A 1,153,433-nucleotide genomic window follows, 5' to 3' on the forward strand; every position below is an offset into this window, starting at 1 on the left:
GGAGGTTGACAAACTGCTACCTTAACTCAGTGAACACTAAAGAGAGGGAGAGGGAGGCAGTGTGGCACATGTGCCATGGTAGAAAATACGAAAACCACTGCTAAATAAAGCACAGTAAGCTAACAGTTGTTGTAATGCACAGACAAACATAAAGTGTAGGTGAAAATTCTTTGGCTTAGGCCATTCAAACCAGATGACGAAATAACACAAACTGTCATGTGTATTGGCAAATCTTGGAACGAGGCTGTTTTCCTCACAAGTTAATTGTAAGGCTGTAAGGTGATGATCATTTATGGTGTTAAAAACTGCATATTAATTGGACTTGTTTGTGAAATGTATTGTCGAATATTTGGATGAACAGAGCTAAATAAGGTATTTTTGTTACTTCAATGGAATATAGAGCTTGATGGTCTGACTTTTAATTAGTGAAAAATTTTAAAGAAAATCTTGAGTGCTGTGCGTACTTCTAATCAAACCAGTTTCTAGTGTTCACTTTGATTTAGATTCTAAATTTAGCTCGAATAAATATTCCCATTATACTGCTTGATAACAGTAAATTAAACTTTTTATCCAATTCAGAGTGGAGAATGTTTCTTAACTTATTCAGAATTCCAACATACAAACTAAAACCACTCATAAAACAAAAGCCCATAAATTCGTTCTTGTTATTCTTAAAACTTCTTTATTAGGACAATGGCCTGAGTTTAGGGACACTCACATACGATGTGAATGTGTAATTAATGCTATTGGTCCTGAGAAGACAATAGGGTAAATGATTCTGAACTCACAATAAACAAAAGAATCAACTCTCACAGTTTGTAACCAAACCACTCCATGTGGCAAGTTACATCCTCAGGCTTCAAATTGCAGTCTGTTGTTGTGAACAGGTCTTTCAGAGTAATATGATTAGAGTTTGCCTTAAATGCATTCCTAATATTAATGTGTGCAATACACTGCACTGAAGATGGAAACACATCTGTGCATATTCAAACACTTTGTTTGTACTTAAACTGTGAATTCATGGCCCAGAGAATCTCTTCTTGACTTTTATACTGATTTTTGTATATAATTGTGTGTTGCAGGAGGGGGGAGGGGGGCATGTTTTCCAGTATAAATGATTGTAAAGGAAATAAAGTTTTTGACAACACAATTTCAAGAAAAGCTGATATCTTAACGTGCCCCTGGTGTTTTAATTGTCGTGGTTTCTCTGCAGTAGTGTGGCATTGAAACCTTTGTAATTTTAACATTAGTACAATTAAAAAGTGAAACATGTACTCTGGTTTCATCACTATGCTGCCCTCCACAATTTGAGTTTGCACCTTCTGTTTCACTAGTTGTGTTTTCTGTGCTGTAACTGTTGGTAATGACCCAGCTAGAATGGACAAATTAAATTGTTTGCAGTACTACAATATTTCATACGAGCAAGGACTGTGTTGCATAACTCAAATTACCATCACAGCAAACACAACCAGTGAAACAGAAGTTCATGTTCTTGTTGTAGCCTGTGATAGCTGCAGAGGATGTACCAAAAAATGTAGCATTCCTTATTCAAAACCGAAACTGAGTCATTACCAACAGTTACAGCACAGAAAATACAGCCAGCGAAACAGTGTGCATAAGTGAACTCAAATGGTGGAGAAATGCGTAGTAACCCAACTTAAATGGTTGTCTACTGAAAAGCATCTACGTGAATACCAATTACTTGAAATGTGTATGGTATCTCAAAAGAACATTTGGCATAAAATGAATCTTTCCTCAGAATGTGCCTAGGCATTAACAGTATTTACACTTACAATAAAATAAACAGTTCAGACAGAACAAGAAATTAGTAAAATCTTGATATACTGCTGGATTTTTGCCACAACTCATTGCATTGAGAACAAACCCATAAAAATTTCATGTATAACTGTATAGTGTATTATATAGCAACTCCCTTAATTATTCTGATGTAAAATTCTGTATATGTGTGTATATTGGTTATCAAAGAGGTGTTGAATATTTATATTAAATTCTGTAATGTGCAGTGATATTTATTTAAAGTTATAGTGACACTGTTCCAACAGTGAAACTGAAAAATATTGATTGTAAAGTACTTAAAAGTGCTGTAATTTTTGTGCTGTGATGTTTCATGAGATGCTTCTCGTGTCATAGTAATGGATATTGATTGAAAAGACAAATGTGCCACAAGATGGACTGGACTACATTAAAATTTATCTTGCAGTTGCCAGATTTTGCCAATTCTAACACAACAGTTCAAACTCACTTATCACTGTGAATTTCAAACCTAATATTGTGCAGTTGTGTTGAGTCAGATGCATAAAATTGAAATTTGTGATAATTAAATGCAAGATCTAAGAGTAATTTTTTTATATAGCAGTATCCTGAAAGTGGAACTTGATCTCCAGCATTACTGACGATTAGTGCTGTATCTTGAGGTGTAATTCAGAGAGACTTATTTTTTCAGATTTTTATGTATGGAAATACTTATTTTTTTAATACTTCCCAAAAATATTTGATTTTAAATCAATTTAGAAGTTGTTTAGCACACTGGTTTTTTAGTTAAGTGAAGTATATACATACTTGTAAATTGTAGAGTAAATGTTCTGTTATGTCAGTAAAGCTGCAACTTTTTGTTTAAAATATTTGTAATTGTAAATGTCTTCTTTAACGTAATGTTGAGAAAGAATTGTTTGATTGTTGGAAGTAGTACATGTTGAAATATAATTCGACAGTTATATTATTCTTGTTTAATGTTTGGGCTGTGCTCTAGCATATTGAAGTGATAGTAATTTACTATATTGGAAATAAAGATTTTTAAATATTTTTTATTTAGAGTAATTGTTTACTCCTTGAATTACACCCTATAAGTGTCCGGTGGTACCTGAACTAGCACAGGTAATTTTTGAATGAATGAAACCCATACTTCTTGACAGTGTAGGGGAACAGTGTGGGAGACCCACACTGCTGTACTACCATAATTTTTAATAACTTTATAGTTCAAAAGAATATTGTATTGTTGGTTGACTGAGTGTAATTAAATGCTTTTGAAATATGCATGTGAATTATAGTAAATTTAAGATGAAATCTGTAAGAATTTGGAACAGCACTCACTACCACAATTCTACATCCTTAAATTTTTTTCACACATTTGGATTATCAGTTGGTTATGTTAGGTTTTTTTTGGGGGGGGGGGGGGGGGGGAGAGAAGATTGTCAGGCTACTAAAGTTGCTGTCGCTGGAAAAGTGTTGTGACAACATTCTTTGTAGTCAGACTCTGCTGTGTAAAAATCATTATCTGCCTGAAGAAATAAGTCTAAACTCTTTCCTCCCTCATTCCCATTGCCAGTTAATATACTGTAACTAACCATTCAATAAAGAAAATATGAAGTTCTATATGCTTGTAACAAATGTCTTGCATCATTGCAACTATGCCACAGATTTGTTGCCAAGTCAAAGAAATTAGTCTTTAAAAACGGAACAGAAAAATTCAAACAATACATATGAAAGAACAATCTTTATCAGTCCTGTATAACTGTGTGTGTGTGTGTGTGTGTGTGTGTGTGTGTGTGTGTGTGTGTGTGGAGGGGGGGGGGTGCACACATGTAGTACTACCTTGGATCTCCATTGGTGGAAGTAGGCCTATTATTTTTATTCTATAGGCATACAGCACCATTTTACTACTGTCTGAAATAATGTAGAATAGGTTGCACCTGTTGTAAATTATCATCTGGTTTAGAGTGTCCTGGGTATTTATTACACAGATAGTGCAAACTAAAAAGTAACATGTTAATTACATGAAGCAGATGGTATTCTGTTCACATAAATACTACAAATAACATCCAGTATATGTACACACACACACACACACACACCACAATTTGGGGTTTGCTGGTGTGCATTTGTATTTAGAAATTCTGTGGAAATGTGTAACAAACCTCATCAGTCTTTTAATTTTCCAGTCATGAAATACCAGTAAATATTCCTAACTTTTTGGGTATATTTCTCTAGGAGTATGCCACCAATTTTACCTTGGCATACCACTGCAGTGAGTTTTCAGATTAGAGTTTTAACAAAAAGCTCTTTCAATAATCATCAATGTCAATATGAAGGCCAACATGCAGCCTCTGTTGCAACAAATGCAAAGCATTTTTTTCTCATGCCATTAAGAATTTATTTACAAAAACCACCCATCCAGAATGTGCAGCATATACATCTACCTGTAACATTTATGGATTTTGTATATATTGTGTAAATAACAAGCTCCCCCATCAAAGAATTGTTCATTCATTCACAGATACGCATCTTGATACACTTGAAATAAATTGGTATAGATCATACTTTGTGTAATTCATCATCTGATTTTGAATGTGCTGAGTGTGGAATTTTAACAAAATGTAATGAGTATAAAATAATGGTATATCTGCCTTTGTTATACCCATTGCTATGCCTCTCTTTCCAAGCAGCAGGTCTGTCTCAGAGTAATCTTAAAATTTGTCCAATTACAAATCACATGTCTGTAATAAAATTCCCATGAAAGTGTTTCATATATTCTTAGAGGTTTCTTATCTCAAATTCTAAACCCGTCCATAATTTCACTACATTGCCATTTGTTTCATGAACTGGAATCTGAATTATGTCCTCTGTAAGCACTGGGCTTAATATATTCCTCCCTACTTTGAATAAATTAAAACAAAAATCTTTCGTGAACAGAAGTTATTGCATACCATGTGGATTTTTATCGCACTCAATTTGCTTTCTTGTGCCAGTGCAGGTTCTTGATCATCATAAATTTCATCAGTCATTGCACATACTTCAAATTCTTTAATGTCACAAAACATGTTTGAAAGTTGCACTGACACACCATCATTGTTATGCGAGATTTCTGCATTTTCAAAATTTTAGTTTTCCTTGTCTGTTTCCCTCCATCTGAACTCATAATCACTATCTTGTGATGCATTTAGCAGTTGATCAGTAAATTTTTCATTGTTCCTCCCTTAACATTGTGCCAAATGTTTAGCCACCATTTCAAACAGATATATCAGAAAACTAAGGACAAGAAAACAAAACTGTAGGCAGGAGAATGTTCTCCAACACTGTCAGTTGCTTGCATAAACACACGTGTGCAGCTAGGAGGTAGTTATAGGAGAATATGGGCTCAATAGTAGGAATGAGAGAGGAGAAAGTCTTCTTGAGGTCTGCAAGAAACTTCAGCTGGAATTAGCAAATACAGAAGTGCTAGAAAGAAGGTACACTTGGAGACATGGAATGATACTAGTTGGTTATCATGGGGAGACCGATTCTGAAATCATACACTGGATTCTGTCATACCAATGATCACAGTTATACTGAATGGGCTGAACTTTGTCACTAATAATCAATGGGTAATGAAGTTGTCTACTAAAGTATTGAGGAATGATGTGTGTTTGGAGTTGTCTGAGGCTGTATGCATTGTTATAATGAATAGCTCAGCTGTACTGCAGGTATCATTGGGTCAATTAAAAAAATAAGAATTAGTATTACAAGAATGAGAGGTACCTTGCCCAATAATACATTCTGAGCAGTGAATGGAGTTTTTGTATATCATGACTACATTGGTAACACACAAACCTGACTTTATAATGAAACAAATTGCCATTTCTCCTTTTCTACAGGAGAATAATCTTTATTTACTTTTGTTAAGTGTTTCTGTCCACATGTTACCAAGATATCCTCATTCCAATCACTGGTATTCTATTTCAGTACTTAATTATTAGTTTATCCTCTTGTAAACTTCATATCTATTTGTTAATCTATTACTGAGGACAAGACCTACTGGGAGAAACAAAGGGGATTGGGCCAGCATTGCTTAATAATGTACAGTGCTCACTTTATTAATTTTACAAACAGGAATATCCCCCTTCTAAATGGAGAACATGGCATGTACAATGTAGTCAGTTGGAGAAGGTCATCTGCAAGCATGTCTTGCTCACAAAAGTGATTTGTTGTGATCCATATTGACACATTTAGTGCAATTCCTTATCCATTAAGAAAGTTTCCTTCATATGGTTGTACAATATATTCACAATAGGTCTCATGTCATAAATTTCACAGTTTTGCTTTTGATTAAAGTAGCTGCAAAAAGTATGTGGAGATAAATAATACACACATCAATGGAAGAAAAGTATCCTACTGCTTTATTAAAGTTTGTCATCTTTATATTGTGGTGGCCTGTAAGAACCTTTCAATACCTGAACTGTTGGAGCAAAAAGAATTGGACAAATAAATGGAGGAAACTATTTATATTGTCCAAGACCAACAGCTTGCACATGGATAGTCATAATGATGGGTAAAGAATGAGATGTATCACTACCATTTCAATTTTAGCTCTTTCATTTCATTTATTCAGTCAGTTTACTGTATAAATGTTGTACAATATATGTATGTATTAAGTCCAATAAATAAGTTTAAATATTCCATATTTTTAAAAATTACACACAATTTATCACACTGAAATGATTTTATTGGCATTGTACAATGCTGTTACTTTTCTACATAGTCATGTTATTCCAAACATTTTTGGTAACATGACAAGTTTTTTCCTAACAAGTCCTGTGCTGGTAACCAGCTGTTCACTGTTGATGGGACTTCATCATCAGCTGAAGTGCTCGAGTTGTGTGAAATCATTTGGGGGCAAGGTCTGGTGAATATTGAGGATACAGGAACACTTCCCAGTTGAATCTTCTGATCTCAACTTGGGTCATTTGAGCTAGATGAGGCTACGCATTGTCATGAAGGAAGACAACTTAGCCTGACAAAAGTCCAGGAAATTTTGTTTCAATGACATCTTACAGATTCCTCTGCATTCATTGTGTTATTGCCATAACTTTTCCTGCCTAATGTGTGACCTTTGCCCATTTTGGGACACTTTCGCCACATTTGTTCCACACCACACCACACCCGGACGTTTTGTCTCAGAAGTCAAACAATGGATCAATGTCTTATCCCCAGTAACAAACCATTTGACGAGCAACTCTCCCACCCTCTGACGCATTTTCAGAAACATTCGGGCCAAACCTGTCCATTGCTGCTTGTGGATGTCACTCAGCCAATGTCACACCCATCTTGCACAGACTTTTCAGTAGTGAAGATAGTCTGTCAGTATCTGTGCAATGAATGAGCACATACAATTTTAGGCCCCAGGGGTAGCAGCATTTGGATGCTGTCAGAAGTAATGCGACAATCTTCCTCCATAATACTGTGATCGCTATAATGGCATCATTACGTGTCACTGTAGAGGGCATCCCTATGTGCTGTTCATTGTGCACATCTTTACACACTTCCACAAACTATACCCACCGACATCAGACCATCTGAACACTCGTACTGCCTCCCCCAGAGACAAAAGCTAACTCCTGAGAGGCATCAACAGTGAATGATGTGAAAAAAACGCAATGTGCTTGTAAGACAGAGTGAGCATTGTCAGCACGTACCAGTCAAACTTCCAATCCTCAGGTCATACGTACAGTGTATTTTGCAGAGAAATAAAATTGGGAAACTTACTTATTGGATGGCCATCATACAACAGATATGTTTCGAGTGACATACAAAGACAGAAAGCAGAACATACTTTTACATTGGCAAAATAATTAAATATTATGATGAACAAATTTAGAACATATGCAGAATAATATTCAATATGCATAATTAAAAATCTTCAGGCTCACTGCACTACATCACACACAGCACTCACATTATATGATTTTTTTTAAAATTATATAGCAGTAAGAATTTTAGTATACTATATAATAAAGTACCTCTGCAGGAGTGATATTCTTACACAAAACAAATTCTTCCCATGCCTTAATGTGGTTATGTCACAGCATACTATTTTGTACAGAAACAAAAAGTTCTTCCCAGTTTACAAAAACAATACTAATTGACCAGAACCCAGAGAATGTGACAAGTTTTTATTTACATTTAGTGTATGAATCTGGTTGCAAAGATTCCTTCACCTTACACCAACATCTGGGGATAAGGTGATCCTTCAAAATGAGTATGTAAGTGGTCATTTCTTTTATACTTAGTGGCAGTCTGTGTTTATTAGGTCTTTATCTGTTACTTTCAGCCTTTTGCTGCAAATGTTGTAATTGTGTTGTCTTCATGAGAGTGTGTGTTTAATGGTGCTGCACAGTTTATCATTAAAGCAGAATTGTCTCATTATGTACAAAAGAGCTACAGTTAATATTTTAAATCCTTTAAATTTATTTACACAGCACCTCAGCAGTGTTAGTTTCCTTATGAATATTATGGCTTCTTTTCAGAGTTTAAAAATTATTTTAATGTGTGTGATCCACTGCACCTCCCCATGTTGGTATACAATACAATATATGTGGGAAGATAAGTCCCTAGTACACTTTAAGTAATATTTTTGTATCCACTAAAAAAGGACATAGAAAAGAGTTTCAGACACAATCCGTAAAAGGTGGGTACGATTTTATGGTCACCTCAAACGAATGAACAGAAGTAGGTTAGTCAAAAATATATTTCTCTTTTTTTATTCAAAACCAAAACTATGATGCCATGGTTTAAAAATCCCAAAGAAGACCTCCAGATGCTACATATCAAACCTGAAGATGCTTTGACAGAGTAATTTTGGAAAAGAATATAGTGACAAATGGAATAACCCAAGCCAAGCAACTGAAAAGACGACATGGTGTCCTTTGGACAGAAGAGCACAAGCAGGCCCACTCACAATGAATGAGGGAAATCTGGACTCAGAAAAAAGCCAGGCTCAGTGTGACAAGACTTTACATGGTCCTAGATAGCCCCCAAGAAATAAACAACAACAATAATAATAAAGGACATTTTCTTACTCTATAGCAACAATTTTCTATTTTGCCTTCTGGCTATTGGTTTCGATACACTGTACCACCCTGGGGCCACTCAGTCATCACACTCACTTCTGAAGTAGGTGTGTCAGATACTTCTATTTCTCCATCCTCCATGCTAAGAATAAAAGCCTCTGTTTTTCTAGTTCTGTTTGTTCAAAATTTTGTGCATATAGTTTTCTTTTTATTTATGAATTGATTATTTCCTCTGAAATATCTTTCTGCCTTTACCATTCCTCACTGGCTCTCCTTACCAAGTGCTTTACCATATCACTACACACTAACAGAGTTCCTGACTGTACATAGTCACATTTTCATTCAAAGCAGTGTGAATGTATTTTACATACAACACAAAGAGTAGAGCTCCTAGAATGAAATCCCAAGCTACTCTGTACTTTACTTCCAGAAAATCGGACTAGAAAGTGTTGTTGGTATCATAAGATCTATGTTTTACTTCTAAACGCTGCTATTTGTTTTCAACAAAAGTTTTTATAATGTTAGCAGCTTTCCCTCTTATGACATAGCAGTGTAATTCCTCTAGGAGAATTCTGTGGCAAACAACTGAAAGCTTTTTAAATGTCTAAGAATATGTTGGATACTTTCCTCTTATCATCCAAAGCCTTAATTATGATTATTAGGAAACTTACCACTACGGTCTTTGTGGAACTCCACTTTCTAAAAACATGCTATGATACCATTTTTCTATAATAATCATTATGTCAGTATGGACTGCATCTACTATTTTAGATGTAACAAGTTATGGGTCTGTAGTAGCATGGGTCTCCTTTAAATATCGGTACTACTTTGCTCCATTATGAGCAAACTTCTTCATTACCAGGTTTATCAAAAATGTCAGAGGGTTGGAAGATATTTATCACAGTATTTAATCATTTTTTATAATATACCATCCAGTCACACTGTAACTTTTTTAGTGTCCTAATAATATTTGAAATTTCAAGTCACCTGTTGGAAACAGAAATAAACTTTCAGTCACCCTTTTGGGTCCTCCCATGTTCTTTGGTACTGCAATGTTGTGTTTAAGCAGTTTCTCAACTATCAATATACAACGCCGATTGAAAGTATTACATACTTCTCATGGATCTTTCACTTCCTTCGACTCTCCTGTTAATATTTTAAGATACGATTCTTTCATATTGTCATTGATTTAATTCCAGACTGTTTTTAGAAATATTTGAAATCTACTTCCAGTTTTTGGCAGCTAGAGTTTGCTTTTCTTTTTTATTGTAGTATATGCTTTCCTCTTCCTGCTGTAAGCCTCATGACTGGCCTGTCTTCTATCTTTTAAGTAAGTTTCATATACCTCTGTCAGATCATTTTTAGCTTTTTTAAATTTCCACAGTGATTCATTTCTTGTTTTGTTTATCAGTGACAGTTCTCATTCAGTCTGTCCTACCAGTAAGGATCATAACCGCTTAGCACAGGTGAGTTGGATGTGTAGATCTCCTGATGGGTGGTATTAACAACTGTAAACAACAGATATGCTTTCAACCAGTCCATTGTGAGCAGGCAGTGTTATTTAGTGGACACAGTGCTGTAGTGTGGCAACACTGTGTCACTAATCACACTGGAACAATGAACTGAACATCTCAAAATCAAATAAGTGTAAATGACATTCGCCAGAATGTTTCAAAGAAGATAAAAAGAGTGTGTGCAGTTCGTCCCACACAGCTTGACTCCTGAACATAAATGATGATGCATGGATGCCTGCCACAACTTGAGTCAAATGCAACATGTGGACTGTTCTTTTATTGAAAAAGTTATCAGATGTGACAAGATTTGGTGTTATCAATATGAACCTACCACAAAATGACATACAGAAATTCACATGAAAAGTCAAAGCTTTAACTTCATTACCAACATTAAAGCTAATGGGATGCCCAAGTTTAATAACATCCTAAACAAGGACTTTTCCGACAGTTTTACTTAGTTGTACAAACATTGTGTGTGTTGTACTCAGCAAGGGGGAAAGACTATGTAGAACACTTTAAGTGTTAAAAATACTCAGGTAACTTTTCCTTGTTTTTAATGCAATTTTATTAGGTCATTTTCTTGTCTGTCAATTCGGTACAAATTTTGGAATTGATTTTGAACTAACTATTTTTAAACATAGCTCAGATCTGGATGGTAATGCAATATGTACTTCCTTTCTTTTCTGATGTGTGGCCATTACCCCCTTTTCCTGTTCTAGTGGGAAACAGTTCACAGGAGGAACAATTGCAGATAAACTTCTGTGTGAGCTCAAAGCTCTCTTTCCACGAGATATGCATAAGAGGAAGCAATGTGCTGGTGAAGCCAGATGAAGAGAAACTGAAATAAATCTGAAAATTTACCACAGGTTTCTGTTGTAATCTCATCAAATTGTTTGAAATTAATTGAACAGTTCATGCACATGACTAAAATGCAGAAAATAATTATTCAAATAAAAACAAAATTTTAATATACCACATTTTAAATCAGACTATGCAGGTTTCTGACTCCATACAGGTAGCCCTGAAAATCTGTGACTGTGAATTTTTAATAACTATGGAAAGTCTTTCATGATTTCAAACACGAACTGTGGGGCACATGCAATACATAATGCATGAATAGTTCACCTCCTTGCTACTATCTATTGCACGCACCTCATGTTTCTCATTTTAAATCCTAGAAGTATTTACATAGCTATTCACTATCACAAATTTTCGCGACTGTCTGTATGGGGTTAAGAATCTGTATGGAGCTAAGAGGAATTATTTTATACTTTCTACTCTGATGTAAAAACACTGTATATTAAAAATTCTTTTTTTATTTAAATAATTTTATTTATACAGTCTCAAAAGTTTGTGGACTAACGAGATAATTGACTGTTTGGCGATAACAATGCACACATTACTGAGTGCATGCTTAAATGTGAATTTTAGGTTTATGGATTACTTTGGTCTTTGTTGAATGGCTTCAGTACTTGGCTGAACAATGTTTTATGGGGAGGGGGCTGAGCAGCTCAAACTGCTTTCTTGTCTTTGCACAGCTTTCATCATAACTTATATTTCTTTGATAAGAAATGGGCACTCATTTTAAAATAAAATGACTGCTTAAATAATTGGGACATATCTTACTTGATAAATACAGAGCATTTGGATGAAACAGGCTTGTCAAAATTTCCACCTGGCTAAACTGATTTAGGTTTCCTGTGACTTCCCTGAATCGCTCAGGGAGGATGTGTGAATATTTTTCTAGAACATACCACAGTCAATTTCCTTCTGCATCCTTATCCAACTGAGATTGCGCTCTGTCTCTAAGGACCACTCCATCACTGGGGCATTGATCTGTAACCCAACTTCCTTCTGTTGTGGCGAACAATGTGTTTCCGTCCTTACTACAGCGCCCATGACTACAGTGGCATTTGAATCCAACAATTGTATTCCTACATTTTTCATACTAACTGCAATGGATAACTATCACTGTGACAGTGGTGAAAGCACGTATGGCGACAGCTGTTTCCTGCAAAACATCACACTTAACTTAATGTCATTGACAAATAGAACAGCCTGACTTACAGTATCTCATGCTCAGTGATATTTCACTGCAACACCTTTGCTTGAATTAAATCTGTTGTGTTCTTTTGCAATAACTGGATACTCACCAAGCTGATTCTCTTTTATGGAACATGCAGTGGTCAAAAATTGGAGTGTCTGACAGGGGTATTGACATTTCATGGTCTTCTGCACCTCTTAATTGTGTTAGCCACTCCCTCTAATCACATGAGAATAATTTCTCAGAAATTCCATTACCAATTTTGTGTATAAGAAAAACATTTTTACTTATGGTGAATAGTATTTTATTAGTTTTAATTTCTGATGTATCATCAAGAATAATTACTCTCATATATATCTATTTTGTTAAGTGCAGAGTGTCATCAGTAGTACATACATGAACTAAGAATTTGAGATATTAGGTGCCTCACACAACTGAATATGCCCAATATGACTGCCACATAGAAGGTACACTAGAAATTGCAAATGCAGTGAAAATTGGTTACAGTACAGACACCACCTCAGCACATGCCTCAGCTTTGGGCTAACATTTTTCTTTTAAAAGACTTATACTGTCAAACTGCGCAAGTTAAGCCATACGACTCGATTTGTGTAACCCAATGTTTTTCACACCCTGCCAACTATGTTTTGTAGAAATATGGAACTGCAAGCATGAACCAGTCTGCAGCTCAAAACTTTGCAGCTGTTTGTCCCTCGTTCATACTAGACAGTTTTTACGCTATTACAAGATTTTGTCACCCCTCCCCTTGCATCGTTGAGTGGTATAGCCTTCAGGGCACACACAAACTTCATATTTGAATCAGCAATTTAAAAAAAGGCTACCTTTATCTTTTGACATTCTACTCTTAATTTATGCATGTGAGTGAGTTTTGTATACATCTGATGAAAGACCTTGTCTGATAGCTTATAAAATCAAGAAGTCTTCTTTCAATATACCTGTATGCCATTTAACACCAACTATATGTGGTGAGTAGCAAGCACTCTATCCTTTTCCATATTATTGTATTCTGTCCCAGATTTTCCACTGTGCAACATTAAAGTTTTGTTCTTGGTGCAAAAAATGAAGCAACTGCAACATTAGACATCTTTGGAATGTACACAAAATTTATTGTGTTCTTCTTGGGTGTGTATCAATTTACTCTTTACATCTCCCTTCAATGCTGCACTATGTTTCCTGTTGATTAACTGCAACAGGCAGTAATACAGATAACCTTCAAGTACCTAATTTTCTCAAAAATCCTGAAAGTGCCAAGAATGAGACAGAATTGCTTTTACTGATGTGTGCACCACTGTTTTTATCACATTTTATGGGTGACTACACACCCAGTTTTATTATTTCAACCTACATTAAAAGATTGAAAAATACAGAACACTTAAAGTGTGTCTTTTTTTTATATACCTATAGTACTTTGATGCAAGTGTGTCCATTTTCACATCCAACAATAATTACTTAACATAGAAGCATTCTATTTCCCTTTGTACTTTTACTTCATCAGTCAAATGACACAGTAAAGTGTTCACCATCTGTATCACTAATATCATCACAATTTGGTAGGAAGACATCCATGTGCAATTACAATACATGCCTTTTTAATGATTGCAGCTATTCATACATGCGTATCAGCCGTCTTGAAGTTATTTGAAATTTTCTGGAAAACCGTTTGAAACAGTCTTAAAGGTTTTCCTTGCTGCTGCTCCATTCACTTCAGATCTAATTAAAACTGAGTGTCTTTACAAAACTCGCTGTTATATGGACTGAAAAACACACGTCCTTCCACTTTCTTAAAACTGAATTGAGGAACTTTTGCCACAAGTGATTACAAGCCATTTACAATTAAAGCTTTTACAAAATTCTTCATAAGCTCCAATTTTATACATACTGCTAGAAACAAAACTTTTTTAGACTGTATCAATGGTCCATGTACAACATTTTTCATTCCAAATGTCAATGCCTGTCTCTTTGGCCAACTTTTCTTACGATTAGCATTAAAAAACCCTAGCACAACCACTCTACTCATACAGCAAAAAGTACCTGGTGTATTCAGATTACAGTCCCAATAATGGTACAAACTTTAAATCCCCACAAACCTGTTCACCATGTTCAATGCTTTTGTCAGACCATCTTTGTCTTTGCAGTATACGAGGTCCCCTTAAATTTTAAAGAACTGTTCCAATTCTTTAGTTGTATTGGAAAAGGTTAGACAAACACACAATACAGTATATGTGCGGTGCCCCAAATTTTGTCCTGATCCCTCATCTTGCAGCCAAAATAAAAGAACAATTCTTTTTTATAGAAGGCATAAATGAAGACCCTTCCCTGCCCATGACACTACTGATCACTTGATGAACACTTGCAGAGCATTTACCGAGCCACTTGATAACATGCTATGAAAATCATGATATGCTCACATAGTGCTGCCAACTTCTTATATGTGGGGCCTGATATTAAGTGAAATAAGCTGCAATTTCGAAACTAGAGGTAATATGAAAATTTTAACTTCAGCTTTAAATTGAGTTTCACCACATTAGCAAAGTTTAGCTGTTCTGATTTTCATTTTTTTTTGTATTGAACAATGTTTTGTAATATTTAATGAGGGCTCATCTTAAGCTTGGTGCTGCTGATAACAAATGCATTGAACACCATGCATGCATAAAACCAGATGAATGCATAATGAAGATATGAATGACCTGGGTCATACATCAAAGAACAATGAAATCACAGCTAACTACAAAGAAAGGAGGAGGAAGTGTTCGTTAACAGTGCCTAACTTCCATATATCAAAATCAAAATGGTGGTCAAATATATCTGACTTGATTTTTCACACACAGCAAAAACCTTTTCAGCATCAGACAGAATAAGACTGACAATTGATTAGTATATACCACATCAATATACTTAACACATATGCCACATCTATGATAAGTTATTTGTCTTACGTGACAACAGGTTCATCAGGTAATAAGCCACTGAGAATGTTTGTAATTTTTTAAGCATTTGCCTTCCTAGAGCAAGGGAGTCAGAAGACAAAAGATGACCACTGTTTCTTGCATGTGTTGAGAGTTTTTGGGCGCTCGGTGGTAATGTTATCAGCATCCGGGCCAATGGAAGCATCCGATTCCACCCGTCTGCTTTAACGTGTGTGTGTGTGTGTGTTAATTTAGGTAGGGATATTTTGAGTTTTTAATTTCTCAGGTGTTGTGGTTTTATTTTTGTTTTTTGTAGTTGTAGATGTTGGTTTATTCTTATCAGTAGTTATAGTTGACCTATATAGATCAAGGGAAATGACCGATTCCAATTTTCGTAATTTAATATGCAGGTATAGGTGTTTTGGTACCGTCAGCTGTGGTCAAGGGAAATGTCTAATTCCAATTTCTGTAGTTTCTGCTGTAGGTGTTGGTGTTTTGGTATTGCCAGCTGCCGTTGACCTATATAGGTCAAGGGAAGTGTCAGATTCCTGTAGATATTGTAATTTTTTTCTTCATTTTGTGTGTTTTGGGATTGTGGTGTGTGTGTGTGTGTTTTTTTTTTACTGTTATATTTAGCTTGTCCCCTCCCTAAAACCCCCAATTTCCCACGGTTGTCCCATTAGTCTAATTGTATTTTTGGAGGGAGATGTTATTGTCTTATTTATACGTATTTTCGCGTTTTTTGCCGCTTGTATGTAGTGATATCATAGGCACCATATTGGAGACGCTTAGAATAGCTCGATGCTTAGTGGCTCGAAGACTTCTTAAGTAATAGAACCCAGTACGTTGTCCTCAATGGTGAGTGTTCATCGGAGGTGAGGGTATCATCTGGAGTGCCCCAGGGAAGTGTGGTAGGTCCGCTGTTGTTTTCTATCTACATAAATGATCTTTTGGATAAGGTGGATAGCAATGTGCGGCTGTTTGCTGATGATGCTGTGGTGTACTGGAAGGTGTCATCGTTGAGTAACTGTAGGAGGATACAACATGACTTGGACAGGATTTCTGAGTGGTGTAAAGAATGGCAGTTAACTCTAAATATAGATAAATGTAAATTAATGCAGATGAATAGGAAAAAGAATCCTGTAACGTTTGATTACTCCATTAGTAGTGTAGCGCTTGAAACAGTCACTTCGATTAAATATTTGGGCATAACATTGCCGAGCAATATCAAGTGAGACAAGCATGTAGTGGCAGTTGTGGGGAAGGCAGATAGTCGTCTTTTGGGAAGATGTGGTTCATCTGTGAAGGAGACCGCTTATAAAACACTAATACGACCTATTTTTGACTACTGCTCAAGTGTTTGGGATCCCTATCAGGTCGGATTGAGGGAGGACATAGAAGCAATTCAGAGGTGGGCTGCTAGATTTGTTACTGGTAGGTTTGATCATCACGCGAGTGTTACAGAAATGCTTCAGGAACTCTGGTGGGATGCTCTAGAGGAAAAGACGCGTTCTTTTTGTGAATCGCTACCGAGGAAATTTACCGCCACGCACCGTACGGTGGATTGCGGAGTATGTATGTAGATGTAGCCATTTCCACCATATTGATGACGTCATGGGTCAAAGCAGATGGGTGGAATCTGACACTTCTGTATTCTCCAGCATCCTTACAAAAATTAAAAGGAATGAATGTGGAGATAATGGCTAAAAATATTGTTACACAGTGAGGAGTAAACCTACAAAATGACGCACACTCACTCACACCCACCTCACTCGCATTGACCCACACAATCACTCTAACTCACAGGCTGTAAGACAATGGAGAAAGGGTAAAAGGTGCTATACCTGGGATTAAAACATAAGTAAAATGACAGAACTAAAACAACAGCACAGAGAAATGTGACTAGCTGACCATTTACAAAAACTTTGGGTGAGCCAGTCACCCTGTAAACACATTAAGAACATTCCCCTAAACATTTAGGGAACAAGCTGCACATATCACAAAACCTTAAAACTCGAACCACATTTGTTTGAATGCCACTTCAAACAGAGGGCAGATCTGGCAGATCTGTCAGAAAATCTGCTACTGCTCTCTGGACCAAAAATAAAACACAGTCTAGTAAAATGTGGTCCACAGTGACTTGTATGCCGCAAATACCACACAGTGAAGGGTCATCTCGCTGGAGCAAGAAATTGTGTGTCAAAGGGCTGTGCCCTATGCAAACATGAGTGAGGACAACCTGACCTTACCTGCATGGCTGGAAAGAGGTACACTATGGCCACATTGTGGGCCTTAGCAGAGGCAGCTTATTGTCTGTCATTCCCAGCCACTCTTCTTCCCACCTACATATGACTCAGGGCCTCAACAGTGCGGATTGCGGGGGGTACCACACTGAACTAACTGAGGATTCGACATTCCTTCTTGGCTGCTACATCCAACCATTCCTTCCTGCAATACTCATGTGCACTTGCACCCAGTAGGAAGACACCACCTTTCCCAGGTTTTGTAGTTGGAGGAGGGTGTACTGGATAGTCTGGACTACTAATTATCTGCTGGGTACAAGCATTGCAGAAAGTGAAGGGCATTCAGAAAATCAGAACAGACAAGGAATTTAGCACTCTAATTCAGTATCGAAGACAGTAAAGTTTGAAGGCAGTCAGATCTTCAGGACACAATCAGGGAAAACAACAGACCAACCAATGGATCCCCCGTTTAGATCCACCCATAAATACAGTCAGAGTGTTGTAGTGCTTAGTTAAAGTGTTACAAAAGACTGTATTAAAAACATACACAAAAGTGCAGCCACTGCACTAAATCTAAAATTATTCTGGGCCTCTGCAGTAATCCAGGTGACAGGCAGTTACAGACCAATATTTGGGGTGCTATGCGATCCACACAAAGAGACTCCAGCACACACTTTATGTGAACTCCAAATGGCTTCGTTTCCCATTGATGATTGGTAAACAGGCATTCCATAGCTAGGCAAGCAATGGTACATTATGCTGGTGAATTTGGACTAGTGAAGAACTTACATGTCTGACACACCATGAGAACACACAGACTGAGTATGGGCTTGGTCCAGCAAGCAGCCATGGCCACCCGGATCCTTTCATGATGTATTGTTTCAATGATCTTCAGGTAATAAGGCCTCATTGATCCATTGTGGCTCAAGCACTTCAAGATATTCAGTGCCTTCTGGGCACTGGCCTTTCAGGTCCTTTAGGTGTGGTAACCACAACATTTTGGAGTAAAAAATTTGGCCCAGAAACCTCAATGAGTTTAAGAGGGAGAATGGTGTCCCACATATGCGATCCATACAAATTAAAAAGACAGTGAGAATGATTATAGAGAACACATACACACAGTTCTCGCAGAAAACGTAAAACCTGTCTTTGCAGCCCACTACTCCAACCTCTTCACCAGAAGTTGCAACTAATGACTCGCTGATGCAGCACTGGAGGAAGAGCAGAGGACTGCAAAATTGTCCACAAATAAGGGGTTTGGATGGGACTCCTTATTGTCGTCATTACACTGTTAACAGCTACGGCAAAGAGGGTGGCACTTGAAATGCTACCTTGGGGAACACCATTCCTGCAAAAAATTATCTGACAAGACATCACCAATTCTGTACATAAAATAAAGGGCCAAATAAAAATGACAAGGCAGCCACCATAGCCCGATGGGTGCAGCTGACTGGGAATATTGTGCCTCCAAGAAGTAGAGTACACCTTACTGATGTCAAAAAATACCCATCGACAAAGTTGTTCACATCTACATACATACTCTACAAGAAACAATGGTGCATGGCAGAGGCATTCAAATCATCATCTTCTTCTTCTTCTTCTTCTTCTTCTTCTTCTACTACTACTACTACTACTACTAATCATTTACTTTCCTGTTACCCTCAGAGCAAGGAAAAAATGACAATATATATATATATACCTCCATTTGAGCCCTAATTTCTCTCATCTTATCTTTGTGGTCCTTACACAAAATTTACATTGATGGCAGCAGAAGCGATCTGCAGTCGGCCTCAAGTGCCAGTTTTCTAAATTTCCACCACAGTGCCTCACGAAAACAGCATCATCTTACCACCAGGGATTCCCATTTGAGTTCATGAAGCATTTCTGTAATACTTGCATGCTGATCAAACCTACCAGTAATAAATCTAGCAGCACACCTCTGAATTGCTTTGATGTCTTCCTTAAATTCGACCTGGTGGGGATACCAAACACTTGAGCAGTACTCAAGAATGGGTCACACTATTGTTCTATACATTGTTTTCTTTATAGAAATGCGAAACTTTCCCAAAATTCTCCCCACAAAATGAAGTTAAGCATTCGCCTTCTCAACTATCAACCTGACATGCTCATTCCGTTTCATATCGCTTTGGAACATTACGCCTGGATATTTAATTGCTGTAACTGTGTCGAGTACCACAATACTAACGCTCTATTCACACTTTACAGCAGTGTTTTCCCTACAAATCTGCATTAACTTACATTTTTCTACATGCAGAGCAAGTACCAGTAAACCATAACAACTAGACATTACATCTAAGTCATCTTGTATCCCCCTACAGTCATTGAAGGATGAAACCTTCCTATAATCCACAGTGTCATCAGCAAACAGCCATAAGCTGCTGTTTATCCCTTTTGCCAGACCATTTATGTCCATACAGAGCGGTCCTATCAAACTTTCCTGGAGCACTCCTCATGTTATCCTTGCCTCTGATGAACATTCGCTATCAAGGACAACTTACTCCGTTCTATTACTTACTATGTCTTCATAGGACAACCAGTTGGATTCCTGCCTCTAGCAGGGTAAGGTTGTCAACGGTTGACAGACATCTCCAGAATCCACACTGAGAGCAGTTAAGAAGCTTCTGGCCTCCAATATTGAAACCAGTCAGTTAACTATGCACTCCAAGGACTTCCCCATACAGCTCGTAAGGCACCACTCTAATTACTGGGATATATTCAGCCCTTTCCTGGTTTGAGGAGAGGCATTGGAATTGCCTCTTGCCATGAGTCAGGAAATTAGCCTGTCAGCCATATCAAATTAAAACATTGCCAGAGGATTTCCTTTCACGCTATTTGCAAGTGCTGCAGCATGCTGTACAGGATTTGGCTGTGATTGGGTGCCATACCACAAGAATCATACAGTGACGAATCCAGCTTCCACATGGAGAATGGGCAGTTTTAGGATTCCAAATTGGTGGGCAGCAAGTCCAACTCGACCCTCTCCACAGTGGCACAGTAATGACAGAACATTGAATCCTAGCTGGCAGAGGCAGTAGGCAGTGCAATATGCACTGCCATTTGTCTGCATAATGTCTCCAGGAGTTGTTTGGAGATACCCCAGTTTCAACAACACTGCTATAGCTAACTGACTGCCTTTACTCGAAATCATTCTAATGGCTTCACTTACTTTTGTAGAACAAATGGAACAGTTTAGAGACTCCATGACCTTTTCTTGCTCTCCTTGGTGATGCATTGAGCCTTGGCCATTACTTATGGAAAAACTGCAAAGTTTTCTACCATTTGGGGGCACTTGCACCATTGCAAAGCTGCACACCTGACCTGGATTACTGAACAGCACTCATCAGTCCACCAAGGAACAGAGTGCCTCCTAAGATGACCTGAGAACTTCAGGACAAAGAAGTCAGCAGCATGGTGGATAACTCATGTGATGCAGTTTACCCATCCCTGTATGCTGCCATGAAGCTCAAAGTCAGCTGGCAGTTGGCTCTGCTGATCACCCAACGTCACTGCATCCTTTCCGGGAGGGCTCCATCCAGCAACTGAGTCTGGAGAGGCAAGTGGTTCCTGGAATGTAGGCCATCAGTGACTTCCCACTGAATGGAGTCCATGAGCACTGGGGAGCAGAAAGATAGGTTGATGGCTGAGGACGACCCAGTAGCAGCACAGAAGTGAGTGGGAGAGCCTGTGTTGAGGAAGCACAGCTTGCAAGACATCACAAGGCTCTCTAAAACCCAATCGTGGTTGAGAAAATGCTTGGGGGAGTTGTTAGATCTGTGAGAGCTTCAGAGTCTATCGCATCTTGTGGAGGTAGCCTCTGACACGCATGAATTTCAACTGCAGCAGCTTGCAAGTCAAGTAAGTAACCACGAGGTAAGCAGAGGAATGGCACATGTTATTTACAAACACAGAGACCCCTCCCTTGGCCCTTTCCTCAGTCGGGTCATCCTTGCAATTATGGATATAGTCCCATAGTACTGGGGCATCACACACTTTAAAATGTGTTTCCTACAAACATCAGCACAGGGGGTGTACCTGTGCTAGGACTTTCACTTCCTCCATATGTGTCCTGAACCCACAAATGTTACACTGTAATATGGGAGCCACTTATCACATGGGTCACATTTTCACACTGTCTTTCGACCAAAGACCAGCACCCTCAATGGGTGAATGCTCAGTCTTGGGGCAAGATGAGTGCCCAGGCTGACAGTAAGGTCCATCAGCTTGAAAGACGAATCATGAGAAAGAGTGAGACATCACAAAGATGGATGTTGACATTGTCTGTCTATTTACTTTGCATCTTCATGAGCAGTTGAGACTTTGCCTTTGATTTTGTGGCCTGGAGAGGCTTCACCCACAACTCTGGCACTGGTAGTCACAGTGCCGAACGGTACCCCAGACTTAACCTTAGTGGAACGCAGCTCCACTATGTCAGCAACCACAGCCTTTTCTGATGTTCTGGTGGGAGGTATGGGTTAAAAAATAACTCAAGGAGGACAATTGCACTGATAAATGCAGATACTAGTGTTGAAATTAGCAACCACTGTCTGTGTAAAAGCATCAGATTTCTGGCCAAGTTTTTGACGGCCTTAAGCATAAGGAGCAAGTGAATGTGAGAGACAGCATGGCCTTATACATCTTTTTGACTTTACCATACAGGATAAACTTCTTAGTTTTAAGTTCTTGTATCTACCATTTGTGCTGAAGTTCCTACCCCAATTAAAGTGCTTCCCAAAGCAATGCACATACTTCAGAGGAGATGAACAAATGACTCCTTTGTGGGCAGCCTTACCACATTTACCAAAAGTCCAAAAAAAGTGTGCCCAAAGCAAAACAGCACGTTGGGTGAGGACATAAGGCTGCACATTTAAATGAAGAAAACCTACCTTGGCACAGTCTGGTATCTTTTTGCCATTGAAAGTGAGGATGAACGAGTCAGATTTGACCAGATCATTGTCCACTGTTTTCACGATATTCCGCACATCAACAATGCCTTCTTGGGACCATTCAACTTTCAGTTCTTCTTTGGGGATGTCCACCAGATCCCTGCATGACACTATCCCTTCACTGTAGTTCAGTTTCAATGGCATATTCCCAAAGTTCTTCACTTTCTACAAGTTTGTCACTTGATAACCAGAGGTTTCGACTGTGTCCCTTTGTGCAAAATACTAGACAGATTTTAATGTACCTGGTATGCTCTTTAGACCCTTTTGAATGTAGAAAGGGTACTTTCTCAATTTCCCTCCTGTCATTTAACTATTAAAAACATTCTGACCTGCAGCATACGTTCTGTCACTAAGACTGAATTACCCTGAATAAATTGAAAATCTGGAGGACTCATCACACAAGGCCTCTTGAGAAACTGGGTGTTGATACCTACCAGCAACCCAACCATTCCACTGGGAGGTGAAGGAGAAAATTTCAAAGGTTCCATCTGTGTCCCACAGGCAGATGCGGAAATAAGTGTCCATTCAGACAGAGCCCTGTTTGCCTGAGTAAGACCAATGCAACTGCAGTGGGGCAGTTTCCCCAGAGATTCCATGCTAACGACTGTTCCACCTCAACAGCCACATATCTCATCACTGCACAGCTAACCTTGAGATTGAGGGTTTTTATAGAGGTTTTTACCATCCTCACAATCTGGGTGGTCAAGCCATTATCCCTGTTCCTGTGGCACACAACATTCCAAGCATGCCCAGAACTTGGTGGCGGAGGACTGGTGGCACTTACCTGTCCCCAGCTCAAGAACCCACAGGTTGCCAACCCCATACAAAAAAATGTTGAGCCTCTGAACCACCAATGTTTCATCTCTGCCCACTGTCAATATTAGTTGTCAAACAATATTGCACACAGCTGTTAAAAATGCCATGAACTGGACTGGACAATTTGCATAAAGAAGTGCTATTACTAAGCACATCAGCAAGACTCTTTCAGGTTCAGTTACATGAATCATTACAACTGCATTTAATTTCTACTTACATAAATGCTCAGTACAAAGTACAAAACATAGTTTATGGTGATAACACACAGAGAGGAAGGTGAAACTGATTCCCAACAATTTTATCATCAACTCTGTTCTGCCCTGCCTCTGCTTCTTATACTTTTAACTTATTTTCTCAAGCAACAGTAATCACAAGAGAAACGTATTCATATCATATTGCAATTTACTATGTAACCTTGACAGACAACATTAAAAACTTAATTACAGTCACAACCACCTATGTTCCATATAGGTGCTGTGTAGACGGAGAGCAGTCCTGTTACCATGGCGAATGGAACATTTCTGATTGTTACGAGACTGAGGAGTCATCAGACTTAGTACTCTCTCAGCATAACAAATAAGTGCACAATACAAAAGATACAAGGGCATTTGATGATGACCAAGGTATGGGTGCCCAGTTCTCTCCTTCTAATAGATCTTGCAGGCTTTCCATGTGCCACAATGCCAAGAGTGTATTGTGACTACTTCAAGTAAAGGAAAACTGCTTCCTCCAGAATAATTTGCCATGGACAACAATATGCTGATAACGTGTTGCTCTTGATCTTCGTGGATTGTAAGAGTGGACAATTGGAACACACTGCAGCAAATCACCAATTCCAGGCTACATGACAATAATTAAAAGGCATGACCAACTCACTACATGGTACAAGAAGCAACCTATCCGCACATGTACCTTTGCTTACAGCATGTCACAGGGTATAGTGATTAGCATAGGTACAAGAACACTGCCCATGGATACTTTAAGCATTGAAAAAGATCACCTGGACTAACGAGTCATGGTACATACTGGTACCCACCATTAGCAGGTGGTAACTAAGCTGAAAACCACATGAAGAAACGAATCCCATTTGCCAAAGGGCACTGTTCGCAAATTAGTGGAGATATTCCCTGGTGGTGGATGCTGATGGGGCATGAACACTCCAACATTCCAATAATTTTGAGATTTCATAGTATGCAAGCGATTCCATCGATAGCAGAAACACAGGCAGCACCACTGCAATGTATTGAGCATTCTCTCTAACATGGTATGTTGTACATATTCAGCACAGTGCTCAATATCCTGGTTGATATAATGTGTAAAGCTATGTCTTCCATAGTTATTTGGATAAATGTTGTGTTATAATATTGGAAACCTAACTATAGCTGAAATAACCAAGACACATGTTAAATCACTGATGAGGAAATGTGATATCCAGTAAAACAATGCTAAAGTTAGGTTAACTACCATTACAACATTTCTGTTGATGTTTATTATAAACTTTATTATCACTACTTTCCACAGATACAATATCAGAGGTCCCAACAAAACCTGTACTATTAAGTGTAGGCTTTCATTGTTGGCGTCCAGTTCAATAAAATCCTGCATGTGTTGTATGAGATACAACAACAAAATCTGACTGGTTATTTGTTGAGAAACTAAGTATTCCTCTATATTTCCATGCTTGCTTCTTGGAAATGGACACTGTGGCAATGTATATTCCTGGCAGTGCAGACAATGAACTTGTTATTAATTACTGTCTTTTTGACCCAAAATATTATATTAAAGTGCACTTGTAGCATTAACTATCAAATGATATTCAGTGTTGATCACTCTACATTAAAGTCCGCCCCTGGTAGCTGAGTGGTCAACACGACAGACTGTCAATCCTAAGGGCCTGGGTTCAATTCCCGGCTGGGGCGGACATTTTCTCCGCTCAGGGACTGGGTGTTGTGTTGTCCTAATCATCATCATTTCATCCCCATTGCCGCGGAAGTCGCCGAAGTGACGTGAAATCAAAAGACTTGCACCAGGCGAGCGGTCTACCCGATGAGGGGCCCTCGTCACATGCCATCATCATCACCATCATCATCATCATCTACATTAAATTTGTTGGTAGAACAGCTCAATTTGTCTGAAGACAGCTCCCTGATAGTAATTAAAAATATAAACTTCAGCTTAACTTTAAATTTGAGACTGAAAATCATGGGACATGTACTGGAGCTGTTAGCATGAGGAACTATTTAAAAGTTGTTCTGTATTTCTGCAAATTGTTCTCTAATCAGTGTCATCTTCTATACCTTGAAATCCAAAAGTGTTATTATCTGTGTCATCCAACCAAAATATAGATTAGGATTGTTAACAGAGAGGAGCCATTCCCTGAGATACATGTACCGGGAAATAGATTAGTAATCACCAGATACAACAGTTGCAGAGCAGCAGACAGACAACTAAAAAGTACACACAGTGTTATGATTGATATGTATTAAGCATAAAACAAAGAAAAAATTTATTTGGCCAGTGACTGCTTCCAATTAGTTTCTTATTCCATCTTCTGTAAAGGGTAATCCCTAGCGCAATTTGAAAGTTCTTACTTATACACTAGTCATGTTACTACATAACTTATACAGCCATGCCAAGTAACATGCCGGCAGACACACACTTCCTAAAAAAAGTTCATTCTACTATTCACACACAAAGAACTGGCCATAACACATGATGAATCATCCCACATCTGCTAAGGACTATAGTGGGTAAGTGTCATACTAATCCACAGGTCCAAGATTCAATCTTCATTCAGTCAAGTGACCTTTACTGTCATTATTTCACCTCTGACACCTCTAACACTGAAAATGTAAAGCTGCACTGTGGTTTGGAGCCCATGTGAAACTGTAAATTATCCTATAACTATATGGATAAGTTCGCCTGGAGGAGAGCAAGGACATACCACTTCCAATATACAGGACCACACTAGGCACAGCAAAGTGGTGTTCAGAATACCTCCGGACTGAGGAAAATTTAAGTCAAAAAAGTTACACTATAATTAGAACCTAACTTCTACATTACATCTACATAATTTTACAGCATTAAATAATTTTGCTCACTGAATCTGCTGTTCACTGAAACTTAACAGCAAGAAAAATTCTGTAAAATCTATTTGAGGAGAACTAACACTTTGCTTTTTGAGATAATACTTGACAGTGCTTTCTAACAAACAATGTTATCACGCTCCATAATATTTGTCAGCCTTTCAAGTGGTTTGTGCTTCCACCAATTTTATCTAATCCCTTCATAGCTTCTACACCCAACAACATCAATAATATTTTGCATATTCAAGATGATATCCACATCTAGGTAAAAGTTTTCTTCTCTATTGCTCCTTCCTGGATGTTGGGTAATATACCCTATTAACCTGCTAACTCTTATACAAGTTTCTGGACACTTATCTTGCAATCTATACTATTTAGAAGACTTAACACACAAACTAAAGCACTCTACACATTAAAAAAAAAAGTGACAAAGAAGAAACTGAAGCACGTTAATCAAGTTCACATTTTGGCAGGTTTTATTCTGTTTTTGAACTTTAAAAGACGGAAAGTAGTTTAGGGATTAATGTTTGATGGTTGATTAGAAATCCAGCACAATTTCATTTAGGGAAGAAAACTGGCTGCATTCTTTTCAAAGTAATCAGCATAGTAATCACCTTAAGCAATACACAGAAACCATGGAAAACCTTATGTTGGATACCTTTATGGGGATTTTGAACTGCTATCTTCCTGAATGAAAGTTGAAGTCTTAACATTGCGCACCTTTCTTCGTTTTTGAACTGTATATCTTGTTTTTAATTTTTTATATGTAATAATGCATATTTATATAATATTGATTCCTTGTCCTGAAAGAATATATTTTACACCTCCTTTGGAACCTCAGATGAAAGTACAGAAAAGTTACTCAGTATCAGTATGCAAATTACAAAGTCATGTTTCGTCCAGCTACAGCACATTCACATATATGGCTGCCTGGGGAAAAAATTTATCGTTATTATGACAATACGAAGGAGCAATAATCTCTTCCACAACTATACCATATTCTACTAGTACGTAGTGTAGAATGCACTTCTGTCAGCTCTTTTCAATCTGTTTACTTTCCTCATAACATACTTATGTTGTTTGGCAAGACAGATAACACCTACATTTTAACATTTGTGTGTTACAAAATTTGTGCTGCCTGAATATTCAGTTGCTGAGAAACGGTCAAGTTAGTTTCATCTGCGGAAGGGTTCTTACAATACATTACTTCTATCTAATAACTGGTAAATGCAGTTGGTTCCACATGTACATGTACACATTAACAGCACACTGCTGGTAGTAATAATACATAGAAATAACTGCAAACAGTTCTCAAGATTCAGTTTTAATTTTTATTTTCCGATTGTCAGGGATAAAATTTTATATCTCACTTTCCTACAATGTCTTTTCTAAATATCACAGGGTTTCAACACAATATGATATAAAATATCCTGTGGACCAATAAGAGTACTTACATGCGACCCAAGTTGCTTTATTTCAATACCTTTTAATATTTAAAACTGCTGGAGAACTAGCCAATGTTCTTAATATTATAAAGCGCACATAAGCTTTCGGCTCCTTTCTTGACCGGTTTTGAAACACTTACATTGCAGTTGCTCCTATGCAATTTTAGATTTACACAATCAACTTCGTTATTACATTTCACACTATTTGCAACCATTTACTTTTCATATAATATTCTATTGGGCGATTATTTGGATAAAGTGGCAGTTAATTTGGTGTGTTTGAAGGATTGTCTACATACTTACAATATATGACTTCAAATAATTTTGACTACCCATAAATACGGTCAGTATTGTGTAGTAGCATTTGAAAATACCGGTTGTGATGGCAAAAAACTGATTTGAAAGGCTAGTATGTGCAATTCCCCCCCGTTTACACACACACACACACACACACACACACACACACACACTCTCTCTAACTCTCTCTAATAGGTTAATAGACAATTCTCTGAAACTTATGTCGTACAAAACTCTTGTAATTACGAAAAATGCAAGCGAAGAGGGTCCTTACGTAACTTTTACCAATAATTCTACTGATTAACATTATATTTGTTTATCAGTTTCATACATATTCTAAAAATGTCACTTCATATAAAAAAAAAAGGTTTCAGAAGACTTTCATTGCAATTCCTACTGGAACACAGAAAACTATTATTCAATAATGTAATTGAGCGACATGCTGAAAGTAGGCACCTTAGAAACATTTCTCCACCAAACGATCAATCTATTAAATCTATTTTGGTTAAGCTAAGAACACTGACAGATTTAAAACAAAACCTGGAAGCTTTGCTAATACCAATGACAGTTTTACAATTTACAACGATAAGTCTCATTCAACCACGCCCAAGCCAACGACATACAAGTAAACTATGAAGCATTAGATAATGGAGTTCTTCTCCAAGAAATTCGCAATATACAGTCACTTACAACGAATAATATGTCTTTATTTGAATTTAGATCTAAGTACTTAACAGTTTACAATACAGCCGGTCTTGTGATATTATTTACTACCGAGAATTTTTTTTTTAATTAACAGTATTTTAAAAACTACGTAATTTTTACACAGTTTCAAATAACTTAATACACGCAAACGTAGAAACAAACAAATATACAATGCTTTCAAATTTTCTGGTCATATTTACTGTTGCAAAGTTTCTGCGCTTGAACCCGTTGCGAACCCCTATGACTCTAGCCCGCGGTTTTCGAATTGCTAATACTTCAAACATTTATGAGATTTTTTTTTAGTGAAACTGACCTGGGTTACACTCATGTGTAGCGTGGTTTCTTTTCATTCAGCTAGATGTTGTTGTATATATCTGTACTAAAAACCATTCGTAGTCGTAGTAAGTGTAACGGAGCCAGTTGTTAACCTGTGGCAAGGTGCTGCAATTTGTGCAGACAATCTAGTAATAATATTTTTGCGTTGTTTTGTAATTTTTTATTAGAAGAAAATAGGTTTCTTCCCAAATTATTTGGCTGCGTTGATAATAAAAATCTCTGCATAGCGCCTGATGAAAGATATCTCAGATGCAGTAAACAATTCTTTTTCCAAATAAATTTGTAGTCGAATGTATAAAACAGTGCATTAAAAAGTATAGTGCTTCAAAGGTTCCAAAAAAAATGCAATATTCTGAAGGCTACAGCTGTGAAACGAAGATATCTGTATTAGGTTTATCACATAGACATTCAAAAACTAGAGATAAAATTTGATGAAATGAAGAAATTACTTAAAATCTCTGATAGAAAGTGGGGATTCTTTGTATTTTGCTATATAAAAGTCCCGAAATGGGCGTAATTCGTTAACATGTGGCGGTCGGTATGACTAAGTATCCCAATAAGGGAAGTAGGTTGTGAACAGTGAAAGCACGCTAGAGTAAGACGTCAACACCCATATTTCCTCTGCAGGTTAACGCCTTAAAAGGAGCAGTGTTTATGGTAATTTGAGTGGTGGGGATAAGGGAATGGGGGCGAGCTTACCTCGTTCGAGACACCGCAGTCTTTATGCTAGTGGGGAGTAATAACACATTGCCTACTTCTCCCTACTCCAGTGGTATCGTGTCCTCTCGAAAGGGGAAGAAGATCTTCAGCTATTTTTGGTACGGTGTGATTCGTGCGCCTCAGTCACACTGCGGGAGCCGAGGTGGAGGGATCGCGCTCGCTCAGACTCCCGTGTTCTCGTCCATCGGAACGCAACACGACTAAAGTGCTTTGCTGCCGCTGCCTTGCGGGCTGCATACATCAGGGGAAGCTGCAACCTTATACAGTTTACCAGCAGGACTGAAGTGCTTTGCCGATACTGCCTTGCGGGTTGCATACAATAGGCGCAGCAGAAGCTTTTTGTGGTTCTCACTTTTCCTCGCTAGGTAGCACTCTACAAGTGGCACGATGAATAACAATAATGACGCGGGGCCGGAGCCGGGCAGTGTCAGTGTGGAAGATCAGGACGAGATGGTCGCGACGGAGCGCGAGCTTGCTGAGGACGCCCAATGGAAGCGCATTCAACAGAACACTTTCACGCGCTGGGCCAACGAACATCTAAAGACTGTCAACAAACACATCGGCAATTTAGAGACGGACCTGTGTGACGGTCTTCGGCTGATCACGCTTATAGAGGTCCTTTCGGGGAAGCGTCTGCCAAAGCACAACAAACGGCCGAACTTCAGATCACAGAAGTTGGAGAACGTCTCTGTCGCCCTTAAGTTCCTGGAGCATGACGAAGCTATACGGATCGTGAATATCGGTGAGTACTTGACAGCCGCTATCGATCTCCGTACAAGCTCGGAGTTTGCGCGGACGCCAGTGCTACGTTGTTTCTCACGTGCGCGTATACTCGCAGACAGTTGGCTTTTCGCCTGGTCAAAATGAACTGGCATCCTGACTTCAATGCTATTTTTGAGCCCCCGGTATACCCCTTTACTGGCCCATTGCCACAGCCTCCGCGATGCCCTACACAGCGCATGTGCGCGACTGCGGGATTGGAGGGGCGTGGCTGTCAATTCGATAATTAAAAAGTTCAAAATACGCACGCGTTTACAGCGTTTGACTATTATTGACATTAGTTTAGTTAAATTTCATTCACGGTAGAATCGCTTTGGTTCAAGGCTTTCGAAGAACTTGACTTTAATGTGATACTACTACATTATAGAACATCGTTAAAATGTTACTGGCTGAAATGATTGTTAGCGAGTGTTAGTGTAAATGCATCTATTGAATATAAAATTTAGGTCATTCTCGCGGGGTTGTCTTTCGCTGATCATTGACATTTGTGGCAATTGTGGGGAAATCCAAATGTCGCGTTTTTCACTCCATGCTCATTAATTTTTTTTATTTGTGTGTGTGTGTGTGTGTGTGTGTGTGTGTGTGTGTGTGTGTGTGTATGTATTTTATAATGTGTTGGTAACTTCAGAAATTTTCGGCTGCATACATTTTCAGGTATTTTTTTTGCACATTTTTGTTTAATTTAAGATACATTATACTACTTGACCTTAAACTATCGTCGAACAGGCGAAATGATGAGGGCAGAACATAAACACGTAAAAGACTTTTTGCTTGTTAGCTATTTATATATACTCTTGATAAAATAACGCTGAATTTTCAATATGTATCAAAAATTCAGCAATGTTGAAATCGTAAGTACCTGTAATCTGATCTACAAACGAATAAAGTAAAAGCGGTGATTATCATTCTAAGAGCTTCGACAGTAAATAGCTGCTCTTGTGCAGAAATTTCTCAATTTCTCACTTTTTAGTTTCTTGTAACAGTTTTGTAGTTATACAACATACGCGCGCAACACAGTGACGCCCACGCAGAAGCATCACAGCTACTGATTTTTCTCGACTGAGACTCATTCTGTCTCGAAGTGCGCATCGCAGTTGTTCCGTTGTGATCTTGAAGATGTGTGTTTCTGTGGCAGTAGTGCAACAATATACAACAGAAATGTTGAAATTATTGGCGTTTCTGTCTCAACGCTCCGACTACCACACTAACGTTCGCACTTAGTCGTTATATCAGGATTCACGAATGTTTTGAGCAATCATGCTCCACTTCGAAGAATAGAGAAGCTAATGGGAGGCGTACAGTGCTGTCCTTGCTGTGGTCTTTCGTCGGCTACATCTACTGATTCGGACGGGTGGAGGCAGGCCCTTAATTAGTTAGAATCTTATCGAGACACAGTATGGTGCGCTCGCTTCCCCCTTCAGCGATGGCCAACAAATATCAAATGCTTCAGTGCTTTTATTAACTGGTATTCTGAATCGCTTAATCAGTCGTTCACGACCCGGATGATGATAGGCTTTGAAACATTCCCTCACTTCGGCGCAGTCGAAAACCATAGCTACTCGTATTACTCGTCGAGCTGTCTCGATGTTGGTGTATTTCCTGGCGGACTGATCAGCAGTATTCGTGATCGCGGCTTGTTTGATTGCACTGTTCTTCCAGCGAAGGAAACTCTTTTGTCCAAAGTACTTGAAAGCGCGAGATTATTACTTAGTTTCTAACTCGCGGCTGAGCAACGCTTTTATTTTATTTTCGGTCGAAGTAGTTATCCAAATTAGACAAGGATGTGAGAATTAGCCTTATTCCAGGACCTCCTCCCTCCCTCCCACCTAGATTAATTTCAGAAACGAAAATCAGAAGTCGGCCAGAATTTGAATCGCAGTTCTTAGATTGAAAGTTCAAGAGTTTTATGGCAGCGATTGAAGGTAAATCACCTCTTATTTACTTGACCTTAGGGGTATGTCAGTTTTTTCCCCCCTTGCTTTAGTTTCGTATGAAATGAGATTCGTGCAGTGTAATCACGCCACACGGTGGATGAAAAGGTAGCTGTATTGATAATTTAGCTAACATTGTCTTTGCAACAACATTTTCTACAAGAAAAGGAAGCCGCTTTACACCAAGTTGTCCGATGGCATGCTGTGTATCTTCTGTACATTGATTCGCTTAAACCTAAAGCTACACGGACTGTGGAAGGACATTAGTGAGCGTGTGTGTAAACAGCAAAGACTTTTTCTTCAGTTCATCACATTGGAAACTTTAATCCTGTATAATTTTCTTATACATAGGAGAGACTATAAGAAAAGAGCGGAGTTACAGTGCAGCTCGCCGAAGTAAACTCATTTTTACCCGTTTTTGCTATGTCTAAAAGGAGGCGCCAACGCGGTATGTCATCAGAATGTGTGGGCCTTGAGTTGTTTCCTTTTTACAAAGAAAATTGTTTTTAAAATACAAGGAATAAGCGGTACTCCGGCAATGACAGAGTAGCATTGCCCTGTGCTTTCTGCCAGCGCTATGCAGCAGCGCTTCTTAGTTGCTGCTGGAGTACTGTGTATTCTTAGCATTTTGCTCTCCCTCTCAATATATATATATCGATAGAACAAATATCGCAGAAGATTAATTTAGGTCTGCTCTATCGAATGGGCACTCTAAACTGCATTTTAAAAATAATTTTGTTTGTAGTGGGAAACAAACTGAGGCTTTCCTTTAACACTGGGACGTGATGAGCAGTATTTGTTTGGGTTGGCTCAGACTACTCATTGCAAAGACAAAACTGCAAATATGTCTAAACATCAGAAAATGCACCTAACGACTCTTAGGAGGGACACTTCATTTGTGTGGCAATATTCTACGTAGTTGCTTAATAATTATTGAAGGTATGCCTTCAAGAACATTTGTAATTATTCTGTCTATATGTGAAAGACAATCTCTGGAACTACTTAGGGATTTTGATACGGTTTTCACTAATAGACTGATTCGCGGGGATGGTTTGTGTACACAGGATGATCCAAAATTCACGCACCCGGAGGGCACAGCTCAATTCCTTGCAAAGTGACAGAACAAAAATGTATGCACATTTTAGGTTTAAAAAGGACGTCAAAGGTAATGCATCACATGCCTGCCAAGAATATTCATTCAATAAACACAGCCATTGTGACCAGCAGTTAGAATTCAGCGTTACAATACTCAGCGTGCTAGATTTGACAAGTTCAAATGCGGGTCTAGGTGTATTTTTAATTTTTGTACTTTCGATCTGCACGTTAATGTATACGATGTCTATTAAACGATACGTTTCTTACAATTAAATTTTATTTATGTCGAACATAATTATTGGTCAGACATGACAGAAATATTCATGAAGAGTAATAATCAGTTAAAAATAAATTATTTGTCAAAGTATTAAAATAATTACAAAACGTATCATTGTAAAGCTGTTAAACTTACTACAATTTGGTAAGAGCTGCCAGGTGTAACATTTTACCAACGCTTCCAGTGACAGCGTGTGTTTCGCAAAACGTACATAGTCTCCAGAGCAGATTCTCGAATGACCCTCTGCATCAGCAAACATATAGGAGAGCTTCTGTAAAGTTTGGAAGGTAGGAGGCGAGGTACAGGCAGAAGTAAAGCTATGAGGAAGGGGCGTGAGTCGTGCTTGGGTAGCTCAGATGGTAGAGCACTTGCCCGTGAAAGGCAAAGTTACCGAATTCGAGTCTCGGTCCGGCACACAGTTTTAATCTGCCAGGAAGTTTCATATCAGCGCACACTCCGCTGCAGAGTGAAAATCTCATTCTGGATATAGCGATTCACTCCACCATTTTCTCTCTAAACTATTCGCTAAAAAGATTGTACTCTCATTTCTGTTGTTAGTACTAAATAACTGCCTGCGTTTCGATAAGGACCTGCTACAGTTACTGTATAACGATTAAGAAGCCAGATACCATTTCAGGCAGTCTAAAATTTGAAAATTTAAAAATGCAGCGAGAACCAGAATCGAACTTGCAAATTCAAACATTCTAACGCAGTACTCTACCTGCTACACTAACCGGGCAGCATAACTGCAGTATGAAGATATACTGTCTGATCTGAAGCATCCAGACACCTACTAGTGGACATCAATATGGGATGCACCCACTCTTTGTCTTTTTTTACGCTTTGAACTCCGCTGGAGACGCTTTCAGTGAAGTGTCAGAATTTCTGAAGGAACGGCAATCAATTCTTCAATAGATGGAACCAGAGAAGGCACAGATGTTGAACGCTGGGTTCTGGAGTCACGTTTTCGTTCCACTGGACTCGGGTCAGAACTCTGGGCAAGCCAGTCATTTTGAGGAATGTTGCTATCCAGAAACGAATGCCTCACAGATACTGTTTTATGACAGGGTGCACTTTTGTGCTGATACAAACAATCGTAGTCTCCGAACTGTTCCTCTGCTAGACTCAATACACAATACTGTAAAATGTGTATGCGTCCTTCCGCATTTAGCGTTTTCTTAAGCGCAGTAATGTGCCCCACACCCTAACTGAGAAACTCTCCCATACTGTAACATCACTTCCTCTCTACTGCTGGCTGGTAGCGTTCTCCAGGTATTCGCCAAACCCAAACCCTTCCATCAGACTGCCACAGGATATGAGGGGCGTTTGAAAAGTCCGTGCAAAAATAAAAACTACTTAAGTGTTTGGGGTAAACCTTTTTTTATTTTTCGACAGTCTCCTTTTAGACTTATACACTTCGTCCAACGCTGTTTATAATTTGTTCATCCCTTCTGAATAATAGGAATTGTCCTAGTCTCCAAAATAGCTATTAGTTGGTGCAATCACCTCCTTGTTTGAATAAAATCTTTGTCCTGCCAACCATTTCTTCAAATTGGGGAAACAAGTAGCAGTTCGAAGGAGCCAAGTCTGGAGAATAGGGGGGATGTGAAACGAGATGGAATCTTATTTCCATTAATTTTGCGACCACAAGTGCTCAGGTGTGTGCTGGTGCATTGTCGTGATGGAAAAAGACTCTTTTGCGGTCCAATCGCCGGCGTTTTTGATGCAACTCAGTTTTCAAACGATCCAATAACGATGAATAATATGCACCTGTGATAGTTTTACCCTTTTCCAGATAGTCAATGAGGATTATCCCTTGCGAAGCCCAAAAGACCGTCGCCATGACCTATCTGGCCGAAGCACTGGTCTTTGCCTTTTTTTGTGCAGATTCTCCCTTGGTGACCCATTGGTTAGATTGTTGTTTGGTCTCAGGAGTATAGTAATGTATCCATGTGTCATCCACAACTACGAAACGACACTTAAAGGGCTGCAGATTCTTCCTGAACAGCTGCAAACCATCCTAGCAACACTTCACACGATTCCGTTTTTGGTAAAGTGTGAGCAATTGCGGAACCCATCTTGTGGATAGCTTTCTCATGTCCAAATGTTGATGCAATATATTATGTACCCATTCATTCGAGATACCCACAGCACTAGCAATCTCACGCACCTTAACTCTTCTGTCATCCATCACCATATCATGGGTTTTATCAATGATTTCTTGAGTTGTAGCCGCCACAGGGCGTCCAGAACTTTCAGCATCACTTCTGCCCATATGGCCGCTCCGAAAATTTTTAAACCACTTATAAACTGTTCTAATCGAAGGTGCAGAGTCAACGTAATGTTTATTAAGCTTCTCTTTGTCTCCTGAAGCGTTTTGCCTTTCATAAAGTAATGTTTAATCACCACACGAAATTCTTCTTCGTCCAGTTTTTGACAATCACTGGACTTCCTTGATTCACACGAATGACAAACACAAATAAATGGACCAATATGGCTGAAACCTGGTGTGCGTTCTTCCCAAACTAAACATGACCTCGATAATCGCAGGTGGTGCCATCTCTCGGATTTTGCACGGCCTATTCAAACACCCTTCATCGAGCGATTCGTCGCTCAAAATCACTCGCTTCCACTCACCCACTGTACTTTCTTCACAACCTCAAGTGTCGTTTATCACTGACTACAGAAATGTATGGTTTATCAGTAGCTGCTCGACCATTATAACGCCCCCCCCCCCCCTTTTCCTCTTTCTAACTACCAGCTCACATCCACTGTGCTAGCTGGACTACTGGTTAAGCTCTTTGAAACTGACGAGTGATCCCTTCGGCCGATTTGATGCCATATTTTACAACCGTCCTCTGCCGTACTCCACGGTCGTTGTCAGTTATTAAATGAAGTCTGCCTGGTCTTTAGCTGTGCTTGTTCCTTCGCGTTTCCACTTGACACGTCACAGACAGCCCATTTGGGCAGCTTTAGAAGGGTCAAAATGTCACTGATGGCCTTTTTTCTCTAATGACAGCTAATGACTAGTCATCGTTCAGTCATTAAGCTCACGTGACCGACCAATCCTGCTATTACCGCTTCTCTACTGATGACTTACACTCACTCGACTTTTCAAGACTAAAGCAGTCTTGTTTATTCGTAGTATTGGCACTCTAAGTACCTTGCCTGCGTAGGGCTCTGATTTTTGGTTTTTTGTTCTTCTGGTTTAGGTTTGTCATCTATCGTGTCAATCAGTTTCATGCAGTTATTCTTTTACTGGGTGCATTTAACCGCGCATTAGGTCCGGCCAGAGAAATGTGTGGCTTATGACGAGCTACACAACCACCGTACCCCATTCTTTTTAATTCCCTACCAGCAGCCATTGTGCTAATTACATTGCTGGAAAGCACTTTGGAAATGACAAGTGATTCCTTCTGCTGATTTTATGCCTTTTTACTACCACCTCCGCAATGCTCGAGGGCTCATGTCAGTCATTAAATGCAGTCTGGCTGGTCTCGGGTTGGCTGTGGTCATTCCTTCGCGTTCCCACACATCAGTCACATCATAAACAGCCCATATGGGCATCTTTACAAGGGTTGAGATGTCACTGATGGACTTGTTACTCAGATGACTGCTAATGAATAGTCCACATTCAGAGTCACTGATCTCACCTGACGGACCCATTCTGTTACTCCTCTACTAACAACAAAATGTTCCTCTCCTATTTGTATACTGGCGGATCCGCCCCCACGTGGCACGTGGTCAGTTCCGCAGTAATTGGGGCGTCTGGATACTTCTGATCAGACAGTCTACACCGGCACCAATCGAGGTTCTAGGGACGTGAAATGAGATGATCACATAGGCTCAATCGTAGGTAATGATAGTGGCAGACTTTGGTTCATTTGTAGAAAAATACCCAGCCTGCAAAGGAGACTGCTTTAAAAAAAACTGGTAGTTTTCGTCCTCTATTCCGGGGCCGTTGTAGGAGATGTACTTGCTCGTGACACTGGTCTTAGTACACATTTTCTTCCGTCCACTGAACAAAATAATCAAACGGACTTCAAGCTGAAAGAGGTCATGTACTGTAACCAGATACATCTTCCAGTCCATCTGTTGCAATATGCACGGAATTGCAATGCCGAAATATACAACGTACGTGCACTGTATTATGTGTGAAGCACCTGCTACGTGGCGTACCCATTTCTAATAGTAACAGCTCAAGGAAGTGAGGGTATGACTTGAGCATAGCGCCCCCGGCAGGAAGCCCCCACTAGTTGACTTGACAGCTGAGTCCACCAAAGACTCTGATGGAATTACGTTTAACTAGCGTCCTGCCCGGCTTCGCACAGGAACACTAAGAATCTGCGGGAGGACGATTGCATATCGGTAATAAACCATACACAAAAACCTTAATCATGAGTCGGTCGACCTATTAGTGAAAACCGTATCAAAATCCCTACTGTAGTTTGCTGAGATTAGCCTTCAAGTACAGATGATAAACGCTCAGGCGACTTCAGCACAGCCTGCCGGGGTGGCCGAGCGGTTCTAGGCGCTTCAGTCCGGACTGCTACGGTAGCAGTTTCGAATCCTGCCTCGGGCACTGATGTGTGTGAGGTCCTTAGGTTAGTTAGGTTTAAGTAGTTCTACGTTATAGGGGACTGATGACCTCAGATGTTAAGTCACATAGTGCTCAGAGCCATTTGAACATTATTTTTTTTTTAACTTCAGCGCAATTCAGCCACTTTCCTCGCAATATTTATAAATTACACAGGGTGAACCAAAATCCCTGCACACGGGAGTCACAGTGAGATTCCTTTCATACTAATAGTGCAAGAAAAGTAACAAAATTCCGTTCTGTGTATATTTTGGATAGAAAATAGTCGTCGAAAAAAATCAAGTTGGCAACACTTTAATCAGACGTGTAAGTGCATCGTCTGATCAAAAGTATGCGGACACCACTATGCAATGCAGAATTGTCCACTAGGTGTCACGAAAGGCGGACCTAAAGTATAAAGGGAAGTGGGTCAATTCTATGCATTGGAGCAGCAGTCAGAACAGATGAATCGCGACCGAACTGTGACGAATGTAGCCAAGGAGTTTGGTATTGCTCTCAGGTGTTACACTCGCATGGGGGTGTTCCGAACCACATGCAGCATTGACGAAAGAGAAGAGGGGGTCGATCACAGTCAACTAAAACAGCAACAGGCAAGAAGGGACCCCGCCAAACAGCGGGCGCAACGACAACCACATTTAACTGGACTGCATAGCAAGCTACCTCTCGCTCCGTGTGGTACGGTGATTGAATGGCGGTGGTCTCTCTGCCCGATGACCAGTACATGGCGTTCAGTTGACACGTGCACATCGGCGCCACCGTTTGCAATGGTGACATGAGCATGGGAACTAGATCCAGGAGAGTGGTCGCATGGTCTCCTCAGATGAAAGGAGATTCAGCCTGAGCAGTAATTCCGGGCATGCCCTCATACGGCGAAATGTTGGAACATATAATGCAGCCAGGAACACTGTCGATCTTGATCGTTTTGATGGTCTAGATATTAGGCTGTCGGAAGGCACAATGTTGCGCGGGCGTACTGACCTTTAAATCTTAGAACACGGTACGCTCACCATCAGTATTATTGTGCCCCTGTATTCCTTCCCTACGTACGTCTTTTCAGGGGTGCATTCGGACCCGAATTTTTGTGAGTGACAAGGCGGACTGCATCGAACAGCGCAGGAGGAGGATGTCGTGGAACGAGAGGATATTCGGTGGATGGACTGGCTTTCCCGTTCCTCCGACTTAAATCCCATCGAGCACTTACGCGCCGGGTGGGGGGGGGGGGGGGGGGGGGGGAGACGTATTGCGGCACGTCCACATGCACCAACGACCACACAGCAATTGTCAACATCGCTGGTGGAGGAATGGAACGCCTTACCACAAGAACTCTTTACCAACGCTGTGGTAGCATGGGGGCACGTTGCAGAGCATGCGTTAGTGTCCGTGGCAATGACACACCCCACTGAGAATCGTGCCCGCCTTTTGTGATATTCTGCGGACCATCATAACTCGCCGTCACTTCAGTGTAGTTGTCTTTGAATAAAAACGTCATTTTTTCGTCTCATTACTTCTTTCTGTTAACTTATGTGTTGTACTGTAGCAGTTCTTTCTATGTGTGGTCTAAGTTTCATCGAGCAATGTTAGTTGACAGTAATGAATCGTGCGAAATTCACTTTAGTCCTTAAGTTTTGCACATCAGTGTAACTGGAGACCGAGCCCAAGTTCGAACTTGACAAGAATGAGGACAGGTAATTGGCTGCAGGCTTTTAAAAGGAATCATCCCGATATTCGTCATAAATGATGTACAGGAACTAAGAAAAACCCTAACTTGATTGAGGGAATTGCCATTTGAACACCGTAGGCGCCCCCCAATGAGAGGTTGAATCATAGACTGGTGTTGTGTCCAGTTCGTGCCTGTGTCAGATCCTCGTCCATTCGTCAAGATTTAGGTTTACCTGAAAGACTCAAAATGGCGTCCTTTAACAAGACCATGGACCCCGTTTTCCTATCGTCCTTCCCGAGGTGAGCTAGTCCTCGCCTCTGGCCGACGTCCATGTTCAGCGAGGATCTTCCTCCGAAGAATCTAACAAGGGAATCACACACCCAAAGGGTCACCGCATGATCGGAGTGCTCACTTACACGTAACGAATGCTGCTCTAGGACGATGTGCTGATCTCGAGTTTTCGAGAAATCAGTATTCAAAGTTTAACGAGGCTGTTTTAACACAGTACGAGAGCGCCAAACGTCCAGCATCGGCGTTAGCGCAACCGGCTAAGGCGGCTGGGTAAACACTTTCATCACTGCGACAGATTAGGCTTCTTCTGGAGTAAATTTTGTTAAAAACTTAGGAAAAAACAACGCGATTAGAACAGAGTATGGGTAGACTTGGGGCTTGCCGCCTTATCGATTGCGTTAACGCAGGCGCTCGACGGCTAGTGCTCTCCTATGATACTGAACAGGCCTGCCTCGCACATTACACCTAAGTAAGTTGGCGAATAACCGCGGGGTCTAGGCACCTTGCCACGGTTCGTGCGACTCCCCCCCGTTGGAGGTTAGTCCTCCATCGGGCATGGTTGTGTATGTTGGGTTTGTTGTCCTTAGTGTAAGCTAGTTCAAGTTTGAGTAAGTAGTGTGTAAGACAGGGACCGATGACCTCAGCAGTTTGGTTTCATAGGAACTTAACACCTACCACCACCAAGGTGGGCACAATCGGTGTCGCGTTGGATGTGTGCCTTTCTTTTAAGCTGTAAGTTATGAAGGGGTGGCTAAAGTTGATAAGATGCCAGTCCAGGGTGGCGAGCAGATGAAGTACTCCAATAGGAAACTTTTATTGTGCGCTAAAGTGCCCACTATAACGAAACCGCTATAGACAGGATACAACTGTGTAGGACAGAGACTCGCTTACTGTGACATTCGCCTTCCACGGGCAACGATATCACCACCTAAGTCTGGCGAACACGACACATGACTAGACCCAAAGGGCTCAGTTGCTAACAGCGCTCCTTACGAAAACGCCGTGCTGGATCCCAACGGCCTCGTATCACTAGCAGTCGAGATGACAGGCACCTTATCCGCATGGCTGTAACGGATGGTGCAGCAACGTCACGATCCCTGAGTCAACATATGGGGACGTTTGCAAGATAACAACCATCTGCACGAACAGTTCGACGACGTATGCAACAGCGTGGACTATCAGCTCGGAGACCATGCCTGCGGTTACCCTTGACGCTGAATCACAGACGTGTACGAATGGCAAATCGTCATTTTTCCGGATGAATCCAGGTTCTGTTTACAGCATCATGATGGTCGCATCCGTGTTTGGCGACATCGCGGTGAACGCACACTGGAAGCGTGTATTCGTCATCGCCATACTGGCGTATCACCCGGCGTGATGGTACGGGGTGCCATTGGTTACACGTCTCTGTCACCTCTTGTTTGCATTGACGGCACTTTGAACAGTGGACGTTACATTTCAGATCTGTTACGACCCGTGGCTCTACCCTTCATTCGATTGCTTCGAAACCCTACGTTTCAGTAGGATAATGCACGACCGCATGTTGCAGGTCCTGTACGGGCCTTTCTGGATACAGAACATGTGCGACTGCTGCCCTGGCCAGCACATTCTCCAGATATCTCACCAATTGAAAACGTCTGGTCAATGGTGGCCGAGCAACTGGCTTGTCACAATCCGCCAGTCACTACTCTTGATGAACTGTGGTATCGTGTTGAAGCTGCATGGGCAGCTGTATCTTTACACGCCATCCAAGCTCCGTTTGACTCAATGCCCAGGCGTATCGTGGCCGTTATTACGGCCAGAAGTGGTTGTCCTGGGTACTGATTTCTCAGGATGTATGCACCCAAATTGCTTGAAAATTTAATCACATGTCAGTTCTGGTATAATATTTTTCCAGTGAATACCCGTTTATCATCTGCATTTCTTCTTGGTGTAGCAATTTTAATGGCCAGTAGTGGTACTTAATATACGAAAATGTTGCCATGAATCTGGATTGGTGTGGTAAAATACACGCTACGATCGCGCTGTACAATAAAGTGACAAGTCATGGGATACCTCCTAATATCGTGTATCTTCGTCAAACCCCGAATGTCTTCCTGAACGTTGAGTCGCTACTTTCAAAACGATCCTCCTTAAAATGAGAACTATTTTCTTGCTGTGCTCTGTCCAGTGACATTATTCCCAAACACGGTTCCTCTTTAACTCAAATAGAAATATGTCTCGATTTCTCGATTCGACACTCCATTTTTCTAGCGCCTACAGCTCCATTACCTATATCCAGATGACAAAATGTAGACTCAAATAGCAACAATGAATCGTAAATAAGACAATCGATAAATAAAGCGATAGGTACCGGAAACAAAATCGCTACGAACTTATGCACCAACCTAATATGTTGGAAAAACTCCATTTTTCGTCTAAATGAAATTCCAGTCTCGCCTGGAGCCGAACAACGACCTGCCGCTGACTCTGGTTCATCAGCATATCCTTAGACATTAAATGCCTCATAGTTAGTTGAGAATACTTTTCCCATTACATGTACGTTGACACTAGTACGGTAGTATTGAGCTTGTCGGAAAGGCGACGGTCCAAATCCCGATCCGGCGACTCAGATTTAGCCTTTCCGTCGTTTCACCAAACCGATTAAGTCAAATGCTGAGATGGTTCCTCTGAAAGGGCACAACCGATTCTCTTCCCCATCCTTACTAAATCCGAGCTTGTTCTCCATCTATAATCAACTCGTTGTTGATTGGATGTTAAACGCTAATCTAATTATTGATAGTTGTATCGGTGCTAGCATTCCGTAACTTCATTACGTGGCGTCCTGTGTTATGGTGCAAAGATTACAATTAGCACTAAGACTACAACAGAAGAAGTCTACACAGAGGCGACAAGTCATGGGATTGCGATATGCACATATACAAGTGGCGGTAGTGCGAGGGTGAGTAAAATGAAAATCTTAAATATTTTTTAAATATTATTTATTGTGCAGAAGTGGTACAAAGCTGTATCACTTTTCAACATAAAATCCCCCAGAGTTTACAAAGTGCATAAATTCCTTCAAAAAAAATTATTTTGGTAGTCGCCGCAACCACTCGTGCACCGCGTGGCGCACCTCTTCATCAGAACGGAACTTCTTTCCGGCCATTGCATCTTTGAGTGGTCCAAACATAAGGAAATCACTTGGGGGCAATTACTGGAGAGTATGGTGGATGAGAGACACTCAAAATGCAGGTCTGTGATTGTTGCAACTGTTGTACCAGCAATGTGGGGCCTTGCATTGTCATGTTGGAAAAAAAGGACACCTACTGACAGCAATCCACGTCGCTTTGATTTGATTGCAAGCCGAAGATGATTTTTTAGGTGATCTGTGTATGATGCACTGGTGACAGTGGTCCCTCTGGGCATATAATGCTCCAAAATGACGCCTTTTTCATCCCGAAAGAGAGTCGGCATAACCTTCCATGCCGATGGTTCTGTTCGAAACTACTTTGGTCGCTCGCTCTCTTCGTTTCCGGTTGGTGGAAGTGAACCCAGGTTTCGTCCCCAGTAACGATTCTTGCAAGGAAGCCATCACCTTATCGTTCAAGGCGCCGAAGAAGATCTTGACTAGCATAAACACGTCATTCTCTCATTTCAGGGGTCAGCTGCCGTGGCACCCATCTTGCAGACGCTTTGTGAAACTGGAGCACATCATGCACAATGTGGTGTGCTGACCCATGACTAATCTGTAAACATGCTGCAATGTCATTCAGTGTCACTCGGCGGTTTTCCTTCACTATGGCTTCATTTGCTGCAGTGTTCTGTGGAGTCACAACTCGTTGTGCCTGGCCTGGACGAGGAGCATCTTCCACTTAAGTTACACCATTTGCGAACTTTCTACTCCATTCGTAGACTTGCTGCTGTGACAAACGTGCATCACCGCACTGAATCTTCATTCGTCGATGAATTTCAATAGGTTTCATACCTTCACTACGCAAAAACCGAATAACAGAACGCTGTTCTTCCCTGGTGCAAGTCGCAAGTGGGGTGGCCATCTTTATACTGATACTGCGACGGTATGTGTGCATCTGCACTATGCTGCCACCTACAGGCCATTCTGCACGCTGTTTGTAGCACGCTTACCAACTTACAGGATAACGGCCCCAAATTTCGATTTGTTATTACAAATTTAAGGTTTTCATTTGACTCACCCTCCGCATTGGCGGAGCTGTCATTTGTACTCGGGTAATTCACGTGAAAAGGTTTCCAACGTGATTATGGCTGCCAGAGGGGGAAATAAGACTTTGAACGAGGAATTGTAGTTACAGCTAGACGCATGGGACATTCCATTCCGAAATTATGGAATTCAATATTCAGAGATGTGCAGTCTCAAGAGTGTGCCAGGAATACAAAATTCAAGCACCACCTCTCACTACGGACAACACAGTGACAGACAGCCAACTTAACGATAAAGAGCAGCGGCGTTCGTGTAGAGTTGTCAGTGCTGACAGCAAGCAACATTACGTTAAATAGCCGTAGAAACCAATGTGGGACGCTCAACGACAGTGCGGCGAAATTTGACGTTAATAGGCTATGGCAGCAGACGACCCACGCTAGTGGCTTTGCTGACAGGCGACGTTCCCTACAGCACCTCTCGTAGGCCCGTGACCATATCGGCTGGATCCTAGACGACTGGAAAACCTTGGCCTGGTCGGATGAGTCCCCATTTCAGATAGTAAGCGCTGGCGGTAGTGTGACGCAGGCCCAGCGAAGCCATGGACACAAGTAGTCAATAAGGCACTGTGCAAGCTGGTGGTGGCTTTATAACGATGTAGGCTGTGTTTACACGGAATTGACTGGGTTCTCTGGTACAACTGAACCGATCGTGGACTGGAAATGGTCTTCTACAGCCATTCATGGACTTCATGTTCCCAAACAACGATGGCATTTTTATGGATGACAATGCACAATGTCACCGGGCTGCAATTGTTCGCGAATGGTGTGAAGAAAACTCTGGACAGTTCGAATGAATGACGTAGCCACCCAGATAGCCCGAAATGAATCTCATCAAACATTTATGGTACGGAATCGAGAGGTCAGTTTGTGTGCAAAATCCTGCGCCGGCAACACATTCGCAGCTATAGGTCGGTCTAGGGCGTTCCACTCATGGACTGTGCGGTTGATTCCGGCGGAGGTTCGAGTCCTCCCTCGGGCATGGGTGTGTGTGTGTGTGTGTGTGTGTGTGTGTGTGTGTGTGTGTGTGTGTGTGTGTGTTTGTCCTTAGGATAATTTAGGTTAAATAGTGTGTAAGCTTAGGGACTGATAAACTTAGCAGTTAAGTTCTATAAGATTTCACGCACATTTGAGCATTTCTGAGCTATAGGCGGCTGCAGAGGCAGCATTGATCATTATTTCTGCAGGAGAGTTCCAAGGACTTGTTTAGCCCATGCCACGTAGAGCTGATACACTACACTGCGCAAAAAGTAGGTCCGACACGATATTAGGAGGTATCCCATGACTTGTCACCTTAATGTACAGCGCGATCGTAGCGTGTATTTTACCATACCCAATCCAGATTCATGGCAACATTTTCGTAGATTAAGTACACTACTGGCCATTAAAATTACTATACCAAGAAGTAATGCAGGTGATAAACGAGTATGCATTGGACAAATATATTATACCAGAGCTGACATGTGATGACATTTTCACGCAATTTGGGTGCATAGATCCTGAGAAATCAGTATCCAGAACAACCACTTCTCGCCGTAATAACGGCCTTGATACGCCTGGGCATTGAGTCAAACAAGGCTTGGATGGCGTTTACAGGTACAGCTGCCCATGCAGCTTCAACACGATACCAAAGTTAATCAAGAGTAGTGACTGGCGTATTGTGACAAGCCAGTTGCTCGGCCACCATTGGTCAGACGTTTTCAGTTGGTGAGAGATCTGGAGAATGTGCTGGCCAGGGCAGCAGTAGAACATTTTCTGTATCCAGAAAGGCCCGTACAGGACCTGCAACATGCGGTCGTGCATTATCCTGCTGAAACGTACGGTGTCGCAGGGATCGAATGAAGGGTAGAGCCAAAGGTCGTAACACATCTGCAATGTAACGTCCACTGTTCAAAGTGCCGTCAATGCAAACAAGAGGTGACCGAGACGTGTAACCAATGGCACCCCGTACCATCACGCCGCGTGATACGCCAGTATGGCGATGACGAATATACTCTTCCAATGTGCGTTCACCGCGGTGTCGCCAACACGGATTGCGACCATCATGGTGCTGTGAACAAAACCTGGATTCATCCGAAAAAATGACGTTTTATATTCGTGCACTCACGTTCGTCGTTGAGTACATCATCGCAGGCGCTCCTGTCTGTGCTGTCCTGTCAAGGGTAACCGCAGCCGCGGTCTCAGAGCTGATGGTCCATGCTGCTGCAAACGTCGTCGAACTGTTCGTGTAGATGGTTGTTGTCTTGCAAACTTCCCCATCTGTTGACTCGGGGATCGAGACGTGGCTGCACGATCTGTTACAGCCATGCGGATAAGATGCCTGTCATCTCGACTGCTAGTGATAAGAGGCTGTTGGTATCGAGCACGGCGTTCCGTAATACCCACCAGAACCCACCGATTCCATATTCTGCCTACAGTCATTGGATCTGGACCAACGCGAGCAGCAATGTGGCGATACGATAAACCGCAATCGCGTTAGGGTACAATCCGACCTTTATCAAAGTCGGAAAGGTGTATGTACGCATTTCTCCTCCTTACATTAGGCATCACAACAACGTTTCCCCAGGCAACGCCGGTCAAGTGCTGTTTGTGTATGAGAAATCGGTTGGAAACTTTCAGCACGTTGTCGGTGTTGCCACCTGCGCCAACCATGTGTGAATGCTCTGAAAAGCCAAATATTTGCATATCACAGCATCTTCTTCCTGTCGGTTAAATTTCACGTCTTTAGCACGTCAGCTTCGTGGTGTAGCAATTTTAATGGCCAGTAGTGTATGTTGAAAGAAAGAATAAAGCTGTAGAATGTTAATAATGTTTTATTTAAAAAGCTTCGAGTTTTCACTTAAATTAGGAGCCATTACTTTTCAGAACGCCCTCGTAATTCGCTTTAGTAGTCGTTGAACGTTCCATTTGTTGGCCTTCTAGGCATTACAGGAAGTTGTGCTGGTGTTTATCGTGGTGTGCAATATGGCCCCGGGGATTGGATGAGTGTCGTCGGAAACTAAAGCCAGGCGGAGTGGCACGACTGCGGCGAAAGCCGGTTTCCATCTGGCTGCCTACCCAGCTGGCTTAGGCGGGAGCTGTCCATGTTCGCTGTTCAAACCCGTTTCTCCTTTGATGCGACCGATCGAAACAGTCTTCTTGCGATGATCCAGCGGATTGTTTAGCATTAGCTGAGATTTAACATGTCGTTCTCTCAGCCACTATTTCCAGTTAGCTGTATCTGATACAGTGTCAATGTACGCAGAATAGCTGTCATCAACCCTGAAGTTGGATTCAACATCACAGTGTTTACTAGGCATGATCCCACTGGACGAAGTATGCCATCGGCTAACTTACTCACAAGAGGGCCACACGGCAATCGGATTTTTGATATTTTTTATGTTTTTGGTACCTGAATTTCAGAGCTTTAATATTAATTCGTTACAGCAGTTCGATGCAACTCTCAAAAGTTCTCGAGAAAATAGCTAAAGCAAGGTCAGTTTTCCCTTTCAGGTCGTGTAGGCTGAGAGATAGAATGTTCGCCTGCCACGTGTGTGCCACGGGTTCGATTCCCAGACCTACAAAAATACTGAACAAATGTGCCTGTACCATGAACATTTCCATGAAGAGTAAAATGCTCAGGGTTGAAAAATTTAATTTTTACTACTTTTTAATGTAAACAATCCTTAAAAGCAGTAATTAAGAATTTATATCTGCAATGAAAACTAGATTTTTGTGTGGGACATATAATTCGAAATAAGAAGAGTGCATTCTTATTTAAAAAATAGCAATTAGATAGCTGTTTATTAGCATATATCGCCCTCGTCATCATCAAGCGTGTGGGTAGTAGTGCAGTGCGGATGTAGCTTAATTCAAGGAAGAATTGGCTAATGTAGAAGAAAGGTGCAGGGATGTCCGATATCATCACAGGGGGTCCGAGTGACATTGGTCGTAAGGCTTCCAGTAAGAGGCACGTCGGACTTTGTCGCCACAGTTGCAGGTAACAGCTGACGAACAGGGCCTTCGCTCTGTTCTGAACATGGCAAAGGCCTAAACCCCCTGGCCATCCGGACATTATGGTCATTGCAAAACATCACGGCCTACCTTAGCACGCCTCGCGTCAGACACAGATTCTCAACTTATCCATACACTTCTAATGTAGTGCCCGTTGTCAATTCCCCTCACTGCTTGTGGCATTTCACCGATTGCCGGCCGCGGTGGCAGAGCGGTTCTAGGCGCTTCAGTCCGGAACTACGCGACTGCTACGGTCGTAGGTTCGGTTCCTGCCTCGGGCATGGATGTGTGTGATGTCCTTAGGTTAGTTAGGTTTTAATAGTTCTAGGTTCTAAGGGACTAATGAGCTCAGATGTCAAGTCTCATAGTGCTTAGAGCCATTTGAACCATTTTTAGAGACAACACGGTGACGAGTAGACTCTACTGAGGATAGTAACATGGACCTAACAAAAAGTGCGCTAAGGAAATCTAATACTATTTTGGCTGAGAATGGCGGTAATGTGCCGCCGATATTAGTCGTGTGAGACAATAGTCATTCTAAAGATTCAGCTGTGGTTAGTACTTTCCTCATGTATATCATCAGCTGAAGTCCCTCGTCCATGCAACAGGATGTACATCCATATATTTAAGATAGTTCGTCTTTCTTCCTTAGTGGACGTTGTTTAGAACTTCGTTTTGCACCTTGTAACTGTGGCGTTCATTAAACAGCTGTTCTGTAAAGTTAGTCTCCTCTTCTAAGTCTCCAACAGGGCTATTGTCCTGCCAGAGTAGCCTATATACACTCCTGGAAATGGAAAAAAGAACACATTGACACCGGTGTGTCAGACCCACCATACTTGCTCCGGACACTGCGAGAGGGCTGTACAAGCAATGATCACACGCACGGCACAGCGGACACACCAGGAACCGCGGTGTTGGCCGTCGAATGGCGCTAGCTGCGCAGCATTTGTGCACCGCCGCCGTCAGTGTCAGCCAGTTTGCCGTGGCATACGGAGCTCCATCGCAGTCTTTAACACTGGTAGCATGCCGCGACAGTGTGGACGTGAACCGTATGTGCAGTTGACGGCCTTTGAGCGAGGGCGTATAGTGGGCATGCGGGAGGCCGGGTGGACGTACCGCCGAATTGCTCAACACGCGTGGCGTGAGGTCTCCACAGTACATCGATGTTGTCGCCAGTGGTCGGCGGAAGGTGCACGTGCCCGTCGACTTGGGACCGGACCGCAGCGACGCACGGATGCACGCCAAGACCGTAGGATCCTACGCAGTGCCGTAGGGGACCGCACCGCCACTTCCCAGCAAATTAGGGACACTGTTGCTCCTGGGGTATCGGCGAGGACCATTCGCAACCGTCTCCATGAAGCTGGGCTACGGTCCCGCACACCGTTAGGCCGTCTTCCGCACACGCCCCAACATCGTGCAGCCCGCCTCCTGTGGTGTCGCGACAGGCGTGAATGGAGGGACGAATGGAGACGTGTCGTCTTCAGCGATGAGAGTCGCTTCTGCCTTGGTGCCAATGATGGTCGTATGCGTGTTTGGCGCCGTGCAGGTGAGCGCCACAATCAGGACTGCATACGACCGAGGCACACAGGGCCAACACCCGGCATCATGGTGTGGGGAGCGATCTCTTACACTGGCCGTACACCTCTGGTGATCGTCGAGGGGACACTGAATAGTGCACGGTACGTCCAAACCGTTATCGAACCCATCGTTCTACCATTCCTAGACCGGCAAGGGAACTTGCTGTTCCAACAGGACAATGCACGTCCGCATGTATCCCGTGCCACCCAACGTGCTCTAAAAGGTGTAAGTCAACTACCCTGGCCAGCAAGATCTCCAGATCTGTCCCCCATTGAGCATGTTTGGGACTGGATGAAGCGTCGTCTCACGCGGTCTGCACGTCCAGCACGAACGCTGGTCCAACTGAGGCGCCAGGTGGAAATGCCATGGCAAGCCGTTCCACAGGACTACATCCAGCATCTCTACGATCGTCTCCATGGGAGAATAGCAGCCTGCATTGCTGCGAAAGGTGGATATACACTGTACTAGTGCCGACATTGTGCATGCTCTGTTGCCTGTGTCTATGTGCCTGTGGTTCTGTCAGTGTGATCATGTGATGTATCTGACCCCAGGAATGTGTCAATAAAGTTTCCCCTTCCTAGGAATATGAATTCACGGTGTTCTTATTTCAATTTCCAGGAGTGTAGATGCAAGTGATTTTGTATATTCCATTCTTTTCCCGAAGTTATGGGCTGTCTTTATCGTTAGAAAAGTGTTGAATGTTTCTCTTTCGTGCTAATTTTGTTACTTCAGCAGTTCAACGTGCAGTCCGGGACACAGTTTTTACGTTGTGTTTAATGTGTAGAATGTGATGGAGCAGTCAGTCATTTTTAACCGTTTGCAGAATATTCTGCTCAGCCGTCGTCTCTAGTCACATTACAGTGGCTAATGCTTCACTAAAATCCTGTCACATAAATGGAATAGCAAAACTGTTGACCAGGAAGCTGTTGCTGAGAGATTGCAGCAACTTCCGGTAGGAAGCGATAGTTAGCGGTAAATTTAGAACCGACAGACCAGCAATTGCTCTCCAGAGCGGCAGAAAAAGCCCATCGCTTATACAGAACTGCCAGTAATTGTTGACTACTCTTATCTCGAATGGCAGCCATAAAAAGCACTATTAGTTTGTCTTGTCAGACACAACGTCGCATTACGCCCTTTGCGAGCAGATACTCAGAGTGCGCTCGCGCATGTTTCAACTGAAACAAGTCACGTTCCTTATTTTCACGCCTCTCTTGTTTCCAAACAGAATATGGAAAGTATTGAACTTAGTGGCTTGCTACCAGACGTTCGGAGCTCCTAGAGTACTGCAATACTTAGTGAATTTCGAAAGCTAAGTTAATCACGAGCGGAGATGTAGATTTTCCAGTTTGTTCTGCAATTTGCGTCTGTTTAGGCGACTGTCTTTGCACACAGCTTTAGTATGAAAATCATTGACTGATAGCATAAGCGAACAGCCATTGCGTATTGTACATATGGTCAGAGACGGAGCTAGCCTATCCGTCGCCGGGGTGCAAACACTGTGTTGAGGTCGGCAGCTGCAAAATTTATTCGGATATTAATGTTGTTTGATGTTTCTACAGAACCACATTTTGTAGAATCTTCATTATCACAAACAAGGCAGTAATACGCAAAGGGTGTTTGAAAAAAATTCTCCGATCTCGCAAGGCTCTACGTACGATTCTTCCTTTGCTAATGTATTTCCGTGGCTCACTGATAAAGTGCCACGTTAGATGTTGAATCGGTCCTAGGATGTTTGTCACTTATCATTTATTTCATCTCTCTTAACAGGGTTAGCACACTGGACTCGCATTCGGGAGCACGACGGTTCAATCCCGCGTCCGGCCATCCTGATTTAGGTTTTCCGTGATTTCCCTAAATCGCTCCAGGCAAATGCCGGGATGGTTCCTTTGAAAGGGCACGGCCGACTTCCTTCCCCGTTCTTCCCTAATCCGATGATACCGATAACCTCGCAGTTTGGTCTCTCCCCCCCAGAACAACCCAACGTATAACAGGGTAGAGAAGCATGGAGAGCTGCATCAAACCAGTCTCTGGATTGAAGACCACAACAACACCTACTACCGCTACTCGTAATGTCTGTTAATGTGAAAAAGAGTATCGTCTATATGAATGAAGATACAATTTCCATATAAGACTACAAAGTTTTTGTTCTCAACAGAACCATCAGATTCATAAATGTATATCTTTTACGTACATGGACATACAAGCTTGGGGTACGTTCATAGTTCAGCTTAGGATCAGAAATGTTGAATGTGTCCTCGAAGGTTCGCACGTCAAAAATCCACGCGATTATCACACTCGTCTCATACTTTATCGGACTTGTTTTATGTTACTACATTCAATGCTACTGATATACGGCATTGCAGTTCATCCTAAGTCGTTGGAAAGTACCGTGATATCAGGCGACCTTGGAGGCCAATGGTGCAATAAGAGATCTGTACGCCACTTACTGCCGATACATCACTAAGGCAGCTCATTGTTAAGACATGCACCTACATACAGGTACTCCGTCATGTTGAAGAGTGAAAATGTCTATATGTTCTCGAAATTGTGGAAAGAGCCAGATGTCCAACATATCCATGTAAATGGTTTCTGTAACAGAGCGTACAAGTGAGCTAGCTGCCTCAGGGAGACTTGTAAAATTGGATGAAACTTTCTGAAACTTCTTGCATAATTATTCAGATGCAAGAACAATAAATTTACAGTAATCTACACTCTAAGCTTTAGTATTCGTAGAATCCTCGATGACACCATAAATCTCAATAGAATTTAAACGAGACACCAATTAAAGGGGGGGGGGGGGGTGTCAAGTACTTAGAAGTATGACATTCATTTAATACTGGTGTCTTTTCCATGTTTGTATCGAAAATAAAGGTTAGTAATATATTAGCTCTGAGTACATTGTAATTAGTTAAGTGACGGATAAAAGAACTTCTGCATAAAAAAGTCTGCCGTATACATGGTGTCTCAGGAGCAAAGGTCAGTATTCAGGGATTGACAGTAACGATCATTCGAAGCAAAAAGTCCAGTAAACGGTGGCTCTCAAGTTGATACTTCAGAGATATGAGCATCTCAGCGGGTTGTTTCACTTTAGCGAAGGTGAACAAGCCCTCATAGTTCTTAAGGCATGCATTTTAAGCCCACATTTACTAGACATTTTGCTTCGAATGACCGCTTCTGTCATATCCCGGAATATTTACCATTCCTCGTGCGACACCCTGTAGAAACTATGGTACTGTACTAAACGGATCAGATTGTAAATGGCTCGGCTGCCACCTGTTGGGCGAACTTTACACATCCTTCAGTTTGTCTCTTACCGCGTCTCTACAGTATTTCCCCAGTGTTCTGCTCTTCTCTTCCTCGTAACAATACTTCGTCTCTCTGGCAGAGGAAACTGAGTGGCTGTGATAAGCTGATGCTCGGCCCAGAAGTAACTGCTAAAAAACCCAGATCTAGTTGATTCATTCTCTACCGTCCCCGAGTGAGGTGGTTGAATGCTTAGGGCAGAGGACCCTGTTCCTTTCCACAGCGATAAAGTTACCCGTCCGGCCAACTGGATTTACGTTTTCCTTAGTTTCCCTAATTCGCTTAAGATAAATGTCGACATGATCCCTTTCTAAAAGACGTAGCGGATTTGCTTAGCCTCGAATGGCTTCGTCGTCGACTGGAATGAAACCCTAATCTTCCTACCTTTCTTCATAACTGTCACCCACACAGTAATTTGCCTACGACTGCCGAACATTTCCAGATTCCTAGACTGTGAATGAATCTCAATCCCCCACGCAGCCTCACTGTGGTTCCAATGCGCTCGGCCTATAGTTAGAATTTACGCATCATGCAGTGGGGGAAAAGTGGTTACGGCGGATCACACCGCCCACCACCTCGTACTCAAAGTAATCGTTCCACATATCGTGTCAAATAGTGTCTTTTATTAGGCTACTGAAACCTACACCTGCGAACATCTTCAAACAGGCGCAGTGCTTTTTCACGTAATGGCAAACTGCCCGTAGTTTGCTGTACGCACTCATATTCGAGGCGTGATTGGTGGCAGCAGCAGCTGCCGGAGTGTTGCCCTCAGCATTTGCTGCTGCTCTGCGATCTAGTATGTACAGTCTTTCATCTGCGTGTATGTTTACACAGCTGGTGTCTATGACCACACTGATTTAAAATTGGGAGTCTAGTAGCTGCAAGTGGACGGTTTAAATACTGCTGATATTGGTTCCGTACATCTTCTAAGCTGGCCAGTATTACAAAATTCAACCTACTAAAGAATCGCACTCTACGTGTTAGATGATTTGATGCCAGGGACGCTGCATGTTAAGGCAGACGAAGCTGTTTCTTTCAACACTTTTTTCCCCTTGCTAGTATCTGCAGATCTCTAATGCGACGTTCACAATAATGCCTCCTGTTTACTTCATACCTTCCGCAAATGTTTCGAAATACTTTTCCGCAGTCATGAATCTAAAAGCGGAGACCTTTCCTGGAAGACTGATACCTGTAGAGTTTTCATTTAGATTTACATGTAGAACTTTCCAGTCTTCCCTATTGTGCTGCATAGCATTGATTGATAATCGTGAGTTAGGCGACTGCAGTTACCTCAGATTTTTCTTCGACACAACATTCCTCAGGCAAAACGGGTGCTCCAAATCTCTTGGGGCACCTCTAAAGAAAACTTATCTTGCCCGCTAAATGTCGAGCCTCCTGGAGAAAATGATGTGGCCTGAGATGGCTCTGAGAAGCGCTAATAGATCATTTGGCAGCGCTAACCACCTCCATCGGTTGGTGAATAACTTAACTGTAATTTCCATTTCTGGTAAAATTGACGATGCTGTTGATACCTGTCGAATAAGTGCACATCGTTATTTATTCTGTACAAACTTAATTCTTGTGTTGGAGAAATTTTAGTCTTATAGCGCTAAGTGAACGTCGCATTAATTAACTTTCGTAGGCAAGTTCTAAGTGTAGAACATGAAATGAAGGCCGCAGTGATCCTTTACGCGACAGATATCTCATGTGCTGAAAATGAACAGTTAGCTTGGAGAAAGAAGAGGAAGAGGGAGAAAAAAGCAGGTTTTCAGTTCAGATTTAGCAGCGTCCAAAACTCAATAGTTACTGTTTTTCTTCAGCGTCTACAACCTGTACTAGGGATAGGCGTTACTGTTACCTCGTCTGCTCTCACGAGAGCAAGAGACTTGCAACTTCAACAGAAAAGAGGCAAGAGACTCTAATGACAGATTTCCTCAATTCTTATTTTCTCGCAGCTTTGTATTGCTTCTTTCATTATGAAGTACGCAACGATTCAGCACAGGGCCTTTATGGAGGACCCAAATAAAGCTCTGTGGAAGCTTCTTAAGTTACGTGTCAGATGCAGGTAGTTTTGAAAGCTGAAACACCTGTGATCGGACGCTGTTAGACAGTACACGATAGTATTCTGCTGAGCCAGTCAACAAGCATTTTACTGATATGACCACCGTAGATAAGACAAGGCACATAAACATGCCGGTGTTAACAGGAAATTCCTCGCTGCCACCTGAAATTGTGAAGCTATTGTCAGTACTAGCACATTCCCGTTAGTAATCCCCTAAAAATATAACCTGTGTCTTTTTTGTCCTTTATTTCCAACATAATGTAAGAACAAGGAAAAATTTAGATAAAAAGATACATTTACATAGATGTTCCCGTAAATTCTCGTAGACACATACAGTATTGGTTGCATGTGTTATCCATATTCTAAGTGGTGTCTAGTGAATACTTGCATTGATATTGCGTATCATTGAAAACGTATTTTTCTTCTGAAGAGGCAGTCTGCAGCAATATTGTTTTCGGTTTCATTATAGTTGCAGGTCATAACAGGTGTAGTAGTAGAAGTAGTAGTAGTAGTAGTAGTAGTAGTAGTAATAGTGAGGTAAAAACGTAAAAACCCGAAAAATACCCATATGCAGCTACTGTAAACCTTTCCTTCAACGACTTTTCCTGTTTCGTGTTTTCAAATGGGTGAAAGTTACGGGGTCCTAAACTGGTAAATAAAGCAGATATTCCAACACTTCGTACTTCGTACTTCAGATCAGCGTTCGCACTGTCAAAGAACCTTTCATTTACTTGATGAAAGCTGATACTTTTTCCTTCTGCTATTCATTTGTCTTCTCATTTATTCATTCACTTGATTCACAAGTATCGAGTAGTATTCTGTAGTTATTGTTGTACCTTTTTTCCCGGTAATAACCAAGAAGAATCCCTTTCGCATCACAGGAAACGATATCTTTTACAGTAAACGAAGTCTTTCATCTGCTTTTGACACCGGCCTACCTGCTTCCATCAACTGCTCTGCTTGCCGTTTCACTGCCTCCGTAGTAACAAATCGGCGCACATCAGTTGTGTTTTAAGCAGGAAACAGTTTTTGATTTCGTCTGAATTCAACAAATTCAGCACCAATCCCACACAGAGTTCTCATAGTCAAGCATTTAATTAAGATTGAATTACCGATCGTCCATGCCATATTGTGCACTTTCTCAACGTTTACAGCTGCGGATACATTGAATTATCGTCAAAATTACGGCTAACCATTTCTTAATTGCAGAAAATATTGTATCAGACTTATTATAAGCCTTCACTCGGTGGTTATAGTCCCTCCAGAACAGAGAACTTTGTGATGGTACAGCATTCAGGTTTATCCATTTCAACAATGCACATGACTAATTAAAAAAGTCGAATAAACAAAACTGTTTGGCAGATAAAGTTGAAGCGCAATTTAAATTATCGTGCAACGTGTACCAACATGACAAAAATTTCATTAAAAAGTTTTTGGCATGCTAGCATCGCAGTGAAAGACCTTCCTTAACAAAGGGAGTCCCAAGTATGAAATTGTGACTTTTAGATGTACGTTGGCGAGGGAAAATGATTTTGCAAAAAAATAGCCACTATAGCCACTATGGCTACCATGAGAAACGTCGTTGATATCAACGCCATCTCAACTTGTCAGGAAAAAATTTCAGTTTGCCTCGTAATTGTTGTAGTAAGGCAGATTTGCTGGCCATGCGGTCTAACGCACGGCTTTCCGGCCGGGAAGGAGCGCCTGGTCCTTGGCACGAATTCGCCCGGCGGATTTGTGTCGAGGTCTGGTGAACTGGTCAGTCTGTGGAAGGTTTTTAGGGGGTTTTCCATATGCCTCGCGAATGCGGGCTTGTTCCCCTTATTCCGCCTCAGTTACACTATGTCGGCTAACAGCTTGGACCCCTGCCGCCCCATTCCTGCAGATGGCCGATTTTACAGTCCACTGTTGAAATGTAGAAACAAAGCAATATCCATGGCATACTCTATTATTATTATTATTATTATTATTATTATTATTATTATTATTATTATTATTATTATTATTATTATTATTATTATTATTATCAAATCAAAGACTTTTCAATTAGAAGCCACTTCGTTTACTTGAGTGTCTCTAATCTACCCTAAGATTCCAGCGGGGAAGAAGGACCTACAGAGTGACGTCGAATCCGAACAACGTACTGTTCCTGACAACTTTTCACATCCCTGAGAGATTAAGTCCAGGTTAAAAGCAGACTGAAAATTTAAGTGGTCAGATCGGGGTTCGACCCCATGAGCTTTCGGTTTCCAGGCCCGACATTGGAGAGCAAGAGTCAGCTCAAATGATTGTTCTAGATATAGTTAGCAAAATACAATAAGCAAATGTCGGATCTTAATCTTAAGCGGATGCTGTAAATCGCCTTGAAGTCTAACACTTGTACAACACGGATATTTACAAGCAACTATAATACAAGGTTCCATTTCCCAGTGATTTGTTTGTGGACAGTACCACATTTCATGACTAAAAAAAGATATCTCCTTTATTGGAGATTGATTTTTAGCGTGTAAACTATAAAGCTTCCTTTGTTTGGCTCTGCGTTGAGCAGTACAGTCCAGTGTTATTGAGTGTGTAACTACCCTCTCTTTCAGTTGCTAATTTTAAATTGTAATTCTAGCGGTCCGCTTGGTGAATCTTTCAAGAGCTTACGTGAGATAAAATGCAAAATGAAAAGTTAAAGATGGTTTAAATTGTGTTTGATCAATCTTGCACAGCATTATTCACATTATCAGATATTTTTACATTTGATGTGGCACTGATGTGATTCACAGCGTTCGAACGCTATACGAATAGACTACACGCTCGCCGATTTTCCTTTGTTCTTGGAGACTGCGACATATTGTCACAATTGTACTACGCTTAACATGAAACGCATTTGACAAGGAACTTCCTGGTATGTTGCCATCTGTAAACCACAGCGGCCATCGTAAGGTTTCATTTGTATTTCATACGGAAGTTTGTATTCCAAGCGGATGTCTGTGTTTGACGTTACGTAAATTTCGGAAGACTATGATAAGATAGTGTTTTGTTTGGCAACTCATCAGATAGCGACAGGAATAAATATTAAATTACTGTAGTTCACATACAAAGACAAGTGCGTAACATATCTGAGCGAAGTTCGTGACAGAAGTGCTACATCAAAGATCAGCCAAAGCATTGTCAGTCTTATTGCTGATATTACGGAAACTGAAGAGAGCATTTTTCTTTTCTGTCGAATGTGAAGTAGTATAACTGAAGAGTTCGTGCCCCAGTTACTCTCTAGACACGGAGAGCAAAATGGCGCAACAGCTGAAGTAATGAATCTGCCATTGGAAGGGAAAAAGAGGTTTTCCGTTCTGCCGACGACGAAATGAAGAGAAACCTTAGTTTGAATAGTCGGGCGGGGATCTGAACTGCCATCCGCTGGAATGCGAGACCAGTGGCTTAAACCCCCTCTCGGCAATTCGCATTCTGAAGAAAAAACGTCAGACTCCGCGACCGCTCTTGCAGATTTAGCTTTTGCTTAGTTTCAGTTAATCGTTTAATGCGAATCCCGAGATGGAAAAGGACAAGGCACATTTTCTTCGGTATCCTTGTCATATCAGAGCTTTTTAGTTGTCTCTAACGACCTTCTCTTCGACGGAAAGATATACTCATCCTCCTTCATCCATTGCAAATTCTAGTGTAGTAGGGAGAGGGGTAGAGGGGGGGGGGGGTAGCTAGAGATGAAGCGGTGAATAACATTAGTTTTGGAAATGATAGCTCAAGTTTTTGTAAATACAGTATATGCTTGTGACCATTCACGGTGCTCTTCTATACACTTGAAGTCCAATCGTATATGAACGTCACAACTTGTGCAGTGTTAAACTTAAAAGCGTACACGTGTCTTCTTAGCAGTCTCTTTTAGACAAACTAACGCTTTTATGAAAAAAATAGTGTCTACTTCACATATTTTATTGCTATTGGCTCAAAGTGCCCTACAAAGCAAAAGTTAGCAGAGAAGGGCCAGGAGAAACAGCGAGCTTGTTTAATGATTTCATAAACAGAATACAGCCTATATTACGGGTTATTGCAATAGGGTATGTTATGTACGCTATGCTTTGTTTATAAAATCACAACAGAAAATAACTGTCACTCCTGTCGATACCCTCTGTGAACTTGTTTTTCACTATCCTACCAATGAATACAAGGTTTTCTCCCATCCTCCCCACATTTGCTTCGCTTAGAACTGAACCAGTGTGATGATTTCACTATTTTATTCACTTAGAAGTGGTGATTTCACTTCAAACGAACATACATTGTTACTCTCGATATTTCTCTAACACGACGGACTCAAATAGCGATTAACACTGCAGTCCGAAGCTACTATATTGATAAGTTTACCGGCCGGAGTGGCCGTGCGGTTCTAGGCGCTACAGTCTGGAACCGAGCGACCGCTACGGTCGCAGGTTCGAATCCTGCTTCGGGCATGGACGTGTGTGATGTCCTTAGGCTAGTTAGGTTTAATTGGTTCTAAGTTCTAGGCGACCGATGAGCTCAGAAGTTAAGTCGCATAGTGCTCAGAGCCATTTGAACCATTATTTTTTTTTAATATGTTTCGTGTAACACACACATTTACATTTGCCAGTTCCCAGTTTCTGCATCAGATTACAATCCTGTCGTTCTCAATATCTAATAGTACTACAGACTTCATAGGAAAGAATTTTCTCGTAAATAAGAGTCGTCTGCTAAATGTTTAGTGGCTGTGCCTACTACTAAACATTAAGCCATTAATACAGTTTTCTAATTGCTGACTTACTCGGCAGGACGAACGCTAACTGCGTTGCTGCCTGGTTCATCCCGATGAAGTGTGACAGCGTCGAAACACTAATTCACGACCGTGTTGTCTGTTAGGCAAATAAGCAGAGAGCGGAGCCAATGGAGCTGTAGCCGGTAAACAAAGGGCGCATTGTCGCCGCCAGGGTACACGCTACCGAGTCGCTCCGATTGGCTGCCTTCCATACGGCGTTATATTTGTCTGAGGCTATTCACGTCTGCACGTACTGCACTATGATTCACACCAGTATGGTAGATGCTGTCGTCTCTGATCTTTCGCTCTTCCCAAACGCAAGTTTCTTTGTTTCGCTTTCTGGCGTGCTCTGTATCTCGTTTGACTCTGCCCCGAGAGCTGTTAAAGCGTTATGTTGAGCGACGGACGCTCAGTTCAGTGGTCCCCGCCGAAGGGAACTTGCAGTGGCTCGTGTAGACTGCGTGATCACTATCCAGTAAAACTTTACATTAAAACACTTAGGGAGTGGGACGCCGAAAGCAGTAGATGGGTTTCGTTATTTGGGTAGCAAAGTAACTGATGTTGGCCTAAGCAGAAAGCATAGCAGCCTGGCAACAGCATGAAAAAGCATTCCTGAAAAAGAGGAATTCGTTAACATCTAATAAAACTTTGTTAGGAAATGTTTTCTGAAGGCATTATCTTGGAGTGTAGTCTTGTACCAAAGTGAACAATGCAGTTCAGACAAGAGAATAGTTTTTTTGAATTTCGGTGCTACAGGAGAATGCTGAAGGTGTGTAGATCGAATAACTAATGAAGAAAGGAAAAAAAAAACACTCCGTCTTCAGGCCACGAGTGGCCTACCGGAACCATTCCACCGCCATGTCATCCTCTGTGGAGGATGCGGATAGGAGGGGCGTGGGGTCAGCACACCGCTCTCTCGGTCGTTATGATGGTATTCTCGACCGAAGCCGCTACTGTTCGGTCGAGTAGCTCCTCAATTGGCATCACGAGGCTGAGTGCACCCCGATCAAATTCGGAAAACTAATTTATGGCATGTGTTGACTAACAGAAGAGATACATTGACAAGACACCTTGCGCCATCAAGGAATCGTCGATTTAGTAATGGAGGGAGATAGTGTGGAGGGGCAAAATTTGTCTACAGCAGGAAAGCTGAAATAAATGTAGGCTGCAGCAGTTATGTAGAGATAAAGAAGGTTGCACGATACTGACAAGCATGGAGAGCTTCAGCGAAGCTATAGCCAACTATTATTAACTGTCTAATCGGCGTTTAATGCAGAGGGGAAAAATGGTCCAATGAGCCTAGAGAGATGTGGAGCACGGAACTAGAACAGCGCCTCAACTAATCACATTAGTCTTCTGTGCTTGCTACGCCCACTGTTATCCAAACGGCTCTATTCTAAGCAGACCGTCATGTTCTAATTTTCTGATATGCGACACCTCGTATACGTGGCGCATCTGACACGAATCTTGGGCACATCCTGACTTCAGCTACGAAAATAATTCGGAACCTCAGACTATTCACGTCTGCCTGTGTCCATTTCGTCGAGGAATAGAAGGCATAACCCTGTGTTCTGTTTTGGAGTGGACCGACGCAAGGGCGAAGTGTAGCCTGGCGGGATGATGCTGAGCAGGGGGTCCGTCATGCGCCAGGAGGCAAGACGCCTCCTTGTGTTTGCCGAGGCAGCGCCCATCACAGCCCAGTGCCCTTCACACTGGCGTGTGACCTCGCCGAAACTCCTCCACAAACAATGTGCTGAATGATTTCTAGAAACTGAAATTTTGACTGTGTGTACATTCTGAGCAACAAGTATTAGGATAAACTCGAAATTGCGTAAAATTATAAACAATTATGTGTCACTGAAGTTAAAATCTTCTGGGTTCTTAGGCCGCGTCATGTTTCTTCTAAAATGTTCGACGTTTCGACCCCTTTGCTAGGATCTTTCTCAGGATCTTTTGGTGTCAACTACTGCTAGAACACTGTCGGAGACGAGTGGACGTGACAGTGTTCTAGCAGCAGCAGCAGTAGTGGACACCAAAAGATCCTGAGGAAGATCCCAGCAGAGGGGTCGAAACGTCGAACATTTTACAAGAAACATGACGCGGCCTAAGAACCCAGAAGATTTTAACTTCAGTGACAACGGCCACGAAAGCCTGCAGACTTAGATCATTATGTGTCAATCACCTTTTTCATCTACGACACGTTTCGATACCTCACACCCTAATCTTCGTGGGGATCAGTCGATTACATGAGAATTTGAAATTCTCGTGTTATCCATTGACACACCTGAAGATCAGGCTGTAATCCCCCCAAACGTGTCGCGAAAGGAAAGTAAAGTGACTGGCACAGGCAATAATTTTCATTTGTCTTTTATATAAAACAGTGGCAGTTTTCAAATCACATTAAAAAATGGACTACATAACTTTCGAAATTGTATTTTTCTGATATTTGCTCGTTTGTTACCCTACACTAATACTCGCAGAAGCCTGCCTTACGTTGGGTCTTTCCGTATCCGTTCAATGTAAACAACGGGTTTCGCACTATATCAACAGCAGCATTGAAATCGTACACGACATGTGTGATAGCTGGTACAGGCTAACGAGCTACTGGAATAGCATGTGAACAAGATTTTTTGCATAAATTAAAACTCAAATGCACTTCAGATTATGTCATCAAACTGTCCGTGCTAGAGATAGTGTTTTTCCGCTACAATTGTGTAGATTTCAGGCTAAGAACGTAATAAGGGCAGTCCGTTGTGTTAACCTTATGGTGGTGATTTACATTTCGGGCGTTCTCTCAATAAATCGAAGTCGACCATCCGCCTTCCCTGACACAACCTCACATGCTCATTTGATTTCATATCGCTTTGCAAAGTTACGCCCAGATATTTAAACGACGTGATTGTCAACCAGGACATTACATACGCTGTATCTGACCATTTCGTATTTTTTCTCCTACAGAACCTTATTAGCTTACACTTTCCTATCACAAAGAGAATAAAGTGGTCCAACTAAAACATTCATATTTCTTCACGTACTACACGAATATGTAATAAAAATGGGGGTTCCTATTTTTAAAAAACGCAGTTAATATCTGTTTGACCTATGGCAGCGCCATCTAGTGGGCCAAGCATAGCGCCATCTGGTTTCTCCTTTCAAGCTACACAAGTTTAGTTCTTTGTAGTTTTTTCGTTTGCCGCTTATTTCATGAGATATTTGGCCCGGTCACGATCAATGGACCAAACTGTAGATGGCTCTGAGCACTATGGGACTTAACTTCTGAGGTCATCAGCCCCCTAGAACTTAGAACTACTTAAATCTAACTAACCTAAGGACAGCACATACATCCGTGCCCGATGCAGGATTCGAACCTGCGACTGAACGACCGAGCGGTTTCTGACTGTAGCGCCTAGAACCGCTCGGCCGCTTCTGCCGGATGTGCATATAGAGAACAAGAAACGGTCCTATCACTCTTCCCTGGGGAACTCCAGACGGTACCTTCGTCTCTGATGAACATTCCCGACCAGGACATCATACTGGGTTCAATGTCATATAAAGTCTTGGAGCACTAGACATATATATTACGACCTACTCTGTATGCTCGTACCTTCGTTAAGTTTACAGTGTTTTGTTCATCTGCATTTAATTAGCAGCCTTTCAGTACGTAATGTAAAGTTACTAAAACGCTCTTCATTTCCTTTCAGTTATCTAGTGTGTGTGTGTGTGTGTGTGTGTGTAGCGAGGTGATACACCAGCCTAACTTGTAAACATTTTGGATTGGCTATGGCTAATGTTACGGAATGAGTATTTAATGATGTGAGCTGGGAGGCGGCGCAGGCAGGAGGCTGTGGAATGCGGGCAGTGTTGAACAAACAACGCCACTAGACTAGCTGCTGCTGACGCACGAGTTCTATTGTTCCCTCTATCACCGACCTGCCCCGGAAACAAACACCTCATCTCGCCCACTCACAGCACCCTCCCACATTCCCAGAAAATTCTATAATGTTGTAAAATAACAAGTTACCTCGACACGTAAAAATCACTCGTCTAACCATTGTTATCGACAAACGTAAGCGATTCACTACGTAGTATAGCCACTGGCAGTGGACTCTGAACGTAAATAAATGTAACATATTACTTACAAATTGTCCAACAATTCTATTACTGTTAGTTTATGCTACTGGTGGAAAAACCATTCGAAATAGTAACCCTCCAAAGCGACCTGGCGTAGACTGACCACATAGAACTACTTCAAAAAGTAAGTTATAGGTGTTGTATCACGCTAACAAGGAGACCGTGTGAAGTTGCGTTCACAGATTTGGTTCCAACTGACAGGGTGCATAGTACGCGACTAGTACTTAAACATATGTGAAGAAGTCGACGCTGCTCTCAACTGTTTTCGAGAAAATGATTTGAAATTTTGGGCGTTCTTATATATAAATCAAGTTTGTTTTGCAACAGACATACTGAAAAATTAACATTTATAAATTCGCCGTTCATTATATACGTTATATGCCGCAATAATTATTTTCTATGTTTCTACGACCGAGCGAGATGGTGCAGTGGTTAGCGCACCCGACTCGCATTCGGGAGGGCGACGGTTCAAACCTACGTCGGGCCATCCTGATTTAGGTTTTCCGCGATTTCCCTAAATCGCTCCAGGCAAATGCCGGGATGGTTCCTTTGCAAGGGCACAATCGACTTCCTCAGCCTTCTCTAATAAGATGGGACCGATGACCTCACTGCTTGTTCCCCTCCCCCAAACCAACCAACCAACCAACCAGTAATCTAATGGAGTAAGGTCGGGTGACCTAAGTGGCAAAGATATGACTCCGGCGACCGACCTAACGACCAGGTTACATTTCAACGAGATACTGTGTCACTCGCCGTACGGAATGTGCAAGAGCTCCGTCGTGCTGAACACGACGGCGTGTTACCGAAGGAATATTCTCCAATTATTCTGATAACACATTTAGAAGGAAATCTATTAAAACGGTTATCTGAAACAATTGGACCAACGAGTTGGCCATCATTAGTACCACACCACACGTTCACGGCGAAACGTCGTTGAAAATTTGTTTCCTCAGTAGCGTGCAGATTTTCATCTGCCCACACACGACAGTTGTCCGTGTTACTGAGGTTGTTGCAGGTAAATGTTGACTCATCAGTGAACAGAATACGCGTCATACAGCGTTCATGGGCGATGATCCATTGACAGCATTCCTTTCGTTTGGCATCATCTCCTACACTACATGGATGTATACCCTGCTCGTGTACTGCGTTCATCACTGGTGTTTGTGGAGTACCAAACTAGGTAGCAATTCTTCTAGAGCTGATAGGGTGCGTTCTACCATTTCAAGAACGTTATAGACCTCACGATGGTCTTGTTGGACGGGACGCGTACCATGGTCACGAAGTCTGTCATTCTGCGCAATTAGGAACTCGTAGTTCGTATTCGCGAACAGCGCCTCTAGAATTCCCATTGCAAAACTCGTAGACAAAGGTCATATCACCATACTCTGCATGTGCGAAGACATGTCGCATTTTTACTACAGTGATCCATAAAAATCCTCGTAACGCCTTTTTAAGAGGCAGTCTCCACTCCTTCCGATCTGATCATTTAAGCGTAGAAGAGATGTAGAATGGTCTCAAAGAGATAGTATCGACGGCAATTGAAAGATACATACCATCCCCCATGGTACACAAAAATGGATCAGATCGCTGTTGCAGAAGCAATGAAAAAAGCATGCCAAATTTAAAAGAACGCAAAATCCCCAAGATTGGCAAAGTTTTACAGAAGTTAGAAATATAGCGCGTGCTTCAATGCGAGATTCTTCTAATAATTTCCACAACGAAACTCTGTCTCGGAATTTGGCAGGAAACCCAAAGAGATTCTGGTCATACGTAAAGCACACCAGTGGCAAGACGCAATCAATACCTTCACTGCGCGATAACCACGGTGAAGTCGCTGATGACAGTGCCACTAAAGCAGAGTTACTCAACACGGCTTCCGAAATTCCTTCACCAAAGAAGACTAAGTAAATATTCCTGAATTCCAATCAAGAACTGCCAAGATGATAAACATAGTAGATATCTTCGGTGTACCAAAGCAGCTAAACTCACTTAATAAAGGCAAGGCCTCCGGTCCAGATTGTATACCAGTCAGGTTCCTGTCAGAGTATGCTGATGCATTAGTTCCATATTTAGCAAATTATATACGACCGATCGCTCGTAGAAAGATCCGTACCTAAAGACTGGGAAGTTGCTCACGTCACATCAATACCCAGAAAGGGATATGCGAGTAATCCGCTGAATTACAGGCCCATATCACTAATGTCGATTTGCAGTATGTTTTTTGAATACACACTGTGTCCGAAAATTATGAATTACCTCGAAGAAAGCAATTTATTGGCACATAGCCAGCACGGATTCAGGAAACGTAGTTCTTGTGAAACACAACTAGCTCCTTATACTCATGAAGTAATGAGTGCTATCGACAACAGATCTCAAATTGATTCTATATTTTTAGATTTCCAGAAGGCTTTAGACACCGTTCCTCACAAGCACCTTCTAACCAAACTGCGTGCGTATTGAATATCGCGTCAGCTGTGCGACTGGATCCATGATTTCGTGTCAGAAAGGTCACAGTTCGTAGTAACAGACGGAAAGTCATAGAGTAAAACAGAAGTATTATCCGGCGTTCCCCAAGAAAGTGTTGTAGGCCCTCTATTGTTCCTGATCTATATTAACGACATGGGAGACAATCTGGCTAGCCCTTTGCAGATGATGCTGTCATTTACCGTCTTGTAAAGTCATCAGATATTGCAAAAATGATTTAGCTAAGATATCTGTATGGTGCGAAAAGTGGTAATAGTTAGCCCTGAATAAAGAAAAGTTATTCACATGAATACTTACAGAAATCCGCTAAATTTCGATTACGCGATAAGTCACACAAATATGAAGCCTGTAAATTCAACAAAATACTTAGCGATTACAATTACAAATAACCTAAATTGGAACGATCAAATAGATAATGTTGTGGATAGAGCAAACCAGAGACTGCGATTCATTGGTAGAACACTTAGAAGGTGCAACAGGTCTACTAAAGAGGGTGATTACACCACGCTTGTCCGCCCTATTCTGGAGTACTGCTGTGCGGTGTGAGATCCGAATCAGATGGGACTGACGGATGACATCGAAAAAGTTCAGAGAAGGGCAGCTCGTTTTGTATTACCGCGAAATAGGGGAGATAGTGCCACAGACATGATACGTGAATTGGAGTGGCAATCACTTAATTGTGAATAGCAGAGTAATCACGTAGATGTAGGTGTAGACGAAGAGGTTGAATTGGTCAGTAAAGACAACATTACATAGCCTTATGTCCCTGCAGTTGTATTAGCATGTAAGGGCTGGGGGAGGAAATGCGACTGACGCCCGTGACTTTCAAACAGCTGCATGTCGGATAAGGTCAAGAAAAGGGCACATGTTCATTTGAAGTTTTTTGTTCCGAATCACCAATATCATCACCCTTCAAAGCATGTACCTGTCCTGCTGACTCACCCTGTATGAATTAGATCGGCGAGGGGGAAGTTCGTACGGTCCCCATGTAAGATGAGAGAGAGAGAGAGAGAGAGAGAGAGAGAGAGAGAGAGAGAGATATGTTTGAGGTTTGCTGCAGACACAGTTCTCTTGCCGTATGGATAAAAAGTGCATCACAGTGTGGGAGTGAAATGGCAGGGCAACTGGGAACATACACCGAATCTGGTGTACGCGTGACAGTATAAACGGCACACATTTACAGTGAAATTCTGGATGTATATGGACCGCGTGCAATGTTTAGTCCTGCCCGAGGTGAAATGGTGCCAACAACTTGAATAAGTTCAAAGAATGGCTCTGAGCACTATGGGACTTAACATCTGAGGTCATCAGTGCTCTATACTTAGAACTACTTAAACCTAACTAACCTAAGGACATCACACATATCCATGCCCGAAGCAGGATTCGAACCTGCGACCGCAGCGGTCTCGCGGTTCCGGACTGAAGCGCCTAGAACCGCACGGCCATCAGGGCCGGCACTTGAATAAGTCCTTACAGACGTGCGAGATGGAGATCGGAAAATGAGGCCGCCGACATCGATTAGAGATGACAATTTTCAGGCAATCGAGGAAGTGATTCGCAACCACCCTAAATTTTCCGAAAATGAGGACGTTCACAGGAGGGGATTTCTACTGTAAAGGCATCGAACGATCGGGAGAATGTTCCGATCGTTATCTACACTTATTTGGTGCATATGTTGAAAAATTGTCTGTCATTTTGAAGCGTAGTGCAGTATTCAGTAAAAGTTAATTGGCGTGCCATAATAACGTTTAACTTACTTTTTGAAATCCCCTCGTAACGGGAGGGAAAGCGGATGTCAGGCTGAGATTAATGGGAAGGATCGTGAGGAGAAGCAATTCATCCACGTAATAAGTGGCTTACAAAACACTTGTAAAATCGATCTTTGAGTAATGCTAGGCAGTCTGGGATGCGTATCAGGTTCTATTAATGGAAGAGATTGAGATGCTTCAACAAAGAGCGCCGCATTTAGTCACGGGTTCGTTCAGTACGCGCGAGTGTGTAACGGAGATGATCAACAAAATCCAGTGGCAGGCACTACAAGGGAGACTCTGTGTATCATGCTGAGGTTGATATTCCGCAAGTGAAAGTTCTAAGAAAAGTTGTGAAACGTGTTAGGTGATTCACACGAAAACTGTCTTACACGTTTTTACGAGCGTGATCTTGCTTCCGGACAATCGTAGCTAACCCATTCACGCCAAGGTGACAGTAGATGGTTTCTTTATCTTTTTAGGAAGAATATATTAACCATGACGCATGCGACACTACTGAAAATTCGAGATGAGATAGTGGTTTTGGAGATTAAGTATTGTTTGTTATTATGCACTTCTTGAGCCAGCCACATTACTCAACACATCTGAAACCTTGCTCCTACTGATTAAGAGTTCATTGTTAAATTTAACGACAGATCGAAGGAGGCACCGGGAAAGGGAGGGTGGGGGAGGGTAAAAAATCTTAAATGCTTTCAATTAGCATCTGTTCAGATGTGTTAAATGTGAGGCATTCTTATTACTCGCACTGAAACTGACTCTGCAGCCTTGTACCGATAAAACAACCTTAACATGAGCGGCACAATATTTCTCTTCAAATTTCTACTGATACAGCTATATCGATTTGACAAAGTATCCAAAGGAGACGAGCGGCACACCAAAGAATGGTGTACACGAGCCATCTGTTTCGTTACAAAGGCACACGCGAAATCCTTGAGGTGAATCGTAAACTAGCTTTTGTCCGACCCCGGTATGATTAATGTGATCGTATGTTGCCTTGAACGAGGTACTTGACAGACTTCACGGCCTGAACTGATTTATCGCCGATTCTGTATTCAAACGATGTACCGGCTTCCCATCTACTTGTGTGCAATACATTGCATTCGCATATATAGGACCAAATACCAGTCTCTGCACGATACACTAGTTTCCTAGAAATTGTGACGACGTCCTGGGACAGTGGGTAAAGCTTGCACTGCTGAAAATTCTGATTACCTTCACGCTTTGCTGCCACCTTCGGTCAGTATTATTGTACTGAATATCGTTTGGGCTCGTGAATGTTTTTCTTTAGATAACATTTTGAGTGTACTGTCAACTGAAACACTCTACCTTTCATTGAGACTGGGTGTCGCAGAAGAAAGTTTTGATTTAGGTTGACCTTAACCACACATCGCAAAAAGAAATAAAACAAATCGTAGGAATAGCAGAGAAATGTGGCATTTGAGTAATTCCTGCCGACACTCTTTGTACTTTGTGACCTGCAAAGGATCGATGGTCGGTGTAGGGACTAGCATTTGATCCTGAACGTAAATGAATGTAGCAGTTACGCGTAAATAGGCGAAGAATTCTATTAATTTTAGATTACGCTATTCGTGAAAAAAATCATTGCAAACGGTATCAAGAGTAAAGTACCTAGGAGTACTCGTCCGCAACGATCCAAAGTCGACTACCACCCTGAAACAACTTTGAGAAATGCATGGTACACAACGTGTTGTCTTAAACTATATTTATTAACCAGTTCCGATCATTCATCATCGTTACAGTGGGAAAAATATTGTGACAACTTCACATGTCATACGTGCTATTTAACCAGAAAATACACCATAGCTGACTTGCAAAATTCAGAGAAAGGTACTTGGCGCCATTGGTTGTTGTGCCTGAGCAATGGTGCTTAGTACTTACTGCTTTTACATGGTTTCATGTTTTCTATGTTTTCTTCTGGCTTAAGCCGGTATTATGGCGTAAAGTACTTCTTTCTTACGTTTGCAATTCAGCTATGGTGTATTTTCTGGTTAAATAGCATATATCACTCGCCACTTTTCGCACCGTACAAATATATTCTCTAACTCAATTTGCAATTGGTTTTGATCTTCTGATGACGTTACCAGACGGTAAGTGACAGCAGAGTATGCAAACAAATCTCTGACGGCTGCTCAGCTTGTCTTCTATAGATCAGGAACAGCAGGCGGCCTATATCCCTTCCTTGGGAAACACCAGATATCACGTCTGTCTTAGTCGATGACTTTCTGTCAGTTAGACAGAACTGTGACCTTTCTGGCACGAAGTCACGAATCCAATCGCACAGTTAAGGCACGCAATTTGATTAGACGTCTCGTGTGAGGAATAAAGTCAAAAACTTTCTGGACATCTAGAAATTTGGATTCAATTTGGGATCCACTGTCACGATACTTCCTAAATCCATACTGGTTGTGTGGCTGTAGCTCGATTCCTTCACGATATCTCAGTGTTGGAACAAAGTGTGTTTCAAAATAATACTGCAAATACACGCCAGGGATATGGATTTTAGTCCAGTGGATTACTCCTATTTCATTTCTTGTATATTTTTTGTGACACGTGGAACTTTTCCATCTTTAGGTACTGATCTTTCGTCTAGCGAGCAGCTCTATGTGATTACTAGATGTGCAGCTGTTTCATAAGCATACTCTGAAAGGCAACTATTGTTATACAGTGTAGACTGTAAGACTTGTCTTTATTAAGTGACTTAAGTTGCCTCGTCATACCGACGACACGTCTTCTAAATTACTCATGTTGCCAGCTGTTCTTGAGTCTATTTGTGGAATATTTACTGCATATTCTTTGGTGAAGGAATTTCGGAAAACCGTGTTTAGTAACTCCGCCGCAGTGACGCTGTAGTCAGTAACATTACCATTCCGACCATGCACTGAATGTTCTGATTTTGTCTTTCTGCTGGTATGCTTTACATACAACTTGAATTTGTTTGTATTTTCTCCCATATTTCAAGAGTTTCGTTTTGGAAACTTAAAACTCTCTCACACTGAAGTCCGCCCGAAGCTTCGAAGATATGGAACCCGTTGTCAGTCATGGACATTCTGCATTCTTTTAAATCTTCCATTTTTTTGTTGCTTCTGCAACAATGTTCTGATCTGGTTCGTACATCGTGGGAGATCTGTTCCGTGTCTTATTAATGTACTTGATATTGCACTCTAAATTGACGTCAACACTATTTCTTTGAATCCAAGCCACATCTAGTCAACGTTTGCACAATTAGTAATGGAGACTGCCTCTTAGAAAGGCGTTAAGATAATTTTTACCGGATTTTTTACATGTATTTTGTGTTTATTTTAGGTAGATTCGAATGCTACGGTGTTAAACCTCGCTACAACAACCTTGTTTGTACGAATTGCTGTATCCGTCAAGACGACTTCTTTGTTTAGGATTTTGCTGGTGGGAGATGTAATGTGGTAACGCAACCATTTGCACTTCCTGTGAGCCCCTGAACTAATCGTTCAAAATAATGTTCGGAGAAAGCACTTGGCATAATTTAGGACGACGTTTTAAGCCTGTCATAGACTTTAACATATGTTTTCACCAACATCGATTAATACGCGTAAGAACATTATGGAATTGTCGAAAAATTCTAGTGGCAGTCGTTAAGAGGCGTTGAGTATCTCGAAGTAGGTTAGTGTTGAAACTGAAAGAGCATTTGTTCGGGTTGTGCAACATATTACTTCCTCCCACATACACTACCAGTCAGAAGTTTTCGATCAACCACAAAAAATTACTTGCTTTATTTCAATGTACAAACGCGCTGTTCAAATATTTTCTCTCTCTCATTAAGTACAATACAGTATGGTTTAAATTTTAGCCTCTTAAAAGTATCCATCCTTTGCCCTTAGAACAAATGTTCAAATGTGTGTGAAATCTTATGGGGACTTAACTGCTAAGGTCATCAGTGCCTAAGCTTACACACTACTTAACCTAAATTCTCCTAAGGACAAACACACACCCACCCATGCCCGAGGAAGGACTCGAACCTCCGCCGGGACCACCGCACAGTCCATGCTGCAGCGCCTCAGACCGTTCGGCTTATCCCGCGCGGCCCCTCATAACAGCTGTACAAAATCTTTGCACTCTGGAGATACTTTTTACTGTTTTTGCAGATATTTTGCAGGCCTCCACGTTCGTAAATTATTCCATAGATCTTCACGATTAGACGGCCTTAGTTTTTTAACCTCCCTATCAAGTTGGTCTCAGCCGTCCGGAGTGGCCGAACGGTTCTAGGCGCTACAGCCTGGAATTGCGCGACCGCTACGGTCGCATGTTCGAATCCTGCCTCGGGCATGGATGTGAGTGATGTCGTTAGGTTTAAGTAGTTCTAAGTTCTAGGGGACTGATGACCTTAGAAGTTGAGTCCCATACTGCTCAGAGCCGTTTGAACCATTTTTTCTGTTTCCTTTCTGTTTTCCTTAAAGAATTAAATATCGTGGTTTGGTGCTCTTACTGCTGAGCAAGTCTCTGCGTGCGTGCTAATGATTCAGCTTCTGGTCGCAATGTACCTCAACGGAAGTTTCTGCAGAATTATTGCAGTGTCGAGGCATTTTAGTCTGAGCGCGCTCTATTTCTTTTTCGCTGAACCCAGAGATTCGCGCAGGATGTGGCACAGAACAATGGGCACGCTGTACCAGGTTACAGGAGCCTAAATCGTATGAAGAGACGCTTCTTACGCATTTTCCAAGAACGCTTTCGTGGCTGCTGTGTTAGAAGCGGTGTACCAAGCTACTGGGAATCTATTCAGAAAAGGAAAAAAAAGGAAGCTCTGGTGTTCGTTGAAACTGCCCGTCAGCCATTTTTCAGCTTTAAGATGGAAACCATGTAAGCTTAGAGATTAGAAAAGTGTGCTTTTTATAGCACAGTCTGAGTGTTTAAAGCAACAATGTCGACAGAAACGTTCTTTCACCACAAATAGCATAGAACGAAGAGGAAGACTGATTGAAATAACGGACTCTGAAGATTTGAACTTCATCCTTCTCGAACCAGAGTGAGGTGGCGCAGTGGTTAGCACATTGGACTCGCCTTAGAAAGGAAGACTGTTCAAACCAGCGTCCCGCCATCCTGATGTAGGTTTTCCGTGATTCCCCGTAAATCGCTCCAGGCAAATGCCGGGATGGTTCCTCTGAAAGGTCACGGCTGACTTCCTTCCCTAATCCGATGGAACCGATGGCTTCGCTGTTTGGTCCCCTTCCCCAACCAACCCACCAGTTAATTCTCTTGGCCTTCCTTGTTCTCGTTTACCATTGTTTCCTTCAGTTGAATTCTGCGAGGTTTCTTTCAGCGAGACTGTGACTGATTCCTCCTTCTGTTTTTAACTGCTGACCAAGTATTTTGTCCTTAATAACGTAAATGTTGATGGGACGTTAATTTTCTATCCGTGTTTTTCGCTCTTACGAGCCCGTTTTCTTCTTGAAACCTAACAAGCGGAAATATCACTGCAGCTTGTAGTTTATCCTCGTACCAGTTACCAGTTAACGTGTTATAGATAACATAAGTTTCATCATAGTTCGTTTAGGTAGGACTCAAAGGGAAGTGGAATTTATCCTCCTTAAGAGCATGTGACAGCTTCTGTTTTTCAACTTGTAACAATGTTGCCTTGACATTATCTTCTACGGGCTTAGCGTAGGCTATAAGGTGATAACGTATGGAATGATGACGTTATTATGATAACTGCCTTCACTTTTATCCTTCCAAGAGAGAGAGTACGCTTTCGTGAGCTCCAAAACTTTAATTTTTCACCTTTATCGAGAGCAAGGGACTACAATCATCAGCCTTATTTTTCTACCTGAAAGAGTTTTTTTTTTCTTCTCTGGGATGCTGCTCGCATAAGTTATCATTATGTAGCTTACATGCTCGCTGAGATAAAGAAAAGGGCGTGGAGACGTTATTTCACGCAATTCGGTTTTTAAAGTTCTTTGCCTAATGATCTAAATTTCTAAATAGTATTATGTCTGTATGGTGTAGTACGCTGCAACTCTATTTGATACAATACTAACAAGTCTGCTCGGTCCCCACCTGACGGATAAGCAGGTCAGTATTATTTTGTCCGTTCTTTCTGGTAAGACTTGCCTCACCACTTTTCCCCTTTCATTGCTATTGAGAGACTTAATAATATACAAAGAGAGAATTTATTGAGCACAAAATACGTTTCTCTTTGTTAGAGGCAAGCTACTGAAGAAATAAATTAGATGCCAATGTCACTTAATACAGTCTCGGCTCGGAGGAGGACGCGAATGCTGAAATGATTACTTCGAGAAGGTTATAACAGATTCCCTCTATTTCCTTGTACAGCAATTAAAGTTCTAAAGTTCCTTTTGCATTCTGTTTGACGACATCACTGTCAACGTAGTCTTAAGGATAACAAATCTGCTATAGGGGAAAGGTCGTGGATTAATCTATAGTGGCACTATTTCTTGCATGTCCGTGCTCTCCGGCAATAGTCATTTAGTAGAATGCGGTAAAACAAACTATAGGTGTCGGTGCGACACCATAATCCCCTTCATCCCGTTTCTTACACCTGAAGTTCATACTCGAGGTTTACCCTTATAGCCGTATTATTCGTTCCAGCACAAGCGGAGAAATCCTCTTTGCCGTGTCTGTAATGTAATCCAGAATCAATAATCAATAGTCCCTCCAGCTCTTTCGTCTACCGGACCTCAGTGAAATCTAATATCTCTCTCTCTCTCTCTCTCTCTCTCTCTCTCTCTCTCTCTCTCTCTCTCTCTCTCTCTCTCTCTTCCCCCCCCCCCCCCTCCCCCGCTCTTTCAGAGCACCAAGTGAGTAACGACACGTTTTGCAAAGCGCTTCGTGTTCGCCAATCAGAATATTGCAACTAATGACAAGGTCGTAGCTGGGAGGAAAGGTAAAGGCAAACACACATCTCCGCTGTTAATGTGATAGCGTAGGCAAGGAGTGCCAATATTAATGGGACAGGGGAGTTTATCGCGACCGCACTGTGTGGTGCAGCAGTATTACACTGTGAAAAATTTCGTCTATAATATCATTGATAAAAACTGCAGCGTGGTCCTAGTTCTCATGAAGGGTTGGTCAAAGGTGTTTAACATTGTGATATGTGACTTGGATATTGGACTTTCATTCAGGAGGACGGCGGCTCGAACCCTTCATAAAGATTGAGGTATTCTGTGGTTACACGAAATCAAAGTAAATCTGGGACTGTACATTCCAAAAGAGACTGTCGACTTGCACTCCCATTCGTGTTGGTGTTGTCTTTTAATGACCTTTGTTGCCGACGGTTTTTAACCTTCCTTTTTCAGAACCGATATTAATTTGCGAAACGGTTACTTTAGTGACCTCTTCTGTAGTTCGATGGGTTTGGTGAGTACTGAGAGATATCGGGCTTATGTTACTGGGAGTACCTTCGATAACTTACGCGAGTGGTTTGCGGCGATCTGAAGCGAACCACTACGCCACCGAAAGCGAGCCGTCCTCTTCTTATTCCACCTCCTAGCCTTTCCTTGTTACTAGCAGCAGAGCTCCAAAATCGATACAAAAGAAACGTTAGGAGCATTTCTGTAAGTGGGATCTTAATCACCATAATTAGACTAAAAAACGGTCTAGTGACAGCCACATAACCGTGTGTACGTTTCGAAAGTAGAGGATACGATACTACTTTTCTTATTAGTTTCTTGGAATATTTCATCTGTAGCGACAGGAATATCGTTCATCCTTGAAGCAGATGTACGTCGCTCTCTTCATCAAAACACACATTGGATTAAACTATTGACATCCTCAGTTATGAGATTTCTTACAGTCTCGGTGGTGATGGTTCTCTAAAATAGTTTCCTGTTCGTAGGGTCTACGAACTTAACGTGCCTCACGGATCCGTCGAATTTTCTTCGGTGTGCGTGAGTATTCCCCGCGCCACGTGGATGACGTGTTATCTACTCTGGATTCAGTTTCCCTTGGAAATCCTCCTTCCGATTTTAAAACTTTTTGGTGGCTTTCAGGAGCTGTACAAACTAAAATTTTTAAATCCTTCGTTCCATTCCAAACTGTTTCAGTCATTCAAAGCGAGCATTAGCTGGTCGTTATGGTATGTTCTGGTAGTATCTGCGGTAAGGAAACTGGCACCGCATTACACAATGTCGCGTATACAGGAATGTACTGCAGCTTCGTTCTGTAAAGCCTTCCTTCAGTGACATTCCAGTAGTACGTGATCAGGTATGCCTGTTCTTACACAACCGAAGTTGGTGCGCTGCCTAATTTTAAATGTATAGGCTATACATTCTGGACAGAAACCATGCCCAGTCAAACACAACAGTGCCAGCGATTGGTTCTAATCATTGACCTTCTGACACAGTTCCATTATACAATTGGCGAAAAATCACTGGGAAGAGTAACTACCGTAAAATACTTAGGAGTAACCGACTTGAGCGTCCTAAAGTGGAATGACCAAATAAAACTTTTTGTAAGTAAAAGAGAAGTCGGGCTCAGATTCGTTGGGAGAATCTCAAGGAAGTGTAATTCAGTAACAAGAGGTGGCTTCAAAAACACGCGTTAGAGCAGTTGAATGTTGCTGCTGTTCTGGGACCCTCACAAGATAGATTTAGCAGAGGACGTAGAAGAGTGGCGCGTTTCGTCGCGTGTTCATTTTTGTGTGCTAGAGCGGTACTGAGATGCGTACGAGATTGCAGTGTTCCAGGCGTTGTGTATCACGAAGAGAATTACTTTGAAAATTTGGAGGGCGTAGGTTCCAAGGTTCCATAAATCAAGCAGCATACTGCTTCCTCCCAATAAATGTATTGCGGAATGACCGTAACGAGAAAATCAGAAGTTAGAGCTGAAATTTACCGACAACCATTCTTCCCACGCACAGGTCGTGAATGGAGCGGGACGGCGGGAGGTGGTGTTCAGAAAGTGGTACAAGTACCCCCCGCCACACACCATTGGGTGGCTTGTGGAGTGTAGATATAGAGAAGTAAAGTTGTTCCGCCAGTGTCAATATATGGCAGAGCCTTCAGCGGGAGGAGTTAAGCCGAATCGGCCTCACGGTAAAGTGCGGTGGCTTGCATAGGCCGAAGAATCAGTAGCGGCACTTTCCATTCCGCGTGTTCCGCCCGCCTCAGTCACAGAACTTTTATTCTCTTTTTACGACTCCGGGTTATTGCGTCGCGCGCTCTGTAAGGCTAGGGCGATCTTTCATTTTTTGATTGCAAATAAAGGTGAGTCGAACGCGTTGATATAGTTGCCCCACAGGCAGATGACATCACAACAGCCGTGCTCTGCTCCTTACTAACGGCAGCACGCGCTGTTGTAAATGAGTGTTCTTCTAGTGGCGACAGTCCGGGTACCAGCCATCTTGTAAATGTTGTGCATCTTCGTTTTCGCGGTGCAGTAACTGATCCATTCAATTTCCAGTGTGCAGCCACATAACTATATTTCTTCTAATATTTCTGCTGTAGAGCCTTCGGCCTACTTCGCCACAAACCAAAATATAAAAAGTGCGCTTATTACGTTACGACACGGAAGCAGCGAAAGACAGCAGCTCTCATCGTGGCGTGAAAATGAACTTTGTATACGGGAAACTGCTTCACGAAAATCCCCATTCTGGCTTTGCAAAGTACGAATATTAGATGTTAATACTTTTCATTGATGTTTACGGTTGGGTCTCGTAGTTAGTGGTAAAGTTCATGCCTGAGAGTGTTTTTGTGACCTTGTAAAGTAATATATTCTAAGATTACCCTCTCGAAGCTGGGGTTTATAGCAATATAATTTTTTGAATTTCGTTGTGGTCGCGTTTGACTGTGGAATTATTTATTTTTTGACTCCCATATTCCAGTTTAGACCATGTGGCAATTATAAAGTGCAAATAATGGCGCTTTAACACGAATCAAGACCGAAGTCATCTGACCACGACACAGAACCTGGTTCTATTGCGTTTTTTTCTGAATGCAACTTGCTGTGTGTATTGCATTGTATGTTACTCGATCTCTGCTTGAGTTTTACTCGCATTCGTAATATCCGGTGAAGTTAATGCCTCCCTAATGTGTGTGTGTGTGTGTGTGTGTGTGTGTGTGTGTGTGTGTGTGTGTATGTATGTATGTTCCTGCTTTTGCGTAAACTGATTGATTTAAAGGGATTATAAGTCTAATGCTTGTATTCTACTTCACCTTTGTTTGCATCGGTTTTTCACACTTGCCTTTAATGGAGAACTAAACAACTTGGATTGAACTGAGAGGATGATTCTAGTACTCAAATTCAAAGAAATTTCAGAAACGGGATGCGCAGAAACCACCATTGTCTGCAGTGTGGTATGGGAGATTGGTAGTTGTTTTGGTATACACTACTGGCCATTAAAATTGCTACACCAAGAAGAAATGCAGATGATAAACGGGTATTCATTGGTCAAATAAATTATACTAGAACTGACATGTGATTACATTTTCACGCAATTTGGGTGCATAGATCCTGAGAAGTCAGTACCCAGAACAACCACCTCTGGCCGTAATAACGGCCTTGATACGCCTGGGAATTGAGTCAAACAGAGCTTGGATGGCGTGTACAGGTACAGCTGCCCATGCAGCTTCAACACGATACCAAAGTTCATCAACAGTAGTGACTGGCGTATTGTGAAGAGTCAGTTGCTCGGCCACCATTGACCAGACGTTCTCAGTTGGTGAGATCTGGAGAATGCGCTGGTCAGGGCAGCAGTCGAACATTTTCTGTATCCCATGCAGGACCTGCAACATGCGGTCGTGCATTATCCTGCTGAAATGTTTCGCAGGGATCGAATGAAGGGTAGAGCCACGGGTCGTAACAGATCTGAAATGTAACGTCCACTGTTCAAAGTGCCGTCAATGCAAACAAGAGGTGACCGAGACGTGTAACCAATGGCACCCCATACCATCACGCAGGGTGATCCGCCAGTATGGCGACGACGAATACACGCTTCCAATGTGCGTTCTCCGCGATGTCGCCAACACGGATGCGACCATTATGATGCTGTAAACAGAACCTGGATTCATCCGAAAAAATGACGTTTTGCCATTCGTGCACCCAGGCTCGTCGTTGATTACATCATTGCAGGCGCTCCTGTCTCTGATGTAGCGTCAAGGGTAACCGCAGCCGTGGTCTCCGAGCTGATAGTCCATGCAAACGTCGTCGAACTGTTCGTGCTAATGGTTGTCGTCTTGCAAACGTCCCCATCTGTTGACTGAGGGATCGAGACATGGCTGCACGATCCGTTATAGCCATGTGGATAAGGTGCCTGTCATCTCGACTGCTAGTGATACGACGCCGTCGGAATACAGTACGGCGTTCCGTATTACCCTCCAGAACCCATCGATTCCATATTTGCTAACAGTCATTGGATCTCGACTAACGTGAGCAGCAATATCGCCATACGATAAACCTCAATCGCGATAGGCCACAATCCGACCTTTATCAAAGTCGGAAACGCGATGGTACGCATTTCTCCTCCTTACACGAGGCATCACAACAACGTTTCACCAGGCAAAGCCGGTCAACTGCTGTTTGTGTATGAGAAATCGGTTGGAAACTTTCTCATGTCAGCACGTTGTAGGTGTCGCCACCGGCGCCAATCTTGTGTGAATGCTCCGAAAAGCTAATCATTAATCATCTCTTGTTCGTATTGACGGCACTTTGAACAGTGGACGTTACATTTCAGATGTATTAAGACCCTTGGCTGTACCCTTCATTCGATCCCTGCGAAACGCTACATTTCAGCAGGATAGTGCACGACCGCATGTTGCAGGTCCTGTGCGCGCCTTTCTGGATACAGAAAATGTGAGACTGCTGCCCTGGCCAGCACATTCTCCAGATTCCTCATCAATTGAGAACGTCTGGTCAATGGTGGCCGAGCAACTGGCTCGTCACAATACGCCAGTCACTACTCTTGATGAACTGTGGTATCGTTTTGAAGCTGCATGGGCAGTTGTACCTGTACCTGCCATCCAAGATGTATCAAGGCCGTTATTACGGCCAGAAGTAATTGTTCTGGGTACTGATTTCTCAGTATCTATGCACCCAAATTGCGTGAAAATGTAATCACCTGCATTTCTTCTTGGTGCAACAATTTTAATGGCCAGTAGTGTAGTTAAGCTACACTTATACGCTACAATGCGGAGCCCTTTAGCGGCAGAGGGTTGCAACTTGCGTCAGCGGAGCGGGGAAAGGAGACTGAGTAATATGCGTGACATGCAATACCTCAGCCGATATTAGAAGGAATAAGATAATTCGGAGGCTTTACTTTTTAATACGCCATCGCACATCATTTTCGTAAAGCTGGTATTGAAATCGAGGTGCTGTGAAATGCTGACAGAGAGAAAGAACAAAATAGCGCAGGTGTGAGAGTACCGCTTACTGCTGGCAGCGTGCGGGCTGACAATGGAGTGGGAGAGTATGTAGGGCGGCGCTTGGTGCGGCGGAAGCAGCGCGCCAAAGCAAACAGTCTGCAGCCAACTAGTGACGCGCCCCGCCGCCCGACTACGGCCCTAAATGTCTCCTGCACGTTCTGCCCGGCTCCTATCCCAGCGACCCAGCCGGCTGCGTATTCCACTTGCCTGCTTAATGTCTCACCTCGCTAGATGTTCCGTTTTCGGTCGTGTGTATGCAACATTGTTTTAGACAATCTCACCACAAAAGAAACATTAGTCACCTCTAGAAGAGAACACTTCCGTCGCTTTGGAGCTTTGTAGGTGGTGTAAAACTGCTACCAGGCGGTCTTGTGACCCTAGACCGTTGATGTAAGACTTGGCAGTGAAGTGATGTCTGTGCCAGTCGCTAATATGGAATCAGCGCAGTAAGATGGGCTGTGGGAAGAGACAGTTCGACACCGTATGGGGGACTACGTTTGGTTCACCGATGGGTCGAAAACAGACCAAGGCGTTGGGGCAGGGTTGTACGGGGTTCAGCCAAGAGAGCATCATCTGTCTAGGGAAACTGGCCTCTGTATTCCAAGCCGAAATTACTGCAATCAGGGCATGCGTGGAGGAGAATATGCGTAGGTGCTACAATGACAGTCGCATCTACATCTGTTCAGACAGCCAGGCAGCCCTGAAATGATTGGCAGCCCCTGCAACAAGATCTAAGGTTGTTGCAGATTGCCACAGGGCTGTGGTGGAGCTAGGGCGAAGCAATAGGGTGTACCTAGTGTGCGTCCCTGGCCACTCAGGGATCTGTGGCAATGAACAATGTTGTGGTTGGCAGGAGAGCCAACACTGTATTACAGTACGTGATTCACAATATCAATGGTAACAGATAATGGCGCCTTGCTAGGTCGTAGCAAATAACGTAGCTGAAGGCTATGTTAACTATCGTGTCGGCAAATGAGAACGTATTTAGTCAGTGAACCATCGCTAGCAAAGTCGGCTGTACAACTGGGGCGAGTGCTAGGAAGTCTCTCTAGACCTGCCGTGTGGCGGCGCTCGGTCTGCAATCACTGATAGTGGCGACACGCGGGTCCGATGTGTACTACCGGTCCGCGGCCGATTTAAAGGCTACCACCTAGCAAGTGTGGTGTCTGGCGGTGACACCACAAACAACTCCATTTATTGGACCGGAACCTGTCTTGACAATCACCAAGGCCATCATCAAATTAGGACTACGGAACTGGCTTAGGAAACAGCACGTAGAATATTGGACCAAGGTCCATAAACAAAAACATGGTAAGGTAATTATGCCCAAGCCATGTTTTAAAAGAAGCTTTGTAATTCTGGGATTGAACAGGAAAGAGATCAAGCTCATGACTGGACTGATGACCGGCCATGGAAACTTGAAAAAAACACCTACACACAATGGGTATAACGGAAGAGGACCCTAAATGTAGGTAGGAGGTGTGATGAGGGTGAAGAAACTGCATCACACCTGATCTTCGAATGCATGGCATTCGAGAGTAAAAGACACAGAATCTTCGGGACAACTAGACCTGAAGAAATTGTCTAACAAAAAAACTGGTAGAGGGACTCCTCGCACTATTTAAGGGCACTGGTTGGCTTTAGTAGAAACACATGGAGCGATACCGCACAATACACCTAGTTTCGGTGCGGGCAGTGGCGGGTCAGACCTAAGCCGTTTCAGCTCTCCTGTTTCAATCAAGATGGGCTGACGTGAACATCCACGGTGCAGTCACATCCATGTCATCACTGCATATGTTCGGCGTCAACGTGCCATAAGCCACTCGCAGACGTCAGACGTCGGATGCCAGCACTGGCAGTGGACGGTATATAAAGCATGTGTGTGTGTGTGTGGGGGGGGGGGGGGGCGGCAGGGCGGCAGGGGAAGCAGTGCAGTCGTTGCGGTAATGCGGAAACAAAACAGAGCGATTTATGTGACGTCCGAAAACGCATGATCATTGGATTTCGGCCCAATGGTGGAAGCATTTACGAAACAGTTTAACTGTTCACATGCCGCCCTGGTTAAAGTACAGCATGCATGGTTGGTTGGTTGGTTGGTTGGTTTAAAAGGTGAGGAAAGGGACCAAACTGCTTGGCCATCGGTCCCCCGAGGATGATAAAATGGCGCTAACCAAACGGGCGCAGAGGAAACTGCGGCGCACCACGGGCCGTAGACGAGAGGGGAGAACGACGTCTCTGGAGATGTTTACAGGCGGATAGACGTGGACCTGTTGAGTAACTGATCGCCCAGATGAATCGAGGGGCCACAGTGTCTCCTCGACGATAATTCATCTCACGTTGCTGTGTATGGGGTTAGACAGCAGGCGCCTGGTTCAGGCACTCATTCTGAGAGGCGGCAGGTCGCTTTTTGAGATGAATTGTGTTTTATGCCCCCTCTGACGGGTTGCCGTTGACGTGCGCTACGTGAAACATCTGAAAGCAAACCTCCTGCAACAACCGTCGGAAGGATCCAGGCATAAGGGCATTCCTTGGGTGATCTCGTCATTCTGGAAGGCACAGTGGATCGACGCAAGTGTGTCTGTCCTTGGAGGCCATGTCCACCCCTACGTGCAATATGCTTTTCCTTGGCACAATTGCATCTACCAGCAGAACAATGCAACGTGGCACAGCTCGAAGCGTACATGCGTCGTTCGAAGAGCACCAGCATGAGTTTACCGTACTCCCCAGGCCACCAGACTCCCCCGATTGAAACCCAATCGAGAATCTGTAGGACCACTGCGATTGGGCTGTTCGCGCCGTGGATCTTCAACCGAGAAACCTAGCGCATCTGGTCACACACAAGGCTCTACTTTCTTGTCGGTACCTTCCAGAACCTCGGCAACGGCCTTGCCGCAGTGGTTACACTGGTTCCCGTCAGATCGCCGAAGTTAAGCGCTGCCGGGCGTAGTCAGCACTTGGATGGATGACCATCCAGTACACCGTGCGATGTTGCCACTTTTCTGGGTGCACTCAGCCTCGTGATGCCAATTGAGGGGGCTACTCGACCGAATAGTAGCGGCTCCGGTCAAAGAAAGCCATCATAACGACAGGGAGAGCAGTGTGCTGACCCCACGCCCCTCCTATTCACAGCCTCCCCTGAGGATGATACGGCGGTCGGATGGTCCCGGTAGGGCACTCGTGGCCTGAAGACGGACTGCTTACCTACCAGAACCTCACTGACACTGTTCTTGCGTGTCTCGCAGTGGTCCACGCTTCAAAAGGTGGTTATTCAGGCTTTTGACAGGTAATCACATTGTCACTGGACAGCGTATGACAAGAATAACAGAAAGGAGCCAACTTGTTTGGAAGTATACATTACTACACCGTGAATGATGATGTCCGATTTGTTGTTCTATCAACGCGACTGCCCAAGGACTCAAGGCATGGGGTCGTACTAGCACGCATGCAACACGGCGTAAGAATAACGATGATAAAAGAAATTTCAACCGAGAAGGGCCGGCGACAAGTGACACCCTCCGTCAATGACGGTGAATTACCGCTGACAGTGAATGCAGTTCCATACCTGGCAGGGTAACCGAGAGCGCTAACGCGCTGCTTCCTGGACTCGGGTAGGCGCGCCGGCTCCAGATCGAATCCGCCTGGCGGACTAACGACGTGGGCCTGTGTGCCGGCCAGCCTGAATGTGGTTTTTAGGCGGTTTTCCACATCCTGCTTGGTGAATACCAGTCCAGTCCCCACGTTCCGTCTGTTTCACGTCTCGCAGACATCTGAACACGTTCGCACTCTTCTATGGCTTACACTAGACGAAGACAGCAGGGGTACACTTATTCCGTTCGGGGGGTGGGGGGTGGGGTGGGGGGTGAGGGGGGGGTACAGGTTGGCGGCAGGAAGGGCATCCATCACCCTCTTAAAATTAACATGCCTCGTCAGTTTAACCATAATAACTGCCCCCACACTGCCGAGATTAATGCTTGGAAAGAGAGAGTGACCGAGCGAGGTGACGCAGTTGCCTAAATCGCTCCAGGCAAATGTCGGGATGGTTCCTTTGAAAGGGCACTGCCGGTTTCCTTCCCTAATCCCATGAGACCGCTGACCTCACTTCTTCCCCCAAATAACCCAGCCCAAAGAGAGAGTGAATGCAGATCCATCTGAAGCAGTTCCGGAGTGACCAAAGCGAAGAGAACCTCGTGCAGTGGGCATTTGGAATCTATTGCCTCGCAAAAGACCGTTGCTCACCACGGCACATAAGACTGCACGCGTTTAAAGTGCCGAGCAACACACAAACTGGCCAGAAGTCAACTGGAGCTATGTAGTGTGCTTCCACGAGTCGTTATTTTTTGCCTCTTCCTAAATGATGAAAGACGTCGAGTGCAGGCACTGCACAAAGAGGCTTTTGACCTCCACTGTGCGCAGGGTGACAGTGACTTTTCTTAATTTTATTTATTGTTTTAGATTTTTTAAGGCCTGTGACTTGGGTCCAGTCTTCGTGTTACTGTGACCACGAACCAGGAAATTTATTTCAACATTTACAGTGTCCAAATGCTGTCTTCACCTCTACGTAGTTATGATGAGTATGCTGTTGAGTTTCTATCTTCAAATGTAATGACTGTATTAAAAGGGCTGCAGGCACACGTTCCTGGTTCGACAAACATTCGTACATCATATTGCATCTTGACTGGCTCGCTTTACGATCACACGATCTTTATCTCAAAGAAAATTTGTAGGGATTATTTGGAATAGCGAGTGGAACGTAGTAATTTGGTGGCTCTGCAGGATCTAATCATCAATGATTGCAGTCGTTAAAACTGAATTCTCGTAATTTTGGGGACCACTTAATACGCCGTGAGAACATGAAAATAAATCATGAGTGAATGGCTTCAGCTGGGCATATCTGATGAAACTTCTGGAAGTTTTTTCGCCGTTATCAAGGCTAGAGGCGGTATTAGCGTGATATCTCCTGGTGTTGAAGAATCTTACTTGTCTGTAATCTTCCAGTCACTTCCAAAATGAATCACGATGTAACGCTTTACTGCGAAATTGAAGACGCACATTACCATAAATGACATAATGGTCACAACAGCGAAACAGTCCAAGCAACAAGAAAAACTCCACGACAATCCCGTTTTCAGAAAAGGTCGTCTGACAGATGCACATAATTATAGTCTTGTATCGCTGACGTAAGCCTTTCTAGAATTGTGGGAAGCGTTTCATTTTCGGATTGCGAGAAATGCGTGCTTGAACATAAATGCAGATGCTAGCCTAGCCTGCAGGCTGCCCTGTTGTATTTGACGTCAAACAGCACCTGTGCAATGTACTCAAGACGTTGAGTCTCTATCGTGGTCATAAGTGAGTGCATTACGTCGGAGCTTAGTGAATTCGAATGTGGGCAAATTGTTGATGCTCATACGGTGGGTGCCAAAGTAATCAGAAAACACTGTAAGATTTATACTGCATATAGGGAAAGCGGAAAAACATCATCCGCTACATCGCAATGCGGGCCGAAAGTGTATAGAATGATCATGAAAGACGGTCATTGAAGAGGATTTTGACGAAAAATAAGAAAACGACAGCTAAAAAAGTCATTGTAGAACGGAATGTAGCACTGGCGGACACTGTTGGCACCAAAACTACGTGAAGGGATCTGTTTAAGCAGGGAATTGCAGAGAGCTGGAATTCTAAAACAGTGATGCAAATACTCGTAACAGGAAAACATCGTCCTGAAGCTATTAAATCTGGTCTATGGAACAAGAAAGAATGTCATTCGGTCGGATGAGTCTTGTTTCACACTGATTTAAACTTCTGGCAGAGTTTACGTCCCAAGAATGAAACACGGTGGGGTTTCGGTGAGGATTTGGACAGCCATTTTGTGGTATCCCATGGTCCCTTTTCAAGTTCGCATTACTGCCAAGGATTATTTTACCATTTTGGCTGATCGGGTCCATCCCGTGGTATGTTTGTTCTCAACTGGTGATCCTGTGTTCCAAGATGACTGGCCCACTGTTCACTCAGTCTCATGGTCCGGGATTGGTTTTGTGAGCACGAGGATGAAGTTCGCATCTCCGTGGCCTCCACAGTTAACAGATGTATTATTGAGTCATCGTGATCTACTTGGGAGGGAACGTTAATCCGCCGGGCGGATTCGATCCGGGGCCGGCGCGCCTACCCGAATCCAGGAAGCAGCTCGTTAGCGCCCTCGGCTATCCTGGCAGGTTGGAAGCCGTTTTGAATATCAACGATAGTTCAGAATGGTGGAGCACAGCAATCAGTCGACTTTTCTTTCAAGTTTTATTAAAGCAAATTTAGATTTCGGCTAGTGCCTAGCCATTATCAACGCACTATTTCATAGTTCTCAGCAAAGTCTACCTTCATTATACAGTAGTCTTGAAAGAACTGTGACGGAAGTCTGATCAACAGGGGACTGATGTACTAGCACTATTTCATGGTTTCAATATTTGTCCATTGATAATGGCTAGGCACTAGCCGAAATCTAGATTTGCTTTAATAAAACCTGAAAGAAAAGGACAACTGATTGCTGTTCTCCATCATTTTGAAAGTCATATCTGTCATTGAGCGCATCCACATCGCTAATGGAAGGTAACTGGATAGACGGTTCTCCTACACCGTGTTAGGCATAGTAATGTGTTATGTCTGTGGTGTTTCCGTATTTATACTATTTGTAGATGCAAAGCGGTTGTTCATTTCTCAGCATTTTTATTTTGAACTTTTAATTTCATAGGTTTTCGGTTATCATCTTCTATAAGTACAAATATCTTTACACTGCTGACTTGTAGGTGAATACGATGAAGCCACAGCAAGGTAACGCGGAAGTTCGCTGAGCCCCCATCTTACTGTTACTCGCTCCTGTGAACGGAAACGCGTTATGCAGATCTTGGTGCCTCTCGCGTCCATCTACAAAAATAACCTGAAGATGCCTAAATAAGGCGAAACGCGTCGTTGAAAAATAAAAAAACACTGAAATTGTAACCGAGACTGTATTTAACCAATCAATTTCAGGTCTTTAATGCTGTATCGGCATCTTCATTATCCACTAAGTGTTCCCAATGACGCATACTTGTGATCGTTTCATAAGCTTTGGTTACTGATAACAACTTGACACCAGTGCCTATGAGTTTAATTTGTACACCACAGCACTGAAGATGATCACTATGTGATTGAAAATCGATTTTTCTGCCAATAAACCATCAATATTACGGCCAACGCTGACCTTCTCTCTAATTTCACGTATATGGTCGTTGAGCACACAGCAGTCTATGCAGTCGCCAGTTAATACTCCATATAGGTTATAATGAAATACAGTGTAACTGGCGAGAACTGAGTACACAATTTTTAATCACTGACTCAATTTAATTTAATTGGAGCATTCTCGCAGTCGAAGTTACAGCTTGTGCCGCAGCTCATTCCAGTTGACTCAGCGAAATAGGTCAAAGGTTAGTCACTTTTGCATTCAAGAGGACCGAGCTTCCAGTTTCTACAGGTCATGCCTAATTGGGTTACTGTGGATTCTAGAAATTTTGGGCGCATAGTAGGATGGGCCCTTAATCGAGATCACTGCCAAATTTCTATACCCTCTTATCCGACAGATAGTGTCCGGTCTTTGACATCGGCAGGAGGTGTTAAAAGTCCACCCCCTTTTTTTTTTTTTCTTTCGTTGTAACCCCCAGGCTCCATAGAGAATTAACCTCGTTCCTCAGCTTTCGCAGACCCTCCTCAAATGTGACCTGTTTCGCTGAGTAAACACGAAAAGGAAAACTTGCACTCGTAGGGGAATGTGCTGGAAACGCAACTAGAAGCGATAGCGGAACGGAGCAGGCAGTTTCGCAACAGAGGGAGGAAGACGTGGTCCGCATCCTGTTGCCAGACACGCCGCAAGCTATTGCAACGGCGCCTCGTTCCGATAAACGCTCCATCAGTGGTTACACATAGTGCCCCCTCCTCCCCCCACCCCTCCCCCCCCCCCTCTCACTCTCTCTCTCTCTCTCTCTCTCTCTCTCTCTCTCTCTCTCTCTCTCTCTCTCTGCAATTTTCATAGCGCTGATTGGTGCTTTCGGCGTCGGTTTTCTCCCCACCACAGATGATGAACACAGAACGGTCGCATTCTGACACGCGTTTGTTAGCGTTGGGAACATATCAAGATTATACTTTTTACGAAGAATTAAGTAATTAAAAAAATAAATGCGAACATTTCTGACAAAATAAAGCTGATCCAGGCTAATATCTGCGTATACTACACACAGCACTCTAAAGCATTTGGCGGAGATTCGCTGCCCTGTTAAATTATCTCACTGATCGCAGAGAAAATTAGTGTCTAAACGCCTTTGTTCGAGTCGTAGTCCCATTTAATGACTTCTGCGTGAGATATACGATGATGGCCGCAAAATTGTTACGGTTTTCTTCGAATACCGGCTTTCGAAACTTAAACAGCAGGGTTTTGCGAGAAAAACTTCGCTCCCCTGTCAACGTTTTTCATAAAAATTTCTAGGGTATTTCTGTTACACTATAATGTAGACTATACTGAGCTAGTGTGATAATGGAAGGTCTGCTGTCGTGAATACTGGATATCGATTTAAAATACCGGAACAGTATTGTCGAATCGGTCGCCCTAGTGTCCTGTATGCTATTTTCTTTACAGATTCCACTTTAGCAGAACCCTTCCAACAAATGTCTTCTATTCACCTTCCCATTACCGTTGTTACGTCTTCGTCCCATTTCATATCTCTAAACACTTGAACATGTGTGTTCCAGGTTTTGTAATACGGAGCTATTGGGTTCTTCTAATTCTAGCTATTACACTGCCCAAATCGGGTTACGTGGGACACGACGTGCCGGCTGAACTTGCAGAGCGCCTCGCAGCGCAATTTGTAAACTCAGTGGTAACCAGTCTGGTCCCTGCCGCCCAATACTGGGCGTTCCAGCCATCGTGGTGGGTGGTAGGAGTTTTAAAAACATTGTCATTAGCTTTTCATAAAATTTTGACGCATATTATTTGGTACATAAATATTGTTATATGCTTTAACATGCTGTAACTCTGCACTATAAATTTTGTAATATAAAGTTACTTCCGTACTTTATAAATCACCATTAAAGTTTAACAGGTGAGCGGTTAAAAAATTTTACTGCTAACAGAGGTACAAAAATGGGAGTTAGGTAAGAAACATTGACTACCCCTGTGTAAGCTCCTAATCATGTAAGCTCTCCTGCGTAATCTGCTGGGTTAGAAAGGGTGTTACAATAGTTATCCTACCTACAGCCTATATTTACCGTAAAGAAACATTCTTTCTGGGAAATAAATACGACGTACGGAAGAATTATCGGAACAAATTTTTCAGAGTATATTGTACTCCTTAGAACGTTTGACATTTCCACCCTTTAACTATTGTCCAGTCATTTTTTTCAGAAAACTCTTTTCAAGCAGCTATTATGGTGTTGTAGTCCAGTATTCTCATATAATAGGCAGCATCTCGACCCATTTTAACAGACCATTATGCACTTTCACAGAAATGAAATTTTGTATTCATGACTGGTATAAACTGCACGTGTTCTACTCCATTTTTGTTATTAATCGATAAAAAAACATGACGTTACATTTGCGATTTTTCAAAGATTCTAAATTTCCTCAGCTAATTTCTTTGTTCCTCCATAATGACAAATGATCCCCATATGCTCTGACACGGGATAAAAGCTTGCCATTTCTGTGAATTTTTTAAACGCAATAGTACGAAATTCGATAGACATTCTTTTGTTGTCAAGTTTGCCAACTTTTGTATGTCTTGGGTCGTCGTCGTCGTAGCGGGGACACAGGATAGAGGAGGAGGAAATGAAAGTAAACACAACTCCAACCCTTCTCGCCATTTATCGAACTGTACTAAGTGCTTCCAAGGCAACAAAGTAGTAAACATGTGCGACAAATTGTGTAAGAGAACCACAGAAAGACTGTTTGTGTAGTGTAATTTCAAACCACTGAATATGCATTCCTAAATAAAAATGGAGACTCATCAGTCACACGGTATCGATAACCCAACGAGAGATCTTAGTATTTACACTCAGTCGCAGAAGTATTCGGACAGTGGGAAGTTCCACAATGAGTACTCGAGAAACACTGACTATGAAACCCAAACATTTATTAGCAATTTATATGCGTAACAACATTAATTACAAAAGAATTATTGTATTATTTCGTTTCCAAAACATAAATAACAGAAAAATTAACAACAAAAATGAAACATCCTGTACACCCAGCTGCTACAAAAGTATTCGGACACTGTCCAATAAATGTTCACAAGTTGTAGGACGAAAACGTTAATACCTTTCATTTTCAATATCTCCTCCAATCTACTAGGCATGCTTTCCACTAGTTTTTTTCGTGAAATCTGGGCCTATATTTGCCCATTCTTGGCGCAGTTTCTCTTTCAAGGTCTCCTTCGTATAGATGTCCGCGCGGAGGGTCCGTATCAATTTATCCCACAAATGTTCGACTGGGTTAAGGTCTGGTGAGTGGGGAGGGGGGTGCAATACTTTCGGGCAACTGAAGAGCAACCACATTTGTACAATACGCGCGGTATGCTTGGGATCATTATCCTGATAAAAATGAAAGCTGTTCGCAATACCTAGATGTCGTGCACTCTGCTTCAAATGTCCTCGCAGTATATTCAAATATGCTTCCTTGTTCATCGTATCGTCAATGAACACTAAATCACTTACACCATTGCCGGACATGCATCCCCACACCATGATGCTCCCACCTCCAAACTTTACTCTTGGTTTGAGGTTCCTGGGATTCATCTCTTCATTGGTCTTTCGCCACACGTTTGCCTTTCCATCGCTTTGCCATATTGTAAATTTACATTCGTCACAAAATATCACCCGCTTCCACGAAACCTGATCGTATTCGGCGCATTCCCTCGCAAACTGCATACGTTTCTTCTGGTTCACTGCATTTATGAATGGCTTTCACCGTGCCACTCGACCGTGGTACTGCGATCGTCGTAGTACTCTCCGCACGGTTTCGGGATGAACTTTCATACCAGGGTCTCCCTCTACCTCACTTGCAATTCGTGTGGCAGATAATTTCGGATTCTGTTGTACCTTTCGCACAATCACACGTTCATCTCTCTGTGAAAATGTCCGTGGCCGTCCTGCACTGCAACGGAATTTGAATCTGTCTTCTTTCTTGAACCGTTTAATAATGTCGTGAACTGTACTTTTCTTCATGTTCACTATTGCGGCAATTTCCCTGCAGGTTTTCCCCTTCGCGCGATGATAAACAACAAGTTGCCTTTGCTCGAACGTAGAACACTTCCCTCTGCGTCCCATCGTCGACCTGCACAGGCTCGCGATACGTGTTTACTAATCAGCGCTATCGTCTCGCAGAAATATCGGACACACTGCAGTCGCTTCACCCTCTGTGCGTCTCGGAATGAACTATTTTTTCACGTTGTACACCTTTGTCCGAATACTTTTGTTGCACCTTCCAATGCCGTTTGCAGGAAATATTACGTAACAGACACATGTCCAAAAACAATTCTTCGTATTTGACGCGTGTTTCACGTTGCGACATCGTACCCAGAGTCCCAAATACATTACAAAGTGCAATTTCTCTATTTGCTCATGCGGCAAACTGCAAAATTATGCGCCGTTACGTGCTGTCCGAATACTTTTGCGACTGATTGTAGCTACTCGTGGTACTTTCCAGTTTTCAGTTTAAGTAACATTTGTTCTTTCATTTCATTCATTCATTTCTGAATATCATTAGCCCCAGGTATACTTATAACTTCCTCATTTTTCTATTGGCTCAATAAAAAATCTAGAAACGCGTTTGGATGGTTATTGAGGATGTTTGCAGCATCTGTTCGACAGTCCCCATTACATTGGTCGGTTCTGCTGGGCGTCGCTCGCTGCGTGTGGTTATCTGCGCGCTGCGACCGCGAATGTTTGCCGTTACACTGCACCGGAATTTGATAAGATGCCGCGCGTCCGGCTCCACTGACACGCTCCCTAGAAAATTCTGTCACCATATACCTAGTTTCACATAGAGCTCACAGCACAGAAAACGATAGTTAAAACTGACAGTACAGCCACAGCTTTTGCTACAGCAACGGCCAGTGCGTTTATAATCTGCTTTTGTGCCCGTCTTCGACACTACTACTTAAATACACTATGCAAACGATTCAGAGACAGCGCGTATTACCTGTGCTTTTTTCAGTAGTCACTCATAAATATACCCTTAATTACTATAAAATAGTGGCAGTCCTTTGTCAGATAAACAAAACTGTTTTCTTATTCTCAAGCCTACAGTTTTGTTTCCAGGATGTAATGGTGGAGGACAGTCGTCTACGCTGGCAGTTTACCCTGAACGTAAACAAATACAAACGGCAATAAAAAAAAGTTTAGTTTGAGGGCGCTGCTGCAACGTTTAGGGCGTTACCAAAAAAAAAGTGTGTGAAATCCTATGGGATTATCAGTCCCTAAGCTTAACACTACTTAACCTAAAGTATCCTAAGGACAAACACACACACACCCATGCCCGAGGGAGGACTCGAACCTCTGCGGGGACCAGCCGCACAGCCCATGACTGCAGCGCCTTAGACCGCTTGATTAACTGTCTAATCGGCGTTTAATGCAGAGTGGAAAAACGGTCCAATGAGCCTAGAGGGATGTGGAACACAGAACTAGAACAGCACCAACTAATCATATTAATCTCCTGTGCTTGCTACGTCCACTGTTATCCAAACGGCTCGAATCTAAGCAGACCATCATGTTGATCTAATTTTCTGATAGGCGACACCTTGTGTACGTGGCGCATCTGACACGAAACTTGGGAACATCCTGACTAAAGCTACGAAAATAATTCGGAACCTCAGACTATTCACGTCTGCCTGTGTCCATTTCATCGAGGACTAGAAGGTGTGACCTTGTGTTCGCAGGCCTTTCTGTTCTGTTTCGGAGTGAACCGATGCAAGGCCAAAGTGTAGCCTGGCGGGCTGATGCTGAGCAGGGGTCTGCAGTGCCTTAGACCGCTCGTCTAATCCCGCGCGGCCAGTGTGTTTCCGTATGGGCGTGCAAAACCTTAACAGGGCATAGAGGATGCCCCATTTAACAATTTGAGCCACCGAACCTGGGTCGGAGAAGCCAGCTTAAGGAGATAATAAGAATAAAATCAATTACTGTGTACTTTATTTACATTAGTTACAGTTAACTTCATTGACACAATGAAGGTACCATCTGTACTGTGTCATACAAAATGTACTGAGTTCTAGGCGCGCAGTCCGGAACCGTGCGACTGCTACGGTCGCAGGTTCGAATCCTGCCTCGGGCATGGATGTGTGTGATGTCCTTAGGTTAGTTAGGTTTAAGTAGTTCTAAGTTCTAGGGGACTAATGACCACAGCAGTTGAGTCCCATAGTGCTCAGAGCCATTTGAACCATTTTTTTTTTTTTTTGAAAATGTACTGAAGCCCGCAGCTAGTGGTCTCGTGGTCGCATTCTCGCTTCCCGAGCAAGAGGTTCAGGGTTCGCTTCCCGACGGGGTCGGGGATTTTCACCTGCCTCGAGATGACTGGGTGTTTGTGTTGTCCTCATCATTTCATCATCATTCATGAAACTGGCGAGATTGGAATGAGTAAAGGTTGGGAATTTGTACGGGCGCTGATACCCGCGCTGTTGAGCGCCGCACAATCCAAACAACATCAAAATGTACTGAAAGTAACGGCCATCAACCTCCATGCAAGCATGACATCGGCGTAAAAACATTTTGACGCACCCTGACAAATATCCCTGTGATGTGTTCCGAATCACATCACAGGCAGCTACAATTCTGGAATCGATCGAGAGAACTAAACACCCGTCGTGACGGATGATGATTGCTGGGAAATCTTTCCCTGTACAGCCTTTCAACAGAGGGAATTGCAACGTACACAAGGTGAATTTCAGTGAGTACTGCGAAACTGTACAGATACTGCTCCATCGTATCGTATTGTACTGCACGTCTCTGAATAGCACTGCATAATGAATGGGTCTGTCGTTGATTCTTATCACGTTCTGTCATGGGACAATGTAAATAAGATAAAACAGTCACCTTATGAACAAGTGAAGTAAACAAAACATGCATCGTGACGTCCTAGTAATCGTGCTCGTCGTCCTTGTTTCCTTGCAGGAAATAATGTACATGTAAATAAACAGCACAGTACGTGTAAACTTGTACGCATGTTAGTTGTAAATAAGCTGGAAAACAGTAATGCGAGGCAAAGCGGTAGACGAGTTCACTTCCATGTCTCCTTAAGCTGGTTTCTCCGACCCTTGGTTCCATGCCTCAAAATTGTTCAGTGGAGCATACTCTGCGTCCTGTTAAGTTTTTGCACGTTCTTGCAGGAACAACGTAGCGCACGTATATAAGCACCGGCTTGTGAACAAGTGATTAGTGTGGTATTCGTGTGTATCCGAAGTGCGTACTGTAAATGCGGCAACGTGAACTATGACGACGTTATTACTAAATGCGTCCAAACAGGACCAATGTGCTGTTCTTTTCTTCGCTGCCGAATGATAAACACCGGTAGACATACATCTGAGAATGAAGAGTGCGTATGGGGCAGCATATTTGTCGAGAACCACCGTCGTGGAATGGTATGCCAAGAAGTGCTGTTGCTTAATCATAACGCTCATCTCCATATTGCAAATGTCGTAAGGCAGACGTAAAGTTAACTGGCGCACTCGAGCACCCTTCCCATAGTCCTTGCCTCTCGCCATTCGATGACGACGCCTTCTGTTCCTTATAGGCCTTAACGGGGCGACGATTCCTGTTGAACGGGGGGACGTGCAACAGGCAGTTACGGTTATCTTCAACGCCTCACGGCAATTTTGCGTAATAGACATACGGATTTGGGATGTACGGCTTTCGAACGGAAAACTATAAGTACTATAAAGTAATATGCATAAATAGGCGGAAAAATCTGTTATATTGCACTATTCCCAGAAAATCGCTAAAAACAGTAACTACCGTAAAATACCTGGGAGTAACCATTTGGAGTGACTACATAAAGAAAACAGAAGGGGCATCAGATCTCAGGCTGAGATTTATTGGGAGAATCTTACGGGATTATAAATCATCCACGAAAGAAATGTCATATAAAACACCTGTAAGAACAGTTCTTTAGTCTGTCAGTCTACGAACATTACCAACTTTCTTTAAAAGAAAGATAAAGTAGATTCAAAGAAGAGAAGCACGTTTCGTTACGGCATCGTTTTGCCTGAGCGAGAGCGTTCCAGAGATGCTCAGCAAACCGCAACGGCAGATACAACAACAGAGGCGTCAGGCGGGAAACGTGTTATATCCTCGATACATATATTTCGTGGAATGACAACGACATCAAAATCAGAGAAATTAGAGCTTCTACGGAGGTTTACCGGCCGTCGTTCCTCCCACGCGCCATGCGAAAGAGAATTGGGCGGGGCGGGGCGGGGGGTACTAAATAGGGGCCACAAAGTACCCTCCACCACACGTAGTAACTTCGCTTGCGGAGTGCAAGGTGTAGCTGGAGATGAGAAGCAAGACGGTAGAGGTCCTGCACATTTCTGTAAATGTAAATGGTGTTCTCTAGAGGGTAGTCCATTGATAGTTACCGGGCCAAATATCTCACGAAATAAAGCATCAAACGAAAAAACTACAAAGAACGAAACTCGTCTATCTTGAAGGGGGAAACCTGATGGCGCTATGGGTGTCCCGTTAGATGGCGCTGTCATAGGTCAAACGGATATAAACTGCGTTTTTTAAATAGTAACCACATTTTTATTACATATTCGTGTAGTACGTAAAGAAATATGAATGTTTTAGTTGAACCACTTTTTTCACTTTGTGATAGATGGCGCTGTAATAGTCACAAACGTGTAAGTACGTTGTATCATGTAACATTCCGCCAGTGCGGACGGTATTTGCTTCGTGACACATTACCCGTGTTAAAATGGACCGTTTACCAATTTCGGAAAAGGTCGATATGTTGTTGATGTATGGCTATTATCAAAATGCCCAACGGGCGTGTGCTATGTATGCTGCTCGGTATCCTGGACGACATCATCAAAGTGTCCGGACCGTTCGCCGGATAGTTACGTTATTTAAGGAAACAGGAAGTGTTCAGCCACGTGTGAAACGTCTACCATTACCTGCAACAAGTGATGATGCCCAAGTAAGTGTTTTAGCTGCTGTCGCGGTTGATCAGCACATCAGCAGCAGACAAATTGCGTGAGAATCGGGAATCTCAAAAACGTAGGTGTTAAGAATGCTACATAAACATAGATTGCACCTGTACCATATTTCTATGCTCCAGAAATTGCATGGTGACGACTTTGAACGTCGAGTACAGTTCTGCCACTGGGCACAAGAGAAATTACGAGATGATGACAGATTTTTTGCACGCGTTCTATTTAGCGACGAAGCGTCATTCACCAACAGCGGTAACGTAAACCGGCATAATATGCACTATTGGACAACGGAAAATCCACGATGGCTGCGACAAGTGGAACATCAGCGACCTTGTCTGGTTAATGTATGGTGCGGTATTATAGGAGGAAGGATAATTGGCCCCCATTTTGTCGATGGTAGTCTAAATGGTGCAATGTACGCAGATTTCCTACGTAATGTTCTACCGATGTTTGTACAAGATGTTTCACTGCATGACAGAAGGGCGATGTACTTCCACCATGATGGATGTCCGGCACATAGCTCGCGTGGGGTTGAAGCGGTATTGAATAGCATATTTCATCACAGGTGGATTGGTAGTCGAAGCACCATACCATGGCCCGTACGTTCATCGGATCTGACGTCCCCGAATTTCTTTCTGTGGGTAAAGTTGAAGGCTATTTACTATCGTGATCCACCGACAACGCCTGACAACATGCGTCAGCGCATTGTCAATGCATGTGCGAACATTACGGAAGGCGAACTACTCGCTGTTAAGAGGAATGTCGTTACACGTACTTCCAAATGCATTGAGGTTGACGAACATAATTTTGAGCATTTATTGCATTAATGTGGTATTTACAGGTAATCACGCTGTGACAGCATGCGTTCTCAGAAATTATATGTTCACAAAGGTACATGTATCATGTTGGAACAACCGAAATAAAATATTCAAACGTATCTACGTTCTGTATTTTAATTTAAAAAACCTACCTGTTACAAATTGTTCGTCTAAAATTGTGAGCCATGTGTTTGTGACTATTACAGCACCATCTATCACAAAGCGAAAAAGTGTTCCAACTAAAAAATTCATATTTCTTTACGTACTACACTAATGTGCAATAAAAAATGCGGGTTCCTATTGTTAAAAAAAAAAACGCAGTTGATATCCGTTTGACCTATGGTAGCGCCATCTGGTTTCCCCCTTAAAGCTAGACAAGTTTCGTTCTTTGTAGTTTTTCGTTTGACGCTTATTTCGTGATATATTTGGCCCAGTCACGATCAATGGACCACCCCGTATAACGCCAGAGTTTATAATCGCCGCCTCAGCCGATGGAGTGCACGGTGTGGGACGAGTTCTGAGCGGTACTGAGAATAAAGCAGAAATCTGAAAATTTTATCCGTTTTGTCGGAAATAGTATTTTTTTTTTCTTGAGTGGTAGATATTTCCTCCAGCTCAGGTTTGTGCAATGCTTTAGTATCTGCAGTAGTCAAAAGCTTGTAAGACTGCACTACGATAGCAGTACTGTCGTACCATGACAGTTGATCGATTGGCGTGTTCATTTGGGGGAGGAGACCAAACAGCGAGGTCATCGGTCCCATGGGATTAGGGGACGATGGGGAAGGAAGTCCGCCGTGCCCTTTCAAAGGAATCATCCCGGCGTTGGCCTGATTTACATGACGACTTGCCCAGTTGTGCGTAACGAATGGGAAACTGGAGGATGATGGTCATGGCGTCGTTGTAACTGACATTCGCGATCGGTAGAAAGCCTACTAGTCTGAACACAATTGGTTCACCTTCATCTTTCCTCATTTCTACTGTTCCAGTTGAGATTGAAACGGGTTTACCGAATTCTGTAAACAGCTTAAAGGGCGATGTAAAGTGACCTGAAAATTGATCAAATTCACAATTTTCAACGGCATACTGTATACTGGTTGAAGGGTCGAATGAAATTCTTTACAAATACCGAGAGAATATTAGAATAAGAGGCGAAATTTTTCGAACAGCGATTATTCCATATGTGATTTTACCACCCAAACATCCAATTTCTACATCATTAATTCTTAATATATGATACCTGAAAACAAATGTTACAGAGTATGGTATTGCCCCACGGCGCTGCTGTCGTTATCCAGTAGCGTAGGTAACAATTTAAGCTACAGTCGACTCTGTGGTCTAATTCATAGTGCCTGAGAAAGTATGCGACTGCTTGGGAATAATGCGTATACTATATCGGGTGGTCAGAAACACTCTGAAAAGCTTGTAAAGGTCTTGCAGGGTAGGTCGTGCTGAGAAATTATTTTTAAGGAAAAAAAAAAAAAAAATGGAGCCGGCCGCGGTGGTCTCGCGGTTCTAGGCGCGCAGTCCGGAACCGTGCGACTGCTACGGTCGCAGGTTCGAATCCTGCCTCGGGCATGGATGTGTGTGATGTACTTAGGTTAGTTAGGTTTAAGTAGTTCTAAGTTCTAGGGGACTAATGACCACAGCAGTTGAGTCCCATAGTGCTCAGAGCCATTTGAACCAAAAAAAATGGATACGTTGCGCCGTTGCCGAGTTAATTAGCATTGAAGTTCGCCAATAATGCCACTGCCCGCGCAAATTTAAGCGGCCTGTCAGTTAAAATTAGTGTCAGTTCTCATAGCGTAGAATCCTGCCGGCCAAATGATGTGTAGTGTACAAAAGTGTGAAGCAGGTGCGCACATCTCAGTCAGTGGGCAAAGTGGAACTGTGACATCTGTGACTAGACACGTACACCAAATGATCGGCGACAGTTTCGCTTCTTTCTTAACGCGGTTCCAGGAGGACCGAAGCACACCCAGTCTTGCATTCCTCTGGCGACTGTAGCCTTACATGAGACGTACTGTGAAATGAAGAGTATTTCAAAAAAGCAATGAACGGAATATCTGCCTACTCAGTCATTTAAACACGACTGCGAACTGTAATTCTTCTTCACAGTAGTGGCGAAAACTTAGTGGTTGCTGTGCGGCCGAATAAAGTTCACAATTGAGACACCACAGCTCATTTTATAAAGAAGAGTGTAGTGTACTGAATAGTGAAGAACGGCAAGCCAAATTAAGTGCGCCTAAGCAAAAGTATGAAGCACATAAACAGAGTTTTAATGATAATTCATACTGATTCTTGCTGAAGTCTTCGTTTCTTTTGTTAACATTAGTTTCTGATTTACTGTACTGCGTGCTGTTTCCAATTTTCCATATGACACAGTACATCTGCAATGTGAACAGGTTTCAAAATTGCGTTAAGAATAGCAAGATCTGTGAAACCGTTTTCCGAAAGGGAGTTGGTGGGTTTGTAAAAACTGTCTCATTGATGATGCAGAACTTCTGTGTCCCAGGAACGTTAATAGGTTTCAAAGAGGTCGACCTTTCCAAACAAACAGCGACACGACGTATAAGTGTTATGGTCGGCAATGTGCAGACAGTTAATAAATAAGGCAAAGACCTTTGTTACTTTCTCTGTTGCGTTGGATGAAGCAACAGATCTTACAGATACAGCTCAGACAGTGAAACACAGACGAGGTGTCATAACGCTCTGCGTGTAACAGACGACGTTTTGTGCTTTGCGCGTTTGAAAGGGACTAAGACAGGCGTAGACTTACACCAAGCTGTTTAGCAAGCTGTTGGTAGTATCGGGATAGATTCGAATCGGTTAATCTCAGTCACCAGGGATGAGACACCGACAATGCGAGGCCATCAGAGAGGACTCATAACACTGATGCGATAAAAGCTAGGACGCACAGAAGAGGTGTTGCGTGGAATTCACTGCATTCTACATCGAGAGGCGCTCTCTGGAAAATCAGTAACGTTAGAAAACGTCATGCAAAATCTTGTGCGTACTTGGACTATCTAAAGACGAATGGGCTTACGCATCCCCAATTCGGCAGTTACTGGAGGAATTAGGAGTACGGCGACATAACTTACTATACCGAAGTACGCTGGCTCAGTTGAGCTAAAATGATTTTTAGTTTGCGTTTGGTCGTAGTAAATTTGTTATATGAGAACGGAATGACTGGACCGGAACTGAAGACCTTTTCTGGATATCAGACGTGGCATTTTTCGTGGACATAACGTCTCAGATGAACAGCCTAAACGTTATTTTGCAAGGTGGAAATAATTTTAATTTTTGACATGGTGGAAAAAGTAAATGATTTTGAAAGGAAGAGCCAACTATTGTCTCAAAACACTGGACATTTCACTACCCTTGGTTTGGTCCACGAAAGTGCTAGATTTCAAGAATACGTGTCAATAATCGTAAAAATAAAGGAGCAATTTGGAGCACGATTTATGGATGTTAGGAGTGTGTCTCCTATCATACTTTGCTTTGCACGGCCCTCTTAAACATCGAAGATGCTCCGATTCATCTACAGATGGAACTGATCGACCTGCAGTGCAATACACAGCTGAAGGAAAAGTTCTTTTCACTAAGAAACACGAAAGAACTGTACGAACATTTTCCACAGCAAGAATTTAAACAAACGACTGAACCTGCGAGACTTACGTCCACGTTCGGATCTACTTATGTGCGAGAGAGATTTTTCTCCATAATGAAAATAAACAAATCAGGGTTTCGATCGAGTACTGGTGACGAAAATCTCAGTAACTGCTTGCGTTTGTCAGTGTACCATGCTATTGCGTCCGAAATTAACTCCGTTCCTCACCACCAATGATAAACGTGTTTCGCATTTCTTTCGTTTTATAGTTTAAAATTATTTACTAACTGTGCCTTATCCTACTTAATGTTGCATAGGCGAACATTGTTACCTGAAAAATTTGGTATTAAACTGGTTGTTTAAGGTATGTTTACGTGCTCAAAAATTATCCTTTAATTGTTGAGAGACATGTTTGATTCCTTGGCATGAAGAGTAAGCAGGTAGGCCTACCTAACGTGGGCGTACAACCAACCCGGTATATTTATACACCATTTGTTTTTATATTTTGTTTTGGAACAATAGCGTTTGTATATAGGGCGAGAGAATAACCCGATATCTTCCCATGGTTGCACTGCACACTGTGAAAAGGAGTGCAGCGCGCGAGACTGCTTAGCCTTTCGCTAGGGTTTGACCCTAACTACTGTAAACAAACTCTGAGCACCATGGGACTTAACTTCTAAGGTCATCAGTCCCCTAGAACTTAGAACTACTTAATCCTAACTAACCTAAGGACATCACACACGTCCATGCTCGAGGCAAGATTCGAACCTGCGACCGTAGCGGTCGCGCGGTTCCAGATTATAGCGCCTAAAACCGCTCGGCCACTCTGGCCGGCTACTACCGTTCCACGTCCAATTTTTGTATCGCTCTCTTGTTCGGTTTTAGGAAACCAAACGGAGGATTCGTTTGGCGACACCGCCTCTGGCGGGCCGCTTGAATTTGCGCGCGCAACGGCTTGTTTGATTAACTTAAATTAATTTTAATGCTATTTGACTCGGAAACTGTGCAACTTATCGAATTTTTTTCTCACTAAATATTTCTCAACGCAGCCGCATATCCTGCAACACCCTTACAAGCTTTTCAGATCGTTTATGGCCACTATGTACGGTGCAAGCGCTCAAGATTTCGGGTAATAGACTTATGTCCGAAACCAGAACAAAACATTTGAACTGATTTAGTAGTCATATCATCTTCATATGAGACAGCAACAACCTGCAAGATAAAGACGGGATAGGAAGCAGACCATTGTATTTTCGAAGAAATCATCCGAGAATTCGTAAGAGCTTTTAGGGAAACCACAGAAAACCTAAACTGCGAATTGTGGACAGATCAGAATCTCGTTGGCATCATCGTTACACTGCGACGAAAGTATCGGATGCAAAAACACTCATTTCTATTTAAAGAATGGCGATGATGAACTAATGCTACTCAACCTCTGGAGTCTGTGGCCAGTTGGAAGAGGAACTGACTAAGGAGTGACGTAACGTGGTTGTTCTGGAATCTGAGGTGACGAGCCGCTGACGATATGTTGAGTCACGCGTGGCAGCCACTTGCAGGCTGGGCTACGTGAGCGCGCACCGCAGCTACTGGGAACGTGACACATGGACTAGGACTCACAAGCGAAATGTCACGCCGGCTTCGTTTTGCTATTTCATTTCTCTTCCTGAGGCGCTCATCTGAAACAGCAAATGGGAAAGCGGCTAATTCCGACGACGATGGATTGATTCATACCGCAGACGTTCCTTTTATCGCTTGTTCTCTGTCGTGGCATCATCATCATCATCATTAGGGAAGTAATGAAATAATTTGTCTCATTACTTGTCTTAAAAGTGAAAGCAGCACAGGAGCTAAGGTTTTTTACGGTTAGTTAGCTCATTAGGCAGTCGTGCCTGCGTTAAATCATTGAGACGCATCCGAAGGAGGATGTTTCTTTCAAAGGAGACACGCAGTCCTGTATACGATTAAAATATTTGAAATATGATACTTAGTATGTGGTACGGTCTCATTTTAAGTTGCGGTTATTTAAAAAAGAGATTTAGAAGTCTTTCTCAAATGCATTAAATTGATTTTTACTAGCAAAACATGGTCGTACAGTAATTTCCTATATCGAGTCACTTTTCTACGAAACTGTAGAATTGAATACTCTGATAATGAACAAATATTTACTCATTTATGTAATCGTAACATTCATAACTTGTGACAGTCGAAGAAATAGTCAACAGCGACGAAATATTTCGAAGCCCATTAGCCTACCCAGTTTAACAGTAGATTAGAGGAACGCTAAAGTCGGTCATCCTAGAAAGAAGTAATTCCTGATTAACAACTTGATAAATCATGAGGAGAGCAATTTAGACAAATAAGCAATGGTACTGCCTTGAGTTTCCTCAGCTTCTACGGTTCATAACGGTATATTTATAAGTAATTGTGATTTAACGGTAAATGAAAGATTTGCGTAACTGGTATTCGCAAGACGGTTATAGAACCACTTAGCATAGGTTGTCCTCAGGTCTGCGCATTGTTGGCCGAGATCACAAACTGAGGCGGATTACAAAACGCATCGGATCCCAGCGGAGCACAGACACCAGAAGAAAACTTTCGCCTCGCGGTTATATTCTAAACGCTTCGTAGGCGATGGGATATGTTGCACATTGCAGTCTGTGTGTGTTGTCGCGAAATGCTTAATTATAAACTAATATTTAGTTAAAATTAATAAACTTAAATACGGAAAAATAGTTGTATGCTCTAAAATTACGAGCTGGTTTTCTTCGGGAAACAATCCTCGGCCACGAAGTTTAAATTTGGTTCGTAACTTCAAGACCTGTAGGACATCGTATTTCGTGTCTCCATTATAAATACGAAATTTTTCTAGCAATAAGAGGCAGAAAAAATGCATAAATAATTGAAACTGCATGGAACTTCATTACATACGACGCCAAATGAACACGGTTTCTTATGATGCGTGGAAAGTCTGTTGCACTACCTTCTACGGAATGTACAGTAGACAAATATTTTTTCCACTGAATATACGAGGACTTTAAAAAAACAATCAACTACCCGTAAACACCAGCCGTTCATATTGCACAGTGTACTCAGATGAACACAAGGACTTGCTGTCCTTCAGTGCATTGAGCAAATTGTATGTTTTTCGACAGATACCTTGTGAGGACTTAGCCGTTTTCGCTGGGCATCGTTTAGGTGGGAGAAGTTCCTGTGCCAAACTCTAACAGGAATAGTCTCCCTACTGACATAAGTTTCCCTCCAAGTAAGAAGACCAATGAGAAGTGGTGACATAGCTTCTTTGAAGAAAGGAAGGCGGCGTATTTTTTTAAAGGGAAGGAATGTCATGAAATTTCAGTGAAAAGAACACTCATGAGTCAAAACATTACGACCATCTACTTAAAAACGTTTTGGTCCACTTCCGGAACGCAACTCGGCAGTGATTCTGTGTGCCATGGATTCGACGGGTACTTGATAGGTTTTCTGAGGTTTGTAGCATCAGATGCCTGTGCACAGGTCACACTTCCTGTAAATTACTGGAATTACTGGCGGTTGGTTTGTGGGTACGGAGCTGGCCCCCAATAGCGTCCCTTTTGGGTTTCGTCGGATTCAGTTAAGCCGAATTTGATGGCCAAGACATCAACTTGAGTTCACAATTGTGCTACTTAATCCATTTCAGCACGATTCTGGTCTTGCGACACTGACGGTTATCCTACTGAAAGATGCCATCGCTGTTGAGGAAGACATAGAGCATAAGGGGTTAGAGGTGGTCCCTAAAAATGTTTCATTGTCCACGGCTGTCATTTTTGCCTTCGATTACTGCCACAAGTCTCGTGGCAAGACACACTACCTTCACTGTGCCATAACAACGGTGAAGTCACTGACGACAGTGCCACTAAAACAGTTATTAAACACGGTTTTCCGAAACTCCTTCACCAAAGAAGACGAAGTAAATATTCCTGAATTCCAATCAAGAACTGCCAAAATGAGAAACATAGTAGATATCCTCAGTGTAACAAAGCAGCTTAAATCACTTAATAAAGGCAAGGCCTCCGGTCCAGACTGTATACCATTCACGTTTCTCTCAGAGTATGGTGATAAAATAGCTCCATATTTAGTAATTATATACAACCACTCGCTCACAGAAAGATACGTACCTAAAGACTGGAAAATTGCTCAAGTCACACCAATACCCAAAAGGGAAGTAGGAGTAATCCGCTGCATTACAGACCTATATCACTAACGTAGATTTGCAGGAGAGTTTTGGAACATATACTGTAGTCGAACATTATGAAGTACCTCAAAGAAAACGATTTATTGACACGTATTCAACACTGATTCAGAAACTATCGTTCTTCCGAAACACAACTAGCTGTTTATACTCGTGAAGTAATGAGTGCTATCAACAGGGATGTCAATTTGATTCCATATTTTTAAATTTCCAGAAGGCTTTCGACACCGTTCCTCACAAGCGTCTTCTAACCCAAATGCGTGCCTATGAAATATTGCCTCAGTTGGGCGACTGCATTCATGATTTCCTGTCAGAAAGGTCACAGTAGTAATAGATTAAAAGTCATAAAGTAAAACAGAATTAATATCCGGCGTTCCCAAAGAAAGTGTTATAGGTCCTCTATTGTTTCTGATCTATATTAACGACATAGGAGACAATCTGGATAGCCCTTCGCAGATGATGCTGCCATTTACCGTCTTGTAAAGTCATCAGATGAAAAAAAAACGACTTGCAAAATGATTTAAATAAGATATCTGTAAGGTGCGAAAAGTGGCAATTGACCCCGAATAAAGAAAAGTGCGAAGTTATTCACATGCGTACTAAAAGAAATCCGCTAAATGTAGATTACGCGATAAGTCACACAGATCTCAGGGCTGTAAATTCAATTAAATACTTAGGGATTACAATTACAAATAACCCAAATTGGAACGATCACATATATAATATTGTGGGTAGAGCAAACCAAAGACTGCGATTCATTGGCAGAACACTTAGAAGGTGCAACAGGTCTACTAAAGAGACTGCTTACACCACGCTTATCCGCTCTGTTCTAAGAGTATTTGTGCGGTGTGGGATCCGCATCAGGTGGGACTGTCGGATGCCATCAAAAAAGTACAAAGATGGGCAGCTCGTTTTGTATTATCGCGAAATAGGGGAGATAGTGTCACAGACATAATACGTGAATTGGAGTGGCAATCATTAAAACAAAGGCGGTTTTCGTTGCGACGAGATCTCATGAAATTTCAATCCCAGTTGTCTCCCCCATTGCGAAAACTGCCTGTTGGCACCCACCTCCATAGGGAGAAATGATCATCACGATAAAATAAGAGAAATCAGGGCTCGCACAGAAAAATTTAAGTGCTCGTTTTTCCCACGTGCCGTTGGCGAGTGGAACGGTAGAGAGACAGCATGGAGGTGGTTCATTGAACCCTCTGCCAGGCACTTTATAGTAAATGGCAGAGTAATCACGTAGATAGAGGTAGGTAGATAGAAGCCCAGGTGAATGACTCTCATAACATGATAGTGTTCCCACCGGCCTGCTTCCATTACGCGCTGCATTTTTTCGGGCAGTCGTTCGCATGGCACGACCATCGGCCTCGTTTAACAGTAAATTGGATTCATGCGACCAGGCTACACGATTCCACTGATCTGCGGTCCAATCTCGATGATCCCGTGCCCACTGTAATCATAATTGACGATATCGATGGCTCAACTTGGGAACACGCAAGTTTCCTCTGCGCTTAACGGCGCGTTCCAACACATTTGTGCCTGCGCCGGCACAGAACTCTATCGTCAGATCTGCCACAGATCGCCACCCATCCTGCTTTAGAGATCCGATCCCTATGTTCTGTGATGAGGTATGGACGTCCAAACTCTTGTCGACTTCTCGTGGTTTCATCACTCTCCAACCATTTCTATATCTGGCCCTCAAACCCAAGCACGAGATTTTCATATTGTCTCTCGTTCGCCGCACGCAAACTATTAATCCTACAGAAAAAGTTAGTAAGCACTTTTTGTGGGAAATTTAATATGGTTAAACCTTGTACTGGCATACGTTTCCGCCAGAAGCAGTAGTTTTCATGTTAAAGAAAAACTTACCGAAGTTCCTCAAAAGCCCCTCAACCCCCCTCACCAGTCAGAATATCTCCTTCCTCACACTGTACAAAAATTTGCTACTGCACGAATTAGTTTCCACTTCTGACATTTTTTTGTCTTCATTGGCTGGCCATATTACACCGTCGCTTAGTCGAGCACTTAAAAGTTGTAAAATTGAATTGTATCCGTCAGGTCTTCTGACTATGAAACTACTGTGCTAGTAAGCGTCAGATTTGGATCGAATTGTCAACGTAATTAGTTTTAGAGTAACATTTACAAAGTCATTTTTATTTCATTACTTTCATGGGCATATTAAAATATAACGAAATAGCCGACTATGCTGGTGGCGTAATAGCTCAAGCAATAGAGACCAAGAAAGGTCGAATATCGAGAATACTCGGAAATTTTTGTACAGTGGTAGGAGGGAGTGCCACGAACAACATACTGGAAATCCTGACTGATGAAGGATGAGGGCTGGGGTGGAGGTGCGTCTGAAGATCACTTTTGCACGTTCTTTCTTGAATAACTCGAAATCCGTGGCCTCCACCGAAAATCTTAATTGCATTAAGTTTCCTACAAAAAGATACTGTTGAATTTTTTTCTGTAGGACTAATAGTTCGCGTGTAGCGAGCGAAAGAATATGAAGATCTCGCGAGTGGTTTATGAAAGCCGGATGCAACAATGCGGGCTGCATAAAAAGACATCGATAGGGCCAACTGAATCACACTGTATACCTCCACCAATTCTGACTGAGTTCCCATTGGAGATAAACCGTGCGAAACTACTTATGAACTTACACTGTTCCACTTGATGCCCCTGGGACGTAACAGACACAGAATGGAACTACCATAAAACGTCGGATAAGTAAAACTGTTCCGCTGATAAGCCAGTTTACATCGTTAAGCAACACATTCCGACGTAATAACACAGTTTCATTGGTTTCGACGTCATTTCTGTGCTAGGGCGAGAGATTTTTCTCGTTCCCGTAGAGCCGTAGGTTTGAACCGAGACGACACTCGAAGCATCCTGGAATTGACGAGAGCAAAAGACGCTCGGCTGCAGTGTTGATATGGTAAGAATGGTGGCGAGATAATTGGTGGCGTGGCGAGGGTCACGGGGACGCGGTGGCCGGGGTCAGCGACCGCTTGCCCGCAGCCTCTGGCTCGGACTAGCGCTGCTGGCTGCTCGCTCCTCATCTCCGCCTAGCCCACCGGCGAGCGGCCAGCACGCAACCGCTAGTCTCAGCTGTACCGTTAAAAATATCTTCGGTTTGTGTTGAAACTCTAGCTCTATGCGGGTTCTACTACCACGCAGGAGTGCCGTAGGAGTGGAACGATTCGGCTGTGGCCACACTCAGACGCCATCACGGTACACGACTGAAATAATTACACTGTGACAAAAGTCACGGGGTACCCCCCTAACAACGTGCAGTGCAGTACCTCGACACTGTGTGCAGTGTGTTCCAATTATTGCTTACACTCGCTCAGTGCAACAAAGTTGTGCCGTCGAGCCGTGGCTTATTTATGATCAAACTAAGCCGAGATTGCTTTTATATACCGCATAGGTCGCTCGATCCGCTCAGGTTTGTCACACACATCGGTTTCTGTCGCCGAAACCGGTTCAGAGGAGCTTAGATTTTTCGGCGAGAGCATGGTAATGTCGCCGCAGAACTCACAGTAGCGACGCACCTGGTGCTGCCTTGTTTTGTAACGAATCTAATACTGCTAGCAACGGTGGTACCTGTTAAGCAGCTCTCCGCCAGTCAGTTTTTCCTCCTAACTAAACGTTACACCGAAACATCCTTCTACGCAAGTCCTTTGTTTTTCCACTGACGAGTCCTAGCGGCTCTTAATTGTACTCTACGGAAATATAAATCAGTAGAGTTTTAATCTGCCAGGAAGTTTCATATCAGCGCACACTCCACTGCAGAGTGAAAATCTCATTCTTCAGTAGAGTTTATTTTCATTTGGAGGTTTTATCGGTATGGTTGGTAGTATGTATTCAGATTTCCAGCCGAGGCGACCGTTCGATTTTTGCGGATAGTCTCTTTCTCACAAACGAAAAGGGAAAGAGCTCATCTTTATAATCTTATTTAAGATCTCGCTATGTCAGACTCCGACAACAGGATGTACTCACCATTGCGCACCAGTGTGGCGTGTTTTATGTGGAACAGAATAAAGCAGTTGTCGTTGAGCACTACGTAGAGTATGATAATGTAGCGAGATCAGTATTGTGATAGGATTAGGACTGTCAGATTGTTTAATGACAATGCCGTCGTCGACATGAAAGTGCTGCGCGGTCTCGGGCGCCTTGCCACGGTTCGCGCGGTTCCTCCCGTCGGAGGTTAGAGTCCTGCCTCGGGCACGGGTGTGTGTTGTGCTTAGCGTAAGTTAGTTTAAATTAGATTAAGTAGTGTGTAAGCGTAGGGAGCGATGACCTCAGCAGTTTGGTCCCATAGGAATTTATCACCACATAATCTACAGGACAGTGTAACGTCATTGGGTGATCGTAAGGAAATGTTGAAGGGCTTAGGCAACATTTCTGCTTGGTATAACACCTCTGTAAATGTGTATCAATGCAAGATAACGGCTATAACAAAGTGGAATAGCCCGATAGCATCCGTTGCAAGAATGCGAACACCTTCAGGGCCTCACATAGCTTAAATGTTTAGGCGTAATACTGGGAAGCGATAAGAAATGGGCGATCACCTAATATTAGTATTAGGGAATGTGGTGAACAGAAGATAGTTTTGCAAGAGTTCTGGGGAAAATGCGCTGCACCTGAATAGAAAATCGCGCGCGCAGGCGTGGCCAAACTTTTGAGAAACATTCCTCAAACGTAAAGAAAAAAAGTTGTCTGGATATGGGATCTGAGAACTCTCTATTTCTGTATCAGAGCTCATGTCCTACTTCTCTTCATAACATTAATCTCTGGAAACTCACAGAAATACCAGCATTACATGATATGTTAAACATGTCCTCTTGGTCACATTATAAAACACTTTTCCGAATAAAATATTCAAAATATGCCCTGTCAGCAAGGATACATGTACCGACCTTCCATCACATTGAATCCTTGATGCGCTAATATTTCCCTGGAGAACAGAGTACTGTTCCACAGCCTTCCACAATACGGACCCGAAGACCTTGTACAACTTTATCGGGGTTTCGTAGCCATATGCTTTAAGGTGCTCCGCAAATGAACCTGGTGGGTTTAGGTCCGGAGACGGTGGAGACCAAGGAATTGTCCACCCCTGTGTATCCACCCATCACGGAATCTGTTGTTTAGAAACCTACGAACATGCAGTGAAATAAGGAGCAGTTCAGTCATGCATGATGTACGTGTTTAAACAGAACAGGTATTCTCTAAGAAAACTTGTAAGTTACTCCGTTGAGCCTGGGCGAAAGAACATGAGCCCCCAACAGTCACCAACAATGCAGGACCAAACACTGACAGAAAATCTTTGTTCATGACGTGATTCTCCAGGGATACATCAGCGCATTAGTTTGCCCCCGGTAGATGAGTGGTCAGCGCGACAGAATGTCAATCCCAAGGGCCCGGGTTCGATTCCTGGCTGTGTCGGAGATATTCTCTCCTCAGGGACTGGGTGTTGTGTTTTCCTAATCATTATCATTTCATCCCCATCGACGTGCAAGTCGTCGAAGTGGCGTCAAATTGAAAGACTTACACCCGGCGAACGGTCTACCCGAAGGGAGGCCCTAGTCACACGACATTTACATTTTATCTGCGCATTAGGGATTCAATGCGACGGCAGGTTGACGCACGTATCCTTACTAACAGAGGGTATTTTGAACATCTCGTGTAGGAAAGTGTATTATATTGTAAACAAGAGTGTATGTTGAGCATTTCATGTATGAAATCATTTCATCTAATGCTGGTACGTTCTTTTTGTGCGTGTTTCCCGTGATTAGTGGGATTATAAAGAGAAATAGAAAGTGAGCAGTGACATGGAAATTGTTTCCGGACCCGTGTCCACGTACACATATAAATGAAATGACACAATTTCAGACACTTTTGATTTTATGTACATAGACTGAAGTGGCGAGTGAAAATTTGTATCGAGGCCAGGAATCGAATCCAGATCCCCTGGTTACTAGGCAGATGCGTTAGCCACTAATCCATCTTGGCACAGTAGCTCACATAACTGCACATGTTACCCTGGCACGCCTCACTCGTCGAGCCAAATTCTCCCTGCCGCCCCAGTCTACTTTAACTCCGCCCCTCACACACGAACAGGACTGCCGAGGCTCTCCATGTTCTGGAATAGCACCTCACCATCCAGGGTAATCCGTGCAGTTGTGCGAGCTATTGTGTCAAGCTGGCTTAGTGGTTGACGCACGTCCCTAGTAAGCAGGAAACCAGGATTCGATTCCTGGTCTGGGTACAAATTTTCACCCACCGCTTCAGTTCGTATACGTGTAACACATTTTCTTCCTCTAGTAATGGAGTTTTCTATTTGGGGAGCAAAATAATGGTCTAAGTAGTGACGATATAAAATGCAGACTGGCAATAGCAAGGCAAGCGTTTCTGAAGAAGAAATTCGTTAACATCGAGTATAGGTTTAAGTGTCAGGGAGTCGTTTATGAAAGTATATGTATGGAGTGTAGCCATGTGTGGAAATGAAACATGGACGATAAATAGTTTGGACAAGAAGAGAATAGAAGCTTTCGAAATGTGGTGCTACGGAAGAATGCTGAAGATCAGATAGGTAGATCACAAAACTAATGAGGTGTCGAAAAGAATTGGGGAGAAGAGGAGTTTGTGGCACAACTTGACTAGGAGGTATCGGTTGGTAGGACATGTTCTGAGGCATCAAGGGATCACCAATTTAGTATTGGAGGGCAGCGTGGATGGTAAAAATCGCAGAGGGAGACCAAGAGATGAATACACTAAACAGATTCAGAAGGATGTAGGTTGCAGTAGGTACTGGGAGATGAAGAAGCTTGCACAGGATAGAGTAGCATGGAGAGCTGCATCAAACCAGTCTCAGGACTGACGACCAACATCAACAACAGTTACGTTCAATGTTTTCTGAACGTTTGGCCATACCTTATGTTTCATTCTGTATAACGTCTGCGTTTGGAGTCCTTATCAAGCAGGTGCGTCAGAAGACATGGAACAAAGTGAGAGACGTTGCTGATAATTTTAATAGTATGGTATAGCCCATGAAAAAGTGTAACATAACGATCGAGGAACTTAAATGAGAATCCTTGGAAGAACGGAGACCATGAGAATAGGACAAGAAAGAGTAAGGCACGTACAAAGGCATTCTCCCTTGGTCAATACGCAAATGGAACAGGACAGAAAATCGGTAATGCTGGTATGAGGTACACTCTGCCATGTACACAGTGGCTTGCGGAATATACACAGGATGCATATAAAGGTACTGGTTACAAGCTTCAGGGACAACGTAATTAAAGATTGTGTCGAAAAACAAGCACGCTTAAGTTTTTAAATTCGTGCGTGGCCTGGGATCAGTCACTCAATTTGCTATGAACTTATTGGGCATCTTCTTCGTCGGAGTCTGAAAACATCAAAGTATTGTGTATTTCATGGAATAACGGTACGACAAAAGAAAAGAAAAATGTCGTGAGGGACATAAGGCATAGCAAAGCGCGGGGAGTCGGAATCGTTCATAAATAGGAATGCAACTCCAACACTGCCTCAGTTTGAGATTTTCACTCTGCAGCGGAGTGTGCGCTGATATGAAACTTCCTGACAGATTAGAACTGTGTGCCGGACCAAGAGTCTAACTCGGGACCTTCTTTCCAGGAGTGCTAGTTCTGCAAGGTTCGCAGAAGAGCTTCTGTGAAGTTTGGAAGGTAGGAGACGAGGTACTGGCAGAATTGAAGCTGTGAGGACGGGTCGTGAGTCGTGCTTGGGTAGCTCAGTTGGTAGAGCACTTGCCCGCGAGAGACATAGGTCCCGAGTTAGTCTCTGTCCGGCACACAGTTTTAATCTTTCAGGAAGTTTAATACCTCAGTTCATTTGCACTCCAGTATGGGAACACACGCAAGTCCACTAGTAGCAGGTCAGTGGCCAGACTATTGTATGCGAAAATGTAACCGTTCGATGGAGGCTCTTGCTGTTTCACCATTATGACTGACTCTTCATCTGGGTGTGTCATCCATCCCACTAGCTGCAGCGTGACGCGCCTCTACGTATTGGACGCCTGCACTCACAGGCGCCGAGTGACTAATTCGAGAAGGTGACTTGCGTTGGCGGCGTTCTAACGAAGCGTAATTGACGGTGGGAGTAGCTGCCGCCACCGAAGGGGCAGATCTGTGCCAATGCAGCTTTTTATCTCCCATCCATTAGTATCTTGACGAGCGCTAATGGAATGAACTCTCCCACGTGTTTTATCAGTGCAGCGGGGTAAGAAAAGATAGACCACTGGCCTCAGGCTAAGACTTGAACTCTGGGCAGACGATGACCTCATGTACTGTTCCCGGGTCACTTTTCTCATTGTCTTCTCGGCGAGGAGACAAAATCAGATGTGAATACTGAGCGGCGTGGCGGACTCTTAACACGCTGCACTCGTGTCACGATAAACTACTGTGCTGGACCGAAATTCGGAATCTGATTCCTGCCTACCTGTTGCTCTACCAGAGTACGCGTCATGTTGTTTGGAATGCACAGAGAAGAGAGTGGCAAGTTGAAACGTGAGGTCTATCTGTGAGGCGTTCTCAGTTAATGTGGTTGGTACGTCGGGGATTATTATAATTAAAGTGCTGCTACTCACTGAGTTCCAGTGTGAGTTGCAATCATCATATGATCCCAGAACTTGGTAAAGGCGCTAATGCGTTAAAGCGATTTACGCTGGAAAAATTACTTCTAATTTTCTCCACCAGGTGCAAATCTCGCGCTTGCACCATCTCGTCGTCGTCCCCGGTGCGCATATTGAAAATATTGTGTTGGCGTCTGTTAATAGCATCAACATTACACCTTTCTCACTTGTTTGACCTTTCCTGACCACATCCCGCTCCCAATCCATCACATATGGAAACATTTCTATGCGTCTGTTGAAGCTGAAGAGTACAATTAAATGCCATCACAATTTCTTGGAAAAAAAGAAAAATTACGAGGGTGTGCTGAAGAGCAATGCTTCCGAATTTGTGGAAATGCTTAAAGCTTTTTAAATAAATATGCATCTCTCCTTTATCATCAATCTTGCAACCATTTACACCGCTATCCCCTTCACTATTCTCAACAATGGAAAACATTCAAACCCCTAATTTACCTCAAACTCCTACAAAGCACCTACAGATACCTCCACCTACCGCCCCATCTGCCTGACCTCAGCGTTTAGTAAGGTCTTCGAATCCATCCTCTCTCGACACATACATCAACACTTGAACCAACACCACTTTCTTTCCGTTAACACTTGTAGCTTTAGTCTGTTTCTCATCTGATGACTAGCCCCTGCGTCTCACCCATCTCCTATCCCATCAGCTCAACTCCCGTAAATCCACGGTATTTGAATCCCTTAGGAAAAGCCTACGACCGTGTATGGCGTTCTGGTCTCCTTTTCAAACTCAAGACATATGCACTTCCAATTAACTAGGTTTGCCTTATTGCATCGTTCTTATCCAATCACCCATCCTTTATCACTGTTAACAATACCAATTTCCGTACCTTCCATCCCACTGCTGGAGTGCCCCAAGGCTCTGTCCTCTCCTCTCTCTCCTCTGCAGCGCTGATATGCCCAAACCACCCCCGCCCGTTTTATTCAGTATGCTGACACCACTTTCCTCGCCCTCTACTCTACACTCTAGAAATCCCAGCTATCCCTTCAAATTCACCTTAATCGGCTTACCTCTTTGTGTCACCAGTGGAGCCTCAAGATCAACCCCTCCAAAACCAAGGCAATAATTGTAGAACGAATCCTCCGCACCTTCAGCCCCCATGACTTCCACCTTACCATATACAACTTTCCTATCCAACTAAAATATCTTGGACTAATCGTCGACAGGCAATTAACGTGGAAACCTCACCTACTAACAGTCCAACAGGAAGGTCACAAGAGGTTAAACCTACTGACAGGCCAAACTTAGGGCTTCTATCTTTCCACTATTCTCCACATGCGCGAAACCCTATTCCGATCCTTCCTCTGATATGCAAATGTGGCATGGATCTACGCCCCACCAAAGTTCTAAAAGTTTCTCCAAATCTTCGAATGCCATGCACTCAATTCGCTTTCTCCATCCGTTTACCTTCCCCCACTTGGATCCTCTTTCATCTCATCGAATTCCCACCCCTCTTCACCCACATCGAACACCTACGCATCTCCTAGACTCTCCGCAAACTAGTTTCCAAAACCCCATTGTCTCCCCCCCCCCCCCCCCCCCCGTTCGCCAACCCCGGTATGCTGCTGCACCTTCACAAACGCATCCCTCCACACACTATTTACCCCTCCTACCAACTTTAACTCTTTCGCACCTGTACCACCCAATGTCAGGGCTCCTCTCTACACTACTCCTCACCCTCTGTTTTCACACCGGCTGTATTTCCCACTATTCACCTCAGCTCCTACCTCTAATCTCCATAGTTTTCCTATCTAATAACCCTAAAGAATAGACTCTTATCCAGCAATACTTCACACCCTAATGCAGGTCCTTAAGCTTTTACTTGAAAGTGCAGTACTTCAATGCTTTTTATACGAAGAGTTTCACCTTCCTGCTGTGTTTCTAAAATGTATACATCTTCGCCATAGTTAATTAATCGCAGTGGCTGCCGATTGGTGGCGTGCCAGTCTCTCGGCAACTCGTGACCGACTGTGCTCAATGGGTGAGAGATCTGGAGAACGTGCTGGCTGAACCAACATTTGAACACACTATCTAGATAGATCGGGGCAGCAGGTGAAACGCATGGTCTTGCGTTATCTCGTTGAAAGATAACGTCACGTAGACCATCGAGATGCCGTATGCAGAACCTAGTCGCCTGAAGAGACAATGTGGTGCTACTCATACACCTGGTGCTATCATTGGAAACGTCTGACATCTCGGCGACCATCGTTACGGCAGCATTCAGTGACGCTCCAGGCATCGTCACACTGTCCGAGCGAATACTTCTCTTGCTGGGAACAAGCCTATTTTATGACTAAATGTACGTGGCGTAGTTGGCTGTAAGCACAGCTCAGCAAACAATACATTATCTGATTAAAAGCATTCGGACACCCCTGTGTAAACTAACCTCCACATGCTGCAAGAAGAGGGGCTGTCTAGTATAAAAGGAGGCAGGGGTATTGTGTTGTCAGTGGAGAAGTGACGGCAGAATGGTACGGTCGAGAGAACTGAGTGACTTGGAACGTGCTCTAGTCATTGGATGTCACCTGAGTAACAAATTCATCGCGGACATTATATCCCTTCTGAAGCTGCCACAATCGACTGCTGGTGATGTGGCTGAAGTGGAAACACGAAGAAGTCCAGGCAGACCTTATGCTCTGGCGAACAGGGACCGTCGAGCACTGCGGAGTGTAGTCGTAAAAAATGACATGACGTCAGCGGAAGGCATCACTCGTCAGTTCCAAAGTGCTTACCGGTAGTCCAGCTAGCGCATCGGCTCTGCACAAGGAGTTAAAAAGGATGGATCACAGTGATAGAGCAGCATAGCACAGGCCAAATATTTCTTAGATACTGCTAAGCTACACTTGAGGTGGAGGAAAGAGCGAAACCATTGAACCGTGGATGATGGGAAACTTCTGATTTGGATTGTTGAAGCACGCTGTACCCTGTGGTTAAAAAATTGTTCATATGGCTCTGAGCACTATGGGACTTAACTTCTGATGTCATCAGTCCCCTTGAACTTAGAACTACTTAAACCTAACTAACCTAAGGACATCACACACACCCATGCCCGAGGCAGGATTCGAACCTGCGACCGGAGCGGTTGCCCGCTTAGGAGATGTGTGTAGAGCCACCAGTGAAGTACGGAGTAGGTGAAACTATCTGGCAGATTAAAACTGTGTGCTGGACCGAGACTCGAATTCCTTTCTTTCAGGAGTGCCAGTTCTGCAAGGTTCGCAGGAGAGCTTCTGTAAAGTTTGGAAGGTAGGAGACGAGGTACTTGCGGAAATAAAGCTGTGAGTCGTGCTTGGGTAGCTCAGTTGGTAGAGCACTTGCCCGCGAAAGGCAAAAGTCCTGAGTTCGAGTCTCGGTCCGGCACACAGTTTTAATCTGCCAGGAAGTTTCATGTCAGCGCACACTCCGCTGCAGAGTGAAAATCTCATTATGGAGTAGGTGGTAGTACGGTATGAGGCTGTTTCTGATGGTTAGGGTGTAACCTCCTTATTGCACTTACGAAAACGCTAAATGGGGAAGGATATGAACACATTTTACCACATTATGTATTACATACTGTAAAGGAATGCTGTTTGTAACAGCACTGACAATATAGTCTGTTGTAAAGCAGTATCCATGAGACAATGGTATGTGGACAATTACGTTCCTGAAACGGAGTAGCTGTCCCGACCTGAACTGCGCCCATAATTACTAATATCGCTGGATTCGTTTCTTGAATGAGAATGGTCTGCCATTCCTTCAGGCATTCAAACAGCTCACTGAAATTATCTTCAGCTTAGTTGAAGCCGTCATACAGTCGAAGGGTTGACTAAGCCCACATTTGATCAGATAGTGAATATCTACCTCTCGGGCGCTAGTCCGCAGCTCGTGGTCTCGCGGTAGCGTTTTCGTTTCCTGAGCACGGGGTCCCGGGTTCGATTCCCGGCGGGGTCAGGGATTTTCACCTGCCTCGAGATGACTGGGTGTTTGTGTTGTCCTCATCATCTCATCCTCATTCACGAAAGTGGCGTTATTTGACTGAGCAAAGGTTGGGAATTTGTATGGGCGCTGATAACAGCGCAGTTGAGCGCCCCACAAACCAAAAAATAATAATAATAATCATCATCATCATCACTCTCAGGCGCTAGTCGCGAGGTTCCGTTAAGGAAATGCATGGCGTTGAGTATGACTCACCGAATCCACAGGTTCCGTACTAGGATGGCTGTCGCGCAATCTCTACCAACGCTAGCAGTGACATCGCGGAACGATAAACTGGTCTCGACAGGTCACCATCCTGCCGTCGTCGAATTCCAGAAGTGCCACTAGAAGTTTCTCCCTCTTATACGAGGAATAACACGAGCTGCTCACAAATAACAACGTTGAAATGTAATTTCTTAATGAGAAACCCTCTGTGTTCAGAATAAGGTTCTCACTCTGCAGCGGAGTGTGCGCTGATATGAAACTTCCTCGCAGATTAAAACTGTGTGGCGGACCGAGACTCTATCTCGGGACCTTTGCCTTTCGCGGGCAAGTGCTCTACCAACTGAGCTACCCAAGCACGACTCACGCCCCGACCTCACAGCTTTACTTCTGCCAGTATCTCGTCTCCTACCTTCCAATCTTTACAGAAGCTCTCCTGCGAACCTTGCACAACTAGCACTCCTGAAAGAAAGGATATGGCGGAGACATTACTCAGCCACAGCCTGGGGGATCTTTCCAGAATGAGATTTACACTCTGCAGCGGAGTGTGGTAGAGCTCTTGCCCGCGAAAGGCAAAGGTCCCGAGTTCGAGCCTCGGTGCGGCACACAGTTTTAATCTGCCAGGATGTTTCAACCCTCTGTGTTATCTTCCCTTGCGCACCGAACGTAGATGGCGCTACGTACTTCGTGTGTTTTGCTCAGAAATGATCATCTGAATGTCGTAGCATGCAGATCATTTAATGCCAGTCAAACCTTCGTTGCAAGCAGGCTTCAAGGCCTAAAGAGTTCGGTGGCCTGTAGCGTAGGAAGCAGGGAGGAGAATACGTGCTGTGCGTAAGCGTGGCCCTACGATGTATAAATGTTGGTGCAGAGGCGGTTGTAGGGACGCAACCCACGCTGGATGGCGCCCGATTTAGAAGGCCGCGCCGCCGTGGGAGCGCATCGCATCACCTCGCCACGCCTAGCCTCGAGCGCCACGCTCCAAATCGCCTGACGCCTTCATTCACACTCCTGGCCGTCGCTGCTTATTTCAGTCCTACTAATTTTGGAGGAAGGAAGGGCAGTGTTCAGTTAACTGGTGGCATGGGGCGAAAGTTTATTATTTAAAGGTGACATCTTGAAGTAAAATGGCAGTGCCGCCATCGTCTGACCAGGGTTCTAGTTTTATTGACCTGTGCCACGGAGAGAGGTGAAAACGAATTTAAGCATACATCAAAGGAGAATGCACTGAGGGCTATGCGAGAGGCGTTCAGTGAATTCGAAGGTAAAGTTCTATGTACTGACATGGCAGAAAATCGTAAGAAATTTTGGTCTTATGCCAAAGCGGTAAGTGGATCAAATCAAAATGTCCAGACACTCTGTGACCAAAATGGTACTGAAACAGAGGATGACAGACTAAAGGCCGAAATACTAAATGTCTTTTTCATAAGCTGTTTCACGGAAGAAGACAGCACTGTGCTTCCTTCTTTAGATTGTCGCACAGATGACAAAATGGTAGATATCTAAATAGATGACAGAGGATAGAAAAACAATTAAAATCGCTCAAAAGGGGAAAGGCCGCTGGACCTGATGGGATACCAGTTCGATTTTACACAGAGTACGCGAAGAAACTTGCCCCCTTCTTGCAGCGGTGCACCGTAGGTCTCTAGAAGATCGTAGCGTTCCAAAGGATTGGAAAAGGGGACAGGTCATCCCCGTTTTCAAGAAGGGACATCGAACAGATGTGCAGAACTATAGACCTATATCTCTAACGTCGATCAGTTGAAGAATTTTGGAACACGTATTATGTTAGAGTATAATGATATTTTCGGAGACTAGAAATCTACTCTGTAGGAATCAGCATGGGTTTCGAAAAAGACGGTAGTGTGAAACCCAGCACGCGCTATTCGTCCACGAGACTCAGAGGGCCATAGACACGGGTTCACAGGCAGATGCCGTGTTTCTTGACTTCCGCAAGGCGTTCGATACAGTTCCACACAGTTGTTTAATGAACAAAGTAAGAGCATATGGACTACAGACCAATTGTGTGATTGGATTGAAGAGTTCCTAGATTACACAACACAGCATGTCATTCTCAATGGAGAGAAGTCTTCCGAAGCAGAAGTGATTTCAGGTGTGCCGCAGGGGAGTGTCATAGGACCGTTGGTATTCACAATATACATAAATGACCTTGTGGATGACATCGGAAGTTCACTGAGGCTTTTTGCAGATGATGCTGTAATATATCGAGAAGTTGTAACAATGGAAAATTGTACTGAAATGCAGGAGGATCAGCAACGAATTGACGCATGGTGCAGGGAATGGCAATTGAATCTCAATGTAGACAAGTGTAATGTGCTGCGAATACATAGAAAGAAAGATTCCTTGTCATTTAGCTACAAAATAGCAGGTCAACAACTGCAAGCAGTTAATTCCATAAATTATCTGGGAGTACGCATTACGAGTGATTTAAAATGGAATGATGATATAAAGTTGAGAACATACCTTCGCCGAGGAGTCAAGCAGTATATTGCTCCCTCCTACGTATATCTCGCGAAGAGACCATGAGGATAAAATCGGAGAGATTAGAGCCCACGCGGAGGCATACAATCTTTCTTTCCACGAACAATACGAGACTGGAATAGAGGGCAGAACCGAAAGAGGTACTCAAAGTACTCTCTGCCACACACCGTCAGGTGGCTTGCGGAGTATAGATGTAGATGTAAATGACCTGAAAGGTTTAAGCACAATCTTTAATGTCTGTTTGCATAGATTAAGCAATTAGACTACGCAGGACGTATCTCCTAAGATTCAAGCACAGAGTTACAGTATCTTTTGCTAGAGTAGATACGCTGCCTCACAAAAACAGCGAAGTGACCAGAAAGAGGGGAGAAAATCGAATGAAACTTCACTGGTTTAGGTGGTATGCGATGTTATTTCAGTGATCACATTTACAAAGAATTTCGCGGTACGGGCCCATATGCATGCACTGATTTCGTTGCAAAGGGTGTCATAAAGCCATTGTATCCCCTCGTGAGCCAAACTAGCCCACAACTACCCGGTCCTTAATATTCCGAATACTGTCGCTGGGTCTCATACGTACTGTCGGGGAGACAGATCTGCGTATTTTGCTGGCCATAGAAGTACCTCGGCAAGTGCAAGCAGGTCGTGGCTTAGTGAGCAGGTAGTTTCCTGGAAAACTGGGCACAAATTTCACTGGACGCAACATTCATGCTTCGTAGACGCATCCGGAGTCCTTAAACAGCGAACTTTTGGTGCCATCCAAGATTGAAGCTAGGAAATCTGGCCCTGTGAAGGTTATTGTGGCGTTCCATCGGTGGCGGTCAGTCCCTGGTCCATGCGTGTTTCACAACTACATTTGTCATGACTGAGCAGGCCGCGGTGGCCTCGCGGTTCTAGGCGCGCAGTCCGGAACCGTGCGACTGCTACGGTCGCAGGTTCGAATCCTGCCTCGGGCATGGATGTGTCTGATGTCCTTAGGTTAGTTAGGTTTAAGTAGTTCTAAGTTCTAGGGGACTGATGACCACAGCAGTTGAGTCCCATAGCGCTCAGAGCCATTTGAACCATTTTGTCATGACTGACGAAAGCATTTTCAGTGGTCATAATATGCACATACTTGTGAAATGCTGTCTAAGCCCTTAGCAGAATTCTTTCCGTCAGTGTAGAGTTTCCATTCTCCGTAAATCCCCTCTTACACGACCGCCTGTCTTGTCTAAATCGAATATTTGTAGTGGGTGCGATTGACACGCCAGCGTATAAATCAGGCTGACAACCACGTCGCAAGTAGGTCAGTGACGTCAGTTTAATTAATTAACCAATTGTGGCGGGCGTCGTGTTGTAATTTCGGAGTATGCTTAAAACTGCACGCATGGAAGAGTATAGGTCCAATACGTACGTATTAGCCCCACTTAACGGTATGAAGGCGCGCGAGAAGCCGCGAGGTTCAAAAATGGCTCTGAGCACTATGGGACTCAACTTCTGAGGTCATCAGTCCCCTAGAACTTAGAACTACTTAAACCTAACTAACCTAAGGACAGCACACAAATCCATGCCCTAAGCAGGATTCGAACCTGCTGCCGCAGTGGTCACGCGGTTCCAGAATGTAACGCCTAGAACCGCTCGGCCACTTCGGCGCGAGGTCTAGGGCGCCTTTCACGGTTTGCGTGGCTTTCCCCGTCGGAGGTTCGAGTCCTCTCTCGGGCATGGGTGTGTGTTTTGTCCTTAGCGTAAGTTAGTTAGATTAAGTAGTGTGTAAGCTTAGGGACCGATGAACTCAGCAGTTTGGTCCCACAGGATCTTACCACAAAATAACGAAATAATAAATACCGGTATGACGTTACACTCTGCCTGTTCTAAAGCACTCACTGACTCCGTTGTGAATAGTGTTAAAAAATTCGTTGTTTCCGGTCCTGGGCCAAGCTTGCCCACAACTGTTGTAATTACTTTTTGTCCAGTGTCAGTATCAAGAGTCGGCTGAGCTGGTCCCAGACTTGCAGGAACAAGACTGTTTTCACAGGTCTTCAGAGCCCCCGGAGTAGTTGTAATTATGTCGTTCAGGTATTTCGTATCTTTGAATAAGTTGTTCAATCAGGGCCAAACAGTCAGCAGAGGAAATGTAGCCATCTTTGAGATTGAAAGCTGCAGAACGCGACGCGTTACCCTAACTGTCGTGATCGTCAGACACTGAATAAATTTCAGGTGAGTCTTTGAGAAGAATTCTAGAGCCTGTACTGTTAATGTTCAGATACTACTGACGTGACGGTTAGTATCATTTGCGCCGACCGTGGTCTTCCTATTTTTAAGACAATGAGGCTTACATCCACGAACACCACACAGATTATTTCAGTTTCCCGCGTTTTCCTGAAACGCTTTAGAAATTTCCGGGGTGTTTCCTTCTTCAAAAGAATCATTCCAGCAATTTTCCATTATTCTGAAAAGGAAACACTGGATTTCCTTCACTAAGCACAGCTTCGGCGTCTCCTACTGAAAGTTGAACTCTGGTATTCCTTCCTTTACATTACTTCCTTATGCAGACCTTTCACGGATGACGCGGCTGTCTGTGAAACAGTAGCCATAAATATAAGGGGCGATTAAAAAGTTGTCGTTTGAGTGTGTTGCTGCAGCGTATAGGCGACGTAGCGTGACTCCGATGCGGATGTACAGAGTGGTCAGATACAATCTGAGAAGCTCGTAAGGGTGTTGCAAGCCGCTGCGAATTCAAACGGCCCGCCAGATACAATTAGTGCCGGCCGCGGTGGCCGTGCGGTTCTGGCGCTGCGGTCCGGAACCGCGGGACTGCTACGGTCGCAGGTTCGAATCCTGCCTCGCGCATGGATGTGTGTGACGTCCTTAGGTTAGTTAGGTTTAAGTAGTTATAAGTTCTAGGGGACTGATGACCTAAGATGTTGAGTCCCATAGTGCTCAGAGCCATACAATTAGTTTTAGTTGTACCCATAGCGTAGAAGATAGCGCGCGACACTGTTCAGCTTTTGGCTCGGGCTCGATCCGTACTACAGTCCCATGTCCAACTTTTGTATCAATCTCTTGTTCGATTTGAGGAAATAAAACGGGGGACGCGTTTGGCGACAGTCTCTCGCGGACCACTTGATTTTGCGTGCGTAACGTCCTGATTGGCTCACTTAAGTGATAATTAACATGGAAACGGCAGAACGTATCTAATTTTTTTTTCCACAACACGACCTACCCCGCAACACCTTGACAAGGATTTCAGATTGTTTCTGGCCACTCTGTATAAGCCCCGACATATAGGCAAGGGGATTAGTGGTGCTTTCGTGTCTTTCCAGTGTGCGTGCGGCAAATGCGGGCCGTGAAATACGGCGATGTTATTTCCAAACACATCCAAACAGGAACCGTATGCTGTTACTTTTTCCTTGGCTGCCGAAGGACAAACACCGCTAGACGTCCATCGGAGAATGAAGAAAATACGTGGGGGCAGCCTGTCCGTCGAAAAGCACCGTTGTGGAAGAAGCCAGTTGGTACAAAGCCTGTGAAAAGAAATAAGTGAACATTCGTGAATCGTTAAAATTTAGAAATATTTGAGACATCTGTGATCAGACATTTTGTAAAAATATCCAAGGCAACCATGTGTAGCGATTCGAGGTGAAACAATCAGTTGCAGGCTTCATTTTACTGGTAGGGTATTGGAAAGCGGCAGTTTGTGTACAAAACAGATTGCTTAAAACACCTCCATACTCCTTAGACAGTAATTTCACTCAAGTGTGTATAGGATCCTTGTGACACCGGACTGCCGAGCGTATACCAAGGTACGTATTTCGGTATGCAGGGTTGTTGAAAAATTGTAACTGACATGTTGGTGTCTCTTAAAAACAACTTGGAAAACTTCAGGAATCGATTTTCAGAGCAGAATCCACAATTAATGTTCTTCAGCCCCCTACATACCGCTCTTAAACACATTGCAAAAATAAACACGCTGGCACCCGAGCTCCAGACGCGTTCAGTATCCCTAGACGTTCTGATTGCAAGATAAGCTAAACAACAACGCACACAGAGGCATTTGCACAATTTTTTCCATTTGTAAAATTTAACTGGATAGCATACTACCAGTAAATCCCGATTCTTTAAAGAAACGAACTCCCACGTATAAAACAGCTTCAGACGTCGAATTACTTCAGAAATGAGTTATTGTGTTAAATATTTGACTTCAAGCATGTAAGCGAGAAATAGTGCTTAAATTGTCTTGGAGGTCGCTAAAATCTGAAATACTGGATGAAGTAAGTCTGAGTATTTTCACCATGTCAGTTACGCTGCCTGAAGACACAATTTCTAAGCGTAATATTTGTCTTCATGTGTTAAAATTTTAAAATAATAGTTACACCTATTTGTGGGTAGATTATGACAGCATTTTTAATTTTTACATTCGGTCAGTAATTACGCGAAATATTGAAATCAGAATTGCCATTACACTGGCAATCTGTTCCGGAATATTTGCTTAGTAATACCGATAAGATTGTGATAAATAAATGAGCAACGTCTGGTAATCAGCTAGTGATACAATCAAACGTATTCTGTTGTTGCTGACACATACTATGCCTTTTTCTAGAACTGAAGATTGACTATTTCGAGTGCTTCGTAATGCTAAAGAAAAAAAAAGAGCAAATAAGGAAAAAGATGATTCAACATGGTCGCGTACATACTTCACATATCTGCACACGTCTCGATAGTATACTGGAAAACCAGTTCTCTGGAATGTAGTTCCGATGCGAACGTCATAAGGAAGCTTAACAGATTAGCTTATACAGGGTGTTACAAAAAGGTACGGCCAAACTTTCAGGAAACATTCCTCACACACAAATAAAGAAAAGATGTATGTGGACATGTGTCCGGAAATGGTTAATTTCCATATTAGAGCTCATTTTAGTTTGTTCTTCCACCTACGCTCAATGGAGCACGTTATCATGATTTCATACGGGATACTGCATCTGTGCTGCTAGAACATGTGCCTTTACAAGTACGACACAACATGTGGTTCATGCACGATGGAGCTCCTGCACATTTCAGTCGAAGTGTTCGTACGCTTCTCAACAACAGATTCGGTGACCGATGGATTGGTAGAGGCGGACCAATTCCATGGCCACCACGCTCTCCTGACGTCAACCCTCTTGACTTTCATTTATGAGGGCATTTGAAAGGTCTTGTAGACGCAACCCTGGTACCAAATGTAGAGACTCTTCGTGCTCGTATTGTGGACGGCTGTGATACAATACGCCATTCTCCAGGGCTGCATCAGCGCATCACGGATTCCATGCGACGGAGGGTGGATGCATGTATCCTCGCTAACGGAGGACATTTTGAACATTTCCTGTAACAAAGTGTTTGAAGTCACGCTGGTACGTTCAGTTGCTGTGTGTTTCCATTCCATGATTAATGTGATTTGAAGAGAAGTAATAAAATGAGCTCTAACATGGAAAGTAAGCGTTTCCGGACACATGTCCACGTAACATATTTTCTTTCCTTGTGTGTGAGGAATGTTTCCTGAAAGTTTGGCCGTACCTTTTTGTAACACCCTGTATAAACGAAGTCAGATTCAATGATTAGTATTCTGAGAATGGTTGGTTGCCTGCAGCGCTGGTATCTATAGGAGGATGTCACTGAGACTTACTTATTCAAATATCCCGGCTTTTATGTCTTGGTCCGCCTCCCGTTGTGGCCGTGCTGTTCTAGGCGCTTCAGTCTGGAACCACGCGACTGCTACGGTCGCAGGTTCGAATCCTGCCTCGGGCATGGATGTGTATGATGTTCTTAGGTTTAAGTAGTTCTAAGTTCTAGGGGACTGATGACCACAGATGGTAAGTCCCATAGTGCTCAGAGCCATTTGAACCATTTTTATGTCGTGGTCCGGTGACTCTTTTTGTTAGAACACATCGTTTCGCTCCGTCTGCGAAAGATGTCTTCAAGGGGAGGGGACGGGGGGGGGGGGGGGTGTCGCTTTCTCGAATGGACGACACAGACCTTGGTTCGCTACTGGCAAGCAAAATGCCGTTTCCTTGTTCTCCTGAGCAAAGGCGTGACGTCATGTGAGCCAGGATGTGCATTAGACCTTCCAGAAAGCTACAACTCAAGCTGAAGATGCCCCTTCGTAGAATGAGAGGAAACGTTGGGTTCCAGCAAAAAATTCATCCACCCACGGAGTAATGGTCCCGAGTATTTTAATAAGTCTTCAGTTTCCGGCACTGAACGTTCTCATTTTACATAACGAGACTGCAAGGAAATCTAGAGTATTGCTAAAAGAATCCGTCTGTTTGTAATGAATAAACAGCAACAAAATTTCTCTGGTTTCGAATTACGTTCATTAGGTGGTGCTGCAAAGCTTGTAGATATTAATTGGAAATCAAAATATACTGTGGAAAGGTATGGAAAAGCTTTGGTATTGCTATCAGTTCAGATTGCCATAGTTAGGTCCTGGACGGCGAATGTTTATCTGAGAAGAGGGTATCGTCAGGAGTGCCCCAGGGAAGCATGATGCGGCCGCTATTGTCATCTATACAAATGAATGATCTGACGGTCAGGATGAGCAGAAATCTGCCGCTGTTTGCTGGTGATGGTGTGGTACACAGGAACGCGTCGTCGTTGTGACTGTAGGACGACAAAAGTTGACTCTGGAAAAATTTTAGTTGGTGTCATGAACGGCAGCTAGCTCTAACTTTAGAAAAATGTAAGTTAATGCAGACGAATATGAAAAACAATCTCGTAGTGCTCGAATACAGCATTAGTAGTATACTTCTTAACGTCTGGTCGATTAAATATCTAGGCGTAACGTTGCAAAGCGATATGAAGTGGAACGAGCAAGTAAGGATTGCAATGGAGAAGGCGAATGGTCAACTTCGGTTTATTTGATTAGTTTTAGGAAAGTTTAATTCATCTATAAAGGAAATTGCATGTAGAATACTAACGGGACCCATTCTTCAGTACTGCTACAAAATTTGGGATCGCACCAGGTCTGATTAAAGGAAGACACCGAAGCAATCCAGGGACTGGCTGCTAGAGTTTTTACCGGTAGGTTCGCTCGACAAGCGAGAATCACGGAGATGCTCCGGGACCTCAAATGGGAATCCCTAGAGAGAAGGCGACGTTATTTTTTCGAGGAACGCTATTGAGAAAATTTAGAGAACTGGCCTTAATTGCTGACTCTCAAACGATCCTAATGGGACCAACGTACATCTCGCGTAGGGACCACGAGGATACGGTACGAGATATTAGGGATCGTTGGAGGCAGCTAGACAGTCATTCTTCTCTCACATCAATTTACGAGTGGAATAGGAAGAGAGAAGTCTAGTACTGGTACAACGTACCCTCCGCCACGCACCGTACTGTGGTGTGCGTAGTATGAATGTAGAAGTAGCTGGCTCTTTGGGCTACTGAGCTACATTGTTAGCTTTTCGCATCGCCAAATTTTACCACTTAGTGGACTCCCGCTATCGTAACACCAGGGGCCAATAGCACTTCGAAAGACTTCAGATAATACACAAGCTTGTAAATTCTTTGACTAAGGTCAGTGTCACACCCATTTGTAATAAGACCATGCGACCTTGATCGTGGCCGCTATGAGCCTTGGCGGTTTTGGCGGGCAACGCGGCCGAAGGTCGCACTGGAAGTGGAGTGAATGAAACGTGGCGCCCACGTCGCCGTCTTCCTTGTGTGGAGGAGCCGGTTGCCACAGACACAGACTAGCCTTCCTGGCGGTCGGGACAGCAATATCAAGGTCTGTCCCCTCACCTTCCGTAACCGATACTGCTCAGCTCCAACGCTGCGCGGCCAGCCCGTCTCACTCCCGGGCAGTTATTCCTACTCACTGTTAGAAACGCCAGCGAGGTTTGACATAAGTCGCCTGCAGCTATTGAAATAGAGCGTATGTCTAAACCAGACGATGTACGTACGTGTGTTGTGGCGGTTTTCTGTCCAAAGACTGACGCATCTCTACACGCTAGTCTACTGGTGCAAGCCTCTTCATTTCTGTGTAACTACTGCAACTTATATCCATTTGGACCTGATCATTGTGGTCAATCCTTAGCCTGCCTTTACGTCTTTAACTCCCACGCTCCTCTCCCTTGTAATACGGACGATTCCTAGACTCTTTCCTACCAACCGATCCCTACTTTGTCAGGTAGTACCACAAACTTCGGTCCTCCCATATTCATTTCAGTAGCACTCATTCCTTACCCGATCTACTCATCAAATATTCGGCACTCCCCTTAGCATGGTATTTCATCTATATCTATACTTCGCAAGCCCCCTTGCGGTGTGTGGCGCAGGGTACTTCCTGTACTGCTGTCGCGCTCTCCCACTCCGCCCCCCTCCCCCCCTCCCCACCCCTCCCCTTCTTCCTGCTGTCCCGAATATTTCGCTAGAGGAAAGATTGCCGATAAGCGTCTGTGTGGACTCGAATCTCTCTTTGTATCTTCATGGTACTTTGGTGAGATATACACAGTAGAATGATGATGATACTTGGTTTGTGGGCCGCTCTACTGCTCGGTTATCAGCGCCCTTACTAATTTCCAATCTTTACACAGCCCAGTCTTGCCACTTTCACGAATGATGACCTTGTGGATGACATCGGAAGTTCACTGCGGCTCTTTGCAGATGATGCTGTGGTGTATCGAGAGGTTGTAACAATGGAAAATTGTACTGAAATGCAGGAGGATCTGCAGCGAATTGACGCATGGTGCAAGGAATGGCAATTTGAATCTCAATGTTGACAAGTGTAATGTGCTGCGAATACACAGAAACATAGATCCCTTATCATTTACCTACAAAATAGCAGGTCAGCAACTGGAAGCAGTTAATTCCATAAATTATCTGGGAGTACGCATTATGAGTGATTTAAAATGGAATGATCATATAAAGTTGATCGTCAGTAAAGCAGATGCCAGACTGAGATTCATTGGAAGAATCCTAAGGAAATGCAATCCGACAACAAAGGAAGTAGGTTACAGTACGCTTGTTCGCCAAATGCTTGAATACTGCTCAGCAGTGTGGGATCCCCACCAGGTAGGGTTGATAGAAGAGAGAGAGAAGATCCAACGGAGAGTAGCGCGCTTCGTTACAGGATCATTTAGTAATCGCGAAAGCGTTACGGAGATGATTGATAAACTCCAATGGAAGACTTTGCTGGACAGACGCTCAGTAGCTCGGTACGGGCTTTTGTTGAAGATTCGAGAACATACCTTCACCGAAGAGTGAAGCAGTATATTGCTCCCTCCTACGTATATCTCGCGAAGAGACAATGAGGATAAAATCAGAGAGATTAGAGCCCACACAGAAGTATACCGACAATCCTTCTTTCCACGAACAATACGAGACTAGAATAGAAGGGAGAACCGATAGAGGTGCTCAAGGTACCTTCCGCCACACACCGTCAGGTGTCTTGCAGAGTATGGATGTAGATGTAGATGTAGATGTAGAGATGATGCGGGTAACACACACCCCCAGTTCTCGAGCGCATAAAATCCCCGACCCGGCCGGGAATCGAACCTACATGGTGATGCAGAACGCCTCTTGCAGCGTCTGCCACTGGATCTGGTTGATCATTTCTGACGCTTTCGTGCTTACTAAATGAAGCGGTAATGAAACACACTATTCTTCATTGGATCTTCTCTCTCTCTCTCTCTCTCTCTCTCTCTTTCTCTTTCTCTCTCTTCTACCAATTCTGTCTACTGTGGATCCCAGACTGACGAGCACTATTAAAGTATTGGCAAAACGAGTGTTTTGTAAGGTACCTCTTGTTGGACTAAATTTCCTGATGAGTCTTTCAATGATCTGTCTAGCATCTACACTGAAGAGCCAAAGAAATTGGTACCTCTGCCTGATATCGTGTAGGGCCACAGCGAAGACGCAGAAGTGCCGCAGCACGACGTGGCATGGACTCGACTAATGTCTGAAGTAGTGCTGGAGGGAACTGACGCCATGAATCCAGCAAGTCTGTCCACAAATCCGTAAGAGTACAAGGGGGGGTGGAGATCGCCTCTGATCAGCACGTTGCAAGGAATCCCATATATGCTCAATCATGTTCATGTCTGGGTAGTCTGGTAGCCAGCGGAAATGTTTAAACTCGGAAGTGTGTTCCTGGGGCCACTCCGTAGTAATTCTGGACGCGTGGGGTGTCGCGTTGTCCTGCTGGTATTGCCCAAGTTCGTCGGAATGCACAATGGACATGAATGGATGCAGGTGACCAGAGAGGATGCTTACGTACGTGTCACCTGTCAGAATCGCACCTTGACGTAGCAGGGTTCTCATATAATTTCAACTGCACGCGCCCCACACCATTGGAGAGACTCCACCAGCTTTAACAGTTCCCTGCTGACATTCAGGATCCATGGATTTGTGATATTGTCTGTCTCCATACCCGTCGTTCATCCTATCGAAACAATTTGAAACGAGACTAATCCGACCAGGCAACATGTTTCAAGTCATCAACAGTCCAATGTCGGTGTGTTGACGGGCCCAGGCGAGGCATTTTCTTCTTCGTACCAATCTGCTGATTCGACCTTCACCTCTCGAAAATATATCTCCTTTTCCCTTTTTTAAAATTTAGAGTATTCCATACATCAATGGGTAAAAACGAAATTCTTATAGGATCACTTCCTATCTGTCGTACTGTTAAATCCATTTTTGTTTTTCAGAAACAGATACACATATCAAGTTGAAATTTATACCACATACTAAGGTCTACCGTCCCACGGCGGTGTAAAAATTTGAAGCTTCAAAGTCAATGCAGTCAAAAGATGCGGCCCTTTGTCACACATCAAGATACTTCACGCATAATATGAAGTTTGGCAAGAATCAAGGTTTCACAGTGCAAGTAGAAGAAAAATGTGAAAACTGTTAATTTGTAATTATATCACACAAAAAAATATCTTTTGTCATTTGTTATGCTACTTCGAACATTAACTTGAAACATTCTCGAAAGTCTTTGAATTCCTGGGATCGACATCTTGTATCACTATCGATAACAGACAAAAATAGTAGAGATAATAGATTCCAGAGATTGATGAATTGCCTATATGCATAATTAAGCTCGTATGGAACCAGGAGAGCGCAAGTCCTATTCGCACCTGACGTTTTTGGTTTGTTCATCGTGACGATGTTACGTTCCCATCTACCCACTGCTTTCCCTGATGATCATGTTATGTCGTAACACAAAAGTACCTCTTGCAATCATTTGAATGGCTATAGGAGTCAAGTGTCAACTATCTATCATGATGTTAATCCCTTTAACGATGTTCGGTAACTATTATTTTTGACGATCTTACGTGATTCTATTAGTTACGAGTGATGGTTAAATCAAGCATCATTGACACTATTTTATAAAATTTTCTTTTTAATCATGCTATAGCCGATATTGGTCACACATGATCGTCTTCATAAGTACCACCTTGGCGTGTTACTACATGGCAAAATGCATGGTTAGTCATTTCGTTGCATAGCAAGCGATGAAAATAATTATAGAACTAATTGTTACAGAGGTTGTTGAAATATAGTGCGAAAGGAAGCTGTCAACTCGGCTCCAAACTGGGATATCTGAATATCTCAGTTTCTCCGAGAAAACACGTAAAATCGCGGCAGTTGGAATTTCGATTTTACACACTACTTCCCCTTGAGATTTTCAGGTTTATCGACCGCAAATGTTGGTCGTTCTCTGTCGGGAATCTAACCACTCTCTGAATTGCAAAATCTGCTGCTTTGATTGCGGTTGTCAGGGTACCGACAGCATTGCAACGTCTCGCGTAAAACATATCACCGCATCTGATGGAAATGATACGTGAAAATTCGCTTATTGTTACGTAATGTGCACTCCATCTTTTAACTCTGTAGTCCTCGTTTGTTGCGCGATTTTTCTGAGACGGGAAAGTAAAAATATAACTAGCTACCTTTTAGTCTAGTGACAAGATCTTAATTTACTTGAAATGTGATAGCAACAGTGAACTCTGGCTTAATTTACTCACTTTCAAGCCTATTCAGAGTTTCTAAATACTTCATGACGTATGTTCACTCCGGATTATGTTTGCTGCTGCTAGTTGTAATTGGGGGCGGGAAGAACGCGTCGGAGTATCTTATCCTACGCTGTTAATGTCCCTGGAAACCAGCCACGTTTTGGACGCACTCAGATTGGCTCCAGCTCTCATTAATTATTTAGTCACACAGCAAGATATTTTTACGAAATAACTTTTTACTGCTTCACACATTTTTACCAATGTTCATTAACACGACGTGTTTCAGTAGCATGCAGCCATCTTAAAGTGCGTTACAGCTACATGTAATCTGAAGTGTGATGACGAGTAATGTACATGTAAATGCTGCCGCACCGCGCACCGTGCTAATCAATACTAGCAAAAAGTAGCTAAAGCAGTAAAACACCATTTCATAAATTCATAATACAGTCGCTGACCTAAACAGATTCCATTAAACACGGATAAATTAAAGCTTTTATGTATTACTGCAGGCTCAGCCCTTGCTGTCCATTTTATGATTAGCGAGTGGAATTTGAGTACGCTCGAAAAGTTCAGCAGTTTACTGACGCATGAATTCTCGAACATCAGCTGGTTTGTACACATTAAAATTCTTTATTTTCCCTGGCGATTATCCCTGTTAGTACCGGGTCCGCTTCTTCATGGTTCGACAAATTTCAATTCATAACTTAACTTTCTGCCCGGATAACCTTCCTGGCGCCACAGTTAATCTAAGGGAGGCAAAGTCGTGTCCACCACCAACCTGTGAATCGTGTAAATTTTGTTCTGTGTCTTACCGTATTTTGATTGACTGCGTATCGTCTTCTCTTAATCGGAATTTGGTGACCAGCTTGGCATTTGCTTCAACGAGCGTGGAAAACCGCCTCAAAAAAGACATCCAGACTGACCAGCTTACCAGCCCTCCGCGCGAAGCCGTTCTGGGTCTGGCTGACATTCTTGTGTCGGGATCTATCGCACTGCACGTTACGCTGTAAAGAGCGAATGCGTTCAATACGTAATGCAACACATTTTTTCTCGGCCAGTTTTGGTTGAGAAAATGCAGAATTTGTTACAGGACATCAAACAGGTTAAACAAAAGGTTTCGAACGCTTGGCATATTTTTCGATTTGACTAAGGCATTTGATTGTGTTGATCACAAAATATTGCTCCAAAAGTTGGACCTTTACGGAATACGGGGAGTAGCTCACAATTGGTTCACCTCTTACTTTAGCAACAGGCAGCAAAAGTCATTATTCACAATATTGATGACGGTTGTGATGTGGGGTACTGTCAAGTGGGAAGGTGGGGGGAAGGTGGGGGGTAGGGGGGGTGGGGGGGGGGGAGGAATCAGTGTTGGGGCCACTCCTGTTCCTTATTTATATAAATGATGTGCCATCTAGCATTACGGGTAACTCTAAAATATTTCTGTTTGCTGATGACTAGCTTGGTTGTAAAGGATGTTGTGTGCAACATTGGCTCGGTTTCAAATAGTGCAGTACGTGACTTCAGTTCATGGCTTGTAGAAAATAAACTAATGCTAAATCACAGTAAGACTCAATTTTTACAGTTTCTAACACACAATTCAACAAAACCTGACGTTTTAATTTCACAAAATGGGCATATGATAACTGAAACTGAACAGTACAAATTTCTAGGTGTTCAGATAGATAGTAAGCTGCCGTGGAAAGCACACATTCAGGATCTTGTTCAAAGACTTAATGCTGTCATTTTTACCATCCGAACGGTATCTGAAGTGTGATCGTTCGATACCCGACTGGAACAGGAAAGGGAGGTAATGACAGTGGCACGTAAAGTGCCCTCCGCCACACACCGTTGGGTGGCTTGGGGAGCATAAATGTAGATGTAGATATAGAAGTCTGTGCACACGAGTGGACCTCACAAAGTGTTATCGGCTTTTGTAGTAAAAAGGGTGGGGGGGTGGGAGTGAGATGGTGTATAGAATTCCTGAATAAACATAACCCGCTTCCAGAAAAAAATGTTCCATTACGTACTGAACGCCCTCATACTTCGAAATTGCGCTACCCTTCTTCGATCACGAACAAATAATACCTTTGAAATCGAGCAAAGCTGCCCAGTGATTAAGACACTCGACCAGTATTCGGGAGTTGAAATGTTTGTCCCGCTAACACCTGCTTCGAATTACACTAACGTTTGTAAAAATTGCGAAATAGGTTAGGAGACATCTAATAATTAATATTAATTATTACAGAGCTATACAGGATCTTTGCTTCTGAGGTTAGAGTAGTTTCTGTGTTTGCTTCTCATAACTGAAGGCATGCGCGGCAAAACGGGATAACCCTCAAATGTAAAAGCTTAGTGATAAGTGTTGCCATCTGTTCTGGGGTACGAGAACTATCAAAATTGACATTGGTCTCACCCGTAAATATCCTACTGCGATATTTAGGGGTGAGACCAATGTCAATTTTGATAGTTCCCGTACCCAGAAACAGATGGCAACACTTATCTCTAAGCTTTTACATTTGAGGGTTATCCCGTTTTGCCGCGCATGTCTTCAATTTCAGACAAATGCCGGGATAGTGTCTTTAGTAAGACTACGGAAAGCCCAGATTTGTCCAGTCGTTCTTCAGTGCTGTTCTCCACCTACTTTAAGAAGTCAAAGTGGAGGGCCGGGAGTGTCGTTGGAGAGCATTTAGAAGTGTGTCGGGCGCAGGCGAGATAAGACCTGCATTCCTGCGCTCCCCCCTGGTGATAGAGGCTGGCAGCTGACGCCACGCGCTGGCGCTCTGCTCGGAGCTTCTGGGAACTGCGCGCAACGTTGAGCTATCCCACAGGTTGGAGCTTTCTCCGTCGCATTCGGCTCCTTAATGCCCAGTTCGTTCTATAAATCGTTTGTGGAATTTAGCGCACGTAAATCGCTCGTCGCCACTAGAACTGTTGATAAAATATCGTAAATCCGATATATCGATATTCATATATCGAAAAAAATTGCACATAGACGGAAAAATATCGACATACCGGCAAAAAAAATCGGCTGCTTATTGTAAATACAGAGGGATTCAAAAAAAATGTATCCACTGTTTAAAAGTCCATAACTGGCAATCTAATTGACGGAGTTTGGTAGTGTGATGGTTTGTAGTTCCTGCAATCGCCACACAAGCGTTGTATTGCATTGTTTTTTTTTTTTTTCAGAGGACAGTCGCCAGATAGCGTTTTGTTCTTAGTTGCACCTAGTTACTCGAGTAAACATGGCTGGCACAAGGCTTACATTCGATGAAAGGAAATCAGTTTTGAAGTGATATTTTAAGAACGAAAACATTTATGAGGTTCAACGGCAATGGCGAAATGAGTGTCAGAGCCAGTTTAACGATTCATCGCATGTGAGACAAATTTGAAGCCGAAGGCTGTGTTAAAGATGTACATAAACAACGATCTGGACGACCCATAACAGTAACAAGTCCAGCTAACTCCCGTCGTGTTACAGTAATTCACTCGTCGCCACAGAAGTCTGTGAGACAGCGTGTCCGTGAGACTGGAGTGAGTCGCTCAAGTGTTCGGCGAAATTTGAAGACAGCGAAGTGGAAGTGCTACATCCCACGATTGCTACGCGCAATGAACGAGGACGACCCACATCGTAGAATGAAGTACAGCGAGTGGTTTACTAACATGGTGCGCAACGATGAAGAGTTTGCAGAGATGATTGTGTGGTCTGAAGAGGCACAGTTCAAACTCAATAGTACAGTAAATCGCCATAATTGCATCTACTGGGCTGCCGAAAATCCGAACGTCCATGTAGACAAAGCCGTGAATTTGTCAGGAATAAATGTTGCCTTACCGGGGCTTGATTGGGCCATTCTTCTTTGACAGTACAGTTACCGGTGAGATGTACCTTCAGAAGCTGCAGACACTCGTTTTACCTGCCATCCGAGACTTGTTGAAAGTACTCTCTTCCGTCTCCATACAAGATGGCGCCCCAGCCCACTACCTGAATCGTGTTAGGGCCTATCTCAAGAAAATCTTCCAGGAAGATGGATAGGCCGTAGAGGTGCTGTGGAGTATCCACCACTTTCCCCACACCTAACGCCTCTGGACTTTCCCTGTGGGAAGCACTAAAAGACGTCGTTTATCGACAAAAACCACGCACATTGGATGAACTTCGAGAATTCATGTGCAAATATCCAACTTAACACGTTGCGCTCCGTAGTTCGTGCTGCAGTTCGGCGGCATCGTTTGTGTGTGGATGTTAATGGTGACCATTTCTAACACCTATAGTGACATCTTTAAGTTGGACTTTAAGCTACACTTTCACCAAAAATGTGAGAACTCTTTCAGTCAGTTTGCAAGTTATGGACTTTTAAACAGTGCATACATTTTTTTTACCACTCTGTATACTACCAGTTTTAGAGCTGTATATTTAAGTATCGATTTATAATTAGATATCCTGTATATCAACAAGCTAGCAGCCTGCTTATCCCCCTGAACTGAAAGTAAAACGATGCATGGTGATGAACACTTTGGTAACAATGTTAACTGCAGGTGAGTGGTACAATAAAAAGTGGAAGATGGGGTCCGTCGTTCGGTTTAGTCTCATATAGAATTTATCTGGAACAATTTTTTTCATTTTTGCAAACGCTAAAGATCTAGCAGTTGTAGTGTCAAAATTGCGTGGTGAAGTTAAACGTTGCAGTTTCTGCTGGTAGCACGGAGCGCCAGTTATGTCCGTATTTCCCCCTCACACGTCTTCTCCCATCGCAGAGACCAATCTTGCCACTTAGATTTTTGTTCATCGGTTTCAGTAGCGTTATTGAAGCATTCCGATGTGAAGAAATCGCATATTAATTGCTTTAGAAATTGTTTTTTTATCGCAACTAGTGCGGTATTTCTTCACATCGGATATCTTGTTATTCCGTACACACAACCATCTCCCAGTGCAATCGGTCTGCTTCTTTGTGCCATCTATACTTGCTTCACATAGTCGAAGAGAGAGAATGAATATGATGAACGCTCAAAAAGTGGGAAAACTACTACACACAGTGAAAGTAAAATTATGTTGTTCTACCATATTAAACGAACAACTTCAAATATTTATCGAAATATATACCATTTCGTTATCGATTATTCGCCAATACATATCGATATACTCTTTCATAGAAATAGCGATATTTTACGAGGAGCTCTAGTCGCCATTGTGAAAAGCTTCCATCCAACATCCGGCTAAAACCCTGATTATAAAGCCCTGACTTCAACGAAACATTAAATGGTTATAAACGGCAGGATGGCACGGCCGGTATCTATTTCCTTGGTCATGCTTCGTTTCTGGGTCTTAGGCCTTGGTTCTAAGCATAAACTGGTGCCTGACGTCTCGTCTCCACGTCGTAGCATTGTATCTAACCAAAAAGGTGGACCTATTAGTCAACAAGTATGTACAATCTCCATTTACACGAATACTCTGCAATTCGCCATGAAGTGTCTGGCGGATGTTTCACTGAACCGCTTTCGCACTAGTCCTTGTAAGGACATTATACATTGAAAAACCAATTGCGCTTCTATAATGCTTATATTGAGCTGTTCTGATTGCTATGAGCTCATTTCGAACCCCCATTCATTTTCAATATCCTTAACACATCGTTATTGATGGTGCTGTCGAAATGTTAATGTAGGTGGAGATGCATTAACCTTTAATTTACGCAGGTACTCCACACTATTTTTGAGATGGTCGATTATTTTTGTGTTTGACAGCTGTCAAGCACAAAAAAGTAATGACATGGCGTTCTTCGTATATATAACATTCTCAAAGGTGAACGAAAAGATAAGTGACACGAAAACTTCATGGTCATGTCCAATCTGGCTGCAGATACTGCAGAATTTACACACTCTTATGAAGACTTGTCGGTAGCATGCAGCCTAAGTACACAAGATCAGCGCCATAACTGATTATTTATTACTCTGTCATGTGTCAATCGAGGAACATACGTTTGGGGAATGTCGTTTTTAAATAAATTTATCATTCTTGTCGTGTGTATGTTGATCTTCTTTTAAGCAAATGTCAAATATAGCGTCCCTGACTTAGTTAATGGCTGTAAGTTCCCAGTGTCAAAATTATGTCAATAAAATGATGACAAAATAGTATGCTGCTGCTGGAAACGACGTCAGAGGCTATTGCAATGGATACATTATTAGGTTTTCGAAGCTGTTAGCGTATGTGAAATCACTGAATGCTACAGTCGTAGCTATAGTAATAGCACGTCGACTTTCGGAGTATACATATGCGAATATGCGCGACAGGCACCGCATTACGACCTAATTCGAATACTGTCGAAAATCGCCAAGTCGACTGGTGGTGGACCCTATAACCCGTTAGGAGGGTAGGAGACCGTAAAAGCTTGTACGGAGGCGTAAGCAGGGAAGAGACAATGTCCAATAACAAAAAGTGGAAGTAAAATATTAATATTCTAAGGTTGTCAGCTGAACTGCAACACAGTGCAGAATACTCAGTTGGCTGAACAATCTAAACATGAATACATCCATGGTAACAAACAATATGTGTAAGTCTGTGTTATGTCTAAAGCTATAAAATTGTTTACGATTAACACTGTCCGATAAAAAGACACATTCTGTTCTAGAAAATGTTTTCACTACAGCGACTGCATTCTGAACATGGTCTCGTTTGTAAGCAAGCAGAGCAGCTGTTTGCTCCATCTTCACAGCTGGCATCAGTCACGGCCTTCACGTAACGGGACTCCATGCGCAGCAATTCCGCTCTTTTCTTGTACTTCTCTTCATTTCTTTAAGGTATTACAGGATAAGACGGTAAAGTCAAGGGAAAGTAATATCATTGGAAAATAGGTTTTAGCTAATTGGTACTATTAAAGCTTCATTGGTACTGGCAGCCCTTAGTTATCAAGACGTTTTTGCATACTGAGTGATGATGTGTGCAGCGTAATTTGAACAGGTGTATAGAGTGAGACGTCACAAAAAAAGGTTCAAATGGCTCTGAGCACTATGGGACTCAACTGCTGTGGTCATCAGTCCCCTAGAACTTAGAACTACTTAAACCTAACTAACCTAAGGACATCACACACACCCATGCCCGAGGCAGGATTCGAACCTACGACCGTAGCACGAGACGTCACAGTGGCTAAAGCAATGGTCTGGTATTCTGCAATAATACAGTGAAATTCCCATGTAGATTTAGGATTCACTTAGTTTACTAAAGTCTCTTGAGGTTGCGCTGAAATAATTAGACACCAAAGACTCCGCCCTTATCCAGTCGTGTTCGCTATCGGTATTTAAGGACGTAAACTAAACTCGAGTCTTCCTTCGCTGATTTTGTGCTGTTAAGAGTGGTCACAGATAAATGATAATGGTTAACTCGTAGTATTCTACTCGCTATGTTGTTAGCATCTCTGTACTACGTGAACATATCAGCGTAACTGGTGAAGAGCTTGTTAGTTAAAAATGTGAAGCTTGAGCAGGACAGCCCACGAACCGATAATCAGAGTTGTTAAACTAAAATTTTCAAACTTTAGTACTGAGTTGGGATATCGTATCTGAAGTCACCACACAATGGCTTATATATTTACATCTATGCGCCACAAACCACTTCACGATTTGTGATTGAGGGTACTTGAGGCACCACGACGGTTTCTTTCCCTCCTTGTTCCATTTGCGTATTGCGCCTGGGAAGAAAGATTACCGTTAAACCTCTGAATGAGTTCTAATTTCAAGTGGTGGTCATTTCACAACGCACACATGGGAGGAAGTAATATGTTGCCTGACTTTTCTTCGAATCTACTCTATCGGAATTTCAGCAGTAAACCTCTTAGTGATACAGAATGACAGGACAAAATCATCGTCTGTGATAAGTCTCGTACAGCTTCACACGTTACCCCTAGATCATTAACATGAATTGTAAATAGTAACAGCCCCATAACACTCCTCTGGGTTACGCTTTAAATTACTTTCTACCAATGGGGCCACTATGACCCATTTATACACCATGATGAAAAAAAATTCTTCTTGAAAAAAAAAGAACTTTCAGCATAGCAGCGCGTCAGCAATCGTAAGTATCGAAATAATTATGAAAAATCCCCCTCGATTGCCCTAACTACCTGGTGTTTACCTAGGTTTCAGTATGGGTAGCCACGCTTTCTTCGGAACAAATATAAAACAGCTTACCTAAATAGGCATAGTCATAGTCATAGTCAAAGGCTAAAATAAACACCTGTAGGTGTATGTACCGTGTATTTGTAAAACATTTTATGGGGTCTTGCCGCTGTAGGTGTAAATTTTAGCCTTTGACTATTATAGGCGCCCCGGTGGTCCCGGTCGCCTACGGTGGACTGGATGGCCGAGCGGTGACCTCTCCAGTTGTCAGGATGCTAGGAAATTCTTCGACACTACACTATGCCTATTTAGGCAAACTGTTTTATATTTGTTCTGAAGCAGGCGTGGTTACCCACGCTCAAACCTAGGTGAACACCAGGTAGTTTGTGCAATCGAGGCGGATTTTTCATAATTGTTGTTTAAATTCTTCTTGATTCTTCGTTGCACAAAGTGATTTTTTGTTTTTGGCCATTACCAAAGGCATTGCACCTGCATATATCAGACCTTAGCACTCACTTTTGCTATAAACTTCATTATTACTCTACCGTAGTTTCAAAAATGGCTATGAGCACTATGGGAGTTAACTTATGAGGTCATCAGTCCCCTAGAACTTAAGTAGTTCTAACTAACCTAAGGACATCACACACATCCATGCCCGAGGCAGGATTCGAACCTGCGATCGTAGCGGTGGCGCGGTTCCAGACTGTAGCGCCTAGAACAGCTCGGCCACTCCGGCCGGCGTAGTTTCAACTGGGCAAGAATATATATTTTGTGTGTGTGTGTGTGTGTGTGTGTGTGTGTGTGTGTGTGAATTCGTTCCCTCCAATGAAAGTCCACTATATTAAAGAACACTGCACATAACTCGATAATTACACAATTCTGAACGCACAATCATTAGATTATACTTCACGCTTCAGGGTTTGTATGTATTTCAGCAGAGATAAATAAAGAGTTCTTCGAAGTGAAAGAGATTCGTATCTTCTTCCCATAGAAGTATGTATCGCATTAAAGTGCTTCCATTAGATCGTTCACCATGTGTGGCCGTCTATAAAGTTTGGGTCGCGAGAGAGACAGCGCTGTGTAAAAAAAAAGCAGTGCCAAAGAAGGCCAGTCGGTGAGAAGTGGGACGCTGCGTAAGATGGGGTCCTTGGCGGCGGGAGTCGGACGGCCACTGCCTTTCTCTCGTCGCCCTCAGCGACGTGGAGATACGGACTGGCTGGCTGTTATGCTCTCACATCCCATCGACACCAAGGTCATCGCAGGCGGAGAACGGGCCAGGTCGAAGGGGGCTGGCGGAAGGAATGGCCATCGCCATTGCTGAACCACCACATTCAGTAAGCACGTAAAAGAAAACATTGATCTCCAACTTCACTCCAGTTAAAGCGCAGTGTCTTAGGCACTGCGATAGTCATGGCAGGGTGGGCGACGTCGAATACAGCGAACTTCTCCTGAGAACTACAAATAAGAAGTGCACCGTAGTAGAGTTACGGCCATAAAATGACAATCAGTGACGAGATTGTGGAAATTTGTCTGGTACGCGGAGGGGTTTGGGTTTGTCTAGCAGTACAGTTGTCTGATTAAACTGCACTTCTTAGAATAAAAGCCGGCCACGGTGGCCGAGCTGTTCTAGGCGCTTCAGTCTGGAGCCGCGTGACTGCTACGGTCGCTGGTTCGAATCGTGCCTCGGGAATGGATATGTGTGATGTCCTTAGGTTTGTTAGGTTAGAGTAATTCTAAGTCTAGAACACTGATAACCTCAGATGTTAAGTCCTGTAGTGCTCAGAGCCATTTGAATCATTTAGAATAAAATGCATTCATGATCGCCTTCGTCTTCAGTCCGAAGACTGGTTTGATGCAGCTATCCACTCTACTCTATCCTGTGCAAGCTTCCTCTTCGGTGTCCGAATAACTACTGCAGCTTCCACCTGTTCAGCCTGTTTACTGTATTCATCTCTTGGTCTCCTCCTAAACGTTTTACGCTCTACACTTCCAATAATAAATTATGATCCCATGATATCCCAAAACATGTCCTGTCAACCGATCTCTTCCTGCAGTCAAGTTTTGCCACACGTTTCTTTCCCGCCCAATTCTATTCAGTACGTACCTCCTCGTTAGTTAAACGACCTACCCATATAATCTTCAGCGTTCTTCTGTACCCCACATTTCAGAGCTTCTCTTCTTGTCTCAGCTGCTTATCGTCCACGTTTCAACCTGCAAACATGGCGGCACTCAAGACAACTGCCTTCAGAAAAAAGTTCTCAACACTTAAATCTATACTCGATGTTAAGCGTTTTTGAAGTAGAGAAACTCGCGTCCTTCCCATTGCCAGTCTACATTTTATACTCTCTCTACTTCGGCCATAATCAGTAACATCTCCTGATGACAACATTCTCCTATGTAGCCTCAGCCCGGATATCCGAATGGGTACTGTTTTACCTCAGGCATATTTTACCCAAGAGGATACATCCAACACTTAACCGTACAGTATAGTTGCACGAACTTGGGCAAAATTACGGCTGTAGTTCCCTTTGCTTTCATCCGTTCACTGTAGCAGCATAGCAAGGCAATGTTGACTGGTGTTAGAAGGCTAGATTAGGTAATCATCCAGAGTATTGCCCCAGAAATACTGAAAAGGCTGTCGCCCCTCTGCAGTAACCACGTATTTGTCTGGCCTCTCAAAAGATAACTCTCCGTTGTGATCAGACCTGCGTTACGGCTATCTGTATCGTTGAGATACACAAGAGACCCCACCCAACCACGGCAAGGTTGATAAGGTCGGTGGTTCGTCGAGGCACGGGGGCGGGTGTGCCTCTGTAAATGAGCAGCAATTAAAACATCTAGCAGTTAGATTTCATCATTAATAACATTTCACCTTTCTGTACCAGATGTCGACTAAGTTATACAGTGTTCTTTCTGAGGTACAGTTTATTATCTTTACGAATTAATGGCGTTATGGTCCTTGGAGAGTATGTAATTTAACAGTCAGGCTTTCCCAGTAAACGTACAGAGAATTTGATTTAGCGTAGTCAGCCAAGAATAGGAATCTAAAGTTAGTCTGTCTTTGACAGTTCAGCTGATAAGATTCAGCTAATTTAATTAGTAACTGCGCTGTTTATCATAACGGGTATCAGCTGGGGCAAGTTACTTTTAGTGCACACATTTGGCGAGCTCCTCGCTTATCGGCTGTCGCATTTAATGTCGAGAGCCTACATAACATGCGAGTGAAACGACCAACATTGTGGCGTAGCCTACCTCAAAAGATGATTCTCTAATTTTGAAATAAATAAATGTCGCCGGAACAGCTCCCTTCCAAAGACTGGCATTTCAGTGCCATGAGCACCTGTATTGCTTTAGTTTGTGCTTAAATTCTTTAATTCTTTAAAGGAAAGGTCTCCAAACACTAGAAAAAACCTCTAGAATTTGTCATAACGTCTTTCTAAAAACATCCCAACAAATGTCTTCCGTTCTTCTTCCCTGTTATCGATTTTACATATTTGTCCTATTCAATATTGCTTCGTAATCTTACTCGTAGGTACTTCAACGATGGCACACTCTCCATAAGTTCAGCGGTGATCAAATGACCGGATATCATCGGGCTTATAAATCGATTACACACTGATGAGCTAAAAAATTACAACTACCTGCTTAATAACATGTTGCTCCTCCTCTAGAACGGAATACAGCAGCGAATCTGCGTGGCGTGGATTCAACAACTCCTTTGTAAGTTTCTGGAGGCATGTGGCACCAATGTCTACGTGCAGGTCACGTAATGCCCGTACATTACGGGTCAGTGGTTTGAGTACGGAGCTGGCGATTAATAGCTCGGCTTCAGAACAGGCGAATTTGGAGGCCAAGACACTGTGAGTTCACTATCGTGTTTCTTAAACTATTGCAGCACGAGTCTGGCTTCCTGGCACGGATAATTATTCTGCTGGGAGATGCCATGGCGGTAGGGGAAGAATTGAGGCATGAAGGGATACAGGTGATCAGCAGTAATGTTCACGTATTCCACAGCTCCCATATAAGCCAAAGTGAATGCTGTCTCCATAGGCCAGCGTCCGTGGCGCGATCCATGTTGCGAGTAGCTGTTCGTATGAATTACGAAGTATCTGGACACGACCACCGTTCTGGCGTAACAAGACACTTCATTAATCCGACCAGATGACACGACCCAATCTAGATGAACCCATTCCCACTGCAACAGTAATTGCGGGGTCAACATGGGACATACAGATATTGTCTGCAATGGAATCCCGTTTTCAACAATGTCCGTTGACCAGCGTGCTCCGAAACAGTTGCGCCTACACCAGCACTGTAATCTGTCGTTGCGTCTGCCAAGTATCGCCGCCTATCTTGGTTAAATCAATTCGGGCAAGCCTCTGACCTCCACGTTCTGCGACGAGGCTCGGACGTCAAACACTTGCCTACGAGTGGGATCACCGTTCTTCAACCACTTCGTGTAGACACTAAAGACACGTGAAAAGATTCTCGTTCCCAGGCACTGGATCGTAACAATCTGCCTTTCGTCAGAGTCACTTACGTCAGTTGGTTTCCACATTTGACATCCGTGTCGTCGCTACAATGATACCCCATTCGTCCTTGCTCCGCTCATATATGCTCTGTTGTTGTTGTGGTCTTCAGTCCTGAGACTGGTTTGATGCAGCTCTCCATGCTACTCTATCCTGTGCAAGCTTCTTCATCTCCCAGTACCTATTGCAACCTACAGCCTTCTGAATCTGCTTAGTGTATTCATTTCTTGGTCTGCCTCTACGATTTTTACCCTGCACGCTGCCCTCCAACAGTAAATTGGTGACCCCTTGATGCCTCAGAACATGTCCTACCAACCGATCCCTTCTTCTAGTCAAGTTGTGCCACAAATTCCTCTTCTCCCTACTTCTAATCAATACCTCCTCATCAGCTATGTGATCTACCCACTAATGCTCAGCATTCTTCTGGAACACCACATTTCGAAAGCTTCTATTCTCTTCTTGCCCAAACTGTTTATCGTCCGTGTTTCACTTCCATACATGGCTAGACGCATACAAATATTTTTAGAAACGATTTCCTGATACTTAAATCTACGTCTTGCCCAAACTGTTTATCGTCCGTGTTTCACTTCCATACATGGCTAGACGCATACAAATATTTTTAGAAACGATTTCCTGATACTTAAATCTATACTCTATGTTAACAAATTTCTCTTCTGCAGAAACGCTTTCCTTGCCATTGCCAGTCTACATTTCATATCCTCTCTACTTCGACCATCATCAGTTATTTTGCTCCCCAAATAGCAAAACTCCTTTACTACTTTAAGTGTCTCTCTTCCTAATCTAATTCCCTCAGCATGATCCGACTTGTTTCGACTACATTCCATTATCCTCGTTTTGCTTTTGTTGATGTTCATCTTATATCCTCCTTTCAAGACACTGTCCGTTCCGTTCAACTGCTCTTCCAAGTCCTTTGCTGTCTCTGACAGAATTAAAATGTCATCGGCGAAACTCAGTTTTTATGTCTTCTCCATGGATATATATATTCTAAAACAAACACACACACACACACACACACACACACACACACACACACACAAATCTATTCTAGAGAAAGGGCTATACATTTTGAGGAAGTCAATAACGCGTTTGTCCATTTCTGCTCCTTACGCATGCAATTATTCGGCTTGGCACTGACTGTTAGTTGTTGGATGTCCTCCCGACCGATATCATACCAAATTCTTTCCAGTTCATACGTTACAGCGTCAAAAGCCGGCCCTGCTCATAAGGCACCAAACGTTCTCAGCTGGAAAGAGATCCGGCAAACATGGTGCCCAAGGTAGGGTTTGGCAAGTACGAAACAAGCAGTAGAAACTCCCGCCGTGTGCAGATGGGCATTGTCTTGCTGAAATGTAAGCCCAGGATGGCTTGCCATGAAGGGCAACAAAATGATTCGTAGAATATCGTCGATGTAGCGCTGTGCTGTAAGGGTGCCGCGGATGACAACTAAAGGGATCCTGCTATAAAATAAAATGGCACCCTAGATGATCATTCCTCATTGTCGGGCCCTATGGAAGGCAACAGTCAGGTTCTTATCTCACCGCTGTCAAGACGTCTCCAGACATGTCTTCGGTAGTCTTCGGGACTCAGTACGCCCGCGGTAGCTGAGTGAGTGGTCAGCGCGACGGAATGTCCTACCTAACGGCCCGGGTTCGATTCTCGGTTGGACCAGAGATTTTCTCCGGGACTCGCCAGGAAAGACAATTCTACTCCAGTCCATGAGATTCCAGGCCCAAGACATCCCAACAACTCTTATCACCAAGCCAATTAACTGCTTGCATAAGGGCCAGAGGTGGAGCAAGGTGTAATTGACTTGCTCACTTCGTGACGCTCTTACTCTTGAATAAATCATCCAATTTTCTGAAACTGGAATCATTTGTTAGCTGGTATATGTTCATCACATCTACAGCTTTCCGTCCCATTCGGATAATTCCTCCGTGGCTTGTCGTTTTGATTTCTTTTTTTCTTCTTAGAGCGTACCATCTTTATTGCATTATGCGCCCGCCAAGCCACCAGGCGGCATTCACTTTCGCTGTGGGCAGTGGTCATTATGGGCTTATCACTACGTATAGTGGAAACATCTCTATTACGCTACCCATCGCGTTCGGGAGTATGACAGTTCAGATGTCCGCCCAGCCGTCTAGATTCAGGTCTTCCATCGTTTTCCCTAGATCGCTCTCTGCAAATACGGGGATCTGAACGGCCGCACACCCAGCTGCAAGTCCACCGCGCTCGGCGAGAGACATAGACACTAGTCAGTTCGAAAGTGGTGCTGATGACGTACTTGGCCAAATGAAATTGATAGGCACAACAGACAAGGACACTCAACTTTATGCTTGTCTATATTTATCTGTATGAAGTGCTATACGGTTGGAAATTATAATTTTGACACGCTGTAATACCTTCTGGCCTTGGAATAAACGTAATTTGCAAATTAGTCACGACGACACGTAATAGGAAGTAGATGTTTTTTGCTTCAGATTAATATACGCAAATGAATCATATTCAGACTCCACTTCCTCAAGCAGCGGTCTGCATAAGTGACCCAAAATGGTTCAAATGGCTCTGAGCACTATGGGACTCAACTGCTGTGGTCATTAGTCCCCTAGAACTTAGTCCTAACTAACCTAAGGACATCACACACATCCATGCCCGAGGCAGGATTCGAACCTGCGACCGTAGCAGTCGCACGGTTCCGGACTGCGCGCCTAGAACCGCGAGACCACCGCGGCCGGCTAAGTGACCCACTACCTAAGATATAATGCTTGTTTGCTTCATAAAACAAATATGCAAAGCATTGAAATGGAATTCCTCTTGCTTCCATATTATTACGCAGTGTTCCAAATGTAGCTCGCATAACAAGTTAGGCCGCCCAACATCTTCTGTTGCACAGTATGATCCGTCGATATGTCTCTTTATTTTTTATACAGTCTACTCTTATTAACGCTCGCACCTCACACTAGCAATTTTCCTTCTCCAATCTACGTAGCATAGCACACAGTGTGAAAACACAGTGACAGTGTCGAAAACGGCGCGAACAGCTTCGAAAGAGTGATGGTAGACATCTGTGTTTGACCTTCGATGCAACTCTCATAAACACTCGAGAGTATCGACTTTGAAGTTTACCGACCATTTCTAAAATGCTAAACTAAGGTGGCGGTCTTTCGATAAGTGGAAGGAGGGGGGGGGGGGGGGAGTCGGAGGAGGAGGAGAGGCGGCTGGGTTCGAACCCTGCCGGAATCAAGGTTTAAGAAAATGTGTATTTTGTAGGAGCGTTGACGTGAAGCGTAAAATACAAGAAGATAGTAACAATGGAATTGATTATTTTTTCACTATACAATCTTAATTAACAATCTTATAAAAATCGGTAATTCAGAATTTTCTTTTGCAATGAAAACTGTTTTCTTGTGTGTAGTATATAATGAGGCATAAAAGACAATTAGGTGCGTTGATTAGCGTATTTGATGATTTTTATATTTAAATGATGTATGCGTTTGAACGGAAAAAGGAAAACAAAGATCGAAACAAGACTCTAACGATTACCAATCTCGTGCGCTCCATGCACGCTAAGCTTCACAGAAATGCTCTTACAACGTACACCTTTGTTCAAAAATTCCATTCCACGTGGAATCGAACCCAGGTGCGCCAAAGAGCGAGCGAGCACTCTCCCGCAGAGCCAAAATGTTCCTCGAAGAATATGTGCCTTAATTTTGCGTATTAAATATGGTTGGAAAACTTCGAAGTCGATTTCTTCGAGAATTTTTGAGAGTTCGTCTTGAAGTCTACATCTACATACATACTCCGCAATCCACAGTACGGTGTGTGGCGGAGGGTACCTCGTAACACAACTAGCATCTTCTCTCCCTGTTCCACTCCCAAACAGAACAAGGGAAAAATGACTGCCTATATGACTCTGTACGAGCCCTAATCTCTCTCATCTGTATGGTCTTTCCGCGAAATATAAGTTGGCGGCAGTGAAATTGTACTGTAGTCAACCTCAAATGCTGGTTCTCTAAATTTCCTCAGTAGCGATTCACGAAAAGAAACGCCTCCTTTCCTCCAGAGACTTCTACCCGAGTCCCTGAAGCATTTCCGTAACACTCGCGTGATGACCAAACCTACGAGTAACAAATCTAGCAGCCCGCCTCTGAACTTCTACGTCCGCCCTCAATCCGACCTGATAAGGATCCCAAACGCTCGAGTACAACTCGAGAATAGGTCGTATTAGTATTTTATAAGCGGTCTCCTTTACAGATGAACCACATCTTCCCAAAATTCTACCAATGAACCGAAGACCACTATCTGCCTCCCACAACTGGCATTACATGCTTGTCCCACTTCATATCGCTCTGCAGTGTTAAGCCCAAATATTTAATCGACGTGACTGTGTCAAGTGCTACACTACTAAGGGAGTATTCAAACATTACAGGATTCTTTTTCCTATTCATTTGCATTAATTTACATTTATCTATATTTAGAGTTAGCTGCCATTCTTTACACCAATCACAAATCCTGTCCAAGTCATCTTGTATCCTCCTACAGTCACTCAACGACGACACCTTCCCGTACACCACAGCATCATCAGCAAACAGCCGCACATTGCTATCCACCCTATCCAAAAAATCATTTATGTAGATAGAAAACAACAGCGGACCTACCACACTTCCCTGGGGCACTCCAGATGATACCCTCACCTCCGATGAACACTCACTGTCGAGGACAACGTACTGGGTTCTATTACTTAAGAAGTCTTCGAGCCACTCACATATTTGGGAACCAATCCGATATGCTTGTACCTTAGTTAGGAGTCTGCAGTGGGGAACCGAGTCAAACGCCTTCCGGAAGTCAAGGAACATGACATGCATCTGATACCCTTATCCATGGTTCGCAAGATACCATGTTAAAAAAGGGCGAGTTGCGTTTCCCAGGAGCGATGCTTTCTAAAGCCGTGATGATGCATGGACAGGAACTTCTCTATCTCAAAGAAATTCATTATATTCGAACTGAGAATATGCTCGAGAACATCGAACTGCTTTGGGAAAGATATATTTGAGTTCTGAATTTCGCGTACCATCGATACGAAAAATTACAAAAATCCGGTTGCAGTGTGGTCCCCTTTCCGACGTAGGAAACGACGTTCCGCTGAGTGTGGAGTGACTGTGGATAGAGTACAGCAGCCCGGTGCTCAGAAGAGCACGTAGGCCGGGCTGGGCGTGTGTACGGCAGGCGGTTGAGAGTTGGCGCGTTTTGGCGGGTGTCCTTCCCGGTAAGGCAGTTGCGGGCGCCGCATTTAGGAGTGAAGTCAGCGGCGGTCACCGTTGCGCAACGCGCCAAGCGGCGCGAGGTGAGCGGCTACAGCTGCGGGCCGCGCATCTCTCTCTCTCTCTCTCTCTCTCTCTCTCTCTCTCTCTCTCTCTCACACACACACACACCTTATTCTCTAACGAAAATTTGACTGATGTAAACAAAAGCCTACGAGGTAAAAAAAATAATACGCACTAAGTCCCCCAGTAAGTGTTAAGGTCTGTAGCCGCCCTTGACAACACAAACTTCAAATGACTTCAGCCGACAGCCTCTGTGAAATGAAAGACCAATTCTGCGATTAAAGTTAGTCGATTATGTTACTGCCTTAAAGAACCACACACGTTAATGCAGCCACCACGTGTGCAGTGAAATGCCGCTCACTCACGCGCTAGCTGTACTAAAACAAGTGCGCGCCCAGCAGCAAAACTGTTCGCAGATTTGATGTCGTGGTTATGGCAAACATTATTCGCAAAACTGCTCTTTCGTCTCGAGAGCTTCAGGTGAAACTCAATGTAGTGCAGATTGTAAATTGTGGTTACTATTACGGATCGCCCGCATCTCGTGGTCGTGCGGTAGCGTTCTCGCTTCCCACGCTTGGGTTCGATTCCCGGTGGGGTCAGGGATTTTCTCTGCTTCGTGATGGCTGGGTGTTGTGTGATGTCCTTAGGTTAGTGAGGTTTAAGTAGTTCTAAGTTCTAAGGGACTGATGACCTAAGACGTTAAGTCCTACAGTGCTCAGAGCCATTACGGATCGCTGTATGGCTTCCATCATATGTTACCTGTGCCATTATGCGCAAGTAATCAACTCGCAGCGTTTCTACCTATATTTCATAGCCACCTGCAGAAAGACCTTCGTCTGTGAGGGTACCGAAGTCTCATCTTCAAATTCCTACCTGGCGGTAGGACGCAGTGGTTTAAATGGCTCTGAGCACTATGGGACTTAACAGCTGAGGTCATCAGTCCCCTAGACATAGAACTACTTAAACCTAACTAACCTAAGCACAGCACACACATCCATGCCCGAGGCAAGATTCGAACCGTAGCGGTAGTCGCGTGGGATTAGCCGAGCGGTCTAAGGCCCTGAAGTCATGGACCGTGCGGCTGTTCCCGGCGGAGGTTCGAATCCTCCCTCGGGCATGGGGGGGTGTGTGTTTGTCCTTAGGATAATTTAGGTTAAGTTGTGTGTAAGCTTAGGGACTGATGACCTTAGCAGTTAAGTCCCATAAGATTTCACACACATTTGAACATTTTGAACCGTAGCGATCGCGCGGTTCCAGACTGTAGCGCCTAGAACCGCTCGGCCAGTTGGACGCAATATCTTAATGTTGATGTATCGACCTCTCTATATAAACCACGCGAATTTTAGTTAGAATTTAAGCTGCCGAGGATCACTTATGCCGTTTTGGTCATAGAGTAGTGAAAATGAGTACACATAGCAGCAAATCAAAATACGAGGGCGTGCTGGAAAGTAATGCCATTGAGATTTTTATGTGTAAATTATTAAAGTTTTTTAATTAAATATTAACATTCGATACTTTTATTCTTCACGTGTTGCAGCCCTTTGTCGCTAGAGGGTTCCGAATCGTAGCGTATAGCACGGCGATGTGGAACGTAAGTATGTCGGTGCGTGAGAAACAGCATGCTTAATGGAGTTCCGAATTAGACGACTTCGAGCACCTCCTTCAGTATGATAATGCCAGACCGCACACGAGCTCTGACATCTACAACACGTCGGGTTCATTGTCATCTGTTATCCTCCATAGAGTTCCGGCTTGGCCTCATTCGATTTTCATCTGTTTCCAGAACTTAAAGAACACATTCGAGGACTTCACTTTAATAATGATGAAGCGGCGCAAACAGAGGTGAGGTTGTGGGTCCGTCAAAAACCTCAAACCTTCCAGAGTGACTGTATCAACAAACTGGTCTGTCGTTGGAAGAAATGTGTTCGGCGCCACAATGACTGTGTTGAGAAATAGAGGACTAGACGGGAAGAATAGAGATGTAGACTGTTAATAACGTTTGTTTTATTCAAAAAGTTTTGAGGTTTCACATAAATTTAGATGCATTAGCTTTCAGCTCTCATTCGCATTACTAATGCTGTCTGTCGAAAGCTTTGATTTAATACAGCTTTTATAGCGAGAACAGTGCGGAAATTTGCATGACGTCAACTGTTCATTCAATTATATTTTTCATTAATAATTTGTGACATACGATTTGCAGTCTGACGTTATCCGTTGTAGCGCTGTCTTAGCTGTAGGGACACGTCAAGTTTCCTGTCGTAGATGAAACAAAAGAATAACTGTGTTTACACAGTTGCTGAAAGCCGAAAAGAGCGCAGTATTTTGCAGTCAGGGAGGTTTTTACAATATTTCTAAAGCACAGGAGCAATGAGTGTCCTCCTACAGGGAGAGAGATTATAAGTAAACTTAACTGGACCCGAACAGGCAATATCGACCGGCCGCCGTGTCATCTTCATTCCACAGGCGTCACTGGATGTGGCTATGGTGGGGAATGCGGTCAGCACACCGCTCTCCTGACCGTACGTCAGTTTCCGAGACCGGAGTTGCTACTTTTCAATTAAGTAGCTCCTCAGTTTGCCTCACAAGCGTTGAGTGCACCGCGCTTGCCAACAGCGCTTGGCAGACCGGATGGTCACCCATCAGAGTGCTAGCCCAGCCAGACAACGCTTAACTTCGGTTGTTTGACGGGAACCGCTGTTACCACTGCGGCAAGTCCGTTGTACACACACACACACACACACACACACACACACACACACACACACACACACACACAGAGAGAGAGAGAGAGAGAGAGAGAGAGAGAGAGAGAGAGAGAGAGAGAGAGAGAGAGAGAGAGAGATTACCCAGCAAGATACCAACATCGTAATACGATAACTGACCAGAACAAAAGCTGCAATATTTGGGCTCTCAAAAGTCGTAATTCACGACCGTTGCCTGAAAGCTTTTGAAAATGTCTACGCGTTTAAGAAAACTAAATATCTAATGGTACTACAGTTCACCTTAAACGTAACTCAGTATGAGAAGCAGGACTGCAGGAAGCTCTGTCGGTCTAAAGCGATAAAGTGTAACACTAGAAGAGAGTGCAGTGGTAATGTCCCGGGTAATGCATCAGCGTAAAAGAGGACTGGGATGTGGCTAGTGGAGATGTCTGCACTGCGGTTTTTGCGCTGAGGTTTGTCGTGTGCGGCTTGGGCGTAAGCCGAGACGGCGACGGCGCTAGGCACGGCACGTGCCACGCCGCCAGTACTCCACAGCTCGCCGTGCTCTTTTTATGACACCAGCCGGCCCTTGAAATGTCTCGCCACTTAAATGCGAAAAACCTGTCGGTAATGCAAACTGTTTTTCTTAAAATTTTGCACGATTTTCAGAAGTTTGGCTCGCAAGGAAACATCCTCAGTTTGACCGAGTGAGATGGCGCAGTAGTTAGCCCACTGGACTCGCATTCGGGGGGACGACGTTTCATACCCGCGTTCCGGCATCCTGATTTATATTTTCCGTGTTTTTCCCTAAATGACTTCAGGTAAATGCCGGCATGGTTCCTGTGAATGGGCAGGGCCGACTTCCCTCCCCATCCTTCCCTGATCTGATGCGACCGATGACCTCTCGGTTTGGTCCCCTCCCCCGATTCAACCAACTAACCTAAGGAAGAAATTGCACAATTGCAAGATACCAGCCCCAACGATCCATCCCGCGTCACAGTTTGTGGCTTAATTCTGATAGCGCGCAATTATGGCCTCCTGGAAGTATAACTTTTAACTTACGCGCGCATCAGTTATTGTCACTCGCTCCGCCACATTGCAGTCACCTAATGCCCGCGGGCGAAGTACTGTACAGTGGAGTGACAACCAAAAGGAATCAGGCGAAATGGCCGTGAGTGTTGAGCCAATCATTCCACCGGCGCACCAGATTGAAGATATCCGTTTAGTGAAAAGTTCTGAACTTCCTAATGCATATCCTCGTACGATAGGAATCATCGACTCTTGAAGCTTTTTTTTTTGGGGGGGGGGGGGAGGGGGGGGGCGGGCGAAGGTGTGATGATCGCATGGAGAGATATCAGGAATATTGGACGGGTTCTCGAGTCTCTCCCACTTGAGTTGGCCTAGCTTCTGCATTACGACATTTGCTATATGAGGATTTGCGTTGTCATGATTCATAGATAACATAAACAACATTTCAATGATATTTATATCTGTTGTAGTTCTGTAAATGTCCTTCTTTGCAGTTGTCTTCTTTGCCTGCAGCATCCCAAAACATTTCACTGTGTTCGATATCAAATGAACAGTAACACTTGCCTAACAATCTTACGAAGTAAACATGCGAAGTTCGCTTTCACGCCCCTCCACCGCTCTTACGTTATTCATTGAAACACCCATCCCAGTCAGTACACAGAAGAAAGACATGAATTTTCTCAATTGTTAAAGTTCAAAGCAAATTTACCTCCGACGAATTAAAAAACTTGATATTCCTTTTTAGTTTGCAAAATTTACAATGGAACATATTTCCTCGTTTATTGTTGCTGTCCATACCGAGTTACCAAAAACTGTCCTGGTTGACGTATTTGGAGTGGAGTCGGAGCTGACGCAGTGGCTGTCACACTGGATTCGCATTCGGGACGTATGTGGCTTCAAATCCTTGTCCAACAGACCTAATTTGTGGTTCCCTAAATTGAGGCGAATTCCGGACTGACTCCTTTGAAAAGAATACCGCTGATTTCCTTCTCTATCTTCGTCCATTTCTAACAAGCGGCAAGTCTGACTCCTTCCTTTACCGGACGGTAAACCCTCACCGTTTTTTTTCTTGGTGTTGACAACGTCTCTCATCTAGGTTGTTGCGTGAACACCCGAATCACGCAGTGTATCAAGTCTTCTCCCGCAAGAAGTGAAGAGATGCTCTCAATTAAGGAAGCATGCGTGTCAGTGCAAAATCAGCTTGACGTAACCCGTGGTGCTCCGATCATAGAACACGAATGTGATTGCAGAAAGGCTGTGAAAACATTTTGAACGTTTGTTATTGTAAACCGAATAGAGGCATATGAGTTCTTTTGAATTCACTTTCATGTAAGGACATTCTTATGATTAATTTTGTGCTTTTAAAATATTTTTGCTAAAAATTGGAATTGCTGTAGGATGAACATTTTGTATTATAGCTCATACATAGTGGTACGAAGTTTGATTCTTTCCGTAAGTGTCATTCAGCACATCAGCATCGGCAAAATGTTTTTGCAGTTCGCCGTAACTGGCTTGCCTCAACACATTTTGCCCTAAGGAAAACACACGAACGATTTTTCCAAAAAGTGGTTCGCCGTTTGGCCTTTGATTCGTAGTATGCAAGCTGGTCACAAATCTGAAAAGCCTGTAAGGGTGTTGCAGGGTAGGTTGTGCTGGGAAATAGTTGTTAAGAAAAAATTAGATATATTACTCTGTTCCATAGTTAATTAGCTTTGAAGTTAGGCAATCAGGGCGTTGTGCGCGCAAATTCCAAAAATCCCGCCATATTCAGTTAGTCAGTTACCATACAGTAGATCATAGCGCATTCATCTTTTGGTTCGATCCTTACTACCGTCCCAGGTCCAATTTTCATATCGCGCTCTTCTTTGGTTTTCGGAAACGAAGCTAAGGACACGCTTGAAGAAAACCTCTCTAGCGGGCCGCTTGAATCTGCGCGCGCAACGCCCTGATTGGCTATCTTCAACGTTAATGAACTCTGAAACGACGCAACGTATCGAATTTTTTTCCCACACAATTATTTCTCAGCGCAGCCTATCCTGCAACACGCTTACAGGCTTTTCAAACTGTTTCTGATCACCCTGTATAGTGACCCGGTCTATGCGAAAAGTGGCAGTTGACCTTAAATAACGAAAAGCGTGAGGTCATCCACATGAGTGCTAAAAGGAACTCGTTAAACTTCGGTTACACGATAAATCAGTCTAATCTAAAAGCCGTAAATTCAACTAAATACCTAGGTATTACAATTACGAACAACTTAAATTGGAAAGAACACACAGATAACGTTGTGGGGAAGGCTAACCAAAGACTGCGTTTTGTTATCAGGACGCTTGGAAAATGTAACATACCTACTAAGGAGACTGCGTACGCTACGCTTGTCCGTCCTCTTTTAGAATACTGCTGTGCAGTGTGGGATCCTTACCAGATAGAACTGACGGAGTACATCGAAAAAGTTCAAAGAAAAGGAGCACGTTTTGTATTATCGCGAAATATGGAAGAGTGTCACAGAAATGATACAGGATTTGGGATTGACATCATTAAAAGAAAGACGTTTTTCGTTGCGACGGAATCTTCTCACGAAGTTCCAATCACCAACTTTCTCCTCCGAATGCGAAAATATTTTGTTGACACCGACCTACATAGGGAGGAACGATCACCAAGATAAAATAATGGAAATCGGAGCTCGTACACAAAGATATGAGTTCATTCTTCCCTCGCGCTATACGAGATTGGAATAATGGATAATTCTGAAGGTGGTTCGATGAACCCTCTGCCAGGCACTTAAATGTGATTTACAGAGTATCCATGTAGATGTAGATGGCCGTTTATCTTCAGCTCACATCATCCCATAAGACCTGATAAAAGAAATAAAAACAAATTAGTTACGGCCTTCATCAACAGATCACACAGACCCCTTTTTGTATGAATTGTCGCCTGATGTCGACTGTTTGTCACCCGAGCGGTTACTGCGTTCATCACGTGGTAAAGGGTCTGCTTCCAGAGCTTAGCGCGGTGGGTCCTGCCACCATTTGACGGGCGCATCCATTAAGAATTAATAAAGATTTCTATAATAGGATATTTGGCAGATAGGAAGTGTCGGCTGTTTCCCCCGGAACGGCAGCATATAAATCTGTGAGGAGAAGCTGGCTCGGGGCGCCGTTAATAATGGCGCGTACAGCGCTGATAACGCAGAGTGGGAGCGCCGGCGGCCGGCTAATGAAGGAGGCCTTTCATTGCGGCACGCGCCCCTCTGACGTCACGGCCCCTTGTGTCCATTATCACGTTCCATTAATAGGCCGGAATCCCGCCGCACCTCGCCTCTTTGCACCAGACATCCGGCCGCTACAAAAAAATTCGCCACCGGTCGCCGGACGCAGTCTCTGTGTGGACGCCCACCTGCTTGGCCGTTCCCTGCTTGCGTCACCGGCGGAATAATGCAAACGGCTCTAGCTGACGGATGCGACTCTACAGACTTAAGAGCGGGAACAGATGCGGTACCCGGCGTTTTGACTTTTTTGGTCTTTACTCTTCATATCCGAATCGTTTACAGAAACGATGTCAGCTCGAGTAATAATTGACCTAAAGCAATGACACAAGTGTGCTAAGATAAAAAAATAATTACAAATGTGCACAAATAACGGGAAACAGCGTATCAAAATTAATGTTATCACGTCAAACGACCTCTTTAACTCTTACTTTATTGTGTAATCCAGCAAATCAGCGTAATGCGCCCTTCTTAAAGCCCTCATTCTTACGATAATTCTCATTTGTATTACTTGTTCCTTAGGCAACAACAAAAATAGACAGAAAAAGCAAGCACTTGCTTAAGCTTACGCAAAGCGACTGCAAACAATGTAGTTCCGAAGATAGTCAACTTTTAAGTTACTGTTGGTAATAGACGTGATATAAAAGATTTGGGAGACAATCTGAGCAACCGCCTTCGGTTGTTACAGATGACGCTGTCGTTTATCGACTAATAAAGTCATTAGAAGATCAAAAGAAACTGCAAAACGATTTAGAAAAAATATCTGAGTGGTGCGAAAAGTGGCAGCTGACCGTGAATAACGAAAAGTGTGAGGTCATCCACATGAGTGCCAAAAGGAACTCGTTAAACTTCGGTTACACGATAAATCAGTTTAATCTAAAAGCCGTAAATTCAACTAAATACCTAGGTATTACAATTACGAACAACTTAAATCGGAAGGAACACATAGAAAATGTTGTGGGGAAGGCTAACGAAAGACTGCGTTTTATTTGCAGGACACTTAGAAAATGTAACAGACCTACTAAGGAGACTGCCTACACTACGCTTGTCCGTCCTCTTTTAGAATACTGCTGCATGGTGTGGGATCCTTACCAGATAGGACAGGCGTAGTACATGGAAAAAGTTCAAAGAAGGGCAGCACGTTTTGCATTATCGCGAAATATGGGGGAGAGTGTTACTGAAATGATACAGGATTTGGACTGGAAATCGTTAGAAAAAAGGCGTTTGTCGTTGTGATGGAATCTTCTCACGAAATTCCAATCGCCAACTTTCTCCTCAGATTGCGAAAATATTTTGTTGACACCGACCTACATAGGGAGGAACGATCACCAGGATAAAATAAGGGAAATCAGGGTGCGTACGGAAAGATATAGGTGTTCATTCTTCACGCGCTCTATACGAGATTGGAATAATAGAGAATTGTGAAGGTGGTTCGATGAACCCTCTGCCAGGCACTTAAATGTGATTTTCAGAGTATCCATGTAGATGATAGAAGAATGACGTGTCAACAGAATAACGAAAATATTTTCACGTACCGACATAGTACAGTAGTTAAGACACTGACCAAAACTTTAGAATAACTAGAGCAAAACTGCTCGCGTGGCCATCCAGATTTAAGTTAACATTTTACAGAACTGAAAAAGTCGAATAATTGGATGGTTTCCTTGAAAAGGACACAGTGTATTTCCATCACCCACCCTCATTCCGTCAGAATTTGTGCTGTCGCTAATGGCCTGATAGTTCGCTAATGGCCTGATAGTTGACTGGATGTTAAACTCCAATCTTCGTGTCATCTCACGTACTCCCTAGCACGAGATTTGAAAGGGAAGTTCATTGTTCCTTTCTCCCCGGAAAATGTTGCCCCCAATTATTCCCGTGATGGTACTGAGCTCATATTTAAATTAAGCAGTTGAAACCTCAGATCATTTAAGATGTTGATAAGTGCAGAGAGTTAAATATAGTGGCACCCTGTAGTGAGCTTAGTGGAGATACTTAGTTCTTTCCTGGAACAATTTCTCCGAAATAGCCAGCGCACTGGAGAGGCGAGCCCCTGTTCACTCATCTACACCTGCCGGACGTACGAGTACCTACCACAGATGTCACAGCGTGGCGGAGACGTACAAATTGTGCTGAGGCCTTTCCATCGAAGGCGTGCTGGACTCACATTCCACAGTTTTGACGCGGAAGAACGTTTCACCTTTAATGCAACTCGGTAGATGTTGTGAGCACCAGAAAGCGAGTGTTAAAACGAAAAATAAAATCGTCTCTCTCTCTCTCTCTCTCTCTCTCTCTCTCTCTCTCTCTCTCTCTCTCTCTCTCTCTCTCTCTCCCCTTTCTTTCTTTTTTTTCCAAGTTTACTCTGTCAATTAAATATACGAAGGGTGTCTCTGAATCCTTTTACAAACTGCTGTAGAAGGCGGCGCATGAATAGTGACACGATCAAGTATACAGGGTGAGAACAAATTCTTGCCCTGATTATAACAATTTATTACAGAATAACTGTTTGACATAATAATTTACATTTGATGGCGTTACATAGGTTAGTTTTAGCTTTCGAAATGTGGTGATACAGAAGAATGCTGAAGATTAGATGGGTAGATCACATAACTAATGAGGAAGTATTGAATAGGATTGGGGAGAAGAGAAGTTTGTGGCACAACTTGACCAGAAGAAGGGATCGGTTGGTAGGACATGTTCTGAGGCATCAAGGGATCACCAATTTAGTATTTGAGGGCAGCGTGGAGGGTAAAAATCGTAGAGGGAGACCAAGATATGAATACACTAAGCAGATTCAGAAGGATGTTGGCGGCAGTAGGTACTGGGAGATGAAGAAGCTTGCACAGGATAGAGTAGCATGGAGAGCTGCATCAAACCAGTCTCAGGACTGAAGATCACATTAATAACATAGGTTAGTGTTAATAGTTTTTTTAATGTTTCATCCAGGAAATCACGCACTGTCATCTCCATCTTGCTGGAAAAGTATCCATGGTTGATATTCTTCTAACTGTGGGGCAATGAACTGTTGCAAAACGTCTAAGTAAATGATAGCGATAATGGATTTTTCCGCGAAGAAAAACGACCCAAAAATATTGTTATGCATGATGCCGCACCAGACAGTCACATTTTCGCTGTCTTGCTCTAACTGTACAGTAGCATGTGGAGACTCTGAACCCCACATACAAACATTATGCCTATTTAACAGTCCACCGACATGAGAGGTGGATTCGTCGGTAAAGCATATGCGACTTAAGGAATCGTTAGCGCTATCAACCCTGTTGTGAATTTCAATTACAAATTCAGCACGTGTCAGCAAATCATTCGGTTGGAAGGCCTGCACGATTTGCACTTTGTAAGCACGCAACCTAAGCCTTCCATGAAGAATCTTCACCACACTTGCTGGTGGTATTTGAAGTTCACGTGATGCTTGACGAGTTGATTTACACGGACTCCGTTGAAACGATTGCCGAACACGATTGCATTACTCACACGAGGCCTGCCACTTCGAGGACGATCTTCAACACTGCCTGTTTCGTCAAATTTTGCATACCATCGCTTTATTGATTTAACGTTAGGAGGGCTGTGTCCATAAGAAGCCCGAAATTTACGCTGAACACTGATGGGCGACTTCGTTTCGTGAAACCAAAGCACACATTGCGCTTTCTCCTGCTTCGACGCCATTTCGCCAGCAACTAACGTGACCTAACCGACCGCGTCGGTGTTGTGGAGCACTAGCGCCATCTATTGGTCACAACAACTAGTAACACTAACCTACGTAACGGCATCAAATATAACTTACTATGTCAAACGGTTATGCTGTTACAAATTTTTATAATCAAGGCAAGACTTTGTGCTCACCCTGTATATCTTTGGAGACGTAGAGCTTGCGTTTTACGGGACGAAAATGTAAAATCTGCCCCACCCTGTCGTATCTGCTTGGTGGAAGAAAATAGTTTTTGGTGATCCTGGTAATTACTTCGTTTGTAGCTCATGCGGTAAAAGTAGAATACTAAGGTACACGCGAAACGCCGGGGCATTTGAAAGGCCAAGCTCGTGCCCACTCAGGTACACCTGCCGGACGTAGGAATAATCACAGATGTCTTAGCGAGCAGGAAACGTACAAATTGTGATGACGTCATACACCGAAGGCGTGCTGGGCTCGCATTTCAGGCGTCGTATTACGGACTTTCTGGGCTGGTGACAGTTCCACAACAATAGCGGTTAGCAGTGGAATTGTTGCCACATTAGTCAGCTACAATTGTGAAAATTACGAAGGTCGCGGAAAATTACTGCAGCTCATTCATACAACAGACGCGTGAGAGTGGATGACACTGCGTTTGAGGTTACAGCACGGAAATCTTACGTCTCTACATATACATTTACAGCCAACAAATGACATTAATCATTTCCAAAAACAAATGGTGCGTGTGAAGAATGGCTGGCTGTAAGACTCCGTAAGAGTTCTAATTTCTGAGATATATCCTCGTCGTCGTCCTTTCGCGAGAAGTGATATGTTGCCCGAATCTTTCTGAAACGTGAGCTCTCAGAATTTAAATTGTAAACTTCTCCGTGATACACAGCACCGCTCTTGTAGCACATTCCTCGGCGTTTGTTGAGCAATTCCGTAAGGCTCACGCGCTTTCTAAACAAACACGTGACGAAACGCGTCGCTCTTCGTTGAAACTTGTCAATTATTCTATTAATCCAATCGGGTAACGCTCGCAGAAAGATGAGAACTAATCTATAATCGGTCTTACAAAGGTTTAATAAACAATTTGTGGATGAATTACGCCTCCTTCAGATTATCCCAATGAATCTCATCCTGGCATCCGCTTTCCGTATAATAAATTTTCTGTGGTCAATCCACTTCAGCTAGCTCCTACTCCTAGATACTTAACCGTTGTTACTGTTTCCAATGATGTGCTACCAATAGTGTAATCGAACATCGATGAATCTCTTCAGCGATTTAAGAGCAATGCGTTAAACTTATTTACGTTGAGTGTCAACTGCCAGTACCTGTACCATTAGTCAAATCATTTTCAAACGGAAGAAGCTGAAGTATACGGCACAGTCACATTTATTTCTAGAAAATCACAGGATTCGACCGCTCATATCTCTAGAAATAAATGAGATGATGCCGGATAATCACTCTAGTCTCCCACTAGACATAAATGACTTTCTTCCCTCCCCGGGTGTGCCTGCATTTCGCCACAATATTCCTACAGACGACAAAAACATTGTCCGAGAACGACCTGATGGAGCTTCTGACTTGATCCATTAGGACATTTATTTGTATTTAATGTAAACTGTAAAGACCTATAACACTGCCCTAGGCTACTCCAGTAGTTAGTTTTACATCTCCGAATATGACATCGTATTTGAATCATTATCTGCCTGGAACCTTCTGTGAGTGCGAAATGTTTGCAAAGGGAACTGAAACACGCTGTAGGCACAACCAGCATTAATATAAATTCTATTTTGGCTTTGAGTACCAAACATCATACAGCCATCAGTAGTTCATGAGAGTGTGAAGTACAAAGACGAGTTCGTTATATAAATTAGAAAACTCACAATTACGACCCATACGGTTCGAGAGGAGAAAGACATCCATAGAAACTTGTAACTGAAAACTCGTCAACGGCGTCATTAAGAAAGATAAGTGCTTACTGCAAAGTAAAAAAACAAACAGACGTCTCAATTTTCTAACCGGGCTGGTTCCATGGGAGGAAAAGTTCCACATAACCTATATATCAAATCTAGATGCCGGCATCTTTGCCGACCGCGGTGGGCGTGCGGTTCTAGGCACTTCAGTACGGAACCGCGTGACTGCTACGGTCGCAGGTTAGAATCCTGCCTCGGGCATGGATGTGTGTGATGTCCTAAGGTTAGTTAGGTTTAAGTAGTTTTAAGTTCTAGGGGACTGATGATCTCAGAAGTTACGTCCCATAGTGCTCAGAGCCATTTGAACCAGCCAACCGGCATCTTTCAAATAGCCCGCGAGCGAATAATATATATCAAAACCGGTGAAGTAAAGCAGTTACGCTTCTAAAGAAGGAGTAATCCCTCAAAATCAATTTTTTGTAGAAGATCGCCTGTGCTACCGAGTATTTGCTGCATACCAAAATGACGTGGTTCAGATCCGCCACCGCCGTAGTGTCCTGATCCAGTGTCCAGAAGCGATGACTTCCGATCAGTATAGGTGGGCAGGGTCACACAGTGTCCCATCCTAATGCGGATGAGAGGGTCACATGATTTCTACTGAGCGTCACCGAGGTTAACCATGGCCACGAAGAGACGTTCAGTTGGGTGGCCGCCAATAAATGTAAACAGTTTCACTAAATCGAAACGCGGTCACACTCAATTTCTACGAGTTCTCCCTAATCGAGCGATTTAATGACCTGTATGAAAAGGTTCTCCCAGTACCACTATCAGTCGCAATACTGACTCCTTAAAGATGTTGTATTAGCAACATATTTACAGGTTAAGCCTAATCATCAAGCTACAGTGGAAGTACCACAACATTTAGCACCAGTGCTCATAAACGTGAGTTTTTTTGTATAGTCTTCGCATGTACTGCGGTCGCCTTGTGGAGAAAGGCGCACTAATCACTCTGTTCATTTGAAGTGGCTGTATTCGATAAGAAGACAATCACGTTTTCAGGTATCTTAATTTACAGGGTGTTTCAAAAATGACCGGTATATTTGAAACGGCAATAAAAACTGAACGAGCAGCGATAGAAATACACCGTTTGTTGCAATATGCTTGGGACAATATTACATTTTCAGGCGGACAAACTTTCGAAATTACAGTAGTTACAATTGTCAACAACAGATGGCGCTGTGGTCTGGGAAACTCTATAGTACGATATTTTCCAAATATCCACCATGCGTAGCAATAATATGGCTTAGTCTCTGAATGAAATTACCCGAAACCTTTGACAACGTGTCTGGCGGAATGGCTTCACATGCAGATGAGATGTACTGCTTCAGCTGTTCAATTGTTTCTGGATTCTGGCGGTACAGCTGGTTTTCCAAGTGTCCCCACAGAAAGAAGTCACAGGGGTTCATGTCTGGCGAAACGCCGCCTCCTGTATGTTTCGGATAGCCCAAAGCAATCACACGATCATCGAAATATTCATTCAGGAAATTAAAGACATCGGCCATGCGATGTGGCCGGGCACCATCTTGCATAAACCAGGAGGTGATCGCAGTGTTGTCTAAGGCTGTTTGTACCGCCACAAATTCACGAAGAATGTCCAGATAGCGTGATGCAGTAATCGTTTCGGATCTGAAAAATGGGCCAATGATTCCTTTGGAAGAAATGGCGGCCCAGACCAGTACTTTTTGAGGATGCAGGGACGATGGGACTGCAACACGGGGCTTTTCGGTTCCCCATATGCGCCATTTCTTTTAATTGCCGAAGCCGTCCAGGTAAAAATAAGCTTCGTCAGTAAACCAAATGCTGCCCACATGCATATCGCCGTCATCAATCCTGTGCACTATATCGTTAGCGAATGTGTCTCGTGCAGCAATGGTAGCGGCGCTGAGGGGTTGCCGCGTTTGAATTTTGTATGGATAGAGGTGTAAATTCTGGCGCATGAGACGATACGTGGACGTTGGCGTCATTTGGACCGCAGCTGCAACACGGCGAACGGAAACCAGAGGCCGCTGTTGGATCACCTGCTGCACTAGCTGCGCGTTGCCCTCTGTGGTTGCCGTACACGGTCGCCCTACCTTTCCAGCACGTTCATCCGTCACGTTCCCAGTCCGTTGAAATTTTTCAAACAGATCCTTTATTGTATCGCTTTTCGGTCCTTTGGTTACATTAATCCTCCGTTGAAAACTTCGTCTTGTTGCAACAACACTGTGTTCTAGGCGGTGGAATTCCAACACCAGAAAAATCCTCTGTTCTAAGGAATAAACCATGTTGTCCACAGCACACTTGCACGTTGTGAACAGCACACGCTTACAGCAGAAAGAAGACGTACAGAATGGCGCACCCACAGACTGCGTTGTCTTCTATATCTTTCACATCACTTGCAGCGCCATCTGTTGTTGAAAATTGTAACTACTGTAATTTCGAAAGTTTGTCCGCCTGAAAATGTACTATTGTCCCAAGCATATTGCAACAAACGGTGTTCAGTTTTTATTGCCGTTTCAAATATACCGGTCATTTTTGAAACACCCTCTATATGGATCTTTTAAACACATTAAGCACTGTTTGGACTTCTAAGGTTGCTTGAAACACGATACAACAAAAAATTCAACTGTGCATAAAATAATCGTCATGTCGATCCCGATGTTGTCAGTCATTTGCAATGCCCCCTGCACGCCTATCTTTAAGCTGTTTGCCAAGCGCTGATATGCGTAACTTGCTGCAAGACACAAAACAGAAGATCTACACTACTGGCCATTAAAATTGCTAGACCAAGAAGAAATACAGATAATAAACGGGTATTCAATGGACAAATATATTATACTAGAACTGACATGTGACTACATTTTCACGCAATTTGGGTGCATAGATCCTGAGAAATCAGTACCCGGAACACCCACCTCTGGCCGTTATGACGGCTTTGACACGCCTGGGCATTGAGTCAAACAGGGCTTGGAATGGTGTGTACAGGTACAGCTGCCCATGCAGCTTCAACACGATACCACAGCTCATCAAAAGTAGTGACTGACGTATTGTGACGAGCCAGTTGCTCGGCCACCATTGACAGACGTTTTCAATTTGTGAGATATCTGTAGAATGTGCTGGCCAGGGCAGCAGTCGAACATTTTCTGTATCCAGAAATGCCGTACAGGACCTGCAACATGCGGTCGTGCATTATCCTGCTGAAATGTGGGGTATCTGAGGGATCGAATGAATGGTAGAGCCACGGGTCGTAACACATCTGAAATGTAACGTCCACTGTTCAAAGTGCTGTCAATGCGAACAAGAGGTGACGGAGATATGTAACCAGTGGCACCCCATACCATCACGCCGGGCGATACTCCAGTATGGCGATGACGAATACACGCTTCCAATGTGCGTTAACCGCCATGTCGCCAAACACGGATGCGACCATCATGATGCTATAAACACAACCTGGATTCATCCGAAAAAATGACGTTTTGCCATTCGTGCACCCAGGTTCGTCGTTGAGTACACCATCGCAGGCGCTCCTGTCTGTGATGCAGCGTCAAGGGTAACCGCAGCCGTGGTCTCAGAGCTGATAGTCCATGCTGCTGCAAACGTCGGCGAACTGTTCGTGCAGATGGTTGTTGTCTTGCAAACGTCCCCATCTGTTGACTCAGGGATCGAGACATGGCTGCACGATCCGTTACAGCCATGGGAATAAGATGCCTGTCGTCTCGGCTGCTAGTGATAAGAGGCCGTTGGGATCCAGCACGGGTATTACCCTCCTGAACCCACCGATTCCATATTCTGCTAACAGTCATTGGATCTCGACCAATGCGAGCAGCAATGTCGCGATACGATAAACCGCAATCGCGATACGCTACAATCCGAAATTTATCAAAGTCTGAAACGTGATAGTACGCATTCCTCCTCCTTACACGAGGCATCACAACAACGTTTCACCAGGCAACCCCAGTCAACTGCTGTTTTTGTATGAGAAATCGGCTGGAAACTTTCCTCATGTCAGCACATTGAATGTGTCGCCACCGGCGCCAACCATGTGTAAATGCTCTGAAAATCTAATCATTTGCATGTCACATCATCTTCTTGCTGTCGGTTAAATTTTGCGTCTTTGTGGTGTAGCAATTTTAATGGCCAGTAGTGTATATTAGGCCCGCCGTATAAAAGTCTACAGTCTCTCTGGTTTGGTTGCAAGCCTCCGCTGAGGACGGACGTCGCCTTAACCTGCTAGGAGGAAGGCGGGAAATATCGGAAAAACCTAGTACTCACTCTTTCTATTTCTACAGTTCACGAAATACAAAGCACACCCACCAGTGCAGCAGTTCGTTTCATCGGCAGCTAACGGACTCGCTGTTAACTACACTAACAACTTTGCGAGATGGTGCAGTGGTTGGCCTACTGAGCTCGCATTTTGAAGGCACGGGGATCGGATCCACGTCGAGCTCTGAAGATGCACGCTTTCCTGAAACTCGTAAGGAATATGATAATTTTCTCTCTGAAGAGACTATATTGACATTCTCACCGTCTAATGACTTCATCAATCTTCGTTCCTTCTTCCACTCAGACCATTAGAATGAAGGAGACTGTAAGAATAGCGACTGACGTTACTTAGCGAAACGAGATAGGCTTCAGATGACAGACATAAGATCGTAATGCGTTTTCTTACGTTAGCTGTCGCCAAAAGGACGATTTCTCGTGAGCAGTAGTGCACACGTGTCAGGCACAGTATTATTAGCTGCACTGTTTAGTTCAGAGGATGGAGGATGATTCACGAAAGTATTTTCTAGTGGTGTGATACAGACTCTGTGGGCGTTACGAGCACGGAGGCTGCCGTCAGTTCTGGAAAGCGATGTGCAGTGCGCTTGTGGCGGTGACGCTAATTGGCAAGGGATCTGGGCTGCGAGGGGCGTGCCAGACAGCCGATCTGTGCGCTCGCCGCTGCAGTCCAGCCGGCGAGCTTTTCAGGTTGAACGGCCCCACGTGCTCTGGGTCAGCTGCAGTGCTGCCAACGTCCAGCGCGCGCTCGCGCCAAGACGCTCCATCTCGACGTGCGCATTTTCCGCTTTCATCTCCAAACCTCATTACGCCTCACAATCTGTTTTAATGTATTTTTATTACAATTTTTGTTTAGCAGTTATAGACACCTTAGACCCACACTGACACGGATTATTTTACGATGATTCCTGGTCCTGATAACCAAAGGCATGGTGGACATGTAGTACGATTTACCCTTGTCGCTGTTGTACACTTCACAAATCTGAGATGTTACAGTGGCGATGACGTCACGACTGTTAAACGATTCAAGCCCTGGTACTTCCTACTTTTGGACCACGTACTACCGCGACGGTAACCCAGCCTTTACCGTGCTGTACAGCATCATTGCTCGTAAGGATAAAGTTCAGAACACCACCACAGAAAATTAAAGGCCCATGAAGAATTACCTGTGCGCCCATATAGTTCTCGGTATTTATAGTATTATCGATGGCTTTGTACACTGTAAGGCGGCTATGCCTTCTCCTATAATAACGTAGCATCTTTTGTGTGAGCGGTTGGTCTTGTCGTTTTTATGTTGACTGTAACGATAAAGTATATCTGACACGAGTAAGTTTGGAACAGCGCGACCGCTGCGGTCGCAGGTTCGAATCCTGCCTCGGGCATGGATCTGTGTGATGTCTTTAGGGGACTGATGACTTAAGCAGTTAAGTCCCATAGTGCTCAGAGCCATTTTTTGAGTAAGTTTGTTTTCAGATATAGGTTTAATGTAAAATCTCTTTAGCTTCGGATATCATGGTTCAAATGGCTCTAAGCACTATGGGACTTAACATCTGAGGTCATTAGTCCCCTAGACTTAGAACTACTTAAACCTAACTAACCTAAGGACGGCACACACATTCATGCCCGCGCCAGGATTCGAACCTGCGACCGCAGCAGACGCGTGGTTCCAGACTGAAGTGCCTAGAACCGCTTCGCCACCGCGGCCGGCTCGGATATCATGTAAACGCGTTTAAACATACATCCAGGGCTAGCTATGGCTTGAATATTACCGCCTCCTTCCAACCTCCATAACTTTCCTCAACGCCCTACCTCTCTGTTCAAACAATTACGTTGAGCTACTTCTCCTTTTCGTATAATTGCTAGTTCTGGAAACAAGTCAACCTCATGACATTTTGGACATTTCCACTCAATGTCGTCTTACGGAATGAATTTCTGGCGCAAGTAATCACTTACAGAGCACTGATCGCGCAAAAGCGAACAGTAGGAATAATCCGTGGTCGTCATGTAGGCACCATCACAGTACATATATTAGGTGACATCCGTCATAAATAACCCATCACAATTCAGGAACAGCTATGTCCATACCTTCAACACCGAGCGAGGTGGCGCAGTGGTTAGCACATTGGATTCACATACGGGAGGACGATGATACAAACACGCTTCCGGCCATTCTGATTTAGGTTTTCCGTCATTTCCTTAAATCGCTTCAGGTAAATGGCGGTATTGTTCTTGTAAAAAGGTTACTGGAAGCCAACAAATATCAACTTTCTAAAACAGTGGTTACAAAAAGGTTAGAGAACACTTAGTTACAAGCAAGGAGGAACATATAATAACAGGAAGAATGCTGTCCAACTCCTACTGGAATGCGTTAAACAGTCTGCCTTGAACAAGCGTTTTCCCGGCGCTTTATTGGGCAAAGATGCATTGTAAACCGTAAACCTCTTCCACCAGCTTGACGTAAACTAGATTATTTTCTATGTGCAAAGATAAAATAGGTGCTTAACTACACCACATGATATGAAACACTGTAATCGATTAGCCAGTATGGACATTTTGTCTCGAATTTACATAGTGGGTAGCGAGCGTTTCGTTAAAGACTGGGAGATGTACCGTAACTCACAGTTACCACTTGGAATCCAGTCTGAAGAATAGTTTTATTTCGAGAAAGTAGCACAGAAACTTCAGTTAACAATGTCTGTGGCAGATTTAACTGTTTCCTTCATCTTCCGTGTTTTGGATCAGAGCATTACTAACTGTTTGAAACACTCTTCATGCAGTGTTTGTAATATTCAATCAGTTATAAAGCGGATTGATTGCTCATGCTATACGTCTTTCTACACAACTACAAACTATTAATGGAGACTCCACAGTGGATGAGACCCTGGAACACTTGACTCATATTCGGGAGGCTAAAATTCCTCGACTGAGTATCCAGATTTAAATTTCCTGTGATTCTTCAAACTTTCTCCAGGCGATTTCCAGGAGTGTTCTTTGAATCGCTCACGGAAAAGTTCCGTCCCATTCGTTGTGAAACTGAGCTCGTGTAATTAATTAAATTGGTGGTAGGATGTGTCGAGAATAATCTATGTTGGTGCGACATGTGCTTGCATGGTGAAGGCCACATGCAAGTTACGTCTGAATCATCAGGTGTACGACGAAATAGTCCTATCAATAGTTCCATCCCTTTTCAAATCAGTTTGAGCTTCGTTTGTTACCTCGCTGTTGATGGGCCGTCCAAGTACTATACTTCTGTCTCCCTTCTTAACGAGTGGAATTTAATTCTGCGAAGTATTTTTGTTCTTTACTTCGAAGCCACAAACGTACGACCAGTTATGGAATATACTACTGCTGACTCTCCTGATTATATAAAAAAAACTATGCTTATTATATTCCTTTGCGTAGGACAGATGGAGGACGAAAATAGCACAAAAACGGGCGTATGGCCTAAATCATCGATTTTTTTCGTTACTATCACTAATATTGAATACCCATTGTGTTATCTGGTGCACTGACATAGCAAGTATGTAGACAAGAAACGAACACACTTAAATTTTCTGGTGTTTACCTCTACCATTCACAATCGATCTAGTTTCAACCCAAATTAAGACTTCCTAACCCAACTGGGAGTATTTTACATTTTATGTAATTGTGGCTCCAGAAGCGCTGGAAAGAACAAATTCTGATTTGAGTAGCTGTCATGGTTTCACAAATATATTACGATCTCAGTTATAGAGTTTAACGTGCTGTGTGACTTACACATGTGACAACAGATGTATAAATACTTCCCTACAATTGAAGCAAAATTAGGCAACTCGTAATAAGACACGATCATGTCGAAATGTTTTTTGAGGTATAAGATACCATTTGAGCTATTTTCGTTTGGCTCAAAGAAACAAATGTTCTTTAAACACGCGTGATCGTGTTTCTTCAATGGAAGTGCTACGTTCTGCAGCTTCGCGGTTCCACGGAGTAAATATTCTTCAGCAGGGCGTGTTCTATGCGAAACCTGGAGCTGCACCGTTGTTTGTACTGATATGATTCGCAGCACCTGTGAGCACCTGCAACTTCTGCGAAATACAGTCTGGTGCGTAACCGCCGTTCACTATACACACCAACTCTTCTCAGTGGGTAGTATCTATAAGCAGAATGATTGCAATCAAGACCGTGGACTGAAAATTTTACTTAAAAAAAAAAGAAACGTTTTAGGAAAACTCATTTTTGTATCTCGGCGTAATCAACCTTCAGTTCACTTAACTTCATCCACCCAGTAAGATATTTTCCTCATTCCGTCTGAAAAGAATTTTTTCCAATTTTGCAGAGAACTTCTTTACAATACAGAGAACATCTTCATTCGACGACAATTTTTTCCCCCCGTGCATTTTTTTAAGTTAGGAAACTTAAACACTGTATAGGGTCAAATCTGAGGAAAATGGGGAATTACTTCGCAGCCCAGCTTATACAGTGTTACCATTGTAACGGCTTTCACGTGATCAACCAAATTGCACTGCTCCACCATGAGAGATCACCTCTGCTTCAACTCATGATGTAAAGGGTACAAAGTGTTGCATAATTAAGAGCCACTCACTCTTACCCTATCGTAATAATCAATAATGGAGGTGAGTCCCAAGAAAAGGTACTGGTGATCATTTCCACCTTCGCCAATCGACAGTTCGACCGTAGTTTGGTCTCCTCGCTCTAATCGCGACTCTCCCATATTATTATAAGACATCTTTTGCGAAACGCAAAAAAATTTCGAACACGATTTTTTGTGTCCCTCCTTGGTTGTTGTCTACAGAAAATAAACTCTGTACCTATTGCAGACGCAGCTTCTTGGTATGCGGAATTTAATTCAGGATATTATGTAGCCCGTAGTAAGAGATGCCTAGAAACCTTCAGTCTCTTCAACCGTGAGACTGCGTCCCTCTATCCCGACATCATCTTGATCCATTCAAAAACTGTGCCCAATTTTCTTTATTGGTAACCAGTATCGAGTAATGAGATCATAATATAGTAGACACAGTATAGTAAATATAGTATGGGTTCCAGAGGAAGTTCGTTTGCCGCAGTCGCAGCAAAAGGAGATACTGGGAAGTTTCAGACTTCAGGGAACTATTCTTCAACGTTAAGATTATATCGCCAGCATTACGTAAATCAGATTATATATATCACGGCTCGACCCTAGCCGTCAAATTTTCCTTGACGCAACCTTTTGGCGGTTAAAGATATGATTGTTTTTAAATATGGCAAATACTAATAAATTCTGTGAACCATTTCTCCAATAGAAACCTTAATTTGAAATTCGATGCTTTCCAGTCCTGCAGCTCCCGTGCGACCGCGTTTCAAATGGTTTCCTGCCAGTGCAACGTCTCCACAACCTGTATTTGATGCGCAGATGGCTTCTTAAATAAAACGATTTATCACTACACGATACTCTTTGAGTCCATTTACACGAAAGTAAGAGACAACTGTGAATGGACAGTTTCACCCTGCAGAAGTTTGAAAGGTTGAGCAAGTGAGGCAAAAGTTCTGCTTATCAGTTGTCAGGTACGTTAACAAAATCTCCCACTGTTTCATAGAAATGTTAGCCTGCTTGTCAATCGAGATTTGGTTTTTAGAAGCCGCTCTCAACAGATATTTGCAGTACAGTAGGTACACATACGGCTCAGTGAGTGTTCAGCTTCGCAGGTTAGCGATAAGTTTCCAAGTGTAGAACCAGCTGATAAGGAGAGATTTATAATGCGCCCAAGAGTGACTATCATTTGTTCGTGACGTCAGAACGGCACCGTATATTCTAATACGAAGCGCTGTTGGTGGACTAGCAGTGGCATGTGGTAATACCTGAAAGTCGAAAAGCTTATTCCATGGAGGGCAACGTATACTTCCGTGAATACGTTTTACACTATACTAGTTTGGCGAAGATTATCTATACGGTAGAGCAGTAAACCCATTTACATGTTTTACATTTAAATTTGTAAATGAATGTTCATCTTAAGGGTGCAAAGAGACTTTTGGTGTTTCCTCGATAATGTGCTGTCCATAGCTTGTCTAAATCGACATGGGTAGTATACTCGCCTCTAGCAGAGTTCGCTAATTCCCGATTGTCCGGTGATATTCGACTCTGATGTTGCGGATCAACACCCAAATAATTTTGTTGACAAGGGGAACAGGAGAGAGAGAGAGAGAGAGAGAGAGAGAGAGAGAGAGAGAGAGAGAGAGAGAGGGGGGGGGGGCGGCGGCGGCGGCGGCGGCGTCGTCTCCTCCTGCTGCTGATAAAGTTCCTGATTACCACATTATGCGCCAACGTTAGGAGTTAAATTCTGAAACTCCTCACAGTTCTTACTGAAGTAAAAGCTTATGACCCTATTGATAAGCTTGGTAACCTCGTTGTCGCTATTCCAGACGAGTAGGATGTACGCAGACACCACTTTCGTCACGTCGCAAATCCGACACTACTCTCCATACATTCTTCAGCTTCCATACGCCGAGCACATAAGATACGGGACAAGTAAGTCACCGAAATGGTATTAAAGGACTTGTAAGACGACGGCTGTGCTACGCAGTGTGTTCTTCAGTTCAGTGAGTCTTGATTTGGAATATCAACAAATGATTCAAATGGCTCTGAGCACTATGGGACTTAACATCTATAGTCATCAGTCCCCTAGAACTTAGAACTACTTAAACCTAACTAACCCTAGGACATCACACAACACCCAGTCATCACGAGGCAGAGAAAATCCCTGACCCCGCCGGGAATCGAACCTGGGCGCGGGAAGCGAGAACGCTACCGCACGACCAAGAGCTGCGGGCGCCTTGGACATGGGTGTGTGTAATGTCCTAAGGTTAGTTAGGTTCAAGTAGTTGTAAGTTCTAGGGGACTGATGACCTCAGATGTCCCGTAGTGCTCAGCCATTTGAACCATAGTTATTAAGAATATACAAGTACAAACTTCGAGATTTATGAATGGGGATAGGAATCTGTATGGTGCTATGAGAAATTTTTTATAGTTTTTAGTCATATCATAAATGTGATATATTAAAATATTTTTATTTAAATAGTTATTTTCTACTTTTTTGGTCTTTCGTGTGTGAAATTTCTCGATGCAGTCTAAATATTTCAATGAGATTATATATAGCCTCTGACATTACCTGTGTGTGCATATGTCACATATATTGTACATATCTTCTCCTCTCTTCCCACCTCTTACCCTCTTACCCTCTCACCTGTGTCGGATCGCTCGTATACCGACCGGAGCGTATTCAGATACTAACTGCACAACACACCTGTTCTACAGGGCACCCAAGATGTCTGGCGTTACCAATCTTATTCACTACCACCTTGCCGACCAGTCAGAAATAAAACGAGTTAATATTGTATTGTCATCCAATTCTGAGCTTTTTTAAAATTTTAGGTCTCTAGCTGAAGCGGGTTTAAAATAAACTGCAAAATTTGTACCGAACAGACAATAATGTGGCGTAATAAAAACGTGTTAATAAATTGTATGGCAGAAATTAAACATTCTGATAGTGTGATGAAAGAGCCGTGCTTTCGTCACGGTATTCCACGCGCAGTCATTTTCTTGTAAAGCGGAGAGCGACGCGCGCTGCGCGGAAATACTGGAAGGGCGACGTCATCTCCTGCGACGCGTTTGGCGCCAAGTAACGTACCGGTACCGTCGCGGCCGGCGAGTCTCAGGGTCGCCGGGTCATCCGCCGCCAGCCGCTGGCGGCAGCGTGCCCACCACCAACCGCCACCACCGCTGATCCTCTGGCACTCACTAGGCTTCCTGATCGCCTTACCGGCCACACAATCTGCGAAACCGATCTACTGAATGGACGCCGTGTTACCGTGGACCTCCGTCGTGTCACGGTCTCGTCGGCCTCGCGAAACTTGTCGATTTTTTTTTCGTTTTTAATAATCACTACATACTACTCAAAAGTATTACTAGGCAAAGTGAACGGTAAAGACGGCCGTAGTGGAAACTAATCTCGTCACGTGACTAGGTAGAGCATCGATCCTATTAAAGTAGTACGCGTTTATACCCGACAGTGGAAGCTCGCTGTTAACAAAACAATGTATTTCCTATGAGGAGGAAACTGTGACGGAGGAGGCAGAAAAGGCGACGAAACGTGCAAGCAAAAGGTTAAAAATGGTTCAAATGGCTCTGAGCACTATGTGACTGCGCTTCTGAGGTCATCAGTCCCCTAGAACTTAGAACTACTTAAACTTAACTAACCTAAGGACATCACACACATCCATGCCCGAGGCAGGATTCGAACCTCCGACGGTAGCGGTCGCAGACTGTAGCGCCCAGAACCGCTCGGCCACGCAAAAGGTTAAAGCTGAGTTACTTGATGTGCAATTTATGGCAGGATGGACACGGTGCTGAGGCGAGTATTATTAAAGTATTTACCCAACGGAAAAATCAGCGAAGTGCACACCGTAAATATGCCATTGACGATATGGGTAAATATGTTGTTCGGCAGCCGGCGTACCAAATTAATATTACTATTCATAAATCAACAATATGGCGATATGCATCATGTATAAGACTGTATCATGTACTTGCAAAGATCAGTAATGTACCAGGAACCTGACACGGTCCATAAATTGTTTGTACCAAGGAAAATGTAATCACTAAGTTGCAGTTGCATATCTTCATTGCCACGACTTGTTAATTCTGTAAGGAGCAGTCAAATGAGACAGACATGAAAAAAAAGTGAGTACACTGTTTATTCCTTCAAAAGTAACTTTTAATATACTGAGAGACAAGAAGGTCAATGTCTCAAAGAAAAAAAATGTTTGCGGTTATCTAGAGAACCCAGATTGTACCCAGGCGTTTAGCTCTTCGTCCGAAGCAAATCGACGATCACGATTGTGTTTCTCCAGGACACCAATAATATGGAAATTGCATGGGAAGATATCAGAACTGTATGAAGGATGTGTAAGGGCTTCCCAGCGAAACTCCTGCAGTGTACTTCAGACAAACTTGACAAAAAGTGTGCCCGCCCACTGTCTTATCCCACATTAGGATAAAGGTATTAGCTGTTGTGGTAATAACTTTTGAAACAATAAACAGTCTACATACTCTTCTACCATCTGTGTAGTTTTCATTTCACTGCCCCTTATGCCGTACATACTCGTTACCTAATATCAATTAGCTTCGCTTTTAAGTTAATGTGCTAATAAATACGTTAGGTACAACTTTTCGAGAGGGTGTGTGAGTAAGAAAACTTACTTGGCTCATTTCCGGTGCCCTTCACACAGCCAACGTCAGGTCGGGACTGTTACGGTTCTTCTCAAATTCTGCGGAGAACCAACCATACTATTACATAGGCTATCATTATCATGAAGTCGCCACTATCAATAGCATTTTAAAGCTACTGCCAGCTCCCCCTTTCCTTTTCCCGGGAGGCGTTCGTATACCCCTTCCGTCTGTGCCTAGTGGTCCAATGTTAACATAGCTTGTAGCGCATCATGTATCTGAGGCGGGACGTGAGAAACAGCCGGACATTCACCTGTGGTTGTGGTTGTGGTTGTGTGTGTGGTTGTGGTTGTGGTTGTGTGTGTGGTTGTGGTTGTGGTTGTGTGTGTGGTTGTGGTTGTGGTTGTGTGTGTGGTTGTGGTTTTGTGTGTGTGGTTGTGGTTTTGTGTGTGTGGTTGTGGTTTTGTGGTTGTGGTTGTGGTTGTGGTTGTGGTTGTGGTTGTGGTTGTGTGTGTGTGTGTGTGTGGTTGTGTGGTTGTGTGGTTGTGTGTGTGGAAAACCGCCTACGAACCACAGTCAGGCTGGCCGGCATCCCAGCTCTCCCCCCCCGCATCCCACCTGTTAATCCACGAGGCGGATTCGATCCGGGGTCGGAGCGCATACTCGTGTCCCGGGAGAGGAGCCTTAACACGGCCAGATATCGGGGTTGGTGTGAACAGTGCAGTATAGAAACAAATTAGGGATCCCTAACAACATGTGAGTGACGAAGCTACAGAATACACTTATTCAATCATATAACTGAAATTAGCTATAGTGAAGGTGAACTCCCGTTGGGTTGTATAGTATTAGGTATTAATAACACAACACGCCCACAAAAATTTACTTAAGAATGTGTATTAACAAGATACGTAATCCAGCTTTATGGCTGTTCACAAAGAAGCCATGCTGTTAAGTCACCTAGAGTTACCATCCCTCTCCATTCCATTATTTTCATCGCCCCCCCCCCCCCCTCTCTCTCTCTCTCTCTCTCTCTCTATCTCTCTCTCGCTCGCTCGCTCGCATTACTACCTGAGCGAAAAATTTATCACAAGAGCGAAGTGCCAGAGATGAGCCTAGTTACCATACTGCCATAGGATAATGGAACTAGGCTGCCCTCTCCGCCTTCCCTCTTAATTCAGGATCAGTTCCCGGGTGACTAGCAGTCTGCAGGGCAACTTAACGCGGGAGAACAGCCAGACAAATGGATTTTATCCAGGAGTCTGCAGAGAGATGGAGATGAACTGTCCTGTTCTTCAGTATCCGAAGGTCAGGGATGGTTCCGAGTGTTTCGAGCTGTTGCCTTGGGAATGGAAAAATTTCTAAACGAGACTGTCGGTTGTTGAAGCGAGACTTTGTAATACTCCACGAGCTGCAGATGCGTCTCGCTGTCAGTGCGGCGGTGAGCGGCTGCGTTACCTACTGGTGCTGATAATTCTTGGCACGTGACGTCACACGCGTGCGGTTGGGGGCGAAAGGTCGCAAGGTAACTGCTATTGATATTTGTGCTGGGGCAGCGACCCACACGGCTGCCCTCTCGACCCACGTTCCTGCAGTGCGTCTAACTGTCCACAAGTTGTGCAAATGTGAAAATCGTTGTGTGTGTTCGGGTAGCGATAAATCGGAAATTTCAACCGCTTTTGCTATCGATACTTTTGTTTCCTTAATAGTCTGACATGCTCTTTCAGTAGTAATTATATTTCCAATAACGTAACAACTTCACAGATGTATCATGTTGCGTGAAACTGAAAGTAGTCACATCCACAGTGAAATTATAAAATCTGGTACTTAGCTGGCTGGTTTTATGTTGTCTTCGTTTTCCTCTTCGGGGGATGATTGTTGGCACAGTATTTGTCAGTTCGGAGAAATTAGCTAAATTGAAACTAGTTTAAGTTGAATTAAGGGAACTCTTGTTGTTTACCAGCAAGAGGTACTTTAACAAGTTTATCTCCTATATTTTTTATAGTAAAGAAGCAGAATGTTTCACAATTATAAACCTACTTTCAGAGAAATAAAACCCTTTAAGACTGCACAAGAATGTCTGTTGTATAGCAGACTCAACACGGCTCACTAATACAAAAACTCTTCCCGCCAAGCGCGAGGTAGATCAAATATACTACAGCTGTAAGTAGGGTGTCTAGTCATTTACACAGTCAGCCAAAAAGTATTTAAATTTACTTTATGCTTGTGTTTACGTTAATGTTACAAAATTTAGCGAAAACATTAGTGCAAATATCTTTATAAAATTAACATCTATTTTTCTGTTAACAGCAAAATTGTTAAATTCGTATCAAGTGAAAGCATTAGATGAAAATGTATACTGCTTACCTAGAAGTCTACTTACTCAGTTACTTTTGTTTATAAATGAAGCTATCGATACCCACTGTTATCGAAGAGTTCCTGATATGCATTAGGCTTCATTACATCAAAATAGTGACTTCAGGTGTCTCTTTTTCGTCGCTGACAGACTGTATTCAAGCTGCTGCAGCACCTTGAAAGGAAGAGCGAAATAGTTCCATTACAGTTACAGCTGAGATAATAGAGGGTTGTTTATGGCTAACTTCTGTGGTGTAGTCATGAATCGTATAAAAATGTTGAGCTTTCTCTTTCTCCCCCTCTTCCCCCCCCCTCCCCCCCCCCCCCCCCCCCCCCACACACACACGCGCGTACACACGGCATGTTTTATTTACTCACTACAGATTATTAGTGCGTACGCTACTTTTTTCTAAGTCGAAAGAACATTCGTGGATAGTCCTCGTCCCGCACTGCCCAACAATGCTTCTTGAAAAGTAAGACGAAGGCCAACAGCTCGGTGTCTAATTATGTGTGTTTCTACTAATACACTACCAGGTCTGCCGTTCTAAAGGGGATACAGACATCGCGACAAAGTGAAGACTACAGTCAGATATATATGAAATAAACCACCAGAATGAACTACTAGAAACTTTAGATTGAAGGCGAGAAGTGTAATGTAAACTGGCTACAGTTATGAAAATGGAACAGGCGAGCCAGAAGAAAAAAAAACCCACAACCTGGTTCCGCCTGTGGAATTGCACGACCACGAAATACGGCGTATGAAGATTAACTCGGAAAGTTTCACGTTATTTCAGGTCAGCGGGCGTTATCTACGTTTAACTATTTCTTCAGGCGAGGGAGGAGGGGAATAAACAGAGGCGGGATGAATACAAGCAAGGCAACCTTGTTAAAACGGTATTTGGAGCACTGACAGACTGCTCTAATCCGTGCACGCAGTACTTCCAATTTATGATGCCACCCGAGAGTTCAATTACTAATGCAGACGACGTAAAAGCGACAGCCTTTTAATTGAGACGCTTCTCCTCTACCGTGCAGATCAACAAACAGATGAATACGACGGCGAAGTTTGCGAAATGCTCGTGCTCGCTGCGAGATGGAATAGCGGGAACAGGCGGGGAGAAGTGCATTTCCATGTATGAGAAAGGGAGCAGGTCGTCACGTACTTCTCCACAAGATTCCCCATAAGGCAGTAGCCGCGGCGCCGGCTGCAGCCAGCTGTCGTGTCTGTCCAGCGACGAGGAAGTGTCCTTATCCAAACGCAGCCTCTCAACAGACGACATCCTTATCTTCACACTTGTCGCACACAAGTATGCACAGGCACGGCGTTCCTAGCCGAGCAAGGGGCCTTTTAGGCGCTCCCTCTTTGCTTCTAATAAACGACAGACTGGAAAACGGACTGGAAATTTGACAGACTGAACAGGAGCTTCGTTCTGTGGAGCAAGTCGTCTTAATAAATGTAACGTCTATGGCCATGTTTCAGTCTCGTTCGTAAAGTCTAAATTTTATAGAAATTTACTAAACACGTGAAGCAAATAAACAAACTCCTTTTTATTTGGATTGCGAAGCTGACATTTAGTTGAACAATATCCATCAAAATGATGGGGTTTATCTAATTCAGATTGATTTCCAGGGTGAATCACTTATCTCGCCTAATATTTCATATTCGGTTCAAAAATCGAAACTGTTTTCCGTAGGTGATGGTAAGAGAAAAGGATGGGGGGGGGCGAACATTTTGCTGTCAGATTCATCCTGAAACAGGTACATTACACCACTCGTTTACGAAACAAGAAATAGCCTCAGATTCGGTACGGAACAATGGAAACGACCCCAGCAAGTCAAAAATTAATGCCACGAAAAAATGGTTGAAATGGCTCTGAGCACTATGGGACTTAAAATCTGTGGTCATCAGTCCCCTAGAACTTAGAACTATTTAAACCTAACTAACCTAAGGACATCACACACATCCATACCCGGGGCAGGAATCAAATCTGCGACCGTAGCGGCGCGCGGATCCAGACTGTGGCGCCTAGAACCGCTCATCCACAAAAATTCATCCTCCTAAAGTTTTCATCTAGAATATATGGAAGAAACTACTTCACTCGCAGGAACGGTGTGTTTTAAGGTAATCCAATAGCTCGTGGAAAGAACACATTGACAGAGCGTATATAAACTAATGTAGTAAAACGTATAGAAAAATCCGTTTCAGTTGTACTTGATAGTAGATACAGCGTAACACGACTGAAACAGTGTCGTGCTAGCTACGCTTTACACATTTTTGCCAGATGTTTCACCATGTAAGCTTAAAAGTGCAGTACTACTTTACGCTAAGTATTCAATGCCTTCGAAAAAATTAACCTCTTTCCATAAGAAACGACGTCGACAAAATTTCCAGTTGGTGTGATGACAGCTAGTCCTAAATGTGGAAAAATGTAAGTTAATACGGACGAGTAGGAAGATCAAACGAGCACGTGAGTACCATGGTAGGAAAGGGTAATGGTCGAATTCGGTGTATTGGGAGAATTTTGAAAAGAGTAGTCCACCTGTTGAGGAGACCACATATAGGACGCTGGTGTGATCTATTCTTGAGTACTGCTAGTGTTTGGGATCCGTACCAGGTCGGACTGAAGGACGACATCTAAACAATTCACAGGCGGGCTGCCCGATTAGTTACCGGTTGTTCGAACAAAACGAAAGTGTTCCGGAGATTCTTCGGGAAATCAAATGGGGAGCCCTGGAAGGAAGGCAACGGCTTTTTTTGTCGTTTTCCTCTCACTCTATTTCGGTATGGAACAAGAAAGGAAATGAGATGCCTCTAAAGTGTGAAGCCGAACTCCAACAAAATGTCGGAGGTCGTTCAGGGATATTTTCCAAGTATTTTGGAACAAGGGACCGTGATCTCCAGTGACTTCTCAAAGAGAAACTGCATTTCGTTCGATTTGGCACTCCCATTTATCTTTGCATCTGCACAACGATGCAAATGTCGACGGTATGTGGTTTGTCTTTCTTGGAAACAAATTTGTTTCATTCGCTCGCAGTATTTTTTTATTTAATTTATTGAATTTCGGTACTTGCCCATACAACCATTTCAACAGAGGGAAGACGATACGACAATGTGCTTGGATAATTCAGAACATTCATTAGGGTCAAGCCGTACACTGATACGAAGTGTGAAGCAATGCACAAGATTTTCGTGTCAGTTGTGAAGAATACGGAGAGAAGGACAAAACAATACCCAGTCCCTGGGCGCAGGAAATCTCCGACACTGCCGCGAGTCTAACCTTGGGCCCGTACGGTTAGCAATCTGCCACACTGACCCCGCTCCACCAAGGCGAAGTTTCAGACGGTACTTGCTGTTAACAGCACTTGCACTCAGTACTGCTCTGGCCTGTCCCGGGCGTGTTCTATGGCAGTGTTAGTTGTACGTTAACAGTGATACATAGCAGTACGGGTAGGTTTATTGATGAAGAGCTGACCGATACGCACCTCACGGATGTGTTTACTGAATGCAATGGAATAGCAGCACGAGGAGTCTACGCTGTTTCCACAGCGACAGCAACCGCGTCACACTACTTTCGCACATGGAGTTGTTGCATTATTCTGAGATCCTTGTCCTACGTTTATGGTGCCTGCATGTTACAGGGTTTCGATGTTTTCATAGAAACAAAGAGGACTGGAGTAATACATCAAAAAAATCATAATCTAATTTTCAATATGTGCAGCCATTTTTCTTCAGTTGCAGCTTTAGTTGTTCATCATATAGATAAGAAAGAACTCCGTCTTTTTAGAATTGACCTTAGGCAGCGTGCTACGGTGTAGGGTGTGTGCAGTGAAATGCTTAAATACGACCTATACACTATACTATGTGCATCTAGGAAATACAGAAAGACACCGGAGACATGAAAAGGACATACATATTAATACCACTAAAGATGCCCGGCAAGAATGAAACTGAATTTTGTGTGTGTGTGTGTGTGTGTGTGTGTGTGTGTGTGTGTGTGTGTGTGTGTGTGTGTGTGTGTGTGTGTGTGTGTGTGTGTGAGCTATAAGGTAATGGAAACTAAGTTTCTTATGCTTAGATACTCAGAAAACATTCCTCAACGACATCCGAAAATTTGTCTCTATTTCGGCTTCAACGCTTTAATGGCTCAAATGGCTCTGAGCACCATCAGACTTAACTTATGAGGTCATCAGTCCCCTAGAACTTAGAACTACTTAAACATAACTAACCTAAGGAAATCTCACACACCCATGCCCGAGGCAGGATTCGAACCTGCGACGTAGCGGTCGCGCTGTTCCAGACTGTAGCGCCTAGAGCCGCTCGGCCACCCCTGCCGGCCCAACGCTATAATCTCTATTGATAAGAAGTCGGGGACATTAACCATATATCGAAACTCTCGTCACGTGGTATACTATGTATTGTCCAAAACCTTGTTCAGATACCTCAATTATGAAAAAATAAGTTTTGGGTGATTCATCTGTATAAAATATTTCCACTTAGTACAGTGAATGAGAGCTCAAGGGTGTGAATACATGCTACATAATATTTGCAATAAAAATTATTAATAAATTTCGACTTAAAAATCTGTGATATAGCTCTGCATAAGATAACTTCAGTCAAATACTAATTGTTAAACGTTTCCGCATCTTGTTTAAATAACGATGAGACGCACATTGATTGGTTTTTACCTCGGTAACTTGCAGTTACATTGGTTCGCACGTTATAAGACTAGACGAATCGGATCGCGTAAACGGTGATTATGGAATTACTGAGGCTCAGCATATAACGTGCGGTCCACACCCGCAAGCCGTATCGACGTTCGGGTGAGCTATCGCAACGCGGGCCAAGGTGGGCGTGGACGTCGGGCGGTTAGCAGGGGATCAGGAAATGGTGGGCGCGGCCTGGGGACGGCGGACGGCGGACGGCGCTGTACTAAATCTGTGCTGACCCGCGTCGCTTTTCCCAAAGGTCGCTCAGGCGCAAAGCGGCCGTGACCGCCGCAAAGCCCGCGCTCGCTCGATCATTAGAGCTCGTCTCGCAGCTCGTATACACGTAGCGACAAAGTGGCTTCAAAAACGGAAAGAGTAGCTACAAACAAAATCTGCATCTTGGATAAATGTTTCTTGGTTTCCTATATTATGATACCAATCTCGGACCACAATTTTTATTTGTAATTAGGTTATTAAATTCGGAGGGTAATAACCATCCTCAGACCTGCAGATAAACGTGCGAAATGTATAATGCAACACATTTCTAGTCAGGTCTGAAGATAGTTATTACTGACCGAAATTAATAACCCGGTTACGTATGGTTTTGGTAGCTTAAATTTATCTTAACTGTCTCCTTGAGCAGGCCGGAGTGCCCGAGCGGTTCTAGGCGCTTCAGTCTGGAACCACACGACCGCTACGGTCTCAGGTTCTAATCCTGCCTCGGGCATGGCTGTGTCATGTCCTTAGGTTAGTTAGGTTTAAGTAGTTCTAGGGGACTGATGATCACAGATGTTGAGTCCCATAATGCTCAGAGCCATTTGCATAATTTGGTTACGAATAAACATTGTGATCCAAGACTGGAATTATAATAAAGCAAATATTTTCCATCGTTATTATTCCAATGGTTCAAATGGCTCTGAGCAGTATGGGACTTAACATCTGAGGTCATCAGTCCCCTAAAACTTAGAACTACTTAAACCTAACTAACATAAGGACATCACACACATCCATGCCCAAGGCAGGATTCGAACCTGCGACCGTAGCAGTCGCGCAGTTTAGGACTGCAGCGCCTAGAACCGCGTGGCCACCGAGGCCGGCCATCGTTATGAGTTAAATGTCGTATTAATAGGCCGTCTAGTACTTTCGTATATAATTTGCCCGATGACATCATGGAATTGTCACTAAGACACGGAACACGAAAAGATTAAATCGATATTTGGGATCGAGAAACGTTAGTAGTGATGCTTCATCCGTAAGACGGCAGATAACTCAGCACATTTCTCTATACGGGATGATTCTTACGAAAGAAAACAGTAACTAGCCAGTGCAGCCGGTTGCTGTTATCTTTTGTAATCAGGCACAGTCTCAAAACGGCCGTTAAAAAGTAGTATATTTCTGTATAGCTTCTGTGCATCGGGGGCAAGTTTCCGTGCATCACTAAGGTGTAGCCACGGCCCCGGTTAAAGTTATTGTTGCACATTCTGAACTCCATGGCTTCTTTGATTATACAATCCCAGCAGGTAGATACATAGGAGAATAGTTTCGTTAGACATAGTAATTATTTCTCTATGAAGCTGTGTTCGGCACCCGTAGATTCAAGATGTACACTACTAACCGTTAAAATTGCTACACCAAGAAGAAATGCAGATGATAAACGGGTATTCGTTGGACAAATATATTATACTAGAACTGACATGTGATAACATTTTCACGAAATTTGTGCATAGATCCTGAGAAATCAGTACCCAGAACAACCACCTCTGGCCGTAATAACGCCCTTGATACGCCTGGGCATTTTAGTCAAACAGAGCTTGCATGGCGTGTACAGGTACAGCTGCCCATGCAGCTTCAACACGATACCACAGTTCATCAAGAGTAGTGACTGGTCAATGGTGGCCGAGCAACTGGCTCGTCACAATACGCCAGACGCTTTCAATTGGTGAGAGATCTGGAGCATGTGCTGACCAGGGCAACAGGCGAACATTTTCTGTATCCAGAAAGGCCCGTACATGACGTGCAACATGCGGTCGTGCATTATCCTCCTGAAATGTAGGGTTTCGCAGGGATCGAATGAAGGCTAGAGCCACGGGTCGTAACACATTTGAAATGTAACGTCCACTGTTCCAAGTGCGGTCAATGCGAAGAAGATGTGACCGAGACGTGTAACCAATGGCACCCCATACCATCGCGCCGGACGCCAGTATGGCGATGATGAATACACGCTTCCAATGTGCGTTCACCGCCATGTCGCCAAACACGTATGTAACCATCATGGTGCTGTAAACAGAACCTGGACTCATGCAAAAACATGAGATTTTGCCATTCGTGCACCCAGGTTCGTCGTTGAGTACACCATCACAGTCGCCCTTGTCTGTGATGCAGCGTCAAGGGTAATCGCAGCCACGGTCTCCGAGCTGATAGTCCATGCTGCTGCAAACGTAGTCGAACTGTTCGTGCAGATGGTCGTTGTCTTGCAAACGTCCGCATCTGTTGACTCAGGGATCGAGACGTGGCTGCAGGATCCGTGACAGCCATGCGGATAAGATGCGTGTCATCTCGACTGCTAGTGATACGAGGCTGTTGGGATCCAGCACGGCGTTCCGTATTACCCTCCTGAACCCACCGATTCCATATTCTGCTAACAGTCATTGGATCTCTATCAACGCGAGCAGCAATGTCACGATACGATAAACCGCAATCGCGATACGCTACAATCCGACCTTTATCCAATTCGGAAACGTGATGGTACGCATTTCTCCTCCTTACACGAGGGATCACGACAAGGTTTCACCAGGCAGCGCCGGTCAACTGCTGTTTTTGTATGAGGTATAGGTTGGAAACTTATGTTAGCACGTTCTAGGTGTCGCCACGGGCGCTAACGTTGTGCGAATGCCCTGAAAAGCTAATCATTTGCATATCACAGCATCTTCTTCCTGTCGGTTACATTTCGCGTCTGTAGCACGTCATCTTGGTGGTGTCGCAATTTTAATGGCCAGTAGTGTATACGTCTTTCTTGTATTCACAGGGCCACAATTGCACCTGGTGGCCAACACTGGAACTAATATTTTTTTCCAGCGTAAATCTTTTCCGCATTAACGCATTAGCATATCTACGAAAGTTTCGTTGCCATACGATAATTAGAGCCGACACTGGACTTCTGTGAGTAGCTGCACTTTAATTATAACCGCCAGGAACGTGTGCGGCGCTAACCAAAAACCGATCTACATCGAATACGTTCAGTCTCGAAAACCTTTCGGAATAGGGAATACGTCCATATTAAGTTTTCTGTTTCAAATTAACTTTCCTGTCATGTCCCTGGATCCTGACCATTCCTCTTGGGACACTGTGTAGCTGTTATCGGGCCATTGATTTGCAAAGCTTTCGACTGTAGACACACGTTCCAGCAATTCAGAAACCGTTGTGATAAGCAACGGCAAGTAAAGAGCGAGTAGGTGGGTTCTGAAAAGACAGAGGAGGAAACAGAAGTTGGTGTGTTGTGTTGCGGGGCCACGCTAGGCCGAGCGCGTCGCGGCCGCTCCGGTTACTGTTTGCGCGAAGGCTCTGTCACCAGCCACAGCGCACCTCCACCCCCCAAAAACAACAGCACTTTTCCTGAAGTCTCCCGATATATAATGGAAAAAATGTGGTTCTCAAGTGACTAAATCCATTATTACACCAAAATTTATAAAATAAGTTAATCATATGTCCAATATCTTGAAATACAGGGTGTTTCTGACATTGCATACTGAGAAGTAGAGAGCCTGTATAGGGAGACAGTGGCCAACAGGACGATACGGCGGCCATTTTTCTGCCAAACTGCGGGCGGGACTTTTGAATGGCCTGTAGTGAAGTACACACTCACCGAATCAAAAGCACAAGACGATCTGGCGAAATCATTCGTTAAATGTCTTTCTTTACAGCTATAATATATTGATAGTAGCCTACTACGCACAGCACAGGAAAATTTGATACAGTGGCTGTAAAAATTATTCCTCACTTGCATTTATCTTCTTTAAAGTTAGTTTACTAGACATATTGCAAAGAAAGTAACGTAAATAAAAAAAATTACAGCGTTTAGCATTTGTTTTGTGTCGGAAGTGCATAACGCTAAAGATTTAACGTACCTGTATTACGTCGTATGAATGAAAGTCGTAAGCGGTTGTTTACTTGTGGCATGCAAAAAGTGTGAGACATATTAGTACTTCTTGTCACGTCTTCAAACTTTTTGCATGTCACAAGTAAACAACTGCTTACGACTTTCTTTCATATACTGAATACCTCTTGTAGACAACAAACGAAAAATATTACAAAAATCAGGTAATGTTAAATGCAAGCTACTGTAATAATGACCAAATATAACAAGAAAACTACAGTATCCCTTCTACCCCACAGTAAGTAGGCCTATTAAAAACTGTCTTCAAGAGTGCCTACAATTATTTACTACGAATAATGTTTCAGCAACCACGACAACTGCGGAAAACGTGCTTACAACTTGCCTGCGTGAACAGTCAGGCAACAAGACTGAAACCAAAATAATGCCTAGTGTTCTGATTCGGAACGAAATAAAGTTTGACGCTATAACGTCGGATAAGCATGGCACAATAATTCCAGGAACTTTGTTCCCAGCAAGGACTGTCAGATATTTGCTTCAGAAAAGCTTGTGATGTTACCACTATGCACGAACTGTTAAAGACATAAAAGCTTAAAAAGTCTCTCAATAATTCAAATACCTTTTAATCGTTTCCAAAAGTGCTCTGAACTTCAATTCAACTCAAAAGCACGGCGAACATAGGAAGCGCGAGAGACGTTTGGCAGAAAAATGGCGCCATAGCTAATCAACCAATCACGGGCAACTTCACCTACGGCCACACTCTCTGTATGAGAAGACGCATTGACTCACATCTACCGGCGATTTTCTGAAACTCTAGGCCACGCCCACGCAAACAACAAAAATTTCCTTGCCGGAAAGTCGCATGTTTCGTAATTATTACCGCCGAAATTAAGATCATTCTTTTTGAAAAACCCTGTACTTCATCCAATTACAGAAGATAACAGAGAATGAGTAAGACGTAGGTTGACTGTTTTACGTACTGCCATTGCCCTGCAACATTCTTTGTTTATTAGACACGTTCCCACTACGGTTTGTAAGACCCGCTTTACACGAGCAGCTTTTTGGGTTCAGGTGCGCGTCGTGTGTCTGCTAAAAACGTTCAGACTGCGTCAGTGACGTCAGTGATCTATCGTTTCCGCACGCGCAGAAACGGGTTGAATTCTTGTGTTAATGTAGACGCCACAGCCCCCTAATTTCACCCCTTTCACTCTTGGATTTTGTGCTTTTGTGTCTGTTTAACCTATATTCTGTTGTTTTGACATTTTTTGTGACACATAACAAAGGTTGCAAGAGGACTTCATATTTTCGCCTACAAAGCAGACAAAATAGCTGAAAGCAAAAAGGTATTTAGGTTTTATAAAATCTGGACAAAAGAAAGGTCTAGACTGTGTGTGAACATGACTATAAAATGTATTATCGTAAAATGAAGAACAAACCGCCTTCAGTCACAAGTTGAGTTTATTTGCTTCACTGTGCATTTCGAGCCCGGGAGGCTCATCTTCAGGTGCTTTTTAGTGATTTACATCAGATTTTTTAGTTGTCTGCCTAAAAAACCTGACGTAAATCAGGATATTGGACAAAGATATTTGACAAAGAAATCTGATAGTGGAATACCGGCCTAACAGGCGAGACTCTGTACTAGCGGCGCTGCTGTAAGACGCATGCCACGAGTAGTCGATTGAGACAACAAATTCGTTCGTGTAAAAGGGGCTTAAGTGAACAAACAGTGTATTCAGTTTCAGCAGGCTGCGTAACTGTTTTATGGAACAACAATCCATTGCGTTTGCTGCTGCATTTGGTAGCACAGTGTCTGTGTATCGACTTACTGTTCGTACATACTTCCATTGCAAGCGGCCGAGTACCATCAAGAAGACTTGGTAGCTAATGGTAAGGAGTGAGGGCGGAGAAAGAGCCTTCTATGTGGGACTGTGACGTAAGCGCGGGTGACCTCGGCCCAGCGGCGGTTGGGATAATCAAGTCAGCTCGCAGCGCCGCTTTGCACTCGCCCACGAGCGCAACTGTACACCCTGCATTGCAGTAACCAATTATAATTTCCTGTGGAGCTTAATTACTATTTCCATTTCTCTTGGAATTAATGTGTCCTCACACAATCGACTTTTCTGAACGCGTTTAATGTTTCGCACAGTGAACTCTCTCTCTTCGTACGAGATTGCACGTGGACGTAATGGTGAGTCTCTGTTGGCTGCTGATCGCATCCGTTCATAGGAATCCCGGAATGATCTCAGAGCTGCTCGTGCAGCGGTTGTGTGTTTGCACACCCCGTCTGCTTACGCGACGAGTTAAGTATGTTGTCCCCGTAGTTAAAGTTAGCTAGTTTCGTAACAGAAGGCGCTCTCGCACGTGGAGCGCCGTTACTGCCTCTTTGTATGGAATAGCCTCTGCAGACGGTTGCACAGCTGGGTTACGAGGCATCCTCCAAGGCCATATTATGGCGGGTTAGTCTAACGAACAGGCGGAGGCGTAGCAACTTCAAATCCGTTCGTCGTTTCGAGGAAAGACGTGGGGTCTCATGTGTTGAAGAATTTTAGTTCTGAGCAGCTTGGAGAGGACACACTGTGCTGATCTTCACAGGTTACTGTACCCCCAAGGCAGCGATGGCTGACCTGTCACGCTTGACAAGTTATGTTGGCATTTAGTCATTCAAGCCCACAGAGCTGGTGAAAACATCTGATTGCAGCGTGAGTTCCTGCACATATGCAAAACAGCAATAAGCAGTAGTATAACTACACAAGATATATAGCTATAGTGGCACAGTCTACAGAAAGGAACTGTAAGAAAAGAAACGACTTGAGAAAAATCCGGAGGAATTTCAAACCACCCTCGAGGGCGATGATACTCCTTGCTCTCGAACACTGATAGCACGCAGCAAAACGGTAACAAGCATCATAAATATACTTGAAATTCATGAAGATGCTGAAGTACCAAGTGATCAGAACAGATCTTACGATCAATGAAACACTACCTGAATTTGCTGATTTTTCTGTCTCTCTTCAAGGATTCTACTACGAAAGACTGCGTTCCGATGACCGTTTCTTCTTAGGCCTTCCCATATCCGTTTTTCACTTCCGATTCTCCTTCCTGGCTGCTGCTTAGTGTATTCAGGCATCCTTCGCAGATGCTCTGTTATCTTACTAGATGAAAGTTTCACTTGTACCTTTTTTTCCCCCCATAGAATAACTGAAAATATGCCGGCCGGAGTGGCTGAGCTGTTCTAGGCGCCACAGTCTGGAGCCGCGCGACCGCAGGTTCGAATCCTGCCTCGGGAATGGATGTGTGTGATTCCTTAGGTTGGTTAGGGTTAAATAGTTCTAAGTTCTAGGGGACTGATGACCTCAGAAGTTAAGTCCCACAGTGCTCAGAGCCATTTGAGTCATTTTTAACTGAAAATCTATTTTCTTTTACTTACGTACATAGGTGTATCTCGATTCACAACAAAAAAGAAATGACTGATACTAATTGATATAGCCAGGAAATAGGTATAGAAACTATAATGATGGTGTTAATAACGGTCGTGACACACTCGAAGCTGCAAAAACCATGAAAGCCCTAAATGTAATAAATTACCGCTTGCCATCCTTTCAGGTACACGGCAATACTAAGTAACTGCCATATTGTGAAGCGCTTTTTCTGTATAAACTACGTAGAAGGTATTTGTCATAATTCGTATCGTGATATGTCATGCGATTAAGATAGAGATATAAATAATGAATTAGGAAGATCCAGGAAATGTGTGGGCTGGAAAACAGTTGAAGCTGTAAGAGAAGATCGTAGTGCTGGTTATTCCATATGTCAGTGAAAGGAGGACATTAAGACAGAAAGGCCGCAGCCGCATAAAAGCCACAAAAATGAAATGGCGTAGGGCGCTACAGAGACACGCACGCCTTGATTAAAAAAGAAAAACCAGGATATACGAAATTAGTTGAAAATATTTACAATACGTGATAAAATGGACGAATGTAGAAGCGAGTGGGATATCTCCAATATCGGAGGCATTTTGGTGTCACCCACTTTTCCAACTCAATAATAAATTCAAAAATTTCTCTCTTCCGGATTTACTCTGTTTGCTGGTACGTCCTTAAGTAAAAAATTCACATCAGTCTTTCCCGCTTTTTCCTCGGAAAGCAATTAGATCCAGTCCCAACGAAAACCGTTTCAAAAAATGTTCAAATGTGTGTGAAATCTTATGGGACTGAACTACTAAGGTCATCAGTCCCTAAGCTTACACACTACTTTAACCTAAATTATCCTAAGGACGAACACACACACACCCATGCCCGAGGGGGAAATCGAGCCTCCTCCGGGACCAGCCGCACAGTCCAGGACTGCAGCGCCTTAGAGAAAGCTGTTTAATTCATATGACTAACGTTTGCTAGCACCGCCACTTTCCGCTTGTCCGCGTCCGTTTTGTCTAGCTGTTGCACCCAGGTCCCGTGTCGTAGGAGTGGCAAAACTCTTCCTATTCTCCGCATCATCTTGACTAGCGTTCTGGCGCACGTTCATCGCAAATTACTAACGTACCCTTCCAAGATGTTCACGGTGGCAGAAATGTTTTTCAGCACTCTACTCAATGTTCGTATTCCCGACTAGGCCAAGTTACTTGTGCGGATTTTTCCGAATTTCTTGAATCCTCAAGCTGCCACACAATGGTGGTATGAACACCATAGTACGCTTTGGTTTATCTTATCTACCTGTCTAACAGGGCACAATGGCTTTCAGACGGTCCTGTAGTGAAACCCTTTCATTCCTATCTTGCTCTTTCGTGTGCTCGCAAATTCCAGAGACTCCCATAAATTCACTTGCCCATCTCTCACTGAGTCATTAAAATCTTTATAATTGGGTGTCCTTGGCATATGTATTGTATAGGAGTAGGGAGTATGAGGAATGGAATAACTCTGAGCCAGCACACACAGCGGATATGGTTAGATTTCTCAAATGACGTGTATTGCAATCAACATCTCCATTGCGCCGTGGTTTCCTTAAATCACAACACGGGAAATAAGTGATAGTCCTTGATTAATCTCTCTTGGCTCCCGCCCTTTTTCTCTCTACATCCGGTATAATGTTTGCTGTGACGACGTCGGTGTCTATAATACTTAAGTTTACAACCTTCCATGCTTCCTTTCACTAATATACGCAATAATTTTTTTAGCCTTGAAGACAGCCCAGATTATGGAATTTGAAGAAGACAGGAAATAAATCTCTAGTTACATGAAATAAAGAACTGTTGTAATAGACTCCTCTTCTCAAACAAGGAAGACATGTAAAGATACTTGCATGCAGAACCAAGAACTGAAAGAACTGTCTGGTTTCTTGTTGCTCCGGCTCTTTTTGCTGTCCTCGCTGCGATATTAGGAGGCTCTGCTTACTCACGTATCTATTTTTCTTCGCGCTAAAATTAGTTTGGCCCCGTATATTAGTGGACTCTTCTTCCACGGGAACAAATACTTTTTCTGATACATGTTAAAGATGCTTCGAATTATGAGGCACATATTATCGTCTTTCTGCAACAAAAAATTTTAGACGGTAGTGAATTTTTTGTCAGTAACCTATTAAAGACCAAAACGTAAAGTTGTAAGGCGCTTAGTTTTCTATTGAAGTATCACATCATCGCTAAAACACCTCTAGATTGGATATAATAAGAGTTCTCAGTACGACGGTAAACTCCCTTTAGCAGAGAATGAGCATGATGCTGGACCAGCAGTATAACTGGAAAGCCTGTGTGGGGTTTGGAAGGCATAGAGATTGGCTACTGCCTAGGTAAAACTTAGTTGTTTGGTGAGGCGTACATAGATAGCGCATTTGACTGCGCATTCCTCGAGAAATGCAAAGAAAGAGTGCTAATTTGCAGCTAATTAATTTAGTATTTCGATATTTCTTTAATCTCGGCATAGAGTATTAAAGACACCGTATTTATAATATGAGCAACATGGTTCTGCAGACATTTAAAAGTGTTAAATTGTGGTAATTACAGTTACGGAAACGTACATGCGGTAACTAAAACGTGCGCAACAATAGTAACAGAAGTACAAATTTTATAAAACTTCAGATACTACTAACTGGAAACAGAATGAAATTAAAGAAAAGAAAGAAGAAAAAAGAACAGGTTGTTATCATCCCAATGTTGATGAGGTGGGAGCCTCGGAACGAGCAGTCTCGGTCTTCTCAACATCAGTCTACAATGCTCTCAGTAGGGTGACCCACATTTTTCATATTACGCGGCTGCGTCCCCTGTACGCCGCTCCGGTTCAAATGGCTCTGAGAACTATGGGGCTTAACATCTCAGGTTATCAGTCCCCTAGAACTACTTAAACCTAAGGACATCACACTCATCCATGCCCGAGGCAGGATTCGAACCTGCGACCGTAGCAGTTGCGTGATTTCCCTAGATCACTCCAGGCAAATGCCGGGATGGTTCCTTTGAAAGGGCACGGCCGACTTCCTTCCCCATCCTTCCCTAATACGAGCTTGTGCTCCGTCTCTAATGACCTCGTTGTCGACGGGACGTTAAACACCGATATCCTCCTCCTCGTAGCAGTTGCGCGGTTCCGGACTGAAGCGCCTAGAACAGCCCGGCCACCGCGACCGGCGTATGCCGTTCCGTATAGATTGGAGAAGCGACCACTATGATACGATTTGTTTTGGACTCATCCACTATATTGGAATTTGGCAGTTTTTAATCCATGACATACCGTCTTTTAGCGGTGTTTTGTATCTGATGGACAACGAATGTTGGGGAAAAAAGATTCCGAGCTTTTTTACTCTAATTTTTTAATCATTTGTCACCTAAAAACGTAGCTTTAACGCCAAACCACCGGTAGTGGTACAGTAATAAAAGGACCAAAATACAGCTGAAGCGGTTATTAATACCCCAGATTTCTAGAAATCGTTTCGTGTATATCATGCCTACGAAGTATGTCTTTTCCAAAAGCTTTTCAGTCGAAACACACGCACCTATGTAAATACTCGTATTTAATGCTGTGCCAACAACTATTTTAACTTAAGACTGATAACGAGAGTTTATACACAACTTTTACACTCTCTTTTCTATAGTAAGTTAAAACGACCGAAATATGTGTAAAAATATCCAGTTTTGCATGTAAAGTTGATTTTATTTTCAAAAAAATGTGTGTTGAAATTCGTTTTTGCTGCATTCTTCCCTCTTCAGGGTTACTTCTGCTCTCTCAGAAGTTCTCTTTTTCAAACAACTAGTTACCGATTCCATGCATCAATATTGGCCCTTCCTTAAACCGCTAATTCAATGTCTGGCTGGCTTCTTCAATGGTAATAATATTCAAAGCAAAGCTTTAGCATCAAGTTTACTTTCGCTTACGAACGTCGGACGATCTTCCAGCATAATTGTATGGGGTCTTCATCGTTGATACCAAAGTTTCTATCTTTGGTATGCAGTATCTCAGTCCCTCTGTCGAAATTGTACTTTTTCGCAATAAATGATCATTCCTGCACAGCTAGTGTAGCACTTGTGTGAACACTTTATTTAGACATCGACATACTGTAAATGTCTGTCTGGGAAGTGACAAATTATTTATTGTTTTTCGTAGGAGTAATGCCCACGTTACAGCGTTATCTCCTGCAAACGAACTGCAGATGATAATATTGTACGTGCTATGATTGGTACCTCTACCTTAGAAGTGAAAGACTACTGCTGTAGACTGCATCTGGGTCATCAAAAGGAACAGCACAGCACAGCACAGCACAGCGCGGCTCGGCTCGCCTAGCTTTGCCCTCTCTCTGCATGTCTTGGGATCATTAACCCGTCACGTCACTCAGCGAATGTGACCTGTGAAATGAGAACGCATTCGTTCATTCGTTTAAGGAAAATGAACTTAACGTCCAGTCTACATTAGTTAATGAATGAATTTCTTGTGCAGGAGTAATATGTTGCGAAGTTAGTTTCCTAAATTTTTTGTACCTGATTTTCTTTCCGATTTTGAAGTCGTAGGGGCACACTTTCCCTGTAGCATCCAGAGCTCAAATCTCACGCAGGTTATTTTTACATGGAATGGGATTAAGCTGGAGGATATCCAAAGGAGAAATTGTCAGAAATTTAAAAAAAGAGCCATATAAAAGCAACCACAATGCTCAGTTCCTAATTATTAACTTCGTAAAGCACGGCATCTCATCCATTTCCCAGGGATTCAGTCACCTTAGCAATTACCATCACTGCTAGATCGCAAATGTTCAGCTGAATCCTTTCGTGATATGGAATCGTCTGTGACTGATCTGCTCGTCCGATCGGCACGCCGTTGATGTAGCAGCAGTCTTACGAAAAATGCAGGTTCAATTTTTCGTTATTTATCGGAGTTCGTGGTGTCTTGCTGGTGAACTAAGAATCGCCGAGGCAGCACTTCCCTTGTACTATAAGCTGTTTCAGAAAACCGATAATAATATTGTCACCATTTACGATCTCTTTCACATAAATTGGCGGATATTTTAAGACGTGGTTTCACGAAGCAAGCAATCAAATTCAGTGATCCTGACGACAAACTGTTATTTGGCACCATTCCCTCTGAAATAAATATGTTATATTATTGTTTTCTGTCCGTGTATACAATAATGTCTACAGTGAAACGATTACTGAGACGGCACCAACAACTCGTTTCGAATAGAAAACATGGACTCTGCCACCGCCGTAATGGAAGAACGATCTGTACATTCGTTCAGACTGACTCTGAAGACACTGTGGAACTTAAAGACGGGAAGACAGTAATTTGCATCTATATTTGTCGAATTCGGTATCCAGAGAAATGAAACTGAGAATAAAGCTGTAGAAGCGACAGTTGGTGTCTTGACTAGAGTCTAACACAAAAACCTTATGTTGGGTTATCTAGTGTATCACAGAAAGCGGTTACACTGATCCAAAAGTTTTCCAAGTAAAACTGCGATTTTTTCTGTAAATCGATACCCAAACTGATTTTGCATGTGTTTTGGGATGATTGGAAACTGAAAGATCACTATTGAAATTTTGTATAAACAGAGTGTGCGGAAGTAGTCCACCAGTTTCGTTACTGGCATCATGGTTGTACGAGGGCAGTTCAATAAAGAATGATCATACTTTTTTTTTTTTTACGACATACCTTTACTCATCATAATTTTGATGGTCCTTCTCAAACTGGCCTCTGATGAATGCAATACATTTGTCCCAGCGTTTGTGCTCGTCTTCAAATGCATGCTGGAAACCACTTTTTGAGAGATCCTTCAAAACCGCCTCCGCAGGCTTTACCACTGCTTCTGATGACTGATAATGCCTCCCACGAAGGCGTTTCCACATGTCGGGGAATATAAAAGTCACATGGGCCTGAATCCGGACTATAGGGAGGGTTAGGGATGCACTTCACGTTGAGTTTTGCAAGATATTCAGCTACGACATTGGCAATATGCGGCCGCGCATTATCGTGGCACGGCATCCAGCCTGCTTCACTCAAATGTGGTCTTTTGCGCCTGATATGGACTTCAAATGTTTTCAGTACATCTCTGTAGTATTGTCCAGTTACTGATGTGTGTACTGGTACAACATGCCGACAAACCATTCCATGAATATCAAAGAATGAGATGACCATAACTTTCCAAGCAGAAGCAACGACTTTTACTTTTCTTTGGAGGAGGGGGGGGGGGGGGGGTTGATGATGGAGAGATTTCCACACTGAGCTTTGCTGTTTTCTCTCAGGATCAAAATGACGTAACTAAGTTTAATAAGCAGTGATTACATTTGAAAGAAACTCTGGATCTTCCTCTCAACATCAACTTTAACTGCATGCAGACCTGCACGCGAATGTCCTTTTGTTCGGGAGTCAACAGTCTTGGAACCCATCGCGCAAAAACACGTGTCATGTGTAATTTTTTCTGTCACCAACGTGTGGGTGGCACCCAATGAAATGTCCACTATTTCAGAAAGTGATCTTAAGGTAACTCGTCGATCCTCTTTCACAGTGACAGCAGCAGTGTTAATATTTTTTCTTCAGTAAGAGCAGTAACTGGAACACCGGGTTCACCTTACTTTGAAATTGTCTCCCTTCTTTAAAAATTTTAAACCACCTTCGAGCTGTGCTGTAGGGAAGAACAGACTCTCCATAGGCCTCAGCTGAAGATTTGTTGAGACGAAAGCAGAATTTCAAAGCCGCATATTGTTCTTCGCGTGTTACCTGCATTGCAGCGGTAGGCGATACTGAACATTTCTGACTTTGCCTGCCTCTCACAGGCGGGAACCAGGAGTCCCAACAATGAAACAACTACGACCTGTTTGTTGCACGTTAAATGGTTCAAATGGCTCTAAGCACTATGGGACTTAACAGCTGAGGTCATCAGTCCCCTGAACTTAGAACTACTTAAACCTTACTAACCTAAGGACATCACACACACATCCATGCCCTAGACAGGATTCGAACCTGCGACCGTAGCAGCCGCGTGGTTCCGGACTGAAGCGCCTAGAACCGCTCGGTCACCGGGGCCGGCTGTTGTACATTAATCTAACAAAATATCACAAGATTAACTTTTAGCGCGAGAAATTATACCATAAAATTATAATAATTCTTTATTAAACAGCCCTCGTACTTACGAATGAAATACATACTGCAAAGTGAAACCTGTGTAGGTGTTAGAAACTGGTAGCTATTTTGCAGTTGCATTTAACTCCCACGGCCATATTTTAGATTGTAGCTGGTGGATCCGCGGTTCCAGTACAGAAACGGTTAGCTGTCTGCCTTCTGATGGGCGTTTGCTTGACAGAGCGTGTGCTCTGGCGTCACACGATGTGCGAACGAGTGAACGATCATTTACACCACATTGTTGTAAGATACCTGGCGCGTGAACTAGTCAGTCGGCGCGCGGAGTCTTAGATCGTATAGACCACATTTGGGTAGTAAAATTACAAATACGCAAACCATTCTATCACTCGTTGGCTCATTGTGTAAAACGGTCTTACGGCACACCATTGGCGGGAGCGTCGTTGATGGGTTGAATAGCGACTACAGGGTACGAATCCGCCCGATGCAGCTACTAACTGAGGTTCAATGTGGGCTGTAATTATAGGACGGCAGCGAGACTTGACTGATATGCTAATGCGTTAATGCGGAACCGATTTGCGCTGAAAATAAAAATTAGTTCAAATTGTGGTTTCTAGCTGCAAATCTGGAGCTGTACACTGTTTGTATGCGGTACGCCATCCACGCTGTTCGATAATTACAGTATTGCATTGAGAGAGTATCGCCGACTGAAACGTCTGAGGATGAGCCCAATGTCATTAGGTAGTGGTGAAATTAAAAAACACAGGTGATCTTGGTGTGGCACCCGAAAGAGAGAGGCATCCTATACCGGCGGAAGTTACTGACGAAGTTGCTGTTGTAACTGTATTTAATGATCGCGTCGTTTTACCGACTCAGCATCTCGTGGACTTCTCCAGTGATCTAATTAAACAAAATGTGTAAGCGACGGTTAATAATACAACTAACATCACGCCTTTCTCACTTGGTCGACCTTTTCTGCACGTGTCCCGCTCCTGGTCCATTACATACGAAAACATTTCTATACATTTTTCTTGCCTTCTCAGCGCCGGCAGCTGTGGCCGAGCGGTTCTAGGCGCTTCGAATCCTTACTTAAACCTAACTAAGCTAAGGACATCACACGCATCTATGCCCGAGGCAGGCTTCGAACCTGCGACCGTAGCGGTCGCGCCGTTCCAGACTGAAGCGCCGAGAACCACTCGTTCACTAATGTCGACCCACTCTAGTTGAGCGATGTTATCTTGAAGGAAGTCATTCACAAGATAAGTACGATGGGGGCGCGAATAGTCGTCCATGAAGACGAATTGCACTATCGGTCGGAGGATGGAATTCACGTATCGCACGGCCGTTACGGCGCCTTCCATGATCACCAGCAGCGTACGTCGGCTCCACATAATGCCACCGCAAAACAGCAGGGAACCTCCACCTTGGTGCACTAGCTGGACAATGCGTCTAAGGCGTTCAGCCTGACAGGGTTGCCTCCAAACATGTCTCCAACTAGTGTCTGGTTGAAGGCATTTCCGACACTTACCAGTGAAGAGAGCGTGACGCCAATCCTGAGATGTCCATTCGGTATGTGGTTGGGCCCATCTGTACCGCGCTGCATGGTGTCGTGGTTGCAAAGATGGACCTCGCCATGGACGTCGGGAGTGAAGTTGTGCATCATGCAGCCCATTCCGCATAGTTGGAGTCATAACACGACGTCCTGTGGCTGCACGAAAAGCATTATTCAACATGATGGCGTTGCTGTCAGGGTTCCTCCGAGCCATAATCGGTAGGTAGCGGTCGTACACTGCAGTAGTAGCCCTTGGCCGGCCTGAGCGGGGCGTGCCATCGACAGTTCCTGTCTCTCTGTATTTCCTCCATGTCCGAACAACATCTCTTTTGTTCACAACGAGACTCCTGGACACTTCCCGTATTAAGAGCCCTTCCTGACACAAAGTAACAATGCGGACGCGATCGAACCGCGGTATTGATCGTCTAGGTATGGTTGAACTACAGACAACACGAGCCGTGTACCTCCTTGCTGGTCGAATGACTGGAACTGATGGGCTGACGGACCCCCTCCGTCTAATAGGCGCTTCTCATGCATGGTTATTTAAATCTGTGGGTGGGTTTAGTGAAATCTCTGAACAGTCAAAGGGACTCTGTCTGTGACACAGTATCCATAGTCACGTCTATCGTCAGGAGTTCTGGGAACCGGAGTGATGCAAACATTTTGTTGAAGAGTGTAAGATGGCTTGGGAATACTGAATTAGATGACGACTACATCCACTGCTCGAGACTCTAAATTAAAATCAAATGGTATTTTTTGTAATCTGCGCTAAAGTTCAACTCTCGAGGGGGCGATCGCGCTCCCCGCCCCCATTTAATCTGCCCTAGTTCCTCACCCTCTAGCCACGAAACCTACGGGGAAGAGGAGCGTCAGAAAATGATCCCGGCGAGGCAAGAGCCCGGTGGCGTGTGACGGACGTGGAGCGTGGCACGCATTCTCGGGGTCAGCGTCTGCGCCCTTGGCACTCACCTTGACGCTGCAGCCCGATGCCCGCGCGCCGCGGTCCGGCCCAACAGACACAGTTAGCACGCGACGCATCTACTGCACTCACCATCTGTCTGTCGCAGTCTACACTACCTGCCTTCTCATCTCTCGAGGGAAGCATACAGCCAAAGGGTCTCCAATTCTACTCACCTTTCGCACGGTTTTGTACATACTTAGATTTAACGAATGCAGCTCCAGCACGATGCACTTCCAGCGCATTTAAGAGAAAGAGAGGTTCAGTGTTTTATACACGAGATGAATACCGAACTAGAGCGCCAGAGATCAAAAAATGGCTCTGAGCACTATGGGACTTAACATCTGTGGTCATCAGTCCCCTAGAACTACTTAAACCTAACTAAACAAAGGACATCACACAACACCCAGTCATCACGAGGCAGAGAAAATCCCTGACCCCGCCGGGAATCGAACCCGGGAACCCGGGCGTGGGAAGCGAGAACGCTACCGCACGACCACGAGCTGCGGGCGCCAGAGATCGAGCAGCGGGGTTAGCGCAACCGTCTAATGCTGCAGGAAATAGAAGCTTGCCCGTACTGCGTTAGTCTCATATGCTCCCGTATCAAGTCGCGCGCGCGCACTCGCACACAATATAATGAGGCTGACTCAAATGAAAACCTTAAATATTTTTTTAAATATTCTTTATTGTGCAGAAGTGGTACAAAGCTGTATAACTTTTAAACATAAAATCCCCCACGCTCAATGCAAGTCCTCCAGCGTTTACAAAGTGCATAAATTCCTTTAGAAAAAAATTATTTTGGTAGTCGCCGCAACCACTCATGCACCCCGTGGCGCACCTCTTCATCAGAACGGAACTTGTCTCCTCCCATTGCATCTTTGAGTGGTCCAGACATGTGGGAATCACTTGGGGGCAATCACTGGTGAGTATGGTGGATGAGAAAGACACTCAAAATGCAGGTCTGTGATTGTTGCAACTGTTGTACCGGCAATGTAGGGGCTTGCATTGTCATGTTGCAAAAGGACACCCGCTGACAGCAATCCATGGCGCTTTGATTTTATTGCAGTCCGAAGATGATTTTTTAGGAGATCTGTGTATGATGCACTGGTGACAGTGGTCCCTCTGGGCATAAAATGCTCCAAAATAACGCCTTTTTCGTCCCGAAAGAGTCAGCATAACCTTCCATGCTGATGGTTCTGTTCGAAACTTCTTTGGTCGCTCGCTCTCTTCGTTTCCGGTTGGTGGAAGTGAACCCAGGTTTCGTCCCCAGTAACGATTCTTGCAAGGAAGCCATCACCTTCTAGTTCAAGGCGCCAAAGAAGATCTTGACAAGCATAAACACGTCATTCTCTCATTTCAGGGGTCAGCTGCCGTGGCACCCATCTTGCAGACACTTTGTGATACTGGAGCACATCATGCACAATGTGGTGTGCTGACCCCTGACTAATCTGTAAACATGCTGCAATGTCATTCAGTGTCACTCGGCGGTTTTCCTTCACTATGGCTTAATTTGCTGCAGTGTCCTGTGGAGTCACAACTCGTTGTGCCTGGCCTGGACGAGGAGCATCTTCCGCTTAAGTTACACCATTTGCGAACTTTCTACTCCATTAGTAGACTTGCTGCTGTGACAAACGTGCATCACCGCACTGAATCTTCATTCTTCGATGAATTTCAATAGGTTTCACACCTTCACTACGCAAAACCCGAATAATAGAACGCTATTCTTCCCTGGTGCAAGTCGCAAGTGGGGCGGTAATCTTCATACTGATACTGCGACGGTATGTGTGCATCTGCACAGGCCATTCTGTACGCCGTTTGTAGCACGCTTACCAACTTACAGGATAAGGCCGTGAAATTTCGATTTGTTATTACAAATTTAAGGTTTTCATTTAAGTAACCCTCGTAAAAAAAAGGGGGGGGTGGTAACATCACGTACACAAATTACGAAAGGGCGTTGCATAGGCGGAAATGCCATGTGTACTCACGTGATTCATGTGAAATGGTTTCCGACGTGATTATGGCCGCACGACGGTAATTCAAAAAATGGTTCAATTGGCTATGAGCACTATGGGACTTAACATATGTGGTCATCAGTCCCCTAGAACTTAAAATTAGTTAAACCTAACTAACCTAAGGACGTCACCCACATCCATTCCCGAGGCAGGATTCGAACCTGCGACCGTAGCAGATGCGCGGTTCCGGACTGAGCGCCTAGAACCGCTAGACCACCGCGGCCGGTGACCGTAATTAACAGACTCTGAACGCAAGTGGTTCTTGGAGCTAGACCCGTGGGGCATTCCGTTTCGGAAATCGTTAGGGAATTCAATATTCCAAGCTCCACAGTGTCAAGAGAGTGTCGAGAATACCAAATTTCAGGCATTTCCTCTCACCACAGACGACGCAGTGGCAGGCGGCCTTCACTTAGGCTGGTATTACACTATCAAATTTCTTTGTCAAAGATTTGCTCAAAGATGTGATCAGATATTCTGTCAAATATATTTGACGAAGATCTTTGACGTAGTGCTAGAAGGGGTATTACACTGGCATCATGTTTTTCGTCAAAGTTCAAGATGGCTGACAACAACTACTTCTTACTAACCGCAGCAGTTGCATGTACCACAGCTGCACTGTGCACACATGTGGAAGAGAAGCGTGGGAGAAAAAGGAAACATACCTGGGTGAAACCGAGGGTTTTACGATGACACGATAAAAGCATTCAACAAAATTTTGTTACGTGAGCTTATAGTGGAGGGCGTCAAGTCTTACATCCATTACTTAAGAATTACATTACATTTCTGTATGTACTCAGTGAAGTGTATCCTCATATCACAAAGCACAATACTCACTTAAGAACTGTCATATCTGCAGAAGACAGGCTCACTGTAAAACTCCGATTCCTTGCTACAGGAGAGGGTTGGGTTAGGTTAGGTTAGGTTCGGTAAGGTTAGGTCAGATGTTCAATCTTCTTAATCTGTTTTTGTATTGAGCGTGCCTCACGTTGTAAAACGCCTCATCAGCTTCATAAATAACTCTTAATTTTGTAGTTTTCGGCAAACACCAATTTTATTTACCGGCAATGTTTAACAACACTACAGACGACAGACCGCTGCAGCGAAGCTAGCGCTCCATGTGGTAACATCTCACATTGCAGGGAACAGAAGACAAGAGACTTCTTTGATCAAATCTACAGTGAGGTCCTAGATTTGATCAAATATTGGACGACATTTGACAAAGTTCCCTATTACACCATCAAATATATTTGACAAAGATATTTGATAGTTAAATACCGGCCTTAACGACCAAGAGCAGCGGCGTTTGCGTAGAGTTGACAGTGATAACAGACAAGCAACACTGTGTTAAATAGGCGCAGAAATCAATGTGGGACGTAAGACGAACGTATCCGTTAAGACAGTGCGGCGAAATTTGACTTCAATGGGCTATGGCAGCAGACGACCGCCACGAGTGCCTTTGCTAACAGCACGTCGCCTGCAGCGCATCTGCTGGGCTCGAGACCGTATAGGTTGGACTCTAGACGACAGAAAAACCGTGGCCTGGTTCGATGAGTCCCGATTTCAGTTGGTAAGAGCTGATGGTAGGGTTAATGTGTAGCGCAGACCCCACGAAGGTATGGACCCAATTTGTAAACAAGGCACTGTGTAAATTGATGGTGGCTCCATAATGGTGTGGGCTGTGTTTACATGGAATGGACTGGGTCCTCTGGTCCAACTGAACCCGCCATTGATTGGAAATGGTTATGTTCGGCTACCTGGAGACCATTTTCAGCTATTCGTGAACTTCATGTTCCCAAACAACGATATAATTTTTGTCGACGACAATGCGCAAAGTCACCGGGCCACAGTTGTTCGCTATTGGTTTGAAGAACATTCTGCCCAATTCGAACGAGTGACTTGGTCACCCAGATCGCCCGACGTGAATTCCATGCTGCCTCTATAGCCGTCCATATTTCGATGGTTCAGTATTTCTGCAGGGGACTTCCAACGATTGGTTGAATCCATGCCACGTCTATTCGCTGCACTACGTCAGGCAGGAGGAGACCTGACACGATGTTTGGAGGTATCCCGCGACTTTTGTCACCTCAGTGAATATATATTTCCTAGTCTTCCACCACACACTTCTATCGCTGTGACAAATAGGTATATAACGAATCGTAATGAATTGAGCAGACACATTCATGCGCCTGCCACGAATACAGTGTTCATTTCTCGCCTTGCGTGCTTTGAATATTGAAGTAGCTGGAGACACAATGGTGGTAGTCTGTAGCACATCTGTTGCAGGGTGTGCAGAACCAGTGTGTGTCAGCAGCAGCAACGGTAGCGTTCGCTCTGCGGACACACCTATGTTAGAGTCTAGGCGGTTGGGGTTAAATTCTTTCAGCCACTGACATACTTCTCCAACAGAATGAGTGTCACTCAACGAGCATGATGACACAGTGGATAGGACACTAGAATCGCATTAGGGGTGGCAGCGGTTTAAATCAGCCTCTGGCCAACCTGGTTCAGATAGTCCGTCGTTTCCTTTTCGCGCTTAAGGAGAACAGTAGGCTGATCTCTCTGAACAAGACATCGCCGATTTCCTTCTCCGATCCAAGCCTGAGCAGCGACTCTGATGACGTTTTCGTTGACTGGACTTTAAACCCTAATGTTCCTTTCGATGTCCCCACGGAAGAGCTCGTAGACTCCCGGAAAGAGAAATATGCTAGAAGAGATTCATAATCCAATCGATTGTGTGCTTCTATAAAGACAAGATGTCCTAGGTGTTCAAAATGGTTCAAATGGCTCTGACCACTATGAGACTTAACATCTGAGGTCATCAGTCCCCTAGAACTTAGAACTACTTAAACCTAACTAACCTAAGGACATCACACACATCCATGCCCGAGGCAGGATTCGAACCTGCGACCGTAGCAGTCGCGCGGTTCCGGACTGAAGCCCCAAGAACCGCTCTGACACCACGGCCGGCCGTCCTAGGTGTGTCAGAATAATTATTCGCAAGAAAGTATTGTCGTTTTACAAACTTTAAGGTCGTAAACAGGAAACCAACGGCTTCTTGCACATTACTGTTATGTGAAAAAGTGATTATGATTATTTAGGTACGGTGTTCGACGCACTGTATACTATATGTTAAAATATGGTTATCAGTCCAGATAAAGCTTGATACTTCAAGAATATAGTGCATGACTAACTCTGAAGTTGTACTCTGCAATCGGGAACAACAAGGAAAATGAGCTATCAATGTGGAGGACTGTTGAGAGATAAGCAACTTACCAGAATATCGTAGGAAATTTCGGAAAACACATAAGGCAATAGATAATACCGCGTCAATATAACTTTTTAAGCAAAATAAGCTTCTATTCGTGTGAATGCTGACAGATTTGAAAAATTCTAAGTCTGTAATAACTTTCCTGCCGACAGTGTGATTTAATCATTTGGGAGTGAATTCTGATTACCTTAATTTCTATACCAGTTTGTGTCGTTGCTATAAGTCGTTGAATATCGGAGTTGTTTTAGGGAACACTCCAAATCACACCCTTAATGTTTCTGATAACAAGCCAGTCTAAAAAAACGCACTCGTAGACAGCTGTGGACGCGGAACTTCAGAGACAAAGCTTGCTCCCCCCCCCCCCTCCTCCCTCCCTCATTCCTGACGTCCTGAATGTCGTAGCTGAAAGGGAACGTAAATCCTAAGGTGCTCTCCGTATAAACGTGTATGTGATTTCCTGAAGAAGGTGATTATCACTATGCTCCAATAAGCAATCCTTTATTAGTCATGCGTATGCTGCTACTACAGGACAAATGCTACCATACAGAGTTTTTAAATGAAAAACTGGATCCATTTGTTGTTGTTGGCGACACACATACTGTTGTTTCCCTTGGCATCTGTCCTTGAAGTGTGGAAATTTGTAAATGAATGACTCAAACATGATAGTGGCCTGCTCTCCACTGACCTCATGCTTTCGTAAGTGCTGGAAATAGGCGTGACGTAGCGCTAACACGGCGCCACGGTAAGTCGTTGCACGGGAGAAGGAAATCTGTATGCAGCTGTAACCGCTGCGGCGTTCTCTCTCCACAAGCGAAGCTCGGGCGTTGTAACAGTTCTGCCTACAAAACTCCGATACGTGTTGTAAGTCATATCTCATATCGCGTGTTGTGACACATGATACTACTTTATCTATCTCAGATCATAAAACAAGTAACTGTCAAAAGCAAACGAATAAACGACGGTGCATTGTAAAAAAAAAAAATGGCTCTGAGCACTATGGGACTTAACTTCTAAGGTGATCAGTTGGGTTGGGTTGGGTTGTTTGAGGGAAGAGACCAAACTGCGAGGTCATCGGTCTCATCGAATTAGGGAAGGACGGGGAAGGAAATCGGCGGTGCCCTTTCAAAGCAACCATCCCAGCATTTGCCTGGAGCGATCTAGGGAAATCACGGAAAACCTAAATCAGGATGGCCGGACGTGGGATTGAACCGTCGTCCTCCCGAATGCGAGTCCAGTGTGAGGTCATCAGTCCCCTATAACTTAGAACTAATTAAACCTAACTAACCTAAGGACATCACACACATCCATGCCCGAGGCAGGATTCGAACCTGCGACCGTAGCGGTCGCGCGGTTCCAGACTGTAGCGCCTAGAACCGCTCGGCCACTCTGGCCGGCGGTGCATTTTAACTTCGTTATTTAGAGAGGATATTAGTTTGCAGAGAAAAAGATCCTCTCTGTGACTTTTGTTGTTCTTAAATCCACCATCATACTGAGCGTTTTCCAGCGGATTGGGAACGGAGGACTCGGTATGGGTGGGATCTATCAGCTCTAAGGATCTGGCCAAATCTTTGTAGCTTCTGGTGCCCAAATATTCCGCCAATATGTAGGTTTTCAAAACGTTGGTACAGGTCGTCTTTCGTTCTTCGTTCCCATTTGCCTTCCATGGTACTGTGAACAGGTTCAAAGATCTTTGGAAGTACCTTCCTCTCGAAGACACAGATTGCTTCTTCAGTTGTTGCTGATGTCGCCCAGGCTTCACGACCATATGAAAGTACCGGCCGTATTAGTGTCATGAATAGTTGGATGTTATTCTTCTGTGATATCAGCCATGACTTGAATAAATGGTTCAGACTAAAGAACATGCGATTATCGTTTATTATTCGTTGATGCACGTCTTTCCACTTCTTAGTCAGCATAGTTTCTAGGTACTTGAATTTTTGAACTCCGTCAAGGGTGTGGCCGTCGATAATAAGGGAAGGATAGTGAGTTCGTCGGTGTGACACAACATCATTTTTTTTATCATCATTCACCACTAGCTCACTTTTCTTTGCACTGTGGTAAAATACACTCCTGGAAATTGAAATAAGAACACTGTGAATTCATTGTCCCAGGAAGGGGAAACTTTATTGACACATTCCTGGGGTCAGATACATCACATGATCACACTCACAGAACCACAGGCACATAGACACAGGCAACAGAGCATGCATAATGTCGGCACTAATACAATGTATATCCACCTTTCGCAGCAATGCAGGCTGCTATTCTCCCATGGAGACGATCGTAGAGATGCTGGATGTAGTCCTGTGGAACGCCTTGCCATGCCATTTCCACCTGGCGCCTCAGTTGGACCAGCGTTCGTGCTCGACGTGCAGACCGCGTGAGACGACGCTTCATCCAGTCCCAAACATGCTCAATGGGGGACAGATCCGGAGATCTTGCTGGCCAGGGTAGTTCACTTACACCTTCTAGAGCACGTTGGGTGGCACGGGATACATGCGGACGTGCATTGTGCTGTTGGAACAGCAAGTTCCCTTGCCGGTCTAGGAATGGTAGAACGATGGGTTCGATGACGGTTTGGATGTACCGTGCACTATTCAGTGTCCCCTCGACGATCACCAGAGGCGTACGGCCAGTGTAGGAGATCGCTCCCCACACCATGATGCCGGGTGTTGGCCCTGTGTGCCTCGGTCGTATGCAGTCCTGATTGTGGCGCTCACCTGCACGGCGCCAAACAGGCATACGACCATCATTGGCACCAAGGCAGAAGCGACTCTCATCGCTGAAGACGACACGTCTCCATTCGTCCCTCCATTGACGCCTGTCGCGACACCACTGGAGGCGGGCTGCACGATGTTGGGGCGTGAGCGGAAGACGGCCTAACGGTGTGCGGGACCGTAGCCCAGCTTCATGGAGACGGTTGCGAATGGTCCTCGCCGATACCCCAGGAGCAACAGTGTCCCTAATTTGCTGGGAAGTGGCGGTGCGGTCCCCTACGGCACTGTGTAGGATCCTACGGTCTTGGCGTGCATCCGTGCGTCGCTGCGGTCCGGTCCCAGGTCGACGGGCACGTGCACCTTCCGCCGACCACTGGCGACAACATCGATGTACTGTGGAGACCTCACGCCCCACGTGTTGAGCAATTCGGCGGTACGTCCACCCGGTCTCCCGCATGCCCACTGTATGCCCTCGCTCAAAGTCCGTCAACTGCACATATGGTTCACGTCCACGCTGTCGCGGCATGCTACCAGTGTTAAAGACTGCGATGGAGCTCCGTATGCCACGGCAAACTGGCTGACACTGACGGCGGCGGTGCACAAATGCTGCGCAGCTAGCGCCATTCGACGGCCAACAGCGCGGTTCCTGGTGTGTCCGCTGTGCCGTGCGTGTGATCATTGCTTGTACAGCCCTCTCGCAGTGTCCGGAGCAAGTATGGTGGGTCTGACACACCGGTGTCAATGTGTTCTGTTTTCCATTTCCAGGAGTGTAGGTAAGTGTCAGCGCATACATGCTTGTCGCCAAGAATCACACCATCTTCAGCAAATGCCAGAATTGTATCTGCTCCCAGCTTCTCCATTTATCTGAGTCGATCAGTGTCACGGCTTACTTTTTCCAAGGCCAAGTTGGATGGTATTGGTGCCAATGGATCTCCTTGTCTCGGACCATTTCGAATAGGGAACGGTAGCGATAGATGGTTGCCGAACTCTACTTGACAAGTTGAGAATAGCAAGCTGCAGTTAGTGGGATGTCAAATTCCTCTAACGTTTTTTGTAATATGGAGCGGTCAATACTGTCAAGCTTGTTGAAAATTAATGAAGATAAGGTGTAATTCCCAAACGAAATTGTAAATTTTTTTCTATGTGCTGCCGCGAGTTTAATGTATGGTCGGGAGTCGACCGTCCACGGACGAACACAAATTTATAGGTTCTTAAAATCGATTCAGCCAATGGTTTCATGCGGTTCAGCAGCAGCGATGTTAAGTCTTTACAACCAATTTCAAGTAATGAAATCCCTCGATAGTTGGATACTTTTGTTGCAACCCCCCCCCCCCCACCCTTTCTTGAAGACGGGACACACAATTGCCCCACTTCCATTCTTCAGGAATTATTTCTGCGGTCCAAATGGTAGATATCAGCAGTTGCAATGCATCTATTAGTGTTTCACTACCCAATCGGAGCATATCAGCTGTGATACCACTACCTTCTGGAACGTTGTCGTTCTTGAGGGGCCCTGGTGGTTCACGGACCTCCACTCTGTCAAACTGGGCCCACATATGTATAAGCTCTTCTATCTCGCTGTCAGAACAACAGAGCTCCACACGCCAGTTAGGCATTTAGAAGACGCTATCTATCAGCGTGTGAAGTACAACAAAATAAACTACAAATTCGGATATGTCCTACACTATTACTGTTGTGGCTAAAGAGTAACATTATTCGGCGACACTAATGTGGCTGTATTGGACTCTAAACGCCTTGTGAAACCACTGTGAGCTGGAATAAGAAATTTTCTGTGTTGTGAGGCCACCAACAACACAGAAATGCAATAAACGTGCATTCAAAATACTGAAACAAACGGAACAGGATATAGACTGTCCGCAGATAAATGGCGTATACTCCTTCCACTCTTAGATCAGAGCGACGATATGGAGGCAGAAATTGCATACGGCCACAGAAAAAACTAAATTCAGCATAAAAATCGAACACACGCCAATCGAGCAACTGATGCCAGGAAAGATAGATGCGTATTACTTGACGCTTCATTTAAATCACGTAGATAAATGTGTCTAATAATTTTGTATGTGCCCATCACCGTCGGGATACATCGAATGATCTGCTTTCCAAAAACGAAGAAAAAAGCCAAATTAACCAGGTAATGAATCGGCACTTGAAGACACACAAAGGCTCGCTTACGTCTTACATAGATCTTGGTAGTTTAAATTCCGCTGACTGTTTTACACTTATCTTGTACCTTGACGGTTGTTACTCATATCTTCAGTGCGGGTGCGCACTACGCCCGAACTTCTGTGGGAATCAGGTAAACCTGCGGGCAGTGAGGGTAAGACAGTGGATGCTTCATATATAGTTGAGAAGTTGGGCTGAACGGGAAACTTTCTGGGATAGCCAAAGCTGTTAAGGCGACCACTCGTATAAAGGGGAAATCCGTGTTAGTCCCGGTCCAGCACTTGTCGGCATTAAATTTATTTCAATTCCCACTTGCGGCTGATGTGTTTCTCTTAATCTGCAACAGTAACACTCAATAATTACATCATTTGACAGAAGAAATCATCTGTCAAAGTACAGGACAATAACTGGTTCATCATACACAATTGCACAGGATTAAGAACAGAACGAAAACAAACAGAAGGCAGTTAGCACATAATTTGGAATTTCATATTGCTTGCAGATTGCTTTTGGCTCCAGTGTGGCTCTGAAGCGATGTTTCTGTGTGTTTAAGGTATTTCAGAATGTGTTTCTCAGCAGGTGCGGAGGGCGCTCTGTGGGGTCTGTGAGCTGCCCGGCGACATTCCCCAGTCTGAGGGACACTGCCCCCCCCCCCCCCCCCCCCCCCTACAAATCTCCCACCGCCCGCGCACTCCTTAACGCCGACTCTCCCACGCCGCGCCTTCCTGTTGCACTAACAAGCTTACATACACCACCAGCACTTAACGGCTATCGCGCCTAGGAAATTCTTCACGAAGTTCAGAGCGCATGCTGAAGCGGCACAAATACTTGTTCACTGTTTTTCTGCGAGATAAGCTTGGATCCTGCCGTAGAAAGTCTTAGTTCCATCTTCAGCTTGCTACATCAGTACTAAACATTGAAGCGCCAAATAAACTAGTATAGGCTTGCGTATTCAAATACAGAGATATGTAAACAGGCAGAATACGGCGCTGCGGTCGGCAACGTCTAATACAAAAAGTGTCTGGCGCAGTTGATACATCGGTTACTGCTGCTACAATGGCAGGTTATCGAGATTTAAGTGAGTTTGAACGTGTTGTTACAGCCGGCGCACGAGCAATGGGACACAGCATCTCCGAGATAGCGATGAAGTGGGGATTTTCCCGTACGACCATTTCACGAGTGTGCCGCGAATATCAGGAATCGGGTAAAATATCAAATCTTTGACATCGCTGCGGCCGGAAAAAGATCCTGCAAGAACGGGACCAACGACGACTGTAGAGAATGGTTCAACGTGACAGAAGTGCAACACTTCGTGAAATTGCTGCAGATTTCAATGCTGGGCCATCAGGAAGTGTCAGCGTGCGAACCATTTAACAAAACATCATCGATATGGGCTTTCGAAGCCGCAGGCCCGCTCGTGTACCCTTGACGAATGCACGACACAAAGCTTTACGCCTCGCCTCGGCCTGTCAACACCGACATTGGACTGTTGACTGGAAACGTGTTGCCTGGTCGGACGAGTCTCATTTCAAATTGTATCGAGTGGATGGACGTGTAAGTGTATGCAGACAACCTCATGAATCCATGGACCCTGCATGTCAGCAGGGGACTGCTCCAGTTGGTGGAGGCTCTGTAATGGTGTGGGGCGTGTGCAGTTAGTGGTATGGGACTCCTGATACGTCTAGATACGACTCTGGTAGGTGACACGTATGTAAGCACCCAGTCTGATCACCTGCATCCATTCATGTCCATTGTGCACTCCGACGGTCTTGGGCAATACCAGCCGGAGAATGCGACACCCCACACGTCCAGAATTGCTACAGGGTGGCTCTTCTGAGTTTAAACATTTCCGCTAGTCACCAAACTCCCCAGACATTATTGAGCATATCTGGGATTCCTTGCAATGTGCTGTTCAGAAGAGATCTCCAACCCCTCGTACTCTTACGGATTTGTGGACAGCCTTGCAAGATTCATGGTGTCAGTTCCCTCCAGCTCTACTTCAGACATTAGTCGAGTCCATACCACGCCGTGTTGCGGCGCTTCTCCGTTCTCGCGGGGGCCCTACACGATGTTAGGCATGGAGTACCAGTTTCTTTGGCTCTTCAGTGTCGATTCCATTGTATGTAGCGGTGGTGCATGCTGTGTGTTTACCCCCATATTTTTGGTAGCCGATCCACAAATCGTGCGATATAATTTTTTGAAATGTAAAGGCATAAGTTTCAAAAGTTGAATTTGCAGGTTGTACGGGAGGATTTTAAAATAAAGAATGAAGAAGTTTGTAAATGAAGCGGAAGAACGAAGTGGCTTTAGAAGAGGTAGGTCATATGTAGATAACATCTTTGACCTAAGACAGATCATGGAGAAGAGATTGGAAAGGAAGTCAAGCGGTCATTTGTGCCATATGCTTTTTCAATATCTATGAAGACCAGTGCCACTAAAGCTACTGTTCCAGGTGCTTGGATATGCCTGGGGTTTGTTTTATCGACAGTGCTGACGGGTTTATTGACGAAGGTTGGCATACATTCACCTCCTGTGTTGTGTTAACTAAATGCAGTGAGCGCGCAACACGACGACGCTATGATGCTTCCGCAACGACGGCAACCGCATGGCACGTGGGTTTGTTGCATTGCTAAGTTTTATTGCTATACGTTTGGGTGTTGCGTATTGCAGACTTTCACTGTCAAGAGGGTATTTTCCAAGAAAAAGGGTAACTGGGATAACAAACCGAATCAATCATTCTGTTAGTAATCTGTAACAAGTCCCCAGAGACCACGGTCAACTTAGATCAAAATTATCAAGAATACCCCTGATAAACCCCCAAAATTTTGTCGGTTGTGTTTTTCTTTACCCTGAAAGAACCATAAATAACTTGAGACTGCTGCTGGCTGGCATGCTGAGTGGAGTGGCATATACAGGGCGGTCCATCAGAAGTTTTGGATGAGATTATCTCGAAAACTATACATCGGGCAAAAATAGTGGGTAAGACAAGTTCGTAAGCTCAAAGGGAAACATCAAATGATACTACACGTGACCCCCCAGCCCCGCTCCCTTGGGTGGGGCGGCGGGCAAATTTTAAATCTTAAATGGAAACCCCCCATTTTCATTGTAAATTCGGATTCTCCACAAAAAGTAAGTTTTGTCTGAAACATTTTAAACCATTAACAGATGGGGCTGAAACCGAGAAAAATTAAAATTGGGGAAGAACTGCGATTTATTTAGAATGATCAGAGAAGGACGCATCTAATCGATACAAAATGTGCACCAATTCTTTCATTACGCCAAATTAACTTTTTTTACAATATGTATCATACCCGCCACAGTTTTTGATGGAGAGAGGTGTAATGATATTAAAATCTCGTTAGGGAACTCTTCACAATTGCATTACTCACCCGACTGTGGCGCTACGGTGGCCAAACTGCGAACTATGCCTCAGAATAAAACCGGTGCTATGCGATCAGACGTCACTTCACTTTCAGATTGTGAACTGTAAACATCAATTGACGAAAGTAAATGAATCTTTAGCGAAACATGGCTCACTACCCTCCTACAGAGATTGTTGATATGATGTTCATTTTAGGTGAATGCCATAACAATTACGCTGCAGCTGCGCAACTGTATGAGGATCGATTCCCAAACAGACGACATCCAAGCGAAAACATTATTCGAAATAGCATTCCAAATACATGCACCGTCCACTTCGTCATTGCGAATACAACCAAAATGACGCTCGTACCCTTACCGTTCTCGCCTGTGTTCAACTGGATCCCGAAATGAGTAGTCGTGAGATTGAGACAAACTGTATACCGAAATCAACTGTTTTGAGGGTTTTGAAGGCCCACAAATATCATGCTTATCATACCATACTGACACAGGCATTAACTCCGAAAGATATGCAAATACGCGTGCATTTCTGCCAATAGGTCTTGGAAATGATAAGAAGTGACAATTTAAGCTTCCTAGGCTGAGTTTCACTGTCCAAGTAATCTTGAAATAAAAAGCTGACGGTTAGTTTGTGCCCCTTTCATATACCTCTATCGATACAAGCTTCACCTGCGTTTGTAGGTGTTCTACGGCAGCCAGTGAAATAGGTTTTCATAGGAAGTTTGATTCGTGATCAGTAAGTGACTACCAGTTATGTTTCAGCCTCTCTAAGCATTATAACTTGGTCGTTGTTCTCTCTACTGCTACTCCACCCCCAGAGCACTGGGTATAGATTATGCTTCGCATTATGACATTAAACATTATAAGCGCATATGAGACTTTCACAAGCATTCTTTCAGGTATTTTGGTTAATAGCAAATTGCCGGACTTGAGACCAGCTGATTAACTTCGCTTAGCTAGGGTTCAGTCACATGTAAACATGGATGCCTTTTGACTGTAAAATTAATCGTTTGTTCTACCCACTACTAAAATTTCCGCCGTGTGGCTGTTATCAAGTGAAAATAATTGTTGTTTAAGAAATTTAAAAACCTAAAATTCGTCTGACGGATAGGCATTTCATCTTTACATAGCTAAGTTGCATCCTCAGGTTTTGCAGTGTTAGTATCTTCTACACGAATCCCATCAAATCACTATTTCTGTACACTGTCAGTAGTCATGTACACAGTGCCACGAGCAATAATTTGATGGGACTCATCCGAAAGATGTTAACAACGCTTAAATTAAGGATCCTACTTACTGATGTAGCCATGAAATGCATGTAAGTCAGATGATTTTTAGGTTTTGATGTGTGCTAAAGCACAATTATTTCGTCTTTATAGTGACCAAACAGACGAAATTGCAATATTTTGTTGTACAAATAAATTGTTTTAGAATCGAAAGGCGATCGTGTCATTTTCAAAATTTCACCCCAGTTACTTTGGTACTCTGTTCGTGTATCCCTCTAAGTAACAAGAAAATTATCCCCATGTGTAAGTGCGTGTAATGTGCGATCTGATACGGCGTGTCTGTCCTTGTCCTCTCACTTATTAGTCGGTCTTCGGCTTGGTCTAAAAGATCGCAATGGGGTCCAAGGGAACTAACAGGACGCCGAAAAGCGTCACCTTAGCATCTTTCACTGTTCGAAGGGTCGCAGACACAGGGATATTTCTAGTTTGGTGTCTATGCCCAGAAATATGGTTGGGGATATTACAAGACCGTTTTAGGAGGCGGATCGCATAAAATCGTACCTCCCAAAAGGGCAGCCAAGGTTGCTAAGAGAAAGAGAAATCTGATTAATCATAAGAAAAGTTAAGAGTAATCCTAGGTTAAGTACGCCTAAAATTGCTAGCCAGTTGGTGCAAAAAATGTAGGAAGCAAGTAGGCGAATCGGTTGGCCGGAGGGAAGAGGAGGGTACAAAGAAAGATTGACAACAAAAGGGCCTTATTCGAACAAATTTAAGAGAGCCAAAGACTTCAGTCCGCAAGGGACCGCCTTGAACTGATTTTATGTTTGCTGATCAGAGCAAAATTAACGTCTTTTCAACAGACGGACGATATATCGTGTGGCGAAACCAAATAACGAGGTGCAGGCTAAACATTTTCAACCTGTTTTAAAAGACTGCACGGCGGTGGTGGTGTGGGAGCAGGAGGGAATGTCTTGATAAGGGCTTGTATTTCGTCATATACAGTGGATAGTTCGCAGGACAAACGAGGTTTGAAAACCGCTGGTGAGGTTGATCCTGACAGTGATCGTGATAAAATGGACTATCTCTTTATCATTTACATGTATGAATGAGTGCTTCACCTCGTTGAATGCCATTTGCAAGCCGTTGAGGCAAGTACGCAAGCTGCAAGACACTGGTGAGTGCACGTATGTAGCAACAGGTGCCGGAATGAGACGGGAGCAGTTTCGAGCGAGGGTTCGCCAGTCCGGTCTCCTTGCAGCTATCATACGACTCCTGTTGCACCGCGTCCCTGGTAAGCACATGCGAATACAAGGTGTCAGACGAGAGTGTTCGCACACATTGACACCCACGGGGTGTGTGTAGCATATCGATGAGCACAAGAGTTAATTACGGACAAATTACCACGTTTTAGTTCCTACCAGACAACAGGTTTCGGTAATTTATCAGTTATTTGGTAGGTTCAACGAAATCCACGAAGTAGGCTCTAAACAGCGAAATAGTTCGCGTTACAGCAGCCAAAGTTTTAAGTATTTTAACTATATAAAACTATTTTAAATTGGTCGCATTTGAGATGTATGACAATAAACGAAGCTCCGAACTTTCCAAACAAAGTTAAACTTATTTCAACAGTTAAGTGTTTGTATTTGAAAACAAACTTTTCTCCGTGCTTAGTTCATTACTGTATTTAACTCTGCTGTAGTGCGTAAAGTTTTCACGATACGAGAGAAAAGAACTGCTCGTAAGAGTACACAGCGCACAGAAAACTGACAATGTCGATAACACGAATGTACGAGGGCCATTCGGAAAGAAAGGTCCGACTGGTAACGAAATGGAAACCCCAGTGACAATCAAAATTGTTTTATTTGCAACAGTTTGGTACACTACATCGTAGCGTTGTACCAACTTTCCAATACCCTCGCCATAGAAGGTAGAAGTCAGTGCTTTCCGCCTCTTTTCTAATCTGGTCTGCAGTTCGTTGTATCTGCCAAAATGTCTTCATAGCCATCGGTTCATGCGAGCAGAGGCGAACATCAGATGGAGCCAAGCCCGGGTTGTGTGGTGGGTGATCACACTTCCCATCGAAAAAGCTGCAGGGGCGTCGTCATTGCCCCTGCTGTGTGTGGGTGTGCGGCCAAGAATAGTCATGAAGAGTTAAATGCATGACAGGTACGATGTGTATGAAACCAGGCGAAACGTCGCAGCGATCACCCGTACTTCCCGGGAGGCATTATTGGTCTAGGCATCTTCACGAGCTCACTGTGCACTCACAGCTGAAAAGAGCGATGTGACGCTGTCTACAGGCATGCTAGATACATTGGCCAAAACATATGTGCACAGCTTCATCGGATTTTTATAGTTGTTTCCATTTCGTGACTTATCGGATCTTACTGTCCAAATAGCCCCCGTAATAACGAGCAACAAATAAACCAGCAGCTGCCGGCCGGGGTGGCCGAGCTGTTCTAGGCCCTACAGTCTGGAACCGCGCGACCGCTACGGTCGCAGGTTCGAACCCTGCCTCGGGCATGGATGTGTGTGATGTACTTAGGTTAGTTAGGTTTAAGTAGTTCTAAGTTCTAGGGCACTGATGTCCTCAGCAGTTAAGTCCCATAGTGCTCAGAGCCTTTTGAACCAAGAACTGTATCTGCATCTTCAATTTATTCCACAAGCAACCGGTTTCGGCAATCCATTATGCCATCAACAGTTCCTGTCGTACATGTTGACATAGTGGCTGAGATTTTATTGCCAGACAAAATATCATGCAAAAGCGAACCAGCGTGTATAACACGGCTGTACACTCGTAACCTGTCTGAGCGCTCAGATACGAAAAAGTGTGTCCAGGACAGAAAAATTGTGTGTTCTTGTGTCTGCCAAATTAGTGTAGGACTGCAGATTTCATAGTCGTTTTCGACGTCTTTTTCTTGCTTTCTGTCCCAACAGCCCCTAAAGTACGAAACTGAACAACTGATTTCTGCTGCACAGGGAAAAGCCACCATAGCTAATTCTGTCAAAGCCAGAATAGAGAATTCAGTGAAAAACTCAAAGTGCAGACTCTGCAAAGAAGCTGACGAAACAATTGATCAAATCTTGAGTTGTTGCAAAAATATCGCTCAGACTAATTACAAGCAGAGGAACAATGATGTGGCACGAATTATCAACTAGAACGTATGCCAAAATTACTAACTGACAATGGCAAGAAACTGCTGTGGCCATGAGCCTTATTGCAAAAACTTTTTATTTTTGACGTAATTAAAATCATGGGCATCTGTTGCACATTAATAGTGGGGCCGGTGGAAAGTTATATTTGGTGGCTGCAGATGGGGAGGGGGGAAGAGAGACGGTATCAGACTGCGGGATGTCCCCCCCTCTTCCCCTCCCCCCTCCCCCATCCCATCTCCCTCTGCCCCCTTACCCTCTTCCCCCTTACCCTCTTCCCCCCTCCCCCTATTCCCCCTCCCACCTCGCCCAGAACCGTATTCGGCATCCGCGCCCGTATGTTGTGTGCACCCTGTTGCTCCTGCTTCTGCATAATTTCTCGGCGGCAGTATTATATTAACAGTCCAATTTTTTTTACGTTGCCGTTATGTGATATGCTTCAGTAATAAACCCCTACGCAGCCTTACGAGCTGGTCTGAACCGCACCGGTGTTGGTGGATGATCTACCTTCTTCCCTGCGTTCTTACCTCACACATACGTGACCGCTTCACCGTCGCCATCTCGTTTGGAAAACATGGATACACTCTCGTGACACGATTAAAGAGAAAGCGGTACATTTGCCGGTGGAAGAGGTCAGCCTTTTTTAGAAAGAAGATATGGAAAGTAGGCGGCCAAGTTTGTCAGCCGGCTGAACCGCAAAGGAATTCTGCGCACCATTCCTCCGCAGAAGGCAGCTTCCACGCGGCTCGAAACCGGCCGGTGGAGGTTCTCTTACCGAGAAGTGCGCTACTACGGAGACCGTGCCTGAATACAGATGTAAAGGAATGTCGCCCATTAACCTGTCCATTGTTATGTTGATTAATAGGCCGAGATGGCAGGTTTCTGACGGAACCAAAAAAAATCGGCTGAGCCTGTTAGTTGCAGATGTGGCCTATTGAGGCCCATAGGAGGCAGCCGGGGTCGAGCAGACTTTCCCCATTGCGCAACAGACGTCCCAGTTGAGCTGCGTCTGCCCGTACAAGGCCTTGGCCGGCCAGGCTCTGCCTGACTCACTCCCACACAACCTCCTCACACCTGCCTCCTTCTTCCTCTGGTTAAAAGTGCACACGTCTTCCACACGCATATTGTGTACAGAATATGTCTCGCCCTTCATGAAAATGCCGGGTTCGGCAGAGGCCAGACAATGACAGGGGTCTCATCTGCAGAACTCGTGGTAAAACTTTGAGGCGCCTTCCCGTGGGGTCGTACATGGCACCTCTCGTTAAACACAGCTAAATTCGCCGTAACACAAATAAGCATTAAGAAAATTCGGGTACTTTTAGTCTAAGACTTCAGTGAAGGTCTTAAGGGGAGGTTCTGGTTGAGAGGAATGAAAAGTGGGTAAAGTTAAGACCTTTTTCGTACAAGAATTGTTCTTATTAAAATGGGGATTTTGCCACTTTATGCTACATACATTCGTGTATAAAACGTTTTATCTCTTAAAAAATTAGAAATGGCGGCTGCAGCCCTAGTTAAAGGCTGCGTCTCGCAAGGTCCTGGTTTGCACGAAGTGTTGTAGAAACTCGTGGCTATTTCTGAAACTTACAAAAATTGAAAATTTTTGAATTGGAATGAATTTGGGGGTCATCACGGTGAGGTTTTGAAAAATACACCGAAAAAGACAACTGTCGGAAAAACCATGTAAATTTCTTGGCATGTTTTCTGAGTTCTAACATCTAAATAAAAATTAAATTTCTAATAAACAATCTCGCTAAGGCCTAAATTTAATTATATTTAATTTTTTAAAAATCAAATGAATCGTTTAATCTGTCGAGGCCCTAGAGCACTTCGCGCACCGAAAAGTGTTGTTTCGAGAGAAACGAGTTTAAACACTGGAGTAACAAAAAAAAGTTGGTTCTAAACTTACGGTTAACCTGCCATCCCAGGACCACAGTGGCATCCTTCCTCAAATATGCTCTGGTTCCGAATCTGTTGTCCCGTATTTTTTTTCCTTCAATCTAGGTTCTTTTAACAAATAGAGACGTTCCTTGCTACGTGGCGGCCATGCCTTTCCTGTAAAATAATTCTGCGACATGAAACTTCCTGGCAGATTAAAACTGTGTGTGTCGGACCGAGACTCGAACTCGGGACCTTTGCCTTACGCAGGCAAGTGCTCTACCGACTTACTTTTTTCCGCTTCGTCTTCTCGTGGCGGACGTCACAAGACATCCGCTTATGTTTGTTGTTGATCGATTAACTCAGTTTTTTATTACAGAGGGCAACTAACCCTCTGACCGAACACGCTGAGCTGCCGTGCCGGCTACCAACTGAGATACCCAAGCACGACTGACGCCCCGTCCTCACCGCTTTACTTCCGCCAGTACCTCGTCTCCGACCTTCAAAACTTTACAGAATCTCTCCTGCGAACCTTGCAGAACTAGCACTAGGATATTGCGGAGACATGGTTTAGCCACAGCCTGGATGTTTCCAGAATGAGCGCCTATAGCTGCCTGTATTTCGGTCAGCGCACGCTTCCATAACGCTGTAACTTCTAAAATACTTTCACAATCAAAAAAATTCTTTCGCAGGCATAATCTTGTGTACTTTATGGATGCAACTTACGTAAAAAAAAATCCGTTTATTCATCTGTCTCGACCAGAAGACGTGTACAAACTAAATTGCTGTCCTTCCGTAGAACAATGACCTGTCGATCTGCATCCAAGGAGTTCCTACACAACAAAACGGGAGGAACATGACCACGACTACTTCGTTATGGAGATGAAGTAATTCTAAATACATTTATTACTAATGGCATTCACATTTATGAAGAGCTGTGCCACATTTGTCTTTGACAGATGAAATAGTACAGGTTTTACCGAGCAACCCCTACCCACGCGGAGTATTATTACATTTCTCAACATTGAATTCTTTCGTAAAGCTGTACGCTTTCCAAACGTAAATAAGTAATCTTTCGTAAAGATTAATGAATGGGAAATGGAGCCAGCCATGCATGATACACTTCGGGAGTAACAGTGCCTTGGGATAAGGACTGTAACGCATACACAGCCTCAGTTGCAGGTAAGACAAGCGGCGTTCTTGTACTGGGAAACTACAGCGCGTCTTCAGACTAGTTCGATTCCCGGCGGGGTTAGGGATATTCTCTGCCCCGTGATGACTGGGTGTTGTGTGATGTCCTTAGATTAGTTAGGTTTAAGTAGTTCTAAGTTCTAGGGGACTGATGACCATAGATGTTAAGTCCCATAGTGCTCAGAGCCATTTTTCAGATGAGTTCGCAAATAACGCTCTTGCGCCGCCTATGCTGGGATATTGCTGTAACGTGCGAAGTCAGTATTACGTTTTACTTTTACCTGGGGGCGTATGCAAATAATGACAGCGTGAATGGTCGCAACCTTGTTTGTTTGCGAAAGAGTAACATAAATGTTGGAAAATCTCAACTGACAGATACGATATTTTATTTACAAAATGGTTTTAGTCTCCGGAACAATATCGCGCAATTTCAATAAGAAATTGCAGCTATCGGCTGTGTATGTGAAAGTAAATTCGCGTTTTCTTAGACAAAGCCCCACATCCCGAAACTTCCATGGGCTAATAACGCCTGAAACAGATTATAGTCCTAAATAACAAGTAAAAATGGGCCTAAAAATTAATAAATTTTACATCAAAACTACCTACGGTCCCAATGGTTTCTTTTCGATAATAATCATTGTAACATAAACTAGAGTTTGTAGTACTACTTTCATAACTCGTCAGAAACTCCGCGCCGACTGGTACTTTGTAAGCTGTTGGGTGACTACTACGATGAACTACATTCATAGAAGTACCTCAGTGTAGCTCTATATGTCTCTCTTACAACAGCGTCGGTGGTTTCATGCGAAAGGCAATGGTGGTGGTGATTTTAGTTAGAACCCGCTGTTACTCAAATGGTTAACTAATTTGCTGTGTTGCCTAATATGTAATTTGTGGTAACAGTGTAGAACAGCTCTATTGCAATAATTTGTACTGCTTTTAATTTGTATTCTGGAGCTTCTGAAAAGTGTTAAAAAAAACCTAATTCCACTGCCCCAGCAGCTTACCACCAATCTAGTTATCGGGTATGAGCCTCTTCCCTCCGTTGACTGATGGCCGCTGCTCGTGGTCTCGCGGTTGCGTTCTCGCTTCCGGACCACGGGGTCCCGGGTTCGATTCCCGGTGGGGTCAGGGATTTTCACCTGCCTCGAGATGACTGGGTGTTTGTGTTGTCCTCATCATTTCATCGTCATTCATACACGAGGAAGATGTCCACTGAGAAACGGTTGGGAATTTGTACGGGCGCTGGTAACCGCACAGTTGAGCGCCCCACAATCCAGACATCATCATCATCATCATCCATTGACTGGCATTTTCTTGTGTTTATCAATATTTAAAGAGAGCTGTCATTGGTGCGCCAATTAGGGAAACTCACTGTCAGTCTTCATTTCCTTACAAGCGTTTGTAGAGTATAGACGAAAGCATAATAGGTTTCGAATTGGCTGACTTGTAGAAAATGTGATGCTTGACTCTAGGTGCGTTTTAGACACAAACAGAAAACTTTTGAGTGCTGTTTCAGTTACATTTTTACTACGTGCTAATAAATAACTGATACGAAACTTCCTGGCAGATTAAAACTGTGTGCCGGACCGAGACTCTAACTCGGGACCCTTGCCTTTCGTGGGCAAGAGCTCTACCAATTGAGCTACCCAAGCACGACACACGGCCCCGTCACAGCTTTACTTCTGCCAGTACCTCGTCTCCTACCTTCCAAACTTTACAGAATCTCTCCTGCGAACCTTGCAGAACTAGCACTCCTGAAAGAAAGGATATTGCGGAGACACGGCTTAGCCACAGCCTGGGGGATGTTTCCAGAATCAAATTTTCACTCTGCAGGGGAGTGTGCGCTGATATGAAACATGTCTCCGCAATATCCTTTCTTTCAGGAGTGCTAGTTCTGCAAGGTTCGCAGGAGAGCTTCTGTTAAGTTTGTAAGGTAGGAGACGAGGTACTGGCAGAAGTAAAGCTGTGAGGACGGGACGGGAGTCGTGCTTAGGTAGCTCAATTGATAAGAGCACTTGCCCGCGAAAGGCAAAGGTCCTGAGTTTGAGTCTCGGTCCGGCACACAGTTTTAATCTGCCAGGAAGTTTAATTTTAAAGTTTCTTATTTTCCCCTTTATTCCTTAACTGCAAGATTGCCTGAGACGCCATAGGTTTTCGATTAGACATCCATGCGACATGATGCGCCGAGAATGCCTTTGTAGCTATTCCCTACGCGAAACAGAAAAGGACTGCGGAGCTTTCCCGCAGTAGGGAAGGCGAAATACCGGAGGAGTGTGCGAGATACGCCGGCCACCACTTCCAGGAGCTGCGGCCAGCTTTCCGCTCGCTGGCTTCCGGCTGCACAATGTAATTACACAGCACTCTGCCGCAGCCAGGCGCCACGCGCGCTCCCTAGAGGCGGCTCGCTTTTCGCAATTCGCCGTCTAATTCAACTTCTGTCCGTGCCTCTAAGTAATCAGACACTGTTCTGTTAACATTCGTTAGATGTGGTGGTGGTTAACCACACATATAACGTATGGATTTAAATCATAGCATCCATAGGATATTTGTAGAGAGATGAGAATATCGCCAAAATAATTCACCAGAAGTTGGGATAGCGAAATAAATTGATGACACTTTTCACCATACTACAAATATGATTCTCAATGTCGTAAAAAATGAAAATTCAAAATTTACCATAACCGTAGCATAATAACTGACGAAACAACTGGATGCTATTGACCTAACAATGATTAATAAAAGTAATTCGCCTTATTCATACACATAACTATAACCAACACTCACACTCTGAAAACCATCTGCAATGAAAAGATAGCATAAGTTAAATGCTATGTAGAAATGTAAGCCTGTCTACGTTGTCTCTGTGGTAATACTGGACTACGGCGTTATTAAGGGACGACAGTTCTACATCTACAGCCATACTCCGCAAGCCACCTGACGGTGTGTGGTGGAGGGTAGCTTGAGTACCTCTATCGGTTCTCCCTGCTATTCCAGTCTCGTATTGTTCCTGGAAAGAAAGATTGTTGGTATGCCTCTGTATGGGCTCTCTGATTTTATCCTCATGGTCTCTTCGAGAGAGCCGGCCGAAGTGGCCGTGCGGTTCTAGGCGCTGCAGTCTGGAACCGAGAGACCGCTAGGGTCGCAGGTTCGAATCGTGCCTCGGGCATGGATGTGTGTGATTTCCTTAGGTTGATTAGGATTAACTAGTTCTAAGTTCTCGGGGACTGATGACCTTAGAAGTTGAGTCCCATAGTGCTCAGAGCCATTTGAACCATTCTTCGAGAGATATACATAGGAGGGAGCAATATACTGTTTGACTCTTCGGTGAAGGTATCTTCTCGAAACTTCAACAAAAGCCCGGACCGAACTACTGAGCGTCTCTCCTGCAAAGTCTTCCACTGCAGTTTATCTATCATCTCCGTAACGCTTTCGCGATTACTAAATGATCCTGTAACGAAGCGTGCTGCTCTCCGTTGGATCTCTCTCTCTCTCTCTCTCTCTCTCTCTCTCTCTCTCTCTCTCTCCCTCTCCCTCCCCCCCCCCCCCCCCCCCCCCCTATCAACCCTATCTGGTACATCGGTGAGCAGTATTCAAGCAGTGGGCCAACAAGTGTACTGTAACCTACTTCCTTTGTTTTCAGACTGCATTTCCTTAGGATTCTCCCAAAGAATCTGTCTGGCATCTGCTTTACCGACGATTAATTTTATATGGTCATTCCATTTCGAATCACTCCTAATGCGTACTCCCAGATAATTTGTGGAATTAACTGCTTCCGGTTGCTGACCGGCTATACTATAGCTAAATGATAACTGATCTTTCTTTCTATGTATTCGCAGCACATTACACTTGTCTACATTGAGATTCAATTGTCATTCCCTGTACCATGCGTCAATTCGTTGCAGATCCTCCTGCATTTCAGTACAATTTTCCATTGTTACAACCTCTCGATGTACTACAGCATCATCCGCAAAAAGCCTCAGTGAACTTCTGACGTTATCCACAAGGTCATTTATATGTATTTTGAATAGCAACCCTCCTACAAACTCCCCTGCGGCACACCTGAAATCACTTCTGCTTCGGAAGACTTTTCTCCATTGAGAATGACATGCTGCGTTCTGTTATCTAGTAACTCTTCAATCCAATCACACAATTGGTCTGATAATCCATATGCTCTTACTTTGTTCATTAAACGACTGTGGGGAACTGTATCCAACGCCTTGCGGAAGTCAAGAAACACGGAATCTACCTGGGAGTACGTGAAATAAAATCATCATAACTTCTGAACGGTTTGCGTTAGGACGTTCAATCTGCACGGTTGGCCGCGGGGCATGAAGGGAATTAGTGATTTGGTTTAGCGACGAAGCCCTCTTTCTTTTCGATGGTTTCGTCAATAAGCAAAACTGGTGCATTTGGGGAACTGAGAATCCGCATTTCGCTATCGAGAAGTCTCTTCAACCTCAACGGGTGACTCTGTGGTGTGCAGTGTCCAGTCACGGAACAATCGGTGCGATATTTCTTGAAGGCATGGTGACTACAGAACATTACGTGAACGTTTTGGAAGATGATTTCATCTCCATTATCCAAAGTGACCCTGATTTCCACAAGATGCGGTTCATGCAAAAACGGAACTAGACCCCACAGAATCAGGAGTGCGTGTGATGTCCTGGAGGAGCACATTGGGGACCACATTCTGGCTCTGGGGTACCTAAAGGTCATCGGCATCGTTCTGGATTGGCTGCCATATTCTCTTGTTCTGAACACATGCGACTCCTTTTTGTGGTGCTATATTAAAGACAACCTGTGCAGCAATAACCCCAAAACCATTGCTGAGCTGAAAACAGCCATTCAGGAGGTCATAAACACTGCAGCGGGTCATGCAGAATTTCGCTATTCGGCTGCGCCGCAGCATCGCCAGTGACGGCAGGCATATCGAACATGTCATAACCTAAATCTGAGTATCTGTAGTGACGTTTACATGTTGAGTAAAGTGTGTGCACGCCGTAGTTTGTACCTAATTTACGTATTTTTTCATATGGTTCTGTAACAGTCACTTTGCAGATAGCGGACTGTGGACGGTTTACACGGTCTAAAACTGCATCCTTAGTTATGTTGCCAACTACAGAAAGCAGTTGTGCAGAACACCCGCAGAATACGTCGTCCTATTGTCGAAGAACTTAATTAACTTTCTGATAAGTCATTGCTTAAACTGTTATCATTACATTAACGCATGTAAAGTGAGTATGCACAATGAGATAACAGTATATTATTAGCACAGTTATTACAACTCAATATCTTCATTTATTTATCTATTCATGCTATTGGGTTGCAGTTTTAAGGAGTTCGTTCCTTTGTAAACCTGTCAAGTTAGTAAATTCCAGACGCATACGAGTCTGAAACATAAATAGTTCATAAATTTACAGAGCTGCTTTTTGTTTATTGCAGTATTTCAGCCTTAGCCGCAGTTATTCTGTTTAAAGTTTGCACCATATGTTCAGAAGGTCCCTGAAAAATACGGATCAACGAACTGTATGGATCACAGAAATCTGTAATTGTTTCTTTGTCTTTAGTAAAATTACGATAATATTCAGATTGTATTACACATTACAACACATGTACGAAGGCCCATCCATTACGATTAACCTACGTCAATTATTTGTAGCTCACCAAAATCCATTGATCTTCTGTGTGCTAAACCATACTAAAGATTACTTAAGCCAGACATCAATTTGTAGAATTTTGCTTATCTACCATGTCAGCTCTGCTTTCATTTAAACCAATTTAAAATTACCAGTTTAATAATTCTTAGTTGTCAAAACTTTTCTTATTGAATTTAACACCTGTTCGACCAAGGGGCCCAGAAAATGCGTGCAAACTCTTCCACTCACTTATCTGGTTTTCCAGAACGTCTGTTAGTGAGATTGTTAGCAACTCAAAGTAGTAACTTTATTAATGTACATACTCTTTTTTTGTTCTCAATTTTTTTAAATAATTTAATGGATCGAGAAAAGAGAAAGTACAAACGAGGCTACATGTTACAGCGAAACTCTAAAGAGACACGACTTTCATGCACTTTAATGAAACAGCTGTGTACTGTGATTAATTTAATTTTTCTCTCGACTAACAGAACTGCACAGTATGCGGGCAGTAATTGCAGCTACCGGCTCTATTACAAAGAGCAGTGCAACCGATTTTGCGTAGATTTTATGCGATTAGCCTCAGTGTAATTCGGAGTTATAGCGGACACGGACAATAATGGAAACGAGGCAACACACTGAAACCACGAGAATGCACAACCTGTTGCAGAAACCGCAAGACGCAATTTGCAGTGGAACGTACAGACAGGAGAAAGAAGTAAGTAGCATGGGGTGGTTGCGCTAACTAATCCTGGTGGAACTGGGTTGCTGCAGTTGCTAGATAGCAAAGACAGAGTACACTTGCATAAATACGCCACTGTGACGAAATGAGAAAAATAAAAGTGAAATTTCATTACAATGACCGTTCCTCGTTACGTGTCGTAGAATTTCCATCTTAAGGTTTATCGAGCTAGCCATTAGAGCCCAGGTACTCGGGCCAGAAAGTCTGCGATTGGATTGAAACGGTCGTAGCAAAAAGAACGCAGTACGTGATTCTTAATGAGGCAGTGAGAAGCGAAAGTAAGAAGTGTGTTACTACTGCTAGTATTCGTTACTTATGGGGAATTTTGTTGATGATAATGGTGATAATGATCATATTAACTTAGGAGGATAATGGAAAAAGGCAGATGTATTAAAAAATCTTCTTGAAGCTGTGCTTCACAGCTTTTTTATAAAAAAGACTTATTAAAGTATAACCGCCACAACTATAAAATTTTAGGAAAAATAAGTAGATCAAATAGGATAATCGTATTAAATCTTTCTTCATAAAATATGCTCTCATTACGTTTTATGTCCAGGTCTTTCAGATGACGAAGTACTGTGGAAGCTAGTTGCAGAACAGTAAAATTACAAAGGCTTTGTGGTAGTTATACATCAAAATGGCAGATGTATCAGTTCGAGATAAAGATCCCATGAGAAAATTTCAAATGGGTCATTGGTCTGCTGCTAACGATAAAAATCGAAGTACAGTTTTGTAGCAATCTTACTTATCTGCTCAGTCTGACACTTGTTCACGTGTGGTGCAACTGCAAAAAAGCTAAAGTCTAAGGCGGCCGAGGAGAGGACAACGGAACAAGCCAATAATCTCGACAAACATAGGTCAGGAAACCAATGGTCCCTCCGATGAGGCGTATATGAAAGTACAGTCATGCCAATGTTACACTATTAATGTCCAACACTTTTTTTTTTCTTCGAAACACCGCGAGTCAGGTCTAAATTACAAAGTGCTCTCGTTTGACTTTATCATTGCGGCTAACTGTGAAGCTATAACTAGTGTTCAGCCAAGCATATCGGTCGTGGCTCGCCAATACAAAGACCTCCCTGGTCCCAGACTTCATCACATTGGAATTTTTTTGTGGGTATATTTAAAAGTTTTAGCGTATTTCAGCCCTGTTTAAAGTCTCGATGAACTGGAATGCATTGTGGATGCTTGTCAGTGTATTCAGAACACTCTAGGGGTTTCGGTATCGATTAGCAGACATGATGAGACCTGCCCTCACATGAACGGTGGCCATATTGTAATGTATTTGTTCTAAAGTGCTCATCTGCAGTTTGAATCCGCGGGCAATAAGGTGCTCGTGTACTCAGTCGTAATACCTCTCTTCGTTTATTAGGATAATGTGCTTGTTTCATGGCCTTCTACGTGTAACTGTGTGTGGCATGTGATTTATGTTATATGCTACTTACAGAGATCATGTTTTCACATCTATTATCCACTTGAGAATGAAGACACAGGCTACTAGTGTTGAGAATAAGGTACTTACTTAAAGTAACAGATTGGCAGAAGGAATCTCATTCTTTGAGTTTATCGAGGCCGTGGCGCTCACCCATCTTCCGCGACAGTTATTTAACATGGCGTTCCCAGTTTCTATAGATGCACTATATCGTCACGCAACATTATGTAGTACCGGTTGAAACAACCTCGGTGTCGTTCTAACAATGTCACAGGTAACGCGAATCCTTGCCAGCAAACCCTGTTCATTCTCGAGAGGCTTCTCATATATAGAACCACACATAGAGAAATGGCGCTGGGTTGGATTAGGTGAACGAGTTGCCCACAAATCCGAACCACCTCTAATTACGGTAAGCCATTCCCCATCAAGCAACAGACACTAAAGAATCCGCCTCAGAAGTACAGAACAGGTAATATCCAACCTCAAATGTGGTGGAAGAGATTTCTAAACTGCGCCTCTCCGTGGTATCTTGTAAAGACAGTACACCGAATTGTCTGATGGTGGTGTCATTCCATCAGCAAATTAAGCAGTTGCCTAAGCAATGCTGGTGCCCTGACAACTTCAGTTTCATGAAACAGACACCCCCCCCCCCCCCTCCCCTTGTGGATTCCTCTTAGTCGTCCCTGTAATAGATTTGGTGGAAAATTTATACAATTCAGGAATTCCTCATGGCTTAGCTTTGCTGTCTATAACGCTGATACACTAATCTGACATCACAATATGGAAAATTTTGAAATTTCATATGGTTTGCAGCTGGATCACTGGATTATTCAGCAGTGCAGAACAGTGTTCCTATTGTAGTAAAGAAAAATACCAACTCCTGGGGATGACCGCAGGTTTTTAGAATGGCTAGATAAGTGGCAATTTTGCTCATGGGCTGTCTGATCAACTCAACCCTGAACACACATGACTTCGAACAAAGCCAATTCAATGAACAGTGGCCAGTTTTACAGCAGTTTAAAGTCGGCCTGCCGAGAGGTTACTCACATTCTTCAACAAGCCTGCGGGCTTCGTTCGCTTGATCCAATGCTGTCTAATCCTCCCTCTCCACCCTTTTTCCTCCAGACAGGTTCAGTGTGGACCACAAACAGGGAAACTGTCACATCTTTTCTTCGTTATGTTACAATAACCAGTGTCTAAACAAAAAGGATCATCGTCAAGTAATGGAGAGACGCCCAAGCCCGTAACGATGTCGGCCAAAATGGTAGAAATCAGTGACTTAAATTAACCGAAGACGACAAAAGTGACAGTAGCTAGTCACTTTAATGCACGCATAGCAATCGTTTAATCCTATCCAGGGGCTTGGGTTTCAGATGAGGAACGTAATCATTACTCTTATACCATAAAATTCACCTAGTAGAAGTGTTACTGAAATTAACAAAAAACTGACTAATGAATATAAAAGTAAAGGATAACAGCACTCGCTCTGTGCCACCTTAGACACGAGTAAATCTCTATCCTCGCTAGCTCCATGAATGTAAGAAATGTTCACGTTTGTGTGTAATACAATGTATAAGAAGAGATAAAAGTTGATCCGTCTCAATTGTTAGGTGTCAATTACAATATAAAAATTCTTCCCTGACAATCGGTCATGTCGTCTTTATTCATTGATGTGTGTGTAGGACTCTATCCGCTGCCCATTCGCGCAGGCATTCATGTGGTGACTGTTACAAGCTGAGGTGGTGAAGCCGGCCGCGGTGGTCTAGCGGTTTAGATGTTAAGTCCCATAGTGCTCAGAGCCATTTGAACCATTTTTTTTTTTTTGAGATGGTGAAGGCCGCGTTGTTTAGTTTCAGGCGGAAAATATAATCCAAGGGAAATAAATTGTAGACCAGCTGCAGTCTATGGAGAATGCATTGGAGTTTGGCCATTGCTGCTTAACGTTAGAGTTATGCGATGTCTCCGTTATGACATAGGCTCCTTCAGACACAAGGTGGACAACAGGTATTTGATTGCGCATATTCGTCACTGCGCCTCAAAAGGCACTAAGAGAGACTTCCAATCGCTGCTTTCAGGCTCAAAACTTATAAGACAGCATGTAAACAGCTCCGCAATAGCATCTGAACTTCAGTGATCTCACACGACCAAATGCCAACAGCTTCTAGACAGCTGCACGTGGCCAATGCGCAAATGATCTCTCCTTTTACAGAGAAACTGGTGGTAGAACTCTCCATATTGTGTCCAGTTACATACACAAGGTTGTCACAAACCCGTTGAAATGATTGTAAGCTTGTAAGGCTGTTGCAGGTTAGATTGTGCCGAGATACAATTAAGGAAAAAATTCGATACGTTGCGCCGTTTGAGTTAATTAGCATTTAAGTTAGCCAATCAGGCCGTTACGCGCACAAATTCAAGGGTTCCGGCAGAGACCGTGTCAAATGTGTTGGTTCGGTTTCCATAAACGGAACAAGAGAGAGACACAAATTGGACACGGGTCAGTAGTAAGGATCGAACTCGAGCTAAAGGCTGAGCAATATCGTGCGCTATCTTCTACACTATGAGAGCAACTGATACTAATTGTATTTGGCGGGCTGTTTGATTACGCAACGGTCCGATTGGCTAGCTGTAATGCTAATTAACTCGGAAACGGCACAACGTATCGAATTTTTTCTTAACAATTGTTGACACGGCCTACCCTGCAACACCCTTACAAGCTTTTCAGACTGCATCTGACCACTCGCAGTAAGTATACAATATTAGAAGTTAGGACGTTCCAGTAAACGCGATTCCGCAAGGAAGCCACTTGCGAGGTAATTGTGAATTACGAGCCGCCAGTGACTTCATTGCGAAATATTGTCATAGTTTGCACAAATATGTTTTAAATGTAAGTTCTTCGATGAAGTCCCCATTTAACGCGTTGACTAAGGCGAGACCGCAGGCAGACACGGTAGAGGTTCTCTACTGACGCAGTGTGCCCGCCGTTCCCACACGCTCCACTCTGTTTACTACAGCACATCTTTCGATGGCGTGTAAAGTTGCAAAAAAAAGTTCATAACGTTGAACAAGATATTATAACAGATTTCCTGTACACCCGCGTCAACTGAAACAAGAAAAAGAAAATAATGCACGGTACCTTACTAAACAGAGCAGAGCGTGTGACCACGGGCTGACGTTCGGGCACGCCCATGTAATCAAATTAAACTATTTGGTTCCAGAGACCACCTCAAGTCTCGAACATCTATGTTGATGTATATACGCAGACTGAAGCGACGAATGAAACTTTGTACCAAGGCCGGGAATCGAACCTGCGCTCTTGCTCGCTCGGTAGATGCGATAACCACTATGCGACTCCGGTACAGTATGGTCCAAAAATGGACAGATAGAGCAAGGCTTTTACCTCGGCCTACAAGATCACCTCACATCAATCCTCCGGACGTTTTTCCGGGCTAATAACAAATGTAAAGTGTACAGCACATTTGAAGAATTGGAGCAGCGAGCTGTGAAGTATTCTCAAGATTTCCGAGATAATGTGAGGGTATTGGAAAGAATCCTTAGTTCACTGCAGAAACGAGAGCAGCATTGCACCAAAATTCCAGGATAGCACGTCCTTTAACAGGTGCGAGTGATCAGTAAATTGTAATACGTGACAAACTCGAGCAATATTGTATTACTTGCTAAAGCAGCCCAAAGGTTAAACTTGAGCCCAACGGGGCTCATTTGGAAAGTATACATTTTAAATACAGTCGAACGGAACAGTACAATATTTCATAATGATTAGTAGGAAATAGAGACCGAAGAAAGGAAGGGAAAGAATGGGTGGGAATTTGCGACTTAAAGCCGCACAGGGCATTGTGATAATGCAGTGGCGAAAGTTGAAAATTTGTGCCGGTCCAGGACTCGAACCCAGATTTCCCACTTCTCACGAGCAGTTGCCTTAACCTAGCCGGCCGATGTGACCGAGCGGTTCTAGGCGCTTCAGTCCGGAACCACGCTGCTGTATGGTCACAGGTTCGAATCCTGTCTCGGGCATGGATGTGTGTGATGTCCTTAGGTTAGTTAGATTTAAGTAGTTCTAAGTCTAGGGGACTGATCACCTCCGCTGTTAAGTGCCATAGTGCTTAGAGCCATTTTTTTTAAGTTGCCTTAACCGCTTAGACCATCTGGACCCGGAAGTCACGAATTCCCACCGGTCCTATACCGCCTCTCTCTCCCCATTCTCTATTCCACACAAATATGTGCACCAACTGAGTCATCACGAGTGGTGTCTCTTCTGTTGTATATGTCCGACAGAGCAGACACCACTCAAATATACATAAATTTCGTAATGAAGTCAGTGGTTGCTGGTAACAACATATTTACAATTACTTCGCAATTTGCTTTTCTGGAACATTCTTGCCTCTCTGACAGTATATTTTCCCCTGAATCGGTTTTCGCTATTATCAGACACACTGTATTGCATGATTATTACATGAAGACAATTAAAAGTTTGACTACAAAAAATAAATAAAACTAGGTCCTATAAGGTTTCTTCTCTTGCGCTAGTTAGCCCATCAGACTAGACAGCTCCAGTACAGCTTAAGAGAACAATATGGCAAGTCCAACAAACTCGGCTCAGTGGAAGAGGAGTCAAAATAAGCAAGCGAACACGTGTTCGGCTTGTCGGTAGATACTAGACCGTTTCGGAGAAAAACAGGGTCAAAGATTTCGACGTAACTTGGCTGCCTTTTAGCAGGCCGGATTATCAGCTGATATGGTGGCACAGAGGCTACCGTCGCAGCCTTTCGCTTTTTGTGCCCCGTATTCGAAACTCGATTATTGTTTTTACTTCATTCTTTTTTTTCATTTATCTATTCATGCCTGTAGAAGGTTACTACACGAATATTTCATATCAAGTTGTAAAATCACAACTAGGTTTGACAATAAGTGTCACTCGGGAAATAACCGTTGTTAACAATACTGAAGCTTTCACGCGTCGACAATAATTTCGCGCAAACAACGCATAAATGGGAGTTGCAGTTGATTATTAACCGAGATACTCGACAACAATTTCACTGAAAAAGGTTTCAAATGAACATGGGTAGATAAATTAAAAACAAAAATTGAAATAATAAACAGGTTCGATCACGGGGGCGTAAAAGTGTGAAGCCGCCTCGCTAGCGAGAGCGATGCCACGTCTATTGAACTCTTCAATCGCTGTCAGGCCACATATAGTACCTCAGAAACTTTGACCGCCGTTTTCTCAGAAACCGTCATCTACGGATAAGCCGAGACACGTGTTAGCTTATTTCGACCCCTCTTTTACTGAGTGAAGTTTCTGGGAAATTGATTATGGCACTTTTCGTGTTCCCCTCTTTGTCTCGAACACTCCTCGGGCAGTCTAATCTAATATTAATCTAACTTAATGGATCTTAGCGGTATTACTTCTGTCCCTGCAGAAATTAGAGCCTGCACGGAAATTCATGGACTTGGCTTTTCTCCAGTTGTAGTAGCAGTGACTACAGTCCACTTGCAAACATTTGCTTACTATGTTCCGTATGCCTAATATCTAAAAGTCATTATCTGCCGGAGTCTCCGCTCAATTTCGCGACGTCAAACGAGAGGACTCTTTATTTTTTTAAGTGTTGCACAGGGTTACGAAGGAACTACTACCAATCTTTCCTAAATAAAAAATTAGCTAACAAAATCAGATTGTTTTCTTCTTGGAAATGGGACAGTTATTGTAAGAGGGTGTACTGGTGCGCCGTCCGCGTTTGTATGGAGGCCAAAAGCTTCCAAGGCCGATTACACACCGTGTAGATGCGGTAATCGCAGGCAGTTGTGAAACTTCCGCTCCGTTCAGCACTGAATGCAGGTTACTATAAGCTCAGCAACACTCACTACTTTGCTCGGCATTGTAGGGCGTTCCCGTAACCAAAGCCCAATACGTTTTATGTTACCCTTTAAAGTGTTCTATATTACTGCCCTTCCTAAAGTTGGTTGTAACCAGATTTAAGAGGCACGTTTTGCTTAGTTCTGACCGGTCTCTCGGTTAATGGCTTTCTGTAGGAAACTTCAACGACTATTTCAGTAGTCTGTGTTTGCGAAGTCTTAGCGGGCTAGCTGGGTAACACAGACAAGAGGTTTACGATGACATCAAGTGACCCGTCTGTCTACCCACTGTTGACACTAGCCGCGCTTACATTGTGTGTCCACACATGTGCGCAGTGTTTATAAAAATAAAAGTAAACGTTTGTTGAGAGCGTGATACTAGAGAACAACTGAAATATCTGTAGCTACTAAAGCTACTGCCTACGTAAAGTCTTCAGTTTTCCTCACAGGTGTTTTGCAGAGTCATTTCAGGGTTGCCAGCGTATTATACACTAAAGTAATTGTAGGAATACGAATCACCCGGAAGTTACACGAAACTCTGTGTTCAGAACTTACTGAGCTTACAAGTCATTGAGATCCTACTTTGTGACAAATTTGTCTACTTCGTCTTCGTGATTCAAAGCTTAAACCGCACCCCTTTCTCTGTCTGTTTTAATTAACTGTTGGAGACGGGCCAATAACTAAATTGTAACTATTGAAAAATTCTTACATGTTTGTTACTGTAGCACAGGAGTGGGTAAGTTTACAGGTACTTGATGATTTGACCAAGAACCCTTCTATTCTAGCTTCTTGGCAGTTATCTGGACATATACATAGCATACAGATGACGTAGTCGGACGGCGCAGATATCTCTAGTTCTTTGATGAGATTTTCCACTTCTCAGCCATTTCTTCATCAGTATTTCACATCTCCTTCACAGGCAGTTATGATAACTAGACATTCTGTTTAGATCATTTTCATTCAGTAGTTTATACTGAGAAACTGAAGTTGCGAAATGCCGTTGACCCGTGTATGCGCGAAACTTTGAACAAGCCTATAATTTTGCAACAGCAGCTTGCTTAAATTGTTTAACCACTTATAGGCTACTTGCATAGGTTTTATTTCACTCTAAACACGAATGGTGTATTAATATTATTTTATGTTAAAGATTTCGACATTTTTCTGAGTATCCGAAGTCCAGCGCAGTTCATTGCTCAACTGTGCAAAGTTCGATACAGCTCGGGAGATGTCGATTGCGGTTCACTGTCACCGGGCCACCAAAGCTTTTGCGCAGCGAACCTGGATCTGTTGGTTTGAAATCCACGAACATCCGCTTTGTCAGACTATACTGTCAACTACTAAAACACTACATAAGACATCCTTTCGTGGTTGCTTTGTCGGTACTGAAATCTAGAAGCAGGGTCAAAAATGACATGTTTCTTCAAAAGGACCACAGACGATATGGGGAGAAAAATTCGCACTTTGTCTTACTATTCCCATTAGAAACTATTGCTTCAAGCTAATCGCTAAAGTGCGGACATTGGTTCGAATTTCCCATTACCTGTTCCACCAGGGGTTGTTATTATAAGCAAATTGTCTGAGGTAGGTACAGTACTCATGATACTTTACTCATGATGTTGTCTTGGCTTTATCAACTCGCTGAACAACAAGAGGAAAGTGCAGTTCATTTAAACTGAGTAAGACTAGTAGGAATGAGGAAGACATTTACTAGGAATATGTTTATATAAGGCAAATGGATGTGGAATTGAGGATTGCTGATGTATTACTGTGATGTCTCTTTCATTGTCAAAGAGGTGAAACCTATCATTCATCTTGAATGGAAGCAAAAAGATTGTTTTAGTACAAATATTTTTATTCCCCTAGTCAGGCAACATTCCAGACAACCAACAAACAGCAAACTTCAGCAGAACATAAACATTGGTGATCAGCAAATTGTTTAGAAAGTGTCATATGTCTGACATATATCAGAAACAATAAAACTGAATTATGAGTTCTTTGGTATAATCACATATCTCCACATCAGAGTTCAGAAATACATATTTGTGTTTCTGTTACTGAATGTCTCTAACAAATCAACAGACGTCTTTCAAACTGATTGCACTTTACTCCCAACTAATAACCAGAAAACACACATAGTGACAATTATTTCTTCTTAGATCAATCATGAATTATGTTATATTTCTGTAAGACAGATAAATCTCAGCTATCATAAAAAGATAAGAAAGACAATGATTTTAACAGATCTCATTTTATTATTAACAAATATTCATTGGAAGAGGACAGATTGTTATTTCTCTGAAATTTCTTTTCTGGTGATCCATAATGCTCTGTAGACATGCAAATGAACATTTTTCTAGCCTGTTTGCAGCTGCATGTCCTTAATCAGTCAGTGACTATATTGAGAACTTTGGAGTGCAATGCTGATTTCAGTTAGGCTGGGAACTAAAGGTTGTGATACCACATGCAACTCACTCCACTATAAAGAGAAAGACATTTGCCTGCTTCACCTTAAAGAATCTATTTTGATTTTATGTATGTGTGGCTGTCTGTCAGTGTCCACAGGCACATTGACAGTATCAGTTGTGGGTAATCTGAATCCCCCTGCATAAAAGCTGATGGATCCTTAAGCAGTAAAGAATAAAAGTACTCCATTTCAGTATTAGCTATAAAGGTGTTACCTGCATTCATTGTCATCACTAACACTTTGCTCACAAAAATATATATCTGTAGATACAACTGTATAGCACAGTAAATGAACTACTTATTAATTTACAAATTTACATAATGTTTTGTTTTATATTTGTTTCAGATTCAACAGATATAGTAGACTGTAAATTAAAACTCATTCTCGGATTGATATGGACATTGATCCTCCACTACTCAATCTCCCTGCCTATGTGGGAGGGTGAAGATGATTCACAGCATGATGGAAAGGGTGCAACTCCAAAGCAAAGGTAAACATCCAGCAGCATCTAAGTGCCTCATGAATTTGACACCTAATGTGTTAAAATATTTCAATTTATCTTTGTGATAACTGAGGGAATTAAGTGCTTCTATTGTTTTTTGAAGAATATGAGAAAAGGTTTTGAATTCATGAAGTTCAGTACAGGAAACTAGTGCCTCATACAGTTACTGAAGTTTTCCCAGTGGATAGAATATTCAATCATCCAGGACAAAATTATTTCTTCAGATGTTGTGGCTAGAAACTACAGCTTTCAAGATCGGTCAGTGGCAAAATTAAAACCGCATGATGCAAAAATATCCCACAGTAAATTTGGAGCAAGTGGTTTTAATTTGGCCACCAACTGGCTGTACAGTAATGAGTTGAAATAATGGAAGAAAAAATAATTTTGTCTCAGATGCACACAGAAATGGTGGAATAATGCCTCATATCTTATGAGTAGGTGTTCGGACTGGCTTCATTTCATTCAGGTCATATATAGTCATGTATGATATAAAGTTTGTACCAATGTTCTCTGCTGTCAGAAACAGTTTCACTCAACATGAATTTTCTAGGTTACTGCACTGGATTCAGAGCAAAGTTCCAGATTTGCCAATTACAAATTTCACTTCTGACTGGAATGATGGCCGAGCAGTTGGTGCTTTGGTTGATGCAGTTGCCCCAGGTAATTTTTAGCTACAAGTTCTCTCTCTTTCTCTCTTATTTATTTATTTCATATACCATAGCTACAGGTAGCGAGTGAATTGCAAGGAGGTAGAATATGTCAAGTTGTACATAGTTTACCTGTAACTAACATAAATACTATAAAATTATGATATAAGTAAGATATCAAATAAAGAATATGTACCAAATCAACAGAAGATTGTGTTACACTGAAGAAGGATTGGTAATGTACATGGGAAGCAAGGTTCAGCTAAACATTACAATCAATAAATATAAGGGGTGTTCAAAATGAAATGAGCCGGAGGCATAATTACAGAAACCAGTACCTGTCTGTTAGAAGTACTGACCCTGGCTGTTGAGACACTTGTCCCACTGTGACAAAAGGAAGTGAATGGCTGTCTCATAAAATTCCTGGGGATTGCGATATTCACCAGTTCCACACGTACAGCTGGACATCATCGTCCGAAGTAAATCGTTTGTCCCTCAGATCCATTTTAAGGGGACCAAAAATGACGTAATCACAGGGAGAGAGGTCCAGACTGTGTGGAGGGTGGGAGAGAACCTCCCATTTGAATTTCTGCAGGAGTGCCATGACTGTGTTGACCGTATGAGGCTTGAATTGTTGTGGAGCAAAATGACCCCAAGGGTGAGATTGCCTGATCGTTTTGATTTGATGGCTTGGCGAAGGGTGGTCAAGGTTTGCAAGTAATGCTGAGCATTCACTGTTGTCCCGTGCTGCAGGAAGAGAATCAGAAGGGGGGCATCTTGGTCAAAGAAGGTCTTCAGCATAACCTTTCCTGCACTCGTGTGGATGGCGACGTCCAGCTGTACGTGCGAAAATGGTTAACATTGCAGCCCTGGGAATTTTATGAGACAGCCATTCACGCCTTGTCACAGTGGGACAAGTGCCTCAACTGCCAGGGTCAATACTTCTAACATATAGGTAGTTGTTTCTGTAATTATGCCTCCGGCTCATTTTTTTGAATGCCCATTATAAATCCATGGATACAAAAACAAAATTTTTATGTGCCTATAATAGTGCTGAAAATAAAATTAATTAAAAGTATTTGCAAAAACAATTGTAAGTTTAGTGATGATATTCATTTACTTTCATAAATTCATTGACTGTATAAAAAGATTTCTGTTAGGTGCTCTTTTAGAATATGTTTGAATTGTGGCAGTTGTTTATGAAGACAGTTGATATGTTGTGGGAGTGAACTGAACAGCTTAATGCTGGAGTAATAAACTCCTTTCTGAACCAAATTTAAGCTTTCCAATTCAGCGTGCCGACTGTTTTTGGTTCTTGTGTTGTAGTCATGATATTCGCAGTTGTCTCTGTACAGAGAAAAGTTATTACAAAGGTCATCAAGGAAAAAATACACTATGAGGAGGAGGTGGTGGAGATACCAGTTGTTAGAAACAAGTATCTGGAAGTGTGTCTATGATGGACACGACTCATTATTCTAATAGCTTTGTTTTGTACAATGGAAAATTGTTTTGCGAGATGTTGGTTCCTCTAGAATATAATAGCATATGGCATTAATGAATGAAAGTAGCCAAACTAGAAAGCCTTAATCATATCTAGTTCAGCCACAGAATCAAAAAATCATAAATCATAATGCAAATATTGCTGAGCTAAGTCTATTTAAAAGATGAACAACATGGGTAGACCAATTATATCTGATGTCTATATATGTACCTAAGAATTTTATATCCTCCGCTTTTTGTATTGGTTGATATGTATACTTCGTTAATTTAAAATTTCAGCAAAAAACTTTGTTTGTAGTTTGACGAATTGTCAGGCAACATTCATTAACAATGAGGGTTGTAGTATCACCTGGAAAGAGAGTAAAATTACTCCTTGTATTGGAGCAAATAGTGAGGTTGTTAATGAAAATAAGAAATAGAAGTAGACCTGAAACAGAGACTTGTGACACAAATTTAAGGTCGTCATTCCCCCACCCACCCGCACTCAGATGAGGCAGGTCCCCAAGATGAGCCATTCAGTATTACAGTTTGCTTTCATCTTTTAGGTATGATTGAAGTCAATAACCACCAGAACCATCTAAACCAAAATATCCTGCATTTTTCAAACGTAACTATATGGCTGAAAACTTTAGAGAGAGTTCATAAAAGTTAGCTACTGGCGACATTTTTTTTTTTTTTTTTTTTTTGTTAATAGTTTCCAAAACTTGATTGTTAAAAGAGGATGCTGCTTGTTCAGTACAAAATCCAGCCAAGAAGCCCAATTGACTATTGTTGAAGATATTGTGATGATTGAAATCGTTGACAGTAAATCTGTGCAAGAGTTTTTCAAGAATTTTTGAAAAATCATTAAAAGGGAGACTGGGTGATAGTTTGCAACACTATTTTTATCACCTTCCTTGTAAAGAGGTATCACTAGAGCCAGGAAAAATTGCATCTTTGAGAGGTGTATTGAATATGTTGCACACGACTAGACTTAAATAGTTATAACAAGAGGTAAGGTTATCTGTGGGGTTCTGTTGCTGATAGCTCTCTGTAGAAGAGCCATTACCTCTGTTACCTCTATTAACAAACTGGACTCTAATTAGGGAAGACGCAGGTTCAAACATGCATCCGGCCATCCTGATTCAGGCTTTCTATGATTTCTCTAAATTACTTAAGTGCTGGGATGGTTCCTTCGAAAGGAAATGGCCACTTTCCTTCTCCATCTTTCCCTAATCTGATCTTGTGCTCCATGTCGAATTATCTTGTTGTTGACAGGACATCAAATACTAATCTGCTCCTCCTCCTCCTTATTACTTTATTACCAGTTCTAAGTCATTCATCAGCCATGGCTGGACAGTGTGAAGTTTACGATAATATAACTACAATAAAATTAATAAAATATTGCAATTTAAACTATGATGCTAAAGTGTGTACTACACAACATAAATTTAAGAACTAGATTACAATATGCATTACAGTAATGAGAAAAATCAATATTACAACACAGTGTAGTAAAATAGCAGAGCTGCTACTGTTTTCATTGGCCCTGAGTTGCAACTCGTGTGGACACTGTTCTATCACCAGAGTAGTATTCTTCCACATTGTTCAAAAGGTTGCTCATTTCATATACACAAAATTTTAGTTTTAAATTTTTTTATTGGTAATGGCTGAGTATCTTTAGTCAGAGCATTAAATAACTTTGGGACAGCCATTGCGAAGCTGTTCTGAGTCTATTGCCTAAGACATCTTGGCCCATCTGTATTGGCTTTATAGTGAGTGCTGTGTTGTTGAACTTCTTTTCTCTTTCTGTAGATCTCATAATTTGTCTTTATGTGAACAAGGCAACTGAAAATATATTGACAAAACAGCCAAAACTCCTAATATGGAAAAAATTGGTTTGCAATAGTCAGTTTTTTTGCTTGATGTAGAATTCTCGTTGCTTTCTTCTGCAGTAAAAGCACATTCTTGTAGCCTGCAGAACAGCCCCACAGTATCAGCCCATAGCTGATGGAGCTGTGCATCATTGAATAGTATAGTGTTTGGAGGTACCATTGTGATACAACACTTTTTAGTTTCCTCAAGTGGTATAGAACCGATGAGCATTTGGAATGTATGTGTTAAGTGTGCTGTTGCGAGGTTAACTAGGTATCAATGAAGCTTAACAGCTGCTGTGTCACCCAGTGCTCCAGCATCACGTAGACTGCATATCATCCCCTGTGGTTTGTCTTCATAAATGTTAGTCTTGTTAATGATGAACCAGGCCTTGGTCTCACTGAAGGACATCTGCTTGTTGAACAGCTTGAAATACATTCTCCCCTTTTGAAAACAAAGCCATCATATGCCAACTGCAATGTTTGTCCATTGGAGCCTGTCATTAATGAAAATGAAGAACAACAGGAGCCCTATTAAGAGTCCATGTGGCACATCATGCTTTAACTTCATTTCATTTGAGTCTGCTTCTTGCACAGATACTGTTGTCTCTTAGGTAGGTCACATTTGAGTGTGTAGAACAACTCCCCCAATACCATATCATTTGAGCTTGCTGAGTAGGGCATTGTGTGGGATACAATCAATTTCTGTCTGTATCATGTTCCCCGTTGTTCTGCCAGTTTCCCTCTTGATTACATTTCAGATTGTTTTTATTTTGTTTTCTGACTTCTCAGTTTGTTTTCGTGCCATACTATGCTTCATTCATTACCTTGTTCAGAGAGCTACAGTAAAGTTTTAGTGCTTCTGTTTCTATGGATGACAAAGTTCTGAGAGAAATATATAGCATCCTCTTTGTTCTGTATGTTTTTTTTTATTCCTGCAATGAGCCATGTCTCTTTATCGGTAGTTACATGGCTGTTTCTAATTGCTTTTGGGGGGAAAGGTAGCTTCAAAGAGATATGAATTCATTTAAAAATGTATTACACTTTTTATATACATCTGTCTCACTGATAACTGGACTCCAGGCTGTAGTTGAAATTTTTAGGACCTCAACATTTATTATCATAAAATATTTCCAATAATGCTAGATACTTTGCCTAGACTGAGGTCAGTGAATGTAAGAGATTGACCATTCTGGTCAGAAAGGCCATTTACAATTGGACATAGACATGTTATAAATCTACTTTACTATTGCTCTTATTTAGAATTTTTACATTAAAATCGCCTGCAATTATTAATTTCTTGGGGTTTGAACAGAGTTGACATAAAAGTAAGTATAGTTGCTTCAGGAACACCTGTGGAACTATTTCAAGTATTAACACTAAAACTGGCAAGTCATTCATAGTAATTTCTACTCCACATATTTTGATACATTGTTCTATACAGTGACCCTTTAAATCTGATTCTATGTAAGATACATATTTTTTTACGTAGATTACTACACCACCTATCCCCAAGATAGTTCTAGAGTAATGTGTTGCTAGACAGTGGCCACTCGACCGAAACATTTCAATGTCTCTCATATGATGTTCACTAGGACATAATGTATCGGCATCATTTATCCCTTATGGATTCTCTCTCTCTCTCTCTCTCTCTCTCTCTCTCTCTCTCTGTGTGTGTGTGTGTGTGTGTGTGTGTGTGTGTGTGTGTGTGTGTGTGTGTGTGTGTGTGTGTGTTTTTAGTTGCTTTCTTATTTTTTTGATAGTAATTTAAATGGAAGTCTAAAATCTGTCCCAGGTTTATGCCCAGACTGGCAAGACTGGAATCCAAATGATTCTGTACAGAATGCTGCAGAAGCTATGGGGCTGGCTGATGACTGGCTCAATGTGCGACAGGTAATTCAACACCTTATTAAATTAATGCAGTAAACTAGGTTTTATGGACTAAAGGTACCGAAAGATATCCTTAATTCCACGATGGTTCAAACTGTATGTGTGTACCTGGTGTGGTAGAACCCATGTGAGAAATTGCATAGCCAAAATACTGGGTCAACACTATAATGTGGTTGTATTAAAATTCTCACTTGCGAATTTTGGCATCTGTAGGAACAAAACTGAGCTTTAATAATTTAACTTAATATATTTTACAACCAAATCTGTTGAAGGGTAAACTCATCAGAATCACCATTTGACTATTTATTTTTCAGCTTATCAAGCCAGAAGAAATGGTTAATCCAAACATTGATGAAATGTCAATGATGACTTATTTATCTCAATATCCCAATGCAAAATTGAAGCCTGGTGCACCCCTGAGACCTCGCACTAATCCGAATAGGTAATCCTTATAAAACTACTACCATAGCTAAGCTCTAGAGCATTCGATGTAAGTTATTTGTATTAAGATGCAGAGTACATTAAAATTAAAGTAATTTCACTGGAAATATGCTTAGAAATAAGTACTGCATAACAATATTTTTCTGAAATTTCAATCCCACCAATCGGATTCCTATTGATGAAAAACATGTTTCCATGTCAAAGAGATGAATAAGCATTGTAGAATCATAAAAATTGGTGACTTTAAAGCTACCAATAAATATTCATGAGAGACACTTCAGAATCTTTTGAAACAAGCAGTGATCTTAAGTTGTATATTGCTACCAATAAATTCTTCATTCATTAGTTTGTTATATTGAAAGTATGGAGACTCGTTCTCAAATTCTTATTTATGATTAATTCATTCTTGCTATCTCATTGATTGTTTTCTTTGTTGTGCTGATGCAGCATTCCTCCTCCTCGGTAAGTTGGGCATCAGAAGTGTGTAGCTTAGCAAATAGATCATAGTTCACTTACATTTGTGTGTTATTGATTTACCAGATTTTTATCTAACAATTTTAATATTATAAATAAACAACAAGTCTGTTGAAAAAAAGTAACTTATTTACATTACCTGTGAGGAATTTTGTGGACCAATTATAGTCTGCTGATTTAATAATTCTTGCTGAACCTCACTACACGGAGTGAATACTACGTGATACACCATTACACCACTGGGCACAGGACTGCTGCATGTGAAATGATGCGTCAGTGAACACACAACGGAAAATGAAAACTAAATCTGATTATACAGCCACACGTTTCATATCGAATTGGTAATATATTGGTATAGAGAGATTTCAACATAGCTGTAGCTTTTTAAGCTAAAGTGCAAAGCTCTGTGTGTAAAACCAGTGAATGTGATTTCTAAAATGCTCTGCAGGACAATACAAACGAGAGATTTTCAATTTCATCACCATTGTAAGTCCCTGTATGAAGAAGATATCACTTGGAACAGTTAAAGTGCTGAGCATAAATGTTACTTTGGATATGTGCAGTACAGAGTAGACACTACATCTGCATCATACAGATGTGTTATCTTAATTTTTTAATGCTTTGCTAATGCAAGCTGGGATCTTTTACTCTGTTAAGATGGTGCTAAATATGAGAGCAAATACTATGTCTTTAAAATATTGTTGGAAAAGACTAATTAATTGTTCTTGTGCCTAAGGCCTTTGCTGGAAAATGGAAAAATAAACAATAAAATGGGACTTTCATTGGCAGTGCCTCATTTCACTAAGACATTTCTTAAAGTGTGTTCCACTGCAGCTTATAACTCATGTAGACAGATAAGAGTGTAGTTACAAATCTTTACTGAGTTTCAGCTGAAGCTTCACTGCAAACCTTACATACATTTAATTCTTTTTGAGCATCTTCAAAAATGTACACAATTTTTGGCCGATAACAGGAGAAACTCAAGCCAAAAGACTTCCTGATTTAATGATTAAATTCTGGTTGCCATTGGAATCTTAATGGAACACAATGAAGATATAATGATTTCTGATTAAAGCTACTGTTCACAATACTGACACAATTATATGACGAAATTTCCCAAATTTGGAAAGTTTGACATTGCCACTATGATAAAATTGTTAAGGTAATGACCGATGATTGACACTGAGGTTTGTCAATGCACAATATGAAGTATTTTGACTATTTAGAAAAGAGACAAAGCCAAAAGATAAATGCTACCATGATTTTATATGCCATAAGTATCGTAGGTTGTCAAGAGTTGTTCATTAAACTAGTTTCACTTCAGGAAATTAAGAAAACTAAAGTAATACCAGTAAATGAATGTTATCCTCAGATTCTATAGATAAACCTGGTACATGTGACTCAAATTAAATTGTTTCTTATCTTAGGTTGTGCTCTCCAGCATTGACAGCTCTGAAATGTCAGATTTAAACATTGTCCATTGCTTTTACACATGCATGTTTTGCTTTGATGTCTTGTTGTACTTACATTTGAACTTGATGTTTGCATGAGTAACAGAACATTTTTTTTTAAGAGGAGAATTTCTGTAAAAGTTAAAAATAATCTATCATATTTGACAAATGCCAATTAAAACAATCGACATGATGTGTAACTTCTCTTACATATACTAGTATAACATTTTCTTGACATCCTCAACAGTGACTGAGTTTCTCATTTGAAGTGACTTTCAGCCAAATTATTTTTAAAATGATAGTTTTAGTCTCTCTCTGAACAATTTAAATGAAGCAAATGTACACAAAATAAAAATAACACTGACAGAATTGAGGAAGAATACTGTAATTAAGCTTACTTAAGGGATCAAGTTTGTTTGTGTATCTGTGAACTGCTTGTGCCTCAACTATAAGGTGGGTAGTTACATTTACATCTGTCATTTGCAAACACAAAGATGGGAAAGAAAGTCTGACTCATCAAAAGGAGATGAAGAATGCATGTACAGTTTAAAACTGAGCCTGCAGACTGCAGAATGAAATTTCCTTTCTTTTGGTACCAGAGAGAAAGAAAGGAAAAGAGAGAGAAAAAATTGTCCAGGAACAGCATCAGCAAGAGTAGATTTAATTGTTTGTTTAATTTATGAATAAAGGTTACAGTTACTGATTTACTCCACAAGCAAACTGCAAACTATAAAGATCATTAGCATATCATTTTAAGAGCTGTACACACCCTGCTCCAACTCCCCTCTTGAGCAGACTTATTACAGCATTTCAAAACTCCAAGAATTCTAATCCAACAACATATGATTGCTGGAGAATGCCTGATGTTCCCAATGTAGAAGAGAGTAGTGTTAATTGGAAACTCGGAGGCAAGCTGTGGAGTGTGCCTTAATAGCTTAAGAACATGGTCCACGAAAGATAAGGCATCAGGTATGAGTCACAGCCAAGTAATGTTTGTAATTATTTCACACATTTATTTGTGTTATTTGCTGCAAAACTTCCTGGAGAGTGAGCTACAATTGAAACCAGAAAATCATGTACAAAGAAACATGCTGATAAAATATTACTACAAACCAAATCCTGCCCCAACACGACATTATTGTAGCTGCATATGTAAATCACATGTACTATTCACTGTATGTTCTGGTTTACTTGGAGGGTTGCTTTCCATGATCTTTGACATCTTAGACTCATTAAAGGCAACAGCATTTCTTGATTTCAATGTCTTATAGTCTACTGTAAAAAATATAGCTATATATTATTATTTTGGTAAATCTGTCTTTATATTAGTAACTGTGTGAGGTCATAAATCAATTCTGAGACCCTGATCAGTTTTTCATTTATCAGTAAAGTGTGGGTTTCCATTTTAAGAAAATGGTTCCGTGTTAATTGCAAAAATTTATCTCATTAATGAGCATTTCAGTCATGTAGTGTTGGGTGTCACTTGTTTTTCTACCTGATTTGCCTGTCGGTTTTGACTGACTTTGACTGACTTTGACTAGCAAAAGGCTGTATGATTTGCTGTGTATAATTATATATTGTCATTGTTGTTGCAAAATTGCATTCCAACAGTTGCATCTTAGTCTTGCTTAAAAAAACTGTCTTTCAATTTTTTTGTGTCTTTTCTTTATTTACAAATGTATTGCTACCTACATCTGGTCATACTGATTTAGATTTTCTACAGTCTCTTGTAAGTTAATGTAATTCCCTTGGTCATTCTCTTGAAAAGCACAGTGCGGATTTCCTTCCTCTTCCTTGACCTATCCAAACTAGTACACTGTCTCTAATGACCTTTTGCATCTTCAGGGCATTAAACTCTAAGCTTCCTTTCTTCCATTTGGCATAGGGATAAAAGTGTACTGATATGCCTCTGCATACACTCCAATCTCTCCTAACTTACTCTCATTACCCCTAAGCAAGTTGTATGGGTGAGACAGTAAAATTGTTGCACAGTCTACCTGACATACCTTTTCTTTAAATTTACTTAACAAGGTCTTGTGATAACATCACTTTCATTTCAAAAATACCCATTTAAGGTTCCTCAGCACCTCTGTTGCATTTTTGTGTGGCCTGCATCCATCTGTTCTGATCCTGCCCGCACGTATCTGTATTACTTATACATCTGCTGCTAGACCTACTTGCAAGATCACACTAGTATCTTGTTGTTTCCTTAGCAGATACACTGCATTATCACAAAAATCATTCCAATACATCTTATTCTTTCATTTGTCTTGTGCGAGTCTGATTTCTTATGTTCGTTACATTTCATTAGACATTTAAATAATAGAACAGTAGAACAGGCTACACAAGTTTACTACTATTTTTATAACCTTATACTAACTTATTCCGCACTTTGTTTGTTTATAAATTTTTGAAGAGAGCTGCTGCTCAGCACACAGCACAGAAAATCAAAGTTGTTATTTACTTCCTGAAAATGAATGAATTGTTAGGGAAGGAAGGGGGGGGGGGAGAGGTGAAGAGTGGAAGGAGGGTGGGGGAAGGATTGGGGAGTCCTAATGACCCTATTTGATGAACTGTTTACGAAAACTGTTCAAAACAATGTTTCCTCCACCTACATATCTGTGAACGTGTGCAGGTTTAGTCAAGGTGTGCAGGATATGGAAGAATAAGCCTTATGAAGCTAAAAAAATAACGTTGTTGTTGTTGCTGCTGTGGTCTTCAGTCCTGAGACTGGTTAGGTTAGTTAGTAAATACACCCATAACCAAAATAAAGCTTTTGTTAGAAGATATGTCTGTGAACATCTTTAAAATATAAATCTACTGGTGGATGACATTTAATAACATGTTTCTTCACATGTAACATGCTTGGATCCTCCTCATGCTATCCACAAGGTGATACATATGTTACTGCTCAAGTTCATCTCACTTGTAATTGGCATTTCACCTGATGTCATCCAGTGTGAGGGGAGTTTCAGCAATAACACACTGTGGGGCTCATTTAATTTCACACACTCACTGGGGCACATATCAACATATACCATATGTCTTTAATTCCTGAACTTGACCGAGGCTGTTCACAAGGCGGCTGAGTTGTGCTTGTGCATTATATCTTGAAAGATGAATCCATCACAAATATGTTGATTGTAGGACTGGTCAACAGATACTGCACAGCTCTCCAATTCTCCATGATAGTGGCGAAAAGCATCCAACATCCATATATGGCAGTGGCCCAAAACATGACTGATCCTCTCCCCTGCTCACCCTGTGGGATGCATGCCCAATGAGTGCACTGGTCCCCAGTCACCTCCAAACACTTCTGTGAGGATAATGAGGCATTGGACAAATCCTACACCCATTGGCTAAGAGAAGCTGACGTAATAGGAAAGTATCATTCCATGTATTTCCTTGCCTTCCTTCCTTAGCACTGCTGCGAGGAGAGGGTCATACTATTGTTTGTGAAGGACACCTAGAGGCTAAATTGATAAGAGATGGTTGCATACTGACTGGGTCGACACAGTTCTGCCAATTGCCCCTAGAAATTTAATTGCATTGTCTATACGAATGGGTCTTTTTACAGCAGGGAGGACTTTGCTGCTGCCCACATTATCTTTTATAAACATTCCATATTTTGTTGAAAATGTCCCTACTGTTTTCTAGTATTATGTTAGGATGAATGCTTCCTCAGGATCTGAGAGTTGTTGCAAAGGTTTCGGCAGTTAACTACTAGTATTTCAATATCAAATATATAACGCATTTCTCTTGTACCCTGCCACCTGAATGCCTTGCTGTGGTTCATAGCACATGCCTGACCTTCAGGACATGAAATGACAGAACAAGAAACTGGTGTAAAACCCATCTGGTTTAGACTCTTGAAATCGGAGTAGTGATTGTTTCCCATTTCAATAGCTGCTTTATGTCAGATAGTTTCTGAAGTGTGCTGTGACGTATGCAAAGCACTTCAAGGATTTTCTTAAAGTATGTGTAAGGAAATAATGTCAATAAAATATGACTGACATGGACGTACGACTTGTTACATAGAGTACTTGATAAAATTTTCTACAGACTTTGTTAGAGTATGGACAGCATGAGCCAGGATAAACCACTTTTATTTTACAAAAAAAATCTCCAACGTTTCACTGCTGCATCAACCATATAATTAAACGTCTTTCTTATATTTTTGATGTTAATCTGCTCGAAAGATGATTGTTAACTTTCAAAAACAACTTACTCTCCTTTTCCTTTTTAATAAAAAGAAGTACGAAGCTTGGTCTTACGTACTCTCTTGATGCGAGCATCTAATGAATTTATAGACTTTCCGATGCCCCCACGTTGACTTTCCAGAAGTATGTATGATATCTATATTCCCCTATCACCAAAATTTCATTCTCTTCGGATCACCCCATAACTCGCATAACTCGTATCAATAACAACAAACCTGCAAAACCCCTTGCAGAGATTATCAATGCACCCTTCATGACAGGAAACTTTCCTGATTGTCTTTGATTTGACACCAGTGTGATTGCTATTCATAAAAAAGGTGAAAAGGCAAATTTGGAAAAATGTAGACCAGTCACTACATTATTAGTTTTTGCCAAACTTGCTGAAAGATTCATGTGTAACAGCTTAATGATATTCCTGGACAAGAACAAAACCATCCCCAATGCTCAGCATGGTTTTCCAAAAAATAAATCCTTGACTAGTGTTACTAAATGTTTTAAAAATATGCTCTAGGAACATTGGGCAAAAAACAAAATGTTGCTGGTATTTTCTTAAATGCAAGCAAAATGTTTGATGTCTTTGGCCACAATGTCCTAAGAAAAAGCTCCAAAAGTATGGCATTAAAATGCTTTTCCTCATATAATAAATTGGTAATGACATAGATCTAAGCACTGAATCACAAAAAATACCTTGTTTGCAGCAGACACTACCATCATTCTTACAAGGAAAACTCCAGCAGAACGATAAACATAAAGGAAGCTACAGACGAGCTAAATGACTCATTTGGAAGAAATAAGCTAATAATAAATACATCTAAAACAACTGTTTTAAGTTTATGTTACAATAAATGCCAGAGGAATCACTCTCTCATTAGAAACTATTTTTTTTTATTATATCACTTCAACCCAACTTTAAATGGCACACACGTAGCAAAAAACAATGTGACACTGAAAAAAGTATGCTACGTTCTATGTTTACATATACAGAAAGCAAGCTTCCATATTGCTCAGATTGCGTACTTCGCCCAGTTTCAAAGCATGTTATAGTACTGGGTTACATTCTGGGGTGCCACAACTGACAGCTCAGTAATCTTCTTGCCCCCTCCCCCCACACCATGCAAGGCAGATTCCTGCAGGCCTCTCTTTCAGAAGTCTTTGATCCTCCCACTCATCTGCATTTTTATTCTAGAAACAAGTAATTATGTGGGAGACTTTAAAAGAGAAAAATAAAAACTTTGATGTACATGAACATGACACCAGGCAAAAACAAGAACCCCATGTCCAGTCAGTAAGGAAAACAGCCTGTAAAACCTCCACTGCAAATAGTGTTATACAAATAGCGTTATACAAATGTACAATGCTCTACCATAATTTTCACCGTTTTATAAATTCCTAAGTGGCATTATTATTATATCACTGCTGGCAGAATTTTTAGACCATGTGAAGTGCAACAGGCTTAAAGCAATAAAATGCAAAAACTGCTAGTGCTGCTACAGAAAGATCAAATAGAATTAATTTAGTGTACTAATCAAAATATATTTGGATGTTATATGTAACTTGTTGGGGAAGGGGATGGAAGGAGGCAGGCAGGGAGGGGGCTGGTGTGCACTCGTGCACAGATTACATCCCACAGTCTCCAGAGATTTTCTGGATGAATGAAGGATAATGAAAGCAGACGAAAGCTTTTGGTACTCCTGGTGCCACAGTGGAGAGGACACAAACATCCTTGGATGGTTAGCTGAAAAACCGACCAACAGTGGACCAGTAGCAAACAACTGAAAATGCAAAACACGCTTATGTGCACACCTAGCGATTACACCAGAGGGAATTCTTGTTCACTGTTGGACATTCACTTCAATCTAAAGGGGTCTTTATGATTTGCACTGTGAAATACTGTAGTTGCAGACCTGGGCACTAGCCCTCGGCCTCCTTAATATGCTTAGTGTTCTAAAACACTTTGCAGTGGCTGTATAAAGCCATGTGGTTTTCCCATCGGTGCAAACTTCGTATGCAAAGTTTGCACAGACTTCAGCTGTATCATCTGGTGAAGGGGAAGGGGGGGGGGGAGAAGAGGCAGGAGAGAAAATCTATCTTTATCTAGAGTTATGAGGTGAAATGCGAGCAACTAACTTGGCACATTAGGTTTACACGAACTATGGCATGAGACACCCATCTACAATGAATGAGGCTCATCTGGTAGGCAGCTTGTACTCTAGAAAACTGTATACTGCTAATTTCTAACAGTAGTAAATTCTCTCACAAAATGCCGTATGTACATACACCAAAGCAATAAACCAGACACTCAAGACTGCTATCCCGTATGGAAAAAATAAACAGAAGCTGTGACTTTATTGGACACAGTGAAAATGCATTTAGTTTCTGGAAATTTAAACAAATAAAAGCTACTAAATTAACATTATTAATAAATGATATTGGTCACTTAAGCAGCAAAAAGTAAATACACTCATCAAAAGTTTGGAATATCATAGTTTACTACAGTGACTTCTTACAGAACACACACCAAGATTTGTACAGTACCTTATTATCAAAATAAACATAATTTCTTCTGAAAACAAGAATGATTTGGGTTAGTTACAAAAAATCTTGACAAAACAAAGCAGGCCCACTCCAAGTGTACATTTTGAAAACAAAAACAGTGGTGCTGATTATGTCTTCAGTAGTATGTCCTCCCTGCACATGGTGAGTTCTTCCACTTGGTGAGGCACACTGTGGGTGAGACCATGAAGTCTGTCTTGGGGTATGAGAGCCCACTACTGAATTGCAGCTTCAGTGAGGTCTTAAAGATTGTCAAGTGGATTTGGACATTGTGCAGTGGCCACCTTAAACAGGTCCCATGCATTCTCAATTGCATTTATCTGTGCGGACTGTTCTGGTCAATGCAGTCAACTGATGTTGCACCTTAGAAGATATCGAGACACTGCCAGAGCACAATGGGGTCTCAGATTTTCATAGAGTAGAATATAACTGTCTAAAACTTCACATCTGTAGGGCCTTAAAATCATTTGTAGGACTTCTCAGAGGTATTGAGCACCTGTTAAATTACCATAGATGGGAATTAGAGAGGTCTGCCTTGCCATCATTATTGCCACCCAGAATATTACATTTCCACCTGTAAATTGATGGACTTCCTGAATATAATGGCGTTCCTGGTGTTGTCTACACCTTGTCCACACCTTAACATGTCTAGTGTCTGGTTGTAAACCAATTCTGGTCTTGTCAGCAAACACGACATTACTCTATTCTGCAGTGGTCCACTTCTATGCACTGTCTGGTCTGAGATACGAATCCCTGTTGCCTGGGTTAAGTCATTTCCAAAATTTCTGGCAACTGATGTTGGGCACCTGCAAGCTGACCATTGGAGGACACGATCCTGCATCGATTTTTCCATAATAGGATGACCACTGCGACGTCTATTATTCACATTTTCTATCTAACAGTACTTTCAGCAGACCTTACACACACCACTCTGAGTGCCACATAACTGACTGGCAACATCTCAGTCTCTCTACGTTTGGCAGGTCATACACACTATCATGGCTCTCACCGTGTTGTATGCCTCTACATGGCACTTTACTGCAGTTCTGAATACAAACTGAATGAAGCTGTTGTCGACACTGGGTTGCTCGCAGTGTGCCGCTGTGGCAGCGGTATGTTTACATGACTGTGAATTGGTCAAAATGCAGCCCTGTAGTAAACACCACCCAGTATATGGGCTCTAACTGGATAATGCATGAAGTGTCTAGGTCAGTGAGACCTGTAATATTGTAGACTACATTTTACAATAGTATTCCGAACTTTTGTTGAGCAGAGAAGTACGAAAATGGCTCATTACTACCACTGCTCACACACAACAGGTTCCTCAAGAGAAATGAAATGTTGATGGCCTATGCTGTTAAGAAACTACTCATTGTGTATAAAGGTAGATTCTTTTATTTACTAAAATATGGGTTACCATGTTTTGTAGCATGTCATATACCAGAAGCTGGTTGAGTGGATCATATCGAAGGCCATAATAAATAAAAAAAGAACGCCAACTCGGCGAGGACCAAGGAAGTACCTCTGCCGCCTCCTCCCCCATAAAAAGTTGCGACTAGCAAGTCTACTCCACCAGACAAACGTATCAGCTGGAGCTATTTTTCGTAATATCTAAAAATTATTTGGCCGTTCGCCGCTTTTATCGTTATAACTGATAATTCCAGATGACTGGGCTCTAGACAGACTCATGAGCGTTGTACCTACGATTTGTGGAGTTTTTTTTGCGTACTTTTAATAGCCAATGACAAATACTGTGGGAATATGGAAAGTATTTTGTAGTATGTCGTGTACCTACACGGTAGCAAAATAATATGTGGTCAGAAACAGTGTGAAAAACTTGTAAGGGTGTTGCAGGGTAGGTTGTGCTGAGAACTGTTAAGAAAAAAAAAAAAACTTCCATACGTTTATTAAAACCAAACTAGAGGACGATATAAAATCTGTACATAGGACAGAAGTAAGGAGGGAACCCGCGCCACAGGCTGCGCTGTCTCGTGCGCCATCATCTAAGCTGTGGGGACAACTGACACTAATTGGCGGGCTGCTTGAATTTGCGCGCGCGACGGACTGATTGACTAGCTTCAATGTTAATTATATATGAAACGGCGGAAAGTATCTAATTTTTTTTTCTTAACAATTATTTCTCATCACAACCAACCTTACAACACCCTTAAAAACGTTTCAAACTGTTTCTAACAACCCTGTATATCTCACCCTGGTAACTACATTAGGTACCTGTTATGAACTGGTAGAATTAGTTTGTTTGGTGCTCAGTAAACACATTTTCAGTAATTTTGATATTTTATGCTATAAAATATCTTAGTTTGATTGCTACATCCCTGCCCTAGCTGCGAAATTGAGTGCTCCGCCTCCCCCCCCCCCCCCCCCCCCCCTCCGCGCGCCATCATAACTGATACCCTAGACACACTCTGGGTTGTATTTCATATCATATTTAGTTGCATATCCTGTTGTCATATTTATAGAAAATGCACATTGGGACTGATTTAGAGACACGGGTATGTATTAAATTCCAGTCAGCTTTGTTACAGAATGGTTCACATTCGATATAGATTTAATCTTTCCCTCTAAGTGCTCCAGTGATGTTAACATCTGTGACAAAATTTTAAACTTTCAAGGAATTGTGGGTACAAAATACTTCAGAGGACGTTGGTGGTTCAGTTGCACATGGATGAGGCAAGATGGAAGTCGAAATTCTTTTTGCTCCACATATGTAAGAAAATTTAGCTGTAATATAACCTCGCTTATGTTAATTTATAAGAAATATTGATGTACTTAAGTTTATAAAGATTGCTGAAAAATTGTATTTTACAGCAAATGAAAGAAAATGTTAAAAATTGTTTCACAGGGTCCGGGCTTATGGGCCTGGTATAGAGCCCATGGGACCAGTAGTAGGCGCACCAGCAAATTTCACTGTTGAGACCTTCTCAGCAGGAAAAGGGAAAGTAGAAGTTACGGTAGAAGACCCGAAAGGCAACAGAGAGCCAGTGAGTACACATTTTCCACTAATGATATGTAATATGTTTTTTCTGTAGAAATACTGCCGATAAAATTTGTCGTTAATGTTTATTTCATTGTCCCTGTGTGTTATTTTTCTCGTATCCTGTTTTTTCTGTCCCCCTTCGCGACTTTTCTACACGCTAATTTCGACATTTTCCCACGCACGTGTCGTTGCTTTTACCACATTGTTCTAACTTTATTGTGTGAGATTCGTTTTTTTTTTTTTCACGTGACATTGATTTTTTTTCGCCTTACGTTAACGGTTTTTCGCTCGGCCCTGTGATTTTTTTTTAATTTTAAATTTGAGTCTTTCATTTTTGCTTTGGTACTTATTTTTATGGAGGCTAACATTACTAGCTCAAAGGGATATTAACTGTTAACTGGTGATAGCCTTATTTTGTGCTAAATTTACAAAATCATGCATTTAAAAATTGTTCTGACTCTCATAGTTAATGTTTCTAGAGAATAATTACATTTTATCACTCATTTATGATATAGTTCATGTACAAATCTGATTTTCAAAATTTGCAGGTTGATATTAGATTCAACAATGATCGTAATCTCACCTACAGTGTCTCGTACATTCCAAAAGTTGAAGGTAACCATAAAGTTTCTGTTAAATTTGCGGGACGAGAAATACCGAAATCGCCTTACAATGTGCTTGTTGAGGGTCATGCTGGAGATCCAACCAAAGTGACAGCATCGGGCCCTGGTTTGCAGCCAGAAGGAGTCATGATAAATAGACCTACATATTTTGATATTTCAACAAAAGGTAAATACTACTGCAAGTGTTTTGAAATTGTACAGTTTGTGCTATGTAAAAAGTCAGATTTATTATATGAATGGTTGTACATTCTCCTCTTCTATTTCGTTAATCAAAGTCTGCAGTTAACTTGTTTAGCATATAGTTTACGCACTAGTAAGTACTTCAGTCAGAAATCTCTGCTTCGTTCATCCACCTACCAACCCAGTCATTAGAAATGTATATTTATATTGTGTGTAAAGTAGTGTACAAGATTGTCTGTATCAATGATATGAAAGCATTATTTCTCAAAACATAAAATGAATGTTGAAACTAGTCACCAAGCAACCTTTCTTGCATGTGAAGACTAGGGTAGTCGTACTTAGTGGTGTGCTCATAGGACAAGTTGTGGGGCAGTGCACAATGGTAAGGGCACTATACCATGTGACACTCGAGCCAATTGTTTCATTTGCCACATCTGTCTGTAGTCTGCAAATTGGCACAGACATGAAACATTTAGCATTGATATTCCTGGTAGAATCCTAAGAAATATTATCAGTATTTCTGTGATTTGGACTTAGGAGGAGGGTCTAAACGGGACATTTATATTCTTCTTTGATTTTTATTGCTGTAGATTTCTTCACCTCCGTTGTGGATGGGAGATGAGACCCTCCAAAATTTAGAGAAGACACAGAGTCAAAATTAGGTACTTGGAAGGAAGGAATGAACATATATTTGTTTATGTATATCGGATAGTAGTTAAACTTCCCAGCAGTTAATTTGACCACAGAATTATTACTTCCCAAATAATGAATTCATCTTACCCGTAAAGCACATTGGTGAAACAATTGCAAGTTCAGCCCAGATTACAAATAAAACTGTCCTCAGTCTGCAGATTGGTTTGGATATCCTTGCCTTCCCCACTCTGTGTACTGTCACCAAGCCACTTTTAGGGAACATACAGTTTAATGTGGACTGCTAACGATAAGCAACTGGGCATTTTTAAATATACTAAGCCATTATCATAACGGATAACATGTTGTCGATTTACGAAGACCGCCCAGTTGTGAAGGGGACCTAAGACATATCTGGAATGTTCTGGATGCTATTATCTTGTCTGTATAAAGCACACCGTGCTTATCCTACCTGTCAGTAGCTTAGATGATAATGGTTATGGCTGTCAAAAGCTCGAGAATTTTTTCTAGATTGACCTGGCTTGAAACTGACATTTTGTGAAGTTGTGATGTAAAACTGCTTCTGAGAGCATGCTGGGACACAGTGGGGTCAAAGTACATACACATATTCTGCAAGCCATTGTATGGTGCTTGGCAGCGGGTACCCTGTACCACCACTAGTCATTTCCTTTCTGTTCCATTTGCAAACAGTGAAAAAAATGACTAAAATGACTGTCTGTAAGCCTCCATGCGAGCCCTAAGCTCTCTAATCGTATCTTCAAGATCATGTGTGAAATGTATGTTGGTGGCTGCATTCAGCCTCAATTGCTAGTTCCTAAATTTTCTCAATAGTGCTCCTTAAAAAGAACAGTGTTTTCCCTCCAGTGATTCCCATTTCAGTTCCCAAAGTATCTGCGTAAGACTTGCATGTTGTCTCAGCCTGTCAGTAACAAATCTAGCAACCTGCCTCTGAACTGCTTCTACATTTCTCTTTAATCCGACCTGGTGCGGATCCCAAACACTCTAACAGTACTCAACAGTGGGTTGCACTTGTGTCCTGTATGTGGTCTCCTTTACAGATGAACTACATTTTCTCAAAATTCTCCTAATAAATCAAAGTTGACCATTTGTGTTCCCTACTACAAACCTTACGTGCTTATTCCACTTCGTATTGCTTTGCAACATTACGCCTAGATACACTATGTGATCAAAAGTATCTGGGCACCTGGCTGAAAATGACTTAAAAGTTTGTGGCACCATCCATCTGTAATGCTGGAATTCAATTTGGTGTTGGCCAGACCTTAGCCTTGTTGGCAGCTTCCACTCTCGCAGGCATATGTTTAATCAGGTGCTGGAAGGTTTCTCGGTAAATGGCAGCACATTCTTCACAGAGTGCTGCACTGAAGAAAGGTATTGATGTCAGTCGGTGAGCAAAGGCACAAAGCTGGCGTTCCAAATCGTGCCGAAGATGTTCTATAGGATTCAGGTCAGGGCTCTGTGCAGGCCAGTCCATTACAGGGATGATACTGTTGTGTAACCACTCCGCCACAGGCCATGCATTATGAACAGGTGCTCGATTGAGTTGAAAGGTGCATTTGCTCTTCAACAGTGGGAAGGAAGAAGGTGCTTAAAACATCAATGTAGGCCTGTGCTGTGATAGCCCAATGCAAAACAAGGGGTGCAAGCCCCCTCCATGGAAAACATGACCATGTCTGAGCCTCATGACTCAGTAGTGTGTTTACATTTTGCGGGGTGCAGTGCAGCTGTAGTGGTTATAAAGCTAAGTACTGACAAACGTATTTGTGCATTGTTATACATTTATCAAATTTAACAGTTTTCAGCAGTGTTTTGTGCTGTTTGTGGTGAAATAAGAATTTAATAAACTTTTGGAAACATTCACTTGATCTGTTTTTTAGTGTTTCTGTGTGTTGAAGTCATTTGGTAAATTTCATGCATTAGTTTTCAGTTGACGTGTCTTATTGTTTCTAGTGAAATATTTCAGTAAAATTTTCATTCAATGTTTTAACTTTCTGAATGTTCCAGTGGCTATTTGAATGTTTGATTTTGGCTAATAATTTTGTGAAGTTTCGTTGGTATTGGTATTAGCTGTGGTGTAGTACTATTAATACAAGTAGTTGCTTTCTTAGTAGACAGAGAATTTCAAGATCGCTATTGTTAGTTCTATAAATAGTTCTACTGATGTAACTGAACTTTGGTAGTGTAGAAATATAGTTTTTTCAGTAACTGTAAAATTTTATCATGAGTGAGAAGTGTGGTCTTTGTCATAGGTTTGTGAGTAGTGGGTTACATTGTGGGATTTGTTCAAAGTATTTTCATTGGGGGGGGGGGGGGATGCAGTAGGGAAGCCAGTGGGCATTTTAGTGAGATCTTCTCCTGGGAATGAATAATCTGTAGTAGAAATAAGTTGATAGAGGAGCCGGAGCATAAGATCTGTGCCCTTCAGGTGCAGTTAAAATGTGCAAAGGAGGAACTAGATAGGTTGAGGAGGGTGAAGGGTGGTGGGGAATGGGAACTGGCAGTTGGCAAGAGGGCAGCTAGGAAGAGGAGGTATTCAGACAGTTATACTTTGCGTATATGCAATAGATTTGACCAACTGTCAGAGTTGACTGGAGAAGAGCCTCGAGTAGCTGTAGATGTAGAGAACATGCAGCAGCCCTCGGCAGTTAGGAGGCCTGTGTCAGCTGCATAGTCTAACAGAAAGGATGTGGTTCTGCTGCTAGTAGTTTGCATGGTAGAGGTGTGGGCCAGCAGTTGCAGGAAGTGTTGGGGAGTGAATACCAGGTCACCAGCATTGTGAAGTCTAGTGCAGGATTGGCTCAAGCGACTGAGAGCATAGGGGAGTTATGGAGGAATTTTACAAAGGAGGATCAGGTAGTTATAGTGGGTGGAGCAGAGAACAGTCTTGATAGGGTTGGGGAATATGATGTAGGTGGTGACCTGATAAAGATAGCTACTCAAACTGGTGGCACTAATGTGCATTTCATGCAACTGTTTCAGCGTCATGAACGATCTCATCTTAATGCGGCTGTTAGGCGGGTTAACATGGGGCTGGGGAAGGTGCTGATGACAGAGGACATGGGCCACATCTTGGTGGTGCCAGTTGGGTCTATCACTAGATTGGGATTCACTAGGCATGGCCTGCGCCTCAATAGGTGTGGGAAGGGGAGGCTGGCATAGCTTATAGGTGACAGTGTAGTGACTGGTGGTGGTGGTGGTGGTGGTGGTGGTGGGATCACTCATGGAAAAATTCCTGTAGTAGTTGGTGTTAGAGCTGCACCTTTTTTAGATTGAAGTCAGCTGGTAGGTATACCTGCTTAAAGGAAGTTCCTGTAACTAAGGGCTCACTTTCAGAGGCTGTAATGTTTCCAAGTAGAGAAGGAATTAGCATATAGATATTAACTCTGAAATTATTGGTATATCAGAGCGCCACTTAAATAATTTGATAATTCAGAAGCTTCCTTTACTAGGATATAGATTAGCTGACTGTTTTTCAAGGAGTTCCTTGCGGGGTGGGGGAGTGGCTACAGACATTTCACGGCACTGCACTGAACAGATATTTGAATGTTGTGCAGAGGCAGTTGAATTTAGTGAAACTAAACTTCTAATTGTTGCTGTTTATTGGTCCCCTAACTCTGACTTCAGAGCATTTCTGCTCAAGCTAGAGAGGGTTCTTGATTCACTTTGTAGGAAGTACCAGAAATTAGTTATATGTGGTGACTTCAATATAAATTTTGTATATGATGGTGCAAGAAAAAAGATGTTGGTAGATCTCATAAATTAATAGGATCTGATGCAGATTGTTTTTTTTTTCCAACTACTAGGGTGCAGGGAAACAGTAACACAGCCATAGACAATATTGTATTCCATCTTCATTACTAGATGGGCATTCTGTTGGTAAAAGGGTGAATGGCCTTTCAGATCACGATGCACAAATTTTAGCACTAAAAGGCTTTGGTACTCAAACAAATGTCACATTTAATTACAAACTATGTACAAAAGTTAGTCCAACAGCAATAGAGTTTTGTAAACCTTGTCAAGGAACAAGAGTGGCAGGATGTTTAGAGTGTTGATAACATATATGAGAAATATAATACTTTCCTTAACACATTTCTCATGCTCTTTGAGAGTTGCTTTCCATTAGAATGTTCTAAATGAGGTACTAGCAATAATAGGCAGCCTGGATGGCTGACTAGTGGGATAAGGCTATCATGTAGAACAAAGTGGGAATTGCATCAAAATGTTAGAAGTAGTCACAATCAGGCTACAGTAGCACAATACAAACAGTATTGTAAGGTGCTTAAAAATTTTATTAGGAAGGCAAAGAGTGTGTGGTATGCAAATAGAATAGCTAATTCACAGGATAAAATTAAAACCATATGGTCAGTTGTGAAGGAAGTGTCTCGTTAGCAGTACCAGGTCGACGATATAAAGTCAGCTCGCAGTAAAAATATTTCTGTTACTGGTAAATCAGATATATGTACAGTATTTAACAATCATTTTTTGAACACTGATGAACTAAATAAAAATTTAGTTTCTACAGGAAATCGTAAAACTTTCTTGGAAAATGCCTTTCTGAAATTGACGTCTGAAATACTCCTCTGTGACACAGACAAGAGGGAGATTGAGTCAGTAATTAAGTCACTGAAGACTAAGGGCTGTCATGGTTATGATGGAGTGTCTAGCAGAATTTTAAAGTACTGTGCTGCACATGTTAGTCCTGTATTTAGCCATATTTGTAGTTTTTCTTTTAGCAATGGTCAGTTTCCTGAGCGATTAAAGTACTCCGTAATAGGATAATTATAATTTTATATCACAAGATTTGCTATCAAATGTAAAGTTCAGCTTTAGAAGTCATTTAACAACTGAAAATGCTATATTCTCTTTTCTCTGTGAGGTAATGGATGGGTTAAACAAAAGGTTTCGAACACTAGGCATATTTTTTGATTTAACTAAGGTGTTTGTGTTGATCACAAAATATTGCTCCAGAAGGTGGACCATTATGGAATACTGGGAGTAGCTCACAATTGGTTCACCTCTTACTTTAGCAACAGACAGCAAAAGGTCATTATTCACAGTGTTGAGAATGGCTGTGATGTGGGGTCTGAGTGGGGTATGGTCAAGTGGGGAGGGTGTCCAAGGGATCAATGTTGGGGCCACTCCTGTTCCTTATTTGTATAAATGATATGCCCTCTAGTAGTACGGGTAACTCTAAAATATTTCTGTTTGCTGATTACTAGCTTGGTAGTAAAGGATATTCCGTACAACATTGGCTCGGTTTCAAATAGTGCAGTAAATGACCTAAGTTCATGGCTTCGAGAAAATAAACTAATGCTAAATCACAGTAAGACTCAGTTTTTACAGTTTCTAACACACAATTCAACAAAACCTGACGTTTTAATTTCACAGAATGGCCATATATTACTGAAACTGAACAGTTCAAATTTCTAGGTCGTTCAGATAGATAGTAAGCTGTCAGGGAAAGCTCACATTCAGGATATTGTTCAAAGACTTAATGATGTCATTTTTACTATTCAAACAGTATCTGGAGTGAGTGATGGTTTCACATGAAAATTAGTCTACTTTGCTTATTTTCATTTGTGTATGTCATATGGTATTATATTTTGGGTAACTCTTCCTACTCTAAAAGGATATTTTTGGCTCAGAAATGGGCGGTTCGGGCAATAAGTGGTGCAAGTTCACGAACCTCTTGTTGACCCCTGTTCATGAGTCTGGGTATTTTGACATTGGCCTCTCTCTCTCTCTCTCTCTCTCTCTCTCTCTCTCTCTCTCTCTCTCTCTCTCTCTCTCTCTCTCTCTCTCTCTCTATATATATATATATATATATATATATATATATATATATATATATATATATATAAAGAAACTTCCACATGGGAAAAATATATTAAAAACAAAGATTCCAAGACTTACCAAGCGGGAAAGAGCCGGCAGACAGGCACATGAACAAAACACACAAACACACACACAGAATTACGAGCTTTAGCAACTGGCAGTTGCTTCGTCAGGAAAGAGGGAAGGAGAGGGAAAAATGAAAGGATGTGGGTTTTAAGGGAGAGGGTAAGGAGTCATTCCAATCCCGGGAGCGGAAAGACTTCCCTTAGGGGAAAAAAAGGACAGGTGTACACTCGCGCGCACACACACACACACACACACACACACACACACACACACACACACACACACACACACACACACACACACACACACACACATATATCCATCCGCACATCCACAGACACAAGCAGACATGTCTGTGGATGTGCGGATGGATGTGTGTGTGTGTGTGTGTGTGTGTGTGTGTGTGTGTGTGTGTGTGTGTGTGTGTGTGTGTGTGTGTGTGTGTGCGCGCGAGTGTACACCTGTCCTTTTTTTCCCCTAAGGGAAGTCTTTCCGCTCCCGGGATTGGAATGACTCCTTACCCTCTCCCTTAAAACCCACATCCTTTCATTTTTCCCTCTCCTTCCCTCTTTCCTGACGAAGCAACTGCCAGTTGCGAAAGCCCGTAATTCTGTGTGTGTGTTTGTGTGTGTTATATATATATATATTCCTTACTGTAATTTCTTTTTAACAATATTAACTTATTCCCAAGAATAAGCAGCTTTCACTCAGTTAATACTTGACAGAAATCAAACCTTCCTTTTGGATCTGACTTCCTTAAGTCTTGTGCAGAAAGTTGTGCAGTATACTGCTGCATCCATTTTCAGTAAGCTACTACTCAACTTCAATAATCTTAGCAGTAATCCATGCACTTTCAAATCAATGGGTCACTCCTTCTACTCTGTCGAGGAGTTCCTTGAAAAATTAAGCTCATTCTTGTTGTATTGTTGCATTTACTTAAACATATGGACTGACCTTTTTGGGTTCATAGACATTTTATTTTTATCTGCTGTTACTGTTATGTTGTAATTTCATGTACAGACATGTTCCATGACCTTGGAGATTTGCTCCTCAATTTGGTCCTATGGAACTTGACATGTAAATAAAATAAAACCATAGCACCATTGCCTCCAAATTTTACTGTTGGCACTACACACTCTGGCAGATGACATCCACTGGGCATTCGCCACACCCATACCCTGCCATTAGTTTGCCACATTGTGTACTGTGATTCTTCACTCCACATAACGTTTTTCCACTATTCAGTTGTCCAATGTTTATTGCTCCTCTCATGAAGCGAGGTATCGTTTGGCATTTACTGGTGTGATGTGTGGCTTATGAGCAGCCGCTCGACCATGAAATCAAAGTTTTCTCACCTCCTGCCTAACTGTCGTAGTACTTGCAGTGCATACTAATGCAGTTTTGAATTCCTGTGTGATAATCTGGAAAGCTGTCTGCCGATTACACATTACGACCGTCTTCAACTGTTGGTGGTCTCTGTCAGTCAAGAGACGAGGTCAGCCTGTATGCTTTTGTGTTGCACGTGTCCCTTTGCATTCAAATTTCCACTTCACTATCGCATTGGAAACGGTGGCCCTAGGGATGTTTAGGAGTGTGGAAATGATGTCTGACAAAAGTGACACCGAACCACCTGATCACGTTCGAAGTCCGTGAGTTCTGCAGAGCACCCCGCACCCCATTCTGCTCTCTCGTGATGTCTTATGACTATTGAGGTCACTGATATGGACTACCTGGCAGTAGGTGGCAGCACAATCCATCCAATATAGAAAACATATGTTTTTGGGGGTGTCCAGATACTTCTGATCACACAGTGTATTTAATTGATGTGACTGTGTCGAACAGCACACTGCTAATACTGTATTCAAAGACTGTCGGTTTGTTTTTCCTACTCATCTGCATTAACATGTGTTTTTTCTACATTTAGAGTTAGTTGCCCTTCATAACACCAACTAGAAATTTTGTCTGTCGTCTTATTTCACCTACAGTCACTTGACGATGACAGCCTTGCATACATCACAGCATCAGCATCAAACAGCCACAGACTGCTGCTTACCCTGTCTGCCAGATCATTTATGTATATAGAAAATAACAGTGGTCCTATCACACTTCCCTGCCAGGCATAAATGGGTGGTTTGAAGGGGAGGTGGAGGGGAAAGGGAAGTAGAAAATAAGTTGAGGAGGGGAGAAAAATGACTCCGGATGTGTTGGTGGAATAGAAGGCTGTGTTGTGCTGGAGTGGTGGCAGAGAAGGCAATAGACGGGCGAAGGAGTGGCCGGGGGGGGGGGGGGGGGAGTGTATGAGAACGTAGGAAATATTATAGTGATGGTTCTTGGCTGCAAAACTGAGGAAAGCTGTTGTTGGTAGGAAGGATAAAGATGAAGCAGTCACTGAAGTTCAGCGCATTGTGTTGGTAGCATACTCAGCAAGTGGTGGTCCAGCTTTCTCTTGGCCACAGTGTCAGTGGGCATTTGTGAGGACAGACAGCTTGTTGGTGGTCATACCCATGTAGAAAGAAAAACAGTGGTTGCAGCTTAGTTTGTAAAGCACATGACTGCTTTTACTGGTAGACCTGTCTGATGGGATAGGAAATGCCTGTGATCGGACTGGAGTAAGTGGTGGTTTGTGGAACAATCTTTCATTTAGGTTTTTCAAAGGTATACGAGTCATGAGGCAAGGGATTGGGAGCAGGGGAGGAGTAGGGATGGACAAGGACCTTGTATAAGATTGACGGGTGGCAGACTACCACTACAGCAGGGGTGGAAAGGATAGTGGGTAGGATGTTCCTCATTTAGGGCATATAGAGTGATTATCAAAACTCTGGCAGAGAATGTGAATCGTCTGCTCCTATCCCTAGTGGTACTGAGCCATGAGGGGAATGCTGCTTTGTAGCTGGGTGGTGGGAATGTGGGTGGTGGTAAGGAGTGGAGAGGCGAGGCATGGAAGATCTATTTCTGTGTAAGACTGAGAGGATGATATTCGGAGTGGGACTGCTTTTCACCTACAGATAAGACAACCTCAATTCACTAGGCTCTTTGGAAGGGGATTCTTGGTATGAAATAGGTGGCAGCTGTTGAAGTGAAGGTATTGCTGGTGGTTGGTAGGTTTTATATAGATGGCGGTACTGGTGTAGCTATCTTTAAAGTGGAGGCCCACATGGAGGAAGGTGGCTTATCAGGTTGAGGAGGACCAGGTGAAGAGGAATAAGGGAGAAGCTTTTGAGGTTCTGGAGGAATGTGGATAGTGTGTCTTCACCATCAATCCAGATCACAAAGATACTATCAATGAATCTGAACCAGATGAGGGGTTTGGGATTCTGGGTGGAAAGAATGCCTCTACCTGGCCCATGAATGGGTTGGCATAGGCTGGGCCATGTGGATTTGTTTGTCACGTAAAGTAATTGTGGGTGAGGATGTAGTCAGTGATGGAGCCTTTGTCAGCAGGTTGTATAACATGGTTGGGAGCAGTTTTAGGTGGTGGATTGTAGTTCTTTCTGGAGGTGCATGGTTAGCTTCCGTGTTGAGGGATTTGGGGAATGATGGTGTGGTGTGATTTGACTTTGAGGTAGTCTGGAATGTTAGCAGGGGGTCAGTTGGGGGCTGTGGGAATGCATCACAGTTGGACATAGGAGAGAACTTAGTCAAACAGGTTTCAGCATTGGCTTTATCTTGAGTCTGGTAGTGTTGGTGGCGAAAAAGTTTCCACTGTAGGGACCGGGAGACGGAGAGGTCTTTAACAAGTCCAGCATGATTAAATTTGGTAGTGGAGCAAAAGCCTTTTGGAAAGTACTGATACTTCTCTGGGACTAATGATTTTGGAGGAAAGGTTCATGGCTATTTTTTAGGTCTGTGTGGGTTCGGAATACTGTATTGTGGTGGGAGTGAGTTTCTGAGGTAGTGGTACATGTAGTAGGTGCGTAAGGCATGGTTTGCTGTCTAAAAGAATGTGCAGGAGCTTGGGAGGCTGTGGTTGTAGAGATGGTGGATGACCAAGGTGGGAGTAGAAGGTAAACAGATTGGAGAGTATTTGAGGTGGCATTATGCATGCTGCTCTAGTTCCTGAAGGGCAAGAGTGTCAGTGTGAGAGATGGGATGCAGGAATTTGGGATTGCAGAGCAGTAGTATTTTATGGATGAAGATGAGGTATTGTAAGGTGGTTTGGGCCAGAGTAACATGGTTTTTCAGTACTAGGTTGGGGAGGGCTATGGCTTGGCAAAATTTGAACAGCTATATGTCATTGTGGAAGGAGAGGTTGCAGCTGGAAATGGGTAATTTGATGGTAAGGCCTTTTGGGGGGAGGGGGGGAATCCATGAGCTAAGTAACAATGCAGGAACAGTATGTGGGACTGGTTTCTGGCTAGGGCTAATGAAACTTTTCTGTATTGGCGCAGATGGAAGGAGCAAGGACCATGGTGGAAGATAAAAAGGTGTAAAAATATGTGCAAAAAACTCTTAAAATATGTACAGTATCTAACAATATGTGGGGAAAAAATCATAAAAAGGAAGGAACATATGAAGTATTGGGGGAAAAAAGATGAAACCTGAGGGAGTAGGGCTGATAGTGAAAGGTGAAAATGAACTAAATTCAGCATGAAAACACAGTGCGATCAAAGAATGCGGGGGCAGATTGGTGCAGGTTCATGGGTGGATGTGTATAAAGAGGGGGGGGGGGGGGGCAGCAGATATGAGTGGACTAGGCACGGTTAGTATGTGCGTGCTGGAATAAGAGAAGAGAAAGAAGGGAGGGGGGAGTTTGTAGGCTTAGGTTGAACAAGTTCATGTGGCAACATATGGAAAATAACATGTGAAAATACAGGAGTGAGGTAGGAGTAGTGATAACTTTGAAGGTCTAGGGTTAATTATATCAGCAGGAATAATGTGGGACATGAGTTGCTGTACCACAATCAGCATGGTCATGTAGTTATGTGTTGTGCACTGATGAGACATTTGATACAGTGTGGCTCATTAGTCAGGTCCTGTGGGGGTTCAGAAGGTGATAGGTAAAACACAGGAAATAAGAGAAAGAAAAGTGTGGTCACTGAGTAAAAAAAGAGAATATTAACAAAGGAAAACAGCACTGGGTTGTGGGATGAAAGAGAAGTTGCTAGTCAAAATCAAACAGTGGAAAATCCAGGATGGAATGACAACAGTATTATGAACAGGATATATTGCTCCTTACCAAATAGGGATGTTGAGTAGCAGACAGGGACAAGAAGAAGACACCCCACCCACATTTTGCTTCTCCCATCAGGTGCAGTTGCTCACAGTCCAGCCTTGGTGAACAGAGACAGTGGTCATTTGTGTGCAAATTATGCTTGCGTGAATATGTGTGTGTTTTCTACTTCAGAAGAAAGCAATTTGGCTGAATGTGAAAATGTGTAATAGTTTTTCTCATTGTGCTTGCCTGCGACTCAACATCTCCTTTATACGGTGAATAGCAATCTATCATTTTCATAATATTGTCTTTACTACATGCTGAATTTTGCATACTTTAAACAATTTTGCATATGTGAGATTTCAAACTTTCCCAGGGTACATACTGTTCCACAAAATTTCGGGAGAACTGCTGGATGTTTGTAACTTACTGTCACAACATTTCGGCGCAGAGTCTTCTGGCCATCTTCAGGTGATACTAATGAAAACTCCCTGAGCTCGGTATTTAAGGCCCCGCCAGTATATGTGTGGTGGATTCACTTGGCATTGTGTGTGCGCTACTTGAGTGCATTCGATTCTGCTGTGCCGTGCACCCTCCATGGTGAAAACTTGTCGCATCGATATTAATTTAATTGTCTTCCTGCGGTTTCATCACAGGCATACTTGCTTTCTTCAGCCTTGTAAGTCTGCCATCGCTGAACACTGTGTTTCCACTGGTCATGTCATGAATTACAGTAAGACAGAAATTGTGTCCCATTTTGGAGTTCTATTATTAATGAATCCATGGAAATATAGCTGTACGATAATGAGTCTCTTATTAGTCGTGACGGTGGTTTCCAATTGAATTTGGCATGGAATACAATCAACGAAAAACTTCGTGTCCTCCATAGCTGACGTAGTTCTGTGATGGCTGTGGGAAGATAATCGAATTGGTATCGATGCGGCAAGTTTTCACCACAGAGGGTGCGCAGCACAGCAGAATCGAACATCCTCAAGTAGCGCAAGCGCAATGCCAAATGACTCCACCACCCATGTGCCGGTGTGTCCTTAAATACCAGAGCTCAGTGAGTTTTCGCCAGTATCACCTGAAAATGACCAGAAGACTCTGCGTTAAAATATTGTGGCACGAAGTTACAAACATCCAGCAGTTCTCCTGAAATTTTGTGGAACAATTTTGTGTATAACTCATAAATTACCCCACACACTGTGTGCACATGAAAATATACATTGCAAACAGATATAGTTTATTTGCTGGGGTGCGGGGTGAATTTCAATGTCAGTTATACATCTGAATATGCAGTGTGGTGTTTGCATTTATCTCCGACTAAAACCTTGCTTCAAATTGAAATAGTGCCATTTTTAACCAAAACTTTTGGATGAAACCTTGTGCTGTTAAAGTTTTCATTAATTTCTTGTTAATGGAAATGGTTTTGTTCATCTTTACCAAATTTATCATTTCAGATGCAGGTCGTGGAGTTCCAGAGGTTATTATTCTTGACCCTGCAGGTGCTAAAACCTCTGTGCCTGTAAAGGTTAGACAGATTTCACCAGACCTTTGGAGGTGTGAATATGTTTCATCTGCAATTGGTCTGCATTCTGTGAATGTTTTCTTTGCTGGGAAGCCGATTCCGAACAGTCCATTTGGTGTAAGAGTTTCACCAGGTATGGGTGATGGTTTAGAATTGTTTTAAGATAAACAATTTATTAATAAACTTAAAGTGAGCTTCTGTGGTTTTTGTTTATATATTCATTGTATTTTATTTTTTCCCAGTTTCTGATGCAAAGAAAGTAAGGGCATCTGGACGTGGACTGCAGCCTTCAGGTGTAAGAGTGGGGGATGATGCAACATTCAGGATCTATACAGAAGGTGCTGGGGAAGGAACACCTGCAGTTCGAATAATAGGACCAGGTACTTCCATATGTTTTCTTTGAGTTACCTGAACAAATTTTTTGATCATGACCACTGATTAATTTATGTTTAACAATTTCCCTGTAGAATAAAAAATATTTTTTCAACATTGTAAATCATTTATAGTGTCCTCATAAACTTTGAGCTATTTGAAATTAATTTTCATCTCTGAGCAATAACAAACAACATCCAGATGATATTCCTGAAGCAATCATCAGTCAAGAATTATTGTTCCTTTTATATTGCCATGTTGATGCAGATTAAAATTGTTAGTCTTATTACAGATAAACAGACTTTATTTATATTAAAGAAAAGGTATTTATAGTGGAAAGAGGGGAAAAAAGTACAACAGATTCCTTTTGGTTTAATGCTGTTTTGCTCTCTTAAAATGCTGAAGAATACTAAAAGTCAACCTTCTTGGTTGACCTATAAACTTAATTTTACATAATTATTCATCTTGTGTTTCATCACTTCTATTATTCGTGTGTTCATCTGATATCTGTGATCGAAGTAGAGTTGGTGTTGTGTGGTCTTACACACTCTTTTATGGTAGAACTAAGCAAGAAAAATAATCATGTTGGCATTTTCTGTGGCCTTGCCAAGTCCTTTGATGGTAGAGCTAATAAAATTCTACTAGGAAAACTAGAACTGTATGGTGTTACAGGAATTCTATTTCATGGATGTCGCCTTATACAAATGACAAAAAGCAGAGGGACACATTAACAATGATGTCACAGGAGTAGGAGTAAATTGGGACTCAGGAAATATTAAATGTAGTGTCCTGTAAGGCTCGGTATGTGGCATGCTCCTGTTGTTGACCTACATAATTGATTTACCCAGTGCATTGCAGGACTCTTCAAAAACCGGTGTTTGCTAATGACTGGTTGATACTGATAAAGGGCCCAAACTCACCCAGACTATACACAACCAGGAGAATAGTAGAACAGGTTTACAACTAGTTCACTGCAAACAATTTAACACGCAATCTTACAGAGACACATGTCGTGCAATTTCAAATAAATAAAAATGACTTGTGGTGATCAGATGTAGAAATTAGATGAGGCTCTGTGTGTGAAGTTTCTAAACATCCAGATGGATAATACTTGGAGGAGGCACCAGCACCTGGATAAGTTAATCAAAAAGATTGTTCTGTCTGCTTTGTACTTAGAACTATATCTTTTTTTTTGACATACAGCCAAGATTGCTAGCATAATTTCACTCATTACTGTTGTGACAAAACTCTTTGGAGCAATGCAGCTAAGGTGAAAAAAGTATTGATTCTACAGACGTTTGCACTGGATGTACATTAGAGAGGATGGTGCTTCAAAGTTTTCCACCAAATCACTTCAGGTAAATGTCAGACTGGTTCCTGTGAAAGGGCATGGCTGTATTCCCTTCCCCATTCTCATCCAATATGAATTTGTTCTGTGTAATGATGTCATGATTGATGAGACATTAAGTCGATATCTTTTTCCATCAACCCTTCCTTCCACCTGTTCATGTATAGCGTGATTAATTCCACAGCCTTTGAGGCTCTTTCATTAGGGAATTAGTGAAACCCATTGTACGAATGAACGAATGAATGAATGAATGAATGAATGAATGAATGTAATAAGAGTAAAAATCAGCAGTCAGAATGAACACACCATGTGTGTGATGTATGCAAATTTTCTCCTTCTTTGTCTTATTTTTTCATTTTTCTTTTCTTTCATTGTGGCAGCAATGTGGATGTGAAAGTGGTGAATTTAGTACCTGTTTATAATTATATAATTAAAACCAATAATAAACATTAACAGTAAGTGAATAGCTTTGAACCTTCTCTATACATCTTCTATTATTCCAACATAGTAAGACTCCCTAATAGACAACATTTCAGAGTTGCTTGATAAAGGGTTTCTAAGCTACCTCATTTTGGGGGGAATTATGCTCCCTTAGATGCTAGACAGATCCACTGCAAGAATCCTGCTTTCCTTAACTAAATTTATGTGGTTATTCCACTGTAAATCACAGGCCTTTTCATCTGTTTACAACTTTTTACAGCAGTCAAAATAAATGTTGCATAGTGTTTCATTGTTGAGTGCTGGACATAATAGGAAACAAAACTGACTTTGTTCTGTCAGGTGCAGTCATGAAGTAAAAATAAAAAAGATAAATACATCTCCACTAGATAAACACAAATAAAAAGAAACCTTGCAAAAAAAAAAAAAAAAAAAAAAAAACGCTACAAGCACTAAAATTCATTCTCGCTGTCACGTTGAATAACACATTGTTTATGAAACAGTTGGCCATCCTTGTAGCTGGAGACACTTTTGGATCTGGTTAGGCATACTACTTACTAGTTTGTCCAGATAAGCCCGTGAGATATTGGCCCATTCCTCCATAGTGGCCTCTGGTGGGACAGGATGACTGCTAACTGATCATTTTAGCATGGCCTGTGCATTCTCAGTGTAGTTAAGATCTGGAAAATATTGAAGTAATTCCATCCAACAAATTCTGTGCTCCATTGGGAAGACACTCACAAGATTTTGATGATAGGGTCATACATTGTCATCCATCAGCATGAATCCTGCTCAAATATGTTCACCAAATGAAGCCACAGTGCATGTGAGGATGCCATCCTGATAATTCGCACCAGTCATCCTCACATATTTACACAAGGGGTGTTCTGCTGCCACACGAGATTTCACCCCAAAACATGGCTGAACTGCCTTGATAAGTATGATGGTGTATGGTACTATTAGAACGTAAATGTTGTACTCATTACCTCCACACACATCTATATTGTCAGTGTAGATACTGATAAGATGCTCATCTGACAGAACATTTTTCCACTGGTGCCTATTCCACGAAGTGGTTTCATGCCCATGCAGCATGAGCCCCTCCACAAACTCAATTTAGAGAAGCCTTGAGAGGAACATTTATTTTGGGCACTATATTTAGTTATGTTAAGTCAGCCTCCTCTGTTTGTATTAACTGCAGGTAATCTTTCTGCCTTTTGTAAGGATGTAAATTCCCTGTGAACAGAGTGCTAAGTGTTGTCTTTCTATCTATACAGGATGAATCACCTAAAACTTGCATCACAAATCTTACAGAAGTGGAAAGTGCTGTTGATGTGCAGTTTTAACAAAATGGATTGGTAGTCAGGGGCTTGTGTTGTTAACCAATAAACAGATTGTAATAATAATTAAAAAGTGTATTTTTTGTGGAAGCATACACTTTTTAAATGGAACAATGCCTGTTGACATTGAGGAACTAAAATTAGGATAAACTAGAATATCAGTAGTGTTTGTTGCAGGATTCTAGTGCAAGTGGTTTTCTAAAAGTTTCCGCACCAACACTTGTTTGTGTCATTCAACATGTAGTTGCTAGGTTTGATGTTATCACATTTGCTTACCATGTGATCATGTGTTCCTTGAGTGCACTGCGACTTGCTGGTCGTTTAGTGTGTGAAAGTCCAAGCAGTTTATCGTGAGTGGATGATGGGAGTTACCACTGCAGAAAAATCTGAGTGTAGAAAAAATGCAGTTCATTCTTGTATGGCGTGTACAGCAAGGTATCCCAATAGATGTCAACAATCTCGGCTATTATTTATCAACCTCTTCAACCAGTTATGTCAAAGTAATAGTGTAACACCTAGACAACATTACAGAAGGAAACTAGTGATGACAGAAGAGGGGAAAATTAATGTTCCTTCTGCTGTTGCAGTTGATCTGCCCATTAGCTCCGATGCAATCACACAAGGAAATGGCAAGAGTTGTGCAAGTGTACTATGTATTCTCCAATGACTTAGGTTCCATTCCTATCGCATCTCTCTCCAGTAGGAGCTGCATGGAAATGATTTAGAATCATCTTACCCTCTGTACTTTTAAGCCAGGATACTCCAGATGTATCGTGTATCTTGTTTAGTGATTAAGCCACATTTACCAATCGTGGCCAGGTAAATTGCCGAAATGAGCATCATTGATCCGTTGACAATCCCCGTTGGCTTTGTCAGGTGGAACGTCTATGTCCGTGGAGTACCGTGTATTTATAACAGTATTTCTGACCTTTGTTGTATGAAAGTATGTGTACATATTGTCAGATGCTTGTCAGAATGTTTCTTTCATACAATACAGTTATGTACATATTTGGAACAATATTGTACCCATTGAATTAGTGCATCATATAATGCAACAAATGACAATCTTAAGAAACACTTTAATATATTGTTCTGTGACACACTAAGTTTTAATCAGAACACTTGTTTTAGTTTATAACAATTCTTATCCCTGACACATGTTATATCAGTACATTAATCTGAAAAAATCATAAATGGTTGTCAGAGTGTTGGATATAGTATTATGGCACACACTGAAGATATCACATCCAGAGCACCTGAAATGGCCACAATCTCTCGAGAACAGCAATTTTATTTTGGGGTGGTGGTGTCATATCTTCGTGTTCCTCCACAGATAACAAAGCATTAGCATTTCCTTCTGCATCAGCAAAACTGATGACTGGTTCTTCAGCAGCACAGATGATATCTGCCTGTGTCCATTCTTCCATATTGATGGCACTAGAGGGCACCAACTAGGTGTAAGCCTGTAAAAGAGCAGCATCAGACTCCAAAGTTGTATCTGTCTTATGAATAAGTTCAGATGTAGGATCATAGGTTTCCTCTTCAGTTTCAGTGGTGTTATCAGTTGCATAGGGAGCGAAAGGCTATTTACAGTTTGTACAGAAACCAGATGGCAGTAATAAGAGTCGAGGGACATGAAAGGGAAGCAGTGGTTGGGAAGGGAGTGAAACAGGGTTGTAGTCTTTCCCCGTTGTTATTCAATCTGTATATTGAGCAAGCAGTAAAGGAAACAAAAGAAAAATTCGGAGTAGGTATTAAAATCCATGGAGCAGAAATAAAAAGTTTGAGGTTCGCCGATGAAATTGTAATTCTTTCAGAGACAGCAAAGGACTTGGAAGAGCAGTTGAACGGAATGGATAGTGTCTTGAAAGGAGGATATAAGATGAACATCAACAAAAGCATAACGAGGGTAATGGAATGTAGTCAAATTAAGTCAGGTGATGCTGAGGGAATTAGATTAGGAAATGAGACACTTAAAGTAGTAAGAGTTTTGCTATTTGGGGAGCAAAATAAGTGATGGTGGTCGAAGTAGAGAGGATGTAAAATGTAGACAGGCAATGGCAAGGAAAGCGTTTCTGAAGAAGAGAAATTTGTTAACATCGAGTATAGATTTAAGTATCAGGAAGTCATTTCTGAAAGTATTTGTATGGAGTGTAGCCATGTATGGAAGTGAAACATGGAGGATAAATAGTTTGGACAAGAAGAGAATAGAAGCTTTCGAAATGTGGTGCTACAGAAGAATGCTGAAGATTAGATGGGTAGATATCATTACTAATGAAGAGGTATTGAATAGGATTGGGGAGAAGAGGAGCTTGTGGCACAACTTGACCAGAAGATCGGTTGGTAGGACATGTTCTGAGGCATCAAGGGATCACCAATTTAGCATTGGAGGGCAGTGTGGAGGGTAAAAATCGTAGAGGAAGACCAAGAGATGAATACACTAAGCAGATTCAGAAGGATATAGGTTGCAGTAGGTACTGGGAGATGAAGAAGCTTGCACAGGATAAAGTAGCATGGAGAGTTGCATCAAACCAGTCTCAGGACTGAAGACCACAACAACAACACATACAGTCATCAGATAATAATTACAGAGTAACACTATTTACATTGTGGTATCGGAAGTGCAGATGAGCCATAACAAGGAAGAGTTATATCTCTGAATAAAGTCAAATAAGTCAGTTGCAAGTAATATTTTAACACATGCAGTAAAATACATTACAAAAATTGTTTCAGATTACTATTCATAAATTCTTCCCCTGAATAGAAGCAGTTCTTCTTTATTTTGGATCTGAATCCTTTCTGGCAAGACCTAACATTTTCAGGTAGCTTCTTGTACAGAAGTACTCCCCTGTGCCGTACACTACTATGCCCTTTATGTAGCTGTTGACCAGCTATAAATATGTCATTGGAATGACAAGTATTATGATACTGAACATCTCTATTTTTTTTTAATATATGGAGATTTTCATGAATAAAACACTCTGTTTCATGAATATAGATACAAGGTACTGGCAAAATGCTGAGCTCCTTAAAGAGATGTTTATTGGTGGAAGACAGGGGTACTTGTTTCATTGTCTTAATTATTCACTTCTGCATAATAAATATATTCTTGTGGGACAAGCCCCAAAAGGGAATGCAGTATGTAATTATTGAGTGTACTAATGCAAAGTGGCACATTTTAGTGTTTTGATATCACAGATTTTACTTAAAATACTAAAAGCATAGCACAAACTGTTCATTTTACTTAATAATTTATCTTAATGTATGTCCCACTGTAGTGTGTCATCTATCCACACTCAAAGGACTTTTGTGGCTCTTTCTCACTGTGTGGGCACACTCTCAATGGAGGAAATGACTCAACCTTGTGTTATGATCATGAATAGTGTTATTGCGTTTTGTCACTATTCTTACAGCTCTATTTTGTAATCTGAAAACTGTTTGTAGATTCTGGGTACTATTTCCTCAAAAGATTATCCTGTAGCTAACAATGGCATGCACATAACCAAAATAAACTGACCTTACACACGTCACTGCATACTGGCGCAAGAACTCTAAGCACATAGCATACTGTGGAGGCCCTCTTTGAGATAATCATGACATGTTCATTCCATTTTCGTTGGCTGTCAATGTGCAGTCTAGGAATTTAGTGTTAGTTACATCTGTTATTGAAGTGTTGTGTTGTTTTAAATTTATGGACTTGTGCTTCTTGTTTATTCTAAATCACTTGCTGTTTCTTCTCTTAATGTTGAGAGTTACTCTGTTCTCTGTAGACCATTTGTAAACATCTACTTAGTGCTTCATTGGCTTTTCCCAATAGCAGGTGAGATGTCTTGCTGGTAATCAGTATATTACTGTCATCAGAAAAAAGTACTTTTTCTCCATGCTCCACACATTGTGGGGAAATCATTATTATGAATTAAAAACAATATTGGGCCCAGAACACTTCCTTGTGGGACTCCTCTATTAACATACTGTGGGTCAGATAAGTGATTTATAATGTATTTGGATGTGCTATGTGAAATTTCTGCACTCTACACTCTGTTATTTAGGTACAATTGAAACTATTTATTTACCACTCCCCTGATTTCCAGAGACTCCAACTTTTGTAGAAGGGCCGGCCGCAGTGGTCTCGCGGTTCTAGGCGCGCAGTCCGGAACCGTGTGACTGCTACTGTCGCAGGTTCGAATCCTGCCTCGGGCATGGATGTGTGTGATGTCCTTAGGTTAGTTAGGTTTAAGTAGTTCTAAGTTCTAGGGGAATGATGACCACAGCAGTTAAGTCCCATAGTGCTCAGAGCCATTTGAACCATTTTTTTGTAGAAGAATGTTGTGATCAACAGTATCGAAGGCCTATGATAGGTCTAGGAAAATTCCAGTTGCATAACTGTTCTTGTCTAGTGATTCCAGAACAGTTTTTGAAAACTGAGCAATTGCAGTTTTAGTGCTTCTGCCCGGTCTGAATACTTGCTGTTCCTTGCAGAGAAGATTATATTTATTTAAGTAACTAATAAGTCTAATTTTCATTCAAGTCTCCACTATTTTGGAAAATACTGGAAGTAAAGCAATTGGCTTGTAATTTTCTGTTCTCAACATCACCTTTTTTGTGAAGAGGTATGATTTTTAGCTAGTTTCAGGGAGTCTGGGAAGCAGCCAGTCTTAAGACTGGTTAATGATGTCCATTAAAGGGGCTTTAATACTGTCTATACACTCTTTTAACACACAAACTGGGGACTTGGTCCAGTCCTGTTGAGGATTTGTTTTCTAATTGTTTTATGGTACTGCTTACTTCTCTCTCAGTAGTGGGAAGCAGAACCATTGAATTTTTATGTAATTTTGCACTGGAATATCAGATCTTTTTGGAAATTTGCTCTGCAGGACTTCTGCAATACTGGTGAAGTATGAGTTTATGAAGTTGATCACTGATTGTATTGCCTGATTTGCAGTCTCTTGTTTAACTGAAGTCCAAGCAGCTTTACTTTTGTTATTTGCATTTTCTATCAGTTTGTTGTTAGCTGACTTCTTAGCTGCTTGAAGTACCTTTCTGTAGAATTTTCTGTAGCTTTTGTAATAGCTTACAAAACCAGGGTCACTACATCTATTCCGAGCTGTCTGAAGGTTTGGGCAGATTTTGTAAACCCACTGGTAATCCATTTTGTTTTGCTCTGTGCTGCAACAGGAAGTAGGACTTCAAATTTGAGCTTGAACAATGGCATGAAATGACAGAAGTTTTTGTTGTTCATATACATTGTCCCAGGTTTTGAGACTTAACTGTACAGTAAAAGTTTGCATGACTGATTTGGAGTGGGTTCTTTCGTATCCATGTAGCTTAGTTGCCTTTCCCATAGGAACATTTATTTGTTCAATTTGACAAAGATCATCTGAAAACCCCAGATTTTTTAGTACTAAGTAAGTTTTCTGTGCCAATATCAGTGGCTATATGAGCAATAGTAGAGGCTGAGTGACATAAATGAGAGAGCTTGGTTTGAAATTCCCATGCTCACTCAATGAAATATTCCTTGTTTACTGTATGTGCCTACCCACATACACTGATAGCACTGATTTTATGCCTTTTCTAAAATCACCATAGCCAGCCTTCAGAACACACAAACCTAGGAATTTTCTTTTACTGGACCTTTTCTTGAAGACTGGGACCAGACAACAAAATTTGCTGTTGGTGCATGTGTTGGAACCACTGAAACAGTACGTCCTCCACTTCTTCATGTTCGGCTGTCCTCGTGCGTATGCTGTTGCTGCTAAATGAACAACTTGCCAGACTTACCTCTGTTTTCGATCTTTGGACTTATCAATGAGAGATCAGACATTGGGATCTGAAAGTGTTCTGCAGCCTGTTATTTAGACTTATCTCCACTGTTTTGGCGGCATATGCAAGTGATTGATTTTTTTCTTTTTTTGGGGGGGGAGGGGGGGTTAATTCACTGTTGACAAAGAGACAGAGCTGTCTGGATCATTGTGTGTTGCACACACTGTGCTGTCTGCTGACCAATCCCTCTCTTCCCCCACCCGATCACACCTCCCACTCCCACCTCTTCCCACTCTTGCGTCTTGTGCTGTGGAAGCGACACGTGGGCAGCAAGCAAGCAAGCTATCAGACCATTGTTGCAAAATGAGTGTAGTACTTTATTGAGAAAAATTATGGAAAATGCATAATGGAAAAACTGTAGAGCACAGCACTATGTAATACAAACTTACTCAGTTTATACGAAAAACTAGATGTGGAATTTGTGATGTCGGGATCAAATTTTAGTTTGTAGTACTAACTGTCCAAAATGCAGTTCAAGTGGTCATTTTTTTGATGTAATTTGACAGTGACTGAACAGCTAGTACAGGTTAAGAGTTTTCAGAAAATCTGCTGTTGTTGAATGTGTGATTTTTATCAATGCCAAATGTGATTGGTTATTTAGAATGTAGTGTATGCATTTATGCCATAACCAAAAATGTTCATCTGTTCTTTTAGAATGGAAAAGGTTCTACATTAATACAGAAAAAAGCAACTCTCTTTATCATACTTCCATGTTACATAAATAATATATTTTTACTTATGTCAAAAAATTGAAAATGTTCCTAAATATCTTCCAGGTGGTGTTAATGAGCAAGTTAATTTGAAGAAGGTTGATGGAACAGTGTATGAAGCAGTTTACCATCCTCGGAAGGAGGGACGTTATGTAGTGATGGTGACATTTGCTGGCCAGGAGATACCGCGGTCACCTTTTGAGGTGAATGTTGGTCCGTATAAAGACACACAGATACGAGCATATGGACCTGGTCTTGCTGGTGGTGTTGTTGGGTATCCAGCTCTCTTCACAGTCGAAACAAATGGTGAAACTGGAGCATTAGGTAGGAATATTTTCTTTTCCTTTTCTCAATTATGTTTCCATAAGAAGAAAAATTTAGTGTTATTAATTGAAATAATTTCTTTTTTAATAGGCTATAAGCACTCAACTTTTCTTAAAGTTTCTCTTGGACTGTTTATTACGTACAGTAAGGACTAAGTTCGTTGTACTAGATAATAAGAAAGTAATGTTCAACAATTAACTTTTACAGGCTTCAGTATTGAAGGCCCTTCGCAGGCCAAAATTGAATGTAATGACAATGGTGATGGTTCTGCAGATGTGAAATATTATCCTACAGCACCTGGTGAATATGCTGTACATATTTTGTGTGACAATGAAGATATTCCAAAGAGTCCCTACATATCACAGATATTGCCAAATACCGATTATTTCCCAGAAAAAGTGAGTCTTTTAGCTTAATAATGGATTGAAGCTGATTAAAAGTATACACTTCATAATTTGTCATATGAGAAAAGTTTGTAGTTTTTATAATATGTCAAACAGAAATTTTTATGTAAATGCCCTGAATAATGTTGAATATGCTTTCTGTGACACTGTATACCAGGGCTTAATGATAGAACTGCGTTTATTTTTAAAATACAGGTTGAATGTTATGGGCCAGGGCTTGAAAAATCTGTATCAAAAGGAAAACCAGTGGATTTCACAGTGGATACGAGGCGAGCAGGATCTGCACCATTAGATATACAGGTAAACGGGCATGACAATAAAAGGAAAAACTGAATTACTCATAGTCAGTAAGTCCTCTAATTTATGTAACTAAAACCACCAGCAAAATTATTTTAGTTTCTAATTTTATTTTCTGTTTTTGTCAATCGCTGGATTGCAAGTGGAAACTTAATATCCATATGTATTATGCTAAGTAAAGAAATGAAATAACATTAGGCTAATTTATAAAACTTGTGTTTCATCATGAGAGTTCAGAAGAGAGAGGGAAAAAACTAATAGGAGCAGTTGTGTAGTTTCCTATCTTTCAAGAACTTTCAGTCGAATGGAATCTAAGATGCGGGCATAGGAGGTAACCACTCACATGTGCACACAGCTAAACTATCTCGGCACAGTACAAGATAGGGCTGCAGTGCTGGGACAAGTATCAAAAAGGAAACACTTTCCTGATGTTATGAAACTTCTTAGACCATCATCAGGTGATAGTTGAATGTTACAACTATAAATGTAATGCTGTGTGACTTACACAGATACAAAACTGTGCTACATCTTAATGGAAAAACATTTTTGCTATATATCTTGCTGACAGATTCAGCAAAGAAGTGGTATGGCTATGGTATCTTGAGATACTGCATTCATACAATTAGTTAATGGATGAAAAATACATAGTTTTGAAGGTGCTACTGAATATTCAGGTTTCATAACAGCTCGATTTGCAATATAAGCAGAAGCTCTGATAAAGGGAAAGTGTTCAGGCAGCACAAACTTGTTTAGGAAGAATGCACTACAGTCTACAAAAAAGGCATTAGAAACGCACTATCACGCTTCACTAGAAACACATAGAAATGAGCTGACTTTGAGGGATGCTGTTCTCCTGGTAGGAGATTTTTGACAAATTTTTCTTGTTATTCTATGGCCTGTAGAACTGGATGAACTTAATGCCTGTATTAAGTCATCAATCTTATGATAACATGTAAAAAATGAATCTCGAGACAAATATGAGGGTACACTAACAAAGTGAAACAAGAGCACAATAATTTGCACTGCAATTATTATTATTTAGAAATAAAATTTTCTGTCAATCCAGCTACTAGCCTACTCTATATCTACATTTTCAGCTAGTAAGAATCATCTTTGCCTCTACGTATACAGTTCATACTAATAATGGTCATAACTCAACACACTTTTTGATAGCTAACCTGGAATGGCCATGCCATTACTTTCAGGATGTATTTGCAAATGTATTTAATCAATTCAACAGAGTTGCAGTACGCAATATTGATGTGTACATGAAACATTTTTGAAAGAGGGCAATAAGGCACGATCTGTCTGTCATCAATTTTAATGTCCATTTCAGTTTCTAAATTAAACTGTAATACTTGCTGTGGAGCCCCCTTTGGTTTCCATTTTCTGCGTAACGAATAACAATTGTTGCCCGATTCTGTATCATTAATGAAGAGAAAAGGATAGTTCTTTGTACATTTGACATCTTTTGTGGATAATGTCCTCAAGTTTAAAGATCTACATGTGGGATGGATCACACTGTATGCTTCTGAAGATTTGGCTACTCTGTGGAAATTTTGTTGCCTCCTTTGATTGGTTTTTGATTTTTATGCTGGTATTCACAGCTCCCCAGAATTCCGTGAAAGTAGACTTTTTTTATTTAAACTCTTTATTTCATTTCACTAACAATAAGATAATGAAATAGTGTGTAAGTAAAAAACAGCCCCATGTGGTAAAAAAAAAAATCCCATAGGGAAAAGCTAGGATTTTGTCTTTTGAGTCCTACCAGTATGTGAGCATCTGGAAGACCTTGTGTTTTTTCCCAAATCAGATGTAGATTATAACTTTCCTCTTATTCTCAAGTCAAATGTCCAAAATTTCATCAAGCTTAGAATAAATATGCATAAAATCTTCTTTTTGTGTGTAGACACTTACTGTAAATTGCTCTGAATTGTTTGCTATAACATGCCACATTATTTTACATGTTATCATATTGCTCATTGTCATCCACACTGTTTTTCTGTCGGATTATAGTTGTGTTCCTCTTATCTTAATGGAAAGAAATTTTCATAAAATGTGACACGATGTCTGTATACATGTATTAAATTTATCATTCATACAATGTGCATTGTACGCTTCGTGCTATTTGCTGTCCTTAATGAAGTTGTATGAATTACTCTAGAGCAGGTGGACTGTTGGTTATATTTCTTGCTTGCCAGTGTACTCTAGATTTGTCTCTAGCTTTATGTCTGAATAGTGTCATGTCATAATGACAATAAAATCCAAATCAGAAAGCATGATTGTCAGTGCAGTACAGCAAATAGTGAAAGCAGGTTTATTACAAATACCATTGTACAGACTGAACAGAACTGAACTCTTGAACTCAGAGTGCTGTTATTTATACAAACACTGAATATTCCAGAATATGCAAACATTACAAACAAGAAATTTTGAGCACATTACAGAAGTGATAAATACTAAATAACAAATAATTGCTGGTGATTGGATCTGAACTGGCAAATCACAGAATGCCATCCAGCATTGCTAACTGCTACACCACATTGCATGCAGCACAGCTCACAGCATTACTCCCATCTACAGAAAAAATGGCGACCTGCTGTTTCAGAAGTTCTTGCTGCATCTAGATCGTGTGACTGTATGGTGTTCCCCTTGCCTGAGCTGCACTCACATATACATGTCTTGAAGTCACATATCTTGATTTTTGTGGAATAATATGCTGAAAACTGCCTTCAGTAAGAACAGTGCTAAATTATGAACTCCAAACACTAATTGAATTTTAGTGACTTTTCACACTTTATTGGCATTGTAGCAGTTTGGATGGCCAGTTCCAGTCTCATAGTACAATGTTCCTACAGCTAAAGAGAATCGCACCTTTCCCTCCGTTAACATACCAAATATTTAATAATCTAATCTTCATTCAGTGACACACTATTTGTTGAACATCACAGTAAAAGCTTCAGACAGTGGCAGAATATTGTAATAAGCATGGTGTCCTCATCATTGTTGTGCAGAAAGTTGACAACATAATTATAATATCCAGTAAGTGGGGTGTATGGAGCAGTTAAACTTAGATGTTGCATGTTCATACTCACACCCAGGATTTTAAGATACTGTTAACATATATTATGCAGTCAGAACTGTGGGATCCTGCCCACTCATCTTGTATAGGGTGCCTAAAGGATGCTGCATTCTTGGAATGCTGTACAACAATTCAAGCAAATCACATTAATAGTTCTTATTACAAATAATGAGACTGACAATGCTTCACTTTGAATTTACAACGGTGTCACAAGCTATGGGTGAAATTCAATCAATCGAAGTCCTTTGCTGTATACGAGGTTCATGTAAGAAATTCATATGGATCCCTTGTCACTCCTATTGTAGTGCTCTCATAGTCCTGTGTGAATACGGTCCCTGAGACTGACAGAAGTGGCGCTTATATTCTCTTCGGCTAGAGTGTGCTCCTGTTGTGGTGTGGTACTTGGTCAGCGGGCTGTTGGCTGATGTCTCACCTCCTTCTTTGTGCTTGCAATCTTAGTCTTCATGCTGGTGCTTGTTGGTACGCCAGAACATTCCTCCCCTGCAAAAGTGACGGACCATTGATGTGTAGGTAGTACAACCATGGCAGGGGAGGCAGGAGTATGGGCGCATCGCTGGGCAGGGAGCTGTGGCTGCAGGGGACGTCAAGCTTCCAGCCATACCCCACCATCTGGCCTATGCTCTGGTGGAAACATCCCCCAGAAAATGACCAGAAGGGTATGCGTTCACCTCTTGCTGCCATGAACAAGATGAAGGAGGTGGCGACTGCTGTGGTGTGAGGGGGTCCAGCTCAATCTGTAGGACAAGAGAAGGTGGAGGAGGTAAAGGCTCAATCTCCATGGGGTCATCCTGCGGTGTCATGATGAGCCCCTCTGGCAGCTGCTATGACGGCACTGTTCACTGGACCCGTGAATCTGGGGGAAGAGACACTGAAAGATCATCTTGCACATGACAGAGGCAAAGTTGATTTTGATGATGGTGCTGCAAGCCATCTTGACCTGAAAGAACATACATGCAAGCACCAAGTAGGTAGATAATCCCGCCACGCATCCATCGTCTGCTGCCATTAAAAAACCCTGTAAAGAAAACAATAACGTGGCATGAAGCGATACTTGTGGCCTTCTGTTGGTGTTGGATGCTGAGGATGGTGGAGCAGTGTCCAATGGTGGTGGCTGTGAAGCAATTGCGCCAGTGATGGTCCACCTCGTGGGTGTGAGGCAAGAAACAGTTGTAATGCTTGAGTCCTGGTGTGTGCCGAGTGAAGTTTGGCCACCTGCTACTTGAAGGTTCTGACAAAATGTTCCACTTTGCTGTTAGACTGTGGATGGAACGGTGCATTGGTTAGATGCTGTATGCCATTGTGTTCGCAGAATGTTTTGGATTAATTTGATGTGAACTGAGGTCTGTTGTCTGACACTACTACTTCAGCTAAACCTTCTAGGCAAAAAATAGAAATCAAAACCTGAATTTTTCTAAATAATGTCGAGTACAGTGGTACAGCAAAAGGAAACTTGCTATACGAAACAACCACAGTCAACCAGGTGTCCCAAAAAGGTCTCGCAAAGTCTATATGCACAAGTTGCCATGGCGATTGTGACTTAGGTCAAGCAAAGAATTTTTGTGATGGAGCAACCTGATTTTCCGCACATGCATGACACTGTGGTGTCATCTGTTCTATTTGGGTGTTCATACCCTGCCAAATACAGTGTGTTTAGATGATAACTGTTTCGTACAAACACTTCCACAGTGTCGTTGGTGAAGTAATAGCAACACTTCTTTTTGCAAAGTCTTAAGAGATCAACGCATGTGACTGTCCACTGTCATTTTGAACAAGAATCATACTTTTCCGAATAGCGAGGCTATGTTGACATGCAAAGTATTGGTGCACTACAGAGTTCTTTATGCTATTCAAAGAGTGAGGCCAAGATGTGCGAATGTATGTTAGCAAAATGTTCAAATCTGGATCAGCTTTGTGGCCTGTGCAATTTTCTTACAGTTCAGCAGAAAACACTGAAGCAATTAAGAATCTTGAGCACCGATGTGCCAAGAAGATGCAGCAGAAATGTCAGTCTGTATCAGGGCCAATTGGAAGACATGAAAGCGTGTCTGCATTACCTTGTTGAGCTGTCAGGTGAAACACAATCTCTTACTGGTATTGAGACAACAACAAAGCCCATTGTCGAAACTTTTGGGTGGTTCGAACAGGAACTGGTTTAGTCAGATGAAACAAGGTATACAGAGACTTATGATTTGTTACTAAGTAGAATTTTCTACCAAAGAAATAGTGGTGTAATTTGGTGACACCATGCACAATAGCCAATGCCTCTTTCTCAATTTGTGAATTGTTACACTGAGCTTTGGATAACACTTTTGATGCAAAAGCAATAGGTCTGTTCTTACCACCAATCCTGTGTGATAGCAATACATAGATTCCATAAGAGGAAGTGTCAACTTGCAATACAACTGGTTTGTCAGGATCAAAGTGAACTAAACATCATTCACTGAGCAATGCATCTTTAAGTTTTTGAAAAGCTACTTGGCACTCATCTATCCAAACAAAAGGGATATTCTTGTGATGCAAGCAACGCAATGGATCTGTGATGTGTGTAGCATTTGGTATGAACTGAATATAATAGTTCATTTTCCCTAAGACTGACTGCAACTTTGTGATATTGCGAGGACGTGGCAAGTCTCATATGGCTAACAAATGCGACTGAAGAGGCTGTACACCTTGACTGTTTATGATATGACCCAGGTACTGCAACTCAGGTTTTAAAAAATCACACTTGTCCAGTCTACACTTTAGTCCTGCATCAGACAACACACGAAACAAAGCACGCTAATTTGAAATATGTTCTTCAGGTGTACAACCTGCTACTACAATATTGTCCAATAGTTTGAACAGTTTGGCACTTTTGCAGTCAGATGTTCCAAATATCATTGGACAATGGCGGGTGTGGAAGCACTGGCAAAAGGCAACCACAAATATTTAAACAAGCCCAAATGAGTATTTACTACACGCACTTTTTGAGAGTCTTAATTGAGTATTTGAAGATATGCATCTCAGAAATCAATTTTTGAAAAGTAGCACCCAGTGTCTAATCTGTCCATGAGATCCTCTGGGTGTGGCAATGGATAAGTATCAATGACAGTTCGTGGGTTGGCTGTAGACTTCCAAAGTCAACACAGATGTGAATGTGACCTGCAGGTTTGGGGAGCAAAACCAGTAGACTTTCCCACTGACTAGCTAATGTGGGTGCAATAACTCCATTGTCTTGCAATTTATTAAGTTCAACAGTGACTCTGTCCCGTAATGCAATGGGAACAGTTGTGGCCCTGCGAAATTTCGGCTGAGCATTGTCTTTCTAAGTAATATGTGCAACAAAATTGTTAGTGTTGCCTAAACCTTCAGAAAAGAGTTCTGGGAATTCTTTTAGCAAGCTACCTACACTGTCTTTTGCATTGAATGCAGAGACTGACAACATCTTGTCCTGAATGTCAAAACCAAACAAGTCAAAAGAATCAAGACCAAATATGTTCTCACACTCGCACATTTGTTGCACTGTAAAAGTGACTATTTGTGTATGCGAGCGATACATAGCAGGCAAAATACATGTTCTGAGAATGGGAATGTCTTGTGCATTATAAGCCATCAGTTGCGTGCTAGTTTTAGACAGATGTAGGGAGCCTAACAGTTCATACATGTGAAGATTTAGCAATGTGGCAGAGGCACCCGTGTTCAACTGAAATTTCCCACGTTTCCCACAAAGAAGTAAATGAACAAAAAGTTTGTTTGACTGGCGTATCACTGTAGAAACTGCACGCTTCCTAGTTTTGCTAATGCCCTTTGCAGACTTTGACTATACTGTGTTAATGACATGGGCCTTGCGACTAGATTTTTGTGAGTGGGCCAAATTCTTATGTTTGTTCCATTGCAAACATAAGGATTATACATGTCCTTTCCTACCACAAGTGTAACACTGAGCTTGTCGGGAGGGGCAGCCTTGGCATTTGTGCCATGAATAACACCTAGGGCAAGACTTAACACTTTGCCGTCCGCAAGTCTCATACAAATGTATTCACTTGGTGCTGGCAGTGCTAATTAGGATTACTTGGTCTGTCGCCAGCCGTTCTTGACATCAGGAGATTATAAATTGTTAAGTTTTACTAATCTCATTGTTAGTTCTCGTAAGTTCACAACCCTGTTCCCCCTACTTTCATAAAATTTCGGGGATATACATACATAAATATAGACAATATTTTTTGTTTCATATATTTGTTTATTTGCATTGTATTTGGTACTTAGTATTTCTCTTGCATATGATATGTGGCAAAACAGCCTCCAAGATGTAACACAACTTCACAAGACTTGCACATTAAGTTGTTTTTTTTTTTTTTTTTTTTTTTTTTTTTGGGAACATACATGGCAGTTCTTTAATTTCCATTTACTTGTTTCGGAAATGGGTGTTAGCTGGTGTTGCTTTATGTGACCGGAAAGTAAGTCAGCCAGATCATGACAAGACGTACGTGATGTAGTGCCAACCCCCAAGTTTTGTTCAGAAGCAGGTACATGGTCTTTTATCCATGAATCAGACACTTTGAATAAAAAGTCTTGAATTCGGAGACTCTTGTGGTCTGTTTTGAAATATTGCCATGTACGGAATGCATTAAATAATGCACAGTTAAAGAGGTACATGCAAACCTTTTTTGACATTTTATAGTTTGTCTGCCCGACCCACTCCTAATACACTTTCTGTTTTTTTATTGTGTAATTCGTTTTTCTACATTTTCTTTGAGTGTCAGTCCAAGTGGCATTATGTATTGTAGAGATCATTCATATCATTTCAGTTTTCGTAGTACTCCATATCTGCGCAAGTACTTCAGCTTTCTGTTGATGACAAGATTCAAACAAATTGACTGCTGTGCACTTTAATTTTTCCGGAAATCCTCTATTTTGCAGTATTGTTCCACAAACTCGAATTTTCTTTTCAAGTAACTTCTCTGCAAGTTCTACACCGTTATAATAATTATCCACATAGAGGTGATGCTACTTTCCATAAGGTGTCAATAGTTCCATCACTGTTTCTGTTAAAGGCTGTCCAGTGCCAGAACATATATTGAATGAGGAAATGTATCGCATACTCGAATCTCACAGCATCTGAATGAGTATACCAAATTTCGTAATTTTCTATAGATTGTAAACTTTAAAATTTAACATTCCATGCCACGGTATCATTCCTTCGTCAATTGAAATGTTGGTTGGCATTATCCAGTTTAATATTGTCGGAAAAATGTAAACATGATCATATTTGTCTGAATCGGTTACGGGACATCGTTTTGCGAAATATTGGTGTTTCTATCAATGGATTCGTTGACCAATAATCATCAGTCCTCACTTTTTTTTACAGTTCCCATAAGGATAGTAAGCCCAAACCATTTTCTAAGTTCATGTACCATAATGTCGACAAATTTGGCATTTTTTAAATCCAGTTTCCTTCTATTGCAATTGGACCTATTTCACTATCTTTCGACAATTCTGCTTCACTTTCATTTTTTTATATTCACTGTCTTCTTCCCAAACGGCCAAGTCGTCTGCGCATTCATCATAAATAATCATATCGTCCCTTTCGTCTGCCATGATGAAAGGGCACAAGTACTTATAAAAACAAAAAAAACAAAAACTTGTTGACGTGTGTAGCTTAATGTTACCTAAACAAAACACCAACAGAATGCAAAAGATACTACAGTGCTGTCGCCGGCCACTGCATGATACTATGCACACGGCACCACTGTGGTGTCGCCAGATGGCATAGTGTTAATTCAGTTAGCCTATGTAGTATAATTGCTTACACAATGTGGAAGGTCGGTGTGGTTAGCGCATGATGCTGGTGCAGAATGGGGCGATCGCAAGTAAGGGACTCAAGCCAGCAAATAGCTAACTGCTCAAATGTATGAACTGACAAGGCACTGGAATCGTACTGATCTAGTATTTGCATCACCTGGTGAAATGATGGATTGGACTTTTTCAAAATTTGTTCTCAGAGTTTGACATCAGGTGTATTGCACTTGATCACATCACCCAACAACATCTGAATATAAAGCAATGCAGGCACATTTGAATTTGCATTTCCTTGTCATACCTGGCAAATCTGTTACCCACTTGCGATAAGTTTTTTGCAATGAAAGAATTGATACCTAGCTGCTACCACATACGCTTGTTGGTCATAATAGTTAGTTAGTTCATCGATCACTTGCTCATACCACAGTTCACTCGGAGTGGCGTTAGGATATAACTTCTAGATAAGTCTGAACACTGCACTTCCTACCATTGATAAGAAATAAGGTAGTGTCACAGTACCTGGTACATTGTGGGGGAGTATGTCGGCTTTGAATTGTTGTAACCAGTCAAGCTATTCCTCTTACAGTTCGCTAAACTGGCAAAAAGGTGATATACCAGCTGTAGTACGTGGTGTTTGTTCTGTTGGGCACCCAGAATTGGCCAATACCTGCTGCACTGTGTTGAGTAATGTGGAGAGCTGTTGTGTCTGGAACTGAAACATCTGCGTTAGCTGTGTGGCATCTAATGCTCGTGGCTGTGGTGCCTGAGCTGGGGTCAGACAGGTGGGGAGGGCATTTTGGAAGAAACAAATGCAAGAAACAGAAAAGGCAACCAAGCAAAGAAATTTTCTGCAACACCCACCTGAAAACACTGATTATCAAAAACGACAAGAAACTGTTAAAGCAAAGAAAAACCCCTGCAAAGTAAAGAAAAAGAGAATTGAGGCACCAGAAAAAAAAGAAAAAAAGAAAAATGGCCATCTGCCACTGTGTTTGGCGGATACTCGTCGCCAAATGTGGGGTCCTGCCCACTCGTCACGTATAGGGTGCCTAAAGGAGGCTGTGTTTTTGAAATGCTATACAACAATTCAAGCAAATCACATTAGGAGTTTTTATCACAAATAAGCAGATTGACAATACTTAGCTTTGAATTTACAATGGTGTCGCAAGCAATGGGCAACATGCAAACAATCCGGGCTATTGCCTGATGTCATCTAACCACCTTCTTTGCTCTTGTGATCTTCATTTTTGTGCCGGCACTTGTCGATATGCCGGAACAAGAACAGATTTTTGCGGCTAATTCACATCAATGTGATGTCTCTGCAAGCTGCTTTATATAGCTGTAGGTGTCAGTATCATTTTCCTCCTCTGCTGTGCCATTCATCTGGGAACAGATATCGCTGACCAAACTGTTTTCCACCTTAGTGTAGTGTTTGTTTTGTTATAATATCGTTAGTCAAAATACATTATCTGAAGGTAATAGGTCGTATTTCTTATGAATTTTTTTAAAAAATGGTATCGTTTATGTGAGCTTGTCATTTTGATTGTTGTTCTTATGGGTGTCCAGTGTTTAATCACTTGTGAGATTTCAAATAATGGCATAGTTATTCTGTCTTACAGTGCTTTCCTCCATTTATTGGTGGTTAAGACGTGTTTGGTTTCTCACTAGCATAGTAAATGACATTATATTTACGTAATTCCAACATTGTGTTGGTATGAGGATCAGTAACTATATGTGTTTGTAATTTATTAATTAAGGTTTCCATCAGGGTTGTTTATAATATTTTTATTAGTGACTAGTTTCAAACATTCTTGTTAATTTTCAAATGATTACCTACATTTGTGATGTTTGACTGTAGATATTACATTTATTTTTAAATCAAATTGATATGATAAATGTTATTTGACTGTGTTATGATTGTCTTTGTACATTCAGAATTTAATAGGCATCTTCAGTGGTTTGCACGTGGAAATATAAATAAAAAAAATTATATTATGAGACAGAAAGTTGCTACTCAGCATCTCCACTATATGGTGAGCAGCAACTTTCCTTCTCATAATATTGTTACATTCCACCCTGGATTTTCCATTGTTTGGGGAAAAAAAGAAAAGAAAAAAAAAAAGGAAACGTTCCACGTGGGAAAATTTATCTAAAAACAAAGATGATGTAACTTACCAAATGAAAGCGTTGGTATGTTGACACAGTTGAGACACACACACACACACACACACACACACACACACACACACACACACACACACACTCTCTCTCTGTCTCTCTCTGTCTGTCTGTCTGTCTGTCTGTCTGTCTCTCTCTCTCTCTCTCTCTCTCTCTCTCTCTCTCTCTCTCTCTCTCTCTCTCTCTCTCTCTCTCTGTGATCAACATCTCCATTATATGATGAGTAGCAGTTATCCTTTTCATAATATTGCCAATGATAATGCCAAAATGTACTATTAAATTCCTTCATTTACATATTTTTTTCCTATGTTCATAAACAGGTCCTTGATGCCAGTTGCAAAAATGTTGATGTTAAAGTAAAGGACAATCACGATGGGACATTTAAGGCAGAATATGTTCCAAAAGGAGGGAAAAATGTAGTACAGGTAAAAATATGAAGTACATCTTCTCATTATTTCTTTCTTTACTACCTTCCCTTTCAAATGAATAATAGGTGTTCATGAAAAAAAACGTCATCTGTAATCTTTGTGTGCTTTTATTTGAGTGTGGATAAATGTTAGTATTTGAAACACAAACCGAGACTTGCAATATTTCCACAGGTGAATTATGGTGGTGTTGCAACAAGGAATAGTCCTTACAGAGTGTTTGTATCAGAGCCTCTTAATCCATCAAAAGTGCAGGTCTTTGGACCTGGTGTAGAAAAAGGTGTGAAATCGAATACACCTACCCATTTCAACATTGACTGTAGAGAAGCTGGTCATGGTAAGTGTGGAAAGAATGCAGAAACTAAACAATACTCAGAGCTCCATTTGAAGTTTGTTTGCCGTAGCATAAATCTTAACATAAAACATGTATTTTAGGTGATATACAGCTGGCTCTTAAAAGTGAGACAGGAACTGATGTGCCATTGGATATCACTGACAATGGAGATGGTACTTTCACTGTTGACTACTGCGTATCGCAGCCTGGTCAGTATACTGCAACAATAATGTATGGTGGACAGAAGATCCCTCAGAGTCCAATAAAAATACAAGTTCAGCCCCATGTTGATATTTCAAAAATTAAAGTGGATGGACTAGAACCAAGTAAGTCAATTAAAGTTCCTCTTTTTCCAGAATTAAAAAAAAAATATAGTTGATAATAAAACACATTGATCTTGCCTGTTAAGCCGTCAATAAGTGAAGGCCAAGGAAATTAAACACGGGCTTTTCTTTTAGTAATAATTATTCCTTGAGTCAAGGATAACTGCATGAATGTGGCAAATCAATTCAGACTGTCTACAGTGTTGAAATTACAGCTAGTATACCTTTGGGTTTCTCACTGTGTACCTCCACTCAAAAATGAGTTCAGTTTGCTTTAATTGTGGTCATTTCTTTCCTCTCCTGGAAAGCTGAGGGTGGTTTAGACTGCTGGTAATTGCTCTAGTCCCTTACTGATCATTTCACCTTATTTTTAACAATACTTTTTGTGTTTTTCATCAGTCTTGTAATTTTCCAATTTTGGATCTGCAGCAGATTTTTATCTAATATAATTAAGTTTCATAGACTAAATGATTGTTCAGAATGAATCTTGCATACTGCTGGAGCACTAGTTGGAAAAGAGTAATTACAAATTTATGTTGTTACACAAATCCTGGCTAGAGCCAGACATGTAGATCCTTTAGTAAACCTTAGAGTGAAGGCAGGGAGGAGAGGGGGGGGGGGGGGGGGGGAGGAGAGGGAACATATGTCAACACAAAACATAATTAGCATATGTTTCCTCATGATGAAATTCACATGTAAATTAACGTTTTGAAATGAAGTTACTGTATCAACTTCAGGAACATGTAGAGACTTCGGAACTGGGATTGTGTGTGTACAAACATTGTGTCCTTGTGAAGTTTTGTGTAACAGGGTGAACTGATAAGATACTACAAGAAGCAGATATTTTGTCCTTTGTGAACTAAGGTACTTGATCAAAGTGATGACAATAGTAACTGACTTTGACGTAATCAGGGTTGCCACGGGTTTTGTAAAAATCTAATTTTCACGTCAGTAGATGAAACGGTTTGCTTACTGAGGTATCGTGCATCGTCATTGGGTGGGTGCAGCTGAGTATATGCACCGTTTCCCTACTCCCTCATTCCTACTGCTTCTCCCCTTCCTACCACTCCCCTTAGCTTGCAGTCAGTGCTTCCATCACTTCTCGCTGCTAGCCTAGCAGCTGCTGACTAGAGGCAGGAAGGCATGAGGAGTGGTTTGTTTGGATCCGATTCTCGGGGACTGTAGACTCAGTGGCCAGAGACAGCATGATTTGTGTCTGAGTGATTGTGTGAATGTGTGTGTGTGTGTGTGTGTGTGTGTGTGTGTGTGTGTGTGTGTGTGTGTGCGCTCCCGTTTTCTGACAAAAGCTGTGGCTGAAAATTTAGTTGTGTTGTGAGTGTGTTTGTCTTTTCTGCATGCCTGTCTGCAGCTTAGCAATCTTCTTTACGGTGAGTTCATACTTATCCTCATTATTGATTCTCAGAGTGTTTGAACAGATTATCTGTTTCATGGATTGATCACTGAGGTCTCATTTCATCAACATGCTGTCTGTGGCTCGTGAATTTCTGGCCAGGCGAGTGGGTTTCCACGACGGGCCAAAACCAGATGCTGTTTCTGCAAGTACCTGTAATGAATCAGACCTGCTGATCTGAAGCCATTCGGTTCACATTAATGCTCAGGCTCAGCCCGTCGGGTCTAGTGTCACTGATCTGCCTGCAGGTCAGGTCTGTTTGTATGTGATGACATGCAGGAGATTTTCATGGTTTATTCATGGACCCAGGACTGTGGTGCTCCTCAGCACGCCAGAGACTGTGGGTGATGGATTTCAGAAATTGCGAGTGTCTCACCGCAAGCACGATGTACAGTGTGGCGTTTTATTTGTTTTAGTACAGTTTGGCACTTGAAAAGTAGTTTTGCGTGTTAGAAAGTATGGACTGTAAGAAGGAGAAAATTGTCAGTTGCCCACAGTTTGTACACTATGCACTCCTGTATTTCTTGAAAGAAAGATCTCTCAATACCTGTAAAATAATAGATATAACACAGTGGGTAATAGCTGACAATAATGAACATAGTAGAACCAACATTTTATTGGCAGTCACCTACAGTGTTGTATATGTGACTGTAGGCTTTCCTGGCGTAAACTGTTGATGAAGGTTTCTCGGGTCTCCAGCCAGGTGGTAGCGTTGATACCTCGTGACGTTTCGGGAAGTGTCATACTACCCATCTTCTGGCGAAATGTTGGTTTACACAATTCTTCTCCATTTATACACTTCTTTAGAGGCCTACTTTTTTCTAACGTTATATCTAAAATCGGTGAAGGTATTTTAAATCCATCTTGTGACTCCAAGGAAATGCATATATTTGTCACTAAATGGGTTTCATTTTATTGAAATAAAATAACTTCAGTGGTCTTAATGAAACACACATCTGAAAACAGTTAATTACAAAAGATTTTGATGTTTGTACTTAAAATTTTTGCTAAAATTGGGAAACACCATCTGCTTGCAAGTTTATTTTAGATATTTCCTTGTTTTCACTACTGTTTCTTGTACTATATCTGCAAAGACAGATTGTCAACTTAGGTCTTAACTTACCCTTGAGATCTCAAAATTTGTCAGGAAAAAAAAATGCTAAAACTTTCTGGAAATCGGGGAAATATCAGGGAATTTCACTTGAGCAAACTTGTGGTAACCTTGATAATGCTTTATAAAATTCTGAATGCTCATTTTTGAAGGATTTTGTACTTTTAAAGTTAAGGCCCCTTGCCTCTTCAGTATCTTGTTTTATATCTCCTTAAAGTTACATGCTTTGTTTTTGTCCTCCTCCTTCTTCTGCGTCTCCTTGTCCTTCTTCTTCTTCTTCATTATACACTTAGTAAAAAATTATCTTCTGGGTAATAATAAACCTCCATAGAACAAATTTTAACTCCTTGAAGACAGGTGTTGTACAAAATTTCTCCCTAGGCCAATAAGTCTCTCTTTATTTATATAATATTTGTGTTTTCTCATATCTTTCTCTACAACATGTAGTCTCACTAATGATAAAGCGTTTTTGGTTTTCATATAACCATTATAAGCTTTAATGAAACCTGTTATTTGCCTTCCAAAGTAATTGCATTCAATTTTCTGGTTCCAGATTCATCATTAACACTAAATATTGTCCATCATAATGTCTGAAATATTTCCTTTACTATTCTGCTGCTGTGATGACAATGTATAGCCTCACTGGCAGCGAGTTTTTGTATTTAAAAACTCTTTAAACAGACCTGTGAATTTGTCATTAGAGTTTGCATAAAGTACGCACCACACACACCCAGGACACAACTGACTAGAACTTTATATTTTTGAGCAATGTATTAATCCTGTCCATGTAGTCTAATGTCATTGTATGAATTTAAAGGCATAATACTTCATGGAAAAACTTCTCTTCCTCTCATCATTTACAGTATTTGTGATCACAGAAATTTTTGTCACTAAATTTTTTCAGTCTCAAGGAGGAGAGATGACACATGATCTTAATATAGTACAGCAATATCCTGAATTAAATGCTCCAACTTTGAATGGCATTCTATGTAATGAGGTCATAATACAATTTTGGGATCTTAATCATCATGAAGATGGAACATTCAAAATGGGAGAGGTTCCAACAGTGAAGATTATAGAAAAGCTATCCAATTTAGTTACTAAACTACCCTGACATTTAATCTTTATAGATTACATGATTCATGTTAAACAATATTGCATACTGCTAGGACACTAATTGGAAAAAATAATTAAAAATTTATTAGAAATTTCTTTTTAAACACTTTCATAATACTAGACCACTCTGTGTCTGGGTGGTTGTTGTTGTTATTGACTCCTTTTGTCAGTCATATGAATAAAAAACTATATTAACTTTAATTTTTGGTTATTTCCTAGTATTCTTTAGTTATCTGAGCAGATCTTAAAATAAAGCAAAGGAATTTTAATCTGTTACTACACGAGTTAAACATAAACAGTATATTATGCTGTTGAAATGAAAATGATAGTCAAGTATTTTGGAAGTTAGTTAGCTATTAGCATGTGAATATTATATATTTAAATGTAGTTGTCACAAAAAACTTCTACTTTTAATAGATTTGTTTATCATCAGTTTGTTTCATTGATGTTGTTGTTATTATCTATTATATACAAGAGATATTTGTTATGTTTGTTGAGAAATCCAAATTGCTGTTGTAGCGGCTCCTATCAACAGTTTGCAGCAATTCAGAGTGATAACACAAGGTGCTGGAAAAGCAGACTTTGCTGTTGCTATTACAAGTCCTTCAGGAAATCGTGTGAAGGCTCATGTTATTCCAACACATGAGGGTTTTCTTGTAAATTTCACTCCAACGGAACTGGGAGAGTACTTACTGAGCATCTCATTTGGAGGAGAGGCCATATCTCCAGCACCATACAGGTTCATGTGCATGCATGACAGTGACCCAAGCAAAGTGAGAGCCACAGGACCTGGACTAGAAAGGGGGGTGGTGGGTCGACCAGCAGAATTCTGTATAGATACTCGAGGAGCTGGCCAGGGAGGCCTTGGTGTTACAGTAGAGGGACCTTGTGAGGCAGCTATCAACTGCAGGGACAATGGTGATGGAACATGTTCTGTGGCTTACCTTCCTACAGAAGCTGGTGACTACAGTATCAACATTACATTCAACGATCAGCATATACCAGGCTCTCCTTTCCAAGCACTAATTGTCCCAGAAGCTGATTTGAAGAGAATCAAAGTGTCTGGAAATGGAATACAACCACATGGTAGGCAGGCTTTGTGTGAGCCTGCTTGCTGTTAATTGTTTCTTTTGTGTGTTTGTGAGTCTCCATAGAATAGGTGCACGTTGAAAGATGCAAGTTGTGTTACTTTGTATTTGTGGACAACCTTCTCTCAGCCCCCTGATGAATGCTGTTGAATGATAAATGTTATGAGATGTTTTACAATTCTAATTGGTGTTTAATTTTAGTTAGAGCTAACGGACACTTACAATAACTCTGTGCTGTTAGTGTGTTAAAATTGCTAATGATATTATTAATTTTCTTTGTTTTAAAGTGTTACAGCTTGCTTTTTGTAGGAAGTTCACTAACTGCATGACTTTTTCAATACTTAAGTTCCAACTTTTATCATTTTGATTCTAATGAAAATTTAGCTACTTGATTAATTCCTCTCATAACACTGATTCTATTTCCATTGATAAACTCTTTCAATCATATAATTATTGTTATTCAAGATGTGTTGCTGCCATAAGAAATTATTGTAGACACAACCCAAAAAATTATCATAATTTGATATGTGATTTTAGGTGTATTTGTGGATTCGCCAACTGATTTTGTGGTTGATTCACGTGCTATTGCAAAGAGAGATGATGGAAAGGTCACCTGTACAATTACTAATCCATCTGGAACAAAGACTGAAAATCTTATCACTCCAATGGCTGATGGAACATACAGAATCAGCTATACGCCATTTGAAGAAGGTAAGGCTGATATAATTCCTTATTATTCTCATAGTAAAAGAAAGCAAAAATTATATAAATATCTCACAGAAGAGGGTTTCACATGTTAGTGAGTTGCTTTGACAGAAAAAATTTCAAAATGCCACTAAAATTGAAGTATCATAAGTTGCTGCAATAAAAAAGTAAAAGTATTTGGAAATTTATGTTAAATCGGTATTGTGAGAGGGATTCCTGCAAGCACCCAAGATGAGGACAATCACACAAGGAAGGAATTTTATTTTAATAAAGTAATGGAGACATACTATTCTTTAATAATAAAGAAGACTGCAGATTTTTCATATTTGATAAAGAGCAGCCTACTGTAGTAGGTTCTCAGTGTATGTGGATCAGGAAATAATTAAAAGCTTCCTAATTTTTGTCTAGGTCGTCACACAATTGATATATTATATGATGGTTTACCAATCCCAGGATCACCATTTGTTGTTAATGTTAGGAGAGGCAGTGATCCAAAGAAATGCAGAGCATTTGGCCCTGGTCTTGAAATGGGTTTGGTTGATAAACCTAACGTCTTCACCGTAGAAACTAAAGGTAAGTTTAACTAGCATATAGGTGCAAACATTTTTCACTTCAAGCTTACCATTAATTGCAAGCAATGTTTCTAATACCAAAGAGAATAAGAGAAGTGTATTATAAACTTATCTTATATACTTAAGTTCTTCAGAAGTGTTTCTACACTGAACTATATTAACATATGGTCTTTCAATTGCTATAGCAGTAGATGATTCTAGTATGGACTTGCAGCATAGACAATTCTTCTGTTAGTAGTAAGAGTGCCACCATTCCTTTTAGTTGATGCTTTTTTGTTTTTGTTTTTGTTTTTTCAATTAGGAGCAGGAACAGGTGGTCTGGGTCTAGCTATAGAAGGGCCTTCAGAAGCGAAAATGACATGCAAAGATAATAGGGATGGATCATGTTCAGTGGAATATATACCATCTGAACCAGGAGATTATGATGTCAGTATTAAATTTGCTGATCAGCACATTCCTGGCTCACCCTTTAAGGTAAATTTAAAGTTTATTGTGTCAATGTCAGAAACGAGAAGGTTAATGCATTAATTTTGTCCTTGTTTCCATAGACAAATTACAGCTACACTTTTAAGCAACAGTCATGTATTTTTTTCATCAGAATTGTGTTAAAAGTAAATTTATTGTTAAATCAGGATTATTTTCTTGTTTGGTTCTTGCAGAATGAGCATTACAGCATTAAAAACTTTTTGTTTTATTTTGTAGTTGGTAGCCTAGTGTAAGATTACAAGTTCTCGTTACTTTTTTAATATAGTGATTTCATTGGAATATCTGATAAGTAGCTCTTTTGTATAATAAATGGAAATGTAGATGCCTCTCGTCATCTTTGCGTTATGAAAAAATACTTTCTAATTGGATAACAGGATTCCATTATTGCTTATTTCTCATATTTTGCTCCTCTTATGTTACAACCCCACCTCACACAATGTCACTACAAGACAATGAGAGGAGAACTACAGCGAACACACATTTGAGTTCGCCAAGAAATGACAACATACTAATATTAAACATTTTAACCAAGTCGGTAATGTCAGGAATTGACTTCATGTTTACTTTTGAGATGGCTGCAAAATATTGTAAAGATGTTAAGGAGGAATCTACTGTTTGCAGGTGCCTGTTGAGAAAAGTGTGGATGCTTCTGCTGTGAAAGCTTATGGTCCTGGATTGGATCCCAATAAATGTAGGGCTGATATCCCAGTGTCTTTCAAAATAGATGCTTCAAAATCTGGTAAAGCACCTCTGGATGTTAAGCTGAGATCAGAAAGAGGTAAGGGGACAAGTATATTTCAGGGGAGAAAAATCATACGTGTGTTGTATTTAAGGTCAACAAATAGTATTTATTCTGTATTTAAGACAGCTTGATGGAGCAGTTAAGTTTGTTTTTGTTTGTTAAATTAATTTCCAAATTCTAAACTAGAGTATGTAATGACTTTTTTTTTTTTAAAATCAAGGGCCCTTGCAACACCAGCCAGTGATCACAGATCTCGGAGGTGGCATTTATGAAGTCACATATCTGCCACCACCAGAAGGAAGCACACTAAAAGGCAGGATAACGTGGGATGGAAAAGACATTCAAAACAGGTGTGTTAACACAGATGTTGACTGTTAAGCGTAATGTTTTTTGTTTTCTTATACATTTGATTTGGGATAGTGAGTATTTTACTTATTAATGGTCTTTGTTAAAATTGCAGCCCCTTCCAGATTAAAGTGCGACCTCCTGCAGAACCAGAGCGTGTGAAAGTAGATGGTCCTGGTGTGTCAGGCAAAGGCATTCCAGCATCAATTCCTGCAGAATTCACTATTGACACTAGTCAAGCAGGTTATGGTGATCTTGAAGTACAAGTCAAAGTGAGTAACAATAATAAAAAATGATTTGTCTTCCCAAATGTGAGTCCGGTGTGTCCACAGTGCCAGCCCATTGTGTTAACATGGAAGTAGTAGGTTCTTGAATGAAATAAACTGAATATTAAAGTTTAATACTGTCTACCTTAGAAAACTGTAATACAGTAATTTTTAAGGAATGTTCAAATGAAAAGGCACAGAATGCTGTAACAACAGAACTGGTTGAAATTTGTCTCTGCCACTTTTGGCTAGTGTAGTAAGACATGCTTTGCAATTGTATCATGTGTTGTGAGGCCAGAGTTTCTCCCAGAATATATAATGTTCATGTAACTTACGGGAAAGCAACTGAGGGATGTTGTTGACAGCATTGTCAATTGTGCCACATGACTGCATTCCCATAAGTTATTTGAAGTGTGTGTCATTACCCACCACTAAATATTCAAAGCTGTGTCCTCAGCAGGCAAGGGGATGCTCACCATCTTTATTTATTTATTAATGTCCAGGGTCCAATACTTGTTGAATTCCTTGAACACGGAGTAACCATTAACAGGGAAGTGTAGCATGAGACACTCCATAGCCTACGCGAGTTCATAAAGAGCAAACAGCCTTGGCTGCTCATGGAGCGAGTTATTCTGCTTCACGATAATGCATATACGCACATTTCCAAGTTCACACCCACAGTGCAATGACAAAGTTCAAGTGGGAGCAGCCTGAGCCCTGATATGTCACCCTGTGACTTCCATGTTTTTTTTTTTTTTTTTTTTACACCAAACAAACATCTCAGAGGGAAGTGCTTGAACTCTGATGATGAACTAAAGGGCATAGTGAAGGACTAGCTCTTGTTGCAGCCATGGGAATCCTGGGAACCGGGAATTTTTTTGAAACTCCAACAATAAACCTGGGCAATTCTAAAGAAACATTTAGCAGAAAAATCGTAAACAAGTTATTTAAAATAGGTTGTTGTTGTTGTTGTTGTTGTTGTGGTGGTGGTCTTAAGTCCTGAGACTGGTTTGATGCAGCTCTCCGTGCTAATCTATCCTGTGTAAGCTTCTTCATCTCCCAGTACCTACTGCAACCTACATCCTTCTGTATCTGCTTAGTGTATTCATCTCTTGGTCTCCCTCTACAATTTTTACCCTCCATGCTGCCCTCCAATACTAAATTGGAGATCCCTTGATGCCTCAGAACATGTCCTACCAACCGATTCCTTCTTCTGGTCAAGTTGTGCCACAAACTTTTCTTCTCCCCAATTCTATTCAATACTTCCTCATTAGTTATGTGATCTACCCATCTAATCTTCAGCATTCTTCTGTAGCACCACATTTCAAAAGCTTCTATTCTCTTCTTGTCCAAACTATATATCGTCCACATTTCACTTCCATACATGGCTACACTCCATACTTTCAGAAATGACTTCCTGACACTTAAATCTATACTTGATGTTAAACTTCAATTCTTTAGAAACGCTTTCCTTGCCATTTCCAGTCTACATTTTATATCCCCTCTACTTCGACCATCATCAGTTATTTTGCTCCCCAAATATCAAAACTCCTTTACTACTTTAAGTGTCTCATTTCCTAATCTAATTCCCTCAGCATCACCCAACTTAATTCGACTACACTCCATTATCCTCGTTTTGCTTTTGCTGATGTTCATCTTATATCCTCCTTTCAAGACACACTCCATTCTGTTCAACTGCTCTTCTAAGTCCTTTGCTGTCTCTGACAGAATTACTACGTCATCGTTGAACCTCAAAGGTTTTATTTCTTCTCTATAGATTTTAATACCTACTCCGAATTTTCCTTTTGTTTCCTTCACTGCTTGCTCAATATCCCGATTGAATAACATCAGGGAGAGGCTACAACCCTGTCTTACTCCCTTCCCAACCACTGCTTCCGTTTCATGCCCCTCGACTCTTATAACTGCCATCTGCTTTCTGTACAAATTGTACATAGCCTTACACTCCCTGTATTTTACCCCTGCCACCTTTAGAATTTGAAAGAGAGTATTCCAGTTAACATTGTCAAAAGCTTTCTCTAAGTCTACAAATGCTAGAAATGAAGGTTTCCTTTTCTTAATCTTTCTTCTAAGATAAGTCGTAAGGTTAGTATTGCCTCACATGTTCCAATATTTCTACGGAATCCAAACTGATCTTCCCCGAGGTCTGCTTCTACCAGACTTTCCATTCGTCTGTAAAGAATTCGTGTTAGTATTTTGCAGCTGTGGCTTATTAGGCGGATTGGTCGGTAATTTTCACATCTGTCAACACCTGCTTTCTTTGGGATTGGAATTATTATATTCTTCTTGAAGTCTGAAGGTGTTTCGTCTGTCTCATACATCTTGCTCACCAGATGGTAGAGTTTTGTCAGGACTGGCTCTCCCAAGGCCGTCAGTAGTTCTAATGGAATATTGTCTACTCTCGGGGCCTTGTTTTGACTTAGGTCTTTCAGTGCTCTGTCAAACTCTTCACGCTGTATCATATCTCCCATTTCATCCTCATCTTCATCTACATCCTCTTCCATTTCTATAATATTGTCCTCAAGTACATCACCCTTTTATAGACCCTCTATATACTCCTTCCACCATTCTGATTTCCCTTCACTGCTTAGAACTGGGTTGCCATCTGAGCTCTTGATATTCATACACGTGGTTCTCTTTTCTCCAAAGCTCTCTTTAATTTTCCTGTAGGCAGTATCTATCTTACCCCTAGTGAGATAAGCCTCTACATCCTTACATTTGTCCTCTAGCCATGCCTGCTTAGCCATTTTGCACTTCCTGTCAATCTCATTTTTTAGACGTTTGTATTCCTTTTTGCCTGCTTCATTTACTGCATTTTTATATTTTCTCCTTTCATCAATTGAATTCAATATTTCTTCTGTTGCCCAAGGATTTCTACTAGCCGTTGTCTTTCTGTCTACTTGATCCTCTGCTGCATTCACTACTTCATCCCTCAAAGCTACCCAGTCTTCTTCTACTGTATTTCTTTCCCCCATTCCTGTCAATTGTTCCCTTATGCTCTCCCTGAAACTTTGAACAACCTCTGGTTCTTTCAGTTTATCCAGGTCCCATCTCCTTAAATTCCCACCTTTTTGCAGTTTCTTCAGTTTTAATCTACAGTTCATAACCAATGGATTGTGGTCAGAGTCCACATCTGCCCCTGGAGATGTCTTACAATTTAAAGCCTGGTTCCTAAATCTCGGTCTTACCATTATATAATCTGTCTGAAACCTGATAGTATCTCCAGGCTTCTTCCATGTGTACAATCTTCTTTTATGATTCTTGAACCAAGTGTTAGCTATGATTAAGTTGTGCTCTGTGCAAAATTCTGCCAGGCGCCTTCCTCTTTCATTTCTTAGCCCCAATCCATATTCACCTACTAAATTTCCTTCCTCCCTTTTTCTACTACCGAATTCCAGTCACCCATGACTTAAATTTTCGTCTCCCTACTATCTGAATAGTTTCTTTTATTTCATCATGCATTTCTTCAATTTCTTTGTCATCTGTACAGCTAGTTGGTATATAAACTTGTACTACTGTAGGAGGTATGTGTTATTTAAGGAAGAAATCTTAGAGAGAGAGAGAGAGAGAGAGAGAGAGAGAGAGAGAGAGAGAGAGAGAGAGAGAGAGAGAGAGAGAGAGGGGGGGGGGGGGGCTTTCTTAGCATTTCATTTCAGACAGGCAACAAAAGTTTCTCATGTCTGGAACTTAAAAGGAACCTTTTGAGATGAATAAATTTTGTTCCTAAAGATACCTCTATATCCTCTGAGAAAAACATGCTGCAGCCGTTGTGCAGCATTAAGGACTATATCAATGGGCTTTTTTTTTCCAACTAGATAAGAATGATAACTTTTCAGAATAACCATTGTAGACATGAAGATGCTTATTGAGCTCTGTGGGCAGACTGACCAGTATAATTAAATTATTAGTCTTCAGCATCAGTTTGCAAGCCACAGTTCCATTTTCTGACTGTCTGAGCCATCAAAGTACTTCTTTAATTTCTTTAGTTTCATTGAGTTATGCAAGTTGCTGTGTAATCTAGAGTTTCCTCTCACCTCCTCACTTCCCCCCCTCCCCCCCCCCCCTTTTCCTCTGAATTTCAAAAGACTTTGTCATATCATCTGTGAAAGTTAGGACTGAAGTACATAATTTCACTACTGCAGGTATGTCAACTCCTTCAGACTTTAGTGTTGTACTCACTGCATTGAAACATTCCAAAATACTCCAACCACATTATAGACATGAAAGCAATACCTTTAGGGTTAAGCTTTTGCAATATTTGTGTTCCTTTTGATTTAATCATAGCTTTCTCTCTTTTCTCTTCATAAATGCACTTAAGAGCTTTATTGGGTGCTTTCCAAATAGCAGTTATGCCTTTTCAGGCATTTTCTCATGCTGACCATCTTGTGATGCAGAGAAATATTAAACTCAAGTTTCAATCTTCAAAAAGTGAGTGTAGAATTTTCCAGCATTCTGTAGATGCAAAAATTTGTAATTTGTTCATATGTACAACAAATGTAGTAGCCATTTTACAGCATGTGATTGCACTTCATCTTTCCAGATTCAGGGAATGAGTGGAGCAAGGAATGAAAAATGCTAAAAAAATTGAAGGACTTCATTTGGGCTTGTAGGACAGAGTAGATTCCCACCATATTTGCAGCATTATCATAACTTTGACGATGGCAGTTGCTTATATCATGGGATTTGGGGAACTTAAATACCGTATCTCTCAATTCTTTCCTGGTATGCCCAGCATTTCTCATAAACTCTACAATCTGCTCTTGAGGTACACCGTCTTTATTCAAATGTTGTACAATGTAACTAAACTGATAACAGAGTGAAACATCAGGGGTGAAACTGACAACAATGGAGAAATACTGTGCATCAAATATCGCCTTTATGATCTCGTGTGTGGTATTCTTCACCATAATATTTATAATTTCATCATAAGTGCTAAATGATAAATTAGAGCTGCTTCCTTTACCTGGGTTTCTTTATTTAGGTATATGACCTGCTAAGAATGGATTAAATTCAGCTATCAGCTTTGAACATATCATGAAATTACCATTTCTTAAGGAACCAAACTCTTATTTATCTCCCAAAATGGCAATACCTTTGAAGAAAGTTTTTTTTGCTATAGCCATTACTGTCTCTAGTACATTTCACCAATACTTTACTTCTTCTTGTAACTGAGTAATAAATTGTTTTTCAACTCTGCATAGAGTATTTCCCCAATCTTTGAAACTTACAATCCAATCACGATGTTCACTGGAATTTTCGTATTTAGTTACTTTATAATTAACATGCTTTCCAATCATTAAAGCCACTTCTACTGAACTGTGATGAACCACCAAAAAGTTTATATGGTGCACTGTAAAGTAATCCCTGACTGGAGAGTAAATGATCATGTTGCACGATGTCTCCAATTGGCGATTTCATTTCAAATAAATCCTTGGAAATAAATCTTCATTTTTCGGGATATGCTCACTCTGACTTAACAAATTCACAATTTCTATTCTGAGTAGTTCCATTTCATACTGTGTAATCTCAATTTTTTTTTTTTCACTGAAGGAATTTATATCAACTGTGAAGTCTGATGAAACTTCCTCTAGTCATAACCAGGGTTCATTTGCAGTGAATTTGTTCGTATGTTGGTTATCGATTTTATTCACTAACCTTTACCTTTCCACCACTGCACTGTGAATCATTTGTAAGTTTCATGTCCTCAGGAAAGGAAAAACTTGCAGCTACAGAATCTAGTCCTTCATTAACAAAGAACACGTGTAACTTTGTCATTTTATGTAACACTTCCAGCAATCCACTGTTTTAATGACTATTCAGGCTGCTTCTGAAGAAGAAAAAAATTTAAATCTTTCCATGGCAGCATGAGTCTGTGCTTTGTAAGGCTCTGAGTTTTTGAACTAGTTCTCAAAATTAACATGGTCTGGACAAGCCAGGAAATAATTTTATATACAGATGATAAATACCAACTCTGACAGTGGCACCTGTGTACATTAATGACCTCTCATCTGTTACATTGCCAGATGCTATGTTTGTTTTGTTTGCAGATGATAAAAACATTGGAATAAGTAGCAAGTCAAGTACAGATTTAGAAATTGCAGCTAATGAAATTTTCACTGTCATTAAAAATGGTTTAAACCTGATTCACTGTTGTTAAACTTTGAAAAGACCCACTATATGCAGTTTAAACATCAAAGAGATTTCCTTCCAGCATGTGTGTAATATGTGAAGATATGAAGTTCAAAGAGGTTGACAGTGTTAAATTTCTAGGATTACAACTCGATAATAGATTCAATTGGGAAGGGCATACCACAGAATTGCTGAAGCACATGAACAAGTCTGTATTTGCAGTGAGAATGATGTCAGATGTAGGAGGTATAAATATAAAAAATTCATAGTTTATTACTTTCTTTCTATTATGCCATAAAGGATCATATTCTGGGATAACTTGCCAAACTAAGCAAAAGTTTTTAGCATGCAAAACCATGTAATAAGACTCATTTGTGGTGTAAATTCGAGAACACCATGAAGAAACCTATTCAGGAAACTATGTATTCTAACTGTTGCTTCTCAGTATTCTTTTCCTTTATGAAATTTGTTGCAAGTAATATATATCTACTTCCAACCAATAGCTCAATTCTTAGTATCAATATCAGGAAAATGAACAAACTGTATAAAGATCTAAAATCACTTACCTCGGTCCAAAAAGGGGTCCAATATTCAGGAACACACATTTTGAATAAATTGCCAGCAACCATTAAAAACTTGGTTTCAGATAAAGCACAGTTTAAACAGAGGTTGAAAGACTTTTTGATAGGCGATTCCTACTCCATAGATGAAGATTTTGACAGGGGCTGTTTGATCAGCTTAAATAAACATGTCTGATACATATCAGTTTTGACAGCATTTGGTCACAAGTCAAGATTAGGTGTTCTTTGTATGATACATTTATTAAAACTGTATAACTGTGTTCCATTCTGCCAGTGTATTAATTCTGTAAATATTAGCAGTTCCAGTTCAGTGTAATATACTCACCTATTTGACGATCTCCTGACAAATGATCAGGTTAGTGAGTATTATATTCAGGTGTTTGAGGTTTTTTATGTTATATTTTTTGACTTGTTCGACACCCATGAGAATAGTCTGATTTTTGGGTCTTTGGAAGGAAAACTGAATCTAATCCAATCTAATCCAGTCCAGTCCTCTTCTTTGATATTAAACTGGTGAAACTTGTGTGCAGCTACTGGCTGTGGTCCTGCTTGTTGAGACAGTAACTTTGTCGTCTGTTGTACACTGAGCAGCAGTTGTTCAGTCTGCTGTGCCTGAAACTGAACAGCTTCGTTTAGAGACAGTGCTAATGGGGGTTCAGATATTGTGAAACACTTAATACTAGATAGAAAAACATAACAATATTGTGGCCACTGAGACTAGCTTAACACAAAGAACTCCCTCCGCTTAGGTAGGTGAGGGAAGTCTCTGAAAGCTGGAACAAATGTGGGAGGAGCATTGTCACCAATTTTTGCATAGCAGACAATGGATAGCATGAAGAAAACCACATGAAACTATTTCTCTCATCACCATTTGTTGTGTGTCTTAGAAAGCCTGGATATACTTAAAGAGCACGCCGAGAGAGTGGTAAAATGCACACAAAATATTAACTAAATTTAGTAAAACACTTTAATATTGAATACTTAACTCTGATGTAATCTATGCCCACTTCAGTGACAATGTACAGGATATTTGTTTTATCTTGAGATAGCTAAATATCTCAAATGACACATCAAATGAAAAAGAAGTTGTAGCTGAAAAGTTAATGTTAGTAAAGAAGACATCTATCTGGTGGAGTAGGCAAGAAAGAAAGGAGACAGATTGTGGGAGTGGGTTGGAGAAGTGACAGATGATTGGGAAGGAGGCAGCAGGTGTACATAATAGGAATGGGACACAGGCACTGGCACCCATGAGTTCATGGAGCATATGATGACAATAACAGGGAGGAGTGGATTGGGAAGGGAGACAGAACAAGAAAAAGGGAAGACTGGGGGCAGTATGAGTGAAGATTGTTATGGTCCTAGGGCATGGTGTATGTGGGTTTGGGGCAGGGGGCTAGTTGAGATTGAGGCAGAGAGGATGACAGGAATGAAGGATGTGTTGCAAGGAAAACTCCCATCTATGTAGTTCAGAGCAGCCACTGTTGGAGGAAAGGATCCAGATTGCACAGGCTGTGAAGCAGCCATTGAAATCAATAAAGTTGTACTCAGTGGCATGTTTTGCCATTGGGTAGTCACTTTGCTCGTGGCACCAGTTTGGCAGTGGCCATTCATATAGGCAGTCATGCACACATAGAATACTGTGCAGAAATTGCAGAGTAGATGGTATATATGACTCCCATGGAACAGCTGTCTGTGACATAAGTGGAGTAGGATGTGATGGGTGGATGTATCGAGCAGAGGTCTTGCACCTGTGTGTTTTGTAGGGCTACGACACATATGGCAAGAGGTCAGGTGTGGGTGTGGTTGAGGATGGAAGAGGACACTTTGTGGGTGGGGAGGGAAGTGGAATACTATTTTAAGAGGGGTAGGAACATTTGTAGGTAGGAAATTCATTTCTGGATGCAATGATAAATAGTTGAAGCCTTGGCAAAGGATATAATTCAGTTATTCCATTCCAGGATAATACACTGTGAAGAAGGGAGTGTTACTTTGCAGCTGGTTTTTAGGAGTGGGGCCAGAGCAATAGGTGTGTGTAAGGATAGGTCATGGAAAATCTGTCTGTGGACTATATTTAGGACAGTGCCTCTCTGCAAATCTCTTAGTGAGACCTTCGGCATCCTGAGCAGAAAAGGCTAGATTTCAGTTGCCGTCACAACCTGTGGCATATGGACCCTTGCTGCCAAACTCCAGCTTCTCAAAAATGTGTAGATGGGAATTTTTCTTGCAACACATCCTTCATTCCTGTAATCCTCCTGACTGTGATATCCTGTAGCTCCAGTGCGACACTTTACTGTATCCTACACCAGATATCTAATGTCATTCACCCTTAGTCAGTGCCTCTACTATTTAGTTGTTACCTTTACAGCCAAAATATTTACACGGTACCAGAACTTTCTATTAAAGTGTTAATACACTTAGGATATCGCTTAAATATTTGGATCAGTGCGTCTCCCAGAAGATACTCCAAATGAATGGAACACACAGAATTAATTTTTGGTAACACAAATCACCACCACATGGAAAAATGAACAGTGTGGTTTGACAATAAGTTGTCTCAAGCTTTATTGAAGTTGGTGTGATGCTCCTTACAAATCTTGCTGTTATTTTCAAGGAAATATCACAAGTAAGCAATTCTGAAAAAGATTATCACCTTAGTGATATTATTCAGTATGTAGTCTGATAAAAAATAAGTTAAAATTATGCACATAGTGCTGATGTAGCACAAGAAATGTGATTCTAAATTCTCTGTTTAAATATCACTGTAAGGGACAGTCATCAAAATGAAAATCCAGCTAAGTAAAATCCAGTTTGTGGCATAAAAGTATTGACATTCTGATTATTCATCTGTGATAGGAACCGAAAGAGAAACTCCATGGCATCTGTCCAAAATAGTCTCTGACACACTTAAATAAATGAACGATGTGAAAGTCTCCACAAACTGTTTTGTATGTCAATTTAGTGAGTGTGGCAGCAGACAGTTGGCATTCTGCCTGTGTGTTCATTCCACTGAAGTTGTTTGCAACCTACAGTGAGTAGTATAAAATTTCCACTTGAGCAGTATGTTATAACCCTGTATGCGGTAGCTGTGAAAGCTTTATGCTAGGAACCTGGCACTTAACATTATTTTTAAAGTGTCATATTCATTATTTGTAACAGCTTGTGTTATAAAAACAGTAGAACCAACAACAAACTTGCAAAGCTAGTCACATATCTGAATTTTTGCTAGGTGGTTAATATAGAAGACTGCATACACATTTTATCACATAGAAACAACCCTCACATATTTTTCAAGAAAACATTAAGAGTACGTGCTATAAACTTCTAAGTAAATGTGTGCAAATGCAAGTGAACAAATCAAATGCAGGCTCATAATTTGCCAGATATTTCCACCTGTGAAAGTTCATATCAACTATTTTTTGGTTATAAACTTACACATTTTGTGCAGCGTTTCACACTGTTTTCTATACTTAAACAAAACACATTCCCATTCTCCCACAATGGCACACTTTGGAGTCTTCAGCAATTTTATCATGTTTATGACTTCATTTTCTGCAACTGGTTCTTCTTGTAACTCTAATTCCTCTACTTGTACTATACTGGTCAAGTCACAGCACTCAATTTATTGTGTTTTATTATTTTAATTTATTAAAATCTTGAACCAATACAAATCTACCTTACTTCCAAGTAATTTCATATTTTGTCTTTCTCTAAGATGTTCACATATTTTCTAGCACCTAGACTAGATGCTGTAACATTTTAGTATTTTGCACTAAAACTGCGTTTTGTTTTATGGATTTTTTCTCTCTTCAGTTGCATTTTACTTTTTTGTAAAGGATTTTAACTATCTTACAGTGGCTATTTCTTCCTCTGGTGATGTACCTTGAGAATTTGGATTTAATTTTTCTTATACATCAATTGGAGGACACACTTTTTTTTGTGTGAAATACTGTCATGTCAGTAGACTAGTTTAAGAACTCTGATACTTCTAAAAGGACAATATTAGCTTGCAAAATTCTCAGTCAAGATTACAATTACAATTGAAAACATTTGTCGATAGTATGATGATGCTCTCTTATGGTTGACAAAGTGTGAACCACTTTTAGTGAATAAAGTTTCTTCAGTGAGAGACTGACTGGTGTTAGTGGCAAATATCAGCCACTCTGCAATAACTACAAAATCAGTAGACTGATAATAGAGAAATGTTTGTGATAATTTGAAAAACCCAGAAAGAATCATACGAAAAATCCAAACTTGAAGTGCAGAGAGAACATAAATTTGGTATATAAGAAGATCCAGTAGTGCCCCTCTTGCCTGGCTGAAAAGTTAATTGATACACCAATGGAGAGAGATAAAAAAAAGCAGAAAGAAAGTGTCAGCATGAGTTGTAGGTTTGAAACAGCTTATTATAAGCTTGTGAAGATTTTCAAATGGGGAACAGGAGCAGTCCCTGAGAAATGAGTTTCTCACATTCTCACTTTTTAGCTTGTATGAGAGACAATGCTAGAGCGATGATGTGTTTGGGGGAAATAGTGGGTAGAAAAGACTTGTTTTAGTGGTGAATGGAAACTACACCACACAGTGTGATGATTGTCAAGTTGTCCTCGTGAGCATAAGAGACTGTATAGCTTTGGCCACAGTTTTGGCTCAACATTGAACAATACAATAGACACAAATCTTTCTGTGTCAGTGGTTCAACACAACCAGTTCTGGTCAGGACTTATGCCCATTTACCATTGTGCTTCCTTTCGGTGTCGAGAAATCACTGTCATGCTGGCTGTCACAGTGGGGTGTTTTAAAATGAGTCCCACCTGAACCTGTTCTACAGAGATCATTGCAATGGGGAGGTACTGCTGCCAGAGGTACTGCTCCTCTTTCAAATCAGATGAGTGATTAGTTACACTTCCATTAATACTGTTACTTTTTTGTTTTGATTTATGTGCAAATGTACACACAAAGTGAAATGAAATTGTTTTTGAAGATAAAGGTTTCCCAGTTCGTAATATTCATTAATTTCCCATAATATTTTGTAGGTTTCTTTTTATGGTTTCCATTGTCATATCTCCCTTGCAAATCTGAATTGCTAGATTTTAAAATTAGCTACATATATTAGTATGTGTTTGAGTGAGTAGTTTGGTATGCTCAAACAGTGCTTTATAATGTCTCACATTACATTTCAAAGAATTTCTGCGGTGCAATGACTGTGCCATATTGAAGGAAAGTGGAGTATTACTTAGAAGTTGTTTCTGGTACAGAGATACGAAGCTTGAATGTTCTGGGGAAAATTTTATTTCTTTCAGAAAGTATGATAATAAAGTAATAATTTGAAAGGTCACTGAAAACTGTAAATGAATGTGATCAAATAACTGATTACATTGTAAATATTAAAAACAGAAAATAAAGTAAAACAAAGGGTAGAATATAATATTTCACTGATCAACCACCTAAACATGACACATTATTTTAAGATACTTGATATTTGTCACTTTAGTCCATGCAGTTTCCTTATTATTTTTAAAGGCAGAGTTTTAATATAAATTCAGTTTTTGTATATTACTTTTAATACTGATTCCATGAGAACTACAATGTATCGGTGGAGCATAATTAACATTGATGTAATACTACACAATAAGATACTGGAGGAAATAAAAATTGCTACGCATCCAAAATTTAAAATTGAACTAAAGGCATTTATAATAAACCACTGTATCTATTCTGTAAAAAAAATTTCTGAATATGTAATAAAAAAGTTAGTTAAAAATTAAATTGTAAGAAAATGTACCCAGTTTTAATTTGCTACTATTTGCTAAGACCATGTACTACTCCAACTTTTCTTTGACTTGTCCAATATCAATTGTACAGTTTGTGCGGTATGATATAACTGGCCCAATAAAAAATTAGTCATGTTAAAAATATGAGTATCAAATGTAAAACTCATTGTAAGGCTCTTTTATTAAAAATACATCCAGTCACTGAACTATTGGAGCAAAAGAAATGGATAGATAAATGCTTCTTCGCACAGAGAAATTTATCCTGCCTGATATTATACTTCAATGATGTGAAGAAACAACATTTTTTTTATTAATGTGTATCATGTATTGGTGTACAAAAATTTTGTAATATATTCCATCTGAGTATTATTCACTACATTAAATGTGATATTTTTCCTTAATTTTGTGGAGTACTGCATTTAGACTGAGATCAAACAAACTGATTCGGTTACAGGGCCCTGATGGTTATCCAAGAAAAGTTAAAGTAACTGAGAATGATGATGGTACATTCAAAGCTGTTTACGTACCGGATGACTGTGGCAGGTACAAGGTGACTGTGAAATACGATGGCAAGGAGGTTCCACATTCACCATTCCAAGTTCAAGCATATGCAACTGGAAGTGTAAGTAGTATCATATGATAAGGTTATTGCCAGCTCCATGTTTTCATAAATGAACAAACAATCTCAAAAGTTTTGTGCAGAATATTTAGAACTCTGTAAAGTCTATAATAACAGAACACCATGGATAAAACATGTGAATATAGTTCCAGATGAGCAACTCATGTTTGAAATGAGAATCCGTTTTGAAAGTGCAAAACGTATGTACCACATTAGCATTGAACAGGTAATATCAGTTAAGACTGTTATAACACCCCCTTGAACAGCAGTACATTACATACAATGATTTATGTGGCAGATAATGATACAAAGTGAATTCCATTCTTCTTTCATAATTTTAACTTTATATGCACATCAAAAAATCTTCTACTTAAATGGTTATGTATGTCGATTTCTCCGTTATGATTTCCTTGTTCGTCAAATTCTGCATACCATTGCATTGTAGATATACAGTTTGTAAAGCATCTCTTGTAGTTCATGGTTATTGCGAAATTTTCTGAGCAAGGCTCATTTTATATGGCCTAAGATACTCCAATGGAAGGTTCTCACACATCCATACTACTTTTAGGAAGAATGGCTTTTCCGTTATAAAATTTTATGGGCAAAATATTTTCTGACAGTTACATTTTTGTCTATAACCATCTCCTAATTACGTCACACTTGTAGCTTAAGCAGCACTGCAGTAGTATAGCCTGGTTCGTATTTATTATTTATGATAAACTTTTTTTATTGATAATACTGTTCCTCCATCAGTATCGTGTAAGTAAAACCGTTACCCAACCAATCTGTCTTTTACTTTTTAGTTTCTCCCACCTCAGAATTTTGTATGTAGGCTCCTTTTTAATAATCACCAGTAATGTTAAAAACACTGTAAAGATGTCTCCTACAGTTATGTCATCTTAAACAAGATGACATTTTACATATCTATGTCTAATGTCATTTGTAGCATTGGATACCAGTTTAACTCATACTTTCCCACTATATTGTGTCATTTGATAATTTCTATCTCTATATCTATTATCTCTCTCTATATATCTATATCTCTCTATGGTAAGGAGTTTTTCGTGCGTGTAGGAATTTCTGAAAATTTAAAGTATACAACATTCCACCTTAATCTGACTAGTTTGCAGTTCCCTTATTTTTTTCCTATTTGGTTTTTTGAGCTAATTTTTGTCATGGTTAAATTGTGATTTTAATCTGTATGTGCACTTGGGAACACTTTGCATTTGTCGCATCTTGCACAAATTTATACTTCACTTTGACGTAGCAGAGTTTACACAGATTTAAAGTAACATGTTTGCACAGTCTGTGTGTCCTTGGTTCAGTTTGAGTTTAGAGTTCTGTGTCTAGTTGTGACATATTGGCCACAGACTCAGGCACAAAAGTCAAAGTCAAGGAGGATAAAAAGTAAACATAAATTGTATTCCTTTAACCCACCCTTCCATAGATTATCTAAGTGTTTGAATTCATGTACTGAAAGTACCTATATTATATTGTGAGGTAACAAGTCTGTAGGTTCACAGTATGAAAATAATTGTTTTATTTCAGTGATTATTGGGATAGATAAACTCGAACATGTAGCGGAGAAAGCTGCTTTGAGTAACAGATTTACTTAAATTTGTTAGAATTAACAAATGGGGGTCCACTTGCATACAAACTGCCTGATCACATTCATGTCCGTATCCACAAAAATAAAATTTTCTAAACCGTTTTGGTACACTCAAACTCTGGTGCCAGGATTGCCACTGTCTTATATTTTTGTGGAGTGAAGTCAGACCTCATAATTTACATTCCATTGACTTAGAAAAAGAGGCTGATTGTAATCAAATTTTTATACAACATAGGCTGTCGTATATTTGATATATTCCGTAAGTTGCAACTTCCTGTCATAACTAATGAAACTGAATATGTGTAATTTTCTTCATGATATTTCCACAATATTGTGAAATCAAATAGTAATTTTAAAAGTTGTCATCACACATTATATGCTGTTTAAAGTCAGCCATATAGTTAATTTGTCAAATAAACATTACCTCACCATAATGTTTAAACATGTTAATGCTCTACACTTCTTAGTGTAATAAGTTATGCATTCAGTACCTGCAAATATATTTAAAAGGAACATTAATACAGTTACTGATTTTATACCAAACATTAATGTAAATAGCAGCCAGGCTGTGAAGTGAGGATTTCAGTGGATAGAGTATCATAGTAGAGCTGTTGGCTAGTTTTGTAGCAGCTTGTGGTAACTGCACAAGTGATTTCTTTCATTGTACATGAAATGGGAATAGCAAAGTCATAATTTAGATGCTGGTATGACAGAAGCAGGATGCATGTGCAAATGTGTGCAAAACTAGGAAGAAGGGTGTGTCTTCATCTTTAGCCCTTACAGATGTCCACAGCACATCTACCATTCTCATGACACTGTGCATTGAGGCCAATACAGGGTGACTCCATCCTAAATGGGTAGTAGTAGTGATTAAAAAGAAAAATAATTATTAATGTATATTGTGTATAACCTTAGTAGATGATGAAAATTGTAAAGCTGACACTCTGCTTTAATTTTAGTGACAAAGTAATTATTATTGTAGATGTCCATAAATAGACCCCTAGATATTCACATCAACATGGGCTCCATGAAGTAGCTCTTACTGCAGAATATATCCACATCTGTGCAGACATCTACTGACTGTCTTTCTTTTCCTTTGAGAGTTATTGACAGGGCTGAATACTGTAGAAAGTTTAAGATATCCTATGTATCTTCAGTGTGTAATTCACACTACTATTATAGGCCAGATTGTGTGGTAGAATGTGTAGGACTTGAGCTTTGCACCAAAGGGAGGTGAATCAGATCTGGTCTCAACTGTGACTCTAGATGAACAACTGTTCGTGTGACACCACAGCTAGTGTGGGTATGGTATAAAAGTAACGCAAAAGTAGGCAAAACCAGATACTTTGTTCAGATTAAAAAGCAACTCAAAGTCCAAGAACACACTCAACAGATGTTACATAATCGAGACACAAAGGATTCATTGTTTTACAGCTACATCCTTCACCACTCTCCTCTTCTGCACAGATTATGCATATATATGCATAATATAAAAATTAGTAAAAACTATACTTTTACAAATATGTAAAATGTATTTTGATGAAGCCAGTTTCATGGTAAACATGCTAAAGGGCCAATATATAAACATATACGGACATATAAATAGAAACAATAATAAAAAATAGATCTGGCCACAATCAGGGTGATGAAATGCCAGTTGTGAGTCAATATAATAATAATCAAAACTCAATGTAAAAAAAAAAAACATATTTCACTATCTGATGATAAAGTTGGAACACACATTTACAAGGTGCATCGAATTCTGGATAGCGACTACTGTAAAAAGATGCTTATAAAAGCTCTCCATCCTCTACTAGACTGCACGTGTGTAGTATATAGGAGTTTAATCCCCTTACAATCACTGTGGTAATGTTTTTAATGCTGAAGTGCAGTGTTTACCCCAAACAAACTATCTCTCTCTTAATTGCTTCATAATGATATATCTTGACATCTCGAAATAAGTTTGGTATCTCACTTTTAATAACTTGGGGCCACACTGGTTCCTTAATATGAACAGAAAAGGATAGCTTTTACTGATAATCATAACGCGAATTGTTGTATATTCTGTGATGTTTTCATATTTTCACTTTCAAAATGTATTGTCAGTTTATTATATTATGCTGTGAGTAATCCAACTACAACTTGCTTCAAATTTTGCAGTGAATAGGGAAAATACTGAAATCAATCAAATGATTCCCTGTATCATTAAAGATTTCTGTCAAATAATATTTCCATGTTTTCCTCTTTCGAGAATACTCAGTGGCTATCACTAATAGCATTCTCTGTTTCATTGCTGACTATAATTTATGTAACTTTAGATTATGTTGTTAACTGGCTCTTAACAGTACAGTGCACACTTAGTTACTCATTGCTTTACTTTTTTATTGGTAACAGGTGCCCCAATTTACCCTTTAGCATAGAAACGTTGAAATCGGTTTTATTAAATGTGGTATCCCTTTAAAAGCCAAAACCTTGTATTACTAACCTTTTAATATGAAGAGAATAACATGGCCTTAATATGACAATTATTCTCAAACATTCATCAGACCACTATACTTTTACAGAAGTAATTGTGTTGAAAACTATGCAGTTTAAATTGTGGTGAGAGATTTAAAGTTGCTTTTATACTGCTCACTTCATCAAATTCAATGACGTTTATTGTGATAGTGGTGTATGTTCTAGAAAATTGATAGTTGTTTATTTCATATATTATTTGCATTCATTCTTATTTTTGTGGTGCAGGCTGAGAAATGTAAGATAACTGAAGGCATTCAGCGAGTCCTGACAAGTGGAGAAGAGTACTGCATAACAGTAAATGCTAAAAATGCTGGATATGGTGCAGTAACTTGCCGTATTCGATCAACTTCTGGAAGGTAAGTACATAGAATAAAAATAGTTCCTTTAGTTCAGAATAGAACTGTACTCTCAATACATAATGCAGAAGGGAGAAATTGAATAGGCTGTACAGAGGTCATTCTAGAGAAAACAGTAATAACTTTATTTGCAGTATCCAGGAAATGGTCTTATGCCATAATCGTCACTGTGTGATAAATATCTCTTACATGATGCAGAAATAGGTGTACTTGTTACCATCTGGGAGAAACTCTTTATTTAAAATGTAAATTATGTATTACATTGTATATACAAGAGTGTTTTACATAATGTAGTGACGAAATCATTCCAACTTTAGTGTCACTATATTCTGAGAATAGCTCCCTGCTTTTTTTTATTAGCACTAGAGGGATTTGGCTAATGATATTTGCCTATCTGTACACATAGGGAATTTTTGGTATACATTAACCTTTCTTCTTGGAGGGAAATCATGCTGAAGGTTTGAGGCAAGATGTGGAGAACTGCCTCACTGTAGGCAGAGGCAGATCTCGGGCTAAGTTGGCACTGCTGAACATGACTAAGATAGCACATCCAGATTTCTGTATCATTCCTTCACAAGCTCTTCCGTGCTGGGGCTATTAATACTTTCTCCCACTACCACCTTGCTGACTGGTGCTTTCTTTTTAGAATAACTTAACTTTATATTCACCTGTTCTGAGACTTTAGTTTTTATTCCTTTTTTTCTTTAGCTCCCTGCCTTGTACACCCAAACTTATTTCATGATATTTAGAAATACTTCCTTGAGAGTTTTGAGTGGATTACTGTTTCATAATAAAAATGATACAATCTGTACATTTTACAAAGTGAGACCACAATTGGACAAATGCTATTTTTTGCTATGTTCAAAGCAGTGCAGGTACTTTATATGTAAAAAAAAAAAAAAAAAAAAAAAAACCTAAACACAGCAAACATTCCAACTGAAAATTGCAACAAAGCAGATTATGTAATCATAAGTTATGCTTGAACTTTAAAGCTTGTTTCCGTTCAGATTAGGATTCTGACAAGAAACACATAATCAGACACAATAAATATGAACATTAAGCAGTATATTTCCTGCCATACATAAATTGTGCCGGGAGAAAGTGACAAAAGTTCAGAGGTATATTGTTTGTACAGTAGGTACATTGACCAGTTGTTTTGTGTGTTAGTGTGTTTAATTTCTACCTCTGTTCTATCATGAATGAATAATATTACTGGCCATTTACATCACATAGTGATCCATTTTTACCACTGAAAAGATCTGAATTTTGAAGTAATGTTCAAAAGACCCAATCAAAAAGTGCTTCATGGCATCAGTAACTCATAACATAAATTTCTTGATGCATACATGTAAACTGCTGTCATATGATTGAAATATAGTTGTATATAGTAAAATATTCATCAGACAAATTTCCCAGTGAAATAAGTTACTAGCCAGTGCAAGCATTGAGAATCATCTTGACTTGGGAGCTTGAAGTAATGCAGTGTAAGAAGGTTGCCAGTTTGTAGAATAAGAGACAACTATACTGTTGAATAGCAAATTTAGTAGTGTTTCATTCTAAATTGGACTGCATGGCCGAAGTTGCCTTTTGTTACTTAATGACTGCTATTATTCACTGGGAATATGATGTGTTAATATAAGATTGTACCAGTTTTACTGTTTTGTCAGACTTTTCCTCTGGTTAATTCAGAAATAAATGAAATATTCTCTTTTCTGGGATCTTCACAACAAACGCTGGGCAAACATATGAGCTTCTTACTTGGAGTGGTTAGCCATTGCACTAAGAATCACCTAAACAAAGACACATCATTTTACTCTCATTGTCGCACTAATATTGTAGTGTATTTAATAGAGAAAGAAAATAGTTATTTGTGCTTTTCATAGAATCTTCCTGATTTTTAAGATGCTGATGTTGAAAGAAATGTAACTGATTAGCATTTATGTAGTAAATAAAATTATAGAATACTATTGATCTTCATAGTGGATATGTTACATCTAACTATGGTAATAATACTAAAGTGCAATTCTAATGCACTGGCGGACAGAGATCTTGTACGCATTTTAGAAATACGTGAGCCACTTGACTTCATCTTCAGAAGATAGTGTAATATATTTGTACTACAGGAAGGAAGGAAAAGTCTTATCATTTACAATCAATTTAATGACAAAGATCACTTATACTATCAGTGCAATGATAGTAGTAAGGATATTTTGATAAAATAATTTTTCTTCATAAGAGAGAACATAAATTATGGATATCATTAATCTTGAACTTTGGGATTGTGCTATTGTTTGCAGCATATAAATACAGAGCAAGTGAAGTGTGTTAATTATTTTTGAAGGTTCTTAGCTGATACTATTTAATAAAGTAAGACTAAATGTAATATGCGAGGGTTGGAACTTAAATAGTGGCAACTATTTATTCACAACCGATAAAAGTGAGTTACATGTTTGTACCTGTTACTGTCCTTCAGAGTTGTCACCAGTGTTGTTTACAACCCATTTCCAGTGATGTGGAAGGTGTAGTACATTGTTAGTAGAGCCTGTTCTGTTGATTGTGCAAATGGAGTGGTATACTGCATGTCGAATCTCTGGAACAGTTCTGAAGCGAATGCCCCGAAGTGGTTCCTTCATCTACGGAATCAAATCAAAGTCACAAGGACTTAAGTCGGGGGAGTATGTTGGATGGTACAGTACTTCCCAGTCCCATCGACCGAACAGAGCAGCCACAGTTTGCACTGTATGTGCCCACGCATTGTCATGCAAAATGATAGGTGGGTTGTGCAGAAAGTGTCGCCACTTTTTTTGCAAAGCTGGTCGCAGGTGATGTCCCAAAAATTAACAGTAATACTGTGCATTGACGGTCTGCCGTGGAGGAATGTAGTACGTTACGATAACACCATCACAGTTGTACATGAGAATCACCATAACTTTAGACCACTCCATTTGCACCATCAACAGAACAAACTCTGCTAACGGTATACTACCCCTTCCACATAGCTGGCAATGGGTTCTACACAATGCTGGTGACTACGTTGAAGGACAGTAACAGGTGCAACATATGTAATTCTTTTGTATTGGTTGTGAGTAAGTAATTGACACTATTTAAGCTCCAACCCTTGTATATTCACAATTTTATCCTATTATGTTGACATTTTTTATGTCTGCTAGTATCTACAAAAATGTACTTTCTAGGATACCTTTTGACCAGTTAAACTGAATATGTTACAGTGACTTGGATATAGACATTGAGGATAATGGTGATGGAACATTTAGTATCTATTACACTGTAAAAGATGCAGGGGATTATACACTCAGTGTCAAATTTGGTGGCCAGCCTGTTCCTGATGGTTTCTACACTTTTACAGTAAGTACACTCATATGTCTAATTATGGGTAAAAATAAAGACTGGTAACCTATGCATTTCATTCTGTGATGCTGAAACAGTTTCACAAAGTGTGGATAAGTAATGACAAATATGAGCTTGGTTTTCTGAATGTCTTTGATTTAACAAAGTAACTTTCTCAAGTGAATTGTAATGGCAGTGAATGGTAACAAGGCATGTTTAAATGATTAATGATGAATCAAAGCATTGTTCCTGATTTAACATAACAAACAGGAAGATCATCACTTAGGTACTTATTGTGATGTTTCGTTCTAAGTGTATGTCATAAACAGTTCGAATAGATAGAGAAAGAAGCAATTTTTACCTTTCTGCTTCTGCTTCCTGCAGTCTCTGGTATGCAGTTCCATTGTTTGGCTGTAGTCTGTAGCTTTACTGTCCACTGATGAAACATAATGGGCAAATACTTATAGACAATAAGTGAATATCAAAGCAGTTTTTACTGTGGATTTGCCGGCCGTGGTGGTCTAGTGGTTCTAGGCGCGCAGTCCGGAACCGCGCGACTGCTAAGGTCGCAGGTTCGAATCCTGCCTCGGGCATGGATGTGTGTGATGTCCTTAGGTTAGTTAGGTTTAAGTAGTTCTAAGTTCTAGGGGACTGATGACCACAGATGTTAAGTTCCATAGTGCTCAGAGCCAATTTACTGTGGATTTTTTTTCTGTTTCACAAAGCATTGGATTTATATTTTCTGTGGAAGTATAGGAAGGGTTTAAATGTGTAGTACGAAAGGTGTTGATTTGTAAATAAAGGCGAGGCCTTTTAAATTGCAGTAGTTCATAAAAGTTTAACAACCGTTTACAATTTCAGGGCAGACTGGACTATGGTTTTTGATAATAATGTCATTCAATAAACATGATACCAGCAATGGTCAGAATGATGTAACTTATTAATGACAACCTGCATTTCAGGGTGCAATTTCTGTTTTAAACAGTTGTTACTTCACATCATTCATCTATGTGCAATATAGAGGTTTACTGTTTGTTTTTTCAAGGTACTGCAAGCACAGTGACCTATTTTGGCAGTCAGAAGGTTAACCAAAGTACTGTAAAGACACCATTAACGGTCTGTTTTCTCTCCCTCGCTCTTTTCTTTATGGTGAAAAGACCGCAACTTTCATATATTTTACAAGTATTTATTTATTAAAAACAAATTTTTGTTATTTTAAGCCACAATAATGGAAACTGGTTCATAGTAAGAAAGTAAGTGTTAAGGAAACTAATGTGATTTGTGTGCTTTTCACAACTTTTTTTTATCACAAAGTGATTGACTATTTCATTAAGATAATCTTTGTGTCTGCTGGTTCCAGGCAGTTGGGAATTAAATATTTGTCAATCACACACAACAGCAAAAAAAGTGGAAAAATGTCAATACAAGATCTCTTTCTGTGTACTGGAGGAACAGAGACCCTACAGTCTTACAGTTAGAAAATTTAAAGACTGAAAATAGTGACGGTGAGGGAGCTATCTGAATATTGGAGATTACTTTGGTTTCACCTTTCTGACAGTGGATAGTTTTGTCATGAGTGCCTTTACATACAAAAGGACAGTGCTTGATTTGTAAAAAAATGTAGTTCTGGTATTGGGGCCTTCCATGGGGTGTTTTCGAAATTTATATGCCTTAAAATGTTATTTTAACACTCTTCTGAGCATTTTAAAAGTGTGAAAGCAATGTTTGTTTTACATTGCTTCAACTGCAGCAAAAGCTCTAAAATACCACATCTCAAAATTTGCAGTTCTGATTTTTTAAATTTATTTATTTACTTTCATCAGAGGTACCAGTACAGCATACTGGCGTGTACCGTCACAAATTGAGCACTGTGAAAGGATACTGATAGTCACAAAATTGTCAGTGATTGAGCAGTTATTTAAACGGATCTGTGCAAGCCTTAGGAACACACTTCAAACAGCAATATGAGAGTACTTTTATACCTATTCTCATGACAAGCTAACAAACTGGCATTGAATAATGCACAAAAAAATTTATGTAAAGGTGCAGGATTTGATGAGAGGATTCGCATGCCAAAATGTAGTACATATTCTTTCTTACTTTATTTACTACTTGGATAGCAGATTAGCACTCATTTCAAATTTACATCATAATGTCTCGGACAGGTCGGAAAAAAGTTTCGTGTCACTATATTGATGTAGTTTATTGTAAGTGGCGAGTAGAGGTTTTACGTGCACTGCCCTTGTCGTGCGTCGAGGTACTGTACGTGTAGGACAGATCGTTTCGAAATATTAAAAAATACGCAGTCGTGTGAGGAGCATTTATTCTGGAACTCGTCACAGTCGCAGTTTCACTAAGTTAGTAGTTACCGATCGGTCTCAGTCGAAGCTCGGATGTCAAAAAGAATTACACGGGGCACCCGTTTAGTCAGTCGCCTTACAGTGTTAGAATGTAAGGAAAGGGTTCACCAATCTTAATGCTATTTCGTTCACTGTCATGGCGGTACAGCTCCGCCCGTGCCCCGAGTTACGTAGAAACTTGCGATTTAACGTCTTGTGAAGTGGCGCTCGCTAAGTACGCAGGGCTTGTCAGGAGTGGAAATATTGCCGAGTACGAGAAGAAATCGAGTGAGCAACTTGAAGCCGAACCCCCAGGCCTTCGAACTACAGGAGAGAAGCCTGTGGCGAGGAAGCTGTGATGGAGTGGACGCTAGGTTTGCTGTGCGCTGAGTGGTGGCGAGGGCCACCTCGGCTGTCGCGATGTGCACCGACGACGACGACGTCGGCGGCGGCGGTGGCGCGGTGGTGGTGGCGGAGACGTTGGTGGCTGGTGTGCCTCCCGGGTGCCCCGCCCTATGGCGCGCGGATTCCTTGCGCATATAAGGCGGGCGGGCGTGTCTCTGGCGGCTGCCGGGAGGGGATCTTTGTTTCGTGATAGCGCGATTGTGTGCAGTGCGCCGCCAACCGCCGCCGCGGAACCAGCTTGCTTGTGAGTACGATGCACGTGCTGCCGGGCGAGCGCGCTTTTCAAACACTGCGCGTTCGCGCACTTGTCTACCCCACTAGCACGTTTTCTCGCACGCGTGCATTTCGCTCGCTGTGACCTGCGCGCACTGCGAACCTTGGAGTTTCACTGCCGCAGAGACGACTGTGTTGCTGTCCGCCTCTGTGCTCAAGTGTCTGGCCGCTCCACTAAGTACTACACGGGAAGGGAAATCACAGTATGCCACAACCTTCACGCTCTGTCAAAACACTTGGTGTACTTACATACGGAAACCGATCTTCTCGCTGCGGACACGCAGTTAGCTACTCGCCAGTCTGCGACGGAATGTGACGTGTGTTGGCCATCGTCGTGTAAACCCTGGGGAGAGTGGCGAAACTGTGACAGTACGACGTTCTTTACCTACTGCGTCAAAGCTTTTAACCTGCAAAACATACACGCTCACAAACAGACACGCACGCATGCATGTACACCAGCGCACGCCTTCTCCAAAAGCGGCTTTTTACACATGCGGCCGCGCTGGCGGCGTATTTATAAGTGTGTGCACGCGTGGTCCCAGTAGCGTCGCCCCTCTCCTAGGGGGCTGCGCCTCGAAGCGTGCGTGCTGGCGCCCCCTACCTCTGTGTATCACTTGACAGGTGTTACTACTCATATCTTGACACATTCATTCTCCCCATTTTTTTCCCTGCGCGTTTGTCTACGGCATACTTGGCTCTAGCCGCTGGTGGCTTGGCTCCGTGTCACGGAAAAGATAGCGCGGCTATCCCAGTCAGCAACTCGTGACGCTCTACTGGGGAATTAGTTTTATTCGGTGCCCAGTGCCATAGGGCTAGGAGGGAGCTTGTGCTACACCTGAGATCTGCGGCTGTTGCGCACTCTTGTTTCAGTTTAGTTTAGTTCAAACGTTGCACCGGACCAAATAATCCTGTCTTTCAGGGTAATTCGTAGAGCAGCCGAAGAAAAAAAGAAAAACGAAAAATCATTTCGCTTTTGTCATGTCACGACCATGTACTCGCTGGAGGCAGTCTACGTGAACTAAAATCACAGAAAGTAAAGCAATGTGCGAAATACTAAACTTTTTTTTCCCTAATTATTTGTCATGTCATATCAGTTTACTGGTAAATAAGTGAATGGCCTAGTTGTTGCTGCGGTTGAATATTAGACACTAAGGTCCGTTTTTCGATTCCCGGCATCTTCAGAATTTCGCAGATTTTAGAAGGCGTGGGATGGGGTCCTGCTAGCTTCGTGACGTCACATAAGTTGCTCGAGAGAATAAGCAGCGACAAAGTGAAATCGAAACGAAAGGCTTGCATCAAACTGGACACTACGCTGCAGTAATTTATGTATTTAGCTTATTCACGAACTTCGTTGAGATGACTTGAGGGGAGGGATTCGTCTAGAATAATTGGAAGAACCGCTCAGAAACTACATATAAGGTGGCTACAGCAAAGTAGTAACGTTTAACAAACATGCCGCGAAATCACTAGTTAACGGCTTTTCTCAAAAGATCGGCATCTTGTTTTATCTGCTCGTGAATGAGCACTTTACTTTTTTCTAAGGAAAAAAGGTTACGACAAACACATTTTATTCTGCCAAATTAATTACAAAATAAGAATAACAGTAGAAAGAACTCTCATTCCGTTCATTATGTTATAAGGTCATCTGTCAGAACTAGCTGACCAAATTTTGTTACTTAAGGAGTACTTGTGCTCAAATTCCAGCCCAGTTGTCGTATTTTAAGCTTTTCCCAGTCTCAAAGCAGTGTGTTTAGATAGTTATCTCAACAATGCCATATGCGATAACATCTCTCATTGTCGTAATTTCTTCCAACCGGACTTGAGTTTTGTGTCAAGTGATACTAATTGACGATTGAAAGACAGATCATTGCTAAATAATTAAGTCATGCTTTGCAATTTATACTCGAGCCCAAAAGGAAGCAATGGGGCAGGTTCTAAAACGTTTCTGAGGCAATTCAGTACTTCCACAGGGTGAGTTTAAGTGTAGAGTTTGTTCTCCATGTGTTTCGGAAGTGAGAAACTGACGTGTTAGGTAAATTGTTTGACACATTCTCAGAATCTCTGTTGGATGAGCCCCAAAACCTGTTGGGATTTTTTTCAGCGAAGGGTCTAGACTAAGAAGGTGATGATGCTGAACATGTCTAGTAGTGAATCAGAGACTAGAGAGGAAATACAATTACGCAACGCATTATTCTAGAATGCAGCACAGGTGCATGAAAGCATCTTTGGTACAACTTGTGCTGACATATATTTTAAGGGAAGTTTTACTTTCTTACCACATGATTTCAAGCATGAAACTTCATCTTCGAGCGTCAAACCTGATTATATCGTTTATCTTACGGTTTTTCTGAAGTACTCCTACCTTTTTCTGTAGCAAAACAGAACATATTTCCATAATTAAAGCGAAGGTAAGCGCCGGATATGATAGTTGTGACATAGCAAGCAGAATGTGGAAGTCTGGGGAATTTATTTTCTTGTCGACATAGATCAGATCACGTCGCAGATTAATTGGATTTATTGGGCAGGTGTTTGATTTCTATAGATTGTCTTTGTAACCCTGCTGTGGTGAAGCAGTGTGATCCAGAGTTCCCTCTACCCATCCACTCACCACCACGTCATTCTCGGAAAAGGCGAACTACATGGACGTCTCTCTCTCTCTCTCTCTCTCTCTCTCTCTCTCTCTCTCTCTCTCTTATTTCTCCAATGTTATGTAGTCTACATGCAAATGGACATGTAGTTGATGCCCTTTTAAGACACGTACGTTGTGTAGATATAAAAGATGGAGACTGCTGTTTTATTGTTGATAATTTACTATTTTTAAATCCGTAAAAAAATGTTTAATATACTACCGTCCGTTAGATGACGGTCAATTAGAAGAGCGTCTGTGGTTTCTCCGTAAATCGGGACCTGTAGACTTATAGACGACGCTAGGGAATAACGGAGGGAATGAAGGAAGACTTAAGTGTAATGTCCTGTCGATGATGTCGTTAGAACGCAAGCAGAAGCTCTGATTGGGGAACGATGAGAAAGGAAACTGGCCGTGCCCTTTCGCGGGAACCATTGCGGCATCCGCCCTAAAAGATTTAGGGAAATAACAGGAAACCTAAATCAAGACGGCCTCCCGAATGCGAGCGCAGTGTCTTATTACCGCGATCGCCCGATAAGGAGATAGTTGATAGATGTGTTGCATCACTCAAGGAAACGCTCCCCTATTCCTCACCTGCCATAATGTTGTTCTTCATACTAAGAAAATTTTCCACCCTTTTGAACACCGTAGATTGCTATCAGTAAAGTCTTAACTTAAAGGGCAACCCTTGTCGGCATAGTCCACGGTTGTTCTAGCTGAAATGTTACCGTTAGAATCTATTTGAAATAGCACTTTTTTTATTTTTATTTTTTTGCAAGGCTTCAGATATTGAAAGAAAGTGAAAGCCGCGCAGTTCTGTCACGTGGTAAGGATAGATAAAGAAGTAATACTATCACGGTAACGGTAGATTCTGCCCGTGAAACTTGTCCTCCATTATCTTTCACAGAGATTAATCGTTTCAGGAATTTCACATGCGAAATGTTAAACTACTACCTTGGTTTTTTTTCCGGACTTTCTCAAAGATGCAGTCACTGCATAGCTCATGTTATCTACGGTTAAAGGATAATGAATATGACAGAGGACAGTGACTGTAATTATTAAACGGATTGAATTGGGGCAGCAATGAAACGCTGGGTCGTATTCGGGAGTGGTGCGGTTCGCATGCCCGTCCGGCCATCCAGATTTAAACTTCCTGTAGTTTTCCAGAATCACTTACGGCAAATGCCGGAACCACTACTTTGGAAAGGACATATCCTGTTTCCTTCCCCCACCCGAGCTGATGCTCTGTATCTAAGGACCTAGTTCGCGGGACGTTAAGCCATCCTTGAATCTTTCTTCTTTTCTTTGTACTGAACAATCGAAGAAGTCAATCGCATCCACCACAAATTTATTAATAATGTTTCACGCACGGCAGGAATTTAATTCTCATTTACCGAAAGTTCTCGCTAAACTGGAATGAAACAGAGTTCTTCTCAGAGCAGTAATCAGATAACTGTACAGTTAATAGACCACTCAGTTGTATTGACTCTCGTGTTCAAGTATTTTAGAGTTTAGTGCATACTTTCAGGCAAGATTTGTCAACGAGTACGTAAATTCCATCCGTCTTTAGATCTTGCTTTTTCCTGTGTAACGTGCACTCATTGTCTGGCGTGGAAATCAGTTCTCATTTCCTCAATTTCAGCAGCAGAAATTTTTAAGTGACGTTCTGATTTAAAATAAAATGGACGAAGTTTACAGGTTACAAATCTTGATTGCATCGCACATATGACGTGAAAAGTTGTGCGGTACCATGGGTCCGACGTGATTGAGACTTCCCCCTGAATCTGATCTGGAGTACGGAGTTTCCATTCATTGCCAGAATTCCCATACACCGTGCATAACCATCCCACCCTACATCTACACTCCACAAGCCACCTTACGATGTGTAGCGAAGGATACTTTGTGTACAACCGTCACTCCCCCTCCCCCCTCCAACCCCCTATTTTCTGTTACAGCCGCTGGTAGTTCACGGGAAAAACAATAGTCGTTAAGCCTCCGTGTGTGCTTGAATTTCTCTAATTGTATCTTGTTGGTCTTTTCGCGATATGTACGTAGCATGAATCGATATATTCGTTGAGTCTTCTGGCCGGAGTGGCGCTACGGTCTGGAACCGCGCAACCGCTACGGTCGCAGGTTAGAATCCTACCTCGGGCATGGATGTGTGTGATGTCCTTAGGTTAGTTAGGTTTCAGTAGTTCCAAGTTCTAGGGCACTGATGATCCGAGAAGTTAAGTCGAATAGTGCTCAGAGCCATTTGAACCATTTTTAACATACGCTCTTGAAACTTTTAACAGTAAACCTCACCGTGATGCAAAACGCCTTTTTCAGCGTCTGCCACTGTAGTTGACAGAATCTCTGACGCTTTCTTGTTTACTAAATGAACCTGTTACGAAACGCGCCGGTTTTCTTTGGCCTTCTGTATTTTCTATGTCAGTTAAATCAGGTGTGAATCCCACACTGATGAGCAATACTAAAATATTGGTCGAACGAGTGTTTTGTAAGCTATTTCCCTTGTCGACGGATTAAATTTCCTGGTGATTCATCGGATGAATCTTATCTGGCATCTCCCTTACTAGACATTAATTTTATGTGGCCGTTCTATTTCAAATCGGTCCTTAGCATACTTCTAGATATTTTATGCAAGTAACTGCTTCCGGTGATTTTTCTGCAGTTGTGTAATGATGCAATACAGGGTCATTCTGTACATGTATTCGTAAAAAGATACATTTGTTTATGTTGGTAGTCAGCTTACACTCCCTGCACCAAACATCGATTCTCTTCAGGTCTTCCTGCATTTTACTACAGTTTTGTAGAGTTGCGACTTCTGTGTATACTTCTACAGCGGAAGTGCCAACAAGTTGGGAACCAACAAGGCTGGGCTGCCATCGGTGTAATGGCGGCGAGAAGAGACCAGGTCACTGGCTGTCTAATGCCAACTACTTTACACGGTACTCTATAGTATGTCTGGGTTACAGTTTGTCTACAGCTTGATAATAGTGATCTTAACAGGAATCACTGTGGATACGAGAGCAAAGTGGAGAGAAATTCCTATATTCCTATCGGTAGAGAGAGGCTGAATGAAAAGTATCTGGCCGCGCGAAGTGTCCGCGAGGTTTGAGGCGCCTTACACGGATTGTGCGGCGCCTCCCGCCGGAGGTTCGAGTCCTCCCTCGGTCGCGCGCATTTTTGGAAGATCTGTCACAAAACGCAAAGATGATGATGATGATGATGATGATGATGATGTCGTGTGGCTAGGACCTCCCGTCGGGTAGACCATTTGCCTGGTGCAAGCCTTTCGAGTTGACGCCACTTCGGCGACTTGCGCGTCGATGGGGATGAAATGATGATGATTAGGACAACACAGCACACAGTCCCTGAGCGGAGAAACTCTCCGACCCAGCCGGCTATTGAACCTGGGCCCTTAGGACTGACATTCTGTAGCGCTGACCACTCAGCTACCGGGGGAGGACAAACGCAAAGAAATTTTAGTTGTGTGTAAAGACTGTTAGTCGCAGCAAAATTATCGCCCAGTCACTCGTGGACGAAGCAGGAACTGGAATTGAGAGTAGCAAAGCAAAAGCTGCAATGCAGAAGTCTTTTAAAATGTTCCTTTAGGAAGGAAAATCCAAGAGTATTGTCCCAGTTTAATTCTCGTACCACTGATAAGATGAGTGGAACAGATATCAGTGTCAGTGGCGTTGAGAAACAGCTGACATCGTTAAAATTGAACAAATCCCCAGGGCCCTAAAGAATCTCTGTGAGTTTCTGTACGCAGTTTGCGGCTGAGTTGAACCCTCCTTCATCTACAATGTATCATAGATGCCTCGAACAAACAACCGTGCCCATTAGCGGGAATAAAGCACAGGTCACACCCGTCTACAAGAAAGATAGAAGAGATCCAATATCCTTGGCATCGATCTGTTAGTAGAACCTTAGAACATACTATGAGCTCAAACAGAATGAGGCATCTCGAATAGAACGAGCTCCATCATGCCAACCAGCAAGGTTTGCATTTGACTCAGTACCCCACCTAGCCTTATTACCAAAAGTCCGATCACATGGGGTGCCAGACGAAATATGCGACTCGACTGAGGATTTATGGGTAGAAAATACGCAGCATGATACCTAGGACGGAGAGTCATCGACAAATGTAGAAGTAATTTCGGGTGTACCGCAGGGAAATGTGTTGGGTCCCTTGCTGTTCGTGTTGTATATTAATGATCTTGCGGACAAAATTAATAGTAACGTCAGACTCCTCGCAGACGATAGTTACCTACAACGAAATACAATATGAACGAAGATGTACAAATGTTCAGTCAAATCTTGATAAGATATCAAAGTAGTGCAAAGATTGGTAATTGGTTTCAATTGTTGAGAAATACAATAAAATAATTCACTTCACAAAACGGAAAACATAGTGTTGTTCAAATGTGTGTGAAAAATCTTATGAGACTTAACTGCTAAGGTCATCAGTCCCTAAGCTTACACACTACGTAACCTAAATTATACTAAGGAGACACACACACACACACACACACACACACACACACACACACACACACACACACACACGTGCGCGCCCGCGCCCGAGGGAGGATTCGTACCTCCGCCAGGATCAGCCGCACAGCCCAGGACTACAGCGCCTGAGACTGCTCGGCTAATCCTTAGTATTCTTTGAATATAATATCATTGCGTCTATGTTGTAATCTGTAAACTCGTGTAAACACCTTGGCGTAATACACTCCTGGAAATTGAAATAAGAACACCGTGAATTCATTGTCCCAGGAAGGGGAAACTTTATTGACACATTCCTGGGGTCAGATACATCACATGATAACACTGACAGAACCACAGGCACATAGACACAGCCAACAGAGCATGCACAATGTCGGCACTAGTACAGTGTATATCCACCTTTCGCAGCAATGCAGGCTGCTATTCTCCCATGGAGACGATCGTGGAGATGCTGGATGTAGTCCTGTGGAACGGCTTGCCATGCCATTTCCACCTGGCGCCTCAGTTGGACCAGCGTTCGTGCTGGACGTGCAGACCGCGTGAGACGACGCTTCATTCAGTCCCAAACATGCTCAATGGGGGACAGATCCGGAGATCTTGCTGGCCAGGGTAGTTGACTTACACCTTCTAGAGCACGTTGGGTGGCACGCGATACATGCGGACGTGCATTGTCCTGTTGGAACAGCAAGTTCCCTTGCCGGTCTAGGAATGGTAGAACGATGGGTTCGATGACGGTTTGGATGTACCGTGCACTATTCAGTGTCCCCTCGACGATCACCAGAGGTGTACGGCCAGTGTAGGAGATCGCTCCCCACACCATGATGCCGGGTGTTGGCCCTGTGTGCCTCGGTCGTATGCAGTTCTGATTGTGGCGCTCACCTGCACGGCGCCAAACACGCATACGACCATCATTGGCACCAAGGCAGAAGCGACTCTCATCGCTCAAGACGACACGTCTCCATTCGTCCCTCCATTCACGCCTGTCGCGACACCACTGGAGGCGGGCTGCACGATGTTGGGGCGTGAGCGGAAGACTGCCTAACGGTGTGCGGGACCGTAGCCCAGCTTCATGGAGACGGTTGCGAATGGTCCTTGCCGATACCCCAGAAGCAACAGTGTCCCTAATTTGCTGGGAAGTGGCGGTGCGGTCCCCTATGGCACTGCGTAGGATACTTCGGTCTTGGCGTGCATCCGTGCGTCGCTGCGGTCCGGTCGCAGGTCGACGGGCACGTGCACCTTCCGCCGACCACTGGCGACAACATCGATGTACTGTGGAGACCTCACGCCCCACGTGTTGAGCAATTCGGCGGTACGTCCACCCGGCCTCCCGCATGCCCACTATACGCCCTCGCTCAAAGTCCGTCAACTGCACATACGGTTCACGTCCACGCTGTCGCGGCATGCTACCAGTGTTAAAGACTGCGATGGAGCTCCGTATGCCACGGCAAACTGGCTGACACTGACGGCGGCGGTGCACAAATGCTGCGCAGCTAGCGCCATTCGACGGCCAACACCGCGGTTCCTGGTGTGTCCTCTGTGCCGTGCGTGTGATCATTGCTTGTACAGCCCTCTCGCAGTTTCCTGAGCAAGTATGGTGGGTCTGACACACCGGTGTCAATGTGTTCTTTTTTCCATTTCCAGGAGTGTACTTGTCACATAGGCTCAGTTGTGGGTAAATTAGTAGGAGACTTCGGTTTATTGTTAGAATACTGGGGAAATGCAATCGGTCTGCAAAGGAGACTGCTTACAAATCACTAGTGCGATCTATTCTAGAATATTGCTAACATGTGTGGGACCCATACCAAACAGCAGTAGCATGGAGTATTGAACGTATACAGGGAAGGGCAGCACGAATGGTCACAGGTTTATTTGACCCGCAGGACATTGTCACACATGTTAAAATAATTTAAATGGACACACTGAAGAAGATAGGTGGAAATTATGCCGAGAATGTCTATTAATGAAGTTCCAAGAACCGGCTTTAAATGACTCTTAGGAATAAAGCATACTACAGTCCCCCACAAATCTCTCCCATAGGAATCGCGAGGACAAGATTAGGTTAATTACAGCACGCACAGAGGCATTTAAAGAATTATTCTGCCCCCGCTCCATACGTGAATGAAACGGAAAGAGTCCTACTAACTGATACACTGGGACGGAACCTCTAACATGCACTTTAAAGCGGTTCGCGGAGTATAGATGTAGATGTACGCCCACTTAAGTTCCCCGCAAAGATGTCACGAGACTTAGTATAGGTCGTCCGACCTTCACCCATTCTGAATTTAAAAAAACAACAATTCTAAACATATTAGCATTGTTATGTACCTAATTTGTGATAAAAAGTTCATTTACATCTCTGCTCTGTGTTATAATACTCACAAACAATTAGTTTCTGCCTTGCATGGATTCTTCCACTTATTTCAAGTGGTTTAGGAACAACATATTGAAACCGCCAGAAGTTGCTATATCAATCGGTTTTTTTAGTCGCGACTAACTTCAATCGTAGATTATCGTCAGATCGACAGTATTATATAGCATGAAAGGGCAGCTGGTTTATATTTCACACACAAAAGCTTTCTGTTAATGCTTTCTTACGGTATATGCATGTAGAATTTGTTTTCAACTAGAGTATTCACAAATAGAAACAATTTTTTATGCCTTCTTGACACATGTGGTTTCCGTACTTTACAATATAGCTGTTGTTCTTTTATACCAGTAGCAGTTGTTTGCGGGAGTCAGGATTGGTTAAATGAATTTATGTTCTCACTAAAAACAGTCACTCATAAATGAATGATTTTTGTAAGACCAGACAAGTACGCTAAAAATTTCCACTTAGAGATGCATCTGGTTTTGAAGTGTAGCAGCGTTTATTGTTATTTCGCTCGTATTCCAGCACTATTGTTGTTTACATCTACGTAATGCATACTTGAAGTGAAGTGGCAGGGGTGTACTGACGGGATGTCGAGAAAAACGCTGGGAATGAAAGACTGCCTAAGAAAGAACCAGAAGACGTGCGAGAGTTCTCCTACCCCTCTTGTTCTTCTGCCTAAGATAAAAAAACCTTTACTTCGACCAGCGACTGAAAACGCACGCAGTTGACACTGTATCGTTTCTACCGAACAGACGTCTCGAGGTAGACAGAAATTTAAGACGACGTGTCTCTAATATGGGTTATGTGGCAACGGAGTGCTTGGTTCACACAGCAGCTGCCAAACTTCGTTAATGTTCAACAATGGAGTTCTTGCTAATATTTCGCTACGATATTGTTGGTTGTCAAAGATCGGCGAGCGATGTTGGAGCAGAGAATATGCTATTTGACCGAAGGCTTCCGATTTTTGCAAATTTCTGCCGACTGAGGTCCGGAGTGCGACTGCGGCATCTAGTGACTGCAGTTTCGGCAAATTAATGATAAAGAACTACTTAACGTCAAGTGTGACTGAAATCAGTGTCAAGTTAGGCCTCTCTGTCGTATTAAATCGATAAGATACCTAAATTTCGCATAAATGGCGTGATCAAAATAGTTTTACTTTCAACATAAATTTAAAGTATACACATTTTTAAATTTATGTGCTACAGTGCAATATTTTTGTCTATAAAATTAATTTAAGTAATATATTCAATAATACTTCATTTTTATTAAAAACTGGTTCAAATGGCTCTTAGCACTATGGGACTTAACATCTGAGGTCATCTGTCCCCTAGACTTAAAACTACTTAAACCTAACTAACCCAAGGACATCACACACATCCATGCCCGAGGCAGGATTCGAACCTGCGACCGTAGCGGTCGCGCGGTTCCAGACTGAAGCGCCTAGAACCGCTCGGCCACACCGGCCGGCTCATAGTGGATATTTTTAGAGAAACCCAAGTACACAGTCTTCAATGTGCTGAACACGAATATATGATTAAACTGTCTTCTAGCTGAGGGTTAGAAGTAAGTTTGGATTGCACATTTCACGTATATATCTGTATGCCCATCTTTTGAGAGATGGTTGTGGGACTCGGCTATTCACAACAGAATGTCAAATCAAACACCTTTCAGCCGTCTAATTTCCAGTCTTATTTGGTTACAGTTTCGGCGATTTACTGCGCCACTGATCTAACAGTCGGCAGTTGATGGTTGAAGTGATTGCTACAGCAAGCAGAAATCTACATATCTAAATGTTTTGACCAGAACCGAGGTGGAATCTTCTTACACGTTGGTCAGGGGCCTGAAGATGGAGTAGTAGATCGCCGAAACTGGTAGTCCAAGGAAATAAGTTTGGAAGTTAGACGGCTGAAAGGTGTTTGATATGACATCCTTTCACGCATATTGCTACTGTAATCAATAGGATATGTACATTAATTAAACTTACCTAGTTTATTCGCGCCTTTCCTCGCGTTTCTTTTGCGGGTGGTGTCTGGAGCATCTATCTGTCATCCAACAGAAATCAGCCAACATAGTATTCCACCGTCCTGTGTACCGCCGTTACGTGAGACAAATGTCTTGGTGGAGCCGCTTGCCATGCTCATCACTGAATGCACCACAGTTCTCACGGAGCACATCGAGGTGGGAGTAAAGGAAGTGCATCTGCAGGGTCATGTTGCGGCCAATGACGTTACAAAAATGAATGAGTTCGTCCACAAGGTCCCTATAATTTTCGGATCTCGGAACAATTTTGTCACGTTACGAAAACAATGCCACACATGCAGCTGATCAGGGGTCCAGAATGGGCTCAGTGTGTGTGCAACAGCTGGCTTATGTGGACCAGTGAACTTCCCGTCTGTAATCTTCTCCGTGCTGAATCGTGGAAACTTCTTACACAGATACTGAAATGCTGCGTTATTCTTGTACACAACTTTGCCATCATGAATCCCACCTTTATTTGCAATGGTGGGAGAACAGTCTCATTGTGATTCACTAGAGGTTCTTCAGCAATATTTTTTGACCCAGGCCCCAGATTTGTTTGTGGAGACCATTCCCTCTGTGTGTAGTATTTTTCTCCTGCGCGACTGTCCCAGTCACACAGTTAGCAGCAATAATTTGTGAAACCCGCTTGCAAACACAACAGAATCGCAATAACTTTGCCATACATGCTTATCGTAATCAGCACAATTTACAACTGATTTCAACATGGTATAACTTTTTTTAGCTAAGGCAGAATATGCGACAGGGATGGGTGGTATTTCATTACTATTGTGTAAGAGTACTGCCCTCAGGCTTGTTTTTTGAGCCTTCTGGTTTGTACTTAACGTTCAGGACTTCCCACAAACCGTCAGTATTACTGCAGATTGTAATATTGCCTTCAGTACTAAAACGACAATAAAGGTTTTCTGATGCTCCCGAAACACAGACACACGTACTGTCAGCGAGGAGACCTCATTGCCGAGAGCTCGGCCTTACGCTTTGGAAGGTACAAATTCCTAATCAGAGCACTGCGTTCACACTGTGCGAAATAACGTAGCTCAATAGCACGCAGCCATGACAAACGACGATTATAATTTTGTCTGGTTTCTACATACGACAATGCTCGCTAAACTGGATGCGAGTCATGATGCAAAGCAGAGTTGCCAAATTGTACGGCAAGCATCTACCCATGCATCTTCGCATGCAGCAATTATATCGTCACATAAGTGTGACTGTGAAACGTAAAAACATTATTTACTTGTTACCCTGAACCAGGAGACAATTTTAACCTTGATATTCGTGTTCAGCGCATTTAAATCTAAAAAGCACTACTACTGCCGTTTCTGTTAAAAATTAAAGGTGGAATTTGTGGAGCAGTGTATCCATACGCCGTAGTCTCTTCTGTAGCTTGTTATATAATTTACGTAGTGTACGTAGATGGCTTGCTGAGAATTCGGCTTCACACATCTTCCATACAGAAGTCGGCGTGGAGACGGTTTCCAAATGCCTGCTCGACGTCGATAAATTTGACACTTTTAGCTCCAGAGTGTAAGCGAGCCTCGCTTTATCATGGTGTCAGGGTTTCGTTAGCGAAGCTCAGCCAAACAAGCCTCCGCAAACAAACATTTAAATTAAGCACCCGAAGAAAAACTCGACGGTTTCATCTATAAAGTCAATTATATTCTCCCCGTCTTGTGTATTATTCTCAGTGTTCTGTGCTGCAAATCTTGGAACACAGTGGGCGAGAACATCTTAATTAATGGCTCTGTTCTTGGAAGTAATCGAACGGATTAGGCAGCATCGTAGTTACTGAATGTGACGTCGCATTCACCTTATTTTCTGCTTCCTAAAATTTATTTCTGAAGTTGTGTGATGATAGTGCTCATTTCAGAGGGCGAAAACTGTCATCCGAAGCTCGCATCTTCAGAGCCTGAACTGATTGAAATATTTTTGGAAGTTTCTCCATGTAAAAGAAAAGTTCTACCGGTATCAGTTCTGGACAGAGGATGACAGAACGGAACAGTCTTCTCCCTGGGAACCCGCAGTGCATAGTGCACTGTATGTTGTCTAGCATTCGAAAACTAAGCTAAATCAAAATTTAATCGTCTCATATTCGTTAAATGAAAAACTATAACTGCAGTTTCCAGCATGATGTATTTGTCACAGTAACGCTGTACATCCAAGATGTTATTGGTGACCACTTTTGAGTTGTTCTCCGGACAATAATCCGTCTGCCGACTTTGCAAATCATCGTCTGTAACTCAAACGTTTGGTGTCCCTGGGGTCATTACTTTGGCAATACAAATATATGACGTAGTAGGTACCAAGAGCACTGTAAGATCACTTGACGTATGATGCTCTTCATTAAAGGAAGAATGGTACCCTGTGAGAACTTTTTAAAACCAGGAAGATACACGACAGTTCCACGTAACTTAATAACCGTCAATTTAAACTCGTGCATTGTAAGAAGGATAGCAAACAGAAAATCCCATGTTATTTTATTACGATATTTTAAGAGCAAATCAAAAGTACGTATCGATGGCCGACGATTCACAGCAAGATTGATGGATGAGTACTGTAGTAGGGAGGTAGATGACAAACAACGCCTCATTTGAAGGATTCTAAGGATTCCATAACTTATTGAAAAACGGAAGAAGTTGCGCTAGCAAATAGTTACTCCGATCGTTATTGACTAGCTCTCTGTCTGGGATCCTTATAGCATCGGAAGTAATAGTGCGCTAGCGACGCCGCTGTTCACAAAGAAAATGTTCGAATGTGTGTGAATTCCTAAGGGTCCAAACTGCTGAGGTCATCGGTCCCTAGACTTACACACTTCTTAAACTAACTTATGCTAAGAAAACACGCACACGCACACATCCATGTGCGCGCGCCTCTTAAACCGCGCGGCCTGTTGTTTACAGAAAGGTAACTACTCTTGTCGATTGGAAGGAAATGTTTAGTATTTTCACTTAGTGTATTAAATGGGAGCCACTTTTAAATGTGGGCGGATACAAGAAAAGAACCCGATAGTATCTGATTACAAGATTAGTGTTAAGCTTCTGTAGCGTGTAGCCTGTTATCTGGGTTGACTGGCTGGGGGTTCCAAACGAGGGATGTTCGGCGGCCTGTTTGCAAGTTATTTAAATTGGACGCCACTTCGGCAACTGGATGCCCATAACCTACCCCAGTAACACTATCAGGGAAAAGGGACCTACAGTGGAATCTGAACCGCGTGTCGTTTGTCGCATATCAAAGTATCATTGAAATATGAAGGCCAGTGTAAAGGCAGACTGAAAAATTCTGACCTGTATTCTATCCACGACCTTTCAGTTTCCAGGCTCACTTCACTAGTAGACCACAAAGCCCGACTACTGCTCCAGAGTTTGGAATCGTTATCACTTAATTCTGACTGGAGGGTACTAGGTCTGATAACGTATTCGAACGTGGAACGAGGATGCTTATGGAATTTGATAGTTTGGAAGAAAGACTACATTCCTCTTGCGAAATCCTGTTGGATAATGTTAAAAAAAACTGTATTCGAGGTAAACAGCGCAACAGTTTCTTCCCTCCATCGTGTGTCTCCCATTAGAATTATGGGAATTAGTTAAGAGAAATTAGGACACGCACAGAGAGTCATTTTTCCTCCACATCGTATACAAATGGAATAAGATAATGGACGGGTAATGAAAGCGCACAATTCCCAACCTTGTTGAGAAAGGAACTGGATAAACGTCACTTAATACAGGCTGCATCAGATTGATAGTACTAAGACAGTTTTATTACATTATAATGAAAAATATTAATCGAGATAGTCTTCGCTGCCTTTCATACTTTACTCAGTAAAATCCAGCGCCAGATGTTTCGTCGTATAATTAGAGCAACTGCGATTTTGGTCCACCTTGCGCCAGCTGAAATGGAATTTCCTGTTTACGAGTGGTGGTGCGTGTCAGGGTCGGTATACTCGTAACCTGATAGGCGGAAGCAAAAATATTTCGAAACGACAGAAATGTAAAAGCATTAATGTCTCATATATCCTAACTATCGCGAATATAATATTTCACACCTCACCTCCTTCGTGGAGAAGCAGGAATTAAAAACACTGTCGTGTGGGAAAGTCTTCGATAATATGTGAAAGCGACAGCTGTGAGCGTTCAGTGCGCTAATATTACCTGCTGCAGCGCTTATTTCTCGCGGCGATGGTCGATTTCGGTGCGATGTGTTTTAGTTTTCGGTAAAAAAAATGTCACATTGGTAGGAGACCAGAAAATTGCATGAAACGTTTAATGAAAGAATAAATTTGAAAGTCTGTAAAATGTTCCATCACAATTAATGGAAACAGTTTGAAACTTGGGAAAAAGTATGGCTATGCACGGAAAGCTTGCAAATCATATCAATCGTTATCCCCTTTTGAAGCGCTAGTATGATAAGAGTGAACTGGCATTATAACCACCCATAAGTTGACTGACGAAGCCTCCCATACTGGTAGGTTATGCTGAAGAAGATTCGTCGTAAAAGCCACGATTAAAGCTCGTCCCCTTTCTTTGTAGATTTTCAAAACTGCGTTCGATAAATCACACGAAATAAACCATTTACGTGTTTAATCCCATTGTAGTTCTTTCTCTTAGTTGTTACTCAGCTCAGCTCTGGAACCCTTTGACATTGACAATGCCTGTTTTACTGCACTGATTTCGACTTTCGTCGTAAATGTAAAGAACATATATCTAGTTAGGAAACTGTGAAGTAAACGGTTTTTTTTTCGTGTGGTGCTTAACGTATCCATGAGGGAAAGACCATCATGGAGGATCACTTGTCTCGCAAGTGCGACGTCATTAAGCTATTTGTACAACTGGGTGGCTGCAGTAATTGGTCTCTGGGCGCAAGGACAGGAGTCAGACGTGAAGGGGTGTTGCTAATCCCCAAAGGTATAACATTGTCAATCAACTTAGTTTCAGGCGCTTTCATAGCTCCCTGTACGAGAATGCAAGGTTTGCTGCCAATTCTTATCCCCCAATCTCCCTTTTCTCAAAGACGAAAAACCATAAATATTCACGCATACGAGACTTCTATACTTTCCACCTGTGACTTGAAACTAATCCTACTATCTTGCTGCGTATAAGGAAGGAATTTTGGTCATCTGGACGTACTGAGAATAGGTAGCGTGTTTCAACAAAAGGTTATTAATGCTCTGGAGTGGGAATAATACTATGTTTGGTCTAGACAATAGCATCGCTGTATTGTTCATTGACAAGAAATCATGAAAAATTAATGAGGAAGAGGATTTGCATTTTCTGAAAAGAGGCACAAATCGAAATTGCATGTAAGAAAAACGCTGGCCTTCCAAACCGCCTCATCGGTTATTATTCTACATCGTTACTATAGACCACTGTGATTAGGTTGTGCACGTTCAATAAAAATTTACAATGACTATTTCTTCTCTATAGACAGTAAGTAACGATAACAAATACATAGTGTTGCTTTTCTGTGAATTTTTATGTCTATGTTCGAAACCTTAACCAGTCACCACCAGTATTTCGTTTGACGTAAATCTGCAGAGTAAGCAGGTGAGAAATAATAACAAAGAAGCATTTCTCGTTTTTTTTATTTTTTTTTTATTTTGCTGCACCTCGATGATGCAAGATCTAAAGTTGGTTCCTGACTTTTACGTGAACATGCCAATGCTGTATACACACTTCAGAAGAATAGTGAAACATGTCTCAATTTCCCAAGTTCTCATTGGTAAACGGAACGCGAATGCGTATGTTACAAACACACTCTTCAAGCTTGGCTTGGCATATATTCTATCACATCAATTACCGAATTAGGAACCTGTTATTTTCCAAAGAGATTGGCATGCATAATTCTTTGTCAAGCTTCATCGGCTAAAACTCACTGTGGCTTGAAAATCGTTTCCTATATTAGTGCTGCGCAGTTAACCTTGCAGTGCATTTATTGAATGGTATCTCACATCAGATCATTAAGTGAGAAATGATAAATACAATTCTTCCGTTAAACTGCAGAACTTCTCAGCCTCTTCTACACTACTCTAACCTTGGTTACGATCCCCCTTGTTCTAGAATAACGTTACCTCTAGTTTCGAACAGTTTATAACCACTGTGATCTTGCAGCCTTCCGTTACAAAAAACGGGATGTCGACTTCTATACCTCTCATATACAAGGTGGCTGTAGTTAAACTTGCACTACTTGAGGCTGGGTAGAAGGAAAACTGTTTACTGTATGGGTACCGAATTTTATAAGAATGATGTTCAGACAGGTGCCGATGCTGATACGGCGACTCAAGGTTGAAACATAAGCATCACTGTGAATTACAGTTGCAGACAGTCGATATGGGTGTTAAGGTAACCAGGCCTTTACTCGTAAAGCTGTTTTATTAGAACAACAGCCATAGTGCGTCTGTTCTTCGCGAGTATCGACGCATTAAAGGAATACTGAGAGGTCCCTTTTCCGCATCAGGATTGAAGAATACGAGGAGGAAGTTCGAATTAACTGGCGATTTGGGATTACTCCTGAGAGAGGCCGACGGCCAATTGCGCCACAAATTGTTGAACTTACTGTTGGTATGGCTGGGAATACTGGACGCAATGTGCCAACTTCAAGCAATGCACGAGCTGTGTTAAGACAGCTGAACATTCTATGGTCCACCGTTCGAAAAGTGCTTCGAGCAGTTGTGAAATAATACCTCCAATGCGGTTTTAGGTTGTCGTAGTTGTAGATGATCATCATACTGAGCAACGTTTTTTGGAACGTAAACATGGTACGCAACCAATAAATGTGGCCGTCTCATGTGGAAATTAAAACATTTATTTTAATGGTTCATTCCTTTTTTTATATTCCGCATATGTTTTCAAATGTCTCCACAAAGTTTCATTATTCAACGATCAATCGTTTTTTTTATGGGGGTGCTCACTAGTAGCGAAAGTTTAATTATAACCACCCTGTATTGTATTGTATGTTAACCGGGGACCTAGAAACGACGGAGAGGCTCCGTCCCCGCCGCAGCCGCAGTGGTCCACAACCTCAAGACCACTACCGCAGTCCACTTCACCCCTCCGCCGCCCCACACCAGGGTTATTGTGCGGTTCGGCCCCCGGTGCCCCCCCCCCCCCCCCCCCCCCCGGGAACGTCGACGAGTGTAACCCCTATATTTGCGTGGTAGAGTAATGATAGTGTACGCGTACGTGGAAAACTTGTTAGCGCAGCAAGCGCCGACATAGTGTAACTGAGGCGGAATAAGAGGAACCAGCCCGCATTCGCCGAGGCAGATGTAAAACCACCTAAAAACCATCCACAGACTGGCTGACTCACCGGACCTCGACCCAAGTCCGCCGGGCGGATTCGTGCCGGGGACCAGGCTGCCTTCCCACTCCGGAAAGCCGTGCGTTAGACCACTCGGCTAACCGGGCGGGCTGAAATGAATGTTATTCAGACTTGAAGGTCGCTCCAATATTTTTCGTTTTAGGTTTACACTGATTTTTCTGTGCTCTCGTAGCATCTGTCTGAGATATCCAACCTAATACGTAAACGGATATTGTGGTTCAACTTTAGACACCATCGCAAATGAAGCGGTGTATTGTCAGACAGCACTCATCTGTTGTAACAAATCTTCGATACGAACCTGGTTTTCACTGTCCAAATTAAGAAGTTAGCTTGAGATAATTTGACAAATGTGTGTCTCTTCCAGATAATAGCAGGGGCAAATTAGCATAAATTTACCCACGCCATCAGATTCCTCGCTTGTTGGTTGCCGTTTTAGGGCCATTGGTCCTCACTGACGGTTATTCGGCAAATTTTGCTCCGTTCGATGTCACTTTAACCTTCTCGGCTCTTTATAGACTGGAGAGCCAAAGAAACTGGTACACCTGACTACTATCGTGGAGGGCCCCTCGCGATCACGCAGAAGTGCCGCAACACGACGTGGCATGTCTGCCGTAGTGCTGGGGGGATACCATTAATCCTGCAGGGCTGTCCACAAATCCGTAAGAGTACGAGAGAGTGGAGAACAGCACATTGCAAGGCATCACAGATGTGCTCAATAATGCTCATGTCTGGGGAGTTTGGTGGCCAGCGGAAGTGTTCAAAATTAGAAGAGTGTTCCTGGAGCCACTCTGTAGTAATTCTGAACGTATGGGGGTGTCGCATCGTCCTGCTGGAATGCACAATGGATATGAATGGATGCAGGTGATCAGACAGGGTGCTTACGTACGTGTCACATGACAGAGTCGTATCTAGACGTATCAGGGTTCCCATATCACTCCAATAGCACACGCCCCACACCATTACAGAGCCTCCACCAGCTTGATCAGTCTCCTGCTGACTTGCAGCGTCCATGGATTCGTGAGGTTTCTCCATACCGGTACACGTGCATCAGCTCGATACAATTTTAAACTAGACTCGTTCGACCAGGCAACACGTTTCCAATCATCAACAGTCCAATTTCGGTGTCGACGGGCCCAGGCGAGGTGTAAAGCTTTCTGCCCTCCGGTCATCAAGGGTACACGAGTGGGCCTTCGGCTTAGGGAAGCCCATTTCGATGATGTTTCGTTGAATGGTTCGCACGCTTACACTTGCAGATTTTTGCGGAACAATTTCACTTCTGTCACGTTGAACGATTCTCTTCAGTCGTCATTGGCTCCGTTCTTGCAGGATCTTTTTCCGGCCGCAGCTGTATCGGAGATTTGATGTTTTACCGGATTCGTGATATTCACGGTACATCTGTGAAATGGTCGTAAGGGAAATTCCCCACTTCATCCCTACCTCGAAGATGCTGTGTCCCATCGCTGGTGCACTGACTATAACAGCTCACTTAAATCTTGATAACCTGCCAGTGTAGCAGCAGTAACCGATCTATCAACTGCGCCAGACACTGTTTGTCTTACATAGACGTTGCCGACCGCAGCGCCGTACTCTGTTTACATATCTCTGTATTTGGATACGCATGCCTATACCAGTTTCTTTGGCGCTTCTTTGCATGCTGTAAGGTACTGTCAAATTCACGAAGTAGTTGTAGCTTGTTGGTGTTTCGGTACGAATAGGGACGTTGCTAGTTGCTGAAATGCACTGCAGCTGTCGTTAAGAACTTGCTATCCTCGCTTTTTATAGGGGCGGCGGTCACCGTTAACGACTTACGGTGGAGGGGTAATTGTGCTCTCGAGATAGTTTAATGTTGTTCACTCGTAAACAAAAAAAAAGTGTGTGAAATCTTATGGGACTTAACTCAAATGGTTCAAATGGCTCTGAGCACTATGGGACTCAACTGCTGTGGTCATTAGTCCCCTAGAACTTAGAACTACTTAAACCTAACTAACCTAAGGACATCACACACATCCATGCCCGAGGCAGGATTCGAACCTGCGACCGTAGCTGTCGCACGGTTCCGGACTGCGCGCCTAGAACCGCGAGACCACCGCGGCCGGCGGGACTTAACTACTAAGGTCACCAGTCCGTAAGCTTACACACTACTAAACCTAAATTATCCTAAGGACAAACACAAACACCCATGCCCGAGAGAGGACTCGAACCTCCGCCGGGACCAGCCGCACAGTTCCTGACTGCAGCGCCTTAGACAGTAAGTGGTATAAGAATGGCTAATCCCGCGCGGCTCACTTGTGAACAGTTTAACTGACTCGAAACTTGTAGTCGACTAAGAATCAGGCTGAAGAACCTGGAGTCGCTATTCCGTGGTGAGTCGTTCTGCGCGCCGTCAGATGCCCGTCTGGACCCATGCGGTTCCGAGCCGATGGACGATGGTCTCTTCCGACCCCCCCCCCCCCCCTCTTGTTTTAGTGATTGCGTCACCTCTTACGACGACGTTCGGAGCCATTTCAAATAACTTAAATGATAGGTATTTTTAGATTAACTACCACAGCGCGCAGCCGTACGGCATTAAATTCCGGATGTATTAATGCGAGCGAGGGCGGACTCACGGGTGCCCAGTTTTTTCTCTCCCCCTTTTTGCCGGTGCCTCTCGACACGCTCCCGCCGCGATACGAAACGAGTTCCGCTTCCCCGCGATGCGAGCTTCTCATACGGACAAATTAATGCGAGGTTCATCCGGTGGTCTTACTGGCGGGCGCGTTCCCAAGTAATAAATATCATTTCAGGAGTCGTGGGGGTCCGCTAGCCACGGTCAAGGAAACACGATACACGGTGTAAGAGCTGCAGGCTCGCCCCGCCCCCCACCCCCACCCCCACCCCCCTCTATTTCTGCGTCACCTGAAAATAGCGGCGTTTCGGGACATTAAGCTAGCGGCAGCTGGCGCGCCATCCATCGGGGCGCTCCCATTGAACCAGGGGTAGGGGCAGCGGACGCCGCCCGGCGCTCAATGGCTCGTGCAGCTGTGCCCGTGCGCTCCGGCGCCGTAAGAGTATTTCTGGACGCCGCCTCAGAGTTACTGTCTCCCCGCGCAGAATATTGCTATCCGCGTACCGTGCACACCTTCTGCCTCCTTTTTGCACAACGTAAATTTGAAGTACGCACAGACACGGACTGTGCTCACCGACGTGGAAGACAACGTAAGAAGTGTCGTAGAGGTTCCATGAGCGCAACGGACAAAATATTTTAAACTTCCTGGCAGATTAAAACTGTGTGCCGGACCGAGGCTCGAACTCGGGACATTTGCCTTTCGCGGGCAAGTGCTCTAAAAACTTTTTTATTTTTAAATCTCATTTTGTTCGTTGCATCTGCTCGGGGCGGACGTCGTAAGACATCCATTTAAGTTCGTTGTTGATCGATTAACTCAGTTTTTCTATTACAGAAAGCAGCTAACCCTCTGACCGAACACGCTGAGCTACCGTGCCAGCTCCAGCTGAGCTACCCAAGCACGACTCACGCCCCGTCCTCACAGCTTTACTTCTGCCAGTACCTCGTCTCCTCCCTTCCAAACTTTTCAGAAGCTCTCCTGCGAACCTTATCCTTTCTTTCAGGAGTGGTCGTTCTGCAAGGTTCGCAGGAGAGCTTCTGAAAAGTTTGGAAGGTAGGAGACGAGGTACTGGTAGAAGTAAAGCTGTGAGGACAAGGCGTGAGTCGTGCTTGGGTAGCTCAATTGGTAGCCTTCGGTAAGGTAACTCAGCGTGTTCGGTCAGAGGGTTAGCTGCCCTCTGTAATAAAAAAAAAAAAAAATAAATAAAAAATAAAAAAAAAACTGAGTTAATGGATCAACCAGGAACTGAATCGGCTGTCTTCCGACGTCCGCCCCGAACAGATACAACAAACAAAAACGAACAAAATGAGATTTAAAAGAAAGAATAGTTGGTAGAGTACTTACCCGCGAAAGGCAAAGGTTCCGATTTAGAGTCTCTGTCCGGCACACACTTTTACTCTGCCGGGAAGTTTCATATCAGCGCACACTCCGCTGCAGAGCGAAAATCTCATTCTGGACAAAATATTTGTCACGCCTCTTAAGAGAGCACACGGGTCGTTTTGGAACGCTGTAGCTGGTTCGGAGTTGGTACCGAGCGATCGTATTACTCTCCAAAGGTAGCGAGAGTAACGGTTAGTTGGTTGGTTGATTTGGGGGAGGGGACCAAACAGCGAGGTCATCGGTTCCATCGGATTAGGGAAGGATGGGGAAGGAAGTCGGCCGTGCCCTTTCAAAGGAACCATCTAAGCATTTGCCTGAAGCGATTTAGGGAAATCACGTAAGACTTAAATCAGGATGGCCGGACGCGGGTTTGAACAGTCTTCCTCCGAAATGCGAGAACAGTGTGCTAACCACTGCACCACTCGCTCGGTGGGAATAATATTATTTATTGGAGCAGTATGCATGTACCAGTCAGATGTATGGAATCAGTGCAGTAATATGGGGGCGACGTGCAGACGTTACAGAATTGCAGAAGGAAGCTATCGTCAAAGGACGAACCCGTGACTACTGGATAAATGGAAATTTTGGAATGTCGGTCCCTAAGCTTACGCACTACTTAATCTGACTTGCGCTAAGGACAACATACACACCCATGCCCTAGGGGGGACTCTAACCTCGGACTGGGGAAGCCGCGCGGGCCGTGGCAAGGCGCCCTAGACGGCGCGACTACCCCTTGCGGCCTGGATGAAAGAAGCTTGTTGTACCAGTGCTGACTGTCCAATATGTCCCCAAAGGGAAGGAAGCGGCATTTTCAGTCATGTAAGACATCAAAAACAGTGTTAGTAAAAAGATCCTAAGCGAGGAGGACTTCGGTTTAATGGGAGCATTTTGGGAAAGTGGGGTTCATCTATAAAGGAGATCGCATATAGGACGCTTGTGCGAACTATTATTGAGTACTGCTCGAGTGTTTAGGATCTGCACCAGGTCGGATGAATGGAAGACACTGAAGCAATTCAGAGGCGGGCTGCTAGATTAGTTACCGATAGATTCAAGCAACTCGCAGGTGTTACGGAGATACTTCAGGAACTCAGATGGGAATCCCTGGAGTGAAGATGACGTTCCTTTCGAAGAAGACTATTGAGATAATTTAGAGAACCGGCATTTGATGCTGACTGCAAAAAAATTGTACTGCCGCCAACATACATTTCGCATAAGGACCGCGAACGCCAAGTAAGAGAAATTAGGACTCGTACGGAGGCATGTAAACAGTCGTTTTTCTCTCGCTCTATTTGCGACTGAGTATAGAGTACTCTCCGCCACGCACCGTACAGTAGCTTGCGGTTTATGTATGTAAACGTAGAGAGAAGTGAGAGTTTTAAATCTGTCGGGTATTGACGCTGTTAGTAAATGCAAGTCTATTTCAGCCTGTTTCCGACGAGCATTGCGAATGGAACTGCTCAATGGACGTATGAGGTCGGATACCTCGCTCTCAACAGTCCATTGCTCGCAGTGACACATGCTCATTGGGATAAAGAGCGCGAACACTGTATAGTAGCTGACTGGAGGCGTGTATCGGAATCCGAAGATTCTCGATTTTGCATCTTCTCAAATGATAAAAGGCGTAGAGTGTACCGACAGCCCAATAAAACATTTAAGTCACATTGTGTGAAATGTGTAGTTCAGGCGAGAGGCGGTTCTGATCTTGACTCCTGAACAAAAACGACGCGTTGGCGCTTGCCGCGACATGATTGAAGTTCACAACATCTACGTCTACGTGATTACTCTGCTATTCACAATAAAGTGCCAGGCAGAGGGTTCAATGAACCACCTTGGAGCTGTCTCTCCACCGTTCCGCTCTCGAACGGCACGCGGGAAACACGAGCACTTTTCGCAATCGGAGGAGAAAACTGGTGACTGAAACTTCATGAGAAGATCCCGTCGCAACGAAAACCGCCTTTGTTTTAATGATAGCCACTCCACATATCATGTCTGTGACACTATCTCCTCTATTTCGCGATAGTACAAAACGAGGTGCCCTTCTTTAGATTTTTTCCGATGTCATCCGTCTGTCCCACCTGATGCGGATCCCACGCCGCACAGCAATACTGCAGAAAAGGGCGGACAAGCGTGGTGTAAGCAGTCTCTTTAGTAGACCTGTAGCACCTTGTGTTCCGCCAATGAATCGCAGTCTTTGGTTTGCTCTTCTCACAACTTTATCTATGTGGTCGTTCCAGTTTAGGTTATTTGTAATTTTAATCGCTAAGTATTTAGTTGAATTTACAGCCTTCAGATTTGTGTGACTTATCGCATAATCGAAATTTAGCTTAGATGCTCATTTGTACTTAATCACAGACATGTGTATAACTACACTGGTGTGTAGAAAAAATGGTTCAAATGGCTCTGAGCACTATGGGACTTAACATCTGTGGTCATCAGTCCCCTGAACTTAGAACTACTTAAACCTAACTAACCTAAGGACATCACACACATCCATGCCAGAGGCAGGATTCGAACCTGCTACCGTAGCAGTTCTGGACTGAGCGCCTAGAGTCGCTAGACCACCGCGGCCGGCTGGTATGCAGAACTTAAGGACGAAAGGAACATTTTCATCCAAAGACAATGACATGAAACCACCGCGATTTAGTATGGCCCCGTGGACATTACGAATGGCGGGACATGGCTTTTAATACGGTGTGGTATAACCACTGACGGCTTTTCTTGCTCTGGAACGTCCTCCCACAAGGCTAGTAAGGACATTTGTGGCAGGAAAATGATGTTTGGTTTGTGGGGGGGGGGGGGGGGGGGGGGGGCTCAACTGCGTTATCAGCGCCCTTACAAATTCCGAACCTTTGTTCAGTCCAATCTCGCCACTTCGATGATGATGATGATGATGATGATGATGATGATGATGAAATAATGAGGACAACACAAACACCCAGTCATCTCAAGGCAGGTGAAAATCCCTGACGCCGTCGGGAATCGAACCCGGGACCCCGTGCTCGGGAAGCGAGACCACGAGCCGCGGACTTGGCAGGAAAATAATCAGAGCCCGAAGACTAGTGTGTGCCAACTATAGGTGTGTATGTTGCAGAGTCGCAGCTCGGAAAATAATCTACTGACGGAGAATAAAAAAAGATGGACAACGTCCATTCACCTTGAAGGAGACTACGCTGAAAAATCAGTGCGTTACTTACTCGTAAACGTAGTCTTTCGTTACCAGGCCGAAAAATGATATTCTTGCTGTCGTACAGTTGTTGTAGGAGTGAGTGTAATCGGTTCGGAACCCTGAATAGAGCAGCATACTTCAAAAATACGAGTTGGCGCTGTAATTGGAGCATGGCCACGGTCACAATGAGTGCCAGGTTCCGCCCCTGCGAATGATAACTTTGCGGTGTGTTTATTTTCGCTACAGATATATATTAAGCTCACGGTTACCGGCTCTAATTAACTGTCTAGAGCGACAGGCAGTAGCAGTGAGTTTGACAGAGTAGGCTGCTATTACAGCTCAGGCTTCATTCTGGCGATTCGCATTTAGATAGCTAGGAAATTTGGCGACACAAGGGAACAACGCTATTATTCCCAGACTTCGAATACAACTGCTGTGAAATAGGTGACTATTGCCTTCGCGACTTTCTGTGCGTAACGCAGTACGAGGCAGACACATTCTGGTTGGCCCGATCCACTCTAGATACAATTTGCGTTTCAGCAGAGTTAATTTTTCGTTAAGGAAAATGATAGAAAAAATAATGGAAACGTCAGACTAAGGGTATTAAGTTGGAGTCCCTGATTTTCATGCTTTAGTTGTCTGTTTTTATATGGCATTTAATGTTCTATCCAGCGCATTCCTAACTCTAGAGTGAGATACAGCTCAGGTCTTCTGGCTAAATATGGGGAACGTTGCCTTCGTGTGGCTGAGTGCTACTGTGGGATTCTCGTACATTAAGAAACAGCACTAGTAATTGAAGAATATTGTCGCCGGAAAGACCGCCCGTGGAGATGGACCACTGGTGGATGAAAAGTAGCTCAGATGGTAGAGCACTTGCCCGCGAAAGGCAAAGGTCCCGATTTCGAGTCTCGGTCGGGCACACAGTTTTGATCTGCCTGGAAGTTTCATATCAGCGCACACTCTGCTGCAGAGTGAAAATCTCATTCTGGAAACTTTTCTAATAATTCCGTAATATTGAAATTACACTACTGGAGATTTTTAGAAGTGCCTACCGGATTAAAGCTGCAATAGGCAAGAAAGGGCCTAACATCTTAGCAACATGTATAATTCTGTTTTTAAAATGGTTTCCTTTATTTTTCGTATCTTGATACATTCCTATAGCGCAAGGTTTCCCGACATGTGTTCCGCGGGTAGTGAATAAGGGCCCCGCGCAAAATGGCTCAAATGGCTCTGAGCACTATGGGACTTAACATCTATGGTCATCAGTCCCCTAGAACTTAGAACTACTTAAACCTAAATAACTTAAGGACATCACATAACACCCAGTCATCACGAGGCAAAGAAAATCCCTGACCCCGCCCGGAATCGAACCCGGGAACCCGGGCCCCGCGCAAAAGTGTGGCGTTATTCCGACATTTTGGGGATATTAACATTTTTAAAATTATGATTTCTGCGTTATTAGTTATGGTTTAAAACTGAAGTAATCACTGAATAAAACAGGGTTTTCTCTTTTTTTTTTAAAAAATTTAATTTAACGCACTAAATATCAGGGTGTTCCAGCAGAGTTTCAGGATTCTCAAAGCGTTTCGTCAAAGGAACTATCTGATCAGAAGTATCCAGACACACCTATACATTGCTAAATGGACCACTTCATGTCAGAAGAGGACCACCCGCCAGTATAAAAGGAGCTGAAAGTATTTTGTTGTTAGTATATAAGAAGTAACAGCAGAATGGGTCGGTTGGAAGAGCTCATTTACTTCGAACTTGGACTAGTTACTGGACGCCATCTAAGTAACATATCCATAAGGGACATTTCAACCCTTCGAAAAACAGTCCAAGTGGCTTGACTGTGTAGTGTAAACGCGAAGGGACAGCCAGCGCTAAACTGAGACAATGCAGACCATCTTTACTAGTGGTTCCCAATCTTTGATACGATTACTGCTGAATGCAATCAGATAGTGTATTAGCTGTTCTCACTCCCCCCCCCCCCCCCCAAAAAAAAAAGGGTTAGTGCCCAACTGAACCCTAGAATGAAAAAGAATTTTCTTTGAACATTTTTATTTTTAAAATAATAAAGTATGTGATGGCCTATTCCGTTTTGTGTTTTATTAAATCACAAACTAATGAGTCAGTGAGACAATTTATACTGTTAACTGTTAACAAACTTTTTGTAATGACGAACAAATTCTCAGTGCGTCGCAAATGTCACCTACAATTCCTCGTCAAGAAAGCAAGTTAACTGTCCGCATTGAGGGTAGATACTTAGTACATAGCATGATTCCTCTGAACTACTGCTGTCTGTAGTGATACCTGCTTCACCCCCACTTTGCACCTACATTCACAACCAACAAAGTTAAAATGTGTGCGCTATAGCCGATCATTTGATAGAGAACTCAGTTTTGAACTGGCAGAAATTGGAAGTCTTCGGGCTGCCGAAGATGTGTGTCTGACCACAGTCACTGTTACTATTATTATTGTGTAGACCCTACAGCATTGTGGTACAGACATTATATGGTTACTGTTGTTGTGTTGTCAGTTAGTTCACTTACTGTTGCGAAGTTGATAATCAAGCAATTTGTGGTCTATTGTGGAAACTATCTACAACTTTGAGAAGAAATTTTCATGAGATATTTAAGCGCACGTGATTATATATATATATATATATATATATATATATATATATATATATATATATATATATATATATATATATATATATACTGTCCTATATGCACGACACGAAGTACAAAATGTGTGTAGTGAGCGAACTATTAATTTGTGAGTGAACTATAAATTTGAAACTTAAAAAGCTAGAATTATTGGTAAGTTATGTAATCAATAGTACTCTGGGGGTGACAGTAATGGTGATTTGGAAATAGTCTTGTGACCGAAAGTCAATTGAATCTTTTTGTTTTTTCTGTTTAGAAAAATTCATTTCACCCCTCCGGGTTATTACGCCAAGGTTGGGAGCCACTGATGTGGAAGATGGTTATAAGAAAAACCACATAGAGTAAGCGGAAGGGATCACTCGTAAGTTCCAAAGTGCTACGAGCAGTCCAGTTAGCACAATGGCTGTGCGTAGCGAGTTAAAATGATTGGGGGGGGGGGGGGGGGGGTAAATGGTCACACATTTGTGTAGTCAGCGTCAGACGACGATTGAAGTGGTGCGACGCCATTGGACATCAGAGGACTGGAAACGACTGATTTTGGAGTGATGAATCGCACTACATCCGTGGCAGTCCGATGGAAGGGTTTGCGTTCGGTGATTCCTTGGATAACGTTACCTGTCATCATGCGTAGCGCCACGAGTCAAGTATGTTGTGGGTGGTGTTCCGGCATGGAGATGTTTATCGTGGTTCGAGTGTTGTTCCTGTATTGCGCTTAAGAAAATGCGGAAGGATATGAGACCATTTTTGCAGAATTGTGTGGTGCGTACAGTAGAGGAACAGTTCGGAGACGAGAGTATTTGTATCAGCATGACAATGCACCCTATCATAAAGTAACATTTGTTAGGCAATGGTCTGTAGACAACAACGTTCAAAATGGCTCTGAGCACTATGGGACTTAACATCTATGGTCATCAGTCTCCTAGAACTACTTAAACCTAAGTAACCTAAGGACAGCACCCAACACCCAGCCACCACGAGGCAGATTTTGGTTTTTCATGGTTTCCCTAAATCGCTTCTGGCAAATAACGGGATGGTTCCTTTGAAAGGGCACGACCGCATTCCTTTCCCATCCTTCCCTAATCCATGGATGGATGGATGGATGTTTGGTTGTTTAGGGGGGGGGGGGGGGGCGCCAAACAGCGAGACCTCGCTCTTTGGTCCCCTCCACCAAAACAAACAAACAACGTTCCTGAAATGGACTGACCTGCCCACAGTGCCGATCTTAACCCAGTGGTACGCCTTTGGGATAATGAGTTAGATTGTAGATTTCACTCAGTCAGGCACCTCATTCAAAGTGTCCGCACCAGAGTTCAGGCTGCCATAAAGGCTAAGAGTTGAATATTACTGTTAACTGATAGACGTCCTGATGCTTTTGATCAGACATTGCATTTGACGTCGCCGTCGACAGAACGTTGAGGCTGTACGATCTGAACGGCGTGTTGGGATCTAGTATCGCGGGGATAGAAGGTAAAAATAAGTGCAGGCCCGCGAGGTACTTGGCCAAGTCGGTTATTGGCGAAGTGTCGGGCGCCGTACTTGCCGAGCGTTTCTGCGCCAGGTGAGCCAGGCAAGACTGATGATCGACCTCCGCCCGGCCGGCAGATGCTCCCAGGATGATTGCCAGCCCCACCTCGGCCCACAAAATAGCCGAGCCACTTTCCGAAGACCGCTGTTTTATCACAATATCGTACCGTTCATATGATGATAGTTAACGCAACTCATTTTGTGGGCCTTGAATTACTGCAGGGAGGGATGACTCATACAGATGGCAACATTGACAACTTCCACGATGACGTAGCACAGCGCCGACGTTAGTAGAGAGAAGACTGTTCCACACACAGTTTCTGAGAACGTTCCTGATAGTGAAAGGATGGTCGAAACAACTAAACGAATCTGGCAAGTACGGAATTCCACTACCATCAGTCTGGTATACTGTCGCAATTCATCGACGGAATAATAGCGTTACTTTCAAATAAAACTTGCGCCGTCGCTTCTGGACAGCGTCGCTGTCAAGCAACACGGATATAGAGGGTTCGTGTATCGCGCTGGGAGCAGACGCGTTTTTTTTTTTTTTTTAAGAAAAAATGGTTCAAATGGCTCTGAGCACTATGGGACTTAATATCAGTCCCATAGAACTTAAAACTACTTTAACCTAACGACATCACACAACACCCAGCCATCACGAGGCAGAGAAAATCCCTGACCCTCCGGGAATCGAACCCGGGAACCCGGGCGTGGGAAGCTAGAACGCTACCGCACGACCACGGGATGCGGGCAACGCGGTTTTTAAATGGGCCATTATTATGTCGTGCCTAATAATCGAATGCCGATGAAAAACTGGTTCACATCGCGATCATGCCCCCTCTGCCTGAGTTGTCATTGGAATCTGACATTGAGGAGGCATGTGGACGTACAGTTCACCCGATCGTTAATGTCCGCTTTCGAAACCAGAGCCACTGTTTCTCTTTAAAGTAGCTCCTCAGTTGTCCTCTCAAAGCTGAAGTATCCTCGTTGTAAGTACCGCTTATTGATATCGGGTCTTTCGTATGATAGCCAGCCATGCCAACTATTCAGCTGCAGGAGACGGAATAGGGCACATAAACTCACCTAAATGAATTTTCAAAATCCTTGGTTGTCACTCTTCTTTGAATAGTAACAATAGTCTTAACGGAACCGTCACAAAACTGTGGTCCGCACCGTCGTAGCCGCAACTATATTTAGCGACAGATAACAGACGGACTCAGAAGTTATTGTCTGTTCTTCCGCGAAGGGACATAAAAAAATGAAAAAATAAGCCCTTAGCATGTACAGGACGATTCAATTTGAGTTAAGCTACTTTGGTCCGGAAACAAGCGAATCTAAAATTATAAGAGAAAATTGTCTTGAAACCTCTGACAATGATCATCTTCCACTGCAAGCTCTTTGCTTTCTATATTTTGGGAGAAGGGACCAAAACAAGAAAAAGTCCAGTAAACATGGACTCTAAAACGCATACCTTAAGAGCTATTAGCACTTGTTCACCTTTGCTGCTACGAGACACATCTCTTGTGCTGAGCGAGTGCTCATATCTCTTAAGTTATGCACTTTAGAGCCCATATTTACTGGTCCATTTTGCCTTGTTTTTGGTCCATACCACCTACTCCCAAAATGTGGCAAGCGAAGAGCTATTGCAGTAGAATAGGTCCACTGTCAGATTTTTGAACGATGTTCGCTTACAACACCCGACTCGGTCTTTTCCGGACCAGGGCCGCTTACCTCGAAATGATGCATTTACCCCTCTCCATCATCCCTGACAATTTTTAACGTCATCGCGGAATCGCCCTATAGCATCCCAAAGTAATTCCAAATGCAGCGCTGTCCTTACTATGAGTTTTTTTCTGTAGCAATTTGTCCTTGTTGTGTGGTAATTGAACATGAAGTCGTCATAATATTATTGAAGATCTGATGTTTTGAAATAACCGCTCGGCCATTTATCATCACAGGGGCAGGTTGTTAGAGAAGCTGATAATGTCACAGGCACTGTATAGTTCTTTGTAGCAGTCCTGCTCAGTGTTTAGCCAGGTAATTGGGTATTGCATTTCATCCACTTCAGCTCTAGTTGTAATATCGTCACGAGTGCCATATGCTTTCATTCCCGTGAAGATTGTCTAATTCAGTACACGTAGCATATGAGCATACGATAGAACTGATCCAAATAAGCGCGCTGTAACGATTATGCTCTCTTTTTTGAAGATGAGAGAAGTTTCCCCATTTCGCCCTACTTGAGGTCCTTTGAGCGTGTGGATGCGCCATAGAGCTGAAGTGTTTTACAGAACAAGTTTCTTCACTCAAATCACTCACGGCGATCACAGCAAATAAACGTGCACCCTGTCATTTCTTTCCAACACATTAACTTCTTTGTCTGGATTACCTGTGCCAATATTACATTCAGTGTTTGACGATAATATGTTATGGTCCATCGCTTTCGTATATCTGTGCTGCGGAAGCTAATGGAATCGCTCTCGCTTTGTATAACTCTAACTGCACCAGCTTTCCCCAGTGCCTGTGCAAAACCATAACTGCGCTTAATGCACTCACTCGGTGTATATCAAACACATGAAAATGGTTTACGAATACGATGATCACCTGTTTGCTTACATTAATATATTTCGACGAAGCAATAATTTTTTTCCAATTCCCTATGTTCTTCTTCACAAAACATTTATCCACTTGGATGTTTATAAAAAGTAAACAGTTGGAACCACTTTTATGAAGAGATCAAATTTTTTGATGTTGGCCTTCTGCCGCTGAGAGACTCTCGGATCGCGTGTTCACACATGTGATAGCGCTATGCTGTTAATCGTTTCCTGCAGATGCCGCTTCTGCTGCAGACACCGGAGCCAAGACAGCTTGGCGCTGTGCGCGATCGCGCGAGGTTAATGGACAATGTGTGGTGTCTAGCTGTAGCCAGTCATAACACTGCGAGCCACTGGCCAGCGTTCATCTCGCGCTAGAGCCAACTCGTCACCACACCCTTGGCGTCAGCTTGCGTGCCTGTGTCGCGTACTACGCCAGCTCGTAACACTTTCGATCTCGTGCAACTCTGAGAAATGTTTTGCGGTACGTGCAAGATCGTCACATTAATGGTGAAATAACACCACCTCAGCTTTTAATTCTTTCCTTTTTTTTATTATCCTCCCTGTCCGCCGCCGGTTGCTGAGTGGTTGCCATCACGGTAGCTCAGCGTGTTCGGTAAGAGAGCTGGTTGGCCTCTGTAATAAAAAAAAAAAACCTTGAACGGATGTCATGTGACGTCCGCAACGACCAAACGCAACGATCAACAACGAACAATATGAAAAATAGTGGTCAGCGCGACAGACTGTCAATCCTAAGGACACGGGTTCGATTCCCGGCTGGGTCGGAGATTTTCTCCGCTCAGCGACTGGGTGTTGTGTTGTCCTAATCATCATCATTTCATCCCCATCGACGCGCAAGTCGCCGAAGTGGTGTCAAATCGAAAGACTTGCACCAGGCGAGCGGTCCACCCGACGGGAGGCCCTCGTCGCACGGCATTATTAAATTGTCCCTCCTACCCGCTTCCTCGTCAGAAATTGATTCCTGACACTCAGGGGAGGATCCTGGTTGGACTCAAGGGGGGAAGGGGCTGAAAATTCTTTAAATGATATTAAGATGTTCTATATTACCGCTTAAACAGTTTATGGTGCTTTCCGTCACCAATGACCAGATTTACGGCTGCTGGAAAAAATCGAGAAAAGATAATTGTTTTTAGACTGAGTTACGAGAAAAAAATTAGTGGAAAAGTTAGATCGCGCAGTCATTTATTAAAAATAATCCCGGTTTCGGCTTCTAGTTGTGGGCCATTTTCAGATAGTGTACTGTAAAGATAAAAATTAAAAGTTCTGATTTACATAGTGTAGTCAGAAAACATTATAAAGATTAAAATTACGATCGTTACCCATCCGGCTGACGTTGATAGAACAGCTGTGCAGACCCCAGTCGCAAAACTGCTGCTGACCGCAGACGCAGATAACTGAGGTTTGAGCCTCGGCTGTCGGTGAAGTCCTAGCGCCTCTAGGGCGCTTCTCCTTCTGGCTTTATGTGGTGGTGGGGGAAATTACATGATGGTGCTGAGTGGGACTTGGCTTTGTGCTGATTTTTGATGAAAGGATAGTTAGAGGGATAGTAGAAGAAGCAGGAAAACGAACGGCCCAATTGACTGGTCGGCGTAGTATTTAATAATGACATATGAAAGGACAGTGAGAGTGCTAGCCAAGTAAATGACAGATTAAAGGAAAGGAGGAGGGACAGTAAGAGTTGAATAAAAACGAAAGGCCATTGTCCTGGCCTCATCTTCATGGCGGCGTCGGTGGCCGCGGTGGCAGACAGTCATGAGGGAATGACTGCTGCTGACGGCTCAGCAGCCATGGGTTAAATAGAGCGAAAGAGGGCGCATATGAGCCGCAGTGTCAGCCAATGGGAAGCGATTTACATGCCGTATGCAAAGAGCTGAACGTCTATCAGTAAAATGCGTAAGAGTTTAAATGTAAACAGGGATTTCAATGCGCTATGGATAGCGTGTACGTTAAGACCAGTTTTATAAATATTGAACAATGAGCCAACGTGAAAGATTAAATTGTAACCCAGAACGCCGTCTGGAAGTAGTAGTTACCATTCCGAAGACGCTGTTTCCATAGCAACTGCTATTAATGTAAATCAGCACTTTTAATTTTTATCTTTACAGTACGTTATCTGAAGATGGCCTACTATTTTTAAAAAGTGACTGTGCGCTCAAGACAGTTTGTTAGTAATTTTACTGTACTAAAAAATTGCTGTTCCCAACAATGTTATCTAAAATTATGAATGAGTTATGAGGACCGGAGCTGTTGCAGCACGGTTCCTTGTGTAAGTAGGCTGTTTAGGTTTTCTTATTGCTAACGCCACGTAGCGCTCTGTATGAAAATCGCTGGCTGTGCTGTGTGCAGTCTGTGGCTGGTTTGCATTGTTGTCTGCCATTGTAGTATTGGGCAGCGGCAGCTGGATGCTAACAGCGCATAGCGTTGGGCAGTTGGAGGTGAGCCGCCAGCAGTGGTGGACGTGGGGAGAGAGATGGCGGAGTTTTGAAATTTGTAAGAATTGGTGTCATGAACTGCTATATATATTATGACTAGTGAGGTAAATACATTGTTTGTTCTCTATTAAAATCTTTCATTTGCTAACTATGCCTATCAGTAGTTAGTGCCTTCAGTAGTTTGAATCTTTTATTTAGCTGGCAGTAGTGGTGCTCGCTGTATTGCAGTAGTTTGAATAACGAAGATTTTTGTGAGGTAAGTGATTTGTGAAACGTATAGGTTAATGTTAGTCAGGGCCATTCTTTTGTAGGGATTTTTGAAAGTCAGATTGCGTTGCGCTAAAAATATTGTGTGTCAGTTTAAGCACAGTAATGTACAATTTTTCTAAGGAGACGTTTCACCTGTGCTGCTTGGAGCGGACGACGCTTACCTCCCCTCACAGATCCGGCTATGTTTACATTACTCTTGCAAGTATATGCAACAGAATTATCCTCCTCGTCAAATTGGTAAATCATATATAATTGCGTACCGGTCTTAACGGCAGCCGGCTAGAGTGGCCGTGCGGTTCTAGGCGCTACAGTCTGGAACCGAGTAACCGCGACGGTCGCAAGTTCGAATCCTGCCTCAGGCATGGATGTGTGTGCTGTCCTTAGGTTAGTTAGGTTTGATTAGTTCTAAGTTATAGGCGACTGATGACATCAGAAGTTAAGTCGCATAGTTCTCAGAGCCATTTGAACCATTCTTAACGGCATTGGATTACACTGTGCAGAACAACTTTCTTTGCGAATTTCGGTAGCTGTCTCCTTTTAGTGTAGTCAAACTCCCCCATGCCCTAGCCTTTTTCACTGAACTAGTAGTAGTAAATGATTTGGTTTGTCATTGGTTTAAAGATTCTCGATGTAATTACAGCTCAATACTCCCGCGTTGTTTTTCTTAGCGGATAGTTTCACATAGAAGTAGAAGTTCAGATACAGCTGTGGTGCATACTATGTCTGGACTATATTCTCCCCTTTGTTTGGAAATTATTTCCCTTCTCCCTTCTATTTATACTTGGACCGCTTTCGAAACACACAATTTGTCAACGTCTGTAGGCATCCGCGATCAGTAGAAGAAATTAGTGGCATCTGATCGGTGATCTTAATTGCAGCTCGAGTTAATTTTGTACTTGCGAGACGCTCCACACATCAGTTACAGGCTACAGAGATTGAGCCCACCGTTTGGCACAGTAGCTCCCTTTCCCCTTTCGCCGCCAGCTTGCACGAGTAAACGATTCTTCGAACCAACTACTTTGAGATGGCTGGCAGCCAACACGCTGTGTTCCCTGTGAGCCTCCTTGCCGTTTTTCCTTCGATCAGTAGGTGAACTATACAGTCACTATCCAAGCCAACTTAATCTATTCTCAAGAGGAAAAAAAAATTGATAAGTCTGAAATATATCCTGATTGCAAGCGACATTACACTTACTCCATATTGAACTTGCGTGCCTGAAAGCACGGACAATCATAGAAGAAGGCCGTATGAGCTACGCTTCACAATTTTTTGTTCTCACAGCAGCACACTTTTCCTTCGCCGGCCAGAGTGGCCGAGCGGTTCTAGGCGCTTCAGTCTGGAACCGCGCGACCGCTACGGTCGCAGGTTCGAATCCTGCCTCGGGCATGGATGTGTGTGATGTCCTTAGGTTAGTTAGGTTTAAGTAGTTCTAAATTCTAGAGGACTGATAACCTCAGAAGTTAAGTCGCATAGTGCTCAGAGCCATTTGAACCATTTGAACACTCTTCCTTCACGCAGTGGGAAGGCCACAGTTCTTGGTTACAGGGAATCCCACCAGCTCTTCTTAGATGCGGAGGCAGATGGGTGTCTTTTCGTAGATGTCTCCAAATCGACACCATGTCCTTTGTGTGATGGTAGTCAAAAATAATTGGTAGTTGTTTCTGATTTTTCCAATTTGCCTCAGACTGTCTAGAGAGGCGGCTTATGAGTCTTTCACCTCCTTAAGGCGTGTACGAAAAAGGCTAGCGTTTTCATGTGGTATTATTTGAGACGTTAGTATTACAGTGATTTATTTTTGGAGTCACCAGTCACTTTAAGCAGTGTCTACAATGATGATACTTTGAGAGTATTTGTTTATCGGTTTCTGATGCGGCATATGGATCGGTATTTTATTCCGAAATTAGTGAACGTGATGTACAGTGGGAGGGGATGCATGCGAACATCATGAACAACTTTATTTCCTTTTTAGTGAGTAATTACGGTTTTCCGAGAGACTGGACGGAGAAACGTGCCATTGACATGTTCTCCCACACCATCCAGGAGTCGCTGATAATAATGAATTATTATGCTGATTACGTTTAAAGTTTATGGAAAGTCGCTAGATGTTCTCATAAATACTGGATGAGTAAAGGTAGGTACAGTTCCACTTTCTAGCTCTAGGCGGGTTAGTCATGCCGCCTCCTCCTGACCGCCGTGTCATCCTCCGCCAATGGCGCCATCGGATGTGATGTGGAGGGGCATGTTGTCAGCACACAGCTCTCCTGGTCGTCACGGGCTTCTCGCCCTTGAAACGGCTGCTACTCAGTCAAGTAGACCCTCAGTTGGCCTTCCATCCAAAGTTAGCAAACGGAATGTGTGCATGGCAGCGAAGCCTGTGTACGAACGCTCTGTATGCATTCGGCAGTCACGCAGTACGGTGTTCCACGACGGTGGTTGTGGAATCGATCAGTGCGACATACCGTGTGATACGTTAACGTGTGTTCAAGACGACATGCTTACGATGGTGAACGAGCAGTTGGACGGCTCGAAGCTGCTCAAAATGTCAGTACTGTGACCACAGTAATAGGTGCGTCCGAAAGTGTCACTTCGCGATCAGAAAAGACCACTGAACGTGGAAATGTTATGCGAAAGCGTGCTGCTGGTCGTAGATGGACCACCACACTGCAAGAGGATCGATACGTAGACGCAGTGGGGGGAAAAGGAGCAGGCATCTCATTCCTAGGCAGAACGCTGCAGAGCTTGAAATCGATACCAGTAAACATGTTTCTGCTAGAACCATTTCTTGGCGGTTAAATCAGGCAGGTTCGTATGTTCGGAAGCCTATTAAATGCATAACTATTAAACCACGCCATCGTCGAGAAAGTTTATTGTTGTAGGGCTGCATGTTGGTTGGGGCCAGCAACAGTGGTCCAGAGTGATGGTCTTCGTCGAATCCCTCTTCACTGTGGCAAGTGATTCTGGCCACCAATTAGTATGGAGAGAGAGGATAACGTATTACACACCATAGAATGGTCATCGTCGTCGGTATGGCGTAGGCATGCTTGATGGCCGAACGCCACTGCATGTCTTTGCGCGAGGTACCGTTATATCACAATGCTATAGCAGGGGTATTATTCTGGATAGTGTCCGTTTGTTTAGGAATGTGGTAGGTTCCAGCTTTCTGTTTATGAATGGCAATGCACACTGGAGAGTGAAGGTATTGTACTTCTGGAATGCCCTGCGTATTTCCGAGACCTAACACAATAGATGAGTCCTGGGATGCTCTTGGGAAACATGTTTCTCAACAAACACCCCCTCCCCAAACCGTGCAAGAACTCAAAACTGCCTTGAGGCAGGAGTGGGACAACATCCCACGAGGACTACTCAACAGTTCGGTAGCCAGCATGAATAGCAGATGCAAAATGTGCATTAGTGCCCGAAGAGGACATATTCCTTACTGAGAGTCCATTATCGACCATTATATTGGGAGTCTGACCTTTGCAAACACGAACGTTATTTATGTATGTTATTCTTGCGTTCGCATGTGCTAAAATCTGTAACATATGTCGTAATAAACATACTACTCCACCTCTCTCACGCATGCATATTTTATGTCGTCCTTCATCGCTCGCTATTATTCCTGTCCAACAGCCTCTCTTCCTTAGCAGCTGTCAGTGTATCAACTTTCGTCTAAAATAGGAAAATCCGCCCGAACAGGCCATGAAGGCCAAACGGCACCGACCGACCGCCGTGTCATCCTTAGAGGGAAGGCGTCACTGGATGCGGATGTGGAGAGTCATGTGGTCAGGACACCGCTCTCCCGGCCATATGTCAGTTCACGAGGCCGGAGCCACTACTTCTCAGTCAAGTAGCTCCTCAGTTTGCCTTACAAGGGCTGAGTGAACCCCCTGCCAGCAGAGCTTGGCAGACTGGATTGTCACCCATCCAAGTGTTAACCCTGCTCGACAGCGCTTAACTTTGGTGATATGACTGGAACCGCTTTAGTCTGGTAATAAAATATTTTCTACACCCTTCAGCAGAAGTCAACAAAGTCTTGTTGGAAGTAACTAGAAAATTAGCGACCCGTCAGGCGGCGAAGTTGAAACACTGTTCAGAAAGCAGCAGCGTGGTGGTAATAATACAGCAGTGGAAACCATGCGGCGAGGCGTCCCTTTAGCGAGATGGAGACCACATCTCCCGCTATTGTAACTTCGATTGTTACCAACATCGACACGTTCAGAAACTCATTTTGGAACTTTCATACAGACGACTATTTTTAAAGTGAAACTGTGTTATAGTTCCAATTGTTAGTAGTGCCCAAAAGTACACACATTTGCCATCCCGCGCGAGACGAGCAGTGACACCCCGCGGAAATCTGATCATCATGCAATGCTAGTTTAGAAACTGCATACTCAGAGGTGATGGAAGTCATGGGATAACTATACGCACATTTACAGATGGCAACAGTATCGCGTATTCAAGGTATAGAAGGGTTGGGTCATTTGTACTCGGGTAATTCATGCGAAAATCTTTCCGACGTGATTATGACCGCAATACCACTTGCAGGCATTACCTCTCACCGCGGACCACGCAGTGGCTGGTGGCCTTCACTTAACGACAGAGAGCAGCAGCGTTGGTGTAGAGTTGCCAGTGATAACAGACAAGCAACACTGCTTGAAATAACCGCACAAATCAATGTGGGACGTACGACGAACTTTTCCGTTAGGAAATTGCGACGAAAGTTGGCGTTAATGGGCTAAGGTAGCAACGACTGACGCGAATGCCTTTGCTAACAGCACGACATTGCCTGCAGCTCGTGACCATATCGGTTGGATTCTAGACTGGAAAACCGTGGCCTGGTCAGATTAGTCCCGATTACAGTCGGTAAGAGCCTATGGTAGGGTTCTAGTGTGTCGCAGACCCCACGGAGCCGTGGATCTGTGTTGTTAACAAGGCACTGTGCAAGGTTGTAGTGGCGACTCCATAATGGTGCGGGCAGTGTTGACACGAAATGGACTGGGTACTCTGGCTTAACTGAACCAATCATTGACTGGAAATGCTTATGTTCGCCTACTTGGAGAGCATTTGCATTCGTTCCCAAACAACGATGTCGCTGGCTCACAACTGTTACAGATTGATTTGAAGAATATTCTGGACAATTCGAGCGAATGATTTGTCACCTAGATCGTCCGACAAGAATCCAATCGAACCTTTATGCACCAGCAGCCCTTTCGCAATTGTGGGCGGATATAGAGGCAGTATGGCTCAGTATTCTACATCTACATCCATACTCCGCAAGCCACCTGACGGTGTGTCGCGCAGGGTACTCTGAGTACCTCTATTGGTCCACTCTTCTGTTCCAGTGTCGTGTTGTTCTTGGAAGGAAAGGTTGTCGGTATGCCTCTATGTGGGCTCTAATCTCTCTGATTTTATCCTCATGGTCTCTTCGCGAGATATATGTAGGAGGGAGCAATATACTGCTTGACTCCTCGGTGAAGGTATGTTCTCGAAACTTCAACGAAAGCCCGTACCGAGCTACTGAGCGTCTCTCTTGCAGAGTCATCCACTGGAGTTTATCTATCATCTCCGTAACGCTTTCGCGATTACTAAACAATCCTGTAACGAAGCTCGCTGGATCTTCTCTCTCTCTCTCTCTCTCTCTCTCTCTCTCTCTCTCTCTCTCTCTCTCTCTCTCTCTCGACCCTATCTGGTACGGATCCCACACTGGTGAGCCGTATTCAAGCAGGGGGCGAACAAGTGTACTGTAACCTACTTCCTTTGTTCTTTCCTTAGGATTCTTCCAATGAATCTGTCTGGCATCTGCTTCACCTACGATTAATTTTATATGGTCATTCCATTTTAAATGACTCCTAATGCCTACTCCCAGATAATCTATGGAATTAACTGCTTGCGGTTGCTGACCTACTATATTGTAGCTAAATGATAAAGGATCTTTCTTTCTATGTATTCGCAGCAGTTGTCTACATTGAGATACAATTGCATGAGACTTCCAACGGCTTTTTGAGTCCTTTCTACGTCCAGTTGCTGCAAAAGGAGGTCCGACACGATATTTGGAGGTATCCCCTGGCTTTTGTCAACTACGTGAAGAGCGGTCAGCGTTCCGTCGCCAACGGCGCGCGCGAGTCGGGAGAACGTTGATCGGTTGGCTGTTACGGCGACGACGCGATGTCATTGTGCGCTCCACTCGAGCCGTTCCGGCGATTGTCGTCCGAAGTGGGGCGTAACAATTAGTCCGGGCATTTTCCGGCTGGGCGGCTATTCCTAGAGGCGGACCGTTGTGAGGCGCGGCGGCAGAGCGTGCCCTGATAGGAAGCCAGCCTCATTACCTCCGGCGGCGGGCCCGCTCTGCCCCTGGCTGTTTTTGCCAAAGGCCGCTTGTCGGCCCAGACAAACGGCGCCGCAGGTGCCGCTCTTGGCCGCCTGCCGCGGGAAAAAATGAAGTCTGCCCTCGCAGGCACGCGCCCAGCGTTTCCCTCAAAAACTGCCGGTGTCCCAATATATTAAGAACGCGGCGAGCTTTGAAATATGATGAATGGCCTGGCACGAACGAGTAATCCTCCTTTGAGTGTCTTTCTCTCTGTTTGTTGTGAAGAATGTGTCGTTACAAATGTATTGCCAAAGTCGTTACTCCTTCCACAGCTTCGGAGAAATGCGGTTTGATGTTGACATCTCGGTCACTGCGCGCAGAAATTGTCAGGATCGGCGACAGCTGCGTCATAGGAGGAAAAAAGAAGAGGTTAGATTTTAACGTTTCGACGGCGACATCGAAAACGTTGAAACTGGACCACTGATTCAGTTGGAGAAAGATCCAAGCGTTGTTTATGTAACAATCCCATAATTACACTGTAGCGATTCACGGAAACCAATGGAAACCTGAGTAAAGATCAAAAGGGAATATGAGGCCCAGTGAAACCCATTCCTAATTCCGCCAGTTTGCAAGTACACGAATTACTGTATTGCTTTAAACGTGTTTGGGTGTTAAAGAAAAACAATTTGTGGACTTGCAGAAAAGCAGACCCATCCTTAATTCATATTATAAACACCAATGTTTTGACACTGTTCGGTTGGGTTGTTTCGGGGAGGAGACCAGACCGTCAGGTCATCAATCTCATCGGATTAGGGAAGGACAGGGAAGGATCCTGGCATTTGCCTGGAGCGATTTAGGGAAATCACGGAAAACCTAAATCAGGATAGCCGGACGCGGTATTGAACCGTCGTCCTCCCGAATGCGAGTCCAGTGTGCTAGCCACTGCGCCACCTCGCTCAGTCTTTTTGACACCGTAACCCAGCGGGGACATCTTTCTAGTGCCGTCGGGCTCCAACAGGAGGCAGCACAGTGTGTCGGCTTCCTAACAGCCGGTACATTCTCTGTGACACGGGCAGAAGTACCGTCGAAAAATGCAGTACAACCTAGACTGAAAGTTTCCAAATGGCACTTAAAAAAAGGTGAACGATATTGCTACAGGAGATAGTAAGAGTCAAGTTTAGCATGCAGACCTATAAACATACACCATCCGTCCAAAAAGTTCCGGAGTATAAACGATGTCAGCGCAGTAACTTGGGTGGGAGCTTGAACTAAAAGGTGTAAACAATAGAGGTGCATTTGACTAGTTAGTTGCGAGCAGGCGGTTTTAAGTAGTGGGCGTGCTATCGTAACGTGTCAACGTCGTTGTCACATATCGCAATGAAGCAACATCTCTAAATCAAGTACTCAAGACATCCTCCAGAATGTCTTGAAGAAAGCAAAAGTGTGTGGAAATCCTATCTCGCACATCTTGCCTCCCGAACGACGACGCTTACTGCAACTTTATTGACATGCAAAACATGGCCAGTCATTATTTTTCTTGAGGGGGGAAAAAAAGTCACGGTTAACGACACTCGGTGTTAGTACAAATCTACCACAAAAACAAAATGTAAGTACTCACCTGAAGGATCAACGCTTGGACAACATAATCGATATTGAGGCTAATGTAACGCACGTCTTGAACATTTCCTCAAAGGAGGACTTTTCTGACAGTACCACACGATTTTGTGAATGATTTGAGCGTTGTATTCAAACGGGGGGAGGCTATGTACAACATCTTGAAGCATTAAAAGCAGGATCTGAACTTTTTCCCCTTGTTTATTAATCCAGTCTCTACACTTTTTGGACTGGCGGAATGTCTGGAAACAAACATACATTGAAATATGGACCATTTTACTCGCATCGATAACGTTCAGATTATTTTCCTGTTGACGTTCAGTGCTTCTTTCTTGTTGGTTGTGTCTGCCTATATTTAGTTCTGTAATTGTAGTGCCATCGTTAGACAAAGCTTTATAGCTATCTCAGTCATTCTTCATTTATCATTCAAACAGTGTGCTGGCATCAAAACACGATTAGCGATTGTAAATAAAGAAAAAAGTGACATGGCGTCGTCCTTATTTCGTGAGAGAAATGGTGGCGAATTGCGTGAAACTCCAGGAACGAATTATTGTTTACTACATTCCACTTGAGCTGGACGTGTCCAAAAGAACAGACACCGCCGGCCGGGCTGGCCGAGCGGTTCTAGGCGCTACACTCAGGAGCCCCGCAACCGCTACGGTCGCAGGTTCGAATCCTGCCTCCGGCATGGATGTGTGTGATGTCCTTAGGTTACTTAGGTTTAAGTAGTTCTAAGTTCTAGGGGACTGATGACCTCAGATGTCAAGTCCCATAGTGCTTAGAGCCTGCCAGAACAGACGCCGGACGTATATAATAGTGATATCTGATATTATGAGGAACAGTAAGAAATAATAGCGTGTTCTTATTTTACTTTTATTTGATAGTAATATTAGCAAAGTATTATACAGTTTACAACTCATATTTAATGGCATAAAAATATAATAGTCACAACAAATTTGTAAATTTTGTCATCCAGAGACATGGTGCAGACTGCTTCACTTTTGTGAAAAAGTTCGAAACAATGTTTTCGTTTCGCAAGACGTGTACTGCTTACATTTTTGAACACTTTCAGTTCTACTATTGTAGTGCTCATATTGACATGTTCGTGGTGTCAAAATACCATCCACTGTCGGCCAGTGTTAGTACCCATCGTATCACCTGTCCACGCAAGTTTTTGGGTGTGGGCTGTATATTTTTTACCTTTTTGACGTGCCAAACTCACGCTATAACAGTGCCTCACACTCACCCCTTCCCATCTTTTTTCCCCTGGACAAGCCAAAAGAGCCTCTGGTAGAGATATCCTAAATTTCAAAACAACAATAATGCTCTTTCCCGCAGTCTGGTGTTCGCTGCAGTGCTTTCTGTACAGTAACCAGCACTCGACAACTGAAAGATCTTCGAAGTGCAGGAAGCAGTGACGGAACGCCACTCAAATCAGAATACTCTAACAGAGAACGAATCTGATCTTACGTTAGAACCTACTTATTACAAAGCTAATGTGCATCAAAGCTTTTTCACTAAAGAAATGTACAAAAGGCCGTGATAGAGAGTGCACACAACCGTGTCCATTCAAGTCTGAAGTTACGAAGTAAACACCTAACTTCCACAATCGTGATACTACAAATTTAATGCAGTATTATGATCCATAGATAATGCGATTAATAATAAACGTGTACCGTGATATACTGGCATCGGGTGACAGCATAAACGAGAGAAATGCGTATCGCAGAACAAGCACAATCATTGAAGGTCAATTGGAAGCTACGTAAGAGACTCAGTGGCAGAAAAAAAAAAATAAAAACTGAACTCGGGCGAACGTGTGGGCTCAGGTGGAAGGGGTCTACCCTTAGGGTGAACCTGTGCAGCGTGGACTACTAGGGTAAATTTTGCGATCAGTAAACAGAAAAAATAACCTTTTAGTATAATTTCCCATTTAAAATACTGTAATCCAACATTTTTTGTATTGAACTTCACTATACTGTTTATAGTTTCATCAATGTGTTACTGAGATTTAAAATATGAAAAGAAGTGAAATCATAAAAGTATTGAAATCGATTTAGTCTCTCTCTAAACAAAAATATTAAGAAGGAACAAATATTTGAGATTTATGTTGATAAAACAATCAGTATTTCAGTTTTACAAACAACATTATAACTACGGTGGCAGACACGGTCGCATGTCAATGTCACTGTCACTTCGTACACATACACATCATCGGTGGTGATGAGGGGAGGGGGGGGGGGGGGTTATGTAGATGATGATAGTTGCAATTCTCTGAGGTTGGTAGAATTGATTTGTTGGTTAATTCGGGGGAGGGGACCGAACAGCGAGGTCATTGGTCGCATGGGATGTAGGAAGGATGTCGGCCGTTCCCTTTCAAAGGTCCCATTCTTCCAATGTGTTTGAGAGGCATGAGAGGTACTACTCCCGGGATCATAGTGGGGAGCCATTGGGTATGAGAGGATGATGATGATGATGATGATGATGATGATGATGATGATGGATCCAAATCTTTTCACTGTCCAGTCTCGCCACGTTCCTGAATGATAATGAAATGAGGACAAAGCAGACACTTAGTTCCCGAGCGGACATCATCCCCGACCCGGCCGGGAATCGAACCCGGAACCCCGTGATGTAGAGGCAGCAACGCTAACCACTAGACCAGGAGCTGCGGACGGTATGATTTCTGGTCACGGCTATTAGTGATTTAGGGAACACTGACGGCACAACTGTACGTGACGGGTATCCTGCGCCCTCTTGCGTTACATCTCGTGTGACAATATCGTGCTGCCGTTCTTAAATAGAATAATACTCGTCCAAGCGTTCACGTGTCTGTATGAATCGTCTGCGTGATGTTGAGGAACTCCCGTGACCAGCACGACGCCCAGATCTGTCCCCCATAGGGAACATGTGGGACCATCTCGGACGTAAATTCCGTCCCAGTGCCAGGAGCATCGTGGATACCGTTAAAACGGTTGTGAGTCAGCTTTCCTGGCAAGACAATACAGCGGTTTTGACACGCTTCCAAACCGAATCAATGCATGCATACAGGCCAGAGGGGATGCAACGTCATAGTGATAAGTGGGCTCATACTGTAAAGTTCTTTGCCAATTGGACTCGAGTGCGTAATCACTGAAATAACACCATGCACCCTCTCAACCCGTAAAGTTTAATGTCGATCCTCTCCCCCTTTCTGGGAGCCTCACTTTTTTTGTCAGGCAGTGTATGTGCAAACATGTTTGTTAGGAAAATGCTAGATTGCAACAACCATGAAAATTTTACTTCGGCTTAATTCAAATATAGTGCTTTCACATCCAGGCAACCATAAATTGAATACTTCGTATAATCTTACTTGCTTACTGGTTTTTGCTTGCTTGCACGTACAAGTTTTAAAATTACTTACAATCATCTTCAATACTGAACGAAGCTAGAATTTACAGCTGAAACGCCCAAGATCGTCGCTTGACCTTGCTATGTCTTCATGACCCAGAACGCAATATCTCCTTAACAAATAAAGTTATCTGAAAATAGTGTTCCTCAGTTTCAAGGGCACAACCCATGCCTGGAAACAGGAAGTGTGAAGTAATTAAGCGATCTTGGGTTGAATGGAATCGGGTTTAGGAGAAAGTGGCCTTCCGTGAAAACAGTGCCAAAATTCCATTAAACATTCTTTCAAAACTCTTAACTATTTTGCCAACTAAGTGCCACGTGTTTGAGCGGGCGCCATTAAGCTTTTGACTATAGCTAGCTCGGTATTTAAGAGCTTATTGGTGTCGTAATTAAAATAAAGTGCGGTGCCCGCGCGAAACACGGGCCTCGCAACTCGTGACGTCACACTAGTAGGCTTCTCCGCCACACGTCGCAAATGCTCGGCTCTGTATAGGGACCACAGGAAATCAATGTGTAATTGGAAAGGTACCCACTGAAGGTCTGAACTTTGTCATGTGTTATCGAAAGCTTGCCAGCATTTAAACACGCAATCAAGAAAAACTCATCTGAAATACCCCCCATGTTCAGAGAAAAACAGAACTCCTTGAACAACTAGAGATAGGATGTTCATATTCACAGGACATCTACATTACTATTTGCTACAGAAATGATTAACATTTGAACCATGTCGTTCCGCGGGTTCGCTGTAAACATTGATATCGCTGTACAAAGCACCTACTGGTAAAATCTGCCTGCGGCTTCCGTTGTCAATATAAATGGTTCAAAATGGCTCTGAGCACTACGGGACTTAACATCTGTGCTCATCAGTCCCCTAGAACCTAGAACTACTTAAACCTAACTAACCTAAGCACATCGCACACATCCATGCCCGAGGCAGGATTCGAACCTGCGACCGTAGCGGTTACACGGATCCAGACTGAAGCGCCTTGAACCGCGCGGCCACACCGGCCGGACGTTGTCAATATAAATTGAAGGTAATATATCAGTGTGACTTCAGCAGGCGTGCAGAATGCTTCGCAGACGTATGTGCGAAGCGTACTGTAAAATCAGTGAGTTTGAAAGAGGGCGCATTATTAGAATAAGAGAAAGTATGCGTCCATCCAGGAAACTGCTGCTCGTCTGGGACGAAGAGTTACGGCAGTGTAACGGGTGTGTGTAGAATGGTTCAGGGATAGTGCACGACGAGATGGACCAGGTTGCACCACCGAGACCACGCGCCCGAGATGATAGATAACTCATCCGAATGGCATTGCAGGACAGGTCTCCCTCCTCCTCAGCTCTGGCTCAACAGTGGAACACATCGTACACTATCAGGGCTGACAGTCTTATTACGGCATGGGTTACGTGCGTTTCATCCACTTCCCTGCCTACCTGTGACGAATGTGCAGGAACGTGCTAGGCGGCAATGGCGTATGGGACGACATCACTGAGGACAGGAATGGCATCAGATAGTGTTTGCTGACGAATTCAGGTTCCGTTTGCTTGAAAATGATGGCTACATTTTCATTCGCCACAGACAGGGGGAGCGGTATCGCAGTGACTGCATTCGTATAAGACATAAGTGCCAACTCAAGGCCTCCTGGTAGGGGCTGCTACTGGGTACAACCGCAAATCACAGTTGGTGTGTGTCCAGAACACTGTGACCAGTGTGACCTACGTGAATATCATCCTGCGACCTGTAGCCGTACCCTTTCTGAACACCACCCAAAACGCAATTTTTCAGCAAGACAATGTACGACCACATGTTGCTGCACGAACACCTGCCTTTTTGGCGCCACGGGATGTCAGCCTTTCCGTCCTGGCCCACCAGAGCATCAGACTTGTCGCCAATCGAAAATGTCTGGGATATGGTGAAATGACGGGCGCAGTGCTGTGACCCAATGCCAACCACGTCAGATGAACTTTGGGACCATTCACGCCCTATACACGACGACACCATCACGCATGGAACAAGTTATCAGGTGCCATGGCGGACCTTGTGCCTACTAGACAAAAGGACACATGCTGGACCAAGGTGTTTGAAATGCTAATCATTTCTGCAGAACTTACTAATGTACATGTCCTATGAATATGAACGTCCTATCTCTAGCCGTTCGACGTGTTTTATCTTATTCTGGACATGAGTGTAGATAGTCTCTCCTTGCCGGAAACGGCTGCTGACACTTGTAAGACCTGTTGTGTAACTTGCTGTGACGTACGAGCCATGACCTGTCTCTCTCGTGAGCCTCGTATCAGCTGTCCACTGGGCAGTTCAATCGAATAAGCCTGTACAAAAGAATTCAATCTGCGCTTTTTTACAATTACAAGAGAGCTCCGTAAAGCCTTACTTTGCTAGGCTGCACGCTTGACAGCCTCAGTGCAAAAGACAAGCTATATTTTTATCGGGCATCTTCCCATGCTGTGTTTTCTGTGGTGATTTGTACTATGTATCGTTTTATTTTCCCGTTTTATATAGTTAGAGTTGGAGACTCCTTTACTTAGTAAATGAAAATAAATGCTGTGCGAATAAGACGGGGTTGACAGCTTAAGGGAGGTAGTATTCGTGATGTTTGTGATGCGGCTCGTGGTGGAATATTTTCTGAGAAGAAATAGAACAGTTGGGAAGGTTACCTCGTGCTCTGCACAATAATCGTCGCCCTCAAGAAACGGTTGCCAAGTCGGGCACACGGTACTAATGCTGAAAGCTGCTGACAGCGTGTCAGGCATCATTAGCGAAACACGGCAGCACAGCAACCTGTTGCTGAATGCCAAAAGGCTTCTTCATTGTGTCCGAGACTATAATTAGAGCGCTTACGTAATTTTAACCTGTCCAGGCACAGGTTTACAAATCAAGAGCTGAGGACTGTGTCTTCAATTGATATACGATATTTATAGAATTAAAAATTTTGGGGTTTCGTAAGGCTTTTAGATCTCTCAGAAACTTGAAAGAATAGAGTTGTACCAGTTCACAACAACTGACAAGAGCTATAACGTAATATTCGTTTCATATATTACACTACTGGCCATTAAAATTGCTATACCTCGAAGGTGACGTGCTACAGACGCGAAATGATGCTGTGATACGCAAATGATTAGCATTTCAGAGCATTCACACAAGGTTGGCGCCGCTGGCGAAACCTACAACGTGCTGACATGAGGAAAGGTTCCAACAGATTTCTTATACAAAAAACGCAGTTGACCGGCGTTGCCTGGTGAAACGTTGTTGTGATGCCTCGTATAAGGAGGAGAAATGCGTACCATCACGTTTCCGACTTTGATAAAGGTCGGATTGTAGCCTATCGCGATTGCAGTTTATCGTATCGCGACATTGCTTCTCGCGTTGGTCGAGATCCAATGACTGTTAGCAGAATATGGAATCGATGGGTTCAGGAGGGTAATACGGAAAGCTGTGCTGGATCCCAATGGACTCGTATCACTAGCAGTCGAGATGACAGGCATCTTATCCGCATGGCTGTAACGGATCGTGTAGCCACGTCTCGATCCCTGAGTCAACAGATGGGAACGTTTGCAAGACAACCACAATCTGCACGAACAGTTCGACGACTTTTACAGCAGAATGGACTATCAGCTGCCGACCGCAGTGGTCTAGCGGTTCTAGGCGCTCAGTCCGGAACCGCGTGACTCCTACGGTCGCAGGTTCGAATCCTGCATCGGGCATGGATGTGTGTGATGTCCTTAGGTTAGTGATGACCACAGATGTTAAGTCCCATAGTGCTCAGAGCCATTTGACTATCAGCTGGGAGACCGTGGCTGCAGTTACCCTTGACGTTGTATCACAGACAGGAGCGCCTGCGATGGAGTACTCAACGACGAACCTGGGTGCACGAATGGCAAAACGTCATTTTTTCGGATGAATCCAGGTTCTGTTTATAGCATCATGATGGTCGCATCCGTGTTTGGTGACATCGCGGTGAACGCACATTGGACGCGTGTATTCGTCATCGACATACTGGCGTATCACCCGGCGTGATGGTATGGGGTGCCCATTGGTTACTCGTCTCAGTCACCTCTTGTTCGCATTGACGGCACTTGGAACAGTGGACGTTACATTTCAGATGTGTTACGACCCGCGGCTCTACCCTTCATTCGATCCCTGCGGAACCCTACATTTCAGCACGATAATGCACGGCCGCATGTTGCAGGTCGTGTACTGGCCTTTCTGTATACAGAAAATGTTGGCCTGCTGCCCTGGCCAGCACATTCTCCAGATCTCTCACCAATTGAAAACGTCTGGTCAATGGTGGCCGAGCAACTGGCTCGTCACAATACGCCAGTCACTACTCTTGATGAATTGTGGTATCGTGTTGAAGCTGCAGCTGTACCTGTACATGCCATCCAAGCTCTGCTTGACTCAATGCTCAGGCGTATCATGGCCTTTATTACGGCCAGAGGTGGTTGTTCTGGGTAATGATTTCTCAGGATGTATGCACCCAAATTGCGTGAAAATGTAATCACATGTCAGTTCTAGTATAGTATATTTGTCCAATGAATACCAGTTTATCACCTGCATTTCTTCTTGGTGTAGCAATTGTAATGGCCAGTAGTGTAGAAATGGCCAGGACTGTATAGTGAATGTGTTGACTACAGATTATCTGCGCTGGCAGCACCTGCTCGTCGTCTATCGAAGGCAATGTGTAGCGTGGGCGACTGGCAGATGCCGCAGAGGCAACCGAAACCATCTCAGGTGTCTGGCGGTATTTGTCCCGTGGCGTGCAGCTAGCCTCTAATATACTGCACAGTGGAGTTTCAAAGATAAGAATTGGCACCTCATTCTGCGCGCTATGTGCAGAAATAGCAGCCACTACTCTTAATTGAGGACACGTGGCCACCTCTTACAACGCCCGCCGCCATCATTCTCGAGGCAGCGCGGTGTTAATAAATTTTGTCCCAGTGTGCTATGATTATCTGCCGCAATTCGAGCTTACTACAGTTCCCTGTTCTCTATTTGTTTCATTCAGAAAATCGCTGCTGTGAGCACTGATACACTGACTGAGTCTGCCGAGCGTGAGGCTTAGTCACAGGTTGAAAATAGTGCTTCATTAGTATGTGAATATTTTACGGTGGCCGTAATGACTTTTCTTTGCTACCCGAGAAAGTGAAATAAATGTCAAGCTCTAATGCATAACAACAGCGTACTTTATTCGCCGGAGTACATTTAGAAGCACACTTTCATTCCCCTGCAGCTGTGTACTGAGAAGCTCTCATTGTGATGCCAAAACTCCAGTAAGTCATCATTGTATCTGGTGAAAGCGGAAGTAAAACGAAGAAATTACCGAATATGCTGTTGCCGCACACAGCGAATATTTAAACTTTCATGTACCAGTGAATGGTGTGCCGCTGCTGTTGCTTCGCATATGAAGTCAGTTTCTCCGTTGGTCACTTCAACTTTCCACAGATACGCGCTTCGTTACGTGGACATATTGGAGGGTTTCTCAGTAGTCCGTTGAAGCTCCCACCTCCCCAATGAGATCTGCTATGTAGACTGCATTGGTTCAAATGGCTCTGAGCACAATGGGACTTAACTTCTGAGGTCATCAGTCCCCTAGAACTTGGAACTACTTAAAACTAACTAACCTAAGGACATCACACACATCCATGCCCGAGGCAGGATTCGAACCTGCAACTTTAGCGCCCAGAACCGCTCGGTCACTCTGGCCGGCTAGAATGCATTGGGAAATAAGTTACTGTTGGATTCGACGGGATTTATTATTCAGTTTTTCAATGTTTGAGGCATCTGAAAGCTTAGTAACAAAGTAAAGTATTCGCGACGCGCCGGTCGGTGTGGCCGAGCGGTTCTAGGCGTTTCAGCCTGGAACCGCGCGACCGCTACGGTCGCAGGTTCGAATCCTGCCTCGGGCATGGATGTATGTGATATCCTTAGGTTAGTTAGGTTTAAGTGGTTCTAAGTTCTATGGGACTGCTGACCTCAGAAATTAAGTCCCAAAGTGCTCAGAGTCATTTGAACCATTATTTATTCGCGACGCTTTTGTTTTCTATAACAAAACTTTGACGTTCTTTTAATTAAAGTTTCAGTATCACTGCCAAGCATTTTGTCTTTCATTTTTTCTTGTAGAGATACGATTATTTCTAAGAAGTTTCCTGACGGTCTGGCATTTGCAACAATTTTGAGTAGGCTTAGTTTGTACAAATAAGCCCTCTGGGGCAAATTTCAAAACGAGGTAGTCGTTTAGCAAGGGGTTACATGAAATCCTTCGAAGGTTGAGAGGTATCGGGTGAAATGGAGATTCCTTATCTGAAATTAAAGAGCATTGCAAAAAAATTAGAACATGACTATTCTCTACGATTTTCAACTAACTGTTTATGGTTCCGCAACTATCGTAGAGTATGTACTCAGAGCATAACCATAGTGTGGTAGTCACCAATGAACGTTAGTACGGAACTTCCTGATTCTTGTGATTCTACGTGTCTGTGTCCTGGCCGGAGCTATATTCCAACGTGAATTTCTAGGAACAGATAATGCCTATCTACTCTCACGTATGCAGACTAGATAACAAAATGCCTTTCAACCATCTACTTTCATTTTCAGCCATTGTGTCAATACAAATAAGGTTAACAAGAACATGAAAGAGATTGTGAATATTTCCGCACGCCCCTGTAATGATAGAAACCGATCTGCACTATGTTTTTCCGGTAAGATTACCAAATTTGGTAACGGCTACACGAGCATAGTGGTTTTTTCTTTAAGCTGTGATAGCATATATTTTGTTTCGTTGCAGAATAATTTGCGCTAATTCTTGGATGAAATGTAACTTACTTTCTTTGATTTCTTACAGAGTCTGCTCACAGATTAAGTTGTAATCAAAAGGCGGCAGTCTTAGGTGGGAATGTGGGTCTATGAACACAGTAAGGAAGCACATTAGGCAGTAAAAATTGTTCAGCGTTTTTTTTTAGTTAGGCGCCTTATGTAATTATTTGTAGTACATACCTGCTAGATTTTTTACACATGACGCTGCTCTTAAGTTCAAGCAGTAAGCATGTCAGCCGCCACTGGAGGTTATCAATGGTATCGAAGTAATGGAGTGTTCCATGCTTGTGTGAGACATGGTACGTTGCTATCGTGACGACACCGAGCTACGGATATCTTCCAGCAGACATGGAAAGCCGTCGGCAGCACTGAGGCTGCGTTCTATTAGAGACCGGGGACATGGTACTAGAGCAGGTCCTCCTCTGCACCGAGATGCACTTTTTGGAGTGTGTCCCGGGTATTTAAGCTATTGGCGGGCGGCCGACAACTGATGTAACTCTTTCACAACACCGTCTAAACAATTCTGGAATTTGGCCGTGCTCGGCGTTCCCTGTGTACAGAGCTATTCACTAGATGTGCTGTTGATTGTATGACGGAGGCTGCCCTTCTGGCAGTTAGTGGATGGCAGCGTGCGGCACGTATAGAACGGTCGTTTTCACGGGTGTCATCAGCTCAAAGCAGTAAGTGGTTAGGATTATACCGATCCGTCGCGAATGACTTCATTGCCGACAGCTTTTAAATGCTAACGAAATGAACAAGACTTTGAACTAGATGAACAACATTCTTATTTTCTCTTGTTAACTGAGCATTCGTGACTACCTCTGTGTGACCTTTCTGCTTGTTGTACGGATTGTGAGTTGTGCGTACAAAATGGTGAGCTTTTTCCGAGCAGTTTGTTATTAAAACATTTGAAAGCTAGTTATAGATAAGTAATAGCAGTTAATTATACTGTTACATATCAAATGTGGTTTTTATTAGGCATTTCTGTGTGACACACTACTATGGAAATATCATTACATAAGCAGCGCCTTTAAAAAATCAGTAATATGACGTAAAGCAATAAAAAGCTGAAATAATTACTACGACGACGATAATTATTACAGTTTACTTAATTTTTCAAACTATGGAAAACGAACGTGGGAAAGTATTGGTTATTGCATATTGGGAGAAATCATTCAGGCACTGATTTAAAAATGTTTGGAAAATTAATCGGAAGAAGGGAAGATTGAGTTTAACGTTCCGTCGACATCAAGGTCATTGGAGACGGAGCACAAGCACGGATTGCGTCAGGGATAGGGAAGGAAATGTGCCGTGCCGTGTCAAAGGAACCTTCCCAGCATTTGCTTGCTGCGATTTAGGGAAAACACGGAAAACCTAAATCTGGCTGGCCGGATGCGCGTGCTTGAAGTGCCGTTCTTCCGAATGTAAGTCCAGTGTGTAAACCACTGCACCATCTCGCTCTGTGATAATTAATCGAAAACCTGGATCAAGATCTGTATAAGAGATAAAAAAACTGAACCTCCGTTCTTTTTAGTTGGTTTCAGTGAGAGTTTGCGAAGAGAAAAGCCTTTAACTTGGGTTTCAAGTTCCGCGGATTGTCACTAGCTTTCGTGTAAGATTTTTGAAAGTGTATATTGCAGAACACTGCACACTGCTGAAGCGTAACTGAAGATGTGGACACACGATAAAGGTAGATCAGCTGTCCTGCGTTCACTGAACGGATGCTCTTTATTTGAAAGAAATCTATGTAGTCAACCAGTAGAGGTATGTGAAAAAATCTTCAGTATAGTAAATGGAGAGATAGGTGAGGTACCAGAATTAACACCACAAAGGACTTGATCGGTTCTAGGGGACTGATGACCATAGATGTTAAGTCCCATAGTGCTCAGAGCCATTTGGACCATAATGGGGAAGATGTGCTTACGATGCAGGAGGTTAGAAATTTCTGATGGCCACATTACGTTATTATAGAGCCCCAATAAATCCTCGTACTCAAAATGTGTCTTGACTGAGATATTTCAACCGGTCACCGCTTTTATAATGATTTGTAATGTTATATGAAATGTAAATATTGGTCTCTTTTATACGTATTATTTGAGACATGAGTAATGTTAAAGAGTTCGACCGTGTGCTACAACAGATAGGTCATCTAAACATAAGACTTTCTCTCTTTTTCACCAACGAAAATTTCCATGCAATCGTCGATCGGTTATTTGCAGAACAAGAGTAGCAGGTGGTGTCGAGGGCTCACCCTTACAAAACACACTCCGCTTTGCCATTGCGTGGTATGATCTTAGGATGATAACCTAACTTACCCTACTAACAGACGACTATTCAAACTGATGCTCAGTGGGGAAGATTTGCTTCTTCCCTCACTGTGTTCACATATTACTTTTAACGAAATTGGAAAGAAGACTGGTAAATCTCATCGGTGGACTTAGTATTTGAGGGGCCGACACGAGTTTAGCAAACTAGCGCCGGGGGGCTTGAACCGGACTTCCTTCCCTCCGCGCTTTGTTGAAACTGGTGATTTCGCAGCTCGCCTAAAAATCTGTCATCTAGGTCCACAAGAGCTCTGGCAGCCGCTACACAACTGCACTACCCCACTCGATGGCTCAACATGCATACATAAATCTGATTAATTACGCGAATAAGCGGAGCTCCTCTTTCACAAGTAAATGAGCAGCTCCGAAAACAGATGGAGCATGTGTAATTTTCCAGTATTGCTTATGAATACGGAAGTAACGTGACGGGAAAGCGCCAGCCCCCGTGCTTGGGCGTAGCCCCGTTGTGTCGAACCTCAGCAATACTCTAGTTCGAAGAGTGAATGACCATTGGTAGTGTGCGCCTTCATTCTGCAGATCAGTGCTGAAAGATAGGTAATTTAATCTAGAATTTAGAATACGATCTGACAATCTAGAAGTTTGGGCTAACCCCCCCTCCCTCTTTATCTTGCGGGCATAATCCAGTGATAAACTTTCTTTGCTACTCCAGGATTTTACCTATTACCTCAAGGTCCCAAGGTAATAAACGACTAAAACACGAGTACAGATCATCTATGTGATATTCCTATCATATCCTCTCGTCTTTTTTCTCAGTCCGTCGGAGATTTCAAGATTCTAAACTTTGGACGTAATTGCGTACTTAACTGACACCGTAAATCGGAAGGGGAAAGTATGAGGGTCACTCGAAAAGAAATGCACACTATTTTTTTTATATTTTACATGCTTGAAAGTTTTACAGTGTGAAGATACGCCCTTTAGGAACAATATTTTAATTTCTCCACATAATTTCCATCCCTCCCAACTGCCTTACGCCATCTTGGAACCAGCGCCTGTATACCCGCACGGTAAAATTCTGGCCCAACCTGTTGGAGCCACTGTTTGGCAGCGTGCACAAGCAGTCATCATCTTCAAACCTTGTTCCACGAAGAGAGTCTTTCACTTTCCCAAAGAGATGATAGTCACATGGAGCCAGGTCAGGACTGTAAGGCGGGCGTTTGTGTTGTCCATCCGAGTTTTGTGATCGCATCCATGGTTTTTTGATTGACATGTGGCCGTGCGTTGTCGTGCAACAGCAAAACATCCTGCTTTTGCCGATGTGGTCGAACACGACTCAGTCGAGCTTGAAGTTTCTTTGGTGCCGTCACATATGCGTCTTTCAGTAGTCACCTGTTCGTTAACTCTCTGCACATTGTCTGGAGTGTGTGCAGTACGAGGCCTGCCGCTGCGAGGACAATTCTCAATATTGCTGTGCCCGCTTTCATCACGTAACTTGCTTGCCCACCGACTAACTTTACTGCGATCGACAGCAGCATCACCATACACCTTTTTCAACCTCTTGTGGATGTTTCCCGCTGTCTCTTTTTCACAGCACAGGAATTCTATGACAGCACGTTGCTTGTGACGAACGTCAAGTGTAGCAGCCATCTTGGACACATGCTGTGACGGCGCCACTCACCAGAATAGGTTGAACTAAGTCTGAAAACAAGCGGGAAGGATGTATCTACACACTGTAAAACTTTCACGCATGCAGTATGGAAACTGTATTTTTACAAAAATAGTGTGCATTTCTTTTTGGAGTGACCCTCGTACATTATCGAAGTAAAAGACTGCGTAAACCAAAGATTTGGTGATAGTGTAGCAGCTCCCACATTTATCTCGCGGGAAAAACGTCTGGAGGTGTTTTTTCATTGCAGGGCAGAGGCATGTATGTTAATAATAAAGTTAAGTAACATGAAATGAAGTTTAATATTGTCTTCTGTAGTTTTGAAGGGTTAAGAGGGAAGCTATAGCAAGGGAAGAGAGCTCGTCGTTGCCATCTGACGTAGTTGTATCGAAAAGCGTGATAAGGATTGCCAAGCTGAAGGTCACGTTCCTGTCGTGGAAGACTGTTCGTGTCGTCACTCCAAAGGAAAGTGGCATTTAATACACACATCCGCATTCTATTGAAGGGAAAAAAGTGTCGCACCTTTCGTATATCGAAATTTGAGCAAATTATCATAGTCGGGCGTCATGCGATACAGGCTGGTGTTGTTTTTTTGTTTGGTCAGTATGAAGTGTAAGTCTAATATCTTTACCGTGAATCCAATAATGACTGCGGAATATAAATGTCCCGATAGTACTATGTGTTAGACAAGAAACTGCTTCAGTATGGCACTCTGTGATAATTTTGATGTTAGAATGAGTACCGTACGCTTCTTCCGACCAATGTCTGCTGCAGCTTTCTAACTTATAATCTGATTTCTTTGGAGGCAGCTCGGGTGGCTGCCAGTGCGGGTGTAGCTGCAGAGATTTTAAAAGCGGCCAGCGCCGGCCTCCAGATTTAGCTTCTGCCATCGTGTCCCGTCGATTCTGCTGCCTCGCTTCCTCGACGCGTTTGCAGGAAAAGCTCCGGACGATTCTCTCAAAATGAAGCTTAGGTTTCCGTCTGAGTAAGCAAGGAAAACATCTCGCGCCTTTCAGTATACGATTAACAGTAATATGATAAAATTATGTACAGGTTTTCTACTTATCTGAAGACTTTGAAATATCTGGAAAACTAAAAATCGGATCCAAACAAATTATGGTTAAAATATGCTCGCATCGGAGGGGGACATCCATTGATATCAAACTCGACCGCCCACCCCATCCTGTGTGTGGGGTTGAGGGGAGGGGCCAGTTTTGAAATCTTAAATCGAAACCCCCATTTTTTAAACTGCTGATTAGGGTTATACAGAAAAGTATAGTTTTCCTTGAGCATTTATTTTCGTTACGCGACGGATGGGGCTGTTATCGGGAAAGATCAAAAATGGTTAGAAAATCGTATGTTTCAAAATGGTATCCAGTGAAGCTTGAATTAACTCCCATCTACTCACTGCGGGGGTAGGACAAGCAATTATTTCATAACTTTTAATGGGAAACCCCATTCTCAGCGTTGTATTCCTCCGACAAAACGAAAATCGGACCGCTCGACGCGTACCGTGGAGGTGGAGGGTTAATGCAAGTGCTACTGGATAGCATTTTGAAACATACAGTTTTCTACCCATTTTGATTTTTTCGATTAGGGCGCCATCTGTCGCGTAATGAAAAAAGTATTTCAGATAAAACTTAAGTGTTTTTTCCGTTGGATTCGAATATATAATAACAATGGAGGTTCACACTTAAGAATTCAAAGTTGCTCCATCCCCGCCCCCACACACGAACTGGGGTGGGGGTGGGGGTCAAGTATGGTATCACTGGATGCCCCCCTCAGAGACGAACAAATTCCAGTTGTTAGTTTTTTAGATCCATTGTGTTGTTTTTAGAGGTATTTCAATGTCTCCCTGTAAAACTAGTGAGACTATAAGAGAATCAGTTCAAAAATATTAGTAATGCGACGTACATATTTTTAGCATTATGTAAATGTTCACTAATACCAGAGAATCACGAGAAAAGACGGACTGATGCATATACTACTTACTTTTTAACTCCTTCATTTAAACAAGCAGTTAGATCAAAATAAATATTTCATCAAAACATATTTCAATCAACCGCACAGAGAACCCTACTTTCTGAACAGCATTATAGATAACAACGTCCAGACATCAGAGCACTTTCAACAAATATCACGTAAAGACTTGTCTATCGTCACACTGGTTAGAAATGTAATCCGCGATCAAGACTGTGTCATTAACTTCAGTAAATCGGTGTTAGATGGCTCCGTGACTAAACGCCGTACAAATTGGTTTTCACATTTTTCGTTTATGTAGACATTAAAAACATTACTTTCCAAAGAAACTCCTGAGTTGCACCGTTGTTCCGTTTCTGCCACCAAGAAACTGAAAAGCTGAATGAACTATTTTCTTATAATTTACATGATGGTAGAGGGATAAGACAGAACAGAACACTCCTGTCTGCTGCATTGTGAAACGTTACTTCAGCACAAGAGTGCAAAGCACTCTTCGCGAATCGAGTGACCGTTATTTGAAAATGTAACGACCAAGTCGTCCTATAGTGAACGAATATACGAAATTTCAAAACACTCATTTATGCATGTCATTCATACTTCCCACGTTATTTCGAGAAAGCTGCAGCCATTCAGTGTCTAGCGCGCAAAGATCCTCGTTGTGATTCAATGAAATGTGATCTGTTTAGAGGTAATACTTGTTAGGGTGCTTATACATAAAACTGTTCAGATTTTATTTTGTTTAATGGTGGGGCGTTCCTAAGCTGTTGTTTTAGCTCAACATTTTTAGAAAATATCAGCTTTGTGGCAGTGACATGTCTGTATCGTTCTTAGACTTAAATCCTGTAATTAGATCAGCAGTCGTGGTACGAATTGACAAAAAAAGTGCAAATTGGTTAAAAATGAACCGAAGTAGAATAAATCTGATGGAAATAACTATACTGACACAAGTTGAACCATTACAATTTGTCTCTGAAAACATGGTAACATAAATTTTTCAGAAGTTCTAAACTACGTTGAATGGTCGAGATTAAAATGTGTCTCCTATGACAGCCACAATCTGTTCATAAATTCGCTTCCCACCTTTGTTAGCCCATGTTTCGTAGCAGAATTCAGATTCCAACCAGTGATCGTTTTCGTTTAGGTCTTGCACGATCTGTGGTTTTTATGAAACAAACTTGACAGCTATACAGGGAGTGTGGCGAATGCAGTCTTGGGAAACTTGGAACACAGTTGGTTGCTTACGCAATAGCACTGTGAACTGCGTGAGAGTGAAATGTATACAAACTCGTATTATGTGGAATGTGCCCGTTTCTGAAATCGTCTGTGCTTTTTTCCCCGCAAGGCCGAGCCAATGTCTTTTAAACTGTTGACCATGCATTTAGAGCCCGCCTGATCTCGTTACCTAACTATAAAAACCGTCGTAACTCCGTTTGCGCGATCTCTAAACTATCATTGTACTCTTTCCATAAATAGTTCTACAAAAACAGTGTTACTCCATTTCTCCACGATGGCTAAATGTCAAGGCGGTGTGTAACTCATTTTATTGGCTCACGGACATTTCTATACTCATTTTAGTTCGTTTCAACTTGTTCTTAAGGTCCGCCTCTGTGGCTGCGGGGTCAACGCGGCAGATTGTTAGCTTAAGGAGTCCGGGTTCGATTCCCGACTGGGTAGGAGATCTTTTTTAGACTAAGGGAGTGGGTGCTGTGTCGTCCTTATCTTCGTACTGTCGTAACTGACACGGCAATTGCCTACATGGCGTCACATGACAAGTCTGAACCTACGTAATGTCATCCCAGGCTACGGCTTGGCCATGATGAGTACTCTGTTGTCGAAATACACTGACTTATCTCCTACTGTAGAAAAACCTTGTCTCAGAGCTATACTTTTTAGGCGGTACTTCTTTTGTTTTGTAACTCGCGGTTCCGCAGTGCTGCTAATTACAAATGGCTGCCATGATGCATTCCGAAGGAGTCCGCTTCAGTTCGCCTTGTAGGTGCCTTCAGTTTTCGAGCACTTCATTTATTCAATGGCGATACGCGGTATATATACTAACGGAAATCGAAGTATACACAATGAAGCACCAATGCTATATTTATTAAACTTTGTGGAGATCTTCGTCAAATAATGTTAATTACATAATTCAACTTGCATTCCATTCTGAGCTGATGTCCATCATCACCATCATCACCATGAAGCGTGACCACCCCCCTACCGCCACAGGGACACGAATACACTGTTGTATTCTAGGCGCCGTGGAAGCAAATAGCCTCCGAATGGCGTCTTTCTCAAATCCCTATCATGCTTGAAACACGACCTGCGTCACTCGATGCAGATTGTAGCTTGGAGTGTTGTATGAAAGTACAGCTTCCCATTGTATCCCAGACGTGCTCTGAGTGACTGATCATGACGCAGGGCAAGCCAACGACGCGTTCGTGGTGGGAACTAGAAGGTGGGGTCTTGCACTATCCTGCTGGAACATGCCATTTGGAACCGTGGTCAAGGAGGATATGACAACAGAATTTACCATTCGTGCCACATAGTAGCGAACATTTGATCGCCCTTCAAAAGTTACCAGATTAGTAGTATTGTCTTATCCAATAGCTCCTCACATCGTGATTCCACCAACTGGAGATATGTGTTTCAAGAATCGCTGCTTCCCGTGAGTTTTCTCCAAGTCGTCTTTGGAAACGTTGTGATCAGCCTGGCCGCCACAAAACAGCAGCGAAACGAGAGAACGCCGCTCAATGTCCCAGCTGACCCTGGCGCTACCCCACGGAAGTGTGACGTGCTTATATGGTGTGTGCGGTAAACGACGCAAGCCAACTCAAGATATCAATTCAGCTACTAGTAATGTGCGCCAGACGATTCGAAGGGACATTACGCCTGTAACAACTGCCTAGATTTCAGCTGTTGTCATCCGTATATTCGTCAGAATCAGTTGAAAATTCCTACGATCTTCTCGTGGTGTAGTCATTCTGGAGGAACCCCCGTCTACTCTTCTTAACACGCTGCCGTCCTGAGTCCATCTCGTCACTGCTCCTTTTTAGTTATTGCACTACAGCGCTGTTCGTGGGATCTGTCGGTATGATGCTCCACTGTCCCTCATGACAATGATTCGGCCTTTCTCTGTGTCCAGATGACGGCAATATGTTGTACGTGTACAGCCTCAGTGTCTGCTCCGTTGTGGTCTCAGCGCCAAAACTTTGGACGTAGGCAATAGCCCTCATGTACTCCCACAATTCTTCATTTGTAGTAATGGGTTTCTTCTGTACAGAAAATAATGAAGTTAAGCTATCATAAGGATGCAGGAAAAAGACGGAAGACGTAAGAACGAAGTGCTCGGATTAAAAAGGGTGTAAGAAAGGGATGTGGTCTTTTGCCCCGAACTGTTCACTTTACACATCGCAGTGACAGAAATAAAAGAACGGCTCGGGAGTGGGAATAAAATTAAAGGTGAAACGATATCATTGATAAGATTCGCTGATGACATTGCTGTCCTCAGTGAAAGTGAAGAGCCGGCCAGAGTGGCCGAGCTGTTCTAGGCGCAGCAGTCTGGAGCCGCGCGACCGCGACGGTAGCAGTTTCGAATCCTGCCTCGGCCATGGATGTGTGTGATGTCCTTAGGTTAGTTAGGTTTAAGTAGTTCTAAGTTGTAGGGGACTCATGACCTCAGAAGTCCCATAGTGCTCAGAGCCATTTGAACAATTTTTGAAAGTGAAGAAGAATTATACAGACCATGTTGAATGGAACGCCCAGTCTAATGAGTACAAATTTGAACTGAGAGTAAATCGAAGAAAGACGAAAGTAATGAGAGGTAGTAGGAATGAGAATTGGGGATGACTAAGTAGATGAAGTTAAGGAATTCTGCTACATGGGCAACAAAATAACCCATGATGGGCGGACCAAGGGGGACATAAAAAGTAGACCAGAAATGGCAAAGAGAAGTCTGATAGTATCAAACACAGACCTTAATTTGAGGAAGAAAAGTCTGAGAATGTAAATTTGAAAAACAGCGTTGAATGGCAGTGAGACAGGGAGCTGGGAAAGCCGGAACAGGAGAGAAGTGGAGCATTTGAGATGTAGCGCTACAGAAGAATGTAGAAAATCAGGCGGACTGATAAGGTAAGAAATGGGGTGGTTCTCCGTAGACTTGGCGAGGAAAGATATGTATGGAAATCACTGACAAGAAGGGTCAGGATGTTAGGGCATTTGTTAAGACATCAGGGAATACTCCCATGGTACTAGAGAGAGCTGTAGAAGATAAAAACTGTAGAGGAAAACAGAGATTGGAATACATCCGGCAAATCATTGAGGACGTAGAATGCAAGATAGAAAGTTGGCGCAGAAGAGGAATTCTTGGCGGCTGCATCAAACCAGTCACAAAACTAATGGCTCAAAAAGATAAGAAATAGTAGTAGATAAAATTCATTTTCACAAATGAGACAAGTTTGTTTTAAATTTGGCTTTCGGACAGCATCCATTCAGATGTTGGACTCCAATGTGCTATATGATTTACTTTCTAGTTTAAGGGATAAGTGCAGTAGTAACATGAGATTTAGAACTGACATTTAATTCGCAAGATGGGACTCGAACTCACAACTTCCGCTTTACTAGGCAGCGATACTACTCGAGCTCAAACCAGTGAGTTTGGCTAGATGAAAAGTTCTGCCGTTGGGGACTTCAAAGCAGTTTTCGTGGCCCTGTAGGTTCTGTGTCTGCTACACCCCCAATCCAGTGGTCGTACAATTTTCGGGTAAACCCAGTGTGAAGACTAGTGGAATAAATTGTAACTTAGAAAAACATAACTGTGTCGATGAATGTACTCGGCAAAAAAAGTAAATTCTGTTTGGTAATAGGTACGATTAGTTTAGCTCAGTCAATGTTGAGAAATTAAAAAGTGTGAATGACTTGTGTATGGAAGTGGGTGTATACCCAAGAGATCAGTTTGCTCCGTGTTGGTTATGTTATATTTTTGTCATCATTAGCAGTAGCGGAGGCTATATGACGGGCTGCGCCAGCTCGACGGATATATGAGCGCCATCCGTTCTAGCCACCTGAACCTGAGGCTGTGATTTATGCCTGGCCTGCGCCGTATAAACACTGTAGCCAACGTATTTGAATCCCGTCGCGTCGTTTAACTGTCAGAGCAGCTGGCTACTGTACGTGCGCGATCAAGATTTAGGCAAGGCATGTCATGGAAATGGATGCTGCAAGAGCCGTAATTTACTGCAGAGCCGAAATGGCGGACTCTTGAAAGCATTTCCGTGTTTTTCCGAAAATAAAATGCTTGGAAAAATGTTAGTGCACGTTAAGCGTACACGGTCTTGAGTGCAGTACTTGCGATCAGTGTGTGGTGTACGCAGAGAGTTTGGTTTCCAGAGCCGCCTAAATACAGATAAACTCTGGGATCTGTGTGAGTCTTAGCATAGGATTTACGAAGTAATAGACAAGAGCTTGTGCGCCAACAAACGTCTTGTTGAACTTACAGCTCGAGTGTTCATACATTCTTGACTCTGTAGCATCTGATAAACAGTCGGCGGTATCTGCTCTGCACAATTTGCCCTCTAGAAGTTTAGCATATTTACGGCTCTCGGGTACCAGGAGTGAGTCTGAGGTGCTGTGGCAAGAAGTTCTATTGTTGGGTGACCTAACCTGTATCTGAAATTGTTTGTGTTTGTCGTAAAAGTTAAATCATTCAGGGTGTTCGGTCTGAGGATGCTAGCCGACGGAAAAGGGTGTCATGCCAAAATGTGACTTGCCTAAGTTCACTCCGTATTTTCCTTAATCTCCAAAGGAAATGGTGGAACGGTTCCTCCGAGTAGACCTCCACCTGTTTCATACTTAACATCTCTGGAATCTGGACTGCCGCTGCATCGTTTGATTACGCAGCTATCGAATGAACGTTATACCATAACATACAAAACTAGATTTTCTACGAAGGTATCACGTTCCATTTACCACGATTTCTTCAGATCCGAATGTTAAGCCTCCTGTACGCAGCTCTAAAAAACTGAAGCACTTGACACTTTCGCGCACTGCACACCCAATACAAACTCGTGAACATTTCAACCACACCGGGTAGTTGGACTCCCTTACAATTCATGGCCGTTACCAGATCAGCGAAGAATATTACCTTGAGGCTTTTGCCGCAAGTGGAGCCGTGTAATTGTGTGTCAGAGACTAAACATAGGCACGTGGGAATTAATCGTCTAAATTATCTGAGTCACGCTGAATGGGGTCAAATAGTTTGACTGGAAATGGGATGGACCTAAGGGGAAGTGGTTAGCGAATCCATGTGGAGGTGAAGTGTTCACGGTACATTACTGTTTGCGAATACGTTACTGTCATGGAGGAGGCAGACATTCTCTCTTTTTTCTGCAATATACAGTGACCAAGAAGGCGTGATCTCTACTGACAGCTCGTCACAGGGCGACATGTGAACTTCTCCCAGACTGAAGACAATGTGCCATTGACCTCCGTGAGGTTTTGCGCGATCCCCTGCTCAGCTGGAATGTGCCTGTCGCGGTTTGCTAGACTGCTGTCGAGGGGCGCTTTTGACCCCCCCCCCCCCCCCCCCCCGCATTGCTGAAAGCCCAAGACGGGCGCAGCGCCTGCTACCACATTGCATTTGTTTCCCCCTTTCCCCTCTCCCCTATCTACCACAGCTATGAAACACGATGGAATGGCAGGATTACTAGTAGGTATCTGCTTCCTTGTCCCTTCTTGTCGACTTAGTTGGTTATGCTGGGAAACCCATGGCCTGGCCTCACGTGTTCGAACCCTGCCCATTCCGCCCTGCCATCGAGCCAGAGCCCCCCCCCCGCCAAAAACAGTCAGTTTTCCCCATTAGCGTTATCTGCGGGCTTGATGAAACTTTTTTGGAAGTACCGTCCTCGTGTTCTCTCACAAAAACAAGTGGTCAGCGTCGCTGACCGGCGTGCGAGGGGACCTGGATTCGATTCCCGGCCGGGTCGGAGGTTTTATCCGTCCGGGGCTGGATGTTATGTTGTCGTCGTCATCATCATCATCGGCGCGCATGGGGGCCGAAAAACCTCAGATAGGGTCTCCCGGTCAAAAATTTCATTTAATTTGGAAATACGTTGATCAGTTTGCGTTGATACGCCAAAGAATCAGGCAACTCAATTCAGACATTACCTCCTTTCTGCCATTCTGTCGCTTCTCCGCGTCGACAAATTTTACTGTGCTCATTCAAGACCTAATATTTCGTCGGGTGAGATTATGTTTGCTGGAAGACTGTCGGAAATACAGTGCCTGACAGGACTCATCACGCGCTAGGGGCGAAGTCTTTGCAATGAGAAAAGGTTCGTAGACGTTTCATGGCACCGATGAATCCAAATAGGCAGACTTGACAGCTCTTAAGGCAAAATAACAGTAGTTTCGGTGACTTGGGAGTCGAGAAGCTGGTTCCCTCGTTAGCCGAGTAACTTTACGCATGATGATACAGAGTGTCAAACTGAAAATGTAAAAACAGAATGAGTGTCCACGTACCGGGTGGCTCAGTGGGCCATTACACAGGGCGATCCGTAGTGTTCTCGTGGCAACATCCCAGTATCGACAAAAAGTGCTCGTCGCAAACTTTCAGTATTGTACCTTAGTTTTAAATCAAATTGTTAATTGATATTCGTGACTGATACTCAACAAGACTTGTTGAAACAACCACTGCGGCTTCTTTACACGTTGCGCTCGTGCCATGTGCAACACGATAGCCGTTTCGTTGTTCTGTCGAACCATTCCAGCTCCCACTGTGGGGCATCATACTCACCTACCACGCAGGGTACGTTTAGTAGTCTACTTCAGTCAGCACCTCAGTTAAATCTCCAACTAATACATTAGCAACGTAATCTACTGCTTATAAATGGTGTCACAGGACGAGTAGTCAATATTCAGGGATATGACTGGAGTGATCATTCGAAGGAGCAGAGTCTAGTAAACATAAGCTCTAAAATGCATACCTTAAGCGCTATGAGCACTTGTTCATCTTCGCTACTGCAAAACACATCTCTTCCACTGAAGGAAAAAAAAAATGCTCATAGCTCTCATCTGCTTCGAATGATCACTCCGATCATGTTCCTAAATATTCATCATTCTTCCTGGGGCACCCTGTATTTGCAGGCTGAATATGCCTATTACCTTCACCTGACTGCTTACAAAGCTTTTGCTCAATGACAAAGAAAGGAAGAAAGTAATGCTTTGTCTAGCGATGGAAAATACGCGTAGGATCAAATTGTCAAGAGAGCTTACTAGTGGTATGTATGTTTCACAGTGAGAGAATATGTGCGGCCAGGTCTTTACCGATCAACTCACTGTGGGAGACAAGAACACGTTGGTGACTTTGCTTTTGAACAGCCGTGTCTTTTCAGAATAGTGGCTGTATTCCAGGGCGTAAAGCCAGACAGCCTTTGTGACCGCGGCCAAATTTTAATTTCTGTTGACTGCAAGCCTGTTGAGCTGTGTACCTATTGTGTCGCCGTATTGGGCCACCAGAACATTCGGATCAAGTGAGTCCAACAACAGTACACCCGCTTGTCTCCTAGTACAATACAGATTCGATGGAAGCAAAATTGACACAGTTATCAGTGCAGATTAGGTCTTAGCGCCCCGTCGACAACGTAGTCGTTAGGCGCAAAGTAAAAGATCGGCTTGGAGGAAAAGAAAGAAAAAAAGTGTTCAAATGTGTGTGAAACCTTATGGGACTGCTAAGGTCATCAGTCGCTAAGCTTACACACTACTTAACCTAAATTATCCTAAGGACAAACACACACACACACACACACCCATGCCCGAGGGAGGATTCGAACCTCCGCCGGGACCAGCCGCACAGTCCATGACTGCAGCGCCTTAGATTGGTCTGCTAAGGCTTGAAGAAGGCTGAGGAAAGAAATTGACGTAATGCTTTTGAAAGAAACCATACTGGCATTTGCCTTAAGCATTTTTGGGAAAAAAGAGCAACCAAGTCTCAATAGTCAACGAATAACTTGAATCCCTCTCGTTCCAAATGCGTGAACAGTGTCTTACCCCACCGCACCAACGGTCAGCGCAGTAGTTATGGGACTACATCGTTGACGTCAATATGTTATAGAATAATAGAACATACTTCATGCGGAAGAACTGTGACATTTTTGGAGAACGAAAATCTCTTCTATAAAAATAAAATTGGAGTCTGCAGACAGAGATCTTCAGAAACTCGGCTCGCTGTGTTCCTCAACGAGATACATATCGCTGTAGACAACGGTGCTCAGACTGATGCAGTGCCTTTGATTTCAGGGTGTTTGACGCCGTACCGCACTGCCGTTTAGCGGAAAAAATGAGCTTACCGGGTATCTGACCAGATTTGCGGCTAGATTCAAGATCTCAAAAATTGATCAAATGGCTCTGAGCACTATGGGACTTAACATCTAAGGTCATCAGTCCCCTAGAACTTAGAACTACTTAAACCTAACTAACCTAAAGACATCACACACATCCATGCCCGAGGCAGGATTCGAACCTGCGACCGTAGCGGTCGCTCGGTTCCAGACTGAAGCGCCTAGAACCGCTAGGTCGCAACGGCCGGCTTAAAGATCTCCTTGCAAACAGATGTAAAGGTACTTTCGGTGGTACCCGAAGGAAGTGTGATAGGACCGCTACTGTTTACACTGTCTATATATGATCTAGTAAAAAAGCGTGGGATGCTGCTTAAGACTGTTCGCAGAAGATGCGGTTGTCTGTAAGAAAGCAGCAACGCCAGATGCAGTGTAGCTGTGCAAAATGACCTACAGAAGATCGATGAATGGTGCAGTCTCTGGCAGTTGACTCTGAACATCAATAAAAGTAACATACTGCGCGTACGCAGGAAAAGAAATGCGTTACTGTACAACTATACTACTGATGACACAATGCTGGAAAAAGTATAGACCGTGGAATATCGAGAAGTATCTATCCGGAGCGACCTTACGTGAAATGACCACATAAAACAATTAGTAGGAAAAGCAGATGCCAGACTGAAATTCATAGGAAGAATCTGAAAATAACTCCTCCACGAAAGTAGTCATGTACAAGGCGCCTGTTCGACCAATCCCTGGCTATTGTTCATCAATTTGGAGAGAGCACTCCCATCCACATACGTCTCGGCAAATGACCACGACGAAAAAATTCTAGAAATGAAACTTAATGCAGGTGTTTACCGACAATAATTCTTTCCACTCGCCGTTCGCGAGTGGAGCAGGGAAGGGCGGATCAGGCAAAGGTAGCAGAAATGCCCTCCGCCACACATCTTCGGGTGGCTTGCAGAGCTTTGTTGCAGACGTAGATGAATTTATGAAAAATGTTGCGTGTTTATCATCACGTAAAATTCTGGACTTGCACCCTTTACTCGTTAAGCGGTGTGTATTACCGTAATTACTTCCCTCTGCCTCAGAAAGAGGTAAGTTGCAATTGATTTTCTCTGCCGCGTCCAGCAAATGTTGCTATTACCTACAGCTCCAGTGGTGCGATACAATGAGAAATCTGTCACTGTCAGAGGTCGCGAAACGAAATCTTTTCGTGTTACGCGTTCAGTGAATATTTTAACGACGTTTTAACTTCTGTAACTTGACTACCTTCCTTCCAAAGCGCAGTTAACATCCTATTTTCTCCGCATCCCGCAACTGTTGGCTGGAACACGAAAATATGCAGCCGGCCTTTTAGTAAACATCGGACGAAATAAAGCTGGGACCAGGATCCGGCTGCGAAGGGACACCAGCGCTGCCAGCAATCAAAGCACGAGCTTACGGCTGCCGCCGCTAGAGGGCAGCAGCGTCCAGTGCGTCTAAGCTGTATCCGTCCCGCTGTTGTAACAAACACACGGACGCTCTGCGGCTGGCGTTTTTCTAACAATAGTCTCACTGTTTGGTCGGCTGCGGTTCATAAAGGACCTAACGGACGGACAAGAATTTTGTCCCTTGGTTCATTCTGCTGCTCGCTTTTCGTGGACTAACTAACACATTAATTTTTTTTCTCTGAAAGAAGAGCCTTGTTAATAGTCACACACTTTGATGTTTGACGGAAGAGTGTGGCAAAAATGCTGCAAAATATAAACGGACACTCTAAAACAAAACAAAAAACACCTGAAACTTAAGTAAAAATTTCCCAATAACTGTTTACACCCGGGTATATATATATATATATATATATATATATATATATCACTCCCGATGGTGCCGTTGAGATAAAACTCGATCTGCAGAATGTAGATGCCATTCTCTCTCTCTCTCTCTCTCTCTCTCTCTCTCTCTCTCTCTCTCTGTGTGTGTGTGTGTGTGTGTGTGTGTGTGTGTGTGTGTGTGTGTGTGTGGGTGGGTGGGGGGGGTTGTCTACACTTTATATTCCTTTATTGATTAGGTATGAAAAAGCTAATAGTCCCTTCTGTTCGCTTTGGAGCCAAGAAACACACGAACGTGCACGTTGCTCGGACGCGAAAGGTCGATTTGGCGTTGTAAACAAATTTACATTGCTGGGCTGTCATCACCAACCGACGAAGAGTGCGAGGTATTCTTTCCTTCATTTTCTCATCACTATGTTATGTGATGCTTCATTTCGTATTTCCGCACGTCATTATTCCCAGATGTTTTTACGACGTGAACGCTTTCAGCTACTACTCATGACAGCGAATTTCTCACGCTGATTCTGCAGATAGCAAAGTATCGTAATAAAATCATCCATACTCTATGAACACTGGTGAATGGTGAAACAACAGAATCCAGGAGGGATTGCTGAATCTAAACAAAGCACACTTAATCATTTTCGCATTAGGTGCCCCTAAATTTGAGTATAATTTTGATTCCATATTGTTTCAAATATCATTTTGGGGCATTCTCACCGTAATATTCGTCCAGTCTCGATTAGACGTAACGTTCATTAGTGGGACTTTTACGTTTCGTGGGTACATAATTGGCAGTTTTGTAATCTGATTCCGTAAAACACACACACACACACACACACACACACACACACACACACACACAGGTTAATCTCCGTCTGATATTTTTTGCTGACATTAGACAGGAAGGAAGGAACATACATACATGTTCTGCACCCGTATCACCGTATGGTTTTCTCAAAAACTAGATAGGTGAAGAAGAAGTTAAGAAATCATACCTAAAAATATTCGTCCCCTTCCTTCTAGACAAATAACGTGTCGAAATCTTGATTTCGATTTCCTGATCTCTCTACGAAATATTACGGGTGCGCGTGTTGAGTGTTAGTTTTAGGATGTACTAAGGTGGCGCCTTGCAGGCTGGAACAGTGGTTAGCACACTCAACTCGCGTGCCCAGAACGGCGGCTTAAATCCCGGTCCGCAATCCAGATTTAAGATTGTTTTTTTTACTGAACTCAGACAAGGCAAATTCCGAAATGATTCCTTTTAAAGGGAAAGTATGTACGCAGCCTCTAACCACCTTGTCGCGGATGGGACGTTAAACCCTAATTTTGCTCCGTTCCATTTTCTTGCTCAGTGGAGTCAAGTGAATTAGCGATGTATTCGTTACTGCTGATACATGTTCTGTATGATGATCCAGAGAGGATACAGCAGCATGAACTTACACCTCTAGTCGCATAAATACGAAGCAGACTGGCAGTCCATCGTGTTTTACATGGCGTAGTGCTGTAATCTGGACTATGCCGATGACCACTTGTGCACTTGTAAACGATACGGCGCTCAGCAGCAGGCTTAAAGTGCGCTTCGGACGATCAAACAGCAGGCGCAACATGTGGAGCCCAGAATATCCCAACTCCTTTCTCAGCGCAAAAGGTTTCCTAGCTTCCCTGTTCGCCAGATTTGTTGACAATTGAACTCGTGCTCGATATTGCCATCTTGCAACACTTAGCACTGATGAGCTACAGGCTCGCAACGAGGTACTGTTGCGGTAACGTACATTCATGTGCAAAACATAAGAACGAAAGTAACATTCGCTTGCTGTGTCATTGCCAAGAAACGTAGCTCGATGAAAATTGGACCATACATGGAGAGAACAACTGCAGTATATGGCGCTGAGCACTGTGGGACTTAACATCTGACGTCATCAGTCCCCTAGAACGTAGAACTACTTAAACCTAACCAACCTAAGGACTTCAAACCCATCCATGCCCGAGGCAGGATTCGAACCTGCGACCGTAGCAGTCGCGCGGTTCAGGACTGAAGCTCTTAAAACTGCTCGGCCACCGCGGCCGGCACTGCAGTATAGTACAGAAGTAATCGAAATAAATACGCAATGAGACAAACAGAAATGATAGCTTTATTGAATGAAAATAAGATGGCTGTTCGAAAGTAAGGTCCGATCGGTCGCAAATGCGAACACCAGTGAAAATCAAAATTTTTTTATTCGCAAGAGCTAGCAACTCCTTCCAGTTACTCCTCTAAATAGCCGCCGCTCCGACTTAGACTGTTATCGTGGCGTTGTGCAAACTTTTCAGTACCCTCGTCACAGAAGGCAACCGCCTGTGCTTTCCGCCAATTCTCTACGCTGGTTTGCCTTTCGTTGCTTGTGCCAAAATTTTGTCTTCGTAGCCAGCGGTTCATGTGAGCAGAGATGAACAACAGAGGGAGCCAATTAAGGGCTGTAAATATACGTTGCCTCGTGGTTAATGGTCTCAGAAAGGTGTAAAATTTGCCCATAAGCTTTCCCCTATGCACATATTTAAATTTACATCTGGACCGTCAACAATTATTCACCATTTCTGTTACTAATAAATAGAGTTCAAATAAGTCAAATAGGGTAATATTACAGTTTAGCTCTTAGCGCGAAGTGTAAACAGCGTTTTACCAAAGTAACGTTTGTTGTTTGTTGTTTGTTGTTTGCTGTTGGCGACATGCTCTGAACGGTATATCTACGCCATAGAAATCTCTCTGTGGTCCTGACAAAATCATCATCAGAAATGTTACTGACCTCGCGCACTTACATGCTACTATTACTATTTCTGGCGAACTAATACGCTGTCGGATAGCAACATACACTACTGGCCATTAAAATTGCTACACCACGAAGATGATGTGCTACAGACGCGAAATTTAACCGACAGGAAGTAGTTGCTGCGATATGCAAATGATTAGCTTTTCAGAGCATTCACACAAGGTTGGCGCCGGTAGCGACACCTACAACGTGCTCACATGAGGAAAGTTTCCAACAGATTTCTCATACACAAACAGCAGTTGACTGGCGCTGCCTGGTGAAACGTTGTTGTGATGCCTCGTGTAAGGAACAGAACTGCGTACCATCACGTTTCCGACTTTGATAAAGGTCGGATTGTAGGCTATCGCGATTGCGGTTTATCGTATCGCAACATTGCTGCTCGCGTTGGTAGAGATCCAGTGACAGTTAGCAGAATATGGAATTTATGGATTCAGGAGGGTAATACGGAACGCCGTGCTGGAACCCAACGGCCTCGTATCACTAAGCAGTCGAGATGACAGGCATCTTATCCGCATGGCTGTAACGGATCGTGCAGCCACGTCTCGATCCCTGAGTTAACAGATGGGGACGTTTGCAAGACGACAACCATCTGCACGAACAGTTCGACTAATTTTGCAGCAGCATGGACTACCAGATCTGAGACCGTGGCTCCGGTTACCCTTGACTGTGCATCACAGACAGGAGCGCCTACGATGGTGTACTCAACGACGAACCTGGGTGCACGAATGGCAAAACGTCATTTTTTCGGATGAATGCTGGTTTTGTTTACAGCACCATGATGGTCGCATTCGTGTTTGGCGACATCGCGGTGAACGCACATTGGAAGCGTGTATTCGTCATCCTGGCGTATCACCCGGCGTGATGGTATGGGGTGCCATTGGTTACACGTCTCGGTCAGCTCTTGTTCGCATTGATGGCACTTTGAACAGCGGACGTTACATTTCAGATGTGTTACGACCCGTGGCTCTACCCTTCATTCGATCCCTGCGTAACCCTACATTTCAGCAGGATAATGCATGACCGCATGTTGCATGTCTTGTACGGGCCTTTCTGGACACAGAAAATGTTCGACTGCTGCCCTGGCCAGCACAGTCTCCAGATCTCTCACCAATTGAAAACGCCTGGTCAATGGTGGCCGAGCAACTGACTCTTCACAATACGCCAGTCACTACTGTTGATGAACTGTGGTATCGTGTTGAAGCTGCATGGGCAGCTGTGCCTGTACACGCCATCCAAGCTCTGTTTGACTCAATTCCCAGGCGTATCAAGGCCGTTATTACGGCCAGAGGTGGTTGTTCTGGGTACTGACTTCTCAGGATCTATGCACCCAAATTGCGTGGAAATGTAGTCACATGTCAGTTCTAGTATAGTATATTTGTCCAATGAATACCCGTTTATCACCTGCATTTATTCTTGATGTAGCAATTTTAATGGCCAGTAGTGTATGTTAAGCTAAAGAGTAAACTACGTTGTCGCACAGCTGCGACGCACACGAAGTAACACAGTGTAACTGAAGGACAAAATTTTCCGCTCTTTTAACACGTTCACTCGCATGTCAATCCTATCTTCTGTAGCCTTTTGTCACAGCTATGACGAGAATTCACGGCTCGCCTTACGCTTACAGAGGCGTTTACTTGTCACGGGAAAACAAGTTTAGCACCCATTGTAGAGACAGACGAAGCGTTCGTTGGCAGTATTTAAAAGCAACTGTGTAAAAATAGGAGAGCCATTCATAAATTTGTCCAACTGCTTGGAACGTCAGAGCAGCCCGTTGACAGGTGGTTTAGTGGGGAAGTGTCTCGGAGGGTGCTGAAGTGATTCAGTGTGGCAGCGACGGTGTGAATGGACAGGCGCCGAGCTATGCCATTGTAGCGCCAGCGCCCTGCCAGGCGAGGCGCGCCAGGATTCCGCGGCTGCTTCTAAGGCGTCTCATTACCATCGCTACGCTGCCTGGCCTGACCTAACCCAACCTTACGACCTGTGCACATTCTTTCCCCGTCTCCAAGCGCTTTTCGTATCTTAGCTCTACAGTTGTTTTAATTGCTCATTCCCGAGAGGACAGAGGTGGAATACCCCAACGCAGGACAGCCAGAAGCTGGTCCGAGGCAGATCAGCAGTTCTTCCTATCCTGTGTCGTACTCGGCATTCCCGCGTGCCCGATACTAACAACAAATTTGGAGATAAAGTTTACGTCACAGGACTCCACTATTCACGGTGCGATTGAACTTAATGGGGGTGGTCAGAAATACGGAAATATTACAAACATTACCATGCGTCTAGGAAACGCGCTGGCTTTCAAAACCGCCTCCAGTCGTCTCAGAATAAACGAACACAGGTCCTGCATGGTTTTCGAGGTAATCTTATACCATTCGTTCTGCAAAATAGTGACAGGTTGAGGTAACAACGATAGAGATGGATAGCGATCTTGCACACACAAAAAGCACTCCGCCTTCAGGCCAGAAGTGGCCCATCGGTACCATCCGACCGCCGTGTCATCCTCAGTTGAGGATGCGGATACCTCCTATGTGATCAGCACACCTCTCTCCCGGTCGTTATGATGGTTTTATTTGACCAGAGCCGCTACTATTCGGTCGAGTAGCTTCAGGTGGCATCACGAGGCTGAGTGCACCCCGAGAAATACCAACACCGCATGGCGGCTGGATGGTCACCCATCCAAATGTCGGCCACGCCCGAAAGCGCTTAACTTCGGTGATCTCACGGGAACCGGTATGAATACACGAAGGCTCAATAATATTGAGATTTGGTGGCTGTGGCGGCAGGAGAGATGCGGCAGTTCATCCTCGTGCTCATAGAACAAGTCCTGGACAATGCAAGCAGGTGTCGTCTTGGAATACAGCACCACCATTGGGGAACAAACATTGTGGCATGCGATGGGCATGATCAGCCAAAATGGTCACACTCTCCTTGGCAGTAATGCGACCTTGCAGAGTAACCATGAGGCCCATGGAATACAAAGATATGGCTGCCCAAACTACCACCTTGTTTCACTCGTGGCAGCAAGCAGTCTTCATCGTAGGCTTGAGACGCCAAACGCCAGACGTAACCTGGGCCAGAAGTTGGAAATCGCTTCAAACAAAACTCATCCGACCAAATGACTTTCTTCCGTTGCTCCATAGTTTTTATGACTTGGGTACCACATTTTCCTGTTACCGGCATTTGCGTCATTGATGACTGGTTTTGGAGTTTCAGCTCGTCCTGCAGTTCCGAGCTTATGGAGCTCTCTTAATGTTTCGTTCAAAACATGGCTCTGAGCACTATGGGACTTGAGCTCATCAGTCCCCTAGACATAGAACTACTTAAACCTAACTAACCTAAGGACATCACACACATCCATGCCCGAGGCAGGATTCGAACCTGCGACCGTAAACAGTCACGCGGTTCCGGACTGTAGCGCCTAGAACCGCTCGGCCACCCCGGCCGGCCACTGCTTCGTGCCGACGGGATTCGCAAGTGCAATATTCAGTTCTGGAGTGCCTTTTGCAAACTGTCGTCCTCTTACTTTGTGCCACAATCCTCTTCAGTGACTATCCGTCACGATCACTCGACACGCATACTTTGGTCCGCGATGTGACTTTGCAGATGTTTATCCGCTTATCCTCGATTTGGTATAAATCCTCGATATGGTGCCTCTTCAGACACTTAACTCTTTGGCTGCCCTGGTTACGGAAGCACCCACCGTACGGGCACAAACGAATTTTTCCCACATTCGAATACACTCACCGCCCACAAAATACACTCACAACTACGAAGGTGTGCTGAGAAGTAATGCCTCAGACATTTTTACGCCGGTCTCAGTATCGGATGAGATATTTCATGTTATGCGTGTTACTTGGTCGACTTTCCTATCTCGCTGACGCAAGTTGTAACCCTCTGCTACTTAAGGACTTCGAATTGTACCGTGAAACAATGAAGTGTGTAACGTAATAGTCGATGCGTGAGAAAAAGCGCGCTGTAATAGTGTTTCCAGTCGCACCAAAATTTTTCATACACGAAGCATAATAAAGCGAAACCACACACGAGCACATCATCATATGCAACAATCCCACGTCTTGGGTTCACTGCCATCGATCTTCCTCCATACGGTCGCGATTTGGCCCCATCCAATTTTCGTCTGTTTCCAAAACTTTACAGAACACCTTCTAGAACTTCACTTTGATGGTGACGAAGCAGTGCAAGTCCGCAGCTCGTGGTCGTGCGGTAGCGTTCTGCGGGTACCCGGGTTCGATTCCCGTCGGGGTCAGGGATTTTTTCTGCCTCGTGATGACTGGATGTTGTGTGATGTCCTTAGGTTAGTTAGGTTTAAGTAGTTCTAAGTTCTAGGGGACTGATGACAACAGGTGTTAAGTCCCATAGTGCTCAGAGCCATTTGAACCATTTTGAAGCGGTGCAAGGAGAGGTGAGGTTGTGACTCTGTCAACAAAGTCAAACATTCTATATGAATGGTATCAACAAACTGGTCTCTTGTTGGGAGAAATGTATTCGTTGCCATGGTGACTATTCGTCGTGTCTACATTTTTATTTCTCAACATAAAGATGCAAAATGTTAATAACGTTTCTTTTATTCAAAAAGCTTTAAGAGTTTCCAGATAAAAAATTTGGAGGAATTACTTTTCAGCGCGCACCCGTGCAGAGAACTTTGTTCTGACCACCGCCGATACTTGCTGCGTATTGAGGACACTACACAGGTGCCATTCGTGGTCTAATAAAACAGCGTAACCTGTAGGCTTTGCTATCATCTGCATTTGTGCCCAAGCACGCATTTTTCGCAGTGTTTCCCTACTGTTGTCCAACCCCTGTAAAACACCCTTACCGTACGCCGACTTGTGAATCTCGTCCAGGTGTATACAGGATCTTCCATTTTAATCTCATATCTCCCCCTCTTCCCCCCCCCCCCCCCCCCCCTCCTACAGCTCAAACACGCGAATATAGCAAAAGTGGATATATCGGGTTTTGTTCCGGCGCTCCTCATATGTGAATTATCAGCAGAAACGAAAGTAACATAGGATGTGCTCCAGAAAAGCCTAATAGGAGCACCAGTGTAGTCAAAAGTACATAAAAAATTGTCAGATAGCGTCAGCAGCATTCTTACATTGCTTCTGACGAGACTATTGCCTATGGAAAATGCAGAACGAGTTAGAAGCTGTTTGATCTTGTTGTAATGAATAACATATTCGAGATAGCATCCACAGAAAGCAAAGTGAACCCGGAAATCTCAGATCTCAGATTTCAGAATTAGTTTTAAACTTTCGGAGCCTGTCAATTGGTTTAACGGGCTCACTCCTTCGTGTACCTCACGCTCGACTCTACCAGTTATGATACCAGCAGCACTCTGACGTATGAAGTATAGCAATATCAGCCAGGCGTAACGAACGTCCGTGAATGCAACTGTGTGTGACACTTCAACGAGAGCGATTTCTGAACTAATGAGATATCACATAATTTGTGATTAATTTAGTGTAAAATTATTTTGTGATCTCTTTTTTTTTTTTTTAAGAACAGACTTGGGCCGTTATGAAATAAAAGGTCAAGATATTAAAATTCTAGCCTAAGGCGTTAGATTACGACCGCCGCTCGACGGCGAGAAACAGGAAAAGCTGAGCTAGCCACAGCAGCGAGATACACAGTTCTCAGCGCCGGCTTGAATGCTTTGAACACAAGGATAACATTACGAAGGGGTATAAAATATAATGTACACGTGAAACCAGTATTTGGTGGAATGCCTCTGTTAAGGAGGCCGCAGGCTAGGCACAAGTACCCCTCGTTCTACAACTACTGAACACTTCAGTAGCGCCGGATCTGTTCTAAGGTACAGCATTTGTAAAATCTCAATCGCAGTTGATGGAATGCGCAAAGTGCACACAGAATAAGAAACTACGATGTGACAGCATTACGGTGAGATAGGTTAGTAGTGTGATACTAGCATCACAAAAGTTCGAAAATAAGCAAAGCTTTCTTTTTAATGGCGCAGCTGTGTGATTTCTAACAAGGAATTGTTGAGCTTGGAAATGTGCTTTACGCTATTATGAAATCGTATTTGGAGAAGTATACTGGAAAGAAAGGAAAAGCAGTCTTAAATAAGACGAATCACAGCTGATGATTCGTATGGGAATGTAGGTTTCGCCAGAAGACTGGTATGACACTCTCCGAAACGTTGCCGTATTACCATCCGGCTGGAAACCCGAAAGCTTTTCACCAGCAGATGCTGAACAAGTGGAACCCACGCTTTTGTGAACCTAATTTCTTGAGGAAACAGGTAGTGCATGTCCAGTATGGTGACCTGATAGAGTAACAATGGATAGACTATAGCCATTGCTCACAGATTAAGCTTCTAAAATGTTGCATGCATTTTCCTATCTCAAGTCCGTTACGTAGCTAAAAACACATGAGCAGCATTGCGCGCGATGTTCATGAGGTTTCTGTGATATGAAAAGAGGAATGCTCATACATGAACAAATTTATAAGCCCATCAAGAAAATGTTGGAAAAAAATCCTTGCCGGAATATGAAGGTACATACAAATTACGGGATTTACTTTACCACCTTTCCCCATCGCCACTACGCAGAGTACTCGGTTGAAACTGCAGTGTGTATCTGTAGTAATATTCAGATTTCGTGCAGGTTTTTTGAAGCTTTGCCGGTTAAGAAAATTAAAACACTACCAGGTAAATAAGAACTACGAGATGCGGAAAATTGGAAGAAGTGTGTATTCATAAAAAGCACAGTGGACCATTTTGACATGTAAAGCATGCGCTTGAAGGTATTGGAAAACAGAAATTAGGGAAAAGCTTAGCGAGAAAGCCTAATGTGGAAGACGTGGCAATGAACAAGCATACAGATAACCGTTTAAACACAGTCAGCACCACTTACGTCTGTTAATATAGAACATTCAATTTCTAAATACGCATTCGGAAGGACGACGGTTCAATCCCGCGTCCGGCCATACTGATTTAGGTTTTCCGTGATTTCCCTAACTAGCTTCAGGCAAATGCCGGGATGGTTCCTTTGAAAGGGCACGGCCAACTTCCTTCCCCACCCTTTCCTAATCCGATGGGGTCGATGACCTCGTTGTTTGGTTCAAAAAAATGGTTCAAATGGCTCTGAGCACTATGGGACTCAAGTGCTGTGGTCATTAGTCCCCTAGAACTTAGAACTACTTAAACCTAACTAACCTAAGGACATCACACACATCCATGCCCGAGGCAGGATTCGAACCTGCGACCGTAGCAGTCGCACGGTTCCGGACTGCGCGCCTAGAACCGCGAGACCACCGCGGCCGGCTCGTTGTTTGGTTCCCGCCCCCAAATCAACCAACCAACCAACCTTTTCTAAATAAAAGTTTTTATTGAGTGATTGCAAATGCAGTCTCGTTTAAAAAGTCGTTTAGATATTGCATGTTATTTCGTTCAACAGCTTTCTGAATGAGTGAGTGAATTCAGTGTGTTCAGCGATGTATTTCAGTAGAATTTTCAAGTCTTGAACAAATTCAACTTCCTGACAAAAAAAAAAAAAAAAATTAAGCACCGAGAAAGGAAGGAGGAAAAGAAGTGAAAATTCGAGGTTGAGAAGGCATGTGATGTCACTGAAGACGTTACAAAAACGAATGCAATTGGCAAAGAAATTGTCAGCTTAAGCCCACTTGTCACCAAGTATGACGCAGCACCCACATGGCGTGGATGCATGCACTGGTTCGGTTGGGAACGATGTCGCAAAGCCGTTGTATCCTTTGCTTCGGCAACTGGTCCACAACAGTTGTAACTGGCCCTGGACATTCTGGCATCGAGATGACGTCAGAGCTGCTCCCACGGAGATCTTTCTGTCAACGCTAGTTCCTCAACATCACGCACACGGCTCAGACACGCGCGCAATGTGTGGACGAGCGTTGCCCTGTTGAAAAATGACACAATGGTACTGTCGCATGACAGGTATCTCATAAGGACGCAAGATGTCAGAGGTCCCCCAGTTACTCTAGACTGTAGCGCCTAGAACCGGCTGGCTGCGTTTCGTAATTTCTATTCTTGGAACTGGTACCATTGTGACATCATTTTTGACTCTTTATTATTATTATTATTATTATTATTATTATTATTATTATTATTATTCAGCTCTGCTCATAAGCCTGTTATCGATGGGAACTTAAACTCTATCCTTTCATCTTTTACCTAAGTTACGATGTCTTAAACCACTTGACAGCCGGCTGGAGTGGCCGTGCAGTTCTGGGCGCTACAGTCTGGAGCCGAGCGACCGCTACGGTCGCGGGTTCGAATTCTGCCTCGGGAATTGATGTATGTGATGTCCTTAGGTTAGTTAGGTTTAATTAGTTCTAAGTTCTAGGCGACTGATGACCTCAGAAGTTGAGTCGCATAGTGCTCAGAGCCATTTGAACCAAACCACTTGACAGATTCAGATTGCGTGACTGGTTTCTGTTGGAGTGTAACGGACTTCGCGTCCCAATGTGGCCTTTCTAGTTTACTTCTCGCGATTTTCCAGTCAAGCAAGGCAGTTTTCGGGATGGTTCCATGTCAGCATTCGTTCAAAAATGGTTCAAATGGCTCTGAGCACTATGGGACTTAACTGCTGTGGTCATCAGTCCCCTAGAACTTAGAACTACTTAAACCTAACTAACCTAAAGACATCACACACACCCATGCCCCAGGCAGGATTCGAACCTGCGACCGTAGCGGTCGCGCGGTTCCAGACTGTAGCGCCTAGAACCGCTCGACCACCCCGACCGGCTCAGCATTTGTCAGCGATTCCTTTGATGAACATGTTTGCGTAGTCTCGGACATTTTTCGAGATACTTACTGGCTTTTCACGTATGTGACTGAGAAATTTTCTTGTGAATTGTGTATTTTTTCATCTGTTGTTCCCAGTTTCACACTTCAACAGCGAACATAAAAATAAACAAGAAAGCATGCTGCGTTTGTCTTGTTTTTAATGGTTGAATGTGAATCAGGTGATACCACGTCCCATTGAAACAAATTACAGCAATAGGTTATACGTAATATCATTCCACAGTTAGGGAAATATTTTTATATTGGAAGGGAAGTGTTATATAATTTTAAATGTTAGAAAATGTTTAAAGAATAAATTTCAAGCATTAGCAACATAAAAACGTCAGCAACAATACTTTCCTGCAAGAAAACATTTTCGTACTGTTTTATTAAATTTCTTTTAGCTAAATGATGACCAGTTGTAGCGCATAAAACTATCGGTGAACCTAAAACCGCCCGGTAAACCAGGGATACTTCGTACACCAGCGGTCTGGAGGATTCTCCATTTATCTTAAACAAGATCGGGGATCCCAAACGATTTGCAGTTTGTCTTTGACGGTCGAGTATACGGCTTTCAAGCGTTAGCCGAGGCATTTTGTTAACTGCAATAGCTTGAACTAGTTTCACAGGCGCATTCATGTCAATCAACGTGCCGTCCGTCCGTCCGTCCGTCCGTCTCTCTCTCTCTCTCTCTCTCTCTCTCTCTCTCTCTCTCTCTCTCTCTCTCTCTCTCTCTCTCTCTCTCTCTGTGTGTGTGTGTGTGTGTGTGTGTGTGTGTGTGTGTGTGTGTGAGAGAGAGAGAGAGAGAGAGAGAGAGAGAGAGAGAGAGAGAGAGAGAGAGCGCTGAGGAGGGTTGACTAGATATTCCTTCATAGTAAAGGGGGAGGGGGCGATGTGAGTCAAGACTTATGTAAGGTAGCCACTCTGAACGTCGCTGCTGTGTCTCCTGAATTATTGGCATCAATTTTCTCGTTAATTGGAGGGTTCATTTCTCGGTCAACGATCATCATATGCCAGTGATGTAATATACAGTAAGATTATCTTCTGGAACGAACTTACGATCAGCGAGACTCGAGCCTTCTGGTTGCTTCGGTGGTCTATTTTTGATCTGCGCCCGCTGGGACTGCATTAGAGTGGACCTGGCGTATTGTGGGTAATTCGGGCGCTATATTTGTGACTGGGCCAGAGGCTATGTTCGCACTGTCTCAGCACTAAAAATAAATAATTGTTTGTTTCTCACTGGCTCCTTTCGTTCATCGTTTCCTGGCACAAATCCTGGCCTTGACCGTGGTTTTACCTTGGTGGCCAGCTGAGGACCGGTACCACGGTAATCCTCGATGGATATCTGAATGACAGCACTCCTGCCAGCCTTTGTTTTATAGAGAAACAATAGAATCGGGGTAAAAATGGGCTTCAAACGCAACAGGCCTACCGAGAAATGTCGAAGGGCAGTAACTGTTAAGACACCTGCTATGTCAGTGTACAACCCACTACATATTCAAACAGGAGCATGGCCGCTTTACAGACTCAAGAGCGTGCCACGAAGGACAGCGATGCATTTCGGAATTACTCGAGTAATATTACAATCGGAACATGTTTGCAGAATATTCTCGCGTATTCTTTCTTCAAGAAACTGAATAACACCCAGTGAGTAAGGGCGTACCTATTATTCCCTTATTCATTTGGTCACACCACAGGACTAACTCGATTCTCGCCTAAAGCGCAACACTATACAATGTTACCCTCATCGTGAAGTACACACTTCCTTGGTGAGACTACACATTTCGCTGAATAGAGGATACAGAGGAGGAAATGGAAAAAGAACTACCCTGTATCTTTGCTGCCACTGAACCACCTAAGCAAGACTTGCACCCATTTCCATATAGGCTGCAAAGAGCGTATGCTGGTGAACGTGATGCGTCCTCCCAACCGTTACACGAATTTCAGTTCCTTAAATAGTAATGGTCCCCCACAGGTAAAGGGAAGACTGCTAGTGGATTGTCGACATCTTATAACATCAGTTTGACATCTAGGTTGTGTTGACTTTGTTTCATTCTTCATCCTCCGCCCTACACTGTCGCGTCGAAATAGTTTGCGCCTGCAGGTATGCAACTAAGTGAACAGATTTGCAAAGCGGGGTGCCGTGCCGCTTTCCCGGACAATTCGTGTAACTGAGGTGCACGCACATATTGACCACTCTCCACGCTGGGAAATGAAAGGGCAGAAAATATTTTTTCACATTGTTACTTCTGACCACGAGATTCATTGAAATAAACATGCATTGTGATTCAGTCCGAAAAAATTGGTAGTCGCATGGCAAAGAGAAAAGTCTCTCAAATCGCGAAAGTAAGGTGACAGTTTGCGCGAAGGGAGAAATACTTTGCAGTTCGTTTATGATTTCTTGTGCGTTTGTGGTGAGAGACGGCTGGGACTTGGATAGCCAGATGTCGAGTGATAGCTTCCCTAATATTCACGACAGTATTAAGGTCTTTTAACGATATTTTTTTCACTTCCTGTATTTCATTTGCTACTACTGTCCGTTGTTTCAATATTTGAAGCTGGCCGAACATATCGGTACTCTGTCGTTACTATATGCAAGCTAGTTACCAATGAGGATGGAACCAACACTACCTTTAACGGACTTGGAGTACTCTTTGACTGATTTGTCTAGTAACAGCATCCTTGTTCCCGGATGCCTAACGCTTGGAGCTCTGCTGTAGTGGGTGTTATACCAATGTTTGCTTTGAATTTAGCACCGTAATTCTTTGTGAAGAATTTCACAGGAAGATCTTGCAGTGATTGTTGCCAGTCACGTTTTGGATCCAATTCCCCATTTACTAATTCTGCTGCTCGTTGCAGGGATTTTGTTCATATATAGGTGATCTGCTAGAAAAATCTTTTAGTTAAGACACTGGACTCGCATTTGGGGGTAGCGCGCGTTCAGATCACCTCCAGACCAACAAAATTTTAGTTTTCCACGGTTACACTAAATCAGTTCGTTAGAATACCAGGATGGCACCTTAAATATGGCACTGTCATCTCGTTTTCTCGTTTTCCTCGTTCTCCTCCATCTGCGCTTGAGCTACATCCCTTATAACCATCATATCGACGATACGTTAATCTCTACGTTTCCTTTACACACGACGTGTGCAGTATTTTGGGTCACTAATACTTACATGAGATTCATGAAACATAAGCATATCGTGGTCTATATTTTTTTACAGAATGTAGCCTGACGTTTGACTCTGCTAGTACTGTTAATGACGGTTTAGGTTTCTTCTTAAATAATTTTTTGACATATACCATCTATAAAATCATTTTTTTTGTTACTGAATTTCAGCGCGATGTAAGTAATCCTGCCGCCGAAACTCTACATCTGCATTTATACTCCGCAAGCCATCTGATGGTGTGTGGCGGAGGGTACTTTTGAGTACCTCCATCGGTTCTCCGCGTTATCTGTGTGTACAAATCAATGTTATATTTTGTACAGCACTGTAATGCCTGAAAATGAGCAAACATCTAGCAACGTGAATCATACTTGATGATTAAAAATATAAATTCAAGTTGTGATAGGTAAGCGCCATTCAAAGATACTCATTCAGACATAGGTAGTCTTCTTTATGTACTTTTGTCGCAAATATGGTTTTATCGTCTAGCACCTTACAACAAGGACTGTTGATATCGAAAAAAGTATCGATATATCGGCAGAAAAAATATCTACGTACTTGCCTATGAAAATATCGGCTGCACATTGTAAAGATACTGCCAGTTTTAGAGCTGTATTGATTATTATTAGATACGCTGTACCTCAACAAGCTAGCAGCTTGCCTATACCCCTTAAAGCAAGAACCGACAAAAAAACCGATGTACGTTCACGCTTGGCGATAACCACTTTGCTAACAATGGTAACTGCATGCAAGTGACACAATAAAAGTTGTCAGATGGGTCTGTCGTTCGGTTTCGTCACGTATCAGATTTGTCCGGAAATCTTTATGTTGACTTCCCTATTTATCCATTTTTGCCAACGCCGGTGACCTAGAAGTTGTAGTGTCAAAATTCCATGGTGAAACTAAGCGTTGCAGTTTCTGTTGCACCGATTACGTTAGCATTTCCCCCTCACACGTTTCCGCCTACCACAGGGACCAATCTCGTCATTTAGATTTTGTTCATCATTTTCAGCAACTGTTCCTGAAGAAGGCCGATGTAAGGAAATAGCACACTAGTTGCGTTAAAAAAAATTCTTTTTAACTCCACGGGTGTGCTATTTCTTCACATTGAAAATCTTGTTATTCCATTCAGACCGCCATCCTGCTGCGCGACCGGACTTCGTCTTCTTTTTGTACCACATGTACTTGCTTCACACAGTCGAAGAGAAAGATTGGACGTGATGAAAGCTCAAAAAGTAGTAAGAATCCTTCACCCAGTGAAAGTAAAGTTATGTTCTACTACAATTTTAAAAAGAATAGTTTCAAATATTTACCGAAAATTGTGAAAAAATATAATATAAAAATATCGGTACTCGAGATTCCCATTTTGATGTAAATATATTGTGGATGTAAATATTTTATAAACAACCCTACTTGCAAGCTACTACACGAAAAAGTAAATTTTGAAGAAGGCAATAGAATGTGGAAGCAAATTTTTAGAATTAGTAAAATGGATGGCGCAAAAATTATGGAAAGAAAGACGCGATGCCGATCGTCTGTTACACAGAAGCAGCAATAATACCCTCACGATATGTGTAAATAAATTGTTAGGCAAAAAATTTCTACCACGTGTGTCCAATCGTTCGGTCTGTTGGGTTTTCAGTACTATATTCATCAGGCTTGTGTGTGTGTGTGTGTGTGTGTGTGTGTGTGTGTGTGTGTGTGTGTGTGTGTGTGTGTGTGTGTGTTGCGAAAGCGTCATTGGCAACGAGGTGGGAACACTCAGTGTTACATATATCCTATTTGATTACATTTCTGATCAGCTGCGGTAAGGCTATCAAGACACCAGGCACGTCGTTCGAAGTGAGTAAAATTACTTTGCATCAAAAAAAGGACTACAGCGAGAGCGATGCGATAAACACGGAGCAGCTGTACTAGCAATGAGGTGTTGGCCTTGTGTACGTACGCGGGTGCCGTCAGAAGCGGTGTTTTGGTCGGGTCGCCTGGCTGTGGCTGCCGTATGTAACATCTGGAGGTAGCCGAGTTTAAACTGAGATGAAAACAGTGCATGGGCCCCGCCGCTACCTCCTCATTCCGAAATCCTCGTAACTTCTCCACTTACCAACTTCTTCGATGGCCAGTAAAAGTACCAAATAACTCGGGAAAAATCAGTTATTCCGTCAAAGTAATTCATCCAATTCAATGTACATACACATTCCACACCTAGTCACTAATAATTTTAAGTGGCGAATGCTGCTGTTTTGTATCCTATTATCTATTATGAGGAAAGAAAGCATTCACTGAAACACACGAACTGGCAGTACAACCTGACGTTAGTACATCTATTGACGAAAAGCGTGAATGCTGAGGGAAAAGGAGAGGGGAAACTACATTAATACAGTGATAAATTTTTATACTTTCCCTACGTTAGAGGACAGGGAAAGCAGTATGTCTGGCTGGTAATATGCGATGAATACTGGAATACACATGGTTTGATAGTCACTGAAACTTAAAATACAGTAATCCGAAGCTGATATTTGTAATTGGTTGTCATTTACGTACTATTTGGATGAAGGTCCGCAGTCGCAGATGCAGAAGATACCCATAAGAAATAACTGCAACACTCGCCCCCCCCCCCCCTCTCTCTCTCTCTCTCTCTCTCTCTCTCTCTCTCTCTCTCTCTCTCTCTCTCTCTGGCGTAGACAGGATGATCTTGTTACTGTCACCGGAACCACCTAAGGACTTGTTGGCTAATATGTAAATCAGTCAAATGCACGTATATGGTTGCTTGTCTACATATTGCATGCAGTTACACCTGTAGTGTTGTGATTGGTATAACACAGTACGTGTTGCTTCTAGAGTGTGTAAAGGGTGGCGTAGAAATACTGGACAAAAGTTAATTTATATTGTAATTTTAGGTCAACTTTCGAGCTAGCTTCTCAATGCTAGAAGTACAATTTTACCAACAACTGACCGAGGAAGCTGCGTCAAAAAATGCTAAAGATTTACTAATAATTTTTTATTATTCGAACTTTATTGTAGAAAAATGTGTATAAAGAGTGAAGCTTTATGCATAGTAGAGTGTAATGGCTATTTCCTAAACCCACTAATTTCTATGAAATAAACCTACATTCACAAAATCATGTCCTTTGTTTAGCTGGATGTGTAAGATTAATTTCAGCAGAATGATACAACAGACTTCACAAGTTATTTCTAGCTATCAAAAGTACACCTATTGCATGGAAAATATACAAATCGCGAAACAACTGCTGATCCTTCACGAATGTCGATGTTTATAGAACTGTAAGCGTACAAAGTTGTATTTCAGTTTGAAAGATGCACCGGAAACTATACCCTATAAACACAGCGTGGAAAAAAGTTACGAATGTTCTCTTGTCCTCGATTCAGTACACGCTCACGAATTCGTCCCAATGGAAAAAAAAGTTTGCGCGAGTCAATGTACTGGAGAGAGGTTATTGGAAGATTTCTTTTTTAATGTAAAATGAAACATAACAATTATTTTACATCAGGACAGTTCATAGTCACATAAATGAAATATGTTCTACATCTTGAAACAAGTTTTACTTATTAGAGTGTATGCACCAGATAGCTCCTAATAATAAGTAATCTTTATTTACGACAGACTATTTTGGCTTTGTCGCCATTTTCAAGTACCTGCAATTACAAATTTGGAGAGAACAGATACATCTATGGATGCCAATGTCATTTATATTAAAGTTCTGTGTTGTAATCACGTCTAGATTGATGTGACGTCCATATTAAGTCATTAGTGGACTGTTTTATAACTGTCACTGCTCTAATAAGATGGTGAATGATATCAATATGTTGAAAATGAAAAGTTAATTACGACGAGACAGAAGTTTGACAGTTCCAATCTGACGACGCTGTATGTTTACAAAGTTTGTGCAGTTGGACAGCGATATTATTTTACTAACTAAAATTTGTTAAGATTGTCTTCGGTTGTTGCGTATGTTACATTTGCAGAGAGACGTCTACAGACGTTAAAGTAACCTCTGGTGTGCCACAGGGGAGTGTTACGGGACCATTGCTTTTCACAATATATATAAATGATCTAGTAGTGTCAGAAGTTCCATGCGGCTTTTCGCGGATGATACTGTAGTATACAGAGAAGTTGCAGCATTAGAAAATTGCAGCGAAATGCAGGAAGATCTGCAGCGGATAAGCACTTGGTGCAGGGAGTGGCAACTACCCTTAACATAGACAAATGTAATGTTTTGCGAATAAATAGAAAGAACGATCCTTTATTCTATGATTATATGATAGCAGAACAAACACTGGTAGCAGTTACTTCTGTAAAATATCTGGGAGTATGCGTACGGAACGATTTGAAGTGGAATGATCATATAAAATTAATTGTTGGTAAGGCGGGTTCCAGGTTGAAAATCATTGGGAGAGTCCTTAGAAAACGTGGTCCATCAACAAAGGAGGTGGCTTGCAAACCACTCGTTCGACCTATACTTGAGTATTGCTCATCAGTGTGGGATCCGTAGCAGGTCGGCTTGACAGAGGAGATAGAGAAGATCCAAAGAAGAGCGGTGCGTTTCGTCACAGGGTTATTTGGTAAGCGTGATAGCGTTATGGAGATGTTTGGCAAACTCAAGTGGCAGATTCTGCAAGAGAGGCGCTCTGCATCGCGGGGTAGCTTGCTGTCCAGGTTTCGAGAGGGTGCGTTTCTGGATGTGGTATCGAATATATTGCTTCCCCCTACTTATACCTCCCGAGGAGATCACGAATGTAAAATTGGAGAGATTAGAGTGCGCACGGAGGCTTTCCGGCAGACGCTCTTCCCGCGAACCATACGCGACTGGAACAGGAAAGGGAGGTAATGATTGTGGCACGTAAAGTGCCCTACGCCACACACCGTTGGATGGCTGGCGGAGTATAAATGTATATGTAGATGCATCCATATCCGTTCACACCAAAATTGAAAATGGCGATAAAGCCGAAACAGTCTGGTGCATCCACTCTAATAATCGGGTCGTTATCAGACATATCTTACGTTGCTGGCCCTAAAGAAGAAAATGTTTCACGTACGTCGAGGTATGTGAGTGAATTACGGTGAGGTGCAATAACTTAAAAATAACTGAAATCCAGTTCCTGATGCACGTCGTACGTAGAGCCATGTCTGCTTTCTAGCTTTTGTCATTGTAAAGCAGAATGTTCAGCCTGCAGCCACCGCAGATTTATGTGGCTAAATGTTACGCGCACCGCTCTTGTACCACGCATGCGGTTACGGCCCAGCAATTGGTAGCTGGAAATTTTGGCTGAAAAGTTCCGAACTTGAGGGGGTGAATGTCTGGCAAACGGCAGGCGGTTTTTACTGCAAAGAGTCGCGCGAGATAGACCGGGTGTGTGCCACGCATTCTTTATTCTGTCGACCGTAAAGAACGGCCAGCAGCGTTCGTGGACGGGTGCGTGCGGCATGTCGCAATGGTGTGTGTGCTTTACGCGCGCGGGGTCCGGCAGAAGGGAAGCCTTCCCTTCCTAGTGGCGCGCCCTGGCGGCAGGCGGCGACCGGATTTAGAAGGCGGAAGGGAAGGCTTGCGTAGCGCACGTGGCAATGACAGGAACAGTGCGCGCCATTGAGCGGCGGCGACCGGCATGCGCTGCACCAGGGTCAGCTTCCACAGCCGGCAGCAGCCGCCCAGCTTCCCCTGGCGGGAGCCGCCGCCAGCCTTCGCCTGGAACTGGCCGCCCTCGGTGAGTCTCCAGCGGCACTCCACTTCTGCTCGCCTTAAGCGCGGTTAAACTACGTATTTCAGCCCCTTTCACACGAGTCACTTCGCGGCACTGCACCGCCCCTGGCGTATAATTCGCGTACTAAACTCTCACGACACTAGTGACCGTATTTAGACTAAGCGCCAAAATTGCGTGTATTACGAGTGTTGTGTGCTGTCATAGTGAGGGACCGTTCTACGTGTAAAACAAAGTTGGAATACAGGAACTAGTATTGGCACAGTTTGTTAATAACCGAAGCCAAATTCGTAGTCGGTGTACTTAAGAGTCGTGTTTCTTAAACACCCCCACGATACTGAAACCTGAAATAATCTCAAGTGTTGTGCAAACATTACTAAGGATCATTTATTTCCTCTAGAAAATAAGCACATACAGGAACTGTAAACAGCTTTTAGAAGGCAGTACGTAGCATCTTTTTACTTCATCGTTTTCGTCTTGTTTTGTAAGTGCCAAGTAACATCGAGAACTATTTCTCCTTAAATAGAGCTGACTTTTCACTGTTGAAACAATTGCCATTAAAATGTTTGTCAATTTAAGTGTTTGTCTGCGCACAGTGTAGGCTTCTCCTCTGTCCAGATATTGTAGAATTTAAGTAATGTTTCGCTCTCAAATGTTAGCATTTTTGCCACCTTTGAATTGCGTGTATATTCAGAGCAAGGACTGGTCCTTTCCTAAACATATAAGAAAATCCCTTTTCGTAGGGAAATCTTGACCATAGAGTATAGCGATTACTCTTCTCTTCTTTTCTTCTTCCATTTTCATCTTTGCTAATCATGTTTGACACGTAGACACTGGCGTATGCACCCAGTTACTGCTGATAAAATTTCTTTATTGTAAGTGGCTCTTCTTTGGTCCCTGCCCATTCCCACCCATTTCCATTCTCTCACTGTATGGTGATGTGTAGTTCGGATGTTTGTGACTTACGCTTGTGAAATGTACTACTGCTATTACCAGGGGACAGTATGGGAATGAAAAAATGATATTGAATTGATTTAGTCGGAGTTCAAATGGTTCTGAACACTATGGGACTTAACATCTGAGGTATAAGTCCCCTAGACCTTAGAACTACTTAAACCTAATTAACCTAAGGACATCACACACATCCATGCCCGAGGCAGGATTCGAACCTGCGCCCGTAGAGGTCGCGCGGTTCCAGACTGAAGCGCCTAGAATCGCTCGGTAGTCGGAGTACTATGAGCGTCGTCTGTTTTACCACTCACGAGAGACTGCCTATGCCTTCACATCGGAGATTACATTATCGCCACTCGGCCAGCTCAGTTGGTTTTTATCGGTACCTTGCCAGTTGTCGAGCTCATTATTCATTGTCACACAATCCCGCATGCTCACTTCTATAGATTTTGATTCTGTGTATGTGCAAATATACAGTAACGACAAACGTAAAACCCACACCAACGACCGCGACTTCAACATTTTTGAAGTAGCGATGTTACCCAGTGCCACAGAGGCCAAGCTTACGGGGGTATGAAGGGTAGTTTCGAAATCGAAACTGGGGCATTATCTCGCAGTCTGATGGTTAGTGATCACCACTCACTTTCTCCTTGTGCGGCAAACAGCTATGATGAAACGCCAATATCAGTTATTTCCAGACAGACTGGCATCGCGTCGCGATGCGTGTGTACGTTTTGGCCACCAGGGCTAGTATGCACGAACTTAATGTTCATAATGTATTTTAAGTTCATTGTGCTTCCTCTGTTGTGTCATTTCTACTTCTAATGACGTATAAATTTTCCATTTTGTTCCGCGGTTTAGAGCTCCGCATTCAATGTCTTTTTCCGTAGTAAGAGAACTGTTATGAGACATGTATTCCGCAGCCGAAGTAACATTTGGATGTCTGAACCGAACACGAAAACAAGAGAGAAAAGACTGAAATTATTCGCTTGAATGACCGAAAAATGGGGATGGACCCGTGACTGATTTCTTTGATTTGTACAGCCAATTGGGTGATGTTCGTACTCCATTTACGTAGTTAGTGTTGTATTTTCGTCTTCAGTTTTAATTTTCTAAGAGTCACTGTTTTTAGGATAATTCCGTGGTGGTGGCGATGATGATGCAAACTTTCAGGCCTGACGGAGAAGGATACATCTATGAATTTATATTTTGACTAAAGTTCAGTCTTGATCACAACATTTATGTGTCAATGACATAGGTAACCGGTTTCGGTTATTTTTACATAACCATCATCAGACCCATGGTTTCCTTAGGATGGTAGGCGGAGCTCTCCTCAGATGCTACGACTTGACTTCGTAGCAGCTGAGGAGAGCTCCGCCTACCATCCTAAGGAAACCATGGGTCTGATGATGATTATGTAAAAATAACCGAAACCGGTTACCTATGTCATTGAGACACAAATGTTGTGATCAAGACTAAACTTTAGTCAAAATATAATAATCTAGTGATCTCTGTATTCCAAAAATGTTTACCAAAATTATACATGTATGAACTTGAGGTAAGGTACGCTTGTCAGAAAACGACAGAATCGAAAGGTATAAGCGAAAATCTACTAAGTACCCCATTAGCCTCGCTCAGCATTCAAAGTCTCTCAACTTCGAACCTTGATCGTGACATACAGAATTCCCGCTGAATACTTCCAAATTATCTGTCAGCGACTAGTAACGGCGTACATAAATTGGTGCTAGAGAGACCGAAAATACTAAGTCTACGGTACTGTGGTGATGAATTTCATTTACCGTCACAATTTTGAAACTGCTGCATTTACAATAGTTGTTCAAAATGGCGTCCCTTAGCGTTAGTGCGGGCATGGCTGCATCGCACAAAGTTCTGTCGTACCCGTTCAAATATCCCCATTGTTGTTTGAATAGTGACATGGGCGGCGAGAAGTCTTGCTAAGATATTCTCTTTGGCCTCGTCAGGCGTCTCGTACCGAAAGATTTTTCATATGGCCTCACAACAAGAAATAAAGTAGCGTGAGAGCAGGTGAACGCACTGGCCACGAAACAGGACCAGCTCCGCCTATTCACTTTTCAGGGAATGTTTGATCCAGGTGTCCACCAACCCACCCTCAGTCCAAACTGAGGTGGGGCTCCAACGTGTTGGAACGACATGCGTTGACAAGTGGGATTCTTTTCAGAAACCTTTTGTGGTACTCGTTGCCTCTGATAAACACTGTGTACACTGGTACATTTAAGCAGGGAGGAAGAAGAAATGGGCATCGTACGTAGTCAGTGGCTATGCCGGCCCACACATTGACTGATAATCTGTTGAAGGCTCTTCAAAATTGTAACATGGGGATTCTCATCGGCCCAAACATGACGAATGCTACTATTTAGGATTCCGTCTATAGTGAAACAGGCTTCATCCGTGAAAAGTACACTACTGGCCATTAAAATTGCTACACCACGAAGATGACCTGCTACAGACGCGAAATTTAACCGACAGGAAGAAGATGCTGTGATATGCAAATGATTAGCTTTTCAGAGCATTCACGCAAGGTTGGCGCCGGTGGCGACACCTCCAACGTGCTGACATTAGGAAAGTTTCCAACCGATTTCTAAAACACAAACAGCACTTCACCGCGTTGCCTGGTGAAACGTTGTTGTGATGCCTCGTGTAAGGAGGAGAAATGTGTACCATCACGTTTCCGACTTTGATAAAGGTCGGATTGTAGCCTATCGCGATTGCGGTTATCGTATCGCGACATTGCTGCTCGCGTTGGTCGAGATCCAATGACTGTTAGCAGAATATGGAATCGGTGGGTTCAGGAGGTAATACGGAACGCCATGCTGGATCCCAACGGCCTTGTCGAGATGACAGGCATCTTATCCGCATGGCTGTAACGGATCGTGCAGCCACGTCTCGATCCCTGAGTCAACATATGGGGACGTTGGCAAGACGACAACCATCTGCACGAACAGTTAGACGATGTTTGCACCAGCATGGACTATCAGCTCGGAGACCATGGCTGCGGTTACCCTTGACGCTGCATCACAGACAGTAGCGCGTGCGATGGTGTACTCAACGACGAACCTGGGTGCACGAATGGCAAAACGTCATTTTTTCGGATGAATCCAGGTTGTGTTTATAGCATCATGATGGTCGCATCCGTGTTTGGCGACATCGCGGTGAACGCACACTGGAAGCGTGTATTCATCATCGCCATACTGGCGTATCACCCGGCGTGATGGTATGGGGTGCCATTGGTTACACGTCTCGGTCACCTCTTGGTCCCTGCAAAACCCGACATTTCAGCAGGATAATGCACGACCGCATGTTTCAGGTCCTACACGGGCCTTTGTGGATACAGAAAATGTAAGACTGCTGCCGTGTCCAGCACATTCTCCAGATCCATCACCAATTGAAAACGTCTGGTCAATGGTGGCCGAGCAACTGTCTCGTCACAATACGCCAATCACTACTCTTGATGACCTGTGGTATCGTGTTAAAGCTGCGCCATCGAAGCTCTGTTTGACTCAATGCCCATGCGTGTTAAGGCCGTTACTACGGTCTGAGTCGGTTGTTCTGGGTACTGATTTCTCAGGATCTATGCACCCAAATAACGTGAAAATGTAATCACTTGTCAGTTCTATTACAATATATTTGTCCATTGAATACCTGTTTATCATCTGCATTTCTTCTTGGTATAGCAATTTTAATGGCCAGTAGTGTATTTACGTTCAGGGTCAACTGCCAGTCCTCGCACCCATTATCGATTCTGTAGAGGTATTAACAAAGCACGAGCGAAAATAACATCTCCCTCTTAAAACTGGTAAGCAGAGTAAACCTAACCTAAGGTAAGATGCTATTCTCACGGGATAGAGAAAAGGTGAAAGTGTTATATATCATTAGCAGCTTTCAGTTTGGTAAACAGCAATTGACGAGTTTAGAGGAAGCTGCAGATACGTCAGCGATTATCATCCTTGGTGTGACGAAGGGAGACATAACAGAAAAAGATACGTGCTTATAAGAAGCGAGCGTGGGCACAGAACTCAACAAAATGCATAAGAATCGTACCGAAGTGTCGGGTCTCTTCCCGAAGGAAACGTTACACCTGTTTCCGTTTGCGTTCTTTCCGACTTCTGGGCTCTTATACTGATTAAATAGAAACCGAACCCAAATTTTTAATCGAGCACGAAGAGAAGTTAGCAATGTGGCCTACACGATTGGTAGCAGAGCGAATCGGCGCGCACATCTTGGCAGATCACGAACTGCGTTCAGAAATAACCCGCAGGCGTCCCGGCTCGCGGGCGCGGTCCAGGCAGAGGTCCGCCTCGCCACATCACACTGTGGGCCCCATGTGGAGGGAGCAGGCTGGTGACGGGGCTAAAACACCAACAAACGCTTTTGTCCTAAAGGATACAGCCGTCAGTTTGCAGCAGCTGGAACGCTATTTTCGGATCAGGGAATTTGAAACGAAGTATTAAAGGACTGAGAAACGCACTAGCATTCGGGAAATTTTCTAAGTTATTGGTCCTGCAAAGATATCACTTGGAAGAGCAGTAGCACGGATTGGAAAGTATCTTGAAAAGCGTTATAAGATGGATATCAACTAAAGTAAAGCAAAGGTAATGGAATGTAGTCTGTGCTTGGAGAGTTTGATTAGAAAATGGGACACTGAAAGTAGTAGATTTCTTTTATTTAGGCAGCAAAATAATTGACGATGACAGGAGTAGAGGAGATATAAAATGCAGACGGGCAACAAGAAGAAAAGCACTTCTGGAAAGGAGGTATTCTTTAACACCGAACATAAATTTAATGTTAGGATGTCTTTCCTTAAGGTGGAGTGTAGCCTTGTACACTAGAGATATGTAGACTATAAATAGTTCTGACAGGGAGAATACAAGCTTTTCAAGTGTGATGCTACAGGCGAATGCTGAGTATTAGATGGTTAAATCCGATAATTAATGAGAAGGTGCTGAATCGAACTGGGGAATAAATAAATTTATGCCTTAAGAGGTGACTGGTGGCTAGGACACATCCTGCGGTATCAAAGAATAATCAATTTGGTATTAGAAAGTGTATGTTATGGGAGGGGGGGGGGGGGGAGCTTAAAATTGTAGATGGGGACCACGGCCTGCTTACGGTAAGCAGTTTCATATGGATGTTGGTTGCAGTAGTTATGTAGGGCTTGAAGATACCGTACTTACACAAGATAGACAGGAGCGGATAGCTGCATTGAGAGTTTTCGGATTCAAGACTAACAGCCACAAGAACAACAAATATGATGTGAATGTGACCAAAATAGTTTGCTCGAAAGTATGGCATTTTAAATTGCGTGAGTGGTGCGAATAGTTGATTCTTTGTTGAGACCGCGTCAAATAAATTTCGTGGAAACTGATAAAAATGGATTACGAACTGTGATAAAGTACTTCATTTTAAATTGCTGAACACCAAAGAATATAAAAGAAGCTAAACTTCCTTTTCAATCCTTAAATAGTGGATGTCTTCGTCGTCGTTGTCTAGATCACCAAAACCTGCACGTCCAGTGATAACGTGGCAAAAATGTCATAGTCAAGGATCGCCAATTGAAGGTACAGGACTTTACTTACATTGCATGATCTGAGTGCACCATATTCCCTATGAGGTAATGTGTGTGACAAAACTTTAACCTCCGAGTCTACTTAACCATCCTGAAAAAACGAAATGGAATGAACATTACTCAAGTGTGTCCACAATTGCTTAATCGCAAATCCTGTGAGTTTGTACTCGTGTAGATAACATTAGAGGATGACTTAATCATGCTTTGGACAACAGAGAAAAAGGAGCAGTGGGAACAATGCCTGAAAAAATTTAAAGCGCACCAAAGAAATAAAAGCTGTTCCATCTGCAGGAAAATAACACTACTGTCGTTTTCTGAGACTCACTTTCTGTAGTGCTCACACACTACTACGGCAATAGCAAACTATCTCCAGGAAATATTTCGTCTCACTACAGGGCAGCCTGAAGGCCGTATTCCTGCTACACGTGCGCGTCTTGCAAAGAATAAACTTCTGTCAGCACGACAATGCGCCCCCAAACTCGCCTTGAGTTATTGCTACAATGCTGCACAACCTTTCCTTTCCAGTACTTCCGCATCATTTGCGTTTGCCGGATTTGACTCTCAACTCTTGAATCAATCACGTTCCTTAACTATGCTGAGTTAATTTTTGGAATATTGTGGTAAGGTCTAATGTGACCAAGCTGCTGAGGTCATCGGCCCTAAGCTTACGCACTACTTAATCTAACTTATACTAACTTAACGCTAAGGACCACACACACACACACACACACACACACACACACACACAGGACTCGAACCTCCGACTGTGCTAGCCGCCCGCACCGTGACAAGAGTCCTTAGAACGCCCGGTTACCCCGCGCGGCTGCTGAGTTAACCTCACAAAGCTATATAATATGTAAAACAAAACATTGGAGAGGATGAACAGAATAATACTCTTTATCTGGGAGAATAGAATATCTGCAATAGAGGCAACTCACAAGGTTATATATAAAAAAAATCTACTAGATGCTGCGTGAAGGTCTGGAACCCTCATCAAATCGCCCTGACTGGTGAAGAAATTTAAGGACAGGAGACATATTTAATCGATGTGAATATTTGGAGGCGTGGTAAAGCTATTTAAATGCAAATCGCTGGAGCTAGGTAGGTCATAAAATATTTCGAAATTTTAGTCGCAATTGCGAATATTCGTAATTTTGATATCAGCCGCATTACGTACTGAAAGGATCCCAACTGATGATAAATGGAAAACTTGTGCTGGGCCCAGGACTCGAACCTGGATTTCTCTATTATCGCAAGCAGCCACCTTAACCATTCGGCTTCGAGGACCTATCCAGACTCCATATGCCACAGTGCTGCGTCCCCTCTCAGTGCTCGCAGCTTTAAGACAACACGAGGTCTACAGTGAGTTGTATTTCATCCGCCCTGTAATTACCGATTATACTGGTCGTTTTCTTGTTAGCGTTGAAAATAGCTTTGGAGTGAATATTATTTCAGCCCAATTGGAGGTCATTTGGCATATAAAATTAAACTTCAAAGAAGCTAATTTTTCATAATGAAAAGCAGTATGTCGTTCTGCTTCGACTTTCAGCACCTCATAGAAAATCGTACGATCAGCTTTCTCCATCGGAATCCCTCTGAGAATCCCAAAATTTATCGAAGTGGATCGACTTTGCCCGTTGTTTCCCATGAGAGCTCGCCATTGAAGATTTCGTAGATGATTCAATCCACCAAGTACTCTTGGAGGCATGAAAGGGTAACTTCACATTTTCGTATTTTTATCAATAGACAGTCTTGAACGAGGAAAATGTTACTACATATGATATAGCAGAAGTATTTTTATAGCTGATTAGGAATACTTGTTTGCCGGCCGGGGTGGCCGAGTTGTTCTAGGCGCTACAGTCTGAAACCGCGCTACCGCTACGGTCGCAGGTTCGAATCCTGCCTCGGGCATGGATGTGTGTGATGTCCTTAAATTAGTTAGGTTTAAGTAGTTCTAAGATCTAGGGGACTGATGACCTTAGAAGTTGAGCCCCATAGTGCTCAGAGCCATTTGAACTAATACTTGTTAATATGTTGTTGAAAGTCGTTCTCGTTTTTTTCAGGACAGCATTGTTCTTTTTATATTACCTGCAGGTTTTGTTGCTGTGTGTATCTTCTTTGGCATGATGGTTCAAAGAGACCTTTAAGTAATGGAGAAACTAATTCTGTTATAATGAAATGTTGCTAAGACCCTCCTACATACTTCGGCCGAGCCCGTATCACTGAAGAAGCGACTGCGCAGTTTCTTTAAACAGTATCGAATTCGCGGAAATGTATTGCAAGACCTTCTGGCTCTGCCATATTGAACATTGGCCTAATAAATTAATTTTTCTAGACGATTTCGTTCTAGTTAATACAGTAGGAATAGTTTTTGTATTTCGGTCAGTTAAGCAAAATTTAGCGCGACCTTTTCTGTCGACGCCTGCAGTTGTATAATAGCCTTCCGGCTCTCGGATATTTTAATAGCTTGGCAAGCGAAATAATTGCTGATTCACTATCACGATTTGTTTCCTCAGTGTATAGATGTCGGATATAATGTGTCGCGCAGCCAGTGCGCGTCACTTCACTTCTGACCGCAAGCCAAGAGTAATAGGTCAGAAGTCGTGCCAGTGCTAGAATATTTAAATACGAAATTGGCCTCTAGGATGGCGCCAAGTAAATCTGGCGAGAAACTCTGCTCTTGCTTACGATCCTGAGGCCGCGGTACTCTAGGAGTGCACTGCTACACGATCTACTCTCCCGTACTGCGTCACAAACCAGCGAAAGTATTACACGCAGCGTTCTGTTTGCGAACTAAATACACGTTGTTAGTAACGCACTCCATCCATCTCCCCTCCTCACACCTCCTACTTCATTCTCGCAAGATACACAATGGCTACATAAACCAGTCTCCATCGTTAAAAGCCACCCTGACACCAGGCCTTGAAATAAGACGACAAGGTTTTCCAGATGCATTAGACAACCATTAATTATCGACTTCTGGGCGTGTTACATCACATCCTCTTCTAAATACGAACCACAAGCAAACAAATGGGCGGCAGCGTGCCAAGCAACGGGTGGTTGTGTGACTGCTACCAGAGAATTTCAGCCCTACCTCCAGTGATTCATTCTCTATACTCTAAAACTGATTTCTGCTTGATGAACGCCCCACCGAATCTATTCTCGTGGTTTCGGAAACTGAAACAAATTTTGGAGCGTATCCATTTTAGGTGGGCCTTAATCAGGTAGAGAAAGGCACTATTGACTCCGGCGGTACTCGCAAGAAATCATCTAAAAGGCAACCGATGCATGGCATTACGCATTGGGGTGCTTTATGTTACTGGAGAACGCTGTTGAGATCTAGATTGTTTGCACCATGTTTCCTTTGCTTGCGCTTCGTGTCAGCCGACATGAAACTGCAACATGTAAAGACATTTAGAGTTGATTAATGTAATTACTAAACTGAAGAAACAGGCAAGTGAAATATCTTTTGAGAACTAATTGGTCGCAATAAAAAGTAGAAAAATATCGTGGACCTTTATTTTTTTAATAAATAAAAGCTTAAAGCAAGGTTGGCAGTTTATCATAATTTTTGTTCAACTTTTATGTCGAAGAAGTAATGACGGCGTGGAACAAAATTTCAGAACAGCGAAGGGGTTCAGATAGAAAAACTAAGATTCTCAGGAAATATATCACAGCCGAAAGGAATTAAGACTTACAATACTGGAACGGAAGTGAGAGATGGCTTCATACATAAAAACGTCGAGAAAAGGTGTGACAGTTCAGTGGGGCAATGCTATAATATTCCGAAGTAATAAGGCAGAGGCAGGAGCGTGAGGGGGCAGACAAAGATCAGATTATCGACCACATTGTACATAGTAGGTACGTAGAAATTAAGAGATTGCTTTAACAAGATAGAACAGATGTAGGACAGCATCAAACCAGACCCACTTTACCATCAGCAATGCTTAATTCTCTTAGTCATGACTATGTCTACCCCATTGCAATAAGAGCGGCAGTCGTTAGACATATCCATGTTCACTGCCACTAGATTCGTGTGCCACTTAGGTCGTGAAGTCTAATTTTAATACTGCTCGTCGACAGTTAAATCGGGCGCGTTAGTAATGACTGCAGTAGTAGTGAAATGATACTGAATGCATAAGGAGTTTCACAGTTTTTTTTTATACAATGATTTTGCATCTTAGTGCTCAACAAGAACGTTAGTTCCACAGCAGTCCATCATTTTACAGAGTACCTCCGCCTTTATTTTTAGTGGTGAAAAGGCTGACATGATACCATGTTTTTGCGAATATGGTTAGAAAGGTAGAAATAAGACTATAAAGGTGGATGTGGAGAACGGCGTAATAGCTACATGAATGTGATTTTACCGAATATCAGCATGTCTGCCCGCTACAACAGAGAACGCATTTAACACACACAGCTAATCCAGAGCATTAGTGGAATGCGCTAACTCAAGATCGAGACAATGGAAACGGCAATCCCTCAGAGCAGCATTTCTAATTAACGACTGCAGTTCAATGCAGGACAAAACAATGTTACCATTTCGCTCATGCAGGGACAGTATGTTCACCGATTGCACACAGTAAGTTAAACTGGTAGACTCCTTTCCTTCATTTTTTTCCCCATATAGTTTTCCATTTCTAATAACCTAATCTTCGACGAGACGTTAATCCATAAATTTGTTCATTTCTAGTTAGATCACTCTTGATCATTGTTGTCACTGGCTACTTTAGATTAGTTTTTTTAGAAACGTTTAGAAATTTTTTTTCAATCTAGTTAGAATCAAATAATCACATACTAGTTTTATGATACCGATTGCAGCTAGGTATACGAAATAGTTTTGGGATTTTTGAGTGTGTGTTAATTTGAGTTTCCCTTTTAAAATGTTTCCTCTCTGGCTCTGATTCTGTTGTTAAGCTTGAACACCTACTTCTATTTTTTTTTCTCGATCTAGCCTGTAGGAACTGTATTTTTTCCAATACCAAATGCTTCTGGTCCTATTATGAATTTTCGCCCTCTGGGAACCTCAAATATTTACCTATTTTTCGTGCAGGTTTAACTATCGCCTGTACACTTGTTTCTATAGAGGCCTTGCAATGCGATCAATTATTTTATTCACAAAAATGTTTCCTTCTCTTTGACTGTTCATTACGGACCAAGAAAAGTAATTACATATTATTTGCACTTTAGTGTTAACGTCAATTCGTTGGTTGTATACTTTTCAATGGCAGTCTGTTTCGAAATGATTAAATTTCCTCTTGCAGCTGTCTCTGGTTGCACATACCCTCCACCCCTATGAAGTAAGATCTTGATAATTCCCCCTCATTGGTTCTATATAGAGGTTACGATTTATGTCCAAATGTAGGACTTTACTGTAAAGTGTATGGCATGTTGTACCTCGTATTGTTATCACAACCACTTATTGAACAAAATGAGAGAATGGTTCAGACAGTGACTGAAAGCTCTTACTTAGGGGGGAATGGGGTAAAATGCACCTCCGGTTACGCTTATTTTGGTTTTATGTGGTTTCACAAAAGCACTGGATGTGTATGTAAGGATGATAAATTGAACGATTGGCTGCTGTTGGTAGCTTGTTTTGACGGTGGAGTGCTCGGAGTTAACATCTTGTCATAGGAGTGGATATGGTGTAGTCTTAATTTTTATTTTGTTATATGCTTTGTGCCCGTGACACATTTCGAAGGTTTCGCGAGTACTATTTTTTCTTTGAATGTTCTTCCACAAAAGCGACCTGATATCAGGGAGAGAGGGAAAAAAATTGAGTTTTACGATACCTGTACAAAGAAAGAGCCTACATTCTTCGTAAATAAGAGATATAGTTTTCTTAAATAAAAATAGCTTCAACAATGAAACACTGAACTAGTGAGTGAGAAAAATACAGTAGAGTTTATTAAACAGAATCTACACTTTGCTGGGATCTGATAATCATCTATTTTCTCGAGAAAATATATACTTACAAACACAACAAAAAGACATTTAAAAGGCTGTAAATGTCATCTTTTTATCATCTGCCATTGTTTTCTTTCTGATTTCCAGATAATTACAAAAAATTAATCTTTATAACTATTTCACTATCGAAGCTATTTTCATAAAAAATTATCCATTCGATGCTAGCAGACTACACCACCGTGAGACCACAAGTCTAAATTGTGAACAACAACAACAGTTAGTCAGCGAACGCAACCGGCCTATCGCGATCCGCCCGTGATTTCTTCGCCGTGGCCTTCAATTCAATTATAAGGAATATTGACCGTTCAGCGGGGGTCTCTTGCATCACATTTAATGTACACACTAAATTGGAATTCGTTACCCAATTACTGTGGAAGCCTGATCTCTACTGATTCGGTAAAAATGTATTAATACTTCATACAAGGTGGCGACTTACCTGAAAAACGTGGAATTCTCAGGGAAATTGAATGTGCTGCAAAAATCACGGAAATCTTACGGACTTCATAAATACGCAGACAATTCCCAGAATTAGGACGCAGAAGTGCTAGTTGACGGAAATAAGTGTCGAGATTCCTTTCGTAACAAATCAGAGACTGTGTTTCGGAAACAATCTTTTTGTAGAAGGACGTAAGGAGAAGTGGAGAAGTGCTTCGAATTGTTGGAATGCTAGTTACTCGAACGCGGCTGCATCCGTCGCCCGTGCGGCTTCAAGCACCTTCATTATTGTTCGTCGATTCTCAAGCTCCAAAATCGTTTCCCATTTTAGGGTTGCGTGCGTGACTGAGTGTATCGTACACGTGAGAATTTGTCCTGTAGCTCTGAACTGCTCATCAACACAGAAGCAGAAGTGATCGTTTAATATATGCGAGGTGTGGTCATTTTTTGTTTTTTGTTTTTGGAAAGAATTTTGTCTACATCGGTGTTTCACCGAAATAACAGTTCTCTTTAGATATTACACCCTTCTGCCAGCGCTTTTTCCAATCCCCGGAAAACTTCTAACTTGATCTTTGAGGCCGGCCTGGGTGGCCGAGCGGTTCTAGGCTCTACAGTCTGGAACCGCGCTACCGCTACGGTCGCAGGTTCGAATCCTGCCTCGGGCATGGGTGTGTGTGATGTCGTTAGGTTAGTTATGTTTAAGTAGTTCTAAGTTCTAGGGGACTTTGGGATAACTTTCATCTCTGTCACCGATGCGTTTTTAATCTCATATATGATTTGAAGGATTTATTTAGTTTTGGGAACAAAAAATATACATGATGCCACGTCGTGCGAATATGGAGGCTATGACTTCATTACGGTATTGTTTCTGGCCAAAAATTCACGGACATGTTATTCAGCGTGTGCGTGTGCAGCGTCACAGTGCAAAAGCCATGAATTGTTTAATCATAAATCCAGGCGGCTTTTTCTTTTCAGATTTTGTTCAAGCAAACACGTTGAACTTGTAAGTTTTACTACTTACTGATCGGTTGGCCTTGTGGCAAGAACTGAGTGTGTTAGGCTGTTTAAAGCGAAGAACAGAGTGAAGTCTCCTCCTTTGGCCGCATTTGTCAGTCTTTTCTCGGTCCTGGCGATACAGAATGCTTGTCTCCAATGGGACGATTAAGCCTTAATTTGGAAGTCCGTGAACCCATGTTTCGTCACCTGATACGACAAATTTCGGTAGTTCTGTATCATTCCTGAGTCAATCTAACGACTGCTGAGCAGCTTTCATCTGCTGCTGGTTTTGTTCGAAAGTCAACAGTTTTGAAAAAAAATTTGCTGTCCCTTGTTTCACACCCAAAACATTTGAAAAAGTTTCATTGCATGAACCAGTTGATATGCGAACGTCGTCAGCAACTTTCCTAATTCTGATTCGGCGATTGTCCATAGTAATTTCTCCCACTTTCTCCACGATTACATCGTCTGATAGCGCGCAGGGGCGTTCAGGGCGCTCGTTATCTTAAAGGTCGTAACGGCCTTCGTCGAAATGTTTGTGCTATGAGTTAAATAAGGGTTTCCGAGTAGCACACTCACAAAAACATATTTCTAAAACTGTACTTCACTTTATCCTACCCTTGCAGCAAAATTAAATGCAAATTGTCTGATTAATTTTTCAAAGTACATGTAACCTTTTAAATAGTTAACAGACTAAATATCCGATTTGGCTAATACTGTCAGACATGTTTACCAACACGAAAACGAAATAGACTAATCGCACGAATCGGACTAACACAACATGCTAAATTCCAAAATTCGCATTATCTTTTGAACATATCTCGTAAATACGGGTACGTATGTGAACATTAATTAGCCATAGATGTTCAATCTTAGGTCCTTTTTCACTAATTTCAGTTGAAATTTCGCTGTGTCATGTTTGAAGTCAACAACGACCATAGTGTGAAGAGCGGAATATAATGCGTCGTTGCATGAAGGTCTTTTGAGATTAAATTGACAGTGGTTCGCGTGTTTCTGTGAGGATTTCTCATATACTTCATGGTATCGCAATGTACGGCACGCCGTGGTATCGGATGACGGCAACAATGGGATTGCCGGAAGTGACAATAGCTTATAACTTACAAAATATTTGATAAAACAGTAAATCCTACCATAACTTGAAAAAAGTATCGTCAGGCTGCAGTTATCAATATACATTGAAGATCTCAGTAGTAGGGTGAACAGCAATCTGCAATTGTTTGCTGATATCTCTTGTTGTGTGCGGGAGAGAGAATACTTTGAGTGACTAGGGTGATACAGACGAACTTGGACGGAACTTACATTTTCCCACAATTAGAGCAAGCTGACGTTCCTCACATGAAATAGAAGCTAATGGAGATAAATAGGAATAACTATCCCATAATATTAGACTACAGTGTTAGTCGCGTACTGCTTGACTCTGCCACGTCGATTAAAAATACAGGATATCCCAGGAGGAATGGCCAGTATTCAGGGATATGGGAGGAACGATAATTGGAAACAAAAGTCTAGTAAACATGGGCTCTAAAATGCATACCTTAAGAGTTATGAGCACATGTTCAGTAGAGGAGATGTTTTTTTAGAGCATATGTTTACTATAGCTTTTTGCTTCGGATGATTGTTCTTGTCGTATATCTGAATGCTGACCATTTCTCCGGGAAGATCCTGTATTGCCATATTGTTTCAAAGGAACACGAAATGGAGCAAGAACGTAATATATGACTAATTTGTGGGGCGCTCAACTGCGCCGTTATCAGCTTCCGTACAAGTGCCCCGTCTGTACATTGTCCAGTCTCGCCACTAATTCGACTGATGATGAAGTGAGGAAGTAAACACAAGCACCCAGTGACCCGGCGGAGAAAATCCCTGACCCGGCTGGGAATCCACGATCTGCGGACAAGAACGAAAGGTCGTTTGTAGGGAAGTCGAATGGTCGATTTCGGTTCATTTGGAGACTTCTAGAAAAGTGGAGCATGCAGAACACTTGTGATGTCCATTCTTGATTACCGCTAGTGTCAAAGTCGGACTAAAGGAAAACATTGAATTGTAATAATTGAGGCGTGCTACTACATCTGTTTACGTTGGGTTCGATCAGCACACGACTGTTGCGGAAACACTCTGTGAACTCAAATGGGAATCCCCATAGGGAAGACAACGTTGTTTTCGAGAAACGCTATTGAGAAAGTTTATATAATCAGCATTTACGACGGCCAACAGAGCGATCCAACTGCCGCCAGCATATACGCCTCGCGTATGCACCGCGAAGAAAAGCTAAGAGAAATCAAGGCTAGTACGGAAGCATATAGCATCTTTCCCTCGCTGCATTTGCGAGCGGAACAGGAAAGGAAATGATTAGTAGTTGTACAAGATAGCCGGCCGAAGTGGCCGTGCGGTTCTAGGCGCTACAGTCTGAAGCCGAGCGACCGCTACGGTCGCAGGTTCGAATCCTGCCTTGGGAATGGGCCTGTGTGATGTCCTTAGGTTAGTTAGGTCTAATTAGTTCTAAGTTCTAGGCGACTAATGAGCTCAGAAGTCGCATAGTGCTCAGAGTGTTCTTTTTTTTTTTTTTTTTACAAGATGCCATGCACCATATGGTGGCACGCTGAGTATGTACGTAGATGCAAATAATAAGTAATAAGCGATGTGACAACTTAAAAAATGGCTCTGAGCACTATGTGAATTAACATCTTAGGTCATTAGTCCCCTAGAACTTACAACTACTTAAACCTAACTAACCTCAGGACATCACACACATCCATGCGCGAAGCAGGAGTCGAACCTGCGACCGTAGCGATCGCGCGGTTCCAGACTGTTGCGCCTAGAACCGCTCGGCCACAACGACCGGAGACAACTTAAAATAAAACTTGCCGTCACACACAATGAAAATAGGTTCTGGGAAATCTGGAATTTTCAACCTGGGAATCTCTGGGAAATCTTCCGATGGAACTAAGTCGTCGAGCTGTAAATCATAAAACTGGCCGTGCACGGAGGCCGCGAAGGTGTGGAGAATTTAACTTCGAAATGATCGCTGAAATGAAATGAGCGTACGGCATTGTAGGCCGGGAGTCCCCCATTCGGGGAAGTTCGGCCGCCGAGGGCAAGTACTTATTGCATTCGACGCCACATTGGGCGACTTGCGCGCTGGAGACGAGGATGAAATGATAATGAGGACAACACAACACCCAGTCTCTGAGCGGAGAAAATCACCTGCCCCAGCCGGGAATCGAACCAGGGGCCCTTGGCGTGGCATACCGCCGCGCTGACTACTCAGCTAACGGGGGCGGACGAAACGAACGCCGAAGCCACAAGAAAAACGTGTTCTCCACTTCCGCGGCTCCGGTGTGTGCCTTTACTGACCGCGGCGCCTGCCGCAACACAGGTGCGAAAGTCTGGCAGCCGCGTTGCCGGAGAGCGAAACAAGAGGCATTGTTTACGAGTGACGTGCGCGCGGCTCGGCGGGGTACAACGAACGGCCTTGCGTTGTATCCAGGCAGCCTTGACAATGGCCCGCTGTGTGGGCTGGCAGCCGCCGCGTTGGCCGCCTGACAAATGACTCGCGCTGACGGGCCGGCCCGCCGCTCCCATTGTTTACGAAGCCCGATGCTCGCTTCCGGAACCCTTCACACCTGCCAGGAGGCCCGAAGACGCACCTGCCAGGAGGCCCTAAGGAAAGAGCAGTGCTCGGTTCCTCCCTCTGAAGCTACAGGAATTACTGGAGCGGAACTCCTCGACGTGAGTTCGTTAGGCTCAGCAGTAGCTCAACACGGCAATGACAGGGGAGGAAGAAATAGGTCGTAAGCTTAGAGGACTCACCGGAAAGTCAAATCAAGATGGCCACGTGAGAATTTGGCCTCTTTCGAGAAGCAGATCAGTGTCCTCACAGTCCTGTTCAGTCCTCTCCAAAATGTGATGCTATAGTTACAGTACCGCGGAAGAAATGGGATTTTAAGCCAAGTATTCAGAGTCTGGCATGAAAGAGCCCCTCCCCTCCGCCGCACACGCCTTAACACTACGTTATAAATAAACTCCGCGAGCCGTTGTACAGTGTATGCCGGAGGGTACATCGCACCAATATTATCCATCTTCTTTCCCATTCCATTCGCGTACTGAGAGAAGGAAAATGACTGTTTATATGCCTTTGCAGGCCAACGGCCATGTCGCAGAGGTAACACCGGTTCCTGTGAGAACTGAGGAGCTACTTGATTGAAAAGTAACGCCTCCGGTCTCGTAAGCTGGCATACTGTTTAAGAGCTGTGTGCTGACCACATGTCCCTCCATATCCGCACCCATTGATGATTGTGGCCTGAGGATGACACGGCTGCCGGTCGGTACCCGTTGGGCCTTCATGGCCTGTTCGGGCGGAGTTTAGTTTGTTTTTATATGCCTTCGCAAAAAAAAGGTTCAAATGGCTCTGAGCACTATGGGACTTAACATATGAGGTTATGTCCCCTAGAACTTAGAACTACTTAAACCTAACTAACTTATGGACATGACACACATCCATGCCCGAGGCAGGATTCGAACCTGCGACCGTAGCGGTCGCGCGGTTCCAGACTGAAGCGCCTAGAACCGCTCGGCCACTCCGGCTGGCGCGCCCTTACCTCTCTTACCTTAGTCTCATAGTCCTTATGCCAGGTATACGATAATAGTTGCATAATGAATGCAGTCTTTTTCGAATACATGTTATCTGAAATTATCCAACAGGTTTCGCGAGAGCTACGTCGACTTTCCTCCAACGATTCCCAATTAAGTTCCCCAAGCATGGACTATGACCACCCGTTAAGATCCTTGTAGCAAATCTCTGAATCGTTCGATATTTGTCAGCCCTACTTGATAAGGACTTCATACATCAAAAGAAAATTCTGGATCGGTAGCAGATTCTTTGAGTTTTCCCAGAACGCTTCCAACAAAACTGAATATTTCATTAGTTTTTACTTACATTGATTTTACGTGATCGCTTCATTTCATACCGCTTCTTCGTCTTGCCTCTAAATATTTAGTAGACGTAACGTGCTCAAAATGTTCACATCTGATTGTGTAATCAGATACTTTTTTTTTCCTTCTTTCTTAGAGGCATTGTGTTCCATTGCGAAACAAGCAAGCAAGCCAGACCCACATTTTATGGCGCTGCCGAAAAATTATCGTGGTGTACACGCTTTTTTCTCTCCATGTGGCTTCTAGTCGAAACTTTATACCGAGTTTGCGTACTTCTAACGACAAGAAACCAGATTGGGCAAAGAAATCTGCTACGCACCTGTGAATGACTCCGAGGACTCTGACGTCGTCGAGAAAGCAAATTTAAAGCTACCGTAAGCTCTTCATCCACGATCGCTTAAAACGGGAATGCCCTGTATAATTGACCCTGTTAATTCTAACCCGTTTCTGAGGCACTCTTAATTTTTGTTTTTCTCTTACCTTTAGGGTGCCAGAGTGTCACAGTGCTTTTTGCCTTCTAGGAGCGATCAGATTTTTCGAACATTGGCAGACACGCGCCATTTCGATCTCATGAGCTAAGATGGTTCACTGCCTTGCGCTCTTTTCCTAAAATAAACAAGTAATTTACAAAAAGTCTATAGCCACCTGACCATGAGCGTAGACTCTAAACCATATACGTCGAAAACAATAGCCCGTTGTGACTGGCCAGTGCTGAAGTTCCGAAACCATAGTCAATAGGATAACCTCCTTTATTCCTTTCAATGACTTTCACCTACACCTCCATATTTTCCATTATTATCTGACGGAGAGCTCTTTACTCTTTCTTCTAGTATTTTTCTTTGTCGGTGTTTGATTTCTGTGTGTCTGATTAGGTTACCCTGTACTTTTCTTTTCCTTCAGCTCAAAGAAAAGCCACACCTCGACAATATTATCCGCAATACTTGCCTAAAACCGTTAGAGATGGTGCAATAGTTAGTACGCTGGACTCTTATTCGAGAGGAACGTGGCTCAAATTTCCGTCCAGACATCTCGATTTGAGTTTCCCGCTGTTTCCCCAAACCACTTCAGACGAAATGGTTCTTCCATGATTGTCATAAAAAACTTCTGTCGTTCTCCAGAAACTTCGTTGTATAATTCAAGCTCGTGTTGTACGTAATTATCTTGGGACACTAAAGACCAACTTACCTTCTTACTGTTTTCTCTTATTTCCGGACGACAGCCATTGCAACGAAAGCTGCGATGCGACTTCCGTTGGAAGGATCTGTCGTTTCCACATTATCGAATGAAGAATCATCAATAGGGTTTTTTCTGATTATTTTTCCGACGTATCCACAAACAGCAGCTTTCTGTTTTTTATGCACAGTGCCTGCGTTTCGGTATGCGTCCTGTCATGACTATTAAATTTTGAATAATCGAAATAAATTGAAACTTGCCCCTCTAAAACTGTTGTAAATAAACCAAAGTTCTTCCGTTTTCTTTTAATGTCGTGAGTAAACGTGAAACATTTGTCACATTGAGGTAATAGTTGTTAAACATGAACATTTAAATCAAACTGCACAGTATTTAAATTTGATTGCGAAAAATTAAAAACAACTAATTTCTTGAAAATAGTTTTAAACGAGGAATGGAAAAATAAGATATTTTACAAGGCTTAGAATATAGGATATGACTGTCAAATAATGGTCTCAAGGGCGCACCGTGCGAATAGTGTTTCAGTAAAGCACTGTTAAATGAAGCACCAGGTACTTTCAATAGTGTTTTAGTGTCAGGTTGTTAGTGACGCAGATAAATGAAATTTGCCAATGTTGTTTGTGTAAGTGGAACTTTATAGGGTAGGGGAGAGGCTCTAATTTTTGTAAGCGAAGCCATTTGTTTTCTTGATATTGCCAGGGTTATGCATCGTGGTGTGTTTAACGTGTTTCAGGCGGGGCCAGAGGATTACGTGAAGCAGACGGTCGTCCAGGAAACACAACGTGTGCAAAAGACCACCACCAGCCAGCAATACAGATCTGTGCAGTTGGACAACATCCCTCTGCCCACAACAGGAGGACACGTCACAGGTAAAGAAAATCCTGAAATAGCCGTTGCCATTACCATAACCACTATCACCCCCCCCCCCTTTCTGTTATAACATTTTATCGACGATCCACTATTAGCTATACCTGTAATACTAGCACAAACAGTTGATAATACAGGGTGACAGTTATTGAACTACATTAAATAAAATCGTCATAACTTCTGAACGGTCTACATTAGGACGTTCAAACTGCACCGTTGGCGGAGGGGCATGGTGGGAATTAACATGGGCATGCATGGTTTGATTTAGCGATGAAGCCCACTTTCGTTTGGATGGGTTCGTCAGTATGCAAAATTGGCGCATTTGGGGGACTGAGAATCCGCATTTCGCCATCGAGAAGTCTCTTCAACCTCAACGAGTGACTGTGGCGTGCGATGTTCCTTGATGGCACGGTGACTCCCGAACGGTACGTAAAGGTTTCGGATGATGATTTCATCCCCATTATCCAAATGACGCTGATTTCGACAAGACGTGGGTCTTGCAACACGGAACTCGACGCCATCGAAGCGCGAGAATGTTTGATGTGCTGGAGGAGCACTTTGGGGACAGCATTCTGGCTCTGGGGTACCCACAGGCCACTGGCATGGGCCTCAATTGGCCGCCATGTTCTCCGGATCTGAACGCATGCGACTCCTTTTGTGGGGCTATAATAAAGACAAGGTGTACAGCATAACCCCAAAACCATTTCTGAACTGTAAACACCCATTCAGGTCGTCATGTACAACATCGATGTTCCGACACTTCAGCGAGTCGTGCTGAATTTCGCTGTTTGTCTCCGCCACATCATCGCCAATGATAGCAGGCATATCGAACATGTTAAAACTCAAATCCAAATGTCTGTAGTGAAGTTTACAGAAGGAATAAGGTGTGTTCACGCTGCAGATTGTAACTAATTTACGTTTTTTCATATAGTTCAATAATTGTCACCCTGTACCAACCCTTTTCACAAGACAACGTTATCTCACAAAATAAAAAAAAAGCTGAATTGCAGTGTTCACTGATAAAAAGTGAATAAAGTGAAACTAAAGACAGAGGAAAAAACTGCAAACTTGATGATGCTGTTGTGATGTGGAGAAACTCATTTGAATATTGAAATTTAATAACGTTGGGTACAACGCTATTTTCTTTCTCTTCGGATGTTACTATTTACAATATATGGACAAATTACTTTCATACAGTGCCTCTTTACCACGATTTACGTTTGGCTGTTCTTCGCGGGACAACATGAGCAAAAGGAAAAATCAGAGAAAGACATTAAAAGTAATAAAGATATGAATACTAAATGACCTAAAACTGAAATACGTTCAGAATCTTCACGAGCTAACTACGCGAATTAGGATGCACCAGCGCTGATTCACAACGTATTAAGAAGCGTCTATGGTTTTATCTCATACACTGTGATTAGCTTCGGCTAATAAAATTACTCTGTTCCCACTCCTCCACCTTTTCAGACAAAGAGAAGAGAAAAGCGAACTAAGGGTACGAGGTAATTCCTCGAGTGCCGACTAGCTATAAGTCTACGACAGTTTTACATGTGCAGTGGCACTTCGTACCTCACGAGGGAGAAACCAAACAGGATTAACGGCAGCTCAATTAGAACTCAGAAATTAGTAATAGATTTTTCAACTGTAACGTGTTCTTCCATGCCAAATGAGAGAGAGTTTTTATACACACTGCAGAAACTGTAGTATGCTTATTTTTGCTACTACCGCAGGGAATCCGATTATTCGGTTTACCTGGTTTTGTGTCTCTTGTCCTAAGAAACCTGCGACAGCATTAGGCAATAAGACTGCAACAAGACTCTCAAACATTCCCCGCAAACACAGTGTCATCTAGTAATTCATTTCGTACACAGACAGTATTGAAGCTATCAACTAACGGAATCTTAGGCCCTTCTGGGAAAGCTAATGTCAGTATATTCTTCAATCACTGATGATAGTCGGTTACTGGGCTGAGGAAGGCATTTTCTGTTCATTTCATTCTACACGAAAAATGTTTCCTTGACAGATATTTGTAACACTGTCTTCAGGCTCTGTAAACTCTGCGTGCTTCCAATAATGTTGTTACCCCTCCATTACCCCACTCCCCCAAACTGGAAAAATAATCTGCATGCAGTGTCTTAAAAGTCGTTACATCACATCTTTCTCCGTAAAAAAAAAAAAAAAAGAAAATACCTGTAAGTGAATATAAACGATACCTCTCCCCATTTTTTCCTCTCACAGTGTGTGTGTGTGTGTGTGTGTGTGTGTGTGTGTGTTTGTTACGTCATCTAGCGGTAGTTGGAGGAGATAAGAAATGCGCTGGCCAGAATAGCCCCTAATTCCCGCTAGGTTTGCCGTTTGCAGGCCGAATGTGACGCATTTGTTTGTCTCCTCTGTCCCGTTAATCAGTTTCTTAAAACAGACCACGGTTTGCTTTCCTGCGGAAACTGGTATGTTGACCGGTAAAGATAGAGCCGTAGCCGGGTTCAAACAATCAGCAGCCTGGCAAACAGACTGCCCTATTAGTGAACATGTGTTACATCTCTCAGCGCGTTGAGACCTATGAACCTGCTGGCTTCTCCAACTGTGTCGCAAGCTCAGATTCTCATCTGTTGTTGTATTCGTACCAACGACCCATACTAAGATGTTAAATGTCCATTGCTTTACAGAGCGCCGGCCAGTGCTGTTCTAGGCGCTACAGTCTGGAACCGCACGGCCGCTGGTTCGAATCCTGCCTCGGGCATGGATGTGTGTGATGTCCTTAGGTTAGTTAGGTTTAAGTAGTTCTAAGTTCTAGGAGACTGATGACCTAAGATGTTGAGTCCCATAGTGCTCCGAGCCATTTGAACCATTTTGAACTTTACAGAGCGAGGTGGCGCAGTGGTAAGCACACTGGACTCGCATTCGGGAGGACGAAGGTTCAAACACGCGTCTGGCCAGCCTGATTTAGGTTTTCCATGATTTCCCTAATTCGCTTCAGGCAAATGCCGGGACGGTTCCTTTGAAAGGGTACGGCCGACTTCCTTCCCTCATCCGATGGGTTCGATGACCTCGCTGTCTGGTCCCCTCTCCCGAATCACCCACACAACCAACCAACCAGTATGCAATAAAAACGTGATTACGGAAAGAGAGCATAGCTAGGATAACTTTTAATGATTAGAGGGGATTCGGATCGGAATCCTACCTAAACGCAGCACAAGGGCGTAGGGAAATATTTCAGTTTTCGACCAAGTATACAAATTTGCCGTTAGACTAACGGCAACGTTACAATCTGTTTATGTCGATCAGAGAAAACTGGCACTTGTTAATGTTGCTTTAGCATTGTTGTAAACTCAATAGAAGGTGACTTCTCGTTATTAAAAAAGTCCATTTGTAGAGCTGACACACACATAAAATGGGTAAATAATTTTCTCTGAAATAGATAGCTGTACTAGGAAGGGCGTCACACGGCGTCTGGCAAGCAGACTACTTGCCTCCAGATCTCGAGGGGTGCGAAAGTTAGCAGTTACAGCGAACTGCGATTCGATATAGTCGGGCAAGATCGTCTTACAGCACATAACAATAGTTGTCTCAGCGGTTGAAGGTTATCACTGTCCAGTAAACTGTATTAACTTCGGATAGGTGAACAAATAAGATTGTAGCCGTACAGCCTGTTAATTATTTTTCAAAAAGTAAACAAATACAACATGAAAACTGAAAACGCCTTGCTTCTCATTCCTTATTACACACACAACTAAACTCACCTAAAGTTAATTGTCTGAAGTCGCATTAATGCCTAACTGTGCACAAGCGCTAGCCAATAGTTACGGTCTTTATCACATCACTGTTCATTATGAGACACATTGAGTTCACGATTTGTGAATACACTCGCTCGTAGGCCAGTGTTACCAGATATTTCAGTCGGGTACTATGACTGATGGAAAGAATTGAATCCAAATTACGCTCTTATCATAATTTATTTTTCAAAGTTTCTAGCTCTTTTTTTGCAAATACACACGGGAATCTGAAGAGCAGGGAGAGTTTTCACAAATAACAGTAGCACAGTTGTTCTTTCCTTTTACACCTGTGTAGAGGGCATTAGGGCGCTAATGACTTTTCAGATTTGCTATTATTTGACACATTATTTTATTAAAACACGTGTTTACTACTGCAGATGTGTAATACTCACATCGCAGAGGTACATCTAATACTCCGCAAGGCACTGTTCAGAGCTTGCCGGAAGGAAATCTAACTATATATTGTTCCATTTGTGTACTGTGTATATACGCCTCTGGGCGTGCGCTAGTCTCTCTTGCTTACTCTTATGGTCCCTACACGAGATAAGAGATGCTGTCATAACGGACCTTCAACCTCATTCGAAGACAAGTTACTTTTCCATGAACTCTATACTGTCTTTCTTCCAAGAATTCCTATTTAAATTCCCCGAACTGTTCTGTTACAGTTCTATATGAACTAAACCGACCTTTCTCGATCCTTCCAGCGGCTTACTGAATTTATCTTGTGTCTTTTGTCACGGCTACTCGCAACAATTCCAAACATCGTACCAATACTGCAGATTTGGTCACATTAACATCTTGTATATTCTTTTCTTTACAGACCCACTGCATTTTCCCAGTACCCTTCCGATTAACACATCCTTAATATTAATTTTACATGATCGTCCCACTTCATATCGCTTCTGAGTAGCAGCCGCAAGGACTTAACGTTTTGACTTGCCCAAGTTGTTCATAGTTAACATTGTAATTATATACTATCAGGTTCTTTCTGCTTTTTGTAGGTATCGTATTACATTTATCCACATTTAAAGAGAACTAGACTCTACTGCACCTAAGCCGCGGGGGATTAGCCGAGCGGTCAGGGTGCTGCAGTTAGGACTGTGCGGCTGGTCCCGGCGCAGGTTCGAGTCCTCCCTCGGGCATGGGTGTGTGTGTTTGTCCTTAGGATAATTTAGGTTAAGTAATGTGTAAGCTTAGGGACTGATGACCTTAGCAGTTAAGTCCCATAAGATTTCACCCACATTTGGACATTTTGAACATACTGCACCTTATGTGAACATTGTCAGTCTTTCTGTAATTCCGTACCATCGTCAAATAACAATGCCTTTGTGGCCAACGGAATCTTCAGCGGGAAGTCTTGTAGTGCAGATGATTCTACCTGCTCAATCGCTTGTGTGTATTCAGGACATTGGAGGTCCTGTCAGCTTCCATGGGGCACACCCGACCTACTCAGGTTCCAGACTCTGAAGAACCACATCTTGCGAAGTCTGTACGCCAGTCTTCTCTTCGTCCTGTATTAGTTCTATTTCCAAACTGCAAGTGTCCCGATGTTCAGGTAGATATTGGGTCCAAAAGTGGGAAGGCGATGTGAAGTGTTCCCATTCGAATCTCGCGTAGGGTCGTGTGGCTCGAACCGCCCATGAGCGTTAGGGATGGGTGTCATTAGGCAGAGAAGCGGTTCCCGCTGCCGTGGTGTGCTCCACTCCCCCCATTCCGGCAGGAATGTGCGGCCTGGCCTCGGGTGTGACCAAGTCGGCTATATATATATCCGGGGCCTCCAGGCTACCGCGGCAGCGGAGGCGGAGGTGCTGACTCAGCGCCGAGACCCCCGCCCTGCCTCTGGACATCACACCTTACACAAGACGTGTTTCACCTCTCATCTGACAACGACGTCTGCCTTTAGTAATACACCCAGTAGCGCCACGTTCCTTCACAACGGCAACAGTTTCTGTCCGGACACATTACACACTGAAAGTCGTAATTTGATCTAAGAGATGTGCGAATCTGTGGCAGTTTCCGTGTGGCCAGAGCAGAGGCTGAGGACGCCAATAAGAAGAGCATTTCTGGCGTACGCCGTTCTAAGTGCAATGCATTTCATTTTTGAAATCCAGGTCTCACCTTGTTGCCGCCTGTTAAGCATATTTGACATTAATATTAAGAGAGAAAGATATTTGAGAGAACTTCAGAATTCTCATAAAAACGTATCCAGTAATGGTAAAATTCAGTAAATTATTACTTCTTTTGGCTTTTACACAAATAGTGTGATGATTGACGTGTATACTCCAAATAATAGATTTCAGATTTATTTCACAGTTCCTGTTCTCTGCATCGACGTGAAACTCAAGCTGCATTATGCGAGGCGCGTTCAATAAGTAAAGCGATACTTTTTTTCTGAAAGTAGGTTGGTTTCGTCCAGGATTCCAATACACCATATTATTTCGCCACTGTTTTGGCTGCAAATCCTATTTCTCAACGTAATCTCCGTCCAATGCGACGGCCTTACCCCACATTACTGGGAGGTTCTGTATGCCCTCATGGTACCACTCTACTGGTGGAATTCTGAGCCAACGTTTTGCTGGATGAATAACCTACCCATCACCCATGTAATACTTCCCGCGGAGTGCATTCTTTTTTTTTGGGGGGGGGGGGGGGGGGGGCAAACCGATGTAAGTCGGAGGTGGGACATCAGGTCTGTTGGGTGGGTGAGGAATAACAACTGGTGGAAGAGCGTGTCAACACTACCAACAGAGACGTTTGGTTGGGCAGCGAGGAGTTTGTGTGTGATCTGTCGATCACCTCAAATGGCTGTGCCCGTACGTTCCAACTTCCAAATTCTAAAAGTATACAAAACAGTACTGCTCTGTATACATGTTTACATTCATAGCATACACTACACATTTTAAGTAATGTGTTGGGTTGTTTTGGGGGAAGAGACCAAACTGCTACGTCATTGGTCTCATCGGTTTTAGGGAAGGAAGTCGGCCGTGCCCTTTCAGAGGCACCATCCCGGCATTTTCCTGGAGCGATTTAGGGAAATCACGGAAAACCTAAATCAGGATGGCCGAACGCGGGATTGAACCGTCGTCCTCCCGAATGCGAGCCCAGTGTGCTAACCACCGCGCCTCGTTTAAGTAATGACTAATGCAAACTGGTGGCTTAAACCATTTTAACCCTTCATCCATGAATATGGTCAGAGACCGAAACCGGTAGAGTCTCGGTTTAAAATAAAAACAGCTGATGGTTCAAATACGCATTTTATGCATTACTTACCGGCTGTTGGCAGTCATCTTCGAAAAATGTTTAAATTGTTTTTGGTCACTATTGGGCTGGCAAGTAAGGAAGAGATTCTGCGCCAGATACCGTAGTGGTTCAAATGGCTCTGAGCACTATGGGACTTAACTTCTGAGGTCATCAGTCCCCTAGAACTTAGAACTACTTAAACCTAACTAACTTATGGACATGACACACATCCATGCCCGAGGCAGGATTCGAACCTGCGACCGTAGCGGTCGCGCGGTTCCAGACTGTAGCGCCTAGAACCGCTCGGTCACACCGGCCGGCTATACCGTAGTGTCTCGTGTAGTGATAACTCGTGATCTGTTGACATGGTTCGGCTACCCACTTGTTGCTCTGCCAGAACAGGTGGACACCGGATTTTGTCCTCTTCCTTCTGTCATTATAATCAATAGCTAAACAACACTCTATACCGCACTTGCCACCGTCATCGATACGGTAGAGCTTCGCATGTTAAACGACGTCGGACGTGCAAGCTGTCTGAATGGCGTCTGCTTGAAAGTCTTGAAACAGGCAGAGAGCAATTTGGAAAGTAAAAGAGGTCGCAACTTTCCTTTTTTTTTTCTTTCATTCTACATTTTACACGAGTTTAAGAACCACAGTTTCTTCCTTGAGCTCATAATGTGATTGCATTTGTCCTATAACGAAAGTGAGACCCTACTGCGAGTGACGTGTCTGCCAAAGGCCGGGCCCCGTACAAATCTAATTGCGTGGCCTGAAATATGAAAAATATGGTGGCTGGGTGTTCTATATGCGTCTGGGACAGGAAGCTAGTGGGCGAGCTCTCGGACTCCTTCCAGAACGGCACTGGCGTCTCATTTACCTCTGCTAGCGGCGCCCGCGTTCGCCCTGTCCCGTGACAGCTGACTCATTCGCGAGGCGCGCGCAAAACGACTCATTTGTCAAAATGGCGTGATGGCCGGTGCCTGGACGGTGCTGCTCTGCCAGCGTACTGCAGCCGTGTCGTCTTGCCTGTGCGAGCGGCCTCGTCGAAATGGCAGGATATTTCTGATGTGCATTTGGACACTTGATGACGGTGCAACGGCGCGCTGCCAAAGTGCCCGGAGATCTGGCCTCGGCTCCTCTTCAATACCAGCAGGTTTTCATCTCCATTCTCTCCAGTTTGCTGCTTCCTGTTCAGTTTTGTGTGGAGATAGCACTCTAGGACTCAGTTCGCCCGTACACATCATCCTCGGCCCGTCTCTGTCCGGCTGTCTGGTTTGTAGTTAACCCCACATGCCGAAGTAAGTGTCCTACTCAGAAGTCGCGTCATGGACAACGGTGTTCCATAGCCATTGTACGCTCTCTGTTCGCTGAAGAAGCTTTTCATGTGTTAGTGTGGCTCTCGTTGGTGTCTTAAGCATCCGGTGGTAATTTTACTTAAAACTGTCCATGTTCCACATTCGTAAACATTCCAGTTATAAGTCGTAATGAATTATTTACTTATATTGATGTTATTTGAGGCGAAAGCTTAAAAAGAAAGTTTCCGTCTATGCGGTGTTCAAAATGGTTCAAATGGCTCTGAGTACTATGGGACTTAACATCTCAGGACATCACACATATCAATGCCCGAGGCAGGATTCGAACCTGCGACCGTAGGGTCGCGCGGTTCCAGACTGAAGCGCCTAGAACCGCTCGGCCACCGATGGCCGGCGTCTATGCGGTGTCTCTTGACTCGGGTTAGCTGGTTTGAATTCTGGTGGTGGAAAATTTTCACTGCCAGTATTTGTTCGGAAAGGGGAGAGAGTAGGTGGCGTAACATTGCTGATCACCAGTCTTTGGGTCAGTGTCCTGGATTAAATTCCAAACCTGTTTGCAGTGACTCTTGAAGTGAGGACATGTGTTGACGACGGTGATCCGTCTGTCGGATGAGAGCGGGAAACTCGGCGGTCCCATTGAGTAGGCTATGTGCCGGTATCGAGTTTCACCCTTCCCCTTCCCTTCATACATAACAACACAAACCCAACACTACACTGTACAAGTACTAATTAGTCATCCATGCGACACTGATAAGACACTTCGTAAGAGGTCGGAGGAAGCCAATGAACAACGTCTATTAGGACACTGCTTAAAACAACAATGCAGTTTTCCTGCGTCAGCTCCGCTGCTCTCATTTTCTGGTTTGACTTTGCAGCCGAGTTTATTGTGCAAGCAAGATCTTTCAGGTCTCATTCTCTTGGCGTTATCGTGCTTTTGACTTAAGTGAAATTCTTCACACTGACCAGCCGTTCCCTGTAGATAATTGTGTTAAACCCCTGAATTCACTGGACTTGAATTCGTGAGGACGCCGGTTCAAATTCCCATTCGGTCAGTCAGATTTAGGTTTTCAATAATTTCCCTAAGTCGCTTACGGCGAATACCGGGCTAATTCTTTGGAAGTCTATATGACATCGTCGTAGATGGGACTTCAAACCTTATTCTTCCCTTCCTTCCTTTACTCACTGCAAATTGTTTAGATTTTCCATTCGCCATTTTCAGGCTGTATTTAGTGCTAAGAATGGACGTAATTACGCTAAAAATGTCTGATGGTTCTCTTTCAAAAATGGTTCAAATGGCTCTGACCACTATGGGACTTAACTGCTGTGGTCATCAGTCTCCTATAACTTAGAACTACTTAAACCTAACTAACCTAAGGACATCACACATCCATGCCCGAGGCAGGATTCGAACCTGCGACCGTAGCGGTCTCGCGGTTCCAGACTGAAACGCCTAGAACCGCTCGGCCACAACGACCGGCGCGTCGCGAATACTTTACTTTGTTACTAAGCTTTCATAGAGAGAGAGAGAGAGAGAGAGAGAGAGAGACGTATAGTTTAATATGCTTCCAAGTGCCAGTATAGTACGACCTTTTACACGTTCACGACGTATTAGAAGAGGGGGAAGTAGTGTTACATAACAGTAAAAGCCTTGGATACATTAGACGACGGATCACACCCTCCATAATAGTGTACGGTAGCACCGAACAAATTGGTGCAGTAATCTAGGAGCGGGGCTGAAACTCCCGAAGCCCATCCAAGTTCCGCGCTACCGCTACGGTCGCAGGTTCGAATCCTGCCCCAAGCATGGATGTGTGTGATGTCCTTAGGTTAGTTAGGTTTAAGTAGTTCTAAGTTCTAGGGGACTGATGACCTAAGCAGTTGAGTCCCATAGTGCTCAGAGCCATTTGAACCATACAAGTTATCTGCAGTATCCATAAATAGATTAAGCGAATGCCACGATGGTTCCTCCCAAAATCACAAGGCAGATTACCTTTCGCATTTTAAACCACTGAGCCTGTGCTCATCTCTAACGATTTCGCCGTCGAAGGTACGTCAGACTAATTTTCCTCCATTCCTTCGTCTTCCGCTGTTTCCTTTAAACATACAATGCTACTGCCCGAAGACACTCTTGAACATGCCACGCCTGCTTCTCTCCCCAGCAGAGCTAATGCTTTGTGTCTGATGACCTCAATGTGGCGAGATGTACGCATCTTACTTTGATCATTATTTCTCATATTTGCGCGAGTACTTTGTGCAGTTCCCTATAAAGGGTATTTATACCGTTATTTGTAGCTCTCTCTCACTCCTCTTGCGAATGGAGGATGAAATAAATTTGCTTCTGTGCACTTCCATCCGGTAGCTCCCTTGTTCTCTCTTAACTTGTTACATTGGGCCATAGGTCAAATACATGATGGAGGCATTGGGTTGCGGAGGAAACATTTTGACAGGAATTTAAGTCTCCCATATAGTTGCTCTCTGTTATAGTAAAGAGAAAACATCTCGGCCAGGCAAGAGATGGCGTCGATATCAATGAATTTCTTTTTACTATGTTTCTACACTTCCGCAAGTGGAATGGTAAGTTAATATACATTTCTTAAAGTAGTTAGGTTTACTTTAAATCGATAAGCTAGGATAGAATGGTCTCTCGATGTTTGTGGTTTATCATCAACCGAAACTTATCTCAAGGTGTTGGATGGTTTACAGCTGGTCCGCTCCTTCGTTTTCAATTCTTATGGAATTAGGTACCGAATTCAAATATGGTTGTACTTGTCATGAAGATTATGCTATTTCCAAACACGCTAAAACTGCAAAACACTGATGAAAACGCAGAAAAAGTGCAAAATGTGTTGTTGGAGGTCGACGATTAAAAAGTGAATGAAGTGGGTGACACCATAGGCAAATCAGAAGTGTGTGTGTTACGTATTATACGAAGAATTGACTTTGAGAACCCTTTTTCGGAACAGGGCGTCGCATTTGTTGAAAGCTTTCCGGCGGTTCTGGAGGTAAAAGTGGAAACAAATTTCCAAGAAATATTTCGAGCACTCCAAACGATTATGTGCACAGATTTGTTAACTAACATGACACTTGAACCTACTACTTGACGACAGAAAAGAAATAACGTTTCGAGCAGTTGGTAGAAGCCGGTGGTACTTCACAAAAGTGTCGGCCATGTTGAATTCCTCTGTCGGAAAGGTTATGACCTTTGATTCCTGGGATTCAATTCTCCATATTGATCACCTTCCAAAGAAGGAAATAATATACTGCGCAAGTCTTCTGCCCCAAGTAGTTGCTAATATACGTGGTCAGAAGTCTGAACGGAACGAGATAGAATAATCTGTTATCTGGTCTGTGCACTTGTACACCAAGATGCCGCGACAACGGGTGAACTGAGGGATTTGATGATGTCCCATCGATTCCATGCGTGTCTGGGGAACGTTTGCAATTCGGTGTAGAGATTGTCAGTAATTTGCTGGCCAGTCAGGAGTATCACATAAGGGATGCTATGTGCTCTCCGGAATGTCTGTATATTTATTCCGAAAGCCAATGGATACTCCATGGCGGAGGGTACTTCATACAAATACTCTTCAGTTCTCAGATTGACCTAGGGGAATAATGATAAATCAGTACGCGTCCTAATGTTTCTTACTCTCACGATTCATAAGCGAAATGTAGGACGGTAGTGGCGGAATCGTCGTACAGCCTTCGTCGAACACCGGTTCTCTAAATTAACCGAACACAGTTTCGCGAGAATCACGCCGCCTATCTTCCAGAGATTTCAATTTCAGTTAGTCAAGTAACCTGTTACACTTTCGTATGGTCTGTACCGACCTATGGCGAACCTAGCACCAAAGTAGGTGGTCTGTCTCTAGCAATATTCTTGGAAAAAATGTCCAATAAAGTGTGTGGATCAAAAATATGATTAAGTAAGGGGAAAAAGTCATATTGTGTATCCTTTACCATTACTAGTCGTTTCGTTTCCTGTTCCACTTGCAAAGAGAGCGGTGGACAAATGACTGTCGATAAGATTTCGTATGAACCTAATTTTTCGCATCTTATCTTCGTCGGCGCCCGGATTCGATTCCCGGCGGGGTCAGGGATTTTCACCTGCCTCGAGATGACTGGGTGTCTGTGGTGTCCTCATTTCATTTCATCATCATTCATCAAAGTGGCGTATTGGACTGAGCAAAGGTTGGGAATTTGTACGGGCGGCCTGCCATTGTGACCGAGCGGTTCTAGGCGCTACAGTCCGGAACCGCGCGACGGCTACGGTCGCAGGTTCGAATCCTGCCTCGGGCATGGATGTGTGTAATGCCCTTAGGTTAGTTAGGTTTAAGTAGTCCTAAGTTCTAGGGGACTGATGACCTCAGAAGTTAAGTGCTCAGAGCCATTTGAACCATTTCTTTTGCACGGGCGCTGATAACAGCGCAGTTGAACGCCCCGCAAACCAATCATCATCATCTTATCTTCGTGGTCCTTAATGTACGTTGGCGGCAGTAGAATCATTCTGCAATAACTTCAAATTCTGGTTCTGTAAATTTTCTCAACAGCGTTTCTCGAAAAAGAACGTCTGTTTCAGTCCAGGGATTCCCGATAGAGTTCCCGATGCATCTCCGCAATACTTGCGTGTTGCCCGAACCTGCCAGTAACAAATGTAAGAGTAGCAGCCCACCTCTGAACTGCTTCGATTTCTTCCTCTAATCCGTTCTAGTGTGGATCCCAAGCACCCGAGCAGTACTCAAGACTAGGTCGCCTCGGTGTCCTATATGGGGTCTCTTTTGCAGATGAACCACACTTTCCCAAAATTCTCCCAACAAACCGAAGTGGACCATTCTCCTTCCCTACCACACTGCCCACATGCTCGCCCTATTTCATACCGCTTTGCAACGTTACGACCAGAAATGAAGTGACTGTGTCGAGCAACACACTACTAATGCTTTATCCGATTGTTAAAAGTTTGGTTTTCCTACTCATCCGCATTAACTTGCATTTTGCCTACATTTACAGCCAGCTGCCATTCAACTCACCATCTAGAAATTTTTTCTAAGTCGTCTTGTCTCCGACAACAGTCACTGAACTTTAGCGCCTTCCCGTTCACCGCAGCATCATCAGCAAACAACCGCTAATTACTGCACACCCTGTCCGCCAGATCATTCACCTATACAGAAAATAGCGGCCCTATCACACTTCCCTGGTGCATTCCTGACGGTACCCTTGTCACATTCGCCGAACACCCACCGTCGAGGACAACGTGCTGGGTTCTATTCCTTAAGAAGTCTTCGAACCACTCGCGTGCGTAGGAACCTGTTCCACATGCTCTTGCCTTCGTTAAAAGTCCACAATCAGTGTATAACATAGGACTAAAGTCGTGAACACAGGTCAGCAGACTATGGTTATGCGAGTATGTCATTTCCGCCTACGTACGACGAAGCCAATATCTTTTTAGAGGGGCGTCATTTCCCTTCTGTCTTGCCTTACTGAACAAACTGTTACTTGCTGCTTTCACCTGTGGACTCGTGAACCATGTTAGATTCATTGTTGGCAGCCAGAAGGGCAGGCTGTGAAGGCACGCCATAAACAAATCCACACGGGCTATCTCTCAGGAAACTGAAAAGTACCCTGTGTTCAAGGAAGATTAAGTTTTCAGTGCTTCCTGGCATTTTCAAAACTCCTTCATCTCCGAATAGCTACTACCACCTATATCTTTTTGGATATGCTTACTGTATTTATCTCTATCTCCCCCCCCCCTCTCCCCCCACACACTCACTTCCCTCCAATTGTAGATTGATGATCCCTTGATGTCTTTGAATGTTTCCTATCAACTGATTCCGTCTTTTGCTCAAGTTGTGCCACGACCTTCTTGTGTTCCCAATTCTACTCAGTACCTCCTCATTAGTTTCGTAATCTCTCTCTCTCTAATCTTCAACAGTCTTCTGTAGCACCACATTTCAAAAGCTTGTATTCTCTTCCTGCTAAACTGTCTATCACCCAGGTTTCACTTCCATACATGGTTACACTCCTGACAAATACTTTCAGAAGACTTCCTAACACTTAAAATCTATATTCCATGTTAATAAATTTATCTTCTTCGGAAATGCTTTTCTTGCCTTTACTAGTTTATATTTTATATCCTCTCTACTTCTGCCATCATGAGTTATTTTGCAAAACTCATCTGTTACTTCGTGTCTCGTTTCCTAATCTACTTGCCTCAGCATCATCAGATTTAATTAGACTACATTCCATTATCCTTGTTTTGCTTTCATTGAAGTTCATCTTCTATCCTCCTTTCAAGACAACGTCTATTCTGTTCTGCTGCTCTTCAAAGTTCTTTGTTGGCTCTGACAGAATTACAATGTCATCGGCGAACGTCAAAGTTTTTTCCTTTTCCCTGGACTTTAATTCCTACTCCAAATTTTCCTTTGGGTTTCTTTACTGTTGCTCAATGTATAGATTGAAAAACATCGGGTATCGGCTACAACCCTGTCTCAACCCCTTCTCAACCAGTGCTTCCTTTTCGTGCCGCTCGGTTCTTACAACTGCCTTCTGGTTTCTCTGCAAGTTGTAAAACAGCCTCTCTCCCTGTATTTTACCTCTGCTACCTTCAGAACTCCAAAGATAGTATTCCAATCAACATTGTCAAAAGTTTCCTCCAAGTCTACAAATTCTGTGAATAGAGGTTTGCCTTTCCTTAACCTATCTTGTAAGATAAATCGTAGGGTCAGTATTGCCTTGCGTGTTCCTACATTTCTCCGGAATCCAAACTGATCTTCCACAATGTCGGCTTCTACCAGTTTCTCCCATTCTTCTGTAAAGAATTCGTGTTACTATTTTGCAACCATGACTTATTAAAGTGATTGTTGGTACAGAATTTGATTTGAGCTCTGCAGCGGAGTGTGCGCTGATACGAAACTTCCTGGCAGATTAAAACTGTGTACCGGATTGACACTCGAACTCTGGATCTTTGCCTTTCTCGGGCAAGTGCTCTAGCATCTGAGCTACCCAAGCACGACTCACGCTTCGTCCTCACAGCTGTACTTCTACCAGTACCTCGTCTCCTACCTTCCAAACTTCACAGAAGCTCTCCTGCGTCTCCCGAGTTAGTCTCGGTCCGGCACACAGTTTTAATCTGCCAGGAAGTTTCGTTATCAGCGCGCACTCCGCTGCAGAGTGAAAATCTCATTCTGGAAACATCCCCTAGGCTGTGGCTAAGCCATGTCTCCGCAATATCCTTTCTTTCAGGAGTGCTAGTTCTGCAAGGTTTGCAGTGGAAGATGGGAGACGAGTTACAACTAGATTTATTCTCCGCAAGCCACCCAACGGTGTGTGGCGGAGGGCACTTTACGTGCCACTGTCATTACCTCCCTTTCCTGTTCCAGTCGCGTATGGTTTGCGGGAAGAACGACTGCCGGAAAGCCTCCGTGGGCTCTCGAATCTCTCTAATTTTACATTAGTGATCTCCTCGGGAGGTATAACTAGGGGGAAGCAATATATTCGATACCTCATCCAAAAACGCACCCTCTCGAAACCTGGACAGCAAGCTGCACCGCGATGCAGAGCGCCTCTCTTGCAGAGTCTGTCACTTGAGTTTGCTAAACATGTCCGTAACTCTATCCCGCTTACGAAATAACCCTGTGACGAAACGCGCCGCTCTTCTTTGGATCTTCTCTATCTCCTGTCAACCCGACCTGGTACGGATCCCACACTGATGAGCAATACCCAAGTATAGGCCGAACGAGTGTTTTGTAAGCCACCTCCTTTGTTGATGGACTGCATTGTCTAAGGACTCTCCCAATGAATCTCAATCTGGCACCCGCCTTACCAACAATAATTTTTTTATTTTATCATTCCACTTCAGATCGTTTCGTACGCATACTCCCAGATATTTTACAGAAGTAACTGCTACCAGTGTTTGTTCCGCTATCATATAATCATACAATAAATGATCCTTCTTTCTATGTATGCGCAATACATTACATTTGTCTATGTTAAAGGTCAGTTGCCACTCCCTGCACGAAGTGCCTATCTGCTGCAGATCTTCCTGCTTTTCGGAGCAATTTTCTAATGCTGCAACTTCTCTGTATACTACAGCATCATCCGCGAAAAGCCGCATGGAAGGCAAAGGTTCCGAGTTAGCCTCCGTCTGGCACAGAGTTTTTATCTGATAGTTCGGCAATTATCAGGTCTCTCAGCAACTGCTTTCTTTAGAATCGGAATTATTATATTCTTATTGAGGGTATTTTGACCGACTATTTACAGAATAACCGATGTGTCCTTAAGGGGTGGCTTGCGGAGAGTAAATGTAAATGTAGATGTACCTCGTCTCCTACCTTCCAAACTTTACAGAAGCTCTCCTGCGAACCTTGCGGAACTAGCACTCCTGAAAGAAAGGATATTGCGGAGACATGGCTTAGCCACAGCCTAGGGGATGTTTCCAGAATGAGATTTTCACTCTGCAGCGGAGTGCGCGCTGATATGAAACTTCCTGGCAGATTACAACTGTGTGCAGGACCAAGACTCGAACTCGCGAGACGCAGGAGAGCTGCTGTAAAGTTTGGAAGGTATGAGACGAGGTACTGCTAGAAGTAAAGCTGTGAGGACGCGGCGTGAGTCGTGCTTGGGTAGCTCAGTTGGTACAGCACTTGCCCGCGAAAGACAAAGGTCCCGAGTTTGAGTCTCGGTCCGGCACACAGTTTTATCTGATAGTCCGGCAATTTTCAGGTCTCTCAGCAACTGCTTTCTTTAGAATCGGAGTTGTTATATTCTTATTGAAGTCTGGGGGTATTTCGACCGTCTTACATACCAGATGCAAGAGTTTTGTCACGGCTGGTTCCTCCGAGACTATCCTCCGGGGACTTACTTGTATTTAGATCTTTCAGGGCTCCTAGAATTAATGCTACTACATTATCCGGAAGTTATGTGAAAAATTTTGAAACTAATATATGTAAGAATATTTTTTTTTAATTTAGTTATTTTGCGGAGAGGGAGGAGGATCGTGGCACTCGTAGCGCCCCCTCCAATCCCGCCACCCTCGGATCCTCACCTGCGTATTTCAGAACTCTTAATCAATTCTCCTATTCCGGAAGAAAGCTACGGTATTGCGGTATCTGAAAATTCCACGTCGGGGGCCGATTTCCGGCACCCGAATCGCGAATGTCGGGCATCGGAAGAGCGAGGTGTGCGAAGTAATTGGCCACGGAGGAGTGGCAGGGGGCGGCGCGTCTTTTCTGGAACAAGATGGCGGCGGAGCTGCCCCCTCTGGCGCGGCGGGCGCGGGCCGCGGGCTCAGTCAGTATGTTCGCCTGGGACGGCGCGGAGGCCGGCGCTCACGACCAGTTCACGTGGACCGAGCTGTCGCAGCTCTTCCGCGCCTTCTACAAGCGCGTCACCATCAGTGAGGTGGACCGCGAGGAGCGACCCATCTGCTTCAGCGCTCCCACCGCAGGCATCCGCCGGCCCGACCACCTCGACTTCTCTCCACTCAATTTCCTCGCCTGCTACTTCGTCAGCTCTCACAAAGGTTCTCTTTTCTACACGCGCCGTCTACTGGCTCATTTCCCGCAACGCCCTCGCAGCGGTTGCTATACTGTAGTTCTTAGAACGCCCTTTTGGTACCTTCTTTCCTATTTTGTTCGTCTTTAGAGATTCCAGAGCTTCTATTTTGGCGGTGTAACACTAAACTCCCTATAGATAGTTACATGATTGCCGTAGACTAGCATATCTAAATCTTCCACTCAGCGAGCACTGTCCTGGAGGAGGAGAGCTCGCACCGCCGCTTTAGCCCCAAGGCGTCGCCCAATCTGTTCTTTGTTCCTATACTTCCCTTGGACGTAAGAGACAAACTACATAGTTTGCGTTCTAACTTTTTTTTTACACAATAACCTTAGTTTTACCTTAATGACAGTTCATATTTACTAGTTAACAATTTATGTACCAAGTGTAATAAGTTTTGTTGCAGTATTACATAGCAAAAAACTAGTCTCGTACCTATGTATTCGATCGGTATGAGAGGATTGAGGAGCTAATAACGATGTACTGAGACGCCTTTAAAATCGCAATAATCATTATGGAGTTCTGGAGGAGAGGTTGCTAAATAGAGTCGAGTAGATTGATTGTTGTCCCAATCTGAGATGGCAAAGGCACGGCAGTCACTCATTGAGACACGTTTCTTATGATATTACAACTCCCCGCCCCCCCCTTTTTTTAAAGACATTAGACATTGTTGTCTTACAGTGGAAACAAACATTATTACAGTGTAGAAAGAGTGTCTTTATTAGGTCCATTAGCAGAAAGCATTACACTGCAATGAATATTTGTAGGGCAACGCTCCGTGGTTTGTGGGTAGTGTTGGTTCCTCGTGGAGGCGTGGTCATGGTGTTGAGTCTCGGCTAGGGCATTCATTTTAAATTGGCGTCACTGTACATGTCCTGCATAGCCAATGGATTTGAAGTGATTATATGCAAAATAATCACAGTAAGCTATCAATATATGTAATAACCATGTTTAATTGTGTTGATGCATAAATAAAGGGCAACATTCAATTAATAATTGTTGGGCTACAAACCATAAACAAGGGAAGTAAAATAGCTTTACGGACAGAAAGAAATTTGCTCTTTATACTAAAAAGTCCAAATCGTAAGCATACATTTCCAAACTGTTACCCCAGGAATGAACAGTAAACTTAAATGAACTTTCTTCCGGGCTATTATTAAAAAGCCCGTGAGCTGCTCACAGCAATGAAACTACTGCAACAGTATCACTAAATGTAACAAACGGTTCTTAAAATTTAAATATAAACACAGATCATTGTCTCCAAAAACCTATACTAGCCTTCTGGTGCCACGAGAGCTTCGGTGCAAGTATAATTAAATAAAGTATTATTATTTCTCGTTAGAACCATGGCTGATGACACTATGGATCTAGAACGTTTAATCTCGTAAAATATTTAGAGAATAACCGATGTGTCCTTAACGGGTGTTAGGCTATAAATTTCAAAGGTTCGGTCATAACATTCTGATCCTTGTCGTCTGGTAGTGATCGTGACATCGTCCTCCGATGACGTTTTGTGTACATGAAAACTGAAAACTGCCAAGTGGCAGCATAATCCGTATTGCATGTCAAGCTATACGAGATTTCCTTTACAATAATTGGCTGCCGGCCGTTGTGGTCGAGCGGTTTTAGGCGCTTCAGTCCGGAACCACGCAGCTGCTACGGTCGCAGGTTTGAACCCTGCCTCGGGCATGGATGTGTGTGATGTCCTTAGGTTGGTTAGGTTTCAGTAGTTCCAAGTTCTAGGGGACTGATGACCTCAGAAGTTAAGTCCCATAGTGCTTAGAGCCATTTGAATAATTGGCTGGGTGAGTTGGTTCGCACTATGATATTACCACGCAACCACACGTTCAACCGCGCCTAATAAACATCTGTGCTGTTGAACTCAGTCTTCAAGTTGATTCTGTTGGTTGGTTTCACTAAAGAAAAGCAACACCAAAAATTTCATCCACTCAGGCTATTCTACATGATGATATAACTAACAGCTTCAGGTGTACACAGACAATAATTCACATTCCGTTTAAGAAACTGAGAAAACTGTTACGTCACTAGAGTGAAACCCGTATGATATGGCAGACTTGTTGCAATAGTTTTGAGCTGTAGAGAGATAAACCAGCCAAGCAACCGCCGTAATGTCGTAGACTTTTCTGCTTCTATCATCAGAAAAAATGAGCACGACTCCCTATATTTCTTCAAATATCTACAATACGTTCGTTTTAACAGAAATGAAAACATGATTCTTCAGCTTCTATAAACTCTAGGGACCACTTTGATGTGCATGGAAGAGGGTAATTGGCATGGTACCACGTGTTACGATTTTTTTGCCGTTCCAACCACACAGGGAACGCGAGAAAAATGGATGCTGAAATGCCGCTGTGCGTGCTGTAATAGGTCCAATTTTGTCTTCACCGTCCTTACTTGACAGGTACGCTGGGAGCTGAAAAATACGTTTATATTCTTCAATTAATACTGATTTTTCTATATTTTTCGCTCGTTGTTTTACGTCATCTTCAAGAGTCTGCCAGCTCTTGTTTTTCATTATTTCCACAACGTTCTTACGTGAGTCAGGCAGACTTGTGACATTCGTGCCCCCCCCCCCCCCCCTCCTCCCCCTGCTGAGCATACGTTAATAAATGCTAGTTGATATGATCCCCACATACGTGAGCAATATTTTAAAGTGATTGGTAAGCTGTCTCCTGTGTAGCCTGTCTACATTTTTCCAGTTAATTGCATTGCATTGCACCGAACCGTCGTCTGCGAAAAGTTTGAGGTTTTTATTAATATTGTTCAAATGGCTCTGAGCATTATGGGACTTAACTTCTGAGGTCATCAGTCCCCTAGAACTTAGAACTACCTGAACCTAACGAACCTAAGGACATCACACACATCCATGCCCGAGGCAGGATTCGAACCTGCGACTGTAGCGGTCACGCGGTTCCAGACTGCAGCGCCTAGACCCGCTCGACCACACCGGCCGGCTATTAATATTGTCTGACAAGTCATTTTTATACAACATGAACAACAAGGGCATCTTTCCAAATGACTGAACGTCCCTCATCTGAAGCTAATAGCCCGCCTACAGAACTAAGATATTTTTGCGTTGCTCGCGTACTGCAAGAATGGGAATAGAATATGAATATTGCCATTGGCGACGTTAAACGGAATCATTGCTTTAGAACGAATGAATACATCGTTACTTGCTTGAGTACTGATGTCCACGGAGCGGGTTGTGCTAAATCCAAACGGATCAAATATATTATCATCTTAATCAGAGGCGCATGGGCCCTAATTTTAGAACCCATGATTTGAGTAAAGGTATTTGCTGCTGACAGTATCAGACTAAAAAAGTAAAAGCTTCAGGAGTCTACTCTTGGTCATTATCAGCACCATATTTCTCTGACACTGGGAATTTTCACGTGCACATAGCACTACAGAATTTCATGGCAGTTCAGAGTCTACGTGACACTGCGTGCTCTTCTGCGACTTGCTAGGTAAGCCAGTTCGCGTGTCGTAGAAATGCAAGGCCATTACACCGTCTAGAGACCACACCTAGTGAAGCATCGTCACAGAATAGGGAGAACAGGGAGCTAGTGATTCAACAGGCTATTCAACGCTGCCGGTCCTCTGATCAAATGGGACCAAGTCGCATGGTGAAGTGTTCGAATACTGGGCTCGAATTAATAGAGTATAGGAGCGCCGATTGAAAGCCAGAGTAATCTAGACGCTAGTCACACGTATACGCAAGCACAGTCTACCTTACTATGTATGATGGAAGGCGCGCATCATTTTCTCCATCCCATCTGACCCACCCACCCCCACCCTCCCACCCCCCTCCCCCGTTTTTCCAGTTACGAATGGTCCGCGGGAACAAAACTGTTTTGTAAGACATGATATACGTTACAATTTTTCTGATTTTTAGCGACATGATTATTCCATGAAATACATGTGTGAGGAAACAGTACTTGCGCTGGGATTACTGTGATTAAATTCACGCCTGACCACACTGATCTAAACTTCCACCTTGTCCCTAAAAGCACTTCATGTGAATAGTAGAATGCTTCCTTGAACAAGGCCACTGACAATTTCCATCCCCATCATTGCCCCCTCTACACTACCACCTAGTCTGTAATGCCCTCGTCATCGAAACATTAAATTTCACTTACTTACTTCCCTTTTGAGAGAAGTGTGGTTGCATTCCTTATATGACCCTCTGACAGTTGTTTCCAGAGTGATGTGTTCAAGACAATGAGACCACTTTCTTTCGTTTGCTGTCCACTGAGTGATCTGTCTGGAATAAATTTTCTGTCTGCAGGTTGTTTGTGCTCTTGGAAAAAGGAAGAGGGAACAAAATGAAACATAAAAAAGCTAACACTGAAAGCATTCTCAAAATATCAATTTCGTGGTCTAACATCAATAGATTGTTTGTACTAAAGCATGGATATCAGATGTATAACTTGTTTCTTAAAGGTTGCCTCGTGCAATATTTAGATTAGCTACTAGGAAAAAATAAATAAATGTGTTAATCTGTGTGTGTCTACAGGTAGAATGGAGACTGGCACTCACAAAAGTCAGTCTCTCTCTCTCTCTCAAATTAATTTGTTTATTGTTAAATGATTTTATGAACGTAAAAGGAGCAACTCGTAGTGCTGGTTTGCGATAATGAAAATGAGAAAAACAGTACTGCCAAGGCTGAAACTGGCCTGCAATTAAGTAAAAGAGAACTAAGAAACATGTTCTTCTTTCTCTTATCTTGATTTACATTTTGACTGGTGGTATACCAGATTCTGAGTGCACACACCATCTTCTAAAACATGCTGAGAACCCCATTTTAAGTGTCACACAACAACAATATTAGAATGCATATTCTTAAACATTGTTGACCAGTAACAATTTAAATTAGATTTTCATGCAGAATATGTATCAATAGAACAAGTAGTTTGCTGCTACACCCTAATATACTTTTGTTCCCCTGATGTTTCTTCTGCTTAAAACTTAGTGCTATTGAAATACAGAACTTGAACACAAACCCTTACCCCTGTCTCTGTCACTCTGTACCATGTACTTGTCACATTGATGATTATATGGCCAAAGTGATTGTATAAATCCTATGCTGTTGGTGAGTGAAGAGGTCGAACCTTACCAAAGGAGACATTGTATAGGGATGAAGCTAATAAAGAAATTTAAAAATCTTTTTAAAATGGTATTTACTGAGGATTATGTTTACGTACATGAAGAATGACTGGGACGGGTTTGCAGTTCACTTGTAGTTATCACCACCTGTGCTTTGACTTATTCTACATAAACATGTATTTTCATACTCCAGCCATCCACTACCAGTTACCCATATCACTGTAGAGTTGACTAGCATCTAGATATCACTATCGGAGGCATTGAAAAACTGCTGAGTTCATATAACTTAATGAGGTCGTCTGTACAGAATTTATAAATCTGTTGTCCCCATTTTCAGCCGCAATTTGCTGTGTTACCCTTGAGCAGAGAGATGTTCACACAGACTGTATAAGACTGCAGATCATATCAGTCTACAGGAATTTCAGAAGATCTGATCCGTTTAACTATCACTCTGCATTACTGTCTTCAACTGCAAGACATCTCATTCACAGATGGAGTCATTTCTGTCATACAAATGCTTGGATTAACAGAGAGTGAGCATACAAAGTGAAATGGCCATAGTGTCTTACCTACGGATAAATCAAATAAATCGCAGGCTCCTGTGTATAACTACAGTTCTGTTTTAATAATGGCACTACATCACAAAAATGAATCATTAACTATTTACAGTGAGTAGTCAAGGGATATCCCACAGCCCCCTACATACCACATCTCTAGGGATCATGGAGAATAATGCCAGATGACACTGGGAAATATAAGGAGAGCTCCACCATTTCGAATTTACAAATGACTGATAACAGAAAAACCATGATTTGTAGACTATAGATATGTGCATAACTGTTTATCAGTGTGATTTCTCTGTGGCAAACTAAGCTGTAAGCCAGCTTCAGACTTTTCTTGACTTATAAACTGCTTTGATTTTTCATGACAACAGCATTTCAACCATTACCGTTAAGCTGTAATTGTGCTTCCTTCATTCCTATTTCAGAAACTGAAAAGAACTGAGAAAATATTTAGCCCATATATGTCCTACAAATTGAAATTTTAAATTTCTTGCATTGAATCACACCACCTCCATTGCCCCCCCTCTTCCCCCCTACCCTCTCTACTCCCCTCCCTTACCTTTCTTCAAAGGCTGTCCAAAACTCTGAAATGTCATTATCATCCTTGAGCCTCCAATTGGGTCTTAATTGTTCACATGTATCGAAATTCAACCTTGTTTTACTGATTACAAAATAAGGAAGTTGTTTGAATGAGTCCTGTGGAGTTATGCATGAGTTTGTAATATTCATTTCTCTGTTGATTATGAAAGGGAATTCCCGTGTTTAACTGCCAGTAGATGGAATTGCCTAATAATCCACTAGAAGTAGAAGTTCTAATGGTGTACTTATGGGAATGAGTTGCATGAACAGAGTATCTGGTTGGAATATAATTTATAGTGTTTTAGGGACCATCTCGATCAGCATATCTGATACACAGGAGCAGCAGTTCTTAATACTGAGGCAATCTAAAATGACAAGGGAGAAGGACGAGCGCACAGAATCACATTTGATTAGTGAAAATGATTATCACAACTTGATTTGTTGTGGATAGATTATAAAGTGATAACTCTGCTTAGACCTGAAGGTTTATATTGCATAACAAAGAGATTTGAATGCATTAGCATCTACTCATCATATGTCATCTTGGGATAGTCAAATCATTTCAGTTGTTTCTAAGAGAATAACTGCACCCTTTTATATGAACAGATTTTGTAAATGCAAGCAGTATAGCTATTTCAGTAGATGTTTCTAAAAAGTTAGAATGAATTTTGAACTATTGTTATGCTTAATGAGAATTCTGCGTTTGCCACTGAGTCCTTGTATGACAGATGCAAATTGTGTGTGTTCCTATATGTTGTGTATTAAAGTGGTCATTATTAACATTTATGTAAACAGAACAGATTGAAATAATTTGCTTTTACTGTTCATTAAGTCTATAATGGTGTGTACAATCATAATAAACAGTAAAATAACTGTGTTTTTAGAGTAAGAAGTGATGAATAGTTGACAAACTGATGAGTTTGTCTAAACTGATGTAAAATAATAATAAAAATTTAAATAGGTTGCCCATTGACCATTTTTCTTTGAGGCCATGTTGAACTGGTCTGAAACATTGCTCATTTTACAAAACACACATGTCATACTTTCATTTAAGTTTTGACAGTTATTAAAATTCAAAATCATAGTAACACACTGTACAAAAAAATGTGTGTACTTGTCCTTTGACGTGATTTGACATTTAATTGCCCCCCCCCCTCCCCCTTAATAAGGGAGCCGATTATGAAAAAGTGAAAATATGTTGTATGGCATCCCAAATTAATGTTTATATCACTTGAAAATTATTAATTGTAATGTGGGCAACAAATAATATGAAGTCAGTGTTTGTAAAAACCATCCAATTTACAAATTTTCAAAATTACTGCCAAAAAGTAGCTATGATTTTCAAAGAACTTTATTTATGGGCAACTGAATCTCTTACACCACCCAGCTGTGTAAGATTTTGTGGTATACAAAGAGTTTTTCAGAGTACCTTGAAGATAAAAAATGCAATGTTGTTAAATTATCACCCTTTGGTACACGTTCAACACCTCCTAGACTAGCCCACCACCAAACAGATCAACCAGTTATCCAGAAGTGACTCTAATATTCATAGTAGTGAGACAGTGCACCTTCCTGTTTGGAAAAATAGAACTAGAAAAATGACTACCTGCACTTACACATATATTATCAGTTCAAAAATAGACATTTCCATCCGCATCTTCATATTTATTAATATTGATAATATTCAAAGAGTGTAAACATTATACCAGAATGTGTGTTTGAGTGGGTGGAATGCTCTTGATGCTAAACTAATGTCTCTCATAACTGCCGCACTTTCATATTGCATGTTAATTTAATGTTCACAGCTGAGATAAAGATGCCGAGTGGAAATATTGACAAGCCCATCATTGAAGACAATCGTGATGGAACAGTGAGCATAAAGTATGATCCACGTGAGGAAGGACTGCATGAGCTTTCTGTGAAGTACAATGGAGAACATGTCCAAGGTAAATCAATATGAAATGAAATAATGAAACTGGAGCAATCTTAATCTAGTACATAAATTTTCTTTGCATCTTAATTTGATGGTGCCTACACAAAAATATCTGTGTTTAAAAGACTTCTTTTCCATTTGTCAATAAATTTAACAGTAATTTTCATGAAAATGCTTTGTAATAGTAACATTGTTTTGATCCACATTTCAACCTGTAGCTGTTTGCTTGTGTTAACTCCATTACTCAAATGTGTGATATTATTTTAATAACACAACAAACAAATTGTAAAATTTGAGGACTGTGAAAATGAAATAAGAAAATTATGAAATTTAATATTGGATATTTAAAATTAAACATCTTAGTCAAGTAAGTCCAAGAGTTCTGGGAATTATGATAAGAGGCCCAGCAATATGGACTTAAAGACAGACAAATGAAACAATGTATCTGGGTTCGTTTGCTTGTCTTTAAAATTAACTTGTATTTGACTGTGGCAGACAAATACATCATTTAATTTATTGAGCAAGGTTTTGGCATTGGATTTGAGACTCATAATCATATGAAACAAGTTTCTGTGTTCTGTTACTTAACATTTTTATGTACATTGTTAACTAAGTTAAACAAACAGCAAAGACTTCACTTGATACCAGTTGCTGGACATGAACCATATGGCCCTTTTCTCCTCCTGTTTTTGTAGTAGTGAGACAAGAGTCACCAGAACAAACGAAAATAATGATATTTTTTTTATCTGCAGGATCACCATTTAAATTCCATGTAGACTCAATTACGAGTGGCTATGTCACGGCATATGGACCAGGACTGACACATGGAGTCAGTGGAGAACCTTCAAATTTCACCATATCAACAAAAGGAGCTGGAGCAGGTAACTCATCTGATAATTTTTCTAAAGTGAAATGGAGAAAATACTAGAATCTACATCAAATAGACACACACATAAGACCATTTCACACATATAGCTTCCTTGTTTCTTATCTTCTTGCCATTGCAATACTTTTATAGTTATGCTGCAAATTTGTTATTGGCACAGAATATTGGAACAGAATCGCCTTGCATTTCAGTGGTGTTTCTATTTCTAAATTTTTGACAGTAGAAATAACTTTATTTAACAGTTTCATTGTACTTCCTGATGATTTTTTTACAATAGAACAAGTAACTAATTTGTATTAGTACTCACTACAATTCAATAATTATTCCATATTGCTCACTTTAATCAGTTTTTTTAGATTACTTACCTCAGGTGGCCTCAACATTGTTTTGTTGTCTAGGCATCCAGCTTTTGTTCTAGTGAAACCTGTACACTTATTGAATTAAAGTAACAGAATTTGAGTCTCTGATTTCACATACTTTTTGAGTAAAGTCGTCACTTCCATAAATTTCCTCTTAACAATATATGTAAATGGCAGAAAACATTACATTATTTCTCAGCTTGGACCTATCCCCTCTTGTAATTTCAAACAATATTGAACTGTCTACTGCAATTATAATTATATGTACTTGGGAATTCCATTACCAAGATGTGTTTATGCCTGCAGTTAGGTCCCAATAACAGCTGTGCAGCAGGACAAGAACTTTGATCCAGAATTCAGCCAGTTGTTGTTGTTCAAATTTGTAGTTTAAATCCTGTTTTTAACAAATCAAATTTTAGTGACTACACGTAATATTGTAACACTCACTTTAGGGCCGTCAGCATTTATTGAACACAAATAAACTTCTTTAACAACAGACTAAAATTGTCTATTAGTTTACAAAACCAAACAGTAATAGTTAGACAGAATCTGATAAAGTCCAAACACTACTATTTTGTACATGTTTATATTTGCGGTGTCTTTCCTTCTGGACATGTCTGAAAGAGCAGACATGACACATATAAATAAGTACATATAGGGGCGAAATGATATCTTCTGTGTGGACGCATATCTTTATCCAAACCATTGCAGTACTCAGCTGAATAGCTGTGAACAAATAGGGGATAATTGACAGAGAACACTAGATCTGCATTTGGACTAGATGGGAGGCATGCTCAGATGGACTAGACAGTTCAAGCAACTATTCTAGAGAAGTGGCCCGGCACAGATTTTCACATGTCACCATTGCATTTAATGCATGTATGTATGCAGCTGGGATGTGAAAAATTTCTTTCATCCTACTATTTTAATATGCATGTGTTAGGCATGGCAGTTGTGGAAACCACACATTTGTAAGTTGAGGCACTATGCAACACAACTATAAAGAGCATTAGTAGTAATTATTCACTCGTAGAGATGTAAAGTGAGGAAACAGCAGCTGAGAGAGTCCACCACTGAGCAAGCTTATCTTTGCCCTTTTGGGTATTTCAAGTCACCAGACTGCGATATTGGTGGTGTTCACATCACAGGGGCCTTTGCCGCATGTGGACGGTGTTGCTCATACTGATTCATTCGTATTTCCCATTTGCATGTCTGCCAGAGTTACTAAAAATACTTTAGATGTAAACATTAGCTCTGAAATACCTAAAATTATTTGGCCCCTAAGATGACCAGCTCATATGACATAATGCTCTTTGATCGAGCTTGTGAGACACGAAGGTGATAGAGACTCTGGTCAAATTCAAGTGGCAAACTAATGACCATCAGTTGTTAAATCAGTCAGCATGAGTGTGTTTTAAGGCAGTTTCTCATGCTTCTTTTGGCAAATGCTGGGCAGGTCCCCACATTCACCTCAGAGTATACGATACAAAAACGACAATAACATGATATCACACAGAACTAAGTTAATGCTATTCAGACAGATGACACACAGGACTTACATCACTTAGGTTACTTTGACAAATGTGGTGTCAGGAAGGGAATCCAGCCACAAAGTTAAATCATAGAATAAGATTTGCTGAATCCTGAAAAAGTGAGCCCCATATTAAATGGGATAAATGCTACAAAAAAAGTTGCAGAATGTATATGTAGGCATATATAATGCAGTTTGTGTTCTAAGTAAGTCTGCTGTTCAGTGGTTGAATTAGTATGTATGTGCTATATGTTTATATCATTCGTTGAATAGCAACAGACTTACTGATGCTATAAATCAATATTTTGTCAGACTTCGCTATGAAACTGAGTAAAAGACCTGGTGTTATTGTTTGCCTTTACTCCATGGCCTTGGCATTAATTCACATTTTGTTCAGATACTTCTAGCAGAGCAGGACAGCATGAATGTTGGTTAAATTTATATCACACCAAGTCTCACCTCTCCCAGATGAGGAGGAGGAAAAAGAAAACTTGAGAACTTACTGTAGCTGGTTCAGGACAATTTACTTATAAATAATCAGTGAAATATAATACATGAAGTAGAGTAGTTCCCGTAATGAACAGTCTTTGGTGATGTGATTGAGTCATCTACTTGATGGTCAACTTTTTTCCTATCTTGTTTATTGATAAGTGAAAAAATATATTTGATATAACTACAACTGAAAGTAGTAAGGTTTTGCTTGCTTCAACACCTTGTTATCAATATCAACTGCTTCTGCTCATGGTTTTGAGTACTCCTTCACTTACGTTTAACAAAAAAAAAAAAAAAAAAAAATCAATACTCCAACTATTTGATTTAATAAATTGAACTGACATTACATGTGAAATGCTTATGCTTATTTTTGCATACCACTTGTTCCCCAAGTTATGGTTCATAATGCAGTAAAGTAATATGGTTTCAAATGTAAATGTTTTATTTTATACAAAGCTCTCGCATTATTACCATAACTTTTCCTCAGCTCTTTATATTATTTTTTAAAATCAAGTCTCACCTTACCTCTCAAGAAGAAGACTATAATTATAAAATATTAGTCCTTCATGGATATTTAACAGCTTATAATATACTATCACTCTTTATCAAGATGCACTTAAATATCATTTTCTCTTGAGAAACCCCTCGCATTATGTGCAAATCCTTAAACAATCTCTATATATTTCCTTCGTCTACAAACTTTTTATCAAATGATAATAAAGACTGACTGACTGATTGATACACTATTATTAGGGTTACAATAAAAGCAGTCTGAAGATGCAGATAACAAACATAACTTAAGGAGTTTCAGCTAACATCTCCTTCTTGCTTGCAAATGATTTGCAGAATCTTCACGTGACTTTACAACTTGAAAGTTCAAAACTTAGCTGTTCTCAAATGCCAAAGACATCCAAAAGTAGCATAAGCCATTCAGGAAACAACCCCTTTGCAAGGAAGGTAATATGCCAGAAACTGATAAAAAGTGAAGTACCTAGAGTTGCCACTGTATGTCGTGTATTAGTCAATTTCCTCCTCCTGCCCCCCTTCTCTCGTACCAATTCCCCCTCACCATGTCTCTGTTTATCTGCTCCACCCCCTTCTCTTTCCACATTATCACCCCCAGCCTCAGTAGGAGGTTGGTGCTTCTTACCCCCAATCTACTTCATTCCAGATGTTAAGTAATATGTGTACCAAGTTAGGTTGAAATAGATCCAGGGATTTAGGAGGCGATTTTTCATCTGTGTACATACACATCAAATATATTAATATATTTACCACACATTTGTACATTTTTACATGTATCTCTAGCGAAGTTTGCCTTGCAATTCTCTCTCTCTCTCTCTCTCTCTCTCTCTCTCTCTCTCTCTCTCTCTCTCTCTCTCTCTCTCTCTCTCTCTCTCTAGTTAGAAGAAGTAATAATTTTTTTCCTTTAATCATTTTGTGTGTGTGTGTGTGGGGGGGGGGGGGGGGGGGGGGGGTTGCAGTGAGAAAATAACTTGTGAAAGTTCGAAATTACATGTTAAGTTTGTTGCAAGTCATTAAGTGCCCTCTTTCTCAAAGTCTGGCTATTTGTGCATTGTGAACTACACCTCTCTTTCACCCCCTCCCTCACCACTTTTAGAGGTAGGTGGTTCTTACGTCCAAAGTGGTTCTTCCCCAGACTTACCTCTTCTTGAAGACGCTGGAAAAGATCATGTACTGGTATGCCAGAAACATAAAATAACTTTCTCAAAGTAAGATACTTAATCAGTCTTAATTTGTATTTCAAAAGGGTTTCTGCACTGAACATGCCATTTTCTGTAACTTGTCAAAAGCATTTGATTGTGTAGTTCTCAGTATTCTCCTGTATAAACTCAAATAATATGGTACCAGCGATATTATTGGTAAGTGGTTTTCGTTCTAACTAAAAGGTTGTGGAGTTTGCATTAAGAAAGGTTGGGAGTGTATACAATGAAACAGCATCTTTAAAATGAGTACTGGTAATCACTGCAAATTTTCCATAGGGATCAATATTGGGTCTGTGTTTTTCGTGATTTTTCATGATATATCCAAGAAATAGAATAGAACTTTACTGAAAATGCAAGCATTATAATTAAGCCAATTTTAGAATGGAATTTCTTGAAAATTAATAAATGGCCATTACAAATAGACTGTCACTGAATTTAGCTAAAATGCAATAAATTCAATTCTGTACTATGCAAGACCAGACCACACCTTTAGGAACTATGCGTGGGGATATTTCAATTAATGAAACACTATATTCTAAATTATTACGTGTGTACATTGACAAAAACCCAAACTGGAAGACACGCATTGCAGATCTTAAACATCTAAGCTCTGCAACTTCTGCCTTCTGGATAATAATAAGTTTTGGAGATGAAAATATCAGAAAGTAGACATGTGTTTTGATTTAATGATATAATATGTGATGTTCACTGTAAAAGCTCCCATAGACCCCTCTTTAAACAGTAAATTTTGTTGTAGAAAAGTTCTTGTCGAATATAAATCCTTCAGGATTAAAGGAGACTCTGAATACTTCAGGATTAAAGGAGACAACTCGCCAAAAAACAATAAATGTTCTAGGAAAGTTGTTGTAGATGCTCTTTGGTGAGTTGTCTCCTTTAACCCTGAAGTATTCAGAGTACATTTCCTCACATAGGTTTTTTGTCAACAATGAATCACAGTTTGAAAACACCACCACCTTTCTTCAGTATAATACTACAAGAAGGAGAAATGATTTACATTGTCATTCACTCAGCCTTATTGTGACAGCCTTATGAATATTTGACCACCTACAAAGTGATGTACAAATTAAAGAGATAATAAAACTAACTTCAAACCAAGATGGAACACAGTTACATAAAAATCTCTGTATGACTGGAGCCCACAGGGATACCATCTATGTACGCAGATGAGTTGCTGTAGTATTTAGAAAATAGGAAAAAAATACGGACAGAAATAGACTTGTAGATAGATTGAGTTGTGCCTGGATAGCTGAGAGTCTCATTTAAGTCCTGGTCAGTTCAGTTTTCATCTGTCAGGAGATTTCACACCTGGGTAGCAGTTTTACCATTGCCACTCAAATTACCATACACCTTACAGTTTACTCTTTAATGTTAGTGGTGTGGTTTTAAGATTCTATATCACAGAGATTATCATCATAATCAATATTGTTTCAGGTGGACTATCATTGGCCGTTGAAGGACCAAGCAAGGCAGAAATCAGCTGTCATGATAATAAGGATGGCACAGTTTCTGTTTCTTATCTTCCAACCGCGCCTGGTGAATATAAAATTTCAGTCAAGTTTGGAGAGAAGCACATAAAAGGGAGCCCTTATAATGCAAAGATCACAGGTACTGTAGCACATAGTTTATATAGATATTATTCATAAAAGTTCTTGTTACCATATTTAACTGGCTTTTAACTTTTATCGTGTGTAGACAGCTAATAGTGCTCTCTGTAGTCCATAAAGTCCCTCTCCCTCTCCCTCCACCCCCTTTCCACCTATATTTTTGCTCATTAAAATTGCAAAAACGGCAAGGATAGAAAATAATGAAAATTCACTTATTATGTGTGTAAAGTGTAGTAGGAAATAGACAAAATAAAATTTGTACCCCTTTTGGGGGTATACATGGTGCAACATTTAGTACACAGAGTTGCCATCTCTCCAGACTATAACTGAACTAACTGAGCTGGGTATAAATTTGAACTGAGTGAGGAGGACATAAAGGCCAGTTATTCTGTGCTGCTTCAGCCTTATTGGAGAGTTTAGCAGTCACAGTGGTTAGTGAGTGGTGGTGAGCCAGTTTTTCAGCAACCTATCTCCAGATGTTTTCACAGTGTGAGAGGCATGGAGAAAATTGTAGCCAGGACAACAGTCACATGTTCTGTATTGAGACATGTCAGGACAGCATGGGCAACCCTCCTGAAACTATTTATTTCATATTCATGTGACAGCCATAGGATCCCAACTGCTGTGAGCAGTAATGTTGCAGAATGATAAACTGTAGTTTTTGATAGACCATTATCTTACTGATGCTGAGACCTGATGTGCTAGCTAGTACATGTTTATCCTCCCTGTGTGAGGCATAGCATGATATTCTCACAAATAACCAACCAACACCCAAATTTCTGGATACGAATCTCATCTTACAATCGTCCCCTTATGACATTCATTTGCCTATCCAGCCATGTAGTAAATTCCACACTACTTAACTTCTGTTGTATGCCATCTTAAAGGTACTATAGTTCTGGATTTTACGTGAATTTCTGTATTCTGGTGCCAAATATTTCTAACATCTTTATTGGCAACCTCCAGCAATAAATAAGATCTAAAAGGTGTGCCACATATATTTGTACTATAAATTAATTGCTGTTAATATTTCAAGGACTATCTATTATCTACAGGGTGTGACAGAACTGACTAAGCAGTTTTAAGGAGCAATAAAAAGTAAATCTGGATGTATAGAGAAAAAATGTTTTTATTTTATAAATTAGTACAATATACCATTTGCATTCATTTAGTTTTGAAAATAATGTCCTCAAGATGGCAGCCGTTAGCATCAATACATTGTTGTAGACGAACCATGAAGTTTTGAGCAGCTCTTGCACACACATCGCGAGATATGGCATTCACTTCATCAATAATCTGCTCTTTTAACTCTGATACAGTGTGGGGGTGGCTCTTGAAAACCTTTTTCTTCAGATATCCGTAAATAAAGTAGTCACAAACTCTGAAATCTGGTGACCGTCCAGGGCACCCAACATCACCTCTCAAAGAGACGAGGCATCCCGGAAACATTTCTGTCAAAACATCAAGTGAAATTCGAGCTGTTTGAGCAGTAGCTCCATCATATTGAAACCACAAGTCCCCCAGTCCTTGTTCTTCAACAATCTCTTCCATTCTGGGATGCAGAAAATTTTGCAACATTGAAACATCACATGTGGAATTCACTATCAAGGTCGCTCTTTCCTCCTCAAAAAAGTAAGGACCTATGATGCCAGATTTTAATATGGCACACCACACTATCACTTTAGGAGAATGTTGTGGGTTCCAGGACCGAATTGTGTTTGCATTAGGAATGGCATTGTTGAGTGGAATGTTGAACTGTCGCCGAAAAACTCATTGTGTAGCGATCACAGATCTTCTGTTTTCATAATAAGGGAGAACGGCAAAACCACAATGTGCACCTGTCCAGACCATGTTGGCTATTGAAATGGGGTCAATGATTGAACAAAGGCAGACCATGCGCAGCTGCCTAGCCCTACCACAGCCCCAGCAGTAATCGATAGAAACTCGTTAGTCGGTTCTGCCGCACCCTGTACTAATATTCTTGTGTGGATCATCAGGAGCATAATAGAAAAATTGTGGAATAGTAAGTGCAACATTAAGTGAATTACAGAAATCAAGGAAGATATGGATGAGCTACAGATTACATTGGAAGACCTAAGAAACAAAACTGACAAAATCAGGAAACACACACAAACAAACCAAAATGCAAATGAGAATCAACAAACAGACAATGGGAAGGGTGATTTCCAATGAAGAAAGAAGGATGAGATCCAAGAGAATGAAGTAGTACTCGGCTGACAGGAAACTGAAAAATTATTTGTATAAAGTTGGTTAGAGTGGTCCAATGAAGGCCATAAAATGTAAATAATAATAATAATCATAATCATAATCATAATCATAATCATAATCTTGTGTAAATTTTACACACAAATTACAAGATACAGTCGTATGATCTGCAGCTGATACAAACTAGTTTTTCCATGTAGTAATTAAGATTATTATTATTATTTGTAACCATTTTAAATATGAAAAGAGTAAAGCATATGCCTTTAATTTTAGTTAAGTAGTCTACTATAAGTGATAGTAATAAGTGTATCTTGCAGACACTTCTGTAAAGAACAGTTCTCCTTACTGATTGTTTTTCTTGATTCATTTTACACTCCTCATAGTTATCTTTCTTGATGCAGTGTAAAAGTATGGCTTTAGAATAAAGTGTTTCACTATCATAATGGATCATTCCACGTCAAAGGGACCAATATTAAAAAAAAAAAAAAAAAAAAAAAAAAAAAAAAAAAAAAAAAAAAAAAAAAAAAAAGTGTCTCAATGTGACCATCTCAAAATCTAATGAAATTAAGTGTGAAGATTCTACTTGGTATTTCAGTCCAGTACCTTCAGTGGTTCAATTTTTAGGGGCTTATAAAGAGAGGCTATTCACCTTCGCATCATATATGAAGGTGCAAATGTGTCAAGTTTGCTAGGCTTTTTTAAAAGTTCTAGCACACATTTGGTCATTTGCTTTACCATACATAGACATGAATTACACCATGGCAAAATGTGTGATTTAACCACACCTATATATAGATACAAGTTTCTAAAATGGTTAAAAAATTTGTCATGCTATTCTGAGAGCCAAGGTTTGGCCGACCACTGCTACTTTTCATATGAACCAATCGCACCAAAACTTCAGGAGGTTATTCCTGCCTATGATGTCTATATACGGATCAAATACCTATGATGTCTATATATGGATCAAATTTAACAAACATTGGATGCTTAGAAGAAAATATATGCATCTGCAAAGTCGGCCAAAATTTTCTACATGCAAATTTTTTTAAGGGGGGGGGGGGGGGGGGGGAGGCAATATCTCAATTGTGTGTTGTTCAATTCTCTTTCTCTTGTCATAGCTGGAAAGAGCATGCTTTAAGATTTCAAAGCTATATTGTTTAATTTCTGCATCTTGCATATTGATGAGTAAGGATACCTATTCAAAAGTAGGGAAAATGGGTTATTAATAAATATAAAAAGTTAATACAATTTGAAGTTGTAAATAAAAAAATGTGTAATTGTAATGGCTTTTAATGTATAGGACTTGCCTGTGGTTTAAGGAATGTAACTGTGTTAATAAGAAGTGTTTTTAAATTATTTTACAGTATAGAATATAAAATAATAAAACCTGAGAAAATGCTCTTAAGATTATAAAATCTAGAAAGTCATAATGGAATACTATGTTGCTTTAGAGTCTTTTAGCCCTACATAGCAAGGTGGTGCATATATGCCCTGTCATTTAGTTTCCATCAGCATTACAAAGCATCAGTAGTTTTTAAGGCTCTATCCTCGCCTTTGTGATATATTGCTGAATCACCACTTTCAGTAGTTGCTTTCATTATTGGCAATTTTCACTGTGTCAGTCTTGTGTGTGGTATAATCTCTGGCATTGACATCGTAAATCTGTTTTGAGTACTGAGTGCTTGAATAATCAATCATCATTGTTGTTGCTGAAGGTTAACACTAAAACAATTCGTTTTGATGGCTCAATTTCTAGATTTTGGCCCAGTTTCTATATTTCATATACAAACAAGACTGAGTCTTCTGGGGTTCAAACCTGGATATTCATGAGCTTTCAAAATTGCTCGTTATAACTTAATAAATTGTTGTATAAAATGAACCAAGAGTCACCTTCACCCAATTACTTTGGTGGATCAGATGGAACTGATTGTCGTAAGTCATCACCATTCTATTATAACAAAAGTTAACTACAATCAGTCAAGGAAATGTTACCAATGGACAGGAAGCTTCTATGACATAGGTCTGGTCTTGATTTTACTGAAGATGTCGAAATCTGTTCATAACATAATGCCTTGTTGATGACAAAATTTTAGTGCCTGCAGAAGACTTGCTGCAACCCATTTGGTAAAGAAAAACACGTAACCGAGAAGACTTTAACAGCAGTAACCATTGGAATGTCTGATAGGTTGAAGTTAATGACTAATGAAGTTTTTAAATATGGTCAGAAAATTTGTACCAAATGTAGAAACGAAGTGGCCCAAAAATAATTGTCCCACCAGGATAAGCAAGAATCACCATCCACTGAAGACATGGATGTTGTTGATGCTTGCTTTACTGCTAATACTTCATTATCATCAGTTGAAGACTCACCATTACAGCTTCAATGGATCAGCAAAAGCAGTTGAATGAGATACATAAAGCACAAAGTTCTGAAAGCCCAAGGCAGCATTGCTAAGGTAATTGCCACAGCTGCTACTGTGAGCCAAGTAGATATTGCTCAAATGCAAATGGAAGAGTGCTAAAAATATAAAGATATGAATATCTTAATTGAAGAACTTAAGATTTAAGAAACTTCCTGGCAGATTAAAACTGTGTGCCCGACCGAGACTCGAACTCGGGACCTTTGCCTTTCGCGGGCAAGTGCTCTGGCACACAGTTTTAATCTGCCAGGAAGTTTCATATCAGCGCACACTCCGCTGCAGAGTGAAAATCTCATTCTTAAGATTTAAGCTTCAGGCTTAAAGTTCAAATTTTGACCCTGGCCCTAAATAGCTGGACTATTCAAAAAATGGCTAAAGAATTTGCTGTTTCGACTAAAATGGAAAATAAGTCTAGGAAACTAAAGATGGAAGATGGGATTTTAGCAGCACCTGCAGACCGAAAAAGGAAAAAGCTCAACGATGAACTAAACCAAAATGCCCTCACTTTTTTTTTTTTTGTTTACGGCCAGACAAAAAGGACTGTGTTGTAGTAAGAGTAAATAGGAAAAAGATTCACAAGCAGGAACACCTGCTCCTTTGAAACCTGAAAGAAATGTTCATTGTGTATTGTAAGCAGTATGAAAATCAACTGAGCTTCTCAATATTTTTTGTGCTCAGCTCAAAATGATGCACTACATTGGTGCTTCTGGATGACATTCAGTATGTGTATGTGCAGTTCATCAAAATGTCAAATTAATGTTGGCTTCAGGAAAATGGTGTGAAGAATATCCAGAAAAACTACAACTAGAGGTTTTTCTTGAAGACGCTTTGAAAGTCTATGACCCTGAAGAAACAATGTAATATCACAGCAATGGGTATACACACACACACACACACACACACACACACACACACACACACACACACACACACACACACACACACACCCACACACACACCTCCATTGTGATACCACTGCTCTCTATGCCTATCAAATGAAGTTAATAGCATATTTAAAGACAAACATTGTGAACATTTATTACTTTAGTGATGGTTTAGTTGCTCAATATAAGAATCACAAAAATTTCAACAATTTACGTCTGCTCAAAGTGATTTTTGGCATCCCTGCTGATTTTTTATTTTTATTTTTTCATTTTTTTAAAAAACAAGCAAAGGCAAATCACGTTGTTATGACATTGTGGGAACAGCAAAAAGACTATCAGCCTGTGCTAGTTTGCAGAGTCCCTTAGACAACCAGATATTGACTTCATATGATTCATTCAAATTCTGTGATGATAGTATTCCAGGCATAAACTTTTTTTATATACCAAAATAAGATTTTGAAAACATTCCACCTTATCATGATGCAAGGTTTGTCATGGTACATAAAATATCTGGAACAAGAGAAAAACATCAGTTTAAGCCAATTAATTGTAATAAGCTCAGAGTAAGCAGAGTTTCCAATGATGCTACAGCATCCACAGTTAATGCCTCTGAAGCAGATGAAGAAATTGCAGCAGCCTCAATTGTGAGTTTAAAACCAGGACAGTATGTTGTTTTTATTAATGACAATTGTTGGTGGGTTGGAAAAGGGTGTGAAATTTCACATGAACAACAAGGTGTCCTCCCCAGCTTGATGCACCCACGTTTTGCTCATTCCTTCCACTGGCCAACTGCTAAAGACACCTGCTGTATTCCTGAGCAACATATTTTCATGACTTTAGAAGCTCCACCACCACCATCATGATCATCATCATCATCATCATCATCAGGAAGACAATACAGATTTCCTCAATCTGTCCATTGCAAAATTGTAAAATTATTTAACCAAATCTGGAACTGGCTATTAAGTGTTTTTGTTTTGCAAGTTTGCTGTGTTGTGAATTATGCTTGTTTTATGGCATATGTTAAAATAATGTTCGAAACTTATTTATATACTTAAAAAATTTAATTGTGGGACTTAATGAGCAAAACATTATACTTTTCAATCTTCTTGAAGTGCTAAAATAATAACTTTTGAAACATCAATATGCAAGATCCAGAAATTAAACAGTATAGCTTTGAAAGCTTAAATCATGCTCTTTCCAGCTGTGGCAAGAGAAAGAGAATTGAACAAAACACAGTTGAGATATTGCCCCCCCCCCCCCCCCCCAAAAAAAAAATACTCAAAAATTTACACATAGAAAATTTAATCCGACTTTGCAGGTGCATATATTTTCTTCTAGGCATCCAATGTTAATTAAATTTGATACATGTATAGACATTCTAGGTAGGAATAACCCTCTGAAGTTTTGTTGTGATTGGTTCATATGAAAAGCAGCAGTGGTCGGTCAAACATCGGCTACCAGAATAGCACGACGAATTTCTTGACCACTTTAGAGGCTTGTACCTATATATAGGTGTGGCTGAATCACAAATTTTTGCTGTGGTGTGCTTCAACATAAAAAGTTGTCTATGTATGGTAAAGCAAATGACCAAATGTGTGCTAGAACTTTTAAGAAAGCGTAGCAAACTTGACACATTTGCACCTTTGTATATGATGCGAAGATGTGTAGCCTCTCTTTAAAAGCCCCTAAAAATTCAATCATTGAAGATACTGAATTGAAATTTGGTATATGACCATCAAATACCATACAGAACCTTCACAGCAAATTTCATTAGATTTGGAGATGGTCGAGTGGGAACCTCTGGTCCCCTTGCCTTGGAATGACCCCAATGTTATTGAAAATGTTAAAAATAAATAAGGAACCACACCCTTGTGGTATTCATTCAAGGCTTTACATTTAGTATATAGTGAAGTTCTGCACATTTTTAGTTTGAATTTATTATGGATCTTTCAGGAATCATCAATGATGTAAACCATACAGTAAAACCCCCCCTTTTACACTTTTCAGCGTACTGACAGAAAAGAAAGGTATAAAATATAGGATATCACAGGAAACCCAAGTGAAAATTAATAAATTACTCTTACTGCATTCTCTTTATATTGTTCTAAATATGAAATTGATACCATTTAACTTTTGCTTTTGGAAAAAAACCTGAAATAATTGTTTTTATTTCTTTCCAACAGTTATTAGCTCTACTCTTTTGTGAAACCACATTAAAAAGATATTTGTGCTCTAATGTGAGACTTTTTATTGGTATCATTTTAAATTACAGTAAATGAAGCTTGTAACACAATATTTGTTAAAACACTAAAGTTTGCAGTCTACATAAATGGAAACAATGGGCACGAAATCTGCAGTTTATTGCCAACAAGATCACATACTTCAGACCATCCTGGGAGAGGAGTAGTGCAGAAATTGCCATCATGTTATGGAGCATCTTGAGGACTCATGTTTTGTCTGACATAAGGTCACACCAACCTAAGACTGTGTTCCTAGTATGGATTAGCATATTTCACACAGAAGTAACGATTCGTGAAAGCTCATTATAGAGATGGCTGTCTCCAAAAGCTGTGTTTATTTGTATAAATGACTGTGAAATTAATTTAAAGCTGTTGTAGTAAAACACAGTGAGCAGAAGGAAGGTTGTTACTAGAGTCAGTACTGTTATATCACGATTATCATTAAGGCAGTGACTCAGCATATTTCCCACCCTTATGAACACTGTGAATGTATAATACAGGCAGCTCTGGTCCAACACCCTGACAGTGAAAATCTTGCCTAATTTTGGTAATGTTATGTTACACTATCAGCAACTTTGCTTATAGTCTGTACTTCCTGCTTTGTTCCAAGGCTGACCTTTAGCAGGAATATAGTACACTCTTTTGCAGAAATCTCTGTTAAAATCAATGTGAAAGGTTGGGATAACACCAAAAGCAAACTTAGTGTGGGAAATGTGTAACACAGAATTATTAATGATGGGAAACTATTGCATTGAAAGAATAAGACTTCTGTTGGGACTGACAAAAATGACTGTAAAAATTGGGAAAACGTAAAATATGGAAATGTAAATACAGGGGTTTTACTGTAGCTTGTTGTTTTTGCTTAAGTCATCCTACCAATTATGGGTACACATAAATAGGTGGACGGCATAATCATAAATTTCTGAAGATGTTTGGTACTATCACTCTTTAAAATGATAATACAGATGTTAACATAAAAAACTTTCAACATGTGTGGTGGGCTCACTTTTGTAAGTTGTAGAACTGAGTATGTTATCTTAAATAGTAAGTGTTCATCAGACACGAATGTGATGCTAGTAATTCCTCAAGGAAGTATGGCAGACCCACTCTTATCTAAGTAGCACATATGGTGCGATCACAAAACGTGGTGAATGATTTTATCAGAAACAAAATAAGCTTGTATGGAATTTTATTTAATCTCCTTTAAAGTACTGTCTTTGCAAAAATTGCACTTATCCTAATGTGGAGTCAGTGACAGGAAGCATTTCTGGACGGCTCAGTTTGGAAGAATGTTCAGCTGCTCTGTTATGACCCTCTCAATGTCACAAATGGTGGCAATATGTTTTTCTTTAAGCACAGTTTTAAATCGTGTGAAGAGCCAGAAGTCGCACTGTGCTAAACCTGGTAAGCAAGGTGGATGAGGTCAGAGAACAACACTTCAGGCAAAAACCGTGAATAAAAAGGTGTTGCATGGCACATTTTTATTATGAAGCAGGAAGTTAGTGGCCCATTTTTTGTGGTCTTTTTCTTCGTACATCATTTTACAAACATTGCAGTACACCTTTGTAAAATTCGGCATTTACATTTATTCCACTTAGAATGAACTCTGATCACACTGTGCCCTGATTATGGGGGGTGGGGGAATATTATATTAAGTTTTCGACTGACGTGCCTTTTAAGAGTGAATAGAGTCACTGGTTATCCATAGTGAACTCTGAATTTTTTACTCAGGATCATAGTGATAGGCCCAAGTTTCATCTCAAATTACAATTTTGGACATGAATTCCAGATCTGAATGAAGACTGTCCTTCAGCTCCATGCAAACTGACACACAATTTCCCTTCTGTTTGTCACTCAAAAATCTTAACTAACCGAGCGAGGTGGCGCAGTGGTTAGCACACTGGACTCGCATTCGGGAGGACGACGGTTCAATCCCGTCTCCAGCCATCCTGCTTTAGGTTTTCCGTGATTTCCCTAAATCGTTTCAGGCAAATGCCAGGATGGTTCCTTTGAAAGGGCATGGCCGATTTCCTTCCCAATCCTTCCCTAACCCAAGCTTGTGCTCCGCCTCTAATGACCTTGTTGTCGACGGGACGTTAAACACTAACCACGACCACCACCATCTTAACTAATGGTAGTACCTCTGACAGCAACTGATTAGAAACATCTCCCCTGAGACCATTGCAAACATATTCATTCTTCGGATTTTTAATTCTTCTTATTCATAAACTTGCTTCTTAACATCAAATATTGGATAGTGGTGCATGTTATGGTTGTTGGACATCTTAGTTGAATATTGTCAATGTTGAATCAGTGAATAAAAATTGTGGACACAGTCTAAGAATACCATAATAATGAACATTTGACCACATGATCATATCTGTCTGCTTTTAACCTGTCTCCAGTCTGACAAGGGTTTCCAATTGGAGTTTTTCCAATGATATTGACCCTGTTGGGCCAAGTTGGCTATTAAAGCCATCTTTCAAAGTTGTCACTCTCATAACACCAATTGCATCCTGCCCTTAAACAAATAGTTATCTGTCAACTGCGGATGACTTGAATGGATTACAATGCTACCTGTTTAAGATGGTTTTGTGCTACACGACTGTGATAACATGCTTAACTCTTGTCAGTCACTTTGTGATCTCCTGAATTGGTACAGTTGCAAATTTTCCTAACATAAGCGGATAGTTACCCCTATGCTTTGAGAATGAATGATTAATCTATTATTTGTGTAATTCCTTGCTGTACTGCAAAATATTTGTCAATCCAGAATAATTTGTCCGATTCATAAGTCCTTGAAATTAGTTTAATAACAATCTCTGTTTTTATTAGAATCTGTAATATGACAGTCTCAATTTTTTTCTGTTGAAATTTTATGACAACAGTGTCATTATACTTACATGACTTAAATGACAGAGAAATGGGTGTAATCTGTACTGTACTTGTTTGGATATGTTAATTTTTGAGAGATTTCTTTTTATTTTTGCACACAGGTGAAGGTAGGAAAAGGAATCAGATTTCTGTAGGTTCGTGCAGTGAAGTGTCCTTCCCAGGTAAGGTGACTGATGCTGACATCCGATCTTTGAATGCTTCAATTCAAGCACCAAGTGGCCTTGAAGAGCCTTGCTTCTTGAAAAGACTGCCAAATGATAATATCGGTAAGTGCCTCTGAAACTATAATGTCATTTCTGATGTTAAATGACATTTGTCAATTAAATATACATTTTACTGAGTACTTGAATTAAATTTTTTTAATTATCATATGTACATTAAGCTAGATCAAACAATGGAAAGTCGTGGTCAGAATATCAACAGCATTGTGAAAAGGATAGATTGCTACTCACTGTAAAGATGACACACTAAGTTGCAGTTTAAGCTAGACTACTTAAATTTCAAATGTGTAAGTACTTTAAAAAGTATGACAACTCATGGTGATTTCATGTGGAGAGGGTATCTACAAACTGATTTTTTCCCTTCTAAGACATATTCAAAAAGGATCCTTTCAGTGACAAATATCTCAAGGGAGCTGTGTCTCATAGTCTCAATTTTTGAATCCAAATGCAGCCAGTGGACTAAATTAATGGAAGAGCTGGATTTGGGAAGAAACAGCTACAGTGCCTGGATGTTACTTAGACACCTCTGTGATGACAAAACTAAGACCTCAATACATAGCAACATTTCCACAAATGAAATTGCAGGTCCACTTGTGAGCAGCATGATCTGATCAGAGTACTGAATAAAAGCAAAAAAGCAAAACTATGGAGAAAAGCAGAGTCCTTGAACTATTCAAGCCATGCAAGAACACAAGTGATACCAACAACTACAAGGACTTTGTTGTGTCGTTTATACAAGATCTTAGGATGAATGTTTTTGAATTGAGCATCTGACGGTGTAGACTCATTGCTAATACCAGAACAAGAACACTTTTGACCAGGAAGAGGTACTTCCCAATTACTGCACCTCTTCAGTGTGCTAGCTTTTATTGACTTGATATGGGCCTACAACACAGTGCCTTGCTGTACACCCCTCAGTAAAGTCTATAGAGTGACAAACAACTCATTCAAATGATTTAGTGCTTTCTGAAGAATAGACATTTTTTCATTGAAATGAACTAGTTTCTATAGTCTGTAATATCTACACTATTGATAAGCTGTGCCCACAAGATGCAAAGAGGTTTTTTTGTAAACATGATGTTGCCCTATCTGCTTGAAAGGCAATGCTTGAAGGTGCTAAAGGTAGGTTCAAATCCAGAGGAGTTTTGCAGATTGTTTTCTTACTCTCAAAAGAATCATGTAAATCAGTACACAGCTTTGCTCCAAAATATCCAGGAGTAACTCTTGACTGATCACCCACCAAAAGGAAGATATCAGTAAGGCACAATATTCTCTGGAAATTATCTGGAACAACCTGGGGGCCACATCCTCACATCTTGAGATCTTCACCCACAGCTCTTTGTTATTCAGCTGCAGAATACACCTGTCCCATTTGTTGCAGATCTAACCAAGTAAATCAAGTACATGTTACCTTAAATGAAATCCAGACTCATTACAGCAGATGTCTACTATGAGAGTGCATCCAGACTGGAGAAATCTAAGACACTGAATTTGGGGACCTATTCTTTATAAGGGTATCAGTTGGCAAACCCAGAGGCCAAAGTTAAGAAAGAGCTTCCTTCATGTGACAGAAAGCCTCATTTAACCATCTTCATACATCAGACAAAATACATGGCATTCCTGATCCAGCCACCTTGCAGTATGAATGATACCTTCTGATAACTTCCCTTCAAGTCACAAGAAAAGTTGGTCCATATGGAAGATGATAAACAGGCTGCACCCTGGCATTGGCAGAATGAAGATAAAATTGAGAAAATGGGGATTTTTGTGCAACTTCTCATTATGTGAGAGTGGTGAAGAACAGACAAGAAACCACCTCGTCCGCAAACTGTGCACAAGTACATACTCTCTGCAGAATATGACTGATGTCACCAAGGACGCATGTGAATTACCTACATACTGCTCACACTATAAGCAATATGTATTTGTGTAGCATATAATTAACTGATGCCATTACCTGTTAGCAGAAATGTTAATACTTCTGGTATCAATTTGTTTGGAGTATTTTTGTTAATGTTTGTGAAACTGCTGTAACTTAGTGTGTGTTTCTGACATGATTAAACAAACTTCCAATTTATAGTTTCTAAAAATGGCACTTCTATACCTGATCTTTATTGGAGTTTAAATGATTGGACCTAATTTCCACTAAATATTGAAGCAAGACATTTTCAGAGCTATATTTAATTTTGCAAATAGTATCTGAAACACTAAAAAAAGTATTGGATTTATCATACAGATTAAAAAAAAGTTTCTCACCATTTGCTTGCATGCAATGGTGGTTTGATAAGTCTGGTAAAAAAGCAAGAAAAATTTTGTTTCATAAACAACTGACACTATTTCTTGACGTAGCCCCCTGTAAGGGATATATGCTTGGTCCAGTGATCCTCCAGCTTTTTCATCCCATCAGAAAAATAGATTCTGCCAAACTCTGCAGAATTCTCGATAGACTGCAACCATCATTTCCTCATTTTGTGAAAATTTCTTTCCTACAAGCCAAAGTTTTGAGTTTGGTATTGTGAAGTAGTCACTTGTGGCTAATTCTGGTGAATAGCCCAATAGGGTGGATGAGGAACCAATTAAAAGCCCAATTCATGCACTTTTGCTATTACTATCCGTGATGTTTGGGATGGGCATTAGCATGGTGATAGAGCACCTTTTTGTGTACCAACCTTGGTCTTTATCAGCCAGTGAAAGTTTCAGCAATCCAACAATAAAGCATAATAAGGTCCACTTATAGTTCCACCTTTTTACAAATAATCTATGAAGATTATTCTTTGGGAATCCTAAAAAAAAGGAAGGGTGGCCATCACCTTATTAGGTTAAAAAGAAAAAAAAGGTCTTTGCCTTATTCTGTGCATTTTCACCAGCAATTATCAATTGCTTTGACTGTCGTTCTGACCCAGCTGGCTAATCATGTAACCAGGTTTCGTCAACAATCACAAATCAATGCAAAAAGTCTTGCAGGTTGCAATTAAACATCACCGGATATTGTGTTGAATTGTACTAGATGCACTTCTGGTCGACTATGAGCAATCACGGCATCCACCTTGCACACAGCTTCTTCATAGCCAATTCTTGTGCAGGATATTACGCACTTGCTCAGTTGAGATGCCTACAGTCTTAGAAATCTTACAAATTTTAATTCTGCAGTCCTGCATTATCGTATCATAGATCTTGTCAAGGGTTCCCTTTGTGGTGACCTCATGTGTAGCGGCAGAGCATACTACTTCGGTGCTTGCCATATTTAAATTCATCAATCCAAAAGTAAATGGTCTTCAGTGATGGTGCAGAATCCATGTGAACTTCATCTAAATCTGTTTTGATTTGTGAGGCAGTCCAACCCTTCAAATGATAATGTTTAATAACAGCACAAAACTTGGTTTTCTCCATTTTCAGTTGCAGTTAACACATTGACCAGTTCAGAATAATCAAGCCTATCAAACATGAAGGTGGCTCAAAAATGTTTCATTCTTTCATGGAAATTTACCAGACTTATCAATCATCCTTGTGTGTTTTTATTGTTAATTATGGAACCACATAACAATTAGAAGATTTTAGGGGGGCAGAATGATTTTTGCCTACAAACATTTTGCAGTGGAAAAACTTTGCGTGAGTAAAGTTACAAAAGAATTTAATTGATAATTTGAGCTAATTTTGTGTCCAGCCAGCTGAAATCTTGAGACTTGTAGCAAATAAAGCCAGCTAGGCTAATTTTTCCCTCAGTTTTTCAAGAGTTTTAGATACCAATCTCTAGGAAACAAATTTTCCAGTACTCCTAGGTATTAGAGATAACAAGGATTCAAATTTTACAAACAGTTGGACTATAAAATTACCATGAGCATGACGAAAAAATTTCTTAATAACAGACTCCAGAAGTCAAGTTGAAACTAGCAAATGTATAAAATGAATTAAATGCTCTGAAATTGAAAATATCTTCTCATTTATATTCCTTTTGGTAGGTTTGTAATTCCTTTGTGGAAATATCAATGAGAATGTTCACATCAGGTCTGGATGCGCACAGATAGACTAATGATAAAGATGATGCCTTATGATAAACAGGAAATTTGTGTTAGCCCCAGTCTGTTACAAATTTTCAGTTGCCCCTACATAACAATTAATATGAAATGTGTTCAGTGGTACTGTAGAACATAGGGCTGCTTACAGAGAGATATCTGGTAGAAGGGAGCTTGGACAATGGACAGGCCAAAGTGGAAGTCTGTAAACCATTTAACAGGAAGTTGTTGTCAACAGTACTGTCACACTCAATCCATGTAACATACACTGCAAACATAATCCAGATAGCACAGTGACATTTTCTGTATCTGGGTGATGGATAGCTTTAGTGAGCAGCATGATGGCCAATGAAAAAAGTAAAGTGCTCAGGCTGTGATGCCAGTTTTAGTGGCTACATGATGCCACAGATTATACCTACCATACACGGTATGGCCAATCACACTGGTCAGCAGTGTGATACCCTCTTGGCCTGGTAGATAGTGTTGGAAATGGTGTGTACTGTGCTTTATGGGTTATTGAGGGAGTAGAGCAGTTGCCCTGGTGTCCAGTAGCTAGATATCAATGGAGTTGACTATCCCAATGTCCTGCAGACATAGTGATGGTGGACCTATGTTGCATGTGGCATCTGCCTACCCAGAGTGCTCTGCTGCCAATTGTTATTGCCCAAAATACACCATTCTATGTCCAGTATATGCGATAGCTGAGGCCTGGTGAAGAGTACTGGTGCTTGGTAATGCATCAGTCATTGATCCTGCAGAAGGCTGGGTCTGTAGCAGGTGATCAGGCAGCTGTTGTGTGTGTGCCAGGTGGGATTGGATGGGGGAGGCAGAGGCACCTGTGGGACCTCCCTGGTGGTGGTTTCATACATAAGGTGGAACTGTGGTGCTGCCACCACAGCACATGCCCAGGACTGAGCGTTCATAAAGTTTCAAACCTACACCTACACCTACACCTACACCTACACCTACACCCACACCCACACCGACATCCACACCAGGGCTCCAGGCAAGAAGGGCATCGGAAGAGGTACTCGCAGTGGTCTTTCTTCAGAGTGTAGCAAGCGGAACAGTGTTTGCTGCTGGTGGCTGCGCATGGTCTCTGCTGGGATGCTCCTTTGATGTGTGTGGTCCTTTATGTTCTAAGAAACAGGGGGGCAGGAGGCTTAGAGGTATTCTCTCAAACTGTTCCCAAGACAGATAATGCTGCATTTATTCAGTTGTGTAGCCTCTGGCATTTCCAATGGTTAACCTATTTTTATTCACTTAGTTGCTTCAGACAAGGTTTCATCAGGGCTCGTTATCTGAGCTGTGATGTGTAGCACTTCAAGAATGTTTTAATAAATTCCTGCAACCCCATGTGTAGACTGAACAGACTATTTTTATCTTTATCAAATGCTAAATATTTCCCCGTTGGAAGTTGTGACAGTGGACCAGGATTCACATATTTACTTGCAGACTTGCAATATATTATATAATTGTAGGAGCTGAGATATGGAGCCCATTGCTGTAAATGTGCTGAGTGGTTTTTCTGAAATATTGACTTTTGGGCCAAACAAAAGAAGCAGCTTGTGGTCAGTTGATAAGTGGAATTTTGTTCTGCATAAATAAAAGTAGAATTTCTTTGTGGCAGAAACTATAGCTAAATCCTCCTTTTCAGTGAGGGAGTAATTTCTTTGAATTGCTATTAAAGAATTGGATGCAAAGAGGATTGACTGTCCTGATCTGTGCCAGCAATGCTCCAAGGCCACACTAAAAGTATCTTTTCAGATACACACCCAAAAGATGATGGAATATCTTCCAGATGCACAGGTGGCCAGGGCATGATTCTGATCTTGGTTTTTTCTTATTGTCTGAAATGCTTTTTCATATGCCTTTTAACTATGAATGTAATGTTCTTTCATTGTAAAAGGTTTAAGTAATGCAGTATATTGCCAGCTTTTGGAATGAATTTGACATAATAATTTAGTTTTCCCAAGACACTGTTTTGTTCTGGCTGATTCTATGGATGTGCTAGCATGTGTATTACCACTAGATACTTTGTGGGTCTGATGTCTGTTGTGTCGAGGACATGACCTAATTACTTAATCTCTTCTTTCAAAATAACTCCTGTTTTTCCAGCCTGCATTTCACACCAGAGATAGCTCACAGTAATGCTAATTTCTAGTCAACTTAAGTGTTGATTAATATTACTGCTGCAGTGATCTGTACTTGAAATGATACTGTATGCTTTTTGGCATAAAGTGTCGTGAGCATTTTGTAAAGTTGATTGGTTCCAAGGGTAGCATTGAGCTTCTATCATGTGTATTTCCATTGCAACAGTTTCCTCCATTGATGAATTGTGACACAACCTTGGAAAGCTTCCAAATCTGCTGCATTGCTGATAAACCTCATTACCAGAATGTCAATATTTATTTATGACCAATACAACATGGTGCAGAGCAGTTTATGGATTGTTTACAAAGCTTGCTGTTTGTAGATGCAGTCCCTGCTCAATCCAGTAGTGGTCATGTCACATGCCTGGGACATCATTGATGTGTGTCTTTGTTTATGTCTAATATGCCAGATGACTTTAATGCATTTAATGCTCTGTGCACCATACTATTTCCAGTTATGTTTTATCTGAACTTTAGGTTGATGAGCAACTTTAATGCTTTGAAAATCTATAATATCTAATCTAATTACCTGTACAGGAATTAAGTCTTGTCGTACCTCCTTATTTCACAAATGCTGCACAATCTTATCATGAATAAGAGAGACCAGATGTGATGGCTGACATTGTCAACATGTAAAGCCACATTTACATCCCAATCACCACAAATCTGTTACCTCGACCTTATAAGATTGATCCTCACTTCTGCATGTTTGATGAAATCTTAATTTCACTGTCACAGTTTGAACATGCTGCCTATAGTATGCTGTTATCAAGTTGCACATTTCCACAAATGACAAAGCGACTGGGTCTGTTGGCAGCAGTAGTTACAATGTGGAATAAACCTTTTTAGTCATTTAGATTATGAAAGTGCATCAACAATCTACAAGCACTCGAAACAACTTAATTGCAACAGAACTTCGTGCTTCTATAGTTCAGTGACACACAATGTTTAATTTTATTATACCTATATGTTAAAGGTGTAGAAAACTTGTCAGCCAAGCAAACAATGCATGATACTACCAAGGTTAGTTAAACTTGGAGTATTTTGTGAAAACTGAAGAATTTCTTACGTTGATTACTAAGGTAAAGAGGATGGGTTGCTAAGTGATAATCTTTCCTAAAAGATTATTATGAGAGGTTGTGGTACATGAGGAAATTTGTTGCTTCAAAGAACTAGAACATGAAAAATCTGAATTACAGGTAAGAGAGATCTCAGTCTAGGAAAAGAAAACAACTGAATGATGAAAGGGAATGTATTTAGGTAACACATTTGGAATTTGGCTGTCTCGTAGGTTTAACTTGTCTGATTTAGTTTATGTACATTATGAGACAAATAAACAATAATTCACAATTCTCAACTAGAGAAGTACATAGGGAAAGTTGGATGCATCAGAACATTGCAAGGAAGCCTAAAGAAAAGCAGTGAGATTAACAGACTGTGAAAAAGGTATTCTTCTATTATGTATGTGGAGACGGTGTTTCTGCAGCAATTGCCGACATGGAAAACCACCTTAAAAACCATCCACAGGCTGGCAGGCACACCAGACCTTGACACTAATCCGCTGCACAGATTCATGCGGGGACCGGCATGCCTTCCTGCTTGGGAAGCAGCACATTAGACCACACGGCTAGCCAGGCAGGGATAATTCTACTTTAGTTTAGCAGCTACAGGATAAATTGGGTTCAAAGTACCACGCTAAAAGTTTCGTCAGACTAAGTGCTGGTCTTTGTCACATGACAGAAAGCTTCGCACAACTGCGAAAGGATTTTATCGAAGTCTGGGTGTTTATTATTGGAGGTACAGGAATAATGTTATTATGAACTGAACAAAACAGAATTAGCTACTGAACATGCAAACCAAAATCTCACCACCTGCATTCTATTGGAGGATACAATGATAACTCAACCCCCTTTTTCTTCTCCTCCTGTTCCATTCATTAACTGCTGTAAGCTCGAATGGCACTATTCATAAATATAATACTAAGACCAAAGTTGATATACACTGCACTCTGGTGAATCTAATTTGCCAAAGGAAGGAGCAAAATGCATGACTATAATGCTCTTTCCTCTTTTCCAATGTATCAATGAAATAAAATGTCTCAAAGATATTGATAATGTCTGTAAGTGCAGATTACAGTTTTTGTCCCCGATTACATAGTACGTTGTAGGTATTCTTGAATAGAAACTAATAATCAATTACAAACCTGAAAATGTAATCACAGAAACAGTTATTTAAGAAATGTGTGACGTTGTTCATCAGTTGACACATTCTGCATGAACATTATATATAAACGTATAGCTAATGAAATGAACTTCAGGATAACACACTGCACATACTCACTTCATGCAACCATTGAAAATGCTGGTATATATAGATTGTACTAGGGTGTACTTCAGTGGCAGCTTATAATGCTGGTAATTTATGCAACTCTGTAATTACAGAAACACATATTGGCTGTCTCTTCCAACATCCAAGTGCCATATCTCTCGTGTTTAGAGAGATCTTCAAAACTAATCTTGTGATGTGTACATTGAGTCAGCACAGACTGTTAAAGAGGTGTTACATATAACATATTGTGACAGTACAAAGTGTTGGTCGAGAGACACTGTGAGCAGTCTCTGTTTAGGCTAATCTCACATAGACGTAACAAACAAAACCAGATTTATGTATATCGTATCATATGTATATATCTCCTTAGATGTACATGTTTGATTGTCGTTGGTTCAAAACATTTTGGCAAGTTACAATGCTTCATACTTTTCACTTAGAAGTAATATATTTTTGAATCATGTCTTTGAAAATAATGTCGAGGCATAACATTTCACTTCTGTTAAAACACAGTTTTTCCTAATATTATTACATTTGATGTGGTGTGTGATAATTATTTTTGTATATTCCTGTTGTCCTTTATTAATAAGGATGTATATTGTGCATATTGCAAGGGTTTCAAAATTCTTCCAAGTTCTTTTCCTAAAGAGCAGAAGAACTAAAATTAGAAACTCTCATAAATGAATTTTATGAAAGATGTGGCCTTCATAGATGTGACAACACTGTTTTGTGTGCTTGGTACTAATATTCCACCGAGGAATATGTGTGCTATCAAAGCAGAACTGTAAATTTCAGCTTTCAAAGGATTAAGTTGAACTCACAAATGACAAAGTATCAAAGAAGTGAATTAGTTTCTTACATTTCAGATGAATTACTTACAAACAGGACATGCAAACCAATCTAAATTCTGGGTATTCAATTGCGGCCCTAGTTTTTATGCCTTGTGATAAAATGAAATTCTCAGTACATAAAGTTCTGATATGCTTGAATGGTACTGTGTTTCTGACATTGAACTCTATAGATGGATTCCTGTGAAATTAATTTATTCTCTTTGAATTGTTTATTAAATTAGTTAACAACATACTGTTTCCCACTTTCAAGATGTGAAATAACTGCACTTAGAAAATGTATGTTACAGGTATTTCATTTACACCAAGAGAAGTAGGTGAACACGTTGTCTCCGTAAAACGCCTGGGAAAGCACATTGCCAATTCACCATTCAAGATAAATGTTGGTGAACGGGAAGTTGGTGATGCAAAAAAAGTGAAAGTAACAGGTGCAGGTCTTACTGAAGGGAAAACTCACACAGACAACTCTTTCACCGTTGATACAAGAAGTGCAGGTAACTATCATTATTTAAAACAATCTTTTTCCTGTTGCGTCCTATTAAAATTTCTCCATTAAGTCTCCCAACATCTGTAAAATGTCTTTGATCAACTAAAAAAGAAACTCATTAAATTGCAGCAATTTGGTTTTCATAGTTTGTCTTTTTAAATATTACGTTCCACCAATTAGTATAACGTATGTGTTCTGACACTGTATTTTCCATAGATTGCAAATGATTTTTCAGATTAATATTTTCATCAAATAGTTAAAATGAACAGTCACTAGAATTTATGCATTGTAGTTAGTGAAACTACCCCTCTTCATATAGTAAGCTTTTTCTTATATTCACCTTTCACAAAAAATCATGACTTATTTTTTGGGGTGAAATTTTGGCTGTACTTACACTGTTTCTGTAGGGCAACCGAAGGTACTGATTATACTTCACTGTCGTGGAGCACAACTATCAGGCTCACACCTTATTATTTTTATTAATTTGATAGCAGTTATTCTGAAGGAGTAGGAATTCTGCAGTTATTCGTCTATTTCTGTATTTTGACAGACATATTTCTGAATACAGTAATGTACGGTAATTACTAATAAAATTTGCTTAGTGTCATACAGTTGGAGGATGTAAACTTCCTTAACTGTTGTCACTTTCTATAAAATTATTTGGTTATTCGACCACATCATGTTTTAAAATATTAAAACATTTTTGCCAGTATTGCATATGGTCTTCATTAGCACACAATGTGACCCCATATATTTGGTAAATTTAGTAGTACAGAGATTCAAAGGTCTGGACTTACTGCTTTAGTTAGCTGCAGTATTTTTTGTAGCATTTTAAGTGGCTTTCGTGTGTGCCAAACTACTGAAAAATAAGCGTACCATGATCTGAATTCCTCAATAAAATGTGGCTCTCAAACTAAATACTTGCCGAAACAAGTTCTGAATTTGGAAGGAGGTAATTGCATTCCACCACAATAGAATAATGTCAAATGCAGCAACCTTACATACTTTCTAGATAAAAATAATAGGAGGAACCCATGACTGCCACTTTCTGGGATGTGTATTATTATTATTATTATTATTATTATTATTATTATTATTATTATTATTTAATTAGCATTACACTTTGCTTTCATCAAAGCTTCAAATATTGTTACAAAATAACGAAGCAGCAACGTGATACCAAGCCACTGCATAGGACTATGCTCTATATTATATGTACTGATGAAACCAAAGATGCTATGCATGATATGTTATTGTTGGTATCAATTTAATCTCCAGCTGCAGTGGGCACTGCTACATTTGTTACATTTATGTGGTTCCATTAATCTCTGGATGATAACAGTCTCAGATATTGTTGAAATCTCAAATTTTATAGTGAATTAATTTGAAAAGTGTGCTGAGAACATTTAGTGCAACAAATCTGCTTTAAATATTTCAAAGCTCTATTGTTAACAGTTTTCTATTTTATGTAAACAAAAGGGGGGGGGGGCAAATTAACTGCTCACTTTCTGATGCTTAATTATTATTATTATTATTATTATTTTTTACTCAGGGTACGGTGGTCTGTCACTTTCAATTGAAGGTCCAAGTAAGGCAGAAATACAGTGTAAAGATAATGAGGATGGAACCCTGAATATATCGTACAAGCCCACAGAACCTGGGTACTATATCGTGAATCTCAAATTTGCAGACCATCATGTAGAAGGCTCACCTTTTACAGTAAAGGTTTGTATGTATGCTGAAGTAATTTCTGATAAAAACTGGATATTATACAGATGATGTATTTACACTTTGTTGCCTTAGAATACAATATTATGGTGTATGTGTTTGTATTCTCACTATAACATTTGTTTTGTTGCTTAGGTGACAGGGGAAGGATCGAACAGGCAACGTGAGAAAATACAGAGGCAGAGGGAAGCTGTTCCCATAACAGAAGTTGGTTCTGAGTGCAAACTGACATTCAAAATGCCAGGTAATTTGCTCATTGCTGCAAAACTGAAATTTTATGACCAGATTACTGCATTCCTTTGAGAACTTTGCTACAGTGTGTTACAGCAGATTACATTCTTTTGGCTGCCATTACAATAGTGTTCTCCATTGAAACAGGAATTATTACGGAGATAACTGACATATCATGTACACCGAAATCATCTGTGTACATGTGTTTTCCAAAGTTATGTTTACTCTAGATTTTTCTCAACCATTTTATCAGTAATGTTCCCATTTCATGGAACGGGCACAGCAATTACAAAGGACAGCTTCTGTGTTCGTTTGCTGCTTAACAGGACTAGACTAAACAGCTCTTATGGGTAATCTGTGTATTATCTTTTATATTATAAATGTTTGCTTGCAAGTCAAGTTCTTGCGCACCCAGTTGAAACTATGAGTTAATATACTCCATAGACTGAATTATTGTATATTTCAGTATAACAAAGACCTTTAAGATGACGTTACATGCTTTGCTTTTGGGTGTGTTTTAAAACAGTAAAAGCACATACACATATCATGTAGTCCCATAGAGCCAGTGGAAAAGCACAACTGCAAATAGAGTTGTGCAAAGGAAAGCAGTATCAGTTTCAGGTTGTTAAGGAGTCATTGTACAGATTGATGTATCAAGGAGGTCATTATCATCATACTAAAATGAAGTCTTTTATGTAATATCATGTTGATGTTATTTGACACAAAGTGCTGCTTTCGGTAGAGGCAATTCTCAGTGCTCTGAACAAGATGGATTTCTATTCCCCTCTACATCTGCATAGATACTCTGCAAGTGACCGCATGGAGCGTGGCGGAGAGTACCATGTACCTGCTTGTTGTTTCTCCACCTGTTCCACTTGCAAATAGTGAGGGAAAAACAACTGTCTGTACGTCTCTGGGAGACTTGATATCTCGTATCTTATCTTCATGGTCCTTACATGCGATGTATGTTGGCATCAATAGAATTGTTCAGTAGTCAGCATCAAATGCTCATTTTCAAAATTTTCTCAATAGTGGTTTTCAGAAAGAACATCGCCTGCCCTCCAGGGATTCCCATTTGACTTCCTGAAACATGTCCGCAACACTTACATGCTGTTTAAACCTACCGGTAACAAATCTAGCAGCCTGCCTCTGAAATACTTCATGGCCTTCTTTCAATCTGACCCAGCACGGATAACAACCACTCGAGCAGTTCTCAAGAATAGGTACCACCAGTGTCCTGTAAGCGGTCTCCTTTACAGGAGAACCACTCTTTCCTAAAATGCTCCCAATAAACCAAAGTCAACTATTTGACCCCTCTCCCTCAGTTTTCACATGCTCATATCACTTTGCACTGTTATGCCCAGATATTTAAACGATTTGACTATGTCAAGCAAGACTCTAGGAATACTGTATCCAAACATTACAGGTTTGTTCTTCCTACTCATCTGCCCCTTTTCCATATTTAGGGCTAGCCCCAGCAAATCTGCTCATTCCTCCTAAGTAATTTATGAGTCTAAAAACTGAGAATGATGATACTTCTTTTAAAGTTTTTCTTTCATAGGTATTAGGAAGTGGGCTGTGTTAAGCACTGGGATAGTCCTTTTGAATATTTGTGAATTTAATAGTTTTCTGAACAGACTTTTTTTTTAATCCACACAAAACTGCCTGTTTTTACCTAATCTGGCTAAGGGAAAGGAGAAAAGATGCCTTTTGGCAATGAGACTAAGGTTTTAAATAAAAAATAAACTTTAGTTCTGATGTTCCATTTTAAGTTAATTCAAGGTGTCATTTTTTAAAAAATTTATTTTAGTTTTCTTTTCCCAGTAGGTATATTCTACTTCTGATGCACGATTACTGAGTAGAACAATATTATACAGTGGTAAACACTGGACTCATATTCATCACAATTGTGGTTCAAATTCCTGTCCAGCCATCAGATTTAGGTCTTCTGTTATTTCCCTAAATCAATTAATGTTGAATACATTTGCAGGGGTATGGCCAATTTCCTTCCCATTACAAGCTCTCGCTCTTTCCCTAATGACCTTGTCATCAACAAAACGTTAAACACTAATTTTCTTGCCTCCCTGTTGATTACAAAATTTCACATCTATAGTTTTGTTAGCTATGGGAATAAGTGGAAGTGAGAACATGGCAAATCTTTGGATCTGGGAGGATGTTCAACAGTTTTTACTTCAAATTTCTCAATTTTGTGCCACTGATTAAAAACTCTTCATGGGTAGATGTGTCAGTCTTACATAAGGTGTTCCATTTCTTTCTTTTTGCAGTTGTGGCAACTGTTCTCACGTTTTGTTTCAGCCATTTGGTTCAAAGGACTTCGGTAGTATTTGTTGGCTGTTGTTTTACTTTTTATGTAATCTCTCAGAAAAATCCATTTTACATCCCAGAAACCATTTGACCTTAATCTTTTTAGGCTGATGAAATGAACTTCGCTTGTTTTGGTGCATGACCACTAACTTTTACCTATTTTCACATTTTTTGTTGTATTTCTTTATTGTTCAATACCACATTGAGAAAATGTACACAGTTTTTGTCTATGGTCACTGTCTTCAGACCTCCAGCACATGGATGAACTTAAATATAAGTACACCAATGTTCAAATTCAACAACCTGTTTCTTAACTGTTAGAAAAGAAGGCAATTACTCCTTATAAACTCTCATAAATTTTGCACGAGTTTCCATTGGCAACAAACTGTCCATAATGAAGAATTTTATGAAAGCAAGGTGCTCTATTTTATATAAAAAATTATTTTGCTGAGTAAATTAACATTTACCTTACCTTTTGCAAGCTGTACTCTTTTTTCTGCCAGACTGCAAAATTTTAACTAAACCCTCACACCACCCATGATCCCAGTGGAAGACACATTCCAGCAGTTACTTGAAGAAATTTAGGGAGGCCACAGATATTGTAAGTGAATTCCACTGGAATTTGAATTTATCAACTGAGCAATGTGGTGTATTGGTTAAGGCAAAGAAATTAAATTTAAAGCATGACTGCACAATCTTGTTTATGTTTACTGTCCTTTCTGTAAATTGTTTAAGACAAAAACTGGTCTTGACCTGTCAATAAGGCCATTAACACTTTATTTGTCCATCCTTGACCTAATGAGAAAGTTTCCATCTTTAATGACCATTCTGTCAGTGAGGCAATGAAGTTCATTTTCCTTCAGCCTTTTTTTACCCACCTCCTCAATTTTCTGTGAAGTATCGCCATAGTTCTGCCTCATTTACTAATGAAGTATTTAATGAAATATGATAAATTGCATGAATTATTGGATATAATTAATGGGACAATGAAATACAGCTTCTTGAAAATATTATCAGGAAATACCTGTTTGGTCACTTCTCTCTTCTTTGATTAGTAAATGCTTTATGAAACCTACCAAAAAGAAGCACCAGCATTATCAATTATAAAGTTGCCAGCACTCAATTAATATACATCTCTCAACTAATGTTAGATATTTCTAGCATGTCTGGCAAAATAAAGACAATAGCTAGGTGATGAATTGTGACCTCCTCCTAATGCTAGTCTCTCCTTTCAGGAATCACTGCTTTTGATCTTGCTGCTACTGTTACATCACCAGGAGGAGTAACTGAAGATGCTGAAATAAATGAAGTTGAAGATGGCTTGTATGCTGTACATTTTGTTCCAAAAGAGCTTGGTGTGCACACAGTGTCCGTGAAATATAAGGAAATGCACATTCCCGGTAAGACTCTTCAAATACTTACTACATTTTGATCTGAGATGGCTGTTGTTGTAAGACTCTTTGCTGTTGGTAATATGTATCATATATGCAGACATTTAAAACAATATTGTCCATTTATGTAAAAAATGATGGTAGACAGACATCTATTATCACACTTTCTTCTATTAAACATGTTGCATTTATACAGAATGTGGAGAAATGGCTTTTACAAAGGTATTCAGAGGGTGATAAAGCAAATGAAAACAGACTACTTTCAATTGAAAAGGAGTGTTCAGAAACAACTGGTCTCTAACAACCTTAACGTATCAGATAAAAGTAAACCAATGCTACCCAATACAAGGAAAAAAATCTGTTGCAAAGGAACTGTCAGCATTGACCAAATGTTCCTGCATCTGGTTGACATGAGTCAAATGTGCCAAATTCTTCATTTCCTCCTTTCCTCCTCAAAACATTCTGCAAATGTCAAACATTGTGATTTTGAGGCTAATAACTTCAAAGAACTTCAACTTTCAGGCATTTGTTAACATTAGATACTTTAATTAGTTTTCACTGCCAATTCTAATAAGTCGTTTTCTTGTCATATTTTACGTAAATCTTATTTCTAAATTTCACATTGGTGGCTATTTTGTTTTCAACTCGCAACCACTGAAACCATATGAAAAATGAAGTACCAATCTCAGTACCTCTCTATAGTAAAACATTCACTTGTATTCAATTTTTACAGAACTATTGCTCCCATTTACATGCTGTCAGTAGCTCAGTACAAGAAACATTACAAAGGCCTCACAACAACATATGGTACACTTTTTTCTTATTGTGAACATTTCTGAAAGGAGATGTTAAGTGTTCTATGGCACATGCCATTAAGAAAGATCTTAGCAGTGAAATCATTTTCAGTGTGATGAGAGTGATACTTATTGAATTAAATAATAAAACTACAGATTTCCCAACAATATCTCAGTTAATATTATTTACTGTTTATTATGGCAAATTGCATATGTTAACCAGTAGTGAGGGTGTAAAAGGATTAATAACTTGGGGAGGGGTAGGGGGAGGGGGGGGGGGGGGGGGGGGGGAGCGAGCAAGCTAAATGCCCACTGTCTCCCATACACAAGAATTCACTGTACACAAATCTGAATAGTGCTTGAACTCAAAAGAATGATGCTTCCTTTACAAAGAATGTGAAATTTCCTATGACATAAAGTCTTGTCAGCAGATTTAATATGTCCAACTAAGTCTGTTAAAATTGTTTGAAAACACATGGAAAATATTGTAGTGTATTATCACTGTGGTACACACAGTGGGCAGATTGTGGTTTGGAATGAACTGTGCAGTAAGAAGTATATCAAAGTATAAATAGAAACAAATGATAGTCTTAATGTACTGAATTTTCAAATGGCCCTAATGTGACTGCCGTAATCTATTTATTATCCTTTTTTATACTTGGCATGTAATGACAAATGTTAAGTTTCACTTGTGTGCACGATGACAATACTGGCAGTGATAAATACTTTTCTGTTATGAATCTGTCCTGAAGACTTATTCCAAATATTTCTGTTTGCAGGGTCCCCTTTCCAGTTCACTGTTGGTCCTCTGAAGGATGGTGGTGCACACAGAGTTCATGCTGGAGGCCCAGGTCTGGAGCGTGGTGAGCAAGGCCAACCGTGCGAGTTCAATGTTTGGACCCGTGAAGCTGGTGCTGGCTCTCTTGCCATCTCAGTTGAGGGACCAAGCAAAGCTGAAATAGACTTCAAGGATCGCAAGGATGGTTCCTGCTATGTCAGCTACGTTGTCTCCGAGCCAGGTGTGTACAGTAATGAGTAGTTTTTGCAGCAGTTTTAAATATTACATAGTAGGAAGGAAGTTTTAATGTCCATTTCAAGGATTTCAAGACAACTTCCAATAAATTTGAGAACACACTCTCATTCCATAACGGTGTGGAAAATGTTTCTTAAACACGCACTGTCTTCCCCATCCCTTTTCAAAGAATTATGCTTATCACAGATGTTTTTCAAATCTACAGGTGTGATATTATCATTACAAAAGTTTCTGATCCTCAATAAAGTACTGTCTTTCAACGATGGTTACACACCTAGATAGTTTCCATTTTCATTGCACTTACTGTCAAATACAGTGTAACTGTAATAAAGTTGTTCTACAACTGAATTTTTAAAGTAGTACCAAGCATCTATTACAGTCTGTTGAGTGTTACAGAACATCATTTGGATGGTACATGTATTCTAAGATGAGAACTGTTCACCTGATGTAAATAGATGTCTGATGTTAGCTTACTTTCATTTAGTTAATTTATTGTGCTCATGTTGTTATCACTGGATAATCGTTATGAGCAATATACTAGCACTTTTTGTGACAATGTTACCATTAATAACTGGTAAAGGAAGAATACTCGCTTCCTGAAAAAGCAGTGTTGATGTCTTTTACATGAACATCTTTGTTGCATCAAATTTTTCAGTGTTTCTTGTGGAACCCATGATTTGTCTAGCATAGCCCCTTATACACTGCAGTTAAAGAAGAACTGAACAGTCCTCATCCCCCCCCCCCCCTCCCCTAAAGAGAAAAAATCTGGTGCAAGTGCAAATTTTCATATTCAGAACTCTATACTGTTTTGTATGATGTCCTAATTCTGCCAATAGATGTATGTTCCTCTTAGGTAACTTGAGATAAGTCATGAAATAAACTTGTGAATGATACTTCTGTCAGAAGTCAACTTAAGACAGTTATGTATTTCTCCCAAGCCATTGTTTCAAGAATTTATGTACACAGTATCATACAACATTAAAATTTGCAGTGTTTTTAATACAGCATCAGTCAGGATGTTTGCAAATATGTATTGGAATACTGGATATAAAAGTTAAGATTGTCAGGGTTGTTGAGTAATTCCATAACTAACTTGGGTAAAAAATATGATTTCACTTGATTGTATAATGTCTGAAGACCTAATTTAGAACTCCAAGAACTCAATTTTATGCTTTTGTTGGCCCTATGATGCAATGTGGATGTTCTATTTTTGTGAATGGGCAGTTCTGAATATAGCTTTTAGTATGAATGCCATAACTTGTCAGAGTAGAGGGGAAGAGCTAGAAAAAGCTACCACCTCCACAGTCTGTTCCTTTTAGAAAAGATCTTTGGGTTCCAGCCAAGTAGTCCCACCCATTTCAACATGTGCAACGTTGTCAAAAACTTGTCGAGATGCCAAGAATAATTATCTTGGTTCTAAATTTGCACCGATGAGCAAAGCACAGATTTGTGGAGAAAGAGCAGTGCTGGAGAGGCAACAGCAGCACTCTTGTGGAAGGTGCAGCAAGAGCAGTCTTCAATGGGGGAGTATAATAAAACTCAGCCATTCCATACATACAAAGTATGTCAAGAAATAAAGCTGAACACAAATAGTGGTGCAGCCGAAACAAACCAGAGTAGCTTCTCACAGGTTCAGCCAGATGGTAGGAAAATAAATAGATTTTTTTACTTTATTTTTAATTTTGCATGGTAATTTATAAACCACTTTGCTTTGATTCTTTCTTTCTGTGTGTGAAGATCCATTGTGAAAACTTAGTGTTTTTAATGCTCATCTTTGATCTCATTGGTGAAGATCATCTTGCTGGGTGTTTCACTTCCATGCAACTTTGTATAATACTTTCATCTGCAGTTTGTTTTTTCTTTTCTTGAAGTGTTATGTGTAGTGAACTGGAAAGTGACAGTGTGAATATGGATGATTTTTTGAAAAAATTGTCCATTAATGTGGTTTACCACATTCTTTAGGTACAGAGATCAGTCTTTGAGAATGGCTTCAAAAGAAACATGAGTGAGAATATTGTGATTATATCAGTGTAGCTGATGCCACAGAGCCTTCAGTTTGCTGTGGAAAAATGTTGTTTAATTTCATTTATGTTGTTTTATTTTTCATGATTTGTAGACTTCTTCTGACAGTTTTTTTTCTTATGCTTATTAAAGTGAGAAAAGCTTTCCTGTCCTTGCTTCTGCAGATTGACAATTTCTTTAAACATAGTCTTCCATTGCATCCTATGTTTCTTCTAAAGTCAAGTATTCTATACACATTTTAGCAAGATCACTGTTGCTTACTTCAAAATCTTTTACCATCTGTTACTGGTTCACATAAGAGACTTCTAAGCAGTGTTTACTTAATTTTACCAGTGTACTGTATGCAGTTTAGCTATTCATGCTGATTTTATGAACTTGCTAGGTTTATTTCCCCTGGAATCTTAATATTTATAATTACTCATAATGAAGTGGAATACACGAAACTTTAATTTATTCTTGAAATGCACTGAAACTTCTCTGCTCATCTATTGATGTTTTTTGCATTTATCTTCATAATATTCTTTCTATCGAACTCTGATCTTGTGAATTATTACAAAGCACTGTACAGTTCATAGTGTTCAGTATAAGTGTACAATTAGCTACATTCTAAAACAAATGTGACAGTATAAATGTGAGCATTCCATACAAATGTTATCTACAGATATAATTAACAATATCGCTGTCACGGTACTATGTTGTGCATCCACTAATTGTACTTTGTTTCTGCTGCATATGGCCACTTTCTGTGCTTGTCATTTGTATTCTCTCATAAAGAATTTTTAATTAATGGTGCAACAGCCATACTTAACTGTCTCACAAATAAATGAAATTATTATTGTATTTTATACTGCAAGCTGTGACAGTCATTGTTCATCTCATTTGCTTGCCTCTACCACGTACTGCTTAAAGCTTTAATACAAAAAGATAATTGTTAATGAAAAGGGCCGTTGTGCAGTGATCAATATCCATTAAAAAATTGATTTTGCTATTTGTGTATTTCATTACATTGGAAGGGTACATAAAATAAAACAAATTTACCATGAAAACACAGCAAGTGATTTATTAAGTATAAGGCATCTGCGATAAAAGTTGTGAAGTTAGGGTATTTTATTAGACTAAAATGATCTTCATTTTTCTTTTTAAAAATTTAAAGTAGCAGTTTAAAGAGACTTCAGATTTAATGTTATCGACGTGTAATTTTGTTTTAAGCCTAAACTATTAATCATCATTCTCTGTTTTGTTTTTCCTTCTTTCTCTCAATATAAAATGAACTCGTGTATCAAAATGCAAAGCTTTATCAAAAAGAAAGAATCCAATGATCCTTAGCTGGAGAATGGAGATTTGAATTGAAGTTGACAGTGATTTATCAACTGTGGGAGTAGCAGATGGAGATCAAAATGCATATTGTACACCAACACTAGCAATGAGACATCTCAAAAACTATGAATTTCAAGATAGAATTGTAAAGAAATATTGTGGAATGCACTCTGCAGAACTGTAGCAGTGCGATAATCCTAGTCTACAGAGCAGCTGAGAGATGGCTGTTGTAACAGTACTGTGTTGTAGGGGGGGGGGGGGGGGTGCAGAAAGTGGGTAGCTTAGGTTCAGCAGAGTGATTTTTTTCATTGCTTGTCATTTATCCGCGGCATTTTCTAATTCAAATTGCTAGTCTATTGAATTTGTACTTGTCACATTTCTTGCCTTGTTGTAACTTCCTTTGCACACTTTGCAGTTCTTTATTGGATACAGGTGTGAGGAACAGATGCAGTTTGTGGGCAGAGAATTCAGATATTAATTTATTCTACATCTAATATCAAATAGTACAAGTAACACATGTTTGTTTGCTGTAGTTACAGCATCAGTTGCTAACAGCAGATTAGGATGTAGAAATATTTCATTATTTCATTTCATTTATTATCATCCTTTGCATCATGATATAGGAATTGGCATTATACTGTCCATAATATGCACAGTAGAATATTACAAATTTCTATCAAACACACAAAACTAACATTATGTTGAAAATTAAAACACACAAAATTAACATTATATAATATTTTGAAAATTAAAGCATTGAATTAATGGGCTGTTCGTTTGCATGCTCTTTTAGTATATACCATATGTGATGAATTTATATATATTTAGTACATTTTGGAAAACACATATTACACACAATTTAGAGTTAAAAGAGTATAAACAAGACATAGAACTAACAATGAGAACAACATGATATTGAAAATACAACTATCAGTTGTGATTTAAGGATTTAAAATATTCCTCTATGCTATAAAAACATTTATTTATCACAAACTTTTTTAATTCTGACTTAAATTTTTCTTCATCTTCTGTTCGCCTGATGCAGAGTGACAGACCATTATAAAGTCTTATTCCATAGTGGCTCACATGTTTTTAAGTTTTTGTTTTTCTTGTTCTTTCTACATGCAGATTCTTACAGATATGTGTATTATAGCCATGAAGATCTGAATTTACGCGTAAACTACTCAAGTGTGTTCTTGTATGCACTATGCTTTTTAACATGTACAAAGATGATACTGTAAGTATGTTCAGCTGCATGAAAAAGGGGTTGCAGTGTGATTGTGGAGAGCTGTGTGTAATAATTCTAATGGCCCTTTTCTAGTATTTAAAAACTTCCCTCAAGCAACATTTAGATGCACCCCAGAATATTATTCCATAGGACGTAATAGAATCAAAATAAGCCGTATACACTAATCTTGTACATTGTCAGTGCAAAACATTCTGAATTGAGTTTTTTGGATATGTGTGTGACATGGTCTTTCCAGCTCAAGTGCTGATCAGTGTACATGCTCAAAAATTTTCTAGACCAGACCTTCTCTCTTTCATGGTCACTCAGATTAGATTAGATTAGATTAGATTAATACTTGTTCCATAGATCATGAATACGACACTTCGTAATGATGTGGAACGTGTCAGGTTAATAAAAGATGTCTGTACAAGAAATTACATTACACAAAATATTGCATGACACTAATGATTAAGTTTTTTTTTGTTTTTTTATACTTAGTTTATATCTAAAAATTCAGCCAATGAGTAGAAGGAGTTGTCATCTAGAAATTCTTTTAATTTATTTTTAAATGTTAGTTGGCTATCTGTCAGGCTTTTGATGCTGTTTGGTAGGTGCCCAAAGACTTTTGTGGCAGCATAATTTACCCCTTTCTGTGCCAAAGTCAGATTTAACCCTGCATAGTGAAGATCATCCTTTCTCCTGGTGTTATAGGTATGCACACTGCTATTACTTTTGAATTGGGTTGGATTATTATCAACAAATTTCATAAGGGAATATATATACTGTGAGGATCCCTAGATCCTTAAATAGATGTCTGCAGGATGACCGTGGGTGGGCTCCAGCAATTACTCTGATTACACGTTTTTGTGCAATGAATACTTTCCTACTCAACAATGAATTACCCCAGAATATGATGCCATACGAAAGCAGTGAATGAAAGTAGGCATAGTAAGCTAATTTACTGAGATTCTTATCACCAAAATTTGCAATAACCCTAATAGCATACGTAGCTGAACTCAGACGTTTCAGCAGACCATCAATGTGTTGCTTCCAGTTTAACCTCTCATCAATGGACACACCTAAAAATTTTGAAAATTCTACCTTAGCTACAGACTTCTGTTCAAATTCTATATTTATTACTGGAGTTGTGCCATTTACTGTACGGAACTGTATATACTGTGTTTTATCAAAATTTAAAGAGAGTCCGTTTGCTGAAAAAACCACTTAATAATTTTGTGAAAAACATCATTTACAATTACATCACTTAGTTCTTGGTTTTTTGATGTTATTACTATACTTGTATCATCAGCAAAAAGAACTAACTTTGCATCTTCATCAATGTGGAATGGTAAGTCATTAATGTATATCAAGAACAGTAAAGGACCTAAGACCGAACCCTGTGGGACCCCGTGCTTGATAGCACCCCAGTTTGAGGAATCAGCTGTTGTTTTAACATTACACGAACCACTTATTTCAACTTTCTGCATTCTTCCAATTAAGTATGAATTAAACCATTTGTGCACTGCCCCACTCAAACCATAATGATTTAGCTTATCTAAAAGAATTCCATGATTTACACAATCAAAGGCCTTTGAGAGATCACAAAAAATACCAATGGGTGATGTCCAGTTATTCAGAACATTTAATATTTGATCAGTGAAAGCCTATATAGCATTTTCTGTTGAAAAGCCTTTCTGAAAACCAAACTGACATTTTGTTAGTACTTTATTTTTACAAATATGGGAGGCTACTCTTGAATACATTACTTTCTCAAAAATTTTTGATAGAGCTGTCAGAAGAGAGATTGGGCGGTAGTTGTTGACATCCGACGTATCCCCCTTTTTATGCAATGGTTTTAGAATGGCATATTTCAGTCTATCAGGGAAAACACCCTGCTCCAAAGAGCTATTACATACGTGGCTGAGAATCCTACTTATCTGTGGGGAACAAGCTTTAAGTACTTTGCTGGAAATGCCATCAATTCCGTAAGAGCTTTTACTTTTCAGTGAGTTTATTATTTTACTGATTTCAGAGGGAGAGGTTTATTTTACTGATTTCAGAGGGAGAGGTTGGTGGAATTACAGTTGTTTCAAACTGTGCAGGTATGGCCTCTTCTATTAATAGCCTTGCCTCTTCTAGTGAAGATCTAGATCCTATTTTCTCCACAACATTTAAAAAATGATTATTCAAAATATTTTCAATTTCTGATTGTTTGTTAGTGCACTTGTCATTCAGTTTTATTGCACTAAAGTCTTCCTGTGCTCTTGGTTGCCCTGTTTCCCTTTCAATAATATTCCAAATTGCTTTAATTTTATTATCAGAGTTACTGATCTCAGACATGATACACATGCTTCTGGACTTTTTAATAACTTTTCTTAGTACCGCACAATAGTTTTTATAATATTGAACAATTTCGGGGTCATTACTCCCTCTTGCTGTTAGATACAGTTCTCTTTTACGGTTGCAAGATATTCTTATTCCTTTAGTTAGCCAAGGTTTTTTTATATGTTTTCTTGGAATTATGTTTAACTATTTTCTTGGGAAAACAGTTTTCAAATACCCTTAAAAATGTATTGTGAAATAAGTTATATTTCAAGTTTGCATCGGGTTCCTTATACACTTCATCCCAGTCTAGCTGCTGTAGGCTTTCCCTAAAGTTTGCAATATTTATATTGTTAATTGATCGCACTGCTTTGAAAGTCTGATTTATTATACTGCATGGAGCTATGTCATGTACTGTAACAAGCTGTGCACTATGATCTGAAAGACCATTCTCAACAGGATAAGCATTTATGTCCTTAAACTTATCTTGGTCTATAAAAAAGTTATCTATCAATGTACTGCTGTTCTTTGTTATCTGAGTAGGAAAATCAATGACGGAGCTCAAATTGAAAGAACTGAGTAATACTAAAAGGTCATTCTTCCTATTACACTCTTTCTGGGAATCAACATTGAAATCCCCACAAATGATAATTTGCTTCCCGCTGTCTGACAGATAGCACAACAAAGCATCCAAGTTTTCTAGAAATAGCTGGAAATTCCCTGAGGGGGACCTATACACTGTTACAATTATGAAAGTGCCATCATTTAGTTCAAGTTCAGTGGCACATGCTTCCATATGTTGCTCTACACAAAATTTTTTAGTTTCTAAATTTTTTGCACTGTGGAAGCTTTTGACATATATGGCAACTTCTCCTCTCATCATATTATCTCTACTTACATGTGCAGCTAATTTGTACCCATTGATGCTAACCTTTTGCATATCAGTGACAATGTGATGCTCAGACAGGCATAGTATATCTATTACATTCTTGGTTTCTATATCTTCTAAACAAAGCAGAAGCTCATCAATTTTATTCTTCAATCCCCCAATATTTTGATGAAATATACTAACAGTATTTTTCACTTTACTTTTGTGAGTATCTTGAACTTTTTTAACATCTTTAGTACTTTTATTCTTCAATCCCCCAATATTTTGATGAAATATACTAACATTATTTTTCACTTTACTTTTGTGAGTATCTTGAACTTTTTTAACATCTTCAGTACTTGCCTGGCTGAGTTTCCCACTGGACACTGATCTTACACTAAAAAAGAGTTTCCACCATGAGATGTAGTTCCTCCCCCCCTTTAAATTTCCTGCTATCAGCCCAGCCAGTTTACCCTTCCCTTTCCTGTTGAGGTGTAGGCCATGTCTAGTATAGTCCCACCTACAGAGTGAATCAATAGGAACCACACCAATGTGTGACCCTGCACCAGATCCAAGTAGCCGTTCCAACTCCAAATTAACTCTCCTGACAGAAGAGGTCAAATGAGGTCGGTCGTGGCGCTCCAGAACTGACACAAACCCAACACTGGTATGATTCGATGCCGATGCATCTTTGCCAGGTCACACTTTATGCTGTACCCCGGATCTCTGTCAATACTGTTGCCCGGCCCACCCACAATAACCACGGTGTCTTCCTTAGTAAAACCTTTACATAGTGAACCTAAATCCTCTGTAACCTGCCTAAGTTCAGCACTAGGTTTGAAAAAACTTGTGACCTGGTAATCCAACCTTAATTCATCCTGCAGAAGTTGGTCCACACCCCTAGCATGCGAACTACCTAGCAACAAGACTGTCTTTCTCTTTGCAGACTTCCCTACATTCTTAATCAATTTGCTGCTTAAAGCTTGTTGAGCCCTGTCTACATCTACTTCTGTGAGAGGCTCATCAGTTTCTGACTGAGGCAACAGGTCAAACCTATTTTGTACACTAATAACAAAGCTGTCAGAAGAATTTCTTGGCCTGTTCCTCATGCCTGTTGCCACTTCCCACCCCTGTTTACCCTTCTCCCCCCTTAACCTGCCCAGTTCTCGCCTAGCCTCATCTAACTCAGCCTGAAGGGCAGCAATTTTCCCCTCCTGTTCCACAATCTTCCTATCTCTACTGCATAGCCTACAGAACCACTGATGAGTCTCGCTCATTTTCCCAATTCCCACGCCACTACAGTCGCCCCAATGAAAAAAGTTACTACATCCATCACACCAGACCCCGGAGCTAACGATCCTACGGCACGTCAGGCACTTTACACTCATGGTACAAATCGATTTTAGTGACAGAAAGACAATTAAGTTACCGGAAAACAATGAAAATATGTGTACGAAAAATTAGGCCTACTCGCGACTATGTAAACAGTGGTTCAGAAGTTTTTTACTGGAAATTACTTAAGAGACGACGATACTCTACAGATATAAAGGGACAGCAAACGTATTTAGCACACTAAACTATCAGTAAATGCACTTAAGATTGCGGTATGAAGTTTAATCTGAAAACTCAAAAGTTCGGCCTGGCCGCGATATGTAAACAAAACGAACTTTATGTGATTACTGTGAAAATACGCGAGTAAGACAAAAACCTTTAATGGTACACTTGCAGAGCACTATAATTAACGTAATAAATTAGTTTAAAGTGTTAAAAAACAGTTTATTACTACTTAAATTACTTATCTTGTACAAGAGCTGTGACTCAGACGTCCGTGTAGCAGGTGCAGGGCTACTCAATGATAAATGGTGATCACCCTTGTCATTTACTTTCCGTACTATATGTAATTTGTTTTATTTAAATTGAGGGTTAACTTATTAGCGTAAAACCACTGTTGCAGACTCTTCAGAACCTTTTCACCTGTAGTGAATAAGGATTTGCTGTCATCACTTATAATTGTGCTTGTATAATCTGTAAATAACATAATATTTGATGATCTGTTGGGCCTTTCAATGTCATTTATATAGATTGGGAATAATAGGGGGCCAAGAACACTACCCTGAGGGACACCTACTGCCACTTTCGTAGCATCCAATACCCAATTTATTTTTTGCTTATTCTGAGAAGAGGTGAGTTCCATAACCTGAGTTTTATCTTGGAGATAGGATTCAAACTATTTCCTCCCTATTCCTCTGACACCTATTGCCTCCAGTTTGTCAAGAAGAATTTGATGATCTGCTGTATTGAAGACCTTGGAAAGATCTAGGTTGATTCCTACCACACATTTGTTGTTGTCTAAATTTCTAATTATTTCTTCCGTATAGGCCTGTATGGCTTTTTCTGTGCTGTGACCTGTACAAAAACCATGTTGATTACAATTTAGAAGATTGAAGGTGTAAATGTAGCTTGTGAGTCTAATTTTTGTCAGTTTTTCAAAAATATTTGATAAAGATGGAAGGAGGGATATAGGTAATTGTTAATGTAGTTAGGCAAGACTTCCTTCTATATTTCAATGTTATCACTATGTTTAAGTACAATATCCTGGTCTTTAGAGCTTTTTTCTATTTCTCCTTTAACAGTTTCCCATGTGGTCCTTGATTTATTGTCTGACTTCCTTATTAGTCTATCATTCTTAATACTTCTGCTAGATTAACTACTCTTCTATATACTTTTTAGTAGTTACTAACATGTTTTTTGAAATTAGGGTCAGTATTAGATTTCATTTCAGAGTTTAGTCTTTTCGTAGTCTTGGAAGAGTTTTTAATGCCAGATGTGATCCAAGAATTTGTGTGTCTATGGCTAGATGAGTTAATTTTAACTAATCTTTTTGGGAAGCACATTTCAAAATTTGTTATGAAAAGAGAGGAGAAAACACTGTATGCAGCATCTGTATCATTTTGTGTCAATACTTCTGCCCAAGATTCGTTAGTCAGTGTGATACCAAACTGGTTGCAGTTTTCAGGAGAGAAAATTCTCTTGTACCTATGATGTACTGTTTTTGTATGTATTGGAACGGTGAGAACTTTAATAATAAGTGCGTTATGATCTGATATTTCTAGGTCAATATTCAAAACTTTTGTATCTGGGCTTTCTATATTTGAAAATATATTATCTGTAAGACTTTTTGAAGCGTTTGTTACCCTTGTAAGACTGTTTATATTAGAATATTGGTTTAAACTGTGTAGAATATTGAGGAATTTAATTTTAAATGAACTATCTTCCAACATATTGATATTAAAGTCCCCACATAACAATTATTGATGAGAAGTCATCATGTATGATGTTCAGCAGTTATTCAATCTTAAAAATTGTCTGGGTGACTATATCTGATTTTACATAAATGCAGACACCCCCATTCTTGTCTTCTTTCCTAGAAAAATGACTAACCAAGGTATATGGGGAAATAATAATGTTTTCTAATTCATAATTTTTGCACAAATGCTCTTGAATACAAATACAATCAACACAATAATCACTGGCCACAATCTCGAGACTAGAATTTTATTTTTGAGACACTGTATATAAAGGCTAAGTAATTTTAAGCTGTTGCAACTCGGTTAAGAGGAACTCTTATAGGGTTATTACAAATGATTGAAGCGATTTCACAGCTCTACAATAACTTTATTATTTGAGATATTTTCACACTGCTTTGCACACACATACAAAAACTAAAAAGGTTTTTTTAGGTATTCACAAATGTTCGATATGTGCCCCTTTAGTGATTCGGCAGACATCAAGCCGATAATCAAGTTCCTCCCACACTCTGCGCAGCATGTCCCCATCAATGAGTTCGAAAGCATCGTAGATGCGAGCTCACTGTTCTGGCATGTTTCTTGGTAGAGGAGGTTTAAACACTGAATCTTTCACATAACCCCACAGAAATAAATCGCATGGGGTTAAGTCGGGAGAGTGTGGAGGCCATGACATGAATTGCTGATCATGATCTCCACCATGACCGATCCATCGGTTTTCCAATCTCCTGTTTAAGAAATGCCGAACATCATGATGGAAGTGCGGTGGAGCACCATCCTATTGAAAGATGAAGTCAGCGCTGTCGGTCTCCAGTTGTGGCATGAGCCAATTTTCCAGCATGTCCAGATACATGTGTCCTGTAACGTTTGTATTTTATTTTATTTTATTTATTTATTTTTTTTTTTTTTTTCGCAGGAGGAAAAGGGGCCGTAAACTTTAAACCATGAGATTGCACAAAACACGTTAACTTTTAGTGAATTGCAAATTTGCTGCACAAATGCGTTAGGATTCTCTACCGCCCAGATTTGCACATTGTCTGTTCACTTCACCATTAAGAAAAAATGCTGCTTCATCACTGAACGCATCCTCTTCCATGAGCTGTTGCAACCGCACCGAAAATTCAAAGCGTTTGACTTTGTCATCGGGTGTCAGGGCTTGTAGCAATTGTAAACGGTAAGGCTTCTGCTTTAGCCTTTCCCGTAAGATTTTCCAAACCGTCGGCTGTGGTACGTTTAGCTCCCTGCTTGCTTTATTCGTCGATTTCCGCGGGCTACGCGTGAAACTTGCCCGCACGCGTTCAACCGTTTCTTCTCTCACTGCAGGCCGAGCCGTTGATTTCCTCTTACAGAGGCATCCAGAAGCTTTACCCTGTGCATACCATCACCTGAAGTGTCGTTGCACTGTTATGACTGACTGATGTGAGTGCATTTCAAGCACGACATACAATTTCTCGGCTCCTATCGCCATTTTGTTTCACTGCGCTCTCGAGTGCTCTGGCGACAGAAACCTGAAGTGCGGCTTCAGCCGAAAAAAACTTTGAGTTTTTCTACGTATCTGTAGTGTGTCGTGACCATATGTCAATGAATGGAGCTACAGTGAATTTATGAAATCGCCTCAATCATTTGTAATAGCCCTGTACTTGGATTGTCTGGTGTGAACGGTTTCTTCGTGTTGAAGCTGGGTACCAAAAATCCTTTAGGGACACAGGTTTCCTGCATCTTGTCTTTCTTTCTTCTGGATGTGCTGCAAAATGCTGGAATTGGTGTTGTATCTGATGACTCGCTGGATGTAAGCACGTTTCTTGCTAATGATGTCGCTGTATAGTCTGTAGCTGCTTCTGATACTGTTGGAGCTGTTGTGGAGGCTTCATTTGCTTCAGGTACTTTTGTGGCAAGTGAAGATTCTACTGCTTGATCTGTTGCCAGTGAATCACAGTTTCATTTTCATGTTGGAGAATTTCAGTTGCTGTGAGGGATGGTGGTAGTAGTATGGTATGGAAATTCTTGTCTTTAATTGCATTAAGTGTTTCTCGACTAATGAATGCTTTTCCAAGATTATTTCTGTGTAGCCCATGCCTGGTAAAATGACTACTTTCTGAAGATGGTACAGTCACGAATGTGGCATTTGGGAAGCTTCAGCATATTTTTTTCAAATTTTCTATTAGTAACAGCGATTTCTTTGTTGACACAAGATTTTTCCATCAGGTCATGTCTTTTTGGTATAATTGAATCATAGAAGTTCACATTTGTAAGTTTCAGTAGTGTGCTTCTTAGCACTCTTGTGGCAAGTTTACTCTCATTCCTATACACGCCATTAGCACCCCCGATTATTAAACAGTTTCTTCCAGGCTCCAAAAAAAGTTCATTGTTTTTAGAATTTCACTCCAGGGAGCGCCTGGTTTTGTTATTCCACTAATCTTAAACATAGTTTGCATGTTACACATGATACCAGCTAAGCCCTTTCCATGACTGTCTGAGAGCATGTAAATATCTTTGTTGCTCTTACATGCCGTTGTCATGTTCTCATGATACGTATGTTCCTTGCTAATTACAGTACAGGTATTTCCTTGCTTGTTATTACAAGACTTTGTACTTGACTGGTTTTTAATCTCTGCATGCAATCTCTGATATACAGATACAAAGATTTACAATTCAGCCAGCCTTCAGTGCAATGAATATTCTGTAGGTGACGAGCCCTGACTACTATGAAAGTTTATAAATGTTATGAAATGGCATATACATAAAATGGGGTTCTGTGCATTGATATTTGAACTTGAGTAGACCAATTGTTGGAGCTCTGGAGAAGGGGATGCTTGCATATCATTGGCAGTAGCGTAAGCATTTGTGGCAGTGCCATTTTGCCATGGTGGAAGTTGTAGGAAATGCAGCAGCGCGATTGGCGGTGCACGTTGCCATCTACTTCTGTAGTAAAATGCTCAAATGGAAAAACATGCTTCCATGCAAACAACAGTGACAATGAACTCCTTAACAGCAATGACATGTCATGTATGGGGGGGGGGGTACCCAAAAACAAACCACAATTATTTTTTAAAAGCCTGCATATTTCAAAATTGTTTATAAAGTAACCTTATCCCCTCCAAAATACTCTCTATTACATCTAATACATTTGTCCCACCGGTGCTTCCACCGTTCAAAACATTTTTTGTAGTCACCTTTGGAAGTGGCTGACAGCTCCTCCCTAATTTTATTCCTTGACTTCTTCAATGTTGTCAAAATGGTGTGCTTTCATGCCCCTTTTCACTTGTGGAAATAAGACAAAGTTTCACGGAGTCAGGTCAGGTGAGTAAGGTGTGTGGGGCAGGGGAACCATGCCATTTCTTCTTTCAGGCCCAAAAAAAGATTTATGCAAGTGGCAACTGAAGAAAACTTCACAAGTAAGGAGTTCTAAAAAAGTGTTTTATTGGATGACCAGTTTTGACAGAGCTATGCTGTCATCAGCTCTTATGCTTTTAAGTTTTGACAACATATTGTCCCCCTCAGTGTTAGGAGTTGCTTCACATTGTATATGTACATCTCACTAACAGGAAGATCACTACACATACTGTCAAAAGTGCTCATCCAGTAAAATGCTCTTTTAGTAATTTGGCATATAAAGTTTTCTTAAATTGCCATATATTGCAGATTGCACCCAGACTGACTGTGTCGGGAATATATATTTATGAGAGTTTTGCATGGCATACGGGAAGTCTGATAACATTAGCAAGTAGCAAAAGAGTGACGAGTATCACTTGCACAAATTGGGGAAGAACCTGGAAAGAGTCAAAAAAGAATGTGATAAATTGAATCTAGACACCAATGTGATTGTTTGGATGCATGATTTATAAGCAGCACTTCCTGCACCTAAAGGGGATATCTCAGTTTTCTATTACAAAAGTAAACTGTCTATTAAATCTGACAATATTTGACTAAAAAATGAAATGAGGAACTTGGTACATGTGGTATGAGGGAGGTAGAAGCAAAGGAGCCATTGAAATTGCCATGTGTGTACAAATTAAACTATAGTTATGGTTGTGATTTGCAAAGAAGACAACTACAAAATTACATGTAACAAAGTAATTGATTTTTATTTAGATACTTCAGTGCTGAAAAAGCATAAAAAGCTACAACTTGTAACCAGGTTCCTGATAGCTAAGAGCACATTGATAACTCCAAGTCATTATGATTAACAAAAATAGTTTTTAAAACATATAAAACAGACATTGATTTAACACTAACATTTCAATGCAGCAAAACAGGTAACATTGGGCTACTTTTAAACAGTACTTTTTTTCCTCACTGCAGGTGAATACCGTGTGGGAATAAAGTTCAATGATCAGCATATACCAGATTCACCTTACAAGCTGTTCATCTCCCCAGCTATGGGAGATGCCCATAAGCTTGAAGTTTTCCAGTTCCCCTCATCCGGTGTGCAGGCTGATAAACCCACTGCGTTCCTCGTCAGGAAGAATGGAGCTAAAGGAGAATTAGATGCTAAGGTAAAACTTATACTTTTTACTGAAAATTGTTATTGGTAGTTAACCCACATTCTGCAGATCTGAGAATGTGTGATGACCTATGTAGGTAATGTCAAATATTTTGTTTGAAATAAAAGGATATTACTCATCTGATTTTTCAAATGATAGCAAGTATACCACTGAATATGTTATTGAAGATTTATCCTATCAAAACTAATGTTTGTAATTCTTAAATTGTGTGTACCATTGGGAGTCGAGAATGTCAGTTTCTTTCTTCTGCGAGTCTTTAACCTGATTGTTGAAATTTCCCCCAGACATGTATTTGACATCTTGAAATGAAATGCATAGCTATACCTTTTGATAATAATAATAATAATAATAATAATAATAATAATAATAATAATAATAATAATAATAATAATAATAATAATGTTTGCCATTACTCAAGATGTCAAACTTTGTTCCTCTACAAGAGACACCTTTCAAGTGTTTACAAACAGTGCTGTCAAGTTGAGACATTATTAGTGTTTTTAAAATTTATCTTTCATCATTGTTTAAACAATGGGATGTAAGAAGTAGACTAAGTAGTTTATTTATGGTGAGTGTTTAAAGAAATAGTGTTGTGGAAAAATGGAAATTGCATATGAAGATTTCTGTCTGATGAGAACATTGAATCCAATTGCTCTGCTCAGCTGTTGGTAATCAGTCAGAGAAGAAAGGACTGTTTACAATGGTTTTACTGGATTTGGTGATGGTGGTGGTTCTGATGACTTTCATGAAGGTCAGTCAAAATTGGATATTAAAGAACCTCAGTGCTGTGCACAACAAAATATAATTGGAAAGCATCAGCATGAAACTTAGCATAAGCTAGGAACATCCTTAAGCATATTCAAGACTGCAGTACATTCATTTTTGCCTGGACATTTAGTTACATACATTTGTGGCAGTAGAATCTTCCTGCAGTCAGCTTCAAACGCTGTTTCTCTAAATTCTCTCAATTCTGTTTCTCAAAAAGAACATAATATCCCCTCCATAATTCTTGCATGTTTATCAACCCTGCCTGTACCAAATCTAGCAGCGTGTCTCTGAATTCCTTTCGTGTCTTCCTTTAACACAGTCTGGTGGAAACCCAAATACTTGAGCAGTAGTCCAGAATAGATTGCACTAGGGTTCTAGACATTGTCTTTCTTACAGATGAACCACATTTTTCTAAAATTTTCCCAATAAACCAAAGGTGATCACTTGCCTTCCTGCTACAATACTTACATGCTCATTCCATTTCATATCCCTTCCATTCATTACACCACCTAGAAATTTTGTCCACGGCATCTTGTGTTATCCTACAGTCACTAAATGACACCTTCCCACAACCCACAGCATCATCAGCAAACAGCTGCAGATTTCTGTCCATCAGATCATTTACATGTATAGAGAACAAGAATGGGCCCATGACAATTCCCTACATTGCTCCTGAAGATAACCTTGTCTCTGATGAACATTCACCATTGACAACAATGTACTGTGTTCTATTACTTAAGAAATCTTCGAGCTGCTTACCCACTTATTGAAAAACGCCATGAGGAGTTAAGGTAGCACCTATACCTTGTCTTCTGTGATCTCGAAAAGGCCTTTGACAGAGTGCCACACTATGGCAAAAAATTGCAACTTGGACACTACTGTATGGTGATGACATGGCACTGGCTTCTGAAGGTAAAATTGACTTGCAGTGTCAAGACAAAGCCTTAAATGACTGCCTTTCAAAAATAGGTCTGTGCCTTGACATAAGGAAAATACAGTATCTCACCACAGATCTAAATGACTTTGATGCCATCAGAATCAGTGTTGTCAACATCCCTATAACAAGGACTTCTAAGTACCTACGTTTCACAGTTGCTGCTGATGGAAATCTCAATGTGGAAATCTATAAACATATCTGAAAAGCACTTGGCACAAATGGCATTCTGTAACTAGTGTACTCAGTTTCAGATAGGCTAATGGAAAAAGTATACCAATCTGTAATCCATTCTCTTGCACTGTTTTGTGTTGAATGTTGGCCTTCAACAAAATAAAGAAGTGGAACAACAACAACTTATTGTTGTGGAAACAAAGGCACTCACATGGGCACCTGGATTAGCACTGCATGATCATGTCACAAATGATTGTTTGTCAGTCATATGGAGTCGCACCAATAGTAGGCAAGATGAGAGAAGCATAGGCATGTTCTATTAGAAGACACAACAGTGACAGACTGTTTTTAGTTGGAAAGTAAATTGTAAATAGCCTGTAGGACAGCCTAGAAAGTGCTGACTTTGATACCCTACACAGAGGTCTCAAGATCTAAGGTTTGCATCCTGATCAGGCACAAGATTGGATGAAATGGAAACAGGGAACCAAAACAGCACATGCCACCAATATGTGGCACAAACACTAAGGAAGAAGAGGAGGAGGAGGAGGAGGAGGGAGAAGAAGGTGGTTTAGCTATGAAAGAGTTTTGTCCCTAATGGATTCTGCACAATTAGTCCAAAGCTCAAAAACAGGCTTGTCAGTTGGTGTAAGGAAATACTAAAACAATATGCAAAGGAGGAAATGAAAAATCTGTATACAACAATGTAACAAGAGAAAAACTGTAGATATATTTGCACAAGCCTGAAACTAAGCTCCAGCCAATGCTTTGAATGTTTAGGATGAAACAAAGTCAATCAAGTCGTTGGCTCAGAAAGCACTTTCAAGAAAACAACTGCATATTCCTGCAATTACACTGGAAATGTCACATCCATTGCTTTAGAAAACCAAAAAACAGTTATTATTGAATTGTGTAAAACAATTGGTTTCACACAAGTCATCAGTGAAAGGGAAACCAACTAAATACATTGCACCATTCTTTCCAAAGTAACGTTTCACAATGTGTCAAACTGTTGATTATTTGGTGGAGAAAAACACGAAAATAATGTTTCATTACCCATATTAACTTAATTTATCTACTAGTGACTTCTTTTCAGTCCCTTGTGCCAAACAAAAAATATGTGGAGTGTAATTTAAATCACCTCAAGAAGCCATTGAATCCTTCCAAAACCATATTTTTGAGGTACCAACATTAGAGTTGAAAAATGTGTCCAGGATTGGTTCTACCACATGAAAAAGTGTATAAATTTGAAAGGTGAACATTTTGATAAACAGTAAAAAGATTTGTGCCAAACGATATTTTCCTTCCTTGCTTTTGTCATAACTCTAAAGGTGGCCATGGTAGTGTTGCAATGGATCTCTGTAGTGCTGTGATTCATGACCTAATGTGCAATAAAGTCAACTATTAATGGGCTCCTAAAGAACATAATGAATTCTCTTGGATGTACAGCATGTTTTGCTCTCAACATGCTGTCCTAGCTATTTGGGACTCAAAATGGTGGGACAAGCTAAAGTTCGGAATTAAAGTACAAAATAAACTTCTCCATGGTATCACTGAAGGTGAGGCTAGGTTGCAGGCTATGATGTGTAGTGTACCTCTGAGCTATTTAGGTGGAAAGGAAGGAAACTGTCACCTGTGTTTTACACTTCTGCAAACTCAGAAGCAACTTATGAAGGAACAAAGTGTTTAATGTGAGTTAGGGCATCTTGACAAAATAAAATTAATTTTCATTAAGTTTCATGCAACTGAATGATGCTTTCATTTTGGAGTGATGTTTTAACAAGTTTCTAACCTGACATTTTCTGATGGAAATAATACATAAGGAACTTGTCAGTATATCACTTCAATATGAAAAATATGGCTAATTTTGTGAGAAGAAACCATCAGATTACTTACATTTATTGTACTGTCAAAACTAAAATATTATTTCCACATATTACAAAATACTCAGATACATTTCTAGCACAAACAGTATTACTAACAAAGCCTGAGACACTATAGAAACAAGTAATCGCTCACCACATTGCACAAGCTCCTCTACTCCCAGTGAGGTAGACTGATTATAAGCGAAAATATTAATAGACTTTTGACACTTTCTGTTCTATGCGTGCTAAATAATTTTTGTTGTACTGCTGTTATCACTTTTAAGTGTTGAAGAGAGAAAAGCATTAATTTGTTTTACCTATACATGTAGAAAAATAGTAGTAAGGAAACAGAGCAGCTCTATAAGAGACTATTTTATTTATTTATTTTATTGTGGATTTTTCCAAACCAATAGCACTTTCACTGGCAGCCATATTTTAGTAATATTATCTTTGCACAGTATCATCTAATGTACAAACTTCACAACTAAAACCAAAATGTGATGGAGGTTAACTTTTTTGTTATGGTAAAACACAACAGAAAAGATTTACACCATTTTGATAAGGGAGTACAATATGACCAGCATGGAATCTTAAGTTTTATCACAACAAAAATTTAATTGGGTTACATCACCCTAATAATTAGTAAAGAAGTGTAATGTGTTACATTAGCTTTCCACTTATCTAACTCTTTGTTAAACATTCAGTTAGTAAATTGAATATGATCAGTTAACAGTTCATCAGTGTTTGTCATGAACTGAAAATCCAAGTGAACTATGAAGTAGTACTCTTAAGTGATCTAAAATAACAGCTAACACTAAAATCTGTGCTAGTTTTCATTAAAAGTTACTAGGTGATTGATTTCATTTTTCTTTTTATAGATTGTGGCTCCCTCTGGTATTGAGGATGACTGCTTCATACAATCAATTGATTCAGAAACCTATTCTGTGCGTTTCATGGCCAGAGAGAATGGAATTCACAACATCCATTGCAAATTCAATGGTGTACATATCCCAGGATCCCCATTTCGCATAAAAGTTGGCAAGGAGGATGCAGACCCTGCAGCTGTACATGCTCATGGAAATGGATTGGCAGAGATAAAAACAGGTATGTTTATAAAATATTTACAAATTAATAAGTATCTTAATGTTTTGTTTAAAAATTTTCATTGTGTCAGCTGTACTTCTCACCCATTCTCCAAGAATATATACAATTTATACAAGCAGTTTAGTGAATTATTGATGTGTGGACTATAGAAATTGACATGGGCATCAATATTCTGAATGGAGAAGGTGTAAACTGTGGGAGAGTGAAGTTTCATACAAACATTTTGTGGAATATGAAGGAACATCTGGTATAGTGGTTAAAGTAAAATAAAGGATAGTAAAAACAGAGCAAATAAGTACAGAAATAATTGAACAAATCTAGAAAATTGAAGTACATATAAATGGATAGTCTTCTATGAACCTAAAGGTGCAAACATAACAAATGTAAGAAAGCTAACTGTCATTCAACTGAAGATTGTTTAAATAGTGCAATAGTGCTCTACTAGCAATAAATATGTGACTTATGATGTGGGTTTGTCTTAATCTTACCTGAATCATGGATTACCCAGTCAGCTGTTGGTGAAACCATAGTTTAACAATGAATTTTTGGTGGTGAATTTTTTTGTGGTGGTGGTGGTGGTGGTGGTGGTGGTGGTGGTATTTAGGATGCCCAGAATCATGATCTTCAGCACCTAGCAATGAATCAGACCCACTGTGCAATAATTGTTAATCACATACACAAAGCACTGTTGGATTTTGAAATTCATGAAATATTTGAGAAAAAGTCTTGGAACAAATGAGAGATTGAACACTGAACTTTTCAATATGCAATGGACCCTCAAGCCACATCTAATGAAAACATTAAAATAACACCCTCAAAAAATGGCAAATGCCATGTGGCACATACATGTTGTAGCTCTCCCTCAAATTACACCCATATTATTATTATTGGATGGCTAGAAATACCTCAGATAAGCACAATAAAGTAAAGTATTGATATCAATAAGTGTCAAAGTATAAAATAGAATATTACCAAGACAATGAAAGTGAAGATGCACAAGAAGAGCTTTTGTGAGAACACCTCACTGATAGAACTTCTACATCCTTGGAAGACAGCATACAATTCAACTCAATAAATTTATTCATGTAACACTGAGCTGAAATATAGCCAATGAGTAGTTTGAAACTTTTGCAATAGCAATACTATTAAAGGTTTCTCCTTTCCATTCCTTTGCAGAATGATAAAAAGAGGTAGTGTAAGGAGTGTTGTTGGACAAATGTTGTGGCATTCAAGTAGTTACTTTATTGCATAGAAGACGAGAAATGAATAAGCTCTTATCTTTTAATTTAGTCACTAAAATTAAAGTTCTTGCATTATATCTAACCATGTTCACTTTCTGTGCTTCATCATTGACTATCATTTCCAGGCCAGAAGACTGATTTCTTAGTTGATACGTGCAATGCAGGAGCCGGCACATTGGCAGTAACTATTGATGGGCCTTCAAAAGTATCAATGGACTGCACAGAAGTAGAAGAAGGCTACAAAGTTCGTTACACACCACTGGTTCCAGGAGACTATTACATTAGTATTAAGTACAATGGGTACCATATTGTTGGATCACCATTTAAAGTTTTGTGCACAGGTAAATAGTAGTGTAAAATTAAGAAATTTAATGTTATTAAAATTATTGTCTCAGATCAAGGCTATTCTAGAGCCCACGGCTGCATAGTGAATATAAGTACAGAAAACTGCAATCAGCTACTTTTGAAATATTAAGTTATTCCCATAAACTAGGTTTCAGACCTATCCAACCTCATCTTCAGATGGGACACACAGAAGTTACATGTTTATTTCCATACTGTGAAGTGGCAGTAATGGCAGCTTTGTAGTTAGTATCCATCTGATAGCTTCCATTGTGACCACAGAGAGCCCATTTTAGTGAATATAAATTTATACCAATTATCATCATAAAATTGGAAGAATGGTTTTCTGAGAAGGAAATATGTTGGACTGTTGCAAAGATATGAAGAAAGAATGAGAAGGCATAGTAAAACATAAACTTGAGTTTAGTTCATCCAAATACCCATATGTTGTAGACTCTGCAACAAATAAATGCAATCTAAAAACTAAAGACGCAATTCATATAGCCATTGATGTAGATAGTTCCTTGTGTATACTAACTTTTCTTGAACGATCACAGACACAGTTTATTGAAAAAAAAAGTTAAATATTGAACATTATTTGTCCCAACAGTTTTCTAGATCAGTGACTGAAAGAAGTCGCTGTGTTCTGTAATGCGTTCAGGAGATGTTTCTGTGGATTAATGACTTTCTTGCAAGGTACAATATGACTACCGTAAGTACATAAGAAAATCTTCTTCCAGTTTCTTTGGGCACTTTTTCCATAAAATGACATAATTTGTGAGCATCAGTGCATCATCAAATATCTTTTGCAACAACCTATAGGTTAGTCTGCATACCACCAGTTTAGAATACCAAAATGATAAATTCTTCACTAGGAGTTCTGGAGAAATGTAAGACTTTGCAAGGCTATCCTGACCCTACAACTTAACTTAGAAGAGAGTTTAAAGAAAGGCAAATCTATATTTATAGCATTTGTAGTTTTAGAGACATCTTTTACAATGTTTAATGGATTACACTGTATGAAATTCAGAAAGCAGCGGGGGAGGGTTACCTACAACTTGCCCAGAAACGAGACTAATTATGAGTTGAAGGACTGGGAAGGGGAGCAGGGTTGTAGCCTATACTCATTCTGTACATTGAGCAAACTGTGAGGAAATTTGTGAAAGGAATTACCATTCAGGAAGAAGAAATACAAAACTTTAAGGCATGCCAATGACATTGCAATTGTGTGTGTGTAAAAATAAGTTGCTACAAATATTTTTGTCATCATTTTCATATCTAAATATTTGCCTGCCTGTTTTATTACCCCAGTTGAGGATTTTTCCCTTGACTTACAAAGTTTTCATTTTGGTACAGGAGAGGATTTGGCTGAAAGAGGAGCACAAGAAACGTCATCTGTTGTTGTAGAAACAGTGCAGAAAGTATCGAAGAGCAAACAGACTGGACCCGTCCTGCCACTATTCAAGTCTGATGCTTCAAAAGTAACAAGCAAAGGAATGGGTCTGAAGAAAGCATACCTACAGAAACAAAACATGTTTACTGTACATGCTGGAGAAGCAGGTGAGAGTTTTGACTTGAAGATAACTGCATTAATTGTAATGCAGTTTCTTGTACTATATGAAGTCTATTTATAAGTTATCTACATTTCCACATGAAATAAAAAACAAGGAGAGTATAATTATATCAGGTGTCCCTCTAAAAACTCATCAGGTGCATTTCCTCCAATGTTTCAGCATATATTTACAATTTCATTTCTACAATGCAGAACTGGAAATGGCCCAAACAAATACTCCCATTACAAACAGAATGATTTTTAAAGCAGAATTTTACATGTCCACGAGATAGCCATTCCAAATGAGTCTAGTGCATTTTTTTTTTTTTAATTAACAATGACAGTAGAACACAAATAACAACCAGAATTCTGGCAGTGACTGAACAGCACTGCTGCATGATGGTTAGCAGTTATCATGGGCCAGAGTAGTGCACAAGTTGCTGTTGGAGTTTTTTTACTCTCTCTCTGTTAATACAATTCTATAAAACAAATATTTCACTAGACTAATTTGGGACAACTTTATCAAATAGGCATGTAAAATTCTTTTAAAATCATTTTGTTTGCAACAAGGAAACAATGAAAGACTTTCTGTCACCACAGAAAATCACTAAAAGTTGTTATGAGCAGTATTTGTTTTGGCCGACTCCGGCTAAGTATTGCAATTCAAATACCTTCTAAAACACCAGAGAAACTGCACCTGATTACTCTTAGAAAACTGAGCGAGGTGGCGCAGTGGTAGCACACTGGACTCTCATTCTAGAGGACGACAGTTCAATCCCACATCCGGCCATCCTGATTTAGGTTATCCCTGATTTCACTAAATCACTCCAGGCAAATGCTGGGATGGTTCCTTTCAAAGGGCACGGCCTACTTCCTTCCCCGTCTTTCCCTAATCCGATGAGACCGATGACCTTGCTGTTTGGTCTCTTCCCCCAAAACAACCCAACTCTTAGAAAGGACACCTTTTATAGGAGAGAAAGGAAAAAGTATTCCTTACATAATCAGTAAATCAGAAATTATTAGTATTTGGAATATTTTTTTACTTAGACTGTGCTTTTATTGTGAGGTGTCCTGATCTCTACAACAGTATTTTAAATATTGTGGAGTAGTAGATGCAGCAGTTTCGTGTTTATTACCTTACCTGCATGACAGAAAGTTGATCACATAACAATAGGGACATGGAACATGAAGTAGGCATGGGATATGGGTACTACAGGTTTATGTTTGGTGTCCTTTGTTTCTTCTAAGACACATACATGATCTACTTATAGTAATAGAAAGTAATAGATATATAGGAGTACTAGGAAACAATACCTATCTCCTTACTGGAAAGCCACCCAATGAATTACTAGACCTGTTTCTCAGTACCCATATTCATTAAAGCACTTCGTTGTTACCCATAATTCTCTTTTCTCAAAGAATAGTGCAGAGAATGAACATAGTATTAGGGCCAAAACCAATTTCTATAAATACTAAATAAGTTTATCCTTGGAACAGAAACAGGTCGAGTATGTGGGTACACACATTTTCAACAATGTTTCTGACAAAGGTAAATGTCTTATGGGTGATATAGTGAAGTCTTGGTATGAATTAAAGAACTTTCTTTTTGACTCCTACTCCTACTCTTACTACTACTACTACTACTACTACTACTATATTGACTTCTTTCCACACCCTGAGACACCACTGCATTGTATCCATGAAATAAGATTCATGTGAAATTAACATGTTTCAATAAGCTGTTTATTTTTATATGTACAGTTTTGTAATTCATTAAATTGTAATATCCACAGGTAACAATATTCTGTACGTTGGTGTTTATGGCCCCAAAAGCCCGTGTGAAGAAGTATTCATTAAACATCTTGGAAGGAATAACTACCAGGTGAATTATGTTGTACGAGAACGAGGGGAATATATTGTAATTGTGAAATGGGGAGATGACCACATCCCAGGCTCTCCCTTCAAAGTGGATGTGTGATTTGTGAAATCCTCTTGAAAGACACAGTTTCTCACCAGTTGGTGCTTCATCATAGCAAATCAGTAATCTCAGTAATTGGAAAGAACTGGAAAACAAGTTTTGACAATCTAAATCTATGCAGAAACCCAAATGGATAATTTTATAGATCTCTTGAGTGCATGCAAATTGAGGGAGCAAAATATTTGTGAACTATGGTGCCATACTGCCTGCTTTCAAAGAAAAAGACAAAATAAATAGTGTAGTTAGATACCAAATGTAAATTTTAAATTAATATTTTGTAGGTAGCCTTTTTCTTTACCGTAATATGTGTGTACTTCAGGAGTGTGATGGGACATCAATCAGAGGTAATTATATTTCAAAATTTGATTTACTGAATCATTCCATTTGTAATCACCTAGACCTCATAATCTTCTACCTTTGTATATGCCTGGCCAAAAGCTCTCCATTTGGGTTTCTGTAAAGAATCAATGCATTCTGAAAAAAGTGAAAGTGTGCCTTAGAAAAAAAATGTATTTCAGTTTTGATTACATTTGTCTGGATCCAGTTTGAATGTCATGATGTGTCCAAATTTGTATCGCCCATTTTACGTGTCAGCACCATCATAATTCTAATTTATTTTCCCATGCATTATTGTTATTGTACTACCTGTTTCATGAAGACACTGTAACTTTTAATGGATATTTGACTTGAAATTTCTGTAAATATCCTTTTGATTCATTACAGTACAATAAAACTGAATGTGCCTTATTGTAGCTTGTAAGTAAATGACAAAACCAGTACAGCAACTCGTGCAGAATTTTTATAGATCAAAAAATCTTTGATTACATTTCCATATAATGTATTCCTCTCCAGGAAATAAACTGTACATACATCCAATTTCTTGTTTCACTTCCCTTTTTAATCCCATAATAGTAATTTCCTATGATATTAAACTTAATAGAAAACTATGACACACACATCACAATTACATTCAAGAATAACAATGGAAGAAAAATTGCTTTAAATAAGAAAATACGAAAAGTTTAAGGAATTATTGATGTTGATTATATAGTTATATTCTGAACTTACGTTAAAGAGGAATAACTACATGTAAAATAAAAAATCTGATTCAGGTATCTAAGTCAATGGATTTTAATGTTTTATTATGTGTGTTTGATCAATGTTATAAGTAATTTTCACTGATATATCAGTCATTAAACAAACCAGGGACAATTATTGCAAATTTTGATGGCAGTGATTGTACAAACAATTATCTATGGTTGATATCAGCTGTTGATAGGATGGCAGACCACGGTGGACATAACAGGTATTGCTGCTAGTTAGGTTTGTGACATTCTGCACTGAAGTGATTGCTATGCTTGGCTGCAAAATGTTGTTTGTGATGATCTCAATCATAACATATGCTAGAACATCAATCATTTTTGCCATTTATTGGATATTCTGTCTTAACTACCTAATTTTTTACTTTTTTATTCACTCTCTATGTACACACATTTTTATATCCCCAGATCATATTTTGCCTAACACAGTACTTCACTGTGCATATAGGTAGAGTGCAGTAGCGAGTTCGATGGGATCTTAAAAATGTCTTATGTTCTGACTATAGTAAAGTTGAAAAGGATGTAGAATAAAAAATAAAAATTGGGCAATCAAGACAGAATACTTAATGAATGTATTTAGTAATCACACTGAAATAACTTTTATAAATGGTCTACAAATTATAAAATAATATTTGGCAAGTTGTTTTGGAGTGTAATCTCATTTACACAAAATAATAATTGTAATCAGAGGTTGAAAAAAATATGTTTAATGATGTGAACACAAATTTATTGCACAAAAAAGTAAAATTTCACACTACAGCAATTGTGCATATTGATCCTTTGGATTAGCTGAGAGCTAAAGCTATTGCCATTCGGTTCTAGATGCTACAGTCTGGAACTGCGAGACCGCTATGGTCACAGGTTCGAATCCTGCCTCGGGCATGGATGTGAGGGTTGACCTTAGGTAAGTTAGGTTTAAGTAGTTCTAAATTCTAGGGGACTGATGACCTCAGAAGTTGAGTCCCATAGTGCTCAGAGCCATTTGAACCAGCTAAAGCTACAGCTACACTACTGTCTAATGAAGAATGTAACACCATTGGAAACAGATGAAATATCAACCACAAATGACTTTCAGTGCTCTTAATAACTTACTGCGGTCTTACACCAATAAAGTAATACCACTGTGTCAATACACACTTTATTAAACAAAATAGTATGAACACCATTTTTAATGGCACGTTGTCCAATTTTGGAGCCCACTTCAGTAGTGATTGTGCTTGGATTCTGGATATGACAAGTTCTTGATAGCTTTTCGTATGTGGCACCAGGTGTTTACATGCAGGTCAACCAATTCCAATAGCTTATGGCCTGGTGGGTTGTGGACATGGAGATGTCAAGCAATAGCACAAGAAGTGTGTTCCCTCCTCTTTTTTTTTTTTTTTTTTTTAAGCAGGTGTAACAAGTAATAAGACTTGTCCAACCAGGTAACACACATCCATCGAATGACAGTCCAATCTTGATGATCCCATGCCCTCTGCAATTGTAATTTATGATGTCATTGAGTCAATATTGGAACAAGTAGATGTTGCTTGTTCCAGAGCCCCATGTTTAACAATGTGCACAGAACAATGTTCTCTGAAAAACTTGTTTCTGCACCAGCATTCCACTCCATTGTCAGGTCTGTCACAAGCTGCCACCTACCCTAATTTCCAGAGTGAGCAATGCACCAAACTCTTAATTTAGTGATGAGGCTTGGACATCCAACACCTTGTTGCCAACATGTGGATTCTCTGCCCTTCCAACACTACCCATAAATGCTCACAACAATAGCACAGGTACAGCCAAACAGCTTCACCATTTTAGAAGTGCTCATTTCAAGATGATGGGCCATAGCAATCTGTCCTTAACCAAAGGCACATATATCAGTGGATGCCTCACTTGCAGTCCATATCATTCTTTTAGCCTCTGCTCCATTTACATAGCTTCCTTACAATCTCACAAGCCAGCAAGGAATGGCATTCAGTCTCTCAGTTGGCAGTGTTCATAAGGTTATGACTCATTAGGGTAACTTTCATTAACCTGAACTACAATAAGACCTTTTAAATGTTGTTCCTTTAAATTATGGTTTTTTAATGTACAGGAGAATATGATACCCCCATCCCCCACCCACCCATACACATTAAATTCAAATCTTACCTACCTTTCAAGAAGCAACTGTAAGGTACATCAAAGACACACAAGATAATGACATTACGTTGTCTACTGCAGTCTCGTGCTGAGACTGCTTTTCCTTAATCCAGTGTTTCATTATAAAGTTCATGGTCATGAAATGATGAACAGCAATGTGCAGTAGGGAAATATTGCTTCACAGAGATGGTTAATTTGTTCATAATTAAACTTTGTATTCATTTGTATGGCACACTGAGGAGTTCATAAACAGCTGTTCTATACAAATCTCCGGGTATGCTGCAAACTCGGATTGTAGTAGTAGTAGTAGTAGATGTTTTATTTACCCATGGGTCACTTATTGAAGGAGACTGAACATGTCATGATATTACAGATTAAGAAGTGTTTACAAACTTACAGGTATAGTTTGTTAGGCAGGTGACAGGTAGTTAGCTTTGGCCTTATTACTTTTACTCTGTATTCTAAAGTCTTTACACTGTGTTTTTAGTCTCTGCATATGCTTTGTAACATCCTGATAATTTTTCACGGTGCAATGCTTTTGAGTAAAATCAGAGCAATTTTTATTTGGGCTAGGAGTGTTAACCATATCTCATTACATTGCTACATCTACATCTACATCTACATGACTACTCTGCAATTCACATTTAAGTGCTTGGCAGAGGGTACATTGAACCACAATCATACTATCTCTCTACCATTCCACTCCCGAACAGCACGCGGGAAAAACGAACATCTAAACCTTTCTGTTCAAGCTCTGATTTCTCTTATTTTATTTTGATGATCATTCCTACCTATGTAGGTTGGGCTCAACAAAATATTTTCGCATTCAGAAGGGAAAATTGGCGACTGAAGTTTAGTAAATAGACCTCGCCGCGACGAAAAAATGTCTTTGCTTTAATGACTTCCATCCCAACTCGCGTATCATATCTGCCACACTCTCTCCCCTATTACGTGATAATACAAAACGAGCTGCCCTTTTTTTGCACCCTTTAGATGTCCTCCGTCAATCCCACCTGGTAAGGATCCGACACTGTACAGCAATATTCTAACAGAGGACGAACGAGTGTAGTGTAAGCTGTGTCTTTAGTGGACTTGTTGCATCTTCCAAGTGTCCTGCCAATGAAACGCAACCTTTGGCTTGCCTTCCCCACAATATTATCTATGTGGTCTTTCCAACTGAAATTGTTCGTGATTTTAACACCCAGGTACTTAGTTGAATTGACAGCCTTGAGAATTGTACTATTTATCGAGTAATAGAATTCCAATGGATTTCTTTTGGAACTCATGTGGATCACCTCACACTTTTCGTTATTTAGCGTCAACTGCCACCTGCCGCACCATATAGCAATCTTTCTAAATTGCTTTACAACTGATACTGCTGTTCAGATGACCTTACTAGATGGTAAATTACAGCATCATCTGCGAACAACCTAAGAGAACTGATCAGATTGTCACCCTAGTCATTTATATAGATCAGGAACAGCAGAGGTCCCAGGACGCTTCCCTGGGGAACATCTGATATCACTTCAGTTTTACTCAATGATTTGCCATCTATTACTACGAACTGCGACCTTCCTGACAGGAAATCACGAATTCAGTCGCGCAACTGAGACAATACCCCATAGGCCCGCAGCTTGATTAGAAGTCGCTTGTGAGGAATGGTGTCAAAAGCTGTTCACTGGAAAATATGCTGATCAGTACATACAGGGTGATTCAAAAAGAAAGAACAGATTTTGATTGTTTAGTACAGAGGAAACACATTACACATGTCCCTGGATACAGGGAGCTTCAAAGTTTTATGTTGGCATAGACATTATACTATACACCCAACATGAGCATCATACACTGCTCGAGAAACATCAAAACGGTAGTTCATTTCATTTCACATATGAATAAACAGGTCCATCAAATTGACAACTTCAACAATTTCATCTCTCAAATCTTGAAGAGTAGCTTCCATAGTTAGAACAAAGACTCTTGTCTTTTATGTACAACCACAGAAAAAACTGCAAGGTATGAGGTCTGGTGACCTCTTCCAATCCAACACGAGATGAAAGTGAGGCATAAAAATGAAATCATTGCATTCTGTGCAAAGTTGAGGAAACAAACAATTTTGTGGCATGTCCAGGTATGACATTCCTGTCATGGTTTCCTCTGCAAAACAGAAAGGTCCATGAACTTTGTGAAGAGAGACAGTAAAAGCACATTGTTTTGGTGATGATGTCGGAGTTTTGTGACCCCTAGTTTCTTACATTGTGGCAGTTTACTTTACCCAATAGGCAAGACAGAAATATAGGTTTGTCTGAAAAGGTGAGTCATTTGGAAAGTGACCTCTGCTATATCCCAGAGTATAAAAATGCAAAATTTGTACCTTCTGTCATGATTGCCAGGACTCAATTGCTGCTTTAGTAGCAACTTGTAAGGCTTCATTTGCAGGTATCATTTCAGAACATGCCACACCATTGTTTGAGAAAATTGAAGTACCTGGCCTTCTGTCTTGGGGACTTCTGAGGGCTCCTTGGGAACACATCTCAGATACACTCGACATTTTCATCAGTCATGAGTGGCTGACCAGTGCTTTTCCCTTTGCATATACAACTAACTTCCAGGAATGTTCAATGCCAGTCATAAATCTGCTTGTGAAGAGAGAGCTTCTTGCTGAATTGACGGCAAAATGCACACTGCTATTTAACAACATGAAAATTCCAACACACAAAATGATTTCTCTTGTGGGGTAGTCACCACGTTGCTACAAACAAACAGGACAGCTGTGTAAAAACTTTGAACCCTCCTCTATCCAGTAATGTGTGCATGTGTTTCTATCTATCATAGTTTGTCTGTGATAATTGGTTCTTTAATTGTGAATCATCCCTTATTTCTTCAGTTTCCCATCAATGGTTTATCCAGAGTGTCAGAGAAGAATACTGGCAATATGTTTGAATCTCAGGTCACCTTTTCTTTCCAAAACCATGTTCCAACTAATTAGTAACTACAGCCATCAAAGGCGTAAATAAGAACTCCTAAGAGTTCACAAGTCAGAGACATATACCTGAGTGTTTTCAATAAAATAAATATTTTGTGTTTTTGAAAACACCAACGAAATTCTGATTTTGTCTAACTGTTTGTTGTACTAAAACATATTTTTCATTATGCAATATCATTGTTTATTTTTATTTAAATTCATCATGATAAATATTAGGATGATTACCTTTGTGTAGTCAACCTACTTCTTATGTAAATGCTTGCATTATTTATAAAATAGGCAGTGATATAGCAAAACAGGTTTACAGTACAGAAAAACTGAGTTAAAAAAATTAAAGCTCACAAGAATTTGACCAAAAGTTTATAAGATGATTTGTATAGTAAGATTCTGGTACCAAACAATTTAGTTTAGAGAATGAGACAGCCTTGGGTTGGTGTAAGCTGTAGAGCTTAATGACCTCAGTTGGTAGATATGTCACAGTGAACTGACCCATACACTCGTGCTCAGTTATATACTGCAGAGGACTAGGAGTAAGAAAATAAAGCATGGCATCTTGGGGGTGCCAAGAATTTCTTGAACATATGATATGTGGTGCAGCTTATGAGTAGAACTGGGTGACTATTTCCCCGTGTCACACTCTTACTATAAAAGGTGTCACTGAACTAATTTGGTTTATGAGCTTTGTGATGTGCTATTGTGAAGTGAATGTCTTTCACTATTGAATAAAAATCATCTGAAATGCAGTATGTTGTGGTTTAAGGCTTTTTCAGTTTATTCAAAAATGAATTTATCTCCAGCCTTACTTTTCTATATGTTGCTAATCATAAGTTAAAGTATTTTGGCACCAGAAAAATTTGGTATTCTAATTATACTGAAAGAGTACAAAAATAAAAGTTGTGTGTCACCAACACATCACATAGAATATGGTTGTGTGTTTTTTTCAGTGTTTGTTCTAAAGTTTCATAATACTGTAGAAAGCACAATGAACATGATTTTCCACTTACAGTTATACAACGAACTGCCTAATGAAGTAGTGTTTTCCATAAATAACATGTGCAATGTCCTCTTGAATTGAAAATTTGGCAATCTATCCAGGTAAGTACTTTTAGAATAGGCAATAATGTTGACTTAAATTGTATCTCTCCCTTCTGGCAAGCAGGTAGGAGCAGCAACAACTCGATGCAGTATTAATGTGCATGATGATAATCATAGATGAATTCTTCCTGAGCATTTGAAAATATACTTTTTGATTGACTTAGATTGAACGTCTAAAACCGTGTCCTGGTCAACATTTGTAACCCTGAGGTCTCAACTACCACTGCCTAATAACTTACAAAACATACTAACTAATATAAACTGAATTGTGAGACTGTTCCCTTTAAAAGTTCTTGGAGGAATTAATGCATCTAAAATGGAGGTTGAGATGCTCCACACATCAAATAACTTTCCCTGTAGGGCAAGGAGTATAACTACAGTCATGGTGTTCCATGGGAAGGTTCCTAAAATGGGGCCCCCTGTTTCTCCTGCAACCCTGCCCCCATCCCATTCTGAACTCAACAAAACATCACCCTCACATTGTCTCTCTCAACACATTCTTGCAACATGTAAGGTGTCTTGCTTTCAGTTCTGGCAGTTAAGATTTTTCAAAATTTCAATTATGCTCATTCTGTAGTCAGTCAGTCAGTCAGTCCTTTGACCATATGCACTGTTCTTCTCCTATTCAGATAACTGTTCCTTACTTGCAAGGGGAAGGCATCAGACATGACCATCCCATTTGGCTCATATTTGGCAGGTGGTTTGGGTACAAACTAAAATAAAACACACAAGGATATTTTGTTTAATGCCCCCCTTTTCCTCTGTTTTTGAGAAAACCACCCCTAAAGTTAATGACATGCAAAACTCAAAATTGACAGGATCATTAGCTAACTGAAAACTGAGCATTTTTCCATCATCATATGTGTTTCCTAGAAATTGAGGGGAAGAAACTGTTACTACTGCCACTGGTGTACCCATAAGGTAAATATTGTCCAACAAAAGCACCACTGGTGTAGCAACAAAGACTTCTGGCTGGGGAGGAGAGAATGTGGGTTCAATACTATATTGTATTATGCATTCCCACCTCCACCATGTCGAAACTGGTAGAAATAGCAGGGCTAATAAGGCAATCAGAGGTAGGCAAACAAATTTTTCCTACGACTCAGATTATAGAGAATTAATACTTTACTCCTGGTTTCCTTACAACTCACTGTATTGCAGGTCCTCACTTTCCTTCAAACAACTAATCGGATGGTATTTGTTTTATAAACATTCAAGAAAATAGACCCACAGCACCAAGAACATCTACTAAATTTTCAGCTACATTGTTTATTCTGAAGATCTGACAGAAAAGATACATAGTTTAAATTTAAAAATATTTCTTGTTTTGGAAAATAATTTTAATTCGTAATGTGTAACATCACTTGAAAAACTGGCATTGAAATTTGATAATGAATTATGGTATGAATTATTGTACACCCATGTGGTTATGCAATACCTGCTGCATTTCCAGAAGCGCATTGCAATTCTGGAACTGCCAACTTGTTCTGCAGCTAATTGCAATCGAGCACCACACAGTTGGCTGCTTGTGGTCCCGCATTATGAATTTGCAGCAGTATTACTCAGAATAGTTTTCATTCAAAAAGGCTTAAAATTTTAGTTATGTTCTAATAAAAGTGATTTGAGAATTTTATTTACCTGTTTGCATATTATTCCTTATTGATCACCTCATTAATGCTCCTATACCTACCAATTTTGGTACAGGAAAAATACAAACAAAAACAAAACTGCACAACAAATTTGAAAATGGAACACAGGTGCCATGCTCCCTAGCCAGAGTCTTGGTCTTTGTGCCAGCAGCATTTTTGTTGAACAGTGTTTACCTTATGTGTACATAAGTGACATTTGTAACAGTTTCTTTCTTTAATTTCTATGAAATTATGTATTTGTGAACACCATATACATATGATGATCAAAAATGCTCAGTTTTCAGTTATCAATAAATTTTGAGTTGATTACACATCATGATATTTAGGGGTAGTTTTCTCAAAAACAGAGGGGTACTGAGCTAAAATATCTTGGAGGCTTTCATTTTAGGTTGTACACAAGCAACATGCCAAATAGCCAAATCAGCTTGTCATGTCTGAGGCCCTCCACTTGTTACTGTAGACTGTAAGTCTTTGCAGAATTAACTGTTTTGAAAAATAAATCATTATGGTCAATGAAATAAAGGATGATCTCCTTGAAAAAAAAATCATTTTCACTGTGGACCTTAAGTACCAAAAGCTATTTTTAAAATATTTTTTAGCTTAGAAAAAGGATACTCAGATTTTCCAACAGCTGTATAGGTCATGTCAGATACATTATGATGACCGCACATATGACAGGGTAGCTCAATATCAGCCCCATTAAGTCTTGTTATCACTGAATATTCAGTGATTATTTTCACATGCCCTATAAGAGTAAACTACAAACTTTGATGTGACACAGGTCCCAACAACACAGGCATCCCTGCTGCAGCCCATGTTGTTGGTTAGCATAAGTTTTAGATGAGGTGATTAGCAGACAACATGAATGTGTTCATCCTCAGTGAGATAAATCTCAATAATCTCCCTAAAAAGAAAACTGTATGAACTGAGAAGTAAAAATGTTATTGTTTTTCCAATGCCACACTGTTATGAGCAGATAGAATGGTCATGTGTAAATAAAGAAATTGAAACTGCAAATAAAGAGATGCAAAATACACTCCTGGAAATTGAAATAAGAACACCGTGAATTCATTGTCCCAGGAAGAGGAAACTTTATTGACACATTCCTGGGGTCAGATACATCACATGATCACACTGACAGAACCACAGGCACATAGACACAGGCAACAGAGCATGCACAATGTCAGCACTAGTACAGTGTTTATCCACCTTTCGCAGCAATGCAGGCTGCTGTTCTCCCATGGAGACGATCGTAGAGATGCTGGATGTAGTCCTGTGGAATGGCTTGCCATGCCATTTCCACCTGGCGCCTCAGTTGGACCAGCATCGTGCTGGAGGTGCTGACCGCGTGAGACGACGCTTCATCCAGTCCCAAACATGCTCAATGGGGGACAGATCCGGAGATCTTGCTGGCCAGGGTAGTTGACTTACACCTTCTAGAGCACGTCGGGTGGCACGGGATACATGCGGACGTGCATTGTCCTGTTGGAACAGCAAGTTCCCTTGCCAGTCTAGGAATGGTAGAACGATGGGTTCGATGATGGTTTGGATGTACCGTGCACTATTCAGTGTCCCCTCGACGAACACCAGAGGTGTACGGCCAGTGTAGGAGATCGCTCCCCACTCCATGATGCTGGGTGTTGGCCCTGTGTGCCTCGGTCGTATGCAGTCCTGATTGTGGCGCTCATCTGCACGGCGCCAAACACGCATACGACCATCATTGGCACCAAGGCAGAAGCGACTCTCATCGCTGAAGACGACACGTCTCCATTCGTCCCTCCATTCATGCCTGTCGCGACACCACTGGAGGCGGGCTGCACGATGTTGGGGCGTGAGCGGAAGACGGCCTAACCGTGTGCGGGACCGTAGCACAGCTTCATGGAGACGGTTGCGAATCGTCCTCGGCGATACCCCAGGAGCAACAGTGTCCCTAATTTGCTGGGAAATGGCGGTGCGGTCCCTTACGGCACTGTGTAGGATCCTACGGTCTTGGTGTGCATCCGTGCGTCGCTGCGGTCCGGTCCCAGGTCGACAGGCACATGCACTTTCCGCCGACCACTGGCGACAACATCGATGTACTGTGGAGACCTCACGCCCCACGTGTTGAGCAATTCGGCGGTACGTCCACCAGGCCTCCCGCATGCCCACTATACGCCCTCGCTCAAAGTCCGTCAACTGCACATACGGTTCACGTCCACGCTATCGCGGCATGCTACCAGTGTTAAAGACTGCGATGGAGCTCCGTATGCCACGGCAAACTGGCTGACACTGACGGTGGCGGTGCACAAATGCTGCGCAGCTAGCGCCATTCGATGGCCAGCACCGCGGTTCCTGGTGTGTCTGCTGTGCCGTGCGTGTGATCATTGCTTGTACAGCCCTCTCGCAGTGTCCGGAGCAAGTATGGTGGGTCTGACACACCGGTGTCAATGTGTTCTTTTTTCCATTTCCAGGAGTGTATTTGCAAGCGGTTTGAAAATGTAACATTTGTGAACATCAGCAATTTAGGGAAAAGATTTCACACATCACACGGTTCTCATCTAAATGTACTTGGAAAAAACTTAATAGTAACAAAAATTTTAGAACTAGTAAATAAAATCTCAAATGTGCAGTGTGATGATAGAAAAGTCATACCTCTCACGGGCAGGATGTGTGTATTACCTGGAAACTCAAATGTGAAATCTGCTGTCAGAGAAGCTACACCTCTCCAAGACAATGTGAAATTTTATTAATGCAAGTGAACACCCCAAATGTTAACAATTCACACAAAGGCACAGCAGTTGTGGAACAAAAACCACCAGAAATAAGTGAAACAGAAGCACCACCATCATCATCATCAGAAGCAGCAACAAGAACAGCAGCAGCAGTAGCAGAACCAACAACAACTGGAGCAGCAACACAGCAATGCTTAAGGAGGAGCCAAAGGAAAAATAAATCTGAGACATTCAGTGATAATTTTTTATGGTTTCAAGCCAAGAAGAAAATAAAAATGTGAAAAACCAGCCTGCTAACTCACAGATAAGTCACAGCAACATCTTATTTTTTAACATTCAGTGTCTTGAAAGTAAATTTGAAATTCTGGAGGAGTCATTGCCACAGAATAAGTATTCTTTCTTATGTCTATCTGAACATTGGCTTAAACCAGAACAAATACAATACTATGTGCCAGAAAGTTATAAACATGGAAACAGTTTTTGCAGATCTCAGTACTGTAATGGTGGTGCTGTTATCTATGTTTCAAATGAAACGGATTGTAAAGCACTAGATCTTAGTTGGGCATGTATAGAGAAACACTTTGAAATTACTGGGATCATATGTGATATAATGAAACTCATCATAGTATGTATCTACCATTCCCCTGACTCAGATGATAAAACTTTTTTAGATAATTTAGACAGTGTACTATGCTACATAACGAATTGTAAACAATATGTAACTGTAATTGGGGGAGAATTTAATTCAAGCTTTGATGTAACATGTAAATAACCCAGTGTAAATAAGTTACTGAATATGCTAAGGCAGCACAACTTCCATCATGTAAATTCAGAACCAACAAGACTAAAAGCGTGCTTGGATAATGCTTTTGTCAACTGCACTCATGATATGTACTCCACCAAGGTAAAGGAATTTGTTTTCTCAGATCACTCCATGTTAACAGTAGAGTTAAGACATTTTATAAAAGGGGATGAGAGCAAGGCTGCACAAAAGTTAACAAAACTCAATACCTCAATATCAACAAAACACAACCTCAGAAAACTAACAGACCAGCTGAGCATAACTAACTGGGACAAATTATTTCAAAACTGTGATTCCAGTGCCTAAACAGTTTATGAAACATTCCACAATTACTTAATAGTTACTATAAAAGCCCATCTTGTTCAGAAGAAATAACATAAAACAAGAAAGGGTAAATTGTGGTACACCAAAGAACTGGAGAATCTAAAAAATAAGCTACTGCTGTTGAAGCACCTTGGCAAAGTAATAATTCCAATGAAATTAAGGATCTCGAAAAAAACATTAAGAAACTGTATAAGAAAGAGGTACAATTGGCGAAACAAAGATACAACACAAATCTCATAAAAAATTGTAAAAACAAATGCAAAACAGCCTGGTCAGTAATTAATACTGTTAAAGGTGAAGTCAGAAACTTTGATAAAACAGTCCCAATACCAGCAGATACATTCAGCAAATATTTTGTAAGCTGTGCTGATGATATCAAAAAGTTGATCAGTAAACCCAAAGTAACATATATAGATTATCTTAAGAATGCAAACCTAAATCATAATAGGGCCAGATCATCATTGAAACACTTTAAATAGGTACACCAACCTGAAGTTCTTATAATAGTCAAAGAAATGAAAAATTCATACAGTACAGATATTTTTAATACACTCCTGCAAATTGAAATAAGAACACTGTGAATTCATTGTCCCAGGAAGGGGAAACTTTATTGACACATTCCTGGGGTCAGATACATCACATGATCACACTCACAGAACCACAGGCACATAGACACAGGCAACAGAGCATGCACAATGTCGGCACTAGTACAGTGTATATCCACCCTTCGCAGCAATGCAGGCTGCTATTCTCCCATGGAGACGATCGTAGAGATGCTGGATGTAGTCCTGTGGAACGGCTTGTCATGCCATTTCCACCTGGCGCCTCAGTTGGACCAGCGTTCGTGCTGGACGGGCAGACCGCGTGAGACGACGCTTCATCCAGTCCCAAACATGCTCAATGGGGGACAGATCCGGAGATCTTGCTGGCTAGGGTAGTTGACTTACACCTTCTAGAGCACGTTGGGTGGCATGGGATACATGCGGACGTGCATTGTCCTGTTGGAACAGCAAGTTCCCTTGCCGGTCTAGGAATGGTAGAACGATGAGTTCGATGACGGTTTGGATGTACCATGCACTATTCAGTGTCCCCTCGACGATCACCAGAGGTGTACGGCCAGTGTAGGAGATCGCTCCCCACACCATGATGCCGGGTGTTGGCCCTGTGTGCCTCGGTCGTATGCAGTCCTGATTGTGGCGCTCACCTGCACGGCGCCAAACACGCATACGACCATCATTGGCACCAAGGCAGAAGTGACTCTCATCGCTGAAGACGACATGTCTCCATTCGTCCCTCCATTCACGCCTGTCGCGACACCATTGGAGGCGGGCTGCACGATGTTGGGGCGTGAGCGGAAGACAGCCTAACGGTGTGCGGGACCATAGCCCAGCTTCATGGAGACGGTTGCGAATGGTCCTCGCCGATACCCCAGGAGCAACAGGGTCCCTAATTTGCTGGGAAGTGGCGATGCGGTCCCCTATGGCACTGTGTAGGATCCTACGGTCTTGGCGTGCATCCGTGTGTCGTTGCGGTCCGGTCCCAGGTCAACGGGCACGTGCACCTTCCGCCGACCACTGGCGACAACATTGATGTACTGTGGAGACCTCACGCCCCACGTGTTGAGCAATTCGGCGGTACGTCCACCAGGCCTCCCGCATGCCCACTATACGCCCTCGCTCAAAGTCCGTCAACTGCACATACGGTTCACTTCCACGCTGTCGCGGCATGCTACCAGTGTTAAAGACTGCGATGGAGCTCCGTATGCCACGGCAAACTGGCTGACACTGACGGCGGCGGTGCACAAATGCTGTGCAGCTAGCGCCATTCGACGGCCAACACCGCGGTTCCTGGTGTGTCCGCTGTGCCGTGCGTGTGATCATTGCTTGTACAGCCCTCTCGCAGTGTCGGGAACAAGTATGGTGGGTCTGACACACCAGTGTCAATGTGTTCTTTTTCCATTTCCAGGAGTGTATGTCAAACAATCTATTGAAAGAAATCATACATTACATTGCAACACCATTTACATATTCTATAAACCTGTGTCTCACAGAAGGGGTTTTTCCTGATCCTCTCAAACTATCCAAGGTGACTCCAGTCTTTAAGAAGGGTATCAAATCAGATCCTGCATACTACAGACCAATTTCACTAATTCCAGTACTAGGAAAAGTCTTTGAAGGCATAATATATCAGCAGATTTATGAGTACCTAGAACTAAATGATATGTTAAGTGCATCAAAGTTTGGTTACAGAAAAGGAAGGTCAGCTATACATACCATAGAGCTCTTTGTCAGAGACATTTTAGCAGCATTTGAGGACCATGCTCACACACAGGTAACCTTACGTAATCTGTGCAAAGCCTTTCACTGTGTTGACCACTCACTTTTGCTCTCTAAACTTGAGTACTATGAAATATGTGATACAAGTTTAAAACTCATCAAATCATACCTCAATAAAAGGAAACAGGTGGTGAGTTCAGGAAGTCATCTGTCAAACACACTCGAGGTTCATAATGAAGTGCCACAAGGATCTAAATTGGGACCACTTCTCTTCCTTGTACACATAAATGACTTACCGGGAAATATAGATGTAAAGGTGTATATGTATGCAGATAATACAACTTTTCTATCTATAAACCATGTATTTGATAACCTTGTAAGTGGTATGAAATTGGCAAAGGAAAATTCAACATCATGGTTTAATGCAAATGGTCTACTATTAAATGAGGAAAAGACCCAGAATATGTGGTTCAGTCTATCAAAGACTACAAAAATAGAAAAACAAAAGGCAAAGTTTTTAGGTATCATACTTGACAACATTCTAACATGGAACTTTCATGTTGATCACATACTGATGTGTTGTGTGACATTTGAATACATAAGTACAGCATACTTTGCCTTTTTTCAATCTGTTTTAAGGTATGGATTAATACTCTGGGGAAACAGCAGAAAAATTAATGAAATTATCGTGATCCACAAGAAAGCAATCAGAATAATGGCTGAGGTAGATAATAGGACACATTGTAAACCACTGTTAATTAAATACAGAATTTTAACAATTATTGATTTATATATTATTGACAGCATTAACTACATACTTCCTGAACTACCTAGGCTAATTTAAGTGTAAAAAATCAAAGGCATGACTACTATACAAGAACCTGTACTTCTCTGCTGTTGCCACAAAATAGATTAGTTAAAACTAACAATAGTCATAAGTATATGGCAATTAAAATATATAACAAATTGTCTAAAAATGCATCAATCAAGCCTGACAAATTATTTAAAGAAAATGTACATAACTTCTTGTTAACTAATCCATTCTATTCATTAGAAGAATTTTTAGAAATGCCCAATATCAACTTAAATATGTAAAAAATTATTTTGTAAAATTAATAGGTTAAGTGAACTGTCAAGGTCTATTGCATTTAATAATGCTGAATGACCAATAAAGAATCTAAATCTGAATCTAAAATGAGGAAATTCATTAAGAGTATGGTGCAATGATAGTAATCAGAAAGTAAGCCATCAACAAACATCTCACTTCTGTCAATCTCTGGCACACAAAACACAGGGCTAACATAAATTATCGAAGGTGTATATATGTAATGGGTAAAGAGACCTTAGACCTAGCAGTTACATTCAGGGTAATTTGATTTTGCAAACTAGTCTTCCAAGCTGTTTATCTCAGCTTGTCTGAAGCAGTTTGTGCTGCAGAAGCCTGAATTTTGTAAATTTTTCAGTTACAGGAAAACTGGACTACTATAAGTTATCTGGTCTCTTAAGAAGCTTCCATACAAAGTGCACTTATGTATTAGCTTGCATATGAGTAGAAAATATTGAACCAGCTGAGTTTATCCCCTTGCTGTCTTGAAACACTTTTTCCATACATGTATCATAAGAAATAATGTTTTTTAAAATAATTTCTAACTGGTTCTAGATGGATTTCATGCATGAAGCTCTATTTTTCCAGAAAAGTAATTTGCCTTTTAAATCATAGACATATTGAAAAGTTTGGCTACTAAGGGAAGGAACTGTGATTTGAAATTGTTGCTTCTGCTTGTGTCAATGCAGTCCATATCCTCAGTCCCAGTACACACCTACTTCTTCTTGGCATCATGTCTCCCTAGTGGCATTCAGTCTGTGTGTATCGAGTAAAACTTAGATAGCAGTCCCTTGACTTATCGATAAGACTAATTCTTTCAGTTTTTCTCTCTGTTTTAATTTTTCCTTTTTCCTTCCTTTCATTAAGCAGGTCCCAGGCAATCCACGGGTATTGGGCCAGTTGCGACAGCCTATTTTTGCCAATGATATAGGAGCAGTTAAATGTGAAGTGCAAATCATGGTGCAACTTGACATTCATTTTACATACACAGATCATTTTCTAGGTGAAAGTTACATTAATCACTAGAAAAAAATCATAGGACCAATCGTGTATTAAACCCTGGAATATAACTTCAAGAGAATTTGATGAACAAATTGTGGAAATATACACTCTCTTTATTAAAGGAAAAATAGAATTTTTTTATGTGTTTGGCTATATTTGTAACAAGAACATAAATACATTATCTGTGTGCAATAGCAAAAGGGGCTACTACTTCCCTTACTCTAGCAATTCTTTTAAGGAGTTTAAATATATTGCAGTTACATATCTTTGAAAAAAGTTGCTACAAAGATTATTACTGAGTCCATTATTAAAATTATGCTGTTGACATTGTGCTACATAGGTATCACATTCGTCTATGGTAATGGAAGTATAATCATGATAATATTCAGCTCACTCATAATTTACACTTCAGAAGTGATTCACAATCAAAGATATAATGTACAAGGGAGGATCAGAAAGTAAAACACAATGTTTGTTTCTTCGTGGGTATTGCAGCTGGAATGTTGAAGTTTCATTACAATATAGTTTAAAGTTTGCACTACAGAGTGTATTTGGTTTTCATGTGTAGATCTAGCAAGAGAAGCTTGAACTACGAAACAAATATAGTGCACATGTTACTGTCTTCAACTTATGAAGTGCAGCGAAGTGTAATTCAATATTTGTGGTCCAAAGGGCATAAATCAAGTAAAATTCACAAGGACATGTGAGATGTGTACGAGGGGTGTGGAGTGTGCATTGTTCCGAGAGGGCCGTGTGGACCTTAGTGCACTAGTGCACACTCTCTGCAGCCAACAATAGCTACAACCCCGCAGAATGTTGGACCCATTGAGGCAGCAATTTTGAATATTTGCCATGTGCAACTGCAAACCTTATCACAGCAGTTCAGCATTTCCTATGGTACAGTGTACAATATTGTTAATGATACACTGAAATCTCTTAAGTTAGTGCACATAGGGTGCCTTAGAACCTGACAGACAACCATAAGGTCCAGCGAATGATGATTAGCTGAGCTCACTTAATGCATTATGGTACAGAAGGTCATGACTTTGTGGAAGGAATTGTCACTGTTGATGAGTCACAGATGTGTCACTACACACCTGAAATCAAGCAATCCTCTATGCAGTGGAAATATGCTGGTTCCCCAATTTAAAAAATCAAAGTGACTCAATCTACTAGGAAAGTGCTTGTGACAGTATTCTGGGATATTCATGGTGTGTTATCAGTGGATTTTGGTGAACATGAGACCACTGTGAATACTGCACCCTTTGGTTAATTTCCGTCATGCCCTTCATGACAAACGCCACAACATTAATGATGACAGTGTCAAACTTCTTCATGACAATGCTTGTCACATGGTTTCTGCACCTGTTAATGAGAAAATCGCCAAATTTTGGTGGGAGGTGCTCCAGCAGCCACCATACAGTCGAGACCTAGCACCATATTATTTTCATCTGTTTAGGCCATTGAAGAAATTCTTAGCCAGCCAACACTTTGTGACAGTTACAGAAGTGAAATCAGTAGTCCACAGATGGCTGCACTTTAACAAAATGGACTTCTATAAAGGGGGCATATTGAAATTGATACCACCATGGGAGAAATGTGTTGAGAATGTTGGTGACTAAGTAGAAAAGCCGATAAAAGGTGTAAGTTTATTTGTTATATTTTTGTTTTGTTACCTATTAACCTTTTTGATGATAAAATAATTGTGTGTTACTTTCTGATCTCACCTTGTAGGCATTTGAGAAACTAGCTGGTTGTGTTAATACATAAAAAGAACCACAGATAGAAGGTATCCCTTCATTATGAGTTCTACTTGTTGAACATAATACAAAACGACTCGGTCTTTTTGTATGATTTACCAGTAAAGTATGATGTATTCCATGATAAATTCAGATCATTATCTGAAAATAGCTTTCTGCATAAGATAATCAGAAAGGATACTCAACAACCACATAAAACACCATGGATTACTACAGCGATTAAAGTATTTTATGAAACGAAAAGGGAAATGCTTCTTTTGGCAAGAATAAGTAGGGATCCCACAGTAGCTGCACACTACAAAAACCGCTCAAAATTACTAAGAGAAGTTATTAAAAATCAAGGAACATGCACATTATATCAGAAATCAGTAATTCCAACAACAGACTTAAGGCTATATGGAATGTAGTGAAACAAGAGACAGGACAACCAGCCTCAGAATAAGATGAAATCATTATTGACCTGACTGGAAGGGTTACAAATGATGAGTCATAGGTAATAAATGTATTTAATAATCATTTCTTAAATATAGTAGAGACAGACAGTTCAAGAGAAAAATCACAGCAGTATCTTGAAAAAGTAACTCTCATAAAATTCAATCATATGAATGTATCACCAACTACTCCTTCTGAAATTAAGAAAAATATATATTCTCTCAAAAATAAAAGCTAATTTGTTTTGATAATGTTCCCAATAGAGTACTAAAGATTTGTTCCCATATAATAATCCTGATCTTATCCAGAATATATAATGCATCACTGACTGGAGGAATTTTTCCAGAGAGACTGAAATATGCTGATGTTAATCCACTAATTAAGTAGATGATAAGAAGTCAATAACTAACAACCTGTTTCACTGCTGCCATCATTTTCAAAAATTTTTCAGAAGGTGATGTATTCTAGAATAGTATTCAATCATATGAATGTATCACCAACTACTCCTTCTGAAATTAAGAAAAATATATATTCTCCCAAAAATAAAAGCTAATTTGTTTTGATAATGTTCTCAATAGAGTACTAAAGATTTGTTCCCATATAATAATCCTGATCTTATCCAGAATGCATCACTGACTGAAGGAATTTTTCCAGAGAGACTGAAATATCCTGATGTTAATCCACTAATTAAGGAAGATGATAAGAAAGATGTCAATAACTAACAACCTGTTTAACTGCTGCCATTATTTTCGAAAATTTTTCAGAAGGTGATGTATTCTAGAATAGTATCTCACCTCAGCAACAATAATACCCTCAGAAATCACAGTTCGGGTTTCACATGGGCTGCTCACTGAACACACCATTTACATTGTCAATAACCACATTTTACAAACATTAAACAATAAAATATAACTGGTTGATATTTTCTGTGACCTATCTAAGGCATTTGATTGTCTGAATTACAGTTTTCTCGTAGATCAACGAAAGGTTTATGGGATTGATATTATAGCCAACAAAGGGTAATGTGATAGTTAACCAGAAGAATGCTTAAAGTTGTACTTAGTAATTCAACAAATGTAGTCTCGGAACATAATTCTGACTGGAAATAAATCATGTATGACGTTTTCCAAGGCTCAAACTTAGATCTGCTATTGCTCCTCATATATGTAAGGGACCTTCCATCCAATATATAACAAGGAGAATAAGTTTTTCCTGCAGATGACACTAGTATTGTAATCAATCCAAGCACACATAAAGAAACAGAAGAAATGGTAAACAAAGTCCTTATAAGTATTATTGACTGTTTTTCTGTGAATAGTCTCAACCTCAATTTTAAAAAGACACAACATATTCAGTTCTGCACATTTAACGGGTTACTACACAAATAATAGGTGTAATGCATGATGATGAAATAATAAATAGGGTAGAAACATTAAAATTATTATGTGTCTATATTGATGAGAATCTAAATTGTAAAAAAAATAATCTTGGAACTCCTAAAACATCTCAGTTCAGCCACGTTGTACTTAGAATCAACACAAATCTTGGTGAGAGAGAAATCAGTAAGTTCATATATTTTGCATATTTTCATTCAGTAATGCCATATGGAATAACATTCTGGGGCAACTCATCTTTAAGAAAGAAAGTTTTCATTGCGCAAAAAATGTTCTGTAAGAATAATATGTGGTGTTCACCCACTATCATCTTGTAGACATTTGTTTAAGGAGTTGGACAATCTGACCACTGCTTCACAGTATATTCATTCCATCGTGAAGTTTGTTGTACATAATCCACTACAGTTCAAAAGGGACAATTATGGAAATAATTACAATACCAGAAGGAAAAATGACATTCATTACTTCACATTGAGATTGTTTCTAGGACATAAAGGGGCGCACAACCCTGCAACAAAAATTTTTGATCACTTACCCAGTGCTATAAAATGTCTGACAGACAGCAAAGTAAATCTGAAAACAAACTGTGAAAGTTTCTCCTTGACAACTCCTTCAGAAGAATTTCTATTACTGTAATATGTAAAAGGTAGTAGGTAGAAATTAGTAACTCATATCTGTATATCGTTTTTCTTTTCAAAGAAAAAAAACTAGAAATGTTCAGAACGTAACCATACACACAAAGTAATTCATGATGTGACTATAAAATGACTCATTCCACATCATTACAATCAATTGTACAATATGGAACATGTAACTTATTAACTAACTAACTACTAATTGTACTTCATGGCTCAGACCTATGGCTGTTACTATTCTTAATTTATGGAGATGACCTTCTTTGACATCAGTCCCCCCAAAAAATTACCCTATTTGCTAGTGACACCAGCATATTGATCATTATATCCAGCCTAGAAACTTCGCAGTCAGCAGCAGAAAGTTCTATGAAAAGAATGTTGGAGATACCCACCATATAGCCAAACATCTATTCAGACAGAGTTAAAAGATGATCCTCTAGAAAATCTAAGTGTGGCAAAATTTTTGGTTCTTTGAATTTATCAGAATCTGAAATGGAGGACACACGTAAATAACTTCACAAAGAAAACCTCATCCATGTGCTGCAGTCATACTATGCACAGTTCCACTCACTACATAGATATGGGATAATTTTATGGGCAAATTCAACTCATAGCACTAATGTTTTATAATGCAAAAAATAGCTCTAAGAATAATTTGTACCTCAAATAAATTGAGTCCTGTATACTTCACTTTACTGAGCTTGGAGTTCTGAATATTCTATGCTTATACATTTATGAAACTATGTTATTTACCAGGAGCTACCTGATTAAAACAGGCAAATCATTGCAGAAAAAGGATGTACACAATTACTGTACAAGAGGACAATCCAATACCCATCAAGCATATTCCAGAATATATTTTGAGAGGAGCACAATTAACATTAGTGTCCTACTACACAATAAGCTACCAGAGGAAATAAAAATTGCTACATATCCAATATCTAAAATGAAACAAAAGGCATTTCTAATACAGCACTATTTTCAATCTGTACAAGAATTTCTGATTACGTAAAGTGAATTTGACTTACATAATTCATAATAAATTTATATTGTAAGAATAGGCACCTAATTTTAACTTAACTACTTATTTTTCTGATACTATTTATTTAGAGTTCACTCAATCCATATGCAAACTGATCACTGGATACAGAGCAAGTAAATTATTACAAATTATTGTTTAGTACATTAATAATAATTATCATTACTTATATACTAAACAATAACTTGTGATGATTGACTTGTTCTATATCTGTCCTCATGTGGATCTAAGGGAATACCTATTCTTACAATCTAAGTTTATCAGTGATTGTTTAAGTCAGTATATTGAACTTACAATAGTTCAACATATATGCTACCATACATTGCTTCACTTAGGAATATAGAGAAATACATAAATTTTAGTTTATATTATGGTATAGGTAAAAAAAAAAAAGAATAGTGAATCCACCATTTTGGTCACAAAAATATGTTTAAGCATACTAAGGAGGTGAAATATACATAAAATGATTAAGTGAATTTATGCAACATACATCATCTCCACAGGCAAAATGGCATTTTATGGCTAAATAGATATTTTCTTTTGAAGTTCACTTCTTACAGTTACATACAATCTAATACTATGATGTAAATTCATGTCCTTCAGTTCAAATTTGCGAACTCCATATACAGTTGTTTTAAGTTATGAAATAATTATACAGTAAATGTACACAAAATCATATGACTCATAGGAGACATTTTGCATCACATTCTGTGATTATCATCATTGTTGAATCACCTGTTACCAATTCAGGTTTGTAAGAATATCATCCATTGTGGCTAAAAAGTTCATCTACAAAATCCATGTAAAAGTAATTGTCTCTGTTTTTTTTTTTTAATTCAGCCATTTTTCAGATCAAATTTTTAAGTTTTGATGGGAGGGCATTGCGAAGTTTGGTGCCACTGTACAGAACTTTTTTTAGATCGTAGTGAATATAAATTTTCTTCAAGTGTCAATTTCTGATATGAACTGTTGGTTTTAAGTAACAAAGAACACTAGGAAAAAATTCACAGAGAATTTATAGTAAAGGTTTGAGAATTTCTAAGCAGAAACACACACAAGTGCCTAGGATGGACTTCACAAATAGTACTTCTGTGCATAGAACACTTTTTATGCTAACTGTTGATTTCCCCAGAATATTATACCATAAGCCATAAGTGGGTGAAAATAGCCAAAGTATGCTGTTTTTATTGTGTTCATGTCTGTACTGTCAGATATAATTTTTAAGTCAAACATGGCCGTGCTTAGTCTTTTGCACAGATCTTGTACCCAGTGCTTATAATTAAAGTACAGCTACTCACAGAGGTCCAGTGCTGGCTGAAATTATTTTATGGCTGTGAAACTTGTTAAAATAAAATAGTGGAAAATCCAAGATAAAATAATGCCAATATTATGTAAAGGGTAGCTTGCTACTCACCATATAGCAGAGTTTATTATTATTATTTTTTTATTTATCTCTTGTTCTGGTGATCCATGTTGTGACACTATCACAGGATGTGGAACGTGTCAATTTTACAAGCTTTTGGCCAGAAATTATGGTAATACATAAAACAAAACAAAAACAGTAAACAGTAACTTAGGCCCCACTACAAAAAATACATTTTAGAGATAGATAAAGACTACAAAATAATAAGTGTTACAGAGAAATAAATATTGCAAAATATATGTTTACAATAAAAATATTCAGTATTACAAATACAAATTTGGTCATACATTTGCAACTTAAAATTCAAGAAATGTAAAACACTGTAGTTCATCTACCAAACACTTAATTCTTGAAGGGAGTGCATCAAAAATCTTACAGCCACTGAAATGGAATCCTTTCTGCACCACACTTAGATTTGGCTATTCACAGTGGATATCATGCTTCCTTCTAGTATTGTGACTGTGATATGCACTATTCACCTTAAAGATGGATTTTTCTTGCCTTATGAAGCACATCAGAGAGAGTATATATTGCGCAGAGGATGTAAGTATTTCAAACTTCTTAAAAAGATTCTTGCATGTGGCTCTAGGATGGACTCCACACATGATCCTTATGGCTCAAAAGATTGTACACACAGTACTGTTTTAGCCAGTGGCTGATTTCCCCAAAATATAATTCCAAATGTCATAATTGCATGAAAGTAACCATAATATGCTGACTTCATGGTTTCCATATTTCTATAAGAAGGAACAATGCGCAATGCATATGTTGCTGTTTTGCATAGATCCAGGCTCTGGTTTGACCAATTCAGTTTGCTATGAATATGCAAGCCTAGGTATTTTGAGGAATCTACCCTGGTTATTATCTGCTCACCTATTTTTAGTACTATTTCCTCATCTTTGGATGTTGTGTGGAACTGAATGTAGTTTGTTTTACAGTAATTTAGAGAAAGACCATTAATGCTAAAACAGTTCACCGTTTAATTTAAAACCTTATTTGCTGTTACCTCAAGTTTATCTATGGAATTATCAATAAGTAGTGTAGTGCCATCAGTGAAAATGGTGAATCTACAATATTCTGTACAGAGAGAAAGATCATTTGTAAATATAATAAAAAGTAAGGGGCCCAGAACTGAGCCCTGCGGCACTCTACATGTGATGTTACCCCATTCTGAAGATAATGGGACACCATCTTGACTATCTACTACAACTTTTTGTTTCCTGTTTGACAAATATGAGTCAAGCCATTTCCCTGCTGCACCACTTATACCGAGATGTGCAGCTTTTTGTAAAAGAATTTGGTGATTTACACAGTCAAATGCTTTTGTTAGGTCACAAAATATGCCAATCACTTTCAGTTTTTTGTTGATAGATTCCAAGAGTTTGCCAGTAAACGCAAATATTGCATCTTCTGTTGACAAACCTTTCTGAAATCCAAACTGACTTTTGCTGAAGAAATTCTGTTCACTGAGATGCTTAACCATCCTGGCATGCACTAGTTTCTCTAAAACTTTTGAAAAGCTTGTCAGTAGTGATATTGGCCTATATTTAGCAGTATCCGTCTCATCCCCCTTCTTATACAGCGGTTTTACAACTGCATACTTAAGCCTCACAGGAACTATTCCTTGCTTAAGTGACGCATCAAAAATGTGGCAAAGGACTTTACTAACATGGCTGGAGCAGTATTTTAATAATTTGTTAGAAATGTTGTCAATTCCAGCAGAGTTTTTACTTTTCAGGGATTTAATAACTCATTCAATTTGTTGAACAGTGACTGTTTTTACCTTCATGTGTTGTACTGCACCAGGTACTCTAGCTTTCAAAAGATTGATGGCTTGCTTCATGGACCCTTGTAAACCTATTTTTTCTGTTACTGTTAAAAAATTGTTGCTGAATGTGTCTGCAACTGTTTTGTGGATCGCTAACAAGATTACCCTCACTTTTGATTTGGATATTTTCACTACAAACTGCATTTTTCCCCATTTCCTTCTTTACAAATTTCCAGATAGTTTTTACTTTATTCCTCGAGTTGTCAATTTCTGCCTTCAAGCACATGTTCTTTGCTGCCTGAATGGTCTTATTCAGAACTTTATTGTTGATTTTATAGTGTGTAATCCTACTGTTATCATTTGAACTCCTGGCTGCAGCATATAGTTCTCTTCTTGTTTTACAAGAGATTTGCTGCCTTTAGTAGTCCACGGCTTGCTTCCGGACTTGAACAGGTTCTCTCTCACTGATTTTTTAGGAAATGCTTCTTCAAAAAGGCTTGTAACTTCATTGATAAATATATTGAATTTTGAATTAACATCAACTGTAGCATATACAGGAGACCAGTCCACAAGCTGTAATTGCTGATTAAAGGTTTCAGTGGTGTGTCTGTTTATAATCCTAAATGTTTTCCAAATGAAATTTTCTTTTCTTTGTACATTCATTTGGTTTAGAGTGAGGAATTTCCCTTCATGATCAGAGAGACCATTTATAACATTTTTCGTGGTTTAATTATTGCAAATATCCTTATCTACAAATACATTATCTATTAAAGTGCTGGAGCTAGCAGTTAGTTGGAGTGTCCACCACTGGTAGTAAATTGTAACAGTACATTCAATGTTCAAAGTCTGTTTTGTTTCTATTTTCTGTAGAAAAGTCCACATTGAAGTCACCCATAACAATGATAGATTTAGTTTTCCTACATAGGTGGGACGGATGTGATTCAGTTTGTCTTAGAAATACATTTACATTTCCAGCAGGTGCCCTGTAAACAGCCAGAACAATAATAATTGCACTGTCTGCTGTTAACTTGATGCCACACACCTCAAAATGTTGTTCATCACAGTATTTGCTTAAATCTAGGGATTTATACACTATATTATTTTTATAAATATTGCAGAGATGTTGAGCTGCAGATAAGCACTATGAAAAGACTGTTAAACAAGTAAGCTTTCGCCCAAAACTGACTGCCAGCCAAAGCCAGTGAACAGAGAGAGAGGGAGAGGGAGAGGGAGAGGGAGAGGGAGAGAGAGAGAGAATGTAATTGAGAAGAATGGCTTTTGGCTGAAAGCTTACTTGTTTAACCCTTTGTTTGGAAAATGGAGAATGGTGAAAACAAAAACAAAAAGTTTTTTTCAGTGCTAATATTTATTTATTATGCTTAAACAAATGCAATTCAGCCAGTTTTAGAAATTTTTGACAGAAATTATGAAATGTTGCTTACAAGCAACATTGCCAGCAGTAGACCACATTTATACATATTATAGAAAAAAAGTGTTTGCATTTAACCTCAAGCAAAAGGTTTCCTGTACGTGAATAATTTAGTTTATAAACACATTTATGCATTCCTGCTGTGTAATAGACCTGTTTCATTTTCCCTTCTAGTTCTTCTTGCAATGGAATTTTTGGAAACAGTTCCTCTTTGAAACAAAGCACAATACTAGATTGCATTTTGAACACATGAGTGTAGAAAATCCAGATGGACAATAACGACAATGACCTTTGGGACCGTATACAGGCCAATGGTCCATATTATCAAATTGGACATCTTGTGTAACAGTCGGAGCTGTTGGCTTCCTCCTCTTCTTTTGTGGTGGTGTTATGTCTATTCAGCACCTTCCTACTTTCCTTTTTCCCTGAAAACATCAAACCGTTGGCAATAACTGTCCTGAATGACTTCAGTGAGGTCTTCTTGTCCAGAGATTCTCTTCGAAATACCAGCCAGGCATTTACAATATTCAGATCTAGCATAAATCAAAACAATCTCATGTACCAACACCTAGTTTTCATTGGTACTCTGTAGAGCTCTATCAGCATACCAGCAAGATCAACTCCTCCCATATGGTTGTTGTACTGATGTACAGTACTTGGACAGGGCACATCAATTCTTCTTTTTTCATTGCTGTCCCATCATTTTACTGTTGAGAGTGGTTGGACACCACAAAATGAGCTTGCTAGTGTCACGATTTTATTGTTTTGAATATCCGCCATAAGCACATGTAATATACTAATGACACATGTCCCAACTATGGGCAATGTTGCTCACAGGCAACATTAAAGTTTTATACTATTTACGTAATTCAAAACAATATTAGATTGAAATATTTCTGCTGTAAACTCACCTCTGGGTCATTCTTGAAGAAAATCTGCTAAGTTTACTGCCAATTTATTGAAACCCACTCTTTCAGAACCAAAATAAGACACCCCTGTTGCTCACACGAGGAGATCTCTGTATCACCACTGCACAAACTGCCATCTCATGTGGAAAACCTTGAATGATTACAACAACTGGCATTCGCAGTGTGTAAAGGAACATTGCCTGGAGGCAAGAATGCCAGTAAAAGGCACTGTGAAGTGTTTGTTGTCCCATAAGGCCAACGTAAATTTGATTTACCTTGAGAGCACCACTGCCAAATAAAGGGTTAACAGTCTTTTTGTAGAGCCTATCTGTGAGTGAAACTTGTTAGATATTATATTACATTAATGCGGAACCAATCTATGGTGAAAAAAGAAATTAGTTCCAATTTTGGCAAACAATAGCAAATTTGGCGAATGTAAGAAAGACCTAAAGAAATGTGTACATATATAATGGATTAGGAATGGGATGTGGGCAGACGAGGTCAAACAAGTGAGAAAGGCATAAAGTTGATTTTTTTTATTAACTGCCACTTACACTGTTCAGTATGAGCACCAGAGACACAAACAAGATGCTGTACAGTGCCACATTTGCCCCTGCTGGCTAAAATTGCAACAAACTTTTTCCAATGTAAATTGGTTCTGTTTTAATGCATTACCATATTTATCAATTTTTGCTGCCATATGATAATTACAGCCCACACTGGACCTCCATGAGTAGCTGCACTTTGATTATAACCACCCAGTATATGGTAGTACTATTTCAGTTTGTTGCCTATATGCAGATCCAAAACCTTGAAGACCTCAACCTTTACAATCTTGTGCTCACACATATTTAGATTTATTTCATCATATTAACTGAAAGGCCATTAATTATAAACTAGTTTACCACCTCTGCAAGTGCTTTATTTACTACCTCACTTAATAGTCATCAGAAAACTTGGTGACTTTTCCACATTCTGTATGTAGGCACTCCGATGGCAATGGAGCCTTGGTCTCATATATAGCAGTAAATAAAATGTAAAAAAGCAGCTCTGCATTTCATAAAATTTTTTGAGGCTGCAGAACAGCATACACAAGAAATTTTCAAAACTGAAAATAATGAGATTGATTAATAGTTAATGATATGAGGAACACTGATTCAAAAACTAAAATTAATAATATAGAGTTAAGTATACATAATGATAATTTTTCTGATCCTTATATAGTTAGCAATATAGTTAATGATTACTTTATAGATGCTGTTGAAAATGATACTTGCATGAAACAGGAGAGGTAGTTTAAATATGATAAGGAAAAGGAACGGGACTCTTGTAAGCTACCTACAGTAACCATCAAGGACGTAACACAGCTAATTGACAGTCTAAAAAATAAAAGATGAGCTGGATGGTGACTTTTCCACATTCTGTATGTAGGCACTCCGATGGCAATGGAGCCTTTGTCTCATATATAGCAGTAAATAAAATGTAAAAAAGCAGCTCTGCATTTCATAAAATTTTTTGAGGCTGCAGAACAGCATACACAAGAAATTTTCAAAACTGAAAATAATGAGATTGATAAATAGTTAATGATATGAGGAACACTGATTCAAAAACTAAAATTAATAATATAGAGTTAAGTATACATAATGATAATTTTTCTGATCCTTATATAGTTAGCAATATAGTTAATGATTACTTTATAGATGCTGTTGAAAATGATACTTGCATGAAACAGGAGAGGCAGTTTAAATATGATAAGGAAAAGGAACGGGACTCTTGTAAGCTACCTACAGTAACCATCAAGGACGTAACACAGCTAATTGACAGTCTAAAAAATAAAAGATGAGCTGGATGGGATGAATTTTCTCTTTTTCTACTGAAAAAATACAAGGGTGAGTTAGCCAGACCATTAGTCCATCTAATAAATTGTGTACTTGAGGGAGGTGTCTTTCCAAAGAAACTGAAACTCGCTATAGTTAAACCTTTATATAAAAAGGGGGAAAGAAAACAACCACAGAACTACAGACCAGTTGTCTTAACCTCAGTGTTTGGTAAATTAATTGAAAAAATAATGCTAGAAATCTTAATTGAGCAGTATAATATGAATAACTTAATAGGAGACTTCCAACACGGCTTTAGAAGTGGTCAGAGCACCATATCTGCAGAAGTACAGTTTGTACACTGTCTGATGGAGAAAATAAATGAGGGTTACGAAACGGCAGAAGTGTTTTTAGATCTTTCCAAAGTGTTTGACAGAGTCCAACATGGCGCTCTTTTAAGTAAACTTGCTTATAATGGTGTCAGTGGGAAACTGTTGCTTTTAATAGAATCTTACCTTAAAGATAGACAACAATGCACAGAGGTTGTGTATGATAATGGAGAGGTAATCGAAAAAAGGAGATCAAAGATAAGAAATATAAATTTTGGTGTGGCACAAGGCTCTATCTTGGGCCCCTTCTTGTTTATTTGCTACGTGAATGATTTCCCAAAAGTATTAGACACCAGTCATCGTATTACTACGTATGCTGATGACACCTCTAGGGTTTGTTGGGCACGTAAGAAATGATGACCTAAATTCAGTGGTACAGAATGTTGTTGAAAAAGCCCAAACACATTTTGAAAAAGAAAACCTGAGGGTCAATATTAACAAAACTAATTTAATTTATTTTAAGACAAGTAGTTCAAATAAAAATACTGTTGTAAATGAGGACATTCACGAAAATACCTGTTCAGAATGTAAATTTCTGGGGATATATATAGATGACAGACTTTCATGAAATCAGCAAATAGATCATGTCTGCGGTAAAATAACATCTAGTCTGTATTTACTAAGGAGATTAGTTCAATATTTAGATATTGAAGCAATAAAAATCCCCCTCTACCTTATGGAATTGTTTTGTGGTGGGTGTAGCCAATACAATATAAAAAGGGTATTTGTATTGCAGAAAAGAGTAATAAGGACTATGGCAAAAGTAAGACCCAGAACGTCATGTAAAAACCTGTTTATTAAGTTTAATATTATGACTATCTATGCAGTATATATGTTTCAATCAATATTATTAGCGAAAAAGGACAAAAAAGTGACAAACAGGAATATGGAAATCCGTTATTACAATACAAGACAAAAATCAGACTTTCATATGGTGAGAAGATGATTGACTCTAACAACAGATACCCCATTCATTAAGGGAGCAATATTTTATAATTCTCTACCAAACAACCTGAAACAGCTTTCTGGTAGAATTTTTAAAAACGAGTTTAAAAAATGGCTTATATTGAAGTGCCCACACAGTATGGTGCTGACATGATTTGACCTCAGGAACAGTATGTTAAATATACTTAAATAGCTTGTAGCATCTGTCTTTTCTCCCTTTTCATAAACTGATTGTATAAGTGCATGTTTTAGTCTGTCAAGACCTACTTCTTGCTTGAGTGGCATATTAATGATATGGCAGAGGACTTGACTTATTTCCCTACAAAAATATTTCAATAATTAGCTGAAAATGTTGTCAACTCCAGGAAAACTTTTGCTTTTTAAAGACAGAATAATTTTTGTCTGTTTCCTTCACTGTAGTTTTCTCAACGTGTGTCTCATCTACACTTATGCCCATAAATTAAGGATAATTGCAGAATGTATTGGCACTAATAGCATAGGTACACAGGGAACACACATGACACAGATCTGTAAGTCCACGGTATTGGTGATAAGTTGAGAAAACCTTCCTGAAACACTTGCTACAAAACATCACTCTTTCCTGCGCATGTACCCCGACATCAATATGGAATATGATGACCCCGCACACGCACACAGGCCGCACAACGGGTTGGCATACTCTGGATCCGGTGGTTCAGCAGCTGCTGGGGTATAGCCTCCCATTCTCTCACCAGTGCCTGTTTGAGCTCCTGAAGTATCATAGAGGTTTGAAGACGTGCAGCGATATGTTGACTGAGAGCATCTTAGATGTGCTCGGTGGAGTTCAGGTCTGGAGAACAGGCAAAGTACTCCTCCACGATGAGAGCTCAGTGGAGCAGTGTGTTATCATCCATCTGGAGGAAGATGGTACCCACTGCACCCCTGAAAAGGTGGACATGCTGGTGCAAATTGATGTCCCGATACAACTGACCTGTTGCAGTTCCTCTGTCAAAGATATACAGGGGTGTAGATGCACCAAACATAATCCTACCTCACACCATCAAACAATGACCTCCATACAGGTACCTTTCAAGGATATTAAGGGGTTGGTATCTGGTTCCTGGTTCGTGCCAGATGAAAACCCGGCAATAATCACTGTTCAGACTATACCTGGACTTGTCTGTGAACATAACCTGGGACCACTGTTCCAATGACCATGTACTGTGTTCTTGACACCAGGCTTTATGGGCCCTCCTGTGACCATGGGTCAGTAGAATGCACCTTTCAGGTCTCCGGGTGAATAAACCACGTCTGTTCAGTCATCTGTAGACTGTGTGTCTGGAGACAACTGTTGCAGCGGCTGCAGTAAGGTCCTGAGCAAGGCTACCTGCAGTACTCCGTGGCCATCTGTGGGCACTGATGGTGAGATATCAGTCTTCTTGTGGTATTGTACACTATGGACGTCCTGTACTGTATCTCCTGGACACATTTCCTGTCTGCTGTAATCATTGGCATAATCTTGAGATCACACTTTTTGGCACATGGCCCGTGCTACGGCCTGCTGTGTTTGACCAGCCTCCAGTCACCCTAGTATTCTACCCCTCATAACGTCATCAATATGTGTTCTTTGAGCCATTTTCAACACACAATCACCATTAGCATGTCTGAAAATGTCTGCACACTTACTCACTGCACCATACTCTGACATGTACCAACACACTACTGCTAGCGCCACTGTGCGATGACTGCAGATTAAATACACCACATGGTCATACTCCGAGGTGATTTAAATTTGCAAACTGCCCACCAGACCGTTGTTTCACCATGAATCAGCATTATCCTTAATTTATGAGCATGGATGTGTTTTGTGGGTTAGGGTGTTATGTAAGCTTGTGTAGTTTTAGTTACAGAACCCAAGCACCCTGCTGGATTTGTAACCATTCTTGAAAATATTTGGCACCATTTCAGGATCATCCACTATATGACATCCATTTCTTAAACTAGCCATTTCTTTGGTAGCTGAACTACTTCCTGTCTCATTTTTTGTCTTATTTCCATATGGTTTTCATTTTGTTACTAGATTTACCAATTTCCTCTTTTAAGCACACACTTTTGGATTTTTGTATCACTTTCCCTAATATCTTAGAGAACACTTTGTGTATGGTACTATGTATTACTATATACTCATTTCAACCTGTCCAGTATCAGTTGTAAAATTTGTGCTGTATGATAAAACCAGACAAATAAAAAATCATTATATCAACAATGTTCTCAAATAGTGAAATAACATCATTTTGGATTGTTTCTGGGCCACTGAGACATTTATAACAATAGAATTAAAATGTCGCACTGAAATAAAAGTGAAATACATAAGATGATCAGGCTAAGTTCAGATGTGTAACTGTTAACATATTATATTATGTACTGTTCTATATTGAAATTCTTGAATAGTACTTTTGATTTGGGTATATCTGAAAATGAAATTTAAACCTTTTGGAAGTAGTTATGAAGGGAAACAGATAAATCTGCCAAGGAACATGATTATTAAATTATGAATGAAAATTACAAACTGATAGCTGTCAACACACATAAAGCAAAAATTATTAATAAATTTGTTTTTAAACTAACAGAAATTTTTTACAGACATAAAGCAAAAAAAGCACTCAGTTTAATTGTAGGTGCTATTTCCTTTAGAGAAAATAATTCTCTGTTTTAAAAGTAAAAACTGTAATGCGGTACATAACATTTCAAGCAAAATCTTAATAAATGTGCTGCTTATATCACTGCTATACTGAGTTTATATGTGTAAATAATTACTTTTGTAAGGCATATTTGCAGAAGTAATTATGTATACAATTGCTAGAAACCTCTACAAGACACTTGTATTAAAATGATGTATTACGTACTTTTCAATTGTTACGATATTCCAAAAAATTTTAGGAAAAGGAAATGCATTCAGCAGTGTTTGAGTGTTTTCTGTAATACATGGTGAGTGATCTAACAATCAGTACTGCAAATCCCTGTTTTTCATATCCAAAATATATTTGTGGCCAGTTGCATGTCCTGTCAGATGATTTCTCACTTTTCTTTTGTAATCAAGGCCTCTTCTCACAGATATTCTCTTCTATTTGGTCCAGATAGCTTGCATAGCCTTTGCCAGTTAATATTTTGCTCTTGAAAGGGATATGACTAATGTATTTTACATCCCAGCAAACACTAGTCTTAATCTTCTCTGGCATATGAAAGTGTTTCATCATTTTTGCGGTGTGGCCAGTAGCATCCAACCACCTCTTTGAGTACCATTTTATTTTTAAGGTAAATTGATGAACCAGACACTCATTAACAGTGACAAGTTCACACACAGAATCTATTTTATTATTTTTAAAGTGTGCCAAACACTGCTGAAAAATTAGTTTTCCTATTTGTATTTGGTAAATTTTAAATTTCAAATTTAAGAAAACATTCCTGCAGGAGAATCATACAAACATACCATTGTTTGACCAATGCAAAGCCTCATATATGGAGAACACAGTAATAAGCATTGCTGGTGTAGAGAAACAACTGAAAGATTTGAAAGCAAATAAGTCACCAGGTCCTAATGGAAGTCCAATTCAGCTATACAAAGAACACTGTACAGCATTGGCTCCTTACTTAGATTGAATTTATTGCAAATCTCTTGCCCAGTGCGAAGTCCCAAGCAACTGGAAACATGCACAGGTGACTCCTGTCTATAAGAAGGGTAAAAGAACAGACCCACAATATTACAGACAAATAGCCTTAACATTGCTTTGCTGCACAGTCCTTGAACATATTCTCAGTTCAAATATAATAAATTTTCGTAAGACCAAAACGCTTATGTCCACAAATCAGCCAGGTTTTAGAAAGCATGACTCATAAAAACTCTCACATGAGATCCCGAGAACTGCAGATGAAGAGCAACAGGCAGATACCATATTCCTAGGTTTCCATAAAGCATTTGACATGGTGCCACACTTCCAACTGTTAACAAATGTGCAACTATACAGATTAGGTTACCAGTTATGTGAGTGGCTTGAAGACTTCTTCGGTGACGGAACCCAGTATGTTGTCCCTGACTGTGAGAGTTCATCAGAGACAAGGGTATTGTCAGGAGTACCCAAGGGAAATGTATTAGGACCGCTGTTATTTTCTATATACATAAATGATCTGGTAGAGAGGATAAACAGCAGTCTGCTGCTGTTTGTTGATGATGCTGTGGTGTATTGAAAGGTGTCATGGCTGTAAGAGAATACCAGATGAGTTAGATAAAATTTCTAGTTGGTGTGATTAATGGCAGCTAGCTTTGACATTTTATCCACAAAACTAGGAGCTATGGAACTGATAAATAATACATAGTTTCTCTAATTTAAGAATCACTTCGGTGCATTTCATTGACTAAATCATTTAACCCTTTTAAATATTTTACAAATTACCAATAAGCATTGAAAGCAACAGTACATGGACTGAACAAATCGAGTTTTACAGAAGAGGGATGTTCATACAAATAATTACTAAGATGGATTGTACCACTTGTGGAAGCTGGACTTGAAGTTCAATACCAAGCCTTCTTCCCCAGGTGGTGCTGGTGAAGGTATTTTTGTACCTACTCTTTCCTATCTTCTTTTATTCTCTTCTTAAATTATACCATAACTTTATAATTTCCTATTTCCAAATTCATGTATTTTTCTTTAAAAAATAAGTTTAATTGCTTTAAGTAAATACTGTAAAAAATAACAGCAAAATGCAGAAAACTCCATGCAGCCCCACCAGCACGGGGTGCTGAATGGACAACAGTGCCCATGGCTTCAAGTGCATAGCACAATTTTGCTGCACGATGGTGGCCATAGGTCTGTGTGGAGCACTACAGCTTGCATAAAGTAATAAGATGGCAGGCCAAAGTAGTCATGATGCAGCTTGAAAAAAAATATATGTGTTCTAAGAATTGCATGTCACATTGGAAGAAGATGCACTTGTCTTTGTTACATCTCAAATTTGTCACTTGCAGAATTTTAAAGGCAGGTTCCAAGTTATGTAAGAGTCCTTCCAGGATTTTTCTTGAGACAATTATGGCCTCCAGATAGTTCATAGCATTTATAACTTTCTGAATTAATTGTTTTAAATACTGCTGGAATAAACTTGGTACACTGGCTATTTTGAATGGTAACCTTTTGTAATAGTATAGAGCAAAAGGAGTATTTATTGCCATAAATCTCTGTGTGTCATTGTCCAAAAGAATTTGTAAATAAGCCTCTTTAAGGACCAATTTGACAAAGTACACACCAATAGCCAATTTTGACATAAGCTCTTCTGGCTTGGAAATTGGATCAGAATCAGTAACAGATTGTGCATTAACTGTCACTTTGAAATCTTTGTAGAATTATAATGAGCTTTCTGTACAATCATGATTGACATTACCCATTAGCTACTGGTCGTGGCTTCTCTTCTGTAACCACATTCAGTTCAAGATGGTTGAGTTCCTGTTTTACTTTATCTTTTAATGGAAAGGGAATGTTGCGTGCTTTGCAGAATTTTGGCACTGCATTCAGCTTCAGTGTAATCTGTGCATCATAATTTTTGATACTACTTGTTGCATCTGAAAAAAATATCACATGTTTGCAACAGCTGTTTCAACTTACCATTCAAAATAGCCAGTCTAAATCTGATTCACTCCTTCATGAACAGTGAAGCCTAAACTATTGAAGGGATCTATTCCCACCAAATATATTGCTGTATCTGAAATGGCAATTACAGATGTGCCCTATTTCATAAACTGCTTATACACAACATCCAAGAAAACTGATCTTTTACCAGCATCTGCTGCTTACTGCGACTAAACAATTACTAACAGTAACTCCACAATCCTGTTAACTTGAGCAGTCCCAATTCCCAGTGTGCATGTACAGTAATGTTTGAAATTAATGATCTTGTATAAATTTGAAATTTTAAGAGCACTTTGGTAACTTGAATATTTACAGATAAAGCCTCATGATTCACAGAAAAGATTGCATTCACGGTATGTTTTGTCTGTGATAAGATTGTTAATTTCTACATGTTCATTGTGAACATCACTTCAGTTTTCATTATTAATCTCTTTAGTATGCCTGAGTGTCTGACTGTTGTGCCTTTTGTTCTTGCTCGGTGTGCACCTCTGCCTTATTTTCAGTCTATTTACTGTAATTGCAGTGTGTGTTGTGAAAGAAACTGTTTTGTCACATGTCATTTATGTGACAGCATGCACAAGTTTTAATTTAATATTACTGAACTTGTTTACTAACTGCTTCAGTTGGGTAGTTTGTATGTCCTGTGTTTTACAGGTATGACCACACTGATAGTACAGCTTTTAACATGTTCAGAACACATCCACATCCTCAAAATGTATCGCCTCAGATGATACTTTCATCTGTTCCTGTGCCAAAATTAATGATGAATAGTCTTGTAAAAATGGATTAGTTAAGCAAGTAGAACGTTTTTTAATTTATTGTCTGATGTGTGAGTGATAAGCATTTATTGAATCAGAGAATGTGCATAAGAATTTTGCAGTTGTCTTTTTTGCACTGAAATTTACACTCTCTTGCTTGATCCTGTAACTGTGCAATCCACCCTTTATAGCCTTATTTAGTTTCTTGAAACGTGGAAAAAATCAATGCCTGGCTGCAGCAACATGGAGTTGTGGCCAATGGTGTTTTTCTATTGTCAGCTGTAGCTGGGACAGCTGCACTGTAAACTGTGGCAGTTATGATGAGGGACTCCTCGGTAGTGAGTTGGGACATCAGTTCTGCCGTGTTCACATTGGCCAGTGAATGCAACGTGTGGTGGTAATGGTGCAAATTCGTGATGGCCCCAGATCTCCTGTCTTCATACTGTGTGAAGACAACCAGGTTTTTGTCAATGAGAATTCTTGAGGAGAAAGTCAGAGAGATTGAGCTGCAGTGTGAAAGGGGTAGAAGATGATTGGTTGGGTGCAGGGCTAGATGGCAGCTGCGGTGACCATTCTGTGATGGTACAAGCTGGCCTCAATCTATTACCAAATACTATCGATCATTTGCCCCTAGTCATGATGTTGAATGTGTTCATGCTGTGACGAATTACCTTATGAGGGTCTGTATATGGCAGTTGCAGGGCTAGTCTTACAGCATCAAAGTGTAGCATCACATGCTAGCAGGTGGACATGTCCTTATGGATGAAGACCTGTGGTGTTGCATGGTGTGATTGGGGGTGGAGTATATGCAGATTCTGTATGTGGCACATGACGCAGGTGATGAGATCTGGCAGGTCACAATTAGTAGGGGATATAGCCTGTATGATGAAATCAGCAGGAAGGAATAATGTCTAGCCATATGGGATCTTGGCTAAGGATGCATCAAGGTCTTCCTTATGGGCAGTGTGGACGCCGAGCAATACCCACAGAAGGGCTTCTGTTCATGGTTCAGGATGGCACATTATTGCCGCTTTGAACACCATCTTTCAGTGAGACCTTTTGACTGTGGGTGACATGTGGTAGGGTGGAAATGATGGCAGCTGCAGAGATGACACAGATAATTGAATGGAGAGGACTCAAATTGCCTGCCCTGTGAGCGACACAGGGCAGCCAAAACATGCAATCCATGTGTTGATGGAAACTTTGGCAACAGTCTCGGTAGATATGTCAGCAGTAGATGTGGCCTCGACCCATCACATAACTCTATCAGTCAGTGATATAACGTAATGCTGTTCATCTGAGACTGGGAGTGGGCATGTTATGTCCTTGTGCACATGTTGAAACCTCTCCCCAGGGATCAATAATTTGCCAAGGGAAGGGCTGAGCATGGCAGCCTGTTATGCTCTGTTGGCGTGGAATGCATGCTCTGGTCCATGTGGCACAGTCTTTCCACATGTGGGGCCACACAAAACATTCTGTTGCAAAATGTATAGAGGGCTGTAACCTGGAGTGTTTGAGATTGTGAATAGGATTGAAGATTTGTTTACAAAAAGGTTTCTGGATGACTGATTGGACTCAGCCATGGGACATGTTACACCGAAGTGGTTTGGTGAATACAGGAAAGATATGTTGATTAAGTCTGAGACCTGTGTTCAGGTCACAAAGGAAGTTCTGTACATCCTGATCCAAGTCTTACACCTTGGCAATCTGGTTGTAATCGAGCTGGGTGGAGGAAGAGGTGATGTGCGACAAACAGTCCGTGACAATGTTGTCAGCACCTTTGATGTAGTGCATGTTGGTCATGAACTGTGAAATGAAGTTGAGGTATTGACAATGCCCGGGGGAGAGGTTCTCAGATAGGTTGCACAACGCATCACCAGGGGATGGTGATTTGTGCAAACAGTAAGAGGTCTACCCTCTGTCTCTTCTCGAAAGTAGCAGATGGCCTCGTAGATGGCGAGTAGCTCACAGTCAAAGGTTCACCACTTATGCTCCATATCTGGAAGTTTATGAGAAGAAAACTGCAGCACCTGGGGAATGCCAGCTACCTCCTGTTGTAACACAGCACTGGTATTGAGGTCACTCCCAACCACTGTTACAATAAGGTGGGTGTTGGAAGACAGATTAGTCAGTGTAGTCATGTGCAGTAAGTCATCCTTGATTTTATCAAAGGCAGATTGCATAGCATGTGTCCATTTGAGGTGGCATTTTCCCACAATATTCTTCCCATGCATTTGAGCAAAGTCCTGTAAGTTAGCAACTGGATAACTGTCTGTAATAGTTTGGTTGCTGAGCCATCAATAGTACCAACACAGTCACCATGATTAAAATGAGCTTTATAGGAAACGCCCAGGGCTGTCCATTAGTTTGTTCATGGCATCCTTTGTTGTTCTGAGTTTGTGGGGATGGAGGTGTCAAGCTCTACATTGGACAGGTGGACCGGATGTAGTGTTTATATGATGAACAGTAGCATCATGAGACAAACTGCATATGGCCTGATAGTAGGCTGCACATCTGTGGCTGGAAATATGCCGTGTTGTGGAGCAGGGCCAATGGGCAAAACAGTGGGTACACTATCAGAATCATGCACTCAAGTTGGATACAGCACTTCACTAACCTGCTCTGATTCCTTATAGACAGGCTCTGGAAGTATGCTGACGTCCTCTGAAGAGGCAGATGTGGCATGGCTGTTGCAAACGTTGAAGGACAGCAAGGGGGTTGTGCTTGGCAGCATGAAATAACGCTGCATTGTCAGCAATGTGCTGCTGAAAATCCATGTTTTAGCATCTCTTGATGTAATTTGGGGTGCATAGCAAAGAATAGTTGGACATCAGAGAGCAAAGTTTGCTGAAGAGCGCTGAGCACTTGAGGAGGAGGTCCAGTGATTTATCTCTGTGTGATGAAGAGGTGGGAGGTAGACAGGAATGTTCGGGTAGAGCTTTGCTGATAACTCCAGTATTGGCTGCTGATCATCACAGTATAATAACATATCACAGACGTGGTCAGGAAGCAGGTGATAGTGATGCAGAAAGTCTGATTCCAGGACCAGATCAACCGTCTCGGTGATGAAGAAGATCCAGTGCATGTTGCTCTCTGCCCTCAAGTCCGAAGTGATTGATGCAGTGCTGGCAACCATGATGACAGTGTCATTCACAGCACATAACTGCAGCAATGATGGTGAGATTGTAATTGGAGCTCAAGCTGGTGGGAGGGTGCTGACATCAGCGACCGTGTAGACGAGGAAATAGGTTTGCGTTAGATAATCATACACAAATAAGTGTGAGCCTTCAGAAGGGCGATGCGAGGTTGCATAACTGTGAAGGTCCAGTTGATTAAGGTGCCTTGTGGTTGTAGAGTGGCCTGGTGCACCTACAGCAGGCTGCTGTGCTCGTTTGGGTAAGCACAAGGCACTCCGCAGTTGCTAGCCTCCAATACAAATCTGATATGGAGCTCAGCCATGGAAGGGCGGAGGCAAACAATGTTGTTCTCTTAAGTCATTTCTGTTTTTTAACTGTGCTGGGGGGGGGGGGGGCAGCAGGCTGTGGAGGTGAGTTTATTTTCTGTATCATTCAGCGATTGTTATCCGTCGGCACTGTTGAGGTTGTGCTGTGTGGCAGTGGGAGGGGATGGGCCCAGATTGGGGGGCATGTCATGGCTGCATGGGTCAGAGGCAGTGATGGTGGCTGCCAGTGTGTGGGGGAGCTCAGGCTGGCTCAGCAATAGATGGTTAGCCTCAGTCACCTTGTAGCCAAGTGGAGCGACGGCCTTGCTGATATCAGAGTAGCTGTTGACAAGAGTCTGACTGTGCACCAGGGTGTCAATTTGGTCCAGGAGGTGAAGTCAGGAGACAACAGCATTGTGCTCACAACGTGTGTGGAAACTTTAAATGGCCACAGTGTCCAGAGTGTGTGGTCAGGCATTAGCATTGGATCAGTCAGCAACCGTAGCCATCGCCAGGGTGAGGTTGGTGGGTTGTCTCCAAGGGTTGCTTCATGCATAACTAAGTGTAGTTTCTGTTCCAGGGAGTGTGAGAGGTGCTGGAGCACCAAAGCCTTAGTTGTCTCATACTTGTTGTGACTGGGTGCTGCCACGAATAGGTCGCTGATTGTGTCCACATCGTCGCCGAGGTGGCTGAGTAAGGTCAAAAGCCTTGCTACTTCATTGATGATCCCATGAACAGACATCAAGCACTTGCATAAAGTGAACCACATTGCTGAATGGTCAGTGCACAAGGGGGGCAGTTGAAATCAAGGCAGGTGGTGTAAAGACTGTCCATGGGTTGTATATGTGGGACTGGTGAGAGCATGGCATTGACGAACACAGCTGGCATGGGAGCAACAGAGAACGTATTATGTGCTTGCTGCATCTCTTAGAAGTACCCATCTGGTGACAACGCAGAGCACGCAATGCACATGGCTCAAATGACACATCATAAGGAGCGTAGACCTTGGATAAGGTACCATACTGATGAGGCAGTCATGGAAGCATGGTGTTGTGTGGCTCAGAAGCCGACGTGGCATTTATGGGATGTATAATGCCCGATTGATTGAATGGATGTGTCCTGTCTCCATGAGCGGCAGACGAGAGATCAAAAGCACATGCTGTGGCTAGGTTGATGAAATGTAGATGAAAACTGAAGCAATGAATGCTGAAAAAGTTCAGGCCAGCAGAGCATGTATGCAGAATGCACCTGAGAATTGTGTGACATGAGGTGTTAGGCAGTGATTAGGTTAAACACAGTTCACAGCACAGGAGGCGTGGCTGGAACAAGCATGACATCACTTTTCAGTGCACTGTGATCACTTTTGAGCAGAACGAACATTGCAGAAATGGTTGTACCATGAGACTCAGACACCATGGTGGGATTGGCCATCATAATTTTCTGTCCGTTCATCAAAGTGGTAGATGATATAATGGCAGGCTTATTTGACAGAGTCCATTGTTGAGACATTGGAAAGGTGCCATTAGGAGCGTCTGTATAGCATTGTGGCTGTAGAATATCACTCAAAAAGTCACTGGAAAGATTTGGAAGTCCACAGGTATGTGCAGGAGCTGGAACACAGGAAGAACTAGGAGCACATGAGGTAACAGTTGCAGGATAAACAGGATACCATTGTTTGTTACTCCATTCAACATTATTTGCATCTAATTCACTGCACTGAAATTCCTCTAGTCCAGATCGAATTTTACTTTGTAAATTGTCACATGGAATGTTCACATCAAATCGTGGCACTGTCTGCAAAATATCCTCAGCATGTGCATGTGGCGAGGCAATACAGTGAACAATGGCAGCATTGTTGAGTACCCAAGTGGCATGCCAGATTTGCACAAAATCATGACACAATGCACCAGATGGGGTCAACACCGTAGGAAATGAGGTATCAGTGGGAGTGCATACATAACAAACAGTACATGGAGTGCGGTAGACAAATCCCTACTTTATTTGCTAAACAGAATTACACTGTGGTCCACACTCATCAGAGGTTCGACTCATACTAAAGTGTCACAGATATTATTGTTCACTCTACTGCACTGGGTAATGATGTTTGTTTTGTCAGTCAGAGGTGACGTATAATCACTATGCTGCCACACATCCAATGTCTGATAAATGATGTGTGAGAAAATTTTGCTCCAAATGTTGTACATAACTCTGCCAGGCCACTAGTTTCTGGTCTGTGGCCACATTCCTTGCTTTCTTCAAGTTTTTCCATGCATGCCACCATCAGCCGTTGAGTTGCTAAATAGCTGCTGCAGTAGGTGGATGATGGTACAGAAAGTGCTGATTGGATGATGTCTGAAAAATACAACTCAGAATAGTTGACAAAATCCTCTAAAGTCTTCCTGAAAATGAAATGAATAAGCAGTCCTAGACTCTAACAAACACAAAATCACAAAAAATCAGCCATACAGTAAACAATAAAGTGCTATCACAAAAATAAAAGACAAACATTTACTCATAATAAGAAATTGAAAATGAGAATGCCTACTTATGTTCTTAAATTTTGGGATTTTTCCTGTCTCCAGCTAAAATTTATACTCTCGGTTGGGATACAACCCACAATGATGTACTTACTGAAGAATAAATAGTGCACACAATTGATGTCTTCATCCTTGGTATCAATCTGCAAACTGAGAGAGAAGTTAAGATAGCTTCTTCCACCTCATACCATGAAGCAGTTCGCTTGCCATTAATATGTGAGGAAGCCAGATGCTTCATTGTTGCCCCAGTGCATAACAATGAGCAGCAGTGCTTGTTTACAAACTAATCAGAATGTGGTCTATGCAAACACACTGGTCATATGGCTGATACCTATCTAGGTCCTTACTGTCCTAGTTGCCAAGAGTTCAGGCATTTAGGAATGCAATGTCCACAGAACCAAAGTAGATTATTCTGTGGCCATGGGAAATGCTCTTTTAATCAGGGAAACCACAGGATGGCTGGCACAGCCACCCAATCCCAACCTCAGAAAAGTTAGCTAACCCCATGAAATAGTGAGGTTTGTACAAGGTGGTGAACCTGTTGTTAGAAGAGAGAATTATAGTGGATACGAGTGCACAAATACATCTAGTGTTTCTTTCTACTGGGTGAGAAGCAGCCATTGAAACTATCCCAATGTCATGTCAGAGGTTTGAGTCCTGAAGTTATAAATCCTGCAAGTGTGTGTTAAGTTAATCTGAAAATTGACAACACCACCCTAAGGTCTGATTTTGACATTATACTTGGGAATGATTTCCTACATCAGTAAGAGAGCAAGGGACCCATTCTCCATAATTCTGACACACCATGTATCCTTGTGTGGAAAGCAACCACCCCTGTGATAATATTTGGCAGCACCAGAAGAGTTCTCTGATTGGATTTCAAAATTGGGGAACCTAAGGAGAATGTGCTTTTGAATGTCCAAGTCACTCAAAATAACGTCCTTGTCCAAATACAAGTACAGGTGAAAGGAAGCCTACACAGAGTAGAACCCATAGGAGAGAGGAGTCCAAATTTATGTTTTGTGGATAATTTTGGAAAGCTGGCTATGGAGATACACAGAGGAACCATATTGGCTAGTATATAAGGGATGGCTGAAAGTAGGAATTCATTTCTGAAAAGAAAGTTAAGAGAAAGTGAAAACCGTTACCAGTCTGAGAAGTATATACAAACATACCACTCATGAAGCAGGAATTGCACAATAAGTTGTTCATTTTATCAGACTCTGAGCAGAACTTATTGTACCCAGTTTTTGAGCATTCATGGCTATTCGAAATGAGGCAATATTTGATGGCTATTGACCTTGTGCGCCATGAGATTCTTACTGGAAATGCAAGGCCAATTGGCCAAAAACAGTGTAGAATCCTGTACTGATTACAGTTTGTTGTGGAAGGGAAATCCAGCAACAGCTTGACATCAGAATTATTCAATTGTCAGTGAGTCCCTGGTCAAGTCTGATTGTCACTGTCCCAAAAAAGTCAATTAACAGTGAGAAAACCTACCACCTATGTGTGGACATGAGAGCTGTAAACAAAGTCACCACTCCTGACATATATCCCTTGCCACGTATTGGTGATACATTGGATACATTAGGAAAGTGAAAGTTTTTTACTACTCTTGATATGCTTTCAGGCTATCATCTCATCCCTATAGCTTCAGGGAGCCATCCTGAAACAGCTCTTGTTGTACCCAGACAAAAGGATTTAGCTGTTGACTGGGTAGGAAGAATTCCTATGGAAGGCCCATGCCTTCAATAGTAAAATAATTGTGGGGCAGGATGTGGTTGATTAGAAGGATTGGGATAGAGGTTGGGGAAGTCAGTGTTCCGTGGTTCTAAGGCCATTGGCATAGCAGATGTTGGTGTATAAGGATGTTGCAGCCACAATAACCAACAAGTAGTAATGGGAAAGGAACTCGGAGAGTTGGTGAAGGAAGTGAGCAATGTTTTAGAAGTAGGATGAGAGGTTATGGTTTATAGTTTGGAGGTGTTGGTCAACAAAGGCACAGGTTTGCTGGTTATAGGAGAGATATGGATTCAGGTGTCAGGTTTTTTAATGGACATAAAGCCTTCAGGAGGTGACTGAGTTCATGTTGGACTCCTGGGATGGGATCAAAGTTGTAAGGTTTGTATGCAGAGGTGTGAGAGAATTAGCAGAGAACCTCAGCCACATATTCACTATGATGAATAATGAGTGTAGTAGAGCCTTTGTCTGCAGAAAGGATGATAATGTCGAGATCGTTGTTTAGATTACGGACAGTAGTGTGTTCCATAGTAGTGATGTTAGACTCACCAGGGAGGTATTTAGGAAATAAAGGTGAGGCCAGGTTATAACTGAAACATTCCTCAAAAATTTCCAGAGGACGACTGTATGGAAGGGGAGGAGGATTGCAGTTGCAGTTGGAGGGAGGTTAGAACTATTTTAAACACGGTTCTATAAGCGGTTTTGGTTGGCTGTTGTCAGTGGGGTGTGTGATGAAAAAATGCTTCCACTGCAAATGGGTACTCACACTCCACCATCCTATGCCCACTTATTTAAGTGCCTTCTGTAGAATCCTTCCTATCCAATCAACATCTAAACCTCTTATGTTGTTCTGATTCATTGATGACATTTCCATAGTTTCATGACTCATGCCAATGACAACTTTTGCTCTTTCCTCCTCAGCCTCTTCACCTATTCCCAAATCTGCTACACCTGGTCCTTCTCAGTCGATCTGGCCACCTTCCTACATGTTAATCTCCACCTCTCAGATGGATCCATAAAAACGTCTGTCAATGTCAAGTGCACCAACCACCAGCAGTACCTCCACTTTGACAGCTGTCACCCATTCCATGTCTCTTCCTTACAGCCTCACCATCTGTGAATGCCACATAAGTAGTGGAAAGCAGGAGTTGTCAAAATATACTGACAACCTTACCAGAGTCTTTACTGACAGACGATATCCTATGTAACTCATTCATAAACAAATCTCTCATGTCATCTGCTCCTCTGACATCAGTAATCTTGTTAATCAACCACTGACTAGCACTCTGCTGATCATCCAGTATCACCCTTGCCTTGAAAAGCTCAACCACATCCTCCATGAGGGCTTTGACTATCTCTCATAATGCCCTGAGATGAGGGATATCCTACCCAAAATCCTACCAACATCCCCCAAAGTAGTGGCCTGCTGTGTACCCAACCTACAGAATATCCTTGACCATCCCTGTTCCAATCCTGCTCCTTTTAGTCACCCAGGTGCAAGACCTCTCCCATACACCCACATAACACTGACTGCCACAGTCCTGCCACAAGCATTTCCTACCTAGTTAAAGGCAGGACAATGTGTGAAAGCAGCCACCTTATATATCAGCTATGCTGCAGTTACTGTACAACATTATATGTGGGCATGACAAGTACCCAACTGTCTACTCACACGAATGGCCTTTGCTAAACTGTGGCAAACTGCAGACTTCACCACCCAGTTGCCAGACATGCTGCACACCACAAAACAAATGACTCCACCAGCCACTGAACTATGCAGGCCATTTGGATACTCCCTTCCAGCACAAGTTCCCCTGAACTACACAGGTGGGAATTGTTTCTAAAGCATGATTTGCACCCTCACAATCCCCTGGTCTAAACTTCTGATAACCTTATATTCCCTTCTCTCTTCCATCTACACCACTCCTCAGTCCAGATTGTGCAGTGCCTTCTTCCACCAGTCTTCCTTCCCTCTAGTTCTCTCTCACCCTCCCTCCCTCCCACCCTCCTTCCTCCTCTCCCCCCTTTTCAATTTGCCTCCCTTCTTTGTCCCCTATCATTCTCCCTCTTCATCTTCACCTTTCTCTCTTTCCCCCCTCCCTTCCATCTTCCCCTTCTTCCTACATGTATTTCTGCTCTACTCTCAGTACTCCTTTCATCTTGTTGTGTGGCTGCAAAGTCACCTGTCCAAAGACCTGCCTCTTTCACACTCTCCTCTCCTTGTGTCTTTCCCCATCCCCTCCCCACTTCCATCAGCACAGGTAACTACTTTCAGTAATGTAGTATCAATAATTAATCTTGCTGTGGCCATGGGACTGTGTATTTGGGTGTCTGCATAATTGTGTGTGTGGATGTGTGTACTTTTGATAGGAAAAGAGCTATTGATTAAAGCTAGTGTGAATGGTGCTGCAGTCTGTTACATGTTTCTGTGCTCTACATGGTGATCTGTTATAGGTGAGCCATTGCCTTTCCCTTATTTTAAGTATTTTTCTATTTAGGAATTTACATTATTGTTATCTAATGCAAATCAACATGTATGTGTCACTCTGTGTAAATAGCATCCTGAAAAACATGTACATGTTCTTCCATTGAAGGTGGAGCCCGAGGTGGTGAACATGAGACAATGGCATGTGCCAAAGAAGAAACTTGGACATAATATTATAAGGGCACATGTAGTTGAATGTCATGAAAGCCTCCAGATCTGATACAAAGTATTTAGGTTCTGCATGATATCCACTGGGCACCCCAACAGTTGTGTGATGTGAAGGTTAAAATAAAATGGTATTTAGGCATTAAGTTCTCTGTCTGGACACACTGGAATAATCTTTTGTATTTCAAATATTTTGAAAAGGGCAAGGAGTAAGCTAACTGTATGATACCACTTAATGAAAATGCAAATCATTGGCTGCCATTAATGTTATCACTGTGGCAACCCAGCAGCAACTGTGTTAACTGAATATAGCAAAACTCTTGGGTAAGCAGCATAGCTCTAAAGGACTGCATTTGTAGAACTTGGCCTGAGCTTGTGTTGTATGCACATACATCTTCTTCATCTACTGCTTCTGAGCAATAACGTGTATATATTTTGCAGTGTCTGTCTCAATCATTTGACCATGGGCATCCTAGCCTGAATCTTCCCCACACTACTATGTCAGGATATTTTCTTGTCATTTTGTAGTGGTCAATGTGGCTGATCCCCTGTGAATATTGCTACTACTGGCTCTGTTGCTTCAATGGCAGATGGTTAAGATGTTTGCTGTAATTCTTCATGCTTTCCCAGTGATCTGTTGACATCTTGGATATTCGGGAATCCAGCCAGATGTTCGTGTCGTTCTCGCATGATATTTCAACAGCGTGCCTCATTGTCTTCTTCAGGTGCTATCTGAGACTGGTCCTTGGGTTGATCGAGTCCAGTACTTATGCCTAGAAGGAGCTGGGTGTTCCCTAATCGGTCTGCACCAGGTTTAGTGTTGTAATTCTTCATGCTTTGCCAGTGATCTGTTGACATCTTGGATATTCGGGAATCCAGCCGGACGTTCGTGTCGTTCTCGCATGATATTTCAACAGCGTGCCTCACTGTCTTCTTCAGGTGCTATCTGACACTGGTCCTTGGGTTGATCAAGTCCAGTACTTATGCCTGGAAGGAGCTGGGTGTTCCCTAATCGGTCTGCACCAGGTTGAGTGTCCCGTCTGTGGTCCGCTCCCACCAGACTCGGCTTCAATGGATTCCTCCAGTCGTGGATGTTCCGACTGGCGTCCACGCCCCTTTTGGCCATCCTCAAACGTTGTGGTCATCATCTGAGGTTTGTCAGACCCGATCTGAGATGTTGGGTACTCTGTCTAATTACTGTTACTATGATTTCCTTTTCTGTTTCATGCTCGGTGCTCCATAATCAGTCTGCGCCATATTGTGTGTTCTGTCTGCGGTCCGCACCCATCAGACGCAGCTACATTGTCCCTCTCTGGTCGCCGGTGTTCTGACCGGTGTCTGCGCCCAGCCAGGCCATCTTCTGAAGTTGAGTTCATGATCTGGAGTGTGTCAAATCTGGTCTCTAATGTTCAACATCTTGTCTCACAGCTGTTCTCTCTTTCTCCACTTCTATTTCTTGTAGAATCCTGGAGTGTCCTGCGTTGAGTTTTCACAAGCTCAAGCACTGGATTCCAGGCAGTGCTGATTTGGTATCCTGAGTCACAGTTGATTAGATTGTCTGTGACCTTAATTTCAATGGCTTCTTTAATGACACTGTCCCAAAATCTTGAGGTCTGTGTCACAATCTTGGTGTCATTGTAATCCATTGAACAACCAAATTCCAGACAATGCTCAGCTATGGCTGATTTAGTTGCCTGTCTGAGTCTGGTATGTCTCTGGTGTTCTTTACACCTGATGTCCACAATTCTGGTGGTCAGGCCAATGCATGACATCCCACACTGGCATGGTATGTTGTAAATACCTGGCTTGTGTAGCCCCAGGTCATCTTTCACATTCCCCGGCATAGCCCCAATTTGGTGGGAGGGCAAAATATGCTCTTGATGTCATATTTCTGGAGAATCCTGCTGATTCTGGCAGACATAGGTCTGGCATATGGCAGGTATACCATCTTCTTTGCCTCTTTTGGTTCTTCTTCTGGATCCTTTGGCTGATTGGCAGGTTGAAGTGCCTTCTGGATATCTCTGGACAAGTACCCATTCCTGCTGAACACTGCTCGTAAGTGTTCTATTTCTGTGGCCAGACCATCATGATCTGACAGGAGTTTGCGCTCTGTGGACCAGTGTTTTGAGCACTCCATTCTTCTGTGCCAGATGGTGGCAACTGCTGGCTTGTAGGTATAAAACAGTGTGTGTAGGTTTGTGGTACACACTGTGTCCAGATGTGCCATCTGCCTTTCTATTTACTAGAACATCCAAGAACGGAAGTAGTCCATCCTTCTTCATTTTCATTGTGAACTGAATGTTCAGATGTAGCAGGAATTCATCTAACTTCTCCCTATCACAGGGCCAGATGACAAAGATATCATTCACATACCTAATAAGCATGTGGATTGATATGTGGCTGAAGAGAGTGCCTCCTCTTCAAACCTTTCCATAAATAGGTTGGCCGCCACTGGTGATAGAGGGCTGCCCATCGACTCCCCTTCTGTTTGCTCATAAAATTGACCCCCATATAGGAAGTACGCCAAGATCAGTACATGCCTGAATAGGTCAAGGAGAACCCCATCGAACTTCTCTCCAATAAACTCAAGTGACTCCTTCAGTGGTATCCGTATGAAGAGAGACACCACATCGAAACTAACCATGATGTCTGTGGTGTGTTGCTCCTCTGAGTTCTGAATGTGATGTGCACATTTACCCACATGTGGTGTCAACATCTTCTTCAGGTATTTTGCAGAAGGGTAAGTTGCTGCACCAATATTGCTGACAATAGGTCACAGAGGAACCCCATCCTTGTGAACCTTGGGGAGTCCATGCAGTCTAGGTGGTGCTGGTGCTTTGGGACGCAGCTTCTTGATGACTTGTTCAAGCAGGCCCGTCTCCTTCAACAGAGCCCTGGTCTTTTTGTCCACTTTCTCTGTAGGGTCACTTCCTATTGACTTGTATGCAGGATCCTCCAGAAGTTGTCACACCTTTCTGTCGGCTCGGTGCCGACCGATTAAGGAACACCCAACTCCTTCCAGGTATAAATACTAGACTCAATCAACCCAAGGACCAGTCTCAGGAAGCACCTGAAGAAGACAGTGAGGCACGCTGTTGAAATATTGTGTGAGAATGACGCAAACATCCAGTTGGATTCCCGAATATCCAACATGTCAAGATGCTTGTTTCTTAAAATCTCCATATCTTTTTTATTGCAATTTGCTCAGTCACAATGTCTTTGTTGCGGCAACTTGGAGTCATGGCTGCCACTTTAATTGCACCCCACATGTGTTGTCAATGTACAGGCTGGATGATTGGAATAAATTTCTTGGAGAACATACATTTGCCTTAACATCTGTACCATATACTATACTCTTTCAGAAATGTGCTGATGGATATTGTCACTAGTATACAAAGGTCTCCTCTGATGCCACCCCAAATCATTGTCTAGAGAGAATGTGGAGATCTGGATGCCCCAAAATTAGTTTCTGTGTGCCTGTAATTTGGCTTTGATGTCTTTCTTGAGACTGTACAGCAGCAATCTCATGTCACACTTTCCTGTAAGTTATTACTCATGATTAAGTTGCAACTTGATGCATATACAGCAGTAATTGCCTTGTGTTGCTACTCAGTATTTGGTGCACTGATGGCCAAGCCATTTAGGGTGAAGTCATGATGCCTGTGGCTGATAGCACTGTCTTGGGAATCTCAAGTAAGCACATTGATTACTCTTCCTGAAGCCATGGTTGATGTTCAGGTTTCCTGTAATAAAGTTTTATTGTGAATGATGAATATAGTAGTGCTGTAGAGTTCTTAAACTGCAGAATGTCTTTGGGTAGGTAAGATATTGTATTGGAAGTAATTCAAGTGTATGAAGTGCCCACAGCAATACCATCTCCAACACCAGAAGATGTGTGTTGATGACATAGCTTGCTGTCCACGCAGACTGCACCATTACCACTCATAGTGAATCTATTGTATGGCTGCAGCTATAATTCAAAATGTTTACATTAAAACCTGGTTGAGGTACATTGTGCAGAATCATATGTCTATGTCCATGTCATCAAGAAATTAGTGAAACTCTCCACACATGTGTGGTAGGTTTACCACGCACACATATTTCACATAGCTCTGAAGATTATAGCAAACTGGGTAATGAACTTTGGTAATTATTCAAGGGCGGTTCAAATGATTATTGCTATGTGCTGTAGGTGTTGACTAGGATTTGTATAAGCATGGCTAGCATTCATCTGAATTAAACAATGCTGCATTGACACCTTCTGTCATTGCCATCAAACTGCACTTTCTTGGTGGTAGGATTGCACTGAGCCTTAGCTGGAATGTTTTAAGGTTATTAAACCCTATTGTCACAAGTGGCTAGAGCTAACACTTCTACTGACCTCTGAATTGTCAGAAGACATTCTCACTGTTCCAATTAGCTTTTGGAACCTACACTATGTGATCAAAATTATCTGGATACCTGGCTGAAAATGACTTACAAGTTCGTGGTGCCCTCCATCGGTAATTCTGGAATTCCTTAAGGTGTTGGCTCACCTCTAGCCTTGATGACAGCTTCCACTCTCACAGGCATATGTTAAATCAGGTGCTGGAAGGTTTCTTGGGAAATCGCAGCCCATTCTTCATGGAGTGCTGCACTGAGGAGAGATATCGACGTTGGTTGGTGAGGCCTGGAACAGAGTCAGCGTTCCAAAACATCCCAAATGTGTTCTATAGGATTCAGGTCAGGAATCTGTGAAGGCGGTCCATTACAGGGATGTTACCATCATGTAACCACTCTGCCACAGGCTGTGCATCATGAACAGGTGCTCAATCGTGTTGAAAGATGCAATCACCATCCTCGAATTGGTCTTCAACTGTGGGAAGCAAGAAGGTTCTTAAAACATCAATGTAGGCCTGTGCTATGATAGTGCCATGCAAAACAACAAGGAGTGCAAGCCCCCTCCGTGAAAAACACGACCACACCATAACACCACTGTCTCCGAATTTATATGTTGGCAGTACACACACCTGACAGGTGATGTTCACCGGGCATTCGCCGTACCCACACCCTGCCAGCAGATCATCACATTGTGTACTGTGATTCATCACTCCACACAACATAACATTTTTCCACTGTTCAATTGTCCAACGTTTACACTCATTACACCAAGCGAGGCATCATTTGGCAATAGTATTAGTGTGTAATGTTGTCAGTTTTATACAAAATAAGCAAAACTTTTTACAAATGTATAATTAATACAGGGTGTTTCAAAAATGACCGGTATATTTGAAACGGCAATACAAACTAAACGAGCAGCGATAGAAATACACCGTTTGTTGCAAAATGCTTGGGACAACAGTACATTTTCAGGCAGACAAACTTTCGAAATTACAGTAGTTACAATTGTCAACAACAGATGGCGCTGTGGTCTGGGAAACTCTATAGTACGATATTTTCCAAATATCCACCATGCGTAGCAATAATATGGCTTAGTCTCTGAATGAAATTACCCGAAACCTTTGACAACGTGTCTGGCGGAATGGCTTCACATGCAGATGAGATGTACTGCTTCAGCTGTTCAATTGTTTCTGGATTCTGGCGTTACAGCTGGTCTTCCAAGTGTCCCCACAGAAAGAAGTCACAGGGGTTCATGTCTGGCGAATAGGGAGGCCAATCCATGCCGCCTCCTGTATGTTTCGGATAGCCCAAAGCAATCACACGATCATCGAAATATTCATTCAGGAAATTAAAGACATCGACCGTGCGATGTGGCCGGGCACCATCTTGCATAAACCACAAAGTGTTCGCAGTGTCATCTAAGGCAGTTTGTACCACCACAAATTCACGAAGAATGTCCAGATAGCGTGGTGCAGTAATCGTTTTGGATCTGAAAAATGGGCCAATGATTCCTTTGGAAGAAATGGCGGCCCAGACCAGTACTTTTTGAGGATGCAGGGACGATGGGACTGCAACATGGGGCTTTTCGGTTCCCCATATGCTCCAGTTCTGTTGCTGTGCACTATATCGTTAGCGAATGTCTCTCTTGCAGCAATGGTAGTGGCGCTGAGGGGTTGCCGCGTTTGAATTTTGTATGGATAGAGGTGTAAACTCTGGCGCATGAGACGATATGTGGACGTTGGTGTCATTTGGACCGCAGCTGCAACACGGCGAACGGAAACCTGAGGCCGCTGTTGGATCACCTGCTGCACTAGCTGCGCGTTGCCCTCTGTGGTTGCCGTACGCGGTCGCCCTACCTTTCCAGCATGTTCATCCATCACGTTCCCAGTCCGTTGAACTTTTTCAAACAGATCCTTTATTGTATCACTTTTCGGTCCTTTGGTTACATTAAACCTCCGTTGAAAACTTCGTCTTGTTGCAACAACACTGTGTTCTAGGCGGTGGAATTCCAACACCAGAAAAATCCTCTGTTCTAAGGAATAAACCATGTTGTCCACAGCACACTTGCACATTGTGAACAGCACACGCTTACAGCAGAAAGACGACGTACAGAATGGCGCACCCACAGACTGCGTTGTCTTCTATATCTTTCACATCACTTGCAGTGCCATCTGTTGTTGAAAATTGTAACTACTGTAATTTCGAAAGTTTGTCCGCCTGAAAATGTACTGTTGTCCCAAGCATATTACAACAAACGGTGTATTTCTATCGCTGCTCGTTTAGTTTTTATTGCCGTTTCAAATATACCGGTCATTTTTGAAACACCCTGTACATAAAAACAAACTTTTTAAGTAATAATAGTGACGACAGATAATCAGTGACAAACAGTTATTGTAAATGATCCAAACATCTTTTAGTGATACACACTAATGATAAGTACTGACAGCCTGCACTAATTCACATAACGATCTTGCACACATAAGAAAAGTTGGAAGAGTTTGCTTATATCCTGCAAAATACTAAAACATTTTTATAGTATTTGCAAAGATCCACAAAAACCAGAAAATTTTGATGAATATTATAAAGCTTACAAAAAGACTTACAGTAACAGACATAATACATACAGCACTGTCCCGTATACCACACAGGCGCACATGTAACAGACATGTGAATGATGCCCTTATCCCATATAGGCACAGCTTTTCCATTCATTGAAATGTGTTTTTCCACATGCTTCACGATTGCTGGCTGTAGGATAGCCATAGTAGTTCATATTTTGACTACAAGATGCAGCAGGAGTCAATTTACAAATAAATGTGCCTTTACTGAACATGTTGTAGGAACATCTGGCACTAACTGTCAGAACTTGCATGAAGAACAGAAAGGGCCTAACAACAAGCTTCAAAACATGGAATTTGAATCAAAATGAATTTATTTTCTCTTTTTTTTCTTTTCAATCTTTACCATTTCAGTCAGCTTTACAGTACTACCCACTCTCAAGAAAAATGATGAAGAGGTGGGAAAAAGCTTTTCTTTCAAGTTTTCGTAGTGTCTAATGTGAATAGTTTTATTTTGTATAAGGATGCCACCAAACAAAAGATGTCTCTAGTGGAATGTATAAAGAGGTTAGCATGGAGGAGAGAGATATTTGGTCATTGGAACCACCACCAACTACTAGGCCAGACAAAAATTTTGGTCGTCATGTTCCAGAAATGGTACCATCCACTGCCAACAAAGTAAATGCCACATGCTACTGCAAAGTTTGCTCTGAAAAAGGAAAGAAAGAGACTGGAAATCACATAAGGAAAGAAAGTAGATGTTAATTCAAAGTCTGCAATGTTGGACCGTATGTACCATAATGTTTTCAAGACTACCATTTGAAATAAAAATTACATGTAATAAATTTTTGTCACAAAATATGAAATAAATAAGAACTTGTGAAGTTATTTTTTTTTATTTCCACACAAAATCGTTGTGAGCAAATGTAAAACTTTTTCCAGGGAGCAGTTTTTTCATGTTTTTGGCAACTGTCATACAGCAGTACTGATGCGAACATATGTGTAAGCAAGCATATTTCTGAATCTATTCATTATGGGGTGTACAATGATGTAATATGTGTGCCTCTAAGATGCTTGACTTCTGTGTGATTATTCTTTAAATTTTCTAGAAAACTGGCTGAAAAAAAATGTGGGAAACATGGTTGCTCAGTCATCAAACAGTTAGGGATACATGGAAGATAACTAACAAAGAAACAGGAAAACTGACAGACAATAACAGGAAATGCCTAAACTCAAAGTAAATAATAGCCTAACAGAAGATCCTTTAGCTGCTAGCAGTGCTTTCAACAATGGCTTACACAAAATAACAAAGGCAATCCTCTGCAAGCTCTGTGTCTGCTTAAACAGAAGCAAGACACCACCATTAACTCATTTTATTTCTATCCTAAAATAGAAGAGAGAAAGAAGTGGTAATGCAATTTGATAATTGGGCTTTCATGTAAGAGTTTAAGGCCAATGACGAATGAAATGGCCAAACCACTCTGCCACCTATTTAATTCATGTCTGACGGTAGTCTTCCAAATACGATGAAAACAGCCAGTGTTCTACCACTATATAAAAAAAAAAAAAAAAACAGAGATCCATGCTGTTCTGGCAACTATGGACCAGTTAGCCTACTGTCAATTTTCTTAAAAAATTATATAAATTAGATGTATGTCATGTTTTGAAAGAAATTGTATCATAAATAGTAGAACATTTAGATTCCAGAAAGGAAAAGCAACAGTTTCAGCAAAATTTGAATTTATAAATATAATCCCAGAGGGATCAGATGAAGGCCAAAATCCTTTTGGTATATTTTGTGACTTACTGGAAGTTTTGAACCTAGGTGACTATGATATTTTAATAAGGAAACTTGATCACTAGGAGGTAAGGGAAACAATAGCAGAAATACATTTTGAACAAAAGAGAATTTTTTTTAGAATTTCAACAAATAAGTCATGGTGTATCACAAGGCAGTATACTGTGACCACTGTTGCCTCTCAGCACCAAAAGCAAAATGATTCTTTTTTGTAGATGATGCCACCAGCACACATGTTGGCACAAATTTATGTGATACCATTAGAAAAAGCAAATTGAGTCTCGAGTCTACCACTCATTGGCTAGGAACCAATAGGCTAATTCTCAATAAAGAGAAAACTAAAACAATACTATTTAGGAAGGCAAATAGATGAATTGCCACAATTACAAGACTTGGATATTAACATAATTCAAAACACAAAGTTCAAGCAATCTACATTCAGTTTTATTTGTCCTCAGAAGCATTAAACCACTAGTAACAGAAGATGCTATGTGAATGGTGTATTTCTTATATTTTAATGCTATCATGACCTACGTAATACAAATATGGGGTCACTTGAGTGATGTAAAAAAAATCTTTCAAACTGCAATAAATAATCATCAGAATAATGGTTAATGCAAGAAAAACAAATAGCTATAAGCCTCTATTCAAAAAACATAAAACTTTGCCCTTTTACAGTATGCACATATATAAAATACAACTGTTTGCATGCTAAGATAAAAAAAATCAATAAAAATTACGATATACATAACAGTGCTCAGCACTTGATCTGTAAAAAGAGAGGTTCCAGAACTTTGACCCTCTGGGTGATTGTTTTCTTTCCTTTTTTTACACATCTTAAACCAGCTGTACTGGTATAGCATACTGACATGTACTGTCACATAGCAAGCATTGACAACACTACCTGAAACTGTATAAAGTTAAGAGTTTCACAACAAAACACAGCTAAGCTAGAAAGAAGTACAGCTCATATGGCAAAAAAAAACTGTACAACTGTAACTGTTTAGCATTTCATGTTTCAAACATTACCTTGAAAGAGAAATTTAAGCACACAATAAAGCTGTTGCTTATAGCAAGTACTATTCTATCAATGTATATGTATCAAATTCAAAAAATTGGAAAAAGGCATACAGTGAAATGGAATTAAAATGTGCACAGATAGATATACGAGGGTTGAATGAAAAATTATGCCTCCACCTTCATAAGTCTTCCACAGTTGCCAGCATTGGTATACGGCAGATACTGGCTTGTTCCGTAGCCTCTTCTCTACAGCTCCAGTTGGCGGGAGGCATTGAACAGTTGTGTTGTTACAATGTAAAGTAAGGAACCTTGCACACATGGTGAGTCAATGCTATTTAAGTAATGTGCAGTCATTGAATCCTTGACAGCATGTTTAGGTGGGAACATCTGACCTGCATGGCAAACAAAGAGTTGGATGGCCTGTGACAGCAACCACTGAGTTTCACAAGCAAAACATTGACAGATTGATTCAGGATGATCGTTGTACCACTCAGACAGAAAACGCCATTACAATTGGCATTTCACAAGAGAATTTGGGTCACATTATTGCTTTGCTTGGCTATCAGAAGATCTGTGCAGAATGGGTACCCTGGATGCTGACTCCTGAAATGAAAGCTTACAGACTCCAAATTCTCCAGGAACTCTTCTCGTGTTATGAGAATGAAGGTGAAGTATTTCTCCATTCAATTGTGATATGAGATGAAACGTTGGTACATGATTACGAGCTGCAGCCGAAATGTCAGGGTATGGAATATCGACACAGGGACTTGCCCCAGAAAAAGAAATTCAAGACACAGCCCTCAGCTGGAAAAATTATGGCCAAAGTGTTCTGGGACACAGATGGTGTTATCCATGTTGATTTCCTTGATTGTGGAACAACAATAAATTCAGGGCGTTACTTCACAAGACTGCAAACTCTGAAACGATGGCTAACAAGAGTCCCAAAGGAAAAGGGAAATGTTTTCTTGCAACATGACATTGCCATACCACACACTTCACGTGCCACCACAGTAGAACTTCAGAGACTGAATCTCCCCACCGTACAGCATCCTACATACATTCCAGATTTAGCACCATCTGACTTTCATCTGTTCCCCATAACGAAAGATTATCTACGGGGACATCATTATGCTCCTGATGAAGATGGTGAGATAATTGTGAGAATGTAGTTGCGCAAAGGGAGTGTTGACTTCTTCCGTGACGGCTTCAGAAAAATTGTTCATCGTTGGCAGTAATGTATCTAATTGGCTGGTGGTTATGTAGAAAAGTGAATATTGGTAATAAAAGAACACAGTCTAAGGATTATTTCTGCATTTCATTTATTAAAATATTCCCATCCAAACCCAGTTAATGAAGGCTGAGGCATTACTTTTCATTCAACCTTCATATGTAGTAAATTTAAGATTTGTTATTGTGTATGGCACAATGGAAAAAAAAATCTGTGTTGGTAGACTGTAGGTACAAAATGTGCAATTACATATGATGCTATTATATTTAAAAATAAAGTACAGTGATAATTAAATTGTGTATGTGACAATGCAACTATGTGCTTGCATCTGGTCCATATACATGCACCAAAGCTGCTAAACAAATAACTAGATAAAATTATATTTTTATGCCTAACTGCAGAAGATACTAATTAAATTTATACAAAGCAAAAACTGTTTAAAATATTGTGTGTAAACCATACTGAAGAAATTATTTAAATGTTTATACATATTGGAAACTATTTAAAATCACATTTCAACTAATACCATACACAGAATCAGGTACACAATTTTCCTGTTAGTCCGTATGTTCTACTCTGTATTTTCAGTGTTACACTTGGTCTTCCTTTTTTCTGCTTTCAGGAAATTATTTTCCACATGAAAAGGAATTTTTTTACTCCATTTCGAATATTAAATTTATGTTTGTTTTATGATTTCACCTGCAATCATTGCTTCACCTTACACCGGCAATTACCCTGCATTTGTAACGCCCCTGTAAATTATTTTCTGCCTTTTGCAGCAGATGTAGTAACTTTCTCTAGTTCTTCTGTTGTGGTCATGAAAATCTCTGTTTAGAGGCACTGTGCAGTTTACCATTAAAAGAAGTATTGTCTCATATATGTACAAACTTGGTTACAGTTAATACTTGAAATTCTTTAAATTTATTTTTGCTGTGATGTTAGTTTCTGACTTTGCATCTGACAGCTTTCTTTATTTTTATATTTTATTTATTTATTTATTCATCCGTGGAACAATAAATATTGTATGGATGTCATCAGTTTACAACACATGAGCACACATTTACATTTACAATGAAACAGGTTTCTCATATTTTGTGTAGTTTTTATAACTAGTCATACACATTTATAATTACATAATATTTTGGTGATAATGTCATATGTTGCTAATAATCTACATCTATGTTAAATATTCTTTTACAGTATAACAACTTTTACTTACTAAACAGGTTTTAAGCTTTTGTTTGAAAGTGAGTGGCTCATTTATTTTTTTAATTTCTTGTGGTAATTTGTTATACAGTTTTATCCCATTATAAAATATACTTTTTTGCATCTTTGCGTTGTTCTTTCTATCTAGATGGAGGTGGTGACAAGCTCTTGTTTCATGGTCATGTATTAGGCTGTTTGTGTTGTACATGTTGAGATTTTTCTTAATGAACATTATGTTCTGAAAGATATACTCACAAGAAACAGTTAGGATGCCTTATGGCTCCTTTTTGCACTTTGAACACAGTTTGTATGTTACTGGCACTTGTTCCCCAAAACATGATCCCATAGCTGAGGACTGAGTGTAGATATCCGTAATATGTTATTTTAAGACAGGTCTGTGTGGGTACGTCTGCTGCTACTTCCCATACTGGTATTGTCATACAGCACAACATGTGATGGGGGATAAGTTGATAACACATGTTTAACAGGATTTATCTGTCCATCAACAGGGCATTTTCTTCGTTAAGAATATATTTGTGGTTATTTGTGAATGCATCTAATCAATGATGTTTTCTCATGTCAGAAATTTGTCCACCTCTATTCCTACAAACCTTTTACAGTCTCCCTTCTCTATGTTTGCATCTCCAATGCTCATAATAAAATTGTCTGAGCCGTTTGTTTTGTTTGATTCACATTTTGTACATGTCTGTTTATTAATAGATTATTTTCTATAAAGTACCTTTCAGTCATTTGCATGTTCTCGCTGACTCTCTTTTTCAAATCTCTCACTGAGTCACTACATACTAGTTAAGTTTTGTCATCGGCATCACTTTTCATTGACAGCAGTTGGCATATCATTTATTTACAAGACAAAGAGCAGGGGTCCTAGAACTGAACCCTGAGCTACTCTCATCTTGTCCTACATGAGACATGGCTGCTGGTCTCAACTGGATGAGAATTTATAATGAAAGGCAAGCATGAAGTTTAGAGTCTGTTTTCCTGTCCATTACTTCTTCTGTTTAGGCTCACAGAAGCGTTCCGAAGCAGAAGTAATCAATCAAAGTCATACCAGTTCGTGTTAATGGTGAATATGCACATATATAAGTCTACAGCTTTGAGGAAAATGTGCGTAGCTATTGAGTAAAATAATATATTTAAAAATTTACTTCGTGAAAATGTAATTAAAATATATTACTGAAAAATTAATTAACATGATTCGGTAATAAATCTGGAAGCGGCGAAAGCTTTATAGTGGCAACACCATGGGCATTACTCTATTAGACACCATCGACCTTTGGCTCTCTTATCCGTATGAGTAGAAGTCAAAATATCGTTTATACACGTAGTGGCTTATCTTTAACGGGTCAATGGATTGTGTCTTACAAATAAAATCTTTGGTGTCAAGTGTGTGAGTGGAGTGGCGGGGTGGTATGCATGTGTGTGCGTGCGCCAGGTAGTGTTATGAACGTGCGTGTCTCGTGATGCAGACGTAATTTCAAGTTTGTTTATTGGCGAGCCTGTGGATATTTATTCTAAATTTATCCTTCCTTCCAGTTTGTGTTTGTAAGTGTTGTCTGAAGCACCCTTTCGCCGTTGCCGCGATGGCGCTGCGAAAGGTTAAAGGAAATTTGGAACGAATGTTTGATAAGAATTTAACGGATTTGGTGAGAGGTATTAGAAACAACAAGGACAATGAGGTAAGAAGGCATAGTAATTACGCAGTGAAGTTGACATGTTGTAGTATTTCTTGTTTACAGAGCTGTGAGTGCCACATGACAGGTACACAAGTTGTCAAGTGACGTTTAGTGACAGCTCACTTGAGTGTACAAGCTTATGGTCATTAGAGGTCTTAATGTTAAGCTGTTTTCAAACATAAACAGAAGCTATATAGTTGGTTTTAGATGATCTTTTTAGTGTCAATCACCTAAATATCTGTAGATAACTTAAATGTGGCCTGGTTGAGGCTACAGTTCGACAGCTTGTCAGTCTCTTCCCCCATCCCGTTGGTATTTGTCATTTATTATTACGTATCCTTACTGAGAAGTGCGAGAAATAATATACTGCTTAATTTGGTACTCTTAGTTAGGACTCGTCACTTGATTCATTAATAGAACATTTACGCACTTTTTGAACCTTTTGTAAATCTCTTTTCTCCTCCTGTGACGTTGCCCTCCAAAAATATTAGATAGATATTTGTAGTAATACCTCCTCCTACAGTTAACCTGTCAATATTTTAAACAACTGACTGTTTAAAATCATCTTTTTGAGTGGTACATTAATTCTCTGTACTGGCAGCTGTGAACTAAACTGTTTGTGTGGTGCACTTTGCTTGATCTAGGTCCTGCTCTAGAATCCTTGCTCTTTACCTCACCTTTGATGAAACAGTTTGGAAACTTGTCACAATGGGCTTTGTGTTAACCCATTTATTCCCTCCTTCCCTCTCCCTTTGATTAAACATTCGAAGGAAGGTATTATAGGCAGAGAAAGTTCACAAGTTTGGGGAGATTGTATTTATGACTGTTGTAGAGAGGAAAACTAGGTTATGCATATCAACCGAAGCAGCACACAAGATGAATGGGAACTTCATCCATGTTACATAATTAAGTATAACATATTTTTTCAAAGCATCATTGATGACCGCAAAGTGTAAGAACCATTTTTGTGATGCTGTTATATAATTTGTTGCTTCTTTCTGTGTGGAGCAAGGTCTATTAAATTTTTGAACATATGACACTTACATAACACCTCAGTGTTATGTAGCATGTAGTAAGAAACTATTTGAAACAGTGGAGAAGCATAGTTAAATTACTTGCTGTACCATAGCTTCAATAGCACTGTATAATTTTCTGAATATACTGCCTGAGAACTATCGTATTACGCATATTTGGTTTGGTGTGTGATAGTGACCTCCTCCTTGTAATAGTCGTCGTGAGGTACTGAAGTATAGTGAAGGCCATGGTCTTGGTTAGGTTGGAAGGTGACAATTTTGTTGAGATATAGTAAAGTCAACAAATGTGAAAATGAACTAAAGAGTTATGGTAACGGACTGATCTGTAGTGTAGCCCAATCCCTACATTTGTGCCGTATTTAGTGCATAGTTCGTTATAAAACATAAAACTGCAAGATTAATTCAGAAGAACCTGTATTGCAAATGAGACCAGTCTCTGATTTAGAATTTTGGTGCATTACATATGAACTGCAAAAAATACAGGAGGTGGCCATGTAATGCTTACAGACTTGCAGCAGGTTGGTTAATGGAGAATGCAGATAGATCTGCTTTTTTATTCTAAATGCACCTTCAACCACAGATGGACAGAATTTAACAATCTCCATGTGCTACAGGAGTGGTTCAGAATAAAAGTCACCAAATTATTCTACTAAATTTTGCATTACTGTTGCAGGTCGCACTGTTTTGCATTGGCTAGTGTTTCTTTATTTCACATACTTGGCATTGTTGTGCAGTCATAACTTGTATATGGTCAAATTCAGTTATGTAAGAATGAAACAGTTAGGCTATAAAAGTTTCTATATTTTTCGGGCCAAATAAAGCTCTTCAGTGCGACTTTCATCTTATTGCTAGTGGAAATTATCCAAGTGCCTGGAGCTGGATGCAGCATTTTCTGCGAGATGTAGCAATTCACCCAGCTTTAATTAACTTTGTTCGCAGTTTACGCTGACATTTTACAATGGGATCTTGTAGTTTGTGTCCTCTTCAATGAAAATTGGCAGACAGAACAATTTCCATGACTTTTGCTAAGAGCAGGTTCGAGTCCCGCTCTGACATGAATTTTCATGGCAAATCCAGTATCGAACACTTCACTTGAACTATTTTGCTAGTGAAATCTGCAGTACCACAACACCCCCTTTTCGGCCTATGAAGGCTGGGAAAGGAGTCGTCTTTCTGGCAGGTACCAGTGCACATGCATATTGCAGGATACAAAAGGATGGGTGTAATAGCAAAGGTGGTGTATTCTGATCCTCAGATACTTCAGTGTGCTATCCCCACTACACACTATCACCTCGCTGTTGAAGTATAGAGACAAGCATTGATGGGAAAAAGAATGGCTGGTAGTGGAAGACATTAAGCTGCATCCAGTAAAGTCCACAATGTGGTTGTGGTATACCTCCTTCCAGCCACACAGGCAGGATTAGGTCCTCCTTAGTCATCTTCGCATAGGCCACAGTGTTATGATGCATGGCTTCTTGCTCCAGCAAGAGAACTCTCCAGTGTGTAGTGCTTGTGGCGTACAAATCACTGTGTGTCTCATTTTACTAGACTGCATTTTATTTTGAGATCAGAGGGCAGTGATAGATTTGCTGTCCGATCTGCCCTCTGTTTCAAGTTTTATTCAAACGAATGTGGCGAGAGTTCAACTTGTTTCCTAAAATTGAAAGGAGATGTTCTTAATGTGTTAAGAGGGAGGCTGGCTCACCCATGTTTCTGGTAAGTGGGTAGCCAGTCACATTGCCCTGTTCCCTTATTTTAGCTCCTCTTTTATTCACTTATGTTTTAGTCCCAGATATACCATCTTTCACTGTTTCTCTGTCATCTTAAGACACGTGAGATAGCGATTGTGTGGGTCATCATGAGGGAGGTGTGAGTGAGTGAGTGTCCTTTTGTTGGTTTCCTTCTCACTGTGTGACAATAATTTTAGCCCTGCAACACAAAAACTCACACCTTTATCTGATATTGAAAACCTAACTTCATAAAATCTAGATAAAAAAAAAACTCATATCTGCTAATCACAATCCAATGTAACTACCTTCAACCAAAAATTCACTTAAAAAATGCAGTAACACCAATTACAAAATAAAAGACAGTTATGCGCGCGCGCGCGCGCACACACACACACACACACACACAAAACCAAATGAAGGTCATAAATTCCACCCGTTCCTTCCAAACCCATCCCCCAAAACCACCTGTCCACCCACTAATACCCATTCTAAACACAGAAAGGGGTAGATGCCTATCCCCCTGGAGCATCAGGACTCCCGGCAATGGCCATCCTACCAAGTGGCCTTTGCTGTGGCTGGGTGTCACCTGTGGGGAGGACCCCTGGTCGACGTGGGCGACCCGTGGCTACCTCCTACACCGTGAAGACCCACCTCAGTGTTGATGTGGCGCCCGGTTGACAGTGGCACATATTCTTCTGCGCTGTCATTCTTTGGCTGCCCTGCAACTTCATCTTCAGTTGCCGGACTCGTTATCATTGATTTTAGCAGACAACGCCTCTTTGGCTGATTTAGTTTTACGTTTCATCTGTGGGGGCACGTGTTATCATTCGATCTGAGCTTTAGCACATGTCCTTTGCCCCTCTGTGTCCTTCACCTTATTGTTTTTAGAGTGGAGATTTTAATGTGTTTCGGCTTGGCTGGCTTTTCCTATTTATTTTCGTGGTCGGCCAGCCACTGTAATCTGCTTCCTTGTTTTACTCTCTTCCGTTTTTTTTTTTTTTTTGCATCTCTCTGTTTTTGTCTTGTCTTCTTTTGTTCCTTTTAGTGTTTGTTGCCCTTCCTTAGTTCTTCTGGTCTTTCCTTTCTCTCCATTTTGTGTTATATGTCTCATCTGTTTTATTCTCGCAACTTGGGTCATTGTTTTATTAGGCTCATGGCACCGATGACCTTCTAGTTTGGTCCCTTCTCCCCTCTTTTAAACCAACCAACCAACCAGGGTTCTAACCACTGTGCCACCTGGCTTGATGTGTGGAAAATGAAAAGTATACTTCTCTAAAGCCAGGCCATAGAAACACTAGATAGACATTATACACTGATAAAAAAACAAAAAAAAAAAAAACAAAAAAAAAAACAGCCAAATCACAGCATAGAACTGTGCTGTGGGAAGAGTTGTAACCATCTGTTGTTATTGTTGTGGTCTTCAGTCCTGAGACTGGTTTGATGCAGCTCTCCATGCTACTCTATCCTGTGTAAGCTTCTTCATCTCCCAGTACCTACTGCAACCTACATCCTTCTGTATCTGCTTGGTGTATTCCTCTCTTGTTCTCCCTCCACGCTGCCCTCCAATGCTAAATTGGTGATCCCTTGATGCCTCAGAACATATCCTACCAATCGATCCCTTCTAGTCAAGTTGTGCTACAAACTCCACTTCTCCCCAATCCTATTCAATATCTCCTCATTAGTTATGAGATCTACCCATCTAATCTTCAGCATTCTTCTGTAGCACCACATTTCGAAAGCTTCTATTCTCTTCTTGTCTAAACTATTTATTGTCCATGTTTCGCTTCCATACATGGCTGCACTCCATACAAATACTTTCAGAAACTACTTCCTGACACTTAAATCTATACTTGATGTTAACAAATTTCTCTTCTTCAGAAACGCTTTCCTTGCCATTGCCAGTCTACATTTTATATCCTCTCTACTTCGACCATCATCAGTTATTTTGCTCCCCAAATAGCAAAATTGACCATGAAGACAGTCGATAGCAATTGTATTTGCCTTAATAAGAGTTATCTGTTGTTTCAAACATTATATAGGGTTAGTAGACATGCCAGTGTAGTATCAATGAACTGTTGGCTGAAATTAAGTGGGGTCACACTGTGGGTACATTGGAGGCTTAATGGTTCTTCCGAAGACTGTGATGTGTCAGTGCTGTAGTCAACAGTGCACATAGCTTTGTTAATTGTTATGGTTTGGGTGGCAGCACTATACAGACTCAGATTTGACTACTACATAACTGTTGATAGCATTATGATTGCAGCACACGTTGAGGCCTGTATTGCACCCAAAATGTCATTTAGAGCCATTAGTAATCATCTTCTGTTAGCTGAACCATGAACAAAGGTTCCATATGGCAGGATTCCTCTCACCTGTCATGCAGCCCAACTCAAGTGCAGTGAAAAATATAACTAGAAGGAAAGGTTTGCAGTACTGAATTCAGAATAAAGAATAATGTAATACTGATTGTAGTGTGAAGAGGAGATTCTACACTGGAGCCAGTTATGGTCTCTTAAGAGTGTGGTATTGACTGTGAGATTAGCAGTTACTGAAGTGTATCAAACAGTGACATACCAGGACTATCTCTGGATACAAGAATGTTGAGCACTGTAGCCTACAGTTGGATTTTTGTTGAAGGGCAGAGCAGGATACGTTCTGAACATCCAGTCCTCTTCCATCACTATTGGGTCATTAGGTGTCAGTTCAACCAGAAAAATAACATATTCTCACATATTTGTCTAAGGTTTTAATGAAACATAACTTTTATTCACTCTATGGAGGTTAGTAACCATACCAAAACTTTTCATCATTTTGATGGCTAGCAACAACACTTGATTGATAACCTTCTGAAAATAAATTGCCATTGTTTTATCATCCTTTTGTGTGAAATTTGGAGACAAAATTGTATACTTATATTTTTGTATTTTATTTAGCGAAAAATGTCATTGTTGTTACATCAAATGTCACACAGGTGGAAAGGGATAATCACTAATTTTTTTGCAAAATATTTGAAAAGTGTGGGCTATCACTTGGGAAAATAAAATTAATGTTGTTTTTTATTCCTTTGTTATTTTTTCAACTAATAAGACTTTCAATTTTTTTCCTTGAGAACCGTAAAGAAACTTGAAATTTGAAGGACGCTGAATAATATACTTTTACCAAACTGAAATTTTAAGTTATTAAACTTATAAAAGGAACGGACTCAGCCAACAGTATTTTAAAAAAAGCTCAATTTAGTTAAAATTTATAACTAACATTTTTTTTTTCCTGAATAGAGCATTACACTGCTGTGAAAATTGGTAAGTTCTTCCACTTTATGTTTTAGGATTTTCAGCAACAGTAATCGTATGACGTACATGGTAACCAGGCAAATATCATATCATTCAAACCAGTGGAATGGTGGCAAAATTCTTGTAGGACAGATAAATTGTATAGTAACATCATGTTAAGTTTTATTTTATTCAGTGATTATCCCAAAGTACCACTCACTGGAGTATTTACAAGCTACATATCTTGACTGGATCAAATTTTCTTCTAACAAAATTGCCAGTTTATACTTTAAATTATATTCCAAGGTGTGCTCCACATCAGTACTGCTCATCCTTGTTTCCAAATTCCCTAAACAACTTAATGGTTGCAAGTTACGGAAACTTCTGATGTCAGAAAGTGTTTGAATTTCTGCAATACCACAATGTTTATTTACAGACTCTTCAGAAATAAAATAAAACTTAACTTTGCTGATGTTATCATGACAAAACTGACACAAATATGATACAGATAGCACCTCAGGTGGCTCACAACTCATGAAAGAGTATGTGCATGATGAGCATGGGACCCACAGCTATTGCAGCTTCCTTTCTTTTGCTGCAGTCTCCTATCTCACACTATTCTTACTTCTTTGTTACTTACGGTGGCAGCCATTGATGTTGACCTGGTTATTTCCAAGGTTGTGCTTTCTTTTGTTGATGTCGTCATTCATTTCCCTTGCATCACTCTTCAGCTGAAGTAATGTCGGCAGCCTTCTGGGTTTTGACCCACACTTTTATCTTTAGTGTTGACTAACTGGGGAAAATGCCTTAAATAGCGTCTACTTCCTACATTGTTGATGACCCCCTTTGCACAATAACTGGGTAGACTCAGTATATGCTCTTAAAAGCCAATCCAATAGCCAACTTGATTTAGTGGGTTTGTTATGAACTCTTTCTGTAGAGCCCCCTGAGGAGTAGATGTCCTTCTTCCCAAGGAATAGATGCCATCTTTCTGGGATATTAGGACTTCTGGCAGTGGCTGTTGTGTCAGATGACCTTTGCAGCCTCTTGGTGGCAGCTGCAGAGCCCTTTAGCGGAGTGGGTAGTATCGTGGTGGACATTTTGCACATGAGAGGTATTGAATTTAACCAGTACAATGTAGATTCTGATTTGGCTGTTCCAATAGATGGGTCTAGATATTTCAGCATGGTTAGTTACAGACCTACTGCTGTCCCTATCCTGGGTACCTCATGGGAAGAGGGACAAGCCAGATGACAGGGAGTGAAACTGTTTACTCACTATCCGGTATGTACTAGGACGGATGGATGTACCCCCAACCACCACCACCACAATTTTTTCAAAACCACTGCCCTCCAACCACCTTCCAAACCACCGCCCTCCACTCCTGTGGTTCCTGCAACACCATCTTCGGGAACAGCTTCCCACACCCAGAGAAGCAACTTCCTCCTCCAGCATCTACCAGGCACAGGGTTCTCTCTCAGGATCCCTCTCTCCAGACACCCAGAGAGACCCAACATCACTCATTGTCTGAACGAGCTGGGGTCTGGGTGTCCAAGGGCTGCCCACTCATCTGTCACATGCCTTCAGTGGATAAGCCCTCCCAAGAAACTCTGCCACCAAAAGTTGCAAAACAAGAGGTAGAGGTAGAGGTGGAGGTGAATCATCAACAGAAGGCTACTTCTATGACTCTGAGACACCAGATCCCCCATGCTGTCAGATTCTGAGCCAGTGTTCACTGACATTTCCCGCCTGCACCTGTGGCAAGAAGTGGTCATGGGGCATGACTGCTTCTCCTGGCCCTTTCATGCCTACTCAGTACACCCTCACTGTGATGATCCAATGGAACTGTTATGGATACTCTTGTTGCCTGCCAGAACTGCAACAACTAATTTCCCTTATTCTGCAGTCTGTATCACCCTCCAAGAAACTCACTTCACTGAAGGCCATTCCCTAGTGCTTTGTGGTTACTGTGCATTCTGTCGGAATTGTACTTGCCCCCAGGAGAGCAACTGGAGCAGTTTGTACATTGGTTCATGCAGATGTCATCAGGCAGTGTTGTGTTCTCTTTCTGTACAATCTGTTGGTCACAGTTAGTTGATTAACAAACACACAATTAATAAATGGAACTCTTTATTTAGTAATTAATATGGAACACTGACCTTTCATAGCTCTCCTATCCATTGTGACTGAAATTAACAGTTGTGGGATTGTATATACATATCTATTGGTTGTCACTAGAACAAGAGAAGCAGCTGGAAGCACACTGCTGGGAAACCCTGCATGTTGTAAGTGCAGCAACTACTAACTCTTGGCCACATGACACGACTCAACGCTCAGTATACTTTAATCTACATAAGCTCAGCAGACTGAGGTCTCCATGACTTTGATCACTGGAACGAGAAATAGAATCCCTTCCTTGTTCCATGCGCTTGTATTTCATAATTGCTAAATGGCGGTGGTGCCTCGCAACTTCAGGAAGCATAGCTCTAGCCGCCTCTGGACTGGCGCCGTGAGTGGCACTGCATGTCAGTGCAGCATCTTTGCTGTGGTCGACTGCTGGTGTGAAGTTATCGATGATCGACAACAGCTCGCGCCTACTCCCCAAACATCTGCACAGGCGTAGTGTATGGGAGTGGAGTACAATGGAGGGGAGGACGATGTAATGTTGACGCAGTTGGAGGAATCATCAATGCACAGAACTACAACCCCAAATCATTCCCCTCCCTGACCACATCATGGGAGGAATGTCAGGCTAAGGATGGCAGCGTATCATAATTCACCCTGGTACCTTATCTGTTCGAGAGCTGATGGGGGAATCTTTCATGACCATGAAGACTCAGTTTTTTGTTGAATATTTAGAGGACAAGTTTGGGGAGGTGGAGGGATTGTCCAAAATGAGATCGGGGTCTGTCTTGATCAAAACAGCATTCTCTATCCAGTCATGGACGTTACACGCTTGTGACAAGCAGGGGAATGTTTCTGTAACCATCACGCCCCCATAAGAGCTTAAATATGGTCCAGGGTATCATATTTCACAGGGACCTTCTTTTGCAGTCTGACGATGAGCTACGCGTCAATTAAGAGCGGTGACATGTACATTTCGTCTGGCATTTCCACCGGGGCCGAGAGATAGTCAGGTTGCCACCGGTGCCTTCATCGAGGTCTTAGAGGGTGATACATTGCCTGAGAAGGTCAAGGTGATGGTCTATAACTGTGATGTAGAGCCCTATATCCCTCCCCCGATGCAGTGCTTTAAGTGCTGGAAGTTCAGCCATACGTCTTCCCGCTGTACTTCCAGCGTCATATGTCGAGATTGCGGATGCTCATCACATCTGAATACTCAATGTGCCCCACCTCCCATCTGTGTCAACTGCATAGAGCACTATTCGCTTTGCTCGCCAGACTGCAGGATTCTCCAGAAAGAAAGGAAAACCATGGAGTACAAGACCCCTGGACAGACTGACCTACACTGAAGCTAAGAGAAAATTTGAAAGTCTGCATCTTGCACATAATACATTGTCTTATGCCACCGCTACAATAGTTCTGGCACCATCAATTCCACCAACTCCAGTCACCTCTCAAAGCCGGAAGACTACACCTGCCCCCTTGATGGTGGGGGGCATTTCTCTCCCTATTGCTCCTGCACCACTTACTGGGGATGCCAGTCCCCACTTCTAAGACAGAGAAGCGGAAGTTTTCTTTGGCTTCTCTTGCAAGGAACGGGTCCGTTGGGACACCCCCCTTTGCTAGTGGGAAAGAAGATACCTGCCACTCACCAAAGAGCTCAAAAGCAGCTTGTCGTAGGTCTTCACACTCGGCCTCAGTCCCGGAGACTGAGTCAGTGAAGTCCTCCCAGCCAGGGAAACCCAAGGAGCAATGAGAGAAATCCTAAAAGAAAACCCCTTAGACCAAGAAAATTGCGGTGGCACCCACACCACTGCTACCTACAACCTCTGCGTCTGAGGATGGGGTGGAGATTCTGGTGTCTGCTGAGGACCTAGATCTCGCCAGACCCTCAGACACAATGTATATAGACTGCCCAGGCAATAAGTTGGTGGCAGCAGGTGACTGAGGCATTTTCCAGTCTCACAATGACATCCTCCTCCAGTGGAATTGCGGTGGTTTTTTCCACCGCCTGTATGAGCTGCGGCAACTGTTATGCTTTACACCGGCTATCTGCATTGCCCTCCAGGAAACCTGGTTCCCGGCAATTGCGGACCACTGCCGTGTGTGGCTATAAGGGGTATTACAAAAATCGTAGAGACTATAATCAAGTGTCAGATGGAGTTTGTGTTTATGTCCTAAACTCAGTCTATAGTGAAAATGTGCCCCAAACCCCTCTTGAAGCTGTAGCTGTCAGAATAAGGACGATGCAGGAAATAACTGTCTGCAATGTATATCTTTCTCCAGATGGTGCAGTACCCCTGAATGTATTAGCTGCACTGATTGATCAACTCTCTAAACCTTTCCTGCTTTTGGGAGATTTAAATGCCCATAACCCTTTGTGGGGTGGCAATGTGCTTACTGGCGGAGGCAGAGATGTTGAAACTTGACTGTCTCAGTTCGACCTCTGCCTCTTAAACACTGGGGCCATCACACATTTCAGTGTGGCTCATGGCAGTTACTTGGCCATTGATTTGTTGGTTTGCAGCCCAGGACTTCTCACATCTGTCCACTGGAGAGCACATGACGACCTGTGTGGTAGTGACCACTTCCCGATCTTCCTGTCAGTGCCCCAGCATCAGGTCTTCGGACGGCTGCCCAGATGGGCTTTAAACGAGGTGGACTGGGAAACTTTCACCTCTGCTGTCACCGTTGAATCTCCCCCACACGTTAACATTGATGTGATGGCTGAGCAGGTGACTACAACAATCGTTTCTGCGGCAGAAAACTTGATCCCTCACTCTTTAGCGTGCCAGAGATGTAAGGCAGTCCCTTGATGGTCTCCGGACATCGCTGAAGCGATTAAGAAGTGTCGGCAAGCTCTACAGCGGCATAAGTGGCACCCTTCCCTGGAGCACTTCATAGCTTTTAAACGGCTCTGTGACCGCATTAGCCAACTTATCAAAAGATGGAAGCAGGAATGTTGGGAGAGATAAGTCTCAACCATTGGGTGCCATATGTCACCTTCCCAAGTCTAGGCAAAGATCAAATGTCTTCTCGGGTACCACACCCCAACAGGTGTTCCTGGTGTTACCATAAATGGCATATTATCTACAGACACAAACGCGATTGCATATACAGAGTGGGAGCTCCTCAGTGCCCTTGCATCTTGCCCCAACACAGCTCCTGGGCCTGATCGGATTCCCTGCCAGATGATTAAACATCTCTCATCTGACTGCAAGCAACATCTCCTTGTCGTTTTCAACCGATCTGATGCGATGGCATCTTCCCATTGGAATGGTGGGAGAGCACCATCATTCTGGTGCTCAAACCCAGTAAAAACCCACTTGGTGTGGATAGCTATCGGCCCATCAACCTCACCAACCTTCTTTGTAAGCTGCTGGAACATACGATATGTTGGCGGTTGGGTTGGGTCCTGGAGTCACATGGCCTACTGGCTCCATGTCAGGACGGCTTCCGCCAGGGTTGCTCTGCCACTGATTATCTTGTGTCCCTCGAGTCTGCCATCCGAACGTCCTTTTCCAGATGGCCACATCAGGTTGCCATCTTTTTTGACTTATGTGAAGCATACGGCAAGACCTGATGACATCATATCCTTGCCACATTGTATGAGTGCCCGCTCCCGATTTTTATTCAAAAACTTCCTGTCCAAGTTGGTGCCTCCCATAGTTCCATCCATATCCAGGAGAATGGAGTCCCACAGGGCTCTGTATTGAGTCCCCCCCCCCCCCCCCCTCCCCTCTCTCTCTCTCTCTCTCTCTCTCTCTCTCTCTCTCTCTCTCTCTCTCTCTATCTATCTATTTTTAGAGGCCATTAATGGTCTAGCAGTAGCTGTTGGGCCCTCCATCTCACCTTCTCTGTATGCAGACGACTTCTGCTTTTCGTACTGCTGCTCCAGTACTGGTGTTGCTGAGCATTGCCTACAGGGAGCCATCCACAAGGCGCAGTCATGGACTCTAGCCCACGCTTTCCAGTTTTCAGCCACAAAGTCGTGTGCCATGCACTTCTGTCGGCGTTGTACGGTTCATCTGGACCCAGACCTTCACCTTCATGATGCTCCACTCACTGTAGTGGAGACATATCGATTCTTAGGACTGGTTTTCGACACTCAATTGCCTTGGCTTCCCCATCTTCGTCAGCTTAAGCAGAAGTGCTGACAGCACCTCAATGCCCTCCGTTGCCTGAGCAACACCATTTGGGTTGCAGATCGCTCTACGCTGCTGCGGCTCTACAGACCCCTTGTCCAATCCTGAACTGACTATGGGAGTGTTGTTTATGGTTTGGCAGCACCATCAGCATTGCATTTACTCGACCCTGTGCACCACTGCGGGGTTCGACTAGCGACAGGAGCTTTTAGGACGAGTCTGGTGACCAGTGTACTGGTGGAGGCTGGGGTCCCTCCATTGCAGATCAGGCATACATGACTCCTCGCCAGTTACGTTGCACATATTTGTAGTTCTCCTGAGCATCTGAATTACCGTCTCCTTTTCCCACCCACATCAGTCCATCTCTCACGTCGGCAGCCCAGGTTGGGGCTAACGATTGTGGTTTGAGTGCAGTCCCTTTTCTCCGAACTCGAGTCCTTCCCTTTCTCCTCTACTTGCGGTCCGATCACGTACGCCTCCATGGTGTATTCCTCGGCCGCAGCTTCGTCTGGACCTTTCACGTGGCCCCATGGACTCTGTTAACCCTACAGCTCTCCATTGCCACTTCCTATCGATTCTTGACGTGTTCTGGGGCTCTGAAGTGGTTTACACCGACAGCTCAATGGCTGATGGTCATGTAGGCTTTGCATATGTTCGTGGATGACATATTGAACAGTACTCCTTGCCAGATGGCTGCAGTGTTTTCACTGCTGAGCTGGTGGCCATATCTTGTGCTCTTGAACACATCCGCTCATGCCCTGGCACGTCATTTCTGCTGTGTACTGACTCATTGAGCAGCCTGCAAACTATCGACCAGTGCTACCCTTGCCATCCTCTGGTAGCGTCTATCCAGGAGTCCATCTATGCCCTGGAATGGTCCCGTCGTTCAGTGGTGTTTGTCTGGACCCTTGGTCACGACGGAATCCCTGTCAACAAACATGCTGGCCAAACAGGTGACTTGGAAACTGCTTCTGGAGATGGGCATCTCTGAAGCTGACCTGCTTTCTGTCTTATGCTGCAGGATTTTCAGACTTTGGAAGACGGAATGGCACAAAAGTACGCACAACAAGCTGCGTATCATTAAGGAAACAACGACTGTGCGGAAGTCTTCCATGGAGTCCTCTTGCAGTGAATGAATTGTCCTCTGCCGGCTCCGCATTGGCCATACATGGCTAATGCATGGTCACCTACTCCATCACGAGGACCCACCTCTGTGTCGGCGTGACTCCCAAATGACAGGTGTCCACTTCTTGCTGGACTGCCCACTTTTAGCCACTCTTCAGCGGACTTTTAACTTTCCCAGCTCCCTACCTTCGGTGTTGGGCGATGATGCCTCAACAGCAGCTTTAGTTTTAAGTTTTATCCATGAGAGTGGGTTTCATACTTATATGTAGGTTTGAGCACATGTCCTTTGTCCCTCTGTGTCCTCCACCCTAGTGCTTTTAGGGTGGAAGTTTTAATGTGTTGTAGAGTGGCTGGCTTCTCCTTTTTATACTCGTGGTCTGCCAGCTGCTGTAATCTGCTTTCTTGTTTTCTCTCTTCTGTTTCTAGCATCTCTGTTGTTTTCTTGTCCTCTTTTGTTCCTTTTAGGGTTTGTTGCCTCCCCTTTGTTCTTGTGGTTTTTCCTTTCTTCCTGTTTTGTGTTATATGTCTCGTCTGTTTTATTCTCACACTTGTGGCATTGTTTTATTAGGAACAAGTGACCGATGACCTCGTAGTTTGGTCCCTTCCCCCCCCCCCCCCCCCCCCCTCTTTTAAACCTTAGCATTAGCCTTTCATCAGGTCAGCAAATATATATTTGGCCTGAACAGCTTGACTCAGTTTGAGGTGATACACATTCTGATCTTGACAAGGTCCACAAAATGACTTTGAGATGTATCTATGATGTTCTCCAAAATGGTTTCACCAAGGTACTTTTATTTTGGAATCTGTTTGGTGTAGTCATATTCATTGTCAAGGATAGTAGCACTTGTGTTGGTAATGGATTCTGTCTTTTTGGAGGAGATTGACAGTCAAGTTTCTTCTGCACTTCTTCAGGGTTTTGATCTGGAGGCACGCTGTGTCATGGTTGTGAGACTATGGCTAAGTCATCAACAAATGTCAAACAGTAGATCTCAACTTCTTTCCCCTCACATTTTTCCAACTCTGATGTAGCCGCAAAAGGTGCTGATGTAGAATTCAGCGTAACACAGTGCCAACTCTCACTCACTCCCTTGCCCCCATCTCTCATCTCTCTTTTTTTGCATGTAATAGTCTTATTATAGTAGGTTGACACATTGGGTGACATGTCAATTGAAGGAAAAGTGGCTGAAGGTGAAGTACAATAAATATAGGTGACAGTCCTATTGTCATAATCACCCTATTTTCCATTCAGACAAAAATGGTAATTAATGTGTCTCCAAATAAGGCAATGCTGCATTTTGACAGGTGGGCTGCTTTTCCCGCTCATCATTAATAGTGGAATCCAGACTACTGTACATCACATTTTAACCAACTGTTTTTTTATAATATGACGAAGATAGCAACCTTTATCCTATCTGCCTTCTATTTAACATAATGACAAGATGACTGTAGTTCGTATTTTATGATTCTATTTTATGTTTATTATAGGTAAAAGATTCTAATGTTCACTCACAATTCCTGGAAAATTTTGAGTAAGAGAACTGCCAGCCACATTCATCAGATATTGTTTTAGTCCTTTCTGTTGTTGTGTATTCAATTCTGATAGTACAATTTAAACATCTGACTGTTTGACTAGTCATAAATTTTGTATTTGAATTTTTGAGGTAAATGAATGTGTGAATGGGGGGAAGACAGGGAGAGAGAGAGAGAGAGAGAGAGAGAGAGAGAGAGAGAGAGAGAGAGAGAGAGAGGGGGGGGGGGGGGGCAGGACAGTAGTGGGATTGCACTTTCATAGACCTCCTGTCACACCTAGATCTATACTCCGCAAGTTACTGTAATGTATGTGGTGGAGGGTACTTCAGTTCCCAATATCATTTTCTCCCATTCTGTTTGCATATGGTGCTTTGGGTGAAAGCTTGTCAGTAGGCATTTTTATGAGCATAAATTTCTTTGATTTTATCATCATCGTCATTTCAAAAGATGAATGTGACAAGAGGTACAGTGTTATTGACTATTCCTAGCACATACACATTCACATTTTTAACAGCAAATCTTTCCGCTGCAGCAGCAGTAGCAGCTACTGTTCTTGCACGTTGATAGATGCTGGCAAGTCCATAAACATTTAATATACCTGTTAGATGATGATTGATTGTCACATCTGTTTGAATAGCTTTCCATTTGGTGCAAATATAAAATAACATACTGTGTTGATAGTGTTTGGTGCTTATTCCTAAGATTTTTTCATGTTTGTAAATGAAAATAGCCTTCCCAGAATTTTCTGTGTTTAAATTTGGGATCAGTTATTGGTTTCTGGCCCTCTTAACCTTTTAACTGCCCTGGACATGTTAACGTGCATGCCTTTGTACCTGTCCATGTGTGCTCTGAACATGTTTACACACGCCATTAGTCCTTCTGACTGGTACTCTGAATGTGTCTTCGTATAGACATGTTCAGAGTACCAGGCAGAAGGACTGGTGGCGTGCGTAATCATGTTCAGAGCTCACAGAGACAGGTACAAAGGGGCATGCGTTAACACGTCCAGAGCAGTTAAAGGGTTAATTTGGTGTATCAAAAAATTTAATGTATTGTCAAGTGCAATGAGTTTAGTGCTAGAAACATTATAGCGTAGTCTCATATAAATATTTATTTTCAGGCCAAGTATATTGCCCAGTGCATTGAAGAAATTAAGCAAGAACTTCGCCAGGATAACATAGCGGTGAAAGCAAATGCTGTCGCTAAACTGACATATGTAAGTAATTTCTAGCAAACAATTTAATCTATTATGTCCTGTTATTAATGCCACATCATTTGTGATAGTAATTAATATTGGAATAGTCACTGATATTTTCTTTGTTGAGCTTATGGAGTTCTCATGACAACATTCATTAACACAAATATCTTGGTATATAAAATCAGAGTTACATTTTGCATTTTGGCTAGATGTGGCTTATGCACAGAAAATAATGCTTTATTAAATTTTGTTGTCCAATTCTTCACTGTCTTCTTCCATATTTGCCTTAATTTTTCCAGTTATAGTGTCAGTTTTTCTCAGTCACAATCTAGTGTGTTTTGACACTAAATCTTAATAAAAATCTCCATTTATGAATGGTTTACAATAGTAGGTTCTCCAGTAAATTAACAAAATGTCATCAGGGAGAAAGATATATTGGTATATTCATTCCAAATAAACAATTGTCAGCCACTATATTAAAATTAATGTTTTTCATACAAGTTTCGAAACAATACACACACATCTACAGTTTAGTAATGGATTTATGTGCACGTAGACGGTAACAGTGTTGGTGGTCCAGAAATGATCAAATTTGTGTGATATTGAATGTTGAAAGACTCGTTTTGTTCACTAGCTAAAAATTCAAAGCTGTGCTCTAATTACATGAACTGAAGAATGTTACAATAAAGCAATGTTTTCCTTAATAATAAATGTTGTATTCCTCAGTGGATATTAATATAGGAGGAAGGGTGGCCAGGAGCAGTGGAGCAGCAAACTGTTGCCATTTGCATTACATGATTGTAATGTGCAAGGAGATATTATGTTTTATTATTGTGATGTTTGAGAGTAATAAATTTATTCTTTTCCTTTATAACTATACCGGAGCAAATAATTAATCTGTACAAATAGTCTATAAACGTATATTTACTCAACTTCGGTCAGACCTGAAGCAGTCCAGTCCATAATTATGTAGTCCAAAATACACAGCAATACATGCCAATGCTGAGCACACAGTAGCGATGCAAGACATTACCTAGTCTGTTCTCTAGCTCCTGATGAACCAGTCCTGGCTGCCACAGAGCTGTGCTACGTTCAGTCTGTGGAGGTCGCTTTTGTTGGCAGCTAATGGAGGCAGGGTGTGTGTGCGCGTGTGCACGCGCGCGCGTGTGCGTGATCACTGACATCTGCTGGGAGATACGATACTGCGTGAAGAGTTTGACAGAGCACTGAAAGACCTGAGTCTAAACAAGGCCCCCGGAGTAGACAACATTCCATTAGAACTACTGACGGCCTTGGGAGAGACAGTCCTGACAAAACTCTACTATCTGGTGAGCAAGATGTATGAGACAGACGAAACACCTTCAGACTTCAAGAAGAATATAATAATTCCAATCCCAAAGAAAGCAGGTGTTGACAGATGTGAAAATTACCGACCAATCAGTCTAATAAGCCACAGCTGCAAAATACTAACACGAATTCTTTACAGACGAATGGAAAATCTGGTAGAAGCAGACCTAGGGGAAGATCAGTTTGGATTCCGTAGAAATATTGGAACATGTGAGGCAATACTAACCTTACGACTTATCTTAGAAGAAAGATTAAGAAAAGGAAACCTTCATTTCTACCATTTGTAGACTTAGAGAAAGCTTTTGACAATGTTAATTGGAATACTCTCTTTCAAATTCTGAAGGTGGCAGGTGTAAAATACAGGGAGCGTAAGGCTATGTAAAATTTGTACAGAAACCAGATGGCAGTTATTAGAGTCGAGGGGCATGAAAGGGAAGCAGCGGTTGGGAAAGTAGAGAGACAGGGTTGTAGCCTCTCCCCGATGTTATTCAATCTGTATATTGAGCAAGTAGTAAAGGAAACTAAAGAAAACTTCGGAGTAGGTATTAAAATTCATGGAGAAGAAATAAAAACTTTGAGGTTCATCGATGACATTGTAATTCTGTCAGAGACAGCAAAGGACTTGGAAGAGCAGTTGAATGGAATGGACAGTGTCTTGAAAGGAGGATAGAAGATGAACATCAACAAAAGCAAAACAAGGATAATGGAATGTAGTCAAATTAAATCTGGTGATGCTGAGGGTATTAGATTAGGAAATTAGACACTTACAGTAGTAAAGGAGTTTTGCTATTTGGGGAGCAAAATAACTGATGATGGTCGAAGTAGAGAGGGTGTAAAATGTAGACTGGCAATGGCAAGGAAAGCGTTTCTGAAGAAGAGAAATTTGTTAACATCGAGAATAGATTTGAGTGTCAGGAAGTCGTTTCTGAAAGTATTTGTATGGAGTGTAGCCATGTATGGAAGTGAAACATGGGCGACAAATAGTTTAGACAAGAAGAGAATAGAAGCTTTCGAAATGTGGTGCTACAGAAGAATGTTGAAGATTAGTCGGGTAGATCACATAACTAATGAGGAGGTATTGAATAGAATTGGGGAGAACAGAAGTTTGTGGCACAACTTGACTAGAAGAAGGGATCGGTTGGTGGGACATGTTTTGAGGCATCAAGGGATCACAAATTTTGCATTGGAGGGCAAGGTGGAGGGTAAAAATCGTATAGGGATACCAAGAGATAAATACACTAAGCAGATTCAGGAGGATGTAGGTTGCAGTAAGTACTGGGAGATGAAGAAGCTTGCACAGGATAGAGTAGCATGGAGAGCTGCATCAAACCAGTCTCAGGACTGAAGACCACAACAACAACTACCAATTGTTGCCGAATGCCGACTCCTGTGGTATCACTGGCAATGACACCACATCCCTATACACCCTCCCTCCCCAAACATCCTCACCGTTGTTGTGTAGTGGCGAATGGCGATGTGGAAGGGGGGTAGGATGAATGTGCCAATGAGGAGACAGGAGCCGAAGCGAAGGCTGATGCTAAGCCCTTTCCACACCCCGGCATATGCCTTTGGACCAATCTCAAACACCTGCCAGAAAAACCTGACTGGAGGCTGTGCCCGCACATCCAGAGGCACAGCATCAGCTAAGGCCAAGTGGGACTCAATGACTGTCGGCAGCGACCCCTGGATGGCCACATGGAAGAGGGGCCCATCCCCTAGCAATAGAGGCTGTAGGCACTGCGACGGCTGTGATGGAGTGTCCACATCCATCAGTTTCTGATCTGGTGCTCGTGGCAAGCCACGTAGACCCTGGATTGAAAATGCGGAGCTGCCTAGCAGTTGAGAAGTAGGAGGAGGTAGCAACGCGAGCAAAGTACAGTGATGTCAACCATGCAACATTCTGCCGGTGGCTTGCCATTGTGGGCTGAGAGCAATAAATTGACAAGAAGAGAAGAGCTTGATCTTGTGTGTGGGAGGCATGAAGTTTGTCCATTTGTTACTTATACACAAAGTGTTTTAATTCCCGTTTTGATTGTAAGTGCTCTTTATGTGAGATGCTGTTGACATGGTAAAACTGTTCAAAATCTGCGGCAACAAATTGTGTTTCATTGTCCATCAGTCATTCCAGGCAAAAAAATTGATGGCAGTGCTCGGAGTGTAAAATTCATCCTAGGAGAGGGCATGAGATCCACAAAGGGAAACTGGCTGAATGTGTCAAGTGACAATAAGCCAATGGGTATACAAATATGTACCAACAAAATCCAAATATAGTCACTATCACCATACCTGAGGCTTAGAACAGTGAAAGAACTGTTGATATGGGGCAAACTGATTACACTGCTACATCATTTGTTCAGTGTGCAAATGTATTCCCTGCCAAGTACAATGTGGCCATGCCACTTGTTTGGTTCGAATGATGCCCCAGTGGCCTTGGTGAAGCAAGTGAAGAGCTTTGTATTAGAGCATTAATAACCACTAAAAGTGACTGTTCATTGTCAGTATGCAGTAAAATCACCCTCTGTCGACCAGCAAGAGCCTGCCAATGGCAAAGTGTCAGCGAACCACCGGGCTACATATCTGCTTTGCTGAACGTGGGTATCTGGTGTGGATGTAGTGCAGAAAGTTCAGATCAGCTGCCATTGCCTGAGTGGATGAGTGGGAAGATATGCAAGATGTCCATATCCTGAACATCAGTGTAATAAGCAGCAGCTTCAGATGCATCAAACGCTGAATCAGGTAGAAGCGAGAAAGCATTGTCGTTGGCATTGGCATTCTTAGAATTGAGCTGTACACACTCTCATACTATTAATGTGACAAAAGAAGGGCGTAGCATTGCAGCTTTCGTGCTGTGTGAGGCGGAACTAGCTTAGATGGACTAAATAGGGACTGATGGGGCGTGTGACCGATCACCAGATAAAACTTTATGCCAAAATGATGATGATGAAACTTGCTCACTCCTTAGATGATTGAGAGAACTTCCTTTTTAATTTGATAGTAGTTGCACTGAGCCTTTTACAGTGAGTTTGAAGGAAACACAATCAGTCTGTCTGTCAAACCAATCCTATGTGACAAAACTGCACCAATCCCTTAGGAGTTTGCATCCATAGCCAAGACTGTGGGCTTGGCAGGATCAAAATGTGCAAGGCAACAATCATTGAGTATAGCATTCTTCAGCTTCTGGAAGGCAACATAACACTCCTTAGACCAAACAAAAGGGACTTAATTCCTATTTAAGTGATGCAAGAGAGCCACTATTTGGACTGGCATTAGGAATAAACCGGACATAGTATGTAATCTTCTCCAACACAGATTGTAATTCACTCATGATGTGAGGATGAGGGATGGCACAGATAGCAAGCAAATGTGACTGCAATGGATAGTTGCCCTGGATATTTATCACGTGTCCCAAATACTATATTTCGGTGTGAAAAAACACGCACCTGTCTTTGTTGCACTATAGGCATGCAGCTGATAACACTTCAAATAGCTTGCGAAGATTGCTGAAATGTTGCTCACGGGTGCAACCTGACACCACGATGTCATCCAAGTAGTTAGAAGAAAAAGAAACTGCTGCGGTTAATTGCTCCAAACAGTGCTGAAATGTGGCTTGTACAGAAGCACTGCCAAACAGCAATGTCAAAAACTTCCCTTGTGGTTATTAACAACAAACATTTTAGTGTGTTCTTCCAGTATTATTTCCAAGTATGCGTCATGTAAATAGATTTTAGAAAATTAATGACTGGCACCCAATCTGTCTCCCAGGCACAGCAATGGATAGGAATCAATGACAGTCTGAGGGTTCATTGTAGCTTTGGAATCCACGCACAGCCTGAGCTTCACAGAAGGCTTCTTAAGAATCACAAGTGTGGATACCCATTGACAAGCTGCGATTGTATCGCCCTTGTTCTGCTGTGCTGAAATGTTCTTAGCAACATGTTCATGGATAGCATCTGGAATGGGATGAGCTCTACAAAAATGTGGCTGCGCATTGCCCTTCATTGTAACATGTGCATCAAAATTGTTAGCTTTGCCTGGACCCTCAACAAACAAATTATGAAATTGATTTTAGGTTTTCCCAGAGCAGGAAAATCTTGTATAGTTCTTGGGTATTTAGCTACATGGTATAGTCTAAAAGGCACAATATTTTGGTAAGCAGACTTATTGCCATCTTCAGGCATTTCTAATATTGAATGATATTTGCTGGGTGTCACCCAAAGGAATGCCGGAAGATGGCAAGAAGTCTGCTTGCTGAAATAGTGCGCCTTTTAGACAACGCCACATAGCTGAATACCTAAGAACCACTCAAAATTGTGAAATCCTGTACACAATATTGTAACTCTGTCCTGAGGTTCAAACAAAATAACAGAAAGAATGTTGTCCCAAATGCATAACCCAAACAAATCGAATGAGTCCAGCCCAAAAATATTTTCACTGTTCCATGAACAAAGCACTGTAAATTTCGCTTTATAAAGTAGATAAAGCAGGAATGTCATAACTATTACATGCTGTAGGTGCTACGACTGAGCAATGTAATGGAGTTTCCCACATCCATTTGCAAGTGAACATTCTGACTTGCAATGACAAGAGTAACAGAAAGTTTGTTGGCCTGACACTGCACTGAAGAAGCAGTTGGTGACTTCTTCACTTTAGGGCTAACGTGACACTGTTCTGAATTATCAACATTGTTTGGTGGAGATATCACAACAATCACTGAAAAACGTTGAGGTCTGTATGAGAGAGCAGCTTAAGAGTTTGCCTTACATTGCTGTAAACATACTAATAGTACATGCCTTTGCTTGACACACAAAGAACATGTAGCGTCATATTGCCATCGTCTGCTACATGTGTTGTGTTGTTGTTGTTATCATTGTGGCTGTCAGATTTATGAATTATGCTGCCTGCATCAGCAGCAATGACGGTTTGTTCTTTGACTTTGCGCTCCATTTTTCATTCGTTACAATTTGTTCATAGTTATGGAGATTCCCCATTATGAGCTAATGCTTATCATACAGGGATGGTTACACTTTCAAGTGTAACATCTCCTCATCTGTTCATTGCTCAGAGCTATTACGTGTTCGTTGTGATTAGCCTGTGAAATAAAGTTCAGATTTTCCACAGATCCACAAGAGTGATGTTTCAGGCACTACAGATCGACTTAATACATACATGCTATTCAGAGGTCAGACAGAATTAATTCTAGCTACACGCAACCGAGATTACTTTCCTTGGCCATCAAATACCTTCTGCAGGCTCTCTCCCATTATCAGAAAATGTTGAGCGCGTCGTGCAGGTACTGAAGCAGAACTCTGTTAAAGACATATGCCGGTTCTTAGGGATGCTGAATTTCTATCGCCGCCATCTACCACATTCAGTACAACTGAAGGAAACATTAACTGCAGCACTTGCTGGCCCAGAGGTCAGAGGCAATACTCCAGTTTGGTGGACTGATATGAAACAGAGTAGCGAACACTGCACTTCTCATACACCACAAAATTGATGCATCCTTAGTGTTGGTGATGGATACAAGTTAGCCAGCCATTGGTGTGGTGTTGCAACAATTGTCAGATGGCTCATGGCAACTGCTTACTTATTGTTCTCACAAACTGTCACAGTCACAGAAGTGGAGTGCCTGTGACTGCGAACTTCTTGTCATGTACGAAATAGTCAAGTACTTCCAGCTGCTGATAGAAACAAGGGAATTTTTCATCTACATGGATCATAAGCTATTGACTTATGCCTTCGAGCAGAACAGGAAGAACTGCTCACCTTGTCAGAATAACCACATAAGATTCGTAGCACAATTTAGCATTGACATCAAGCACATTTCTGGAATTGACATTGTAGTTGCCAATTGCCTGTCGTGTCGATAATGCATCAAGTCCTATTGATTTTGCAGAACTTACCCAGGCACAACAAGATGACTAGGAGCTTCAGAGTTCCTGACTGATACTACATCTGTATTACAGTTGCATCTCATGAACGTTCCTGGTGAAGATGTCAAGCTGCATTGCAATGTCTCAGGGAAGATCTAGTCCTTCCCTATCATCTGCATTTGGTTTACAAACCTTCGACAGCCTACATAAGTTGTCACCGTGGGACCTATCCAACATTTTGCCTGGTGTCGAAGCATTTTGTTTCCTGGAATGGAAAAAGATTGCCATGAACAGATACACAAATTTTTGCAATATCAAATTAGCAAAGTGTCTCAACATGTACAAGTGCTTCTTGCGAGGGGTGTGAATGGCGTTTGTCTGCTGTATTACAGTGAGGGCAAGACTTTACACTATGAGCCTGGTGCGCCACATGCTGTTTATGCTGTGCCCGAACAGCCCACAGTGAGTGAGTCAAGTGTGTGGTCTCCTTATAGTGCTATGCTACACTAGAAGTATGCACTACTCAAAAACTGTCTGTTGTGCTGTCACATTAATCCTGATACTCTATAACTGGCAAAATTTGCTGCAAAGAAGGATCAGGGTACTTAAGAATCTGCTTGCAAATCCCAGAATCAAAAACATTTTGTGTGATAGCGTGTATTGTAGCATAATTGTAATACTTTCCCCACCTGGATTGTCTTGTTAATCCTTGCAAGTTTGTCACTCACAGTCTGTATGACTGTCCTGGCTGTTTCTACAGCCAGAATAATTTGTAGCGGGCAGCTGTCATATAAACTCATTCATCAAAATACGGAGTGTCTCACGAAAGATGCCCAGGAGGGGTCCGCGTGGCTGTTACTACTATGTCTGCTGGTTGTCACTATGCATAGTTCCCGGATGCCAATACTACATTTGTGCCCCCCTACACTGTGGATTGAGTGTACTGGTGTTTTATTTTGAGTTTTTTGTCAAATTTAATCGCTTAAAATATTGTTGCTAGACTTCAATATTGCAACTGTGCTGAGTATGAGGCTTTCCCTGCCCGTAGTCACTGGGCCCAGTCCTCAGACAGAAACACAGTGTGTGTGTCTTCTACACTGTGTGACTGAGTGTTGGGACATTTTGTTTTGAGTTTCCTGTCGAGTTTCCAGTCAGTAAACACGTAGGGTCAATGAGTGTTTTTTTTTTGTGTTGAACTATTCAAAAACAGAATCTGACATTGAATGTCGGCTTGAATTCATATTAAAATTTCCCAGTGTGCATGTTCCCAATGACTTGACAAGAAGCAGCTTATTGAAGAAATTTCAAGAGACTGGATCTGTGTTACAAAAATGAAGGCCTAGAGAACTTAGTGTTTTAACCCAAAATAAATTAGATGAGATAGGGGAGCCCTAAGAAAGAAGTCTGTAAAAATCTGTGCACAGTTTGGCACTTCATACTGGTGTGTCAAGGATGTCTGGTCAAAGCTGTGCACAAACTGAAATCGAAACCATACAAAATAGTGGTAGTGCATAAACTGAAGAACTTGGATGCTGTTGCTAAATGTTGTTATTGCAACTGGCTGTTACAGTCTGTGTTCGATGGGGACGTTAATCCTGAGATGCTTTTTTTCTGATGAAGCATGGCTACATTTGTCAGGGTATTTAAATTCTTGGAACAATCCATGTTGGAGCTTTGAAAATCCTCGTGAATTATGTCAGCAACCTCTGCATGATTTGAAAACAGGAGTGTGGCTTGCAATTAGGGCAAGACAAATTATTGGATAATGTTTTTCCATGGAAAAATACATTCTGACAGGTATGCGAACAATATACTGCATCCCCCCCCCCTTTCCCTGCCCCCCCCCCCCCATAACTAGCATCAAACAAAAAGATGTAAGGTTGTTTCATGTATGGCACTGCAAGACAACACATCGCCAGTGCTTCTATGATGGCAATACAAAGTGTTAATCATTATAGGATAGTTGACTGGCTGGCCACCTTGTTCCCCAGATCTCAATCTGTGTGTTTTTTTTTTGTCTTTGGGGAATGTTAAAAGACAAGGTGTTTGGTATTGGAGGGCAAAAATTGTAGAGGGAGACCAAGAAATGAATACATTAAACAGATTCAGAAGGATGTAGGTTGCAGTAGGTACTGGGAGATGAAGAACCTTGCACAGGATAGAGTAGCATGGAGAGGTGCACCAAACCAGTCTCTGGACTGTAGAGTACAACTACTAGTTTGAAATAGCTCTATTGTCTACGTATAGAGACCGAAATAGTAACCAATTCGTGAATGCAGGTATTGCACAACATCTGCTGAAGGCCACTTTGTGAAGACAAATTGCGCTAGAATGAGTTTGCAAAATAAAGAGTGCACCACAGCATGAACGCAGTGGGAACGTTGGCTGCCAGTACGTTGCCATTCAGCTTCTCATCCACACCAAACAAAGGGCTTGGGGCCAAGGGATTCAGCTATGTGGAATCGCTGCTGGCTCTGATAACTTGCCGACGTTGCACCCATTTTGTTATTGTTATAAAATAGCATTTTAATTTAAATTTCACCGGCCGATGTTGTTGTTGTTGTTGTTGTTGTTGTCTTCAGTCCTGAGACTGGTTTGATGCAGCTTTCCATGCTACTCTATCCTGTGCAAGCTGCTTCATCTCCCATACTGCAGCCTACATCCTTCTGAATCTGCTTAGTGTATTCATCTCTTGGTCTCCCTCTACGATTTTTACCCTCCACACTGCCCTCCAATACTAAATTGGTGATCCCTTAATGCCTTAGAACATGTCATACCAGCTGATCCCTTCTTCTAGTTAAGTTGTGCCACAAACTCCTCTTCTCCCTAATTATATTCAATACCTCCTCATTAGTTATGTGATCTATGTTGTGGGACAAAATTCATGTCTACCTTAAAGCTTAATTGGAGTATGGACTATTCTATAATAGTTTGTTTCCTAATCAAAGCTACAGATTTTGAATTGTTATTGAAATATGTAGACCCTAAAATTTCCAAAGACAACACCTCTTTCCGGAGAACTTTACCTTTAACAGGAAGTTATTAGTAGCTACCAGTTTGGTTTGTTTTCCTTTGTCATTCATGGTGGAAAGAATTCATTGAAGACATTTTTATCACATCGTGCATATCACTTTCGAATATCTATGTTATCTCCCTTAGAGCATCTAGTCTTTCCAGTTTGTTTTGATAATTGCAGTTCGTGGCTGTCAATAAAAATTCCTGTTCACGATAAAACTCTATTAGCTTTAATGCTGCCTCCAAATTCCTCTCTATACTCCAATATTTTTAAATGCATTAAATACACACCCTTAGCGAAGGGAGGCATTTCTTGCAGGGGAAACAATGACTGTTGGAATTAAATTTTTAGGGATAGCTCTTTTAAAATTGCAGCCAACCACTGTACTTTAAACTGTAAAGTCTAGTGTGTGTGGTGATTCTCATGTTATATGAAAGAGAAAAACCTGTAAATAAAACATAGTAAGTGCAGCTTCTAGCTGTCCTCAAAAACTTAAATATACGCCTGTTCTAGAGACACAAAAAATCACTAGTGAGCCAACGAACATTCAACATTACTTCCACAGCATCATGGCTGTGCCACTTGCGCTGTGCGGCGTATCACCGTACAGTCAGCGCACCGAGATGGCATTCCACTGTGTAAGCATCTCTGCGGCTCCCCACCTCGAGTCGTTGCTACGCCTGCCGCTACAGTGCCGGAATATTACACACTCTAATAACTCTACAAGTTGGATGGATTAATGAAAGGCCTGTATTCATCTTCGTGCCTGTCCACAGCCACTTCTAACCAGTTACAGGCTGAACCCAAGCTGAACATAGTAGTAGTAAAGAAGTTAGTATATCCACACCGGGACCTCGAGCTGTGCACGTGTCTAATCTCCTGTAGACAACAGTGCCCACATTCACAAGGGAAAGACCTCCAACTGATTCAGTTTAAATTTGATAGATTGCTTGTGTACAATGTGAAATGAAAGACTCTCAGTAGACTTGGAAGGAGATCACTGTATGAGTGGGTGAAATGTTAATTTTACTCTCTTGTGCGTGCTTCACCTTTTTTGTCAGTCAGTGTATCTTAATCTTTATGATTTACCACTTGTAATGTTAATTTTTTGCTATGTATTTTTTATAGCTGCCTATTCGAATAATAGATTGCCCGTTATAGGTAAGAAGTCTAAGCTTCGTTGGTGGCAACACTGGTGAAGCATTAGACTGACATGTCTTCATTGATAATAGGGACGGACATCCAGGAATAGAGGAAATTGTATTCGTGTTTTGTATGTGTAAAGTCAACATTAGCTTCATAAAATCAGACACCCCTTATTTGGATAGGAAGTATGTCTACTTCAGACTGCCGGTATAATGGAAACTGGTTTGTTTCTCGGGTTTGGAGTACATACATTGCAGCCTTATGGCCATAGTTGTGGTGATAGAACCAAACTGCACTGTACTGTGGACAGCAACTAAGTGGTTGTGCGTTGAAACAATCAACATGAAATTTAGTTGTTTGATCAACAGGCAATGATACTGTCTTTACCTTAAGAGTCATTTTTTCCTGTGCGCCGTCAGGCTGCAGCAAATTTGAACTGTTAAAGAGTTACATGTGGACCGTCAACTTCGCGGCTCACCCTAGGTCAGTTTCCTCTTAGCATTGGTGGTGTCAGGATCGCTGATTTTGAGCACCCATTGTTAGAGACCACGTCAGGCCACATACTTTGGGCGATCAGGTTCCGCCCAAAACTCAACAAAAGAAGTTGCAGAAGCTCATGAACTGCCTAAACAAGCATATGGGGTGTCTGCTATTTCTTATGTGCAAGTTACCAGGTGGATGAAGCAGTTTAAGAAGGGCCAGGAAGGGGGCAGACGGCGACATCTACTCTGGACGGCTATCAAAAGCCAAACTGGTGAAAATGACTTGTGTGCACGAGTTGTTGAATGCTGACCGTTGAATGAATCTTTGGCTGTTAGCTGACACACTGGACATTCCGAAAACCACTGTGCATCACATAGTCACAGAAGAATTGAACACGCAAAAGATGCGCACCAAGCTGCCCCCACACTGTTGTTGGATGAGCAGTATACCTATAGAGTATTGATTCGACTGAACTGAAAGAACGAGCAGATATTGAACAAGATTATTTGACCAACTTTATTACTGGTGATGAAATGTGGACATTTCAATGCGACCCACAGAGTGCTGAATGACATATACCATGGCATCTCCAAAACGGAAGGATGAGCAAATCCAAATTGAAGACAATATTTATTATCTTTTTTGACTCCAAGGCTGTGTTTTACAGAGTGTTTGTACCTTGAGGACAAATTGTTAATGTTGTCTGCTACGTGGGTAACCAGGAAATATTGTGGAAAGGGTCACCCACGTGCGAAAAGACATTAATACTGGCTGCTGCACTATGACAATGCATCCAGCTACACTTCTCCAGCCCTGGATCTACGATATTTCTGAACTGGGGCAAAAACTTGGTAGTGGAGCTCTGCCCACCCCTTCCCCCTAGAGTGTTTGATATAATACGTCAGAAATTAAAAAAAAAAAATTCAAAAAATGTTCATTTTGTAGCGCTATCTAAAACATATATGTTTGAGGAAATGAAAGACATGTTATTTGCACTTAAGTGTGCCAAAGTGAAGTGCCACGCCTCATAACACAGCATTCTTCTATCATGCATCACTGTATTTTGCTCTGTGGGTTTTAAAGATCTATATCTTGTAATAGAAACTCGCAATTAATACTGGGTGGGATTATTTGTGATCAGTAGACTAAGAACTCTTCAGAAAATTTGCACTCTTGATTGCCTGTTTGCGAATAACTTTCACTTTTGTTTGACATAAAATGGAGTGTAGGAAACAAAACCAATAAAGATGAGACACAAGCAAAACAGTACACATTTCTTCAGTCCTTAGGCCTCAGCATTTTTTATTTATTTATTTTTCATATCTCTAATCTTGCTACAGCTTTACACGGTTTGCTTCCTTTTACACATGCCAAATAAGTGAGACTGTTTTGGCAGAACTGGTCATTTTTTATCTATCTTATGTACATAAATAACAGGACAGAATATAATTCACAAAGTACCATTATCAGATGCCTATTTGGCCTACTACAAGCAAAAAGTTTTATATTAGGAAATAGTTTCAAACTTAATTCATATGCTCCAGTTTCTCAAGGATGAGATCGAAAAGTAGGAATAGTACATAATGTTTATATAAATCTGGAATCATCATAGTCTTCCATATAATTTGTGTGATGTCCCTGTTTTGTTTCTTCTCCTTCTTCATTCTAACAATCAATCTTGTCATCACTAATTCTGTAACTATTCCAGCCATTGTGAATACTTATTCTCCTTTTAACTTCACTTACCATTCCAGAATCACCAGTTCAGTTATCCCACGTATATTTTCTGGGTAGCTGGGCGTTATTACGTGTTCGTACAACGCATATTCCATGCTATTCCAAGAACAGAATTTTAAGCGACTGCTAACTGTGGACTGTACAACTGACCCTTAGTAGTGTAGCGTTCTGGCAAAAATTATCTGTCAATTTCATTTCCTTGGATACACGGGGAAAATAATATTTAAGCTTTCTTACCTGTTATTCCTCTTAGTCATTGATTTTCTCTCTGGTAGTCTGAATCTATGGGTTTTGCTAATAATTATAACAAGGCTGATCATTCTCACAACCAATCACCCACATAGACAAACAGCGATTGGCACTCGCCCTTTAGTTTATTCGGCTCAGCTCGTATGTCCCGCTCCCCTTTTGTCTGCCCGAAAGTTTTTTTATTTCTAGATGCGAGGAAGATTCCCCTGCCCAAGACAATCACCATTCCAAACTCAACTTATGATTCGTTCAGAAATCAACTTAGAATGTGATAAAAAATGTTGAAAAACCATCAGGGATGCGTTTCAAAATCATGTGAATAATCGGTAGACCAACGTGCTTTTGGATGCCAGGTGCTTTGTGAAACAAGGTTTTTTTCTTCAAGAATATGAATTTGGCGCCCCCCCCCCCCCCCCCGAAACTGCGATACTCTGGTTTGACATCTACCCCCCCCCCCCCCCTCCCTCCTCCAGATCTGGGCCTGCACGTCACTGTGTGGTCCAGAGTTCCTGGAAAAGCTGCAGCAGCCATACTTCAGTCCCGACGTAGCCCTAGCTGATGTCTTTTTGTTCCCCAAGGTCAAGAACATACCAGAAGGACACTGTTTTGGTAGCGTTGTGGCTATCCAAGCGGCTATGACTACTAATTTGAAGGGCATGGGAGATTCGGTGGAAAAGTGTGTAGATGCTCACAGAGAGAAAGTTGTACAGCAATACCACGACTGATGCTACCCCCGTTTTATGCAAATCAAGAGGTACGTGATTCATATGTTCCCCCACTCCACCCTCACTGTGTTAGACTTAAGGCAGGTTCGGACATGTTTCATGCAGGATCACGGAGCTGGCTTGATTGGTAGATCGTAACGTAACTATGTCATCCAAATGTAGCAGAATTACTTCTTTTGTACCAGACAATGAAATAATTGTTTTTGGAATGTAAACTTGATGTTATCAAAGCCTAAGCCTTCTATGCAAAAATTAAAATTTATGAATTGGCAGAGAAGTTTGATCTATCTTAATCAACAATCAGAACAATTATAAAGGTAAAGAAAAAATTCTCAAAGCTGCAAATAATGCTCAGTCTTTGAATTTAGGTATCATTCATAAATGTCATGGTGTTACCACCCAGATGATCAGAACAATGGGAGCTCTGAAGCGTAGCAGATTTTTGAGAGCATTAACGAAGCTGGAGAGGTGCCAGAAAATGAAATGTTGAAATCTAGAAACAGTTACTTTATCCAATTTGAAAGTTACTGTATTTGGCATAGCATAACTGTTAGTTTAGCGAATTTAAAAGTATTTCTGGTAAAGAGACTGTGTCGCTCTGTCCAGAAGAACTCGAGACAATGATAGATGAAGGTGGCGATACCAACCAAACCATACTTAGCTTGGGCAAAACAGGTCTTTCCTGTAAGAATATGCCTAAAAGAACTTTTATTGTGTGTGAAGAGAGAACCCTCGCAGGTTTTGAAGCAGCCAAAGATCGATTGACAGCGATGGTTGGCGCGAATACAGCTGTTGATTGTAAATTAAATCCTCTCTTAGTTTTACCACTCAGAAAAACCGAGAACGTTAAAAAATATTCCTAAAAGGTGCATTGCCCGTGATTTGGAAGTCAAATGCTAAAGATTGGGTGACAGCATCCCTTTCTGAAGACTTCATATCTGAAGTCAGACATTATTGCTGATTATAAAAAATCCCATTTAAAGTGCTACTATTAATCGATGATGCACCAGGTCATTCTCCTGTTACTCTGATTTCGACCCACGTGTGAAACTTGTATTTTTGTCACTGAATACAACCAGCTTGCTTCAACCAATGGAGCAGGCAGTCATTAAAACATTTAAAGCTTACTGCACAAGACGATCTTTTTGCATTTACATGAACCTATGAGACAAAACAAAGAGCTCTCTGTTAACGACTTTTGGAAGCAGTTCAATGTTTTATATGCCATGAGAACTATTGGATGAAGCCATGAGAATTATTGGACAATCTTGGGATGAAATTTCACAGGAACCTTTCAATGGAATCTCGAAAGAACTTTTTTTTCCCCACCACTGAAACCCAAGGGGAATCAGCACAGCCCCCCCGCCCTCCCCCCCCCAGTGTCCCTTGTTTTGCACATGGTCACTGCTGCCGAGTCACCTCCATATGCGATGTGGTGGATTTGTCCTCACAGCAGGGTGAGTGGAGGGTGGTCAAACGTTAGTCTCTCTAGGCAGAGAGCCAGTATGAAGGCTGACCTCACCTATTTGGCCTGCGAGTGAACAGGTGGCCGTTCCTTCAGCAGGGTCCGAGCAGGTACATGCTGACACGAGGTTGTGATAGTCCGATTAAAATTACTTGACAGTTGACGTCTTGTCATTTGCTGCTACAGTATCCACATCCATTGGTGGCTACCACTCGGTTACAAGCGACACACAAACGTGGCGGGTCACTTCACAAATGCTGTTAATATACAATGCGGAGCAATGTTGGAAGTGGCCGCTGTGATGTATGATGAATACAGGTGATGATGCTCTGTTGACAGCTAATTTTAAGTGGCCTGAGACAATTGCAGCACATGACATGTTTTATAGCTGCGAGTTTAAACTCGTGTCCTAACCTAGATACAACCTTGTTCAATGTATCTGAGAAAACAGCAATCAACAACGTGCGGTAGAACTAAAATCACGATTGTTTTGTTCACGGCATTTAAGGCTAACCCCTATGAGCAAACTCAAGACAGAAAATTTTTGTAATATGTTTGTTTCTATAGCCATCTTCTGCAGCAAAATATCAGTTTCAGTGGTAAAAGCGAACTGTAGTTCCTCACTGTCATTGATTACCTGAAACTATCCTCACTCTGGGTACAGGGGACACCACGTTACAAAATGATGAGCATTCCTGGTTGACACTTGGGTGCAGATTATAGGTGACAGTCAGATTCCAAACAAAAAAAAGAGATAAGGAGGAAAAAATTAGAGCAATTAAAAAAAGTCAGTATGATGATGAAAATGACGCAGCAGAGTATTAGAAATAAAAAATTACATTGAAACCAAATAATTGAATTAAACTTATTATCAGCCTTTTGATTAGATTTAGAAAAATAAAAATTTTCTCTGATTTTGACAAGATTAAAACCTTCGACCTTGTACACATCAGGCTGAACGCAGACACTATGCTGTGTCATCACACTGTTGAAGGCTGTTGTGTTTATAAATGTGGTGTCATAGTCACAACGATTGACAACCTTCAAAAGTTCGGCTTGACGCAATGTTGTATGAAGTTTGTCTAATGCAAGCCATTGTCTGTGATTATAACAACTGTATATATTAGCTGAATCACATTTTGTGCAGAAGGCTCCAGTACTATTCAGTTATTCTGCATATGAAACGTATTTTGTTAGCATTGTTGTGTCTGTTGGTATTGTTTTTGTTATGGTTATCATATGTGGTGAAATATGAAATAAAAGATGCAGGCCCAGGATTCAGGATCCAAACATGACAAGAAAGAAAGCCGGATGAGGAATTGAAAGTGAACAAATTGTTGTGGCAATTTGGCAATGGCAAATAGTTCAGCCTTGATGTTGAGGAAACCAAATACAATGTGTGAAGTGTTAGCCATCAAATATTTTTCATAGGATTATAGTTATTAGGAGCTCCAGCATTAGGTGCGTTATGGAGCTCATTAGGGAGATAGTGTTCAGGGCTATAAAGAAATGCAATGTGCATTCGATATGTCTTGTGGGGGACCTCATCCGAGATGTGGAGGTGACCTTGGCTACGGTTATCGAGCCTGAAGGTGAAGGGTGTAGTCGTCTGCAAGTTGTGGCTCATGTCGGTACCGATGACGCCTGTCGCATGGGTTCTTTTGCCATCCTCAGTTCATAAAGGTCGCTGGTGGAGGTTGCTGGCCTCACACACTGAGCACGAACAACTTGCAATTTCCAATGTTGTTTCGAGAGTTGATTGGGGTCCTTTGGTTTGTAGCCAAGGGGAGAGTCTCAACCAAAGGCTCTGTCGACTCTGCAACGGTCTTGGCTATAGGTACCTAGCCCTGTGTTATTGGGTGGGCATTTGTAGGACTCTTCTTGAGACATCAGAAATCAGCTACTTGACCAGAGTAAAGTCACCTAGACTGTCAAAATTTTATCAGTAAATTGTCAACGTATTGGTAACAAAGTTCCCGAATTTTCTGCCCTCCATGAAAGTTCTTGCACTCAAATTATTCTTGGGATCGAGAGTTGGCTGAAACTAGAATTAGAAAACTCTGAGATTAGCGAGTCATAAAATGTACATTGGAAAGACAATTAGACACTATAGGAGGCTGAGTGTTCATTGCAGTTGAGAAAAATATTCTCTCTATTGAGGTTGAAGTTGTGTGTGACAGTGAAGTTATCTGGTCACGCATAAGACGTCTGGGGAAAACCAAGTTAATTGTATGGTTTTACACACCATCTGATTGCACTATGACAGTTTAAGAGTTGTTCAAAGAAAGTCTGCGGTCAATAGTGTGTAAATATCCAGAGCATTCACAACTAGTTGGAGGTGACTTTAAATTACCACGTATAGACTGGGATGTCCATGCATTCATTGTAGGGGGCACAGCCAGCCAGCCTTGAGAGTACTTTTGATCATGCTTTCTGAAAACTGTCTTGGGCTGTTAATTAGGGAGTCCACATGTAATGGAAATATCGTAGACCTTATGGCTACATACATGCTGGACCTTAAAGACAGTGTCAGTATAGAGTCAGAAATTAGTGACCATGATAGTCAGGAATTAGTGATCTTGATGTCATTATAATAACTATGGTTACAAAAGTTCATAAATCAGTCAAAGAAGCCAGGAGAGTTTGTTAGTATCTCACTTAGTGAACTGAGATCACTTAGTTCCAGCAAGATAGATATAGAGGAATTATGGGCAAAGTTAAAACAGACTGTAAAATGTGTTTGGGAGAACTAAGTGCCAAGTAAGTGTACTAAGGACAGAAAAGACCAACCATGGTTTAACAATGACATTCGGAAAATGATGAGGAAACAAAGGCTGTTGCACTCTCAGTTCAAAAGAAAATGCGCAAATGACGACAGGCAAAGATTAGTTGAGATTCGTGCATAAGTTTAGTAGAGATTCGTGTATCTGCGAAAACATGTGCACAAGTCTACAACTGCTACTGTGGGGTCCTACCAACTCGTCTTGTATAGGGTGCGTAAAGGATGCTGCATTCTCGGAATGCTATACAATAATTCAAGCAAATCACATTAGTAGTTTTTACCACAAATAAGTAAATTAACGATACTTAACTTTGAATTTACATTGGTGTTGCAAGCGATTGGCAACATGCAATCAATCAAAGTCCCTTGCTGTATACAAGGTCCGTGTAAGCAATTGATACGTCACTGCTATCATAGTGCTCTCCGCTAGGCCGGGTCTAGTACTGTTCTAATACTGTGCTGTCTAGTACTGTATGGCCAAGACTGGCTGGAGTGGCGTTTATATTCTCTTCAGCTAGAGGGCGCTCCTGTCGTGGTGCGGTCCTTGTCAGTTGGCTATTGGCTGACGTTGTCACACCACAGCTTTCTTTGCTCTTGCAGTCTTCATCTTTGTGCCATCACTTATCATTATGCCAGAACATTCCCCCCCCCCCCCCCCCCCCCCCCCTCCTCAAGTGACAGACTGTCATCGTGTAGGGAGTGCAACCATGGCGGGGGAGGAAGGAGGGTGGGGGTCTCGCGGGACCGGAAGCTGTCGCTGCGGGGACTTCAAGCTTCTGGTTGTACTCCACCATCAGACATGCGCTCTGGCAGAAATGTCCCCCAGAAAATGACTAGAAGGGTGCGCATCCACCTCCTGATGCCAGGAACCAGATGAAGAAGGCAGTGTGGGCAGGTCCAGTTCCATCCTTAGGACAAGAGGTGGCAAAGATTCCATCTCCATGGGGTCGTCCCGCAGTGTCGTGAGGACACCCTCTGGTGGCTGCTGGACCATGAATCTGGGGGAGGAGACACTATATAATCATTGTGCGCATGACAGAGGCGAAATTGATTTTGATGTTGGCATTGCAAGCCACCTGGACCTGAAATAAGATATATGCAAGTGCCAAGTTGATGGGCTGCCACTAAAAGCCCTGTAAAAGACAATATCATGCGGCGCAAACCGATACTTCTGGCCTGCCTTCAGTGCCAGATGCCGAGGAGGGTGGAGCTGATTGAGCAGTGTCCGATGGTGGCGGCGACTGCGAAGTAATTCTGCCGGTGATGGCCCATCTCGTGGGTGCGAATGATATGAGGTGAGAAACACTTACAATGCTTGATACCTGGTGTCTGCGGAATGATGTTGGGGCATCTGCTGCTTGAAGGTTCTGACAAAATGTTCCACTTCACCGTTTGACTGTGAGTGGAACAGTGCACTAGTTAGATGCTGTATGCCATAGTGTTCATAGAATGGTTCAAATTCATTTGACAGGAACTGAGGGCCGTTGTCTGACACTATTACTTCAGGTAAACATTCTAGGCAAAAAATAAAGGACAACACCTGAATTATGCTCTGTGACGTTGTCGAGTTCATTGGTGCAGCAAAAGGAAACTTGCTATACGAGTCAACCTGTATCAGCCGACGAGTGTGAAGCTTATTTGTACACGTTGCCATGGTGATTGCGACTCAAGCCAAGCAGAAAATTTTTGTGACTGAGTGGACTGATTTTCCGTATATGCGTGACACTACGAAATCATCTGTTCTACACTCCTGGAAATTGAAATAAGAACACCGTGAATTCATTGTCCCAGGAAGGGGAAACTTTGACACATTCCTGGGGTCAGATACATCACATGATCACACTGACAGAACCACAGGCAACAGAGCATGCACAATGTCGGCACTAGTACAGTGTATATCCACCTTTCGCAGCAATGCAGGCTGCTATTGTCCCATGGAGACGATCGTAGAGATGCTGGATGTAGTCCTGTGGAACGGCTTGCCCTGCCATTTCCACCTGGCGCCTCAGTTGGACCAGCGTTCGTGCTGGACGTGCAGACCGCGTGAGACGACGCTTCATCCAGTCCCAAACATGCTCAATGGGGGACAGATCGGGAGATCTTGCTGGCCAGGGTAGTTGACTTACACCTTCTAGAGCACGTTGGGTGGCACGGGATACATGCGGACGTGCATAGTCCTGTTGGAACAGCAAGTTCCCTTGCCGATCTAGGAATGGTAGAATGATGGGTTCGATGACGATTTGGATGTACCGTGCACTATTCAGTGTCCCCTCGACGATCACCAGAGGTGTACAGCCAGTGTAGGAGATCGCTCCCCGTACCATGATGCCGGGTGTTGGCCCTGTGTGCCTCGGTCGTATGCAGTCCTGATTGTGGCGCTCACCTGCACGGCGCCAAACACGCATACGACCATCATTGGCACCAAGGCAGAAGAGACTCTCATCGCTGAAGACGACACGTCTCCATTTGTCCCTCCATTCACGCCTGTCGCGACACCACTGGAGGCGGGCTGCACGATGTTGGGGCGTGAGCGGAAGACGGCCTAACGGTGTGCGGGACCGTAGCCCAGCTTCATGGAGACGGTTGCGAATGGTCCTCGCCGATACCCCAGGAGCAACAGTGTCCCTAATTTGCTGGGAAGTGGCGGTGTGGTCGCCTACGGCACTGCGTAGGATCCTACGGTCTTGGCGTGTATCCGTGCGTCGCTGCGGTCCGGTCCCAGGTTGACGGGCACGTGCACCTTCCGCCGACCACTGGCGACAACATCGATGTACTGTGGAGACCTCACGCCCCACGTGTTGAGCAATTCGGCGGTACGTCCACCCGGCCTTCCGCATGCCCACTATACGCCCTCGCTCAAAGTCCGTCAACTGCACATACGGTTCACGTCCACGCTGTCGCGGCATGCTACCAGTGTTAAAGACTGCGATGGAGCTCCGTATGCCACGGCAAACTGGCTGACACTGACGGCGGCGGTGCACAAATGCTGCGCAGCTAGCGCCATTCGAAGGCCAACACCGCGGTTCCTGGTGTGTCCGCTGTGCCGTGCGTGTGATCATTGTTTGTACAGCCCTCTCGCAGTGTCTGGAGCAAGTATGGTGGGTCTGACACACCGGTGTCAATGTGTTCTTTTTTCCATTTCCAGGAGTGTATTTGTGTGTCCATACCCTGTCAAGTACAGTGTCGACGCGCTAACTGCTCCATACAAACAATCCCCCAGTGTTCTTGGTGAAGTAACTGCAACTCTTCCTATTGCAAAGCTTTAGGGTTTGACACGTGACTGTCCACTGTCATTTTGAACTAGAATCTCACCTTTCTGTACAGCGAGGTTATGCTGACAGGCAAAGTATCGGCACACTGCAGAGTTCCTTATGCTATTAAAGGAACGAGTTCAAGATGTGCGAAAGGATGTTAGCAAAATGTTCAAATCTGAATCAGCTTCTGTGGCCTGTGGAATTTTCCTATAGTTTAGCTCTGAAGCAGTTCAGAATCCTGAGCATTAGTGTGACAAGATGCAGCAGAAGTGTCAGTTTGCTAGTGACACTACCGCTGGGTTGTAATAAAGTACTCTTGGAGTGGCATTAGGATAGAGTTTTTGAATGAGGCGGAGCTCTGCACTTCCTACTGTGGATAATAGGTATGGAAGTTTCACAGTACCTGAAACTTTGTGAACTCGGAGGTGTGCCTCAAACTGGGATGAATCTGTCCAGAAGGTGGTATGGCAGCTGTAGTAAGTGTAGCTTGCTCGGCTGGGCGCGCAGTGCTGGCCCTTAGCTGCTGCATGGTGTTGGGTAACATAGAGATCTGGTGCTTCTGGGACTGAAACATCTATGTTAGCTGTGTGGTATCTACTTCTTTCAGCTGTGGCTTTGAGCAGGGGGTGGGAGAGGTGGGGTGAGCATTTTGGAAGACACAAATGCAACAAAAGACAAGGCAAGCAAGCAAAGAAATTTTCTGCAACGACCACCTGAAAACACTGATTAGCAAAAACTACAAGAAACTGTTAAAGCAAAGAAAGGCCCCTGAAAAGTAAAGAAAAGAGAGAACTAAGGCGCCAGCAAAAGACAAAAAATTCCCTTGGCTGTCCAGCACTGGGTTCAGCAGATACTCATCGCCAAATGTGGAGTCCTGCCCACTTGTCTCATATAGGGTGCCTAAAGGATGCTGCCTTCTCGGAATGCCATACAAAAATTCAAGCAAATTGCATTAGTAGTTTTTATTACAAATTAGCAGATTGACAATACTTAACTTTGAATTTGCAATGGTGTTGCAAGTGATGGGCGGCATGTCATCAGTCAAATTCCTTTGCTGTGTACAATGTCCATGTAAGCAGTTGATATGGATTACACATCACTGCTATTGTAGTGTTCTCATCTAGGCTGGGTCTAGTACTGTCCTTATACTGTGCTGTCGAGTATTGTGAGACTGCTGTGCAGCCGAGGCTGGCAGGCGCGGCGCTTATATTCTCTTTGGCTAGAGGGCGATCCTGTCAAGGTGCGGTCCTTGTCAGTGGGCTTTTGGCTGTCATCTCACAGCCTTCTTTACTCTTGCATTCATCATCTTCATGCCATCGCTTATTGTTGAACAACTACCACTATCGTACCTTCGCAGAAGATCTGGTTGTGCACCTGAGAAAGTTCTGGTCCTATGTGAAACCACTAAGATGGTCTAAGGCTTCCATCCACTCACATGTTTTCCAGTCTGGTGTGGAAGTTGAAGAAAACAAATTGAAAGCTAAAGTTTTAAATTTTGCATTTAAGAAATTGTTCACACAAGAGAATCATCCAAACATACCGTCATTTGACCATCACATAGACTACAGTGTGAATGACATAGTAATAAGCATTCCTGGCACAGGGAAGGAACTGAACGAGTTAAAAGCAAATAAGCCAACAGGTCTGAATGGAACACCAGTTCAGTTTTATAAAGAGAACTCTATGGCATTAGGCCTGTACTTAGCTTGCATTTGTCGCAAATCTCTTCTCCCAGCGCAAAGTCCCACGCGACTGGAAAAACATGCAGGTGACTCACTGTATTTAAGAACGGTAAAAAGAACAGACCTGCAGAATAACAGACCAATATCCCTAACATCAGTTTTCTGCAGAATCCTTGAACATATTCTCAATTCAAATACAGTAAATTTTCTAGAGGCCAAGAAGCTTATGTCCACAAATCAGCATGGTTTTAGAAAGCATCACTCATGCAAATTGCAGCTTGTTTTTCTCTTTACATGATATCCTGCAAATCATGGATGAAGGGCAGCAGGAATATTCCATATTCTTAGATTTCCGGCAAGCATTTGACAGGATGCCCCACTCCAGACTGTTAACAAAAATGCGAGCATATGAAATAAGTTACCAGAAGTGAGAGTGACTCGAAGACTTCTTAAGTAATAGAACCTAGTATGTAGTCCTTGACGGCGAGTGTTCATCGGAGACAAGAGTATCGTCAGTAGTGCCCCAGGGAAGAGTGATTGGACAACTATTATTTTCTATATATGTACATGATCCGATGGACAGGGTGGACTGCAATCTGCAGTTGTTAACTGATGATGCTGTGGTATCCAGAAGAGTATTGATGTTGAGTGACTGTAGGATGATACAAGATGGCTTAAACAAAATTTATAGGTTGTGTAATGAATGGCTTCTAGCTCAAAATTTAGAGAAGTGTAAGTTAATGCGGATGAGTAGGTAAGACAAACCTGTAATATTCAGATACAGCATTAGCGGTGTCCTGCTTGACACTGCCACGTTGTTTAAACATTCGGGCGTAACGTTGCAAAGTGATATGAAATGGAACCAGCATGTGAAGGGTGTGATAGGGAAGGCGAATTGTCGACATTGATTTATTGGCAGAATTTTGGGGAAGTGAGGTTCATCTGTATATGAGGCCACATGTAGGATGCTAGTGCGACCTATTCTTTAGTACTGCTAGAGTTTTTGGGACCCATACCAGGTTGGAATAAAGGAAGTTATCAAAGCAATTCAGAGGTGGGCTGCAAGATTTGTTGTTCCTGGTAGGTTTGAACAGTACACAGGTGTTACAGAGATGCTTTGTGAACTCGTATTGGAATCTCTGGAGGGAAGGCGACATTCTTTTCAAGGAACACTGTTGAAAAAATTTAGAGAACTGTCATTTCAAGCTGACTGCAGAAAGATTCTACTGCCACCAACATACATCTCGCTTAAGGACCATGAAAACTAAATACGAGAAATTAGGGGTCACACGGAGGCATAGTTGATAGTTCCCCCCCCCCCCCCCCCCCCCTTTGCTCCATTTGTGAGTGGCACAAGTAAGAAAATTACTAGTAGTGGTACAGTGTACCTTCCGCCACGCTCTGTACCTTGGCTTGTGGAGTTCGTAGATGTACAAAAACATTGAACATCTTGCGTCTTTAGCCCAGTTAACTCAGAAAATGAAATGACGATTGCAGAGTTGACAGAAGGCTTCAGTTCAGTTGCAAAAGGGTCTCACATTTTAGAAAAAATAACTCCAACAAAATGTGTGTTGCTGCTGCATGCAACAAAAGGGGAATAAGAAATACATTAGCATGCTATGAAAAAAATTTTCTGTGAGAAGAAGGGGGGGGGGGGGGGGGGAAACCACCTCGTGTGACATTGTTAAATCTTACGAAACCTTCTATGTCACAATAATTTCGGTTTACATTATTGCAATGCATAATCCTGTTCTGTAATATAATTTATTCTATCATTGAACATTTTATCAAACATTTACTTCTAAATTCTTTAGTCTCTGTCTCAATTGAACATAATTTGTATGTGTTTATATGTAAAATTGAACTGTGAATTTGACTTAACACAGTTATCACTCAATCCCACCTTTCATGAAAGTCAGCAGTAATGCTGTACAGATATTGTTAATAAATATTTCTTTTAATCTATTTCATGACTCTTGGCACACACCATCATTGTCCAAATTTGTCGTGTCATTTTCTTAAAATTTTTGTTGAGATAGGGCTGTGTGGAAAACATGAAGAATCATCAAATGAAAAACACAGTGAATGCTTATCTCCAGAATTAAGTTCTGCATTGTTTCTTGAACTGCTGCAGAGACTTTTTGAGTCTATTCAATGGCAAGTTCTTCCTCCAATGACAATGGTAACTTTAAAGTGTGAGCCTGAAACTCTGAATTGGGCCTAACTAAATCAGATGCACAATGGAATTGACAAAGCTATGTGAGACTTTACAAACTAGCCACCCAGTGAAGTAGTCTTGCAGGTACTTTTTATGACATTGGACGAATTTCACTGTGGTTGCTACTACATGTGCTTGCATACTGAAATGGTGATAAGACTTGGTGCAAATAACTTTACGCAGTATACTATTAGGGTGTACCAGATGGTTTAGTTTTTGAATCAATTGATCTGTTTGCATGTTAGAAGGCAATATCTAGACATGTTGTATGTCTGAGGTGAATAAAAACTCAGAATGCACCAGCCCTATGGCAGGGGGATAGTTTGTGTTGCTTTGATCAGAAACAACTTTCTCAGTGCCCTTTGGACCACAAGAAATTGATATGTAGAGCATAGCCTATACTTGTGTTATCATTTTATCTCAAGAAGGGTTGTTAGCACAGGAAGCTGCCTGCTGAACTAGCATGCATGAAGTTATCATTTGAACTTTTCAGTGGCACTTGTGAATCGCAAAACATTAAAGATGTAGTGACAGCCCATGATCAACAAAATTACCTGATGAGCAGTACGTACCAATCGTGGCTTGTAGGTACCCTGAGGAGAATGCAACTTGTCTTTTTGCTGCCTTTCTAGATGCAACTGTGATGGCTTGGTTTAATGCGGGCAGTACACTACAGACTACACGTTAACAGTTTGACCTGTATGCATCCATTATGAACAGTAGTACAAACTTAACGTCACTGTGGTTTGTGAATAATATATCAAAAGAGAATGCCTGGAATGGCATGTGCATCAGTGGTGTTTGGTTCTCTTCACCTGTGAATGCTGGATATACCTGATGTCTGAAGATCATCATAGAAGAGTGTTGAGGTGGTCTGCCCCACCAATGCAGGTCTCAGGTGTGCAGTCCCATGTCTTTAGCAGGGTGGTGGGTCAGTTATGTTTTGGGTCTGTATAACCTATGGATGTTACATATCTCCCACCACTATCTTGAGTCACATTCCACTTCCTGCTGTCACGTGGAAGGATGTGCTACTTCATCTATACCCAGAGATTGTTGATAGCATCTTCCAATATGAAATGGTGTTTCTCCTGTCGAGTGAAAATGATTAAGGTGGAGACATCCCACTCTTTCCACAGCCAGGATTCTTACTGAAAATGAATTCAGTATCATAATGAATGGAAACACTGTCGGCAACAGAACTGTCCTCCAAAATGCCTGAAAATCCCCTGCATTCAAGAGAAGCCTCCTGGATTTGACCAGCCTTGGGCAATTTCGACTGCTCTGAATCACATCCAAACTGGCTGTGGCAAATGTACAGTCAGTCTCCACAAGTGAATCAAATTGTCATCACTGTCTTGTCACTGTGGTGCTGAGTTACAGACAGTTGCTCATGTTTTATTAATATGCCTCTCATGTGGCTACAAGTGACCTTTCAAAGATTTCCTGACAGTGACAAGTGGTGTATAAAGTAAATGAAAGATCTTGATATTTGCCTATAGCTATTGTCATTTGTGTTATATTATGCTGGAAAGCTGTGTTAAAGTATTGATATGTAGCCGTTTAGTAATCTTTGTATATGTATTGCTGTTCTTGAGATTCAAAAACTGTTAATGGATGCCATTCAATAAATCTCAATGTGTGCCATATGATAAAGAAATAAATAAATGTCGTACATCATCATATAGAATCCCCTACGTATTGGTGTGTTCATCTTTCAAGACAATAATGCCCTACCATTCTATGTCCTCCTTGTGATCACCTTTCTTGAAGGCAGAGATTAACTAGTCAGAATGGCTTGCAGTATTTGATGACATGAACCCCATTGAGCTTGCTTGCAACTAATTGAAACTGCATCACATTGTCTGGGGCTCCTTCTGCACACACTGAATAACCTTAGTAGGGCCACCATCAAAGAGAAGAAAAGACATGAGTAATAATGTCTTGATCACATGCAAAGAAAGATCAAAATACTTACGAATGCATGGGTTGGTCAACACTATATTGAGTTTTATTCAGTAGCAGATTTTGATTTGACAGATGTGCATAAAAATATTCCAATAACATCCATGGCTTTAGCAAAAGTTCAAACACCAACTTAACTAAAACCAACCAAAGAGAAGCCAATCTAGGAATAGTGTCTGCAACATAGATCTGAAAAGTGACTCAGCTGACAGTAGTAGTATTCAGTAGTAAACATACCACTGGCCCACTGTGTGTTGAGAGTCCATTTGGCCCTTTCATCTTTCAGTTATTGCCAATAAGACATGCTGTAATGAGTGCCTATGGTGACATTTTCAGTTTTGCATTGGTGGTGGTCTTGAAGATGAGTTAATGGCAGCAAATTCCTCCATACCATGGTCTTCTCTGAAGAACAATATACCTTTAAAACTTTGTTTTAATTTGTTTCTAAAATAGTTTTTGTTCTGATTGCTGAAGAATGTAACGGTTGCTTGATTTTTGCCCAGTTTGGTAGTAGATCGCCAGCTGAAGAGTGGAGGGCTCAGTTTTAGGCCCCTATGTTATGAACAGCCCTAGATAAAGCACAAGTGAAGTCTGATGTAGCCCTTGTTGAGATCCTTCTTACCTCTATGTGAAGTGGTCCCGTGAAATGCATTCATGTACTGTGAAAAGGTTTCAGTTAGTTCACTCTGTCTCATTGAAGAGGAGTGTTGAAATCTAGGCTGCCTCAGCACTATTGGTGACTACAGGGAAGCCAGTATTCTAGTATTTTCTTGATTATTGACAACCAGTTAAGATCCAGAATGCTATCTTCAGCTCTGAACACGTGGTACAAACACCAATGTGTTGCAGGCATTTGTGAATTCTTTGTTTTAGTGGGATAACAAAATGATTTAACATGTCAAGTAGGATGGGATGATGACATACTTTGGAAGGATTAGCAAACAAACTCTAACAATCCATCCATGCAAATAAGTCCATGCTCCATAAATGGGTAATAGGACAGTGTGGATCATGTAGGCAATGACATTTTGTGCTACAAAGAGTCAATTGCATGCAGAATGAATTATTTTATTTACTTATTTGTTTATAAGTCAAGTTCCTCATGACCAAAGTGAGGAGCAAATCTCAAAGGTCATGGAACGTGTCAGTACATGAAATTACAACATAAAAGTAATAACAGATAAAAATAAAATGTTTATGAACCCAAAGAAGTCAAGCCACAAGTTTAACTACACACTATCAGCAATATAACATAAGAATCAGCTTAATTTTTCAAGGAACTCCTCAACAGAATAAGAGTGACCCATGAGAAAACTCTTCAGTTTTGATTTGAAAGCACGTGGATTACTGCTAAGATTTTAGAATTCTTGTGGTAGCTTATTGAACGTGGATGCAGCAGTATACTGCACACCTTTCTGTACAAGAGTTAAGGAAGTCTGATCCAAATGCATGTTGGATTTATGCCGAGTACCAACTGAGTGAAAGCTGCTTATTCTTGGGAATAAGCTGATATTCTTTACTTTCGTTTCTTTTTAACAATTTGTATATTGAAAGGCCAACATCAAAATACCCAGACTAGTGAACAGGGGTCGACAAGAGGTTCGCGAACTTACACCGCTTATTGCCCCAAGCACCTGTTTCTTAGTCAAAAATATCCTTTTAGAATGAGGAGAGTTACCCCAAAATATAATACCATGTGACATAATCAAATGAAAATAAGCAAAGCAGACTAATTTTTGTGTCAAATGATCACTAAATGCCGTTCAGATAGTAAGAATGGCAGCATTAAGTCTTTGAACAAGATCCTGGATGTGGGCTTTCCACGTCAGTTTACTATCTATCTGACCACACAGAAATTTGAACTTTTCAGTTTCACTAATCATATGCCCATTCTGCTAAATTAAAATTTTGGGTTTTAGGAACTGTAAAAACTGAGTCTTGCTGTGATTTAGCATTAGTTTATTTTCCACAAGCCATGAACTTATGTCATGAACTGCAGTATTTGAAACCGAGCCAATGCTGCACACAACATCCTTTACTACCGAGCTAGTGTCATCACCAAACAGAAGTATTTTAGAGTCACCCATAATACTAGAGGGCATATCATTTATATAAATAAGGAACAGGAGTGGCCCCAACACTGATCCCTGGGGCACACCCCTCCCATTTGACCGTACCCCACTCAGACCCCACATCACAGCCATTCTCGACATTGTGGATAATCTGTGTGTTGTTTTAATCAGAGGATATGTGCAGAATCCAATTGCAAGGCCAACTACTCCACCGAAGGAATTTTTCAATATGAATTTGTTCTGCAGTTACTTGTAGTGATTTCCAATATTTAGAGTTTAACTTCAGAGGGTTCAGTTTGGGTAAGATTTCTGTGAATTTAACTATTCATGTTGTCCCAAGCCACTGCTGACATAAGTTGTGCAGTTTAGTTGGAACCATGATTTGTAGCAGAGAAGTCTTGGTACTTTCAGGTCTGTGAGAAGCTTTAGTATTAGTAATGTCAACTTCTTTACTGGAGCTCATTTGTACCTACTGCATACAAATTGGACATTACATCATTACTGTCAGAAAGGATAGAGTTATAGATCTGCACCATATGTACATTGAGAGGCATCATAGAAAATTTGTAAAGAAGAATCTATGTATGTTCCCACACTATGAGGAATGCGTACACTTGACAAGTAAAGAAAAGATTCCAACCATGTGTGCCAGTGCTGTCCTAGATCTAGTGATGAGCATTCATCATAGCCTTCGCCTCTGAATCTTGTCTATTGAAACAGAATTTTTTCCAAGTACGATAATAGGTGGCATGAGACCAAGAGGCTTATGTAGACTAGTTACAACTTGAAGTTGTTTCTTTTCATCACAGAGCAGTTCTGAAGCTTGAATAGTGAATCTTCAGTGTTGGTGAGTAATGTGTCAGTTTCTACATTCCAAAAAACTGTATTTTGTGACCCTCAGATGTCCAAATGCATCACTGCTGTACTAAATGTGAAGCTCACTTTGACATTGGTTCCTGGATGTTTGTCACCAAATAAGTAAGTTCATAGTATAAGGAAATTAACTGGATCACATTGGGCACCTGTAGTGAAGGTGCTTTACTGTGCAAGAGATGCAGTATGAGGGAATTCTTATAAGAGTTCAGTAAATTCCCAGAATGTAGCAGGAAAGGATTCGTCAAGCCAAAAGGAGCTTCCGTAAAAGTTTCAGATTGTAAACATTTGTTGTTTTGTAATTTCACCTATATTAATTCAGTGGAGAGAGGGAAAACACACACACACACACACACACACACACACACACACACACACACACACACACACACAACTCGCTGGATATAGAACCAGATGGGTGACTAGATTCAGGGCTTCCTAGAAATAGAACTCAACACTTTGGTCCTAACAGGATGAAATAAACAGATGTAAATGTAATTTCAGGAGTACCTTGAAAAGTTGGTATACAACTCGCAAAATGTGAGAAGCGCTGCAGAGGGTCTAAGATTGTTGCAGGGACTAGCAGTTGGCCCTGAATGTAAACAAATGTAACATATTGCAGTTAAATAGACAAAATAGATTGATTACAGTACTTGTGGTAAACCAATGGAAACAGTAATACTCATAAGAGACTGAGAAGCAATCGTCCAGAACAACCTAAAGTGGATGGAACACACACAACTCATTACAAGAAAAGGAGATGCCAGGCTGAGATTCATTTGAAGAATCTTTAAGGATCTAATTCACCCATGAAAAAATAGGGCTTAGAAAACACTTGTAATACCAGTTCTTGAATATTGCTCGTCAATTTGAGTTCTGTACCAGGTTACAATAAGAGAAAAGATAGAAGAGTTCCAACGAATGGTGGCAGATATCAACACAGGATCATTCCTTAATTGTGAGAGTGTTATGGAGATGTTCAGCAAACACTTGTGAAAAATGCTATGAGAGGGGCAGTATCACAGAGATGTTTATTGTGGAAATTCTGAAAGTATATTCCAAGAAGAGCTAGAAATAAGGTTTATGGATCATCATTCTTACCATGTTCCATTTGTGGATGGGGGGGATGATGATGACAGTACTAGATGCATCCTGCGTCACTCACTGTAATGTGACTTGTGGATTATAGATGTAGATCTATAATAGAAAGAGGAATTACATTTTTCTAAGACAAAATCATCTCTCCACAAAGGTACTTTTGGTAAATAAAATCTAAAGAAATTTGTGGCTGGAAATTTTAAGAATCTCATGAAGAGGGTACTTGTAACCTTATGTGGATATTTTGGATACTTTCCAGAATTGTTTCGGGATTGGAATCAATACATGGAGGGGGGGGGGGGGGGACTAGACAAATGGGACTATATCAAAAAGTAGGTACAGTTTTAACTTCAACACACTCTTATGCTGTGAACCCCAGAACATTTTACATTGGCCTCACTGGGCTGTTACACGACAAATTAATAAGGAAGCAGAAAGTATAATTTCGAACAGTTGACGTTACTCAGTCATGTGAAAGTATCGACAAGGGCCATATGGGAAGTAAAACACTTCAACATCGTTACTCAGTAAGGAAGACAGCAACCTGAACACTTTTGTATGCAACTATGAGGAATCCCAGCAGAAAATGATTAGAAGAGCAAAGACCAAATTGCCTTCATTACTCTCGTAATGTTATGTAAGGGACACTAGGTTAACAGATTCCTTATGTGAATCTAGCAGGACTGAAGACCAATGACAACTCAAGAAGAGCAGAACTGATTCGGTCATTATGAATGACGTTATAGAGTGAAGCTTCTCCTTGATGACATAAATACTACACTACTCCTAGCTCAGGGCACTTGATCAGTAGGAGCGATGGCATTCATATTGTTCACTCTTGATTCACTGGTTATGGTAAGGTAACATCTTATGTGAGTTTGTTCTAGTGTTGGTGTTACTCTTGTTGCCTGACAAGTTCATCAGCATTCCACAGCCTTGGAAAATGGATCCGCTACTGACATCAGCATAGCAGTTAGGTTAGCATGTGATGGGTTGTCCAGGGATCTACCGACACGGCTCCAGCCTGGGGCAGAAGCTGCTCTATAACTCTAGTGTTGCACGAGCCTGAAGACCTACTGTACTGGCAGGCCAAGTTCAGAATTAATCATGACATGATGACATCCGACATTGCGGTACATCAAAGGGGACAACAGAGGCAGTGACCTGGGAGGAATTGAATACTCTCAAAAATGGCATATGAAAACACACGCACACACGCACACACACGCACACACACACACACACACACACACACACACACACACACACACACACACACACACACACTTGACTTTCTTTCTCAGCTGATGCAGCGTCCTCAGCAGCAGTGTGTCCACTTTTGGATTGTGTGGATTCCTCTCCAGATTACATACACACCATATATCACAAAAAAAACCCACAGCAATGGCTTGCATTCTAAGTAATAAATATAATAATTTTGAATACTGTTTCATTGTGTCTAACAGTACTACACAGCTCCTTAGTCTGCATCCTAACAAACCGGTAGGGGTTTCCGGCCTGGCAGTGAGTGATTCCTATAGGGCTAGGTCTATGTTATAGAAATCTCTAGAAAGTACTGAGCATATGCTAAAAATAATTTCATCATATTTCTGAACTATAAGTTTCACACAATTTGTAACTTTAAAAAAAATCTTGTGTTCTTCCTGTATGACAGATTATATTTTCTGCATATAATGCTTTTTTTCCCCCCTGCTACTCCAAAGGTGGTCAAAGTATAGACCAAAAAGGGTTGTTACAACAAAGTTACAGTAGAGCACTGTATTATGTAATGAATTTTCAAAAATTCCTGGAAGCTATACAAAGCCATCAGTACAAAATACTAGTTTATAAGATAAGTTTATCATCTTTAAAGTAAGGGAAGCTAGACTGGTGTGTCCTGTCAACATTCTTAGCTGAGATGGGAGATCTCAGATGTGTATTTTTGAGTTATTACTACCGTAGTGGAAAAAAATGATGTATTTCACTCAGAACAACCTTGTGGCTGATGTTTTATTATGATGATACAAAAGGAAAGGTTTTTGTGTGTTCTAATTGGAACCATACAATTAATGAACCTGAAATGTTTGAGCCCATATTATTGCTTTATATTAAAAGAGGTAAAGTCTATGGTAGTCGACCCACCATTTGTTCACCATGGCACTACGAGGTAGCAGGAGCCCCCTGCGCCCTTTTACCCCCAGGAAAGATCTCTGATACTTGATTTGATACCAGGCGGAGTTGGCCTGGCATCATCCTGGAGGGACTGAAATGAGGAAAACCCTCAGTCCTATCCAGGGTTGATAGTCTAGAACCTCACCAACATGACCATCATGGCTACTACTGTTTGATAAAAGATCATATTATTTATGTAATGGATGGTTTTCACTTTTCTGTTTGTGGGTGCTCATCGTGGGCACATTCACTCAAACTTTCATGTGCATACTACATTTAAACATTGTCTTCTCAAACTTATATGAACTTTTAACTTCTGAAGTGGAAGTCTTGTCTTTAATGGGAAGTAATTTGTGATGTTGATTAATCTGTCGGTTCAAAGTGTCTGAAGCCGTGACTTGTAAACTGAGTGAGATGGCACAGTGGTTAGCATACTGGACTCACATTTAAGAGGATGACAGTACAAACCTGTGTCCAGCCATCCAGTTTTCGGTTTTCCATGATTTCCCTGTAAATTACTCGAGGCAAATACTGGCATGGTTCCTTTCGAAGAGGCATGGCCAATTTCCTTCCCCATCCTTGAGGTGATCCGAGCTTGTGCTCTGCCTCTAATGACATCAGTGTCGACGGGAAGTTAAACCTAATCTTCCTTTTTTTCTTGTGACTTGAAAAGCTAATTTTGAAAATGTAGATCACTTACATACTAAAGCTATTTATAAAACAAATTATTGATTGAAAATATTGGTTGTTGCAGCTCCAAATGCTGGGCTATGACATTAGCTGGGCCGGATTTAACATAATAGAAGTAATGAGCTCATCAAAATTTACCTACAAAAGAATTGGTTATTTGGCATCATCACAGTGCTTCCACGCAGATACGGAGGTGTGTTGATTTCTGATTTTTTTAAATAAAGAAAAAAAAATATATGCACAGTTAACAAAATGATACGTATTTGTACAATTTTGATGACAACTCAAAATTATCATTTGCAGTTGCTTATGTTAACAACAAACATGATTCGCAAGGATTTAAATAGTCAAAATCAGTATGATGCTGGAGTTGCACTGTCAGCACTTTCCTGTTTTATTAATGCTGATTTGTCAAGAGATCTTGCAAATGATATAATGACTCTTGTAAGTATGATATTTATGATTACCATAACATCCATATTTTAAATATATCTCTGTTTCATGTAGGTAGTGCTTAATGATTGTAATAGTCAGTATATTAAAGAGACTTTTTCAGCAGTTAAGGCAGAAGACAGAGAGAGAGAGAACACGGAAATACAAAGGTGGGGAAGAAGTTACACAATGAAGAGACAATGCAAATGTGTTGACTGACAAAAGTGTTAGTCTCGTGGCTGGTAATATTATCTTTGGCACAGATTTTGCCCATAATAAATGTGGTCCCTACACAATTGTACGTGCTTCCTGGCATTACAGTCTCATGAGGGACTAAATAGTGTTTATTGGCTTTCAAGAGCAACAAGTCCATAAGATACAGACAACTACAGGAGTTGCATCTACATACATCTGAAATCTGTCAGTATAGGAAGTTGAGAGCTTAAGGCCCGTTATACACTTAAGCAGGTGGTCCACACTCCATGTTCTGCTTGCAGTTTGTGGCCTGTGTCAATGGTTTCCACAGATAGGTGGGTACACATTGCTGTGTGCAATCTAGTGAGTGCTGAGTTCTGTGCTCTGTGATATATATATGTGCTCTAGCACATTCTGCTGTTTGAATGCAAGTATGGAGGTCAGACTGCTGTGCTTAGATCATTTCAGTCTATCTGACATACTAAAAGAGAAGTTCCACATGTGAAAGATTTTGGGTGCATCCTGTTGTGGAACAGGGATGTAGGAAAGGATCATTCCTCAGACTGTGTTCCAAATTGCGTAATGATGAAGATGAATTTTACAATTATTTTCGCATGTCTAGTCATTCTTTTGCCGAACTTGTTGGTGGAATACAAGACAAGTATCCTTTCGACATTTTCAAGAGTCAGACTAGTACTCCAATTGAATGAGTTGCAGTAACTTAAGATAAGAACATGTATAAGTGCAGGAAAGATTATTAATTTAAATAAAGTTTTTAATCATTCAAATCTTTTGCATGTCATTCGTTGGGCATTAGACAATTTTACATTTGTATTTTGAGAGTTACGTATTAATTCCTATAATTATTGTAATGTCCCCTAAGATGGCATCAGTGTTGAATGGGCTGATCTTCTGCCATCTTCTCCCAACTTCACAATGTTCAAAATACTCTGCTGAACAATTTTATTGCTGCACTAGTGAAATATTTTGGTGAAATGAAGTTTATCTGCATCATCTGCATGTGGTGTTCGCAGGACTGTGCATGCAGGAATGTGTACCTGTGTATTTAACTGATGTGGATGGTCCGCAGCACAGGGGAGTTGCATGCATAGCTCCACCAGGTGTGGACTGTTCACACAACTGCGAAATTCTCCATAAGATTGTGATTTACAACCATATGCGGAACACACAGCATGGACCATTTGCTTCAATGTAGAACTCTCCTAAAGCAATAGCCGACATTGAATTGCCTTATAGATATAGAATGTACAATAATAATTTTATCAAAGGGAAATTCAATTGTGAACACTTACTAGACAGAACTGCTGGCCAGTACTTAGTTTACAGCCAACACACACGAGATTCTCTCTTACTTTTATTAGTGTCTATAGTCATTACTACAGTAATACATTAACAGTTAACAAATAACAGCCCGCATCTCGTGGTCGTGCGGTAGCGTTCTCGCTTCCCACGCCCGGGTTCCCGGGTTCGATTCCCGGCGGGGTCAGGGATTTTCTCTGCCTCGTGATGGCTGGGTGTTGTGTGATGTCTTTAGGTTAGTTAGGTTTAAGTAGTTCTAAGTTCTAGGGGACTGATGACCTAAGATGTTAAGTCCCATAGTGCTCAGAGCCATTTGAACCATTTGAACAAATAACAACACAGTAGTAATTATTGGAGACAAAGAAAGTAATTTATTTGAATATTTCTTTTGCAGATGTCAGTTTTCTGTAACATAACTTATCTGAAAAGGTTGATATAAACTTTTGGTCTCCTAGGTTAAATTTAAATCTTTGAATTGTGGCTGATTTAACATTATGAGTATTGTGATTTCTACAAATGTAAAGTTTTGTTACACTCAAAGACTGTATCTAGGAAATGTCATTGACTCTTTGAATTGTTTTAAGAATGTAGATAATATTTATTAGTATTATAAAATTCATTTTTATTTTATTTTTCTTCTGTAAATATGTTGCTTATATTCCAGCTCACATCAACAAAATCATATCTTCGTAAAAAAGCAGTTCTTATGATGTATAAGGTTTTCTTAAAATTTCCTGAAGCTCTTCGACCAGCATTTCCCCGTCTTAAAGAGAAATTGGAAGACACTGATTCAGGTCAGTATTACCATATTTGTATTGTCACTGCAAGTTGAGTACAAGTATGTATACCACAAAAATACCTATTTTGTAACACACCCATGATGAACCACCAATTGAACTACTATCTTCTTTTCGTTTTTGGTTTTCTTATGTGTATGTGTGTGTTTAAATTTGTCAGCTGACTCCCACCAGTCTCTCTCTCTCTCTCTCTCTCTCTCTCTCTCTCTCTCTCTCTCTCTCTCTCCCAAGCTCTGCATCATGGTACTTTAGGAAGTAAAAATACAGAATTGTTTCTAAAGGGATAGCTTATTTTGATATCACTTCTAACTTTATATATATATATATATATATATATATATATATATATATATATATATATATATATATATATATATATATATATATATATACACCAGCACTTTGGTATTTATGTTACAATGGTCACACTTAATTCAAAATGGTGCTAATGAACTATAGTTGAACTACTGTGAAAACATAGTTTCTCAGTAAAGCTTTCAATGGATCCCAATATGCAGCTTGTCTGTTGCAATCAAACTGGTTACTATGAAGCTCATTTTGAGCATTTGTAATTTTTGTTTCTTAAGATTCATGTCTATGAAACTTTTTTTGTCCTCTTTGAGAACTTGAATTTTGTTGGTGCATGAAGTGTGTTTGAAATGATGTTTTTACACATGGCTCACCATTTTATCCAAAATCTTACGTAACATTGTTTCACACAAGAGTAAGTAGGCTTCAAAGATTAAGATGAGAACAATGTTTTGGAATGAAGTCTCACATGTAGTTTATTAACACATCTGGGACACTTTGGTCATCTTCCCCATGTGACATTTATATTTACATGTGTATCTACAGCTGCATGACTACTCTGCAAGTGTCTGACTGAGGGTTCATCAAACGCCCTTCGCAATAATTCTTTGTTAGTTCACCCGGCAACAATCTGCAGAAAAAACGAACACCTGTATTGTCCCATGCCTTCTCTTATTTTATTATGATGATTGTTTCTCCATATGTAGGTCAGCATCAACAAAATATATTCACATTCAAAGGATAAAGTTGGTGATTGGCAATAAGTTGGTGATTGCAATTTCATGAGATCACACCACAATGATAAATGCCTTTGTTTTAATGATTTCCACATCAAATCCTGTATCATGTCCGTGACATTCACTCCCCTGTTTCTCGATAGTACAAAACTTGCAGCCTTTTCTTGAACTTTCTTAATGTACTCCATTAATCCTATCTGGTAAGGATCCCACACCACAAAGCAGTACTCCAAAAGAGGACAGACAAGCATAATGTAGGCAATCTCTTTAGTGGATCTGTTGCATCTTCAAAGTGTTCTGCCAATAAAATGCAGTCTTTTGTCCTTCCTCACATTTTGTGTGTCTTCTTTCCTATTGATGTTGTTTGTAATTATAATTCGTACATACTTAGTTGAATTTACGTCCTTTAGATTTGACTGATTTGTTGTGTAACTGAAGTTTAACAGATCCATTTTAGCACTCATGTGGATGACCTCACACTTTCAGTTATTTAGGGTCAATTGTCAATTTTTGCACCATACAGATATCTTTCCTAAATTGTTTTGCAATTTATTTTGATCTTCAGATGACTTTACTAGGGAATAAATGACAGCATCATCTGCAAACAACCTAAGATGGCTGCTCAGCTTGTCTCTTAAATCATTTATATAGATAAGGAACAACAGAATGCCTATGACACTACCTTCGGGAACCCCAGAAATCACTTCTGTTTTGATATCTTTCTGTCAGTTGATACGAACTGTGACCACTCTGACAGGAAATCATGAATCCAGTCACATAACTGAGACGATATTCCATAAGCAAGCAATTTGATAACAAGCTGCTTGTGAGGTACAGTCTAAAAAACCTTCTGGAAATCTAGATGTATGGAATCAATTTGAAGTCCTTTGTTGATAGCACTTAACATGTCATGTGAGTAACAAGCTAGTTGTGTTTCACAAGAATGATGTTTTGTAAATTCGTGTTGGCTATGTGTCAATATACCGTTCTCTTTGACATAATTTATAATGTTTGAATACAATATATGTTCCAGAATCCTGTTGCATATTGACATTAACGATACGGGACTATAATTTAGTGGATTACTCCTATTGCCTTTCTTGAATATCGGTGTGACCTTCCAATTTACTAGTCTTTGAGTATCGATCTTTCATTAGGTGAGTGGTTGTATATCATTGTCAAGTGTGGAGCTACTGAACCAGCATACTCTGAAAGGAACCTAACTAGTATACACTCTAGGCTGGAGGACTTGCTTTTATTAAGTGATTTAAGTTGCATCACAAACTTGGGGATGTCTATTTCTAAGTTAGTCATGTTGGTAGCTGTTCTTGATTAGAGTTCTGGAATATTTACATTGTCTTCTTTGGTGAAGGAATTTCCGACGGCTCTGTGTTAGCAGCACTGTCATTGATAGTATTACCATTGCTATCGCACAGAGAAGACATTGTCTCTTGCCACTAGCATACTTTACATACAACCAGAATCTCATTGGTTTTTCTGCCAGGTTTTGAGACAAGGTTTCATTGTGGAAACTATTATAAGCATTGAAGTCCATGCTAGATTTGGAGCTTCTGTAAAAGGCCACCAGTCTTGGGAATTTTGCATTCATTTGAATTTGGCATGCTTTTTTCATTGTTTGTTCAACAGTGTTCTGATCTTTTCTGTGTACCATGGAGGATCAACTCTGTCACTTGTTAATTTATTTGGTATAAATCTCTCAATTGCTGTTGATACTCTTTCTTTGAATTCAAGCAACACCTGGTGTACACTTACATTGTTCATGTGGAAGGAGTAGAGATGGTCTCTTAGGACAGTGTCAAGCAGAATTTTTTTCTGCTTTTTTTAATTGACATATTTTTCATTCATTTTTGATGGATATGGGAGTTATGGTATTCAGTCTCGCGATCGGAACCCTGTATTCACTAATCACTGTATCCATTTTGCTGCTGATTATTAGCTCTGGATTATTTGATGCTAAGAGATTGTGTGTGTTTTCACAACCATGGTTCACTTAAATTTTTTCGTAGCTGTCTATGATTTGAAGGCTGAAGTTCTGGGATGAGTTCTATGAATAAGATTAGTCAGACTGTCATGTTTGAATTGAATTGTTATAATTATCTTTTATTCTTCAGCAATGTGTAGTTCTTTGGGATATTCTGGGTTTTCATAACACAGTATAACCATGTGTATGTATGGATGGCAAATAACTGAATCACTGCCAAGGACTTTACTAGTTTTCTGAGTTGACAGTCTTCTGAATTTGGTGCTAATAACTTGGCATGTTCTTAAATGCTGTTACAAATTACATAACATTTGTAAATCACAATTAAGTCCAAATCTGAAAAGAGGGTTGTCAGTGAAGTAAAACACTTATCCTTAAGGCATGTTTATTATGATCACTAATGCACAGCAAAAACAGAACTCAACTGTGCAGCTAATTGTACAAACATGAAAAATTCCAGAATATGCAAACATTACCAACATAAGAAACTTCAAGAACATTCCAGAACAGATGTAAATTACTAAAACACTATCCAGGAACTTGGAACGCAGAACCTGGTGCTAGCTGCATCAGGGGGGCAACAAAAATTCAATTGTCAATATTTTATGTAATTATTGACAGAATTTAAAAGTTTAAAATTCTGTCATAATCTACTCATTAAGAGGTATGAGGGTATGCTGGAAAGTAATGCCTCTGAATTTTTTTATTTGAAAACTCTTAAAACTTTTTATGTAAAACAAACAATGTTAAAATTCTACATCTTTTTATTAATGTCTGCATATTTGCAGCCCTCAGCTACTGGAGCACTCTGAATTGTAGCATGTAACATAGTGGTGTGTAACATAACTATGTCAGTGTGTGAGAAACAGTGTGCTGTGATAGAGTTTTGAATTTGAAGCATGTCTTCTGGTCCAGATTGTATACCAATTAGGTTCCTTTCAGAGTATGCTGATGCATTAGTTCCATACTTGACAACCATATACAACCGTTCGCTCGACGAAAGATCCGTATCCAAAGACTAGAAAGGTGCACAGATCTCACCAATATTCAAGAAAGGTAGTAGGAGTAATCAGCTTAATTAAAGACCCATATCATTGACGACGATATGCAGCATGATTATGGAACACATATTGTGTTGCAACATTATGAATTACCTCGAAGAAAACGGTCTATTGACACACAGCTAACATGGGTTTAGAAAACACCGTTCTTGTGAAACACAGCTAGCTCTTTATTCGCATGAAGTGTTGAGTGCTGTTTACAAGGGATTTCAGATCGATCCCGTATTTCTGGATTTCCAGGAGGCTTTTGACACTGTAACACACAAGTGGCTTATAGTGAAATTGCGTCCTTATGGAATATTGTCTCAGTTATGTGACTGGATTTGTTACTTCCTGTCAGAGACGTCACCGTTTGTAGTAATTGATGGAAAGTCATCAAGTAAAATAGAAGTGATTTGTGGCATTCCCTAATGTAGTGTTATAGGCCCTTTGCTGTTCCTTATCTACATAAACGATTTGAGAGACAATCTGAGCAGCTGTCCTAGGTTGTTTGCAGATGACGCTGTCATTTATTGACTAATAAAGTCATCAGAAGATCAAAACAAACAGCAAAATGATTTAGAAAAGATATCTGAATGGTGCGGAAAGTGGCAGTTGACCCTCAATAATGAAAAGTGTGAGGTCATCCATATGAGTGCTAAACTCCAGTGTTAAACTCCAGTTAAACGATAAATCAGTCCAATCTAAAAGCCGTAAATTCAACTAAATACCTAGGTACTACAATTACGAACAACTTCAATTGGAAGGAACACATAGAAAATGTTGTGGGGAAGGCTAACCAAAGACTGCGTTTTATTGGCAGGACACTTAGAAAATGTAACAGATCTACTAAGGAGGCTGCGTACACTACTCTTCTCCGCCCTCTTTTAGAATACTGCTGCACGGTGTGGGATGCTTGCCAGATAGGACTGACAGGGTACATGGAAAAAGTTGAAAGAAGGGCAGCATGTTTTGCATTATCGCGAAATATGGGGGATAGTGTTACTGAAATGATACAGGATTTGGGGTGGAGATCGTTAAAAGAAAGGTGTTTTTCGTTGTGACGGAATCTTCTCACAAAATTCCAATCACCAACTTTCTCCTCCAAATGTGAAAATATCTTGTTGACACTGAGAAATGATCACCACAGTAAAATAAGGGAAACCAGAGCTCATACGGAAACATATAGATGTTCGTTCTTTCAACACACTATACGAGACTGTAATAACAGAGAATAGTGAAGGTGGTTCAATGAACCCTCTGCCAGGTACTTAAATGTGATTTGCAAAGTATCCATGTAGATGTAGACGGACACATGGAACACCATCTCCTGCAGCCTGACAATGCCAGACCATACTTGAGTGCTGTGACATCTGCAACAATCAGATGCCTTGGGTCCACTGTCATCAATCATCCTCCGTAGAATCCTGACTTGACCCCATCCAATTTCAATTTGTTTTCAAAAGTTAAAGAACACCTTTGTGAACTTCACTTTAATAGTCATGAAACAATGCAAGTAGAGGCTAGTCTGGCTCTGTCAACAGTCAAACATTCTGCAGTATCAACAAAAGTGTCTCTGGCTGGGAGAAATGTATTTGCTGCCAGGCTGACTATGTTGACAATTAAATATGTGGACATGAAGAATAAATATGTAGAATGATAATAAATGTCTGTTTTACTTAAAAGGCTGTTTGAATTTTCACATAAAAAAATTCGCACGCATTACTTTCAACACACCCTTGTATGATATCCTAATTTAGACTACCTTTATAAAAAAAAATATCAGTAGCTGATGTCTTCTATGTTCCAACAAAAGCAAATGCTGGAGTAGAACATTAAGTAAAGAAAACCTGCATTGCTGATAATTTTCCACAAGATTTTGGTGTTTATACTGATGGCTCCAAAACACCAGGTAATGACATAGTGGGTGTGCATTCCTTTGTCCAAGCACAGGTTACAAAGAACTGATTTTACTTCCTAGTGAAACTTCAAGTTTCTCAGCAGATGTGTCAGCTATACTTGCAACCTTAAAATATTTGCAGAAACTCACAATTAGAAACATTTTGATTTCAATGGATTGTAGAAGCTTACGCCAAGATATACAGACACATGCTATTTTCCAGAAATCTAAACCACTAGTAATGGGTTTCACTGGTCGAAAAAGGAAAACAAATATCTCGGAAAGCAGATCAAATTTATGTGGATCAAGGGATATGCTAACATGATATAGTGAAATGTTCAGAGACTTAGCAAAAACAGCCACTCAAAACAGCACTATTAAAGCCATCTAATTACCATCATCAGACGTGAAGGCTACTGTACATAGACTAATAAGACATCTGTGGGAAGAATATCAATTCACATCAAAGGGAAATAATATAGTCAAATAGAGCCAAATATTCCCTCGAAGCTGTGCAGTGTATAAGTTTCATAATTTGCGTGAGGTATAATCACGGATCATTCCATAGACATTTCCACCGAATACACATTAGAGATAAGCCTTATTGTGAAAGTTATGGAATAACAGTAGGGAATATCAATCTCACATTTTCTTGATGTAAAATGTATGCAAACCAGCAAATTGATTTCGTGCTGGCAGATCATTGTGTTCCAGTCATGTTGTTAGATCCTCCCATCAAAATCTTTCAATCATCAAGCAAGTCTTCCATTTTCTTCTCTGAGAAGTCCCCACTGTCAATCTGCATCTCAAGACTGTAGTAGGCTTTCACACGAAGGACGTATATGAAGTCTCCTCAGTTTTGTCTTCTTGATGAAGGGCCCTTATCCTTGACTTCATATGTGATGTCTGACAACCAAAGGAGAATATTATATTACCCAAAGTAGCATTTTGGTAACTTTTCCAATAGCACCACTCACTTTGTAGGCATCAAAAACTGATACCAAGTCTTCCATGAAGACCACAGAGGTCACCACACAGGGTGCTCCATGCTTCAAAATGAATCTTCTACAAGGAGAACCACCACAAGAGGTAGATTCCAAGCTTTTGCAAGCAGAATTGATGTTGGATGGCTCTGAGTTAATTGTAGCACATGCTTCCGTCACTGGTATCCCCTACGATAGCTTAGATAGTGTCAAGTCACTAACGCCTGCATCTGATAATCTTCGTGAATCCCTGGTGACCAGATGTTGAAGTGTCCTGGAAATACAGGATAGCTGGCCATAGATGAGCTGAGATGATAGGTAACCATTCCCCCCTCATGGGATCACAGTTCCTCTTGTGTAATGTTCCATTTATTAATTGGACGGCTGGTCCCGGCGGAGGTTCGAGTCCTCCCTTGTGTGTGTGTGTGTGTGTGTGTGTGTGTGTGTGTGTGTGTGTGTGTGTGTGTGTGTGTGTGTGTGTGTTTGAGCATTACACACACACACACACACACACACACACACACACACAAAGTAATTGGAATTGCAAATTGTTTGTTCCTCATTCTTCAAGGCTTCTGTAGTTTACAGCAATGCTGGATCTTCCCTCTGTTCAGCAGCTGCCATTTAATGCAGCAATGACTGACATTTCATCCACACTGTTGTGCTCTACCACTGGAGTCCTTGAAAGGCGGTCGGCATCCGTGTGTTTGCGTCAGTTGTTATATATGGCTCTGATGAGATATTCGTGAAGTAATGTGCTCATCTCACCAATCAACAGATTGATCTTTCAGGCTGGTCAGCCAGCATAGAGAATAGTGGTCCATTTTGATGGTCAAAGGGTTGCCAAATAAATATGGCCGGAGCTTGTTAATGGCCCAAAGAACTGCAAGATACTCTTTCTTTGTTGCAAAGTATTCTGGAAGCATAAGCTATTATCTTTACAGCATGTTCCTAGTTTTGTACTAGACCTGCATCTATCCCATAACCACTATTTGATATGAAGTTCTGTCTCGGTATTCACGTTGCACAGTGCTAGCTCTGGAGATGATGTTATTGCCAACTTAAGGTCAAGGAAATTTATTTCTTATACCACGTTCCAGGAAAATTTAGTTCTCCCAGCAGTAGTCCTTGTAAGGGATGTGCCTTTGTACAAAAGTCCTTAATGAATCATCAGTATTGCGAGAAAATTCTGTGAAAACTTCACATCAGAAATGTGTCTAGGAATCGGACCATCTTTGACTGCTTCTCTGGATAAAGATGGACTACAGCACCTTTCATTGGGTACTCGAAAGATTTTTATTTCTTGGAAAGCAAAGAGGCAATTTTTCAGATTCAGATGGAGGCCTGCTGTCAGAACAGACTTAAACATAGTTGTGTTGTCAGGCAGCTTAGATGTTCTTCAAATGTCTTTGGAACATTGGTGGCATCCAGATAGCAAAGACACGTTGTCTGTTTGTGATGTCCAAGCTAGTTGTCCGTCATATGCTTGAAGGTGGCTGAAGCATTACATAGTCCAAATGTTATAGCGTGGAGCTCATGGTGACAATCAAGAGTTATGAAGGTAGTCTTTTCCCATTCAGCTTTGTTAACCTCGATTTGTCAGTAGCCTGTCAACATGTCCATAGTTGAGAAATACTGCACTCCTCTCCAGCTGTCTAGGGTGTCAGCAATGCGCACCATTTGGTAGACAGCTTTTTTCTTTTTTTCTTCCAGTCATCAGTTCTCGATGCAGAAACACCAAGTGCCACACTGCTTCTTCATGAGGACCATAGCATACAACCCGAGGACACACTAGGTTCAGTGATGTCATGTTGCAGAACCTTTTTCCACTTCCTCCCAAGTTATCTGTCATTTATCCAACAGTACACTATATGAGTGCTGGCTACTTGCTTAATGATCCCCATTAGTGATACAGTGCACCGTGGGCCGTTTGGTCTGTCTTTTCTCCACTCCAGGTTTGAAAGCATCTGAAAAGTGGCACTGAATGCCTAACACTGTTCAGTTTTGTTCCGCAATCAGGCTAGGGTGCATCGGCAGTTTTGAGAGTTGTTTCCTCCCTTACTTTATCTGTAATGGTAGTGATGCGCAATTCTTCATCAGTGACATTAATCTGCCCTTCTTGAACTGGTTCGACTGTTCCAATGCATGTACCTTTAGGATGATCTGTGGCCTCTTGTGACTGTTAGTAATCTGTAATTCCTCTTGACCACCTCCAATGCTTATGACCGTTTTTGGCATGTAGATTCCTTTTGTGGGTCAGAGTAGCTTTTTGCAACTGACAAGAGCTTCACAGATGTTCTAGATCAGTGACTGGAACTCATCTCATTGATGACGGGGAACCACATCCTAACTGGAATAAAACTGGCCAGAGTGACCTTTGTTGTGTGTACTTGTTGAAATAACTTTGTCAATGTGGAGCTCATGTCTTCCACAGTCTGACTTATTGTAATGCTTGCAAGACATCCCATCCATGTAAAATATTGACTACATTCCGTTAAAATCATAAATTTGAAGGGCTGCGTTCTCTCATTGATAGTTATTCTCATAAAACATGTTCCTGTGTCCCATTTGTGTCCTTCAGCACAATCACTGTCATATCACACAGTCGCGTCACAGACTATAGTCTTCTTGAGCTTGAGATGATGGTGGTGATCAGCATTGAACATTACAGTAAAATAAGCCCCCAAGTTGACAAAAAGCTGAACATGTTGGCCATCAATGATGGCGTAGTTGTCTTGTTTAGTTTTCCTGAATTCAGCAGCTAGACAAGTGCCAAGAGACTTCATCCAGTATATGGTGATGGGCTCTGTCCCACAGGTAGATTATAATCATCTGTGTTAGACTGGCATGAGCAGGACTGTTGTGAAGGTTGATATGTTGGAGCATAGTAGTCATCAAAAACTAATCTTCTATATCTGCAGTAGCATACAGTGTGTCCAGGGCATCAACATTGGAAACATACTAATGTATTGATCACTGTCCTCCAAATGTATGTCCTTCAATTGTGCACTATTCTTGCTGGAGGACTTGGTTGTATCTGCATTGGTCGGGTGTTGGGTTGCATTTGATAGCTGGATCATATGTTAGTGGAGTACATTCTTTGACACATTCATATGGTGGTGGAGATTGGTGCTAAAGATTGGTATACCCCCTCTTCATCCTCCTCTGTTTCCTCCTGCCTCATGGACTTGACATTCATGGCTGCTGTCTCTTGCTCACTCGGTCGGACAGTTGTAGCTGCCACAAAATGCTGTATCTCTTCTCTTACAAACTGGCATATGAGAGAGCCGAGGTTACAGTGGTCTTCCACATCTGCCATAGGGACAACATTAGGAGTTGATTGTACTTCTTTCATCTGCCACTTTTTCTGTAGCATTTTCTTGATGTATTGGTGCCACTTTATGGAGTAATTTGTTATTGTGACTTTTTTACTGAAAGAGCTTGTTTACATGTCTTCTGCAGCTCCTTTCATCAGTAGTGATATTTTTTCAGCTTATGTTGCATTTGAATTCACAATCTGATGTAGGGCCAAAACATTCCGTATGCACAAATGTCACTTCCACAAGACATTTGGCCCTGTTCTTAAATTGTTATTTTTCTATATGAACTTTGTCCATTATCACCAAACATTTTCTTCAGTACAGCCTAGGATTTGTCCCAGCTATCACAGTTCTCTTCATTCCTCTGGAACCACTGATGGGCTGTGCCATCCTAGTAAAAACTACACATTTGCCAAACACATCTTTCATCCCGCATATTGTACTTTGCAACTTGGTCAAATCCTTTCAGCCATTTTGTCAGGTCCTGACAGCATCTCTGGATGCCTAATGAGCAGCTGACTTGTTGCAGTTTTGAAAGCCATTGTTTCCTGAAAATATGAGCCTTGCGAGCAATGTCTGCTTGTATTCCAGTTCCTGTCTGTGTAGTCAATAGCTTTTACATTGTCTAATTCAAGCCACAGTGATGTAGATGTTTTGAAATACCTTGCATACCCACCAAATAGCATCACGTAAGTCCAAATCTGAAAGCAGAGTCATAAGTGAATCACAAAACTTCAACACTTAGCACTTAAAAAACACTTATTACAAAGACCAATGTACAGCCAGAACAGAACTGAACTCTTGGAAAGTGTGTGCAGCTAATTGTCCAGACATTGAACACTCCAGAATATACAAACATTACTAATATAAGAAATTTCGAGAACCTTCCCGAAGGGGGAAATGCTTAATGACAAATAAATGCGGGTGGTGGAGTTTTAACTGGGAACCTGCAGCACACCAGCCAATGGCACTAACTTCTTTAGAATTCTACTCATATTTCCAGGCTTTGGTTGCTGCGTGGAAGATTTCTCGAAACAAATTTTATCAAAATTAGGTCTGCATTTCATGAACGTGTAAAGCATAATGTTGATGAAGAAACAACACTAGTCTTTGACTGTCAGAAGAGTCGTATTATCTGTGTCTGGGTGTACATTATTTATGCAGATTATACATTTACAATTTCACTAATGGTATAGGAACTAATAAAGAATTGTAAGGAAAAGGACAAAATGTTTGTCTTTGTATGGCTTCAGGCAGTACATAAGAAAGGCTCCAATCAAATTGCATCAACAACTTATTACAGAATGAACACATACCTGAGAAATTATCATTTTTTGTGTCTGTTCACAATGGATTTGGCAGCCAAATAAGGAACAAAAATATTTTTTGATGTTTTTGGCTTAAGATTTCCCCCACCTCGATCATTAAATAAAATTCTGCTATTATTTCCTGAGGTACAGTATTTACACAATTCATTTGATAGTTTTCAAATAAATTGCAGCCTTCATTAAAAAGGCTGCAGTATATTGACTGATAACAAATACGTAAACATTTTCTATATATATGAAACAGTGATTTGGCTGGGAATGAACTGTTTCATACTAGGCTGAAACGTATCTGTCTCCAGGGTATTGAAAGAATCCAGTAACAGGCATTTCAGGTTTTGGCCCTGCATGCAAGAGAATCATAATAAAATGAATGAAATCGGGGAACTTCGTCATGAAAGGGGAAATGAACATTTTATTCTCTTTTGGCCTGAAGGCCATACAGCTCAAAGTGCACTAAAGCAGGGATTTCTGTGAAGCTAAACCTGAGTTGAAATATTGTTAACACTTGGTGCAAATGTGGTCATCACCTATGTAGGAAGAAATTTGTAGAGAGAGAAATTCAAAGACTTGAATAAAGAATTTCTAAAACATGAACACTGGACGATATATGAAAGGCTTTCCTTTTTTAAACCACTGTTTGACCAAGGATAAACACAAGATAGTGATGTAAGAAAGTGTGTTGGGGATGGTTTAAACCATTCTTGTTAGAATATTTAACCTCTCTGAACTCTGAATGTGTGGTGACATTGTGAATTAAAAACTATTGTTTTCATCTGAGGCCAAGAGAGTTAAAGGCACTGAATGTCAGACTATAGTAGCTGCAGGTCATGGGGAGCAGACCGACCATTTCTGCTCATGTTCAATATGGCTTTTGTGTGGTCCTGGCTGACTTGCAGTTCGGTGTACAACTCGGCAACATCATTATAGCTAAGATCCATATATAGTATTGTTCATGGCGGATTCAGCCTTGTGGCAGATGGTTTTGGACCAATCCCTCTCCCTGCTCCTGTACTAAGGCTGATAATTTTTCACTCAGAATTGTCACATAGCATCAAAGTGAACAGTTCATGAATATACAATGAGGTTCATTCACTTTGGTACTGCCACTCAGTAGTGATTATACTGTGTGAAGCATATTAATGTTAAAAATTGAAGCACTGTCTGCAGTTGGAACATTCAGAGAGATTACATGGATTTTGGGGAACTAGACTAGGCAGTAACTGAGGTGCTCTGATGAACACTCATCAGTCTGTACACGGCAAGGGAAATCAGATGGTGTTCCAAACAAAGACTCACTGACTGTCAAAATTTTATCAGTAAACTATTGAAGTATTTGTAATAAGGTTCCCTAATGTACTGCACTGCAGGAAAGTTCTTGCGATCAAATTATTTTTGGGACCAAGAGCTGGCTGAAATCTGAGGTGAATAGCTCAGAGATATTTAGAAAGTCATGGAACTTATATTGGAAAGACAAATTAGAGGCAATAGGAGGGGGAGTGGTCATTTCAGCTGACAAAAACATTGGCTCTATTGAGGTTAGGTAGAATGTCATAGTGAAGTTACCTGGTCACATATAACAGGTGTAGGTGAAAACATAAGTTAATTGTTGTATGTTTTTACTAGCCATCCAGTTCTGCTATAACAATTCTAGAGTAATTTAAAGAAAGTCTATGGTCAGCAGCGCGTAAATACCCACATGATGCAACACTAGTTGGAGGCGACTTTAACCAACGGAGTATAGACTGGCATGTGTAGTGATTCATTGCGGGGGTTACAGACACAGTCATGCGAAATACTTTTGAACATGTTTTCAGAAATCTATCTTGAGCAGCTTGCTCGGTAGTCCACATGCTATGGAAATATCTTAGAACTCGTAGCTACAAGTAGGCTGGACTTTATCAGCAGTGTCAGTATAGAAATGAGAATTAGCAATCATGATGTCATTGTAGCAGTTACAACTACAAAAGTTGATAAATTAGTCAAGAAGGCTAGGAGAGTGTTTCTACTAGATAGAGCAGGTAATCAGTTGTTAGCATCTCTCTTAGACAGTGAACTGACATCGCTTAGTTCCAGTAAGATGGATGTAGAGGAATTACGGGCAAGGTTAAAGCAGACTGTAAATCATCGTCTGGAGAGTTACGTGCGTAGAAAGTGGTTAAAGGATGGAAAAGGCCCACCATGGTATAATAACGAAATTTGGTGGATGCTGAGGAAGCAGAAGCTGTTGCACTCTCGGTTCAGAAGGGAATGTACAAATGGTGACAAGAAAAGTTTACTGGAGATTCGTGCATCTGTGGGAAGATCTGTGTGCGAAGCATACAACTACTACCACTGTCACACTTTAGCAAAAGATCTGGCAAAGAATGCGAGCAAATTCTGGTCCTATGTAAAATCACTAAGCAGGTCTAAGGCTGCCATTCAGTCCCTTGATGACCAGTCTGGCATGGCAGTTGAAGATAGCAAACAAAAGTGGAAGTTATAAATTTCACATTCAAGAATCGTTCACACAGGAAAATCGTGCAAACATACCATCATTTGATGGACAGTCTCCTATATGGACGACATAGTAATCTGCATCCCTGGCATAGAGAAACAATTGAAAGTGGTGAAAACAAGCAAATCACCAGGTTCGGTTGGAATCCCAGATCAGTTTTATAAAAAGAACTCTATTGATTTGGCCCTTTACGTAGCTTGCATTTATCACAGATCTCTTCTCCCAGCACAAAGTCCCAAACAACTGGAAAAATGTGCAGGTGACACTCTGCATATAACATAGGTAAAAGAACGAACCTGTAAAATCACAGACCAATATCCCTAACATCAGTTTCCTGCAGAACCCTCAAATATATTCTCAGTTCTAACACAATAAATTTTCTTGAGGTCACGTTGCTTTTGTCCCTGAATCAGCACAGTTTTAGAAAGCATTGCTCATGCAAAACTCAGCTTGCCCTTTTCTCACATGTTATTCTCAAAACATGGCTGAAAGGCAGCAGGCAGATTCTGTATTCCTAGATTTCCGGCAAGGATTTGACACAGTACCCAAGTGCAGACTGTTGACAAAAGTACAAGGATATGGAATAAGTTCACAGGTATGTGAGTGGCTCAAAGATTTCTTAAGTAACAGGACCCGGTATGTAGTCCTCAACGGCGAGTGTTCACCAGAGATGAGGGCATCGTCAGGAGTGCCCCATGGAAGTGTGATAAGATACACAAATGATTTGATAGACCAGATTGGCAGCAATCTGCAGTTGTTTGCTGAAGGTGCTGTGGTGTACGGTCAGGTGTCGAAGTTGAGTGACTGTAGGAAGATACAAGATGACTTGGACACAATTTCTATTTGGTGTGATGAATCACAGCTAGCTCTAAATGTGGAAAAATGTGAGTTGGTGTGGTTGAGTAGGAAGAACAAACCTGTAATATTTGGATACAGTGTTAGTAGTGTCATCCTTGACACAGTCAAGTCATTTAAATATCTGGGCATAATGTTGCAAAGTGATATGAAGTGAAATGAGAATGTGAGAACTGTGGTAGGAAAGGCAAATGATCGACTTCAGTCTATTGGGAGAATTTTGGGAAAGAGTGGTTCACCTGTAAAGGAGACTGCAAATAGGGCACTGGTGCAACTTATTCTTTAGTACTGTTGGAGTGTTTGGGATCTACATCTACATCTACATCTACATCCATACTCCGCAAGCCACCTGACGGTGTGTGGCGGAGGGTACCCTGAGTACCTCTATCGGTTCTCCCTTCTATTCCAGTCTCGTATTGTACGTGGAAAGAAGGATTGTCGGTATGCTTCTGTGTGGGCTCTAATCTCTCTGATTTTATCCTCATGGTCTCTTCGCGAGATATACGTAGGAGGGAGCAATATACTGCTTGACTCTTCGGTGAAGGTATGTTCTCGAAACTTTAACAAAAGCCCGTACCGAGCTACTGAGCGTCTCTCCTGCAGAGTCTTCCACTGGAGTTTATCTATCATCTCCGTAACGCTTTCGCAATTACTAAATGATCCTGTAACGAAGCGCGCTGCTCTCCGTTGGATCTTCTCTATCTCCTCTATCAACCCTACCTGGTGCGGATCCCACGCTGCTGAGCAGTATTCAAGCATTGGGCGAACAAGCGTACTGTAACCTACTTCCTTTGTTGTCGGATTGCATTTCCTTAAGATTCTTCCAGTGAATCTCAGTCTGGCATCTGCTTTACCGACGATCAACTTTATATGATCATTCCATTTTAAATCACTCCTAATGAGTACTCCCAGATAATTTATGGAATTAACTACTTCCAGTGGCTGACCTATTTTGTAGCTAAATGATAAAGGACCTATCTTTCTATGTATTCGCATCACATTACACTTGTCTACATTGAGATTCAATTGCCATTCCCTGCACCATGCGTCAATTCGCTGCAGATCCTCCTGCATTTCAGTACAATTTTCCATTGTTGCAACCTCTCGATACACCACAGCATCATCCGCAAAAAGCCTCAGTGAACTTCCGATGTCATCCACCAGGTCATTTATGTATATTGTGAATAGCAACGGTCCTATGACACTCCCCTGCGGCACACCTGAAATCACTCTTACTTCGGAAGACTTCTCTCCATTGAGAATGACATGCTGCGTTCTGTTATCTAGGAACTCCTCAATCCAATCACACAATTGATCTGATAGTCCGTATGCTCTTACTTTGTTCATTAAACGACTGTGGGGAACTGTGTCAATCGCCTTGCGGAAGTCAAGAAACACGGCATCTACCTGTGAACCCGTGTCTAAGGCCCTCTGAGTCTCGTGGACGAATAGCGAGAGCTGGGTTTCACACGACCGTCTTTTTCGAAACCCATGCTGATTCCTACAGAGTAGATTTCTAGTCTCCAGAAAAGACATTATACTCGAACATAATACGTGTTCCAAAATTCTACAACTGATCGACGTTAGAGATATAGGTCTATAGTTCTGCACATCTGTTTGACGTCCCTTCTTGAAAACGGGGATGACCTGTGCCCTTTTCCAATCCTTTGGAACGCTTCGCTCTTCTAGAGACCTACGGTACACCGCTGCAAGAAGGGGGGCAAGTTCCTTCGCGTACTCTGTGTAAAATCGAACTGGTATTCCATCAGGACCAGCGGCCTTTCCTCTTTTGAGCGATTTTAATTGTTTCTCTATCCCTCTGTCGTCTATTTCGATATCTACCATTTTGTCAACTGTGCGACAATCTAGAGAAGGAACTACAGTGCAGTCTTCCTCTGTGAAACAGCTTTGGAAGAAGACATTTAGTAATTCGGCCTTTAGTCTGTCATCCTCTGTTTCAGTACCATTTTGGTCACAGAGTGTCTGGACATTTTGTTTTGATCCACCTACCGCTTTGACATAGGACCAAAATTTCTTAGGATTTTCTGCCAAGTCAGTACATAGAACTTTACTTTCGAATTCATTGAAAGCCTCTCGCATAGCCCTCCTCACACTGCATTTCGCTTCGCGTAATTTTTGTTTGTCTGCAAGGCTTTGGCTATGTTTATGTTTGCTGTGAAGTTCCCTTTGCTTCCGCAGCAGTTTTCTAACTCGGTTGTTGTACCACGGTGGCTCTTTCCCATCTCCATACCGTATCGGAATAAAGGAAGTTATCGAAGCAATTCAGAGGCGGCGTGCTTGATACATTATTGTTACCGGTAGGTTCGAACAACGTTTAAGTGTTACAAAGATGCTTGAGGAACTCAAATGGGAATCCATGGAGGGAAGGCAATGTTCTTTTCGAGGAACACTATAGAGAAAATTTAGAGAACCGGCATTGGAAGCTAACTGCAGAATGATTCTACTGTCGCCAACATACATTTTGCGTAAGGACCATGAAGATAAGATATGAGAAATTAGGGCTCATACGGAGGTATATAGACAATCATTTTTTCCTTCACTCTATTTTTGAGTGGAAAAGGAGTGGAGATACAGGGTACCCTCCGCCACGCACCGTATGGTGGCTTGTGGAATATAGATGAAGATGTAGATATTACTGTTAAAAATAATTATTTGATGACCTAAATTACTGATTTACTAATTTACTAATTTAACAACTGTTATTACTGATGATTATACCCTACTAATCCCATTTATTACCTTTAATGTTTCTAGGTGTGCAGTCAGCTGCTGTAAATGTAGTTTGTGAACTAGCTCGCAAGAATCCAAAGAATTACCTGAGTTTAGCACCTGTATTCTTCAAACTGATGACCACTTCTACCAACAACTGGATGCTTATAAAGATTATTAAATTGGTGAGTTAAACAATTGTGTAACTTAATTATGTAAAATAAGTGGTTTCTTCTCTTTTCATATAGAGGCATTAAATTATCCATAAATTAATATTTATAAAAAATCCAATGTTAAAGTACTTGATGTGTTAAAAGAATACGCAAGATTGTCAGTCAAATTTTTAGCTCACATAGACAGTGCATTCCAGTTGTCTGCAAAAAGACAAAGGTCCATATTAAAGTCGTAGTTCCTCTCTGCAGTAAGATGTGTGTTAATATCTTGTAGGCATATTAAAACTGCAGTAGACTGTAACTGTGATACTGTAATACGTTGGGGAAAAAATATCCAAGGAGACGTATTTTTAAAACAATAAAACCAACATCTTTGTCTATGAGTAAGAAAACGGAGCATTGATAAGTAATGGGATTGATCTTTTTCAGGTGCTTTGAACCATTGTCTTAAATGTGGTTTTGACTGCATATTTGAGTGTAGTAGGGAAAGTCAGTTGTTAGGTGTGATGGTATAGTAGTTTCCCTATAATAACTATGAAGTAAACATTGTGTGAATGAAGCTTTTCAAACTTTGATGGGGAGATGATAAAATTTCACTGAAAGAGGACTATATGAATGACTTTGTGCAACATACAGATTTACTCTTGAAAATCTAATAGTGCGTATTACCAAATACAAGTCGAAAAACCTCTTGCTTCCTCTCAGATGTGTATCTAGTAATAGCCATCATGTTAAAATTAGGGAAATTATAGCTTGGTAACAGAATTTTTTCCAGTGCATTGATCACAAATGGAGGCGGTGTGGGTAAAATGATACTGGTCCATATGTACCCTTCTCCAGAGTTCATAAAGTGGCATGTTGGGTATATGATATAGAAGCTAGAAAAACTGTATGAAAGTTATAGGACGACAAATGCACGCAATTTTGTTAGTCATACGTAGATGCTGTAGTAATTGTTTCTAATTCAGAAGGTGGAGAAAAATATTACGGCATAGTCTCTAGTTGGTCACTTTATATCATGGAGAAAGTTAGGCAATTCTTTGTCATTTTAACTGGAAGAACCAAGTTAAACATGACATTAGCCCATTGTGCCACATACTGACATTCCCAGATATGATGTGTTTGTATGATGATGTGCTGCATTCCTACAAGATGTTAATTTTGTGCCATTTATGTCAGTATTAAGCAAATGTTTTGAACTATGTATTTGTCATCCTGCACAGTACACAGGAAAATTATGTTAATGTTCCAAAAACACTGTACTAGATAATGACGTGAGAACCAAAATCTTGACTGTACGCAAGAAATATATAGAAACATGCAGTCAAATTGTGGTATATTCTTCCAAAAAATACTGTATGACTCTGGCCCAGTGCCAACATTAAAAACTTTTTCCTGACAAGGGGTTGGGGAATAGAACTGTGTTCTGTCAAAATTTTTTGCAGTGATGTTTTTGTCATGTTTAATGAATTGACTTTGTGGATAAAAATTGCTCTTCCACTATCTTCCTTGTGTTTTACTTTGGCAGCATCTTGGTGAAGTACATTATTTTCAGTCTGTTTGCTTATCATTTGATGGAAAGATCAGTAATCCTGTAATGGTGCCACATGCTGCATGTAAAACAGTTTCTAATGTTGGCAACTGTAAAAAATTTAGAGGACATGAAATATCATTTACAAAAACAAGTACTTATATCTAAAGGAGGTTTCCATACAGCTGACAGTCACTCGTTTCAAAATTGTATGTGCTACAGAGGCATCTACTGGAAGAATCCATCATTAGGCTATTCACTGTCAGGAAAGGAACAGTCCTAACTTTTCAGGTCCTCATCGTAAAAAAATTCATATACTGTGTGGTAATTACATTAACTAATAAAAGTTTTCAACATATGTTATTTCAGGTTTTGAGTTTTCGACAGACACACAGGAAAGAATTGAAACTTTGCTAGCTTTTGGACGAGTCCTTCGGTGAACTGGTGTACACTTACGTACATGCGTGCACTCAGTGTTGATGGGGTTGGATGGTTGTTGAATCAAAACAGTTGGTAACAAACGACATTTGGAGACCTACTGCACCATAGGTGCCAGTTATATTAGTGTTACATGGGGTGTTCTATAATAGTGGACTTTAGTTTTTCAAATCCCACATGGGGCTTGCAACTCTACTGTGGATACATGTGTGGTGAGCATAGGGCCCCAAGCCATTGCAATACTTGCTCCTTATCTGCACTACAGTTTTACTCTCTGGTTATTTGTTTTCTCTGACATTGTATGTAGGATTGCTTCCCTTTTGATAGCTTGCCTTTTTTGTGGGGTTCTGATTGATTGCTTATTTCATTGTTTGTAGCCTTCTTTTTCCCCATTCATTTGCATTAGCTCATGTTTGATTCCCTCTTCCATGTTTTACCTCCATTCTTCCAAAATTTTACAGTAGTGCAGAATATGCAGGGTAGGTCACTAAATGTGGCATACATTCCACTCATTGTACAGTCCTAAGTTAAACTCCTTTTGTGTGAGTGGATTGGATTAGGTGCACAACATGTGAAATGGTAAACAGCTCATTGTAAGTTGGGAGGGGGGTTGTCAGGTACCCAAAAAGTCATAGCTTCCTGACAATGCAGGGCTCGTACTGTTGGTGCCAGAACTGACAACTCCATATGCATACCTAGGGATATCTGCTTATTGAGTATGGGGCTCAGGGACTACGGGAAACGGTTATCATGTTGGACAGCAATTGTTGTGGCATGATGGTGCCCATGGGGAGAGGAGCCCCTGGACCATGGCAGACAATGTGTGATGAAAAGGATAAAACCTTCTCGTGCTGGTAGCCACAAGACCCTAGCATTCTCAGTAGAGGGAATGATAAGTTCCGTGTGGAAAGATATGGTCGCAAGACTGTTTCTTCCATAGCCACGCAATGAGAGGAAGACAGATTTAAAAGAACTGGTGAAAAGTAGTCCCCCTCCCAATAAGCAAAATGTGAAGTAGCCGTATCCTGATTAAAACTGCAACAGCTGCTGTCACAGGCATTGTTTCCTGTGAGGAGCTCCTTGACATTCCTGTCATCATCACTGCTCACAAGTGCCTCAACGTGGTCCAGACAGACATGGTGCAGACAGATGTAAAACTACATGCAAACTTGGAGCAGTGACGTATCCATTTTGTCTGCCATATACAACAGATGCCAAAAGATAGACACAGGTGCTTTTATTTTGCACTTCGAATAGAACTTATTACTTGAAAGATAATGGTGAGTAAGCCTTATTGCAAGGGTGGAGACATGCACATATTCACCATTGTTGAGCACTGGTGGCTGTCTTAATATATCTGTCTATAAATGGAACAATATCTCCTCCCCCTTTTCCCACTACACCTGCATCAGGGATTGCCCTGATGGGAAAGAGTCCTACGCAGCTGTCATCCACCAACAGGGGGTGGGCCTACTCTGAGACTCTCACTACCTTTTCGCATGATATCAGCCAGTGATTGATACAGGTACAAGCTATGTGCCACAGAATAGTGCTCCTGTGCTGTGTTCCAGATGTACCACCTGATACCCCAACCAGAGACAAAACGCCACAAGAAGATTAAATACAAAAAGAACAATGGAAACAAGGGAAAAAAATTAAAGGTCAAGGTTGACCAAGTGGCTCCAGCTACACTGGTATAATGCTTGTGGACATTGTACTTACTCAACAGATGGTGTGAACAGAAAGCGAAATGTGACCAATCTTCATACTTCCTTTCCATTACATCTGGGTACACCTACTGGCATTATGCAGTGGAACTGTAATGGTTATTTTCACACTTCTTGTCAGTTTATCAAGCAACATATATTATCCTTCAGGAAACTCTGTTACCTAAAACATATACCCCTTCCCTATGTAATCACTGTTCCTATTCCAAAAATAGAATTGGCTGTAAATGAGCATCAGATGGTGTCTGGTGTTTGATCACTAAAATGTATAGATATATGAATGTACACTCAACACAACATTAGAGGTTGTGGTTGTTTGCATACAGACAACTATAGATTTTGCTCTGTGCAATGTATATCTCCCTCCAAGTAGGGAACTGATGCATCAGGAGATAGTTAACAAGATGAGTCAGCTACATTTGTTTTTCTTCCTCCTGGATCTGAACAAGGCAATCTAATGGAACAAGTTATCACATACCATGACTTACATTTCTGAGGTTCCACCATAAACACAACCTCAGAAATCACATTTCACAAGAGACTGCCAAATATTGGTGATAGCCAAGATTATAAATTTCATTGCTGCTTGTGTATAAGAATACCTTATCTCTTTACTCACCTCTCATAGGTGTCACTATCATCCCAGATACCAATAATGATACGAACATTTTAGGTTAGGTTTTACTGTCGCTGTTATTGATGTGGAGTGAATCAAAAAGTTTACTGTTACCAGACACTGTTTCGTTATATCCATGATGTGTTTCAAAGTTTAAACCTCCATCATCCGGTGCGTTTGCTTGTGTTAGTGTGACATGTCCGTGTTGTGTTAAGATTTTGGGGTAACTTGTGGCACTGACTCAGTGGTCACAGGCTCCTTTCTCTGTCATAACACATCACATGTGTTATATGAAATTTTATGTGTCGAAAGTTTGTGTCGTGTTGAGATGGAGAAAGGAGCCTGTGACCATTGGAGACAATGCCACAAGTTACCCACACATGTAAATCCATCTGATCCAGGTTTAAACATTCGAAACATGTTGTGGGCATAAATAAACTGTGACTGGTGATGATGATGATGATGATGATGATGATGATGATGATGATGATGATGATGGTAAATAGTGCTACCCCAGACAACTGGCTTAGGTAGTAAGGAAAAAAGTCAAGATAATACCTAGTGGAAACCATTTCATTTTGTTTATTTTATTTCTCCTTGTATTGTCAAAATGTACATAATCAATAAATTGCATAAGTTTAGAATAGGTATTATGATAACTTTTTTGGGCCGATACTTCATATCAATCAAAAACATCAAAATTACGATTTTGATTAGTAAGAGTGTGTTAAAAATAAGATTTTCTCAAGGAGCTCTTAAAAAATCGGAGGGCCGTATATTCAATGTCATCTTATACTTTGTTAAATAGGGTGTATATCATCTTAATGTGATTATGTATTGCACTTTCTCTGAAGTTATTTCAAACTTGTATTTACAAAAGTATTCCATGCATTGTTTTACCTCGTAACAGTCTCATTGAAGATATTGTTTTAACCATTAGAATCAGAACAGTATATAGATGCATTTATTTTATGCTCTCTGTGTTATAATAGTTGCGTGCAGAACAAAACAAAGTGAGAATGCTAAGAACGTAAAAATAGAACATGCAAGTGTTAATAGAATTTTGCATAGGACTTCAGTTAGTGCTCTCTCTCTCTCTCTCTCTCTCTCTCTCTCTCTCTCTCTCTCTCTCTCTCTCTCTCTCTCTCTCTCTAGTTGTGCAGTTTGACATGAGATGACTAGAAATGTGGGCCACAAGGAAATGATAGAAAATAAATGAGATTGATCTAGCAGCTTAACGAGGCTTGATCAGTCATTTTCTGCCTGAGATTCATTTTCTGTATGCCTTTCAATCTCTGTATCACATTCTTGTGCAGAGGCTATCTAATGGAGCAATTCATGCACCTGGAAAAAATGATGAGCGTAACACTAAGCATGACCTTTTACAATCATTATTTTCTCCTGGAAGGGAATACAAAAGAATTAGGAACAAAATGTTTAGGGTCACTGTATTCACACACTGTGCTTGGTCGGGCAATAGCCATAGATGTATATGGTGTAGAATGGTTTCCAAAGCTTTTCAAAAGAAGTATTTATATGCACATCAGCATGAGTCCTTGGTTTAGTGCCATAACATGCCTGCTCGTTGGTTGCTCACAAAATAGGCATTTACACAGAGGTGACTAAAGTTGTGGTATAATGATATGCACATATGTAGACGGCGGTAGTATCACATACATGAGGTATAAAATGGCAGTGTATTGGCAGAGCTGTTATTTGTACCCAAGTGATTAATGTGAAAATGTTTCCCATGTGATTATAGCCGCGTTACAGGAATCAGCAGACTTTGAACGCAGTGTGGTAGTTAGAGCTAGACGCGCGGGACATTCCATTTTAGAAATCGCTAGGGAATTCAGTATTCTGAGATCCACAGTGTCAAGAGTGTGCCTAGAATACAGATTTCAGGCATTACCTGTCACCACAGACAATGTAGTGGCTTTCACTTAACGATCAAGAGCAGCGAAGTTTGCATTGAGTTGTCGGTGCTAACAGACAAGCAGTACTGCTTGAAATAACCACAGAAATCAATGTGGAGCATACAACAAATGTATCTGTTAGTACAGTGCAGTGAAATTTGGCATTAATAGGCTATAGCAGCAGATGACTGATGTGAGTGCCTTTGCTAATGGCACATTGCCTGCTGTGCCTCTCCTTGGCTTGTAAACATATCAGTTGGACCCTACATAACTGGAAAACCATGGCATGGTCAGATGAGTCCTGATTTCAGTTGTTAAGAGCTAATGGTAGGTTTTGAGTGTGGCACATACCCAATAAGCCATGGACCTAAGTTGTCAATAAGACTGTGTGCAAGCTGGTTGTGGCTGCATAATAATGTGGGCTGTGTGTTACACGGAATGAACTGGGACCTCTGGTCCAACTGAACCAAATATTGCCTGGAAATGGTTATGTTCGACTACTTGGTAGACAATTTGCAGCCATTTATGGACTTCATGTTCCCAGACAATGATGGAATTTTTGTGGATGACAATGCACCATGTCACCTGGCTATAGCTGTTCATGATTGGTTTGAAAAACATGGTGTGACAAGCTCCAGAAGTTTAGTACTATCTTGTAATCCACATCTTCATATAAATGCTCTGCAGACCGCCATATGATGCATGGCAGAGGTGATTTTGTTCTACTCACAAATGGAGCGAAGGAAAAATGACTGTCTAAAAGCCCCCACAATTCGGGTGAATGGTTTGACCACTCAGATTGCTTGACATGAATCCCATTGAACATATATGGGACATAATTGATAGGTCAGTTCATGCACAAAATCCTGAACCAGCAACAATTTTGCAATTGTGGACAGCTGTAGAGGCAGCATGGTTCACTATTTTTGCTGGGTATTTACAACTACTTGTTCAGCCCATGCCATGTCAAGTTGCATTACTACACTAGGCAAAATATCTGACACAATATTAGTAGGTATCTCATGACAATTGTCACCTTACTGTATTGAGGGCTCCCAAATTCGGACATCCATCTCTCAACTGACATCTGAATCCATGTTATGTATTTCTATTTCCAAAATCAAAGAAAACCTAGGACCATTGTTTTGAGATCCCAGCAGGGGCTCTCTCATTTTCCATAAACGAAATATTGTGACTTCACTAGTGTTTTGAGAAAATGTACTTGCGCATATTGCTTGATGGACAGCACTTTTATAAGATGCAGAGAGAATGTCCCCAAAAATCAAAGTTTCTCTATCACTTTTAAAAACTTCCCTTGTAGATGTCGTAATAATAATAATAATAATAATAATAATAATAATAATAATGTTTTTGCAAACACATTTTCGTTCATTTTACCTCTACTGCATTTATCCATTCAATCCAGAATGAGGTGACACATGCATTTCTTTCAGTAGTTAGGAAGATCAGCACAGCATGTTTCTGTTAAACTGTTTACATCATCCCATATTAATTCAGTTTATACTCCTGAAGTAAACTACAGATCCATTGTAACAACATGTGTGTTAAGGCAGCATAAAATGTGCTACCTTGTTTCCCCTATTCTTTCTATGTGCACAGAGACTACCATTTTAGATGTAACTCAGAGTGGCAGACGTGTATGAAATCTGTGTATATAACTGTAGATTGAGCTTCACATTTAAAGGTGACTGACTCAGCTCTTCATTGTTCATACTGGTTTCAACTTTGCAGTTTGGAGTTATGACTCACATAGAACCGAAAATTGGGCGTAAACTTTCGCAGCCTTTGATAGAACTCATCTCCAGGTAAAATGAACTGGTTGAGTTGCTTCTGATTTCCCCTGTCAGTTTCTCGTAGCAAAGTAAATATAGATACCCTTCACATTCTTTTGTTTTATTTTCAGTTTGGTGCTCTGACCCCTTTGGAACCTCGGCTTGGTAAAAAATTGATAGAACCTCTTACAAATCTCATCCACAGGTAAAAAAACTGTGCTTGCAATAATAATACTAAAAATAGTATTCTGTTATTAGTTTGCAGAAATATGTAGATATACCCAGCTTACATTTGAAATTTTTGACTAAACCTAGATGCTAAGCAAATAGTGTACAATTTTTTTCTGTCATTAATTCGAAATATAGAATATTTTCCACTAATAATAGTATAATTGTGTCTTTAAATTAACCTATCAGGTACTGAGAGTTGTACACTTGTAACATTGCTTCACAACTGTTTCTGAGACCTCTTACGTAGGTGAAGATGTTATGGTTATTATTGACAAAAGGTATCTATTGGAACTGCAGTTAGAAAAAATTAGTGATTTTATAGCCCTTTTGTGCAACATTACATTGCATTGACTAAAATTGGTAACATTTCTCCTTTGTGCCTATTTCCCCCTCAGAGCACGTGATGTTAACCCTAATGTAATCTTCAGTTTTATTGTCACTTCCATGTGTCACATATCCTTGTAACACAGTAATAGACATGCTGGAGTTTTATTTTGAAGTGTTAATGTGAGTAATAAGATTTGCATTTGAATTATGATCATAGAAAGAAGTGGTTTATTGTAACCCTATAATCCATTCCCTCGCTCACCAGTCCACACCCGACACCTACCCCCACTGTCCGTTCCACACCCAACACCCACCCACACTGTTTGGTCCACACCCGACACCCACCCACACTGTTTGGTCCACACCCGACACCCACCCACACTGTTTGGTCCACACCCGACACCCACCCACACTGTTTGGTCCACACCCGACACCCACCCACACTGCTTGGTCCACACCCGACACCCACCCACACTGTTTGGTCCACACCAGGCACCTACCCCCCCCCTCCCCCCCCCCCGACCACCACCACCACCACCACCACCACCACCACCACCACTACCACTACCACTACTCATTAGTACATACCTGGTGCGTCCCCACTGGCCGGTCCACACACACACACACACACACACACACACACACACACACACACACACACACACACACACACACACACACACAGAGTCTGCTCCTGGCACCTTGCAGGTCCCTGCATCATACAGTCCCTGCCACCTCGTCTCTCCTCTACCTGCTTTCCATGCCATCCACTTCCTTTCATTTTGTACTTCCTCCTCTCTCCCATACCCTTTAGCTAACATCCAAACTTTTTTACAACGTTTTGCCTCTTCCCAGTCTCTGTCTCCTTATCTTCCTGCTCAGGGTTACCTCCTCCCCGATACACACTTCCAGTTACTGTCTTTCCATTTGAAATTTTTGACTAAACCTAGATGCTAAGCAAATAGTGTACAATTTTTTTCTGTCATTAATTCGAAATATAGAATATTTTCCACTAATAATAGTATAATTGTGTCTTTAAATTAACCTATCAGGTACTGAGAGTTGTACACTTGTAACATTGCTTCACAACTGTTTCTGAGACCTCTTACGTAGGTGAAGACGTTATGGTTATTATTGACAAAAGGTATCTATTGGAACTGCAGTTAGAAAAAATTAGTGATTTTATAGCCCTTTTGTGCAACATTACATTGCATTGACTAAAATTGGTAACATTTCTCCTTTGTGCCTATTTCCCCCTCAGAGCACGTGATGTTAACCCTAATGTAATCTTCAGTTTTATTGTCACTTCCATGCCATCCACTTCCTTTCATTTTGTACTTCCTCCTCTCTCCCATACCCTTTAGCTAACATCCAAACTTTTTTACAACGTTTTGCCTCTTCCCAGTCTCTGTCTCCTTATCTTCCTGCTCAGGGTTACCTCCTCCCCGATACACACTTCCAGTTACTGTCTTTCCAGGCTGTGGCTCATCAGTCGTTTATACTCCTGTACCCTCTTAGAATTTCTGTCATTGTACCGTTTCCCTTTAAGTTCCTGCTCCTTCTTCTTGTTATATTATGATTCCCTTCTTTGGCAATGCTATATGTCGTATGTGAGTGGTAAATTTTTGATTCATCATACAGTTTTAATGACATGTGATTAATACTAAATTATGTTTGCCCGAATACTTGATTTATACATCGCAAAACTATATAGCCTTTCACTTGTCTTACTGATTTTTAAACTTTCTTAAGAGTCAGCTACAGAGTAACTAAAATTTTAATGTGGACTCTGAAATGCAGCACTAATTGATATTTTTGTAATACACAAATCATTGTGAGAGGTGAAGAAGGAATAAGTGGCAGGAAAAAAAAAAGAAAAACTAGGAACTGTAAGTGAATGTTGGGCAACTTACAAGTTTATTGGATGGTGACTGCAGATATACATTTCACTGGTATTGCTGAAATGTGTTTTGTACATTCCAAAAGTTGCGTTCCTATTTCATACATAAACTATACAATTGGTTCCAAGAATACTTACCTGTAGGTTTTGTGATACATTGTTCACAATTAAAGATAAACTGTTACTTGCTGCCTTGCATTTCTGCCATTCAGCATTGCCAGGAACACAACAGTTTTGGGGAGGGAGCACACACAAAGAAACAGAGTTGACAGTTTCTATTAATTTTAATGTAATTTTATTGTTAACTGATTTTGTCTGGCTGCACTGTCCTCATAGAAACGTCATACAGACTCTCACTTTCTGGTCAGTTGTCCACTTACACATTGCTTGCCTCTCCACACCCACATTCTCCCGAAAGATGTTGTTCTTACAAGCTCTCCAATTGCTGGGAGTGGGAGTTTGAAGGATACTTAATTCCCCCACAAAACTGTTTCCCTAAATTATCCAAAAATTTTGGAAATAATAAACTCTAGTGTCCTCAGGTGGATTGCTGCTCAGTGTTGTAATATACAGGGTGATTCAAAAAGAATACCACAACTTTAGGAATTTAAAACTCTGCAACGACAAAAGGAAGAGCTAAGCACTATCTGTCGGCGAATTAAGGGAGCTATAAAGTTTCATTTAGTTGTACATTTGTTCGCTTGAGGCGCTGTTGACTAGGCGTCAGTGTCAGTTGATGCTAAGGTGGCGACCGCTCAACAGAAAGCTTTTTGTGTTATTGAGTACGGCAGAAGTGAATTGACGACAGTTGTTCAGGGTGCATTTCGAAAGAAGTATGCTGTTAAACCTCCTGATAGGTGGTGTATTAAACATTGGTATAAACAGTTTACAGAGAATGGGTGTTTGTGCAAAGGGAAAAGTTCTGGGCGGCAGAGAACGAGGGATGAAAATGTAGCACGCATCCAGCAAGCATTTGTTCGCAGCCCAGGAAAATCGACTCGCAGAGAGCTGCAAATTCCACAATAATTCATATTTCAGCAGGATGGAGCGCCACCACATTGGCACTTATCTGTCCGTAACTACCTGAACGTCAAGTACCCGAGGCGATGGATCGGCCGCCAGGCAGCCTGTGACTGAGCACTACATTACTGGCCTCCAAGAAGCCCTGATCTTACCCCCTGCGATTTTTTCTGATGGGTGTATGTTAAGGATAGGGTGTTTTGGCCACCTCTCCCAGCCACCATTGATGATTTGAAACGAGAAATAACAGCAGCTATCCAAACTGTTACACCTGATATGCTACAGAGAGTGTGGAACGAGTTGGAGTATCGGGTTGATATTGCTCGAATGTCTGGAGGGGGCCATATTGAACATCTCTGAACTTTTTTTTAGTAAAAAAAAAAAAACTTTTTAAATACTCTTTGTAGTGATGTATAACAGAAGGTTATATTATGTTTCTTTCATTAAATATACGTTCTTAAAGTTGTGGTATTCTTTTTGAATCACCCTGTAGTTTGTACTAGTATTACCCATACCAAATTAGGAAATTCTAAAATGTAAACAGAAGTGCAATCTCTGGCACCTCATTTTCAGACAGTTTCTAATTGTGATACTATGTGTTTTCAATATGCTACATCTGTGAGACCTGTATGTAATTGGTTAAATTACCCTAAGTTGCACCCAATTAAATACACTTTTTAGTTGTTCAATGATTCAGTTGAATATACACACTTCCAAAATCAGACAAATTTAAAAATATCCACTATGGGCTAAAATCACTAATATAATTTCAAATATCAAAGGGAAAGTTTTCAATTTATATGACTTCAGTTACAATAAAAGGATGATTTGCTAACTACCAGGAACATCAATTGGTACAACATGTACTTAACTGTCTGTATTGTTGGGCTAATTAATCTGTTAATGATACAAGTGTCAGATGTAACATATTGAGAACTAATTGTATCATATAAAAAATGATTACTAAAAATCGTGTGGCAGGTGTTGCAATTCTGTATTTGCTGTAGGATTTCCTAGTATGGAATGGTAATGCTAGTCCAACCCAAGTTATGTTACTGAGCAGCGCTGAGAAGCAATGCGTAGGAGGACGGTGAAACAGAAAGTGAAAGTTAGTGTGGACATTTGTGAAAAGAAATGTGTGTGGTGGGAGTTTCGTTTCTCATATTTATGTGAACAGCGCAGCCATATGAAGCCATTAACAATGAAACGGTATTACAATATTTACAAACTGTCAGTTCTTTTTCTCCCTCCCTGCAACTGCATGTTTCTCATGATACTGAGCGGCAGAACTGGAAGACAATGAGCAATATTTTATTTTTAATTTCTGTGTGGATGTTGGGCATTTCAAGTTTTCTTTGATGTTTTTTTCCGTGGCGATAAAAATGTAAATTTCGCTACCATTACTGATGTGTTTTATTGTATCGGCTTACAGGTAACATTCCTAATTCATACATAAGCTATCCATCCAGTAGTGAAAGAAATTACCAGTAGGTTTATGTGGCACTTGTATACAATGTTCTTCACCAATATAAAAATTTCTCTACATAAACAAAAATTAACAAGGAAACATGGACTTCCTTGGCCAACACACAACAATAATTCTTCTCAGCAGACACATTTTTAGGGTAAAAACGGGTAACCACTGCTAGACTACATGGGCAATGTGTGAGAACTTTTGAGTAATGAAAGATTTTCTTTAAAGTTTTCAGCTGAAGTGTTACTTAAATACTCTGCCTTCTGGTTTATACAGCCCACTGCATAATTGCTTTTTGTTAGATGCATTATTGCAGACATAACAGGACAATACTCCTGTCCAGCCATACAGTCAGTTTATGATGAAAATTCCACAGTGTGGTACATATTTGACAGCTGTCATTTTTGTAGTGCTTTCTGCCATTGCTGTCAAGCTCTTTAGTGTTTTGTAATTGACCGAAGACCAGTGATTGCTGCTGCAACTGCAGTAGGGTCTGTGATCATCTGTAATCATTGTCATCTTGTGATTCAGTTGCTCACAACATACTCAGATCAGTTTATACGTGCTTTTGTTGCTGAAATCTTGTCACTGCAGTGGTGATGTATGGCTACTTCGTGACAAGTCTTTGGTCCTCCAGATGAATAGCATTGACTAGGTTACTAAACTAAAGATATGGAGCTGGATTACTTAGCAAAGAGGTCCTTGAGGCAAGTGTCAAGGAAGTCTGCATGACAAACAAGAACCTCATCCACATTGCTGCTCTTGCTGATGTATTAAGAGAAAGCTGACCATGTTCGGGTCAGTTACTTCAACTATCGTGTAATATTCAAGATTTTGTATGCAGTCACACATTCTCTTTCAAAGGGTGAAGTACATAATCAGGTCCTTATTCAAAAACAGCTTTGCCATTGTGTGCTTCGTTTGTAACCTACACAGCAGTTTCTAATTGTGTTTTCATTAGAAAATGTGATGAAACAGCATCTGGTAACAAGATGTAGTGTTCCTAATGAGTACTATTGATGCAGGCCACATACCATAATAGCCAAATAGAAATGCTTCAGTACCATCAAGATGTACATTATATAGTGCAACACAATATTCTTACCCAACATTGCCTTCAATATTGATGATCTTGAACATCTGAGAAATGAGATCATGTGGTAAGAGTTCAGTGTGCACACTTCTCTTGAAAGAACCTGCATTAGCTGCCGATTTCCACAGAAAAAGTTGAAGTGAGCTTAAATTCGTGTAGGTACTAAATGATCAATATTTTTTCACAGTTCTCGTTCAGAGCGCCAGGAATTGTGCAGTGAAGTGCCTTAAGGCACAACAAGGTCTTGCTTGCAAACAAGCGAACACTTTCCTTATGAACTGTGCATCATTTCTCCCAGTAATTAGCAGAATAATCCAAAGGAAGTTCTTGCTGTTGAACAGCGACATTATCATTTACAAGAAACTCTTGGCATGTATAAAAAATGATGCCTTTGTAGACACACTTTTCCAACATCTAAATATAGGTTCCACATGCATCTTGTGTTAAATGCAGACTCATCTCTTGTGTCCATGCACATAAATTCACATATGTAGCCACTTCAGTATTTGAGTCGTTTTCACAGCTTTCATGAAATGCTTCTTCAAGCACAGGAAAAATCTGAGCTTAAAAAAGTTTGAAAAGAATGTACCCACTTGCAACAGGTGTGCTAGATGTTTCACCCAATTGATACTATATTATTCAGACTACCATCAGTTACTCTAGTTGTTTCTGAAATGATATAGTAGGTACATCATCTGCAACAGAGTCCTCTCCAAATTCTGAACCTTCTGTGCGCTCTTCTGTAACCAGCAGTTCATTACACAATCGGCCAAAACCTGATCTGCCATGGAACTATGTCATCTCCGTGAAATCATTTTTAGAGACAAAAAAAAGTTCACACGTTAGAATGAGCCCTCCAACTATAAAAACCAACCAAAACTGAGTAGTAAAATGAGTAAATAGTATGTCTGTCACATTTAGGTTATGTTTAGGTGTGTGCATAAAGTGTTTTTATCATGTTGCACATTTTTTACTGTTGTCCTACGCGTGGACTTTCAACAGAACTATCTTATTTCAGCAGCTATCATCTTCGAGATAAGTTGTTAAACTAATTTGTTAGGTGGGTCAAATTGCTAAAGCATTATCAATGTAAGTTGTATTGGATGAAGACCCAACCCAGCGAATAGTGTCAGTTTGTGACATGCAGTTGAGATACACTCATGAGCAATTGCATTAGGCACCTCTACCTAAACTCTGTTCAGAGTTACCTTGTGACTGACAATTTGGCAGTAACATGTGGAGGGGACAGCAGGATTAAGACATCCAGCATGGCACACACATCTTCATCTGAATCACAAACAATGCCACATGTAGAGGTGATACTGGTATCTACGGTATCTGTAAGAGTTACACTATGGTCTACTTGCAGTTTTGTTTCTGGCAAAAAAGAAAAGTTAAGAAAATATATGTAAAATTTTGAAATTGCATTTTCTGACGATGTTACTGAAGTAGCGGCATACAGAGAACTTTTTCGATATTGAATTTAGGTGTACACATTATGCAAATGAAATCTAGAAAACAACTCATTATTTCATTTGCTTCTAACTGGAAACTCTGTCTGATATCCCTAACAGAAGATAATTTGCTTAATGCTATGCTTGTGCATCAAGAGGTTTTGGTTTCATTATGAGAAAAAGATGAAGTTTTATAATTAACTTATTTGTAAAACAACAACAAAAATGAAATTTATGCCTTTTAATGTAAGTGAGAAAACTTAAATAAGACTACATGAAATGGTAGAAAGTAAAACTGCAATACAAAAAACACTACCTTAGTGTTGTAGCAGCTATGCTGCAAACAGTGAGAAATATGAAACTTCCTGACGGATTAAAACTGTGGGCCGGACCGAGACTCGAACTCGGGACCTATGCCTTTTGCAGGCAAGTGCTCTACCATCTGAGCTACCCAAGCATGACTCATGACCCATCCTCACAGCTTCAATTCTGCCAGTACCTTGTCTCCTACCTTCCAAACTTCACAGAAGCTCTTGTGCCAACCTTGCAGAACGGGCCGTTGCAATTCGGACGAAACATTAGTTTTAGTTTATTATTGTTGTTAGCCTTTAGCAATGATGCGGCATAATACCCAGAAGAATTTTAATCATTAAGGCATTATCTTTAATTGTGTTGCTTCTCCAGCCCTGATGGAGAACCTCATCCGTGTTCTCCTTAAGGATCTGTCTTAAAAGTAGGCATTGCCATACAGGTATGTATTCTTTTTCCATCAACAGTGAATGTCCACAGAAATTGTAGTGAAAGCCCAAGTTGTGCTGGACTCTTAAATAACAATGTGCACTTCCTCAAGAACGACCGGCAATTTTCAGTGTTGGATGTTTCTTTCTGCAATAATAAACACAAACAGATAACACTCGCATCCTCAACAAATTAATCTGTGTTGCAACAATTCTCCCCCCCCCCCCCTCTCCCTCCTCAGAGTTCTTAGAAATGATGGTTTTCCACCTTCTTCTTGTTTCTTGAACATTTCATTGCCATGCTTTAACAGATGGGAGGAAACTTTTAATGTTTTCCTTCTCAAAGCAAGCATGTAATGCCCAAACTATTTCTTGAGACTGACTTCTTACAGCAAACCCCGGCCAAGAGAGTAGTCTTAAACTCCACTCATAATTTTTTATGAACTTGGTTCTCGCCTCATTCATTATTACCCAATACACAGCATATCATAGTAATAACAAATAAAATATTAATTACAACCACCTTAGGAAATAAAAATAAATAACATATAGCACAGGGCAAGAGGGAAGTGTTTAAGTGTGGGGATGAGGGTGTGGCAACAACTGGTGGTTGTGAGATCAGATGAATGCTTCCCACTTGAGCCTCATCCAATAATTCCTTCATAGCTGTTGATCTTAAATTAATTTTCAGTAGAGTATAGTAGTTTGTAACAAGATCTTTCACCTCTGTGATAATCTTTGTAAGGAAGACTTTTGGAAGCCTTCCTGATACAGAGCTGCCTAACCTGTGTCCGCAATTCACAGATATTGGTCAGAGTGGGCTGAACAAGTACAACCACACATAGGTCTCCCAGATGTTCTCATCTTATTTAGTATTTTTAATTCTTCAAAGTAAGGTACATATCAACAGTCAGTAGGATGATTTTGTGTGAAAGGATAGTATAGTCTTCTGCAGTATCCACCTGTTCTCTTCCAGTCACTGCAAACAACACAATCATTTCCCTGCTTGTCCTGGAAAATAAACAGAGCATTGTTACCCCTATTTAAGCTTTCTTTAGTGAGTAGAAATGATACACAACCTTTCCTTCGTAGTGTGTTGCATCAGAACTTACCGAAAAGTTTCTCATTTTGTTTTTCCCTATACTGGAGATGTGAATACTTTGTAACTCTCTTGTTCTCTTTTTTTTGACCATTTAAAAATATTTATCACAGACACTTCCAGCAACCAGACAAAAAGTTTCCTCCTCCACTTCAGTGTAGTCTGAAAAATCATTATTTTTTTAGCAAAGAAACATACTTTTTCCAGCTACTTTGCAGATGATGTCATGTCATAAAATGCAAAACATCAGGCCACCCTGAACAATCCAACACACACATTAATGCGGCATCAGGTGAGCTGTCATGATAAAATAGATGCACGTTTTATAGTTTTAGGCCTAAAATAGGAAACCAACCAAAATTCTATACAGTATTTTACAGAAATGACAAGAACCATAAAAATGACACTTAAGTGCCTGAAATTGAATGGGTGAATAATAATAACAATAATAAGAAAATAGGAGAATATTTTGCAGAAGGTGGAAGTTTGATTTCTTTCTTTCTTTCTTTCTCCCTTTGTTTTAAACTCAAATTAAGCTCTCAAATATGAAAAATGGCAAAGAAGCTTCTAACCTTGTTGATGAATATTTTGAACATAGTGTAAACAACTTCAAGGACTTTTGTAGTTCTCAGATAGAATGCTTACATGTAAAAACTTGAAAATTTTGGACCAACATATCATATGAAAATGAAATCAAATAAAATGGATTGTAGTGAAGTCAAGAATTTGAAAGGTAGATGAAGTATATATTCAATTGACATACATCTACATCTATACTCCGCAAGCCACCTGATGGTGTGTGGCGGAGGGTACCTTGAGTACGTCTCTCAGTTCTCCCTTTTATTCTAGTCTCGTATTGTTCGTGGAAAGAAAGATTGTCGGTATGCCTCTGTGTGGGCTCTAATCTCTCTGATTTTATCCTCATGGTCTCTTAAGGAGATATATGTAGGAGAGAGCAATATACTGGTTGACTCTTCAGTGAAGGTATGTTCTTGAAACTTCAGAAAAAGCCCCTACTGAGCATCTCTTTAGCAGAGTCTTCCACTAGAGTTTATCTATCATCTCCGTAATGCTTTCACGATTACTAAATGATCCTGTAACGAAGCGCGCTGCTCTCCGTTGGATCTTCTCTCTCTCTTCTATCAGTCCTACCCAGTACGTATCCCACACCGGTGAGCAGTATTCAAGCAGTGGATGGACAAGTGTACTGTAACCTACTTCCTTTGTTTTCGGACTGCATTTTCTTCGGATTCTTCCAATGAATCTGCCAGCCATCTGCTTTACCCCCAATTCATTTTATGTGGTCATTCCATTTTAAATCACTCCTAATGCCTACTCCCAGATAATTTATGGAATTAACTGCTTGCAGTTTCTGACCTAATTTATTGTAGCTAAATGATAAAGGATCTTCTTTCTTTCTATATATTCACAGTACATTTCACCATCCATGTTGAGAAGCACTCCCCACTCTCACATAAGTTTCCAATTAATGTCCAGTCACATTTTTTCCAGTAATTCCATACATAATACTTTTGTAACAAATGATAAGTAATTTCAGATGCAACATGTTTGTTTTGTCTGTAATGATCTTCAGATGTTTGCCACTAAGAAGCATCTGGAAAAGCAGTACTACTTTTGTCTGGAAAAAGTATGTGTCGTTATAGATTGTCATTATTTTGAACAGTAATTATATTTGACTATAATGACACACTCAATGCATTAGGCAGCTTTCTACAGTGACCAGCCTCTAATTTATCATATTCATCTCTTAAATTTTTATTTTAAGAGGAATAACCACCACTTGAGCCACAAAATGGTACCATAACGAGGCTCTTGTACTGTATGAGAAACAGTTTGGCTTTGGAAATATTGTTGATCACTGAGTAGGCCGTAGGATTGGAACTGGAGAATTAACATGTTTCACCCAGTTGGCTATTGGTGTGAGAAAGATAAAATAAATTAGAAAATGATTGGGCAGCAAGCATAGAAGTAACAGGAGAATATGTTTACATACACATAAAACTACAATAGAAAAATTCTCTTTCGTTAAAAGAATGCTGACTTTTCAATTACCAATCCGTAGTCATTAAGATTCAGACAGTTTATTTGCTAATGAAAAGCAGGCACAGCTGCAATATAAGTATGAAGTTAGAATTTGTTCTTCATGCACAAATCTGTATCAAATTTGTCTCTGTGCACCTTCTGTGGACAGCTATTTGTTGCTCTTGTCATTACCACACCACATACTTCCTCCAGCTTTACCATTATTTGTACATATATAGACTATATCAGACCCTGTTCTTTGCTGTATAATGTTGGTTCGTTAATTAGTAGCATCAGTTTCTGGAGTATTGTGAGTAATTCGTGTATTTTATGCAGTTTATGAAAATGTGAAGCAATCGCTTTCCATTAGTTTTATTATTGTGGAACAGTTTTTATCACTTCTGTTTTCATTTTCTGGCTCTTCACTTCTGTTGCCCATAAAGTAAAATTCTGCGTAAAAAATATATTTTTTTTATTGTTAACATGCTTCTCTGCATGGGCATCCACAGAAATTTATCCAAAAGGGGCATTATTTCAAAATTGCCATTTTTATTCAACTGATTTGATGAGTCTAGCACATATAGTGCCTCAAGAACTAAATTTGACAAGCCCTACAAAACTTCTCTCGTCTCAAATATTTGATATCTATTCACTGAGTATTTTTTTAGGTTGATTATTTTGATACCAAAATGGTAAGTATGTTTCATTAGTATACACCAGGCATATATTTTTATATTATTCCTATTAATATGAATACTGCCGGCCGCTGGTGTCCGAGCGGTTCTGGCGCTACAGTCTGGAACCGCGCGACCGCTATGGTCGCAGGTTTGAATCCTGCCTCGAGCATGGATGTGTGTGTTGTCCCTAGGTTAGTTAGGTTTAAGTTGTTCTAAGTTCTAGGGGACTTATGACCTCAGCAGTTGAGTCCCATAGTGCTCAGAGCCATTTGAACCTATTAATATGAATACTACCATCTAGATTTAGTGATCTGAAACTGCATCCTTCTTATGATTACATCCAGAATATTCAAAGAGTTACTCACAAAAATATTTTTATTCATATATCAATAATGTTAATTTCACTGAAAATTTAAAGTCTCAAGATGAGAAGAAACTGGAACAATTGAGAAAATACTGTTGGAAAAATAAATTAATAAATAAACAAATTTCAAATTAATATTCTTCAAAGTGGAGCAAGAGAAATAAACTTAAAAAGACTACATTATTTGCCATTGTTATCAGCAGCTCAAAATCTGTCATTTAGTAGAATAATAGGCAGTCACCAATGTACAGGATTTCTTTTTAATAAATAGAAAATTTAAGCACCAGATTAGATTACCCACCAACTCGTCTCACCTCCGCACATCTCTCTCCCCCCCCCCCCCCCCTCCCTGCCCTTGCGGGCACATATCCTTCTCTGTTTTGTTATATGATAGTTCAATTGTAATGAAAGATATATAGATTAGCTTAATACTATAGTGAAAATTCACATCTCACAGATAGGTTTTAATTTGTCAGTAATCTGCACCGTGTTCTCTGCCCCCCCCCCCCCCCCACACACACACACACACACACACACACACACACACACACACACACACACATCCTTCAGATCACACTGAGGGAAGTGTTGTGCCTTCTGGTGCACCCAGCCTCCTACAGAAAAATCATTTTATAATTTTCTTTTTATGACTGAAATTTGTTGTTGCTGTTTTATTCAGTTTGATATCTGATTTAAACTTGTCTTTTTGTTTCAGTACGTCTGCAATGTCTCTGCTGTATGAGTGTATCAACACTGTAATTGCAGGTATAAGTTATTTTAAAGTGATTCTTTTACCAGAAATGTCATTCACTTCATATTTTCTAAACTATTTCATAGGTTATTGTGTAGTGCAGCAATTTAAAGGCAGGATTTCTTTGTAATTTCAGTACTGATATCCATTTCTTCAGGGATGCCCAACCATAGTGCTTCTATTCAGGTAATTATTTATCCGATTATTATTTTACAGAAAATTTTAATATAGTAGTGTGACTGTACTCAGAAAAATACTTTTTCTTTTTGTTGATAAATTGAAATAGCAGCTGCCAAAATGTACATATCTAACCTTTTTCTCTTGAAGCTATTTTAATAGTTCTGTCGAGTACAGTTTTCAAACAGGGCTTAGAAACATATAATCTGTGAATAAAATATCTGTCCTTGGAAAAATTAATTGCATGTTTTGAAAGTATTTAAAAAGGTTAGTAATTAAGTGGCATAAGATAGTATGATACATTTAACTGGTACTCAGTAAGAGCAAGGTTCCAATCTCTACCGCACCATATGGATATAGGTTTTCTGTAGTTCCCCTAAAGCACATTGTGCAAATCCCATTATGAATCCTTTAACAGTACCATAGCTACGTTCTTCCCGTGTTGCTATTAAATCTCACATAAAGCTCCATATCTAATCCATTTATGTTGATAGGTTGTTAAACTCTATCTTGCCTTTCTTCATTAAGAGTGAATGTATTAACTACAGGCTAGTGACTACTGTAACAATGATTTATTGAGGAAAAAGAATTAATTGCTGCCTTCCTTGTGACTTTGTTTGATATATTTCCCATGGTTAACATCAAATTTTGTATAGTACATAACATGATGTCTCCTCCTTATGTAAAAAGGAGGACATCAGCACGAAAAACTGTGAAACTCATCATAAAGTTGTTAACTTTTGCAAATACTTCTAAAAACAAAAGTTGATCATCAGGAAGGAATTAGGTAAACAGTTGGCATATTCACAAATGTTGTATTGGTAAATTCCCCTCTATTCCTGAATGCAGTGGAAATTATTTAACACACACATTCAGTTCTGGAGGATCTTTGTCTGGCCCCCTCCCTGTCTCTCTGCCCCCCCCCCCCCTCATCCATATATCTGTCATTCTCCATCCTCCTGTATCTTATGCCTCATATGCCAAACTGCCCCCCCCCCCCCCGCCCGCCCAAAAAAAGGAAAAAAAAAAAAAACACAATCCTCTGCCCTCCCATTTTCTGCCATGATTACTCTTCCCTTTTTCTTTTGTGCAGCTACCCCCTCCCTCAGTATATTGGTACACCAACCCACTCCCCAGTATTATTCGTACTTGCCCCTCCTCCCAAGATTGTGTGAGCCTGCTCTTCACCCCAACCCCACTCCTTGTATATTCTGTACTCTACCCTCCAATACTTTTGTTGCTCCCCATAGATATTTTGGTTCACCTTGCAATCATAATGCCTCCACCCCTCTCCCAAAAACTTGGTTTGTCCGCTAAAATTTGTTTTGCCTCCTCAAATTTTGTAAGCAACCCCCCCCCCCCCCCCCCCAATCAAATATTGTGCTGTGCTTGCATTGTAGTGCTGCTTAGCCTTGCTTTTATAAGTTTCTTTTGTCTCTGTTTCTTTTTGTCCAGTATTAAATCTGCTAGAGAAATATACACTGGGATAAATGTTTAATCATATTATAACTATATGAAGAAGATGGTGACCTTAGCTCATTCACCAAATGATGTGTGTGATTGTTACAGCCCCATCTTCTATTTCCTACCAGCCCTAATTTACTCTTTGCTACACAACTTGGCCTCATTTGCTACACTTATGCAAGAGAAAATATGGAGCACGTGGGACTGTTCATATAATTCTCGATTTGGTGTAGTGATGCTAGTGGATAACTCGCGTGTCAACTTTACATTTGGGAAAAGCGAAAGAATCAGATAAAATTTTAGTATTGTAGTTGACAGAACAAGCACTGTAGCTTCAGTCGGCTCACTCTGAAGATGACCAGGAGGTATACAATCAAAATATTAGAAAGAGAAGAAATAGTCTATGTCTGCACTCCTGAAATTTAATGGATGTATTATTGTGTTATTTACAGTTCCTATCAGATAAGCAGTGTGAAGATTTTGAACACTGATTAATATCAGACTTTGTGCAAAAGCTTGGAAAACTGTCTTTCCATCTGAAAACAGTTACTCATGGGGCAATTTTTTTTTTTCTTTTACTGGAATTTGTACATATTAAAGTTATCACTGTCAAGTACACTTGTTTTACCATCTATTGATTGCATGTTTGTGAATCGGAGAACATTTGCAGTCAAAAAAAAGAAATTCCTTAGTAACAAGATGCTGCAAATTATCATATGAGGTAAGGGGTGTAATGCTCTCTCAATTTGTAGCCAGAAGCATCTTCTTGAGTAGTGCTAAATGGCTAGCATATACGGGTGTTCAATTAGTGCTAGCTAGGCGAAGGTTTGGTCAGCCTGGGGTTGCAGGACTGGAGGCTACCTGCTCAACACCTCCAGTTCTCTGTTAAAATTAGTATTACAGCAGCTACTATAATTTATCACAGTGAAATGTTGTGTTTTTTAAGAGAGCTCATGTGGTGGTCTGCTCAACCAAACTACAGTGTACCCTAGCTTTTAAAGAGATCCAGATCAGTCCTTCAAATTCGTCTAAAACTCTCCGTAGAGTTCATATACAAATCGTCAGAACCAACGTTCAAACCAATGAGGAAACGTAGGCAGCAAATTCTCCCAGTAAAGTGTCTTCTGAACAGAAAATTGTAGAGTAATTAATTATAGTTGATGTGTGAAATTAGTTTCGTATCACTACAAGAAAGGGATGTGTGTTTGAAACTTTTTCCCTTTTGGTATTCAGAAATCCTAGAACAAATTGTTGGATTGTATAAAAAATTGCTGGACATCTGTCCAATGCCTTTGAATTTTTTTTGTAGTGGTAACATTTACCTTCTGTCAAGCAATTACCGTGCTGGAGTAAAAACAGTTCTGGGGGTACTCTGCAGTAACTGAACTGCTCTAGTCTTTTAGTTTTAGCAAGTGTGTTGTATCTTTCAGTGAGATGCATTTGGAAACACCATAATTATGGAAATAATGAATAACCTACAGGGCAACTGCATTGAAGACTATCCTTCAGTTCAGAAAATTAGCCCAAGCATTTTAGAGGTAGCTTCATATGTCATAAATTTGGCCATATTACACATAAGATGTGAACTTTCAGTGTCCCTTCCATTCTTCCATTATACTCTTGTTGCTTGCCAGGCATAGATATCTTTCTTCCCTTTTATCTTAAAGCAGGAGTGGTACAAATTGGGAAATTAATTTGTATTACATCATGTATCGTTACTGTTAGTCCCCCCACCATTACAACCAGACTTTGCTGAATACTCTGTGCCACTGCTGATCTGCCTGGTTAGCTTATTCAGTGACCACTCACCAACCTCTCTGCTGATCGACTCCTACTGCCCACTGTTGTGATCAGAGATGCATGTTTACACATTTTCACAACTCATCAATGCAATTGCTTGCTAGTCTTGTGTACATATTGATATTCGGGCTACCTACTCACACCAGATTATTGTTTATCATTGTATTTCTTTGAAAGCTGTGCAGAACAGACCTTGGATAAAAATATATATGTTACCTGAAGATTTGAAAACTTCATTCAAATACACATTAATCACCACCTCTGTCTCCTCATTTCGTACTGTGTTACTTCTTGCTTTGTAAACATCTCCTTTATTAACCTTCTGTCTTTCCAGTTTATTCCCACATCTTTTAAAATTCTCAGCAGTGTACTCCAGTTGAATCTATCAAAAGTCTTCTCCCAGTTAATAAAACAAATATGCACCCCCTTGTTCATTTCTATCATTCTTTCTCAAATTGTCCTCATACAACATGTAACGCCTCTTGTTCCTTTACCCTTTCTAGACCCAAATGGGTCTTTGCCAGTATTCTCCTTTATTTGCTTTTCAATTCTCTGTAGTATGACTCTTGTAACAGACTGAGAAAACTAATTGCTCTATAATCTGCATTCTTTGTGTTACGCTCTGTACATAAAGGTGGTGGAATGACATTAAGTAAATTTTGAGGCCAAATTCCTGTGTCATAAATACTGTTCGCTACCTCAATCAACCTGTCCATTGAATTTGGACCTAAGACTTTCATTTTTCTCAGGCGGTATTTTGTTACAGCCCAATGCTAACCTACCTCCCTCCCTCCCTGAATCATTTTCTCCCATTCTCATTTCAATATGATAGCACCTTCATTTTGTTCACCTTCATCCTCCAGAACCAGCATGGTGTTATGAGCCTGTGCACCATAAAACTCTTCCATGTAATCCATGCATACTTCCTTCTCGTCTTCTATAGGTATTATTTCCTTCCTAGGTTTAAGTTTCCCTGTTTGCTTATTTTGCTTACTTCTCTTCTTGTTAAAGATTTTACTGTTTTGAACACTTCCTCCAATTTTCCTCTTTCTTCCAATCCTTCTATTTCCTCACGTTGTTTCCTCATCCAATCCTCTCTATCCACACCAATTAACTTTCTTAGTTCATTGTTCAGTTTTCTGTACTGTCTTCTACCTTTTTCCGGATTGTCATTTCTTTTACATTCCCTGTGCTCATCCATTTTATTCAATATACTCCCAGATATTCGTGGTTTCTTGCTTCTTGTTCTTTTATCTCTCTGATTTGTATTTCTGATCCTTCCAACATTGTATTTCTAATGCTATTCCACTCTTCAGTGACGTCCATACTTTCCCTTTCCCTTAAGTGTTGCAATTTATTTTTGACTTGGTGATTTTAAGAAACAGTAAAGCTCTCATTCTTCAATTTCTCAACATCTGATTTCTTTATATGTTGTCTTTCCTTAATTTGCGGTTCAATCCCGCATCCGGCCATCCTGATTTAAGTTTTCCGTGATTTCCCTAAATCACTCCAGGTAAATGCCGGGATGGTTCTTCTGAAAGGGCACGGCCAACTTCCTTCCCCATCCTTCCCTAATCCGATGAGTCCGATGACCACACTGTCTGGTCTCCTTCCCCAAAACAACCAACCAACCAACCAACCTTAATTTGCTGGAATCTTATCCTAATATCTGCCATGAGTAAATTAAGGTTTGTATCAGCATCTGCACCTGGAAAAGTTTTTGCCATCTTAATGCTATTTTTAACTCTGAATTATTATAACAAACTCTCATATGTATCAGTATCATGAGGAAGAGATGAGCATTTAAAGAGATGTAAGGCAAGGAAGCACACTGTCACCAAAGCTATCCAACATGTGTGGAGAAGAACTGATAGGTAAGGCTATAAAGGATATAAGAGGCATTGCAATTTGAGAAAAGATAAAAGGCTGTAAAGTATATGGATGATTAAGCAGTGCTGGCAGAATCAAAAGAGGAGCTACATAAGATGTTGAGGAGTATTGCAAGAAGGGGCAAGGAGAGTGGAATGGAGATAAATAGAGGAAAGGCAAAAGTGATGAGAATAAGCAAGAAGGAAGCTCCAGTTAACACATTCCTAAATGGAAAGAAGATACGACATGTAAAATGGTTTCCTTACATGAGGAATTTAATGGCATGGAATGTCAGTGTACAGGAGAAATAAGGAAGAGGATATCTATGGAAAAGAGATCACTTGAAAAGGTGAAGCAGTTACTAGTATCTAGAACTACTCCAACTGAACCGAACAAAAGATTTGCTAAATCTTATATATTGAGTGTAGTATTATACAGCGGTGAATCATGGACAGTTAAAAAGAAATAAGAAAGATGGAAAGAAAATTTGAAAATGTGGCTATGGAGAAGAATGCTTAAGGTGTATAGGACTGAGATGCTTAAGAATGAAGAAGTAATTGAAGGAAATAGAGGAAGAAAGATGATTATTGGAATTGATCAGAAAGACGAAGACATATTGTCTGGGACATATACTGTGTAGGAAGTGTCTGCAACAAATAATGTAGAGGGAAAAGTTGAAGGAATGAGAGGAAAGGTAAGAAGGAAATTGTAATGATGGATGACATCATAAGAGGATGGACATACAAACATATGAAGGAAGGTGCTCAGGATAGGACATCATGGGTGGCTTCAGTTGAAACCTGTCATAAGACACACATACTAAACAAGAACACATTAATAAGGAACGGATTGTTCAGGACCTCAGAGAGTTGTGAATTGATTAGGTATTATTGTAGATTAGAGTAGGACTCGCCTGTTTTCAGTCTAAAATGAATTAAAGAGCAAAAAGTAATTATCCACATTTCACTACCCCCTGCAGGTTCGGGGGTTAGAATAGGCCCTCAGTATTCTCGCCTGTCGTATGAGGTGACTAAAAGGAGTCTCAAACGTTTCGGCCTATATGTGATGTCCCCTCTCGGGTTTGACCTCCATATTTCCAAATTCTTCTGAAGAGTAAGTCAATTGGGAAAGGGCGCCTTACATGGTGCATTGTGTCCATCGTGCATTGAGACCTTCAGCCAGTTTTCTCGCCGTCACATTGCCGTCCCGCTCGTTCTCCATCTCTTGGGCGAGGATACATTCCTGTGTGCGATTTCCACCATGCACTGTGTAATGTTACTTTTTGCGGAGACGACAACCATGGACTTCTTTGCACCTAATATCCAGCACGGCAGCCAGCCTGTTGTGATGGGGCCGCCATGAACCCTGTTGGTTGGAGCCCCCTGACAACACAGGGATTGCTCTGCTGATGCCTGCGCCGTTAACTCCCCATCTATTCCAAGGAATATATGCCTATCTCCCTGGGGCATCAGGACTCCCGACAATGGCCATCCTGCCAGGTGGCCCTTGCTGAGGCTGTGTGTCGCCCGTGGGGAGGGCCCTTGGTTGGAGTGGGTGGCATCAGGGTGAATGACCCACAGTGAAGTGTGGTACATCATCTCTTGGAGGTGGCCAGCTGCCAGCAGTCTCTAAGCATTCTCAGGCTCAATTCAATGCTCAGAAATACAATCCCAAATCGTTTCCCTCTCTGGTCACACGGTGGGAGGAGCATCATAAGGCTCAGAATGGCAGTGACACTTATTCACTCTGGTTCCTAGCTTGCACGAGAGCTGATGGGGAGTCATTCATGTCAATGAAGCCTCAGTTCTTCGTAGAGCATTTAGAGGAAATGTTTGGGTAGGTGGAGGGTGTGTCCAAAATGCACTCTGGGTCAGTATTGATAAAAATGGCATCCTCTGCCCAGTCATGAAGGTTGTTTGCTTGTGACAAGTTGGGGTATATTTCAGTCACCATCATACCCCATAAGAGTTTAAATATGGTCCAGGGTATTATTTTCCATAAGGACCTTCTTTTGCCGTTTGATGGCGAACTGCGCGCCAATTTAGAGTGTTGAGGTGTTCATTTCGTCCAGCGAGTTCATCGGGGTGCGAAGGATAATCAGATTGCTACCAGTACCTTCATCTTGGCCTTCGAGGGTGATACATGACCAGAGAAGGTCAAGGTGATGGTCTACTGCTGTGATGTCAAGCTCTATATCCCTCCCCCAATGCGGTGCTTTAGGTGCTGGAAGTTCAGCCATATATCTGCCCACTGCACTTCCAGTCTCACATGTTGAGATTGCGGATGCCCATCACATCCCAGTACTCCATGTGCCCCGCTTCCCATATGTGTCAACTGCGGAGAGCATCATCCACCTTGCTTGCCAGCCTGCAGGATCTTACAGAAAGAGCAGAAAATCATGGAATATAAGACCCTATACTGAGGCTAAGAGTAAATATGAACGGCTCTATCCTGTGCGAATGACTTCCTCATATGCCGCCACTACGACAACCTTGATAGCCCCATCAGTTCAGCGAATTGCAGTTGGCTCACAGAGCCATACAACTCCAAATGCCCCCTTGCCCATGGGGGACACTACTCACCCTGTTGCTCCTGCACCACCTATCTTGGGAGTAACACCCCCCCCCCCCCCCACCCCCACCCATTGGGAACGTCCGTCCCCACTTCTAAGCCGGAGAAGTGTCCAACTTTTTCGTCTCCTCTTGCTCGCAAGGGGTCCCTTGGGACCCTCCCTTCCCAGGTTTCCACAAGTGGGAAGGATGACGCCCGGCAGTGGCATAAGTGGCTACAAGCAGCTGGTCATAGGGCTTCGCGATCCTCATCTGTCCCAGAGACTGAATCAGTGGAGCCCTCCCAGCCAGTGAAACCGAAGGAGCAGCGAGAAAAGTCCAAGGAGAAGACCTCTAAGAGGAAGGAACTTGTGGCGGCACCCACCCCACCGCAACCTGCAAGCTCTGCGTCTGAGGGTGAGGTAGAGATTCTGGCATCCGCTTAAGACGCAGATCTCGCCGCACTCTCGGACACAATGGATGTCGCTCGCACAGGTACTCAATCAGTGGCAGCAGGTGATCCAGTGGTGTAATCTGTCTCCTCGGCCCCTTCACGCTTTTCTCGGCCATGGACAATGTCATCCTCCAGTGGAACTGCAGCGGTTTTTTCCACCATCTTGCTGAGGTCCGACAACTTCTCCGCTTTCACCCTTTCCTCTGCATTGCTCTTCAGGAAACTTGATATACGGCGATATGAATCCCTGCCCTCTGTGGCTGTCGGAGTTATTATAAGAACCGGGCAACTTATGAGAGGGTATCTGGTGGCATCTGCATCTACGTCCTTCACTCTCTTTACAGCAAGTCTGTCGCTCTACAAACACCTTTAGAGGCTGTTGCTGTTCAGGTGTGGACGCCTCAGGCTGTTACTGCCTGCAGTCTCTATCTTCCACCAGATGGTGATGTCCTGTAGCATGTCCTGGCTACGCTGATAGCCCAATTGCCGCCAACTTTTCCATTACTGTGCGACTTCAACGCCCATAACCCTCTGTGGGATGGATCAGTGGCAACAGGCCGAGGCAGCATCGTTGAGCAAGTATTGGCACAGCTTGACCTTTCCCTTTTAAATAATGGTGCCTTCACACATTTCAGTGTGGCACATGGCACGTACTCAGCCATCGACCTTTCGATCTGCAGCCCTAGCCTATTACCATCTGTCCACTGGAGTGTGCACGACAACTTGTGCGGTAGTGACCACTTTCCGATCTTCCTGTCACTGCCACAGCGCCACTCTTCCGGGCGCCCCTGCAGATGGGCTGTGAATAAGGCTGACTGGGACTTGTTCACCTCCATTGCCACTATTGAGCCTCTTTCCAATGATGCCATTGATGCGGTGGTTCCCTCAGTCATCACCAGCATCATTACTGCTGCAGAATCTGCCATTCCCTGTACTTCTGGGTCCCCTCAGCAGAAGTCTGTGCCTTGGTGGTTGCCAGAGTGGCTGAGCTGATTAAAGATCGCAGGCGGGCACTCCAGCGACACAAGCGACACATCTCATTGGAACCTCTCATCGCCTTAAAACAGCTCTGTGCACAAGCCCGCCGCCTCATTTGCCAATGTAAGCAGGAATGCTGGGAAAGATGTGTGTCCACCATTGGCCTTTGTACCTCTTCATCACAGGTCTGGGCCAAGATAGGCAACTCTGTGGCTATTGGATCCCCGTCAGCTTACCTGCACTTTCACTGAATGGAGCAGTCTTTACTGACTCTGAAACAATTGCAAACTGCTTAGTGGAGCATTTTGCTCAGAGTTCCACTTCTGCGAATTGCCCACTGGCCTTCCGCTTCCTGAAACAGCGGTTGGAACGTCGGAGCCTTTCATTTCACTCACGCCACCCTGAATCCTACAATGCTCCGTTCAGTGAGTGTGAATTCCAAAGTGCCGTAGCCACTTGCCCTGGTACGGCTCCCGAGCCAGATCACATCCACTGTCAGATGCTCAAACACCTCTTGGTGGACTGCCAGCGGAGCCTCCTAGACCTTTTCAACCGTATCTGGGTTGAAGGTGAGTTCCCATTGCAATGCCGGGAAAGCGTCGTAATCCCCATGTTGAAACCTGGCAAGAACCCACTGGAGGTGAACAGCTACCACCTCATTAGCCTCACCAACGTTCTTTGCAAGTTGCTCAAACACACAGTGAGCCGGAGTTTGAGTTGGCTACTTGAGTCTCGGGGCCTTCTGGCTCCGTCTTATTGTGGATTCCATAAGGGCCGCTCTGCCGCCAATACACTGGTGTGCCTGGAGTCTGCCATCCGTAAGGCCTTTGGCTGCAGTCACCATCTGGTTGCCGTCTTTTTCGACATGCGGAAGGTATCCGATATGACATGGCAATACCACATCCTCTCTACACTTCATGGTTGGGGTCTTCAGGGTCTGCTCCCAATTTTCACAGAAAACTTTCTGTCGCTTCGTTACCTTCCGCATGCAAGTTGCGGCCTCCCATACTTCCTCCCAAGTTCAGGAGAATGGGATGCCGCAAGGATCTGTCTTAAGTGTCTGCTTCTTTTTAATTGCAATTAATGTGCTCGCTGCGATGGTGGGAACCTCTGTCTCAGCTTCCTTGTATGCTGACGATTTCTGCCTATACTATAGCTCCACTGGCGTTGCAGCTGCTGAACGGCAGCTGCAGGGTGCTATCCGAAAGGCACAGTCTTGGGCTGTAGCGCATGCCTTCCAGTTTTCAGCATTATGAATTTCTGCCGGCGACTCACTGTTCACCCTGAGCCATGGCATTATTTTGATGGCAAACCTCTTGCTGTGGTGGACACACATTAGTTTTAGGGATTGGTTTTTGATACCCGGTTGACTTGTTTCCCTCATATTCGGCAGCTTAAACAGACGTGCTGGCGGCATCTTAACGCTCTTCATTGCTTGAGTCACACCAGCTGCTGTGCCGATCGGTCTACCCTTCTACGGCTGTACCAGGCTTTAATTCAGTCCCGTCTAGATTATGGGAGCCTGGCTTACGGTTCGTCATCAACTTCTGTATTGCAGTTGCTTGACCCCCATCCTTCACAGCGGGCTCCAACTCGCCACTGGAGGTTTCCAGACAAGCCCTGTCAACAGCATACTTGTGGAGGCAGGTGTCCCTCCATTGCAGTTCCGGCGCCAACGATTACTGGACACTTATGCTACACACATTTGTAGCTCATCTGGGCATCCCAATTATCGTCTCCAGTTCCCTCAGTCAGTCGTCCATCTTCCGGTTCGCATCAGAACTCTTCTCTCTGGGCTTGAGGTTTTCCCTCTCCCACCTCTTTTCTGGGCCCCTCTGTGCGTACCCCCATGGTGTGTGCCCTGCCCATGCCTTCGGCTCCATTTGACACAGTGCCCAAAGGACTCAGTCCATCCTGAGGTCCTCCACTTCCGCTATCTTTCAATCCTTGCCGCATTTCGAGGCTCTGACGTAGTCTATACTGACGGTTCATGTCGGTTATGCTCTTACTCTAGGGGATCATTATGAACAACACTCATTGCCACCTGGCTGCAGTGAGCTGCTCGCCATCTCTCGCACTCTAGAGTATATCCACTCCTGCTCAGGTGAGTCCTTCGTTATCTGTAGTGACTCCCTGAGCGGTTTCTGAGCTATCAACCAGTGTTTCCCTCACTCTCGTCTGGTGATGGCTATCCAAGAGTCCCCCCATACTCTTGCCCCTTGTGGCCGCTCTGTGGTCATTGTGTGGACCCCGGGTCATGTCGGCGTCCCGGGAAATGAACGTGTTGACACGCTGGCCAAACAGGCTGTCAGTGCACCAGCCTTGGAGATTGGCCTTTCGGAGAGTGACCTCAGTTCAGTTTTGCACTCAGAAGGTACTTTGCACCTGGGGTGAAGAATGGCGAGCCCTTCATTCACCCAACAAACTTCGGGCCATCAAAGAGGCTTCTGGTGCGTGGCGCTCCTCCTTGCAGGCCTCTCGCAAGGACTCTGTTGTCCTTTGCCGGCTGCGCGTTGGCCACATGTGGCTGACGCACGGCCATTTGTTGCGCCAGGAGGACCCACCGCTATGTCGCTGCGGGGCAGCTCTGACCGTGGTCCACATTTTGGTGGACTGCCCGCTTTTAACAGGACTCAGGCAGACGTTTGCGCTGCCTGATACCCTCCCTGCCCTTTTATGTGATGACGTTGCTATGGCGGACCTTGTGTTGAGTTTTATTCGGGCAGGGGGTTTTTATCGTATGATTTGAGTGTTTGTCCTTTTATTTCCTGTATTGACTTGGGCCTTTGGCCTGTGGTTTTAAACTGTGGGTTTTAATGTCATTTGGTGGTTGGCTTTTCCTTATTTTCATGGTCGGCCAACCACCTTCACACTCGGCGTGATTTTAGTTCCGTTTGTATGGTCTTTGTCTGTCTTTCTTGTATTGTGTCGTCCCTTGTCTCAGTTCTCAGTTTTTAACGACTGACAGTTTTTCTTTTGTGTGATTTTATCGTGGAACAAGGGACCGATGATCTTAGCAGTCTGGTCCCTCCAATCCCACACCCAACCAACCATCCTGAGGTACTCCACTGCCGCTATCTTTCAATCCTTGCCGCATTTTGAGGCTCTGACGTAGTCTATACTGACGGTTCATGTCGGTTATGCTCTTACTCTAGGGGATCATTATGAACAACACTCATTGCCACCTGGCTGCAGTGTTTTCACTGCCGAGCTGCTCGCCATCTCTCGCACCCTAGAGTATATCCACTCCTGCTCAGGTGAGTCCTTTGTTATCTGTAGTGACTCCCTGAGCGGTTTCTGAGCTATCAACCAGTGTTTCCCTCACTCTCGTCTGGTGATGGCTATCCAAGAGTCCCCCCATACTCTTGCCCCTTGTGGCCGCTCTGTGGTCATTGTGTGGACCCCAGGTCATGTCGGCATCCCGGGAAATGAACGTGTTGACACGCTGGCCAAATAGGCTGTCAGTGCACCAGCCTTGGAGATTGGCCTTTCGGAGAGTGACCTCAGTTCAGTTTTGCACTCAGAAGGTACTTTGCAACTGGGGTGAAGAATGGCGCGCCCTTCCTTCACCCAACAAACTTCGGGCCATCAAAGAGGCTTCTGGTGCGTGGCGCTCCTCCTTGCAGGCCTCTGCTGGCTGCGCATTTGCCACACCTGGATAACACACAGCTATTTATTGCGCCACGAGGACCCACCTTTATGTCGCTGCGGATCAGCTTTGACGGTGGTCCACATCTTGTTGGACTGCCTGCTTTAATTCCACTCAGGCAGACGTTTGCGCTGCCTGATACGCTTCCTGCAGTATTATCAGATGATGTTGTGATGGCAGATTTAGTTTTGAGTTTTATTCGTGCTAGGAGATTTTATCACGTGATCTAAGTGTTTGTCATTTTTTTGTGTTGAGTCTGGTCTTTGGCCTACCATTGTAGAGTGGGGTTTTTAGTGCACTTCTTGGTGGTTGGCTTTTCCTTATTTGTTTCTATTGTTGGCCCACCACTGTTTTAATTACTTTTTTCTGGTCTCTGTCTGTGTCTTTCTTGTCCTGTGTCATCTCCATTGTTTGTTCTTATTCTTTGTGGGTGTTTCAAGTTTGTGGAAAAAGGGACTTATGGCACTAGTAGTCTGGTCCCTTCGATCTCACAAACCAACCACATTTTACTAAGCTAAAGCCGCGAAATTAAACAAATCATCCTCTCGTATGCTTTTATGACATCTCTCTCTCACATTGGTTTATCTTGCCATAGGAAATACATCAGTCAAATTAAATTCACTGAATTGGAGTGAAAGGAATGAGTGTGAATGAAATCAGTGAAATGTAATGGCATGTAATGATATCAGGGAAATCTGTGCAAAAGTGATGGAACTCCAAAATAATTAATATGTCATTACAGATGAACATTTGTGTCAGACCAAGATCCTGGAACAGTGTGGTGCTTCCACTAAATATGTTCCACAGTGGTGCTGTTCTCATGTGTGTTGTGGGAGAACCAGTGATTGCAATATTTAGGAGTACTAGGCGGGTAACATGAATGAAAATGAAAGTTGGTGATGGCTACATGCTTGTATATCCTAAATTGTTAAGGCAACTGCTCACAATAAGCACAAAATGCAGGTTTAAATTTCTCGTGATATGAATTTACAGTTGTCTTGACATAATTCATTACATTAAAAGGTCAGCATTTCTGAATGAATTTCTCAGATATTATTTCATGTCACCGTTTTCACTAATTTCACCCTCATTGGTTCCATTCATTTAATTTTAGTGAGTCTCATTCAGCTCATCATTGTTAATTCTTGAGTTTCACTTCTTTGTGTATTGCTCCTGTTTAAACATGTATTTTCTCGATTCCTGTGCAGACCTGTGACTGTACAATTTATAGTGTGCATATCTGATTTTTCTTACTATGAGGCATGTTCAGACAGTAAGTGCACTGTGTCCATAACAGGCTGTGGTTTTTTGTTTCTTGAGGGTTGGCAACACTGACCAGAACAAGCATCACAGAAACATGGTAGTACATAAACTCACATTGTAGTGACTAGTTGTGTGGAAGGTGTTGGTAAGAAATCCCACCAAGTGCAAGCCAAGTGCTATGATGTGCTTCCTACTTGCAGAAGGATAACACCAACAGAAATTTTTTTGTGAATTGAAAGGGGTCACGGTGAAGGTTTCATGACCAGAACAAATGTGTTTAAGTGGTGTATGGAGTTTAGTGGAGGCAGAAAAAATGTTCATGACGTCAGAGGAGTGGAAGGCTTTCCATTTTGACTGAGGAGTTGGTGCAAAAAATCAGTGAACTATTTTTGAAGAGCATCAGTTGACATTGGAGGAAATTTCTACAATGTTTCCACAACTCTCTCGATCTCTCTTATATGAGACGCTTACAGAAATGCTGAGATACCAGAAACTATGCACAAGGTGAGTCCCAAAATAGCTGATGGAGTATCACGAGAAAAATCACGTCAGTTGCACCCCCGAGTTTCTTGAACAAATTTAATTGAAAGGTGAGGATTTTGTGAGCCCTATTTTGACAAGATGAAACATGAGTGGTTAATTACACACCTGAGACAAAAAGACAGTCATCTCACTGGCATTACACCAATTCCCCATCAGCCAAAAAATTCAAAACTACATTTTTGGGGAACATTGGCAGACCCTAAAAAAAATGTCAAAAGGAGCGGAATGCTAACGAGAAGAGTGCTCTTGTTGTGTGACAATGCCCATCTTCACACAGCTTTAGCCACCAAGGGGCTCTTGGACTCAGTTGTTTGCCATGTTTTGAACCTCCCGCATATTCCCCTTGTCGTCTTCAGAGTATCATATTTTCATCTCCCTGGAGCCACAAATGAGTAAAATTAAATTTTCAGCTGACACATGCACAAAGAGGTTCTGGAGTGGGGGGAAGGAGCTGGCGGCAGAGTTCTTTGAAGAGGACGTAAAGAAGCTTGTGCTATGGCTCACCACATACATTGAACAGGATGATGATTATGTGGAAAAATAATCAACAATATCATGTAATTTTTTTCAAATACATCTTTTCTTTAAAAAAAAATACGAAAAACTAGTACACTTACTTTTTGAACATACTTTATATTAGCTCCAGATTCATGTATACTGATGATGTCACTCTGTGTTTGATTGCATTATGTTACCAAGTAGTATGTTAAAGTTTCACCAGTAAACATGAATTGCTATGTGCGCCAAATGCTTAATACTTAAATGCATGATTTAAAAATGTATACTGCTAAGTGTGCGTAAATTTTTCCAACTCTCATTACTTGCAGAGAAAGACTCTGCTTCGTGGATTCAAGTAAAAAGTCTTGTACTCTTACGTCTTACAAGGGGAGGCCACGGCATTTGGATCATAGATTTGCTTCATACTGTGTTCACTTTGAGTGCTGCATTAGGAAACCAAATATGTGCAAGTAATAAGGTGTACTACTTGGGCACTCTTGAGAAAATTGCAAGAGAAGTGTTGTGTGTTGAATATGTACTAGTGCGTAGCGATTACGAGCCCAAGATGGCGGCTGTCTTGTGGTTAGGTGTAGAGGTCTGTAACCATATTTTTTCAACCTTTGTCATAGTGTTTCATATGTATGACACTTGAAAACTAACATAATAAAAGAAAACACGTGTATTTGCATGAACTGTTGTTAGATTTGCATTGATATTTGGCTGTTTATTAATTTTTAATTATTATGATTAATATTATATTTATAATTATCTATAAGTAAATGACCAAACACACACAGTTTTCTTGGAAGTGTTTACCTTTTGTGATTTGTGAAATCTATTATAGCTACAATCGGGTAAGGTACACAAAACTGCTTTGCATCTGGATGCTTTGACCTGCAGACACCACTGAGACCTTGCTAATGTAGCAAGAATGAATAGTGTATGTGCTATTTTTTTTTAAATCACTAAATTTGCCTTTTCACTGCAAAAAATGGAGATGACCCCTAATTCATTAACTAGTGTAGGTGATGAACTTCATGAAGATTCAATGCATAATGCAGTTTGCAAAACATCAGTTATAAGTTGGTTTTGTGCACCCTGACAGTCCTCTTCAAGAACCAGGTCTTACTGATATGGAATCATTAGCAATGATTTCTGCAGTTGCAGTGGCGGTTGGAGAAAATCTTGATTGGCCTACTTTCAAAATGTTAGTATAAAAGATATGTATTGCTGACAAAGATCTCATTCATTCTGATAAAGTAGATGAAGTAGTTCTATTCAGTGAAGTTGAAGATTTTCCTGATGAGAAAGATAATCAGCCAGCCAAAAAGAAGCCAAAAGGTGGATATATTCCACTGGAGACAAATATAAAAGTAATGAGACTGGCAAAAGAGAACACCATGTGGTGTCTACAAACTAAAAGATTCATGCAAATACACATTTTTTCATTCTGTCGCCTTTCAGATGTCATATATATGAACTAATATGACCAGTGTTGAAATAAAAATGATGAGCAGGGCCTCAATCCAGCAATTCATCAATTACAGAGGCTGAACACTAACCACTAGACTGCCACTGTGTTATATTCAGTCGCAACACACCAGTACATACACAACTAATAAAACTTCTCTTGTGATTTTCTTGAAATTGTCCTAGTAGTATGCCTTACTACTTGCACATTATGTTGTCCTAATGGACTACTAAATGCATACAGAGTTTGAAGTAAATCTGTGATCTGAACATTGTGGCCTCCATTTGTTAGTACAAAGCACTGCAGTTAACAAAATACTCTACCACCTCCAACCTGATAGTTCTATGTCAATGGCATCTTCAACCTTGCATGCTTTAAAATAAAAAAAAAAAATCTGTGCTAAACAACACACACTGCCTCCAGTATTGTCATAATACTAACAGATGAGACAGGCAGATAGAGTGCAGCAGTTTAAAACTGAGACTCATAGTCAGGACATTTGCTTTTCGCAGACAAGTGCTCTACCGACTGAGCTACCCAAGCAAGGCTCATGCCGAAACTTTACTTCTGGCAGTATCTAATTTTCTACCTTCCAAACTTCACAGAAGCTCTCCTACAAACCTTGCAAGACTAGCACTCCGGGAAGAAAGGCAATTGTGGAGAATGGCAGAAGTAGAGCTGTGAGACCAGGTTGTGGTGTGTACTTGGGTATCTCTCAGGAGAGCACTTGTCTGCAAAGGGCAAATGTCCGACAGACTGTTTGAATCCACCAGGAAGTTTGATATCAGCACACCATCTGCTGAATGGTGAAAATATTTTGGGGCTTGTTCGATATTTAACATGATTTGCTCATACTGTAAGATATATTACTGTAGTGAGGAGTTAGGTGTATGTTTGATGTATTTGTATTTTTGTGAAGCAATCCTAAGGTAGTCTCACATAAATATTATATTTACAGCTGTGTGTCCAGAAGCTCAGGATACTAATTGAAGATTCGGATCAGAATTGTGAGTAATACTTACACATTTACAAATCAATATAATCTTTGAAGCCTCCTCCTCCTCCTTTCTTCTTCTTCTTCTTCTTCTTCTTCTTCTTCTTCTTCTTCCTTGCCGGCCGGAGTGGCCGAGCGGTTCTAGGCGCTACAGTTTGGAACCGCGCAACCGCTACGGTCGCAGGTTCGAATCCTGCCTTGGGTGTGGATGTGTGTGATGTCCTTAGATTAGTTAGGTTTAAGTAGTTCTAAGTTCTAGGGGACTGATGACCTCAGCAGTTAAGTCCCATAGTGCTCAGAGCCATTTGAACCATTTTTTTTCTTTTTTCTTTGGTGTAAGTTAGTTATGTTTCATTGGTAAGGTAATAAACACTTCGAAATTATATCAGGGATGCGTTTAATCTCAAAAGCAAGACAACACTGTGGCTTACAGTCCACTTCAAAGCACATTCTTTGATGTCTTAATCTACAAAATTTTAACCATTCAAACATGATTAGATCCATAATCATCTTTGCTGCTTTGTAATGTTTTCCATACCAATTTTTCAGTTTTAAGTATATGTTTTTGTTTATGAAAGAGCTGTAACGGAATTAGTGTTAGATGCCTCCCTTTGTGGTGTCGGGGGCTAAAATAGACCTGCAGTTATTCCTTGCATGTCATAATAAGCGACTAAAAGGATTTTTATACCTACTGAAGATTTTACATTGATGATGCGGCCATTATTATGAAACCTGTCAATTTTCACTCCTTTCACAACCTTTTTGGCATAATTACTTATGATACTCCTTCAGAGTTTTGACCTCCATTTTTCTGAATTTCACAGAAGTGCGAGTTGTTTGAGGAAGGACACCTTACGTGATGCAAAATCTATCCATCATGCTCTGTTATCTTCCACACCGACTAATAGAGTTGATTTATATTCACTCTAAAATCCAGCATGGTAGCCAATTCCTAGTGTGTGTTTGGGGAGAGGCCATGTACTCTTGGAGTTGTAGCCCCCGAGAACACAGAGATCGTACTGCCCATGCTAAGCCGTAGTCTCAGCATGTAAACTAAGAAGTAGGTGCTTATCCAGTCAGGAGTGTTGAGGACTTCTAGCAACAGTTACTACGCCAGGTAGCCTTTGCACCGGGTGGTGCTCATGGGAAGAGCCTCCAGTCGGCATAAGTGGCATCAGGGTGGATGATCCGCAATAAAATGGATCTATACCAGTGGCTGTGGCAACTGGCCTTCTTAGTGGATAGAAAAAGGGATGTTAGTGCAGAGGCTTATAACCCAGCGGTGTTTGTCTTTGCCTACATCGTGGGATGAGAGTTGGGCTAGGAGAAATGGAGGTGTACAGTTCTTGGTATGCTCTAGAACTGATAGATAATCTTTCACTATGTTGAAGCCTCTGTGTTTCATTGAAAATATTGAGGATTGGTTCAGAAAAGTTCTTACAGTATAGAGGATGAGAAACAGATCTTTGCTGTTGAAAACATCGATTGCTCACCAACCACAGGTACTACAGGCCTGTGGCAAGCTTAAGGATATACTAGTGCCATTTTCCCTCATAACAAACCTAAGAGGATTCAAGGTGTCACCTTCCATCCGGACCTAACGCCATAAGTAGATGAACTGCATGCTAACCTAGAGCGACACGGAGTCTATTTTGTTCGTTGCATCCAGCGAGGTAATAGAGTGGACACTGGATCTTCGATCCTGGCCTTCGATGGAAGTGTTTTACCTGAGAATATTAAGATCGTGGTTTATAGATGAGATGTCAGGTTGTATTTTCTTCCTCCATCTAGGTGCTTCAAGTGTCAGAGAGTTAAACACATGTCTTCCTGCTGCACTGTTGGTGCTACTTGTAGGGTGTGTGGAAGGACATTGCACAAGGGCAGCCCTTGCAAATAACTCTCTCCATGTGTAAATTGCCGTGAATTCCGCCCCCCCCCCCCCCCCCCCCCCTTTGGTGACCTGTTCAGTTTTCAAGAGGGAGAAGAAAACTGAAGAATATAAAACACTTAAATCTGTCTCATCAAGATGCTAAGGAAAAGTTTGAATGACTCCACCAAGTTAATATGGTGTCTAAGCTTGCTTGCATTGTGTCATAATCCACACCTATGGTTATGACAAGGACTCAGACGGCAGCCCCTGGCGCTAGATGTATGTCGGAGCATGTTCTTCAGTTGAGGGAGGGAACATCAGCTCCCTTTACTCCCAAACCCACAGCACTGATGGTAACAACTCTTATCAGAGCAGTTGGAGGTGCCTCATCGTCCTCCAGCATCATCAGGGAAGAGGATACCTGTTGAGGTGCCTCCCACCCTCCACAGGACGAAACAGACCCGCAGTCTACCATCGATCAGTGGCTGATGGGGCCGCAGGATGTGGATTGCGAGGAAGAATTATTATCTTCTGTGCAAGGAATTAAGACTGGGAAACTATAACAGAAACCAAAACCTCACAGGGACAAGAAGGGTAAATTGAAAGTTTAACTGAATTCTGCTGCTCCCATCAGTCGTTAATTGTCCCACCACCACCACCACCACCACCACCACCACCACCACCACCACCACCACCCCCACCCCCACTCTCTCTCTCTCTCTCTCTCTCTCTCTCTCTCTCTCTCTCTCTCTCTCTCTCTCTCTCTCTCTCTCTCTCTCTCTCTCTCACACACACACACACACACACACACACACACACACACACACACACACACACACACACACACCAGGTCTCCGAGTTCAAGCCCACGGATATCAATGAAGATTTACACATTCAGGTAGAACATGACTCGCCAGCAAAGTAATCATATTCCTGGTTCCTGTTCGCTGGTTTCTCAGATCCCAGTCTGATGTTCCTTCAGTGGAACTTTAATGACTACCATTGCCACGTGGCTGAACTCCATCAATTAACTATCCTACTATTAAAAATTACAAATTGCATTAATGCTGAGAGCGCATCTTGAAGAATCAACATACTCGTACACTCACACTTTCATTGAGCAGGTGCTGTTAACCACTGCCTTAGAAGCTGTGGCTGTTTGTGTCTGCCTGTTAGTTAGGGTAACAGTGTTTAATATCTCTCTACCCGAGACTGATCTACGCCATACTACAAGCTGGTAGAGTTGCTGTTACAGATACATCCACCTTTCCTCCTACAGGAGTACTTCAATGCCCACAATCCTCTTTGGGGTAACAAAGCCACATCTAGCAGGGACCAAGAAATGGAACAATTAATTTCGGAACTGGAAGTCTGTCTACTTAACACACGAACTGTGATACATTTCAGTACGGTCCATACATACTCGGCGATAGACATTACAGTCTGCAGCTCAAATATCTCACCATTAATCCAGTGGTCCATCTGTGGCGGCCTTTGTTATAGTGAGCACTGTCCTATCACACTTTTTCTCAGACCACCAACCAGTGCAACATGCACCACATTGATCCCTCTGGAAAGCCAACTGGTAAGATTTCACCTCCACAGCGACTCTTGAACGACATCACAGGAGTGGTACAAGATGCTATTGGCATGATCAAATAGTTTGTGGAGGCCATGATATCCTGTTCTTCAGGCCCTTTCTGCTCAAATCTGTACTGTGGCAGTCTGAAGAAATAATGGTAGCTATCAGAGAGCATCAAATAGCACTACAGTGTCACAAGCACCACCCTTCTGCAGAATGTTTAGTAGCATTCAAGCCACTTAAAATGAATGCACAGTTTTTAATAGAAAAAGCCAAGCAGGTATGTTGGGAACAATATGTATCTTCTGTGATAGCCCACACCCCATCGTCTCAAGTATTGTCTAGACTCCACCCCCATTGCTGCCATTCACCATCCACAGAAATTCCGGGCATCTCCCTCACTGGCGATATCTGTTCTGATCCCACACTCATTGCTGAATGTTTCACAGCACACTTTGCCCAGTTGTCCTCATGCAGTAACTGCCAACTTATTTTGCTGACCCAGAGGTGGATAGCAGAGCAAAGGTTCATATCCTGTGCACAAGGCCTTGAATCATAGTGCTTTAGTAGAATGTCACAACACTGCCCCATGGGCTTAAACAAAAACCATAATCAAATGCTTAAACACCTTAGCAATGACAACATAAAACACAGCCTCAGGTTTTTCAGTCGCATTTTTTTGACAGGGAGGGGGACCCCCTCCCGCATCATGCTCCACTCCAGACAGGAAAAGACCCACAAATTTTGACTAATTATCGCTCAGTCTCAAACAAAATGGCTGAGTAAATTATTGGAAAGAATGAGTAATTGATAACTGTTGGTGCTTGTAAGCCAGAGGACATTTATAACAATTTCAAAGTGGCATTAGGGTGCTCCAGTCCACCACAGACTAAATACGTTCATCTATAATCTGCAAAGCACAATGCTTTCACACATTGCCAATAGCTGATAACTGTATTCTTTGATCTGCAGAAGGCATATAGTACCACCTGGCACCATCACATTCTGTCTACTTTGCACAAGTGGGGTCTTTTAGGGCTGCTTATGTACTTTTATTGAGAATTTACTATCCCTCAGACTGTTACGAATATGGGTAGGTTCAGCTTTCAGCAACCTATACTAGTGTCTTGTAGGGATCATTTCTGCGTGTAACTCTCTTTGCCGTCAATGACGGTCAGTGGTGTTGTGAATGCAGTAGGATCCATGGTCTCACTCTCACTGTGTATGGATGACCTTTGTCTGTATTATAGCTGTTCACGATTGCATACCACAGAGCGCCAACTTCATGAGGCCACACAGAAAGTATATAAGCAAGCCCTGAATCATGGATATCAATTCCCTCTCGTGAAAACAGTCATACTCTTTTGTCAACTTTGGACTGTGCTTCTGCGTCCAGAAACTTGATAACCAGTTGAAACTTTCAAATTCTTATGCCTCTTATTTGATAATAAATTAACCTGGTTACCACATATATGCCAGCTTGAGACAAATTGAACGAGGGAACTTAATACCATCAGTTTTGCCAGCAACATCTCCTAGGGTGCAAACCACATGGTTCTTCATAGATTCTACAGCGCTTTACTTTCAAGCCTCTTGCATCATGGATGCATTGCCTACAGGTCAGCAACTCAATCAGTACCAAGCCTGTTAAAGCCTGTCCGCCACAGTGGCATGTGGTTGGCCACTGGAAGTTTCTGTACGAGCCCTGTAGACTGCGTACTAGTGGAATCTGGTGTTCTACGCCTGAGGATCAGATGCCACCAACTCTTGGTGAACGATATCGTCATGATATGTTGGATGCCTACTCATCCATGGTACTTGACTCTTGTTTCCCAACCAACAGCTCTTATTGTTTATTAATTGCCCAAAAATGTTTAGAGTAGTTGAGATATGATTAGAAACTGTATCCAAGGACCTCCAGCAGCCCCTCTTGTCTGTGTGCACAGTGTTCCCTCACACAAGAAGTATGCAGTTTATACACTGCATAGTTGGTCACGATACCACGTGCTCTGTGGTATATTAAAATTTCCACCAGAAATGCAACAAAATGATCTGCTTACAAGCCATATTTCAGTGCTACACGAAAAACCTTTTGGTTGCATATAAACCTATTAGTTGAATTCAGTTAAAACAGTAACATTTGTATCGATATGTGGGTATTCTGGGAGACGAACTTGCTGACAAATCAGTTAAAGAAGCAATTACAGAAGATAAACTTGAATTTTGGGCATAGGCCTACGATTGCAACTGTGACATCAAATTTTGAAAATCTGAAATATGAAATGACAGGTTATCCCAACTATCCACAAGCTGAGAGCAGTCGAAGGGATCTGCAGGGCATTGTATACTTTGTTCCAAGCCTCTTGGAAAGACGCCGTCATACTAAGCTGACTATGATCACACCAGAGTTAGATAAAAGTTCCTTTTGTGTCATGAATACTCACGTAAATGCAGCTGTGGTAGTCATCTCATGATAGCTCATAATCTTACACAGTGTGTCCCACTGTCTGATCTGAGATAGGATTTCCTCAGATACTTGTATATTATGGAACAGCAGGTACTAAATTTCTATTATTTCTGAGGAAAAGTAGGTTTTACAACAAAATTTAATGCACCTCAATGTCCATGTGCGGGGTGATTGTGGATGGTGTACATCTTACTGAGGTATGTGGCCCTAGTGGTCTTAGGCTACTTACTGTGTCTGCACTGTCGTGCATTTTTAGTTAGTTAGCTTGTTTCAAATTCCATGGATCATTTGTATGATAAATTGTAATGATATAGAAAGTCATTTTACATTCATATTGGAAATTAATTTGTAAATGTGGCTACAAGCTGAAAATTTATAAGCTTTTCCTTTTTTAAATAAAATGTACAGATCTGAGTTAGTAATTCCTGCCCACAAACTTTTACACACTACAATAATAAGCATTCTTCTACAAATAGGAGAAACTTTTTTCAGTTTGTTTTAAAATTTTACTTTGCTGCCTGTCAGACATTGTAGAGCACTGGGTACGTTATTAAAAAAAGTTGCAGTATTGTGCATCCCTTTCTGTGTTAAAGACAACATTACTGTGGAGTAAACTTTTATATACGAGTTTTGTTCATCTAACTGTTTAAGCTAATTTGCTATCTAGTGTGTCCTCTCATTTTAGTTTCTCACTCAATTTTAGTTGTGCTGGCTCTGGTGATCCTTTGTGTATCCTTCATTGGTTAGCTGCAGGCTGTAGCTGCCTGGGTTTTATCTTACATATAACTGTCTTGCAAAAGCTATCATTTTCTGGACATTTTCAGCCACGGTGACATGGTCATAGATCCTGAAACTGACAATTCTCTCTTTCTCTTGTCATACCTTTTTCTCTCATTTTCCTTTGAATTGCAGGACTGATAATCAGGCAGTTAAATCCTTTCAAACCTTTCATCATTATTATTTCAGATACCTGACTAATTTACATGTCATGTTTTGACAGTGACTGTAGATCAACATACATTGTTATGATGAATCTAACTACCTCGTGCATGAGAACTTACATCAGAGCTTTGATTCACCTTGTCTATTGAATCTTGGAACTTTCACAAATTTCCCAGTGTTGTTTATAGAATTCCAGCTTGCAAAATGTTTTGTTTACTCTGTCTTAAAGATATGACTCTCCTTATTTTGTGTACCACACTGGACTCGCATTTGGGATGACAATGGTTCAAACCCACATCCAACCATCCTGATACAGGTTTTCTGTAATTTCCCTGAATTGCTTCAGGCAAATGCTGGGATGGTTCCTCTGAAAGGGCGCAGCCAATTTCCTTCCACATCCTTCTCTAATCTGATGAGACCAATGACCTCGTTGTTTGGTCCCCTTCCCCAAACCAACCAACCAACCAAACCTTTTAAAACATTGGTGTAATTAACAAGGGATGTTCAATAAGGACTGGCACTCATACTAAAAAAAAAAAAAGTTGGTCATTTACAAATTCAGACCTTTATTATCTTTTACTTATTCATCACCCAGTGTGATGCATTTGTCCCATCTCTGTTGCCTGTCCTAGAAGAAATGGGTAAGGTTGTACTTTGTTATACATTTCAAGAGTCTCTACTACTACTACTACTACTAATACTACTACTACTACTGCCACTGCTGCTGTCTGAGCTACTGACAGCTTGAATAATGGGTAATTAAGGTCATTCTATCCTCTGATGTATGAACACCACTTCACTCCTGAAATTGTGATGGATTCTTTATGGTGAATTTCATCAGCTAATTAATAATTGAGTTACCACAGAAAATTAATCTATAAAACATTATTGAATATAAATATTCAAAATATGTCTGGAGGTTGATTCATTTGTTTCTAAGACTACCAATTATAAGAAGAGCAAAGGTAACTGAAGTGAATTGTTTGAGAACCTTGATAATATGTTTCTTCCAGTTCAAGATTTCATCAGTGTGTATGCTTGAAAATTGGGAGCATTCTGCTCTATGTACTGAATCCTATTCATGTTCTACATCAGTTGTTGGTATTTGTTGTACAGAAATGAATGCAATATGTTTTATCCAAATTTAGAGTGAGTCCATTTTCAGAGAGCCACTTAATAATTATTTGGAAATCATCATAAACAATCTCTCCTGTGGCTTTCTCTGTAATGGGATTTATTACGTGTTGTGTGCAGGGAGGGGGAGGGGTGAAGGGGACTGAGGGAGCAGGTGCCCCTTGTGAGGATTCATTTAGTTTACGAATATGCAAAGAAAACCTGTAACCACAGGGCCTCGATTATTATGTTCTCAAGTACCTGGAAAATTACTAAGATGACATGAAAATATTGGTAAAATGGTTTAAAAACATAGAGAACATATAAAAGAGAGTTATAAAATTAAATGGAGTAATGAATAACTTGATAAGAGGTTGAAAGTTGAATTACGAAAAGGATAATTAATTTAAAATCATTGTATTTTTCTTTAAGAAATATCATTCTTTGAACATGTATGAAGGTGGTTGTATAACCATTTTGTAACTATCAATGTGTGTGTGTGTGTGTGTGTGTGTGTGTGTGTGTGTGCCAGCGCCAGCTAGCATGGATATGTCCTCGAAAGTGATGGAACATCTGTCGTCAAACAACATGTGATTGTAGTTAGAAAATCTTTCTACATTTGCTGAAAAACAAGTGTGTGTCATTCGACAATTTCCTTTAGTTTAGAAACTGAGTCTAAAAGACTGACACACAAACATCAATATTTCACGGATAGATATTATATTTAGCACATCATCAATAACAAAATATAGGTCTCTCTGTTTCAATACCCATATGTGGTCTCATGCGAAACATTACTACATGCCTTATCTGAAAACTGCATGGTACAGATAGATTGGAACCTCTATCAGGATGGAAACAAATCATCATTTGTTTCGTGTCTCAGTGAGAAACTTGAACTTTTCACTCAGGGAAGGAGCATCTAGAGGAATTATTGCACAAGTTTAAATGAACAGTTGACAGTACACTGGATAAATATGTACCCAGTAAAACAGTTCATGATGTTAGGGACCCCCCATAGTGTACAATCACTGTAAGGAAACAGAGACAACTTAATAATAGGTTTAAAACAAATTGGAGGGCTATAAATAGAGAGATGTTGAATGAAATGCTTTTGGCTGTCAAGGGAGTAATGTATGAAGCCTCTAGTGACTATTGTAGCAGAATAGCATCGAAAGATCTTTCACAAAACCCGAAGATGAGACAGAAACTAAAATTGAGGGTAGCAAAGTAAACGCAGAAGTTCTTAACTCTGTTGTCAAATGTTCCTTTACAAAGGGATGTCCAGGGGTATTACCCCAGTTTAATTCTCTTACCACTGTGGGTGAAATAGATATTAGTGTCAGAAGTGTTAAGAAACATCTGAAATTTTAAAAACCTAACAAAGCTCTAGGACCTGATGGAATCCCTATTAGATTCTGTTCACAATTTGCAGCTGAGTTAGCCGCTCTATTAGCTACATCCGTAATAAACACCTCAAACAAACAAAACTGTGCCCAGTAGTTGGAAGAAAACACAGGCCACACCTGTCTAAAAGAAGGGTGGCAGAAGTGATCCACAAAACTATCATCCAATAACCTTGATATATATTTGTTGTAGAATCATGCAAAATGTTATAAGCTGCAACATAATGAAGTATCTTGAATAGAATGAGAATCTCTAAGCCTAACAGGATGGATTCGGAAAACATAGATCATGTGGAATCCAACTCATGCATTTTGCACATGACACGCTGAAAGCCATGGTTTGAAGCAGTTAAGAAGATAGGTATTTCTTGATTTCCAAAAAGCATTTGACTTAGTACTGTAACTATGTTTATCATCAAAAGTACCATTTTATGTGGCATCAAGTGAAATTTGTGACTAGATTGAAGTTTTTTTTTTTTTTTTGTAGGGGCGACATAGAAAGTTATCTTGTGTGGACAGTCATCGTCAGATGTAGGAGTAACTTCGTGTGTACACCTAGGAGCCAGGAAAATATGTTCAGCCACTTGCTGTCCAGGTTGTATATGTCACCTTGCAGACAGTATTGATAGTAGCATCAGACTTTACACAGGGCAAGCACTAATCTATAATGAAGTACTGCCTAAATCATTGACATTGCACAAATATTAAGTCTAATCTTGATAAGATTTAAATTTTGTACAAATATTGGAAACTTGCTTTAAATGTTCAAAACTGTGAAATTGTGCACTTCACAAAATAAAAAAAAAACCTAAGACAATAAAATCAGTGAGTCACAGTTGGAGTAGGCAAATTCATACAAATACCTAGATGTAACACTTTAGAGTGATATGAAATATGAAATCTCATAAACTCAGTCGTAGGTAAGGCAGGTGGCAGACTTCGGCTCATTGGTAGAATACTAGGAAATGTATCTGTCTACAAAGGAGACTGCATACAAAACAGTTGTGCGACCCATCCTAGAATATTGCTCTAGTGTGTAAGGCCCATATCAAACAGTACTAACAGGGGATATTCAAGAGATACAAAGAAAGGTAACACAAATGGTAACAGGTCTGTTCAACCCATGGGATGGTATCACGAAGGTGCTGAAAGAACTTAACTAGCTGACACTATTCTATGAGAACCTACTTAGAAAGTTTCTAGAACCAACACAAGGTGATGAATCTAGGAATATATTTAACACTCCTATAGGAATTGTGAAGACAAGATTAGATTAATTACAGTGTGTGCAGAACCATTTAAACAGTCACTCTTCTCCTGATGCATAGGTGAATAGAATGGGAGAACATCCTAATGGTATATTAGGACTTACCCACTGCCATACACTCACGTGGTTTGCAAAATATGCATGTAAATGTAGGTGTAGAAGTTATCATCAGTAAGATGTGTGACAGTGACAAGAAGAATATGAACCATCAGTTTATTTTCAACACATACAAAGACATTCTCCAGAAACATGGTTGCGTTTTTCGTAGAGGTACATCCAATTTTCCTTCTTGCTGGCATTAAAAAAATGAAATGCTGTGCTGCGTTAAACAAACATGTAAAAAATGAAGTATAATCACATAAATGACAATCCTTGTAAAAATTAAATACCATATGGTTCATATATACGAGAGCTATCCACAAAGTACATTACGTTTTGGAATTAAAAATACATCTCTTTTGGGACAGAAAAGGTGTGATTTTTGTGGATTTCCTGGAAAGAGGCACTACAATAAACTCTCAAAGGTATTGCCAAACTCTGCACAACCTCAGAAGAGTAATACAAAACAAGCGCAGGGGAAAGTTGGGCTCAAAGATCTTGCTGATTCACGACAATGCCCGGGCCCACACGTCAAATGCCACTCGTGAAGTTCTCGAATCTTTTAAGTGGGAGTTGTTTCCTCATCTGCCGTACAGTCCTGACCTTCCACTTATTCCCAGCAATGAAGAAGTGGTTGGCTATGCAGCGTTTTGATGACGACACACAGCTTCAAGAAGAGGTAACCACGTGGTTGAAGGCGCAGGCGGCCGAATTTTACGACTAAGGAATTTCCAAGCTCGTCCATCGCTATGATAAGTGTCTTAATTTAAATGGCAACTATGTAGAAAAGTTGTATTTAAGTGTGGCTTTCATCTGTATATAATAAAAAAAAATTCCAATACTTTATTTATTTTTAATTCCAAATGTAATGTACTTTGTGGATAGCTCTCGTATGATGAAAAATTCGAAATTAAATTTACATTTCTCTAGCCAGAATATTCGGGGTATTAGTACCTCTGAACAATGCACACCTGATAGGGAAAGAAAGGTTACATATCAGCAAACCCTGAGCATTACTAGTAAGCTATAATAAAATGAAATGAAGCTGGCCATCGGCCGAACAACAAAACTATGTCGTTGGTATACTGTACCATTAAGGAAGATATCCGTGGTGAGAGTTCCATCTTGGAAATGTTGCCATCCTAGAGAATGAATGAGACACCATCCCAGTTCCCACATCGTTAGGTGTCACATCTCCAGAAGCCTCAAATGCCTGTTGGTGTAACAAAACAGTTGCACTACACAGCATTTGCACAACAAAACATACTTCACGAAAGCATACTTCTTTGAAATTCAAATAATGGTTGCAAGACATACTGCATAATATTTAAGAAAATGATATGGTCATCAAAGCAAATACATAACAAGAAAAAGTTAATCACAGCAGATAACAAAATAAAGGCAAAATGGTGAAGGAGGAGAGAGGTAGAACCAGCCATGAAGAATTACAATGTCATTGGCAAACCTCAAGGTTTTTATTTCTTCTCCCTGGACTTTAATTCCTATTCCCTATTTTTCTTTTGTCTCATTTACTGCTTGCTCTGTATACAGATTGAATAACATGGGGAATAGGCTACAGCATTGTCTCCTTCCCTTCCCAACCACTACACCCCCTTTGTGCTCTTACACTCTTATAACTGCCATCTGGTTTCTGTACAGATTATAAATAACCTTTCACTCTCTGTATTTGACCACTGCCATTTTCAGATTTTGAGAGAGAATATTTCAGTCAACTTTGTCAAATGCTTTCTCTAAGTCTACAAATACTGTAAATATAGGTTCATCTTTTCTTAATCATTTCTACGGAATTCAAACTGATCTTCCCCGGTATCAGCTTCTAACAGTTTTTCCATTCGTCTGTATAGAATTCATGTTTGTATTCTGCAGCCATGACTTATTAAACTGATAGTTCAATAATTTTCACACCTGTTAGCACCTGCTTTCTTTGGAATTGGAATTATTATGTTTCTATTTAAGTCTGAGGATATTTCGCCTGTCTCATACATCGTGCTCACTAGATGGAAGAGTTTTGTCACGGCTGACACTCCCAAGGCTATCAGTAGTCCTAACGAAATGTCTCCTCCCATGGCCTTGTTTTGACTTAATTCTTTCAGTGCTCTGTCAAATTCTTCACGCAGTATCATATCTCCCATCTCGTCTTCATCTACACCCTCTTCCATTTCCATAACATTGCCCTCAAGTACATCACCCTCTATATGCTCCTTCCACCTTTCTGCATTCCCTTCTTTGCTTAGGACTGGTTTTTCCCTCTGAGCTCTTGATATTCATAGAGGTGATTCTCTTTTCTCCAAAGGTCTCTTTAATTTTCCTTTAACTTCCCCCTAGTGATACAGGCTTCTACATCCTTACATTTGTCCTGTAGCATTCCTGCTTAGCCATTTTGTATTTCCTGTTGTTCTCATTTTTCAGATGTTTGTATTCCTTTTTTCCTGCTTCATTTAATCAATTTTTATATTTTGTCTTTTTGTCAATTTTAATATCTCTTGTTACTCAGGATTTCTACTAGCCCTAGTCTTTTTATCTACTTGTCCTTCTGCTGCCTTCACTGTTTCATCTCTCAGAGCTACCTATTCTTCTTCTAGTGTATTCCTGTCCCCTGTTCTTGTCAATCATTCTGTAACGCTCCCTATGAATCTCTGTACAACCTGTTTCTTTCAGTTTACTCGGGTCCCATCTCCTTAAATTCCTACCTTTTTGGAACAGTAATGTAAAAACAGGTTTTACTGTAATTATATAGTTGGCTTGAATATTATAACATTGACCGGGTACTAAAGGTGCACTGTACAAACCAATAGGAGAAAATAATGAGCTGATAACAATGTCCTCAAAATTTCTTAATCACATGTATGAGGAAGATGTTTTGCCCCTACCAACATGAAAATCTATGGTTCACTAGTATCATCTACAAAAAGTACCAATTCTGCTAGTTGATTGTTAAGTGGAAGGTCATTCACATATATAAGGAATAGAGGTGGAACCAAAATTGAACTCTGTGGGACATGCTTTTTGATTTCGCCAGTCACTAAAATTTTCAACCCTTCCAACATTGCTTGAATTATTCAGCACAACCTTTTGCAAACTGTTTGTTAAGTGTGATTAAAACCAGTTGTGTATAATGCTATCAATTCCATAAAATCTTAGTTTTTCTAAGAGTGTGACACCTTGGAAAGGTAACAGAAAATTCCATAGGGTGAAATTTTATTATTTAAGACTTGTAATATTTCGTGAGTGAATGAATAAATAGCATTCTGAGTTGAGCAAAAATTGTGTAAGCCAAATTGTGATACGTTAAGTAAATCGTTTCTACTTTAATGTAAGACTATTCTTGAGTACATTACTTTTTTTTGAATATTTCAGAAAAAGATCTCAGTATGGAAACTGGATGATAATTGACTTTCTTATCACTTTTCTTATGAAGAAGTTTAATAGGTGCATATTTTAATCTGTCTGTAAAAATTGGCCCAGGACCCATCTGTAGTATGCTGCAGTACCTCTTGTAACAGTATGAGTGTACACCATGTGTTTGTAATCGAAGAATGTGATGACAGTGTCCTTACTCATAAACTTCTATACATGGTTCTTTTAGTAGTGATTGGTCATGTTGCACTCACTCTGTGCTACTTTTTCATTTATGGGTCATAACAATACACGCACATTGTGTCTGCAGAGATATTTTACCATCCTGTATCGCCCTCCTCTTAAACACACTGATTCCCGTAGCATAACAAATAAATAATTCTGTTTTTGCTCCAGAATAACTAATCAGTCCCCAGTGCCCAGTAATAATTGTCTGTCAGCCCTGTAATAGGTGCACCTTCTCCTTCTTGCAATTTGCAGTGTTCCTGATCATCTTGAACTGCATCATGAGAATGAAAATAGGCTGAACAGGACAAAGCAGGCTCACCAATAACTGGTCTTCAATTTGTCACAGGTTACAGAAGCATTTTTATTCAGTTAGACAAAAATTTTATCATGTAATTATGCTCACTAAATGTAGACAGGTTGAGGTTTGAAAGGTCAAAAATCCTCAGCCACTTCCATTTAGTGCTGGAACTTCCGTATTTATTTAATCTAAAAGTATAAATTATTCTAGAGGGCCTCTCCTGTCCATTCTACACTATCAACGATAACTTAAGATGATGTATTAAGTCTCTAAACACACTGTAGAAAATTAATGTACCTGCCAACAGTCTGTCTGCCTATCTGATAACAACTTGGTTTGTTGTTTAAATAGTGTGCATATATCTAAACAATCTGCTTGTTCACCCAAGAACTTTTCATTCAAAGAGTACTTCGTCAATGAACCAACATAGCTATGGTCAGTGTGTGTGTCAAAGGCAAATTGCAACAAATGCATACTTTTCGTTATCTTTTCATTTTATATTTTTTAAGGTGTAACAACAAAAGTAAATTTAGCTACATTTGAATCTATGTTTGCATAATTCAGAGCATGCTGCAAATTACATGCACCAAATAATCTTGTCATCATCATCTTCAGTCTGAACACTGATTTAATGTAGTTCTTCATCCCAGTGTATCCTGCACAAGCCTCTCCATTTCTGCATAAATACTGTAAGTTACATACTTTTGAACCAGCTTGCTATAGCAAAATGTTGGTCTCTCTCTACAATTTTTTTTATGCCAAGCACTTCCTTCCACCACCAAATTGACTATTCTGAAATGCCCCAAGATAAGTCCTATCAGCTGATCCTTTCATGTAATCAAGTTGCACTATAAATTTAATTTTACAACACTTTCATTCAGTGCCTCATTAGTTAAATCTGATCATCCCATCTGATCTTCAGTATTCTTCAGTAGCACCATATTTTGAAAACTTACACTCTCTCCTTATTTGCAGTGTTTATCACCCACATTTCACTTTATACGAAAGTTACACTTCAGACACCTTCAGAAAAGACTTCGTAACACTTTAGGTGTTAAAGTACCATTTTTTTTATTTTTTTTTTTTTTTTTTCAGAAATGCTGTTCTTGCTTTCTGCCCTCTCTACGTCTGCCTTCAGTAGTTATTTTGCTGCCCTAATATCAAAACTCCTCTATTAAATTAAATTAATGTCTCATTTACTAATCTAATTCCCTCAGCATTGGCTAGTTTAATTCAACTACATTCTGTTACCCTTGCCTTAAAAGACAATGTTCATTATATAACCTCTTTAAAAATAAATGTTGATTACATACCTCTTTAAAAGTTAATGTTCATTATATAACCTCTATTCAAGACATAGTCCATTATGCAAAACTGATCTTTAGAATTCTTTGCCATCTCTGACAGAATTAAAATTTCATCACAAAACCTCAAATTTTTATTTCTTCTCCCCAAAATTTAGTTCATTTTCCAAATTTCTCTTTGTTTTGTTTCAGTGCTTGCTCAATGTATAGCTTGAGTAATGTGGAGGATAAACTACAACCCTGTCTCACTCCCTTCTCAACTACAGCCACTCTTCAATGCCCTTCGACTTTTGTAACTGAAGCCTCTTTTCTTTTCAAATTGTAGATAACCTTTCACTCCTGGTATTTTATTCCTGCTGGTTGAGAATTTGAGGCAGTGTATACAGTCAAAGTTGTCAAAAGCTTTCTCTGAATCTGCAAATGCTATAAACGTGTTTCTTCAGTCTGTTTTCTAAGATAAATTGTAATGCCAGTATTGCCTTTTGAGATCCTATATTGGTCCGGAAACCAAACTGATCTTCCCCGGTGTGAGCTTCTACCAATCTTTCTAGTGTATGTTAATAATTAGTGTTAGTGTTTTGCAAACCCAATTTATTAAGCTTTTTGTTTGGTAATATTCACATTTATTAGCACATACAGCAAATTTCTGTATGAAACCATCTTGACAACTACAGTGTATACAATATTCAGGGATGGGTGTGGGAGAATGCGCTTGTATTTCCAGTCATGCACATGACATACTGGTGTGTTGTAATTTTTAACGTAACAGTACACCTATTTTACGTTCTCATGAATTCTGATGATAATTAGTGTTATAAATGCCACACAGTACAGAGTATTGTAGTTGCTGAAGGACAGTTGCAGTGCATACTCTTTTAATAGGATGAGTAACATTAGCAACAGAAAGAATGGCGTACAAAGGTGACAATAGATATTTAGCAAATATGAATTTCATATTGCTGTAAGTAATAAGATATATCCGCAGTCGTATAAATTGGTGTATCAGAAAATCTATTCTCATAAAAATCAGATATTAAAAATAAAAAGCCTGAAGAATAGCTCTGTGGCTGCCTAGGTACTGATTTGTTGCTTGACTGCAAATGTTTGCAGTTGTTGATGCAAATAAACAGTATGTTCAGTGTTTCTTGCCTTTACCTAATGAGAACTAGAGTGCCAAAATTTTAACAAAAAGTGTGTATACTATATTGTGGTATTATGTAGTATTAATTTGATGGAGATAACACATTGACATGTACAGTGGATTTTGTAACGTGGCCGGCTGCGGTGGTCTAGCGGTTCTAGGCGCTCAGTCCAGAACCGCGCGACTGCTACGGTCGCAGGTTCGAATCCTGCCTTGGGCATGGATGTGTGTGATGTCCTTAGGTTAGTTAGGTTTAAGTAGTTCTAAGTTCTAGGGGACTGATGACCACACATGTTAAGTCCCATAGTGCTCAGAGCCATTTGAACCATTTTGTAACGTAGTGTGGTGTGGTAGCTCAGTAGTGAAGTGTCAGACTACAAATTCAAAGGTCTGTGGTTCGATCCTCAGTTGATCTTAGGATTTTTATCTCTTACTTGTCACTTCTTGCACCAGTGGCAATGTTTGTTGACGCAAAAAATGTCGATTTGCACTATGGTTCGGAGTCTACGATAAACTTCCCTTATAATTGGCTGCTTGAGGAGATTCAAAAGTCAGGGGAAGGGAATATCATAGCATATACAATGGGATCTTGCCTAGTAAAGCATTATGGTGTTCAAACCAACCTTAGAGTTGATGGCAGCTTTAAGTATTTAAATAATAAAAAAACAATGACCAGAAAATGTTAGCATGATCATCATTTGGGTACCTGACTGCCAAATATGAGTTGTAAATGTATTTTATGTCTAACAATATTTCTAATTGTTACAATATAATTAAAATTCAGTGTTTTTTCATAACATTGGAACTGTAGTGATTCCTAAAGCTTTCCTAGCACATCTGTTCAGTATATAGCTCTCGCATCTGCCACCTGATCACACTTCGTAAATCTGCAGTATTTCTTTTGAGACACTCAACATTGTCATGCAGTGCCTAAGGGTTACTGTGGCAAGTAGCAGAACTAAGAGTCATTTATTGAACAGAAACAGTAATTAATGTGAGCTTGCAAAAAGTGGCTGTGCCGAATGTCTTTGATAATGTTGTGTGTGTGTGTGTGTGTGTAGTTTTCAGGTGCTTTTATTACATACATTTTCACTCACTAGGCTATCCTAGCAGGTGCCATAATGTGATTTTCCAGAAACTTGGCTCAGTGGAAGGGGGTGGAAATATGTGAACAACATGTCTCGGCTTATTCATAGAAACTCGACCATTTCTCAGAAAATAAAGTTCAAGGTTTTTGACATAATTTAGATGCCTTTTAGCGGCAATTATCTCTGCCAAAATAGTGGAACAGTGGCTAGCATTGCAGCCTCTCGCTTTTCTGCCCCATGTTCGAAACCCAATTATTGTTTATCCTTGTTGTAATTAATTTATTTTGTCACTTATCTACTCATGTCACTAAAAGTGTACTGCACATACATGCCTTATCAAGTTAGGTGGAAAGTTGGGCGTTATATTAACTGTAAATGTATAACTGGGTTTCACAATAAGTGCCTCACATTCATTACACAATAAAAGGGGCATTCAGTAAGTACTGGAACACAATTTTTTTTATGAAAATCGGGTTGGTTTTATTCAGGATTTCAAAACACCATACTATTCCCCACTATTTTGGCTACAAAACCTTATTTTCAAAGATATTCACCATTCAATGCGACGGCTTTATACCACCTTGACTGGGAGGTGGGGGAGGGAGGGGGGGGGGGGAGAGGGGAATGTCTGTCTGCCCACATGGTACCATTCTACTGGTCGATCTTCAAGCCAACATCTTGCTGCATTAAAAACCGTCCCATCATCCATGTTCTGCTTCGTGCAGAGTACATCCTTCATTGGGTCAAACAGATGGAAGTCGGAAGATGCGAGATCCTGGTGTAGGATGGATCAGGAAGAACAGTCGAATGAAGTTTTGTGAGCTCCTCTTGGGTGTACAGACTTGTGTGAGACCATGCATTGTCATGGAAAAGGAGAAGCTTGACTGCATTTTTGTAGCGATGAACACATTGCAGGAGTCACAGCTTTGTGCGGTCAGCCAGCATGCGGGTAATATGACATATTTGCATGACCTTGTTGCGATTATTACAGACACCTTACCCAACAACTTGCAGTGCTTTTGTTCATTGCCATGTGTCCGTGGACATTGTGCGAGTGCCTATGAACATCTGTGATACTCTGGTTTTCTGCCTACAGAAATTCAGTGACATCACTCTGCTTGGAACGCACCTCCGTTATAGACGCCATTTTAAAGACTGTGTATAGAACCGTCACCTATCAGAAATCCATAAATCTATAGGAGCTGAAATGGAAATATTCCGTGATGTTCCACAAAAAAATCCGCATTTTTCTGAAGTGAAATTGGTTATGGAAAAAAAAAAGTGTTGCATTACTTTGGGAAGTTCCTTCTAGATGTATATATGGCATTTTCAGGCATAACAATCTTTTCAAATTCTCAAATTGTTATATTTCATTCTGACACCAGTTCTTATGTTCTTATATTTTATTCTTATGTGTATTCTTCAGGAAGATTTGATGCATTTCCTTGGTTTCTGATTGTAGAAACATAGAAATTCCAAAGATCACAAGCATTTCACTAAAGCAGGTTTGCCACAGTGACATTTCTTCATATAAATCTCACTCAGGAAAGAAACATCGATAACATTGCTGAGGGTTTCGTGCATTGGCAGTAATTTTGTGGCAACAGAACCGTAACAGACCACTTTACAGAAAACTGGTGCTTGCAATTGATTATGAATCCAGATACAATACACAAATTTCACCGAAAACAATTTCAAATAATTTTCTCATTTATTTATTTATTTATTTTATTTTCTCTCGTCAGACATACAATTAGTAGACAAATAAGGACAACATTATTTCAATATACATTGAAAAAAGATTCATGTAGACGGGTAGATAAATGAGAAACAAAAATAAAAATAATTATTTTGTTTAGAGTACAGGGTGCAAAATTACAAAGCTGCGATGCTTGTCACTGTATGCTACTCTTTGATTGTACTATTTACTTGCTTAAAGGTATATGAAGTACTTCAAAAACCTTGACCGTCGTTTTCTCAGAAACTGCTGAGTCTCTAAAGATAAGCAGAGACCTGTGTTTGCTTTATTTTGACTGCTCTTCCACTGAGCAAAGTTTCTGGGGGAATTCGGTTATGGCACTTGCCATGTTCTCTGCATCAGTATTTTCTTCGTGATGTGGACAATGATGGTAACCTTTGAAACATTTTGTGGAAACTCATCATTGCTTTGATTCAGACATAAAGACTTTTATGCAGAAAAGTGATTAAAATACATATTTTGAACCATCTAAAGATAATTGCTAATGCAATAAAAACTACTTGTTAATATGTAAATGTGACTCATTGTAATTTCATAACATTGTTCGTAGTATGTTATGCTCTATTCTAATAACAAATCAGGAGGTTTTTGCAGATTTATATTTCATCTTTGTTTGGTGGAAATAATCACACTAAGTAGTATTCTCTTTTTCTAAGGGCTTGAGAGATTAATTAAAATTGAAAAGAAATGCAAATCAATACTTATGGGAACATTGTATCTCTTTCCTTTTTTATGACTTTCTGAAGGCGTAAGGCTTTTGGTAATCCATGGATTTTCTCAGTAAGTATTAACAAACATTAACAGCATCTGTTGTTGTATGTTTTAAAGTACTTTCTTTTGCAGTGAAATATCTTGGATTGCTGGCAATGTCAAAAATATTGAAGACTCACCCTAAGTCAGTCCAGGCTCATAAAGATCTAATTATGCAGTGTTTAGATGACAAAGATGAGTCTATAAGGCTTAGGGCTCTCGACCTCCTGTATGGAATGGTAAATTTTACCACTTATCAACCTTTCATAGATAAGTGCATTTTCATCTAGACTTGTTGTTTGCTTCAGAGCTTGGAAATATTTACCTGTGATCAAAAATTGCGTATGCAGGAAAATATTTAGTAATTTGTAGCAAGTGGTTTTTCCTTACATAGGAGTTGCATAATTCCAGCAGTCATATTGATATTTTATTATGAATTTATTATGCATCCTTGATTTTGTTATCAATTTTGTACCAACTTTGTTATGGGAATGTTTTCATTGCTGAGCACATTCTCTCTTCCCTTATAGGTTCGCATGCACATGCCCCCCCCTCCCCCCCCCCCTCCCCCCACACACACACAATACTGAAATACTGGAAACATGCATCCACAAAGGTATTTACATTGTGTTACAACATATGCCTTGTACTGATCCAACAATGAGCTGCAGAGGTACAGCAGTACACTGTGCAAGCACTCTTCATTGTCCCCAGCTACACAATTAAAACACTCTTCTGTGGTCAGATTTGTGAGCTGCTGAATGGACATCCATTCAAAAGAATGTTGTTACGCAATTTCTTGAATTTCAAAAAGTTAAATTTTCTTCTTGTTTCGTCATTCTCTTGAAATAGTTTCCTATTGTGTTTGGAATCTCTCTTGTCAAATAAGTGTGTGGTCTAAGAAATGTTTGTAACAGCTTATGCAGTAATTTTTTCTTGAGCACTAACGACCTCCATCATCTCCACTGTTCACAACATCAAAATATTCAGTTCGTTCCACCACCACCACCACCACCACCACCACAATCATCATCATGACAATAATAATAATAATAATAATAATAATAATAATAATAATAATAATAATAACCATCATCATCATTGACAACAACAACAATTGCCAGTTTTCCAGTTTAGAAATATTAGCAGTCACTTTACCTAATGTCCTTAGATGGATTTTATTTTGTTTCTTTTTTTAATTTACCTGATTATGGTTTGTTCAATATCATATTTTGCTACTTCATTAGTGTCATTTTTTAGATTTTGAAATTGTTAACATAAGAAAATAAACCTTCTGTTTATAAAATAGCTAAATTTATTGGATTCTAACCAGCTCCTTGTTAGTAAATACTGTGTTATGACTGTGCAGTAGTTATGAATAGTAACCAAAAAAATGTGTCATGATTAATTAATGCAGACTGAAAATAACAAACTACAATATCTTTTTCCCATAGGTTTCAAAGAAAAATTTGATGGAAATAGTGAAAAAGTTGATGATACATATGGACAAAGCAGAAGGAACAACATACAGAGATGAATTACTGTCCAAAATAATCCAGATATGTTCACAGAACAATTATCAGTACATAACCAACTTTGAATGGTAATGTCTTTTGCTATTGGTAATGGAAAATTTTAAATTTTCTGTTTATGCTGTATATTGTCCAAACTACTTGAAACAAAAGTAATGGGTGTTACATAGAAGCTTCTTGTTTTTTGTGTTATACATAGTTCTTTGTAAATATCTGACACATATTGAAGATAAGCATTTTCCCAGTAATATTTTCCATTTTTGTTGCTTTTTAAAGAAGGTGGTCTTCAAATTTGCACTTAGTCACAAATATAATGCTAATGTGGATTACAAAGAAAGAAAGAAAGAAGAGAATGGAATCCGATAGGATACCCCTTACATCTTATCTTTCTCAATGTGCTGAACAAAGATGTAACAAATGTCACACTTTGTGGAATCTTTTGGAGTAGACCAAAAAAGAGAGGCCACACTTTCTTTTTTTGCCCTGTCTTCCTTTCTTTTGCCCTGTCTTCCTTTCTTTTGCCCTGTCTTCCTTTCTTTTGCCCTGTCTTCCTTTCTTTTGCCCTGTCTTCCTTTCTTTTGCCCTGTCTTCCTTTCTTTTGCCCTGTCTTCCTTTCTTTTGCCCTGTCTTCCTTTCTTTTGCCCTGTCTTCCTTTCTTTTGCCCTGTCTTCCTTTCTTTTGCCCTGTCTTCCTTTCTTTTGCCCTGTCTTCCTTTCTTTTGCCCTGTCTTCCTTTCTTTTGCCCTGTCTTCCTTTCTTTTGCCCTGTCTTCCTTTCTTTTGCCCTGTCTTCCTTTCTTTTGCCCTGTCTTCCTTTCTTTTGCCCTGTCTTCCTTTCTTTTGCCCTGTCTTCCTTTCTTTTGCCCTGTCTTCCTTTCTTTTGCCCTGTCTTCCTTTCTTTTGCCCTGTCTTCCTTTCTTTTGCCCTGTCTTCCTTTCTTTTGCCCGTCTTCCTTTCTTGGTAATTTAATTCTTTAAACTCCAAGCCTTATCAAGCATTCTGTGAAAATCTTGTTGCCTTAAATATGGTAAAAAAAAGCTGCAGACCTAAAAGTATTGCTATTTTTATCGTAGCAACTAGGGTCCTCAGTATAAACCTTTATTTGAAAAACAAAATTAATGTTAATGAATGTAGATAAAGCACAAAAAATTGAAGCTATGACGGTTTTCTTCTTTGTCTTAATTCTGATAAATTCTGTAAAATGTGTTGCTTCTTGCAAAATGTTCATTACTGAATCATCAGTGTGGTTTCCACTGGATTTTATACTAAGTGACATCAGAACAGTTTTTACTGTATTTTATACCAGTGGAAAATCTTGTTTGCTACACTTGTTACTTAGTAATATGACATATTTAAGAAACGACTGTCTTGAGCAGTTGCCTGATCCTATCAGTGCCTACAGATGCTGTCTTCCTTCTAACGTAACAATTATTTTTAAAGTAAAGTTGTTTTGAAGCTAATATCTTCAGCTATAAAAACAGTGGAACAAAAATGACAAATATATTGAAAGAGAGAAGTTGTCTGAAACCGATTATGGACATTCATTCTGCCCTGTTCTGTTCATAGAATATTTCAGTACATCTGCAACATGTCTGAGTTAACAAGTAGGGGTAGTCGATGCAAACACAAAACTGCTGTTCAATATTATTGACATCCATGTGTTGCAGAATCCTAGGATGTATTCTGAGTTCAAACATAATGAGATATTTTGCACAGAATTACCTCCTCCTTCCTTTCCGTCACAGATACTGAAAATATTTGTCATGCAAAACCCAACTCTTGCTTTCCTCCCATGAAATCCTGAAAGCCATGGATTAAGGTAGTCACATGGAGGCAATATTTCTTGACTTCCTAAAAAAGTGTTTGACGCAGTACTAAACCAATGCTTTTTAATAGAAGTACAATCATGTGGGATCAAAACAAAATTTGTGACTAGTTGAGGATTTCTTAGTACGGAGAACACAGCATATTATTTAGGAAGGAGAATCGTAGACTTATGTAGAAGTAACTTCAAGCTTTTGCTAAGGGAAGTGATCAGGAACCTTACCATTCATGGTGTATGTTAGTGACCTGAAATGCAATACAATTATCAACAATGAAGTATTACTCGAAAAAAGCTTTACAAATACCCAGTCAGCTCTTGATAAGATTTCAAGATGATGTAAAAGCTTTCAACTTGCATTAAATGTTCACAAACATGAAATTGTTAACTTAGCCAAATGCAGAAAAGTAGTATTGTATGGTAACATTAGTGTGTCACAGCTGAATCGGGGAACTCGTACAAATACCTAGGTGTTAAAAATTCTGAGGATATGAAAAGGAATGATTACATAGGCTCATTGCTAGGTAAAGAAGATAAAAGATATTGGTTCATTAGCAGGATACTGGGAAAATGAACTCAATCTGTAAAAGGACTGGCTAGAAAACACTTGTGTGTCTCATCTTGGAATATTGCTCAAGTCTGTGGGTCCTATGCTAAATAGGACTAATGGGGGATATTGAACACATTACAAAGAACGTTAGTACAAATAGTCACAGGTTCAGTTGACTTAAAGGAAAGCCTAGCAGAAATGCTGATACAACAGAACTGGCTGACACTTGATGATTGATTGGTAACTATTCCATGGAGGCCTACTTGCAATGTTTCAAGAACCAGTATTATGTAAACATTCTAGGAGTGTATTACAGCCCCCTAAGTGCCACTCCCTCCCCCCATGAACCATGGACCTTGCCGTTGGTGGGGAGGCTTGCGTGCCTCAGCGATACAGATGGCCGTACCGTAGGTGCAACCACAACGGAGGGGTATCTGTTGAGAGGCCAGACGAACGTGTGGTTCCTGAAGAGGGGCAGCAGCCTTTTCAGTAGTTGCAGGGGCAACAGTCTGGATGATTGACTGATCTGGCCTTGCAACATTAACCAAAACGGCCTTGCTGTGCTGGTACTGCGAACGGCTGAAAGCAAGGGGAAACTACAGCCGTAATTTTTCCCGAGGACATGCAGCTTTACTGTATGATTAAATGATGATGGCATCCTCTTGGGTAAAATATTCAGGAGGTAAAATAGTCCCCCATTCGGATCTCCGGGCGGGGACTACTCAGGAGGATGTCGTTATCAGGAGAAAGAAAACTGGCGTTCTACGGATCGGAGCGTGGAATGTCAGATCCCTTAATCGGGCAGGTAGGTTAGAAAATTTAAAAAGGGAAATGGATAGGTTAAAGTTAGATATAGTGGGAATTAGTGAAGTTCGGTGCCAGGAGGAACAAGACTTCTGGTCAGGTGACTACAGGGTTATAAACACAAAATCAAATAGGGGTAATGCAGGAGTAGGTTTAATAATGAATAGGAAAATAGGAATGCGGGTAAGCTACTACAAACAGCATAGTGAACGCATTATTGTGGCCAAGATAGATACGAAGCCCACACCTACTACAGTAGTACAAGTTTATATGCCAACTAGCTCTGCAGATGATGAAGAAATTGAAGAAATGTACGATGAAATAAAAGAAATTATTCAGATAGTGAAGGGAGACGAAAATTTAATAGTAATGGGTGACTGGAATTCGAGTGTAGGAAAAGGGAGAGAAGGAAACATAGTAGGTGAATATGGATTGGGGCTAAGAAATGAAAGAGGAAGCCGCCTAGTAGAATTTTGCACAGAGCACAACTTAATCATAGCTAACAATTGGTTTAAGAATCATGAAAGAAGGTTGTATACGTGGAAGAACCCTGGAGATACTAAAAGGTATCAGATAGATTATATAATGGTAAGACAGAGATTTAGGAACCAGGTTTTAAGTTGTAAGACATTTCCAGGGGCAGATGTGGACTCTGACCACAATCTATTGGTTATGACCTGTAGATTAAAACTGAAGAAACTGCAAAAATGTGGGAAATTAAGGAGATGGGACCTGGATAAACTGAAAGAACCAGAGGTTGTAGAGAGTTTCAGGGAGAGCATAAGAGAACAATTGACAGGAATGGAGGAAAGAAAAACAGTAGAAGAAGAATGGGGAGCTCTGAGGGATGTAGTAGTGAAGGCAGCAGAGGATAAAGTAGGTACAAAGACGAGGGCTGCTAGAAATCCTTGGGTAACAGAAGAAATATTGAATCTAATTGATGAAAGGAGAAAATATAAAAATGCAGTAAATGAAGCAGGCAAAAAGGAATACAAACGTCTCAAAAATGAGATCGACAGGAAGTGCAAAATGGCTAAACAGGGATGGCTAGAGGACAAATGTAAGGATGTAGAAGCTTATCTCACTAGGGGTAAGATAGATACTGCCTACAGGAAAATTAAAGAGACCTTTGGAGAGAAGAGAACCACGTGTATGAATATCAAGAGCTCAGATGGCAGCCCAGTTCTAAGCAAAGAAGGGAAGGCAGAAAGGTGGAAGGAGTATATAGAAGGTTTATACAAGGGCGATGTACTTGAGGACAATATTATGGAAATAGAAGAGGATGTAGATGAAGACGAAATGGGAGATACGATACTGCGTGAAGAGTTTGACAGAGCACTGAAAGACCTGAGTCGAAACAAGGCACCCGGAGTAGACAACATTCCATTAGAACTACTGACGGCCTTGGGAGAGCCAGTCATGACAAAACTCTACCAGCTGGTGAACAAGATGTATGAGACTGGCGAAATACCCTCAGACTTCAAGAAGAATATAATAATTCCAATCCCAAAGAAAGCAGGTGCTGACAGATGTGAAAATTACCGAACTATCAGTTTAATAAGCCACGGCTGCAAAATACTAACGCGAATTCTTTACAGACGAATGGAAAAACTGGTAGATGCAGACCTCGGGGAGGATCAGTTTGGATTCCGTCGAAATGTTGGAACACGTGAGGCAATACTGACGTTACGACTTATCTTAGAAGAAAGATTAAGAAAAGGCAAACCTACGTTTCTAGCATTTGTAGACTTAGAGAAAGCTTTTGACAATGTTGACTGGAATACTCTTTTTCAAATTCTAAAGGTGGCAGGGGTAAAATACAGGGAGCGAAAGGCTATTTATAATTTGTACAGAAACCAGATGGCAGTAATAAGAGTCGAGGGGCATGAAAGGGAAGCAGTGGTTGGGAAAGGAGTGAGACAGGGTTGTAGCCTCTCCCCGATGTTGTTCAATCTGTATATTGAGCAAGCAGTAAAGGAAACAAAAGAAAAATTTGGAGTAGGTATTAAAATTCATGGAGACGAAGTAAAAACTTTGAGGTTCGCCGATGACATTGTAATTCTGTCAGAGACAGCAAAGGACTTGGAAGAGCAGTTGAACGGAATGGACAGTGTCTTGAAAGGAGGATATAAGATGAACATTAACAAAAGCAAAACGAGGATAATGGAATGTAGTCAAATTAAATCGGGTGATGCTGAGGGAATTAGATTAGGAAATGAGACACTTAAAGTAGTAAAGGAGTTTTGCTATTTAGGAAGTAAAATAACTGATGATGGTCGAAGTAGAGAGGATATAAAATGTAGACTGGCAATGGCAAGGAAAGCGTTTCTGAAGAAGAGAAATTTGTTAACATCGAATATAGATTTATGTATCAGGAAGTCGTTTCTGAAAGTATTTGTTTGGAGTGTAGCCATGTATGGAAGTGAAACATGGACGATAACTAGTTTGGACAAGAAGAGAATAGAAGCTTTCGAAATGTGGTGCTACAGAAGAATACTGAAGATAAGGTGGATAGATCACGTAACTAATGAGGAGGTATTGAATAGGATTGGGGAGAAGAGAAGTTTGTGGCACAACTTGACTAGAAGAAGGGATCGGTTGGTAGGACATGTTTTGAGGCATCAAGGGATCACAAATTTAGCATTGGAGGGCAGCGTGGAGGGTAAAAATCGTAGAGGGAGACCGAGAGATGAGTACACTAAGCAGATTCAGAAGGGTGTAGGTTGCAGTAGGTACTGGGAGATGAAGCAGCTTGCACAGGATAGAGTAGCATGGAGAGCTGCATCAAACCAGTCTCAGGACTGAAGACAACAACAACAAACAAGTGCCACTCCCATTGGGACTACACAGATAATATTAGACTAATTACAGCATGCACAGAAGGACTTAAACAGTCATTCTTCTGTCACTCTGTACACAAATGGAGCGCAACAGTCCATAATATATGATACAGTGAAAAGTGGAAAACATTAAATGGTACATGTGTTAGTAAATCTGCAGGAAGTGCATCTGTCTGAATTGATAAATTGTTGAATGAGAAATTAAAGTGACTGAGAAAGGGATGGTTGCATTAAAACCCATCTACATTAAAACATTCCATTCAGGCTCAAGAGTGTGGGACTGAAGCAGAAGATTGTATTTGTGACTAGGAATGAGGATTGGGGATATAACTTAATCTCTGAAGGATAGTGGAAAATAGATTATAACTAGCTTCAGAGAATTTTTGATAAATTCATGGAATAGTTGTAGTTTTCTGTACTCTTACAGATAACACTTGCAGTCAAGTGAAGATGAGCTTGTACAATCTGACACATTGCCCTTTATCTTTGCCCCTCCTGTCAATACAACATGAGAGTCCCCCTCACCCTAAGGTGTGTATGAAATTGTGCCCCCCTTGCTCGATCCCTCTTTTTCCCACTCCCTCCCCCATTTCCAACCTTAACCAATCCCTTTACCCTCCACAAAGAAGAAACCTGGAATTCTGAAAGCCAGGAGTGTTACATTATATTTTGTGTTTTTTTATCAGCAATATTAGAAATTCTCTCTTCTTAAGGTAAGTACTGGCCAGCATTTCTGTCTCTGTGTGATTTTATTGTTTTTTTGTTGTGTCAGCAATCTGTGCCATGACTTAGTGGAACATACACTAAAACATGTAACTAAAAATTTCATTTATTTTTTTCCTCAAACAGGTATGTGAGTGTCTTGGTTGAATTAACACGTATGGAAGGAAGCCAACATGGGTCACTAGTTTCTTCCCAGATGTTAGATGTAGCGATACGTGTGCAGGCAATTCGTCCATTTGCTGTTCAACAGATGGAGTTGCTGTTAGAAAATGCACATTTTTTGACATCTGGTACTGGTCAGAGTTCGACAATGGCAGAAGTACTGACAGCTGCTGCCTGGATCTGTGGAGAGTTTCCAGAGTAAGTGAAATAAAAATTTTGCCTGGCACATAATTTAACTTGGCTTGTTACATCATTGTGAGAACACATACCTCCTTGTCAGTGTTAATAGCTGAGTGACTAACCATTTAATGCTGCTATATTATTTCAAAGTGAACCTTATCTCAAAAGTTAAAACTAACAGCAGAACACTTAGGGATTCATAACTAATGATGATTTTAGTGTGGAACTACAGTGTGGAAATAGGAATAGGGTCATTTGATGCAACAAGGAAAGTTCTCACAGAACCTCCCCTCCCCCCTCCCCAAGAATTGGTTGCAAGGTAGCACCCACCTGCATCACCCAGTCCCACCACAGACTGGACCAACTGAACCATGTTATTTGCCAGGTCTTTAATTATGTCATGATTTCCAGAATTGGGGGACCTCCTACCAGTGGTCCTTCCTGACTCACCTAAAGTGCTAGTCTGTCATCTGCCCAGCCTACACAACATCCCAGTCTATATCTTTATCCCTCTCTGAATCCCTTGCCACAGGGGCTGTAACCCTGTGGAAGACCCAGGTTAACCCACCCAGGGGGCTCGCTGTTCTTAAAGAGTCGTTCATAGTACACATGGAGCCCTAGGCTGTTTCAGCCCATTCTCCCTTACGGGGCTGAGTTTCCTTCTCCATGCCCCTTCCTCTCTGTCTTCGCTAGGAGGGGTTGCTTGTCATTCTGGAGCATCAGAGCTCCCAGCAATGCCTGACTGCCCTTGCTGTGGCTGAGTGGCGCCCACGGGATGAGTCCCTGATCGCAGTGGGTGGTATCAGGACAGATGCTTTGTGTCTGAAATGTATCAAGCTCCAAAAAACTGGCTATTCTTCTATGGCCATCTCTTTGGTTGGTAATGGATCATTTAATGCTGCTTCCTCTGACCCTGCAGCCTTCTGTTCCCTTCCCTAGTTACACCATGGGAGGAGGGCTAGGCTTGCTGGCTTGGGGTGAAACTCTTTCCCAGCCACCTGGTCTGTACTGGGATGGATGGGGGACATGTTCAGTGCGACAAAGCCATTATTTTTGTGGAAAGTATGAAAGACAAGTTTGATGAAATGGTCTCTCAGTAAGATGTGCTTGGGTTCACTGTTGATCAAAACTATGTCTGCCACCCAGTCTGCAGCCTTTGTGCTTGTGATGATCTTGATCACATCCCAGTGTTCATTACTCCTCATCAGTCTTTGAATATTGTGTAGGGAGTCATTTTTCAGAGACCTCGCCTTTCAAACTAATGAGGAACTCGGAGCTAATCTGAAATAGTGGGGGTATTCATTTTGTTCAGCATGTCCAGAAAAGTCATAAGGACAATCACACAGATACTTGTGCCTTTATTTTGGCATTTGAGGGAAATACTCTCTTGGAGCAAGTCAAGTTTGTGTGTTATCGGTGTGACTTGAAGCTGTGTGTCCCGCCGCCCATGAGGTGTTTCCAATGCTTGTGTTTTGGGCACATGTCTTGGCACAGTATGATGGACCCTCTATGCAATGATTGTGGACACCCACTCCATGAGGAGAGTCCCTGTGTTCAGCCACTCGTATGTGTTAATTGTCACAACCATCACTCCCACGCTCACGAGATTGCCTGGCTTATAAGAATGAAAAGAAGATACAGAAGTATAAGTCCATTGATTGTTTGTCGTACACTGAGGTTTTTCAGAAGTATGACTGACTTCACCCTGTGTCTGACTTCTACCTTTGCCTCTGTTATGCCTTATCCCTCCTCCCTCTTCCTTTCCCCAGTCCCGCCCCCTCTCCTCTCCCGCTCCCCCATGGTTTCCACATCCTCCCATCCAGGTGCCACTCCCCATCCCCAGCCAGAGAAGTGTTCCCCTTCTACAGTGCCCACCGATAATGGGTCTCCCCCGCCTCCTCTCCGCATTGTCATTGCACACTGCAGCAACTCCCTAGCTTCAGTGCCCACGTGTCACTTACCTTTATTAACTGAAACATCTGAGAAATTCATATGAGACATTAAACTCTGCAGTTGTAATAACAGTTGGAACACTCATTTTGTGCATGCCATTTAATAGCTTATAATTTGTATTTTTCTAGATTTATCATCTTAAGAACGTGAAAGAATGGTTTTGATTGTAAGCGATGTTTCTCCATGAATATGTTTTTTTTTTTTTTTTTTTTTTTTTTTTTTTTTTTTTTTTTCCAACATTGTTCTTGATACCAACAGAGAAGACATTTTATATGCAGCACAACACTGTATCGTCTTATAATTTAATTGCAGACCTAGAGTATGGCACCTTTTATTTGTTTGGTATTACATTAGTAACTTAGCCAATCAAATCCAGTATCAAAACTAATTGAGGAAAGTGAAATATTATTTAAAACAGTCTATACAATTGGGAATCAATCATCAGTTTGTAGCAAATAAAACAATTGGTTATCAAGTTGCTTAGCAGAATTCAAACCATTATATGCTCGTGGTACTACCACCTGCATTAAACTGTGAAAACAAAGCAGCTTTGCTTGTGCTGTGTTCAGATTTTTGATAAATTTTTGCTTTTCATGCCTTGCAAGTATAGTTTAATTTTGTTGTCTTATCCAGTTGAAAACAAATATGTGCCCCCCCCCCCCCCCCCCCCCCAGACACACACCATTAAATTTTGAATGCATAATAACTTGTTTCATTGTCTTGCCTAACATAGTGGGAAAACAAGCATAAGCTTCCATACATATTTCCACTAGTGTATGAGAGCCTTCATACCAAGTCACATTGAAAAATTAGACATTGCAAATCACACCCTCAGATCTAGATATGTTACTAATATCACACAAAATAGTTTGACAGTGCAGGTCAGAACTTAGATTTGCTGGAACAAATTGAAATATACTACCAAAAGAACTTAGATAAATGGTAAATGTGCAGGCATTTAGCTACTCACACAATAACTACAATACAAATGTTGCGTCACCAAATATGAAGCTTCTTCTGCAGTAAGTATTCTGCACCTGAGCTAGATGATCTGGAACTGGATGTGCAACTTGATTGAAGAGCTGTTCTGTTGTTAAAACACAGTTTTCAACATTATTTGCCAGTGTAATATTACACAGTGTACCTCCCAGCATCCTTGGCAAGTTTCTCAGGCCTATTTATTTTGGTTTCCTTTCATTTTATCAGAATTATGATTTTTAAAAATTAACACACAGCTTTCTAGTGACAGGAACATACTTTACTATGATTTTGTCTAGTTCAAGAGTGAGGAATACAAATTAAAAGAATGACCACAGGGAACAAAATATGTTTAACGCTACTAAAGTCCACCCCTGGTAGCTGTGTGGTCAATGTGACGGAATGTCATACCTAAGGGCCCGGGTTTGATCCCCGGCTGGGGTGGAGATTTTCTCCGCTCAGGGACTGGATTTTGTGTTGCCCTTATCATAGTCATCTTTTCATCTCCATCGACACGCAAGTTGCCGAAGTGGCATCAACTCAAAAGACTTGCACCAGGCAAACTGTCTACCCAATGGGAGGCCCTAGCGACACAGCATTTCCATTTACACTACTAAACACACGTACTTGTAAATGGAGTTGTCATCTGCTATATTTTCATGTATTCAGTCCATTCATGTGTAAACTTCAAAATAATTGCTGATAGTGTCATAAAGTTTAAAGCCATGTCATATAACAGTTTTAAGAATAATAACTGTTAAATAGTTCCAAATTCATGAAGGTTTGCAGTTATCAGTCAAATAAAATTATACTGATTTTAAACTCATTTGTTAAAATACATTGATTACTGCACGATATAAAAAATTAGATTACCCATGCTCCTTGCTCCACTGAGCCATTACCATACCCACTGGATGATGCCACAAGTGCCCACCACACAGGATGCCTTCACTAGCCTACTCTGACTTAAAATATAATGGTCTACCCTTGTCCACACCAAAGGTAGGTTCCTCTGATCGTGGGAACGTTCACCAGCCTCTACTCCCTCAGGAAGGAATCAATAATTATGAAAGCTACTATAGTGTTGTCACTTTTACTTTTGTGTGTGTGAATTTTCCCTCCTGAAGGTAAGTAAGTGCAGCAAGTGCAGCAATTCTGTCACATAATGTATTAGATTTCTGAACAGAATTTTCCTGTTTACACAATATATCTGTAACCACATATTAAACTACAGATTGTATTTACAAGAAGATTTATCCAAATAAGCACCAAAATTTTGGCACAAATAAAGTTGGAGGCAAATTTAAAAAAAGGAAAAGTGATTGCTGCCCACAAGACAATTGATATTGACTAAAAACATAAAAGTTTTAACAAGAGTCAGAAGGAATTAATGAAAACTTAAAATAATGCTCTGTTGTAGGCACTTAACTGCTTAACCATAAATGCAAAAAATTTATGTCAGTTAGTATAACTTCACTTCATAGCTATTCATAAACCAGCCCTTAAGAGTCAGTTCACCTGGCTAATGTGAACTGTTTATTTATAGATTTATTCTGTGACCTATATTTGGTATTCATTTCAATACAGCTCTGGTAAACCAATCTTGCTTCTACAATCAGTTTCAGACAAAAAAGTATGTATGTCCTCCATAGCAAACTAGATGTTTTTAAAAGAGTTACATGTTTGCACCTGTTACTGTCCTTAAAAGTAGTCACCAATCTTGTGTAGAAGCCGTTGGCAGCGATGTGGAAGGCGTAGTATACCATTAGCAGAGCCTATTCTGTTGATAGTGCGACTGGAGTGATCTAAAGTTATGGTGATTCTCGTGTACGACTGTGATGGTGTTGTTCTAACTAATTACGTACCTCCACGGCAGACCGTCAGTGCACAGTATTACTGTTCATTTTGTGGAGCATCACCTGCGACCAGCCTTGTGAAAGAAGCGGCGACCCACCCATCATTTTGCATGACAATGCGTGGGCGCATACAGCGCAAGCTGTGGCTGCTCTGTTCAGTCAGTGGGTCTGGGAAATACTGTACCATCCTCCTTACTCCCCCAACTTGAGTCCTTGTGACTTTGGTTTGATTCCAAAGATGAAGGAACCACTTCGTGGCATTGACTTTAGAACTGTTCCAGAGATTTGACAGGCAGTAGACTGCTCCATTCGCACCATCAACAGAACAGGCTCTGCTAATGGTATACTACACCTTCCACATAGCTGGCAATGGATTCTACGCAATGCTGGTGCCTTCGTTGAAGGACAGTGACAGCTGCAAACATGTAACTTTTTTGTATTGGTCGTGAATAAATAGTTTCCACTATTTAAGTTCCAACCCTCATAATAAATAATTTTAGGCACTACTGTTTAGTCTTCAAAGCAACTATTACAAAAACTGTGATTCCATTCCAAACAAAAACAAAATAACATAAAAAGTCACTGTTGAGATTATAAAAAGAACTTCAGAGAAGCATAGGTTACAATCACAAAATACACACAGTGTTAAGAGATTCTTGTCCAACAATTTCACTTTCATGAAGGCATGTCCATCACACTATCTTAACATGTTATTCTGTACTTAAATGTGCTGCCATAATATACTATAGTCTGTTGTCTTACTTCAAAACTACTCAGTGAACCACTTTAATTTAGTTGAGGACCTCTCCGATTCTACTCTATGTACAAATAATCCAAATTAGCATCCAGTCTGCTACATCCTTGACATTCACTATAACAGTGAAATAGAAAACAAGCTGCTACAGTTAAAAATAACTGCTGATTATAAAAATAATTGAGGGCTGTACAGAAAATACAAAAAATGAACTGATATTCACAAAACTGAATGCTCATTTCAGTGCTTTAAGGGGACCACACCATGGTTCAGGTTGAAAAAAATAATCGATTTTCGGTTTTCATCATATTTCTGTAGATTAAGGTTTTATTCAAGTACTCTGAAAAGGATTTTGCTGATTTTTTTTTTAATCATTTAAAGAGAATTTTCCTACCATGTGTGTGTATGTGCCACACCCACTTTTGTCACCCACTTTTAAGGCATATATTTTAGATCTTTATATCCCCTACATTGCATGTTATGGATTTTTTTTTATTACTCCCGAGTGTGTTGGCTATCCTTGGAATGCAACAGTCGGTATTCTTTTGTTTCTGCTGTTTGTAAAAAACACGCTTTCAAACACCTGGTTAGTTTCGTTCAAGTATGATTGCGAGTAGTTGTTATTCTTACGTTTGCAGTAGTTGTTTACTTGTTCTGTTTATTGAAGATGACGAAACATAAAGGCATTTTCAAGAAACAACAGTTTGGAGGAAACAAGTTTAGAAAGCTTTCTGTACAAGAGGTTATGTAGTCTGGCAACAATGTTTCTGATTGCACTTCTTCAGCAAGTGCATCATCAAAGAAGCTCTCACCATCCCAAGAGAGTTACAGCGAATTTACTGTAAGTGACAAGGGGTGCAGTAACATCATTATAAATTTCAGAATATTATCAGATGTAATTTCTAAATTTGTACAATGTAGACAGTGTGGTGAGTCACAGAGTGTGAAAATTTGTGAGGGGGCCAGTGGGGGAAAAGGCATAGCAATTGCTTTAGGCTTAATATGCACTACATGCACAGCTGCGATTTCATTTATGAGTTCTTAAATTCCCCAATTAGGAAGTTCACAAAAAATTTTTCTGCAGAAAAAACTTAATATTTTTTGTTAATAAATTTAAAAAAGTATTTCTTAAAAACTGTAAAATGGATAAAGTAGATTTTAGTACAGTTGACTCTATTAGCATCATGTAACATACAGTAAAAATATTAAGGTCCTGCATCATTTCCACACCCCCCCCCCAGAGATGGGTCGAATACTTGCCTAGATTATCAGGGGTTAGATAGGCAGGGTGTGGTCCTCTTAACTCTGGTTTTGATCTACAGAAGTGCTAAAATATTCAAATATTTGGCTCACGTCCTAACCATATATGAAGAAATCTATTTTAATTTAAAACAAGTGATTGCAACTAAACAACACAATGTATTCACTAAAATACACACAACTATCCAGGTGATATCAATGCTACTCATCATACCGAATGGTAAACATTGCCTGTTTTTTATCAGAGCAACCAAATTTTACATAACCAGCACATATTTTTAGTCCTTCTCTCAATATCTCATCAGTAATCATTCGGAAGCCTCATAGTATATTCCCTATTCCCAGTAATGAGCACACCTTTCAGAACACTGAAGCATTCACAAATAATTGACAACCATAAAAGTATGAAAATCATAAAGGCTAACCCCAAATTTCCTCAGTAAATTGGCCAAACACGGCAGAAAAAAAATCACACAGCTAGAAGTCTTGCAACCACACAAGAATAATAAAACACTGTTAATCAGTATGTTTACACATGCCATACATTCACAAATTTTTCATTTTCCTCTCATCTGTTATACATCTTCAATTTAAATGTTCCTTAAACTTGACTGTCTCTTGGACTGAGGATAATTCAATCTATAGATACTGAGGTGGCTATCTCCACTATTTCAAAAGGCTCATGGTAAATTTCTAAAGATTTCATTATCCAGTTTACATGGATTTCTTCAGTTCTAACAAATAGTGTATCTCCAAAGTCAAAGCTAGTCTGTTCTCTTTTATTGTGCCTTTTCTTCCTTTTCTCCATTTGCTTGTGTAACCATTCCTTTCTTTTTCCTGTTATGTGATCATTTTCCATGGGAAACTTGAATTTATTGTTTTTTCTAATAATTAACATTTGCTGGTACTTACAGGAAAAACTTTCACAGTACCTCTGATCATCTGACATTTCCAGTTGGTATATCTAAGACTTGTATATTGTATATATATACTTTTAGGGACGCTTAAAATTAATCTTCCTTCCTTTACAGAATGCAAAAAAAAAAAAAAAAAAAATGGAAAAATTCTCTCAGTTTTCCACCTCTTTCATCTGTTTAGGCATCTACCATTTGTTCTTCATTAGCTTTATCCCATAAGACAAGTGATATTTTTCTGATAAGTTTTGGAGAAGATTGACTCCCTAAACCAATTATCAGCTGTCACATTATGTCCAGTGTTAGTTATGGGAGTAACAAATATTTGTACTATGTCTGTGAATTTTTTACTGCACTGGAATGCTCCCCCTTGTTAACCATGATAAATTTCCAGATTGTTGGCATAAAACCTTTTAGAATCTAAAACTGCAAATATTTTGATCCCATATTTTGATGGTTTTTGGGGAATATAGTGTTTGAATGGGCATCTGTCCCAAAGGCTTGTAGCTTTTCATCAATTCTGACATCAGCTCCCACACTGTAGCAAGCTCTGCAGTTGTTTACAAACTTTTCAAAGGAAATTATGAATAGCTGTTAAATGGTCTGCTGCTCTCCTTTCTAGTGTACTTTCCCTACCATCAAATCTTAAATTCCTCCCCCTCCTCCCCCCACATCAGCAGAGCTCAGATGTGTGCTGTTCTGCTCTGTTTACAAGTCTTCCTCGCCCCCTGCGGGTTCAGGGGTTAGAATAGGCCCGCGGTATTCCTGCCTGTCGTAAGAGGCGACTAAAAGGAGTCTCAAACTTTTCGGCCTTATATGATGGTCCCCTGTTGGGTTTGACCTCCATCTCTCAAAATTTTCCGAAGAGAGAACCGATTGGGGAAGGGTGCCTTACTTGGTGCATTGTGTCCATCTTGCGATCAGACCTTTCGCCAGCTTATACACTGTTGAACTGCAGTCCTGTCCGCTCTCCATCTCTTGGGCATGACTCTTTTTCTGCGTGCAGATAACACCTTCCACTGTGCAGTGCCTCTTTCTGCACTGACGGCGACCATGGACCACATGTTACCTAACATCCAGCATGGTAGCCAGTCCGTTGTGGTGGGGCCACCATGTACCCTGTTGGTTGTAGCCCCCTGACAACACAGGGATCGCTCTACTGATGCCTGCGCCGTTAACTCCCCACGTATGCCAAGGAGTAGATGCCTATCCTCCTGGGGTATCGGGACTCCCGGCAACGGCCATCCTGCCAGGTGGCTCTTGCCGTGGCTGGGTGGCGCCCGTGGGGAGGGCCCTTGGTCGGAGTAGATGGCATCAGGGTGGATGACCCGCAATGAATCGTGGTACATCGTCTCTCGCTGGTGGCCAGCCGCCAGCAGTCTCTAAGCGTTCTCGGGCTCAGTTTAACGCACAGAAATACGATCCGAAAACGTTCCCCTCCCTGGCCACACCGTGGGAGGAACGTAAGTCTCAGGATGGCAGTAGCAGTTATTAGCCCCACTTCTTAGTTTGTACGAGGGTTGATGGGGAGTCTTTTCTCTCCACAGTTCTTCATCGAGCATTTATAGGACAAGTTTGGGGAGGTGGAGGGCTTGTCAAAAATGCGCTCTGGGTCAGTCCTGATACAAACGGCATCCTCTGCCCAGTCACGATGGTAACTCGCTTGTGACAAGTTGGGGGATGTTGCCATTACGATCACACCCCATAAGAGTTTAAATATGGTCCAGGGAGTTATTTACCATAGGGATCTTCTTTTGCAGTCTGATGAAGAGCTGCGCGCCAATTTAGAGCGCCGAGGTGTACATTTCGTCCGGCGCGTTCATCGGGGTCCGAAGGAAAATCAGATTGCTACTGGTGCCTTCATCTTGGCCTTCGAAGGGGATACATTACCGGAAAAAGTGATGGTCTACCGATGTGACGTTAAGCCCTATATCCCTCCCCCGATGCGGTGCTTTAAGTGTTGGAAGTTCGGCCATATGTCTTCTCGCTGCACTTCCAGCCTCACATGTCGAGATTGCGGACGCCCATCACATCCCAATACTCCATGTGCCCCGCCTCCCATCTGTGTCAACTGCGGGGAGCACCATTCACCTTGCTCGCCAGACTGCCGAATTTTCCAGAAAGAGCGTAAAATCATGGAATACAAGACCCTGGACCAACTAACCTATACTGAGGCCAAGAGGAAATACGACCGACTCCATCCTGTGAGAATGACATCTTCCTACGCTGCTGCTACAACACCTGTGCTAGCCCCGTCTGTTTCTCCAATTGTGGCCGGATCGACGAGTAGTAAAACTCCTCCTGCCCCCTGGCCAGTGGGGGGCTCTACCCACCGGGCTGCTCCTGCGCCACCTACCTCAGGAGCAACACCATCCCACCCATCGGGGACGTCCGTCCCCACTTCTAAGCCGGAGAAGTGTCCAACTTCTTCGGCTTCTCACGCTCGCAAGGGGACCCTTGGGTCCCTCCCTTCCCAGGTTTCCGCCAGCGAGAAGCTTGACGACCGACAATGGCGTAAGTGCCTGCAATCGGCTGGTCGTAGGGCTTCACGATCCTCCTCCGTCCCGTAGACTGAATCAGTGAAGCCTTCCCAGCCGGTGCGACCCAAGGAACGGCGTGAGAAACCCAAGAAGAGCTCTCAGCCCAAGGAACTCGCGGTGGCAGCCATCCCACCGCAGCCTTCCAGCTCTGTGTCTGAGGATGCGGTGGAGATTCTGGCGTCTGCTGAGGACCTCAATCTCGCCGGTCCATCAGACGTCATGGAAAGCACTATCACAGGTGCTAAATTGGAGGCAGCAGGTGACCCAGCGGCGTAATCTCCCTTCCCAGTCCCGTCAAGCCTTTCTCAGCCATGGACAACACCATCCTCCAGTGGAACTGCAGCAGTTTCTTCCACCATCTAGCTGAGCTCCGCCAACTTATCAGCCTTCACCCTTTCCTCTGCATTGCTCTGCAGGAAACTTTGTTTCCGGCAATGCGAACCCCCGCCCTCCGTGGCTATCGGGGTTATTATAAGAACCGGGCAGCTTATGAAAGGGTGTCTGGTGGCGCCTTCATATATGTCCTGAACTCTCTTCACAGCGAGTCTGTACCTCTCCAAACACCTTTAGAGGCTGTTGCTGTTCGGGTGTGGACGCCACAGGCTGTTACCGTCTGCAGTCTTTACCTTCCACCGGATGGTGATGTCGCGCAGCATGTCCTGGCTGCTCTGATAGCTCAATTGCCTCCACCTTTCCTGTTACTGGGCGACTTTAACGCCCATAACCATCTGTGGGGTGGGTCAGTGGCAACAGGTCGAGACGCCATCGTTGAGCATTTATTGGCGCAGCTCGATCTCTCGATCTTAAATGATGGTGCCTTCACACACTTCAGTGTGGCGTATGGCACATGGCACATACTCCGCCATTGACCTTTCGATCTGTAGCCCTAGCCTCTTACCGTTTGTCCAATGAAGAGTGCATGACGACCTTTGTGGTAGTGACCACTTTTCGATCTTTCTGTCACTACCACAGCGTCAGCAAGCCCGCTGCATTATCCGCCAATGCAAGCAGGAGTGCTGGGAGCGGTATGTGTCCACCATTGGCCTCCATGTCACTCCATCACAGGTCTGGGCCATGATTCGCCGTCTCTATCGCTATCGGACCCCTGTCAGTGTCCCTGCGCTCTCACTGAATGGAGCAGTTTGTACTGACTCTGACGTCATTGCAAACCGCTTGGCAGAGCACTTTGCTATGACTTCCGCTTCTGCAAACTACCCCTTGGGCTTCTGCTCCATTAAGGAGTGGATAGAACATTGGAGTCTTTCTTTTCCCACTCACCATCCTGAATTGTACAATGCTCCATTCAGTGAGTGGGAATTTCGAAGTGCCCTCGCCGCTTGTCCTGATACCGCTCCTGGGCCAGATAGCATCCACTCTCAGATGCTGAAACACCTTTCAGTGGACTGCCAGCAACGCCTCCTTGATCTTTACAACCACATTTGGGTCGAGGGTGAGTTTCCGTCGCAATGGTGGGAAAGTCTTGTTGTCCCCATTCTGAAACCAGGGAAGAACCCTTTGGAGGTGGACAGCTACCGTCCCATTAGCCTCACCAACGTTCTTTGCAAGTTGCTTGAACGGATGGTGAGCCGGCGCTTGAATTGGGTACTGGCGTCTTGAGGCCTTCTGGCTCTGTCTCAGGGTGGGTTCCGTAAAGGCAGCTCCGCCGCCGACAATCTGGTGAGCCTGGAGTCGGCCATCCGTACTGCCTTTGCCCGCCGTCAGCATCTGGTTGCTGTCTTTTTCGACATGCGGAAGGCGTATGATACGACATGGCGTCATCACATCCTTTCTACGCTTCATGGATGGGGTCTTCGGGGCCCTCTGCCGATCTATATCCGCAATTTTCTGTCGTATCGTACCTTCCGCGTGCACGTCGCGGCCTCATATAGTTCCTCCCAAGTCCAGGAGAACGGTGTGCCACAGGGTTCTGTTTTCAGTGCGTGTCTGTTTTTAATAGCTATTAACGGGCTCGCTGCGGCCGTGGGAAATACTGTCTCCGCTTCCCTGTATGCTGACGACTTCTGCCTTTACTACAGCTATATTGGCATTGTAGCTGCTGAACGTCGGCTACAGGGCGCAATCCGCAATTCGCAAGGCTCAGTCTTGGGCTGTAGCGCATGGTTTTCAGTTTTCCGCAGCCAAGACCTGCGTTATGCATTTCTGCCGGCGACGCACTGTTCACCCGGAGCCGCGGCTTTATCTTGACGGCGAGCTTCTTAAAGTGGTGGAGTCACATAGGTTTTTGGGGATGGTTTTTGATGCCCGGTTGACTTGGCTGCCTCATATTCGGCAGCTTAAACAGGCGTGTTGGCGGCATCTAAATGCTATGCGATGCCTGAGCCACACCAGGTGGGTCGCCGACCGATCTACTCTCCTACGGCTTTACCAGGTGTTAATCCAGTCCCGTCTGGACTAGGGAGTCTGGCTTATGGCTCAGCATCCCCATCTGTGTTGCGAGTGCTGGACCCAATCCTCCACAGCGGGATGCGCCTTGCCACTGGTGCCTTCCGAACCAACCCTGTGGACAGCATACTTGTGGAGGCAGGTGTCCCTCCACTGCGGTTACGACGCCAACAATTACTGGCTGCTTATGCTGCCCATGTTTTCAGCTTGCCCAGGCATCCAAATTATCGTGTCCTCTTCCCGCAGTCAGTCGTTCATCTGCCAGAACGTCGGCCTCGGTTGGGTCGTCCGTACGTGTCAAACAGCTTCTTTCCTGGCTTGGGTGTTTCCCTGTTCCACCTCCTTTCCGGGCCCCTCTGCGTACACCCCCGTGGTTTGTGCCTCGCCCTTGCCTTCGGCTCGACTTGGCACATGGCCCGAAGGACTCAGTCCCTCCAGAGGCCTTCCGACGCCACTTTTATTCCATCCTGGCCATGCATCAGGGCTCTGGCGTTGTCTACACTGACGGTTCGATGGTTGCTGGTCTAGTCGGTTATGCACTAACTCTAGGGGACCATTCTGAACAATGTTCATTGCCGGCTGGCTGCAGTGTTTACACTGCTGATCTGGTCGCCATCTTTCGTGCCCTAGAGTATATCCGCTCCTGCTCAGGTGAGTCCTTCGTTATCTGTAGCGATTCCCTGAGCGGTTTACGAGCTCTCGACCAGTGTTTCCCTCGTTCTCATCTGGTGATGGCTATCCAGGAGTCCCTGCATACTCTCGCCCGTAGCGGCAGGTCTGTGGTCTTTGTTTGGACCCCAGGCCATGTTGGTATACATGGCAATGAAACTGTTGACCGCCTGGCGAAAGAGGCCACCAGTGCGCCATCTCTGGAGATTGGCCTCCTGGCGGCTGATTTGCGGGCAGTCTTACGCAGCAAAGTTATCTCATTTTGGGATGCTGAATGGCGCGGTCTGACCACCCCTAACAAACTCCGTGCCGTCAAGGACACGACGACTGTGTGGCGGTCATCCATGCGATCCAACCGCAGGGACTCAGTCGTTCTTTGTCGGCTCCGCATTGGCCACACCCGACTCACTCACAGTTATTTACTGTGTCGTGAGGATCCCTTTCTTTGTCGTTGTGGGGCGTCCTTGACGGTGGTCCATATTCTGTCGGTGTGCGCCCTTTTAACCGTGCTCAGGCAGACTTTTGCAATGTCTGACACTCTCTTTGCTCTTTTATCAGATGACTCTGCCATGGTGGACTTGGTTTTGTGTTTTATTCGGGCAGGGGTTTTTTATCCTTTAATCTGAGTTTGTAGTGTTGATTCTGGCTTTTAGCCTCTGATTTTAAACTGAGTTTTTAAAGTGTTCTTGGTGGTTGGCTTTTCCTCTATTTCTCTACGATCGGCCAACCACCGTCACACTGTGTGTTTTAATTTGTGTTGTCTGGTCTCTGTCAGAGTATTTCATGTCCTGTTTCGTCTGCTTTCTTTCCTGTTGTTTGTTTTTTATTCTCTTCGGGTGGTTTTAGTTTTTATTGAACAAGGGACCGATGACCATAGTAGTCTGGTCCCTTTAATCCCACAAACCAACCAACCAACCAACCAACAAGTCTTCCTCCCACTCTGCAGTGTTCTTTGATGCATTGGTGTCACAATCTTCCTCTTCCAACTTGTATGAAGATGCTCCAGGCTGCACTTCATCCTCATCCATATCATCAAATATTATTTAGTGGATTCTTGCTATTCAGCTGGATTATTCAAGTCAAAAAATGTTTCTGTAGTACCATTATGCTTCTGTAATGGAAGAAACTAATAATTAGCTCATAATTCACTAAAAATAATCAGAGTAAAAGCATGTAAATAGAATTAAGCATAAAATTATACATTGAGCAAAAATAGTTAAAAATTTGCTGTAATTCTATCTGAGATATACACAGGCTTCTGATCATGACCACCTTCATTTCAAAAGTAAGAAAAATAACTAATTTTATTTTGAAATAATTAGAATAAAACCGAAATACAGTTGAGAACAAATCTATAGCGCCATGCTGGGTAGCTGCGTGATCTGAGGCACTTTGTCACGGTTCGCATGGCTTCCCTTATCTCTATATTAATCACTGAGCAACCTTCAGTTTTTGAATGTATCTAATGCTTAATTATTCAAAACATTCTACTTATGTTACAGGATAATTTCCATTCAGTGTAATTAAATATAAAATTTATTGCTGATTACACATATTCCCATTGTTGCAGGTACTTAAGAGATCAGCAGAGTACTTTGGAGGCAATGATACGAAGCAGAGTTTTTGGACTACCAGGACATATTCAGGCTGTGTATGTTCAGAATATATTAAAACTTTTTGCAAGTATTTTTGTGCAGGCAGAACAGAAGAAAGATGTGGACAGAATATCTAAGGTAATTTTCACCATGTTATTAAAAGCTGCTTTAATCAGAATTTTGTGAAATACACTACTTTTAAAAAAAAACAGACACCTGTGTATGTGCACATGTGTGTGTGGACTTGGGTTTGAGGGGAACAGGGTGTTAAGAATACACCTTATGTAACTAAAAAAACAGCTTAGCTTTTTGAATTAAAGAAAATAGCAGCCTGAAAGTGTTCATATTTGCTCATCTGTAAAATCAAAATCTGCTGCTGTATGACATTCAGTATGGTGTTGCTTCATCCTATGCAATGCAAAATGCTGTGATATTTCTTGGCAAGCCAGTAACAAGAAGTTTGAGACATTACTGCTCAAACTTGTTCCATTGCTTGACAGCAGCTTTTGAGAGGTCCTCCAGTGTGTGACTGGGTGGGGCTGTATCAGTTATTCACTTCAAGATTCAACTGGTCCCAAGCATGTGTGATTGGTGTTGTTTCAGCAGATACTGCAGGCTATTCCATTCAGCTTTTGAGAGGTCATCCAGTGTGTGACCGGGTGGGGGACTGTATCAGTTATTCACTGCAAGATTCAATTGGCCCCAAGCACGTGTGATTGGTGTTGTTTCAGCAGATACTGCAGGCTATTCCATTTAGTTGTTGCTTCCCGTCTGTTGGAGGAGGGTAATCATAGGGTCAGTGCAGTATGCTTGTGTATTATTGTCTTAAAAGGTGAACCCATAGCCAAAATGTTGACTGTAAGTCTGGACAATAGAAAAAATTCTTTGATAGAAAGTCTATTTACTAGTCATTAGAAACAAAGTTCTAAAGCACTGATTGTAGAACACTGAAATAAAATTAAGAATATTTAATCAACAAGTTAAGAGAGACTGCTTAAGGTACGATTCCAGCTTTCCCACATTCCTGTAGTATATGTAGGTGTGTGCCATTTAACATAATCATTTTTTCCACAGGAAGAGCAAATGCCAAACACTGAAATGTGCACAGCACTGAATATTAGATAGTGTGCAAGTTTGTGAAAGATGTGAAAAGGTTTGCGTCACCAGTGCTACACACCGGTGTGCCATACCACTCAACAGAGGAAAGTCCACTGGACCTGATGGGATACCAATTCGATTCTACACAGAGTATGCGAAAGAACTTGCCCCCTTCTAACAGCCGTGTACCGCAAGAGGAAGGTTCCAAATGATTGGAAAAGAGCACAGGTAGTCCCAGTCTTCAAGAAGGGTCGTCGAGCAAATGCGCTAAACTATAGACCTATATCTCTGACGTCGATCTGTTGTAGAGATTCATTGGGAGAGCCCTTAGAAAATGTAGTCCATCAACAAAGGAGGTGGCTTACAAAACACTCGTTCGACATATATTTGATTATTGCTCATCAGTGTGGGATTAGTGCCAGGTTGGGTTGAAAGAGGAGATAGAGAAGATCCAAAGAAGAGCGGCGCGTTTCGTCACAGGGTTATTTGGTAAACGTGATAGCGTTACGGAGATGTTTAACAAACTCAAGTGGCAGACTCTGCAAGAGAGGCGCTCTGCATCGCGGTGTAGCTTGCACGCCAGGTTTCGAGAGGGTACGTTTCTGGATGAGGTATCAAATATATCGCTTCCCCCTACTTATACCTCCCGAGGATATCACAAATGTAAAATTAGAGAGATTAGAGCGTGCACGGAGGCTTTCCGGCAGTCGTTCTTCCCGTGAACCATACGCGACTGGAACAGGAAATGGAGGTAATGACAGTGGCACGTAAAGTGCCCTCATCCACTCACTGTTGGGTGGCTTGCAGATTATAAATGTAGATGTAGATGTACCTCCAACAAAAAAAAAAAAAGGAGAGAGAGGGGGGGGAGGGAGAGAGAGAGGGGGGAGAGGGGGGGGGGGAGAGAACCGCAGACTTTAAGATGTGGTTCAATAGAACTTTTGCTGTGGGTGAAATGATGTAAAACAAGTGTTGCATTCACACTTTTAAAATTCTCAGAAAGGCTTTAAAGTAACATTTTAATAAGTTTTAAATTTTGAAAGCACACCCTGGGTTACAGTACTGGAAGCTCATTTTTTACAAATTGAGCACTGGTTTGAGTATTCACAGTTGGGAAAGATAGCTTTTATGCTGAAGTGGGTAAAGATAGAGGGAGAAACGAGAAAAGGGGGAGGGGTACTCACAACTCACTACAAATGAAGGAAAGGAGATACATTAAAGAGAACAAAAGGCATGCAATACTGCACAATGCAGAAAGGAAAAACAAGTTGAAGGAATAAAGCAAAGTATTAGAAGAAAGGTGTTGCAGTGTAGTGTGAAAGTGTATAATGCTCTGCATAGGTATTTATTCCCTTTTTGTACTGTATCTTTCTGTATTTGTGGTGGTGCCATTTCTAGAGCAGCAAGTTTTATTACATACAGTAAGTGCAATGAGTGAATGGAACCTGCTGCAAGTATAGAGTAGGTGGTGCTGTGCTTAAGACACTACCTGTATTCCAAATGTGCAGTTATTCAAGTTCAAATAACCAACTAGCCAGATGTATATGGTCTTCAATTCAATCAAGCATGTGCCATGTTGGTTCCTAAATAAGAATCTTACTACTTACTCCATTTTTTGTGCAGTATTGAGACAGTAGCATTACATTCAGGAGAACACTTAGGTTAAAGTTCCGATCCAGATACTCAGATTTAGGTTTCCCATGCTTTCCCTAAATTGTTAAGGCAAATGCTAGACTGTCCCTTTGAAAAGGGCATGGCGGAATTCTCTTCCCAATCTATGAGTGTGCTGCATCTCTAATGCCCTTGTACTCAGTGGGTCAATAAAACCTAATCTTCCTTCCTTATCTAACCAAGCAATAGCTCCATTTTTGTGACTTTTGTCAGTATGGTGTCAAAAAAATATTTTACACAAGTTTCTGTTTTGTACAATGTCATTCCATGTAGTGGATTATATTTGTAGTAAGTTAATGTTATCCTTTGTCTATTTTATAATACACTCCTGGAAATGGAAAAAAGAACACATTGACACCGGTGTGTCAGACCCACCATACTTGCTCCGGACACTGCGAGAGGGCTGTACAAGCAATGATCACACGCACGGCACAGTGGACACACCAGGAACCGCGGTGTTGGCCATCGAATGGCGCTAGCTGCGCAGCATTTGTGCACCGCCGCTGTCAGTGTCAGCCAGTTTGCCGTGGCATACGGAGCTCCATCGCAGTCTTTAACACTGGTAGCGTGCCGCGACAGCGTGGACGTGAACCATATGTGCAGTTGACGGACTTTGAGCGAGGGCGTATAGTGGGCATGCGGGAGGCCGGGTGGACGTACCGCCGAATTGCTCATCACGTGGGGCGTGAGGTCTCCACAGTACATCGATGTTGTCGCCAGTGGTCGGCGGAAGGTGCACGAGCCCGTCGACCTGGGACCGGACCGCAGCGACGCACGGATGCACGCCAAGACCGTAGGATCCTACCCAGTGCTGTAGGGGACCGCACCGCCACTTCCCAGCAAATTAGGGACACTGTTGCTCCTGGGGTATCGGCGAGGACCATTCGCAACCGTCTCCATGAAGCTGGGCTACGGTCCCGCACACCGTTAGGCCGTCTTCCGCTCACGCCCCAACATCGTGCAGCCCGCCTCCAGTGGTGTCGCGACAGGCGTGAATGGAGGGACGAATGGAGACGTGTCGTCTTCAGCGATGAGAGTCGCTTCTGCCTTGGTGCCAATGATGGTCGTATGCGTGTTTGGCGCGCGTGCAGGTGAGCGCCACAATCAGCACTGCATACGACTGAGGCACACAGGGCCAACACCCGGCATCATGGTGTGGGGAGCGATCTCCTACACTGGCCGTACACCTCTGGTGATCGTCGAGGGGACACTGAATAGTGCACGGTACATCCAAACCGTCATCGAACCCATCGTTCTACCATTCCTAGACCGGCAAGGGAACTTGCTGTTCCAACAGGACAATGCACGTCCGCATGTATCCCGTGCCACACAACGTGCTCTAGAAGGTGTAAGTCAACTACCCTGGCCAGCAAGATCTCCGGACCTTTCCCCCATTGAGCATGTTTGGGATTGGATGAAGCGTCGTCTCACGTGGTCTGCACGTCCAGCACGAACGCTGGTCCAATTGAGGCGCCAGGTGGAAATGGCATGGCAAGCCGTTCCACAGGACTACATCCAGCATCTCTACGATCGTCTCCATGGGAGAATAGCAGCCTGCATTGCTGCGAAAGGTGGATATACACTGTATTAGTGCCGACATTGTGCATGCTCTGTTGCCTGTGTCTATGTGCCTGTGGTTCTGTCAGTGTGATCATGTGATGTATCTGACCCCAGGAATGTGTCAGTAAAGTTTCCCCTTCCTGGGACAATGAATTCACGGTGTTCTTATTTCAATTTCCAGGAGTGTATTTATGATTGTATATATCAGATTATGCTTATTAATTGGTGTGTACAAGTTTGTCTCTTCTTCTGTAATGCCTTTATGCCTTTTTTCCCTTTGTGTGTGTGTGTGTGTGTGTGTGTGTGTGTGTGTGTGTGTGTGTGTGTGTGTGTGTGTGAGGGGGGGGGGGGCGGTCATTGTGGTGTTAAATTCTTTGTGCTAACTGCATACATTAAGTAGCATTGTGTGTGCGGAGCTTGCATTTGAATGCTTTTTGATGATGTGGATATGGATGGTTTTATTCTTGGTGTATGACTATTATAGGTTTATCAATATTTTGATCATTTTTATGTTTAATAAAGTTTTTGTCTTCAAACAAATTACAGGAATATAATCTGGTGATACATTAGACAACCACTGATATTTTGATTCTTGTTTACTATGGGGGTGGTGGGAGTGAGGTGTCTTTGTGTGTATACCAAATTACGGATCGGGCTTTACAATAGACCTGCCTGGTGGAGAATGGTGGGTCAAGGGTGAGTCAGAAGTCACTTGGACGCTGTATAACCCCTTTGTTACACCCAGTACAACTCAGCCCCACATCAGTTGGTGATGGAAAGCAGGCCCCGATGCATGGACCCTGTCAGTGGAGCATTGCATAGTCATTGGTTCCAGCCGTGGCCGAGCAACATCGGCACTTACTGTACGTGGTAGCTGATATGACTGTCTCTGACATCCAGGGAGCAAACCTCAGACCAGTGGCTGTCTGGCGGTGACTGAAACTGTTGTGTGTCCCAGTTGGCTAGGAGGGTTCTCAGTTTCACCCTCAGCCCATCAGGAGGTAACTGGGCCCCCTTGGCAGCAGATTCCGTCAGGATGTCAGCAGTACAACAGCAACTTTGTGGCAGAGGTTGATACTGTGACTATTGATGACTTGATGACTCGCCACCTCGACAGTTGCCCAGCCTGGCCAGACAGGCAGTATTAATTGTGTCAAAATAGGTTTCTAGCACTGTTGTGGTTGTGGAAGTCACATATGGTGCGTGCCAAACTTTATGGTAATTATCCAGGTCTGATCAGCAGGTGGATTACAATACCGAGTGATTGCCATAGGGCAATGGCGGGTAAGCATATTACTGTAAGTGATCCACTTTACAGCATCAATTCTACCTGACTAGGCTCATGTTGTTGCAGTAGATGTTTTGTTTCATCAAGCAAAGAAATGTGGTTGTGAGACTGGAAATTTTGTTTATATTCCTCTTGTAAATGTATTGCTCATTCTAAAATGTTAAGACTATTCATGTGCTTAAGTTCCTTTCTGCTGTAAATAACTTGTCAGAGACTTGGTTTATTCTGTGCATGTTAAATGATTATTTTCTTCTGTTTACAGGTTTGCAAAATGATTGCCAGTAATCTCCCCCAGTTTGTTTCCAGTGCAGATTTGGAAGTTCAAGAACGCTCCAGCTCAGCTCTACAGTTGGTGCTTTACATAGAGAAGCTTGTGAACAAAGGGGATTTAGACATAGCTGGTGAATTAGCAGCTTTATTTATTGGAGAACTAAACCCTGTTGCACCAAAGGCTCAGAGAAAAGTTCAAGTACCAGACGGGTATGAAAATTTATTCATTCTCTCTCTCTCTCTCTCTCTCTCTCTCTCTCTCTCACACACACACACACACACACACACACACACACACACACACACACACACACAATGCCTTCGTTGTAGGATCTGTCACTGGAACTTCATGCGCATCTCTATAATGTTCTTGCACTCAGTAAAGGAACATGTGACAAAATGTACTGTTCTTCTTTGGGTCTTCTCCATCTCTACAATTAATCTTATCAGACAGTGGTTCCAGCCTTCTGGTATTGAGGTCTGGCAAATAATACAGAGGGCCAAGCGGAGACTCCTCTGCATGCAGTCGGGATAGCAGTTGGTTATCTGTGAAGTGTGTCTGACAATAGTAAAACATTGTCAAAGTTCAATTATTTATTGACCTTGTTTACAGTCATCTTGTTCCACACCGACCTTGTAGCCGATGCCTCATTCAGTTGCGTGTTGAATTCCTGCTGACAGATGCCAAGTCAGCTCATAGTCTGCAGGTCCAAGCTAAGAGTAAATTATCTCGCACCACGTTGCGCTGCTGCCGTGTCTATGGTCCAGCACGAAGGATCTCGTACTAGCTGCTGGAGCGTGGTCAATCCCACTCTGATTTCTGTGTTGGCCCTAGATGACTTATCTGCAATGTGGTATTGGCGGAAGTTGTGTGGTCAGTCAATCTACCAGCCAGGTAGATTTCATCACTCAGAGGTGCCTAGATGTTGAACAGAAATGTGGACCCCACAAGCCCCTGCTGCCGAGTTCGGTGCTGAAGTTCAGTGCTGTCAGCACTCAATGATGTTTTGTTGTCGTAAGGCAGTCAGCTTCTCCATCAGCAATGTGAGGCAGCAAACAGTATAAAGTTCATCTGGCGAAGACATTCATCTCAGGTACATCTTTGGTTGGTTTGTAGACTATTCTGGAATATCAAGGGCATAGATTCACCACAGTATCGTAATTGTGGAATCGAGTGCTATTACTGTGAATGCCATCAGTCCCTATGACAGAGACACGATACTCGGTTCATAATCACCACGTGTCCTCCTTATTCTGCTACATTTGCATAACAGGCTGTTAACTGCTGGTGTAGATTCTCTGATACTGGTTCTTATGAAATAGGTACAGTTTCTTTCAATACCCCTTACGAGCTAACAAATATGCATGATGCGTTTGCATTGGTTTTCTGACCCGTGGTATTTTCTCTCTCTCTCTCTCTCTCTCTCTCTCTCTCTCTCTCTCTCTCTCTCTCTCTCTCTCTCTCTCTCTGTTTGTGTGTGTGTGTTTGTGTGTGTGTGTGTGTGTGTGTGTGTGTGTGTGTGTGTTTGTGTGTTTGTGTTTGCACGGTGTTAAAACTCGCTGAGGCCTGACCAACTTGCAACATACTTCTTATTTCCTAGTTCTGTCTCTGCCTCTGGTGTGACTACACTTTGCTTGTAGCAAGGTGAATGAGTTTTAATAAAATTTTCTAATTTTTTAATCCCTTACTATTCTGTACTGTAAAAACTTTGAAAACCTGCTGCAGAGCATGGAGCTGTTTCTTGGCCACTAGGTGGAGCTGGTACATCTGCAAGCAGTTGTGTAACGAGCTGCAGTGCCCCACACCATTCCACCAGCAAATTAGAGCTCATGGCCACCCTATAAGTTCCACCACACGACGACACAGTATATCTCAGATTTTCTCTCTCTCCAGATTATTCTTTGGACTTAATCTGTAGTGATATGTCCAATTCTCATTGTTCATACTCATCAATCCTCTGTTGGCGAACCCAGGCAGCTGGCCCAACCACAATGGATTTCTGTCAAGTCATTCCCGACTTTTGGTTAACTCTGTCCAAATAAGACTGATGAACAACACTAACGAATCTGTTTAGTGAGTGTTTTGCAAGCCAGTTCTTTTCATGTACAAATTATGTTTCCTTAGGCTTCTTGCAATTAATTCCAGTCTGGGATCCACTTTTGCTAAAATTGGTTTTATGTTGCTTTTGCCCTTCAGGCCACTTGAGATGCATAATGCGTACTTGTAGATACTTTATAGCTGTTAACATTTCTAGTGATTTAGCTCCACTAGTATAATCAAACAGTAATGGATCATTTGACCTATTTCTGTGCAATACATTACTTTTTTTTTTTTTTTTTTTTTTTTTTTTTTTTTTTTTTTTTTTAATAGAATCAATTGCTAGTCCCAGCACCAAGCATTGATTCCCTGCAGGCTTCTTGTCTTTTGCTGCAGAGTTCTGGCTTTGCATCTTTCGTTTGTACAAAAGTATCATCCTCACAGAGCTTCTGACATTCTCCAGCTGATTATACAGGGTGATTATAATTACAGTTAAACTTTCAAACTGCTGTAGAAATAGCACCACTAGTCAGAATGATGTCAAATTGCAATGGAATATTATCGGAGAAGGGGAAAACGTATGGCAGAAGAAAAATAAACAATTACAAAATCTAGCAATAGCTGGCATTGTAAGCATCATCATTTGATGACAAATGAATCGTACAGCAATGCCTAAAGTGTATGTTTGACGTTAAACAAACTGCACTACTCAGTGTGTGTGGGTGTACAGATGTGATACTATAGGTTACCTAAGCCCATCCACCACGGCAAGGTCATATCACATTGGATGAGAAAAATCAGTTTTTAATTGTCTTGAGGCTGAAAACTGCATAAAAAGCATCATCAATCAAAATCAAATTGGATTATCAATTGCCATGTTACTGGCAGAAAAAAAGTTCAGTATGCTGTTCACCATTTCCGCAACAAATTGAAATCAAGAATCAGCATTTTCCACAACTGATGGAAATGTTTCCGGGGTCATGTTCAGACTGTGTTGCACAATGCATGCCGCCAATGCAGCTAAGTTTTCAATTGGAACACAACATTTTTCAGATAGCCTCATAGCCAGAAGTCACACAGATTAAAATAAGGTGATTGAGATTGGGGTATCGTCTCAGTTGTGCGACTGGATTCATGATTTCCTGTCAGGAAGGTCGCAGTTCGTAGTAATAGACGGCAAATCATCGAGTAAAACTGAAGTGATATCAGGTGTTCCCCAGGGAAGCGTCCTGGGACCTCTACTGTTCCTGATCTATATAAATGACCTGGGTGACAATCTGAGCAGTTCTCTTAGACTGTTCGCAGATGCTGTAATTTACTGTCTAGTAAGGTCATCCGAAGACCAGTATCAGTTGCAAAGCGATTTAGAAAAGATTGCTGTATGGTGTGTCAGGTGGCAGTTGACGCTAAATAACGAAAAATGTGAGATGATCCACATGAGTTCCAAAAGAAATCCATTGGAATTCGATTACTCGATAAATAGTACAATTCTCAAGGCTGTCAATTCAACTAAGTACCTGGGTGTTAAAATTACGAACAACTTCAGTTGGAAGGACCACATCGATAATATTGTCGGGAAGGCGAGCCAAAGGTTGCGTTTCATTGGCAGGACACTTAGAAGATGCATTAAGTCCACTAAAGAGACAGCTTACAATACAATCGTTCGTCCTCTGTTAGAATATTGCTGCGCGGTGTGGGATCCTTACCAGGTGGGATTGACGGAGGACATCGAAAGGGTGCAAAAAAGGGCAGCTCGTTTTGTATTATCATGTTATAGGGGAGAGAGTGTGGCAGATATGATACACGACTTGGGATGGAAGTCATTACAGCATAGACGTTTTTCTTCGCGACGAGACCTTTTTACGAAATTTCAGTCACCAACTTTCTCTTCCGAATGCGAAAATATTTTGTTGAGCCCAACCTACATAGGTAGGAATGATCATCAAAATAAAATAAGAGAAATCAGAGCTCGAACAGAAAGGTTTAGGTGTTCGTTTTTCCCGCTCGCTGTTCGGGAGTGGAATAGTAGAGAGATAGTATGATTGTGGTTCGATGAACCCTCTACCAAGCACTTAAATGTGAATTGCAGAGTAGTCGTGTAGATGTAGATGTAGATGTAGATGAGATGGGCAGGCTGTAGGGAAATGGCGGCTGATAATTTTCTGGCTTGAGCAGCTGCTTAACTGGATTTGCAATGTGCAGAGGTGCGTCATCTTGCATGAAAATGATCCCACCCTCACATACACACTGTTGGATAGCTTTAATGACATGGTTGCGCAAAAGACAATCATAGCGCTTACCAATGACGGTACAGGTAAGAGGACCTGAAGTACCTGTCTCTTCGAAAAAATATGGCCCTATGGTAAATGATGCCATAAACCCGCATCACACAGTGACCTTTTCAGGATGAAGTGCTACTGGTTGATTTGTGTGTGGATTTTGTGTTGCCATATTTGATAATTCTGTGTGTTCATATATCCTGTCAGATGGAAGTGGGCTTCGTCTGTCCATAAAATCTTCCACGACCAATCATTGTCCACTTCCATGCAAGCAAGAAATTCTAAAGCAAAGGTCTCTCTTGCTGGCAGGCCAACAAAAAGCAACTCGTGCACATGGGTAATTTAGAATGGATAGCAAATAAGGATGTTTTGTAGGATTTTTGCACCATGCTCATGGGTATGACCAGTGTTCGGACAATTCTCCATGCACTACACGTTTGCACACCACCACTCATTTCCTCCTGCATTGCTGTGGCAACTGCTTCCACTGATGTTGATTCAGTTCATTTCCTTCCTCTACCAGGCTACACACCAAAAGAACCCATCTTTCCCAATTTCCGAATCATTCTCTCCAAACGCATAACAGTCATCTGACCAATGCCTCTTTTTTTTTTTTTTACCCTTTAGCGTCCGGAACTTCTGCAGAGCAACGTGTGCACAGCCTTCATTCTTGTAATAGACCTTCACAAGCAGAGCATGATCCTGTATTGAGACAGTCATGGCGAACTTTGCAGACACAAAAGGAGGAAAACAGTGTACCCAGCGTGTTTATACCAGCTTAAATGGGTCGTGCGCATGAATTTTAGGCATCAGCCAAAAGATGTGGTCTATCCACAATGATGAGCCACTGCACTTTACTCTCAAACATGTCTGTATCTCAGTTAACCAATTTCTGAATCAATGCATTGGTCAAGGTAATTCATTTCATGGGCTGCCCAATCACTAGATTTGAATCCAGTGGATTTTTACTTGGTGGGTCATTTAATATCCTTGGTGTATTCAACTCCTGCAGTTAATATTGATTTTCTGAGGGAGAATAGCCATAATGGATTTGACCAAATACAACACACTCCAGGAATTTTCAGCAGAGTAGATCAAAGCATTGGACACAGGCTCAGAGTACACATCAAAGCAGGAGGACATCATTTCAAGAAATTTTTTTGTAAATGTATGTTGTTAAATATAGCACATGGAACATTAGTGATAAGCCTATGTAACTCCTTAAGAAAGGATTTTTCAGATGCGTGCTCATATGGACTTTCATTGTAAACATCCTGTACATCATGAATGGTAAAGCCTTATAACACACCCCTAGAGTACTTGTTGCATTAACTCATTTCAGACGGAACCCGAGTTTATTTATATTTCTCACACCATCTGTTATGGATGAATCGCGAGATAACTCTTGTTTTCTAAACACTGTCTCAGATGACATCTGTTGCTATATGTGTTAACTACTTTGTCTATTTAGGTGTTTACACCAGTAGTCGATGTATCAAAGTTATTTGCATTCATGTCCTTTTCGCTTATTTAGCATCTTGATTGTATTTTGTTATTCCAAATAGTTACTGTTTGTGTCTTGGAAGTCCCACCTGCTTTTAGAGATGACCCTATTCAGAAAATAGAAGGAAACGAATGATTCTGAAATACTTCCAGGGTTTATGACAATGATTATTCAGATGTTCCTAGTGAGAATGAATATCTGGCTGATTCTGTGAATGAGTGCTTTTATAGTTTTGACGATGATTCCGATGCCAGTGACATCATTTGACCTGTAAAGAAGTGTGAGGTGGCAGTATTTTCAAATGATTTTGACAATAATGATGGTGAATGATAAGTTGTGTGGGCACTGGCTATGCCGCATTCTTGTCACTCAAGGCAAAGAATAAGGGTGGAGGCCACCTGTTAGGTCTTGCATGTACACCCTTTGAGTCCACAAGTGGCTGATCCTTCACCAGAGACCAAGCTAGCACATGTGGGGAGGGATTTGCTAATAACTATGAGCTCCAATGTTAGGCGTGATATATATCCCCCTCAGAGAAATAGTGTCAAAGCCTGGCAAGAAGTCCAATGTGCACTCGGTATATCTGCCAGGAGGCCTCATCTGCGATGTGAAGGAGATCCTGCTTGTGGCTATTGAGGGCACAGGGTGCAGTCATCTCTAAGTTGTTCCTTATGATGGCACCACTGATGGCTTTTGCTTGTGTTCTGATGCCATCCTAAATTCATACCTGTGGCTGGAGAAAGTTAAGATAATGTAGAGAGTGGGATTAGTGTTCATGATGTCATCATAGTGATGATGGTTACTGAAGCTAATAAAGTTATCAATATGGCAAGAGGAGTTTTTATATTGAAACGAGCAGATAAGCAGTTGTTAGCACCCTACTTAGACAATGAACAGACACAATTTAGTTCCAATATGATCATCATAAAGGAATTATGTACAACGTTTAAACTGTTTGTAAATTAAATTCTAGAGAAGTGGATACTGAACAAGTGGGTTAATGATGAAAAAGGGCCACTATAATTTAATAAGAAAATTTAAAAAATCTTGAGGAAGCAGAGATTCTTGCACTCTAAATTCAGAAAAAGACACGGAAATGCCAACAGATCATAAATACGTGCATCTATAAAAAGATAAACACCAAAGCTTACAGTACGACGACCATCATAGCTTAGCGAAAGAGCGTACCTGGAACCTGAGAAAATTCTGGTCCTGTGCAAAATCAATAAATCGGTGGAAGGCTTCTATACAGTCAAGAAATGCTGAAGTTTTAAATTTCATGTTTAAAAATTCATGCATCCAGCAGAATTGTACAGACATACCATTGTCTGACCATCACACAAACCTCAGTATGGGTGATGTAGAAATAGGCACCTCTCGAGCTGAGAAGCAAGTGAAAGAGTTCTAGCAGTAGTGGACACCAAAAGATTCTGAGGAAGATCCCAGCAGAGGGGTCGAAACGTCGAACATTTTAGAAGAAACATGACACAGCCTAATAACCCAGAAGATTGTAACTTCAGTGACAGTGGCCACGAAAGCATGCAGACTTATTTAAAACAAATAGTTTGCCAAGTCCGAATGGAATCCCATTTCAATTGTGCAGAGTACTCTTCAGCGTTGGCCCCTTACTTAGCCTGCATTTATCACAAGTTTCTCGCCCAATACGAAGTCTCAAGTGACTGGAATAAAATGCAGGTGACTTTTGTATATAAGAAGGGTAAATGAACAGACCTGCAAAATTAGAGACCGGTGTACTTAATATTGGTTGGCTGCAGTCTTATTGAGCATGTTCCAAGTTAAAAAATAATAAATGTCCTTGAGACATAAATGGGCATGGATTTAGAAAGCATCACTTGTGCAGAATTCTGCTTCTCCTTTCCATATGCAATATCCTATGAACCCTGCTTGAAGGGCAACAGGTAGATTCCATATTCTTAGACTCCCGAAAAGAGTTTGGTATGGCACACTGCCCCACTCCATATTGTTAACAAAGGTCTGAGCACTTGGAATAGGTTGCCATATATGTAAGTGACTTGAAGACTTCTTTAGTAGGCCCTAGGTGAGAGTGTTTGCCAGAGACATGGTTATATCGAGAAGTGCCCCAGAGAACTGCTCTTGATCTCTATATACGTAAACAATCTCATGGATAGGATGAACGGCAATCTGCAGCTATTTGTTGATGGCAATGTAGTTTACAGGAAACTGTCACCATTGAGTGACTGTAAGGGGATATAAGGTGTCTTGGATAGTATTTCTATTTGGTTTGATGAATGGCAGCTTGCTCTAAATGAGGAAGAAGGTACATGTATGTAGATTAGCAGTAGAAACAATTGTGTAATCTTCAATTTCAGTATTGGTTGTTTGCTGCTTGTCACACACAGTCATGTGATTAAATATCTAGGCATAATGTTGCAAAGTGATAGGACATGGAATGAGCAAATGTCTGCTGAATGGCAGCTAGCTCTAAATGAAAAATGTAAGTCAGTCCAGATGAGTAGGGAAAACAATCCAGTAATGTTTGAATACACAATTAGTAATGTACTACTTGACATAGTCACGTCGATTAAAAATATAAGTTGCAGAATGATATGAAATGGAAAAAGCATGTAAGATTTGTAGTAGAGAAGGCAAATGGTTGAATTTGGTTTATTGGGAGAATTTTAGAAAAGTGTGAGTCATCTGTAAACAAGACTGCATGTAGAACACTAGTGCAATCCGGACTTGAATATTGCTTTAGTATTTGGGATCCCCACCAGTTCGGAGTAAGAAAAGAAACTGAAGCAGTTCAGAGGTGGGGTACTAGATTTGTTACCAGTAGATTCAATCAGTACGAAAGTATTACGGAGATGCTTGGCGAACTCCAATGGGAATTTCTGGAGGAAAGTCAATCTTCTTTTTGTGGAACACCATTGAGAAAATTTAAACCAGCATTTGCAGCTGACTGAAGAATAATGCTGCCGCTGCCAATGTACATTTAGTGTAAGGAAAACAAAGATAAGAGAAAGTAGGGCTTGTATAGAGGCACATAGATGTCGTTTTTCCCTCGCTCTATTTGAAAGTGGAACAGGAAAGAAAATTGCTAGTAGTGGCACAAGGTACTGTCCACCATGCATCATACAGTGACTTGCTGAGTGTGGGTACAGATGTGGAAGTAGATCTTCTTTTTGCTTATGCTTTCTTTCTGGAAAATTGACCAGTCTCAACAGACCAAGCTTTATGGTGGCTAAGGCAAGCGATGCCTAATATCTGTTGCTAAGGCATAAGGTGACAAGCACGCTGCAAGTAGACTTATCTGTCTTCTGTGTAGTTACATTTAAACCCTTTATTGTCTGACATTCATCCTCAGCCAAGGACAAATTACCCAGATAATGTTCTTTGGAAAGCACAGGAATATTAGGATTTCCATGGGATTCCAGAAGTATCACAGCTATTGCCAGAGTTGGCCCAACATCACTGCAGCCCCAGTGGTCAACTATTGCCAATAAAACCACTAGCTGTTTTTGGACAGTGATCAGCTTCTCTTTTGTCCACACACACACACACACACACACACACACACACACACACACACACAAAAGAAGTCCCTGTCTATTTTCCTATATGCAGAACTGTATAACAAGACTGTCTGAAATCATGATTAAATGGACAACCTAGCTGCAAAGAGGCGTTGATATACTTCAAAGGGGACATGTTGAAAATGTGTGCCTCGACTGGGACTCGAACCCGGGATCTCCTGCTAACATGGCAGACACTCTGTCCATCTGAGCTCAGATGGATAGAGCGTATGCCATGTAAGCAGGAGATCGCGGTTTCGAGTCCTGGTCGGGGCACACATTTTCAACATGTCTCCTATTAAGTATATCAATGCCTCTTTGCAGCTAGGGTGTCCATTTAATTATCATTTCATTCTAGCGAAAGCTGCATGGTCAATAATGGTAACTGTTCTTTTGGGAACAGATACTACCTTCATATAACAAGACTGACTGTAGTAACCCAAGCAGTTTGAAATGAACTGAGAAACTACGAGGAGGCTGTAATATTAGGAGGTTAAACAACAAGACTCTAGTGGTGTAGGCAGTGCAAAGATAATTACTAAGATGAGGATTTATCAAAACTATAAACAAGAAAATAAAAACTAGTCAGTACCTTTTAAGCAATAGTAATGATGAGCACACTACACACTTTCACAAAAACAAAAGCACAGCTACTGAATGTACACTGACAAAGATACTCTGACAGTGTTCATTTCATGCTTTGGGTCCCCCACACAATCGTGTCCCAGATTTGGTCCTGTACTTCACTTCCTCGTATACATGGTTCAGTCACATTAATGTGACCACCAACTATGTTCAATGTCAACATGCAGAAACCACTCACAGATGGCAGGTGTCAGCACTAGCAGTAGATGGTATGTGAAGCATGTCGGTCGGATGTGGAAAACAGTGCTGTCTTTGTCGTAATGCAGAAATGGAGCGATTTTTCTGATGTCCAAAAGGGCATGTTCATTGGCTTCATGCGGTCAAAGTGCCAACTGCGGTGCACCACAGGCTACAGGTGACATGAGTGAATGATAGCTGCAGAGATTTGTATGGATGAATAGACATGCAGCTGTTAAGCAACTCACCAGCCAGATCAACCAAGTGGCTACTGGCAGCGTCTCATCAATAATTGTTTAGCAAATGTTGCTGTGTATGGGCCTCCATAGCAGGTGCCCAGTTCGTGCACCCATGCTGACTGCTGTTCATCAGCAACAAAGGCTGGCATTTTCACCCCAGTACTGCAACTGGTCATCCACTTAATAGCAACATGTGGCCTTTCCAGATGAATCGTGTTTTATGCTCCATCGGACAGATGGCCTTTGATGTGTACAGCCCTGCAACAATGGTTGGAATGGTTAAGGCCGGACGTAGTGTTATGGGCTGAGAAATGTTTCCCTGGGTGATCTCATCATTCTGGAGGCACAACAGATCAACACAAGTATGCGTTTATGCTTGGGAACCTTGTCTGGCCTATATGTAGTTTGTTTTTTCTCAGCATGATACCATCTCCCAGCATGTCAATGTACTGTATCAAACAGCTTGCTATATATGTGCGTGGTTCAAAGAACACCAGGATTAGTTCACTTTACTCCCCTGGCTACCAGACTCCCTGGATTTCAACCCAATCAAGAATCTGTGGGAATCTTCAACCAAGAAACCTAGCACAGCTGCCCACAGCACTATAGCCTGCACGGCTCCACATCCCTGTCGGTACCTTCTCTCTTTTTTTACAAGTCTCGCAGTGGTCCACGCTGCAAGAGGCTCCGGCTTTTGACAGGCGGTTATATTTATGTTACTGGACAGTGTATTTTAATAGTAGCCTTCTACTGGTCAACACAGCAATTGTGTATGAATGTCACTGCTACCAAGGTAGGGTGGAAGAACTGTCTATCCTCCAGCAGGCTCGCAGCTTACTCAACTGCACACATTATATCACCAGTGTCACCCTGGCATGCCTACAATGTTAACAGACCCAGTTAAATGCTCAAAACACCATACAATACTTTCACTAGGTCAAATATCAGTGTGATATTCAATGTATGGTTTGTACTATGTCATCAGAATGACACTTTACATCACTGCCATTACTGCTTTTCGTCGTCATGCCGGGAAAATTTATTTTCCTGCCTTGTTCGCAGAGATTTTCATTTTTCATCTTCCACTATGCATTTTCGTAGAAATTTATAGAAGGCGCTGTAATGAATTCTGTTGTTGAAGTTGAGGGAACACAGTAATTGCTGCATTGGATTAATTTCATTTCTAAATATATTGTGTCTGCCTTCTGTTGCACACTGTTGAAATCTTGTATCACATCCAGCTATTCAAATTGTAATTTTCCATAGTTTATTGCTTCTCATTACAGACTTGACCTAGATGCTTGGATCAATGATCCACCATCAGAATCATCGGGAAGTGGTGACGATGAAAATGATGATGGTTTTGTAAAAGTTACTGATATCTTTGTTAAATCTGATAATTTATCAGAAAGTTATACAAAAGTCGTTCGCCCTCAGAAAGAACCGACAGAAGAAGAACTGCAAAAGGTATTTATATTTCTGTTCGGTTTCTATGAATTTAACGTATTTAAAATATCTCTGTAAATTGGTCCTTTAACATTACAACTCTGTGCAAAATTGAAAGTATTTCATATTGCTCTCATTTAATTCTGCAGAGGAAAAGTTACTGATAATTTGGTTGAAAACCATCTTTACAATTTTATCTACCAGTAATAAACAGTTGATACATGTAATCATCATTCCTGCATACATATTATTCCTGAAATTAGCAGTTCAAACAGTAAAGTAAAACTGGCAAATTGACACAGCTACAAAATGTAGTATTTCTGTCCAAGATAATTAGAAAATGGTGAACAGTGGTATACTATAACAAATATTTTTAAATCGAATAAAAAGCAAAAAAGTACATACCAACTGTCAGCAGACTGATGGCAATGTAAAAATTTTTGGAACACCAGATTTCAGAACCAGGATTCTTTGTATACTGAAAGGATTAGGCAAGAATAAGTAGTGTACAGAGGAACAGGAGAACAGGCAAATGACTGTGATGTCCACCATGAGAGAAAGGTTTCAAAAACTGGTGAATGGCAGAGAGAACTACAGTAAGTCTGAGATCAAAAATGAAGGCTGGGGGTATATGGTAGGTTATACTAAAGTGAACAGTAATAGAAGCAGCAACGAGTGGAAATACTAGCACAAGCAGAAGGAAAAGGATGTAAAAAAATTATTAGCTGCAGAATTTATAAGAGGGGAGAAGTGAAAAATAAATGTGAATAATGGGCAGTATGTAGCAACAATGAAGAGAGGTGGTAGGAAGATAAATAAAAACAAAGATAGCATAGCTTGAGCGTAGGTGAATGATGTGACACAAGCAAATTCTGCTTGTTTACTGGCAGTGTGTGCACCAAATATATAGTTGCAGAGATGTTTTTGACTGAGTATTTTTTGGTGTCTGTAAAAACTGGGTCCATACATCCATGTTTACAAGTCACTTTTCACTTTACAATTAAAAAAGTTAATCAGTGTGTAGAGGACACTGAGTGGAATGTGAGTAGGATAGAATAGATGATTGTGTCAGAAGTGATTGAGATACATAAACACAGTCAAAAGAAGTCTGTGTTTATTGAAGAGTATGGGCTACATTGGGACCCTCCAAGAAAGACACAATTATGTAAAGTGCCCATCTCATGGGTAACAGAGGTTTTATGTGAAGATGAAATAGTAGAGAACTGAGGCAACCGGAATAAGCCATCTGCTCTGCAGCAAGAGAACGACAGTCACAATCACCTTTGCCCAGACTGACACGAGAGCTCTTGCATCTCCTGATTGGTTGGCCATAGAATACTTATCGCTGACCCCTCCCGACCCCCACACCCCTCCCTGCTGTGTGATGCTGAATGCCGCCTGGTGGTGATGTGGACACATGAATCATTAAGGAAAGTATGTAAGTAGAGCAGAGATGAATGGGGTATCACTCTACTGATGATAAAGTCCAAGAATTGGGGAACTTAAGTGACATAACTGACTCTGACAAAGGGCAGATGTTCTTATGGCCTGCTGCCTAGTAACAAGCATCTCTGAAAATGCAAAGCTGGTTAACTGTTTGCATGCTACTGATGTAGGCATCTGTGGAAAGTGGTTAAAGGATGGTGAAACCATGAGTAGGCGACAAGGAGTTGGATGTCCATGCTTCATCATGGACTGCAGAGGTTGGAGGCTTGCCCTCTTTGTAAAGCAGGATAGGTGGCAACCTGTTGCAGATGAGGTGACAGATCACGATGCTGGTGTAGGCTCAAGCGTTTTGGAGGATACCATTCAGCATACATTGTTGAACACAGAGCTGCACAGCAGATGACTTCTACTTATTCCCATGTTTACCCAATGATATCAATTACATTTTCAGTGGGTATGAGAGCACTGCGATTGCACTGTGTACCTGGGTCGGATGAGTCACATTTCCTGTTACACCAGGCTGACATTTGTGTCTGGATATGTCATTATCCATGCAAACACATGCCTGAAACATGGACTGCACCACAGATGCAGTCTGGTAGGGGCAGTAGTGAGCTATTAATGACATTCAGCTGAGCTTCCGTGAAACATGTGATAGTTACAGCAGGCACCATGACAGCTGTGGAATATGGGAAAATTATTGTGTACTGCCTAATCCCCTCATGTTTGATGTCTCCCACAATGGTCAAGGCATCTTCCAGCATGTTACACCCATGCCAAAAGGCCTGAATTGTGCTACAGTGGTTAGAGATGTATGATAGTGATGTCACATTGATGCCTTGACCATCTAATTTGCCTGATCTGAACACAATAGAACATACATGATACACTATTAGACACCAGCTCTGTGCTCACAAACCACTTGTCCAAAATTTACAGGAATTGTGTGACCTGTGCAGTGATATCTGATGCCACATACCTCCTAAAACCTATTAAGGATTTGTCGAATCCATGGAATGCAAAATTGCTGCTGCACAGTGTTCCAAAGATGGACCAACATACTGGTGAGGTGGTGATCAAAATATTTTGGCTCATCAGTTTATGTAGCAGGATAGAACAACTGGATACAGAAAGTAAAATTGTAACAAGAACATAAATGACGATTTAAAAAGTTATTAATTTTTAGTCGTTCACTGTGAGACTGACAGCTGGGGTTGATAAAGTGGTAGTGTAGTAATTAGTATATAAAATGGCCCAGCTCACAAATTTGTGCACTTTTAATGAAATCTGCCTGCCCAGTGATGGAGCTTGATCAGGTAAGAAAGTACTTAGCACACATTTTGTTGTAGAAGTGTTGTTGGTATATGTATAATATGTCTCAGAAAAGAGTTCAGGAGAGAAATATTACGTACAAAGAGGTTACAGAGGTTAGTTTGACGATAAGTTACTCTGTATGATTTGGTTAGAATGGTGGGTAATATGGCCCTCATTTTTGGCAATAACCTTAGAAAAATCTTAACTCTGTCTGAGGTATTACCCAGTGCTCCCATACTTGGGTAATATTGTCTGGCAAGATATAAATCCCTTGTTGTTTCCAAGATGAGTCAGTCATATTAAGAGTGGAGTGAGCAACATGAAAAATTACTTGTGAATCTGCCTGGTGGGGCAGTCGTGGCAGTTGAATACAGACAAATTGAACTCTTAACTGATCTTTCACGTGAAGTGTAAGAGTTCAGGCTGCATTGTAGCCATTACCTGTACAAGTATGTCCGTGGTAGCTGCACTTCCATCAAAACTGGCTGAAAAGTTGTTGTTGTTGTTGGTGGTGGTGGTGGTGGTGGTGGTGGTGGTGGTGGTGGTGGTGCTTGTGACAGTGACAATTTATTGCTAATAGTGAGCTATAATTACAGTTCAGTTAACCGAATAGCCACGTACTACAAAGATTGATGTCCAGTAATGTATTAGATTGAGTGCAGTGACCTAACACTGCGAAACTATTCACAAAAGTTCATATGTGGCAAATATATATATTTAACATAGGCACTGAATAAAGTTCTGAAAACACTGTCCTTGAAGTCCAACAGTCACATCAATACAAATCTGATGTGCATAGTAAATAACTGTTGGAAACAACACAGTTCACAGTCTGACCCTATTGTCACAGTTGCTCATGATCATTATGGAAGATTGACACAATTCATGATATTAGTTACAAGTTGACAGTCAGTCATTGAAAACAATCACTGATTCATGAAGTGAACTCTCAGACCTGAAATTTAGATATAGCCAGGTAAATTTTCTGACTTACAATAAATTATACTATATCATCTGCAGTACATTTCCCCATATCTGTGGACATAGGTCTTGGTAGTTTGAAAGTCATGTTCCTTTCTAACTCGCCACAGACTAACTTTAAATGCCTTCCAACAAGTTTCTTTTGTAAACTGAGAATAATTAAAACTAAAATTAGCCAACATACTTTTATCATTGGTTGTAGGGATACTTCTCTTATTTATAAATCTTTTCAATCTACAGTATCAGGAAGTCAATAATCAGACGTGTGTTTACAAATTAATAATGTTGACAAAATCTAAAATTACTCATGTTTTGTAATTAGCATGGTTTTTAGGCAAACATGTTAGCTCATTAACTCCTGATAACCAAAGGAGTGTAATTGATGATAAAGTTAAGCTGGTTAAGCTGTGGGCCAATATTTGGAATTTTAGGTCTTTTGCATATGCACTATAAAAATAACATTTTGAAGATGTCACAGAATTTGAAAAAAAAAAATGCAGTAGAAAGACATAACAACTGGAAAGAATCTATTCGCTGTCTTATGAGGCCATAAATGTTTCTTAGACATAAGTGGCTGTTGTTAGTGGATTTAACCTCTATGGAAGTGGGGCTGTTCAAGAAACACTAAAGTAATTTTTATCTCAAAAAATGAAGTGTACAATCTTCTAAAAAAATTTAGCAGTTGAGATTCACTAGGGTGTCCAGATGATTGTTGATTCTATTTATGTATTGAAACATGCCAAAGAGCAGAAAATCTGTGGGTTCTAGGGGAAAAAACCTCTGAATGACAAGTGTAACAACAGACTAAAGATGAAATGAAAATGGTTGGGTAGTGTTCCTTGTTAAAGTATTAACTTTGAGTCAGCCAGTTCAGTTCCCCATCAATCCCTTTACTCTTCCTGTTATCAAACATCACCACCACCTTCCCAATCAGTTTATTTCCATTTATCACATCCTTCGTACCCTTGCCCCTCTTTCCTGCACTTTATGAATCACATGCAGATGTTAGAGGTATTGTAAATGTTCACACAACTTTCGTTTCCCTTCTAGATACATTACTCAGACAAAGTACAAAGGTAATCCAGGAAGTAATGAACATTTGATTTCAATAATTTCAAAAAATATATTATATTAACAAAAAGCATGCCACAAAATTGAAACTTGCTTTATTTATCTGCATAATCTACTCCATTATTTTAAGTATTTGTGCTAATTGCCCACAAGTTTCAGCCACATGGTAGTTGGCTACTGCCAGTTGATTAAACCAAATTTTCAATGTATTCTTCACTTTAGCATCACTGTCAAATCATTTCCCACTCAGCTCTTTGAGCTTTATGAAGAGAGAAAAATCTGTAAGATGGGTGATAAATTTTTCATTTAAATTCATGTAACAACTCCCTTGTTTCAGCAGCAGTGTGACACCAGGAATTGACTCTCGGAAGCCCAATAATACAAGAAAACAATACATGCCAAAGATTGTGGACTGCTCCCTGTTATTTTTTTCAGGTGTCACAATGTCAATCTTCTGATCTTAGTTCTTTCAGCATGGAAAGCGTAAAGCGAACACATTTACACTTCCTAAAAACCAGCCTTTCGTGATGACGTGTGTGTGTGTGTGTGTGGGGGGGGGGGGGGGGGGGGGGGTTGTTTTGCCACTACAGTGATTTATATTTACTCAGTGGGGTGAAATGGGACACTGATGTCTCATCACCATTAACAATTTGGACAAGAAAGCCATTTTCATCAGTGTAGTTCTACATCAGAAATATCAGTAATCTGTCCATTCTGTGAGTTTTATATTGTTCACTCATTTGCCAGGGAACCACTGGTGCACTATTTTTGCTATAGCTGAGATGTTTAGACACAGCTTCACCAACCAAAGAAAGAGAAAAATTCGGGAAAGATATGTGTAGCTCATCTAAGAATGTCTTGTGCATCAGTAGTCTTCACTTGATTTTTTAAAAAGCATCTATGGTAAGTTAACAGACATCTGGATAGAGTTTCATCATGCAAATTTGTTTGTGCATTGTGATCATTTCACATGAGCTGACATTTCTTTCATTCATTACTGCATCATTTATACTCTTCCTTTTTTGATGGTACATTTCTTCAGGTTTCAACTTCCGACCATTCGAAAATTGTGTAACAACTCTGACCTCAGTCAGCAGGACTATGTGTCACACAGTTCAATTTAAACTATTATGTAATGCAGAACAAAAATTTATTTTCACTGGAACTCTCACAACACTGTCAAAGAAACCACTTAATAATTTAATACCTAATGAATATGAAGCTACTGCTATTAAAAACCAAAAACTGATCTTGAAACAAAGTTGCTTTTTACTTGTACTTGGTGACAAGTCGTGGTTAAATTATCTTCAGGCCAAAGTTCATTCAGAGGAAGTTTATACATTGTTTCATTGTAAATATGTCATAAATAATTAAGGAGTAAAGGTAACAATTCAGTGAATAGTAGAGGTACTGAGTCACTGGCACATCTTTCTGATAAATAATTTTTTCCTTAAATCCTCCTGGCTGCAATCTCTGTTAGCTGTCTGCCCCACACTCACCTCCACCCATGCTCCAGGATTTCCTCCCTTGCACTCTCCCCCTTCCATACTGCTCCTCCATGTTGTTGTACAATGCATACTACAACCCCCTGCATGTGGCAATAACAAATTCACCAGTGTTGGTGCCACATTCTTGCCCCCCCCCCCCCACACACACACACCTTCTGCTTCTTCTCCATCATTACTATCCCAGTCACCTTCCACCTTTCCCTGACTCTCCTTTGTCTCCTCTTGTCAATTTTCTTCCCTCACCCTGTCCCCCCCGACACAACCTGTCACCCCAGTCGAACTGCAGAACTGCAGTGTCAGCACAATGTAGTCAGCTGGCACAATGTAGCCATGCAAGTGTGTGTGTGTGTGTGTGTGTGTGTGTGTGTGTGTGTAAGAGAGTAAAGATTAGTCTGAAAGCTAACAATGTTCTCTGTCTTGTTTATGTGCATTTCAATGACCCTGTGTCTCCACTGTTCGGGGAGTTGTTACATTTAATAGAAGCTTGATATGAACCTGTGCAACAGAAACGCATAGTAGAGTAGATCATTGCTTCCTGGCGTACCCTTATTTTGACCCTTTGTTATTTACTTAATTGAGTATAATTTTCCAGTAATGGGAAGAGCCTTTAATTTATATTAGAAATTGTTTAACAAAATAAAAAAAAAACATTGTTACAGTAAAATACTAAGATTTTCTTCATTATATGTTCTAGTCACGAAGGGCACGAAAATTGGAACAAGAAAATAATCCTCACTACCTCAAGCCTAGAAAATCAAGCATTGGTAAGAAGACTGATGAACTGCTTGACATACCAGTTGCCCAGTTAGATATTCCAGTCACCTTAAGGGTGCCAGGTAAGAAAGAAGAATGTGTGTGTGTGTGTGTGTGTGTGTGTGTGTGTGTAACCCAGAAATTGGTTGATATGGCTACAACAGTCCAGTAAACAGCTAGTCTCTGCAATAAATTGGTAAAATAAAAGAACTTCGTAACTAGTGTCAACTAACAAGGTATAGTACATTGTCATCCATCTTCCAGAACAAAATATTAGTGAAGAACCAATTTACCCTGTAATACAGGTATAAATTCTGCTCCTACAGCATGAACACTAAGAGTTGTGCAGTTTGGATATGATCAGTGAGAAGGAACAAATGGCAAGATATCTCAGCCCGCTTGGCTACCCCACAGAGATAATTTTACTTGACGAGGCAAAAACTTGTCCTTTGCATTGACTTACTAGGGTTTTGTCATTGAGGAACCTACATTAAAAAGATGGTTTACATAGTTATTATTCTGACTGATTATAACATTTAAATAACATTTACAGACAATAGTCTGGCAAAACATCTGTTACTTTTATGTAATTAAAGCTTAAAAGTAATTAAGTATCAAGATTAGGTCACGTGATTGAAAACGCTGTGTTATTGGCTGTTGCTCTGGTGACATCACAGGCTAGGAGTAAGATGAAGCTATACTTGTGTTATAGGAGTGTTATCTGAAGTTATGAGGTTTTGACATACTTTTATTGCAAAGAGTGTAACTATTTAGTGATTAAAAATGCAATTACAACTTTTAATTAATAATAGAAAGGAATTTTGTGAGTGCTAATAGTGGAAGCCTTGCGAAGGTTGATGCATTTATGCTCCACCCATTCAGAGTGCCAATATGCGCAAATGGTAGGCATTTCTTTTTTTCTCCTCCCCCCCCCCCCCCCCCTTGCTCCGTGCATCATCATTAAACTTGCTCAAAACTTAGGAACTGTAGAACTTTTGCGAATGGGTTCCTATATTATAACTATATTGTAGATCATCAGCCATGAGCTACAACCCAAAGCACAACAAAATTGGACTTGGTAAAAGTTAGTACCGATTTCCTGTGTAGAAGGCACTCAGCAGAGACGCAGCATCCATCAGGCATTCCATGGTGTAACGAATAGCACATACAATTGCAGTGAAAGAGGTCCCATGTTCGAATCCTGAAAGGGTCATATATTTTTAATAAAAGTTTTACACAAAATTCAAAAATAGTGTTAGGAAGAACTGATTGTAGCAATTGTTTCGATTGTGGGATGTATTATATACAGCTTCACATTAGTCTGTCAGAGAAATGGACAGCAGAGGGTAAGCGCATTTATTTTGTGACCAAACAATTAACAGTACAACGAGGGGTAGGACGATAAGGTTAGTCTGCCTGAGAAACAGACAACAGAGGATAAATGTGCTTACTTTGCAAATGAACCATTAACTTTTTTTGGAAAGCATTGCCAATAGTGAATAGTGAAAACATAACCATATGTTCACAGTGCAATGAAGTGTAGGACAATAAGATTATACATATAGATATGAAGTGACTACAGCATGCTGGTGACACAAACATAAGGTCTGTGATGTTTGTGAGTGTAAACTAATGTCAGTGTCTGAAGCAGACTTACTTCATCTTTATGTAAGATGGTGTACCTGCGAAACTTCAGACAATAAGGATTGTAGCTAGACAGTACAAAGATAAAAACGTAGTTTGTAATAAAGTAAAAAGTGTGTCATCACATTAGCTGTTTCTATTACCACAACAGACTGATCAATGAGTGATTAGGTAGAAGTCTTCATCCCATTTAGTGATTTTACAGAGGACCAGAATTTTCTTGGCAAGATCGTTCTCCAAAATTTGATGGTGCAAGTTGTAGTATGCTTCATATATTGATCTTTTTATACACACATGAATTTTTGCTAACTTTTGCATGTTGACATTTCCACATCCTTTGGTGTACATTCATTATCTAAGAAGGATGATAACAACTGATTATCTTCTCTTTCCAGTATAAAAAGTCTCTTAGCTTTTTCGATGGATTTATTAACTTTAGTAACCATCATCTGTATGATGATGATAATATGAATATTAATCCCTTTATCTATACTGCTACTTTCAATAAGGCCACACCAGTTTGTAGTTATAAGGTCTAAAATACTTCCATTGTTTCTGAGCTATCGAACTAGATGCCCAAGACAGTTGTCAGAAAATGTATTCAGAACTACTTCACAGGACTGTCTGTTCGTACCACCTGCAGTGAATCTATAGACTTCCCAGTCTGTACATGGTGGGTTCAAGTTGGCTGAATGATTGGGGTACTGATCTGCTATTGAACATAGACTTTCTTTGCATAATTCTTCAATTGTTAGGGTGGAATCAGGTTGCTGGTAATTCCAGTGATTAACTTGAGTTCAACTAGGCCTTTTACTCGTGTCCAGAGAGCTTTGCAAATTGACTTCGACCTCGATAGTAATAATTATTTTGTCAATAGCAATAAATGTTCCTAAACCTATGTGTCTAAATTCTCATCCTATGGTGTCTAACCTGTCCTTTCAGTTTGCATTCTATGCCTCATTAAATATTTCGGAGTTTTCTACTTCAGGTTTCATCCAGCTCTCGGTTCCAAGTATAATTTGAGTGTGACAGGCTTCCTGGAGGGTGGTATTGTTACAAATTCTTTGCTATTTTAGTGTTCAAATTGTGACATTTGAGGTGTTCTTACTCAATATGTGAGCAGATTTAACCCTCTGTGTTCATCAAAGGTAGTTAATTTCTCTTTGTAGTACACCCGAGACCTATTGAGGGCAACCCTACAATTCTCCACCGTGTAACTCAGATCCAGAAATCAGCAGTCAAGAATTACAGTATCAATAGAGCCTATGGTGGAGACCACCTAAATTCCAAACCAAAAGAACCCCATCAATTCTGGGTACGATATTACAAATTGTGAGCTCTACTTGTAAAATGTGAGCAAGGCCAACACAGTTTTCACTACTTCTGCCAGCTGTCCATATATACTGCGGATGGCCTCAGAACCCACGCAACAGGCACCACTGCTGCCAACATTAGCCATAACTTCAATAGCTGCAGGCAGGGCCTCCTCCACATCTCAGACAAAGCCACACAGAAAACGTATCAAGTGCACATTGGACTCCTTTCCAGCACTGGACACTATTTTCCTAACAGACTCTATAGTGTGTCTAACATCAAAGTTCATGATAACTAGCAAACACCTCCCCCCTTTTGGCTCCACGGACCCTCAAACCTCTCTCCCATTTTGCCTTTATGGACCCTGGTGAACAAGTGACCATTTCTCCACTCAGAGGTTGAATGGGAAGGCTAGTTGGCTGGTTTCCACAATGACTCGACACTTCAAGAAACACGAACACATTACAACCTGTCACTCAGTCTGCAGTCAGCACAGTTGCACTGCATCACTTAATGCTGGAAGGTGCTCAACAGCAGAGCCTGTGGATGAAACAATGAGATGCACCAGTTTTTCCACCACCATTACACAAGAGACAGCAGCCTGTAGACGACCGACCACAGCCAATAGCATCTTCAGTGTTTGTAAGCTATGGGCAGTTCCTCCTGCATCCTCACTCAGAATGCACACTCCCTATGCAACCTTAAGGCTGAAATTTGAGTGAAAACAGTAGGCGAAAAAAAAAAAAAAACGAACATTGCGTCCTTTTTATGCAAGGATTTGCACTATCGAACTTGTTAAAAATACAAGCTCGAATTACTAGACAATACTGACCCGGTCACTTACACTAGTTCACTGCGCGCTGCAAGACATAAAAGATCTATTCTTGCGGCAGTTCACAAACTGAGACCAGCACCTGACAAGGAATTGTGAATGTGGGTGGTTACATTACTATATCGTATTTACTCGAATCTAAGCCGCACATGAAAAATGAGACTCGAAATCAAGGGAAAAAAAAATTCCCGAATCTAAGCCGCACCTGAAATTTGAGACTCAAAATTCAAGGGGGAAGAAAAGTTTTAGGCCGCACCTCCAAATCGAAGGTTGGTCCATTGCAATGTGAGACACAATGAAAGATGATACAGCTTTAGTAGTTTGGTTCGAGTCATAAGCTTAGCAGTTAAGCTTTACCAGGTAGCCATTGCGATGCGTCAGGCGCTCCATCCGTATTTATACGGGTACCCTTCCTTCTTCACGTGCTTCGTCTGGTTTGAATTGATTGCTTATTTTTCTTTGATCTGATAAGTGCCGTTCTTTTTGTTATAGGTGTTTACGTCGCTCTAAGCTAAAAATGCAATGTTGTACTGTGTCAGGCATTGTTTGTCACATTTTGATAATGAGTGTTTACGGCTCGTGGCATGGCTTGCTTTTGTGCTCGCTACCGCCACTTAAAAAGAGAGAGAGAGAGAGAGAGAGAGAGAGAGAGAGAGAGAGAGAGAGAGAGAAATTATCTCATTAGCAAACAATGGCAATTTACTGCTATTTGTTGTTACTTACACTGCTGCTTTCTTTGATAATGATCAACAAGAGCTAAATAATAGACTGCGTATGATAGATGATGTTCTGAACGAGAGTTTAACGAATATTTTTCTCCTTTTGAAAATCTTTGCAGACGCCTCTTTAGTACATTACATTCTGTACGGAAATTAGTCATCTTAGATTTAAAAATCTAGTCAGTTGCCGTGCTTCTGACTGTACTGTGCTTTCTGACTGTATCACTATTAGGAATAAGAATAATTTGGATATAAACATGACATGATATGTATATTCTTCTGCGTTTGCTGTTGTCTCACTCTAGTTTCGTAGTTTATTAGGCAGACAGGATTTAAATGAGATAGCAGCAAACACACAAGAATACATGGCAAAAATGTTTATATTCGTATTACTCTTATGGTGAAGAGAATACTGCATGTGATTCACAATTCAAAAGTTCCTATTAGCAACCATCTCTTCTCACAGGTAGGAAAAAATTCAGAATGTACAGTTGGCCATATTGACAAACATCCCAAACAGTCTTGTCAATCGGATTTTCATAGTACATTGAAATGCTGTTAAATTCGAAGATGAACGATACGGAATTTGTATTTACTTTGTTGGATAATGTATGAAAATGCAGTGGTCGAAACTAGAGGTGGAGGAAAAAGCTCATCTTCCACCTTTTTCTTTTAAATTTAGTGGAGGAAAAAGCTCGTCTTCCACCTTTTTTTTTAATTTAGTTACTGACACACAGGTTTTGGCACCAGTATTTATCATTGTGCCTGCAAAACATGCCTGTGTAGCGCTACATATATTAGACGGCAGAAGTTAGTTGTGGCAGCACCTGCCAACATTTTTCAGAACTTCCGCTTACTCTGCACTCAATTCTAAGTTGCAGGTGGTTTTTTGGATTACAAAAACTGGAAAAAAAGTGTGGCTTAGATTCGAGTAAATACGGCATTCAAAACTATATGGCAGTAGCACTGCAGGTGGCACAAAGCTACATACAAAAACTGCAAGCTACAAAGAATAAAAACAACAAATAAAAATGATTCCTGTTGTCTTTTACACATAGATTTGCTCTACCAAACTTCTTAAGACCACAAATTCAAGCTATTTGAAAGCACTGAGACTATTTAACTGAATGTGAAATCACCATTGCAGTGACATTCTTAGACTTTAACAGTCACATTAATCACTGCCAAAACCAAGATTTGAGTTTGTGATGTTTCAGTGTGTTTGTAAGTACATTTGATTATGACCAAGAGGCTGAAATTGGCCATTAGTAGAACTGAAATGGAATAAAGTATTTTATTTGTAATGACAAACAACCTATACAGAAAGCATGGGTCCTCTCAACAAGGTTATCATGGCTGAACACCCAGGTTGGAGGAAAAACTTCTTGCACTAAGAGGCTTCGGTCCACCCTAATGTTTACTACTACTACTACTACTACTACTAATAGTATTATTATTATTATTATTATTATTATTATTATTTAACTGGCAGCTGTTTCCTTGTCCATATAAATTAGGACATAGGCAAGTTATTACGGTCTATAACATTGTGCTTGGTTAATGTTCCTTCATATTAAGTTAGTGTTTATAAATTTTCAGTAGCAAAAAACACACAAAAACGGATGTTGTTTTTGATAATAGGTGATTTTGTCACTATTCTAGGTTTGGCATCACCCGATAAATATATAATGAAGAACTCAAAAACCCACAGCAGAAAGAAGAAGAAAATGTCCAAAGGTATATTACAATGTTAATGTCTTTTTGTAACCTAAGTAAACCTAATTGCCCCACTTTATAGTAGATTGCATTAATTTGGGCAAATGGTGAATTCATCACACAGCAAGCTGCAGTGGTTTTTGATGTGTAGTGAGATAAATCTCAGTTATCAAGTTACTCCATGTTTTCTTGGACAGTTCTGTTCTATACTGTAGTGTTATCAGCTACTGTAACTTTCTTTCAGTATCTCTCTTTTTGGATAACAGTTTACTTATTGAATGTGTGTTGCTTTTGTAGTAAAAGTCAAACAAGTGTTACTTCTTTCAGTTGTTTGTGTAATTTTGTTGCAACTGGTTTTTCGGGGTTGCTTTGATCCAACTAGTACATTTGCCTATATAACTTTGGTGGAGACAGTTTATTTGGCTGTACAAATTTAAACATTTGTAGAAATGGTACTTGTAGCAGTACCTTGGAAGACACATTATCTGCCGTCCATAGGCAACTGGAAGCTAAACAGTCTTTCTTGACGAGGTCACTGCAAGTGACTTGTTGTGTAGTTGCACACTGCTCCAGTCTGTGCAAATTAGCACCACTTAACCTATTGGTTTGGCCTGCTGAAAACACTAATCTGAACGTAACTGATGGCTTGCGTTCAAGGCATGAAACTTTTTGAATGAGGTAGGCATATGCGAGAACCAGGAAGAAGCTGTGCTGTAAATTTGTCACTTTGAGATACCCCTTAGTTATGAAGGTGTCTCAGACTGACTGAGATGTCCTCCTATTGAAATGCAAACTTCTCCCTCATTGAGGTCTGAACAATTGCATAAGCAAAAGGTTGCCAATTATAGTTAATTTTATTGTTAAACACGCGGTTGGACCACTGTAGAATACAACATAAAGGAGGAAAATGGATTAAGTGTGTCATCTATGTGCATACCAGGTAGAATCTTAGGAGACTTTGAAGAGGTTATCCAGTTGTGTTAAGTAAAACTTGAATGTAAAGTAAACGTCATTTGCTATTAATTGGAGAGTGACTATATTGCTGGCACTACCACAATTAAAATAATGTGATAGCTAGTGAGTACTATGTTAAATACTCAGGCAGTTGACAGTCACATGCACACTGCAAACAGAAACAAAACATATACTTACAGAGTGTAGCTATCATATTCGTTAGTAATTGACTGTACAGGGGAGACAACAATGGCAGTAATAATGGAGGCAGTGTGCATACATAGAAATCTTAATTACACATTTGGGAACAAATAATAGCTACTGGATAAGTGTTTAAACATGCTCATAAACTGTTGTGAAGAAAAAATGAAGTGCAAGAAAATTTTGTAGGGTGTGAACATATCTGATTTTTTTCCATAATTTAATGGAGTAGCAAATTTCTGAATGTTATGTTCAACCCACATTTATTGATAACTTCATTAGCATGCTTCACAACTTTATACCTCTCTAATGAAGTAGTTTGACAATACAGTTAACAAACAGTGCTGCAAAGCAGTGTACATTTTTACTGTTCTTTACAAGACAGTGCTTAAGTTAACCCATGTAAGCTGTATGCAATGAAGATGTCAGTACCATGGCACACTCAGATTTTGATGGCAATAATTATTAGCCAGTTCATATACTATGTGTAGAGATGCCTGAGATTTTTTCTAAACTTCTGTTCTCCCTTATTACAGTAATCTGTTACAGGAATATTCTTAGATTTGACCAGTTGGTAATGTCCTATTTGTAGATACAATTACGATCCACTGTGGTTTCAGTAATAATTACAAGTGATCTAAGTAAATTGTCATTTGGAATCCAAAGCCCACTGATACAATGCATTTCCATTTATTTCTTCATGGTTATTGTAGTTTCATTTTGAAAAAACAAGAACAACATGCAATATCCACAAACTTCACTTCTGTATTTGCATGATTGCATTATCAATGAGTGTCTGAAAATTACTGAAACCTTTTATTATGAGTACTAAATCTGTGGTTGTTTCTTAATAGCCTATGAATTCCATCTGCTGAGGATACTGGTATACATGTTTATATGCTGTTGATAATGTTTATGTGGAATAAAGTGAACTTTTTTGTAGTATTCCACAACTAATTAGCACATAGTTAAATGTTTCTTTGTGAAACTGTCGATATTATATACAGATTACAAAATGTACTGTAGGTAAAAAACGTCTGTCCAGTGAAGAGGAGGATTTGTCTCACCCAGTTCATCTGGTGAATACTGACAAGGGAGAAATGCCGGAAGGAGCCCAATCATCTGAGGATGACACAGATACAAGGCCAAATGATGATCCCCACAGGGCTCTTGATATCAACTTGGATGAGTGAGTATAAAAACTAACATTCTTAGAATACAGCAAAATCTGTTTTTTAATTTACAGATTTGTGATAGTTAAAACAGTATGTCCAGCATGATGCACTTTATAGAAGTTTAATACCCAAGCAGATGTTTTCTCTTATCAATCATCAATAAAAGAAGCCATGAATGTTTAAATTTACAAAAATATAATATGAGTTTATGATGAGTGGTGAAACTAATGTTAGATGACAAGGCAACTAATCTACTTTAAAAATTAAATTTTGATTGCCTTGTACATAAAATAAGTTTCAAAACAAAAGTTATTTGTTCTTACAAGTACTTACGGAAGTAGAAGGTAGCACACTGAAAGATACAGGATTCACATTCGTTTATGATAATCTTTTTAATTTAAAATATTCTTAAGGCTGTTAGAATTAGTACCACATTGTGCTTGCTCCAGGCAAGCATCACATGCTGGCTTTATGGTCAAGGGAATTGTTGTATGCTGCTCCTGTTGCTGAAACTTGGATTGACTTAGAATATATGTGAAATGTGCAAAATATGTGTGTCGATTTGGTATAGCACAAGAAAGCACAATAAGTTGAATTGAGCGTAATTACCCTTGACCTACATGAGCCATAGATATTACCCTGGTGGGGTGTCCTGTGTGTCTCAACAATACACATGCTGTACCACTGATGTAACCATATCTGAGGATTATCTGTGGATAGACCAGAATAACATATGGTTCTTGAAGAGGTGCAGCAACCTGTTTAGTAGAGCAGGGACAATAGCCTGGTTATTGACTGACCTGGCCTTGTAACATTGACCAGTATGGCCCTGTTATGTTGGTACTGCAAATGGCTTAAAGTAAGGCAAAACCACAGCCATTGCAGCTGTACTGTACGGTTTGGTGGTGGTGGTGGTGGTGGTGGTGGTGGTGTCCCCTTGGGAAAATTTTCCAGAGTTAAAGTAAGTGTAATGCTGGTGTAGCTTTAATGATGAATAGGAAAATACGAATGCAAGTGATCAATGAACAGTGTTGCCAAAATAGACACAAAGCCAGCTCCTGTCATGGTAGTATACATTTTCATGTCTACAGGTTCCCTAGACAGTGAAGAGATTGAAATTGTAAAAGAACGTGGACTCGGAGAAACGAATGAAAGAGGAAGGTACTTGTTCAATTTTTGCACAGAGCTCAATTTAATCACTACAAACACTGGAATCAAGAAAGGAGGATGTATACATGGCAGAAAACTGAAGACTCCAGAACGTTTCACATTTATAATGATAAGGCAGAGATTGAAAAACCATTTTATTAATAGTAAAATGTTTCCAGGAGGAGATCTGGAGTCCAACCATAATAATGCATTTTAATTGCAGATTAAAACTGAAGAAGCTACAGAAAGATAGAAAGTTAAGGAGATGGGACATTAATAAATTGAAGGAAAAAATGGTTGTTTAGAGTTCCAACAAGAGCATGAGGCGTTAATTGAGTGAAATTAGATATAGGAATACAATTGGAGATGAATGGATAGGGGATCAAATACATAAAAAACAAGACCTAGTACAAATCCTCTGACAACACAGGAGTGATGGATTCAGTTGACAGAAGTAGGAAGATTTAGGGTTAGCATTTGAAAATATTGTCTGGAATACACACTTTGATATTTTGATACAGAGACTGAAAAGTTGCCTAAAATTTATACTGGAACCATTCTGTAGTTATAAGAGGCGAAGGATGAATGGAAAGCAGTAATTCAGATGAGAGTGAGACAAGGCTGTAGCGTATTTGCGGTTTCATCCAGTATGTACATTAAGCAAACAGTAAAGGGAACTGAGGAGAGATTTGCAAAGAAAAATAAAGTCAGAGAGGAGAAATAAAAACTTTGAAGTTCATTGATGTCATTGTAATTCTCTCAGAGGTGACAAAGAATATAGATCATCACTAGAATGAAATGGATAGTGTCTTGAGAAGGGGTGGACATGGTCCCCAAGATTAGATGCATACTTGTCTCAATCCATTGTGTGTCCAGAATGAGGTGGTCAACTAGAGAATGCCCTCCGACCTGGACCCTTCCGGCAATTGTTGCAGAGTGTTTGTTTTCAGGTGTTTCACGCCGTACGCACCAGCGGCCATATTTCAAATAAAGCATAAAACATGATTTCATCCGAAAAAGCCACCTGTTGCCACTCAGTGGACTTGCAGTTGCAGTATTGACATGCAATTTCCAGCATTCATTGCTGATGAATAGCAGTCAGCATGGATGCCTCAACTAGGTGCCTGCTGCGAAGCCTCATATGCAGCAACATTCGCTGAACAGTCTTTGGGTAGATACTGATGATGATGATGATGATGATGATGATGATTGCACCAGTATGTTTCCACTGTGGATGCATTGGTAATGGACAAAAGTCTTCAGTGGGCAAAAGTTGCCATGATGGCAGAAAATTACAGCAGTATCACGAGTAAGCAATTGGTCTGGACAATAATTGATTTGGAGGCTCCTTTTCCATGGTATAGGGTGCCTATTGTCACCAGGTGAAAAAGACTAGAAAATACGCGACTAGCCAACTGAAACCTATATTGTGAAAATTACTATGAAGTACAAAATACAACCATTCAGATTCCTCATTCTTCCAAAATGCTCATATATTGGTATAGGACCAGACTGGAGAATTCTGCAGTTGTCAGTAGCCATAATATTTTGTGGGTCAATGAACCTCCAAACTGACTAAACAAACTATTTCAACATGTGGTGTTACAAGTACAGGGTGTCCCACTCGAAAGAGACCCCATAAACAAACATTTGCCTAAATCACACTTAAAGGCTTTACATAAAAATCAGGAAATGAAATGAGCATGTCATACCTTGTTCATGGATAAATAAAGGTGAATAGGTGAATTGCAAAAGGTGCTGGAAGCGACCACCCTTGGCTTGTAAACATAGTTGAACATGACACTGAAGATTTTTTAATGTGGCTGCCCGAACCTGTGGTGTCACTGCCTGGATTTCATGGATGATGATCTCTTATAAATCTTCCAATTTGTGTGGTTTGTTCCTGGAGACCTTGCCTTTTAGGCCACCCCAGGGGAAAAAGCCAGGTGGTGTTAAATCAGGTGACCTTGGGGGCCACAGTCCTTTCGAAAGCACTCTGCAGGGGAAAAATAAGTCAACCTCAGCCACGGTCACTCATGTGCGACACGTAGTGCCATCCAGTTGGTACCAGATGAGGGAAGCTCTTGATCATCCAACTGGTTCACAAATTCCCAAAACATTTTGATGTAAACCGTTCTTGTCACAGTAGACTAGAAAGAAATTGGTCCGATGATATGTGCTGTGATATTGCACAGAACATGCCAGTCTTTTGTAAATGCAAGAGTTGCTCAACCAGTGCTGTGGATTTTCATTACCCCACAAACGTGTTCTGAGAGTTTATGTAGCCAGAGAAGTGGAACCATGCTTCCTCACTGAACCATGTGTACTGCGATATTCCTGGCCTCTGAGAAATAAATCGCTGAAGCCAATGGCAAAATGTAATGTGTTTCTTTGTATCATTGACATTCAGTTCCTGAACAGCTGTAACCTGTGTCAGTACATGCCAGGTTTCTTCACAGCTCTTGATATTCGCTCTGTGACATTCCACATTCCTAAGAAAAATGTTGAACAGACTTTGCAGGAGAGACCAACAATCATTGTTTCATATCAGTCACTTTTTCTTCTGATAATGGCAGCAATCCCCTGCCATGAAAGTCCAACACCGTTCCACTGCTCTCTGTTTTGTTCACTAACTTTTATATGCAGCATTTAGATGGTATATGCTTGTCACCAAACCATTCAACCAACATTCCCTGACGTGTTAAGGAACCAGTAACTCAGTATTGTCTCACGAGAAGTACGCATTCTTAGACAGAATAGCAATAAATTATTTCTGAACACCGTGCTCCAGCCACAGCGATGTGGAGAAGCACACTGTTGCACCAAATGATGATGCAGAGTGCAGTGTTGCCATGTCAAATATTTTTGTGGGGCCTTTTTTTGAGTGGGACACCCTGTACTCTCTTGGGCAGTTCAGTGTTCAAGAAACCAATTATCCTGACATGAAGATGAGTTCTACTTGACAGTCAGAGCACTCGTTTAAACTGTGAAGCACTAGTTAGTTATAAACAGACAATCAAGCTCAACAAGCCTGTGCTGACCATAAGTGCTCAAAGAAAACAATCACCACTTTGTGTGAAGAACTACAACTAATAGAGGGATGTGCATAGACATTGCTGAATTGGTTTGGGAAGGACAGAGCCATGGATCAAGAATCATCCCTTGTTAACACTACAGAACCAACTGTCCACCTGCCAATAGGTTTTGACCTGACTTAGGAACAGCAGATATGCGTATTAGTCTATCAGTGGTAACTTTTCTTAAAATCTGGAGTGGTTACAAGACATAAGGTGAAACTTTTATCTTTACCAGGTATTAGTCGCCATTCTGATAGAATGTTCCCAGCTGAGAAATGGGTAATTAGAAGATGGATCTCATATTGCAGGATATCATCATTATGTTCAGAGCCTTTGATCCTTTCCATTATCATTATGAGTAAGACAAATGGCATTTGAAATTTCAGGATTGTCTGAAAAGAGCTGAAGATATGTTGACTATTAACACAAAAGCTTACTGGCAAATTGAGTTGATGAAGCTGACGTAGAAAAGGTTCCTTCATAACATATTTAGGCCTCTATGAACTGAAAGATATGCTGCTTGGGCTATGTAACACAACATCTCCCTTCAAATACTTGATAGGCAGCCTGTGCTGACATTTAGAATAGATGATATTCCTATATCACATGGATGACCCTTTTGTCCTTAAAGACAAAACCATACAGGATTATCAGGGGTTATTAGATTGGTGAAATTATAATTATAGGAAATTGCTGAAAAGATTATTAGTTACACATATCGAATAGTCTGAATATGATGTTAGTTACACTACATTCAAGTAACAGTACCTTGCAGTTAGGTTCATCAATAAGTCCCTACCATATTTATTTGTCAGATCTTTTACTAGTGTAACAACAAATCACAATTTTCTATGCTGCCTGGCAAACGCGAAGGATCTATTAGAAAAACTGGCAAGATAGGCACTAAGGCTTCAGGAGTATGCCATCACAGTATTGTCAAAATTAGATACAAATGGAAAGACACCATCATCCTTTAGAGAAATCCCTTGGAACACCACTCCTGGAATTGATCATTCCCAATCACATTTCTGCATTAACACACATTGCTGATAATGGAGGGAGCACCTAGTATGGCTAAAGACCAAGTAGACCTTATCTAAGGAACATGCCACAAAGGATAATTTACATTAATAGATGGAGATTTGTAAAAAATAAATAAATGTTCTAATGGGATGGATATGTTTGCTCATATTGTCAGCCATTTGCTACCATCTCTCTTGAAGTATTTCATGACAGAGCCATTCACCTTTGAATTATCAAGATCCTTGGCAGAACCAGATACAACTATCGCTAATGAAGTCACTACCAATCTGTTGAACATTTTAAGTGTTAGTGATATAAACATGCCTCAATCACGCTGTGGCATCTAGGGTCATTTCCACCTGCAGTTGTTCCATTTCACTGAAATGGAATTCACCTTATTGGGAAGACAATCAAAGTTGATAACTGGGAGTTGATGGATAACATAGTGCACTGGTAGTCTCTTCCATTTTTGTCACCAAGACTATACTGACAGACAGAGCTCCATAAATCATGAATTTCCTTGTGGATAATGTAATTCTGAAGTCTCGTGCACAGTGCCTAATGCTCTGAGTGTGAAAATGTTTTACAGCCAATACTAGTGTCAGTGGTGGTTTTGCATTGCTGCAACACCCACAGATGTAGTCCTTATACATTGATGATGAAAGTAGAGACTAGGATAAATACTGCCCACATTGATATTTGCATATATATTCCACAATCAATTGTATGGTGCATGGTGGGGGATACCAAGTACCAATACCAGACATTTCCTTTCATGTTCCACTCACAAACAGAGCAAGGGAAGAACAACTCTCTGTAAGCCTCCATATGAGCCCTAATGTGTCTCATCTTCGTTGTTCTTACATAAAAAGTATTTTGGCGGGCAGTGGAATTGATCTGCAGTCAGCCTCAAATGCCGGTTCTCTAAATTTCCACAACAGTTCCTCCCATAAAGAATGTCCACTTCTCTCCAGGGATTCCCATTTGATTTTATTGTATGTTGATAATTTTTTTTTACTTTGTGGACTGTTTTAATTATAACCAAATCAAAAAAAATTTTGTGCCATGTGTGTGTTGCCTTTAGTCTTTGCAAGGCATCTTCAGTGGCAGATTTCAAAGCTGTTCATTTACATGTTGTGTTTTTACTCCTTTGTTATGTCTGTTCTTCTTCTTATAACTGGCATTTGAAATTTTGTTTTCAGACTTCACAGCACGAAGAACTGAACACTTGTTTTGTGTACAGTTCCTAGTGCTGTGAAGTCTGAAAACGATATTTCAAAGAGCAGTTACAAGAATCAGAACAGCAATAACAAAAGAACAGAAACACAACAGGTAAATCAACATCCATGAAAATTACCACTGTAGGTGCCTTGCAAAGAATAAAGGCAAAACATGTATGGCACAAAAATTGTTTGATTAGTTATCAACATACCATAATATTGTCACATAGAAGAAGGTGTAATTAGATGAATGACGAACACTAACTTCACTTAACGAAGGTTTATTCAGCACTTGCATATACAAGAGCACGGAGCGAACTGCCCCCAGCCAGAATACACACAGTATATATACAGCTACAGAACATTTCAGTTCAATAATTCTTGACATTTGTGGATACTTCTAGAACGTACGCGAATTGAATATAGAAATTAAAATTGTACAGTCCATAGGAGTTTTGAACTCGCAACCCTTCATGCAACAGTTTAGTATCATAACCACTACACCATGGTGTTACTCAGCTTCTTCTGCGACATTGCTCCCTCCTTCAGAGAACAGCATCTCGGTGTTACGTCGTCCTAGTCTGGGAAGGAGTCACCCGTCCTGCATACTCTGACTCCCGATGACTGATGCTCGCCCTGGCTGTGATCTTCTTAGAACTTCTTTTGCCGCTACCCTCTTAGTCACCTTTCCGCTTGTTGCCTGTCGCTGGAGCTTCGAATTTACCCTGGGTGGCAGGATCCTTGTAGGTCTTCATTCGAAGATTGTGGACTGTGTCTCTGTTTTTTGGCGTCTTGCGTCGAGGGCGAAATCTTCAACTTCATAAGTAACATCAGACAACTGTCTTACAACCTTATAAGGTCCAAAGTAGCGCCTGAGGAGCTTCTCAGAGAGAGCAACCTTCCAAACAGGAGTGAAGATCCAGACGAAGTCACCAGGCTGGTAGACAACAGGGCAGTGGCTCGCGTCATACCTTCGGCGATCATTTTCTTGAGCCTGCAGTGTGCGGAGTCAAGCTAACTGACGAGTTTCCTCAGCTTTGGTTAACACCTGGCTGATGTAGTCATCGTCCATGTCATCAGGATGTAACAGAAACACAGTGTCCATTGTCGTAGTCACGTCATGCCCATGCAACAGGAAAAAGGGCATAAATCCTGTAGTGTCTTGTTTGGTGGTTTTGTAGGCAAAGTCACAAAAGGTAACACCTCATCCCAGTTGCTCTGCTCAACATTGACGTACATTGATAGCATGTCGGCCAAGGTCTTAGTAAGGCACTCAGTAAGCCCATTAGTTTGTGGATGGTAGACAGTCATGTGATGAGTAATGTTGCACTGAAGGTTTACCTCTGTCACAAGATTAGATTAGAAAAACTTTCCCTCAATCCGTAACTAACGGCCTTGGGGCATCATGTTTTAATACAGTGTCTTCCACGATAAATTTGGCTACCTCGGATGCTTCAGCTGTTTTCACAGCTTCTGTAATGGCATAGCATGTCAGATAATCAGAGCAAACAATAATCTATCTATTGCCACTAGCAGACATTGGAAATTGTCTGAGGAGGTCAGTCCCAACACGCTGGAAAGGCGTTTCGGCTGGTGGAATTGGTATGAGTCAGCCAGGTGGTTTCTGAGGAACTGTCTTTCTCCTCTGGCAAGCTCTACAGTGCGACACATAGTGACAGGCACTCCTAAATAAACCTGGCCAGAAAAATCTCTTGCAGATTCTATCGTAGGTCTTAATAAATTCTAAATGTCCGGCATCAGGTGTGTCACGGAATTTCTGTAGAACATCTAAGGGCATTTGTTTAGGATCACTGGTAGCCAGCTCTTTCCAAATGGATCAAAGTTTTTCGTGCAAAGTAATCCATTTACTACCTTAAATTGTCCTTTCACATCCTCTGACCGATCTAAGTCAAGCATAATTTGAGAAATATTGGCGTCCTTCTTCTGCTCAGCAGAGAGATCCTGGAGTGCAGTGAGACAGTCACTATCTTTATCAAAGCCTTGATGGTCTTGCACAGGGTTTCTAGAGCGACAGTCAGCATCTTGTTGTTTTCTTCCACTTCTGTACACTCTTGAAGACATAGTGCCCACCTGGCAAGTCGTCCTGTTGGATCCTTAAGACCTGTCAACCAACAAAGTGAATGTTGGTCGGTAACAACTGTGAATGACCTTCCATAGAGATACTGTCGAAATTTGCCCATGGCCCGGATCACAGCAAGACACACTCTTTCTGTAGTTGAGTAGTTTCTCTCGGCTTTTGTAAGTGTCCTAGAAGTGTAGGCTATAACATTCTCTCTTCCATCCGAAATTTGCACCAGAGTAGCACTGATCCCATACCCACTAGCATCTGTGTGTAGTTCTGTAGGTGCTCTCTCATCATACAGACCAAGCACAGGGTCAGTCATCAGAGCTTTTCGCAGCACATAGAAAGTATCTTGTTGAGCACCATCCCAGATAAATTTAGCATTGGCTTTTAACAACTTTTGAAGTGGTTTGGCTTTGATACAAAAGTCTTTCATAAAACGACGGTAATAACACAATCCGAGGAAGCTTCTCACATCTCCAATACTTTTAGGAATAGGAAATTACTTTATAGATCTCACCTTTTTTGGGTCTGGCCGCACACCTTCGTTGGCACAAGGTGTCAAAGTATTTTGATTTCTTTTGCTCCAAAGAGACACTTTCTTGGATTAAGTTTGTTTGCCTTATTGGAGACACTTAAGAACGGCCCTCAGTCTTTTTATATGTTCATCAAATGTGTCTGAGAACACTATAATGTCACGTAAATAACAAAGACACATCGTCCACTTCAGGTGACGTAGAAATATTACCCATCACATGTTCCAAAGTTGCTGGTGCATTACACAAACCAAACAGCATTACCTTAAAGTCATACAGGCCCTCGGGTGTGATGAATGCAGTTTTCTCATGATCAGCCTCATCTACTTCGATATACCAGTATCCCGAGCAAATGTCCATCGTTAAGAAAAACTTAGCCCCCTTCAGACAATCTAGTGTATCATCAATTTATGGAAGAGGGTAAACGTCCTTTTTAGTTACCTTATTCCTGTAATCGACACAAAAGTGCCAACTACCATCCTTCTTCCTGACGAGGACCACTGGTGACGACCATGGGCTCTGTGAAGGCTGAGTAATGTCATTCTTCATTGTTTTCTCTACCTCGTCGCAAATTATTCGACGTTCCATTGCTGACATGCGGTATGCTGTCTGGCTTATTGGTTGATGGTCTCCAGTGCTAATCCTGTGTTTCACCGTCAGTTTGTCTAATTTGCTCTTCGCCTGTGGACTGAAGCATTCAGAGAACTCTTGAAGAATGGCAAGTAGCTTCTTTTGTTGTTCCTTAGTGAGATCTGGTGACAGTCGAGCTAGAAGATCTTGTCTCATAGTGGTAGTGCTAAATTCAATGACACTCAGCTGTTCTTCAATTAACAGCTCAGCGTTCGCTACTCACATGCGTCTTGGAAGGATCTGTGGTTCTCGGCGACAGTTAATTATCCACAATTCACTGAATCCGTTTTTAAACGAGACGACAGAGGCTGGGATGACCAAGTTATTCTTCAGTGGTATGCTTCTCTTACATTCCATTACAAGATCCATGGGTTGATGCATGGCATGACACGTGACAGTTATCTTTCTAGCTCTGACTGCAAAAATGATCACTTTATCCACCACACATAGTATCCACACACTCGGATGCGCATCTTCCTGTCCACAGTATCTCATCTCGTCTAACATAATATTTGAGCAACCACAATCTGTAATTTCCTGAGAAGCTTTCAAAAAGTCACATCCGAGAATTATGTCATGACTACACTCTTGTAAGGCAAGGAATTCTAAGAGCTGTGCATGACCACTTATACCCACACGAATGGTACATCTTCCTGTAGGTTTTACATGTTTCCCATTAGCCACCTTCAGCAGAGATCTTTTGTTGTTCATGAGTACAGTTTTCTGCAGCTGGCGACGGTACTTCTCCAAAATGACTGAATATGATGCTCCAGAGTCCACAAGAGTTTGGGCTGGTTGGTCATCCATGAAGATATTGATGTCGTTTCCTATGTTTCCTATCATTTTTGTAGTGATCAATTGTGGAGGATTTTTCTCTTCAGCAGCCTCACCTCCAAGGAAGGTCACATCCTTTAGTTTTCCAGGTTGCTTCGGCTAGGTGATAGGCTGGAGCTTCTAAACGGCAATGGAGGCCTTGATCGGTGTGTTGGGGAGCATCCTTTCCAGCAGCTAGCTTGTGGCAATGGTGGCCTACATCGTCCTGTGCCCATATCATCTTGTTCATCTTCGTCGTCCCGGAGTTGGCGTCTGCTAAGATCGGTCTGCTGTCTTCTGGTGCGGGCGTCATCAAATATCCACCACCTTTCTCGATAATAGCACACCACATGTCCCGGTCGTCCACAGTGGAAACATACTGGTTGTTTATCCTGGGTCCTCCAGATGTCGGTCTTCCTTGGTGCCCAAACATGCGGCATTGTAGGGATGTAACTCTGCCAGGGTCTCAACTTTTTCACTGTTTTAAAGGGAAGTGAAGGAAGAGAGATTGGGTTCAATGTCTGTTCCACTTCTTCCCTTATGACCTCTTGAAGCGTCTCGGTTTTTTCCCGCTGTGCAATCCAAGAGCCTTCTGAACTTCCTGTTTCACTATCTGACAAAAAACACTTGTAAAATCAGTTGCTTCCTCCATCACAGACATTTATATGTTGTTTGGAAGCCTTTCAAATTTCTTGCGTGTAATTCTTTTTTGATGCATTGTCTCGATTTACTGGCACCATTTTTTGAAGTCGTCTGCTGTCAAAACCTCCTTCAGCAGTAGGGCTTGTTACATGTCCTCAGCAACACCCATCATGAGATGTGCAATCATATCTTCCTCCTCCATTCTAGGATCCACTATTTTACACAGCTCCAAGATGTCATGAATGTAAGATGCTGTAGTTTCTCCTGGACAGTGTGCCCTGCACTTCAATTTATCTTCAGCCTTGCAATTCTGTTGTGTGTTGCCAAAATACTTGCGCAGTTCCACCTCGAATACGTTAGCCAAACACTCGGTGTCATCCCATTTGTTAAATTTGGCTATGTGCTCATATACCTTTCAGCCACTTGTTGGGATCTAGGCCATCGTCACCAGAGAACCCAGAAGGATGTCTCATGTGGTGGCACACAGTTGCTGTCATTGTAACGTCCTCTTCTTCTGTCTCCAGTGGATTGCGACCTGTTGAATATGGCTTGAACTCGGGTTTCTCGCCGTGTAAATGACGGCTCTGTTGTGGCCTGATGGGATCTGCTGTGTCGTAAATAATGTGCGCTATCACGAGTTCCAATTCCCATCGTCTCCACCAGAATAATGTCACCTAGAAGAAAGTGCAATTAGATGAATGACGAACACCAACTTCACTTACGAAGGTTTATTCAGCACTTGCACATACAAGAGCGCGGCGCGAATGGCCTCCAGCCAGAACATGTTAAGTATATATACAGCTACAGAATATTCCAATACAATGATTCTTGACATTTGTGGATACTTCTAGAATGTACTCGAACCGAATATAGAAATTAAAATTGTACAGTCCAGGCGAGTTTTGAATTCGCAACCCTCCATACAACATACATAACCACTACACCATGGTGTTACTCAGCTTGTATTATACACAACTGGGGATGACAGGACTACAAAAGTTGAAGATTCCCATCTGAGTTAATGAAGCATTTCCGTAATACTTAGGTGCTAATCAAAACTACTGGTAACAAATCTAGCAGCACGCCTCTGAATTATTTCAATGTCTTTCATTTAATCCAACCTGTTGGGGATTCCAAACTCTGAAGCAGTACTGAAGTATGGATTACAGTAGGGTTCACAAGCCGTCACTGTTATATGTGAGCTGCACTTTCAAAAATTCTGCCAATAAAGCTAAGTCAAGCATTCATCTTCTGAACTACCAACCTGACACTCTTATTCATCCATACATACATTACAGTGAAGTAAGACCTAAAGTTTCACAACATTATTTTTGCTCCATGGTCGAGTGGTCAAAACCATAATTCATAGCCTGTTAATGATTCAGCTTGTTGATACTCAGAACAGTTACATCAAATAGCTTACTACAATTTAAGTATGAGTACCAAGGTGGACAGTCCTCATGCACACTTCAAAGACATAGAAAATAAGGATAAGGAATACAACACTGCTAAACACTGACCAGTAAACTAGCTCAGGAAACTTTTTGTGGTCATTAATGCCAGTCCTGACTGTCAGACTATCAGCAAAACTGGTGAAGTACTATTGTGGCCAATATGTAATCCTGTGCCACTTGTTAGACATCCTGTACAAACTCAAGTATTAAAATCCTACTTAAAGAAGACAAAAAGCATTGAGACATTATCAGTTTGTTACATGAAGTGCTATTATCTGGCTGACAAGGTCACCTCACTGTAGTCGCTGCAGCAAGGACAAACAGTACTCAGGATGGAATTGCAGTTATGTTTCTAAAAGTTTAGAACAGCAAATCTCAATCAGTTGTGTACATTGTAGGACATGGCTAAACCTTCTGAATGTTTAAGGGTATATGGAACACCCTATGCTTACAATGTTAAATTGAACTAAAAGTTAGGAACATTTTCTCATTTGTTATTTGGACGATACTCTTGATTTTTTCACAGAACGCAGAGATATGGTCTGCTTTTTTGCTGAATTATTAATTTTGAAAAAATAATGTATAGTTTTTCAGATATTTTATTTTCTGTAAATGTTAAAAAAAGTTATACATTTTAACAAGTATTTTAAAATTTACATCCATTAATACAAAATAATTCCACATATCTTTTAATTCAGATATATTAGAAGGTCTTAAGGAACAACTACAGAAAATTTCATCTTTCTACTATAAATAGGCCCTGAGAAAATGTACCTTATACACTAAAAAACTAAAGTTATGGGAAATTAGTTTCAAAGTTTTTACTTCAGTACAAGCCTGCTCCATAGCTTGTATCATCAGAATCGTCCAACAGCTTCCTCTTGATGGCTCTGCTATGCTGGATAGCCATCTTTTGTCCAAACAAAGCAAACTGCGGCAGTTCGTAGTCCTACACAGAGCCCCAACTTCTGCAGAACTTTGCACTTTGTTATATTGCCCTGATTGAATGATGAAACAGCATCATAAATGCCAAAGTGAAGTGTGTTTATACCCACAAACACAGTTTTAGGTAGTCTATTCCATATCACATGGTTCACACACTCATTTGGATTTTGAGTCCGGCCATGAAGACATTTCTTTAGTAGACTAATATCTGCGAGGTCTCGGAATATTGGTTTTATTTCATCCGTTATGGCAGGTGGCAGGTGATGAGGGTGGGCCTCTGTTGTACTTGCACCAACTATCGTCTCCTTTTGGACATAGCCCATGTTGGGGATTCTCATTGTTTGAAGCTGTATGAAAAAACAGAGCCCAGACTGCTCTTCTCATTTATTTTGCATCTGCTGTATTCTGTCTTATTGCTAGACCATAGCACTTCTGAATATGATCTACTGTAGTATCTGTCAGTCTATTTTTCCCATCTAAAGTTTTCCCATCGCTCAATTTCTTGCCTTTCATGCTAGCCTTGAGCTGTCGAAATCTTGATCCCATCCTTTTCTGAACATGGCCAACACACTCCAGTTTGGAAATTTTCACATCGTTACCATAGGGTCTCAGTTCCTCAATTTCTTTGAAAGCCTTTGAGTCACCATCTCCAAGATAATTTATGTATCTAGCGTTGTACCATTTTACTGAGCGTTGATAAATACTTCTTACACCAGCAACTTCCATACCACCACCTGACACACAGTAATTTGCCATGCACTCCTCTTCATGTTTAGTTTTCATTTTCTCCTTGCATCTGCAATGCTTGGAAAGTATTGCCACATCAACTACCTTACCAGTGTCTACACTTGTAGCTGTTACTACACCATTCAGAGATGTGACCCCTCTCCTGCCAGCTTCCATCAAAAGCTATGGAAAAGTCTCTGCTATTATTATTTTCAACAACTGCTTCCTCAACAGCATCTTTCATGTTTTCCTGTGCCAAATCTTCTACAGCATAGCCTATTGCAATTATGTGTTTGTTAAATTTTGAAGGTGGAGGAGAGAAGTTCATCACACCACACAACATGGCACCTGCAGCCCTGCCCTTTCCTATACACCGTAATCCATAAATCAGTCTAATGTTTATATCTTTAGTTTACCTGTATCTGCAGTAACATGCGAGGAATTGAAGAAAGTAACACTGTGTTTGCAATAACTGCACATAAACTCTAATTCACAAACAAGTCCTACATGTAAGTTTGTTTTCAATGAGACAGCACATTCTCACATTGTTTGCAGCACACATTGTTCTCCAAAACGTCTGATAATAAAGAGACGTTAATTATCTCATATTTTGTAGTCCTAGCATTTAGTTTCTTGTATTCTTCTTCAATTCCAGCTAGTTTCCTTCTTGAAGCACTTTCCGGTGTAGTGGCGGCAGCATCACTCAATGTATCACTACCAGTGTTGAGGTTAGTCGCTACTGGGACATCAGATACTGATGAAGATGAATCAGACAAATTTTTAGTACACTTTACTTTCTTGCACCAATGTACATGCTTTCTAAATACCTTCAGACTAGGTCTTGGCATGTTGAAGGAAAGAAAACTCAATGACTTCTCCACATACAACTTTCACAACAATGACATGGATGTACTCACAAAGGAAACAATACAAATGGTGCAAATTCTATTGTCAACTGTCTAGCAGTGTAGCGAACAGAAAAGCTAACTCTCTTGTGCTCAATTATATCTCTGGCAAGGCTGTCTATATCAGGTATATTTCGCGTCTCATATGCAAGGTGCGGAACATCGTGTGTTGAAATTATTTTAAAAAATTATTTAAAATAGTTCTATTCATGTCATCCAAATATTTTATACATGGTATTAAACAGAAGAGTCTAAATTTTTCGAAAATGCATTTACCCAAAAATCGATTTTTTCATCGAAAAACTCATTCTGTATACCCTTAACGTATGGTTATAAAGTGTCCCCAATCTATGAATAACAGCAGAACAAGCTTTTTCATCTCAGTCCATCCAGTAAATGGAAGCTTGATGTCATTCGAGCATGTTGGTGATCCCAGACATCGTCTTCGATCCTGCAGCAGCTACTGTTCTGTATTTGTAAATATGTAGTAGTTTGTTGTGCACAGAAGATGTAACTAGATTGTAACACTACTATTTCTGATATGGTTTTTTGTGCTCCACTGCTATTGTAACCACACACTCAATGACTTTGTCATTTGCTTTACTCTTTCCTAAAGTGATTCAAAATTCTGTGATTGTCAACATTCTGCTTGCATTTTCAGTTTCCATACACTATTAATTTATGATAAATAAACAAACAGGCACATCTTCGGGAATCAATTTTCAGATGGATCTCTAAAATCAGTCTGATTATAGCTACATTTACTATCTCCCTAAAATCCATTTGGCTTGCATATAGGTATCAAGTTATTACATCATCTTCACACCCTTCCAGCGAACCGGGGGTATGGTGCTTATGTAATAACTTGTCTCCGTTTTGCTTTGTCTTGACATACTTCTTGTATTGATATTGTTTCCCAGTATTCTCTTCTAGTCTTCAGAGCTTCCTGAATCTGATCTAGCTCTCTTTTTCCAGGTCATACTATTTGTCTTATCCTCTGCACATTTCTAATAAAGTATTGTTTTGGCAGGCAGCTATCCTTCATCCTCTACACATATCGAAAACCACTTGAACTGTGTAGCCCTCAGTCTCCCTGCCATTGAAAGATCCTCTTCAATATCTGCTCTGTTGTCTTCATTCCTAATTTTATCTCTTGTAGTTTTCTGCAAGGGTGGTTAAGCTTGGTCTGTTTGGCTCTCACAGAATGTCCCCTGTCCCACACAAGGTTCCACACGTCATGCAAAATTTTAGGTCCCTTTCTTGCCCTGATCTGTACTTCTAGTTAGGAAGTTCCATTCCTTTATACTCGACTTCCTAAGTAACTGAAAGTGTCCACATATTCAGTTTCCTCTCCCACTAGCATCAGATGGCCCTGGGCAGATGTCCTGCTCGTAACCATTGCTACAGTTTTTCTCTTGCTTGCTGTCAGCTGGTACTCTTTAAACTTGGAGTTCCATTCATCTGATCTTCCCTGCAGCTGTAGTTCTGTTTCTCTCCATATAACTACACGATAAGCAAATAACCATTTCCTTTATAATCACTTCTGTAAGTGCAGTGAAAACTAATGGGGAACATGCATTACCCTGTTACAAAACCCTCTCTGTCCTGCACCAGTCTGCTCTGCCATTACCCACTTGTACACTACCTTAGCAGTCTTCATATAACATTTGTACCCCCCCCCCCCCTTTCTTAGGGAATTTGTAACCATTAGTTTTTCTAAACAGTTCCAGATCTTAAACCTTGGAACACTGTCATATGCTTTTTTCCAAAACCAGGAACATGATTATGAGATCTGTACCCTTTTCCCAATACGTTTGCATTAACTATTAATGCTGTGTCCCCTAATACACTAAGCAGTAAATGCATAAGTTGTGTTCTTTTTGACCAATTAAATATTATAAAGTTTGTAAATGAAACAGCAACGAGCCACAAGTATGGCTTAAAATGGTTTATTTGAATCAAACCATTTCTTACAACTCCATCTTCAGACGGTTGTTCCATGTTTCATTATTTTCTTGCTGGGGCCTCCTTTCATATTTGTTATTGGTTTGCTGCACTAGGACACACAAACAGTGATTTGTTATGTTTGCTAAAATTTACTAGAGATTTAGTTCTTTTGATCTCTATCAAAACATTTATGAAAAGGTTTTAAAGTTATTAAAATGTAAAATGTGGTGGAAAATTATGTGCTGTATGATTCTGTGCGACAAAATCAGTCAGTGCTTTGTTATGAATTTTAAAATCGACACATATGTGGATGTGCACTATGTGAGTGCTGTTAAATTCACTGGAAAACACTTGAAACCACACCATTCCTTGTTTAATGGCAGCACACATGATTAACATTTACAGAGCTTCACATGAGTAATAGAAACAATATTTCCAAATTCATTACAGTGGTAAAGATGTTAGTTTACTGATGCCATAAGAATGTGTGGGTTTAGTAAAATATGTCTTTGCTACTGCATTAAAAAAACTAAAAAGAGGAGTAAAATCATTTACAATAATTTCTAATGTGCTGAATGGCTAGAATTACACATACAAATGTTTATATATAAACAATACCAAACCCTGCATACAGTGAATAAGAACAATAAGGTAAATTTTCAATTATAGTGATGGAGCTAAGTTTGAACACAATGTTTTAATACATTAGACTATGGCTATCATTCACATGGAGATTTTAAAATAGAGATGTAAGTAGTTTATATTGCATTGATACTAAATTAAACTCCGTGTGAACAGGCCTCGGAAGGCCCAGTGGTACCGACCGACCACCGTGTCATCCTCAGCCGATAGGCATCACTGGATAAAGAGGGGCATGTTATCAGCACACTACTCTCCCAGTGATTTTTCAGTTTTTGTGACCAGAGCCACTACTTCTTGAAACAACTGTCTTTAGATGGATTTGTAAGAAATCTGAAAGGAGCCATGGTTTGATTCAAATAAACCTTTTTAAACCATACTTGTAGCAGATTGCTCTTTTAGTTATAGACCTTATAGTATTATTGCCACAGTTCTCAAAATGTAAAGTTTCGACAAAATAGTGCAATTAAATGTTGTTGAGAACACTATACAAATGATATTGGTAGTTTAGTCTTAGTTTTCAAATGGAAGTCTGAACATACTTCTGTACATGGTTAGTGCTTTCAGGAAATATCTCTAATGCTAAGAGAGGCTTTGCATATCATACTAACGTGTTAAGATTGTTCAGCATATAGGAGAAATTAATGTAGCTTTATAGGTGCCCTCATCCACATTGACTTCCTCTGTCACTAAATAAGTAGAATAATCCTATAGTGCAGAAACAAGTGGATGAAAACCAGTTTGTTTTGTATCACAAGGTAGAGGTATCCTTGGGCTTGTTTGCTACTGCAGTTGACATTTTTCAAGGCCACAATAAATTAATGAACCTGTGCCCTCCCCCTAATTATAGTAAGGAAAGTTCCGGCAGAAATTCAGCAAAGTTCTCATTCTCTCTTGTGTGTGCTTCTTAATGTCTAAAAGCTTCTGTTTTTGTTCTTGCTCTGTGTGACAGAGATAATGATAATGGCATATTATGACATATGGTGGAAAGAAGTACTAAAAAATTGTAGGTGATACAGTTTACTGTATCAATAGCATTGTGTAAAAATGTTCGTCAAGTTGCAAAACAAGAAGTGTGTGTTTTGAAGAGGGTAGTGCCCATGTATTGTAGTCTGAAAATTCAGTTTTTATGAAGATACAGGTAACTATTTTTCATTACTGTGAAAGTGGTCATGTGAAATACTTTTGAACACCTTTTCTGAAAACCCTTGAGCAGCTAGCTCAGCAGTGCACATGCAATGGAAATATCTTAGACCTTGTAGCTACAAATAGGCTGCACCTTATCGATAATGTCTGTATAGAAATGGGGGATTAGCGATCATGATGGTGAGTGTTATTATGAAAGCTAGTAAATCAGTCAAGAAGGCTTGGAGAATGTTTCTGCTAGATAGAGCAGATAAGCAGTCATTAACATTTTACTTAGACACAAAAGTGGCATCACTTAGTATCAGTGAGATGAATGTAGAGGAATTATAGGCAAAGTTTAAGCAGATAGTAGTAAATCAAGGTCTGGAGAGTTATGTGCCTAGTAAGTGGATAAAGGATGGAAAAGATCAACCATGGTTTAATAATGAAATTCAGAAGATGTTGACAAAGCAGAGGCTGTCGTACTCTCAGTTCAAAAGAGAACGCATAAATGACGACAAACAAAGGTTAGTAGAGATTCGTGCACCTATGAAAAGGGAGATGCATGAAGCATAAAGCTACCACCACCTTTGCACTGTAGCAAAAGATCTGGGACAGCCAGATAAAACTCTGGTCCTATGTAAAATCACTAAGTGTGTCAAAGGCCTCCATTCAGTCCCTTGTTGATCAGTCTGGTGTGGCAGTTGAAGGTAGCGAAATGAAAACCGAAGTTTTAAATTTCACATTCAAGAAATCACTCACACAGGAAAATAGTGCAAACATACTGTCGTTTGACCATCGGATGGACTCCCATAAGGATGACACAGTAATAAGCACCCCTGGCATGCAGAAACTACTGAAAGATTTGAAAGCAAATAATTTACCAGATCCAGGTGGAGTCCCAAATCGGCTTTACAAAGAGTACTCTACAGCGTTGTCCCCTTACTTAGCCTGCATTTCATGAATGTCTCGCCCAGTAAAATGTGGCTGGAAAAAGTGCAGGTGACTCCAGTATGTAAGAAAGGCAAGAGAAAGAACGCATAAAATTACAGGCCAATATCCCTAACTTCAGCTTGCTGCAGAATCCGTAAACATATTCTCAGTTTGAATAAAATAAACTCAGAAGCTTATGTTTGAGTCAGCATGGTTCTAGAAAGCACTGCTCATGCAAAATTCAACTTGCCCTTTTCTCACATGATATGCTGCAAACTGTGGATGAAGGGCAACAGGCAGATTCCATATTTCTAGATTTTCGGAAAGCATTTTATACAGTGCCCCATTGAAGGCTGTTAAAGAAGGTATGAGGATATGGAATAGGTTCCCACGTACATGAGTGGCTCGAAGACTACTTAAGTACAGGAAGCCAGTTTATTGTCCTCAGTGGCAAGTATTCATCAGAGACAAGAGTATCATGAGGAGTGCCCCGGGGAAGTGTGATAGGACAGCTACTGTTCTCTATGTACATAAATGATTTGGCGGACCGGATTGGCAGCAATTTGCAGCTGTTTGCTGATGATGCTGTGGTGTATAGTAAGGTGTCAAAGTTGAGTGACTGTAGGAAGATAAGACGAATGGCAGCTAGCTCCAAATGTGGAAAAATGTAAGTTAATGCAGATGAGTAGGAAGAACAAATCTGTATTGTTTGGATACAGTATTACTAGTGTCCTCCTTAACACAGTCAAATTGTTTAAATACCTGGGTGTAATGTTGCATAGCAATATGAAATGGAGAAAGCATGTGAGAACTGTGGTAGGGAAGACAAATTGTTGACTATGGTTTATTGGGAGAATTTTAGGAAAGAGTGGCTCACCTGTAATGGATACTGCATATAGGACACTGGTGCAACCTATTCTTGTGTACTGCTTAAGTGTTTGGGATCTGTACAAGGTCAGATAGGGGGAGGCATTGAAGCAATTCAGAGGCAGGCTGTTAGATTTGTTACCAGTAGGCTCGAACTACACACGTGTTACGGAGATGCTTCGGGAAATCAAATGAGAATCCCCGGGTGGAAGGCGACATTATTTATGAGAAACACTATTACAAAAGTTTAGAGAACAGGCTGACTGCCACATGATTCTACTGCCACCAATATATATTGAGCATAAGGACCACGAAGATAAGAGAAATTGGGGCTTATGCTGAAGCATATAGGCAGTTGTTTTTCCCTTGCTGTATCTGTGAGTGGAACAGGAAAGGAAATGACTAGTAGTGGTACAAGGTACCCTCCACCATGCACTGTATGGTGGCTAGTGGAGTATCAACGTAAATGTAGATGTAGATGCTGCTGAAAGGGACAAGTATCCAGAACATAGGCAGGTTGAACAGAATTGAGCTCCCAACTTACATCATTCAATTGACCATATATCAGATAATAAAAACAATATATTATTTTTCTTACAGTCAATTTCAACAAACGCATTTTCGCTTTCAATTACACGGATTCTTCGTGCCTTTATTAAGGGGGGGGGGGGGGGGGGGGAATGAATGGTTCCAATAGTGTATTGTACTAGAGCATGATGAAAAGTAATGCCTCCTTTTTGGTGCATGGAAATTGGAGGAGCCAAGTTGGGACTGTATGGAGGATGATCAATGACAGCGGACCAAAGGTGTCGGATTGTTGCAGATGTCACAGCACTCAGGTGGTCTGACATTGTTGTGCTGAAGGAGAGGGTCTTTCATGTGTGATAAAGTACAAAACCCAATTACAACAAATTTTAGAGTAATGATGTTGTCAATGAAGTGCAACTTACTGCTAATGAATTGTGTAGCAGGCTAAAACTGTTTATTTCAATGTATATATTAATTATGCCATGAGTTTCTTACACTGTTGTATAATTCATTTAAATAAATTCAGCTGTCTGAATTGTGACCCAGAGCAGAATGAGATAACCGTTGATATTTTCCCCTTATTTCTGAATTGACTAACACATTATGCTTAAAGGCCTGTCTTAGTCACATATGTTATACAACTCACATTGCTGGTTTTGGCTTACTGCCATCAACAGATCATTAAAAAAATTCAGATAAAAATCTCATTCATCGAATAAACTGTACACAAGAGTACACCTGTATCCATTATTATTCATCGGCGGTATTTTAATGTGAATACTTTTAATGATCTGATAATGGCAGTAAGCCGAAATCAGTAATACGAGTTGTATAGCATATGCGAAGAAAGATGGACATTTATACATAAAGTGCCAAATGTGATTGTGGACTTGTTTACACACTTCATGTCTTCAGTGGATTACCTGACACATGCTTGCGTCCATATCCCTTTTTAGGAGACAATATCTGATGTTGACAGTACAATTTTATCTACCTTCTTGTCAATGTTGCTTCTCTCTTCACTGCCCTTTGGCAGCTCGATTTTGCATTACAATTTATTAGAAATTAATATTTTCTTCTTCGATTTAATGTATGTTTCAGACCTCTTCGAGAAGATGAAACACTTGCTGTGCCACATTCTCATAGTGCCTCCAATGTATCCACTAAAAAAGATTCCAATGATCTCAGTAAAAAGAAGTCTGTCAAAACTGAAGAAGCTAAAACTGTAAAAAAGACAAAGAAGGGCTCTAAATCTGGAGTTAAGAAGAAAAAATCTGGACGTCGTCATCCCAAAGAGGCAGTGGAAGATCAGTCGACAACTGCTGACATGCTGACTCTGGATGAACACTTGGATAAGCCTCTGGTAAAAGAAAAATATTATAAATTGCTTTCCACTTAATCTTTGCCAGCACAAAATTAACATCAGTAGTTTCAGAAATATGTTTGGAAACAACAGTACTACAAAACATTACCAGTAAGTCTACTGTTTTACTGCCCATGCCAGATATGTAAACGGTGTGGGGAAAAGCTGACTTGCAATGGAGACTGATAGAGGCCAACGAAGCATTTTTTTATTACTACTTTTTGGTAGATAATAACTTAATCACAGTTTTTTGTGTACTGAGTCTGTCCACGATCTCCATTTTTTCTACTTTTGACAGTTCTGTTATGATGTGTTTTTTGCTATAAACAAAGGATTAACAAAACAGATGTATATGAAATAAACATTAGTTTGATTTTTCAGTATGAAAAAAGGCTTTATTGAAATGCAAAAATTATTGCATAATTATGTATCTGAAGGCTTATATTTCCTTTCTCTTCTCTTAAAACATCTAATATGACTTTTATCTAATTAATTATCAGTTGTTAGTCTGAGTGAAGAGGGACACTGTTGTCTCCCATCATATTGTTATTCTAATAACCCTGACACCATTTTTCCATTACTTTTGTGTCTTGACGAAAAAACTGGTATTGTTCCTCACTATCAAAACCCAAATTTTCAGGGAAAAAATTAAGGTGGCTGTCTATCATTCAAATTTTTAATAGCACGGCATCAAGTACAGTCAGTCACTCACTTTCTGAAGTAAATGGTGTTCACACATACTGCAGTGCTTTGTCAGCAGTGTAGATTGATGAAAAATGTATGTAGTTTATTAACTTAATACTGGCTCTTGAAATTTTGTGATTGGGCTTTCGTGGGATAATTGGCATCTGTCTTCAGGTGTCTGCCATTTTAGTTTATTCAAAATTTCTGTGACACACACCTGTGTGTCAGACTAGCCTGTGACCATTTGTGCTGCCATTCTTTGTCCATGTTGTGTGCCCCCAGTTAGTCTTGTTTGGTATGGGGACCACTAGAGCAATATTCTAAGATGGAACACACAACTGATTTGTAAGCAGTCACCTTTGTACAGTGACAGCAGTTTCACAGTATCCTGAAGTGTGCCAGCTACTTTAACGATGAGTAAACCTGTGCGAGTCATTTCATCTCTGTACAAATTGTTGCCCATAGGTATTTTTATGAATTCACTGATTCCAATTGTGATTCATTGATGTTGAAGCCATAGGACAAAACTTTTCTGCTCTTTGTTAAAGGTTCAATTTTTGTACATTGTAAAGAGCACAGTTTTTTATCTCTGAACATTTAAAACAAGTTGCCAGTCTTTGCACAACTTTGAAATCTTATGAAGCTCTGACTATGTATTTGTGCTGCTCTTTCTTCAGATAATATTTCATTATTGATAATTATAAAAACTGGAAAAGGCTAAGGTTTCTTATTAATATTGTCTGCCAAATGGGTAATACACATCATGAAACATCTGATAGGGTAAGTTTGAAGGTACTTGATGTGTCAATGACTCTGCTTCCAAGATAACATGTTGCATCCTCCCTAATAAGAAATCATCAGACCAACCAAAAATTAATAAATGTTGGTGTGGCACCAATCAAGTGCTTTCCAGAAATCAAGAAACATCACATCCATCCAGTACCTTGATTGCTAGCTTTCCAGCTGTTGACTGAGAAAAGTGCTAGTTGGTTTTCACATGAATGATGTTTTCGGAATCTATGCCAGTTGACTTGCGGAAAAGGGCATTCTGTAGGAGCTACCTCATTATGTTTAAGCTCATAACATTCTAAGACACAATAACAGTGGATGCCAAGAATGTTGGGCAGTAGTTTTGTTAAACACTTCTGTTACCCTTTTTGTTATTAGATGTGGGCTGTGCTTCCTTCCAATCATTTAGCAGTTTTCTGTTCAAGGGGTCTATTGTATGTTTTGGTGAATAGGATTTAAATCAGCAGCTGTAAATTCTGTATGAAATATGACAGGGATTTCATTGAGATTTGTAGTTTTGTTTAATGTTGGCGATTTTAGATGTAGCCTTCACGGGCTATGTACAACCAATAGTTCCTTTCAACATAAAATTATACATAAGACGGCCTGGTGTTGACCTGATGGAGACATTCTAAATGAAATTGGTTAAATTTGTATAAATAGCTGATGGAAGTCATCTTTGTTAAAAAACCATGGCCGTATCATACTGCAGATGTTGGGTTGTATCATCTCTTGGTCTGAGCAGACTTGAAAATGAAGTTTAAATTGCAGCATCACTGACATCCTAAGCAACCGTTTGATGTGGCAAAGGAAGTAGAAAACTTATTTGTAATCAGCCTTAAAAATTGATCCAGGCACTTGAAGAGCTACCTTACTACCTAGTGACGTTGAAACACAATGGCTTCGATTAAAGGATTCTGGGAGTACATGTGCTGATGAGAGAACTGGATGATGAAGAGCAACATAGAATGAGCAATGGATTCAAGACCGAAATTGGCATCTGATGGATGAAACCAAAATGGTAAAACAATGGCATGAACAAGCTAAAGCTCAACAATGGCTTCAATTACTTAAACAAATATACGCCATGTTAGACTATTGAGTGAAAAGTGGTTGTAGAGTCAACAAAAATCGTGGCTTGAGTGGGAAGGCAGAGAGGTGCAAAATGTTGTCTAGTCATTCTACCATATCATTCGAGAACTTAGTGGAGCCCATAGTTTTTAAGAGTTCCATAAAGGATAAAAATGGCAAGCTTCTGATCATAAAAGATGAATGAGCTACCAGATGGGTTGAATACTTCAGAGGAACTTTAAATTAGCCCAATCCATTTAATGCAGCAACTTTGAAAATGTACCATAAATGCAAGAGATAATGGTAAAAACAGGTTATATCACAGAAGCAGACAGGTGCGCAGCAATCACAACACCTTAAAACAATAAAGCAGCTCATTGGATGAAATTAAAGCTTGAATTCTTAAATATGGAGGTCCAGACTTGCTTCACCACCTTCATAAATTGTGCAATACCTGTTGACTAACAAGGCAAGTTCCAGTAGACTGAAATCACGGGATCCTTGTTAAACTACTGAAGAAAGGAAATCAAACCAAATGTACAAATTGGATAGGTATTGTGCTTCTCATGGTGCCAGGCAAAGTCTTTTGCCCCATCCTTCTAAAAAGGATACAAGAAGCATCAGATTGTCGACTAAAAGGTAAAGAGGCTGGCTTTCGAAGTGTGAAATCCTGCTTTGAACAAATATTTGTTCTGTGAAATGTAATGAAATGTGTAGAATTCAACTGTCCACTGCATCTAGACTTCATTGATAAAAGGGGGGGGGGGGCATTTGACAGTATACATCAAGAATCATTATGGAATATTGTAAGCCTGTGTGGCATTCCTGATCATTTCATTGACATTTTCAGAAGTCTTTATCTAGATTCAAGTTGCTGTATAAAAACAGAGGATGGGAACACCTGTTGGTTTAGTATTCTGACTGGTGTCAGACAAGGGAGCATTTTGTCACCATTACTTTTTATATCAGTCATAGATTTCCTAATGAGAAACATTGTGACCGACTGCAGCATGAGCATTTGAATGAGCAATCTAGTTCTGAATTTTGCTGTTGACATTGTTCTTCTGGCAGAAGCACCACAAGGTTTGCAATTAATGACTACCAAACTGGATGGAATGGCCAGTTCTGTATGAACAATAATAAATAGTGCTAAAACAAAAACAATGTGCATAACATGTGGAAATTTATCTACTCAAATTATAATGTTACAGAAGGTACTACAAGATCTTGACTGATTTCCATATCTTGGCTGTCTTATCTGTAATAATGGGATCCTAGATGCAGACATTACCACCAGAAGTGGTAAAATTTTTTGCAGTCTTCCAACGAATGTGATCCATATGGCAGTTAGACACTACAAGTATGTCCACAAAGATTCAGCTTAACTCCTGTGTCATGCTACCAGTTTTTCAAGTACACCTGCTAGACCTGGAAAATGTCAGAAAAATCACACACAATCTCAATATTTTTCACCAATGATGTTTTTGCCACGAATTTTGATGATCAGCTATTGTGACCTTGTTTCAAATGATGATGCACCAAGAAGTATTAGTCTACGCAGCTTGCATAAAATGGTTTCTGGAAGAAGAATGAAGCTTGTGGGCAGATTCTATGCATTGAGGATGGAAGAATGGCCAAATCAGCACATTTGTGGCAACCAATGAATAAATAAAAAAGTAGAGAAAGACCTCATAACAGCTGGAAATGAACTTTCACAAAGGGTCTTTGATACACAAACACGAACTGGAAAGAAGCAGAAAACATGGTAGCCGATTGAGTTGGCTGAACGGAACTTGTTACTTGCACCTAGTAGTGTAGGAACTATGAGGAGTGACTGAAAAGTTCTTGGCCTACCCATTAAACGTTAGTAGAGTCCAAATGTTTATGGCTATTTTTCAATGTAGTCCTCTTTTAGGGCCACATACTTTCACTACTGCTGCTGCAGGTCCACTATACCCTCCTGGTAGTATCTTTCTTCCTGTGTGGCAAAAAAGGCCTCTACCACAGGTATGACCTATCATCATCTGATCAGAAATGGGTTCCAGATAGATGTTTCTTGAGCTTAGGTCAGAGATAAAAGTCAAAGGGGCCCAAATTTGGCAAATAAGGTGAATGCCAAAGCAGTTCGAAGGCACAGGACTTGATGGCAGACATTGCAATAACAGATCTGTGTGTGGGCGCATTATCCTGATGAAGGAGCACTTTTTTTTTATCAACATTCCGACCTGTTTAATTTTGATGGGCTCCCTCACACACATTGGTTGAGCATCGTAATATACAAGTTCACTGTTTTGCCCTTTTTGATGTATTCAGCCAGGCTAGCATCCCTCAAATCCCAAAAAACGGAGACCATCACCTTGCCAACTGATGTGACAGACTTGAATTTCTTGGTGTGGATGAGGATAGGTCTTTCCAGCATTTCAGTTGAACTTTGGATGTGAACTGAAATTGGTGAACCCATGCTTCATCCATTGTCACAAAACATTTGAGAAACATCATAGGATCTGCCTCAAAAATGGTCAAATTTTCAATACACCTGACAGTTTTCTGATGTCAACATGTATATACTTTTTTATTGGGGGGGGGGGAGAGACTATTGACAAGAATTCTTATGCATGTCAAGTACAACTCTTACGATACGTCCAATGCGTTCCTGAGATGCACTCACACTCTCAGCAATGCAGCATTCTGTCACACTTTGGCTGTCATGATAATATCCCAGATTGCAGTGACATTTTCCTCCGTATTGGCTGTTACCAGTCTTCCACTGAAAAGTGCACCCTGGACAGAGGTTTTGCCCCCCTTGAATTCGACCACCCATTTTTTCATAGTGGAACAGTTTGGGGAATTCTTCCCAGTAACGGGACTCCTTCCCTATTGTTTCCATCATGTCATTATGGATCTGCTGTGCACTCGTGCCCATTTTCAGTACGTATTTGCTATCCGCACACTTGCCCCCTCAATACAATTTTCAAAATGTATACATCTTGGACACTTCAAACTCCAATGTATGAAACAAAAAGAGACATTAATACACTACTGGCCCTTAAAATTGCTACACCATGAAAATGACGTGCTACAGACGCGAAATTTAACTGACAGGAAGAAGATGCTGTGATATGCAAATGATTAGCTTTTCAGAGCATTCACATAAGGTTGGCGCCGGTGGTGACACGTACAACGTGCTGACATGAGGAAAGTTTCCAACCGATTTCTCATACACAAACGGCAGTTGACCGGTGTTGCCTGGTGAAATGTTGTTATGATGCCTCGTGTAAGAAGGAGAAATGCATACCATCACGTTTCTGACTTTGATAAAGGTCGGATTGTAGCCTATCGCGATTGCGGTTTATCGTATCGCGGCATTGCTGCTTGCGTTGGTCGAGATCCAATGACTGTTAGCAGAATATGGATTCGGTGTGTTCAGGAGGGTAATACGGAATGCCGTGCTAGATCCCAACGGCTTCGTATCACTAGCAGTCGAGATGACAGGCATCTTATCCTCATGGCTGTAACGGATCGTGCAGCCACGTCTCGATCCCTGAGTCAACAGATGGGGACGTTTGCAAGACAACAACCATCTGCATGAACAATTAGACAACGTTTGAAGCAGCATGGACTATCAGCTTGGAGACCATGGCTGCGGTTACCCTTGATGCTGCATCAAGGACAGGAGCGCCTGTGATGGTGTACTCGACAACGAATCTGGGTGCACAAATGGCAAAACTTGGAGATACTAGAACTTGAGTAACATTTGGTACCTTTTGCACAAGGCTGAGGGCAGTTGTACCTATACACCCATTTGAAGCAACTTCCAACCACTTTATAAGTCGTTGCAAATACTGTGCCCAAGAACAGCATTCTGACTGGTGCAATTACTGTTTTAATTTCAGCATAGTAATTACAGTAAAACTACGTTCACCTTAAGGTCTGAAGCTACGTCGTCCAAAAAAATGGTTTGTGTAAATAATGAGAGAAAAATTGAGTTAAAACATATCGAGTCTCCAAAGTTAACTTTGTATTTTGATGTCAGGATCATAGATTTCTGATATAATGGTCACACCTCTTGACTTTATAGTAACTTCCCTTAATAAATGTGATCAGTTTCTGTTGTATATAGCTGTGTGTTCTTCCTAATATGAATTTCTCCTTTCCATTTAGAAAATGCCCCAACCTCACTAGTGATTTTTTTCATCATGCCTTTCTAATTAGATACTGGAAAGCTATTTTCAAATAAAGATACAACACTGTCATAAAATATGCTAACCTCTTTCATATTATTTTGAAAATCTTATGTTCCGAAGTAATTAAGTGTTCCAACTTGTTGCCATTGTTTGGAGTTCCAGTACAGTATGGCAGTAGATCCTTGACCGAACCATTTGTGCAGTGTGTGTGAATCACCAACCAAGATTCAGACAATTACATTAATGGGAAGGCCAGAGAGGAATCAATATCTGTTGGGCAAAATAGAATATGCACAGTTTGTAGCCACTTGGAACATCTATAATACTGCAGAGTACAAGATGATCAAACCAGGCATGTGTCTAATATGATGATTTTGGGTAATAGATTCTGATATGCCCATCTTTAATGTTTCTCTCTCTCTGTCAGCCATCACAGTAGTTAAAATAGAGGGCTATTTCATGGGAATTTTTTTTTATTTACTCAGATTTCATTGCCTGTATTGATAAGCATATTGCTATCAGATTGCTTTGATTTGGTTATTTGTGAAAAGATGTAGGTGTATACAAGCCATGGCACAGCTTAGGTGCATGAAAACATAGAGCAGATAATAATACTGACATCCTCTAACAGTGCTCCAGCATTGCATCATTATTGGAAACAGATTTCACTGCAGCATGATGAAAATTCTTTCATCCTATGCTAACATGTTTACATCTCTTCAGCACATATGTTCAAAACTCATATTTGTATGACAGTAAATGACCTGACATATCTAAGTCAATGCTTTGTGATGCCACAATGTAACAAGTTTCATCACATTTAACACTTCTGTAGGGTGTGTGTGTGTGTGTGTGTGTGTGTGTGTGTGTGTGTGTGTGTGTGTGTGTGTGTGTTCCTTATGGAAATATCATTGAAAGCTGGGTAGTGGCTGAAATTAATGCTGCTGCGTATGGGAATATTCCAGTTACAATGCGGTGATTCTGTGTTTTCCAGGTTGAACCATTTACTACCAACCCAACATCTGGGCTTCTCTTAGAAAGTGAAGGAAAACTAATAACAACTGAGGCAAATGGAAAAGAACCAAGTACTAAAAAAGAAAAAAAGAAAACAAAAGATGGTAACTACTGTTCTGTTAATTTTGCACTTTACTTGTTTGTGATTACAATTAAATCACCTTTACCACTTGTTCTTCATTGAAATGAGCCCTGATATATACACGGTCAAGTCATGTTAATACGACCACTGCCTGTGTTAGAGTTCATGGACAGCAGGTAGCAGCACTAGCAGTGCAGGGTAAGGTGTTGGGGATATGCGGAAGACCTTGCAGTCATTCTCATAATGCAGAAGCTGAGCGATCTGTATGATGTCCAAGGGGCATGATCTTTGGGCCAAGTGTGGAATCATTTCTAAAGCAGCTAAGTTTGTAAACTGTTTGCACGCCACCCTGCTTAAAAGCAAAAATGTTTTGACTACCAATATTAATTGTGAAAGCTTAGCTTTTCTTGTAGCTGCACTGTATGTGTATTTACTTAAACCATTAACTTTTCCTATTTGTGTGTTTGCACTACTTAACAATGATGTTGCTACTGGCTGACTACATCACACATCCTATGCTGTAATATCTTCTGTCATTGGCTGGTGAGATCACGTGACATGAGTTATGATTGGCTAACAAAAGTGTATCACAATTTTGATTTCCGTGCTTCAGAAGCTACTGTGCTGTATTTGGTGGAATTAGTGTTTATGCTTTCATAATATGAAAATGTGCAGTGTGAATGTTGCCACACATCAGAGATCTTTCCAGAATCAGTTACTTTTTGCCTAGCTTCCTAAAGTACCACTAAGTTGTAAGTATGCCAGGGTATAAAACATTCACCATTCATAGGGTTGATAAGTTTTACAGCTCCAAGGGAAAGTGTATTGTCACTTAATGTGGGGAAAATGTACTTTCACCAGGGACATAGTCTGTTTTCACCCAAAAAAAGTGTATTTTTAACTGGGAAAAATATAGGAATTTCTTTATTCTTATCTGCATATACACCCTGAACAAGGAAAAAGATAGGAGTCACAGAAATTTCACAAGTTACAGTGGTGAGGCTGTTGTGTATTTCCACAACGTAATTGACAGCAAGTGGCAGCAAAGTACATGTCATGTTTATGTATGTTTTCACTTTAAAGCCACAGAAAAAGAAACCTAAAAAGGAAAGGTTCATACTGATAAAAAGTGAAATAAAACTAAAGAAACAAGCTTTCATCTATGTTTCACTAACTTTCATTATACATCAGGTCCAATGCCACTTCCTTGTGTTACTATGTTTTAAAAGGGTTTTGCTTTTGAAACAGTGCAACATTGAAAAATGGGAGTCGGGAGCTGAAACCTAGCTTAAGTGTATACCAGTTTGTGAAACATCTGCCAAACATGACACATTCGAAGAGACACTTTAGTGTGCATGAAACATGTTTTGTTGAGTAGGGGTCTTGAATGTTGGCGTCTGACTCCATGTTCTATGCATTTGGCACACATTGAGGAGCAGTGAAACAGAATGACACAATAAACACATTTGTACAACTTCACACATGATCAGATCATTGGCAAATAAGAGGCTGGTCAAAGTTTGAGATAAGAGCTAAATGTTGCTTTGCCAAAATTCAGTTGGAGAGAGGGTTACATGGGAGAGAGGAAATATTCAGCAGCAGTGCAAATGAAGTCAAATACATGCTACAGCCCAACACTGGGATTGTTAGCTTAAGGATCTAAAGATGTCCAACCAGCACAGAGCCTGCTGTGATTAGAGGACCCCATAGCAGCCTTTGCATCTCACACCTCCTGTCAGACTGTGTATAATTGCTTTTGAGAGGTTGCTCTCTATGTGTGACAATCCGTCGCAGAAGCACCATTTGGTTTGGCAGATGTGGTGTCTTGCTCACCATGAATAGTTCCAGGAAAGATAGAATACTCTCTTTTTAATGGATGACATGTCACAACTGTGCCAGTATTGTGTAAAGGGACCAATGTTCTCATCTGAGGCAGCATAATCCCAAGAGCACATAAGCCAGTGCCAGAGTTTCCAAGTGTGCTGTGACATTTGCGATCAGTAGGGATGTTTTCTAAGCACATCTTTTTCATGTTGCATGTATGCTTACATTTCATTATTATGCCTGATAATGCCAGACCACAATGGCCTAGTGGAAGAGTTACCTGCAACACTAAAATAAGATATTTAGTGTGTCCTGCAAGCTGACTGAACTTATGTCTGATTGAATGTGCGTATAACACTCTTTAAGACTAAGGCCATAGCAGGGTCACTTCAGTTCATCACTATCCTCAAGTTGCCTCTTTCCAGTAGTGGAAAATGTTACTGCAAGCTATGCTTGAGAACAGATTCCCCAGAACCAGAAATCATTGTGTATTATGTACTGCCATGTGGGGACAACACATTTCGACGTTATACAGTGTGTCACATGAGGAATGGTCAATATTCAAGCATATGACAGGAACGATCATTTGAAGCAAAAAAGGTCTAATAAACATTGGCCCTAAAATGCATACCTTAATAGCTATGAGCACTTGTTTGTGTTCACTACAGTGAAACACATCTCTTCTAATGAACAGGTACTCGTAACTATTAAGGCTTTAAAATGAGCCCATGTTTACTAGACAATTTTTTCATATGTTGGTCCATACTACCTCCTACCAAAATGTGGAAAGCAAATAGCTTGCCATAGAAGACATTTTTTCACAGTATTGAAGATGAAGTAGTTGTCATAGTGCTTAACATATGGATTTTAGAGCCCACATTCATTATACACTTTTACTTTGACTTATCGTTCCTGTCATCTTGCGGATTACTGACCATTCTCCCCCGAACACCCTGCATGTGCCGCCATTGGAGGGACACCACAAATGTTAAGTTCCATTTGCGATCCACAAAAGATTTGTTGATTGTATCTATTACACTGTCATCTATGGATATTTTTATATACATGTCCTTGCTATGCCTTATATTGTTTTGTAGCTTTCAAAGATGATTTGCCTTATGTACATAAGTGATAATGTTTCATCAATAACTGATAGTCTGCACCATTGGAATCAAAATTGGCAGTATTTAATGTTCACATTACATGAGAAGTCATTTAATAGTATACACATTTACGTTGCACCTCTAATCATAAGTTGGCAATGTAACATACTCAAATGGGTCAGACATATATTTAGTTTTTGCGAAGTAATCAGTTCTTACTGACAAGTTAAGACAGAAAATAGTTGTCTTGCCTCAGTTATATTCCACCAACACTAAAGATTTTATAGGCAGCACAGGGAAACAACATACACATGTACTAGCCATGTCAATGGGCTTGAGTAAGCACTGTGAATGGGTTTTCTCAGGAGACTGTTGTGTGCACTCCAAACTGATACTTACATTAAAAATGTTAAGTAAGTTATTGCAGTAATCCAGAATATAGCATGTATTTTATAAACATCGCTACTGAAGTCTTGTAGTTTAATTGATGTCTGTTGCAGGGAAAAAATCGAAGAGGAAAGTCATCTCAAAGCTAAAAGAGGGCTATGAAGAAGCATCAGGAATATCAACTCCATCAAAAGAAGTTGTGACTGAGCAGTCTAGTACTGCAATCACAGGAGGGGCAGGGACAGAAATATACCCTCTATTCTCCTGCTTACCATCATCCTCCAGACTGGCTAGAGACAACTTAGTGGAAATGGTCAGTATAATGAGTTAGTACCAGTAGGAACCACATTCTGTTCAAAGGTGCCCTATTACAAAGATTCTTCCATTCCCATATTTATGTGCACTTTCTTTCTGTTCGTAAATAGTGCTGCTGGAAAATAGTGCTTAGAAACATAACCATGTCCAGACAAAATAAATTTATTATAACTCTGTTTATCCAACAGTACTTCAGTATGAAAATTGGCCGAGGCTCAAGCTCAACACCAATGGCATTCTTGCATGTTGTTATATCACTGAAATATTCTGGGGGGGGGGGGGGGGGGCGGCAAGACTGACAAATTGTTTCTATGTGTATCTGGAGTTTTGACTTGTTGACTGATTGAGCACATTCCACACCTCTCTGGTGCTAATATCTAGTATGTTGGTTGAATGTGCAGATCCTTGTAGTCTTAGTGGGAAATTGTTTGAGTAACCATGAAAAATGTTGGAAGGAAGAATAAAATGTTAGTGCGTCATGAATGTCAGTCACTGAAGATGGATCACAATTTTGGCTTGATAAGCATAGGGCATAGCCATATTAAAGATCCAGCTAGCATTTGCCTGGTATCATTCAGGGTGTTGCTACTTACCTGTATATAACAGAATTATCTATAAACAGCCTATATATAATGATTATAATTACAGTTCCAGTTTCAAAACGATGTGAAAAGGAAAAACCACTGCTCTGAATGACATCAAATTTTAATGGAACACTATTTGGGGGGGGGGGGGGGGGGGGGAGGAGCACTGTAAGTGGAAGAATATACAAAATAAGATAAAGGATACAAAACTGTTCCTCAGTTTGTGTCCAAGATCAAAGCATGACAGTCTCCATGCACGATCACATGCTGCTGGTACGCTCTTTTACAAGAATAATGACTGTGTGCCAGTAGCTCTGCAGAAATTTTGGGCAGTCAGTGGTGTGAAAACAGGCATTGATCTGATGTCTGCCAAAGTCTGAAGAAAATTATTAGCTTTTCAAATGCACTGTGGCAGGGGGAGAAAACAGTTGATCCAGTGTCAGTAGATGATCCAGTGTCAGTAGACGATGTGGCCACAACATTGCAGGAGGGGACGAGTGGTGGTGTGTAAACATGCAGTGCTTAGAGCATTGCACGAACTTTGGACATGCCTGTGAGCACAGTGTATAAAGTTCTACAAAACATCCTGAACTGTTATCCGCACAACATTACTGTTGTTCAGAATTTGCTTCATGCTGATTTGCCAGTAAGACAAAGACCTCTCATGGAGGTGTACAATGAATGGCCATGGAACATTCTGTGGGCAGATGAAAACCATTTACATGTCAATACACAGAATTTCAGAATATGGGAAATGGAAAATCTCCTCACACGTTAACCGGTACTGCTTCATTCTGCAAAGGTAAGTGTGTTGTGTGGGTTGACAGCATTGTTTATTGCAGGGCCATACTTTTTAGAGAAGATGGATCCTGTGAGCCTTGGTACATGTACTGTCATTGGTGAATGCTGCAAGTGTGTTTCATGCACCAACATCTTTCTAACCCTTTGACAGCATGGATATGTGGGTAGTATCACTTTTATGCAAGGTTGCACTCTGCACATTGCACAGTCAGTAAAGCAGCTGCTGCGAAGACATTTTGGAAATTCTACAATTATCAGCCATCATTTCCCTGCAGCCTGGTTGTCTGGATCACCTGATTTTAATATGTGTGACATTTGGCTGTGGGGTTAACTGAAAGATGCCACGTTCAGTGCTCCAACTACAAAAGTAGCTGAATTGAAGGTACAAATTGCACAACGCATTCTGAACATGACCACTGAGACTCTTCAATCTGTTGTGGAACATTCAGTTTTTCGATTTCTACTTGCGGCAGAAAACAGTAGACAGCGTACTGAACTTTTCTTGCGCCAGTGTCATGACAATTAAAAACTGATGTCACTGTTGTTTTTTTATGTGGTTTTTGGCCTCAGGACAATAAAAACTGATTTTTCCTTCCAGTGTCATATGACCTTGCCATGGTGGATGGGCTTAACTAACTAACAGTGCCACCAGTGTTGAGTGACAAACTTGTGTGGTCATGGACATGACATTGCATTGCATTAGTTTAATGTACAACTCTCACCATAGCTGTTGTATTGCCATTCATCTGTCATTTGTAGCCAAACCCATTAATGTTATGCCATGTTATGGAAAAATTATCATGTTTGGGTTTTTTTTCATAACTTTTCTTCCTTTCTCAATAAGATTCCATTCAAACAAGTAAACATTAATGGGCCCTACAACACTCCCTTGGTGTCCTCCCACAGTTACTTCAACATCTGATGATTTTGTCCCTGCAAGAACGGAATGTTAGCTACGAATTCCTGAATTCAGTCACAGATCTGGTCCAGTACTTGGTTAAAGTGCTGTTCACTAAGTGACGGTGCACAATTGTATTGAATGCCTTCTGGAAGTCAAACAACATAAAAGACGGGTTTTGCGAGATCTCTGATTGTGGAATCCACATTAATGTTCAGAGAGAAGGTCTTCATTCTACAAAAATATCATAATGCTTAAATGTAGAACATGTTGACAGGTGTCTTATTTAGTCCAGATGTCTTTCCAGTGTTAAGCGATTTTAGTTGATTACTTTAGCCCATGGTAATTTACTTCAATATCTGTCATTTCAGCACTCACACAATGATTGAAAACAGTGATACAATTTTGGTAGAACAAATTCAGTATTTTGATATTACCTTTATCATCATAATCATGTTCTGATATGAACGTGATAAGTGAGCAACTGTAAAGATGATTTTGAACCATTTACTGGCTTTACATGACATTAAAACTGCTTGAGATGTTTAATCTGATTGGTCAGTAAAATTTTCCTTCCAAATTCACTGAATAGTTCACCCATTGCTGTCATTTGGTATGTTTTTGCATTGACGTCATTTTAAATCTGTAATGTTCTCTTTTCTTTTGTTGCAGCTTTCTAACATTATTTATGGTACCAAGCAACAATACTTTCCCATGTTTTTAACATCCTTTCAAACACCTGCACTTATTGATTTTATAACAGTTTCAAAGCCACTGATTCCCTGTACACAAAAAATCTTATTATAACATATGATCACAAGTTATATGTTCTCAAAAATGATATTAGTATAGGGGGAAGTATCATTATTAAAGGCAGCTGTCACTTGCCTAATTTTATCTGTATGAGCACTGTGGGATAGATACTAAGGTGTTTCAGATATATTTATAATTTTTGGCTTGAAGAACAGTTCTGAATTAATCTAAGCAGGTTCTCTCGAGATGTACAGTGTCTTTCTTCAGTGTCCTCCAGGTAGGAGTTGTCAACATTTTTTTATACCCTATTTCCATTCATTAAAGCCTGTGGTCATTCACGACACCCTTCTTTGTACAAACATGATGCCCCCTGTTAGTCTGACCTGAAGTGGATCCCATCCACTCGAGTGTTAAAAAAAAAAAAACAGTACTACTATCTACTACATTATTAAGGTATTTCCTGAAAAAGCAGTGGTTCTGTTACACTCCCCTCAAGCATACTAGATATTACTTCATTGTCTATAGATGGCATTTTACTCAGGGTAAAATACTGAATAATGCCTAAAAGCAAATTTTCAGTCCAGCCAAAAATATTGTTAGACGTCCTGTAGGAATTTACTTTCTTCGAGAAGTGTTGAGATCAGCTGTATCAAACATTTTCCAATAACCTAGAAACCTGATTAACCTGCTTGCCTCTATCCTTAACACTGAGAATATTATGTGTAAAGAATATGAGTTGAGTTTTGCATGATGTGTGTTTCTGGAAACCATGCTGATTTTCACTGATGATATTATTATGTTCCTGGTAAGTCATGTTCTTGGATTCTATTACAAATAGATGTGATTGCTATAGGACAGTAGTTATGTTGATCAGTTCTACTTCCTTTTTCATAGATGGGATTTGTGGTTTTTTTTTTTTTTTTTTTTTTTTTTTTTTTTTTTTTTTTTTTTTTTTTAAGCGAGTTATGGACTGTGCTCCCCCCCCCCCCTCCCCCCCATGTAAACATGTCAGCTCGCATCTCGTGGTTGTGCGGTAGTGTTCTCGCTTCCCACGCATGGGTTCCCAGGTTCGATTCCCGGCGGGGTCGGGGATTTTCTCTGCCTCGTGATGGCTGGGTGTTGTGTGCTGTCCTTAGGTTAGTTAGGTTTAAGTAGTTGTAGGGGACTGATGACCATCGATGTTAAGTCCCATTGTGCTCAGAGTCATTTGAACCATTTTTTTGTGAACATGTCAATCTAAAATAAAAATTACTGTAACCAGTCACAGTTGTTGTTCTTTCTTTTAGACATTTTAAAGGATTATACTTCAACATCAGTTGGTTTTTTGTCAATTAATAAGACATGGACAATTTCTATGGAGAGTTGTTGGATGCAACCTGTGACACTATTTGACAGCAGATAACAGCTCTTTTAACACAAAGATCAGATATGTGGATGCCTTGATTGGAGAAGTGAATGGTATTATAAAATTATAAATTTAAATATATTTCAGTGGTCACAGGCTGCTCTTCCAGTCATATTTACACCACATACTACACTTTCTCTGTGATGATTGGGGGAGGAAGGTGGTGGAGGAGAGCACATTTTTTAAATGGTACAGCTATGAGTCATTAAGCATATGATTCCAAATGGTTTTATTGACACACACACACACACACACACACACACACACACACACGTACACACGTGGCATACAATAATAAACATAAGACCTCAATGGATATGTGGCCAATTACTGCCAAGTGTTAAGCTATTCACTTGCAAATCCCATATAGAGCTTCATAGAGACTCCATGAGGCTCTGGGGGCTTATTCAGGATTAATGATTTAAGCTGCTTTTCAATGCCAGTAGTTACTGATTGCTGTGTCACTCCTCTTTCCTTCAAAAGAAGACAATATTCAATATTCAGCAGGCAGTAGATTTCTATTTTGGTTCGTGTCTCATCCACAAGTGTCTACAGACTGATTTTTGTGTCACTGGCAGCCTTAATGTATGATCAAAATTTCTTGAAGTTTTGGAATATATTGTGTGATATCTTTTATATTCAAGATACCAACTGCAAAATGAGTGTGTATTGTTATTATTTTGCTGAACATACACACTTTTTCCTCATTTTCCAAGACCTTTGCACCTAGGTGCTCGTTTACTGATTGCTGACCCCAGTATTTGTGTGAAGATCCTCAAAGAGGTTGGGTTTCTATGTTATGAATGAGTATAGTATATTTCTATCATTGGTGTGGTGCCTGAACCACCAGCTTTTCGTAATATTCAGGGAAAGCTATCATGACTGTTTCGCAGGAAATTTTCTCTCGGCATCATTTACTGCAATTCAATGTTATGTTTTGCAGGTGTATGGAACGAGCCTGTGTGAAACTGATGAGGTGGCTATAACTGTAGTGTTGAAGAATCAGTCACCTTCTCTCTTGAAAGAATTTTGTTTCTCAGTCAGCAATACATCTTTGGTGAAATTAATAAAACCAGTAAGTAAAACTTATCTATTAAAGAAATTAAATCATTAACAGCAAAATAAAAAAAGTGTCTAACAAGATAGAGAGTATGCTCAACTGTTTGGTACAGCTACATACACTCCTGGAAATGGAATAAAGAACACATTGACACCGGTGTGTCAGACCCACCATACTTGCTCCGGACATTGCGAGAGGGCTGTACAAGCAATGATCACACGCACGGCACAGCGGACACACCAGGAACCGCGGTGTTGGCCGTCGAATGGCGCTAGCTGCGCAGCATTTGTGCACCGCCGCCGTCAGTGTCAGCCAGTTTGCCGTGGCATACGGAGCTCCATCGCAGTCTTTAACACTGGTAGCATGCCGCGACAGTGTGGACGTGAACCGTATGTGCAGTTGACGGACTTTGAGCGAGGGCGTATAGTGGGCATGCGGGAGGCCGGGTGGACGTACCGCCGAATTGCTCAACACGTGGGGCGTGAGGTGTCCACAGTACATCGATGTTGTCGCCAGTGGTCAGCGGAAGGTGCACGTGCCCGTCGACCTGGGACCGGACCGCAGCGACGCACGGATGCACGCCAAGACCGTAGGATCCTACGCAGTGCTGTAGGGGACCGCACCGCCACTTCCCAGCAAATTAGGGACACTGTTGCTCCTGGGCTATCGGCGAGGACCATTCGCAACCGTCTCCATGAAGCTGGGCTACGGTCCCGCACACCGTTAGGCCGTCTTCCGCTCACGCCCCAACATCGTGCAGCCCGCCTCCAGTGGTGTCGCGACAGGCGTGAATGGAGGGACGAATGGAGACGTGTCGTCTTCAGCGATGAGAGTCGCTTCTGCCTTGGTGCCAATGATGGTCGTATGCGTGTTTGGCGCCGTGCAGGTGAGCGCCACAATGAGGACTGCATACGACCTAGGCACACAGGGCCAACACCCGGCATCATGGTGTGGGGAGTGATCTCCTACACTGGCCGTACACCTCTGGTGATCGTCGAGGGGACACTGAATAGTGCACAGTACATCCAAACCGTCATCGAACCCATCGTTCTACCATTCCTAGACCGGCAAGGGAACTTGGTGTTCCAACAGGACAATGCACGTCCGCATGTATCCCGTGCCACCCAACGTGCTCTAGAAGGTGTAAGTCAACTACCCTGGCCAGCAAGATCTCCAGACCTTTCCCCCATTGAGCATGTGTGGGACTGGATGAAGCGTCGTCTCACGCGGTCTACACGTCCAGCACGAACGCTGGTCCAACTGAGGCGCCAGGTGGAAATGGCATGGCAAGCCGTTCCACAGGACTACGTCCAGCATCTCTACGATCGTCTCCATGGGAGAATAGCAGCCTGCATTGCTGCGAAAGGTGGATATACACTGTACTAGTGCCGACATTGTGCATGCTCTGTTGCCTGTGTCTATGTGCCTGTGGTTCTGTCAGTGTGATCATGTGATGTATCTGACGCCAGGAATGTGTCAATAAAGTTTCCCCTTCCCGGGACAATGAATTCACGGTGTTCTTATTTCAATTTCCAGGAGTGTATTTTGAAGTTACTGCTATATTTATGAAAGATGCTAATGTAAACGTTCACTGATCAAAAAACACCATTACTGAGATTCCTGTTGCAGTTAATTTTTTTCACATGTTTCAGTTATTATTACTAATGTGGCGTTCTTGACTTCTAGGAGCTAAATGATGATTATGGGTTAAATCTTAATTTGACCTTACCTCCCAGTGGCTCAACTGAATTGCAGCTATTTTTCCGAGTACTTAGTGTTGACCAGTCTCATAAATTACGGGGAACCCTTACTTACATGGTTCAGGTAACCATTATCATTTAGGTTTATACCATTGTATTTTACATTCAGGGATATCATAAATATGACATTAGAAATATATTATACACTTAACTATTAAGTAAATTTTAAGCAAAGAAACATTTATTATTCCCTGGTGTACCCAATTTCAGTCACCTGATGACATGTCATCACATGAGAAGCTGGACTTCTGGGTCAACATTCCATGCTCAACTTTTATGATAGCCAGAGTATGTGGAGCAGATACAGTGTCTGATCTACTTACAAGTGGGCAGCTTCCCTACCACAACTCATTTCATCTTAAGAATATCATGCAAGACACAGCTCAGGTAAAATACCAAGATTGAATCTGAATACACTATTTTGTGTGCTGTAATGAATGTATGTATGTGATGCAACATCAAATAATATTAAGCTTAATTTTATTGGTGCACTGTTTTTCAAATAATACATTTACTTAAATATGTCAACTAATTTCAATACTTAGCTCTACCATATAAAGGAACTTGGTTTTTTTTTTCCAATTGTCTCTTAACTAAAGCTTCTATCAGATTTCACAGACTTCCTCACATACTGAATGATGCTTTAATAATAACTTCTAAAGAAGGCAGCAAAATAGATTGCATGTACTTCCTAAACTAAAAGAAGTATTATAAACATCCTAGCTAACTTGGAATCTCCCTGAGATTATAAACATCCTAGCTAACTTGGAATCTCCCTGAGTAAATCTCTCTAATGCTTTCTGCATTATTAATGAGTTAACAAAATGATAACAGCTGGCATCTATATTGAAAGAGTGGCAATTTTTCAGAAATAGTTTCCTGGCATGTAAAGAATAAAAATGAGCCGTATACACATTGATTCAGAAGTTCATTACTTCTTAATTGCAAGTGTCATAAGTGTAAGACTAAATACGTTTATTCTGTTTGCTAACAGATTCTACTTCCTACACTGATAACTGTCACGCTTGCTGTACCATTGGAATATGAACTGTGTATACTATCTTACTGCACCAAACCATTCACTCAATGGCTTTTCTTAAACATTCCAAACAGTTACAACATGGATGCAGTTTCAAGGTAAAAAGCTCCTCATCCATGCCTCGAAGGCCCAAGGGATGTCAATCAGCCATCATGTCATCGTTTGCCTTGCGGCATCATGCGGATGCAGTATGGAGGGGCATGCAGTCAGCACACTGTTCTTCTAGTCCTTTTGACACCTTTCCAAACTGAGGAGCTGGTACTTCTCATTCAAGTAGCTCCTCAGTTGGCATCACGAATTGGAGTGCACCCCGTAGTGGTCCTCTCACCAAGCAAAACTCCTTGGCAGTACTGGGAATTGAACCCAGGTCTTACACATTGCAGCCAGCTACACTTACCCTCTGCTATCGAGGTGGGCACAGTTTAAAATGCCTCTACAGATAGTAATCAAATGAGATGGTCTCATTAGTATGGTTTGTGTTTAGCCTTCACCATTATGATGGCTTGAACTTTGCTGGGAACACTTCAAGTGATGTCTTAATGCCTGTGGAGGAATGGCAGCCCGTTCATCCCAGTGAGCCGAAATCAGAGTAGGTAGTGATCTTGGATGCTGTGGTCTGGAACAGAATCAACATTCTGTCTCATCCTGGAGGAGTTCTGTTGGGTTCAGGTTGGGACACTGATTAGGCTACTCGATTTCAGGAATGTTGTTGTCCACAGACAATTGTCCCACAGGTGCTGCTTTATGACAGGGTGCATTATCAAACTGATCCAATCAGTTGTTGTACTCGAGCTGTTCCTTTACAGTATACAGTACACAATACTGGAAAACGTGTTCATATACTTTCACATTAAGTGTTCTCTTAAGCACAATAAGGGGACCACACCATTCTCGTACAGTACCAAGACCTTCTCCATACTTCACTGTTGGTGCTATACGTAATGACAGGTAATGTTCTCCAGGCATTTGCCAAATGCCAATCCTTCGGTCAGATATGGTATAGCGTAATTCATCAATCCAGATCACACTTTTTCAGCCAATCACTGTCAAGTGGGAGCACTCTGCACACCATCACAAGCTTTGCTTTGTATTCACGATAGTAATGTGTTACTTGTGAACAGCTACTTGACCATGGTATCCCATTCTTTTTAACACTCTATGCACTGTCATTCTGCTAGCTGGCCTGCTGGTAGCACTTCGCAACTTCCTAGTGCTTCCTGCCACTGATTTTACACAAATGTATTTATTTATTTTATTGACCTTGTTTGTTACTGTGTGCTAATACAGTTTGGTTTTTATTATGCTTTTCTCTACTTATTAAGTGACAGTAATGCTTACATTATACGGATGGGATGGAGTTTTCTAATTGTAAATACTGCCATGAAATTATGGAATCTAAATAGATAGACTGGGAACAATGAAATGAAGTTATTAATGTTACTAATGAAAGAAGTTTGTGTGTGTGTGTGTGTGTGTGTGTGTGTGTGTGTGTGTGTGTGTGTGTGTGTGCGCGTGCGCGTGTGTGCGCGCGCGCTTTTTGTTTTCATTCTTGTTGTTGTGGTCACCTTCTCTTTGGCAGTCTCATCCTAAAGATACAAATGAGAGGGACTCGTGCTATTAACTAATCCTAATCTAATTTGTCTTCCTTTTAGAGTCTCTTTGCCACTGCAGGGGCAAGAGGATCGCCTGAACCTATATACCCTTCTTCCTACCACCCCCACAAGTTGTAGGCTGAATGATGATGATGATGATGATGATGATTCTTTATACAGGAAATCTTCGGGTACCGTAGCTGATCATCATTGTTCAAAACCTATGCAGTGACTGGGATGGAACACAGGATTTTTGGATTAATAGTTAGTTACTACCCATAGACCACGATGCCATCTGTATCAAGGATAATTTGAAGGCTGTGCAGTGTTGATACAGGATCCTCCAACATGTTGTCCTCCTCTACAGTCAAGACTTTGGCAATGTGTTGGTCTTTAAATATCATCATGCAGTAGCACTTTGTGGGCACCTTGTGAACTGCTTCCTCCCTGGGGATGGGTTTCAACCAAATCCCTGATTCATCATGCTTGAAGTCAGTTAAAACTTGCAGTGCTTTGTCACAGAAACATACCTCACACACTGCATGACATTAGAAAAGTGATAATCAAAGAGTGAGACAAATGTGAGCAGAGAAGCAACATCTCATCTACTTTGTGGTCAGCACACCAAGGTTTCCAGCATGTTACAATGCTAGGAGTGGAGCAACACAGTATTGAATGTTATCCAGCAGCAGATTCTGAGCCTCACTTTTGAATATACAGTCATTATTTTTGTTATTGTTTTACTTTTTTTTCCATGAAGATTTTTGGCCCCCTTGAGTCTTAAGTTCCCACATTTTGGCAGATAAAACATGTTGTGCAGTTTATTTGTTGGGTAGTCTTTCTAAATCAGCCATCCATTTGCGTTTCAAAGGTCACATCCCAACATTTGCTGTAAGTACTTTAAGGAAACCCTGGAAAATCTAAATTTGATTGACTTCCAGATTTGAACTGTCATCCATCTAGAAGGGTCACCAATGAGATCTTGCTCAGTTTTTGTAACATGGGGAAATTTGTGTGTGATATGTTATGAGACATGCAATGAATTCAGATAATTTTCTGCTGACATAAGTGCACACATTTCTGTTATTATTTCAGATGATATCGCAGATCTGTTTCCACTTTAATTTTGTTCTTGTGGAACAAATTGAAAATACAGCATCTTTGTACAGCCGATCAGTTGATGGATCTCATATATGTTTGTTACTTAAGGTGGGTGTAAGTATCTGTATAAAGTAATGCCGTACTATTTTAATTTTTTGACATGCTTTTTTATTCATCATACTTCATTGATGAATGTACATTCAACCAGTAATTGAGATGGGTCTTGTCATATAGCTTAACATATAGTGAGGAAATTGTTCTCATATTTTTAAATTGTTTATATTCTCCTTGACTTGTCCAACTGTTGATGCTTGCTAATTTGTGATACAAATTTTTTCAGCGTTCGTGTACAGCTATATCAATTGATGGTAAAAGTGACAATGAGGTGCTACTAAGCAATATCATCAGTGAAATAGAGAAACTACTTCAGCCTGGCTCTTGATTACTTTTGTAATTAATTAATGGGGGTCTGGGATATGAATTGTTATTTAGTCAAAGTGCTGACATGAATCTTCCTGAATGATTGTGTTTGTCCAGACATGTTATTCTTTTTTATGTTCATTAAAAAGTTTTCTACATAAATCTTTATTATTTTTGAAGTTCTCTTCATCTTCCTACTCCCTTGCATCAAATTCTTCTTTAAATGTGTGTGGAAGTTGAATAATGAAACAGTCTGACATAAAAATTAAAGTCAGCTTAGTTATGTATAATGATAATGGAATGTGACAGGATGGAAAATCAACCAAAGAAGTTCTTTGCTTGATTCCAAGAGGTAAAAAATTGCTAAGGCAAGGACGCAATTTAAGGTGGATGAATGACATTAGAAAACATGTAGGACCAACATCAGTGTGTACAATTGAAGATCATAATGCATGGAAAATTGTAAAAAGAGGCCTTTGTGACACAGCACGTGTGTCTAATGCATTATACAGTGTCATTATGTATTAAAATGTAAGCAGGTGTTAGAGGCCCAGATAATCAGCATTCACTAACAGTAAAATAAACAAATCACTATGAAACTGCAAAACCACTGAAGCTGTTCTTGGTATTCACCACACAGGAACCTGACTTGGTTGAAGTAAGGCTAGGATGGCTCAAACGGTGCTACTTCCAAGTGATTCATGATATTTGAAGTAGCTGTGATGAAGTGATTAGCATTAACATTTAAAAAATGATCTGTATTCTGGAAGCAGGTATTGTTTCTACTATATAAGTAACCGTCTATAGAATGACCTGCAGTGTGCACAAATTTGCATTATAGGCACATTAAACGACTACTGTATGCAAAAATAAAAATGCATTGTAAACCTTTGTATGAGGATACATTTGCACTCAACAGACAGCTGAAGCATTGAGCAGTTGCCAGGCACATAAAGAGTGATTCCCACCTAAACTTCTGGAAGAGTCATTTCCTCCCTCTGTTAAAAACAACCCTAAACAGACAATAGTTTTACTTATGTCATGTTCCGTAGATCATTTTCACGATTACAGACGAATGGAAAAACTAGTAGAAGCCGACCTCGGGGAAGATCACTTTGGCTTCCGTAGAAATGTTGGAACACGTGAGGCAATACTGACCCTACGACTTATCTTAGAAGAAAGATTAAGGAAAGGCAAACCTACGTTTCTAGCATTTGTAGACTTAGATAAAGCTTTTGACAATGTTGACTGGAATACTCTCTTTCAAATTCTGAAGGTGGCGGGGGCAAAATACAGGGAGCAAAAGGCTATTTACAATTTGTACAGAAACCAGATGGCAGTTATAAGAGTCGAGGGGCATGAAAGGGAAGCAGTGGTTGGGAAGGGAGTGAGACAGGGTTGTAGTCTCTCACCGATGTTATTCAATCTGTATATTGAGCAAGCAGTAAAAGAAACAAAAGAAAAATTTGGAAGAGGTATTAAAATCCATGGAGAAGAAATAAAAACTTTGAGGTTCGCCGATGACATCGTAATTCTGTCAGAGACAGCAAAGGACTTGGAAGAGCAGTTGAACGGAATGGATAGTGTCTTGAAAGGAGGATATAAGATGAACATCAACAAAAGCAAAACGAGAGTAATGGATTGTAGTGGAATTAAGTTGGGCGATGCTGAGGGAATTAGATTAGGAAATGAGGCACTTAAAGTAGTAAAGGAGCTTTGCTATTTGGGGAGCAGAGTAACTGATGATAGTCGAAGAAGAGAGGATATAAAATGTAGACTGGCAATGGCAAGGAAAGCGTTTCTGAAAAAGAGAAATTTGTTAACATCGAGTATAGATTTAAGTGTCAGGAAGTCATTTCTGAAAGTATTTGTATGGAGTGTAGCCATGTATGGAAGTGAAACATGGACGATAAATAGTTTGGACAAGAAGACAATAGCTTTTGAAATGTGGTGCTACAGAAGAAAGCTGAAGATTAAATGAGTAGATCACATAACTAATGAGGAAGTATTGAATAGGATTGGGGAGAAGAGAAGTTTGTGGCACAACTTGACCAGAAGAAGGGATCGGTTGGTAGGACATGTTCTGAGGCATCAAGGGATCACCAATTTAGTATTGGAGGGCACCGTGGAGGGTAAAAATCGTAGAGGGAGACCAAGAGATGAATACAGTAAGCAGATTCAGAAGGACGTAGGTTGCAGTAGGTACTGGGAGATGAAGCAGCTTGCACAGGATAGAGTAGCATGGAGAGCTGCATCAAACCAGTCTCGGGACTGAAAACCACAACAACAACATGATGTGGAACAAGTCAGATTACAAGATATATACACACATGAATAGTGCTAATATTAATATTACTGAAATTTTTAGTTCTACACATGCAACTACATTTAGAGGTACAATTAATTTAAAGAAAAAAAATTCTGAAGCAGAAACTCGTACATGGAGTAGCAGGAGTTGTGCAAAAGAAATGATTTTAAGCTAGATTGAAAACTTGATGTGCTACCTGCCAGACACTTTTTTGTTGGGCAAATGATCAAAGATTTTTGTTGCTGAATAACGTACTCCTTTTTGAGCATTGACAGCTTCAACGTATGAACATCACTGTTCTTCATTGAATTGAGAGGGATTATTTGTAACAAATTTCATTAGCGAATATATGTACTCTGATGGTGCAGTTGAAAAGGTGCCTACATGACATCCTTGGGTGAACACCACTAATTCTTCTCACTGCTCTCTCTTGTGCAATCAATACTTTGTCTAAGTGGTGAGTTACCCCAGAAAACTATTCCATAAGACATTATTGTGTGGAACTCTATTCCATAAGACATTAAGACATTATTGAGTGGAAATAAACAAAGTATGGTAGGGTGTGTTTTTTTTTAATAGCTTGGTTGTTTGAGAAGCTCAATAATATGCTTTTTCCAGTTCAAGATGTCATCAATGTGAACACCCAAAAATATGGAGAAATCTGCCCTGTTAACTGAGCTTGTTCATATGCTACATCACTTGTCGGTATGACTCTATTGAGTGTACAGAACTGGATATAGTGAATTTTTTTTCAAAATTAAGGGAGAGTCCATTTTCTGAGAACCACTTCATAATTCTTTGAAAGACATCCTTAACTACATCTTCAGCTGCTTTTTCTGGGTTGGGAATTATTATAAAACAAGTGTCATCTGCAAAAGGTACTAGTTCCACTTGCGGAATGTTAAGTGGGAGGTCATTAACATGAATAAGGAACAGCAGAGAACCTAAAATTGAACCCTGTGGGACTCCCTTTGTGATAACTCCCCATTCACTAGAATTTAACACCCTCCCAACATTATTCAGCATAACTTTTTGCTTTCTGTTCATTAAGTATGATTCAAACCATCTGTGTGTATAGCCTTCAATTCCATAAAACCTGAGTTTCTCTATCAAGGGATCCTCCCCGTCGCACCCCCCTCAGATTTAGTTATAAGTTGGCACAGTGGATAGGACTTGAAAAACTGTACACAGATCAATCAAGAAAACAGGAAGAAGTTGTGTGGAACTATGAAAAAAATAAACAAAATATACAAACTGAGTAGTCCATGCACAAGATAGGCAACATCCAGTATAATGTGAGCTCAGGAGCGCCGTGGTCCTGTGGTTAGCATGAGTGGCTGCGGAACGAGAGGTCCTTGATGCAAGTCTTCCCTCAAGTGAAAAGTTTACTTTCTTTATTTTCGCAAAGTTATGATCTGTCTGTTCGTTCATTGACGTCTCTTTTTCACTGTAATAAGTTTACCGTCTGTGTTTTGTGACCGCACCACAAAACCGTGCGATTAGTAGACGAAAGGACGTGCCTCTCGAATGGGAACCAAAAACATTTGATCGGAAGGTCATAGGTCAACCAATTCCTCCACAAGAAAACACGTCTGATATATTCTATATGACACTGGTGATGGCATGTGCGTCACATGACAGGAATATGTTGTCGACCCACCTAACTTGTACACTTAGTGAATGGGTAAAAAGATTCTTCTACCTTGCCCGATTTAGGTTTTTTTTGTGGATGTGATAATCACTCCCCAAAAAGTGATGAAAACATAAGAGTTTGTCACATGAACTGCAACAAATGAATGCAACAGTTTCACAGTCGCACAGTTTTCCCTGTGCTCTGTCAAATGTTCTTAACGTTTTTGAATTTTTCCGTGTGCAGACCGTCAAATCATGCATATGTCCAAGCAAACCTGAACATGTCCTGGAATTTTGGAGAGCGAAGTTGATTATGTGTGAGTGCCTTAACTTTGATAATTGTCTGAAAATAAAAAATTAAACTTTTCACTTGAGGGAAGACTTGAACCAAGAACCGCTCGTTCCGCAGTTGCTCACACTAACCACAGGACCTCGACGCTCCTGAGCTCACATTATCCTCGATGTTGCCTATCTTGCGCATGGACTACTCAGTTTGTATATTTTGCTTATTTTTTTCATAGTTTCACACAACTTCTTCCTGTTTTCTCGATTGATCTGTGTTCAATTTTTCAGGGCCTATCCACTGTGCCAACGTATGAGTAAATCTGAGGGGGGTGCGATGGGGAGGTTCCCTTGTAAGTAATATACTGAAATACACTGAAGAGCCAAAGAAACTGGTACACCTGCCTAATACCGTGTAGGGTGTCCGTGGGTAGTGGTAGCGTTATCGCTTTCCCCACACAGGGTCCCGGGTTCGATTCCTGGCGGGGTCAGGGATTTTCTCTGCCTCGAGATGACTGGGTGTTGTGTGTCTTTCATCATCATTTCATCCTCATTCACTCACAAGTCGCCGTAGTGGCGTTAAAGAACTTGTGGAGCGGCGGCCGAACCGCCCCGCGAGGGGTCTCCCAGCCACCAATGCCATACGCAAATTATTACTATTACCTTGAAGGGCCCATGCAAGTATGCAGCAGTGCTGCAACACTGCATGGTATGGACTCAGCTAATGTGTGAAGTAGTACTGAAGGAAATTAACATCAGGAATCCGGCAGGGCTGTCCATAAATCCGTAAGAGCACAAGTGGGTGGAGACCTCTTCTGAACAGCATGTTTCAAGGCATCCCAGATATGCTTCATAATTTTCATGTCTGGAGAGTTTGGTGGCCAGCGGAAGTATTTAAACTCAGAAGAGTGTTCCGGGAGCCACTCTGTAGCAATTCTGGACATGTGCGGCATCGCATTGTCCTGCTGGAACTGCCCAACTCCATCGGAATGCACAATGGACATGAATGAATGCAGGTGATCAGACAGGATGCTTACATATGTGTCACCTGTCAAGAGTCGTATCTAGACGTATCAGGGGTCTCATATCACTCCAACTGCACATGCCCCATACCATTACAGAACCCCCACCAGCTGACATGCAGGGCCCATGGATTCATGAGGTTGTCTCCATACCAGTACACATCCATCCACTTGATACAATTTGAAATGAGACTCATCTGACCAGGCAACATGTTTCCAGTCATCAATAGTCCAATGTCTGTGTTGATGGGTACAGGCGAGGTTTAGAGCTTTGTGCCTTGCAGTTATGAAGGGTACACAAGTGGGCCTTCGGCTCTAAAAGCCCATATCAATGAGTTTCATTGAATGGTTTACACACTGACACTTGGTGATGACCCAGCACTGAAATCTGCAGCAATTTGTGGAAGGATTGCATTTCTGTCACGTTGAATGATTCTCTTCAGCCATCAGATATCTGGTAACCTGCCATTTTAGCAGCAGTAACGGATCTAACAACTACACCAGACACTTGTCGTCTTATATAGGTGTTGCTGACTGCAGCGCTGTATTCTGCCTGTTTGCATATCTCTGTATTTCAGTATGCGTGTGTACCAGTTTCTTTCATGCTTCAGTGTATAAAATTGGTTATGTGTGATTTTAGATATGTGGATGCTGTTAGTTCTCTCTGGATTGTACTTATTTGTCATTATAAGTTTCACTTTCCAAGTGTAGTGAAACACTGTCATGATTATGCTTTTTCACCCTCTGCATTTAATGTTCAATTGCAAGAAAAGGAGAACAAGAACACAAACCCTTTCTAGTAAAATGGCTCTATCTAACAGTGGAACATAAATATATTCAGGATAAATGCATAGGAACTGAAACTACCATCACAAGGTAATCCCATGTTGTATGCATTTCAGATCTTGTAACAAATTTTGTTTCCACAGAAAGTACAGTCTCATGTTGGAGATGACCAAAAATGCTGTGGTGTTCATTGTATAAAATACAAATGACTTCTGGCCTATCCCCATCAATAGGGCTAGGGCCTTAAAAGTACTCACTGTTGTAGTGTATGTGGCAGACAGGGTGATCTATTCCCATTGTCTACCCTCTTGATAATTTAACTATAGTCTCTCACATACCTTCTCACAACAACTTGCCCACCAATTTCTCCTCTGTGGGGATTTTAAATTTCATAAGATGCTATGCAACTTCATTTCCACCTGCCTCTGGGGATGGATCACATGGAAACCTTCCTTGGAAGCTTTACGCTTTTGCACACACTTTAGCATGTCGATGTTGATGTCCCCTCGGACCTCAACACCAGCGAAAGACACTACACAGCTGATACATCCATGCCAGAATCCTAAGGGCAGCTTAAAAGGCAATGCGTTCCCTGTTGGGTTGAAGAGAGGTTCCATAAATTCAGGAAGAAATGTGGAGCTCCATGTAGTGCAAACCATATGCTCAGAAACATGCAGTTTTTTGGGAACGGGAGGGGAAAAACAGTCACATTATTAAAAAGAGCAAAAGATATTGTGACAACAGTTCTTGAACTCAATATAGGTGGGGTGTCCTTAATGCTGTAACAAACAATGGGAAACATTGCACAGACCATAGATCCTCCAAACCAGGATCCAACTTTCATCCATTACTGAGCAAGTACTGTGCTGGGGTTTCTGATCCACTGGTAATGGAGTATACAACTGTTACTTCTGCATGTGGGGATCTAGATTCAGAATTGTCTGCCACATATCAGCAAGTCATGGCAGAATCTGTTAAAACACATTACAGTTCCTGACTGAGCCAGAATACCATACATAAATGGGAGAGAGGTCTGAAGTGAGGGACAACTAACCTTTGATGACACTAGTAATGATTTGATCTCAATGTAACTTCATTTAATCTCTGAACAGGAGGAATATAACATACTTGTCTCTGCATAAAGCATAATTTTACTCTTGCACGGTACTGTATTCCAATAGTAGACCTACCTTCTAGCTGTGCCTGTGTCTGTATTTTAGTACTCTTCACTACTCTCTAATGAGGAATACAGTCAGTTCAAAATGTATGTACTTGAATTATTGAGACCGAGGCAAAAGTATCTGAAATGAGACGGACCTGCCAAACGTACACAAAAAACAGACTACTAGCAAGCAAGAATTACGGGATGAATAAGTGCTACTGTAGTGTCACATGCCATTGTCTGCCAGGTAGTTGTGCTTTGGGTTGGTGCCCATATAGCAGCTCTCACTATTCCTTTTTGTAACCATTAGTTGGTTCTATTGCCTTTAGTACTATCTAAAAGACATCACTGGTTGTTTTATTTTTATCTTTTTGTTGTCAATTAGAAGCAGAAGGGACTATCCTTCTCGTGTGTGGACATAGTTGAATTTGCCGATGTCAGCAAACAGTGGAAAGCAGTGTTCACAACATTTCATAAGGCTTCAGGGTGCTGCAGTGATGCCGAGGCACCAGTGGTGAAAGCTGTGACACATGGTGCCATCGGAATTCCTTGGAAATCTCAATGTCGCTTTGTCTTCTGGTGTGCAACGTCTAATCAGTTTGTGAAGGTGGGGATGGACAGTGGTAGGTTCACATACCTTCATGCAGAAGGCAAATATAGGATGGAACTGTCCAGGTATGAGGTACTGTGTATTGTTGGTAGTGCACATGAGCCAGTGACAGATTTTTCACGTACAGACAAGCATGGTGTGTGGATTTGTTGGTCATTGTGAACTCCAGCATTAAGTGGGTACTGTACCTCTGTGAGGCAATTGGAGGCAGGGCCAGAAAGAAGGCTAATGAGCAGTTGGTATGCTTGTTGTAACACCTCACTGGAGATGGTGTGGAGGCTACTGAACATACTGGGTGCAACCAGTTGCAAATAGCATCTTGTGTTGACATAAATGACACTTGTGCTTCTGGGCCAATACTCACAAGGGAACCTCCCCATCGTACCCCCCCCCCCCCCCAGATTTAGTTATAACTTGGCACAGTGGTTAGGCCTTGAAAAACTGAACACAGATCAATCAAGAAAACAGGAAGAAGTTGTGTGGAACTATGAAAAAAATAAACAAAATACACTCCTGGAAATGGAAAAAAGAACACATTGACACCGGTGTGTCAGACCCACCATACTTGCTCCGGACACTGCGAGAGGGCTGTACAAGCAATGATCACATGCACGGCACAGCGGACACACCAGGAACCGCGGTGTTGGCCGTCGAATGGCGCTAGCTGCGCAGCATTTGCGCACTGCCGCCGTCAGTGTCAGCCAGTTTGCCGTGGCATACGGAGCTCCATCGCAGTCTTTAACACTGGTAGCATGCCGCGACAGCGTGGACGTGAACCGTATGTGCAGTTGATGGACTTTGAGCGAGGGCGTATAGTGGGCATGCGGGAGGCCGGGTGGACGTACCGCCGAATTGCTTAACACATGGGGCGTGAGGTCTCCACAGTACATCGATGTTGTCGCCAGTGGTCGGCGGAAGGTGCACGTGCCCGTCGACCTGGGACCGGACCGCAGCGACGCACGGATGCACGCCAAGACCGTAGGATCCTACGCAGTGCCGTAGGGGGCCGCACCGCCACTTCCCAGCAAATTAGGGACACTGTTGCTCCTGGGGTATCGGCGAGGACCATTCGCAACCGTCTCCATGAAGCTGGGCTACGGTCCCGCACACCGTTAGGCCGTCTTCCGCTCACGCACCAACATCGTGCAGCCCGCCTCCAGTGGTGTCGCGACAGGCGTGAATGGAGGGACGAATGGAGACGTGTCGTCTTCAGCGATGAGAGTCTCTTCTGCCTTGGTGCTAATGATGGTCGTATGCGTGTTTGGCGCCGTGCAGGTGAGCGCCACAATCAGGACTGCATACGACCGAGGCACACAGGGCCAACACCCGGCATCATGGTGTGGGGAGCGAACTCCTACACTAGCCGTACACCTCTGGTGATCGGTGAGGGGACACTGAATAGTGCACGGTACATCCAAACCGTCATTGAACCCATCGTTCTACCATTCCTAGACCGGCAAGGGAACTTGCTGTTCCAACAGGACAATGCACATCCGCATGTATCCCGTGCCACCCAACATGCTCTAGAAGGTGTAAGTCAACTACCCTGGCCAGCAAGATCTACGGATCTGTCCCCCATTGAGCATGTTTGGGACTGGATGAAGCGTCGTCTCACGCGGTCTGCACGTCCAGCATGAACGCTGGTCCAACTGAGGCGCCAGGTGGAAATGGCATGGCAAGCCGTTCCACAGGACTACATCCAGCATCTCTACGATCGTCTCCATGGGAGAATAGCAGCCTGCATTGCTGCGAAAGGTGGATATACACTGTACTAGTGCCGACATTGTGCATCCTCTGTTGCCTGTGTCTATGTGCCTGTGGTTCTGTCAGTGTGATGTATCTGAACCTAGGAATGTGTCAATAAAGTTTCCCCTTTCTGGGACAATGAATTCACGGTGTTCTTATTTCAATTTCCAGGAGTGTATACAAACTGCAAAGTCCATGCACAAGATAGGCAACATCAAGGATAATGTGAGCTCAGGAGCGCCATGGTTAGCACGAGTGGCTGCGTAACGAGAGGTCCTTGATGCAAGTCTTCCCTCGAGAGAAAAGTTTACTTTCTTTATTTTCACAAAGTTATGATCTGTCTGTTAGTTCATTGACGTCCCTTTTCACTGTAATAAGTTTACCGTCTGTGTTTTGCGACCGCACCGCAAAACCGTGCGATTAGTAGACGAAAGGACGTGCCTCTCCAATGGGAACCGAAAACATTTTATCGGTAGGTCATAGGTCAACCAATTCCTCCACAAGAAAACACATCTGATATATTCTATGACACTGGTGACGGCATTTGCGTCACGACAGGAATATGTTGTCGACCCACCTAACTTGTACACTTGGCGAATGGGTAAAAAGATTCTTCTACCTTGCCCGATTTAGGTTTTCTTGTGGATGTGATAATCACTCCCAAAAAAGTGATGAAAACATAAGAGTTTGTCACATAAACTGCAACAAATGAATGCAACAGTTTCGCAGTCGCACAGTTTTCCCTGTGCTCTGTCAAATGTTCTTAACGTTTTCGAATTTTTCCGTGTGCAGACCGTCAAATCATGCATAAGTCCAAGCAAAACTGAACATGTCCTGGAATATTGGAGAGCAAAGTTGATTATGTGTGAGTGCCTGAACTTTGATAATTGACACACGATCACGTACACAATACTGCTCTGTGTACCTGTACAGCTTCGCAAAATCATAGAATCTTTTCACAAAGTATTTCACTTGCTGAAAACCAAACACATCTAATGGTTGTACAAGAGGTGTACAACCTGGAGGAATGGTAATCACATCTACTCCCACACTAAATTTGGACAATGCCTGATCCTTTTGTCCTGTGTAGGCTGTATAAAAATTTAATTTTTCACTCGAGGGAAGCCTCGAACCTAGGACCTCTGCCTTCGCAGTTGCTCACGCTAACCACGGGACCACAGCGCTTCAAAGCTTATAGTATCCTTGATGTTGCGTATCTTGCGCATGGACTACTCAGTTTGTATTTATTTTTTTTTTCCCCACACAACTTCTTCCTGTTTTCTTGAGTGATCTGTGTTCAGTTTTTCAAGGCCTATCCACTGTACCAACTTATAACTAAATCTGAGGGGGCTGCGAAGGGGTGGTTCCCTTGTCAGTTCCTTTACAGGGCTGACTAAATTGGTGAAATTAGCTAGCCTCAGATGAGGGGTAAGAACGAGGTTTGCTTTATGTAGCACCATACCCAGAATCGACTGTAGAGATCTGGTTTGGACCTGGATGGAAGGCCTAAACCATGTCCCATAACTAGTCCCACTTGTTAAATGTAATGATGTCCACATTGTATTTGAAACAGAAAGCTGGATGAACCACAAGCGAATAGTCACAAAAATACGAAATTCAGATTACAATACATACAGCAAGGACAGGCTAAATGCAAATGATGGTGGTACATTTACTGCTGGAAAGAGCTCGCTAACACCTAGGGAAGTTATAACAGAATATGAGTGAGACATAATCTGGGTAGAGGTAAGCATCAAAGGTGGGTCAAACATATTAATAAGATGCTTTTATGGACCATCTGCCTTTGGAGTCATTGTAGAAGAGTGCTTTAGAGAAAAATTGGAGCATACCTCAAGTTTCGTGATCGTGCTATTATGATTGGGAAAGATTTCAGACTGCCAGTTATAGAATGGGAGTCTCATGAGTTTAGAACTGGTACCAGAGACTGGGATTCATTTAAGACTGTTACTAATGTCTTCTACAAACATAATTTTGAGCAGGTAGTTTGAGAACAACCTCGTGAGGGCAGTGTCATAAGATCTCATAACAGCCAACAGACCCGAAATTTTGAAATCAGGAACCATACGGAACTGGACCTGTCATCACAAGACTATAACATCAGTGATTATAGGTGTTATACAGAATGTTTATTTTGCTTACCAAGAGTGCTAGAGAACAACTGCATGCACAGTATGTGAGTAGTCAGTCAAACATTCAGGTTTTAGATGAAGATGCGGGTCAAAAATGGATGAAATTCAAAAACATTGTACAGTACACCTTAAACCAGTAAGTGTTGTGCAAGGCTGTGACGTGTGGCTACACTCACTCTGGTTCAGTAGCCATGTTAGAAAGTTATTAAAAAAGGAAAGAAAGTTTCATTACAGATTTAACCCTTTAACAGCCACCGGTAAATATACAGGGTGTACATAAAGTCCAGGAACACTTTCAATTACTTATTGCACAAGAACCAAACATTGTACAGATATCATAAATATGTCATTTTGAAGAGAAATCCTGAAAGTTTTTTTCCATGTATACTGCCACAGCATAGTTTGGCAATTTGCCAATATTCAGCACTAGTCACAAATATAGCGAGTTCTGGTGCGAGAGCACTGTCACTGGAAATTCCTCCTTGGACATGTTGCAACAATGGCTGATGCCTCAAATGCAATCAGACTTTCTGTTCATCCCCACTTTCATCGTGAAGTTCATGGGTACCTGAACACAGAGCTGCAGCATCAATGGGTCGGCCATGCTACAGAAGGGGGCAACTGTTTCATGAAATGACCTCCCAGATCTCACTCCATGTGCCTTTTTTCTGTGGGGACACATTAAAGATCTGGTGTGTGTACCGCCTCTACCACGTGATGTAGCAGAGCTCCAGGAGAGAATATGGGAAGTGACTGCCACAGTTGATGATGCCATGCTGGGACAGGTATGGCAAGAATTTGATTACCTTATTGATGTCTGCCGGGTCACTCATGATTAGCATCTCGAATGTTTGTAAAAAAAACTTTCAGAGTTTCTCTTCAAAATGCAATATGTATGACATCTGTACAATGTTTAGTTCTGGTGCAATAAATAATTGAAAGTGTTCCCAGACTTTATGTACACCCTGTATATACTACTGGCCTCACATGCTGTTTATTACTTTATTTACTACAGGCAATTGATTTTATTGGCATTAATATATTCACAATCCCCCCCGTGAACCATGGACCTTGCCGTTGGTGGGGAGGCTTGCGTGCCTCAGCACTACAGATAGCCGTACCGTAGGTGCAACCACAACGGAGGGGTATCTGTTGAGAGACCAGACAAACGCGTGGTTCCTGAAGAGGGGGCAGCAGCCTTTTCAGTAGTTGCAGGTGCAACAGTCTGGATGATTGACTGATCTGGCCTTGTAACACTAACCAAAACGGCCTTGCTTTGCTGGTACTGCGAACGGTTGAAAGCAAGGGGGAAACTACAGTCGTAATTTTTCCCGAGGACATGCAGCTCTACTGTATGGTTAATGATGATGGCGTCCTCTTGGGTAAAATATTCCGGAGGTAAAATAGTCCCCCATTCGGATCTCCGGGCGGGGACTACTAAAGAGGACGTCGTTATCAGGAGAAAGAAAACTGGTGTTCTACGGATTGGAGCGTGGAATGTCAGATCCCTTAATCGGGTAGGTAGGTTAGAAAATTTAAAAAGGGAAATTGATAGGTTAAAGTTAGATATAGTGGGAATTAGTGAAGTTCGGTTGCAGGAGGAACAAGACATTTGGTCAGGCGAATATAGGGTTATAAATACAATGTCAAATATGGGTAATGCAGGAGTAGGTCTAATTATGAATAAAAAAATAGGAATGCGGGTAAACTACTACAAACAGCATAGTGAACACATTATTGTGGCCAAGATAGACATGAAGCCCACATCTACTACAGTAGTACAAGTTTATATGCCTACTAGCTCTGCAGATGACGAAGAAATTGAAGAAATGTATGATGAAATAAAAGAAATTATTCAGATAGTGAAGGGAGATGAAAATTTAATAGTCATGGGTGACTGGAATTCAGTAGTAGGAAAAGGGAGAGAAGGAAACGTAGTAGGTGAATATGGATTGGGGCAACGAAATTAAAGAGGATGCCGCCTGGTAGAATTTTGCACAGAGCACAACTTAATCATAGCTAACACTTGGTTCAAGAATCATAAAAGGAGGTTGTATACATGGAAGAAGCCTGGAGATACTAACAGATTTCAGATAGATTATATCATGGTAAGACAGAGATTTAGGAACCAGATTTTAAATTGTAAGACATTTCCAGGGGCAGATGTGGACTCTGACCACAATCTATTGTTTATGAACTGTAGATTAAAACTGAAGAAACTGCAAAAAGGTGTGAATTTAAGGAGATGGGACCTGGATAAACTGAGTAAACCAGAGGTTGTACAGAGTTTCAGGGAGAGCATAAGGGAACATATGGCAGGAATGGGGGAAAGAAATACAGTAGAAGAACAATGGGTAGCTTTGAGGGATGAAGTAGTGAAGGCAGCAGAGGATCAAGTAGGTAAAAAGACGAGGGCTAGTAGAAATCCTTGGGTAACAGAAGAAATATTGAACTTAATTGATGAAAGGAGAAAATATAAAAATGCAGTAAATGAAGCAGGCAAAAAGGAATACAAATGTCTCAAAAATGAGATTGACAGGAAGTGCAAAATGGCTAAGCAGGTATGGCTAGAGGATAAATGTAAGGATGTAGAGGCTTATCTCACAACGGGTAAGATAGATACTGCCTACAGGAAAATTAAAGAGACCTTTGGAGAAAAGAGTGTCCCTTGCATGAATATCAAAAGCTCAGATGGGAACCCAGTTCTAAACAAAGAAGGGAAAGCAGAAAGGTGGAAGGAGTATATAGAGGGTCTATACAAGGGCGATGTACTTGAGGACAATATTCTGGAAATGGAAGATGACGTAGATGAAGATGAAATGTGAGATACGATGCTGCGTGAAGAGTTTGACAGAGCACTGAAAGACCTGAGTCGGAACAAGGCCCCAGGAGTAGACAACATTCCATTAGAGCTACTGACGGCCTTGGGAGAGCCGGTCCTGACAAGACTACCATCTGGTGGGCAAGATGTATGAGACAGGCGAAATACCCTCAGACTTCAGGAAGAATATAATAATTCCAATCCCAAAGAAAGCAGGTGTTGACAGATGTGAAAATTACCGAACTATCAGTTTAATAAGTCACAGATGCAAAATACTAACACGGATTCTTTACCGACGAATGGAAAAACTAGTAGAAACCAACCTTGGGGAAGATCAGTTCGGATTCCGTAGAAACATTGGAACATGTGAGACAATACTGACCCTACGGCTTATCTTAGAAGCTAGATTAAGGAAAGGCAAACCTACGTTCCTAGCATTTGTAGACATAGAGAAAGTTTTTAACAATATTGACACTTTCAAATTCTAAAGGTGGCAGGGGTAAAATACAGGGAGTGAAAGGCTATTTACAATTTGTATAGAAACCAAATGGCAGTTATAAGAATTGAGGGGCATGAAAGGGAAGCAGTGGTTGGGAAGGGAGTGAAACAGGGTTGTAGCCTCTCCCGATGTTATTCAATCTGTATATTGAGCAAGCAGTGAAGGAAACCAAAGAAAAATTCTGAGTAGGTATTAAAATCCGTGGGGAAGAAATAAAAACTTTGAGGTTCGCTGATGACATTGAAATTCTGTCAGAGACAGCAAAGGACTTGGAAGAGCAGTTGAACGGAATGGGTAGTGTCTTGAAAGGAGGATATAAAATGAACATCAACAAAAGCAAAACGAGGATAATGGAATGTAGTCGAATTAAGTCAGGTAATGCTGAGGGAATTAGATTAGGAAATGAGACACTTAAAGTAGTAAAGGAGTTTTGCTATTTGGGGAGCAAAATAACTGATGATGGTCGAAGTAGAGAATGTAAAATGTAGACTGGCAATGGGAAGGAAAACGTTCCTGAAGAAGAGAAATTTGTTAACATCGAGTACAGATTTAAATGTCAGGAAGTCGTTTCTGAAAGTATTTGTATGGAGTGTAGCCATGTATAGAAGTGAAACATGGACGATAAATAGTTTGGACAAGAAGACAATAGCTTTTGAAATGTGGTGCTACAGAAGAGTGCTGAAGATTAAATGGGTAGATCACATAACTAATGAGGAAGTATTGAATAGGATTGGGGAGAAGAGAAGTTTGTGGCACAACTTGACCAGAAGAAGGGATCGGTTGGTAGGACATGTTCTGAGGCATCAAGGGATCACCAATTTAGTATTGGAGGGCACCGTGGAGGGTAAAAATCGTAGAGGGAGACCAAGAGATGAATACAGTAAGCAGATTCAGAAGGACGTAGGTTGCAGTAAGTACTGGGAGATGAAGAAGCTTGCACAGGATAGAGTAGCATGCAGAGCTGCATCAAACCAGTCCCAGGACTGAAGAAGAAGAAGACGACGACGACGACGACGACATGAATACCATTTGTATGTTTCCCAAGTCAGTAGAGACGTCCATGAACAAATGTGTACCCATCTAAATCAAGCTGGTTTTGTGTTCAGCTAGCATTTGTTGCCTGTGGATTTACTCTTCCAATATAAACAATGAAATGTGTGATTCACAGTATCATTTCCTATATTATGAAGCATAAAATCATTACAGGAATAGTGTGTCAGCCTATTTACAGCTAGTACATGCTGTATATGCAAGCAAACACAATATCCTGAATTCAGTCCCTAGTTGCATCTAATTTTACTGATTACATGCTGCTTCTAATGAAGAATGAACTTTGCAGATAATATTGCTTTCCATAGTATCTCAAATATTAGCCCTTTATCTCATACTGAACTGCCGGGAAGAGGTTACAGAAGAGCACGCACCAGTTTCAGAATATGGAGGAGACTTAGGATGCTGATGATGTAGCTACTATTTTTACCATTTCAGACACTACCACAGTAACTGATAGCATTCTGGGTAACAGTGTAATGTGGACGTGTGGTGAAACGTCTAGTGCAGATTCAGCACGTAGTGTATACTGTGCTTCAAGAAGCACTTTGTAAAAATCCATGAAACTGACTCCGATACTGTGACTGCAAATATAGATTTAATATCTGTGGCCTAAAGTTGGTTGTCCTTTTCCTTGGGATATGTCTTCCTCCTGAGGGGACTTTTTACTAACAGACATTTACATTGATGATTTCATGCAGATTTTTTTCAAACTTACCACTGAAATTGACAGCTCCCAAAATATTCTCTCATCTATAGGAAGGTTGTATTCCCAGAAGACTAGCAAAATGTGGAAAGACCTGCAGGGCAGTTATGATTTGTGCATGGACTGGCAGTTGCCCTGAATGTAAATAATTTTAACATTGTGAATAAGTCGAGGAAGAGACCCATTATTGTTCATTTACACTTCTGGCAATGAAGCACAAACAGTAACAATCATGAGATACTTAAAAATAACCCAAGTGACCTTAGGTGGATAACCACATAAAACTGTTACTACAGCTCTGTTCCGAAAACAAACATCCTGCTAAGCTCAACAACAAAAGAATGTTTCCATAAAATATGATGGGTGGCAGTCACTACTTTTTCACTGTAGTATTGGCAATATATATCAAAAAGAAACAGCAGAAAAAATTAAGAGAAATATGACCAGAAGTGATCCTTTCAAATAAAGGTGTATTTATCTATTATTCCATTCAAAACATTAGTACACGAAGGAACTAAAACCTTGATCAATTCTGTAACTTTGTTGATAAATACTGAATAGAAAATTTTGTTATCTCTGTTAATGAGGGTATGTTTTCATTTATCCTCCATCATATGATGGGCCTCATGGGAAGACCACTTTCATAATTATTAGTAATAAACCCCAACCTATAACCTGTACTAATTTTAGAATGATACTGTAATGATAATCTTCAGCTACAGGATATCTCAAAATTTACCTGAATCAAACTAATCCATTATTTTCATAACACTGTACAGCTTTCTGCAGTGTTTATGCACACTTTAGTAACAGAAACCAAAATGAAAATTTAAAAAAATTAGTGCAGCAGTTGAGCGATGCTGTAAAATCTCACTTTATGCAAAGCAAGACAAGCTGGAAAAGGAGCAATAGAGATTTTACCAATCAATTCATATTTCAATTTTTACTACGCTACCCACACCAATCCATCAAACTCATTCAGTGATAGTAATCAAAATTTATTTCACAAATCATCATACATAGCAGATAAGACTGTTAAATGTTCAGAAACATTCAGTAAATGACACATTAATACTGTGTATTTAAATTCTTGTACAAAATTTCTGACAAAGTTGTTTTTCTTTGAAAAATTACAAATATTCAATCACAAATAAAAAAGATACTATTTGTGTGTCAGTAAATGCATAAATGCACTGCTTTAAGTGTTCTGACTTTACTAGAGAATCACATGCAGCAGCAAATCTCAATACAGAAGTCCACTCAACAGTATTATTAGGAAGTATGAATTAAAATAATTACCTTCTATTTATGTAGATGAATAAACTATTACAATTTATTTCTCCATTTACAAATATTTATAGGACAATACAGTTGTTACATTTCAAAATTACTGCAGATATTAATCCCCTCCCACCCATCTCCCTTCAGTTCAGGACCATTCCATCAGATAAATATCTAGGCAATTTTTAATTCCTTCATCACATGTTCAGCAAATCATTTGAATTACAGACAGACAAACAGTCATGGATAAACCTAATATCTCAGTTCATTTAATAAAAAAATACAGTTTCATGAGATTTTAGTTCATTTGACTGCAAGTAATTATAATTGGCAAAGGTTAAAAATAGGGTCAGTTCCACCCAGAGCAGTTTTCCTCTATGCCATGTAACGTGGCATGTGTCAGTTTCACGGGAAGATAAGTTTTCAGTAATAAATGAGGGGCAAGAGAACAGACGGTGGTGTGCGAGTGCAAAATAAAAGCTTCAGTATTGTGCACGGTATGTAGCTTGCCCTGGGCATTTCTTGGAGAATACAGTATGCATAATGTAGTGGTCCTATTGTAACATAAAGAGCTAAGTTTACATTTCTGCCACCAAATCAAGTGTGTGTAACAGTTCTGATGTGGCTGTCACATTACACACTGTCTACCCAACTGTGTCTCCTTCACATCCCATAGTAATCACTGCTCTGGGGAGAAAAAAAAAAAACATTGCCCTCATTAACTTTTACCATCACAATATTTTTTGCACTTTTTCCCATGAAACTGTTTTAACGTTCAGCAGAACACAAACCCAAACATATTGGGGCAGACTTTCAGGAATAGGTTTCTGCACAGTTCATCCTAATATGTTATTGGTGCAATAAATGGAGAATTCAGTCTTGAATAACACTTTCAGATACAAAAGAATACTGCAGTAACATTTTAAAACGGCGCTTATATAAACGTAAAAAAAAAGCTGTCCCTACATGCCATTTTCAATAAAGACAATGTGAAATACAAAACTTCTCACAAATATACATTAGAAAATTAATTATTAAAACATAGTAATACTTTATGCAACATAAAAATAAATTAAGAGAGATATCTTCTGTTTCACAGCAATTACTCCTCTCTTAATACCACATTTAGTAACTCTCCTTAAATATTGACAGTCTTTAGCAATATCAGATTATAAATATGTGATTAAAAATGTAAATCAAGCCCTGCACTGGAATAAAACTTTCAAAAACAAACTACAAGCAAATGTTTATAAATTGGAAATACTTTTCTTGGAGATAAACAACAGTGTGAATCTTACAGGTAATGGAAGCTCTTTCATGTTACTAATAGAAAAGTACAAAATGAAGTCTCTCTGGTTTTACATTAAACTATGCATACAAGGCCAATTTACACAGTGATCAGTTCAAGGCCACCTCAGTCATTTCTGTTGATCGCTTAGGCCACATGTTAGAAACAAAATTGTTTTCAATTTTCAAAGTAACAGCACATGAACCACATTGCAGATTGAAGCCTGACTGCACATAGAACTACTGTTTGAAAAATTTCCATAACACTATACCACCACCTTCCAACACTGTGCAGTTGGTCATCTGGTAAATTAGATAGATCAACTGTGTTCTGTACCTGTGTCAGACTGTAAGTCTACTCACTCTGAACTTACATAATGACAAACAAAATATAGTAACATGGAAATCATTGCCCATTTTTTCTTTAAGAACTTATTATGGTGTAATCACATGGTGAGTGATGTCACCATAAGATTATGAAAGATAGATGAGTTCCAGCATATTGTTACTTTTCACATGTTATGAAACTGCTGTTGAGAAATGACAACACATTACTCAAACTCTGTCAAGCAGGGTAAATGTCCAAGACATGGTTAATACAGATACATATGGACAATAACATTATTAATTTTACTGATATTGACAGAGTGAGCAGGAATGTATTCTCAACTCCACCAAGATTAGTTATATTTTATTTTAAAGATTGTTATCTTGACAGACTCTGTAGTGGTTAAAGTAAACAAATAGGTTTTACATACAGAAATACAAAATCCTACAAATAAAACATTCTTATATGGAACTGGTGACATATTGGACTAGAATTGGTGACATATGATAGAGAGCTTCTGACAATCATCTTATGCTAATGTTAATACCCAGACCTCTTACATTTGATATTACTGTGTAGCTTCTCAAATGTATATCTAATATGTTTTAATAGAATCCCAGCTAATATTAATAGGGATGTTGCCAGCCACTACAGTATGCATGATGGCAATGCATCAGTTTCAGATAGCTGTTGGGCAGATAATCAACATATGAGAATACAGACATGTATATACTGTGCCAAACCTAAACCAATCAATATTCTACACACTTCTCTCATGATTGGGTGATATTTTGTTATGCAGTTCTCAAATTTCTATGATGATATGGCTATCAATTCTACTAACTGGCACTACCTGAGAAATTAATAGGTAAAAGCACTGTCTGCTGGGGTATTTTTTACAGATTTAGTGTGAAGGAACAAAAATGTGATAGGTGAATAAACAATATTGTAGCTTTGGCAGCAAATATTTCCAATCTTTTTTTTATAAAAAAAAATTTAGTTTGGTGGCACACTGAAGGGTAGCAAAGTCCAAGATATAGGCTGAGGTGGAAGTTGATACGTTTTGCTGCGAGTTGATGAGAGCAATGACTGTGATTTTGAGAGAGGTCCCTTGGCCACAGCTCCTGAACAGTTCAAACAGTAATTCAGAAGATAGCCATTGATCAGAGCATATTTATGTCTAGTTAATTCACACTGTAGCTTAGACTTTGTATCATGAGCCAAAGAATTGTTATGGTGAATACCTTGTGAAATATGCGATTAGGACAGCTGCTTATTCAAATGCATAGCACAGTCAGTGGTTATATTTGTGTCAGGTTTCAACACAACTCATTACTACAACAAAACACTTTGGCCACTTACAGTCAATTGTCGACACACTAAGTTATGTTTTAATCACACTTCACAACAAGTGCTCTGTCAACATTACTCCACACAACACACAATAATAGGACTGCTCCAATCTTGGCCTTCCCTCCCCCCTCCCCTACCAGCTTTCCAGAAATGAACGGCTGTTAGTCCAAGGAAAATATAAACATGTGTAAAATCTGACATAAGTAAGGTGGCACCTATAGGACTGGTCATCTTTCCTAAATGCTTTATCTGCAGGAACATTTTAATTTTCAATCCACTATACAGTACCAAAGCACTAAACACATCATCACATACAAATTTTATTATGTTAATGTGTAGAAACTATTACATTGATTGTAAAACCTTTAACATATGTGTGTTTAAGTTGCCATGTTGTTACTAAAAGTGACTAAATGAAAATGCAGAAACAATATTCACAACATAATAGAAATCATGTACTGGTATTAGATGCATTAAGTTTGTATTGAATCAATGAATAAACAAAATATTACCATATGAAATAGGAGAATTTAGGTTAATGCAAGTCAGTTCACTGACTATAAAACCACACAAAAGTAATCCACTTGAAATGTAGATCAGAAAAGACCTTACTATTAAGGAAGAAAGGTCTCTTATTGAATGAAAACCTATCAGGTCACTAATTTAATAAGAAAATTAAATGATTCTTATAAGCAAAACAGCATATATCAGTCAACCACAATTTTACTGCACCTGCAGAAAGAGGGTGCCACGAAAGAGGCCTAGTGCAATAATATTGTGCTCAGTTAATGCCCATACACATGCCTTCTAACAGATAAATTCAAATTTTGAATGCAGAATATGAACACAGCCGGCTGTAAACAGGGGGAGGAGGTGTAAAGGAAGATAGTGCACTTACCCCCTTCCCCTGGAATCTGGATTACAGAGTTTTTAGTCATCACAGAATCCTCACACACTTCCTGAAGTGAGCTACCTACAGCAAGTACTGAGGTAACACGAATAATTTTTTTTGTCACCTACAAAATTTATTTCTTGTGGTACAACCCAATTTTAAAGTGACAGAATCATTAAAATAAAATGGTAATTTTAGAGTCTTGCCATCCTCCTCCCCCTGACAAATTTCTGCAGATGCCCATGAATATGTATGAAATGTAATAATTATTAAAAAAAAAACTCTATGACGCACATCTGCCAGACAATAAGAGATTCTCTAGTTAAATATGCATTTGTTGAAAGACGTACATAAATACAACAATAAACACACTTCATCAATATACTTACTAAGCTCAGTCTACAGTATGTTAAATGTAGATTTCTGAGAATGCAATTAAGCCCTTATTTATTTGGTAGCAATGTTTTTAAAATATAAAAATAATGAAGTGTCAGTAATGTAACAAAAGCCAATTACTTCAAACACATAATTACAGCCACTAAAATACAGCAGATCTGTATTTGAGATTACAATGAAGTGCTTATGAAAATTTGACAGAAATTTTTCTATGGTATAAACATAGCGTAGTGTCAGTAATGTCCCAACTAAGATTAGTTCATACAGAGAATGTCCCCCATTGACATATCATCAACTTGAAAATGTAAATTTTAATCACTTTTTAAGCTACAGGTAATACTATATGATTATAATTATGACTGGAATTATTACACAAAATCATGCTCAATGCTAATTCACTATTTCATGCCACATCTTTCACCTGCATTTTGAACAAATGCCTACATTTACACCACCTGTAAGTACACATATTACCATAAATCAAACTGTGTTCAATATCAGATTCTGGTATTGAAGACAATGGCAACAGACCTTGCAACCAACCAACAGACTCCCATTAATCAAGTGCAGATTTCCTTGCAAATGACGTTAAAGATGAGATTTCACTGGGATCAGTAGCTAATCGGCTGAATTCAATCTCCTCATTACAATTGCTGCGTATATCTGCTTCTGATGGCCATTGTTTGTGAGAGGGAGCATATAAAACAATAAGTGCAAATATGTAAATATTCCACATGCTATAGACACCCGTGAAAAAAGCTGATGTGAATTCAATCTCTATTTGATCATTCCACTTCCACCGTCCCTCAGATACTTGTCCCAGAATGAAGCCCACAACGGTCATTAATGCACAAAGCAATGTAGCTAACATGAGGAACTTGAATCGATATATTACTCCCTGGTAATGCAAACGGCGTGCACAAGACAATGAAGGCAGTGCTGATCTTTTAGCACTTATGTTGCAAAACACTGCCCAAATTCTGTAAGTTAGAAATAGAAAATATACTCCTGCTGATATACCAGCCAATATAATGAAAGATAGGGCCAAATTTGTTCCCAGGTCTGTATCCCAAATGGAGTAGAACGGATTTCTTAGTTGCACCCCACGTTCACATATATCAAACACCAAAAGAGAAATGCAACCAGTAGCTACAGCACTCAGATGTTTCCAGTACGTGCGCAGCGTATTTTTTTCCGCAGTATCTTGAATCATCAGATGCTCTCCAGCAAATATCAACCAGAAAGACAGCAGTGTTGCGTAAAATATGCCTTGCCGTATATCACAAAGGAGCAACATGAAAGGCATGTCAAATGATAGTGTTAAATATTCAAGTGGTGCATTCAACACAGTTAGTGCAATTCCTAAAGAAAACAGCATGTACTCCAAAAGTGCTGGGGAGCGAGACAACTGATGCACTCTTTTCCAGAACCATACCATTATACCAATAATTATTGGGAAGAATACGCTTTTAAGAGACACCCAAACTTTTGTAAAACCTCCATTCTGATTAATGGTAACTAGCCACAAGTCTTCTACATGTCCCAGACCTTTGTTAATGGTTTTATTGGCATCCACTGGCAGGCGAATATTTAATAAATAGAAATCATGATGAAGAGAACCTAACTCAAACAACGGAACTAATGAACAGTTATAGTTGTAACCAGGTTTTCTATCAGATGAACACTCAAGAATCCTTTCTTCAATTGAAGCGGCATAACTTTTCCAGTCGTCATCGGCATCACCTTTATTTCGGTAAGCCAGCCTTGCATTTAGCGTCAACGGAACTCGCGGCTCCATTTCATCGACTCCTTTTTGGTACACTATATCAATCTGTAGGATTCCAATAAGATTTTGTTGCCACCGCGAGTAATCGTGCATTAAACTGTCTCTTGGTAGTGGAATTTGAAAAACGAAGACAATATTATTTGCTTGCATATTTGGCTCAGTGTGATCGTGTATATCAATTGTTTGACATTTACCGCGACCTCGAGCGTAGAACCACTTCTCGGTGTTATTTTTGGGATCAGGATCCCAACATTTTGTGGCCAAAATGTGGTCTGCGGTAGACGGCGTCGGTGCAACAAGTCCGCCAATCAGAAAACAAATAACCTGACACAACATTAAAAAACATATCAGTATGGTCAGCTTTCTCCCACTTAGATTTTCTAATATCGCCCCCGCCATTTATCAACTGTTCCGTCAAGCACTCAACACAACACACAAACAATCCCTTATGCGCAAACAATAGGAGTATGACCGCCACAACATGCGTCAAAACGAAAACTATTGCAGTGATCATACGAATACAGATATGTTGGTCTTAAATTACCTGATCTAAATTCTTTGTTCGGCCATATCGATGTACATCGATGTTCAAGTTTCGAGAAATTATTGCGGTTCCAATTTAACGGCCAGCCAGAAAAACGCGAAACAGTTATTCCGACACACTGCAATAAAAAAATATGATGCCCCTACTAAGAGCAGATACAACCAAAGCTTCATTTATACCGATTTCCATATTCCGAAAATCACTGTAAAATGCTTGGCAGAGGGTATTTTGCGATGTACCACACATTATTTGGAGCCTGGGAAAGATTACTGTCGAAAGCCTCTTTGTGACTTGTAAAGAATCTGGTAGTGATGGGCAAAGGCGTTCTTTTTAAGGAACCATTCTTTTTGAGATACGATAGTTCTTTTTATTGAATTAGTTCAATTGAGCTACATAGTACCTTCTTATTGTTTAAGTACCGGTACCAATAAATAATAGTACTTACAAAACACTTTAAGCTAACAAAATTCATTGCCTAAAAAGTAGAAAGACCTTTGGAACAAATGCAGTGTGCATATTCCTAAGAAGTTCTTTTAATGAACAAGTAATCTTTTTTGATGATGGATTGAGCATTTTCAATTGTAACCCAAGCTTTTACTGGGGTGTCAGAGTCGTGGGAAACACTAACTTAGATTAAATTCTTCACATTGTCATCAAGAGTATTTATCTGTTTCCTAGAGTTTTGTGTTATATGATAGGATCTGTAAAAAGAAAAAAAAACTCATTTCTATTTAATAGTTCATAAAAATTAATTCCCTTACCTAAGATGAGAGAGGCAGCAGCTTTTTCAGTAGTTGCAAGGGCAACAGTCTGGATGATTGACTGATCTGGCCTTGTAACACTAACCAAAACGGCCTTGCTGTGCTGGTACTGCGAACGGCCGAAAGCAAGGGGAAACTACGGCCGTAATTTTTCCCGAGGGCATGCAGCTTTACTGTATGATTAAATGATGATGGGTAAAATATTTCGGAGGTAAAATAGTCCCCCATTCGGATCTCCGGGCGGGGACTACTAAAGAGGACGTCGTTATCAGGACAAAGAAAACTGGCGTTCTACGGATCGGAGCGTGGAATGTCATATCCCTTAATCGGGCAGGTAGGTTAGAAAATTTAAAAAGGGAAATGGATAGTTTAAAGTTAGATATAGTGGGAATTAGTGAAGTTTGGTGGCAGGAGGAACAAGACCTCTGGTCAGGTGACTACAGGGTTATAAACACAAAATCAAATAGGGGTAATGCAGGAGTAGGTTTAATAATGAATAAGAAAATAGGAATTCGGGTAAGCTACTACAAACAGCATAGTGAACGCGTTATTGTGGCCAAGATAGATACGAAGCCCACATCTACTACAGTAGTACAAGTTTATATGCCTACTAGCTCTGCAGATGACGAAGAAATTGAAGAAATGTATGATGAAATAAAAAAAATTATTCAGATAGTGAAGGGAGATGAAAATTTAATAGTCATGGGTGACTGGAATTCGAGTGTAGGAGAAGGGAGAGAAGGAAATGTAGTAGGTGAATATGGATTGGGGCTAAGAAATGAAAGAGGAAGCCGCCTGGTAGAATTTTGCACAGATCACAACTTAATCATAGCTAAAACTTGGTTTAAGAATCATGAAAGAAGGTTGTATACATGGAAGAACCCTGGAGATACTAAAAGGTATCAGATGGATTATATAATGGTAAGGCAGAGGTTTAGGAACCAGGTTTTAAATTGTAAGACATTTCCAGGGGGCAGATGTGGACTCTGACCACAATCTATTGGTTATGACCTGTAGACTAAAACTGAAGAAACTGCAAAAGGTGGGAACTTAAGGAGATGGGACCTGGATAAACTGAAAGAACCAGAGGTTGTACAGAGTTTCAGGGAGAGCATAAGGGAACAGTTGTTAGGAATGGGGGAAATAAATACAGTAGAAGAAGAATGGGTAGCTTTGAGGGATGAGGTACTGAAGGCAGCAGAGGATCAAGTAGGTAAAAAGACGAGGGCTAGTTGAAATCCTTGGGTAACAGAAGGAATATTGAATTTAATTGATGAAAGGAGAAAATATAAAAATGCAGTAAATGAAGCAGGCAAAAAGGAATACAAATGTCTCAAAAATGAGATCAACAGGAAGTGCAAAATGGCTAAGCAGGGATGGCTAGAGGACAAATGTAAGGATGTAGAGGCTTATATCACTACGGGTGAGATAGATACTGCCTACAGGAAAATTAAAGAGACCTTTGGAGATAAGAGAACCACTTGTATGAACATCAAGAGCTCAGATGGAAACCCAGTTCTAAGCAAAGAAGGGAAAGCGGAAAGGTGGAAGGAGTATATAGAGGGTCTATACAAGGGCAATGTACTTGAGGACAATATTATGGAAATGGAAGAGGATGTAGATGAAGATGAAATGGGAGATACGATGCTGCGTGAAGAGTTTGACAGAGCACTGAAAGACCTGAGTCGAAACAAGGCCCCCGGAGTAGACAACATTCCATTGGAACTACTGACGGCCTTGGGAGAGCCAGTCCTGACAAAACTCTACCATCTGGTGAGCACGATGTATGAAACAGGCGAAATACCCTCAGACTTCAAGAAGAATGTAATAATTCCAATCCCAAAGAAAGCAGGTGTTGACAGATGTGAAAATTACCGAACAATAAGTTTAATAAGTCACAGCTGCAAAATACTAAATCGAATTCTTTACAGACGAATGGAAAAACTAGTAGAAGCTGACCTCGGGGAAGATCAGTTTGGATTCTGTAGAAATACTGGAACACGTGAGGCAATACTGACCTTACGACTTATCTTAGAAGAAAGATTGAGGAAAGGTAAACCTACGTTTCTAGCATTTGTAGACTTAAAGAAAGCTTTTGACAATGTTGACTGGAATACTCTCTTTCAAATTCTAAAGGACGCAGGGGTAAAATAAAGGGAGCGAAAGGCTATTTACAATTTGTACAGAAACCAGATGGCAGTTATAAGAGTCGAGGGGCATGAAAGGGAAGCAGTGGTTGGGAAGGGAGTAAGACAGGGTTGTAGCCTCTCCCTGATGTTATTCAATCTGTATATTGAGCAAGCAGTAAAGGAAACAAAAGAAAAATTCGGATTAGGTATTAAAATCCATGGAGAAGAAATAAAAACTTTGAGGTTCGCCGATGACATTGTCATTCTGTCAGAGACAGCAAGGGACTTGGAAGAGCAGTTGAATGGAATGGAGAATGCCTTGAGAGGAGTATATAAGATGAACATCAACAAAATGGAATGTAGTCAATTAAGTCGGGTGATGCTGAGGGAATTAGATTAGGAAATGAGACACTTAAAGTAGTAAAGGAGTTTTGCTATTTGGGGAGCAAAATAACTGATGATGGTCGAAGTAGAGAGGATATAAAACATAGACTGGCAATGGCAAGGAAATCGTTTCTGAAGAAGAGAAATTTGTTAACCTTGAATATAGATTTAAATGTCAGGAAGTCTTTTCTGAAAGTATTTGTATGGAGTGTAGCCATGTATGGAAGTGAAACATGGACGATAAATAGTTTGGACAAGAAGAGAATAGAAGCTTTCAAAATGTGGTGCTACAGAAGAATGCTGAAGATTAGATGGGTAGATCACATAACTAATGAGGAAGTATTGAATAGGATTGGGGAGAAGAGAAGTTTGTGACACAACTTGACAAGAAGAAGGGATCGGTTGGTAGGACATGTTCTTAGGCATCAAGGGATCACCAATTTAATATTGGAGGGCAGTGTGGAGGGTAAAAATCGTAGAGGGAGACCAAGAGATGAATACACTAAGCAGATTCAGAAGTATGTAGGTTGCAGTAGGTACTGGGAGATGAAGCAACTTCCACAGGATAGAGTAGCATGGAGAGCTGCATCAAACCAGTCTCAGGACTGAAGACCACAACAACAACAACAACAACCTAAGATGGGAAAGAAATACTTAGCGCCTACATACAGTATAAATAAGGTGTAAAAAAACGAATAGAACTGTGTAGTAGGTGTAAGCAAACATTTATTAAAAATAATGTTACAAGGGATTGGAGTACTGGGCCTGGAAACTGGACTGAACAATGTAAAGTAATGGTACACTTTAAGTCTCCCAGTCAGATGCAGTTTGCACAGCTGACCATTACTACAGAACTCTGGAAACTTATAGACCCTGGAGTTGGGTGTACACAATATCTGGGGAAGGAGATTCATGCATGTGCAGTCTAACTTCCAGTAGGCAGGAGGAGTGAAGGGTAAAAGAATGATAGTTCACTAGTTTACTAAAATATTCAGAATAGTTTCTTTCCCAAAACTGTTCATTTGAACAAGCTCATTCATGAATGACACATCCCTAAGAGCCTTATCTACTCTAACAGGTGCTTACGGGAATGATATATATGTGGCTGTATTTTACAAAGTACATGCTTTTAGAGGTGATAATAGTGGCGATTCTGAACAAAAACTTCAAATAAACATGTGCCTCTTTCTTAACCATATCCAACATACAGCTGTTTGAAAATCACGAGTGTCAGTTTCATATCCTTCTTCGCCAGCACTCATGTGTGAATACAACCCAAGTGACCTTGGGCTACATAGTGTGGTCTTGGTGACGACTTCGATGTGTTATTCTCTTGCGCATGGTAGAGTGACAAGCCCTGCATGCTTACACATTGTTTACCGTATGCCTCAGCACTACAGTTGTTGCACATGTGTATTACAGTGTTGTTATGTTAACAGTCAAAACAGTACAGATCAGTGTTGTGAAACTGACACAGGCCTTCACGTGTACAGAGCACGGTGACATGAACTCTGTGTATGGGTTTTGCAGTGGAAATCTCGGACCTGCTGTTCATAAATATGAATGATGATTTACTAATTGCAGTTGGTTGTTTGACAGATTGCTTGAGCATGGTACACTTCCAAGAATACATGTTGTGTCTGGACATCTTATGCAACAATATCTTAGTGAAGTTCAGAACAGTCCTGAAATGGCAGAATGCAGCCCAAGTACCAGCTCTGGAAGAACTGAAGTTAAAAACATCCTTGAAATGGTAGAACAGAGCACAACTACCAGCTCTAGAAGAACTACTGTACAGTGTGGTATTCCAAAAACACGGGTAATGCGAATGGTACATATGCAAGTCCTGCATCTGTATCATCAGCAGAGTGTGCAACATTAGCATGGAGGAGAAGATGCCAAACCAAAGGAATTCCGTCAGCAGATCGTTGCCAATGAATGCTGTATTCAACATATTCTGTTCGCCAATGAGTCAACATTTACCCACAATTGCATCAATGGCATGCACAATTCCCACTTGTGGGCAGATAAAAATCCACATGCTACTGTGGCAACAAATTGTCAGTGATGTTTGTCAGTGAAAGTGTGGTGCGGTATTATTGACAACCAACACATTGGTCCAGTTGTTTTAGATAACCATCTTAATGCAGTGTGGTATCTTGATTTCCTTCAAAATATGTTACAAAGACACTTGGAGGATTTTCCTTTGGCAACATGATGTGATATGTACTTTCAGGATGACAGAGCTCCTGCACATTTCATACAGGCGGTGTCACAGTACCTCACTGAAATGTATCCTGGGCGCTGGATCAGTGACTGTGGAGTCATATTTTGGCCACAGAAGTCATCCGATCTTACTGTATTAGATTACTGTTTCTAGGGCTGGCTTAAAAGCGAAATCTACAAGCACAGAGTGGACAAAGAGGAGGAACTTTTTGCTTATATTTTACATGTGTGTGCTCAAGTTAAGAACCGTATGAATGAGCTCAGATCAGCAGCACAGCAGTTGTCTACGAAATCTGCAAAATGCATTGCAGCTGACAGTGGCCTTTTTGAACATGTTTTTCTGAGGAAATGTTCACAACTAAACAAAACATTAGATCAGAATGTTCGATTTATTATCACCTGTGCTTGTCCTGTTCCCCATGGCTTTCGTTAGTTTCCTCAGAAACTGTTAAGAATGGGACATATGTCCATATGAAGTTTTTTGTTCAGAATCACTAATAATGTCAAAGCACATATGTTTCCTCTTGACTCACACTGTATAAACAGATTTTTTCCCCAACACTGGTATTAGAAACACAGTAAGTAGACTTGACTGACAGACACAAGCAATTACATTCAAAAATTATCTGATAATGTTTAGTCACCTGTAGGATATGAAAGGCCTGACTCTTTATGGGCATTCATGATATTTTCTGATGGTACAAACATTTATTTCATCTAAAAGTGATAAAAGGTTAAACATGATATACATATTTGTTAATATCAGTGATGAAAAGAATTGACGGACTAGATCAAATGTCAAACTAAGTTGAATTTCTGAGACTTTACAAGTATCAATACAGAGTAGCAGCAGCAGCAATAGTTTTATTGATTCATGGATACTGGTATTACAGTTTAAGAACAACAAAAATAACATAATTCATATATACAGGCATTTACATACTTACAGGTCATTTCACTCAAATGAGGCCTAGTCAACCATGGCACCATAGCGGAAACAGTTCCTTCATTTGCCTCAAGGGATTTAGGGAAGCCACAGAAAATCAAAATCTGCATGGCCAGATGAAGACTGGACTCTTCATTCTTCTGTGTAGAAGGCCAATCTGTTTGTAAGAGTGCTTTCGCATTCAGTTGATTCCTAATGTACAACAGTTTGCAAAGACGTTATTAAATAATGTACAACATTAGCGCTACACTGTCCACTGTTTACTCACTACCAGTTACTGCACACACAAGACTCAGATTACTTCATAATGCAACAATGTATGGTTTCATGTAATTTACTGCAATTTCCCATTTGCTAGCCTGAAAAATCCCTCTATAATGAGTGATACTGACTGACTGATTTTCATTTGGTCCCATTTGATTACAATATAATATAGAATGTGTGTACTTGTAATATTGGGCAAGTCAACTTAATCTAACATCTTAAAATGTTTAACGTATCTATTACTATATAAAACATCGAATTGGTGATAATGATAGTAATGTTGCCTAGATTATTTTCTTGATTAATTTTTAGGTGTAAAGTTATATACAGACACACAGGAACATGTGATGCATACAGTTTATTCAAGTGATTACAGTACATACATATAGGTAATTCTTCATTCTTTACACATATACTCCTCTACACTATAAAATTCTTTTTCCGTTAAATAATCATTTTGAATTTTCTGGAAGTCCTATAGACTCTTAGGAAAATGCTTTACCAGAACACCTGAACATCGAGAATTTCTTCAGCATCTCTCAGTCTGTGTGGTATACTTCTCAGCTGGGCTTTATTTCTTGTGTCATATGAATGATCATTTGTTTTTTTTCCGAACTAAAGTATCTTTGATTAATGAAATTATTGTTCTGTATATGTACATGGATGGAAATGTCAGTACTTTTGGATAATGAAAATCAGTTTGTATTTTTATTCAAGATGGTAGTAATGGCCTATTTTTGCAATGCAAAAAATCTTTTTGTATTATTGCTGCTGGAGTTTGCCCAAACAGTAATTCCATACTGTATGGTTTGAAAAGGGCATGATACACTGAACATAGATGCTGTTTCTTAGCATAATGTGCAAGATGTTTCATATTAATATTACAGTGCTTAATCACAGGAGACATTTTCTATATCCTGTCTCCATTGGAGCTATAGTCAAATGTAATTCTCAAAATCTTTATAGAGATAATTTCTTTTAGTCTTACTTCACTGGGAATATATCTATGTGATCTTCTTTTTCTCTTTTTGTGAACACCATGAACATTGGTCTGTCTAAAAAGTCCTATGAATTTGTGTCTGATTTTCAGTTTTATGGACCTGGAGTTGGTTGAAGGCTACACACATCCATGAATGGATACGAAGACAAATGTGAATATTACTTACAAAAATGCTGTGTAGGCACTGTGATGAACAGAATAATGCTGGGGCAGATGACTGATCCATCCTACAAGAGGTGTGCGGGTTCTCCAAAAGATAGCAGCATTGTGACATCATACCGAGGCAATAGCTGCAAGTGTACTCAGTGTGCAATTGTTGGTTGGATCAGTGAGCAGCTGTGAGGCCATATGCATGTCATGTTTGACTGTTGTTTGTTTGAGTGAGTCCATTGTGTCTGTGAATACCAACAAGCAACATACATTCACCCATGCAGAATATGCAGACATGTTGTTTATGTACAGGTACTGTAATGACAGTGCCTGTGTGACTGTGATAGAATACCAGAAACATTTCTAACATTCTCCACTGTACATGTAACATCAGAATGTGAGGCTGCCCAGTCAGTTGAGCAAAGGGAAAAGATTATTGCAATGGTGCAAGGGAGTCTCATGACCAGTATGTGGCACATTAGCCATTAGCTCAATATTCAACAAATGTGAGTGTGGTACATGTTGCATTCTGAGGACTTATACCCATTCCATGCACATCACATGCAACATCTGCATCCAGGTGACTCAGTAAGCAGACAACATTTTTATGAATGGTTGGCTGAACACACAGACATCATGCAGTACACTTTATTTAAATATGAGACTACATTTACACACAATGGTATCATTAACACCCACATTTCTCATACATGGGTGACTGAGAACCCACATGACACTAGGGAAACAAGATTCCAAGTTAGGTTCTCAGTGAATGTCTGGTTTATATTGATGACTTGGTGATAGTGCCTGTGTTCCTACCAAATCCTATCACATTTCCTGGTAGGTGACCTACTTGCAGTTTTGGAAGATGTGGCATCAGACCAATGACAGCAAATTTACCTGCAACTTGATGGATGACTGATTCACTGGACCAGACAAGTATCCCAGTATCTGAATAACACATTTCCTTTCTGGTGGATTGGCCATGATGAACCCATTAATTGGCCTGCCAGATCACCTGACCTAATCCCATTAGACTCCTATTTATGGGGCTTGTTAATGGTGGATGTGTATGCTATGAAGGTGAATACATATGAACAACTTTTCATTGCATCAGTGACATTGTTGCCCACATTAAAACCTGCCAAGACGGTGTTTGATGTACAACAGAACACATCCTCCAACACACTGACATGCACATTGAGACAGGTCAAGTGAGTTCTGTAAGATGTAGCATTAGAGCAATGAGAGCAAATTTACCTGCAACAGAACACACTCTCTAACATGTTGACAAGTGCATTGAGAAAATCAAGTGAGTTTTGGAAGATGTGACATTATAGCAATAACAGCAGATTTACCTGCATATTGATGGATGACGTATTCACTGTACCAGACAAGTAACCCAGTATCTGAATAACACATTTTCTCTATGGTGGATTGGCCATGGTGGACCTATTACCTGACCTGCCAGATCACCTGACCAAACCCTATTAGACTTCTGTTTATGGGGCTGGTTAAATGGTGAAGTGTATGCTATGAAGGTGAATACATGTGAAGAACTAGTCGTTAGCATCACTGACACAGTTGCTCACATTAAAACCTGCCAAGATGGTGTCTGATGTGCAACAGAACACAGCCTCTAGCTTGTTGACAAGGGTATTGAGAATGGTGGGGGACTTTTTTAACACCTCTTGTAGAATGGATCAGTCATCTGTCCCACTATTATTCTGTCCACCTCATGCCTACATAGCAATTCAGTAATCATTCATGGATGTGTGCAGTCTTCAACCCACTCCATTTCCATGATGATCAAAAATCGGACACATTTTGGTTTATTTTCACATGTAGAATCATCTCACAAATTATGCGACTTTCCTCCTTAATCACCCTGATGCAAGCAACTAATCAGTAAGACTAACCCAAGTAACCAAAATGCAACAGCACCATCAATTAAGATCAACAGCTCTGCTACATACTGCATTGTATCTATGCAACAAATGAAGAAGAAATTTTGTCCATTGTAAAAACCTTAAAAACAAAGCAATATTTATTAGCAGATGGTATACTTGATAAAATAACAAAAAAGTGTGGTGAACTCATTATAAAACCACTGACACAGTTATGCAATACTTCACTGGCATTAGGAATTTTCCCATCCTGTCTGAAAATTGCAAAACTGAAACCATTATGCAAACAAGGAGACACAGGCCAATTGCACTATTGCTTGGCTTCTCAAAAATTTTAGAGAAGGTCTTCCAAAAAAGACTTGCAGGTTTTATACAAAAATACCAACTTCCGTCAACAGGTTTAGGCAGAACTGCTCAACCAACACTGCTACCCATGAATTTATGAGTGAAATTTACCAGAAAATGGGACAGTAGTGAATACTTTACTGGTGTATGCCTTGACTTGTTGAAAGCATTCAATATTATAGATCATGAGGCGCTACTACATCAGAGACACACCTAATGAGTGGGCCAGGTCATATCTCTGTAGATGTAAACAAACAGTGGAAATACAACACACAATGCAACAAAATTATAAACATTGCTTATATGACCAACGGATGAAATATGGTGTTCCCCAAGGATCAGCACTGGGTTCAGTGTTGTTCCTCCTATATGTTAATGACCTACAAACATGCATACACTGTCAAAATGCTTATGATTTTGTAAATGACACAAGCTTTCTCATCAGTGCAAAAACAGAAACCTTAGTACAAGCAAACATAACAGAGACAATGAACAGAATAACAGAATGGTAGACACTCAGTAAGATGATCATAAATGAAAGGAAAACTGTAGCACTCAGCTTCCATAATGTCAAGGGAAAGTTACCACAAACTGTAAATATCCAGTTGTCCAACAAGGCTAATAGAGTTGGCCTGACAAAGTTTCTCAGGTTCCTGATCCAGGATAATGTCAAGTGGTAAACTCATATTGACAACTTCATCAAAATATTTAGCACAACCTGCTAGGTGATGAGGATCCTTGAAAGCTACTGCAGTAACGAATACCTCAAATGCATGTACTATGCAAATGTTCAGTCATTTATAAAGAATGGAGTCATTTTCTGGGAATCTTCCCAAAACTGATTTAAGCTATTCAGAACTCAAAAAGAAATCTTAGTGGGTACCACACACAGAAAATCTTGCAAGCCACTGTTCAAAAAACTGCAATTCACCCACTTCCATGGCTGCACATATACGAAACTGTAGTATTCATAAAGCCATAAGCAATTGAAAATCCTGCACTCTTCCTCAAAAATCAACATGTACACACCCACAATACAAGGCACAAAATGGATGTCCATATGCATTGAATAAAAACTAAGCTCTCATGACAGAGACAATCTGAAGTTTGTCATTGGTGGAGAATCCAGACAATGAGAAGGCATCCAAACCGAAAATGTTTCGAGTTGAGTGACTGTCAACAACAAATAGCATTGTCAGACATGTGTAATGCTTGAAGGCTGTGGCAGTTGTGAATTGACCCCAAACAGGCACTGAACTGTCACCATACACTACCAGTTTATAGTAGGGTTGTTTTAATTCTGGAGAGCCTAGACAAGCATACATCTCGAGGTTTACTAAGAAAATGGTAGCCTCTGTCTGCAGCTGTTAGTGGATGTCTACATTTCCAGTTGTGAGGTTTATAAACAGCTCGGTAGTGAAAGGATCGCCTTGAAGATCTATTGCCTGAAATTTATGAACCATCCCTTGATGCTTGTGGGGAACTGGATTTGATCAATTTTTGGGGCTGAGACGTATACTTCAGGACTGAGAGCCGATTGGCCTACTATGTCTCTAAATAAAGAGTCTGCGTATGAGGCCTTGCATGCTGGGATACTATGCCTGACTGGGTTATTTGTACTACTAATGAAATTATAGTTGTGATGTGACCACATGGAATCTTTTTGAATAATAATTCAAAAGTAATGATCACATTGCCTTGAATTTGAGGGCTACTGGATTTGACAGATGAGCCGGCTTATTTTATAAGAAAAATGTTTCCAGGAAAGCACAAGACAGGAAGAGTGACCATTGGAAACAGTCGTCAGTGACATGAAAGATGATGAAGAGCTGTTTCAATTGCTGTAATTATGTGTTCCAATCCTCTTTACCATTATTAAATGATGGAAACACAGATGAGTGGCTCTTCTCCTGGGAAGTGACCACTGATTTTAGTAAGTGGATACCCTGTACCTGTAGTTGAGCCCTTCTGTAAGAAAGACTTGGTAATAATGTAGCAACTGTGTATGATTGCTGGCAGCAGTGGTCATGAGAATGTATGGTCTCAAGAAGATTGGGCACCGGACGGCCATGTGGCACTATCATGAGGGAAAAAAACTGTTTTTGGCTATAGCTCTGGTACATTGTACTGCATTTGCACACATGGAGTTATCGTCTGGGGTGTGATTTCATATGACAGCATGAGCACTCTCATGGTTACCACATGCACCATGACTGCAAATTTGTGTGTCAATCTGATGATTTCACCTGCTGTGCTGCCATTAAAATAAGATAATATAATTTTATTGTCATTAGGCCATTACAGCAATAGACAAATTTTTGCACAATAGACAAATTTTTGTACAGCACAGTCGTTACATTAATAAACAGAATAATGAAGCATTATTGACTTACACCCCCCCACACCCACCCCCATGAACCATGGACCATGGACCTTGCCATTGGTGGGGAGGCTCGCGTGCCTCAACGATACAGATAGCCGTACCGAAGGTGCAACCACAACGGAGGGGTACCTGTTGAGCGGCCAGACAAACGTGTGGCTCCTGAAGAGGGGCAGCAGCCTTTTCAGTAGTTGCAGGGGCCTTGTAACATTAACCAAAATGGCCTTGCTGTTGTGGTACTGCAAATGGCTGAAAGCAAGGGGAAATTACAGCTGTAATTTTTCCCGAGGGCATGCAGCTTTACTGTATAGTTAAATGATGATGGCATCCTCTTGGATAAAATATTCCGGAGGTAAAATAGTCCCCCATTCGGATCTCCGGGCGGGGACTACGCAAGAGGTTGTTGTTATCAGGACAAAGAAAACTGGTGTTCTACGGATCAGAGCATGGATTGTCAGATCCCTTAATCGGGCAGATAGGTTAGAAAATTTAAAAAGGGAAATGGATAGGTTAAAGTTAGATATAGTGGGAATTAGTGAAGTTCGGTGGCAGGAGAAACAAGACTTCTGGTCAGGTTAATACAGGGTTATACATACAAAATCAATAATGGGTAATGCAGGAGTAGGTTTAATAATGAACAAAAAAATAGGAGTGCACGTAAGCTACTACAAACAGCATAGTGAACATATTATAGTGGCCAAGATAGACATGAAGCCCATGCCTACTACAGTAGTACAAGTTTATATGCCAACTAGCTCTGCAGATGATGAAGAAATTGATGAAATGTATGATGAGATAAAAGAAATTAACCAGGTAGTGAAAGTGGATGAAAATTTAATAGTCGTGGGTGACTGGAATTCGACAGTAGGAAAAGGTAGAGAAGGAAACATAGTAGGTGAATATGGATTGGGGCTAAGAAATGAAAGAGGAAGCCATCGGGTAGAATTTTGCACAGAGCATAACTTAATCATAGCTAACACTTGGTTCAAGAATCATAAAAGAAGGTTGTATACATGGAAGAATCCTGGAGATACTCAAAGGTATCAGATAGATTATATAATGGTAAGACAGAGATTTAGGAACCAGGTTTTAAATTGTAGGACATTTCCAGGGGCAGATGTGAACTCTGACCACAATCTACTGGTTATGAACTGTAGATTAAAACTGAATAAATCGCAAAAAGGTGGGGACTTAAGGAGATGGGACCTGGATAAACTGAGTAAACCAGAGGTTGTACAGAGTTCCAGGGAGAACATAAGGGAACAATTGACAGGAATGAGGGAAAGAAATACAGTAGAAGAAGAATGGGTAGCTTTGAGGGATGAGGTACTGAAGGCAGCAGAGGATCAAGTAGGTAAAAAGACGAGGGCTAGTAGAATTTAATTGATGAAAGGAGAAAATATAAAAATGCAGTAAATGCAACAGGAAAAAAGGAATACAAGCAGGTATGGCTAGAGGACAAATGTAAGGATGTAGAGGCTTACCTCACTAGGGGTAAGATAGATACTGCTACAGGAAAATTAAAGAGACCTTTGGAGATAAGAGAGCCCCTTGTATGAATATCAAGAGCTCAGATGGAAACCCAGTTCTAAGCAAAGAAGGGAAAGCAGAAAGGTGGAAGGAGTATATAGAGGGTCTATACAAGGGCGATGTACTTGAGGACAATATTATGGAAATGGAAGAGAATGTAGATGAAGATGAAGATGAAATGGGAGATACGACACTGCGTGAAGAGTTTGACAGAGCACTGAAAGACCTGAGTCGAAACAAGGGCCCGGGAGTAGACAACATTCCATTAGAACTACTGACGGCCTTGGGAGAGCCAGTCCTGACAAAACTCTCCCATCTGGTGAGCAAGATGTACGAGACAGGTGAAATACCCTTAGACTTCAAGAAGAATATAATAATTCCAATCCCAAAGAAAGCAGGTGTTGAAGGATGTGAATATTACAGAACTATCAGTTTAATAAGTCACAGCTGCAAAATACTAACGCAAATTATGTACAGATGAATCGTAAAACTGGTACAAGCCGACCACGGGGAAGGTCAGTTTGGATTCTGTAGAAATATTGGAACACGTGAGGCAATACTGACCCTACGGCTTATCTTAGAAGCTAGATTAAGGAAAGGCAAACCTACGTTCTTAGAATTTGTGGACATAGAGAAAGCATTTGACAATGTTTACTAGAATACTCTCTTTCAAATTCTAAAGGACGCAGGGGTAAAATACAGGGAGCGAAAGGCTATTTACAATTTGTATAGAAACCAGATGGCAGTTATAAGAGTTGAGGGGCATGAAAGGGAAGCAGTGGTTGGGAAGGGAGTGAGACAGGTTTGTAGCTTCTCTCCAATGTTATTCAATCTGTATATTGAGCAAGCAGTAAAGGAAACAAAAGAAAAATTTGGAGTAGGTATTAAAATCCAGGGAGAAATAAAAATTTTTGGTGTTCGCTGATCTCATTGTAATTCTGTCAGAGACAGCGAAGGACTTGGAAGAGCAGTTGAATGGAATTAACAGTGTCTTGAAAGGAGGATATAAGATGAACATCAACAAAAGCAACGAGGATATTGGACTTAAGTCGGGTGATGCTGAGGGAATTAGATTAGGAAATGAGACACTTAAAGTAGTAAAGGAGTTTTGCTATTTGGGGAGCAAAATAACTGATGATGGTCAAAGTAGAGAAGATATAAAATGTAGACTGGCAATGGCAAGGAAAGCGTTTCTGAAGAAGAGAAATTTATTAACATTGAGTATAGATTTAAGTGTCAGGAAGTCGTTTCTGAAAGTATTTGTATGGAGTGTAGCCATGTATGGAAGTGAAACATGGACAATAAATAGTTTAGACAAGAAGAGAATAGAAGCTTTTGAAATGTGGTGCTACAGAAGAATGTTGAAGATTAGGTGGGTAGATCACATAACTAATGAGGAGGTATTGAATAGGATTGGGGAGAAGAGAAGTTTATGGCACAACTTGACTAGAAGAAGGGATCGGTTGGTAGGAAATGTCCTGAGGCATCAAGGGATCACCAATTTAGCATTGGAGGGCAGTGTGGAGGGTAAAAATCGTAGAGGGAGACCAAGAGATGAATAAACTAAGCAGATTCAGAAGGATGTAGGTTGCAGTAGGTACTGGGAGATGAAGGTGCTTGCACAAGATAGATCTGCATGGAGAGCTGCATCAAACCAGTCTCAGGACTGAAGACCACAACAACACAACAACATTGACTTACAATTCAATGTCCCAGTCAAATAATTTTTTTTAATTCATAAAAGGGGTTGGCAACAAGCTACTTATTGAATGTTTTCCAAAATTCACACTCTGGAAGATCTTGTACTGTCTGCAGAAGCTTATTAAATAGTTTATGGCCCACTAGCTTATAGCTATTGACTGTCTTTGGTAGTCTACAGTATGATGTATATAAGGACTTGTTTTTCCTTGTGTTGTGACCATGGATATTATTGTTATGTTTTACTTCATGTGGGCTATTTTTTGTATAGATTAATACTTGGTGTATGTACAGATTTATAACAGTCATTATTTTGAGTTCGGCGAAGAGGGGCTTACAATGTGCTTTATGCTGAGAACATGTAATGACTCTGATTGCTTTCTTATGCAGAAGTAATATATTTTGAACATGGCTTGAGTTTCCCCAGAGAATAAGTCCATATGACACAATACTTTGGAAGAATGCAAAATACGAAATCTTAACATACGCTGCAGGTACATATTTTGTAAGACATCTTAATAAATGAATTACTGTAGACAGTTTGATACTAATATATTTTATGTGTTGTTCCCAGGACAATTTATTGTGTAAATATATCCCCAAGAACTTTAAATAGCTGGGATCATTAACAGGACTTTTGTCCCTTAGGCTAAATAACATTTTATGTCTTTCTCTCATTCAGGAGCAAACCATTTGACTTAAACCAATATTTTGCTTGGGCAAGTGTATTGTCCACAGAATCTTTTAGCTTGTTCAGGTCATAATTACAGTTTAGGAAGGTCGTGTCATCTGCAAATAGGACCATACTGGAAATTATAAAGGAGAGTAAATCATTTATCATAACGAAAAACAAAAATGGTCCCAAGACAGAGCCCTGTGGAACTCCCATCTTAGTATGTTTCTCAGTAGATTTTTCTGAGCCAATGCACACAACTTGCCTACGGTCTTGGAGATATGATGTTAGTAGTTTAAGCTGTTTTCCCTGATGCCATATGAATGGAGTTTTGCTAGCAGTGTATTGTATCCTACACAGTCAAATGCTTTACTCAGGTCACAAAATGTGGCCTGAGTATAGCCTTTCTCCTCAAACACTCTAAGTATATATTTAATTATGGAGTCTATTGCATCAACTGTTGATAATTTTTTTCTAAATCCATATTGTGATTCGTCAAATATTCCAAGTTTTTCGAAGTGTGTTGACAACTGATGTTATATGATATATTCCATTATTTTGGCCGAGACTGGAACAATTGATACTGGTCAGAAGCTTGCAGGGTTGTCTTTGTCACCCTTTTTGTAGACAGGGACCACCCTAGATAGTTTCAGCTCTTCTGGAAAGTAGCCCCCTGATATACATTTCTTTATGCAGTGGGTCAACAGATACACAATAGAATCAATTACTTTTTTCAGTAAGTTGCATGAAATGTCATAAATATCAACACTATCTGATGACCACAAGTTCCTAACTATTTTGAAAATAGTAGTTGGTGTAACCTCAGAGAAAGTGAGAATATTGTCATAGGCTGTTCCATGATAGTTTCGTTCTAATAGTTCAGCTGCACTTACATTAGGCTTACTAATACAATTGCTTGATTCCTCCACAGATTTAATAAAATACTTATTGAAATCTTGTGAAGAGATGCTGAGTTTGACCTTTATTGTTCTTTCACAACAGTGTTTATGATTTTTCAAGCAGCTTTTCATTTATTCTTAGCACTCTCAATGCATTGGACATTGCGTGCCTCTTTTGCTTCAATAACTGCTTTTTTATAATCATTTCTACATTTTACATACGAGGATTTTGCATTATCAGTCATAGTATCTTTGTATATATCTAACAGAGTCGTTACATGACCCTTCATATCGGACAACATTTTTGTGTACCAAGCATTTTTCTTTTTGACCCCCATTTTTTACAGCCGCTATCTGTTATCTTGCATCTTCTGATGGGAATACTGTCATTCAATATTTGCAGAAATGAGTTAAAAAAATGTTTACATCTTATCTTAGCTGTTGCATTTTTTGGTGCAGAAATATTACTATCATTTTTCTGGAAAAACCAAGCCATATCTGCAAGAGATTTCTTAAACTTATCAATTTTTCTTTCACTCATTGGCCTAGTGGTCACCATTTTTGATTTGGATGGTGCATCACTAGGAGTGACAGAGCTGATCCTATTTTTATATATTAAGTACACTGATTTGTGGTCTGAAAAAGGGAACACTGTTACATCACATTGATCTTGAGCATATTTAAAGTTAGCAAATGTATTGTCTAAACATGCTAGTTCCCTGGTAGGTTTATAGTTAGTATACTGTAGGTTGAACTGTCGCAATAGGTTTTTCAGGCCACTAACACTACATTTATCAGTCAACATGTTAAAATCCGAATTAAGATCACCACCTATTACAATGTCATAGTTGGTAAATTTGTTCTCAGTAAGTGTGCATAAGAGGATGGCCAATTTTTCTAATAAAACACTAATAATACCACTGGGAGACTTGTACAATGATACTACTATTAGTTTCATACTACTAATAATTATACTAGTGGCCTCAAAATTCAGTTCCTCACATAGATAATCTAAATCTAAGGTATCAATCGAACAGTCCATTGATGTGTCAGCATAGATTGCTACACCACCCCTCTTGCAGACTCTTCTGTAATAAGTGTTAAATAGACTATAATTTTCTAATTTACAGAATGGAAGTTCAGCTTCAGTGGCCCAATGTTCACTTAAACACAAGTCAAATTTATTCACTGATGAAAAATCATTTAGTACCAGTTCCTTATCGATCAGTCCATGAGTATTTAGAAAACAAATTTTTAGGTCTGTATTCTGTCCTTCCACATTTCTTGGATGATGCTTATTTTTGGACACATCCCGTGATTTATTTTCCAACAGTGTACCACTCATCCACATACTGCTGTTGTAGCTCAACATGCTCTACAGAGTGCCGACATGTTGCCTTAGTATGCTCAATCACCAGATTTGTCTCAAATTGACAACATATGGGACGTAATGGGATGACAACTCCAGATTCAGCCACAAACAATATTAACTGTCCCTGTATTGACTGACAAAGTGGAAATCCATCCCACAAACTCACATCCGGCACCAGTACAACACCATTAATGCACATTGGCATGCTTTCATTCAACATTCTGGTCGTTGCACCAGTTGTTAATGTACCCATATTAGCAATGGCTTTTCTTGCACTTACTTCAACCTGTGATCTTGCATTGTTAATCACTTACCCATGTTACTTAGACAAATCTATTCCCAAACGTCACTACACTACATTAATTATTTTTTGATGTTGGCATTTTAGCTCATCAGTGTATGAAACATTAGAGGAACAAGTAGAGAGCCTTGTGGTAGACCATTTTGTAGACTGTGGAAAATACTTGACTTTCCACTGAGGTGTACTTGAAAAGTCTGTCACTGAACATCTCACAGAGTAGATGAAGAAAGAATTTGCAAGGAATAAGCTGGTACACCTTGAGTAGCAGTCCTTCATTCCTAGCTGTATCACAGGCTAAACTTGCATTGTTAAATACAGCAGATGCTTTAAGCTGTTGTTGGAATCCTCTCTTTATGTGGGTTGTGAGTGAGAGGACCTGATCATAACAGTTTCTTTCCATCACAAAAATAGCTTGCTCTATTGGTATGCTATTGTTTACAAAGGGTGAGACATGTGTCTCTCTCTCTATATATTGGAATTACTTGTTTGCATCTCTCTGTATATGCAGGCTAATCTTAGGAACTGCTGTAGAGAATTTTATTAGATTTTGACTAAGAGATACACTGATTTATAAGAAAGGTTTCTATCTATAATTTATAAGTATTTTGTACAAATTCTGTGAATTATGATGAATTAAAGTTAAGTTGTGAAATTGTTGCCACTGCCACCTAGCAAACGGTTGCCATAATTCAAGAGAGCAGCTGTACCTCGAGAATGCAGCAAACAGGCACTGATTCATCTCTGGTGTGGTGGTCTATTGATAAAGTGTCTATCGGGAAACTGATAGGTTGTGGGATCAAATCCTAGCAGGACCAACTTTTTTACTCTGATTTTTAACTTAGCATTCGCCTCTCAGTGATGTGGAGAAACACATTTCAAAATATGATGACAATTTCAGAATGCCAATTTTTGTTTCTCTGAGTTTACAGCTCACAATTCATACTCTTAACTCACTGAAAATTCTTCAGACAATGGCAGTGAGATACTCAGATCTGAAGTATCACAATAAATATGACCAATAATGAAAATATAACCACCTCATCATCAGGTTGTGATGTGGGACAAATATTTTTAAACAATGGTTTCCCAGAAATTGTTTGAGTACAATTGCAGAACAAAACGACACTCTAATCCAAAATACAGGGTGATTATGATTAATGTTAAACTTTTAAACCACTGCAGAAATAACACCACTGGTCATAATGACATAAAATTGCAACGGAATATTATCAGAGAAGGGGGAAAAAGTATGGCAGAAGAAAAATGAATAGTTACAAAATGTAGCAATAGATGGCGATGTAAGCATCATTATTTAATAGTGGTCAACTGGAAATGACAAATGAATCATACAACAATGCCTAAGGTGTACGTTTGATGTGTGTGATATGTTAGTTACGTAAGCCTGTCCACCATGGCAAGGTCATATCACATTGGATGGGAAAAATTGGTTTTTAATTGTCCTGAGGCCAAAATCCACATAAAAAGCATCAATCACATCGGTTTTTAATAGTTCTGAGGCCAAAAATGGCATGGAAAGCATCATTCAAAATCAAATTGCATGGTTAATTTTCATGTGATGCAAAAAACATGTTCAGTGTGCTCTCCACTGTTTTCTGCAACAAGTGGAAATTGAGAAACAGCATGTTCCACAACTGATTGAATTGTTTCCAGGATCATGTTCAGAATGTGTTGCACAATGCATGTCCTCACTGCAGCTAAGTTTTCAATCGGAACACTTAACACAACATCTTTCATATCTCCCCTCAGCCATGGATTGAGATCAGGTGATTGGGATGGCCAGGCTGTAGGGAAATGGTAGCTGATAACTCTAGCATTTCCAAAATGGCACTTCAGCAGCTGCTTATTTGGATTTTCAATGTACAGAAGTGTGCCATTTTGCATAAAAATGATCCCATCCACAAATCCACATTGTTGGAGGACTGGAATGACATTGTTGTGCAAAAGACACCCATAGTGCTTACCAGTGACAGTACAGGTAATAGGACCGGAAGACCTGTCTCTTCGAAAAAATATAGTCCTATGATAAATGATGTCATAAACCTGCACCACACAGTGATCTTTTCAGGATGAAGTGGTACTGGTTGATTTGCGTGTGGATTTTCCATTGCCCGTATTCGACAATTCTGTGTATTGGCATGTACTGTCAGATGGAAGTAGGCTTCGCCTGTCCACAAAATCTTCCACGCTCAATCATTGTCCACTTCCATGTAAACAAGAAAGTCTAAAGTGAAGATCTCTCTTGCTGGCAGGTCAACAGGAAGCAACTCATGCACATGGGTAAATTTGAATGGATAGCAAAGAAGGATGTTTCATAGGATTTTACACCCCATGATCACAGCTATGTCCAATGTTCAGGCAATTCTCCGTGCACTACATGTTTGCACACCACCATTCATCTCCTCCTGCATTGCTGTGGCCACCACTTCCACTGAGTTGAATCAGTTCGTTTCCTCCCTCTATCCGGTTGCACACCGAAAGATCCTGTATTTTTTAATTTCCAAATCATTTTCTCCAGACCCACGACAGTCATAGGACCAACACCTTTTTTCAAACCCTTCAGTGTCTGGAACTTCTGCAGAGCAACGTGTGCACAATCATCATTCTTGCAATACAGCTTTACAAGCTGAGTGCGATGCTGCATTGAAACAGTCATGGCAAACGTCACAGTTGCGAAAGGAGGAAAAGTTGTGTACCTAATGTGTTTATACCAACTTTAATGGGTTGTGCATATGACAGGAGTTTTCATTTATATTTTCTGACACATACTATTGATAAATTTTCACAGTATTTTTTTCTGACATACATTTTCCCCCTTCTCTGTTAATATTCCATTGCAATTTGATGTCATTCTGACCAGTGGTGTTTGGAAAGTTTAACTTTAATTGTAATCACCCTGTCTATACTGTTTTGTTTTTTATACTACAAGTAAAATGTTTTCTGAAAAACTACTTCAGCAACTTTACTTCATTGACATAACAATGGGTTCTTTCACCAGTGCAGCAGATGACTCAACTTCCCGCTTTCTACCTTCCTTGAATCAGACCTACATGTCAACATCATTCTTTGCATGGCCTAGTGAAGAAGTCTACCATAAAGACTCCATGAAAAAGAATTCAGGCAATAACCTCACCAATGCATACCAAGCACCACAAGAGAAGTGTTGCAACATGTACATCATACACGTTTCTTTTCTTATTTTTGCTTTTGTTTGTGCAACCCCAGCCAGCCTCTGATACATACTGAATCTCTCTCTCTCTCTCTCTCTCTCTCTCTCTCTCTCTCTCACACACACACACACACACACACACACACACACACACACACATGCACACATTATTCACATACAGTATTTGTATTGGTTGTAAACATAGTACTTATATCATGATGTGCTTCCATAATTACCATGAGATGTCACTCCAAACGTCAGTGCAATATGGAACAGACAAAATTTGTGCCTTTGGACAACTTTTCTGCTGTGTGCTGCTTACATCCCATAAGTTACATTAAAATGATGATATTCAGTTACTTAATGTTGTTATCTGAAATTATTCACAACTCTACACAGTGGCCCACGAACAATACATGTTACACCACACAAGCTGTCTGGCCATAGATACTTAATGCTACCCATGCAAAACCAGACTGGATTGCTGATAAAGTATTAAATTAGGTTATGCTGATTGCATACATTTAATGAGGAACTTATGGTACTAATCTTACGAGCATGGCATTTACGAAGGTAGTAAGGCTAATGTAAAACAAAAGTGAAGGAGAGCAAAGTAAGGCTAATCAGAAGCTACCTAAAATAGAAACAGGGAAAGAGACTTAGATACCGATGCAGAAGCACAGTAATGTTAGTGATATTTGTCATACAACACATCTACAAGACACAGATAATGAAGATAGAGATAGTGTGCATGGAACTGTAGAATTTTTGGTGAATGACTCTACTGAAAATGAAAAATTTGTAGTGTCTGACTACACAAACATGGTACTTTTCTGATTACAAAGCAGTCACTTTCTCCAAGACTTCAAATTTAATCCCATAATGTATATAGATCATACATCCACCATAATTTATACTCAAACATTTATTAGCCATGGTGTATTCACCAGGACAGTACAAGTCTATCTCCACCTGTTTCAGCCAGTATTGTAATAGACAGACAATATCTGTATAAAAGGGCTTGGTGAGATTTTACACAACATCCAGTTTATTGGAGAAATATTACACAGTCCAAAGAAAAATATTAAAACTTGCAGATTTCTTTGTAACAGCTGCTCCCTGTTACTCCACTATTAGCAGTTTTACAGATGTTATTTCCTTTCAAGAGACGTGTTGTGCAAAAATTGCATAAATTTTATTTGGAATCACTTAACATAAAAAATGATGTGTCTCTTTCCTATTACACATGGGATGACATGCAGTTAGCTCACCTGTTGTTTGAGCTGAGACTGCAGTTTTGGGTATTACTGATGGTGAAGTCAGGAGTGATGATACTTCAATTTCCACTACTACCTTGGTGACAGCAATGTTATCTGCTTCTAAGGGATTATTCAATACTGATCCCACTTCATCTCACTTCACTATGGAAATTTGAGCTTCTGATTCACTCTGAAATCAAACACAGTAAGATCAACTTCCAAATAAAAGAAAAAATATTCTTGTATGTACCATACTCTGTAATTGTTGTCTACTAAACTCAAGACACAAGAATACTAATTTTGGAGTATGGTAGTGGAATAGTTGATAAACCGGCATATGTATCGTCACTACTGTGTCTGCTTTGTCACTGTCAATCATCAGCATATACATAACCTGAAGTCAATGACATTACTTGGGAACTTCTCACTATTGCTCAAGAAGTGTAACCTCCAAATGTAAAATAGTTAACCAGCCACTGTGCAGCCCTTTGTCAATGTTGTTCTTCGACACAGTATCATGAAATTGCTTTGACTACTGACAAATGTTTGAAAGCTGCGGCGTGTAGGTATGTTGTGTGGGCTACCGAGAGTGATGTATGAGAGCTAATGTACCTCAAGTACTATCCCCTCCTGGGGATACTGCCTTCTCTACGGGAAGTACAAGATCTATCATCATTTCCCCACTTGACTATGAGTAGTGTGTCCTCAGTGGATCCAGGGGTTCTGTACAGAGGAGACATGGACTAGGGAGAATTCAGGATATTACATGCCCCCCTCCTAACCAAAACATTTGAGGTGCTGTTTTCTCCTGAAACTGAGCCAAGGAGATTACATTCACCTGTGCGGAAACCACCTGCATACCAAGTCAGGGGGAGGCAGCACAAAATGGTATGAGTCTATTCATCAGTGACACTTCAGATGTATAGCAAAAAACATCCCTTGGAAAATGGCAGCAAGGAATGGAAAGGATAACCTTGTGCACTCAATATGTATGCAGAGAGGGCCCATTCAACAAACTGAAGAGGCTTTCTTAGAAGTAATTAAGGGAACATGATTCAGCCAACTGCAGAGTGTGGTGTAAATTGGAAGAAATGATGCCTGTCACCTGGTTTCCAAAGGGAAGATTCCAGTACTACCTCCAGAAATGATTGTGGCTGTCTGGTTCTGATGCATGTGAGAGGTTTCACGAGAGATTTCAACTTTTTGTTTTGTTGTAGAACACAATGGTTAGTTTCATACAAATTTTCCACACATTTGAGTGTATTCTTCACTTTATTTGCATTTGACTTCAAAGCCTTTTACAGCTTAGTCTTCAGACCATTTATAAAAATTATCAAAAATGTATACACTTGCAAATATATTGTGTTGTTTAGTATAGAACCCTCTATTTACTATATTAGAAGACACTGTGATATAACCACAGGATATACTCATGGGTATACACCATTTCAATGGCTACGCCTGAGCACCTGAAGGTGAAGCTCGATGATCAGTATGCTGCGTCCTGTTGACACCCACACATCAGCAGCACTGTCTGCGATGGTGCCAAAAGTGTAAGGACTGGACTAATGAGGAGTATAGTCAGATGCTCTTTTCAGATGAGAGCACATTCAATCTGAGTAGTTGTTCTGGATCTACCCTCATATGGCAAGAGGTGGGAACAGATAATGCACCCTGAAACATTTCTTTTGTTGAACATGATCATTTTGGTGGTGCTGGTGTAGGGTGTAGGGAGGCATAATGTTGCATGGGTGTACTTATCTCTAAATCTTTGAACACTGTCCACTCACCAGTAACAATATTGTAACAGTGTTCTTTTTCCCAATGTGTGTCTTTTCAGGAATGCATTCGGCACGGACTTCATTATGATGGATGACAATGCACAACCTCATTCAACAGCAAAGGTGGAGGAGTTCCTAGAACAGGAAGATATTTGGTGGACTGGCCTCCCCATTTCCCTGAATTAAATCCCATCAAGCACATGTGGGAAGCATTGTGGAGAAGTACTGCACCATGTCCACATGCACCAACAACCTACTGGCAGTCATCAACTGCACTGGTGGAAGAATGGAACAACCTATCACAAGATCTCATTACCAAACTTGTGGCCAGCTTGGGAGCAAGTTTCAGGGCATACATTGCTGTCCGTGGTGATCACACACACTATTAAGAACCATTTCCCACCTTTCATAACGTCCAGGGGACCATCGTAAATTGCATTGCCTTCAGTGTATTTATTATCTAGCAATAAAATTGTCATTTCCATTTGTCTCATATCATATTCCTTTCAGTTACCTTCTGTGTTATTACTTCAGCAGTCCTTTCTATGTATGGTCCAAGTTTCACTGAGCTGTGTTATTTGGCAGTTACACATCACACAGAAGCTACTTTTGTCCTTGAGTGTTGCACACCATTGTATGTATGACTCAATACAGTTGATCACACTGATGTTATTATGTCATCCATGATATGTTGTGACTAACAGAAGCATTTCTTTTGGGTTTTTATTGAATACAATACATATACTTAACATAGAGCAATAAAGGTTTGTCATCTCATTGTTCTATTTGGAAGAGAGGAGATAATTTGAAACAAAAACAACTTATTTATTTAACACTGCAGTTTCCCTTATACAGTCAATTAAATATTTAATGGGTTATCTACAAATTTCAGAAAATATTAAGACTGTATTCAGAATGTTCTGGATGGAAATATGTTATTAAGTGTTTAGATATAAATTACCTAATTGAAAGAGGGAGGTTATTTTCAGTGAAAACATTATATTTAAAGAAATATTTTGCAAGTTTGGTTTACAGTAAACAATAATACATCAAATTTCTACATAGATAAAGAAAATTTATATCATTAATTTTCCATATATTTTTTAAAGCTTCAAATTCTAGGACATTTGATTGTTAATTTGAAAATTTAATATAATATTATATTAAAATTACCATTCCCAAAAATATATAGTCTGTCAAAATTCATATTCTAACTATGAAATTGATTTTCTTTAGTTTCAAGAAAATTTATGTGCCAAAAGTTAGGTCATAAACAGGAGCAACATGCATTAACTCCAAGTTCAGTCAGATTCAGTTTGCCATTTGTTTTTCTGTGAGTAAACATGCTTAGTGTGTGTTTTTGAAAATTTTATGTAACAATACAGAAGGTATTTTGGTTGTGTGTGGTAAACATGATATAATGATTTTTATTTAGTTTGGTATTGATTACCAATGGCCTTGCCGCAGTGGTGACACCAGTTCCCATCAGATCACCGAAATTACGGGCTGTTGGGCTTGGCTAACACTTGGTTGGTCACCATCCGGGTCATCTGAGTGGTGTTGGCAAGAGTGTTGCACTCACGCTTTGTGAGGCAAACTGAGGAGCTACTTGATTGAGAAGTGAGGATACCAGTCACGAAAACTTACGATGGCCATGATAGCAGTGCGCTGACCACACACATGCCCCTCCGTATCCGCGTGCAGTGATGCCTAAGGGATAAGAATGACATGGCTATTTGGTACTGTTGGGCCTTCAAGACCTATTCAGGCAGTGTTTGTTTGCATAATATGGTATTAATTAATAGAGCTGTTGGATGACCTGTTGAGAGATATCATGCTAAATTCTGTCCAATGGACATGTTAGATCGCCAAAATCCTGAGATGGTTGGAGGGCCCTGCCCATAATGCTCCAAACATTCTCAATTGGGAAAAGATCCAGTGACCTTTCTGGCCATGGTAGGATTTGGCAAGCATGAAGACAAGCAGTAGAAACTCTTGCCACGAGTGGGCGGGCATTATCTTCCTGAAATGTAATGACAACAAAGTGGGGCACAGAATATTGTCAACATACCACTGTGCTATAAGAGTGCCACATATGACAACTGAAGGGGTTCTATTATGAACAGAAGTGTCACCCAAGACCATCACTCCTGGTTGTTGGGCTGTGTGGCAGGTGGCAGTCAGGTTGGTATCCCTCCACTGTCCTGGGCACCTCCAGACATATCTTTGACCTGGAATCTGATTGGCTGGAGTAGAACTGTCTTCAGTGATGATTCCTGCTTTGAGCTAAGCCCCAGTGACCAGCAAAAACATGTCTTGAGACACACCAGACAGCAGTGGGATACCAACAATGTTTTCGCCCATCATACAGGCCGACAATCTGGATTGATGACACGGGGTGCCATTTCATTTCATAGCAGAATCGCTTTGGTATGTTGATGGTATTCTATGTGCCATTTTGTTGCCCTTTGGGGTAATCCATCTTGGGCTCACATTTCAGCAAGATAATTCCCACCCGCACATGTTGAGAATTTTTACTGCTTGTCTTCATGCTTGCCAAACCTTACTTTGGCTAGCAAGGTCACCAGATCTCTCCACAATTGAGAACACTGGGAGCATTATAGGCAGGGCCCTCCAACCAGCTTGGAATACATCCAACAACTTTGTCAGTTAATGCCAAGCTGTATAACTGTTTGCATAGGGCCAGGGGTGTACCAATGTGTTACTGGGTTGCTAAATTTGTGAAGTCCCTTCTCTTAAATAAGTCAACCAATTTTTTCTGAAATTGTAATCATTTGTCTGACATGCATATGTACATCACGTATCCTATTTTGAGAACTCCTTAATGGTGTCTCTCTTTTTGTTATAGTGTATAAAAGCAGTCAGAAAAAGTGGCATATCAAAGTAAGGAACTATGAACTGTTAGTGAAGTGAACTCCAGACAAAAAAAGAAAGATAATTACTTTAAAAAATATTTGTTTTGATTCTGGATTGTGGTTAAAACTGTCATGGGATATTTTTAAAATGATGCCACAATGCGAAAGTTACAGAAAGAGAAGAGTGAAGCAGTAGGGGTGCCATCAGTGGTGTATCAGACTGCAAATAATGTATGAGAGGAAAATAAGACTGCCAATTAGCAGAGATTGTGAGAACATTTTCAGTTTAACTGAGGAATTTTTGAAGCTCACAGCAGAAAACAGCATTACAAGCAAACAGTGAACAGCCGAAATTAGAACTGCAAGCAGACAGTGAACACTTACAGCCAAAATGTGAGGAAAATACTAACAGCCTTACAAATATTGTGTGTAAACTTCAGTTTCTGGATAGGGAGGACACAGCACATTATTTTTGATGGAGAGTCATTGACAGATGTAGAAGTAACTTCAGGTGCACACCAGTGAAGTGTGCTGGGACCCTTGCTGTTCATGTTGTATATTAATGACCTTGTAGACAACATTAACAATTGCTTACAACATATAATGAAGTAATGTCTAAACTAGCTGCACAAATATTCAGTCAGGTTTTGATAATATATCCAGAATGGTGCAAAGACTGACAAATTGTTTAAATGACTATAAATGTAAGATTGTGCACTTCGCAAAAATATAGTATCCTATAATTTTAACACCAAGTCACACTTGGAATCAGTCAATTCATACACTGGATATAACAATCTGTGAGGAAGAAAAGGCCTTAACTCCAGCTGAACAGGCTTTGAATGGCCCAACAGTACCAACTGACTACTGTGTCATCCTCAGCTGTTAGGTATCACTGGATGCAGATATGGAGGGGCATCGGGTCAGCACATTGCTTTCCTGCCTGTTGTCAGCTTTCATGACCAGAGCTGAAACTTCTCAATCAAGTAGCACCTCGACTGGCCTCACAAGAGGCGAGTGCACCCCACTTGCCAGCAGCAGTTGCCAGAGCCAGATAGTCACTCATGCAAGTGCCGGCCAAGACTGACAGCACTTAACTTTGGTGATCTGACAGTGTTACCACTGTGGCAAGGCCACTGGCCTTGTGAAAATATAGAACAGAACTATTACATAGTCTCAGTTACAGATGAAGCAAGTGGCAGACTTCAGTTCACTAGCAGGATATTAGGAAAATGCAGTCAGTCTACAAAGGAAATTACTTGCAAAGCACTTATGCAACAACACAGTGTGGTGAGTGGACTTATTATTTTTTTCCTCTCCTGTTTGTGTGCAAGGTAATGATTAAGAACACTGTCCATCAGAGGAACTTAAAGGTACAGTTTCTGAGGTTTGAGGAACCTGCCGATCTTCACCAATTCTGAGATAATACTAAGGAAGACTATGCTATAGTGCACAATGTCTGCAGTAAGCACCTGTTAAGTGCCACACAAGCTGGTACTATGGCCATTCTGACAAGCTGCTTACAGAATAAAGGCGGATGATGGTTAAACTAAAAGACTAAAAGCAGCCTGTTAAAACTGTGAGTGCATGTATTATTGTTGTCTTTGTTAGTTCTCTGTGATTGTGTTGCTTTTAATTTTGGTGTGTAAAGTTCACCAATGTCAGAGTCAGATACGTAAGGTGTTCCCTTGAAAGAGGCATTTCAAACTTTGATAGCTCAAATAGAGGCTCTAAAGCAACTAACATTGTCACATCTTGCAAACGGTCTAGACACTCAGTGACATTGAAAACTGGAGAGGGTCCATCCAGTCAGTTAACATGGAGATGGCTAAGTGGAAGTTTGAAAGAGTTATGGAACTCATTCAGTAAATAATCGAATGAAGACAAGACTCGAATAACTAGAATCTTTAATTGCTTCTCTGAGTAAGAACTGGATAAGGACTTGAATGAAGGCACACTATTCTTGATTGCAAAATCCCATGGAGGGAAGAACGTGACTAAGTATGAGCACAAGCAGAGCCAGAGCAAATACTACAAATCCATGGCTTGGGCCTGACCTTCACAGACATCCCTCCTGGACCACAGTCTGTATTGAACTCTCTTGCAGGCTATGCCTTTTATCTATGTGGCAAGCTGTGTTGCCCCTTGTTTGCAATGGTGCTTCTCAGCACTGCCCTGTGGAGCCACGTGTGACCACTAATGGTCACCGCCAATGCATTATCACACCCTGTGGCTCTGCTCGTGTGCTCACGTGATACTTCATGAGTGTACATAACATTTCTGGGCAATGCCCAAACCAACACCCTCCTGTGGCATCTCCTTTGTGCTCTGAGTACTTTCTAGAAAACTTATGTGTTCTGGCTGCTGTTCTGTTGCCTTACAGGCACTGCATGTTTCAAATACACGACACCTTCCCCCCTTAGGGAAAAAATTGTAGGTGCTCTTCTCAGTGATTATAAATTATTATACAAGGTTTTTCACAAATTTTATTCCATTAATGCAAAAACATACACATTTGCTGTACAATGATCCTCAAAAGACACTTACAACTGCTTTACAACTGTCCATGACAGAAAAATATATAAATCAACCTTTCCTCAAAGAGAAACATTTACATTTTTACATTCCACTCTTAATATCATTGTTACGTATTCTAATTCCTGAAATAAAGATACATTTTACTTTACAATATGAGACATTTCACATATTCCTACCAATTCTCTTTTCTTGTAGGGTTGGCATACATAGTATTTTGCAGTCCACTTTACAATGAGTTACACTTAATACATTGACGTACAATTCATAACATAATTACAATTTTAATACTTGAAAAAGAAAATACATTATACTAGTTTTTCACATTCTGTACTAGTGTTGTCATTCTTCAGAGTTTGTCTGTTTTTGTCCTAATGCTTTGATAAACACCACATCTAACTTCACTTCTAATGCGTCTAGCAGGCCCTAGAGATCTGTCAAAAATTATCTCTTCATTGTCTTCAAATGTGCTTCTTGTAGGATGGTACCTGACTATATCCTCTCTGTGCACTGAGTTACAATAGTGTTTTTAACACATATTTTTATACAATTGTTACCCATTGTTTTGCACACAAATTTAAAACAGTCTTGGCAACATTTACAGTATCTGCATAGACAACATAATATTACTATAATTACTACACCAGAGGCCACGTAACCCCAGAAAGAGAAATGACTTAATGAGAAGTTGCTAAAAGCACTTCGCCAGGTATCCAGTCTCACTCTGTAGCTCATCCTGCTTATGTCCTGTAGCTGTTATGTCATCTAACTACCTAATTGGTGGTTGTATTACCAGTTCCAGTTTAATTTCAATTATGTTCTCCCTCGCGCATTATTTGCTATGCAGTGATCTATTTCCAGGCTTAAGTTCCACACAATATCACTACTGGGGACATTTGTTTGCATTATATGTTCAGACTGTATCACCATCTGAGCAATATACCCACAACATTTACTTAAAAATTTTGTCTTCTCTGTGTGCCGGAGCATGATCTCTGTGGGACTTCTATCATGACAGATGACAGTAATACCTTTGCCTACTGAGGCAACAAACAGCAATTTATTACTAATTGATGTTGTCCATAGACTTTCTTTTAACTCTATTAGTTTCTGTACATAACCCTTTAGAACTTCTCATACTGGTTGCAGAATCTTAGCCTCACACTTCTTAAAATCATACATGAACAAAAGTATAAAAATCTTCTTGCATATTCTGTGGCTCTGGTCTAGCTTGTTACACTGTAACTGCTCATATTTAACTTTGCATGTTGACATCTTGCATCATCAATTACCATTAGCTCTTTCTCTGGGCCAATATAAATAACTAAATGTTTCGTTCTTCACACTTCTGACAGTAACGGCAGTATTTCCACATTGTTCTCTACTAGCACGACATTTAACAGCTAACTTAAGATGTTTGCAGCTATACAAGATCCAAGCCAATGATTCTGAGTAATTGGTTTCCTCTGTAGACCATAAGGTCGACAAGGGAACAACATTTTTGATGTCATCTTTTATTAATTCTAGATGCTTCACAATCTGAACTGGACTGATCAGGTTCAGCTCCATTCTGAACATTGGCAATCACTGATATTATATCATTTGCCCATTCTAGCTCACTGAAAATGCCCATCAATTGTATCCGCTGTTCATTAATGGTGATCAAAATTATGGCTCTCTGTAATTGTTTGGCAGTACTGTTCTGAAATTCTACTATATTTTGGCTTAATTTCTTTATTTCATGTTTTGCTCCAGAGCTTACCATTTGATTAAAAATAGTCAATGTTGCTTTAATTATTGTCACTTGCTCCTTCAAAAGTTGGAGTAGCTGTTTCTCTTCCTTAGATGGGGATCACCTGTCTTCACCATAAAGTACATGGCATCATCTTCATCTAGCATCCTGAGCACAATCTTATTGACCTCGCTCATAAAGTTGAAGATTCATTGTTTCTTTATAAAACATTCATGCTGTGCGAGTTGCCCAGTCAGACCCAGCGCCTTTTTAATTTTTTCTGTGTTAAAGTGGCACATATGTTCTCGTCTGGATTCTGCTGCACTCATACTACATAACTTCATCTATAAAAACTCCTTCAGTCTGTTGGCATGAACAATAAGATATTCATTTTGTTTCAGACAGATTACAACATTAGGCACATTTGTTCATACCACCATGTACAAACCTTACCACTGTGTATCTAGGTTATGTGATCTGCCTCGTTTATGCTCTCACCAAACAGAACATTATCCCCACAATGGAAGTGCTTTGGATTCTGAGTCCTATCATATTTCTTACTTTTATATCTTACATTGTGCATTTTGTGTTCTTGCACAACAGTGGATTTCATGCATGTGCTCCTTTAGCTCTGCCACACAGTCATCAAAATTATACCTCATTCCAGCAAGATCCTTCTGTAGTACTCCTGGAATGGTACATGTTCTTCTGAAGAATAATTCTCGCAGTGTGCAACCTGTCACACTATGCGGTATTGTATTATACACAAAAATCATGAATGGGACCCAACTGTTACAATTTGTTTGTGCTCTGTTTGTATAGTGTTGCAACATCTCAGTTAATGTTCAATGTGACCTCTCTACTGCTCCATATGTTTGAGGATGGTAACATGTTGTCTCGTTCAAATGGTTCTAAGCACTATGGGACTTAACATCTGAGGTCATCAACCCTCTAGACTTAGAACTAATTAAGCCTAAATAACCTAAGGACATCACACACTTCCATGCCCGAGGCAGGATTTGAACCTGTGACCATAGCAGCAGTGCGGTTCCAGACTAAAGCACCTAGAACCGCTTGCCCACAGTGGCCGGCAATATGTTGTCTGTATCTTCTCAATACACAGCAGCTCACATACTCTTTTCATAGTCTCACTCATGCAATTACTTCCCATGTCACTTAACAATACTGATGGTATTCCATACCACAGTATAATGTTCTCAGATAGTACCCTCACTACAGTACCAGTATCTTGCCTTTCAGTGGGTTCAGCTACCATAAACTTCATCATCACATCCTGAAACATAATGATATGCTTGTTCCCTCCAGTCTTCTGGTTTCATGGACCTACTGTGCCAATGTAACACTTTTTCAAAACGTGCACAGGTGTCATCATGATCTCTAGGGGTTTCTTTGTGAGTTTCCTAGTGAGCTTATTCTTTTCACAACTTTTGCGTTTTGGCACATATTCTTCTATATCTTTCTTCTTACTGTTCCATACTTAATACTTCATTATTCGCTCATAGGTTCTTCCTATGCTCTGGTGTCCTCCAGAGTGAGAATCATAAAACTGTTTTAACATTGCGACTTTTTCAGTTGCACTTATTTTTTCCATCTTTCTCATCTCAGCTGTCTCTTGTTTCCAGATATACTTTTCTATATCTTTGCTCCAGTTCTCACAATCCTGAATAATATCTTTTACTGTTTTTGAATCAGCTGCTTTGTAGCCTGTGTCCTTGTCAGCTATGTCTGCTATCTGCTTGCATGCACCATTAGCCCTGCTGTCATCGCCTGCCAATCTGCCAATGGGTCCCTGACTCACACCACAGCATTTGTTTCTGCTGTGTCTTGACCTAGACTACTGTTACCTTTTGGTTATTCACCAGCCACCCTGACTTCTCTCACTCGCGAGAGTACATCAGCAACTTGATTTCATTTGCCACTCTTGTACAGGATCTGGTAGTCATATTCCTCCAGCTTTAACCTAAATTCCATCAGTTTGGATGACAAAGCTGATAAACTGTCTACCCATGGTCAATACATATCAGAAACTTTCTTCCAAATATGTATCGTCTAAAATATTTCACCGCCCAACAAATGGCCAATATCTCCCTCGCTGTACCCTCTTTCTGCCTTGTTCAGCATCCTCAAGGTGTATGTGAGAGGTAAGTCACTTCTGATTTTTCCTGACTTGAAACTGTTCCAATACTTGACTGGCTAGTAGTGTCCATGGTAATTATGAAGTCCTTTTCAAAGTCCAGGTACTGCAGTATAGGTGGACTGATAAGCTTCTCTTTGAAATGCTAGAAAGCGTTTTCTTGCATGATACTCCAGGTGTAAGGCACTTCTTTCTTTAATATTTCATGTAGCTGCTTCGTGATTTTGCTATATTTGCTTATAAAATGCCGGTAGTATCCCATAAAGCCTAAATATGCCTTTAATTACTTTGTTGTTTTGGGCTATGGATACTCCTTTATCACCTTGACCTCCCATGCATCTGACCTCAAGCCCTGGATCAATAAAATACGACCCAAATAGCACATTTCCTTTGGGAAAAAATTGCACTTGTCCACTTGTAGCTTTAAATTGTAGAGTCTTAGCCTTCCAAATACCACTGTCAGCTCCATATTATTTCCCTCTATAGAGGATCCAAATATTACCAAGTCATCCAAATATACGAACAATTTGTCAAAACGGAGTTCATTAACTTCTGAAATGACCACAGACATTCGTTTGTACTCATAATGCCCATACAACGTACTGAAAGCTGTCTTTTCTTGATCCTGTATGTCTAATAAGACTTGATAATAGCCCTTCACTAAGTCAAGGGTCAAGAAATGCTTTGCTTTTCTTAGATCACCAAGACTTTCATCTATTCTTGGCAATGGAGACTGCACTACTGTTTTGAACAGTAGTGCTGCTGACAAGATGACTGTTGCATATCCTGTTATTTATATATATTTGATGATGCTGGTCCTGATTTTGGGTTTAACATTTGACAATATCACTATGACTCCAGTCCATTAGGACATATTTTTATAAAACAGATCTGAAAAGGGTCATTAGAGACCAAAACCCGTAGTCTGATGACAACATATTTGTGACCATAGACATAAAGAAAAAGAAAATTTAGTCTACATTCAGGTCACTGTTTTATTTGCAACCATGTCACAGCTTATGAGTATACACATTTTCTATGTGCATCATATTAGAGATGTTGTCTACCCCCAGTAGCTGAGTGGTCAGCACGACAGACTGTCAATCCTAAGGGCCCGAGTTTGATTCCCGGCTGGGTCAGAGATTTTCTCCGCTCAGGAACTGGGTGTTGTGCTGTCCTAATCATCATCATTTCATCCCCATCGACACGCAAGTTGCCGAAGTGGCATCAAATCAAAAGACTTGCACCAGGCAAGTGGTCTACCTGACGGGAGGCCCTCATCACATGACATTATTATTATGGGTGTTTTGTGAAAATATAACTATTTCTGATGTTGCGGTAAGATGTTTTAATGTGTAATTCATAATCAGTTTGAAGAAGGGAACAAATTCTCAGTTTTCAATATCATGATGTGTCCATCAGGACAATTCAGTTCATCTTTCTGAGGTACTGAGATAGGAGGTTAATGTAAACAATCTCATACTGGTGGTAGGCAATGAAAACCTGTAAATCTTCTGCAAAAACTGTATAATTCCAATAACCAGTAACTCCAAAATTAAAGAGAGGTCTGAAAGCGCATGAATTTCTCCATCTGTCAATAACTAAGCTTCTACACTTCTACTACATAGCTCTACATGTAGCAACTTTATCTGTATCACTTTAGATAATTTTTAAGAAACAATTTTAGCTTCTCCTGTAAAATTTAACAACATGGAGCTACGAAGTTTTAATTGCCTACCATCAATAACTGTTTGCTTAAGACAAAATTAAAAATAAGAACAGAAGAATGCTTTTTGTATTTCCCCACAAAAGGAGGTTTCAGATTCATAACATTCTTCAAACTACCGATTCAGTTGCAATCTGTGGAAAAAATTGTTTATGCTTGTGCTCCACATCTTAATAAATTTAAAAATATATTACTTTATATACAGTAGAGTATTAGGCCTATATTACAATTTTGGAACCTATCTCTTGTATGAACTTAAGAGGAATGTTAATACCTCACATTTCCAAACTTTGACTATAATATGAAATTTGTATTAAATACTGCTAATACAACTGAGTCAGCATAAGCAAACTATTTTTCTTTTAGGAGCTAAGTAGTGTAGTAGTCAGCTGTGGGTATCATTCATTATTTTGACAGTTCTCATGAGATGTCAGCAACAACCAGTGGCTAAAACTCTAAGTGAGAGGAGATTTAGGTTCGCTCCACAGGACTTGGTCAGACATGACTCAATCTCCTCCCCCTGCCCCATTAACCTGAAATGCTGTGACCACCCACTACTGGATTCCTTTCGCTGCACCCAGAGGCGGTGGAGGGTGGTGGGATTGGGGGGGGGGGGGGGGGGGGGAGGTGGGAGGGGGGTTGGAACGCTACTGAGCACTTTGAAAACCGCTATCTTAAGAGATTATGTTCTGGTAACAGCTCAGTTAAGCAAAATATATTGATTGGACAAAAGAAAACATACAGAATGGTGTATGGGGTGCACACAAAATGCCTTACAGCCATCTGTTTAAGCAATTTGCAATGTTAAAAACCAATAAAATTTGTTGTTAACAATCCATTGTACTTTGACTGTAACAGAGATCACCACAAATACAATAACATGAAGAAAAATTATCTCCACTTTTGTCTAGTGAATTTGAGTTTGGCACAAAAGGAGTGAAATACATAGCTATAAAACTCTTCAACAGTCTGTCATGGAAATAAAAATAGACATAAGTGTTTTTGAATGTAGGAAAAAAAAGAAAAGGGGGCAGTTAAATTTAAAGCCCTGCTTACCACAAAGCCTTTAGAGACAGAGAACAAGGTCAGATTGAAGAAAGATAGGGAAGGAAATTGGCTGTGTCCTTTTTAATTGAACAATCCCTGTGCATACCTAAAAGGCATTTACGGAATCCACAGAAAACATGAATCTGGATGGCCAGATGGATATTTGAACTGTTTCCCTTTGAAAGTGGGTCCACTGACTTACCACAGCTCAGTTTCAAATGTAGGTTAAAGTCATTTATCCTTATCAACTCCTCCTACATCATAGAGGGATTCTTGAATAGAAATTAAAGTACAGAACTGTAAATGGTCAGCCTGTAGCCATTTATTTCCTCTGCAGTCTTCTGTTCAACTGACAAAGTCTGCATCATAAAATTTGCTGTGGCTAAGATCTCTGGAACATGGAATAACTAATTTTTTTGTGTTTGTACCAGTATGAGTTTTTAATTTCTTAGACTTTCCCAGGGATTCGGTGTCATCTTGTGGAATCGTGTGTGCTGCCAGTGGTCTGCATCTTCCCAGCACAATATTTCAACGTTGTAACTCAGCATCCTCATCATATGCACCATAGCACATGTATAAAAAACGCTTCCTCTTGGATGTATGCCCATGACCAGCAAAACTGTCTTGTACACACCAGTGTTGCTCGACAGTTAGTATTGTCTCTTCCACAGAGTAGGGACTGCTCCGTACCAGGGCCCGCGGCACTGCCCAGATCCCCACGTATGTTATGCATATTGTAGGCCAATTTGGAGCATAGGTACTAACTGTGCTAATGAAGCGCCCCAAATTGGACACCCCAGAGCAACCACATGCACTGACACCACAGGACACCCCACACTAAATGACAAGACAACATGGATGGACACGGAAACCCACAACAGCCCTCCAGCCCCCCCCCCCCCCTCCTCCTCCCTGGACAACAGAGGTGCTACCTCTCCAACACCATTGAACAGCAGTAGCACCAGCAGTGACCAACTCTCCATCACACATGACCCCCGCCCAGTAACATATAAAATTCCCAAGTGACTACATTCAGAAAAAATTATCACAGACAATCACTAGTTTCTTCAGATTAGACTTCAGAATGGCCATCAGAAACCTCAATGTTATTAAAACCAGCACTGTTTACATTTATATAGCAATGAGTGGTATGGAGAATCACATCAGGACCACATTCAAATGATACATCAATTCCACAAAGTAGTCCAGCAATTACGACCTAAGAATGACAGCCAAAGATAACAACCATGACAATGCAAGCCACCTCTCAGCTTTGTTATCAAGAAAATCTCACATGATCTCACCACAACTGACATACTAGAGGAACTCAGCAACCAAGGACATGATGTAGAAATGAGATGGCTAGTTTGCTCACAAGAAAGTGGAGGCCAATTCCCCCAAATGTACCACGTCATAACCAGAGACCAAAAAATGCTCAACAAAGCACTCACTGAAGGAGTCATCATTCACCATGATAGGGGAGAAGTAGAACCCTCCAAAATACCTCCACAACAACCAGCTTAGTCTGTCTCTTGCCTATCCTTAACCACCCCACCACAAAATGCACCTGACCACCAAAGTACCCAAAAACACAGAGGCAATTATCAATTAACCAAATGCAACAGCAAGAAGCAGGAAAAGTGTGAAAACTGTAAGGGCACCCAATCAGCCCTCTCTTACAGATGTTCCCAAAGGCCTAGCTCAGAGCACCCCTTAAACTCATAGATGATACCAGATGATGTACACACTGAGCTGGTACTAAAGCCAGACTTCCTGAGTGTCCTGGCAGCCTCATCAACCTATTCCAAGATAAAAGAGAGGAAATCATCAAACCCATCAATCATGTCTCTTACCTAACCATTGCTAAGACAATAAGATCAACACAAACAGGATAAGACTGCACATTATGGTTGTTGACCAGTCACACACCAAATACAAAGTAAAAGACACAGAAGAAACACCAAACACAACAACACAGGGCTAAGGCTGACAGACAGCACCCCCCCCCCTTCCTACTACCCCTCCCACCCCACCCCACCACACACACACACACACACACACACACACACACACACACACACACACACACACACACAAACCAAAATGATCCATAAAGGAAGATATCCCAGAAACATCCTACACCATCATAATCTTTGTAAATACACAAGGATTTAATAACAGGAGAACACCATTACTAGACACACTCATAAATAACTATATACACATGGAGGAGTGGCTGAAATCCTGCAGTCAGGCAATAAAGACTGTAACTTTCCCCACTTCAACTGCTTCAGGAAAGACAGATCAGATGGCAGAGGTGGAGTGGTGCTCTACATTCACAGTAAATATAGCAGGAACAGAAATGCAGCCTCCATCAGCCTTCCAAAACCATGAAATTATCATGGTCAGGATCAAATGATGGGACAGATGCACTATCACCATAATGTGCCTCTACAACCCACCCAGAAATCCCCTCCCATCCCAATTCTTACAACACTTAACAACCATAAACCTCTGCATCCTCCTGGCCAACCTTAATGCAAGGCACCATGTGCTAGGTGACAGTGATTATAACATGAATAGTCAGAGGTGATTGGATTTCCTCAAAATGGAACTGATGGAGCATCTGCCCATCCACAAACCAACCTACGATGGTCACTGAGGCCAATCAGACCCTGACCATGTCTTATGCAGCTTATCCCTCAATGACTCCATATCTGTTCCCGGAATAATCTATCACCAGTGACCATATCACTATCACCTTCTCCACAAGTGCCACTGCCCCCTCCCTCCTTCTTGACTACCACCCACACCGGATGCACAATTTGAAATTATGTAAGAGCTGACTGGGAGAAATTTCTCGTGGAAAAACTATTCATCCCTTCATCTCAGTCAGCATCATTGATGAGTAGGACTTAATGACACAGCAACTTGAAACCACCTTCCAACAAGCAATAGATGAGGCAATTCCCACCAAAACAATTGATGACTGGAAACCCACAATCCCCCATGAATCACTGCAACTAATCTAACAGAAACAGAGACTACACAGAGAGATACAGTGTACCAATAACCCCAACTTATGATGCCTCTGGAATTGACTTGACCACAGAATCAAGAATATAATATCCACCTTTCTCCAGAACCAATAGAACAACACCTTGACTACAAGAGTGGAGGGAAATTCCGGAAAAGGTTCAATACACTGATGGGACAGTGACAAACAACCAAAATAACACTAATAACTAATGATGGACCAACCACAGGTCAGCAATAACAAGCAGATATCTTCAGACACGTCCTAAAAGTCATATATACCTTCCCCTAGGACAATCAATTTGATGAAATACACAGATGCACAATAGACCACCAACTAAACAGAATACTAAATGCAACAACCATGGAAACAAAGGATGACTTTACCCTGATGAAAGAAATTACCTACATAAAAATCAGTGATGTCATACACTCAGGAGGAAACTCCATCCCTGCACAAAATGACATTAGATAACTCCACCTCCAAAAAGGCTCTATCCATATCCATATCCTCATCCACATCCTATCTCTAATATTCAATTTCTGCCTGAACCACAAAATCCTACCTACAGCATGGAAAGCCAGCAAAACAATTATTATACTAAAGCCAGACAAATAAAGGATGGAAAATGGAAATTTGTGGTTAGGTCTTATGGGACCAAACTGCTGAGGTCATCAGTCCCTAAGCTTATGCACTTCTTAATCTAACTTAAACTAACTTACGCTACAGACAACACATGCACCCATGTCTGAGGGAGGACTCAAACCTCCGACGGGGGGAGCCGTGCGGACCGTGACACGGCACCTCAGACCATGTAGCTATTCTGTGCAGCAAATCAAGGATGGACTCATGATCGTATAGACCCCTCTCTCTGCTGGCCATGATAGGGGAAACCTTCAAACGCATCATAACTGACGGACTGAAAAAATTCGTGGATGATAGAGGATTTCTCCCCCTTATACAAGCAGGCTTCAACAGCAACCATTCAACAAAAGACCCTCTCTTCAAACTAACCAACAGCATCACAGAGGGAATCAACAGCGGGCAGTAGAACTCCTGCAGACAAGATTTAACCGAGTGCAGAGCAAATTATGGCAGACATATATTAACACAAAACCCAGAAACAACAGATGACTAAAATACAAATACACATACCCAGCACATACAGTGGCACAAAATACCCCCAAAATCTTCCTGGATATAGCACCTACCATGAAACCCCTCACTAGAAACACTATCATGCCATCCCACCTAGACACCAGACAGTGACCAAGAATAAACACTCAGATGTGTCCATGTATGTGTTTGCGCACATGCACATGCACATGCGCTCGCACACACACACACACACACACACACACACACATACACACACACACACACAAGCACATATAACAAAAAACACCCTCCAACACTAAGAAAAACAACCTCAAAAGAAGCAACCTGCACCCTGTGCAAGGCAGCATGTGGCCAAATCCACCAACTGACTTCACCACACACCCTACCACACAACAACAGACATTGTAACATAACAAACATGCAGCATCCTTCAAAACAGAGGGAACCTTGTAACATAGCATTATACGCAATAACAAATCTTATATTAACTAGTTATTTCTGTATGTTATTAACTTTGTCATCATCCTATCCTGCTTGCACTCCCCCCCTCCCCCCGACCCCCCCAAAAAAACCCCACATCCTGTGCATTCTATACACACACACTAAATTAAAAACGAAAAGTTCATTTCAGACATTTTAATTTTCATCAACTATTTTTATTTTATATTTCTATTGTTCCACCTTACCTTAATTATGCTTATAATATCGATGTTAAAAATTTTATACTCTTAATATGACGCAAGCAATTTATTATATGTAAAATTTTTTTGCCAAAATGATCTAATAGCACTTCCCTCTATCAACTGTAAGTAAAGAATTAGCTTAAAATGTTAATGTAACTCTGTGGGAGCACCTTTACAAACTCTAGAATAAGCTAGTCGACCATAGTCTCGCCCAGGCAGGCATACTGCTTGCCAGCGCAGTAGATGCTTCAGGAGTGTCCCTTTAGAGAATTGGCGTTAGTGCGAAATGAGCTCGTTGTAGCTCTCGCCGCTGCTGCTGTGGCTGCATCCAGCGCCCCTGTTGCCGGAGCTGCCGGCATTGCTGGCACTGTTGTTGCCACTGCTGTTGACATTGTCATAGCTGTTGCCACTGCTGCTTTCGTCACCGCCGTTGTGTGGCTACAACTCAACCAAGATAACTTCTCATTTGGAAGTGAAAACTTCTAGAATGCTCTGCATCGGATAGTAAGAAGTCGACCAGTTACATGAGCTGACCCTCGACCTCCAAATAATCAGTCAGCAAAAGACGCCGAAATCAACACTAGAATACCACCAATAGAAGCTTTGCGACCTTATAAAACTCAACAAAATGCCGAAACAAAAAAAGCAATGGTACCCTCAAAGCCATCTTCTGAGGTGATGACACTGAGTATCATTTCGATACAATAGACGATTATCGGCCAGCCGAGGTGTTCCTCTAAAAATAAAACCTGCCACATTCCGGCCAGCAACTAACGGAGGAAATGTCCCGCAAATTCTTCATAAAAGGCCTAGTACCAAAAACTGCTGAGATCGAAGTCAAAATAGCCCTTGAAGAACTGGGTCACAAGATCTTCTTGGTGCACAAATGTGAAATGGGACCGTGAAGATGCGAGCTCATCCAACAAGGAACACACCATGTTTCCACACTAATGCGTGCAGAAGCAGGCTACCTATATGACAAGCAATATCTACTCGTCATGAAAACAGTCACTGGGGCTTCCAGCGAGCTAGACTGGCAAAATGCCACATGTGCCAAAATATGAGCACATGGCCAACTACTGTAAAATGCTGGCCAGGTGCCTTCGTTGCTCAGGTCTACTACACCAGTCCACTGACAGCGACAAGAGCACTGAAGGCCCTGTATGCAAGGGGCTGCATCCTGCAAACTTCAAAGGGATTGAAGAATATCAGAAATGTCTCAAACCATTTCGATGCATCCAGAAAACATCAACCCACAGCCAAAGACGCCAGAGGAATGCCTCTTACAACACACCAGAAACTGAAGAGATAAACGAGTTCCCGATACTACCTCGAAACCTGAAATACCACCCATGTACTACACTCTCTGATCACAACAGGAATCACTGAGAACATCACCGTGGAAGTCAAAGCAAACCTGACACACAACTGAGTACTTGCAATAGTTTACAGAATAACCCCAGCAATAACAACAGCACAAAGATGCTATAAAACAGACTGGGATCAATTCAGAGCTTTCCTCATTGAAGAGACCCAACCAAGCAAGGACCTATCAACAATCGAAAATATAGCACGGCGATTCACACCCTTACAAAAGAGCATCCAACATGCAAATCGTCTCGTTATCATGGTCACCATCCAAGACCAACACACTGACAACTTCCCCTCACCCATCCACAAACTCCGCCATAAGAAAGGCTAACATGACAGCATACCCATGACCCTCTATGCCATACAGAAACAAACCAATTGAAGTGCGAACTAGAGAAATGGCTAATACACACACCAAAAAAGTTTTCCATCACCCTGGTTCCCAGAACTCCTGAAGATAGACGTTGATTGTCGATTCTGTATCACAGACACAGTCCCTTTGACTGTTCAGAGATGTCACTAAACCTGCCCAAAGATGTAAACAACCATTCATGAGCAGCGCCTATTAGATGAAGGGGTTCTGACAGCCGATCAGTTCCAGTCATTCCACCAGGAAGGAGGTACACGGCTCGTGTTGACTGTAGTTCAACCATGCCTAGACGGTCAATACTGTGGTTCGATTGTGTCCACATCGTTACTTCGTTCCAGGAAAGGCTCTCAACAAGGGAAGTGTACAGGCGTCTCGGAGTGAACCAAAGTGATGTTGTTCGGACATGGAGGAGATACAGAGAGACAGGAACTGTCAATGACATGTCTCGTTCAGGCCGCTCAACGGCTGCTACTGCAGTGGACGACGGCTACCTACGGATTATGGCTCGGAGGAACCCTAAGAGCAACGCCACCATGTTGAATAATGCTTTTTGTGCAGCTACAGGACTTCGAGTTACGATTGTGTGCAATAAGCTGCATGATGCGTAACTTCACTCCTGACGTCCATGCTTATATCCATCTTTGCAACCACAACACTATGCAGTGCGGTGCAGATGGGCCCAAAATATGCCAAATGGACCTCTCAGGATTGGCATCACGTTCTCTTCACCAATGTGTGTCACATGTGACTTCAACAAGACAATCGTTGGAGATGTGTTTAGAGGCAACCCGGTCAGGCTGAATGCCTTAGACACACTGTCCAGCGAGTGCAGCATCTACATGTACATCTACATCTACATACATACTCCGCAATCCACCATACGGTGCGTGGCGGAGGGTACCTCGTACCACAACTAGCATCTTCTCTCCCAGTTCCACTCCCAAACAGAACGAGGGAAAAATGACTGCCTATATGCCTCGGTACGAGCCCTAATCTCTCTTATCTTATCTTTGTGGTCTTTCCTTGAAATATAAGTTGGCGGCAGTAAAATTGTATTGTAGTCGGCCTCAAATGCTGGTTCTCTAAATTTCCTCAGAAGCGATTCACGAAAAGAACGTCTCCTTTCCTCTAGAGACTCCCACCCGAGTTCCTGAAGCATTTCCATAACATTTGTGTGATGATCAAACCTACCAGTAACAAATCTAGCCTCTGAATTGCTTCTCTGTCCTCCCTCAATCCGACCTGATAGGGATCCCAAACGCTCGAGCAGTACTCAAGAATAGGTTGTATTAGTGTTTTATAAGCGGTCTCCTTTACAGATGAACCACATCTTCCCATAGTTCTACCAATGAACTGAAGACGATTATCCGCCTTCTCCACAACTGCCATTACATGCTTGTCCCACTTCATATCGCTCTGCAATTTTACGCCCATATATTTAATCGCAGCAAAGTAGAGGTTCCCTGCTGTTTCGGGGTGGCATTATGTGGGGCCGACATATACCACTGGTGGTTATGGAAGGCTCCAAAATCTAGGCGCGCAGTCCAGAACTGTGTGACTGCTACGGTCGCAGGTTCGAATCCTGCCTCGGGCATGGATGTGTGTGATGTCCTTAGGTTAGTTAGGTTTAAGTAGTTCTAAGTTCTAGGGGACTAATGACCATAGCAGTTGAGTCCCATAGTTCTCAGAGACATTTGAAGGCTCCATAATGGGTGTACGGTTTGTGAATACCTTTCTCCGAACGATACTGAACCATATCGACAGCATATTGGCGAGGCATTTATCTTCATGGACGAAAATTCGCGCTCCCACTGTGCACGTCTTTTGAATGACTTCCTCGACGAGAATGACAGCGCTCAAATAGAGTGGCCAGCATGTTCTCCACACATGAATCCTAACGAACATGCCTGGAATAGACTGAAAAGGGTTATTTATGGTCGACGTGAACCTCCAACCACTCTGAGGGATCCACACTGAATTGCCATTGAGGAGTGGGAAATCTGGACCAACAGTTCCTTGGTGAACGTGTGTATAGTATTCACCGAAGAATACAGGCATGCATCAATGCAAGAGGACGTGCTACTGGGTATTAGAGGTACCAGTGTGTACAGCAATCTGCACCACCACCTCTGAAAGTGTAACTGTATGAGGGTACAACATACAATGTGTGGTTTTCATGAAAAATACAAAGGGGGGAAATGATGTTTATGTTGATCATTATTCCAGTTTTCCTTACAGGTTCCGGAACTCTAAGAGCCGAGGTGATGCAAAAAGTTTTTTGATCTGTGTAGAATGGTGTGCTGGCTATAACAGTCTACAAAAAGCCAGACAGCTATAGAGAGAACAGCATACAAATGAGAAACATAGGTACAAGTAAATCCAAAAACATTACATAAACAACGGGTCCCATACAACCACCAACCTAAATTAGGCCCACTAACAGCAGCAGATACCATGGCATTATATGTACTCAGCTAGAATAGGACATAGTCTAATTGATGTTAGAAGTATAGGGCACAGGCTAATTCATATTAGATCACAAGTATAGACTAAGAAAACTATGGAACGTTGTCCTAGTGGCAATAACGCTAGAAAGTGCAAATGAAACATCAACCACATGGAAGAAATAAAAAAACCAAAGCCTCGACCCAATGAGGCACAACACCCCACCTACGGCAGCAGATTGGCGAACTTCTATGTTCGATAAATTAGCGATCCTATCCCTCAAAGCTTAAATAAAGAGTGCCATCACAGTACAAAAAACAAAATCGTACTACAACAAAACACGTCAAACTGGCGAAGCCAGTGGAACTGATCTTCAACAAAATGACACAAAAAAAGCTTGTCGACCAGTTGCAGGAAAGAGCTGATGAAGACGCCAAGCTACGACCACCGGCAGTACACCCGATTCCACGAGATGACAGTATGAGTTTTACTTAAACATGTTGAGCGTTTATAGAACAATGTTCTTGCTTCTGTTTTGTTATAACTATTTCGATTATTTCAAGATATGTATTTATTTGTATTCAAATGAATACTTGCTTAATGTTTGGGAATGCTGGACAGCTGGAGCTGGTTATAGCAAGAATGGTATTTATGCGAGAACAGCTGTGATTTATTCAAAATGAATTTTATCCTGCAGATTCAACTTAAGTCTAATTTATATATTTTAAAAAGAAGGAAGGAAGGAAGATTGAGTTTAACGTCCCGTTGACACCGAGGTCATTAGAGACAAAGCACAAGCTTGGATTGTGTCAAGGATCGGGAAAGATATTGGCCATGTCCTTTCAAAGGGACCATCCTGCCATTTACCTGGAGCGATGTAGGGAAATCACAGAAAACCCAAACCTGGATGGCTGGACGTGAGTTTGAAGCGTCGTCCTCCCGAATGCGAGTCTTCTGTGCTATCCACTGCATCACCTCATTCGATTTATGCATTGTATTGATAATATAGGAAGAACACGCAGGAAAATCAGAGATTGGATTGGTTCTAGTTATGAACTTTCTGTATGCGTTGGGGACAGCTGCAAGCTTGTCATAACGAGAGAAAGCACAACCAACAGAAGTCCTGTTATGGAGCCACTTTGTTCCTTCAACTCGTTGCACTCATCATGAAAGCATTCTCCGAAAAGCACACATGTTTGACATCACAAGAGAGGGATTTGTCATGGCAGCAAATTTCATTGTTGTCAACTGCCTTCCCAAAGGGCCACTGGCAATTTCTGGCTGGTGCTAGGGCATGGCATGAATGTAAGAGGAACCACTGCTGAATTCCACCTGAGACAGAGTAAGGAAGTAACCACCAGTTGCCGTCAATATTACAGAGTACTATCAAATATGGAATCGCTCCCTGGCCACATGATACGGCATTTGTGCCAACTGAAAGAGCAAACCCGGAAGATTACTTAATTCAGAAGCTGAGAACCAAGGGACGGGGACAAGGCAATCTTGTGCTCTGGTGATTTAAGATCTGGGCATTCTGTGCGGGAGGTATAAGTGAAATGTAAACACTCTATCATGAGACGTGTAGCCTCCTACATTATGAGCAGCGGGCAGCATCTGATATAGTGAGAAGAGACGGAAGCATGCCAGCAGGCATGATGGTCAAATAAGCATAGCAGCAGTAGACCAGATTATTCTTTGCTCTGACTGCAGTAATATGCACTTAAGCCATATCACTTATAGTATACTATGAGTGTAAAAGTATTGTTGATCACTGCCATTTGTTTTATTCATTTATTTAATTTCTCGAGAGTTGCTCTTTTAGTTAATTGTCAGTTTGTGTGATCTGTTTGAATAAAGTGCTCTTTAGTTAGAAGAAACCCAGAAACATAACCACATTTTTCCTTTCCATTCAGAATGTGCACATCACAGCCACCATTAAAATTTATCTTATCATTCTTCAAATGAAGTTTTGTTCATTTCATGGATGCCATTCCACCACATATGGCAGGCAGCACACAACTGATAACTGCCTGGAAGTAACTGTATGCTTATTGATCTACTTATAGGAAGCATATTTCATTGGCATTCAGCATGGGACCTAGATAAAACCAGTCACCTATTTCAATATTTGTTTTAATATTTTCAATAAGCTAATCAAGTGGTTTCAGTCAGTAGATCCAAGTATGGGCACTGATTTGTTCTCCATCGTTTCTCCCAAATGTGTCTTCAAGATTCTTTTGCACAAATAATTTACTGCGTTTGACGCTGAAAACTATGCAACTACCCTGGTGTCCGGAATTAAAGCAACAAACCGCTATTTATGTCTGGACGATCGTGTTCAGCACGAACGATGGCATTCCGGTCAACCGACAACCTAGCCAACGATGGCGTCAGGGCGCCTATGAAACGAGGTTGTGTTTGTCCGGTATCGCCACATCCAGAATCGCTGTGTACACAGTCACAAACGGTGCAGTATGGCACAGAGAAGATGTCTACCAGAGGGCCAGAGGAAGAAAGGAAGCAGAACAGTTGATAACTGATGTGGCCCAATGGCTTTGTGTGAATCGTTCTCTTGTTTCTCGGATGTGGTGACAGTTTATCCGGACCAAAACGGTATCCCGAAGACCAAGGCAGAGCCGTCCACGTGTGACTTCAGAAGAGAGGACTGTTATTTGGCTGTAAGGTCACGACAGTATCACTTTAATACTGAATGGCAACTGGTGTGTGAGCTCGCAGCATCCACTGGACGTGTTGTATGGAGGCAAATGGTGTTCAAAAGGCTTCGTCAGAGAGGCCTTTACTGTCAGAGACCAAATGTATGTCTGCCTCTGACGCGTCTTCACAGAAGGGAACGTCTAGAGTGGAGTCATCAACATGCCACCTGGGCGGTCGAACAAATGGCCTATGTTGTTTTCACAGATGAGTCTCAATTTAGTCTGGAGAGTGATTCTTAGTGGATTCGCATCTGGAGGGAACGTGGAACACTATTTTAGGACGCACACACTGTGGAAAGAGACTGATATCGGGGAGGGTCCCTAATGGTATGGGCAGGTATTATGTTGACCACTCGAACCCATCTTCTTGAAATTGTTTGTGTGAATCAGCAACGTTTAACTACTGTCAGGTATCGTGACGAGGTCTTGGGACCTCATTTGCGGTCGTTGCGAGGTTCTATAGGCCCAGACTTTGTACGTACGGACGATAATGCTCGACCTCATTGAGCATAGGTAGTTGATGTTTTATTGGAAACAGAAGATGCTGCACGCATTTGAATCCCATAGAACATGTCTGAGTCTCACTAGAGAGACGGCTTGCATCACATCAGCATCCACCAATCACTCTCCAAGAATGCGAGCAGCTCTGCAGCAAGAGTGGGCATTACTGCCGCAACATGAGACTGATGACATCATTCACAGCATGCTACGTCGTTGTCAGGCCTGTATTGCTGCCAGTGGTGGGTCATAGTCCATACTGAGAACATTAACCAGTTGCCAGAATTTTGTGCAGTACCGTTAAGTTGAAAAAAAAAAAAACGAAAAACATTTTTGTCTACAGTTATGCATGTTGCAGTTGTTTACGTTGTGTATTCTTTACATTGTTTCTACTTTACTGTCACCTGTTTGTACAGTTTTGTGGCAAAATAAACGCAAGATATCAAAATTTCCGTTTGTTGCTTTAATTTTGGACTCCAGTGTATGAAGAGACTATAATGGGTACAATGCGATTAAGGCTCTAAAAATTATACATGCTGATATGAGGAACGTTTCCAACCGATTACTCATACACAAGCAGCAGTTGCCCCTGCTGCTCGCGTTGGCCGAGATCCAATGACTGTTAGCAGAACATGGAATCGGTGGGTTCAGGAGGGTAATACGGAACGCCGTGCTGGATCCCAACGGCCTCGTATCACTAGCAGTTGAGATGACAGGCATCTTATCCCCATGGTTATAACTGATCGTGCAGCCACGTCTCGATCCCTGAGTCAACAGATGGGGACGTTTGCAAGACAAAAACCATCTGCACGAACAGTTCGACGATGTTTGCAGTAGCATGGACTATCAGCTCGGAGACCGTGGCTGTGGTTACCCTTGACGCTGCATCACAGACAGGAGCACCTGCGATGGTGTACTCAATGACGAACCTGGGTGCATGAATGGCAAAACGTCATTTTTTCAGATGAATCCAGGTTCTGTATACAGCATCATGATAGTCGAATCTGTGTTTTGGGACATCGCGGTGAACGCACATTGGAAGCGTGTATTCGTCATCGCCATACTGGCGTATCACCTGCCGTGATGGAATGGGGTGCCATTGGTTACACGTCTCTCTCACCTCTTGTTCACATTGACGGCACTTTGAACAGTGGAAGTTACATTTCAGATGTGTTACGACCCATGGTTCTACCCTTCATTCGATCCCTGCGAAACCCTACATTTCAGTGGGATAATGCACGACCACATGTTGCAGGTCCTGTATGGGCCTTTCTGGATACAGAAAATGTTCGAGTGCTGCCCTGGCCAGCACATTCTCCAGATCTCTCACCAATTGAAAACGTTTGGTCAATGGTGCTGAGCAACTGGTTCGTCACAATACGCCAGTCACTACTCTTGCTGTTATTACGGACAGAGGTGGTTGTTCTGGGTACTGGTTTCTCAGGATCTATGCACCCAAATTGCGTGAAAATGTAATCACATGTCAGTTCTAGTATAATATACACTCCTGGAAATGGAAAAAAGAACACATTGACACCGGTGTGTCAGACCCACCATACTTGCTCCGGACACTGCGAGAGGGCTGTACAAGCAATGATCACACGCACGGCATAGCGGACACACCAGGAACCGCGGTGTTGGCCGTCGAATGGCGCTAGCTGCGCAGCATTTGTGAACCTCCGCCGTCAGTGTCAGCCAGTTTGCCGTGGCATACGGAGCTCCATCGCAGTCTTTAACACTGGTAGCATGCCGCGACAGCGTGGACGTGAACCGTATGTGCAGTTGACGGACTTTGAGCGAGGGCGTATAGTGGGCATGCGGAAGGCCGGGTGGACGTACCGCCGAATTGCTCAACACGTGGGGCGTGAGGTCTCCACAGTACATCGATGTTGTCGCCAGTGGTCGGCGGAAGGTGCACGTGCCCGTCGACCTGGGACCGGACCGCAGCGACGTACGGATGCACGCCAAGACCGTAGGATCCTACGCAGTGCCGTAGGGGACCGCACCGCCACTTCCCAGCAAGTTAGGGACACTGTTGCTCCTGGGGTATCGGCGAGGATCATTCGCAACCGTCTCCATGAAGCTGGGCTACGGTCCCGCACACCGTTAGGCCGTCTTCCGCTCACACCCCAACATCGTGCAGCCCGCTTCCAGTGGTGTCGCGACAGGCGTGAATGGAGGGACGAATGGAGACGTGTCGTCTTCAGCGATGAGAGTCGCTTCTGCCTTGGTGCCAATGATGGTCGTATGCGTGTTTGGCGCCGTGCAGGTGAGCGCCACAATCAGGTCTGCATACGACTGAGGCACACAGGGCCAACACCCGGCATCATGGTGTGGGGAGCGATCTCCTACACTGGCCGTACACCTCTGGTGATCGTCGAGGGGACACTGAATAGTGCACGGTACATCCAAACCGTCATCGAACCCATCGTTCTACCATTCCTAGACCGGCAAGGGAACTTGCTGTTCCAACAGGACAATGCACGTCCACATGTATCCCGTGCCACCCAACGTGCTCTAGAAGGTGTAAGTCAACTACCCTAGCCAGCAAGATCTGCGGATCTGTCCCCCAATTGGGCATGTTTGGGACTGGATGAAGCGTCGTCTCACGCGGTCTGCACGTCCAGCACGAACGCTGGTCCAACTGAGGCGCCAGGTGGAAATGGCATGGCAAGCCGTTCCACAGGACTACATCCAGCATCTCTACGATCGTCTCCATGGGAGAATAGCAGCCTGCATTGCTGCGAAAGGTGGATATACACTGTACTAGTGCCGACATTGTGCATGCTCTGTTGCCTGTGTCTATGTGCCTGTGGTTCTGTCAGTGTGATCATGTGATGTATCTGACCCCAGTAATGTGTCAATAAAGTTTCCCCTTCCTGGGACAATGAATTCACGGTGTTCTTATTTCAATTTCCAAGAGTGTATTTGTCCAATGAATACCCGTGTATCAGCTGCATTTCTTCTTGGTGTAGTAATTTTAATGGCCAGTAGTGTATTTAGCTTAATGATAGCACAGCTACAATGTATATCACTTTCAGATATACCAGTAATAACAGTTCCATCCAATAACACTTTTGTGAAAGATTTCTTTGTAGACCGTCTGCCTCTGAACGCCGCATGTGTCAGATCTCTCTGGAAGCCACTTGCTCGTGCCCGGCAGCAGCGGCCACAGCAGCGCTACATTCCCTCGAATTTTGTCAAAAGCTTTGGAGACTATCAAATGCTTCAGTGTTTTTGAGCGATGCTCCACAAAAAATGTCTACGATTTGCGTTTCATGCTCGGTAGAAACAGAGGCAGATGACATGTTTTTATGTGATGAGAATTGAACTACACAAATAATGCGAGACAAGAATATGTCTCAAAGTTAATGTTATAGTTGTGTGTTCCAGTCTGACTACCTCACTATGTTGTTTAATGTTATTTTATATTTTCATCGCTCATTTTTTTCCCTTTTAGGTACGATTCTTCATGCAATTTTTTCATCAGGATGTCGTATGTTTTCGTCATGCCACTGTCAGTAACTGTGGTGTAATGAGCTTTACGGTCGTGGTTTGATCTCTTACAGTAAATGTATGCGATAAACTATGTGAACACCTTGCAGTGCACGCTCTATAACAGGAGTAGTTAACCTTTTATACCTACTATCCACCTCTCTGACTTCGTTAGTAGTAAAACTTTCTAATCAGCCATCGGTTCAACAGGAATGGTGATTTATAAAGTAAGGAAGTAACTTACATTATAAAATTTATAGAGCATGGTTATAGCAAGTTGAAACATATAATAGCCACTTAGTCGATACAAAACTTTATGGAAACAACGAAATTTTTTAAAGCCATTACTGGCTACCACCCATCATGAAAGCTAGAACACCTAACAGCGGGCAGCAGGGACCAGGCTGATTATAACTGCTCTATAGTAACACAGGCACACTTCATCTTTTCAAGCCCACTTATGACATCATGGAGAACTTACCGCTGATCAAAAGTGGTATTTAAGGTATTCAATTATATTTAAACCAACAAAATTGCCCATTTTTGAAGCTACAAAAGTTGAAGGAAGTTGCTGACGTCGGTGTCAGCAAAGGTGTGCAGGGGTGTGTAATTGCTATTTCACGGATTTAGCACAGAGTAAGCATATTCACTGCAAACTATTCCCCTGATATATGGGTCCTACGTAAGGAATAAAACAAATGTTCTTTTTTTTTTGTGGTCGAGTTGAAGTTCTTTAGAGATGTTTGTATAGTGAAGATGCTTGGTATTCACAAATCAGACATCTGTGGCCATTAACATAGTTTACTGAGTCGAGCTTGTGATAAGACTTAATGTGTAAAGGTTTTCTTCAAATTTTGTTAAAGAATTTCTTCTAGCAGCTTGCAGCTGTCTTAAATAAAACGGGAAATAATAAACTAGAGTGTGCTGGTCTGCAATGCGAACTCGTGTCGCCCTAGCATCTCAAGACAGGTGTGGAAAAACCGAACTAACGAAATGCTGCTCATAGCTGGTCCCTTTCTCTCATTAGAAAATTGGTCGCTGAGCATCATAACGCAATGTTAAAGTTACGTAAGAACAGTTGTTACTTATGTGAAGCATGGGATTCCTGTAGTCCAGAATAAAATTTTCTGTCTCACTCTCTCATAATACATGGCGATAATGTTGTATAAGTCATCGAAATGGTAGGGGATTCCAAGTGAATCTAGTGGAACAATTCAGGACCACATGCGGAAGTAAGTGCTCTACCACAAGATTGCCAAATATTCGAAACGATGTTGCCAATTCTAAGTTGTGCAAGGGACAGCTATGCAGTGAACTATTTGTCATGCTCGACTTATATGAGCGATTATGCCGGAGGAACGACCGCGTTTGGTTTTTATGCAGCGTTAACTCCTGATACTTTCTGACGTCGAGTATCCTGGATAGCAAAACGTACAACATTCCATTCTTCCAGATCCACTGGTTATGTACATCAGTACAAAATAGAGATAGAAAGCTTTTGTAAGTGAGCGAGTCACAATAATAATAGTAACAAACAAATAAGGAATGAAGTTTATAGATTAAAAAAAAAGCATGTTGACAATAATAAAAGTAAGCAAAAAGAAGCCGATGTTCAGTTGGCTCAATGCAAATGTTTTCTTTGCATTTTGTTACTGAATTTCGTTGTTGGTATTTCCAGAGAAAAAAGAAAAAAGAACTGAAGCGATACCCATCGTTAGTCCAGAGCGATCTGAAACAGGAACTACCCTTGCCTTAGGTCACGAGATGGGCGTGGCACCACGGGGCTAATACAACACTGCTTTGTTTAGGTCTCTGCCATTGCTCTGGTGGTAATTAATGCAGACAGTTCACAACATAAACTACAAAACCAACTGACACTGAAGGTAATTACCTTCCCAGGGTCGCAAAATTAAATTTACTCTCTCGGTCTCATATAAATGCAATGACGATTCAGATTACTTCATCAGTATGAAAAGAGAACAGTACAAGAATTTAGCAGGTCCACTCAGCACCAAACAAAAAGTGAGTAAATGATCACGAGGTACCAAACGTGGTCACCAGTATTGCCTGTTCAGAACTGCAATAGCTACATAAAAGTAGTGGGACAAAGAGAGTTCTACCCTACTTTGCACTGCTGCCAAATTTATTCACGATGGCAGATCCAAGATAGTGGCCATAGATGTGACAACATTGCACTGACATCATGGCGAGAAGTTCAAATTTTGGTGGAAAAATAGGCCAATTGGGCTACCTCCACTAACCTAAGACTCTCCTTCACCCACCCCTTCCCTCCTCTCTCCCATCAGGAAATTGGCAAGAAAAGGACTAAGTCTGTGCTAGGCTGTTGGATAGGCTGGACGTAAGTGTTTATTTTGCATAAATTGCTCTCATCCCTTCTCCATCTGGAAATTGGTGGGATATGGACTCAGTCTGTGCTGGTCTGCCAGATGGGACAGACGTAATTATGCATTGTTTATTTAAACAATTTGACATGTCATGGACAGTAGCTCTATATGGTGTGTTCACCATGAGCTCTGGAGTCCAACTGACCTAGTTTACAGCACCATCACCAGATGGTGCTGTTGCCCTCACCATCTCCTCTCCTGTGACATAATCCAAGAAACGGTCTGGGTAAAAAATGGTGGGAATAGAACTCAGTCGCCGGCCGGTGTGGCTGTGCGGTTCTAGACGCTTCAGTCTGGAACCGCGTGACTGCTACGGTCGCAGGTTCGAATCCTGCCTCAGGCATGGATGGGTGTGATGTCCTTAGGTTAGTTAGGTTTAAGTAGTTCTAAGTTCTAGCGGACTGATGACCTCAGAAGTTAAGTCCCATAGTGCTCAGAGACATTTTTTTAGGACTCAGTCTCTGTCTATCTGCTGGACTGGGAGGATGTGGATGTGATGTCTGTGCTGGAGAAGAAGGAGTTTAACGGGTATATTAGCTGTAACCGTGTATCTAAGGATTGTGTTTATTGCAATTATATTTGGTGAAGATGAATACGCTTTATGAAATGAAGATGCAGCAGTATGGAGCTAAGTTACACTTCGAAACTCATGCTGATAAATACGTGAGGTGTAACTATAGATCATTTGATAAAATTCCAGTCAGTCTTCCAAAACACAAGAGGCAAGACGTTCACTCCTGTGTGCATGCTCCGATGGATGAGAGGTCAAGCACTGGCTTATGGCATGCCCATGCTGCAGCTGCAGGGCGGCACCCTAAGCACTCCCTGTCTCATTGGAAACCCACGTGCGGCCCTCCTCCTTCCCATCCACAACACATGGGTACCCTTTGTCACTGAATATAAACTGCTTTGGTATTTATTACATTTGGTGTTGCAGCAGATTGTCACATAAATAGCTTGAAGTTGTGACAGGAACTAAATGTACCACTGCAGAAATAAAGACAGAGAGCATGGCAAATAACACGAGAATATTTAAACAATTACACGTTTTATTCTGAGGAATACCACCACGACCATTCTTGAATACCGACTCCAAAAAAAAAAAAAAAGATAGTGGCACACTTTGAAACCATCCCTGAGGCACTTCGCACGCTTTTGTGGGAAATAGCACTGATTTTGAGCACAAGCTGCTTCAGGAGTTACTACATCCAGTTGTCTATTTCTCTAAATACTCTTTCGAAAAAGATCAGTGCACAATAGTTTGCCTCAATTTTGCAATGTATACCACCACACTTGCACACAGACTATAAAAAGATTGCAGCACGCTTCTGAAACCTTCCAGAGACGATTTTGTGTGCTTTTGTGTTGTCTTCGAGCACGAGCTGCTTCAGCAGGCAGTTTACACTTACTGCTGCTGGTGTCAGGGACGTCATTTTCCTCACTTCTCGAGACACACTCTGGTGTCAAGGCACAGACAGGAAAATCAGAACAATTACACAAACAGAATTCGAAGCACTATCCTACAGACAAGAAAAACGCCTGGAATTTTCGGTGAATTTTCCATGTCCTACATCTGTTGTTCTGGAGATGCTCTAAAGCCACAATGATGGGTGACGGGCATCATCCTGCCTGACCGAACCAGAGGAGGATGCTCTGGTAAAACTTGTCTCTGAAGGCTCAAATAACGAAGACATCACGTGACTCTCAGTCACCACAAAACTTTCTGTAGACATCTTGCACCCGTCTTGTTCAAACCAGTCTGTAGAGGCTCCCATGCCCGTATAAAGGATGTCTTGTGACTCACTGACATATGGAATGCCTTGTAAATTGAGCATTGTGATTGGTTCTTACTGCATGTGCCTGCCAAACCGCTGCTGCCGTTGGTATGGTAGCACTGTCCGCCATTTTCTGCGGATGGACAAATTATGAGACTTCCAGAAGCAAAACTATTTTGTACAGATCGGAAAAAGAAACATACAGCAGCCATATCCCACTGACAGCTAAAACCTGCAAAACTGGTCTACATGTCATGCAATACAGAAACTACCGCCAAGACACTTCCACAATTACACTGTTCTGCTACTGTTGAGGAAATCTCGAATTTTTCAGTGTGAAACCGATCTCCAATTGGGCTATATCATCACATACGATATCGGTGTAGTAAACACAGTCCGTATTATGCATCATATAAAATCATCACTTCTGCATCTTGCATACAGCTATCGACCACCAGTCACTCATACATATATGTGAAGACAGACAGATCCCCAAAAAACGTAAGCACATGCACTGTGTATAGTCCTCACAGTACTAGACATTTCCCACGAGATTGGTTTGCCATCCACCACAGCCGACGGTCACGAGTCAACTGCCCTCACACATGCTGCCCTGATATACGACCAAAGCACCCTCAGCAGACCACAGTCACTCTCTGAACTGGTGTACAAAGGCTCGGCTGGTTCTCCTTGGCACAAAGAAGTTACTGTTTGCAGTCCCATCGCGCTTGCTTGCTTGCTGCCAATCTTTCTACAGACTCTGCGATTACTAGAACATATGTTTTTTCTGTTGTGGTTGGCAGGAGAGCCAACACCGTGTTACTAGAGGAGGAGGCCAAAAGGCCGCGATTTAGCTCACGCAGGCTGGCGTGAGGTCTGAAACAGGACAAGGAAATTAGAATTTAGAAAAACGGACATAGCTGGTGGAATACTGAACTTTAATCCATCAATGACGAACGTCGCTCTTGACATTACATGATTCACAGTATCAATAGTAACTGATAATGGCGCCTTGCTAGGTCGTAGCAAATAATGTAGCTGAAGGCTATGCTAACTATCGTCTCGGCAAATGAGAGCGTATTTAGTCAGTGAACCATCGCTAACAAAGTCGGCTGTACAACTGGGGCGAGTGCTAGGAAGTCTCTCTAGACCTGCCGTGTGGCGGCGCTAGGTCTGCAATCACTGATAGTGGCGACACGAGGGTCCGACATATACTACCGGACCGCAGCTGATTTAAAGGCTACCACCTAACAAGTGTGGTGTCTGGCGGTGACACCACATTCCTCCCCCGCAAATCGGCGTACGGTTGTGGTATAAGGCTTCCACCCGCCGTTGAGGAGGACACCATGTTGACGTATGCGACGAGGTGGGGAGCCTAACAACAGGCGAGGCTGTGCCACCCGCACCCTGCCATTCAGACCGCGGGGAGCTAGGAAACGCCTGAAAACCTGCTCCAGGGTGCACGCCAACATGCGGTGTATGCGCCCGTAGAGAGACAGGAGGGGCCGAAGGGTCGACCTCCATCGGGCCGGGGCACCCGACGGGCGAAGACGACATACGGTCCGGAGCGGGCAAGAGTTCCATGTCGGAGGACAACTGGTCACGGGAAGCGATCGGCGGCGCATGACCCAGGGAGGCGTCCGGCGGTTGCAGCGACGCGTCCACTGCGGGCGTCGCCGGCGGGAGAACAGGTGGCGGCGGCAGTGGCGGCGGCGCGTCGCCATGGGGCAAAATGGAAGGCAGCGTTGGTAACACCTGGAGCTGAGGCGAACCAGTAGATGGGTCCCCGGGGTGCTGACCGGACGGCACCGTCGCTGAAAGCAGATGGCGAATAGCAGATCCCGTGCGACGACAGAGGCGCAGCTGATTGAGATGCCGACGCACCTCGCCAGAGACCCCCAAAACCAGATACATAGTGTGTCTGAGGCAGCGAAGAATGCATTCTTTGAGCCAACGCCGTGAACCTTGGTAGTGGCGGAAGTAGACAACGTCGCCTGGGGCAAAAGCAGTTGTCTGCCGCCGCACAGGAACCTGATGCGGCGGATGTAGAAAAGACATCAAGGTTCGATGATGACGACCGTGTAGCAACTCAGCCGGCGAGCGACCATCTTAGGGCAGAGAGCGATACGAGGACAAAAAGAGCAATAACGTGTCCTCCCGAGAATGCGACTCTTTTAACTTCAACATCTGTAACTTGAAAGTCTTGACCAATCGTTCAGCGGCACCATTTGACTGTGGCGAAAACGGCGCGGACATCAGATGTTGAATATCATTGGCTTCGCAGAATGACTGAAATTCTGCGGACATGAATTGTGGGCCATTATCGGAAACAATAGTCTGTGGAAGACCTTCAATGCAAAAGATAGCAGATAACGCTTGGATGGTGGCAGATGACGTCGTGGAAGACATCCGGACAACAAAAGGAAAATTACTGAATGAATCTACCACAATCAACCATCGAGCATTCCAGAATGGACAAGCAAAATCGATGTGTAAGCGTTGCCAAGGGGAAGTGGCTTTTGGCCACGGAAAGAATTTCCGCGGTGGTGCTGATTGTTGTTCGGCACACACCATGCAAGAAGAGCACATATTCGTAATCGCGGCATCGATTACGAACCAAGTACAGTGCTGACGAGCAAGTTGTTTCGTTCTCACTATACTCCATTGTCCTCGGTGGAGAAGCTGTAAGACAGAGGACTGTAACGAACGTGGTACAACGACCCTGGACTGGTCATTATCAGAACGCAACAGCAAAACACCACGTCGTACAAAAAGTCTCTCCTTGTGAGCAAAAAATCGGCGAACCATCGGGTCCCTGATCCGTGACTTTGACAAGGGCCATTGCGTAGCAACATAACGCAGAACGGGAGCAAGGACAGGGTCGGCAGCTGTGACCTTAGCTACACGACGAAAATCAATTGGAAACAATTAGAGCCGGCCGCGGTGGTCTCGCGGTTCTAGGCGCGCAGTCCCGAACGGTGCGACTGCTACGGTCGCAGGTTCGAATCCTGCCTCGGGCATGGATGTATGTGATGTCCTTAGGTTAGTTAAGTTTAAATAGTTCTAAGTTCTAGGGGACTAATGACCACAGCAGTTGAGTCCCATAGTGCTCAGAGCTATTTGAAACAATTAGACCACGTCATCGGTTTCCACATCAATGAACATGCAAGCAAGGTCGGAGGAATCGAATGCTCTATCCTCAGCAACAGGCAAGCGGGACAACGCATCGGCGTTTCCGTGCTTAGCAGTGGACCGATACAAGATATCGTAGCGGTACTGCGAGAGGAAAATAGACCAGCGAATGAATTTCTGCGCTGTACGTGGAGGTACACGCTTGGTTAGATGAAAAAGCGATGTCAAAAGTTTGTGGTCTGTGATTATGGTAAAGTGACGACCATACAAGAAATCATGAAACTTTGTAACACCAAATACGAGAGCCAATGCTTCTTTCTCGATCTGTGAATAATTTCTTTAAGCAGACAAGAGCAATTTGGACGCAAAGGAAATAGGACGATCGTGAGATCCATCTTTGTGCGCAAGCACAGCACCGATCCCGAAATCCGATGCATCCACCATCAACAAAATGGGCTTCTGGGGATCGAATGGCGTAAGGCAAGTATTGGAAAGCAACGCCGATTTCAACTTGCGAAAGGCGCGTTCGCATTCCGTCGTCCAGACGAACGGAACACCCTTAAGGCGTAAACGATGAAGCGGAACTGAAATGGAAGAGGCATGCGCACACATTCATGATAATAGTTGATTTTTCCCAGCACACTCCGTAGCTGCTTCAAATTCTGAAGCGAAGGCAAGTCTTGTATACCATGCAGGTGCGTTGGACTGGGATGTGCGCCTTGGGCATTGAGTACATGTCCCAAGTATGGCAAGTCCCGAGCAAAAAACACACATTTGTCCTTCCGCAAGCGACGACCATTTTGTCGCAAGACCTGAAATAATGTTCTGAGATGGGCCAAATGATCTTCTTCCGTCTTTCCAGGGATCACAATATCGTCCAGATAAGTTGCTGCAGTAGGGACCGACGCACAAACAGTTTGTAGATATTGCTGAAACAATGCAGGGGCGGATGCACACCCGAATGGCAGTCGTTTGAATTGATACAAACCAAGATGCGTGTTAACCACCAAAACGCGCTGGGATTCTTCGTCCACCGGTATTTGCAAGTACGCATCTGCTGGTCCAACTTCGAAAAATATTTACCTGGGGACAGTTTGTCAAAAAGATCTTCCGGGCAGGGTAAAGGAAAATTTGCAATCACTAGTTGTGGATTCACTGTTGCCTTGAAGTCCACACAAAGTCTCAACTTTCCGGAAGGTTTTGGCAAAATTACTAATGGTGATGCCCAGAGAGAGGCCTGCACACGTTCAATTACACTTTGTGATTCCAAATCGTGTAATGTTTTTGCGACCTCATCACGCAATGCGTGGGGAACATTGTGCGCTCCGAAAAATTTTGGTTGCGTGTTTACTTTCAATTCCAAATGTGCTTTATAGTTCTTAGCGCAACCGAGGCCCGGTGCAAAAATGTCTGTGAATTCTTCACATAGACGAGAAACACTGTCTGAAGGCACCGTCTGGTTCACTGATAGGACCTCATGTACTATAGACAAGTTAAACAACTGAAATAAATCGGAACCAAACAAGTTCACTGCAGAATAAGAACGAAGGACGTAAAATGACACAAGTTTTGTTTGTCCTTTGTATGTTGCAAGAAGGCTGCACTGTCCTAACACAGGGATATCTTGACCGGAATAGCTAGTTAACTCAACATTTGCGGCACGCAATGGAGGTGTGCCCAGCAGTTTGTAAGTGTCTTGATTGATCAGTGAAACTGCAGCTCCGGTATCGAGCTGGAATGGTATCACTTTGCCGTTAATTTCCAAGTCTACAAAAAGTTTATTGTCCTGCTGACGACAAGAGCGACTGTCTCGTGCAACGTGAACGGACACTGGTACATAATCACTTGCAACTTGACGGGCGTTCCGGCGATGTCGACGCACATTGTTTTTGGGACGAACACAGTCACTGTTAGAGAGAGTGGCACTGCGCGGAGTGGAATGAACTACATGAATTTCGAAGCGCGAAGTTTCGCGAGCCTGAGTATCCTTGGTTCGATTCCGATTCCGGCGCGAAGCAAAGGGCCTGTAACGGTTTTGAGCTTCCGATCTGAGCTTTTTCTGGCAGACACTCCGAACATGTCCTTTTTTATTACAATAAAAGCAAATAGCTTGGCGTGACGGGCAATTCTCACGCGAATGTTTAGTAGCACACCGCGGGCATGATTTGATCACTGCATTTGCTTGCCAGCGCGGCACACGTGGCTGAGCATCTGGCGGCAGCGGCGCTGCCGGGCGCGAGAGCAGTTTACTGGTCCGTGCAGCTCGTCCGGCGGGCCGGTTAACCTGACACATTGCTGGCAAAGTTTCAAATGCTTCCTGAGCAAAGTCAAGTGTATCCTGCCGATCCAATATGTCCATCACTTGTTGAAGGGAGGTATTTACTAGTTTCAAAATCTGTTCTCTTATACGAACATCAGAAACGTTCTGTGCAATTGCATGACGTACCATAGTATCTGAATAAGGGAGTCCACATTGACACTCAAAAGCACAATCCCTAGTAAGGCCTTGCAAGGTTGCAACCCACTCCCGATTAGTCTGACCTGCCGTACGTTTTGTACGAAAGAAGGTATACCGTTTGGCAACTACATTGACTGATTCTTTGAAATATGCATCTAATGCAGACAAAATTTCTTCGTAGGGCAGAGTTGCTACGTCGCGTCGGGAAAATAATTTGACTACCACATGATCAACTTTCCAGTGCAGCATCAAAAGGTCGAAAAGTGGGTGCAACAGCGTGTTGTGGCTCCGTTAGCGGTGGAGCGGCGCCTGCCGCATCGTTTTGCATTGCACGTTGACCCTGGACGAGCTGTCCAAGGGCATCCACTAATGCCTGCGTCTGCTGATTCTGTAAGCGATAAAATTCGGACAGTACATCTGGAGATTGTGGCGAAGCCATTACACAAGGAAATCAGAGCAATATCGATAAGAACGCGGTTTTTTCTCCTCGCCAATGTTGTGGTTGGCAGGAGAGCCAACACCGTGTTACTAGAGGAGGCCGAAAGGCACTCGATTTAGCTCACGTAGGCTGGCGTGAGGTCTGGAACAGGACAAGGAAATTAGAATTTAGAAAAACGGACGTAGCTGGTGGAATACTGAACTTTAATCCATCAATGACGAACGTCGCTCTTGACATTACATGATTCACAGTATCAATAGTAACTGATAATGGCGCCTTGCTAGGTCGTAGCAAATAACGTAGCTGAAGGCTATGCTAATTATCGTCTCGGCAAATGAGAGCGTATTTAGTCAGTGAACCATCGCTAACAAAGTCGGCTGTACAACTGGGGCGAGTGCTAGAAAGTCTCTCCAGACCTGCCGTGTGGCGGCGCTCGGTCTGCAATCATTGATAGTGGCGACACGCGGGTCCGACGTATACTACCGGACCGCGGCCGATTTAAAGGCTACCACCTAGCAAGTGTGATGTCTGGCGGTGACACCACATTTTCATATGGTTTGCCAGAATATCATAAAATTTAAGCGATAGTTCTTGATATCAAGCACATAGGAGTATGCTACTGATCACTTGCACAGTGTCATTCTGAAGATAAAAACTGAAAATTATATCTCTAGGAACCCAAAACTTTGGTGAGTCGCAGCAAGGTGGGATGTGCTGCAAACCATTGAGTAACTAGAAACTTTTCTTGTCTGCGAAGATCTTTATGTGAAAACTCGAAAATAGAAAAAACTGCTTGTTCCACTCGTATTTCTTTTAACGAATACAGATGTCAATGATAGCACAGATTTCAAACCATCCTTCTAGTTTACAAAGTCAACTAAGGTGTTTATCATGTCTACAGAACCAGCAAACGTGTCTTTTTCACCATCTAGATGCAAACAACACACACCATAACCGATGTTCTCTCAACCAAACACAGAAGGGAAATGTGCAGAAGCAATCAACCAGACAGTTTACATGGGAGGGAACAACTGTCCAGCACAAACACAAGCCCATATTGAATCTTCTCATATTTTCACGGAGAACACATGCAATCACGAAGGCTGCCAAACACATACTGAGTATTAGTTTGTTATGCAGCCATCTAGAGGGTGACACGGTTAGGTCAGCTACATTCCTGCACCACAACCAGCCTCTTTATTTGGACAGTTCCCGTCGTAAGCCGGAAATGTCAATTGTTCCAGCCACAGGCAACCGCTGCCACGTACTCCCCAGACCAGGCAGAATCGTTCTGGGAAGCCAACCACATATATTTTATCACTGCACTTACAATTAAATATTATGATTGCAGCCTCAATCTAACGACATTCGAGAATGAGCGAAGTATACCCTGACAGTTGTGGCTCTGGACATATAAATATCTGTACCATTCTTATGACTGGACATAATTTTCCACGTAAAAAAAATCTTTCACCCTCCCAGTTCACATTATGGTTATCGCAATTTTCCACATCAGTGTGGAATGATGATTACAACCACTAGTGTATCATATTCGTGGCACTCTCATATCTCGAAATGAGTCACCTTTTCGAGCTTGTCTGCGACAGTGAAACTGCAACGTGCTTTTAGACAGTCCCTATGCATCTTGTAACTGTTCCTCAGCCTCTGCCCCGCAATCCCTCCAGCTTTGTGCATGTGGTCGTTCCAGTTTAAGTCGGAACTGAGCAGAATTCGGAGAATGCAATGTCTACCACCTTCTGCAACCCGTATAAAAATAAGACGAGCTGAGTTAATGCGACAGGACCATGTTTTGAACACCCTGTGAATATGGGAACATGTTGTAGCTCTGCCAGCCGTATACGACGTGTAAGGTCAGTACCAAACGGAGCTTTCTCCTGCAACATGAGGTAGTAGTCGAAAAGTACAGTACAAGCAGTTAGGGGAACTAGGAGAAGGAGAATGATTTTGCTACTGCATTGTGGTACAGTACTTCTCCAAACTACAAACAGGTGCTGCAGTCCAAACGCAATCTGCATTGCTCAGGGTGCATTCACATCTGTCACCCAAACATTCTATCGATCATGTACCATCCAACAGAGAATAAAACACTACAAACTATGAAATCTTCACTAACATAAAATGGTAGAGAATTCGATAATATATTACCGCATCCCTGGCTTACCGTCTATGTGCTGGCATCAAGCATGTGTGGCGATCCTATTAAATATACAAGTATTAGTCTATCCGGTGATCCAAGTCACCTGCACAGACCAGTGTAGGTGTAGAAAGGTGTACTGCAGGAAGGTCATATCTCACAGACTATCAGCCACAAGAGAGGATCTCTCTGCCCCTATGATTTTGTTTCATACATTGTTTTTTTTCTGCTATAACACATCCATGCATCGTATAACTATAGCTTTGTAAACCGCCATACATTTTGTTTTTTCCACCGTGACTTCAAGCTCTGTGTCAGGTTCTAAACTGACATTAACATGTTTTGACCCATTAGCTTTGACTGAAAGCAGGACATCGCATGGTGTAAATTGTGTTGCTGCTGCTCCCACACACATAGGATGATTTTAAATACAAGACAGTCAAAACATACGGTCGACCTCGGTAGCGCAGCAGTAGCGTTACCGCCTACCACGCAATGGGGCCTGGGTTCGATTCCCGGCAGAGGACTGAATGTTGTGTGTCCTTCATCATCATTTTCATCATCATCCACACACAAGTCGCTGAAGTGGTGTCAGCTAAAAAGACTTGCAACATGGCGCCGAACCCTGAAGGGGTCATCATGGCCAATAAATCCATACGATCATTTTTTTTTTTTCACAACATATGGAAATGAGAAGAGTTTTGCGATGTTATAGAGCGTTTCCAAACAGCTGTCCGAAGATAATTGATGACCTCTACACTTAAACTCAACTTTCACAGTGACGGGAGAGCTGATGGCTCGGTGTTGCATTTCAATTGATTCCACATATTGCAGTCATGCTGTTTCAGTGCTAGTCATCCCCCAAAGGTGTTGCCCCTCCACCAAGATTCTCTCAAACAAGCGGTGTCAGTCAATCATTATGTGGAAATCAACAGCGTATCAGTGTATGGATGGGATGGAAAAGACACCGACAACGTACTGTAACAAGCATCACAGTTGATAGCGCAATCAATTTTAGCAGTCTACCAGTTTTTCAACGCCTACCGGTGATGTGGCAGATGCTTCCCAGTTTCTGTATTAGTCCTAAAACCACCCCTCCACTACTTTGAGAGTACCATTGCGAATGTAGATAGATGGCTGTGCAGTATGTCCATTCATTGTTAATTCTCGAACATGTACACCAAAGTATACCAGAGACCAATTTACATATTTCTAGCTCTTCAATCATATGGCGTAATTTACGATAAGATTGCTGATCTTTCCCTATGCAGAGCATTCTCGCTGTCTCAGGAACAAGTTAGAGATTTAAGGATCTCCTCGCATTGTCTCTGATCAACCCTCCCTGCAACACTGACACAGACTTAATCTGCAGCTGGCCATAACTGGACCACTACATTCCACGTGTCGTGAAGGAGCAGAGGGAGCCAAATCCGTAATTGCTCTTCTGCGCAAATATTACACATGGCACCGTCCAAAACACAAAATCTCTCCAGATGCGCGCATGTCATGGACGTTAGCACCCCTTAAAGGTGTATAGTGGATATGAAAGTGTTCTGATAATATAGCAGACAGTTAAGAAGAAGAAGAAGAAGAAGAAGAAGAAGAAGAAGGAGAAGAAACGGTTTTTTATGAATAATGGAGCTCCAGATGGACAGAGCTTGAAGTATTTTACGTAAATTAACTGCGCTATCATTTCTAAAGTACTGTTCTAGTGTCCGGGGTCACTACCAAGAAGGTATTGGTAAGAGAGAACATAAACACATGCACTACTAAGGCTACACAGTTCTTCACTTAAAACACACCATAATGTGTGATTTCTGAACTATGAGGCGTGTGGAATGCAACGTTGTTAATATTCCAGTGTTAAATATATTTCCAGTGCAAGACATACATTCTCCTTGCAAGTTTCTCTACGATAAACTATGGTGACAAACTCTAAAATGAAAAGACTTCTACCTTAAAACATCGAATTTTTGTGATACATGCACGATCTACACTGAACAGCCCAAGAGACTGGTACACCTGCCTAATGTCGTGTAGGCCCCCCCCCCCCCCCCCCCGACTAGGACGCAGAAGTACCACTACACGACATTGCATGGACTCGAATAATGTCTGAAGTAGAGCTCGAGGGAACTGACACCACGAATGCTGCAGGGCTGTCCATAAATCCATAAGAGTACGAAGGGTGGAGATCTCTTCTGAACAGCACATTGCAAAGCAGCCCACATTTGCTCAATAATGTTCAGGTCTGGGGACTTTGGTGCCAGCGGAAGTGTATAACCTCAGAAGAGTGTTTCTGGAGCCACTCTGTAGCAATTCTGGACGTGTGGTGTGTCGCATTGTCCTGCCAGAATTGCCCGAGTCCATCGTAATGCACAATGGAAATGAATGGATGCACGTGATCAGACAGAATTCTTATGTATGTGTCATCGGTCAGAGTCATACCTAGATGTATAAGGGGTTCCATATCATTCCAACTGCCAACGCCCCACACCATTACAGAGCCTTCACCAGTTTGAACAGTCCCCCGCTAACATGTAGGGTCTGTAGACTCATGAGGTCATCTCCATACCCGTACACGTCCATCCACTCGACACAACATGAAACGAAACTTGTCCGACCAGGCAACATGTTTCCAGTCATTAACAGTACAACGTCTACATCTACATCTACATTTATACTCCGCAAGCCACCCAACGGCGTGTGGCGGAGGGCACTTTACGTGCCACTGTCATTACTTCCCTTACCCGCCTTACCAATAATTAATTTTATATGATCATTCCGCTTCAAATCGTTCCGCACGCATACTCCCAGATACACTCCTGGAAATTGAAATAAGAACATCGTGAATTTATTGTCCCAGGAAGGGGAAACTTTATTGACACATTCCTGGGGTCAGATACATCACATGATCACACTGACAGAACCACAGGCACATAGACACAGGCAACAGAGCATGCACAATGTCGGCACTAGTACAGTGTATATCCACCTTTCGCAGCAATGCACGCTGCTATTCTCCCATAGAGACGATCGTAGAGATGCTGGATGTAGTCCTGTGGAACGGCTTGCCATGCCATTTCCACCTGGCGCTTCAGTTGGACCAGCGTTCGTGCTGGACGTGCAGACCGCGTGAGACGACGCTTCATCCAGTCCCAAACATGCTCAAGGGGGGACAGATCCGGAGATCTTGCTGGCCAGGGTAGTTGACTTACACCTTCTAGAGCGCGTTGGGTGGCACGGGATACATGCGGACGTGCATTGTCCTGTTGGAACAGCAAGTTCCCTTGCCGGTCTAGGAATGGTAGAACGATGGGTTCGATGACGGTTTCGATGTACCGTGCACTATTCAGTGTCCCCTCGACGATCACCAGAGGTGTACGGCCAGTGTAGGAGATCGCTCCCCACACCATGATGCCAGGTGTTGGCCCCGTGTGCCTCGGTCGTATGCAGTCCTGACTGTGACGGTCACCTGCACGGCGCCAAACACCCATACGACCATCATTGGCACCAAGGCAGAAGCGACTCTCATCGCTGAAGACGACACGTCTCCATCCGTCCCTCCATTCACGCCTGTCGCGACACCACTGGAAGCGGGCTGCACGATGTTGGGGCGTGAGCGGAAGACGGCATAACGGTGTGCTGGACCGTAGCCCAGCTTCATGGAGACTGTTGCGAATGGTCCTCGCCGATACCCCAGGAGCAACAGTGTCCCTAATTTGCTGGGAAGTGACGGTGCGGTCCCTTACGGCACTGCGTAGGATCCTACGGTCTTGGCGTGCATCCGTGCGTCGCTGCGGTCCGGTCCCAGGTCGACGGGCACGTGCACCTTCCGCCGACCACTGGCGACAACATCGATGTACTGTGGAGACCTCACGCCCCACGTGTTGAGCAATTCGGCGGTACGTCCACCCGGCCTTCCGCATGCCCACTATACGCCCTCGCTCAAAGTCCGTCAACTGCACATACGGTTCACGTCCACGCTGTCGCGGCATGCTACCAGTGTTAAAGACTGCGATGGAGCTCCGTATGCCACGGCAAACTGGCTGACACTGACGGCGGCGGTGCACAAATGCTGCGCAGCTAGCGCCATTCGACGGCCAACACCGCGGTTCCTGGTGTGTCCGCTGTGCCGTGCGTGTGATCATTGCTTGTACAGCCCTCTCGCAGTGTCCGGAGCAAGTATGGTGGGTCTGACACACCGGTGTCACTGTGTTCTTTTTTCCATTTCCAGGAGTGTATTTTACAGAACTAACTGTTACCAGTGTTTGTTCCGCTATCATATAATCATACAATAAAGGATCCTCAATACATTACATTTATCTACGTTAAGTGTCAGTTGCCACTCCCTGCACCAAGTGCCTATCCGCTGCAGATCTTCCTGCATTTCACTACAATTTTCTAATGCTGCAACTTCTCTGTATACTATAGCATCATCCGCGAAAAGCCGCATGGAACTTCCGACATTACCTACTACGTCATTTATATATATATATATATATATATATATATTGTGAAAAGCAATGGTCCCATAACACTCCCCTGTGGCACGCCAGAGGTTACTTTAACGTCTGTAGACGTCTCTCCATTGATAACAACATGCTGTGTTCAGTTTGCTAAAAACCCTTCAATCCAGCCACACAGCTGGTCTGATATTCTGTAGGCTCTTACTTTGTTTATCAGGCGATAGTGCGTCAGTGTTGATGGGCCCAGGAGAACCGTAAAGCTTTGTGTCGTGCAGTCTTCAAGGGTGCAAAAGTGGGCCTTCAGCTCTGAAAGCCCACATTGATGATGTTTCGTTGAATGGTTCACACTTCATGATGGCCCAGCATTGAAATCTGCAGCAATTTGCGGAAGGGTTGCATTTCTGTTAAGTTGAACGATTCTCTTCAGTCATTATTGGTCTCGTTCTTGCAGGATCCTTTCCCAGCCACTGCGATGTCGAGGATTTGATTTTTTACTGGGTTCCTGACATCTATGGTACACTCGTGAAGTAGTCATATGAGAAAATCCCCACTTCATCGCTACCTCGGAGATGTTGTTTCCAATCCCTCGTGGGCCGTATAACACTATGTTCAAACTCATTTAAATCTTGACAACCTGCCATTGTAGCAGCAGCAAGTGATTTAACAACTGCGCCAGATACTTGTTGTCTGACGAAGGTGTTGCCGACTGCAGTGCCGTATTCTGCCTGTTTGCATGTCTCTGTATCTGTATATGCATGCCTATATCAGTTTCTTTAGCGCTTCAGTGTAGCTTCCCATAGGTGCATGGCGCACACTGTTCACATCAGATCACAGTTCAGAAATTATACTATGCTCGCATCAGTCCTATGAAAAGATCGTTAGTAGTGGAGAATGCCTCTTGCAAGGAAAGCGACAAACGCAAGGCAACGTTGTTTGACATGTGAAATTACACATCATGCTTCCACTAATTCTATAAACTGGACATCTGCCAAGCAGATCCATATGCATGGATTGCAGTACCTCACAGACACCTGTCACTAACTTAGAATCACAGTATTTATTTATTATTTTTATTTATTTTCTATTTACACGTCAAATTCCGTAGGATCAAATGAGGAGTAAATCTCCAAGGTCATGGAACGTACCAGTACATGAAATTACATCATAAAAGTAATAACAGATAAAAATAAAATGTTTATGAACCCGAACTGGTGGCATGGCAGGGAGAAACTGGATTGTTTTCACAAACTTCTCAACGGGATCAATCCGAAGATTCAGTTGACCATGGAGGAGGAGACAGGCAGATGATTGAATTTCCTTGATTTGCTAGTTTGCAAGAAAGAAGATGGTAGCGTGGGCCTCACATTTTACCAAAAACCCATGCACACAGACCGCTAGTAATAGAGCAAGGCCAGTATTGCTCTACATTCCAGGTTGCCTACATCAGAGGCAAGAATACGAGGGTCGTTCAATAAGTAATATCCCACTTTTTTTCCCTCAGAAAGTATTTATTGTTAAGAGTCAGAATTTGATGACAATATACGTACATTAAGATGTCTTGTCCATATCCTATTTTTCTACATAGACTCCATCACGTCCTATAATCATATTCCAACATTGTGGAAGAGCATGTATTCACTGCTGGTAAAAGCTCTTGTCCTGTAGATGTGACCATATTTTCACTACATGACTGACACTTTCATCCACTGTGCTCCCTGCCGCTGTTGGATAAGCAACTGCAGCAGCAAGTCGTATAATCCTAGCTCACTCATTTGTTACATAGTTTAATTCTTAATTTATTTGCGTGTTTTTGGTACTTGCATTGTTTAATTCATAAATTTCGAGCGTATTATAGTATTTGAGAGTTGTAGCATCGCGTTTTAGTACCTGAATAGTGTAAAATCGCGTAGTCTCCTTCCGCCGCCGAGCAGTGTGTCAGCAGTGCGCAAGTAGCAGTATTACTGCATTTACTAGGCAATCTTGTATTTTAATAACCATTTAAATTTTGTGTCGATTTGTATGCGCTCTCTGTAGATTAGTTCAGACGTTCTTTGCACGACAGTTTTTAGCATGGATAGGGATTGCAACTGCTGTGTTCGGATGCAAGCTGAGTTGGCATCCCTTCGTTCCCAGCTTCAGGCAGTGTTGGCTTCGGTCATACAGCTTGAGGCTGTTGCCAATGGGCATCACTGTGGGGGTCCGGATGGGGGTTTGTCAGGGATTGTCAGCTCGTCCCACGCATCCCCCGATCGGACCACGACTGTGGTTGCCCGGGATACTGCCCGCATTGAAGCTGATCCCTCACCTGTGGTAGAGTGGGAGGTTGTCTCAAGGTGTGGCAGGGGGCGAAAGACATTCCGGAGGGCTGAACGGAAGGCCTCTCCAGTTTGTCTGACGAACCGGTTTCAGGCTCTGTCTTCGGCTGATACTGATCTTCGGCCTGACATGGTTGCTTGTCCTGTTCCAGAGGTTGCCCCTCAGTCTGCAAGATCCGGGCAGTCATAGAGGCTGGGCTTACTGGTAGTTGGGAGCTCCAACGTCAGGCGGGTAATGGGGCCCCTTAGGGATATGGCAGCAAGAGAGGGGAAGAAAACCAATGTGCACTCCGTGTGCATACCGTGGGGAGTCATTCCAGATGTGGAATGGGTCCTTCGGGATGCCATGAAGGGTACAGGGTGCACCCAGCTGCAGGTGGTCGCTCATGTCGGCACCAATGATGTGTGTCGCTATGGGTTGGAGGAAATCCTCTCTGGCTTCCGGCGGCTATCTGATCTGGTGAAGACTGCCAGTCTCGCTAGCGGGATGAAAGCAGAGCTCACCATCTGCAGCATCGTGGACAGGACTGACTGCGGACCTTTGGTACAGAGCCGAGTGGAGGGTCTGAATCAGAGGCTGAGACGATTCTGCGACCGTGTGGGCTGCAGATTCCTCGACTTGCCCCATAGGGTGATGGGATTTCGGGTTCCGCTGGATAGGTCAGGAGTCCACTACACACAAAAAAAACGGCTACACGGGTAGCAGGGGTTGTGTGGCGTGGGCTGGGCGGTTTTTTAGGTTAGATAGCCTTGGGCAAGTACAGAAAGGGCAACAGCCTCAACGGGTGCGGAGCAAAGTCAGGACATGCGGGGACCAAGCAGCAATCGGTATCGTAATTGTAAACTGTCGAAGCTGCTTTGGTAAAGTACCGGAACTTCAAGCGCTGATAGAAAGCACCCAAACTGAAATCGTTATAGGTACAGAAAGCTGGCTGAAGCCAGAGATAAATTCAGCCGAAATTTTTACAAAGGTACAGACGGTGTTTAGAAAGGATAGACTGCATGCAGCCGGTGGTGGAGTGTTCATCGCTGTTAGTAGTAGTTTATCCTGTAGTGAAGTAGAAGTGGATAGTTCCTGCGAATTATTATGGGTGGAGGTTATACTCAACAACCGAGCTCGGTTTATAATTGGCTCCTTTTACCGACCTCCCGACTCGGCAGCATTAGTGGCAGAACAACTGAGTGAAAATTTGGAATACATTTTACATAAATTGTGTCAGCATGTTGTAGTCTTAGGTGGAGATTTCAATTTACCAGATATAGACTGGGACACTCAGATGTTTAGGATGGGTGGTAGGGACAAAGCATCGAGTGACATTATACTGAGTGCACTATCCGTAAATTACCTCGAGCAAATAAACAGAGAACCGACTCATCGAGATAACATCTTGGACCTACTGATAACAAACAGACCCGAACTTTTCGACTCTGTATGTGCAGAACAGGGAATCAGTGATCATAAGGCCGTTGCAGCATCCCTGAATATGGAAGTTAATAGGAATATAAAAAAAGGGAGGAAGGTTTATCTGTTTAGCAAGAGTAATAGAAGGCAGATTTCAGACTACCTAACAGATCAAAACGAAAATTTCTGTTCCGACACTGACAATGTTGAGTGTTTATGGAAAAAGTTCAAGGCAATCGTAAAATGCGTTTTAGACAGGTACGTGCCGAGTAAAACTGTGAGGGACGGGAAAAACCCACCGTGGTACAACAACAAAGTTAAGGAAACTACTGCGGAAGCAAAGAGAGCTTCACTCCAAGTTTAAACGCAGCCAAAATCTCTCAGACAAACAGAAGCTAAACGATGTCAAAGTTAGCGTAAGGAGGGCTATGCGTGAAGCGTTCAGTGAATTCGAAAGTAAAATTCTATGTACCGACTTGACAGAAAATCCTAGGAAGTTCTGGTCTTACGTTAAATCAGTAAGTGGCTTGAAACAGCATATCCAGGCACTCCGGGATGATGACAGCATTGAAGCAGAGGATGACACGCGTAAAGCCGAAATACTAAACACTTTTTTCCAAAGCTGTTTCACAGAGGAAGACCGCACTGCAGTTCCTTCTCTAAATCCTCGCACAAACGAAAAAATGGCTGACATCGGAATAAGTGTCCAAGGAATAGAAAAGCAACTGGTATCACTCAACAGAGGAAAGTCCACTGGACGTGACGGGATACCAATTCGATTCTACAAAGAGTACGCGAAAGAACTTGCCCCCCTTCTAACAGCCGTGTACCGCAAGTCTCTAGAGGAACGGAAGGTTCGGAATGATTGGAAAAGAGCACAGGTAGTTCCAATTTTCAAGAAGGGTAGTCGAGCAGATGCGCAAAACTATAGACCTATATCTCTGACGTCGATCTGTTGTAGAATTTTAGAACATGTTTTTTTCCCGAGTATCATGTCGTTTTTGGAAACCCAGAATCTACTCTGTAGGAATCAATATAGATTCGGGAAACAGTGATCGTGTGAGACCCAACTCGCTTTATTTGTTCATGAGACCCACAAAATATTAGATTCAGGCTCCCAGGTAGATGCTATTTTTCTTGACTTCCGGAAGGCGTTCGATACAGTTCCGCACTGACCCCTGATAAACAAAATAAGAGCCTACGGAATATCAGACCAACTGTGTGGCTGGATTGAAGAGTTTTTAGCAAACAGAACACAACATGTTGTTATCAATGGAGAGACGTCTACAGACGTTAAAGTAACCTCTGGCGTGCCACAGGGGAGTGTTATGGGACCATTGCTTTTCACAATACATTTAAATGACGTAGTAGATAGTGTCGGAAGTTCCATGCGGCTTTTCGCAGATGATGCTGTAGTATACAGAGAAGTTGCAGCATTAGAAAACTGTAGCGAAATGCAGGAAGATTTGCAGCGGATAGGCACTTGGTGCTGGGAGTGGCAACTGACCCTTAACATAGACAAATGTAATGTATTGCGTATACATAGAAAGAAGGATCCTTTATTGTATGATTATATGACAACACTGGTAGCAGTTACTTCTGTAAAATATGTGGGAGTATGCGTGCGGAACGATTTGAAGTGGAATGATCATATAAAATTAATTGTTGGTAAGGCGGGTACCAGGTTGAGATTCATTGGGAGAGTCCTTAGAAAATGTAGATCATCAACAAAGGAGGTGGCTTACAAAACACTCGTTCGACCTATACTTGAGTATTTCTCATCAGTGTGGGTTCCGTACCAGATCGGGTTAACAGAGGAGATATAGAAGATCCAAAGAAGAGCTGCTCGTTTCGTCACAGGGTTATTTGGTAAGCGTGATAGTGTTACGGAGATGTTTAGCAAACTCAAGTGGCAGATTCTGCAAGAGAGGCGCTCTGCATCGCTGTGTAGGTTTCGAGAGGGTGCGTTTCTGGATGAGGTATCGAATATATTGCTTCCCCCTACTTATACCTCCCGAGGAGATCACGAATGTAAAATTAAAGAGAGAGCACGCACGGAGTCTTTCAGACAGTCGTTCTTCCTGCGAACGATACGTGACTGGAACAGGAAAGGGAGGTAATGACAGTGGCACATAAAGTGCCCTCCGCCACACACCGTTGGGTGGCTTGCGGAGTATAAATGTAGATGTAGATGTAGATCATCTTCAAAGTGTGTTCCCTGTACAGAATCTTTAAGCAGTCCAAAGAAATGGAAGTCCGAGGGTGCAGGTCTGGACTGTAGGGTGGATGATATCCAACCCAATTTGACGATGTGTTCCTGGGTTCTCAAACGTGTGTGGGCGTGCATTATCGTGTTGGAGCAAGATTTCTGCCGGACTCTTGTCTGATCAAACACTTCAGAAATGGTTCTTCAGCTTATTCAAAGTCTGCACATATGCCTCTGAATTGATGGTTGACCCTCTTGGCATGAAGACCAAGAGAATGACGCCATTAAAATATCGGAAGACTGTCACCATGACTTTACCAGCAGAGGGGTTGTCTTAAATTTCTTCTTTTGTGGTGAATGAGGATGATGCCACTCCATGTTCTGCCTTTTTGTTTCTGGCGCAAAGTACTGCACCCAGCGTCTGTCCCCTGTAATGATCCGTGATGGAAAGGCCTCTCCATTGGTCTCAAACGCTCCAAGAGTTTAGAAGAAATTGTATTTCTTTTAATCGTGTGGTCCTCTGTGAGCATTCGTGGAACCTATCATGAGCATCTCACTGAAGATCCAAGAGTCTCGATCACTGCTGACACACTTCCAATGCTGACTGACAACTGTAAAGCAATTGTCGAGTTGTGATGAGCTGGTCTGTACAAATAATGGCATTCACACAATTCAGCATGTCAGGAGTGGTGTTCTGTTACTGCATTCCCCCAAGGCTGTAACTTTCTTTACCCATCACCAAACTGTACTCCTATCAACTGCACCATTGCCATAAACTGCACACAAAGATTATTGGATGTACACAATTGTTTCTTTTTCTGTACACAAGAATTCAATAAGGGAATGCTGCTTGTAATGTAGGTCATACGTAGACGCCATTTTGATGCTGTACTACAGCTTCCATCTGCCAGAACAGTTAGAAACTTCACTGGCGCCCAGGACAGACATCAAATGTGAGGTACCAACAAGGATGTCTGGCTATGTAAATTAATGGCTTTTTAAAAAATGTGGGGCATTAGTTATTGAATAACCCTCATACATTCAGAGGCAAAGCTATTGTTCTCTCTTGATTGACAGGTCCATAACTTATTGTTCTGCTAAGTGGATTATGACCCCCTGGGAATACTCTGTCTTTCTAAGAAAACCCTGTACCTGCCTCCTCCTCCACCCACTCAACCTCCTCCTCCTCCACCCCTCTGGGAACTCCCCTCCCCAGTACAAGCACACCTTTGATAACAATTTCATTGACTAATTAATTAATCCATCAATTAATTTAACCCTCCCCTAACCCACCAGTAAATTGGGAGGAAAAATGTCAGTTAATTGATCATTTGACAGGAAATCAATTGTAGTAAATGGAATATTTGCTAAAACAATTTCTGATAGACAGGCCAATGTGTGGAATATATTTCACCTATCTAAAGAATCTGCATGAAATCGATTGCAGTGTATGGAATATTGGTTAAAAAATTTATGTAATGTGTGGAATATTGTTTATTTAAACAGTTTTTGGGATACAAGGCAGTGTATGGAATATAGTTTAATCAAAGAAATTGTTAGGAAATTGACTGCAGCAAATGAAATACTGTTTATTTAATTTGTGGCTGACAAGGCAGTGTAGAATATTCAAACAATTGTGGTGCCTCGCTTATTCTGATCACACATGGAAGTGCTGAGAAGGCATAGTTTATATTTACTGCTGCTGTAGTCAGGGATGTTAAGGCATTTGTTTTTTTTCTTTTTCCTCACCTTTTGAAGCCACAAGTGTCTAAGCATAGACAGGAAAATCAGAACAATTACATATCTAAAAGTTCATGACATATTTCGAAACACAAAACCCACAACAGACCGTGAAAAATAACACACACACACACACACACACACACACACACACACACACACACCCCACACACACACACACACACACACACACACACACAAAACAGAATTCTAAGCACTTTCCTACAGATGAAAAATGTTCTAAAGACATTATGGTGGTTGGGTTTTATAGCATCACACCTGTCCAAACAAGAGGAGGCTGGTCTGCTTGGACTTGTCTCTTAACACTCAGACAAAGAAGACATCACATGTCTCTCTGACATCACAGAACTTTCTGCCAATACACTGCCCTGCCCCCGTCTCGTTCCTTTGGATATCTTGTGACTCTCTGATTTCATGCAACTTCCTGTGAAGGGAGCATTCTGATTGGTTCTTACTGGATTTAATTTCTGCACTTAGTGTGGTAGCACTGTCCGCCACTTTGTGCAGATACACAAATTATGAGGATTTCAGCTTCAAACTATTTTGTACAGATCCAGAAACATACAGCAGTTGCATTGCACTGACAGTTAAACACTGCAAAAGTGATCTACAGATCAGAAACGGAATGAAGAAACGGTATAGAAGACACCATTTGAGGTCACCTGCATGTGTGTCTATCATTAGGGCACCACTGCAAAGGTCAGAACCGCACAGGCTCCGAATTACAGATCACATTACTAAATACCACCCACCACAGAATGGATATCTGCTTCCTTTGATCTTGTGGGGCCCAAACAAAGCATCAAATAACAGCATTATGTTGATTGGGAAATTGTAGACTTTCTTCCTGTCTCTGTCTCTCTCAAGAGGCCACTCTCTGTTTGACTGTCTGAACCAACATCTTGAAACAGACAGATAGAGGTTTTCACTACTACTCAGAATACTGTGTTCCTATTGGCTATTGCTGGCGACAAAGAGAAAGCTGGCACAATTAGGATATCAAAAATAGAGTGAAATAACCCATTTACAAGGCCCTGTCAAATTAATTGTTTAATAATTTACAGGAATCAAATAGACCACTTAAATAACTCATCTCCAAACCCACTGCCTCCAAAGCCACAGGCAAGAGCAGACAGATTGGCGCATTCCTTGTACCTAACTGCCTGTCAGGCTGAGCTAAACGATTACTTCCAGTCACCAACTCCTCGTGACTACCCCTGCTGCCAGCCTTGGTGCTCTGCGATGCAGACAGCTGCAGCTTGGATTTATACAGTAGTTTTAACCAATTCCAGCCCTACATAGGACATCCAGTTTAAAAAATCCACTTTACCCAATTGCAAACAGCAATGTTGTTGACCGTATGCCTCCAATCTCTCACATGAAATGTAGATTTCTCCCTTTTATACAAGTTATATTCGAAGAAAGATGAAATCGGGGCACACTAATTTTTTCACATAGCTAAAGTATCGTTACTGGTGAAAATCTTGTAACAGTGTGGCGTAGGCTACAATTCCTCTAAGTCCTTTTTCATCATGTCGAAATAATCTGTTCTAATCAGCTTAATATCTGCTACATCATGCATCACAGGACTAGAATATTAAACTCATTTTTGGCTCATGATGGAGGGCTAAAATCTACCTCTGTCACAGGATACCTCCTCACTTTTGAACTGCCTTAAAGTAACCAAATGCCTCACCTCATATGTCAGTGTTGGTAACTTGGCCATTTACAGCCTACTCTAGTTTAGTGCCAATAGGTTTTAGCTGTACAAAATTTAAAAATGTGTTTATTATCAGCAGCACTTACCTACACAAAGTCTTATGGTGCTGATAGCTGAGCAAACAATTGGTGTTGGTAACTTGACCACCCCAAGTGTATTAAGGTAACGACACACAGAAGTTGTAAATATCAGATTGATACTATGTATCATTTCATAAATTCAGTAGTACATCTGATTTTATTACAATGGCTGTCTCCCAGAGGAGGTGGGAGATTGAAATTTCATTAAAAGATATCACCACAAAAAAAAACCTGATTGACACTCAAGTTCCACTTGATATGCATGGTAGCCTATCCATGGCTTCCACTCACCAGGCAGCACTTTATTGATATCGAATTGATAGGCTAATTAATTAAATCTATGTTCAAGAATTAACCATGAGTGGATGTACTGCACAGTCACCTATCTACATTCACAATCTAATATACAGTACACGAAAAGTAGTGGAGGGAGTGGCTTAGCGATGATATAGAAGCTGGGAAGCATGTCTCATTGATCGGCGTTGAAATTATGGAAAAAGAAATAAAATTGCTAAAATTGATCGCACTATCAACTGTGGTGCTTGTTACAGTACATTGTCCCATATCAACAGTGTCGTTTCCATCCCAACCATCCACTGGTAGTCTGTTGATTACCACATAATGACTGACTGAGATTGATTGAGATGGAGAGAGTCTTGGTGGAAGCAGCATCTGGGGATGGCCTGCATGTAACAGTGACTGGGTACATGACTGCAATATGAGGAATCAATCGAAACAAAAAATCTAGTCATCTGCTAACAGATCACTGTCGAACATGAGTAGAGGTCATCAGTCACTTTCAGGCAGCTGTTTGGAATGGGCCCACAGTGCCAAAACTCTTCCAGTTTCCATATGTCGCAATGTCTTCCACATTTTTGTCACTAAGAAACACTGCCTCTGTCTTTTATTTGAAGCATCCTCTGTGTTGCAGGAGCAGAGTAGTTTACACCATGCAATGCCCAGCTTTCAGTGACAGCCAATGGATTGAGACATGTTAATGTCAGTTTAGCACCTGACACAGACCCTAAAGTTGTGGTGGGAAAAACAAAATGACGACGGTGTACAAAGCTGTAATCATACATTGCTTGGATGGGTTATGGCAGAAAAAAAGCATTGCACTATACTGCTTATAAAAGAGCAACAAAGGGACCCTCTATTGTGACTGATAGTCTGTGGGGTATGGTCATGCAGTACCAGTGGCAAAACTTTATACACGTCTGTGGAAGTGACTCTGATCACATGCCACCTGCTCCAATGGACCAATACCTGTATATTTAATAGGATCAAAACATATCCTCAATGCCAGCATGCAGACAGTATTTTTTTTGGTATATTGGAAGACAGGGATAAGGTAGTACCTTATCCAGTTCTCTAATGGATAACATTAGTGAAGATTTTACAGTTCGTAGTTTTTCTCTGTAGGATGGTATGAAATAATGAGGAGAGAGAAACTGTTTGGCTGACAGACATGAATGCATTCTCAGAGATGCAGATCTCCTTCGAACCATAGTACCCGTATGTAATTTGGAGACCCATTGGAGTGCAGTAGCAAAATATTCGTTTTCCTTCCAGTTCCTGTATTATGTGAAGTATTTCTAATTTTCCTACTCATACAGTGTTTTCTACTACTGCGTGTTGCATGAGAAAGCTTCGTTTGGTGCTGGAATTACACATTTTACATGTTTGGTGGAGCTATGACAACACTTTCCCACTTGCACCAAGTGGTCAAAACATGGTCTTGTCGCATTAACTCGGTTCATCCTGTTTCTCCATGGGATGCAGGAGGTCTTAGACATAGCGCTCTCCAGCTTCTGTTCAATTTGACTTAAATTGGAATGATCACATGGACAAAGATGCAGGGACGGCAGGGCAGGGACTGAGGAACAGTTACAAGATGAAGAAGGACTGTCTGAAAAACCACATTGTAGATTTGGTGTATGGGACCATTAGCAGAAAGGTTCGAAAGAGGTGACTCATTTTGAGATATGGGAGTGGTAAGAATATGATTCACCAGCGGTTGTAATAATTAAAAGACATCTCCAGAGGATCAAATGCAAGCATGTGGTTGAATATATAGACATGATTCCAAATCATAGAGAGCATTTCTACCAGAAAGTGCAACACTGTCAGCGACTCTTGATGTGCCTGTAGAACCAACACTGCTTTTTATGTGGGATGATGGTAACATAGTTGCTGTGATCAGGATTTTAATACCGCGATCCTCAGGTGAAATGTATGTTGATGGGTGTAGAATCCGTTAGCGGTCAGCTTTAAATGTCGCTTTTCAACAGTGGTCATGAAAAAGAACATTGTCTTCCATCAGGGATTCCCACTTGAGCTGCCCGGTGAGTGAATGATGAAAAATGTTTGATGGAATGCAATGTGGCTCCCAGCATCAATTTAATGAATTAGTCTATCATTTTGATATCAATAAAGTCCCGCCTGGTGGGTGGAAGCCACGGTGAGGGTACCATGCATATCATTCTCGAATTGGAGTGGTAATCAGGCGTTGTTTTTTTTGCTGTGGTGGTATCTTTTAACAAAATTACAGTCTCTCATCTCCACAGGGAAAGACTGCCATTTTAATAAAATCAGATGTACTACTGAATTTATTAAGTGATACATAGTATAACACTGATACTTACAACTTATGTGCTGTTACCTTAATACACTTGGGATGGCCAAGTTACCAACACCAGATGTTTGCTCACCCACCAGCACCATAAGACTTTGTGTAGTTAAGTGCTGCTCATAATATACACGTTTCTAAAAATTGTACAGCAAAAACCTATTAGCAGCAAACTAGAGTAGGCTGTAAATGGCCAAGTTACCAACACTGACATTTGAGGTGAGGCATTTCGTTACTTTAAGGCAGTTCGAAAGTGAGGAGGTATCCTGTGACAGAGGTAGATTTTAGCCCTCCATCATGAGCCAAAAATGAGTTTAATATTCTGGTCCTGTGATGCATGACGTAACAGATATTAAGATGATTATAACAGATTTTTTCTACCTGATGGAAAAGGACTTAGAGGAATTGTAGCCTATGCCACACTGTTACAGGATTTTCACATGTAACAATACTTTGGTGATGTGAAAACATGAGTATGGCCCAATTTCTTCTTTCTTCGAATATAACTTGTATAAAAGGGAGAAATCTACATTTCATGTGAGAAATTGGAGTCATACGGTCAACAACATTGCTGTTTGCAATTGAGTAAAGTGGATTTTTTAAACTGGATGTCCTATGTCGGGCTGGAATTAGTTAAAACTACTGTATAAGTCCAAGCTGCAGCTGACTGCATCGCAGTGCACCAAGGCTGGCGGCAAGGGTAGTCATGAGGAGTAATGGATTAGCTCAGCCTGACAGGCAGTTAGGTACAAGGAATGCGCCAACCTGTCTGCGGCAGTGGGGGCTAGCGAAGTGACCAGAGTGCTGCGTGAGTGGCAATAGAAGCAGTAGTGTGTTTCATGAGAAAATTCAAAACAATAGGTGTTTGTGCTGGACGATTAGTCCACCCACGTAAATAGATAAGTTGACTGTTTGGTGAGTCTCTCTCTGACCTGTGAGTGTTCGGTATGGCAGGTTGGCAGGTGTATGGACACCTGGGGATAGGCGTGCGGCTGCCAGCATAACCGATAAATATGTGGGTCTCTCCTTGCTACTGTTTGCGAGATGGTATGGTGACCCTGCTAGCAGCAGATGGTGCATCCACGGCTCATGGCAGTCGGCATGCTCTTTGTGGTCATGAGTTTATGTGATTGGTCGCATATTTTTCACATGATACATTTAGTGGAAATGTTGTGGTGGAGGAGGGTGTTGGTGCTCTCAAATATCGGGGCATACAAGAACTTGGATACATTTAGTGCTACTATCTATCTGTTGTGGAAATTTCATTACTTGATTTACATTATGTTTGTGAGTGATACCCAAACATTTGAAATAAGTTTTATTACGAAGAAGGATCATTGCGAGTTGGAGGTGAGTGTTTTAAGTGATCTATTTGTTTCCTGTAAATTGTTATACAATTAATTTGATAGGGTCTTGCAGTTGGATTATTTCACTATATTTCTGATATCAACATTGTGTCAGATTCCCTTTGTCTCCAGCAACAGCCAATAGGAACATGGTATTCTGACGAGTCATGAAAACCTCCATCTGCATGTTTTGAGACGTTGGTTCACTCAGTCATCCAGGTAGTGGCCTCTTGAGAGAGACAGAGACAGGAAGCAAGTATAGAATTTCCCAATCAACAGAATGCTGTTATTTGATGCTTTGTTTGGGTGCTACGAGATCAAAGGAAACAGATATCCAGTCTGTGGTGGATGGTATTTAGTAATGTGATCTGTAATTATGACATTGGGCAGTTTTTCCCTTTGTGGTGGCACCCTGATGATATACACACATGCAGTTGACCTCAAATGGTGGCTTCTATACCGCACTTCATTCCATTCGTGATCTGTAGATCACTTTTGCAGGGTTTAGCTGTCAGTGCAATGCCACTGCTGTATGTTTCTGGATCTGTACAAAATAATTTGAAGCTGAAATACTCCTAATTTGTGCATCTGCACAAAGTGGCGGACAGTGCTCCCACACTGAGAGCAGCAATTAAGAACCAATCAGAATGCTCCCTTCACAGGAAGTTGCATGAAATCAGAGAGTCACAAGATATCCTTTGGGGAGGGGAAAGGGGGGGAGGGCACAGGAGTCTCTACAGACTGGTTTGAACAAGATGGGGGCAGGGCAGTGTATCAACAGGATGTTCTGTGATGTCAGAGAGTCATGTGATTTCTTCTTTGTCTGAGTGTTCAGAGACAAGTCCAAGCAGGTTAGCCTCCTCTTGTTTGGACAGGTGTGATGCTGCCCCCTCCCCCCAACTGTCATTGTGTCTTTAGAACATCTCCAGACCAGCATTTGTAGGACATCGAAAATTCACTGAAAATTACAGCCATTTTTCTCATCTGTAGGACAGTGCTTAGAATTCTGCTTGTGTGTGTTTTTTCACAATCTGTTGTGGGTTTCGAAATATGTCATGAACTTTTAGATATGTAATTGTTCTGATTTTCCTGTCTATGCTTAGACACTTGTGGCTTTGAAAGGTTTAAAAAAACTATTCCTTCTCAGTACTTCCATGTGCGATCAGAATAAACGAGACATCACAATTGTTTAAATATTCCATACTGCCTTGTCACCCACATATTGTTTAAATAAACAGTATTCTATTTGCTGCACTCAATTTTCTGACAATTTCTTTGAAGAAACTATATTCTATGCACTGCTTTGTATCCCAAATACTGTTTAAATACACAATATTCCACACATTATATAAATTTTTTAACCAATATTCCATGCCTTGCAGATGATTTGATGCAAAATTCTTTAGATAGGTGAACTATATTCCACACATTGGCCTGTCTATCAGAAATTGTTTTAGCAACATTCCATATACTCCAATCGACTTCCCACCAAATGGTCAATTAAATGAGGTTCCCCCCCAACCAGTTTCAGGTGGGTTAATGGACGGGAAGAGCTGTTGCATTCCCAGAGTGGGAGGAGTTAATTAATTGATGGATTAATTAATTAGTCAATAAAATTGATATCAAAAGTGTGCTTGTACCGGGGAGGGGAGTTCTCAGCATGTGGGTCTGTAGCAGTGTGTGTGTGTGTGTGTGTGTGTGTTTTACAAAAGTATAAATACAAATTCCACCACATACAGCACAGACGCTTCCAAAGCACTGAAATTCAGATTGTAGTGCGCTTTTGATAACCAATTATAGCTCATGTCACGTGATCACACCAGCAAACGACGGCAGACAAGACACGTGATGTTGTCAGCCAATAGCAACATCACTGTTGCATTCCCAGAGTGGGAGGAGTTAATTAATTGATGGATTAATTAATTAGTCAATAAAATTGATATCAAAAGTGTGCTTGTACCGGGGAGGGGAGTTCTCAGCATGTGGGTCTGTAGCAGTGTGTGTGTGTGTTTTACAAAAGTATAAATACAAATTCCACAACATACAGCACAGACGCTTCCAAAGCACTGAAATTCAGATTGTAGTGCGCTTTTGACAACCAATTATAGCTCATGTCAAGTGATCACACCAGCAAATGACGGCAGACAAGACACGTGATGGTGTCAGCCAATAGCAACATCACTGTAGTAGTAGTAGCTTTATTCATCCATAGATCTCTTTTAACAAGGACGTAGGACATGTCAAAGTATTTACAAGTTAGGTCAATTTAAAATAGGCTAATTCGTATACACATATATTTACAGACTTCTAGTTAGAGACAGTCATTAAATTTACTCATGGTATACAATACCTTTTTTTACAAATAACTTATTAAATAATGTAATGCCACACTGTTCACTCATATCCCACTATCAGTCACTGCACACACTACATTGTTTCATAAAACTTCTCACAACACACACACACACACACACACACACACACACATTGGTGATCTCTGGGTCATTTCCTGAACCACAACTTCCCATTTGCTATCCAGAAAAACTGAGTCAGCATCGCTCCATAATGGGTGAGATGTTGATCTCAGAAAGAGGAAGAGGTGTTAGTAACGTGATATGCATAGCTTTGGGGCAAGTATTTATAGAAAGGAAAAAAGATGGAAAAAAAACATAAAAGTGAAGGTGTTATGTGGAATGTTGGCTGTTTTATAAATATAATTATTATTATTTATTTGTATAACAGTTATCAAACCCCTATTCTGTTTTATCTAATTAATCCTTCAATGTATAAAATGTATTGCGTAACAGGTACTTTTTTGCTGCCTTTTTAAATGAGTGTATTTTTGCAATTTCTTTAATCTCTTTTGCTAATTTATTGCACAGTTTTATTCCTTGGTAGAAAATGCTGTTTTGAGTTTTATGTTTATTTTTTCTTGGTAAATGTAAGTTGAGTCTAGCTCTTGTTGCCTGGTCATGGACAGAGCTGTTTGTGTAGTAATTACCAATGTTATGTTACACACTGATGATAGGATTCTAAGGGAATAACATGTTGATGACATTCTGTTTGCAAGTACCTTTGCGTGTTCACACCACTTCATCTGAGAATAAATATTCATTCCTAGAAATTTTTCATTTGTTACATAGTCTGTAGATGTGCTACCTACATTTAATGTGACATTGTCACTTATCCTCTTTAAACCGAAATTCATAGCATTAGTTTTCTTTATGTTTGATGTCACTTTATTGCTTATTGACCAATCATTAACTTCCTCGAGAGTTTCATTTGCTTTCTCGGCAAGGAGTTCTCTTGTTTTCTCAGTGACTAATATTGCTGTCATCATCGAAGAGAATTTTTTCACCATGAGTAACACTACTAGGAAAGTCATTGGTGTATACCCGAAACAGTATTGGTCCATATGCTATCTTGCAGAACCCCTATATTAATGTATTTTGATTCTGATAAGTGTTTTACTGAATGTTTAGATCTATTTGAAGTATGTGTTATCTCTGCTCTTTGTAGCCTACCTGTTAGGTATGATTGAAACCAGTCATTGGCTACCCCTCTTATTCCTAATGCTTATAATTTACTTAATAGAATAGTGTGTTCGAATGTATCAAACGCCTTACAAAGATCCAAAAATATGTCTGTGACACATTCATCTTTATCAAGAGCATGAAGTACAACTTTTGTGAATTCTACTACTGCTGACTGTATATTTGCCACTTCAGAAACTAAATTGTGATTCGCTTAAAAGATGGTATTTATTCAGGTAATTCATTAATCTGTCTTTCATACATGCTTGTATTATTTTTGACAATGCTGACAGCAGGGAAATGGGCCGGTAATTTTCTATGTCTTCTGTATTACCTTTCTTAAGCAAAGGTACAACTCTTGCCTGTTTTAACTGCTCTAGAAATGTCCCTGATGTGAAGGATTCATTTGTTATATATGTTAAGGGGCCTTGTATAATCCCTATGCATTGTTTCAGTACACACATTAGTACTTCATCTTTAGTTTCTGAACAGTTTTATTGACTTAATTCTCTGTGGTTGTAAGTAACGTCATTGTATTTAGTGCAATATTATTTACAGGTGTTACATTTGTTTTAGGAATTTTTGTTGTAACTTCTCTGCAATACTTGAAAAATACTCGTTTACTTAGTTTGCTAAGTGTTGTAGATCATTTATTACCTTAACCCCCTCCCTTAGCAGTATGTTATTCTGCATTTGTTTGCCACTTCCCGTTTCCTTTTTTTATAACATCCTAGACTGCTTTGCTTTTATTCTCTGCTATGTAGTGTGGACATACAAATATGAAAAGTTAATGGTTTGACTTAATATACATACAGTATAGTTCCAAGGAAAGCTTAGCTTTCAGATATAACATTCATCTCTTTTAGCATGTGTTACCCCTTAAGATACATCATACACAAATGTGCCAGTAAAATTTTAAACAATGGCATAAATGGCTGGTCTTCTAGTTAGAAATATAAACAGATGTTACTTCACACTCATCGAAAGCAGTTTGTTGTTACAAAGTATTGCATAGTCCTTGCCCTGTCAGTAGACACTTGAATGTGCATTGTGTTTTGTTGCTGTAAAAGGAGCATTTTCTTTGCAACTAAAATTTTTCTGTGTTATTCTCTCTTTTCTGATTTACTGCTGCAGTATTAATATGCAATAGCAGGCTACAATAAAATTCTTTGTTAGAGTATCAGTTTTTACCAGTCAAAATACGACTTGACTGAAAACTAAAACAATGAAAAATTCGCATAATTCTAAAAAAATTCTCTAATTTTTCCTGGATTTCCTGAGCTGTGTACACCCTGTAACAGCCAGAAAGGACACACAGGCTTTTATGTGGAAAATATCTGAGAAAGAATGCAGAGAAAGAGAAAGATATTCTTTGAAGCCCCAGGCTTGGAACACCTCACATCTTTGTCCTGATCTTCCTACAGGTCTCCCATACAATCAAAGGTGTAATGCAACAATTTATGTAGTTTATGAATTGTTCTCCTTCATAATGTGATAAATTTTGTCCTCAGTACCCAAAAGGTGATGTGATTATCTGTTGTTGATAAGCATTTGAACCTGCATAGTAATCTATCCGTAATCCTGATTAAAAAGGCATTCTTTGATCCAGGAGGGGAGAGTTGCCCTGTGTAGTTACCCTACACATTTGGAAACAGATGCATCAGCAGCTTGATAGATCACATTTGTAATCCACTTGAACAATTCTTTGACACAGCCAACTGGTCATACAGCATCCATATGGAGCGGCTCAAGTTTCCATTTATATGACTGTATCAGGCACTTCTCAATCTGTCAGATGTATCCGTATTGGGACGTAGTCACTGGAATGCAAATTGTCATCTACTTCCCACTGAGCTCTAGTGTAGATTCACACATTATTTCATCAACAGCAGAAAATGCCTCCATAACTGCTTAAGTGTTTACTTTCCTCCTTGTTCAGCAGGTATAAGGCTTTTGATAATGTGTAGCTCTCAACAACTTAGGCCCAGATGTTGGGAAAGTCTCCACAGCACAGAATGCACATTAAAATCCCAATGTAGGAGGAATGGGTGTGGGAGATGTGCAGCACCTCCTCCTTGTTAACCTGTCTTCATGAAAGTCTTGTAATTTTTCAAAGAAGTGTAATGACAAACATATCAAGGAAGATAACAGTAAGTATTACTAATTCCTGCAAAGTTTTTGTCAATCAAAAGCATCTTGTAACAGGTCAAAGAGAAATGTCACAAACAAAAACATGTTACTTTACACGATATCCATGTCACTGGAATATAAAAAAAAGAGTTTACTTGTTGCAGCGTGAAAAAGAGGTGATCAAATTGTGTGTAAGAAGTATTTTTGGGCTAAAATGTGAATTTCTGAAGGAATTGCAAATCTGACAATAAAGAAGAACATGGTAAAGGTGTTCATCCTGCTGAAAAATGAGGTAGACATATACCACTTAACATTACAAGTAGTTGCTATTGGTAATTTCATGAAGAAACCTCCAACATATGACTTACACTGATAAGGATTCATCCCAGAAATACATCACACCACATCTGAATATGTCCATCATGTATAATCTTTATGAATATGAATGTAAAGGAAGGGAAAAAAAACTATTCCATCATCTTTGTGTGTATTCCTGCATACTTATATTATTCAGTACAATCTTTATTTCCATCACCCAGCGAGAGGTATTTGTCTGTGATATTAACTGCCCTGACAAAATAATTCCATGCCACAACGTACATAAATGAAGAACTGGAAAGTTAACATGATAACCATATGAAGCAAGTAGAGATAGCAAAGGAGGCAAAGTCAAGAGATGTCTAGGAAGTAAAATCCTGTAATGGTACTTTGCAAGTATTGGTGTTTTGAGCTGCAGAACATTTCACCTACTTCAGTGCTAACAGGTTGTTTGTTATAAGTTAACACTCATACTGAAGTTTTGAATATGGGACACGTGTGGTTGGGATGGAGCTGGGGCATCCACAGGTTGCAAATATGATCTAATAACTTGGAGGTGATCAACCAAATATTTTATGTTCCTGGTAATAGAAAAGCTACATCGCCAACATACAGAGTATTTGAGAAAGATTCATCAGATTTCACAAGACTACACCCTTTATACAATTGAGGATAGAAACAAGTAGAGGATTTTAACTTTTGTACTGAAACTGAAAGTGTATCTTGACCCCAGTTGTCAGGTTGCTAGTTCATGTGGACATTGGTAAAGGCCTCCTACATGTAGCTAGCTCACTTGCTTGCTTGTTCATTACCCAATACGCATTGAGTTGAGATGGTGATATCATAGCAACTAAAGGTGTTTTTCATTCTCCGTTTCAATAGGTGCAGTTCAGTTCCACCTGTGCTGCATGATTTTCATCAAAAGTATCACACCTCAAGGTATTTGATGATGCTAATGATGTTAAAGATTTGACTTTTTCCACAATTGTGAGAGTATGTCAAAAATTTCCTTTCCAACAGGAAGAAGCAAGGCTGCATTGGCACCTGTATGTAAGAGTATTTCTGAACAATGAGCTTCTTCATGACTGATTGACCATCAAGGGCATATGGATCTCTCATTGCACCAGAGGCCCCTCACAGTTACCTGATATCGTGACACATGATACGATACACGTTTTTTGGTGGAAGTTTGTAGAAGACTCCCTTCTAACAACTTTGGGTGAACTACAATGCTACACAGAAACAGCGGCGATTGTAGTAACTCCAAATAAGCTTGCAAAATAATGTGAAGAGTTTATTGTGTGTCTGGTGGAGGGCCAATGCAACATTTGGAAAACATAATTGAAATCTTTGATTTTAAACATAACTGTAAAAAGTTACCTCAAGGATGTATGTGCATGCTGGTAAAAGATATACCCTTGTACAACTGAATCACTAGTTTTGAATACTCCATTCTCACGACTGGATGTAATATTGTAAATAATGGAGAAGATACTAAACTTCATGGTTAACAGAATGAGTATCACAAACTGAAAAGGTAAATTTGTTGGTCTCAGCTTCAAAATAATAATCCAAAGCACCTTTTCATTGCATATGATTCTGAAGAAGTCTTCCTTGATAAAAAATATTTAAAAAATCTGGTGGATAGGCAGATCATCAAGCTCTCCAATTGGAATACACACTATTATGTTACTCAAAAGACTGAACTGTTACAAAATAAAAGAACGAAGATCTTCTGACACTCTTATAGTATGTGTCTCATATACAGTGTGACTCTTCTAAGAACTTAAACTTCTGAGTAAGATAATGGTGTAGATCCCAGTTGGAGAGCTTTATGGTCTTTCTATCCCCCAGACTTCTGAAAGTTATGTCTATGAAAGGAGTGTTCTTCAGAATTTTATTCAGTGAATCACCAATACAGAACTCTATAGTGACCATGACTATCAGTTTATACAACTGATTTCTTGTTTCATACAATTTGTATTGTGATTCAGAAAGGGGTCACTGTAACTATTACATTTTTCATTGCTTCAGTTAATAATAAAATATGTCCAGTCACTGATGTTCTTGGCTACAGTGTGTCTTTGTTTACAATTTATTGAACAAATTTCATAGAACAGACTATTCACACTATTAATTAACCCTATCTGGAGCATTCCAGTTAGGTAATTTCAGAAGGCTGCTGCCACAGAATACAACCGTACCAGGCAAACAATGTTGTTCAATTACAACAACATTCTGGCACACACCTATCAACACTGGAATTCAGTACTTACAAAAACATCTGTTTGTGCACTGAAAATTTCAACAGAGGTGGTGTTTTTCCTTCAGCATGGCATGTCCCAACAGGTTACTGGCAGTGGAACAGCAACTGGCATGAACATATAAACAGTAAAATGATGACAGCAGTGACCTTGGTCTGACCTGGCAGAGCCACAGGCGACATCAGACTGTCCATAGTACCAACATCATGAAACATTTACAATGGGCTTTTGGAGAACACGCAACAGTGGTAGGGGGATCTGCAAATACAAGAAAGTTTATAGGGTATGAACCGACAGTGAGAATCTCTCTCTTAACAGCGAAGTCAGAGGTAACCATCTTTGAAACTTTCGGTATTCCCACCATACAGTGATCTTAAATATGCAACTTTTCACACACCACTGAGGGTGTCAGCAGGGCGAGACTCCAGAAGCAACTATTGTCACTGCTATCATCACATCTGACAGGCAACATCCCTGATGGTGGTCTTCATACAAAGGTGCCAGTTTTACAGCATACACCAAGTGCTACATCTACATGTTATACTAGATACCAGATACTAGCTACATACTAACTTCCTGCTGAATTGCTCTTTGATTGTTCAATTGTAACTTTGGTGTTTGAACTTATTTGGGAAGTTCCAACAGCAGGTTCCTCTTTAGCCACTGGTGATTGTCCTGTACTGTTTGGGGTTATCATCGTTTGTCTCTGCATCTGCTCCTCTGGATCTGCTACTGTGCTATATTAATATGCTTGTGTTACATCCAATGGAACAGAAAGTTTGAATTTTAATTTTAACTTGATAATGGTGTATGTACTGAAGACTTTACATTAAAATTAATCACGGTTTTTCACTAATAACAAGCATTTACAATTGTGAACAATAAAATACATATTTCTGGGTACCACATGTTACGAAACTGATAATAGATTTCTTCTATTTAGAATGTGTGTGTTTCACATTCACATAAAATGTTAACCAGTTTATGTTCAAGTTTTGGCCACTATTCTGCAGCTGTGTTAAGATTAACTGAAATTGTTTTAAAGTAGTAGTGTCTATCAAAGTAACATTTTTACTATAATTATTTTCCAAGCCCTATCACTAATTGAATATCAAGTAGCTGTTTTAAACTTAAGACAATCATTTAGTAAATGAGCCTGAAATATTAATGATATGTATATTTTGTTACAAACACACTTAAACATATATCTTTATGTTGAAGTGTCAAGATAAAAAAAAACTCATTTTGATTCATAAATATTTTAATTACATTATTCTTTACATCAGTTTTCAAAACTATATCAGTGTACGAAGACGCTCATGGGGGAAAAAACCTCTTCCCTTTTGGGTACAAATTTTTTTTAAGTAGTCTGCCTCAGTAATGCTAACACTGTCTCCAATGATATCAAAAGAATCACAGGAATGTTCTACTACCATGGGTAATATTCTCTAATAAAATTCATTAAATACAAAAAATAAGCAATATACCCAATTCGCAACAAACTGCAATTTCACTTTGTTTAATACTCTTACCTAAAAAGACATCATACATACGTACATACATACATACACAAAGTATTGTACTTAAAATTACAAAAACTTCTACATGATAAATTTTATGGAAAAAGAAATTTTGGCTGAAGCAAAAAGTCAAACTCTTAATATTTCCAGTGCACGATTGTAACATATCGCAATCCAATCCGGCTGTGTAGCACCCCATTGAATCTGGTTGATTTCACCTTCTGCTGCTGTGTATGCTAGAATTGGATCCTCTATTGCTCGTGGCATTTGTTGGATGTCCCATATGAGAGCTTGATGGTCATCACCTGAAATTACAATACTGTCTAATTTGTGTAATAATAACCACTTAGTTAATTTTCAGTATGAGGTAGGACAACAATACACATTTTTGTAGGTTATTTACATTTTTAAATGAATACTCAACAAGAAATACATTTCAGGAATGGAACTAATTCTTGTAAGCAATTATTGACTACTTTGAGTTCGTTAATCCTAGTCATGACCTAAAGCTGCTAATTCTCTACTTCAATAATACAATGTTAGACACTGCTGTTATTTTTTCGCTGTACTATTTCTGAAAGCTGTCCTCATCTTTCAAAAAATGCAGCCCCTCTCTAAATGACACATTAGATCTCAAATGATTATTGACCAAATCTTGTAGGTTAGAGAAATGAAAAACAAAGCACAACATAATGCTAATAGTTGCAGTCAATAAAAGTATTCCTTCTTATTGAATGCCATACCCAACACTTGGGTGACAACTAAAAACATTACTCTCCATGACAATAAATGATAATACATGCACAAAACATTTCCCTCTTCCTTTTTCTTCAGCAATATTTATTGGTGTCAGTATTATTGGCTCCTGATTTTAAAGCCAAACAGCTTCATCTTGCAGTGCCTTTAAAAACACATGAATAAATTGTAATAGTTGTGCTGTCTCATATAAACATTGGTTATACAATTACAATGTGCACTTCCAAACATTGTAAATGTAGCTCAGGAGTGTATAACCTGGGTTTATATTAGGGAAGACATTTTGAAGATCTTGGCTGACTCTTACGTCCTGTCGAGGTGTCTGAAGATGAAAATATATAGCTCTGACTCTGTAGAATGTAAAAATAACTCCAAAAAAAAACACTGCTGAAGGAAAAAGAGAACTTTTGTCATTACTGAATGGCTGATGTCCCACTAACATACATTCAGTTTCCTGTATGAATGTATATATTTTCCAGTATGAATGTCAGGAAACAGACTATGTGCATTCAGTAAACACAGTAGAATCCATAGTTCACTTTAAAAGAACTCTCACTAATGTACTTTAAATCAAATCTATAGTTTTCTATGGCATTAGTTTTATCTTCTGGATTCAAAGACAAAATGAAGATTGAAATGGGGGAGGGGGGGGGGGGGGTGATATACCAAGACTCTTGGCAAGTAGGACCCACTGTGTGACATAACAGATTAAATATAAACACAATGAAATAGTAAACAGACAGATACTGGAGGACAAAATTAATCCACAAGTAAAAGCCAAATACTACATACAAAAAACTGCAACCACAAAAGTAATCTATGGTAGATACAAAGTTCTGAAGCAATACAGACCAATACAAAAAATTAAGAGGACGGGGAGTTTTCTGGTGACAAAGAGGAAGAGAAATGAGTATGAATAACAGATAGCATCTTCAAAACTAGAGAAGACTAAGGATGAAGAATCTTATCTCTGGAATTTACAGGCAAGAAAACAGAAACCTAACAATAATAATAATTTTATACATTCCTGTAGACTTACACTTGATTATGATTATGTGTGTGTGTTATAAATTATTTTGAGTCCCTGATCCCAATGTACAATATAGTTTCAAGTAAGTAACGGAGGTCTACACTTTTGTACCTGTATAATGTTGCTAGCCAAGTTCAGCTATGGCAGTGAGATATCTCTACCACCACACACAGAACTACAGATGTTTCACTTCGGCCATTAAACCATGTTGCAAACTGGTTTGATAAGCTTTGCTGAAAGCATTATGCAGCATTCTGTGGGAGCATGAGGACATGCCACTGCCCACCAGCATCAAACAGTAGCCAAGCGTAAATCCAACTAACCAGTCCACAGAGCATGGTGCTCATCATTATACAGGTATTTTAAAAGTTGGTTCATATCGGATGTTACTTGGATTACATTCTCCAATACCAGCTCCCATTGGAATGGGCAAAATACAGCACACACACTATGGTTTTGCAAATCTCCATGCACAAAGTTGCACTACTACTTATTTGACTGATTCTGCTCCCTTTAAATCCCATCTCTACTCCTCATTCTTTACAGACGAATGGAAAAACTGGTAGATGCAGACCTCGGGGAGGATCAGTTTGGATTCCGTCGAAATGTTGGAACACGTGAGGCAATACTGACGTTACGACTTATCTTAGAAGAAAGATTAAGAAAAGGCAAACCTACGTTTCTAGCATTTGTAGACTTAGAGAAAGCTTTTGACAATGTTGACTGGAATACTCTTTTTCAAATTCTAAAGGTGGCAGGGGTAAAATACAGGGAGCGAAAGGCTATTTATAATTTGTACAGAAACCAGATGGCAGTAATAAGAGTCGAGGGGCATGAAAGGGAAGCAGTGGTTGGGAAAGGAGTGAGACAGGGTTGTAGCCTCTCCCCGATGTTGTTCAATCTGTATATTGAGCAAGCAGTAAAGGAAACAAAAGAAAAATTTGGAGTAGGTATTAAAATTCATGGAGACGAAGTAAAAACTTTGAGGTTCGCCGATGACATTGTAATTCTGTCAGAGACAGCAAAGGACTTGGAAGAGCAGTTGAACGGAATGGACAGTGTCTTGAAAGGAGGATATAAGATGAACATTAACAAAAGCAAAACGAGGATAATGGAATGTAGTCAAATTAAATCGGGTGATGCTGAGGGAATTAGATTAGGAAATGAGACACTTAAAGTAGTAAAGGAGTTTTGCTATTTAGGAAGTAAAATAACTGATGATGGTCGAAGTAGAGAGGATATAAAATGTAGACTGGCAATGGCAAGGAAAGCGTTTCTGAAGAAGAGAAATTTGTTAACATCGAATATAGATTTATGTATCAGGAAGTCGTTTCTGAAAGTATTTGTTTGGAGTGTAGCCATGTATGGAAGTGAAACATGGACGATAACTAGTTTGGACAAGAAGAGAATAGAAGCTTTCGAAATGTGGTGCTACAGAAGAATACTGAAGATAAGGTGGATAGATCACGTAACTAATGAGGAGGTATTGAATAGGATTGGGGAGAAGAGAAGTTTGTGGCACAACTTGACTAGAAGAAGGGATCGGTTGGTAGGACATATTTTGAGGCATCAAGGGATCACAAATTTAGCATTGGAGGGCAGCGTGGAGGGTAAAAATCGTAGAGGGAGACCGAGAGATGAGTACACTAAGCAGATTCAGAAGGATGTAGGTTGCAGTAGGTACTGGGAGATGAAGCAGCTTGCACAGGATAGAGTAGCATGGAGAGCTGCATCAAACCAGTCTCAGGACTGAAGACAACAACAACAACAACAACAACAACAACTCCTCAATTAATCTTTTACATTGCATACCTGTGTATTGCTGCCTTTAGACTTCCTCCATCTCTCAAACACTGTATTTGCATTACCTACATGTATTTTAAAGTAATTTGGTATTTCTTAACAATTTTTCTCATTTCAATGCCCCTTTCCCTCTCTGCTCGCTGTTCACTAAGTTAGTTTCCATTCTCTCGTCTCCCTCCCCCCCCCCCCCCCCCTCCCTTTCCTACTTATGTGTCAGAAACTCTTTGATCATTTGTCTGTGATGTTATCCTTTTTTTGCTCCTATCACACTTCCCAACAATCCTTCCCTTTTTGCCACTGTTCTGCCATAAACAGTCAGACAAATGTCATGCAGCATTAGACAGTTTTCAACTTGCTTCCCTGCAGGGAAATGAGAATACAGAAATCTACCAATCAGTCACACATTTAACCACTCAGAATTTCAATCCAAAGTTCTTTGCTTTTTCTTAGAACAACTAATAGCTAGAAATAGTTACAATTACCCTGTATCATAAATTTTGATTCATTAATGGACTTTCAACAAACAGGAGATATATAGCAGTTTTAAACTAGGCGGGTGCTTACTATTAAAAGCACTAATTTGTTTAAAAGCACTGAAGACAGTAGAATGAATAAGCCTCCGTACAGTGATTCTTTTCTATTACCTGCTGTACATATGTGGCATGATGAATGTGGTGCCCACGCAATTCCATTGACACACGCTCTATGGTTATTTAGTCTTGCAACAGGTGTACACGGAACTCTGACATCTAAAATAATCACCTGTCAAACATATGAATTTATCAGTAGTTGTTATACATACATAAATATCTGAAAGAAGGAGTCAGGTATGGACATCTCAGATATGCAAAGCAAATTTGTCATCAACCCAATTATTTGTTTGAACAACACAATGTAGAGATCTACTAAGAGCCACACTATTTAGTACCTTAAACGTATGTAAACAACAACAACAATAAATATTTTGCAGGTGATATGCCTTTCAGGCCATTTTTTTCTGACCTAAACAACACAAGAGAGGGGAATATTGGAAGAAGTAATGAAATACATATTAACAGACCTATTAAAGAAATTGATGCTATCCATAGCTACGCTGACCAGAGGTGATGATGTTTTGTACTGGATGGCACCTCAAATCATAATGAAAAGTGTGGGGCCTATATGACAATGACAAAAACAATTTGTCATGGTTTAATCAGGCAATGGAAAACCCAGGATGGAATAATGGCAATATTATGAAAAGGATACATTGCAACTCACCATACAGTGGAGATGCTGAGTCACAGACAGGCACAACAAAAAGACTGATACACATTTAAGCTCTCGGCCCGAAAGCCTTTTTTGAAAACACGCACCTCTCACTCTCACTCACACACTCACACACACAAACAACAACTTGTCTCTGGCTGCCAATGGCCAGAGGCAGTGGTCGTGCGTGTGTGTGTGTGTGTGTGTGTGTGTGTGTGTGTGTGTGTGTGTGTGTGTGTGTGTGTGTCTATTTATTTCAGAAGTAGGTCTTCTGGGCAAAAGCTTGTGTGTTTAGTACCCTTTCTTGTGCCTGTCTGCCATAATTTTGTCAAGGTTTGTTCTCCACAAAGTCTACACACACAAATACAGCCATTATGATACTGTATGCAGATCTGGGACTTTTCTGAACAAACAGTGTGGTGCCACTCCTGTGCCCAGTGTTGTAGGCCACACCACAATGGCGTGCTCTTTCTGGAAAAGTCAAGGGAAGCTGCAAAAGGTTGACATGCTGACAGTCCAAGATGCTCCAGATGGCATCAAGTCACCTGTGTGGATGCTTGTCTTGCTGCAAAGGAGCCCATTTCCTGATTCAAGGCACGTTATTCCTCTGCATGCCCAAAGGAACAATGTAAGGATGCTATAGGGCATTAGCTGGGCCAATGCCATTGAGATCCTTCACAGTGCTGATTACAGCCTTCCTAAACTCATAAATTCCATATTTGCACAGCAGTCGTGGAACCCCGACCAATCTGAGTTGCAATATTGCTTAACAATAAACTGCAGGCTCAATAGGCCATTATCCTCTCACAGTCAAATTCCAACCTGTGAAAGTACACATGTCTCCTCCTCACACAAGGCGTTACCTGATCATCTCATGAACAACCGACATTCAAACAGAGTGTCTGAATGAAAAACTAACTACATAAACTTTCCTCATAATTAGAATATAGATCACCTTACTCCTGTGTATAGTATATGTATCTAAGCATGCAGTCCACTCCACGCCAATTTAAAATTAGTTGCATGCCATCTTCATACCATTGCAATATCAACCCTTTGATGACTATGCTGTAGCTCTCAAGCAACTGTTTCATGAGCTCCAAGCAAAAGTCTAGTACTTGTGGTTTTTTACCAGCTTTCATTTGGTAAAGAACATATGTGTTCAGTACAGACAAGTCCAAGAGGTGAAATAAAAACTTTCTATATCACTTGACTGACTTTGATGTGCACTCACTAGAGTGAATCTGCATGATAGTTTTATCCACTGCTCCCATTTTCTGGCTACACACTGAGGTGACAAAAGTCATCAGACAGTGATATCCACATATACAGATGGTGGTACTACTGCATAATTAAGGTATAAGAGGGCAGTGCATTGGCAGAGCTGACATTTGCATTCAGTTGATTCATGTGAAAAGGTTTCCAACACAATTATGGGCACACAATTGGGAATTAACAGACTTTGAACACTGAATAGTAGTTGGAGCTAGACACAGGGGACATTCAATTTCAGAAATCGTTAGGAAATTTAATATCCCGAGATCCTCAGTGTCAAGAGTGTGCCAAGAATACCGCATCTAAGCCATTACCTTCCACCAAGGGCAATGCACAGGCCTTCATTTAATGATCGAGAGCAGTGGCATTTGGGTAGAGTTGTCAGTGCTAACAGACAAGCAACACTCAACGAAATAACAGAAGCAATCAATGTGGGACACACGACAACTGTATCCATTAGGGAAGTGTGTTGAAATTTGGCCATAATGGGTTACGGCAGCACACAACTGACACAAGTGTCTTTGCTAACAGCATGACGTCACCTGCAGTCTCTCTCTTGGGCTTGTGACTATATCAGTTGGACCCTAGACAACTAGAAAACTGAGGCCTAGTCAGCTGGGTCCTGATTTCAGTTGCTACAGAGTCGATAGTAGGGTTCAAGTGTGGTGCAGACCCCACAAAGCTCTGGACCCAAGTTGCCAACAAGGGCTGAGTTAACCCGGCATGGACTGGGTCCTGGTTATGTTCAGCTACTTGGACACCATTTGCAGCTATTCGTGGATTGACAATGTGCCATATCACCAGCCCACAATTGTTCATGATTGGTTTGAACAACATTCTGGACAATTTGAGCAAATGATCTAGCTACCCAGATCGTCTGAAATGAAACCCATTGAACATTTAGGGGACGTAACCGAGAGGTCAGTTCGTACACAAAATCCTGTACTGGTAACACCTCCACAATTACAGACAGTAGAGGCAGCACGGCTCAACATTTCTCCAGGAGACTTCCGACGACTTGCCAAGTCTATGCCACATCGAGCTGCTGCACTACACCATCACCTCAATGTGTACAGTACTGTGTTTCTTGATTTTTCTTTACTGTTTCTCTGTTGTTGCTCTTCCTGTATCAACAACTGTGTCTGTGTGAATTGGTGAAAACACATGCACTTCTCCCTTGTCCATAAACTTTCCTGTCCACATACAATCAGTTGATGTAATTTGTCCTTCCTTTAGTTTTGAAGGCAAATCTGTTGGCACCCCTTTCCTTTTTGGCCTCTGTCACAAAGGCATCAGTTCTATTCTTGTATTTTTGGCCTAACTGTCACACAGACATCAGTTCTATTTTTGTATAGAAAGACAAACACATTGGGGCTTGCATATCAGTAATCACAAAAAAATAATAATACCTATGTTGAAGCAAGGCTTCAACAAAGTGGTTACAACAGTGCCAGAAACACAAAGGCCACAATTAACTTCCATTTCTGTTCTACCTGTGTACATGCTAATGGCTAAAATAAATCTAGTTTCAACATTGCACATAATAAACAGTTTTATTCTAAATGTGTCCTTTTGCTTGGTATATTCTGATAGATTTGTTTTCAAACTTCCCACAACATTAGAGACTCATCAATGCACAAATCTCTGCATGAATTTAGAACTGACTTGAATTTCACTTTTTAAAAAATTCACAGTATACTTCATTTTATAAAGCCTTTTTGTTCTCTCAGCAACTCCCAAAATGCCTGCATCACTAAAACGTAAAATTCAAAGAACTGTCAGAAATCTGTTTCTATAAGCATTACTTTCGAAAATAAGGGTGTTTAGTCTGCAAGTCTGTAGACCAGTAGTTCTTCAGTCTATTCTTTTTTTCATAAGACATCTGCATGCAGACTGTTAAAAGCTTATACATCTCATCTACACTTTTATCTGTCTATTGTAATCCCCTGGTAGGGCATTGACATTATTCAGTCACTACTTTGTGAAAGCTGTTAGTTGCACTGGCAGTGTATAAAATCAAAACATTCACTTTCATTACGCCCCTCTCTTGGTGCACAACAAGGATTCACTCCAGAATTATCTTTACAGAAAGCATACTTCTGAGTGTAAATATGCCATCTGTATTCAATATTTCCCTTCCGTTTCATTCTCTCCTGTGAGGGGTCCAGAGTTCATGAATAATTTCAATGTCACTCCATACATCTTCACTTTCTCTTTGTAATATTTCACAATTTTTGTCCGTCTTCAAAATCACTAACAGATTCTGCAGCTCAGTCTTCATTTACAAGTACTTCTCTAATTTTCTTTCCCTCGAACATCAAACATCATTCTCACCAAACAAGAAAACACAAGTGCAAGTACCAATGTAGTTCCCATAGATCGAATTTATACAAGGTCTCCTGAAAATGCAAATAGTTCCACATGTTCGCAACAGACGGCAGTCACTGAAGGGAGCAATCACCCGATAAAGTGCCATGTACAGCATGATAGAAAAGCCGGGTGTATCTCTACGGTTGTGGGCTGGAACGACAATATGACTACCACCGTATTGGTATGGTTGATGTCCAAAAAGTGTTAAGAGGCAGTAGAGAACTTTTAATACCACCTGAGGCATTTGATGGAATCTCATTTGTTGGCACATCAGACCCCAATCACGATTAAGATGCTGAAGTATAGGTTACTGTATTCTACCTGCACTATGTAAGTATACTTCACTATTAAACTAAAGCTTCATTCTGTCATTACTTACATCCTCCATACAAGACTCAAAGTCTTCCACAACATGAAGACCACACAGGGGTTAATTTCTATATGACATCCTTCACTTGCTAGTGCAGAGTAAACTTGAGAACTTTGAAAGACTGGTGGTGGCGTAATGATTTGAGATGCTTTACACGACATTCAGACTACTCAAACAGCCACACTGCTACTTGCAAAAGGCAGCCAAAAGCATAAAATTAGTTGAAGAATGATATATTGCACTATTTTTTCTGTATATGCAGAAATAAACAGTTCAAGATTTCTTATAGTTGTCTACCAGAAAAAAAATACCTCACAGGCATCCATTGCAACTGTTGCTAAGTAATTGGGATCCTGTTTGTTCCACGCCAGGCGAAGGAGTGGTGTATGTTGAGGATCTTCATATATTATGGTAGAATGTTCTAAATGACGCAAATCGAACATCCTCACAGAGCCGTCAGCCCCTGAAACATATATTCATGTTAGTGACATTTCATGTTATGCACAACAAAATATTTCTGTCCCTTTAAGGAAATCAATGCAAGGGATCTTAGGAATATATAGTGTTTGTATTTTGTTTTGGCTGAAATTTAATGCTGTACTGAACATGAAATCAGTCATCACAGAGCCCAAGATGTTTCAGCTCACGTACCAGCCGGTAGGCAGGTGGACAGGGGTGTGCGCAGGCACAGGTAGCCTGCTGTCAGGCCGTAGCCTACATGATGCTACTGCACAGGAAGAACACATGCACACTGGGATGGATATGCGCCTCATGCATGCAGAGAGTGCACGTGATTAGGCCACCCTGTGCATAGCCTATAATAACTGCAACTGCCTGTAGGTGAGCTGAGAGGCTCATACGCACTGTTGCACAGTGGACAAATGAATTTAAATTTGGTTGGGATAGCTTAGATGATCCGCACATTGGTCGGCCAAGGTGTGTCACTACTCCAGAAATCATTTTGAAAGTGCACAAAATGTTCATGGAGGATCGTCGATTGAAAGTGCGTGAAATTGCTCACATTTGCCAGATGTCATCTGTAATTAACTGCACGATGGGTGCCACGACTCTTCATGCTGGGTCAAAAACGATGTGCCGTCACCATGGCAAAATTACATGAACTAAGGTATGAATTGTAGCCACACCCGCCTTATTCACCTGATATGGCTCCTTCAGAATTCCATCTCTTCCCAAACTGATATTTTTTTTGATAGATGTAGATTCACTTCAAACAAAGAATTGATAGCCAGAGTTGACAACTAATCTTCAGGCCTGGAGGAACTCATTTTCGAGATGGGATCAAGGCACTGGAACATTGTTGGACCAAGTGCATTAATCTACAAGGAGACTACATTGAAAAATAAAAAGAAGGTTTTCAGTGATTTAAGTACTTTTCTAGTGTTCTATTTCGAGAACTTTTCAAACCACTCTCGTTTATGAAATTTGTTAACATTAACTTTTTTTTGTAAATCCATAAAGAGGGTGGAAAAATTTAACTCAAAGTTCAAGTTAGCACCATATCATTAAATTTAATGTTATTTCATCGTGGTTAGGTATAAGCTCCCATAAATTTAATGTAGTATTAACTAATGTTATCCATTTTCGATTTCAGATAACTCCTGAGGGGCTACACTGCATGTAGTCTGCGTATTTCAAATTTGCAGGCCCTTCATCAATTCATAATCATGGCCGCCATATTTCTTTTGTATTTAAAATATAAAATAAAGTTCAAAGTATGATCAATCATAATTCCCAAACAGATCCTTTGTATGTATTTTCATTGTCTCAAAAAAATTTCCAAACTTTACCTATTTTGGTTTTGTTGATTTGAATGAGATCCTGGCCTTAGTGAAGATTCCCAGTGTTTCTGGCAACTCAATGAAAAATCCTGAATGATCATAAACTCTTAAATCACAGCACAATTCACATATAATCTCAAACACATAATTTGTTACAACACAATCAATGCAGATCACTGCCCAAGCATTTTTCTCTGGTGTATTCACATAAATTTAATTTTAAATCATATTCTTCTTTAAAATTGATGAACCTCACGTATTACTTGCTTTCATCAATGCTATTAATTTCTTTTTTGGTGATCATACAGTGAATGTCTTGTTTAATAAGATAGCTACACGGTTGCCAAGAGTCGGCTTCTGTTTTACAACAACTTCACATGGCATGACGTTTTTGAGTAACAATGCAATTGTTGACAGAAAACTTCAATAACCTCTAACTTTTAGAAACAACTAAAGCTTACCTCCTCCATCATAAGGAAGGAAGAATGGACTCTAATGCCCCATCGCCAATGAGGTCATTCGAGACAAAGTACAAGCTCAGATTGGGGAATGATGAGGAAGGAAATATGCTATACCTTTTGAAACTAACCATACAAGAAATTCGGCTGAAGTGACCTAGGGAATTCACGGAAAACCGGATCTGGACATTTGAATCACTTTTCTTCCAAATTCAAGTCCAGCTTCCCTGCTCTGGTGCAACATAAGGATTTACAACAATGTGAAAAGTGTGGGCAAGTGTTACATTTTTAACAGATGGTCTCTTCAGAAGTGACAATTGGAATTAAGGCTTTCCAGAAGCATCGTATTGTTATCAGATTTCCCAAATCACTATCAGAAATGAAGTCATATTGATGGCTCCCTGCACCATGCCATCAGAGTAGCACTTGTTTGTCACTTCAAACTATGTCAGAATGTGTCTTCTCTCATCAGCAACAGGATAATTCCACATAGTGGTCCTTCATGGTAATGAATGACTGAGATCCACTCTTTAAGATGGTATCAAACAAGCTGTCAACAGTCCATGTCTCTTGGTTATGGCACATTCCAACAAAAGTATATATGCTCTCCTGTTAAAAGCATACTATGTCTGATACAATGACTATCTAGATCTGTAATTAGGTGCACACAGTACGTGTAAGACATAAGTCTGAATGATCAACAAAATAAAATACAGTGCTATGTGGTGTGTAAAATCAGTGCCCCCCCCCCCCCCCTTTCTGTCCATTAAGACATCATAATGTACATTATGCATCCTAAACACACAAATCATTCATTCCACTTCACTCAGCCCAACTATAAAGCCACTTTTGAACTGTGGCAAGTGCTGTGAAATGGGCCTTCCATGCATTTTTAGCAATGAGTAGCTGCCTAACACCAAACATGCTTCAAAAATATCAGAACTAATCACGCTAATGTGTGTTAGCACCATTGGTTAACTTTACATTTGTTTTACTTATGCACCATGTTAACTGCAATATGACATGCATACAAAATAATGCTCTCACTGGATCATTCCTCTAGGGCACTTTTTATTATGTGTATATTTATACATCTAAGTGAATAGTTTCCTGTACGGCCTTCTATCTAACAGACTCAGTGATTTAGGAACCAATGCCGTTGCTTTGTTTCTTAACTTCCCATTCAAGTAGGACATACTTGACAAGGCTTTTTGTGATGGGATTCGTAAATCCAAATTTAGATGCTATAGGATTAAACTGCGTCTGCTAACACTTGCAATATTATTTCATTTGGTGTCCTTTCATTACTTCATTCATTCAGCCATTAATTACACACACACACACACACACACACACACACACACACACACACACACACACACACACACACACAAATTCCACCACATTAATTTAAATACCTTAGTGGTTGGTGGAATGTCACCACGGAATGTCACATTCCCAGCAATAAATTCCATGTCCACAGGGCTCTTAAACGTGAGTGACTTCCACCAGAAATATTCAAAAGGATTGTGGGGTTTTCCAAGAATGAAAAAACCTTTTTGTTGGTATGTACTAAGGAACATTATGGTTTAACATCCTGTTGATGCTGTCATTATGAAAATAGCACAAGTTCAGACTAGAGAATTATCTTAATGTTATAAATGAACCATGATCTTTTCGGATGAATTATTCCAGTATTTGCCTTTTGTGAATTAGTGGAAACCACAGAATACCTGAAGATGGATGGCCAGATGAAGACCAGAACAACTATCCTCCCACATTCGAGTGTTGTAACCTCCGTGCTACCTTATTTGTAATTTTTATGTAGTACTGCCAGCTGTATATTCTCACTTCCTTCTTCTGAACCCACAACAAATGTGATTAAAATATCTCTTGGATTCTATAAAGGATTCTATAAACACTGAGTACATTCCAAAACATAACAAGCTGTCTTATGAGATTATTTGTAGACTGTCCATTCTTAGAACCTATCCTGGTGGAAGGAAATAGTGTTCCTAGAATGAGATTTTCACTCTGCAGCAGAGTGTGAGCTGATATGAAACTTCCTGGCAGATTAAAACTGTGTGCCGGACAGAGACTCGAACTCGGGACCTCTGCCTTTCGCGGACAAGTGCTCTACCAACTGAGCTTCCCAAGCACGACTCACGCCCCGTCCTCACAGCTTTAATTCTGCCAGTGACTCGTCTCCTACCTTCCAAACTTTACAGAAGCTCTCCGGCAAAACATCCTCCCGGCTGTGGCTAAGCCATGTCTCCTCAATATCATTTCTTTCAGGAGTGCTAATTCTGCAAGGTTCGCAGGAGAGCTTCTGTAAAGTTTGGAAGGTAGGAGACGAGGTACTGGCAGAAGTAAAGCTGTGAGGACGGGGCGTGAGTTGTGCTTGGGTTGTTCAGTTGGTAGAGCACTTGCCCACAAAAGGCAAAGGTCCCAAGTTCGAGTCTCGGTCCGGCACACAGTTTCAATCTGCCAGGAAGTTTCGGAAATAGTGTTTCTAACTAGTCTGGCAACAAGTCCATTTGACACTGCCATTAGTGGACAGCTATTTCATAGATGCAATCTTACTAGGAACAGGCTAAAAAAATGAGAATCACCCACTCACACAAAGTGTTTCTGGTTTTGATGTGGGTACTGTGCATCATAGTTCAGCTAACAAAATGAAACTGCCACAGAGTAAACACACAATCACTATTAAAGTCTCATTGTAACTCAGTACAGGAGGGGTGGTCAACTCCTAAAGGGGCTTCGCTAGTAAATTCACAACACATCTCAGCTCTACATACTGTAGATTTCAATGATTGTCTTCTGCAGTTTACAAAGTTTAAATATGAATTATGGTGATACACCTTAACAGAGCAGTTGATTTCAGCTATCAATGAATTCCACTATAAACCAATCCCTGCTCAGTGGTTGTTTCCACTGAACAGTGCCACTGCCTCACTCATTCAGACAATGGAACACAATATGTCATGGTTTACCTGCAAGGTCAATAATACATCATACATCCTAGCATCGGGGGTTGCCAGACTACCAGGCAACACCTTTTCACCGAACAGTGCCACTGCCTCACTCACTCAGACAATGGAACACAATATGTCATGGTTTACCTGCAAGGTCAATAATACATCATACATCCTAGCATCGGGGGTTGCCAGACTACCAGGCAACACCTTTTCACCGAAAAGTAGATTTTCTGATTTTCCACTTAGTGGCCCTACCAAGTGCTACAGGAACCTACTTGCTTTTGCAACACACATGATTGAAAATAGATCCCAAGATATCTTGCAGTCAGACAGCATTCAGGCCAGTGCATGGCTTCCCATCTGCAGCTGACTGAGCCTGGACTCCAGATTGGATATCCAGTCCATGCTGATGCCACTGTCTCTGACAGCGACAACATCCTGGTTGGAAGACAAATCTGTCTTCATGGTTGTGGATGTCCTAAAACTTGGCTCAAATTATTCCTGTAGTATACTGATTGTAGACTGTTCAGGGAAATTTAATTCCACGTCCAGACAGAAGAATTTAAACCTTTTGTGGAATTTTAACTCCATGCATTGACAGAAAAACTGAAATTGTAGTTGAACTTTGCTTCAAGACAGTCTCAATGAAATTAGCATTTTCATTTTGCGTGATCAACTTGTTCATTTTTAAACTACAACAAAGTGATTTTTACTTGTCAATTTTATATTATTATTCATATATCTAAAAACAAAGATGATGTGACTTACCAAACAAAAGCACTGGCATGTTGATAGGCACACAAACAAACACAAACCTGCCAGCGCTTTTGTTTGGTAAGTCGCATCATCTTTGTTTTTAGATATATTTTTCCCAAGTGGAATGTTTCCCTCTATTATATTTATATTATTATTCATCAGATTAAAGAAAGAGTGTTCCTTTGTTTTGTTAGTAATCTTTTTTAAGACTCTTTAACATTATTTGTGTTGCCCATGATGGAGTCTTCAGAAAAGAAGATTTAATGTCCCACTCATGCGCACATCACTAAAGACAAAGCTATAGATGGGCAACGACATGGAAAGAACTCTACATTGACCTTGCATAGTGAATCATGGAAAACACAGAAAACCTGGCTCAGAGTGGGTAGATGAGGTTTTGAACCAAACCCCTTTCCTCACTTATATTCATCCAATGCATTATGCATGATGTCAAGCCCCAAGATGAATGCCAACAATTGAATTTTTAGTAAAAATTTACAGTCATCTGTTGTCTGAATAAATAGCAGCATTTCTCCAAATTCCTGAGAAATCTTACATCTTAAAAAGAAGTTATTCTTTCAGAAGATGGTCACTGTTGTGAGATAATCTGAGAGTTAAGGAGTGTTCATTCACATATGTCATACTAATAGACGAAATCATGTTTGAAAATGTTCACTTGTGAGACAACTAAATCTGTAGTTTAAGATACTTTAGTATTCTGTAACAAATAACTCCTACTAAAGACCTATTTTCAGCATATGCTACACAACTATGTGAATGTCACTTCCAAGCCCTTAAAATGTTCACATGAATTATTATGTGCTATTCTGATACTAGCAAAAATAATTGCGATGTGCACCATCTGATATTACCGCTATCAAATGTGACCAATTTATTGATTATATGCAGAATTTGGACATACATAAAGAGGAACTTGGCAACATTTCACATCAGGACATATGACAGTGTATTTTGTATTAGTATACATTTTCACATCTTCTGGAATAGTATGTGGGGTGAGATCAGTTGAACTAATATGGTTGGCTGGTTGGTTGATTTGAGGGACGGGACCAAACAGCGAGGTCATCGGTCCCATCGGATTAGGGGAGCATGGGAAGGAAATTGGCCATGTCCTTTCGAGGGAACCATCCCAGTACTTGCCTGAAGCAATTTAGGGAATTCACAGAAAACTAAATCAGGATGGCCAGATGTGCATTTGAACCGTCGTCCCGAACATGAGTCCAGTGTGCTAACCACCATGTCACCTCACTTGGTGAACTAATATGAGAAGTGTTTTCACTAACATTCTCACGATTTATATGCTGTACACACTACTGGCTGTCATGTGCAGAACTTTGGTTCAATTCCTGGTACTGCCAGGGATCTTTCCTTGGGGGTTGCACAGGAACAGGGCGTCCTCAGCCCCCCAACTAAGCTACTTGGCTGGGTAGTAGCAGCACCAATTCTGCCAATCTGACTGGCCGCGACTGTGGTGTGCTGACCCCCATCACTTCATGCCACATCTGATCAATGACACCACAGTCAGTCAGACCTGACTGACCCATTAGAGGCAATAACAGAGATGTTTATATTCTACAAAACATTATGATAATGGAGGAAGACATACAGGTCACAAACAGGAATATGCAAAATCACAATTACGATACAAGGCATAAAACCGATTTCCATTTATTTAACAGATTATTAACACTGACAGAAAAAAACCTGAATACGGAAGAAGCTGTTGGTCATAATTTGGCACCAAATGTTCATAAGTTGTTGACTGGATCTACTTTAAAAAGTAGACTTCACCAGTGGCTTATGCATAAATCCTCCTATAACATAAAGCTAACAAGAGTAATTGTGTTAACAACAGACCTATCCTAGCAACAAATGTGGTAATAAATTGCATACAAAACCAACTTTTTATTGTGAAGTATAATATTGTCCTACAGTATTAATTTAATAAATGTAAACAACTGTTGTGTGCACAAATAACATTAATTTTTCTTTGCTGACATTGCATTTGCATCTAAAATTGTGTGTTACAAGCTGAAAATAAATTAAATATATCTCTAAGGGAGCAGAGGAGGAGCCATTTATGACCTTTGAAGTTTACCCCCTTAAGTAACTAATTAAGCACATTGTTGGAGAGTGTTATAATTATATTTCTTGGCCATACAAATTTCAACTTGCCGTATGAAATTTACATGTATAAATTTACTTTGTGCATTATGTGGGGTATTGGCGTGAAAACAAAAAGAACTGAAAAATGAGGATGATGATAGTGTCATTATTACTTTTAACCTAAAGTTCAATAGTAATGATGTTAAAAATCATTAATATTAATGCCTTGGTTTTACAAGTATTTAAGTTCTACTGACTTACCAACTGAAGCAAACATATCTCTACCACCCCCAGCTCGACTGAAAGCAATATCATATACTTCTTTATCATGAGCAATTAGCTGGGTCTTTACATGACCAGTCACTAAATTTGATCTCCCAAGGACCTGAAAAAACAAGCAACAGTTATGTATTTTTCTGTGCATGCTGACATGTACGAAGTGATGAAAGTCATAATATGTTTTTCAATCACAATCATTGAACTTTTCAAAATAAAGAACAAAATAAAAAAAAAATTGATACAGATTATGGAAATTAAAACACTCACAAGAGAGTTGATAATTTGTTTCTTCATTTCAAGTCCAAACACCTGAGCAGTTCCTCAACTATGAAATTTTCTTAACTTTCTATCAATCTATAAACCCAGTAGAGGTGTGATCAAAAAGTATAAAAACCATGGCATCAGAGAATATCTGTGGTATTCTTTCTTTCTTCTCTTCTTTTCAAGTAGACAATGGCACATTTAATTCTGGATCTCTAATTTATCCACATTTGATTACTCATCTTGCCCAAAGAATCCCCTCACACTCATACTCTCCCTGCCCTCTCAATCCCATAAAACACTAATTTAATCTAGGTCTCATTCTCTGTACTAGATGTGACTGGGACCCATCCCTAATGAAACTTAGCACCAGATAAAATATAATTCTAAATCAACGTTGTTAAAATGTCAACACCAGAACAACTAGGGGAGGCCTATATTCAGCAAACAGATGACAAGCTGAAATCATATACAGGGTTGGATATGGATTTCAAGGCCTATTGAAATTTCATGGTCAATAGTGCAATAGTTATTTCCAGAGTTCGCAAACACTTTGAAGTCAAGGTAAGATCACAAATACTAAAAGCATTGCTAGCAAAGGCAAAGCTCTAAAAGAATCTGCCTAACTGTGAAGATATTAATTGTAAGGTCCTTAAAGTATTTGTGTAACTAACTAAGTGTTTAGCTGTGCATTGGCTGCTCGTCCATGGAAATCGGGAGAAGGCTGTACAAGACTTTTTACTTAATACAATACGATTAATTCTTTACGTACTCTTTGTAACACAGTTTCGGGGGGTTTTAAAGTAATCAGTTTTGAGAGTAATCACAGGCCATTATCTTGTTCTATAATAAAGTGATCAGTTATTAGAAAAAAAATAGTATATCAAGTACGGTACCTACAGCCACAGGTGTTATTAATTTGTGGGATGACTGATATTTTTACTCACCAACACTTGCTAGATGGCAAATGAAGTGTAGTATCAAGTGTTGTCACGAGAGAGCAGCCACATATTTTACCATTTCTCCCATCTTTCATCTGACTGCAACCCTCTAAGTCTCAATGTCTTGACAAAAGGCAGAATTAACAGTAGTACCCCTGTGAACAAATTTGAGTGAAAAATTCCTTCAATGCCACTACTTTAATTATCTCAACACTGACACATCTGATCCAACATCGTTGTACCCGACTGTGATGCACATTTCCCATTTGGGTGATGCATTTTATACTGTAAAAGCGCTGACATAGCTTGCCATACTGCCACATGTAATCAACTCAGTTTTTTGAGATGTTGGTTTCACTTTCTTTTCATTTCTTCAAATCTTGATAACATCCTCCCATCCCATTATTTTTTCTTTTTTCTTTTAAGTGATGATCAATTATGACATTTTAAAACTATTTATAAATTTACCTGAAACCAGTAAATGCATATTTCAGCTATTGTATAGTATGTAAAGCCACTGAGCCAGTCAACATCTACATTACCATAATATTTTCGAAACATGAACTGAATGTGATTAAAATAGTTAAAAACGTAAGAGATTGTATTTAGAAGCACATGCACAGACCTATGTGTGTCATGTCACAGAATGAGTTCCAAAATAAAATAATGATACAGAAGCACAGAACAATAAGAACAAATCTATGTGACTGGATGATCAGTCATATGGGAAATAAAGGGCTATCTACCTACTCTGTTGTATATTAACTCCTTTCCCACTACATTTACAAGTAATTTGGATAACAGCCCTGACAACACAAATACTTCAAAATAAATAACACCTTAGCCGATAAAGGTAGACCAGTGGTCTTACGGAACTCTACAGGTGGTATTTTGTCAACAAATGAACCAGTTAACTAAAATGTGGAATGCTATTTTCAGTATGCAATAGTGGGTTTTCTCACCACAATAACCACAATAAAAAGAAAAGCATGGGACAGAGGATATCATCTCCTTCAAAGATAAGTTGAAACTAACTCAACTCTCTGATGAACTTGGAAGTAAACAACTAAGTGGAAATTTTCACTAGCTATTGCGTCTTATCTCCTACTCTAAGCTAATCCTGATTTCTTGCTTTAACAATGATGCAATGGATTCTACGGGGATGAACAATGTGATATATTCCTTCTTATGGGCCATTCTGATGTCATGGACTTTTCTCTTCTGTATCAGTGAGCTAGATGGCTCAACCATATTCCGTGTGTCATTGCAGAAACCAAATTTCAGTCTAACAAATCTCCTCTACTTCAGTGCTCTGGGTATCACATACAATTCTGCACAAGCTACGGTCCTATCAATAGTCAAGCAAGCATCTAGGGAATATATCCTTAAAAGTAAGCCTTACATAGATTTATCAGCTTACTAAATAGTTTTAACTTTGTGTTGAGAAGATGTTATAACATAGCTTCAAAAAGATACTGGAGAATTCAATGCTTTTCATACTCTAATAACTCTAAAATAAAACTGAACCTCTAAAGTAGTCAAGGTGATTATTGATTTCATCTCTTCTGAAGAAAATGCTAATTTCTCTTGCACAAAGAGCAATGGGGGCACCAGTGTCCATGTATCTCAGGCATTCCATTAGTCACAGATACAGCAATGAAAACAGCACCTACTAGATGGTAAATTGTGACGTAACATCTGTGACAGTGAGACAGGTCTAACAATAATTGTGAAGATACTTCTTGTCAGTTACATTTGGAGGGGGGGGGGGGAGGTCCTAAACCACAACAAATGGTCAAAACAAACCCTTTTTTAAGAGAATTACCCAAAATTTATGTGACCCATTCACTTCTCCTACAGTTTCTATCGAACAATGGGTGTTACAATCTTAGGGAAGGATAGGAAAATTATAACCAACTTTTTAAGAATGGGCCACTCACTGCATATGTATATGAATAGCAAGACAAATTGCAATTATGAGCAATTCATAAAGGGACAATCCTCTTTCACAAAGCAGTCTGATGTGAGGTCACTCATTTAAGGTCTGAACCAATGTTTGAGGTAAATAAATTATTTAAAAAAATGCTAGGGAATATTATGCTTCAGAACACTATCATATGGGATCAAAATGCACTGTTACTGCATCATGGAATTTTCCTGTCCATCAGATTTCATCATTAACCGTGGGCATATATATGCTACACTGAATCTCATCACGTGCCAGCAGAATAACCTGAGTATACACAACCTAGGACTCATGAACAGAAAGAGCAGTTTTACCACTTCACAGTTATTTAAAACATTCTGCCCTAGTGACAAATGACTCCAGGTGTTGGGAGAATTACTGAGGTTAATGTACTTATCACAGCTCGCTGGTTAACTTGTTGGGTTTAGTGAGCTCAATACCAATATCATCAATACCTGTGCAAAATTCCTGTTGGATAAGTAAGCCTAAAATTTGTAAAATATTTGCTTTCAGTAAACTAAAACAACAATAGTTGTCATTCCATGTCAACTTACATGGGCCTACCTTCTCCACCAGCACATACTTCAATGACATTTTATATGAACATTCACACATGTCCCTGATGAACCCTAGTTAAGTTTTAACAATTGTTGAAACAATGGTGTTTGACTCCCTGTGTGAATGTGTGCAGAGTGAGCATGAATTTCTAGTGACTTTGAGCTGTTCTATCTCAAGCAATATTTTGTTGAAATGAATTAAATTTAAACATCTTGCACAGCTTTATACATTCTCTTAAGAATAATAATGAAAAGAATTTTATGAGCCATATTCAGCCAGAAAATTTTAGACAAAAAACTCAGCACCCAAAAAATTCCCAATTTTGGCATCTTACATCTCAGGGACTGCAGGTATGACAGATGTGAAACTTGGCATGTAGTAACGTAACAACACGAGGTTCTCAGATAGAAAGTTTCATTTACGCACCACTTTGCAATGCTGAAAAAATTAAGTGAAAAGTCATTTTCTAAAAAGATAGAAAAGGCAGTTTTTTGAAACTGATTCTGCAAGAAACTAAGTTCTATAAATGTTTACAAACTGGTCTCAATTGAAAGAGCATCGTTTTAATCACAAAAAAGTGTATTTGATTATCCAACACAGGCTAACAATGTTCATAATCTGAATTAAAATTGGATATGAGAATCGAAGCACAAAAAAATGTAAACTTCAGCTTCTCATGTCTCAGAGTAAATGTGTGCTGAAAATGAAACTTAATAAGCAATAGCAATGTGGAATACAAAATTTAATTCTCCTACTACTTTCCAATAATCTGCAAATTCAGCAAAGATTGACGATTTTTGGTAAAAGATGAAAGTAGGGCATATTCGACACTTCTTTTACAATACCATTATCTATTAAACCTTCAAAATCAGTCTCATAAAAAAAAAACCCTTGTTTTAAACCCCCTGAGAACAGTGGATTTAATTTGCAACTAGGACTAACAATGCTACATAAATTGAGGCAACATAGCAGGAAAAATCATGCTCTGAATAAAGTTTAAGCTTTGGCTTCTTATACCTCGTTGATTAAAGGAATGATAAACACGAAAGTTTGGACAACAACAAGTTAGCAACACAAGAGTCTTGCTGGCAGACTAAAACGGTGTGGTGGACCGAGACTTGAACCTAGGACCTTTGCTTTTGTGGGCAAGTGCTCTACCAACTGAGCTACCCAAGCACTAGTCACGACTCTACCTCACAACTTTACTTCCACCAGTAGTACTTCATACTCTAATTTCAAAACTTCACAGAAGTTCTCCTGTAAAAATGGCAGGACTTGCACTCCTGGAAGAAAGCCACGTGTCTGAAATATGCTTTCTTCCAGAAGAGCAAGTCGTGCAAGTTTCCCACAAGATGATCTGTGAAGTTTGGATGGTAGGAGATGAGGTACCGGCAGAAGTAAAGCTGTGAAGATGGGTCATGAGTCGTGCTTGGGCAGCTCAGTTGGTACAGCACTTTGCCTGAAAAAGACAAAGGTCTCAATTTTGAGTCTCAGTCTGGCACACAGTTTTAATCTTCCAGGAAGTTTCATATCAGTACACACACAGCTGCTGAGTGAAAGTATAGTCATTCTTAGCAACAGAAGGTTTTCCAATATAAAATGTCATTCAGGTCTTCAATGTCAGTTAAAACTTGCTTTTTGTAAAAATAAAAACACAGATCGCATTCAATATTTGATTTTAGAAAATCTGTTTTCCATAATTCACTTCAAACTAATCACAGCTGGAATGATAATGTTTTCAAGAACTCACAAAATCAGATTCATTTCTCCAATATGCGCTGAGAGCACCTGAAACTGCCTGACAAATATGAGGGAATGTACCACGGCAATGGGCTACATAGCAGCAACCTGTTGTCCACGTTTAGTTGTATGTGGTTTTCATTTTTAAACTGACAATTAATATCTCACTATATTACATTGATACATGTTAATACTGAGACTACTGACTCAAGAACATGAACTGGCAACTCCATTGCCATAGGGGTCATGTCTGATAGCTTTGAAAGATAAGCTATGGGTGGGTTTCTTCATGCAAGTTCCCAAGCCTGTAATTTCGTTTCTTAATTCTTGTTAAAAACCCTTGTGGCGACACCTGTCTGCATACAAAACCATTTGATAAGTACCTTATCTTTGATTCTCAAATCTTAAAGAGTACCTCGTATAGGTGGCAAGCAAAAAGTAACATCAACTTCGATTTTGAGCTTCTCAACACTGCAACAATACTGACTAATAAAATTTATGCATTGTCAAGGACCAACTCATTCCTTTTATTGCCTCAAAAAACAGGATGCTTGTTAGGTACCAGAACAATTCCTAGAAAATGAAGTGCAGAAAGGGGGCTTGAAAATTTTGAGAAATGTAAATGGCACTTTTGTGTCTAATCTTTTCTGTTGGTTGGTTGTTTTGGGGAAGGAGACCAGACAGCATGGTCATCGGTCTCATCGGGAAGGATGGGGAAGGAAGTCGGCCGTGCCCTTTCAGAGTAACCATCCCGGTATTTCCCTGGAGTGACTTAGGGAAATCACAGAAAACCTAAATCAGGATGGCCAGACGTGGGATTGAACCATCGTCCTCCCGAGTGCGAGTCCAGTGTCTAACCACTGCGCCACCTCGCTCGGTAAACTTTCCTGTTTATCATATCTTTAATCAATGAAACATGACAATCCAAAGCTGAAACTTGATCACAGTGTGATTTTTCTAACTAGTTTGCCTCACTTTATGTAGAATTGTTAGACCATGTAGGAAATTAAAGTCACTGTTACCAGGGGGCTTAAAACACATTTGTTTCCAATGAGACTTATTCTGAAGCCTTAATAGAAAATGGTACTTGTAACGAAAGTGTCAAATATATCCTATTTTCACCTTTTCACAAAAATAGTCATCTTTTCAATGAATTTGCAAATTATTGGAAAATCATGCATCAAATTTTACATTCCACAGCCTTGTGCATATTGAGTTTCATGTTCAGTGTGTGTTTATTCTACAAGAAATAAGAATCTGTCGTTTACACTTTTGTGCCGCTATTTTCATGCTCAACTTTGATTCAAATTATCTAGCACTCTTAGCCTATGTTGGGAAATCAAATACATTCTTTTTTGTATGATTAAAACCACAGACTTTCTATTGAGCCCAGTTTGTAAAGTTTTATAGAACACAGCTTTTTCGCAAAAATCAGGTCAGAAATACCACAATTTTTTGATCTTTTTACAAAATCTGAACTTTCCACTAAATTTATCAAGTATTGGAAAGTGGTACATAAATGAAATTTTATATCTGAGACCCTTGAGTTGTAAGGTTATACATGCCAAGTTTCACATTTGTCATACCTTTGTTCCTAAAGACTGGAAAGTAGCACAGGTCACACCAATATTCAAGACAGGAAATGCGAGTAACCCATTGAATTACTGGCCCATATCACTGACCTCAATTTGCAGTAGGATTTTGGAACATATACTGTACTCGAACATTATGAATCACCTTGAAGAGAATGACTTATAGATACATAACCAATGCAGATTCAGAAAATATTGATCTTGTGCAACACAGCTAGCTCTTTATTCCCATGAAGTAATGAGTGCTGTCAACAAGGGACCTCAGATCAATTCCATATTCCTAGATTTCCAGAAGGCTTTTGATACCATTCCTCACAAGCGACTATTAATCAAACTGCGTGCATATGGGGTATTGTCTCAGTTATGTGACTGGATTCGTGATTTCCTCTCAGAGAGGTCACAGTTCGTAGTGATGGACGGTAAATCATTGAGTAAAACAAAAGTGAAATCTGCCGTTCTGCAAGGTAGTGTCATAGGCCCTCTGCTGTTCCTGATTTATATAAATGATCTAGGTGATAATCTGGGCAGCCCCCTTAGATTGTTTGCGGATGACACTGTAACTTACCGTCTAGTAAAATCATCAGACGATTAATTCCAATTACAAAATGATCTAGAGAGAATTTCTGTAGGGTGTGAAAAATGGCAATTACCACTAAACAATGAAAAGGTCAATTTGACTAAATACCTATGAATTACAATTACGAGCAACTTAAATTGGAAAGACCACATAGATAATATTGTGGGGAAGGTGCGCTTTGTTGGTAGAACACTAAGAAGATGCGACAAACCAACTAAAGAGACAGCCTACATTACACTTGTCCTGGCCAGGTAGGATTGACAGAGGACATCGAAAAAGTGCAGAGAAGGGCAGCTCATTTCGTGTTATCGCACAATAGGGGTGAAAGTGTCACTGATATGATACACAAGTTGGGGTGGCAGTAACTGAAACAAAGGCAGTTTTCTTTGCGGCAAAATCTATTTATGAAATTTCAATCACCAACTTTCTCTTCCAAGTGCGAAAATATTTTGTTGACACCCATCTAAGTAGGGAGAAATGATCATCATAATAAAATATGAGAAATCAGACCTCGAATGGAATGATTTAGGTGTTCCTTTTTCCAACACACCATTCGAGGGTGGAATGGTAGAGAAGTAGTATCAAAATGGTTCAATGAACCGTCTGCCAGGCACCTAAGTGTGAATTGCAGAGTAACTATGTAGATGCAGAACTGCCACACCAGACTGGTGAAAAAGGGACTAAATGGAAGCCTTACACCCACTTAGTGTATTTACGTAAGACCAGAATTTTCTTGGGTTCTCTGCCAGATCTTTTGCTAAGGTGTCACAGTGGTAGTTTTGTATCCTTCATGCATAAATCTTTTCACAGGTGCACAAATCTCTACTAACCTTCTCTTTTCGTCATCTGTGTGTTCCCTTTTGAACCAAGAATGCAACAGCCATTGCTTCCTCAGCATGTGCTGAATTTTGTTATTAAACCATGGTGGGTCTTTCCCATCTTTAACAACTTACTAGGCACATAACTCTCCAGGCCATGATTTACAATCTGCTTAAACTTTGCCCATAATCCCTCTACATCCATCTTACTGGAACTAAGCGATGCCATTTCACTGTCTATGTGAGATGCTAATAACTGCTTACCTGCTCTGTCTGGCGGAAACACTCTCCTAGCATTTTTGACTGATTTATTAACTTTCATAGTCATAGTTGTGGTAATGACATGATGACCGCTAAATCCTGTTTCTATACTGAAATTATTGATAAGATCTGGCCTATTTGTATCCACAGGGTCTAGGATATTTCCATTACGTGTGGTCTGCCGAGCTAGCTGCTCAAGACTATTTTCAGAAAACACGTTCAAAAGTATTTCGCATGGCTGGTTGTCTGTAACTCCCCCCCCCCCCCCCTCCTCCTCCTCCTCCTCCTCCTCGCCCTTCCCACAGTGAATCCATAGCCATCCCAGTCTATATTGGACAGGTTACAGTCACCTCCAACTAGTAATGCATGATCTGGGGATGTATGCACTATTGACCATAGACTTTCTTTGAATGACTCTAGAACTTTCACGGCAGAATCAGGTGGCCAGTACAAACATCCAACAATTAACCTGGTTTCACCAACACCTGTTATTAGCAACCAGGTGACTTCACTGTCACACTCACCTTTGAACTCAAGAGAGAGAATTTTTTTGTCTACTACAATGAACATTCCCCCTCCTATGGCCTCTTATCTGTCTTTCTGATTTACATTCCATGACTCGCTAAATATCGCAAAGCTTTCCACTTTCAGCCAGCTCTCGGCCCCAAGAATAATTTGAGTGTGAGAACTTTCATGGAGGGCAGTAAATTCGGGAACTTTATTACAAATATTTCAGCAGTTTACTGATGAAATTACGACAGTCAAAGTGTCTTTATTCTGAACACTGTTGGACTTCTCTTGCTGCATATCAACTAGAAAGTGTTCATTAGATCACCTCAAACAACTGAATAGCCTAAACAAACTTCATGTGCATTCCACAAGTACTCTGCTACCCAAGTAGCTGCTTCATTTGTGTATTCTGGCTGGAAATGGATCATAAAATACTTTTCTTCATTATTCTTAACCCTTTAACCTACAACCACATGAGAGACTCGTGGTATGGTATTTGGGCTAAAAGTGATTATCACGAGCCTGACAAATGGTATGCTGGTTGGGCGAAATGCAAACTTCATGGGAAGCGACCGCAGTACATCAGTCAGGTGACATGTAAACTGCACAGGCCTGGCCTGTTATATATTGGACAGGTAAAGTTTGCATGAAAAATAAGAAACATGGTGAAACAGAGTTGGACTCCGTGACATGCAAAGTTCCATTACATGTATCCATATGTTTTGAACAATATCACACCCTTGAAGGTTATTGATTTATGTTGTTGCTTTTTGTAAGAGTGCTGATTATGTGTATTTTGAGTGAGTGTTTTCAGAAAATGAATTTTGAGTGTGTTCAGAAATTGAAGATAAATGGTACTGATTTACATTATATTGTATTGACTGATAATGAATCTTTTGTGGTATTTCTAACATAATTATTACATGAGCTTGTGATAATTTATCAGGTATTACACAAAATTTTACCAGCTAGATCTTACAGTTGTACTTACAGTCCGTAAGGAGGTGTGTGACTGGTATAACGTCAGACCGATTTGTTGAACCATGGAATGGCTCGAAGGCTGGAAATCGTGTTTACATTTTGTGCCTGGGCCACTGGAACTTTAACCATAGGTTAAGAAAGCATAAAGTTGTACGAGGTCAACAAATTCAGTTTCTTTCCACAAAATACTGCCTGAGATATAACAGGTCAAAGTTGCCAGAAATTCGTGCTTGTTCTGCGCAAAGTCGCACTTGGAACAGGTTGGTTGGTTTGTGGGGGTTAAAGGGACCAGACTGCTACTGTCATCGGTCCCTTTTTCCAAATACTAAAAACACTCACAGAGGATAAAAATGATCAACAGACGATAAGACAGACGACACAGAACAAGAGAAACGTAGACAAAGACCAGACAAGATGAACTAAAATCACACAGAGTGTGACGGTGGTTGGCCGACCATACAAACAAAAGGGGAAAATCCAACCACCGAGAAACACATGAAAAAAATCTAACAAATCGTAGGTCATAGGCCAGAATCAACATAAAAACACACACTTACATTGAGTGATGAAATCCCCCTGCCCAAATAAAATGCAGAACTATGTCCGCTATGGAAGAGTCGTCAGATAAAAGCGCAGTGAGCGTATCAGGCAGCGCAAAAGTCTGCCTGAGCACAGTTAAAAGGGCGCACTCCAACAGAATATGGACCACCGTCAAGGACACCCCACAATGACAAAGAGGGGGATCCTCACGACACAGTAAATAACTGTGCGCGAGTCGGGTGTGGCCAATGCGGAGCCGACAAAGGACGACTGAGTCCCTGCGGTTGGATCGCATGGATGACCACCACACAGTAGTCATCTCCTTGATACGGCGGAGTTTGTTTGGCACGGGAAGGTTGCGCAAGTGTCCCATAAATAGAAAACTTCGCAGCGTAATAGTGCCCGCAAATCAGTCGCCGGGAGGCCAATCTCCAGAGATGGTGCACTAGTGGCCTCTTTCGCCAGGCGGTCAACAGTTTCATTACCGGGTATCCCAACATGGCCCGGGGTCCAAACGAAGACCACAGATCTACCGCAACGGGCAAGAGTATGCAGGGACTCCTGGATAGCCATCACCAGACGAGAACGAGGGAAACACTGGTCGAGAGCTCGTAAACCGCTCAGGGAATCGCTACAGATAACGAAAGACTCACCTGACCAGGAGCGCATATACTCTAGGGCACGAAAGATGGCGACCAACTCAGCTGTGTAAACACTGCAGCCAGCCGGCAACGAACGTTGTTCAGAATGGTCCCCTAGAGTTAGTGCATAACCGACACGACCAGTAACCATCGAACCGTCGGTATAGACAACGCCAGAGCCCTGATACGTGGCCAGGATGGAATAAAAGCGGCGTCGGAAGGCCACCGGAGGGACTGAGTCCTTCGGGCCCTGTGCCAAGTCGAGCCGAAGGCAAGGGCAAGGCACACACCATGGAGGTGTACGCAGAGGGGCCCGGAAAGGAGGTGGTACAGGGAAACACTCCAGCCCGTAGAGAAGCTGTTTGACGCGTACGGCGATCGGACAACCCGACCGGGGCCGACGTTCTGGCAGACGGACGACTGACTGCGGGAACAGGACACGATAATTTGGATGCCTGGGCGAGCTAAAAACATGGGCAGAATAAGCAGCCAGTAATTGTTGGCGTCGTAACCGCAGTGGAGGGACACCTGCCTCCAAAAGTATGCTGTCCACAGGGCTGGTCCGGAAGGCACCAGTGGCAAGGCATATCCCGCTGTGGAGGATTGGGTCCAGCACCCGCAACGCAGATGGGGATGCTGAGCCATAAGCCAGACTCCCATAGCCCAGACGGGACTGGATCAACGCCTGGTAAAGCCGTAGTAGAGTAGATCGGTCGGCGCCCCACCCGGTGTGGCTCAGGCATCGCATAGTGTTTAGATGCCGCCAACACGCCTGTTTAAGCTGCTGAATATGAGGCAGCCAAGTCAACCGGGCATCAAAAACCACCCCCAAAAACCTATGTGACTCCACCACTGAAAGAAGCTCGCCGTCAAGATAAAGCCGCGGCTCCGGATTAACAGTGCGTCGCCGGCAGAAATGCATAACGCAGGTCTTGGCTGCCGAAAACTGAAAACCATGCGCTACAGCCCAAGACTGCGCCTTGCGGATTGCGCCCTGTAACTGACATTCAGCAGCTGCAATGCCAATAGAGCTGTAGTAAAGGCAGAAGTCGTCAGCGTACAGCGAAGCGGAGACAGAATTTCCCATGGCTGCTGCGAGCCCGTTAATGGCTATTAAAAACAGACAGACACTTAGAACAGAACCCTGTGGCACACCGTTCTCCTGGACTTGGAAGGAACTATATGAGGCCACGACGAGCACGCGGAAGGTACAATACGACAGAAAATTGCGGATACAGATCGGCAGAGGGCCCCGAAGGCCCCATCCATGAAGTGTAGAAAGGATGAGATGACGCCATGTCATATCATACGCCTTCCGCATGTCGAAAAAGACAGCGACCAGATGCTGACGGCGGGCAAAGGCAGTACGGATGGCCGACTCAAGGCTCACCAGATTGTCGGCGGCGGAGCGGCCTTTACGGAACCCACCCTGAGACGGAGCCAGAAGGCCCCGAGACTCCAGTATCCAATTCAAGCGCCGGCTCAGCAACTTGCAAAGAACGTTGGTGAGGCTAATGGGACGGTGGCTGTCCACCTCCAAAGGGTTCTTCCCCCGTTTCAGAATGGGGACAACAAGACTTTCCCGCCATTGCGACGGAAACTCACCCTCGACCCAAATGCGGTTGTAAAGATCGAGGAGGCGTCGCTGGCAGTCCACTGAAAGGTGTTTCAGCATCTGAGAGTGGATGCTATCTGGGCCAGGAGCGGTATCAGGACAAGCGGCGAGGGCACTGCAGAATTCCCACTCACTGAATGGAACATTGTACAATTCAGGATGGTGGGTGCGAAAAGAAAGACTCCAACGTTCTACCCGCTCTTTAATGGAGCGGAAGCCCAAGGGGTAGTTGGCAGAAGCGGAATTCAGAGTAAAGTGCTCTGCCAAGCGGTTTGCAATGACGTCGGAGTCAGTACAAACTACTCCATTCAGTGAGAGCGCAGGGACGCTGACAGGGGTCCAATAGCCATAGAGGCGGCGAATCTTGGCCCAGACCTGCGATGGAGTGACATGGAGGCCAATGGTGGACACATACCGCTCCCAGCACTCCGGCTTGCGATGGCGGATAATGCAGCGGGCTCGCGCACGCGGCCGTTTGAAGGCGATAAGGTGTTCGATTGAGGGATGTCGCTTGTAACGCTGGAGCGCCCGCCGGCGAGCTTTAATCGCTTCAGCGATCTCAGGCGACCACCAAGGCACAGTCCGCCACCAAGGGGACCCAGAACAACAGGGAATGGCAGTAACGATGCCGATGGTGACCGATTGAACCACTGCATCAATGTCACCGTTAGAGAGAGGCTCAATAGCGGCAGTGGAGGAGAACAAGTCCCAGTCAGCCTTATTCAGAGCCCATCTGCTAGAGCGCCCAGAAGACTGACGCTGTGGTAGTGACAGAAAGATCGGAAAGTGGTCACTACCACAAAGGTCATCATGCACTCTCCATTGGACAGACGGTAAGAGGCTAGGGCTACAGATCGAAAGGTCAATGGCGGAGTATGTGCCATGCACCACACTGAAGTGTGTGAAGGCACCATCATTTAATATCGAGAGATTGAGCTGCGCCAATAAATGCTCAACGATGGCGCCTCGACCTGTTGCCACCGACCCACCCTACAGATGGTTATGGGCGTTAAAGTCGCCCAGTAATAAGAAAGGTGGCGGCAATTGGGCTATCAGAGCAGCCAGGACATGCTGTGCGACATCACCATCCGGTGGAAGGTAAAGACTGCATACGGTAACAGGCTGTGGCGTCCACACCCGAACAGCGACAGCCTCTAAAGGTGTTTGGAGAGGTACAGACTCGCTGTGAAGAGAGGTCAGGACATATATGCAGACGCCACCAGACACCCTTTCATAAGCTGCCCGGTTCTTACAATAACCCCGGTAGCCACGGAGGGCGGGGGTTCGCATTGCCAGAAACCAAGTTTCCTGCAGAGCAATGCAGAGGAAAGGGTGAAGGCTGATAAGTTGGCGGAGCTCAGCTAGATGGTGGAAGAAACCGCTGCAGTTCCACTGGAGGATGGTGTTGTCCATGGCTGAGAAAGGCATGATGGGACTGGGAAGGGAGATTACGCAGCTGGGTCACCTGCTGCCTCCGATTTAGCACCTGTGATAGTGCTTTCCATGGCGTCTGATGGACCGGCGAGATCGAGGTCCTCAGCGGACACCAGAATCTCCACCGCATCCTCAGACGCAGAGCTGGAAGGTTGCGGTGGGATGGCTGCCACCGCGAGTTCCTTGGGCTGAGAGCTCTTCTTGGGTTTCTCACGCCGTTCCTTGGGTCGCACCGACTGAGAGGGCTTCACCAATTCAGTCTCCGGGACGGAGGAGGATCATGAAGCCCTACGACCAGCTGATTGCGGGCACTTACGCCATTGTTGGTCGTCAGCCTTCTCGCTGGCAGAAACCTGGGAAGGGAGGGACCCAAGGGACCCCTTGCGAGCGTGGGAAGCCGAAGAAGTTGGACACTTCTCCGGCTTAGAAGTGGGGACGGACGTCCCCGATGGGTGGGATGGTGTTGCTCCTGAGGTAGGTGGCACAGGAGCAACCCGGTGGGTAGAGCCCCCCACTGGCGAGGGGGCAGGAGGAGTTTTACTACTCGCCGATCCGGCCACAATTTGAGAAACAGACGGGGCTAGCACAGGTGTTGTAGCAGCAGCATAGGAAGATGTCATTCTCACAGGATGGAGTCGGTCGTATTTCCTTTTGGCCTCAGTGTAGGTTAGTCGGACCAGGGTCTTGTATTCCATGATTTTACGCTCTTTCTGGAAAATTCGGCAGTCTGGCGAGCAAGGTGAATGGTGCTCCCCGCAGTTGACACAGATGGGAGGCGGGGCACATGGAGTATTGGGATGTGATGGGCGTCCGCAATCTCGACATGTGAGGCTGGAAGTGCAGCGAGAAGACATATGGCCGAACTTCCAGCACTTAAAGCCCCGCATCGGGGGAGGGATATAGGGCTTAACGTCACATCGGTAGACCATCACCCTGACCTTTTCCGGTAAGGTATCCCCTTCGAAGGCCAAGATGAAGGCACCGGTAGCAATCTGATTTTCCTTCGGACCCCGAGGAACGCGCCGGCCGAAATGTACACCTCGATGCTCTAAATTGGCGCGCAGCTCTTCATCAGACTGCAAAAGAAGATCCCTATGGTAAATAACTCCCTGGACCATATTTAAACTCTTATGGGGTGTGATCGTAACGGCAACATCCCCCAACTTGTCACAAGCGAGTAACCGTCGTGACTGGGCAGAGGATGCCGTTTGTATCAGGACTGACCCAGAGCGCATTTTTGACAAGCCCTCCACCTCCCCAAACATGTCCTCTAAATGCTCGACGAAGAACTGAGGCTTTGAGGAGAGAAAGGACTCCCCATCAGCCCTCGTACAAACTAAGAAGAATAACTGCTACGTTTTCGGATCGTACTTCTGAGCGTTAAACTGAGCCCGAGAACGCTTAGAGACTGCTGGCGGCTGGCCACCAGCGAGAGACGATGTACCACGATTCATTGCGGGTCATCCACCCTGATGCCATCTACTCCGACCAAGGGCCCTCCCCACGGGCGCCACCCAGCCACGGCAAGAGCCACCTGGAAGGATGGCCGTTGCCGGGAGTCCCGATACCCCAGGAGGATAGGCATCTACTCCTTGGCATACGTGGGGAGTTAACGGCGCAGGCATCAGTAGAGCGATCCCTGTGTTGTCAGGGGGCTACAACGAACAGGGTACATGGCGGCCCCACCACAACGGACTGGCTACCGTGCTGGATGTTAGGTAACATGTGGTCCATGGTCGCCGTCGGTGCAGAAAGAGGCACTGCACAGTGCAAGGTATAATCTGCACGCAGAAACAGAGTCATACCCAAGAGATGGAGAGTGGACAGGACTGCAATTCAACGGTATATAACCTGGCGAAAAGTCTGATCGTAAGATGGACACAATGCACCAAGTAAGGCGCCCTTCCCCAATCGGCTCGCTCTTCGGAAAATTTTGAGAGATGGAGGTCAAACCCAACAGGGGACCGTCATATAAGGCCGAAAAGTTTGAGACTCCTTTTAGTCGCCTCTTATGACAGGCAGGAATACCGCGGGCCTATTCGAACCCCCGAACCCGCAGGGGGTGCACTTGGAACAAAAAGTTACTAATCTTAGCCAGTATTGCTTCAACTAACATTAAACTTTACCAATATTCATCGAGGCCATATGTGAAAGCTCACATAATTTTTCGCCAAAATCAACGATGGCCTAGCAGGAACACATTATGAAACTGGTCGATTTGACATAGAATTTTTCAGAAACACTAATAACAAAAAAATGAGGATAGAGTTATTGCAAAATATTCCGTAAAGATATAAGGTAACAATTTGATATACTGAATGTACGGTGCTAGTTGATGGTGCAACACTTGAGGTGAATCAGCCACTCTGTGAAACATTAGTCACTGTGAGAATTCTTCTCAACTTTGGAATCTCTGAAATACGTAACTCAATCCCCTTGCATTGAACGATATGTGTTGTCAACTCTATAATAATGATTCAGTTTTTGATATATTATAAAAATTTGACTTACAAACATTCAAATGTAACACTTACTCTATTCTGTTAAATATAAAACATTCTGCGGCATTACAAAGGCAAGCATGGAGACCTGCTCCACACCGATATTAAATCCTTTACAACTGCTTCACCTTAACAACAAATGGCCTTGTGGCCACTGGAAACAATGAACGTAAGTATTCAAAAGGAGTACACAATACAGGCACAATGTAGCTGTACAGCTGCACAGGATGTGTGTGTGTTCTCCTTAATTACTTAAACTTTGCCAGAACTTCCCTTAACTTTGAAATTACAGATTGTAAAGAGAGAGGGGGCAGTGTTAATGCTTTGCAGCTAGTCTGGGCTCTGCATGCACCTACAAAACACGCAACACAGCAAGCACTTTGTCCTTGGGAGAGAAGTATTTTTGGCTGACCCCTGCTACCATACACACTGGAACATAAATCATAAAGTAATTTTAATGTTAGGATATCCCACCCAATCCGAAGGCTTAACACTGCAGCCTTAACACAGATCGAGTCAAATGAGACTTCAATAAAATTATAGTGGACATCATCTGTCTACTACACTACTGGCCATTAAAAAAACTGCAACACGAAGATGACATGCTACAGACGCGAAATTTAACTGACAGGAAGAAGATGCTGTGATATGCAAATGATTAGTCTTTCAGAGTGTTCACACAAGGTTGGCACCAGTGGCGACACCTACAACGTGCTGACATGAGGAAAATTTCCAACCGATTTCTCATACACAAACAGCAGCTGACCGGCATTGCCTGCTGAAATGTTGTTATGATGCCTCGTGTAAGGAGGAGAAATGTGTACCATCACGTTTCCGACTTTGATAAAGGTCGGATTGTAGCCTATCGCGATTGCGGTTTATCGTATCGCGACATTGCTGCTTGCGCTGGTCGAGATCCAATGACTGTTAGCAGAATATGGACTAGGTGGGTTCAGGGGGGTAATACGGAATGCCGTGGTGGATCCCAATGGCCTCGTATCACTAGCAGTCGAGATGACAGGCATCTTATCCACATGGCTGTAACGGATCATGCACCCATGCGTCGATCCCTGAGTCAACAGATGGGGATGTTTGCAAGACAACAACCATCTGCACGAACAGTTCGACGATGTTTACAGCAGCATGGACTATCAGCTCAAAGACCTTGGCTGCGGCTACCTTTGATGCTGCATCACAGACAGCAACACCTGCGATGGTGTACTCAACGATGAACCTGGCTGCACAAATGGCAAAACATCATTTTTTCGGATGAATCCAGGTTCTGTTTACAGAATCATGATGGTCGCATCTGTGTTTGGCGTAACTGCAGTGAACGCACATTGGAAGCGTATATTCGTCATCGCCATACTGGCGTATCACCTGGCATGATGGTATGGGGTGCCATTGGTTGCACGTCTCAGTCACTTCTTGTTCGCATTGACGTCACTTTGAACAGTGGACGTTTCATTTCAGATGTGTTATGACCAGTGGCTCTACCCTTCATTCGATCCTGGCGAAACCCTACATTTCAGCAGGATAATGCACGAACGCAAGTTGCAGGTCCTGTACGGGCCTTTCTGGATACAGTAAATGTTTGATGGCTGCCCTGGGCAGCACATTGTCCAGATCTCTCACCAATTGAAAATGTCTGGTCAATGGTGGTCGAGCAACTGGCTCGTCAAAATACGCCAGTTAATACTCTTGATGAACTGTGGTATTGTGTTGAAGCTGCATGGGAAGCTGTACCTGTACATGCCATCCAAGCTCTGTTTGGCTCAATGAACAGGAGTATGAAGGCCGTTATTACGGCCAGAGGTGGTTGTTGTGGGTACTGATTTCTCAGGATCTATGCACCCAAATTGCTTGAAAATGTAATCACATATCTGTTCTAGTATAATATATTTGTCCAATGAATACCTGTTTGTCATATGCATTTCTTCTTGGTGTAGCAATTTTAATGGCCGGTAGTGTATTTAGACGCTTCATCCTATGTAATACTTTGATGACTCTTGTTTCAAGAGATCTCAATGAGACACCAATGTAAATTTTACATAAATATATACGTGGAATCCCTGGAATCTCACAAAGTTCTTAAAAGCTAGAGCAGAAATGCCTTAGGTGTAAGTCAAGTATATGGGAAACAAAATGACAATCATCAAAACTGATGCACATATATTGTTAAAACTTAAAACACATATTTTCTGCCATTATTCCAGTACTTCACCGCACACTTAACCTGTCTAGAGGATGAACAGGAAACTGAGAAAGAGCCACATAAAGAGTACTCTCCTCTCTACATATAGTACTACTGTAAAAGATATATTCCACTGTGGTTGATTTCACCTAAGATATCTATTTCAAGTGGGGCAGGCAGTTAAAGAGCAATAATCAATACCTGTCATTGACATTGACAGATTGACACAGGAAATGTGCAACAAACGCCGTAAACAACGTGATGGCTATACCATGATATCAGAGGCTATTTTTTCAAATGGCCTGAGAGGCAGATCAGCCTTTCACCAAGTTTTTTTGCTTTCACATTCACTGAGTTTGTCCACTGTCATCCTCCAAGCTGACCTACACCTCAGTCCAAGCTACAGATCAGTCTTTCATTACAATCAGGTTTTTTGCTTTCAAATTTGTTGGCTTCACCAACTAATAATCATACTGTGAAAAGGCAATGTCAAACGGCCATTAACATTATGTCAGTGGTCAAAGCCAATGACTATTGCTGAATATTTCACTTGACCCAGATGGGCTGTAACAGATCAGCAAGAAGATAAGCACTGAAGTATTGAAAGTAAAAATGTAACTGTGACATTGAAAAGTATGAGCAGTGGATACACTAGAAGAAACGGAAATACATGAATTCCTGAAAGGATAGCCTGACTACATTTTGAACACACACATAGACCTCAATAATAAAAATCTATTTGGACACTTTTAAGTACATATTATAACTGTTCATGTTGGTTGTTAACTAAAATTGCATTACTTTACATATACATGTTATGATAATTTTTTGTATTTAACTGTTTTTACAAACAATTTTATACTAGATATGGTGGTTATTCTCTTATTTACATTTGTATATCCATCCTTATTTTTATTAAAAACAAAGATTCCAAGACTTACCAAGCGAGAAAGCGCCGGTAGATAGGCACAATAAATAAAACACGCAAACACACACACAGAATTTCTAGCTTTCGCAACCAGCGGTTGCATCTTCAGGAAAGAGGGAAGGAGAGGGAAAGACGAAAGGATAATGGTTTTAAGGGAGAGGGTAAGGAGTCATTCCAATCCCGGGAGCAGAAAGACTTCCCTTAGGGGGAAGAAAGGACAGGTGTACACTCGCGCGCGCGCACACACGCACGCACACGCACACACACACGCACACACACACACACACACACACACACACACACACACACATCCATCCGCACATACACAGACACAAGTAGACATTTGTATAGGCAAAGAGTTCGGGCAGAGATGTCAGTCGAGGCGGAAGTACAGAGGCAAAGAAGTTGTTGAAAGACAGGTGAGGTATGAGCGGCGGCAACTTGAAATTAGAGGAGGTTGAGGCCTGGCGGATATCGAGAAGAGAGGATATACTGAAGGCCGAGTTCCCATCCTCGGAGTTCGCATAGGTTGGTGTTGGTGGGAAGTATCCATATAACCCGGACGGTGTAACACTGTGCCAAGATGTGCTGGCCGTGCACCAAGGCATGTTTAGCCATAGGGTGATCCTCATTACCAACAAACACTGTCTGCCTGTGTCCATTCATGTGAATGGACAGTTTGTTGCTCGTCATTCCCACATAGAAAGCGTCACAGTCTAGGCAGGTCAGTTGGTAAATCACGTGGGTGCTTTCACACGTGGCCGGCAGAATAACACTCTTGGTGGAGTGCTGTCCACCTAACCTTCGTAACCTCTTGGTTCATCGCTATGAAATCCCCAAACCACCTTCCCTACCCTCTGGCTCCTACCCTTGTAACCGCCCCCGGTGTAAAACCTGTCCTATGCACCCTCCCACCACCACCTACTCCAGTCCTGTAACCCGGAAGGTGTACACGATCAAAGGCAGAGCCACGTGTGAAAGCACCCACGTGATTTACCAACTGACCTGCCTACACTGTGACGCTTTCTATGTGGGAATGACCAGCAACAAACTGTCCATTCGCATGAATGGACACAGGCAGACAGTGTTTGTTGGTAATGAGGATCACCCTGTGGCTAAACATGCCTTGGTGCACGGCCAGCACATCTTGGCACAGTGTTACACCGTCCGGGTTATCTGGATACTTCCCACCAACACCAACCTATGCGAACTCCGGAGATGGGAACTCGCCCTTCAGTATATCCTCTCTTCTCGATATCCGCCAGGCCTCAACCTCCGCTAATTTCAAGTTGCCGCCGCTCATACCTCACCTGTCTTTCAACAACTTCTTTGCCTCTGTACTTCCGCCTCTACTGACATCTCTGCCCGAACTCTTTGCCTATACAAATGTCTGCTTGTGTCTGTGTATGTGTGGATGGATATGTGTGTGTGTGTGTGTGTGTGTGTGTGTGTGTGTGAACGCGCGCGAGTGTACACCTGTCCTTTTTTCCCCCTAAGGGAAGTCTTTCTGCTCCCGGGATTGGAATGACTCCTTACCCTCTCCCTTAAAACCATTATCCTTTCGTCTTTCCCTCTCCTTCCCTCTTTCCTGAAGAAGCAACCGCCGGTTGCGAAAGCTAGAAATTCTGTGTGTGTGTTTGTGTGTTTTATTTATTGTGCCTATCTACCGGCGCTTTCTCGCTTGGTAAGTCTTGGAATCTTTGTTTTTAATATATTTTTCCCATGTGAAGGTTTCTTTCTATTTTATTTACATCCTTATTTTTATACACACACTTATTTACTATTTTATAATTTATTTTTGTGCTCATTTGTCTCTATTTGTTTCAACATGTTGTGTATGGATAATTTTATGGTTTCTTTTGTAAATGCACACACGGTGTTTCCATATGCAATTATACTGTGTGTGTGTGTGTGTGTGTGTGTGTGTGTGTGTGTGGGGGGGGGGGGGGCGTGTGCACGCGCTTTGTACCTGAGACCAAGAACCAGACACACACTCTTAGAATCACCTGAAAACACGGGTTTCATACACTCCATGATAGAACCATTACTTTTCTGAATGCCACATAAACAATAAAGATGACAACACAAAAATAAGACTCCTGCAACCAACTAGAACACTCATACAATCCATTATGTACACATAATGCAAAAATAATTTCAGGAGACTTAAATACTGAAGTGGGAAAGAAGAAATCTATAAAGTGACCCTCAGTAATTTCAAGTTATGGTAAATGTCGAAAGTTAGGAAAATTGGATACAACATATTATAAACTTTGTAATGACAAATGATCTAACATTAAGAAGCATAGACCCACTCATGTGGGGACATGGATATCACCCTCTGATGACATGAGGCACAGCCTTCTAGTAAATAGAATCTATAGATAATGTGCTAGCAACTTAATGATAGATATAATTTAAGTTGCAGTAAGCTTACCACTCCCAACAGGGCCATGCCTAATAGAGCACTGTAGTGTTCAAAACAATTTTTGGAGTGACGACTGCTATACTTTCTAGGCTGCTGAATGAACACACTGTGATGCATGAATGACAGTGGGTGCTGGAAGGGCTCAGCAGAGCAAAGAGCTATTCTATTCTGTTTTTGTAGCCATCAGGCAACATGTGTTGTACCATAACAGTAAATGAGTCTAGACTCAGTGAGACTTGCTTACCACAACAGTTATAATCATGTACTGACCAATTTCATTTTTTAAAGTTACGTTACATCATAAAAGAAAGGATTGACCATGTAGCTATCCAAAGATGATTTAAGAACAGTATGAGAGATATAAGAACTTATAAAGGCAAACTGTGACAAAGACTTTCTGGTAATCATATTCCAAATGAAAATACACTAAAAAAGAAATAGAGTTTTGAAACTATCACACAACACTTGGAAAACCTAACAGAAGTAGTAAATCCCAAAAAGATAAATGCAGTATCAGCTCTAATAATACACCAGTTCATAATTCATACCATGGTAGACTTCTGAGAAAGGTACCCATGAAGTGGCTTCTGTAGTAATGGGAAAAAGTCTTAACAAAGTCTGCTTTAACTGTAAATAGGCATAAAAAAGTGTTAATAAGTAAACCCAGAATGGAAGTAATAAACAGCAAAATGGGCTTTATGTTAAGTAGGCAAAGACAGAATGCCTGAAGGTACATAAGAAAACTCTAATTGATCCACAGTAGACAGATTAATTTTCAAGAAAAGCTGGTTGCTTCAAATACTCAGGGAGGGATTCAGCAAGGACAACAGAAGAGATGTAGAAATAATATGCACATATATTTGCTGCCAACAGAGCATTTTACTGTTATACCAAAATCCTGGAAAAAATGAGAGAATCATCATAACTTACTACTATCGATCTACTATGCCCGTATTATGAACTGGATGTAAAGCTTTAATGTTTAGGAAGAAAGATAAAATATAGTTATCAGAAGGAAAGGTTGAGCTGTTCTGTAAGAATTTTGGAGAAGATGCTACTTTTTCTCTAGAAAAATAAATGGAATGCCTGGAACAGGAAAAGCCAGAAGTTAATGGCAGGATAATATCTGGAATTATGTAATAATGAAGATTTTCAATACTGAATGGACAAACACATCAGATAGAATAAAACAGACGAGGCTTGTGGAGCAGGAGTATGGCCAATAATGCCCTTGACGTTAAATGAAAAAGAAAGTAGTTACTACAGGGTGTTCACACATCAACTTGGGCAAAGCCTCACACATCTAAGTCTCACACAACTTAGGTGTGGGAGGTGCCCCAGTAATTATCCACAGTAATCATACACCCATTCCACATGTAGCTGATCTTCACTGACACAATCTCAGAATTTATACATCAATCAAGAGGACTGGCTGTGTTCACCAGCCACAAACTACATAACACCAGATTCACTAAAAACATACCTAATCACTACTGGCAAAGTTCCCTGCAAGACTCAGATTTGACATATAGTTTATACACTGCTATAGAGCCACACAGCATAAACCTTCCTCCCCCTCCCCCCTTTTCCATCCCCTCAAGGTATGTCATGAGATAATGCAAGTACTGTATGACGTCTCATCTGTTCCTCTTCAGTTGTCCTTTCATTTTAAATATAAGGTAATCTCATAACTTATGATGAATATTTTCAGAAAATGTACTTTTTAACCTGTACATGTTTACACTAACAGCTATGCTGTCATTTGTTAGGTTTAATAATTGGACTTTTCACACTCTGATATTTTAAGTTGTCATGTGTGACACAGGGCAGTAGTTGCTCCATTTTTTCTACAACCATTTGTGTTTCCTTCCACTCCTACTTGTTTTTCTTGATTACATTACTAAATTTCATTCTCTCCTAAATTCCTTTGCCAGTGATATGTCACAAATGATGATCCCTAACTATACAGGGTGTTACAAGAAGGTACGGCCAAACTTTCAGGAAACATTCCTCACACACAAATAAGGAAAAGATGTTATGTGGACATGTGTCCGAAAACGCTTAATTTCCATGTTAGAGGTCATTTTAGTTTCTTCCACCTACGCTCAATGGAGCACGTTATCGTGATTTCATACGGGATACTCTACCTGTGCTGCTAGAACATGTGCCTTTACAAGTACGACACAACATGTGGTTCATGCACGATGGAGCTCTTGCACATTTCAGTCGAAGCGTTCGTACGCTTCTCAACAACAGATTCGGTGACTGATACATTGGTAGAGGTGGACCAATTCCATGGCCTCCACGAATCCTGACCTCAACCCTCTTGACTTTCATTTATGGGGACATTTGAAATCTCTTGTCTACGAAACCCCGGTACCAAATGTAGAGACTCTTTGTGCTCGTATTGTGGACGGCTGTGATACAATATGCCATTCTCCAGGGCTGCATCAGCGCATCACGGATTCCATGCGACGGAGGGTGGATGCATGTATCCTCGCTAACGGAGGACATTTTGAACATTTCCTGTAACAAAGTGTTTGAAGTCACGCTGGTACGTTCTGTTGCTGTGTGTTTCCATTCCATGATTAAAGTGATTTGAAGAGAAGTAATAAAATGAGCTCTAACATGGAGAGTAAGTGTTTCCGGACACATGTCCACATAACATATTTTCTTTCTTTGTGTGTGAGGAATGTTTCCTGAAAGTTTGGCCGTACCTTTTTGTAACACCCTGTAGACCAAAAAGCTATGACACATTATGGTCAAATTTTAGCAGTGAAGGTACAAGAAAGCAGTAGTACACATAAATTATTGAGAAAATGACTTCATCTTTACCCATATTCCATCACGTAATCTTTCTGTGGAAGGTATAAATATATTCAGAAGTTCCTTTCATGTGTAAGAAATGCTAGTTTATCAGCTAGTTTTCTGGATCTTAACAGTACACCTTAATGCAGAAGTCATGCTTCAGCAAGGTTAGACATTTCCTTCACTTTCTCCAACAAAGGAAATCAAAATCAGGAGAAATAAGCCTCTCACCAGGCTAAAAGTGTGAGTATACCCAGAGAACATACAGTAAAGAAAACACCACATCTGTTTCTGATGTATAGACAACCCATAATTTTAAATATAATTAAGAAGCAAGAATGTGTACATAAAGCTATTCCCTGAAATGAACAGCTGAATTATGTCAATAGTTACACAATTCTTTCTACAAGTATGCTTTTTCAACACATGTAACATTGCCCTGGAAAGGATTTGGATGGATTTTAGGGACAGCTTTACAACCCTCTAGAACAACAATTGCTATGTTCCCAGAAGCAACTGGGGAACCACACAGGTCACACAGTTGTCTGGGAATCTATCACAGTGCATACTACACAGAAAATAGAAAGATGACATCTTTTTACAAAGGGTAGGCAGTGTTTCTCCCCTCCCCCCTTTCTGTTCACTAACTTTTACCATTACTATTCCATTACAATCTGAGTTAAACAAACAATACCCCCTTTTCTGTAATGCAGAGGATGAACTACTTTTTGATCACACCCCATTTTACTGTAGAGTGCTTTATAAATGAGTCAGCATTTTAATTTTCAAAAACTTCCATTTCAGTGTAAACACTGGAAGGGTAAGATGGAAAAATGGGGGGGGGGGGGGGGGGGTAGGGGCAAGAAAGTGAAGAATGAGAGAGGAAGAGGGGGGTGGGTCTACACCTACAGTTGGAGGATGGGAGGGTGTACCATGAGTTGGAGAGAAACGGGCAGACCAGAAGAGAGAGAGAGAGAGAGAGAGAGAGAGAGAGAGAGAGAGAGAGAGAGAGAGAGAGAGGTGTCCTACAATTTAGTGACAACTGTGTAGTGCAATTTTCATTGAGATTACACCGCTATACCACCTCCTCCTCCTCCTCCTCCTCAAAGCATTCAATGATGGCACCAGTAGTTTCAATATGCATGGTTGTTTATTTAAGGAAAAACCGCGAGGTCACCCCCGTGTGCTCGTTGAAGATGTAGAGCACTTTCAACAGATTTGCAAGTGCCCCACAGTGGTGTATTCATCATGCCAGCTCAATGTCCAGATTTGTAAAAAAACTTTTTCTATGTGCCTTGTGCTTTTCCTTCACACAAATTTGAGTAAGCTGCACCTACCCCGAGGGGGGATGCACACTGAACATTTGTGGAAGATAAATAAAGACTTTAACCCTAAAAGTAATCATAATATCCGAAAACATTCTGTGCATGTATGTAAGACGTACACTCTTGTGAAGTTGCATGATTCTTTGGAAAGTAGTTTTCTAGTTCTATGTTAAAATTCACCCCAAGTTTCTCTCTTCATTCCTGTATAAGATACAGTCTTGTGAATACAGATGAATCTTTCTGAAACAGCCTGTACAACAAACCACAAGAAATGAGTTTCTTTGACATTACTCTGCAAAATTATATCAAACAAAGAGGCCATTTTTCTCACCTATAAGAAGTGGCATGGTGCTTTGATTAATGTAACCCCCTTAACTCCATCTGACAATCAGCTTTTAATGGAAAAGACTGATGTACATACTGCCCCCACTTCATACATCCATCTTAACATGGTTCGATGTACATGACTAAGTCACTTACCTAGAAAAAGGATAAATAATAACCTGCTGGGAAACTGTTGGCAAACCATCATTTTACTCCATGAATATTTTTCTTCTGCAGTTACAACATGGTCCTTTAGAAAATGCATTGTTTTTTGTAAAGATTTATAAGACATTTCAAGCCAATACCTCAACCACACACCTCTCCCATTCTCCTGGATCAAGGATGTAAACAATGTTTTAACCATGTCACATATAACACTATTTCAAAGTTATCTTGTTTATACTGAAGCAGTGCAACAATTTTCATTGTTGTCTGGTCTCAGTTCCATTTCCATTTTGCAACAATTCATGTTTGTAAGACAGCTGCAAATGTCTATGTGAAAGAAGTACAGCCAGTTTGGAATTATAACTAATTATTTTCCCAAGCCAAATTGAGATAATTGTATTTGGTGGTGGAGGAGGAAGGCGGAGAGAAGAGGGAACTGACTGTTGCATTATTTAATCAGTCAACTTCTGTTATTCAAGGAACTACTGTGGCAAAGGAACTACTGTGGCACTCATACGGAGAAGTACGGCCCACAAAAACCTGAAATCTGGACTGGCTCTTGAACCAGTATAACAAACAGGGAGGAGTGAGTACAATGACAGAGTGCCACAATCCTTCTATTCCTAGCCTACATCCTTGTACGCAGTATCACACTCAATGATGAACACTGAATACCAAACTCATAACCCATTAACAACAATAGTAATAACTATTAAGAAAATATCCATAGCAGACATGGAACATAAGAAGAATAAACAATGTTCCATTAAATCCCCCACAGATAACATCCTATTGCTGCTTAATATCCTGTAGCACTGACAAAGATGCAGTAGTACATTTCAAATTTTCCAGTAACAATGGATGCATTCTCAAACTTTCTAGTTATCCATCATAAAGTTTTACTAGAAATATTTAGATTGAACACAAATAAAAAAGTAAATTAAATAATTAGAAATTATCCTTTATGCATAATTACTGCCAAACCAAATGATATAGAACACAATTCATTAAATTATTTCAGTTGCTTTCAAATTTAAGTGCACAGAACTTACCTGTCCTGTCTCCAGCCCCCATATGGTACATGTAGTATCTATGCTTGATGTGCCAATCAGATTGGGATCCACTTCATTCCAGTCAAATGAAGTTAATGGGGCACAGAAGTCTGAATTCTTGTTCTGGAATGAAAATTGTTTTAAAAAATTAGAAATATTTATCAACCATCACACTCACTATTATATAAGAACATATGTACATACACGCTTTCATAACACTATAGCTGCAAGTAGGTGAAGTTTCTCATAGAATTTTGTTGTTTAATGTGTCACAACCAAAAACACTGGGACACTTTACCGTAAACACCAAACAAAAATTACACGATACCTAATGACAATGAAAATATCAATGCTTTGAAGTAATAACAGCCAGAAACTGAAGTGAATTATCACAAGTGATTAAATTATGCTTTGTAATTCTCTCTAAGCAAAATATTCTTCTCAGTTAACAAATTCGGAATAAATTAAGCTCAAATTTGGACACTCGGTTTTTTGGACATTGGCTATTTTGTTTGGCCATCCATCTGGAATCAATTTCTTTCTCTTAGATAAAGAACACTGGAGAAGTATATCACAACAGCTTAATTAAAATATATGTTAAATCTAGAGGATGACAATGGTTAGACACTGAAATTTTTAAACAAGTCTTTTTTATTATATGGCTAGTAGAATAACATTACAAGCAACAACAGCACAAGCCACTGATTACTTCCACAAAATTAGAAGTACATTTCAACAATGAAGCATTGCAGAGTTTTATTGTTAGCATCATGGAAGAAACAAAAAGGCTAGTGAAGGGAGGTAGCCCAGAACACCTGGTGAAATATGAGGTCAGTAGAAAAAGAATAGCACTTACAACTATCAACATGGCAGAAACTGGAAAATGAGAATCTAAAAAGCAGCAAATTGTACTGTGGAATTTTTAAGCACTTTTTCATTCATATTTGACTTAACTGATTTGTCAACTTTACAGTTCACATTAGAACTACTGATAAAGCATGACTACATCTAGATCCATATTGTGCAAATCAGTGTAAAGTGCATGGCAGAAGACCACATATTAGGGTTTCTTCTCATTCCATTCAAGTTTGAAAGGTGGGAAGAAGGAGCACTTAAATGTCTCTGTGTGCACTGTAATTAGACTAATCTTGTACATTGATGTGTAGGATGCTGTGGAAGATTTCGAGATAACTCCCATAATACTGACTCTTGGAACTTTTTTATTTCATAGGGTAGTCTGTGTTCAATCTTCAATTATCTACAATTTCAGGTTTTTCAGCATTTTTATGTCACTATCTTGTTAGTCAAGCAAACCAGAGATAACTCGTGTTGCCCTTCTTTGTATATTCTCAATGTCACCTGTTAATTTTATTTAGTACAGGTCCCAGGCAAACGAGTAATATTATAAGAAGGGCACATAAGTATTTTGTAAGCAATCTGCTGACTACATTTTCTAATATCCTGTGTTTCTAACGTATACTGTCATCACAGAATGTTACTTTCTGGTATTTTTTGAAGTATATAATTTTACATTTCTGGACATTAAAACAATTTGCACCACTATCAAATATTTTCAAGATCTGCCTGAATATTTGTGGAGTTTATTTTTCAGATAGTATTTCATTTAAGACAAATGCATCAGCTGTAAAACGTCTGAGGTTACTATTGTCTGTCATAATTAAACTTTCACTACTTGAGCCTGTGAAGATATAAAACTATGAATCATATGGGTACCCAAGCTGCAGGATATTTGGTTTTAGTTGTGTAAAGTGTCATAACATACTGTTACAGACTTCTATTGAACATTGGCATAGGGCTGAAACACAAGCATCAGTGTGAATTAAAGTTGCAAACAGTCAACATGGATCTGGATAAGGTGAGCAGCCCTTTACTTGTAAAGCTGTTTTATCAAAACAACAGCAATAATGCTGCTGCTCTGCGCAAGTAGGAATGCATTACAGGAATACTGAGAGGTCCTCTTCCCGCACTGAAGTTGAAGAACACGAATCGGAAGTTTGAAGTAACTGGCAATTTGGGAATTGCTCCTAAGAGGGGCCGATGGCCAATTGCGCCACAAACTGTTGAAGTAGTAACTGTTGCCATGGCTGAGAATGCTGGATGCAATGTGCAATCTTCAAGAAGTGCTCTGTTACAACAGTCTAACATTCCACAGTCCACCACTCGAAAAAAACTGTGAACAATAGTAAAATGGTATCTCCAGTGTGGTTCCATGCTGTTGTCGATGCAGATGGTTGTAACCTCAAGCAACATATGGAGCCCACAAAGTAAATACGGTACGCAATCAACAAATTTTAACATCTCACGTGGAAATTAAAATGTGATTGTTTGGTTTATTCATTATGTTTCTTTCCCATGTCCTTACAAATATTTCCACAAAGTTCCATTGTCCTATGATCACTCTTCTATTCATGGGGACTCTATCAAGTAGCAAAAGTAATTTTAACCACCCTGTACAACATGAACAACAAGGGTCACAATACAGTTCCCTCAGGCATTTAGAAACTTACTTCCACATCTGTTTCCAGTTCCCAAACAAAGCTAATATGTAGAGACTTTCAATCCAAGGAATCCTCCAATGCAATCGCAAACTTCAAGTGATACTAGAAAATCATTATACTTTTATTAATAAGTGTTTTACTAGTACTTAGTCAAATGATTTTTGGATGTCAAGAAATACTACAGTTACATGATTGATTTGAGCCATGGATTGCTGGACATCATGTCAGAGATGCGCGAGTTAGGTTTTGCAAGACCATCTTTTTCGAAATCCTTGCTGGTCGACACAGAGGTCACTTTATTCAAGATGACCTTATTACATTTGGGCTCAGAACACGTCCTAAGACTCTACAGCAGATGGAAGTCTGATATTGAACTGTAGTTTTGTGGATAACTGTTGTTACCCTTCTTATAGGTGTTAACTGTGCTTTCTTTCAATCACTGGGCAGTTTCCTGTTAAAGGGGTCTACAGTATCTTCTGGTTAAAAGGGGGCCTAGCACAGCTCCCAACTCTGTATAGAATCTGATAAAGATTCCGACAGGCCATGGAACCTTGTTTGATTTTAGTGATTATAACTGTTTCTCAATGCCACCAACCCTGATGTCTGTAAGTACATAATTTTTGGTTGTAGTGTTGCGATAATTAATTTGCAGCAGTACTCATTGCTTCTTCTCAGCAAAGAAATATTGGAAAAATGAATTCAGCACTTTTGTTTGTGTAACCTACACTTTTAGTTTGTGTGTCATCCACGAGTGTCTGAACACTATCAGGGCCAGAACTGGTGTGTACTTCTAACCAAAGCATCATAAGGCATTGCTGTATTTATTATTTACTTAGTTCATACCTTATAAGCCAAACACATATATTTTATAGAATTAATGTAATGTGTAGAGTTCTGGACAATATAGCCACACACAGGACATATGCAAAGTCAAGTCAGAACATCTGTGTCATGCCACAGCACGTTCATACGAGTATTTTGATAAAACAGGCCTAAAGTCATGAAGTGCTTGTTTGAGCATATATAAGAAAGAAAGTACGTTAGCTCCTCCCATAACTGAAGATATGTATAGACCTAACTTGCTGCAATAAGTACATGGGAAAAGAATCAATAACTCTGAACTGAGTTACTTGTCTTGATGCATGCAGAATAATGACCTTTCTATTTTACTGAGATAATGGATATCCCTCCCCGCATGAACCATGGACCTTGTCAGTGGTGGGGAGGCTTGCGTGCCTCAGCGATACAGATAGCCGTACCGTAGGTGACACCACAACGGAGGGGTATCTGTTGAGAGGCCAGACAAACATGTGGTTCCTGAAGAGGGCCAGCAGCCTTTTCAGTAGTTGCAGGGGCAACAGTCTGGATGATTGACTGATCTGGCCTTGTAACAATAACCAAAATGGCCTTGCTGTGCTGGTACTGCGAACGGCTGACAGCAAGGGGAAACTACAGCCGTAATTTTTCCCTAGGGCATGCAGCTTTACTGTATGATTAAATGATGATGGCGTCCTCTTGGGTAAAATATTCTGGAGGTAAAATAGTCCCCCATACGGATCTCCGGGCGGGGACTACTCAAGAGGATGTCGTTATCAGGAGAAAGAAAACTGGCGTTCTACAGATCGGAGCGTGGAATGTCAGATCCCTGAATCGGGCAGGTAGGTTAGAAAATTTAAGAAGGGAAATGGATAAGTTAAAGTTAGATATAGTGGGAATTAGTGAAGTTCGGTGGCATGAGGAACAAGACTTCTGGTCAGGTGACTACAGGGTTATAAACACAAAATCAAATAGGGGTAATGCAGGAGTAGGTTTAATAATGAATAAAACAATACGAATGCAGGTAAGCTACTACAAACAGCATAGTGAACGCATTGTTATGGCCAAGATAGATACGAAGCCCACACCTACTACAGTAGTACAAGTTTATATGCCAACTAGCTCTGCAAATGACGAAGAAATTGAAGAAGTGTATGATGAAATAAAAGAAATTATTCAGATAGTGAAGGGCGACGAAAATTTAATAGTCAAGGGTGACTGGAATTCGGTAGTAGGAAAAGGGAGAGAAGGAAACATAGTAGGGGAATATGGACTGGGGTTAAGAAATGAAAGTGGAAGCCACCTGGTAGAATTTTGCACAGAGCACAACTTAATCATAGCTAACACTTGGTTCAAGAATCATAAAAGAAGGTTGTGCACATGGAAGAAGCCTGGAGATACTGACAGGTTTCAGATAGATTATATAATGGTAAGACAGAGATTAAGGAATCAGGTTTCAAATTGCAAGACATTTCCAGGGGCAGATGTGGACTCTGACCACAATCTATTGGTTATGACCTATAGGTTAAAACTGAAGAAACTGCAAAAATGTGGGAAATTAAGGAGATGGGACCTGGATAAACTGAAAGAACCAGAGGTTGTACAGAGTTTCAGGGAGAGCATAAGGGAACAATTGACAGGAATAGGGGAAAGAAATACAGTAGAAGAAGAATGGGTAGCTCTGAGGGATGAAGTGGTGAAGGCAGCAGAAGATAAAGTAGGTAAAAAGACGAGGGCTGCTAGAAATCCTTGGGTAACAGAAGAAATATTGAATTTAATTGATGAAAGGAGAAAATATAAAAATGCAGTAAATGAAGCAGGCAAAAAGGAATACAGACGTCTCAAAAATTAGATTGACAGGAAGTGCAAAATGGCTAAGCAGGGATGGCTAGAGGACAAATGTAAGGATGTAGAGGCTCATCTCACTAGGGGTACGATAGATACTGCCTACAGGAAAATTAGAGAGACCTTTGGAGATAAGAGAGCCACTTGTATGAATATCAAGAGCTCAGATGGAAACCCAGTTCTAAGCAAAGAAGGGAAAGCAGAAAGGTGGAAGGAGTATATAGAGGGTCTATACAAGGGCGATGTACTTGAGGACAATATTATGGAAATGGAAGAGGATGTAGATGAAGATGAAATGGGAGATACGATACTGCGTGAAGAATTTGACAGAGCACTGAAAGACCTGAGTCGAAACAAGGCCCCAGGAGTAAACACCATTCCATTAGAACTACTGACAGCCTAGAACTACCGACAGCCTTGGGAGAGCCAGTCCTGACAAAACTCTTCCATCTGGTGAGCAAGATGTACGAGACAGGTGAAATACCCTCAGACTTCAAGAAGAATATAATAATTCCAATCCCAAAGAAAGCAGGTGTTGACAGATGTGAAAATTACCAAACTATCAGTTTAATAAGTCACAGCTGCAAAATACTAATGCGAATTCTTTACAGACGAATGGAAAAAATGGTAGAAGCTTACCTCGGGGAAGATCAGTTTGGATACCGTACAAATACAGGAACACGTGAGGCATTACTGACCTTACGACTTATCTTAGAAGCTAGATTAAGGAAAGGCAAACCTACGTTTCTAGCATTTGTAGACTTAGAGAAAGCTTTTGACAATGTTGACTGGAATACTCTCTTTAAAATTCCAAAGGTAGCAGGGGTAAAATACAGGGAGCGAAAGGATATTTACAATTTGTACAGAAACCAGATGGCAGTAATAAGAGTCGAGGGACATGAAAGGGAAGCAGTGGTTGGGAAGGGAGTGAGACAGGGTTGTAGCCTCTCCCCGATGTTATTCAATCTGTATATTGAGCAAGCAGTGAAAGAAACAAAAGAAAAATTCGGAGCAGGTATTAAAATTCTTGGAGAAGAAATAAAAACTTTGAGGTTCACCGATGACATTGTAATTCTGTCAGAGACAGCAAAGGACTTGGAAGAGCAGTTGAACGGAATGGATAGTGTCTTGAAAGGAGGATATCAGATGAACATCAACAAAAGCAAAACAAGGATTATGGAATGTAGTCGAATTAAGTCGGGCGATGCTGAGGGAATTTGATTAGGAAGTGAGACACTTAAAGTAGTAAAGGAGTTTTGCTATTTGGGGAGCAAAATAACTGATGATGGTCGAAGTAGAGAGGATATAAAATGTAGACTGGCAATGGCAAGGAAAGCGTTTCTGAAGAAGAGAAATTTGTTAACATTGAGTATAGATTTAAGTGTCAGGAAGTCGTTTCTGGAAGTATTTGTAAGGAGTGTAGCCATGTATGGAAGTGAAACATGGACGATAAATAGTTTGGAGAAGAAGAGAATAGAAGCTTTCGAAATGTGGTGCTACAGAAGAATGCTGAAGATTAGATAGGTAGATCACATAACTAATGAGGAAGTATTGAATAGGACTGGGGAGAAGAGAAGTTTGTGGCACAACTTGACCAGAAGAAGGGATCGGTTGGTAGGACATGTTCTGAGGCATCAAGGGATCACCAATTTAGTACTGGAGGGCAGCATGGAGGGTAAAAATCATAGAGAGAGACCAAGAGTTGAATGCACTGAACAGATTCAGAAGGATGTAGGTTGCAGTAGGTACTGCGAGACGAAGAGGGTTGCACAGGATAGAGTAGCATGGAGAGCTGCATCAAACCAGTCTCAGGACTGAAGACCACAACAACAACAACAACAACAACAACAACAATGGATATCATGTTTCTGGTATATCCCTGAGTTATAAACAATGAAGAAAATGTGACCTGTCAGGTGATGTTCCTGTCTACCATGAGATTGCATTGCAGGCCAATATCATTATATAATGTCTCATAACTACCTACATGATATACATAAACTGAAATATTAGAATTCAATATATCGTTGGTTAGGACATTAGAGTACAAGCCTTACTTAGGAACAGACAAGGATGGTGAAGGAAATTAGTATTATATTTAGAAAGTAACCATCCTTGTTTTCGCCTTAATTGACATCAGGAAATCACTACAGACTTAAATCTGTATGTTTTTTTGTTTTACTGTTTTGATTTCCTGATGTATTTCTAACTGCATAGGTATGGGATTTGTTATTAGTTTTTGTGAAACACATGTACCGCCTTAGAACGGGCAATGTCCAAACTAAGCTTTGAGAAACACACACATCCAAAAAAAGTTTTCAATTACCTCGGTACCAAGAGTTCTGGTACCTGCACAGAAAATTGGAGTAGTTATCAACATCAACATCATTTCTGCGGTTCGTATTTGTCATGGAAACCACACATTGCATGTTGTACTATGATACAGTAAGACCTTCAGAGGTGGTCGTCCAGATTGCTGTACACACCAGTATCTCTAATACCCAGTAGCACATCCTCTTGCATTGCTGCATGCCTGTATTTGTCGTGGCATACTACCCACAATTTCATCAAGGCACTGTTGGTTCAGATTATCCCACTCCTCAATGGCGATTCGGTGTAGGTCCCTCAGAGTGGTTGGTGGGTCACATTGTCCATAAACAACCCTTTTCAATCTATCCCAGGGTTCATGCCTGAAGAATATGCTGGCCACTAGTCGAGCAATGTCGTTATCCTGAAGGAAGTCATTCACAAGATGAGCACGATGAGGGTGTGAATTGTCATCCATGAAGACAAATGCCTTGCCAATATGCTGCTGATATGGTTGCACTATTGGTCGGAGGATGGCACTCATGTATCTTACAGCCATTACGGTGCCTTCCATGACCACCAGCTGCGTACATGGGCCCCACATAATGCGAACTCAAAACAGCAGGGAACCTCCACCCTGCTGCACTTGCTGTACAGTGCCTCCAAACACGTCTACAACGATTGTCTGGTTGAAGGCATATGCAACACTCATCGGTGAAGAGAATGTGATGGCAATCCTGAGTGGTCCATTCGGCATGTTGTTGGGCCCATCTATACCACACAGCATGGTTTTGTGGTTGCAAAGAAGGACCTCGCCATGGACGTTGGGAGTGAAGTCGCACATCATGTAGCCTATTGCACACAGTTTGAGTTGTAACATGATGTCCTGTGGCTGCACAAAAAGCATTATTCACCATAGAGGCATTGCTGTCAGGGTTCCTTCAAGCCATAATCCATAGGTAGTGGCCATCCACTGCAGCAGCAGCAGCAGCAGCAGCCCTTGGGCGGCCTGAATGAGGCATGTCATCGACAGTTCCTGTCTCTCTGTATCTCCTACATGTCCGAACATCATCACTTTGGTTCACTCCAAGACGCCTGGACATTTCCCTTATTGAGAGCCCTTACTGGCCCTTAACAATGCAGACATGATCAAACCGCGGTATTTACTGTCTAGGCATGGTTGAACTACAGACAACATGAGCTATGTATCTCCTTCCTGGTGGAATGACTGAACTGATCAGCTGTCAGACCCCCTCCTACTGCAGGGGCTCATTCTATTGCGTGTTCCAAGCTTCATTCAGGGTGGCTACTCAAACTTTGGAGGGGGGGGGGGGGGGGGGGGGAATAAAGAAATTAATCCCCTGAGAATTCAAGGTCAGGGGAGCATGTTGGAATAGTAAGAACCATAGGTGCTGCTCACGCATGGTTGTTTACATCTTTGGGCGGGTTAAGTGACGTTTCTGAACAGTCAAATGGATTGTGTCTGTGATACAATATCTACATGTATCTTGAGAAGTTCTGGGAACTGGGGTGATGCAAAACTTTTTTTGATGTGTGTAAATCAAGAAGCAGTGCAACTACAGCAAAATCGTGCAGTTTGTCGATTTTATTAATATTCAGTGTGTGTGTGTGTGTGTGTGTGTGTGTGTGTGTGTGTGTGTCCGTCCGTCCAACAGTGGGTTAAAGGATGTGTGTAATACAAAGTGAACATTAATAAAACTGACAAACTGCAGGGACAGAGTCCTAACTAGAAATGAAGGGAAGAAGGTCCTAAGATCATGTGTCCAGAAATGTATTGTTGCCATGGTAAAGGGCACTCACGAATGAAAGTTCCTCTGATCATGTGCTGTGCATTCCTTGTGTGTGGCAGGCTGTACGATTGGCACAGCATTCTGTTAAGTAGCAGAATGGTCCAGTATTTATGTCAGGAACAAGCCAAGATGGTGTTGATGTATGGCCAAGCAGACAGAAACGGTCAAGAGGCAGCACGGCCATACCAAAACACGTACCCTCATAGAAATCAACCAAATCACATCACATTTTTGGGCGTTTGTGTAATCATGGGTCCTTTCAGATAGACGCCCAAAAAGGGCATGAAATGTTGTGTGATGTTGTTGGTGTTTGTGAGGGTACCTCTTTTGGTATAGCCATGCTGTATCTCAACCATTTCCATCTGCTTGGCCATACACAAACACCATCTTGGCTTGTTCCCAAAATGATATTCGGTGAATGGACTGTCCTGCCAATTTCCCTTGACTTAAACCCCATCAAGCACAAGTGGGATGCAGTAGGGATACACATTGCAGCGAGTCCACATGCACCAATGACAATCCAGCAGCTGTTAACAGCATTGCTGGAAGAAGGAACCCTCCTACAAGAATTCATTACCAACCTAGCGACCAGCATTGGAGTACGTTGCAGGGTGTGAATTGATATCTGTGGTGATCACACATCCGATTAGAACCATTTCCCACCTTTTGTTACGTTTGGGAGACTATCATAAATCCCACTGACTTCAGTCTAATTATTGCCTTCGAGTGAAAGTATCATTTCTATTCGTCTCATTGCTTGTTTCTTTCAGTTACTTTCTGTACTATACTGCAGGGGCTCATTCTATTGCGTGTTCCAAGCTTCATTCAGGGTGGCTACTCAAACTTTGGAGGGGGGGGGGGGGGGGGGGGGGGGAATAAAGAAATTAATCCCCTGAGAATTCAAGGTCAGGGGAGCATGTTGGAATAGTAAGAAAATCCCTGATAAATTAATGCTGGGGGGGGGGGGGGGAGGGGGAGTGTCACAGTAATTAATTTTGTTTCTTGTTGGCTGAGATATACTTGTCATAAGCAGCAGTTTGAGCACAGTTTTTAAACACTGATAATTTATGTAATAGTTTGCCCCCTTAGCTGATTGATCAGCGCGTCTGACTACCATGCAGTGGGCCTGAGTACGATTCCCAGCTGGGTCAGAGATTTTCTTGTTCAGGGACTGGGTGATGTGTTATCTTCATCATTATTGACAAGCAAGTTGCGCAACGTGGCATCAACTGGCGAGACTTGCGTCTTGTTGGCTGAGCTTCCCCAGCATTTCATTTCATTGTATGGAATAATACTTATATATAATTAACACACTTTGAAATATTAAGTATTTTAGAATTTGTGATTTATAACACACAATAAAATTAAATTCCAGTGCTAGTTTGAAAGCACGGAATTCCTTGAGATTTTAGAAATTCCAGAAATTCCCCGAGATGTCCCTGATTTTTCCAGATAAAATGTAATTCGCTGAGAATTCCAGGTTTTTCACGTATCCCAGAAGATTTGGCACCCTATCAATGAACTATGTTATTTGGCACTGATACATCGTGCAAAAGTTACTTCCCTCTTTAAGTTTTGCACACCACTGTATTTTCATTTCCAGCGAAGGCAGCTGTTGACAGTTTAAGAAGTCATGGATGGAAAATATTGACATAAAATATTTACAGAAGAGCTGAAAGACTAATGGTAATGGCCCCCCCAGTATAGCAGTTTGAGTTTAGGAAAATACAGGAACACATGAGGTATTACAGACTGCTTGACTTATTTTAGAACAAAGGATGAAGGAAGATAAACCTACTTTAACAGCATTTGTAGGTTTTGAGAAAGGTTTTCTGAAATATTCCCTTTGAGATTCTGAAGGTAAAAGGGATAAAATACAGGGAGCAAATGGTTATGTACAGCTTGTACAGAAGCCAGAATGCAGTTGCAATAGTTGACAGATGTGAAGTTGGAAGCAATGGGTGAGAGAAGGGAGTGAAACTGGATTGTAGCCTATCTACGATGTTATTCAATTTATAATGGAGGAAGCTGTGAAGGAAACCTAAGAGAAATTCATAAAGTGAAACAAAGTTGAGAAGAAGAAATAAAATCTAAGGTTTGCCTACGACATAGTAATTTTATCGGAGGTGGCAAACAATATGGAAGAGCAGTTTTTATACTGGAGCTGTTCTGAAATGTATGCTAACTGACGAAAACTTCGCAAGTCAAGACTGCTAAAAAGGCATTTGATTGGATGACAGGTTGTATTTTCCTTCGGTAACCAGAAGAGCAGTTGAATGGAATGGATAGTGTCCTGAAAGCAAGTTATAAGTTGACCATAAAAAAAGTAAAACAAGGGTAATGGAATGAACTCATATTCAATCCGGATTGATACATTGGATGAGTCAAAAAGGACTTTACAACTTTTGGATGATATAAAAATTTTTTGAGATAACTTATTGAATTGGTAGATGCGTCATTTTGTAGCAAACAACCTCAAGTTTCTCATAAAAGTGTCAGGTGTCATTTTGGTTTGCTGTGACAACCATTTGCCAGGTTAAATAAATAAATAAATAAATAAATTTGTGATGCGACAAACATCCCACACTCGTAGCAGCAAATCGGGCATAACTTATGCAATGGCAGTGTGCGGTATGAGTAGAATATACACACAGTCTTTAATGATACCCCAGAGAAAGAAATCCAGTTTTGTCAAACCTGGGGAGCAAGGTAACAATGCAAGCACACTGTGCTCCAGAGAAAGTAGCCATTTTAACTGCGCACTACACTGGTGTTAATGGTGGCAGAGTGGAGTACTAATGCACTACGTGAATCAAACTTGAGGTTGAAACTTCCTGGCAAATTAAAACTGTGTGCCGGACTGAGACTCGAACTCCCGAGTTCGAGTCTCAGTCCGGCACACAGTTTTAATCTGCCAGGAAGTTTCACATCAGCGCACACTCCGCTGCAGAGTGAAAATCTCATTCTGGAAACTTGAGGTTGTTTGCTACAAAATGGCACATCTACCAATTCCTAAGTTATCTCAATAAATTTCCATACCATTTCAAAGTTGTAAAGTTCTTCTTGACTCCCCCCATATATTTAAATGTCAGGATGTCTTTTCTAAAAGCATGTGTGTACAGTGTAGCCTCATATTGATGTGTAATATGAACAATAAACACTACAGACAACAGGAGAATAGAATATTTTGAAATGTGGATCTACAGAAGCATCCTTAAGTGTAGATGGGTAGGTTAGATAACTAATGAGGAGTTACTGAAAGAAATTGGAGAGGAAAGGAATCTGTAGCACAACTCAACTAAAAGATGGGATCAGTTGACAGAACACATCCTGAGGCATTAAGGAATCATCAGTTTGATAATGGAGGAAAGTATGGGGGTGTAAAAAGCGTAGAGGAAGAGCAAGGCTTTACTACAATAAGTATGTTCAAGATGCACATAGGTTCCAGCAGTTATGCAGAAATTAAGATGCTCACATAGGATGGATAACCAAGGAGGGCTGCATCAAGCCAGCCTTCACACTAGTGACCAGAACAAAATTTTTCTATAGAATGTAATTTGTAATAAGCATACCAAAAATGCAGTTTGAGAGCAGAATGAATCAATTTTCTGATGAGTGGTGGGAAGGAGTTTATTTCTGAAGCATGGAAGTAGAGGCCCATCTAGTTTTTGATGTCATGAACATGGCACGTGTCGCACATTGGACGGCAAGTTGAGGGTGCAAGTATTTACATTTTCATCAAATCAGTCTCATACTTAAGAGATTTTTGTAACCATAAGTCATCTGGACTTACCATTATTAAATGAAACCAACAGTTACAGAAATTTCATAGTCATAGGTTTTAGACTTCGTCATTTCATGGCATACCAACAAAATACTAATGCTTTTAGCTACTGGCACAATCTCAAAATTATAGGTGGATTGTTGCTGTTTAACATGTGTTATTTCTGAGACAGTGTGGGGAACTTAAGTGGGGTATAGGCTGTGATGGACTTTTGACACTATTACTGAAATAAGTGCTATGCTTTCATGTGAACAGACTTAGAGAAATATTGCATCTGTTCCACCACTGAACATTTACTGTTCTACAACTGTATTTGGATGAAATAAACTGAACACTGATTGAATTTGATTTCAAATACTATCATGTACTGTAATTAATGACAACCTGTCACATCCTTTACACAGTATTTCAGCTTGCATGCTGATTAGTTGCTGTAAAGTGTTACCATGGCGCATGGGCTCAACACACACACACACACACACACACACACACACACACACACACACACACAGAGCTACAAAAGACTCCATGTGCCACACATTGTTCCAACCAGCAACCATTAACTCTGGTAAAGCATCAGGTACATGCACAATGGCCATGAATAAATACAAAATAGTGAAGCCCCAAATGATGCCTTTATTTCATGGCATTGACTGTTCACAAATCATTTTAATTTTTAATCTATTATTGGGACACAGGAATCCAATGATGTTTCATTCCAAGCTTAAAACTGGTTCAAAAGCAGTTGGTTGACATATAACTCAGCAATTAAACCATGACTTTTCAGACCATACTTTTCTATTTAGCCGAGTGACACTAGTTATGTTTCAGAGTCTTGAGCTCACTAATCAATAAAATTTCAGTTTTAAATTGAGGAAACGGTAATACACATCAGTCTTCATAGAAATGAAGTTAGCATCACTAGGGCCTCTGAAATACTCGAGTAGTGTCCATGAACACACTGATGCATAGAGACTCAACATTTGACATGTCTTTAGCTTCCACAAATTAAAGATCTTTTATCGAATTAGCTTTAGGATACCTTTTTCTGTAAAATCCATTCAATTTCTTGCTGATAAATACTTGCACACACTTAACAACAAACTGCCCCAGATTTGTATCATCATAATAGATTCAAAAGCTGTCACATCACCAACATTCCTTCTCAGTGTGGATCATTCTTAAGAGAAATATAAATTGTTAATTTATAACTGAGAAATTGTGAAGTAACTTTCTTGAAAATATTTATGAAGCTTTTAGATGAAAGCATTAAAAGAGAATATAAATACACATGCAGAATACTCACATGTTGATATTTACAGTCTGTGCAAAAGCAATTGCAATTAGACAACTGAGCTATGAAAGACCCAGGTTTATTGATGCATTGTAATAAAAGTCACAGAAAAATTAGTAACAGTGATTAATGTGATGGGGTAAAAACTGGTGAATACAGCAACAAATACTGGAAGGTGTTGTCAACACCACACTCACTCTTACATTGTTCAGCACACATTCTAGCCTTGTTTCTGGTTCTCCTGCACGCCAAACACGGAGGTAGTCACCACTTGTCGCAAGCAGGTCTGGAAAAACACCTTTCTGTGGAAAACAAATACATCTTTAGAAAAGAAAAAAATTAAATGAAGACAACTTACTGTAGGGCAGTCCATACGTTTTGAGTTAAAGGTTAATACCTCCAACACCACTTAAACATAATTTGCCTAGTTCATTAAATGGTAGTACAGCATTAACTAGTATCAAAATAAATCTATCAGTCATCATTTTAATGGACTAGTTTTATTAATTTAATTAATACCACTGACAATATTGCACAGAATTTATCACCAATGTTTGAAGGCTTAAAGGTGCACATTCAGAAGAGGCACGAAAGGAAAACTGAATTACAGACAACATACAATAGGATAACAACAAGGAAATAACACAACTGATACAGTGTCACCAAAGGAATTGAAATTCAGTGTAAAGGAGTGTGGCAACAATTATTTAGAAAGTACACTTAAGTGTCCTTGCTCAAGACCACTAAGAAATTCTGCTGGAACTTACAGACAAAACTCTCCTACATGTGTCACATTCTGCGGTAAATGCTCCTCTGGAACACCAGGAGACCATCACTCCTGTGGGCCTGCCCTAGCTAATTAAGCATCAGAAAATACTTGCAGAAGATCTGAGTACTTGATCTTCCTTCACGGATTCAATCTGGTGCATGGGTTTGCTTTCCATTGACTTACTTCCATTATTTCTGGTACACTGAGTGGCAGCATCCTTACCTAACTTTGTAGCTATACACATTCTAGTGAACTCAAGTTGAGTACCACAGTAGACAGTTACACTACTAGGAATGTCAGATAGCCTTATCTCAGTTATGAACACAAGGTTAAAGAATGATTGCTTGGGTCTGTCTGCAAGCCTCTGCCAATTTAGATTGTTCAGCAATTATTATATGATGACTAGTTGGTAAAAGTTTTGTGAATAACATAGGATTGTCAACATATTCAATATCCCACTTCTCAAAAATGTCTATTGTAAGACCCTTTTGTCTTTCAAGTTGGGCACCAATAGATTCACATAATTACTACAGAAAAGCTCCTGATATAAAAATGAGGAACTATAATTCGACATCTATCAGCTACTCGAAAGTCAGAGAATGATGGTTTTAGAACAGTATTTTTATTAACATTTCCAGGTAATTTAAAACTGTGTGCCACACTGGAAGTACGCCATTTGTTGCCTATGCTCTTACTGGCTGACCTATTGAGGCGTAACTCTTGCCCTATCTTCACTTCTGCTTGTACCTCTCCTACTTTCCACACTTCACAGAAGCTCTCATATATACACTCCTGGAAATTGAAATAAGAACACCGTGAATTCATTGTCCCAGGAAGGGGAAACTTTATTGACACATTCCTGGGGTCAGATACATCACATGATCACACTGACAGAACCACAGGCACATAGACACAGGCAACAGAGCATGCACAATGTCGGCACTAGTACAGTGTATATCCACCTTTCACAGCAATGCAGGCTGCTATTCTCCCATGGAGACGATCGTAGAGATGCTGGATGTAGTCCTGTGGAACGGCTTGCCATGCCATTTCCACCTGGCGCCTCAGTTGGACCAGCGTTCGTGCTGGACGTGCAGACCGCGTGAGACGACACTTCATCCAGTCCCAAACATGCTCAATGGGGGACAGATCCGGAGATCTTGCTGGCCAGGGTAGTTGACTTACACCTTCTAGAGCACATTGGGTGGCACGGGATACATGCGGACGTGCATTGTCCTGTTGGTACAGCAAGTTCCCTTGCCGGTCTAGGAATGCTAGAATGATGGGTTCGATGACGGTTTGGATGTACCGTGCACTATTCAGTGTCCCCTCGACGATCACCAGAGGTGTACGGCCAGTGTAGGAGATCGCTCCCCACACCATGATGCAAGGTGTTGGCCGTGTGTGCCTCGGTCGTATGCAGTCCTGATTGTCGCGCTCACCTGCACGGCGCCAAACACGCATACGACCATCATTGGCACCAAGGCAGAAGCGACTCTCATCGCTGAAGACGACACGTCTCCATTCGTCCCTCCATTCACGCCTGTCGCGACACCACTGGAGGCGGGCTGCACGATGTTGGGGCGTGAGCGGAAGACGGCCTAACGGTGTGCGGGACCGTAGCCCAGCTTCATGGAGACGGTTGCGAATGGTCCTCGCCGATACCCCAGGAGCAACAGTGTCCCTAATTTGCTGGGAAGTGGCGGTGCGGTCCCCTACGGCACTGTGTAGGATCCTACGGTCTTGGCGTGCATCCGTGCGTCGCTGCGGTCCGGTCCCAGGTCGACGGGCACGTGCACCTTCCGCCGACCACTGGCGACAACATCGATGTACTGTGGAGACCACACGCCCCACGTGTTGAGCAATTCGGCGGTACGTCCACCCGGCCTCCCGCATGCCCACTATACGCCCTCGCTCAAAGTCCGTCAACTGCACATACGGTTCACGTCTACGCTGTCGCAGCATGCTACCAGTGTTAAAGACTGCGATGGAGCTCCGTATGCCACGGCAAACTGGCTGACACTGACGGTGGCGGTGCACAAATGCTGCGCAGCTAGCGCCATTCGACGGCCAACTCCGCGGTTCCTGGTGTGTCCGCTGTGCCGTGCGTGTGATCATTGCTTGTACAGCCCTCTCGCAGTGTCCGGAGCAAGTATGGTGGGTCTGACACACCGGTGTCAATGTGTTCTTTTTTCCATTTCCAGGTGTGTATATTGCTGGACTAACACTCCTGGAAGAAGGGTACTGCACAGGAAACAGATTAGCCACAGCCCCTGAGACTGTTTCCAGAAGAAATCTTTTACTCTAGAACATATTGAGAACTATCTTGAAACTTGCTGGAACATTAAAATTGTGTTTCAGAATGGGAGACAAAATCAAGCAGGAAGTTTCAAAATGGTGCATACTATGCTGCAGAGTAAGAGACTCATTCTGGAGCACTTGATGAAATAGCTCTGATACGTGCAACATGCACCTGTCCTATTACTTACTGCAGGTGACAGTTTTCTTGTTTTTATTACTGTGCTTCGATGATGCACAAGCTGTAAGTGCTAAAGATAAAGAGATAATAAATTTTTAAATGTTGGAAAAGAAGAAAACTGTTTCTGCAGCTGTCTGCAGCACTTGCCAGCCACTGAAGTGCTAATATCTAGCTTACATTATCACAAGTGGATGCAAATTACAGAAAGCTTTTGGTAGCTGGGTCACTGCCTGCTCGCTGTAATGGAATAAGCTTTTTTAGCAAGCTGTTGATCTTAGGGAAAGATAGTCCTTCCTGGCTCACAATGTGCTCGTCATAAGATTATGGCTGAAACAGCAACAATGAGTATGGCACAGTGTTAGTGCTAATGCAACATGTGTTCTGAATAAATGTGTGAACTGTATATGTTTGTGTATCTCTGCCTTCTAAGGACTCAATACATACCACTTACTATTTCGATTTAATATGAGCTCTAAGCGCATTGTGATACTTGGGTAAGTGTTGTCTTAAACTGTGGATAGCAGGAATCAATATATATAACAAGTATTGATGAGATATAACAAGGTGTGAACTTCTAAGCACTCCCTCAGGAAGAGACACTGAAGCAGCAGACAGTAAAAAGGACAGCCACGTTGCATGTCAGTTTGGCTTGCTAAAACAACGTACTGTAGCACAAAAGGTAATGATGTACTTTTAATACTTCCTGAATTTTATTTCTGTGTCTCATTTTTGTTACATTAGTAAAAAAAGAAGAGATCAAGTAGTACAACATGGTTTGTCTTCAAAATGCTGGTAAATTGTAATGAAATATTCCACAGTCAAAAGCAGATTTAAAGAAACAGGGCCTTATGAAATAGTTGGCAACTGACAGTTCATTTAATCTAGGGTATTCGTTTGACATGATGAAGACAATTTAAACCAAAAAAACTGCCTAATGAGAAATAATACATGTTGTTGTTGTGGTCTTCAGTCCTGAGACTGGTTTGATGCGCTCTCCATGCTACTCTATCCTGTGCAAGTTTCTTCATCTCCCAGTACCTGCTGCGACCTACATCCTTCTGAATCTACTTAGTGTATTCATATCTTGGTCTCCCTCTACAATTTTTACCCTCCACACTGCCCTCGAATGCTAAATTTGTGATCCCTTGACACCTCAGAACATGTCTTACTAACTGGTCCTTTCTTTTTGTCAAGTTGTGCCACATACTCCTCTTCTTCCCAATTCTATTCAATACCTCTTGATTAGTTATGTGATCTACCCATCTAATCTTCAGCATTCTTCTGTAGCACCACATTTCGAAAGCTTCTATTCTCTTCCTGTCCAAACTATTTATCGTTCCATGTTTCACTTCCATACATGGCTACACCCCATACAAATACTTTCAGAAATGACTTCCTGACACTTAAATTAATAATCAATGTTAACAAATTTCTCTTCTTCGGAAACAGTTTCCTTGCCATTGCCAGTGTACATTTTATATCCTCTCTACTTCGACCATCATCAGTTATTTTACTCCCCAAATAGCAAAACTCCTTTACTACTTTAAGTGTCTCACTTCCTAATCTAATACCCTCAGCATCATCTGACTCAATTCGACTACATTCCATTATCCTCGTTTTGCTTTTGTTGATGTTCATCTTATATCCTCCGTTCAACTGCTCTTCCAAGACCTTTGCTGTCTCTGACAGAATTACTACGTCATCGTTGAACCTCAAAGGTTTTATTTCTTCTCTATGGATTTTAATACCTACTCCGAATTTTTCTTTTGTTTCCTTTACTGCTTGCTCAATATACAGATTGAACAACATTGGGGAGGGGCTACAACCCTGTCTCACTCCCTTTCCAAACACTGCTTCCCTTTTATGTCCCTCAACTCTTATAACTGCCAGCTGGTTTCTGCACAAATTGTAAATAGCCTTTCGCTCCCTGTATTTTACCCCTGCCACCTTTGGAATTTGGAAAAGAGTATTCCAATCAACATTGTCAAAAGCTTTCTCTAGGTCTACAAATGCTAGAAATGTAGTTTTGCCTTTCCTTAATCTTTCTTCTAAGATAAGTCGTAAGGTCAGTAACGCCTCACGTGTTCCTGTATTTCTACAGTATCCAAACTGATCTTCCCAGGTCCGCTCCTACCAGTTTTTCCATTCATCTGTAAAGAATTCGCATTAGTATTTTGCAGCTGTGACTTATTAAACTGATAGTTTGATAATTTTCACATCTGTCAACACCTGCTTTCTTTGGGATTGGAATTATTATATTCTTCTTGAAGTCTGAGGGTACTTCACCTGTCTCATACATCTTGCTCACCATATGGTAGAGTTTTGTCAGGACTGGCTCTCTCAAGGCCGTCAGTAGTTCTAATGGAATGTTGTCTACTCCTGGGGCATTGTTTCGACTCAGGTCTTTCAGTGCTCTGGCGAACTCTTCACGCAGTATCATATCTCTCATTTCATCTTCATCTACATCCCCTTCCATTTCCATAATACTGTCCTCAAGTACATTGCCCTTGTAGAGGCCCTCTATATACTCCCTCCACCTTTCTGCTTTCCCTTCTTTGCTTAGAACTGGGTTTCCATCTGAGCTCTTGATATCCATACAAGTGGCTCTCTTATCTCCAAAGGTCTCTCTAATTTTCCTGTAGGCAGTATCTATCTTACCCCTAGTGAGATAAGCCTCTACATCCTTACATTTGTCCTCTAGCCATCCCTGCTTAGCCGTTTTGCACTTCCTGTCGATCTCATTTTTGAGACATTTGTATTCCTTATTGCCTGCCTCATTTACTGCATTTTTATATTTTCTCCTTTCATCAATTAACTTCAATATTTTTTCTGTTATCCAAGGATTTCTACTAGCCCTCGTCTTTTTACCTACTTGATCCTCTGCTGCCTTCACCACTTCATCTCTCATAGCTACCCATTCTTCTTCCACTGTACTTCTTTCCCCCACTACTGTCAATTGTTCCCTTATGCTCTCCCTGAAACTCTGTACAACCTCTGGTTTAGTCAGTTTATCCAGGTTCCATCTCCTTATAATACATAACTAAGTATAAAACACAAATCACAATGAACCAAATAACATTTGAAAAAAATTAAGCAAACAGGTAGCACATCTGAACTGAAAAGCACAAAATTCATGTAGCTAAAGGAATGATAAATAATAATAATAATGAAACTTTCTGGCAGATTAAAACTGTGTGCCAGACCGAGACTATAATTCAGGACCTTTGCCTTTCCTGGACAAGTGCTCTACCATCTGAGTTACCCAAGCACGACTTGCACCCCATCCTCATAGCTTTACTTCTGCCAGTACCTTGTCTCATACCTTCCTAATGCAAAGGTCCCGAGTTCGAGTCTCGGTCCAGCACACAGTTTTAATCTACCAGGAAGTGTCACATCAACGCACATTCCGCTGCAGAGTGAAAATCTCATTCTGTAATAATAATAATAATAATAATAATAATATGCCAAAGTTTACTAATGAGCTACGATGTATGCTATACATACTACAGTCAAATGGCACACTGAAAATTACTCTGCCACTGGAGGGCTTCTCCAGAGTCACTGTGGATGTCCAATTCATCCTCCTTTGAAACCAAAATTACACCTTTTATAGTATGGTCCACAGTTTTAATTCCGCCACACTCACAGAAAGGATCACTTGCAAGATCCCATTTTGTAACCAAGCTTTTGTAGCGACCCATTCCAGTACCTATTCTATTTAAGCTCCTCCAGAATCTTGGAAGGTCAAAACCACGTAAGTTTATGGTCACGTCAGCAATAAGGAATCCATTGTGCAGGGTGTTACTTTACCAGTGCTCCTGCCAGTTCCTTTTCTCCTCAGAAATTTCTGATCTTCGGTGGTTTTAGAGTGAGTCCGATCCTTTGTGTGTAAATGAGAATGAATAGAGAGACTGCACTGGTTTCCTATCTCCTTCCACTCCTTTTTCATTGCAGATTTGTGTCTGATGTTTGGTGGTTGGATATTGGCACAACCCACAGGTTGTGGGGGGTCAGTATCAGTGAGCTAGTTGTGATCTTCATTGATTCACCGAGTTCCACATCAACCTTTTTTTTTGTGTGGGCACTCTGTCAATACTGGTGTGCAGCATTGTGCACAACTTATTTGGCTCGCTAAGGAATTCATTATTGTTTCAATTTGTGGTAGTGTTTAACAACTGTGAAATATATAGTATGGAAAGCCACACACAATTTCATTATTGTTCCACCTATTGCCATAGAAATGGAAGCTTAAAATTATTTCAGAAGAGCAGTAGTGCAAAAATGAAGTACAAAAACACAAATAGATTTTACAGAAATCGGCTTCATAACGAGAATAGTATTGTATAGTAATTTATACACCGCTGGATCATTATTACAATGATATGGGATTTGTCAGCTAAATGCACGGAAAAAAGCAAGTCACATATATGATAAATAGAGCAGGTGATCAGCTGTGGCTTTGTTTAAGACCATGAGGCATAATGAATCCATTTTAACAGGTTACAGATTTAACCTGCATACTAGATGAAGACAGTACTAAAAATTATATTTTGATGACAACATCATACGGTCGGAATATGATTAGTTTCAAATGATATCTATTCTGAGGAAGTATTTAGAATTGGTTTCTTGCCCACTAATGCGGCAGAGATATTTATAGGTTGTAGAAAGATTTTATTAGGTCATAACTACAATTTTGAACATATTGCTCCATGTCTCACTTAGAGAAATAGTAAGTGACAATGTGGAGTTGCAACACCTAATCGAAACATCAGTTCAAACACTCTGTCAATGTAGACATTGAAAAGGCACAGTAAATCCTCCAGAGAGCACACACACCCAAAAAAAAAAAAAAAAAGGGCACGTTGAAATTGAATCACCCCAGCAGTCTGAAATAACTTTGTTGTTAACTGAAAAGTCGGAGAAAAATTAAAATCACCAGAAATGTAGGTGCAATTATAATGATAACATCAAACTTATAAAGAGTGCCAATAACAGTAATGAACATGAGTAATGACAGTGATATATTTCCACAAAGAATGAAGTCTGGGAAAATATTGAACATATCAGCGGCAAACAAATGAAAATGAAATAGATGGAAAAAGTAAGTAAACTGTTTACTATTTCAAAAGTAATCAACATAACTGTTAATACACTTATCCCACTGTGAGACGAGACAACCAATTGTCTCATGGAAAAATGTTTGTGACTGCTTATGGACCAATGATCAACGTAATCATGCACCTATACCCAGTCGTGTACCTCTTAGTTTGTAGCAAATTGACAACCACAACATCTGTCCCTCTTCACGGCTTTGAAAATATGGGGGCAGACCTCCACATTACGCAGGTTTTTCAACTACACTGCAGAAGTTTCATTGGAAAGCCCTGGGTGAGTGGTCTTCTGTCCTAAATTTCTATTAGAACTTTCCTTCTACATTTATAAACTGAACACAGTGAGCCAAGGTACTGATGCTGATATAGAGCTTTATGAAAATTATGAAAGGTCATTCCATGAAAACCTTCAGATGAAATTTCCATTTCTCTGTAACATTGTTTTTTGAAGTGCTCAATGTAAACAAACTACTCAGTCAATTTCTAATCTGCTATCGTTTTAGCAAAAAAAGAAGGAAAAAGACAAATTTGAAAGCAATAGTAATGTCATGTCTTGACAATGCCATCTAGTGGCCATTTGTAATAACTTAAAAGGCAAACCCAGTTATTCACTGGGTTTGGAGGAAACAAAATACTGCTAATGTAATGAGCAGAAAAGTAAGTGTGTGTTGTATACAGTCAAGAATGAGAGTAAGAGGAAGTTCAAGAAGAACAACTCTGTTGGAAGAAAGGTACACATTTTGAAGAAATAGGTCAATTGTTGTATAAAATCACTAGCAAGGGGAACTGTGTAGTCATAATAATAATGGAACAGAAAGATTATTTATTATTTGGGAACTGTGAAAAGGATGCAATTAATACCAAAACAGAACAAACAATGATAGCCAAGACACAAACATTCTCAAATGTGATCCCTGCAACAGACCAAAAAATTTGGGGAAGACTAGAGCACCGTTACAAGAATTCTTGTATTCTTGTGCTGGTAACCAAGACTAATGCCAGTAAAAAAAATACATACTGCGCAAAATATTCTCTCCAGATATAGTCTCAAGATACTGATACCTGCTTAGAATCGTTCAAATTTTAGTAAATATGTGGACACTAACAATTTGTTCAGAAGTTTTTAATGCACAAGGATGAATGATATTGCATTTCATTTTCAGCCATGTACATTTGACTAGCACAAAAAGTGATAGTGGTTCAAATTTGAATCATCTGCCACATTACACAGGGGCCCATCACAGTCCAGAGTACACAGTACAACTCACAAAAGTGAAGGACATTTGTAACTGGGTGTGAACAAATCATTACACCTTATCAGCACTCGTCATCATCAAGCACGTACACTCTAAAAACTCACAAGCAAATCAGCTCCGTGTAATTCCTAGGAAAATAGAAAAGAAATACCTAAGAAAGAAATACCTAAATATCACAGAACTCAGTATAGTGACTTTCTAGTTCTGTGACTTAATCAACAGACTTATACGCAACTATAAAATATCAGTATTCTGGGCAAATCCCACTTTCAGCAATTTTTTCAATCCTAAAAAAGGGCACAGCATGAAGTTTCTTTAACAGTAATATTCCATGCAAATGTCTTGCACTTCGATGACCAGCTGCATCCTATACGGAAACGAGTGTCTAAGAAACGAGCCAATTCTTTCATTTTCTGCAACCTCCTTCCAGACAGCTAGGGCTATGTCCCAGTTCCTTCGCGGGTTCTTGGCACACAGTCACACCAATTTTCTTGTATGCTCTGTTTCATGTCCACTCATACATATTCTGTGGAGCTGAGATTTGGTGCAGGGGAGTACCACTCAATAAGAGAAATCTCATTCTGTTCTGCAAACCACTGCAGCATCATAGCTGACATTTGTACTGCACAATGACCCCGCACGAAGCACAGTAATCCCTTGGGATATAGTTGTCACACTGATACAATCATAATATTATCCATATTACGAGTATACTGGGCAACATCAAGTTGTCCATCTGACCTGCAAAGCATCTTAAGTACACAGGAACACTTTCAGCCCCAAACTGCCACAGACAGACAGTTACAGTGAGATGACTTGCAAATGTATTTGAAGCTGAAACTGACATCATGAGGCCTATACACTTGTACTGAACCATTATTTGTGGTGGAAAATACTGATTTCTCAGAAAATATTACATTCTGCCAGTTGCAACTAATATACTCCACAGCAAACACTAATTGGTAGAGTCAATGATTATCACTGAGCTTCCCTTCGATGGCTGCACAATTGCTTTATAGTCCAGCCCTCCAAACCATGTGAACTTATGCAGGAAACACAGCAATATGTTTCAACTACATCATATTTAGAAAGGGATATTGCTGTGATATGTTTTTAAAACCTAGCTCCCAAATACTTAATGGAATCTTCCATATCATGATCTTATTTTATCTATCATTGCAATGTGCCCCAACCTGCAATACTGTCAAATACTATTCCTTTAGAAGTGCAATGACACAGTCACAAATTAGGCTAACCTGTTCCTAGTATGTACAAATGTGAGAGAATTGTATGATAGGTTTAACCGACTGAGGTGGTGTATTTCTTAAGACACATGCCTCTGATTCAGGAGAATAGAGGCTCATGCTGTCTGACCATCCCGATTTAGGTTTTCCATAACTTTCCTAAATCACTTCAGACAAATGCTGGGATGTTTCCTTCAATGAGGCCATGGCCTACCACCTGTCCTGTCCTGTCCTACCCTCATTGAACAAATGTATATTTATATGTTTGCATACATGCTTATGTTTTCCTTGTATGAAGCTGACTGATCTTATATCACTGAAAAATGATCATTTGATGAATAAATTACTGACACTGACAATGTAGCAGGGCCATTATATGCCAAATGCTCTAATTTTGGGAAATGTACCCATGTGACCATCATGAATTTTGCTGAAATTTTGTTTGAACATTTGCACATGTTTCCCATGAACATTGGTAAAGTTTCACAATCATTAATTCAATGCTTCTGGATAGACAGACATTTGTTTGACCCCATAGTGCAGCTGTGGGTTTTCGGCAACTTTCAACTTTGAAACACAATATTTTTTTGCAAGAAATAGAACTTGACCACTGTGTAGAACTTTCTGTGCTCTCTTAAGTGAAATAATAAAAAGAGATTTCCTGAGCTATTAGTATATCGATAATTTGAACCGAAGTCAGCTGAAAGAAATAGAGGCTGCAGGGGGGGGGGGGGGGGGGGGGAGATGTGAACTTTAACTTTTTATATCTCTAGAATTAACTGTGGGATAAACCTGAAACTTTGCACATAACAGCTTACCAATACAAGGTCTTAGAATATAAAATTTCATTCTCTCAATGCTTTCCAATTGTTTACAAACTGGGGGAAAAGTTGGTGATTCTTCTAAAAATGCCAAATATAGCTATATCTGGCCCACTTTTACAAAAAAGGGATCTTCTGAAAGCCCTTTAAAATTATTTTCATTCGAAATGCCATGTTGTAAAGCACCTAAAAACCATACTTCATTTTGCAACACAAGAGATTCAAGTAGTTTGAAGTGAATATATGCTTGGGATCCTAAATGAGACCTTCTTTAGCTTTGGCCTCTGACACTTATACAAATGTCAATTTTTCATATGAACACTACTACTTCACATTAACCACAAACTATGACAACATACAGTACGTTATACCTTAAACCAGAATTAAACTAGCATATCAATAGCATTATACAATAAAAATACATACTAATCATTCTCTATAACATGAATCCATTCCAAAAAATGTCAGGGAGACTGCTGTGAACTTCACTGAAATTTACACACTGTGACAGACCCAGAAGCCATTTATACAATGTGTGCTGCAACTGTTGTGTAACAATTTTACTACCATAATCACCATCACCTTCATAAGGCACAGTTAGATTGTGAAGTTTATAACCAGTTTGATCCTGTAATTATAGCAAAAAACTGATATTGGCTTCCTCAAATACTACAAAACAATTTTATAACATAATAAAAGTTGTCAGATTTAATCTGCGTACCAGGAAAATACAGACCCATTTTCAATGCACTTCAACCTAGTCTTTTTTTAGGGGCTTATATGCTGGGATTGAAAACCAAATATAGTTTTTAAGTGGTTTAGGACTTGGTCTTTTGAATGAAAATGATTGAAATGTGTTTTCAGAAGACTGTTTTGTAAAAGTGGGCCAGAAATAGATATTTTTAGCATTTTCTGAAAACTCGTCAACTTTGCCCTCAATTGGTAAACAATTGGAAAGCACTAGGAGGATGAAATTTCATATTCTAAGACCTTGTATTAGTAAGTTATTTTGTGCAAGGGTTTCGGATGTAGCTCTTAATTACTTCCAGAGAGATAAAATGCTAACGTTCAACTTTTTTTTTTTTAGCATCTATTTTTTTGGTCAACTTTACTTCAAATTGTCCTTCACTCAGGAAATCCTTTTTTTTTTAATATTTCACTTATGAGAGTGCAAAAGATTGTACAAGATGGCCTAGTTTTCTTTCTTTCAAGAAAGAGATATTATGTCTCAAAGTTGTCGAAATTCACAGGTGCAATGCTGGTAACTGCACAATGGGGTCAAACAGATGACTGTATCTCCAGAAGTATTAAACTAATGATTATGAAACTTTACCAATGTTCACTGGGCACATGTGCAATTATTCATACAAAACTTCATCAAAATCCATGGTGGTCATGCAGGAACCTCTAGACCACTTGACATGGAATGACCCAGCATCTCTCATAAAAAGAAGCTGTTCAGGAACCAGAGCCTTGAATATTGTACTGATATTGGCTATTGCAGAATAAATGGTACAATGATAGCCGTACCTAGGCATATTTGTCTTTCAGACAATACAGTGAAATACTGACACCACATTCAGGGATAGCATCTTAATTTGATAAATTATCTCAGAATAACATTTTTCTTCATGTAAGGTGATATCTAAAAGTAAGTTAAGTAGTTTAAGCCTCTTAAATGTGTCTTTACAGAGTTTAAATCACTAGGTATTATTACTGTTTTCAACTGAAGATTTGATGTAGCAATTGGAGTTCTTACCAGGATGTTGTGGGTTCAAATCCCCAAGATTAGTTTTCTTATTTTTCTCAAAGATAATTAAAATTACTTAATAAAACTGAGGATTGATTTTAAACTGTGCAATAATTACAGGATAATAAAACAACATAGGTAAGATTAATACACACACGGTTACATAATTACAAAACATATCATTTTGTGTCACCATTCAGGCAGTTGCTTACTATTAACTATCAACTAACAGATGCATTTTCATGAACATAATCAGTTTCTCCTCCAGCATCATCTATTAGCCAAAGAAAAAAAGTGTCTTTTATTCTACGTGCAAAGTGCAGAGTGTCTCAAGTTTGATTGTTTTCATGGTATTTATTGCCCAACGTACTCTCCAGACAAAAGTTCAGGAAGAGACTGCCTGAACAACAATACAAAATTGTATGTGTTATGATTATCTATTTTTTCAGAAACTAAGGCTTAGTGACCTGAGGTATTTCACAGTAGTTGCTTCTGAATGGTGTTCAAATAGTGTATTAAGCCAAAGTAAATCACTGAGTTGCTGAGAGTAGTCTCTCCTCGACCGAATTAAATTGTACAATCATAAGAAAGTGTCAATGTTCTTGCTTCAGGTGCTGCATTGACTGAAAAATCAGCCTTTGACAAAATTCATCATTCTGTTAAACTTTGATGGAATTTATTATACAACAACAACTACAAACAAATGATCACAATTTCAGAAAAAATATATGATTTATTCAAGAGAAAGAGCTTCACAAATTGAACAAGTCAATAATGCGTTGGTCCAACTCTGGCCCTTGAGCAAGCAGTTATTCGGCTTGGCATTGATTCTTAGAGTCGTTTGATGTCCTCCTGAGGGATCTCATTCCAAATTGGTGTGTTAGATCGTCAAAATCCTGATACTGTTGGAGGGCCCAGCCCATAATGTTCCTAACGTTTTCAGTTGGGGAGAGATCTGGCAACCTTGCTGGCCAAAGTAGGGTTTGGAAAGACAAGCAGTAGAAACTCTTGTTATGTTGGGTGGACATTATCTTGCTGAAATGTAAGCCCGGTATGGCTTGCTATGAATGATAACAAAATGGGGCATAGAATATCATCAATGTACCGCGTTGCTGTAAGGGTATTGCGGATAGCAACAAAAGGGGTCCTGCTATAAAATGACATGCCATCCCAGACCATCATTCCGGATCATCTAGCCATATGGGGAGTGACAGTCAGGTTGATATCCCACTGCTGTCAGGGGCATCTCCAGACACATATTCAGCATGCAATCTCATTGACTGGAGCAGAATTGTCTTCATTGATGAGTCCTGTCTCAAACTGACACCCAAAGACCAGCAAAGACATGTCTGGAGATGCCCTGGACAGTGGTCGTACACCACATGGCCAAACAACCTGGAGTGATTATCTAGGGTGCCATTTACTTTCATAGCAGGAACCCCCCTCCCCCTGGCTGTCACCTGTTACACCTCTACAGCACAGTGGTACATTGACAATAGTCTACATTCTATTTTATTGTCCTTCATGGCAAGTCATTATGGGCTTATATTTCAGCAAGATAATGCCCGCTCACACAGAGCAAGAGTTACTACTCCTTTTCTTAGTGCTTGCCAAACCCTACATTGGCCAGGTAGGTAGCTGGATCTCTCTCCAGCTGAGAATGTTTGGAACATTACAAGCTGGACCCTCCATCAATCTTGGGATTTTGACAATCTAACATGCCAATTGGAAAGACTTTGGCATGGTATCCCCAGAAGGACATCCAACAACTATCAATCAATGCCAAGCCAAATAACTACTTGCATAAAGACAAGAGATCTACCAATGCGTTATTGACTTGTTCAATTTGTAAAGCCCTTTCTGTTGAATAAATCATCCAGTTTTTCTGAAATTGTAATCATTTGTTTGTTCATACAGATAATTCCTCTGTGGTGTGTCTTTCTTTTCTTTATATCTTTTTTGTCTTAGAATGAATTTCAAGTAATAATTCCTCTTCCATGTGTTCTCAACATAATCCAGGAAAATGGCATGTTTGGGTTCATTTGCATCAGTGCCGTACAGGACTTTATGGTGGCCGTGATACTGCCCCACCACTTTTTGTACTATCAACCGTACAATACATAAGTGTGTTGCACTGAAGTACTGTAGCTGTTATATTTGCCTCCATTACTGATTGCCACAATTTACAATTCTTACAGCACTGACAAAATAAGCCTACTAATGTCAACAAGACTATGTCCTCTCAGCTTCCTACAGCTGAATTGGCAGAAATCTTACAACTTCGGAGTAACACTGTAGCCAATCTTGAACATCAGCAACACTGTAGAGCTGTGGCAGTTATAAGGGCTCCACCCATGAACGATGGAAACTGCAACATATTCAGAAATAAACAGAAAAGTATTCTTGACAAGCAAGAACATAATTTTCATTGCTGCTTGTGAGTTGTGCTACTAGGTTCCTGTCTAACTACAGTTTGTGAAGGCATAGGTTTGCTGTTTAAAACACTGTTTATATATTAATTTGAAACATTAATTTCATTTGTGTGGCCATATTGTGCATAGTTGCTTTATAAATACTGAAAGTATTTTAAATCCATCTTTGCAACTACAAGAAAATGCATATTTTGTCACCAATTCATTTCATTTTATTAAAATAAAACACCATCAGTGAAATATATTTACAATTCAGCTCGCTATCTAGATCAAAAAGTAGTTCATTACAAATAATGTCAATTTTACTTAACGTGTTTTATGTCCAATTTCCACTCACACCAGAAATAATCACACGCTTGCTTGTTTTCTCAAGGTATTTATTCATTTGGCACTGTCAGTCCAGCCTCTACTCCCACACTGCAATGCACTGTGTTTTAACCAAGAAATTCACATTTCTACAAAGCAATGTAGTACCAGGCTCGACTCAACAGTGACAAATGAAGGAATATCTCAAGAAAAGATGCGAGCAGGCAGTGTTTTCCTGACGAGTGTGAAAATTGGTCATAAAATACTTTAAGTAAAACTGGCATCATTTGTAATGAATTGTTTTTCAATCTAGTAAGCAAGCTACATTGTTACTATCTTTTATTACAGATCACTGATGATGTCTTATTTCAATAAAACAAAATAGCTGGCCAGTGTGTCCGAGCGGCTCTAGGCGCTACAGTCTGGAACCTCGTGACCACTACGGTCCCAAGTTCGAATCCTGCCTCGGGCATGGGTGTACGTGATGTCCTTAGGTTAGTTAGGTTTAAGTAGTTCTAAGTTCTCGATGACTGATGACCTCAGAAGTTAAGTCCCATAGTGCTCAGAGCCATTTGAAGCAAAACGAAATACATTTGGTGACAAAATACACATTTTCTTGTAGTTGCAAAGACAGATTTAAAGTACCTTCATTTTATTCATGCTGCATATGTAACATTCTATATGATATGACTGGCTGTTGAGATGGCGTATCTTGATCTATGATTGGCAAACAGAAACAAATCCGGCAGTTATCTCAATTTCATTGCTTATGAAGCATGAGGTATGCCGTACTTGATATGTTGTATTTTTTGTTTGCACTTGAGTATTACAAAATTATGCATCTTCAGTGAAACAACATATTACAGATATCTACATCATTTTTAGTGTGTTTTTTGTGCTAAACTGACAGGAATTGCTGTTTTGGTATACAGAACCTTTGTTTAATTGATTACACAACACAGAAACAGTGACCTCAGCAGCAGTAGTCTCATCTGCAAACGTAAGATGACCTTGTATTTTTCAAATGACCAATTTGGGAAAAAACAACTCTTCTTATAATTGGGTAAATATGGTAAATATTGACAGAAACTCAAATGTTAAAGATATGCTCTTATCTAAAGAAACACTTTAGAAAATAAAAGCTATAAACTGTTTAAGCAATTTTTTCCCAGATTCACTAATATATACAAAATTTTGATATGCCTGAATGGATAGTCACTCCCAAATGACAAGATATTAATTTTAACTATTAAATAGTATGATTTATTATGTGATCTGTTTGAGATGCCTTTTATAACTCTCACTCAAAAGAGTCAGCTGTTATTTAGGTTATGTTTATGAAAATATGGTGACAATTGAATGGCACAGCAAATACTGATAACATGAAACCATTATCTTTGTAAACCACGTACACTTGTGCTCACATACCCTTATGTTGTAACAGTACACTGCCTCTAGCAAGTTATTCTCATTCAGTTCAATTCCATTAAAACACTAAACCCACTGTGGCAAATGTAATTCCTGCCAGGCAATAGAACAATTATAGAAATATGACCATTCTTTTAGTGCCTATAATAATTTCCTCCTCCCCCACATGAACCATGGACCTTGCCGTTGGTGGGGAGGCTTGCGTGCCTCAGCGATACAGATGGCCGTACCGTATGTGCAACCACAACGGAGAGGTATCTGTTGAGAGGCCAGACAAACGTGTGGTTCCTGAAGAGGGGCAGCAGCCTTTTCAGTAGTTGCAGGGGCAACAGTCTGGATGATTGACTGATCTGGCCTTGCAACATTAACCAAAACGGCCTTGCTGTGTTGGTACTGCGAACGGCTGAAAGCATGGGGAAACTACAGCCGTAATTTTTCCCGAGGACATGCAGCTTTACTGTATGATTAAATGATGATGGCGTCCTCTTGGGTAAAATATTCCGGAGGTAAAATAGTCCCCCATTCGGATCTCTGGGGTGGGGACTACTCAGGAGGACGTCGTTATCAGGAGAAAGAAAACTGGCGTTCTATGGATTGGAGCGTGAAATATCAGATCCCTTAATCGGGCAGGTAGGTTAGAAAATTTAAAAAGGGAAATGGATAGGTTAAAGTTAGATATAGTGGGAATTAGTGAAGTTTGGTGGCAGGAGGAACAAGACATCTGGTCAGGTGACTACAGGGTTATGAACACAAAATCAAATAGGGGTAATGCACGAGTAGGTTTAATAATGAATAGGAAAATAGGAATGCGGGTAAGCTACTAAAAACAGCATAGTGAAAGCATTATTGTGACCAAGATAGATACGAAGCCCACACCTACTACAGTAGTACAAGTTTATATGCCAACTAGCTCTGCAGATGACAAAGAAATTGAAGAAATGTTCAATGAAATAAAAGAAATTATTCAGATAGTGAAGGGAGACGAAAATTTAATAGTAATGGGTGACTGGAATTCGAGTGTAGGAAAAGGGAGAGAAGGAAACATAGTAGGGGAATATGGACTGGAGTTAAGAAATGAAAGTGGAAGCCACCTGGTAGAATTTTGCACAGAGCACAACTTAATCATAGCTAACACTTAGTTCAAGAATCATAAAAGAAGGTTGTGCACATGGAAGAAGCTTGGAGATACTGACAGGTTTCAGATAGATTATATAATGGTAAGACAGAGATTTAGGAACCAGGTTTTAAGTTGTAAGACATTTCCAGGGGCAGATGTGGACTCTGACCACAATCTATTGGTTATGACCTATAGGTTAAAACTGAAGAAACTGCAAAAATGTGGGAAATTAAGGAGATGGGACCTGGATAAACTGAAAGAACCAGAGGTTGTACAGAGTTTCAGGGAGAGCATAAGGGAACAATTGACAGGAATAGGGGAAAGAAATACAGTAGAAGAAGAATGGGTAGCTCTGAGGGATGAAGTAGTGAAGGCAGCAGAAGATAAAGTAGGTAAAAAGACGAGGGCTGCTAGAAATCCTTGGGTAACAGAGGAAATATTGAATTTAATTGATGAAAGGAGAAAATATAAAAATGCAGTAAATGAAGCAGGCAAAAAGGAATACAAACGTCTCAAAAATGAGATCGGCAGGAAGTGCAAAATGGCTAAACAGGGATGGCTAGAGGACAAATGTAAGGATGTAGAAGCTTATCTCACTAGGGGTAAGATAGATACTGCCTACAGGAAAATTAGAGAGACCTTTGGAGAGAAGAGAACCACGTGTATGAATATCAAGAGCTCAGATGGCAACCCAGTTCTAAGCAAAGAAGGGAAGGCAGAAAGGTGGAAGGAGTATATAGAAGGTTTATACAAGGCGATGTACTTGAGGACAATATTATGGAAATGGAAGAGGATGTAGATGAAGACGAAATGGGAGATACGATACTGCGTGAAGAGTTTGACAGAGCACTGAAAGACCTGAGTCGAAACAAGGCCCCAGGAGTAGACAACATTCCATTAGAACTACTGACGGCCTTGGGAGAGCCAGTCATGACAAAACTCTACCAGTTGGTGAGCAAGATGTATGAGACAGGCGAAATACCCTCAGACTTCAAGAAGAATATAATAATTCCAATCCCAAAGAAAGCAGGTGCTGACAGATGTGAAAATTACCAAATTATCAGTTTAATAAGTCACAGTTGCAAAATACTAATGCGAATTCTTTACAGACGAATGGAAAAACTGGTAGATGCGGACCTCGGGGAGGATCAGTTTGGATTCCGTCGAAATGTTGGAACACGTGAGGCAATACTGACCTTACGACTTATCTTAGAAGAAAGATTAAGAAAAGGCAAACCTACGTTTCTGGCATTTGTAGACTTAGAGAAAGCTTTTGACAATGTTGACTGGAATACTCTTTTTCAAATTCTAAAGGTGGCAGGGGTAAAATACAGAGAGCGAAAAGCTATTTACAATTTGTACAGAAACCAGATGGCCGTCATAAGAGTCGAGGGGCATGAAAGGGAAGCAGTGTTTGGGAAAGGAGTGAGACAGGGTTGTAGCCTCTCCCCGATGTTATTCAATCTGTATATTGAGCAAGCAGTAAAGGAAACAAAAGAAAAATTTGGAGTAGGTATTAAAATACATGGAGATGAAGTAAAAACTTTGAGGTTCGCCGATGACATTGTAATTCTGTCAGAGACGGCAAAGGACTTGGAAGAGCAGTTGAACGGAATGGTCAGTGTCTTGAAAGGAGTATATAAGATGAACATCAACAAAAGCAAAACGAGGATAATGGAATGTAGTCAAATTAAATCGGGTGATGCTGAGGGAATTAGATTAGGAAATGAGACACTTAAAGTAGTAAAGGAGTTTTGGTATTCGCGGAGAAAAATAACTGATGATGGTCGGAGAAAAATAACTGATGATGGTCGAGGTAGAGAGGATATAAAATGTAGACTGGCAATGGCAAGGAAAGCGTTTCTGAAGAAGAGAAATTTGTTAACATCGAATATAGATTTATGTATCAGGAAGTCGTTTCTGAAAGTATTTGTTGGAGTGTAGCCGTGTATGGAAGTGAAACATGGATGATAACTAGTTTGGACAAGAAGAGAATAGAAGCTTTCGAAATGTGGTGCTACAGAAGAATACTGAAGATAAGGTGGATAGATCACGTAACTAATGAGGAGGTATTGAATAGGATTGGGGAGAAGAGAAGTTTGTGGCACAACTTGACCAGAAGAAGGGATCGGTTGGTAGGACATGTTTTGAGGCATCAAGGGATCACAAATTTAGCATTGGAGGGCAGCGTGGAGGGTAAAAATCGTAGAGGGAGACCGAGAGATGAGTACACTAAGCAGATTCAGAAGGATGTAGGTTGCAGTAGGTACTGGGAGATGAAGGAGCTTGCACAGGATAGAGTAGCATGGAGAGCTGCATCAAACCAGTCTCAGGACTGAAGACAACAACAACAACAACAACAACAATTTCCTAATTACTGCATCAAGACAAGGAAGTAATTAGTATGGAGTGTACTTTTAAGAAAAACATGTATGAATCGGAATACAAAAAACTCAACATCATGTAGCATCATGAACTGGTCTAATGGATTTTTTTCATACAGTACCATGAAAGGACAGGTTATGGCTCAAATGTGTTATTTCCATATATTATCATGAAAGGATAGATAATGGTCTCACAACCCAAAGACAAATTGAGAGTCTACAAATTAAGACTGAAGGGGCTACAGCAGCAAGTATGTCGTGTCCTCCTCAACGGAACCAGTTTGGCAATTGTCTTTCATCACAAATCACCTAACTGCGGAACATTTCTTGCTCGACCATCATGGATTTTGATAAAATTTTATGTGAACATTAACACATGTCCCCAACTAACACTGGTAAAAGCAATACTGGCTGAGATATAGTCACTTGTTTGACTTCACATGCAGCTTTGCGCAGAGCGAACATGAATTTCTGGTGTCTGAGCTGTTATCTCAGGCAATATTTTATTGAAAGAAATTAAATTTGATCATCTTGTAGATAATGACGATAAGAAGAAGAAGAAGAAGAAGAAGAATTGTATAACCCATATTCAGCCAGAACATTTCAGGCAAAATTGCCTGGAAAAATCTGTGCCCAAAAAAACTTTCAAAGTTTGGCTTCTTATATCTTAGGGACTAAAGGAATGATGAATGTTAAATTTGGCATATAGTACCCTAACAACACAAGATTCTCAGATATAAAGTTCCATTTACGTACCATTTTCCAATACTGAATATACTAAATGCAAATTTTAAGATTTTATAGAACTGATCTTGCAAAAACTATGTCCTATAAAACTTTCCAAACTGGACTGATCACAAAGACAATGATTTTAACTGCAGAGAAAGTGTATTTGATTATCCTGTGCAGGCTAACAATGCTAGATAATTTGAATCAGAGTTGGGTGTGAAAATCATAGCATGAAAAAAATGTGAACTTCGTATTATTTTATCTCAGAGTAAACTCACACTTCACATTAAACATAATATGCAATATGTTGGTAGCACAAGGATGTGGAATACAAAATTTCATTCAATTACTAGTTTCCAATAGTCTACAAACTCTCCGGTAAGTGATGATTTTTGTGAAAAGGTGAAAGCAGGGTATATTTGACACTCCTTTTACAAATACCAGTTTCTATTAAACCTTAAAAAGCAGTCTAATTCAAAAGAACATATTTTAATCCCCCCTCCCTACTTCAGAACAGTGGGTTTAATTTCCAATATAGGCTAACAATGCTACATAAATTGAAGTAAACTGTGTAGAAAAATCACATTGTGAATAAAGTTTTAATGTTGGCTTCTTGTATCCCATTGATTAAAAGCATGATAAATCTGAAACTTTGGGCAACAACAACAACAACATAGCAATATAAGGTTTTCCAGTATAAAATATCATTCACATACTGTTTTATAAACTTTGAAAAAATCAGCTCAAACTTGATTCTAGTAAAAATTACAAAAATACATCACAATTCAACTTGCTTTTAGAAAATACATTTTCCATAATTGATTTAAAACTAATCGCAGTTGGAAAGGGCACCATATGTTACAAAGATGTCAAAACTGTCCTGGAGAAAAAGCACTGACTGCACACTTGGAAAAGTATTTAATGACTGAGATCCAGAAGAATTAATAGAATTCAAACAGTGAGCCCACACTGACCACGAGACATTGGAAACAAGTGTATTAACGGTTGACAGTTTTTCTGAGAAACTTACCACGAAAATTTGGAAGCTGACTGTCCACCATTATATATCAAAACACCAGAGCAGCATTTGAAGTTGTTGAAGGATGACTTAAGAGAATCTGAATTAGCTGTTCTAATGGACTTGCCCAAAAGTTATTTATTTGTTGATTAAGATGCTGCTCAGGGATTTCAATGGGAAAATACGTATGTTACATTACGTCCTTTTGTAGCGTATTATGTTAATGAAGGCATGTTGCAAACCATTGATAGTGGCATGCAACATGATACGTTATCTGTTCATGCATTTACTCCAAAATTGATAAATTTTTTGTCCATTCAAACAAAGATAACCAAAATACATTATTTCAGGGCCTGCTCAGCTGCATAATACAAAAATTGTAAGATTTTTTCAAGCCACAAAAATTATTTTAACATTGGCGTGGAATGGAACTTTTATTGGTAACATCCACAGAAAATCACCATGTGATGGGATTAGTGCCACAACCAAGTGATTGGCTACTAGTACAAGCCTACAAAGAGCATCAACGAATCAAATATTTACACCATAAGATCTATTCAACATTTATGACCAAAATGCACTTGGCATTATATATATATGTTCCAAAACAAGATACTGAAGAAAGCAAAACGTTTCAAGAAGAAAGATGAGAAAGCAGCATGACTGCCGTACAAGAGATCATCACCAATCTGTACCACTTGACTTGAGCTCAGTTTGTATCAGTAAAGTTTCCAATGACAAAATAAATTTGGTTGCCGGAGTATCTAGTGCAGCAATACTACATCTGACATTGATGGAGTTGTTACTTGGCCATTATGCTGCCTGTATGGATGATAATGAATGATGGATCAGCAACATTACAGACATATCAACAGAACAAAATGATGCACTAATAAAATTTATGCATCCTCAAGGCGCACCTTGTTCATTTTATTGGCCCGAAAGACAGGAGGCCGGTTGTTGGGTACCAAAACACCACCTCATTCTCTCTCACTCACTCACTCTCTCTCTCTCTCTCTCTCTCTCTCTCTCTCTCTCCCTCCCCTTCAATGCCATCATTTGGCTGACAGTATACATTTCCAGAAAATGAACTGCAGAAAGAGGCTCAAAAACTCTGAAAAATGTAAACTGCAATGTTGAGAAGTTTAAAATCAAAATTGATAATACTTTTTGCCTGCTGCCTATGTGAGATACTCCTACAGATTTGAGAACTAGAGATAAGTTACGTAACAAAAGGCTTTGTAAGCTCACAGGTACTACCACAGGGCTTTGGAAACTAAATTAAGAAACCAAATTACAGACTTTGGAACCTGTATGAAGAAACCCACCCTGTGGTGATGTGATTGCTGGTTCATGTTGTTAAACCAGCAGTAACAGTGTCACCGTAGAGAAATGCAATATAGTGAGATATTACTTGTCTGTGTTTCATTGCATGTGGTTTTTATTTTCAAATTGACAACAGGTTGCTGCAATGTTGCCTGTTGCCATATTACATTCCTTCAATTTGGCCATCATTTTCAAATATCGATAGTGCACATTGGAAAATCAATGTAATTTTCTAAATGCTTAAAAACATGCCCTTTCCATCTGTGATTAGTTTGAAATCAATTATGGAAAACATTTTCTAAAAGCAAACTGAATGTTATCTATGCTTGTAATTTTCATGAAATTCGAGTTTGGACTGATTTTGTAGAAATTTAGAAAGCTGTATGTGAATGATATTTTATAGTGGAAAACCTTTTGTTGTTAAGTTGTTTTGTCCACAGTTTCATGTTTATCATGCCTTTAATCAGCAAGATTTGAAAAGTAAAAATTAAAGCTTTATTCGCAGCATGATTTTTCCAGCTAGTTTGACTCATTTAGCTCAAGCTAGCACTGGTGGTCTATGTTGGAAATAAACCCTATGTTCTGGGAGGGCTTAAAACACATTGTTTTGAGTTATACTGGTTTTTACAGTTTAATAAAAACGGTATTTGTAAAGAAATGTCAAATATACCCTAATTTCACGTTTTTACAAAAAACCATCCTTTTATCAATGAATTTGTAGAACAACTGCAAAATAGTAAGTGAGTGAAATTTTGCATTTCATGTCCTTATGCTACTGACCTACTGCATATTAAGTTTCACATTCAGCATGCGTTTATGCTACGAGATACAAGAAAATGAAGTTAACCTTTTTTTGAAATGATTTTAGAACTAATTCAAATTATCTAGCACTGTTAGCCCACATTGGATTATCAACTATAATTTTATTGAAGTTGAACCACTACTTTTCTAATGAGGCCCGTTTGGAAAGTTTTATAAAACACAGTTTTTTCCAAAATCAGGTCAAAAATACCACAGTTTTAACTGTTTATAAAATTTTCGACTTTGCACTTAATTTATTCAGTATTGGAAAGTGGTGCATAAATGGAACATTATATTTGGGAACCTTGTGTTTGTAGGTTACTACATGCCAAGTTTCACATTCGTCATACCTTTAGTCCTCGAGATATAAGAAGGCCAATTTTGAAGGTTTGGGTGCACATTTTGACAGGAAATTTTGCCTGAAATCTTCTGGCTGAATATGGCTTGCAAAATTTAGCCCATATTGCTGCATCTAACATTAAACTTTACGAATGTTCACTGGGGCCATGTGTGAATGTTGACATAAAACTTCAATGAAACCCACGATTGTCGAGCTAGGAGTCTAAGGTGTGCCGATGTTGAATGACACAGAAAACTTAATCTGAATGGCCAGATGGGGAATTTGAACCTAACTAATCCCAAACAACAGTCCAGTCCCTTAACCACTACACTACACCTTAAAGTAGGGTTACATGGGCCATAAAAATTGCAAACTGCTGATAATACATGTTGTCTGGCCACATTGCAGCCACATGTACTACAATGTTACCTACCACTATTGTCCAGAAATATTTACAGCAATACATTTCTGGGCCAGAAGTGTTTGCAAGGCACCATACTACTGGCACAAAATGGACAAACGTGAGCTAGACGAAGTGGATGTGGCCCTATCACTTTTAGATCATACAAGGAAACATGTTACAAAGAACAAGAGAACTATGGGTGTGTGGATGCGTTCTTTTTTAAGCGAGTGGAATGTTTCAGATACTTTAACTAGTGAAATGGTGCTGGGTACATCCCTGTTCCAAAATTAGCCCAGAATGTCTGAACACAATTTCTAACATCTCATATAAGCAATTTGTCCGAAAACTGATACAAATATAAGAGAGTGTATGCCAGTTACAACATGACAGGTGAACATCCTTCTAATTTTAACTATTGGTGATTCTTACATAAGTTTAATGTATCTATTTAAAGTTCAGTATTAATCAGTAAGGTATATGGTACCAAATGCTCACAATGCTTTGGTAGAAGGATTGAAAGATTTCGCTAACCAAAGATTACTAAACCCTCATAAAATTTACGTTTGGAGTTGGTACCAACCCATGGCTCCTGCCAATCTAGTATTGTCTGTATAGGGTGTTAAAATGACATTTAAAACTCATTTTGTACTTGAAATACCACTGGAGACCTTGTTGTTGTAATTAACTAGTGCATAAACCGTAAATTATGATAATCTTTGAATAAAATTTAAGTAGTAATATTTACAATGGTTTAGTAGCAACGTAACATCCCCCCCACCCCCCAACTTAGTGTTCCATGGTAAGCAAGGTTTGAAATATGAATACAATTTTTATTGTTATTTCATTCTTGTTCACCAGTGCATGCCACTGTTTGCACTATGAATTCCTGCTTCAGGTAGGTCTCAAGACATTATGAAACTAAAGGTATCAAATGCCAAACACTTGCATAAACAGCTACCCACCATTTCACTCCTTCTTTGTAACTCTTTTGCCCCATAGTTGGCATAGAGTCAAAGACTTCAGAATTCTTTATATGCTTGATCAAACACGATTCCAATCTCATCAGCATCAGCTTGCCAATTGCTCTTTCGGATTACAATGCTTGTATACATTAATTTCATTGTCACATAGCTCTGGCTGTAGATGAATCACATTTACAAAATTCATAGTTCTCTCATTGTTCACTTCTCCACTACTCTACACAACAAACTCACAACTACAAACAACTAAGAAACATATCACTATAAGTGCATGTGGAAACTTTCAAACAAAAGAAAAACGATATTGTTGTTTTCACTCAGAGGCATGACTGCAGCACTGTCAGTGAGAGAAGTAGAGAACAAAGGGGACAACATGAAGGAAGCAATTGCACACAAAGAAGGAGATAGATATTGCCCTGCAATATGAAATACTCTGCACCCTTGGTGGACAACACCGACAACCCTCGGCAATATGTCAGCAACTATATGCAACAGCATGCAGAATCTGCAATATTGTCCAGTGATACTTCAAAATAGTCACCTACTCCAGCCACAATGCAGCAAAGTTGATGGCAATGCAAGTGTAGCCAAACATTTCCACACAAATACCAAGTTGTCTGTTAAAAACTATAAAATGAGTGAGTGAGTGAGTGAGTGAGTGAGTGAGTGAGTGTGTGTGTGTGTGTGTGTGTGTGTGTGTGTGTGTGTGTGTGTGTGCGTGTGTGTGTGACAACAACACTGTAGTATGAAAAAACTCTGTCCAATGCAGAAGTTAGCAAACAATCAAAGAAGAAAAGGAACAAGGAAAATTTCTTAACAGAAAATTGCCACTTACACTGTCTGGTATCCACATTATTTTTGTTGTTGGGTATGGATGGTCGAAGGTACTTTTTGCACTAAATTCTGAGGTATCTTCATCTAAGGAAACTATTTGTACTTTATTATTGTATTCCTCCACGAAGCTTCCGAGAGCCAATCTGCAACATGGACATGCTTACTGATAACAATAAAAATAATAATATTAATATAATGACAACAATTGGTGAAACTTTCCAAAAGAGTAAAACTGTTTCACACTGGTATTCGAACTTGGACCCTTGCCATTTGCAGGCATTAATCTTACTGACCGAGCTGCCTAGTAATGAAGGTCAGTTATAAGTTGTTTCTAAACAGCATAGTTAGTAGGAAAATTACCTGTCAAAGGCAAGAGTTCAAGATACAGTTCCAGTGGGGCACAAAGTTTTAATTTACCATGAAGGTTCATAATAGCAATCAATCAGCTGAAGAGTTAAGCCTAGTTTACATGATGACATTGGGTTGCGCCACTCATTGTGTGGAATGAGTTGCACACTAGTGGTTTCATATATGACTGTAGACAGGGTGACACCAGTGTACACTTCAGTTCCATCGTTTTGTCGGTCCCCAAGTCTTATCTGAAATGAAAGTTTTGGCAGCTGCACGTCGCACGAGTTGTGATGGAGTTAAAACTTGTTGCGTGGAATCAATGCTTAAGGAAAAAAATAAGAAACTTGTTTCGATTCATGACTGCTTGAAGAAAAGACATCAGTTCGGTTGCTCAGCATCACTGCTGAAATAATTTATAATGTAATAGCCAAGAAGTTCTTTTAATTATCTTAGAATGTCACCAGAACTGTTCACATTTATTCTAAATAGAGCTAATTATGAAATAAGGAATAAAGGTACTGTCATGCATGAAGTACTGTCGCCAGAACTGAAATTACATATCATATTGCGTGCATTACAATTGAGAACACTCGGCATGCTATAAGATACAGTTCTAGTTGGTGATGACTATTTCATTAACACCAATTATTATTAACATTAACAGTAATACTTAATAACATTAGCAACAATAATTATTTGAAGCAGGCCACGTTAAGAAGATAGATCTGTACAGTGGCAATATTTCAAAATTCTAAAATATGTGAATGGAGAGCACTGCAGCAAATGATGGGATATTAGTCTTGTAGACGAGAGCATTGCCACAACTAGAATTACACTTGCTTGTATTTTTCTTAATTCAGTTGTATATGTGCTCCTAACTCAATAAATTTTGCCCTGCAACTATGATATTGTCAAACCATCTATGTTATGATGGCACACGATGGTCTCAGCAATATGTTGCTTATTCTGGTAATCTGTATCACTGAAATCCCACAAACACCTATCAAAGCATAGATATCCAAAAAGCAAACATTATTTTCTGTTCCCCACTTAATATTTCAGTTTGTCTACACTCAACGAACACACATAACCTCAAAATTCATGCAACTAGTGTTGCCAAAGTTGGAACACACCAAAAGTGTTTAGTTTCACCAATGAGTTGCGCAAACGCGCGGCATGCATGCGCAGTGGCCAGTAGCGCAGTTGCCTGCAACGTAGTGTCATTGTGTAAACTAGGCTTTACAGATACAACCTAAGAACAAGAACAACAACAACTACTACTACTACAATTACAATGGTTAGCCAAATTAATGCAATTCAGCATAGGAGGAAGACATTATTAACAAAAGCCATGTTGACTAAAATAAATTGAAGTTTTATCTATTGAGAATGTTTTCAATGAACACTTAGCCAGTATACCTAGCAACACATAAATTGAAATTAAAATGTATGTCCTTTATTGTCAATAAGATTTGGTGATATGTAAATAAGAAGTGTGTTTAAAAAGTTTTGGGTATTTTCATTTTTTGAAAATAATTTTATTCATACATCTACATTAACGTTATCTCCTTCAAAATAATCACCATTAGGTAATATACATCTACATCTACATGGATACTCTGCAAATCACACTTAAGTGCCTGGCAGAGGGTTCATCAAACCACCTTCACAATAATTCTCTATTATTCCAACCTCGAACAGCGAGTGGAAAAAACAAACACTAATAATCTTTCCATGCAAGCTATGATTTCTCTTATTTTATTGGATGACCTCACACTTTCCATTATTTAGGGTCCATTGCCAATTTGAAATTCCTTGTCAATGGCACGAAACACCTTGTGTGTGTAAAGAGCCACTTGCGTTTCACAAGACGATGTTGACTGTGTGTCAATAGACTATTCTCTTCAAAGTAATTCATAAAGTTCGAACACAATGTACGCTCCAAAATCCTGTTGCACATTGACGTTAATGATATGGGCCTCTAATTTAGTGGTTTGCTCCTACTACCTTTCTTGAATACTGGTGTGACTTTTGCAACTTCCCACTCTTTCGTCAAGCAATCGGTTGCATATGATTATTAAGTATCCAGCTATAGCATCAGTATACTCTGAAAGGAAACCAATGGGTACACAGAGTGGACCAGAACACTTGATTTTAATAAGTGATTTAACTTGCTTCACTGCTCCAAGGCTATCTACTTCTAAGTTACTCATTTTGGCAGCTGTTCTTGATTCGAATTTTGGAATATTTACTTTGTCGTCTTTGGTGAAGGAATTTTGGAGGGCTTTGTTTAGTAGCTCTGCTTTGGTAACACTGTTGTTGATAGTAATTCCATTGCTATCATGCAAAGAATGCACTGATGTGTGTCTTGCTACTACCATAATTTACATATGACCAGAATCTCTCTGAAATTTCAGTCAGGTTTCGAGACAAAGTTTCCTCGCACTGAAGTCCGTACTAAATTTCGAGCTTCTGTAAAAGACAGCCAATCTCAAAGATGTTGTGTTTGTTTAAATTTAGCATGCTTTTTTCATTGTTTCTGCGACAGTTTTCTGGCCCGTTTTGTGTACCAAGGGGGATCAGCTCCATGGCTTGTTAATTTATTTGGTATAAATCTGTTTATTGCTACTAATACTATTTCTCTGAATTCAAGACACATCTGGTCTAAACTTACATTGTTACTTTGGAAAGAGTGGAGACTGTCTCTCAGGAAGGCATCAAGTGAACTTTTATCTGCTTTTTGAATAGGTATATTTTTCATTTATTTTTGGAGGATATGAGGTTACAATATTCAATCTCACTACAACCACCCTCTGTTCTCTAATCCCTGTATCCGTTTTGATGCTTGTTATTAGCTCAGGATTATTTGTTGGTAAGAGGTCAAGTGTGTTTTCACAACCGTTTACTATTCACGTGGGCTCATGAAGTAACTTGTTGAAATAATTTTCAGACAATGCATTTAGCACAATTTCTGATGATGTTTTATGCATACTTCCAGATTTAAACATGTATTTTTGTCAACATATCAAGGGTAAATTAAAGTCGCCACAAACTACAACTGTATGAGTCAGGTACGTGTTTGAAATTTTCAAATTTTCTATGAACCTTTCAGCAATTGTATCATCTGAGTTGTGAGGTCAGTAAAAGGTTCCAATTATTATTTTATTCCAGTTGCTAAGAATGACCTCTGCCTATACTAACTCACAGAAACTATCTATTTCTATTTTGCTACAAGACAAAATACTTATAACAGCAACAAACAAGCCACCACCAACTGTGTTGAGCCAATCCTTTCAGAACACGGGGCTGTGGTACTTTCCCAACACTTACGCCAGCACTTCTTCAAATCCCTGAAACACTTCTGGAACTCTCTATCTCTGAGACAGCACTTAGCTCTTTCAGTGATGCACTTATTGTCTCATCTAAGATTGTAAATGATCCTTTAAGGTTATCTTTATTTTTGGTAAACAGAAACGAGCCACATGGGTCCATATCCGGAAAATACGGAGGTTGGAGTATCATTACAGTGTTGTTTTTCACCACAAATTCACAAACAAGCAACGAAGGATGAGCAGGTGCTCGTGGAGCAAAAGCCACAAATTGTTTCACCACAAACCTGTTTTTTTTTCTTTTCTTTTTTTCCCCACAAATGACATTTAACTTATAAGAACTACTTCTTATTGAGCGTTTGATCTTTTTGTGAGAACTCATGATGTACTAAGATGTTAAATTTGAAGAAAACATTGAGCAGAACCATCGCATTCAACTGCATTTGCCAAGCTTTTTTTGGTCTTGACAATCCAGAATGCCTCCCATGGGATGATTGTACCTTAGCTTCGACATCATACATTACCTGTTAAGAAATCTTTCTGTAGTTCTGCATCATGAGTGACTTCATTTAATGACTCCTGAGTGACTTCCATTCGCCAATTTTTCTCAAAATTCAACACCTTTGGCACAAACACTGGTGTCACACATTTTATAACCTAAACATTCGAAAAGATTTTTATTGTATGAGCCAACTGGTATGTAGACAACATCAGTATCTTCTCTGGTGTGATTCAGTGAACATTCATAATCATTTCTTTCACTTTTTTCCACTTTTCATTGCTTGTTGATGTGCTGGGGTGTTCAGAACATTTGTCATCTTCAACTTCCTCACAGCCATCTTGGAAATGCTTATACCACTTGTAATCCCTTGTTTTACTCATAGCACACTGACCTAAAGCAATATTAAACATTTCTAAAATTTCATTTCATTTTATTGTATTTTTATAGCAAAGTTTAATTCATATTCTCTCATCCATTTTCAAAACAAATCAATAAATGCAACTCATAAGCAAACAAGTGTACCATTCTTGACAACTGACGACAGACTTAACATCCAACATGGGTTCCAGTGTACAAACACAACCTTAACAGCATGTTGCTCCACCTTTGGAAAACAATACAACAGCGATTCTGCATGGAATGGATTCACCAAGTCCTTGGTAAGTGTCCAGGTATACGTAAGACCAGATGTCTACATACAGGTCACGCAATTCTCACAAATTATATGGCGGTGGTTTGTGAGTGCAGAGCAGGTATGTGATAATGTTCCAGATGTGTTCTGTCAGTTTCAGATCGGGCAGCAGAGACATCAATGCAAGTTTACCATCATGTTCTTTCAACCACTGTAGCACAATTCTGGCCTTGTGACACTGACAGTTATTCTATTGGAAGATGCCCCTGTCATCGGCCAAGACACTGAGCATAAGGGTATCCGTACAGTCTACAGTTGTCATGGTACCTTTGATTACTACCATAGGTACCATGGAAGCACAGCACAGGCGAATCTCCCCTATAGCATAATATTGCCCTCGGAGGTCTGCGTCCCTGTTTCCAACAGCCATTTGCCTACGTGACAGTGTATCTAGACATGACTGTCCCATCTATTTGGTGTAACATAAAGCTTGATTCATCAGACCAGACAGCACCATAACATTGAACCACAGCCCAACAGTGATGATTATACAGTGCACACTGCAATTGCAATTGATGATGTCATAGAGTCAACACGGGAATATGTAGGAGTAATCCGTTGCGGAGTCCCATGTTCAACAATGTGTATGACCTCTGTGCTATGAAACATTTCTGCTTGCTCCAGCAGTAGTGTACTCTGTCATCAGATCTGCCACAGATTGCTGCCTATCCAACTTTATAGGGCAAGTAAGACTCCGACTTTCATGTTCTGTGATGGGACATGAACATTCAGCATCTTGTCAGCTACTCGTTGTTTCACTGTCCTTCAGCCACTTTTAACAGATGCCCATGACAGTAGTACGCACACAGCTGACAGTCTTCATAATTTCCAAGAGTCTCATCACCAGGTGCATGGCCATAACTATCTCCCATTTGTCACAGTAGCTGATGTCAGTGGATTTCCCCATTTACAGCCCATATCGTCACTACAATTATTCCTCATTTTTCTCAGTTTCATTTAAATACTATCCTTACTGTGAAACATGCCTGTAATACCATCATGGTGACAGTGTATCCAGATATGACCAACTGCATGGTGTAACAAGAAACTTTATTCATCATTCAGGCAACACAATAACACTGAACCAAGGTCCAATACTGATGATTATGCGGTGCCCTGTCATGGTGAAGTATTTCTCATTTGCCTCTGCTTCACTTGTATACTTTCCTTACTGTGTCAATTGCCTGCAACACCACCAGGCAGCATTCAATCTAAAGGTGGGCAGTGGTCATAATGTTTCGGCTAAGCAGTGTATGTTGCATCACAATTTTGCTGCTGATATACAGTAGGTTTCTCAGCCTGAAGGCAAACAACAGATAATAAATTTATATATAAGGAAGTTTTTATGACAGTAATGGAGCTATAAATGATTTCCATTCTTTAGCACATTGCATGCCTTGCTGCATTCAGTTATTGGATATGTGCCACCAAACACTTAAATCCCCTTTTTTTCACTTGACCCATTTTTTTTAGCGTATGCGATATCCTATGTTATTCTGATCTTGTTATTTTACATTTTTTTATGTATTTGCTTGCATGTCCATCTGTGGTCACGTTGCCCACGGAAGTAATTTTGAACACATTATAGATAAAAACATTATATTGCTATTAGTTGAAGAGACCAATAGGTTTGCTGTGCAAAACATTGCTGCAACCGGAACTCCAAATCAAAGGCTATCAAAATTGTGTGACACCAACCAATACTGACGAAATGTGCAAGGTTTTGGGGACCATTCTCTGGATGGGACTTATGCAGTTTTCCAAATTGAGGCAGTACTGATCCACAAAACATATGTATGAAAATAGGATTCCAAAAACAATGAGTCACAACAGGTTAGAGTTATTGCTTTCGATGTTGCATTTATCAAATAATAGCAAAAAAGAGATCCAGAAGACAGGCTCTTCAAAATCTCATAATTTTTTTATATTCTGGGAAAGAAAGTAAAGGTATCCTACACTCTAGAAGAAGTGGTTTGTACAGACGAAAACAATGTACAGTTATGTGGATATATTAATTTTCAATTGTACACCCCTAACAAAGGACATAAATGTGGGATTAAGGTTTTCAAGATTTGTGTTAGTGGAGGTTATACTCAGTCGTTCGAAGTCAATACAAGCCAAGAAACAGCAGACGGTATATCTCTTGCCCAGAGGGTAGTAACAGAATTAATGGATGGAATCTTAGATAGTTGTAGAACACTGCATACCGACAACTGGTACACTAGTGTTCCACTAGTTAAAAAAACTGATCTAGTGGGACACGCACACCTGGTAGGCATGTTATGTGCAAATCGAGAGAATAAGCCCCCTGATGTGCTCAAGGCAAGATTGAAGAAGGGGGATGTTATAATCCAACAGAATGAAGACAAAACCATAATCCTGAAGTGGAAGGATAGAGGAGACGTGCTAATGCTTAGTAGAAAACATAAGGACTCAATAGTTGAAGTTACCCAAAAATGAAAAGAAACAAGAAGGCACACAATGGTCTTTGACTATAACAAAGAAAAGGTTGTATTGACCTCTGTGACCAGGTGGTCTCATATGCCCCATACGTAAGGAGAATTGTCAAATGGTACAGAAGACTTGTCTTCCATTTCAACACTTCTACATCTATTGTAAAATGCTCTGCATTTGTACAATAAAATAAACAACAAGAAAATGGGCATCAATGATTTTGAAGAAACTCTTGACAAAGCACTCTTGTATCCTATGTTGCATCCAAACTTGCCAACACCTTCCAGCTGCAAGCCTAAACACTTGCTTGAAGAATATGAGGGATAGAAAAGCGTTACAAGGAATTTTTGTCAGAAATTGCTAAAATGTAGCATTAGTTTAATTTTTGTTTCATAGTTCCACTGCATTTCATTTAAATACTTATTTCCTTTACTTCCTTTATTATTATGAAGGCAATTATCACTCATTTTTCCTTAAATATTTGGATAAATAATATGTTATTAGTTGTAAGATGTAGTTCACAAATTATACTTTTGTTTTATGGGCATTTTTGTAATCTTTTATCAAACATTTATGAAAACAAAATAAAAATATAATTATACATGTCAGAATAAGTTTCATATTCTTGATCCTGAAAACTCAGTATTAGTATATACATTCCACCCGGCAAACAGGCTTGAAGTAAGACACACCAAATGGCCATGGGTGAGCACACAGTCTGACAAATTTTTCAAAATGTCCACCAGTGGGCATACAACATTAAACATGTTAATGTAGGACGGCGTATTTGTTGAGACTCCAATGATGTTAAAACACTTTTCTTTTTACTATAAACTAGCTGCTACCTGCAGCCGCACATGCACATCAACAGTCTTATGATGAGTGATAGCAAGTAAGTAAGCTGTTAAGCAAACAATGCTGTCGCCAACCTCATGTGTTTGCCTATTCTGTAAGCATAGAAAGTGATGTCACGTTATGTGTTGTTTGGTCCAATGAAGGCATACAGCTGCATGGTTCTCTGCAGCTTTTGCTTGGGAACTGGTTGAGATGGACCTGTGATTCATTGAAAGCAGTAATTCCTGTGGGCTTGAAACTTATTGTCACTCATAAGGTGTGACAATTTCTCGTCTTTGTTGATTTTACCACTGTTATCACTGTGTGTTACATGACTTCAGATGGTACACCACAACTCTCTGGAGTAACCTGTGCACTCCTTTAAAGAAGCAAGTAATATGTTATCCAGTGGGCTTACAAAGTGACGGAAACAGGTAAACCCATCACTTCTGCCAAATGATTTGAAAGTTGTAATGCGTTAATCAGAAGTAAAGAGGATATGGTTAATAACATGAACTACTGGAAAGTGATGTCTTCATGAATTTAAAAAGGAATGTAGAAGTATATTAGAACTTGTAAAGGGAAGGTTCACCTGCTCAGAGCATTTTCAATATACAAAAGAGAGAGGGAGGGGGGGGAGAGAGAGAGAGAGAGAGAGAGAGAGAGAGAGAGAGAGAGAGAGAGAGAGAGAGGGGGAGAGAGAGAGAGAGAGAGAGAGAGAGAGGTGGGGGGGGGGGAGAGAGGAGAGAGAGAGAGAGAGAGAGAGAGAGGGGGGGGGGGGGGGGGGAATGAGGGAGGGAGAATGGTAGCTTTGAGGAGGAATATTGCCTGAAACTTCATTTACCAGTTCAAGCCTCCTGCAAAACCAAATTTTCATGCATTACATATATTAGCATCATGTATGTGTCACTTGACAAAGCAAAGAAATAGTTGATAGGACATATTTTGAGGCAACAGGAGGGAAGGATGAGGAAAGGAAATTTGTAGGAGGGAAAGGATGGATCAAAACTGTGCTTGTAGACCAAGGCTTGAATACAATAAAAATTTTTAAATGGGGATAGGATGCAGTACTTGTACAGAAATGAAACAACTTGCGCAGCAAGCACACACAGCCACTTCAAACCAGTTTTCAGACTGATGTCTACAACAACTTAACATTATTATGCAATGCTCCAACAGTTTCAAATTTATATTTGAGAAGATAATCACCTGTAGAGTTCTGATACTCAATTATCACCACACACCAACTACACACAGAGTACCCTGAAACAACCTGAGTTCAGGTGCAATCTACTAATCAAACCTTAACTCACCTGAAACGTTTATCTGGTCTGACAGACCAGTTCATGCTGTACAATGGCCATGGTGCCTCATATTTATATATCTCCTTTCGCTTTGGTGGTGCTCCGTGCAGTGCCATTGTGTATTTATACAGCAGATAACCTAAAACCAGAACAAGTTTCACCTTTTATATGTTCTCTGTTAAGTTATGTATGTACTATTGCAGCTCACCAACATAACCATGCTCTAACCCAAACAAAACAATGCCAAAGAAACATATTGTACTAACTCTAAAAGAAATACAAACGAACTGTTCATGTTTGTCTGACAGTACAATGTATGAGAACAATAAATGCAGCACTCATTTATTTATGTATTTATTATTTATAACTAGCTACACAGTATTAAATTGCACTGATATTCACATTCAGATAAACATTAGCCATCCACAACGTAAAATGACCAATGCAATCAACATTTAGTGAATCAAAGCATATATAGTGTAAACCTATTTTCCTTGTTACAAGATTAGGGTTATGATCAAAAACATACTGCCAAGCAGGGTACTGACGGAGCTGGTTCATGAGCTTTCTGCAACACCAAGATTGCTTCTGACAAATGTGTGTTTATGGTTAATCACCTGAAGTTCATGTTTCTTTAGATTGGTCCGAAAGAGACTAATGAATATGTGACACTAGAGTCTGGTGACTATCATTTGCCCTGCCTGAAAGCAATGTTGATTTATAACTCTGTAGTGTTTATGTCTGATATTGATGCTAATGCATGAAATTTTTCAATTGAACACTGAAATCATCTACAAAAGTATGGAATACAGTGTAAAAGCAGACAGTGTAGCTGCCACAATGTCCTCCAATCTATGAAACAATACACAGCACAATAAGTTCTACAATATCAGAATTCCACACCCCATGTCCCCACACAGCATAGAGGCCAAGTTCCACTGGAGGAGGCCGTAGAGAGGATCGGGCCGTAGGTCATTCCCTTTCGAGGAAAATCTCACTATTTGCCGTACAAGCTTTGAGGAACTATAGAAACCTGGGATTAAGCTGACCTAACAGGGATTTTGCTGCTGATGCTGTGGTATATGAAATGTGTCATCATAGAGTGACTGGAGAAGGATGCAAGATGACTTAGCAAAATTTCCAATTGGTGTGATCCATTATAGCTAGGTCTCTATGTAGAAAAATGCAAGTTAATGAAGATTAGAAGGAAAAACAAACCCATAATATTCGAGTACAGCATTAGTAGTGTGCTGCTTGACACAGTCACATTGATTAAATATCTAGACGTACCTTTGCAAAGTAATATGAAATGGAATGAGCATGTAAGAATTTTAGTGGAGAGGGCGAATGGTCAACCTTCGGTTTACTGGGAAAACTTTGGGAAAGCATGGTTCATCTGTGTAGGGGACCATATATAGGATACTAGTGCGACCTATTCTTGAATATTGGCTAACTGAGTGGGATCCACGAAACATCAGATTCAAGGAAGAAATCAAAACAACTCAGTGGTGGGCTGCTATATTTATTACCAGTAGGTTTGAACAACATGCAAGTATTACAGAGATGCTTGGGGAACAAATGACAATCACTAGAGGTAAGGTGACATTCTTTTCAAAGAGCACTATTGAGTAAATTTAGAGAACCAGCAATTTTAGGCTGAGTGCCACCAATGTACATTTCGCATAAGGGCCATGAAGATAAGATTAGGGCTCATTCAAAGGTGCACGGACGGTCATTTTTTCCTCACTCTTGTTGTGAGTTGAACAGAAAAGGAAATGACTAGTAGTGGTACAGGCAACCCTCTGACATGCACGATACGATGGCTTATTGAGTGTGTATGTGTATGTAGATGTAGATGTAGATGTAGACGTAAATTCAGCCCCTGAAAACAGAAGGGTATTGTTACACAAGAAAAATCAATTTTTTATTTTACATAACCTCCAGGTAATTCACATCTTCTAGTAAGCTATGAAATAAAGTCTCTAAAATCACCAAAAAACTAAGTGGTAATGTGAATTGCACCAAGACCTTTCAATACATTATAAAGGAATTTAATGACAGACCTTCATGGTGGAAAAGCTAACTTATATCATAGGTTATGTATAAATTTTCTTATTACAAATTACTGACAATGGGGTACTTATTTACTACTCAATAGGAGTCAAGCATGTTCCAAAAAATTTTGCAGTATTTAAGGGTGGAAATTTTGGGATAACCTGTTTAACTGAATCACGTGTGTGGGGGACGCAGAAAGAACAAACAGCTTTTCCTTTAAATTTTGTAACACTTCTGTAGGGTCATTTCAATATTTAATATTTCCAGCCCCTCACAAACCATGATTCTCACCACAATGGGACTGTTTGCATACCTCAATGACACACTCATCCGTGTATCACATGGAATTACATTGAAGCGGTGTCTATGAAGAAACATAGTTCCTGAGAAGGCCCAGTAGCACTTTCTGTAGCTGCAGTCCAAGTAATTGACTTATCTGGCCTTGTAACATTAGCCAACATGGCCTTGCAGTGTCAGTATTGTGGCATGACACAGCTGGAGGAAACCACAGCAGTAGTATTTCCAAGACAAGTGATTCTACTGTATGGTTTAATGATGATAGCATACTCCTGGTAAAATATTCAAGTAGTAAAATAGCCCCCATTCAAATATCTTTAGGGGCAGAGGGGGGACTTCTCAAGATGATGATGAAGAAGAAGAAGAAGAAGAAGAAGAAGAAGAAATGAATACAGCATTCTACAGGTCAATGGGTGGAATGATAAATCCTTAATCACACAGTGGTTTAGTGATGTGCTAGCAGGAAAAAATGTAATTTCTAGACAGGCGATTATAAAGTCTATCAACAGAAAATCAAATAGTGGTAATGCAGGAGGTGGTCTAATAATGAAGAAACATATAGGAATGCACATAAACTATTACAAACTGCAAAATTTGTATTTTGCCTTAGCCAAGATAAACACAAAGTCACGACAAACCACAGTTGTCTATACATATATATGCCCACAAGCTTTGTACATGAAGAGACATGGCAGAGGGTATGTCCCACTGCACCAGTTATTAGGATTTCTTCCTGTTCCATTCGTGTATGGAGTGCAGGAAGAATTTTTTTATAATTTTTTTTTCATGTGTCTGTGTGTGCAGTAATTATTCTAATCTTATCCTCACAATTACTGTAAGAATGATTCGTAGGGGATTGTAGTATATTCCTGGAGTCATCACTTAAAGCTGGTTCTTGAAACTTAGTTAATAGACTTTTTTGGACTATTTTTAGTCTATCTTCAAGAGTCTTCCACTTCAGTTCCTCCAGTATCTCTGTAACACTCTCTCATCGATTACAAAAACTATAACCATTTGTGCTGCCCTTCTCTGTATACATTAAATATCCCACATTAGTTCTATCTGGTATGGATCCCACACATTTTAACAATATTCTATTCTATTCTATCATCCATATTAACTTACATTTTGATACATTTAGAGCCAGCTGCCATTCATCACACAACTAGAAATTCTGTGCAAGTCATTTTGTATCAACCTATAGCAACTAATCATAGACACATTCCCATACACATAATCATCATCATCATCAGCAGCAGCAGCAGCAGCAGCAATGTTTGCTGCTCACCCCATCCAGATGATTTATTTATACAGAAAATAATAGCAGTCCTATCAAACATCCCTGTGGCACTCCGGATGAACATTCATTGTCAAAGGAAACATATAGGGGTTTATTACTTACGAAGTCTTCGAGCTATTCCTGTATCTGGTAATCTATTCTGCATGCTCATACCTTATTGACAGTCTGCAGTGGGGTACTGTAACAAATGCTTTTCAGAAATCTAGAAATATGACATTTGCCTGCAACAGGTATACTTCGCAGTATATCATGTGACAAAAGGGCAAGCTGAGTTTCCCAAGAGCGATGAGATGGAGAATGTGACACTCTAAGAATTTGATAGGGCAGTGAAAGACCCAAGCTGAAACAAGGAACCTATAGTAGATGAAATTCCTTCAAAATTACACTAAACACTCTCTAGTATGGTACTCAGTAGTCCAGTCTCTCAGTAATCTGGCACATATCTGAAATGACACTACTTCTAAAACGAAACATGTTACAATAGATCTCAAGCAGAAACTCGAAATTTTAGATAAGTTAAACCAAGGTTCTTCACAGAAAGCCACTGCTGCTGAGTACAATGTTGGATGAGCAACTACTTATAACATGAAAAATAAAGGTGATGTTATTGGACAATATGCATTCCAAATGGATGGCGATTGGGAAAACAGAAGGTTATGCGAAAGAGTGAAAATGACAAAATGACTGTAAATGTTTATAGACTATTCACACAACAATGGAGTAAAGGTATTCCAGTCAGTGGTCCAATAAGAAAGGAAAACAAAGCTGCATTTAAAAAACAATATGGAGGTAGTAACTTGTTTGCAGCAAGTGAGGGTTAGCTATCAAACTAAAAAAAAAAAGACATGGCTTTTGGCAGCTGAGAGTTACCGGGGAAAGTTACTCAGCTAAAGAAAAAGAGGCAAATGAGCTTGTAAACCACATATGGAAGGTAAGAGTGGAAGAAGATTTAACTGCTGATGCCTTGTACAATGATGGTGACACCAGACCCTTTTTAAGGTGCTTCCTTCAAAAACATTAGCTGTGAAGAACAAGAAGAAAGCTCATAGGTAGAAGCAGTAGAAACAGTGCATAACATTAATGGAGTATTGTAATGCAAATTGGAGTCATAAACTACCACTCATGATGATTGGCAAAACAACAACATCCACGTTATTTCTGACATGGTGACAAAATCACTACCAGTGTAATATTGCATTCAGAAGAAAGCGTGAATGGACAGAGAAATATGCTCTCAGTGGTTCCACAAAAAATGTGCACCAGCATTGAGGAAAAGCTGAAGAAGAAAATGCTTCCACAGAAAGCTATCCCCTTATTACTAACAATAATGCTCATCTTCCTTCAGATGTGGAACAAAATTCTGATACTATACAAGCACTCTCTTCAACTCACTGTGACGGCTCTGATTCGGTCCATGGGCCAGGGAATTTTGGAAGCAATTAAACGCCATTATCAACATGCACTTCTCGTCTCTCTGCTGAAGGTGTGGAAAGCAATCAGCTTATGAGACGTTGTTTTCTAAGCAGCCAAAGCATGGGATAAAGTGGAGAGCACTACTATAATGAAGAACTGGAGAAAAGTATTGCCATTCACTGATGCAGAGCTGGATCCAGTACTGAGCGACAGTGATCATCCAATCAATTCGGGATCATCAACTGCTAATACTTTGCACACTGACATGTTCCACAGACTTCTAGAAGGATTAGAAACTGACGATGAAGGTGTTGCTAAGTGGTCGTATAAAGGAAAATATAACACAGACCAAACTTTAACAGATGAAATAATTCAAAGTGTGCAGGAAAGTATTGGTGAAAGTAATGAATAAGAGGACATAGGAGGAGAGTGCATGCAGATTTCTCACACTACTGGTGCTCAAGCTGCAGATGGCTTCCTTGAGTACATTATGCAACAACCAGATACATGCAGTACTGCTGTAACACTTGTAAAGTGGTTACGTCAAAGTATAATGCAGTTGCATACCATCATTGTGACAATTAAAAATTCAAGACATGTTTCATAGTGAGTGATACTATTGTATAATTATGTACTAACTAAAGGATAAATTTTTCTTTGAAAATGAATGTATCACACTCACTAATCTAGCACTTCCTCTCATTCGGCACTCTTACATGCAAGGAATGGCCAGATTACAGAGAGTCTGAGGTAGTATGATTCTTGAGAGAACAAATCACAACAAAACTGTTCCACCTGATACACATGAAGTATGAGATGGGTGATGCCCCTCAGACTTCAAGAAAAAATTAATTGTCACAATATGAAAGAAGGTACGTACTGACAGCCGAGTTACGACACCATCAGTTTAATAAGTCATGGTTAATTACCTACAGAAGGATGGAATGAGTGGTAGAAGCTGACTTGGGGAAAAATCACTTTGGGTTCCAAGAAATGTAGGAACACAAAGCAATACTGATGCTAAGATCGGTCTTAAAGACAGGTTGAAGAAAGGTAAACTACAATTATAAAACTTAACACAGGAGTCTCTAATGCTCTAACCACAACAGGTATGTTGCTGATAATTGTCACAAGCAGCCATGGAAAGTTATGGTGGTGAAACAGTTGATTTGTGCAGCTAATGTTTTCATTTTGATTGCATTAAGCCATGTGAAGTATTTAATACAATGAGCACCTTAACATACTAGGTCCTAGAGTGACATCACAATGCAATTAAAAAAAAAAAAAAAAGAATTATTGCGAGAAAAAGATTACCTACAATCTGTACAGAAAACAAAGTGCAGTTCTATGAGTCAGAGGACACAGACCAGTAACCATTCAGCAGCTGTCAACCATTCTGGTGGAGGAAAGGAATGCCCTACCACAAGAACTCCTTACCAGCATTGTGACCAGCACTGGAGCATGTTAGAGAGCATGCATTGTTGTCTGTGGTGATTACACAATCTATTAAGAACCATGTCTCTTCTTTTGTAATGCCCAGGGGATCATCGAAAAATGTGGCGACTTCAGTGAAATTATTGTATTTGAATGAAAGTGTCATTTCTGTTTGTCTCATTGCACAGTTCTTCCATTTACCTTCTGTACTACATACTGTATCAGTTGTTTCTATGTATGGTCAAAATTTCAAGAAGCTATGTTGCTTTGCAGTGATACATCATATGAAACTTACTTTTGTCCTTAAGTTTTGTACACCACTGTAGTATTCACAAAATCTAATTGTATACCAATTATTTACTTTTTTAATATATAATCATTATTTCAAATAGCTGTGCTTGAAATAAAGTTATCGGTTTGAACCAACCACTTTTACACTTTCTCACACAAAACCAATAGACTACAAATGCAGTTCTGAGAGTCAAATGACATGAAAGGACTGGACATCCACAGACATTTGCTACAAGGAAAGAGATCAGGATTTAGCATGCCAGAGCCAAGTTCGTCAGATACAGAGCACAAGATTGAACTGCATAAGAACGAGAAAGAAAATATACTATATTCATCTCAAAGGAACCATCTTGACATTTGTTTAATGCGATTTAGAGATACCGTGGAAATGCTAAATCTGGGTGGCGAAACTAGAGTTGCTTCTCTTAAGTGACGTCTTCAACAACTTTAACGAGTACACGTTTAATATCTTCCGATTCCCACACATCATCCAATAACACCATTGTTTTCCTATCTACTGCATGATGATGGTGGTGGTGGTGATTTGAGTTGAAAGGGACTACACACCTTGGGTTATTTGGCCACGTAAAGCATTGTGGAAATAGAAAATAATTGGCAGCTCCTGAGTCTGTGACCTTGCCATAGTGTTTGAAAATTAGCGTGACAGAAGCTTAAGTCAGATGGTCAAAAGTGAGAGAAAATCCAGGGAGCTAAAAACTGTAGCCAGTTGCGGAGGGATACTTTAAGAAGAGTAATCAAGTCAGTACTACTGAAATGGGGTGAGAAAAAGGAGGCTGTGTGGACCAAACAGTCACTTACCTTAAACTTTTACATAAACAAAAAATTTACAGAGAAATTTAAAAATGCATAACAGAGCAAGGGAACAAAGTAGTTGGGCCACTCTAGACACGTACTGCATCGAGAGGTTCTCGCCCCGCATCCACTCAACACTTAATGTTGAGGTGCATCAAATTTTATTATAAAATCCACTTTGTTAACTGCTACCCCATTGTCTGCTATAATGTGGGGTTAGGGTGGAAGACAGATTGATGACTCTTCACAGGTCAATCAGCAGGACATACACTGTGAGAATATGAGTGATCATAAGATGACTATCACAGTTGCATTGGCGAGGGGGGGGGGGGGGGGGTGTTTCCTCTTGACGTAAAAGTAACTCATTGGTAAGTCTGGTGTGTGTGATACACAGTCAGCACAGTAGAGCAGCATCTTTCTGAGAGACTTGGAGTGAAGTATGCCACACCCTACTGGCCCCCTACATTGCTCTCAGTTTCTTGTGGGTTGTAATAGCCTGCCATTCCATATCCTAGGTTCACAACATTTGATGACACAGCTACAATCGTAGGTCTGTGTCCAGCACTCCAAATCCAAGTTTGCCTTCAGTGGTTGTTTCTTTAGCTAATTTGTCAATGAGTCATGAACCCACATGTTTCATTGACTAGATGAATATTACAGTGATTCCAGAGCAATGAAGGTCAACTGGTAGGTTTAGATCTGAGTGACCAAAAATATTCTGGGGGTAGCAGTAAGCCATGCCTTATAAGCAGCTCAAGGACTCACTACAAACCAGGAAGTCATTTGTGGAGAGTGTTTCTATGTACAGCAGGGACTGTCATATGGCAATCAAACACTACGGTGTATGCACTGCATACACTCAGCAGAGAATGTCTCATGTCACCTTGCATGAGAAAAGCATAACCAACCCTGTGCTGAAGTTCAATCAATCTGTGCCAAGAGGGAACTCAGTGCACACAGATAAGAGGGGCCAGTTGGAGGTCTTTTCATAGGGTCTCCAGTCATGTCCCAGCTGGTCTACCCAGTTTTGGGTGACTCAGTAACAGTCTGAACTGCTGGTTGTGAATCAGAGTTGAATAACACACACTGGCAGTCATCTGACAGATTGTGACCACATAGTTCGCCATGAGTTGCTGGCATCTGACACTACTGTTAGTACACCAATTTCCATCAGGAAGCTTTCTACAGGGCTTGTATGGAAGGCTTCATTTCCCAACCACACAACACAATTGTGGCTAGGGCCTATCAAGCTCAGTACTGAGGATGCTGCTGATCTGTAGTCAACAGACCCATAGTACAGACAGCATACAATCAACACTTTATAAAAATGCAGAAGAGCTGTGTGGGTTGTGCTTCAGGAGGTGCTGCTGAGAAATCTGAGCATATTAAGCTTTCTCACGCAATTTGCCTTCAGCTGGCTTACATGTAGTAACCATGTTGATTTACTGTCAAATAAAAGGCCTAAAAATTTGAAAGTTTCAATGACTTCTAGTAACTGGTGGAAACGTTTCAACAATTAACTGGGAAATTTACAGTTTTGTTAGTAGTGAGCATGATACGACATCATGCGAAACATTACTAAATGCCTTTTCTGAAACTACCTAGAACAGATAGTTAGGAACCCCACTCATGATGAAAATATATTGGATCCTATAGCAACAAATAGACCTGACTTCTTTGAGGATGTCAACATCGAAACTAGTATCAGCGACCATGACGTGGATGTGCCAACAATGATCACCAAAGCATGAAGGACAATTAAAACAAAGATATGTATCTTCAATAAACTAGATAAAAAATCAGTGGTGTTATATCTCAGTGAGCAACTTGAAATCACAAGACAGGAGCATGTAGAGGGATTACGGCTAAAGTTTAAAAGAATAGACAGATATGTATCCAATACAGAAGTTCAAAATGGGAGGGAACCTATATGGTATGTGTCACTGTAATTTTTTTTTTTTAAAGAAACAGAGATTACTGCATAACAGGTGTAAAACAAAGTATAGAACTGTAGATAGATAGATGCTGGATGAAACACATTTGGCTGTCAAGAAAGCAGTGCATGATGTCTTCAATTACTGCCATAGCAGAATATTGTCAAATGACATTTCACAAAACCCAAAGAAATTCTGGTTGTATGTAAAGGTTGTTAGGGGCACCAAAGTTAGTGTACAGTCCCTAGCAAATGAGGCAGGAACTGAATTTGAGGGCAGCAAATCTCTAATTTTCCTTTACAAAGGAAAATCCAGGATAATTGTCCCAATTTAATCCTCGTACCACTGAAGAGATAAATGAAACAAGTATTAGTGTCAATGATGTTGAGAAAAAGCTCAAAATTTAAAACTGAAGAAAGCTCCAGGGCCTGATGGAATCCCTATCAGATTGTATACTGAATTTGTGCCTGTGTTAGCTCCTCTTCTAACTATAATCTATCGTTGGTCCCTTGAACAAAAAACCACAACCAGTTCATGGCAAAAAAGAATAGGCCAAGTCCTTCTATAAGAATGGTAGAAAAAGTGATCCACAAAACTACCACCCTATATCCTTGACACTGATTTGTTTGTAGAACCTTAGAAATTATTCTCAGCTCAAATATAATGAGGTATCTTGAACATAATGACCTCCTCAATGTCAATCAGCATGGATTTCGATAACCTCGATGATGTGAAACCCAACTCGCACTTTTGTCACATGACATACTGGAAGCTTTGGATCAAGGCAGTCAGGTAGATGCAGTATTACTCGATTTTTGTAAAGCATTTGATGCAGTACCACACCTATGACTTTTGTCAAAAGTATGATCATATCAAGTATCAAGTGAAATTTGCGACTGGATTGAGAACTTTTTGATTGGGACGATGCAGCATGTTGTCTAGGATGGAGAGTCATTATCAGATGAAGAAAAAACTTTGGGTATGCCCCAGGGAAGTATGTTGGGACCCTCGTTGTTCATGTTGTATGTTAATGACATTGCAGACAATATTAACAGTAACTTCAGCCTTTTTACACATGATGCACTTACCTGTGATGAAGTACTGTTTGAAAGAAGATGCATAAATATTCAGTCAGATTTTGACAAGATTTTAAAATGGTGCAAAGATTTGAAACTTGCTTTAAATGTTCAGAAATGTTGTGCACTTCACAGTAAGAAAAAAATGTAGTACCCTATGACTATAATATCAATGTTGGAATTGGCCAACTCATACAAATATCTGGGTGTAACACTATGTAGGAATGTGAAATGGAATGATCGTACAGGCTCAGTGGTGGGAAAGGCAAGTGATAGACTTCATTTTATTGGTAGAATACTGGGGAAGTGCAATCAGTCTACAAAGTAGACAGCTTACGAATCACTTGTGTGACCAGTTCTAGAATATTTCTGAAATGTGTGGGACCTGTATGAAATAGAAGTAATGGGATATTGAATGTATACAGAGAAAGTCAGAATGCATAGTCATAGGCTGTTTTTTTTCCATGAGTGAATGTGGAGATACTGAACGAAGTGAACTGAAAGGCTCTTTATGACAGACATAAAATATCCTGAGAACGTCTATTAACAAAGAAGCACTGCTTTAAATGATGACTCTAGAAATATATTACAAATCCCCTATATATCACTCACATGGGGATCATGAGGACAAAATCAGAATAATTGTTTCACGCACAGATGCATTCAGACAATCATTCTTCCTGCACTCCACATGTGAATGGAACTTGAAGAAACCCTAGTAACTGGTACAATGGGATATACCCTTTCCATGCACCTCATAGTGTTTTGCAGAGCACAGACATAGATGTAGATTAGTACTGGTTACCAAGGTAAAGTTCTGGGGGCAGATGCGTAGTCTTGAGTCAAAAAAAGTACGCAATTCAGGTTTTCAAGGGAAAAAATTGATATCCATGATCTAATTATGTACTTTCTCTATGGCTTCCTGAAGTTGGCGCTCTGCAGGGTGCAATGATGGAGAGGTGTAACATAGGCAAAGGTCATCCACAAACAGTGACAATGAAATTGTGGGTCCCACTGCAATACAATACCATTGACTGTGAGCGTTACATACAAAATTGCTCCCTGAAAGACCCCAGTTTCCTGTATGTATTGGTTGCTGAGGATCAAATCTATCCAGACCAAGAACAGTCACAGGGACAGGAAATTGTGAATAAAAATTGGTAAACTCGTGCAGTGCGTAGACAGGATGTGATTGAATCAGGTGATATTCTATGCCTTTCATAGGTAAAAGAACACAGTGATTAGGTGCTGGTGATATGTGAAAGCATTACATACCACAGATTTCAAATGAATCAGTTGGCCTGTGGTGAACTGAAACACTCGAGAGCCACTTCGAAATTATGATGAAGGCCCTCTAGCTTCTAAGCACCAACACAGTTGTCAACTGACCATTCTTTTGAATAATTTACCCAGCTCATTCATGATGAAGATTGGCCAGTAATCACTAGGCGACATTATTTTTGATGTTTGTGTAATTCTCACTGTTCCTGAAGTACTTTTTTGTGTTCATTTCATAACTTATCAGTTTTTTTCCAATTGTGCACAGTTTTTTCACAAATCAACTAGACTCATTGCACGTAAGGGGACTTTTACTTTAGTAGGATGGATTAGTTGTCCGCAATAGTTACAACCGGCTAGCTGTTAGGCAGGAAATTTTAGTTTGTTGTTGACACGCTACACTGACGAGCCAAAACATTATGACTACCTGCTTAATAGCGTGTTTGTCTGTATTTGGAATGAAATACATAAATGATTCTGCGTATCAGGGATCCGAAAGTATACTGGTCGGTTTGTGGAGGTATGTGGCATTAGGTGCCTATGCATAGCTCGTGTAAATGAAGGGCTGCTGATTTGCTTCCATGGTGGTGGTGCCAGATACCACCCCAGACAGTTCCACAGGATTTACATCAGGTGAATTCGGTTGCCGAGACATCGAGGCGAGTCCACCACAATGCTCATCAAACCACTTTAGCACGATTCTGGCTCCAAGACACACACATTTATACTGCTGAAAGATGACATCGCTGTCGGAGAAGACGAAGCATGAACGGCTGCAGGGGGCTTGTTGCTGTCAGCATGTCTTCGACTACTACCACAGGTCCCACGCAAGCACAGGAGAATGTCTCCCATAGCATAACACTGCTCCCACCACCCTGTGTCTGTGGTGCGCAGCACATTTCGAGCCGCCATTCGCCTCGATGGTAGCATTTGTGGAGATGATCATTGACTAACGTAGGAAAAATGTGATTCACCGAAAGAGCCAACACATTTCCATTGATCAAAGGTTCAGTCCCGATGGTCCCAAGCACACTGTACTCGTAGCTGACGATGTCATAGGGTCAACGTGTGACCATACAGGGGTGGTCTGCTGCAGAGCTCTATGATCAAATTTTACGATGAATGGTGTGCTCCGAAGCACTTGTACATGCACCAGCATTGTGATCTTTCAGTGCAGATACTGCAGATCACCTACTTTACAGAACAGACAAGCCTCTGAACACCACATTCTGTTAAAGAGTCGTGGGCGCCCAGCCATTTAGCTCTTAGTGGTAGTTTCACTGTGCTCCGACCTTTTTCCATAGATGCTCACAAAAGTAGCACATGAACATTTGACCAGCTTTGCCTTTTTGAGATACTCATTCACAGGCTCTGCATAATAATAATCTGCCTTTTGTCAAAGTCACTTATCTCAATGAATTTCCCCATTTGCTGCCTATATCTTCATTAAGGTGATCCCCCATCCACGTCTGCTCTGCTTACATACTTTTGTTACTTGTCACGGACCTTCTGAAATTTCCATGGTATGGAGGTAGCCACAGCATCATTTATATGATTGTTATTTTTGTAAGTTAGCACTGAAAGTCATAACACAAGAAGTAAGAAGGATATAACATATCCAACATTTCTTTGGCCTTATGACCAGTTACACATAGAGAATAGACAATTTGTGGGGATTTCAAAGTAGCTGACATGTTACTTGGTCATTAATCCAGCTACACAAATATGCCATGTTTCATTAGTGAGTGGGACTGCCAAGCCAAAGACAAACATTGGAAGGTAGATAAATGGCCCAGAAGAAAAATCCTGGAACCGGTTCACAGAATATCATAAACGAACCAATTGTTAAAAGAAGCAAGATACTATTACCTCATCTTCACATCAAGCTTGTACTAATGAAACAGTTCAGTGAAGTACTAGCAGAAGATGGTGACTGCTTCCTGTAATTCCAAATGTATCTTATGAGAAATATAAAGAAGCAATCTTTGTGTGGATGCAGATTAGAAATTTAATGGGAACAATTTGTTTGAAAGTGCAAGGAATCCAGTGAAAAAAAAGGGCTTGGGTTTTGTGTCAGGAAGTAGTGGCCAACTTTTGGGCAACAACAAAGATGTTGTTCTCGTTATGGTCTTCAGTCCAGAGACTGGTTTGATGCAGCTCTCCATAGTACTCTATCCTGTGCAAGCTTCTTCATCTCCCAGTACCTACTGCAACCTACATCCTTCTGAATTTGCTTAGTGTATTTATCTCTTGGTCTCCTCCTATGATTTTTACCCTCCAGTACTAAACTGGTGATCCCTTAATGCCTCAGAACATGTCCTACCAACTGATCCCTTCTTCTAGTCAAGTTGTGCCACAAAGTTCTCTTCTCCCAAATTCTATTCACTACCTCCTCATTAGTTTTGTGATCTACCCATCTAATCTTCAGCATTCTTCTGCAGCACCACATTCTGAAAGCTTCTATTCTCTTCTTGTCTAAACTATTTATCATCCACATTTCATTTCACTCCCATACAGGGCTACACTACATATAAATACTTTCAGAAACGACTTCCTGACACTTAAATCTATACTCGATGTTACAAATTTCTCTTCTTCAGAAACACTTTCCTTGCCATTGCCAGTCTACATTTTATATCTTCTCTACTTTGACCATCATTAGTTATTTTGCTCCCGAAATAGTAAAACTCATTTACTGCTTTAAGTATCTCATTTCGTAATCTAATTCCCTCAGTATCACCTGATTTAACTCGACTACATTCCATTATCCTCATTTTGCTTTTATTGATGTTCACCTTATATTCTCCTTTCAAGACACTGTCCATTCCGTTCAACAGCTCTTCCAGGTCCTTTGCTGTCTCTGACAGAATTACATCATCATCAGTGAACCTCAAAGTTTTTATTTCTTCTCCGTGGATTTTAATTCGTATTCCAAATTTTTCTTTTGTTTTCTTTACTGCTTGCTTGATATACAGATTGAACTCCCTTCCCAACCACTGCTTCCCTTTCATGTCCCTCAACTCTTATAACTGCCATCTGGTTTCTGTACAAATTGTAAACAGATTTTCGCTCCCTGTATTTTACCCTTGCCACCTTAAGAATTTGAAAGAGAGTATTCCAGTCAACATTGTCAAAAGCTTTCTCTAAGTCTACAAATGCTAGAAACGTAGGTTTGCCTTTCCTTAATCTAGCTTCTAAGATAAGTTGTAGGGTCAGTAATGCCTCATGTGTTCCAACATTTCTATGGAATCCAAACTGATCTTCCCTGAGGTCAGTTTCTACCAGTTTTTCCATTCGTCTGTGAAGGTCCCATCTCCTTAAATTCCCACCTTTTTGCAGTTTCTTCAGTTTTAATCTACAGGTCATAACCAATAGATTGTGGTCAGAGTCCATATCTGCCCCTGGAAATGTCTTACAATTTAAAACCTGGTTCCTAAATCTCAGTCTTACCATTATAGAATCTATCTGAAACCTTCAGTATCTCCAGGCCTCTTCCATATATACAGCCTTTTTCCATGGTTCTTGAACCAAGTGTTAACTATGATTAAGTTACGCTCTGCACAAAATTCTACCAGACGCCTTCCTCTTTCATTCCTTACCCCCAATTCCATATTCACCTACTACGTTACCTTCTCTTCCTTTTCCTACTATCGAATTCCAGTCACCCATGACTATTAAAATTTTGTCTCCCTTCACTCTCAAATACTTTATCTCATCATACATTTCATCAATCTCTTCATCATCTGCGGATCTAATTGGCATATAAACTTGTACTACGGTGGTAGGCACGGGCTTCGTATCTATCTTGGCCACAATAATGTGTTCACTATGCTGTTTGTAGTAGCTTACCCTACTCCTGCATTATCCCTATTTGATTTTGTATTTATAACCCTGTATTCGCCTGACCAGATGTCTTGTTCCTCTTGCCACTGAACTTCACTAATTCCCACTATATCTAACTTTAACCTATCCATTTCCCTTTTTAAATTTTCTAACCTACCTGCCCGATTAAGGGATCTGATATTTCACGCTCCAATCCGTAGAATGCCAGTTTTCTTTCTCCTGATAACGACGTCCTCCTGAGTAGTCCCCACCCCAGAGATCCGAATGGGGGACTATTTTACCTCCGGAATATTTTAGCCAAGAGGACGCCACCATCATTTAACCATACAGTAAAGCTGCATGCCCTAGGGAAAAATTATGGCTGTAGTTTCCCATTGCTAATTTCATGAAACTGTGCAATATTGTTTCAACCTCACTTTCACAACAAAGATACAAATTATAAAAGTGTGGTTAACACAATATTTCACAGTTTCACGAAATTAGGATGTAGCACATGTGTGAAGCTTCTTATTTCCTAATTAACATACTGATTTTTTTCCCTTTGAACCTTGGTGATGTTAATAAAGAATAAGGAGAACAATTCCACCAGGACATCAAGGAAATGGAAAAAGAGATGCCAGCGAAGGTTGTAAAAGTCTAGAAAGGGATTAGTGGCATACTTACATGTCTTGCACAGGAATATTGTCAGCGCTTGCTGTGAGTTATGAAGGAAACAAAAGAACACGTGTCAGCTGTCTGTGTTACGCAGCCAATGAGACAGTAACAGGCACACAATGTGTTTCGAAGTAATACATTCAGAAGAAAGGGTGAAATATTGCTGTAAATGAGGATTATAAATTTAATTGCTCCTAGTTCGAGTCATACCTATTTAAACTGTGCTGCTACCTGCAAACTGATAACAGCATTGCAGCCTATGATATATTTGAAAAAGCAAGAAAATATTTCTCTGTTATCTGTTGCTATACGATCTATTTGTGCAAGCGTGCTGTGTAAGTCGATCAATGTTTTTAATTAAATCATGGGAAAAGGTAGGTTGATCAATATTTATTAATATATCAAACATGCAGCTCTATTAGGAACGAACATTGATCCACCTGCCTTCTCCCATGATTTAATTTAAAAATATTGATCCACTTACTAAGTGCACTTGTGCAGATCAGCTGCACAGTCATTTCACCACTGCATGTGATAAATTTTTGTGCCTTGGAATTAATCACTGAGACGTGCAATAACGTCTGTCCACTTAATAGTACTTGCTGCCATAATCACAAAATATTTCTCCTGAAATTCACTAATACACCGAAAATCAGCAAACTTGACAACAGTTTCAATTTTGGCACGAGAAATACATCGTCTCTCTTCTTGATTCTCATTGGTTACATCAACGAATTATCCTACTGGCTAGATGAAACCGATATTTGTTGGCAACCTATGATCAGTAGGTAAGCATCGCCGTGACTGCCACTGACCGTGATCTAGACTTTAGCCACAAAGTTGGAATGCAGACATGACAGCTAACTACTGCTTTATGCTAAAGAGAGATGGCACTTGTAAAAGGAGACAATCAAGGAAGAACTTGATACAGTGAATCCGCGAAGAGAAATTAAACTGTCATACATGTATTGCACTTTTTGTAATAATTATGAGCATTTTTAAATGAACATCTGCCATTGTCTACTGTAATGCAGTGTATAGTGGTTCTATAAACACAGTTATACAATAAATAATTCATTTTCAATGCAGTCACAAAACTTCCCTGTTAGAAAAAATATATTATTTCAGCTAAAACTTCAGATGTGATTTTTTACAAAAGTCTGATTTGATACAGAAAAACCAAAATCTAATTTGAAATCAGAAAGAACAATACTTTAACCATTAGACTTCATTCCAGAAGTTATAAAATGGAGTATACTGTAATTATTTGAAACCTGAGGCTCTTACTCCAGTTTCAGTATAAGAATAATAATACCCTCCTGTCATAACAAATACAATTGAAAAACCCAAGGCTGTGTTTTATGCTGTCATTGCATAGGTGTTTAAGCATTTGAGTATGGATTTTATCAGCTCCAGGGGCTATTTCTCAACACTCTGGCAAAGAGGTGCAAAACTTCCATTCACTAAATAGAACATTGTATAATTCAAGGCTTTGTGCATGGAACGATGCGGAGATTTGCTCCACCACGCATTTCCAGGTCAGGAAAGTAGGATGATAGCTACTCCATGCGAGCACTTCAGTGAATTTCATTTCTTTATTTTTTTTATTTTTTATGGTGCAAAAAACAACTTGGGCCATATGTGCCCAAGTCAGAACTGTAGAACACAAACACAGAGACAAGGGAAACGACTATACATCAGTCACAATGTACAGAATAGGAGACAGCTAAAAAAGGCACATGGAAAAAAGGCTTAAAAAATACAAAAATGGAGGTCCAAAAACGAAAAATTAAATGTCCTTCACCACATTGCTTCAGCGGGAAAAAAAGTAAAACAAAGTAAAACACAATCAACAGCCCACGTGTCATTCGCTAAAACGGCTGATAAATCACATGGCAAACCCAAGCTGGAACGTAAACTGGTAAAAAAAAGGGCATTCCAGCAGGAAGTGGCAGACAGTTAAAATTTGGGCGCAATGTGTACAAAGTGGTGGGGCAGCGCCACTGAGCAAATGACAAAGGCTAAAAAGGCAGTACCCAATATGCAGGCAAGTTAAAATAATCTCCTCCCAGTGTGAGGGCCGAGAGGAGGTCGTCCAAGGCACTGGGAGACTCCTTACTAAGCTGAAGCTTATTCCCAGGAAGAGAGGACCATTGGTGATGCCAAAGGGACATCACCTCCTGACAGACGGCAATGCAGAGATCATCGGAGGGAATAGAGGAACTCTCATGCTGAGATACAAGGTCGGAAGCCTTGGCAGCAGCCTAAATTCCTGGCAGACCGACACGACCAGAGACCCACAGAAACATGACACTGGCTTCACCAAGAGTGAGCAAGTGACAGGTTTCCTTGATCCGCTACACTAAGGAATGAACAGTGTACAGTGTACAGCGCACAGAGACTTTGGAGGGCACTGAGTGAGTCTGAGCAGAGGACACAATTGGGAAAGCTGAGTCACCACATGTACTCCATGGCCTGATACAAGGTGAAAAGCTCAGCTGTAAAAGCCGAGGAGTGTGCCAGAAGCCAATACTGAAAGAAGAGGGTGCCAATGATGAAGGTGCACCCGACCCCATGGTCAGTCCGAGAGCCATCAGTGTATAGAAAGATACTATTTCTAAGTTCCATGTGAAAATCGTGAAACTGAAGACGATAGACTGAGGCTGGAGTAGTGTCCTCAGGAAGGGAATGAAGGCCAAGGTTAACATGGGACACTTCACGAAGCCAAGGTGGTGAAGGGTTCAAAGCCACTGGGAAAGTTGCAGGTAGAATGAAGTTAAGCTGCCACAGTAAGTGGTGAAAGCGGACTCCAGGAGGTAACAGAGAAGAGGGATGAGCCCCATACTGACAATCTAAGGAATCATCAAAGAAGCAGGCAGAGGAGGGGCAGACAAACAGCATGCATACCTGCTGAGGAGAAAGTCACAGGGGTAGGACAGTGGTAGTTCAGCAGCTTAAGCATACAGACTCTCAACCAGGCTGGTGTAAAAGGTGCCCGTGGCCAAACGGATGCCATGATGATGGATAGTGTTGAGATGGCGTAAAAAGGGATGGGTGTGCAGATGCATAAACAAAGCACCCATAGTCAAGTTTTGAACGGACAAGGGATGGTACAAATGGAGGAGGGGCATTCGATCAGCACCCCAAGAAGTACCACTAAGGACATGTAGGACATGAGGAACCGTGTACAGTGGGATGCTACGTAAGAGACATGGGAAGACCAAGAGTGTTTCCTATCGAGCATGAGCCACAAGAATTTCATAGTGTCAATGAAAAGAAGAGCAACAGGCTCAAGATGTAGAGACAGCAGCAGAAACAATTGGCGCTGCCAGAAATTCATAAAGATGGTTTTGTCAGTGGAAAAGCGATAGCCATTGGTGATGCTCCAGAAGTGAAGACAATCAAGACAGCACTGAAGATGCCGCTCAGTGAGACAGGTCCGTGGAGAACTGCAATAATTGGCAAAATTGTCAACAAAAAGGGAGCCGAAGACGCCTGGCAGGAGACAGGCTATTATAGGGTTAATGGCGATAACAAAGAGGATGACGCTCAGGACGGAACCCTGGGGCACACAATTTTCCTGAACAAAGGTGTCGAACAAGGTAGAACCTACACATCCCTTGAAAACTCGGTATTGTAAAAATGCCCGAAGAAAACAGGGCAGGCACCCACGGAAGCCCCAGGTGTAAAGAGTATGGAGGATATCAGTTCTCCAGCAGGTGTCGTAAGCCATCTCTAAATTGAAAAACACGGCCACAGTCTGGGATTGCCGCAGAAAGCCATTCATGACATGGGTGGACAAAGTAATGAGATGGTCAACTGCAGAACGCTGCGCTCGAAATATACACTGTGCATTCCTCAGTAAATGGTGAGACTCGAGCCACCACACCAACCGGGAATGACTCATACGTTCCATCACCTTGTAAATGCAGCTGGTGAGAGAGATGGGGCAGTAGCTAGAAGGAAGGTTTTTCTCCTTACCAGGATTAAGTATGTGTATCACAGTGGCTTCACGCCAGCGTCCAGGTAATGAGCCCTCAGCCCAGATGCAGTAGGTGCTGCAACATCTGAATGTGGATAGCATCTGGCCCTGGGGTGGAGGACCGGGATGAACTCAGAGCATGAGCTAGCTCCCTCATAGTGAAGGCAGCGTTGTAGCACTCACAATTCGGAGAAGAGAAGGAGATCGTCCAAGCCCCCTCCACTCGTTTCCGGTGGATGAAGGCAGGATGATATTGAGAAGAGCTTGATACTTTCACAAGATGGCAGCCCAAGGTGTTGGAGATAGTAACAGGATCCACGATGACATCGGCACCTACTGTCAGGCCAGAAATGGGGAAATGGATCTTGGTTCAAGACAGCCGTCAGAAGTTGGCCCACATGGCAGCAGAAGGTATGGAACTGTTAAAAGAACTAGTGAATGAAATCCAACTAGCTCTTTTACTGTCCCAAAGAACTTGACGACACTTTGCACGCATGTGTTTATAACGAATGCAGTTTTCCAGCGTAGGGTGGTGGTTAAAAACGCGGAGAGCACGTCTCCATGTGCTGATTGCGTCGCAGCATGCCTCAGTCCACCAAGGGACTGGGACACGAAGTGGTAAAGAGGAAGTGTGAGGAATGGAATGTTCTGCAGCAGTAAGGATAACATTGGTGAGATAGTCCACCTGGTCATCACAACTGAGGAAATCTTGTTCTGCAAAGGTCACCAGGGAGGAGTAAAGCTGCCAGTCAGCCTTAGTAAGCTGCCAGTCAGCCTTAGTAAGCTGCCATTTTGGCATGCTTGTGGATGGGGTAGGAATCAGCAGACAGAGAGCACAAGAGAAACGGTCGCTTGAGTAGGTGTCAGAAAGAATGGACCACTCAAGAGGATCAGTGAATTGTACTGTGAAACATTCAGCAATGACAGTGGGATCCGTCCAGATGTCACATTGAGGGAGATGGCAGGAACTACTGTGGGCAGTGGGTGGCCACAAATACAGCGAATTTTAGTTCATTCTTGAGACGATGGGATGTAGGCTTTTATAGATGATACATACTGTTCCCAACACTCCTGCTTGTTCTTTTCTATTAAACACTGTGCCTACACTTGAAGTCTCTTTAACACTATTAAATGTTCTGCAGAACAATGGCGTTCCTGTCATTGAAGTGCCCTTGGAAGCTTTCTGATAGTGGCTGTTACTTTTTCAGATTACCATGCCATAGGTTTCCAGCAGAAAGGGCCTGAAGAGCAGGGTTTGTAGCTTCCGCAACATGTACCATCATATCAGTAACTTCTTGTACCACTCGTCTGATATCCTTCTCTTGCTTGTTTTTGATGTATTGCAGCTGCAGTGTTATGCAGACAGACTTCTAGCTCTGTCATTAATCGCTCTGTAACTTGGCCCCTGCTACAAATGGTTGTAAGCACTGAAGGTGTCCCCCCCCCCCCCCCCCCCGCCCTCCCCGTAGGAAGAAGGGAGAAGGCAGCTGGTACACTAGCTCCACCAGCTCGATAATGTATAGATCTGTCCCAGGATATATAGATAGATATTACATACTGTTACCATAACTGACAGATGACAAAACCACTGTGGCTTCTAATGCTGTGGTTAGTGGCACCTACTCACTGCAAGTGTCAAATCGAACGAACATGAAGACTCCTCCAGATTTCCTCTCAGTGTTAATGCAATTTGTACAATAAGATATGCAAGTTTTAGTAGTAGGGAGGTGGCTTTCTGAGAACTAAGCCTCCTGAAGTGCCACATCAACAGCAGAGTAAGCAGCCATTAACTGATGTACATTGGCCACGTGGCAAAGGTAACTGTTAGTTTCAGTCAAGAAGTATCACGTTGGGAACTGAGAAAGCAGCGAAGGGGAAATGGGAGCACTTGTTACTTTGCTGCTGAGTCATGTTCCAACTGAATGTGCTGTTCTTCATTGGTATTCATATGCCCAACCTCAGGGCGACGGGGGCCAAATCGATTGAAGCAGCAGAATTTGAGTCAACTTCCAATTTACCCTTCTTGTCCCTGTGTGGTTTCGGTTTCTGTAATCATTTTACTGCCTTGACTACTGGGACAGAAGAAGACCATTCTTTTCTGTGACCCACAGCCTGTAGCTCTGGCAGCCGCAGAGTGGTGGAAGACTGCTGGCTTGTTTCGTCCTGTGACAAAGGCATTTTGGCATGTGTCCTCTTTCCTGATAATGTCAGAGGAGGACAAGGCAACTGGCCGCACTGATGGGGACTTACAACTGGTGCTGTGGGTATGGGGGGATCGCAGGAGGTGGTGCCTCCTCCCCACAACTGAAAAACAGACATTAAGATGTGGCTAGGGCCCAGATTTGCTGTTTGAGACCTCACTATTGTCTTGGATGTGAATTTTGACACAATGTTTGCAAAGTATGAAGTCATACAGATCTGCTGGAATCATTCAAACTTGATGGCTGTGATACAATACGCCATTCTCCAGGACTGCATCAGTGCATCACGGATTCCATGCGACGGAGGGTGGATGCACGTATCCTCGCTAACGGAGGACATTTTGAACATTTCCTGTAACAAAGTGTTTGAAGTCACGCTGGTACGTTCTGTTGCTGTGTGTTTCCATTCCATGATTAATGTGATTTGAAGAGAAGTAATAAAATGAGCTCTAACATGGAAAGTAAGTGTTTCTGGTCACATGTCCACATAACATATTTTGTTTCTTTGTGTGTGAGGAATGTTTCCTGAAAGTTTGGCCATACCTTTTTGTATCACCCTGTATTGTCACTTTGTAGGAATTCTTTAGGCCCTACCTTCCAGATCTGTACACTTCTAGTTAACACTTCAATTTACTCTATCATTGGCTTTAGGCTTGCCACACTTTTATTTCACAAAAGTTCAGCTCACAAAGTTCTATTATCTTGAACCAGAACTAACTGATATGTAAATTGTCATTATAATCTGATACAGAATGTCAAGTTAATCTACCATTACAAAATGGTGGGTGTATAAAAATTACATGAAACAGCCTCTTTTCCAACACTGGACACCCTTCATACTACTTCAGCATATTCTTTGTACCTGCACATTCTGCCAAAAGATCATAAATACCACCACTTCACATCGTTGACTGACTCCTTACAGGCCTGAAATGTTCTGCTCTGCAGTGGTTACATCTCAGAAACACTGTGTAGTACTTCTCCTCTATAAGGATATCAAAAATTTCCTTCACTGTGCCTGCACACTTCCTAACACACCTAGCTGCTAACCACCATTAGGGGGAATGCTAGATACTCATACAATGACATTCTACGCACTTTACATCCTTACAGTTGCAGATTTTCTACCCCAGCACCTACCCCTGATTTCAGTTTGACTACATCTCTTCTTAATTTAATTAAGTACACTGGCACTCGTGTCTGCTCTTGATGGTAGAATCTCCTAAGTGAGCCCAATTAAAATTGATCAACTGGGAAAAAAACCTGTTATCTTAAAAGTTATGGAACTAATTAGTGAGATTTATGCACAGAGCAGATGAAATATTTCACAGAAGTCCTTTACATAAGTGACAGAACCACAGTGACATGCAATTAGACACTTCTTTGTCCAGTCCAAAACTATTCTCACAGAAGTTTCTCTTTGGTTGACCAAAAACGTTGGAAGAAAGATGAGAGACAGACAGATGTTGAAGCTAAAATGCCACACAATGTTTTGAACAGAAACAGCACTGTAATTTTCCATAATCATTCCCATCAGCAGACTTGGAAACTAATATAGCATCTGTCATAAAGATCAGACTGTTCATCCTGTGACAAACATTTTTGTGAAAGATGTTAATCATGGGGACAGCTCTTCAAGAGGCAAGTATGTGTGACTGCATCAACTGTGTTTCCACCATTGATCCACAGAATTTTGTTAGGAGGAAACGAAGTTTTGTCTCCCAGTGGTATAAGTATCTGCAATGGCTATTGAGAGAATTGTCATTTCCAAAATGGCTCCTGTAACATCTTTTGGCAACAACCTTTACAATCTGTCACTATATGAGCACAATGACAGTGAAAACCAACTATATGGCACAGAAACAAAGGCCTGAATGTCAGATGAAGACACAGGTAGCAAAATTGAAAGCAGTATAACAGAAACCTGTTGTCAGACATTTCTTTGCAGTGAAATTTGAGAAGTTGCAATCAAGTTGAAATGAATGATGTGAACATTAGTACCATTGGGTACAAGCAACAGTTGAAATAGCTGAAGCATTCTCAAAAACATAAGGCATTCTAATTCACTTGGAGATAAAATTGCAGAAAAATTACCACCACACAAATACTGTTTAGAATTCTATAATAATGTCAAAGTCCCAGTACAAAGTGCTCTGATGAAGGAAGACATTTTCACATACTTTATACATCAATGTGCTGATCCTATAAAATTCAACTTCAGGTCTTCATAAATGATAATCAACCGGCAAGAGTCACATTCACCTAGCACATTCAGTGTTAGAGCTTTGAAAAGCAAACAATTCAGGACTAGTTTCTGTTAGAGCAATACCTAGATACACCTGTGACTGAAATGGAGGCTCCCTGATACACACAACATGTTACTGTTAATGACAACACCAATACACTTATGAATGACCCTACCTCATGTGTACTTTGGAGCAGCACGGTAGGACTACTATGATTCATACCTTACATTATTAAATTTACATGCAACATTTGCTATATTCTCACAATGTCTGCAGCTGACAATTATTTCTCAGAAACTGCCATTTTCACAAAAAACATTACATAAATTTCCACCTAATTTGGATAATATTGCATGCTGACAAAGAATTGGCAAACTTGGCCTACATATAGGTAAGCTGAAAATACTATTATTGACAACATATGAATTACTTGACTTTAAATTATTGTTTTAATGAGTAAATACCTAAGTGTCAATTAATGCCATGAATTCTGAGTAACCTTGTGCAGACTTCAGCAGCAAAATTATAGGAAACTGCAGTTCATCCATAAAGGAGACTTACTATTCTTCTTTGGTAGGATAGAATGTTATACTGAATGTGTTAATGAAAATGGGGCAAACAGCTGTGCACTGGTCTGTCTACTCACAGGTATGATGGGAACAGATAAAACTGCCAGATATTTAAGGGATGTAGGACAATTATCTCTACCAAAACCATTAAAAACATTTTTCACTTTCACTAAACAATTTAACACTTCTTAAACTTCAAAATAATTGTCTTGGAAGAAATTTTCAAATTGAATTAAAGTACATTCGTGTCATATTACTGACACATTAACATACATACTGATGGGCCAAACCTTAATGATTACTACCTATTGTTAAATTGAATGTTGGTCAGCAGCATTGCGGGCACGTAACACAGTAAGGGAAGTATATAAACTGAACAGAGACAAATGGGGAATAATTCTCATGATGATAAATGGGGCAAATGGGGAAATCTACTGACAAAATCAATTTTGACAAAGGGCAGATTGTTATAGCATAGCACCTGTGAATGAGCATTTCAAAAATGGCAAAGATTGTCTGTTGGCCACATGCTACTGCTGACATCTATGGGAAGTGGCTGAACGGCAGTGAAAGCACAATAAGTAAAAGCTATCTGATACCCAAGCCTTATCTCTGAACATGGGAGGTCAGAAGCTTGCACATCTATAAAGAAGGATCGTCAACTACAATTGCAGTGGGAATGGGACCACTGAGATTGGACAGTGGATAAAAGAAAACATGTTGCCTGATCATTTCAATCACATTTCCTGTTAGACCAGATCTTCGGTCATTCTGGAATACACTGTTATCCAGGTGAATGACTGGCACCACTTACATCCCTCCATGCTTGATGTCTTTGCCAACAGTACCGACGTACCCAGCAGGATACCTATTCATGTTGCACAAGCAGAATCATAACTGCAGTGATTGGAAGAGCATGGTAGTGAATTGAGGTTGATAAAATAATAAGTTTGCCTAATATGAACTTGATTAAGCATATCTGGGACGATATCAGACACTAGTTCTGTGCCCACAAACAGCTTGCATGACCTGAGCACAGATACCTGGTGACGCGTACCCTTTGAAAGCTATCAAGGACTTCACGAATCCATGCCATGCAAAATCTGTCACATAGAATTCCAAAGTTGCGGCAATACACTATTAAGCAAGTGGTCATAATCTTTTTGGCCCATCAGTGAATGTTTCTCTTTGCATTTCAATAACTTTTAAAGGAACAGATAGCTGTATCCTTCCTTGAGTAGATTCTAGGGACCAAGTAGGAAGTCCTGCCCTTCCTCAGCAAATTCTTAAAACATTTCACTATTAATCAGGAAGTATGAAGGCCTTACAACTTGGATGTATGACACAATATACCACCTATAGGCTCAACTTCTCAAATATTTGCTTGTCTCTTTTGTTCAGAAACCTTAATACTTACAAATTTATTTTTATAGCTGGATAACAGTTTATTAATGGATGAACCCTACCAATTACTATCAATATCTCCTTCCCCAAAGTTGCAAGCATATTCACACCAAAAGCTTCCACCTACACAGCACTTAACTACAAGCACTGCAGTCTTAAACCAGAGAGTACCATGAAGTTTAGACAGATTGAAACATTCTTTTCATGATGATTATTTAAAGTTTACATGTAAAAAAATTTTATATGCTTATGCAGCTTCACTTTGTGGGCAGAAACAAATGATTTTGAAGAATCTAAACAAATGACCTTTCTATACATTAAAAGAAGAATTACATGATTCTAAAGCCATAAAGAAAATGAATATGTGCTTTTCACCTTCGAAACGGAGAAGTACAAAACAAAAAATAATCTGACTGTATTGAAATGGAGCACTGTTTCACACTATAGTACATTCATTTTATGCTAGTTTGATTTGTCACATTATGGAGAAATTATCTTAATGAAAGACAAAAATCGACAGCCTCAAACATCACTGAGAAATACTGCATATAGCCAGAAACTGTGGTTCTTAAATTCAAGTGTTAAATGCTTCTGCAACTGGACTTTATAGTGGATTACACAAATTACTTGCCAGTTAATTTCGCGCTCAATGGGTCATCTGCCCAATTGATCATTGTTATTGGATCATTACATACCAAGTGGCATATGGGCACTCAATTTTTTTAAGGTGTGGCAGCCTAGTTACTGAACATGTGCTCAGTGTACAGCAGATTTACCATAATTTGTTGTCAAAGTAGCTCATAAGTCTGTCATGACAAATTTCAGTCACGTTTTGGTATCCTGTACCTTTGGATAGAATGACTTACTAATGCTCATTTTTTTGTCATTTGCAGTCAGCCAACATGTTTTAAGACTGTACAAGTGTCTGCACTCCTTCCTATCTGATCATGTAAACGTAGAGAAGTTGTGGAATGATTTCAAAGAGATAGTGATAGTATTGACAGCAACTGAGAGATATATACCACATAAATTAATAAGTGATGGTACTGATCCCACATGGTACACAAAACGGGTCATAACACTGTTGCAGAAGCACCGAAAAAAGCATGCCAAGTTTAAAAGAATACAAAATCCCCAAGACTGGCAAAGTTTGGAGAAGTTCGAAATATAGTGCGTACTTCAATATGAGATGCTTTCAATAATTTCCACAATGAAACTATCTCGAAACCTGGCAGACAACCCAAAGAGATTCTGGTCATACATAAAGCACACCAGGAGCAAGACGCAATCAATACCTTCACTGCATGATAACAACGGTGAAGTCACTGATGACAGTGCCACTAAAGCAGAGTTATTAAACACAATTTTCTGGAACTCCTACACCAACGAAGACGAAGTAAATATTCCTGAATTCCAATCAAGAACAACTGACAAGATGAGAAACATAGAAACAGATATCCTTGGTGTCACAAAGCAGCTTAAATCACTTAATAAAAGCATGGCTTCCAGTCCAGATTGAATACCGGTCAGGTTCCTCTCAGAAAATGCTGATGCAATTGCTCCATATTTAGCAATTATATACAACCGCTAGCTCACAGAAAGATCTGTACCTAAAGAATGGAAAATTGCTCAAGTCACACCAATACCCAAAAAGGGAATAAGGAGTAATCTGATGAATTACAGGCCCATATCACTAACATTGATTTGCAATAGGGTTTTGGAACATACACTGTATTCAAACATTATGAAGTACCTCGAAGAAAACGATTTATTGACACGTAGTCAAAACGGATTCAGAAAATATTCTTGCGAAGCACAACTAGCTCTTTATACTCATGAAGTAATGAGTGCTATCGACAGGGGATGTCAAATTGATTCCATATTTTTAGATTTCCAGAAGGCTTTCGACACCGTTCCTCACAAGCGTCTTCTAATCCAACTGCATGCCTATGAAATATTGCCTCAGTTGTGCGACTGGATTCATGATTTCCTGTCGAAAGGTCACTGTTGTAATAGATTGAAAGTTATTGAGTAAAACAGAAATAATATCCGGCATTCCCCAAAGAAGTGTTACAGGCCCTCTATTGTTCCTGATCTATATTAACGACACAGGAGACAATCTCAGTAGCCATCTTAGATTGTTTGCAGTTGATGCTGTCATTTACCGTTTTGTCAAGTCATCAAATAACCAAAATGAATTACCAAATGGTTTAGATAAGATAACTGTATAGTGTGAAAAGTGGCAATTGCCCCTGAATAAAGAAAAGTGTGAAGTTATTCACATGAGTACTAAAAGAAATTCGCTACATTTCGATTACACGATAAGTCACACAAATCTGAAGGCTGTAAATTCAACTAAATACTTAAGGATTAAAATTACAAATACCATAAATTGGAACGATCACATAGATAATAATATGGGTAGAACAAACCAAAGTCTGTGATTCATTGGCAGAACACTTTGAAGGTATAACAGGTCTTCTACTAGAGAGACTGCTTACACCACACTTGTCTGCCCTATTCTGGAATATTGCTGAACAGTGTGGGATCCACATAAGATTGGACTGACACATGACATCAAAAAAGGACAGCTTGTTTTGTATTATCGCAAAGTAGGGGAGATAGTGCAACAGACATGATACGTGAATTGGAGTGGCAATCATTAAAACAAAGGCGTTTTTCGTTGCGAAGGGATCTTCTCATGAAATTTCAAACACCAGTTTTCTCCTACGATTGAGAAAACATTCTGTGGGCACTAACCTACATAGGGAGAAATGATCATCACAATAAAATAAGGCACCAAGTCTCGCGTAGAAAAATTTAAGTGCTCATTTTTCCCGCGCGGCGTTCGAGTGTGTAATGGTAGAGAGACAGTTTGAAGGGGGTTCATTGAACCCTCTAAGAGGCACTTCATTGTGAATAGCACAGTAATCACATACATGTAGATGAAATCTGATACCTGGATGGGGATTTACATCTCTCCGCCTCCAATGCTGTGGCAAACACTATCATGTAGCTCACAAGAAGTGACAGGATCTCTGCTTTTTATCAGTAGACTGGCTTTATGGAAAAACCAATATTAACAAATTAGTAATAATTAAGAAGATTATATTTTGTGGTCAAATTCACTGAATGTTACTCACACAGCTGTCCTTAAATATGCTTCGGTTTCACTCCAGTTGTGTTTGTCAGCAAAGTTTCAACTTTATCTGAATCTATCCCAGCACTGTCATTAAGTTCTAGCTTTTTTATAACAACTTCCTACATTTGCTACTTAACTGTGGCATGTCCTCCTCATCCCTGTCAATTTTGCAAATCACATATTTACATAATTCATGCTCTAAAACACTTTTGGATTTCTACTACAAATCTTTTATACTTTCCTCCCCAGAGCTGAATATTTGCTGCTAGCTGTGCAGGTAATTCAGAACTCATTTTCTTATCACAGATGCTAAAGATGAATAACTTTCTACCCTCCATATAGGTTATTCCATGTGAAATGAAACAACAATAAATGAATTAGAATTTTTAAGTTTTTTTGTCATTTTAGACTACCTATCAAAATATGGTTAAGTCCAAAATTAAAGATTTCTTTGAACTTTTTGTTTGTTAAGTTTCTAAAACTGTGAGATTCTTATCACATTCTAAAACTTTAAAACAGTCACATCTCAAGCACTATTTAACTTCCAGACCTGATATTTGTACGATTTTATTCCATTTCTTACAAACTTTTAAAAAATCATACTAGTTAATCATATAAATAATTATACTTATTTTTTTCCAAATAAAAAATTATTTGAACATCTTAAAATTCCATAATTTAAATTCTTTGTGTTCAAAAAATTTGTGTCAGTAATACACTGTGTGTGTGTGTGTGTGTGTGTGTGTGTGTGTGTCAAGTTTCATGATGGTATTAGAGTTGGAACATACTGAAATAAATTTTATTTTACTGCAATTTACTTTTCTGATTGTACCACAAATGCATGTGGTTTGCATGCTCTTTCATAAAACTGTACATTTAAAATGAAATTATTGATACTAATTAAGCATACTCCATTTCCCAATTTTAAAAATGTTGTAGACCAAGCCATACACAAAGTAACATAAATAACGTAAAGGATACTTTGTCTTTTAAATTTTAATTTAGTTGCTTACGTTTGTAGTACAACAGAAAAATTACATTACCAACTGAGATGGTATTACATGTTTCTATAAGAGAACTGTTGAGATAAAATTGGTAAAGCACCAAAGTGGAAAATTAAGGCACATTGCTGCATCAATTTATAACACAAAGCACATGTGCTCTGCGAGTCATGCATGCAGCAATCCTTTTTAAAATAGTAACAGTAGAATTTTACATACAATACAAGAAATTTCTGCACAGTTTGAGCAGACTAGTACTAAAAATCACTGTAGTTGTTATGTTGTGTTACATGTAAACCTGTGTTTAAGTCTTTTTCTATAACACTTCATAATTAATTAATTTTACTTTTTATATCTATTATATGTTGATCTTTTTGGTGAGGGTGATTTATTGTTTAATGTTTTCTTAGTAAGAATACAAACTATGGATAAAAAGTGCTCAAAATCTTGTTGCAGTCTCTTAGAAAGATCTCACACAGGGTGACTAAGAATCTTCGGAATGTAACTTCTTCGATGAATGGCCTAATCTTGGGTGTTGAAGAAAGAATGAAAATCCAAGCTTCATGTCTACTGAAGTTATCTCAAGAAACAAATAAAGACAGAAAGAAAACCTTAACTGCCGATAACTGAAAGCAAATAAAGTGATAGAAAAATGCAACCAATTTGTACCAGGTTTGATGACACTAGGTTGAAAATGGTTCACATTTGTGGCTGTGATCATTCAAAAGCAGAAATGATTGATTAGTTTAAAGACAAATTTCACATTTCTACTAAAACTAAAGATTTTGAGGTGTAAACTTCACCACCCAACTTGATCAGGTACTCGTACAGAAAGAGAGTTTGGAGAAACCACACCAACTACACTGCAAGAAAAACAAAGAAATTCCTAGAAGAAAAGCAGCACACTCTACTCCTGATACTAAGCCTGAACAGTCTTTGTCTACAAAAACAGTTTTTTAGTGAAAGAGTTTTATTGTAATGATGATGGCAGCAGGTAAATGCCTGGCAAAAAGGATTACCATTCTATGGATAAAGATGGTAATGGCAAGCCTGTACATGCCCAAAAAGCCTTTCTTTAGGAAACCTAAGAGAAGTGTATACACTCACCAAATCAAACTACCCACAGGTACAAAGTGGATTTTCACAATTTATTTAATCAAGGCCAAAAATTTATTGTGTAGCTGGAACTAGTGGAAAAATTGCTGTTTCCAATAGTACAGCTCATCAAACTGTGGAACTAATGATAGCTGGAGCAAAACTGAGCAAGGGCATCATACCAGTATATGGGAGCTCACTTCCCACATACCAAGGCTGCTTGTCCACAGTTACTTGTAACCCATCAAATAATCCATGCTTCACAAACAAATGTGATTGCTGCCCTGATGTAATTGTTTTTCTATGATGTCTTAATATATGCACTTTAAGAGGAAATGATACAAAACATAATGTATAAGCAGTGGACTACTGTTGATCACTGCATGTTTCAAACGGCAACCAAATCAACACAGAAATTGAGAAAGATTTATGTACAAAACTTAGACACCTAAACTGATATAACTTTGCTGCAAGAAAACAGTCAACTTTTCTCCTTCTGAAAAGAAAACTTAAGTAACCAGAAATGAGGCTATTGTTGCAAGTGATTTTGCTGGAAACTGCTTTTTGCTTCAAGATTAATCTAAGGATTTCATTGGAATAATTCCATGGCCACAGTGCACCCATGTATTATTTATTATAAGATAAAAACACAAAATTACGAGAAAAATATTCTACCCCACAAAAGTTTTGTTTTTATCTCAGTCAGTTTATGCACAACACCATTCTTGTGCATGTGCTCCAAAAAAACTTTTAGTTTATGAAACCTGATTTTCGGTCCACATATGCTGAAGATTTTGAGAAGGGTGTTAAGTGTTGCAGCACAGTAAAATGGCTTCAGCAAAAGCTGGTCTGCGAATTTCCGAATAATCCAATATTAATTCTTTTCCAATTTATGAGTGAGGCAAAGCAAATATCTTATCAGCCACTTTTCCTATGTTGCAAATGATGCACATTCAGCAAAAGAAAGGAGTTTGGCAGAAAGATTTTGTGAAGGCATTGCACTCACAGGGATTCAGAAGTACCATTCAAGAGAGGGGGGGGGGGGGGGGGGAGAGCAGAATTAAACATTTCATTTACGCATTTGTGGACCATCTACTGCTTTTTTTTTTATATCCAAGAAAAACAAATAAGTGGACTGTTTCAAAAGACTTCATACTTTGCAAACTACACCCCATAACTGTCACTGGAAGAAAATATAGACTATCTGATGAACAGATGTGAAAATCAGAATCTGCTGTACTGCCACCTGCTTTGACCCATGGTGTTGTGTAGTGCTATATCATTGTGACTTGAAGTTTTTGAATCTGATCATGTTTGTAGATGGCATGTTTTTGTATTTGTTGGCACTCACTTCTGTTTTGATGTTTATATTCCAAAGTTGTTTGTTAGGTATGTTAGTGAGTAATCTGATGTGATCTGAATCTGCAAGGTTGTTATTGGAACAGTTTGTGCCAGATTGCTAGTGAGTTCCTTTGATATTGCATATTGTGGCTGGTGGATTCATTTTGTGTTTGGTAATATTAGTGCTGTGACTTTCTTATGGTTGGAAATGTTAATATTATTTTTCTTTTTTATGACACAAATATGATGTAGAAATTTACATGTAGGACAATGCTTGTAGCAGTGGGCTAAGATATCTTGCCCACAATCAAGTACTTACAGTTATTTTGACTGACTGCGGAGTATGTGAGGTGTCTTGTGTAATCAGGAGATGAGGTTTTTGGAAGTAACTGAGTCTCAAATCAGGGACCTACATATGTGGCACTGTCAGTGGGATAATGTGTGGCAATCCATCAGTAGTGATTCCTGCTTCAAGAATATTACGTTGGCCACTCATATTATCTTTGCTATTGGTCGACAACTGATTCCTGTGCTCATGAGACAGGCCTTAGCAGACACTGGGTTTTAGAGTGAAATTCTTTTTTGTAGAGAAGTTTGTTCTGAATCTATTAAGTATAGGGGAAAGTTGCATGGGTTTCCAGAAATTGATTTTTAGGTTCAAACAAAATTTTGAAAAACACAGCTCTCAGTTACGAACACAATTAATTTGTAACCTAGGTTTCGGAGTCACAAGGGACACCTTCTTCGGACAAAATTAAAACTAAATGTTACAGCATAATGTACCAAAAAATATGAAAGCTGTGGTCATACCTGACAGTGTCAGATAGTCAGAAATACATAAAATGCAACAGGGATGCAAGCCACTAGGGGCTGCCATGTGTCCTCTGCTACAGTCAACACAAAACAGAAACATCATGTGACTTGTGAGCCACGGCAACTGCAAGACAATACTGTCATCTAGTGGCTAATTGGTAAAAACAAGCTATTTTGTACAATCTCTCGTAACTGCAGAGAGGGAAATAAACAAACACCTAAACAGTGTACATGAAGTAATTACAATAGTGGGATACTGCATGATATAAAATACAACTAATGAATGATTGGCTGTAGCACACAAATTCCAGAATAAATGCATAAAGAAGACATATACAAAATAATCCATTAAATGACATTACTGCTTGCTATAATAGATAGGTTATAAAAACCAGAAAAGTTTTTTTTTTTTAAATTTACGTATATGAGCCGTAAAAAGTAGAAAGAAAAGGTATCTCTGAATCTGCAAGAAGTAGTTGGTACATCAAAGTGTTAGATCTTGTCAAGCAGCGGCTTTATACCATTGAAATAACTTCTTCCACGCAATTGCACCTGTTCTTTGAGAAAAAGTACGTCATTTGAAAGTAAATGCTTGAAACTTTCCAGCTCCTACATAATATCAAGTTTACGCCCTTTTTTTTCAGTATGCAAAATTTCCAACTTCTCAACCCCTTTAGGGTTGACCAGTATAATAGGCACCGCAAGTGTCAAATAAAATCTTGTAGACACCAGAATTCTGCAGAGGGCCAGTAGGTGACTTTAAATTATGGATGACATTTTTTCTCAAGTTGTTATTTGTAAGAAAAGGCAATATTACATTTGTATTTAATCCGAAGCAACCTTTGAATCTGGTATGACACTGGACCTAAAAATGGAATTGAGAAGAATTTTTTCTCCAATTCTACTGGGATGCTGATGAAAGAACCAAGCATAGTACCCTTCTTGCCAATCTTCTTTCTGAGGATATCATGTACCAACTGAGCTTTGTAACCATTATTGACCGCCGCAGTTTTAATAAGATTAATATCATTACTAAAGTTTTCTTTCGAGAGGGGAATGGAAAATGCTCTGTGAATAGCCGAGAAAAAGAAAGCATTTTTGTGAGCGGCTGGATGCGTAGAAGAAGCTGGAACTATTTGATCATTTTGAGTCTCTTTACAGAAAAAGTTGAAGGAAATTCTGCTTTCAATTAATGACAACGTAATATCGAGGAAATTTAATTGACGATTTTCATTTTCTAGTTCACAAGTGAACTTAATATTATCATGAAGATCATTAAACAGATTGAAAATGTAGTTGATCCCATCAGGAGGACCTTTGTAGACTACTAATATATCATCAACATATCTACAGTAGAACAAAATGCCCAGATCTGTAGCTGAAAACAACATAAAGAATTTCACCTCTAACGAATTGACAAAAATATCGGCAAGAATTCTGGCTAGCTGGTTCCCAATGGCTAGGCTGTCATTTTGTTGGAACAGTTGCCCATTGAACTGAAAGTAATTTTACTTAACTACAATGGTGATCAAATTCATGAAATCTGTAATTTCATCACAGATATCTTTCTTTAACCTATACAGATTTTCCTCCACAATATTAAGGGTTTCTTGCACGGGAATATTGGTGTAAAGGATTTTTTGTCTCACAAAAACAATCTAGTAGCCTGGTCACAGTCTATATCCTCTACTTTGCGAACTACAGCAGCACTATTTAAGACGGAATAGCAATGACTAAAGACAAAAGACTTTTTCAGCCAATCATGTAAAAATCTAGCAAGTTCATGATAAGCACTGGTCTGACTGTTCAAAATCGGACAAATGGGATTGCCAAGCTTATGTATCTTAAATTGCGCTCTTAATTTGGGAGGTTGTGGATTCATATTAATAAGTGACTTTTTGTGAAATGGCTTAAGCAAGAAATTGGCATTGTTAACAGCTGATCTGATTTCTTTCTGGAGGGAGGGAATAGGATTGACTTGCAGTTCAAAAATACCATTTCCTTCAAAAAAAGACATGGTTTTCGAAATATATTGTTCCTTATAGCAATTACTAGTGAAGAACCCTTATCACCTTTCGTTATAAGAGCATCGTTATCTTTAAGTTTCTTATTAATATTTTAATAAACGCCTTATCATTACATGAGGTATTAAGGGAAGCAGCCTGACATTTACTAAAAGTATCTGTTACATCATAAGCAATCCTAGTTTGCACAGCACTATCCATTCAATGCAATCTAAACCAGTTTTCAGGTCTTCAAGGACATTCTGCACGAGCTGCTTGTTAGTCAAATCTGGTTTAACATTATACTTAAGCCCTTTTTCTAACAGACTAGTTTCTGCTTCTGTAAAATTAATATTAGTCTTATTTAAAACTCTGGGATAAAAGACACGGTCACTTTTTTTAAATTTTTCGGAAGATCACTCAGGTGAAAAAAGGCAGAAAAGCTTACTGATTTTCTTTTCATGCTTGTACATAACACCTCGTTTATAATTCTCTGAATAGTCATTAATTTGTGACCATACAACATCAATATTAATATTAAAGAAATCATGGCACAATTTTGTAATTTCTAGATACAGGTCATAAGCCTCTGCATTAAGAGCGCCTTTTTTGGCATAAAGCGATTTTATGTTATCAGAAATTAATTTTTTCCCAATAGGCCAGAAGCTCAAAGGATCATTTTTACAATTTCTGAAGTTAATAAAAGCCTTTAAATAAGTGGGGACTAATTCCCTCCGTCCACATTGCTTATTAAAACAGATGGACATGCTGGTATTTAACATGTACACCATTCAGGTGTGTGTGTATTTCCCTCTCTACAGTTACGAGAGATGTTTACAAGCAAGATGGCTTTACCAATTAGCCACCAGATGGCGGTGTTGTCTTGAAGTTGCCATGGCGCACAAGTCACATGATGTTTCAATTTTATGTTGACTGTAGCAGAGGACACATGGCAGCCCCTAGTGGCTTGCACCTCTGTTGCATTTTATTTTAATTCTATCTGACACTGTCAGGTATGACCACAGCTTTCATATTTTTTGGTATGTTATGCTGTAACATTTAGTTTTAATTTTGTCCGAAGAAGGTGTCCCTAGAGACTCCGAAACCTAGGTTACAAATTAATTGTGTTCGCAACTGAGGGCTGTGTTTTTCAAAATGTTGTATTATAGAAAAGTCGCTAATTGACAGCCATGTTAAAAACATTAAGCTTTTTAGGTTGCTGAGAGATGGGTGAAATGAGTATTAGTGGATTTGACTGAAGATTATACTAAAGAGGCTGCAACTGTAATTTCTGATGCTATTTGATCTTATGCAGATTTAGGGTAAAGCGGGTATCAACACTTAGTGGTTAAGCACAGTGTTCGCTTTAAGGCTTACAGTACTGGATTTTGTAAGAATAAAATAGTGGGAATACTTAGTGGGAGGGGGGATGGAGGTTGTTAAATTTGTTATAGGGAGAGGGAGGAGACACCCTTCCAGCTAGCAGTCTCATTTAGATGAATGCTGCTGGCAGAAGGGATCTGGTTAGTTTTTGTCTGTTTCTTTGTTTTCTGAGGGCTGCAGAGAGAATTATTGGCTGAGGGTTGTTAGTAGATTTTGGAAGATGGTGGAAAGGGGGTGGTTGTTCTTGTTGTTTTTGGGTGGAGGGGGGGATAGGAGGATTTATTTAGATTTTTCAAGGGGTGGCTTAATTTTTTTATCAAGTTATGATTGCTGTTATCTTTTGTTATTTATATTTTGGTTTGGTTTTGTGTTTAGAATGGGTATTAGTTGAGATGAGGTTGACAGTTTTGGGGGGAGGGGGGCAGTGTGTTTGGGAGATACTGAGGAGAAATAAGTAAAAACGTCAGAGAGAGACAGAGAGTGAGTTTGTGTGTTTATGTTTGTGTATATTAGAATTGGTCATGGTGGAAATTTTTTTTAATTTCAGGATTTTCCTTGCTACTGTTTGGTAACTGTGTCACATTCACTGAAGTTGAATGCAATTGAGGAGCACCTTTTCGAAACTTGATAAATGTCAACAATTCCAAAATTGATTCACACACAGCAATGGCTTAATGTTGTCCTTTTACATCAACCTCTGAACTAACTTTTAGCAAAAGTTGAATATTATCCCATGTCTGTGCACTCCAAATCACAAGATTTCAGCAATCCCCGATATGTGCATTCTTAGAGTTAAATCAAAAGTCAACAAATGCAATAAATTCTCTCTCAAGTATCTTAGCTTTCTTTCCTTAATAAGCAGTTGGCAATAATGGAGTAGACTGGTGTGCCAGTTTGCTTTATATCATCTTACTCATTATTGTAACAATATTTACTGGTGGGAATTAAATTGCAAGCAGACATTATTTTCATCACAACACCTACAGTCTACTTCTAGATCAATATTCCCTTGATGCTTTTCGGTTAGTTTAGGAAGAAATAGTGCAAGTTTAATCAGAATGGATGTAATTCTGGTGGTTCTTACAATGGCATACAGGTCAAAGAATGTTTCGGTGGGAGAAAATCCTGGCCCAGGAAGAGCTTACATCAACCTAAAAATGCAAACGAAAAATTGTAAAACAGAACTTATTATCAAAAACAAAGATTCCAAGACTTACCAAGCGGGAAAGCGCCGGCAGACAGGCACATGAACAAAACACACAAACACACACGCAGAATTACGAGCTTTCGCAACTGGCAGTTGCTTCGTCAGGAAAGAGGGAAGGAGAGGGAAAAATGAAAGGATGTGGGTTTTAAGGGAGAGGGTAAGGAGTCATTCCAATCCCGAGAGCGGAAAGACTTCCCTTAGGGGAAAAAAAGGACAGGTGTACACTCGCACACACACACACATATCCATCCGCACATACACAGACATACCCGGGATTGGAATGACTCCTTACCTTCTCCCTTAAAACCCACATCCTTTCATTTTTCCCTCTCCTTCCCTCTTTCCTGACGAAGCAACTGCCAGTTGCGAAAGCTCGTAATTCTGTGTGTGTGTTTGTGTGTTTTGTTCATGTGCCTGTCTGCCGGCGCTTTCCCGCTTGGTAAGTCATGGAATCTTTGTTTTTAATATATTTTTCCCATGTGGAAGTTTCTTTCTATTTTATTTAAGAACTTATTATCAAATACACAATGGAGTTAGGGTTTTGCTCTCAAAAGCTAAAAGAATGATAGACTGCGAAGCTGCTGAAGTCTGTTATGAAGATATTACCAGTTTCATCGTAATGTGACATCATTAAATAAAAGAGGCAAAGTTAAGTTTCAGTAGATTTCTTCACCTCAACACAGAGCAGTACACATCCAGAATGCAAACTAGAAGAGAACAGTGACAGTGAAGTATGCCATTACAAAAAGGTATAGTGAAGTAGTGCCTGTTTGTACTGCTACTTTCCAAGGAGTTTCTGGCATGTCAAAGGACAGCAAGCAGGTTCCATGGGGGAGGAAGGTTTCCAAAGGAAAGAATGTAACAGAACAGGAAAGGGTGATAAGAACCTAGCTATTGCCATTAAGAACGATATAAAGAAATGTAAGTGCAGAAAGAGTCACCATGGCATTGGGAAGTCTATGAAAGATTTTCTCCCCACAGATTTCACAATTAATAAAATGTTCGAGAGATCTGTGAGGAAAGAGAAGGTTTGAGACTGAAACAGTTCTCCATATCAAAATACAAGCACATATTTTACAGAAATACCAATCTGCGATATAATCCTTGACCTTATACTGTTGATATTCCAACCTGGAATTTCCCACTGTTTGAAAAATGTTAATCCATCATTTAGGACTCCTCATACTGACCCCTGCTCCATTTATAAGGTCTCTTTAATGGAAATAAACACAGAATATGTCTGGTGAAGAATAATAAACTAGACACAAATTACATAAAATTCTTTCAAAGAGGTATAGGAGTACAATGAAGCTAAATAATCAAGCCATCATTAAGATTTGCTTTGATATGCAGCAAAACCAGCCTAATCATAATGTGTAGGCTTTCATGGCTGGTGTCTCCATTAGTTAAAACTTCGGGACTGAGAGGCCGTGGTCGATCTGTAAAACTACTACTTCCTGGCGTTTCATTGCCAATTGTGGGCAACATCTTCCAAGGTGAGTCAATGATTGGCTGCCAGGCCATGGACGTCCCGTTTATACAGAACACACATAGGGCACCACCATAGTCACATGGGGCCGACTGTAAGTCTATCTCTGAATAACGTCATTATTCTCAATTGAAGGCAATCAATTGTCACATCACTGGTGCAAAGTTGACTGCCATATTTTATCTAACTTTAAGCCTTCCTCTTTTCTATGAAAATTATGGTGGTGTTTCTGAATCTCTATAGCTTCTCTATACATGCGTGCATAATAATGCGATGTCCTGGCTAGTATGCTCATCTCACTAAATTTTATTTCACTGTCTTTAAAAACATGTTCCACTACAGCTGATTTGCCAGTATGTCTCCGTAGACAGTTCCTCTTGTGTTTGGTTAACTGGGTATTAACAATTTTTTCGTTGCTACAATATAAATCTTCCCACACGTACAAGAAATTTTATACACCCCAGGGGGTGTCATACATCTTACAGTACTGCCGATCTTAAACACTCGTTAATCTTCTTGGTGGGTCTAAAGATTGTTTCAACTTGAAACTCAGCCAGAACTTTCCCAACATGGTCCGTAATATAGTGAATAAATGAAAGAAAAACTTTTCCAGCTGACAGTTGTTGCTGAATTTTATCAGACACTTTTCTTCTGGGATGGAGTGCTCGATCTATCTCGCTGTCAGGATATCCATTTTTCTTAAAAGCCTTTTGCAAATGATTTAGTTCATCTCACAAATAAACTGGCTCACAGCTCTTATTAGCTCTGTCCACCAATGTTTTAGTGACACCTCTCTTCTGCCGGGGACAATGGTTCGAATCCTTATGGAGGGAATGGTTGGTGTGTGTGTATCTTTTCCATATACTTTATGCCCTAGACCCCCATCTGCCAGTTTATTACTGAAACATCCAAAAAATTAGGTTGTCCGTTGCTCTCTTTCTCCATAGTAAATCATATGTTTCGATTAATTCTATTTAGGTGCACAATTCCTCTTCACCTTGATGCCATACCACAAAAGTGTCATCCACATACCAACACCATTTCAAAGGGCTTTCACTGGCAGAGTGCAATGCCTGCTGTTCAGAAACTTCTATGAATAGATTGCCAAAATCTGGACTCAGAGGGCTGCCCATGGCCACTCCTTTAGTTTGCGCATAAAACTCATCATCATACTGGAAATAAGTTGTGGACAGGCAATGTCGAAACAGAGCTACTATATCAGTGGGAAACATATAAGCTATGTATGAAAGAGCTTCTTCAACAGGAACCATGGTAAACAGGGATACCACATCAAAACTAAAACGGATATCACCTGGACTGACAGTAATCTCCTTCAATTTGTCAATAAAGTGCATAGAATTTTTAATATGATAATCAGTTTTATCAATATATGCTTGTAGCAAGGAGGCGAGATGTCTAGCCAACTCTTGAGTTGGTAATTCAACAGCACTCACTATCGGTCTCAATGGGACATTAGGCTTATGTGTCTTTGGTAGCCCATATAATCTAGGAGTGTAAGCTTCCGTTTTGTATAGATATTTAGTGTCAATACCCACTTAATCAAACACAAAAGGAACTGTCGACAGGGACATACCAACAAATCAGCTGTAGCGTAACATGTTTTTAAAGACAGTGACCATGAAATAAAATTTAGTGAGACAAGTGTGTTAGCCAGGACATCGCATTATTATGCATGGATATATAGAGAAGCTAAAGACATTCAGAAACATCACAATAATTTTAATAGAAAAGAGGAGGGCTTAAAGTTAGATAATATATGACGGTCGACTTGGCAACAACGATGTGACAATTGATTACCTTCAATCGAGAATAATGATGTAGTCACAGATAGACTTACACTCGGCCCCACGTGATGTACTATGATGCCCTCTATATAAACGGGACCTCCAAGGCCTGGCAGCCAGTTACCTCAGAAGATGTTGCCTGCAGTTGGCAACGAAACACCAGGAAGAAGTAGTGTTACAGATCGACCACGGCCTCTCAGCCTAGAAGTTTTAACTAATGAAAACCAGCCTATTGCAAAACTATCAATCAGTGGGATTTTCTGTGCTAAAAAAGTATGGTTAAATGAGATGTGCATCATGATCCACACTACCAATGAAAAAAAGTAAAGCTACATGACTGCAAATGATTATTTTAAAGCACTGAGAAGACTTGCAGAAAAATGTCTTCTAAAGAATATTATGATATTTTAGAAGAGCAGGTTACTCTCACCGTTTTAAATGCATATGGGACTGCTAAAAATCTAGAAGACAGTGCACAGAAAGCATTGAAATCCAATCGATCATCAGAATGAACAGCCAGTGTTTCAGCTTATTCAAGAAAGTGAAGAAATTTATTAATTTTTCAGTAAGTAATAGATACTTTGGAGATCCACTGAAAGTCGACATCCAGAGAAGAAAGAAACCACAACATTCAACAATACTAACATCCACCCTCTCATCACAACAAAATATGGTTCTCAAAGAAAATAAAAAAAAAACATGTGCCTCCTTTGCTGAAGTATTCTGAAAGTCCAGATGATGCAAAAAAGTTTTACACTGATGTCCTAGACAAATAATGGAGATATAAAAGACAAAACTTAACAACAATGAAACTATATCATACAATACATTTTGTAGCCCCCTTACATACTTTTTACTTTACGTCATATTAAGTTAAGTCATAGGGCATGAATGGCTAGGAGCTCCCGAAGATCAGCTTCAGCCAACATAATTGGAAAGGTCTTCCTGTAAGCACCATTTCATCGCAAAGTATGCGATTTGGGTGTTAGGCGTAGGTGCATGTGTGTGCGTTTTGTTGTTGTTATTGTATTGTGATACTGTATTTCTATAAATATTTGCTTAGTCTCCATAAAGTTAAAACCTATAAATAAAAAAAATGCAAGACATAATAATGTACTCAAAAATATGCATGTACAACGATGCAGGAATATCCTAAACACTAAAGTATATGAAAGAAAAAAGGTTGTAAAAGAGTTAAACTCACATGGAACTAACACAAGCTAAATCACAGACACCAGAAATAATTACTGGCATTTATGGATTTAAATACAAGGAAAGAAAATGGAAAATCACACTCTAATATACAGCTACAAAAATTAAATTTTAATATGTTTCATTTCAATGCTCCATTTATATCAACAAGATCTAGTAATCATGTAAAAATTAAGATGTCGAGATGTATCTATTTTTTATGTATGTTAGGAATTGAAAACCCTAGTAGTTTCGACGAACAATCTAGTCATCTTCAGATCATACAACATTCTTGAATAACCCATAAAATATTCTTGGTAAGTGTTGGTGCAATATGTCTTCAAACATCATTAAAATCTGTGTGGAGCCATAATAGCAGCAATACTAATCAACAATGCCTTAGGGTCTGTAGCTGACTACAATGTTAGGCAAAACCAGTGATCCATCCAAATAAAGATTTCATGTGCAACCTTGACTTCTAAGATTGTCAATCTCTAACATAAATAAAAATTTACACAGATCGCATAACTCTTGGCCGACAATGTTAACCAACTTGATACAATCTATGTAAAAACTGAAAAAATAATTTCATGAAAAACTGTATTTGTTACATTACCGAGTTTTGAAAAATAAATAAAGCTCAATTTGCAGTGCTGGGCTTTAGAGTTGTACATGTGTGGTTTCTTGGGATAGAGGGCTTGGTTTGAGCTACATGGATAAAATGGAATTTTTGGTATCAGGGTTTCAAGTCATATGTGGATTTCTTAAGATTGAGGGCTTTGTTTGAGGTATATAGGCCAAGCAAAACTTACCAAACCAAGGATTTCTGCCCCCCCCCCCCCTTTTTTGAGAATTTCATGTGGTTGATTTTTAGGTTGTTATTTGTTTTGGAATGGTGGTGTCATTTTTATTGGCATCTATTTACTTTGTCTCTGACCACCCCCCTACTTCTCGCAGTTGTCCTGTTACTTTCAGTCCACTTCTGGAGTTAAATATTTTGTGTGCTATTTATCTTAGTTTGTTGTTAGTGAGTAAAGTCATGATTGCCATAATGTATATAAGCTTTAAATATGGGTGTCTACAATCTTTATAACATCACTGGTCAAAGATGATGGATGGTACAGCAATTTTCAGTTTTGCCAATCCCAAAACTGTCACTAGAACATATACGCTATCAGATGAAGATTTGCGAAAAGTCTCACATATTGAACTGGAAACTTATATGTTGCCACACCAACAATCGGTCATTACTGTTTGAGATGACCAAGCTGTCATTCAAAAAAAGATTATAATTGGGCCACCATAATATTCTTCTTGTCGAAGATGCGTAGAAAGTTTCTCTCGGTGAGGCACTAAAATAACACATTAAATAGTAAAAGCCACACCAATATTAAGTTAATAATATTGATTATCTCCCCCCATGAACCGCGGACCTTGCCGTACCGTAGGTGCAACCACAACGGAGGGGTATCTGTTGAGAGGCCAGACAAACGTGTGGTTCCTGAAGAGGGGTAGCAGCCTTTTCAGTAGTTGCAGGGGCAACAGTCTGGATGATTGACTGATCTGGCCTTGTAACATTACCCAAAACGTCCTTGCTGTGCTGGTACGGCGAACGGCTGAAAGCATGGGGAAACTACAGCCGTAATCTTTCCCGAGGACATGCAGCTTTACTGTATGATTAAACGATGATGTCATCCTCTTGGGTAAAATATTCCGGAGGTAAAATAGTCCCCCATTCGGATCTCCGGGCGGGGACTACCCAAGAGGACGTCGTTATCAGGAGAAAGAAAACTGGCGTTCTACGGATCGGAGCATGGAATGTCAGATCCCTTAATCGGGCAGGTAGGTTAGAAAATTTAAAAAGGGAAATGGATAGGTTAAAGTTAGATATAGTGGGAATTAGTGAAGTTCGGTGGCAGGAGGAACAAGACTTTTGGTCAGGTGAATACAGGGTTATAAATACAAAATCAAATAGTGGTAATGCAGGAGTAGGTTTAATAATGAATAAAAAAATAGGAGTGCGGGTAAGCTACTACAAACAGCATAGTGAACGCATTATTGTGGCCAAGATAGACACAAAGCCCACGCCTACTACAGTAGTACAAGTTTATATGCCAACTAGCTCTGCAGATGATGAAGAAATTGAAGAAATCTATGATGAGATAAAAGAAATTATTCAGGTAGTGAAGGTAGACGAAAATTTAATAGTCATGGGTGACTGGAATTCGTCAGTAGGAAAAGAGAGAGAAGGAAACACAGTAGGTGAATATGGATTGGGGGGAAGAAATGACAGAGGAAGCCTTCTGGTAGAATTTTGCACAGAGCATAACTTAATCATAGCTAACACTTGGTTCAAGAATCATAAAAGAAGGTTGTATACATGGAAGAATCCTGGAGATACTCAAAGGTATCAGATAGATTATATAATGGTAAGACAGAGATTTAGGAACCAGGTTTTAAATTGTAGGACATTTCCAGGGGCAGATGTGAACTCTGACCACAATCTACTGGTTATGAACTGTAGATTAAAACTGAAGAAACTACAAAAAGGTGCTAATTTAAGGAGATGGGACCTGGATAAACTGAAAGAACCAGAGGTTGTACAGAGTTTCAGGGAGAGCATAAGGGAACAATTGACAGGAATGGAGGAAAGAAATACAGTAGAAGAAGAATGGGTAGCTCTGAGGGATGAAGTAGTGAAGGCAGCAGAAGATAAAGTAGGTAAAAAGACGAGGGCTAATAGAAATCCGTGGGTAACAGAAGAAATATTCAATTTAATTGATGAAAGGAGAAAATATAAAAATGCAGTAAATGAAGCAGGCAAAAAGGAATACAAACGTCTCAAAAATGAGATCGACAGGAAGTGCAAAATGGCTAAGCAGGGATGGCTAGAGGACAAATGTAAGGATGTAGAGGCTTATCTCACTAGGGGTAAGATAGATACTGCCTACAGGAAAATAAAAGAGACCTTTGGAGAAAAGAAAGCCAATTGTATGAATATCAAGAGCTCAGATGGAAACCCAGTTCTAAGCAAAGAAGGGAAGGCAGAAAGGTGGAAGGAGTATATAGAAGGTTTATACAAGGGCGATGTACTGGAAATGGAAGAGGATGCAGATGAAGATGAAATGGGAGATACAATACTGCGGGAAGGGTTTGACAGAGCACTGAAAGACCTGAGTCGAAACAAGGCCCCGGGAGTAGACAACATTCCATTAGAACTACTGACGGCCTTGGGAGAGCCAGTCATGACAAAACTCTACCATCTGGTGAGCAAGATTTATGAGACAGGCGAAATACCCTCAGACTTCAAGAAGAATATAATAATTCCAATCCCAAAGAAAGCAGGTGTTGACAGATGTGAAAATTACCGAACTATCAGTTTAATAAGTCACAGCTGCAAAACACTAACACGAATTCTTTACAGACGAATGGAAAAACTGGTAGAAGCGGACCTTGCGGAAGATCAGTTTGGATTCCGCAGAAATGTTGGAACACGTGAGGCAATACTAACCTTACGACCTATCTTAGAAGAAAGATTAAGAAAAGGCAAACCTACGTTTCTAGCATTTGTAGACATAGAGAAAGCTTTTGACAATGTGGACTGGAATACTCTCTTTCAAATTCTAAAGGTGGCAGGGGTAAAATACAGGGAGCGAAAGGCTATTTACAATTTGTAAAGAAACCAGATGGCAGTTATAAGAGTCGAGGGGCATGAAAGGGAAGCAGTGGTTGGGAAGGGAGTAAGACAGGGTTGTAGCCTCTCCCCGATGTTATTCAATCTGTATATTGAGCAAGCAGTAAAGGAAACAAAAGAAAAATTTGGAGTAGGTATTAAAATCCATGGAGAAGAAATAAAAACTTTGAGGTTCGCCGATGACATTGTAATTCTGTCAGAGACGGCAAAGGACTTGGAAGAGCAGTTGAACGGAATGGACCGTGTCTTAAAAGGAGGATATAAGATGAACATCAACAAAAGCAAAACGAGGATAATGGAATGTAGTCAAATTAAATCGGGTGATGCTGAGGGAATTAGATTAGGAAATGAGACACTTAAAGTAGTAAAGGAGTTTTGCTATTTAAGGAGTAAAATAACTGATGATGGTCGAAGTAGAGAGAATATAAAAGGTAGACTGGCAATGGTAAAGAAAGCGTTTCTGAAGAAGAGAAATTTGTTAACATCGAGTATAGATTTAAGTGTCACGAAGTCGTTTCTGAAAGTATTTGTATGGAGTGTAGCCATGTATGGAAGTGAAACATGGACAATAACTAGTTTGGACAAGAAGAGAATAGAAGCTTTCGAAATGTGGTGCTACAGAAGAATGCTGAAGATTAGATGGGTAGATCACATATCTAATGAGGAGGTATTGAATAGAATTGGGGAGAAGAGGAGTTTGTGGCACAACTTGATAAAAAGAAGGGACCGGTTGGTAGGACTTGTTTTGAGGCATCAGGGGATCACAAATTTAGCTATGGAGGGCAGCGTGGAGGGTCAAAATCGTAGAGGGAGACCAAGAGATGAATACACTAAGCAGATTCAGAAGGATGTAGGTTGCAGCAAGTACTGGGAGATGAAGAAGCTTGCACAGGATAGAGTAGCATGGAGAGCTGCATCAAACCAGTCTCAAGACTGAAGACCACAACAATAATATTGATTAATGTTAATGTATGTGTAAAATAAAGATACACTTAATTATTCATAGCCTTTATTGAGAATGTGGCATTATATTTAAATTTGTGAATTTCAATTTAACAACAATATTCCCTACATAGATGGGAAGGAGAACTTTTTGTCTGAAAGCTTAAATGTTTTGCAGTCTTTCCAATGTGCCTGTCTGCAACTCAGTGGCACACCCTCTATGTGGAGAGAAGAAATCTATTGTTTTCATAATCAAAATATCCACAGGTGTACTGCCGGTCTATAGTGTCCAACGGGCACAATATTTCGGCGATCAAACATGTCGCCATCATCAGGTGAACTGACGGACTGAGCTCGTGTGTTTGTTCGTCGCCACCCCCAAACTGCAACATGTTGTTCTGTAGGGCAGACAACCACAGCCAAACTTCGACATTTTCCAAAGAAAATTCCGCATTGGCTGTATCAATGATTCTTATTAAATCTGCGACTGGTTTCACACCACTTATCGGCACATCCTCAGGCAATGTACGCTATTTATAACATGAGTCAGTCAGGTCGTGTCCACTGCCGTGCGGCTCCTCTCAGTTTGCAAGGTCACTGCCGCTTCCATCATTTAATTTTTTTTTTTAATTTTAACTACCACTTTCACCAGATGATGGTATATTGGATGTGAATGGTGGGGAGTGGCTATAGGGCAATGTTCAACGTTACCACAAACTGTGTAACTTTCTGCAGTTGTCCCGTTCCATTTTATTGTTGGAGTGAAATATATCATGTTATTTTCATTTTTGTTCGTGGGTGTATGTAGTGACAATATGGTTGCAGTATTTTATATGACAGAAATAGGTGTGTCTGCAATCTTGATGACATGACGGGTCAAAGCAGACAGGTGGAATCTGACATTTCTGTACTGTGTAAAAGTTTATAAGGAACTGAATGAAATTTTACAAATTTTAGGTCTGCAAGTAATATAGGTTTTGAGATATGGTCATTTCAAGGTTTCAAAACAATGCAAAGAATTGCAAAATTTTGGAAACTTTAAAAATTAATGACAAAAATATTAATTTGTAATTTTCATGCAAGTATAATCAGTGGAAAAAAATGTAAACAAATTGACATGCCAAGAACAAAGGTTTTTTGTTTTTAATCAAGATTAGTCATCCTTTAAGCTAATAAAGGTTTGTCATCACTAATTACACTCTGTCCAAAACGTCCAGGAGTGCCTGTTTCCATTAGACTTAAGCTGTTAGTTTGACAAGTGAGTTGTCTATTTACCTGCTCAAGATAAATTTTGGCCAAAGCATTAGGTACCAACTTTTGTCCCTTCCACCTGTGCTACCTCGTCAACTGCTCATAAATTGGATTCTCCTTTGGCACTATGCCATGATCTGGGAATTTATATACAACACAACTTTTAAACTTTCTCAAAAGGATTTTCATATCTTTACATTTGATGCAGAACAAGAACAAAAAGAGCCAGTTATTTAATAGTGTGTGTTTCACTTTTGATCTGAGCTAATGATTCCATTTTTAAGCACAATATTTTGGTAGCTGTAGTAGCGATTAGAGTCTACGTTAAGTTGAAAAATGAGAGCCTCGTCATGAGATCGGGAAGCTATTGCATGTGCCTCCAGAACTGCTATTTGTATAACAAAGGTTGTGGTAATAGACTTGTGCCTAATGTAAACCAATGTCAAGGTTAAATTATAATGTAACAGTTTGGATGAGAGTTGTGGGAACAATGTCATGACAAAACACACAGTTCTTTTCACATCTCACAGTTACGTCCCTGAGTAAAGACTATTCATGTGGACGTCCCATTGATTTTATGCTCTTTGTTTTCATAATCTGTTGACATCTGTTGGCAATTTTCTTCAGGTTTGTATTTATGAGATATAAATTACATACTTCTTTCACTTTGGTACCCGTTTGTTTTCTAATTACAGATTTGATACATCAAGAATGCTCATTCAAGTGACAACAGACATTAATGCTTCTTCCCATAAGCTACTCCACAACTTTCTGGCAGTCAACATTATGTACACAGTTCTGAAACCACTTCTATAAACTTTGCCCTGCTTAATGATTTCCCTAACTGGTTGGTGATAATTTTAGTAAACACCTTATATACCTTCTACAAACTCTTATCGCACTGTCCCTATATTGTGCACTAAAGCTATCATGGCATTGCTCCAAAAAGTGTGTACCACCTACTTAGATAAGTGTGCATTAGAAGGTAAAACAAGTTCACAAAAGTTCTTTCAAAACATAGTGTTTCACAAATGTATGACAGTATACTGAGGTACTTTCATCTTTCATGATTTGTTTTATAAAAGTTGGAAAGTGGTCCTAGGTATAAAGGGTTCGTCCAAGCTCTCTGACTACTAGTACAGTAATATCCAAATGTGATAGATAGTGTTGGTGTCAGGTACTAAGGATAAATCTGCCACTACACTCAACATTATGGGGAAGGTGCTGAGTGGGGATACAGCTATCACATTACGCCCTATTGCATACATACTAACATTTTGAAATATAAACTGTGCACACTCCTATTATTTCTTATTTGCAGGGCAACGTTGTTGTTCATAATCTGAGGCTGTTTTGCAGATCAAGTGAAATAATGAAAAAGAAATACTGCCATCCACTTGGGACTGGAAAAAAACGAAACTGTCACTTCTGGGCATAGCTAAGCATCCCAGAAACAACTATCACGAGAGAGGATACAAAACATATGTTCTGGTCATGTCAAGTATAACCAACATCGTTCCACAAACACGTAATTGCCTGAAACAACTGGCTAACACTAATCAATAAATTTGTCTCAGTAACATCATTACATCGGTATAAATACTTTGAGACATGTAGCTGTGGATTTAGTTCTTATCACAATTAAGAGAATTATGGTGATAACTGGAACTGTAGTTAATGATGACGCTAATAGACGATTGGTGCGTAAATCCAGGTAACTAAACACTAATCACAACTCGAACACAACGAATGTCGGAAAATGTGCAGTGTTTGATTACACATAACATCACATTAAAAAAATATATATAGCTGATTCATCTTACCTGCACACATTCACAGAAGGGTTTGGATTGAGGCTAAACAAGATGACATATTCGCTGTGTGCGTTTTCCTTTCTTTGGGTTTATGAAGTTTAAGCCTTATATTCTATTTATTAGCTAATATACTTCAAAACTACACATCTGAAAATCTGTCTCACCAATCAAGAAGAGATTCACAGCAGTGCTTGAGCACTTCTCATTTTAAACCCCTAGCATTACTGTCAAACAGGCCCATCCTCATATTTAATAACACGAAGAAGTAAATTTGATCGCTCCGGGCGACTGAAAATAACAAAGACGTCCTCCTACAAACTTTATTAATTCTGATACTGTTTCCATTTCTTCGTCACTCTGTCCACTTTAGAGTTTTCTGTAGACATCATACTATACACACAATTAGAGCGCGAAAACAATGATACAACCAAACACATAACACAAAATCACCTATGGCCTACACATTGGACGCGCACAGCGTAGACAAATAATATCGCTGGATACGCGATCGACCATTTTAGTGGACGGTTGTCCACATTTTACAAACAAAAATAAACTGCAGATGTTCTTCAAAATCGATTACTCTCGTTATTTCTTTTTTCCTCCGACCTCACTGTAGCTTCTGAATGTCTGAAACACGACCTTAAACTTTTCAGTCACTAGCTATTGCTCAGCACAGATTTCCGTTCTCATTAACCACCGGTTCACTGTCTCTAACTCGCAACTATTTGTTGAAGTTCCCAAAGTACTTCGGCATCTATGTTTTTATGGGGTATCGGAGACGCAGCATCACAAGTTATTGGGGATTCAGAGGATAGCGTAGAAATATAGAAATGATACATAGTATAGCAATTAAATTTCTGCTATATAGCTTTAAAACGTGTTGTTTAAAACTATGCTGAAAGAAAAAGGTATATGAGCTCTAGCAGCGAAGAAAGCCGGAGGATACTTTTATATCGTCTGAAGATTTTAAAGTCCCTTGAACGCTAAAGATGTGTAATTTCGCAGAAGCAAAAATTATATACGTAAATAATACAATATGAGAAACAGAAGTCCCAGTGGGCACATCAGTCTAACTATACAGCAGTTTTTAGACAAACGGTACCGGTAAAGGTTTTGCGTCTTGATTTGTTTCTTACCTTTTAAAGTCAGTCTAACCATACAGCAATTTTTAGACATTAGATAAATACCGATAAATGGTCTGTGTCCTTACATTTTAATTGTGAAGCAGGAATCAATGAGAAGAAGTTATCAGCAGTTAAATCGTAATCTTTAACGTTCCTTGTTATTTATTTACCCTTTAGTTTTTTTATACGATGGCAGTAAGGGACAGATGTTTTTAACAGCCCTGACAAATTCTAAAATTGTACATTTCTCTTTGCCATTTCTCACGTATATTTTTCCCCTTTAGCTATACCACACAATCTTTTAAAATCATTTTTATTCAACCATTTTAATATTACTTGTAGAAAAACTATAATGTATGGTATATACCGTTACTACTAAAATGTACATATCTTCTCATGGACGATTTATGGTATTTGACAATGGGGCATCGATGTTACATCATTTGTACTACTTATGTTGCACCCTACTACCTGGATGCAAAACTCTAGTATGTGAGCATACGACTTCTGTGTGCCTGCATATCCCTGTCTTTTTCCATTATCCAACATGTTATAGTTAGCGCTTTTGATCACTCTGTACATGATTAAGAATTTTTTGGTCCTTTATAATTGTAAAGTTATACCATTTACTGATACAGTTTTTCAAGTATATGGAGCACTATAAGATCAGTGTAAGATTGCAACACATTATTAGAAGATGCATTTATAAGCACAGGAATTTCCGCCTTTATATAACCTACTAATTTGAAAATGGTAAAAGAAACTTAGTGTCCCAGAAACGTTTCCTGTATTTAGTATCTTTGCTTTCCTACAGGAAACGGATAAGCACCTGGAACACTTTCCCCAATTATATAACCCTTCACCTAGTACAGAATACCTGGTCGCTGGCAGTGTCCTGCTTAGATTAAAGTAGTGTGTCCAAGAGCATGAATTTTACTATGCCATCCACTCCCCTCATCACCACTACTGTTACAAATAAGCTAGCCCTTCTACATGTGAAAGCTGGAAAAGCTACTTACGTGACTTTCAAGATGGAGACAAGTGAAGTTATTTGTATGGGACTTGCGCAGTTTTTGAAAATGTTCAAATGTGTGTGAATTCCTAAGGGACTAAACTGCTGAGGTCACTGGTCCCTAGACTTACACGTTACTTAAACTAACTCAAATTAACTTATGCTGAGAACAACACACACACCCATGCCCAAGGGTGCACTCGAACCTCTTGCAGGGCAGGTTGCACAATCTGTGACATGGCACTTCAAACCAATCGGCCACAGTTTTTAACTGAAGAATTGATAGTGATCTTGATGGAGAAAAACAGGCCCACAAACGTTGGGTATGGAAATGGGTATCTTGTAAGAATTGTTTGGGGATATACAATACGTTAATAAGGTAACTATCTTCCAAGGAGGTCGTTTCGTTTGAAAATATTTCGAATGAGTGAAATTAATGCCTTTGAGCCACATTTATGGCTCTATACAAATGTACAAGTATGCGACATGACATGTCAGCTTGAATTAAATTACAAGTAACAGTGTGATATCAGCAACTGGAGACACTGCAATACACATATTACAATCTGAAGAGCACTACAATACACTGAAGGTACATCAGAAACTAAGATTTTTGTGTCAACAGTTCCACCTTGTTTTTATTTTTAGAGTTATTCGTGTCTGTGACGTGTCAAACTTACTGTAAACACAGTATTACATTTTATTAACTGGAATGGTAGTTAGTTCTGTAAGCAAACTTTGTACTACTTTGCAGAACAGTCATTAGTCAATGACAGAGCAAATACTAACACTGTTGTATTTACATTTGTTTTAATGAGAGATAAGAATAGCTTTAAATCTCTAAAACCACAAATACATTTCCATGTCACCATGGTATTTACACTCAGTGACTAATGCAATCATATGTGTGTATGTCGAGCATCTTTTACTAAACCACTGAATTGATTTCAACCAAGTTTGGTACATATACTGCCCTAATATGAGTATCATCACTATTCAACAGGTATGCTGTGCAGGTAGTATTGGCATGCCTCTCATGGGCTACACACGCAGATGCTCATGGCTGAGCAGTGAGAATTGGTTGGAAGAGATGGAAAGAGCGTAGGAGGAGATGGACAGACTGAGAGGTGGGAGTAGGAGATGGTGATGGAGTGACAGAGATAGTGTAGACGAGGAGATGGACAGATAGATGTGGAAGGATGAGGTGGACAGAGAAAGAGAGGGAGAAGGAGGGGAAGCTAGGAAGCGATTGGCAGAGAGAGAGAGAGAGAGAGAGGGGGGAGGGGGAGAGAGAGAGAGAGAGAGAGAGAGAGAGAGAGAGAGAGAGGGAGGGAGAGAGAGAGAGAGGCAGGGAGGAGGAAATAGAGAGTTAGAGAGAGGGAGTTGGCCTGAGAGACAGGGGAGGATGAGATGACCAGACATAGTGGGGAGTAGGAGATGGAAGGAGGAGATGAAGTGTGCAGGGAATGGGAGGAGCGGGTGGACATATACAGAGGAGGTAGGAAGAGATGGACAGAGACAGGTGAGAGGAAATGGACAGAGAGAAGGGAGGATGAGTTGCCTTAAAGAGACTGGAGAGGAGGAGATTGGCAGATAGAGTGAGGAGGAGGAGCTGGACAGAGAGAGGGAAGGGGGAAGACAGTCAGAGAAGGGGAAGAAATATGGTTAGAGAGAGGAGAAGAGAAGATCGATCAGAGATTGGTGAGGAGGAGACAGTCGTAGAGAGGAGGAGAATCACATGGACAGAGATAGGGGAGATGGACACAGAAGGGTGAGGAGGAGGACATAGACAGGGAGATCTTGAAGGGAGACATAGAGGGAGGGAATGAGGAGGTGGACAGACAGACTGAAAAGAAGGAGATATGTGGAATACATGTGTAGAGCATGTACATAGGCAAAGCTGTGTGGAAAAGGCTGGCACTGAACCAAAAAATATCAGTAAATGTTGACTGTTCTGCACTAACATGAACCTCGGCAACTGCACACTCTCAGTTACAATGCTTTTATTATTAAATTCGTCCCTTCAATTAATGGTAAGCTATTTCATTGCAAATAAGTGATTATAAGGAAGTGTTGAATGTTAGAATGAGATTCCTATTGCATAACTTAAGAACATTTTGCCACTTCACGAAGTATTTATTTACGTAATTGAGGACAAAGCCCATTTTTGACATGACACTAACTTTTCACATACATGAAAGATTCAAGATCTGTGATGTTGACATACCAGAGACGAATGAAAGCAGATCAACCTAGGGGCACCTACTGAAGCTAGCAGACGATGATGGGGAAAGCGGTATCATGCAGGAAAGTTACACGTAAGTAGGTAAGACACAGCGCAAGTAGGGGGTTTCTGCATGTATGCTGATGAATGTAATTCATGCCCGTGTGAACCTGACTTAAGTCCAAGTCGTACACTTAAGATGCCAATAAAGTCGATGCCCTCAGAATTGTGAGTCCAACCATCTACACAATTTGGCAACACTGTAGAATGTGGGATTGATAGGATGAAGTGTTGTCTTCTGTCCCAGATCTTACAGTGATGTATCTGCTAGTGAGCTGACAGTAAATGTTGCACAACATAGACACAAGTAACAAGTTCCTTCATTTTTTTAAAGAGCATTTCCGCTATCTGCTAAAGGTATCAGTCTAATGAAAACTCAAAAAAATTTGTTTCACTTTATAACACACCAATAATAGCAGAATCTGTCAGAAAGATTTTTACAAAATAGCATGTGGCTACATCAAGATCGGAATAGTATATACGCAGGTGTTACCTTATTCTATGGCAGCCACTGACTACCAGCCACCGACCACCCATCACCAGCCACCTGATGCCACACACTGCCAAACCAGTTGACGTCAGCAGAGTGCAGTGTAAAGTTGAATCCGATGTGAGCTGTTTAAGAATTGTAAAATAGAGCTGCACACGGAAAAAAGGTCTAACATTTGTGTCATATTGTTCGCTTTGGGTTTGATAGAGAGTAGCAGATGTAAACTAACTGAGCATGTCAGCCTGTGTTAGAAAATGTTGGAGAATGCATTGTTAATGTTTAATTTCTCTCTTTGTTTACTCTTGTGTTCAATAAACAAATGAAAAAACGTTGTTAAAATATGTACTGTACTAATACAGACGAATTACAGCCTACCCTGATAACCTTATGACAAAAGACTGTATTACTAAAAAATATGAAGGATATGTAACACGTGCATGCCACGAATTAATAAGATATTATACACTTTGTAATTTGAATGATCTGTGTTTCTGTGCTGTCTTGTGCCATACAACAGTAGTAAAAGTGACCATTGGAGTACACACATAAAGAAACCTAGTTGTTAAGTAAATCAGTGAAACAGTTACTTAAATAAAATCGTGTATTCACAAGTACTTTGACAGTGATGAAGAAACTTTTTATGTTTCTGTGAGTAATGACATTTACACAGTGTACCAATTTTTAATCTTGCACATCTTGATTGTTCATCAGAACTTAATGGTTTCATTTCCTCAGGTTCAGAATAAATATTTCCTATATCTTCCACTTCTTGTTTTGAACATTCAATAATTTTTTATGACAATTCGGTCCTTTTATAAAACAGGATATTCATAATGTCCATCGATGTACTTGATATAATAACAGAATCCACTTGGTTCGTGTTTTGATATTTCATTCTGGATGAATTTTATGGATTGCCCTGAAGGGCTGAGCACACTTTCAATTTGCAATTCGGTTGACAGTTACCCATCTTCAATAGGAAACTTTCAAAATCAGCAAAAAAAAAACAACCAAATGAAACATTTAGTGTATTTTGATAATTTTTTAAATGTAAATATGAATCTTTTTTGTCATTTCTACTGTTAATGGTTGTTAACTAAACAGTTTGATGTGTGATTATCTAATTTTTCTTTCCTAATGAAGTGGATTAAACACAAATCTAAAATAAATTTTACTGTTGCATTTTTATTAATTTGACTCGAAACAATTCTAGATAAATGTTTTATTTAATAATAGTGTGAATTATTTCCATCTTTGAAATAAACGTAATTTAGATATTTCTGTTTCTTACATTTTGCAACTTTTAATGCATACATTTGATGTCTTTCAACAAACGAATAAACAGTAAAAGATACATTAATTTTACACAGAATATTCAAGTTTCTGATCAAAATCATTACTAACTTTTTAATATTTATTAACTCTTTCTACATTTTTTGTACAGAATAAAATGCAGACTTTACAGAAAACATTTATGATTGCCATTTTTTACATTACTACATGCTTTTTTAGTTCATCTGGTACTTCAGTGTAAGAAGATTCTGTCAGCAGAACATACCTGTTAATTCCTAGTTGTAAAACAATAATTCTATTTAATGTCCATCCTGACCCACATACTTGAAAATTAACCATTCTTGATCACATATCTTGCTTACTATTCTTAAATTCTTTAATGGACACTCTTTCATTTGTGATTCTATAGTTTACTGTCTGGAGCTTAAATCCCATAATATTTTTACTTTTTGCATTTGGTATTCACAAACTTTCAATCCGTAATGTATTCTTAGATTATATTTTACAATTCTCATAATTTGCGCTTTTACCACAGTTAAGAAATGATAAATTTCAATTGAGTCTACATTATTTTCAAATTTTATAGTTTTTAATCTGTTGGCAAATGCTTTATCAACTAGATAATCATTGACCCTTCTTTGATTTCTTTCTCCAAGATGTTGGTAGAAAATGGAAATATTTTTAGTTTAGAAAATTTCATCTAAATACAAAGTAACTGTTTTCAAAGAGTTCCACCTTCCACCACCTGAAGCAGACTTTAGTCAGTGACTTGACATCTCTATATAAATGTAATTACATCAGATCTATTTCCTATCCCACCTTAAATTACTTGTTTTCCAATAATATGTTTGATGACTGTAAATTGCTCTATTTATTAAGATTAAAATTAGATATATTCTTAAAAAACCAAGATTTAAAAATTAGACCAGTGAAAATTCTTATTTAATATGTATTTTAAAAGTAAGGATGAGATAACTTTCCTTTTTTGTTTTTCATATATTCTGAAATTATACTTTTTACATTTATTATTATGTTTATCTATATCCAGAGAGTTTGTGTAAAAATAACTAAAATCTTTATTTGTTGACAACCAATATATTTTCTTGAGGATGGATGCATTAGTTCTTCATCATTTTTCATCAACAATAATATTTTCGAAGTTTCTTCCAAGAAATTCGTTGTAAATGATTTTTGCAATAATACTTAGAAACATTATTCTACATACACAAGGAATTCGTTTTTGATTGTACACCTTTACATGATTTCTATTTACACATTGTCTAGAGATCATTCTATAACCATCTTTAACATTTTTTTGTGAAGTGGATTCATAAGTTAAATTCTCGCTGCTACACAGTTTGGATTTAAGAGAGGCACAGTGTGCAGATTGCTTCAGCAGTTGCGCTTCCATTTATATGAAAAGGAATAATTAGTCTTTTTATAAAATTTCTAATTTTTGATTTGTATCTTACAACATATTTATCACTATCAGTACCAATTAAAAATAAATCAGTTGTATCAGTTTTTTCGGTGAATACATTATAGTGATAAAAAGTATCAACCCTGAGAAAAATACAATGATTCATTTACATTTGTGAATGCAGAATTTAATCCAGTAAGTCAGCCTGGAAATTGTTGATTTATAATTCCTCATAAGTTATATTTAAGACCACATTTATCTAACTCCACACAAAAAATTCATTAAAGAGTAAAAATGTTCCATCAGAATAAATGTTTACTGCACTTTTAAGTAAAAAAAAATACCTAATGGCATACTAATTTCTGACTTCAGATATTCCAGGTTTAATTCTCATGTCTGTAATATACATTATAGCATCAACAAATTAAATAACAACACTATTTTAATTGAAATAATCCATCTATTTTTTGTAAATCTTGGAGTAAGAATGTTAATCGATTAGATATTAATTGTGCATTCATATCACTACCTATCCACACCCACTTCTTATAAATAAAGATATAGAATTCTATTTGCAAGTAAGTAGTGATCGAATATATTAATTTCACTTAATGTTTCAACTGATTCTTTTGTGTCAATGTCAATAAAATTCTTCTGGGTTTGAGACCGCATTGTCATTTATAAAATTCCAACGTTTCGGCGTCTGTTGCAAGACGCCTTCCTCAGGGTGTGTTGCTAACTGCTGAATGCGTGCAAGTGTGGGTACATATATAGTATGGAAGAGTGTTGTGATTGGATGTGAGGATGAGGAGGAAGGGTACTAGGAGTTCATTTTATTGGCGTTTGCATTGCGTCTTGTTATTGGCGGAAATAGGCGTTTTCCATTGGAGTTACCTTTACTGCTTGCCATTGGTGGAAATCGGCGAATAGGAGACTTAGCGGCGACTGCAGCGTAGCGTTGTTTACTAACTGCCTAGTATCGACTAGGCCGCGTCAGCGCTCTGTGTACCATCCTACACTGTGGCCTACCGCACGCCTGTTGCTTTGCGCGAGCTGTCCTTCCGCAAAGCTGTCACAGCAGGCAGCCAAGACGATGGAAGTCTGTACCCGTCTTCTCTGTTCATATTATCGGGTCGCTTGTCTATTTCTATAGCCTCTCTAATCTTCCTCCTCAAACTAAACGGCTGTTTCGCCAGTACTCGGGCCTCTCGAAATTCGATGTTCATCCTGCACTGCTCATGATGTTCTGACACCGCTGATTTGCTATATTGTTTGAGGCGGATATATCTCTCATGTTCAGTTAGCCTCGTGCTTATTGGACGCCCAGTCTCACCTACATACACCAGTCCACATTCACACTCGATTTCATAAGCTCCGGCGGCATGAAACTTGTCAATTGTATCTTTTGTCGAGCCCAGAATGTCTTTTATTTTGTTGTTGCTACGAAAAATCGGCTTAATACCTGCCCGACGGAGAATTTTGCCCAGACGTTCAGTAGCCTCTTGTACATACGGTAGCACGGCGGTGTTCTGTGCTTCGTTCTGTATTTCCCTGTTGCCCTCCTCCTTCGGCGCCATGGTTTTGCGTATCAGCCTCATGTCGTAGCCATTAGCTCCAAAAATGGTCCTGAGGTTCTGCAGTTCAGATTGCAGGTTGTTTTCATCGCTGATCCTGTAGGCTCTCTTAGTTAAAGTTCGCAGGGACGAATTCTTTTGCATAGGATGGTGGTGGGAGGATGCATGCAGGTACCTGTCCGTGTTGGTGGGCTTCCTGTAAACTCTGTGTCCAAGCTTCCCGTCTGGCTTACAATAAACTTCTACGTCGAGAAAAGGCAATACCCCGTTCTTTTCAATCTCCATGGTAAAATGAATTTTGCTGTGCTGCTGGTTAAGATGTTCGTGGAAGTTCTGAAGCTCTTCTTCTCCGTGTGGCCAGATAACAAAGGTGTACCTATTAAGGAACTCGGATTATATTCAAATTATTTCTAATAAATAGCAACTCTTGTAAGTAAATTTAATGCTAAATATCTTTGATAAATATTTTTGAATTTGTCCAGAAAAAGGGATCTCAACTTAATTTAGATAGATGGCTTAAATATATTTGGATTCTTTTGTTCGAAGAGAAAAATATATTACTTATAAATAATATTTTATGCTTTATTTATGAAGATTTTTATGTATATAAAGATTTACAGTTTGGCATAATATAGATTTTCCTAATCGCAAAGAGGTTTATGAAAGGGTTTTGGTTAAAAAAGAAATTAAGTTTTAAGTAGTAAAATATTATGCTACTGTATCAGATGATTATCTGTTTCTTCAAAATAAATTATGAACTTATAGTAAAAATAATTTAATTCAGAAGGCTTCGTTGTAATTATCTGTTGAAAATTTTAAGAAAACGATAATTGGGATGTACATTCAGAATGGTAATTCTGTTAGAATATGTTACATTATATTAGAAAAAAATTATTGGAATATCTAAAATATGTTGGAAAAAATAAATGTAAACAATGTGTCATAGAATTGCAAAATAAACTAAGAAGAAAAAGAAGTAAAAGAAAAATTAGTATATAGAAATAAAAAGCAAGAACAATTGAACATGAAGATGAAATACTTTTTTTGGCAAGCTAAAAAAACAATAAATGGGTATGTTTTAATTGTTACCTCTAGGATATATTCATTAGCAATAACTTTAAAGTAGGAAAAACAGATAATCTGTCTATCAGAAACTTTAATTTTAATTCGTCTCACACTAAACAAGATAAATTTTATATATGGTATGATAAAGTATATTATATAAAAAAGCAGAAAAATTAATACATGAATTACTTGACAATTTTGTAGATAAGAAGAATGGAGAAAGGTTTGTTGTATGCTACACACCTTTTCCTGATTTACTTAAATCAACCATTAAATCAATAAATGGGCCTTTATGATTATGTTCACAATCTAACTAGATATCACTTAATAGAAATATATATGATGGATCAAATAACACCTAGCGAAACAGAATTACGCGATGAAACTTTTTTGATTGAGGAATTGAATGAGAAAATAAATAAATTTTTAGTGATTGTATAAAGAAAAATACCTGAAATCTAGAAAGCACTTAATAGATATGGTGGGAATAGATTGCATTAGTAATATAATAATATGGAGTTGTTTATAAAAAGGCAATGGATAAGTAGGAAATCCAATAACTCATAATGAAATCAAAATAACAGTTAAATATTAATTATTTCCCAAGAAAAGTAAACTTCAAATTACTTTCTTCATAATTATATTTCATATAACACTCGTAACGATTTTTATATATGTCTAATAAGCCAGACTCACTAAATCCGTCATTTTATTCAATCATCTCAAGTTTAAAATTCGCATATATTTCCAAAAGAAATGGTTTAAATGGCTCTAAGCACTATGTAACTTGACATCTGAGGTTATCAGTGCCCTCGACTTACAATTATTTAAACCTAAATAACCTAAGGACGTCACACACATCCAACCCGAAGCCAGTTTCGAACCTGCGATTGTAGCAGCAGCGCAGTTCTGGACTGAAGTGCCTAGAACTGCTGGTCCACAGGGGCAGTCAAATAATTCCGATATAAAATCATTTTATAACCATTATTTTAATTTTGAAATAAACTCTATCTTCCTTGACAAAATAGTTAGCACAATGAATATTGTAATCAATACCAAACTGATATCAATTATCACCAATGCTCTCTCTTTGTATATTAAATTATTACTAATATTTTTCAAAACAATTCTTTATCTACCCAACTCTTATTGAAATTATCAAAACCTAACAGTTTAAAGTACACAGGGTGTCCCAAAGTAGTGTATACACTCTTAGAAACTGAATGTCTCTTTAATGAAAGAAAACAGAAATAATATTTTAATGGTATTAAGTGCCTCATGGCCCGACTAAAGGTAGTAAATTCTCATACTGAAGTCCGTCTATCGCAATGCACCATCGACAACGATTTACGACTGAGTGACATGCCAATTTTATTGTTTACAAAGCAATAGCGTGACAGATTTGCTGAATTTGCTTTCTACGATCATCCAATGTGTGTGTTCTCGTAGTGTAAACTGTGCTCTTGAGAGTAGCCCACAAAAAGAAGTCCAGAGGAGTTACATCTGGAGATTGGGCGGAATACTCCACACTCCCTCTTCGTCCTATTCATGTGGCAGGGAACATATGACTGAGAAATGGTCTCACATCCAGGTAATCATGAGGTGGCGCTCCATCGTGTTGGAAGTACTACTCTTCATTTACAAACAACATGCTAAGCCTAGGAGCTATCATTTCCAATATTTCGAGTATGAGTCGCCCATGACCGGGTTGTCGAGGAAGTATGGCCCGATTAACCCTATAGAAGACAGACCACACTAGACTGTTACTTCTAGTAGATTAACATGCATTGCTTGATTACATAAGGTTTCACATCAAGATTAAATGTCATTTCTTGTGACCAAAGAATTCGACTGTGGAAACGTTGCTGGTCTTCACACCTGTTGATGAACCACTCACAAAATTCGCTTTGCCTATCAAGATCATCCTCGTTAAGAACATGAAGAAGTCTTGGAATGTAAGGTTTAGCGTTCTGAGACTGCAAAGTTCTATGAACACTGCTTCTGCATTTCCAGCCTCATGCAAGCATTGTCTCATAGATTTCTTTGCGGATCGCGTGTATGCCTGGATTACTGCACCAATATTCTCATTGTCTGATGAATTTGTCTTTCGTTCGCTAAGCCCCTTCTTTATATTGTGTACTGTTCGTTCGACTTCAAACTTATCTCCAATTCTTGTAATTGTTACTCTTGTCGGTGCTGGTATTCCAAATTGAACACTCCAATATTGACATACCGCACTCACATTCTCTGTTTTCCGCTAAGACTTACACACCAATTTCCGTTGTTCATACGATAATGTCATGTTTGCTGACAATACTGAAACAAAAGAAAGCATTCTTATGTTTTCATCGAATTCTAAATTTTTACCCATAACAATTGTAATTCTGTCTCCTTTAATTAAAGAGATGCTCTATTTCAAAGAGTGTATACATTATTTTGGAACACCCTGTACATGATTTCCTTTCTTTTTCAAATTTTTTTTGAACAAGATGTCCATCTGGAAAATTTGTTTTCTTTAATCCTTGTCTATAATGATTTTCTTTTACTTCTTCACCATTTAAATCTTTCAGTTTTTACATAATTGGATTAGACTGAATAACAGATTTAATTTCAGAAGTTTCCGTTGACCAATTGGCTGTGTATCCTTTTAAAATTCCCAGTAAGTTTATTGATTCTAACTTTATATCTCTTTTTAAATTTAGTGTTAGCTAAAACAGGATAAAATCTGTAGTTGCTTTACAATTCTTATCATTAATTGCATCGGTTCCATTTTATTGTTGAATGTTTTGTGCTATTTTGTTCATCAAATAATTTCGGAACCTTGTTTAGCCATTTGTAATTTCCTTGTAAGTGAAACATCTTCTACATCTTTTCTTTTAATAGTCTGTTAAATTTCTCAGCCAGAAATGCTTTTTAATTCAGTAAAATTTGAATAAAGATTAATATGATATTTTTTTCATCAGTTCTTTAAAGCCTTTATAATAGAATTATTTCTCATTATCTGTTTGTAAATTTTTTTGGTGATTTCTCTGAAGAGATGAGTATGTCTTCAGCATACAATCTATTTTCAGATATTTTTTCAGAAGAAAAAGTATCATTCTTGCCTGTTTTATCCACAGCTCCACAGTGAAAAAATTTGAAAAAACATCAATAACAGCTAATAAAAATTTATATCCTAAATTTATTTCCAATATTCCTCTTAAATTACTGTAATCGATTCTGACTAAACCAGCATGCCATAAATCATCAATATCAAATCAAACTTCATTTCTTCTTTTAATTTTTTTTCATAGTTCTCTGTAACTCATTAATTATTTCTCCATAAGTATTTGGTTGTGACAATCGACTACATTTTTTAAATGAATTCACTCCTTTTAGATTGACAAATTGTACAATACAGTAAATTCATTGTCTTCCATTTTTAGTTCTACCCCATGAGAATTGTGTTTCAGTAAATTTTTTACATTTAAAACAGTAGATACGATATTCCATTTACATGGATAAAAATTTAATAAGATATTAAGTATGGACCCATTCTTCTGTCATCATTTAATTCTAAAATAAGTGATCCAAAGATGAGTAATTCACCTAAAGTTATAGTTTTAGCAGTCTGAATTAGAATTACAAATATTTTATCATTCATTTTCATTTCATGTAATGTGTTATTGAATCGATTTGGATATAAAATTTCAAATCTCAACATTACGATTTTATCTCCATTTTCAAATCAGTAGCTGACAAATCGCTATCTATATTCGACCCTAATAAAAAAATTATCTTGGTTTTTGCAATGTATTCAACTGTATATTGAAATATTTCGTTGCCCCTAACAAAACGAAATTCCTATTTTTGCTTGTCACGCATTTTTTCTGAATAGTACTTAACCAACTTAGGTATAGCGTTAAATCTGCCTTTCAGAAATAATCTGAAAAAGCTTTTCCTACTCTATTTTTTTGTAAAATAAAAAATTGATTAATCTTTTTATTAAAATGTGTGGTAGTGATATAGTTACTGATAGTTACTGAGCTGTGTTACAATACATGTGTTTTCATGTTTTGTACCATATTCTTTTCCTAAATATTATGTAGTAACTGCATCATAATCATTATAGGATCTTTCAAATCCACTAACCAACTACTTTTAATATTATTATATCCATTAGTTACCTTAAAAATGTTACATAATTCCTTACAAAACTGTTTTAACTTTCTATATTGTAAGTTGTCTAAGTTTTTTTCCAATATCTATACCACATTTAGGATGATGTACTTTATTTCCAAAAACCTGCATATTTGTCTGACAATAGTTTGAAGACATCAATGACTGAGAATTAATAATTTTAAATTCTGATTTTCTTTCAATTCTTAGTATATGTCATTCTTCCCAAACAATTTACTAATACTTTCAGTACATTACTCCAAACGAATCAAAAACGAATTTCATATTTTCCCTTCCATAATAACAAATCTGATGAGTACTATCATGATTGGTTGTATCTAAATTAACTATTCCACATTCTAGGTTTATTGGATTATCAAGTAATTTGTAAATCATGAATATACCATGATGAGTGTTTGATTTTTATTATTTAACTAATTCTTCTATATAAAAATCAGATAAGGGGTTACTATATATACTATTTTGACTATTTCTTTGTAATTGTTTTAAATGTTTTAGTCATTTTCCTTTATTTTTCATTACCAGATAATGTCTTTTTTGTTCATCTAACCCTTTATCAGCTTCATTTTGATTTATTACTGCATTTGCAATCGCTGCAGAACTATCAACTTGTGAACCAATAGTTGGTAGATACGGTAATGCAGCGAGTAGTAGTGGTAAAAATCCTCCTTCATGTTTTCTTAATCCAGAACATTATTTCTTATTCAATAGATATTCGCTATTCTTTTTTACAACAGGATTACCCAATGCAATAAGTAGATTTTCCATGAATTTTTGCCGTTTTATCACCCTGATGGGCTCTTGAAACTTCGTTTCTATCTGTCTTTCTTTTTTGAGGATCAGTTAAAAATTATCATTACAATTTAATTGCATATTACTTAATTTAACTATAATTGTTTTTGGTTTTGTTTTACAACTACATAGCAAAGTATAATCAATGCTGAAGTTAATCAGTTATATAAATAAAAATTATTAATATCTTTACAAATCCCATTGATTGTCACTGAGTTCAGTATCCATACCTAATTTTCGTTTCCCATATGTTATTCCTCTAACTGCTGTTGTTGCTAATTTTTTCTCCTAAAGAAGCATCACATGTATGTATTGTTTCTTTTGCAGCTAATTGAAGTTATTTGACACTTTGATGTCTAAATTCTAAATCTTCCTTATGTCAATATGGAATATCATGTTTGCATGCTTCATGAAGTGGATTAATTCCCTTATCACCATGTGTTAATCGTTCTTCCAGCTTAGTAAAAGATCCACAGTACGAATGCCCTCATAGCTGCATCTCAGGCATTAGTAGATTATTTTAGCCCAATTGACTGAACCTATACTATGATTTTCACTTTCCCAAAATGTGTGAGGAACACTATTCAAAAATCTAATCAAATTCCTGTGTTATCCCAACGTTTTCATTATAATAATTTTTATTTGCAGGCAATTCTTCTTCATGAATTACTCTTCATCTATCGGTTAAAGCTCTATCATTCATAGAAATATATTTGACTGATTTTCCTGAATATTTCTTTAGTAGATCTCAGCCTGATTATTCATGTGAACCTGAATCTGTATCAACTATATTTTTCCTTCTTATGTTGGAAGTCATCATCAACAATTTGTTTTATCAAACCTGTATATTTTTAACTCTAATTGAGTCCATTATAATTGAATTATTGTTATTAGTAGATAATTCCTCTGAATGGTATAGTATGTCTGTGTAATTAGATAAACACCATTCAATTTTGTACCCATGTCATCTATAGTAATATGTGTTTTCGTTAAAAGATTTGTTTATCTATCTGTAGCCTCATATTGTTTATGACCAATAATTATTTTAGCATAATTGAATTTATCTGGTAAGCTACTAACACATTTAAATTGTTCTACATCTCTTAATCCAAAATTCTTATCTTCACAATTGTTGATATATTTTAACATCGTTTCAGTTATAGTTATTTTTTTAAAATAAACATCCTCCTTTTTTAAACACCTCTTTCCTTTATTTTTTAAACTGCACCCTGTGTTTGAGTTATATTTTTCGTTTCTTCTTCATATTTATTCATGCATCTTGTATTTCTGATCCATTCAATGTGTAGTCAGACTTACCAATAACATCTATAGATCATATAGTTGTCTAATTGATTATAAATCTCCAAAATCTTCTGTATGTTGAAACTAGGGTATCATTCATTTATTAACTCCTCATTTTTCTTCAATCACATTTCACACCTTATTGCCTACTCCATCGATTACTTGTTCTCGTTAGATTGTGTCATAACACATTGACCTTCTTCTTTATATTTTTTATATATATGTTCTTGTTTGTTGTTTCTATTTTTCAAACTCTTCTTTTAATTGTCCTTTTACTCTTTTATTTCGTCTGGCTTTTTTTAAAAACCTTTGGATCATATTTCGTAACCATATATTGAAGATGAAAGAAAGTCAATCAGTTGCTTTTAAAAATTTAATGTTCATGTTTAACGTTCTTGTTTAACAAGTATGTTATTTTTTACCTTCTTGTGCCAGTGCTGGCTTTAGCCATTGGCTTGTTCAACATATATGAAATGCTTTATTTTATTTCTGAACTCAGTTTCATTTAATTTCTTAGTAATGTCTATCATAGAAAATCAAAACTAATCATTCCAGCATGCACTACATATTTCTTTACAATCGTCAAACTTCTTTAAATCTCCACCAACTAACTCATGACAAATATGTTTTTAATTTGTGTCATACTGTCCAAAAATTATTTAAAAAATTAACATTATCTCTGGTTAGATTTTTTGTTTTTTTTCCCAACAAGTCTGAGCTAAGTAAAAGCAATGTATTCCTTTCTGTATACGTCTTGTAAAATGTTCTTTAACTGAACCATGATTTTTAAAAATGAAGTCATGAAATATTGCGACTGAATTATTTTAACATTGATCTAATCCAATAATTTCATCGTTACTTTCAATAAAAGTAGCAATTTTTGGTTATGCTTATCTTCAATTTGTTGACATTTTTAACAAATTCTTGCTGTTTTGGTTGATCTAAACTAATAAAATAATCATACAATTGACTAATTCTATCCCAGATTAACAATCGTGGTTTTAGAACATAATTATCAGTCATTAACATCACTTTTCCACAACCTCTTGGTCCTGTAATTGCATATCAAACAGAATTTGGTAAAAGTTTACTGTGCTTATATTTTGACTTCTTCTCAGGAATTCTTATTTTCGGTTCCCAATCGGGTTTCTTTTAATTAAATAAAAATTTATTAAATAAATCAGGCATCTACCTCAACTGAGTGGTAAATCATCTGTTCTCAAAGAAAGGATAACTGTACCTGTACTGGGTCTTATTTATTTATTTTTATTTATGCATTTATTTTACCTGGCAAGATTAGGGCCTTCAGGCCCTCTCTTACACCTAACCAGGCATACTCAGATTGAACGAGTTACAGTTTCTACTTAACATTAATGACATATAGCCTATTATGCAGTATTGATGTTAAAGAAAAAATAGATATTATAACAGTAGTACAATGATAATTATAACAATAAAAAATAATTATAACAATAAATAATAATAATAATAGTAATAATAATAATAATAATAATAGTAATAATAATAATAATAATAATAATAATGACTATGTATATGAAAGTAAACATACTTTTCTTTTCTGAATGTCAGTCCCATTGTTAGTTGAGAATTTTCTCGTTATGTTCTTACAGCTTGTGAGTTATTCTCATCGAGCAGAGACATAAGAGGATAGAATGGGGTTAAAGAGATATATAAGAGGTACATAGGTTAGAGGAAGAGAAAAAGAACGGTAAAATTCGAAGCTGTGATGGAGAGGAGAAGGAAAGAGATGGGAGGGGCACAGCAATGGTGGCTATACCGTCCCTAATATGTAAGTTTTGAGTTCCCTCTTGAATGTTGAGTAGTTCTGGATAAGACGCAGATCACGGGGGAGCGCGTTCCATAGTCGTATGGCTGAGATGGAGAATGACACGGAGAAAGATTTTGTGTTATGTAAAGGTACAGCCAAGATGATAGACGTATCCGATCTGGTGTTTCGATTGTGGAATGATGATAGATGTTTAATGTGAGAAGATAAGTATTGGGGGCACCAGTGGCTAAGAAATCGATGAAGTAAGCACATCGTGTGGAGATCGCGTGCCGTATGTGGGCGTATCCAACCTAGCTGGGAGTATGAAGGACTGATATGATCATACAATCGAATATTGCACACGTATCTAATGCAAGCATTCATCACTAGCTCGAGGCATCTAGAATTTTCACTATTTGTGCCGTGTTGAACTACATCGCAGTAGTAAAGATTAGGCAAGACTAGTGTTTGGACTAATTTTTGTTTAACATTGGTTGGAAATATTTTTCTAAATTTTTGAATTGCATGTAGGGAGGAGAGCGATTTCCGGCAAGCTGTGACTGTTTGTTCTTCTCAGTTTAGGTGTTCATCCAAGATTATTCCAAGGTCGTTTACTGTTTTTTGATATGGTAGTTGGGTACCATTGAGGAGTATTTTAGGGACTCTTTCGCGAAAGTACCGGCTGATTAACTTTGGATGAGATATAAGTATGACCTGGGATTTCTTGGGGTTTAGTTTCAGACCTAGGTTCTGTGCCCATCGAGAAACAGAGCAAAGATCTGCGTTCATACTCGCTACTGCGCCAGCAATGTTTTTGGGGCTTGCACTTATGTACAGTTGGATGTCGTCGGCATAAAGATGGTAGTTGCAGGAGAAATATCATTAACGTACAGTGAGAAGAGTAGTGGACCAAGGACGGAGCCTTGGGGAACTCCAGAGCGCACGCTTTTCCATGATGACTTTTCCGACCCACAAATGACTTGTTGACTTCTGTTTTTGAGGTAGCTGTCGAACCAGTGTATTGCGCTGTTTGAGAAATTCAGCTGTTTCATTTTAATTAGTAATATATCGAAGTCAACTGTGTCAAAAGCCTTGCTAAAGTCAAGCAGTGTTAGGATAGTAGCTTCACGTCTGTCCATAGCATGTTTAATGTCATCAGTTACTTTGATTAATACGGTTGCTGTACTATGGTGCTTTCGAAAGCCTCACTGATATTCGTCATGGATGTTATGAGTTTTGAGGTAATCCGTCAGTTGTTCATGGACGATGTACTCTAGGGCTTTAGAAATTGCAGGTAGTATGCTGATCGGCCTGTAGTCACCTGGCGACTTAGGGTTGTCAGTCTTGGGTATAGGCTTAATTAAACTTTGCTTCCACTCAGTAGGATATGTATTACTGACAAGAGACAGGTTGAAGATGTCTGTGATAACTGGAATAATAGTGTCTACGACGTTCTTAATCATGCCAATGCTCACTCCATCATTTCCTACTGCCTCGGAAGAGATTCTCATAATTGCCTTGTGTACTGTGCCGGTAGTGACATGTTTTAGGAAATACTTGTCTCTCGAGAGATTGATATCTTGGGGCTGGTAATTTGTCGCTGCGTGGCAGTTTGCAGCTGTTGAGAAGAAATAGTTTAATTATTCTGCAGACGCTTGATAAACAGGGTCAGATCTTCGCTTCCCTATACCGAAACTGCGGAGCTTTTTCCACAGTGCAGCAGGTTTTGATATGCCGCATACGACAGAGGGGGCATGTCTGATTTTGGCATTACTCACGCTTTGCTTGGTTCTGTTTCGGAGTTTCCTATAAGCTTCGTACGCCTCGGGAGTTGGGTTACGCTTGAAGGCCCTATGTGCAGCATCACGTTTATTCATTAACTGGCGTAATGCGGTGGTGAGCCACGGAGCGGGAGCTCTCTTTACCTTAACAGTGCGTTGAGGAGCGTGTTTATCATACAGTGCAATAATTTTGCGATATAATTGCCGAATTTTTTCGTCTAAAGTCGGTTCATCGCTTATATCATGCCAAGGGATGTCTGAGCAATCCTTTTGAAGAGCGTCATGGTTAACATTTTTTAAGTTTCTGTAGGTTACCAGGTGAGATTTTTCTTTGGTAGTATGCATTGAGTAATTTAAGAATATCACGTCATGAGCAGAGAGTCCCGGAGCGGATGTCTAATTGGCGCAGATTATTTTATCTGGTCGCTTTGTTGCTATTATATCTATGATTGTGTGGCTGTGTGGCGTGTGATGAGTTGGGTCCAGCGGTGTTAAACTCATATCATTGGAGTGGAACAGTCGCCTTAGTTTTTCGGCAGAGGGAGATTTTAACTGTAAGTCGATGTTTGTGTCGCCCATAATGATTATGTGTTCATACTATGTCACGAGTGAGGACAGGGCAGACTGAAAGGAGGACATGGCACCGACGTTTGGAGGTTTATAGATTACTCCAATTAGCAGTTTCTGATTTGATGTATTTATTTCGAAAAACAAGAACTCTGCTTCTCCTTCGCCCTTTGCATCCGATGTGCATAGCACAGTAGGTGTCAGATCAGAGCGAACATAGGCACCCACACCACCCCCGCGTCGTGTTTCAAGATCTGCCCTTAGGAGAGAGTAACCAGCGATTCGGATAGCGTCGGAAGAAATGTTTGGTTTCAACCAAGTTTCAGAGACGAGGATAATGTGGAACAGCGATTGGCAGAACAGGTCACAGAACTCGTCGAAGTGAGCCGTTAGCGACTGCGCGTTCGCGTGGGCCACAAAGAGCCCGCCGCCGGAACCGGTCCGTCCCATTGTGGCCGCCTGTAGGACCGAGCGCGCTCCGTTTACCTGCTGGCCGGATGAGGGACAAAAGCTGGATTTCGTGGGGCAAGACATATTTACAGGTGTGTCCAAGGTCGTGACTGACTCAACCGTCTGTGGACTAAAGGTGAAAAACACGCTGGAAGTATCGAAGAAGGGAGTGAAAAGAAAGATGGAAAGTGGCAGTAGTGGTTACGAAAAAGATAGTAGTAGTAGTAGTGGTAGTGGCGAAGATGAAAATAACATATATAGAAAGGCGGTTGTAAGGAGATTCCTGTTAATGGAGAATGTTAATTCCCATTTGACTGACAATATGAATATACATGAGCACTTATAATAGACAAATAAAGAAACAATATTTTTGTGAAACAATTGACTGATTTTAAATAGAGTACTTATGGTACTTATAGAAATAACGGAGCAGTATTTAAGCTAAAAAAATGAAAAGAAAGAATAAAAAATTAACTTATATTAGACAGATTACAATATGAGACTTTGTGTCTCGCGAGATTTCGCTCAGTCTTTAAGTTCGAACATGTTTGTCACCGTTTTCCTCCCTCCTTCCGTCTTGATTACGATCCTGCCATCCTGGGTCCATACATTTTGAAGGCCAAACTGTGTGATCGCAGCGTTCAAAACTTTTAGTCTTTCGCCCGTCAGATCTTCACTCAGGGTAACCCCACTCTTGGCGAGTTTTCTTTTCTGAGCAAACACTTCAGCTCTTTTCCGGTAAGACACAAATTTAATTATTATGGGCCTGGGTTTCATGGCAGCTGGTATCTTGCGCCCAACACGGTGGCTTCTGTCAATATCGGCCACGTCGATCTGCACGCCAAGTTTCTCACGCCCGAGGCTAATGGCCAGGTCGTCGGTGTTTTCGCGATCGTTTTCAGCTACCCCGAACAAGCGCAAGCTGTTCCTTCGCTGATACTGCTCAATTTCATCGGTGGCAGCAGACAGTTTAGCCTCTAGGTCGGCGGCTTTTTTCTCCTTGTTTCCTTTATTCAACTTTTTAACTCAAAACATTACATCAAAAAATAATAGTCTGTTTCGCGATGGAGAAATGATCGAAATTCCTGTTGTCAATATAGTTTAAAAAATTAGAAAAATTAAAAAAAAACAAAAACGCCAAATATTCTCATTAAAACAGAGTGACTTAAAATCCTATATAGATATGAAAGATAATATTGGAAGCATGCTTGGATTTACTGAACGAACTATTGAAGCCAATAGAAATGCTGTTGACAACAATGTTCGTAAAATTATTCTGTTTTTGTTAATTAATATAAAGTTTAATCCAGGTGATGGAATGTTTGTAAAAGTTACTGATCATTTTTATTGATAAACTAATATTATTTCTTCATTAGAGCCTAATGTTGAATTTCGTAAACCAATAATTCATGAATCAAATTTTCCTGTAAATATTTCAGTTTCCGACCCTATTCAAAATTTAGAAAGTACTATAACCAATGAAAATGACAGTTTGATTAATTTTAATGGTTCTTGTGTAGCAATTGTCTTATAAATGTCCCAATCCATTATAAAATTTCATTCCTTAATAAATAACGAACAAAATTGAGAGTTATCACATTTACTCAGTCCTTATGAATGAGAAAAGTAAAAATAATTGGAATGCACCCAACAAGAATACATTTCCATAATTCTACAGAATCTGATATGCCAAATTTCGTATTTGTTACATTTCAGAGAAATTGTAAAAATAATCAGTTACTTGATTTTCCGATTACTCAATAACGTTAGGTTACAGATTATAAACCTGAAACATGGAAGAAACGAAATTTTTCCTGAGGAAACATGGAATATTAATCCTCCAAATAATTTTCCGAAAGCTTATGATGCATTTCTAGATTTTAAACAAGTTGTGCTACTCAAATCAGACACTGACACAAGTCCATATAATTTCATAACGAACTAGTGTGTCGATGTGGTTAACATGACTTCCAGAAAATATATTGTTACAAGTCAAAAGAGACCTATGAAACTTTGTGGAACTTTCAATGATAAAATGCCGAATGACACACTTGAGTATATAGTAAAGTATCATAAACAGAATTAGATTGATTAGACATACAACAACATAGCACAAAATTTTAACTGAGAATATTTAGTAGATTATGATACGATTTTGAAATTTTAAAATCGTTTGAATAATAAACAAAAGTCGACGTCTTAAACTGTCTGTGAGCGAGAAGTTCGTCTACAACTAATGTTATCATGAAAAGAGAAGCAGTTCTCATCAGAATGAGTGCAAGGAACACAAAATTCTGATTGTGATATCTAGGATAACTCATCCTTAAGATAAGATGTCATTCAGTCTATAAATACGGAAAGAATAATAAGTATGATCTACTCATAACAGGGAAAATATAATCAATGCTGGTGCTTTCTTAACAGAAGCAGAATCATCTATCTTCTAGACCTTTTCAAGTGCAGCATGCTTACGACACTGACAACCCTAATAGCAACACATTTAGCAAGTTCAGCATTTTGTTGATTATCAGTGCAGCACTTCACAGTTGATGTCATGTATTTTTCATGGTTTCATATATCTGACATGTCTAAGCAACCCCAACATTAACATGAGAATTATCAACTAATAATGTTATGGCACAAGTGTGCAACTGGTTGTAGAATTTGCAGAGGCTATCCTTACATTGCTGAGTCATGATGACAAACTAACAAAACTTTATTTAACAGTGGGTATTGTTAGCCATGTTTTTGCATGTGACTTAATTTCAGCCTGTGAAAGAACTGCTCAACAATGTGTGAATAGCATCACCACCGTGCATCCTACACAAATACAGACCCATTTTATGCTAGTTAATCACAAAAGATGGCCTCTGCTTGCATCTTTCCGTCAACGACTCAATTTCTTTTCGAACAGACTGTAACCTGTTTGTGAAGACTATAAAGAACTTTTACAGTTACCACACAATCGTTAATGCCCACTCCCTGCCCCATCCCCATATGCACTGTGATGGCTCATAAATGATAAAACTGGATGCACATTGTCCCACTGGTTGGTATCGTGCTTTCTTTGCATGCACCAGGCCTGGGTTCGATTCCCAGCCAGGTTGGAGACTTTCACTGCTCTGGGACTGGGTGTTGTGTTTTCCTCATTTACATTTCATCCTCATCATTGGCATGCAAGACGCCCAATGTGGCGTCTACTGGAAAAAGACTTGCACGCAGCAGCCGAGCTTTGCCAGATGGGGCCTCCAGGCCAACAATGCTTTACGCTCATTTCATTTCACTTTGGATGCACATTTATACCTACTTTACTTGCTTCTTGTTGTCAACGTTTCTGACTGTGTAGACTGCTATCGCTGTCAGAGTGAATACTGAAGATAAATACGAAATCCTATGTTGTGTACATTTGATGTTTCCATTCTTTGAACTCCACTATTAAAAAAAATGAGAATAAATGACAGAATAGCGTCTATTTGTGAAGGTTGGCAAACTCCGTCAATGATCTCTACGAAATGCTGCTTTTGTATCTACATAACATTTCTGTATGAACACAGAGGTTTCTTAGGAATCTGTTACTTAATTTTGTGGCAGTGATATGCAATAATAGTAGAGCTGGAGGACAAAATACCTGACTTTTAAAATACTTTTGCAGCGAAATTTTGATCTATGGCCATAGTTGTAGTTGCACAGTGATAGTGAGGCATAGATAATAATGACAGTCTCTCATTGCTGTAGTGGAGTTGAAGAGAGAAAGAGTCATATTTCTCACAAAGAATAAGATGAGAGAAATTTTAATTCCCTTGTAAAAAACCTTGTAGTCAAAAAATTAAATTTTCTGGCTCAGTGTCACTTATTATGCAAGAATTACTCAGAATATTTCATCAAAATTAGAAATAAATGTCCAGTGAACTTAATAGGATTATTCTGTTCCAGTCCTGGAAGTCCATCAACTATCACTGAGGTGCAGAAACTTTTCTAGATGGCACTTTGTAAGTATATTTCTCTTTGGTCAATACAAGTGTTTTGTGAACATCTGTCCTGCTATTTGTGGAAAAGAACTTAAACAACATTCCCTCGTTAGTCCCTGTTTTGTGCTGGTGGTACGTCATGTCAGATACATGTGAATCAGAGTGCAGCAACTGTTTCTTCAAATGAGTAATGGTGTATGTAGAATACAGACAGATGATTATTTAACAAGCTGTAACATGAAGAGCCTGTGCAGTGACCGTAATTTCATTGCATTGTGGATAGTAATATTTGTTTCGCATTTATCTGCAGAATTAGAGTAATTACAACAATGGCCTCTGTTATAATTGTTATATCATTAGAATGTCATGAACTGGAGACTATGCTCGTTAAGACAGATAATTAACATTGATGCCAAATACAAGATATATCGTTTTCAAACTGAAGCATTTTACAAACAACACTGCATGATATAACTATAGTGTGAGCAATGTTTAACATGTCATGTGTATGTGAAATGCATAAGGAATCGTTACAGATTCAAGAATGGCACAAAAACAGGAAACATAAAGTGTGAAACAAACTATATCGGGTAAAATTATTTACAATAACTTTTTATTTCATTGAAAATTGCAGCTCCAATCTGCAGGTGTGCTTCTGGCTGAACTACAATATAAATAAGTTTTCGGTTACTCAGAAAAAATTTTACTTCAGGCTCTATGAGTACTCCATTTAAATGTTATGTGGAGGTTTCATTTGGAATTTCTCAGAAATTAACATAGAAGAATTTGCATCATTACGTTGCTCCATCATGAACATTGTAAAAAATGAGGAGCTCTCCATTCTTCCATCCAATAGACGTCCTCAGTTCTCTGCAGTAATGTGTCTCAATAAAATCTTCTCAGTGTACAATTTGTGTCACTTTGAAGTGACATGACTTTCAAACAAGCAGATTTTATTCTCCTGTTCAATAATCAGTTTTCATTCATGCATTCCTATCTCTTACACAGTCTTTTTTAAGGACTTGCTGATTAAGTTTTTCAGCAGGAAAAAAGACTTATCTCTGACAATAGTTAAGGGCTTTGCACATGACTACATTCAGCAATGACTGCTCGCAGCTACAACACTTTATGACATTCACGTGGCAGGTAACACAACCGCCATACTAAATCAAAAATCAATGAATACGTTGTCAGGAGATGGACGGAAAGTGAAATTAATGTAGCTTTTCAATTATTGTTCAACGCAAAATGGAGTACTAGTTATGGTAGTAGAGTGTTCTAACAAACTGCGTCTTGTTAATTCCCATAAGAATAATCTGATAGCATAAAAGAGCTATTAGTGTGAAACTATCTGGAACTACATTAAAACCAAGCTACAAGAACCAGAGAAAATGGGTAAAGACTCTTCCCTTCACTAAGTTTAGATAATGTTCTATAGTTATTTTGGATTCTCTCTGTCTTAGGCGAACTGAAAATATAAAATATCATTCATAAGGGTCATTTAACTTTTCTTGACAAAGCATCAGCAGCATTTATGTTATAATCATTATGAGTAGATGGTGTTAACAACTGTATGATCAGAATGGTATGGGTGCTCGGCGAGTGAGTACATGTCATGCTACCCAGGTGACGAAGGTGCTGGTGTCATCACTTCTTATGAGCTCCAATTCTGATTAAGATCACTTTTTTCATCCTGATTCTCAAGTACTTCTGTAGACTTAACGTGCAAATAGGAACACCTGGTATGCTACACCACCTTTAGTTTCCCTCAAGAACAAGCACAGAACGGAACTAAAACCTCTAAGAGTTGAAGGAAAGCACCTGTTAACCTGCTCAGTCTAATATGCAAAGCACCTGTCTCATTAGAACGAAGCAAGCAAGTACACTGCTCACACTAAACTTCTTGGCTGAAGGGAAAAAGACAAGACAACTGAGTAAAACTAAAAATAACTTTTTGCTAAGTATGAATTGTGTTGTGAATGAAACATAAGCTAAACAGGGCCATGATATATTGCTATTCCTCTCGGTACCTAATGTGCTACATAGCTTAAAGGCGAAAAACGTTTGATACTGCACACTTAATACTGCTTTTTCTGTTTCTGTCGGCACAATTTTTGGTTTTTGTGAATGCACTATTTTATTTATGAAATTGTGGCACTAAATTATTTATTAACTGGGTTTCTTTATGCATCTACTACAAAGATCAAATATACTAATGATGTCTGACACAAGACAGCATAGAAACACAGACCGTTTTGAATTATAAAGTGTGTAATGTCTTACTAATTCTTTTCGATTTAGCCACTCACATGTTACACATGCTTTGTGTTTTATTATATGGACTTTTGTCGTCATGTTATCATGGTAAGTTGTAATTCATTTGTATTAGTACAGTGATAATTATAATAGCGTTTTTGCATTTATTTATTTAACACAACAGTAAACAAAGAGATAAATTAATCCTCAACAAAATATTCTCCAATATTATCTAAAACAGGCTTACATTGTTCACTTAATTTACCAATTCCACACCTATAATTAAATCTGCTCATTCGGAATTAACAACGTTGTCAAGCAAAGTTTGAAGTGCATTTTCGTGTGGAAGGAAATTTTCTTGATTGTTGCGAGACCTTAACTTTTCCCAGCGAACTGAATGTTCAAATAACTTAGGTGCCACTTCGTTGCAATTGTCACTTACCCGTTGCACAGAAGGCTGATGGCGCAATGCACGTTTGATCTGCGTCTCACTATAACCATTCTGACGAAAGGTGATTTCTAGATGTGATAGCTTAGCTGCCAAACTTTCAGGGTCTTAGATAACATGGGCCCTGTGAACCAAGGTGCGAAGTACTCCTTCACGCTGAGCTGGATGGTGACAACTATCGGTTCACAGATACAAGTCAGTGTGGGTAGGCTTCTATAAACAGAATGTCCCAACGTACCATCAGTCTTCCTTTTGACCAACACATCAAGGAAGGGAAGGCGTCGATTCTTTTCCACCTCCATAGTGAACAGAATATTCGGGTGGATTAAATTCAGATGTTCCAAAAACCAGTTTAAATTCTCACTATCGTGAGGCCAAACAACAAAAGTATCGTCTACATATCTGAAAAAATACGCAGGTTTCAAGGTCACTGACTCTAATGCACATTCCTCAAAGTCCTCCATAAACAAATTATCCGCAATAGGTGACAACGGGCTTCCCATTGCAACTCCATCAGTCTGTTCGTAGTACTGACCATTTAATAAAAAGTAAGTGGAAGTCGGCACATATCGAAACAAATTTGTTAACTCGACACCAAACTTGACCTTAATTAGCTGCAATGAATCAGAGAGAGGAACGCGAGTGAAAAGAGAAACCACATCAAAACTGACTAAAATATCAGGGACATTCAAATGCAATCCCTGCAATCGAAGTAAGAAATCTGCAGAGTTCTTAATGTGGTGTTCACACCTACCTACTAGTGGGCTCCCTAAGATCCATAAAGAGGCTGTCCCGTTGAGGCCTATTGTTTCTAATATTGGTGCTCCGACATATCGTGTAGCTAAACATCTTGCTAGTTTGTTGAGCAACGCTTGATGCAGTTTTGTTGGTCGCCTTTCTTACACTGCGGTGTCTCATACTTTTGCAATAAACGTCAGCTGCAATGGACACATCCCTGGGGAGGAGTTTGTAGGGGGCAACACCCATTTGTGGAACCAGATGCAAAAAACATATCAGTTCATACTGCCCTTTGCTCAAAGAAATAACTTTTGTTAGGACTCAGCCATTACTTTCTTCGTAAGAAGTTAACAGGAAATCATTGTAACTTGTCACCAGAAACAATATGGCTTAGGAATGCTCAATGACCGACCTAACGACAAGCAAACAAAAATGCAATAATAGTCATCCCTTTGATTTTTGTTGCTTTGAATTAGAGGATACAATACTCCTTCATTCAGTTTCTGAACTTTGGCTATTTAATGTAAATGTCACACGAAGGTTAAATGGCACTGTTCATCTCAATGGCAATTATCGAGACTTCATGAACATAAAAAATCATTCATCTCAGAACGATCTTTCTTGAAATGAAATCCATTTCTCTTATGATTTTTCTAGGGTCTTCACCCCACACGTTATATGACACTGTGCTGCAAAATAATGCCCCCGAATTTTTATGTGAAAATTCTCAGAACTTTTTAAGTAAAACAAACTTTATTAACATCCTACATCTTCATTCTTCGTATCTGCAGATTTATTTCTCAACATAGTGACCCTGATGATGAACACTTTTCTCCTAACGAGAAACCAGTTAATTGATAACGTCACTGTAGAATGTTGACAGACTCACAACTTCCCCTGTGTTTCGAGCACTTCATCAATATCAAAGTAAATTTCTCACAATCGTTTTTTAAGTTTTGGAAACAGATAAATTTAAGATAGCGCAAAGTCGGCACTGCATGGAGGATGACCAATGACAGTGAATCCAAGGTGTTGGATTCTGAAAGATGTCGCAGCATTCGTGTGTGGTCTGGCATTGTCATGCTGAAGGAAAGGATCCTCCATATGAGGACAGTCTGCTATCTGATATCTTCCAAAGTCCACAATGTCGTAAGAAAGTCGGCAACTCGCATTGATACCATGGAAAGTAGTGATGTCTCACAGCATAGTGAAATGAAGAATGGGGGCGCTGGTGAAGCCACACCCTCCCTCCTAGCTCTGCAGCGCCACAGCACACAGGCCGATATAAAGTCGAGAAGTACGTCAGTTAGTGACTTCTGATCAGGCACACAACATTTCCTAGTTAGGACACAAGTGTTACTCATGTCTTAGACTGAACTGACATTCTGAACTTTGTGATCTTTTACTTCAAGAGAAGAGTTTAATATTCTAAGAGAGCTGTATATATTCGGCACATTCTTGTGTCGAAGGATTGCATCAAGTCAAGTAAATCTTTTTATTATTCTTGTGATAAAGTGAACTAATATTTCATATGTTATAGTTCCACTCCAACCAACTCCCAGAGCAATCAAGGAACCTACAGTTATACCGGACGTTTGTAGATTCCTCAGGACATAACTAATGGCAACGAAAAATTGGGTCCACCTTAATTGTCTTTTAAGCCTGCTCGCCTGCCACTTGGTTTTGTATGCGAGCTGTAGTTCAGCAATTGTTGTTGTTCTAATTTTGTTCTATTTCACGTTTCATCATTCCTGAGCCTCCACAGAAAATGTCCTTAACTGATCTTGCACCGTTTCAGGTGCAGCAGATTGAAAGCCTGCTGCTCAGCGGCAGCCAATTCACTTCATTACTGAGTAAACAAGCAGTTACACTGTTTGTTCGTGCACCAAAATTTTGCCCGTACCATAGCCAGGGTGAAGAATGTTTGGACTATTGAGCGCAAATGGAGGCCCATTTTGCAGCCTACATAATAACTGGTATGGAGCGCTATATTTACGTTTTATCCACCGTTGGACCCGACATGTACCACCTGTGTGTCAAGCTGTGTGCAGAAACTGTTTCCGAAACAATCATATACCACGATTTGGTTAAATGTCTCGATTAACATTTTGATAGTCAGGTTAATATGGCAGCTACATACTTCGAATTTTTCGCCTGAAGCAGCAACCCGCTCACACAATAAAATAGCAGGTTGCAGAAGTTAGAAGTACAGCAAGTTTAAGTGTTCTTGTGGAATCAACTGTAGTGATGTCGTGTTATGTGATGCAGTTGTATAGAATATATCAGGTGCATGCATTCGCTCTGCAATTATCAAACTGCCAGAGCCTGATATAAAACAAATTCTGTTTATTTTCGAATCCCAAACAATTGTGGACTGAGCAGAGATTGATATTGGTGCTCCATATGTTTCTGTTGTTCAAAGCGCTCATGAATTTCAGCCTAAATTACATGCTAGTGTTAAAGTGATTAAACATAAGGCTCAAACAAACAGTAAGTGCAGAAGTACAAACTTCCAGTCTAACGGTACTCGTCGAGTGCTACAAAATTCTGTGAGGAAGTCTTGTCTGCAGTAGTTTTCGAATCGTGACCAGAAAGCTTTCCCTTGTCGTGAGGCAACATGTTACCAGTGTGGAGTTTTGGCAAAGCCATTCACAACGGCACACGCTAAAGCTCGCTCTTCTGCATCGCAGAAATATTCCACAGCCATAAGCAAAACAAACTTTCTGTTCAGAGTATGAATGGAACAAAAGTCAATTAAATTATAGTTGTACACAGGTGCTTCTGTTTCTCTGATGAATAAAGACACATATGACAGACTCAGTAGCCCATCAGTGCAGCAGCCTACTTGTAGTTTGTCTACCTACAACAGACAAGAAACTCCTGTCCTTAATAAACGTAGCATACCTCTTTTCATGGAGTGAGAAAGTGTGTGTCGTTTCATGTACTCAGTCCTAGAAACAGAGCAGACATTTTTGGGTTTGATTTATTTGATTTGTTCAGCCTGTACATCCAAGAGAATGTGTTACAACTTAGTGTTCCAGTGCCTCACACTAATGTTTTGGGTTTGTGGAGTAAGTATATGGAGCTATTTGAACCACGTTAGGAAGGGCTAAAAACTTTGAAACACACATTACAGTGAAAGACAATCCGTAGCTGCAATTTTTTCGTGCAAGGCTTGTTCCCCATGCAATATATGAGCAAGTTCCTCTGGAACTGCACAGATGGATAGACAATTAGGTTATCCAACCCACTGCTGTAAGCCAGTGGGCATCACCATTGGTAACTCTAAAGAAGCCGTCAGGTGGTTTACACCTGTGTGCTGACTTTGAGGTAACAGTACGCTCACAATTTGTCGTGGATTCTTTCCCTCTCCCACATCTGGAGGAATTGACAGACGGACTGGGACAGGGTAGTCACCTTTCAAAGGTTGGTTTGTGTGAGGCATATTTACAGTTGCAACTGGATGAAAACTCCGAGCAATACTTTGTAATAAACACTCACCTAGGTTTGTTCAAGTTTCAAAAACTGTCAGTTCCTGTATCAGCTAACGGCAAAAATCCCTTCTTATACAAACTATTTAGATAATATTGTAGTCGCAGTTCGTTCAGCTACTGAACGTTTATCAAATTTAGACTAGTTTCAAGCTCTTTCTGCAGCTGGCGCAAAGTGCAATGAAGAAAAGTGCTCTTTCTTCCATAAAGAAATTAAGTACTTAGGTCACATGATTAATACACAGAGTATTCATCCCATTAGATTGCACTTGGCTGCGATTAGAGACCTGCTGGCACTCCTTAACAGTTCACCTTTTATATAAAATTTATTTATAACGCTACGCAAATTGCTGCGCCATTGAACTGTCTGCGTCAGAAAAATGTTCCTATTGTGTAGTCGAAAGAACGCCGGGGCACATTTCAGCAATTAAAGGACAAATTGTTAAGTCATAAATGTTTGAGTCATTTCGACCCAGATAAGCATATTCTTATGGGACTGGAGCAGTGCTCTCCCACAAAATTGATTTTTCTGGTATACCTACTGCTCTTGCTTCAAAAACTGTGAACAAAGCACGCTGCAACTACAGTCGGCTTTAAGAACAGACATTCGTCATTATTTATAGTATTATGACGTTTCACCAATGTTTGTACAGATAGAAGTTCTATTTTCTGACAGGTCACCAGTCACTAACTGCCTTGTTCAATCCTGCAAGCCTGTCCCACCTTGGACGGCACAAAAATTGCAATGTTGGGCTCAAATATTGTCTAATGGTCAGTATGAGTTGTTATACAGGTCCACTGCTCAACATTCGAATGCTGACATGTTTTCTCAGTTACCTGACGGTACTGACAAAGCATTCGATTCATTTGAGGAATCATGTTTCGAAATAGATTTTTAGGACTTTTTATGTCCTTAGCAACGCCCCCTTTATTTAGGGGGTATTGTCACAGCAACTGCTTCTGAAGCTGCTCTTCAAGTTATTTTGCAATACATGTACCATGGGTGGCCACGCAGATTATAAGACATTCCCCATCCTGTGGCACGTGGCTACTTTTCGCATCACCACGCGCTATCTAGGGGATCAGGTGTTCTGCTGCTCATTACAGAGAATGACAATGCATGGGTTGTGACTGCTCACTCCCTACCATGGGAAGTTTTGTCTTTATTGCAGCAAGGTCACTACAGCATAGTTCACATGAAGCAACTTGCCAGACGTCATTGTACCTGGCAGGGAATGGACGATCAAATGGAGCAAATGACATCTCGTTTCAAGGCTTGTGCAGAACATCAAACAGCTCTACGACAACGCTTTTTTGAGTTACGACGTCTGTCCTAACCATAACTATGCGCACATTCTGGAATACATAATGCTTGTTAATGGTAGAAACTTAACAATAAGTTGCGAAGTGCCAGGATGGAGAAGAGTTCGTACCTCTTTAATTCAGACGAATCTTGCATGAGATCGAGACATGCACTCTACCCCCTCCTTATCTACCAGCTACTTAATTATGCACACAACGGTAACAGAAGGAAATGATGGTGGACCCTGATAGTTGGTAAAATAAGGAGTGCACGCTCACAATAATGTAATAAAAATAGTAATCTACTCAAAAAAGGAGAACTTTATCACAATAAACAACAGGAAATCGGATTCTGCCTATATATACTAAACGATATGCGGATTAAATATTACAATGAGATTTATTATATGCTGTTGTTGTTGTGGTCTTCAATCCTGAGACTGGTTTGATGCAGCTCTCCATGCTACCCTATCCTGTGCAATTTTCTTCATCTCCCAGTAGCTACTGCAACCTACATCCTTCTGAATCTGCTTAGTGTATTCATCTCTTGGTCTCCCTCTACGATTTTTACCCTCCACGATGCCCTCCAACACTAAACTTGTGATCCCTTGATGCCTCAGAACATGACCTACTAACGAGTCCCTTCTTCTTCTCAAGTTGTGCCACAAACTGCTCTTCTCCCCAATTATATTCAATACCTCCTCATTAGTTATGTGACCTAACCATCTAATCGTCAGTATTCTTCTGTAGCACCACATTTCGAAAGCTTCTATTATCTTCCTGTCCAAACTATTTATCGTCCATGTTTCACTTCTATACATGGCTACACTCCATACAAATAGTTTCAGAAACGACTTCCTGACACTTAAATCTATACTCCATGTTAACAGATTTCTCATCTACAGAAACGCTTTCCTTGCCATTGCCTGTCTACATTTTATATTCTCTCTACTTCGACCATCATCAGTTATTTTGCTCCCCAAATAGCAAAACTCCTTTACTACTTTAAGTGTCTCACTTCCTAATCTAATTCCCTCAGCGTCACCCGACTTAATTCGACTACATTCCATTATCCTCATTTTGCTTTTATTGATGTTCACCTTATATTCTCCTTTCAAGACACTGTCCATTCCGTTCAACAGCTCTTCCAGGTCCTTTGCTGTCTCTGACAGAATTACCTCATCATCAGTGAACCTCAAAGTTTTTATTTCTTCTCCGTGGATTTTAATTCCTATTCCAAATTTTTGTTTTGTTTTCTTTACTGCTTGCTTAATATACAGATTGAATAACATCGGGGAAGGCTACAACCCTGTCTCACTCCCTTCCCAACCACTGCTCCCCTTCATTTCCCTCAACTCTTATAACTGCCATCTGGTTTCTGTACAAATTGTAAACAGATTTTCGCTCCCTGTATTTTACCCTTGCCACCTTAAGAATTTGAAAGAGAGTATTCCAGTCAACATTGTCAAAAGCTTTCTCTAAGTCTACAAATGCTAGAAACGTAGGTTTGCCTTTCCTTAATCTAGCTTCTAAGATAAGTCGTAAGGTCAGTAATGCCTCACGTGTTCCTGTATTTGTACGGTATCCAAACTGATCTTCCCCGAGGTAAGCTTCTACCATTTTTTCCATTCGTCTGTAAAGAATTCGCATTAGTATTTTGCAGCTGTGACTTATTAAACTGATAGTTCGGTAATTTTCACATCTGTCAACACCTGCTTTCTTTGGGATTGGAATTATTATATTCTTCTTGAAGTCTGAGGGTACTTCACCTGTCTCATACATCTTGCTCACCAGATGGTAGAGTTTTGTCATGACTGGCTCTCCCAAGGCCATCAGTAGTTCTAATGGAATGTTGTCTACTCTCGGGGCCTTGTTTCGACTCAGGTCTTTCAGTGCTCTGTCAAACTCTTCACGCAGTATCGAATCCCCCATTTCATCTTCATCTACATTCTTTTCCATTTCTATAATATTGTCCTCAAGTACATCGCCCTTGTATATACCCTCTATATACTCCTTCCATCTTTCTGCTTTCCCTTCTTTGCTTAGAACTGGGTTTCCATCTGAGCTCTTGATATTCATACAAGTGGTTCTCTTTTCTCCAAAGGTCTCTTTAATTTTCCTGTAGGCAGTATCTATCTTACCCCTAGTCAGATGAGCCTCTAAATCCTTACATTTGTCCTCTAGCCATCCCTGCTTAGCCATTTTGCACTTCCTGTCGATCTCATTTTTAAGATGTTTGTACTCCTTTCTGCCTGCTTCTTTTACTGCATTTTTATATTTTCTCCTTTCTTCAGTTAAATTCAATATTTCTTCTGTTACTCAAAGATTTCTACTAGCCCTCGTCTTTTTACCTACTTGATCCTCTGCTGCCTTCACTACTTCATCCCTCATAGCTACCCATTCTTCTTCTACTGTACTTCTTTCCCCCACTGCTGCTAATTGTTCCCTTATGCTCTCCCTAAAATTCTGTACAACCTCTGGTTCTTTCAGTTTATCCAGGTCCATCTCCTTAAATTCCCACATCTTTGCAGTTTCTTCAATTTTAATCTGCAGTTCATAACCAATAGATTGTGGTCAGAGTCCACATCTGCCCCTGGAAACGTCTCACAATTTAAAACCTGGTTCCTAAATCTCTCTCTTACCATTACTTAACCTGTCTGATACCTTTTAGTATCTCCGGGATTCTTCCATGTATACAACCTTCTTTTATAATTCTTGACCCAAGTGTTAGCTATGATTAAGTTACGCTCTGTGCAAAATTCTACCAGATGGCTTCCTCTTTCATTTCTCTCCCCCAATCCATATTCACCTACTATGTTTCCTTCTCTCCCTTTTCCTACACTCGAATTCCAGTCACCCATGACTATTAAATTTTTGTCTCCCTTCACTATCTGAATAATTTCTTTTATCTCATCATACATTTCATCAATTTCTTCATCATCTGCAGAGCTAGTTGGCATATAAACTTGTATTACTGTAGTAGACGTGGGCTATTATTTATTATTATTATACACTCCTGGAAATTGAAATAAGAACACCGTGAATTCATTGTCCCAGGAAGGGGAAACTTTATTGACACATTCCTGGGGTCAGATACATCACATGATCACACTGACAGAACCACAGGCACATAGACACAGGCAACAGAGAATGCACAATGTCGGCACTAGTACAGTGTATATCCACCTTTCACAGCAATGCAGGCTGCTATTCTCCCATGGAGACGATCGTAGAGATGCTGGATGTAGTCCTGTGGAACGGCTTGCCATGCCATTTCCACCTGGCGCCTCAGTTGGACCAGCGTTCGTGCTGGACGTGCAGACCGCGTGAGACGACGCTTCATCCAGTCCCAAACATGCTCAATGGGGGACAGATCCGGAGATCTTGCTGGCCAGGGTAGTTGACTTACACCTTCTAGAGCACGTTGGGTGGCACGGGATACATGCGGACGTGCATTGTCCTGTTGGAACAGCAAGTTCCCTTGCCGCTCTAGGAATGGTAGAACGATGGGTTCAATGACGGTTTGGATGTACCGTGCACTATTCAGTGTCCCCTCGACGATCACCAGAGGTGTACGGCCAGTGTAGGAGATCGCTCCCCACACCATGATGTCGGGTGTTGGCCCTGTGTGCCTCGGTCGTATGCAGTCCTGATTGTGGCGCTCACCTGCACGGCGACAAACACGCATACGACCATCATTGGCACCAAGGCAGAAGCGACTCTCGTCGCTGAAGACGACACGTCTCCATTCGTCCCTCCATTCACGCCTGTCGCGACACCACTGGAGGCGGGCTGCACGATGCTGGGGCGTGAGCGGAAGACGGCCTAACGGTGTGCGGGACCGTAGCCCAGCTTCATGGAGACGGTTGCGAATGGTCCTTGCCGATACCCCAGGAGCAACAGTGTCCCTAATTTGCTGGGAAGTGGCGGTGCGGTCCCCTACGGCACTGCGTAGGATCCTACGGTCTTGGCGTGCACCCGTGCGTCGCTGCGATCCGGTCCCAGGACGACGGTCACGTGCACCTTCCGCCGACCACTGGCGACAACATCGATGTACTGTGGAGACCTCACGCCCCACGTGTTGAGCAATTCGGCGGTACGTCCACCTGGCCTCCCGCATGCCCACTATACGCCCTCGCTCAAAGTCCGTCAACTGCACATACGGTTCACGTCCACGCTGTCGCGGCATGCTATCAGTGTTAAAGACTGCGATGGAGCTCCGTATGCCACGGCAAACTGGATGACACTGACGGCGGCGGTGCACAAATGCTGCGCAGCTAGCGCCATTCGACGGCCAACACCGCGGTTCCTGGTGTGTCCGCTGTGCCGTGCGTGTGATCATTGCTTGTACAGCCCTCTCGCAGTGTCCGGAGCAAGTATGGTGGGTCTGACACACCAGTGTCAATGTGTTCTTCTTTCCATTTCCAGGAGTGTATATTATTTATTATATAACAGAACATAAATGCACATGATTGTCGACACACACAGTAGGTTAAAGGATAGGGTATACTGAAATATTATGAGAATAAGAGTTGGCTCGAGAACAAGGGGCTCCTACTCTCTGTGATGCAATAGATTGACGATAATGACTGGAGGTCCTAATGAATCACATATCAATCTCCCGACTATATAGCAGTATCGCAATTAGTAGTGAGGGCTCAAATGGGATCACGTGGAGAAACAAGCAAGGTGGACTTGTAGCAAAGCGAACGAGCGTGCTGCTGAGGGACTCAGTATAAAATTGATAAGGTCCAACAATGCTGGAGCCGCAAAATACAGTGGCAGTACTGAAATCAAGCCTATTGTACGAATCCCTCAGAATTCAGGGAAGCGCCGCCGCCAGCCGGAAGTGCTGTGTGCCGCGTCCGAAGATGCTTGTCTCGCACAGGCCACCCAGGGAAGTAACCCAACATGTTTAGCAATAAAGTGAAAAGTATTTTTTGAGCTCTCAGTATAAATACTCTCATTATAATAACCTTAATCGGTCTGTTACTACCGCGCAATGACATAGAACATTAATAAAATTGATGAAATGAGAGGAGACATGCAGAAGAGGGCATGGAAGCTCTCAAAGTTTCTTTTTGTTGTGCCCAAGACTTCCACCACTACTGCAAGTACGGTATTGGCTTTGTCTTCTACTTTATGTTCTGAAGGTTTTCCTGAGGTCATTATCAAGGACAATGGATCAGAATACATGTCAGCCGACTTCCGTGTTTCATGCTATCAACAGCATACACCATGTAACCCCTGAACCTTTCCACCCACAGCCTAACGGTGAAGCTGAATGGTTCGTTTGAACATCCAAAAGTCACACAGAGAAACTCCATTCCTCCCATAGAGAGGAACAGTCATTGAAAACTTGTCTGTACTCTTACCACTCAGTGCCACATGATGGGAAGTCGCTGGCAGAATGGTCATATACACCATACCCTGTTGCATCTCCTGCAGCCGCAATGGAAACAACATGGTACGTTCTTATTATGTCATACAAGGTTGTCCTGGGCTGCAGCAACGTCACCAAAACCAGCTGCAACAGGCTTCTGAGTATGTCAGTAATTCTGTCACAGAATGTTTGTCCACAGATCCAGTACGTCTGTGGGGTCTGCACCAGCTGTCTCTCCGCTGGATGCAGCCAGCACCATTCACTGTGGTGCCCATGGAGGTCGCCACTGACATTGCCAATGCTGGCGCCCGTCCAGTTGCTGAAACTGATCTCCACGGATGCACCATCCCCAGTAGGTCGTCATGCTGCTCCAGAAAATCTCTTTGCCATACACATGACCATGCCGTCTGTGTCTGGATGCGGGCGTGCCCTAGAGCACAGCAGCCACGCGGCGAAGCTGCGTGAATAGCACTCGTCTGCTTCACTCTCGATGCACACGCAAGAGGAAACACACGGCTGACGCTTCACTCACTCGGTATCACGCGGCGCTCACTCACCGAGTGATGGGCAACAGCCTCTTGGCCTTGTCACGCGGGTAAGGAGACACACCCGCAACAGGTCTGGGTGACGTCAGAAGCCACAGCAGTGCGCTCACAGCTTCGATACAACGTAGCGGCACTAATGGCCCCGGCAAACGTTCAAATGCATTTAGAATTAGAATTTCTTTTTAGCTGTCGATTTTTCATGTTTTCAGGGGAGAAGGTGTACGCAATATGCCTGAGATTCACCAAATGGTACCACAGTATAACGAAAATTAAAGTGATAACTGAATATTAAGTGTCATTGAAGGTCATCGTTTCAGTTGTGCAACTGCCGATTTCTGTGAAATAATAGCTGATGAATTAATGCTCACTTTCAGTCAACTGCTAATATTGCACTGATATTTAGATATTTTTTGATCAGAACAAATCAAAAAGATGTATGTTGAGAGTGTGAGAACAGATTATAATAATAAACTATGTTAATTATTAACTAAAAACTTCAAACCACACCATAAGCTTTCATAAATAAATCGAACAAGTGAATTACTAGGACTCATCACATTTGATAATATGAACAGAAAGAGAAAGGAAGCAAAAAAAAGGAGTGGTGAAGTGAGATGGGTATTATTCGAACAGATTTCTGTAATTATTCGAATTTTATAATTATTCGAGTAAGTAGGTCGTTCAGACAAATTTATATACCAATAAATTATCTGAAAATCAAATAACGAATAACATTTAATGCCACTGTATTTTACTTGCTTACTTATTGAACAAAATTAGAATTTATACACCTGGTTCAGTGAAGTTTCTGTGTTACAAATTACTTGTTAATGGTTTGTCCAGAAATATGCACTTGTGGTTCAGTGGCTTAAGTTCCAAACTACCAGATTTAGGCTTAGGGTTCGATCTCTGGTTGGTCCAACTGTTTTCTCTGTTATTATCGCTTCTTTCACCTATAACAATGACAATAATGCCAAGTCAAGTTGCACAGCATTTCGGAGTACGTGTTGAAATGTAGATCCCCTCTAATTGTCTGTATATGTTCAGAGGTGGGAGGAGTCAAGGGCACACCACTATAAATAGTAAAGCACTGCGGTGCTGAAACTACCTTTCAAGCTGAGCACAGCTTTACTTGATTTACATTGTAACGAATGAAACTTAAAAGTGCATATAGGCGGACAGCCTCAGCAGTTTGGGCTATAACACATTAGGCAGTCGCGATGTTAAGTAGCTATTTTAGTCAGCCAGCTCACGGTCAGTCCTGAACGATCAGCCGAGCGAGATGGACGTGGAAAATGTTATGCCTTTTTTCTCATAAGAAACGTACTTTACTACATTCCTGGAATTGAAATAAGAACACCGTGAATTCATTGTCCCAGGAAGGGGAAACTTTATTGACACATTCCTGGGGTCAGATACATCACATGATCACACTGACAGAACCACAGGCACATAGACACAGGCAACAGAGAATGCACAATGTCGGCACTAGTACAGTGTATATCCACCTTTCACAGCAATGCAGGCTGCTATTCTCCCATGGAGACGATCGTAGAGATGCTGGATGTAGTCCTATGGAACGGCTTGCCATGCCATTTCCACCTGGCGCCTCAGTTGGACCAGCGTTCGTGCTGGACGTGCAGACCGCGTGAGACGACGCTTCATCCAGTCCCAAACATGCTCAATGGGGGACAAATTCGGAGATCTTGCTCGCCGGGGTAGTTGACTTACACCTTCTAGAGCACGTTGGGTGGCACGGGATACATGCGGACGTGCATTGTCCTGTTGGAACAGCAAGTTCCCTTGCCGGTCTAGGAATGGTAGAACGATGGGTTCGATGACGGTTTGGATGTACCGTGCACTATTCAGTGTCCCCTCGACGATCACCAGAGGTGTACGGCCAGTGTAGGAGATCGCTCCCCACACCATGATGCCGGGTGTTGGCCCTGTGTGCCTCGGTCGTATGCAGTCCTGATTGTGGCGCTCACCTGCACGGCGCCAAACACGCATACGACCATCATTGGCACCAAGGCAGAAGCGACTCTCATCGCTGAAGACGACACGTCTCCATTCGTCCCTCCATTCACGCCTGTCGCGACACCGCTGGAGGCGGGCTGCACGATGTTGGGGCGTGAGCGAAAGACGGCCTAACGGTGTGCGGGACCGTAGCCCAGCTTCGTGGAGACGGTTGCGAATGGTCCTCGCCGATACCCCAGGAGCAACAGTGTCCCTAATTTGCTGGGAAGTGGCGGTGCGGTCCCCTACGGCACTGCGTAGGATCCTACGGTCTTGGCGTGCATCCGTGCGTCGCTGCGGTCCGGTCCCAGGTCGACGGGCACGTGCACCTTCCGCCGACCACTGGCGACAACATCGATGTACTGTGGAGACCTCACGCCCCACGTGTTGAGCAATTCGGCGGTACGTCCACACGGCCTCCCGCATGCCCACTATACGCCCTCGCTCAAAGTCCGTCAACTGCACATACGGTTCACGTCCACGCTGTCGCGGCAAGCTACCTGTGTTAAAGACTGCGATGGAGTTCCGTATGCCACGGCAAACTGGATGATACTGACGGCGGCGGTGCACAAATGCTGCGCAGCTAGCGCCATTCGACGGCCAACACCGCGGTTCCTGGTGTGTCCGCTGTGCCGTGCGTGTGATCATTGCTTGTACAGCCCTCTCGCAGTGTCCGGAGCAAGTATGGTGGGTCTGACACACCGGTGTCAATGTGTTCTTTTTTCCATTTGCAGGAGTGTATAATTATAAAAATTATTTTCGGTCGTTTTACTTGCTTTATGCGCTGTGGATTGTAAGTTCACGTACATAAATGTTGGAGCATAGAGGAAATATAGTGACTCTTCTGTTTCTGTGTATTCAGATTTGCATGAAACTCTGATGTCGTGCGTAATTGTCGAAGTCGAGGTATCTGGGATATCTGAACATTTAATGCTTTCTTAAGGAGTTAAACAATAAAATAACCTTTAAAAACAGGCTGTTTCGGACTAGACAATTTATACAGGAATACACTCTTGCAAATAAATGCCGGCCGGTGTGGCCCAGCGGTTCTGGGCGCTTCAGTTTGGAATCGCGCTACCGCTACGGTCGCAGGTTCTAATCCTGCCTCGGGCATGAATGTGTGTGATGTCCTTAGGTTAGTTAGGTTTAAGTAGTTCTAAGTTCTAGGGGACTGATAACCTCAGACGTTAAATCCCATAGTGCTCAGAACCATTTGAATCATTTTTTGCAAATAAATGGAGAGTGGACGCTGAGCTCGATTTTATAAAAAGAGTTCGTAATATTGCAGCACACTTGGAACTTGTGTATCGTGAAAGAGTAAAGAGACGATTTTAAGACGTTTTTCACCGTTCTATACCAACTACAATTATTGCTGTAAAGTTTACCCACGATTTAAAAACAAGCAGTCCACCTTTATTGCTGTCCACCAACAAGGGAGGCTTACAACAAACTTCAGACATATAATAGCCAAAGAAATGTCAAAGAAATAGGTTCATGAGTTTCGAATGACATTATGACGTAAAAAGAAGATTTTACTTAGAATGCGATTTGAGAAGTGAAGTTAAATGCGAATAACAACGAATTGTTTATCAAAGACCAAAGCGGAATTTTTGCTGCAGAAAACGTCATAACGGCATATCTCCGTAAATCAAATAAGGTTGCTGATGAGACGTTTCAAAAAAAGAGTTGTTCTGATAACTAATTTAAAAGAAACGAAAAGTACAATCGTATAATGAATGCAAAGTATTGGAGCTATAAATGCAATTGGATTTCAGATTTATCTATTACCCTTCACCCTTTTTATTCGCAGATCACGAATAAGTGTGTGTGAAATCTTATGGGACTTAACTGCTAAGGTCATCAGTCCCTAAGCTTACACACTACTTAACCGAAATTGTCTTAAGGACATACACACACACCCATGCCTGAGGGAGGACTCGAACTTCCGCCGGGATCAGCCGCACAGTCAATGACTGCAGCGCCCCAGACCGCTCGGCTAATCCCGCGAGGCGACGAATAAGTGGTTTTGTTTGTGTAAGCGAATAATGTTTCGGATTTTGTAATTCACAAATATGGAATAGTAATTTATATCTGTATTCGTTATTCGTCATTCGCATAATTTTCGCCCAAGTCTGGTGCTGAGCGAAACGCATCGCGCATGCGCACTCTGTAAGTTCTCGGCCTGTGTGCAGGCGCTTCAAATCCGCATGGATCGTGCGGCTGCGCCAGTCGCGGGTACACACTCTCACGCAGCTGTCATTAGCAACGGTAGTCATCGGCAACTTCCTCCAATGTCCGCGAATCGTATTAGCAGTCTCACTCGCACACCACAGGCACTCGCGGACCACGCTCATTGGCCACGGGGTTGCAGGGCTCTAGCATGCACTCTGCGACTGGTGTTCCCACTCGCTCGCCTGGCGGGCACCAGGGGCAGGCAAGAGCCTTCTGCATCCGCATTCAGTCTTCATCCTGCTGTCATCACATGCATCCACCCTACATGATGACTCTGTGGAGGTTTGGGAGGGAACAGTGCGATATCGACCACAGATCGCAGAGCCATGACAAAGTCGGCAACTCGAATCGATACCACAGAAGATGTCCCATTGAATGCTGCAATGATGAATGGGAGGCGGTAGTGAAGCTGCAGCCTCTCTTCCAACTCCGGCGTACCATCGTGCTGAGGCCAGTATGCAGTCGATCAGAGAAAAGTAATGGTTCAAATGGCTCTGAACACTATGGGACTTAACATCTGAGGTCATAAGTCCCCTAGAACTTAGAACTACTTAAACCGAACTAACCTAAAGACATCACAAACATCCATGCCCGAGGCAGGATTCGAACCTGCGACCGTAGTTATGTTTATGTTTGCTGTGAAGAACTACACTACTGGCCATTAAAATTGCTACACCATTAAGATTATGTGCTACAGACGCGAAATTTAACCGACAGGAAGAGATGCTGTGACATGCAAATGATTAGCTTTTCAGAGCATTCACACAAGGTTGGCACCGGTGGCGACACCTACAACGTGCTGACATGAGGAAAGTTTCCAACCGATTTCTCATACACACACAGCAGTCGACCGGCGTTGCCTGGTGAAACGTTGTTGTGATGTCTCGTGTAAGGAGAAGAATTGCGTACCATCATGTTTCCGACTTCGATAAGTCGGATTGTAGCCTATCGCGATGTGGTTTCTCGAATCGCGACATTGCTGCTCACGTTGGTCGAGATCCAATGACTGTTAGCAGAATATGGAATCGGTGGGTTCAGAAGGGTAATACTGAACGCCGTGCTGGCTCCCAAAGGGTCGTATTACTAGCAGTCGAGATGACAGGCATCTTATCCGCATGGCTCTAACGGATCCTGCAGCCACGTCTCGATCCCTGAGGCAACAGATGGGGACGTTTGCAAGACAACAAGCATCTGCACCAACAGTTTGACGACGTTTGCAGCAGCATGGACTATCAGCTCAGAGACCATGGCTGCGGTTACCCTTGACGCTGCATCACAGACAGGAGCGCCTGCGATGGTGTACTCAACGACGAACCTGGGTGCACGAATGGTAAAACGTCATTTTTTCGGATGAACCCAGGTTCTGCTTCATGATGGTCGCACCCGTGTTAGGCGGTGAACGCACATAGGAAGCGTGTATTCGTCATAGCCATACAGGCGTATCACCCGGCGTGATGGTATGGGGTGCCATTGGTTACACGTCTCAGTCACCTCTTGTTCGTATTGACGGCACTTTGAACAGTGGACGTTACATTTCAGATGTGTTACGACCCGTGACTCTACCCTTCATTCGATCCCTGCGAAACCCTACATTTCAGCAGGATAATGCACGACCGCATGTTGCATTACGGGCCTTTCTGGATACAGAAAATGCTCGACTGCTGCCCTGACCAGCACATTCTCCAGATATCTCACCAATTGAAAACGTCTGGTCAATGGCGGCCGAGCAACCGGCACGTCGCAATACGCCAGTCACTACTCTTGATGAACTGTGGTACCGTGTTGAAGCTGCATGGACAGCTGTACGTGTACACGACATCCAAGGTCTGTTTGACTCAATGCCCAGGCGTATCAAGGCCGTTATTACGGCCAGAGGAGGTTGTTCTAGGTACTGATTTCTCAGGATCTATGAACCCAAATTGCGTGAAAATGTAATCACATGTCAGTTATAGTATAATATATTTGTCCTATGAATACCCGTTTCTCATCTGCATTTCTTCTAGGTGTAGCAATTTTAATGACCGGTAGTGTTCTTAAACCTAACTAACCTAAGGATATCACACACATCCATGCCCGAGGCAGGATTCGAATCTGCGACCGTAGCAGACGCGCGGTTCCGGACTGAAGCTCCTAGAACCGCTCGGCCACCGCAACCGGCGATCAGAGAAAGGCTCGACCCTGTTTGTGACCTCTGAGCAAGCACACAACATCGTCTAGATAGAACACAAGTATTACTTGCGTCTTAGACTGAACTGTCATTCTGAACTTGGTGAGCCTTGTACTTCAAGACAAGAGTTTAGTAAATGTGTACATCAAGTGGTTCTCAAATATTACAAGACAATTGTACATATTCGGCACATACCTGTGGCAAAGGATAGTATAAAGTTTAGCACACATTTTTCTCATTCTTGTAATAAAGTGAACTAATACACTGAAGCGCCAAAGAAACTGTTGTAGTTATGCGTATTCAAATACAGAGATATGTAAACAGGCAGAGTACGGCGCTGCGGTCGGCAACACGTACATAAGACAAGTGTCTGGCGCAGCTGTTAGCTCGGTTACTGCTGCTACAATGGCAAGTTAGCTAGTTTAAGTGATTTAAAACGTGGTGTTATAGTCGGTGCACGAGCGATGGGACACAGCATCTCCAAGGTAGCGATGAAGTGGAGATTTTCCCGTACGAGCATTTCACGAGTGTACTGTGAATATCAGGAATCCGATAAAACATCAAATCTCCGACATCGCTGCGCTGCGGCCGGAAAAAGATCCTGCAAGAAAGGGACCAACGACGAGAATCGTTCAACGTGACTGAAGTGCAACTCTTCCGCAAACTGCTGCAGATTTCAGTCCTGGACCATCAACAAGTGTCGGCGTGCGAACCATCCAACGAAACATAATTCATATGGCCTTTCGGAGCCGAAGGCCCACTTGTGTACCCTTGCTGATTGCACGACACAAAGCCGGCCGCTGTGGCCTCGCGGTTCTAGGCGCGCAGTCCGGAACCGTGCGACTCCTACGGTCGCAGGTTCGAATCCTGCCTCGGGCATGGATGTGTGTGATGTCCTTAGGTTAGTTAGGTTTAAGTAGTTCTAAGTTCTAGGGGACTAATGACCACAGCAGTTGAGTCGCATAGTGCTCAGAGCCATTTGAACCATTTGCACGACACAAAGATTTACGCATCGCCTGGGCCCGTCAACACCGAAATTGGACTGTTGATATCTGGAAACGCGTTTCTCGGTCGGACGAGTCTTATTTCAAATTGTATCGATCAGATGGACGTGTACGGGTATGGAGACAACCTCACGAATCCATGGACCCTGCATGTCAGTAAGGGACTGTTCAAGCCGGTGGAGGCTCTGTAATGCTGTGGGGCGTGTGCAGTTAGAGTGATATGTAACCCCTGATACTTCTAGTTACGACTCTTGACAGGTGACACGTACGTAAGCGTCCTACCTGATCACCTGCATCCGTTCGTGTCCATTGCGCATTCCGACGGACTCGGATAATTCTAGGAAGGACATTGCGACACCCAATACTTCAAGAATTGCTAGAGTGGCTCCAGGAACACTCGTCTGGGTTTAAACACTTACGCTGGCCGCGAAACTCCCCGGGAATGAACATTATTGAGCATATCTGGGATGTCTTGCAACGTGATGTTCAGAAGAGATCTCCAGCCCATAGTACTCTTACGCATTCAAGGACAGCAATGCAGCATTCGTGGTGGCAATTCCCTCTAGCACTACTTCATACATTAGTCGAGTCCTTGCCATGTCGTTTTGCGGCACCTTTGCGCTCTCCTCATGGGGGCCCTACATGATATTAGGCAGGTCTAGCAGTTTATTTGGCCCTTCAGTGTATTTCATACGCTATAGTTCCACTCCAGCACCTCCCAGAGCAATCAAAGAACCTACAGTAATACTGAACGATTGTAGTGCTGTCAGATCATAACAGACAGTTAGAAACTCGATTACAGCGCACTGTTTCTTACACACCAACATAGTTAACGTTGCACACCACCATGTCACATGCTACAATTCGGGGCCCTATAGCTGCAGAGGGTTGTTACTTGCTTCTGCGAAGCGAGGAAGCCGACCAAGTAATATACATGACATATAAGAGCTCAACCGATATTGCGAACAGCATACAACATTCAGAGGCATTACTTTCCGGCACGCCATCGTACAAATATTTCGGTCTGCCTCTACCACCTGCACCCTTCTGTTAAGCCCAAAGCAAACAATATGTCGCAAATCCTAGGCCTTTCTTCATTTACGACTCTATTTTATAACGCTTAGTCGCCGACCGGGGTGGCATAGCGGTTCTACGCGCTACAGTCTGGAACTGTGCGACCGCCTGCCTCGGGCATGGATGTGTGTGATGTCCTTAGGTTAGTTAGGTTTAAGTAGTTCTAAGTTCTAGGAAACTGATGACCTCAGAAGTTAAGTCCCATAGTGCTCAGAGCCATTTGAACCCATTTTTATAACGCTTAAACAACTCTCATAAGACTCAAATGCACAGTCCAATAGGTCACCACAAGAAAAAAGTTAGGACTTCAAATAACAAAATGACAACTAATCGGTACACTCATGGCAACATGCGCATTTTTTGTTACTGCACTTTTTTCTCTAGGTTTGTCGAAGCTGTATCGTGCGGAAAATGAAACTAAAACAAGAAACAATTTTACGCTTACCAAGGCGAGGGAAGAAACATGCCGAAGTTGCACCACACTGCTCCGTGATCACCTGGTGGACAGCAACTTGCGTCACATGGCTCGTGGAGAGTGGCAAGCGGTTACTGCCCGCAGGAGGCCATGGAAACTCTAGAGCATAAACTGTTGCTATTTTAACACAGACAAGTGCTCTTTCACTGAAATGTTTGTGGTAGGTTATGCTACTACTAGTGGGTTAGAAAGTGAAGCAAATTATTTTTGAGTTTCCATCATTTGGCAGACAGCTGAAATGTAGTTTAAAAACTAAAGGGAGTAGTGGACTCAAACTCGCGACTTTGTGTTTACATTGTACGATGTTTACCACAAGACCACGAGCAGATACAGCACTACAACAACTCAGGTGGAAGAAAACACTTCCACTTTCTGCAGTGTTGCCAGATAGTGCAGATGGCTGAACCTACAATTGCGATGGGTTACCAGTTTTGTTGACACTTTAATGAATAGATCGGTCTTGGTCTCTGCAGCGACCAGGTTTTTTGTGTACGATCGTACATGTATCTGCGTTGCCAAAATAGACCATATTTAGCACACATAAGAGCTGATAACCTTCATGAAAACTCGATGTTTAATGTCATGTTGAGCGCGATAAACTGTCATATTTGCATTATGAGTCTCAGTGAGATGTGGTAATAAAAATACTACTAGGCGGTGCTTGGCTTCCGATACTAGATGTGTAGAAATGTATTTCTTTGTAGACTGAGGCGTGGGTGCCCTTCCACGTTTTAATATCAGTTAATGGCTAATGAGAAAGTCATCTGCTGATTCGTAATATTTATTAGTAGTGGTGTCTGAGCAAATAATGTTAACTTTACTCAAGGGGCGTCTGCTTTGTTTAAGACACTTGGTTTTCTTCAATTACACATCTATAAAAGTTTGACTCGTATATAGATTTATGCTGTATCTCATTGCGTTGCTTTGGATAGCAATGAAATACATGAGTAAAGAGTATGTGAAATAAAGCAGAATTAATTGTCTCGTCTGCCTTTTAAAGTCCTAATCAGATTGGAATTATGAAATGTTAGAGCAATACTGTCACTGTATGCACTAGTTTTGAAAGAGTTCATTTTCTTCTCCACCAGATCTTGGTATTACATGAAAATGCATTCTCCCTATCTCTCAAAAAATAAATAAATAAATAAAAAATAAAAACTACCATAGACTTTGTGTGGCACTTATCCCTCATACATTGTGTCTTCTGATTCTTGTGCCCTCAGCTGTTTACCTTTACCGCTCCTTATCGAACAATCATGAAGAAAATTGCTTTCCACAAGAAAATGCACTTCAAACCATACTTGACAACATCGTTAACACCGAATGAGCACACTTATTTTCGTAGGTATGGATTCGGTAAACTAACTGAGCGTTGTCAGCATGTTTTAGATAATGTTGGGGAATATCTTTTTGATTAAGTTCTCCCTTCATTTGCTGTTGTGTTCAATAAACTAATGGAAAAACGCTATTAAAATATATTCTGTACTAATACAAATGAATTACTACCTACCATGATAACCATACTATAAAATTCTGTATTAATAAAACATAAAGCATTTGTAACATGTACGTACCCAAATGGCCACGAATTAGTAAGATATTGCACACTTTGTAGTTTGAAATAGTCTGTATTTCTGTGCTGTGTTATGTCATACTTCATTAGTATATGTGGCCATTAGAGTACACACATAAAGAAACCCAGTTAATACGCAATTCAGTGCCAAAATTTCATAAATAAAATTATGTATTCACAAAAATAAAAAATTATGTCGGCAAGAACATAAAAAAGTATTATCAAGTGTGCATTACTGTAAGTTTTTGCCTTTGCACCATGTAGTATGTGAGGTAGCGAGAGGAGTTCTGATGGAGACGTTTTCTTAAGATTCCTTTATCGAGTTTCCATTGGGTTGCCTCTATCTCTATTGCAGAAGAGATTAAATACCTGGCCTCCATTAAGATTGGAACTGAGAGCCCACGCAACCTTTAGTTTACAGCAGGACTCCATTAGCTGAGAGCAAGCAAAGAGCTACGGCATTTGTCTCTCCATTGTTGCCCATGTGGTGTCTAGAAAACATTAATCTCAACGCAAAAGACGAGATTAGTTGCAGTTTCCGTGTGAAACGACTTTCCTGGACTCAAAACCATAAATTGACAATCCTATGTTGCACCTTAAGTGAAATTCTCTCAGATTATTCACTGGAAATGACAAGTAAATATCAAGTGAATTAAGCAGAATATTTCTGTGTCGTCAGGAGTTAGCCGATAGTCACAGAGTTCCCAAACATATTCTGCATTGTTTCCCTGTTTCGATTATATTACTGGCAGGAGGAATACGTTTCAGTGGCGGTGCAGAAAATTAAACTAGCGAATGCGTGGTGTGCAAGTTCGACTCCAGCTATTGTTAACATGTTAAGAGGAGCAGTTCTCATCAGTATGTGAGACAAGGAACACAAAATTCTGATTGTGATATCTAGAATAAGATAAACTGTCATTCAGTATATAAATACTGAAAGAACAATAAGTATCATTTACTCATGATGAGTAAAATGTAACCGCCGTTGATGCTTCCTTGTAGAGCTTTTCGACTGGCAAAATGCTTAAGACGCTGAGAACTCTAAATAGCAATGTATTCAACAAGTGCAGCGTTCTGTTGATCATCAATGCATCACTTCACAGTCGATGCCCAGTGTGTCCTTTACGGTTTTATATAAGTGACCTCTCTAGGCTACCCCGAGATTCAGTTGAGAAGTATCGACAAATGTGATATCAGAGGTGGGCAACTGCCTGAGGAATTTGCAGGGGGTATCCTAACAACGCTGATTCACGATGACAGACTACCCAATGTGTTGGCACAGAATCGGAAATTATTTTCTTTAACATTCTAGTGTCATTTCGCGGTTGTTGTGTCCTAGTTAGGTCTGAAATGAAGTACTTGGATCGTTGGCAAGCACATTCAGACAGTTGCAGTTCGACGTCCACTTTGGGAGAGATTACCTGATTTCTTGTAGTTTGACATAAGCGATGTCATACAGATCTCGTTTTTGGATCTTTCCCTGTTTTATCTTAGATGACTGGTGATCATATGTGCAGTTTCGAGATTTCGGTGAGCATACACTGTCAGAGATTTATGTAGGAAAGAACTGTTATAATACTGTAATACGAAACATTTCTTTGAGCTCTATATTTCACCTATTCCATATATTTATATTCTAGAGGCAATTACTTTCATAAACAATTACTAGCAATTGTACTCAAATAAGATAGGCAAAATACACGAGCAGTGACATAAAAGTTATGGCATAATGGGCACAGAAGAATTCTGATGAAGAACTTGCTTAAAAATCATTATGACTTCAAAAATCTTAAGATAAAAGCAACTGAAAATGTTGCTACACAAACACTGCTTTTACTTTATAGACGACTTCTCTATGGACTTAGAAAAATAGTGGTAGTACTGAATCAAATTACCCCAGACCGAATCAGAGACTTTTACGTCAGTCTCGCATACTCTCACTTGTGTAGAAAACGTTATGCACTGTCATCGACATACTTTACGAACTTGATATACAAGCATAATAGAACTTATTGATAATTTCCTATTTTCATTCATAAAGGGATTATAATTCCGAATGCCTATAACACAAAGTAGCACTGGTTTTGTGTAATAACATAATGAGTGAGCATAGTGAAGTTATTCCTTGATTATGACAATCGATTATCTAGATTTATTACATTGGGCAGTGACTGAAGTTCGATATTATTTAAAATATGTGTTGCGCAGTAGGTATTTATGGACCTTACAGGCAACAAGTTGCGTATCGGCATCTAAAAATTCGACGAAAGAAAAGAAGCAAGATTAGGGTGAAATATCTCACAATATAAATTTAGGTGGACCGCAAGCTTGGATACAGCAAGGAAGGGGAAGAATATGGAATGTGTACCTTTTTTTTCGAAGAAATCCTTTTGGCATTTTTCTTAGACAACTTAGGGAAACTGTAGAAAACCTTAATCAAGATGGCCAGATAGAGATTTGAACTCCACTCGTCCTGAATATGAGTTCAATCTACTAATCAACGTGACACAACATTCAGTGATGAGAGGTGACGAGATGTAGCCTCAAAGTATCAGTGTGCGCATATTCAGCAGCAAGATGGTGGTTTATACCTGCCCTGGAAAGAGAACAATACGAGGCTGCAGAGTTTCCTGATGATACAATTATGCAATAAGTTCCTGGGATCATAGTTACCTATAGAGTTGCCGTCCTCAACTCAGTGGTTGGTTTGAACACAGTCGTGCTTTACTACACATGATCACATTGGAAGTGACATTCCCTTATTTCTGCTGACCTTACAGGGGTACTTACAGTGAATGTAGACGTAGAAAATTGGTGCCATTTTGATTTTACACTTGTATAAATCAAGAAAGGCGAAATGAAAGAAAAAATTATAGGACTGAACTCTATACCTTTGGATTAGTAGTGTCACACTTACCAAACAAACCACATAGCTACAATATTACCATCCGCCAACAGCTATATATATTTCACTAACCGTCACTGGACAGATTGCGTCAAAATTACAATATTAACACTTTTCTTTTTAGTCACCACTCTTCTGATTTGTTTGATGCAGCCCACCTCGAATTCTCTCTTGTGTTGACCTTTTCGTTTCAGATCACAACTTGCACACTGCACAATAAATTACAATACAGGAAATACACAACATGAGAACTAAGATAAAAAACTAAACATATTAATGTAGAATACATTTTTGTTCAACATATATTTCATTAAAAGATTTACTAAGTTTGGAGAAAGTTCACCAGATCCATTCACTGTCGTCAGATTCAAGAAATGGTGTAGGTATCAGGTCCCTTGCAACTTTTTTCTTCAGTTTCTCCAGTATTGAGATATACACTTTCAAAGGTACTGAACTGAACAGTCTCAAGGAAATTGTTGAGAAGTTGTCTCTAGTTTTTGACAGTTGACAGTTTTTAAGTTTATGGTTTCTTTCTTTCGAGTGTTGTCATTACCTATCTCATGCCTCTTGCTGAACATAGTTAAATGTTGTTGACAGAGACGAGGCACAATAATGTACAATGGGTATAACAGTCACTAGTCCAAACTTTATGAATCATGAACTGGAAATAGTCAATCTATACTATCTTTTCATTGCTATTTTTAGGTCAGTGATATCGAAAACATGCTTCTTGCTACGTGTGTCTAGGTCCTGATGTGTAACTGCAATTCCAGACTTACGAAGTGAGCTTAGCTTAGATGGGAAACCTCACTGACACTATGTTACATACAAAAGAATTAAAACTGTTCGAAATAGGAATGAAGCACAATGCCAGTACACAAGTAAACGAAAAATACACTGAAAAATCTCATAGCTGAATAACAAAACATCCTCATACAGGAAAATAGAAACTCAATAAGTTAGGTAAATATTGGTCTAACGAGATAACTAATAATCAGTGAAATCAAAAATACTCATATACAGCTGGAAGAAAACACTGGAAACCAAAATAAAACCAACTCCATAACAATGACAAAAGTAAAAAAGAAAATAGAGGAACACAATACCATCATTACAACAGCAGATTAAGGAAACGCAGTAGCATTCATAGATAAATACAGCTTAATGCAGCTTAATACAGTACTTTAATATGACACAAGAGTTCGACATAAAAAAGAAAATTGTGAAATGAAAATCACATCTGACTGACACATTCCAGACAAAGCTGAGAAACACTCTGAAAGACTTTGAACACATACTAGAAGACAACAAAAAAAGAAACCTGTTGCAAGCAAATCCTTGTACAACTTCCCTCCAATCCCAACCAGTTTCACAAGAAAGACCTCCCAGTCAAACCTATTGCGAACTACAAAAACGCTTCCAAATATCAACTTGCAAGACAGATGTTGAAAATGTTATTCCAGAACTACAAATTACAAGAGTATAGAACTATGAGAAACACTCTACAACTGATTCAGTGTGCAAAACACATATAGATTCCAGGCACAGCTCCCCTCCTCTCATTTGATGTAGAGAACATGTATTCTAATATACCAATAACAGAAACAATAAACATCATAGAAGATAATCTCAAAAGCCACAGTACACTTCTAGATGAATACACCAAAGAAAGACTCAAACTACTACAGTTAAGTAATATAAGAGGATTCCATTGACAATGTGAAGGATTACCAATAGGATCCCCACTGTCTGGAACCATAGAAAACACATTTCTGAACCATGTAGAAGAGGTAATATTTACCAAAATAGTGCCAAATAGATACAATATCTCATACAGGATCTGATATATCAATGGCAACCTAAGCCTGACAGATGAAGCAAGTACTAAAACTGGTAAGTTACATGCAGATATACGTTCTGTTCATGATAAGATAAATTTTAGAACAGAAAAAGAGTGAAATAGACAGTTTACTTGAACCTTACCACCAAGGTTCAGAAAAATCAACACATATTTGATGTATTAAAGAAAACCACAACCAGAGACATGATATACCAGACATCAAATTATCAAGACTCACACAAACAAGTAGCACTTCGATACATGGTAAACAGGCTAAACACACTGCCACTAGACACAGACAACTACCAAAAAGAATTGAATACCATAGTACAAAAACCCACAAACAGTGAGTACAAAGAAAACAAGAAAACTTAACAAACAAATCTGAACCATAAACTCAAGAAACAGATATGAGCTATGATCAGCAGTAGGTCATACTCCTACACAAACAAGCATGCAAACAAATGCAACAACAGTAACAGCACAGAGTGAGAAAGAAAAAGAAAACAGGAGATCGTATACAGTGATATACAACCACATAATAGCTCGCCAAACCATCAACTCAATTCAAAAATACTTTTTAATGCAAACTGAAAAAATAACTCTTTACTGTTGTGATAATACTTTCACATATCACTAGGCGATATCAATTCATTTTAAGGCCCCTATTTTGCCCCTGTGTTTGTAGACTTTGGGACTGTGTAGTAGGGAAGGGAGCTGTTGGCGTTCCAGGTGAGTCAAAGGGTCCTTTTGTCGACATAGAGCCGTCAGAAAATCTCGGTAGGTCAACCACGCTTTTCTTGAGGTGCGACAACATTGGTGTAGGTCAGGAGGGCCCACTCTGCTCCTAATGTGTGTAAGTGAATTACGTCGGTCTGGGTGCAGAGCAGTGGACACCAAGTCTGCCTTGCACCCTCTCCCCACCCCCTGGAAAAAATAAATCGAGAAAGACAATCTGGCTTTTCTGTGCTGACTTCTAAGGCTCAGATATCGGGGCGACAGTATGCTAGTGTGGGAGCGTCATCTCCATTTCCGCTCCAAAAAGTTTGTTTACCTTGTGCGACTGCGTTGTGCTACCCATCACAGGGGGCAAAACGGTCGACCAATCAAAGTAACGCTGCTCCAGTCCATTCTCAACCTTGTGACAGTAAAATTTGAACAGTGTTAGCAAGAAAGGGAAAGTTAGCTACCTTTTCCCTGATTTTCCTATAATTGTGTGACATTTCTCATCCACCATGTCGACAGTAAGCCCGTCCACTTGAAATTTTGGAAAGATTGAAAGTTGCGGAGGGGGAAGGAATTTTTTGGAATTCGGGGCAGAAATATGGTGGGCAGTCAGTGATTTGGGGAACCATCTGATGCTACCTTGCGCACTCGGCTGACTTGGAGCAGAGGTAAGTCTTTGCAATATGTGGCAGCACGTTCTGTAATCTGAGTAGTTTGCTTCGCATATGTTTCGAGTGTGCAAACCGAATCACTGATTTAATTCCAATTTGTATTTAGTTTCCTTAATCTAGCATCAGCAAGCTGCACATGTATGGATATCTTGGCAGTTTAACCTCCATGCAGTCTCCTCCTGTTGGGTTCCTCCCACAGTATTAGCCTCACTTTTTGCTAACCTAATTTGACGTTCAGTTAATACTGTTTCTCTGCTGGCTTTTGATTAACCTTCGTTTCATTCGAATGTAAATGAAATTCTGTTAAATGAAGATATCGTTTGGTTCACCTCTGTTTAATTTAAGAGTAAATAAAGTTGTGTTCAATTCAAATAACTTTCGATTAACCTTTGCTTCCTTGAGGAGAAAATGCAATTCTGTTAAAGGTAGGTAACTTTTAATTAATCTTTGTGCAACTTGAGACTAAATTAAATTGCATTAAATGCATATGTGTCTTCTATTTCAAAATCTTTAATTTGTTCTGCAGCCTTCCTCGTTAGGCAACATATAAAAATAGTAGTATAACCCAGTGTGCTATCAAGTTGAGAAATTTGTTGCACAACTTGACTAGAAGAAGGGATCAGTTGGTAGGGCATATACTGAGGCATCAAAGAATCACAAATTTAGTACTGGAGGGCAGCGTGGAGGGTAAAAATCATAGAGGGAGACCAAGAGATGAATACACTAAACAGATTCAGAAGGATGTAGGTTGCAGTAGGTACTGGGAGATGAAGAACCTTGCACTGGATAGAGTAGCTCGGAGAGCTGCATCAAACCAGTCTTTGGACTGAAGACCACAACAACAACAACTATCAAGTTGTGCTGTAGTGTGTCGCTCTTGCCCCTTCTGAACAGACGCCAGATTAGACAATAGCAGATTGACTTTCCCCATGTTGCAGCAGCAAGCAGCAGCTTGGGCTTAAACATGGTTACCGCTTATTCGACCCCCCCCCCCCCCCCCCCTTCCTTCATGGCAACGCTGATTCAGTCATATTTTTGTTTTCCTATAGAAACTAGAAGTTAGAAAGGCACAGCGAAACACCTCTTCGGTATAAATAGTTATAGAGAACCATTTGACCCATTTTGTGTGTGAGTGAGCACTAGCCGCAACGCACGTCAGCGCCACTTATACAGGGTGTTACAAAAACGTACGGCCAAACTTTCAGGAAACATTCCTCACACACAAATAAAGAAAATATGTTATGTGCACATGTGTCCGGAAACGCTTAATTTCCATGTTAGAGCTCATTTTAGTTTCGTCAGTATGTACAGTACTTCCTCGATTCACCGCCATGATTTCATACGGGATACTCTACCTGTCCTCCCCCCATGAACCATGGACCTTGCCGTTGGTGGGGAGGCTTGCGTGCCTCAGCGATACAGATGGCCGTACCGTAGGTGCAACCACAACGGAGGGGTATCTGTTGAGAGGCCAGACAAACGTGTGGTTCCTGAAGAGGGGCAGCAGCCTTTTCAGTAGTTGCAGGGGCAACAGTCTGGATGATTGACTGATCTGGCCTTGCAACATTAACCAAAACGGCCTTGCTGTGCTGGTACTGCGAACGGCTGAAAGCAAGGGGAAACTACAGCCGTAATTTTTCCCGAGGACATGCAGCTTTACTGTATGATTAAATGATGATGGCATCCTCTTGGGTAAAATATTCCGGAGGTAAAATAGTCCCCCATTCGGATCTCCGGGCGGGGACTACTCAGGAGGATGTCGTTATCAGGAGAAAGAAAACTGGCGTTCTACGGATCGGAGCGTGGAATGTCAGATCCCTTAATCGGGCAGGTAGGTTAGAAAATTTAAAAAGGGAAATGGATAGGTTAAAGTTAGATATAGTGGGAATTAGTGAAGTTCGGTGGCAGGAGGAACAAGACTTCTGGTCAGGTGACTACAGGGTTATAAACACAAAATCAAATAGGGGTAATGCAGGAGTAGGTTTAATAATGAATAGGAAAATAGGAATGCGGGTAAGCTACTACAAACAGCATAGTGAACGCATTATTGTGGCCAAGATAGATACGAAGCCCACACCTACTACAGTAGTACAAGTTTATATGCCAACTAGCTCTGCAGATGATGAAGAAATTGAAGAAATGTACGATGAAATAAAAGAAATTATTCAGATAGTGAAGGGAGACGAAAATTTAATAGTAATGGGTGACTGGAATTCGAGTGTAGGAAAAGGGAGAGAAGGAAACATAGTAGGTGAATATGGATTGGGGCTAAGAAATGAAAGAGGAAGCCGCCTAGTAGAATTTTGCACAGAGCACAACTTAATCATAGCTAACACTTGGTTTAAGAATCATGAAAGAAGGTTGTATACGTGGAAGAACCCTGGAGATACTAAAAGGTATCAGATAGATTATATAATGGTAAGACAGAGATTTAGGAACCAGGTTTTAAGTTGTAAGACATTTCCAGGGGCAGATGTGGACTCTGACCACAATCTATTGGTTATGACCTGTAGATTAAAACTGAAGAAACTGCAAAAATGTGGGAAATTAAGGAGATGGGACCTGGATAAACTGAAAGAACCAGAGGTTGTACAGAGTTTCAGGGAGAGCATAAGGGAACAATTGACAGGAATGGAGGAAAGAAAAACAGTAGAAGAAGAATGGGGAGCTCTGAGGGATGTAGTAGTGAAGGCAGCAGAGGATAAAGTAGGTACAAAGACGAGGGCTGCTAGAAATCCTTGGGTAACAGAAGAAATATTGAATCTAATTGATGAAAGGAGAAAATATAAAAATGCAGTAAATGAAGCAGGCAAAAAGGAATACAAACGTCTTAAAAATGAGATCGACAGGAAGTGCAAAATGGCTAAACAGGGATGGCTAGAGGACAAATGTAAGGATGTAGAAGCTTATCTCACTAGGGGTAAGATAGATACTGCCTACAGGAAAATTAAAGAGACCTTTGGAGAGAAGAGAACCACGTGTATGAATATCAAGAGCTCAGATGGCAGCCCAGTTCTAAGCAAAGAAGGGAAGGCAGAAAGGTGGAAGGAGTATATAGAAGGTTTATACAAGGGCGATGTACTTGAGGACAATATTATGGAAATAGAAGAGGATGTAGATGAAGACGAAATGGGAGATACGATACTGCGTGAAGAGTTTGACAGAGCACTGAAAGACCTGAGTCGAAACAAGGCCCCCGGAGTAGACAACATTCCATTAGAACTACTGACGGCCTTGGGAGAGCCAGTCATGACAAAACTCTACCAGCTGGTGAACAAGATGTATGAGACAGGCGAAATACCCTCAGACTTCAAGAAGAATATAATAATTCCAATCCCAAAGAAAGCAGGTGCTGACAGATGTGAAAATTACCGAACTATCAGTTTAATAAGCCACGGCTGCAAAATACTAACGCGAATTCTTTACAGACGAATGGAAAAACTGGTAGATGCAGACCTCGGGGAGGATCAGTTTGGATTCCGTCGAAATGTTGGAACACGTGAGGCAATACTGACCTTACGACTTATCTTAGAAGAAAGATTAAGAAAAGGCAAACCTACGTTTCTAGCATTTGTAGACTTAGAGAAAGCTTTTGACAATGTTGACTGGAATACTCTTTTTCAAATTCTAAAGGTGGCAGGGGTAAAATACAGGGAGCGAAAGGCTATTTATAATTTGTACAGAAACCAGATGGCAGTAATAAGAGTGGAGGGGCATGAAATGGAAGCAGTGGTTGGGAAAGGAGTGAGACAGGGTTGTAGCCTCTCCCCGATGTTATTCAATCTGTATATTGAGCAAGCAGTAAAGAAAACAAAAGAAAAATTTGGAGTAGGTATTAAAATTCATGGAGACGAAGTAAAAACTTTGAGGTTCGCCGATGACATTGTAATTCTGTCAGAGACGGCAAAGGACTTGGAAGAGCAGTTGAACGGAATGGACAGGGTCTTGAAAGGAGGATATAAGATGAACATTAACAAAAGCAAAACGAGGATAATGGAATGTAGTCAAATTAAATCGGGTGATGCTGAGGGAATTAGATTAGGAAATGAGACACTTAAAGTAGTAAAGGAGTTTTGCTATTTAGGAAGTAAAATAACTGATGATGGTCGAAGTAGAGAGGATATAAAATGTAGACTGGCAATGGCAAGGAAAGCGTTTCTGAAGAAGAGAAATTTGTTAACATCGAATATAGATTTATGTATCAGGAAGTCGTTTCTGAAAGTATTTGTTTGGAGTGTAGCCATGTATGGAAGTGAAACATGGACGATAACTAGTTTGGACAAGAAGAGAATAGAAGCTTTCGAAATGTGGTGCTACAGAAGAATACTGAAGATAAGGTGGATAGATCACGTAACTAATGAGGAGGTATTGAATAGGATTGGGGAGAAGAGAAGTTTGTGGCACAACTTGACTAGAAGAAGGGATCGGTTGGTAGGACATGTTTTGAGGCATCAAGGGATCACAAATTTAGCATTGGAGGGCAGCGTGGAGGGTAAAAATCGTAGAGGGAGACCGAGAGATGAGTACACTAAGCAGATTCAGAAGGATGTAGGTTGCAGTAGGTACTGGGAGATGAAGCAGCTTGCACAGGATAGAGTAGCATGGAGAGCTGCATCAAACCAGTCTCAGGACTGAAGACAACAACAACAACAACTCTACCTGTGCTGCTAGAACATGTGCCTTTAAAAGTACGACACAACATGTGGTTCATGCACGATGGAGCTCCTGCAAATTTCAGTCGAAGTGTTCGTACGCTTCTCAACAACAGATTCGGTGACCGATGGATTGGTAGAGACGGACCAATTCCATGGCCTCCACGCTCTCCTCACCTCAATCCTCTTAACTTTCATTTATGGGGGCATTTGAAAGCTCTTGTCTACGCAACCCCGGTACCAAATGTAGAGACCCTTCGTGCTCGTATTGTGGACGGCTGTGATACAATACCCCATTCTCCAGGGCTGCATCAGGGATTCCATGCGACGGAGGGTGGATGCATGTATCCTCGCTAACGGAGTACATTTTGAACATTTTTTGTAACAAAGTGTTTGAAGTCACGCTGGTACGTTCTGTTGCTGTGTGTTTCCATTCCATGATTAATGAGATTTGAAGAGAAGTAATAAAATGAGCTCTAACATGGAAAGTAAGCGTTTCCGGACACCTGTCCACATAACGTATTTTCTTTCTTTGTGGGTGAGGAATGTTTCCTGAAAATTTGGCCGTACCTTCTGGAACACCCTGTATACACAGGGTGATCCCACTCGCAAGATTTTCATATTCTCCTGATCGCTGCTTGCAAACTATTGGTGCTACAGAAAAATGAGCAGGACCTTTTTGTAGGAAATTTAATGTAGTCAAATTTTGTACTGGGATACATTTTCGCTAGAAGCAGTAGTTTTCGAATTATTCGAGGAAAACGTGTAAAAGTAACTGGCAATTGCGTATTTCCTGATTGATGCGAAAACCTTGGCCCCCAGCGAAAACGTATCCCAGTGCAAAATTTAACTATCTTCAGTTTCCTACAAAAAGATCATATTCATAATTTGCACATAGCGAGCTAGAGAATTGGAAAATCTCGCACGTGGCAGTGTGGGTTGTATAAAACATATCGGTAGGGGTAACTGAATCACCCTATATTCTGTGTTTGTACAAACTGCTTAACATACGTATCTGAATTTTCGTGCATTTTAAGAAAATCGCTTGGTGTTTGAAAATTTCTTTAGGTACTTCGTGTGAAGATTTATTACATTACATGTGAAGACATCTTTGGGCGTGTATTTGACGGTGTTGAATTTTGTGGAGTAGCTTTTAATTTCAATTCTTGTACACATGAATAGGGCCAGTCAGGTGCGGTCGTGAGAGGCAAGAAAGGTTTTAGGGACACCGGATCCTGTAGAATCAGAACAGTCTACATTGGAATTTTCAGTGGGAGATGCCTCAGCAACAACTGCATAACTTGAAAGCCAGGACACTGACGCAACAGTTGAATTTAGTGAAAGTAGCGATTTTGCGAGACAGCACAGAGTAATACGAATTTTAGAAATGTGAGAGACATTCTGCTATGTGTAAAACAGACGCTAGATCTAGTGGAAGCTGACAGGGAAAAGGTAGAAGAAGACTGAAAAAGGACAGAAGAGACAGGAAGGCAGAAGCAGACAGAGAAAATGCTGAACCAGACAGAAAACTCATTAGAGAGAGATGGTGGTGTTGCATGGAGAAGTTGAAGTTAAAATTATATTCCGTGGTGCAAATGATGGTTAGGTGTGAAGGACAATACGAAGCAACTTTACAGAAGCTCTCCTGCAGGAGAGGTAGGAGACGAGGTATTGGCAGAAGTAAAGTTGTGAGGAGCGGACATGAGTCGTGCTTGGGTAGCTCAGTTGGTAGAGCACTTGCCCGCGAAAGGCAAGGTACCGACTTCGAGTCTCGGTCCGGCGCACAGCTTTAATCTGCCAGGAAGTTTCATGTCAGCGCACACTCCGCTCAGAGTGAAAAATCTCATTCTAGATTAATATATTTTATTTTGTCTGACTTGTGATTACTGGTGTTGTAAAATGAGTGTCGGAAAGGACAAGGCTTTTGCAGAGTCAGAGGACTCATGGTGTGTCAGAACTAGAGGCAGTTCACATATTATAGGAAAGGTTAGCGCAGCTGACAAGAGTTAATGAGGAATTACATGGTCTAGTGGCATTGCAGTCACCACAGTAAGGTATAGATTTGTCAGCTGCAAGTTTAGTTGGTCCCTCCTCTGGTAAATAAACTAAGAATGCGCAATCATTTGTGAAAGATCTTAAGAATATGGCAGAGATGGAAGGACGGTCTGACGCGGACCTTATAATGATAGCAAAGTTGAGATTAACAGGAGAAGCAAAAAATTATGAGGGGTTTGTGGAGGCTTTCAAGGGAATTAGAACGTTTGACAAATTTAAGTATGGGTTAGTGGCAGACATTTTAGGCATGGTAACGAATAAGCCTGCAGAGTCGCTGGAAGAATTTGCAGACAGAACAAGGAAGGTCAACGGGTGTACTTACGAGTTGAGACAGATTACTGTTTTGAAGCAGGTGATCTTATGAGAGGCCAGGCAGCTGGCGCTTGATGCATTCCAGGAGAATTACTTTCACAGATGTCAAGAAGAGTATGGACAGGGGATTCGACTGACTTCTGCGCAGCTGTCAGATTAGCAGTAGAATGTAAAGAAATTGAGATGTCAAACAGAGCATAGGTTAGACAGACAGTGTTTTCAACCAACACGAGGTGTTATAGGTGTGGACACAAGGGGCATGTGAGGGGCTAATGTCGCGATTCTCGGGACTATGGGATAGAGACAGAAGTCACAAGATGTAACCTCTGGTCCACCTATGGTCGTTTCCAGTAAGATTAGATGTTAAAAAGTCGTGTGCAAAATTAGATTGTGAGATCAGGGGAAGAGCATGAAAGAGGAATTACAGGATATTATTGAACACAGAGCCGTATGTGTCAGTTGCCGGTGCGGATCTGGTCGAACATAGGCATTAGAACCCACAACAGTATAATATGGAATGAGAGATGTCACGCCATTGGGATCGGTGGACGTAGATATTATTTCTGGACACAGTTCAGTTCAAATAATGTGAAGAGATTGTGCTACATGTGAGTGAGGGCTATGACGTGACTCTGGGGTTGGTTTTTTTGTATCAGCGTTGTACTAAAATCGATCTTTGGCAGCATATGGTGGAGCTTGCGGGAAAATTTTTCTGTCGAGTGAAATCGTTGCCAGTGCAACGATGTCGTGAGATGAGTCTATCACGAATGGCAAACCATTTGAACCGTGAACAATCACACTAAGACGAGATTCACAGGACTGTGTACGTGAGGGTACAAATGGTTCAAATGGCTCTGAACACTATGGGACTTAACTTCTGAGGTCATCAGTCCCGTGGAACTTAGAACTACACTCCTGGAAATGGAAAAAAGAACACATTGACACCGGTGTGTCAGACCCACCATACTTGCTCCGGACACTGCGTGAGGGCTGTACAAGCAATGATCACACGCACGGCACAGCGGACACACCAGGAACCGCGGTGTTGGCCGTCGAATGGCGCTAGCTGCGCAGCATTTGTGCACCGCCGCCGTCAGTGTCAGCCAGTTTTCCGTGGCATACGGAGCTCCATCGCAGTCTTTAACACTGGTAGAATGCCGCGACAGCGTGGACGTGAACCGTATGTGCAGTTTGAGCGAGGGCGTATAGTGGGCATGCGGGAGGCCGTGTGGACGTACCGCCGAATTGCTCAACACGTGGGGCGTGAGGTCTCCACAGTACATCGATGTTGTCGCCAGTGGTCGGCGGAAGGTGCACGTGCCCGTCGACCTGGGACCGGACCGCAGCGACGCACGGATGCACGCCAAGACCGTAGGATCCTACGCAGTGCCGTAGGGGACCGCACCGCCACTTCCCAGCAAATTAGGGACACTGTTGCTCCTGGGGTATCGGCGAGGACCATTCGCAACCGTCTCCACGAAGCTGGGCTACGGTCCCGCACACCGTTAGGCCGTCTTTCGCTCACGCCCCAACATCGTGCAGCCCGCCTCCAGCGGTGTCGCGACAGGCGTGAATGGAGGGACGAATGGAGACGTGTCGTCTTCAGCGATGAGAGTCGCTTCTGCCTTGGTGCCAATGATGGTCGTATGCGTGTTTGGCGCCGTGCAGGTGAGCGCCACAATCAGGACTGCATACGACCGAGGCACACAGGGCCAACACCCGGCATCATGGTGTGGGGAGCGATCTCCTACACTGGCCGTACACCTCTGGTGATCGTCGAGGGGACACTGAATAGAGCACGGTACATCCAAACCGTCATCGAACCCATCGTTCTACCATTCCTAGACCGGCAAGGGAACTTGCTGTTCCAACAGGCCAATGCATGTCCGCATGTATCCCGTGCCACCCAACGTGCTCTAGAAGGTGTAAGTCAACTACCCTGGCCAGGAAGATCTACGGATCTGTCCCCCATTGAGCATGTTTGGGACTGGATGAAGCGTCGTCTCACGCGGTCTGCACGTCCAGCACGAACGCTGGTCCAACTGAGGCGCCAGGTGGAAATGGCATGGCAAGCCGTTCCACAGGACTACATCCAGCATCTCTACGATCGTCTCCATGGGAGAATAGCAACCTGCATTGCTGCGAAAGGTGGATATACACTGTACTAGTGCCGACATTGTGCATGCTCTGTTGCCTGTGTCTATGTGCCTGTGGTTCTGTCAGTGTGATCATGTGATGTATCTGACCCCAGGAATGTGTCAATAAAGTTTCCCCTTCCTGGGACAATGAATTCACGGTGTTCTTATTTCAATTTCCAGGAGTGTACTTAAACCTAACTAAACTAAGGACATCACACACATCCATGCCCGAGGCAGGATTCGAACTTGCGACCGTAGCTGTCGCGCGGTTCCAGACTGTAGCCCCTAGAACCGCTCGGCCACCACGGCCGGCACGTGAGGGTACAGGGAAATTGTTTTGGAATAATATTGAGTCTAGCTTACCGGTAGGAATTTTTTGTGTGGTGGAACAGTTGGAAGTAAATGAAGTTTTGGGTCAGGCAGCTTGCTTAGTGAAAAGAAGTGTTGCACACGTACGAGAGATAAATGGTGAGAAAATTGTACCTGTATTAGTGGATGATTTTAGTGTCGAGGATTTACGGTTAAGGAAGCGGTCGTTGATAGCTAATGTGGATATCCTGGAGGAAGAAGAGTGGGACAAAAGGGCTGTCGGATACGAGGTCGCCAAACTCCATTGAAACTGCATTACGGGGAAAAGTGAAGCACCTAGAGGGAAGAGTTACCTTTGGCATTTAGGGATTTGGTTTTTACGAGAGGGCAATTGCCAGCTAAGCATATTACGCAGCACCGAAAATGAATCACCTGTTTATCATAAACCATACAGAATCCCGAGGCGTTTGCAGCCGATTCTGGAGAAATTTATCGATCAGCAGCTGAAGGCTGGCATTACTGAGGAGAGTAATAGCCCATGGAGGGCTTGATTGTCATCGTGCAAATGCTAAGACTATAACGGACACCTACCCTTTGCCGAACTTCACGCAAACCATAGACAATTTGGTCTAGTGCAAGTACTTTTCAACGATGGACTTAAGTAGCGGCTACGATCGGCTAGAGGCAACACCGTCTCAAAGGAAGGCCTCGGCGCTTGTTGGTGACGTCACGTCAGCTAGGCACGGCGAACGCCAGGTCTGTTGCAGGCAGAAACGCCTGGGTGTGCTTATCACTATAAATACCTTATTTTTGGACAAAACATTTGGTATTGTTTTGGATTCTGCAGTTTTATTTAGATGAAAGATTTTCTTACTGTCGTAAAGCTACAAATGAAGATCATAGTTCTGTATTACTGAATCCTGACGAAACAAACGTAGATCAATATGAGAAGACGCTTTGCCCCATTGCAAGCTTTGGAAATTTTACATTCAAGTAACTATATTTACTTGGTCCATTTTGCTATCGAAACTTACCGCAACCCCCTTACAATGAACTCGTTTCTTTTATTTATTTATTTATTTTTGTTTGACTGGAAATGTGAACTAATTTACATGTGTAAATGTTCAACTGTTGCCAGTCATTAGATTACAGTTGTTTTCAGTCTGGAACCGTGTAACCGCTACGGTATGGCTACCGGCTACCGACATGGATGTGTGTGATGTCCTCAGGTTGGTTAGTTTTAAGCAGTTCTAAGTTCTAGGGGACTGATGACTACAGATGTTAAGTCTCATGGTGCTCAGAGCCATTTCTGTCCCCCATCCCCTCCCCCAACGTGTACAATCGCAAGATATTTAATTAACATTCAATGCTCCTCACACCATAGTCAACCAAGTTTCTTGTAAAAGCAACCCAGTGCGAAAGTAACTTCCTCAGATTTACAAATAAGGTAAAGAAGCACGAATTCTGTTGCTACTGGACCATGAAGTTGTTTTTGTATGTCAATCCTTAAAACAGGTAGAAATTTAAGTTCAGGAGTACACTATTTGTTAAGAAGTGTAATGAATTGCACAATTAATTGATTGCAGAAATCTCTCAGAACAATGTGTGATGGTCAACTACAGCCAATAGTTTCACATTTTCCTCTGTCAGGGAGGGAGACACCACCATTATGAGTATGCCTGCAACAGACCTGGCGTTCGCCGTGCCTAGCTGACGTGACGTCACGAACAAGCGCCGAGGCCTTCCTTTGAGTCTGTGTTGCTAGAAGTCGCTCTGGAAGAGCTTGCTTTGAAAGCAAGTCTGATATTAGTGTTTCCAGATTTAAGTAAGGAATTTATTCTGTCATGTGATACATCCAACTATGTGCTTGATCATGAGCTTGGTTGTGTGTTGTCTCAAAAAATAGAGGGCGTAGAGCATCACGCATCCTACACATCGAGGCAATGAACTCAGCAGAGAAGAATTACTCCACGATGCAAAAAGTGATGTTGAGCCTTATCTACGGGATCACATATTTCATGTGTTGTCTCTTCGGGGAAAGGTTTAGATTGATAACAGATCATACAGCATTGAAATGATTGCTGGCGCTGAACGGCCCGTCGAGTAGGTTGATAGTA

At 40.9% G+C, this 1,153,433-nt stretch overlaps 5 protein-coding genes and 1 long non-coding RNA gene across 13 annotated transcripts in view; 3 read left to right on the forward strand and 3 right to left on the reverse strand.

Moving 5' to 3' along the window:
• LOC126297872 (adiponectin receptor protein-like) overlaps positions 1–2,823 on the forward strand; it is a 74,731-nt gene extending 71,908 nt beyond the window's left edge. The window contains exon 7 of the mRNA XM_049989163.1: positions 1–2,823. This exon is cut by the window's left edge and continues 1,910 nt beyond it. The gene's annotated coding sequence lies outside the window, so the exon portion shown is untranslated.
• Positions 2,824–29,740: 26,917 nt separating this feature from the next.
• LOC126298936 (filamin-A) lies at positions 29,741–525,961 on the forward strand. Of its 4 annotated transcripts, XM_049990533.1 has the most exons (41): positions 30,067–30,682; positions 239,240–239,384; positions 239,947–240,056; positions 245,192–245,289; positions 245,601–245,728; positions 246,175–246,189; positions 257,289–257,427; positions 257,972–258,212; positions 271,409–271,609; positions 271,719–271,856; positions 281,571–281,828; positions 282,036–282,226; positions 282,428–282,532; positions 293,909–294,013; positions 294,188–294,350; positions 294,449–294,673; positions 298,828–299,394; positions 299,934–300,107; positions 300,510–300,674; positions 300,975–301,147; positions 301,781–301,937; positions 302,122–302,251; positions 302,362–302,518; positions 315,463–315,630; positions 319,979–320,109; positions 323,340–323,475; positions 438,513–438,648; positions 464,596–464,736; positions 465,476–465,604; positions 471,171–471,344; positions 482,113–482,277; positions 491,865–492,068; positions 493,614–493,786; positions 493,925–494,033; positions 497,581–497,745; positions 499,310–499,549; positions 514,928–515,121; positions 519,747–519,972; positions 521,339–521,554; positions 522,912–523,115; positions 524,901–525,961. In XM_049990533.1, exons 1-41 carry the CDS (start codon positions 30,328–30,330, stop codon positions 525,083–525,085), a joined length of 7,236 nt encoding a protein of 2,411 aa, XP_049846490.1. In that variant the 5' UTR covers positions 30,067–30,327; the 3' UTR covers positions 525,086–525,961. The 4 variants fall into 4 exon arrangements, with proteins under 4 accessions (XP_049846491.1, XP_049846493.1, XP_049846490.1 ...); XM_049990534.1 differs by lacking the exon at positions 246,175–246,189 and having other exon boundaries at positions 29,741–30,682; XM_049990535.1 differs by lacking the exon at positions 298,828–299,394.
• On the reverse strand, positions 284,833–291,372 carry LOC126298937 (uncharacterized). The gene is made up of 2 exons (XR_007552696.1): positions 291,281–291,372; positions 284,833–286,112 (listed from the first exon to the last, which is right to left on the reverse strand). It is a non-coding gene; the product is annotated as an uncharacterized LOC126298937 (long non-coding RNA).
• A 60,563-nt stretch (positions 525,962–586,524) lies between the features above and the next one.
• Positions 586,525–820,638, forward strand: LOC126298835 (AP-3 complex subunit delta-1). 2 transcript variants are annotated; one of them, XM_049990312.1, is made up of 28 exons: positions 586,525–586,639; positions 586,727–586,869; positions 602,944–603,039; positions 637,933–638,061; positions 638,172–638,312; positions 640,480–640,609; positions 658,356–658,495; positions 666,636–666,709; positions 679,639–679,688; positions 679,811–679,860; positions 697,348–697,396; positions 718,169–718,314; positions 719,530–719,678; positions 726,471–726,704; positions 741,584–741,746; positions 747,488–747,705; positions 759,218–759,398; positions 766,392–766,533; positions 772,622–772,696; positions 774,857–775,019; positions 797,349–797,610; positions 805,333–805,456; positions 808,862–809,061; positions 814,448–814,579; positions 816,251–816,388; positions 816,535–816,711; positions 820,051–820,170; positions 820,397–820,638. In XM_049990312.1, the coding sequence occupies exons 2-28, from the start codon at positions 586,774–586,776 to the stop codon at positions 820,496–820,498; spliced, it is 3,681 nt and encodes a 1,226-aa protein (XP_049846269.1). In that variant the 5' UTR covers positions 586,525–586,639; positions 586,727–586,773; the 3' UTR covers positions 820,499–820,638. The 2 variants fall into 2 exon arrangements, with proteins under 2 accessions (XP_049846269.1, XP_049846270.1); XM_049990313.1 differs by having other exon boundaries at positions 586,572–586,639; positions 820,051–820,164.
• Positions 820,639–838,227: 17,589 nt separating this feature from the next.
• Positions 838,228–845,082, reverse strand: LOC126298836 (protein wntless). The gene has a single exon (XM_049990314.1). The coding sequence runs from the start codon at positions 844,970–844,972 to the stop codon at positions 843,344–843,346; it is 1,629 nt and encodes a 542-aa protein (XP_049846271.1). The 5' UTR covers positions 844,973–845,082; the 3' UTR covers positions 838,228–843,343.
• Positions 845,083–937,889: 92,807 nt separating this feature from the next.
• Positions 937,890–1,086,653, reverse strand: LOC126298837 (DDB1- and CUL4-associated factor 7). 4 transcript variants are annotated; one of them, XM_049990319.1, is made up of 10 exons: positions 1,085,921–1,086,410; positions 1,084,122–1,084,234; positions 1,034,960–1,035,089; positions 1,025,487–1,025,628; positions 998,152–998,256; positions 983,579–983,701; positions 955,401–955,524; positions 947,330–947,481; positions 942,400–942,517; positions 937,890–938,471 (listed from the first exon to the last, which is right to left on the reverse strand). In XM_049990319.1, exons 3-10 carry the CDS (start codon positions 1,035,064–1,035,066, stop codon positions 938,296–938,298), a joined length of 1,047 nt encoding a protein of 348 aa, XP_049846276.1. In that variant the 5' UTR covers positions 1,035,067–1,035,089; positions 1,084,122–1,084,234; positions 1,085,921–1,086,410; the 3' UTR covers positions 937,890–938,295. The 4 variants fall into 4 exon arrangements, with proteins under 4 accessions (XP_049846276.1, XP_049846272.1, XP_049846273.1 ...); XM_049990315.1 differs by lacking the exon at positions 1,084,122–1,084,234 and having other exon boundaries at positions 1,085,921–1,086,653; XM_049990316.1 differs by lacking the exon at positions 1,084,122–1,084,234 and having other exon boundaries at positions 998,158–998,256; positions 1,085,921–1,086,447.
• Between the last annotated feature and the right edge of the window lie 66,780 nt (positions 1,086,654–1,153,433).

The sequence above is a fragment of the Schistocerca gregaria genome, chromosome X (assembly GCF_023897955.1).
Source record: "Schistocerca gregaria isolate iqSchGreg1 chromosome X, iqSchGreg1.2, whole genome shotgun sequence".
Classification (NCBI taxonomy): Eukaryota; Metazoa; Arthropoda; class Insecta; order Orthoptera; family Acrididae; genus Schistocerca; species Schistocerca gregaria.

Bases quoted from the DNA above. Each gene is read 5' to 3' on its own strand.
- LOC126298936 (XM_049990533.1), top strand. From the start codon at position 30,328: ATGAATAACAATAATGACGCGGGGCCGGAGCCGGGCAGTGTCAGTGTG. The intron at 302,252-302,361 runs GTGTGTTAACAC...TTAAAATTGCAG, and splicing joins GGAAAAGACATTCAAAACAG to CCCCTTCCAGATTAAAGTGC. The intron at 471,345-482,112 runs GTACTGTAGCAC...TTTTGCACACAG, and splicing joins TTATAATGCAAAGATCACAG to GTGAAGGTAGGAAAAGGAAT.
- LOC126298835 (XM_049990312.1), top strand. From the start codon at position 586,774: ATGGCGCTGCGAAAGGTTAAAGGAAATTTGGAACGAATGTTTGATAAG. The intron at 640,610-658,355 runs GTCAGTATTACC...TAATGTTTCTAG, and splicing joins ATTGGAAGACACTGATTCAG to GTGTGCAGTCAGCTGCTGTA. The intron at 747,706-759,217 runs GTATGAAAATTT...TTCTCATTACAG, and splicing joins AAAGTTCAAGTACCAGACGG to ACTTGACCTAGATGCTTGGA.
- LOC126298836 (XM_049990314.1), bottom strand. From the start codon at position 844,972: ATGGCGGGGGCGATATTAGAAAATCTAAGTGGGAGAAAGCTGACCATA.
- LOC126298837 (XM_049990315.1), bottom strand. The intron at 998,257-1,025,486 runs GTAAGTGGCAAT...TGTTTTCCACAG, and splicing joins TAATGTGGATACCAGACAGT to AAAGGTGTTTTTCCAGACCT. The intron at 983,702-998,151 runs GTGAGTGTGGTG...TTTTCATTCCAG, and splicing joins GTGTGCTGAACAATGTAAGA to AACAAGAATTCAGACTTCTG.